The 1,076,753-nt window shown below is 43.9% G+C and overlaps 1 protein-coding gene across 1 annotated transcript; it reads right to left on the reverse strand.

Moving 5' to 3' along the window:
* Nucleotides 1-145,684: 145,684 nt before the first annotated feature.
* On the reverse strand, nucleotides 145,685-914,378 carry LOC138265069 (multiple epidermal growth factor-like domains protein 6). The gene is made up of 31 exons (XM_069212617.1): nucleotides 913,866-914,378; nucleotides 846,149-846,283; nucleotides 845,921-846,030; nucleotides 837,594-837,698; nucleotides 583,579-583,701; nucleotides 543,605-543,727; nucleotides 496,677-496,802; nucleotides 477,379-477,501; nucleotides 459,555-459,677; nucleotides 441,275-441,412; nucleotides 429,154-429,276; nucleotides 422,801-422,923; nucleotides 419,053-419,238; nucleotides 374,610-374,741; nucleotides 372,102-372,230; nucleotides 367,223-367,351; nucleotides 364,047-364,181; nucleotides 243,287-243,418; nucleotides 242,116-242,244; nucleotides 204,160-204,288; nucleotides 186,633-186,761; nucleotides 184,585-184,713; nucleotides 181,725-181,856; nucleotides 174,515-174,643; nucleotides 168,366-168,491; nucleotides 162,118-162,246; nucleotides 159,816-159,944; nucleotides 155,361-155,489; nucleotides 152,383-152,511; nucleotides 147,378-147,506; nucleotides 145,685-145,833 (listed from the first exon to the last, which is right to left on the reverse strand). Exons 1-31 carry the CDS (start codon nucleotides 913,988-913,990, stop codon nucleotides 145,685-145,687), a joined length of 4,017 nt encoding a protein of 1,338 aa, XP_069068718.1. The 5' UTR covers nucleotides 913,991-914,378.
* Between the last annotated feature and the right edge of the window lie 162,375 nt (nucleotides 914,379-1,076,753).

Here is a 1,076,753-nt window from a genome sequence, read left to right on the forward strand (position 1 = left end):
GGTATGGTCTGGCTGCCCCGTCCCTACAATGATGTTCCTGCAAGATGTCGTCCCTGTCCAACAGTCCAGCACAGCTCCCGTGCTGTGGGACCCAACTAGTGCTTAAAAAATGCAAGAGAAAGGGGGCATTTCCTGGATCAGCCTGACCCTGCAATGATGTACGTGGGAGCTCTAGTCCTCCTTCTACAGTCCGGCGGGACCCCTCTGGAGCATGAAAAGTGTGAAGGAAGGAGGGTTTGGTCTGACTCCGCATTCACTGCAAAATTATTTCATTGGTGCTGTAGTCGCTCTCCAACAGTCTAGTGTAGCTCCCCCTGATGCAGGACTCCTCTAGTGCTTAAAAACCATGATGGCTCCACCTGCCCCTGCAATGATGTTCCTAGGAGATGTAGTCCCTCTCCAATGGTCCAGAGTATTATTTTTCGAGCATGTTCCCAAGTAAAGCATTGAAAAAGAAATACTTTAATCACAACTAGGCCTGTCTTATGGGAAATGCAGCTTAACCTACACAGTAGAAATTGCTTTTAGGCTTTTGCACTCTCCATGATGGCCGAACATGCGAGTCAGAGTGACCAATCATGTGAAACCAATTTTACCAATACCATTTTAAGGCCCGAGTAAATGCTGTGTGGTCCTGAGTTATGTCACGGAAGGTACAGACAAAGGCAAACACTCTTGGGGACGATGATAAACAGGTAAATGTTAAATCACTGAAAATATGCAGAGAAAGTCTTCAAATCCAATCTAAAAATCCATGCATGCAATTTAATTGTAGGAGTTCTTTTCAGATTGTGTAGATTCAACACACACGCAATGAACTATTAAAGTGTGACTATGTTTAAGTCAGTTTTCAGTTACTAGAGCTATTGACTAAATGGAAACTTTTGTTGGCACATAGCTTCTCTATCACGGATGGGCCAATCATGTTGTCTATGTGTTGGTCCTGCTTTTGGGTGTTCTGTCTGATTGCCCACAAAGAATTCATTTGGGATATTAAATGGCCTGTGTTTGGCACTCGCAGGACTTGCAAGAGAAATGATTATCAAAAGGAGTTGAGTGCCCTGACTGAACACCACTTGCAGCAAGGCCATATGTTCAAGAGGTATCTGTCGGTGGCTAGCATTTATTTCAGGTATGGTTGGGAGGGACGAACGGCAGTACCGGAGGGGTCCTGCCAGTGCTTCATTTGTAAATAAAAAGGTGTCGGTGCCCAAAACCCTCCTCTTAAACACACGGCTGCTACAGTTAAATGTGCAAGCACGGAATACTGAGGCAGCGTAATCCTGAAGCCATCTCGGGTCGCTTTAATCCATTTACAGCCACTCCCTGACCCTTCAGCTCACCTTGCAGCTTTCTGCTTTCTCCCTTTGTGACACTTTTTCATTTTTCTCTTCCCACGTCTTTTTAATATGTGTCTTTTTGCTTGCAGTAAATGCTTGGCACAGAAAAACAAGTGTCGGCCTTCAAAAATAAGTGCCAGAGCCCCTGCAACAGCAACCACCGGCTCAAATTAATCACTGGGTCCTGCACAACATAGCTTCAGCAACGTTTTCTTTTGGTGATGCCATGAATGTGCTGAAGGAATCCATGCTAAGGCCAGTCTATGGAACGTGCATAGGTGTTCATTTCTACCACGAAGCCAATTTTAAAGTGTTCACATAGTGCCAGATAAGGGGACTTGGAAACAGGAAAAATTGATTGGCCTGAGCTCAAACATCTTTCTTAAGTAGAAAATCCAAGACTGCAACACATTGCATGCTCTAAAGGCTATAATTGTATCAACTTTACCATCATATTGCATTTCGGTGAATAAACATTGCGGATGGGCAAAGGATTAATTACAAAAACAAAAATTAAACTTTTTTAATTTTTTAAGAGTAGGCAGTGGTCCACTGCCTGCTCTTTTAAAATATTGGTGCCTATATTCACAAAGGGGAAGGGTCTCGTGGATAGGTTTGTGAATAGGTTAGCCAGTAAAAGATGAATGTTTTGTGACTGCATTCTTGTTGCAAAACACTCATTCATGGCCCTGCGACTCGCTATTGGGAAGGGACGCCCTTTACACGCCCCTTCCTAATACTGACTCCCACACAAAGCCATGCAAATCTGAGTAACATTTTGGGTCATGGCTGTGCCAAAAAAGAGTGCAACCACTGTACAAAATGTTAGGAAATCTGGGCCTTAGTGTTCAACTCTCCCACTGGTAACAAGTTGTGTAGCAGTGCTTATGATAGCAAGGCCAAGGCATTACCCTTCCCTTGTTAAGGGAGATGTCAATGTGTGCTTTCGTGGCAGCCGCTACGTCCATTGTGCCCAATTCTAAACTCCACACTATTTCCATATAATAAGGAACAGGCAGAAGTAGATTCCGTGACCTTCTCTTTGGGCTCTGGGGCAGGGAGTGGTTCCTGGGCAGTATCCTTGGCGTATGCTGCTGTTTACCATTGGTGATTTAGGGCCTAAGGCTATTAATCAATTTGTTCATTTTGTAAACATGTGTCTTCAGAGCAAGTGCTTAAAGCTTAATTTAGTAGGTAGTAAATTGATTGTACTCACACACAGGATGCCCCTGTAATCTCACTTACTTGAGCTCAATAACTCGCCAAGATATATCTTGATTCAGAGGAATGGGTCATCGAATGAAACCCCCAAAATTAACTCTGCAACTCAGTTCTCCCACTCCTGAACATATGTGTTCTAGTGTCTTGAGTGTGCAATGTTACGCCATGCGCTCAAATTGTTCTGCACAGCAGTAATGAAATATTGGCAAGCCATACCATAAATGCATTTTTAAGCAATCATTTCCTTTCCAACCTCTAATAGCAAGGAGGATTCCAAAGTCCCATCAGTAAACTTTTTCCACAATTATTCAAGTGTTTAAAGGAAAAAAAAGTCATGGTATGGAGGAATTGTTCTTCTATCAGAATTTTCCTCTTGCCATTGATGTATTTTTAGTATTATTATAAACTGGTTTTCTATAGAGATAAAATACATACTTTCCTTGTACAAGGCAACAATGTGAAAACGCCTTTCCAAGAGCTACAGACGGTAAGAGGAACATTGCTGTTTTATTCAAGTTTTTGAATATAAGCATACACATTAGATGTGTATAATTACACTGACATCTTTGGCACAGTCATGTGCTTGAGGCGAATACCGTTTTTATTTTCTGCATAATGCCAATATCATGCTGCATTTCTTATTTGTAGAATTACTAGAACTTGTCTCACGTCACTCATAGGAGAACTTGTAGTAGGCCTGTCACTGCTCTGTCATGAGCACTTGTCAGAGAGTTGAATACTCACCCCTGAAACAAGCATTGAATGGCAAATCACAAGTTCCAACGCTTAGCATGGATTTCTCGTATCCTCTTTCTTCAGAGGAGCTCTTAATGGGAATAGCTAGGCCAACTAGAAATACAAAGGCCCAGATTTAAGAGGGCCCAGCGCCATTCTAACGACATATTAGCATATTTTTTTTACACTAATGTGTCTTCAGATGGGCAAAAACACCGCACCGTATTTTCAAAGTGGCGCAATGCATGTATTGTGCCACTTTGCAACCCTTTGTGCTACATTATGCCTGCCCCAGGCATAATGTATACAAAGGGGGCGTTGCCCCGTTGGAGGGGGTCGGGGCGACAAAATGGCACAAAGAAATCTAAGAGATTTCTTTGCGTCTTTTTTTCCCCCTCATTTTTAATGCCTGCTCAGAGCAGGCGTTAAAAGGAGGCTCCCATCAGTGGGACAATGGGCCTCTGGGTGCTTTGAAGGATTAGTGTGAACATTTTGGACGCTAATCCAGCAAAGCGCCAAACTAGCATCAAAAATTCTGATGCTAGTTCACTAACTACCACCATGGTGCACCATATGTTAAATGCGGTGCACACATAGTGGTGTTAGGAGGGTGCTAAGGGGCTCAAGAAAAGTGGTGCTGTACTAGGTGTAGTGCCACTTTTCATAAATATGCCCTAACGTGTTTGATATATCTGCAGACATGATCTTATTTTTCTGGAGACTTCAGCTGCTGAAAGGTTATGAATAGGGAGCAATCAGAGGATTTTGGATAATAAACATTCATCTAGTAATTCCTCAGTGTCATACTTGTAATTCTTGTTAAATCTGCACCCGCTAAAGTTACCAGTACCCCAGGTACCGGTAACTCAATTTGCGATGCAGGGGTGGGGTAGAAAGTCAAAAGGGGTTTACTAGTATACATGTAATGGGACACATAGGCCCTCATTATGACATTGGCGGTAAATCCCTCTTACCGTCATGCTGACTCCCGCCAACATTCCGCCACTGCGGCGGATATCTGCTAACTATATCATGACACACACATACCAATCCATCACTAAACAGCCACACACACACAAGTCCGCCAGCCCAAAGGTCAGTGATAAACTGGTGGTATCAAAACCCACACCGTTACGCCAACAGAACTACACCCACAACATTATGACCCACGAATCAACATGGTGGACATTCAATGGCGGTAAACCATTGGTTGTACATACTGCAGCGCTCAAAATACACACCCACTAACAAAACAACATCACATTGGACAATTCAAACTACCCAACCTGACACACATACACACACCACACCCACACCACTATAAAACACACACCCACATCACCCACAACCCTTTACAAATACAAACCATTGGCACGAGACAGACAACACGACTACAGACAAGACCAGAGCCACACACCACCTACACCTATACACCACCCATTCACCCCACATCACACACCCCAATACATCACCCTACACACCCTCACCCACACCACTCACACCACACTCATGGCACCACAATGACACCTCAGGTTCTCAGAGGAGGAGCTAAGGGTCATGGAGCAAATCCTCTGGGTAGAGCCACAGCTATTTAAATCACAGGTGCAGCTGATATCCATTGCTAGGAAGATGGAGCTATGGCGGAGGATCATGGACAGGGTCAACGCCGTGGGACTGCACCCCAGAACAAGGGATGACATTAGGAAGAGGTGGAATGACCTACGGGAGAAGGTGCGTTCCATTGCAGCAAGACACCAACTCGCTGTACAGAGGACTGGCAGTGGATCCCCACCTCTTCCCCCACAACTAGCAACATGGGAGGAGCAAGTCTTGGCAACCATGCATCCCGAGGGCCTGGTTGGAGTAGCAGGAGGACTGGACTCTGGAAAGTGATCTCGCTATTTCTATCACCCCCCCCCTACATGCATGCCATCACATACCCCAACCCTCAACCACACTCCCATCACTCCACCACCTCCCACACACCCCACCATCACAACGCACTCACCCCAATGCCAAGCTCTTCATGATCTACCAATGCATGGACACCACTCACAGACCTGCATGGACATCTATCACCACAGCATGCATACTAGAGAGAATCACCTAGCCCACCAAATAACAACTCACACAAGGCAAAGCTGCCAGGGCAATAACAACCATAAAGGGCAACACAACCATGCACAATTTGTCACACGCAGAAACAATAACACTGCATTTACATCCCCACAGGTAACCCAGCCAATGTCCCCGGCGAAGAGGTGCCAGCAACATCCAGTCCCCCACCAGAAGAGGCCCACATTGATGACAGCAGCTCTACTCACCTGGATCTGGATGACCAACCTGGCCCATCAGGGACCTCTGGACAGTCGGTTACCCAGCCACAGTCTCACACCACCAGAGAGCCTCCTGCTCAGGAAGAACCACCACAGCACCCACCCAGCCGGCCCATACCTCTGTCCCCAGGACACATCAATCAGAGGTGTGTCGACCACTACAGGGACCCCAGGCCACAGCACAAACACAGGACAATCAGGGACCTGGGGTCAGTGGCAGTGGCGACACGGTTCAGGGGACAGAGGCACAGGACAACAGGGAAGCTGGGAGGACTGCTGTGCGACAGGGGGAGGACAGGCCCAGGGAACCGACCCTCCAGGAGGCACTCACCGCGATCCTGGGAGCATACTAACATTCCCAAGATACGCTGGGCCAGATCATGGACAAGATGCAGGAGAACATGCGGCTGCAGGAGAGACAGTACCTGGGGATCAGGGAGGACTTGAAGGCCATTAACACCACCCTGGTCTCCATTGCAAGCGTGCTGGCAGACATGGCCAACAGTATGAGGGAGGCAGTGGCACGACAGCGGGCTCCTGACACTAGCCAGACTACTGAACAGCCCTCCACCTCCCCTGCCGCTAGTGGACCGGAGGCCCCGTCACACAACCAACAGGCCACCAGCACCCCTCCCCCTGCAGAAGGAGAACCACCCCGCAAACGTTCCCTGCGATCTAGGCAGAAGCCAGAGACTATTGCCAAGACCCCTGCCAGGAAATAAGTCTCTCCTGATTGTCACCCTTGTGTCCACTCTGTCACCCTGTCCACCTTGAACTGTCACTGCTCCCCTTCATATACCCCCTTGGACATTGCACCTGTGATACAAATGGACTGGACTCTAACCTGGACTTCCCTCCATCACCACCCCAGCCCATTGCACTACCCCCTTTTCTTCAGAGCACTACAATAAAAACACTTTGATAAAATACAAGTATGGTGTATGTCAAATGTTTTCAAAATGTATCCTTTTAACCAGGTTCAAACATTTTATTTCAACTGTACAGTAATGTTTACATAGGAAAGACCTGTAATTGGCTGCACTGAACACACCAGGAGCAATAGTGGGGTACCAACATCTGCAAAAAGAGATGCCAAAGGGTACAGTGAGTGAGCATAGAAGTAGGAATTCACAGCCTGCCAGTGACAATGTCACACATCAAACTGTCAATTATATGTGACATAACACTGTCTTACCTGTGTCTCATTGGAAATATTGATGAATAACTGCCCTTATGTTGTCCTCATCCTCATCCTCTGCCTCCTCATCTTCACTGTCCACAGGGTCCACTGCTGCTACACGGCCATCTCTAGCCTCCTCCTCCTGCAGAAAAGGCACATTGTGGTGGAAGGCAAGGTTGCGCAACATACAGCATGCCACGATGATCTGGCAGACCTTCTTGGGTGAGTAGCACAGGGATCCACCTGTTAGATGGAGGCACCGAAACCTGACATTCAGGAGGCTGAAGGTACGTTGTATAATCCTTCTTGTTCGCCCATGTATCTCATTGTAATGTTCTTCTGCCCTTGTCCTGGGATTCCTCACAGGGGTTGTGAGAAAGTAGCCTCGTTCTAGCCTTGTTACCCCCACTTTTGGCCTTTTTGTGAGTATATGTCAGGGTGTTTTCACTGTCTCACTGGGATCCTGCTAGCCAGGGCCCAGTGCTCATAGTGAAAACCCTATGTTGTCAGTATGTTTGTTATGTGTCATTGGGACCCTGCTAGCCAGGACCCCAGTGCTCATAAGTTTGTGGCCTATATGTATGTGTTCCCTGTGTGATGCCTAACTGTCTCACTGAGGCTCTGCTAACCAGAACCTCAGTGGTTATGCTCTTTCTGCTTTCCAAATTTGTCGCTAACAGGCTAGTGACTAAATTTACCAATTCACATTGGCATACTGGTACACCCATATAATTCCCTAGTATATGGTACTGAGGTACCCAGGGGATTGGGGTTCCAGGAGATCCCTATGGGCTGCAGCATGTCTTTTGCCACCCATAGGGAGCTCTGACAATTCTTACACAGGCCTGCCAGTGCAGCCTGAGTGAAATAACGTCCACGTTATTTCACAGCCATTTACCACTGCACTTAAGTAACTTATAAGTCACCTATGTTTCTAACCTTCACCTAGTGAAGGTTGGGTGCAAAGTTACTTAGTGTGTGGGCACCCTGGCACTAGCCAAGGTGCCCCCACATCGTTCAGGGCAAATTCCCTGGACTTTGTGAGTGCGGGGACACCATTACACGCGTGTACTGTACATAGGTCACTACCTATGTACAGCGTCACAATGGTAACTCCGAACATGGCCATGTAACATGTCTAAGATCATGGAATTGTCACCCCAATGCCAGTCTCTAGCACAGAACCCGGGTACTGCCAAACTGCCTTTCTGGGGTCTCCACTGCAGCTGCTGCCAACCCCTCAGACAGGTTTCTGCCCTCCTGGGGTCCAGGCAGCCCTGGCCCAGAAAGGCAGAACAAAGGACTTCCTCTGAGAGCAGCCTCCCCCAGCCTCTGGAAATGCTTTGATGGGCACAGATGGTGCCCATCTCTGCATAAGCCAGTCTACACCGGTTCAGGGATTCCCCAGCCCTGCTCTGGCGCAAAAATGGACAAAGGAAAGGGGAGTGACCACTCCCCTGACCTGCACCTCCCAGGGGAGGTGCCCAGAGCTCCTCCAGTGTGTCCCAGATCTGTGCCATCTTGGAAACAGAGGTGTCTGTGGCACTCTGGACTGCTCTGAGTGGCCAGTGCCAGCAGGTGATGTCAGAGGCTCCTTCTGATAGGCTCTTACCTCTCTTGGTAGCCAGTCCTCCTTCCTAGGTATCCAAACCTCCTTTTCTGGCTATTTAGTGTCTCTGCTTTGGGAATCTCACCAGATAACGAATGCAAGAGCTCATCAGAGTTCCTCTGCATCTCCCTCTTCACCTTCTGCCAAAGGATCGACCGCTGACTGCTCAGGACGCCTGCAAAACCGCAACAAAGTAGCAAGACGACTACTAGCAACCTTGTATCGCTTCATCCTGCCGGCTTTCTCGACTGTTTCCAGGTGGTGCATGCTCTGGGGGTAGCCTGCCTCCTCTCTGCACCAGGAGCTCTGAAGAAATCTCCCGTGGGTCGACGGAATCTTCCCCCTGCAACCGCAGGCAACAAAAGACTGCATCACCGGTCCTCTGGGTCCCCTCTCAGCACGACGAGCGTGGTCCCTGGAACTCAGCAACTCTGTCCAAGTGACTCCCACAGTCCAGTGACTCTTCAGTCCAAGTTTGGTGGAGGTAAGACCTTGCCTCCCCACGCTCGACTGAATTGCTGGGTACCGCATGATTTGCAGCTGCTCTGGGTCCTGTGCACTTTTCCAGGATTTCCTTCATGCACAGCCAAGCCTGGGTCCCCAACACTCTAACCTGCAGTGCACAACCTTCTGAGTTGACCTCCGGTGTCGTGGGACTCCCTTTTGTGACTTCGGGTGGACTCTGGTTCATTTTTCTTCTAAGTGCCTGTTCAGGTACTTCTGCAGGTGCTGCCTGCTTTTGTGAGGGCTCCCTATGTTGCTGGACACCCCCTCTGTCTCCTCATCCAAGTGGCGACATCCTGGTCCCTCCTGGGCTACAGCCGCATCCAAAAACCCTAACTGTGACCCTTGCAACTAGCAAGGCTTGTTTGAGGTCTTTCTGCATGGGAACACCTTTGCAAGCTTCTTCACGGCGTGGGACATCCATCCTCCAAAGGGGAAGTTCCTAGTCCTCTTCGTTCTTGCAGAACACCAAGCTTCTTCCAACAGGTGGCAGCTTCCTTGCACCCTCAGCTGGCATTTCCTGGGCTCCTGCCCACTCTCAACACTGTCGCGACTCTTGGACCTGGTCCCCTTGTCTTACAGGTACTCAGGTCCGGAAATCCACTGTTGTTGCATTGCTGGTGTTTGTTCTTCCTGCAGAATCCCCCTATCACAACTTCTGTGCTCTCTGGGGTAGTAGGTGCACTTTACACCTACCTTTCAGGGTCTTGGGGTGGGCTATTTTTCTAACCCTCACTGTTTTATTACAATCCCAGCGACCCTCTACAAGCTCACATAGGTTTGGGGTCCATTCGTTGTTCGCATTCCACTTTTGGAGTATATGGTTTGTGTTGCCCCTATACCTATGTGCTCCTATTGCAATCTACTGCAACATTACATTGCTTGCATTACTTCCTTTTGCTATTATCTGCATAATTTTGGTTTGTGTACATATATCTTGTGTATATATCTTATCCTCATACTGAGGGTACTCACTGAGATACTTTTGGCATATTGTCATGAAAATAAAGTACCTTTATTTTTAGTATATCTGTGTTTTGTGTTTTCTTATGATATTGTGCATATGACACCAGTGGTATAGTAGGAGCTTTACATGTCTCCTAGTGTTAGGGTTTGTACACAGCAAAGAGCATGTCCCCTCTCACTGCACTAGTGGGTTCTGTAATAGCTCCCTTTTGAACTTACTATTGAAAGCCTTTCTTGTTATCTCGCCTTCCCCCCCCCCCTAGGCTTCTGTGTATGTTGTTTAATGTGCTGTTTTGTTTACACATTGGGCCTTGCTTTTACCAAGGCTTCTTTAAAACACTCCTCCCTAGGCCATGTGTTAATCCAACTCATTTGCATAATAACTGAAACTCTGCACACCTTTCAAGAACATGTGCAGCATGTGAGGACCACACCCAGCTCTGCACACCTTCCAAGAACATGTGCAGCATGTGAGGACCACACCCAGCCCTGTCTATAAAAGGCATCCCCCGAGCCTCACCCAGTGCTTGTGCTCGTCTACCTCCGCTTACCTGAGAACAGATCCCTCGGCGCTGGCACTCCTGCTCTTTACAGACTTTCATTGACTTCAATGGGCGCAGCTTCTGGCTCTTCCTTCTTCCGGTTTCCGGTTCCTCCTTGCTTCAGCCTCTCTTCTATGAGTAACCTGCAAAAGAGAAAGAAGACAAGGTTAGACTGATCAGTATCTCTTGCCAGCAACAAGTAAGTGCAAAACCTTTTATTACCTGAAAGAACTTTGACAACAATTTCTGGATTCGTGTATAGACAATTTGAAACGAAATACCTTCCACGAACATTGTGATTCAAACTCTTTGTTACAAGAATATTTTGCAGAACTTTGTGAAGCAACCATTGTTTTTTCTCATGGAACTTTTAAGAATCGAACAGTGGAAACCATTAACAGCAAGGCAAACAGTAAATCAAGGACTTGCACAAATTACATGCTGTATTTTGATGTAAAAGTACAGTATTTGTTTTATAAAAGATTCTGGAAATATGGGAAAAAAGTTTTATAGTAATAGAAAACACATCCCAGAGCAGTAACACATTCCAAACCTGGAAACTAGAGACCAGGATCCAAGAGGTACTTTTAGAAGAGAATTTCTAATAAATAAAGGGATAGCCAGGAACCCATTTAGGAATAGGTTGCACTTATCTGTTCTTTGTTTATGTTTCATTAGGCACCAGTTTCTACAGAAGTCAGAAAGGGCCGCAGATTTGTGCAGCACTTCAACAGTGGAAACGCAAGAACGGTGTTGTCTCTCTTTTTTTTATTTTATCCACTTCCCCCCTTCCCTTGAGCTTCTGTTCTTAGTGCACTGTTTTAAAAACTAGTGTGCTGGAACAAGCAGTTTCAGGGTGGGGTCGGATTGTCTTCAACCTCCATCAGAACTGAACAAGAACTCAGGTGAGCTGGGCTTTGACACCTAGTTCAGCCTAAGCTGCCTTACCATAGCTACCTTCTATCAGCCTAAACTGCTAGAAACACCTCTTCTACACTAATAAGGAATAACTGGACCTGGCACAAGGTGTAAGTACCTCTGGTACCCACTACAAGCCAGGCCAGCCTCCTACACTGGTTGTGCAGCAGTGGGATAAGTACTTGTAACTACTTACCACTTTGTCATTGTGTACTTTTCATAAGAGAATAATATACAAAACAAGTTCAGTGTATGTACACCTAACCAAAAAGTTTTGCTTTTCTCCTCTCACACTTTCTACTAAGTGCTGAAAAGTACTCAAAAATTTCTAAAAGTTTCCAAAAAGTTAGAAAAAGTTTTTTTCTCTGTTCTTTAAAAAGTTCTGAAACTTTTTATTTCTTCTCACTGTCTCTAAACCTTCTTTTATCATGTCTGATGTAGAGTCTGCTCTTAAAATGGTCAATACTACCTATGACAATTTAAATTACAAGAGCCTAAGGAGTCTCTGCTTAGATAGAGGTTTAGTGATATGAAAGAACCCTACAAAAGAGTTTCTATATAACATGCTTATTGTGAATGATGAGTCCCAAGCAGGCACTTCAAATGAGAAGTTAATAGATGGCTCCCATTCTGACTCAGGGGATCCCCTTGAGGGAGGTGGGGAGGGTTCTGTTCCAAATCTGCCCCTCATAAGACCACCTAGTAATGCTGGTAGCAATAGAGACTCCCACCATAGTAGGGGTGTTTTTATTCCTGGAGGCCAGGTTATTAGAGTCCAGTCAGTTAGGGACAGATCTCCCTCTGTTGTTTCCAATTTATCTTCTGTGTCCAAGCATTCCCAACCCACCCACCCTGAAGACACCATGTTAGAAAGGGAACTCAAAAAGTTGAGAGTGGAAGAGACCAGACTGAAGCTTAAACAGCAACAGCTGGGTCTAGATAGGGAATCCCTAGACCTGGAGAAGGAGAGACAGAGATTGGGGTTTGGACCCCATGGTGGCAGCAATAGCAGTATTCCTGATAGTAATCCTGTAAGAGAGCCTGATTCCAGGAATCTGCACAAGATAGTCCCCCCTTACAAGGAGGGGGATGACATCAGCAAGTGGTTTGCTGCACTTGAGAGGGCCTGTATGGTACAGGGGGTCCCTCAAAGGCAGTGGGCTGCTATATTGTGGCTATCTTTCAATGGAAAGGGTAGGGATAGGCTCCTTACAGTTAGAGAAAGTAATGCTAACAATTTTGCAGTTTTGGAGGATGCACTCTTGAATGGATTTGGCTTAACCACTGAACAATACGCGATTAAGTTCAGAGACACCAGAAAAGAGTCCTCACAAGACTGGATAGACTTTGTTGACTATTCAGTAAAGGCCTTGGAGGGGTGGTTACATGGCAGTAAAGTTTCTGACTATGAAAGCCTGTATAATATTATTCTGAGAGAGCATATTCTGAATAACCATGTTTCTGACTTGTTACACCAATATCTAGTGGACTCAGATCTGACCTCTGCCCAAGAACTGGGAAAAAAGGTAGACAAATGGGTCAGAACAAGAGTGAACAGAAAAGTTCATACAGGGGATTACAAGGATGGCAAGAAGAAAGATGGTGAGAAATCTCAGGATAAGCATGGGGATAAGGGTAAAACCAAAGATCCTTCTTAAAATCCTAAACACTCTTCAGAGGGTGGGGATAAATCTAATTCTTCCTCTTCTTCACAACATACACACATTAAAAAGCCTTGGTGCTATGTGTGTAAAAAATAAAGGTCATTGGCAAGGGGATAAGTCCTGTCCAGGTAAACACCCTGAGCCAACCACCACTAATACATCAAACTCTAGTGCCCCTGGCAGTAGTGGTAGAAGTGGTGGGACTGTTGGCAACAGTCAAAGTAAGGGTGTAGTTGGGTTCACTTATGGGTACATCATATAAACTGGGGTAGTCAGTCCCAAGACAGTTTCTGTCACACCTAGTGGCATTGGCCTTGCCACACTGACCTCTTGTCCCCTTACAATGGATAAGTACAGGCAGACAGTTTCAATAAATGGTGTTGAGGCCCAGGCCTACAGGGACACAGGTGCCAGTATCACTCTGGTGACTGAAAACCTAGTGCCCCCTGAACAACACATCATTGGACAACAGTACAAGATTATTGATGTCCATAACTCCACTAAGTTTCTTCCCTTGGCTATAGTTCAGCTTAGTTGGGGTGGAGTTACTGGCCCTAAGCAGGTGGTAGTATCACCTAGCTTACCTGTAGACTGTCTCTTAGGTAATGACCTAGAGACAGCAGGTTGGGCTGAGGTAGAGTTTTATACCCATGCAGCCATGCTGGGTATCCCTGAGGAATTTCTTCCTCTCATTTCAGCTGAAATGAAAAAGCAAAGGAGAGAAAAAGGCCTGAAAACGCAGGATCCTTCTCCAACAACAGGTAAAAAGGGTATCACAGCATCCCCTAACCACCCTGCCATTCAGGATACCATTCCTGTGGTGGGAGAAACCTCTCCTGGGGTGGCACCTGTACCAAGGGAATCATCAGCTGGCACAGCTGTACTCCCTGAGGTGAAAATACCTCTCTGTGGGATAGCTAATATTGGTGAGAAAAAGGGCACCATTTTAGTTAACATGGAGCATCCTTCCAATCCTCCCAGAGAAACTTTAGTGCAGAAACCCTGCACTGCCTCACAACACTTAGGACAGCAGCCCTGCCCTAGTGAGGAGCTCATAGGACAGCATTCCTGCCCTACTCCAACTAAAGAGAAACAGCATCCCTGTTCTCTCTTACAGCCATATGGACAATGTTTTTGCCCAGCTATGGCTTTACTGAGACAGCATCCCTGTCTGGCATTCTCATCACTAGAAATAGGTCCAGTGGACAATTCCCACTGTTCTAAACTAAAACGTACTGATAGGAACTCTGAAAATATATCTTCACATTGTTGGTTAGCTAAAAAACTTCAAACAGGGAGGTTTACATCCCCACAGGGAAGTAACCATATAGTGGATGATAAAGGGAGTAACCAGTCTATTGCAGAGCTACTCTCCACTTATCACCACTTAGACAATAAAGACTCAACTGGCCAAGGTTAGCCTTATTGTCCTTCGTTTGGGGGGGGGCGCGTTGTGTGAGAAAGTTACCCCCACTTTTGGCCTGTTTGTGAGTCTATGTCAGGGTGTTTTCACTGTCTCACTGGGATCCTGCTAGCCAGGGCCCAGTGCTCATAGTGAAAACCCTGTGTTGTCAGTATGTTTGTTATGTGTCACTGGGACCCTGCTAGCCAGGTCCCCAGTGCTCCTAAGTTTGTGGCCTATATGTATGTGTTCCCTGTGTGATGCCTAACTGTCTCACTGAGGCTCTGCTAACCAGAACCTCAGTGGTTATGCTCTCTCTGCTTTCCAAATTTGTCACTAACAGGCTAGTGACTAAATTTACCAATTCACATTGGCATACTGGTACACCCATATAATTCCCTAGTATATAGTACTGAGGTACCCAGGGGATTGGGGTTCCAGGAGATCCCTATGGGCGGCAGCCTTTCTTTTGCCACCCATAGGGAGCTTTGACAATTCTTACACAGGCCTGCCAGTGCAGCCTGAGTGAAATAACGTCCACGTTATTTCACAGCCATTTACCACTGCTCTTAAGTAACTTATAAGTCACCTATGTGTCTAACCTTCACCTAGTGAAGGTTGGGTGCAAAGTTACTTAGTGTGTGGGCACCCTGGCACTATCCAAGGTGCCCCCACATCGTTCAGGGCAAATTCCCTGGACTTTGTGAGTGCGGGGAGACCATTACACGCGTGCACCGTACATAGATCACTACCTAAGTACAGCGTCACAATAGTAACTCTGAAAATGGCCATGTAACATGTCTAAGATCATGGAATTGTCACCCCAATGCCATTCTGGCACTGGGGGGACAATTCCATGATCCCCCGGGTCTCTAGCACAGAACCCGGGTACTGCCAAACTGCCTTTCCGGGGTCTCCACTGCAGCTGCTGCCAACCCCTCAGACAGGTTTCTGCCCTCCTGGGGTCCAGGCAGCCCTGGCCCAGGAAGGCAGAACAAAGGATTTCCTCTGAGAGAGGGTGTAACACCCTCTCCCTTTGGAAATAGGTGTGAAGGCTGGGGAGGAGTAGCCTCCCCAGCCTCTGGAAATGCTTTGATGGGCACAGATGGTGCCCATCTCTGCATAAACCAGTCTACACTGGTTCAGGGATCCCCCAGCCCTGCTCTGGCGCGAAACTGGACAAAGGAAAGGGGAGTGACCACTCCCCTGACCTGCACCTCCCAGGAGAGGTGCCCAGAGCTCCTCCAGTGTGTCCCAGACCTCTGTCATCTTGGAAACAGAGGTGTCTGTGGCACACTGTGGCTGCTCTGAGTGGCCAGCAGGTGACGTCAGAGGCTCCTTCTGAAAGGCTCTTACCTCTCTTGGTAGCCAATCCTCCTTCCTAGGTAGCCAAAGCTCCTTTTCTGGCTATTTAGGGTCTCTGCTTTGGGGATCTCACCAGATAACGAATGCAAGAGCTCATCGGAGTTCCTCTGCATCTCCCTCTTCACCTTCTGCCAAAGGATTGACCACTGACTGCTCAGGACGCCTGCAAAACCGCAACAAAGTAGCAAGAAGACTACTGGCAACCTTGTATCGCTTCATCCTGCCGGCTTTCTCGACTGTTTCCAGGTGGTGCATGCTCTGGGGGTAGCCTGCCTCCTCTCTGCACCAGGAGCTCTGAAGAAATCTCCCGTGGGTCGACGGAATATTCCCCCTGCAACCGCAGGCAACAAAAGACTGCATCACCGGTCCTCTGGGTCCCCTCTCAGCACGACGAGCGTGGTCCCTGGAACTCAGCAACTCTGTCCAAGTGACTCCCACAGTCCAGTGACTCTTCAGTCCAAGTTTGGTGGAGGTAAGTTTTTGCCTCCCCACGCTAGACTGCATTGCTGGGTACCGAGTGATTTGCAGCTGCTCCTGGTCCTGTGTTCTCTTCCAGGATTTCCTTTGTGCACAGCCAAGCCTGGGTCCCCGACACTCTAACCTGCAGTGCACAACCTTCTAAGTTGTCCTCCGGCGTCATGGGACTCCCTTTTGTGACTTTGGGTGGACCCCGGTTCACTTTTCTTCTAAGTGCCTGTTCAGGTACTTCTGCGGGTGCTGTCTGCTTTTGTGAGGACTCCCTATATTGCTAGGCACCCCCTCTGTCTCCTCATCCAAGTGGCGACATCCTGGTCCCTCCTGGGCCACCACAGCATCCAAAAACCCTAACCGCAACCCTTGCAGCTAGCAAGGCTTGTTTGTAGCCTTTCTGCGTGAAAATACCTCTGCAAGCTTCTTCACGGCGTGGGACATCCATCCTCCAAAGGGGAAGTTCCTAGTCCTCTTTGTTCTTGCAGAACACCAAGCTTCTTCCAACAGGTGGCAGCTTCCTTGCACCCTCAGCTGGCATTTCCTCAGGTCCGGAAATCCACTGTTGTTGCATTGCTGGTGTTTGTTCTTCCTGCTGAATCCCCCTATCACGACTTCTGTGCTCTCTGGGGGTAGTAGGTGCACTTTACACCTACTTTTCAGGGTCTTGGGGTGGGCTATTTTTCTAACCCTCACTGTTTTCTTACAGTCCCAGCGACCCTCTACAAGCTCACATAGGTTTGGGGTCCATTTGTGGTTCGCATTCCACTTTTGGAGTATATGGTTTGTGTTGCCCCTATACCTATGTGCTCCTATTGCAATCTACTGTAAGTTTACATTGTTTGCATTACTTCCTTTTGCTATTATCTGCATAATTTTGGTTTGTGTACATATGTCTTGTGTATATATCTTATCCTCATACTGAGGGTACTCACTGAGATACTTTTGGCATATTGTCATAAAAATAAAGTACCTTCATTTTTAGTATATCTGTGTATTGTGTTTTCTTATGATATTGCGCATATGACACCAGTGGTACAGTAGGAGCTTTACATGTCTCCTAGTTCAGCCTAAGCTGCTTTGCCATAGCTACCTTCTATCAGCCTAAACTGCTAGAAACACCTCTTCTACACTAATAAGGGATAACTGGACCTGGCACAAGGTGTAAGTACCTCTGGTACCCACTACAAGCCAGGCCAGCCTCCTACAGGGGTCAGTAGCCATGAGAGGTTGGGGTAACCAGTCACCTGCAAATATTGAGGGACAACTGTTAGCCACACACTCACCCTTAGTACTCACAACATACCCATACACCAGCATCCACTGGGTGGGAACCAGGGCTCACCTATTAGCCACACCCTGTGCCTCTGGAGTTGGGCCATCACATTAGGGATGCTGCTTTTCCTCAGTTTAAAGGCATCATGTCCAGACCCAGCATACTTGGCATTGACGAGGGAGATGTACTGGTCCGCCAAGCATCATTTCGCCAGGGGGGTGAGGGGCAAAAGCAATATGTGTTCCATTGATTGCCACAGTGATGTTGAGGATATGTCTCATTGCATAGAAGTCATCTTTCATTGTGGCCAAATCCTCCACCTGGGGGAAAACGATGTAGCTGCACATGTGTTCAATCAGGGCAGATGACACTCTGGTCAGCACTATTGAGAACATTGGCTGTGACATTCCTACTGCCAAGCCCACTGTCACTTGGAAAGAACCAGTTGCCAGGAAATGGAGCACTGATACGACTTGCCCAAGAGGGGGGATCCCGGTGGGGTGACGGATAGCAGATATTAAGTCATGCTCAAACTGGGCACACAGTTATTGTGGCCCTGTCAAGTCTATAGGTGAGGATAATGTGCCTGTCCCCCATTGTTGCCAAGTCCACCAGGGGTCTGTACACGGGGGATGTCTCTATCTCCTATTCATCCGCAGCTGTTGCAATCTATGGGGAAAAAGAGTGACTAGCTGATCATTATCTGTACATTCTAATCACTACAGTTCAATGCATGTTGTGACTGTAACATTATTTTGGTGGGATATGTCCAAAAGGTAAATTTGTGTACTGTGACGTAGTTAAGATCCATGGCCTGCAAACCCCCCTGAAATGGCGTCCGCCTGTCCTGTATGGGGTACAGGTGGAAATGAGGTAATTCCCGTGCCGTTGTGCGCCGTTGCGGGAGGCGGTCGAGAACCGCTGTGCTACTCCTCATTGGTTATCATTGGGCCCATGGGGTTCAGTGGCCAATGGTGATGTATGCCGGCGGTGACAGTACGCACCTCCCGGGACGTGACCGTCATTTTCTCTCTGTTCACTCACTTACTACCTGACCTTCAACTGCATTTGCTGCTATGACCTGTGTCTGGATCCGACCATGGCTCGTGTTACTGGGGAAAGAGCCCCTGCCTTCACCTCGGCGGAGTTGGAGCAACTGATGGATGGGGTCCTCCCCAGTACCGACTGCTGAATGGGCCTCCAGACCAAAAAGTGAGTACACTGTGAGCACGATGCTTGGAGCATGAGTGCACTGGAGTGGTGTGTGTGAAGGCCTCATGTGGGGGGTGGTTGGTAGATGTCCCCTGGGCGGCGTGCAGCTTGTGTGCTGGGCCCTGTGTGTGCAAATGGTGATGCGAACGGGTATGGTGGGCCATATGTGTAACAGGCAGGATGGTCTGACTAATACCTTTCCCTATGTCTATTTCTCTGCAGGTCAGCGCCCATCAAAAGAAGGGTATATGGCGTGCCATCGCCAAGGACATGCGAATCCTGGGGTCTACTGCAGGCAGAGCACCCACTGTCACAAACGGTGGGAGGACCTGAGACACTGGGCACAGAAGACGGCGGAGGCCCAGCTGGGAATGGGGTGCCCGTCGAACCCTGACCCCACTGATGGCCTGCATACGGGCGTGGCCTATCCGGAGCTGGATGGGCGCTTGGGGACATCACAGCAGCAACAAGGGGGTGAGTACAGTGCCCTTCATTACAACTTATGCCTGGTGGGGTGGTATCAGGTGGGGGGGGGTGTGGGCCCTGTGGATGCCCCTAGGCCAGGTCTGGCATTGCAGAGTAGGTCCCATGTTGGGCCGGGTTCTGATGTGAAAGTCTTCCAACCAAGCTAGTAGGCATCCACTACTGGGCAGGGGTCTGTGGGTCTCAGGTATGCTGCAATTTGCGTTAGGTGTACCTATCAATGGGCCGGTGACTAGCATTGTGACTGGTAGTGCATTGCCTAATGCATAGGGCCGTTCCCTATGTGTGAGTGTGTCTGTACGCCAACGGTGGTGTTGGTGTCACCATTGACCAAGTGTATCCTTTGTCTCTCCCCCCCACTTTTTGTTTTGTCACCCTGTCCTTATGTGCATTTGCATCATCTGGCAGGGGAGCAGAGGCACCGGAGACAGAGGGAGCTGCAGTCCACAGGACTCAGGAGGCCGTATCCACCGTCGGTGATGGCACCAGTGGGTCAGAGGGCGAGGGGAGCACCACAGTGTAGACTGGAGGGGACAGTTTGGACAGGGATACCTCCTTCGATGGAAGCTCCCTGGTGGTTGCGGATACCTCTGTGCCCCCCCCCCCCCAGCTACAGGTTCAGCCACCACCCCTGTACCAGCTACGCCCTCCCAGCAGCCCCTCAGTGAGTTTCCCGTGCCCGATCACCCATGCGGGTGGGCATCTCCTTCACCCTAGGCTCTTCAGGCCCTGTCCCAGTTAACCCTGCTGCCCTGAGTGAGGTGGCTATTGACATCCTGAGATCCATCTCTGTTGGGCAGTCAACCATTGTGAATGCTATCCAGGGGCTGGCAGCCCAAATGCAACAGTCCAATGCATTTCTGGAAGGCATTCACACTGGCTTGGCAGCCCAACAGAGATCAATCCAGGCTCTGACCTCCTCTCTGATGGCAGCCATTGTCCCTGTTTCCCCCCTCCAACTTCCTCTTCCCAATCCCATCCCCCTCAACCCCAACCTATCCCAAGCACACAGTCAGATGAGCAGACACCCAGAACAACACACAAGAGTGGACATGGCAAACACAAGCACCACACTTCATCCCAGAGGCACTCACACAAACACCATCCACAAGCAGACATACCAACATCCACTGCCTCCTCTGTGGCTTCCTCCTCCTCGTCGTCCACCTCCCTTTCAGTAGCGTCTCCACTCACACCTGCATGCACTACATCCTTAGCCACTACCACCATCACCAGCCCACCTATTAGTACACACCCCTCACTGGCAGTCACCACCCCCACATCCATGCACACGTCCCCTACGTCCTCTCCCACTGTGTCTGTGCCTCCTCCTCCCAAAGTACACAAACGCAAGCAGTCAAACACCCAACAGCCATCCACCTCACAACAGCATCCAGCCCATGCACCTGCACCTAAACACAGCAGACTGACACCTCCTACCTCCACTCCCTCTTCCTCCACTCCCAATCTCCCTTTTACCACCCCAATGTCCCTAAGAAGCTTTTCCTCACCCTCATTGACCTCTTACCTAGCCCTCCCCCTTCCCTCACATCATGCCAGGGTGGTCAGAACCCAGGCAAGCACCTCAGCCACCCAGTCCACAGGCACAGTAGTGTCCCCAGCAACTCCAGGTGGGAAAGGATCCCGGCCACCAGCCAGCCAGACAGAAAGGGTGCGTGCCCTAATTGCTTCATGGAAGGGCAAGGAGCCAGCCCCAGCTGTGGGAAGGAAGGGCAAGGAGCCAGCCCCAGCTGCAGGAAGGAAGGGCAAGGAGCCAGCGCTAGCTGCAGGAAGGAAGGGCAAGGACCCAGCCCCAGCTGCAGGAAGGAAGGGCAAGGAGCCATCCCCAGCAGCAGGAAAGAAGGGCAAGGAGCCAACCCCAGCTGCAGGAAAGAAGGGCAAGGGGCCTGCAACAGCAGGCAGTAGAGACAAGGGGCCTGGTGCTGAGACTCAGTCGGAGCCCCCACCACCAACCATTGTGGTGCAGCTGTCAAAAGCTGCAGAGGATGGGCTGGTGCCTCCACCCACCACTACCAGCTCCACTAGCAGCACCGCCACCAGCACCGCCACCTGCCCCAGTGGGCAGCCGTCCGAGGCTGCAGGGGATGTGCTGGAGCCTCCCCCACCACTACCAGCTCCACCAGCAGCACCGCCACCAGCACTGCCACCTGCCCCCGTGGGCAGCCCTACAAGGCTGCAGGGGATGGGCTGGAGCCTCCCCCCACCACTACCAGCACTGCTTCCTGCCCCTTTGGGCAGGCGTCTGAGGCTGCATGTGATGGGCTGTAGCCTCCCCCCACCACTACAACAGCAGCCCTAGAGGGCAGCCGTCGGAGGCTGCATAGGATGGGCTGGAGCCTCCCCCCACCACTAACTACTCCACCAGCAGCACCGCCAACAGCACCGCTACCTGCCCCAGTGGGCAGCTGTCGGAGGCTGCAGGAGATGGGCCTGGAGCCTCCCCCCACCAGTACCAGCAGCACCAGCAGCAGCCCAGTGGTCAGCCATCCGAGGCTGCAGGGGATGGGCTGGAGCTTCCCCACACCACTACCAGCAACAGCAGCACCACCACCACTGCCACCACTGGACAGCCATCACTGCCGGCGGACAGTGTGTAGTCCTGTGTCAGTGGGCTGTTGTGCGCCCTGGCCCATGCAAATCCTGTGGGTATGACACCCAGCTGAGAGACTGTGACCCTGCACTCCCCAAGATCTGCATCACAGGGCATGATGCCCCCTCCAGAACCAGTGGAGAACACATCCACTCCCCCCATCCTCCCCAGGATGAAGCTCACTGGGCACGATGCCCCCTCCAGAACCAGTAGAGAAGACATCACTCACCCCATCCTCCACAGGATAAAGCTCACTGGGCACGATGCCCCCTCCAGACCCAGTGGAGAAGACATCCACTCACCCTATCCTCCACAGGATGAAGCTCACTGGACATGTTGCTTCCTCCAGAGCCAATGAGCAAGTCACCCACTTGAGAGACTGTGGCCTTGCACTCCCCAGGACCAAGCACAGGGCATGTTGCCCCCTCCAGAGCATGTGGGTAAATCACCCACTTGAGAAACTGTGGCCTTGCACTCCCCAGGACAGAGCAATGGGCATGTTGCCCCCTCCAGAGCCAGTGGGCATGTCACCCATTTGAGAGACTGTGGCCTTACACTCCACAGTACAGTGTGATGGGCATGTTGCCCCCTCCAGGACCAGTGGGATTGTACCATCTTCTGGCTGAGGTGCCCCTGTTCCCCATCCCCCTGAGGTGCCCGGCTATTTTTGACCTGATGCCCCTGCAGTGTTCTCTCCGTGTTGTTGCAGGAGTGAGGTGGGGCCTTGGACTTAGTGATGTAGCCCTGTGGCCCACGAACCTTGAGGACTGGGCAGTGTCCCTCGATTTGTAAAATGTATATACTTTTTGATTTGGATGCATGTATTACTGCTATATATATCTTATTACACTCTTCTTACTCTATTGTAGTTGTCCTTGCATTATTCCTGAGTGGTACTGGGTCAATGTGTTAAGTTACTGCTTCCGTGTATGGTGTTGGGGGTGGGGGTGTTGCATGTTGCATGTTGCGTGTGCTCGTCACTTTCTTTTTCCTCCCCCTCCCCTGTGTGCTAGGTGGCAGTACTCTCTGTGGTCGTCTTCGCCGTCGTTGGGGTTCGTAGTGGAGCAGCACGTAGAAGAGCATGAGGAAGACATGGAACTCGGGCTCCATGGCGGCGTGGTTCTTCCCAGAGTCTCCACAGGTGAGTCGTTTCCCTTCTTTGCAGTGTTTCCACCAGGCTTTTGATGTCATTAGTACCGCCCCAGAAAAGGTGGTGGTTTCCTGTCTCATAATACAGGGGGCGGGAACATTGTCTTCCGCCTCGCTGTAGGCGGTTACCACCGTGGTGCCTGTTGATTCCACCCTGGCGGTCGGTGTGTTAAAGTGTCTGTCTGTCTGAGCTGTTCCCGCCGTGGTCATAATTTCGCAGTTATTACCGCCAGCCTTTGGCGGTATTACCGCCACTTTATCACTGACTGCCAGGGTTGTAACAAGGGCCATAGTCTTCCCTCATTTTGAGAACCTCTACATTGATCCACAATTAAGCTTAACGTTAGAGTTATGCTGTGAAAAGATAGATAAAAAGTGAGCTATTATTTTTTGTTTGACCGCGCAAGTGGTGTGACCCGTTGTAATCTATCTGTGGGCTTTCAACCAGGCCCACCACTCGCCCATCACTATCATTCTTTCATTGGCTTGCCTTTCAAAAATCTTTTGTTATCATTGTAAATGCTTTATGTTTGTCCCTCCTTGGGGCAGTTTTTATACCGCCTTGGACATCGACCTTGCTACATGGATAATTGCATGTTTGCCGTTATGTTTGACTGTGAGCGAACTTCTTTTTCCTTTTGTGTCCCTCCTTTGTGGTCATGGCGGCTATGATGCTTTGAATCTGCTTGCTTATGTCAACTGTTTTACGTTTCATTGTCAATGTATTGGGGTAAGAAAAGTTCAGTTAGGAATTTACAACGCTAATAACTTTAACTCGAGCAAACGCGAGACCCATTGCATTGTAAATGCTTGTTTAAAATGTCAGATCCATGTACCTCATACACAGTTTGGCTGAAGGGTACGCCATCACAAGCGTGCCATATATCTCATCCACCGTATTACAAGTGCATTGGGATATAGTGTACTGTATACTCGTCATGTTTGTCCGGGCCAGGCTGGTCGTTTAATCCATCGGGCTTTTCCGGTGAACTGGGGCACTTGGAGTCTAGTTTGCAAAGCCCAGAAATGCCCCTGCCACGGGGAGGCTTCCAGAGAGAGAAAGAGAGGTAGAAGGTGGTAGGTAGAGAGGAAGTTATCCAAGAGGGAGAAGTGGAGAGATGGAAGAAGAAGAATGGATGGTTGGAAAGACAGTGATGGGGAGCAGACAAAATGAGTGGGGCTGGGCTGAGCATTTTCGCAAGGGCTGCTTTTAGTTGCTCAGTCCGGCCCTGATGTTTATGATGGAGTATCCTACAGTCAAACTTTAAATCAGGCCCAGAATATTGTAATTGGCAGGCATGGCTGCTCTTCAAAGCAGCAGAAAGAAAAAGCTTAGTTCTGCCACACATTCCCCGAACATAGCCCAGAAAGGGAAACAACGAGTGAATGGATGTTTATTTTACAAACAATAAAATTATTATGCAAGGGTGGCCTCGGGCCTAGAATTCCTGCCTTAGCAGTTCCACATGGCCATGCTCATTACTATTAGCATCTTTTTCAAAGGGTATTTAAGAGCCTGTGAGAGGTGGCAGGAATTAAAGAGAGGTGGAGCGATAATGGACTGGCCTCATACAGGTCAGAAGGCCACGAATACAAATGACTTCATTCATCTCTATATGAAACACATGCAGATATTTGGAAATAGTTAAAGGAATCCAAACTTTGAGGGCAAAAAAAAACCACAGGCTGATTCACAAAGCAGTGTAGGAGTATGGAAAAGAGTACTGCGTAGTGGTATTGCTTGTACCTGCAACTGTATTTGAGAATCTGGCCCACGTTTCAGAGCCCCTTACTTTCCAATATTTTAAAACACTAGACACTGTAATAAGGTGTCATTCATTCCCCACAAAATTTCCCAATTTGTTATGTCAAGCAGAGCAGCGCACAAGCGCTGCTTTTCTGACGTATTGGTATGTAGCTGGGTTTTAACCACGCCCCCCTCACGCCCATCACTGTCACTTGTTCGTGGGCTTGCCTTTCAAAAATCCTTTGTTTTTGTTGGTAACTGCTTTACGTTTGTCCCTCCTTAGGCAGGCTTTGTTACCCCCTTGGCCATCGACCCTGTTTCATGGCTAATTACACTATTGCCGATAACTTTGACTGTGAGTGAACTTCTCTTTCCTTTTGTCACTATTGTTTGCGCTCACAGCAGCGCTTTGATTCAGCTTGCTTATGTCAACTGTTTTACTTTTTATTTTCAGTTTGTGTGGCAAGAAAGTTCGTTAGAAATTTACAACGCAATAGCTCTAACTCGAGCGAACGCAAGACCCATTGTATTGCGAAAGCTTGCTTAAATTTTATCAGTGCTTAATTTGTAAATAAAAAGGTCCCGGTGCCCAGAGCCCTCATTTTAAACATGCAACTGCTGCAATCAAATGTGCGAACATGGAATACTGAGGCAGCGTAATCCTGAAGCCATCTCCGGCCTCTTCAATCCATTTAAATCCACTCTATGCCCCTTCAGCTCACTCTTGCAGCTTTCTACTTTCTCTCTTTGAGACGCTTTTTCGGTTTTCTCTTCCTCCGTCTTTCCCATATGTGTCTTTTGCTCGCAGCAAATGCTTGAGGCAGAAGGCTAAGCGCTGGCCCTTAAAAATAAGTGCTGGTGCTCATCACCGGAAACAACAAGCACAAGTTAAGCACTGAATTTCATCCAAGAAAAGTGTTCTGCAACCACTACCAGCTTCCTTCAAGCACAGGTTTTGAAAATGTTGTTAAGCGTTTGACTGTGAAATGGGATACACATGAATGCTTTTTTGCAACCCTACCATAAACAGAAAAACGTTTTCTGCTGAAATCTACTAGGATATGACACATTCATGCTCTCTCCTTGTGCTGGCACACTGAGTGCTGCCTAGGGCCAGCTCAGGCAGTCTTGCGCCACGGTGCATGGGTGACAGCGTTACACGCAGGATGGTCTTTGTGCAGAAAGGGATGGCATCCTGCACAAAAAGAATCCTCAGAGGCATTTTCTTCTCTCTGTGTGTGCTGCAGAAGACATTTGTTGAGGGAAATTGAGTGCCGGTCCTCAAAAATGATTGAAGGTCGCACCTTTCCTGCAACCACTGGCTCAAGTTAAGCAATGGCTATTAGTTTTCACAGCACAATGGTATTTCCACCAATATTATGATTTTACTGCCCATTAGAAGACCGACTGAAGCATCCTGGTGGCTGGGAAATTCGGGCCTGATTATGAGTGGGTCAGTGTATTCCGAACCTGCGCATAAACCCCTATTTAGGTACTGGTCAGAACAACGAGTTTTGTTCTATTTAACACATCCAATAATTATTGGATGTCTTAAATACCTTAACCTTTGTTAAATTTTGGCAGGTCAAACCTACAGAAATCTACCAGTTGAAATGTCTATATTTGCCAAACCATACACATTTTTGGTGCGTTCAACACCAAAATCAGCATGTTTTTCCCCCAGAAACTAGTAATGAGTGCTATTTATCACAGTCCACAAATAACGTATCCAGCTGTATCATTATTTCTCACGTGCGATAAATGGCACATATTCTCAGGGCCTTAGTACCTGTGTCTCTGTCTCTCTCTTCTTTTCTCTCTCTCTTTCTCTCCCTCTATGCCAGAGGTCTTCAAACTGGAGGGCAGGCCCCCCTATGGGGGCCTGAAGTGATCCCAGGGGGGGCCCCAGACTCTGGCCAAAATAAATATTATACTGATAACAGGCCTTTGTTTTAAGCAGAAGCATGTTATTGCAGTTTTAAAAAGGTAACAGTACTTAACTGCAATGTTTAAATAGGTTTAGACATATTTAAACATTGCCAAGTTTATAAAATAATTGTGAAAAATTCTGAGGGGGGGCAATGATTTTTATTTTTCAACTGCGGGGCGCAGCATTTAAGGCTCTATGCCTTAAAGTCTTACGGGAATGGTTCCAGTTCACCATCCTCAAAGCAAAGAAAGTGTGTATTTTAATGTTGGTCTGTTGTTTGCTACTTCCTCTGCATTTGAGGAACATTATTAGCATAATTATGGAATTATCAAAGGTCACAGTTGTTAATAGTTGGTCCCTCACTAAAGGAAACTGTTCTGTGAAGAAATCACCATGCGACTGCCGACGTGTGATCTTTTCTAGCTTAATAAGAACCCATGGCTGCATCCCTCTCATCCCCGGTGTCTCTGTCAAATGGCAAGCTGTGTCACAGAACACAAAGGACAGAGCAAACAGAATACATGGCATAGATTAAATATACAGATTTTGTGTCCCATGACATGGCTGGCCGGCCTCATCCTATGTCCTTAATAATCCTGCTTCATCCTGCATCATCCTTTCCCTCATCCCCCATCCTTTCCCCCTGCTCTTGTCACACCCCACAGATAAACAAGGGGAGTCTGTGAGCTGTGTTCGTGGTGCCTGCGATGTCAAAATGGGAGCTGCAGACTCGCATGGTCCGCTCTCGGGCGAGGTGCGGCCCTGAATGCAATGGATCAACTCGGAAACACGCCCTATTCTATGCGAGTTCAGCAAACCACCACCGCAGCTGCCAATTACTCACTTGGGGGCGACCACGGCTGTAAGATCTGTGAGCAGGGCACTGTTGCTACCTCCAGACGGAGCTATATCTGTAGCACCCCAAGACAGCCTGACGACCTACTAGGTGAGCAGCAGCACCCTCCCTGTGTTGGCATCCTTTACTGTGGACCCCGGTGCTCACGACCACCAGGACGTGTGTGGGGCAGGCAGCACCCGCTCCTCCAGCTGGGCTGGTGCTCGCCCCCTGTGCCACATAGAACACAGCCTACTGGGTGGCTGCAACATTGAGGTTCAGCTTCCGTGGGCCCTGGGAGCAGGGGCGTGCTTAGACGTCGAACCTGATGACGCAGAAAAAGAAGGACTAACAAATATTCATACATCATGTAACCAAAATCGCATAATGTAGTGTGATTTTAGTAAAGGAAATAATGAACGAGGGAAATTGTGCCCTCAGGGTAGTTCGCCATTATTATAAACGAGCTTAATTAACCATGAAGAATTGAAAAATGTAGTAATCCATCATAAGTGCAAACGTGTTTTATGATTTTCTTGATTGAAACTGTTTTATGCTTAGCTTAAATTTAGTAGAGGCTTTGGCCTAGTCGCCTGGTCTCAAATTTAACTGCCTGGTTTTCACTTGCACTAACAAAATATATTATTTCATTTAAAGGTTGTATTTTTCCAGTAGAAATGACTAATACACTTACCTCAAGGTTTCGTGCTAGGCTGGCTGCATCCCTTTTGATGCAAGGTCAGTTTCTGCAGGTGCGGACAATAAAAGTACTGATACCGAAATAATTGGCAAACTTTGTTGCAACTTGTGTTCCAAGGCTCCAAGGACAATGTATGCATAAATGAGTACTAGGAGAAAGACACTATTCATTGGTCAAATTGAAGCCACCCTATGAACCCTCCAATGGAAGACCCTGAAGTTTTTGGAATGTTTCTTACTTAAACCCACTGGGCAAAGAGAAGTCAGCCATTTTCCTTGATGCCATCTTTGAAGCCAAATGCCTGACGCCATCTTAGACGACATCTTGATGCCCTTTTCTCTATTCCATAGAAAGAGACTTTAAAAATTCTCACCCTAGAGACTTTAACTTTAATTCGCCCGTCTTGCCCATGCAGTGACTTTGTCCCATTTTCCTTGCTGCTGCAAGGAAACTTGCCCTAACTCTGCCCCTTCGAAATTTGCCACATGCTGATCGAACCGGTACATGAAGGACGAAGACTTTCTTGAATGCTGATTGTATTTGGTAATTATGAAAGGATAATTGTATTATGCATTGGGTTTTTCCTTTTAGGTACCAACTGCTATTTTGATAGGGCCCAAGCTAGAAGTTTTCCAAATTTGTGTTGACTAAATTTGTTTTGCATGAAGCCCCACATGCCAATGCTAATTAGAGGATAGTCGAGGTATTCACTTGACGCACCATGTTGAATTGAAATCTTGTTATGCTGACCGATGTATGCAATTAGTCAAATTCAATTACTCGTATTAGTGATTTGCATTGCCATAACCGAGTGTATTATAGTTCAGATTTTGCGTAGATTGCGTTTCTTCCGCTGCTACGGACAGCTAGTAATGTTCGTATACATATATCATTTGATTTTGAGACTCATATATATCGTTTTAGCTTTGTTAATATAGGGAAATAAACTCATTAACTTTTAATAAACTGGTGTGGTTATTCATGACTGAAAGGTCATGTTGCGTCAAAATATCGACTGTTATTGATTCCTAATGTATTATTCTGACCTAGAAATGGAGTATTGGGTATCGATTACAATAGTTATTGATTATTGGTTTAAGCGTTCGACTATTCTAGGATGAGGAGAGCCCAACTCGGCTAAAAGGTTCACCGACCTCCAACGTGTCCAGGTACAGGTAATATACATGGGCTGGATGCGTTATCAGTAGATGGTAGCAGAACATGGTTACGCCCTTTGGGACCCCATCCGAACAATAGACGGAGTCAAGTTAGAATTTTTTTTGATAAATCAAGTTGGAGAGATGATGATGCCCTAAATCCCCAATGACTTTCCCGGAATCTCAGAGCTTGCGAATGGAGGAAATGGAGGTGTGAGAATGTTTTCGGCGTTTCTAGTGACGGTATGAGAGAAGTTAGGGTTTTGCGCTTGCACAGCTTATTGCCGCAGATTAATTGAGAAGTTTGTGAGGATTTTAGGGGGTTACGAACTCCAATTAAAAGATTTTAGAGGAGTGTTACTCCAAAGTGTGAGAGTAGGGAAGCCGTCGAACTTCACATGTGTGTAGCGCTTTGTGCAGGAAAAATTGTCCACATGGTTGTTGATGTTGAGACGGGCCCTGCGAGGTCAAGAGACTCCGGAGTATATTGAAAAGTGTATGAGACACTTGATTGATGTTGTAATCTGTTCGGTTTAATATGTTGATCGGGCATGGTCAACGAGTCAGTATGAATATTGAGGAATAAAAGAAAATTTTCGACTTTGAGATTTGACGAATTCTAAGGTGCACTAGAATAGTTCATTGATCAGTTGAGAGTAAAATTTGCGGGTCAAATTGTGCTTGCGAAAGTGGGAAACCGAGAAAGATGGAATAACTGCTGAGGCTAGTGAAAAATCCCTAAGGTTTCTGAAGCGATCGTATTACCCTTCCTGTAGTAAACCGACAGATTTGTTTTCTTCTTTTTGGTTTGTGCTCGCGATATATTGCGGAAATTAGTTTTGAGTGAAGCTGAATGAAGGAGGACAAGCCCCGGGACTTTGTCAGCCGCAGTGTGTGAGTGTGACGTCACTAGGAGCCACGCTGGGATAGGTTGGTTGGTGAGAAGGGTCGTGCGGATTGGACGCAGTCCGTGAAGCGCAACTGGTGGGGAAAGGCAAGCGAAGAGTATTCTGGGAATTAAAGTCACTTATTGATTACATATCTTAGGTAAAGAAAAGACGGAAAGATGACATTTTTCAAAGCATTCAAGAGTGCCTTGAGGGGAGATGTATATATTAAAGCAAATGTAGGAGAAGAAACACCGCCTGAGGGTACACCAGCTTACATCGTGATTGAAGAAAAGGGTGTCGCACCATGTCTTTGGCTAAAGCAATGGTGCAAATTAACAGAAAAACATGGAAGTGTAGCGTTCCCTATCCATGGGTCGTTTAATCTAAGAGTTTTGGAGAATCTAAGATTCGCGCTATACGACATGAAAGTACCTCCAAGACCAGCACAGTTTGAGGCATTAGCAATTTGGGAGCTAATAGCTAGAAACCAAAAACAAAATAAATTAGAGACAAGAATAAGAAAAGTAGAAAAGACACTAGCGGATGCTAGATGGGATAGCACACAAAAGGTTTGGAGATCAGACGTACTGCAGGGAATCAAATTGTTTCCAGCAATTACTGATGAAGCAGAGACGGAAGGAAGAAAAGCTACCTATAAAACAAACTGGAGTCAGTCCAGAGATAGAGAAAACAACAGAAATTCGAAAAGATCAGACGAGTCAGATGATGAGGAGTTCATTATACAATTGCTAAATGACCGCCCGCCACCATATGTGGAAAGCAAAAAAGGCTCAAGTATTAGTACTGCCCCTCCAGAACCAATACAAGGTAATGTGACACAGAATTTGAGAATATCACAGAGGCAGAGCAGTTCCGAAATGCCCTTTGCACCACAAATACCACAAATTCAGAGGATATATCCTTACGTGCCTAAATTGAATCCTGTCGATAATTATCAGCCGCAGGTTCAAAGGGGCTGCTGCGATGAGCATAATCTGGGCATGACCTCTGATGTATTGGCGCAGGGAGGACAGAATTATCAAAGACCGACATTGATTCAAGCCAAATCAACACAAATTTTGATGCCTGAAAAGCAGGTACAAGAAGTGGCGAGGTACACTCGAGTAACAGAGAGCCAGTTAGGTATGCCAGCAATGATGAACCATAACGTGGGGATTAACATGCCACAGAATTCGGGGAACAGACAGAATCCAGATGCAATATCTCTGCCTATCACTGTAGGTTCACCAGTGCCATTGTATATACAGGCAAACCCAAATGTATGCGATCAAGGGGTAATGACACAAAATGAGACAGGGAGGAGATGCATAGAGAACACTCCAGAAACGACTCCGGTAGGAACACTGCCAAATGGATCTGGGTCTTTGTCGGAATTTAGTCCAATTCCAATTTGTGCTCCGTCAACTGTGGTAAGGTCAAACCCACCACTAATAGTACTGCTAACTTCAAAAACTGAAGTGTTACAGCAACCATCAGTAGCAGTTGATGTAAGTGCTACATTGATAGGACTGAACGCACAACAGTTAACACAATGGTTCAACAGTCTGAACTCCCCACAGAGTACACCCAGCGGGAAGGGAGAAGAATCCCTGAATAAAATAAGATTGGGCATGGAAGCAGATTAACTAGTAGAGGGAACGATGGGTCTGAACAGGTTAGAATCATATACAGAAGAAGAGCTGAGATACATGTGCCCTAGGATTACAAGTGAAGTGAGCAACATACATAAGAAGTTACAAGAAATTGCAGACAGAAACAGGATCGATATAGGAAAGACTAAACACTTGAGCAGAAGTTACAGGCAAGACTTTGAGACAAAAGATTTTGAACACATGAGATCTGCAGGGATGAAAACACACCTTAAGGAGATACTGCAGAGCGCGCAGGTCTGGAGATGCTTAGACAAGTGGGAAAGTATATTTGTTAAGAAAAAGGACCAAAAGAAAGAAAGTACCTCAGATCGGAATGAAAAAGCACAACAGAATGACGACCTGATAACCATGTTGCCAATGAGAGAAACAGCAGGGGGAAAACTTGTACATGTACCGTGGCACAGGTGCGATATTCAATCCTTTACGGATGATTTCCCTAAATTAAGAGAGAAACAGATTGAATGGTATCAACAAACAGATAGATTTGTCAAACTCGCAAAATGTCTTTGGGAAGACCTGAACACCTTATTCGAAATTGTGGTTCCAGCAGATTTGTGGGAAGATTGTAAGAGGGCTGTAGGTTGGCTGACAAGTGAACTAGAAAGAGATAGGGACACAGGTGCACCATCACCTACGGTAATGAGTTTATACCATAAGGTGATTGAGCACTTGAAAACAAAGGTTGCGTCGAAAAATGTCGATTGACAGAACGGCACAAGAAGTTAAAGAGTCAATACATGCGTATTATGAGAGATTGTTGAAAGCGTTTAAAAATTACAGTGGCACGGAGACGATTGAGGCAAAGGACATGCTCCATTTTGTGTTCAGATTTGTGGAAGGGTTGAGACCCGAGATCAGTCAGATGATTAAAATGCATTTGATTTGTTGGCAGTCAAAATCGATCTACGAAGTATTGAACAATGCAAAATACTGTAGTGATGAGACTGAGACGAAGCAGAAAAGATTGAAAGAAAAGGTGATGGTGGTGCAGCTTAGAGCAGCTCAGTCAGGTTTGCAAGGTTTACAAGGTTTTCAACAGCAGTTGCCGCAGCAGCAACAGCAGGGAAATGCTATGTTTCAGCCACAAATGAGAGGCCGAGGAGGTTTTGTGAATAATGGTCCTGATATAAATACTGTTATGATTCCGAATGGTATACAGGCAATGAAGAAGGTGATGCCATGTCACACGTGCGGAATCGTCGGGCATTGGAAACGGGAGTGCCCAATGATGGTGCAGGAAGGAGTAGGTCAGCAAAACAATGATGTCAATGCATTTCAGAATATGAGAGGACCGAAATTGAGAGGTCCAAATCCAAAATTTCAAAATAATGTAAATCAAATGCAGGGTTTACAACCCATACAACCGCAGCAGGTGCAAATGCCCCGTGCACAAATGGCACAGTTGCAGCCAATGCAACAGCAGTTTCCTATGGTACCTAATCAGCAAATGCAAATACCCTTAGCACCAATAAATCAGCAACAAGTGATGCTTCCTTAACAGGTCGCGGGTCAAGGAATGAACCAAAATGTCACAGTACACCAATTCCCGTTACACAGTGAGAATGGAATAAACGATGTATGGGAGAATGAAAGTTCAGATGAGGAGGGAAATTGTATGCTTGCAGCATCCTTGTAAGTTGATCAAAAGGGTCCGTATGTGGAAGGAAGAGTTATGGGTCACCATGTTTCGTACTTGGTTGACACCGGAGCTACACGCTCTACAGTTAGAAGCATTGAAGTACCAAATTTGCCACTTTCAGGGAGAACAGTTCAAGTAGTGGGAGTAGCAAATAGGTACCTGACAAACCCAATTACAAATCCAGTGCAAGTCAGAATTGGTAACTATCAAGGGTCACATAAATTTGTGGTGTGTGACTCAAGCACGATATCACTATTAGGGAGAGATTTATTGTGTAAATTGGGATGCTCAATAATGTGTTCAAATGATGGAATTAAAATTCAGACAAACAGTGATGAGGAAGAAGAGGACAGTTTAGGAGGAGACGAAGTGGAAACTGTCGATGAAGAGTATCCCCTGATTACTCTTTATCCAATGCTCACTGAAGCAGATATTCCTGCTGAGTTACAGGAGACAGTTGGAAAGGAAGTGTGGGATATGACAGGAAAAGAAGTAGGATTGGTCAAAGGAGTAGAGCCAGTGAAAGTGACAGTAAAACCCAATGTAAATTTTCCCCAGACCCCACAATACCATATGGCACAAGACACCCTCATGAAAGTCGCCCAACTCATTGATGAGTTTGTAAAACAGGGAGTACTAAAAGAAGTGTTATGTAGTCCATGTAATTCACCAATCATGGGACTAATAAAACCGAGTGGAAAGGTCCGGATTGTTCAGGATTTGAGGAAAATAAATGATATAATAGTCAAAGGTTGTCCCGTGGTACCAAATCCAGCTGTGATAATGTTCCAAGTTTCCTGTGATGCTGAGTGGTTCTCAGTCATCAACTTGTCACAAGCATTCTTTTCTGTGCCTCTTCATGAGGACAGCCAATTTCCCTTTTGTTTCAAATTTTTGGACAGAGTCTACAGTTGGTGTCGAATTCCTCAAGGGTTTTCGGAGTCACCATCAATTTTCAATCAGATTCTAAAGAAAGAGTTGGAATCATTGGAATTACCATTTGAATCAACCTTGGTACAGTATATTGACGATTCGCTGATCGCGTCTAAGACAGAAAATGACTGTACAGCTGACACCATTGCCCTATTGAACCATTTGGGAAGGAACGGACACAAAGTGTCCCCTTCGAAATTACAGTTCTGTCAGAAGAAAGTGAAATATTTGGATCACTAAATAGAGAAAGGTTTGAGAAGAATTATGAAAGAGAGAATAACAAGCGTACTTCAAATGAGTCCACCAAAGACGAGAAGGGACGTGAGAAACTTTTTGGGAATGGTGAGCTACTGTCGCCAATGGATTCCCAATTTCTCAACTTTAGCCAAACCTTTGCTGAAACTGACACAGAAAGATGCGCTGGATGAAATAGTGCTCAAAAGAGATGAGATGGATGCTTTCATTGAATTAAAGGAATGCATGTGCAGGGCTCCAGCTTTAGGTATGCCTGATTACACAAAGCCTTTTACATTGTTTTGTCATGAACGTGATGCATGTTCCTTGTCTGTCTTGACTCAAGCCCATGGTGGCGTAAACAGACCAGTAGCATAATTTTCAGCTACTTTGGATCCGGTCGCAGCAGCACTGCCAGGGTGCTTGCGTGCCGTAGCAGCAGTTGGTATCAGCCTAAATCAAAGCGAAGGAATAGTGATGGGACATCCTTTAACAGTCATGGTCCCTCACTCAGTCGAGATACTTTTGACACGTTCCCGAACACAGCACATGACCGGTGCTAGGCTTACAAGGTACGAGACAATAATTTTGGGTTCACCTAACGTGCAGCTGAAAAGGTGCACTACGTTGAATCCGGCAACCTTGTTTCCCAGTGAAAATGTCGAAATTGAGAACGCTGAAGGCATCGAGCACGACTGTCTTCAGGTGACTGAATTTTGCACAAAACCAAGACCTGATATTAAAGACACCAGATTGGAAGAAAACGATCAAGGTATTTTTGTTGATGGTTCATGTTTAAGAGATGCACTAGGGATATTGAAAGCAGGACATGCTGTATGTACAATAACAGGTGTTCTGGAAGCAACCTGGCTTCAAGGAGTTTACTCTGCACAGGTAGCGGAACTGGTAGCACTTACTAGAGCTTGCCAATTTTCCGCATTAATGAAAGTCACCATTTACACTGACAGTCAGTACGGATTTGGAATAGTGCATGATTTTGGACAGTTGTGGTCACAAAGAGGCTTCATGACCTCTTCAGGATCACCAGTGAAAAATGGTGAAAGAATAAGAGAATTGTTACATGCCATCCAGTTACCAGGAGTAGTAGCAGTTGTAAAATGCAGTGAACATTCAAAATCACAAGACCATGGGCCATATTTATACTTTTTGACGCACAACTGCGCCAATGCAGTTGTGCATCAAAAAATTTAACGCCGGCTAACGCCATTCCAAAGCGCCATGCGGGCGCCTTATTTATGAAATGACGTTAGCCGGCGCAGCTGACTGGTGTGCGTAAAAAAAAATGACCCACACCAGGCAGCGCTGGCGTAGGGGAAAATGGAGCTGGGCCATCAAAAAATGGGGCAAGTCAGGGCTGAGGCAAAATATTGGCCTCAACCCGATTTGCGCCATTTTTTTTGACTCCCAACCCCATTGAAATGACTCCTGTCTTAGCACAGACAGGAGTCATGCCCCCTTGCCCAATGGCCATGCCCAGGGGACTTATGTCCCCTGGGCATGGTCATTGGGCATAGTGGCATGTAGGGGGGCACTAATCAGGCCCCCCTATGCCACAATTTTTTTTAAAAAATTTACTTACCTGAACTTACCTTACGTTCCCTGGGATGGGTCCCTCCATCCTTGGGCGTCCTCCTGGGGTGGGCAAGGGTGGTAGGGGGTGTCCCTGGGGGCATGGGAGGGCACCTCTGGGCTCCTTCCGAGCCCACAGGTCCCTTAACGCCTGCCCTGACCAGGCGTTAAAAAATGACGCTAAAGCAGCTGGACGTCATTTTTTTTGACCCGCCCACTCCCGTGTGTCATTTTTGCACGGGAGTTTAAATAAGGCGCACATGCCTTGGAGTCATTTTTTAGACGGGAACGCCTACCTTGCATATCATTAACGCAAGGTAGGTGTCCACGCTAAAAAATGACGCAAACTCCAAGATCTTTGGCGCTAGACGGGTCTAACGCCAAAGTATAAATATGGAGTTAGCTTTGCGTCGGATTTGCGTAAAAAAAAAAACGCAATTCCGGCGCAAAGAGAGTATAAATATGCCCCTATGTTTCTTTGGGAAATGGGTATGCAGATCAAGTCGCAAGGTTTTGCGCATTGAACTGTATATTGCTCAGAGATTAATGGAACTTGATAAATGAGCCAGAACTTGAACCAAGTGAAGCTTTTGCTCTACAGGTTGTAGATACGATCGATGAATTAAAATCCTTACAGAACGATGTTAGTGAAGATGAGAAACTCTCATGGAGCAAATTACAATGTATAAAGAAACCAGATGATTTGTGGGTTTCAAGTGAAGGGAGATTCGTTCTGCCAAACAGTCTTTTGATGCAGTTGGCCAGATTGTATCATGGCCAAGCCCATCTTGGAAGGGATGCCATGGTTAGACTATTCAAAATTGATTGGTTTAATCCCAAATTCCGTCAAATTGCTGAAGCAGTTTGCCATCGTTGCATCATTTGCCAACAAATGAACGCAGGGAAGGGAACAGTGGTAAATTTGAGCCATATTGGAAGAGCAGGAGGGCCATTCAGCAGGATGCAAATGGATTTCATTGAGATGCCTATGCATGCAGGCTTGAAGTATGTGTTGGTGATTGTGTGTATTTTTAGTCATTGGATTGAGGCATACCCTACACGCAGAAATGACAGTATCACAGTTGCAAAATTACTCTTGAGAGAACTAATACCACGTTTCGGATTCCCGATCTCCTTAGAATTAGATAGGGGAAGTCACTTCAATAACAAAGTAATCAAATTGTTGTGGGCTGGGCTGAACATCGAGCAAAAGTTGTACTGTAGCTACCGCCGTGAAGCATCAGGACTAGTGGAGCAAATGAATGGCACATTGAAATCGAGAATGGCGAAAATATGTGCATCAACAAACTTGAAATGGCCTGATGCATTGCCCTTGGTGTTAATGTCAATGAGAAACACGCCTGATAGAAAGACTGGACTGTCCCCGCATGAGATCCTCATGGGCAGAGCCATGAGGCTTCCCGCAGTTCCTGCAAATGCTCTTTTGAATATTGCAGATGATATGGTGTTAGACTACTGCAAAGGTCTAGCTGATGTGGTGCGCTCTTTCTCTCACCAGGTGGAGGCAACCACCTTGCCACAGATCCAAGGTCCAGAACACGCCCTGAAAGCAGGTGACTGGGTCGTGATAAAGAAGCACGTGAGGAAGTTGTGTTTGGAACCCCGTTGGAAAGGACCTTTCCAAGTGATTCTGACTACCACCGCTGTGAAGTGTGCGGGAGTTCCCAACTGGATTCACGCCAGTCACATGAAAAGGGTGACGTGCCCCACAGAAGAGGAAGTTGAAGCGCTGAAATCACCAGTGACCGACAAAAGAGTACCAAGCACTGAGACAGAACAAAGAGAACCTGGAGGTGAACAAGCAGAAATAGAAGAAGGAGAAATATTTTCGGAAGAAGAAGCAGCTGACCCATTTGGGGAGATCGGAGGAGAAACATCAGAAAGTGACAAAGATCTTGAAGGTGACGAAGAGCCTGCGATAGGTGGAGGAGTAGAAGAGCCTGATCAGAGAAGTACTTTCCCAGAAGCAAACGAAATGGGCAAAGAAAAGGACAACTTGATTGACCTCCTAGGGGAAGAAAAGGAGGCGGGAAAGGGTGAAATCGTTCAACCTCTTCCAGAACCGGTTGCAGGTCCGTCAGGAGAAAGCAGTGCAAAACGGAGACAAAGCATATCGCCAGTGAAATTAAGAACTAGGGAAATAGTAAACAAAAGTGAAGAAAAGAAGTGTCTGTCGCAATAACAACACCAAGTGAAGCGAAAGACCCAGCCAAGGAAGAAAGTACCAGCGAGAGAGAATCAAAGGGAGAGGCAAAATTGAAAAGGAAAAGAATACCGAGCAGGAGATATTCTGGTCCAGAATGGGCATACATAGCCACTAACGATTGGTCAGACGAATTCCTATCTCTCAGTCTTTAGAACGAAGAAGAAGAACTTCACTTCGGCACTTGAAAAGTGAAATCCCATGAACATTATCGAACAAGACATTGACAACCTGATTGACTTTTAAACCGGCTAAGACATTGCTCTAACTTGATTGACTTTGAAACTGATTTTGAGACAAAGCTGCTAAACCGATAAGAGACTAAGCTGCTAAAAGGAACGGTGTGAACATTGAACTCATTCAGCTTTATATATATATCTGCAAATCTGATTTGATAAAGTGTCTTCAGCTATCTGATTCTATATAGATCATGACAGGCTACACTACACAGGGAAATAAGATGAAGTGTTGTAAATACGTGTGTATAGGTCTAATAACTGCATGTGTACTAACAGTTGTGGCAATAATTCTTGGAATGCATGGAAAGAATGAGAGGGACGTGAATGATGCTTCTACTTCTAAACCTATTACTGAACTAACTCCTTTGAAGAAACTCGAACTAGACGAAAGACATTTGCATGATAAGAAGGAACTTTCGTCCAACGTTTTCTATCGCTTGTTGAGTGAGTATGTTGAGACAATGGATGCGAAAGATTGTTATGTATGCACACAAACACCTACCTCAGTAGTGGAAGGGGTGACATATCATAGCATGCCTCTTACGTATGGAATTACATGTAGTTTGATAATGACCAGATTTTATGGCCAGGAGTATATTCACTACTTTTATTCCAATCAGGATGTTACATTTGCATATATCCCCATAATAGAGTATTTGAGTAAGGTAGCAAGAGATTATTATATAAAATTAATGAGGGGTTTCTTTGAGCCATTGTCACCTTTCCACACAGCTCACGCCCACAGAGAAAACCTTACATGCTTGCTTGCACCGATGGAGAAAAGTTTTTTAGATCACACTGACGATAGGAGGAAGGAGGGGAAGGAGAAATTAGAAAGGGAATTACACAAGAGGACATCTGTAGATAATTACGCTTTTGCCGCGATAAAGACACAAGGGAAAATAGCTTTAGATACATTACACTTAGGGAGATTCTGTGTACATAGACATAAATCATATTATGACACAGTCTTTGTAGGAACGAGTGAATGTAAACATATGTTTTTGTTTCAACCTAAATGGACGTTCATGCTGAATGGACAAGACCCAGTTATTCCAGGGGTATATTATATTTGTGGACTTAACGCCTATTATCGTCTTCCTAAAGGATGGTATGGGAGATGTTATTTGGGAATAGTGTTTCCAAAGGTTTAGCAACTGGACGACTTAAAGAAATTTCCAAAGCTGTCTGAATCACATCATGTTCAGAAAAGGGAGACAGCTTCTGGTGTGGTAGGAGATATATTTGGAGCGATCATTCCTTCAGTGGGAGTCATATTGAATTCAATAAAAATACGAAAGTTGTCTACTATTGTGGATAACATGCTGACAAAATTCTCAGGAGCTATAATCCTGATGGATGCTGAACTTGCTGCAGAAAGAGCTATGACTCTTCAAAATCGGCTTGCCTTAGACATTCTTTTAGCAAAGGATGGCGGCGTTTGCAAAATGCTTGGTACACGTCACTGTTGTACTTATATTCCGGACAACAGTGGGCAAATTAGAAAAATGCTTACAAATTTAACTAACGAAAGTGCAGATTTGAAAGAATTGAAAGAACCAGGAGTGTGGGAAAAGGTTGGAAAAGGATTTGCTTCTGTGGGAAATTGGCTTAGCAACATTTGGAATGGATTATTACTGAAAATATTAAAAGGAATATTAATAGTATTAATTTGTTTATTAGGCATTTGGGGAATATGGAAAGCTATTAAAATATTGAAAACAAGAAACAAAAAAAGAAGAGAAGAGAAAATAGAAAACAAAATAGTAGAAATATACAGAGAAAAATCAAAGGGAACCAACAGAAAGAGGGAATTGACTGAAGTGGCAAATTACTAAAACAGAATTTTCATGGAATAAAATTTGTGGGAAGATTTGATGTGATGACATAATTAGTCATCAGAGGAGGGATTGATGACGCAGAAAAAGAAGGACTAACAAATATTCATATATCATGTAACCAAAATCGTATAATGTAGTGTGATTTTAGTAAAGGAAATAATGAACGAGGGAAATTGTGCCCTCGGGGTAGTTCGCCATTATTATAAACGAGCTTAATTAACCATGAAGAATTGAAAAATGTAGTAATCCATCATAATTGCAAACGTGTTTTATGATTTTCTTGATTGAAACTGTTTTATGCTTAGCTTAAATTTAGTAGAGGCTTTGGCCTAGTCGCCTGGTCTCAAATTTAACTGCGTGGTTTTCACTTGCACTAACAAAATATATTATTTCATTTAAAGGTTGTATTTTTCCAGTAGAAATGACTAATACACTTATCTTAAGGTTTCATGCTAGGCTGACTGCATCCCTTTTGATGCAAGGTCAGTTTCTGCAGGTGCGGACAATAAAAGTACTGATACCGAAATAATTGGCAAACTTTGTTGCAACTTGTGTTCCAAGGACAATGTATGCATAAATGAGTACTAGGAGAAAGACACTATTCATTGGTCAAATTGAAGCCACCCTATGAACCCTCCAATGGAAGACCCTGAAGTTTTTGGAATGTTTCTTACTTAAACCCACTGGACAAAAAGAAGTCAGCCATTTTCCTTGATGCCATCTTTGAAGCCAAATGCCAGACGCCATCTTAGACGACATCTTGATGCCCTTTTCTCTATTCCAGAGAAAGAGACTTTAAAAATTCTCACCCTAGAGACTTTAACTTTATTTCGCCCCGTCTTGCCCATGCAGTGACTTTGTCCCATTTTCCTTGCTGCTGCAAGGAAACTTGCCCTAACTCTGCCCCTTCGAAATTTGCCACATGCTGATCGAACCGGTACCTGAAGGACGAAGACTTTCTTGAATGCTGATTGTATTTGGTAATTATGAAAGGATAATTGTATTATGCATTGTGTTTTTCCTTTTAGGTACCAACTGCTATTTTGATGGGGCCCAAGCTAGAAGTTTTCCAAATTTGTGTTGACTAAATTCGTTTTGCATGAAGCCCCACATGCCAATGCTAATTAGAGGATAGTCGAGGTATTCACTTGACGCACCATGTTGAATTGAAATCTTGTTATGCTGACCGATGTATGCAATTAGTCAAATTCAATTACTCGTATTAGTGGTTTGCATTGCCATAACCGAGTGTATTATAGTTCAGATTTTGCGTAGATTGCGTTTCTTCCACTGCTACGGACAGCTAGTAATGTTCATATACATATATCATTTGATTTTGAGACTCATATATATCGTTTTAGCTTTGTTAATATAGGGAAATAAACTCATTAACTTTTAATAAACTGGTGGGGTTATTCATGACTGAAAGGTCATGTTACGTCAAAATATCGACTGTTATTGATTCCTAATGTATTATTCTGACCTACAAATAGAGTATTGGGTATCGATTACAATAGTTATTGATTATTGGTTTAAGCGATCCGACTATTCTAGGATGAGGAGAGCCCAACTCGGCTAAAAGGTTCACCGACCTCCAACGTGTCCAGGTACAGGTAATATACAAGGGCTGGACGCGTTATCAAACCCCACCAGGCTGCAGGCACTAGCAAGAAGCATTGAAGTTGAGAGCAATGAAGTGAAGTGAGGCATCCTGCTCCCCCCCTCAGCTCCCAGTGGCATAGTGAGGCCTAATGGCAAGGCCTTGGACATCTGAAACTTACCCCAAGGCATGTGGAGAGCTCCAGGAGGAGAGCATGTGACACCCCAGCTGGAGCCCGAGAGTAACGCCAATGGTACAGTGCACTTTTGACACTCAGCAGGCCAGGGGATGGTGTCCCTCCCAGGAATTGAAGCTATGACAGGACCAGGCTGGGAGCTCATTCTACAGTGACGATGCTTGATGCCCCCAGGTGGGGTATAGAAGGCCACACCTAACTGCGGGACATACTCACTCCTGGGGGCCCAGGAGACTGAACACAAGGGTGTCAAAGCCTGCTGCAAGGCTATGATCACCCCTGGTACTTAAAAGGGGTTGAGAGCGCTCCATCCCAAAGGTCTAAGACAAGAATGCTTGGATTAAGGACTCCCTAAAGGGTGGCGGTCTCCCTGCCTGTCAGGAACTTGCTTCACTAGGAGGTGCTGGTGGCTCCCTGGAACAGTGGTGCAGTACAATTGGAGCCTCTTTATGGGCATGCCTCTGGGCCTGGCTCGAATCCACACAAATGGTTACCTCAGTGGCACAGTGGCCTAGTAGATGGACTGCACTTATGTCTTTAACATGATTACACAATACACCACACCAAAACATCCTAGCCAAAGGATCAGGCACCACTCAGGTGACATGGACACTGAGGACCCCCGAAGGGTCAGGCAGATCCTTCTAGAATGGACTTATTGGCGGCTATTCAGGGGTTCCAGGTGGCCCTTAAGCACCAAATAGAGACAGCATTTATCAATCTAAACCTCCTCCCGGTGGAACTGAGAAAAGTGACTGATTACATCACAGCTGCAGAAACCAATATCACCGTTCTGCAGGGAGAAGTGAAGGAGCTCAAGAAACAGATGAAGAAGGACACTGCAGCGTTGGCTACACTGGTGGAGGATTCTGAGGGATGCTCTGGCTGAAGTAACATTAGAATATCGAGATTCCTCAGAAAAGCAAAGGTAGCTTCCATGGAACAGCTCTTGGAAAACTGGATATGGGCTAAGTTGAAACCCCAGGGCCTGTCAGAACTGTTTTCTGTAGAGAGAGCGCAGAGAGTCCTGGTTTCTCCTCCCCCCGAGGGCTACACCCAGAGCCATCATAGCCAAGCTGCTACATGAGGCAGGTCTATGAGTAGCATAAACCTTAGTAGGGGTTAAGCAAAAGCCTTGTCCCTCTACCTGGAGTACATGCTGCTATATCCTGCAAAACTAAAATTCCTCTTTCAAGGCAAAGCTCTTTTTTGATAGCCCGAAGGAGGTTTGAGAGTGGCTTGAACTGATGGATTGCTCAGAGACCTAGAGGCTGTGGGGTAACAAGAAGCAGAACTGGGGGACCTGACCATAGGGCGTAGCTCTGTGTCGTCCATCAAGCAGTATCAACCTGAATTTTACCTCTCTGGGAGCCCTGAGACTCATGTTTGTGGAGGATGGAACTATGTTATTAAACAGTGCATCTACATAGATAGGAGTGGAATAGAGTGACTTGTGGCTGCCCTTGGACGAGCTGGGGACAACACACCATCCCAGCTAGCCACCAAAATACCTACAGTGACACAGGGCAGTGATTGAGACTGAATGTCAGTGAACTATTTGATATTAATGGTAGGGGGGCAGGTGGGGGATTGGCAAATGACCCACGGTGTGAAAGTGGGAGACAACTTCAACTTATCAAGGTGAAGTGACTGCACTGCAATGATTGACTGCTTGAGTGAAAACTCACAGCGAGCTAAACATGCCATGACGCTTTACAGCAATAAGCAACGCTTAGGTTCTTGTGTGCTAATCAGTAATGTGAAGCATGCTTGAGTTGCATGGGGAATGTTTTTTAAGTTCTTTTGTGCAAGTGCATGGCTGGCCGGGATCATAGGATGTTTAAGGTATTAGCCAGTCCCTGTAAGATAGACTGGGTTATGGTGCTGTCCTGGCACACTTCAGGTGGACATTTATAGTATGATATTTGGACTATATTAGTCCATGGGTGGGTTGGATTCATTGTTTGGATTGTTTTGGTCAGCCAGCAGATGGCAGACACTAGGGCTACATCGGGACAGTGCTTCGGTTTCCCCCACATGCGCAGGATGATGTGGAGCAACTCTAGAATACTAACATGGAACGTTAGGGGCCTGGGCACATACGTAAAATGGTACACATTTTTTATGCAGCACAGGATTTATATAGCATGCCTACAGGAGACACATCTCACAGATATAGGCACCCAGGGTTAAGTATATCAGTCCTCATACTTTTCCTATGCTAGAGGAACATTGATCTGGGTGGCACCTGGGACCCCTTATTTCCTCACTTATTCTGAGGTTAGTGTGGGGGGCGGTATGTCCTTTTACCGTGTACGTTAGATGGTCACTCACTAACCCTAATGAATACTTATATCCCTAACATTGATGACCCAGGGTCCTTTTACATGGTGCAGGATTTATTGGTGCAGGACTTGGAGCCCCCAATAAGGTGGCTGGGCAACTTTAACCGTGTGTTTGACCCTAATCTGGACAGGGTACTACTGAAGGATGGTATATAGTCCAATATGACGGAAGCACTCAGCAGGATGATGCACAACCTAGGACTCCAAGATGTCTGGAGACTGCCGCATCCCACTCAAACAGTATTTACATGCCACTCCCTGGCCCACACACAGCCATCTGGACAGGATTTACCTCGCTGAGTTCCCTCGTCTAGATGGCGTTGAAGACACACCCCTGGCAAGATTCCTTTCAGACCAGTCCCTGGTCAGTGGTAGGATGGTTTGGGTAGAGACGGGAGGGCGTCCAGAACATGGAGAATGTCTGTTGATATACTTGAAGACCAGGAAAGATGAGAAGCTCTCCTGATAGCTCCCACCGGTGTTAACACTGATTTTAATAATGAAATTGTTAATGAATATTCATGTATTTTGAGTGTTGAATTTGCATTGAAAATTTAATAATATAGAGAATATAATGCACGCATCTGAAAGTGTGACCGCGTGAGTGGCCGCCATTGTTCACGAAGTGCACATATTAATGGCTCATTAGTATGAAATTATGAGCTTATGTTTGATTAATGTAGTAATATGTCATATTAAGGGTTATGCATTATGTATTAGCCTTATTAATTGTAGGCCTTAAATTAGCAGACGTCTTGGCCTAGTTGTACGGCCTCATGTCAAGCTGCATTTATTAGGCGTTTAATTAAACGCCTGCTTAGAGAATTAAATTGTGATTTTCCACTGTACTGTCCATGTGCTTGTAGCTAAAAGTCTTTCTCATGAGAACTGCTTGCTAGAAGATGATGTACTTGCTAATGCAAGATTGTTTTATGTAATGTGTGTGAGACTGACTTTATCATGAGAATACAATGGAGACTCTGACATGAGTATAAGCTGCAACAATATTGTTACCTGATTAGCCGGATGATGAGAACAGCACGAAAGGAGCCAATCATCAACATATGAACCATGTACTAGTAGAAATGTAGATTTCAAGTTTTAGTTTTATTGGACAAAGTGTGAACATGCGATCCCTTGACCAATAGGGACTTGGGAAGTAGTTTTAGGAAATCTAACTTAGCCGGAGTGCACCTAGAGGAGAGAAGCCATTCTCCTCACTTCTTTTTGAGAGTTTAGATGCATTTTGCCCATTTTCCATCTTGAGAAGAGATGTGCTCAACTTTATAGCTTAAAAGACTTTGCCTTTTCTGAACTTTGATGCTAAATCCTGTTGCCTGCTGACCAGACTGATGTCCTGATGACGAAGACTGTCACAGCTTGCTGATCCAAACTGAGGATTGGTATATTGACTGATATCGTTTGCTATGTCTATTTGCTTTTGTTTCTAGGTACCATCTGCTATTTTGATAGAGCCATAGTTAGATGTGTTTCCAAATTTGTGTTGACTAAATTGTTTTGCATGAAGCCCAACATGCTAATTCTAATCTGATGTTAGTTAGGGAGCTCACTGAGGAAGTTCACTATATGTAATAACAGCTGATGTCTTTTCCTTGCTGAATCTAAATTAATATAATATCGTTTGCGCAGTTGTTCTTGTTATTAATTAATTTGCACTGTATGTTTAGAATGTGTAGTAGCTCAAGCCTTGGTTAGATTGCATTTTTTTGCCGCTTCGGATAGCCAGTGTTGTTTCGGCATGTTTATCAATTGATTTTGAGATTATCCACATAACATCAGCTTTGTTAATATAGGGAAATAAATACTCTTAACTTTTACATAAAGGTGTGGTTATTCATGACTGCAAGGTCATGGTGTGTGACAATTACTGACTCTTATTGATTACTAGTGTTATTGATTATTATTGATTATGGATCTGCATGTACAGGATATATGGTGGGAACATCTTAAGTGTAGTCAAAAGGTTCATCGACCTATTCGCGCCCCCTTGTAAGTTTACTTATGAAGGTCAGAAGCACGAACACCAGTTCCTTGGGAACAATTCGGGGCTCAACATCCTTTAGATCCACCGAATGGGAGGCCCTCAAAGGGATTGTGTGGGGCACATGTCTTAGCCTCACATACGGGGTGCTTAGGCAAATACAGTCAGAACTCCTCCAGAAGGAGTCCAACCTTGCACAATTACAGACAGAAATCCCAAATACACTTGATGTACAGGCCAGGGGATACCGCGCACATCACCAGATAACTGACATTTGGGACCGCTTGTACATATAGACCCTACATCAATACTGACAAAGATTGCACTAGGAAAGGGATAAAGCAGGGAAGCTACTGGCCTGAATATTGTGCAAGGAACTGCCCCTCTTCTTGTAACACATTTATAGATTCCAGAGGGGAAAGAAGGTCACTTCCAGAGCGGAAATAGCTCAAACTTTCAAATGGCACCTACAGTAGGTGTACGCAGCAGACTTGAGCATTGGTACACAGAGCTATATTAGGTTCTTAGAAGGGTTAGACAATCCTAAACTTAATCTGCTGGGCTAGAAGCACTGGAGGCCAATCTGACATTGTGAGAGCTCTGGGCAGCTTTGAAAGACCTTTCGCGCTCAAAAGCACTGGGTAGCGACGACTTCCCACTCAAGTTTTACCAGACCTTCACATCACCACTTTCACAGAAGCTCCTTGAAGTCTTCTCAAAGGCCAAAGCAAATGGAGTCCTACAACTGACCATGAGGGAGGGTGAAATCTACATGCTGTTGAGGGCAGGGGGTTCGCAGGCTGACCCAGACACCAATCTACCTACATCCTTTCTCAGTGCAGACATGAAAATACTCTGTAAATTACTCGCAATTCATTTGCGTCCCTATATGTCCCAGCTGGTAAATGAAATCCAGTGTTGCTTCATTCCAGGTCGCAACACTGGTATGAACCTTCGCAGACTAGCCTATTTACTCCACGAGGTCCAAGGCATAAATGCAGATATCAATCAAGCAATAAATGGATTTTTAAATCGTTGCTTATTGCCCTCTTGACATCCAGACTCTCTGGGAGGTTTGTTGTGCACCAGAGGCTACTCCTCAAACAGCCATGTCTCGATTTTTTTCCTGAAGTTGAGGTAGGTGTGTAATGTGCGCAGGTGAGGGGGAGGTCATTCCAAGACTTAGCGGCGAGATAGAAGAAGGAGCCACCTCTGCTGCAGCAGATTCTCTGCACGAGGGCGAGGGTTGTAGAGTGCATGCTGTGAGCTGTATCCCTGGGGCATAAAACTGGTGGAGTTACTGCACGTAATCTTGCATTATGCGGATGATGCATTGTTCTATGTCTTTCACTGGGACTCCATACCATCATTGATTCAACTCATGGGGTGTTTTAGTGAGCTCTTGGGACTGCGAATAAACAAAGGCAAGCCCTTGACATTTCCGCTTGTTTTGCTGGTGGCACATCTGTAGAGCTACCACCCCTGGCCCAGCTCTGAGAAATGACACACTTCAGGTACCTAGCATCAGAGTGGCACACAAAGAGGCTCATCAACTTAGCCTCAATATGGACAAGGTGATAGACAGCCTCTTTGCATCGATCCAATTCTGGAACACCCTGACCCTCTCGTTTATGGGACACTTAGCCATCTTAAAGATGGAGCTGCTTTCGAGATGCATCAATGTACTCCAAAATTCATTTTGCCCCCTCCCGTGTAGGGTTTTCAAGGGCCTGGACTCCCTGTTGGTCTCACTATTGTTGGCAGGTAAGTTCTATAGGGAGGCCATGTCAACCCTAAAAATGACCTATGCTGAGGGAGGTCTGGAAACCTAGGGCCTTGACCTACACTACTATGCTGCACACCTACAGCATGCAGCATGCTGCGTAGTGCCTGAAGATAATTGGGAGAAGCGCTTGCTGGTGGGACTAGAGGAGGTGGAAAGCTTCCCTGAACTTCTAATTGAAGGTGCCGGACTCCAACAGACAGTACCGTAGATAGTGCGGGTGATGGCCTCCATCTGACAATGGCAAACAGGCTTAAAGGGGGCCACTTTCCACTGGGAACTTCCGGCCTGGGCACTGAAACCAGTCTGATGACTGATGGAGGAAGTGTCCTTCTAAGAATGGAGCTTAGGCAGATGTAGCATGCTAGCCAACCTTTATCCCAGGGAGACCTTTATATTTTTTGAGGAAGCATGCACTACATTCACATTGGGGCAGGGTCACTTCCTGCATTATGCTGGTTCGGCCGATATATCAAGAGAAACTTGGCCCACCTTCCCAGAGGCACACTCTGGGAATCCTCCTGACATGCAGGACAGGCCGCCAGTTGGTCACACTATTATATAAAGTCATGAGAGCTGACAGGGGTGGGCGACATCCACGGTCTTGGGCTGCCTGGGAACAAGATATGGGCGCACCATTAGGGGATGTGGACTGGGCACATATTAACACCCTCACACACTTGGTCCCCTGCAAATCCAACTTTAAATTAGTCCACTTTAACTTTCTGCACTGGACTGGACTTGTCTAACCCCCAAAGATCTCCACAGGATGTGGGAATCGCTGCCCTAGATGTGGGGTCAGCAGTGTGGGATTCTACATCTAGCCTGGGAATGCCGGGAGGGGTACTGGGATCTAGTAGTAGCAGACCTGAATGCGACTTTGTGCATTGCTCTGGAACTCACACCTTTGCATTGTCTTTTGGGTGAAAATCAGACACCCAAAGGGTAAGAAGATGGCTTTTAAGTTGCTACAGCTGGTGCTATTGTTAGCAAGTCGCCAATTTCCGCATACCTGGATAGAGCACCTGTCTTAGAATGCCAGCATAGGGACATCAATGAATGGGCCCTAGCAGAGGAAATACATATGAAATTGATTAGAAGGGATGATAAAATAGTCGAGGAGCTGGAAGTATGGAGGTCACTTTGCGTCAGACTCCTGAGTCCGGATGACACCTCCAGTGCCTCCGATGGTGAAAATACGACTGATGAAGATGAGGGTGGGATGAATGGTGGGGGCGCAGAGCCACATCCTGGGAAGGCACCATATTACCATGTCTTGATAGGGGGAGAGTTTAATGACAGCCTGTGTGTCATAAATTACATGTTTGCCTTGCAATGTCCTCACTGTATTTACTTGATGGAACCTGTCTTTGGTACACTACTGCATCCGGGGTAGGCACCACTTTACTTGTTATTGATAGGAGGGAGTTTAACAGACGCCTGTGGGTCATAAATTACATGTCTGAAAATTGCCTCGTAATGTGTTCTCACTTTATTTGCTTGTCGGAATCTGTCTCTAGTACTCTGCCTACTGGTGTATGTTGGTTTGTTGGAAAATTAAAAAATAAAGGTTATGAAAAAAGTAAAGGACTACTCCTCGAATATAACACTGTCCTTTCCCTTATAACTAATAAACAACGTTGAAATATTAAATGCAATGATGAAAAAAACTGAAATACATCAAATATAAATAGCACTATAACAAGTATGCAGAATCTGTGAACAAAAATTTAAATGGCATCAATGCAGATAATAGTCTTTGAATTTGATAGGAAATGAGACACTACAAATACACCTTCCTGAAACTATTGATCCAGGAAAGGAATAAGAATAAATAACAGAGTCATGTTATCGCTAATTAAATCTGAGTTAGTATTATCCTGGCAGGCAGACTTGGCATGTTCATACTGATGTGTAGTATGATGCTTAGTAAGTAAAAAAAATAAAGGTTATGAAAAAAGTAAAGGACTACTCCTCGAATATAACACTGTCCTTTCCCTTATAACTAATAAACAACGTTGAAATATTAAATGCAATGATGAAAAAAACTGAAATACATCAAATATAAATAGCACTATAACAAGTATGCAGAATCTGTGAACAAAAATTTAAATGGCATCAATGCAGATAATAGTCTTTGAATTTGATAGGAAATGAGACACTACAAATACACCTTCCTGAAACTATTGATCCAGGAAAGGAATAAGAATAAATAACAGAGTCATGTTATCGCTAATTAAATCTGAGTTAGTATTATCCTGGCAGGCAGACTTGGCATGTTCATACTGATGTGTAGTATGATGCTTAGTAAGAGAAATATCCCAGCAAGAATATACATTCATAATCTTTTTAACCTGTTCATGAGAAATGTTTAGAAGACTTCTCCTACTCCACCATCCTTTCCCTTCTAGTAGAATGTACATTTCGACACCTTAGCAATTCTTTGATAGTGTTCATACTGTTAAAATACTCCATAACTGCCTCTTGTCTATTTTTTAACATTGTTTCTCACATCCACAATTCTTTTTAAGGTTCAGGATTCATTTTTACACTCCTAACCCAATCTGCACATCTGGGTAATCTGTTATGTAGTAACTTGAATGGAGATTCACAGTAGTGCTGTGTGGAGTTCCTTGATAACTTCATGCTTTCTGCCTCAAACATTTCTCTATCTGCAACCCTGAAGAAAATGCAGTTTGAACCCCCTCTTTAAAAAAATTGTTCATAAGTTCTACCAAGCATTAGAAGTTGGTAATTATAACTCCACTGGTAAGTGTTTGATGTTTACATTTTCGAAAACTGGTTTCATCTGATGCAATTTGAAATGGTACCATTGCCAGTGACAATTTCTTTTGGTGGCCCATCATCTCAAAAAATGTTCTGCAAAAATGCAATGACAGAAGCAGTATCTGGTGTGGAAACAAAGTTAAAATAGATCCACTTTGAAAAGAAGTCTACTATAACCACCAAATACCTTTTGTTGCTTGGTAATACTTTAAAGGGACTAGCTAAATCAAGTGAAACCTTTGTCTAATTACCCTCCTTGCCAATATGTTGTGTGGAGAAATAGCCATATGACGGCCTATGTGCGATTATGAAATGTTATTGGTATCTCATCTAGAGTAATAAGAGCCCACAACTACATCCCTCGCATCCTCAGTGTTTCTGTCAAAGATTGAGACTTCCCACAGAACACTGAGAAGAATACAAGGCAGACATTAAATAAATACATTCTGAGTCCTGTGACGTAGGCATTATTAAATATTGACAAAAGTCTACTCCTCCAATATTACAGGGACACTATCTATCCCCAAATCTTAAAAACAACATATATGCTCCCATCCTCAAAGAGTCACGTATACTTTGCAATTTCTAAAATGCCTCAGAGGTCAGACATACTTCTGAAAGAGTTGTGGTGCACCCTCCTTTGATTCCACAAAACGTATATGCAAAACAAACAGGATCTGACAACACACAACTGAATTGCTTAAGAAAAATAAGGCAAACCCAGTGACCCAAGGATACCTAAATAGAGCAAAGGGTTTTAAGACCCGAAGGGGGAGGTGTAGCCCTTAACTTCCACGGCAAGTATTTATTATCCTTGTAAACAAACAAGGTTGATCTAACATATGTTTCCTTTATTCAAACAACATTTCTTCAACAATAAAATCATGAATAAATCTATGAAGGTGCTCCTAAAATATAGGTGTACTGTAATCGAGCTGTTGGATGTGCTAGTGTACCCACAACAGTGCTTCATATAAGCACCTGGAATTAATCTTCCCCTAACATCCTCATCAATGTCCAGACCAATAGGATCGTCACGGTTCTAAAAGTGTCTTCTTTGGAGAGATCAATCAGCTTCTCTCGCCTTAAAACAGCAGCAACTACCTCCTGAATCGTGATCTGAAAATCTTCTGTTGTAGAACAGACATTTATGGCTTATTATATAATGCAGCTCTGGCCTCCACATGATCTTTTGAAGCAATATTGAGTTTTTAATATCAGAATATAGAAATATTGGGAAAATATATCATGATAAAGAAATATTGTGATGTAGAAATATTGCTGTCAAGAGTTTCATTTTTTCAGGTAATATTATTAACAATAATATCATTGTTGTAAATATTGTTTTCAATAATATAGTTGTAAAGAATATACTTAATATTTTAATGTGTTTTAATTAATATATTAATTTTATGTTATCACTGTTTTATTGCATGCTATTTTTTTAAATAGAGTTTGTAATTTTAAGTGATCTGGAATTTGTAATTTAATTGTTAACAGTAATTTTTAGTATTGTAGCAGGCTGTTGATTTTGTAGGTGGATAGCATTGCAAAGTTAATGAATAATTAATTAATAATTTGTAAGTAAGTATGTGATTGATATTAATTATGTATATTAGGTAATGAAGTACTTATATTTTGGGTGTGGGTTGCTATGTATGTAAGTATATAGGGTGGAAGGCTAATAAGATATTAATTATGAACAATTACTTTTAAATGTATTATTAATAATTTATTGTGTATTAATTATGTAAATTATGTAATAATCATTTTACATTTTAGGTGCGGGTTTCTGGGTTTGTAGGGGTAAAGGGTGGGAAGTTAGTTAGGTAATATTTAATTAACAATTTTTTATTTATTTAATATTAATGATTTAATTATCAATAAGACTCCCAGTTTTCCATGTTTACTGCTTTTATCAGACAAATGCAGATGGAATCAATATGTTTTGTGTCTGTGTCTATTTTTAAAAGAAGAAAAATTATGAAAATTGTGCTTCTTATGAGTGTCTCTCTGTGCTGTTTTTTTTGTGAATTATGGGCCAACAGCTGAGCAGATAGACAGAATGGGGAGTTAAATACATATATATCTCTATCTATCTTTCTATCTATATATATATATATATACATATATTTATGTATTCATACTTTGATGTTTGTGGCGTTTCAGCAAATTTAGCTGCCATATACAAGAAAGCACTATACCCACAGGTAAAAATTTACATCATAATTAATATTAATAATATAGATAGATAGATAGATAGATAGATAGATAGATAGATAGATAGATAGATAGATATTGCCTGGCAATGGTCAATATGTAGTTATAGTTGGGACCGACTTTTCCCATAGACAAAGAGGTTTTTGTTTTACTAATAACTGTGGTTTGACAAATCATCACACAAATTTCAAAAATAGTATGCCAACTAGTTCAGTTGCTGTCTTAAAAGTTGTGGGGTGATTTGTCAAGTGGGGGCCAAGAAAAAAGGGGGTCCCAAAACACTTTTTCCGTATTCTGTGTCTATGGGGATTTTGCATAGACATGGCTACAGTCCAAACCTCTGAACAGAATTACACCAAATTTGACAGGAAGCTAGAGTGTGCTTTTTGTGATTTGATTTAAATTTGTTCAGTAGTGTGGGAGTTATTAAAGGAAAAAATAAATTTGTATATCTAGGGACGCGGATCCTCCGTGGATTCACTTGCGGAGGATTCTTGGATCAGTAGGAAAAGCAAGGCCTTAATTGCCTGGCCACAATCTGGCAGAAACGTTGTGGCCACCATTCTGTTTCCCGCATTGGCTGGGGGGGTAGGAACAAAACAGTGTAAAAACATACAGGTATCCTGACCCCATAGGACACATGGGGCTGTCCCTTGAAGACTCCTCCCTAGCAAAAAAATGGACCCATCTTTTTTCCAGCTGATGTGTAGATCCACTGCTGCGCTCAGCGCTGCCCACCAGTGTAAACTCATGAAAGATCCATGTATCTGAAAAAAATGGGAAAAAAGAATACACCCATTGCATCCAACCCCATGCTGTGTACCATATTTGTGTATGGGCAAAACATCAACCAAACTATAATGTCTCTGTAACCTTTGGTTTATTCAGTGAACATATACCTTACAATATAAGTACAAATATACCATTGTAAGATAAAATGGCCAAAAAATAAGTATGGATAAATACAGATGGAAATTAGAAAAAAAAACACCCTAATTATTTAATTTAGTTAAACGTTAGGTGTTGGTTGCTGGGTTTGTAGGGGTATATAATGGAAAGTTAATTAGGTAATAATTAACTAACAATTAATTATTAATGCATTAATAAATACATTGTTTATTAATTATGTAATTTGTGTAATAATCACATTTTTGTTTATAATTTTGTGTACAGATTGCTGGATTTGTAGGGGTTCAGGGTGGGAAGAAAGTTAGATAGTAATAAACAACTATTTATTAATTAATTGATAAATATTTGATTAATTATTAATGTTGTACATTGTGTAATAACGTATTTTTTTATTTATATTGTAGGGGTGAGCTGTTGGGTTTGTAGGGAAATATTAGTTAACTGAATATCAATTAATAAATTATGTGTGTATTTATTAATATTTGTTTAATTTATAATTAATTGTGTATATTGTGTAATACTGATTTATTTTAGTTATATTTTAGTTGTGGGTTGCTAGATTTGTAGGGGTATTGGGTAGGGAGTTAATTTAGTAATGATTATTAACAAATACTTATTAATTATTACATGTTTAGTCAATTGATTATGAATTATGTAAATTGTATTATACATATTTATTATGTTCATATTTAAGTGTGGGCTGCTAGGATTGTAGGGGTATAATGTGGGAAGTTACGTAAGAGACAAATAACATTTTTAAAATTGAAAAATATTAAGTTGTTTAATGATCATTTAGATTATTTAATTGTATTTTTCTTTAGATTATTTTTGATTAGTAATGTTCATATTAAGAGTTTTATATGTGTTCTAAATTAATAGGTTAATTCACATGTGTAATGTGTTTGAAGTGAAGTACTTTCCCTATTGTTGCTTAGACTGGAGTGGAAAAAGTAAATGTAACCCCTCCAAAGTCCAACATGTTTCCTACTGTTGCACAGACTAGTGTGGCAATAATACATTTTACTCTACTGAAATCCATGCTTTCCCTACTCATGCACAGACTGAAGTGGAAATAGTAAATCTTTACTCTGTAAAGTCCAACCCTTTCCCCACTGTTGCACAGACTGGAGTGGGAAGAGTAAATCTTACCCCTCCGAAGTCCAACCTTTTCCCTGCTGTTGCTGAGACTGGAGTGGGAATAGTAAATGTAACTCCTCCGAAGTTCAAAGATTTCCCTAATGTTGTGCAGACTGGAGTGGAAAGAGTAAATATTACCCCTCCGAGGTCCAATGCTTTCCCTACTGTTGTAGAGAGTGGAGTGGGAATAATAAATGTTACTCCCCCCAATCCAACATTTTCCATACTGTTGCACAGACTGGAGAAGGAATAGTAAATCTTTCTCCTCTGAAGTCTAACCCTTTCCCTAACATTGTTTAATTATATCTATTATATTATTAGTGAATTTATTATTTTTAATTAAATATATTTAACTTTGTAATATTTCTATCTATCTATCTATCTATCTATCTATCTATCTATCTATCTATCTATCTATCTATCTATCTATCTATCTATCTATCTATGTGTGTGTATATATATATATATATATATTTATATACAAACACACTCTTAGAATTCCAAGAGAACCAGGACACCTCCGTATAAAAATTCTCAAATTTATTTGACAGCAAAACAAAACAACTCCAACGCGTTTCGGCATTACGCCTTGTTCACGGATAGAGTACCCCTTCCCTTTCTCATTTAAATACACCAATAAGTTAATATAAAAAGAGGACTGATACCGGAGGAATCGTAACATTGGCAGCCATCTTTTAACATCCATTCGATGTAAACATACAAATAGTAAATGCAGCATTGGTATGTAGTTATTTTTCCTTCTGACTTCTTTTACCCAAAATATCATGTATACACAATAATTCTATTGATCTATAATTAATTATATATAGTCTATTTCATTACAGTCACGTAGTAATAAGAAGTGTCAAAAAACATTATATTTTCCAGGTGGGCTGAATTACTTAGCCTTGCTGCTCTGCCTTTAAGATTTTCTTAAGGTATTTATGACCTTTCATTTCTTTGTGAGCCCTGATCCCGTCCTCATCACAAATAAAAAAAAAAAAACTGAAAAAGAAAATATACATAAAAAGTACAATTCAACATAAAACTACACCTCTGCTTGTGTAGAAAAAACAATACTTATAATTATTCATGCATTTTTGCATTCTTATCCCAAATGTGTACTCAACTCTTCACTGGAATTCAACCCAATCGGATCCAGTGTCTCAAAATTTATGATATAGCATGACTCCATAATTCTCAATGTTTTTTCTCTGTTACCACCCCGTTTATGGTTTACAACCTGGTCAATCACTACAAATTTTAGTACATTTTCATTACCATCATGTTGTTTGGCAAAATGTCTCGCTACTGGATAGCTTTTATCATTGTTTTTGATTGCACGTCTATATTCTAACACTCATTTTTTTACACTGTGGATTGTGCTCCCTACATATAGTTTGTCGCATGTACATATTAAACAATAAACACAATATGTCGTCCCACAATCATAACTACCTTTAATTACAAAATCCTGATCTCTCCCCGGTATGTTCAGCTTTTGCAGCTCATGCTTGCTCTGCATGCTTTGCACTTCATACAGCACGAAAAGCCATTTCCTCAATTGTCCCTGATCACTCCCTCACGCGATATATCATTGTGACACAAATCATCCCTTAATGATTTACTTCTCTTGAATGTTACCTGAGGTCTCTCATAAATACATTCATTGAGCACTGGATCAGTCTGCAAAATATGTCAACTCCAGAATATTTCGTACTTTATATGCTTGATTGCTTTCCTTCTTGCTTGTTTTTTAACTTTGTAATATTTCTATCTATCTATCTCTCTATCTATCTCTCTATCTATCTATCTATCTATCTATCTATCTATCTATCTATCTATCTATCTATGTGTGTGTGTATATATATATATATTTATATATATAAACACACACACACACACACATATATTTATTTTAAGCTATCCCTCTTCACGATTCACAGGCGCCCTCAGTCCCTTGCTACAGCGGTCTGCGTAAGGTGTGTTATGAGGCCAAATTTACTCCAAGGCAAAATCTTCTTTAAAGGCAAAAACAAGTCCACAGACCTTTCAGGTGCTGACAGTCAGATTTTTTAGCTCACAGGTCACAATATTGCTGGTTCCATTATTATGTCTCCGATCCCTCCACTTTATGAGTCTTATTGACAAACTTTATAAGCTCTATTGTCTGCATCTTGACCTCAGCCACTAAAGGCCCACACTAAAATGACTTCCAAAGCATAGAACAGTGAAGGCTAATCAAGAGCCAGTCAGAACACTTCATCCTTTGCTCTGTCCTTCCTACTGTTGATAGGCTAACCAATCAATCAGATTGTGTCCTCAAAAACCAGGAAGTGTGTGCTTCTCGATTGCTTAGCAATGTACTCAACTTATCAGAGTCCTTTCTCTCTTGCAGCACTTTCTCCCTTGTGCCCACTGAAGAAAGATATACTCATAGTATTTTTCTCTCAAACTGTGCCACCAGTGGCATACCACTCAGTGTGGAGGATCACTTAGGACACTAACCACACTTTGCTTCACTAAAGCAAGAGTTCTTACTAGCTTTAGGACAGTGAATGAGCCCGCTGCACCTGGCTTATACTGAGTACCCAGTAATCCTCCAGAGACCGCCATAGCAGGCCCTCTAGAGCATAGAACATTAAAAGTAAATAATGGTGCCTAGTGATGCCTATTTAGAAGAACTGAACAGAATGTGGGGTTCCTACTATACTGGTTTTATACCAGGTGACTGGAAATGGTGGGTGGATATATTTACAGGCTAGAAAAACAGTTAGTTTAAACTTGTTTATACATCTGGTAGGAAGACTAGAGCTCAAAAGATAGGTGCTGTGATGGGGAAGAGGGAGGAGGAGGTCATGAACAGGGCTAAAAGGTGAGACACAAAAAAAAGGGGATATGGCATAAGGGCGGCAGAGAGAGGAAAGAAGGAAGCAGCATTTGGGCAGAGAAAGCAATAGATGGGACAGGATAATGGGAGAAAAACAAGAATGAAAGAGACAAAAGGCGGTTGCAAAATGGGTTGTAAACGTAGGGCTTACAAAGAGCAGATGCAAAAGGGAAGGCAAGAATGGGCAAGGGAAATGGTATATGAATAAGAGGAGGCAAGAGTGAGGGCAGAAAAGGGGACATGCACAAGAGGAGGCAAGAGTTGGTGGTTGTGGGGTGCGAAAGGAAACAATACTAAAAGTTAAATAAAATGCTAAGGAAACATAAAGAAAACATAGGCCCATATTTATGAAAATGTGATGCATCAGAGCTGATGCAACACTTTTTCTTCACCCCCTACGGGCACCGAAAAACTCCATTGTTGCACCATATTTATAATATGGTGCACCATGGCAGTTATTAGCACAATAGCTTCAACATTTTTTACACTGTTAGGGCTCTTTGCTACACCAGCGTCAAACATTTTGACGCTGGTGTGGCAAAGTGCAAGGAGGCCCATAGTTTTCTACGGGAGTGTCATTTTAACGCCTGCTCTGAGGAGGCATTAAAAAGTACACCAAAAATGGTGCAGTAAAATCTGTTACATTTCACTGTGCCATTTTTACAGGCCTCTTAGCGCTGGAATGCTCCTCTTGCATAAATTGTGCCTGGAGCAGGCATAATGTGGAGCAAGGGTTTTCAAAGTGGCACAATGCATGCATTGTGTCACTTTCTAAATATGGCGTGGTGAAAAAGCACTTTAGCGTAAAAAAATGAGGCTATGGCGGCGCTAAGGTGGAGCTAGGGGCTCTTAAGTACGCCCCATAGTTCCATGATGTCGGCAGTAGAAGGAACCCATTCATTCACATAAAAGGGCTATGCTCGATGGAAGGAACTAACCCATAAAAGGGAGGAAAAACAGCAAATCCAAAGCAGAACATTATTACAAAGAACAAAGCCATTCATAAAAGTGTTTAAATTATGTGGAAATATGGTTTACAATGTTGCTTGCAGTGGACAACCTAAGTTGCCTGTGGTGAAACGCAAAAAGGGTAGAAAAGCTGTATTTTTTATGACTGGGAAGTGGTGCTCCGAGGAGTCATACTAGGATGCCACTGTGCATTGAGGGTCTGCAATCTGAAACTTAGAAGGCCGTCCCTCGTCTCTCTGGAACAGCTTCCAATGAGAGAGTGTGCAGGGAAAAGAAGGAGACATAGGCCCTCATTACAACATTGGCGATGTCAGCCACAACACGGGAGCCGCTCCAAATTGAGCCGGCGGTGTTGCGGTGGGGCGACGGGTGCAGTTACACCCGTCACGCTTTTCACTGTCTGCTATGCAGACAGTGAAAAGCTTCATGGGGCTGTGGTAGGGGGCCCCACAACTCCCCTTTCTGCCATGAAAAGGCTGGCGGGAGGGGGACTCGTAATCTCCTGGGCAGCGCTGCCCTGGAGGATTACAACCGCCGGGACCAACGATTGCACCCTCATTACAACCGCCAGGGTTGTAATGAGGGCCATAATGCTGGGCGACATGGCTTGTAATAAGTACATGCCCAGCCAGGTATTAAAGTCATTGTGCTTTTTGTAATGCCCTGCTTGTTTGCTACTTGAATGCCTACTGCCTGATTGAGCCAGCCAGATAAGGATCTGTTGTGAAGGGGCATTGCAGCCCATGGGGGTGGGGGAGAATTACTGAAACAGCCTGAAATCTGACTTGAGCGGTTAACACTGAGTTTTTAAAGAATTTATTAATGAAAATTCATGCAATTTGAGTGCTGAATTTGCCCAGAAAAAAATAATAATATAGAGAAAAATAATGCACGTATTTGAAGGTGCGCCAATGTGAGTGGCGTCAACATTCACAAAGTGAACTTATTAAAGGCTTATTAATATGAAATTATGAGCTTATGTTTGATTACTGTAATATAATGTCATATTAAGGGTTATGCATTATGTATTAGCTTTATTAATCGTTGGCCTTAATTTAGCAGAGGTCTTGGCCGTATTTCTTAGGCGTTTAATAAACTGGATGTTTAGAAAATTAAATTGTGATTTTTAGCTGTGCTGACCAAATACTCGTAGCTAAAAGTCTCTCTCATGAGAACTGCTGGCTAGAAGGTGATGTACTAGCTAATGCAACATTGTTATTATAATGTATGTAAGACTGACTTTCCCAGGAGAAGACAAAGACCATGCTGACTGGAGTAGAAGCTGCAACAGTATTGTTACCTGATGGACCGGATGATGAAAACAGTATGAAAGGAGCCAATCATCGACATGTGAACCATGTACTAGTAGAAATGCAGTTTTTGTTTCATTGGACTGTTAGACTTTTCATCCTTGGCTTGGTCTCCCTTAACTTTTTGCCTTTGCTTCCCAGGTTGTTGATGTGCGCTGGACTCTGTTTTTGCTGTTTTTGTTACTCTGGCCACTTTACCACTGCTAACCAGTGCTAAAGTGCAAGTGCTACTACACAAAATGTGTATGTAATTGGTTCTTCCATGATTGCCAGAGTCACCAGATCCTCGGGGTCTGTGCACGTTCCCAACACTTCCATCACAAGACAGCTCCAATACTCTGATTAGATTTGTCACAGAGTCTAAGAGAGTCCAAGTGGGGAAAAGGGGATTAGGAAGGGAACAGCTGGGAAGGAGACCTGTAGGAAGCAAAAGGTTAAAACACACAACATCAAAATTACATCTCATGAAATCAATACTAGGCTATAACTCTAAGCATTGTCATTCTGAAAACATGAGTAACCTAAGAATTAGACTTTAAATGACTAGGCTTCAAGAAGACTGGATACCTGTGAGGGAATCAAGAGGGGTTAAATGAACCTTTCAAATTCAAGTACTTTCTCTTGCATGAGAATCAGGAAAACAATCTGAATAAGTTCTGAACCATCACATGAATCCTTTTTGAGAATACATACTGGGAACACATAGCATTACATCTAAAACTCTGGCCTTTTTTTTGTTCTCTCAAAATGTTGGAACATGAATTGCGCACATTGCAGATTTTTACATAGATAGTAAACACCATAAAAGGATTATGCACCATGAATAACACAACATAGATTTAGAAATAAATCACACGACTTGTCAACTCGAGTACTACCAAGTAATGCCTTAGAATGGTAGCACACAATGAACAACATGAATTAAGCACGAGGAAAGAATTGCGCGTCTTGCTGATTCGAATGCCTCCATGTAACTGCCAAGAAATGGTAGCATGCAATGAATACCAAGGGTTAAATCACTAGAGAATGAATCGTGCGTCTTGCCGATTCGATGGCCACCATGTAACTGCCAAGAAATGATAGCGCACAATGAATATCAAGGATTAAGCACAAGAAAACGAATTGCGCGTCTTGCCAATTCGAAGGCCACCATGTAATTGTCAAGAAATGTTAGCGTACAATAATTATCAAGGGTTAAATCACAAGAAAAAACGAATTTCGCATCTTGCCGATTCGAAGGCCACCATGTAATAGTCAAGAAATGGTAGTGCACAATGATTAACATGAATTTAACACGGAGAAAGAATCGCGTGTCTTGCTGATTCAACTAACAGCATGCAAATGCCACAAAACGCCCAAGCGCACATTCACACACACAAGAGTAATTTATTAATCATGCAAGAATTAGGCCCAAGAATTCAAGCGTCCTCAATAACGGAGTCGGGGGCCCAGCCCAACCTCCGTCTTACCGCCCTGAACAAGGATCACCAATGAAGAATGAAGGGCAGAGGCCTGGAAGATCAGAATAGGCCACCGGAACAGGAGCTCAGGAAGTTGCTGCTGCTCTGCACCGGGACCTCTGAATAGTGAGCACGTGGAGCTGGGCTGGCTCCCTTTCATAGAGTCTTGGCCCAGCCCTTAACCACACATAGGCATGCTGCAGGGAAAGCTTCTAGAAGGCCCTGGAAAGGGACCACACCCTGACACACTCTGAAAGCCTGCAGCAATACATTTCAAATGAACAGTATTTATAAGCAGCACCTTAAAAATAAGTCTTCAGGATTGAACTCTGCAATGCAAAAGGTTAAACAACAACATATCAGCACAATGCATAAATTACGTTATCTTGAGAGTGCTGGGTTTTTGCATTCTAGTCACCTGTAGAGCGCGCACTGCCCCGGTGTTGACAATTATTGGCATATTTGATTTACTGGTAAGTCCCTAGTACAGTGCACTAGAGGTGCCCAGGGCCTGTAAATCAAATGATACTAGTAGGTCTGCAGCACTAGTTGTGCCACGCACAATAGTAGCTGTAGGAAGTTGGCTCTGTATGTGCTATTTCAAAGTAAGGAATAGCATGCACAGAGTCCAAGGGTTCCCCTTAGAGGTAAAATAGTGGTAAAAAGAGATAATACTAATGCTCTATTTTGTGGTAGTGTGGTCGAGCAGTAGGCTTATCCAAGGAGTAGTGTTAAGCATTTGTTGTACATACACATAGACAATAAATGAGGTACACACACTCAGAGACAAATCCAGCCAATAGGTTTTTGTATAGAAAAATATCTTTTCTTAGTTTATTTTAAGAACCACAGGTTCAAATTCTACATGTAATATCTCATTTGAAAGGTATTGCAGGTAAGTACTTTAGGAACTTTAAATCATAAAAATTGCATGTATACTTTTCAAGTTATTGACAAATAGCTGTTTTAAAAGTGGACACAGTGCAATTTTCACAGTTCCTAGGGGAGGTAAGTTTTGGTTAGTTTTACCCGGTAAGTAAGACACTTACAGGGTTCAGTTCTTGGTCCAAGGTAGCCCACCGTTGGGGGTTCAGAGCAACCCCAAAGTCACCACACCAGCAGCTCAGGGCCGGTCAGGTGCAGAGTTCAAAGTGGTGCCCAAAACACATAGGCTAGAATGGAGAGAAGGGGGTGCCCCGGTTCCGGTCTGCTTGCAGGTAAGTACCCGCGTCTTCGGAGGGCAGACCAGGGGGGTTTTGTAGGGCACCGGGGGGGACACAAGTCCACACAGAAATTTCACCCTCAGCGGCGCGGGGGCGGCCGGGTGCAGTGTAGAAACAAGCGTCGGGTTCGCAATGTTAGTCTATGAGAGATCTCGGGATCTCTTCAGCGCTGCAGGCAGGCAAGGGGGGGGTTCCTCGGGGAAACCTCCACTTGGGCAAGGGAGAGGGACTCCTGGGGGTCACTTCTCCAGTGAAAGTCCGGTCCTTCAGGTCCTGGGGGCTGCGGGTGCAGGGTCTCTCCCAGGTGTCGGGACTTTGGATTCAAAGAGTCGCGGTCAGGGGAAGCCTCGGGATTCCCTCTGCAGGCGGCGCTGTGGGGGCTCAGGGGGGACAGGTCTTGGTACTCACAGTCTTAGAGTAGTCCTGGGGTCCCTCCTGAGGTGTTGGATCGCCACCAGCCGAGTCGGGGTCGCCGGGTGCAGTGTTGCAAGTCTCACGCTTCTTGCGGGGAGCTTGCAGGGTTCTTTCAAGCTGCTGGAGACAAAGTTGCAGCTTTTCTTGGAGCAGGTCCGCTGTCCTCGGGAGTTTCTTGTCTTTTCGAAGCCGGGGCAGTCCTCAGAGGATGTCGAGGTCGCTGGTCCCTTTGGAAGGCGTCGCTGGAGCAGGATCTTTGGAAGGCAGGAGACAGGCCGGTGAGTTTCTGGAGCCAAGGCAGTTGTCGTCTTCTGGTCTTCCTCTGCAGGGGTTTTTCAGCTAGGCAGTCCTTCTTCTTGTAGTTGCAGGAATCTAATTTTCTAGGGTTCAGGGTAGCCCTTAAATACTAAATTTAAGGGCGTGTTTAGGTCTGGGGGGTTAGTAGCCAATGGCTACTAGCCCTGAGGGTGGGTACACCCTCTTTGTGCCTCCTCCCAAGGGGAGGGGGTCACAATCCTAACCCTATTGGGGGAATCCTCCATCTGCAAGATGGAGGATTTCTAAAAGTTAGAGTCACTTCAGCTCAGGACACCTTAGGGGCTGTCCTGACTGGCCAGTGACTCCTCCTTGTTTTTCTCATTATTTTCTCCGGTCTTGCCGCCAAAAGTGGGGCCTGGCCGGAGGGGGCGGGCAACTCCACTAGCTGGAGTGTCCTGCTGGGTTGGCACAAAGGAGGTGAGCCTTTGAGGCTCACCGCCAGGTGTGACAATTCCTGCCTGGGGGAGGTGTTAGCATCTCCACCCAGTGCAGGCTTTGTTACTGGCCTCAGAGTGACAAAGGCACTCTCCCCATGGGGCCAGCAACATGTCTCGGTTTGTGGCAGGCTGCTAAAACTAGTCAGCCTACACAGATAGTCGGTTAAGTTTCAGGGGGCACCTCTAAGGTGCCCTCTGTGGTGTATTTTACAATAAAATGTACACTGGCATCAGTGTGCATTTATTGTGCTGAGAAGTTTGATACCAAACTTCCCAGTTTTCAGTGTAGCCATTATGGTGCTGTGGAGTTCGTGTTTGACAGACTCCCAGACCATATACTCTTATGGCTACCCTGCACTTACAATGTCTAAGGTTTTGTTTAGACACTGTAGGGGTACCATGCTCATGCACTGGTACCCTCACCTATGGTATAGTGCACCCTGCCTTAGGGCTGTAAGGCCTGCTAGAGGGGTGTCTTACCTATACTGCATAGGCAGTGAGAGGCTGGCATGGCACCCTGAGGGGAGTGCCATGTCGACTTACTCGTTTTGTCCTCACTAGCACACACAAGCTGGTAAGCAGTGTGGCTGTGCTGAGTGAGAGGTCTCCAGGGTGGCATAAGACATGCTGCAGCCCTTAGAGACCTTCCTTGGCATCAGGGCCCTTGGTACTAGAAGTACCAGTTACAAGGGACTTATCTGGATGCCAGGGTCTGCCAATTGTGGATACAAAAGTACAGGTTAGGGAAAGAACACTGGTGCTGGGGCCTGGTTAGCAGGCCTCAGCACACTTTCAATTGTAAACATAGCATCAGCAAAGGCAAAAAAGTCAGGGGGCAACCATGCCAAGGAGGCATTTCCTTACAGTAGCTCTGTAAACATGTCTCAGACTTGCCACTGCAGTGTCTGTGTGTGCAGTTTTAAACTGTAAATTCGACTTGGCAACTGTACCCACTTGTCAGGCCTAAACCTTCCCTTTTCTTAAATGTAAGACACCCCTAAGGTAGGCCCTAGGTAGCCCCAAGGGCAAGGTGCAGTGTATGGTTAAGGTAGGACATATAGTTATGTGTTGTATATGTCCTGACAGTGAAATACAGCTAAATTCAGTTTTCACTGTTGCTAGGCCTATCCCTCTCATAGGTTAACATGGGGCTGCCTTTAAATATTAATAAAGTGTAGATTCCCTTAGGGAGCGGATAGACATGTGGAGTTTGGGTCACTGAGCTCATATTTAAAAAAACATCTTTTAGTACAGTTGATTTTAAGATTGTGGGTTTGAAAATGCCACTTTTAGAAAGTGAGCATTTTCTTACTTAAACAATTTTGGGACTCTGCCTGTTTGTGGATTCCCTGTGTGGGTCAGTTTGACAGTTCGGCTGGTTGCACCTCTCACTAGACAGTGACACAAAGGGAGCTGAGTTGTAGCCTGCATTTCCTGATGAGCCATCTGTGCTAGGAGGGTGGGGCGGAGTGGTCACTCACACCTGAAAGGCCTGTGCCTGCCCTCACACAATGCCATCTCCAACCCCCTGGTGTGTGTCAGGGGCCTGGCCTGGGCAAGGCTCTTCTGTGGAGAGAAGAAACAATGCATGCCGACCAGACTGAAGGAGAAACGACGCATGGTCTCGCTCGTGAGTGATATTGATGCATCGCAACCCCTTTTGATGCACACTCACCCATGTGGGGCTATTTTTGACACACCCAGGTACATTTCCACACTAACAGCGATAGCATTGTGTATAAAATCACATGAAGACTCTTTGGTTTTTAATTGATAACTTGTCTTGTGTATGGTGGATTTTTGTTTTGGTCTTGTTTTGTTTAGATAAATGTTTTCTATTTTTCTAAACCTGTGTTGTGTCATTTTGTAGTGTTTCATTAAGTTACTGTGTGTGTTGGTACAAATACTTTACACCTAGCACTCTGACGTTAAGCCTTCTGCCCGTGCCAAGCTACCAAGGGGATGAGCAGGTGTTAGCTAAGGGTTATTCTCTTTTAACCAGACTAAAGTGAGGGTCCTTGCTTGAACAGGGGGTAACCTGACTGCCAACCAAAGACCCCTTTTCTAACATGGACAACATGTGAACATTAAATCCTTTGACCAATAGGGACTTGGGAAATAGTTTTATGGAAATCTAACTTAGCCAGACTGCACCGAGAAGAGAGAGACCCATTTCGCCCATTTTTTGTCTTGAGAAGAGACCTGCTTAACTTCATTGCTTAAAGAGACTTTGCCTTTTCTGAACTTTGATGCTAAATCCTGATGACTAGCTGACTGAACTGATGTCCTGAGGACGAAGACTGTCACAGCTTGCTGATCCAAACCGAGGATAGGTATATTGACTATGATGTTGTTTGCTATGTCAATTTGCTTTTGTTCCTAGGTACCAACTGCTATTTTGATAGAGCCATAATTAGATGTATTAAAAATTTGTGTTGACTAAATTGTTTTGCATGAAGCCCAAACATGCTTTTCTAATTTGGTGTTAGTTAGTGTCCTCACTAATGAAGTCCAATATACAGAGTAACATTTGATGTCTTTTCTTTGCTGAATCTATATGTATGTTATTTTGTTTGTGCAGTTATTCTTGTTATTAATTTGCACTGTAACTTTAGAATGTGTAGTGGCTCAAGCTTTGATTAGATTGCGATTCTTTCGTAGTTTTGGTCAGCCAGTGTTGTTTCTGTATGTTTATTAAATGATTTTGAGATAACCTACGTGACATTAGCATTGTTAATGAAGGGAAAAAAAATTCTAACTTTTATATAAAGGTGTGGTTATTCACGACTGAAAAGGTCATGGTGTGTGACAATTACCGGCTTCCATTGATTACTAATGTTACTGATTAGTGATCTGCATGTACTGGATATATGGTGGGAAAACCTCAAAGCGAGTCAAAAGGTTCATCGACCTATTCACGTTTCCTTGTGAGTTTACTTATTAAGGTCCGACGCGCTAACAGAGCCACAAGCTGTGTGCAAGGAGGCAAGAAAACGCCTAACGTGGTTTGGTACTGGCCTTGGATCATGTGTCAAAAGGGTGTGGATGCATTCCCTAGGAACTGCTACATTCATAAACTAGATACTGGAAAGATGTGCGTCCCTGAACCTCCACTTCAATTCTCAAAAGAAGGAAGGGTCTGTAGTGGCAGATGTCAACATAGGATAACAACACAGGACTCTAATTTTTTGTAACAGCAGAAAAACTGAGTGACAGGGTGCACCTGACTATTAAGTGTACTAGGAAGCCATCCATAAGAAGTTACTTAGTCACCTTGTGCCAGCTGTTTCCCATCCTCAATGAACGTAGAAAAAAGTTGATATCTATCTATGGTGCAAACATAGAAAAAGGTCTGAGGCTAGGCATGAGAGAGTGCATAGAAATATTTGAAAAATGAATACCGGTTTTCACAGATTTTAATTTCAAGTCTGTGTATTATGTATTGTTATACATTTTCCGAAGAGTTTCACATAAGTTCTGGAAAATGTGGACACACCCCTTCTATTTTGTTAGGCAGATGTACCATGAGGTGGCCTGTGTGTTCAATAGAAATAATGTCCTACAGAATTGAACATTTGCTAGAATAATACAATTTAATACCATGCCACAGAAAGTCTCTTAGAACATTATGCCAAGGCCGAACATTTAATATAATGTGGCACAGACTGGCCATCTGTGCAGAGATTTGTGGCCTGTGCCATGTCCTGCTCTCTAACTAAGGTTGCCAGATCACACCATGTCTCCAATGATTTTGATTTAAAATATCATAGTTGTCAGATACATTAGTCTATTTAATTCTTGTTGGAAATGGCCCTTTCTGCAGGGTCATCCCCATTCTTTTTGCCTTTCTCCTCCTCTTTTTCTGACCCTGCTTTTGATGGCTTTAGGACTCTGGGTGCTTTTTCACTGCTGGCAGTGCTAACATTCATGTACTCTGCGTCTAAAACATGGTAATATTGGCGTCCCCATGTTTGGCATATTTGATTTACTGGTAAGTCCCTTGTAGGGTGCACTATGTGAGCCCAGGACATGTAAGTCAAATACTACTAGTGGACTTCAGTACTGGTTTACCACCCGCTACGGTAGCCTTTAGATCATGACTTAGGCCCGCCATTTCAGAGCCTGTGTTTGCAGTTTAAACTGCCATTTTGACCTGGCAGGTGTACCCAATTGCCAGGCCCAAATCATCCTTTTTATTACATGTAAGTCACCCCTAAGGTAGGCACTGGTTAGCCCCAAGGGCAGGGAGCAGTGTATTTTAAAGGTTGGACATGTACTTTTACGTTTAACATGTCAAGGTAGTGAAAATCTCTTAAATTAGTTTTTCACTATTGCAAGGAATATCTCCCCCATAGGCTAATGTTGGGGTTACATTGGAACATTTTGTAAGTGTAATTTCCAAATGGGAAAAGATGGAAAAATGGAGTTTGGTGTCTCTGGACTAACAATTTAAAAATACATCCTTTGGTAAAGTTGTTTTTTAAATTGCAGGTCTGAAAATACCACTTTTCGAAGGATGGCATTTTCTTGTAAATGTGGCCCTAAATGTAAAAAAAATGCTTAGAAGTCAGTAGTAGTCGAAAGGCTACATGAGGTTGCGAGTGATCGGTGCAAAACCAAACTTCAGGCCAATCACGCTGGAGGGTAGGCTGGCTAAGGGACCCACGCAGGGTCTGCTGAAACAGTACCTTGGATGGAACGAGGCGCTGACGCAAAGGGCACGATGCGTCTGTATTTTCCATGGAGTCGGTTCACTATGTCGTCGGTGGGACGGTTGAAGTAAAGGCGATGCGTCGCTGTGATGATGCACAGAGCGTCATAGGTGAGCTGCGCAGGCTGTGGATGCTCCAGAAGAGTTGTAGGCAGTCTTTGATGTCCCTTTGACAGCAGGAGAACAGGAGGCAAGCGAGCAAGCTTTGGAGATCATTCTGGTGGGAAGGAAGAGTCCTTCCAACAGGATCGGACAGCAGTAGGCAGCCGGGCAATAAGTAGAAAAGCAGTCCTTCCAGAAAAGCAGTACAGTTGAGTCATTTGAGAAGCACAGTAGTTCTTCTGAGAGAGCCCCCCCCCCCAACATACCTGCTCAGGAAGGCCCATCAGTATACAGATAAATGTAGATGCAGTTGAGTGCCCTGTGTTTGTGGCTGTCTAGATGGAATGTACAAGGAGAGCTGACACCCAGCACATACCAGACGTGGAATGGAGAAATGCTGTAATGCGCATAGAGCAGTAAGAGCCGAGAAATGCCTACTTTCTAAAAGTGTCATTTCTAAAATAGTAATGTTAAATCCAACTTCACCACTCAACAGGATGTATCATTATCATTCCAAAGATATGAAACATAATGTAGCTACTCCTTTCTGATTGGGAATTACAGCTTAAAAGTATTAGGGAATTCCCAATGCTGGCCTATGAGAGGAGCAGGCTTCCCAATAGTGTAAAATAACTTTGGGAGTTTTTCACTACCAGGACATGTTCAACTTAAAATTACATATCCTGCCTTTTAAATACACTGCACCCTGCCCTGTGGGTCACATACAGCCAACCATAGGGGTGACATATATGTAATAAAAGGGGGGGTAATGCTTGGCAAAGATTTTTAATTGCCAAGTCGAGGTGGCAGTAAAACTGCACAAACAGGCCTTGCAATGGCAGGCTTGAGACATGGTTAAGAGCTACTTATATGAGTGGCACAATCAGTGCTGCAGGCCCAATAATAACAGGGTGGTGGGTCATTTTTACAGCCGCTTTGCAGGTGGTGCATCAAACTTTTTCATGTACGTCTCCATGTGCGTGGAGGTCCATCCTTGTTCTACCAGCATCACATTTTAAGGGCCCAAGGACTAGAGAGGGCACCACTTGGCAGGGCAGGAGTCTCAGCAGAGAGTCCAAGTGCCGGCAGAGGAAGCCTTTGCTATCCCTGAAGCTTCAAAGACCAGAGACAAGCTCAGTTCTAACCCTTGAAGTTTCTTCTCAAGCAGGAATGCCGAACAAATTCCAGTCTTTGTATCCTTTCACAGGCAGGAGCAGCAACTGTAGGATAGCCCGACAAAGCACAGTCACAGGCAGGGAAAGCACTTCTCCTCAGCTCTTCAGCTCTTCTTCTTTGCAGAGGTTCCTCTTTGTTCCAGAAGCAAATCTTGAAGAAATCTTACGTCTGGCGTTTTGGATCCAATACTTATACCCCTTTCTGGCTTTGAAGTTGCCCAGCTTCAAAGGGAAGTCTCTGTTGTTTACAGGATCCTGCCTTGCCCAGGCCAGGCCCCAGACACATACTAGGGGGTTGGAGACTGCATTGTATGAGGGCAGGCATCGCCTATTCTGGTGTAAGTGACCACTCCTCCCTCCACTGTAGCCCAGATGGGTCATCAGGATATTGAGGCTACACCCCAGCTCCCTTTGTGTCACTGTCTAGAGGAGATTCACAAAGCCCAACTGTCAGTCTGACTCAGACAGGGAATCCACAAACAGGCAGAGTCACAGAATAGTTTAAGCATGAAAATACCTACTTTCTAAAAGTGGCATTTTCAACCTAACAATCTAAAAACCACCTTCACTAAAAGATGTATTTTTAATTTGTGAATTCAGAGACCCCAAACTACACATCTTTTTCTGCTCTCAAGGGGAAACTGCACTTTAAGGGTATTTTATGGCAGCCCCATGTTATCCTATGAGAGAGATAGGCTTTGCAATAGTGAAAATCGATGATGGCAGTATTTCACTGTTAGGACATGTAAAACACATCAGTACATGTCCCACCTTTAACATTCACTGCACCCTACCCATCTGGCTACCTTGGGCATACCTTAGGGGTGCCTTACATGTATAAAAAGGGAATGTTTAGGCATGGCAAGTGGGTACACTTGCCAAGTCGAATTGGCAGTTGAAAACTGCACACACAGACACTGCAGTAGCAGATCTGTGACATGTTTTCAGGCCTTCTCATGATGGTAGCGCAATCAGTGCTGCAGGCTCACAAGTATCATTTAATTTACAGGCCTTGGCCACCTCTAGAGCACTTTACTAGGGACTTACTAGTAAATCAAATATGCCAATCGTGGATAAACCAATTAGACACACAATTTCACATAGGGAGCACTTGCACCTTAGCAATGGTCAGCAGTGGTAAAGTGTCCAGTGTAACAAACAAAATGCAAAAACAGAGTCCAGCACATAGCAACAACCTGGGAAGCAGAGGCAAAAAGTTACGGGAGAACACGCCAAGTCCCACACGTTATAATGGGGATTTATTATTCTGTGGCAAAACTTTCAAAGTTGGAATTACTTGTACTTTGACACTAACAAGTCTGACGGTATCCTTCATACTGTGCAACAAATGCTCGTGGGGTGTGCACATGACCATACTTCCTACTCAGTGTGATAATATAATAATATAGCAGACTGTACTCTGTTTGATAGCTTCATGAACTCCCTCCACCCCCTCTTCCTTTTGGATCATTCTGGTTTAAACAATATTGGTTTCATCAGTACTCCTCATACATTGCAGTTGAGGCAACCTTATTAGAGGCCTCGCACAATCGCTAACTAATCAGATTTGCTGACATGCCGTGAAGAATCTCGTTAACAAACAGGCTAAGCAAATACCCACAATGTTGTCTCCTTGTGTTATTACAGTGGTTCGTTTTTTTCAAATTCAAGCAAAAACATTAAGATTTTCCTAGACTGCTATCTGTATACTAGCCACAAGATGGTGCTGCCTAACTGAGGAATAATTTATGTATTACTCTCAACTTTGTAAAATGACCGCCTTGTTGGTATAGCTGTAGGTCCGCACCACCGCGCTTGCCCAAGATGAGCTGGCTTTTATACACAGCTCTACTAGTGTATTTCGCCTTTAAAATAATTTTAAAAATCCTTTTATTCCAAAGAAACTTTGGCTAAAACGGTGAATGCTTCATCTAATTCTAATCCTTACGGTCTTCTGTCAAATTGTATGGTGGTTTGACCTGTCTGTCTTTTTGTGTCGTTTTTTTTAGTTATTGCCTGTTATCTGGTATGGAATACAAGTTCTCATGCAAAGCCATGCCCTTGGCTCATGTTCACACTAAACAAAACAGCAAAAACAAGGGAAAGAAACGAATAAAAACTATGAGAAACTAGAGGGATAACATTACCCAGTCGAAATTCTTTTTTTGGTGTTCTTGAACTGGGGGTTCAGGTGTTTCTCAATTATTATGTTGTGATTTCACGCTGTTTTGAATTTGCATTTGCAGAACATATAAAAACGTTAAAAAAACAACTGTGAGAAAATAAATGTCCATAGAGGCTAGGGCTCAGATTTACTGGGATTTCATTCAGTGCAACGCGGCAAGCCAACTTGCGGGTTGTATCAAATGGAGACTGCAGAAATGTGCTATAGTTAGTAACAAATGGCGCATTCCTGCCATCTCTCTGCACTGGCGCACTTGTGGCTGCCAAGCGCCATTGCAGGCACCCTTGCACCATGGTGCCAGTGTTACAGGCAGTGTTGTTTTTGCGCAGGAGGACATACCTTCCTGCACAAAAGCATTCATCAGAGGTAAGGTGACCAGAATATTAAGGTAAAAAAACAGGAAATTTCACACAAAAATAGAAGAAGGACTACAATTTCATCTCAAACTAGCGCACAGAATGACAGGGCTCTGACATTTGACCACACCTACGAAGGAAATTGACCTAGGTTTACATACTCCATGGCAATTACGGCATCACACTAAATGCAACAGCAAACAAGTGATATATCTGCTAACTTGTCCTTGCAAACTTGGGTATGACGACCGAAAATTCAGCACAAGAATCTATACACATGAGCAACATCAGATGTAGATGCAACACCTCCAAAACGGCTGAACACTATATCACTACTGAACATTAGGTTGAAGACCTTAAATGGGTGATCCTGGAACTTATTGCAGCAGACACAGAATCTGGAGAAAATTCTATTTGAGAAGGAGCAGTGCTGGATTTATAAATTATCCACGCAGAAAAAGGGACTGAATGACGGTATCCCCTGGTGGAACGTGTTTCAGTAACAAAATCCAGACAATAAAATCTTTAGCTCACTGCCCTGAAGCTTTTATTATTGAATATGAACTGTTGTTTGTTACTAAGTGTGGGCACAACGTGAATATCTGCACAATATCAACCATTTCACTGCATCTAGAAATTGTCTCTTTTTTAATTTTGACTTTTAGAATATATTTTTAATATATTCTTATTTTTTCATAGTATTTGTTCATCAAAAAAAAATCTCCTATATATGGCTCCTTTTGGTTGCATTATTTTTGCCCATATATCTAGCAATTCCCCTGCACTTTCAACCACGCTTTCAACCAATAGGGTTCTTAGGAGGAGGGACCACATTTCCCTGTTTCCCTTCTCCATGTGACCACCCTCAGTAGCCAATAGAAAATGCAATCTTCTTACTGGGATCATGTGACCTCGATCACATGACTGGAGCCTCGCTTCCTCACCCAGTTTAAGAGACAGCCCAACTCATTGCAGGGGAGCATTGGAGGAATATGGAAAGACGAATAGGCAATTAAGAGGACGATATCCATCGGTGTAGTAAGTGCAGGACATTCAAGTTCCTTCCTCTTGGAACAATGAGGTAAACATTATGTGCCTCATTTACAGAAAAGTGACGCAGAGCTGTGCCAAAATTGGCAGCACCGCACCACGTCACTTCAGAAACACAGGGAAGTGCAGTTTTTTACCAAAGTTTCATTTTGAGAATATCCAAAAATAAGAAAAAATGAGAAGACCGTCATCTATCCGGTTATCACACACAAGTTCCAAATGATGGTAAAGATATGGAATAAAAGTCAAAAAAATCCAAAAAAGAGATTTTAGAAGACTGTATTTTCTTTTTTTTTTATAAAGTAATCAGCTTGTTTGGAGTAGTCCTTTTCTATTTTCACTCTAATCTTGAAAAAGAGACAGCATGGATGGTGATAAGAAGCAGAATTAATCTATAGAATGGAAAAGAAAAGTTGCGAGGGGACAGGAAACTGGATGGCAGGACAGTGTGGAAGAGAGGATGAATACAACAGAGGTGTGTGGAAGGGACTCCTCTCTATTGTGAAAAAATAAAGGACTGAAGTAAAATATTTTCAGGGAGGGAGAGGGAAACATCAAAGGAAAAAAGAGGTGGGTGGGTGAGCATGGAAGGTTTGAGGGCATTCTTAAAGATAAAAAGAAAATCAAAGAAGGCACAAAAGGGAAAAAGGAGCATCAGAGAGGAAAGAGAAAGGTGGACTTGTAAAGAAGATAAACAAATGAAAGCAGGGAGGGGAGTTCAGGAAATCTACCTGAGGAAATGAAGCACCAGATTTACAATGTTTTAGCACCAGGTAGTGCCACAAGCCTTTTTGCTGGGCTGCGTCAAAACAAAAGGGCAGGAATGTGCTGTATCTACAAGAACCAGTGCATTCCTGTCCTTTTCCCCTGCTCTGGCGCACAAAATGCCGCTGTGCACCAACAGAGGCACATTTGCACGATGGTGAAAGGGTGCCTGCGTTGTGGGGATGATTGATTTTGTGCAGAAAGGGGCACCTTTCTGCACAAAAACAATCCGAAGAGGAGTTTTCCTCTTCCTATGTGTGCTGCATAACGATATTTCTCCCCGTTGCGTCACTTCTATGCCACCCTGGTGTGGCATAGGGTTTTGACGCATTACGAGGTTTACAAAACCTTGTAAATCAGGGAATGCATCAAAATCCATGAGTGTTTCTTGGGATCCCCCACGTAACACCCATGGAAATGCCTCCCCGATGAAAAGTAAGGCAATGCAGGGACTTGCACTGAATTGCCTTACTTCATATTTACACGGCCCTGTAAAGCCACACAAAATGGTTTTTCGAGGCCTTGTAGATATGGGTCATCAGCCTGCACCACCAATGTGTCAAAAAAGTGATGCATCCTCGACACAGGCCGATTATAAATATGGGCCTAAGTGTTCATGCCATCATGCCATATATTATAAAAATCAAACTTGAAGAATATAATTTGAGATAAAGAGCATTGCTGATACAATACTAACAATTTGTGAATGACATTCTTTTTGCTATTCAAGTTAAAGCTAATTATTAAAAAGTTTACAAAGCAATGTTTATGCCTCATTGACCTTACACCACAGTTCTGTAATGGGAACAAACTTGTTAAGAAATATTGAACATAACAGGCGACTTGGTGGGGTTGCAGTAGAGTGGGTCAACTGTAGTCTTCATGTTGCATATACACAGGGACCACTGTGGCCAGGCATGCAGTCCTGGTTTTTCAAAGCCTTCACAGATCAGGCCAGATTTCCATCAGATTTCAAAACTAAATCTAATAAGGCATCCCAATTCAAGAGTTTTTGGTTCCAGTTTACTTTACACTGTAGTTTCTCATTTCAGTAGGTCCGACCTCCACTTCATAACTACAGTTGCACTTGGAGATCACCCGTTTACCACTATTTGTCATCTGGCAAGCCAGACGAATCAATCAGCAGTTGGCTTTTTCAGCTGAGGTTGTGGAGCATTTTTCCCTGAAAACAAGTGTGGTGATTGCCCAGACTGTCTCTTATAGTCAGTCCAAACAACAGATCAGTAACCACGTCCCAAAATACCCAAATTCTTCTGCATGACCATAGTATATGAAACAATGCTGGAGGATCAGCTCTGCAGCTTGGATAAATACATGGCACTCCTAAATACTTGCAATGCACCCCCTCGGGTATCAGGTATGTGCAGTGTGCATAACTGAATTGGAAAAACCTAAATCTAGCTTTTCTCTATGTTTGAATGTGTGGCCTAATGTTGGCAGCCATTCCGTATGGCCATCTGCACCCCTAGACCAACCTCCTCCTTCCTTTGAGTCAGACAGGTCAGTCCTGGTGCCTTTCTGAAGTTTCAAGTCAAGCATGTGCCTAATGTCTCAGTGCCTTATACAGTGAACAATGTGTGAAACATCTCATTAATGTCAGGTTAGAGAAATGACGTCTTATTTAGATGGTAATTTGAAGTTAAACTAAATACTTAAATCAAATTTTATGTTGCTGTTTTGAAAATGCCACCTTTTTCGAAAGTTGCCATTTTCCTGCCTAAGCCAAATGTGCTTTTCTGTCACAGACAGAGAACTTTTAACCTGAGATGTGTGCCAAGCTGATGAAGTAACCCCGGATATGCCACCTACGGAAGACTGATTATGAAGACCAATCAGAAGCCAATATTTTATCGAGAGATGACAAATGCATTACTTAATGTATAATTTGATAGGTTAACAATGATGGGGTGTATTGACTGACCAATGGAATTTTGGGGGAATGAATTATTAGAAAGGGATAAAAACCCATGACACAGGAAATAATCGTCCATTAGGTAGGGAATGATACTGATTACATCCTGAAACTCTGTCACACTATGCTGTGACTTGAGACTTAGACAAACTATCCTTGCCCATTCTACTGACCCTTATACTTTTCTCCTTATGAGGAGAGTGTCTCTTGCCTCTAACTTAGATAGACTGACGGCGATCTGACCGATGTCCTGAAGACGAAGACTGATCCTGAATGCTGACCTAATCAGAGGAGGGTAATTATATAATTGCTAATGGAAATTCATTTTTGCCTTTCTCTCTAGGTACCAACTGCTGTGTATGTTTTTATTAGAGACCTTAGTTAGATGTTTTCCAAATTGGTGTTCAAAATTGTTTTGCATGACGCCCAACATGCTAATGCTAATTAGAGGTTAGACGAGGTATTCACTCTGACTGACAAACTGACGTGACTGACGTGGTGCTATGCTGAACTAGTATCTTAGAGAGTTGATGTGTTATAAACCACTTATATCTATCTGATTATTCATGTTACTGATTTTTGCATTATCGAGAGCTTATTGTGGTTGTCATCTTATAATCGTGCTTATGTGTTTATTGACTTTGAGATTAATGCCTTTGCTACTAGATTGTAAACAATAGGGAATAAAACTTATTAACTTCATTAAGGTGTGGTTATTCATGACTGAAGGTCATGGTTGCGTCGAACGTCTAATTTGATGATAAGCGTTGACAATGTTATTGACCTATTGATTGATGTTTTGATTAGTTATCTTGTCCTACGGTGTCTCACCACTGGGCCCAAAGATTCATTGGCCTAAAACGAGTCCTGATGTGTATAAATTAACATAGACGGACGCGTTAACAGTTCTGGTAGCAGAGTACGGTTAGGCCCTTGGAGGCCCTAGGACGGAGTTTTCACTGTTCAATTGTTTTCTTGTGATAATGCAAATTGGAAAGATGATGAGTTGCTAGATCTGCCATGGGCTTTCCCGGGATCTCGGAGCCTGCCTAAATGAGTTGGGAATGTTCTCGGCGCCATAGTATGTGTGGTTAGGGTTTTGCGCTTATTAAATCTTATGCACTTTGCAGGTGATTGTGAATATTTGAGTGTGATTAGGCCAAAATTAAGTGTTGTTTAGAAGGAGTGGGCGTACTCCACAGCATGAGAGTAGGGAAGTCGGCGAACTTCATGTGAATGTAGCGCTTGTTGCTCAAAATTATCCACGTGGTTGGTTGTTGTATACGGGCTTATTGAGGTCTAAGACTCCGGAGTATGATGATAAAAAGGTTTATGTTGTAATCTGTGCGGTTTAGTAGGTCAATCGGACGTGATTGACAGATCGAGTTTCGAGTTATGATGCATGTGTGTAACCTTCGATGGAGATTTGACAAGTTCTAAAGTGCACTAGAAGGAGTCATTGACAAGTCGAGAGTAGGATTTGCAGGACGAATTCTGCTTGCGTATGAGGGAACTGAGAAGGAGAGAGTAGCGGCCGAGGCTTCAAGTGAAATCTCTGTAAAGTTCTGAAGCGAATGTGTTACCCTTCCTGTAGTAAACCGGCAGATTTGTGTTGTCATTCAAGTGCTAGCAATAATTTGCATTAGTTTGTATGAGTTGTAAGGAGTTAGTGAGGTGTGGACAAGCCGCAAGACTTTGTCAGCTGCAGTGTGTGTGAGTGTGACGTCAGTGGTGCCGCGCTGGGATAGGTCAGATGTCGAGAGGGGTCGCGCACGGATTGGCTGCCGTCCGTGAGAGACAATAGGTTGAGCAAAGGGTAGGTGAAGAGTGTCCTGGGAACTAAGCCGTTTTCTGAGTAAAAATAAAATAAAATGAATTTTGTTAAGGCATTTAAAAGCGCATTGAAAGGAGATGTGTATATCGTTGCGACTGATGGGGAACCTACACCACCTGAGGGTACGCCCGCTTACACGGTTATGGAAGAAAAGGGTGTTGCACCGTGTTTATGGATAAAACAATGGCGTAAACTGACAGAGAAAGAAGGGTGTCTAGCGTTTCCTGAACATGGAACGTTTAATCAAAAGGTGTTAGAAAATCTGAGGTGGATGTTAAGTACGCAGCAACCACCTCCACGACCAGCACAATATGAGGCTTTGGCGATTTGGGACCTGATGGCTCTTAAACATAGACAAGAAAGATTTCAAAGGAGACTGACAAGAGCTGAAAAATCCTATGCAGAGGCTAGATGGGATAATGAGAACAAAATGTGGAGACGAGGAATAGTGGATGGGTTGAAGCTGTTTCCGGCAATAACCCAGGGAGAGGAAACACAGGGAAAGAAAGCTTCTTGCAAAACTGATAAAGAGCCAGTCAAACATAAAGAGAATAAAAGATCTTGGGAAGAAGAGGACGATTCAGATGATGAGGCGTTTATGGATAGGCTGTTACATGATCATCCGCCACCTTACGCGGTGAACGACAATGCTCCAAGTACTAGCTTGGATCCTGGGAACCAGACGAAAGAGAAGGGTGTTACTGATACAGTGCAGAATAGCGATACAGCTTTGATACAGAATGGTGTCAGTGTACCCACTGCTCCAGACCCGCCGATACAGTTACAGCCTCCACCACAGATAAAAAGAATTTATCCTGATGTTCCAGTGCTCGAGACTACTACGAACTTGGTGGTGCAGCCAGACCCGATATATACAAAGCCAAGGTTAGTGCAGATTGAATCAACTCCGCAGTTAGTGTCACAACCGCCGAAACTGATACCTGGATATAACCCAGTAGCGGGTCCTTTAAAAGAACCTGCACCAGGATTATTGAATCAGACCTATGGTGTTGAAGCTCCAAGAAGCTTGGGAGCAGGCCAGACACCTGCCGCTATATCACTACCCATTACGGTTGGTCCTCCGGTGCCGTTATACGCACAGGAGAAAACAAGGATGTGTGAGCAGGGAGTCCTAACTCATGAAACGATAAGAGGAGGGTCTCTTATAACTCCACAAATAATGACACAGGGAGGACAGGCTTGTGAACAATCAAGACCCTAAATGGACCTTAGTCCAATAGGAGCACCTCTTGAAGCAATGCGACAAGCAGGATTGGGAGTCCTGACTCCCCAAACCATGAGTACAAATACCTCATACACTCCAATGATACATGCAGGGAACATTTCATTGCAGGGTTTTACAGTACAACAGCTAAATGAATGGTTAGAGAAAACCTGCACATCACAAAGGGCTACTGCAACTGCAATCGAACCTGAGAAAGAGAAACAGGATGAATATCTAAATCTAGTACGACTAGGAGCAGAAGCTGCTGAATTGGTGGATGGAACAATGGGAGTAAATAGGTTGGAATCCTACACTGAGGCAGAATTAAGGTACCTATGTCCTAAAATCACCAAAGAGGTAGGCAAAGTACACCAGAAATTAACGAATTTGGCAGACAAATACAATATCGACATTGGGAACACAAAACATTTGAAACGAAGTTACAGATTAGATTTTGACTCAAAAGATTTTGAGCACATGAGATCCGCAGGCATGAAGACACATTTGAAAGAGCTGCTGCAAAGCGCACAAATTTGGGGAGCATTAGAGAAATGGGAAGGCCGATGGATGAAGAAAAAGGATAAGGGAAAAAGAGGTAGTCCAGTGTCTAATGAAACAACAGTCACACCAAATTTAGAGACAGTAAAAATCCTACCTATGAGAGAAACAGCTGGTGGTGTTTTGGTGCATGTGCCTTGGTCCAGGGGAGACATTTTGTCCTTCACGAATGATTATCCCAGGTTAAGAGAAAAAACGATCGAGTGGTATCAACAGACAGATAGATTCGTGAAGCTTGCGAAGTGTCTCTGGGAAGACTTAAATACCTTGTTTGAGATTATTGTTCCGCCAGACTTGTGGCTTGAGTGCAAGAGAGGGGTAGATTGGCCCACAAGAGAACCGGCAAGGGATAAAGTGACTGGAGCACCTTCTGAAGAGGTGATGAAATATTATCATAAAGTAATTGAGTTTTTGAAACAAAAGGTGTCGCCGAAGGTGACTGATTGGCAGAAAATTGACCGGACCTCTCAAGAGGTTAAAGAGTCAATACATGCGTATTATGAAAGATTGTTAAAGGCATTCAAACATTACAGTGGTACCGAAACAATTGAGCCGAAGGACATGAATCATCTTGTGTTCAGATTTGTCGAAGGGCTGAGACCGGAGGTCAGCCAAATGATAAAAAATCATTTGATTTGTTGGCAAGCTAAACCGATTGATGAAGTATTACAGTACGCGAAATACTGTAGTGACGAAATTGAGTTAAAGCAGAAAAAGTTGAAGGAGAAGGTGATGGTGATGCAGATAAGAGCTGCACAGGCTGGAATACAGGGAAATGGTGTTCAGCAAATGATACAGCAACAACCGCAATTGAATGGTGTGTTTCAGGCACAGCCGAGAGGTAGAGGTCGAGGGTTTGTGAACCGTGGTGCGGACATGAATAATGTTGTTGTTCAAGGTGATGGTCAAGGAGTGAAAAAGATGTCACCATGCCATGCGTGCGGGGGCGTGGGACATTGGAAACGGGATTGTCCAAATATAATGCAGGATGGTACAGTTCAGCAGAGTAACAATGCCGGTACATTGCAAAATTCACGAGGTCCAAGAATGAGACACATGAATCAGAACTATCAAAATAATTTGGTGCAAATGTCAGGGGTACAACCTATGCAGCAAATGCAAATGCCGCGTTTCCAAACAGTGTCAGTACAACCAATGCAACAGCAGATCCCTATGGTGCCTAGACAGCAAATGCAGTTACCCCTAGCTCCGATGGACAGCAACAGGTGATGCTTCCTCAACAGGTCACAGGTCAAGTAACAAGTCAAAACAACACTGTACAACAATTCCCACTAAGAGGTGAAAATGAGATGAATGGGGACTGGTCAGATGATAGCTCAGACAGTGAAGAGTGCAGACTCGCCGCGTCCTTAGAAGTAGACCAGAGAGGCCCATATGTGGAAGGAAAAGTAATGGGCTACAAAGTCTCATTTTTAGTTGATACAGGAGCTACACGCTCTACTGTTCGCAGTGCAGAAGTACCAAGATTACCTCTCTCAGGGCGCACCATACGAGTGGTTGGTGTGGCTAATCAGTATCTGACTAATCCAATCACTGACCCAGTGCAGGTAGAAATTGGAAATTTCCAGGGCCTGCATAGATTTGTTGTGTGCGATTCAAGTCCAGTGTCCTTGCTAGGAAGAGACTTATTGTGCAAGACCAAATGTTCAATTACCTGTTCCGATGGTGGAATAGAGGTTCAGACAAACAGTGATGACGAGGCAGATGAGGGTCAGCTTATGGAAGAAGGAGAAGAAATGAATGAAGATTACCCTCTAATTACCCTTTTTCCAGTATTTACCTTGATCGATCTACCTGCTGATCTGCAAGGATCGGTGATAGAAAAAGTATGGGATTTGACTGGAAAGGAGGTTGGATTAATAAAGGGAGTAAAACCAATCAAGGTGCAGATAAAGCCGAATGCAGTGTTTCCACAATTGTCACAATATCACATGACTCAGGATGTCCTTATTGAAGTGACCCAGATAATTGCAGATTTTCTCAGACAGGGAGTCTTGAAAGAAGTCCTGAGTAGTCCGTGTAACTCTCCGATTATGGGTTTGAGAAAGCCCTGTGGGAAAGTTCGAATTGTGCAGGATTTGAGAAAAATAAACGAAATCGTGGTAAAATGCTGCCCTGTGGTTCCCAACCCAGCAGTAATAATGTACCAGGTTCCTTGTGATGCTGAATGGTTTACCGTAGTAGACCTATCACAAGCGTTTTTCTCGATTCCACTTCACGAGGACAGCCAGTTTTTGTTCAGTTTCAAATTCCTGGATAAGGTATACAGTTGGTGCAGAATTCCTCAGGGGTTTTCTGAGTCACCATCCATCTTCAATCAGATATTGAAGAAGGATTTTTAATCTCTTGTGCTACCTTACAATTCGACTCTTGTGCAGTACATTGATGATTTGTTGATTGCATATAAAACCAAAGACAGCTGCAAATATGATACAATTGCCTTATTGAATCATTTAGGGAAAAACGGACATAAGGTGTCACCTAAAAAGCTGCAGTACTGTCAAAAAGAAGTAAAATATTTGGGGCATCTGATTGAGAAAGGGTCTCGAAGAATATCCAAAGAGAGAATAACGGTTGTTTTGCAAATGAATCCCCCAACAACAAAGAGAGATGTCAGAATGTTCTTGGGAATGGTGGGCTACTGTCGTCAGTGGATACCCAACTTCTCGATCATTTCAAAACCATTGAGAAAACTGACAGGAAAGGAAGTTAAAGATGAACCGTACACAATCACATTGACAAAAGAAGAGCTCGAGTCATTTCTAGAGTTGAAAGAATGCATGTGCAGAGCTCCAGCATTAGGAATGCCTGATTATGAGAAGCCATTTTTGTTGTTCTGTCATGAACGTGATGCTTGTTCTTTGTCTGTTTTAACACAGGTCCATGGAGATGCAAATCGCCCTGTAGCATATTTTTCGGCTACTTTGGACCCTGTCGCAGCAGCCTTACCGGGTTGTTTGCGAGCAGTCGCAGCAGTTGGTCAAAGCCTTTCACAATGTGAGGGCATAGTTATGGGTTATCCCCTAACAGTATTGGTTCCACATTCTGTTGAAATTTTGCTGACACGAACTAAGACACAACACATGACAAATGCCCGACTTACCAAATACGAGACAATCATTCTGAGGTCACCAAATGTCACACTAAAAAGGTGCACTGTACTAAACCCGGCAACTCTACTTCCCATTGAGAATACAGAAATAAAAGATGGGGAAGAATTTGAGCATGATTGTTTGGAGGTAACTGAGCTCAGTACCAAACCTCGCTCAGATATAAAAGATACCCAGTTAAAGGAAAATTATTACATTATGTTCGTTGATGGGTCCTGTCTAAGAGATTCATCAGGAACCTTGAGAGCTGGTTATGCAGTATGTACCATGTCCGGTATAGTCGAAGCCTCCTGGCTCGAGAAAGTGTTTTCTGCACAAGTGGCAGAATTGATAGCTCTCACAAAAGCCTGCCATGCTGCTGTAAATCTAAAAGTCACAATCTATACAGACAGCAGATACGGATTTGGAATTGTGCATGATTTTGGCCAACTCTGGTCACAAAGAGGGTTTATGACATCCTCTGCTTCACCAGTGAAAAATGGAGAACAGATAAGAGATTTGTTACATGCGATTCAGTTGCCTCTTGAAATTGCTGTGGTGAAATGCAGTGCTCACACCAGATCACAAGATTTTGTGTCAATGGGGAATGGTTATGCAGACCAGGTTGCCAGATTTTGTGCATTAAACTGTATATCCTTTAAGGAACAATGGGAACTGTTACCACAACCTGAAAATGACACAATGTTAAGTTTAGCATTACGAGTGGTTGATACCTTAGACGAATTAAAAACGCTACAAAGCCACGTTGGCAAGGAAGAAAAACGTTCCTGGCAGAAAATGCAGTGTATACAGAGAGAAGACGATATTTGGGTATCAAGAGAGGGAAAACTAGTGTTACCAAACAGTCTTCTGTCACAATTTGCCCGACTGTATCATGGGCAGGCTCACTTGGGAAGAGATGCCATGATCAGATCATTTAAGATTGATTGGTTCAATCCAAGATTCAGACATGCTGCAGAAATTACCTGTCACAGATGCGTCCTTTGTCAACAAATGAACGCTGGAAAAGGAACTGTGGTAACTTTGAGCCACATTGGGAGAGCTGGTGGTCCATTTAATAAGATCCAAATGGATTTCATTGAAATGCCTGTTTGTGGAGGTCTGAGATATGTGTTGGTGATTGTGTGTGTTTTTAGCCATTGGATTGAGGAATATCCCACACGTAGGAATGACAGTCTTACAGTTGCAAAACTACTACTCAGAGAATTAATACCCAGGTTTGGGTTTCCGGTTTCTATAGAATCAGATAGGGGAAGACACTTCGACAATGAGGTGATTAAACTTCTGTGTGCCGCACTCAACATTGAACAAAAGCTGCATTGTAGCTATCGCCCTGAAGCTTCAGGATTAGTCGAACAGATGAATGGTACTTTGAAATCAAGAATAGCAAAAATGTGTGCAGCAACAAACATGAAGTGGCCAGATGCGTTACCTCTAGTGCTGATGTCTATGAGAAACACGCCAGATAAGAAAACAGGATTGTCCCCACATGAAATCCTCATGGGCAGAGCAATGAGGTTACCGGCGGTAAATGCACTAGTGAATATTACAGATGATATGGTGTTGGATTACTGCAAAAGTTTGGCTGACGTGATTCGCTCTTTCTCTCACCAGGTGGAAGCTAACACGTTACCACCAATCGGTGAACCAGGACACTCTCTGCAAGCTGGAGATTGGGTGGTTGTCAAGAAGCACGTAAGAAAGTCGTGTCTTGAGCCGCGTTGGAAAGGGCCATATCAAGTGATATTGACGACCACTACTGCTGTGAAGTGTGCCGGGGTTCCCAACTGGATACATGCCAGTCATACAAAAAGGGTAGCGTGTCCTGTTGAAGAGGAACTTGAAAATTCTGGTGCAGAAACCTCAAGAGGAGAAGTCTCAGAGTCAGAGATCAGTCAAGAAGGATCTGAGACTACAGGAGAGCCCGCTGAGAACAGCCGAGTCCCTCAAACTATCAGTGAGTTCGAGAGAGGTGACGAAGTGCCAATCTCAGTGGAGGCAGCAGGAGAACAAAGTCAAGAAGAGGTTCTCCCAGAAGCAGACGAGTACAATTCAGAAACTGAATACAATATCGAACAAGGAGAAAGAGACGAAGGAGTGTCAAATTCAAATCAGAACGAATCAAGATCTGCAGAACGAGTTCCAAGCCTATCGGGAGAAAACACCATATTACGAGAGGAGGGTGCTGTCCGAGGGACTGAAGGAAAACGCCGAAGCAAAACGAACAGAGGTGACAATTACCCAGAAAATTCACACTTTAGAATAAGAGAAATAGCAAATGAAACAATAATAGAGGAAAGCGATACCTCACGAGCAGACGATCTGAGTGAAGGAGAACAGCAAGGAGAACGAAGAATAAAAAGAAAAAGAATAGCAAACAGAAGATATACCGGTCCTGAATGGGCATACGCTACAACCGCTGAATGGCAACAAGAATTCCTAGCGTTCTGTTTTGATAGAGAAGTACCAGGCCAGTACTACGGTACCTGAAGAAAGTATAACAGGAAGAATTGAAAAGAAAGACATTGAAAATTGTGAAAGCTAAAAATAAGAATCTTATAAAAAAAAAAAACTACCGGAAAGTGACATTAAACCTGGATTTGACTTATAGAAACCTGATTACGACAAGCTGCTAACCTGAATTGAGGAAAAGGGTCCTGGATTGAGTGAAGACGCTGTAAATTACACAGAAAGAGTTTCCTACTCAGAGTTGATTGTTGATCTACTGTTTGATTCTATACAAACATGGCTTATAGTAACAAGGGAAGTAAAGTGTGTGGCTGGTTAGGACTTATGATAGGTGCTGTATGTGCAATAATGATTGTGGGAGTGATTGTAGGAATGCCATGGAGAGAGAGTGAAACTACTAATGCAACTTCAAAACCTGAGACTACCACTACAACTAATAAACTATCACCATGGGAGAAATTCGAGCAAGACACAAAACACCTGCATGAGGGAACTAATCCAAACGGAGAGCTTTTTACTAATGTTTTCTATCGCCTACTGAATGAGTATGTGGAAACTATGAATGCGAAAAATTGTTATGTGTGTACTAAAATTCCTTCATCTGTGCAGGAGGGAGTTACTTATCATAGCCTCCCTCTTACGTATGGGATTAGTTGTAGCCTGCTACTAACAAGATTTTATAATCAAGAGCATGTGCAATATTTTTATTCAAATTTGGATGTTGTGTTTTCTTTTGTGCCTGTTATTGAATTTTTAAATAAATTAGCTAAAGAGCATGATATAAAATTAGTTAGAGGATTCTTTGAGCCAACACTAACATTTGGAACTGCTTATGCACACCGCAATAACCTGACATGCTTACTGTCTCCTGTAGAGAAAAGTTTTTTAGATCACACCGATGATAGACGCAAAGCATTAAAAGAAAGATTAGAAAAAGGTTTAGAAAAACGCACTTATGCAAACGACTATGCTTATACTGAAATTAAAACACAAGGCAAGTTAGCTATAGATGCATTACACGTAGGTAGACTCTGTATATATAGACCAAAATCCGATCAAGATAATTTGTTTGTAGGAACGAGTGAATGTAGGCATGTGTTTTTGTTTCAGAGCAAATGGACCTTTATGTTAAATGGACAAGACCCAGCGATTCCTGGAATCTATTACATCTGTGGGTTAAATGCGTATTACCGTCTCCCTAAGGGATGGTATGGGACATGTTATTTGGGAATAATATTCCCAAAGATTTACCAGATTGATGACTTAAAACAACTACCTAAAACGTCTGAATTACAACATACTAGACAAAAACGAGAATCAGTGGCGGCTGTCATTGGTGATATATTTGGTGCTATAATCCCTTCAATAGGGGTTGTCTTAAATTCTATGAAGATTCAAAAGTTGTCTACTATTGTGGATAACATGCTGACAAATTTCACAGGAGCTATACTCCTGATGGATACAGAACTTGCTGCAGAAAGAGCTATGACTCTTCAAAACCGGCTTGCTTTAGACATTCTTTTAGTGTGTGCAAAATGCTTAATGAGCGACATTGTTGCTCGTATATCCCTGATAATAGTAAGAAAATTAGAAGCATGCTTACTAACCTGACTAGAGATAGTGCAGATTTGAAAGATCTAAAAGAACTTGGTGTTTGGGAGAAATTTGGAAAGGGAATTGCCCGAGTGGGAAGCTGGTTTACCAACATTTGGAATGGGGTACTTGCAAAAATCATGATGGGATTATTAATTGTTCTGATTTGTCTATTGGGATTTTGGGGAATATGCAAAATTAATGAAAAGGTGAAAAGAAATTTGGCTAACAGAACCAAAAGAAACGAAGAAAGTGAAAGAGAGAAAATGTTTAATGAAATATGGGAAAGCTCACATAAGGGAAAGGATGTTGAAATGCGCATTATGCGCAAGGCAAAAAGTTAAAACCTGAAAATTTGTGATGACGAGCGTCATCAGAGGAGGGACTGAGAGAGCGTATTTTGATATTACATACTATAGACGTGAAATGCTTATGTCTAACAATGCTGTATTAATAAACATATTAATAGCGTATTCATAAAATGGAGAATCGTTCACATGTATAAACTAATGTCAACTGTAAGAAATAATCGTTTATAGTTTGCCTAACTGAGCACATTAAAACATATAAAACTGCATTCATTAGAACTCGTATATCTTAAGTTAGCGTGAGTCAAGCAGAAGCTGTGTAGTTCTCATATTAAAAGCGTATTTTTCCTGTTTCTTCAGTGTGCTGACTTGCAAACGACCATGACCCAGCCATTGTTCTTTCTGTATTAGTTTGTAACATTGGGATATTTTCCCATTCGCATGCTAGCATCTTTTAGTATAAAATGATTGTGCTTCGAAACATTTGTAGATACTTCCAAGGACAATGAGACGAGGGAACGAGAACTTTTAACCTGAGATGTGTGCCAAGCTGATGAAGTAACCCCGGATATGCCACCTACGGAAGACTGATTATGAAGACCAATCAGAAGCCAATATTTTATCGAGAGATGACAAATGCATTACTTAATGTATAATTTGATAGGTTAACAATGATGGGGTGTATTGACTGACCAATGGAATTTTGGGGGAATGAATTATTAGAAAGGGATAAAAACCCATGACACAGGAAATAATCGTCCATTAGGTAGGGAATGATACTGATTACATCCTGAAACTCTGTCACACTATGCTGTGACTTGAGACTTAGACAAACTATCCTTGCCCATTCTACTGCCCCTTATACTTTTCTCCTTATGAGGAGAGTGTCTCTTGCCTCTAACTTAGATAGACTGACGGCGATCTGACCGATGTCCTGAAGACGAAGACTGATCCTGAATGCTGACCTAATCAGAGGAGGGTAATTATATAATTGCTAATGGAAATTCATTTTTGCCTTTCTTTCTAGGTACCAACTGCTGTGTATGTTTTTATTAGAGACCTTAGTTAGATGTTTTCCAAATTGGTGTTCAAAATTGTTTTGCATGACGCCCAACATGCTAATGCTAATTAGAGGTTAGACGAGGTATTCACTCTGACTGACAAACTGACGTGACTGACGTGGTGCTATGCTGAACTAGTATCTTAGAGAGTTGATGTGTTATAAACCACTTATATCTATCTGATTATTCATGTTACTGATTTTTGCATTATCGAGAGCTTATTGTGGTTGTCATCTTATAATCGTGCTTATGTGTTTATTGACTTTGAGATTAATGCCTTTGCTACTAGATTGTAAACAATAGGGAATAAAACTTATTAACTTCATTAAGGTGTGGTTATTCATGACTTAAAGGTCATGGTTGCGTCGAACGTCTAATTTGATGATAAGCGTTGACAATGTTATTGACCTATTGATTGATGTTTTGATTAGTTATCTCGTCCTACGGTGTCTCACCACTGGGCCCAAAGATTCATTGGCCTAAAACGAGTCCTGATGTGTATAAATTAACATAGACGGACGCGTTAACAGTTCTGGTAGCAGAGTACGGTTAGGCCCTTGGAGGCCCTAGGACGGAGTTTTCACTGTTCAATTGTTTTCTTGTGATAATGCAAATTGGAAAGATGATGAGTTGCTAGATCTGCCATGGGCTTTCCCGGGATCTCGGAGCCTGCCTAAATGAGTTGGGAATGTTCTCGGCGCCATAGTATGTGTGGTTAGGGTTTTGCGCTTATTAAATCTTATGCACTTTGCAGGTGATTGTGAATATTTGAGTGTGATTAGGCCAAAATTAAGTGTTGTTTAGAAGGAGTGGGCGTACTCCACAGCATGAGAGTAGGGAAGTCGGCGAACTTCATGTGAATGTAGCGCTTGTTGCTCAAAATTATCCACGTGGTTGGTTGTTGTATACGGGCCTATTGAGGTCTAAGACTCCGGAGTATGATGATAAAAAGGTTTATGTTGTAATCTGTGCGGTTTAGTAGGTCAATCGGACGTGATTGACAGATCGAGTTTCGAGTTATGATGCATGTGTGTAACCTTCGATGGAGATTTGACAAGTTCTAAAGTGCACTAGAAGGAGTCATTGACAAGTCGAGAGTAGGATTTGCAGGACGAATTCTGCTTGCGTATGAGGGAACTGAGAAGGAGAGAGTAGCGGCCGAGGCTTCAAGTGAAATCTCTGTAAAGTTCTGAAGCAAATGTGTTACCCTTCCTGTAGTAAACCGGCAGATTTGTGTTGTCATTCAAGTGCTAGCAATAATTTGCATTAGTTTGTATGAGTTGTAAGGAGTTATTGAGGTGTGGACAAGCCGCAAGACTTTGTCAGCTGCAGTGTGTGTGAGTGTGACGTCAGTGGTGCCGCGCTGGGATAGGTCAGATGTCGAGAGGGGTCGCGCACGGATTGGCTGCCGTCCGTGAGAGACAATAGGTTGAGCAAAGGGTAGGTGAAGAGTGTCCTGGGAACTGAGCAGTTTTCTGAGTAAAAATAAAATAAAATGAATTTTGTTAAGGCATTTAAAAGCGCATTGAAAGGAGCTGTGTATATCGTTGCGACTGATGGGGAACCTACACCACCTGAGGGTACGCCCGCTTACACGGTTATGGAAGAAAAGGGTGTTGCACCGTGTTTATGGATAAAACAATGGCGTAAACTGACAGAGAAAGAAGGGTGTCTAGCGTTTCCTGAACTTGGAACATTTAATCAAAAGGTGTTAGAAAATCTGAGGTGGATGTTAAGTACGCAGCAACCACCTCCACGACCAGCACAATATGAGGCTTTGGCGATTTGGGACCTGATGGCTCTTAAACATAGACAAGAAAGATTTCAAAGGAGACTGACAAGAGCTGAAAAATCTTATGCAGAGGCTAGATGGGATAATGAGAACAAAATGTGGAGACGAGGAATAGTGGATGGGTTGAAGCTGTTTCCGGCAATAACCCAGGGAGAGGAAACACAGGGAAAGAAAGCTTCTTGCAAAACTGATAAAGAGTCAGTCAAACATAAAGAGAATAAAAGATCTTGGGAAGAAGAGGACGATTCAGATGATGAGGCGTTTATGGATAGGCTGTTACATGATCGTCCGCCACCTTACGCGGTGAACGACAATGCTCCAAGTACTAGCTTGGATCCTGGGAACCAGACGAAAGAGAAGGGTGTTACTGATACAGTGCAGAATAGCGATACAGCTTTGATACAGAATGGTGTCAGTGTACCCACTGCTCCAGACCCGCCGATACAGTTACAGCCTCCACCACAGATAAAAAGAATTTATCCTGATGTTCCAGTGCTCGAGACTACTACGAACTTGGTGGTGCAGCCAGACCCGATATATACAAAGCCAAGGTTAGTGCAGATTGAATCAACTCCGCAGTTAGTGTCACAACCGCCGAAACTGATACCTGGATATAACCCAGTAGCGGGTCCTTTAAAAGAACCTGCACTAGGATTATTGAATCAGACCTATGATGTTGAAGCTCCAAGAAGCTTGGGAGCAGGCCAGACACCTGCCGCTATATCACTACCCATTACGGTTGGTCCTCCGGTGCCGTTATACGCACAGGAGAAAACAAGGATGTGTGAGCAGGGAGTCCTAACTCATGAAACGATAAGAGGAGGGTCTCTTATAACTCCACAAATAATGACACAGGGAGGACAGGCTTGTGAACAATCAAGACCCTTAATGGACCTTAGTCCAATAGGAGCACCTCTTGAAGCAATGCGACAATCAGGATTGGGAGTCCTGACTCCCCAAACCATGAGTACAAATACCTCATACACTCCAATGATACATGCAGGGAACATTTCATTGCAGGGTTTTACAGTACAACAGCTAAATGAATGGTTAGAGAAAACCTGCACATCACATTTTCTACATGAGGATGGGTACAGTTCCATACATCAGTCCTCCATTGGTCTTCAATGCTCCAGTGCACAAGAAACATCCTGCATATATTGTCTCCTTATAAAGAGATTGTGTGGATAATATCAACAATATTGATACCATGTGTGTCTCCAATTCATCTTACATGATTCCCCAGATGCTAGGATGAACAATACCTGTGATAAGTGACAACCTGGTCATGTGCCCTTTTGCACTGACCAAGAGACTGGAATAATCCCACCCATTCTGACTTGTGCTCACTTGTCTGTGTACAAGAGCTTGAGTCACATTGGATAATTCTTGCCGAAGCCCATTAAACTCAGAAAAGAAAAATTTATCCAAAATGTAGTGCATCAAAGACCATTTCCATGTTGATGGGGACCAGTACATGTTTTTAGGCAAACCATGTAGGATGTGAAATGTCTGGAGCTGTGCTCCTGCCTGGGATAAAAGCACTTTGGTATGAATGAATAATTCTAGGCAAAACACAAGCAAATTTGTTGATAGAAATTTCCCAAGACTTTTTCCTGTCAAAAGCGAGCATGCATAATTGTCCATAAGAGGAACTAAGAAAACTATCATGGTTCAGTGTAGGCAGAAGTATAATAATGGCTTCCCTTGATGTCAGTTACATGTTCTGTAGAAGTGGTGCTAGCGACCTCTAGTAACTGAGGTAGAACTCCCTAGGCAAACCTTAATGAATATATTTTATCTTGGAAATTTCAAGGAAACTGGCTTGGTGAAATGGATTCTCAAAATTGACATTCTTCCAGTTTTTTCAGAGATGAGAAGCATCCATTAGTCTAATTTTGCTCATCCTTGGTTTGGATTTGCAGTTGCCATACATTTCTACCTGTTAGTCTACAAAAAATTCATTGTAGGAAATATTGCAAGAAGCAATGGTGCAAATATGGTGTACATGCACAAGTTTCCTTTATCAGCCCCAGTCTCTAAATCATACGCAAAGCAATGGCTGTTCCTTTCTGTACTTGTTACATTGGGTTCAATGTTTGGATTAGTGCACAGTACCTCAACCAGAGGTTGTTCTGCAACTATGTTTAAATCGGTCTGATACTCAAACGTAGGGTTATCTTCACTCTAAACTAAACAGTTACATGGATTATGATTATCCTAGGCCCTGACTTAGTAAGTGTCAGTTTTAACTGGTCTGCCTGGGTGAGGATAAAGAGTGTTTTCCAGCTGGCAGAATCGTGGCTATCTGCAAAACAGGCCCACATGTCAGACTACAATTTGCCCGTTGAGGGAAGGGTGTAGTCTGTGGGCATCATAGGTTATTCCTAAATCCTCTAGGTAATTAAGTCAGAGAGCAGAATCCTCACTGTACCTAACCCAGAAGACCACTTTTAGGTTAGGGAGTGGGAAGAGAGTGGTCCATAGGAGAGGAGACAAGTGAGGAAAGCTGATTTGACCAAGCACCTGGACAAGCAGCCATCTACAACACTCCTAGAATATCCACGAAAGATATAACAATCTTTGGGCTGACCTTAAAAGACTTGGAGGTGTACCTGTCAGTGTAAAATGTTGGAGGAGAAATGAGGTGGAAAGGTCAGCTTGGGTGATGGAGCCATGGCTGAGGTTCCCACCTTCCTTTAAACCCTCCTAAACAGAGGGAAACAGATGATAAGAAGACATAAGACCCATAATGGATCTTGGGAAGGAAGATTGTTTGAAGCCCTTACAAACAACTGGGAGGTGAGATGTTTGAAGCCCCTTCAAACAGCTGAGAGATGAGGGATCTCCAAACCTCTCCATAGATAATGGAGACATCTTATACCCACCCAGTGCTCACTAGCGGCTGCCACTGTCAGGCCTTTCCCAAACCACTGTTTCAGGAAACTAAGCAGTCTAGGATGAGAACACATTTAAGACTGGAAACCACAAGTGCGATGTCTCAAAAGACACACACTAATGTATTTATGCTGGTGGACGATTGTCTAGAAAGTGGCCATCAATTCATATTTTGGGAGCCATAGGCACACCACCCATTTCCTCTCAACCACCATATTCAGAGCAACATCTGGAGTAACTGGGTCCTTCATTCTCCCAGACACTTGTTCTTGCTGGGCACTAACCTCAAAATTGGCCACTGTCAATCTCAGGAGGAGAGAGAATAACCATCCACACATCGACTTAGAACCATTAAAAGCATTTTTGAAGCTGTCTGCTGGATATTATATATCACACATTCTATATGTAGTAAAGGTGACACTGGAGTTAAATACCCATACTGGCCATAGACCCGCCAAGTAGACAAAGGGGAAGCCACTGTATCCTAACACTTCACATATTATTGAGCCTTGTGGCAAATATGTCCATGATTGGGCAACTTAATCAGAAACAAATGGCATTGAATACTGTCATTGAGAGGAAAAATACATGGATGCATGGATTGTGTGTCTAAGGTAATCCTGCCTGGTTGTCTACAACCTTAATTTATTGAAAACTCACTCACTCACTCACTCATATTAGATGTTTTTCCAGGTAATGAAACATTTCTCTCCTTGTACCTCCAGAGCTAGGGACTTTGTTCTCTTTGGCAGTTTATTCCCTACTAGATATTTCTTATTGATGTTTGCTGAGGCATACTACCCTGCCAAATTGCTTCTCCCTCCCATTTCAAGAGAATAAGGCAAATGTCAGTCGCAACCCTAGTCTCCTTTTTTTCTGGGTCACCCCACATCATACTGCACTGACATTGTTTATAAACTACCTCTATACCATTTTGACAGTACAAATGACCATCTTCATTGTAACTGAGTACTTGAAACTCTTGCTGATTGAATGCCAATGCTGAAGGGGTGAAGAACCAATGGTTTCAAGTGGAGCCTCACCTACAATACTAAAAAATACTATTGCCGGCATGTACTGCTTCACAGTGAGTCAAGCACAAGCCACAACCAGCTCGCAATTTAAGACAGGAACTCAAATATGATATGTCTTTTCGGAATTAGAATGATCAGACCCGTGTGGAAAGCTGTCGTAATACATTTGGCCATAAAACTGCTGATACCACCTAACATCTTCTGTGTCATGAAAATGATGAAGTAAAATTCACATTCTCTTTTCCTCAATGGCATAGGTTGAGTAATTTGCTTTCGCATCAAGATCTTTGATGCCTTCTTCCAGTGCTGTTCTTCACTCTTTGTTCCTAGGTTATTTTATGTGCACTGTACCAGAATCTAGTGGAATGGATCTAAATCCTGCTGATCAGTGATGATATTTTATATTTCTTATTTGTCTTTGATCGACTCGAACTTGAACCAGAGCTTCCCCACGTCATAAATGGGCTGGAATTACTGCAGGTACTGAGTTTTAGCAGTCTTTGAACTCAATGAACTCAATGAAGGTGATTGGTTGTAATGGGTCTCTCAATTGTACTTTGAATTATACTCCCACTTTCCACAGCTATGCAAGCTTGTTGGGTTAATCTTTGATTTCTAGTGAATGAGGTGTGGATATTTGTGGTTTTAAAACCCTTTTTAGCATAAGCTTTAGATTCTCGTCCACCCCAGATCATCTTCAAGACCATCTGCATCACTTGCAAAGCACTTAACATGAAGACCTCTGATTACATGGCACAAAACTAGCCACATCTGGTGAACAATGCTAGGAGCCTGAATATTGGGAGGATAGAGCCAAAACAATGCAAGAAGGAAAAGAAAAGATAAGTCAAGCCTTCACTGTTCATGTTCCAGATCTGGAAGAATATTCATATTGACATCGTATCAGCACTGACACAATTCATAAAGAAGCTGAAGACACACAACTACCAGACGATAGGCACTACCCCTGACAAGCAGTCGTCCTCTGAATGCCCGCCAATTATTGTATCTTCCTGATGGCTATGGCCATGTTCTGTACCTTTGCTCTCAAGCTAGGTTTGCGCTCTACAAATACTAACACACACTCTTACTTCTCATGCTGCCCTTACATCACACCAGACAACTCACAAACCAGCACTATTCAAACTCCTGTTCAGCGCTGGGACACAAGTGCGCTCTACAATCTGCATAACATAACAACACAAACATTCATACATACATACATGGTGGCCAAGCAATTACTCATCATTAAATTGTACATCTGCAAATAAAGTTACCTGCCTCACATCTGTTTGGGACATCTCATGTCCGTATCCATACATTCCTTCTTGCTGTCACTATAAGTGCTGCCTCCTTGATGGCATTGAAATAAATGTTAGTCCTCTACTACTCATTCTGCTCAACTTCTGCCAATAGCTCACACCACCAGGCATATTGTAAGGAGTTAGCAATGCATGCAGAGTAAACATCAGAGGTGCGGAATGTTTGGCCATGAATACAACTTTGTGGTTCACATTATCTGTGAGGGATAGGGCCCTTGGTGCCATTGATAGACATCCAGTCTGATTATGCAATAGGGAATCCAGCAATACTGTATTCACCAGACCATATTCTTCCCCCTCAACTGTGTTCACTGTTTCCACAATGTCTGTCTTAATTAGTGTTTCAGTATCTTGCCATAAACACCATATGACATTCCATGTAACCATATGAAAATCATGGACGTGTGGAGTGGATGGTTATTATATGGGTCAAATAGGCTGCACTTTTCCTTGCTGACCTACTCAGAGGTTAGCTGATTCAGTATGTATTTCAGATGTTCAAGCACTTGCTTCACTCGGTGACTATGTGCCTGGGTGTTTCTTCAGTGCGCTTTTCTTGGTCAGCCTCTGACACGGAGTATTCTGAAGATGATCTGTGGTGAGGCTACGGGCCAGTGCTCTACACATCGCCTCAGAGATCTATAACTGCAATTTGGAAATGCATTTTCCAAAGCAGCCCATTGCATGAAGGAGCCAGTCACTTGTTTTGCTATCTCCGTTTTATTTTATTTTTTTATTAACACTTTATTTTTGGAGTTTTTGGGGGTTCCAGGGTGGTTACAAGGATTAGTACAGTATCAATGTACCTCAAATATATTGATTGCAAACATAAATATCATATTAACAAACAACAAATCAACAAGTTGTACCGGCATGATATCAAGCACAAATCAGCAGTTTGTCGGCCCTTCATTGGACGCACTGTCCGAAGATGAGAGACCTCCCAGTTGAGCATGTCGCAGGATATCCGGCATGGTGGGGACCAGGGCCGGAGGGGACATGTCTCTTTTAACATAGGTTCTAAACTCTAGCCAAATTCTTTCATACGTGTACATTCTATTGTCGATTAACGCAGTCTATCGCTCCATGGCATAGATGTGCCATGGTTCTCACAGTATGAAGCTCGCGGGCAGTGGGTTCTTCCAGGTAGGGGCAGTTGTGAGCTGTGCTGCTGAAAGGAAGGATGTAAGTCAATTGCCCCTGGACGGCATGCAGGGATAAACCAAGTTCTCCCTCCCCTGTAAGGGAACCAATAGATGTGACTTGGTCCTCACAGTGTAAAACCCGTGGGCAGTGGATTTTTCCAGGCAGGGGCAGACGAGATCTGTACTGCTGAAAGAAAGAATGTAAGTAACTGCTGAAAGGAAGCATGTAATTAACCTGCCCCTGCAAGTCATGGAGGGATAAACTGAGTTCTCCCTCCCCGGTAAGAGAACCAATGGGCCCATTGGCAGGATCACTGAGCAAATCAGGTGAATCTGTTGAAACAGCTCATTCCAGAACCACCTCATCAGCGAGCACAACCACACATGGAAATATGTGCCCCAGATCCCACAACCCTTCCAGCAGAGGTCAGCGGCCCCAGTCATGGTGTGTATTTGTGCTGTGCTAAAGTACCTTCTGTTGAGTATTTTATAGCAGGGAGGCTTTGTTTTGCAGATAGATGGATGTCCCAGCTGCCTGGCTCCACAGACATGGCAAGACCTTGTCCTTAATATTTGTTCCGAGGCTCTATTTCAAACGCGATTGATATGTATTTTTGTGGGGATGTGAAAGGCCACAGAGGGCCAAATATAGGCGAGTAATGCCCTTCTTAAGGCACTTCTGTGATAACAAGTGTTCAAGAGGTGTCTTGGCCCTACCACCATGCTTTATTACCATGTATGAATTTGCTCAGTGAAGGATTTGATTAAGGCTGAACTCATCTGCCACGGACAGCTGGAAGAGGTGTTTGCAATTGTGTCTAGCGTGGCCCCATCTTGCTATAAATCTCCCAGCTGTGAGGGTGCTCCCCCTCTCCAGTCTTCTAAATCGGGAACCATTATGCCCGGTGTGAATTCCTGATTCTGTGTAATGAGGGAGACTGGACAGGGGTATGTGGTGGCTGCCGATGCTGATTTTGTTCCAGTGTTTCAGGAGTGTGGCATACAGGGGTAGACGCAGGGCTTGGCTGAAATCCCAGGACTTAAGCCACGTGATTTAGCTTAAAGGAGTGGTGGAGAAACCCTGTTCGATAAGCCCAGATGTTTAGTGTACGGAAGATGATGCCAGTCTAAGGCGGATTGGAGTTGGGCGGTGAGGACGTACAGCTCTATATTGGGAATCCCCGTGCCCCTGCTTGTACAAGGTCAATTTGAGTACCCACGGTATAGAATTATGTCATATGAACTGGAGCAGTTGTTTTTGAGTGTGGAGAATGGTGTCCTTGATGTTCATAGGGACAGTGTGAGGGTGACATATAAAGTAGTCGGGCGGCAATTCATTTTGATACTATACTAATACGGCCGAGCAATGAGATCTCTAACCTACCCCAGTGGTACAGGTCTTTGTGGAGCACTTCTAGTATTGGCAGAATATTGCTGACATATAGCATGCAGGATGGATTTGTGAGGGAGATTCCTAGTTAGGTGAGGGAAGAGGCATCCCACAGTAAGCCATGGATAGTGAGCACAGGTCGAGAGACTCTGGTAGGTTCTGCTGCTCCCATCCCCATGGACTTTGCATAGTTATTTTGAAAGCTGACACCACTTCAGAGCACTGGAACGCACCCACTCTGCTTTATTTTTAACTCTAGCAGAGATGGCTTGTCCCAGGCATCACCCGCTGACGCCACAGCAACAATCCTACCCAGACTCACCTGCCTCTAGGTCAAGCATATGCACTCTGCTCCCTGTCTAATGTGGAATGAGAGAGGACCTTTGATGCAACATGACTGAGGGCTTTACCACTACAGCCTGTTAGAAGCCGGATGTGATAGATTTGAAACTGAAGTACCGCGGTGCCTCATCAGTGATGTTAGACTACTCCAATATCTTTTTGCAAGTGAATCAAACAGTCTGTAAGTGAGAGGCTTGCTCTGGCCAGGGGAGCTTTAGGATAGGAGCCTTCTGTTTTGAATTTAACATTGGGCAATAAGACAGAGTCTCTAAAAGAGGTTTACAAAATTCAACCCTAAGGCCCGTATTTATACTTTTTGACGCTAAACTGCGCTAACGCAGTTTAGCGTCAAAAAATTTTGCGCCGGCTAACGCCATTCTGAAGCACCATGCGGGCGCCGTATTTATTGAATGGCGTTAGCCGGCGCAAGCAGACCGGCGCTGCCTGGTGTGCGTGGAAAAAAACCACGTACACCAGGCAGCGCCGGCGTAGGGAAAAATGGCGGTAGGGCGTCTTAAAAATGGCACAAGTCAGGTTGACGCTAAAAAATCGTCTTAACCCGATTTGCGCCATTTTAAACGACGCCCAGACGCCATTTACATGACTCCTGTCTTAGTAAAGACAGGAGTCATGCCCCCTTGCCCAATGGCCATGCCCAGGGGACTTCTGTCCCCTGGGCATGGTCATTGGGCATTGTGGCATGTAGGGGGGCACAAATCAGCCCCCCCTATGCCAAAAAAAAAAAAAAAAAAAAAAAAAAATTATACTTACCTGAACTTACCTGAATGTCCCTGGGGTGGGTCCCTCCATCCTTGGGTGTCCTCCTGGGGTGGGCAAGAGTGGCAGGGGGGGTCCCTGGGGGCATGGGTGGGCAGCTGTGGGCTCATTTTGAGCCCACAGGTCCCTTAACGCCTGCCCTGACCCAGGCGTTAAAAAGTGGCGCAAATGCGGGGTTTTCGGCCCGCCAACTCCCGGGCGTGATTTTTGCCCGGGAGTATAAATACGACGCATTTGCGTCGCCGTCATTTTTTTAGACGGGAACGCCTTCCTTGCATCTCATTAACGCAAGGAAGGCGTTCACGCTAAAAAATGACGCTATTTGCCCATACTTTGGCGCTAGACGCGTCTAACGCCAAAGTATAAATATGGCGTTAGTTTTGCGCCGAATTTGCGTCGAAAAAAACGACGCACATTCGGCGCAAACGGAGTATAAATATGCCCCTAAATGTTTAATTGATGTCACAGAAGGCCGTTGCTGGATTTCTTGTTGGTGGTCACTGCAGGCTGTGGTTGCTGTAGCCTGAAGTGCAGATCTTGTTTTGCCAGTCGTAGCTGGCAGTCCCAGTAGCACGAAGGGTTCACTGGAGCTTCGTGAGAGGTTGTTGCAGGTAGCAGAGTGTCAATGCGAACAGGTCCATATGTGCTTGCGAAGAGTCCAAAACATCAGGATTCCTCCCTTTCATTAGGAAGAGTGCACTTAAAAGGTCCAGGACCTGTGAAGGCACCTCTTGGGGATCAGAGACTTAATCTAGCAGAGGCCTGCAGGACTTAGGTATGTCCAGTTGCAGCAGGTAAGCTGGGCAATTGCAGGGAGGCATTTGGAGTTGTGTCTCTGTCGCTCAGAACAGGAGCTCAGCCAACTGACCCCTGCAGTCACTCAGTTCTTCCTAAGTGAGTAACCCTTTGCTAATATGTCACTGCATGCTTTTTCACCATTTGTGCAGCACACCACTGAATTGTGTGAAGGATAGTAGATCTAGGCCCAGAATTTAGGTCATACAGACAGTGTACATACTACTTAACAGATAAAAAACACATTTATTTTAATACATATTTTAAAATTTTGTGTGAGAAATTGAGTTCTCTGTCGAGAGAGTATGAGCACTTCTCAAGCAATAGCAACAAACCCTGTCAGGGTGAACCACAAAAAGTCATAAAATTAACCTGTGCTTAACCCTTTCAAAGCTTGGTATAAAAGCAGTTGTACTTAGGTTAGAGGCAATGTATAAAGCATTTATGCAGTACTTAAAAAGTAATAAAGTGACAACACAACACAAAAAATATCCCACACTACCTTAGAAAAATAGAGTCAAATTGAATTATTTGACACAACAATTACAAAAATCCAATTAGTAGAACCGGAGTTATGAATTTTTAAAGTTCAAAGTGAAAAATAGTGCCTAAAAGATAAAAGTGCCAACTGCAGACATCTAGTCATGTGAGATAGCCAAAAGTGTTGTTCAGATACATGAGGCCTGGTCTCAACTTACCTTTTTTGACTTAGAGGATATTTTATATGAAAAATGTCTGAGAAGGTAAAGTTCAGCAGTGCAAGGTAGCTGGTGGTATTCAATTAGAAGATGTCATCATTGGGTAGCCGCTTGATGAAATTGCGGTGTACATTTCTACGTTCAGACATAGGCCCTCATTATGGCATTGGCGGTAAATCCTGCTTACTGCCACGGTGACGGCTGCCAACATACCGTCGCGGAGGTGAACATCCGTTTGTCATACTATGACACACATACACTAAACCGACAGAATACTGCCACAAACACATATCCTCCAGGCCAAAGGTCAGTGGTAAAGTGTCAGTATTAACACCCATACCGTTACGCCAACTAAACTATGCCCACCACATTATGACCCACAAATCACCACGGCAGTAAACTATTGGCGATACACATCGGCGAGGTCAGAATGGGCACCCAAATACAAAACAACACAACATTGGACAAAACGAAAATCACACACCCGACACTCATACACAAACCACACCCACCCACAGAACTATAAAACACACACCCACATTACACACAACCCTTTGCGAACACAAAAAGACTGCAATATCGAGCCACGCAAATCACAGAGACAACTACACACACACACCACAAACACCCATTCATCCATCACGCACCCCACGTCCCACAACCACATCACTCAACAGCCTCTGCACAACACACACCACACAACACCCATATCTCCACTAAGGCACCCCTATTTCACAGATGAGGCATTGCAGGTCATGGTGGAGGAAACAGTCAGGGTAGAGCCACAGCTGTTTGGAGCACAGGTACAGCAAATATCCATTGCCAGGAGGATGGAGGTATGGCGGAGAATCTTGGACAGGGTGAATGCAGTGGGACAGCGTCCAAGAACAAGGGATGACATCAGAAAGAGGTGGAACGACCTACGGGGGAAGGTACGTTCCCTGGCAGCAAGGCAACAGCTTGCCATACAGAGGACTGGCTGTGGAACAATACCTCCTCCCCCACAGCTGACAGCATGGGAGGAGCAGGTCTTGGCAATACTGCATCCTGAGGGACTCACTGGAGTAGCCGGAGGACTGGACACTGATGAGTTAATATTTGCTACTTATCACCCCCCATACCTGCATGCCATCTCACCCCCTCACCCTGACTCCTATCATTCAACTCCATCTCACACAGAGCGCCTACACATGTGACTAACCCAATGCCAAGCCCTGCATGCCATACCAATCCATGTACAGCCCTCCCAGCCCTGCATGTACACCCATCACCAAAGCATGCACAGCATGGAGAACTAACAATCCCACAATACATCACCATACACAAACAAAGGTGGCAGGGCAATAGCAACGATATAGGGGAAGCTAGGGATGTACAATATGTCACAGACATGAAGCATAATACATCACTTACATCCCCACAGGTGCCCCAGACAATATCAGCGGTGACGAGGTGCCATGACTATCCAGTCCCCAACAGAAGATGCCCCCAGTGATGACAGTAACTCTGGACTTCTGGATCTGGATGAACTACCTGGCCCATCAGGGACCACTGGTCAGTCAGCCACCCCAGCCCACTCCCAGTCCACCACAGAGCCTCCCTGTCAATATCCAACACCACAGCACCTACCCAACGTCCCCACAACTCTGTCCCCAGGACACGTCAATCAGTAGTTTGCCCACCTGTACATGGACCCCAGGCCACACATCACAGCCAAGACAATTAGGTTCCTGGGGTCAGTGGCAGTGGGCACACCGTTGAGGGGACACAGGCACAGGGGGATAAGGACACACGGAGGACAGCTGTGCGCCTGGGGTAGGACAGGCCCATGGAACCAACTTTCCAGGAGGCACTCACTAATGTCCTGGGGGCTTACCAACAATCCCAGGACAAGATGGGCCAGATCCTTAAAAACATGCAGGAGAACAAGTGGCTGCAGGAGGTACACCATCAGGAGATCAGGGAAGATTTGCAGGCCCTCAACACCACCATGGTCTCCATAGCAGGGGTGCTGGCTGATATGGCTAACCTCATTAGGGAATGGACAGTACACCAGCGGGCCTCTTCCACTAGCCAGTCAACTGAACAGCCCACCACATCTGTGCAGCTAATGGACAGGAGGCCCTGCCACAGGATCCACAAGCAACCAGCACCCCTCCCCCTGCAGAAGGTGAACCACCCCGCAAACGTTCCCTGCGACCCAGGCATAAGCCAGAGACACTACCCAAAACCCAGACCACTGCCAGGAAATGAGCCTCTCCTGAATGTCCCCCTTGTGTCCCACCCTGTCACCTTGTCCACTTTGAACTGCCTTTCCTCCCCTTCATATGGCCCCTTGAACACTGGACCTGTGCAACAAACAGACTGGACCAATACCCTGGATTTACCTCTACCATCACCCCATTCCATTGCACGTTTCCGTCTAAAAATTTCACTACAATAAACACCCTTGAACACAACTCGAGTGATAGTGTTTTATGTGATGAAAATGTGCAAATATGGAAACAGTCACGTCTTGTGCATATGACCTGAACACTGTGATAGCATACAAATAATGACCTGTGGCTGTCTGTAGACATCACATCAGTACACAGTTGTTATAACACCAACATCTGCAAAATGAGAAGGCATACGTGACAGTCAGTTGAGATGTAAAGGAAGTGAATGCCATCCTGCTGCAGACACAATGAAAACATAAATAATCAGAGGACTGATCAGTTCTACTGTCTCACCTGTGTGTCAATGGAAGGATTGACATATAACTGATGTTCTGTTGTCCACATCCTCATCCTCTGCCACCTCATCTTCACTGTCCTCCGGGTCCACTGCTGCCACAGGGGCATTTTCAAGTTCCTCCTCCTACATATCTCATCTGAGGGCCCGGTTGTGCAACATGCAACATGCTACTACTATCTGGCATACCTTCTCAGGGGAGTAGCACCTGATGGAGGCATCTGAACCTGGCCTTCAGGAGGCTAAAGTTACATTCTATGATCTGCATGGTTCACCATGTGCATCATTATACCGATTCTCAGCCCCTGTCCTGGCATTCCTCACAGGGGTCAGGAGCCACAATAGGTTTGGGTAGCCAGAGTCACCTGTAAGTATTGAGGGACAAACATTAGCCTTACACAATGGTACGGGGATGACACCTGAAGGCATACACTGAAATACATTGGGTGGGGACTCTGGCTCGCCTATTAGCCACACCCTGTGCATCTGTAGTTGTGCCTTCACATTTGGGATGCTGCTATTCCTCAGGACGAAGGTGTCATGCACTGATCCAGGATACTTGGTAGTGACGTGGGAGATGTACTGGTCCGCCAGGCCCACCATTTGCACATTGAGTGGAAACTCTTCAGAATCTTGAACACCCGTTCATTGTGCCGGGGGGTTAACTCAATAGGTGTTCTGTCAATCGCCCCACCTGACTCCACCAAATGAGACACTTCTGGACCTGAACTTGCAACCTGTCAAGAGGGTCTGCCTGGCTGCCCAAAGGACTCATCTGGACTGTTTTGCTGAGAAGGACTGCCGTCCTGCTATTGCCCTGCTGCCTTGCTGCCCTCTGACTTTGTTCAGAAGTGCTCTCCAAGGGCATGGATTGAGCTTGCCTTCTGTTTTCTGAATTCTCAGGGACAAAACGACTTCACCTCTTCAGGAAACTCCTTGTGTGCCAAAAATCAACATGCAGCCTGCAGCTGGGGTGCGACTGAGAAATCACCGCACAGCTGAACTGGAACAACGCAGCCCGCCTTCCTGAGTGAAGAATCGATGCAGCCTCTTCTCTGTGACAGAAAATTTGTTGCATCGCCATACGGATCGACGCAACACATGTGACCTCATCCCACATGCCCAAGATTTCCACACATCGTCCCTGGGCATCAAAAAGATCCTTGCATCGCAGTGAGAAACCAAGACTGCGCACCGGAAATTAATGCAAAGCCCTTGCTACGTTAAAAGAAACAACGCATCGTCTATGCCGTGTCGGAAGATCCAAGGCACACCCTATTTTTCCAATCATCTCCTCCTCTGCGGTCTTCGTGCATGTTATTTTTTACGCAAACCAGGTACTTGGTGTGATCAAGAGACAACTGTTGATTTCTAAGATTTAAGACTCTTTTTAAACCTGCAAAAGTGATATTTCAACTTGTGCTTATTGGAACTGTATAGTTTTTTACTTTAATTTAACCCAAAAATATCTTATATTTTTCTAAACCTGTGTGGTGTATTTTTGTGGTGTTTTCACTGTGTTACTGTATGATTTATTGCACAAATACTTTACACATTGCCTTCTAAGTTAAGCCTGACTGCTCAGTGCCAAGCTACCAGAGGGTGGTCACAGGATAATTTGGATTGTGTGTGACTTATGCTGACTAGGATTGTGGTCCCTATGTGGACAAGGGTGTATACCTCTGCCAACAAGAGACCCCATTTCTAACAGTAAGAAACTGTGTTCCAAGACACCCATACATCCTCAGACAGGTAAGAGCTTGACATTTGTAGCTCCTATCCACTAGACCCTTATTTCATTCATTGATTATACCATCGCTCAACGCGGGTGTAACTTCTCTTGTCACTCACCATGAATGCTAACTCCAATGCTGCAGCACTTTACCTCTGCTGGACGTCAATTCATCACTGCTTTTTGGTATAAACCTTAAGGGCCACCACTGCAACACAGTGTACTCCACTGATTTACTTCACACTGGTCGTGAATGGACTCATCGTTTCTGAATTGCTCCATCACTCGTTTTTAGTATAGACCTTAAAAGTTATGAGACAAATCTAAAAAGATCATACATTTGCAACTCTCCTAATGTTTTCTGCTCTAATTCCATGCATGCGCACATTGGCGCTCTATATATATCAGTTATTTATCCTGGGACCACAAGTTGCAATTTCAGTCACTGAATTACTAAACTACTACCCTTACTTACCCTTGCTACCCTATACTCCCAACTGAAATTGTTTAATAACTAACGTTCATCAATCCTCACACATCCTTCCCAATGACTATTAGTAAGAACTAATCTTATCCAGTTATATCAATCACTAACTACTTAACTAATCACTTGCCCACCTTCTGCAATCTACCACATCTCACTAGCTTAAAGCCTTCTCATTGCCCTTCAATTACACTATACGTACCACTAACACCTATGTACCACTAACTCCTTCACATCCACTCAACTCTGCCTCCCATTGGAAACAGCCTCCTGATCACTCACCTAATTTCCACAGATCCATCTACCCACTTATAACCATCTCAAACAAAAACAAGGCCTCCAAACCCAGGACCCTCTTGGTCAGGGAATATCTTTGATCTCCCAAGTTTAAACTTAAACTTAATCATATATCTACCCACCCATTTGCCAACAAACACCACCTCCACCAACTGAATTCCACCGAAGTTTATTATACTACTACCTTCTGCCAAAGTTGCTCTATCCTGTGTCCTGTATCCTCTTTATACAACAATAATTACTATTCAATACCACAGCCATCCACTACTGTCTCAGAACAGTAACTTATACCCTCACTTGTTATAACATTCATATATTACACATAATCAACTGCACAATTAACATTAATTTCAGCTTTCAGGGTTCTCAGGCTGGACTGGAAATCCCTCACACCACCATTACCATAAGCATCTTTCTCATTTCAAAGACCTAAAAGAAAAAAAAGTTGGTCACCTCCCACCATTTGCCCCTTCTTTTCTCTCATGTTTTGCTAAAATAAATATCAATCACAAACACTAATTTAATCCAATTTGGAGTACCTCAGAATCATTGATGCCAATCAACGAGATATATTGCTTTCCTTACCAACTGAACCTTATTACATTTCTTCTAAGTCTTTTGAGCAATACAAGCAATGTTCAAACATTTCTCAATGCACCATATCAATAACCACTGCACCATCAACCATGAAAAACATTATCAATACAACACGTTCCAAACCTAGCAAACCCCTCCACCACCTCATGCCACAACTAAATGTAACTAAAGCATCTACCTCATCATCCTCCTCTATCTGCTACTCCTTGCCCACCACACACCGTCACTCCCACATAAACAATATTTTGAGCAACGCACAATAATTGTTTTAGGAATAGGCAAATTATACTTGACCCAATACGTCACTCAAGCCCACATCAAATTTTCATTTCTGAAACATTGTTCATAGATACCATGCAACCAGTGTTTAATGAGGCAGTTTCACCCAGGTTATCAACACATACACAGAATCAGTGTACAAAACTGGAATGTTACCAATATATTCAATACAAGCAAAGGATTCATGCATTCAAAATGCCATGACATCAAAGGGGAGAAAAGAGATTCAGGAATGTACCATTCTACATTCGTTTCAAAACAGAACCTAAACATCATTACTAGGATGCAGGCTGTGAAATGAAGTTACAGACCAAAATAAATCTTAATGTTAATGCGGTATAATCATATATCCAGTGCATTTATTTCATCCACACCCCACCCCTAAAAATAAGTCCAAACTAGATGACACAAAAACAATAATGGCATTATTAATGATGAGTCAGCACTAATCATACAAGCAATCGAATCATCCCGGACATTCCCTTACATTCTGCTTCCCAAACCTCTTCTGGTTAAAACAATCAGGCAATGCACCTATTTGGGTTTCTGTAGCTCTTCTGATAGGGAAAATCCCATTCTGCAACCATGTTGGACATTATGGGCCTCATTTTGAGTTTGGTAGCTGGGAAAGCACGTCCACCAAACTCCCGACAGGGTGGACGCCGCTTCAGTGGTGACTACCCAGCCAGACCTATTAGGAGTTTCCCGCTAGGCGGGCGGGCACAAACCTCGGTTTCCACAGGCCAGCCTAACGGGAAACAGGCTACGGCATTGTCTCCAGCTTGTAATCGAGGCAGCACCAATGCTGTAGCCTGCAGAGTGCACCAGGACCCTCACAATATTCATTGTCTGCATGTCGGACACTGAACATTGCAATGGTGCTGGGCAGGGGAACCCCTGCACTGCCCATGTCAAGTGCATGGGAAGTGCAGGGACTCCCCTGTGTTCACCTGCACCTGTTCTCTACCAGCCTTTTCCTAGTGGTGAAACCGCCATGAAACGGCTGGCAGAGAACGAGATTGTAATCCGTAGGGCAGCACTGCATGCAGCGCTGCCCTGTGGGATTTCGATCTCCGCCACTGCCAGGGTCTTAATGTGGTGGTTGGACCACCACAGCAGCAGCGGTCCTGACCACCACCACGGGACTGGCGGTCTGATGACCGCCAGCCATGTAATGAGACCCTATATTTTGATGAAAGAAAAGCTGGTCACATGCAGAGTGGAGATGTATATTGCTCCACTGGATTAGGGTTTCTTTTGCATTGTTTTTGAAATATTAGTACCATGTTTACGACTGTGTGTAGCCATTCTTAAGGGTAATTAGTAATTGAATAATTGCACACAATGTGTTAACATTGGTAAAGAGGAATACTTACAAGCACATGTTTTAAAAAAAATGTTTTTGTTGTAACTTTTGTAAAGATAACTCCTGTTGGGTAACTTTTCTATGTCTATATATCACATGCCAAAATAGTAGGGGACATTTTTTTTTGGAGAAGTCATGACTGCTTATCATGATCAAGGCTGAAACTCATTGAGGCGTCCCATATTTTTTCTGTTAAAAAAATAGCAGCACATCCCAAGTACGTCCATGTTTGTTAACGGGAGAAGCAAACACATCAAAACATACATATATGAAAAGATACATAAATATATGCTTTAAAATAAAATGGCATATGATCTTCAACGATTTGCACTGTCAAAGTTTTGTTTACGTCCTTTGATTACTGGTAGAAGCTACAGATAATAAAGACTCTCTGAAAAAAGAGATAAAAACACAACTCTTAACTAAAATATTTATTAAAACCTAGCACCAATCTCAAAAATGGCTGAGTCTTGAGTACAGTACGTATTCAGGATAAAAATTATTTTTTTAACAATTAGTTTGCATCTTGAAACATAATATTGCTGTTATCCCTGGACAAGTTCTTATTTGCAATTGTACTTGGCATGAATACATTAAACAACGTAAAACACTGAAAAATGTTTTGCACACTGACATAACGTATTACAACTGAATACATTGAGAATTTACCTAATTGAGAGCACGGTCTAACTGACATTAAACAACAACATTGAGATTATGTGCACTTATATGAATCTCTTCAGTCCATCCTTAATAATATGCACATTACCTATACTATAACAATCCAATCATATATTTTTCATGTAAAAAAATGGTATCTTTGCTGATTGTAATTGCTCTGTAGAATATATTTATAGGTACATCCGTCTCACATTGCTGAAAACTGTAACGTCTGATGAAGCAGAAAAAGAAAGGCTAACAAACATCCATATATCATGTAACAAAATCGTATAAGGCAATGTGATTTTAGCAAAGAAAATAATGTGTGTAGAAAATGTGCCCACGAAGTAGGTTGCCATTAGCATAAACGGGCTTGATTAAACATGAAGAATCGACAACGTAGTAATCCGTCATAATTGCAGATGTATTTTATGATTTTCTCGTTAAAACTGTTATATGCTTAGCTTAAATTTAGCAGAGGCTTTGGCCTAGTTGCCTGGCCTCAATTTTAACTTCGTAGCTTTCACTTGTATTAACAAAGACATGTTTTAAATTTAAAAGCTGTATTTTTCCAGTAGAATGACTAATACACTTATCTCAAAAGTTGCGTGCTAGGCAAGTTTCATCCCCTTTGAAGCAAGGTCAGTTTCTGCAGGTGCAGACAATAAAGACACTGATACAGAATGAATTGGCAAACTTTGTTGCTACTTGTGTTCCAAAACTCCAAGGACACTTTATGCGTAGGTGAACATTAAGAGAAGGACACTATTCATTGGTTAAAGAGAAACCACCCCATGGACCCTCCAATGGAAGACCCTGAAGAATTTGGAACGTTTTCTTACTTAAACCCACTGGACAAAGAGAAGCCGCCATTTTCTTTGGTGCCTTTTTGAAGACAGATTCAAGAAGCCATTTTGATGACACTTTGATGCTTTTTCTCCATCCCAGAGAGAGAGAGAGACTTTAAAGAATTCTCACCCTAGAGACTTTAACTTTAACTTTACCCCACCTTGCCCATACGATAACTTTTGCCCCATTTTACTTGCAGCTGCAAGGAAAACTTGACTTAAACTTTGCCCCTTTGAAATCTGCCCCATGCTGATCGAACCGGTACCTGAAGGACGAAGACTTACTTTGAATGCTGATTGTATTTGGTAATTATGAAAGGATAAATGTATTATTCATTGTATTTTCCTTCTTAGGTACCAACTGCTTATTTTGACAGAGCCTAAGCTAGAAGTTTTCTAAATATATGTTTATTAAATTCATTTTCGCATGAAGCCCCACATGCCAATGCTAATCAGAGGTTAGTTGAGGTATTACAGCTAGTAATGTTAGTATATGTATATCATTTGATTTTGAGAATTACTTATATTGTATTAGCTTTGTTAATATTGGGAAATAAACTCATTAACCTTTAATAAACAGGTGTGGTTATTCATTACTGAAAGGTCATGGTGTGTCTAATTACTGATTTTCCGTTTAACTAATTAGTTGTTTGCTTACTAATTGAGTATTGGTTAATTTATTATAAATGGTTATTGATTATTGACTTGGGGGATCCGACAATTCATTGGATGAGTAGAACCCAGCTCGGTCAAAAGGTTCACCGTCTAAAGTATAAGTAAGTTATAAGGACTAGACGCGCTATCACGTCTAACAGTAATGCAGTTTAAAAACAGGCAAAGTCAGAAGGCAACCCAATCATGAGGTGCTCCTTAATGGCTACTTCTTGAAAACTGCAGTCAGTTTTTCCATGTGTAAACAGCACAGTAATCTATCTATAAAACTATGGCCCAGATTTGAGAAGCACTAGCTCCACATTAGCGTCATTTTTTGATGCTATTGTGACGCTAGACTTAAAAAATCGCAGCGCTATATTTACAAAGTGGCGCGATGCATGCATTGCCCCACTTTGTAACCCTTTGCACCACATTATGTATGCAAAGAGGGCATACACCAATCAGGGGTCATGCAAAAATAGCACAGTGGATTCTAAGTGATTCCACTGCATAATTTTTTGGAACTACTTTTAACAACTGCTCAAAGCAGGCGTTAAAAGGGGGCACACCATTGGTTACAATGGGCCCCAATGAATTGTTCTGGGCTAGCACCAAAATCTTGGCACTAACACTGAACAGTACATAAATAGTGCCAGAAAAGTTGACGCTATTGCCCCGTACCCTGTGCCATGGTGCACCGTATTTTAAATACGGCCACACATGGTGGCGGTAGGGGGCACTAAGTGGTGCAAGTGAAGTGGCGCTACACTGGGTGCAGCACCACGTTTCCTAAATCTGCACCCATGTAGGGAAGATATTAATTTATGTCTCATATTTACATCTGTGGTGTAATGAAAAATAATGGGACCAACCTACAGAATGGAATGATGGACCTCAGAGACTCCCATATCTCACAGACATTCATTATACCTGGACTAAACAGAGGCCCCCTGAAGGATAGCCCCTCACTCCAACTCCTCATTGCAGGGGCTGCAGGGGCCTGCCTTACACTCTTGATTTGCATACAAAAAACAGGGAGTTTACAAATGTAGTTTTAAATGAAAATGCTCTACCATTTTTCCTCCTAAAAAAATATTGATGATGTTTCTTCATTAAGAGAATGCTTAATCAACAGTACATGAATAGATTACATGTAAAATACACATTTGAGCATCAAGAAGAACATGCACATTGATAAAGTTGCAACAGTGCCTTTCTCCGTGTAAATCAGCATAATACTTTCAATAAAAAAGTGAATGTTTGATAAATAGGTTTCTTTTTTATAGGAGTATTTTATAAGCTGTGACAGGAAAAACAATTTAATCTTAGAATCTGATTGATTTAGCTAAATGATATTCTATAGCCACACAGTTGAGGGGCATGGCACAGAGCTCTTTCTAATTCAAGATAAATCACTGTCAACAAAGTGATGCCATAAACCATGTTACAAAAGTGACTAGAATTAGATTTATTGAGCATAGCGCCTTATTTAGAGTTTGCTGGATGGGATACTCTGACAAAACACAGAAGATATCTTGTCCATGATATTGCAAGTGCCATTGTTTATAATGCACCTGTAATGACGGCAGGTGGGACATCTGCCATGTTTGTGATGGAGTATTCTGGTCACTTAACTCGAAATAAGGCCCCAAATCCTCTCATGTTAGGCTATAACGCTCTTGAAACGTTTGGAAATTTTGACATGTGATCTGCCATAAAAAACTACCATCACACCATCACACTATTTGTCTCTAGAACAAATAAACAAATCCACCATTTTTTATGGCAACAGCAGATCTCTATTCGCTATATCTATTAGTTGGTTTGCAACGTACAGCTCTATATAAGTCACAATACGAAGATGTAAAAAATGCATTTACAGATCAGATTTAGAATACTAATAGCTGAGATACAGACACTGTACAATGTGTGGATCATACTCACTTTCCTATCATTTAAGGATTACATTATAAGCTACATTGTATTTTGAGTCTCTCAGTAAAATTTGTATTTAGGAAAATGTCAACTAATTTCTCCTGAATCAGAACTTAGGATGAGGATCTGACTAAGCAATGCATTATATGAAAAATAATATGTCGGATAACTTACTTACTCTTGGTACATAGCTGCCTTTTTCACTCATCTTCTTCAGATTTAGACAATATGAAGGAACTTAGGAAAAGAGAATACTCTACAGGAAAAGGCTGACAATCCTTACCATCGGGAATGGTGTGAATGACAAACTAATGAAAATAAAGCTGGACAAGAAAACATGGCATCTAGAACATGGGTGCTAATAAACAATAATACACTCATATCCTTGTAGCTACAGTGCAAATAGATAAACTTCATATTATCACCACAATGCAGCCAACTTCCTAAAATACTGCTTCAGACATTCAATGTTGCAATCACTTTACTTAGAAAAGCCACTGTGCCCTGCCCATAGGTCTACTTAATGAAATTTGGTATCACTGCATGGATTTAACTTCTTGTGCTCTGGTTCTGGTTAAATTCATGGATTCTTAATTTGTGCACATGTTAATACAGTGAGATATGGACAATATTTAGAGATCCACCCAAGGGTCTCTGTATTTTATGGGGACGATGCATCATGATGCACTCATGACTTAAACTTGCTTGAGTCAAGCCTTGCTGCACCCCTACCAAATGCCATATTTCATGCCACATATCTTCAATAATAAGACATTTCTAATTCAGGTCAAAGATATACTTTTCTTTATCACCATGCATTACAATGACACTTGGAACCTACTGAGATGAAATAAACCATGTATTTGGGGAAAATACACAAAACAGACTAAAGGTTGGAACATGGGATATGTTCAATACAATACTTACACACAGCAAATGAAGTAACTCTTCAAGAATGCTGTACTTTGAGGTTTATCTTCAAAAGCTATCTCAATTATTTCAAATTCCACCCCTACATTTATAAATGAAAGTGTCTAAGCAACCTTTTAGGCTGTGGTCCTTATGATGAAATTCGTCATCGCTAAATTAGTTAGATGCTTTCTCAGTTACATGGAGTAGCCATCACATATCAGCAGCACAATGTTTCACATATGAACATTATATAACAAATGTGGCATCAATAAACCCAGCTGTCAATGCTCAATGTAAGCTCCAAAGTTATTTTGTTATTTAGTATTGCTCAACAGGAACTGAATATGAAATCCTAAATGCAGTACTAAATACAGTCTTGGATTAAAAACCCCACTTCCTTTCTGCTGTGCACGCATCATATTTATACATGTGATAAAGATCTTGTCAACGCATTCCCTTGTTGGTGATCATTTTCAGATAGTGTTGGGGGTCCACCTGGTGAATTAAGCAGAACAATTATGTAATAAATGAATGATTATAAATATATATATATACAGCCAGTTTTAGCCATGCATGTCACATAAGCAGAACTAAATATTGGACCCAAGTGAACTTGTAACCACATCTCTGTAAGTACTACTTGATGGCAAGCTAATACTACTACTCAGCTCAGTAAACAATAATTGGATTATTTTCTAAACTATTTGCTAAAGCTGAGCTAGCTGCAATACCAAAGAAGCATAAGTTTAACACAATATCTACCCCAGTTCACAAGTAAGAGAAGCAAAATGCAAAGGGTGGAAATTTGCACCTGCACCACAGCACACATTAGGGATTGTTTTTAATACCAAAATAGCATATGCTCAAACTATGTTCAATTAAAAGTGTACAGATATATACTATTATCTAAAAAATTTGCAAGCCAAGCACAAAAAAAAAATGAGAATCAGGAGCAATTTTCTTTTTAATTGAGGGGGTTTAGACGCTAATGAAAACGCTTTCACTCTGTATGTATATCTATGTATCTGTAAATATATATACAAAAACAAAGAGGGAAAAGGAGGTTGTGGGGCTGGGTCTGTCCTCCTTATAGCCCATAAAACATTACAAAAGAGGCCCAGCTAAAAGAACTACCACAGGATGGATAGGAAAAAGGATTTTCCTGTTAGAAAAACCCTCACCCACCAGGCTTACCCCTTGGTGGTATGCTTCATCATTGGGTTTCTTCCCGCTCCGCTATTGTGTGGGTGTGCTACGACCTATGGGATACGTGGGAGCACTGATGTAGTCTCATCAATGTGAATCACGGGAGGGATATGAGTGGTGGGGTCTTAAGTGGGTTAACAAAACCCTCTCTCCTAGGAATTCCAATGATTTAATAGATCTCTTGGTGGCGGTATGATTAAAAAGTGGCTGAGGAAGTGGGGGATATAATATACCTGACTTCTTAGTCTACATGTTTCGGAGCCTTACTACCTAGACTCCTCTTCAGGACCAAGGTGGATTCCCTGGTGTCACTCCTTGTTTGATTACCTCTAATGAAAGCATAAATATTACATGCTCTGTGATATGGTGCAATTCACCCTACTAATGTGGTGTCATAAGATGATACCTATCGTTTATGGTGTCCGTCATTGATACCTGTGGAAATACAAGAGAGGCATAGTTATCACAGCCTCCATTTGTAATGGGCCGCTATATGTGTTGTTTGCGGGTGTGGTGCCACCTATTTGCAAACTTCACCCTACTCGTGGGAAACAGCACTCGTGAATATCAGGACTGAGAGACTAAAGTACTCTCACAATCAACAGTACAACACATACTACATTTAAAACTTTTAAACATGTAAACATGTGAAACACACCAAACAGCACACACATGGTGCATGCGTAACCTACACAGTAGTATTTGGATTCTCGTTTCATAGCTACTCTGGGAGGGGTGTGTGCTTGTAGTCACAATCTAAGATTTGGCAAAGTTTTAGAATCGAGTCATCTTACCTTATCTGTAGCGCCATGTAAGCAATGTTCAAAAGGCACTTACTTCTTCAAAGTGACACTCCCGCTCTGTACCTAATGCTCACCTCCCCGGGTTCTGAAACTTGGGAGCCGAGTTTAAAAGTGAAGCAGCTCTAGCATCTCGGCATGCTAAAGTGTGCAGCACTAGACTGCTAACTTCCCCAAGATGGCGGTTTCCTGTGGAACGAAGGGGGGTCCACGAGGACCCTAAAAGTAGGTACCACTTGTGGGTGCCTGCAATTGCATGGAGGTCATTGGGGCTTACAGAGGCAGAACTGGGGAGTCCCATATCATTTTGATAATTATTTGGGAGTTTCTTTCTTATGTTTAACAAAGGGTTATGTGAAAACAGGGGTTTGGGAATATTTAATGAGCTACTATTGAGGATGCATCAATGTTTGTTGATGATATTGCTACTTGATTGGAGGCCATGTTAAATGTTGTGATGCATATCAGTCTTTCGTCCTTCTCTTTTTGGGGAGTGGTGTCCATAAGGGCTTCTCTGTTGTTATAGCGAGCTTGCTTCATGGCTCGGTTCTTGGGGGTATTTCCTAGCTTCCAGTTAAGATGCTAGACTCTGGGCTTCTTTTTTTGTAATCTGATATCTCTGAACAATTCCTTCTCAATCTGAGAAATTGTCCAAACGGTTGGTTCTCTCTCAAATGGTGGGGTAAGCACTGTCAAACAGGAGTAAACAGTTTTTGGCTGTTGGGTTTTCATGGGTGGTTGTTTTAAGAGCACTATTGGTGGCTATAATGTTTAAATCCAGGAAGACCAAATGTTCCATGCTCATTGTGTGAGTGAATTTCAAGAACTGGTCCTGCCTGTTTAACCACTCTAAAAATGTCACCAGTTGTGTCTCATCCCTTTCCATATAACCAATATGTCATCAATATATCTTTTCCACAATACTATGTTGTCTGTGTATGGATTTGTGGGGTTTAGGATTCTCTCTTTCTCTAGAAGATGGACATAGAGACCGGCCATACTCAGAGCGAGGGTGCTTCCCATGCTTGTCCCGTGTTTCTGAAGGTACAAGTTTTTCTCAAATTCAAAAATATTTTGGTTAGGGACAGAAACAGCATTCGATAACCACATTCTGTGGTTTTTGGTAGTCCCAATCTAAGTCAAAGATAACCTCCTCAATTATGTGTAATGTGTCAGGGTGAGGAAGACTTGTGTATATGCTTTCCACATCCAGTCCTATAAGTAGCTTGTTTGCTGAATCAAAAGGTCTGTATTTCAAAGACACAGTACATGCTTTGTATCTTTAAGGTAGGTATCTATATTTTGGACTATGGGTCTTAAAAATGCATCTGCAAAACGGGACAGAGGTTCCAAAATAGTATTGATACCTGATACAATGGGTTTACGAGGGATGGTTTTAATTTAAGTAACAGATACCAGAAGTTTGGTATCAAATTAATTGTTTTAATAAATCCCACAACTTCCCATTGTGGGATTGAATTAAACTTTACCTGAAAAGTTGCCAACTTCAGCCCTGCAGTGTTTTTGCTGCTTTGATATGATTGACCAGCCTCTGGCAGCCTGGTGAGGCTGCCTTGATGAGGTGTGAAGTGACCTGGCCTCACACAAAGAGATGTGCCTGGGGGAGGAGATCTCCCCTCAGCAGATGGGGAAGCAGGAAGGGGGAGGGCTGCAAAACTGGTCTTCAAAGGAAGAGAATGACATTTGGAGCAACCCAGCCACACCCTCACATCCTGCAAACCCAGACAATTAGGTGTCCCCTTGATTAGATTAGGAGAGGGCAGGAGAGGGCAGGAGAGGTGTGTGTTTAGGATTTTTAGCCACATCAGTGGGTGGGCTCAGCCAGATGTAACCTCCAAAAATCACTTTCAGCCATGATGGATTTTTGAGGAATGTTGCTCCCTGGGATTGATTTTTGCTACACTTCCCAGGAAGTGGTCATCACAGGGGGAAGGACCCTGCCCCTGATTGGAAAACCAGGACCCCCCTGTTTTTCACCTAGGAGCAAGGATAAAACTGGCAGACCTGCACCCACACCTCAGATCCCTATCAGTTTCCAACAAGGAAGAACTACAGGACAAGAAGGAATGCCCTGCTTGACCCCTGACTTGCACCTGGACACTGCACTCTGGAGGACTGCACCAGCTGCACACTTGGGCTTCACCACTAAGAGGACTTTACATGTCTTCTACTGCTTCAAGAAGGGACTCCCTGTTTGCTACAGGTACAAGGGAGCTGCCCAGAGTCCCCTGCATCGAGTCCAGCAAGCAGAGCCCAGCTGATCAGAGTCCAGTGGCCGTTTGAGGATTCTGACCAGGTGCATTCTGGAATTGTAGTCCCAAGGAGCAACTCAGAGCTTCTGGAACCTTGGATCAAGTTGTGGACACTTCAAAGACACAAAAAGGACCTCTGGAAGAAGATCCAGAAGTTTGGAGACGTTTGGAGCAACTTCATAAGTTGAAGAGGTGCATTGTGGGAGTTGTAGTCCCAGACCCCAAGAGGCACACCAGAGCCTCTGAACCCTTGGCTGGTGCTGTGGACCACTTTCCTGAATCAAACACTTCTGAAAGTAAGTGTGACAGTGTTACCTCGTGGGTGGCCTGAACTCTGGACTTTGTTCCTTTCCAGTGTGACCTTTTTTTTTAACCCTTTGAGGTTAGTTGCTTCTATGCGCTGGAAAGCATTAATTCTTTAAAAATTCATATCTCGGGTTCCCCTTATCCGATTTTATTCGTTGTGGTGTCATTTTAAAGATAAAAATATAATCTATTTTTATAAATTGATTTCAGATTTTTCAAATGTTTCCTGTGTTTTATTTGATTACTGTTTTGTGATATTTGAATGCTTTACGCTTTGTCTCCTAAGTTAAGACTTTTTCGCTCGTTGCCAAGCAACCAAGGGTTGAGCTAGGTTTAATTTACTGAGACCTGACTGGACCTAAGTGGAGGTTAGTGGCCTATTGCTAAGTGTAGGTACTTACCGCCCTTACCAATAGCCCATTTTCCAACATCCAGCAAATGAGATACTAATAGGACTTGATGTGGAATGCCTATACACGAGTCTTTCTCACTCTGACACATTACACATAATTGAGGAGGCTATCTTTGACTTAGTTTGGGACTACCAACACCGTGGAATGTGGTTATGGAATGCTGTTTCTAGGCCCTAACCCAAAAATATTTTGAATTTATGAAACATTTTTACCTTCAGAAACACGGGACCAGCATGGGAAGCACCTTCGCTCCTAGTATGGCTGGTCTCTATGTCCATCAAGTAGAGAAAGAGAGAATTCTAAAACCCACCAATCCATACCGAGAAAATATAGTATTGTGGAAAAGATATTTTGATGAGATATTGGTTATATGGAAAGGAGATGAGACACAAGTGGTGATATTTTTAGAGAGGTTAAACAGACAGGACCAGTTCTTGAAATTCACTCACACAATGAGCAAGGAACATTTGGTTTCCTGGATTTAAACATAATAGCCATCAATGGTGCTCTTAAAACAACCACCCATGAAAACCAACAGCCAAAAACTGTTTACTCCTGTTTGATAGTGCTCACCCCAGCCATTTGAGAGAAATCCTACTGTTTGGAAAATTTCTCAGATTGAGATATCAGATTACAAAAAACAAGCACAGTCTTGCATCCTTACTGGAGGCTAGGACATACCCTCCAGAAATAATCAATGAGCCATGAAACGAGGTCGCAATAACAACAGAGAACCCCTTCTGGACACCCCTCCCCAAAAAGAGGAGGAAAGACCGATGTGTATTTCAACATTTAACATAGCCTCCAATCAAGTAACCAAGATCATCAACAAACATTGGCAAATCCTCAATAGTGGCTCATTAAATATTCTCAAACCCATGTTTTCACATTACCGAGGAAAGAGTCTTAGAAACATGTTTGCACACACCTGCCCACACCATCTTCGTAGTAAACCAGAAGATATCAACTACCTACCACTACCCAATGGACATTATCCATGTGGGAACTGTAGTGTGTGCCATCTAACAAAGGTCACTAAACAGGTCACCTTTAACGACAGCACCACATGGGACATTAGAGACTTCTCCAATTGTAACACTCAGCGAGCAGTATACATGGTCCATGCGACCTACATTATGTGGGGATGACCACCTGCATGGTTAAGACTCGTATCTGCGAACACCGTAGTAACCTGAGATGTGGACGGGCTATGAATAAAATGTCCACTCATTTCAAAGAGTTAGCACACACAGCGGGGGATTATCAGTGGGTTAACATAGAACACCATAAATAGATTAATTGTTAGTTTACACTGTTCAAAAAAGAACAACAATGGATTATAAATTACGCTCACACCAATTTGGGCTCAATGAGAACATACCTTGGAGCCTGCTGACGAAGTTTTAAAATCACATTAATCATTAGTCGGATATACATCTTCTGCAATGAATGGTACACCTAGCCAGCGCAAAAGGTCCTATGTCCATCTCATTCCTTTACATTCCATAGTGTCACAAAGAGCAAACCCTCAACAATAAATATTAGCCACTCATATATACATCACCATCACAGTAAGAAGGGAACGAATAACCCTTTGTTAAACATAAGAAAGAAACTCCCAAGTAATTATCAAAACGATATGGGAATCCCCAGTTCTGCCTCTGTAAGCCCCAATGACCTCCTTGCAATTACATGCACTCACAAGAGGAACCTACTTTTAGGTTCCTCGAGGACCTCCCTTTGTTCCACGGGAGGCAGCCATCTTGGGGAAGTTAGCCGTCAAGTGCTTCATGCTTTAGCATGCCGAGATGCAAGAGCTGCTGCACATTTAAACTCGGCTCCCATGTGAGCGTTCAAGTTTCAGAACCTGGGGAGGTGAGCATTAGGTACAGAGCAGGAGAATCGCTTTGAAGAAGTAAGTGCCTTCTGAACATTGTTTACATGGCACTACAGATAAGGCAAGATGAATCAATTCTAAAACTTTGCCAAATCCTTAGAGTGTGACTAGAAGCACACACCCCTCCCGGAGGAGCGTATTATATGAGAATCCAAATACTACCAAGTAGGTTACGCATGCACCATGTGTGTGCTGTTTGGTGTGTTTCATGTGTTTACATATTTAAAAGTTTTAAATGTAGTATGTCTTGTAATGTTGATTGTGAGAGTATTTTAGTCTCTCAGTCCTGATAATCACGAGTGCTGTTTCCCACGAGTGGGGTGAAGTTTGCAAATAGGTGGAACCACACCCACAAACAACGCATATAGTGGCCCATTACAAATGGGGGCTATGATAGCTATGCCTCACTTGCATTTCCACAGGTATCAATGACATACACCATAAACGATAGGTATAATTTTATGACACCACATTGGTAAGGTGAATTGCACCATATCACAGAGCATGTATTATTTATGCTATCATTAGAGGTAGTCAAACAAGGAGTGGCACCAGGGAGTCCACCTTTGTCCTGAAGAGGAGCCTAAGAGTAAGGTTCCAAAACACGTAGACTAGGATGTCTGGTACAGTACTTCCCCCACTTCCGCAGCACCTTTTATTCAAACTGCCTCCAAGAGATCTATTAAATCATTGGAATTACTAGGAGACAGGTATTTTGAACTCACCCAAGACCCCACCACTCCTATCCCTCCTGTGATTCACATTGACGAGACTACATCAGTGCTCCCACGTGTCCCATAGGTTGTAACACACCCGCTCCGTAGCGGAACGGGAACAAACCCAATGATGAAGCATGCCACCAAGGGGTAACCCTGGTAGGTGAGGGGGTTTTCTAACAGGAAAATCCTTTTTCCTATCCCTTCTGTGGTAGTCCTTTTAGCTGGGCCTCTTTTGTAATGTTATGTAAATATATATTCACTGAAAAAACAAACAAACGTACAAGTCATGTTATAGACCATAACTTATAGTTAGAAGAAACTGTCAGTTGAAATGTTACATTTTAAACTAAATAAAACACAGAAATTCACCAGTTATATTTAACTGAAGTAACTTTAAATTGTGCCCCCGCATTGCACAGTGTTGACATTAATGATGTAATTTCAGATGTCACACTCACACTGTTCTTATTAATGGTGTCATAGAACATTTCATGAGTGATGTAAAATGTGAACTAATAAGCAGTGCTTGGCATGAGTGAGAGTTATAGTTACTTCGGTCAACTATAACTGGTGAATTTGAGTGTTTTATTGAGTTTTTAATGTAACATTTTAACTGAATTTTTCTCCTAACTATAATGTCACCTTGCCCTTTGTTTTTTTCAGGGAATATCTCAGGTTTTTTAAATGTTTTTTAAATGTGAAAGTAAAATATAATAACCATATCTAACTATAATGTCACTTTAACCTTCGTTTGTTTCACTGAATTTCCAGGGTTTTTTATGATGTAAAGTAATATTTTATTACCATACATTACCAGGCCTACCCTGCACTAACAATAAACATTATTAGTAAGTTTTTATATGATTTATCATACAATTATGTTTTTAATTCAAAATAGGTCATTAAATATTTTATAACTAAATAAAAATATGTACCTTTTTATGTATAGTTTCAATATTAATTTATACTTATTTATATTTTTAACACTTATAGATAATTCAATTTGATTTAACATTATTTCCTTTTGATTTGATTTTTGGTCCTTCCTTACATCATTTTCTGTAGGAGGGTGTTGCAGTACCAGTGGCTGGCCATATGTAGCGCTGGATTTGGTGTAAGGGGGTTATTTTCAAGCCCCTAGGGCCATTGTTGCGTACTTTTTTGCAGTGGTTCTAAGCAATCCCCTACAGTGCGCCACTTTTGCAAACTGGCGCAATCGGACGATTGTGCCAGTTTATAAAGACTTCCACCACATTATAGGTATAATGTATGCAAGGTAGACGTTTCCCTGTTAAAAGCTATGCAGAACTGGCACAGTGAAATCTACAAGATTCCACTGTGTCATTCTGCACCATCACTGCATCAAAAATGTAACACCTGCTCAGAGCAGGCGTTAAACTGACGCAAGGCTTTTTAAAATGGGAGACTTCCATGCATTGCTGGAGTAGCATAATTTTTTTGATGGTAGTCCAGCAATGCATGACTTTAGCGACACAGATGCGTCAGACTTTCTGATACATCTGAGAAATATATGCATGATGTTCTTAAGGGGGTGCTGGGCAGCGCAGAAATCTGACGCATCAAAGCCAATGCGTCAAGTTCTTGTAAAAGAGGCCCTTATTTTCTACAAAATGCAGTTTGTGAATACCAAAAGTTAGTACACTTACTGAAAAGTGCAAACTTACTCAAAAGTGTATGTTGCATTTGTGAATCAGGCCCAGTATGTCAGGGGATTTTTACATTTACTGAGCAGGCAACATGTTTTTCTTCAATAAACCATTTCCTGGTGAGTGAACATCTACTGCCCATTGTAAAATTAAAAGCTTAGCAATACTCCACTGAAAGAACAATTAGTAAAACCAGACAGTAATACATATGGGATACAGTACCCCCTGCTATCCATTTCAAGAATATTGCAAGCCACAGAGGAATTCTGTGACCATTTTCTTTATAATGTCACGGATGTCAGAGTTAACGTTTTCCTCCAAAATGGTGTTCACTTGTAAGATAATAACTGGCATATGTTGGTCACAGCTATAGGTATAATCTATGAAGAGAGGCAATTAAGTGTAGATGGGGTAGCTTTTTGCTGACACTGAACAACAGAAGGCTAATATGCTTCCAGTGAGGAAAATGTGTCATAACCTACCTCGTCATTGTGAATTAGAATTCCTGGTTTTAACAAAAGGATGTGATGTATCCTTGGCCATTCCCAATAAGATGCATTAACATGCGAGCACATGTGACTACATCATTTTAGCCCAGTAGGAAGGGAGCATTTGCATATTTGCTGCTGCCTGCCTTTATTTTTGACCAACATAAATTGCAAAATAGTGAGTTTTACAGATTTCTATGCATGTCTTGGCCTTTGTGCACCTTGTGTATCTTTGTGATGCTACAAAAAAGAACACAATGATAGAAACATGGGATGCAAAGAGAGATATGAACTTCTCTCCTGTTCTTTTTACACTTAACACAATGACATGTGAGAGCTCTCAGCATCGATGCACTCCTCCGATTAAAAGGCATATTTAAATTAAATTAGTTATGCACCCAGCAAAGGGACATGTTGTTGTGATGTCTCTCTCGTTCTCATCTTCTCAGTATGATGCTCAGATGAGGGACATGAAGGCCATAGAAACAGAAGAAAACAATGGAGAAGACTGGTACAGTTTTCTGGTTTCAAGTACGACGGTACCGAAAAGACAGCATTTTAGGGACTTAAAGTTGGTATTCCATCCACCATGGTTTTGCAGCCAAATACCCAGCATCTGAACTTTCTGTGGCAAATCCAGGGCCTTAACGAGCAGATCTCCTATGTGTATATTGGGAAGAATCTCAGTATTACGATTCAGATATACTGAGGCTGCCCTGATTTTAGAGGCAAATATTGGTGGTAATCTGAGGTGAAACACAACACTTCAAACCAATATAATTTGCTCAATGCTATATATCCAAATGGGGCTAAAGAATAAAAAAATGAATGTACAAATGGTCAAGGTTCAAAGTCTTTATAAAGTCTTTTGAGACTCGCAGAAATATTCTGCTTGATAAACTCTATGATAAATGTTTTAAATACCAGGATTAGTGTTCATGACTGCTTCCTCTATAGACCTCACTTTAATCAGCTGCTTGGGCCACAAATGAGCGAGGGCCAGATTTATCAAGCAAATTTGCATTCGCAAATGGTGCGAATCGCAAAATCAGCCGTTTGCGAATGAAAAAATGCCTTTCGCGATGTATGAAAGGCATTCGCAGTACGAAAATAACAAGTCACTAAAATAGCGATTTTTTGCGAATGAGACATGAATTTGCGTGTCGTTAACAGCGTATTGCAAATAGTGACATGAATTACCGAATTGCCAATTGTGAAACTCAAATTGCGACATCGATTAGGGTTTCGCAGATAGCGATCCGCAAAAACTGATTCGCAATGTGATGCATCAAAAAATCACGAATTGCAAATATTCGCAGAATGGCCTTTTGCACATGCAATGTATCACGAATTGAAATCAGGTGGTAACCAAGTGCAACCTATATAAAGAGACCCGGAATGCCTCAGCCACTCTTCCACTATGGCTGCACTCTATGTCATGGCGAGGAGAATGAGGATCTTGGCAAGTTTGAGGAGAGGGAGGAGGAGACAGGAGTGCATTTTCAGAGTGCGCATAACCCTTTTTGACCAGACTGAGGAGGAAATTTATGAGAAGTACAGGTTAAGCTCAGCCATGATACTTGACCTGATAGCTGAGCTACAACCCATGCTGCAGCGCACAACACACAGGACCAATAGCATACCCACCCATGTGCAGGTATCATGCTCCCTGCACCTACTAGCCTCAGGGAGCTATCAAGGAGTCATAGCAGCAGCTGGAGGGGTATCACAGAGTGCCCTCTCTAGATTTTTCAACACATTCCTCAATGCCATGCTGAGCAGAATACAACTGTACATAAGATTCTCCAACACCCCACAGGCATTACAACAAACTAAAATAATTTTTTACCAGATAGCACAGTTCCCACATTTCCTAGGTAACATCAATGGGACACATGTAGCAATCTGTCCACCATCGGCCAGCAAGTTTGAGTATTGCAACCGTAAAAACAATCATTCTATGAACATTCAGGTTATATGCAATGCCTCCTACATCATTACCGATCTCATGGGCAGATACCCAGGGAGCACACATGACTCGTACATCTTTCGCCGCAGCGGGATTCACACAAGACTGCTAGCTGGGGAGTTTGGTGAAGGATATCTACTAGGTAATTTGATAGTTTACAATGTTGCATTGATGTAAGTGTGACGTCAGATATCACAAGTACTCATTTTACTCCCTGTGCATTCAGGAGACAGTGCCTACGCTGTGCACACCTATATGCTGATGCCCTACCTGAGACCTGCAACTCCAGCGGAGAGATGGTACAATGCTGCACACAGGGCAACCCGCAATGTGGTGGAGAGCACTTTCGGGCTGCTAAAGAGCCGCTTCAGGTGCATCCATAACAGTGGAGGTGCACTACAGTACAGCCCAGAGACGTCATGCAAAATTGTGGCCATATTGGCTAGCTTGCACTACATATCAACCACCAGGGGCATACAAGTGGAACTCACGGAGCCGGACTCCGATGAGGATGATGATCCCTTACCACCCCTTCAACCAGCAGACTGGAGCAGTGCAGCAGAGGGCAGGCAAAGACGTGCTGTCATCACGCGCAACCATTTTTTATGTAAGTAATGACAACTCCACTCCAATAATATGTATTTCTGTAGTTAGCATCTTCATTACTTTGACTTCAGGTAACAAATGTGTCAATAGGACATAGCTATGCACAATAGGCAGACATGAACGATTAACAGTGTCATACTATTAGCATCATAGTATAACTGTCTTGCTACATGTTAAGTAATGCACTGTAGCCCTCAACATCACTTCTTATGTCCATGCACTCCACTTGAGTGCTCAGTGCCCTCGCTGGCACCTCTTGTAGCAGGTTCACAGGCAGTACTGTGTCTGGCACTGCAACGCCTCGGATCACTCACAGGGACTGTCAGACTGCTGAGGCTAGAGGACTCCTCACTATCCCTAACACCCAGTTCGCTTGTTGTGGCACTGCGTGCTGTTTGCATTGCATCCAGTACGTTGGTTATTTGCACCAATATCTGTGCAACGTCCCGACTGCAATGTGGCATCTCCACCTGTGTTGTCACGGCATGCCGTGATGTCAAGGCTGTTGAACTTGCAAGCCGATTGACGGATCTACAGAAGCTATCAAACCTTCCCAAGAATTGGTGATGGTGCCTGCGCTGGCTGACGCGCTCCTGCCGTACCTCAGTGCAGAGTTCCCCAGTGGCGTGTGTCAACTCCTTGGTGTTTTCAGCTGACATTTGCTGTCCCTCTATAAGAGTCTCCAACTGCTTATGTAGTAATCCCATATTGTAATTGTGAGACACAAACTGTCTGTGCATTGACCTCATGTGTTTGCATTGCAGGCGCTGCACCTTCAGCATGGTAGCTTCAAGGCTGCCAAAGATTTATGGACCCTCTCCTTCATCTGTGCACTGTCTGCCTGCATCGTGGCACCTCCTGACGGGAGTTGACTGTCGCTGTTGCTGGAGCATGGACTGCTGTCTTCCTGTGGGACTAGCCTCTGGTGGTGGTGTGGGTTGGTCTTCTGGCATCTCATCTGAGTCCAGGTTATACTCAGGGAGTAGTAACACCCTTGCCCTGTAGAACTCACTGGTATATGAGTCAGACTGTGGCTGTGTTTCTGGTTCCCCCACTTTTTCAGATCCTGCTGCAGCAGGGCCCGGGGCATCTGCAAGGACAATGTGCAGCATGTCAGTTTTTGCATTTTTCACAGAATGTCACATTGTTGCTTTAAATGTACAATTAAATCTTGTCAATATAAGTCGTTTGTGGTGTTTGTCTATGCGGCTGACCACTATCTTGCTATTTATGTGGTGTATTCACCTTAGGGTTGTGTACTACCACTCCCATAAGGCATAGTTCTGTTGTAGGTAAGGTGTGACATGGACTACTTTTCACTGTGCATCAAGCTAATATCTATTTCCTAAGTTGCATTTGTGCATGCACGTATGGGGATACACATAATTAATGGCCTTACTTTTGCTGGTGCTGGGTGTCCCTGAGGTGTCAATGTCAGTAACACCACCGACAGCTTCTGGAAGCAGTGTGGACTCCACCAGGTCTTCCATGGGGGTGGACAGTGTCTGGGTGGATGATCCGCCTCCGGTGCTCCTTGCCTCCTTTAGCCTGCTGCCCACCCTCTCTTTGGCAAGGGAACGCAAGTCGTACCATCGCTTGCTTATCTCCTCCACAGAGCGCTGCACAACACCCACTGCGCATATTTTTGTCTGGTTGTCAGACCAGAGTTTCTGCTTTTCACTCTCAGGTACTTCGAGTGAGTTCTTGCCAAATAGTCTGTCATGGTTTCCAACAACCTCCTCAGTGAGCACCTCCAATTCTTGCTCGCTGAATTTGAGCTTCCTCTTCCTGTCTCCCTTCTCCTTCCCATTTCCAGCATTGGCCATGTTACTGTTTGGTCCTGGATTGCTCACAATGCTGCCTCTCTGGTGCTGGGCTGTGTCTCTCTCCCTGCTCCTGTGGGTGTGGCTCCTGGAAACAGCATGGGCTGACTCACTTCCTGGTTGTGATGTCATCAGGCTGTTCCGGTTTGCCGTTTTTGCTATTTGCAATTTTCAATTACCAAATCCCAATTTTTTTACCGATTCGGTATTTGCATCTCGCAAATTGCGTTCGCAAATTTTAAGAAATCGCTATTAGCGACTTTCCATTTTGATACATCGCTTTTTGCATTTCTTAAATAGCGATTTCTTAAAAATCGCTATTTGAGAATTTCTAACTGGAATCTTGATACATCTGGCCCTAAATCCTTTATTTGGAGCTGAGATAACTTAAGTGTATTCAGTAACTCCTTATACGTCTTCAAAGATACATTTGTCAGTCAAAGCAACTTCTGGTCATGCCACGGGCTTCAGCTGCATCTCTCTCTTTTTTCCGGCCGTGGCCTGTTTCTTTGGCCGTGGCGAGGCCTGGGGCCCAGGGTTGGGCGTCTGGTCTCGCCACGTACAGTGCCCGCCGCAGGTGTTGTCGTGTCGTGTCGTTGAGTACTTACCTGGTGCCCCAATCTAGGGCCTTATCCTCTTCTTTCTTCTTCTTGGAGGAGCCATGATTTCCCTACCATACCATTTTCCTTCAACTTCCCTGCATGCATCGGTTCCCCTTACTACAATAGTGTATTTTCCTATCTTGTTCTATAGCCCCTTTCCCAATCCAAGATGGCGTTCCTACTTCTTCCTGCATGTCACTTCCTGTTTAGGGGTATATAAGGAGTTAGATTCTTCTTCTCTTTGCGTTGCAACACTTCTACTGTGGTGGTCACACTCCAGCTGGTCTTCTCTTGGATTCCAGTTTTTGCTCCTGTTTTTCCTCTGCCTTGCCAGTGATATTCCAGGTGTTGATCTTCTTGGGTCCTCTTTTTCTGTTCCAGGGAGTTCCTGTCTGGAAGTTTTTTCCCTTTGGGGTTTTTCCTCTGGGACTCCTTCTGGAGGGCACTGACTGTGGTACTACTTTCAGCAGCACCGTGGTTACCGAAAGCGTTCACCCCTACCTCGGCCAGAGCAGGACTTACAAGAACCGAGGCCGCACGTCATCCCCATCTGATCGGGGAGGTAAGCCAAAGGTGAAGAGTGACAGATTGCAGTGCCCAAAACTCCAGTCTTGGTCAAAATCATGGAGGACCCCTCGACAAATACGGAAGCAACAAGGCAAACATTGCTCCTAACTATCCAACAACAAGCCTAGGAACTACAACAGTTACGAACCGAAAGCGCAGCTTTACAACAAGCCTTAGTCGCCAGGACCATTGATGTTCCCTCCATTTCTGCCACTACACCTCGTTTTTCTGGGGATCCCAACAAGTTGCGAGAATTCCTTGATGCCCTGACAGTTTATTTTGGGTTTAGACCTTCACAATTCGTGCAAGACAAGCCTAAGGTAAGATACCTGATCAGTGCCCTGTCTGGTCCGGCCTTAGCCCGGGCAACTCCTTTGGTGACCTCCAATGATTCCCATCTGTCTGACTTTTGAGCCTTTGTCGCTGCCTTTAAGCAAATGTTTGAGCGTTCTGGACTTGAATCCTTGGCAGAAGAAGCCTTATGCGACATCCAACAACATAGCCAGGACGTCTTACAATATATCACACAATTCAGGCAATTGGCAGCTGAAACCTCTTGGGTAGAACGTACCCTTGTTACTCTTTTTCAGAGAGGTCTTCAGAATGAAATAAAAGACAAACTAGTGCATTCCGCTAGAGAAGAAGACCTCAAGGGTTTGATGGACTTAGCTATCTCCATCGAATATCGTCTTAATGAACGTAGGATGGAGAAGAAAACGAACGTGTACCATCACATTCAGGTGCGATCCCGTCTTTGTTCTGAGGAGACTCTTTCTCAATCTAAAGGAGCTACCGAGGAGGAACCTAGGCAAATTGATATGGCCCATGGACCATTATCGGCTAGTGAGCGTGAAACTAGATGACAGAAAGGACTATGGCCCTCATCACAACCCTGGCGGTAAATCCCGCTTACCGCCATGCTGACGGCCGCCAACATACCGTGGCAGTGGTGGAAATCCGCCACAGGTATAACAACCCACATCTCGTAATCCGCCACAATACAGACACCCACACAAGTCCGCCCCACCAAAGGTCAGTGATAAACTGGCGATAGCAAAACCTACACCATTACGGCAACAGAAATACACCCACACTATCACGACCCACAAATCAACGGGGAGGTCATTCAACCGCGGTAAACCATTGGCGGTACACACCGCCGCGCTCAAAATACACACACATTTACAAAACACAACCGCATTGGACAATTCAAAATACACACACCTGATACACATACACACACCACACCCACACACCCACACCACTATAAAACACACACCCACATTACCCACAACCCCATACAAAAACTTTTTTGGAAGAAGAAGGGATAGAGAGAATAGCAAACATAACACCAGCATCCACAGGCACACAACACCATCACTCATACAACATCCACGCACCTCAAAGAGCACACCCCAACACAACACACCACACATCACAACAAACATCACCTCACACATCACCCACACCACATTATGGCTCCTCAAAGACACCCCAGGTTTTCTGAAGAGGAGCTCAGTGTCATGGTGGAGGAAATCATCCAGGTAGAGCCACAGCTATTCGGATCACAGGTGCAGCAGACATCCATTGCAAGGAAGATGGAGCTATGGCGGAGAATTGTCAACAGGGTCAACGCAGTGGGACAGCACCCCAGAACACGGGATGACATTGGGAAGAGGTGGAATGACCTACGGGGGAAGGTGCGTTACCTGGTATCCAGACACCAGGTAGCCATACAGAGGACTGGTGGTGGACCCTCACCACCTCCCCCACAACTAACAACATGGGAGGAGCAAGTCTTGGTGATCATGCAACCTGAGGGCCTCGCAGGAGTAGCAGGAGGACTGGACTCTGGTAAGTCAAATCTTTACTACTATATCCCCCCACCCTACTTGCATGCCATCACATTCTCGTACCCCTGCCCTCACACCCATCACCCCAACACCTCACAAATAACCCACTATCACAACCCACACATCCGTATACCAAGCCCTGCATGTAACACCAATGCATTGACACCCATTACAGACCTACATGGACACCCATCACCAAAGCATGTCCAGTAGAGAGACTCACCCAGGCCACGAAAGCACCACTCACACAAGGGCCCAGGCAAGAATGCTAGCACAGGATTAGAGGGAAACTCACACATTGCACAAGATGGCACACATAGATACAATAACTATGCATTTACACCCCAACAGGACCCATACCCAACGTCACCAGACAGGAGGTGCCAGCCATATCCAGTCCCCCCCACAGAAGAGGCTCACAGTGACGACAGCAGCTCTGTACGCCTGGATCACGTTGACCAGCCCGGCCCATCAGGGACCTCTGGACAGTCGGTTCCCCTGCCACAGTCCCATACCACCACTGAACTCCCCCCTCAGGAAACACCACCACAGCATCCACCCAGCGGGCCCATGGCACTGTCCCCAGGACACGTCAATCAGCTGTGTGTCCACCACTACAGGGACTCCAGGCAAACCCACTAACCCAAGACAATAGGGGACCTGGGGTAAGTGGCAGTGGACACACAGTTCAGGGGACAGAGGCACAGGACAACAGGGAAACTGGGAGGACTGCTGTGCGACAGGGGGAGGACAGGCCCAGGTAACCCACTCTCCATGAGGCACTCCCCAACATCATGGGAGCATACCACCATTCACAGGAGAGCATGGGCATGGTACTGGCCAAGGTTCAGGAGACCCAGAGGCTGCAGGAGGAACAGTACCTGGGGATCAGGGAGTACTTGAAGTGCATTAACACCACCCTGGTCACCATTGCAGGGGTGCTGGCAGACATGGCCAACACCATGAGGGAGACAGTGGCACACCACTGGGCCCCTGACACTAGCCAGAACGATGAACAGCCCTCCACGTCCGCAAGCGCCAGTGGACAGGAGGTCCCGCCACAGGACCAACAGGCCACCAGCACCCCACCCACTGCAAATATAGAACCACCCCGCAAATGGCCCCTGCGATACAGGCACAAGACAGAGAACATTGCCAAGACCCAGTGAGAAAATAAGACTCTCTTGACTGTCACCCTTCTCTCCCACTATGTCATCCTGTCCTAATTGAACTGCCATTACTCCACTTCCTATGCCCCCTTGGACAATGCACCTGTGATACCAATAGACTTGAATCTACCATGGACATTCCTCCAGCATCACCCCCGCCCATTGCACATACTCCTCCACTGATTAGCCCTCAAATAAACACTCTTGAATCACAAAACAATCTGGAGTCAGTCTGTACTTTCACAAATGTGTTATTACAACCTCTCTGACAAATATCAATGACAATGTTCATTTTCACATACCAATGTATGACAGTTGTTGGGCAGCAGTAAACATAGCAGAAGGAAGAATGTGGTACCCAGATCTGTAAAAAGGGAAGCCAAAGTGAACTGTCAGGGTCCATACACAGAGGTAAAAAGGCAGATTTATGCAATGTCGTACAGTAGTCTGATATGAGAGGAGTAGTGCCAGTCTCTTACCTGTGTCTCACTGGAAGTATTGCATGATGATGTTGTTTCGGTTATCTATATCTTCTTCTTCTGCCTCCTCTTCTTCACTGTCCACAGGCTCCACAGCTGCCACATCAGGCCCATCCTCCTGCAGAAAAGGCACCTGGCGTCACAAAGCCAGGTTGGGCAACATACAGCAAGCCATGATTATCTGGCACACCTTCTTCGGTGAGTAGTATAGGGAGCCACCTGTCAGATGGAGGCACCGGAACCTGGCCTTCACGAAGCTAAAAGTCCACTCTATAATCCTCCTAGTTCGCCCATGCGCCTCATTGTAGCGTTCCTCTGCCTTTGTCCTGGGATTCCCCACTGGGGTCAGTAGCCATGACAGGTTGGAGTAACCAGAGTCACCTGCAAATATCAAGGGGCATCTGTTAGACATACACAAACCCTTAGGGACTACCCCATACCCAGACACCTATTCAAACTGTGTGGGGACCTTGGCCTCACCTATTAGCCGTACACAGTGCCTCTGGAGTTGGCCCATCACATAAGGAATGCTGCTATTCCTAAAAAATGTAAGCGTCATGCACTGAGCCAGGATACTTGGCATTCACATGGGAGATGTACTGGTCTGCTAAACACACCATCTGCACATTCATGGAATGGTAGCTTTTGTGGTTTCTGTACACCTGTTCATCCCTGCAGAGTTGGACAAATGCCACATGTGTTCCATCAATGGCACCAATGATGTTGGGGATATGTCCCAGGGCATAGAAGTTACCTTTCACTGTGGGCAAATCCTCCACCTGGGAGAAAACGATGTAGCTGCGCATATGTTTCAGCAGGGCAGACAACACTCTAGACAACACATTAGAGAACATTGGCTGAGACATCCCTGATGCCATGGCCACTGTTGTTTGAAAGGAACCACTGGCCAGGAAATGGAGCACTGACAGGACCTGCACTAGGGGGGGGATTTCTGTGGGATGGCGGATAGCTAACATCAGGTCTGGCTCCAACTGGGCACACAGTTCATGGATTGTGGCATGATCAAGTCTGTAGGTGATAATGATGTGTGTGTCTTCCAATGTCGACAGGTCCACCAGAGGTCTGTACACCGGAGGATGACGCCATCTCATCATCTGCTCCAGCGGATGTGCCTTATGGAGGAGAAGGGTGAGCAGAGGGTCATATACCACATAGGTAGCACAAGGGTGTTTTGCACTATTGTGATTAAATCGGTGTGTGGCGCAGTCTGTCCGTATTCCTGCCCAAAAGTGCTGTGACGCAGTTAGGTGCCTTGCACTGTGCCTCCCTGAAATGGCGGGTGCCTGACCTGTAAGGAGGGACCAGGGAAAATGAGGTAACTGCGCTGGCATTGTGCAGCGTCGTGGTAGGCGGACGAAGACCTCTGCGCAATTCAGCATTGGGTATCATTAGCCTATGGGTTCCAGAAGCCAATGATGATGTACGCTGGCGCTGACGGTAGGCACCGCAGTGGACGTGACCACCATTTTCTAACTCTTCACTCACTTGATACCTGACCTTCAACAGGAGAGGACCTACACTGCAAGTGCTGCTGTGACCTGAGTCTGGAAGTGACAATGGCTACAGTGTCTGGGGAAAGGGCCCCTGCCTTCACCACAGAGAAGTTGGACAACCTGGTGGATGAGGTCCTCCCCCAGTAAATGCTACTCTACGGTCCTCCAGACAAACAGGTGGATGTGACATTAATGTATGGAGTGGCATGGATGGAAGATAAATGGGGGATGGGGGACAGCTGTGGCCTGCATGTGAGGATGGTCAGTGCATGTGTTTCAGGGCATGGTAGGGAAGTTGTGGCCAATGATTAAGAATAACTGGATGGGGGAGTAAAAACCCTTCTTACTTTACCTTTCCTGTAGGTCAGCGCCCACCAGAAAAAGGGTATTTGGCGTGCCATCGCCAAGGAAGTGCAGACCCTGGGGGTCTATCATAGATGGAGCACCCACTGCCGCAAGAGATGGGAGGACCTGCACCGCTGGAGCAAGAAGACGGCGGAGGCCCAGCTGGAGAATGTGCCTCACAACATGGAAAGGGTGCCCGTCGCACCATGACCCCCCTGATGTACTGGATCCTGGCAGTGGCATATCTGGAGTTGGATGGGCACTTGAGGGCATCACTGCAGCCACAAGGGGGTGAGTACAATCTCATTCAGCTGACTCTGCATGCTTTACGAGGTGTCTGGGTGGCGGAAGTAGGCTCTGGGTTCCCCTAGGCCAGGGAAAACTTGGTAGGGTAGGTCCCTTGTTAGGCAGGCTCTGTGGCACTCCAACCCCAATAGTGGTAGTGGCCATCTACAACTAGTCAGGCTCCTGTGGGTTCCAGTTGTGCAGCAAATTGGCTTAGACATAGTCCCCCATGGGCAGGTGATTTTCCTAAGAACTGTTAGTGCATGGCCTAGTGCATAGGGCAGCTCCCTGTGTGTTGTGTCCGCCAACGGTGGTGTTGTTGCTGGCATTGACCATGTGTCTCCTCTGTCTTCCCCCCTCTTTTTGTTTTGTCACCCTGTCCTTGTGTGCATTAGCATCATCTGGCGGAAGAGCAGTGGCTCCGGAGCAGGAGGGAGCTGCAACCCACATGGCCCAGGAGGGTGAATGTACGGAGTCTGAAGGCACCAGTGGGACGGAGGGCGAAGGGAGCTCCACGATGGGGACAGGAGGGGACACCAGCAACAGCGACTCCTCCTCTGATGGGAGCTCCCTTGCGGTGGCGGGCACCTCTGTGCCCACCGCAACAACAGGTACAGCCGCCACCCCCCCTGCCAGCACGCCCTCCCAGCAGCCCTTCAGTGTGTTTCCCGTGCCCGCTCACCCAGGAGGCTGGGCATCTCATTCGCCCCAGGCACCTCAGACCCTGCCCCAGTCAGCCCTGCTGCCCTCAGTGAGGAGGCCATTGACCTCCTGAGATCCCTCACTTCTGGGCAGTCAACCATTCTGAATGCCATCCAGGGTGTCCAGAGGCTTTTGCAACAAACAAATGCATACCTGGAGGGTATTCACTCTGGCGTGGTGGCCCAACAGAAAGCATTTCAGGCTCTGGCCTCAGCACTGATGGCAGTTATTGTCCCTGTGTCCAGCCTCCCCCCTCCAACTTCCACTACCTTCCAATCGCCTTTACCTCAGTCTATCCCAAGCACACCATCAGACCAGCATGCACATACATCAACACACAAAAGTGTCTCACGCAAACATAAGCACCACACATCCCACAGGCACTCACACAAGCACCATACCCATGCAGACACACCAACATCCACTGCCTCCACTGTGTCCCCTTCCTCCACATGGTCCACCTCCCTCCCAGTCTCGTCTCCACTCACACCTGCATGCACTACATCCTCAGCCACTACCTCCATTACCAGCACGCCCATCAGCACACACCGCTCACGTACAATCACCAACCCCACTACCATGCACATGTCCCCTGTGTCCTCTCCCAGTGTGTCGGTGAGCCCTCCTCCCAAAGTACACAAACGCAGGCACACACCCACTCAACAGCCATCCACCTCACAACAGCCTCCAGCCCATGCACCTTCACCCAAACTCAGCAGATGTACACCTCCTACAACCACTACCTCTTCCTCCACTCCCAAAGCCCCTTCATCTTCCCGTCCCAGTGTGTCTAAAAAACTTTACATAGCTGCCATCGACCTTGTCCCTACACCTCCCCCCGTCCTTTCCCTAGGGCCAGGATGTCCAGATCCCAGCCCAGCAACTCAGCCACAAAATCCTCATCCAGTGTGGTCCCTGCAAGTCCGGAAACATCGAAGGTGGCACCCATCAGGGCTGCCAGTGGGCCACCTAGTGAGGCCAAGGACCACCCTATTCCGCCACCTGCCAAGGTAAAGAAGGGGCCCGCATGCCTAAGAGAAAAGCCGCACCAACCACCCAGCAAGGCCTCTTCCAGGACCAAAGAGGACAGTGGCAAGGTCCCAGCAGCGACTTCCAAGGTGGGGAAGGGACACAAGGGCAAAGGTAAGTCAGCTCAGGGCACGGAGCCTCCGGGTGAGGGACTGGTGTCACCCCTTTTGCAAGACAGACCAGCAACCTGTACGGCTGCCACCTGCACTGCCACCTACACCGCCACCTGCACGTCTGCTGCCTCTACTACAGTCACCAGCATCATCCCCATTGGGCACCCTTCCGAGACTGCAGGAGACAGCCTGGTGTTTCCCTCCACAAGTGCAGACACCTCAGAGAATCATTCACACTCCCTGCCATTACAACATTTGTTCGATGACTATGCGGTATCCAACGTGTTATACATTCTTATCTTCAAGCCACCCAACTACACATGAAAAGGATGGCTGATAAAAGACGTTGTGATGCCGCTTCTTATCAAATCAATGATAAAGTCTGTCTTCCTTCTAAATTCTTAACTCTCCGTTTGTCACAAAACAAGATTAAACCCTGGTATTAAGGACCATTCCTGATCCTTCAAAAAAATCAATCCCGTTTCAGTCCGTCTTCGTTTGCCTCGGACTTGGAGGATACATCCTGTGTTTCATGTGTCTCAGCTAAAGCCCTGTGTGCCTGATCCTTTTCACAGACAATTCTCCTCTCCTACCCCTAAGTTGGTCGATGATGTGCCTGAATACGAGGTCCAAGAGATCTGTGACTCTCGGTTCTTCCGTGGACATCTCCAGTTTCTCATCCACTGGGAGGGCTGTCCTCTGAGTGAATGCTCCTGGGAAGGCACCTCTTCGGTTCATGCCCCTCTTTTGATCTGCTGCTTTTTTTGTCTTTTCCCAGACAAATCCGGGGCCCTCGGGGGGGGGGGAACCTACTGTCATGCTTCCATGGTATCTCTCTCTCAGCCTGCGGTGGGAGCAACTATCAAGAGCAGTCCATCATCGCTTTTTATGTGGTCTCCGAGTCTACCTCCGAAACCTGGTGTATGAGGCCTGCAGGGTGCCGAGGTTATGCTAGCAAGTAAAGTCCTTCAGAATTAAACATTAAGTATGGATATAGGCCGTCTCGTGTTGTCTCTTATAAACTGAACATACACAGCGTGTTACATTGGGGGAATGGCAGGGAGAGAGACCTGTGCTAGCTGTTGGCACTTTCTCCTGGACACAACATCGCTAGTAATACATTTAGGATCCTCTATTTGCATTCTCCTACAATTGCCTCTGAATCTCCCTAAGAGCAGATCCCAGTCCAAGGAAATAGAAGTCTTATGCAGCCCTCTGTACTCTTCTCGGAACAATGCCCAACTTTCAGCCAAACCTCACTCCACTAATTCCCCATGCCACTACAAAACCAGAGGGGGAACTGGTGACTTCCAGTCACGCATAATAGTACTTTTAGCCAACAGTAAAGCTAAATCTGTAAGGCGTGTGGATACCCCACTATCTGAGATTGGGGATAAAGTCCTAATACACACTCATCTGGTGTCTGCCAGTGGGAATGCCCTGTTAAGTCTTCAAGGAAGCCTGTTATCTCTGCCCAGTATAGCGTCAACCTAGGGTAATTCCACAACATGTGCAATAGATCAGAGCCTCTCTGGTGGCAGCGAGGGCAAGCCGCTTCAGCAGCAGGGAACATATTATTCATTTTTTGTGGGGTGAGGTATGCCCTATGCAGTATTGAAAATTGGATAAACTTAAATCTGGAATTTCTCGATACTATTTTAGAGGCTTTAATTTTTCAAGCAAAACATTCCATTCGGCATCAGTTAGTGTGTTATCTAATTCTGCCTCCTATTGTATGCGGAGCGGGTGTAAAGATATCCCCAAGTGGGCCCTCATGCCTCTGTACAGCCAGCGAATTAAATGGGTGCCGTAGCCCATTGTATGTAATACACTCAAGAATTCAAATGTAGCTGGTTCTATACCCTTTGGATCCCAATATTGTTGAATGTAGCAAGTCAGTCCTGCATGTGTGACAAAGAGGGTGTCAGATAATCCATGCGAATGTGTAAAATCTAAGTGTGAGATTAGTGTCCCCTCAGCAAACATCTTGGACAACATCATTGTTTCCGATTGTTCCCAGGGTTCCAACCGCTGCCCTATCAGAGTTCCCATAGACGGGGGATACCCCTTAGTGGTATTTTTGGGGCATAAGGAATGGGTGTTTCTGTATAACGCAATGCCATTCTCCAACATGCCATGGCCACCTGTAAGAATATAGGAGCATTGTGAGGGCCGGCCTACTCGGGCACAGCAACTTATGTAGTTGACCAGTTTGCACCTGGCCTGGCGTTAAGCCTGCTTCGTGCACATTTTCTCCTGTCAGCCTGTACGCAATCGACTGCAAGTGGGCGGTTATACAGTACGCCTTAAGATCAGTGGCTCCCATACCTCCGCCCTGCACTGGTAATTGCAATTGTGGCAGGCTAACCCTGTGGCGCCCTGTCCCCCATGCTAGTTCAGTCAGTAAAGTGTTCAGTCGACAGAACACCGAGGCCAGAACCATCACTGGCCAATTAATAAAATAATAGAGGAGTCTGGGGAGGTGAACCATTTTTGCCAGTGCCAATCTGCCAGCTACAGAGAGGGGCAATTTAGTCCAAAAGGCTATTTGTGGCTTGAATGAATTGATGGCTCGTAAGAGATTCCCTTCTAATATATCTTGGGAGCCCCGGTACATGTTGATGCCTAAGTAAGGGAGGGTTTGGGTCATCACTGGAATTTGAGCACCTCCAAACGCCACCGCCTCCCACCCCGGGCCAAAACCTGAAGGAGCAGGATTTGGTAGGATTTACCTGCCGGCCACAGTCGCCCGAACTCGGTCAGTCTGTCAGCTACAGTGGTCAGATCTCGACGGAAATCCCTGAAGTACAAAATCATATCATCTGCATATAATGAAATAGTTTGGGTCACCCCTTTAATTGGAATATCCCATTCCGGAACATCTCGCCTCAGTATCTGCGCCAGGGGTTCGATTGTTAAGGTAAATAATAGCGGCGATAATGGACAGCCCTGACGTGTCCCCCTAGAAATGTTGTATGGTGCTGAGATGCACGCCCCTGTTTTAACCCTCATCGTAGGTAGAGAACATAGTAACAATACCCATTTAATGTAGGAGTCTGGTATCCCATAATAGGGAAATATGTCGAGCATAAATTCCCAGCTCAATGTGTCAAATATGTGATGTATATCTAAAGATGAGCAGCCGGCGTGTGGATACTGCACACGGGTGCTGTCCATTACATGAAAGAGACGACGAATATTCAAAGATGTGTTGCGCCATGGCACAAAGCCAATCTGATCTGAATTCAATAGATGTGGCAGATGAGGGAGCAGGCGTCTCACCAGAATTTTACTCAGAATTTTATACCCAGTGTTTAAGAGGGACAGTGGTCTGTAAGAGTTTAATTCAAGGAGGGGCTTGCCGGGTTTCAACAACGATGTAACAATGGCTTGTCACATTGTAGGGGGTAAGCATCCCACTCCTAGGGACTCTGCATATAATTTTTCTAACTGGGGAGCTAATGTGTGCACATAAGTTTTGTAGAACTCAACAGGAAGTCCATCAGATCCGAAGTTTTATTACGGGCCGTCTCTCGAATGGCTCCCTTAGTCTCCCCAATAGTGAGTTGAGCACCCAGTGTATCTCAATCTGCTAATGGTAATTTAGGCAGGTTTGTCCTATCTAGGTATTTGATCAGTGTTGCCCCAGGTGGGGCCGCAGGAGCTGTGTAAAGATCAGCCTAAAAATCTCAAAAAGCATTGTTAATGTCCAGCTGTGTAAAGACCAAGTCCTGCGTTTGAGCGCATATACTAAGTATCAGGGTCGGGGCATGCGGGAGCGTATAAGGTGGGCTAATAAGGCGCCGGATCTGTCAGCTTTGGTGTGTGTGTCCGTTGGACATGTGTGTTATAGTCTATTAATTTCAGATGTTCCGAACATAGTAACAATACCCATTTAATGTAGGAGTCTGGTATCCCATAATAGGTAAATATGTCGAGCATAAATTCCCAGCTCAATGTGTCAAATACGTGACGTATATCGAAAGATAAGCAGCCGGCGTGTAGATACTGCACACGGGTGCTGTCCATTACATGAAAGGGACGACGAATATTCAAAGATGTGTTGCGCCATGGCACAAAGCCAATCTGATCTGAATTCAATAGATGTGGCAGATGAGGGAGCAGGAGTCTCACCAGAATTTTACTCAGAATTTTATACTCAGTGTTTAAGAGGGACAGTGGTCTGTAAGAGTTTAATTCAAGGAGGGGCTTGCCGGGTTTCAACAACGATGTAACAATGGCTTGTCACATTGTAGGGGGTAAGCATCCCACTCCTGGGGACTCTGCATATAATTTTTCTAACTGGGGAGCTAATGTGTGCACATAAGTTTCGTAGAACTCAACGGGAAGTCCATCAGATCCGAAGTTGTATTACGGGCCGTCTCTCGAATGGCTCCCTTAGTCTACCCAGTAGTGAGTTGAGCACCCAGTGTATCTCAATCTGCTAATGGTAATTTAGATAGGTTTGTCCTATCTAGGTATTTGATCAGTGTTGCCCCAGGTGGGGCCGCAGGAGCTGTGTAAAGATCAGCCTAAAAATCTCAAAAAGCATTGTTAATGTCCAGCTGTGTAGAGACCAAGTCCTGCGTTTGAACACATATACTAAGTATCAGGGTCGGGGCATGGGGGAGCGTATAAGGTAGGCTAATAAGGCGCCGGATCTGTCAGCTTTGGTGTGTGTGTCCGTTGGACATGTGTGTTATAGTCTATTAATTTCAGATGTTCCGAACATAGTAACAATACCCATTTAATGTAGGAGTCTGGTATCCCATAATAGGTAAATATGTCGAGCATAAATTCCCAGCTCAATGTGTCAAATACGTGACGTATATCGAAAGATAAGCAGCCGGCGTGTAGATACTGCACACGGGTGCTGTCCATTACATGAAAGGGACGACGAATATTCAAAGATGTGTTGCGCCATGGCACAAAGCCAATCTGATCTGAATTCAATAGATGTGGCAGATGAGGGAGCAGGAGTCTCACCAGAATTTTACTCAGAATTTTATACTCAGTGTTTAAGAGGGACAGTGGTCTGTAAGAGTTTAATTCAAGGAGGGGCTTGCCGGGTTTCAACAACGATGTAACAATGGCTTGTCACATTGTAGGGGGTAAGCATCCCACTCCTGGGGACTCTGCATATAATTTTTCTAACTGGGGAGCTAATGTGTGCACATAAGTTTCGTAGAACTCAACGGGAAGTCCATCAGATCCGAAGTTGTATTACGGGCCGTCTCTCGAATGGCTCCCTTAGTCTACCCAGTAGTGAGTTGAGCACCCAGTGTATCTCAATCTGCTAATGGTAATTTAGATAGGTTTGTCCTATCTAGGTATTTGATCAGTGTTGCCCCAGGTGGGGCCGCAGGAGCTGTGTAAAGATCAGCCTAAAAATCTCAAAAAGCATTGTTAATGTCCAGCTGTGTAGAGACCAAGTCCTGCGTTTGAACACATATGCTAAGTATCAGGGTCGGGACATGGGGGAGCGTATAAGGTAGGCTAATAAGGCGCCGGATCTGTCAGCTTTGGTGTGTGTGTCCGTTGGACATGTGTGTTATAGTCTATTAATTTCAGATGTTCCAGTCCTTCTGAGTGTGCCACCCTCACCTCCTGCAGTACCATCGGATCTACCTCCCTCCTGATCACCGCCTGTGGTTCCATTTTGGTACATTTTATTTTCAGCTTTCTTAAGAGTGGCCAAAGCTGCATTCCAAGCACCCACCAGTGTGCCAGTAGGGAAACCACGGATCACTACTTTGAAAGCCTCCGACTCATGCAGTAGCGATGTAGCTGTTCCTGTGTTATAATAAAAAATAATTATTTATAGTTTGTGCCAATGAGTCTCTAAAGGGGTATCCTCCAAGTAGGTGGGATGCAGCCTCCATGTGGGTATGTGTGTTGGTATTTTACCCCACTGCAATGTCAACTATAGGGGTTATGATCAGACAGTGACTTTGCAAGGTAGGTTGTATGCACCACTTCAGGCAGGAGTGGCGGGGTACACAAGATTCTATCAATTCGTGTATGTAGCCTGTGCAGGTATGAGTAAAAGGAGTATTCCTGGAGTCCCACATTTCGGGCATGCCAAGCATCCACTAGTGACCAACCAGACACCCACTGCTGTAGAGATGCCTCTTGGGGTAATGCTGCCGCACCAGATAAAGGAGGATGGGAGCGATCAAGAGTAATATCTAGAATCACATTGAAATCTCCCCCCAACAGCCATGGGCATTGCTGCCAGTCAGTAAGGTTAGGTATGCCCTGTAGGCTTCCTGATCCGTATTAGGTGCATATATACAGCCTACTACTAAAGATTCCCCATCCAATGTGCCCCTCACAAGAACATATCTGCCCTGTGTGTTTATGCACACCTCTGGTGCCATAAAGGGAACTCCCGTCTTAAGCCATATTGCACCTCCCCGGGCATAACCTGAGTAAGATGTTTGAAAGAGTTGACCTCTTCACCTCCTCTGTAACTGTTATGCTTCGGGTGTCAGGAGATCTGTCTCCTGCAGAAAGACTATCTGCGTCTGTCTCCTAAGCAATTGCGCTAGTATTCTATGCCTCTTGTACAATGTGTCCAATCCCATTATATTCCAGGTCAAGGTCTGGTAGGAGGTCACATTAGACGGCATAACATGGTGTACAGTGTCCCATTAATGTAATAAAATCCACGTACAGCCCCGTGCCCATTCCCTTTTTCAGTAGCATCTGCTTCTTGCCTTAAACATATAACACTTATCGGTCCAGTGCAGTGTGGCCTTTTAACAAAATTTGATATGTAACAACAACATCTTGTACAACAAACATCTAGTGCCTATGCACATTCGGGGGTCGTGATCCAACATTTACGTTTGCAAGCTACATTCCTCAGGAAGCTGCCCAGGCCAAGCCCCGAACCAACCAACACAGTGAGCACCAGCCCATGCGCCCAATATCGTGTGAACTTTTCTACCTAAAGGAGAGTGGTATACTGCTATGGATTACAGGGCCACCAAAACACTCCCCTTGCATCTCATTAACGGGGAATGTCTGTAGAACCAGTTCGGGAACTGTGACAGTATTTAGCTTGAGTCCATCTTGGAGTTAAAGATCTCAATCCAGCTGAGGAGTGATAAAGGGGTAGAGGGCGAGGCTACCCACGGAATCAGAGTCAGTACCTCCATCTTGTGACATGCTGGAGCCCTCTCAATCAGCATGGGCACGAAGCTGTGAGGCAGATCTAAGCGCCTCCACACGGCCAATCAGGGCTTGCTGTGAAGAGGGTGCTATGCCACAGGCCCCCCCCAGGTCATCATCTGGGTGAGGGTGATGGCACCTCCTCTGGGGCTGTGGGGGATTCCAGCTCCCGTCCTCTCGCCTGTAAAGATTCAGAAAGGTCCAGTCCAGCCATTCCTGCATAGCTTCTGAAGGTTAAATAAATACCTCATGTCTTGTTGAATATCAACGCATAAGTGAGCCCAGCCTTTCTCAGGTCTTGCTTAACAGCCTGGAAGGAAGCACGCCTCAGTTGAACCAACAGTGTTTAGTCCAGGAATAGTGAGACCTTTACATTCTTTACTAGAATTGGGTACTTCTCCAGGGCAGCACTGAGCAGTGCATCACCATCTCTATAATTAATTTTTTTTGCCACTATGGGTCTGGGTGGCGCTCCAGGGTTTGGCTTTTTGGTTGGAGCCCGATGTGCTCTTTCAACCACAAATATATCCGATAGGCCCTCCAGTGCTACCACTGTTCTGAGCCAGTCTTCTATATATTGTGTTGACGATTGGCCCTCTGTCCCCTCCAGCACACCCAAGATATGGATATTGTTTCTGTGAGTGCGTCCTTCAGCATCTTCTGCCCGCGTGTGGAGCAGCTCAACCTCCTGAGTCGGATTAATTTTTATGGTATGAACTTCATTAGCGGGTTCCAAAACAGAGAGAGTAGTTTCACTTGTATTGACCCTGTCTGCTAGTTTACGATGTTTGTCTTTGATGAATGATATGTGGGTGGTGAGTACTCCCATCCACTGCTCAATGGCGAGGTATGACCGGATTTCTTGCAGGGTGAGATCTATCTTGTCCTGGGGTGGGGCATCATCAGTGGGTGGCACACAGGACATGGAGACTCAGGATGAGGAGTCCTTTGAAGGCAGGGAGACGGAGAGCGCCTGGGACTGTCTGCTTCAAACTTTGTTTTTGGTCTCCCCATGACAGTTTATGGTCAGGCCTGTGAAGTGTTCAGTAGCGAGTGTATCAGTAAGAGAGAGACGACGCAACCCCCTCCGTTACCTCGCACTTCAGTTTGTGAATTCTATCATCCAACCCTGGGTTCTATAACCGCCACATTGTACTTCTCCACCTGGGGCATCCATTCACACAACTTCGGGGGGGGGGTGCAGCTTTGATGCGTAATCCTGTGGACTGTGCCACATTTACTGGAGCCCGATAGGGGAACCCTCAGGCAGTCTCACCAGGTCAATTGCTGAATAACTATCCGGTGTATCATGCCAACATGGAGCGCTTACCTCCTGCTAGAGTTTGCCCAGCCTCAGTGGGTCAGTGTGGGTCACTCTGTTCTCTTTCCACTCCCGGAGCAACCTCACCTACAGCAGATCTCACCAGATAATTTGTTCTGCGGGCACAGGCCGATGGGTCCGCATTGTTCAGTCAGGTGTGTCCGTTTCTGCAGTCAACCATCACCGGTCCCTGCGGCTTCAGCTGTTTGTTCCTTTCAGCCAGATCGCATCCCCCACACAATGCCTCCAGTCACATCTAAAATGGCCGCCGGACCTTGCGGCCCCCGTCCCCCAGGACTCACAAACTGCATCTGCATCTCGATCCGGGCCCAGCAACAGGAGCAACAGAAGCCCACACAAACGAGGGAAGGGAGACCAATCATGTCTCTTTTTTGTTTTTGGGGGGGCTGCCTCACACCCCACAGAGGCGGGCCTCTGGGCCTCTCACGGTATTCCGGCCCACCTGCTCCCACTCACCTCGCGGCTCTGGCATATGTGAAACACAGGCTCTTCCCTGGCGGGGTCCGGCGTCTACTGGGGAGCCACAGGGACTATATACCTCCTGACAGCCCTGACAGCAGTCCTCTCACGTTGGCCCTAAACTTAATCTTCATCCGCAAGGGCCTCCATCTCTGCTGCACACAGCCCAGGCCGCATCACGCTCATCAGTAATGCTGCAGCTCGGGCATTATTTTCAAGTTCCAGGCGGCCTCCAACTCTCCTCTGCTCACCCGGCTCGCAGTGTGGCGGCACTGGCGGGGTCAGAGATATGAATATGCGATTATTTTATGGTAATTGCCCGGGAGCCTCACCGTTGCACTTCCGCCATCTTGGGTGGTTAGCCACACCCCCACCATGATCATTTCTTAACAATAGGGCTCAACCTACTTTTAAATGAATGGGAGAGATATTGAGAATTCACCTTCACAAATGTTTTTGCACAGCTGCTTTGAACTTAGGCAAGTAAACCATTTGTATTATTAGCCACAGTGTCATTACTTCAAATCACTGCATCTTTGAGCAGTAACATTTCATAGATAATACTGCAACAGCTTCTGCTTATTGTGAGGGAAATAACCTTATGGAGGGCACAATTTTACAAAGGTTTTTGCACATAAAAGCTCAATTTAGCAGCACAAAATTGTGACGACACAATCCTGTCTTGATTCAGGGAATGAAGGTTGGTGGAATTTTGCGCTTTTAATTAGGATTTGTAAATACAGCAATTAGGACTGCAAGCTAAAGTACCTGTAACCACTAACTAAAGTTAGGTGTGGATGTGTGGCATTCCTGGGTCATCCTTGCAACAACAACCCCAACAAACAAGAACATAAGTAGATAGTCACAGAGTCATTGTATGCAGTATATGGCCCTAGGTATCACTTTGTACATATAATCCTGACCGTGGTTGGACTAAGGGTTTTTTAAGGGTGGTTATCGGGGGCACTCTCATAGCTAACAAAGATGTACAGAAAGGGGTTCTCTCAGGGGCAAATCCTATAACTTACATCTAAATGTGCAAGAAACAATTTTCTTACATAGCTAGATGGAAATTCCTACATGGTTGAAATACTGCATGTGTAAATGCTAAGCATGTGTGTCTTAAGTGAGGAGCATTCGCAGGGCTCTTTGTGAATCCCTAAAAAGACAACAATCTGCTCCAGTGTAAAGATAATTCTACAAACACTCTCCTCTTTTGTTACTCAGCTTTGTGAGAGCAAATACTGGTTCACTGTCAGTGTAATGCACATCTCTGAGCTTTCTATTATGTCATCGCCACATTTTATACTTTCATCAGACAGTATTTTTCAGGAAACGTTTTAGCAGATATTAACCGTATGATCGTTGAAAGGACAAGTTACATTTTTATAGTTTTTTAAACTCTTTTTATTGGTTAAAGATATTTGTTAATGGTAGAATTATCATTAAAGCATGTAAATTCTAATGGATCCAACATGAGCTGTATAATTCACCTGCTTATGACTATAAAAGAAGATGTCATTGTATAGAAGGAAACATTACTTACTTGTAGATTTAGGGCCTGATTTAGATCCTGGCAGAGTAGGTTACTTCATCACAAACATGATGGACATCCCACCTGCCGTATTACAATCCCATTATATGCTATGGGGATCGTGGTACGGCTGACGGGATATCTGTCACTTTTATAACAGAGTATTCCCTTTGCCACAATGGAAATCTGGCCCTTAGTTCTCTATCATGGACATCTTCCATGGATATTCTTAAATAAAGTGTATAGGACAAGTGTGAGGGTGACATCAGCCTGTATATTTACCTTCTGTGCAAGTTGGTCCCATCCATTTAAAAGGACATGTGCACCTTCCATTGTGTGGACTGCAGTAAGATGTCTTTGAACATTGACATCTCAGGGAGCAATTAGGGCCATAATGATTGGATCCACATTCTGTGGGTAAAATCACATCATAATATTACTTCATTTTTGCATCAACTCAACCACGTATATTGAGAAGAATTCCATTAAAACTTGAAGTTAACGTTCAATTTGAAGGGTTTAACTAACTGTCAGCAAATGTGTTCGAATTTTTTTTTACAAAATATTGTGATGTTCCTAAATAGCAGACTAAATACTTAAGGCATCATTACATTGAACAAAAGAAAAAAGAAAAAATGAAAACCAAGAGGCTCTCAAAGCGTACCATCAAAAGAATAGAAAGTAGGGCTCAAAGACTCAATTCTTGAAGGCATCTCAACATCACCATGCAGACAATGCTTCCTTTTAACTGTGCATGGTTACGGGCTAAATGTTGTTTGAGCACTTCAGCTGAACCGGGACTCAATGTTTCAGGTTGGTGGGTTACTGTGTACTGTGCGTTGGCTTGTGACATTACTTATACATGGTCTGTAGTTGGGGTGCAGGTAGTAGACAGTTTGTCCACTTGTTGTGTTGACTGCACATGTTTCTCCCTACCAGATATTTTCAATATGTTATATTAACATAGCAAACTTCTTTTTTGTTATTCCAGTACTGTTGCCTCATTGCACTGGCGACCAGACTGTGCATAGCTTTATTTTGAAATACTATTTGGATTGACTTGTCCTTATGAGAGTCAAGACTATTTACGACTGCAGCTTGTTTTACTTTTGACTGCTCGAGTTTTTTTTAGCTTTGTTATTATCTTACAACGTTTTCAAACAGTCAAAGAAATATGGATGCCACATTAGCCTTCTTCAGGAAAGACATTAGCTATGCCTCTTATATCCTTTTTACGGGGCTTCAATGTTAATTTTAATACGCATATTGATATGGGTTTAGCTGACTGTTTTAACTCCTTTTTTACGTAATTTAGATGGGACTTATCATGGTACTGGTGCTTTTTTGAATCCTGACCTTATTTCCTTTACACACATGATTACTGGCGGATGAGGGTATGTTGCAGCAGTTATTTTCTCCTACACTGCTTTTTTGTTTTTGATTCTGATCACTCATGACCTAATACACCTTAATAAACTTCACTTTCTCAATTGCAGGCCTTAATTAGGTTCCTGACTTGGGTTGTTGGACACAGATATTGTCTATACATTTAAGGAGCATTATAGTCCATCTTTTTATGGTAGGTATGGCATTTTTTGGTGGGTTGCCTACTGTTTTATGGACTGGGAATTTTACTTTGTGTTATAGTCCCCTTGCTTAATGCTTATTTTGCATTTCATGGTTACATGCTCACATTTCTGGCCATTTGGTTCACCCAAGTATTTAAGATTGGACCCTTTTTTACTTACCATTAGGTCAGTTTACCCTCATTAATTTTTACCCTTCACATACTTTTCTTCTGCATATCTTATTCACATGGGTTTTTGCACATCTCAAGTGTTTTCTATAATGATAATTTGCCATACACCATTTGTTTTGGTTTCACTGTGTCTGCATGGTGGTGTTGAGATGCCTTCAAGAATTTAGGGCCTGATCATGAGTTTGGCGGGCGGAGGAGGCCTGAACACGGCCGGCCCTATTAGGAGTTCACCGCAGGGCCGGTGGGCGGAAACTCTGCAGTGAACAGGGCCTTAACATTGTAGCCAGCTCCTAATGGAGCCGGCTGCAATGTGGCCATGCGGTGGGTGCAGCAGCACCTGTTGCTCATTCCACTGCCCGTAATTCGGGAAGTGGACTGCATGACTTGGCTCGGCATGGGCCCCCCCGAGTCTTCTATTTCATCAGCCTTTCCATGGCAATGTAAGCCACCATGGAAAGGCTGGCAGATGGGGACTCGTGACCCCCAGGGCTGCACTGCCCTGGTGGATTATAACCGCCAGGACCACCAGGACTGTCGGGACTGCCAGGCTGCAGGCTGGTGGCAGGCTGGCGGTGTCGGTGGTTGGACCGTGGCAGCTACTCCACGGTCATAATGTTGCGGTCGGACCGCCACTTTGATCCGGACATGTCAGAATGAGGCCCTTAATCTTTGAGCAATACTTTTTTCTCTCTTCACTGTACCTTTGAGATCCTCTAGTTTTTCCTTTTTTGTTTTTTATTTTGCATCTAGGTAATTAACACATATTTTTTCAAAGGGTGCATGTTTTGAGGTTGATCCCTGTCATCTTCTATAGCTTACAGTGTACAATGTTTGTTATATACTCTTACAGCCTTGAAAATATCACAGATTTGACGAAACGCGTGTTAGCCCTTGTGGAAATAATCTATAAATTTGGAAGAACTGGTAGGGCTGAACCCAAGAAAAGGATTTAGACTTCATCTGGTGGCTACATATCCTTACTATATGGAATCAGGGATTTTTATTTGGACTGGTTGTTTAGAGTGCATTTGGTATCGTTTGTGTTCATACAGACCCAACAACACCATTGACTGTTGTGCCTTTTGTAGTAAGGCTGCCATACCGATACACACCTTGTGGTCGGTTTTCCTCTTGCTGCATTCTACGTTGCCTATATGATAGGAGGTGCAATTGCAATACCACTAATATAGTATTTTAAGATTTGCCATCATTACATATTCAGGGATAAATTCAGATCCCTCTGCAAATGCAGGATCACAATTACAAGTTGTGTGATCATACCCCTAGAGTTTTCCCTTGATACATTTTTGAGGTGTAAAGGCTTGAAATAAAGGTAATGAATTTGGTGTGTTAAGCCTCATTTGGGAGTGCAAAATTCGAAACAGGAAATGTTTTCCATATGTGCTAAATGCCTCACCCAGTGTACTTTTATTTATAAGATGTGGTAAATAGCTTCCCCTAGTTTACATAACTTGTAATGAGGGCCTTGGTGCATGCATGCCATCATTTTACAAGTGGAAATTGGGAGATTTTGAAAGAAAATCAATAAAATCCATTTTCCCCATTGACATTCATTCAAATAGATGCAATATTAGGTGGCTGGCAGGTAAAACAAAGTCAGTTTTTGCTTCAAATTACTGAGTCTTCTGCCCGAACGAGGCCTGTTGTGTGTTATATTGCATGCCAAAAGCACAGTGTTTTGGGTGTAGGGTTTTTATTTATTTTAATTCAATAACTCTGAAAAATATAACATGCTGTTGACACATCAGAGACAGTAAATCAATAAAATGACATATATTAATGGAATAGAAACGTAATGAAATTATTAAGATTTCATTGACCCCAGTGCCGCTTTAACACTTTTTCAGCCACCTTAACTAAATCCGAACTGTAAATCATATGTATTTCTTAAGATCTTCTTTGGGGAAACAGTTTGAGAACAGGCCACAACATAAAAAATGTGATTGAATTAATTATCTCAAACTGTATTTTGTTTTGAAGGTATTTGAACACTTAAATGGAACTTGGAAGTGAAAACACCGTAGTTTATGAGTTTATAGTCATGATTATTCACAAAATGTGAATTTAAACCTGTAAGGATTTACTTGCACATGGAAACTTAAAGTGAGGAATAATTTAGTGTGCGAACAAATCAGTTCACAGGGGCACATTGTGGGTAATCCATGGCGGGGACACTTGCCTAAGTGGATGTACACCCTAAAACTTGCACTGTTCTGGATTTAGAATTTAGAAAAGTGTAGTACTAGGCTTCGTAAAATCAGAAATGGTCTACTTTTAGTGGCAGGAGTAAGTCGCTCTCCACTGTGGGAATACAGGGGTTACTCCTCCAAATCAAAGAGGAAGGGGATTCTCAGGGGAAAAAAAACCCTTGTGAAAAAAACTAAAAAAATGAACAAGCAGAAATGTGTCTGCTTGCTATATCAACATATGCATAAATCTAAACCTGGTAAATTGACACACGTGTAAATACTGGTTCATGTGAGTATACTGGCAAAGCTTCAACAGTCACAGTGACACAGTACCTCAGAAATACTATTATAATTATTTAAAAATTACAAAAAGTCAGGCATTTATTTCCAACACAAGTTTTAGCCTATTCGCAGACGCGGCCCGTCCTTAAGGGCGGAGGGGCCACCCCCCCCACCTTTTCCCCCTCATGAAGAATGCCGGTCAGGCTGAACAAAGGTCAGCTTTACAGACACTCTTCATGTTCAGGTCAGGCAGCCAGGAGCGAGACATGCGTGATTTGCGCAGACTCCTGGCTGCCTGAGCTGAACTTTGCTGGGCTGAAGAGGTCACAGCTCCTATGGACGTGACCTCCTCAGCTCAGCAAAGGAGCCTCGAGGCCCTCCCCCGGGTGACGAGGAAACAGTCACCCATTGACTTTGACCTGGGCACTTCAGGTTTAAGTCCTGAAGCGCCAGGGCGAGTGCCAATCAGTGACACCTTGTCACAGAGTGGGGTGAGATCAGCAGTCTCACTGACTCCATCCCACTCTGTGACGAGGCTGGGACTGCTGCCTTTCCTCATTGGCTGACCTAAGGTCAGCCAGTGAGGGAAGGCTGCAGTCCCAACCCTCCTGGGCCCTACGAGGCTGAAGGTAAGTGTGTGTGTGATCTTTTTAAATGAATGTTTGGTGCATGTGTGTATGTTTGAATGTTGATGAGTGTTGTTAATGGATATGCGTGCGTGCGTGTGTGTGAAAGTGTGAGTGTGCTTCCTGCCCTCCCTCCTGTGTTACTCAGTTGCTCAATCAATTGATTTTGAATCTCATGCTCCTGCCTCCATGCATATTCAGAAGCCTTCCAAACACTATGTGATATGAAACTTTACTCTCAAGGATGGGTTAAAAATAAACATTAAACTCATATGTTTAGCACGGTGTGCTGGTGTTAACAATCTCCCCAGGGCTGTGGCCACTGTGTGTGAAACATTTTAATTCAATAAACCGAATGTTATTAATATACCATGCCTCAAGCAAATCACAAAAGAATGTCACAATCTTACCAACTTCGCATTTGTCTCCAGTCCAACCAGGAGGGCACAAACACTTTCCCGTTATATGGTGACAGTGAGCTGCTTTTTCACAGTTGCAGGGATTCTTACATTTTTCTCCAAACATTCCAAAATCGCAAACTAATAAAAATGAGAAATATTAAATGATAACAAGATCAGCCAAATGGAATTTCAGAGACAGTGTAAATAACATGGAGTGCAAATAAATGTATTAGGTATATCTACATGCTATCAATTGAGTTCACAAGTGCCTGAGTTTGGATTACATAATGGACATTAGCTAGAGATTGTGAACAGGGTAATCCACCACATTGTGGAAGAGTACCTTGTGCCAGACACACAATATCAGTGATGGGAGGAGTGGTTGCAAACAGTCTAAATCACCTGCAACCAGTCTGGATAGCACTCCAATCCATCGTTGTTCCCTCATTGTCACAGAAGACAGAGGCCCACCTTATGTAAATTAGGACTGATCCCGCTCTTCATGGGAACAGTCATTCACAAACTTCCAGGTAAGGCCATTGCCAAAAAGGAGCACAAGTAATTCAGGAGTGATTTCAGCCTTGTTAAGCCCCATCAGTGAGCTATAGCTTGGTGTGGATCCTGTGTCACAGTGTGGGTGGGACCCACATCTGAGCATACCCTTGGCGCTGAGGGCATTACATCAAACACGCAAAAGGTGATGGATGGAATTCTTGTAACTAGTTGAAATCACTGGCAATCATTCTGGGTTCCAACTCCTGTGTGTTGTAGTTCCTTGCCCATCAAGCTCATAGTTTCTTACTCGTTTTAGATTTGGTGGAACAGCCACGTTTTTATCAGGGGACCCTCCTCTGGCTGTGTCAATGGAGACCTTTGACTGATGGCCGAAATGACAATGGTCCTGAGCATTTTGTCAAAGTTCCTCCCACTGTCCTCCCTATTTAAAACAGATCTTCCAATACATGTTTTCTGTTTCGAATCACCAAGGAAAGCCTGGTGGCCATGAGCAGAAAACAAAACATGACCCCAACATGTTGGGAGAAGTCTTATACCATGGCGGGGACATTTCATTTGCTTTCTTTAAAAAAACAATCTCTCAATTTGGAAATGTGTTTTTTGAAAAAAAAAAAAAAGCTCAAGACACAAGATCTCTGCCAGCCTGGTATTTAACTCTAGAAATTGTAGACTATACTGTAGCTGAGCAATGGAGAACATCACTACGCTGCATTGGAAGAATGGAGTACAGCCTGTACAAGACTAAATAAGTGCCAAAGTTTGTTGGATGCAAGATCTAATGCACAGACCAGGGTATCTTTCTTTTGTCTTACACACTCCACTATTACTGAAACAACTCAAAGGCAACATCTGTAAAAAACACATATATGGCTCATATAAGGCCTCATTACATCCCTGGCGGTCTTGTTTTGGCGATTGTAACGCCAATATGCTGGCAGTACAATTTGCCGTATTATGACTGCGGTTGCATCGCGGGGACCGCCCGTTTCCCACCATCGTTGTCCCGGCGGTTATAATCCACCAGGGCAGCGCTGCTGGCAGCGCTGCCCTGGGGATTATGACTCCCCTTCCCGCCAGCCTGTCCATGGTGGTAGAGATCGCCATGGAAAGGCTGGCGGGAAGGGGAGTCGCGGGGCCCCTGGGGGCCCATGCACTGCCCATGCCAGTGCAGGGGCCCCCAGTCACAGCCCCACCCTGCTTTTCACTGTCTGCTGTGCAGACAGTGAAAATCGTGACGGGTGCAACTGCACCCGTCGCACGGCCGCAACACCACCGGCTCCATTAGGAGCCGGCTCCAATGCTACAGCCGACATGTCCGCCGGCCCAGCAGGAATGCTGTAATGAGGCCGTTGGGATTGCGGCCGCATAGGCAGCCGCTCGGCGGTCCAACCTTGGCGGGCGGCGGAGTGCCCTAACAAGTTTGATTAAGGGTCTTTCTCTCCAGTCCAAAAGTGGGAATGTCCAGATCTTTGCTGCATCCATGACTATGAACACAAGATCAGCAGCCACATTCATCACCAGAAAAAACAATATAAAACCATGCAAAGGTCAATACATTTTGCAACGACATCTAGAATTTACCGTCAGCTCCCCTCGCTAAAGGCAGAGCAGGGGTAGCTTAGCACAGAACCCATAGACCACATTTGTACTTTAAACAGTTTTACCATGAAGTGGGGCTTTTTCCTTGAGGCAATTTATTCTGCCATGGTGGGGGCCTGCGCAGTGAAAAACTCTGACAGCCACTCTATCATTCCTATGCAACATGGTGGGTTTGTGTCAACGAAGACAGATAATATAAATGTACAATGAAGATGGGGGTACATGGTACAAGAGATCATGATGAACTAGCATTTTTGATAGATTCTCAGAGATACTTGCAGGACTGTTGTTAGAAGAACACTAAATTTTACATGTATGCCTTCAAGAAGGTGGTGTAAAAAACTTGAGATGGCGAGGTGTCACCAAAAGAGGTGATGGGCATGCCTGCCTAACTTTGGCAGAAGGTTCAAAAGCATTTTGACCAACCAGTGGCCATCTCAATACTGGAGGTGTTTAAGGCTATGCTATCAGGTCCTCCTGCCTTCGAACACCTAACAACAAAAATGGAGGACTACCTGGATGGCAGGGCATTTTCCTCCATTTTCTTTTATTGGTCCATTAGCACCATCATCTAAATCATGCCCTATCAGTATCATTCTGTTCACCACAACACTCCAAAATAACTTACCAAACTTTTCATTTAACTGTCACAACTTTATTATAGCACAAGTAGGTATGCATTCAAATTCTATTCTATAGTATTATAACTTCCCTACAGGGACTTGAAGTATAGAAGCGGGGAGAGGGGTGCTTTACCACCCTCAAAATAACCATACTGGAGTCCTGAAAGTGACTGAGTGTTAAAGGTGACTTTAAATTCTGTTCTATCCTGTATAACTCTGCATAAAACATACTTGCTGCTTCTTACAAACCTTTTTCACAATGGCTGCCATGGTAGCCTGTATCACAGATGCATTGTCCAGTAATTGCATTACAGCTTGCTCCGTTTTTACAATCGCATAAATGAGCGCAGTTTGGCCCATAAAATCCAGGAGGACACCCTGTAAATGGAAATGGTAATTAGAACTTAAGTTCAGTACTGGCTCACAATTTTTTAATTTGCAAACTTTAAAAAGTGTGGTCTCATGAGTTCTCCCATTGTACCTGCAGCCGTATTAAAGACAGTGCCACAGGGGTCAGGACAGTGGCATAACAAAACTTGAGGGGGGTCCCTGCAAAGTACATGGAGGGGTGCCACCCTGATCCAGTCAGGAGCTCTCAGACCAGTGGCCATCCGCACATGCACAGTGTACTCTGCTGAGGAGGGGCTTCTAGAGCTCAGGGGCACCTCCACACAGTGGGGTCTGTAGGGGCTAAAGTTACGCCACTGGGTCAGGGGTACAGTAGAGATTTGACACCATTTTTTGCACTGCTGACATTGATGCAAGTACAAGGGGGTGTACCCTCAGGGGCAACCTCCGCCACTGCACCCATGCCATACTACAAATATGGGCATAGTGGCAAACAGGCTACATGGCGGCACACTGATTGTGCACCACATTTGATGTATAATGCAATCAATGCACCCCCCAAATGGCATCCATGGTACGGGTCTATGAAGGTTTAGGTTCCTAAACCAAATATTTCCCTCCATGCATGGGCAGTCAGAGACAGCACCGACCCGTGATAGAGTCCGTCTGCACTGAAAGACAGACCAGCGGATTCAGTGCTACACTGTCCCCAGGTGTACAAGTGAACTTGTACCTGCACTAAGAACTGCACAGTTTTTATGCCACATGGCACAATATCCCAAGACATGCCTGATGTAGGCAGGGACAATGTGCCTCCATAAGGCATTGCAACTTTTTTAACATATCGAAGTATTCACTGAGTCTTAGGTCCATATTTATACTTTTTTAGCGCCACATTTGTGTCGTTTTTTGATGCAAAATCGGCGCAAACGTACAAAATACAATTGTATTTTGTAAGTTGATGCCACTTTTGCATAAAAAAATGGCACAAATGCGGCGCTAAAAAAGTGTAAATATGGGCCTTAGTGTGAAGTTAGGCAATCAGGTACGTTGGTAGCTCGACCCTGGATAACTTCTCCTCTGTCCCAAATGACACATTTAAGTGGGCCATCATGACATCACATATAGCACCATAACAAGGCAGAGCATCAGGACAAACTGAAAACTGCACATATCAGACAACACAGATTGCTGCACATCTCCCTCCTTTAACTAGACAAATAAAAAAGGGTGTATACTTTCCTCCAAAACAACATATCGTAAGTCAAAACAACCATTCAAACTAAGCCATCTCTAACAATAATCATTCAGTTAACCATCTCCAAAAACCTCTGTACAACAATCTAACCTTGCAAAGAGATCTGTAACTCACAAGGAACGTCTAACTATTTACCTTCTGAAGAGAATAGTTTGAGTTGTGGTATATTATTTTTGGTGCAAGGTGTTTGAAAATGTAATGTAAAAAACAGAATGCATACACCAAGGTCCTTGTTACTGAAACAGAAGCAGTGTTTTGCTATGGCATTGATAATAGTAGGTCACTGTTTGGTGGTACCTTCAGATCATTTCTGAAAACACTGATTAGTCGTGCTTGATGTCATTCATTGGGCACGAGGGAGGGAGAAAATTACAATACAAGTAGCAAATAAGTTATACAAATGGTTTCCGGTGCTGATATTCCATTTGAGTCTCAGGAGAAGACATCATCATGCCTTTGGACAATATAAGAGGTGTGGAAACACTTTGACACAGTTTGAAGAATTCATAAGTTTATCAGTTGAACCTACTAATTTGCTGCTGATTCTTATCTGTGACATTAAAATTGTTATTGTCCTGTTTCAGGCATTTTTTAATGAGTCTGTTCTTTTTGGTAGTTTACCCTCAAATAGTGATATCTTCCTTCAGTCTACTTCACTTCATTCTAACATAGGTATTAGTTTTGTGTGTCTGAAAACTTCACTCTATATTTGAATATATATAGTTAGTTGATGTTTTGTTGGGTGTTTTTTGGTCCTGCTCATTCTGCAGTGTCTTGCCAGATCTTTGCTTTCCCTACTTGTTTTTGTTGGTGTTTATGACTGTGCACTTTTCCCCTATTAACTAGTGGCAAAATGCTTGTCTCTCTATTTTAAAATATGGTAAAATTAGCCTATAACTGATAGGTACATTGATTTTAGTAGTATATGGTTCTACAAGTAACCAGGGCCTGTAAATTAAATTCTACTAGTGGGCTGCAGCACTCATTGTGCCATCCACTAAGGCAGCCTTTTAAAACATGGCTCAGGGTTGCCACTGCAGCCTGTAGTGAAGCTTTGAAATGTTATTTTGACCTGCCAAGGTTGCAAGGTATTTAAATAGTAAGACTTGTGTATAAGTTTTACATGTCCTAATAGTGGAAAACTCCTAACTTCATTGTTTCACTGTTGCAAGACCTCTCTCCCATGGGTGAAAACTTGGTTAACTTAGTACGTTTAGTAAGTGGCAGATTCAGATTGGGATCAGATAGAAGAATGATGTTTACAATGAGATGAACTGTAATCTAATATACTCTTTTAAGGTAAAGTCAGAATGTAAGTTACTATTCTGAAAATGCCACTTTAAGAAAGTTGGCACTTTTCTGCCAAAACCACTTGTGCCTTTATGCAGGTGTCCTACATCACATGATTATGAATGAATCGCCTGTTGTGTGTTGTGTAGTCCTTCCAGAAATTGAGACAAAGGAAGCCTAAGGAGTGATGGGAGGGATTTCCTGGCAGGATGGCTGGAGAGGAGCTGTATCCTGCCCTGATTACATTTCAAAGGGTCCTGCCTGCAGAACACACAAAGGAACCTGACACCAGGCCTGACCTTCCCCTTGTCACCCTAGATAATTTAGAGCCAAGGCTTGAGAAGGGGGAAGAACTGACCAGAATCAGTTTGGGGGAAGGTTAGGGAATTCTGCCCACAAAGGCTGGACCCCAGGCAGAAAAATAGAACCTTAAGAATATCTTCTCAGACCTTTCCTACACCTCTGAAAGATTCAGAGAATGGCTGCCCAGCTACCAGAAGAACTGCCCTGCTGCTTTAAGGCCTGCCTTGCTGTCTGAGAAAGGAAGATTAAATGTGCTTGCCTCAATTCCAGCTACCAAGAGCGATGCTAAATATCTGTTGGCTGACCTCCTGTTTGAGGTAAAGGGACACAAAAATCTTATAGAAGCCTGCACTTCAACAGCAAACATGACCATCACCAACTGGACCTGCCTAAGCCATCTGCCCAGCCATCCAAACAGGCTGGATTGAGTCCTGATCCCCAAAAGGTGTCCCTCGATCCTGGACACTTGGCTGGCATCCGATTTTGATCATTTTGGTGTCATTTTATTAATTAAAAACTACTCTATTTTAATAAATTAGTTGAGATCCTTCTTGTGTTGTGTTTTTACTGCTGTTTGAGTGCTGCACAAATACTTTACAAATTGTCTCTAAGTTAAGCCTGACTGCTTTGTGCCAAGCTACCAGAGGGTTAATGATATGTTTATTTAGTTAACATTTGAGTGGTGCTTCTACCCCTCTCAACTAATAAACAGGGTTTTTACCACCATGTAATTTTAGTTGTTCTTCTTTGGTCATAAAATACTTTAGTCCATTTTAAATGCAAACATGCCAAACATGCCCAAGGCAGCCTCTAATTGTTTGATAGGGAAACTTAAATCAGGTTTGCTGCAGAATCTTGAATAAGAAAAAAAGTAATTCCCTGAATGTGAGTAGTAGAAGGATACAGGTTGGCAATCAAGAGGATGGTAAAGAAACTGTGCTCCAGAGAAAGGCAAACACAAGATGAGAACGGAGAGAAGCAAGAAACCCAGCAAACGGCATCATTGGCTAGACCAAAGCCCACAGTAAATATTGATATTGCTCACTAAAAGCTGTCTGTGAATGAGACCTAAAAGTAAATGCTGGGATGTTGTGAATCACATACCAATAATGCCTTCTACTACTCCTTGTGAAATGAGTAAATAACTTAGAATACAGTCTCACTTCTTGTGATAAAGATTTATAAAATGGGAAAGTAAACCATTTTCATATGTCATACATGGAGGGCTCATGTTTCCCAAGTCCATCTGTGAGTATGTTGTCCAACCCAGGTTTTTAATTTGCATTCCAGGACTTGTAGTCCTGATATTATCGGGAATGAAGAGAAGTTCAAGTTCCGGAATGCAAACCAAAAAACCATGGGAGTGGGTGAATCATACATGGATTTTTGAAACTCTAGAGCTCTACATACAAAAAATATATAAGGGGTAAGGTGAATTATGGTCCTATAATGCTATTCTGGGGTTCTGATGACATTTAGAAACCTCTTCTTAGCCTTAAGCTTACTGTGTTCGCAGGAGTGTCCATAATACCCTTGTGGACATCTGCAGCAGCCAGTAACTCTATCGCAGGTCCCATTGTTCAGACAGGAACACAGTAAATGGCAATTAGCGCCATAATGGCCAGGGGCACACTCTGCAAATACAGAAATGACATTGTTAATCCTTCTTTTTGTGAAACATTTAGATTAAACATAAGTAACATCATAGACAAACCACACATGCCCTGATATAGAGTTTGAAGTTAGTGGATTGAAAATGCAGCCATTTCTGTGCCACTATGGTCATATTTATCGGAGTCTGTATTGAAAACAGTATACAAAGGCACCTTTATCTTATTAGCATTGAAGGAATGATAAAAGGAGATTTTGTGTAAAATCTTGTTTAGAAGATCACTGACTTAAGTGGCTGAAATAATATTTTTAATGTGCTCAGCTAATGAACCATTTGACTCCTATGCTGCCAGCCTCCACGACCGATAGGTGCCTTTGCAATATTTTTACATTATAAATAAATCCTCTTTCTGCTGTTTGCTTCTTACTTCCAAATGACTATGTTATTCTCCATCTGTAATGTATGTTCATTGTCCATTTTCTCATTTGATAAGAAATGCTAGGGCTCTGATATATCAGGGACGTAGCTATTAATGGTGCAGCAGATGCAGTGACACCAGGGCCCAGGGCCATTAGCAGCCAAACCAGGTGAAGGGCCCATTTTCTTGCATTGGGGTCCCTGGCACCCTTGCCATGCCACTGTGAGAAGTACTATTTTTTCTACACCGAGCCTTTTCGTCCCAACTTGCTATTATCCACCTAAATAAATCAAACAAACCTTGTGGTTTTTAATGTATGAAGTTCATCACTTTGGAAGAACTGGAAGGCATTGGCCCTCAAAGTGTTGTCACCTCCTTACGATCAGTTGAATATCTTATTGAACTCAATTGAATTATTCAGTGTTTAGTTTACTTCTACTATTATACGCTGCAATGAACTTCTATGTCCTAAGTAGAACCATACAATCTGACGAATATAGGTAGTACATTTCAAAATTGCATGCTGATGAATACATAGGATATACTTGAAGAACCTATTTGCTTGCTTTAGAGTGTCTGTCCCTGGGTATTTGGATTATCTTAGACACCGTAAAATTGCGTGATAAGGCTAAAGATCTTTAAAAAAATGTTTTGTTTCACCCATTTAGATTTATGCACTTTTACTTTGAACTTACTCATACAATGTTACAAGGGTTGTATGATAGCTTGTGGTGTGCTCTTTAGATTTATGCACTTTTACTTTGAACTTACTCATACAATGTTACAAGGGTGGTATGATAGCTTGTGGTGTGCTCTTTATGCACTTTTACTGTGAACTTACTCGTACAATGTTACAAGGGTTGTATGATAGCTTGTGGTGTGCTCTTTAGATTTATGCGCTTTTGCTTTGAACTTACTCGTACGATGTTACAAGGGTTGTATGATAGCTTGTGTTGTGCTCTTTAGATTTATGCACTCTTACTTTGAACGTACTCATACAATGTTACAAGGGTTGTATGATAGCTTGTGGTGTGCTCTTTTGATTTATGCACTTTTACTTTGAACTTACTCATACAATGTTACAAGGGTTGTATGATAGCTTGTGGTGTGCTCTTTAGATGTATGCACTTTTACTTTGAACTTACTCATAAAATGTTACAAGGGTTGTATGATAGCTTGTGGTGTGCTCTTTAGATTTATGCACTTTTACTTTGAACTTACTCATAGAATGTTACAAGGGTTGTATGATAGCTTGTGGTGTGCTCTTTATGCACTTTTACTTTGAACTTACTCATACAATGTTACAAGGGTTGTATGATAGCTTGTTGTGTGCTCTTTAGATTTATGCGCTTTTACTTTGAACTTACTCGTACAATGTTACAAGGGTTGTATGATAGCTTGTGGTGTGCTCTTTAAATTTATGCGCTTTTACTTTGAACTTACTTGTACAATGTTACAAGGGTTGTATGATAGCTTGTGGTGTGCGCTTTAGATTTATGCGCTTTTACTTTTAACTTACTCGTACAATGTTACAAGGGTTGTATGATAGCTTGTGGTGTGCTCTTTAGATTTATGCACTTTTACTTTGAACTTACTCATACAATGTTACAAAGGTTGTATGATAGCTTGTGGTGTGCTCTTGTTCTCCAAAGCATAAATGCACTGCTTGCCTCAGCATGTAATGAAGTGATAAGCAGACATAGGGCCAGATGTAGCAAAGGGTCTTTCCCATTCTGTGTCAATGGGAAAATGTGTTCGTACATATGGCCCATAGTACCTTTTTCACAATGGCGTCCTGTCCAGCCCAGTCCACAAGTACAAGATCCATCTTCTGGTTCACAGACAGCACCGTGTTCACAAGCACAGGTGCCCTGGCAATTGTGACCATATTGGCTCCTCGGGCAAGCTATGATCCAGAAAATTAAGTCAACACATGACTACAAATACATGTAATGTAAAAATGTAGAAACATCTTTTCTGAACAGTTTAATCAGTTTAACAAGCTAAGATTATTTTAACTAATGTACAGTAAGCTTCGGAAACAGAAATACAAGTGTTAATGCTCTGTTCCTTGCTTTGAGAAAATGGATCCTAATATGTATCAGTTAGTAGACATCACAAATGAGCTGATACGTTTCCTGTCACATAGAGGTACAATCAGAAATAGCAGGCAAAAAGAGTGGTGCATGGGTCTGAATAAATAGGACCAATCAAGAAACGTTTCATATCTACAATGACACAAAACTGAAAGGTGACATAATAAATTCCTGTAGACAGTCAGCCCACTGGTACAGCCTAGCATAAAACTATCAGTCTGACATACGCTGTGACTCAGAAGGTTAAGGTACTAAGGCATGGTGGAGAGCATAGAAAGGACCAGTAAAATAAAATTTTAATGACACAGTTGTACAGAAAGGTGAAGCTCTATACAGAGATGGGCTTCTTTAGGTGTATCAACTGGGATCAACCAGTCACAAAGTGGCAGTAACTCTGAAGGCACATTTTTGAAGAGTCCTTGGATTAATATTATGCTCAGATCCCATAACCGGGAAAACCTGGCAGTGATGAACAGAAAAAATACAATAATTACACCCACACCCATGAAACATAACACTCTGCGTGTGAGGGTCATTAGTTATCTGTTTTTTTAATAAGAAACATCGACGTTGGGAGTTTGTTTTTGAAAAAAGCTTGGTGTCCTGCTGCCAAAACTAGTGGCTGTACACAAAATGCTTGGTAACATTAGAGGAATCGATATGACGGATGTTCCTCTGAACATGCTGTGATCTCTACATATGGTGGTCCTCTGTCCATCAGATTGCCAGACGTAATGTCCTCTGCCACAATGATTGACAGGGTAAAGATCGCCAGACCTTAAATCAGGTGAAAAAGTACCTCTTCAAAGCTCAGAAACTCAAATGGGTAAATTTTCATAGACTTCTTGATTGTGACCTGCACAGGATCTTGAGATTTTGTGATGCGTGGAAAAGGGAACTGCTTGAAGAAGGATTGCCTGTTAGTGCAGTGGACTACTGCTTCCACTCCAGAGATCTCTGTTTGACCCCATGGAAATAGGTTCAAGTCCCAGTGGGTTGACTCAGCCTTTCATCCTTCCAAGCTTGAATAAATGAGCACCACTGAGGCACATAATAGTAAACACCTGTTATCCAGCACCAAGAGAGAGTCAATTATCCATTCCCTTCAATGTAATCCTCGGAGGTTCAAGACAGCCAATTTCACTGTTGTATTTCTCCCCAAAAGATTTAGCATTCTTTCTGAATAATAAATGTGCCAGTTTACTGTTCATTACGTCAGTTGATTGATATTCTGCATAAGAGTGTATCCCCTATAACCTGTAGCCTGCCATGGTACCACTGTTTTGGTCTGATTTGCAGGAAAATTGAACAATACAGTCTGAGTTGAAAAACTCACAGAGGAAGGTATTACCTTCTCCGGTCCAACGTGCCTCTATTTACCCAACATTATAATTGCTACTTGACCTCTAGCAGTGCCTGTCTTTCTACCCAAAAAGATGTACAGAGAAATACTAATGCCTTCCACCATTACAACAAAGCTTCCAATTTGACCATCTTCCAAGTATGACAGTTCCTAGTTTTTATACCGGTAAATGAAGGCTCCACAATGCCTTTCCTGTAACCAGACCAGGCTATTCCTGTATGCCTATGTTAACCAGCATGCGTACTCCTAAAAACATGCCTCAAAACTTCTATGTGTGGCTCCTTTTAAGAAAAGCACTGCTATTATATTCAGCCTCTATCCAATGGGCGAAGGTGTAGAGTAGTGTTTTTCGTAGAAATCAGAGAGGGGCTTCTATCATCAGTAGAAGCTATGATAATCTCAACAATTTCCTCAATTGATCATCATACCCTTTTAACTACTATTGTTAATCCTCTTTATTTCGACCTTTTGCCACCAAAGAGTAATACATTGATGCATTGATGCTCCATAGCAGGTTTGAAGACCACGCCCAGAATGTGGATCTCTTAGACAGTAGGCACTACTGTGCTGTACCGTTGCTCACATGGACATTCCAGGTCATTGGTGGAAGTACATATCTGTAAACTGTTCATCAACTGGTTCTACCAAATGTCACATCCATTTGTAGGTCATAAAGACTAGAATGGATAAAAACAACTGCATTGGAAAAATGCAATACAATTTAATACTTAACAATAAATTAAGAAATATTAAGAATAAAATACAGTAATTTAAGAAAACTCATGCTTAATCCTAAACCTAACCCTACTCCTAATGCAGATATGAAAACTGACCCTAAAACTGTGACCACCCTACAATAATCCGAATGCTAACCATCAGGTCATGCTATAAGCCTAATGTTCATTTTCAATTTCAATTTCTACAATTTTAGTTAAAAAATAATAACTTTCAATTTTTTTCAGAATTGTCATTACTGCATTTATTCATTTGTGTCTGGATGTTTTTGCTTTATCAATTATGACTGTATATTGGCACCCACACTGCCAGACTAAACCATGAAGCCTCATATATGCTTCAGACAGAGACCATTCTCCTAATGCCAATTTCCATGCACCAAAATGAAGGTGAGGATCCATATCAATTGTAAGTAAGATTTTTATTTACTGTGAGTACCAGAGGGAATACAGTGGGGCACATGTCTTCTACTGAAGATGATAATTAGGAAGAAAAGATGACCTGCATTTACATTTTTTATTCCTTTAGCACAACATTAATTAAGATGATTATTTAAACAGAAAACATGTTTATTTTTAGATTGCATAGAGCCCAGTATTACTTTTTTTCTGTCAGAAACAAAATATTTGGTGAGGATGTTGCTTGTAAATTTTTCTTGGCAAAGAATTTGAGCGGCTAAAGCCAAACCTATAAACCAATTGCGTAAAACTCAAAATACCCTGTAGATTCGCCTAAGGTAGCCGGCCAACGAAGAATTCAAGACAAGATATTCCACTAGTACGCATTTATGATGAAGACAAAACTGCAACCTTTAACTGTGCAGGAACTGTCACTCTCTTGTAAAGAAAATGACTGACTGTCAGGCACTACTCTGCCCCTATGTCATAGGGATAGGTGCACCATGGCATGTGCAAATGGAAACACAGATATTGCTACATGTAATGTCCGCCCCAGCCATGAAACCTTCCAATGACTATGCCACACGTGGGTCTGAATATTACAGGTCTTTACTCTTCTAGCTGTAACTGCAAACTCAACATTCTAAACCAAGCCTTCATTCCATTCCACTCTAGCAACTAGTGACACTTTTATGGAGTCCTTTTGGAGCTCAAACATGAACTGCTCATCACCCATCATGCAGAGAAGAATCCAACAGTATGTAATGAAAGAGTACAGTAAACCTGAATAAATAGGCATAACACAGGAGGTTGTCAACACCAACTATTAAGAGTACTGAAGATAAGAATTAGGATACACAGCAGGGTAGGTTTCCTCAATGAAGCAAAGTGAACAGTAGAACAATGTCATCTAGTGTCCCATATTTAGAAGAGACCTTCAATGTAAACCTATGTAAACATATACCATGGCAGATACTGGAGACTTATGGATAGACGTGTCCTGCTGCACATAGCCAAAAGTTGTGCCCAGCGAGAGTGGGCACAAATAATTGTGTAGAGGGTGAGGAGTGTAGAGCCTGACTACAGGCTTCCATCTGTAGTCAACTCCTACTACAAAAAAGCCAACGGTGTTAGGCATTGGCCATGTGGAAGGTTAGCTCAGGGAATAGCTGAAGTCTGAACCTCTATTGCTCATGGCAGAAGTTTATGTGGATTACATGATTCAAACATGTCAGGTGCATGCAATATATAAAAATAAAAAAAAATCACTGATATAAAGTTGTTAAAAATAAGTTATGGTTAAAATTGCACAAAAGAATAGCATATATTTTTAAAATCTACATGCAGTTACTGAAAAAAAATGTTAAACTGGAGCATTGGTTGTGAATTTTTTATTTGAAATACACTACAAATCACCATTTATGGTTAGAATTCATAACCGAGGTCACCATCATGCCTTGCTCATGACCCCACACGTCACACTTACGAAAACTCAATTGGCAACATTGATGAAATAGTTCTCTTACTCAAATGAAAACACCGATGAGAAGAGGGTTGTTGTGAGGCACAGGGATACCAGTCAGAGAGACACAAACCAAAGTCACCATTTGTCTCAACCTACAGATTTTCAGGTCCTGTAAGTTGACATTTTGTACTGGATTTGTGGACCCTGGTCCATCAATCCACAAGTTCACGAGAAGATAATCAAATTATAAAAATATATATATTTTAATTTTTTTTTTTCTGACTGCAGAAGTTCAGAACCTGGAAAAAAGGAGATTGTCAACAACCAGGTCTTGTGTCCAGCTCCTGTTCCACATGGTCAAATCCCATCTTCAGCTGGTGATGGTGGGAATGAAGTTGCTGCAGGGCCTGTTGCAGCCAGCAAAAAAGAGCATAATTTGTGAAGGCCTTGTGCAATGTTAATTTGACATATATTAATTGGGCACATGTAATGGTCTTGTAGTCAACGCACAAATACACAATACGAAAGGCCATCAAGGGTGAAGGCTGCGTGGAAGTTTAAGAACAGCGACTGTGATAAGAACACCTCTTTATTGTTATTGAACTTTGTGTTGACCACACCCTTCCTGAGATTTCTTTCTTTCAATATCATTTCAGTACCTTCAGAAAAGTTATGATATCACTTTTCTCCCATATTCTCTCCTCTCGGGTCACTTTGTTGCGTCCTTATTCACCTGGACTCTTTAGCAATCTGTTCCTTATTAATGTACGTCCTATTTTTCTCCTAGGTGGGTTCAAGCACTATGTTTGGTCTTCCTATTCTTGATCTCCTTCCCTTCATATTATAAAAATATATTCAATTATTTGATTAATTACTACCTCTTCTCACTCGTCTGGCTTTAATCCTGGTCCATTTATTCATTATCACTCTGCTTTTGTGACCTATTTACTGTGTCTATGTTAATGCTGACCATAACCTTCTCTTTTTTCCCTTCTTTATACTCCTCTTATTGCCCAACTACACTTTGCCAATTCAAAAGGACCGTGTGAAACTTCTGTTACTCTTGTAATATTTGCAGAATGTTTCAGGTTACATAAAAATCTCAAATTTTCAGCAAAGATTCGGGTTGTACAATTTCACAGATTATTTTCCCAGAAGGCACTGGTTTGAGCAGAAAAGTTCTCATAGGAGACTGGTCATACATATTATGTCTAGCTAAAGACATTTTCTTTTCAAGGCAGACTCCCTGACATTCTCTCGGTTGAGAATTATTCCCCCAGCCACCTATATCTCATGTTTAGGTTTTACCATTTCCTCACTCTCCCACTTCACTCCCTTTCCTGATTCAAAATGTGTACGGAGTTTGTGTCATGCAAGATGTCTTGCTGCTTTTCTCATACTTTTTCTCGTTTCTCACCCAATCCATATCTAACTTTATAACTTTCAATGTGCTTAATACATGTTTTTCTGCAAGTTCTTCTCTCTTTCCATAAAACTTACCATACGTTTTCCATCTATTAGGACACTTGCTTTTGCTCCCTCTTCTTATGATAATTTCCATCTTTTACCTTCAAACATCATGGAGGCTTTTTGTCATCTCTCTTACTGTGATGTCTAGGATTTCTTACTCTTTCCCTATGCGTCTTATTTGTATTTCTCAATCAATTAAATCTGTCATTTAGTCTGTCTTGAATATTTTTATTTCTACTTTTACCCTGAACTCTGTTCTCTTCTTCTTCTCTCCGATCTATATAAACTTTGGACACATTAGCCATGATTATTTCATAATTCTGCACTAAATTTAGGGATTTTACCTCAGAATGAAGGTCCGACGTAATCTGAAGCTACACATATGTAGATGATCAATGGAATGTTTGCATCCAGTAGTCAGTGAGGGATATTTGCATGTGGATGCAATAGGATAATTGTAGGTGTGCAGACAATGTATATTTTATTGTATCGTCTCACCTTGATCACAGCTTTGTCCCATGTAGCCAGCTGAGCAGTTGCAAGCACCCGTTTCTGGATCACATTGTCCTTTACTACAGGAGCACACCAGAACACAATCCTTCCCATAGCGACCTTGAGGACAAACTGCAGAGATAACGATGTTGTGACTGTCAGTTTATCTTGTATCAGAGAAAGACTCATATTCTCTTAATTCTAAACACTAGTTTTCAATCTTTTGAGGTTTACATAACCATATTGTCCTCTGTGTCCACTCAAAATGAAAGGAAATCAGTTATGAAATCAATGAAGTGATGCACTATGTGCTTTTCATGGCTTTAATTTCTTAGCAATGTAGATACGACAGATTTCTAAACGTGTACGCTCACAAAAAATGAAAAAGATTTGTAATTGATCAAGTTGAGGTTCTAAACTGATATCTGTTTTTGACGCATTAACAGGAGTGAATAACTTCATCTCCCAGTCGGCATATATACTGCAGGCCCTCATTTGTAGGGATTTAAAAATACCATATTGCTATTCCCGTACATAAAATTACTGATGCCATTAGGACTGGTAATTCTAAGGTGCAGGAATCCTGAGGTATTCCAAGGTGAGGCCTGAGGGTCTGGGGAATTAGGGGCTTATTTACAAGATGCATGCTCTGCTGGTGGATCAATTTTTGTGGCACACCGGCGGGCTGGGGAATTAGGGACTTATTTACAAGCGGCATGCTCTGCTGGTGGATCAATTTTTGTGGCACACCGGCGGTGCAGGTTGCTTACCCGTATCTTCAAGGCCATGCAAAGCCACTTTGCATGGCTTTACATGCCCTTGTATACATGGAGTGAGGCAACGGAGGCAAGTCACTACATTGCCTTACTTTGTGTCAGGGAGGTGTTCCATGGTGTTGAAGTGGGTATTCCCATGTAACACCCATGGATTGATGCATTATCAAATTTACAAGGTTTTGAAAACCTGGGAATGTGTCAAAAGCCTATGCCTCCCAGGCGTGGCGTTAGGGTGATGGAAATGGGAGGAATTACATTATTTCTCACCTTTTTTCCTCTTTCTATGTGTGCTGCATTTTGCAGCACACATAGAAGTAGGAAACGCCTCTGCTGATTGTTTTAGTACAGGGAGGTGTCCCTTCCTGAATAAAAACAATGATCCCTGTAATATAGCCACCCTTGCACAATTGTGCAAGGGTGCCTGCATTAGTGCATGGCAGCAACTGGTGCCCCAGTGTAGGGGACATGGACAGACATGTCCCGAATCTTGTAGATATAGGCCATTCCAATGATTTTCTTTTGGCACAAGGCAGGCTTGCGGTGCTGTCTTGTGCCAAAAGGTTGTACATGAGGCCCTTACGGTGGTAATCAGTGTTTCTTTGCAATGGTACAGCAGTCATTCCTCATTTTAGGACCATTTCTAGCCTAAGCATTTCTTCTACATTTAGAAGGTCAAATGTCTGCTGACAGTATATTGTGACTGTGGTTTTTCAGGGTTACCTGTAATCCAGATTCTTCTTGTGGCTCTTGTTATCAGCCAAATCGAGATGACCTTCAAAGTAGGAACGACCGCAGTATTGTCTTGTAATTTCTTGTTAAATTGACATAGACAAAAGTAAATGTTTTGTATTGTTTGTTCCCTGTACTCTTTTTCAGAAACCTCCAGTTACATATGTAAAAATAGATTTCTCATATTTGCAGATCTAAGAAGCTGCATTTGTTGGTGGGAAAATGTTGTCAAATCATATTCAGATGTTATTCATAATTTCAGATGTGGGAAGGGAAAGGGAGAAGCAGTACTTTATTTTAGCCAGTTGTTGCAAGTGGTACCCCTTTGCACTCATTTCTGGAGACAGACCAAACTTTTCCTTAACAAACTTTGATCCAGGGCAAGGGAGAGAAGAACACAAAAGGCAACATGAAAAAGGAAGACAGAGATGTAAAAGAAGCAGACAACAACATGCAAAATTAAAGTAAAGAGGCAGGGAGTGTTTGTGGTGGGCTAAAGAGGCACAAGCTGCAATCAAGACCATGCATTTTGGAGTTCAGCCACCAACATTCAATAGCACCGGATGTTTGCATCTGATCAAAACCTTGGGCTCCTGCAACTATTCTTTCGCAAAGTATGAAGGGGGGTATGAGTTTAAAAAGTGGTGGGAAAAGAAATTGAGGAAAGGGGAATGGGAAGGAGTCATGAGAGAAAAGGAAAGAGAAAGGCCAGAGCAAGGAAAGGGGGAGGTTGAGAAGGGCCAAGGGAGAAGGACCCTGGCCTAAACAAATTCTACAATGTGAACATCAATTAAATAGTCAAAACTATTATACATCAAACAAATACACAAATTATTAAATATTTTTTCATGCTCAAACAAAAACATACAAAAATAAGAATTTGAGTCCTAATGGGAAAGTTGGAGCACTAATTAGTTACAAATTAAGCCATGATTAAGGGTAAGGAAGTTCAAACCACTTCAGTACAGATTCAAACCAAATTCAGACCACTTTAGGGCAGATCGTTAAATTCCGCAACATTGATCAAGGAAGGACAGCATTTGTTTGTGATTGAACGTATCAACATTTTCTGTGAAGTTGAGCAAGTGAGCATGATAAGAAAGCATTTGGCATTGAAGGTAATTGGATTTGGCCAAAAGGATACTTTGATTTTAATCTTTCCTCAGCAATATCAGTTTAGAGATGAGGATGCTTGGTTTAGAGAGCCTCCGTTTGTTTTCTGTCTTGAGGATTACATGCCTTTGTCAGTTAAGGTTGAGGAAAAAACACTTGTTTGAGGGTCTTTGACTTTATCAATTTTGTTTCAGGGACACAATAATATTTGATGCCTGTGTGCCAATTTATAGATTACGTTTTGTGGAAGAGAATAACTTCCTTGATAGGTGAGTATCTTGGGATCCTGCACTGAGAGGTTTTTGGATGCAGGTTGTTATCCCTGACAGCCTTAGGGTGGTCACCCTCAACTTTTTGCCTTCCTCCCTCCACTTTTTGACACTGTTTTGCTGGTTTTAGGACTCTGCACACTTTACCACTGCTAACCAGTGCTAAAGTGCATATGCTCTCTCCCTTAAAACACAGTGACATTGGCTCATACCCTATGGCTTATTTAATTTACATGTAAGTCCCTAGTAAAGTGCACTACATGTGCCCAGGGCCTGTAGATTAAATGCTACTAGTGGGCCTGCAGCACTGATTGTGCCACCCACATAAGTAGCCCCTTAACCATGTCTCAGGCCTGCCATTGCAAGGCCTGTGTGTGCAGTTTCACTGCCAATTCGATTTGGCATTTAAAACTACTTGCCAAGTCTTAAACTCCCCGTTTTCTACATATAAGTCACCCCTAAGGTAGGCCCTGGGCAACCCTTTGGGCGAGGGTGCTATGTAAGTAAATGGCAGGACATGAACATGTGTGTTCTATGTGTCCTAGTAGTGTAAAACTCCTAAATTCGTTTTACACAGCTGTGAGGCCTGCTCCTTTCATAGGCTAGCATTAGGGCTACACTCATACACTGTTTGAGTGGTAGATTCTGATCTGAAAGGAGTAACAAGGTCATATTTAGTATGGCCAGAATGGTAATACAAAATCCTGCTGACTGGTGAAGTTGGATTTAATATTACTATTTTTGAAATGCCACTTTTAGGAAGTGAGCATTTCTCTGCACTTAAATCCTTCTGTGCCTTACAATCCACGTCTGGCTGGGTTAGTTGACAGCTCCCTTGTGCATTTCACTCAGATAACCCCAAACACAGGATGCTCCGTCACACCTGCACATATCTGCATACTGAAAAGGTCTTCTTGGGCCGGGCCTGTCCTCACACAATGGGCTGCCAAACCTCCTACTGGGACCCTGGCAGACAGGCTGGAACTAAAAGGGGACCTTGTGCACTTCTAAGCCACTATTTGAAGTTTCCCCCACTTCAAAGGCACATTTGGGTATTTAAACTGGGTCCCTGACCCTGCCAACTAACTCAGACACTTCTTGACAAGACACTTCCTGGGAGAGAAAATTCTGCATAAGAACCTGCAACCTGCTAAGAGAAGCTGCCTGGTTGCCCAAAGGACTCACCTGACCACTTTGCTGTAAAGGACTGCTGCCTTGCTGTTGCCCTGCTGTCTTGCTGCCCTCTGGCTCTGTTGAGAAGTACTTTCCAAGGGCTTGGATTGAGCTTGCCTCCTTTTTCCTAAAGTCTCAGGGCCAAAAAGACTTAGGGCCAGATGTAGCAAAGGTTTTTACCCATTCTGTGTCTATGGGAAAAAGTGTTAGTACATATGGCCCTTAATCTCTGCAAACAACTCCTTGTGTGGGGAAAATTGATGCACAGCCTGCCGGAATCGATGCACAGCCTGCCCTGTGGTGAGAAAATCACAGCATTGCCGAACCGTAATGACGCAGCCTGGCTTCCTGTGTGGAGATCGACGCAGCGCCACTGTTGCAACCGGAACTTAGACGCACAGCCCACCAGATCGAGGCAACGCCGAGCCGGAACAATGCAGCCCGACTTCAGAGAGGAATCGACGCAGCACCTGCCTTGCAACAGAAACTTCACCGCTCGCCCACTGGATCGACGCAGCTCCTGTGACTTCCTCCTGCACGTCCAGGATTTCACTGCATCGTCCCCGGGGTGTCTAAATACCCCACAAACCAAAGAGGATCTAAGCCTGCGTGCTGGAAATCAATGCAAAGCCCTTGCTTCGTGGAAAACCATTGACGAATCGTCTATGTCCGCCCGGAGAAACCGACGCACACCTCACCATTTTCCATGCATATCCTCCTCTGCAGTCCCGTGTGGATAATTTAGATGCAATCAGGTACTTTGTGCTTGCAAGAGACACTTATTTCTTTTTAAGAACTAAAGACTCTATTTATCAGATAAATATCTTATATTTTTCTAAACCTGTGTGGTATCTTTTTGTACTGCTCCACTGTGTTATTGTATGATTTATTGCACAAAAACTTTACACATTGCCTTCTAAGTTAAGCCTGACTCCTCAAAGCCAAGCTACCAGAGGGGAGGCACAGGATAATTTGGATTGTGTGTGACATACCCTGACTAGAGTGAGGGTCCTTGCTTGGACGGGGGGAAACCTGGCTGTCAACCAAAGACCCCATTTCTAACACAGGTCTACAGATTTTGCAGCTTAGGTTGTTTGCAGGTTTACATAGGATGAAAGACAATAGGATGTATTTATTATTGTTAGTTTTTTTAAATTGATTTTTAAGGTAACATTTTTGTTTTGGCTTAAGAACGATGGGTTGGAATGCCAACCCTACTGATTGCCAGTGGTTAGGCTTACTGCAAGTACCCTCCCATCATCTTTTCTGTGTGTGTTAAACATTTTGGTAAGTCATCCTCATTAGTGGCAATCATAATGATTTTTAATATTCATTACATTTTGAAATCACATTTTTCACCTTTAGGTATACTCGTTGTGTATTCCTTTAGTTTTAGTTTTACATCCATTTTGAATATGTCGTCATTTAACATGAGCTATTTCATTGTGATATTTTCCTTATTGGTTACTGGTGTACTTCGCACTTACATAGTGCACAATCAGCCATTAGAAATGCAATGGCATTGCAGCAAGCTGAGGTAGTCAATGGTGACTTTCCAAACTGTTCTAAGGTTTCCAGTGTAAACAGAGTCTGAGTAGGTTTGCGGCAATGTCATGTCAGTAGGGTCTGGTTTATGCCTTTGTTCAGGGAATGGATCATACCTGGTGTTATGGTTTTGCGGCATAGTGCCGAAGGGCTACACCAAGGTAGTTTGTATATGGTATATAGCCTTACAATCAGTTCCAAATGAAGGGAGCAGCATATGGGTTTAAGATCACCATGGATGATCCTCTAATCCTCTGCTATACTGGTCCAGGGTTCAGGAAGTAAAAATGAAAGCATGTGGATAAATGTAATGTGCATTTGTAGATGGGTTTGTGTCAGAAAAGCAATGTTTTATCCCTTGGGTTTGTAAGTGACTGTCCATACTACTCTCTTTCTAGTCTCATAATCTACTGAATCTCTTGAACGTATCTGGTGAAAAATGATGACATTATTGGTATTTAACTATCTGTTGTCCTGTATATAGCATATGCTTTGTACACAACGAATTTGCATAACAGAGAAAAATATTCAGAATAACTCCAAGCCCTACCTTTAGAGCAATCAGCACCAATGTATCCTGGAGGACAATCACAGGTTCCTGTCATTGTATCACAATGAGCTCCATTCATGCATTTGCAAACTTTTTGACAATATGGACCATAAGTACCTTTCGGGCACCCTGTGAGAAAAAAAAATACTTTTTAGAGTATATTTATTTTGCAGAGAACAGACAAATATACAAGCAGTAATAGCATACTGTAGGAGGTTATGTGTGTTTCAGAAGAGTTCCAAAGGTATAATCAATGGTGTGAAAATGTATTTTTTTCAGAAGACAGAAAAATATTTGTAGTTTTTTAAAATAGATTTTCTGTATATCTTTGCATGTGTTTATATTTTGTTTTGATAAAATTCTTGTGTCAAAGAAATGAAATGTGAGTAATTATAATTTTTTTCTGGTAGCAGATAGTATACAAAATAATGTACTTAAGCCTTTTGGAAAACATATGAATCAATAATGAGAGGAAAATAGATTTTAACAGCAATAGTAAAAGTTCTCCATAAATAACAAACTAATGGATATATTTAAAGTCGTAAGGTATTACCGTTCACAAACACACCACCTTGTAAAGATAATGAAAGGCACTATTAGCTCTTAGGCCCTAATTTGTACTAGTGTTGCAGTCGTTGAAAAATGCATGTATGCCTATTTTATCATAGGTGTTAATGTGTAAATGACCTTTAAGAAACAAAATTGAGAAGAAAGAATTATTGAATTTCAGCCAAGAGCTTGTGGTTTGTAGGACCGGTAGGATACATTTGCCTTTAATGTAGATGTTAAACCTGTCAGCCTTAGGGTGGTCTTCTTCCAAACTTTTTGCCTACTTAGCTCCAATTTTTGCTGGGTGTTTGGCTCTGCATTTTTACCACCGCCAACCAGTGCTTATGTGCTTGCGCTCACTCCTGTAAATATGATTTGATTGGCATATACCTAAATGGCATATTTAATTTACATGTAAGTACCTTGTAGAGTGGTATACCATATATACTGGGCCTGTAAATTAAGCGCTACTAGTGCTCCTGCAGCACTTATTGTGCCACCCACCTAAGTAGCCCTCTATATATATATAGATAGATAGATAGATAGATAGATAGATAGATATATGTCATATTTGTTACCTGTGGAATTGTCATGATAAACACTCATTAATGGTAAAGTTGGATTTTTTGTTACAATTTTGAAACTACTACTTTTAGGAAGTTGGCAACTCTCTCCCCTCATCCCTTTGTGCCTGCAACTTGTCTTGGATCACATTACGGGTATAGCTGATAGTCATACAATAATGGGATTAGGTGTGACTCAACAGGCCATCAACTGGCAGAATGGGTTGGGGGCAGAGCTGATCAAAGCCCCTCTTGCACCTGAATTGGCTGTGTCCTATCTCCTCACAATAGGCCTAATGGTCCTGTATTGTCACTGCAGTCAGCTTGGAGCCAGGGCAGGGGAGACAGGAAATTCCATGCACTGTAAAGAACCTTTCCAGAAGTTTCTCCCACCATCCAGGGGAAGGTCACCAAGTATAAAAATAGGACTTTCAGCCTTACTTTTCCGTTCACTACTTGACCTGCAGAAGGACTCTGACTGCTGCTGTGTTCTGGTGTGCACTCTGCCCCACAGTTTCTGTACCTCGAAGGGTTGTTTTGCTGCCTGGAGCCTGGCTTGAACCCTCAGAGGCCAGCCCTGCTGTTGAGCCATGTATCAATACCTGAACCCAGGACTACCAGAAGTGATTCAAAAGGCTAGTTTGCTGACCTGTTCAGAGCCACAGAGACATAACAGGCTCTCACCATCTTGAACCCACACCTGGACCCAGCCTGAGTGAGTCCTGAACCCTCAAGAGGTCTCCATCCACCCCTGGACCATTGGCTGAGGTACTATAGGTGCCCAGATTGGCATTTTCAAAAATGAGGACAACATTTGGGCAAAACATGCAATGAGAACAAGGAGGAGACTGGGACCAACCTGCTTGCCTATTTGCCAGAGGTGCATCTCCAGCTGTATTCACTTTGCAGCTTCTCCTGCTATGATATTATCTGCTGAATCAAATCCATCTCAGTGGTCCTTCGACAAAGGAGTATCTGACCTCATGGGACTATCTCCAGCTACAGCCCTCAGCTTTGAATCGCTGGAGGTTTTCACCTTCCATTTCGGTGACTAAGTTAGAAGATGAAAGTCTTCACTGCAACTTTGTTTCACGGCCATCAAACAATGACACTCCCTTCTCGAACACTCCTCAAGCCTTGCCCTGCTGAACATCCACCTTCCTAGACATTTTTCTTTTAAAATTAGAACTAAGTGCTGACCGGGCCCAATCCATTTCTTATATCTGAACCGTGCTCTATCGTGGTCTGCATTAACTTTCGACTTTGAGCTGGTCACGTGTGACCAGATTTAGGCACTATTTTGAACCTTAAACTTTAGAAATTCATAACTCTGGTTCTACTGATTGGATTTTTGTCATTTTGGTGTCAAATAATTTATTAAAATGTACTCTAGTTTTCAGAATTTTTTGGGGACTTTACTTGTGTTGTGTTGTTGCTTTATTACTATTTGTGTGTTGCATAAATATTTTCATATTGCCTCTAAGTTAAGCCTCACTGCTATTTGTGCCAGCTACCCAGGATGAAGCATAAGTTAAGTTAGTGACCTTTTGTGGTTCACTCTGAAGGATATTGTGGTTGTTGCTTGACCATAGCTCACACCCCAATCAACCAATTTCTCACAGTAGATATAATGTAAAGTCTAGAATGCAAGATAAAGCACATTGAGGAAACATGAATAGAGCAAATATGCACGAGGTGAGACAACTGTAAGAACAGAAACAAAGGCCGCCTAGTTTATTCACACTATGTCATCTCATAATGCATCTTTCACTTGAAAATACTGCAACCACATGTTCTGGTGGAGGGTTTAAAGAATCAATGGACTCATTTGGGTCCCAACCTCTACCATTATGGAATGATTTTAAAGATGAATGCCATTTACGACTGAGGATACCATACCTGTGATCTATCTTGATGTAAAGAATTTATCCTATTGCTTGCACTGAGCAGGCTTCTATCAGTAATCACATGTGATGCTACTTTGTTGGGTTTGTAAGAGATCTGAATGTTATGTTCACCAGCTTTTAGCTTTAACTGATGGCAATACTAGCCTTTACTGCTTGTACAAGCAGCATTAAGTCATTATTCCTCACACCTTTAGACTCTTTGTTTGACTATCCCTCACCCCAAACACTGCTCACAATTCTCCTGACTCCTTGGGCATATCTTAAGTAGGATGATGGAGGTATAGAAGCTCTGGTATTCCATCTACCACCACGATGGCCTGTAATTTTATCAAATTTGCCAAAAGGCAACCTATCTTCTATAGGCAACAGCTGATGGGGACATCATGGTTCATTTCCATTGCATTAGTGTAACCATCCACAAGCCGTTGGCTCTCCAACTACACATAAAATGGGGTGATGCACAAAAGCATTGGTAAAAAAAGGAGGTAGTACTACATGAGGACTCTTTTACATTTTCTTACATCCCTTTGTGAATTAGACCCGAAACACCCACCTCCCTACTAGTAAAAGTGGAAAGAGGGCAAAGTCTTTTCAATCAACCAATCAGGATTTATAGAGCACGGCTAATCACCCACAAGTGTATTCAGGAGCTGAGAACAAAGCTGCTAAGGGGCTCATTTGTGAGTCTTTTACTGAATAGTAGAAGAGAGGATGAGGTCATAGGTGAAGTGGTGGGGTTGTAAGATTTCGCAGCAAAGTCAGAGAAAGAGCGCCCTCCACTGTTGCTTCGGAGGATGCAGGGGTGTGTACGAGGGAGTGGGAAGTAGAGGGCAGGTGTCTGGAAGGCTGATGTGGGCTGCTCCTTGATTGTGAAAGTCCTTGTCAGTGTGGGTAAGCATCTTTAATTGATATCTTTTCTGAATGGGGAGCTAGTGGAGCTTCCTGAGTTGGGGGTGGTGTGGGTCCATTTAGGGAGGTAAAGGATAAGTCTAGATGCTGAATTCTGTATGGTCTGTAGTCTCTTTGTGAGGCGCTTGATGATTCCTATGTAGAGTGTGCTGCCGTAGTCCAGCCTGCTAGTGACCAGGGCTTTAGTGAAAGTTCGTCTACTGTTGGGGGGCAGCCATTTGAAGATTTTATGGAGCATGCAAAGACTGAGGAAGCAGGTGGAAGACATTGTGTTGTTCTGATTTTTCAAGGTGTGCTTGCTGTTCAGGATGGTCTCAAGGATGTGTGTGTCGTCTGTCAGAGTGAGTGCTGGTTGTAGTTCGGAAGGCCACCAGGAGTCGTTCCATGGGGAGGTGCTGTTCCCAAAGATCAGCTCTTCCGTTTTGTCTGTGTTGAATTTTAGGCAGTTGTTTTTCATCCAGCTGTTGATGCCCGTCATGCACCTGTGGAAGTTGGCCCTTGCGGTGGAGGGGTCTTCTGATAGAGGGATGAGCTGGATGTTGTTCCTGTAGGATATGACGTTCATTCCAAGGTTTCTGACGATGTTGGCCAGGGGGTCATATAGATGTTGAACAGTGTGTACCCGAGAGACAAGTCTTGAGGGGCGCTACAGATGATCTTGGGGTTTGAGGTGAAATATGGTAGGCATATTCTCTGGGTTCTTCCATTGAGGAAAGAGGTGACCCATTTGACGGCGTCTCCTTGGATTCCTATTGATAAGTGTATGGTGAGATATGGTGTAGAATCATCCGGGATGTTGAGGAGAATAAGAGCCGCCATTTCTTCCTGGTCGAGGAGGCAGTTTCAGTGCTGTGGTTAGTGTGGTATCCCGACTGAGAGGGATCCAGAAGATTGCTGACCTCCAGGTATTCTGTATTTTAGAGGACTTTGGTGAGAAACAGGAGCAGTGAGATGAGACTGTAGTTCTTGAGTTCACTGTGGTGGAGGAGGGTTTCCTGAGAAGGGGTTTGACATTTGCGTGTTTCCATATTCTGGGGAAGGTGGCTGTGGTTAAGGAGAAGTTGAAAAGGTCTCTGCTAATCATTCTGCTCCCGATGATAAAAATGTGATGGGGACCAGGGTCTCTGGGTGGCCCTGAGAGGAGGGAGTTTATGGTGGCTGTGGTGTTTTGTGTGTTCAGCTGGTCCCAGGCAGAGATCGCATTTGGGTTTGAAACTGTGGGAGTGACGAGGCAGAGGGTATCAGCAGCAGTGGGTTGGGGTTCACCTCTTTGTAGAGGGTGGAGATATTGTCGTGAAAAAAGTCCACCAGGGTGTCACAGAATTCCTGAGAAGTGGTGATGATGTTTTCGGTGGCTGAGGGGTTGGTGAACTCTCTGAGGATGTTGAAGAGTTCTTTGCTGTGGTTAGAGCTGGCTTTGATGCAGTTGGCAAGAATGTGCCTTTTCGTCTCTTTAAGTAGTTGGTGGAAACGGGTGAGGGACGACTTAAAGGTGGCTCGGTTTGTGGGCTACTTGGAGGTGCGCCATTTCATTTCGAGACTTTTGCAGTTGTGTTTTATGGTTCACAGTTCCGTGGTGTACCAGCTAGCCTGGTTCGAGGGTCTCAGGAGTTTGGTGGGCTTGACGGGGTCGACTCTGTCAGCGCAATCAGCAGGGAAGTTCTAGACAGCCTGTTCTAAGTTGGTTGTGGTGTCAGGTCAGAAGGTCTTGAGGGTGTTGGTCCACTGGCTCTCTGATACTTTGACACAGCTGTGGTGTGAGGTGCTGTGCAGCTTGACTGGGGGGATCCTTTGATGAAGAAGTAGTGATAGCGTGGTCTGTCCAGGTGAGCTTGGTGACATGGCTGTACTTGACTCTGTCGCTGGTCATGAAGATGGGGTCGAGCTTTCATGCTTTCAAGGAGGTTGGCGCTGTTGGTGTCATTGAGGACTTCGAGCATGAAATTGATTTCCCAGAGGAAGATGTAGTGGTTGGAGTCAATGGTCGAGCAGAGTGATGAAGTCAGTGATGGCTTCGCAGAAATTGGAGTGCAGACCTGAAGGTCTGTAAGTGAGGAAGCCTCTGATGGTGGTTTTGATTTGGAGTTAGATATTGAGGTGTTACATGGTCAGGTGTGGCAGTGGTGCAGAGGATGATTTCTTTGTGAATGACGGTGATTCCACCTCCGTGTCTGTTAATTCAGTCCTGCTGTGCTATCTTGTAGCCATCTGCTGTTGCTGAGGAGATGTAGGAGTGGCTGCAGTATTGAGCCAGGTTTCTGTAAGGTATATGACATTGGGGGTGTGGGAGGTGGTGGTGTCCTAGATCTCGGTGGTGTGCTTGCAGAGTGATTGTGTGTTGAGTATTCCCATTTCACTCCCACGTTAGAGGTTTTTGGGAAAATTCACAAAGTAAGTACAGTACTATAGGAGTGTTCTTCTGTACTCTTACATGCTTTTGTAAATAACCCCCATTAAGCTTAGAATAAACATCGTAATGATTCATTTTATCTCAAAATGCATTTCAGTAATACCATTATGCATTTTATATATATAGGGGGTTCTTTCAGAAAAAATGATAATTAATTTCTAATGTGGACTTACAGTTAAATGAAATATATTTCAAGCAGCTATGTGAAAAGCGGAAAATGGGCACGATTCACAAATCCATTGGCATAACTATCTTACCTGGAAATAACTTCAGCAACAGAGGGATTTTGCTCTCTTAAATATGATTTGCTAACACGAGAATTCTGATGCAGGGTGGTATTTCTATTTGAAAAAAAAACTGCTCTTGTATGTGTGTATGCGTTGCATTGTGGGGCAGCTTATAAACGTTGATTAAGACGTTCACACATACAGGTATATGGGTATGACCCAACTTTTTGAAGGTAAATGTTCAACCTGATGAACTTTTTGACTTTAACCTATCAAAGAAGAGCAAAAGTTCACATTGGAGGAAGCAAATACTACAAATACATTAGAGGGGAGTCAGGGAAGAGAAATTTCCATTGGAAAAATAGGGGAAATGTACTTTGCTATTCCATTACTACATGCAGATGTGTACACCTATTACATTTTCATGTACTTAATTTACTACACATGCAAGGAGTCTTGATGGGTCTAGGACATATAACCCCAGAACTACTTCTGTAATTCATTAAAAGTACAAAATGTCCTTCCAACAAACAGTCTGTAAATCTGGATGTAGGATTTATGTCACTCTTTAAAACCAGTTCAATATTCTACTTGATTTACTGTTGATGCCTCATATTGTAATTGTGAAAGCATTAAAAGACTCACTAAGCTCACAGCGGATCCCATAATAACCAGGTAGACAGGTGCATTTGCCAGTCACTGGATGGCATTCTTCATTCTCTGCTAAACAGTGGCACGCTTGGCTGCAGCTTTTACCATGTGTGCCTGGAGCACAGGCTGCGAGAAAGGAGAAAGAGTTAAATGTGAGTGTGTTAATGCAGCTCTAACATGGGTATGTTGCAAATGTCACTTCATCACATTATTTACAGCCACGTTGTACCATCTACAGGTGATTCAGTCTCACCACAATTGCCTGGGTCGTACTAGATCAATGACTTTGCCCAGCTCACTCAAACTTCACCTGTGCAGTGCGCCTTCAATTTTTAACATACCTATCACTATACACACAGATGCCTAGCGGTATTCTCATTGGCCTTGGCATCCCCACTGCAGGATGGGGAAGAGGAGAGGATGTCTAGCTGTCTCACCAAGGTGAGGGTAAGTGACCTGATTTCTTCTTTGACTTGAAAGGACTTCTGACCTTTCCAGGTGAACTGTCAGTGTGCCAGAGATGATGATTACTCCTATTCACAAGTGACCCCACCACGCCTATATATTATCTGTAGAGCATTAGACCAGATTAACAACCATTCACATTGAGCAACCGGAAAACCTAGATATAAGTCTTCCCAGTCATAATTTCGTTGAGGAATATGTTATTTATTGATTTAGTGAAACATGCTTACAAGTCCATATGCTTAAGCATTGGTGTGGGTCCTCGTGTAGTTAATCACAGCCAATCATATTAAATGCTACATACATTTCACTATTTGCACGGTGAAATAAGTGAAATCACATCTACCCTTTACCTAGGTTGGCATTCAAGCAGTGGATTACTGAAAATAATCTCCTGCCAGTTTGGTATCTGCCCAATTCACCAGTGAAGTATGGTGAAGTTATGGCATCAGCTTCATCGGCTTATGTATTTCCCCATAAAAAATATTTCAGTTTATCAGGGATTTAGGTAAGGAATACATATATGCATATGTTTTATATAGTCAAGTTGGCTTCTTTGGATATTATAAAACCACATAAATACTTGCATTCTATCAGAAAGATAATTGTGTAAATATTCTCTTTAATGAACATTTCTTCCACTAAAGGGTTTTACAGAGTGAGCTGAACATTTGAAGCAGCACCAAAAACACATTTTTAATTTAAGAAACTACGATGTTTTGACTTTGTCATACCTAACAATTGGAACCTGAACATGAACTCCATCTGTCTGAATGCCAATCAACATATGAAACATTGTTCTTTCAAAGGTGATATAAGGAATCTTGGAAGGTAGGTCAAACCCCATATTCATTATTTCTGTAGCAACATTTGAGTGAACCAATTACTCAGACCATGAAGTGGCACTGCATGTCAGGCTTATATCACCAGAAGAGTGCAGCTTTAATAATACACATATACTCATCCCATAAACACAGACAGAAGAAATGCTATTATGTAACCCCACATAGGCACACCATGCTTAATTTTAACCAGTTGTTTCTGGTGCCCAACACAGCACTTATTTGTCAACACATGCTCTAATTACAGTCTACCACATGGTGGTACTGTCTTTCCAATTTTGAGATGAACACAACTGTGTTAAGTACTCAACATTAAAAACTAATATTTTTATGCTCTGGGTGGCCTGGAAAAGTCTGACTTATCAGACTTGAGAGTCTGAATTATCAGACTTGAGATGTGCTGGTTAGTAGTTGTATTGGTACTGTCATTCACAGTGGTGGCAGGGGCAATGGGTAGTGGTAGCTGCTGTGGCCTCCTGGCAAGAGCCCTGGCACTTATATTTTTACAGATTAAGCACTGCTGGAACACATGGTTTTGGAAAAGGTTTCATGTAAGAAGCCAGGAATGTAGATGGATATGAAGTTAAACTTACATGGAATAATCTGCAACAAATGTCTGGAATTGTTACAGGCTATCTACACTGGATGAACGGTAACAGAGAAGGCCCACAACAAAATTTACAAAAACACAAATTCCATCACTTGGTACCTTAAAGTAATTTTAATTTTGATTTAATCCACACATTTCTACGTATTGCATTTCTCACCTGTCTGCTGTACTGGACCTCATTTATTAAACCCATGGAAATACTGTAGATGCTGTATCAGTATCTACTTTATCAGAAATATAATGTCCCTTGTCTGGTTGGACATAAAATTATCCGTCTTCATCTCTATTTTAAAATTCTTTGTAAACTATTTCACCATCACTTTCTCTCTGAACAATTTAAATCAGTCATGAAAAACATAACACCCATGAGAGGCTTGCATCCTCCCAACAAAATGTTGTCCACTGTCTACATCTCTCGACCACCACCATACACTCTTAAAACTTAGGACCATATTTATACTTTTGTAGTGCCGCATTTGCACCGCTTTTTGATGCAAAAGCGGCTCAAACGTACAAAATATAATTGTATTTTGTATGTTTGCGCAGCTTTTGCGTCAAAAAATGACGCAAATGCTGCAACAGAAAAGTATAAATATGGGCCTTAATATCTCCAGACATATAGGGGGTTATTCTAACTTTGGAGGAGTGTTAATCCGTCCCAAAAGTGACGGTAAAGTGACGGATATACCACCAGCCATATTACGAGTTCCATAGGATATAATGGACTCGTAATACGGCTGGTGGTAAATCCGTCACTTTTCCGTCACTTTTGGGACGGATTAACACCTCCTCCAAAGTTAGAATAACCCCCATAGTCTATCACTCACTTTTTAATGTGATTTTGACACATTATGCCCCAACTGTCTCTAACTGCCCTGTGGTGAAGAAATGTAGACATTGACACATGCTTTCCAATGATAGCACTCTGAGTTCTTACTTTCTTCACAACCAATGCCAGTAAATCCATCAGGACAGCCACATTCTCCAGATATATGGTTGCAGGGGACACCTTCTGGGCAGTTGCAGTGATGGGCACAATTATTACCATAGAAGCCAGATAAGCAAGCTGAAACATAGAGCATTATCAGAACTGTAATCTACCTCATATGAATTTAAATAGAAGAAGAAAGGGCAGACAGTAATAAGCATCATTTCATAACTTGGACCAAAAAGTAGTTTACATTATTCACTCATGAATTTCCATGTTTTCTGCAATCCGAGGCCTGGTTTGTGGAAGAAAAAGGCTTGACACAGTGCATTACAAAGCTAGCACTCCTTACTAATTGAGTAGTATAGTTTATGAGTAATAATTAAGGAAAAGAAACGGTACAAGGTATTCACACAGGAAATCGGTCTAAAGGTTGGCTCCACACCTGTTTCAGTGTCACTTCAATAGTGTGAAAAAATTTATAACATTTATACGTTTAATTTATTTTGTATAAAATGTGCTATTACATGTAAAAATAATCAATAGTTATATAAAATATTTTTATCGTTAAAAATATTTTTTATTTTAAATGTCAAAGTAATAAAAATTAAAATCACATTAATTCATACAAATTGTTAGTTGGATGCCCTGTCTTCAATGTTTGATACAGGAGTGTGTTGCAGTATGTTCACCAGCTGAACAATCACAGCTCTCTGAACGTAATTGGGGTTATTGGGATGCTAAACACTGTAATGAGATTGTTGAATTAAACTAATGGCATAACAAGGGTTTGGAAGTGACCAATTTCGTAAAGCTAATCTTTCTGAATCCGACTTTAATTAGTCTCATACTTTACTCACTGTCAAATTGGCTAATTCAGAATTTTACGCATACCCATGGCAAAGATATTCGGGCCAGAGGACCCTCCATGAGTGTAGAAACGTCTGACATAAAACTACCTTTTCCTCCACAATTGAGAAAATTCCGCTTTACAACATTTTGGACTGATTTTCGACTCGGTGCAGAGTAGCAACATTTTTCACTTTTATTTTTCTATGAGCATTTCAGCAAATCTGTGGCAGTTTTCAGGAGCACTCTTTGGAGCGGTTTCCCAATTATGCCCGTGCAAAGACAATTACAAAAACACAACTGTACAAAATATGCAAAAAGGTATTTGCATCAGGGCAACCGTACTTTTATTTATTCATTTGGGAACATCTTTATCCTCACGGAGAGAACCTCTTCCCCAATATCATCTTAATTTTGAGGGTGTGTACTTCCCACTACCGCCACCAATATGGATTTGCCACTGGCAAGAGTGAACATCTGAATGTTTCCAGGGAGGAAATAGGTTGATAGGAAGATTTTAAGTACCACAACATCAAAGGTTTTGGTTGTTCCTCAAAATTATCTGGGTATTTCCATCTTGGAATGCTGCAAATGTCTTGCATAATTTGGTAAATTATGCATTTGAGGGAAAAGTCCTTAGACTGTATGGTGTGATACATTTAAATATTAGAAAAGGAATATCATACAGGACAGTAGAAATCCTGAAGGGGGCAAAAAACAACGCACCCTGTTTAAATACAAAATGCAACCCGTGGTTGTGTTTGTTTTCTGTGTGAGATTCCATTATTTCGCCCAATAAAATAATTAACGTAGATGTTGATTGAACAAAACCCGAGTAGTTGCAGAAATGACATTGCACACCCTTTGACAACCCCCCCCCACACTCCACCAAAAATGATCCCACATGATAAACATTTGCTACCCTTGGCGGGAAACTTTAAGGGATGCAGCAACTGAGTAAACAATACTAACTAAAAGACTGATGAAATGGATGTGGTAAACCCATGCAGGTTAATTCCCAACCACATCTCAGGTTTTCACTGTGGTATTCAATCAAATCAAATGACCTGCAGTACCAGGTGTGTATATTTTTATGTCATCTATCTGAGCATTATTCTACCTTCTTTGAGATTGGGGTAAAGGCAATGTTAAACATAACCCAGATTTGTTACTGGAAGAACTGCAAAAAATATATCAATTAAACTCACGTTTATCGCAATGTTTTCCTCTCCAGCCTTTTGCACAGAAACACAGTCCCGACTCAGGATGACAGGTCGCCTGGTGGCCACAGTTACATTCCTCTGAACAATTGTGTCCATAGAACCCAGAAGGGCAGGCTGAAAAAATAAAGATTTTTCATTTATATCAATCAATTTTTTAATAGGCTATATAAGGTGAATGATGTGCATTATTTTCTTTGAATACTTGTGATAAGCTTGTAATCTCTCCCACACCTGCTTTATATGCCTATTGCGTAGCAGTTCACCTCACATAATCTTTGCATACTTAAAGCTTCATTTGCAAGAAACCAACGCATTGTCTGGTGCGTCAGATTTCTTGCGATGTCCAATGATTCCATAACTGCGGTATGGATGTGTTGAATTTACTATACAGAGCTCCATGGCGCACGTTTTCACAGATGCGTCAGAAATTCTGACACATCAGTGGTGCTAAACTGATGCATTGCTGGACTAGCGTCAAAAAAATGATGCTACTCTAGCAATGCGAGGAAGGCTCCCATAGAGAAAAGCCATGTGTCAGTTTAACTCCTCCTCTGAGCAGGCATTAAACTATTGACGCAGTGAAGTTACAGAATGACGCAGTGAAATATTGTAAATTTCACTGCATCAGTTGTGCGTTGCTTTTTGCCTGGGCATGCCTAGCTTGCATACATTATAACTGGCCCAAGTATAATGTTATACAAGGGTTTACAAACTGACGCATTGGGCCAAATGCGTCAGTTTGTAAATCTGGAGCCGTGTAAAGCACTGCTTAGTGCCCCCGGTACATTAGAAAGAAAATGACGAAACAGTGGCGCAAAGGTCTTTTAAATGAGGCCCTCAGACCTAAAGCTGAAACAAAAATATTGTGACCTAAATAATATTTACTGAATTATTGCTTCATTGGGTGTATAGTTACTATTATTAACTCGAAAGGGAGATATGATATTTTGGTCTAAATAATTATGTCATGTGATATTTAGGCTACAGTTTTCTGGTTCTATACCCATGGATGTAACTAGCCCCCCAGGGGCACTCTGCCACCTATGGTCACTGGTGCTAGTTTAAGTGAAAGCACCAGAAAAGAGCAGTCATATGTCCAGGCAGCCCATCCCTAACACATTTTCAATGGCCATCTGAACTTTTCAGTGGTCTACTGAGAAGCAGTGAATGAAAACATTTAGCGACCAGTGTTTATGTTCAGTACCCGCTTCAGAATAATTTATGAGTCGAAATGAAAATGTTTAAACTTATAAATCATAAAACACTTCATACAGTGGTTTTGTTGTCAGTTTTATACTGCCAAAAACTGCCAATGAATGAGTTGTATGTAGATTGTGTTTCTGCTGCAGCCTTATCCATGCTCACGATTCCCCTAAGGTAACTGAGTAGGTAGAGCGGCCTGGCATACAAAAAGAGGCCTTCTTATGATTGTAAAAGCAAGTTTGAATTTTACAAAACATATTTAAAAGGACTGACGCACATAGAAACATTCATATAAGTTAAGCTCCTGCTGTGAATCATGAGATGTCTATCCAGAGCAGAAAGCAATGCAACTTCTGAGCACCCACAGACAGAAACCAATTTTCAATCCTCTACCACCTTGAAAATGGTCAGCAATGAACTCCTATAAAGTGGAAGAATAAAAACACTTGCACTCATTTGCAATGCAATCGGTCTTGCATTTACTCCAGTTAGAGCTATTGGCGTTGTAAATTCCTAAGTGGACTTTTCTTACCACATAAATTGAAAATTAAAAGTAATACATTAGTTGACACAAACGGCCCATTTTAAGGCACCAGGGCTGCCATGAGCATAAGCACAAAGGAGAGACACAAAAGGAAAAAGAAGTTCACTCATGAACAAACGTATTGGCAATGGTGCAATTATCCATGTAACAGGATCAGCCTGCAAGGCAATAACAAAACCTCCCCAAAGAGGGACGAACGTAAAGCATTTACCACTGATAACAAATGATTTTTGAAAAGCAAGCCCACGAACGAGTGAAAGTGATAGTCGGCGTGGTTAAAAGCCCACAGCACTAACAACTGGTAAAATCTCTTGCGCACTCAACTTAATAAGGATGGTATAGAGGGAAGGGTTTCGACCAGGATAAAATATGTTCCCATGGAAAAATTAAAGAAAAAAAGTTTGCAGGATGTTTGTACCTGCTTATCTTTCAAAACTGGAATTCAAATATGTTTTCCAAGGCATCACCTCAAAACTTCACCTATGCAAGGTCTACCTCGGCGGGTGCAGATTTCAGGTCTCTTTTTAAGAACTAGGGGTCTCATTTACAAAAAACTGATGCATCGGGCCAGATGAGTCAGATTTTTTGCACTGCTTAACAATTCCCGATCGCAGCAATGGGTGTACTGTATTTACTATGGAGAGCTCCACGGTGCACATTTCTACAGATGCATCAGAAATTCGGACGCATCTTTGGCACTAAACTGACACATTGCTGGACTAGCTTGAAAACAAAAATGACGCTACTCCACCAATGCGTGGAAGGCTGTCATAGGAAAAGTACTGCGCTGAGAAGGAGTTACATTTTTGATGCAGTGAAGTCACAGGACGATGCAGTGAAATGTAAATTTCACTGCGTCAGTTCTGGGTGGCACTTTGCCCAGGAACGTCTACGTCTCGCGCAGGTATAATGTGACACAAGGCTTTACAAACTGACACATTGGGCCCAATGTGTCAGTATTTAAATATGGAGCAGTGTAAAGCACTGCTTAGCCCCACCGCTGCAATGACGCAACAGTGACACAAAGACCTTGTAAATGAGGCCCTAGATATAAGGTGTGGTTTGTGAAACCGATGTTTTTGGATTGTGGTGAGGTGGAGGCCTCGAGCACTCAAAGCAATTGTTTTTCGTCTGAAGGAGATTACTCACGTAGCACTAGATGTTTGTATTAGCTTAGGGTTGGTAGAAAAAAAATCTGTGACCTGACAGAAACCATTTTGTTGATGGTCAAGTACCTGCTATCATGTGCTTTCCACTTCCTCATCAGTTCTTCTACATGGCTTGTAATTCTGCTTTCGAGTCTTTTCCACTATATACATGTATTGCATGTGGTCAATTGTGTTTTTAATGAAAAGAAAACAGTGACATTTGTGGGGCTCTATACAATCTTAATTATTATACTCAACAAAACAATTGTGTCTTCTTGCTGTCCACATGGTTGACAACGTGATAACTGCGTGCTTCCATACACTTTTCTTTTGGCGATTTTGAATATACACTATTTATATCTTTATTAAAGACACTGGAAAAACACAAAGGGGGTCATTCTGACCTTGGCGGACGGCAGAGGCCGTCCGCCAAGGTACCGCCGTCAGAACACCGCACCGCTGTCGAAAGACCGCGGCGGTGATTCTGACATTTGCCCTGGGCTGGCGGGCGGCCGCCAAAAGACCGCCCGCCAGCCCAGGGCAAATTAACCTTCCCACTAGGATGCCGGCTCAGAATTGAGCCGGCGGAGTGGGAAGGTGCGACGGGTGCAGTTGCACCCGTCGCGTATTTCAGTGTCTGCTGGGCAGACACTGAAATACTTTTTGGGGCCCTCTTACGGGGGCCCCTGCCGTGCCCATGCCATTGGCATGAGCACGGCAGGGGCCCCCAGGGGCCCCGCGGCACCCCCTACCGCCATCCTGTTCATGGCGGGAGAGCCGCCATGAACAGGATGGCGGTAGGGGGTGTCAGAATCCCCATGGAGGCGGAGCGCGCTCCGCCGCCATGGAGGATTCAGACGGGCAGCGGAAAGTCGGCGGTACACCGCCGACTTTCCGTTTCTGGCCGCGGCTGAACCGCCGCGGTCAGAATGCCCAGCGGTGCACCGCCAGCCTGTTGGCGGTGCTACCGCCGACCTCCGCCATGGCGGTAATTACCGCCATGGTCAGAATGACCCCCAAAGTGCTTAAAAGTAACAATACAGAAATCCACTTCATCCACATTACCGAAAGTAGATGTATGTTTTTTCATTTCAGTCCAGGTGCAATGCTACCAAGTGTCCCGGATAAGGTGTAAAGGTTACCTTGAATTATTTTTGTCTATTTGTTTTACGTACATGGTGGGCATAGTGGACTGAGTTTGGTGGTTCGGTTAGAATATGTTTATGTTTTTGATATCTGTTTGTTTCCTAATCACTGAATGATATGTTGAGCACATGACGCTTCTTTAAACACATTTTTGGAAAAAGAATTAGATATCAATCAACGTATTTTATAATTTTGGGTAAGTGTTACTTTCCCTCTAGGATTTGTTAAAGTATGGATGTTCAGTTGCATGTAGGTGCAACTCACTTGTGCTGGAACAGCCATGGTTGCTGAAAGGTTGAGTTGATAGCAAGTGATATGGCTGATAATCTGTGGAATATCAAAACTTTACTTTGTAGTTCTCAAATATTCTAAATGTTTTTTTTCAATTTGATTATTCATATTTTTCTATAGCAAAGCTGTGCCAAGCGGTATTACAGGGCTTGACATAAAACGTACGAGGACTTATGTATACAGAAAATGCAACAGGAGAAGTAAGGTTTGTTCATCGAGGTTAGTTGGTGGAGGTTAAATGGGAAATTTAATCTGAATTTACATTATGGTGGGAAAACGGTGAGGGACACCCTACCCTAAAGACCCAATATGAAGCAGAGATTCAGAGAGGGTAGAAGGAAAACAAAGCATGACCTCAGTCAGAGAAGTAGGGTCTGTATTGTGAGTTTATCTCTGTGGCTGGCTGCACTATCGGCTCCGTTTCCTCCTTCTCTGAGACACTCCATGAAATGGATCTATAAAACATTTTGAGTGACAAGATGTCCGGAGATGTTTTAGTTGGATCAGCTGGTGTCCCAGATGGTTGCCCTTGCCCCAGGGAATGCTTCCTTCTGTGCTTGTGTGATTTGGAAGTTTGGGGGCAGATTTGTCATCATTTGACGTGGTGCAATGCATCAAAGCAACTTGATCCACTGCATCAAATGGGGAGGGCAGAACGTGCACATTCCTGTCCTATCCCTGCATTGGCACTCTCAGTGCTGCCTACAGTCAATGTAGGCACTGCTGTGCCATCGTAAAAGGGTGCATGCATTAAGGCAGAATTGTTTTTGTGCAGGAAGATACGCAGCGGCGGCTGCCCCAAATCTGGAAGGGGTGTGGGAGGGGGGATGAATAGAAAAATATCATAATAATTTAAAAAAACTTACCCTTTTCCTGTCGTCTCCGCTGCCTCCTGCCACATTGCTCCTTTGGTCTTCTTGTGGTGTCCCAGCATTCGCTGGGACACCAGCACAAGCTCCCCAGCAATTCTGCTAAACATACCATGTAAGCAGCGTATAGAATGGTCTGAGTGGCTCGGAGTGCCGCTCAGACACAAGCCTGGAGTCTGTGCTGTTTCACCAGCCCAGTTGTGCATACATGTACGTCAGAGAAACCTAAGTGCACATGTGTGTTTGGCCAGACTCAGATGTCCAACCAAATACGCATGCACACTTAGTGCATTCTCCCCTTCCCCCCATATCCCACAGCCCAGCCCCGCCCTGAACACACTGCTGGCTGAGCCAGAAGATGAAAGACAAAACGATAATTAAATATTGTTTTCTCTTTCATTTCCTGGCTTAGCCGGGGGGGTGACAGACCTTCGCCATTACGAAGGAGCCTTCCTCTTATGATACACCTACCTGCACGAAAACAATCCTTGGAGGCGTTTTCCTCTTTCTTACTGTGTTGCAGAATGCAGCACACGTAGAGAGAGGAAAAAACTAGGAGACATAAATATATTTCTCCTTGTTACACCTCTATGGAGAAAGAGTACCCTTTTGAGGCAATCCCAGGTTTACCAATTTTGGTAAATCTGGGAATACACCAAAATACATAGGTGGGCAGATTGGGACGCCCACACTCAACCTATGTAATGCCTTTTTGCGCAGAGTAATGCAAGGCAGGGACTTGCGCTGTTTTACCTTACTCCTTATTTACTAAACCATGCGGGGCTATGCAAGGTGGTGTTGCGTGGCTTGGTAAATCTGACTTAAGGACTGCATTGCCCTTGCGTCACCTTGCATGACGCAAGGGCAATTCAATTCCATGTGAAATCTGTCTCCTGGTGTTCTCTGTTGGGGAATGTTCTTGCTCCTGGATTCTCGTGTTCTTCCTGAAATTGTCAATAGGCCTGCTAGAGAGCCCGGCTTACTTGTGAAGAGTGCAAATGAAGGCGAGACAGCTGACTTTAAATGTTATTTGTACCTCTAATGAAATCTAGTGTAGATCTTTCAGTGTAGTTTCAATATTGGGCAAATAAGAGAATACTAACATGAATACATATTCATTAACTCTTGGTTAACAAACTTTTTACATCGCCTAGTTTTCTGTCATAGGGTATAGCTACAGACTTATAGTACAGGGTTGCGTCTTGAATGGCAAGGGTTACTTTGCTTTACTCAAAATGATGCTTTACAGAAAAGTGTTCCTAGCGGGGAGATCGCGCCGGAGCAGCTAAGATGGCCGCTCAGTAAAGACGCTCCCGAGCTGCCGAGGACGTTTTTTTATTGGAGGGAGGCGTTTTTGACAGCTGGCCACTTCTTTTTCCCGATTTTGATGTTGGAACAAACAGGGAGCAGTGTGTTGAGTTTTTTCTTTTTTTTAAACTCTGGTATTTTACAGAGCTTGATCTTTTCAACCTACTGCTCCCTTTCTGACAGGAATGCAGCCGCCATTTTAGGAGGATTTTTTTAAATTCCTTAAAAATATTTTCTTTTTTTGTCTTTGGCTACTTTAATCCATATGGAGAACTTAGTATCTTTTTGACACTCTTGGATGCCATCCTTGAAGCTGTTATAGTCATTTTATTCGGGATTTTCTACTATAATTTTCAATCTTTGTCCTCTGAGGTGACTTAATCGGTGTTGCAGGAACATTAACTAAACTATTGCACTAAAAATACGCTGTATGGCTGAAATGGAAGCCTCTCAAACTTCCAAAATATCTGTAGCCTCTGTCTCTAACTCTAATGGTCGTAAAGACTCCGGGGCCCACAAAAGAGTTAAAAAAGACCCATCCTCTCCAACTAAGTCTCCATTGCCCCTCACATTAGATGACATTATGGATGAGCTTAAGCTAATAAAAGCCTTTTGTTATGGAGACAAATATTGTGATACAGCGAACTGAGGAGAAATGGTCACGTCTGGATTCTAGACTTTCTGAGGTGGAACAGAGGATCAGTGACATACAAGATACTGCTACTAAAGTTGATAACTTGACTAAGGAAGTCATACTACTTAAAAAACAGACAGAAGATTTGGAAAATCGCAATCAGCCGAAATAATCTTCACATTTATGGCATTCAGGAAGGGTCAGAAGGCCAAGATTTAATAACATTCTTGCAAACTCATATTGTTGGTCTTCAGAATGCTACTGCTCTCAACATTCAGAGAGCCTATCAAATTGGTCCCTCTTCTCCATCAAAACCAGGAGGAATTATCGCCCACTTCCTGCAGTACTCAGATTTAATAACTGTTGTGAATACCGCCAAACAACGTAAACAAATGTTGTGGTCGGGCCAAAAGATTTTCTTTAGCCAGGATGTGGCTACGGCGACCGCCAAACGAAGGAAGGAATTTCTGGATCTCCGACCAGCCTTAAGATCTATAAATGCTAGATTTGGCCTTATTCACCCCTGCTTCTTTAGGGTCACCTTCAGGGACAGAACAACTACTTTTAAAAATCCCTTTGATCTGAAACAGTTTATATATTCTCACAAAGGGGAGGCAATGGAACTAAGCAAGACTTGATTGGTTAATGTGAAATTCTTAAATTATTTATTTCTTCTTTAGAGATATTGAAACCGTTGAAATCACAGGTTGAGAAAATCCCCTTTCCGATTGTGTCTATATTCCTGTATATCTCAACATCATAGTGTTTTTTCCCTTGTTGGTAAGTCACATCGTCAGTTGTTCATATTGTAATGTATTTATTCTGTTTCCTCGTCTCTCCTCTCTCTTATTATCCAATCATTGTAGTTCCTCGGGGGTACTGTTGGTGATTGGCCTCTTTTTCTTTTCTTGCTCCTCCCTTTCTCCCATGCAAAGTATTTTTATTTTCTTTAAGACAATTATGACTGAAGCCTCTTGGCTTTTCTGGCTTTTATGCCATTTTTTCTTTCTTTTATCAATGGGGTGCTTTTGTTGCCCCTTGCTTTTTCTCTCTCTCTGTTTTTTTCTCTTTCTACTTTTCTTTCTTCTTTTATTATTTTTCATGTCTTACAATGCAAGATTGGCATAACCATGTAACCTCACTTAGATATATGTTCATAAGTTTCCTTTTCACCTTCTTCTATGATTCATATGTTGTTTGTCTCTTAGGTTTTGGCAAGGTTCTGTTGTCTAAATGTCTTCTACTAGTTAAATGACCAGTCTTTGTATTATCTCATGTAATTTAAGGGTTTACGTAATCCAGTTAAGAAACAAAGAGTGCTTCAACGTCTCTCTAAATTGAATTGTCAAGTTGCTCTTGTACAAGAAACCCATCTTAAAGAGCAGGACTTTAAAAGTTTGAATAGAAATTGGGTTGGTCATGTTTTTGGTTCCTCTGCAGCTCATAATAAGAATGGGGTAATCATATTGTTTCATAAATCTTTACAAATACAAGTTGTGGAGGAGATTAAGGATGACATAGGAAGATGGATTTGACTGACAGTTAAGATTAATGGTATACTGTTTTCCATTTGCAATGTTTATGGTCCAACTGGAGTAGAGCCTCAATTTTGGGTTAACTTTTCTTCCTTATTATTATCTTGCAACTCTGACAATCTTGTGGTAGGAGGTGATTGTAATCAATTTATGGATCCTTTTGTAGATTGTCACTCTCAAACTCGTTATATCCCTAATAAAATGCAGATAACATTTTATCAAGCAATCTCCTCCAGAGGTATATGTGATGTAAGGAGAATTGCTCACCCAGATATTAGAATTCACGTTTTATTCTCCAGTACACCACTCATAATCTAGAATAGATTATATATTTGCAACACAAAGTGTTATACAAACATTCTCACATGCTGATATTGGGTCTATTCTTTTATCAGATCATGCCCCAGTAATAATTGATATGAGCCTTCCAGGAAATTCCTCCTTTTCTAATCGCTGGAGATTTAATAACACTTTATTGCAAGATCACTTATTTATTGAACAATTTACAATGTTTCCTAAATATTTTTTTATGCACAATCTACCTTCTGATACTCAGATGAACTTTATATGGGATGAATTTAAAGCTACTGCTCGAGGCTTTATTATAGATTATGTTGCTATTAAAAAGAAAGAAAAATCTAAAGTTTCCTCTCAACTGCTCTCACAAATAAAATGGCTTGAGCATGAATATTTCTCATCTAACAAACCAGACACCTTATCCAGGTTGATTGATGATAAATTACAATACAATAAGCATTCCTTGGAAAGTGCATGTGGAACTTTACTCAAAATAAATTCCAAATTTTACGGGGGAAAAATAAAGCAGGTAAACTATTGGCAAATTATTTAAAGATCAAAAAAACAAAAGTCTAAAATTACTGTTATCACAGACACATTTGGAAACAGACATACTAAAGATTCAACAATCCTGCAATGCTTTACCGATTATTATACCACATTATATACTCCTGAAAAAACTCCTAATATGCCTGAAGTAGATACCTTCTCCCCCTCTATTCCTTCGAAGCAAAATGTAGATTTGTCACCATTAGAATCTGACCTATCTGAAACAGAAATCAAAAATGCCATTACCGAGCTTCCTAAGGATAAGGCTCCTGGCCCAGATGGCTTTTCAATAGAATTTTACTCCACTTTTGCATCTATTTTGGTTCCGAAGCTATTAACACTTATACAGTATTTCATATCAAAAGATCAAGTAAAGGGCACTTTTTCTGAAGCTTTGTTGTGTTTGATTCCTAAAAAGGATAAGGATTTATCCAAATGCGGTAATTACAGTCCTATATCTCTTATTAATGTCAACTGTAAAATCTTTGCAAAAATTCTGGCCTTACGGATTAATCATTTTATCCCAGATTTAATAGACATTCATCAGTCAGGTTTTGTTAAGGGGCGAAACATATCGGGTAATTCTAGAACTTTTCTCAATATTATCCATCTTGCCTCTAAATCCAGGGATCCTATAGCTGCCATAACTCTAGATGCTGAATAAGCCTTTGATCGAGTATGTTTGGACTTTATGTTTGGAGCATTAAAATGGCATGGTTTTAGTCCTCATATTATTAAGCTTATTAGACTTTTATACTCTTCACCCTCTACATCAATTTTAGTAAATGGTGAACAATCCCATTACTTCCCCCTGCACAGAGGTACTAGACAAGGTTGTCCTCTATCACCTCTGTTATTTATATTAGCCCTTGAGCCCCTCCTAGAGAAAATAAGTAGGTCATCTGATTTTTATGGTCTTAACATAAAGACACTGAGATTAAATTCACAGTTTACGCTGATGATATTTTACTTTTTATCTCTAATCCTCAAAAGACTATTCCAGATTTTTTTTAATTATTACAAGAATACTCAAGTGTCTTGGGTTATAAGCTTAATGTAGATAAATCAGAGGCTTTGTCATTAAATGCTTACTGTCTACCAGACATGTTTAAAGATACTGGGTTTACGTGGAATTCTAAGCATAGCAAATGCCTGGGCATATCCTATTCCAACTCTCTTAAAGACACTATTGGAACTAATCTCAAAGAGGTAGAGTCAAGGATTTTGAAATTACTTGACAGATGGTATCCTCTTTATTTAACTTGGTGGGGAAGACTGGCCACAATTAAAATGTTGTTGTTGCCCATTTTAAATTTTTATTTATCTATGCTCCCAGTTAAACTTCCTTCTAGTTTTTTTAAAACTATAAATACATTATTTATGAAATTTTAATGGCACAAACATAAATCTTGTATATCTCTAGTTAAACTGCAGGAATCTAGAGATAATGGAGGTGTAAATTTTCCATGCCTTAGAAGATATCGCTCTGCATTTGTTTTAAAACAAGTATGGTTGTCCCTCTCTCCCACTTTTCATAAAGGGACCTCTCTATGGAGTTAATTGGAACACTCACTGTTTTTTTCTCTTTCTACTTTTCTTTCTTCTTTTATTATTTTTCATGTCTTACAATGCAAGATTGGCATAACCATGTAACCTCACTTAGATATATGTTCATAAGTTTCCTTTTCACCTTCTTCTATGATTCATATGTTGTTTGTCTCTTAGGTTTTGGCAAGGTTCTGTTGTCTAAATGTCTTCTACTAGTTAAATGACCAGTCTTTGTATTATCTCATGTAATTTAAGGGTTTACGTAATCCAGTTAAGAAACAAAGAGTGCTTCAACGTCTCTCTAAATTGAATTGTCAAGTTGCTCTTGTACAAGAAACCCATCTTAAAGAGCAGGACTTTAAAAGTTTGAATAGAAATTGGGTTGGTCATGTTTTTGGTTCCTCTGCAGCTCATAATAAGAATGGGGTAATCATATTGTTTCATAAATCTTTACAAATACAAGTTGTGGAGGAGATTAAGGATGACATAGGAAGATGGATTTGACTGACAGTTAAGATTAATGGTATACTGTTTTCCATTTGCAATGTTTATGGTCCAACTGGAGTAGAGCCTCAATTTTGGGTTAACTTTTCTTCCTTATTATTATCTTGCAACTCTGACAATCTTGTGGTAGGAGGTGATTGTAATCAATTTATGGATCCTTTTGTAGATTGTCACTCTCAAACTCGTTATATCCCTAATAAAATGCAGATAACATTTTATCAAGCAATCTCCTCCAGAGGTATATGTGATGTAAGGAGAATTGCTCACCCAGATATTAGAATTCACGTTTTATTCTCCAGTACACCACTCATAATCTAGAATAGATTATATATTTGCAACACAAAGTGTTATACAAACATTCTCACATGCTGATATTGGGTCTATTCTTTTATCAGATCATGCCCCAGTAATAATTGATATGAGCCTTCCAGGAAATTCCTCCTTTTCTAATCGCTGGAGATTTAATAACACTTTATTGCAAGATCACTTATTTATTGAACAATTTACAATGTTTCCTAAATATTTTTTTATGCACAATCTACCTTCTGATACTCAGATGAACTTTATATGGGATGAATTTAAAGCTACTGCTCGAGGCTTTATTATAGATTATGTTGCTATTAAAAAGAAAGAAAAATCTAAAGTTTCCTCTCAACTGCTCTCACAAATAAAATGGCTTGAGCATGAATATTTCTCATCTAACAAACCAGACACCTTATCCAGGTTGATTGATGATAAATTACAATACAATAAGCATTCCTTGGAAAGTGCATGTGGAACTTTACTCAAAATAAATTCCAAATTTTACGGGGGAAAAATAAAGCAGGTAAACTATTGGCAAATTATTTAAAGATCAAAAAAACAAAAGTCTAAAATTACTGTTATCACAGACACATTTGGAAACAGACATACTAAAGATTCAACAATCCTGCAATGCTTTACCGATTATTATACCACATTATATACTCCTGAAAAAACTCCTAATATGCCTGAAGTAGATACCTTCTTCCCCTCTATTCCTTCGAAGCAAAATGTAGATTTGTCACCATTAGAATCTGACCTATCTGAAACAGAAATCAAAAATGCCATTACCGAGCTTCCTAAGGATAAGGCTCCTGGCCCAGATGGCTTTTCAATAGAATTTTACTCCACTTTTGCATCTATTTTGGTTCCGAAGCTATTAACACTTATACAGTATTTCATATCAAAAGATCAAGTAAAGGGCACTTTTTCTGAAGCTTTGTTGTGTTTGATTCCTAAAAAGGATAAGGATTTATCCAAATGCGGTAATTACAGTCCTATATCTCTTATTAATGTCAACTGTAAAATCTTTGCAAAAATTCTGGCCTTACGGATTAATCATTTTATCCCAGATTTAATAGACATTCATCAGTCAGGTTTTGTTAAGGGGCGAAACATATCGGGTAATTCTAGAACTTTTCTCAATATTATCCATCTTGCCTCTAAATCCAGGGATCCTATAGCTGCCATAACTCTAGATGCTGAATAAGCCTTTGATCGAGTATGTTTGGACTTTATGTTTGGAGCATTAAAATGGCATGGTTTTAGTCCTCATATTATTAAGCTTATTAGACTTTTATACTCTTCACCCTCTACATCAATTTTAGTAAATGGTGAACAATCCCATTACTTCCCCCTGCACAGAGGTACTAGACAAGGTTGTCCTCTATCACCTCTGTTATTTATATTAGCCCTTGAGCCCCTCCTAGAGAAAATAAGTAGGTCATCTGATTTTTATGGTCTTAACATAAAGACACTGAGATTAAATTCACAGTTTACGCTGATGATATTTTACTTTTTATCTCTAATCCTCAAAAGACTATTCCAGATTTTTTTTAATTATTACAAGAATACTCAAGTGTCTTGGGTTATAAGCTTAATGTAGATAAATCAGAGGCTTTGTCATTAAATGCTTACTGTCTACCAGACATGTTTAAAGATACTGGGTTTACGTGGAATTCTAAGCATAGCAAATGCCTGGGCATATCCTATTCCAACTCTCTTAAAGACACTATTGGAACTAATCTCAAAGAGGTAGAGTCAAGGATTTTGAAATTACTTGACAGATGGTATCCTCTTTATTTAACTTGGTGGGGAAGACTGGCCACAATTAAAATGTTGTTGTTGCCCATTTTAAATTTTTATTTATCTATGCTCCCAGTTAAACTTCCTTCTAGTTTTTTTAAAACTATAAATACATTATTTATGAAATTTTAATGGCACAAACATAAATCTTGTATATCTCTAGTTAAACTGCAGGAATCTAGAGATAATGGAGGTGTAAATTTTCCATGCCTTAGAAGATATCGCTCTGCATTTGTTTTAAAACAAGTATGGTTGTCCCTCTCTCCCACTTTTCATAAAGGGACCTCTCTATGGAGTTAATTGGAACACTCACAAATTACACCATTTACATTTAGAGATGCAGTTCGGCTCTCACAATCCCCTAAATCTCTTTTCTCTCCGATAATAACTCATTCTGTTTCTATTGCCAGGCCATTACTTCTTGCCTCTCACTCCTCATATGAGAACCTTAGGCAAACTCCTATGTGGTACAATAGTGATATTAAATTTCACAATAGAATTTTGGTATGGAAAGAGTGGCTGCATAAAGGCGTTATAACTTTAGATCATTTAATTCTAGACAATGCTGTACTTGAATTTCATGCTCTTCAACGTACATTTCATATCTCCTCTTATTACGCCATGCAATATCAAACTCTCTTTGCTCTCCTCTATAACTAATTGTCTCAAACTTTGGATGCTTCCTCTTCTACACAGCCTAATTCCCAACCTTATAATTTGTCCTCACAAGTCTCTGCTTCTTTTATATACAGAACCCTGACACATATCAGTCTTGGGAGACCAAAATCTAAAATAGAATTAGCATGGAAGCAGGATTTAAATCAAAACATTCCTATATCTACATTGAAAAAATATGGTCCAAACTCCATACAACATCCCGTTCAGCATCTACAACCCAAACATTATTTTACTTTTATAATAGGCTTTATTATACTCCTGTAGACCTTTATAAATTTAAACTTACTACAGATAGCAAGTGTTGGTCGTGCTCTAAAGAACAAAGTCATTATATGCACATGTTTTTTGAGTGCTCTGCAGTTCACACTTTTTGGGAACAAGGTTGGGATAAAGTTAATCAGATTTTCTGCATCAATGTACCTTTCATATATTACATATTTTTGGGGGTATTACTTCATCAATTTGGTATTCCCAACCACTGCTTGGTAAATTGGCTGATTTGCTCATTGCTAGTGCACTGCAAATTATAACTTCTAATTGGAAAAATACTACGAAAATATCTGTTGTAACTTGGTGGAATCTGATCTGTTATAATCACAGAATGGATCGAGCAAATGCTAATACTACTCAACTGTTAATTAAAAGGGACTTGCTTTGGCTTCCTCTCACCTCTTTCCTTTCGCAACACAAGACCTTTCATACTACTGTTAATACTTAACGGTTGCTTTATTGTAATTATGTGATTTATAATTTGCATTGTTTTAATCTTTCTTTTCTTTCCTTCCTCTCTTTTCTTTCTTTCCTTACTAAAACTTAACAAAAAATGCTATTATTCTATGGTACAATATTATAGTCTGGTTGTGTATACAAATTGTTTCTTATAGATATGATTATCTATATGATTATGATTTTTATTGTTTTTTACTTCTAGTTACAAAGTATTTATTCTATTGTACCAGTGTATGCTAATTTATTCAATAAAGCATTATTAAGCTAAAAAAAAAAGTGTTCCTAGCAAATACCTGCTCTCTGGAGCGGATGCCATAGATGATGCAAACATGCAGAGAAATCTAAAATATTCAAGTCTGGTGTTTATTGAACCAGGAGAAAGACGTTTTGAAAGTGATACCATAATGGATGTTAAAAAGCTTTTACAAGACATTCATTTGGAGATTGGGAGCTTGAAAGAATGCATTTGATGCAAACATAAGCTCAAGATCAATACTTATGTGTATAACTTGGGTATCACTTTTCCATATTTGAAGAACAACAACAGTACTTAGAGTAAGACAGAATTATCCAAAGGGCAGAGAGCAGAGGAAGTTCTAAAAGCCACTAAAATAAGTAAACCTTTTAATTACCTCACCAAAGGTTCGTCAGAATAAGAATTAGTTAGGAAATACTGGTCCTTTGTATATAGCCCATTTTCAAAGGGGTGAATGGCGTGGAGGTGACTATGGAATGAATCTCAGTGCCAATAGTATCAGGACTTTGATACAAGCACAAAGTGTAAAGCTCACATAAAAATATATATACTAGTGATGTGAACCAATTTGTTGTGCTAAGACTCCATAGGCCATATGGGGGCATTAAAAAGATTATTATTGGATGTCAAAGCGTCACTCACCCTTTTGTGAAATGCTTCATCATAATTTAGGGGCATATTTATACTTGTTTTGCGCCGAATTTGCATCAGTTTTTTAAATTCGGTGGAAAACGAACTCCACATTTGTACTTTGGCGCTAGACCCGTCTAGTGACAAATTTATGGAGTTAAAGTCATTTTTTGGACGTTAATGAGATGAAAAGTAGGTGTTCCCGTGCAAAAAATTACTCTATGGCCTTAGCTTCATATTTATCCCGGTGCTAAAATCACACACGGGGGGGAGGGGTCATATAATGGTGCAAAGCCAGCTTTGCACCATTATTTAACACCTGGGTCAGGGCAGGTGTTAGGGGACCTTTGGGCCTATTTCCATGGTGGAACACCATGGAATGTGCCCACAGGTGCCCTCCCCTGGCCCCAGGGACACCCCTACCCACACCAGAGGGACAGCAGAGGATGGGGGACCCCATCCCAGGTAAGTATAGGTAAGTACAGGTAAGTATTTTTTTTCTAAGTGCCATTAGAGGCTCTGAAGTGGGCCCCCCTTCATGGCACTGGGTGCAATGGCCATGCCTAGGGGACCCTGGCCTCCTGTGCTGGCCATTGGGGTGGTGGGCCTGACTCCTGTCTTTTCTAAGACAGGGGTCATGTGGTCTGGATGGTTTTGCATCAGAAAACGACACTAGGCTGGTGAGACTCATTTTTTTTACTCCAACCTGCTTAACGTAATTTTTTGGTGCAAAACCCCCTTCTCCCATACCGCCAGCCCCACCTGGCTAACGTAATATTTTTTTACGCAGTGCCTTTGACGCCTTTGCACCGGCTTGCACCATTCCATAAATATAATGCCCGGCTGGTGCTCAGAAATGGTGCAAGCTGGTGCTAAACTTTTTGAACCTTTAAACCTTTGAACTAGGGTTTTCTGAATAAATGGTGCTGGATTGAAGTGTGACCCAAACTACTGTTATAAATATCTCTCCATGAACCACAAGGAATTCCCTTTATCAAGAGGTAGGCAGGATAGGATTCAAAGAAGATCGGGATGAACAATGAGAGAGGGGGTGTCTGTCAAACTTTATTCGCTAAAGTGCCAGCATGTTTCAGCCCATATAGTAACTTGCATTCGTTTTAATGCCTTTATCCAGCCTGGTTGGATCCCACCAGTCAGTGCTTCATCTATTTCCATGCACAGAGGTAAGAATAAGTCTTACCTTCAAACTACTTGTCGGTGTTGTTTCCACCACACTCTCAGTTGGGGAGTACTGAGCCAATGTACGCACTATGCTGATAATTGTATTATTGTTCATAGATCATAGCTCACATCTGCCCAATGGTATGTGTTGCACCTTCAACCACGTGTTGGTTTTTATCCAATAAGGCTTTGTTTGCCCATATACAGTGTTAAAAGGAAACCCAAATATACCAGAATGCAAAATGAAGTTGGCTTAAAGTCAGATTGATCGAAAGAGGCACACTTGACATCAAGTATCTAAGAAGAAAGGATTTAGCATAATACATTAAGGGCAACACTTAGCCACAAAACCTACCTCTTTCACAGTGGTCTCCAGTCCATCCTGGACGGCAGGTACATTTCCCCAAAATTTGATCACATATTCCTCCATGACTGCAGTTGCATTTTTTAGCACATCCGCCTTCATGTTCGCCAGCCTCACACTCTGAATCAAGAACAGACATAGTTATTCCATCTGTTTCTTACAAGAAATATACATTTTAATAGAATTATTCTTTAACATTTGAGATTAGGCTCAACTGCGTCACAGGCAGCTCATGTTCATCCGTTCTGACAAAAGCACTTTGGCAAATGTACTTCTCATGTGTCAAATACAGGAGGTGTATCATGATGGGTTTTTCTGAGCCGAGCGCCTATTTTATATTCATGTAGGGTGCAAAGTGAATTACTTTAACCCAATGTTTCTTCGAGTAAGCAGTAGTATAGCCAGTGTGTCAGCAGCTGTTTGAACTGTAAAACACGTCTGTAATAAGAGATGAATGGGCCCCTCGGTTCTCTAGCCCTGGTGCACTGCACCTGCTGAACTAATGGAAGCTACACCTCTGCAAGTAAATACTATATTTTAGGAGGCTGTTTCTCAGAAACATAAATATGCAAACATTTACCCCTGTTTCCACTCTGTACTGTCAGAAAATAAAATACAAATGGCAAGAAATATTTGCACCTATTGCCACATAGAACCTGCACTCGGATCTGCGCTGCATAGATAAAAAGATCAAGAAACAGCCCCAATCATGTAAGCTTTGTGCGCCATACATCCCAAAGGACAGGCTGGAAATGTCAAAATTAAAACTGATTTTTAAAAGAACCAGCGTAGGGGGCATACATTGATCATGCTGCTCTCCATACCTCCAAAATGTTGGGGTAATAATGAATTAGGTCCAGTCTCTGAAATTATGTTCATACTCGTTTTAAATTTACTTTATGGGCTAATACTATTTTTTTCGCAGTTTGTGAGGTATGTATTTGTCAAATTACCTAATCATTTTTTTATTCATTTGAGATTTAAAAAAAATGATAACTCATGGGGTGTTAAAAATGTCATTTTAGACGTTGCAGTGATGTGAGGTAATTAGCAGTGCCCGGCGAGGGTGTGAGCTATAGTTGCATGAGATAATTATAAATGGTGAATTGTAGTGGGTTTGTTTGTTTTAAACCAAATGTTTTAACTTTCATTTTCGCCTAACAATAACGTATATTTAACCTTTATTTTTTTCAGAGAATTTGTAAAGTTTTTTAATGCAAAGTAAGATATCATTACAATTTCTAACGATGTCACTATACTCTTTATTGTTTTAACGAATTTCTATGGATTTTTTGTGACATAAAATAAGATGTCCACTGCTGTGCTTGACATGGGGTTTGCTGCTGTGCCTGGCCTGCAGCCAGGCTCTGTCCCCAACCCACTGCCGGTGCACAATCCCTGATGAAACCATGCACAGCAATAGTATAATTTCAAGTAAGGCATACCTACTAGATTTGTCAAAGGATCTAGGCTCTGAAATATAAAAAGCAGAAGGCCTATTGGCTTTATCATGAGGTCAGCAGATCAACATATTTTACGCAGGATTTATCAAATAATCAAATGTGACCTCTATAATCAAATGTATATTTTATAAATTCACATTTTGCAATGTTTATTAATAGTCATTGTCTCAATGTGTTTGCATTTTTAAATATAAACATTACACATGTTGTTAGTTTTTTTACGACTTTTCAAGCCATAAATTACGGCCATAGATCCAACCACTCGAGGGCCCAGCACTCAAGCTGAAAAGCCTAAAGCTCCAGCTTGGAATGCGTTAAAAATATGGTAAGCTCTCCCGAGCTCATGAATTCAATGAGCCAGGAGAGGTACTGATTTTTTTTTCATTTTGCCAGCAATGCCCCAGAACATTAAAAGACATTTTTGGTGGTGGCCCTGCCCTTTGTAGGGCCACTACCAGGATCTTAAAGATATAACTATCACACCCTCTCCTGGCATTATGAGCCACTTCCTGATGGAGTAGTGAATAATAATGGAGCAGCTATTGAAGGAGAATCATTCCAGAACCAAGCCAAACATAATCTCAATTTCTGGAGTAAGATTTCAGAGCTCTCATTGTTCTCTCTAGGTAAGAAGACACCCCCTTCTTTTTTTATTCTTTTGATTACCCTGGGGAGGGAACATCTACCCAGAAAGCAAATCACAAAACCTAAGCTCCTAAGAAACATAGGAGAGACTATCAGCCATTTCAGAAGAGATAGGGATAAATGTGCAGTCCATTCAGGAGCTACCAGTATCGGAAGATGAAGAGAGATACATACCTACTGTTGTACAGCGGAGACATCAAGATAACACCATTAGTCTTGCTTTCCAGACCTTAGGTCAACTTTCACCAAAAGGAAAAGAAGAGGGGAGAGGATCAAGGGCAACAACTCGCCGGTGTGGCCTGGTCTCATGTTCACTATCCATGGATTGTGATTCACGGACAGAGAGGTTATTATCTGCACAGAACAACAACCTCATTACTTTGTCCAGTTCTGAATATCTTTGTTCTCTTTTATAACAATATGAGCACTGCCAAAGAGTGGACATTTCTGACTAGAGCAAGGTGACCCTTTAGCTGATGAGCAAAGTATCAGAGATCATTCAGGATGGCAAAGTTATCCGTTCAGATGGATGAAAATGATGCTACTGATAGAGACTACAAATTCTATACGCATGCCCTTTCTAGAGTCATCCACCCCAACCAAGCTGATGACAATGATTAGTCGCAAAGGTGACAAGAACTGCTGGTCCATCCCCTTCAGGAGTTTTAAGGCCACCAACAAAAGTGTTGAACCACAGAATGGGTTACTGGAATCAACAACTCATCAACCAGAGAATCTTGTTGCTAGTGGAATGCCACCAGGAGGAGCAATGTTTATGGGAATGTCTGGCCTAAGTGACAGTAGATACGGAGGAGGCTCCTTCAACCTGGAGCCACTGGTGTGCTGGAGATTTCAGGAGGGAGAGAAGGCAGTAGAGGCAGTGCTAAAATTAAATCACCCTCACACAGGGAAGCACTTGGAAGAAACAGCATTCTCTATACAGTGCCAAACAACGCTCTCAAGAAGGTTAGGCAATGACAAAGTATATTATTGGTCTCCTCTTACTGATTAACAGTTTAAACAGCCAGATAAGGGTGCAGCTCGTGATTGTGTCTTGCAAAGACTGAACTAGGTCCTACCCCACATTTCATCAGAACTGTGCTCTTATTCAATGACCTTGGGCAGAGATCGAGAACATCTCATAATTTGAGGGTCAATATTGTGGCACTGTCATAAAATATCCAACATTATTATCACCCTATCAAATAATAGGAAAGTGTTAGAGAATGGAAGTCAAATTAGGATTCTTCACAAGACAATTGTCCATGAAGGAAAGCCTCTACTTACTGAAAGACTGGAAAAATGATGAGTAGATTGAAATGGATGATACCTGTACTACGGATAAGTAGGTTTTAGATGACACTGGGTGCTGTTAAAATAGAAAAGTGTGAGGCAGAACTAATTTTCTTAAACGCTATTGTAATCCTTTGGTTCATGTTATCCTTTAGGGCAGCATAGTTAGAGGTAATTACAATATTTTCAATAGTGTAAAATGAGAAACAACACTTTAATGTTTCCCAAAAGTCACTATTAAAATGCTTTTGGTGGATATATTTTTGGCACTACCTGGCTACTGAGAAATCGCATGATGCTGGCATTCATGGAACAACTTGTCTTTGATACTAGGAAGTAAGGGAAGGCCAAACACTGGGAAAAACCTGTAGTTTCTAAGGGCATATCCATAGACTGGTACTTGTGTTAAGGTGGAATTATGCCTCTGAAAGACAACATTTCACCCAATCTAAAATGCTCCAATTACTCAAGAAGGCTTCTTCCTTAACTCCACTGCTGATAAGTAAGTGTTGCAACACAAGATGATGGACTGAGTTCTTAAACCTTTCAAACACTCACCCCTAGTCACAGATCTGGGCTAAGTCCATCCTTCTTTTGCTCCCCATGCCACCCCAGTTTGGACCTAGCCATATGCAAATCAGTCTTCACCCTTTTCCGCAAGGGAACAGTCCAGCCAGAACTGCCAAGCAAGGTCGTCCCTGGAACGGAAGCAAGCATCCTGGGACTGGTTTTGGGGTATCATCCCTCATCAGCCAGGCTAACTTGAATCCGGTGGCACAGTGAGCAAGGAACCCATGTCTGGGCATACCCTGGCCAATTAGGGTGAGTGTTGATCAGCCAGGTTTTGAGCCAAGACAATTTTCCATTTCGAAAAGTGCATGACAGTCAAAGTTCATGTGTTGCTGCATGAGAAATCTGAAAGTGGAACAAATATATTAAAAAGGCATATGTCTTTAAGGAACAGTGGCACTCTGCAGAGTTCTCTTTACCCGCTTTTTTAGGTTCTATGTTGGCTCTTACCTCGGGTGACGGTTCTGCATGGTGCAGTTAAAGCTTGGCTGGTGTAAAGCCCTGCAGACTGTGTGCCTGCAAATAATCATGTCTCTGTCATGGCTATAGTTGTCTGCAGTCCCTCGTCACATCTTTGGCAATACTTGTAGCACCACAGTCCCTTTTACTCTCTAAGCATGGCCCGAAGCTCAGCAGGATGCAGGCCACATGGCAATGAGGGGAACCAGTGTGCCACGATTAACATTGATTTTTGTTTCTTTGCTGTGTGAAAGAGCTCCTAATTTATCCTGAGAAGCAGTAGTCCTGCACCTCATATTTTGCTGATTCACTTTACTTGACATAGGATTTGAGACCCTCCTACGAAATGGCCTGGCCCTGCATTGCGCTGCTACCATCGTTACCCATTGGGGTCCAGCACGAGTTTCGCTGAAACACCAGTTGTGTGGAAGTGTGCTTCCATTATAAAAGAAAATAAATGTTTATATCTTTCAGGAACAGAGGAAATCTGTGTAGGGATCTGTTCCAGCTGTCCTAGGTACTATGGTGTTAACTGTAGGGGGGGGCTGGGTGGGCCTCTGGGAGCTGGGGGTTTACAGATCACCACTGCTGGTATTTTTCTAAAAATAATCATCTCTGCATCATCACTGTGGTTGACTTCAGTCCCTCACTACAACTTACTTGCAAAATGGGAACAGAGGTTTCCATTACTGACTTAAGGGCAGATAAGATAATTATACCCTTAATCTTGGGAGGACCCATTTTTATTGAAGAAACCACAACTATACGACTTTTTCCAGATACGTTTGTGAATCAGAATCAGAATTCAGTTAAAATGCTCACCTCTGTGTTACGAATCTTAGGGCCTCATTAGGGGGTTCCTTCAGCAGTATCCCTACTGGGATACCCGATTGGGCAACATCAAGTTTTCCTGTGCCTCCGGACCGGAAGGATTGGGTCCTAAAATTGCAGAACCGATAATAACAGGCCCAGAGACACCAGGGCCATCTGGAAGCTGCAGTATCTGGCCTATGTCCACCTGCATCCTTCAGTGTGGAAGAAGCAGAAGACGCTCCTCTAGCTGAATTAAAAATAATCCTTCCCTCTCGCTACCCTCAAGCGCCGCCACACCTTCACCCTCCCAGGGTAAAACATAAAATCGCTGTAACATTTTCCTCCTGCTCCAAGCATGTGGCAAACGTTTGCAGATTCGGCCCATTATTTCCGCAGAAGGGAGAACAACGTGTGGAATTGGACTCAGTATTTTTGGGTCTGCATATTATTCCCAAATAAAAAAATAAAAAGAAAAATTGTAAGATTTCTGTGTTTGAATTTTGTCCTGTACCGATGACTGGATAAAGTGAGTGCTATAAATCTGACATATTTATTATCATCAGTTTTAAAATACTTCTAATATTTTTATGTGTGATTTTTAAGAATCAATTAGTTGTGAAACTTAGATGCGGAATGATAACTCTAACATTATTAACATTCAGTGAGTTTTGGGGAAATTGTGCCAAAGCTGATCATCTTTGAGAGTGCCGTCATGGCCGCCTTTAAGGTGATGCGATTGGTGTGGCTTCGCAGCGCGTTGACCTAGAGAGGTGGCACTGACCTCGGCTGGGGGGGGCTGTGTTTAGCAATAACTAAAGATTTAAAAGAACCTGCTGCAGAATTTCTTGTGCTCCAGCTTTGAGGCAGCAATAAAAATGTCACGATAATGCTTATGATTAATGTTCCTGCTAGAGAGCGAGATCAGTGTTTTTACTATTGGCAATTTTGACTCACTATAAAGTAAGGCAGAGGGTTAATATACCTACAGCAAAGAACAGATCTGTATTTTATGTGGCTACCTGAGTGAATCAGTGAAAACAGCCTTTACCAACGCTATAAAACACACATTAGAAATTAGGGCCCAGATTTATACTTTTTGATGCAAAACTGCATCAAAAAGTATAGCGCCGGGTTGCGCTATTCCAGGACGCCAGCTGGGCACCAAATTTATGGAATGGCTCAATCTGGTGCAATGGGCGGGCTAACGTCATGGAAAATAATGTTAAACGGTTGGGGGTGGCGGTATGGGATAAGGGGGTTTAGTACCTAAAAATGATGTTAGGCTGGTTCCAGCCAAAAAAATGCCTCTAACCCGCCTAGCATCATTTTATGCACAAAACCATCCATACCACATGTCTCCTGTCTTCTTAGCAAAGACAGGAGTCATGCTGACCTCCCCAATGGCCAAGACAGGGGGCCAGTGTCCCCTGGGCATGGTCATTGCACCCTGTGCTGTGCAGCAGGCCCCAAGTTGGGCCCAGAATGGCGATTTCATTAAAAAAATTTAAAAAATACTTATCTATACTTACCCTATTTACCTGGGATGGGGTTCCCCCATCCTCCTGTGTCCCATGTTGGTGTTTCTGGGACTTGAAGGGGGCACCTGTGGACCCATTCTATGGTGTTTAACCATGAAAATGGGTCCACAGTTCCCCTAATGCCTGGTTTGCACCATTGTTTAGCCCCTCCTCCGACCTGTGCATCATTTTAACACAGGGGGATAAATGTGGGGCTTTGGGGTTAGAGCCATTTTTTAGATGGGAACGCCTACCTTGCATCTCATTGACGCAAGGTAGGTTCATACATCTAAAAAATGGTGCAAAGTCCAATATTTTGACGTTAGGCATGTCTAATGTCAAAATATAAATATATAGTTAGTTTTGCGCTGAATTTGCGTAAACAAAAAGGAAGCAAATTTGGCGCAAATGGAGTATAAATATGCCCCAGGGTATGTAGTTGGCAGAGGTGTGCACCCTGTCAGAGTAGGGACCACAATCCTAGTCATGTTAAGTCACAACACTACCTAAATTATCCTGTGCTCACCCTCCGGTAGCTTGGCACAGAGCAAGCAGGCATAACTTAGAAGGCAATGTGTAACGTATCTGTGCAATAACTCATATAGTAATGCATTGAAAACACCACAAAAGGACTCCACATCAGGTTATAAAAATAGTTTATGATTTCATAAATAAAATAAGACCAGAATGATAGAAACCCAATGCATAGAAGTTATGACTTTTCAAAAGACAACGGTAAAATAGTGCTTAGAATCTAATTGCACTCTTAGAGGTTTCTTTAGGTAGCGTTGGACCAAGGCAAAGTCAAAGTTGGGGCCAAACGCGATGGCGCGCAGGCCGACTTGTTGTAGTTGGACTCTTGCTCCTTAGCGAGACTGCTGGTTTAGGGGTGACAGGACTTCTGTTTATAGGTGACTGAGTAAATCTTGCAACAAGTTGCAACTGTCGCCCCAACCCTCCCAGCTCACAAGCAGTTCCTCACCAAAACTCGGACAATAAAGATGATTTCTGGCAGACTTACGCATGGACTCTAGATGAGACTTCTCAGGGGAGTTGTGGTGGAACGGAAATTACCCTTTTCTCTCATTAGCAATAACTCTCATACACACATAGGTAATAAAGGAGGTGCAGGAAAGGTTTCAATATATTTATTGAAAAGACTGCAAACTATGGTAAAATGCAATGATGATGATAATAATGAGCAATAATAAAAGCAAAATCGTGAAGATGAGAGTTGTGAATATGAAAACCCTCAACATATTGCAATGGACATAAGATCTGCAATTCCTAACAAAGAACGCCCAATCTCTATCCCAATGAGACCTAGGTGGGATAAATCCTAATCTGCCAGTACATGTCCATGAGAACCTCCCCACCTCACCCCTTGTTACCTTGGAATGAGGTCTCTAGGTCAGACTCCATAAAGACACAAAGACTGAGTTCTGCAGCAAGCTGACGTGCAGCATAGATGGCATCTGGAAGGAACCCCTCTAATGACCTTGTCCTTGTGAGATGTACTTATACTGAACATATAGGATCCCTGACCCAGGTATGTTCCTAAACAACTGATAATATGGCAGGCTTGTGTCAGCAATTACATAAACAATCCCTAACAAGTGTGCATTATGTTCCTGTCAAATGTAAGTGAGAAAGGGACACGATGACAGTACCACCTATAATGATGCCTTCTCAGAATGGCACTGATAAGCAAAAGCATAACATTTCTTATAAAATGTGGGCATCTGTGAAGTGCTATAAGAAATATTGAAATTAATGGAATTGAGTCGTGAAAGAATGGCTCTGAAGTCCACCAGTATCCCTTTCAACTCAGTCCTGTCTGCCAGGCTGTCTGTGATGGGTAATCAGTCCTTTGTGTGGGGTCAGGCCACTACCCTTTGAAGTGTAAGAGTGAGCCCCTTCCTCCCGCCCTGCCCATGAAGGACCTTAAGAATGCAGATGCATGTAGATGGGTATTCACCAACACCTAGCCTTCCTGTGTTTGTGACTGTCTGGAGAGCATGCACAAAGCGTAACTGTCAAACAGCTCAGACGTGTATTGGAGACAGGCTGTAAGGGGCATAGCGCAGAGAAATGTCCACTTTCAAAAAGTGGCATTCCAAAAACAGAAATGTTAAATCCAACCTTACCAGAAAAGTGGATTTTTAATTACCATTCCAAAGATATAAAACATGATGTAGCTACTCCTTTCTGATGAGGAATTACAACTTAAAATTATATTAAGAATATCCCAATTCTGGCCTATGAGAGGAGTAGGCCTCACAGTAATGAAAAATGAGTTTGGGAATTTTTTACTACCAGGACAGGTAAAACTTACAAGTACATGCCCTGCCTTTTACCGACATAGTACCCTGCCATATGGGCCACCTAGGGCCTATCCTAAGGGGTGACTTATACATAATAAAAGGGGAGTTTAAGGCTTGACAAGAGGTTTTAAATGGCAAGTCGAAGTGGCAGTGAATCTGCACACACAGACCCTGCAATGGCAAACCTGAGACATTGTTAAGGGGCTAATTATGTGGAATACAAAATCAGTTCTGCAGGCCCACTAGTGGGATTTAAATTACAGGCCCTGGGCACGTGTTGTGTATTTTACTAGTGGCTTATAAATAAATTAAATATGCCAAATGGGTAGAAGCCAGTATTGCCATGCTTAGGGGAGCACTGCTCAGTAGGGGTAAAGTGCACAGAGTCCTAAAATCAGCAAGCACAAGGTCAGAAAATGGTAGGAGGCAGGCAAAAAGTCGGGAGAAGACCACCCTAAGGCTGTCAGGTCTAACAGTACATAAAATATATGTCAGAGAGGTGCTATGGAGAGATTAGGGGCATTTTTGCTTGGTGGCAGTGAGGGAATTGAAGGAGGAGGTCATGGGAGGGGCACCAAAATAGTTCCCACACCAGGCTGCACCAGCACTAGAGTCAGCCCTGATTCCCTTGTGTCAAATGTGTACAGGATGAAGTAGAAAGTAGGATAAATCTTTTAATCAACCTTTCACTATCCCTGAATAGATACAGTATTATTACTGTTGACCTTTGTGGGACTCGCAATAGGAACAAACCTTGGGTCACCAAGACGTTCATGTTTGCATTATGATACTTAGGGCCAGATTTACAAGGCCCTAGCGCCTCTTTGCGCCATATTGGCATCATTTTTTTTTTATCGGTAATGTGGCTCAACAATGCAAAAATCGCCACACCATATTTACAAAGTGGGGCATGTATGGATTGGGCCACTTTGTAAATCCTTGCTCAACATTATGCCTGTACTGGGTATAATGTTTTCAAGGGGGGCATTCCAGCAATAGGAGGCCAGCACAAAGGGCACAGTGAAATCTACAAGATTTCATTGCACCATATTTGATGTCATTTTTAATGCCTGCTCAAAGCAGACATTAAAAGGACGCACCTATTAAAATCAATGGCCCTCAGTGCACTTTGCTGCACAAGCATCAACATTTTTGACAATAGTACAGCAAAGTGCCACAATAACATCAGAAATGTTGACGCTATTGGCCTAACGTGCGCCATGTTGCACCATATTATAAATACGGCATACCCATGGTGTTGATAGGTGGTGGTGGGGGGTTCAAGAAATCTGGCGCATCAGTACTGATGCGCCAAAATCTTGTAAATCTGGGCCTTAGGGTCAAATTGGCAAAGCAAGTGTCACAGCTGAAATTTACTCTTAAGGTTCACTCTGGTGATTGGAGTAGATTATATATTTTCTGGGATTTACAAACAATTCCACCAGTACTCCTGGATGTTTATGACAGTCTTGAGGCCAAATTCCCAAATAGTTTGCTGCTAGTATGTGTGACTCTTTCTTGGTGTACCATGTTTACTCCCGACTTCCACTGGTACTCCTATGGTAAGATTATCCTCAAAGCAAATCTTCAACTAGGTTGAAAAAGTGCATGTTCCACAGCATCAACATGGAATATGTATGGCTTTTCGTATATTGGTAACTTGGAAAGGCCCTTTTTTCTTGAGTGGTTTTACCTGTATTTTCATAGTAGGAAACTAATTACAAAATGTTTGTAAACATCCACAATTTAACCTCTTTTTGGGTGTTCACTGGATGTATCTACTACACACATAAAAATGGTTTATCTGTCAGAACTCTCAATTAAAATCAGTGCAATTTGTGCTACACTGATGAATATTCCACCAAGGTCCTTTCACCCTTTACTTAGAAAATTACACTATTCTTGACTCTCTGAAATAGTATTTGTAATTTCTACATGTAAACTGTTTATATTGGGCACCACTTAGAAAAGTAAATAAAAAACTGGAATTGACAGCTGGTTGTTTACAATTCCCTTTTGGATACAGTAAAATGGGTAAAGTACTTGATTTTTTTGCAAAAATGTATTTTATGACTCCATTTGGAAACCTGCTTTACACTTTGTAGTGAGCCACCTGTCCACTATGATTCACTGTATACATACCTTAATCCCGAGGGCCGGGCATGGCCCTAGAGTTTACATAAAGGTTTACTGGCCGTTCATGGCCAGTACACACCATCATTAATTCCTTGGTGTCTTTGTTATTATTGCTGTGAGTGCCTGGAGGCCTATGTGAGGTCTGTGTCTGATTGCTGCCTCACTACATCAGTGCAAGGTGTGACCCCCCATGCGTACACAAAGAGTAGAAGAGTGCCTACCTCTCCTGTGTGCCATCTGGTGTGCGCATCCGCTGAAAGGGAACGATATCATGTGCGATACCGGTGCCTGGGGTGTCACCCATGGCCCAAAGCAACCTCAGCTAGTAGTCCGCCGCATTGTTGCGAGGCGTCTTGCACCTGCAGTTGCCACTGCCATGCCTAGATCTGATTTTGAGAAAGAAGCCTTGCACACACCCTGCCAGGAAGCATGTGGCCTGCAATCGACAGCCTGTACTGCAGGCAAAGAGCTGTGAGCAGCTCCAGTGGTAGCATTGCCAAGACAAAATTGTGGGCAGCCCGTGAAAGGGCAAATAAGAGGCCAGCGCATCTGTAAGTGGGCATTTGTGAAGTGGGGCTGAGGTGCAGCAAGTCCTGGGGGATGCTTGGACACAATGAGAGTGAGTGTTTCTCCTTTGAAGTGAACAAGAGAGTGACACTGGACAACAGATGGCGAGAGTAACAGGACTCAGCACAAAGGTGTCCTAGGCACATAACCCGTCAGTGGAAGCAAGAGTGGGAGATAAGTGTGCAAAAGAGGGATATCTACATGAGCTGTACTGAGAGGTTGGTGTACCCATTATTGGAACTAGGATCAGAGTTTTCAACAAGCACAAGCTAGTGCGGCTACACAGCAATGAGTCATGCCAACATCACGGCAAAGGGGCTGCACCTCTGGTGCAATCACAAAATGGCACACATTCTTCAGTCATGGCTCTACCGTTGTTCAGCCAGTGGGCTGATCCGGTAACAGCCGCAACTCATTGGTACTACTGGATAGGGCATTTACAAAATTACTTTCACGCCAGGCATAAAATGGATCGAGCTGTGAAATGATCCATGATGTTGCATATGGGGAGTGAGGAACTGTGTGAATTATTTGAAAACTTACCAAACACTGGATCTAATGATGATTTTAACACAGCTTTGGCGGCCCTGAAAAGCCATTTTGACTCCAAATTGAATCTAGACTATGAAAGGTGCGGCCGTGCAAATTGGCAAGCACAGGCACCTGATTAGACAAACAGGAAGAGATCAGAGCACAGCAGATTCAAGGGTGCAGGTCATTCAACCTCTAAAAACAAATCTTGTGGCAGCCAGCATTACGTTGGACGAAATACTCTTTGTGGACAGATCCCACAAGGTGGCTGACAGTTGATCAGGAGTAAAGGAATCTGTCTTAGCACACCACTCATTAGTCCCATCGACATCTACTGAGGTCAAAGTCAAGGAAGAAAGAATCAAGGCCATACAATAGCAGGTTGAGCGAAGAAATGTGCAGGAGCTGTGGGTTGGCTCAACACTCTCCTTGAGGATGCCCTGTGCAGGGCAAACCGTACCTGAAGTGTGGCCATCCAAACCACTTTGCTAAGTTCTGTCGGAGTTCCAGCTCAGGGTTAACCCAACCCCAAAAGGCAAAAAGGAGTGCCACTGTCTGTCAGTTGTCTGTGAAAGATAGAGAGGATGGATTGAAGTCGGCAACCAAAGTAGTAGAAAACTACCCGGAGGATGAAGATGAGAAGGGAGTATTCACCATTTCCTTCATGGGACAAAGCAATCAGAAGAGAAGATAATCCCCATGTGTCAGGTAACTGTTGGTGGGACAAAGATCAATGTCCTCATTGGCACTGGGGCGTCATTCAATGTCCTTGATGCAGAGCAATTTTTCAAGCTGGACCCCAAGCCAGAGATTGCCCCCACAAAGGCAAACATTTACTCGTATGCGGACACAGACCCTATTCCATTAAGAGGCGTCATCGAAGTAGAATTGGCCAACAGAAACTCCAAAATGCAAACAAAGTTTCATGTACTTAAGAAAACACCAGAACCCTACAAGGCTGCCAAATGGCGGATAAACTGGGCCTTGTTTTCTTTGCAAAGCAGATCCATCAGTCCCGTGCATATAGCGGTTTTCTGAAGCTGTTTGATGGGCTGGGATGCCTGAAAGGTATTCAATTAAAACTCCACATCAGTGACACAGTGAAGCCAGTCACTCTGCATCACTGGAGAGTTTCCTTCCATCTTCATCCACTAGAGGGAAAGGTTTTGGAGCAACTAGAGCAATGTGCATAATAGAGAAGGTGACCATTCCTACTCTGTTAGCCCAAAGCCCACCACAGCCAGGCGGTATATGACTATGTGTCGATATGAGACTTCCCAACAAGACTATGTGCAGAGAGAGACACATCACCCTGACCATAGATGAAATTGTGACTGATTTAGATGGATCTAAGTGGTTCTCAAAAAATTACTTAAACTCAGGATATCATCAGTTGATGTTGGAGGAATTCAGCAGGTATATAATGACTTCTCCACACATATAGGCTTGCAGCGATTCAGGCACCTCAATTTGGTTAGCGGCAGAGGTCTTTCAGGATGCCATATGCAGAGCGTTATCTGGCCTGCTTGCCGTAAAAAATTGAAGTGATGATATTTTAATATTTTCAAGCACCCTTGAAGAGCATCGTGTTAGACTGAGAGCAGTCCTGCAATGAATGGTAGAGAGGATTAACTCTCCAACATCAGAAATGTTCATTCCATCCTAATGAGGTGGAGTTCTTCGTATACAAATTCTCCAAGAAGGGCGTACAAATTGATTCAAGTAAGGTTGAGGATATCAGGACATAGGCCGCCCCACAAAGCCCCTCAGACGTTCACAGCTTCTTAGGGATGGACAATTATTGCAGCAGATTTATCCCCAACTTGGCCACCCTCTCTGAGCCCCTGAGGATCTTGACTAACAATTTGTCTCCTGGGAATGGAACAACAAAGCTGCACAGGCATTCACCAACATCAAAATGGCTTTTTTGCATGACGCCACAATGGTATATTTCAGCTCTACAAGATGCATAGAGCTCATTATGAACGCTAGCAAGGTGGGGCTGGGAGCAGTGCTATTGCAGATGAAGAGTGAGGGTGAGAGTGAGGGTGAGTGGGTGCCCATCACGTATGCGAGACGAGTTCTTACAGCAGTTGAGACGCGATATGCACAGATCAGAATAGAAGCCCTGGCTATCCAGTGGGAGTGCAAACAATTCCACCTCTACCTGAATTTCTGTATGGACAGAAATTCCAAGTGGTGACACCACTCTTTGCAGGCACTGTGTGGAATGGCTCACCAAGAATTGAAAGGTATCCAGCTACAATATTATTCCTTTGAGGTGGTGTACTTTGTGGAGGTAAATAACCCTGCTAACTATTTGTCATGCCATCCTCTGGCTGCAGATCCTAGTGCACAATTGGAAGATGATCTGGGAGTCAAGGGATTTATATGGATAGTAACAGGACTGGCCTGCTCCCGGGCACTGTCCCTGCCTGACATTGTGGAAGCCACAAAATCTGACAAGTGACTCATGTACGCAGCAGAAGTGCTGCAAGGTCATCACTGGAGAAACTACCTAGATGGCACTCATAGCCTCATGGAGATCGAACAGGAAGCAAGAACACAGCTGTGGAGGTGCCAAGAAAAGCTCAGCAAAGAGGGACACATATTACGAGGCCATCAAATTGTTATCCCTCGTGGTCTGTTGGCCGGAACAGTGGAACTAGCACACAAGGCCATCAATTGATAGCCAAAACTAAAGCATGCTTATGCAACAAGGTGTGGTTTCCTAGTATGTACAGCATGGTAGAGGAAACAGTAAAAGTTGTGCATCCTTAGAAGTTACGAACCACCTGCAGCACCAGTGATCACCGAGGCTGCTAGCTCCCTTGTCATCGGTGAGCATAGATTTTAGCAGCTTTCCTAATAATAGACTCACATTGGTGGTAATAGACATTCACTCTAAATTCCCAGCAGTTGAATTGGTGAAATCTACGGTTTTTGAGTGTGAGACCCACACTCAAGACAATCTTGCTCTGTTGGGGGTCCTCGACCAAATCAAAATGGACTACGGTTCTCAGTAGAATTCAGAGAATACATGCATGACCTTAACATCAGGCATCGACAAGCAACTCTCCAATTGCCTCAAGCCAGTGGGGAAGTGGAGCGATTTCTGTGGATGCTCAACAGAGCACTCCAGATTGGAGTGGAAAGGCCTGAAGATTTGGAATGCTGCTTGAACCAGTTTTTAAGGGCCTATAGGCAAACACCTCACAGAACCACCGGATGTGCCTCCAGCGATCTATTAATAAAACGATCAATACAGGATCTTCTACTATCAGGGCCACATGAAAACTGTTTGTCTTAGATGTTCAAGCTGCCCAGCAAAAAAGAAGGAATAACAATGAGAAAGTGAGCTGAGACCGGAGAGCGGAGTGGAAGACCAAGTTGTTATCAAAGACCGCTGGTGTAAATTTCATACTCCTTTTGAAAAAGAAAAGTTGGTAGTAGTTAAGATAAAAGGGACTGTGGTGACGGCTAGACGAAGGGGCATGGAAGTATCAAGAAATGTATCATGGTTCAAAAGGATTCCATACGAAAGGCCAGAGTCAAAGAAAGATTAAGGGCCATATGTACGAACACATTTTCCCATTGACACAGAATGGGAAAAACCCTTTGATACATCTGGCCCTAAATGAACTATGGACAAGAGGCAACTGCTACTGAAAATGTAGGAGCAGGTCGTTGGAGTGATCCGAGCCAATCACTGACAGTGATGATGGAGGATGGCGAATCACAAGCTCAATGTCCTGATAGGAGTCGTAGAAGGCACCGGTATCAATTGAGAACTGTTAGAAATGGGGTTTTTGGTTGGCAGTCAGGTTGCCCTCTGTCCAAGCAAGAACCCTCACTCTAGTCAGGGTAAGTCACACACAATCCAAAATCAGCCTGTGCTCACCCTCCGGTAGCTTGGCACGAGCAGTCAGGCTTAACTTAGAAGGCAATGTGTAAAGCATTTGTGCAATAAGTCATACAACACCATAGCATAATACCACAAAAATACACCACACAGTGTTTAGAAAAATATATAATATTTATCTGGGTATCTTCAGGTCAAAACGATCAAAGTTGCAATACGAATTTGTAAAGATATCACTGAAAAGTGATACAAAGGTGGTCATTCCAACCCTGGCGGTCCATGACTGCCGGGTTGGAGGACCGCGGGAGCACCGCCGACAGGCCGGCGGTGCTCCAATGGGCATTCCGACCGCGGCGGTAAAGCCGCGGTCGGACCGGCAACACTGGCGGGCTCCCGCCAGTGTACCGCCGCCCATTGGAATCCTCCAAGGCTGCGCCGCCGAGGGGATTCCGACCCCCCCTACCGCCATCCAGTTCCCGGCGGTCCGGATGGCGGTAGGGGGGGTCGCGGGGCGCCTGGGGGCCCCTGCAGTGCCCATGCCACTGGCATGGGCACTGCAGGGGCCCCCGTAAGAGGGCCCCTAAATGTATTTCACTGTCTGCTGCGCAGACAGTGAAATACGCGACGGGTGCAACTGCACCCGTCGCACAGCTTCCACTCCGCCGGCTCGATTCCGAGCCGGCTTCATCGTGGAAGCCTCTTTCCCGCTGGGCTGGCGGGCGGCCTGAAGGCGGCCGCCCGCCAGCCCAGTGGGAAAGTCAGAATTATCGCCGCGGTCTTTCGACCGCGGAACGGTAACCTGACGGCGGGACTTTGGCGGGCGGCCTCCGCCGCCCGCCAAGGTCCGAATGAGGGCCAAAGTGTCTTAAGTCTTTAGAAAGTAAACAAAGTCTCTTTCAAACACAAAGTACCTGGTTTCTGGTGGAAAATCTCCTCAGAGGGCCACAGGAGAAGAGGTACGTGGAAAACTGGTGTGTGCGTCGATTTCTCCTCAGTACACACGGACTTGCGTCGTTATTTTCCACGCGGGGAGTCGTGCGTCGTTTTCCGGTGTGCGGACAGTCTCTTTCTGTGGTTCGCGGGGAGTACCAGATGTCCCGGGTCTGTGCGTGGATTTTCCTGCTTGTTTTCCGTCTGCGCGTCGTTCTGCGGGGCTGCGCGTCGAAGTTTCGATCTCACGGCAGGCGTCGCGTCGATTTCTCCTGGGGAGTCGGGCGGCGTTGTCCTTGTGAGGCCGTGCGTCAAAGTTTCGATCTCACTGCAGGCGTTGCGTCGATTTCTCCCGGGAAGTCGGGCGGCGTTGTCCTTGCGAGGCCGTGCGTCAAAGTTTCGGTCGTCCCGAAGGAGTCGCGTCGATCAGCGTCGGTGTGCGGTGTTTTTCATGCTGCGGAACAAGCTGTGCGTCGAAAAGTTCGGCGCACGGGGCGTCCAAGAGGAAGAGAGAAGTCTTTTTGGTCCTGAGACTTCAGGGAACAGAAGGCAAGCTCTATCCAAGCCCTTGGAGAGCACTTTTACAGCCAGACAAGAGTTCAGCAAGGCAGCAGGCCAACAGCAAGGCAGCAGTCCTTTGTAGAAAAGCAGACAGGTGAGTCCTTTGAGCAGCCAGGCAGTTCTTCTTGGCAGGATGTAGTTTCTGGTTCAGGTTTCTTCTCCAGCAAGTGTCTGATGAGGTAAGGCAGAGGCCCTGTTTTATACTAAGTTGTGCCTTTGAAGTGGGGGTGACTTCAAAGAGTGTCTAAGAAATGCACCAAGCCCCCTTTCAGTTCAATCCTGTCTGCCAGAGTCCCAGTAGGGGGTGTGGCAGTCCTTTGTGTGAGGGCAGGCCCTCCACCCTCCCAGCCCAGGAAGACCCATTCAAAATGCAGATGTATGCAAGTGAGGCTGAGTACCCTGTGTTTGGGGTGTGTCTGAGTGAATGCACAAGGAGCTGCCAACTAAACCTAGCCAGACGTGGATTGAAGGGCACAACAAGATTTTAGTGCAAAGAAATGCTCACTTTCTAAAAGTGGCATTTCTAGAATAGTAATATTAAATCCGACTTCACCAGTCAGCAGGACTTTATATTACCATTCTGGCCATACTAAATATGACCTTCCTGCTCCTTTCAGATCAGCAGCTGCCACTTCAACAGTGTATGAGGGCAGCCCCAATGTTAGCCTATGAAGGGAGCAGGCCTCACAGTAGTGTAAAAACGAATTTAGGAGTTTTACACTACCAGGACATATAACTACACAGGTATATATCCTGCCTTTTACCTACACAGCACCCTGCTCTAGGGGTTACCTAGGGCACACATTAGGGATGACTTATATGTAGAAAAAGGGGAGTTCTAGGCTTGGCAAGTACTTTTAAATGCCAAGTCGAAGTGGCAGTGAAACTGCACACACAGGCCTTGCAATGGCAGGCTTGGGACAAGGTTAAGGGGCTACTGAGGTGGGTGGCACAACCGGTGCTGCGGCCCACTAGTAGCATTTAATCTACATGCCCTAGGCACATGTAGTGCACTCTACTAGGGACTTACAAGTAAATTAAATAGTCAATCATGGATAAACCAATCAAGAGTACAATTTACACAGAGAGCATATGCACTTTAGCACTGGTTAGCAGTGGTAAAGTGCCCAGAGGTCAAAAGCCAACAACAACAGGTCAGAAAAAATAGGAGGAAGGAGGCAAAAAGTTTGGGGTTGTCCCTGTCAAAAAGCCAGGTCCAACATGACCCCCTACCAGCCTAAAGCCAGGGGAGAACAATCACTATCCTGATGTACTTCCCTGTTTGAGTCGACAGAACAAGGACCCAGGCCCACAACAGCAGGGGCATGCTCCAGTTCTTCGCCTTCCTGACTCCAATTGGATCCCTCTGTCCATACTCTCAGGGCCCACTAAGCCAACCCATGGGGAACCTTTCTCCTTACCTGCGGATCCCATCTGTGCAGCACCTAACCTTACTTTGCTCACAGATGTATCCCAGGAGCAGGATAGTACCACCATGACCAACACAGTGGTGTTTCCCACTCTACCCCCGGGGTGTGACACTTGTCTCCTCCCCAGGGATAACTCTGTCCACCCGGACAGCAAGCCACAGTGGTTACTGACAGTTGCCAGGGATGAGAGCCATGCCCCAGGCCTCTCAAAGCTCTCCCACCACTGTGGCTGTGGAGAGTGGGGGGCGGTAGCCCCAGGTGCTGGGCCCCCTTTAACCACTCTCCCTTCCACCAGGTCAGGGATGACAGCCTGAACCTGGTCCTCCCCTCTGGGGCTCTGTACCCTCCCTCCTGGAGCGGTACCCCCAGAGTCCAACATGGTCAGGGTGCTTATAGAAGTCGCCCTGTACCATTCCTCCACCAGTGCAGGGCTGTTAACCTGCAACTGGCCCTCCAACCTGGGGTCTGTACCTTCAGGTTGGACTAGGGCCCGGGGTGAGGCTTCCCTCCCCCTGCCCTCCCTTCTGGGGTCCAGCACCCTCCAACTAGGAGTGGCCTCCTCAGAAGACAACATAGTAGGGGCACTGTTATCAGTAGCCCCTCCCTCCAGGTCCGGGGGGACACCCTGAACCTGGTCTTCCAGCCCAGGGTCTGTACCCTCAGACTGGATCACTGCCTGGCAAACCAGGACTTTCTGGGAGGTACACCTACCCCCCACCAGGTCAGAGTTTAACCTCTGCACCTGACCATTCAACTCAGAGTCACCACCCTGAAGTTGAACAATTGCCTGGCACGCCAGGACTTCCTGGAGGGGACACTGACCCTCCACCAGGTCAGAGTTTAACTTCTGAACTTGGCCATCCAACTCAGAGTCACTACCCTGAAGTTGAACAATTGCCTGGCACGCCAGGACTTCCTGGAGGGCACACTGACCCTCCACCAGGTCAGAGTTTAACCCCTGAACCTGGTTCTCCAACCTAGGGTCACCACCCTGAGGTTGAATAATTGCCTGGCATGCCAGGACTTTCTGGGGGGCACACCTACCCCCCACCGGGTCAGAGGTTAACCTCTGACCCTGGTTTTCCAACCCAGGGTCACCACCCCAAGGTTGGGCAATTGCCTGGCGCACCAGGACTTTCTGGGAGGCACACCTACCTCCCACCAGGTCAGAGTGTAACCTCTGCACCTGACTATTCAACCCAGAGTCACCACCCTGAAGTTGAACAATTGCCTGGCACGCCAGGACTTCCTGGAGGGCACACTGACCCTCCACCAGGTCAGGGTTTAACCTCTGAACCTGGTTCTCCAACCCAGGGTCACCACCCTGAGGTTGGACAATTGCCTGGCACAGCAGGGCTTCTTGGGAGGCACATCTACCTCCCACCAGGTCAGAGTTTAACCTCTGAACCTGGGTATCCAACCCAGAGTCACCACCCTGAGGTTGGACCATTGCCTGGCATACCAGGACTTTCTGGGGGGCACACCTACCCCCCACCAGGTCAGAGGTTAACCCCTGAACCTGGTTAGCCAACCCAGAGTCACCACCCTGAGGTTGAACCATTGCCTGGCATTCCAGGACTTTCTGGAGGGCACACTGACCCTCCACCAGGTCAGAGTTTAACCTCTGGACCTGGTTCTCCCACCTAGGGTCACCACCCTGAGGTTGGACAACTGCCTGGTACACCAGGACTTTCTGGGGGGCACACCTACCCCCCACCAGGTCAGAGTTTAACTTCTGAACCGGGGTATCCAACCCAGAGTCACCACCCTGAGGTTGAATCTTTGCCTGGCATGCCAGGACTTCCTGGGGGGCACTCTCACCCCCCACAAGGGACACACCGTCCCCAAGGGCCACACAAGAGTCTGGTTGGCGCAGGTCTCCCGACCTCTGTCCATCCGGCAGAGTCTGGGTTTCCCCCAAACCAGAAACGGTCTCACCTGGGTCATTCCTGGGGGGCTCTGCTCTCAGAGCTGCCCCCTGACTCTCAAGGTCCTCCACTGGGGTCTGCCACCCCCTCTCAACCCTATGTCTGGACTTCTGCACCCCCTCACTAGGAGTGGTACTGCCAGACACCAGAACTGTTGGGATGCTGTCTACAGTCACCCCCCCAAGTTCTTCTGACACTGCGGGGCTTCCCTCAAAAGGTGGCCCTACGGTACAGGCTAGGCTCTGAGACCTAACTGGGACACTACAATCCTCTCCCACCTCACTTGGTCGGGAACCACCTAGACCACTCCCTTCAGGAGCACCCCCAAATGCCTCTTCAGACTCTCTGGTACTCACCCAAAAGTCTGCCTCCATTGTAAGTTCCCTGGGATCAGAGAACTCACACTCCACCTGGTGTTGGCGTAGCTCTGGAAAATAAGGACCAGACATATGCTCTCCAGCAATTACATCACTCTGCCCTTCACATGTATTAACCACAGTACCCTTCACCCAACCACCCAGTAACTCAGCCTTGGAAAAGCACTCTACATCACCCTCCTGAGACTGGTGAGACAGTATCTGCCTGTCCCTGACACTCAACCCATATTCTTCTGGGATGTCTCTACACTCTATATCCAGGACGTCCACCAGGGGGGAACCCTTTTCTCTGTCACCCTCGGCTAGAGTCAGTAAAGTGTCCCTCCCCCCAGTAGGAATATGACTCCCTGTGCCAGTTCCCCAATCCTTCTCAGGGACCCTGTGCATAACAGGAACTACCTCATACCCTTGAACCACCTGGGGTGTGTCAACTCCCTTCTTCAAGTTGGGCACCACATCTCTGGGCTTGTGCCCTTCTTCAGCAGTACTGGATGCAAGATTTTTGCTGCCACCATCTGAACTGGACTCAGCCCTTCCGGCCTCCAGTTTCAGCTCTTTACAGCTCAGCTCTTGAGCTGCAATCTTTTCTTCTTCCAGGGCTAAGAGACTTGCCGCCTCAGCCCTTTCAAGAAACTCATCTAGCTCTTCCGCCCACCGTTCTTGAGCTATGAGCCATTCATCTCTCACTGGGTCTCTTTCCTCGTCTGAGTAGTCTTCCTCCTCATGTGAGTAGTCCTCCTCCTCATCTGAGGGGTACTTAGTCATTTGGTTTCTTGCTGCCTCTCTCTCTGCCCATCTTTCTTCCCCCCAGATTATGTAGGCATGTAGCATCTCTGCTTTAGTAGATCTCCTTGCTACAGGAAGGCCCCATTGTCTGCAAAGCTTCCTTAGGTCAGCCTTAGTGAGGTGGTCAGTACGAACAAAGAATGAGTAGGTAAGCAATCCCATTCTGATAAGATCTTACTAGCAAAAACCAAAATCCAAAGTCCAAAATATCAATAGTATATCCAGGAGGACATCAGAGAACCAAAAGCAAAAAAAAAGATGAAAAATCAAGTTGACCTTCAACTGTGGGTAGGTAGTGAAATACTTAGCTACTGTATGTCACTGCACAAACACAAGTCCTATCCTCACCGCTGATCACCAATGTTAGAAATGGGGTTTTTGGTTGGCAGTCAGGTTGCCCTCTGTCCAAGCAAGAACCCTCACTCTAGTCAGGGTAAGTCACACACAATCCAAAATCAGCCTGTGCTCACCCTACGGTAGCTTGGCACGAGCAGTCAGGCTTAACTTAGAAGGCAATGTGTAAAGCATTTGTGCAATAAGTCATACAACACCATAGCATAACACCACAAAAATACACCACACAGTGTTTAGAAAAATATATAATATTTATCTGGGTATCTTCAGGTCAAAACGATCAAAGTTGCAATACGAATTTGTAAAGATATCACTGAAAAGTGATACAAAGTGTCTTAAGTCTTTAGAAAGTAAACAAAGTCTCTTTCAAACACAAAGTACCTGGTTTCTGGTGGAAAATCTCCTCAGAGGGCCACAGGAGAAGAGGTACGTGGAAAACTGGTGTGTGCGTCGATTTCTCCTCAGTACACACGGACTTGCGTCGTTATTTTCCACGCGGGGAGTCGTGCGTCGTTTTCCGGTGCGCGGACAGTCTCTTTCTGTGGTTCGCGGGGAGTACCAGATGTCCCGGGTCTGTGCGTGGATTTTCCTGCTTGTTTTCCGGCTGCGCGTCGTTCTGCGGGGCTGCGCGTCGAAGTTTCGATCTCACGGCAGGCGTCGCGTCGATTTCTCCTGGGGAGTCGGGCGGCGTTGTCCTTGCGAGGCCGTGCGTCAAAGTTTCGATCTCACGGCAGGCGTCGCGTCGATTTCTCCCGGGAAGTCGGGCGGCGTTGTCCTTGCGAGGCCGTGCGTCAAAGTTTTGGTCGTCCCGAAGGCGTCGCGTCGATCAGCGTCGGTGTGCGGCGTTTTTCTTGCCGCGGAACAAGCTGTGCGTCGAAAAGTTCGGCGCACGGGGCGTCCAAGAGGAAGAGAGAAGTCTTTTTGGTCCTGAGACTTCAGGGAACAGGAGGCAAGCTCTATCCAAGCCCTTGGAGAGCACTTTTACAGCCAGACAAGAGTTCAGCAAGGCAGCAGGCCAACAGCAAGGCAGCAGTCCTTTGTAGAAAAGCAGACAGGTGAGTCCTTTGAGCAGCCAGGCAGTTCTTCTTGTCAGGATGTAGTTTCTGGTTCAGGTTTCTTCTCCAGCAAGTGTCTGATGAGGTAGGGCAGAGGCCCTGTTTTATACTAAGTTGTGCCTTTGAAGTGGGGGTGACTTCAAAGAGTGTCTAAGAAATGCACCAAGCCCCCTTTCAGTTCAATCCTGTCTGCCAGAGTCCCAGTAGGGGGTGTGGCAGTCCTTTGTGTGAGGGCAGGCCCTCCACCCTCCTAGCCCAGGAAGACCCATTCAAAATGCAGATGTATGCAAGTGAGGCTGAGTACCCTGTGTTTGGGGTGTGTCTGAGTGAATGAACAAGGAGCTGCCAACTAAACCTAGCCAGACGTGGATTGAAGGGCACAACAAGATTTTAGTGCAAAGAAATGCTCACTTTCTAAAAGTGGCATTTCTAGAATAGTAATATTAAATCCGACTTCACCAGTCAGCAGGACTTTATATTACCATTCTGGCCATACTAAATATGACCTTCCTGCTCCTTTCAGATCAGCAGCTGCCACTTCAATAGTGTATGAGGGCAGCCCCAATGTTAGCCTATGAAGGGAGCAGGCCTCACAGTAGTGTAAAAACGAATTTAGGAGTTTTACACTACCAGGACATATAACTACACAGGTATATGTCCTGCCTTTTACCTACACAGCACCCTGCTCTAGGGGTTACCTAGGGCACACATTAGGGATGACTTATATGTAGAAAAAGGGGAGTTCTAGGCTTGGCAAGTACTTTTAAATGCCAAGTCGAAGTGGCAGTGAAACTGCACACACAGGCCTTGCAATGGCAGGCTTGGGACAAGGTTAAGGGGCTACTGAGGTGGGTGGCACAACCGGTGCTGCGGCCCACTAGTAGCATTTAATCTACATGCCCTAGGCACATGTAGTGCACTCTACTAGGGACTTACAAGTAAATTAAATAGTCAATCATGGATAAACCAATCAAGAGTACAATTTACACAGAGAGCATATGCACTTTAGCACTGGTTAGCAGTGGTAAAGTGCCCAGAGGTCAAAAGCCAACAACAACAGGTCAGAAAAAATAGGAGGAAGGAGGCAACAAGTTTGGGGATGTCCCTGTCAAAAAGCCAGGTCCAACAAGAACCAATCCAAGAGCTAACCAGAGGCTGAGAGACTTTGTATGTTAAGGTGACTTTTGTATCTGGGAGAACTTATATCCCTCTAGACATATATGTGTGCCATTTCAGTGGTTTTGTCATTTTATTATTCTCAAACGTTTTGTACTGTTTGTGCTTTATTTTCAAAGGTTAGAAGGAAAGTAGTGAGCCACCGGCCACGAAGATACATTGTATCCATTCCCTCATCCCGAGGTGCTGTGGCCGCTCGTGGCCAGTACACGCCATACTAGTTCCTTGGTGTCTGTGTAGTTATTGCTCGGAGTGCCCAGAGGCCTATGTGACGCCTATGTCTGACTGCTGCCCCATCACAAACTTGTTTCTTTAGTACTGCAGATATCATGTTTATTTCGTACTTTTATTCTCGCAGCTACTTAAGTGCATGACAAGGTTTTGCTTCGGACTTTTTCCTGCCTTTTGTTTTAGAAATGCACAAATAAATAAATAAATACAATTATAGGAGAAAGGTCACATTTTGCTACCGCGATTCTATTTCTGCCGCATTTTCAACAGCTCAGGCCAGTTCATCTGCGCTTCATGAAACTTGACATGGTCGTCGTTTAGGGGTCGCCAGGGGTCGCAGCTGCGACCTCTGGCTTGCCCTTTGCCACCCCTGGCACTGCCTCTGCGACCCCTGGCCTCAGAGGTTGCAAAATCAGTGCCGTGAATACAAGAGGAGCTCCTCATGGTCGTCGGTTGCGGTTCCACTTACCCTGTTTTCTTTCAATAGTTATTAAAGTAGTAGTGAGTAATATTATAGAATATAGTAGAATTATTCTTCACTATTGCTGTAATAAATACCTTATTACAATTAGGTGGAATATGACCCTCCCTGGTAGCTAAGGTAAGTAAAAAATGCTTTGAAATATATGCTGTGTGCGTGCTTGCGCCTGAGAGCGTGTTTAAGTGAGCGTGTGTATATGAACGAATGCGTGTGTATGTGTAAGCATGCATGTGCGAGTGAGTGAAAGTAAAGGTCAAATAATGTGTGATGTCACTTCCGCTACCCCTGGCATTTTGGTGACTTGACGTTCATGAAACTTGAGAGGAGACATGACTATAAAAGGTTTACTCAACAAACACACTGTGTAATTTATGAAGAGTCAAAGTCCTTCTTACTGCCAATGAATAGATAAATAAGTATAGCGAAACATAAGGAAAAGTGATCAATGGTCTCATGGAATATACAAGATCACGTGCTAATGTCCAAGAAGAAAGGAAATGAAAACAAACATCTATCTCCCTGCGTCTTAAATCTATCATAATAGGGTAATCTCTTCAGTTAACATTTGATAAACCTTTTCCATTCCTATGTGAGATGAAGCGAGGATGGGAAACACTCACGTTTCTCTGTGCTACTGACGTTGCCTACACTTGGGCCCCATCCGGCCAGGGAGACACTGACATACTCCTGTTATATGATTGCAAGGGACATTGGGCCTTATGTACGAACACTTTTTCTCATAGACACAGAATGGGTAAAAACCTTTGCTACATCTGGCCCATTGTTCTCACAATCACACATCTGGCGACTCTCGAGTCCGAAAAAGCCATCGGGGCAAACTGAATACAATAGAAATGATTGTTCAGCAAAGCTCTGCGGGCTCAGGTCATGGACACATTTATTACATTTTGTGAACAATGCTTAGGACATGTTATCAGTGCTTAATTTGTAAATAAAGAGGTGCCGGTGCTCAAAGCCCTTCTCTTAAAAACAAGACTGCTTTAATTAAATCTGCCAGCACTGAATATTGAGGCAGCGTAATCCTGAAGCCATCTCGGGCCTATTCAATCGATTTACGGCCACCCCTGCTTCTTCAGCTCATCCTGAAACTTTCTACTTTCTCCCCTTATGACGCTTTTTAGTTTTTCCTTCTTCCGTCTTTCCCATATGTCTTTTTTGCTCGCAGCAATTGCTTGAGGCTGAAGAATAATCCCCGGCCCTCACAAATAAGTGCTGGTGCTCAGCACCGGAAACAACAAGCACAAATTAAACACTGCATGTTATTAAACTGTTCATTGATCGTGCATTTCTACTTTCGCTTCTGCAAAGGATATATGTGTAAGTGTACATGTTCTTATGTTAGATAACTTTGGTTAGGAAACCACACGCAAGGGTGCACGATTAGCCTCATATCCGTGATTGTGAAGGCGTTGCCATATATTCAGGGTTAAGTGACTGAATGACTTACGAAGTTGATGTTGTCTGCCACAGTCTAAGGCAATCTCTTGTGTGGTGCCACTGTTCCTTTCACTTACAGGAGCTGAAAAGTGGAGTAAGTAAAGGTTTCCTGACTACATGGGCCTGTTATGTTCTCCACCCACAAGTGGCTGTGGGTAAGCAATATGCGAATCAACGAAGTGTTTCCATAGTTCCACTGGCAAGTGTCAAAAACTTTCTACGCCAGCCAAATATGAGCTATCTCATTACACATCTGGTCAGATTACTCCAGGCACCATTCATTCAGGTTTCTCACAGGACCTCACTGGAGCTCTGCATATTTGGAAATCTCCGTAAAACCTTGCAGAAATAAGTCCAAATCTCTGTAAAACGATACTTATTAAGCTGTCTTCATTCCCATTGAGGGGCAGTAGGACCACTGCTGTCTCTTGTTCACTGAGCCACTGTATGTCACGCATGCACCCAGCCACACTCAGCAATGCCAGCACAGCAGTATCACAGTATGCTTTCTTGTAAAGCCCCTGTTATAAATTCGGAAGAGTGAATAGTTTTAGTAACAGGTAGAACTACAATTGAGAAGGAGCTTGCCTAACTACCTCCAAACCCATCCATCTTATTTTCTCACCTGTCACATTTTCTGTCTCTGTCCTCTTTCCTTTTCCATCCCCAACTCTCTCTTTCTTAAAATATCTTTGGGCCTTCATCATTTTGAATTCTTCATTTTTCATGAATATAGCTGCCAATGGGGATCACTTAGAAAACAGGATTATTTCCAACAATTATGGCGAATAATCTAGAGTTCTGATTTAGTGGGGGGTTCTGTCTGTGAGAAATCCAACATCCTAGTCAAGCTCGCACATGGGCTAAAAGCCCATTTGGTTCAGCCTGTAGATGTCATGATTTTAATGTACATGCATCCCTTCTATACCCATGCCTACCTATACTGACTTCTAGAGGTTTAGCATCAGCCATCCTTTAACTGTCCACATGCTAGTAAATTATGCTTGACTTTATTGCTCACTATTTGTGTCTGACACTTAATCCACATACCACTTACTGTACAATGGGTCATCTTTCTCTTAGCTCTGGTGCAGCTAGATGTTCCTGGGCTATCTCAGTGGTAGGTATCATGGTTTACAATAAATGCCTGGATGTGTTGGGTACTAATGCACTCAAATTATATTCCTCTTGTACCTTCTTTGCCGTACTGAATCTCCAATGGTACTGTGACTGAGCAGTCATGTCTTGTTCCAGGTGGAGTGGTAGGGGTGGAACTCAGAAACAATATGCCACTGAAATAATACACAATAAAATCAGTGTCCAGTGACAGCTACAGTGTTATAAATTTTTAAGAGCAGGAGAATGTGGGAACTCAGAGCAGACAAAAATTCCAAAGCTAATCAGAAGATTCCATCAGTTTCTGAGACTGATATACAAATGCAAATGTTATTCCGCTGCTTATGTGCTGTATAGTCCATCCAACTTTAGAGTTTATGAGTATTGTTACCTATGGAGGGGAATCACAATGACTTAGTGTACTTCTGATCCTTTCAAGTTGATTCATATTTATTTTGGGTTCTGTTTCTATATGCTGGTCAATAAAGTGTGGGTTCCAGACAGTGGTTTTCTCAAAGAGGAAGGATAATGTGACCTTTGCCCAAGAATTGTGTGTCTCGGAAGTCAACATAGTGAAACCTTGCCAATACTGTAACCCAAAATATCCATAACCCAGAATCGTATTGCCTAATGAGACAAGCCATGGTGGCTCCTTTGCCTGTAGTGAGAGGAATACTGGGCAAAGTAATTCAAGAGAATAGTAGTGACTTCACCTACTGTGTCTCAATTCAAGATGATAAGAGGTGGCTGGAGGTGGGATGACACTTTTTGCTTAACAACCAAAAGTCTTTCTAAAGCACAGGGGTCAATAGCATAATATATGTCATTTGTTGTCTTGCATTTCAGTTTAGGGATGCACTCAACTCGATAGGTGATGAAAATCTACAGTGGCATATTCTGATATTAGTGATAGATAAGCCGGAGACTGTAGGTTGAAGAGGGGTTTTTAAACAGTTCATTTTTTGAGCAACTGTGAGCAACTGGGGCAATGATATGAAAGGCACCCCCTAGATCCTTCTTGCAGAAGGAAAACCTTACTGTTCCACTTTGTTTTTATTGAGCAACATACACCAATAACAAATTCATATACAATTTCATATAGCCAAGGGCATTAGCATTTGACAGCCATTAACTGTAGCATCCTAAATTCATCATTCCACTGTTGACTTAAGTGCAATGTGCAACTAACTTAGGTGTGCAATGTGCAACTAACTTAGGTGAAAATCAATCTTCATTATTCGTTGGTATGTACCAATATACTACTAGATGATTGAAAAGTGCTTATGATGTAAGCATTGGACTTTGAACTATCTCGACAAGTAATTACATATAACATGAGTTGAGTAAATCTTAATTAAACATCATGCCTTATAACTAGTATGAAACAATATAGTTTGTAAATTGCCTTCACTCTACCCTTAAACATCAGTCCTCCCAATCAGCTATAAAATTACCTCTGAAAATTATTTCAATGAAGTGTAATGTGCTGATACCATAGGAAAAGGAGTGTCTAAAAATCATTTTCAGAACAAACTTCATTGATATTTGAAGACTACCAACTCTCCCCCTCCCTACTTGTAATTTTCACTGGTGATCAGCAACAAGTTATATTTATGAATTGTGATTTGTCGGAGACGATCTTAAATGCAATTATATATGTATAATTTCTTGAAAGAGATTATTTTGCTAAAAGTGTAAAAGACATCTAAAAGAAGGAAAAGTGGTGAAATGTAATGTCCTACAGAAATATTAATTGGTTGAAATCTAAAGTGCACAGCGTTCATTGCAACCAAGAATCTCCAAATTGTGTGAAATCTAGTTAAGCTCTTATTCCGTAAAGCATACAAATGTTCAAATATTCTAATCCTAGACATTTTACCAATCCAGTGATCCACTGTAGGAGATTGTATTGACTTCCAACCTTGTAAATCCATAGAATGTGCTGCAGCCATGGCTATAGATAAACAATGACCCACACTGGTAAATTCTTTACTCTGTCTCAGGAAACCAAACAGAGCTAAGGCTGTATCAGTTTGAACACTCAGGCCCAGCATTCTGCCTAAACCTCAAAAGATCTAAATCCAAAAGTCAAGAAGCACTGGACAGGTAAAAAATGCATGGGGGCAATCGCCTGGTGCATTCATTCGATACAAGAAGCATTGACCCAATACTGATGGGTTTATCCTGTGAATAGTACTCAGCGAATAATATGCCAGCCATCTAGAAAGAAAAGCCATTCTCTTAAAGTTCACTGTGGAAAGAGCTTTATACCCCATCTCTGCTACAAGCTGCCATTCCCCTGGTGTATTACAACCAGTGTTCTTAGTAAATGTTAGAAATCGGGCTTGAGGTTGACTGAGGTATGAACCCTGGTCAAGCAGGAACTACAATCCTAGTCAGAGTAAGGCAAAGGCAAACCCCAAATTAACTTGTGCTCACCCTCTGGTAGTTTGGCACACAGCAGTCAGGGTTAATTTAGAGGCTATGTTTAAAGAATGTGTGCTTTAAATAGTAAAACAGTGACACTACACAAAATTAATCTACACCAGGTTAGCACAATGTACATTAATGTAAGAAATATATCAAGGCCAAAATGACAAAAATCCAACTAGTAGAACCAGAATTATTGCTTTTCAAAGTTTTTGAGCGAAATAGCATCAAAAAGCATTAAAGTGCCAACTGTGGATACCTGGTTAGGCGGACCAGGACAAAATCAAAAGTTTAGGCTACCCATGATGTAGCGTTACAGGGACCTAGTTAGATTTGCTGTACTAATGAAGCTTAATCCGAGGTTGCAGAGCACTGCATTGTCTTGCGTTGAAGATGCATTGCACACCTTAGGCGATGCATTGATTCCAAGATGCGACGAAGCTGTGATGTAAGGTCCTGATGCATCACCATCGAAGATCTTGTTGACAGGGCTATTATTATGAAGGCCAGTGTTGTGAACGTGTGGTGCAACAGAGGTGATGCATTGATTCCGATGAGTGCTGCGGCTGTTATGCGGTGGTTTGGTGTCTTTGTCGAGGTGATCCATCGACAAGGGATGTGATGAGCTTGTGCCAGGAGAAGCGTCACACAGCAGTGGTTTCAAAAGTAATGCATTGGTCCCAAGATGAGGGATGCACAGTGATGCAAGGCTTGGGATGGGGCCAACCCATGCAGTGAAGGCAATGCAATGGTTCTGCCCTAGACCGCGCAGCAGGAGATGCATCAGTTCTGATAGTTCCACAGAGGCAATGTACTTTATACCCACTTCCAAGTTTCCAGGACTGGGGTGGCATCACTTGGCAGGGTAGACTCACAGATTGCAGAGTACAGATGGAGGAGCAGAGTTGTTGGAAGTCTGTTTTGTCCCTAAGAATTCAGATCAGGAGGCAAGCCAACTAGCCATTGGAGCCATTCTGGGTTCACATGGGGTAGGTCCAGTCTTTCTCACTCAGTCTGAGGGCAGCAGGCCAGCACAGCAGAGCAGGACTTCATCAAAGTACTAGTCCAGCACAACAGTCCTTCTTCCTTGCAGAGTATCCACAGGTCAAGCAGTGTACTAAAGTGGTGGTGTCTGAGGTCCAGCACTTATACCCAGTGGTGCCTTTGAAGTACACAGAAGTCCTCTATTATTGTCCTGGCTCCAGACTCCTCATTACAGGGGGCTATGCTGCCCTTTGTGTGGGGACAGGACACAGCCTATTCAGGTGTAAGTGAGGCTAGGTTCAGCCCCTCCATCTCATCCTGCCAGTATGACCCATCAAGTCACACCTAAGCACCCATTGTGTGTGGCTGTCTAGGAGGAATATACAAAGACCAACTTTCCACTTGTAAGACATGTGATCAGAGACAAGCAGCAGGGCCGAATAGATAAGTAAGAAAATGCCAACTATTTAAAAGTGGAATTTTCAGAATTGCAATTTAAAATCTAACTTCACTATAAGTTGGGATTTTAAATTGTGATTCCAGAGACACCAGACTTGAAGGATGTATCTCTTCCCAATTACACTTATAAAGCATAATAAGATGATCTCAATGTTATCCTATGGGAGAGCTAGGCCTTGCAGTAGTGAAAAACAAATGTAAGAGTTTTTCACTACCAAGACACGTAAAACTTAAAAGTACATTATTTTGCCAGGTCAACATGTCAGTGTAAAACTATCTGCAGAGGTGCTGCAATGGCAGGCCTGAGACATGGTTAAGGAGCTATTTAAGTGGGTGGCACAATCAGTGCTGCAGACCAACCAGCATTTAAATTACATACGTTAATACAAGCCCTGTTAACATGTAGTGCACTTTACTAGGGGCGTACAGGTAAGTTAAATATGCCAATTGGGAATAAGCCTATGTTACCATGCTTTGGGGAGAAAGCATGTGCACTTTAGCACTGGTTAGTAGTGGTAACATGCTCAGAGACCTAAAGCCAGCAAAAACGACGTCAAAAACAAGTGGAGGAGGAGGAAGGAAAAACAATTGTGGATGACTCACAGAAAGAGCCATTTTCCAACAGTAATTTCATGAAAAAAATTGAGAATCAATGCTACATTTAAATTCGGTTGTTGGTCTCTATACCAGTTCCCTACACCCAGAAGTCTATGCGTGACAATTAACTTCATCAGTGTTTGATAGCCCTCATTCATTACTGCACACTATCTTTAAAAAAACTAATTATTTGTAAAAAAAACTATAAAAAAGGATTGAGTACTCTCCCCGAGCTGCAACTGCAACTCAAGCTCAGCCCAAGTTTTCACCCTCTGATTATTAAAGAAAACATCAAATAGACAAAACCCTTTGATGTTTCATCTTGCTAAAATAGGTCATCAAATAGCCAATCCCATGTATTTACACTCCTTTAATGAAATAAATGCATGGCATAAGGGAATATTCCATTTCCCAAAGAACTGTTTCATTTGAGTCATCATATTATGGCCCATTTGATATATAGTTTTTTTCTGTAATTTAGCAATTTTCAAAATGACTGGCATTGATTCTTTGCTAACATGGATCAAAAGAAAATTTTCTATTAACTTGCCTGGATGATTGAATCACACATTGCTGTCCAAAACGAATGCTAAATAAGAATTCTGTAAGTGAGGTAAAGCTAATCCCCGTTCCCCCGTTTTTATTTATTTTGTTACTCCATATAAATTTACCAACGAGGGAATCCAGTTCATGGAAAATAAATTATTCACTCTAATTGCACATAAGCAAAATGAAACACGAATAAAAGTAAAATCAACATTATATCAGTGAAACTCATCCAATCATTGATAATGGAAGTAATGTCCATTTATTTATTAGGTCTTTGACTTTCCCCAACATAGTCAGATAATTAAGATGAAACAGGTCTACAAAATTTGAGGTGAATAAAATTCCCAAATAGCGTACTAGATGATTAAAAGCCAGCTGTTGTTGCAAACAGTGAGGAATATTGCTTGCCACTGCCCTGAACAACAAAACCTCCAATTTTGAGTAGTTAATCTTATACTCACCCACTGCGTTAAATTACTGAATTATATTGTGCTCTCCTTGAATATTATTTTTATTATCTGTGAGATATTAAAAGTGTCAGCAAAAAGCTTAATTTTTTACATCCCTTCTACAAGGGGAATGAATCAGAGGCTCAATAAAAAAAGTAAATAAAAGCAGAGACATTGGACAACCCTGGTGGGCACCTCTCTTAATTGCCACCGTGCCAATCTCCTTGGCATCAATAACTCAGCCTCTGCAGCCTTATGAACAGTACGAAGCATTGATAAAAATTTCTTAGGGAAATCAAAATTTTCAAATAATGAATCCCAGTTGTCTAGGTCAAAGACTTTTTCAGCATTGATCAAGATTATTGCTGTTTTTAAACTGTTAATAGAAAATAATTGATTGCCTGTACCAGACAGCTTGTATTTGACAACATGATCTACCAGATATAAACCCATTTTAGTCTTTCTGAACAACTTTTTACACCACATGCATTAATTATGTACCAATCACTTTGGTGAAAAGCTTATGGTTGAAATTTAATAGACCAATTGGCCTATATGAGTATAAATTAAGAGGTGACTTACCTTTTTTTAAAAAAAAAGCTGACTCCATTGCCTCAGTAACAAGTTTTGAACATCCATTCCCTGCAAGATTGGATTAACTAACTCGGGCCTGATTTAGATTTTGACTGATGGGTTACTCTGTCATAAACGTGACGGATAACTCATTCACCCTAGTATGATCTCCATAGGATATAATTGGATTGTAATACGATGGATGTGATATCTGTCACGTTTGTGACTGAGTAACCCTCTACGCCAAACTCTAAATCAGGCCATCTGTCAAGAAAAGGTAGAAGTTTTGAAGCAAATTCCATATAAAATGTTATTGGGATACCATCGCTCTCACATGCTTTTGCATTTGTGATTGCTTTTATGGCTATCAACCTCAGGCAAAGATATTTTCTCTATAAGACTACTCTTATACGATTGAGGCAATATGGGGAGTTCAAAGATGCTAAGACATTGTTCTAGCTCTATCATGGAGACTTTATCTACTGTTTGATACAGGTCCTGGTAATGTTGATATAATATCTGTGCTATCTCTTATTTATGGCTTGTTTGAGTCTTAGTAATCGGATTGCAAATAGTGTGACTCTTATTATGTCTCGTTTTACTCCTACTGGACCATGCCAAAAGTTTACCGATCTGTAGGCTCTCCTCATGTACTTTCTGCTGAAAGGTTTTAGCATTATGCATTACTGTTCCACTGGTACTAAAGCCAGGAACACCAGATACCCCACAAATACACGAGGCTGGTGCTGTGATTTTGAACCAGTAAATATATAATAAAACACATTCAGTGGTCTTAAGATGTGGGAACCATACTGGGTCAACAACAAAAGTTATGAAGGGCCAAACTGAGCCAGCAGTTCACGCAGCTCAAGGACATTCATTACACGAGCCACACTGGCAAACTCACAATCAGCTGAGAAGGCAATTTGAGATTGGCAATAATGAATGGCATCCCTCTACTTAGTGAGCACTTGTTGTGATTATGGTAAAATGATCTAGCATGGCCTAAGACACCATTGAAAATTGCACATACACCAACAGGGGATTCATTAGAGCCTCTTGAACCCAAATATGTGAATACAGGAATCTATTCTCTTATTTTCATGTTAGAAAGGAGTGGATGGCCTCAATGGCCTCCTGATTCTGCCCCGTGATATGTCTACAGTTGTAATTAGAAGGCTCATCTTAATTTGGCAAATAGTTGTTTTTTTACATTTTCCTTCCAGCTCAGAAATCAATAGGCAATTTTGCCTTCTACAGAATATCATGAAGAGTCTTGGATATAATGGAATGAGCTATCTGCTAGTTTGTAGTTGCAATATGAACAGATATGCCATTGTAAATTTTGGGGTGCAGTGTGTATATATAATAATTATTTGCCTTCAATATTGACCAAGATTATATGAAGTCTTGTGTGAGTGAGTAATCTTGATTATAAGATTACGGTTAACTGTGTCGTAACAAACAGATATTTATCTTTAAATCTTGATTTAACGAATATGGAATCAGCAATCTTTAATCAGCTTTCCACCTGTTGTAAATAAGATAAGTTTTGGAGGTATTTGTGGGAGCAGGTGACATCCCTTTCATGATGGTGCAGTACTTAAGAATATATCATTCTCATGCTATTTCAGTGAAACATGACACTGGAACATTTGTTTGAGTTTTTCCTAGTTGGATGAGGAAAAGTTGTAATCTCTAGCAGTTTTGTCACTTTAGACTATTTCATAGAGTGTTCAACAGTTTCTATAAAGCCGAATTGTGATTTAAGATACAACTAGTTACTATTCCTTTAAAACAAAAGTGATGGAAAGGTAAGACAATGTATGAGTTTTAAAAAGTACGAAATGCTTAATGCTTAAAGAAAAAGTTATACAAATGTATAATAACTAGTGAGGGTAAATCTAAGCAAGCAAAACAATAAACTATTTTCAAGTAAAGTTAAAAGTGATATTCAGGGTCATTTTTGTTTTGTTTTGCTAGTTAAAATGCTCAATCTTATACATTCAAATAGCTCCTAATATTTTAATGGCAACATGCAAATTAAGTTCTTCTTTGAAGTGCAGGTGGACTACATAGTAATCCATCTCTAAAAAAAAACAAAAGGCCTGATTTAAATTTTTCTTGCCTGCCATATTTAGAGATGACCGCCACCATGCCAATGCATTTAAATTTCGATAGACGGCTTTGTCAATGTGACAAAGTCATATGGCAAACTTTCAGTGATCTTTTTTATTTTCCATTAACAAAATACCAAAGCAGGTTTTTGTCTTTGAAAATAAAAAAGCAATAAACAGCTTACCAGGGGCGTTTTCATTTTGCAGTTTATCATGATGTTGACAGACAGTGAAAACTTGCTATTTGTTTGCCCACACTAAATAAGGCAGACAGACAAATGGAAAAACTTCAGCTGGCCCTTACTCTGTCAGGTCGTTGGAAGTGTATGCCAACTGTGGAGAGACAGTAGTGCCCCACTCTAAATGAGGTGAGGTGGGTGGGTGGACCTTCAGTTTGGCGGATAGGGGGTTGGAATGGATTACTGTCTCTAAATCGGAAAATAATCTTTAGACAGCTGTATGCATTTATTCACAGACTTTATTTGGTACCTTCGCCTAGTTGGAGCATTAGATAACAAATGAATGCATCTGACTGAGGGAATCCAGAACAGGAATAAAATCCTATTCTCAGTTCATGTATGTTCTGAAGGTGGATCCCACTGAAGATCAAATGGTAAAATTCATATCCAAGGTACTACTAGATTTTGGCTGTCCACATGCACTTGTGGGTTATCCCTATTTTGTAAAAATGGACTGTCCTGAGCTTTTTCAATTATATGTTCAGATTTCACACAAAATGTGCCCAACGACACAGAAACCTATTTGGACTGAGCTTCTTATTTGGAAAAAAAATCAGTCCAAGGTTGAATCTACGACTGTTTTAGTGCTTGCAATGTTTCCAACATCTTGTCCGAAACACACTTCTAGTGTTTTCACTGATTTCCCCGAGATCTACAAAGAAAAAGATGCTTATAGATGCCTGTAAAGAATTAGCTGATGACAGGATGGTTAAGTAAGTTAAATGCTTTCTGCTGTAATTTTGAAGCATTTGCTCCTCAAGAGTTTAAATCTCACCAAGGCTCTGTTAACCTTTCATCCTTTTGTGATTGGAAAACTCAGTACCATTTCATTATGCAAAAATAACACCATTTGTTTACGAATGGTGGAAGTGGCGCTTGAAGCACTATATAAGAAACAGGGTTGTTTAAAAGGCAAAAAGTATCCAAGTTGAGGACTGTATGCAAACCATGTTTCAATTATGACTGCCATAAAAATCCCTTGAGGGATCATAAAAAGGAAAACATTGCAACAACAACCTTAAAATGGCTGCTATTATGATAGGGAGAATCCGTCCCTATCATATTTTTATTTCGCTGCATTTCTGTAGTATAAAAGTACATAAAAATATAAAACACACAAGCAATCATTAACAAAAACATACCATCCAAATAAAAGCATAAAACTTCATAAGGTAGCAGCAATAAATTATAAAGTGCATATCAAGAAGAATCCACTGGCATATGTGCAAACCTTATCCTAGTGAAATTGCCCCTCTCCAAATGTTGATTGCCTTCCATACGAATGACTCTACTGCCTTACATACCAATGGACTATCTAAGTTTTTAAAAAAACAACAGCGCTTGCCTACAGTGTCTAAATCTATGCTTTTTATGAATGGGACTTAAAAACTGTTTCCTATGAATTGCATAGGGAGAGTCCTCTGTACTATATGTGATGTCATATACACATATCATGAATGAATATATAAAAGGAAATTTAAGAATACCTTTCTCACAGAACATTCCTGTCCAACCGGCTTTGCAGGTACACGCTCCACTGACATGGTCGCAGTCACCTTGATTCTGGCATTGACATCTGAATGCACAGCCTTGGCCAAAGGTCCCTTCCATGCATTCTGCACAGGAAAGAATGGATGTCAAGTTAACTGTGGCTCACCTATCTTAGACCTGCAACTGAAGCACTACTGACCTCTTTACCCCAAATGTGTAATGTAATTTCCAATTCTTGCTTCGTAGTTGTATCCCATTCTTCAAGTTTCTAACCCTGTGCCACAGGCTTTAGTTTTTTTTTATTGCTGGATTTAGCACTTTTTCAGGGGCCCACAAAAATGATTGAAACTTTGGTGTTGCAGCATTGTCTTTTGGACATGTAAAGCGAGAAGACAAGTTATTTGCACCAGATTGAGTGTTAGGGGTTTTCTCAAAATCAACGCTGTTTAGGGCAACAAATGTGGGACGTGGGTAGCAGCAGTTTGGATATATGCATTTAGGGGCGTTAATGAGTAATTAACATGGTGAATGAGATAATATCAATGGATTTTAAAACAAGACTGTATATTATATATTAAACTTATTTAGGCATAGATGCAGGCTGTTGCCACTAAGGAGGCCGTGGATAGGGTGGACTTTACGGAGTCAGCTGACAGTTTTGTGAAAGAGCACAAACACAGCAGGGTGCACTGTATCCTCTCCAGTGATCAATTTTAATAGAAGTGTCAGATTACAAAAGATAAGAAATAAAAAAGACGAATAGTGTACCTGCATTTTTAAGACGACAACAATTCTAGAATATAGTGATGGATAAAATTATGAAACCACCAGAAAATGAATGTCTATAAATAAAATGAAATGCCATTTCCCAGTGGTGCCCCACTATAATACCAGGCATGTTCCAATGTACTATATACAATTTCCCCTAATCTGTGCATGTTTGCTCTTCTCTCTATAGACACTTGCGCGAGCAGAACTCATTTTCTGGAACATTTGAGTTAGACATCAGGATTACTACCATCCTAAGTAAATTGGGTAAACTCAACAAAGCAGTTTTTTATAAACCTTAAAAATACCTGTTGTGATGCTATTCTTTTTGAAACTTCTATAGGAAAAGCAATATATTTTCCTGATCTGCAGTAAGTTTTTTTTGCTATTACTGCTTACTCTGCTCACAGCGTGATCCTACATATCCAGGTTCACAGAGGCACTGCCCGCTGACAGGGTCACAGGTGTAATTAGCATTTACACATTCACATTTGTCTTCACAGTGCTGCCCCCAGCTTCCCGCACTGCAGGCTGAAAACAGAAGCACACAAGCACATCCTTGTCAATCTCTTTTTATATAGCACTTTTAGCTCAAAAAATCCGACGAACAACAATGTAGTGCGACATATGTTTTTTAGCATCACTAAATATTGCTGCGTTCACTGGAACACGAAACATCATTATACAGACAACAAAAGCAAATGATTAAAGCAAAACTTATTTTATTTCTCTTCATTAAATTCAAAGAGCTGCAATCGAAGTGTAGCCAGGGAATATCATTTTACTAGGTTTTACTGAAAAACTCTGGATGATCTGTCATGCTGTGAATCTAATATAGGGATGGGGAAAAAGGCCTGAGTTAAGAAACTAAAGAAAAATAGCTGAAAGTTGAGAGAGTTCAAAGTTGCACAAAATAGTCAAGTACAAATGATCACTGCACAAAATAGCAAAATCAAATCGCTAAGAAGTAAATTAATAAGTCACCAAGCTGAAAAAGAAAAGCATGCAAACATCTCTAGTCTGTTTGTGTGATGGTTCCATTTAGAAAATGTCTAGTTTTCAAATCACTTAGAAGGAATATGTGAGCCTAATCAAGTTGTAGAGTCAAGAACAACAAGGATCATAAACTGCTTTCACTTAGAAGGACATGGCCTTAGTTTTAACTGCAGTTGCAGTCATATTCAAGAAACATGGAAACATCATAATGTACATACCTTAGAAATAATCCAAAAGGTGTTTTTCCAATAAAACTGAAGGAATAATGTAGAATTCACCACTGTGAACAGTTTCTCTGCATGCTGAACTCTGTTCCCTGGCCTAAAAAGAATAGTTTTTCTGCCCATTTATCTCAGTCCCTTGGCAATTATTACTTCCCTATTGATTCGTTATTTACTACCCTCCCCCACTCTTATTTGCTGCACTCCTCCTCCTCATTTTTTTATTTTTTTATTATTTTACAATTAGTTGTGATTCTTTCCGACATTAATGAAGATGTAATTAACATTCCTCCTGATGGCGACCTCATTTAGGTAGGTAGAATGGATAAGAGACAAAGAACAGCCTCCTTTAGGTTTTGGGTAGAAATAGGTAGCAGCCTACTTTCTTCTGTACTTTAGCACAAACCTGCTACTAGTAACACACTCACAATAAATAAATATTGAAGTTTCATTCCACTGTACCCCCTTTCCCTGTTCCTATCCCACCAGCACACCCTCTCCCCTTTCTCCCGACCCACAGCTATTATTGTGGATTGGATTGTTCGACTTGATGACTGCACAGTACACAGTTTGGGGATAGTTTTCCTGATCTGTTGATCAGTGGTAGCTGCCATGCATTTAGAGGGGTGGGGCAGGCAAAATACAGGTCCGGTTGATATAACAATAAAAAAGAGGCACTTGCCTTACCGACTTTCCACAACATACTCCTCGCTCCAGTGTCTTCTTTCGTCAAAGCTCCAGACCCAGGAAACTGCACTACACAGTTCTAGCGCTGCTCTTATGCCGTTAAGCGGCGTGAGAGATGCGTCAGGAATGGCGGGAGTGGTCTCTCTCAGCGCTCTTAGGAGCACTGGAGGCCTTTGCTTTCTCTAACCCAGCTGTTTTAAGACAGCTGGGTTAGAGAAGTAAAAAATGTGCATGTCAGGCTGTCCGTCCCAAGACGGCCGGCCGAAGGGACATGAGCACTTTAAACATAGTGTACAGCTCCCTGCTACCACTCAACAGCAATTGCCTTGACCCATCCTAACACTCTGTTCAGGACAGATAGCTGAAAAATAAAATGGTTATAAATAATCTTTATTACCACTTTATTTTGCAGCAGCTCTGGGGCATTTTTGCAGCAGGCTAACATGCCTCCACTGTCATGGAGAGGCCACTCCTGCTGTTGATCTGACAGACTATGGGTAATATGGCTTAGAATTGATGGCAACAACTTGATATTTAGATTGCTGAAGGATAAGGATGACTCCTGGCAATGTGGCAGTTGTCCCACTAAGATGACAAGAAACTTAAGGGAGAATTGTTTCAAGAACAAAAAACTTTTTAGGACTAGTCACTGGGGGTAGAAGTGAGGTCTAAAAAAGACATTGCCATAGTTGGGCATACACTGGACAGTGATAATGCTCTGTTTTCCGGAATGGATAAATCTAAACCATGGAAACTAAAAGTGTGCAAAATTCAACACATACTGGTAACCAATGCATCCAAGAGAACACATAAGGCACTGATGCTCGGTAGTTTGCTTTGTCTCAAGTCCAGGAAGATACAGTGCAAGACTCTCACAAAGGAGTATTGACAGTAATGATTCTGTATGCTTGAAATGTAGATTGCAGAAATATCAACCTGTTAGAGGTCTACGATAGTCCTATTAGAATCTCACAACTTCACCTAGGAGCAGAAGAAACAAGCATTGGCAAATCCAATTGGACTCACTTTTGAGAACTATTGGCTATGCCAATGCCTTCTATCCTGCTGTACAGCATCATCAAAAATGCAGATGCTGCAGAGCATGAAAAAAGGCAACAAAAAAAAGTTGCATTACGTGCCTTTTGATGGCTATGTAAATTTGTAGGTGCAAGCATGCAACTATCGATTTGCGGACATGCCATAAGACATGCATGTGATGAGAGCAACATTGAAAGCATATTAGTGTAAAGCCCTTTTATTTAAAAGGCGGAAGGACGTGCAACAATTTGCTGGCCATCCATCCATTCAAAAAAAGCTAAAATAAGAATAGGACGATGTGGGGCATGCACTGGGGCAATGAAGGAATGGATCAGGGGTGTGGTAGGAAAAGGGAAAGAAGCACACACAAGGAAGGGAGCAAAAAGGGTTCAAGGGGTCACACAAGAGAAGACACAACATGAGGCAAAGGGAGAAGCACATGAGTGAGTTGAACAAGAACGGGTGAGGCAGAGAAGCACATGCTGATAGAGAGCAACATGGAGTGTTGAGGGAGTGAAGAACATGCAGGAGACAGCTGGAAAAACACATGCACTCTCCTGGAGTGCTTAAGCAAAAAGTAAAAAGTAGTTCCCTTAAAGGATGCAGTGGAGGAAAACAAGTAAAGAGGCAAAGCTCCAGGTTAAGGGCAAACACAAAATGGACAAGACAAGCCATTGAATAATAAGCAAGCACATGAGAGTGAAAATTAAGCCAACCAATGGTAACCAAAGGGTGGATGTTAAACCCACTGTACGCTCCTGGGAAGCTGACAATAAAACTTCAACCAGACAGCTAGCAGAGTCTAGCAGGCTCAATCTAAAAGGCTTGAGGTTAGAACGTTCCAGCAATTGCTTGTTTCTCTGTATTTCGTTACTTGCCAAACTTAGACTCAATGACCTGCTCCTTACGTTTACGAAGACAGTGAAAACAATGTAGCTTACAACAGTGTCCCCTGTTTACGGTCTTCGGAGCTCTCTTGTTTCAGTACAAAAGGCCTTTAGTTCTGCACAAGTGATAATGATTTGGTTCAAAATAGGTAAACATTCTGGACAGAAACCATTTAGTTGTGCTTCAGTGAGATTACACCCTACAGTGGCATCAAAACTGTAGATACCTGTGACCTCAGTCTTGGCTGTGTATGTTCCCCTATCTAAAATACAATTAATCTTGACAAATTTGAGCCTATCTCATTATGAGAGTTGAACGAGAGCCAACCAGTGCCTGGTTTTACATAGTCTTTAACCACCGCTATTACACAGCTCAAAGTGGCTGAAGGAATTTGACAATGTGAACACAATACAACTGTTTGTGATTCATATAGGCTGACCCTTCATAATTATGAGAACAACAACAAATTGTCACATGAGTCCTCAGACGCTGTTAGGCCTGTGCCCTTCACGTCAGTTTTAACATCCCCGGTCTGCATGCCTTCTTGCTATCATCAAACCTACACCGACAATCTGTGAGCCTCTGTTCCTTTCATTTGGAGGTACCATTCAACTATAGTTATCAGTGTGTTCCCTTTGTTCTGTACCATTTAGATGTTAGAGAGCTGCTGTTGATATTCTATAAAACTTGTAGATCAACATAAGGAGAAATCCCACATCAGTAAGCAACAATATCACTTACATAGCCCCATAGTTACTTATTCTTCTGATGTAAAAATGTCTTAGCAATCATAAAAATCACTTTCCAATCAGTCAGTCCCATAACCTAAAGTACCATCACATACACCAACGGAAAACTTCCAAGAGGACAATCTTGCTCCCTTAGGTCTGCCAGCCTTTTGGCCATGCTTCAGCACCTGCCTACCACTCAGGAAAAGGCCAAAACCTCAAACATCTGATGCATCTGAAAGTACATGCAATTTCCATAACATGTCATCCTCCAATAACAACATGGTGACATCATTGAACATTTTCCCAAAATCTGAGGTCAGCTTTCACACTTGCCTTTATATGTTCAGTACAATGATGCAAAACTGCGGCTGACCCAAAGAACCCCAATCTCGTTCTGCACTTTCTACTTTGCAAGGAAAATGTAAATGCCCTACGCACCTTTCAACTTTCTCAACAAAGCCTCTACTTCCATTTTTTAGCAATCTAGCTTCCCTTTTCAACATATCCACATGTTCTCCTAAGACTAGTAAAACCTCACTGGGTCCTTTAATTTTCTTCTGGTGCCAAAAGCACCCCACAAATTCTTGAAAATAGGTACTGTCACTTGAACAAAAAAGTCATCAACATTTACACTTGTTTCTATAAATATGTTGCTACAGAGAAAACCCATTGCAAAAATGTAGTGAAGAATTCAAACAATTAAAATGTCACAGCCCATGAGTAAAACATTGTCCATATATAATGCCCCACCAATTGGACTGCCTAAAACACAGACAAAAACACTTGAGTGAACTGGAAACCATCACATTTGACTAATTGTCCACTGTAAGAAATTGGGTTGATAGTTGAGTACCCACCACAAGTAATAATCACAGTCCTTGTCAGGGTGAACCCTCAAAGTCAATAAACTAACCTCAGCTCAAACCCATAGTGTATGGCACAGAACAGACAGGCTTAACTTAGGGCACTGTCAAAAGCATTTACGTAGTACCAAAACAGTGATGGAGATGAAATGTCAAACAAAAAAAAATCCCCAAATAAATTAGGAAAAGAGAGCAAATGTAATCAACAAAATGGCACAAAAATAACAAATATCTAATATGGGAACTCAGAGATTTCTTTAAAGTGAAATAGCTCCAAGAAGCCAGGCATGAATGATAGTCAATGTTTGTGGTAGAATAGGGCATGGGTCCAGTTTGACTCTCACCACTATGGAATGCAGTTTCATCCTGATCAAAGATTTTACTTTCGGACTTTGCCTTTAAATCCCAATCTACCACAGGAGTACACTTCTAAAGCCCCACAGGGTATCAGGGGAGGCACTTAGAGACTCACAGGGTGGCAGGCAGAGACCAGCAGGTGAGTCCTTTCCAGGAGTTGCCATTGGCCAACAAGCCAGTTGCAGGAAAAGGTCTCTTTTAGCCAGTTATTTCCCTGTAACTTTAACAGGAGGTCAGCCTTATGATCCTTGGAGTCCATTTCTTTGTTCTGGGTACAAGAGGGAAAGCAGGTCCAGTCGTCTAAGCTTTTCTTGGTTCTCAGACAGCAGGTCCACACCTCTTCTGATACTATATTTATAGCTGTAATGAGCTAGTGGGACTGAAATGACCCCTGGGGATACCCTAACCAACATGGTAAAGGTTCCTGGGACTAACTCTACCCTCTTTAAGTATTTTCATTGATGGTAGACGTCTTCAGACACACTGAACATGGGCTCTAAGGGCTGTGAATGTTTGTGGGAAGTGTACTATGTTCATAGTAAATGGTAACACTAATTCCAGTTTGAGACAGGTTCTGTATCCACAACAGCCTCAGAGACAGCACAAAAGCTGACTCTTCAGCAACAAGACAGTTGTTTGGCATCCTGTTGCCCTCTTTCGAACTGCACCCCAAATGTTATTTGTAAACGTAGCAGACCTGTCAAACAGACTCTGACAGTGTAATGTCAAAAAGAGGCCCACTATTATTGGGCCTTTTTGGATGGGAGTGGGCAGATGTTGGACCTGGCACTCTCTGCAGGGTCATTCTCAGACTATTTACCCTTTCCCTTCACTTTTTGCTGAATTTGTTTTTGTTGGCTTTAGGATTCTGTGCACCTTACCACTTCTAACCAATGCTAAAGTGCAGTTGCTGTGTGCTCTAAACATGGTGACATTGGCTTCTCTACAATTGGCATATTTAATTTACTTGAAAGTCCCTAGTAAAGTGCACTATATGTGCTAGGGGCCTGTAGATTAAATGCTACCAGTAGGCCTGCAGCATTGAGTGTGCCACCCACTCCAGTAGCCTTTTACACAAACGCAGAGCCTGTGTGTGCAGTTTTAAAATGTTATTTTGACCTGGCAGGTTCTCCCACTTGCCAAGTCCAAACCTTCCTTTTTTGGGTCGAGCGCAAACCGCTCTGTCCTTGCTGTAATCTCTCTATGGGCTTGTAATCACTCCCAACCCACGCCCATGAGTTTGGTTGGTTTGTGGGCTTGCCTTTTAAAATTTGCTTGCTTTCATTGGTGGAAGGCATGTATACGTCAAGGCTTTTACTGGTGTTAAGCCCTCCTCGAGCACAACGGCCAACTACTGAAAAAAATACGAGGCTCTGTTTTTTCCGTATGGTTTCTGGACTACTTTTTTCTATTTATTCCCTACCCAGCACAATCTCACTGGGCAGTAGTCGAGCGCTTTGCATCACATCGACCCTGTTACATGGATAATTGCATTTTTGCGGATAATAAGTTTGACTGCGAGCGAACTTCTGTTTCATTTTATGTGGCAAGAAATGTGCAGTTCGGAATTTACAGCGCAAATACCTCTTACTCAAGCAAACGCAAGACCCATTGCATTGCAAATGCTTGTTAATATATGTAAGTCACCCCTAAGGTAGGCCCTAGCTAGCACCAAGGGCAGGGTGCAGTGCATTTAAAAAAGTTGAACATGTGCTTTTAAGTTGAACATGTCCTACTGAATTCATTTTTCACTACTGAAAGGCATATCTTTCACATAGGTTAACATTGGGGTTATCTTGAAGCAACCTTTAAGTGTAACCTCCAATTGGAGAAAAGATAGAAATTTGGAGTTTGGTGTCACTGAACTAACAATTTAAAATCACAACTTATGGTAAAGTTGGATTTGAAATTGTAAGTCTATAAATGCCTCTTAAATAACAAATAGTATGCCATTGCTGATACCAATTCAACAAACAATCTGTTTTGAAAATCTCTAGACACGCAAATCAATTGATGTGGCCACCATTTACTTAAGAAATTTCATAACAATTAATCAACTATGTACATCAAAATATCATACACAGTAAGACCAACAAACATTTTTTTCACATCAATTAAGTTGATCCCAGTACATAAATTATTTCATAACTAAGACACCCATACAATGAATATGCATTAATCTAAGAAATACTTTCAAAGAAGCAATACAACGTTTGTGTCCAGGTTCTGAATGAATCTGTATCGAAAGGAGCCTATACAATTTCTAGCATTTAGCAGCTCCCATGTCTAGGGCCTAGCCCAAAGGCAAGAAATCCTAAGCCGTACTCCTGGCACATTCAGGTGGGATGAATTACCACTTTTCACCAGTCCCTTTTGTTTATTTTCATCTTGCAGTTATCCCTTACCATTATAAATGTTGTTGCCAAATATTCTTAATGCCTTCTTTACAATTAAGCTCAGCCCCACCCACAATGACATCCTTTTGTCCTTTGGTCAGTTCTTGTTTACTTCAACCTCATAATTCCATCATCAACCACATACACACACTAAGACCCTGATTATGAGTCAGGCAGACTAGAACTATCATATGGAAATTCACTTATCCTAATTTTGTGAAGGCCACTGTACCAGAATTTACCAGATGTTTGAACACCAGACCTGATTATACTGGGCTGTAATCCCACCCCATATATTCGAATGAGGCTGGACATTTCCTTCCTTCAGTGCCAGTTTTCTTAAGGATTTGTTGGACTCTGCCAGTGGTTGGAAGTCATCATTGGCCTTGTTTCCAGAATCAATAATCTGGAATAGTTGCACACCTGAAGCTGCTACGGACCATTCCAGACCACTCTCCCACTGTGCCCTTTTTATGTTCTTCATCGGACTCCTAAAGTCATCTTCCACTACGTCTACACACTTCCCTTCTTACTTCATCTCCTCATTGTACACTCATCCAATTCCTCAATTTTGTCCAAGTACAGCTCTTCATATTCTTCACCTGAAATTCCACTCCTGTACACCTTCCTTCCAAGAGCCGTACCATGCCATCTTTTGCCTGCACCGCAATCCTTCGTTTATGCTAAAGAACAGCAGCAACTATCGATAATTACTCCATCTCTATCCTCACAAAGTTCACAGAGCTGCCCGGACCAATGTTTATGGGCAGCTCAAAAGCCTCACTGTTTCCCAAGTACAGGGCTTATATGCTGACTGAGGCTTCTGTGATTTAGCTCCAGGGCCCGGAACAAGCCCACTCCTGAGCTGAAAATGCCCGTAATAGAGCTCACCCAACACTTCCACTGTACCAGAGTCCATCTCCACCACACTCTGAGGACTGCAACCCTCTTTTCATGAAGCCCTACCTACTAACTTTTCCATACCTCTGCATGGCAAGCAGGTGAGGTATACCATATCAAACCTGAGGCTTACCAAAATGACCTTGTAAGACCCACATCCACCTGCTCAAAAATCTTGTGCTTAACCAAATGTTCCCTCTTAGCCTACAAAACCCATTATGCCTCAATCACATTCCCAGAAACTGTCATCCCTAGCACAGGGAAATGAACATGTACTCAAAAATCCCACCTCCTTCCTACTATGCTAGGTGTGCTAGAAAGCCACCTTAATTAGCAGCAGTCCTGCACTTTGGCTGTGACCTTAACCCAGTTAAAAAAATCCTACCCACCAGCTATCTAATAATCTCTGTCCTTTGCTCTGTGGACCAGGTCACCTGTCCAAAACATAAGGGGGCTAGCTTTAAGTCCCCTCACCCTCCTGTGCACACATTTTTATCCTGTTATGGCCCTGGTTTTCTTCAAATATCTTGCAGGAATGAGAAGCAAGGATTCTCTATGGGTGCATTCTCTTCACCGGGAGTTCAACAATGTCCTTGCTTCTCAGTGATTTCAGGGGCACAATGATTCCTGTCTCGGGGCACCTCTGCTGGGGTATAGCTGATCTTTTCAGACTACAACAACTCCACTCCCAATGAATTCTTAGAAGAGAGCATGGATGGAAAGCCCTGTCACAGAAAAAAATGCATGGCCCTAGATGTAGTGTAATTAGCTATGTGTGCCTGTTGTAAATAGCACATAACACTGGCAAATCTTATTCTTAAGATGTATTTCAGCTTAATGATCTGTGCCTGTCAAGCTAGACTTCTTTCACACAATGACATTCCAAGCGCCAACACTTAATGACCTCACCACCCACAACTCTATTATTTCATCCCATGACATGTGTAACATCCTATGCTGTAAATGAAAAGATGAGAAGTCCACAGTATAACACATCTCCTTCTTCCCAACCAATGAACAAAACAAAAGAGAGCAGAAACTAAACAAACAAAACTCATGAGCAATGAATAGAATCAGCAAATGCATGTGTAAGACTCAATTAAAATAAATTACGTGAAAGATTTCCTAACCCCATACATAGTCCCCCCACCATTGTGGAGGTCTGCTCACATGAGCTGTATGCAAACCAGTGTCCTGATTGTTCCAACCTGAGTCAGTTGCATCACATCTATCAGCCACTGAGGTTTATAGAAAACACTGTCATTCATCAGCAGCCAAACAGAGCATCCTTGCTCACCTGATTTGATTACACCTCTCGTTTTTTCTGAAATAGAGCAACCCTTCTTAGGTTCCATGTCTGATCATTTTCTAACTTTACCCATTTTCACTCACTTTTCTTAATTTGAAAGGTCCTTGAAATTTGGACAGACCACCACTCACACCACCAGGCTTCACTTTCACCCAAATACAGATTTCAATTAACTGTTTAGTTCTTGAAATATTCTTTTCATCCTCAACCAATTTAACCTCACTTTCTTGCAACCAAGAGGGAGCCATTTTTGTTGCTGGCTGCCTGACATGCATCAGTTCAAAAGGTATCTTTCCCGTCACCAAATTCACAGTGGTGCAATGTGCCCATAACATATCTTTGACTGCTTTCTGCACATCTAAACAATTCAACCTCTCTTCTTGCCATTTCTTGGGGGGTTGTAAAGTGAGGTACAGATATGTTTTACTCCCAGTTCTGACAGGAATTGTTTTTATCTCAGGAGAAGTAAGTTGAGTACCATTGTCAGTGATTGACTTGGAAGGTATCCCTTCTCTTCTGAATATCCCTCCCATCACAGCAACGGTAGCCTTAGTATTGATGCTTCTCATGAAAACCTCTTCTAACCATCTGGCCTTAACTGCAACTAGTACTGCTGCATATCTTTTTTGCTCAGGATGGCCAAGGAACAGACCTATGCAATCTAAAACAGCTTTTCCTACACAACTCCCACATCAACAACATGCAGATCATATTCTGCCACACCCATATTAACTCTTAGTTATTGTCAGCTTTCTCGCACACTTCACACCATTCAACCCCTTCTTTAGCCAGCCCATTCATTCCGGGCCACCAAAATTTCTCTTTAGGCCTTTGGATGGTTAGTGTCTGCCCTAAATGTTTCTTATGGGCTAATTTTAAAAGTTCCTCTCTAACAGCTGTGAGTGGCATAAACATTTCCCTCCTCATAAGCAGTCTATTTTCCACGAGGGACAATTCTCCTAAGATGTTATAGGATAGTCCAATTGCATTAGGTAATGTACGCTCCCTTCTCAATCACCCCTGAGCATTTTTCTCACAGCCTCAACAGTCAAATCTTCATTCCTTGCCACCATCCACTCATTCATAGATGCAGAACATTGTAAAACCTTCAGTAGAATCTTCGGTCAGCCACCATTTCTTCAGAATCAAACGTACAGTCACCTGCAGCCTTGTCCGGTAATCTTGATAAACAGCCTGATACTTTGTTTTTTTCAGCCAGATACATATTTTGTTTCACAATCACAGTCCTGAAGCTTTACAGCTAACCTAGCTAAGTGATCTGAACAGTGATTGTGGCATTTGGCACAGTGGCTTATGATAAGTACTTAATGTAAACTTTCCACTCCAAATGACACTGAAATTATTTGTGGCACAGGCAGCTGCTAATGCATTCTTGTTCAATGACTGAATAATTATTTTCTGCATCCGACAGTGAAAGAGAAACAAAAGCTACCATTCTCTGAGTTCTTCCATGTATTAATAAAACTATAGCTCCTATTCCAATAGCACTTCATCAACTGCAAGAATTTTCTTTAAACCAAATTTGAATTGAATTAAAATTTCACCATGTAAAATATCCATCTTAAGCTGCTCAAAATCGTTTTTCTGTGTCTTTCCCCATTAAAATGTTTTTCTTTTCTTTAACTGGATTAATTTTTTGGCTTTGTTCCTTCTCCAGTAACCAGGTGACCAAGGTACTCAACTTCTTTATCCAGGAATTTGCATTTGTCTTTATGTAAAGTCATGCCTGCTCTAGCGATCTAGTTCAAGACTTCACACAATGACTTGTTGTACTCTTCAACCTTCATTGCAAAGACTAATAGGTCCTCTTGAAAGAAGACCACATTTTATAGTCCTGACAACAGATTAGCTGTAAGTCTTTGAAGTTCGCTCCCTGCTGAAGAGAGTCCAAATGGTGACCTATTAAACTGATTAACACCTTCAGTGGTAACAAATGTTGTCAACTGTTTGGCATCTTGGTTTAATTTTACCTGGTGGTATGCACTCCTGAGATCCAATTCAGAAAAATACTGGCAATTGGACAGTTGAAATATTGATCCATTAACGTTTGGCAGTGGAAAGCAGCCCATCACAACAGCTTGGTTGAGGCTGTGAAAATCTACACAAATACAAAGACAGGAACCAGCTTTCTTTGTCATTACAACTGGTGACAACCATTGTGTCACCTCCTCTGGCACAATAGTCTGGTCTTTGATCCTTTGGTCAATAATGGATTTCACCTAAGTATGGGGCACTAAAGGTACCTTCCTTACAGAATGCTAGACTGGAAAACCATCTTTATTTAGGATTATTTTATGTTGATAGGCTTTTGCTTCACCTATCCTGTCCTCAAAACCTTTTTCAAAGTTTTTGAGAACATCCAATTCCTCATCAGTGAATACCAAAACTTGTTTCGTTGCTTGAGGGTTTATAAGTATGTGCTGCTTATACTGGTGAGACCAATATAATAAGAGAGGACCATCCGCAGCCACATAGACTTTTCCTCTTGTGACATGTGTCTTAAATTCAGTTTCTGCTGTGAGAAACCATATCACGGCAATATAAACTCCCTGATGTCCTTTCAGAATTACATCAGAATATTTCAATGCTTTCCCTGACCAAACAAAACAAACATCTGTTTTGGTATGATGGTGTACAAGGAACCTGAGCCCACCATCAAAACAACCATCATTATTTCTGAATTCTGCTTTGGGATATAGTTTTATGTTATCATTTAGTTTCTTCTGTTCACCAACAATCAACACTCTGGGGGTCATTACGATCCTGGCGGCCGGCGGTATGTTGGCGGTAACACCGCCAACAGGCTGGCAGTGTTCCGCCAGCAATTATGACCGTGGCGGAATTGCCACGGCCATACCGCTGGCACCTCCATTTTCCCACCAGGATTCCGCCTGGCAGTCATAATCCCCAGGGCAGCGGTGCAAGCACCGCTGCCCTGGGGATTATGAGTCCCCGACCGGCGGCCTGTCCATGGCGGTACACACCGCCATTGAAAGGCCGGCGGTAAGGGGACTTGGGGTGCCCCTGGGGGCCCCTGCACTGCCCATGCACTTGGCATGGGCAGGACAGGGGCCCCCAGGCATAGCCCCGTCGCGCATTTCACTGCCCGAATTTCAGGCAGTGAAATGCGCGACGGGTGCTACTGCACCCGCTGCACATCAGCATTGCCGCCGGCTCTATTACAAGCCGGCTGCAATGTTGATGTGACATTTCCGCTGGGCCAGCGGACGGTAACACTGTTACCGTCCGCTGGCCCAGCGGAAATGTCATAATAGGGATACAGGAATACCGCCGGCAATGGCGGTATTCTGTCTCCCGCTGCCTCAGCGGTCTTTTCAAAAGACCGCTGTGGTCGTAATGACCCCCTCTGTGTTCTACATTATCCTCATCTTCCTCCAGAACTGAGACTCTTTTGTTAGATGCTCTGCATACGCAGGCAAAGTTACCTTTTTTGCACTTAGCGGCATTCTTTACCAACAGCAAAGTTATTCATTGAGTCACCTATGTATGAATAACTAACACACGTGTAACATGAAGGGGCACTTTGAGTTTTCCTTGTGTTAGCCAGTGAAATTCCTTTTTCAGTGACACTTTTCTCACCACTTTTGTTGTGATTGACCTGTGGTAGATAGAGTTTATTCTTTCCTGCATTCACCAACTCTGATTCACTATCAACTTTTGCTACCGCTTGATCAGATTTTGTTTCTGTCCTTTGAAATTCCTTCATACATTTCTCTGACTCCTCTATGATCTTTGCAACCCTGATAGTGTTTTAACAGTGGGGTCACTTGCAGCCCAAAGTCTTTATTATATCTTTTTTTACTACAACACAACAATGAGTTGGTCTCTGATCATTTCTTCAGTTATCAATTCGAAATTGCACTTTGTAGCTAGCTCCCGCAACCTAGCTATGAAGTCATCAATTGACTCAAAAGTTTTTTTTGTGATTGTGTATAAAACTTGTGGCATGTCATCACAATGTTAATTTATTTTGTGGAACAACTTGGTAACCTCAACTTGGCTTCCTCATAAACATCCTCTATTACATCGCCATTGTCTTCATGCACTTCTGGCAAGTATTTGAATACATATTGTCCTTCAATTACCAAACATCCCATAAAAATTGATTTCTTCCAAATCAGTGAAAAATGTGTGTCCCCTAATGACAAAATATAACTTTTGAAAATGTCTGTCCAATCCTCCCATTCAAAGGTTGGATCACCTCGTTGCATAAGGAAAGAAGGTGGTACCGTTATGGTTTGACTTATATTCATGTTGGATCTGAGAATTAGACCTCCTAATACCATAGACTACTAGAGAGTACTGACATGCTTGGATTACACGTCTGCTTGGTAAACATTAGATGTGTGCTCAGTTGAGATGTAAAATTTGCTGTGGTGTTCTTCTTTATCACTGCTGCAGTGGACTCAGTTTATTTCTTGGACATGAATAGACTTGCGCCAGAGATAGTCCGAAAGTGTGGGCACTCAGCTGTTTCTCTTGGACTAATTCTAACTGCTGAGAGAGCTGAATACATGTTCTCTGCTCTTTCAAAATATGACATAGATTCAGGTTGTTTTGAGCGTACCTCAGGGAATGAGAAGGCCCCAACTGACGAACTGCATAGACATCACTGATGAGATTGCTTACAAATATGTACTCCGACATGGAGATTAAAGTTAATCTGTTTATTCTTTCAGTCCTATTGAACCCTTTCAAGCACACAGTATCATTTACTTCCAAATAAAAAATATAGAGATGTAACAGACCCTTATTTCCTGTTATTACTCCACCAGGGTGACACAGGCTATTCTGTACTGAACTTTTCCTTCCAGTCATTCAGGTGCCTGGCGGCACTTCATCCTCAATGCCATAAAAAGTGTTGTAAATACCACACAACACTGGCAGATCCTCTGTTTGAGATTTATTTCATCTGAACAACCTGTGCTGTCAAGATAGACACCTTTCACGAAAGACATTCTAACTGCCAACACTTGACAACCTCGCAACCCGAAACCCTATTACCTCACCCCATGACATGTGTAACGTTCCATGCTGTGATGAGAAGTCCACAGTATAACAGTGCCCTAGGATGACTCTTTTATTTCTCATGTCTTTCAGACATGCAAACAGAAAGCTTTTGAGAAGGATTGAGGAAGCCAGGAGCTGGCTCACTAGAGATCCTCAGTACCAACAGCAATTCTCCACAGCCTTATAGTACATGCAAATAGTTTAATACGTCAGCTCTTTGATAGATTCTTCTATGTATGAATTAACACCTTAGGCAGCACTCATCTTGTGTTCCTTTTACTTTATAGATGGATTTTTTAGGGTTCCTGATACCCTTAATTTTGTTGCACTTTTATCTATTGGTTTTAGGGAATTGTAATTTATGGGCATAATCAGTTAAGAAAATAAATGCTGTGTATTTTGTTCATTTGCATTACGATGTACGGCTAATTCTGCATAGTAGTGACCCTACTCATACTGCCTATCATACCTAAGACCTGATGTTTGGCCCAGAAGGTCTAGTTGTGAAAGGAGAAATATTACCTCAACACTGGTCAGAACATTTCCTGATCTATTTTGGTGTTAGGATGGATTCACAGAAAGGGCAGAGAGGTGTAGGGAAACAACCTGACACACTTAAGCACCCATGGGAGAGGATGGATAGGAATGACGTCAGCACCCAATTAAAAGATTCTCTTCCCCAGTAGTTAACAACTGATCTGCCAGTTGACGTGAAGGTGGAGATGTATGATGTTTGGATAGCCAGGGTGAAGTATAAGTCAGTACCAATGAAGCTGGCTTGCCCATGAAGTCACCCATCCACAACTTTGTATAATGAGGAGCTAAGAATAGCCAAGATAGAAAGTAAAAAAAAATGGAGAAATGCTGCAAATCTAACTATGTATCTCAGGCTAACACTGAAGTTACTAGAGTTCAGAGACATTATTGAAAATGTATTATTGCTGAGAAAGCCAGCTACTTCTCAAAGGAGATTCTCCCACCTACCAATAAAAAAATAAAAAAATTGACATCAAGTGCTGTTTAATAAATCCACATAGTTTCACGTTCTCAGTTAAACACTCACAAAAAAACCTATGATGACTTGGCAGCATTTTATTAGAATAAAATTGCAAACGTCATGTGAAGCCTCTCACAGTGACCATGAGGTGGTATTCAACATTTCATTAAATGTGAAGGGTTACATATTTGACATAGCCGATATCAACCGTCCTCTATCTATCCTGTGTATAGTTTGTTATGGGAAATGTTTTGCCCCCAAAGTCAAGGAAGTACACACTGCATAAGACGTAACAGATATAACAAACACATATCATGACTGATGTACCTCAATGAATGGCATCTGATGATTATGCACAGTTAAAAACACATTCATTCATGCACATTACGCAAACATTTTCTTGTGATGTTCACACAGAGGCACAACAACAATTTAAATAGCCAATTCACAGACATAAACACATAGGCCATGAGTGTATTTGTTTAGTTGCGTAGCCTTGCCGTCCTCTATTGATGCAACACCTGCTCAAACTAGGAAATATCTATTTTATTCCAAAAGTTTGTGTTGCTGTTGCGTCAGTTAAGAGAGCTCATCTGGCACAACAACATGAGTATTATGGTCTGCAGTAGTTTGGTCTGCCACATGTGCCCAAACACTAGAACACACACTGCAGGTCATACCATCCTATCTTTGTATAGTTATAGGCTGCATGCATGTTAAAAAAAGAAAAATAACACTAACACAGTTAAAGACAGATTTTTTGATGCAAAAAAGACGCATATGTGTCAAAATATAACGCATATGCGTTACAAAATGACACTCACACCCATAATACATCGATTGGTCCCTAGCGTTAATTCCAACACCACACCCCATGAAATCGGTTATCCATTAAAAATGTATTGATCCTTGAATGCAGGGGAATTCTCATGCATATGCGTAAAAAAATATTGACGCAAACCCCGTAAGCGTTATAAAATTTCACGCAATATAAAAAAAACGCCCGGCAATTGAGACAGGAAGTGATGTGATAGTATTTCCTGTTTACAGAAATGGTACAGTGGGTGTAATTTTTCTTTCACTTTGCAGTCTTTGATTATTCTAGACTGTGTGGATGTGTATTGAGTTGTCTCTGTGAATATTGTGCTTTTGTCTCCTGTGTGCTACTGTATTCTGTTTTTTTGTAAGTGTCTATGTTAATCAGTGTAAGTGTGTTTTTGATTAGATTTGTCTTTGTACTGTTGGGAGTGTGTTTGTGGGTATTGTTAGTAGGGGTATTGTTGGGCTGTCTGTGGGTTATTTAAGTTTTCTTTCCATACCTCCCTTCCCTGTTTTTCCCTGTTTTTACCTCTTTACCCTTTCCTATTCTAATTGTTCTTGAGATGTTGGGAAGGCCACTTCTGGGGAAAATGGGTGAGGAGGAGCTGGGGGCTTTTGTGTGGCTGGTGTGCCACTTCCTCCCCCTGATGTTGGAGTCTGGGGGCTGGCTGATACAGGGGTATCACACGGAGGCAAGGAGGCTCAGGTGGGCAAAGGTGCTCTTCCACCTAAGAAGACTCTTCAATAGCCAGCGCAACAACCACCAATTGATACATCGCTGGGCTGACCTGGTGGCCCGAAAGCAGGACCTGTTGGACCACCTGGGTGTGTTTATTGGTGGCCCTGTGGGTGAGTACAAATTAGACTAATGTGTACAGTACAATGCTCCGAAGTGACAGTAGCATATTTTGTGACATGCTGCATGCAATTTATGTGGACTTGTGGAATGCAAGTGGCCCTGATTTATATAATTTTTGCAATGCATTACTGTCATTTGTTGACGCAAAAGCTGCACAAAGTTACAAAAGACAACTTTATCTTGTAAATTAGTGCCGCTTTGGCGTCAATAGGTGATGGTAATGTGGCACAAACCAATTTATGATTCAGGGCCTGTGAGTGTACCAGGAAGGGGATGTATTTCAAATGCTAATACAAGGAGCCAATGTAGTCCCCATTTTTTTAAAACCATGTGTTGGAAAATGGGTTATTAGTAAGGGCAGGTAGGTACCTACACCTAGCAACAAGCCACTAACCTCCACCTAGGTACAGTTAGGTCTCAGTAAATTAATCCCAGCTCAACCCTTGGTAGCTTGGCAACGAGCGTCAAGGCTTAACTTAGGAGACAGTGTGTAAAGCATTCAAATATCACAAAACAGTAATCAAATAAAACACAGGAAACAGTTTAAAAATCCAAAACCAATTTATAAAAATAGTTTATATTTTTATCTTTAAAATGACACAAAAACGATTAAAATCGGTTCAGGGGAACCGGAGATATGAATTTTTAAAGTATTATTATTTTTCTAGCGCTTAGAAACAAAAAGCGCCAATCGGGTCATCTGGTTGCACCAGGACCGGGACAAAGTCAAAGTTTCAGGCCGACCGCGATGGAGCCCTGCTCGGCTACAAGTCGCGGGAGGCCTCGGTTAAAAAGTTACCTTCTGACTTAGTCTTTATTTTGAAGTTTTTCTTCACCGGGACGAACCTGCCAGTTGAATCCGACCTCCTGGAGCCCTTGTCCGGATACGCGATGTGGGTTTCCTCGGTGGTGATTTCTACCTTCGGACTTAGTCGTTTTTTCGAGATGAAAATCCTTCGACCGGGGTAAACCTGGATCTTGATCCGACGTCCGTGGAGCCCTTCTCGGATACGATGGCTGGGAGGTCCGGTCAACTTTTTACCTTCGGACTTAGTCTCTTTTTCGAATGTTTTTCTTTACCGGGACGAACCACGAAGTCAGGCCGGGTCGCGGTTGAGGCAAGCCGGCTAGAATTTCCACGGCGGGTCGGTCCCTCTCTGGAGCTTTTTTACAAAAATTCTCAAATCTTTTCCAAACTTTTGGGGCTTCACCCAGATGTTCTTTTAAGGTTCTTTTGGGGTCCACAGCTCACCCCAAGGGTCCAGAAGTTCTGTGATGGTCCTTGGGGGGTGCGGACTTCAACTCCCAGAATGCACCTGGCGCAAACTCCTTTTTGGCCACTGGGCAGTGGTCAACTGGTCTTTTTTTAGGAGTTGGGGCAGGGGACTCTGGATAGCAATTTTTCACCTGTAGCAAACAGGGAGTCCCTCCTTGAACCAGTTGAAGCCAGGCAAAGTCCTTCTTGTGGTGAAGCCCAAGTGTGCAGCTGGTGCAGTCCTTCTGAGTGCAGGGTCCAGGTGCAGGCCAGGGGTCCAGCAGGGCAGTCCTTCTTCTCCTTAAGTTCCTTCTTCTTGAAAGTTGGTGGGGATCTGAGGTGTGGGGGCAGGTCTGCCAGTTTTATCCTTGCTCCTGGGTAAAAAGCAGGGGGGCCCTGGTTCTCCAATCAGGGACAGGGTCGTCCCCCTGTGATGACCACTTCCTGGGAAGTGTGGCAAAAATCCATCCCAGAAGGCAACAGTCTCTAAAAATCCAACATGGATGAATCTGATTTTTGGAGGTTACATCTGGCTGAGCCCACCCACTGGTGTGGCTAAAAATCATAAACACACCCCTCTCCTGCCCTCTCCTAATCTAATCAAGGGGGCACCTAATTGTCTGGGGTTGCAGGATGTGGGGGTGTTGCTGGGTGCTCCAGATGTCCTTCTCTGCCTTTGAAGACCAGTTTGGCAGCCCTCCCCCTTCCTGCCTCACTATCTGCTGAGGGGAGATTCTCTCCCCCAAGCACATTCCTTTGTGTGAAGCCAGGCTACTTCACACCTCATCAAGGCAGCCTGGCAGAAGCTGCTGCAGGCTGGCCAATCAGAGCACAGCAGCAAAAACAATGCAGAGCTGAAATTGGCAACTTTTTAGGTAAAGTCTAAACTTTTTACCTGAACAAGTTATATTAAATCCAACAACTGGAAGTTGTGGGATTTATTACAACAATTAATTTGATACCAAATTCTTGGTATGTAACATTTAAGGAGACTTTAAAATTTAAAATAAAGTCTGCCCATTTTAGCCTATGAAGGCCATTTACTTCAATGAGGGAAAAACGAATTTGGCTGTTTTTACCTCACCAGGGCTTATAAATCTATTTTTATAAAGTCCCTGCTTATAGTTACATGGCACCCAGCCCTAGGGGCACATAGGGCACACCTTAGGGGTGACTTATATGTAAAAATAAGGTAGTTTAAGACTTTGGAAGTACCTTTAATTCCAAAGTCGAATTTGCATATAACTTTAATTTAAAAGCAGCCAGCAAGGCAGGCTTGCTTTTAAAATGACACTGGGCACCTCAGCAGTGCACCTAGGTGTGCACCACCTATGCTGTGGTCCCTAAACCTACATGCCCTACCATGTACTAGGGACTTATAGGTAGGTTAACTTAGCCAATTATAATTAGCCTAATTTGCATATCCATTTTACACAGAGCACAGGCCCTGGGACTGGTTACCAGTACCCAGGGCACAGCCAAGAGTCAGTAACCACCAGTACCTATCCAAAAAGAGTGGGGGTGATCAGGCAAAAAAGGAGGACTTTCCTACACTGCCCCCCCCCAGATGAAAGGTGATGGGTACTAACCTACACCCTGGTAGTCCTCATCAGCTAAGTGGAAAAACCTGGAAAGGCCATCTGCATTGGCATGGGCAGTCCCAGGTCTGTGCTCCACTGTGAAGTCCATCCCTTGTAGGGAAATGGACCACCTTAACAGTTTTGGGTTTTCCCCCCTCATCTGCATCAACCATCTGAGAGGTCTGTGGTCAGTTTGTACACGGAAGTGAGTGCCAAACAAGTAAGGCCTCAACTTCTTCAGGGACCAGACCACAGCAAAGGCCTCCCTCTCAATGGCACTCCATTTTTTCTCTCTAGGGAGTAGTCGCCTGCTGATGAAGGCAACTGGGTGATCATGGCCCTCTTCATTAACTTGTGCTAACACTGCCCCAATCCCTTCCTCTGAAGCATCTGTTTGTACTACAAACTCCTTGCTATAGTCAGGGGCCAGTAACACTGGTGCTGAACACATAGCCTGCTTTAGGGTGTCAAAAGCTTTCTGACACTCTGGGGTCCAAATGACCTTCTTGGGCTGTTTCTTGGAGGTAAGCTCAGTCAGAGGGGCCACTATGGTCCCAAAATTCTGAACAAACCTCCTGTAGTACCCAGTCAGGCCAAGAAAGGCCCTGACCTGAGTCTGGGTTTTAGGAGCCTCCCAATCCAGAATAGTCTGGATCTTGGGCTGGAGAGGTTGTACATGGCCTCCACCAACAAGGTGGCCCAGGTACACAACAGAGCTTTGCCCTATCTGGCACTTGCTTGCCTTGATAGTCAGGCCTGCTTGAAGCAGGGCCTGAAGCACTTCCTTCAGGTGGTCCAGGTGGTCCCTCCAGGTGGAACTAAATACAGCTATATCATCCAGATAAGCTGCACTGAAAGATTCCAACCCAGATAGGACTCTGTTCACCAACCGTTGGAAGGTGGCAGGAGCATTTTTCATGCCAAAGGGCATCACCTTGAACTGAAAGTGGCCCTCTGGTGTGGAAAATGCTGACCTCTCCTTAGCTCTTGGACTTAAGGCAATCTGCCAATATCCTGAGGTCAGATCAAATGTGCTCAGGAATTTGGCAGCCCCCAACCTGTCAATAAGCTCATCAGCTCTAGGTATGGGGTGAGCATCAGTCCTAGTGACTGCGTTTAGACCTCTGTAGTCCACACAGAATCTCAATTCTTTCTTCCCACCTTGGGGATTAGCTTTGGGCACCAGTACCACTGGACTGGACCAAGGACTGTCAGAGGGCTCAATTACCTTGAGGTCCAACATCTTAGCCACTTCAGCTTTGATGTTGGCCTTGACCTGGTCAGACAGCCTGTACAGCTTGTTCTTGACAGGCAAGCTGTCACCAGTGTCAACATCATGGACACACCAATTGGTGAGTCCTGAGGTCAGGGAGAACAGACTAGCAAACTGTCCCAAAACTTGCTTACAGTCTTTTTGTTGCTGATCTGTCAATTTGGGAGAGAGTACCACTCCCTCCACTGACCCATCTTTTGCCTTTGAGGACAGGAGGACTGGCAGAGGTTCACCCTCCTCCTCCTTCCTTTCATCAGTGACCATCAGCATGGTCATGTCTGCCCTGTCCTGGTGGGGTTTCATCCTGTTTACATGCAGGATCCTGTGAGGATTCCTGGGGGTGCCAAGGTCCACCAAGTAGGTGACCTCACCTTTTTTCTCCAGAATTGGATAGGGCCCAGTCCATTTGGCCTGTAGTGCCCTAGGAGCCATGGGCTCCAAAACCCACACCAGCTGTCCTGGGTGATACTCAGGCATGGTAGCCTTTTGATCATGCCAGAGCTTCATGAGCTCCTGGCTGGCCTCCAGGTTTCTGCTTGCCTTCTTCATATACTCAGCCATGCGTGACCGCAGGCCCAGTACATAATCTAGCACATTCTCCTTGGATTCTTTGAGAGGCTTTTCCCAAGACTCTCTCACCAAGCACAATGGGCCTCTTACAGGGTGCCCAAACAGTAACTCAAAGGGGCTGAATCCAACCCCCTTCTGTGGCACCTCTCTGTAGGCAAACAGCAGGCATGGGAGGAGGACATCCCATCTCCTCCTGAGTTTGTCAGACAAACCCATGATCATGCCCTTCAGGGTCTTATTAAATCTTTCCACAAGACCATTGGTCTGTGGGTGGTAGGAGGTGGTGAACTTATAAGTAACACCACACTCATCCCACATGGCTTTCAGATAGGCTGACATAAAGTTTGTGCCCCTATCTGAGACCACCTCCTTTGGGAATCCCACTCTGGTGAACACACCAAGTAGGGCCCTAGCCACTGTGGGAGCAGTGACTGTCCGGAGGGGTATTGCCTCAGGGTACCTGGTGGCATGGTCCACTACCACCACAATGTACCTGTTACCTGAAGCAGTTGGTGGGTCTAGGGGACCAACAATGTCAATCCCCACCCGCTCAAAGGGAGTCCCAACCACTGGCAGTGGTATCAGGGGAGCCTTTGGTTTGCCTCCTGTCTTGCCACTGGCTTGACAGGTGACACAGGAGCTGCAAAACTCCCTGACTTTTTCTGACATTTGGGGCCAATAAAAATGGTTGACCAGCCTGTTCCAGGTCTTGGTCTGTCCCAAATGACCAGCTAAGGGGATATCATGGCTTAAGGTAAGGAGGAATTCTCTATACTTCTGGGGGACCACTACTCTCCTAGTAGCCCCTGGTTTGAGGGCCCTTGCCTCAGTGTAGAGAACTCCATCCTCCCAGTAAACCTTGTGGGTCCCACTGGTATCCCCTTGTTCTTGCCTGGCAGCAGTCTGCCTCAGGCCCTCAAGAGTGGGACACTCTCTTTGTCCCTGGCACAAATCTTCTCTGGTGGGCCCACCTGCCCCTTGCAGTTCTGCCAAGTCAGGCATAGTTTGCAGGGAAAGTGTCCCCCCCTCAGAGTTCAGATCCTCCCCCTCAGGGTTGGATTCTTCCTGACCCTCTGTACTTGTTGGGGCTGGCAATCCAGACCCAGTGCCCTTTCTCTTTTTCTTGGAGGCTTGGCCCATTGTTCCAGGGTCCAAGTGTCCAGCATTTCCCTGTTGTGCTGCCTGTGACCTGGTCACAGCACACACCCATTCAGGGAGGTCCAGCATCTGTGCATGGACCCTTCTCTCCACTTCTGACCATTCAGATGCTTCAAGATCATTTCCCAGCAGACACTCTACTGGGAGGGCAGGAGCTACAGCTACCTTTTTAGGGCCAGTCACACCTCACCATAGCCATGGGATGGAGTTTGGTTCTGCTATCTGCATAAGTCACCTGGTGGAAGACACCAGGTAAGACCTGCTCTGGAGAAACCAGCTTTTCTGTGACCATTGTCACACTGGCTCCTGTATCTCTCAGAGCTTCCACTTCAGTCCCATTGACTTTAGGCCTCTGCCTATACCTCTCCATGATGGGAGGTAAGGTGGCCATAGTTGCAATGTCCACCCCACCCACGGATACTAAGGTGACCTCAGTGTACCCTGATTCCACCCCTGGGCCAACTTCCACCCCCAACCCTACACTAGCATCCCCTGGGATTGCCCACCAGTGGGGGGCTTCTTGGAGCAGATAGCATCTCCTCTTTTATGTGCAGGTTGATGACAATCAAAACACTTGCCGGCCTTAGCAAGCTCCTGAAACCTTCCTGCTTTAGCAGGATCATAATTCTTTCCCTGATACCCTTTCCCTTTAAAAGTGAATTGGCTCGGGGCTCCCCCTCCCTGAGAAGTTTTTGGGGACTCTAGTGAGGACTCCTTGGGTTTTTTGTCATCTTTCCCCTGGTTCTTCCCCTGAGAAGAACCATGTCCTCCCTTTTTCTGATCACCCCCTGGGGGTTTCTGGTTAACCCTAGTTCTTAACCAGTCATCTGCTGCCTCCCCCAGCTCTCTGGGGTTGGTCAACCTAGAGTCTACTAGATACTGGCGGAGCCTTTCTTGGACACAATTAGTTAGAAGGTGCTCCCTCATAATCAAATTGTACAGCCCCTTAAAGGTACTTACCCTGTTGCCCTGTATCCAGCCCTCCAGTGCCTTTACTGAAATGTCCACAAAGTCCACCCAGGATTGGGTGCTTGTCTTTTGGGTGTCCCTAAACTTAAGCCTATACTGCTCTGGGGTCAGACCAAACTTTTTAGTCAAGCAACTCTTCATACTGGGGTATGAGTCTGCATCCTCCCCACTCATGGTTAGGAGCCTATCCCTCCCAGAGTTGGGAACTAACTCCCAAAGAAGTGAACCCCAGTACTGAGGCTTGACTTTCCTCATCTGGAGGGCCCTCTCAAAGGCCCCCAGCCACTTATCTATGTCATCCCCTTCTACATAGGCAGGAACCACCCCTTTGGGTAATCTGGGGGCAAAACCCCCACCCAGGGACACCTCAGCCTCTTTATCGCTGCCACCATCTCTTTTCTCTTTGCTTGCCCACTTTTCCTTTTCTAGGGCCAGCTTCTCTGCTTCCAAAGCTATGTATGCTAGCTGGGCCTCCAGCTCTCTTTCTCTGATGGATGGGTTCTCTCCTCCTGAAGGGACCCCCTTCCTACCACTAGCTTTGGGTCTGCCCCTAGTGACTGTATCTACTGAGGACCGTTCTTCCTCTTCCTCACTTAGGCTCAGATGCCTTCCCTCCCCTGAGTGGTTAGAGTTAGCATCTTCCCCTTTTTCTTCCTCCTCTGGAGCTTCCTCTGTCTCTACCTCTTGGGCCTCAGCCCATGCTGTCAGGGATTTAATCAGGATTTGCTTCCTGAGTTCTGTGGTTGCAGGCAACCCTCTTTCAATACACAACCCCCTAAGCTGGACTACTGTCAGTGTGGGTAGGCTAGCCAGATCAAGCTCCATGGTTCCCTAGTTTTGTGTCAACAAAAACTTTTTGCAAAAATTGGAAACAAGAATTTAGAAAAATTACAAAAATTCAATAATTGAAATTAATCCAAATTAATAATTAATAATAAATAAAAAAATTAAAGATTAAAAAAAAAAAAATTTTGCACTAAGACAATTTAAAGGATTTTTAATTTATTTTACTTAAAACTGTAACGCGATACTGAACACAAGTACCGGATCCCACCGCTGCCACCAAAAATGTTGGAAAATGGGTTATTAGTAAGAGCAGGTAGGTACCTACACCTAGCAACAAGCCACTAACCTCCACCTAGGTACAGTTAGGTCTCAGTAAATTAATCCCAGCTCAACCCTTGGTAGCTTGGCAACGAGCGTCAAGGCTTAACTTAGGAGACAGTGTGTAAAGCATTCAAATATCACAAAACAGTAATCAAATAAAACACAGGAAACAGTTTAAAAATCCAAAACCAATTTATAAAAATAGTTTATATTTTTATCTTTAAAATGACACAAAAACGATTAAAATCGGTTCAGGGGAACCGGAGATATGAATTTTTAAAGTATTATTATTTTTCTAGCGCTTAGAAACAAAAAGCGCCAATCGGGTCATCTGGTTGCACCAGGACCGGGACAAAGTCAAAGTTTCAGGCCGACCGCGATGGAGCCCTGCTCGGCTACAAGTCGCGGGAGGCCTCGGTTAAAAAGTTACCTTCTGACTTAGTCTTTATTTTGAAGTTTTTCTTCACCGGGACGAACCTGCCAGTTGAATCCGACCTCCTGGAGCCCTTGTCCGGATACGCGATGTGGGTTTCCTCGGTGGTGATTTCTACCTTCGGACTTAGTCGTTTTTTCGAGATGAAAATCCTTCGAACGGGGTAAACCTGGATCTTGATCCGACGTCCGTGGAGCCCTTCTCGGATACGATGGCTGGGAGGTCCCGGTCAACTTTTTACGTTCGGACTTAGTCTCTTTTTTGAATGTTTTTCTTTACCGGGACGAACCACGAAGTCAGGCCGGGTCGCGGTTGAGGCAAGCCGGCTAGAATTTCCGCGGCGGGTCGGTCCCTCTCTGGAGCTTTTTTACAAAAATTCTCAAATCTTTTCCAAACTTCTGGGGCTTCACCTAGATGTTCTTTTAAGGTTCTTTTGGGGTCCACAGCTCACCCCAAGGTCCAGAAGTTCTGTGATGGTCCTTGGGGGGTGCGGACTTCAACTCCCAGAATGCACCTGGCGCAAACTCCTTTTTGGCCACTGGGCAGTGGTCAACTGGTCTTTTTTTAGGAGTTGGGGCAGGGGACTCTGGATAGCAATTTTTCACCTGTAGCAAACAGGGAGTCCCTCCTTGAACCAGATGAAGCCAGGCAAAGTCCTTCTTGTGGTGAAGCCCAAGTGTGCAGCTGGTGCAGTCCTTCTGAGTGCAGGGTCCAGGTGCAGGCCAGGGGTCCAGCAGGGCAGTCCTTCTTCTCCTTAAGTTCCTTCTTCTTGAAAGTTGGCGGGGATCTGAGGTGTGGGGGCAGGTCTGCCAGTTTTATCCTTGCTCCTGGGTAAAAAGCAGGGGGGCCCTGGTTCTCCAATAAGGGACAGGGTCGTCCCCCTGTGATGACCACTTCCTGGGAAGTGTGGCAAAAATCCATCCCAGAAGGCAACAGTCTCTAAAAATCCAACATGGATGAATCTGATTTTTGGAGGTTACATCTGGCTGAGCCCACCCACTGGTGTGGCTAAAAATCATAAACACACCCCTCTCCTGCCCTCTCCTAATCTAATCAAGGGGGCACCTAATTGTCTGGGGTTGCAGGATGTGGGGGTGTTGCTGGGTGCTCCAGATGTCCTTCTCTGCCTTTGAAGACCAGTTTGGCAGCCCTCCCCCTTCCTGCCTCACCATCTGCTGAGGGGAGATTCTCTCCCCCAAGCACATTCCTTTGTGTGAAGCCAGGCCACTTCACACCTCATCAAGGCAGCCTGGCAGAAGCTGCTGCAGGCTGGCCAATCAGAGCACAGCAGCAAAAACAATGCAGAGCTGAAATTGGCAACTTTTTAGGTAAAGTCTAAACGTTTTACCTGAACAAGTTATATTAAATCCAACAACTGGAAGTTGTGGGTTTTATTACAACAATTAATTTGATACCAGATTCTTGGTATGTAACATTTAAGGAGACTTTAAAATTTAAAATAAAGTCTGCCCATTTTAGCCTATGAAGGCCATTTACTTCAATGAGGGAAAAACGAATTTGGCTGTTTTTACCTCACCAGGGCTTATAAATCTATTTTTATAAAGTCCCTGCTTATAGTTACATGGCACCCAGCCCTAGGGGCACATAGGGCACACCTTAGGGGTGACTTATATGTAAAAATAAGGTAGTTTAAGACTTTGGAAGTACCTTTAATTCCAAAGTCGAATTTGCATATAACTTTAATTTAAAAGCAGCCAGCAAGGCAGGCTTGCTTTTAAAATGACACTGGGCACCTCAGCAGTGCACCTAGGTGTGCACCACCTATGCTGTGGTCCCTAAACCTACATGCCCTACCATATACTAGGGACTTATAGGTAGGTTAACTTAGCCAATTATAATTAGCCTAATTTGCATATCCATTTTACACAGAGCACAGGCCCTGGGACTGGTTAGCAGTACCCAGGGCACAGCCAAGAGTCAGTAACCACCAGTACCTATCCAAAAAGAGTGGGGGTGATCAGGCAAAAAAGGAGGACTTTCCTACACCATGTCTGAACAGTATTCATGGCCATATGTACAAAGATCTTCCCAACCTCTGCTAATATCTAAGACCGGTATTTCTACTTTGTTTGTGCAGCATTTGCATTATTTCTGGATGCCAAAATATAATACACTTGCTACTATCAAAATGTTTTGTGCTACTTTCCATAGCTGTAGCATAAACAAATGAAGCAAATGCTACACAATAAAAAAACAAAAACATCTGGCCCTAAGTTAATTGTTTCTGGGTGTTTATGTCTAGACAGGAAATCTTTCACACGACCAAACCTAATATTCCCAGATGCTGCCATATTGCAGTAGCACATAAAAGGTTCATCTTGTGGCTTTTCGGAATAGGCGTTAAAATCCTATCATTGAGTAGCATGGCCCAACAACATTTTTGCCTTGGGCACAATTGCTGGTACAGAGCTGGTGCAGTTACCATTTGTGTCACTTTATAGCCAAACAATTTTCTAAAGTGAATGAGTCATCATGGGATCCCTGCTCTTTGTGAACGCATGGTCACAAACAATTTCTTTGCATGATGTTGTGCAAGGGAACACTGACTGCTTCCATTATACATTTTAAGTGACGAAATAGTTTGTTATTTTACGTTTGGTACACCCCTGCTGATATAGTGAAGCTTATGTACAATGAACTTCTCAGTATGAAGGCTATCACAGACAAGGTGGTATGCTAAGATCAGCAGGCCAACATTCCTGTGAGTGCCGCCATTCCCAAGGTGCTTTCAAATAGAGAATTACCTCATCTAAATCGCAGAAGTAGGACATTTGCTAACGCATGTTTTAATTAGCGCACTGTCTCAGTTCGGTTGTATTACCACAGATCACCCAACTTCGCAATTCTAAGTTAATGAATGTGGCAAAGTGTGATTTACAATACCTGATATAGGTACACCGGGCCCAGAGTAACAGATTTCAGGTGCAATGACTACACACGTGCCCCTGCATTCTGTCACAGATTATCAAATTAGACACTGTCAGCATACATCTTTTTGTTGTTTTGAATCAGATAAATGGCCAATCCATGTTTAGCGTAACATTGCCATCAAGTAACACACAGGATCCCTGCCATCATGTTGTCATAGGGGGCATATATGGCTCTGGGTACACTGCCAATGTGGCATATGTAACCTACATACAACACTGGCACACATATAATGGACCATTGAAAGCACAATAATTCCTGAATGAAACTCAATCCACATGAGCATCACACAGTAACTCATTGTCCCTTGATGCACAAGCCACAATACCTGAGTAGCTGGTATTGCAGTGCACCAGGAATGTGGCATTGCATGTCTCTCATATTAACAAATGATGAAATGGAGTACCCTCTAGAATTAATTAAGCACAAAATTGAGTAATCATGTTTGGCACCACATGATTGTTGGGGCCAGTGCATGTGTGCATATGTGTGTCTATCACTCATTGGAGTGAGAGTGTCAATGCATGTTTGTATGACTATGTCTGTTGGTGTGTCTACATGCCTGATGTGCTGCTCTATCATATAAAATTTCACACACATGAATTTGTTGATCCAAGTTTTGTACAGTGAGCAGACATTGAGCACATATCACCCTTCCATGTTTTACAGGTGGTCCCGCCCCATATACAATTGGTGAAGTTGCTTGATTTGCTGACCTAGATGTATCCAGTAAGTGCTAAAATGTTTGTCCTGCGTTGTGTTTGCAGCTGTTGTGTGATTAACTCATGTGGGTTGGACTCATTACAAGGTATGATGTGCTGGCACGTGATCTGATATGTGACTTGACTGGAGGTTGACATTTTGTTCCATGCTCGAGTTGGACAATCTGTGGCGGAGAGTCATATATTGGGAGTCGAGTGCTGCGCTATAGGCATGGGCAGGTGAACAGAGTGATTTGTTGCTACATGAATGCTAATGATTAATTTGGGGGTGGCCAGTGTCCTGATTTAGTCAGCAAGTCATACCCTGATTTACACAGACCAGTGATTCAGAGGTTTTACCCACAGACTTGAGCATCCCTGTTAAGTAATGAACATGTAGGACTGTATGGTTGACTTTCAGGCAGCATCTAGCTCCACATGTTGTACTCCATTTACGTGGCAGTTGAGTGAAATGTCATAGGCGTGCATGCAGGTCAAGGCCAGATAGGTGCTTGCATCAATGTGCTTGATTTTGGAAAGGTGTCAGTGAGATGTAATGATGTTGACTATTGTCTACATTTAGAAAATTAGCGTCGATGTGATTGTCCAATATTTGAGTCAACACTAGTTGGCAACCCTCCTTACCTGTGGTGGACTGACTAAACCCATGGACAGCTGTCCAAAGCTTCCTGGCTGTCCTTGATGTTTGAAAGTATGTGTTGCATGTCCATCCCCCCCTGAGGTACAGGGTTAGGGCTAGAAAATATGCGTACCTAGGTGTGATGATCCCAGTGTAGAAGACAGACATGTAATTCAAACATTCATGTGTTCCAAACTACAATGTCCCCTCATGATTACCAACTGCATACCGTCCAGCCAGTCCCATTTACAGAGCACAGGTCTTGTGGGCCTTGATTGTCATCCAGAAGATAGTTATTAGTTGGCCTGGCAGATGTGGAGTACTTGCAGCATTTGTTATGTGACTAATAGCAGTACAAAGATGCACAGATCATTTAATTAAGTACACACCTTGTTGTGCTTTGCTGCACTGTTAGATAGTTGATCGGTAGGCTGTGTTGGCATGTGATTCCTCAGGGACAGTCTATCATCTGTACTGTGATTTGGACTGTATGTGCTATTTTTGATGAAGTGTTAGAATATCATCTGTAGATGTATCACACAATGATGTCACAAATGTTTGGCTTTCTCTATTTTTACAGCTGCCAACATGAATGCCCAGGAGATACAGGAATTCCAGAGGCGGGCAGTGTGTTACTGCCACATACTAGATGTGGAGGCTGGGTTCCGCAATACGGCACGTCGATATCACCATGAGAGAGCCAAAGGGGAATGGAGGGCATTCGCCCAAGGGGGGCCAGCATTGCCCACAATAGCCACCACCACCACAGCTTAGACCACAGTGGCCCCAAGGATGACAGCCACTGTAGCAGGTCCCTCAACTTCATCTGCTCCGGGCCCACAAGCAGCACCTCCTACATCTCCCCCTTCAACCACGGCACCAACACCATCAATGGCATCTGCAAGTGGTACCCAGACAACCCCAGCTGCTGTGAGAGACAATCATGACTCACAGACACTGAAACATGACATGCAACGAATGTTGCACAGGATGGACAGGCTGCAGCAGGAGGTGTCCTGCAATAGCAGGAGACTGCAAGGTATCAAAAAGATCCTGCGGAGGGCCAATTTGTAAATTATGGATCCTCAACCATGATTCCCTCGCCTCCCTCCTCTTTCCTTATTCTTTTCTTTAGTGGGTTTAGGGGACTAGGGCCAGATGTAGGTAGCCTTTTGCGCCTCGCAAACGGCGAATAAAACGCCATTTGTGAGGCGCAAAAGGCCTCACATGATGCAGAAACACATTTTGCGAGTCAGTACCGACTCGCAAAATGTGTTTCCGACTCGCAAATAGGAAGGCGTGTGCCCTTCCTATTTGCGACCGCATCGCGATGTAGAATTGATTTGTGACTGAGAAAGCGGTCGCAAATCAACTCGCAGTTACCAGCCACTTGAAGTGGATGGTAACTCATTCGCAAACGGGAAGGGGTCCTCATGGGACCCCTTCCCCTTTGTGAATGCAAACAAAAATATTTTTTCAGAGCAGGCAGTGGTCCTATGGACCACTGCCTACTCTGAAAAAAAACGAAACAAAAAGGTTTCGGTATTTTTTCTATTTGCAGCTCGTTTTCCTTTAAGGAAAACGGACTGCAAAAAGAAAAAAAACGGCTTTATTGAAAACCAGTCACGGACATGGTGGTCTGCTGTCTCCAGCAGGCCACCATACCCGTGAGTGCCTAGACTCGCTATGGGGTCGCAAACTGCAACCCACCTCATAAATATTTATGAGGTGGGTCTTTGCGACCCCATAGCGAGTCGCAGAAGGTGTCTGAGACACCTTTCTGCATAACATTTTGCGAGGTGCAAATTGCGAGTCGCTGGTACTCGCAATTTGCACCTCGCAAAAAGTGTTCTTCCTACATCTGGCCCTTAGTGTTAGGTTAGAGTAGGCGGTTAGTTTAGTTAGTATAAGTGCGTTTGGGGGTGGAGGGTGTTATATTATTCAATTTTATTTGTGGGTGGGGATGATGGTGGGGTTTATGTTTAAATAAAAAAATATATATATATATTTAAAAAAAATACAAAAATATATATATTTGTTGAGGATAAGTTAGTATTTGTTTAGGTTAGTATATGTTGTCCTACGTATGTCCTGTCACATAAGGGGTGTGGGGGGTTGATGTTTAGAGTGTTTAGTTAAATGTGGTAAGTAAGTTTAGCTTAGGGTAGGTAGGGCCAGTTGTGGGTAATGTATAGTTAAGATAGGTTAGGTTAGTTAAGATGTTTCCCCTAGTTTAAGTTTTCTTTATTCCTGTAAAATAAAGTTTTAGGTACTCTGTTACAGTATGTGTCATATGCTTGGGGATCAGGGCCTTGGCATGGGTGTACAGTGTCAATTTAGTATTTGCGTTTGTGTTCCATCCTGCATCAGAATCCCATTATTGACATGGTTATTCCCTATTCCAAATGAGCTGCCACATTGGCAGCTACAACAAAGGTACTTCTCTATGCATTTTCCATCCATTGCACCCACCACTCCAGGTTACTATGGTTACCAATGTGTTGTAAAGGTTGATGTGTTTTTAAATCTGTCATTGTTTGAGTCCTGAATTGGAATCTTGGCCACTGTGGGACGACTGCCTGCAGCCTGATGTTCATGTGAATCCTGATAAGCTGAGGATTGATGTCATAATCTTATGAAGTTCTGTATACATAACTCACACCTATCATTTCTTACATTGTACTCCCAGGTTACATATTTGTCCATACACTCATACACATCCATTCCTGCTGTATAATGTGTGTGTGTGATTAAAGTTTATAGTCAGATGTCACATACATAAAGATTGTCTTGAAGGGAATGTTGGCCACATTGAGGGCCATATTTATACTTTTCGATGCACAACTGCGCCAACGCAGTTGTGCGTCTAAAAAGCTAACGCCATTCTGAAGCGCCATTCTGAAGCGCCATGCGGGCGCCGTATTTATTCAATGACGTTAGCCGGCGTTAGCCGGCGGAGCTGCCTGGTGTGTGTGAAAAAAAATGACGTACACCAGGCACCGCCGGCGTAGGGGAATATGGAGCTTGGGCACCAAAAAATGGGGCAAGTCAGGCTGAGGCAAAATTTTCGCCTCAACCCGATTTGCGCCATTTTTTTAGACTCCCAACCCCCATTGAAATGACTCCTGTCTTAGCAAAGACAGGAGTCATGCCCCCTTGCCCAATGGCCATGCCCAGGGGACTTCTGTCCCCTGGGCATGGTCATTGGGCATAGTGGCATGTAGGGGGGCACAAATCAGGCACCCGTATGCCACAAAAAAAAAAAAAATTACTTACCTGAACTTACCTTATGTTCCCTGGGATGGGTCCCTCCATCCTTAGGCGTCCTCCTGGGGTGGGCAAGGGTGACAAGGGGTGTCCCTGGGGGCATGGGAGGGCACCTCTGGGCTCCTTCCGAGCCCACAGGTCCCTTAACGCCTGCCCTGACCAGGCGCTAAAAACGACGCAAAAGCGGCTGGATGTCATTTTTTTTGACCCGCCCACTCCCAGGCGTCATTTTTGCCCGGGAGTGTAAATACGGCGCACATGCCTCGGAGTAAATTTTTTAGACGGGAACGCCTACCTTGCATATCATTAACGCAAAGTAGTTGTCCACGCTAAAAAGTGATGCAAACTCCATGGACTTTGGCGCTAGACGCGTCTAACGCCAGAGTATAAATATGGAGTTAGTTTTGCGTCGAATTTGCGTAAAAAAAAACGACGCAAATCCGGCGCAAACGGAGATAAATATGGCCCTGAGTTTCATCTTATACATACTTTGGAGCACAGCAGCTACATCACAGTAGTAGGCATCCAGGTCCGCCCCTGAAGGGGTCATGACTGCATTTGTGCACACAATGAAAGGTTTGTGATGCCAGGTGTTGTGGCAACTCCCTAACTGCTGTCGTGAAATCCCTCACACATTGTTGTAGTCCTTGCAGGAGGGATGATAGCGCTTGCATGGCTGCTGCCTGTTCTGCAGATGACATCATGCACTTGCGCATCCCCTCAAGGCTGGCTGCCATATTTTGCATCCCCACCCGCACCTCCTTAGCCAGCTCCTGCTGTACTCCCACTACTGTCCTCTCAATGGTGGTACCAGTGCCCTCTGTGTCCTCAGTTGGGTTGGAGCTGGCAGGTAGTACAATTGGGGTGGTGGGTGGGTCCTCTGTGATGGCTGCTGCATCTGTACTCCTCCTTGCGACCGAAGCTGGAGTCTGGAGGGTTCCAAGGAGATCTTGGAGGGTCTATTGGCTAATGTTTGTCAGCTCGTCATCCATGTCATCAGGGAAGTCCAGGACAGGCATATCCACAGGAGAGCCATTGTCCTCTGCAATGAGATATTGTACAATTAGTATGTCTGTGTTGTGGCAGTTGTAATGTGATGTTACTGACTTTCTATTAGTGAGACATTGTAATCTTGGTTCCTGTTCATTATTCCTGTCATTAATATTAGCATTCTCACAGGCCTATGCCCCACCTGCATGTCACATGTAGTGTGGCAGTTTGAAGAATTGTCTATGTCACATCCTCTAGGTGTAGGTTCTGTCCAAATTGTTGCCACCTTCTTGTCCTACTCAACCCTCCGTCTACTTCCATTAGCATGGTGAGGCCTTGCAATGGCCGTGGGTGTTCTGATGCCACTTGCACCACACTTAACAATATGGGACTGACCGAGTCTCTGATATTTCACATACACCTATATGTTGCTGAGACCAAGCACATACTATGTATAGCACTGGCATGGCACGATGCAGGTGTCAGCACTGGTAGTGTGTCATGTTGATGTTGGGGAATGTGTGCTACATTTGACTGCACTGATGGACCTGGCAGTGTTCCATTTCCTCTTATGACTGTGCGGGTGTGTTTAACTAGCTAGACACATATGACCTCCCCCTAAATGCTGTTGTCTTAGCAGTATGACAGTTGGGATGTTGCAAGGTGGCATTCCAGCTATTGTAACACAGGCACGGGGTGGACCCTATAATGTGCAGCATAGGTATTACATTACTGCTGTGTACTTCATTATGTAAGTAACAATACCTGATGTTTATTGCGCCTATAGACATGAGCATTTGACAGGATTTACACTTTGTTAGGAATTACAGAGGATTGATAACGTTGTCATCCTGAACCCTCTATTTTGGGTGTGTTTCATCCATGGGCACCTAACTGCCATTTGCTACTTGACCAGCACACAAAGCACAGGTGGTAGTGGCAACTGTTGTCAATGGTAAATGCCACTTGCAGATATAGCCTGAGACTGGAAATTGAGCCCTGGTTCATGTTGTGACAATACCAGCTGTTGTGTGACAGCAGGCCAGTTTACTGGACTGGCTTTGCCTTTCCAACATCCTTGGCATGGCAAAGTACCCCCCACGCAAAGGTTGTTGGTTTTGTGTTGTGCTGGGCCCCTGGTTTACCCTGCACAGCCCATGCACCCATGCAGTGCCCCTTTGTCCTTTCCACTGCCTAATTTTCAGGGCTGACATGCATTGTGTAGTAGGTATGTCCCACCCCCTGCTTGCAGGTAACATTTAGGAATTTTTGTCCCCCATGCAACTTACCCTGCATCTGTGTTGTTTCCTGGTAGTCTGCGCTGTCCTGTCCTTGAATCCCTGTGACGATCTCCTCTGGGATGATGGCTGCCACCATCTCCTCCATCTGGTCCAGGGCCTCCTGCGGTGCTGGACTCCCACCTCCAGTCTGCAGTGCTGCCTTCCTGTTCCTTGCCATTTTTTCCTTGGTCCTGCGCTTGCAGTCATGCCAGCGTTTCTTGACTGTTCTCCGTAATTCTGCCACACTGTGGCCCTCATTCCGACCCTGACGGTTTCAAACCGCCAGGGTGGAGGGCAGAGGAAGCACCGCTAACAGGCTGGCGGTGCTTCCCGGGCCATTCTGACCCCGGCGGTAAAGCCACGGTCAGAAAAGGGGAACCGGCGGTTTCCCGCCGGTTTTCCCCTGGCCCAGGGAATCCTCCATGGCGGCGCTGCTTGCAGCGCCGCCATATGGATTCCGACCCCCTTCCCGCCAGCCTGTTCCTGGCGGTTTACACCGCCAGGAAGAGGCTGGCGGGAACGGGTGTCGTGGGGCCCCTGGGGGCCCATGCACTGCCCATGCCAGTGGCATGGGCAGTGCAGGGGCCCCCTAACAGGGCCCCATAAGGATTTTCAGTGTCTGCGTTGCAGACACTGAAAATTGCGACGGGTGCCACTGCACCCGTCGCACCCCTACAAATCCGCCGGCTCCATTCGGAGCCGGCTTCCTCTTTGCAGGGTCTTTCCCGCTGGGCCGGCGGGCGATCTTTTGGAGATTGCCTGCCGGCCCAGCGGGAAAGTTGTAATGACCCCCGCGGTCATTTGACCGTGGTGCGGTCTTTTGGAGGTTTCCGCCCGGCGGGCGGCGCCCGCCGCCCACCGGGGTCGGAATGACCCCCTGTATATCTTGTCCACAATTTGTTGCAAAATTGCCTCTCCTCCCAATTGGCAATTTTGAGATGACATAAAGTTGATGCTGGTGTTCCCTCACCTCTTTCAGTAGTATTTCCTGCTCCTCTGCACTGAAATGACACTTCCTTTTCTTCTTTTACCTCTCCTGGGTCTTGTCTGGGTCATCCTGGCTGGTTCCTGGTGGATTGGGGTCTTCCTGGGCTCTCTCCTGGCTTCTAAGATCCATTTTAGGGCTCCTTTGCACATTTTGCTGTGTTTGCGAGGTCGTAAACTGGATTAAAGTCATTTTCCCTGCGTTAACGTCTTTTTGCTTTACGATGTGGGGCAATGGTTAGAGTAAAAAAAAATGACTCTAACCTGTGGTTTGTGCCACGGAGCGTCAAAGTATAAATTTGAGGCATGGGTGGCGCAAAGAAATGGCATTAATATAAATATGGTCCTAAGTCTTGGAGTCTGACTTGTTTTGCACTGCTCAAAATTTTGAGGGAACTTTCTTCTTGCGGAATATATGGCTCTCATTCTCAGCATTCTCAGATGGTTAGACTATGATAAGGCACTGCTTTTGTGTTATGGTGACCAGATCTTGAGAACCAAAAATTGGGACATTTTGCAAAAATAGAAGGACTATAATTGTATATCAACATAGCTGAGCAGAATGACTGCTCTCTTCATCATAGAAACACAGCAGAGACACTAAGAAAAGAAATACAATGTAATTTTTCAGCCCAGCATCACACCTGCTAATTAACCCCTCGGATGCCCTCGATGAGCTGGTCTCGCACTCGGCCATGGTTGCCGTATGCCGAGGACGAGACCAATTCGTCCTGCACCCGGCCCAAGGTGGGAGCTCTAGCCTCCCTCCGTGAGCCTCCCACCCCTCCTACCCCGGTGCATTGATGGAAGGGGAATCGCTTCCCCTTCCACCCCAGCCCCCTCCCACCCTCCCCCCAGTGTCATTTGATGACCTCATCAGCTTCCAGCGCCATCAGAAGAAAATGCTTTCATTTCTCTTCTGATCTGGTGTGGGGGACATCGGAGAGGCATCAAAGGAAAGGAAAGGCTTTTCCTTACCTTTGATGTCTTTCTGAGCATTTCTGCAGCCCGCTTGTAAAGTGATTGGGCTGAAGAAATGCCCACTAGACAATAGGCAATTAGGAAAGGGTCGCTCCCCTCGGAACAAGTTTATTTTAGGCCATTTCTGCCCACCTTGGAGGCAGTTAGGCCTATTTGTCTTAGGACATTCTGCCTGCAAGTTGGGCAGAAACCACTAGACACCAGAGATTTTTTTTGGGGTGCCAATTTCACACAAGGGGAGCGTCCCCTTGGGCAAGGATTGCTCCCCTGGGAGTAAATTTATTTTAGGATATTTCTGCCCCTCTTGGGGCCGATTCAGCCTATCTCTATTAGGCTTATCTGACTGGGGGGGGGGGCAAAAACTACTCAGGCACCAGGGATTGGTGTATGTGTGTGTGTTTTGTTTGGGGGTCAGTCCCTTGGGCAAGGGTCGCTCCCCTTGGGGACACATTACTATTGGCCATATCTGACACTCTTGGTGGCAGATCGGCCTATTTTTGTAAGGCCCATCTGCCGCCAACGGGGCAGATAGCTCACCAGAAACCAGGTGCGTTTTGTTTTTTCAAAAAAAGAGGGTGGTGTTAAGGCCATACTCCCAACTCCAAATAAATGGGGACAAACCTGTTCTACCCACTGGTGGGCAGATAGGGCAATTACTACGATCCACTCTCCGGGAAGGGAGGGGGAGAAAGCCTAATAGATGCCAGGGAATTAAAAAATAATAATAAAACATAGTGGTGTGGTGGCTACCAACCAAAATAGGCATGGTTATGCCCCCACCCCAACTGAAGGGGGTAACAGTATTTCAGCTCTCCCCCGCACACTAACTGATCTTATCCCAATGGCAAGCAAGAGGACATTTGATTATTTTGGGTTTTGGTTTTACATTTGGGCCATGAGAGCTTGTCTAACTCTCAAAATCTTGCCACTTGGAATGGTGAGGGCTGCACTTTTTGGACTTTGGGACGCTGCCATGTAGAACAATCAATGAGACCTAGACACATCTGAAAACTAAACATCTTGTGAGTCCAGGGTGGTGTGCTTCACGTGCACCCTACACCATTTTCTTACCCACAATGCCCTGTAAACCTCCAACTTTGCTTGAAATCACACATTTTACCCACATTTTTGTGATGGAACCTTCTGGAATCTGCAGGAATCCACAAAATTCCTACCACTAAGCATTTTCACATCTATGCCGATAAAATTCTGCCCCACTTGTCAGCCTAAAAACTTTTTTTTTCCAAACTGCCCTTTTGGACCCGCTTTGGTTCCCCCTCAATTTAAACATGTTTTTGGCTCTTCCCTGTACAGGCACTTGGCCCACCTACACAAGTGAGATATCATTTTTATCAGGAGACAGAGGGGAACGTTGGGTGGTAGGAAATGTGTGTCTGTGCGGTGATCCCACGTAAAATTGTGGAGAAAATGAGATTTTTTTAGCTAAATGTGAGGTTTGTTGAGTATTCTGGTTATGAAAACACTGGGTGATCCACACAAGTCACACCTCCCGGACTCCCTTTGGTGTCTAGTTTTCAGAAACGTCTGGGTTCGGTAGGTTTCCCTAGATGGCTGTTGAGCCCAGGACCAAAAACGCAGGTGCCCCCCTCTCAAAAACAGGCAGTTTTGTATTTGATAATTTTGATGTGTCCATGTAGTGTTTTGAGGCATTTCCTGTTCCGGTTACAAGGCCTACCCACACAAGTGAGTTACCATTGTTATCGGGAGACTTGGGGGAATGCTGGTTGGAAGGAAATTTGTGGCTCCTCTCATATTCCAGAACTTTCTATCACAGAAATGTGAGAAAAAATGTTTTTTGGGCCAAATTTTGAGGTTTGCAAAGGATTCTGGGTAATAGAACCTGGTAAATATTCTACACGTTTCCCCATATGGGGTTCCCCTAGGTGTCTAGTTTTCAAAAATGCAGGTAGGGTTTCCTAGATGCCAGCTGAGCTAGAGACCAAAATCCAAAGCTAGGCCCTTTCCAAATAAACACATCAGTTGTTAATGTTAAAATGTGATGTGTCCATGTTGCATTTTGGGGTGTTTCCTGTTATGTGCACTAGGCCTTCCCTCACAAGTGAGAAACCATTTTTATCGGGAGACTTGGGGAATGCTGGTTGGAATGAAATGCCTGGCTCCTCTCCGATTCCAGAACTATCTATCACCAAAATATGAGGAAAAAGGGTTTTTTGGCCAGATTTTGAAGTTTGCAGATCATTCTTGGTAACAGAACCTGGTGAGAACCCCACAAGTCACCCCATTTAGAATTCACCTAGGTGTCTAGTTTTCAAAAATGTATCGGTTTGCTAGGTTACCATAGGTGCCGGCTGAGGTAGAGGTCAAAATCCAAAGCTAGGCATTTGCCAAAAACAGGTCAGTTTTATTTGGGAAAATGTGATGTATCTCTGTTATGTTTTGGGGCATTTATTGTTGCGGGCACTAGGCCTACCCACACAAGTGAGGTACCATTTTTATTGGGATACTTGGGGGAACTCAGAATAGAAGAGCATGTCTTATTGCCCCTTGTCTTTCCCTAATATTTTCCTTCCAAATGTAAGACAGTGTGTAAAAATCCATGCATTTGAGAATTGCCTTGTAATTCACATGCAAGTATGGGACCCCAGAATTCAGAGATGTGCAAATAACCACTGCTTCTCAGCACCTTATGTTATGCCCATTTGGGAAAAACAAGGTTTTCTTGATACCTATTTCTCACTCTTCATATTTCACCAAACGAATTGCTGCATACCCAGTATACAATGAAAACCCATTGCAAGGTGCAGCTCCTTTATTGATTCTTGTTACCTAGGGTTCTTGATAAACCTACGAGCTCTATATATCCCCACAACCAGAAAAGTCCAGAAGACGTAACGGTATATTGGTTTCAAGAATCTGACATAGCTGGAAAAAGATATAGAAGAAAATGTGGACAGAAGTGGCTTTTTTTTCACCTCAATTTCAATATTTGTTTTATTTTAGCAGTTATTTTCTATAGGAAAACTTTGAAGGATCAGAATTGTGTCTACTGTTCAGAAATGTTTAACTGTCGGGGATCACAGTCATTTCTGTCACTACCTGGAAGGAGGCTGAAGGCACAAAAAAATAGTAAAAATGGGGTATGTCCCATTAAAATGCCAACATTTTGTTGAAAAATGTGTTTTTCTGATTCAAGTCTGCCTGTTCCTGAAAGCTGCAAAGGTGATGATTTTAGCACCACAAACCCTTTGTTGGTGCCAATTTCAGGGGAAAAAACACAAACTTTCTTCTTCAGCCCTTTTTCCCATTTCTTTTGTTTTTAAACTTAATGTTAGCTGTATTTTGGCTAATGTCTTGGTCTCCTCATGCGGAACCCACAAACTCTGGTTACCTCTAGAATCCCTAGGATGTTGGGAAAAAAGGATGCAAATTTGGCGTGGGTGGCTTATGTGGACAAAAAGTTATGAGGGCCTAAGCGCGACCTGCCCCAAGTAGTCAAAAAAAGGCTTGGCACCTGACTGTAAAAAGGCCTGGCAGCAAATGGGTTAAATTGCTTACTTTTAACAGCTGCTAACTAGCACAGCTTTAGAACACCTAAAAAGTGCCTTCCACTGTTTCCACTCGACCCCCTCTACAAACCGGGACATACCTCAAATTTGCCAAAATAGTTGGTGAGAAACGGGACTGTCCCGGCAAATCCGGGACGCGTGGTCACCCTATTTTGGGTGCATCTGATTTGCTGATTAAACTGTTGATTTGCATTCAAAATACAGCAGAGCGTTTATCTCTTGATCTCCTATGAATGACTCCAGCCTCTTTGGCGCTTAAAAAGATGCATTGGATACCAGTAGGCAGGAGGATCTTTTATAAATCACTTGGGGCCAGATGTAGGACGCCGTTTGCATGGTGCAAACTGCGAAAAACGCAGTTTGCGCCATGCAAACGGCCTAACGCGCTGAACATTCACATATTGCGAGTCGGTACCGACTCGCAATTTGTGAATGCGACTCGCAAATAGGAAGGGGTGTTCCCTTCCCTATTTGCGACTCACATCGCAATTCAGAATTGCTTTGTGACTGCGAATGCGGTCGCAAAGCAACTCGCAGTTAGAACCAGTGTCACACTGGTGGTAACACATTCGCAAATGGGAAGAGGTCCCTATGGCACCCCTTCCCCTTTGTGAATGTTGCCCAGAATGTTTTTTCAGAGCAGGCAGTGGTCCAATGGACCACTGCCTACACTGAAAAACCAAAACCAAATGGTTTCGGTATTTTTTTCATTTTGCAACTCGTTTTCCTTTAAGGAAAACGGGCTGAAAAATGAAAAAAAAAACTGTTTTATTTAAAAAGCAGTCACAGACATGGAGGTCTGCTGACTTCAGCAGGCCACCATCCCTGTGAGTGCAGGGACTCGCTGTAGGGTCGCAAAAAGCGACCCACCTCATTAATATTAATGAGGTGGGTCTTTGCGACCCCATAGCGAGTCGCAGGCGGTGTCTGAGACACCGTTCTGCATCCTGAATTGCGACTCGCAAATTGCGAGTCTCTCTGACTCGCAATTTGCGAGGCGCAATTCTTGAATTTCGTACATCTGGTCCTTGTTGTCTACTGGGCTGTACATATGATGGGACCTGTTTTTCTGAGGAATAAGTTCAGAAACTACCTCCTAGGAAACCGGCTGAGATAAGCTGACGCTGGCCTTTCGATTTAGAGGAAGTGTAGATTTTCTTAGGCGGAGGTAGCCCTTTCTCTGTATAGGCAGCACGTTTGTGGGAAACTTATCAAACTCTTTGCGAAACTTACCGTATCTTGGATAGTTCAGGAAATCACTTAAAACGTTACTGTTTACTAGCTAAGGGTTGGGTAAAATGTGACCGACCGTATTAGGCTATCGTAGTGCCGGGACGCCTTTTCAACTAATCAAGCGCTTTAGAAATAAATGAACAGAAATAATATTAATTTTGGAGTTTAGTACAACAAAGAAAAATCGAAAAAGGATTTCCACTTCCCAGATTGTAAACATTTGCCTCCCAGCAGTGGGGTCAGCGACTGGTAGTCACAATCTGGGAGAATCAAGACAACCATAAAAAAAATGTCAAGGCAGCAGTGCCAACGCTATACATTGCAAACGCATAACAGCAAAATTACAGCAAAATTAGTCATTTTTAATGAAGAAACTGTTGGTGTTTTACCGCTTTAGTTTATCGTATAAAGCATCCGTGCAGTTTGACGTGAGCCACCAGTGGTGCATCATTACTTCACACTGAGGAATCTGATTGGCAATCCCCCTCTGAAGACTCTAATGAACATGCAGATTTATGACCACAATTAGTAATTAAAATAAAGGCGGCCAACTCAGAAAAATAAGCTTTAGCTGCATGCTGTGTTTTAATTAAAAATGCCAGCACTGCTAGCGATCATGATAAGTTGCAGCTGTGGAAGCGTGAAAGGGTGTGCTCAAGCCCACGCTTTCGTGCTCAGATGACCCAGTTTTTCATGTCGCCATCTTTCGAGGGCATAAAGGCAAGACAAATATTAATCAATAAAGATTTTGTGTCAAATCTGTGGAAAGGTTATGCACGTCCTTGTTTTATCTAAGAACAGACAGTGTGCTTTAATCACATCACCATAGTGTGGATACGGAGGAGGAGTAGCGAAACGGCCAGCGCTGCCTACCTTGGAACTGGGGAGCATGGTTTGATCCTCAGCGTCAGTTCAACCAGGGCGGATCCTCCATAGGGGCGGACGAAAGTCGTCCCCCTGCAAGCAGCGGCAGCTGCAGTCGTTTTTCCCCAAAACGATCATGAACTATCTTTATGATTTTTTGGGGGGGAAATGGGTGGGAACACGGGGTGACAAGTGTGAAGGAGAGTGGTCAGCACTCCCCCTCAGAGCGCATGTGTGTTTAGCCGGCCGTCTCGGGCTGGCCAAGCACACATGCGCACAGGGCTCTCTCAAGCCCACAACACAATTGCTGAGCTGGAGAGAGCTTGCACAGGCTCCCAGTCTGGGCGCTCCCAGCCAATCCTAACGCTGCTCTAAGCAGCGTCTGGATTGGCGCAGGGCAGGCTGGGAGCCTGTGCTTGCCTCGCCAGCGAGATGGAGAAGCAGAGGAGCAGGGCGGTGTAGGAGCAGAGGTAAGTGTTTTTTTTTAAAGTGTTTAACATTTTTTTGTTCAATTTAACTATTCCCCCCAGCATGCGCGTGCGCTGCCCTGCCCCTTTCCATTAGAGTGAGCCACGACTAAGTTCAACACCCTGTGATTCTGGGCAAATTTCATAATTTTACCTTGTGTAACGAAATACGCTGCTCATGTAAAGCACTCGAATGCCTTTCGGCAAAGTTCCTTATATAAAACTGCAAAAATAATAAATAGAAACCTAGATACTATCCCTACAAAAGAAGGACTTCTCACCAAAATGCTTGTTCTAACAACATATACTCAAAACAAAGGACTGCAGAGGAATATGTCCCTCATTTCTTCCTGTGAAGCACTTTATTAAAAGTAATCATCTGAAATGTTCAACAATTATTATACACCGACTTTGTGATCTCATTCATTTTGTAGACAGCGAAATAGTAAAAAATTATCGGTCTAAAATTAAAAAGTGTATCACCATGAAAGCACATCAAAAGGCTTCTTTGTATGACCAGCTATAAACGTCATCAAGAGCCTGGTAATGGGTTTGTTTAAATTCATGGGAGTCAATTCACCAAAATGCTTGGGGTAGCAGATGTGATATCACATGAATCCCCTTTAACCCATCAACATCCCTGGCAGTGACATCATATGTACTGACACCTCCAAAAAATTGATGTCACATGACCTTTGTAGTATATGTCATAGATGACCTCAGCCTGCGGTAAAGCTTAGTGAGCATTCCACTCCAGCTGAGATCACCTAAGACATATACTACACATATATACACTCCTCCGCGCGCACGAGAGAGGGGAACCATTGGCGAAGGTAAGCCAATGATTAAGAAATAATAAAATATAAAAGTACCTTCTGTATACGATCAGTTGAAAGGTCTTAAGGGAAAAAAGAAATGTTTTGTAGCTCTCATGAGCTTAGCAAACAGGATACATATAAGCAGAAAAACAAAAGTTTCCAACAAACAGCAGAAAAACCATGAATTCTTGAGGTAACCGTTTGTGTTGAGATGCTCCATCCCACCCTCGTCGCCAGTGTAGAAATGAAGAAGCTGAAATCTTCCAGTATGTAACTTAGGTCCTTTTATTGGAACATTCCATCCACCAGCAGCTCTGTACAACACGCTCTTCCCTCTGCTCACCTTTCCATCACCCAACACTCCACATTCTACCTTGAAGTCATAGATGACCTAGCCTGAGGTAAAGCTTAGTGAGCATTCCACTCCAGCTGAGATCACCTAAGACATATACTACACACTTAGGGGGTTATTACAACTTTGGAGGAGGTGTTAATCCGTCCCAAAAGTGACGGTAAAGTGACGGATATACCACCAGCCGTATTACGAGTCTATTATATCCTATGGAACTCGTAATACGGATGGTGGTATATCCGTCACTTTACCGTCACTTTTGGGACGGATTAACACCTCCTCCAAAGTTTTAATGACCCCCTTAATCTTGATGACATCAAAATAACTGATATTATTGAATGACAGAAGCAAATGAACAGTTCTAAAATAACACAAGTTACTAACATAGACAACTGTACACTTTATATGTCACTTACAATGCAAACAGGGTGCTGACATAATACGAACATTGCTTCTATTTTATTGTTGCACAAAAAATGATGCGTTTTTGGTAGAGGAAAATAAAGTGTCATTAAAATACAAAAATGATGCTGGGACGTCAACTGATTTATACCTTTAATTTCAGATTTAATAGCTTCCTTAGTACATTCCTTAAGCATAAAATGTATTGGAATGTTACAGAGAGAAGCACAAAAAGATTTTAAAAACGTCATTGATTTTCTCCATCTGTATTTTATTATATAGCCCAATGTAAACAATGTCATTGATGTGAATTGTTCCCTAGCATTGCTAATACATTTTGGTTAGCATCCCAAGTAAGGCACTACAGCACATAGGTGAGTTTTTTATTTAAACACATACTTTTCTATATTTCCACTTTTAGCCCTTACAACCTTCGTGTGGTTTCCCCTGACTTTTTGCCTTCTGACCTGTTATGCAGACTTCATTTTTGCTAGCTTTAGGACTTTGGGCACTTTACCACTGCTGACCAGTGCTCTTTGCTTAAAACATGGTAACATTGGCTTATCCACAATTACCGTGTTTAGTTGTCTTATACGTCCCTATTAAAATGGACTACCAGGGCCTGTAAATTAAACTCTACTAGTGGTCTAGCAGGACTGATTGTGCCACCCACTGCAGTAGGCCTTCAAAAATGGCATTGTTGTTGAGGAGTCTGTTTGTGGATTCTTGGTATCATGTGTCAGCATGTTTACCTAGTATGCTCTATATAACAACATCACACAGCACATAGAAATACACACCACTCATTGTCACTCACATTCCAGAACAAGTGCAAGGGACAGCAGCAGTAACAAATTATCCCATACATGTTTTGGGCTCCAACATGGCATTCAGGTGGGGGATGTGCAACTATGTCCAGCAATGTTAAAAAATGTTAGAGACCCATCAAAAAATGAATGGTAGTAGAACTAGCCATTTATGTTGCATTTGGCTAATGAAAAAAACAGCACTGAGATGGTTTCACACCTCAACATTATTCAGTCATGGTAAAAGTAACCTAGATTGTGGCATGCTGGAAGAAATGCATACCCATGTTCAACGGAGGATGTGGATGGACAGCTTAGAGATACCAACAGGTATTTGCATATATAACATGGGAGGTCACTTGGAGACAACACAAGTGCTGTGGCAGGTGTTATGTCTTGTGTGCGTGGCACTTATTGCATCTCACAAATACCGTCAATAGGACAGTAACTATTGTGTAGCCAGTAGTAGAAGACGTGTACATCTACAATCTACACAAGTCACATGTTGAATCCTGTCCATATATTACCAGACAATATTGCTGTAGAAGATGTGTACAAAGTGCAAGCAGCCTAAAGAATGGGAGCAATGTAGGAGACAATACCTACCTTACCTGTAATGCGGGAAAACATAGAGAAGGAACACACATAGACCAAAACTGACTGTGCAACACATCAATGTCTACATGTCAACATTCAACATAGGTACAGAGAGGGTGGCAAGGTCGGTACATAACCCAGTCATGTTTGCCACTACCTGGTAGTTGCCCATTGCATACCAACATGACAGGAGGCAGTGACAGACAATAAAATCTGCACATTGGCATATTTCCAAAATAGAAGCTACACCAGATATACAACCCCAAACCAAACTGCCCATGGAAATTAGAAAGGACATCAAATGATGAGACATGTCCTACATGTGCAAGTACCCAGTCCTCTGTACGTGAGAAGGGAAGGCTAAAATCAAGTACCGCAGAGGAAAATTTGATATCCGGGTCTATTTGATCACAATTGTGCATGTGTCTGTCCGCAGGGCAATCATGAAGATGCTAGATCCCCGCTCAAAACACCCTAACACCACTGCTCTGGCTACATAAACTTATGACATTGTCTGGGGCCTCATGCATGGGCACAGGGGGCTGAGTAAACTGGAGCTCCATAAACCTGCCCTTTTCCATGCAACATGGGTTTGTGTTGCCATAGAAACTCCCACAGAAGTGATGATGAGTAGGCTGCCATCTATGCCAAACTACAACACTGCTACACAGTGGTATGCCATTGTATGTGACAGTCATAACAAACATGATATGGACAAATGTCATTGCCTAGTTGTGGTATGCACACATACACCACATATCTCAGTACACATGTACCACTGTAGTGGCTCAGGCATGGTAATGTGTATAGGATTCTAAACAAAAGGCAACCTGGCACAAAAGAAAGGGCATAGGCATCACAAGATCAGTGACCGAAAGAAATGACCTTCACATGTGTTCTGACATACAGAAACATAGGTGGCACCGATATGACTACACATGCATTTGTCAAAGTCCGACATGTGTCCATGCAGTAAGATAGTAATGTGACGTTTCACATCCCATGAACACACCACTGTTGTCATATGTTACTGAAATGACACTACACATGTCTTTACACACACACGGCATATACCAACCTTCTGTGACACATGTGTACATATCATCTCCTGCAACTAAAATGCATGGGGAAGTACATGTCACACGTGTAGCAGAGCATCATGAAGTAAAAACCAACAACACACCACAGAGTGGACACACATGCACATGCAAATTGGCAGGGCTAATGTGACGTCAACCTAGTCCTATTCCACTGCATGCTCTGAGTACAAATTGTCATGGTTGTTACTTGCCTTACCATGTGTTGAACATAAGCCATCATATATTCTGTGTTGTTAGTATGTGTACATTTGTATATCAGACATAACAATGTAGTACTCCCACAAATTAGTATTCAAACACATATGTACACTCATAGTACACATGTGCCAACATGTATATGGACACAGTGTAGCTCCGCATACACATCTGGACAAGGTATGAGTAATCACATGCACCTATAGGTTCAACATACCAATGTCACCGTAAAGACATGACTGGATAGTTGCACACATGTAGCCATATCATATATACAACATTGTTGCATAGCCCATGTGACATGGTAAGTGAATCTGGGTGCACTCAAGGCCTTCATTGCAAAATTCCACGCATTCCTGTCATGCGTCAAAAAATGATGAGGCAAATGGCTCAAATCTACACTCTGCAATGTCAGTAAAATGGCGTGAGGCCCATGAGCATCCATCACACGTTCACAGGCTTTTTCAGGCACCATGGTGAAAAATCGACATATGACCGTCATGCGGCAAAAATATAGACTCAAACGCCTAAACTTCATACTTTTCTCCACATATAAAAGACACCTGGACCCTAAGCATCTATCACACGTTCACAAGCCTTTTCACACACAATGTGGAAAAATACAAAGCATGACCGTCGTGTGTCAAATATTTACATGCATATGCATATACCATACATTCTCCTTAGCTAAAAGACGCCTAGCCCCAGAACCTCTATTGCATGTCCTCAGACCTTTTCATGCAAAATGGGAATAAATCTATGCATGACCGTCATGCGTAAAAAAAAAAACGCATGACTAGAAACGTGACACACAGGCCCAGGAAGTGATGAAACAGTACATCCTGCTGCAAACATAGTACAGTGAGTCTACTTTCACTTTCACTTCACAGTCTTATTGTCTGTGACTGTGTGAGGGTGTGTGGAGCTGGTGCTGTTGGAGTTTTGGAGTGTTTGGAGTATTTTTTGTGCTGTGTCCTGTAGCTGTTGTGTTTTATTTGTCATTTAATCTGTCTTTTGTATTGTAAGTGTTCTGCTTCTGTCACTGTACTGAGGGGAGTTTCTCTGGGGTAGTATAGCTGTTTGGGGAGTTGGGGTAGTCTTAGGGAATTTTTTTTTTGGTCAACTGCATTTGCAGTCCATTACGTCAGGGAAAGTGAGGATGGCCAGGATGCCAGCCGATCAGCTGGGGGGCTTCATATGGCTGGTACGGCACAACCTCCCCATGATGCTGGTACTGGGTGGCCATCCGAGGCTACCACACAGAGGCCAGGAAGTTGCAGTGGTGCAAGCTGCTCCACCACCTGACAAGAGTGTTTGCCACAGGAAGAAATGACTACCAATTGAAGCACCACTGGGATGACCTCAGAACAAGGGAGGAAGATATGCTGGATCACCTGAGCAACAATATTGGTGGAGCAATTGGTAAGTATCCCATTTCCATACAAAGACCATTATTTGCATGTGCATTACAGGTGCTGATATGTTTGAGTACAGCATGTCATGGTTATGGATCTGGACATGTTGTATGCTGCCTGTATGAAGAGCCCCAACACCATTTATGGGCTGCCATTCCAATGTACAATAATAAAGCTGAGGCAGGGCAGGTGTACTATCTTTTCTGCACAACCACTACAAAGTGTTGTGACACATGCAGTTTTTAGCAGCACAACATGAAGCCTGCGCCACGCATCATGTATGGGAGTTAGGTCCAAAACCTGTTCAGTGGGCAAATATAAAAGCCTATGGGAAAAATGAGAATGACCTAAATGTAATATTTCATGCACTTTGAACAGCTGCTGAGAGCAGGTGTTATATGGGGCATATAAATGTATGTGATAGCCCCCATGTACTCAGCAGAAGTCGTAATGATCTGTTGTGTTGCAACTCTTGATGAGTACATCATTTTCCTACACATAAATAGATGCAGCTGGACCCTACCTGCATCATGCTGTGTCTTAATTCTCATTAGGTGCACACATGTCAGGGGTAAGGTGTGCACTGATGTTCATTGTGTATCTCATACACCCTAAACTATGTCTATTACCACACACACATGTGGCGATTTAGTTCCACAAGCCTGCCGCATCTTACTGCCAGCGTGGGGCTGCCCTGCATCTGCTCCATCACTGGCACATTACTCAGTAACCTGTACCAACAAATGCATCCTTGGACCATAGAGCAAGTGTGTCAATGTTGTGGCATATGTCTATGCCCATGTTCTATGTTCTTATCCCTCCCTGGACAAATAATGGTATACCATGCCAACAATGGCTGGCCACACACTATTGGCAATAGATCCATAATTTCAATCAGTCAATGTGCAGTTAGGTACAACTATTTTAACATGAGTAAACTTCCATTGCATTATTGCTCGTATATGTGCCTTGTGATGGCACACACATATTAGTTACTTCACACAAGGATGTATCATGGCATTCCTCAACACTTTGGAATACCCACACATTCCATGGGCAGTTGTTTGTCAGTTTGCGGTGACAATGATGTAGATGTCTACAACATCTGGGGTAGGCTCAAATGCTCTGGGTGTCACTATGGGATAGCCACTGCAACAACAATTGCATACCCCTCTAATGCAGTATACACTATCATGCAATCCAATGTGGGCATGGAGGTGTAGAGCTAACCAACACCTGCAAGACAATGCCATGTATAAATGGTGCAGTGAAAAGCACCACAGGAGTGTCTGGGAAAGTAATGGTTTGTAGGTTTGTGAGCCTACATTATCTGAGACTATGTGTGATTGACTGATCATAGATGTTTCTCAGTTGCACTGTTCTACCACTAGGATGGCTTGCTCACTCAGCCTAACAAGTTAATAGCGAACAATGTTGTCCATTAATTGATATGTACAAATTTCACTAAGCAATGATTTCAATTCATGTGTTGCAGTTGGACCTCCGCCCTACACCGTTATTGAGGTGGCCCTATTTGAAGACCCCAATGCAGCCAGTAAGTATCATCTTGTGCATCATGTGTGCCAATTCGGGGCTGGTGTGAGTCAGTCTGATGTGTGGAATGCTATGAATAATGGATTTGCCTGACCAATGATATATAATTGGAGTATGGATGTCTGTTGGAATGTTGTGCAATGAGAATGGCTTTCTTGTAGCACAAGGAGCAACATGTGCTGGCATGGAATTGTGTGTATTAGGAATTGGAATGCCTGGCCACATATTCATTGATGTCTATCATGATAGGTGTCAGAGCAGCTGTTTATTTACATAGCATGCCTGTTGACAACTACTTTGTCACAGCACTATTGACAGCACTGTGTGCCACACATATCTTACACTTACAAGATGGTACAGATGTAGGTTATATTTTTAGAGGTCTCTAAGGGGCTTATGTAGGAGACACATACACCACAGGTGCCTCAATACCCTTCAGATATAAATTGAGGATGTAGTACTGCAAGGACCCATATTGTACTGGACAACAGTCAGTAGTGTACACAGTTAGGAGAAACTCAGCTCCAGATGGTTGTGGGAAACATCTATGATTTTTCCCAAGCCAGATCTCAGCAGTATTCACAACCTGGTCCTGCCACCATATTTGTGAGTGATGTAGATCACATCACATAGCCATATGATGTGAATGCTAGTGCATACCTGGTACTTTGATGATGTCTGACATGCATGTGCGCATGATGTTCGATATATCGGGATACTGTTGCAGCACCCAGTGCAGTGCCAAACTCACTGTGGGCCTAAGAGGAACCATACAGCCACCACGTGTGTGCCGTTTTATACATGTAGCCCAACATAGCACAGGGTAATGCACTTTAGTTTTATAATGTGTAGACAACTTTGATGTGCAGGTCAGGTTTTGGCCAACTTTTTGGGGACACTGCATTAGTTGTACATGTGGGTATATCATGGGCAATGGTATGCTCCCTTGTAACGTATGCTCAGCCCATGTCTTACACTAGGACACATGAATGATGATTTGCCAAACCTTATAATAGCCAATGGGAAGTTTTCAGACCCCCTATCACATGGCCCCCACCTTGCATCCATGATGGCTGGGCAAGCCTTGATGTTTCACCAACGGTGTCGAGGTGGTGGATTGCACGCACTGCCCTTCCTTATGAACAGGGATGCAGGAAATCCAGACTTTTTGGGGCACACGATCCTCACAGGTTTGATGACACAAATGTTGATCATGGACAATTTACTCCACTCACCTCTGGGCCCTGATGGTCAACAATGGATAGCCGTCATCCCTTTGACATGTACATGATACCGTAGGTGGCTGGTAGGAAATAATCATAGATGTGAAGTAAGTCATCGTTGAGGAATGTGTGCTGGACTGTATGTGTTATCTGCAGTTGCTGTGTACATAATGGGGGTCATTCTTACTTTGGCGGGCGGCGGAGGCCGCACGCCAAAGTAACTCCGTCAGAACACCGCACCGCGGTCGAAAGACCGCTGCGGTGATTCTGAGATTTGCCCTGGGCTGGCGGGCGGCCGCCAAAAGGCCGCCCGCCAGCCCAGGGCAAATCAACCTTCCCACGAGGACGCCGGCTCAGAATTGAGCCGGCGTAGTGGGAAGGTGCGACGGGTGCAGTGGCACCCGTCGCGTATTTCAGTGTCTGCATAGCAGACACTGAAATACTTTGCGGGGCCCTCTTACGGGGGCCCCTGCAGTGCCCCCATTGGCATTGGCATGGGCACTGCAGGGGCCCCCAGGGGCCCCGCGGCACCCCCTACCGCCATCCTGTTCATGGCGGGTTTCCCGCCATGAACAGGATGGCGGTAGGGGGTGTCTGAATCCCCATGGCGGCGGAGCGCGCTCCGCCGCCATGGAGGATTCAGAAGGGCAGCGGTAAACCGGCGGGTGACCGCCGGTTTACCCTTTCTGACCGCGGCTGAACCGCCGCGGTCAGAATGCCCTTCGGAGCACCGCCAGCCTGTCGGCGGTGCTCCCGTGGCCGGTGACCTTGACGGTCACCGGCCGCCAGGGTCAGAATCAGGCCCAATATCTTTGTTCAACCTCCACCCAATGCTGAATTTGATGCTTGATTCTCCTCATTTTAACAGTGCCGATGTGACACCAGAACAAAGGTGCACATTCCACAAAAGGGCAGAAAGCTACCGGCACATTATGGCGGTGGATGCTAAATACCGCAGAATGGGAAGGAGGTTCCGCAAGGAAAAAGGTGACTGAGGAATGACATGTGATGCACATGGGGGACCTCCACAGCAGCCGCAGCCAAAAAATGACAGTGTTGGGAAGACATCAGGCACCTGTTCAGCCAACTGCTGCAGTAGTAAGCAGCCAATTTAAACTAGACATGAAATGGGACATGGCCATGATAATAGCCAGTCTAGACGATTTGGAGGAGGAGAGTACTGGCAACAGGGGAATGTTGCAGAACATTTAAAAAAAAACTGAAGGAAAATGAAGAAATGAAATTATTTGGTTCAACAGCCTCCCAGTTCCTTTCCCTTCTTTTTACTGTTGTACATACTTTTAGATTGGGTTTCAGACTGGTAGTATTAGGTTAGTGTAAGGTAAGCATAGGTTAGTTTAAGTATAATGGGGGGTGGGTTTTTCTACATTTTTTATTGGTTGGGATTGGTTGGAGGGTAATGTTGGGGTATTAGTATATATATATAAATTAAATTGAAAAACAAAAAATACCAAAATAATATATAAATGTTTAGGCCATAGGTTAGGTTAGTACATGTGTAGTCAGAACTTATGCTGTCCTACTTCTATCTCTTGTCTCTCAACTCCTTAGCTGCTGGGCCTCCCACCCATGCCTTTTTTGGCTATTTGGGGTAGTTCACCGTTAGGACCCTATAACTTTTTGTCCACATAAGCTATCCACACCAAATTAGTGTCCTTTTTTTCTAACATCCTGTGGATTCTAAAAGTACCCAGAGTTTGTTGGTTCCCCTGGAGGAGACCAAGAAATTAGCCAAACTACAGCTAAAATTAGGTTTTTTTTCAAAAATAGGAAAAAAGTTCGGCAGAAGAAAACACCTGTTTTTTGCCTGAAAATGGCATCACCAAAAGGGTTGCAGTGCTAAAATCACCATCTTCCCAGCTTTCAGGACCAGGCAAACTTGAATTAGAAAACCTAATTTTTCAACAGTTGTGGCATTTTACTGGGACATACCCCATTTTTACTATTTTATATGCTTTCAGCCTCCTTCCAGTTAGTGATAGAAATGGGTGTGAAAACAATGGTGGATCCCGGACAGCTAAACATTTCTGAATAGTAGACAAAATTCTGAATTCAGCAAGGGGTCATTTTCGGAGATCCTTAATGGTTTTCCTACAGAAAGTAACAGCTGAAATAAAAACATATTGAAATTGAGTTGAAAAAACAGCCATTTCTGTCCACGTTTTCTTTTGTAACTTTCTCCAGCTATGGCAGATTTTTGAAAGCAATCTACGTTTACGTCTGCTTGACCCTTCTCCTTGCGGGGATATATAGGACTTGTAGGTTCATCAAGAACCGTAGGTACCCAGAGCCTGTATATGGGTATACAGCAATTCATTTGGTAAAATATAAAAAGTGAAAAATAGGTATCAAGCAAACCTTTGTATTTCCAAAATGTATACAAGATAAAGTATTGAGAAGCAGTGGTTAGTTGCACATCTCTGAATTCGTGGGTCCTCATCCTAGCATGTGAATTACAGGGCATTTCTCAACTTTTTTCTTTACCTTCTTACATTTGGAAGGAAAAATGTAGAGAAAGACAAGGGACAACAACACTTGTTCTTTTATTAGGTGTTCCCCCAAGTCTCCCGTTAAAAATGGTACCTCATTTGTGTGGGTAGGCCTAGTGCCCGCGACAGGAAAGGCCACAAAACACAACATGGGCACATCACATTTCTACATTGAAATCTAACTTGTTTTTTGGAAAGTTCCTAGCTGCAGCTTTTGGCCTCTAGCTCAGCCGGCACCAAGGGAAGCCTAGCAAACCTATACATTTTTAAAAACTAAACACCTTGGGAAATTCAGAATGGGGTGACTTGTGGGGCACTCACCAGGTTCTGGCACCCAGAATCCTTTGCAAACCTCAAAATTTGTCAAAGAAACACTTTTCCCTCACATTTTGGTGCTGCAAAGTTCTGGAATCTTCGAGGAGCCACAAACTTCCTTCCACCCAGCATTCCTCCAAGTCTCCCAATAAAAATGGTACCTCACTTGTGTAGGTAGACTGAGTGGCCGTGACAGGAAACACCCAAAAACGCAACATGGCAACATCACATTTTTACATTGAAAACTGTAATTTTTTTGGGAAAGTGACTAGCTGTGGATTTTGGCCTCTAGCTTGGCCTCTAGCTCACCCGGCACATAGGAAAACCTACCAAACCTGTGCACTTTTTTAAACTAGACACCTAGGGTAACCCAGGATGGGGTAACTTGCGTCTCTCTCGCCAGGTTCTTCTACCCACAATCCTTTGCAAATCTCAAAATTTGGCAAAAAAAAAAAACTCTTGCCTCACATTTTGGGGATGGAAAGTTCTGGAATCCGAGAGAAGCCAAAAATGTCCATCCACCCAACATTCCTGCAAGTCTCCCCATGAAAATGGTACCTCAGTTGTGTGGGTAGGCCTAGTGCCCGCAACAGGAAATGCCCCAAAACACAATGTGGACACATCACATTTTTCTACTGAAAACTAACCTGTTTTTTGCGAAGTGCCTAGCTGTGGACTTTGGCCTCTAGCTCATCCGGCACCTAGGGAAACCTACCAAACCTGCTCATTTCTGAAAACTAGACACCTAGGGGAATCCAGGATGGGGTGACTTGTGGGGCTCTCACTGGGTTCTGTTACCAAGAATCCTTTGCAAACCTCAAAATGTGACTAAAAAACACGTTTTCCTCAAATTTTGGTGCTGCAAAGTTCTGGAATCTGAGGGATTCACAAACTTCTTTCCTCCCAACATTCCCCCACATCTCCCAATAAAAATGGTACTTCACTTGTGTGGGTAGGCCTAGGGCAGGGAAGGGTCCAAAACACAACATGGACACATAAAAATGATCTATAATAAAACTGCCAGTTTTTGCAAGGGGGCACCTCTGTTTTTGGTCCTGGACTCGGCTGCCATCTAGGGAAACCTACTAAACACAGACATTTCTGAAAACTAGATACCCAGGGGAGTCCACGCAGGTGTGGCTTGTGTGAATTTCCCAAAGTTTTCTTACCCAGAATACCCTGCAAAAGTGAAACATTAAATAAAAACTCTATTTTCCTCGCATTTCTGTCACGCAAACTACAGGAATATCCAGAGATCCACAAACTTTCTACCATGCATCATTCCCCAACTTGTCCTAATAAAAACACTACCCCACCGGTGTATTGCATAATTGCACCCCCCAGGGGTAAACACACATAAAAAATAAAATAAAAACATCTACCCAGGTCTTTTGGGGAGGGGTGGGGTGGTGGGCCATTTTCTAAAGGGCCGACCCCGAGTCAATATCCTTTTTTTAAAAAAACTTTAAAAAAACATATTTTAACCCGGGGCGGACACCGTTTATTTATTTTTTAATGCCCCCGAGAGGGTGGGGGGTCGGCCCATTTTCAAGAGGGCCAACCCCCATCGCCGATGACATCCCTTGTGTCTAGTGGGGTTTCCTGTGCATGGATTGCAGCGCAGCTGCGATCCATACCTAGGAAACACTTTCAGGAAGGCCTCATTTGAAAGGGGAAATGGCTGAGGAGGCCCTTTTGGGCCCATGTTCCCCACCGGAGCAGAAAGCTGCCTTACCTCCACTTCCTGCTCTGGTTGGAAAAACAAACTGTGACGTCAGCGCGTCACAGAGGGGCGGGTGGGGGAGGCGGGGGGAGACACGGAAGCTCTTCCATGTCTCCCAATGGGGATTAAATTAAAAAGAATCCACCGAAGCAAGCGCCGGAGGATTTTTAAAAACCCCTCCCTGGTGTCGACCACTGGTCGTGACCCACACCAGGGAGGGAGTGCGGCCAGTGACCGACGCTTGCACCTATGGGGTACAGAGGGGTGGGGGGACAATGTTTAGAGTGTGGTGTTACATGTGTTAGATAAGTTTAGAATAGGTTATGTTAGACATTTCATCCTTGGCGTGGTCTCCCTTAAATTTTTGCCTCTGTTCCCCAGGTTGTTGATGTGTGCTGGACTCTGATTTTACTGTTTTTGTTACTCTGGGCACTTTACCACTGCTAACCAGTGCTAAAGTGCAAGTGCTCCTGTTTAAAATGTGTACGTAATTGTTTCTCCTGATTGGCATATTTGTTTTACTGTTAAGTCCCTAGTAAAGTGCACTAGAGGTGCCCAGGGCCTGTAAATCAAATGCTACTAGTGGGCCTGCAGCACTGGTTGTGCCACCCACATAAGTAGCTGTGTAATCATGTCTCAGACCTGCCACTGCAGTGTCTGTGTGTGTATTTTTACACTATAAATTCGACTTGGCAAGTGTACCCACTTGCCAGGACTAAACCTTCCCTTTTCTTACATGTAAGGCACCCCTAAGGTAGGCCCTAGGTAGCCCCAAGGGCAGGGTGCAGTGTATGGATAAGGTAGGACATGTAGTAATGTGGTTTATATGTCCTGACAGTGAAATACTGCCAATTTCGTTTTTCACTGTTGCAAGGCCTGTCTCTCTCATAGGATAATATGAGGGCTACCTTTAAATATGATTAAAGTGTAGATTCCCCTAGAGAGTAGATGGACATGTGGAGTTTGGGGTCCCTGGACTCACAATTAAAAAATACATCTTTTAGTAAAGTTGATTTTAAGATTGTGCGTTTGAAAATGCCACTTTTAGAAAGTGAGCATTTTCTTGCTTAAACCATTCTGTGACTCTCCCTTGTTTGTGGATTCCCTGTCTGGGTGAGTTTGACAGTTGGGTTGTTTTTCACCTCGCACTAGACAGTGACACAAAGGGGGCTGGGGTGTAACCTGCATTTCCTGATTAGCCATCTCTGCTAGGAGGGAGGGGTGGAGTGGTGACTCTCATCTGAAAGGACTGTGCCTGCCTCTGACAATGCCGGCTCCAACCCCCTGGTGTGTGTCTGAGGCCTTGCCTGGGCAAGGCAGGATTTCACGAGGAGGTGTGAGTCCCCTTTGAAGAAAGGTGACTTCAAAGACTAAAATGGGTATAAGAAGGGCACCCAAATCTACAGACTTGAGAAACACTTCTGGAACCAAGAGGAACCTCTGCCTGGGGAAGAGCTGATAGCTGAGGAAGAAGTGCTGCCCTGCCTGTGACTGTGCTTTGTGGAGCTTTCCTGCAGTGCAGCTTCTGCCAGAGTAAGAGGGCAAAGACTGGAATTTGTGTGCCTTCCATCTTGTGAAGAAATATCCAAGGGCTTGATTTAGAGCTTGCCTCCTGTTGTTTGAAGTCTCAGGGACAGCAAAGACTTCTCTCTGCCAGCACCTGGAGTCTCTGGAGAGACTCCTGCTCTGACAAGTGGCACCCTATCCAGTTCCTGGGCCCTTGGAAGGAAAGCTGGTGGAAATCCAAGGAAATCGACTTCGGACCAACGCCGCCTGCACCTGACGCCGTGACCTTTGCTGGAACGCGACGCTCTTCGCAGGCCCGACGCCGCAGCAGCCCCGCTGAAGTCCCCGACTCCGTGGAAGTCGCTGCACCACGTCGTGACCGACGACGCTCGAAGTGCGCGGATTCAACGTTTCGCACAGACGCCGTGATCCCCGACTTCGCGCATCGGCTTGTTTTCACTCTTCATCAAAGGTACTGTACTTGGGGGTCTACACGACTTCGTGTCCGGCGCCGCTGGTGTCGGCTTGTTGGGAACGACTCCGTCACAACGCCGTTTTAACATCTCATCAAAGCATTTTTGTTTCTAAGCGCTATTTAATCTCTAAAAATTCATAACTTGACTTGTGTATGTCGGATTATTGTCGTTTTTGACTTGTTTTGTTTAGATAAATATTTCCTATTTTTCTAAACCGGTGTTGTGTCATTTTGTAGTGTTTTCATTAAGTTACTGTGTGTGTTGGTACAAATACTTTACACCTAGCGCTCTGAAGTTAAGCCTACTGCTCTGCCAAGCTACCAAGGGGGTAAGCAGGGGTTAGCTGAGGGCGATTCTCTTTTACCCTGACTAGAGTGAGGGTTCTTGCTTGAACAGGGGGTAACCTGACTGTCAACCAAAGACCCCATTTCTAACAGGTTAGATATGTGTAGTTGTTATGTTACGTTGGTATAGGTTAGTTTAGCATAAGGTAGTTTTTATATTAGTTGTAGGTATATGGTTGTTAGCAATTTTACAATAAATCCTGTTTCCTTTAGACACTTTTTTTGTAAGTTGATTGAGTGTCAGGGTATTCTCATGAGTGCACTGGCCAAGTTGGAGGAATGGCCTTGTGTATGCTTACTGTCTTGATTTTCAAGGATTACCATGTGCATCCCCTATAACGAAAGAGCTGTTGGATTCACTGCTAAATAACATCAACTAGTCTGTACAATTGCCATCCACTGTTCCAGCCATTCACAATGTATATGTGTACTTTATCTTGGACAGGTAAATATGGAACTTCACCTTTCATTGGTGGGGTCCTGCAGTTTCATTGTTGGTGAGTGCGGCACATCTGACAACAGACAACATTGGAATTGTATCCTGCAGCACTGACAGGTGCCCATCATTGATAAAGTTAGCTTCTCCTGTCCCACACAAATAAGTTGAACTGGTAATCCCAGTTGGGTAAATTACCATTGACTTAGTTCAGAGCCAAACATGCTGTATGTCAACTTCAAAGGATATCTGTTCAATATTTGCATAGAACTACTCAGTAAGTTGGTTACCTTTCTTATGTTATGATTCTAGTGTGTGGCTTGCACTCATGTACTGATTTTCCATACACATTGACGTGGATTCACACAATGCAATTGTTTAGCTGAGAGATGGATCACAGTAAACGTAGAAATGCTACCTGTGTACAAGGTGCTTTATTTACAGGTGCAAGTGTATTTGTGAATTCTATACAATGTCCGGTTCACAGACCCCATAAGCGAACGTTAGCCATATGTAGCACAATCAGAATCCAGGGTTGAGGGACATGTCAAGAGACATGGTTAGGAGTAGTGTTCATTAGTGAGGAGCTAAAAAATTGCTAATTGGTAAGATGCAGACAATGACAATACATAGCAGACAAGTCAACAGTGGTTGGGTGAAGAGGGCACAGCACTGGCATGATTTTAACCCCCGAGCTATGGAGAAACTGTCCATGTGGCACAGACTGGTGCTACTGGGTGCTTTTCCTTGTGAATGTTATTCCTTCCACATCTTCATCCTCTTATATGTGTGGTGCCTCTTGTACCATGGCTAGTGCTGTTGTAGAGGGGGCCACACACACTTCAGGGGATAGAGATGTGGAGCTGCCATTTATTGGAACACATAATGCATCACTGCAGCAAGGAGGAACTGCTGATTTTTCAACACTGCAGCAACATCACTGTGGTGGGCAGCCATGTTTTCTCTGAGAGAGGCCACTTCCCACTGTATGGACTCCAGGGTATTCTGAATAATCCCCAGCCTGTTGTCTGTTCTGCTGCTGCCAGTTTGGGAGGGCAATTGTTGTATCTTCTGCCTCATGACAGCAGCTATGTCGGCCAGAGACTGCTGGAGTCCACGGGCGGCGTTGGCATGGCAAAACTAGGAGTAATGCTTACATTTCTACTAGATTTTTTGCTTTTTCTATGTGTGCTGCATTCTGCAGCATACATAGTAAGAGCAAATTGCCCGTTAAGTTTGTTGTTGTGCAGGAAAGTGTTCCTTGCTGCACAAAAACAATCTCCCCCTGAAAGCAGCCATCCTTGCACTACGGTGCAAGGGTGGCTGCGTTGGCGTACAACAGCTAATTTACTGCTTGTGCAAGGGGGTACACAGGGGTGCGTGGTATTCTTATGGATATGGCGCATTCTTGTGTGTGTGATACTGCCTAATTTGGCACAGCATCTTACTGGCCACCAAGGGTAACCCAAAACAAACCCAAGGGGCCCGAGTAGAAATTTTTACAAAACAACAGAGACCCCTGAGAGATTGTAATAATTTGGCACAGCAGTACACACCATCATTTTCAGTTTGATCTGGGCCTCTATCTTGTCAGATGGTGAGATTGCAGCTACTTGTACAGCTGCACATATGATGTTCACAGACATGCTCCATGTGTTGTATGTGTTTTATTTTGTGGCCATTCCCATAATGCACATATTCTTGTCCCTGAGTTGTTGTGGGTTCACCCTGTATGGGTTGTGTTCCACAGGTTTCAAGCTTTAGAGCAGATTTTTCTCACGTGGCATGGTTCAGGGCAGCTGCAATATGTGTTACACTGCACTGCACCAGCTTAGATACGCAGGGATGTGCCATGTTTACTTGAATACAGTACAGCCCTGCAATTCCCCCTGCGCCTGCACAGATTTGTTCTTCCTGCACCAACAGAGGCATTGTTGCAGCATCATTAAGGGGTGCCTGCCTTGAGGGGATGATTTGTTCTTGTGCAGGAAGGTGTCCATTCAAGCACATGTACAAGCTATTTTTGCTAGGGTGGCATTTCAATGTGTGCTGCAAGATGCAACACATATGAGTAAGGGCAATGCGACAAGGATGAAGAGAAGCATTTTGGGCAGAGACACCACCCCTGGGGTGGTATTGACTTCTGTCCTAGTCTCTGATGTCTACGTTGTGTTGGTACAGGGGCTTTGACAGTATGCAATGGGTGTTGTAATGGCACAGCCACAGCCACACCGTTTGCACGTGCCTTCCAGGCAATGTGCTGCATATTTACATGGTGGAGTATAGCGATAGTGAGTGGACTATGTTGACGTTGTGGATATGTTGGAGTGCACAGCACAACCAAAGCATCAGTACACGTGTGAGTTCTATGTGCCTCCTCTTCTGCCATTTGTGGAATTCCAGATATCCCCTGCAACTTACCCTGAATTTGTGGTGATTGTTGGTAGTCTGTGCTGTCCTGCGATTACAGTGGCCAGCTCCTCCGGGATGACCGCTGCAACCTTCTCCTCCAGATCATCCAGGTCCTCCTGTGGTGTGGGACTTCCACCTCCAGTCTGCAGGGCTGCCTTTCGGTTCCTGGCCAGTTTCTCCTTAATCCCGCACTTGCAATCGTGCCAGGGCTTCTTGCACTCTGCGACAGTCCTCTTTTCACCTCTGTGACGCTGTTGACTCTGTCTACTATTTGCTGCCATATTGCACCTCTCCTACCCACTGGCAATTTGGAGGTGACGAAGAGCTGGTGTTGGTGCTCCGTCACCTCTCTGAGCAGGGACTCCTCCTCCCTAAAGTGACACTTGCGCTTTCTCTTCTCTTTCTCCTGGGACTTTTCTGGAACCTTCTGGCTGGTACTTGGGTGACTGGGGTCTCTCTGGGGTCTCGTCTGGCCTGAATACTTCAACTTCTCTTTCAATTGCAATTTTTCCTGCTAGTGAAAGTAGTAAAGCAGTAAATACATGGTGCTAATCATTTTGCAACATATTTACATGTTGCAAAACGGTCTAGCACCACTTCTGTAGCATAACATACTTTTTCCTTACGGCATGTTGAAATGGTTAACGTCATTGTTTTACACTAACCATTCGTTAGCGCTGCCGTACGTCATTTCTTAAATATGGTGCATGGATGGCACTGAGGAATGAAGCTAGCACGCATTAAAAAAATGACGCACAACTGCGCTAGCGCAGTTGTGCATAATTTTTTTAAAATATGGGGGCTAAATCTTTGGTCTACAAACCAGCATTTAAGCTCTAAAACCAAAAACCAGCACTAACAAACCAAGCAGAAACCTTGTGAATAACTATTTTTGCATTAAGGCATAACAATTCACCATGGATGCTTTATTATGTATTTAATTCTAGACTAGTGTGTTGCTGAATTCCATTTATTTCCTTCTGATCAATTTCACTCTGTATACAGCTGGAGTTCCTGGATTACATATTTTCGCCTTCCTTGGTATCGCTTCTTCTACTGTAATATGATGATGAAGAAACTACTTGACATGGAACAATAATGTCGACGAAGACAATGGAAAATTAGGAATGATCAATATTCAATATAACAAGATTTTATCAAAGAATGACCGATGTTGGGTCGGGCCTTTTCTTCAGGATCCTACCCAAAGTTTTTGCTTTTTTTCTCCACTTTTTTGCTGATATTTTCTTTTGTTGGCCAAAGGACTCTGTGCACTTTTTCACCGCTAACCAGTGCTAATGGGATTGTGCTCTCTCCCTAAAACATGCTAGAATAGAGTTGTGCCCAATTGGCATATTTAATTTACGTATAAATCCCTAGCAAAGTGCACTAAAATGTGTCCATGGTCTGTAAATTAAATGCTACCAGTAGGCCTGCAAAACCGATTGTGCCACCCACTTATGTAGCCCTTTAATCATGTCTCAGGACTGTCATTTCAGAGCCTGTGTGTGCAGGTTCAAGCCCCTTTTTATACATATAAGTCACCCCTAAGGTAGGCCCAACACTGCTCAGTCGACAAGGTGCAGTGTAGGTGTAACTCTCCCATAGGCTAACACTGGAGTTGCCTTATTACCTCTTATAAGCGTAACATCTAATTTGGAAGAGATGTCCCACTCATGTTTGGTGCCTCCTGAATCACAACTTAAACTCCTAACTTATGGTGTAGTTGGATCTTAAATTGCAATTGTAACAATGCCATTTTTAGAACATTGGCATTCTCTTGCCTTAGCCATTTGATGCCTACGACCTGTCCTGGTCACATGACTGGGTGTAATTGGCAGTACAATTTGTGTATTCCTTCTAGACAGCCACATACAATGTGAGCTGAGATGAGGCAATGTTTCATGCTGGGTAGGATGATAGGGAGAAGCAGGACACAGCCTCATTTACACATCAATAGGTTGTGCCCAGTCCACATACAAAGGGATTAACAGCCTTGTATTGTCACTCCAGACAGCTTAGAGCCAGGACAGGGGAAGCATTGAGTTCTTTGTGCTTCAAAGCCAATGTCTAAATGTTTCTCCCACTTTCCAGAATCAAGGAACCAAGGTATAAATACTGGACCTCAGACATCACCACTTTTGTACACTCCTGGACGGATGGATACTCTGCCAGGAAGAAGGACTGCTGTGCAGCTGAAGGGCAGCCACTCTGCTGGACTGCACTCTTCTGGACTCCTGCTTTGCTGCACTGATCTGTGCCTGCTGCTCTCTTGCCTGGGAGTGAGAACAACTATACCTGCATCTTTCCAACTGAGAACCTACAGTGACTCCAAGGGCTAGTTGGGCTGGTCTCCTGATCTACAATCTCAGGGACACAAAAGACTTCCAACCACTTTGCTTTTTCCCCTGTACTCTGCAATCTTTGAGTCTACCCTGCCAAGTAGTGACATGATAGTCCTGGAACCTTCTAAGTAAGCCTAAGGTGCCTATTAGTGGAACCGACACATTAAGCCTACTGAGTGGTGCATCCCTGAGCAGAGCCAATGCATCTCCTTTTCAGATTGGAGCATCTTTGTGCAGAACCAATGCATAGCCGCTGCTGTGTGGATTAGACCCAGCCAGAAGACTTGTATTGCTGCTGCACCCTGCAAACTGGGTTTGACGCCTCACCTTCAAAACTATTGCTGCACAATGTTTTCCTAGAAGAGGTTCTTGTATCCTTTGTTGACGACAGCCTTGCCGATGATGCCAAAGCTTTGCATCACAGCTTCACCACTCAGAAACAGACTTATCTCTTCAACTGCATAGTGCATCCCTGACATAGGTCTTCACATCGCAAGCCCTGTCGATGGGATCCTTGACGATGATGCAACAGGACCTCACACTGCAGCCTCGCCGCATCTCTGAACGAGCACATTGTATCAGCTGCACAACGCATCTTTACCTCAGTTCCATGCAACGCTCTACAACCACAGGCCTAACAGTGTCCTTGAGGGGGCCTGTGCTCTATTGTGGTCGACCTGTACTTTTGATTTTGACAAGACCCAGTGTGAACAGATATCCCCGGCTGGCGCTTGATGCTTCTAAGTGCTATTCTACAGTTAATTCTTTGAAAATTAACAATTCATGTTGTACTGATTAGACGGTTGGCATTTTGGCCTTGTTTTATTTATTAAATTAAGTTCTATTTTTCAGACCTGATGTGGGACCTTTTATGTGGTGTTTTCACAGTTTTACTGTTTGAGGTGTTTCACAAATACTTTATACATTGCCTTCAAGTTAAGCCTGACTGTTGTGTGTCAAGCTACCAGAGGGTGAGTACAAGTTAATATGGGGTTTACGTGTGCCTTACTCTGACAAGGATTGTGGTTGCTTCTTGACCAGAGCCCACACCTCAGTCAACCAACAACCCAGTTTCTCAAAACTGAGTTCAAATTTTCAAAAAAGTATGGACAAGTGATCTAGGCTCTTGCACCCAATCATACAGCACTGCTTAGTGGAACTTCGCTTGTCTAATAGTGTAGCATTTTTTTGTAGAAAGGTATCCATGCCAGAGGATACACCACCCAAACATGATTAGACTTTTAATAAACAGTGGTGAAACAGTAATTACAAACAGGAGTGTGCAGACACAGGAGCCATACCCATAATACTGCTACTTTCAGTACCATAACACTGCAATCTAATGCATGTGAGGTGCATCCATGACCAGCCATGTACACCCATCCACGCTGAAGCTACACGCATGGCAGGAATGGGAGGATGCCTACTAATGGTGACCCATGACTCTCTCTTGTCTTCACCTCGCATCCTAAATGCAATTGTTAGAATTTATATGAACTCTGTCCTCCTCTTGATCCTGAATGTCAAGAGCCATATTCTTCACACTACAAGCCCAGCTGGATTTCTTGTCGCAACCAATCTTTGAGCTCCCTCTCAGCCATGGTCCTAAATGTTATGTCACCAACCAAGCACAGCATCTAAATCTATGAAGTGACTAAACAAGTTAACTTGGAAATTTTTGTAGTAACTAAAACGTAGCCCTGCCATTCATTTGGCCCTGATGGTATGCTCACGGTCTTGCATTACTATAGTATGGTTCGGTTGGACCACACGGCTGGTGTTAGCAGTGCATTAGCTATTATATTCCAGGACACAACGCCGATACTTCTAGCAGCCATAATTAAAGTGTCATATTTCTGTACTTTTACATGACTCTGAGTTTACTGCTGGCCTGCCAAATTAGTTCAAGTTGGTGTTTTGTTTTCTGAATTTACTGCACCTTTTGTGCTTAAAGCTTATAAGAATGTGGATTTGAGAAATATTAATCTGTGGGCCAATTACAAGGACTGCTGATGTGTAATAATTTCTTCCCCATCCAGTATACTTGGTTTACATCAATCGGTTGTAGGAATCACTTATGCAGGAAGTCATACGTTAGATATTATTTTTTCCAATGCACAGATTATTCCTATGAAGTCTCTTCAATAGATGGACCGGAGGGCCATTTCTTTCTCTGTCAAAATCTTGAGGACTGCCTGTGTCTCCGACATTAAGACAGTCATCGATTCATGGACTTGGCACAATTTCACACTCGTGCATATTGAATTAAGTTCTGATTGATTCCCCTGGTGTCCTGTCTCCGACGCTCATACTAATTGCAAGCACTCTGGTGATTGGATGGCATAGCTACAAATGGTGAAGCAGGTGCAGTGGCCCCGGAACTTAGGGGTGTGAGGGGCCCTATGCAAGCAAATTACGTCTTTATGTAACTACCTGACCCAGGCATGGGGCCCAGTGTCCTTGCCTGTATGAAGGGGCATAGTACCCTTGCTACGCCATGGTCTGAAAGTATGGGCCAACATCCCCACAATTATCTACTAATTAATTGCTTTACGCGCAGGCTGGAGTCAAAAATAAAATCTAAGTGGATTTTTTCTTACCTAGGAAAAAGACAAGTAAAAAATATTCATTTAAAAAAGAGATACGTCTGGTGCCTAGTTGCATCGAGGGTGACATTTGCTGGACACAGATGTCCAAAAAATGTTTGATAAATATGGAAGCCTGAATGTCAAATTTTGGAGGATATAGTAAGATAAGCACACAGTCGAGCCTAGATGGGAAGCCGTCCATACCCGCAGGATTACTGAGGAGTCTTACAACCAACGTATGAGGGTTTGCCAGGTCCATGGATACTGTTGTGGGGGCAGTGAATACTCACCTCTAACCTATCTAAGGTGATTGTTAATTGTATGTGTAAACTAATATGTTAAACTATGCTAAAGCAAGTGTGGACCTTTGTATGTCATGTTTTATGATTATGGTTTAACTTTCAATAAAAATATGTTGAAAAACTATTAAAGATAAAAAAGGGCACAGTTGATTGGAGATTCTGCTAGTTACTCTCTGTACAATCTTGGCCCCACCAGCCAGGTGGACGGCTGCACTGCTCAGTGACATGATTACAAGCTGCATTATTGTCACAGCTACAACGAAGCATGCAGTTCCAGCCAAAATACCCAAGGGGGCATTCTGGGTACAGAAAAGCAAAACATAAATGCAATAGATTTTACTTCGAATGTATTAATAGGGCTTCCTTGAATATTTAGTAACTTGAACACTATGGCCCGAATTCCGTGTTTCCAAGAATTGGCACAACTAATCTTGCTACTCTCGGAAATAGGTTGTGAGGCTGCTGCTACAAAAAAGACGTCAGGACAAAGAAAATGTACCAAACGTGCATGCAGTACATCACCATTTAGTACCTGTTTACATCTGCCAAATTGTTTATTGGCATATAAAGTAAACTGATGAAGAGTAGTTCAGATGATATTATCAGTCATGTCATCAATGATGTCATTACAGATGTCATTAAAGATGTCGCTGAACATGTCAGGAGTAATGTGGTAAGTGAGGTCACAAGCAGCGCATGGCTTGGGCGCAAGTTATAGTGAGCTTGCTGAGCTATAACTGGTGACCTATAAATTGCATATATATATTTATATATATATATTCACTGAAAAACCAAACTTTACCGTCCCGTTTTAATTAGGTTGACGTTTTACCCATCAAAACCATAGAAATTTAGCAGTAATAGTTATACTTGGAGTTATACTTATGTTGAGAAACTATAACTCATTGCGCAAAGTTACTTTCCGGCATGAGTTATAGTTTCCTCAGATAAGTATATCTGTAACTGACAAATTTAGATGGTTTTGTATGGATAAAACGTCAACCTAACTAGAACTTCCCTGTAACCTGTGTTTTCTACAGTGAATTTGTCTGTCTTTTTTTAAGCACACGTTGATATTTGTGTCAGGGTGCGACAAGCCAATCAGGGCCTCGGCAGTAGAATTTTTTTTAGCAATGTTTTGCTTATGAAGGGTCTCTAGGGGACCCCTCTATGTGTCCTAGGGGCTCAGGATACCTGTATCCTGGCCCCTTGTATGTTTTATACTGCTTTTTCCCACCTCCCAGACAATAAGAGAAACAAAATGGAGGCCGCAACTTTTTTGTCAGGTTGCTGCCAGCCAATTGGGTCCTTGCTTTTCATATGAATCCTCAGAGTATCCAAGAAGGATCCGAGTCCCTATATATACAAATTTAGTTTTCATTTAATAACTAGAAAACTACTGAGTAGATTTACACCACATCACAAAGAGGTCACTTTCTGGACCATGAGCTTGCTTTCTGCCACATTTGGTGTAAATCCGTCAAAGGATTCAGCTGCTATTCCTGTTCAAAATCCCTAAAGGAATTAACATGGAGAAAAAACATGTTAGAACCACTCCCCTTTTTATATGCCCCCACTTGACTGATCACCCTGAAACTTTCCAGCCAGCAGCTGACATGAGTGTCTTATTTGTTTGGGAAAATCTTGTGAAGATTTGGCATCCGGTGCTACAGATATAGGCAAGTAAAAAAATGCTTTTTCTATAGAAACTAGGTCCTAACTATAACTACCTAGCGGTGACTGCACTAGGTTGTACATATATTTTTTATAGGTCACCAGTTTTTTTTCAGCAAGCTAACTATAACTTGCAACCTTGCCATGATCTCACATAATACATCACTCCTGGTATGTTCAATGACATCATTAATAACATCTCTAATGATATCATTGATTACATGTCTGATAACATCATCTGAAATACTGTTCCTCAGTTTACTTTATGTGTGTGTGTGTGTGTGTGTGTGTGTGTGTGTGATTCGGCAAAGCTTCCACCCAACATGCTTCAGCCGCGTAGCCTTTGTCATCGGTCTAGAGCGGTTAACCCTTCTCCAACACATAAATATCTTTTGCATCGATGATTAACAATATTCTTAACAAACAAACAACCATTCCCTGGATGTGTCAGCCATATTGGGATGAGGTATATTGTATCACTATCGATAACAAATATCAATCGCTGTATCTGAATGCACAAACTAAGAAAAATCTTTGTATATGGATTGACATATACACACACATACAACAAAAGCAACAAAACAACAAAAAGGCCCAAGATTAAGCGAGTCACTAATCGAAATTAATATATACAACCCTCATTACTTCTCTTATTCAAGCCCTCATTAATAACAATGTATGAAGCCAGCCATTTTGGAGTGGAGTTATATTCCACAGAAAATACTCCTATGACTTCTAAATATACCTATCCATCGTTTTTCCTGAATACAAATACAACAACTGACACTTCTGAGTGTTTTTACAACGTATCGTTGTATCATATGTCAAACAAGGATTATATTTGCAGAAATAGACAGATGCACATTGCAAGAATTAATGTAGGCATAGAACACAGCAAGAGATATGCAATAATTCAAATAAATTATGTCAGAAGGTCAATGTTAGATTGTGCATTGATCAGAAACATGAGCCTAATAACTTGCAACTCAAAATAATACGTTATGTAATATGTATATTATCATACATGGCAATAACATCTATGTGATATCAAAGTTCATTAGTCCAAAGAAAGCATATATTGAGTTTGTATAATCTCTCATCAAACCTCATCAAAAAAACAAGTGATATATTGCACATAATTATTGAAAACTGCACATCTCATTTTTTCTAGTTCTCAAATACAAAATGTCTACTTGTATTTGAGAAGTGTATTGATAATATGTGTGAGAAAAATATCACCATAGCCAAATTAAGAAGACGGAGATAATCCTGGAGCATCCTTCCACAAAGACCCAATTTTGTATTGTACACAAACATCCTTGTCCCACTTTACGTTTTTCTTCCATGTAAAGTTAATTCTTTACGTTTTTCTTCCATGTAAAGTTAATTCACTGTGGCATCATCGGACCCTGTTCACCTAACAGTTCGGCTCATCGAACAAAACCAGCGGGAGTCACTCACTGTGTTGAATCAACTTCTAGAAAAGTTTCTGTCACATAACAGATATTATATATACTTCTGGGCCAGCCTAACTTTAAAGAGCAATCCACAAGGGGATTTTATATTTTTTCAATATTTCTACTTCCCATTTGGAGTTACACTGAGTACATTTGCCAGTGTCCTATGTAGAATGGTTAGATTTTCAGTTCCAATCTTTGAACTACTTATCCATTTTCTATTTCTTTAGTAGTCTACATTTTTACCTGTATTACTAAAACTTCTTTGAAATGTTAAGGTACATGTTTTTTATGTTGTTGTTCTTGTGGCACACAAGGCCTCACAGACAATTAACTGGAGGTTTGCCTAGCTATTAAAGGTGAATTATTGATACCTTTAGGGATACACATGTTTGTCTTTCTGGGTCCTGCTTTGGCAGTGGGGTGGCTTAACCATAGCAGACATTAAATAATTGACCTCTACCTTCATAGTCTGCCAGACATTAAATAATTGACCTCTACCTTCATAGTCTGCCATTTGGATTCTTATGGGGGATATATCATTAAGAAACAAACCTATTAGTCACATTTAAATTTGAATTTGCATCCAAACAGTAGGGGCCAGATGTGCGAAGCTTTCTGCATGGCGCAAACAGCGAATTTCGCTGTTTGTGCCATACAAAATGCACATTGTGATGTTCATTCCCATTTTGCAAGTCGGTAACCTGGTTACTGACTCGCAAAATGGGAATGCGACTCGCAAATAGGAAGCGGTGTTCCCCTTCCTATTTGCAATTCGCATAGCGATGCAGAATTGCTTTGTGACCGCGAACCCGGTCGCAAAGCAATTTGCAGTTACCACCAGTGTCACACTGGTGGTAACCCATTCGCAAAATGGAAGGGGTCCCCATGGGACCCCTTCCCCGTTGTGAATGGCCCTGCAAACATTTTTTCAGAGCAGGCAGTGGTCCTATGGACCACTGCCTGCTCTGAAAAAATGAAACAAAAACTTTGTTTTTTTCATTTGTATTGCAACACGTTTTCATTTAAGGAAAATGGGCTGCAATACAAAAAAAAACAGCTTTATTAAAAAGCAGTCACAGCCATGGTGGTCTGCTGTCTCCAGCAGGCCACCATCCCTGTGAGTGCTGCGAATCACAAGGGGGTCGCAAATTGCGACCCACCTCATTAATACTAATGAGGTGGGTCATTGCGACCCCCTTGCGATTCGCAGATGGTGTCAGGGACACCATCCTGCATCTGGGTTTGCGACTTGCAAATTGCGAGTCGCTCAGACTCGCAATTTGCGAGTCGCAAACTCGGAAGTTTCTACATCTGGCCCCAGATCTCTTTTGTAATACAAAGAAGTATAAAAACAAACTGAATACAACCATCCTTTACCAAACCACAACCAATGCTACAATACCTTAAGAATGTGTAAATAAGTTAGGTAGAAGACCGTCATCAAATGAACAGTCACAATTGTAGGTGAGTTTGGAGATGTATGCATCAGGTACCTTAAAAATCATTAGCTGATGTCTTGTCTGTGTGAATGTCCCAGCGGAAACTGCATTCAGAAATAGAATCTTGTTGAACTATTATTAAGCATCGTTCTTCGCTAAAAGAGGCCACCTCTCACAATTTCAGTGCGGTGCTTTTCCTGCCAGTATGATGCTAAAACACTCAGAGCTGGTCATGCCTTCTTTTTGCTAGAGCTTTTGCTTTCCTCTTCGATAACTCTGGAACCTACTGTTATTTTGCTCAACTGGCTATGCTTCAGGGAGGTCATTCTTTGGGTAGTTGTGCTAGTCTTTCTCCATGTGAGTTTCCATCTTGTCATTTGGACACAGCAGTCATCTCTGCTGACTCATTCACATTTCTTCTTGCAAGATTTGATTGGCAAGAGTGAGAGTGAACAGATGCACTTTTTCTAGCTGATACGGGGAGCTCGAGTATGTCTGCAGTGATTTACAAGGCTTGATGATTCCTGGTCAGTATATGTCTTAGACCGAAGTCATTATTTCTTGCCATTTCTTGATAGTGCAAACATTCAAGATACACTACAGCAGCTTATTGTGTATTTGCATGCCCTTGCTGATGTCCGGCCAGGAAAAGGTCCTTCTAAAGAGCTGATTTTTGCCCTTTTATCCTGTTGGAAACTCTTCTCGTCTAATTATGCTTGGCAATCAGTACCTCTTTCTAGCATTTGTTTTAGGGACAATTGGCTTTGACTGTGCCCTTCTTGGCAGAGTATATCAGTGCAGCCTTGTTTGTTCTACTGCCCAAATACAAAGAGTATAGGGTTAGCCTCTGGGATGGTCTCAAGATGACATATTTAACTTAGCTGCTCTGAAATGAAGTGTGAATCTGGGGATACTCTTGTCTGGAGTACCATCCTTTACAGCTCTTGCCATGTGATGATACTTAAAAATGTTTACCCCTTGCTAATTACCCTGAAATGAAGTGTGAATCTGGGGATACTCTTGTCTGGAGTACCATCCTTTACAGCTCCTGCTATGTGATGATACTTAAAAATGTTTACCCCTTGCTAATTAGCCTCTGAAATGAAGTAATTGTCCCTGCAGGAGGCGAGTTCCACCCTAGCATCGTTGGAAAGGTATTTATGATACTGGCCAGGATTAAAGCATCTTCCACATAGAGAGGGATGTTAGTTCTACTGTTGAAAATTTTAGGCATACCCCCAGATTACAAACAAAAAAGAATCTGTTTTTTATGTCCCAACAGAAGAACACATAAGCTAAGAGGCATCCATGTTTACCCCCATTGTGGTGCTAATTCTATAAGTGACTTTGCCTTTCGGGCCTGTTTCCCATGTGAGAGATGAGTTCAGCATGCAGTTCTTGGCTTTGATGGGTCAAATAATGCTAGGCAACAACCCATGTTTTTTTCAAAGTCCAAAAGACTTTTTTAGAGCTTTTTCGAAAGGGGACATCCTGCAATAAGTGGTAAATATCACATTTGCTTTATTAAGAGTGATTTGATGTCAATGGCATTCTATATACAACTGAAAGGACACCTGCCACGTTTTGGTGGACATCCCACTTCACCAAACCCAAAATTGGGCCATAGGTTTGTAAGTTACACAAATGCAGATGTGTAGTCCAATAATGTGTAATGCACAGTTTTGAAATTGCCTAGGTGGAAAGCTCCTTTGAATTTTTGCATCCTCCAACAATGTTAGTACATTATTCAATGTAATTAATATGTAGGTATCAGCATATGTGTCTATGAGACATATTGATTGGGATGCCTTGGGGTCCCATTTTGAAACAATGATCAGATTGTGTTGTGACTTTGGGAACTGTAAGGTGTTTGTACAAAACAAAGAGAGTGTGTCTTTGGTGCACCGTAATACGCAAAGCACTTGAAAAACATAGTTTGCATTAGGTTTGTGCCTGGGGCCATGTAGTTTCTTAAAGTGTCAATTGCTCAGCTTATCTGCTCAGTTATAAAGACATTTATTTCACTATTGTTAATTCACTTACAGACATTAATAGTAAATATTAAAAGAGAGCTAGCCTGTGGTGAGACTTCCTGCCTCTGAAGGTCTTCTGAAGCAGTTTCTTCATGACCTTCACCAAATCCGAACTAGGAGTACTGTAGTGCAAATCCCTATGGGATATGGTTCCTGAAATAGCCGGACCTTTGCCACAGGAAGTATGAGGGCTATGATGCACAGGGATTGGGTTAGAAATAGGGTTGTTGGTTGACTGGGGTGTAAGCCCTGATCGAGCAGCCAAAGGTAACCTTTGCTCACCCTCTGGTAGAACTGAATTTCAAACTTTAAAGGAAAAAAAAATCTGTAAGAAACGTAAAGCGCTAACTGTGACAAGGACAAAGTGAAAAGTTCAGGATGCAGTGGATTGCGGGATAACTAGAGAGACCCAGCTAGGCCAGCTGAACCAAAGTACTATAATCCTACACTGCAGAGCGCTGTATGAATCTGTATTGAAGATGCATCATGCAGCAGAAGCAATGCATCGGTTCTGAGATGCAGGGAGGGTGTGGTGCAAGGTCCTGCTGCGTTAATGTCTAGGATCCTGTTGATGAGACTTGTGATGCAAAGGCCGGTGTTGAGGATGCATTGTGCAGTCAAAGGGTCAATTCCGATGACCGGTGAAGCTATGATGCAGAGTTTTGGTAGCTGCCGTCAATGGGAGATGTGAGGAGCTTGCGCTGGAAAAAGCATTGCACAGTGGCAGTTCCGAAAGCGATATGTTGGCCCCAAGATGTGGGATGTGGTAGTGATACAAGCCTTTTGCAACGAGTCCAATACACCCAGTAGTGGTGGTGCATTGGTTCTGTTTGAAGATGCACCACTCAGCCAAAAGATGTGTCAGTTCTGCTTCGGGATGCTCAGCAGAGGATACATCGGTTTGATTGAGAAAACACCTTAGAGCCATTTCCAATAGTCCAGGACTGCGCTGGCACCACTTGGCAGGGCAGGCTCAGATGTCAGAGTCCAGGTGCAGAAGCAGGGTGGTTGGAAGTCCTTTATGTCTCTGAGTCAGTCTGGGTTCAAGTGATGCAGGTCCAGTCCTTTTCAGCCAGACAAGGGAGCAGCAAGCTGCAGGGCAGCACAGCAAGACATGAGTCCAACAATGCAGAAGTCCAGCAGTGTGGCAGTCTTTTAGCAGTGCAGCAGTCGTTTTTCCTGTCAGAGTATTCACAGGTCCAGAAGTGTACTGAAGTGATGGGGTCTGAGGTCCAGTACTTATACCCAGTGGTGCCTTTGAAGTGGGGGACATGTCAACGAAAGGCCTTTCAAGTGCACTGAGGTCCTACCCTTCCTGGCACCAGGACTCACTATATGGGGCTATGCAGTCCTTGTTGTGTGGACAGGACACAGCCAATTCAGGTGTAAGTGAGGCTGCACCCAGCTCCTCCCTCCCATCTTGACCAGGATGGCCCATCAAGTCACACCTAAGCTCCCATTGTGTGTGACTGTCTAGGAGGAATACACAAATCCATGCTGGCACTGACCCCAGACTTGGGATCAGGAACGGACAGCACACGCCAAATGGCTAAAATATGAAAATGCTATCTTTTTAAAGGGGCATTTTCAGAACTGCAATTTAATAAAGAACTTTGCCATCAGTTTTTTTAATTTTAGATTGTGATTCCTGAGACACCAGACTTGAAAGATTTATTTGTCCCCAATTGGAAAGTATGCTTATAAAATGTAATAAGGTGACTCCAATGTTATCCTATGAAAGAGTAGTAGCATTTAATCTACATTTCCTGAACATATATAGTGCACTTCACTAGGGACCTATAAGTACATTAAATATGCCAATTTGGTATAAGCCAGTGTTAACATGTTTAGATGAGAGAGCAGAAGCACTTTAGCACTGGTTAGCAGTGGTAAAGTGCACAGAGTCCTGAGGCCAGAAAAAACAAATTCAGCAAGAAGGAGAGGAGGGAGACAACTAGTTTGGGGATGACCCTGCAGAAAGGGCCATTTTCCAATTGGACCACAGTTAATGTACAGACATGATGATCATGACTAGGGAGATCAAAAGAAAGTTCTGGAAGGCAGGCATTGTTTCATCTTGATACTTCCATAGTATCCTGACTACTTAAACTCTAGATATTTGAATTAGTGAAAAGAACAGCATACAGAATAAGAAAGCCCAAAAAGTGGTGTATTTGTTAGAGACACAGCTCTGTGAGATGATGAATGCCTGACTCAGTTCCAATCAAGAGTTACAAGTCATGCAAGAGTAAATGTACCCTACTTACGCACTTTTCCTTTCACCAAACCACATCACACCCTTTAACTCCCAATACCTAAGAATAATGGAGGCCAAGATGCATAAAGGTGTAATAAAAGCAACTCTATGAGACACTTTCTGGTATTCCCACTTTTTTGTGGTTTAATCAAAGGGAATGAAGTTTAATAAGTGGGTAAGACAGAATGGAAATTGTGGCACCCTGATTGACCAGATCAAGGTGTGAAGAATGCAATTGCTGTCACCTCGGCATACCAAGGGACATAGGATAGTACCAGGAAATGATGGGTAGATTTTAGTTATGTTTTTAAGTCCCAATGACCCTGATGGGCAATTAGTAGGGCTGAAACATATCGACCTGCCTTCTGATGTTTGGGTCATTGACCCCAGTACCATCATTTTATATCTGTTTTTAACCTTGCCAAAGGTACTCATGATAAAAAACAACACAGAGAAACCCTCAGGCAATTTTAATTAGTAAAATCCCTTTACAGCAAGTGCTCTGCTTACGAAGTGCATCAGCCCCACTGACTCACACTAGGTGCAGCTAGAGAGGATCGGATGATGAAGCATGCCACAGGTGGTACCTGTGGGTGAGGATCCTATTAAAAAATCTAAGAGATTCCAGGGTCCCACAGTTTACCACCTATGGTACTCAGGGGACGAAAAAGATAGGATAACCATCTCACTTTGATTTGGTTTAAAGTGCTTCTGCAACAATTCAAACAGTAACAGTGAAAGCACACAACAAAAGAAGCCCACAACAGTTTTAGAAAAATACAGTGATTTTTCATAAAACAACAAAAATTCTATTAGTAGAACTGAAGATATAGAAGAGAGAATATAGTGCCAAAAGGTGTAAAGCGCTGTTAGACCTGACAGCCTTAGGGTGGTCACCCCTAACTTTTTGCCTGCCTCCCTCCATTTTTTGGACCCTGTTTTTGCTGGTTTTTAGACTCTGCGCACTTTACCACTGCTAACAAAAAGTACCTTAAATCCTGGTTTCCAAAGCATTGCATGTATCTGCGTTGAATATGAGTTGCACAGCTGAAGAGATACATTGGTTCTGAGATGCGACCAGGCTGCAGTGTGAAGCCCTGTTGCATTGACATTGAGGATTCCATCGACAAGGGCTTGCAATGCAAAGTCGGGAGGTGTCGTGCAGTCGGGCGATGTGTCAGTTTTAAGGAGCTGCAGCTCTTCAATGAGGAGTCCTGCGTTGTCATCGAGGTTGCTGTCGACGAGAAATGCTAGGGTCTGCACCAAGAAAGCATTGCAAAACAGTGATTCTGAAGGTGATGCAGGCTGTGGCGGTGGTACGAGTCTTTGAGACAGGTCCAATCCACTCAGCATTGGCGATGCGTCCGTTCTGCTCAGGATTGTGCTACGCAGCAGAGGAGAGGTGTAGGTTCCGCTGGACCCACAGAGGCTGCTAAAGCACCATAAGCCCACTTCAAAGATTTCAGAACTGGAGTGGAACCACTTGGAAGGGTAGAAGTACAGATGGCTGAGTCCTGGTGCAGATGGAAGGTGGTTGGAAGACAGATATGTCCTGAAGACTTCAGATCAGGATTCCAGACAACTAGCCCTTGGAGTCACTCTGAGTTCTGAGTTCAAGAGATGTAGGTCCAGCCCTTCTCACCCAGGCACGAGTGCAGCAAGCAGCAGATCGGCATAACCAAGCAGCCTAGCAGAGTGGCAGTCCTTCAGAAGCATATTGGTCCTTCCTCCTGGCAGAGTATTCACATGTCTAGAAATGTACTGAAGAGTGAGTGCCTGAGGGCAAGTATTTATTCACAGTTGTTCCTTTGAAGTGGGAAGAAGCTTCTAGAGGATTCCCTTTGAAGTCCCCCAGATGTTCTGCCTTCCACGCACTGGGTTTCAGACTACCTACAGGTGGTATGCAGCCCTTTGTGTGGAGGCAGGACAGGGCCTATTCAGGTGTAATTGGGGGTGAGCCCAGGCTCCTCCCTCCCATCCTGCCAGGGATGACCCATCCAGGCACACCTGCGCCTAACTGTCAGCTGACACATTTTATTTACCTGCACGTCCCTTGTACAATGGTATCCCTTCTACCCAGGGCCTGTAAATTAAATGCTATTAGTAGGCCCGCAACACAGCTTGTGCCAGGCACAGAAGTAGCCTTTCAAACCTGTCTCAGGGCTGCCACTGCACAGCTCAGGGTGCACAGCTTACCACCACAGTGGCCTGGCATCTAAATTTACTGGCCAGGCCTGAAAACTCCCATTTTACTACATATAGGTCACCACTAAGATAGGGCCTAGGTAGACCTATGGGCTGGGTGCTGTGTAGGTAAAAGTTAGGACATTTGCCTTATTCTGTGGCATGTCCTGGTAGTGACAAACATCCTATTTGGTTTCTCACTGCTGTGAGTGCTGCCCCTCTCATAGGTTTGCAATGGAAATTCCCTTGTATATGTCTAAGCGTTATCTTCTGACCTATGATGCGCAGCAAGGCCAAGTTTAGTATGGTTGGAAGGTTAGTGAGAAATGCTGCTTATTGGTGTAAGTGCATTTTTTTATTCCCATTGAAGAAATGCCACTTTTAGAAAGTGGGCATTTATCTGTGCTTATGACTCTTGTGCTTTGCAGCCTGACTCCAGTCCACGTCTAGGGTAGAATGATAGCTGGGCTTTGTGCTTACTTTCCAGACAGCCATCACACGGGGAGGGTGGAGGTGTTATAAGATTACATTTGCATACCGAAGGAAGTCCCTGGGCTGGGAGAGGGGAGGTGAGTGCACTTACATTTGTATAGCCTGTGTCCCCCTCTCACACAAAGGGGTCATCTTTCCCTATTGCTGTTTGGAGCCAGGGCTGGGGCTGAAGGGGAGTGTTGTGCACTTCTGAAGTTCCTTTGAAGTGCCCCCTGAGATCAAAGAGAAAATGAGTATAAGTGTGGGGTTATTCTCATTTTGTTAGACACTGCTTGGACTTGTACCCAGACACTGCTGGCTCTACTGACTGGACCTTGCCAGAAGACTTCCAGGAGGAACCACCATTAGACTTAAAGCTGCTTTGGAGAGCTGTTCTTCTGCCTGCTAGGCTGAGAGAAGGACTCCCACCTTGCTCAAGGACCTTTATGCTGGCCTGCCTGCCTGCACTCTGCTTTTGGTACCTTCAGTGCTCTCCAGGGCCCCCAAGGCTTGCCTGCCCTTCACCTGTTCTGGTGAGCTGTGTTCAGGAGGAACCTCTTCCTGTTTCCAGCATGCACCTGTTGTGAGGTGCTACATCTGACCTGCCAGTGTGTGGTGAGCACTGGAGACACTGTTGTGTGTAGAACCCGTTCCCTAACCAGGAACCGTTGTCTGGCCCAGAGCGCACCAAACCTCACCCTCTGTGACAGATTTTCGGTGCATGATCGCAGTGCACCACCTTCCGGCCACACTGAAGGAAATCTCAGCTGGAGTGGCCCTGCGTCTCTTAAGGCAAGACCTCCACCTAGGCTGCCATGGTCATTAGAGATGGAGGCTTCGCTCCGTGTTGCAGCCAATTTAGACTCGGTGGTCAGACACGAGAGAGTGAGAGCAGACGGCTTTACCCAGTGGTGTGTTTTCCCTGGCGAAACCAGACACAGGTTTGAACCATTGAGGGAACCCGTAAGGTGCTGTGGCCGCCTCTGTGTTGGAGAGGCCTTCCTGGGGTGCCGCTCCTGGTTAATCTTAGCCCCAGCTGAGGGCGGGTGCAAGGAAGGAGAGCCGGTTCCTCCTAGGTGTCTTACAGCCCCGGACACACCCAAGTGAGGCAGAGTGTCCGTTTCTGTGCTGGACAAGGTGCCCGAGCCCAGAGGTTCCTCCAGGATACCATATTTCTCCTATCAGGGGGAAGCCTGCAGTGGCTACAAGCAGCCTGTCAGTGTTCCCTATGTGGGAACCCAGTGAGAGCCCCCGCCGAGATGGGAGGTATGAACACCCCACACGTTTGTGATTGTCTAGTGGGGGCAACCCAGGATCAGCTGGCAGGGTGGGAAGGAGTCTTCAATGGAGGTCCCGGCCCTGCCGATTCAGTTCTCCCACTGTATACTCCTTAGAAGGCATGCAGTAGTGGCTGCTCCCTACACCAGGGACAGGGTATGTGTTAGTTATAAAAGAAGCACGCAATCACTGTGTCTCCAAGTGAGATGATCGATGTTCCTTTGTATATGGTGATGCTTTAGGGGTGATTACTTTAGGTTCCTCCTTCCCCCGGTGGAATTTATTGTCCTCAGTACTTATGCCAGATATTATGCTGTCTTTGCTTGGTTGTGGGAACAAGCGTAATTCATGATTTGCATTACACGCATTGGGAGGATATCGTTTTTAAATGTGTAACAAAAGTAGCCTTCCTCCTTTCGCCTTACTGAGATGTTGTGACATGGGGCAGTTCACTCAGTGATGATGCATTACATAGCATGTATAGTGTGAGAATATTTCCTTTCTAGTTGCACTCATGATGCTGATGGTGGTTTGAAAACTGCCTGCTTGGCAAAGTATTACTGATTTATGTTGTTATGGTCTAATGATGTTTAATGCAATACAGTTTATTTTGATATAACTTAGAGTTTTCTTTGTGGTGTATTTATTGTGTCACTGGGTTGTGTGAGTTGAGAAAACACTTTACATATGCCTCTTTGGTAAGCCTGACTTCTTATGCCAAGCCACCATGGGGGTTAGAAGGTGTGTAGCTCCCTTGCTCTGATTACTGCCTGGCTTAAGTACCTACCGTAGCCAACCAGGAACCCCATTTCTGACACAATTTAACATCCAACTTCACTGTAAGTTCTAACTTTAGCATCTGTTTGCACTTCTAACTCCTTATGTTAGCCAGGACAATTCAGTACAGGTGCTGTACAAATAGCTTCATTGAGGGTATCAAAGGCTTTCTGGCAGGCCTCTGTCCAGTTCACCTGTCTTAGCTGCTTCTTTGCAGTCAGCTGTTTCAAAGGAGCAATGATGGTGTACTATCCCTTAACAAACCTGTTGTATCCTGTGGCCCAGGAAGGCCCTCAATTCAGTGTGTAATCTAGGGGCTTGCCAGGTCAGGAGAGTCTCACTCTTGGCCTGGAGGGGCTGCACCTTTGCCCATTATGTGCCCCAGATAAATCACTGAGCCCTCCCCATTGCACCCTTATTGGCCTTGATAGCCAGGCCTGCCTGCTGCAGGGCCTGAAGCCCCTCCTGGAAGTGGTACTGCTGTTCTTCCAGACTGGAGTGGCAGACAGCTATGTCATCCAGGTAGGCTGCACAGAATGCCTCCTTCCCAGCCAGGAATCTGTTAAGCAACCTTTGACAGGTGGCAGGGGCATTCTTCAAATCAAAGAGTATCACTTGACCATAGAAATGAACCTCTGGGTTTGAGAATGCAGACCTCTCCTTTGCCCCCTTAGTCAGAGTGATCTTCCAGTTTTTTGGCAGTGCCCAACCTGCCTATGAGCTCATCAGCTCCGAGGGTGGGGTGTGCACCAGTCTTCATGAGGGAATTTAGACTCCATTAGTCCACTGTTGACTCCCCATTCCACTCTTTTCATCTCATATGGGTGTGTCCGCTGATCCCGGAGAGACCTTGGCTCCACAGGCTGAATGTCCCACACCTCCTAGCCAGGATGAAACTCTATCTGAGTGGCCATCTGGCCATACCAGAGTTTCATATCCTCCTGATTGGCCTCAAGATTACTTTTTGCCTTTTTCACAAGAGGTGCATCTGGTTGCGGAGGGACAGCATGTAGCTGACCATATCCTGAGGTGGTTTCCTGGGAGCTTTCTCCCACCGCTCTCTTACAAGGCTTACAGTTCCCCTAACAGGATAGTCATAGAGGAGTTCAAAGGAGCTAAACCCTACTCCTTTCTGTGGCACCTCCCTGTGAGCAAAAAGAATCCCTTTCAAGGCCTTCTTGAATCTCTCCACAAGACTGTTTGGGGGTGACAGGGGAGGATAACCTATGTTATCCCACCCTCATCCCACTGACTTCATTTATGCTGACATGAAGTTAGTGACTCTCTCAGACACTACCTCCTTGGGAACCCTACATGAATAAAAATCCCCATCTGGGCCCTGGCCACCACAAGTGCAGTCATTGACTTCAGAGAGATGGTCTCTGGGTAGCATGTGGTGTGGTCCACCAAGACCAGGATGAACCTGTAGCCTAAAGCTTTCTTGGGCTAATGATGTTGATGGCCACTCACTGAAAGGGAATGCTGACAACAGGTAATGGGGTCAGATGAGCCTTGTGCTTTTTCCATGACTTCCAATTGGCCTGGCAGTTGGGACAGGAACTGCAGAATGCATCTGAGCCTGTCTCTATCCAGGGCCAATGGAAGTGGGCAACAAGCCTGGCGAAGGTCTTGTCTTGCGCTAGATGTCCTGCCAGTGGTATGTCAAGAGCCAAACCCAGTAGGAAGGTCTTGTACACTGGGGGAACACCAGCACATGGGTTGCCTCATATCCAGGAGCCTTAGGCTCACCATAAAAGAGATCATTCTCCCAATAGATCAGGTGATCCCCAGAGGTGTCATCTGCAAGACCAGGATGGAGGGCTTAAGCTTGCTGCCTTAAACAAACAACTTTCTGCACTTGGCGGGCTCACCCTCAACTTGCCAGCCAGCAAACTCAGGCAGGTCACCCAGGGTGGCTATGTCCTCCGCAGTTAATTCAGAAGCATCCTCCTCAGGTGCCACGTCAACCTCAGACATGGGAGCTTTAGGGGCTGGTTTCCCAGCTTCCTTTTGTGACAGTCAACAGGGCCATTGTTCCAGGCTTCAAACAATCTTGACTCCCTTCCTGGGCCGCTATTGACCCTTTGGTCATACAGACCCATTCAGGCAATCCCAACATTTCCAATTGTGACCTGAGGTCTACCTGCTTCCAGACAGTGTGCACCAGCTCATTGCCTAACAGACAATCTACAGGATAGCAGGGCTCACAGCTACTTTTAGGGAACCTAAGACCCTCTCCCCCACTCAAAGGGAACCAGGGGCACTGGTAGATGGTTCTCGCGATTGTCGGTGACTATGACTTGGTGGAGGACATGGTCTTAGGACATCAGCTGACACATCACAGTAGGTATGCTAATCATGCTTGCTCCTGTGTCTCTCAGAGCCTCGACCCATTGCCCATTGATGGTACCCCTCTGCTTTTACAAAGAAATATTTACAGGCATTTGGGCTTCTGGCACCATCTTCTTATCCCCCAGGGAAGCTGCTCCCCAATGCTAGCTGGGAATATCTCCTCCGCAAGTGCTACCCTCATCAACCCATGTGTCCGCCTTCCGGGGGGGGGGAGGCTGTGCCCTCTAGGGGCATTTGAAGTCACCCCTGGAGTGCCCATACTTGTAGTACTCGTTGCACTGGGGTACAAACCTCCCTGTCTGTGTATCAAATAACCCCTTCTTTTTAGGCTGAGACTTGAACTGGTTACCACTGCTCCCTTGGGGCTTTATAGAACCCAATTTCCGCCCCCCCCCCTTTCCTCTGGTGGGGCCCTTGACCACCCTTGTGTGAGTCTCCCCCAGATACCCTTTTGGACACTCTGATGCTGGCCCAGAGGTCCACTTCCTCAGCAAACTTCCTGGAGTCAGACAGCTCGCTCTTAACTAGGTGCTGGTGCAGTTCTGGAAAACAAATACTGAGCATGTGCTCTCTCAAAATTAGATTGAATAACCCATTGTAGTTTTTAACTTTGCTGTCCCCACACCCAACCATTCAGTGCCTTGCTGTACTACCAAATGTACCCAGGACTGGTTGGGGAGCTTTTGATTGTCCCTGTACATTACTACCGTCAGGCTGCAGATAGAAGGGCTTGATAATGAGAAGGGCAGGAATTTGATTTATAACCCAGGGCACAGAAGTGAAGAACTGAAACACTGAGGTATTTATATGTTAGATAAAAGTGTCCTTGTCAACTCACTATCACAAAATTATGTTTCTTAATGCTTTTAAATGGGGGTAAAATTAAAATGAAGCCATAACGTAATGATTAAGGTAACTCTTCATTTTAATTTTATCCCATTTCAAAGTGTTGCATTTACAAAAAGCAGGCGTTTTGCTCCCAGTGGCTAGCAGCCACTGTGCCATATTTATAACTGAAAAATACTGTCATTTATTTTTCAAATGTGAAAAATGTTAAATGAATACATCTTTTTCCATGAAACATTAAGTCAATGTTTTTATTCACTTTCAATTAAACCAATTATGTCTTAATATTTAATGACACATGTTTCTTCCTTTAAATTCATCCTATTTAAACAAATGGCTATAATTTTCTGTTATAAATATGGCACTGTGGCTACAGAGCAGTGGGGGCAAGATGTGTACTGTTTGTAAATGTTACACTTTGGAATGGGAGAACATTTAAATGATGAGTTTAATGGAACTCATATAAACAAAAAGTTAACTCTTCAGCTTAATTGTTTCCCAGTTCAACCTATTCCATTTACACACAGCAGGCATCTTGCTCCCAGTGGCAGGTAGGCATGATGTCATACTTGTAACTGAAAAATACAGCCATTTTTTTTAACTGGGAGGAATTGTAATTTAAAGTGCAGAAATGTTTTCCATATTTTGGACATTTTTTGCAGATTTTTTTTTTGCACTTTAAATTTCTTCCATTAAGAAACAGGTTGTATGTTTGTGTTATACATGTAATAGTCCCACATGTGGTGAAAGGTATGTTCTGTGCCACAAGTGCAAACAACACTGACTCTCAGTCACCCACATATATATGCTATTCAAATGCACACATGCTCAGACCTCCTCACAAACCACACTCTCACTGATACACTTGGTTAAACCTGTCATAGTGCCCCAAGTCAAAGTATTTTGTTCAAACCATAGTCTGGCTGTATAGACATTAGGATTAAAATCTAAGAAACTGTATGTGGGGTGTCTGCTAACCTTGTGCAAGTGGCTTAGCCTTAATTAGCTCGCAATCATTTTCACTGATCAAAAGTATCTCTCACTACAGAAAGAGTTGGAGACCCCTGTTTTAGAGGAAATATGTAATGTGGTTGTGCAACACTTCAAACAGTAACGCAGAGAACACACACCACAATAGGGTTCCACAACAGTATTAAACACTACAGTGATTTTTAAAAAATAAAATAAGACCAAAATTGCATAAATCCAAGTAGCGGAACTAAAAATACTGAATTTTATACTTTTTAGAGAAAATAGCGCCAAAAGGTGTAATGAGTCAACTAGACATCTGGTCATGCCAGACTGGGACACAGAGTGTGGGCCAGCTACAGGGGCCCAATTAGGCCAACTGAACAAAAAATTTACCTTAAATCCTAGTTTGTGGAGGGTTGCGTGCATACACATCAAAGGTGCATTGCACAGCCGAAGTGATGCATCAGTTCCAAGATGTGGAGAGGCTGCAGCGTGAAGTCTTGTAGCGTCATCATCATGAATCACCTTGACTGATGCTTGAGAGGTGAAGTCTGGGGTGCGCAGTGCAGTCGGGCGGCGATGCATCAGTTCCAAGGAACTGTGAGGCTGCAATGTGCAGTCCAGCGTCATCATTGAGACTGCTGTCGAGAGATGCAAGGGTTTTTACTGAGATTGCACTGCGCAGCAGCGGATCCAAAGAATGTGAGTCTTTGAGATGGGTCCAATCCACACAGCTGTGGAGATGTGTCTGTTCTGATCTCGGTTGTGTAGCGAAGCAGAGGACATGTGTCCATACCACTGTATTAACAGAGTCTGACAAAGCACCTTAAGCCTATTTCCAAGTGTCCAGAACTGAAGTGGCACCACATGGCAGGTTAGACATACAGATGGCAGACTCCAGATGCAGATGCAAGGTGGTTTGAAGCCTGTTATCTCCATGAAGCTTCAGCCAACTGGGCTTTGGAGTCCCTCTGGGTTCTGGGTTCAAGAGTTGCAGGTCCAGTCCTTCTCACCCAGACAAGAAGGCAGCAGGTCAGCACAGCAAAGCAGGAGTCCAGCAGAGTGCAGTCCAGCAGAGTGGCAGTTCGTCAGCAGCACAGCAGTCATTCTTCTTGCAGATTATCAACATGTCCAGAACTGTAAAGAAGAGGTGGTGTCTAACGTCCAGTATTTTTACCCAGTTGTGCCTTTGAAATGGGGGAGAAGATTCTAGATGTTCTACTATGACGTCCCCAGGCATCCTACCTTTCCCAGCTCCAGACTAACTACATGGGGTATACAGCCCTTTGTGTGGAAGCAAGACAAGGCCTATTCAGGTGTAAGTGGGGCTGTGCTGAGCTCTTGACTCCCATGCGTCCGAGATGGTCTATGCAGGCACATCTAAGCTCCCTATGGTGTGTGGCTGTCTAGGAGCAGTACACAAAGACCAACTGCCAGCTGCACCCAGTCATGTGACCAGAGACACACTACAGGTGCTAAATGGATGGGGAAAGAACATATCAACTTTCTAAAAGTGGCATTTTAAGATTTGCAATTTAAGATCTAACTTCACCTTAAGTTAGGATTTTATATTGTAAATCCAGAGACACCAAACAATAACTGATTACCATTTCCCATGTAGAAATCCCACTTATAAAATGTAATAAGGCAACTCCAATGCTATCCTCCTCGAGAGATAAGTCTTGCAATATTGAAAAACAAATTTAAGAGTTTTTCACTACCAGGACATGTACAACATAAAAGTGCATGTCTTACTTGTTAAATACTTTACACCATGTCCTCTGTGTTGTCCTGGACCCACCCTATATGTAACATATATAATAAACAGGCAGATTTAGGCCTGGCAAAAGGTTTATTTTGCCAGGTCGAAATGGCAGTTTAAGATTGCAGACACAGGCTCTTTAATGGCAGGAATGAGAATTCTTTAAAGGCCTACTAAAGTGTGTGCCACAACCAGTGCTAAAGGCGCATTAGTAGCATTTAATTTACAGACCTGTTGTACATGTAGTGCCATGTTACAGGGGACTTATCTGAAAATTAAATATGCCAATATGGGGATATGCCAATACTACCATGTTTAGAGGACAGAACACAAGCACTTTAGCACTGGTTAGCAGAGTTCTAGCACAAACCAAAACAAGATCAGGAAAAGTGAAGGAGGAAGGCAAAATGTCTGGGGGAAGAACACCATAATGCTGACAGGTCTAAGAATGCTCAACTAGAAGCAAAAAGAGCAAATAGAAATAATGTATTTGTTAGAGGAGGACATCTACACTGTTTAGAAGCATTGTGCACAATGCTCACTTCTATTTCATGGGTAAGTGAATCTAAAACTGTCCATCAATCCTGTCTATAATGATTGTGAAACGTTTGACAGGTGGGCACTAAGGATTCAAGAGCCAATCATCTCAGTCTCTCATTCATGCTGTATAAGCAATCTGGTGGATACATCCTTTTATAAACATAGCTCGTATAGGATAAGATGGACTATTCCTAATAATATGCCTTCAAAATGCACTTTCATTTCTGAGATGCAGGATTGCCATATTGATTAAGGTATTTCCCACCCTCTCTTTATAAAAAACTGTGTTTGGTATAGAGTTCCACCCTTGATTGGTAGATTAGATTAGATGTTATTCTCATTCGTGTCATTCATTAAAATCATTGCAAACTGTACATTCATTAGACAATAAAACAATGGAAGCAGAGCAAATATAATTTAAGAAAAAACATGCTGAAAGATTAAAAGGTATAGAAACACAAGTCCAGTTGTAGTAAAAGCGGTACGTATAGACACATGTAAAAGTCCCAAACTTGATTCAAATATCACAGTACCAAAAGACTTTGGTGAGAGATGTATTCCACATTCAAGGTTCAAACAAGCAAAACCATTTAAAAAAGCCAACACCACCTAACTCAGAGAATTAAAGGGTTAGTGATTACCAGTGCCAGACCTGAGACCCCATGTAATACTGTTAAGCCTGTTGTTATTTTTAGTAAAAGTAGTTGAGCAAATTAAATGTGTGGGAAGAGTGGCAAAGTGATTTGGTGCAATATTCTACAGGTTCTTGGATAGCAGATTGAGGTCAACGCTACTGTGCAAAATAGGCTGCATAAGGGGGTGACCCTCCTAGAATCTAAAGTGCGAACGTGTATGGTGCAGATCCCATATAAAAATGTGCACTCGCTGAGAAAGTGCAAATGAAATAAAAGTGCTTGCCACAAAAAAACTTGCTGGTTAGTCAGAGGTTATTGTGCACATTAGATGTGTGCCCGAAACACAGTGCCGCTAAGGATCCAGAATTACAAGATCTAAAGTGACTATTTAGTTCAGTGCAATTGACAGCAGATTCTGATGCAGCAATCTGGGGTCAAAGCCAGTAGTGGCTAGAGGGGTGTGGAAAGGGTGGGGCAGTGCGGGGGGGAATTAACATTAATTTAATTAAATTTTTTAAAAAACACTTCCTGTCCCTCGCTGTCATGCTGCTCTTCCGTCGCTGCAGGCAGGCACAGGGCGCTCCCAGGCAACTGTGTTGCTGGGCTGGAGAGACACTACTGCGCATGTGTGTTTGCTGGCCCAAGGCAGCCACCAAACATACATGTGCAGTGAGGGGGAGTTCTGAGCACCCCCCTCGCTGCTCGTCACCCTCATGGCCCCTCCCCTATACCAGAAAACGATAATAAACTCAGTTTATTATCGTTTTCTGGTAAAGGTTTAGCAGCTGCCGTTGCTGGCGGGGGGCAACACAAGCTACCCCTGGTGAAGGCTCCTATGCAAGATGAACTGCAAATGGAGGATCTCTCGTAGGGTCTAGGGTGCAAGTACGAAACAGTCTAGATCCAACTTGCAAATATATGCACTCCATCCAGTTCAATGCAGATGTAAGTGCAATGCAGTACCAGTCCCATCATAGCCAATTGTGCACCCCGCGGCTCTTCTGGGACAACTTCAGCACACAGTGATCTATCCCAGCCTCCTATTTTGAGAACTGATTTGCCATTTCAGTTCAGTACCATATCAATAATATTCCAAATTAGAGTCATTAGCCTCTGTTGCCAAAAAGTGAGGAAAATTATGGTAAACACAGTATTTAGAAAACGGAAAAGAGGGGCCTTGCTAGTGCCCCATTGCCACCATACTCAGCAGTAATGATGCAGCCGTTATAAACTTTACACAAGTTGCTGTTAGTTGGCTTTATTACCCTTTTAGGCATTCTTCGACTGCCACCTTGCAGACACTTATGTTCAGCTGTCTTAAAATGGGTAAGAGACAAAAGTGTCTGAGAGAGGACAGGGAGGGGCATGGTAGAGACAGCTAAATGCATACAGTCTGGTTTACACTAGACTATCAGATGAACTAGAAGATAATATTGGGGGAGTAAGTGCCTTTGGATGACTTGTTAAAGAAAGATCAGATAAAAGAATGAATAATTAAAAATTGCAAATTTTGGTTTTAAGGTAGGAAATTAGACTGAAATCAATTGGAGACTTACAGTAAAATAATTAATTAAGTTCACTTTAGTACTTTCATTGTTACTAGATCTAGAGGAAAGGAGTTTATAACAAACCTTGGTGTGATAGAGCCCAAAGTTGCTCCAAAACTTTTATGAAAAACGTTATCTGGTAACTATCTATTTTTATGATTTGGAAGAATTTATAGCATGTGGTATAAGAAATTCACCCACTTTAAGAAGAATCTGGGCACAGTAGGGCATTGCTGGACATGGAGGAGACCATCACCATCAACGAAAAAAATATAAAAAACAAAAAACATTTGACTGTCAGTGGTTGCTAGAATCTCAACTGTCAACCCTTGTCCAACCTTCAAGGTCCAGATGTACTAAGCATTTTAATGGTTGCATACACTCCAGTATGGCATTTGGGTCCTTTAAAATGCTTTTCCTAATGTAGTGATCCCCTTTTCGGGGTTGAATTTATTTTTCTCTTAAAACAGAATTTTTAATGGAAAAGGATCATGTATCTGGAAGGGCATGTTGTAAGTGTCCATTCCATATACTGAATCGGTATCTTATGCATCAACATTTTGCAACAGTAATTCGATTGCAAAACTTTAATATAGCTCAAAGGAGGTGGTCCTACATTTCAAAAGGGAAAGGGTCCTCTTAGGACTTCTTCCCCTTTTCAAATGAAAAAAAGATTAGTAACGAGTAAGCCACTGCCAACTCTTAGATAAACTTAGAGATAACTTTTTTTAATGCAGCCCCACTGTGAGAAAGCAGCCTCTTTCTAACATGGTTACCCCCTTCTTTGGCCTGTGTGCCAATGTGTTTTGACTGTGTCACTGGGAGCCTGCTAGTTAGGACCCGAGTGCTTATGGTTTGTGACCTACTTGTCAGTATGTTTCACTGTTTTTATCTGTATGCTTTGCCGTGTCACTGGGATCCTGCTAACCAGAACCCCAGTGCTTATGCTCTCTGTGTTCACAAAATTGATCACTACATACTGGTAACCCAGTATTTCACTCCAAATTGGCATGCTGGTCACCCCTTATACATCCCTAGAAAATGGCACCTAGGTACCCAGGGCATTGGGGTTCCAGGGGATCCCTTTGGGTTGCAGCATTACTTTTGCCACCCATAAGGAGCCCATGCAAAGGCTCCTACAGGACTGCCATTGCAGCCTGTGTGAAATGGTGCATACCCCATTTCACAGCCATTTACACTGCACCAGGTCACTTATAAGTTGGGTGCAAAGTACCTGTACCAAAGGCTGGGTGCAAAGTACCTGTGTGTGAGGGCACCCCTGCACTAGCAGAGGTGTCCCACATCATCCAGGATCACTTTGCCGGACTTCGTGAGTGTGGGAATGCCATTTTACGCGTGCACTGGACATAGGTCAATACCTATGTCCAGCTTCACAATGGTAACTCCAAATATGGCCATGTAAGGTGTCTAACAACTGGGAATTGTACCTCAATACTGATTCTAGTATTGATTGCACAATTTCATGCACTCTGGGGGCTTCACAATGGACCCCCAGTACTGCCATACCACCCTTCTGAGGTTTTCCAGGCAGCCACAGCTGCTGCCACCTCACAGGCATGTTTCTGCCCTCCTGTTGCTTGACCAGGTCAAGCCCAGGAAGGCAGAACAAAGGAGTTCCTTTCATAGCTCAATGCCAGCATGGCTTCCATTGCAGGAGTGCTGTAGCACCAATACCACAGCCAGCCTGAGTCCACCACCCACCTGCAAGCCCCTACCACTAGCCAGGACGCTGCCCTGCCATCTACATCTGCAGCATCCTCTGGACTGGTGGCCCTGCCAGAGGACTCATAGGACATCAGCACCCCTTCCCCTGCAGCCAAGCTGCACCTTCACAAACATGCCCTCAGACCCAGATAAGCCAAAGAAACACCAGCCAAGACCGAGACCAGTGCCAGGAAGTGACCCTGCCCTGAACTGCCTCCCCTGTGTGCCACTGAGCTACCTTGTTGACATCGCACTGCCATCACACCATCTTCCAATGGCCACATGGACTATACCCCAGTGCAACCAACAGCTGAGCATATGTACCTGAGTATGTTTTTCACCATATGCAACTCCCTTTCACTGTCCCAACACTTATGTATATATTGCCATTGAATAAATACACCTATGCACCCAAATTATATGTCCTTCATCAATGTGAGAGATTAATTGTGAATGTGAATGCATTAGCCAGTTACTATCATAATAACACTTTTATTGCAGCAGGGGATCCAACACACTGCAGTGTCTGAACAATGTCACACTGTACCTAAAATTGCGTTCCCTGGCAAATGCCACTTCCGTCATGATTTAGCATTGTCACTGACAAAAGACACCACAGTACTTATTACATGAGTCAGACTGTAACTGTGAGCATCATTGAACAGTACCTTAGAATCACTGGAAGTATAGCCAGATTAGATGGGTCCCAGAGTTGAGATCTTACCCCTCTTCTACTTCACCATCATTCTCATCCCCTCTCTGAGGTTGCAGGGCTGGTTGGACAGCACCCTCTTCTTCCAGAAGGGGGATAGCTTTCCTCACAGCCAAGTTGTGCAGCATGCAGCAGGCCACCACTATCTTACACACCTTATCAGGGACATAGCACAGGGATCCCCCAGAGCAATGGAGGCAATGAAATCTTCCCTTCAGGAGTCCTATAGAGCACTCTATCACCCTCCTAGTACGACCATGAACCTCATTATAATTCCTCTCTGCATCTGTCCTGGGATTCCTCCCAGATGTCAGGAGCCGTTGCAAGTTGGGGTAGCCAGAATCACCTGCAAAAGTGGGTGAAAGAGGACTTGGAAAAAATGCCTTTGCTTGCATACAGCATGGCTGTGAGCTATGGAACTGATCCAGTGTCATACACACTCACCTATGAGCCAAGCTCTGTCCACCTGTAGTTGTCCCATCATGTGTGGCACACTGCTGTTTTTCAGGACAAATGAATCATGGACTGATCTTGGGAACCAGGCATTGACATGTGATATGTACTGGTCAGCAGAACACACCAATTGTACATTCATGGAGTGATAGTTCTTATGATTCCTATGCACCTGTTCATTCACTCTTGGGGGTATGGGAGCTATGTGGGTTCCATCAATGGAACCTATCACTTGGGGGATACTAGCAAAGGCATAGAATTCTGATTAGATGGTGGTGCGTTCAACCCTTTGGGGATAATGGACATAACTTTACAAGTGTTGAACAAATGTATCCAGGAAATTGGACAGGATGTGGCTGAACATTGGCTCTGAGACCCCTGCAGCCATGCCCACTGTGTCACCTGAAATTATCCTGTGGCTAAAAAATGGAGAACAGATAGCATTTGCACAGTTGTAGGAATGGCATGCTGATTTCAATTGGCTGGCTTCAGAACAGGATCCATTAGTGCACAGAGGTCATGGATTGTAGCTCTATTGAGTCAGTAGGTGATAATGATGTGACGTTCCTCCATAGTGTCCAGATCTACCAGGGGTCTGTAAACAGATGGGGCCCTCCCTCGCCACGTGGGCCTGTACCCATGAGGGCGGAAAGAACACATTTTGAGTGTCAACATACACTTGCATCACATGATGTCACTGTACTTTTCAAAATGCTTCACATAGATAACGCACAAAAACAGAAAGCATAAGGTACACCATCAGGCCAATGTGTGCTGAGGTTTCTCAGTCATAATGGCATCGCAGTGTAGACACACTGCCAACAATGAGTACACGTGGAGATCATAGAATCATGTCAGCAATCGTTGAAGGGGAGAGAGAATGGGGCCATGGCTGAGGACCCCAGCCAGGCTATGGAGACATGGTGGAAGCACAATGGCAGCCTCCTGAGATCCAGGTATGGTAGAGTGGAAGTGACTTAATTCCGTTGGCGTTAGTCGTCATGGCAGAAGGCAGTGTTTACCACCATGCACCTGATCATTGGTTTTCAATGGGGAACCTGGGCCATTCCTGATCGTCGCAGGTGGTGACGGTGCACACCACTGCGGTATCTACCGCCATTTTGTCCGACCCTTGACACTTGACTCCTGCATCACATGAAGGGTAGTATTCCACTGCATGTGCTGCTGTGTCCTGACTCTGGTCCCTGAGATGGCACATGTCACAGGGGAACGGGCCCCGGCCTTCTCCGCGGAGGAGCTGGAAAAGCTGGTGGACGGGGTCCTATCCCTGTATGCGAAGTTGTATGGGTGACCAGAGGAGCAGGTGAGTTGCCATCTGTCATCCTTAGATGAGTGGGATTGTGGCGCATGCCTGTATGCATGTGTGTTCGATGTGTGTCTGCCCAACTGTAGGTTGTCAGCACTTTGTGCCTGTAACTTGTTCATATGCATGTGAACATTGGCCATTCAGTGTGAAATGGCATGGCATTTGTGTACGGGACCCCAACACTGTCGTCTATTTCTTTGCTCTGTGTGTCCCATGCAGGTCAGCGCCCATCAAAAGAACGGCCTGTGGCAAGCCATCACCAAGGAAGTGCGGACCCTGGGGATCTACAACCTGCAGAGCACCCACTGCAGGAAGCGGTGGGTGGACCTGAGGTGCTGGGCCAGGAAGACGTGAGAGGCCTAGCTGGGGAATGCCTCCCAATGAGGAAGGGGTACCCGTTGGACCCTGACCCTCCTAATGGCCCGTATTCTAGCGGTGGCCTATCCGGATTTAGATGGGTGCTTGAAGGCAGCACAGCAGCCACAAGGGGGTGAGTACCAACACTGTTGTGATACCACTTTGATGGGGGAATTTGGATGCTGTGGGACGTATGCATTGTAGTGCTAGGCACTTAGACAGCTGTGTCCGTGCAGTCCTGCCCGCCTCTAAGTCCTAGGGATAGTGTCATAGCTAGTTTTGGCAGGGTCTGTAGGCCTATGAGGGGTCCCCTTTTTCTCATCTGGTATTCATTGTGGCCTTATGGACTTGTAAGTGCATTGGCTTGGCATGGTCTCTCATGGGTGTACTTCACACAGTGTATCAGAGTCGTGTTACATGAGGGTTATGTGGTGTATTCTAGGGTCATGCCTACTAGTCAGGGGCACATTCATAATGCATGTTATGTCTGCTGAGGGTTCGTGTCTGACCTGGGTGGGAGTGTCTGTGACCCAAAATGTACATATATTCAGGAGTTTACATGCTTCTTTCACGTTTTGTTTCCCTACCCCTGTGCTCTTGTGTCCCTGTGTACATTAGCATCATCTGGCGATGGAGCTGAGACACTGGCGAGTGGGGATGCAACAGCCCATGGTTCCAAGGAGGCAGAGTCGACCGATGCCAAGGGGACCAGTGGGTTGGAGGGCGAGGTGAGTACCACGGGGAGGCAACTACCACTGGAGATAGTGACTCTGATACCTCCTCCGATGGCAGCTCCCTGGTGGTGGGGACCCTACTGGGCCCACCCATTCTTTGTCATCTTCTGCCATCCCCCCATACCATCACCGCCCTCCCAGCTGCTCCCCACCGAGTTGCCCGTGCCCGCTCACCCGTCTCCTTCACCCCAGGCACCTCATCCCCTGCCCCAGTCAGCCCTGCTGCCCTCACTGAGGAGGCTATTGACCATCTCTGTAGGGCAGACAACCATCGTGAATGCCATCCAGGGGCTAGCATCCCAGATGCAGCAATGCAAAGCATACCTGGAAGGCATTTACTGTGCCATGTCTGACCTACAGAGATCTTTTCAGGCTCTGGCCTCCTCTTTGACTGCAGCCAGTGTCTCTAGTTTTTCCATCCCCCCTCCCACCACCTCTACCCCATCCAGCACCCTATTCCCTTCACCCATCCCAAGCACACATACAGACAGCCATGCACACGGATCAACACACAAGTAGCACACAGAGGCACACAAGCACCACCCTTCCCACCACAGGCAGGCACACACCCAGCATACCAAAGCACGCACAACAACATCCACTTCCCCCAGTGTGTCAAACTCCCCCACCACCCTGTCTGTCACCTAACCATGCACATGCACTGCACCCTCAGTCACTGCTGCTGCCCCCATTCATGCAGTCACCACAACATCTGACATCCAGAAATGCACCCTTGACACCGCACATGCACTCACCACGACTACATTCACAGACACTTGCAGCACACTCACCAGACCTGCAGACACCAAGACAACATCCATCTACATTGACAGCCTGTCTTCTCCCACTGTGTCCACCCCCCTCCCAAAACACTCAAAAGTTCACACACATCCACACCACACACATCCACCACACATAAGCATACTATACAGGCACCTGCATCCACATCCGGCACACCTACACCTGGTACGAGCACTCCCTCAACCTCCACTCCCAGGCCTGCCTCAAAATCCCCTCCAACTGCACCGAAGAAGATTTTCCTATCTCTTCCTGACATGTTTGAACCCACTTGCCCAGACCACTCCTTCATCGTCTAAGTCCGCTCCAGTCAACCCTTCCCATTCCTGTGCCCCTTCCCCAGCGAGGAAGAAGCCCCGTGTTGCCCCAGGTCCCTCTGCCACCTCCCCTGTCCAGGACCACTCCCCCTCCTTCCAAGGGCAAGCCCAAACCCCCTCCACCTCCCACAACTACGCCCAAAACCCCCTCTCCAGACCTAAGACCCCACCGGACACCCCTTATCCTATTCCCTGAGGCGCCTGGCTGCCCCATTGATTTCCCTTTCCAGTGGAGTACCCTGAACACGTGGGTGTCAAGTTTGGGCTATATTTGCTCTTCGGGTACTTTACTATGGACTGGCCAATGGCCTTAATTGGACATTAGTTCTGATATTTCAAATAAATTTTCAGTGCCCAGCAGTGCTGTTGGCACAATATAGTGACGTTTCACTGTGGGGGTGTGGTGTGCTCAGGTGTGTACATAGGTGCAGGTATTTGATGGCTTGTTTCTGGTAAGTACATTTTGTTATGGTATGTATGGCTTGGGATGGTGGGAGGGGTTGGGAGTGCGTTGCAGGGTGGGGAGGGTCGGTGTGTAACTTTTCCCTTTCTTCCCATGTGTACTAGGCTGCGGTACTTACCATCGTTGTCTTCGTCGTCGGTCATGGTCCTGGAGGATTATGGCAAGGAGAAGCACTGGCATTATTTCCAACTCTCGATCCATGTCTGCATCGGCTTTTTTTTTCTTTCCCTTTCTCTGCTCTTTTCATCCCATTTTTCTCTTCTTGGGCTTAATCCAGTTGCGTCTCACTGCACTTTGAAGTGGGGGGAGGGACAAAAACAATAAATTCAGACATAAAATAAAAAAATAAAAACATACCTGCTGCGCCGCTGCTCTTCCGTCCCCTCAGCAGGCACAAGCTCCCAGCCTGCCCTGTGGCCAAATCTGATGCTTAGGATTGGCTGGGAGCCCCTGCCTGTTCTCTACAGCCTGGCAGTGCGCATGTGTGTTTGGCAGGCCAGAGACAGCCAGCCACACACATATGCACTGAGGGGAGTGCACAGTGCACTCCCCTCCTCCCCGTCATCTCACATGGCCCCGCCCCTTTAACAGCGAAAGGATAATAAACATAGTTTATTATCCTTTTGTTGTAAAATGTTTGCAGCTGCTTGCAGGGGGGTGACACTGGCTTTATCATTCCTCTCTCATCCCTTGCTCCCTCTTAGGTCATTCCCACAGCTTCCCCACCACTCCTAGCCCACTTTTACTTCACTTTTCTCCTCTGGCCTCTCACTTCCACTCATAATTTCTCTGGTCCACTACTCTCTTCACGCACCTGCTCTGATTGTATGGACCAGACTTTTGTGTGTGGAGGTGAGTACTTCCATTAGGTGTTATTGTAGGTGTGACACCGACTGGCAAAGAAATAATGCCCAAGAAGTGCTTGGATACCCTCACCAGTGAGTGACACGCAGCGCTCTGCAAATTCACCTTACATTGGAAGTGTAATATTAATATATTTAAATGCAGGGCCAGCCTTAGCACTGGTGGCCCCCTGTGCGACAATGTTTGGTGGCCCCTCCCCAAATGACCACCAGCGCCATGGACTGCCTCACTACCACCCTTTAACAGTGCCCCTCAAAACTCTATCGCTCTCCAGGCAGAACATTAATCACCAGTTATCGTAACATTTTTATTGTTGCCTGAAATTTTTTGGAGGCAAGGAACGCTGCAGCAGGTGCTTTTAAATCATAATATACTTGCAAACATGGTGCCTCCACAGGAAGTCTGCACCCGGTGGCACAGCTGGTACCGCTGGCACCGCCCTAGAGCCGACCCTGTTTAAGCGGCATCAGCGACCCCCAGTCAGGATTCTATCACCTGTTGCCTGATCTACAATACAGACCAATGAATGAAACATCAACTATTTCGGAACCATTATAACACTTTCAGTCACAGCGCTTCATATGATTTTAAACATGTTCCTTCCTTTTATCAGCCCCAGGAATGTGACATTCTGTCTCGATCAATACTTTTTAAAGCGCCATCAGTTAGTAAAAAGTAGTGATCGAGGGAGAATGTCTTGAAGAAATATCGTTACACGGTTTTGAAGTTAAAGTTGTGAGCTTGCCGTCGACAATGGCAACATGATGAACTTTGGTCCATCTTGTTGTACTTCTAACAGTGTGTATTTTAGGATGTATCTGGTTTGCTTTCAAAGTCTTCTGTACTGTATTGGTAGGCTAGGGTTTCCTCTCCATTTGTGGTGAACAATTGGTCTACATGGATTCATAAACTCTGGAATAGTACACCTCCACCGATTACATTTTATTTCAATATTCCCAAAAAACCTGGATGAAAATTCATCTGATTTATAGCTACTGCCTTCCTTAGTTGTTTGAGTATGCCCTACTCTAGAACATCCTGTTACCTTTCTTTCAAATTTTTTTAAGTAAATTAACCATATCCCCTCCTCCCGAATTGTAAATTCTCCTTCTAGATAACCATTCCTGAAATATTTAACTTTTTCTAAACTATCTACTCATCCAACTACCACAAATCACAGTTTACCTTTCTGTGTAATCTCTTCTTGCAATAAGGGGTGAGAGAGGAAGCAGAAGAAAGGTTTGAGGAAGTAGGGCAAGAGGTAGCGAGAGAAATGATGAGAGAACTGTCGAAAGGAGAAGTGAAGAGAAAAGGAGTATGGGCCACATGTACAAAAGATTTTAGCACTAATAAATGGAGAATCAGGCCGTTTGTGTCTGCTGAATAGCCTTTTGACAGGTACTAATCCTATTTTGTGATTTGGTAACCTACAACCAAATAGCAAAATAGGTTTGCGGGTAGATATTAGGAAGGGGTATGATAAGGGCATCCCTTCCTAATAGCGAGTCACAGGGGGGTGTATGAATGTTTTGCGACCGAAATGCATTTGCAAAACATTTGCAAGTTACCACCAATTTCAAGTTGGATCATAATACATTCGCAATTGGGTAGGGACCCCTCCCCCTTTGCAAATGTGGGCACAAACATTTTTCAAGAGCAGGGAGTTGTCCCGCGACCACTGCCTACTTTAAAAAAATGAAAATAAATCTTTTCATTATTGTTTTAAAAATGCATCCTGTTGGACTTTTTTAGTTTTGCAGGGTAATCCCCAAACTTTTTGCCTCCTATTTTCCCTGACCAGTTTCCGTTGGCTTTTGAACTCTGAGCACTTTACCACTGCTAAAGTGCATATGCTCTCTGTGTAAATTGTATGGTTGATTGGTTTATCCATGATTGGCATATTTGTTTTACTAGTAAGTCCCTAGTAAAGTGGACTAGAGGTGCCAGGGCTTGTAAATCAAATGCTACTAGTGGGCCTGCAGCACTGGTTGTACCGCCCACAGAAGTAGTTCTGTAATCCTGTCTCAGACCTGTCACTGCAGTGTCTGTGTGTGCAGTTTTAACTGTAAATTCGACTTTGTGGGCCTAAACCTTCCCTTTTCATACAAGTAAGACACCCCTAAGGTAGGCCCTAGGTAGCCCCAAGGGCAGGGTGCAGTGTATGGTTAAGGTAGGCCATATAGTAATGTGTTTTATATTGTAGTGTATCCATTTTTAGTGCCATTTTAGTGTAGCGTTATGCACGTTAGGTTTTCATATTAGCCCTCTGTGCACTTTACCCTAGACACGTTTTTTTTTTGCCTCGCACTGTTATTTTATAATAACCAGTTTTACGGTCTTGTTTTATTCTTTCTATCACACTGTTTAGCCTAGTTCAGCTCTGTGTTCGCTAACACTGCATTCTTTCTCACTCTGTGCTTCAGTCAAGGCTACAGTCTGGTACATTGCCGGAACACGTGGGAGAAGTTTAGTCTCTGGTGTCCGTAGATGATACACATCCTTACGTAGGGACCTCTTCTTAGAACATCTGCGTGTTAGTTATAAAATCACTTTCTAGTCCTAGTACAGGCAGAGGGAGATTTCGACCAGGAACCTACAACTAGATGCTGACTGCCCCATTGCAGATGCTGATGCAGCTTACAGGCCTTTGCTCAGGTATGACGGTTGATGTCCTCCCGGGGAAACCTGAAAGGCAGGCTTAGAGCTTCCCATGCTGTGCTCATAATATAACTTAGAGAGAACTTAATATAGTTGCACTATGATAGCCTTATTCTTGTGCTTCTCTCTCACCGTTACTATTTTAATCCTACTGTGTTGTTTCATTCTAGTTATCGCAGCTCATGCCTTACTATATAAAATGCAGTCGTTTTATTAAACCAATATATAAAACTTAAACTTCCTTTGTCATTTTTATATGAGACCATACTATGTATGAGAGCCCCGGTTGTGACCTGAGTGACCACGACTTCCCTGGGAAGTAATAAGATCTCGTGCGCTCGGCTGCCCAATTGTCCCTTCCCTTCTGGAGAGATAAGGCACTGCTAGTTAGCCAGAGCATAACGCGGATTTGGGGTGACAAGGGTCCTTCACCGTGGGTCAGACTTAGTCCCTCACACTGTGAATCGATCTTGCCGCCCAAAAATCCAGTAGTCTCATTAGGATAATGAGAGCCTACGCAACAATATGTCCTGACAGTAAAATTTTACTAAATTAGTTTTTCACTTTGCAAGGCCTGTCCCTCTCATAGGTTAACATGGGGGCTACCTTTAAATCTGATTAAATGGTAGATTCCCTTTGGGAGCGGATAGACATGTGGAGTTTGGGGTCTCTGAGCTCACAATTTAAAAATACATCTTTTAATATAATTGTGTGTTTGAAAATGCCACTTTTAGAAAGTGAGCATTTTCTTACTTATACCATTTCTGTGACTCTGCCTGTTTGTGGATTCCCTGTCTGGGTCGGTTAGACGGTTGGGCTGGTTGCACCTCACACTAGACAGTGACACAAAGGGAGCTGGGGTGTAGTCTGCATTTCCTGATGAGCCATCTGTGCTAGGAGGGAGGGGAGGAGTGGTCACCTACACCTGAAAGGGCTGTGCCTGTCCTCACACAATGCAGTCTCCGACCCCCTGGTGAGTGTCTGGGGCCTGGCCTGGGCAAGGCAGGATTTCACATTCGAAAGAGACTTTACTTTGAAGTAGGCCTACTTAAAAGGAGAAATTGGGTATAAGAAGGGCACCCAAAACCACAGACTTTAGAAACCCTTCTGGAAACAAGAGGAACCTCTGCCTGGAGAAGAAGAGCTGCCCTGCCTGTGACTGTGCTTTGTGGAGCTATCCTGCAGTTGCTGCTTCTCCCAGAGTAAGAGGGCAAAGACTGGACTTTGTGTGCCTTCCATCTTGAGAAGAAATCTCCAAGGGCTTCATTTAGAGCTTGCCTCCAGTTGTTTGAAGTCTCAGGGACAGCAAAGACTTCTCACTGCCAGAACCTGGAGTCTCTGGAGAGACTCCTACTCTGCCCTGTGGTGCCCATCCAGTTCCTGGGACCCTGAAAGGAGAAGCTGGCAGCCTAAAGACAAAGAAATCCACGCACAGAGCGCCGTGCGGGGAAAAGATCAACGCAACTCCGATCTGCGGCTGAAGAAACGATGCGCCGCCTGCTCCGCAGCTGAGAAATGACGCTCGTAGCAAACGCGACCAAAGAATCGATGCACAGAGCAGGAGAAACGATGCGCAGCATCGCCGACGGAGGCTGGGAGATCACAATTTTTTTAAATAACTTGACTTGTGTATTGTGGATTTTTGTCGTTTTGGTCTTGTTTTGTTTAGATAAATATTTCCTATTTTTCTAAACCTTTGTTGTGTCATTTTGTAGTGTTTTCATTCAGTTACTGTGTGTGTTGGTACAAATACTTTACACCTAGCACTCTGAAGTTAAGGCTACTGCTCTGCCCAGCTACCAAGGGGGAAAGCAGGGGTTAGCTGAGGGTAATTCTCTTTTACCCTGACTAGAGTGAGGGCCCTTGCATGAACAGGCGGTAACCTGACTGTCAGCCAAAGACCCCATTTCTAACACATCCTGTTTTCCTTTAAGGAAAATGGGATGCATTACAAAAAAATACTTTTTTGAAAAAACAATCACAGACATGGTGGTCTTCTGGCCATCATCCTTGTGATTTTGGCCATTCACAATGGGTCACAAATTGGGATCTGCCTCATGAATATTTGTGTGGCAGGTTAATTTGCGGCTCACTGGGGACCGCAGTATGGGCCAGATGTAGCAAAGTCCCAAATTGCGAGTTGCAATTTGCGAGTCCCAGCGACTCGCAAATTGCAACTCGCAATTTGGGATGCAGAAAGGTGTCTCAGACACCTTCCTGCGAGCCGCTATGGGGTTGCAAAGACCCACCTCATTAATATTAATGAGGTGGGTCGCAATTTGCGACCTCATAGCGATTCAGGGCACTCACGGGGATGGTGGCCTGCTGGGAACAGCAGACCACCATGTCCGTGACTGCTTTTAAATAAAGCAGTTTTTTTTTCTAAGTGCAACCCGTTTTCCTTAAAGGAAAACGAGCTGCACTTTGAAAAAACCAACAAAACCTTTTGTTTCTGTATTTTTCAGGGCAGGTAGTGGTCCATGGGACCACTGCCTGCTCTGAAAAATAATTTTTAATGCCAGACACAAAGGGGAAGGGGTCCCATGGGGACCCCTTCCCGTTTGCGACTGGGTTACCATCCACTTCAAGTGGATGGTAACTGCGATGCGGTCGCAAATGGAATTACATCGCATTGCGAGTCTCAAATAGGAAGGGAACACCCCTTCCTATTTGCGAGTCGGAAATGCATTTTGCGAGTCGGTTCCGACTCGCAAAATGCATTTCTACATCTCAAAGTGGCTTTAGCGACTCGCAAACGGCGATTTTCGCCATTTGCGAGTCGCTAAAGCTTTCCTACATCTGGCCCCATGTGTCGAAGACACACTGGTACGTCGCAGTTTGCGATTTCCTAACTGCAAGTTACAAAAAGTCGAAATTAGGAAGTCGCAAAATGTGGCGATTATAGATGTGACCCTAGATGATGAAAATGTGTGGAAAGTGTGCCATCTTGCTGTTTTCTTTAAAATATATTTGGGGCGTGAACTCTCCAAGCCATCCTGGCAGTGTTTGAACTTGCTCTCGGTGTCTTGATTGCTCTATGCAGTATTTGCGCAAGTATGACAAAATGTGCCTGGATTGTGTCTGTTCCGAGTTCGGAAATGGCATATGCATTTTCCACCTCTCGAATTACTGATACAAGGATATTTCTACTCAGAATTTAGCAAGTGTATAATATTTATAATCAGCAATGCCATATGGAACTTAACAATTATTTTTCCCACATCTGATGAAAGCAACAGGTCTTCTGAGACTAAAAAGTACAGTTTATTGTTTACTCTGAAATCAGTAAGAGAAATACAATTCTTTTATTTTTTCAGTTTGGTATTTATGAGAAACTAATGAGCAGGATAATTTTATTTTTTAGCTCGAATTATCTCAGAATGCAGCTCTTCCCCTTAGAATGGCACCCGAAAATTGACCTAAAACGTTCAATTTTGACATTAATATTGCGAAAGAACAGAGTGAATATTTAAATTGGTTGGACACATGTCAGGTAGTAGTAGTAGAGCAATTTATTCTACCAAAACAATTTGTATTTGAAAACTGGAATCGTGCTTACTATTTTCACAAGAGAGTCCAATTTTCCCTGCGGGACACAAACAGCGGCCGGTTTTTACGTCGCACATGGCGTTTCCACAGTCGCATCCTTGTCCACAATTCATGCCAAATGTCCCTGGTGTACACACTGATCGAAACAACACAAAGGACACTTTTACGATTTACTGAAACACAGATGTGTTTCAGAACAACCGCAGCACAAATTATAGAATCTACAAGTACACACTATTGGCTGTTAATGGAATGCAGACTGCTTCGGTGGTGACAGCCACTGTGGGAAGTTGTATAAAAGAAAATGAGAACTATTGTCCTACCTAAGATAGACATGCTTACAAAAAGATTTATAGTTGTATTCATTAACTCATTAATACATTTTCTAAAGTGTTTTCAGAGAGCAGAAAAGATTGATGAAAAAAACAAAGGTGGTCATTTGGACCCTGGCGGTCTTCTGACCGCCAGGGTAAAGGTGGCGGTTTCACCACCAACAGACTGGTGGTGAAGACTGCCACATTATGAGTGTGGCGGGGTGGGCCGCTGCCAACCCCCCACATCTCCACTCATACCGCCAGGGCAGTTGGAGCTGCTGGGCCGGAGATGAGCATCTCCGACCCAGCGGTCCACAGAAGACCGCCAGCTTTATTATGAGCCGCCTTTCCACCAGGGTTTCCGCAGCGGTAGAAGTGCTACCAGTGACAGGGAATTTCTGCGCTGTCACCAGTAGATGACTCCCCCAGTCAGCAAGCACAGTCTCCCCCACAACTCCCACTCCCCTACCAAGTACAGTGACCCGCTCCCCCTCTCCATGTACAGCGCACCCCTCCCTGCATACAAGCACACGCAAACAGACACCCACACGCAGAACGCATACAGTTATTCACCTACACTTAAATACACCCATTCACAGTCATGCATCCATACCCACATACACGCATTCAATCACGCAGGCACACACCTAACTCAACACACATACACACACGCAAACATGCATACTCACACTCATCCAAGCACGCATACACACACTCATCAAAACACGCATACACAAACGCAAACACGCATTCACCACAACACTCATATTTGCAAACACACATGCATGCACACTTATATGCATACACACACTCACTTCTAAATTCAGGCAGGCATACAACCACACATTCACAAATTCATGCACCCACACAGACAACACACACTCACACACGCACACACAACACTACCGACCCTCCCACACCGTTCCCCTGTCAGACAATTAACTTACCTTGTCCGGGGAGGAGGTCGTCTGGCAGGAAACGGGATGGAGCACTTCCATTGTAGGCAGCGCCCTGCCATCAGGACACAGCCAGGCCGTATTAATGCACATAAGACAGCGGGTGGAGACCTTCTGGTAGGGTAGGGCCAGTGGTGGAACTGTCCCAGCGCCTCCACCCGCCAGCACGACTTCTGCTGGATTTCCACCCAAAGTGTGGCAGAAATCCAGCAGTACTCGTAACATGGTGGGCAGAAGACCACCAGCACTGGCGGTCTTCAGGCACCCGTGGCTTTGGCGTAGAAATGGGGTCTTTGGTTGGCAGTCAGGTTACCCCCTGTCCAAGTAAGGACCCTCACTCTAGTCAGGGTAAAGGAGAATCAACCTCAGTTAACTCCCGCTCCCCCCCTTGGTAGCTTGACGTGAGCAGGCAGGCTTAACTTTAGAAGCTAGGTGTAAAGTATTTGTACCAACACACACAATAACTCAGTGTAAACAATAAAAAAAATGACACAACACAAGTTAGAAAAATAGATAACATTTATCTAAATAAAACAAGACCAAAACGACAAAAATCCAACATACACAAGTCAAGTTATGAATTTAAAAAGCAAAAGAGTCTTAAATCCTTTAGAAATCAGTGAGAACGTTGTTAGCATACAAAAGTACCTGGGTAGTGTCAAAATAACGCCACAGGGACCATCGTGTGTTGAAACAGGCCAGCGATGCATTGATTTCTCACTCGCAAGCGAGAGCGTGCATCGTTCATTGTCCGGTCAGGTCGGCGTGCCTCGTTTCTTCTTTCCCGCAAGAGAGCTATGCGTCAATCCGGATGGGCACCTTGGGTCCGGGCAAGCTTTGCGTTGATTTTCCATGCCCAGCGATGTTGCGTCGAAATCTGGTCGCACAGTGCCAAGCAACTGCGCTGCGTGGGGGCCTGCGTCGTTAACAGCAGCCGCTGCGGGTGTTGTACATCGTTTCTCCAGCCACATTGTGTCAATCTCCCAGCCGCGATGCAGGTGAAGCGTCGATGTTAGCCGCAAGGCCGGCGGTGTGTTGTTTTTCAGCCACCAAGCAGGTGGTGCGTCGAAAGGTTCCCAACACGGCGGTCTTTGCGTGGATTTCTGTTCTATTCCACCAGCTGCACCTTTCAAGGGTCCAGAGACAGGTTAGGGCACCATTTGGTAGGCAGGACTCTAAGCAGAAAGCCCAAGTGCTGGCAGAGAGAAGTCTTTGCTGTCCCTGAGACTTCAACAACAGGAGGCAAGCTCGGTTTCATGGCCTTGGAGATTCTTCACCAGTGGGAAGTCACACAAAAGTCAGTCTTTGTCCTCTCTCAGGTAGAAGCAGCTACTGCAGGCCAAAGCAGCAAAGCACAGTCACAGTCAAAGGGGCAGTACTCCTCCTCCAGCTTCTCCAGCTCTTCTCCTTGGCAAAGGTTCCTCTTGGTATCAGAAGTGATCTGATTTCCAGGGGTTTGGGTGCTCTTCTCATAGCCCTTTTTGCCTTTGAAGTAGGCCTGCTACAAGGGAAAGTCTCTCATTTTTGTGATATCCTGTCTTGCCCAGACCAGGCCCCAGACACACACCAGGGGGTTGGAGCCTGCATTGTGTGAGGGCAGGCACTGCCCTTTCAGGTGTAAGTGACCACTCCACCTCTGCCCTCAGCCCAAATGGCCCAACAGGATATGCAGGTTACACCCCAGTTCCCTTTGTGTCACTGTCCAGAGGAGAGGTGCAAACAGCCCAACTGTCAAACTGACCCAGACAGGGAATCCACAAACCAGCAGAGTCACAGAGTGGTTTAAACAAGAAAATGCCTACATTCTAAAAGTGGCATTTTCAAACACACAGTCTAAAAAACAACTTTACTAAAAGATGTATTTTTAAATTGTGAGTTCAGAGACCCCAAACTCCACATGTCTATCTCCTCCCAAAGGGAGTCTGCGCTTTAATCATATTTAAAGGCAACCCCCATGTTAAACTATGAGAGACATATGCCTTGCAACAGAAAAAAACGAATCTGGCAGGATTTCACTGTCAGGACATGCAAAACACATAAGTACAAGTCTCACCTTTAACATACACTGCATCCTGCTCATGGGGCTACCTAGAGCTTACCTTAGGGGTGCCTTACATGTATTAAAAGGGAAGGCTTAGGCTTGACAAGTGGGTACACTTGCCAAGTCGAATTGGTAGTTTAAAACTGCACTCACAGACACTGTAGTGGCAGGTCTACGCCATGTTTACAGGGCTACTAATGTGGGTGGCACAATCAGTGCTGCAGGCCCAGTAGTAGTATTTCATTTACAGGCCCTTGGCACCTCTAGTGCTCTTTACTAGGGACTTACTGGTAAATCAAATATGTCAATCATGGACAGCCAATGTACACATACAATTTATACAGGGAACACTTACACTTTAGCACTGATCAGCAGTGGTAAAGTGTCCAGAGCAAACAAAACAGCAAAAACAGAGTCCAGCACACGGAAACAACCTGGGAAGTAGAGGCAAAAAGTTAGGGGAGACTATGCCAATCATGTCAAGTCTAACAACCGCCAAAGTCATAATGACCACCAAAGTCCGTGGCAGTGACAGGTGGTTAAATTCCATTTGAACATTTGAGTAACCATATCCAAAATTCATTGGTTATCACCTTTGTCCTGAGGCGAGTTTAGCTAAAGGAAATGTAAATAGTTCAATATCGGAGGTTTTATGATTCAGTGATTGTTGAGTTCAGACCTAAAGTTGGTGCTGAGGAAATGCCAGAGTCTAGGTCTTGCATACTGAGTTATCTTCTGTGGTGTTTCCTCCATTTCATTGCTCATTGAGTGATCAAATGTGCTTAATGATCTGAAGTGTCTGGATGGGGAACATGGCCTGCTTTATGGCGGTTTGACCAGTGCAGCTGCAGAAGGCACTGACATCATTTGCTTGGTTTAGAAATAACTTTTAGGTTGAATAGCATCTGCTGATGTGTTCCTTGTGTGTCCAGCAGTTTTCAGGCAACAATAGACATGTTAAGATAGCTCTGGTGATTAATGTTCCTACTGGAGAGAGCTGAGTTTTGTCTAGTGACAGTTTTGAAGCATCATAAAGTAGCTTAGAGGGTTAATATGCCTACTGCAAAGAACGTATACCATGAAGATCACAGAACTGTATTTTCTGTGGATAGCCTAGTAGGTTATTGCTTTTTTCACAAAGATCATTTTGTTACTCACAGTTCACAAATTACAATCCTAACATATCACAGTGACCTATGTAATGTCACCAAACAGCTACATGCAAAGGCAAAGTATATGTTAGAATGTTATGTTTTTTCCCAAGTCTTTGATGATCCTAATGTTGCTCAATGTGGTTTGTTTGGGTAGAAATACATTCTTATTAGTAATGCCAACCACTGTGGTGCATGGTAAATGTTTGTGCTTCCACAGACCACTCTTAAAATATTCTGCCTCCGACCATGAATCGCACACGTTGCAATCCTTATTGTCTCACGTAATGTTTCCTATGGGCTGGTTCACACACGTATGATTCACTGTCTTTCTGTGTTATGTAAAGTGTTGTGACACCATATACTGGTATGAGTATTTTGATAAAACAAATAAAATACATGTGAAAAAGGGGATATGAAGAGATGAGGGGCACTGTTGGAGGGTCTTTGTGAGAGAAGCCTTGGAGAAGTTTATCATTGTGGGGTTGTCTAAAAAGATTCTCGTACCGGGTGCCATCTCCACTAAAGCCTACCCTCCAGGGAATACTGAGGTGCCAGTTTCTGTAGTTTTGTAGGGACTTTGCTTATGTAACATACTTAATGAATTGTGCTAAAGCATGGACATCAGTTCACCAAAATGCAAAGTGACACCACACACCCCTTAACCTTAATGACATTACAGGTAATGACACAATACGACTCTTGACCCACAATCTTCCCAGATAGTCGTCACCTTCATTTAACCCAATGATATCACAATCAGTGACATTGCTAAAGTTCCATAATAACTGTATCCTGAATATAACAGAACAACACAGACAATTGTTGAACATACCAGCTATATTAGGGTGCTAACTGCTAACATGACCCCTGAGCATACTGGGGCAAGACAACTGCCTGAATTGTAGTGAGCGAGAGAATAGAGTGAGCCAGTCCTTTTTTAGGAAAGTTAGGAGGGTGGATTGTCCCTTTCAGAAAATTGTGAAAAATGGAGGCAAATGTTGCATTTTAAAACACTGCTTTCACATAAATTTGCTAAAAATATAGGCTCTGTAAAAACACTTGTTAGATATTCAGATCCTTTTATGGAATGCCATGATAATGAAGCCAGGCACTCCCTGGAAGTTGAATCAATTTTTCCAAAATGTGCTATTGGTGCCCCCATTTGTTAAAAATGACCTCCATTGGTTACAGGACCAGCAAGTTGTCATGGCTGCCCCCAATACTCTTTTGGTGCTGTCTTACACCAAAAAATACATGCAATATCCTAGAGCCAGAATGTTTTACATTAATGCCATCCATGTACCTTGGATGACTCTTATGTCACAAATTACCTCAGTATGTCAGAGTCAGCATTTTATGATGGTTGCCCGCTCCCATATGGCACAGTTTTTCTCCCTTATGCCAGTAATTAGCTTCAATTTGTTAATGTCAGCATTTCGCCACTGGTGTCCCTGTGGCAAGAATTTTCTCACGTATGTTAATATCCAACATTTTTCCACAGGTATTCTCTATGCCAAGAATTACCTCTAGCATGCCTGTACCTGTATTTTACCATGGGCGCTCATGATGCTTTCGTGATACCTTCAGTATGCCAGTATCAGTACTTTGTCTTGCTAAGAATTACCTCCATTTCACCATAATAAATGTGAGCTAAGAATATATTTTATTATGCCTGGGCAAACAGCTCACTGACATGCATAATACCTTATTCTTACTCATGCAGGCTTACATTTCTTCACTCATGCTCATTCCCACCAACTCTCACTTATTCATGTCACTCACTCCAACTCATTCATTGTCACTCACTTTTTTTGCACTCACTCACTATTATTCGGACTAACTCATAGTATCTTACCCACACAGTTGTACTCACTCGTGCTATTTCATTCTCACCCACTTATCACCCACTCTGACTCATTCACACGTATTAATTTGCACTCACTCTCAGTCAGATTCACTCTTATTCACTCAAACTTTCCCACTTAAACTCACTTGTACTTAATCTTACTCTCACTGACCCTCTTTTTCCTCATTCTGGCTCCCTCATAGTTTCACTCACTCATTGCTTTACAGCTGCTCTGTGTTTCACTGTTCAGGCAGCACTTGCATGCACTTATAAGAGGAGGGGAGATAGCCCCTTGAAAGCGGGTGCAGTAAGCAACTGCACCTACCTGCAGTGGAATGTCTGTGGGGTCCCTGGGTCCCCTTTTCTCCCCCTCAGAGCTCTGCCTTTAGGAGATGTACTGAAAGTGTGCCACCTTTTTGTGACACACTTGTAGTGCACCTCTTAAAGGCATATTTGGCTCTGTGCTCATGTCGGTAATACGGTGCAGGTGCAAAGCCAAAAGTGATTTCCTCATTTGTGTGGGGCCACACCGACACACAAATGAGAAAACACCCACTCTCAATAGCACTAGCGATACATGTGCCCCAGTGCTATCTGTATTACAGAACAAAGTTCACAAGTGGCGGCGGCCCCTTCTGTAATACCACAGTGTCCCGAGGGCATCTAAGCAGGTGCAAACACTTGTTTCACTCCCAAGCACTTTCTGTAAAACAGTCCCAGGTAATTGCACAAAATAATGTTGGTGAATTCTCTGGCCCATTTTCTAGGTGAAAATGGGTTTATGCATCACGATCATAGACTTAAAGTGATACTGTGCGAGGAGCTCAACAGGGGGGACACTTAGTTATGGCATTAGTCTGAGGGCTATTCACATGATCCAATCCTAAAATATTGGCTGCAGTCGGATTAAAATGACTGGACCCACAGGAGCATAAGTGTGGAATTACCATTCCAATGTCCATTGTGTGTTTGATTGTGAGGATGATGGCATTTTTAGCATTTTAGAGGAGTACTGATCCAAAAGAAAAGGGGTTCTTCTCTCACATTGGCTACAGTATTTTTGCGCCTGTTAAAGGATAAATACCAGATTGGTGGTCATGGATTGTTGGGATTCACATGGTTTTATGACTTTCCTTGGGATATGACCTAATGTGTGGCATCGTTTGTTTCCTGATGTATATGGCCATTTTGCTAAATGGGAAAAATGAATGGGGTGGCCTATTTTATTGAAGGCTCTGAGAGCTCACACACGATCAAAATGTGCTGCCCCTTGTTTATCATAGCCAGCCTATTATCACACACATATGCAAGAGCACTCTGTTTTTCTGTGTCCATTGCAGTGCTAGGTGCAACATGTGTGAGACTTTAAGATGGGCCTGTAACTGTTGGTACCACTATCTCTTCTTTGACCTTGAATAAGCCTGGCAGTTGATTAACATTCTGAAAGCTAAACAATAATCCAGAGCCTACCTAGATTTCTTTTTCAGAAGAGGTTAATCCAGTCATAATAAGCTACATACTTCAATAAAGAAGGTGGACAAGGTAAATTCTAATGCATGGTTTTTTGGTGAAGTGAACAGAGAATGCAACTCTGGCGTTGACAAAACCAGCAAATTCGAACATCACTTTTTTGTTGTCTCAGAACAAGCATGATGTTTTGCTCATTCAGAATAAGGATTACATCACAAACTGTTTACTCAAACCAACTCATGCCATCAAAACCTTCCCTGTGACAGGAAGCAGCAGGAGTGGGGACTAGTTGAGAAGAATCCTGGGGCTTATTTACAAACCCCTGTGCGCTGCCGGAACACGGTCCAGTAGAGCATACTGCAGGGTCATATCTACAAGCCAATGTAAAGCCACCTTGCGTAGCTCTCAATGGCCCTGTAGATATAGGCCGAGGCAACACAGCGCAAGTCGCTGCACTGCCTCACCCTGCGAAAGGGAGGTGTGTCATAGGCGTTATGGTGGGTGTTCCTCAGTCTCAGCTGGTGACTCAGCAAAGTGGCAGGGTGGGGGGGGGGAAGCAATACAAAAATAAAACAAAAAATATATATGAAGAAATTAAACTTACGTAGTCGCCGCTGCCACCGCATTGCCACTGTGCTCCAGGCACAGGATCCCAGCCTTCCATACCACCAATAATGACACTGCTCAGAGCAGCGTTATGATTGGCTGGAGCGCCCTGGCTTGGTGCTCCAATGCAGACTGGGAGCCTGGGCTGGATCTCTACAACTCTGCAACACAGTGTCGGGTTAAAGAGAGCCCTTGTGCGCATGTGTGTTTGGCCGGCCCGAGACGGCAGACCAAACATACATGCGCACTTAGGGGACTGCTCTGTGCACTCCCCTCACTGCTTGTCACCCCCCATGGCACCGCACCTTTAAAAATAAAACAATAATACACAGCGTTTATTAACATTTTATTTCTAAAGGTTTGCAGCTCTTGCTGCTGCTGGCAGGGGGGCGGGGGAGCGACACTCCTCCACCCTAATGGAGGAGCCTCCCCTGGTGTTCCCATGTAATACCTATGGCATTAGACACATTCTCAGATTTTTGTAAACCTGGGTTTGAGTCTAAAGCCTACACCTCCTAAGGGGAGGGGTAACGGAGGAGCAATAAGGAGAAATACCTTTATTTTTCCTCATTTTCCCATTTTCTGCAGCACACATAGAGAGAGTGATTGTTTTTGTGAAAGAAGTTGTCCCTTCTGGCACAAACACCATCATCCCTGCAATGCAGACACCCTTGCACGATGGTGCAAGAGTTCCTGCGTTGGTGCATGACAGTCCATTGTCCGCCAAGCCAGGGGAAAAGGACTGGAATGTGCCCTGTCTCATAGGCACGGCACATTCCTGCCCTTTTCTCTTGACGCAGGGCAGCGCAGCAAGAATCCTTGTGGCACTGCCATGAGCCAAAAACTCATAAATGAGGCCCCCTGTACATAAGCTGCACTAGAGCATGTACGCTTGATCATTCAAGTGTTATTCAAGTAGATGAAGCAGGCAAAACAGATAACTGGGAATAAAGTAACCAATTCTATGCCCTACCTTGTGATCAGAACCCAACCATTCGAAACTCAGGAAGCTTCTGAAAACAGGAAAATGTGGACTTGTTCTCTAACTAATCCCTGGACAGATCAGAACTAATTATAGAGAACATCAGACAGGGGAACTCCCTCCAGTTGATGGACTCTAACCTCCACTCTCTCCTTCATCTGATTGTATGTTTTCTTTCTTTAGTACGCTGAAGTAATCTAAAGCTTACAAGTAGCTCAAAATAAAAAACTTGCAAACAAATAAATAGCAAAACAATACACCAGAAAGTTGTAGTATAGGATGACAGGGCATAGGAGCATTATGCAATTGAAAGGTATAGAAAAACCATTGCACAGCCATAACCGATTCCACGTGTCCATTCATTGGCTACTTTTCTCTGTTTCAATTATTTTGACCTGTTTTACAGTAGAAGTGCTTTTAGATTGAAATTTAAATGAAGTCATGACTTAAGTTCATATCGCTACAACAAAGCCATACGTGTACATTGGCAAATTATAATGTGCAAGAAAGTTGTGCGGGATGTCATAACATCAATTGATGTGTGTATTTATAAAAGCAGAATAGCTCTAGATATTTCCAACAAATGCTTTTTAAAAAATGCCACTGTAAAGAAAATAAGTCCCACTGCAGCATGGAATGGTTCGCAGTCAAAATATTTCGGCTGAAGAAAGATGAATTTGTTGAAATTTACGATTGTTTCATACCTCAAGGCCTTCATTTATGGGGATTTGGTGTAGGGCAGAGCAGAAAGTCATCTTGTTTCAGTGACCTACAAATTGAAAGGGCAGGAATGCACCATATTTATTCAATACGGTGCATTCCTGTCTCTTCCCACTGCGCTGGCGCACAATGAGCTGCCTAGCTCTATCCCAAATAAACTTGTACCATGATGCAAGGGTGTCTGTGTTGTTGGCTGTATTGTTTAAGTGCAGAAAGGGGCACTTTCCTGCAAAGAAACATTCCATAGAGGCGTTTTCCAATATTTCTCTCTTTTATGCCTGCCCTGGGGATGTGTAAGATTTTGATGCATTCCCAGGTATACAAGTCCTTATAAATCTGAGAATGCATCAAAACCCATGGGCATTGTGTGAACATCCACTGTTCCCACACAACGCCAATGGAACACCACCCTTGCGCAGGGTAAGGCAACGTAACGATTTGTGCTCCATTGCCTTACTCAAAATTTATGAGGCCACTCAAAGCCACGCAATGTGGATTTGTGTGGCTTCATAACTCTGACTGAGAACCTTGCATCAAGCATGTACCACTTTGCATGTTGCAAATGTGACACAAGGCTCTCATAAATATTCCCCTATGTTGAAAGAACTGACGTAAACTAAAAACACTTTGTTCAGCAACCTATAACTCTCACTATGGATAGATCGCATAGTACCAAGAAAATAAAATTATTCTTTTAATTTTTACTCTACTGATTGGGATTCTGTCAACTCCATAGAATATGTAGATTGAACCAAATAATTTGTGTATATGTAAGATGTTTAGTTTTACAGATTTTCGAAGAAGTGGGCTTTTGGCTTTGAATAACCATTGCCCTAAGACTCATTGTTGGAAGATAAATTAAAGTTACTAATTTAAACTGTAGTTGCACAGGACACAAATAAACATTTTTGCCTTCTATTAAATCCTTCTACCCAAACCAAATTTGCTTGTGAAAAGAAAAATGCTGACGTGAGTACCAGTTGTAATTTCTATACAAGATACGATTTTTATGTGAAAAAAAGACAATGAGGCATAAATGTAAACTATGTTTACCAGTCCTGGAAGGATCTTTTTCCCACCTTCATATAGCCTTGTACTAGAGTATATCTCAGTGAAATGTGAAATGAACCGGTGAAATTTGAATTAGACAAGTGAAATTTGTAAAACTCCTGAATTTCCTATTAAGTTATCTCATGAAATTTTAAAATATGTGCTTTTGCATGACATTCTGTACCTGACCATGCATTTTGTGTAAATCAGTCTTGTGTGCTAACATTTGGAGATTGATTCCCAGAGAAAATGTCTAACCAAGAAAAAATTTCTGCTCAAGCCAGTCTTCTGCCGCTATGTTGTGAGAATTCTTTACAAGAGGTTCACACTTGGCTAAAAAAGTGACACTAGGTACTGCCAAACCACATTTCATTGCAAATGTGTAAATTTACATAATGTTCTTGACATTTTGCAAAATTTCAGAAGGAAAAATATGCAATTTGGCACACCCTTAGGTAGATCCAGATCAAGTATTTTCAGTTTTAAGTGATCATTTCCAGGATGTTTTGGTAGCATTTGCTACTTGTTTAGGCCGCCATCCTTATAAGAGGAATTTTAAAGGGTCATCTAGGATGACCTTACCTTAGAATCAGCTGTGCCTGTGACAACATAGGTAACAGATCTGAGTGGCAAGAGAGCATGGCCATAATGATTGGAGATACAGATTCTGGCTAAAGGTGGACATACCTAGCGGATTCTCTCCAGCGTAATTAATGCAAAATGACTCAGAATTATGTGTAATTATGTGAGAAACCTTATCCAGTTTTTAGCTCTATTTTCTTAGTGCAGAATGCACCCTAGTAATCAAAGTGGGCCCTAGGATGCATTTTGCTCTAAGAAAATACCACTAAATGCTACAGGACATGAAGAGCAGTAGGCAGCAGACACTTGTTCGCTCACAGTTTGTTGTTCCTTTGTTCCTGTGGAGTAATTTTTGACCCAAATTATTCTACATTGCAAAAGCTGGCATAATCACATAATTTTGGTCATTTCGCATTACAGGAGTAATACGTACTTATTGAAATTACTCTGATTACTCTGGAATCATTAAAATTTTGCACAGGCTTAATTCTGACCTGTCCCCTATAAAACATAGGGCCTGATTCTCAGGGGTAATGTACACTTTTGAGTAAATTTGCACTTTTGTGTACATTTACTACTTTTCATAATAACAAACTCCACATGCAAGTTAGTTGTTGGTAGTAAGTCCAGCACTGCACTTGGCCATCACTAATACTGCAACACCCTCCAGTAGAAAAAACTAGAGGTAAGGACTTAAAGTAAAACCCGATTGAATTAATGTTAAATTAAAATATTTAAAACAGGTAAAATATAAATTAATATAAAGTAAGGTAAAAATACAGACAAATAGTACATATTTATTGTTTAATTAAAAATATGTTATTACTTATTTTGAATTAAAGATAATGTAAAATTATCTTTAATGAATTCTATACACCACTTTCAATAACTATTAATTCCCATTAAAATATTTTCAGGTGGCAATTGTTTTTTTTATTTAAACTTCAGGAAATAATTTTAAGTTACTTTACCATATTTCCATTAATTACATTTAGCTAAATGCAGAGTCACACTTTGGTGAAGTATAGGGACAACATTCAACTTGAAAATAAACATTAAAAATATATTTTATGTTAACTAATAAACTACACTTAATATATATGTTTATTTTTTAGATTGAGCAACATTTAGAAAAATGCTCCTGACATATTAAATTAATTTTTCAATTAAAACTATAGTCAGTGGAAATTTATTAAATTCAATTAAAAAGATTTTTCAGAAGTTTAAATTAAAAAAATATATTCCCACCTACAAAAAATAAATATGCATTAATAATGATAAAAAGTGAATTATAGAAATAAATTAAATTAAGGTACTTCTTTTTGATAACCTTTATTGTTAAATTATGTTTATTAATTCAACATACGTTCTGAAAATAGCTTATAACTAAATAACAAGCATGTCCTATTTTTATGTATTTTTCAATAGTAATTTACGTTTATTATTATTTTTAATTATTTTAACTAACTTAATTTTACATTATTTCTTACGGGTTTCATTTTAAGTCCATACCTTCATTATTTTCTATGGAAGGGTGTTGCAGGACCAACGGTTAGCTATGTGTATTACTGTGTTTTTTTCAGAAGTCGTTTTAGTAGTAAGTTACACTCAGAGTTTGTGAATATCAAAAAGTAGTAACCATAGTCAAAAGTGTATACTTACTCAAAAGTGTAAGTTACCTCTGTGGCTCAGGCCCTTAATCTGCACAAGTTTGCAGCGATTTTAGGAAGTATAAAAAATAACATAAAGGACATACACGAATTGCACCTCTCGCCATGGAATCCTACTGGACAATTGTTTTTACATTGTCCATTTTCATGGTCACAGGTTACATCAGGAGGAAAGCGGCATCTCGATTTACAGCCGTCCCCATAGAAACCAGAAGAACACTCTGGAAAAAAATGACTGGTACTATTAATGAGTGATGATTAAAAAAGCACAGAGAAAATTTTACTTCAAGAAAAAAAGACTGCTAAAAAGCTGCTACTTTAAGACAGTCACTTAAAGACATCAAACAATTCCAAATCTGACATATTTAAAATAAATATTACACACTAACAATGTTAAACCATTAAAGAGTGCACAGTCGGTCATCTGCATTTTATACCATATCATATAACATTTTACAATAGGGCTAAAGATTAAACTTCACCTTGCACCATTTTTGATTTGTGGGGAATGTGGAAGAGAACAAACAAAATTTGCTCCAAATGTAAGATATTGAACGTGGCATAAAAAATGAGACAAAATGAGTTCTCATTCTCTTTCTGGGTTTACGTAATATTAGAAGTGGTGTGTGACTATGCTTAATCAGGGACTTCGCAACTCTCCACATTTTATAAAGGGCACAAGCTTTGTAAAGTGCGCAGCTTGCAGAGCTACAACAACAACTGAGAGGCAGAATCAATGGGCTGCTGCAGCATCAGGAAACTCTTCCTGTGACCATGAGGTAATGCTGAAAGCACTGATGGACTGGTGCCAGTTGTCACGGATGGCTGTCCCTGATCAAAGTGTCCTAGCTAATATTTCTCCAAACTACGGCAGTAATCTACCCACCCACGTGCACCCAATATGAGCCGGCAACCTTGCAACATCCCCTAGAGTCACCGTCCCCCAACTGCTTGCCATTGATCAAAGGAGGGTGCAATAGCAGCCTGCTTTTCCATGATTTCCAACTCTACGATATTGCAGACAGGGGCACCCTGGAGCTGGAAATAGATGCTAGGATGTTATTGCAAGTAGATATGTACACAAGTAAAGCATTGCTGAGACATTATTCCTAGTGAGGTTTATAGAAAAGCAAGATGGTACGGAGCTCAGGAATTTAGAGAACAATTCACAAGTATGAGTTTGTGAGTACCAGAAGTAGCATTGAAGGAATACATTTTCATGTACTCTTGCATGACTTTGTGAGTTGGCCCCAAACTTCTAAAATGGTCATACAAATTATAGATTGCAGTAATAATCCAATTTTCATATACAATTACTTTGAATCAAAAGGACTGTGTCCTCTTTAAACTTACTAATGGAAGTCAGAAGTTCGGAGTTCTATTCACAATGGCATGTAAGAGTATGTGAGAGAGTACTCCGGAAGTATTACTTCCAGCACTCTTAAATGGTCAATGTGTTTATGGTATTATAGTATGTGTTTTTTATAGGCTTCGATGTGTGATTTTTTATTTGTGAGGACAAGTTATAAATACACCTGACTCTAGTGCAAATAGACAAGTTGTGGGTTTCAGAGGCTCTGCCAAATGGACCTTGCTATGACAGAATGTAAAATCATGGACAGCTCAATCCATGTACGGATGGGATGGTATTTACTTGAGGCATTTGTGGCAACATGGGTACCGGCAATAGGAAGAGGGGATATGCCCCTGCATCCTCTGAAAAGACTTAAGGCCTCATTACGAGTCTGGTGGTCAGACAATCCGACCACCAGACTCTCTGAGAAATCACCGCAGAGCTGGCGGTCATCTCTCCAGCCCCATTGCGATGTTTCAACTGGGCTGACATGCGGAAACCAAGGTTTCTGCCAGTCATCCCAGTGGAAACTGTGCAGCAGCATTGGTCTTGGCTCTACATGGAGCTGAGACCAATGCCATCGTACAGCAGGCCCCCAGCACCCTCAGAAGGCACACTGTCTGCAAAGCAGACAGTGTACATTTCGATTATGCTGGGCAGTGGGGACCCTGCACTGCCCCCTTGTGGCCCCCGGCACTGGCTTTCCCCCAGCCTTCTCATGAAGGGGTCCCTGCCATGAAATGGCTGGCGGAAAGCTGAATTGTAATCAGCTAGGCGGCACTGAGTCCAGCGCCGTCCTGGCTGAGTACAACTCAGACCACCATCACCCCATCAGGAACCATGTTCCTGGGGGGGATGGCAGTCTCCCGGTGGGTCCGCCTGCCAGGATTGTAATGTGGTGGTCGGACCGCCCCAGTTCCGGCGATCCGACCGTCACTGCGAGGCTGTAGGTCCTTGGACCATCAGCCTCTCAATGAGGCCCTAAGCAAGTCCTAAAAGAAACTCTGTCCTGGAATTATTTCCAACTTACTTCTGTGATAAATGAGTAAATATAAAATATTCTGTTTAGAGACTTCGATAAGTTTAAGTTATCCATTCACTTGATTCCAGTGTACTGTTTGTATAAAGTTCTACACATGAACTATGAAAATGTATTTTCATATGGTTTCATGTACCATATTGACAGACCATCACTTCTACAGTACTAGAACTAAACTAACATATAATAAATGAATGCATGAATCACTTACAAGGTATAATATAAAATGTTGTGTTACTGCTAAGCTACCATGTAAACCTTACCTGAAGTAGACAGTAGCCAGGACATTACCACTCATCTCCTAGCCTCCAATTACAGGGTGAAGAAAATTGTCATTGTCCCCACTGCTACCATTACCAGTGGAACACAAAATCCTCATCTATTTAAAACAGGATGTCAATATTAGTTGTGCATTTTAACATGGTCTGGTAGAGAGGATTGATTAGGTTGCTTGAGCCACCTTAAAGCTGGCTGTAGTCCCTGTTACCCACTCCATAAGACCTGGCATGTGCCTACATATTCCTTTATCCCATAAGAAGTGTGGAGACCGATCTAATCGCCCACTCACCTCAAGAAGCCAACGTAAATCCTAGAATTATCATCCATTGGTTGTGAAAGTAAATCCCAGCAAAAGTGGACGCCCAGAAGGTCACTTGCTGTTAGTGAAGGCATGTGTTGCATTGGTGAAAGAATTTCTGCAGATTCAGTTTTGTCTGTGTGTGCTTGCCCACCACTAGGAAGGGTGCTCCAAGAATTACCCTGATGGCTTTGCAATTCCAGGCCCAGGATTTTCTTTCGCACTGCGTTTCATTCAGGGCTGTGTGGGAGGGTCAATAATTGAGGCTCGGGGGTCTCTATCAGATACAAATGACACTTTATCTTCCTGCAGTGCTACCAGACCATACAGAAATATCGCATGAAGTTGCTTACGTCCTCGCTGCAATGGGGCACAGCTCCACTAGCCTCTTGTCGCGGCCTGGTCTCGACTATAATCAAGAAATGCTGCCAGCCACAGCAAGGGGATTTGAAGATGTTACTTGGCATGGATGGCAAAATGGTTTGACCTAGGTCTAAATGAGGCTTTAATTGGCTAAACAAATGTGTGTGTGTGTGTGTGTGTGTGAGAGAGAGAGAGAGAGAGAGAGAGAGAGAGAGAGAGAGAGAGAGAGAGAGAGAGAGAGAGAGAGAGAGAGAGAGAGTTGAGAAAGGGAAAGTGGCTGACTTCACAATAGTACAATGACTTATCCACTTGTAAAACTACCTCCAGAACTGTGAAGGGTTTTAAATGCAACATTATGTGAATCACATTTACTAAACACAGTGTTTCAGAATTTAGCTTGACAGAGGCACTTCTGAGAACAGAACACATGCTTTTAAGGGTTGGAACATAAAGTTACAATTTTGTATTACCTTTCTGGCACCTATCTCCCTGGTACCCTGCTTTGCAGATGCAGGTGCCGTTTTTAGCATGGCATCCCTCAGCATTTGTGATCACGCACTGACATTCTTTAGAACATCCATTGCCAAAAGACCATTTTGGACATTCTGTGAAAACAGACAGGCATAAACATTAGAAGATATCAATGCAGTTTTATTCTACAGCCAACTCTTCCTCACATCCCGCTAGTCTTACGGTGCAAAAACATATGAAGAACATCTTTGTGAGTTCTTTAAAAGGAAAACCCTGCTCACGAGCTCTGCCATTACAATGCACCTTACTCAATGAAACACATAGTCAAAATAAGATCATTCCTATGATAACAAATCAGCAGAGAGTTTTCACTTGATATTCTGCATAAAACAAACTACTGCTCCATTCTTGCAAACTAATCGAAATTCTTATTTTAATTAACTCCCACTTCTTATCATAGCTAATGGACTTGGCATTTTTTACTGAGCCCTAAGTCCTCATTTTAGACATATAGGAGATGAGATATAATGCAGTAACATTGCTTACTGAAATTTGATGTCCAGTATTTTGGTACCCATGTGGAATTTTACGAACTAACCTATGTATAAATAGTTTGCTTCACCAAATCCTGAATATTTGTGGGTGTAAGTCACTCTACCTCATCAGTATTCATGAGGTTGTTTGTAAATGGAAATACTATGCAACTAATTGCCTTCGTAGGATGTGGTGTATTGTGGTCAGCAGTTCATCATATCTATGATTGCTTTTTTAAATATTCTTTTCAAATGCAACTCATTCTCCAAAAGGAATGAGGGCTGCCTTAAAAAAAGAATGGGAATTCTAAAAGTTTGCATGAGAGTCGACAGTTGTCCCCTTGACCAGTGCCTAATTTCAAACAAACTTGTTTTTTTAATTCTGAAAGGGGAACGGACCCCATAGGGAACCCTTCCCCGTACTGAATGTAAAACAAGTTTGGAATCATAAATGAACAGCCCTTTCCCATATTAGTGCTTTTTTTTCAGGGAGGTCTAAGTAATGGTACAAGCTAGTCTGTTAGCATCATAATATTTTATAACTTTTTTGGACCCATAGGTAGTAAGCAAATGCACCACTATTCATTTCTAGTAAGGAAAACATATTAAACCATGATCTCAGAACTCGCACACCAAAAAGTTAAATTAAAATTTCCTGTCAACTCAAAATATACTAAGGAGGTAAAACCCATACTTACACTAATACTTCTTAATCTGTAATAGCATTTTAACATTACTTAATGTTATATGTGTAATGTGGCTGCCCTGCGTGTTTGGAGGTTTTTGGCAAATAAACCACAGTGCCTATATAGGATTGTACGCTCTTGCAAGGCGATTTTACTAAATTGAATTGAAGCAAAACGTTCAACTGCAGGTGACAGAAGGGTAGGACAGTTAGGACGGAGCAGGTAGAATGCCCTTCTTGACCTAAATCGGCAGGAATCAAGTCTCCTTTTCTTCCTTGTAAGATTGCAATGACAGTATATTGGGGATGTTTTGATTTGGATAGTGTGATAAAAGAATGATACTGTGCCTCACTTGTCCTTCAAGAGGCATATAAGGCCTATGGGAAACCCTATCCATAGTCGCCTTGATGTTGGTGCTGTCTATATGATTATGCATTTTTCACCTTTCGTTCCCATTCATGTACCCTAATGAGCTGGTTGAGCCCTTAGAGGCAGGTTTGCATCGAAGACAGATGTAGTCAAGATCCAGGGGCATTCCATCCAGGGTTGTTAGGCCACATACACTCAAAAATATGCTATTCAGGGAAAACAGATGTGCCTCAGTGTTTGGTGGAACTCTTGTTGCTCAGAAAGGTTAGGCCTGGTTGCTGCTTTTTGTTCATACCAAATAATAGGAATTATGTTTTGGTGATGTTAAGCCTCAGGTATGTAAGGAGCAACCAGGCCTGGATAAGGTGCAGGCAGAGTTTGAAGTGTTGGATGTCTGAAGTGAAGGAAACTTTCAAGAAGAGGTGTGGGTCATGAATGCACTGGAAAAGTTTGATGCTTTTATTAATGAACAGAGTTCCCAGTGGCTCCGTATAAAGAATACAAATGACATGGGGCAAGATGGAACCTTGGAGACCTCTGCAGGTCATAGACAGCTTCAGAATTTGAAACTAACCATGTATATGAACCTGTGTTGGTTGAATAGTAGTTGCAAAATCAATGATTGAAATTGCTAGTGAATCCCCTTCAAGATTTCAGGATGTGGATGAGGACGAGATGATTGATTGTGTCAATGGTAGCTGGAAAGTCCAGCAATGTAATGAGGGAGGGACCATCTTTTTCTGTGGCCAGGATGCCAATCACTGTAATTTGTAAGTTTATAGTCTCTGTATTGCAACGTGATCTAAAGCCAGATTGATACTCATACAAGAGATGTTTGGCACTGATGTGACTATGGAGTTGTGCATAGACTCTTTCACTGCTTTAGAGTATATCATCGGCCATCTATGTTGTCCTGATTACACATGGACAGCATCACTGCCCCTAACGAAGTTGAGTTTTTATTTTGAGGCTGGCAATTGCTAGGAGTTAAATTTAGAAGAACATGTAATTTCAAATATTATTTAATCTATAATTTCACTTCTAGCTTTATTACATGTAAGAGTATACAGCATACAATATGTACATATTAGGAAACCTGTAAGTGAAGCAACATTCTTCAGAACACAGCTTGAGATAAACCACCTGGCTGAGTGATATTAATTACATTATCCTGACATAGAAAATCAGTTCATTTAAAATCTTGTCACTGTCCTATGAAGCATTTTATATCAGTAAAAGGCTCAAGAATCTTTCTCACTTGCCTTTTGTATGTGTGTTTTGTGCACTGCTTTTCTTAGACTTCCCAGCATATGAGGACATATTGGGGGTTATTACAACTTTGGAGGAGGTGTTAATCCGTCCCAAAAGTGACGGTAAAGTGACGGATATACCACCAGCCGTATTACGAGTCCATTATATCCTATGGAACTCGTAATACGGCTGGTGGTATATCTGTCACATTTGGGACGGATTAACACCTCCTCCAAAGTTGTAATAACCCCCATTATGTTGAAGTTTTTTTTTTTTTGTAATACTTCTTCCTTCACTATTCATCCACAAATCACTGACTGATTCTATATTACTTACTAAGGTGACAAAAGCGTCCATAGAGTCCAGGGTCGCAGAGACAGGCACCATAAAGTCTGTGACAGTAGCCATTGTTGGCACAGTTGCATCTCTTGTGGCAGCTTATCCCGAAGAATCCTTTTGGGCAACCTAATCAATGCAAAGATAAGATGTTACAGGTACTGGTCAAACAATCTAAGTTCATTTTCCATTTCTTGGCCCTCATTGTAAATGATCCACTAAATATGGCCCCTGGGCAAACAACTATGATACCAGGGATTGCAATTATACGTTTGTCGGGTTTACCACACCCTTTAATTAATGGAAGTGGTAAAGCTCAATGCGCCTTGTTAAATTTTGTTCAGAATTACTGCAAGTTAACAGGTAAAAAATACAGGGTAAATTCTGGCTGTGGAATGCAAAAAAATCCAGATGTTGCTTCCACTGGAATGGACAAAACTCACAATAGGTGTTATTTATTGGACACGATGAAGACTTATCCCGGGGGTATAGATATTTCTTGGGTCTGTAAAATATAAGGTATCACTGCCTGGGTGGCTGGTTATGATGGCCTTGGTGGGTAGATGGTTCATACATTTATTACAGTCATGGCGTTTTCTACATGCCATGTTTACAATTTCAATTAAGTGCAATTTTAAATTCAGGTTTAATGTCAGTAAGCTGAAAAAAGACCTAAGTGACAGTCTTCAATACAGTGGTTCTTAAACTGGAGTCTGCAGAGCCCTGGGCTCCATTAGCTTTTTCAGCGGGTCGGTGACTGTCTAGAAAATGAAATAACATTAGTAGATCAATAAAATGTGGGGCATATTTAAGGAAAGTGGTGCCACTTTCCTTCCGCCCCTTAGTGTCCCCTTACTGCCACCATGTGGGCACTGTATCTAAGATACAACACACTATGGCGCAAGGTAGGGGGCAACAGCGTCACTTTTATTGATGTACTCTTCAGAAGTAGTACCAAAATATTGCAGAGTACATAGACCCCCATTATAAATAATGGAAGCCCCTTTTAATGCCTGCTCCGAGCAGGCGTTAAAAGTGCTGTAGAAAATGACGCAAGGAAATCAGTTAGATTTCCTTGCCCCATTTTTCGTCGCCCCTAACAGGGCATCGCCTCCTTTGAATACATTATGCCTGGAGTACGCATAATGTAGCGCAAAGGGTTACAAAGTGGCACAATGCGAGCATTGTGCCATTTTGTAAATATGGCGTAAGGATTTTGGTCTTATTAGGCCACATTAGCGCTTACATTTTTTTTATTGTGGCACAAAGTGGCGCTCGGGGCTTATAAATATGCCTATATATATTTAAAAAAACGTGTGCAAGTGAAGCAATTTGAATTAGGAGGCTAACAATTAAATTGGTATCTCTATCTTGGTTCGAGGAAGCAGCACAAGTATAACAGAGGGTATAGACGATCAGTGGGTTCAACTGGAGCACTGGTATGCACTGACAAAAAGAGAGCAAGCATTAGCAGCAAAAAACAAAGTGATGTGTTAGTTTTGCATAATGCTGTATTCCACTTTGTCTTTTAAGAAACAAAACTACATTTTGAAAAGCTGCCCCTTTCCATGAAATTAAAATTTCTGTGTTTGCATATTTTTGGTTTGCGAATTAAATAATAATATATTTCAGGTTTTGTGTATTTATTTGCTGGATACTTATTCCTGTATCTGTGAGTATTGTTTTGAGGTTCGAATTAAAAAAAAAAAAAACTTCCAGCAACGATTCAGTGGGAGCCCACAGAAGTGAACGCGTTAAGAACCGCTGTTTTAGTGTCATTCGCGATTTGTAAATGGCCATCAGTTAACTGAATACGTGTGCAGAAAAGGATATTGTAGGTTTAGTGCTTGCTATCTGATTTTCACGGGGGATGAAGGCCTCCCTCTAGAAAGTCATGGATGGACTGTGATGGAGAGTAAAGTAATTTATCTAGCTTCCATTGCTGGACCAATGTGCAGGGACAATTTATTAGCTCTCTTTCTACATATTATGCAGCCGTTTTCTTGGCACAACATTTCAAGTTGTAACAGTTTACAGAGCCAAGGATTGCTAAAACAAAATGCGGAATATACATGTACATTTTGAGGCATGAAGAAAGATTTTCTTAGGATTTTTGCAGCATTTTTATTTCCACCAACATTACATCCACAAGATTTGCTGAGGTCACTCCAAGGTACCTTATTGCCGGAACGTAAATTATTCAGTGCTTGCTCTTCCATTATATGTAATTCTTATTGGTTGCATCAGACTACAATTACCTAAAAGTATGTTTCCTAAAAACAAAAGCTCATGACTGAAATTGGTTTGTCTCAGTGACATAGGCCCAAATTTAAGAAAAGTGGTGCTTCACATAGCGAAGCGTCACTTTTCTTGTGCCCCCGCACCCTACTAACACCCCCCTCTGTGCGCCATTTTAAGATTCGGCGCACCATGGAGGTATGAGGAACAATAGCATCAACATTTTTGACGCTAGTGGAGCAAAGTGAACGGAGGGCCATTGTTTCCACTGGGTGTGTCCTTTTAACGCCTGTATTCAGCAAAAAATGGAGCAATGAAATCTTGTACATTATGCATAGCATATGCATAATGTGGTGCAAAGGGCGGCAAAGTCACGCACTGCATACATTGCACCACTTTGTAGATATAGCGTGGCATGTTTGGAAATCTATTGCCACATTAGCGTCAGAAAAATGACACCACTGTGGCGTTAGGGGGCACAAGACCATTCTTAAATTTGGGCCATACAGTCATCTGATAACTAGAGGTATAGAATTTTTTTAATTTTTTTCATCATGGACGTCTTGCGAATGTTCCGATTCTGCACTCGAGGAAGTTCGCAAAATGTTTGTTTAGTCTTCCTTAGCAATCATGAAGTTTTTCTCTCCATTTTACAATGATTTCACCCCATGGAAACGTATGCAGACTTTCCTTTTGAATGTTTATATTTAGTAGAGTATCTGTGCCCAAAGGCAACTGGATCTTGAAATGTTCTCTTTCCATAAGTTTACCTTTGCAACCTATTTTGAAGCAAATGAGGAAATGCGTAAAACAGCGTAACTTCATGAAATGTGTGCACTTTTAAAAAACTCTTCACGCAGTTTGAGAGAAAAAAGACCTTCACAATTCCACACATACCCACGCTGGTAACCATATCCTTTCATGTTTTCCTGCTTCACCACCAAAAATACACCTGGTGCTTATCATCCTGTCCTAGCCCTGAATGGGAAGCAAACACATACGCAATTTATAACTGCCATTTCACAATCTCCTTTGCCCCAAATACATGCACCCAACCAGGATGCGCTGCTAATGCACTCACTCACTCATAATTCATGCAAGAACATCACCAATACTCCCTCAAAATATTTCTTGCATGCTTTAATTTCCCTCAGATACATAAACATTGCATTCTGAACCACTAAAACTACAGAGAATAGCCAAAATATGTTAACCTGTCATCCCAGTCCTGGAAAATACAGCCATTCCTCCTTTCCACCAAGACAATGCATGATCTCCTGTCACGGTCTATCTCTGCAAAAATGCCCACATTTTATGATCTGCCCATCTCACCCCCTCGTAACTGGTGATTTGTCCAATCCAAAATGTTTGTATTAAACTAGTCTTTCCTTTAAAACTAGCACAAAAAAATCGACCTCTTCCATAAATGGACACTGATAGTTGGTGTCCTGAGCTCCCGCTCCTAAGATTGATTCCCATGCATTTCTTGACATCCTCCTGAAATAGTCTTTGATATTTGTTGAGTGACTTTTCCTAACCGCAGAATAACCTCATACTCCGCATCTAACAAACAAACGGCCCATATAATTGGCATACTGCCATACCCACACCAAAAATAGGCTCAAATATCTATTTCCCTGCCATTTACTCCAAACCAGACCCACTGCCATCCCACGTCCACAAAGCAGATCCACATAATTGGCACCCTAGCTACCACAGATAGGCTCGATATCTGACCACAGGGTCACATCCTGAGCCTCTCAAAGAAGTCTCAGATACCTGGGATCTTCCATCCACTACCCCCACAGTAGATCAACCCATATGTGGGACGTTCTGTGCCCTATCCTCTAAAACAGAACAACAATCTCTGGAGACCTGACTCCCTTACCCCCTTTACCAAATCCACACCCGTCCTCATACTGCACATCTTCAATCACCCACGACCCCACTAAATCCTGGAGATTCCCCAAAAAATAGGTTAATCAGAATTTAAGTCTCAGGCTGGAGCTGAGCAGAAGGGAGATCTGCAAAACAGTGTGGAAGATAAATAAATGGTGGAGGGGGAGAAGGGAGATGGAGTGGAGAGCACTGCCACTTTAGATGAGGTGCACAACTGGTATACCAAGCACACTTGGGTGGTCCTGGTAAAATGAAGTGTGGGTCCTCTGCATTATCCTTCTTCCCATCTTCGTGGCTAGTGTGGTATGTCTGAAGTGGTAAGCAGCCTGCACTATGCAGCATAAGAGAAATGAAAAGTTGTATTTGCACAAGTCTCTTTTTATTGAGCCAAGCAGCAGCACTTTAGGTCAATAAAAGAGCCCAGTCCACAGGAAATGTTGCAATGGGCTTTTTCCAAAAGAGCATAATGTTTTATATTTAAACAAATCTCAAAACTGTCATAGCAGGGAGGGTGTGACTGTAGAACATGCACAGTGGCTAGGTCCTTCATTTCTTTGTGTCATGGTTATAGACAAACAAATCTGGGAATTAACATAGGTTGTCCAATTAAAAAAACAACCTTACTACTAATGCTCTTTTAAAGATTCCCTTTCTACCAATGTTATCCAAAACACACTCAGTATTTCATTATTTCTGTCCTCTATGATATGCAAGGAAGTAGTAAGAAAAAACTACATCTTACCATCCTGACAAAATTTTCCATTTATTCCTGGTGGGCAGTGGCATTTACCAGTCACAGGATCACAAGTTCCTCCATTTTGGCACTCGCAAATGCTCAAGCAGTCCTGTCCATATGATCCGGTTGGACATGCTGAAAAATATTAAAGAATTATTTAGACTAAATGCATCTGTGTCATGATGTAAAAGTGCTGCGTTTTTAGCCTCAAAGCTGTGGTTCGATTAGCACCCGGCTTAGATTTGGAATCTACAACACCTAACATAAGTTTCTAACCATTGTATACCAGCAGAAAAGTTTTGATAGAACCAGTTGCAAAAATATTATAGCTGCAGAGAACGATATGAAGTCCACAAAGGATTTGGGTCAGTGCAGGTATGTGACTTGGTGAGGAGGTAAAAGTATAATTCTGATTTAGTTTGTGTATTTCTACGTCAGCAAAATCGTCTGGTGGTCCCACCTTTTGTGAGAAATGCTCTTGAAAGACTTACTGTTGTGCATTACTCTGAGCCCTGTTTTGTCATTCAGGCATTTTCTAAGCTACCTGTCACAGTCCTCTCTTTCTACCAAAGGTTTGGCAAAATCCATTACACTGAGCCCAGCTCACAGTATTTGGGAGGGTACAAATAGGCAAGGCAAAGAGTAAACTACTACTTCTACACTCCTTACTCTTGTTCTCTGAATTCAGTAGTTGAAGATATGCAAGTCTACATTTTTGAGTAACTTTACACTCATGAACAGTGAATAACCAAAAGTAGAACGTTATTAAAAAGTTTAAGGGTGAACTTTCAATTGCAGATTTACTTATGTCTAATGTTACCTTTTTGAATAGCCCATCCATATTTCCAAGTCTCCTAATCCTTTTGTAAATATTTTAATGCATTTTTTGCTTATAGCATTTTCCTTGATTTTTCTAAGTTGGTTTGGTGAATTGTAGTATGCCTTATCCTTAAGTTTAAGGTTGTTTGCCACTGCTTGAACCTAGCTCACATTTGTTTGTGAATATGCATGCTGCCTGTGTCATAGCTACCTGTATGTGAAGCAAAGAATGTGCTCTAGCCTAACCAGATTGTGTTTATTGAGTGGGAAGGGGTACATCCTCCAAATTATTAATCTAATTACTGACATTCCACAAACCTACTTTTTTAGCTGAAACCATTACTAATTTTCACTTCATGGTTTCAAAGTTAGATGGGGGTCCCAACAATTTTATTTCAAGTTCCCAGTAAACTGTATAGATCCAGTATGGATTCTGATCTTTTTCTGCAGCAGCAAAAGTTTTCTCTGTCCAAAGGATTGTCTGCCACTACTAGGAGGCAAATGTTCGGAGATAAGCTTCAGCAATTAGTGTACTAGTTATCTTCCAGACAGGCAAGCAGCTTCCTCTCTTGCAGTACCCAGTTGATCTTCTATCAATAGATGGACTAGTAGGCTTTATGAGCAGTACCTGGAACCTGTTATTCTTTGGGATGAGCAAGATACCAGCAGCAGTAATTCTTTGACCGGTATAAACTGCTGTGCACATCCAATGAGCCAAAATAATCAACCTAGTTTTAGGAATGAAAAGATAACCATTTTCTAGGCATATAAAAGTTTTTGTGCAATCTCCTGGTTGTGTCAGGTCTACCAGATGATGACTTACCTATGGGAGAAAAGGTCACTGCTATATGTATGTAAATGTGTCCCTTGTTACCAATCTCTGTCCCTAATTTAAATTGGGCGGCTTACTTCTGATCCACGTGCAGGGATTACACAGGGACGGGAATTCTAAGACATATAGCTACTATTCACTTCTATAAATTTCAACATTGAATTTTGCCAGGCCAGGCTGGTCGATAACGAGCAGCAAATTCTGACACATCCAGAGACTGGTGCTAGAAGCATAACGTTCTGTATGAAATGTATCATTTTCCCAAACAAACTCAGAATGAGAGGTCTTCCCCAGAAGTACCACATGGTAGAATTGGAGATCTTTCCCAGAAGTTCCAAATGACACAATATTGATATTTATTGGTTGTGGTAAATATATACATTTTGGCTCTGCATTCAGGAACTCTTGTCATTGGAAATTCTTCAGTGAAGCCACAAGTTGCATCACTACACCACTCAAATACTATCTACATCTCTAGGTTTTAAGAACACTGCGCAGAAATAACAATATTTGTATCACAATACAACCAGCATACCATGTCAGTCTTAGGCTGTAAGAATATTACCCGTAAGGAGTAGTGATTCCTGTCTTGAAAGATTCTGCATTACCAATGAAGCTAATACCGTCTGTAAATTTTGCACCTTAAAACATTTTTTTTATTATTATTATTTTTACATTTTCCAAACACCAAAATACAGTATGGTAGTGACTCAGACTATATTGTGTTTTATATCCACGTTAAGGCTAGCTGGAAAATAAATTATTAATGATACCCTCGAAGAAATTCAAATAGCGTGTTATATTAATTCACTTTGACCCTTCACATACTTAAATATATTAATGATAATAATGAACAGATTTACTTTCGTTGCAGAGTATTCCGGTCCACCCAGGAGCGCAGAGGCAGCCCGTCTGCTCACTGGTACAGTCACCTCCATTTACACAGTCACGGCAGCTTAAGCTGCAATCATGTCCAAAGGTGCCATCGAAGCAGACTGCAACACAAATATGAAGGTGTCTGACGTTTAGAAACATTCCTTTTTTCCCGAGGGTCTAATGTTCACAAACATGGGGAATATATTCTATAATTTAAATTTAAATTAACTCTCTCTGATTTTTAAACATAGTGGAAACTGATTTGGGTGGGTCAGCTTATATAAATACAAAAATGGCTGATGTGTGACACGCTTCAACAAAGTTAATAAATAAAAGCAGAGAGTTACTACATTAGTAGATATCCCAGTGGAAGGCAACCGAGTGAGTGAACGAACAATTAAGCGAGAACACGTCTGTAGCATGTTTCATGCAGTTAACTCTCTTAGGCATTGTTCTACTTGCTCGCCCTGTAAACGCCCAAAAAATATGGGGCTGATTCATAAATGTTTTTTGAGTATGTGAACTGCGTAATGCCTCACCATGGATATGAAAATCTACTAGTCACAGTGGCCAAGGGAAAACCCTGTGGAAACCCACATCAGGTGGGATAGACGGTGAGTGAACAGCCCTTTTCACGCTTACGAAAACTGAATCAATGACCAAATCCATTTTTAGAGAGATGCATTGACATAGCATTATGCTCAGTAGGGTTCAGTGGTAAGGGTGGTTTAAAATATTGGAGGCCGCAGAGAAGTCCAGCAGAAACGGTAGGGTGAGGCGTCTCTCATCTGTGGCAAATAAATCTGTGTTCATTCCATGTCATAGCAGAACATCCAATTTGGCCCTTCTGGAGAGGAGATTACTAGTTTGAAACAGAAGTGGAACACCATCTTTAGTGGGGACCTTAATAATGTTAATACTAGTGGGACTAAAGAGCAGGTAGACTGGGAACGTACTCATAGGAGTGCAAACAAAAGGGACATTTTGAGGTGGGCACCATCACATCATTTGTCAATGTGTATTACATTTAACAACCCACTTATTACAACTTTTATTCATTAAAAACCTATTCTTATTGACATCCTGTATATGCTCTTGATTTGGTGTGATTATGAAGCTATTATAGTGACTATGAATTCCCTCAGACTTACACAAGAGGTTCAAATCTTCTAAATGTTACATCAAAAGGCAAAAAGGAATACACTGTTCTGCAAAACATTCAGGGGGTTATTACAACTTTGGAGGAGGTGTTAATCTGTCCCAAAAGTGACGGTAAAGTGACGGATATACCACCAGCCGTATTACGAGTCCATGGAACTCGTAATACGGCTGGTGGTATATCCGTCACATTTGGGACGGATTAACACCTCCTCCAAAGTTGTAATAACCCCCCAGTCTAGTTTCCCAGGCTTAACCACCATATCCCTTTCATCGCCTGAACCTTAGTGCTGTAGGACGTCACAGACATCTGCATTTTTGCAATAAACATCATAACTTCAGTACATAAGGTTCCGTCTCACTTGGCGCACTGGTATCTGCAAGAGCTTGAATTTATTCTGAAAATCTTTTAGGTGAAGTTCTCACCCCATACTGCCCACTTTGTACCCATTATCAAGTGTATGACTTTGCACTACAAAATACCATTCAGTACTGCATTCATTAACACTTTAAAAAATTAAAAATCTTTTGCACATGAAAGTTGATCAACACTGTTATTTGCTTCGATTTGGATTGCATGAGTGCACACACAAATCTTTAGTAAATTTAGACCTTAGTTTGAGCAGTTTTTGTCGAGATTTTCGCAGAATTTTGCTAATCACTATTTTGAAGCTAAGGTGCTCACTCTCCATTAAAGTTGCATTTAACGTCAGCAATTGATGGACAAATTTGCCATCAGAAAATAGGGTGAAGCTGACCTCCGTAAAGATAATCATCACACCTTACACCCTAAAATGCTTTTCTTGGAAGCAGAATACTGGTCTTGAACAGAATGACCAGTTCGGTTAGAGGAAGCAACTACTGGTGGCAGAGTCGGTGACCCTCAAAAGCAGCAATCAGATCATAAGAAATCATTGACTGGAACATGGCTCAAACTAGCGACTTTACTGCAGTTTGACTGTACATGATAGGACCTGAGCAATTTGTGTTGTTTCTGTCACATTCTTTGAAATTTAGTTTCAGCTTTCAACAAAACAAGGGCAAAAAGCAACAAAGAATTCCCACACAATATGAAATTAGTGAATGTTAGATTTACGTTTTTAAAAACAGACAAATGCCCTGATTACAACTTCTGCGGTCTTTTAAAAAGACCGCCAAAGCTGCGGGAGCCAGTATACCGTCAGTGCTGGTGGTATATCTGGCTCCCTATTATGACTTTTCCGCTGGGCCAGTGGACGGTAACAGTGTTTCCGTCCGCTGGCCCAGCGGAAAAGTCACATCAACATGGCAGCTGGCCCGTAATAGAGCCGGCGGCAATGTTGATGAGCAGTGGGTGCAGCAGCACCTGTCACTCATTTCACTGCCTGAAATTTAGGCAGTGAAATGCGTGATGGGGCTGTGCGTGGGGGCCCCAGGGTCGCCCCAAGTCCCCCTTACTGCCAGCCTTTCCATGGCGGTGTTTACTGCTGTGGACAGGCTGGAGGTTGGGGATTATGACCACCAGACGGAAGCCTGTTGGTATGCTGGAGGGGCTTGCGGTATGGCCGTGGCTAATGCGCTATGGTCATAATCGCTGGCGGAACACCGCCAGCCTGTTGGCAGTGTTACCGCCAGCTTACCGCCGGCCGCCAGGGTCGTAATAAGGCCCAAAATGCCGAAACGTTCATGAAGATTCCTGAAGATAACAAAAACTTGGCATTTTGCAGAATTTCAAAACATGGGATAGTTTTGTAAAATTCTGCAGAAAATTCCACTGCGGCCATGTTTCTCATGTTTTACTTTTCTATGGAATATTTCTGTCTTGACAATAAGACCCTCAATACAACATTGGCAGTAAATCCCACTTACCGCTGTGCAGAAGTCTGCAAACACACCGCCGTGGCCGCGGAATTCCGCCACAGCTATTATGACCCACAGTTCGGAATCTGCCAAAATCTAGACACCCACACAAGTCCGCCACACCAAAGGTCAGTGATAAACTGGCGAAAACAAAACCGACACTGTCACGGCAACCGAAATACGCCCACACTATCATGACCCACGAATCCACACGGCGGGTCTTTCAACCACGGTATTCCATTGGCGGTACACACCGCCGCGCTCAAAATACACACACATTTACAAAACACAGCCACATTGGACAATTCCAAATACACACACCTGATACACATACACACACCACTCCCACACACCCAATAGAATATAAAACACACACCCACATCACCCACAAACCCTTACGACAACAATTCACAAACGAAAGCCAGAGAGAGACAGCACCAGCAAGAACACTAGCATCCACAGGCACACAACACCATCACCCACAGAACTTCCACGCACCTCACACAACACACCACTACATATCAGCACACTTATCACCCCACACTCCACCCCACACATCACCTACACCACCCCATGGCACGGCAAAGACACCCAAGGTTCTCGGAGGAGGAGCTCAGGGTCATGGTGGAGGAAATCATCCGGGTAGAGCCACAGCTATTAGGATCACAGGTGCAGCACACCTCCATTGCAAGGAAGATGGAGCTATGGCGAAGAATAGTGGACAGGGTCAATGCAGTGGGATAGCACCCAAGAAATCGGGCGGACATCAGGAAGAGGTGGTACGACCTACGGGGGAAGGTGCGTTCCGTGGTCTCAAGACACCACCTGGCGGTTCAGCGGACTGGCGGCGGACCCCCACCTCCTCCCCCACAACTAACAACATGGGAGGAGCAGGTCTTGGCGATTCTGCATCCTGAGGGCCTCGCAGGAGTAGGTGGAGGAATGGACTCTGGTAAGACAAATCTTAACTATTACATCCCCCACCCTTCTTGCATGCCATCACATACCCCCACCCACACCCTCACCCCCAGCACTCCTACTCCTCACAAATGTCCCAACATCACAAACCACCCATCCCAACACCAAGCCCTGCATGCAACAACAAAGCATGGACACCCATCACTAAAGCATGCCCAATACACATACCCAAACACCCCCCTAAACCATCATCACACAAGCCCCCACACAGGAATGCAAGTACTGGGGTACACGGTCACCCACCCATTGCACACCATGACACACACAGATGTAATAACAATCCTTTTATACCCCTGCAGGACCCCTACCCAACGTCACCAGACAGGAGGGTCCACACATGTCCACACCACCAACAGAAGAGGCCCACAGTGATGACAGCACCTCTGTCCAACTGGATCTAGATGGCCAGCCAGGCCCATCGGGGACCTCGGGACAGTCGGTTCCCCTCACACAGTCACAGGCCACTACAGAGCTTCCCCCTTCTGGAAACACCAGTACAGCACCCACCCAGCGGGCCCATACATCCGTCCCCAGGACACGTCAATCAGCTGTGTGTCCACCACTACAGGGAACCCAGGCTAACCCACCACCCCAACAACAACAGGGACCTGGGGCAGTGGTAGTGGGCACACGGTCCAGGGGACGGAGGCCCAGGAACACAGGGGAACTGGGAGGGCTGCTGTGCGACAGGGGGTGGACAGGCCCAGGGAACCCACTCTCCACGAGGCCCTCTCCTCCATCATGGGAGCCTACCACCACTCCCAGGAGACGATGGCAACGGTACTGGCCAAGTTTCAGGAGACCCAGCGCCTGCAGGAGGAACAGTATATGGGCTTCAGGGAGGAACTCAGAACCATCAACTCCACCCTGGGCACCATCGTAGGGGTGCTGAAGGAACTCGTGAACACCAGGAGGGACACTGTGGCACTACAAGGGGCCCCTGACACTAGCCTGGACGTTGAACTGCCCACCACCTCCACCGGCGCTAGTGGACACGACGCCCCGCCACAGGACCACCACACCAGCACTCCACCCCCTGCAAAGGAAGAACCACCTCGCAAACGGTCCCTGAGATCCAGGACAAAGACAGAGAACGATGGCAAGACCCCCGCCAAGAAATGAGACCACCCTGATTGTCATCCTTCTGTCCCAATTTGTCACCCTGTCCATACTTAAACTGCCCCAGCTCCACTTCCTATGCCCCTTTGGACAATGCACCTGTGAGACTAATAGACTGGACTCTGCCATGGACATTCCTCCACCATCACCCCTCACCATTTTACTACCTCCTCCAATATTGAGCACTTTAATAAACACCCTTAAAGCACAAAACAATCTGGATTCTGTCTTTGAATTCGAAATAGTGTATTAGCAATTACAGTGGCAAAATGTTCATTCAAATGTAATGTCAACATACCTATGTCACACAGCTCTAGTCCATGAGGAATCAAAGCAGATATCACACAGTGGGACCCACATCTGTGAAATCGTAATGGAAAGTGAAAACTCAGTGACCATACACTGGGTGAAAACAACAGACAGTAGAGAGGCAGTAGTGTTTAAGTACATGTAATAGGCAGGTCTGTACTCTTACCTGTGTCTCACTGGAAATATTGCTGGATCACTGAGTCCCTGTTGTTCATGTCTTCTTCCTCTGCTTCCTCGTCTTCACTGTCCACAGGCTCCACAGCTGCCACAACACCTCCATCTGGACCATCCTCCTGCAGAAAAGGCACCTGTCGTCACAAAGCCAAGTTGTGAAGCATACAGCAGGCCTTGATGACCTGGCACACCTTCTTTGGTGAGTAGAATAGGGATCCACCTGTCATATGGAGGCACCGGAACCTGGCCTTCAGGAGGCTGAAGGTCCGCTCGATCACCCTCGTAGTTCGCTCATGGGCCTCATTGTAGCGTTCCTCTGCCCTTGTCCTGGGATTCCTCACTGGGGTCAGTAACCATGACAGGTTGGGGTAACCAGAGTCACCTGCAAACGGCGAGTGACAACAGTTAGACACACTCTAACCTGGAGGGATATCCCCAGACCCAGACATCCATTCCCACTAACTAGCTTCCAGGTGCTCACCTAATAGCCACACACGGTGCCTCTGGAGTTGACCCATCACATAAGGGATGCTGCTATTCCGCAGGATGTAGGCGTCATGCACTGAGCCAGGGAACACGGCATTCACATGGGAGATGTACTGGTCTGCCAAACATACCATCTGTACATTCATGGAATGATAACTCTTCCGGTTTCTGTATACCTGTTCACTCCTGTGGGGGGGACCAAAGCCACATGGGTCCCATCAATGGCACCTATGATGTTGGGGATATGTCCCAGGGCATAGAAATCACCGTTCACTGTAGGCAAATCCTCCACCTGAGGGAACACGATGTAGCTCCGAATGTGTTTCAGAAGGGCAGATAACACTCAACAACACGTTGGGACATCCCTAATGCTATGGCCACTGTTGTTTGAAATGACCCACTTGCAAGGAAATGGAGCACTGACAGCACCTGCACTTGAGGGGGGATTCTTGTGGGATGGCGGATAGCTGACATCAGGTCTGGCTCCAACTGGGTACACAGTTCCTGGATTGTGGCACGGTCAAGCCTGTATGTGATAGTCACGTCTTTCCTCCATTGTCGACAGGTCCACCAACGGTCGGTACACCGTAGGATGCCGCCATCTCCTCACATGTCCCAGTGGACGGTGTCTATGAAGGACAACAGCGAGCACAGAGTCAAACAACTCAGAGGTACATACCCACAGCTTACACAGAACACCATTCATACTCAAAAAGTGGCCTGTATGTGTGTTGAGTCTAGGCCTAGGTATGTGTGACACAGTTGAAAATGAAGCCATGTGGGCCCCTGAAATTGCGGCTGCCTGACCTCTAAAGTGGGACAATGGGATGTGAGGTAACTGCCCTGGCGTTGTACACTGTCGCGGTAGGCGGTCGAAGTCCACGGCGCAATGCTGCATTGGTTAACATTGGACCCTATGGGTCCCAGGAGCCAATGATGATGTACGCAGGCGGTGGCGGTACGCACCGCCGTGGACGTGACCGCCATTTTCTATCTGTTCAATCACTCGATACCTGATCTTCGACAGGAGAGGACCTACACTGCAAGTGCTGCTGTGACCTCGGTCTGAAAGAGACAATGGCTCGAGTATCTGGTGAAAGGGCCCCTGCCTTCACATTGGAGGAGTTGGAGAAACTTGTGGATGGGGTCCTCCCCCAGTATACACTACTCTACGGTCCTCCAGACAAACAGGTAAGTACACTGGGAGCATGATGTATGGGCTATGCCTCTGTGGAGAGGGCTGGATGTAAGAAGGAAGGGAGGCATGAAATGACAGTGAATGCATGTGCCACATGGCAAGGGTAGGGATGGGGGCCAATCACTTTGACGGTGCAGTTGGTAATAACTTTCTCTTCCCCCTGTACAATTCAGGAAGGTCAGCGCCCACCAGAAAAAACATATTTGGCGTGTCATCGCCAAGGACGTCTGGACTCTGGGGGTCTACCACAGACGGAGCACCCACTGCCAGAAAAGATGGGAGGACATTCGCCGCTGGAGCAAGAAGATGGCGGAGGCTCAGCTGGGGATGGCCTTCCAACGTGGGAGGGGTGCCCGTCGCACCATGACCCCCATGATGTTCAGGATCCTGGCGGTGGCCTACCCGGAGTTGGATGGGCGCTTGAGGGCATCTCAGCAGACACAAGGGGGTGAGTACACTCTCATTCTGCTGACTTTGCGCGCAGTGAAGGGGTCTGGGTGGGGGTGGTGGGCTGTGGGTTTCCCTAGGCCAGGGCAAGTTCCGTAGGCAAGGCCCCTCCATTAGGCAGGCCATTTGGCATCCCACCCTACCTTTGTAGAGTGCCAAGTACACCTAGTCATGCCCCTGTGTCATCTATGTGTGCAGATGTCGTTCATAGCCTTGTAGGCCATTTCCCAGGGATTGAAGAGTGGACCCCAAGTGCGCGGCATAGTGCAGGGGGCTTCTGTGTCTGTCGTGTCCGCCAACGGTAGCGGTAATGCATGCACTCAACATGTTTTTCTTCTGTCATCACCCCCTTTTTGTGGTCTCCCTGTTCTTGTGTGCATTAGCATCATCAGGCGGAGGAGCAGTGGCACCGGAGCACCAGGCGGCTGCATCCCACATGGCCATGGAGGGCCACACTACGGACTCGGAGTTCACCAGTGGGATGGAGGACGAGTGGAGCTCTACGGCGGGGACATGAGCTGAGACCAGAGACACGGACTCGTCCTCTGATGGGAGCTCCCTTGTTGGTGCAGCCCCATCTGTGCCTCCCGCACCTACAGGTACCAGCCGCCACCCCCCCTTCCAGCACCGCCCTCCCAGCAGCCCCTCAGCCTTCGCCCCGTGCCCGCTCACCCGGGAGGGTGGGCAACACCTTCGCCCCAGGCACCTCAGGCCCTGCCCCTGTCACCCCTGCTGCCCTCAGTGAGGAGGCCATTGACCTCCTCAGGTCCCTCACTGTTGGGCAGTCTACCATTTTGAATGCCATCCAGGGTGTCGAAGGGCAGTTGCAACAAACCAATGCATTCCTGGAGGGCATTCATTCTGGTCAGACGGCCCTTCAGCGAGCTTTTCAGACTCTGGCCTCAGCACTGATGGCAGCCATTGTCCCTGTGTCTAGCCTCCCCCCTCCAACTTCCTCCACCCAGACCCAATCCCCTGTACCTCAGCCTATCCCAAGCACACCTACAGACCAGCATGCACACACGTCAACACACAAGGAAAGCTCAGGCAAACATAAGCACCACACATCCCACAGGCACTCACGCAAGCATCACACACATGCAGACACACCAACATCCACTGCCTCCACTGTGTCCTCCTCCTCCTCGTCTCCCTCCTCCCTCCCTGTCTCATCTACACTCACACCTGCATGCACTACCTCTACAGCTACTATGTCCCTCTCCAGCACACCCACCACCACACCCCGCTCATGTGCAGTCACCACCCCCACTACCATTCACATGTCCCCTGTGCCCTCTCCCACTGTGTCTGTGACGCCACCTCCCAAGATACACAAATGCAGGCACACACCCACCCAACAGCCATCCACCTCTCGACAGCCTCCACCGCATGCACCTTCACCCAAAGTCAACAAACGAACACCTCCTACAACCACCACCTCTTCCTCCACTCCCAAACCCCCTCCAGCTACCCATCCCAGTGTGTCAAAAAAACTTTTCCTGTCCAACCTTGACCTCTTTCCCACACCTCCCCCACCCCGTCCGTCTCCTAGGTCCCAAACTAGCACCTCAGCCACAACATCTCCGGGACCAGTGGTACCTGTAGTCACCGGAATCTGGAGTGCACCGGCCACCAGGGCAGCCAGTGTGGCACGGAGTCACAGCACAGACAGTCCCCCACCTGTGAAGCATCAGAAGTTGGCCAGTGCCCGGCGGGAGAGGGGGAAGACTCCAGCCACCAAAGCTGCTCCCAGGGGTCCCGGTGAGAGTGTGGAGTCAGCTGTGACACCTTCCAAGGTGGGGAATGGCCACAAGAAACCCGGCAAGTCTGGGAAGAGCAGCACGGCGGAGAAGACCGCCATCATCCCCGCTGCCCAGGAGGCCACCGCCAGCACAAGGCCAGCTGCCCAGGAGGCCACCGCCAGCACCAGCCCAGCTGCCCAGGAGGCCACCGCCAGCACAAGGCCAGCTCCCCAGGAGGCCACCGCCAGCACAAGCCCAGCTGCCCAGCGAGGCCACCTCCAGCACCAGCCCCGCTGGGCCATGAAGGACCGCCAGCAAAAGCCCCGCTGGGCCATGAAGGACCGCCAGCAAAAGCCTCGCTGGGCCATGAAGGACCGCCTGCAAAAGCCCCGCTGGGCCATGAAGGACCGCCAGCAAAAGCCCCGCTGGGCCATGAAGGACCGCCAGCAGCTGCGTCCCTGCAATGGAGACCGCCGCCTCAAGCACCGCTAAACAGGGCATCGCCGCCTCAAGCACCGCTGAACAGGGCACCGCCGTCTCAAGCACCGCTGAACAGGGCACCGCTGAACAGGGCACTGCGTCTCCAGCACCGCTGGCCCATGAGCGGCAAGGGCACTGACGCTACTGAGTCCGTCACGGGGTGAATGAAGCACTCATGCCCCCTCCAGAACCAGTGGAGAGATCCATCCACTACCTCTGTCCTTAGCAGGATGAAGCACTCTGGGCACCATGCACCCTCCAGAATCAGTGGAGAAAGGCATCCACTACCTCTGTCCTTAGCAGGATGAAGCACTCTGGGCACAAGGCCGCCTCCAGAACCAGTGGAGACTGTCATCCACTACCTCTGTCCTTAGCAGGATGAAGCACTCTGGGCACAAGGCCCCCTCCAGAACCAGTGGAGACTGTCATCCACTTGAGAGACTGTGGCTTTGCATTCCCCAGGATGGAACAGTGGGCAAACCACCCACTGTAGAGACTTGAGAGACTGTGGCTTTGCACTCCCCAGGGTGTAACAGTGGGCAACCCACCCACTGTAGAGACTTGAGAGACTGTGGCTTTGCACTCCCCATGATGGAACAGTGGGCATGTGGCCCCTCGTGGATTTGGCGTCATGCACTCAAGCGGCTGAGGTGCCCCCCTTTCCCTCCCCCTAAGGTGCCTGTTTAGTTGCTCTCTGATGCCCCTGCAGTGTTCTCTCAGTCATGGTCGGGGATCTTGTGTGTGCCTCGCCCATACTGTGTGGTCCCAGTGTTCCACGGACTTAATTGGAGCACTACCTGGACTACTATGCTTGGTATATATTTTGTAAATGGTGTATATATATATTTCTGCCTACTTGATTTTAATATATTACAATGGTTACACTCATTTACTATTGTCTTTGCATTCTTCCGGGGTGTTTGGGGGGTGTAACTGTGATGTATTAATATGCATTAGAGTGTGTGTTGTAACGGGTGGGGGTGTTGCGTGTTGCGTCTGTGTGTCCCTGTTTTTTGCCTCGCCTGTGTCGTAGGTGCAGTAATCACTGTGGTCTTCACCGCCGGCATTCGTGCTCCTGGTAGAGGAGCAGGAAGACTATTGCAGGTAGAATTTGGAGTTCCGGCTCCATGGTGTCCTCCTTCCTCGTGGGGTGTGTAGAGGTGAGCATTTTTCCTTCGGAATTCCTGTTTCCGCTGTGTTTTTATCCGCGGTGAATCCGCCCCGGAAAAGGTGGTGGATTAGCCTGTCATAATAGTGTGGGCGGTACATTGTCCTCCGCCTGTCTGTTGGTGGTAACCGCCAAGCTGTTTGTTTGTACCGCCATGGCGGTCGGAGTGTTAAAGTGGCTGTCTTTGTTGGCAGTTTCCGCCACTGTCGTAATTGCAAATTTTTTCTGCCGGCCTGTTGGCGGTCTTAACGCAGCTTTATCACCGTCCGCCAGGGTTGTAATGACCACCTAAGTGTTTAAGTTTTTATTTTCGAATTTGTCTTTGCTCTGCTCAAACCAAATGAAATATCAATCATCATGGTGGGCAGCATCACGTTTTTTAATAATGTAGGATTGGGTGGACCATTTTGAGAAAATGTTCAATTGACCCCCCCCACAGGATGATGCTAGAGTGGTATTTGAGGTGGGGCACGTTACGTCCAACTTGGTCTTCACTTTGGATGAGGTAGTAAAGGATATAAAGGGCCCTACTAGGAACAAGACATCAATTCCCCCAGATCTGTTTGTGTTGTATGTTGAGGACTGGGCTCCAGTGTTAATGTTGGTGCTAAACCCAGTAGTAAGGAAGGGTCAAGCGGCATCCTGGTCTCTATCCACTGGTGTTCCAGTTTTCAAGAAAGCAGATAGGAGTAGGCGAGAATGTTAAAGGCCTATCTCTCTGATCAATTGTTTTGTAAAGGTCCTAGGAGGGGGTATCATCGGACAGGATGCATTCCTGGGCAGAGGGAAATAATATCGTAGCGGAGTGCCAATGTGGGTTTCAACAGGATAACTCCATCATAGATCAGTGCATAAACCTTTTTCTGGTAGTTAGTAAATACACTATTGTCTGGTCTAAGACTATTTATCTCGCTTTTATGGACCTTATGTTTGCGTTTGACCCGATAAATAGGGATAAACTATGGAAAGTCATGCTAAAAATGAGGGTTGACCCAAACATTGTGTATTTCTTGCAAGATCTGCATTCAAACATCCAACTGTGGTGAGAGTTTCATCAGATTTGGCATGCTCAGAGAGTATTAAGACTAGATGAGGTGTTAGACAGGAGTTTATCCTCGCCCCGTTTTTGTTTTGTCTATATGTAAATAGTTTAGAGAAGGCATTAGTGAATACTAAGGGGGTCATTCTGACCTCGGCGGTAAAAGGCGCTTACCGCCGGTCAGAAGACCGCCATAACACCGCCGCGGTCGCGGTAAACCGCCATGGTCATTCTGACCCGCAACTGGCAAACCGCCAAAAACACGACATCAACAAAAGTCCGCCACACCAAAGTCAGCGGGAAACTGGCGATGACCAAACCTCCACCGTCACGCCAACAGAAATACGCCCATACCATTCCGACCCACAAATCCCCGCAGCGGTCTTTCAACCTCGGTATTCCATTGGCGGTACACACCGCCGCGCTCAAAATACACACACCTTTACAAAACACATCCACATTGGATAATTAAAAATACACACACCTGAGACACATACACACACCACTCCCACACACCCAATTAAATATAAAACACACACCCACATCACCCACAAACCCCTACGACCACAATTGCGACTGAAGGACAGAGAGAGACAGCACAGAATAGAGTACACCATCACACAGAGGCAAATCACAACATCACCTACACAATATCCACGCACAAAACACCACACACCACCACACTCACCACACTCTACAACACATACACCTCACCCTCACCTCATCCACACCACCCCATGGCACCCCAAAGACACCCCAGGTTCACTGACGCAGAACTCAAGCTCATGGTGGAGGAAATAGTTCGGGTAGAGCCCCAGCTCTTCGGGACACAGGTGCAGCACACCACCATTGCCAGGAAGATGGAGCTATGGCAAAGAATAGTGGACAGGGTCAACGCTGTGGGACAACATCCACGAAATCGGGACGACATCAGGAAGCGGTGGAACGACCTACGGGGGAAGGTGCGTTCCATGGTATCAAGGCACAACATTGCGGTGCAGAAGACTGGCGGCGGACCCCCACCTAATCCCCCAGAATTCACAGCATGGGAGGAGGAAGTCTTGCACATCCTGCATCCTGAGGGCCTCGCAGGAGTAGGCGGAGGAATGGACTCTGGTAAGTCAAATCTTCACTACTTCATTCCCCCCACCCCACCTGCATGCCAAATCATACCCCCACCCTCACCCCCACCCCCATCACACCAACTCCTTGCTAATGGCTCACCATCACAACCCACCCATCCCAAAACCTAGCCCTGCATGCGTCCCCAAAGCATGGACACCCATCACCAAAGCATGCCCACTGCACACACCCATCACCCCCACAAGCCACCGTCACAAAAGCCCCCACAAGGGAATGCCAGCACTGGGGGACACGGCCACCCACCCATCACACGAAATGGCACACACAGAAGCAATAACCATACTCTTATACCCCTGCAGGACCCGAACGCCACCACACCACCACGGAGGGTCCAGAGATGTCCATCCCACCCTCAGAAGAGGCCCCCAGTGATGACAGCAGCTCTGTCTCCCTGTACCCAGATGACCAGCCCGGCCCATCGGGGACTTCGGGACAGTCGGTTCCCCACAGACAGCCACAGGCTACAGCAGACCTAATCCCCTCTGGGAACACCAGCACAGCTCCCACCCAGCGGGCCCATGCCTCTGTCTCCAGGACACGTCAATCAGCGGGGTGTCCACCACTACAGGGCACCCAGGTTGACCCACCACCCCAACAACAACAGGGACCTGAGGGCAGTGGTAGTGGGCACACGGTCCAGGGGACAGAGGCCCAGGGAAACAGGGGAACTGGGAGGGCTGCTGTGCGACAGGGGGGGGACAGGCCCAGGGAACTGACTCTCCAAGAGGCCCTCTCCTCCATCATTGGAGCATACCACCGCTCCCAGGAGACGATGGCTACGGTACTGGCCAGGATCCAGGAGATCCAGGTACTGCAGGAGGAACAGTACATGGGGTTCAGAGAGGAACTGCAAAACATTAGTTCCGCAATGGGGACCATCGTCGTGGCCCTTAACCAGATAGTCACCACATTGCGGGACCATGTGGCACCCCAAAGGGCCCCTGTCACTAGCATGGACCAGGAACAGCCTACCACCTCCGCCGGTGCTAGTGGACAGGAGGCCCCCACACAACGACAGGCCACCAGAACCCCACATCCTGCAGAAGAAGAACCACCCCGCAAGCGGTCCCTGAGATCTCACAAGAAGACAGAGTAGGATGCCAAGACCCCGCCAGCAAAGGATACCCCTTGATGTCATCCCACTGTCCCACATTGTCACCCTGTCCAAACTTAAACTGCCCCTGCTCCAATTATTCCACAGGCATATGGACAATGCACCTGTGAGACTGAAAACTGGACTCTGCCATGGACATTACTCCACCATCACCCATCACCGTTTTACAATCATGTTCCTAAATTTAGCACTTTAATAAAATCACTTATTGCACTTAAAAAATCTGGAGTCTGCTTGTATTTTGAACAAATGTATTAGACATAATATATAATAACGGTGCCAAAATGTTCAGTTACATTTTGATGATAACATACCACTGTCACACAGCTGTAGTCCATGGGCAAACAAAGCAGAGGTCACGCAGTGGGGCCCACAGCTCTGAAAACGGAAGGGAAAGTCACAACTCAGCGAACAGGAACTGGGGGGAAACACAGACAGTAGAGAGGCAGGAGACTTTAAGTAAATGTAAAATGGCGTGGTTGATTCGTACCTGTGTGCTACTGAAAATACTGTTGTATCACTGTGTCCCTGTTGTCTGTGTCGTCCCCGTCGTCTTCCTCTTCACTCTCCACAGGCTCCACAGCTGCTACAACACCACCATCTGGACCATCCTCCTGCAGGAAAGGCACCTGGCGTCGCAAAGCCAGGTTGTGAAGCATACAGCAGGCCACGATGATATGGCACACCTTCTTTGGTGAGTACATTAGGGATCCACCTGTCATATGCAGGCACCTAAACCTGGCCTTCAGGAGGCCAAAGGTTCTTTCTATAATCCTCCTAGTTCGCCCATGGGCCTCATTGTAGCGTTCCTCTGCCCTTGTCCTGGGATTCCTCACTGGGGTAAGTAGCCACGACAGGTTGGGGTAACCAGAGTCACCTATTAGCCACACACGGTGTCTCTGTAGCTGTTCCATCACATAAGGGATGCTGCTATTTCGCATGATGTACGCGTCATGCACTGACCCAGGGAACTTGGCATTTACATGGGAGATGTACTGGTCAGCCAAACAGACCACCTGGACATTCATCGAATGATAACTTTTTCTGTTCCTGTACACCTGCTCACTTTCACTGGGGGGAACCAAAGCCACATGAGTCCCATCAATGGCACCAATGATGTTGGGGATATGGCCAAGGGCATAGAAATCACCCTTCACTGTAGCCAAATGGTCCACCTCAGGGAAAACAATGTATCTCCGCATGTATTTCATCAGGGCAGACAACACTCTGGACAAAACCTTAGAAAACATAGGCTGAGACATCCCTGATGATATGGCCACTGTTGTTTGGAATGATCCACTTGCCAAAAAATGGAGTACTGACAGAACCTGCACCAGAGGGGGAATCCCTGTGGGTTGGCGAATGGGGGACATCAGGTCTGGCTCCAGCTGGGCACACAGTTCCTGTATAGTGGCTCGGTCAAGTCTGTATGTCAGTATGACATGTCTTTCTTCCATTGTCGACAGGTCCACCAGCGGTCTGTACACGGGAGGATTCGTCCACCTCCTCGCAAGTCCCAGCGGACGGTGCCTAGGAAGGACAACATGGAGCACAGAGTCAAGCAACCCACAGGTACGTAACCACAGCTTGCACAGTACACGATTCGCTATGCATTGAATGGCTTGTACGATTGGCAATGTAAGGCCTAGGCCTGTGTGACGCAGTAGAAATTAAGCCATGTGGGCCCTTGAAATGGCGGCTGCCTGACCTGTGAAGTGTGACAATGAGATGTGAGGTCAATGCACTGGCGTGGCACACCGTGGCGGTAGGCGGTCGAAGACCGCGGCGCAAAGCAGCATTGGTTAACATTGAACCCTATGGGTCTCATGAGCCAATGACGATGTGCGCCGGCGGTCGCGGTACGCACCGCCGCGGAACGCACAGCCGCGGGCGTGACCGCCAGTTTCTATCTGCTTAATCACTCGAGACCTGATCATCCACAGGAGAGGACCTATACTGCAAGTGCTGCTGTGACCTCGGTCTGGAAGAGACAATGGCTGCTGTGACTGGGGAAAGGGCCCCTGCCTTCACATCTGAGGAATTGGAGAAACTTGTTGATGGGGTCCTCCCCCAGTATGCGCTACTCTACGGTCCTCCAGACCAACAGGTAAGTACACAGGGAGCACGTTGTATGGGCTATGCCTGTGTTGAGGGGGGTGGATGTAAGATGGTGGGGAGGGGAGCGAATGAGGAATGCAACGCACGACATATGAGAGCATGTGCCACATGGCAAGGTTGGGGAGGGGGGGCCACTCACATCGACCATGCAGAAAAGTGATGATATTTCTTTTCCCACCCTGTACATGTCACACAGGTCAGCGCCCATCAGAAGATCGACATTTGGCGTGCCATCGCCAAGGACGTCCGGGCCCTGGGGGTCCACAACAGACGGGGCACCCACTGCCGCAAGAGGTGGGAGGACATCCACAGCGGGAGCAGAAAGACCGCTGAGGCTCTGCTGGGGATGGCCTCCCAACCTAGGAGGGGTGCCACACGGCAATTGACCCCCCTGATGTCCCGGATCCTGGCGGTGGCCTACCCCGATTTGGATGGGCGCGTGAGGACATCACAGCAGACACAAGGGCGTGAGTATCAGCACATTCTGCTATATTAGCGCACAGTGGAGGTGTCTGGGTGGGGGAGGAGGGCTGTGGCTATCTCTAGGCCAGGGCGGTTTCTGTAGGCTAGGCCCCTCCGTAAGGCATGGCCCTGTGCCCCCACCCCCCACCTCTGTAGGGTGCTAAGTACAGCTATCCATGGCCCGGGTTCACCTATGTGTGCATTTGTCGTCCATAGACTTGTAGGCCAAGTCACAATAATTGAGTAGTGTACCCCGAGTGCGCGGCGTAGTGCAGGGGGCTTCTGTGTCTGTCCTCTCCGCCAACGGTGTCGCCAATGCATGCACTCAAAATGTCTTTCTTTCTTCTCCCCCCCTTTTTTTTGGTTTTCCTGTTCATGTGTGCATTAGCATCATCAGGCGGAGGAGAAGTGGCATCGGTGCACGAAGGAGCTGCATCTCACATGGCCCCGGAGGGCCATGCAACCGACTCCGAGTACACCAGTGAGACGGAGGGCGAGGGGATCTCCACAATGGGGACCCGTGGAGACGTCAGCGACACCGACACGTCCTCGGAAGGGAGCTCCCTTGTGATGGCGGCAACATCCGTGCCCACCGCAACAACAGGTACAGCCGCCACCCAGCGCACCAGCTCCGCCCTCCCAGCAGCCCCTCAGCGTTCGCCCCGTGCCCGCTCGGCCAGGAAGCCGGGCATCTCCTTCGCCCCAGGCACCTCAGGCCCTGCCCCAGTTACCCCTGCTGCCCTCAGTGCGGAGATCATTGACCTCCTCCAGACGCTCATTGTTGGGCAGTCTACCCTTTTGAATGCCATCCAGGGGGTAGAAAGGGAGGTGCATCGGAGCAATGCATACCTGGAGGGCATTCATTCGGGTCAGGCTGCCCATCAGCGATCGTTCAACGCTCTGGCCTCAGCACTGACGGCAGCCATTGTCCCTGTCTCCAGCCTCCCTCCTCCAAAACCCTCAACCCAGTCCCACTCCCCTGTTCCTCTGCCTATCCCAGACACACCTACAGACCAGCCTGCACACACATCAACACCCAAGGGCAGCTCATCCAGACATAAGCACCACAGATCACACAAGTATTCACCCAAGCAACATCCACATGCAGACATGCCAACAGCCACTGCCTCGTCTGTGTCCCCCTCCTCCTCGTCTCCCTCCTCCCTCCCTGTGACGTCTCCACTCACACCTACATGCACACCACCATCAGCCAGTACGTCCATCACCAGCACACCCACCAGAACACTCCGCACACGTGCAGTCACCACCCCCACTGCCATTTACACGTCCCCTGTGTCCTCTCCCAGTGTGTCTGTCACCCCCTCTTCCAAACCACACAAACGCAGGCAGCCACCCACCCAACAGCCATCCACCTCACGACAGCCTCCAGCACAAGCACCTGCACCCAAAGACAGCACACTTGACTCTCCTACAACCACATCCTCTTCCTCCACTCCCATACCCACTGCACCTACCCTTCCCATTGCTCCTAAAAAAAAATTCCTCTCCAAAATTAACCTCTTTGCATCACCTGACCCACCCCCTCCATCTCGTAAGAGTCCAAACAGCACCTCAGCCACCACAAGCCCTGCACCTACTAGGACCATAGTTCAGGGCTATCGGAGTCCACCAGCTCCTAGGGCAGGAACATCGGCCAGCAGCAAGGGGACAGCCAGCCCACCCCCTGGGAAAATAACTAAAAAAGGGAAGGGCCGGCGCAAGAGGCCAGAGACGGCAGCCCCCACGGACACTACCCTTGCACCGTCACCTGGCACATCCACAAAGGGAGGCAAGGGCCCCAGAGATTCAGCGAAGGAGGGCAAGGGCAGCAGGGCGGACAAGTCCGGCAGCAGGCGAGCTGCCCAGGAGGGCCCCACCAGACCCATTTCGGGTGTGACGGAGGACACCCACGGGCCCAGGACTCCAGCACAGGAGGGCCCCGCAAGCGAAAGGTCGGATGGCGACTGAGCGGGAATTATTGGCCAGATCTGGTTCCCTAGGAACACAAGACAAGCACCGCTGAACAGGGCCCGCCGTGACAAGCACCGCTGAACAGGGCTCCGCCGTGACAAGCACCGCTGAACAGGGCCCCGCCGTGACAAGCACCGCTGAACAGGGCCCCGCCGTGACAAGCACCGCTGAACAGGGCCCCGCCGTGAGAAGCACCGCTGAACAGGGCCCGCCGTGAGAAGCACCGCTTAACAGGGCCCCGCCGTGAGAAGCACCGCTAAACAGGGCCCGCCAAGACAAGCATCGGTGAACAGGGCCCCGCTAAGACAAGCACCGCTGAACAGGGCATCGCCGTGACAAGAACCGCTGAACAGGGCCCCGCCGTGACAAGCGCCGCTGAACAGGGCCCCGCCAAGACAAGCACCGCTGAACAGGGCCCCGCCGTGAGAAGCACCGCTGAACAGGGCCCCGCCGTGACAAGCACCGCTGAACAGGGCCCTTCCTTTCAAGCACCGCTGAACAGGGCCCTTCCTGTCAAGCACCGCTCCGCTGTATCCCTTCATCTCAAGCACCGCTCCGCTGGGCCCTTCATCTCAAGCCCCGCTCCGCTGGGCCCTTCCTGTCAAGCACCGCTCCGCTGGGCCCTTCATCTCAAGCCCCGCTCCGCTGGGCCCTTCATCTCAAGCACCGCTCCGCTGGGCCCTTCCGCTGGGCCCTTCATCTCAAGCACCGCTACGCTGGGCCCTTCATCTCAAGCACCGCTCCGCTGGGCCCTTCATCTCAAGCCCCGCTCCGCTGGGCCCTTCATCTCAAGCACCGCTCCGCTGGGCCCTTCCTGTCAAGCACCGCTCCGCTGGGCACCGCCGTCTCTGAACTGCTCCGCTGGGCCCTTCCTGTCAAGCACCGCTCTTCTGGGCCCTTCATCTCAAGCACCGCTCCACTGGGCCCTTCATCTCAAGCACCGCTCAGCTGGGCACCACCGTCTCTGAACTTCTCCGCTGGGCCCTTCCTGTCAAGCCCCGCTCCGCTGGGCACCGCCGTCTCTGAACTGCTCCGCTGGGCCCTTCATCTCAAGCACCGCTCCGCTGGGCCCTTCATCTCAAGCACCGCTGGCCCATTGGCAGGGCCGGATCTGTGTTGGGCAGGGCTTCACGAAGCACTCTGGCCAACATGCCTCCTCCATAACCAGTGGAGTCTGTAATCCACCTGATGGACTGTGACTTTGCACTCCCCAGGATGGTACAGTGGGCAATCCACCCACTGTAGAGACTTGAGAGACTGTGGCTTTGCACTCCCCAGGATGGTACAGTGGGCATGGAGGCCCCTCGTGGATCTGGCGTCGTGGACTCATGTGGCTGGGGTGCCCCCCCTTCCCTTCCCCCTGAGGTGCCTGTGGTTTTATTATCTGATGCCCCAGCAGTGTTCTCTCCAATGGAATCGGGTCTCGTGTGTTTGCCCATGTGTTTATGCACATTGGCCCACGAACAATGGAAGGTAGCCAATATGTGCCGGACTTTTGGGTTATGTATATATTGTTCATGTTGTAATATATTTTATTTATATATTTCATATTTCACTTAACTTCAAATATGCTATAATATACTTAAATTTTTATGATCATTTTATTTTGTCTTTGCATTATTCCGGGGGGTTTGGGGGGTGTCACTCTGACTTGTTGCTCTGCATTGGTGTGTAGGGATTTGGGGGGGGGGGGTGGGTGTGTCGCGTATGTGTGTGCCCGTAACCTTTTCTCCTCCCCCCTCCCCTGTGTCGTAGGTGCAGTACTCACCGTTGTCGTCTGCGCCGACGTTCGTGCTCCTGGTAGAGGAGCAGGTAGACAATAGCTGGTAGGATGTTTAATTCGGGTTCCATGCTGTCCAGATTCCTCGTGGAGTGTATAGAGGTGAGCGTTTTTCCGTTCGTAGTCTGTTTCCGCCGTGTTTTTATCGGCGGGGCTCCCGCCCCGGAAAAGGTGGCGGATTGGTGGGTCGTGATAGTGTGGGCGGTACATTGTCTGCCGCCTGTCTGTTGGCGGTGACCGCCGCGCTGTTTGTTTGTCCCGCCGTGGCGGTCGGAGTGTTAAAGTGGCGGGCTGTGTTGGCGGATCCCGCCATGGTCAGAATTCCATTTTTTTTACCGCCTGCCTGTTGGCGGGTTGGCCGCCGCTTTAACACCGACCGCCAGGGTTGGAATGACCCCCTAAGTCTGATTGTCATCAAATTTGTTCTCGTCCCATACCGGTCTAATTATACATGGATGACGCTGTCTTGATGGCAAGAACCGCAAATGGCCTGCAGAAGTTATTGAACACTTTTGATCACGCACTGTAAAATTTTCACAAATGGCATCAAGCAGAGCACTAGAAGACGCTAACTTCTTTCTGCTGCTCGAGTAGATTTTCTACTCGAGCGGCAGCTTCCTCCAAGCGAGCAGCAGCTTTCTCATCGCAAGCGGTTGCGGCCTACCGCTGGCATTCAGAAATCTTGCTGGTGCTCAGCAACTTAGCGATTTCTCATGCTCGCCGATGTTAAGATGCAAGAGTAAAAAAACTCCACTCAGCGTCACAGCGCAGAGTGGGGACAAGTCAGTGAACCCCACCTGTGGAGCGGCATTCCTTATCCACCCCCCTCAAACAATTTGCCAGTCAAATCAGCTGATATCTGGAAAGTTTTGGGGTGATCCATCAAGCGGGGGGCCCAGAAAAAGGGGGGGACCCAAAACATGTTTTCCCTATTGATTTTTGCATAGCCATTTTGAACAGTGATAGCGACGAAAACGCTAGACGGAATTACAACAAATTTGGCAAAAAGTTAGTTCTTGGTCCAGAAAGCAACCTTTTTGCTAATTGGTATAAATCCGTACAGTAGATTTAGAGTAGTTAAAGAATATCCAAATAAGTATATTTAGGGGCGAGATGGATTTGTGACCCTTCTTGATCTTGTGCTGAGATCTGATTGGCTCCCAACACTTCAACAAGTCTTGGCAGCCATTTTGGGACTTGGCTTCAGCCGACCCCCAGAAAAAACATACAAAAACAGAAGAGGCCAGGGTAGAAAAACCCTGACCCCTTAGCTCTGGTGCTGGGGTCCCCACCGGACTAAAAACCACTATTTATTAAAGCAATTGCTGCAGAATCACAAAAGGGGTGGCAAATCCACAGTAATTTTTTTTATTTTTATTGTAGCCTGGGCTCCTGCGCGTTGTAATACCTGAGCCCGCAGGTGGGACTAATCCGGGGGCGGGGCATTGATATTTGTAATGCAGGAAGCCACTGCGCACCCCGCTTCAGCCTCGGGGACCACCACCTCCATGAGACATTCTTTAAACTGTGTGGGGTTCCTCATGGGGCTCCAGAACAATTTAACACAGAGGGCTGCCCAGCCCCCCGCAACACCGTAGACTACAACCTCCTCGAGGCTATGCCAGTGAGGGCAGTCTGTTTCTGACCCCCACTCACCAAAGCCCTGGGGATGCACATTGAAGGGAGGCCGCACAACCCCGTCATGAAGCCACTGATGTCCCTGGGCACTACCACACCCCGAGGGCCAGTTCCTGCTGTGTCTTGGCTGCCCACCCCCCGGACATGGCCTTTTGGTTGGTGGGAGTTTTGACATCTCCAACCTAGCAAAACCAAAGTCCACTTTCTGAGAGCGGGAGCGATTGTCATTACATGGTCTCTCCATGCAATGAGTTAAAAGGTTAGACTAACAACATTTGTGGTTCAAATGCCAAAGTTACATTTTGATGCAGAACAGTCACCTGTGGCCTAATGGTTAAGGTCACAGACCCTCACACTGACAGTTGAGGGGCCTACAAAAGGCATGTCCCTGATCATTTCCCTCCTTCAACTTCTTTTAAAGTTCAAAAGTTTGAGCCTAACAAACTCTCTCTCTCCCTTTCACTCTGTTTCTCTCGCTCTCTTGTTCAATTTCCTTCTCCCACTCACACACCCCTTCAGACCCGTATGCACTCACAGACCCATTCAGACCCTCGTGCACCCACTCACAGCTGCACTCAGACCCTCACGCATCCGCTCACAGACCCACTCAGACTCTCACACACCGACTCACAGACCCACTGAAACTCTCACGCATCTACTCACAGACCCAACCAGACACTGACACTCTGACACCCAGACAGACACTCTCACAGCCACTCCCACACTTAGATACACAACGTCACACCTATTTTCACACTCAAAGAGACAGGTCGCTGCCAACTCCTGCTGCGCGCACCGAAAGGGCTGTGCGTAGTGTGGAGTTGGGTGGTTAGGAGGATTGGCCGCAGGTTTCTGGATGCAGGCAAAGCCCTGTGGCCAATCGCCGCTGCACGTGGCCAAAGGATTAAAAATAGTAATGAAAATTACTTTATGTTAAAAAAATGTAGAAATTCAATTAAAAAAACAAAGGTTACCGGGAAGCTATAGTTAGGAAATGAAATTTTTGTAAAAAATAGAAACTCACTTAAAAAAACCAAAGGTTACACGGACATTATAGTTAGGCTCACATTTATAAAATACCAAACCATAGAAATTCACCAGTTACAGTTAGAGTTATCTCAAGTAACTATAACTCGTGCCCAAAGGTAACTACAACGTGGGCCCTCGCCATGCACAGCTAATTAAAGCACAAATGACAGCACTCATGGGCATCTTTGATAACATCATTGACAATATCAATGTAATATCTGCAGTAAATTTTTTGACAAAAAAACTATGCATGTCAGGAGTATGAATGGTTTGGTATGTTTAAAATGTGAGCCTAACTATAACATCCCTGTAACCTTTTTTTTTTTTTTTTTTAAGTGAATATATATATATATATATATATATATTTATATATATGTATAAAAATATATATATATATGTATATCCTAGTGGCAGTCACCACTAGGCAGTTATAGTGAGGACCTAGTTTCTATAGAAAATTAGTTTTTTATTTTGCTAATAACTTTGGCGCTGTTTGATGAAACTTCACAAAGTGTTCAAAAATATGACGCTCACTTGAGCTGTTGTCTGGGGAGTTTCAGGGTGATCTGTCAAGTGGGGGCCCAGAAAAAGGGGGTGTCGCTAAATGCCTTTTCCCCATGCATTTTAACTTAGGGATTTTCAACAGGAATAGCGCTTGTTCCACTGAATGGAATTACAACAAATTTGGCAGAACGGTAGCTCATGGCCAAGAAAGCACCTTTCTTGTTATTTGGTGTAAATGTGTTCAGTAGTTTCTGGGAAATTGAAGAAAACCTGAGGCCCTCATTACGAGTTTGGAGGTAACCTGACCGCCACGCCGGCGGTGGTGTTTTAACCTCCTCCAGGCTAGTGGTGCAGACAGGCATATAACGAGTAAGGCGTTGAACCCAACGCAACACAGACAACTCACCATCAGTACCGCCGACGAGCAGCGCCCGGCGACAGAAGTCAACGTCCCGCCCACCATATTCCTAGTCACCACTCTGCCAGGATATCCAGGGTGGGCTGGCCGCAATGAAAAACCTGGTGGAAACAGAAAGTATAAAAGGAGACACCCACCTCCAGGCACAGAGACGTGTCCTTGACCACCATGGCAAATGAACTGCTAGTCTTCCCTGGGTTGTAGCTCACCATACACCTTCTGGGCCACCAACAACAACAAAGAGGACAACTTAAAGTACGCCTAGCACAGCATGGAGGAAATGGCAGTGATACACTCCCACACATAACACACATTCCCCTCACAGACAGCGAAGGCCACACACAGGTATACACAAAATACGTCAATGCCAAGTACCCAATACACACACAAAGCCAATCAGATACTTGCCAAACATACAGCGCAACGCACAACAACTCCACCAACACACCCCATAACCATATAACAACAACTAGACCACAAACACCTCAACCAGGCATAGACAGGCAAGTTGTGCAGCACCACACATACACACACACACTATGAACTGTATGTAGCAATGACACACAATCAATAGCTGTGAACCCATATCCAAACAATGAAACAGGTGATACATCACTGCAACCAACAAACAAGGAAATCCACACATGCAGCACCATACACACGGATGCACACTACACCCCACACAATCCCAGAAGTATGCAGTCAGACACATCACAACATGCCCATGGCACCACCCATCTACCCAGCACATGCAACAACTCAGACGCAACCCATAGACAGACCTCACACACCGTTGCACACAAATGTCACACCACCATGTAGAAGGAAACCAGGACAAGCATCTCAACTTGCTAACCACAGCAATGTGGGCAGTTGTATTGTACTACAAAATATAAAAATAAACTATATACAATATGTGCCAAATGGCAAGTCCAATATCCAGAAATGCAGGACCCATTGACCATATATCATAGCCCCAGCTTGACTCCTGACAACAAATAGTCCTCCACATCATAGGGGCATCAGTGGGACAGGCAGGGACCTCAGGGGTGTGGCGGTGGTGGGGGTGGCTTGGATTTGGAAGGGGCATGTTTCAGTTTGGGCTTGGGAGGGATGACTTTTGAACTATGAGGGGTGGATTTTTTGGTGGGTGGAGAAACACTGGAAACACCGGAGGAGGCACCCGAGGAATGGGAGATGGAAGGGGACACAACATTTACAGGGAACACGGGGTGGGAGAGGAGTAGGGAAGAGGTCAAGGGTGGCAAGGAAAACTTTCTTAGGTACACGGGGCAGTCACATGATTGAGGGTTGGGAGCGGAGGTAGAGGGAGTGCTCGTCTGACATGTTGGTGTGCTGTACGTGGACGCTGTTGTGTGCAATGTGTGGTGGGTGAATGTTGGGTGGGTGAGTGTTCATTCATTGGGAGGAGGGGGTAGAAATACAGGGAGAGGAAATGGGAGATGTGTGAGTGAATGTTGCGGTGGTGTGTACAAGTGAGGTGGATGTGCTGCAGGTGGCAGAGACAGTAGTTGTGGTGAGTGCAGGTGTGTGGGGTGTGTGTCTGTGAGTCTGCAATTGTGGTGATTGAGGGTATGACAGGAATGCTAGCAGGACCAGTGTGTGATGATGCAGTGCTGGCAGGTGTGAGTGGAGATGTGACTGTAATGGAGGAGGGGGAGGGAGAAGTGTCTGTTGTGTATGCAGACGTGAGTTGTGTGTGTGCATGCCTGTGGGAACGTTTGTGATGCCTATGTCTGTCTTTGCACACCTTGTCTGTTGTAGTGGGTGTATGTTGGTCTGTAAGTGTGCTTCGGTAGCTGGAGGAGGGGCGAAAGATGAAGGGACACTGGTTGCCGTTAACAAGGAGGCCAGAGACTGAAACGGTCTCTGTAGTCCAGACATGGCTCTGTGAATGCCTTGGACTGCTACATCTGGGATGTCAGTTCCTGGAAGGCATTCATGATGGTTGCCTGCCCCACAGAGATGGACCTCAGGAGGTGTTAGACTTTTCACCCTTGGCGTGGTCTCCCTTAACTTTTTGCCTCTGTTCCCCAGGTTGTTGATGTGTGCTGGACTCTGATTTTGCTGTTTTTGTTACTCTGGGCACTTTACCACTGCTAACCAGTGCTAAAGTGCAAGTGCTCCTGTTTAAATTATATGTAAGTGGTTCATCCATGATTGGCATATTTGAATTACTAGTAAGTCCCTAGTAATGTGCACTAGAGGTGCCAGGGCCTGTAAATCAAATGCTACTAGTGGGCCTGCAGCACTGGTTGTGCCACCCACATAAGTAGCTCTGTAATCATGTCTCAGACCTGCCACTGCAGTGTCTGTGTGTGTATTTTTACACTGTAAAGTCGACTTGGCAAGTGTACCCACTTGCCAGGCCTAAACCTTCCCTTTCCTTACATGTAAGGCACCCCTAAGGTATGCCCTAGGTAGCCCCAAGGGCAGGGTGCAGTGTATGGATAAGGTAGGACATATAGTAATGTGGTTTATATGTCCTGACAGTGAAATACTGCCAATTTCGTTTTCACTGTTGCAAGGTCTGTTTCTCTCTCATAGGATAATATGGGGGCTACCTTTAAATATGATTAAAGTGTAGATTCCCCTAGAGAAGAGATGGACAGGTGGAGTTTGGGATCCCTGAACTCACAATTTAAAAATGCATCTTTTAGTAAAGTTGATTTTGAGATTGTGAGTTTGGAAATGCCACTTTTAGAAAGTGAGCATTTTCTTGCTTAAACCATTCTGTGACTCTGCCTTGTTTGTGGATTCCCTGTCTGGGTCAGTTGACAGTTGGGTTGTTTTTCACCTCACACCAGACAGTGACACAAAGGGAGCTGGGGTGTGATCTGCATTCCTGATTAGCCATCTCTGCTAGGAGGGAGGGGTGGAGTGGTCACTCTCATCTGAAAGGACTGTGCCTGCCTCTGACAATGCTGTCTCCAGCCCCCTGGTGTGTGTCTGATGCCTTGCCTGGGCAAGGCAGGATTTCACAAGAAGGTGTGAGTCCCCTTTGAAGGAAGGTGACTTCAAAGACTAAAATGGGTATAAGAAGGGCACCCAAACTAACAAACTTCAGAAACACTTCTGGAATCAAGGGGAACCTCTGCCTGGAGAAGAGCTGATCGCTGAGGAACAAGTGCTGCCCTGCCTGTGACTGTGCTTTGTGGAGCTTTCCTGCAGTGCTGCTTCTGCCTGAGTAAGAGGGCAAAGACTGGACTTTATGTGCCTTCCATCTTGAAGAAGAAATCTCCAAGGGCTTGATGTAGAGCTTGCCTCCTGTTGTTGAAGTCTCAGGGATAGCAAAGACTTCTTCCTGCCAGCACCTGGAGTCTCTGGAGAGACCCCTGCTCTGCTCTGTGGTGCCCTTCCAGTTCCTGGGACCCTAAAAGGAGAGGCTGGCAGCCTAAGGACAAAAATACACGCACCGCGCACCGTGCGGAGAAAAGATCGACGCGAATCCGATCGCGGCTGAGAAAACGACGCGATGCCGGCTCCGCAGCTGAGAAACGACGCCGCTGGAAACGCGACCGGAGAATCGACGCCCGGAGCAGGAGAAACGACGCGCAGCATCGCTGACGAAGGCTGAGAGATCGCAACCAGCGCCGCGGGACTTCGGACCGTCGCGTGGCTGGCTTTTTCGACGCGCCTCGCCGAGCCGAGCTGTTTTCGACGCATATACCCGTGCCGGGTTATTTTCGACGCACACCGCCCGTGCGGGGTTATTTTTGCCGCAAACCAGGTACATTTACACGCTAGCAGCGCTAGTGTGTTGTTACAACTACCTAAAGACTCTTTTTATTTTAAACCTTTTAGAAATCATAACTTGACTTGTGTATGTTGGATTTTTGTCGTTTTGGTCTTGTTTTGTCTAGATAAATATTTCCTATTTTTCTAAACTGGTGTTGTGTCATTTTGTAGTGTTTTCATTAAGTTACTGTGTGTGTTGGTACAAATACTTTACGCCCAGCACTCTGAGGTTAAGCCTACTGCTCTGCCAAGCTACCAAGGGGGTAAGCAGGGGTTAGCTGAGGGTGATTCTCTTTTATCCTAACTAGAGTGAGGGTCCTTGCTTGAACAGGGGGTAACCTGACTGTCAACCAAAGACCCCATTTCTAACATTGGTGACCAGCGGTCGGGATTTGGACTTGTATTTGTACTTGACATACAGTAATTAAGTGTACACTACTGTTTTGATCTCAGACCACTACGTGACCACATACTACTAGTCTTGTGATTTTTGTTTTTTTTACTTGGACTGTTTTTCTCTGCATTCAGTTTCTTTTTTTTCACTGATCCCGGGATTGACTTTGCTGAAACTTCATTTGAGAACTTGCTTTTCTGTTTTTGGAACTGTGCATATTTTTTTAACCTCTCATCATGTCTCAGTCTGGAGATGCCCTAGCTGAAACCGCTTTTGATTTGGAGAAATTGGAGAGCTACAAGGTGGCTCAGTTGAAGCAGTTTTGTAGGAATGTTGGCTGTCCCATTGAGAGCTCATCCAGGAAGGATGAGCTGCAAAAGGCGCTGAGGGCCTGGGTGACAGCCAAAGCAGCTGAGAGGCACACAGATGAGGAGCCAGAGGGGGAAGAGGAGTTGCAAGTCACTCACACTGATGTAGTGGGTGGGCCTGCTATGTCTCAGGGGAGAATCTCCAGGGCAGGTAGCAGTGTGTCCTCCAAGAGTCTGACACCCGGAGAGTTACAGGACAGACAGGCAGAGAGGGAGTACCAGTTGGAGCTGACAAAGCTCAGTCTAGAGATGGAACAGAGGAAGCTGGCCCTTGAGGAAAGGAAGATAAACATGGCTCATGAGCTCAGTTTAAAAGAGATTGATCAGAGGAGTCAGTCCAGTAGGGATGGTGGCAGCAATTCTACAGTGCAGCCTGAGAGAAGGGTACACATCCCAAAAGACCTTGTGAGGGATTATAAGAGGGAGGATGATATCTACTTGTGGTTCAAGGGTTATGAGTCAGCTCTCCACATGAACCTGGTCCCTGAAGCTCATTGGGGGGCAGCCCTGTGGAAGCATTTTGAGGCAGAGGGAAGGGACACACTGACGGCCTTAGGGGATGCTCAGAGTCTCACCTACCCTGCCATGAAGGAGGCCTTACTTACCAGGTATGGTCTCACCCCTGAGCAGTACAAGGAGAAGTTTAGATCCTACAAGAGAAAGGAATCCCAAACATGGTTGGAATGTGTTGATTCTTGTTGCAGGTCACTGGATGGTTGGGTGAAGGGCAGTAAGGTAAACACGTATGAGGGGCTTTACAATTTAATTGCTTGGGAGCACTTGTACAGTTTATGTTTTCCAGAGCTGCGCCAGCACCTCATTGACAGCAAGCTGACTGACCCCAGGAAGCTTGCACAGGAAGCGGACCGCTGGGAGAGCACCAGGGTCCAAAAGAGGTATGGGGGAGACCACGCCAAGGGTGGGCAGGGTCCCTCTCAGAAGAAAGGGGGGGGTAAGGGCAAACAGGATGAGTTCTCTAAAGGGCCCCAAACTGATTCCCAGGGTAAGGATTCCCAACCCCCCAGTGAAAAGAGGCCATGGTTCTCCAAAGGGAAGCCAATGGCAGGTGGTCCCCTACGTAAGTGCTATTCATGTGACCAGGTGGGTCATGTGAGGGGGGACCCCAAATGCCCCAAAAGTACACCGGCACCCACTGGTGCACCGTCCCAGGGTTTGGCCAGTGTAGCGCTTGGGGAGGAGTTGGTTTCAGGTGGGTGGGAACCAGCAGAAATGACCCTTGTCTCACTAGGGGACAGTGAGATGGTCCAGAGAAACCTAGTGCCTGATAACACTAAGAAGTACAGGCAATGGGTGACCATCAATGGACAGAGGGTAGAGGCTCTGAGAGACACAGGAGCCAGTGTGACTACAGTGAGGAGTCACCTGGTGTCTGAAGAGCAGATTGATCCCCGGGTACTTCACCAAGTAGTTGCAGTAGACAACTCTGAGCGCCTCTGCAGAGTGGCGCAGGTTCCCTTTGAATGGGGGGGGGTCTCAGGTTCCTGGAAAGTAGCTGTGAGTCCAACCATGCCTGTTGATTGTTTGCTAGGCAACGACCTGGAGGATTCCCCTTGGAAGGAGGTGGAACACAGGTCTCACTTGGAGATGTTGGGTCTGCCTGGGTGGGTATGCGTATCCACCCGGTCTATGGCAGCCAATCAGGGTAGTCAAGAGCCCCTGGAGCCTGAAACAGTGGCCCAGGGGACCGCCAAGAAGAGGAAAGGCAGGAGGCGCGGGAAACCCGCCCCAGAAGTTCCCACGGTCCGGGAGGAAGCAGAGCCTGAGGGTGATGCCCCGGAACCTACAGGGGAACAGGTGGCTGAACTGGGGGAGGTCCCTGAGCTGTCGCAGTGGCAGCAGGAAGGGGGACCCCCCAGGGAAGTATTCTGCACAGCGCAGAAGGAATGCCCTACTCTTGAGGGACTGCGGCAGCAGGCTGCAGCCCAGGCGGCTGGCGGAGCGCCAGGTACTCACCTGATTTATTGGGAGGATGGCCTCCTGTATAGTGAGCCTAAGGTTCCTGAGCCGGGGTTAGCTCGTATGCTGGTGGTACCCCAGGGCTTCAGGACCTTCCTACTGGGTTTGGCTCATGATGTGCCTTTGGCAGGACATCTAGGGCAGGACAAGACCTATAAGAGGCTTGTCTCCCACTTTTACTGGCCCTTGATGAACAAGCAGTCAGCTGCTTATTGTAGATCTTGTCAGACTTGTCAGGCAAGTGGCAAGAGTGGGGGGAAATGCAAAGCTCCCCTCCAACCTTTACCGGTAGTCAGTACTCCCTTTGAAAGGGTAGGAATTGACATTGTGGGGCCTCTGGATCCCAAGACAGCCCTGGGCAACAGGTTCATCCTGGTCTTGGTGGACCATGCCACACGGTACCCAGAAGCTATTCCTCTAAGGACGGTCACCGCCCCCGTGGTGGGACGTGCCTTGATGGGGGTTTTTACCCGCATGGGGTTCCCCAAGGAGGTAGTATCTGATAGGGGTACAAACTTCATATCCACTTATATGAAGTCTCTGTGGAAGGTGTGTGGGGTAACCTACAAGTTCACCACCCCTTACCACCCCCAAAGTAATGGTCTGGTTGAGAGATTCAACCGCACCTTGAAAGGCATGATTCAGGGCCTGTCAGAGCCCTTGAGGCGTAAGTGGGACGTCCTCTTGCCATGCCTTCTGTTCGCTTACAGGGAGGTGCCTCAAAAGGGACTTGGCTTTAGCCCCTTTGAGCTCATCTATGGCCACCCTGTGAGGGGACCGCTCAGTCTGGTGAAGGAGGCTTTGGAGAAAGCTCCTAGTAAACCACCCCAGGATGTATTTAGCTACATGCTGGCACTAAGAAACCAGACTGCCCGCTTCAGGCGTCTCGCTCAGGAGAACCTGGAAGCAAGCCAGGAGGACATGAAACGGTGGTACGACCAGAATGCCACTCTGGTTGAGTTTCAGCCTGGACAAAAAGTGTGGGTCATGGCACCAGTAGAGCCTAGGGCTCTCCAAGATAAGTGGACTGGGCCTTTTGAGGTGGTGGAAAGAAAGAGCGAGGTCACCTATCTGGTAGACTTGCAATCCCCCAGGAACCCCTTGAGGGTCCTACATGTCAACCGCCTCAAACCCCACTTTGAGCGAACTGAGCTATCCATGCTCCTAGCGACAGATGACGGGGTGGAGGAAGAGAGTGAGCCTCTTCCTGACCTCCTGTCTGCAGGAGAGAAAGATGGGTCTGTGGAGGGAGTGATCCTCTCCCCCTCCCTGACTGAGGAACAGCAGAGGGACTGTCGCCACGTGCTGGGACAGTTCGCCTCACTGTTTTCCCTGATCCCAGGAGTCACACACCTGTGCACACATGATGTGGACACTGGGGACAGTACACCTGTTAAACATAAGGTTTACAGGGTGACTGACAGGGTGAGGGCTTGCATTAAGGAGGAAGTCTCCAAAATGTTAGCCCTAAGGGTTATTGAGCACTCCAGCAGTCCTTGGGCCAGCCCAGTGGTCTTGGTCCCAAAGGCTACTGCTCCTGGTGCCACTCCAGAACTTAGGTTCTGTGTGGACTACCGGGGTCTCAATGCGGTCAGCAAGACTGACGCACACCCCATCCCCCGAGCTGATGAGCTCATTGATCGGTTAGGAGCTGCCAAGTACCTCAGTACGTTTGATTTAACATCTGGGTACTGGCAGATTGCCTTAACTGAAGGGGCAAAGGAGAGGTCAGCATTCTCTACCCCCGATGGGCACTTCCACTTCAATGTGATGCCCTTTGGGATGAAGAATGCCCCTGCCACCTTTCAGAGGTTGGTCAACCAGGTGTTGGCAGGACTGGATGAGTTCAGTGCCGCCTACCTGGATGACATTGCTGTGTTTAGTTCCACATGGGAGGAACACCTGCAACACCTCTGGAGAGTGTTAGAGGCCCTGCAGAAGGCAGGCCTCACTATTAAGGCGAGCAAGTGCCAAATAGGGCAGGGTTCTGTTGTGTACTTAGGACACCAGGTGGGGAGTGGCCAGGTGGCACCCCTACAGCCTAAGATTGACACGATTCTGGCTTGGGAGCCTCCCAAGACCCAGACTGAAGTGAGAGCCTTTTTAGGTCTCACAGGATACTATCGGAGGTTCGTTAAGGGATATGGTACCATTGTTACCCCCTTAACTGAGTTGACTTCTAAGAAGCAACCCAAGAATGTGATCTGGACAGAGGCTTGCCAGAACGCTTTTGATGCCCTGAAGGCTGCCATGTGCACAGCACCGGTGCTGAAGGCACCTGACTACTCCACGGAGTTTGTTGTACAGACAGACGCCTCAGAGCATGGTATTGGAGCAGTACTCTCACAGCTGAATGAAGAGGGCCTAGATCAACCCGTAGCCTTCATTAGCAGGAGGTTACTACCCAGGGAACGTAGGTGGAGTGCCATAGAACGTGAAGCGTTTGCTGTGGTCTGGGCACTGAAGAAGCTAAGACCCTACTTGTTTGGGACTCACTTCCGAGTTCAGACCGACCACAGACCCCTCAGATGGTTAATGCAGATGAGGGGTGAGAACCCAAAACTGTTGAGGTGGTCCATTTCCCTACAGGGGATGGACTTTACGGTGGAACATCGACCCGGTACAGAACACGCCAATGCTGATGGTCTGTCCAGGTTCTTCCGCCTTAGTGATGAGAACTCCCATGAGGTTGGGTAGTTGCTCCCCACTTTTAGCTGGGGGGGACACGTGTTAGACTTTTCACCCTTGGCGTGGTCTCCCTTAACTTTTTGCCTCTGTTCCCCAGGTTGTTGATGTGTGCTGGACTCTGATTCTGCTGTTTTTGTTACTCTGGGCACTTTACCACTGCTAACCAGTGCTAAAGTGCAAGTGCTCCTGTTTAAATTATATGTAAGTGGTTCATCCATGATTGGCATATTTGAATTACTAGTAAGTCCCTAGTAATGTGCACTAGAGGTGCCAGGGCCTGTAAATCAAATGCTACTAGTGGGCCTGCAGCACTGGTTGTGCCACCCACATAAGTAGCTCTGTAATCATGTCTCAGACCTGCCACTGCAGTGTCTGTGTGTGTATTTTTACACTGTAAAGTCGACTTGGCAAGTGTACCCACTTGCCAGGCCTAAACCTTCCCTTTCCTTACATGTAAGGCACCCCTAAGGTATGCCCTAGGTAGCCCCAAGGGCAGGGTGCAGTGTATGGATAAGGTAGGACATATAGTAATGTGGTTTATATGTCCTGACAGTGAAATACTGCCAATTTCGTTTTCACTGTTGCAAGGTCTGTCTCTCTCTCATAGGATAATATGGGGGCTACCTTTAAATATGATTAAAGTGTAGATTCCCCTAGAGAAGAGATGGACAGGTGGAGTTTGGGATCCCTGAACTCACAATTTAAAAATGCATCTTTTAGTAAAGTTGATTTTGAGATTGTGAGTTTGGAAATGCCACTTTTAGAAAGTGAGCATTTTCTTGCTTAAACCATTCTGTGACTCTGCCTTGTTTGTGGATTCCCTGTCTGGGTCAGTTGACAGTTGGGTTGTTTTTCACCTCACACCAGACAGTGACACAAAGGGAGCTGGGGTGTGATCTGCATTCCTGATTAGCCATCTCTGCTAGGAGGGAGGGGTGGAGTGGTCACTCTCATCTGAAAGGACTGTGCCTGCCTCTGACAATGCTGTCTCCAGCCCCCTGGTGTGTGTCTGATGCCTTGCCTGGGCAAGGCAGGATTTCACAAGAAGGTGTGAGTCCCCTTTGAAGGAAGGTGACTTCAAAGACTAAAATGGGTATAAGAAGGGCACCCAAACTTACAAACTTCAGAAACACTTCTGGAATCAAGGGGAACCTCTGCCTGGAGAAGAGCTGATCGCTGAGGAACAAGTGCTGCCCTGCCTGTGACTGTGCTTTGTGGAGCTTTCCTGCAGTGCTGCTTCTGCCTGAGTAAGAGGGCAAAGACTGGACTTTATGTGCCTTCCATCTTGAAGAAGAAATCTCCAAGGGCTTGATGTAGAGCTTGCCTCCTGTTGTTGAAGTCTCAGGGATAGCAAAGACTTCTTCCTGCCAGCACCTGGAGTCTCTGGAGAGACCCCTGCTCTGCTCTGTGGTGCCCTTCCAGTTCCTGGGACCCTAAAAGGAGAGGCTGGCAGCCTAAGGACAAAAATACACGCACCGCGCACCGTGCGGAGAAAAGATCGACGCGAATCCGATCGCGGCTGAGAAAACGACGCGACGCCGGCTCCGCAGCTGAGAAACGACGCCGCTGGAAACGCGACCGGAGAATCGACGCCCGGAGCAGGAGAAACGACGCGCAGCATCGCTGACGAAGGCTGAGAGATCGCAACCAGCGCCGCGGGACTTCGGACCGTCGCGTGGCTGGCTTTTTCGACGCGCCTCGCCGAGCCGAGCTGTTTTCGACGCATATACCCGTGCCGGGTTATTTTCGACGCACACCGCCCGTGCGGGGTTATTTTTGCCGCAAACCAGGTACATTTACACGCTAGCAGCGCTAGTGTGTTGTTACAACTACCTAAAGACTCTTTTTATTTTAAACCTTTTAGAAATCATAACTTGACTTGTGTATGTTGGATTTTTGTCGTTTTGGTCTTGTTTTGTCTAGATAAATATTTCCTATTTTTCTAAACTGGTGTTGTGTCATTTTGTAGTGTTTTCATTAAGTTACTGTGTGTGTTGGTACAAATACTTTACGCCCAGCACTCTGAGGTTAAGCCTACTGCTCTGCCAAGCTACCAAGGGGGTAAGCAGGGGTTAGCTGAGGGTGATTCTCTTTTATCCTAACTAGAGTGAGGGTCCTTGCTTGAACAGGGGGTAACCTGACTGTCAACCAAAGACCCCATTTCTAACAGGAGGTAAATAGCCTCCTCATTGAGGGAAGCAGGGCTGACTGGGGCAGGGGCAGAGGTGCCTGTGGCAAAGGAGACGCACACCCTCCTGGGTGAGCGGGCACGGGCAACTGGGTGGGGTGTTACATGTAGGGTGATACTGGTAAGGGGGGTGGTGGATAATGATGGTGCTGAGGTGTCCCCAGATGGGTCCGCAACCACCAGGTAGCCACCATCAGAGGAGGAATCTGTATCAGATGAGGTGGTTGCTCTGGTCCCCCCATGATGCTCCCATCGCCCTCCGTCCAACTAGTCCCCTCGGCCTACCTGGTGCCAGCCTCCTGTGTCCTATGGGCTGCTGCATCCCCATTTGCTGGTGCCCTTCCTCCTTCGCCAGATGATGCTAATGCACACATAGACAGAGTTGGAGAGAGGAGGAGGGTGTGAGAAACAGAAAGGGAGGAAACAGCGATAACACACACATCCACTTCACATACAAACAATACATAATTTAGCCCCTGCCGGGTAAACAACGAGACACTATTTTGCAATCAATTACAATTGAGTCATGCAAGCGATATCCAAACTCATCAGGGATCACATCAACCCTACAGCCTAAACACCTAAATGAAGACCACTACATGCCTCTCAACTGGCTAAATTACTTATCCAACAATCCAGCACAGGAACATACCTAACCACATGTCGTCCATTACGGGATGAAACAAATCTGAGATCAGAGGAACTGAGTACACAGACTAACTGACAAGAATGTCTGGAGTACATGTGGTACAGAGGTCCATTGATGTAACAATTGAAGCAATTGCAATTTTCACAAAACATGCCTGGCATTACCCAAACACAGTGCAATATGATCACCTTGTTCTACTGCAGTACACGCAGAGATGGAGGGTACAGCCAGTGACATGATAGCATACCCGAGTACAGGTGAACGTGTGTCACAGTACCACCACTTCTTTTACTGCATGGCTCAACATAGCTAACGTGTTTCACTCCTACATGATTGGTGTGACAACCAGGACTGTACATTCCCTAAATCTCATCTGTCCACGTAAATCCCAAGTCCAGTGAGGGTCACAGTACACAACCATGCAGAAGTCACCTAACAGTCAACACTTACCCCCTTGTGGCTGCTGTCCTGCCCTCAAGCACCCATCCAACTCTGGGTAGGCCACCACCAGTATGCGGGCCATTAGGGGGGTCAGGGTCCAAAGGGCACCCCCACGTTGGGAGGCCGTCCCCAGCTGGGCCGCTGCAGTCTTCCAGGCCCAGCATCTCAGGTCCTCTCACTGCTTCCTGCAGTGGGTGCTCCACCGGCTATGGACCCCCAGGGTCCGCACTTCCTTGCAATGGCTCTCCATAACCCTTTTTTCTGGTGGGCACTAACCTGCATGGGAAACATTGCGAAAATGGGGTACAAGATGTAACCAATACCAATACAGCTGAAACCTTTAGTGACACACAACAAACACGGACCATGCACTCTGCCAATATACCACACATATCATGTGCATGCAAAACACCTGATCAATCATGACATGTCCATGTGCACACACATACATCATCAAAATCCACCCGACATGTGGGACAAAGGACGTTGTACTGAGCAGTTGCCCTGGAGCACCGTACAACAGCTCATACAGGGCTAGGACCCCTTCCACCAGTTTCTCCAGTTCCTCTGTAGTGAACCCCTATCCCCTGCAGTGCTTGCCATCGTTGCTCCAAGATACAGGACACAGAAGCACATGAAGTAGAGATCTGTGTTGCCCGAATGCCAGGAGTCATGTGAGCTGGCCCATACAAAATGGCAGTTTTGACCGCAGCGGTCATGACCGTCACCGCTGGCGTTCATCGTCATTGGTCCCAGTCTCCCATAGACGTCATTGTTAACCAATGAGGATTTGCACTGCGGTTCAGACTGCCTTCCGCCATGACGATTTCTGCTGGCGGAACAAGGTCACTTCTAGCTGTCCAGTGCATGCCGGACAGGCGGATGCCATATTAGTCAGTAACATGACTGTCCTGGGTTCACACTGCATAATTACCTGCATGTCACCACAAATTGATACATTAGGTCACACATTGTGGATAATGACATATGTAGTGCATGTCTGGTGAATCCAATGCACTTGGCACTACAGTAGTCAGTATTTATGATCTGTATAGTGGAACACATGGAAGTTGTATGTTTACATATCCTGTATATGTCCATTGTCACAACGATTATGTGCCATTGTCTGGTTAGGAATGGAGTGTGGAGTAATGGGTCTTCACACAACATGACAGTCAACTTGCATGAACAAAACTTTGTGACTGTCGTATGTCATACTTGGTGCACAACATTGTGTGAGGTTCCCAGATTGTTGTTTGTGTCCCCGCCCAGATATCATCACAATGGAGTGATGAGGAATGCATCAGTTTGCTGGCCACTCATAGATCTTCACACCAAGGAAGATACCTACATCATCCTGACCTATCGACTGAATAGTTTGTGCATGAGGGAACTGGCCACCGTGTTGAAGCTGGGCCTCCTGCCGGGTTTGGGAAATCCCCATGCCATTCGTCCAACAGTCCAAGTGTTGTCATTCCTGCATATTCTGGTGAGTGGCGGTTTTCAGGTTACAGTGGAACTGGCTGCAGGGTTGTCACAGCCCCTGTTCAATAAGGTATTGCAGGATGTGCTGGGTGCCCTACTCACGCATGTGCACAGGTACATTAGGTTCCCACAGTGTCCTGAATTGCCCACTGTAAAAGCAGCCTTCTACAACATATCAAATGTCCCACATGTAATTGGGGCAGTTGATGGGACTCACATTGCGTTGGTACCTCCGAGGACCAAAGAACAGGTCAACAGAACCTGGAAGAGTACATATTCACTACTTGTGTTAATTTGTGTTTATTAAGTGTCATCACAGTCCAGATGAGAGGGGTGATGGTCTAGGTGCTGATCAGAGTGGGTGGTACAGCTGTTTGTCTCATTGGTTCTATATCCATTTGCCCTGTATGATGTGAACTTGGTTTTGGACAGCCAACAGGGTGTAACAGTGGGACACAAGGGTGACATTTCAGAAGAGGAATCACTTCCTGGTGGGGGGATTGGTCTTGGCCTCAGATCCTGCAGGATGTCTGGATGGGCTACCTCTTTACGGGGGGTCCCTCAGCTGCAGGGGTAGGGGTGCTGGTGGCCTGTGGGTCCTCCTGTTGTCCTCCATTCCATTAGCAGGTGCTGATGTTGATGGCAGTGGTGTTGCCTGACTACTGGATGGGGCCTGCTGTTGGATGGAGGACGTCCGCAGGATATTGTTCAATTCTTTGTACTCCCCTAATATGGAGACCATGGTGGCATTGAGTGCATGCTACTGCTGCATGGACTCCTGGTGGTATTCCCCCTGCAGCCTTTGGGTGTCCTGCAAGGTGGTAAGTATCTGGCCAATCTTGTCCTTGGTTTGCTGGTAGGCTCCCAGTTCTCTGGAGACAGCCTCCTGGCCAGACGTGTCCTGTATCTGCTTCATCCCTTGGCCCCTGATTGCCCTCCCACTGGCAAGGTGTCTGTGCCCCTGGTGCAGTGTGGCCACTCCCACTGACACCAGGACCGTCATTGTCGTCGGTTTGCACCGTTGACTCCTGCCCCTGTCCTGTGGGGCACACTGATGTTTGATGTGACCTTGGGACACTGGTATGGGAAGGTGGGCTCTGCTGTGCATTGGCTGCCACAGGGGAGGGGGATTCAGTTGTGGGCAGGGTGAGGCTGATGGTAGTCGACTGACCACTCATTCCTGATGGGCCAGGTTCATCATCCATATACAGACTTCCAGGGGAGTCCACCCCTATTGGACCTGCTTCCAGGCCTGGGCTTTCTGTCACTGGCCTTCTCTGCTGTGTGGCAGTACTTGGGAGACATGTGGAATGAGAGGTATTGTGTCAGATGATGGTATTGTAGCAGTGACACACATGGTTGTATGCCATCATTGACTGGATTTGCAGAGCAGTATGGCATTGACAGATACTATTCCATGTTTCCATGAGTGGAATGTTGCAATGGGTCTATTTTTGTAGCATAATTAATGTGTGTTGTGCTACTGTTATTGCCATGTACTGATGTGCATTCCTTATACTTATTGGTGATGGGGAGTGACATGGTTTAATGTGCAATTGAAAAGATGTGAAGTGGTTGTAGCAGTCATGCAAGGGTAGGGAGTGTTGCATTGTGGTACTTGTGGTACTTTCTGCAGTGTGGGGGTATCCATGCACTAGGTGGGCCTGTGAGGGAATGGTGTCAGTGGGAGGCATGTGGCATGCAAGGGTGGGTATTAGGTCCATGGTCGATTGTGCACGTTAGGGTGGTGTGAGGGGGTGAGAGGGTGGTGGGGGTACATGCTGTGCACTGGGACATGTTGGCAGGGGAGTGCAGTCGACTTGCCAGTGTCCAGCCCACTAGGTATTCCCATCAGCCCTTCTGGATGTAGAATGGCCAGGACCTTCTCTTCCCACAATGACAATCCTGGGGGAGGCGGGCAGTGGGGGCCCACCAGTCCTCATGATGGTGATTTGGTGCCTGGAGGCCATGGCCCGTGCCTTCCTCTGTAGGTTATTCCACCTCTTCCTAATGTCCTCCCTTGTACATGGATGGTTCCCCACTGTATTCACCCTGATGACTATCCTCTGCTATAAGTCATTGTTCTGGGCTAAGGATGTCTTCTGGACCCGTGCTCCAAACAGTTGCAGCTCCATTCTGACGATTTTGTCAACCATTACCCTCAGCTCCTCGTCTGTGAATCGTGGTTTTGTGGTGCCAAATGAGGTTGGGTTGTGAGTGAGGGTGTATGTTGTGCAGGGATGCTGGGTGTGCTGTTTGTTGGTATGAGTTTGGGTAGTGGTATGTGCATGAACTCTGTGGTGTTTGTGTGCAGGTGTGTTGTGTGATGCATGTTCAGTGTGATGGTGCCTGTGATAGCTAGGTGCAGTGCCTCCTTTCAGTGTGCTCTTGCCTCGCTCTGTCAAAGTTTCTGACTGCAAAGGGTTCTGCGTATGTGTGTGGGGGGGTTTGTAGTGCTGTGGACGGGTGTGTGTATGTGTCTCATTATTTGATTGGCGGGATGTTCTCGGCTTGGCTGTGCTGGGGGTGCAGCTGCCTTCTTCACGCCGTTGTTTTGGGCAACTGTGTCGTTTTTTGGGAATATTTTGTGCGGTGTTGTGTGGGTGACTCATAATGCGGTGGTCTTCACACTGGTGGTTCTCGCCAGCCACTTGCATGCCGGTCTTCGATAAAGACTGCCAAACTCGGAATGACCACCTAAATTTGTATACATAGGTAAACCAAGGCTTTGCTAACCCTCCCGATCTCACTCTGAGATCTGATTGGCTGCCAACACTTCAACAAGGAAGTGTTGGCAGTCATGTTGGAACTCAGCATCAGCCAAGTCCCATCAAAAAAGAATAAGAAAAAGAAAAGGGGCCAGGGTAGCTACACCCTGATCCCTTAGCTCTGGTGCTGGAGACCCAGACACCCCCCCCACCCCAAAGCAATAAAGCATTTTTTCAAAAATTGTGTCTGGAGTCATGGTGGATCAGCGGATCTGCCAACATTTTTTACAAAAGCGGGCCCACTTCCTTTTTTAAAGGAAGCCCCTGGGTGGGCCAGGTCCCGGGGTCCTTGAAATTCTGACTGCAGGGGAGCCACCTGGCACCCCTGCATCCTCAGAAACCACCACCTCTCAGGGGCTGATATCTAATTAAATGCGGAGAGCGCCTGGCTCCTACAACAGCCCCAGGGACTGCCACCTCCCTGGGGCAGAAGACAGAATCAAATGTGTGTAGGGTGTCCAGCCCCCACTGCAGCCCCAGAGACTTGCAACTCCCTGGGGCTATCAAGGAATGAAATGCTGGGGGCCCACCCAGACTCCTGCAGCCCCAGGGACAATGCTGTGCAGCCAATAATGGCTTGGGGACTGCCACCACCCAGGGACCTGTCACCCCCCCAGAGTTACAGCTTCCATCAAGTAAGAGCAAACAATACACTTTCTGGAAGTGGAAGCTGTCAAACAGCTCCTGATTGCAGAAAGCAGAGTTTTCATCTGTTTCGCTGCACACAAATATGCGTGCAGAGAAACAAATGAAAACATTGCTTCTACAAGCAGGAAGTTGCTATTTAAAGCAGCTACCTGCTTGTAGGAGCAATGTTGGCTCCCACAGGATGTGGGGAGCCATCAAGGACCGTAGAGGCTTGAGGCCCCCCCTGTGGTCCTCTCACTCTTTCTTACATCTCATCTCAAAGAGAGACAGAGTTTGTTATGCAATGGTCTCTACATACAATGCCTTCAAACAGTCAGACTAGCAAGATGTTTGATAAGAATGTTATAGTCTCGTTTTGATGGACAGCAGACCATGGTCACTTCTGGCCTAATGGTAAAGCTCTTTGACTGTCACTCAGTAGGATGAAGGCTCAAATCATTGTATCTCATGGCAGCATGTCTGTTTATTTTCCAGTGTTTTGACTGTGAAACATTCCTAGTGCTGTAACATTGAAATATTTTTCCACTCAAAATCTTTGGGTTCAGTGTCATAGCGAAATCTAGACACAACATGCTAAGGAGTCACTTTTGGCCTAATGATTAAGGTCTCAGACCCGTACACTGAAGGTTGATGGTTCAAGTATATGTGTGTCTGTGGTCATTTCCCTGGGTCCCCAGGGCCAAAACCAGTTGGGCTGGGGAGGGCCATGTGGCACCCCCTCCCTTCAAAAGAAAACATTTAGAAGGCCAGGTCCTAGGGGATGTGGTCCTAGGGGCAGACCTGCAGCCAACTCCCACGCACATGGTCAAAGGCCGGGGGTTGGTTAGGGGCTTTGGCCATAGAGTCTGGCTGCGGGCCAAAGGCCGTATGTGGGGTTGGTTGGATTAACATATAGTAATGAAAATTACTTTAAGTTAAAAAACCATAGAAATTCACTGAATAAGCCAAAGCTTACATGGACGTTACAGTTAGAAAATAGAATTTAAAAAAACATAGAAATTCCCTTAAAAAAACAAAGGTTACAGAGACGTTGTAGTAAGGTTTGCGTTTTAAACACACAAAACCATTGAAATGTACCTATTATAGTTAGAGTTATCTCACGTATCTATAACTTGTGCCCTAAGGTAACTACAACTCGTGCCTTCGCCATGCACGACTAATTACCGCACAAATTACATCACTCATGACATCTTTGATAACATCATTGATAATATTAAAGTAATATTTGCAGTAAAAAAAAAAATTATGAAAACATGCGTGTGGCGGGGCGTGAATTATATTTACCATAGGGCACCAGTTACTTGAAATAACTCTAACTATACCAGGTGAATTTCTTTGGTTTTGTACATTTAAAATGTTAGCCTAACTATAATGTCCCTTTATCCTTTAGGGGCATGTTTGCGAGCCCCTAGCAACATTCCAATGCCACATTAGCGTCATTTTTTATCATAAAATGGCGTTAGAAGGCCAAAAATGTTGTGCCATGTGTACAAAGTGGCGCAATGCATGCATTGCACCACTTTGTAACGCACAGCGCTACATTATGCCTGTGCTAGGCATAATGTATGCAAAGGGGACATTCCGAAGAAATGGTGCAAGGAAATCTAAGAAATGTCCTTGTGCCATTTATTTTCATCACTTTTAACGCCTGCTCAGAGCAGGTGTTAAAAGGAGGCTTCCATTACTTACAATCGGCTTCAGGGTGCTTTGCAAGATTTGCGTCAGAATTTTTTATGCTTATCCTGCAAAGCGCCTGACTAGCATAAAAAATTCTGAGGCTAGTCCCCTAACTACCGCCATGGTGTGCTGTATTTTAAATACGGCGCACACATGGTGGCATTAGGGGGCGCTGAGAGACACAAGAAAAGTGGTGCTGCACTGTGTTCAACGCCACTTTTCTTAAATATGCCCCTTAGTGTTTTTAAGTATATATATATATATATATATATATATATATATATATATATATATATATATATATATATGGATATATATATATATATATATATATATATATATATATATATATATATATATATATATATATATGTATGGATACATATATATCCAGGTGAGCTCTTTTCGAAATGAATACACTCAGGCAGTTGCTTCAAAGTGCAATGCGATTTATTCGGCTAAAGCGCATTAGCGTCATAGCAGAATAAATTGAATTGCATGCCTCTTAGCTGAATAAATCCAATTGCATTTTAAAGCAGCTGCCGAAGTGTCGACCTCTTTATTCATTAAAAAAAAAAAAAAGGTCACCTTGGATAGTGTACAGGTGTGTTTTATGAGCACCGTGGACAGTCTGGTGCACTCCGGCAACCGCATTCTTGAGGATGGATATATATATATATATATATATATATATATATATATATATATAAATATGAACATTACTAATAGTTAACCAGTATTTGACACTACATACTTATCTTTATAACATTATTGTATTCGAAATTCTGACATACAACCTACTATGAGAGACTATGCACTCCCACAACTCAGACATAATGAAGAGGGTCTATTTACGCACTAGTAACAAATCTATTTGATATGGAAACATGGAGGAGTTCAAAGACAGCAAAACCAACAAAGGGAGTTCCCAACAACAGCTCACTGACCATGCAATGTTTCCACCATTGTGTTATTTAGGATCATTTTTTTATACTCTCCTACTTAATACACTATTTGTTTCATTGTTGCACAGCATACATCTTGGATAGCAACAGTAAATAATTTCCGATATACCAATTTTGTGCACCAGAACGTGCTCTCCTCGTATTTCCTCATAGTAATTGTCGTCTTCATCATCATAAACGTCATTCAGAGTTGCATCATAATGAAGTAGTTTGGGTGGTCTTCTAAATCGAAGGTCTGGTGTCCTAGATACGTCCAATTCCTCTGGCTCCTCATCTGAAACTTCTTCATATAATTCTAAAAACAGGAAAATGTCATTACCTGTGTAAGTTACTTTATAAATTCTTTAACTATTGTTTAACTGTTTCCAAGTTTCAAGATTTTTATTACAGTAAGGTTCAAGTAGAATAAGGAAAAATAATTATTCTATCTTGGGGGCTAGCCATATAACAATGGAGGAATTAACGACCTTTAAAACCTTTTCCACCACAGAGACAAAAAACATAAATTCATTTTAACATGTGGAATATATGTACATTTTATAGTAAACTACCCTACGTTTGGGTTCTTTTAGCCTTTCTGAAATTCAGTGTCAGTCAAGAAAAATCCTGCAGATTAAAGCAGGGCCGGTGCTGGTGGCACCTAGTGAAACAGTTTGTTTTGGACCCCCCTAATGATCTCCTTGGCTATGAATTACCTCACTAGCACTTTCCAACAGTGCACCTCATCTGTCCATAGTCTCTCTCTGACACACGCAGTTCTGTGATCTGCATGGTACACGTTCTTTTCATCAGGTACATTAACCCTCCTCACTGCTTCATAATGAGTCAAAACTGCCACTAGACAAAATTCAATCTCTCACCAGTAAGAACATTAACCACCAGAGTTCTGGTAACATTTTAATTGTTTCCAGAAAACTGGTCCTCAAGGAAGTTTATAGTTTTTAACCAATAGATATTTTTAAACACAGTGCCCCCACTAAAGTCAGCACCAGGGGCCCCTGCACTGGTCGCACCACCCTACAGCCAGCCCTAGATTTAAGCACAGCTCAATGGACCAAGTTTCAGGCTGGGAACCTAGATGTGTACAATGGGGCTCTGTGTGCTTACCTACTCTAAAATGAATTTATATTTTGTAACTTATTGGACTGGTTTTTACTCTGCCCTACTCCAAGGCCCAGATTTCCTAAGGGTTAGCGATGTCTCAAAGCAATATAGCGTGACACAATCCAATGTAAACAGGGGAATGTCACATGTCTTATGGTGCCCCTTTGACAGCAGATAGTCTGCTTTGTGCTGCTTTTCATTATGAAGGCGTTAGAGTAGTAGATCAGTACAAACACACATAGCCAAGCCTGATATAATTACAGTGGGATTTGCATCCAAAACTAACACCTATTTGAAAGAGGCATATAGAAGAGGAAATGTGTTAATCTCTGAAAAAAGACACATTGCATGAGGGAGTGAGGTCCTCCTGGAGTTGCCTAAGCATTGGAATGTGTACTGAAAATATACTGTCCTAGATTGTGTACAATCACCACTGCCCCATGTTGCAGGACTGTACTTTGCATAAGACCTTCCTGTTAGAGGGTGAGCGAAGGAGATGACAGCAACAGCAGGTCAATCTTAGTAACCTGTGGCACTCCTTTTCTCTTTCACCTTCCACAACATAGCACAGCAAATCTAGTTGATTTGCTGCATTGCACAAAACAATCAGTAACTCTGGGCCACTGTGTCTCTTTGAAGGGCTATGCCTGAAGCAATAGGCCTCAAACAAAGAATCTCCTTGGTGTTACAACCCCTGCCCTCCCGACACATCAGTCACATTACTGAAGTGAAGGCCCTCCTTTCAGTAATCAAGTTTACCCAGAGTAAATGTTTTGGTCAGATTAGAAATCCTTAACAACTAAGGGCTCTGTTGAAACAAAATGTGAGTATGACCCAGCGATGCAAGTGCTGTATTTGAAAATATAATATATAGAAAGATCATCTGTTATAAATATTGTGTCCTAAGTATTATTTACAAAATTATCATCCTACACATAAGAACCATAGTGGTCAGACCACCAGGGAAGCACCAGCTCTGCCAGGATCTTGGATCCCAGAGGTCTGGCAGTGGCAGAGATGCTAATACGCCAGTCTACCAGCATTTGCATGCCAGTTTTACTGCCATAAAAAAGCTGGAGGAGAACAGGTGCAAGGGACCATGGGGGCTCATGCACTGCCCATGCACTTGACATGGGAAGTGCAGGGCCCCCTCTGCCCAGGATCGTCACAATGTTGACTGTCTGCTTTGCAGACAGTCAACATTGTGTGGGTGCTGGTGCACCCTCCTCGCTACAGCATTAGCCCCGGCGCGACTACAAGCTGGAGACAATGCTGTAGCCTGTTTCCCGCTAGGCCGACCTACTGGGAAACCCTTAATAACTCTGGCAGGGAGGTTGCCGCGTAGGCGGGGTCCACCCCATCGGGAGTCTGGCGGACAAATAGTTCCATCAGCCAAACTCAGAATGACCCCATGATGGCTTATGTCACACATTCTCCAGTACTACACTGATGCAGGTATCTCTCCCTTGTTGTTCTTACTGTGGTATTCTAGTGTTTGACCTGCACAACACATTCACAATTGCTTCATATCTAGAAAGAGGGAGGACTAAAGCTTACTGGTTTTAAATTCAACACTGGCAAAACTGGCAAGCCTGCACTGTTAATATGTATACAGTTTGACCAAGGCATTGCAGGGTTATGTAGTTTTTATTAACAGAGCTTTCTCTTACTAAGAATTCAACTTTTTCTGGTTGATGTAAGAAGTAAGGATCATTTACACAATATATGTCTAAAGAATGTTGTTGTCACAAATTATGAAAAAAATATTGTTTACCTTAATATCTTAATTCTATACTTGTAATGGTACAAACAATAGACAAAAATATCGTTTTTTTATATAAATAGAGTTCAAGGTAGTAAATGATCTATCTATCTGTACTTATACACACACAGCGCAACATAATTACAAATATATATTTATATATATTGTTGTTTATATATACACAAGAAACCCAGAAACAATTTGAAACATTTAATAGGGTAAAATATATGAATTAATGTACACAATAAGTAAAATATTAAACATTGAAACATCCAAAAAAACATTAAAAAGAAATTCTATAAACACTAAAGTAAATTTTAAAATAAAAACAAATGGGTGTTGTGCGGGGAACCTGAACTGGGAGAACATGTGGGGTGAAGAGACAGCTTATTGCTGACATTTACAGGCAAGAACTGAAACTTACCGCATTACACAAAGATGAGGCACTTCAACCCATTGCTAGAGATGAGGTAATGCAAATTCAAAGAGCTCTTCAAGGGCAGTGGGCCGTGTTGAATAAATACACTCTCAACCCTTCCAGACAAAGGGCCTGATCACAAGTTTAGCAGTCAGAGAACCCAATCACCAGAACTGTGTGAGGAACCCGCTGTGGAGTGGGGGGGTCTCCCAACCTGCCCTATCAGGAGTTAACCATTGGGCTTACCAGTGAAATCCTAGGTTTCCGCTGGTCAGCCCAGTGGAAAACGTGCGGCCACATTGGACTTGGCTCCACATGAAGCAGACTGTGCGCATTCTGACGGTGCTGGGGAGGGGGCCCTGCACTGCCCAAAACAATCATTGATGTCATGTGCATCTACAGAGAAAAACTGATCCATTTAAATATTGTTTATATTGTTAACGTGTGCTTCAGTATTCTTATGTTGTATTTTGAATATATCTTCTTTCCAAACATTGGCTAAACAGTAGAGGCATCACACATCTGACATATCATGCTGTGCATCTAGTACAAAATATTGTGAGATTCACATACCTGAGCAAGTTCTTCCATCAAAATCCAGCTTGTATCCTCCCTCGCACATGCACTCATAGGAACCAAGGGAATTCACACAATGGTGGTCACAACCAGCATTGTCGCTGAGACACTCATCCACATCTTGAAGAAAGGAAAATCAATAACTATATTTACTCAGATTTACATTCACTTATTAATGCAAGTGCTTCGAACTTCACTCTTGACGTTAATGCACTGGTACCCCTTTTTCTTTTTTCTTAATCCCAATAAACGCAGAGCTATCAATAGTCTGACACTGCTATGCTATGTTGTGTTCTTTGTATAGCACACCTGGGCCTCATTATGACTGCTAAGGTAATACTCATATTAAGTCTGCTCCCCTGAGATTCTGGGCATATTGGCTGACTGTGGGGGAGAAAAGTAGAGAATGGGTTCAATTGGAAACTCTGGGATGGGCTTTGATGGTCTCACAAGTCATTGCTGAGGAAACTGGTAATTTTGTGTCAGAGAGTTTCACCCATGGCAGCCAAATTCTCCTGATGAAACAAAACAGATCTGCATTGATCCCTTGTAATGACAATGGGGGTCTAACTCTCATTACTGGTGCAATGGGCTAGAGCTCAAGTCTCTGACTCTTTTCTATTGTGTATCTCCTTCTCATAATATGTTTGTAAATTTATTAAATCATGCAAAATAATAACACATTCCCTAACTGCATGGTTATATCATACAAGGTCAATTAAATCCCAAGTTCTGTTATAAGGATGTCTCAGGCAGGGGCATGAGGAGCAGATCCATACCAGTTTCCAGGATAACCACTAGCTATATAAATGAGTTGCATTTAGATTAACCGCAAGTAAATGTATCTTAGGTGTTTATTCTGAAAATTTGTTATGAATCCTGACTGCTGAACCTCTGATGGAAACCCTGTACTATAATATAAAATATTGACCTGTCCTATTTAGTCATGGTGGTTCTTGGCAGATCAAACAATGTTCCTGACAAGCAGGGTAACTCTACGTTGTTTCCTAGTTCTTCAAAAACATACTCCCACATTGTATTAAAAAATGCTTGTTGAATGGAGACAAAACCAGATTGAGTCAGCTTGGCAAACTTTACTGCTTCAGAGCAAGCCTGCAGCAGTGGTTGCTCTGAAAGCAGTGAAAACATCACCAGGAAGTGATCTTGCAATAGAACAGGTGATCCTATGCCAGGGGAGTTGAAGCCATAGCATCTGCAATCTGAGAGGACTGGAAGGCCAAGTGTCAGGCTCCAACTGATCTCCTTTGTCTCCTAAATTGATATAAATACAGAGAAACAATTCGCCATTGTTTGTAAATAAGGATAAATTATCAAACAATGCCTGGATTCAAATTCATTGCCTCACAGAATAAAAGGCTGTAAGGAAGGAGAAACCCATCCAAGCAATAACATTCATGTAAGGCAAAATATGACCCATGCTTTAAATTGTGCTTTCTTGGGGAGTATCCCCAACAGCTAGGAAATACAATGTGTATGGTGTGCCCTGATCAGTCTTAGTCACTGCATGATTAAATTATTCAAATATTTTCATAACCCAATTGAATTCATATTTAATTTATTGACATCAGAAGTGTAATTACTGAGACAATCATGCCAGAGAGCTAATACATTTGGTAAGCAACCCAAGGTACTGAGCATTGTGTCTCAGGCAACTGAGCTATACTAGAAGTAAGCCTATGAAGTCTTTGATCTTATAATGTCCAGCAGGGTCAGGATATGAGATACGTCCATAATACATCTCCCATCCAGTCAATTTTTTGCCTTCTAAATCCTAAAATCCACTGAATTACAATATAGCTTCCTTTCAAAACTCCGTAGGCTGGGATGGAGAAATTGCGGGTGGGAGCACCATGGGAATTTGCACACATATCTGCTCTCTCATATCAATTTCATATTACAGAAATACTCTAAACATTTGTGTATCCCTTTTTCTAAAATCTGTTGAGTGCACAGAATATTACTGCCCTCTAAATATAAAGTGAGCATTCTCTCGTTTGAATTAGAGGTTCCCCTATACAAATAAGGCAATATCTTTAACCTTGCTCTGTGCTACATTGCAGACACGTGCAGATCAATAAAAGGCCCTGCTGGGTTGGAACACTAGATATGAAACCTTACCAAGGCCTCCTTTGTGTGGAGGAAACTTGAAGCGTTTGTGCAATTCAAAAGTGTAGGCAAATATAAAATTGAGAAAATCCTGAACATTATGATAAAATACCTTCACCATCATTTTAAATAATTCAATTGGCAATCACCTGACCGTATAAAATAATATATATTGACAAATCTTGCTGGTCTAAAATCGGCCAGTTTGGTTAGGATTGTGTCCAGTCACGCTTTATTACTGTATTGTGGAGACTGGGATGATCACATACTCCGCATTGCCTCTGGAATGTGGAGGATGGCAAAGTTTTCTCGTCTTTATTATTTGAGAAAATCTTGCACCAATCAAAAAGCAAGAGTGATTTGGTAGGTTTCCTTCAGTAGAGGTGAGGCCGGGCTCATATTCTGCAGCTACCCACATTGTTAAAATGGGTCATTTTTCATAACAGAAAGATGATGTCTCCACTTTGTGTTTCGGGCCTTTCCTGTTATAAGGTGTTAATCCTTTATGACCACCATACAAGTATGTGCCATTGTTACTAGGAGAAAAGTATATTTGTTTAACATTTGTTATTATCAATTTAATTTCTCTCTATTTTTGGCTTCCAAATGAAAGTCAGTGTGCAAGAAAGAACACATTTTGCAAAATGCCCTCTGACTCACAAGATGGTATCAGTAACCACAAATTCAAAGTTGTACATATAAACACTATTCCTAAACTCAGAATCTTGACCGCGTTTAGAAAATCACGAGGTTTCCTTCATACTAATTTTTCATTCATTAGATTTTACCAGAGGAATCGCTGCATGGTTGGTACACAATGAAAATATTAATATCATAAGCTCCAGCTCAATTGTTGGCACAGGGTATCACTTATTTGACAACGAACAAAAAGGTCTGACAGATGTGGGGGTATATTACTGTTGTAAATTGGTCATCACTGCAAAACATTATAGATGAAAATGTTGTCACCAACTGCTATGTGCTTGTACTTATTTTCATTATTTTTTAATTTCAATTATTAGAGACTGATTTAGAGTTTGGTGGATGCTTACTCCACTACAAATGTGAAATCTATCCTGTTCATCTTATTACAAGTGCAATTTATACTAAAACCCCAAAATGCCAGACAGAATATTCATCATATTTGTTGCAGAGTAGCCTGTCCATCAAACTCTAAATCAAGCCCTTAGTGTTTCTAGGATTACAATAATTGAGCACCTAAAGGAACCCTTGCTGAAACAGACATTTTGTCTAGTTTTCAAAAATGTTTTGTATGCTCGTTCATGGTATTCACACCTTGTTTCCATCACAAACTGCCAGTATTTTGAAACCAGAAAAAATGGGAAAGTGGACTGCCACTTAGAAAATACAAAAACGGTGGTAATAAATATAAAACAATATTTTTATTTATACACCTTTGCTTGTCCCAGCAAGTTGGGAAGATGGTGATGTTAGCACAGCAAACATTTTGTTGATGTAACATATAGTAAAAAAAGTATGCCTTACTGCACAGCACTTTTTGCTACTTGTTAATGGAAAAACATCTTTGCTACATTTTTGCTATGTATTTAGTTCCTTTGAGGGAAATCCACAAATCTGGGTACATTTGAGTCAACAACATATGGGGGGAGGATGCAAATTTGGCCTGGAAACCTCTTGTAAAAGAAAGTTACAACGTCATAGGGTCAAAGTGTCCCAAACACGAAAAAAGAGCTCAGCATTGGGGTGAGAAAAGCCTCAGCAGTTAAAGGGTTAAGTAGCGCTGTCCAAGATGGATGGCACTGCCAGAAAGGTAATAATTAACGGATGGAGGCGACCATACTCAACTCACTCAAAATCTCCCCCAGAGCCTCTTCTACTTTAGATAACAGGAAATAATATTGACTCAGGCATGTTTTTGAATGCAGTTAAGCATATTTTTGGAAGGTTGTGTTCCATACCGCACAGCTGCTTTCTTAACGTTTCCACGGACAAGCACAGACAGCACAGACACAGTATGTTCACTTGATATGGTCTCTAGCATGCTAACATTTTGTAATATTGACCCAGCAAAAATGAGGCACTATTGGACACCTGTGTGCTCTCCAATGAGATGTAAAATTTACATTATTTGGAACAGTCTGCGGGAAATTAGCAAAAGACAGGCACTGTTACTTGGTAACAAGTGGACATGTGTTTTAGTCATTAAGGCATCATATAGTTTTAAGGGGCTGAACACAAACAAGAGATGTACCCAAAAAACAGGATATATTCAGACACATATCATATTCATGTCTGGCGTTAGCCAAGACATTTTGATCTTACTGAAATTATATGTATGCTGTACTTACTTATATGGATCTCAGAAGGCTCTTTTCATCCATTGGTCTGCTATTATGTCATTCACATTTTTATTCCACCCACTACAGCATGCAGCAGGGGGGGAGAGTCATCTTTCTTCAGCCACTAGCTTCACTGTGAGTGATGGTATTCTGCACTTTCACAAGGAGTACATCCACAAACAAGTAAGGGCCAGATGCAGCACGCCGTTTGCATGGCGCAAACTGCGAAAAACGCAGTTTGCGCCATGCAAACGGACTCACGCGATGCACATTCCCAAATTGGGAATGCGACTCGCAAATAGGAAGGGGTGTTCCCTTCCTATTTGCGACTCGCATCGCAATCCAGAGTTGCTTTGTGACCGCGAATGCGGTCGCAAACCAACTCGCAGTTACCACCAGTGTGTCACTGGTGGTAACACATTCGCAAAAGGGAAGGGGACCCCATGGGACCCCTTCCCCTTTGTGAATGTCGATAAAAATATTTTTTCAGAGCAGCTCTGAAAAAAACGAAACCAAATGGTTTCGGTTTATTTTTCATTTTGCAACTTGTTTTCCTTTAAGGAAAACGGGCTGCAAAATAAATAAAAAAAACTGCTTTATTTATAAAGCAGTCACAGACATGGAGGTCTGCTGACTACAGCAGGCCACCATCCCTGTGAGAGCAGCGACTCGCTATGGAGTCGCAAAATGCGACCCACCTCATGAATATTGATGAGGTGGGTCTTTGCGACCCCATAGCGAGTCGCAGAAGGTGTCTGAGACACCATTCTGCATCCGTTTTTGCGACTTGCAATTTGCGAGTCGCTCAGACTCGCAATTTGCAAGTCGCAAAAACGGATTTTTCTACATCTGGCCCTAATTCCCTTCAGCATCAGACACTACTAAGTAACGTGCGCTTTCAGGGACAAAGAAAAAGTTATGCTTTTAGCCAACGTGCATTTTCTTAGACTGATTAGGGCTTGGCAGCTCCCCAACAATAAAATTTTGCAAAAACCATGATAAAGCTAAACAAGCCTTGGAAAAGCCAAAAGGCTTGCACCCAATACAGACATGTTGGCGTTGCCAATGCTTGTTTCCTTTGCATCTTCGTTTCAACTTTTGGCACATTCCTTTTATGCCTTCGTGCACAGAACTGGTTCGGCTTAAATATCTTTTTTATCCTAAGTAATTGGCAAGAAATTGCCAGTAGAGAAATAAGCTTTTACGTAAATATTATAAATGCCTACACTCAAAGTTAATTGCAACAGTGTTTAATAAATGCTCGATTGAATTAAATAGAGCACTTTGGCAAAGCAGGTGTTCTGCTGAAATAAACAGAGCACTTTGGCCAAGCAGGAAAATAATTTGATGCAACTCTGGTCATAGAAAAAACACACGATGCTGAGGAGTTAAGCTGACAACTCCTTTGCTCATCAAAAAAGCACTGGCAAAGCCAATCGTTCTGCCTACTTTTTAAGTGAAAATAATTCTTCCTGATTGGCTAGCGTGTGTGGATCTGAGTCAACTTCTGAATTAATGAGTAAGTGCATGGATGAATGGGTTAGTAACTGAGTGCATAGATAAATATAGCATAAGTCACTTCATAGAGAGATGAGTGGCAGAATAAGTGAGTTTACTGATGGACTGATGTGCGCAACACCCCATGCAAATTAAGGAGCATCCTTTTGAGATCACGTGGGTGCAAATTGTAAATCTGTACAATCCAATCTACAGAGAAGGTAGCTAAAGTGCCTTTGGCAAATAGTAGCCATACATTTCTGTTTTGCACCCAATGCACTTCGATAATGTGGGTTCAGGCTCATGTTACTTGGTCATTTCTGCGCTGAAGGCATTTTTGGATTAACGCATTTGTAAATAGATATGGTTGAAGCTGGTTTATGCTGTGTACTATTTCAAACGTACCATCACATTCACAGCCATCGATGTTGAGCCGGAATCCTGCCTTACAGCTGCAATCGTAGCCTCCAGCATAGTTAGAGCAAAACTGGGAACAGCAAGCCTCCCCAATTTCACACTCATCAACATCTAGTGAAAGAAAATCAAATAATTAGTGGAAAGAAATATCTGTCACTTTCACGTCCCTTTCATTTATCATTCTTTTGGAGCAGGTATAGTATAGTTCTTGGGATGCAGGAAATTAGCCCTAGCGCATTAAATCAAAGAATAATATCACAATATTTTGCGGTACTTCTTCTCTGCAATCAAGTAAAGGGGTAGCCCATTTCAGGTCGGGGTGAGAATCAGGGTTTACAGAACAACACACAACTAATACTTGGATTGGAACACATCTCGAACTTTAGGTTTTGTCTGAGTAGAATCCGGGTGCTCGCAGTAGCAGAATCACTTAAGCGCCTGATCTGACCTTAGACTAAATCATCACATTTTTTGTCACCTGTTGGACTTTTTTCCTTATGCAGGGTCATCCCCAGTCTTTTTGCCTCCCTCCTATTTTTTTCTGACCTCTCGCTGTTGGCTCTAGGACTCTGAGCACTTTATCACTGCTGACCAGTGCTAAAGTGCAGGTGCTCTCCATTCTAAAGTTGGTATGATTGGCTTATACCTAATTGGCATATTTAATTTACTTGTAAGTCCCTTGTACAATGGTATCTCTATAACCAGGGCCTGTAAATTAAATACTACTAGTGGGCCTGCAGTGCTGCTTGCGCCACCCACTGAAGTAGACTTTCAAACCTGTCTCAGGCCTGCTAGCGCAGGGCCTGTGTGCGCAGTTTTCTGCCACAAGGACCTGGCATCTAAATTTACTAGCCAGGCCCAGAACTCCCCTTTTTCTACATGTAAGTCACCCCTAAGGTACGTCCTAGCTAGCCCTATGGGCTATGCCATGTATGTAGACGGCAGGACATGTGCCAGGTTGCATGGCCTGTCCTGGTAGTGACAAACAGCCTAACTGGTGTCTCACTGCTGTGAGTGCTGCCTTCTCATAGGATTGCATTAGAAATGCCCTGCCTTATGTGTAAGGGGTATTGTCTGATTTATGAGGGGTAGCGTAGGTGTGTTTGGTATGGTTGTGATGGTGATAATAAACGCTGCTTACTGGTGTAGGTGTATTTTTTATTACTATGACAGAAATGCCACTTCTAGAAAGTGTGATTTTCTATGTGCTTATGACTCTGGTGTTTTGCAGCTTGCCTCCAATCCACGTCTAGGCAGAGTGACAGTTGGGGCTTTGTGCATACTTTTCATACAGCCTGTACACAGGGAGGGTGGAGGTGTCACAGAGGTGCATCTGCATATTGAATAGTCTTCCTGGGCTGAGAGAAGGGAGAGGCACGGTACACCCACATTTGTAAAGGCTGTGCCCTGGCCTCAGACAATAGGGTTGTTTACCCCCCACTGATGTTTGGAGCCTGTGCTGAAGGAGAGAGGGGGCACTCCCAAAACCAGTTGTAACTGGTTGGAACCTCCCCCCCCTACCTTTGTAAAACACTGTAAGGACTGAGTATAAGTACACAGGAATTTTCCCCACAATTTGGAGACTCTTGAAATTATCTTGGAACTGGACACAGAAGGCTGGAAGGACTCACCAGGGACCGCAATGGACTGCTGCTGCTGTGCTGACCTGTGACCTGCCTGGTCACTGTAAAGGACTACCATTTGCTTGCATCTTCTTAGCGCTGGCCTGTTGTTGGACCCTGTCCCCCTGTGGGCCTTTTCTCTGAAGCTTTGTCCCCCCAGGGGCAGGGTGCTGTGGCCTCTGACCCCTGCAACTACAGGAAGCACGAGGACTGCTTCATTTGTGCTTCCTAGCGCCTGGAAGGCGCTTCACTAAAATTGTGCTGTGCACCAGGGGGGGGCACTCGACTGTGTCTGATTTGAGACACTTCCCTGTGGTGTCTACAGTGCTTGGAATCGCTTTACAGCTGGAGGCATCACTGCCGCGACCCGGGCTTAGTTTAATGCCCAAGCGCTTTTAAAAGCGCGTCGTGGTGGCAGGAGTCACCGCCGCAGCCCTGGGAGGCTGTTCGACTAAAGTGTGAAGGAAGCACGCTTGACAGTGCCCCTGGGGCACGAAGGAAACAGTTTCTCTGAAGACAGGAGCAAGCGTGCTCCTATTGGTGCCCCCGGTGCAAGGTCTGTTCCGTAGAGCGCCTCCGTAGCACCAGAAGGCCCTGCTTCAGGCCTGAAGCCTCGCCGGAGGCAGGAAGGAGAGGAGGACACCTCCCCTTTGCCTGCCGAACCCAGGAGGGCTCTCTGTCGATCTGCGGGCGGGACAGCAGCCTCACCGGAGGCTCGCCCACACCATAGGCCTCTTATTGGCCCCTCGTGGGCCAGTGCAAGTTTTGTGTGGTCCCCCCCAACTCGGAAGGCCAGTGCAGGCCCGAGGGGGACCCCTAGAGATTGCGGGCCTCAGGAGGGACACGTCACTGATCGGAGGGGGTGCGTGGCGTCCCCCTCCACCCTCCGCTATTTTTGAGGTCTTTGGCCCCCTACTGAGGGCCGGTGGAGGCCCAGTGGGCCCCAGTAATCGCGGGCCCCTGGAGGGGACGGTCAATAGTACAGAGGAGGTGGTGCCACCCTCCTCTGCCTCAGAGTAGAAGAGGGCCCCGTTTGGCGCAGAGGAGCTCCGGGGGCCCCCACGGTTTCGTTCTCCAGGCACTGGAAGTGCCATCATCATCAAACCAGGTACTCTTTTCAAAAGACAATGGGCCTGATTACAACTTTGGAGGAGGGTATTAATCCGTCCCAAATGTGACGGATCTCAGGCCCTCCGTATTACGAGTTCCATAGGATATAATGGACTCGTAATACGACGGGTGGTATATCCGTCACATTTGGGACGGATTAACACCCTCCTCCAAAGTTGTAATCAGGCCCAATATATATATCTTAGGTTCTTTCTACAGACTTTGTTGATACCTATATTGCCTACCTGTTTTTGATGCCTTCATATATGTATGTAAATGTTTCTATGACTTGCCATATGTTTTATAATGTTCCTACTATGGGCGTTTATGATATTCTTATGACAAGTGCATCGGTATAATAACGTGTTTCCTGACGACTGCTTATGTTGCAGAATACTGTGTGTTATATGTAACTACTGCTAGTTTGCAGAGTAACTAATGTGTAACGTTCTGACAACTGCTAAGGTAGCAGGATACTACTGATATGTGATGTTTGGTCTAATAATTGCGTTGTGTACAATACAGTATATTTTCATATAACTTGGTGTTGTGTTTCCTTTGTGGTGGGGATAGTGCATCACGTGTGTTGTGTGTGTTGTGCAAACGCTTTACACATTACCTCTGGGATAGGCCTGACTGTTCGTGCCAAGCTACCAAGGGGGTGGGCAAGGGTTATCTTGGACGTGTAACTCCCTTGCCCTGACTAGAAAGGGTGAGTTCTGTCTGGCTTAGGTGCATACCCTAGCCAACCAGAAACCCCATTTCTAACATCGCCCAGATAGCACTTGGACCAGGTTCAAATCCTAGTCTTGGCTCAAGAGAATATATGATGAAACAATGAATGCTGGAACCACGCATGCCTGAACAACTCGGTCGGAACAATGACCACGTTGGTACCACGAATGCCTTTACCACGCATGCCTTTACAACGATTTTTCGTTGTAAAAGCATGCACAGTAAAGGCATGTGTGGGAACGGCATATGTAGTTCTATCATGTGACTACCCCACTTGCCCTAAGGCCCAGAAGTACCCCACCCCTAATACTAAAACCACCCAACCCTCCCCACTCCTACAACAAAACTAGCACGGATACCACCCACCCTGAGCCCTAAACCTTTCCCTAACCTCCCCCACCCACCCTAAAAACAACCGACCCCCCCACCCACCTGCCCCTAAAAACAAAAGTACCCTGATTCCCCACCCCAAAAACCAAACTACCCCGATCCCCCACCCTGCCCCTAAAAACAAAGTTACCCCGATCCCCCCACCCACCCCTAAAAACCTTACTACCCCGATTCCCCCACCCCAAAAACCAAACTACCCCGACCCTCACTCCCAAAAACAAAAGTACCACGATCCCCCACCCCATCCCCAAAAAACAAATTACCCCGATCCCCCACCCCAAAAACCAAACTACCCTGACCCCTCCACTCTCAAAAACAAAAGTACTCCGATTTCCCACCCCATCCCCAAAACCCAAATTACCCCAGTCCCCCCACCCCCAAAAACCGAAGTACCTCGACCCCCCACCCTCAAAAAACAAAGTACCCTGATCCCTCACCCCCAAAAAACAAACTACCCCAATCCCCCCACCCCTCACCCCCAAAAATCTTACTACCCTGATCCCCCACCCCTCACCCCCAAATACCTAACTACTCCGATACCCCTGCCCCACCCCCAAAAACTAAACTTCCCCGATCCCTCACCTCAAAAAACAAATTACCCCACCCTCCACTCCCAAAAACAAAAGTACCCCGACCCTCCCACCCCTAAAACAAAACTACCCCGACCCCCACCCCGGCCCTAAAAACAGAACTACCCGATCCCACACCCCTAAAAAGCAGAACTACCCCGATCCCCCCCACCCCTGCCACTGAAAAAAAAAACTACCCTGACCCACACTACCCCACCCCAGGCCCTTAATCCACCCCCACCCCTAAAAACTACCCCCAACCCTGACCCAGCCCCACTTACCTGACTGCGTCCTCTCCTGATGCGCTCTCCCTTTTTCCCTGCTTTAACCACACATGTGCGTTGTTCATCACATCCGTGGTTAAGGCAGGGAAAAAGGGAATCGTTGTTAAAGCAAGGTGGTTCCGCTTATGGATCCTGAAGAGACCGGAATTGAATAGGCTGAAATTCTTCGACATCAACATACCAGGAGTATTATTTACTGATATATGGACAGTGGTGGATTCCACGATTCGTTCTACAGTGAAAATAACAGCAACAGACTGGGGCAATTAAGTTTAGCCTAATGGATTACCTGGTCAGACAGACTAGCATTGTTTGAAATGACGGTGGATTACGGCTCTCTAACAAATAACATATAAGGGTGATGTACTATATATAATGGTTTAGAGATTATGTGCGATGTTTAGCTAATTGTCCCAGAGGTGTTTCCAGAGTGGCAAGTGGTTAATACTGCATAGAGTGTACATTGCAATAAAAAAAGAATAATAGGACAATAATAATTCATGTTTTATTGGTCCAAATGATGCTGTAGTGTGGTTAGTTTTACGTATTCATTGCGCTTTAGCTTCAGGCTTTAGGCCTTTGTGCACTTTGCCCTGAATATATTTCATTCATTTGCTGACAGCTTAGCGCCTCTGTGCACTTTGCTCAACATGCTTTTTATTAGGCTTCGTACTGTTATTTTTCAAATAGCCAGTTCTACGTGTTGTTTTTTATTCATATCACACTGTTTTGCCTACTTCAGCACTGGAGTTCTCCATAACATATTTACTCTGTACTTCAGTCAAGGATACAGTCTGGTACATTGCCGATAGACGTGGTAGGAGTTTAGACTTGGCATTCCTGCGTAGGGACATTTTGTGATCACGATGACATGTTAGTTATAAAATCACTTCCTTGTCCCAATACACGCAAGAGGGAGATTCCGACCAGGGAACCACAACTAGACGCTGACTGCCTCGTTGCAGATGCTGAACCAAGATCACAGGTCTTTGCTCAGGTATGAGGGCTGATGTCTCCACAGTGATTCTAATAGGCAAGCTAGAAGCTTAACATGATGTGCTCTAAATAGAACAAGCAGAGGGAGAGTAGAAACTGTTAGACAATATGATAGCTTTGTTCTTATGTTTTACTCTCCTGGTGACTATTTCAATCCTACCATGTTGTATCGTTCTGGTTATTGCGGCTCACGTCTTAATATCTAAAATACAGTCGTTTTATTAAAACATTATATAAAACTTATACTGTCTTTGTCATTTGTATATGAGATCATATTGGAAATAAGAGAGTTGGTTTGGATCTGAGTAACCACGACTTCCCTGAGAAGTTCCAAAGATGTCATGCGCTCGGCTGCCGAATCATTCCTTCCACATGGGAGAAATGAGGCACTGCTAGTTAGCCGGAGCAAAAACCGGATTTAGGGTGACAGAGTTCTTTACACGTGGGTCAGACTCAGTCCCCCACACCGTTATCGATCCTGCTGCCTAGAAATCCAGTAGTCTCATTTAGAATAATGAGAGCCCAAGCGACAATGCCTATTGATTGATCCCTCTAGAGTCAATTTTGTATTTTATGATTTGTTGGAGGCCCTGTGGGCAGAACCTGGTAGAGTGAGGCAGGACACTACAGAGCAGATTAAAGATTGATACTGCAAACACAAGTTAATGAGTGCACACCTCCCTCTTAGGCCAGGATCAATTTCAAGCCACTAGTTTAATAAAGCTTTTGGTCCACCTTGCACTGGTTATCTGGACCTGATAAACCCTGAACCTAAGAGAACGATGTACATAAAGTATAGGCTGGGTATTTTACTGACTAGGGACTATCTATTCCCTATTCACAGGTTTGCTGCTGGGCTTGAGCATTGCAATTTTAGTACAGGAGGAATAAACACCTTAACCCATTTTATCCTGCTCTGTAAAAACATTTGACTTGGCACGGCGGCGAGGCTTCTGCCCCTTCTCAAGTACTGTGGGGTAAAGTGTGCTAGGCTAGCGATTTGTGCTAGGCCTGGTGACATTAGTTCACACAACTCTATAGCATCCTATATATGGGCCCTGCTTGAGAGGACTTCCATCTAAGCTTAGTCCATTTGATCCATAGGAATTCTTTGAGTCAGCAGCACCTTACCTCTGGGCAAGGCGACCATCTGAGAACAAATCTGGCATCTCTTTCCCTATTTGAGCATCTCATTGTAGAATCCGCAATGTGCGGTGCCAGGCTCCAAGATCTAATTTGTCACTTTTCTAAAGTTACTTATGCACATGCACTTTTGTTCATCCTGGGCCTGCATTTGTAATATGGTTGGCTGCCTATTATGGATTGAATAAGACACTCAACGCATTGTGCTGCTATAGCATTTAGATGATTATGTTGTATATGTATTTTAACTAATTCTGTTTGTGCCCATGTATTAGATGAATGTTTTATCAAGGTTACGTGCGGTTGTAATGCTATTAGGTGACCATATTGCACATGTTTTCATGATGCACTTTTAATACATGTTCTTTTATTTTTCTCTTATTTTACTAATAACTATTTTTATTTATTAAAAGGCTGATTGCATGAAACAATAAATAAATAAACTTGAAATATAAGGGAATTTCCAATGCTGGCCTGTGAGAGGAGCAATCTTTACAAAAGTGAAAACACGACTTTGGGTGTTTTTCCAATCAGGATATGTAAAACTTACAAGTACATGTGCTTCCTTTTACTTACTTAGCACCCTGCCCTAAGGGTTACCTAGGGACTACCTTAGGGGTGACCTATAAGTAGAAAAAGGGGAGTTGAAGGCTTGATAAGTCGTTTTTTTTAAAAGCCAACTTGAAGTGCAAGTAAAACCACTCACATAGGCCTTGCAATGGCAGGCCTGAGACATGGTTGAGGGGCTACATATGTGGGTGGCACAATCATTGCTGCAGGCCCACTAGTGGCATTTAATTTAAAGGCCCTGTGCACATATAGTGCATTTACTGGGGACTTATAGGTGTATTTAATATGCCAGTTTAGGGGAGAGAGCACAAACACTTTAACACTGGTCAGCAGAGGTAAAGTGTGCAAAATCCTAAAATCTGCAAAATAAGATCAGAAAAATGGAGGAAGGCAAGCAAAAAGTTGAGAGAAGACCATCCTAGGGCTGTCAGGTCTAACAAGTGGCAAGTGTGTCATGAATAGCAGCCCAGTAGGAAGCCATGGATGGGCAGTACCACAACATGTGCTGGAGGTCTGCTGTTGGGTAGGAACACCTAGAACAGGATAGGGCTGCAGTGAGTAACATTCAGTTTAACCTTGAATGTGAGAGATAAGCTCTGCGTAACACCATATATCGAATGTTTTTGATGCAGGCATTCTGCAATACCTTTTGTTGGGGTTCAATGCACTGCTCCATTCTGAATCTTGCAGAGGTCTACCCAGGTCATCCTCCCAAATGTTCCACAAGTGGATAAGCGAAGTGGATGTGTGGTCTCTGATGGCCCTATACAGCCATGTGATAATATGTTTTACCTCCCCCGTTACGTATAGGGTGTGTTCAGCCACGTGGGTCAGCCGTTCTGTGTCTGGCCACCCCAAAGCGTGCAAAGTGACCCCAGAAGTTGTCTGTAAGTCACCAATTGTCCCAGGCAAAGATGATATTCTTGGCATAGGTGTTCAAATGTCAGAAATTGTGAAACACAATAGAGATCACAGATTGTGTCTAAGGAGTATGTATGCCATTCCGTCATGTGGTCTGTGGTGTAAGAACCCAAAGGTCCTGGCAAGCCCTGAAGTGGAATATTAGGGGAGTAGGGGGATACTTTCCGAGTTACTGGGAGAACTCTTGTGAGGCATTTTCTGGTGATCCAGTAATGTAGGGACCACGAGCGACACATTTGTTCATAAATTGAGGATGTCGTATGGTATGGGCACAAAGTGAGGCCTCTTATGTGCCGATCTCAAACAGGTTCCTACCTGCGTGCCAATGGAAAACCCATTGAAGTTGTGCTGCAAGGTAGTCGTTCATTGTTCAGATAGGCCTCCCTGTCCCACTGGCAGTCAGAGTTTGTGGAGAGCAACCCTTCTCCTTTGTCCCCTCCAGAGTAGGTCACCAAGAAGTTGGTCCAGGTCTCGGAAAAAGCGGTGAGGGGGAAACACGGGGATATTCACAAAATAATATAAATGCCTGGGTAGGCTAATCATTTTAGGAAAAGCTATTCTGCCGGTTAGGCCCAAGAAGAGCTGCATCTGGGATTTAATAGCAGTGAGGGCCTTTTGCAGGTTTCCTTAAAAGAGGTCCATCTGGCATTGAAATAGTCTGATACCTGGGTAACAAACCACTGCTATTTTCCAGGCCAATGGGATTTGGCCAATTTGGATATGTTGTTGCGGGGCCTTCCTTCGGAGGGGAAAAACATGGGACTTCCCCCAGTTTACTCTTAGGCCTGCCATCTCTGCAAGGTCGAGGAAGGTCGTCAATATGTGGTCCTTGTCCTGAGATGTGTCCGTTATATACAGGAGGAGATCATCTGAATGAAGTGTCAGGGCGTGTGTAAGACCATACAATGGAATCCCCCGTTGTTGGCCCTCTTGGCGAAGACAAACAGCCAGAAGTTCCACGACTAGGGAAAAAAGGATGGGAGAAAGAGGACAACCCTGGTGCCTACCCCAATCTATGGAGAATTGGAAGGAGATCAGCCATCCAATCTGTACCCTAGAGGAGGGGTTTGTGTATAGTAATTTAGTATAAGCTCGGTAGTGGGGACCTAACACCATCATGTGGAGAACCTTGAACAAGTAAGCCCCAAACAGCGAATCGAAGACTTTTTCAAGGTCAAGAATGAGGCAAGCTGCCAGAGGGTGATGTAGAGAGTCCTGGTCCCATAACATGGAATATTTGTCTAATATTGTTAGAAATGCTGCAGGCCAGGCACAAAACCATTTTGGTCTGGATGTACCAATGTTTGGAGTATCTGCTGATAGTGTTCTGCCAGGATCTTTCCTAATACTTTGTAGTCTGTGCCCAGTAGAGCTATCAGGCTGTAGAAGGAGAGGCTAGTGGGGTCCTTCTCTGGCCTAAGTATAGAAATTAGCATGGCCTTCCAGAGGGAGGCAGAAACGGACTCTGTTGTGAGTGCTTCATTGTATATTGTGACTAAACATGTGGCGAGGGTGGGCGAGAATCATTCATAGTATTCTACGGGGAGACAGTTCAGTCCTGGGGTCTTCTTACGGACCAGGTCATGGATGACTTTTTTCACCTCTGTAATGGTGATCACTTTGTCTAGCTTTCCTCTATGCAGTGCACTGATGGAAGGTAGGGAAAGGAGGTTGGATATTGGCTGACAGCGTTGAGGGATGATGCTTGCGATGATTGATATAATGCAGCATAATAAATACTGAAGGCTTGTAGGATGTCGGGTTGCGATCTTAGGCTGAGTCCTTTGGTGGTTTGTATTTCGGTGATGGAAGGGGGCTAGAGTTCATGGAGGGACAACCATGCCAAAAGAGGACCGGATTATCGTCCATAGCATGCAATCTAGAAGTGTAGTCTCAGAATTTATAACATCTCAGATGTTCCACCACCACAGCCTGAGTGTCCTTGGCAGCCGAAAAGGCACGGCGTGCCTTGTCATCCAACAGAGGCTGGTTGTCTAAAGCCCCCACAACTGTTCAGCTTCACAGAGAGTCTTCTCCAGGTCTCAGCAGGCTCCAAGTATGCTGTGAATACCGAGGCCCAGAGAGACCACTTTAAAAGCATTGATTTTCATTGAAGTAGTGTGAAATGTGGGCCTGATGTTGAGGGTTGTTGAGTGTTTCCTTGGCAAGCCTCCAGCTGAGGACTACAGGGTGCAGTGGACTGGTATGGCTATCATACTAGTGATGGCTTTGCATCAGAACATATGGGTGTTTATACTGATCCACACCATTAACATCCACTTGATGTAAAGTGATTTTTGTGCTATGAAAAATACATCTTTAAGTGCAAAACACCTTTGAACAGAATGGTAAATTACGTGCACCACTATGCATCACATAAGTGCCAGCTCAAAGCCTTAGTAGAGCAGGGCTGAGCTGCTTTTTTAATATTTGGGCAGGATGAGGCATGATAAGAAGGTGATGGGAGGAGTATCAGGGTACCTGGTGTAAAACAAGCCGAGGGATGAAGCAGGTGAGTTCTTGTTTTGAATGGTTCCCCATGACTCTCAGCCATCCCACCCCAGTCGAGAATTGAAAATAATTTTGCTCAAATTCAAAACACAAAAGTTGACCGGTTCCATTGATTACTGGCTGCCTGCTACCCAATCTTGTGGTCTTTTAAGACAAATACTTCTGATGAGCCCTGGAACTCACAACACATAAAAAAGGTGATGGGAGAAATGCTTTCACTTTGTCTAACCACTGACAATCGCTCACTGTAGCATCCCAACCCATCATTCTTTTGCTTACCATGCCACCTCAGTTTGGACCCAGCCATATCCAAATCAGTCTTGATCCTGTTCCTTATGGGAAAAATTCCAGCCCAAAATGCTAGGCCAGGTCCTCCCTTAACCAGAAAACAAGCAACTCAGGACCAGTTTCACCCTAGTTATGGGCTCATCAGCTGAGTACATCTTGGTTCCACAGTGACCATTGGTCCCACGTCCAGTCTTAGCCATGCCACTTAGGGCGCTACATAAAACACACAAAAGTTGAAGGGAGGCTGCTTGCAATACGTCTAAGCACTGGCAGTGGCTCAGGGTAGCACTCAAGTCTTTCTTCCTTGTTCTGTTCACCATGCTATCTCAGTTGAGTGCGAAAATTGCTTTTATGATTCCTGCATGTTGGTCCTCGGAGTTGCACACTTCAGCAGCCGAAATTCTCAGTCTGAAAATTCAAAACTTATTACTCTGATGGGCTTCAAAACTCTTGTTACTGGGGCCATCCAAGTTTATGGGCCACCCGTAAAATGCTCCTTGCACAAGCACAGATCTGTAGAAACTGGAAGATGCATGCTTCTCCTGTGTACGTAAGGAGAGTTTATATTTGCTTGTTCAGGCCATGGCAGTAGAAATGTGCAAACCGTGTCCGATTATTATGTCCATTTAATACTGAGTTAAGGGGCTGTTATGACTGTAACTGTCGGAAGGTTGTGCAAAAGTCACTACATTTCTCAAAGAGATACTATTGTTTCAACTAAGAAAGCAACCAGCAATTATTAAGTCAAAAACAAATATACGTGCAACTAATTTCAAGTAAACTTCTTGAGACATCAGATCTTTCCTAATCACAGTAATAAGTAAAGCTTAATTGTTTAACTCTCAAGTGAATGATGTAAAAGCTACTTCACATTCTCAGATGTGCAATTCTGTGCATTTTCAGAAGCTTGAAAATAACAACCTTAATACATTTGTGATTCCACCAAATGCCATATTTTGAAAGATTTTACCTTCGCATGTTTTCCCATCCGAATGAAGGGAATACCCATCGTTGCAAAAGCAGAGTGGTCCATTAGTCTTGTGCTCACAATGGTGATGGCAGCCGCCATTGTCCTTTTCACAACTGTTAACTATTTCCATTTCAATACCTGGAGAAAAATGATAAATAGGCTCAGTTAGTGCTTCATTTGTAAATAAAAAGGTGCCGGTGCTCAAAGCCCTCCTCTTAAACACGTGGCTGCTACAACTTAAAGTGATAGCACGGAATACTGAGGCAGCCTAATCCTGGAACCATTTTGTGCCTCTTCAATCCATTTACAGCCACCCCCTGCCCCTTCAGCTCACTCTTGCAGCTTCCTGCTTTCCCCCTTTCTGGCGCTTTTTGTTTTTTCTCTTCCTCTTTCGTCTTTCCCACATGTCTTTTGCTGGCAGACAATGCTTGCGAATAAGCGCCGGCCCTCAGGAATATGCGCCGGTGCTCCGCACCGGAAACAACAAGCACAAATTAAGCACTGGGCTCAGTACTGTAAAATGATATATTGGAAAAGCTCCGTAAATAAAATAACAGCAGAACTATAGATGCGACAATGACTCCTATAATATGCCATTTTCATATTCTCTTTGACTATCTCAGAAGGCGGGAGAAACATGCCGCTCAGTCTTTTCACCGAATTTAAACCTTCAATATGCACTTTGTAATGTGTGTGCGTGAGAGAGATCTTTTGAATTTTCAATGACTTTGCTTGAATGTTGGTGCTCCGCAGGTGATGGAGTTTTTATATCGCAATTAAAGGCTTTAATACTTTTGCAGAAGAAGCACTGCAACCAAAAATAGTGGCAAAAGAAATGTAGTATTTTCATATCTGCGTACAGGTAAGGATTGATATCTGGGACCGCACAGTGTATCTTAAAAAATACTTAACAAAATAACATATATTTTATTGAAAGCAAAATGATAACATACCTCAATGAGTTACGTACTCTCGCCTGAAATCCGTGTGCACCTGATACCACTGGAATGAGCCCTGCCAGATCTAACACATTACTTACAACTTTTATGTATATATGTATATATATAGACGATCATGAGCTGGGCAGTGGCAATTGCCGTTATTCAAAGCTTTATTGGGTTTAGCCTTTGAAGTTACAAGTACGTTTTTCTTTAGTACATTTCTTGTTTCTGAAGCTCTCAATTCTATATATGTACTATCATATAATAAACAATGCGAAATGCTATTGTGTTCTATTTACTAAACTATCTTTTGTATACTAACATGCTGATAACCTATATCTCACATCCAAACCCTCAACTCAGTTAAAGTGTGGTCCAAATAATATGTCTGCCTTTTTATTTTGTGAGGGCTTTCATTAGCCAATAATATAGGCGGTCATTACAACATTGACGGTAAAAGCCGCTTACCGCCGTGCAGAAGACCGCCAACACACCGCCGCGGCTGCGGAAAACGCCACAGCTATTATGACCCACAGCACGGACTCCGCCAAAATTCAGACACCCACACAAGTCGGCCACACAAAAGGTCAGTGATAAACTGGCGAAAACCTCCACCATCACGCCAACAGGAATACGCCCACACTATTACGACACACGAATACACGCGGCGGTCTTTCAACCGCGGTATTCCATTGGCGGTACATACCGCTGCGCTCAAAATACACACACATTTACAAAACACAGAAACATTGGACAATTCCAAATACACACACCTGATACACATACACACACCACTCCCACACACCCAACACAATATATAACACACACCCACATCACCCACACACCCCTACGACCAAAATTCACAAACGAAGGCCAGAGAGAGACACCACCATCAACAATACTAGCATCCACAGGCACACAACACCATCACCCACATAACTTGCACGCACCTCACACTACACACCACTACATATCAGCACACTTATCACCCCACACACCACCCCACACATCACCTACACCACCCCATGGCACGGCAAAGACACCCCAGGTTCTCGGAGGAGGAGCTCAGGGCCATGGTGGAGGAAATCGTCCGGGTAGAGCCACAGCTATTCGTATCACAGGTTCAGCACACCTCAATTGCAATGAAGATGGAGCTATGGCGAAGAATAGTGGACAGGGTCAACGCAGTGGGACAGCACCCAAGAAATCGGGAGGACATCAGGAAGAGGTGAAATGACCTACGGGGAAGGTGCGTTCCGTGGTCTCAAGACACCACCTTGGGGTTCAGCGGACTGGCGGCGGACCCCCACCTCCTCCCCCACAACTAACAACATGGGAGGAGCAGGTCTTGGCGATTCTGCATCCTGAGGGCCTCGCAGGAGTAGGTGTAGAAATGGACTCTGGTAAGTCAAATCTTAACTATTACATCCCCCACCCTACCTGCATGCCAGCACATACCCCCACCCTCACCCTCACCACCATCACTCTAACTCCTCACAAATGTCCCTACATCACAACCCACCCATCCCAACACCAAGCCCTGCATGCAGCAACAACGCATGGACACACATCACTAAAGCATGGCCACTGCACATACCTATACACCCCCCTAAACCATCATCACACAAGATCCCACACAGGAATGCAAGCACTGGGGTACACGGTCACCCACCCATTGCACACTATGCCACACACAGATGTAATAAACATCCTTTTATACCCCTGCAGGACCCCTACCCAACGTCACTAGACAGGAGGGTCCACACATGTCCACACCACCAACAGAAGAGGCCCACAGTGATGACAGCAGCTCTGTCCAACTGGATCTAGATGACCAGCCCGGCCCATCTGGGACCTTAGGACAGTCGGTTCCCCACACCCAGTCACAGGCCACCACAGAGCTTCCCCCCTCTGGAAACACCAGCACAGCACCCACCCAGCGGGCCCATACCGCCGTCCCCAGGACACGTCAATCAGCAGTGTGTCCACCACTACAGGGAACCCAGGCTAACCCACCACCCCAACAACAACAGGGACCTGGGGGCAGTGGTAGTGGGCACACGGTCCAGGGGATGGAGGCCCAGGAACACAGGGGAACTGGGAGGGCTGCTGTGCGACAGGGGGCGGACAGACCCAGGGAACCCACTCTCCACGAGGCCCTCTCCTCCATCATGGGAGCCTACCACCACTCCCAGGAGACGATGGCAACGGTAGTGGCCAAGTTTCAGGAGACCCAGCGCCTGCAGGAGGAACAGTATATGGGCTTCAGGGAGGAACTCATAACCATCAATTCCACCCTGGGCGCCATCGTAGGGGTGCTGAAGGATAGTACTCAACACCAGGAGGGACACTGTAGCACTACAAGGGGCCCCTGACACTAGCCTGGACGATGAACTGCCCACCACCTCCGCCGGCACTAGTGGACAGGAGGCACCGTCATGGGACCACCACACCAGCACCCCACCCCCTGCAGAGGGAGAACCACCTCGCAAATGGTCCCTGAGATCCAGGAACAAGACAGAGAATGATGCCAAGACCCCTGCCAAGAAATGAGACCACCCTGATTGTCATCCTACTGTCCCACTTTGTCACCCTGTCCATACTTAAACTGCCCCAGCTCCACTTCCTATGCCCATTTGGGCAATGCACCTGTGAGACTAATAGACTGGACTCTGCCATGGACATTCCCCCGCCATCACCACTCACCATTTTGCTACCCCTTCCAATATTGAGCACTAAAATAAACACCCGTAAAGCACAAAACAATCTGGAGTCAGTCTGTGATTTTGGAATACTGTATTGGCAATTACTGTGGCAAAAAGCTCTTTCACTTGTAATGTCAACATACCTATATCACACAGTTCTAGTCTATGAGGAATCAAAGCAGATGTCACCCTGTGGGACCCAGATCTGTGAAATCGTAAGGGAAAGTGACAACTCAGTGACCATACACTGGGTGAAAACGACAGACAGTAGTGAGGTAGTAGTGTTTAAGTACATGTAGTAGGCAGGTTTGTATTCTTACCTGTGTTTCACTGGAAATATTGCTGTATCACTGAGTCCCTGTTGTCCATGTCTTCTTCTTCTTCTGCTTCCTCGTCTTCACTGTCCACAGGCTCCACAGCTGCAACAACACCGCCATCTGGACCATCCTCCTGCAGAAAAGGCACCTGTCGTCGCAAAGCGAAGTTGTGAAGCATACAGCAGGCCACGATGATCTGGCACACCTTCTTTGGTGAGTATAATAGGGATCCACCTGTCATATGGAGGCATCTGAACCTGGACTTCAGGAGGCCGAAGGTCTGCTCAATCACCCTCCTAGTTCACCCATGGGCCTCATTGTAGCGTTCCTCTGCCCTTGTCCTGGGATTCTTCACTGGGGTCAGTAGCCATGACAGGTTGGGGTAACCAGAGTCACCTGCAAATGGCGAGGGACAAATGTTAGACACACACTAACCTGGAGGGATATCCCCAGACAACCATTCCCACTGACTAGCTTCCAGGTGCTCACCTAATAGCCACACACGGTGCCTCTGGAGTTGACCCATCCCATAAGGGATGCTGCTATTCCGCAGGATGTAGGCGTCATGCACTGAGCCAGGGAACTTGGCATTCACATGGGAGATGTACTGGTCGGCCAAACATACCATCTGTACATTCATCGAATGATAACTCTTCCGGTTTCTGTACACCTGTTCACTCCTGGATTCAATGGCTCCTATGATGTTGGGGATATGTCCCAGGGCATAGAAATCCCCTTTCACTGTAGGCAAATCCTCCACCTGAGGGAAAACGATGTAGCTCCGCATGTGTTTCAGCGGGGCAGACAACACTCTGGACAACACGTTGGAAAATATGGGCTGGGACATCCCTGATGCTATGGCCACTGTTGTTTGAAATGACCCACTTGCAAGGAAATGGAGTACTGACAGCACCTGCACTTGAGGGGGGATTCCTGTGGGATGGCGGATAGCTGACATCAGGTCTGGCACCAACTGGGTACACAGTTCCTGGATTGTGGCACGTTCAAGCCTGTATGTGATTATCACATGTCTTTCCTCCATTGTCGACAGGTCCGCCAACGGTCGGTACACCAGAGGATGCCGCCCTCTCCTCACATGTCCCAGCGGACGGTGCCTATGAAGGACAACAGCGAGCACAGAGTCAAACAACTCAGAGGTACGTACCCACAGCTTACACAGAACACCAATCATAAACTAAAAAGTGGCCTGTATGTGTGTTGAGTCTAGGCCTATGTATGTGTGACGCAGTTAAAAATGAAGACATGTGGGCCCCTGAAATGGCGGCTGCCTGACCTGTAAAGTGGGACAGTGGGATGTGAGGTAACTGCGCTGGCGTTCTACGCCGTCGCGGAAGGCGGTCGAAGACCGTGGCGCAATGCTGCATTGGTTAACATTGGACCCTATGGGTCTCAGGAGCCAATGACGATGTACACTGGCAGTGACGTTACGCACCGCCGCGGACCTGACCACCATTTTCTATCTGTTCAATCACACGATACCTGATCTTCGACAGGAGAGGACCTACACTGCAAGTGCTGCTGTGACCTCGGTCTAGAAGAGACAATGACTCGTGCGACTGGGGAAAGGGCCCCTGCCTTCACATCGGAGGAGTTGGAGAAACTCATGGATGGGGTCCTCCCCCAGTACACGCTACTCTACGGTCCTCCAGACAAACAGGTAAGTACACTGGGAGCATGCTGTATGGGCTATGCCTGTGTGGAGAGGGGTGGATGTAAGAAGGAAGGGGGAGAGTGTGGCGTGCATGAAACGACGGTGAGTGCATGTGCCACATGGCAAGGGTAGGGATGGGGGCCAATCACTTTGACGGTGCAGTTGGAAATAAGTTTCTCTTCCCCATATACAACTCATGTAGGTCAGCACCCACCAGAAAAAATATATTTGCCGTCCCATCGCCAAGGACGTCCGGACCCTGGGGGTCTACCACAGACGGAGCACCCACTGCTGGAAAAGATGGGAGGACATTCGCCGCTGGAGCAAGAAGATGGCGGAGGCTCAGTTGGGGATGGCCTCCCAATGTGGGAGGGGTGCCCGTCGCACCATGACCCCCCTGATGTTCAGGTTCCTGGCGGTGGCGTACCTGGAGTTGGATGGGCGCTTGAGGGCGTCACAGCAGCCACAAGGGGGTGAGTACAATCTCATTCTGCTGATTTTGTGCGCAGTGGCGGGGTCTGGGTGTGGGAGGTGGGATATGGGTATCCCTAGGCCAGGGTGAGTTCCGTAGGCAAGGTCCCTCCGTAAGGCAGTCCATGTGGCACCCCACTGCACCTCTGTAGAGTGCCAAGTACACCCAGTCATGCCCCTGTGTCATCCATGTGTGCAGATGTCGTCCATAGCCTAGTAGGCCATTTCCCAGGAATTGAACAGTGGAGCCCATGAGCGCGGCGTAGTGCAGGGGGCTTCTGTGTCTGTCGTGTCCTCCAACGGTAGCGGTAATGCATGCACATGTCTTTCTTCTGTCGTCCCCCTCCTTTTTGTGGTCTCCCTGTTCTTGTGTGCATTAGCATCATCATGCGGAGGAGCAGTGGCACCGGAGCACCAGGGGGCTGCATCCCACATGGCCATGGAGGGCCACACTACGGAATCAGACTTCACCAGTGGGACGGAGGGTGAGGGGAACTCCATGGCGGGGACAGGAGCTGAGACCATTGACACAGACTCGTCCTCTGATGGGAGCTCCCTTGTGGTGGCGGCAACATCTGTGCCCCCACCATCTACAGGTACAGCCGCCACCCCCCCCCTTCCAGCACCGCCCTCCCAGCAGCCCCTCAGCCTTTGCCCTGTGCCCGCTCACCCGGGAGGGTGGGCATCACCTTCTCGCCAGGCACCTCAGGCCCTGCCCCAGTCACCCCTGCTGCCCTCAGTGAGGAGGCCATTGACCTCCTCAGGGCCCTCACTGTTGGGCAGTCTACCATTTTGAATGCCATCCAGGGTGTAGAAAGGCAGTTGCAGCAAACAAATGCATTCCTGGGGGGCATTCATTCTGGTCAGGCGGCCCTTCAGCAAGCTTTTCAGACTCTGGCCTCAGCACTGATGACAGCCATTGTCCCTGTGTCTAGCCTCCCCCCTCCAACTTCCTCCACTCAGACCCAATCCCCTGTACCCCAGCCTATCCCAAGCACACCTCTAGACCAGCATGCACACACGTCAACACACAAGGGAAGCTCACGCAGACATAAGCACCACACATCCCACAGACACTCACGCAAGCATCAGACACATGCAGACACAACAACATCCACTACCTCCACTGTGTCCCCCTCCTCCTCGTCTCCCTCCTCCCTCCCAGTCTTGTCAACACTCACACCTGCATGCACTACCTCTACAGCCACTACGTCCATCACCAGCACACCCACCACCACAACCCGCTCACGTGCAGTCACCACCCCCACTACTATTCACACGTCCCCTGTGTCCTCTCCCAGTGTGTCTGTGACACCCCCTCCCAAGATCCAAAAAGGGGCACAAGAAACTCAGCAGGTCTGGGAAGAGCAGCACGGCGGAGAAGGCCGCCATCATCCCCGCTGCCCAGGAGCCCACCGCCACTAGCCCTGCTGCCCAGGAGGCCACCGCCAGCACCAGCCCTGCTGCCCAGGAGGCCACCCCCATCAGCCCAGCTGCCCAGGAGGACAACGCCAGCACCAGCCCAGCTGCCCAGGAGGCCACCACCAGCACCAGCCCTGCTGCCCAGGAGGCAACCGCCAGCACCAGCCCTGCTGCCCAGGAGGCCACCGCCATAAGCCCAGCTGCCCAGGAGGCCACCGCCACCAGCCCCGCTGCCCAGGATGCCACCGCCAGCACCAGCGCAGCTGCCCAGGAGGCCACCACCCGCACCAGCCCTGCTGCCCAGGAGGCCACCGCCACCAGCCCTGCTGCCCAGGAGGCAACCGCCATCATCCACGCTGGGCCAGAGAGGACCGCCAGCACAAGCCCCGCTGGGCCATGAAGGACCGCCAGCACAAGCCCCGCTGGGCCAGAGAGGACTGCCAGCACAAGCCCCGCTGGGCCAGAGAGGACCGCCAGCAGCTGAGTCACTGCAAAGGAGCCCGCCGCTCCAAGCACCGCTGAACAGGGCACCGCCGTCTCATGCACCACTGAACAGGCACCGGCTTCTCAAGCACCGCTGAACAGGGCACCGCTGTCTCAAGCACCGCTGAACTGGGCACCGCCGTCTCAAGGACCGCTGAACAGGGCACCGCCGTCTCAAGCACCGCTGAACTGGGCACCGCCGTCTCAAACAACGCTGGTCCATGAGCGCCAAGGGCACTGACGCTACTGAGTCCGTCACGGGCAGGATGAAGCACTCTGGGCACCATGCCCCCTCCAGAACCAGTGGAGAGATCCATCCACTACCTCTGCCCTTAGCAGGATGCAGCACTCTTGGCACCATGCCCCCTCCAGAACCAGTGGAGAGATCCATCCACTACCTCTGTCCTTAGCAGGATGAAGCACTCTGGGCACCATGCCCCCTCCAGAATTAGTGGAGACTGTTTTCCACTTGAGAGACTGTGGATTTGCACTCCCCAGGACGGAACAGTGTGCAACCCAACCACTGTAGAGACTGTGGCTTTGCACTCCCCAGGATTGAACAGTGGGCAACCCACCCACTGTAGAGACTTGAGAGACTGTGGCTTTGCACTCCCCAGGATTGAACAGTGGACAACCCACCCACTGTAGAGTCTTGAGAGACTGTGGCTTTGCACTCCCCAGGATTGAACAGTAGGCATGTGGCCCCCTCGTGAATTTGGCATCGTGCACTCAAGGGGCTGAGGTGCCCCACCTTTCCCTCCCCCTGAGGTGCCTGTTTTGTTGCTCTCTGATGCCCCTGCAGTGTTCTCTCCGTCATGGTCGGGGATCTTGTGTGGGCCTCGCCCATACCGTGTGGGCCCAGTGTTCCACTGACTTAATTGGAGCACCACCTGGACTACTATGCTTGGTGTATATTTTGTTAATGGTGTATATATATATTTTTGCGTACTTGCTTTAAATATATTACAATGGTTACACTAATTTCCTTTGGTCTTTGCATTCTTCCGGGGGGATTGGGGGGTGAAACTGTGATGTATCAATATGTCTTAGTGTGTGTGTTGTAGTGGGTGAGGGTGGGGGTGCTGCGTGTGTGTGTCCCTGTTTTTTCCCTCCCCCCTCCCCCGTGTCGTAGGTGCAGTACTCACCGTGGTCTTCGCCGCCGGCGATCATGCTCCTGGTAGAGGAGCTGGAAGACTATCGCAGGGAGAATTTGGAGTTCCGGATCCCTGGTGTCCTCGTTCCTCGTGGGGTGTGTAGAGGTGAGCGTTTTCCCTTCGGAATCCTGTTTCCGCCGTGTTTTTATCCGTGGTGAATCTGCCCCGGAAAAGGTGGCAGATTGGTAGGTTGTGATACTGTGGGCAGTACTTTGTCTCCCGCCTGTCTGTTGGCGGTGACCGCCGCGCTGTTTGTTTGTACCGCCGTGGTGGTCGGAGTATTAAAGTGGCTGTCTTTGTTGGCGGTTTCCACCACGGTCGTAATTGCAAAATTTTTACTGCCGGCCTGTTGGCGGTCTTACCGCCGCTTTAACCCCGACCGCCAGGGTTGTAATGACCACCATAGTGTTTTGTCATCGATTTGTAGCAAGGTATACCAAAAAAGTACTACAGTACACATCACTCTAATGTATCACTAAGTTTTGTCTCCTATTACTCAAAAACCACTAAACCGATGTTCATGAAATACCAAAATGGATCTTTTCCATATCATACTCTATATTTGTGGCAAATTTTCTGAAAATCTGTTCAGCTATTTTGCCACTATGTCTTTCTAAGAAGTCTTTATAAACTGCATTGGTGGAGAATTCGTTTTATGACCCCCTCACATTTTTCTTTTCACACCCCTAACTAATCACCACAAAACTTTGTCATCTGCCAATGTAGAAAACAGAAAATGTCTGCAAAGGGTTGTGGTGATTTGTCAAATAGTGGCTATATATATATATATATATATATATATATATATATATATATATACATACACACACTCAAACGTAACTGAAATTCAATAGTACAACAGTACGCAGCAGAACTGAGGAGGATGAGAAAACAGAAAATGTCTGCAAAGGGTTGTGGAGATTTGTCTAATAGTGGCTATATATATATGTATATATATACATACACACATTCAAACGTAACTGAAATTCAACAGTACAACAGTACGCAGCAGAACTGAGGAGGATGAGAGAACAAAACTGAGCAGATGCTGAACTTTTTTTTAAACAGCAAGTAAGATATGATGTACCATCAGGCCATTACCTCCATTACTGCCCCCATTTAGACCACCCACACTGTAGGATCAAAATATTACAATACCCTAATATTAATACAGAGTGGACAGGGCATCCACTGCATTTTTGTGGCTGTCCTGAATACACCAAATCTTAAATAAAGGCCTTAGAGAATAATAGCCAAAGGAACACCAGGAGAGAGCCACACTGGAAACAAGATGGACAGAATGAGATATGCACTGCAAAGTTTGCTGAGCTGGGGTAGGAGGAATTGAGAGATAGGCCAGAAGAAGGACAGAAATTAGATAGATATACAACAGTGCTTGCCAAACATTTTAGAACCACACCCACTTTTTAGTGCAGCAAACTTTCACAACTCACCTAGCATTAATGCCATGAGGTGGTCGATATTCTAATGTAGTAAAGCATTGTGTGGTAGCACATTACTATCCACAGACAACACATTTTCTGTTGACATGGTCACTAAATTTGCACAACTAGTTTTATAGATGAAACTACTTTACATACGAACGATAATGTATGAAATCGGTCGTCAGTGAAAGTACTATTTGTGCACAACCAAGTAAAGTGTCTTGATTTATTCTAATTCTACTAAAATCTTTGTATCTATCACACTTTACAATTTTAAAAAAGTGCTTCGTTTTTATTTCCTAACTGTTGAAATGTGTAGTTTATTTACAGGTATTTACATCTTGTGTTTTTGAAAAAAAATGAAATCTTTAAGCTTTCCTTTCAGAATCCTTGTACCCCAGCAGTATTGTTACATAATTAATTTTAATTTTTTTTCTTTGCCTGCGAAGAGAGAGGAGTTTGGAAACGCCAGTCCCATGTTAATAAAATAAGCTGCAGGAGACATAGCCTGACATTTGACCACTGTCTTTGAAACATCAGGTAATGTCATATGATAAATACAGAATTTAGGGAACTTTATTGATTGCTTGGACTTTGGTGACCTACTAGTGGGTCACGACCCACAGTTTGGGAAACACTGATTTGGGACACTTAATTAGTATGGGGGCCTGCTAGCCCACGAGTTTTAACAAGAATTATTAATTAATATTCATGTATCTTGAGTGTCGGATTTGTGTAGAAAATGTAATAACATAGAAAAATAATGCACGCATTTGACAATGTGTTTGATTAATGTAGTAATACATCATATTAAGGGTTATGCATTATGTATTGGCTTTATTAATTGTAGGACTGAACTTAGCAGAGGTCTTGGCCTAGTTGCATGGCCTCACATCAAGCTGTATTTCTTAACGTTTAATAAATGGCTGTTCTGAGAATTAAACTGTGATTTTCCACTGTACTGTCTAAATGTGCCCTGTGGCTAAAAGTATTTCTCATGAGAACTGATTGCTAGAAGATGCTGTTCTTGCTAAAATGTAACATGAATGTAATGACTGACTTTCCGAGGAGAAGGACAATGGAGTCACTGACTGGAGAACAAACTGCAACAATATTGTTACCTGATGAGCCAAATGACAAAGACATTATAAGAGAAGCCAATCAGTGACTTGTGAACGGAGTAGTGGTAGAATTCAAAGATATGAAGTTTTAGTTTTATTGGACAAAGTGTGAACATGTGATCCCTTGACCAATAGGGACTTGGGAATTAGTTTTAGGGAATTTAACTTAACAGGACTGCAACGAGAAGAAAGGAACATTTTTACATTTGCCAATTGCCATTGTGCATATTTTCTTTTGCCTTGCCCATTGCCTATTCACTTTCTGGCCGAAAGATCACTTTAGTTGAGCGTCTTGACAAGAGACGTGCTTAACTTTACTGCTTAAAGACTTTGCATTTTCTGAACTTTGATACTGAATCCTGATGCCTTGCTGACTGAACTCATGTCTTGTTGACCAAGACTATCTTAGCTTGCAGATCCAATTGAGGAGAGGTATATGAATACTAAACGTGACTTGCAATGTATGTTTGATTTTGTTTTCTAGGTACCAACCGCACTGTTTTGATAGAGCCCTAGTTAGATATTTTCCACATTTGTGTTTACTAAATTGTTTGCATGAAGCCCAACATGCTGATGCTAATCTGGTGTTAGTTAAGGATTCCTCGCTGATGACAGTCAGTATAGGGAATAACATTTGATGTCTTTTCTTTGCTGAAATCTAAATGTATGTGATATCATCTGCGCACTTGTTCTTATTATTGATCTGCACCATAACTTTACAATGTGTAGTGGCTCAAGCGTTGATTAGATTGCACTTCTTTCATCGCTTTGGACAGCCTGTATTGTTTCTGTATGTTTATCGCTTGATTTTGCGATTATCTTACTTGACATTAGCATTGTTAATAAAGGGAAATAAATATTCTAACTTTTACTAAAAGGTGTGGTTATTCATGACTGAAAAGTCATGATGTGTGCCAATTACTGACTCCAATTGATTACAAATGCTGTTGATGTTATTGATTGATTATTGATAATTGATTTGCTTATACTGGAGTTGGGGTGGGAGCATCTTAATTGTGAGTCAAAAGATTCATCGACCTATTCGCGTCCCCTTGTAAGTTTGCTTATTAAGGTCTGACGTGCCAACAGGCAGCAAGAGACAAATTCCACTGGCCCTCCCTCTGCTCTTGCCCTCCCCCGTGGTAATTGAAGGACTGACTCCCGCTGAAGCAACTGCTTTCTGTTATTAAGCTTTGTAAGCTGCACAAAATCACACAGCAGGAAAACATTTGAAACACTGGGCTTAATGACTACCAGTGCTTTTTCGTATGCTGTCATCAGGATTTAGCTGCTCCTCCCAGCAGATTCTCTTTTATAATCTGATACTAAACACTAAACACAGTTGGAGCCTCTACGGACAATGTTTACCTACTGTTTATCTTGTACTCAAGGGCAACATTACAAAGTTAGGAGTTGCTAGGCTGGAAAATGATATTACAGCCCTGATTACGAGTTCCCTGTAGTCAGATGGAATAATTATTGCATCCGATAAAATAGTTTTGCTGTGAAAATGTGGCATAATGGGGATTTTGGTTTTCACTGCATCAGGATGCGCATGTCTCAGTATTTTCTGCATCTGTTTCCATACTTGACCTTACAAAATTTAACAGGGGTGCGGAGTTCACCATACTGGCGAGTACTAAGTGCAATAAACATCACATCAGTTGTAATTGTGATTCCTTCACAAACAGGTGCTTGCACAGTGAGCTCAGTTTACTGGCCCACTCATACTCAGACCCAATGTATCCACAAGATTCTAAGGGCCTGAATGCAAATGTGTTTTTTAAAGTATTAATACTATTGAAGAAGCATGTCCTCTAGTACCAAGACTGTCTAACGCACATTTTGCACTACACTGCATACCTTTTATCCAGAATGTGAGTAATATGTGAAAAGAGGGTTGGCCGCAATAGAAAAATGCAAATGATATCTTCAGCACATTTAAGATATTCAGTGACAAGGGCCCAGCAGGGCTTCTTCTTATGAGTTGATACAATGAGGAATCAGTTAACTGAGAAATGGTGATACCGGCTGTTGTTCACAGTATGTAGAAAGGGGACAGCTGTCATGAGAATTACTATATTACTTCAGGAGTTGTAAAAAATGTATTGTGTTTCTATTGTATTTGATAAATTTAGTTTTTCTCCTGCATGAAATGTGCTCATTGTTTGCATTGAAAAAGCACGCCTTCTAGTAATTGGACTAGGAAGTGTACCTTTTCTTATCTGTTCAGAATGTAAATAATACATACATAATATTGGTGGCTGCAAAACCTACATAAAAGATTGAATAATACCCTCATCACATTTTAAAGCTGACTGACTGGGTACTATAAGAATCACTGTTGAAAAAAAATGTCATACCAAGCCCGAACTGCTTCAAGTGAGGCAGTTTATTGAGAGGGCAGAATGGCTTTAAGTTGGCTGTGAGGGGACTAATGAAATATTTCAGAACTTCATATACAGCAGAGCCTGTCCGTGCCGCTTAGTTGACATTTGGGAAAATAAATAATGCATTTTATTATTTTCTATGCTATGCAAAAAAATCCAAAGGCACCCTATAAAGTTACCTTAAACGTGATCATGAATTGACTAGTTTTGCTGGACATTTGACAGCCATGCTTTTAGAATTTACAAGCAATAGAACCCCTTTGTAAAGTTTACAAATCCATTAAAATTGTGATCATGATTACTACTGATTACTACGTTAAAAACACTATGACCCATATTTATGAAAAGTTTGTGCCGCCTTAGCGTCATTTTAAATGACGCTAAAGTGGTGCTAACTTAACTCCATATTTAAATTTTGACGCTAGACCCATCTAGTGTGAAAATATATGAGTTAACGTAATTTTTTGGGAGTGCCAACCCACCTTGGGTCGTATTGCGACAATGATATGCAAGGTAGGTGTTCCCTTCCAAAAACTGACGCTAGCCCTCCAGTGCCATACTTACCTCCCAACGCAAAAATGACTCACAGTAAGCAGGTGGACCCAAAATATTACACTAAGGCTGATTAGAGTCAATTTTTAACACCTGGTCAGACCAGGGGTTAAAGTGATGGTGGGCACAGTTCCATAGGGAAACACAGTGCAAATACTATGGAGTCCACCATGGTGTCATACAGAGGCCCACCCCAACTCCCTGCATCACCACCATCCACACCACACTACAAGTGGAGGGAGCCCATCCTCCGTAAGTATACATACTTGTCTGTTGTGTGCTACTGGGGGCCCTCTTACATCGGGTTCCCTGGCTGGCATTCATTCTGTTGGGGTTGTCCTGGGGACACAGGTCCTCTGTGTTGGACATTGTGGTAGTGGTACTGGCTCCTGTCTATTCTTAGACAGGCGTCATTATATGGCTGCTGATGTGACCGAAAAATTATGCTAGGCTGACTAGCAACACATTTTTTGCCTCTAATCAGTAAGCGTAATTATCGGCCCGCTAGCACCATTTTATGTAATGCCATCAAATCACCGGCTAGCATCATTTTCTATAATGCTGGCCGTTCCTTAGCGCCATTGTGCGTAATTTTTTTAATATGGCTCACAGATGGCACTAGGGAATGACTATAGCTCACGTTATTTATTCAGACGCACAACTGCACTAGCATAGTTGGGCGTCATTTTACATAAATATGGGCCTTTATCTCTAAAAAAGTGCTTGAACAGCACTCACACTCAAAATAAATGTATAAATTGATGCTTATAGGACACCTTTTCATGCTTATCAATCTCACAGTCCCAGTGAGATTTAAAATGTCCCATTTGGCACTATTATCCTTAGAAGACAAAACACCTTCACAAATTCGCTATAAATTGCTATTTACATAAACCACTAATTTATTTACACATCCTCCACTAACATTTAAAACCAGGCTGTTTGTTATTTGTTGGGGAACCCGCTAGTATTAAAAATGTAATGAAATGCTTAGATTTTTTATCTGGACCGATAAAGTTAGCCTGTGGGTATCACTCAATGTGGCCCTTGGTCAAATACCAAACTGCTTGTTGTATAAAAGCTTCTAAGTACCCCTGATCTAGAGGAAGATAAAGTATTTAGCGTGGTTATTTAGATAACTAGTAAGAATTGTAGAGCTACAGATGACGGGAGAGTGGATTTGGAATAAATAGATAATGTGGAGAGATTGAACAGAAATTAAGTGGTAAAAGTGAGAGGGAAAATAGCAGAAGTGAATGAAGGCAATCAGTGGTGTATTCTGAGGTGACATAATTACTGTGAAATGGGAAGTGATTAGAAAACACAATAGTAGAGGGAATTAGTGATTCAGTGCAAAGCAATCTGGTAGCAATTGGTAGAAGAATTGTGGCACTGGCATTTGTGAGAGGATGAGAAAGGTAAATATAACAGCAAAACTTGGAAGAGGGGCTGAATTAGGGTTGGTGACCAGAAGACAACATACAAGGAAATCATTTGCAGAGGACAAAGAATGTGAGAGGTGAAAGAGGTGAAGGTGGAGGCAAGAGGAAAATTTGTAAAGATCGAGCAGAACCGAATTTTTATAGTTTATGAATGGAGACTTCATAGATGGGACTATAGTTGTTTCAACATAGAAAAAGACCAAATGCATTGTAATATGCAACCAGATTGTCTATTTGAAGCAATAACTCTGCCGGTGATTGGTACTGTTAGGTCCTCATTCAGAGTGGTCTGATAACCCTCCAATTAACTGCCCCACCTATAGTTACCAGTACCAGGCGTATGGTAACTTTGGGGGAAATAGAATGACTGCAGTGGGACTCTTTCAGCAGCCTACGTCCCTAGATTAGTGGTTCCTAACCTGAGGTCCAGGGACCCCTTGGGGTCCAGGAAACCTCCACAGGGGGTCTGAGACTGCTTAGAAAATAAATAATATTAACAGATTAATAAAGTGTATATAAATGAAGTGGCTAAATGTGCAATTGAAAATTATAAAATGTATTGTAAATGTCAAGGAATTTGAAATTGGAGGGTTAAATTAAATTAGTATCCTCAGATTGGTTCACGATAGAAGCCCAGGTGCATCAAACAGAATATAGTGTGGACAATGTGTGGCTTCAATTGAAATTAGAAAAGCTTCAACCCACCTATTATTTTTTAATATTTTTATTTATAGTTGTTTGCAAATTAATTAAAATGTTTGTCATTTGTGTATGTGTTTGATGAATGCTTGTTTCTGTATTTTTTGTGTATTGTTTTACGTTTCAAATCATCAACAGTGTTTAGAGTGGGGTACACAGCTTCCAGTAATGACTCAGTGGTGGTGGTCCCCAGATTCCAATATTGATTTAGTGGGGTTCCCTTGGTTCCAGTAATGATAAAGTGGGGGTCCACAGAAGTCAAAAGGTTGTGAACCACTGCCCTAGATGAACCTAAACCTATCTGCAGTGTCCCACCAGCCTCATAATCCCAATGGATCTGTCCGCAGCTGTTACCAACGCCTTCAAAATTAAGAAGACTTTCAGAACAAGGGCCTCAGTGAACAAAACACATGGGCAAAATGGAGAATGAAGCATTGAAACAGTAATTTTATACTGTGAAACACGGGTCAACTGTGCAATAAGTGTTCCTTACAACTTGCTAAGATGGGACTGCTTCTAAATAGTTTTATATACCCTCAATCAAGGTAATATGTACCATCTTACAGACTAATTGCAATATATATTGGAACTTATCATTATGTATTTGTAGTGTTAAGGTTGCCTACTGAAGTTTATGTATTGGAGATAACCAAGAACACCAGGCGGCTTATTATATAATGTGTCTCCTGCGTACAACGCATGACTGTGCCCGGTTTGCGCACCCCGGGGCACAATGATAATCAAGAAAGGGGCGAGAATGCTTGTCTGGTCTCGTCTGTAATACTGATAGCGCTGGCTCACATGTAGCGCCAGAAGTATCATAAAAGGAGGTTCCCTCATTTGTAAGAGGGTATGGTCCCATGCAAATGATTAAATCGCTTTGCGTATGCACACACACCATATTATAGACTCCTAGGAATGGCTCTCACAATATATCAAAAAGGTGGCACACAGTCAGAGAGCCTCCTAATTTCCTAAAGGCAACCCTTGAGAGGGGGAAAAGGGGTCCCATTGACATTGTCCTGAAGGCGTGTACAGTCACTCATTGCACGCACCTGTAGGGAGATCTTTCTCGTCATCTTTGAAGTGCAGACGACTTGCTGCCTCCACTGTAAAGTACAGAGCAGTTTGAAAACAAGGGATCCATGCTTATTAAAGCGCCCCAACGTAACAAACAGAATTGATCCATAAAAGCACCCCCAAAAGGATACTTTGGTATAATGTGATTGCACCTAGCCCTGGGCCAATATCTCTTTAACAGTCCCATTAACTGTAGGAGAAATCTATGGATCACTTCAAGCAAACAATCACACAGTAAAAAAATAAACACATTTCAATTATTAAAACGTGAGCTTCTTCAGGTTTTCACATGCCTGTGCATTAAAAAACAATCAGATATTTCGAAGTTTATTGCAAAATATCACTTTTTATGGCTTTACTTATAGCGCATTAGCATAATCACTTACGATAGCACTGTTTTCCATCAGCCCCCAGTTCAAATCCAGGGTTACAGACACAGATAAAGGATCCCAGTGTATTCACACAACCATGAGCACACTTGCCAAGGTCTTCTTCACATTCATCAATATCTGCAAAAATGAACACATATGGTGTTTAAGGATCCATGTTTGATTGTTAAAAAGCAAAATTAATATCAGATTATGAAGCAGAATTTCATTTGAAAATTGAAGGAAGAGATGTCAGAGAGGAGATATTTCTATGGACTCATGTCATGGCTGGTTTGAACTGATGCAGTTCTAGGCACTATTTCTAGATCCGGGGTCTGACAAATCTTTTTCAAAGTTCTGAGGGGTGAGGTGACACACATTAAGTTTCTATTGGCCATACATTGAATCCCAGAGACCAAGGCCCAGATGTAGACTTTTTGACACAAACCTGCATTAGCGCAGGTTTGCGTAAAAAAGTATAGCGCCATTCCAGGACACCAGCCGGGCACCATATTTAAGGAATGGCACAAGCCGGTGCTAAGGCCCGGCTAGCATCAAAATAAATTATGCTAACCAGGTAGGGGAGGCGTAGGGCGAACTGGAGGGAAAGAATGGCACTAGTCAGGTAAGAGTAAAAAAATGACTCTAACCTGACTAGCGTCATTTTTGTAATGCACAACCCCCATGGACATGTGCCCCAGCCCAATGGCCATGCCCAGGGGACCTATGTCCCCTGGGCATGGCCATTGGGCACAGTGCCATGTAGGGGGGCCCAAGTTAGGCCCCCCTATGGCACTTCAAAAAAAAAAAATCAAAAAACTTACCTGGGCTTACCTGGAATGGGTCTCCCAATCCTTAGGTGTCCTCCAGGTGTGGGTGGGGGTGTCCCTGGGTGCAGGGAAGGGCACCTGTGGGCTGTTTCCATGGTCTCTGACCATGGAAAATGGCCCACAGGTCCCCTAACGTCTGTCCATAACCACATGTTAAATAATGGCGCTAAGCAGGCTTAGCACCATTATTTAAGGCCCTCCTCCTCCCGTGCGTGATTTTTGCACAGGAGGATAAATAAGGAGGCAAGGTAGTTTTCCGCAGGCAAAAAATTATGTTAACTCCAATATTTTGACGATAGATGGGTCTAGCGCCAAAATATAAATATGGAGTTAAGTTTGCGCTGGATTTGAAAAAAGTGATTACGCAAATCCAGTGCAAACAGAGTATAAATATGGTCCTAAGTTCAAAGGGCTTTATTTCAGTCTCAAAGTCAAGCTTGCATAGATAAGTCTTAAAACCATGGTATAAATGTAAGAAATCACCAAAGGAGAATTAAAGCGTTGCACAACGCTGAATTTAATCAGCATGTGCAGGACTATTATTTCAATAGCAATAATGCAGAAAATAAGAAAATAAACATCTGATGCATTAAATCCAAGTGCAAGTTTTCCTGCCTAACCATTAAAACTAGATTCCTACCTAACCTAATTATTAAAAGGATTTCAGGGTAAAAAATGTCAGCACTGCAGAACCTATGTAGAAGTTTCTGTTAAGAGAGGTGTGAGCAGTATGAAGCCACTTAGGAAATTAAAGTGTGAGATCTGTACCTCAGAGCTGTCCGCTCTGATCAAGGGGAATCTGAATCTACAACTAGCCAAACCACACTTAATTCTTGATTCTTCCTTTGAAGCTGACATCACAGCCAAAACCTTCCACTGAACAACAGTTCTGTAAATCATTTGTCTAATTAACAATTAAGCCTTATGAAATTAAACTAGTTCTGCCTTGGGATACTCCCGTGCTCAGGAATTTCAGATGGGGGTTTGGCTGGCATCTCCAAGTTTCTCCTCTCAACCTTGGTAATATCCTCTCAAGCCTTATCTTCTTTGTAAAATAGCATCTTTGTTAGCCAAAGACTTGTACTATCGCACCTGTACCTTAGGAAGATTTGCTATAAAACAAGCTTCTGCATTTAAGGGTAAAAATGCAAAAACTTAGGGTTTCGTCCCAAGTATCAACTGTTAGCAACAACAGCCGCTTTAAGGCAGCCAGACAATGTAGAAGCCCCAAGATCTAATGTGACAGAAAAATAAGCCATGGGTCTCTCAGAATTTCCATGCATTTGAGTTAGTTCTGAAAGTTCACAGCCCTCCTTCTCACTGCAGAAAAGTGCAAAACATTTGTTATAATTGGGTATCCCCAGACCCAGGGCATGAAAGAGGCATTCTCTCAACTCTAGAAACATGAAAAGACAATTGTTATCCCATTGTACCGGATCAGACAAATCCTTGTGTGTCAGCCTCTGTAAAGCCTTTGCCACCAGGGAAGAGTTGGGTATCCACTGTCCACAGCAGCTCACCATTCCCAAAAACATCCTGACTTCGCTCTGTGTAGTTGGCAGACTCATTTTCAGCATGGCTGAAATCCTCTCTTCTGACATTTTTCTCACTCCTTTTTCAATGTGGTGTCCAGGATATTGGACTTCTTTTTGACAATATTGTGGGGCATATTTATACTCCGTTTGCGCCGAAATTGCGTCGTTTTTTTCGACGCAAATTCGACGCAAAACTAACGCCATATTTATACTTTGGCGTTAGACGCGTCTAGCGCCAAAGTTCATGGAGTTAGCGTCATTTTTTGGCGTGAACACCTTCCTTGCGTTAATGATATGCAAGGTAGGCGTTCCCGTCTAAAAAAATGACTCCCAGGCATGTGCGTGGTATTTATACTCCCGGGCAAAAATCACGCCCGGGAGTGGGCGGGGCAAAAAACCCCGCATTTGCGCCTGAATTTAACGCCTGGGTCAGGGCAGGCGTTAAGGGACCTGTGGGCTCAGAATGAGCCCAGAGGTGCCCTCCCCTGCCCCCAGGGACACCCTCTGCCACCCTTGCCCACCCCAGGAGGACACCCAAGGATGGAGGGACCCACCCCAGGGACATTAAGGTAAGTTCAGGTAAGTTTTTTTTTTTTTTTTTGTGGCATAGGGGGGCCTGATTTGTGCCCCCCTACATGCCACTATGCCCAATGACCATGCCCAGGGGACAGAAGTCCCCTGGGCATGGCCATTGGGCAAGGGGGCATGACTCCTGTCTTTGCTAAGACAGGAGTCATGTTAATGGGGGATGGGCGTCGTTAAAAAATGGCGCAAATCAGGTTAAGGCGATTTTTTGGACTCAACCTGACTTGCCCCATTTTGAGACGCCCATACGCCATTTTCCCCTACGCCGGCGCTGCCTGGTGTACGTGGTTTTTTTCCACGCACACCAGGCAGCGCCGGTCGGCTAACGCCGGCTAACGCCATTCTATAAATACGGCGCCCGCATGGCGCTTCAGAATGGCGTTAGACGGCGCTAATTTTTTTGACGCTAAACTGCGTTAGCGCAGTTTAGCGTCAAAAAGTATAAATATGGCCCTGTATCTTCCCTGTGAATACTTTATGGTGATTCAGTAATGCAATGGTGTCCTGTCGACAGGCCTCTTGAGTATTCAACACCACCATTAGAATGATGATGTACTGGATCAGGACTGAACTGCAAGAGATGAACAAAGATTCTGTATTTTTCTTCAGAATCTAATTACAAAGATATGGAGACTTAGGTGGTCATTCTGACCTCGGCGGTAAAAGGCGCCTACCGCCGGTCAGAAATCCTCCATAATCCCGCCACGGTCGCGGAAACCCGCCACGGTCATTCTGACCCGCAGAAGGCAAACCTCCGAAAATCCGACCGCCACAACAGACCGCCAGACCAGCGGTCGGCGGAAAGGTGGAGGGGACCAAACCTCCACCGCCACGCCAACAGAAATACGCCCATGCCATTACGACCCACGAATCCACGCGGCGGTCTTTCAAACGCGGTATTCCATTGGCGGGACACACCGGCGCGGTCAGAATACACACAAACGAACAAAACTCACCCACATTGGACGATTTGAATCCCACACACCTGATACACATACACACACCACTCCCACACACACAATACAATATAAAACACCCACCCACATCACCCACAAACCCCTACGCTTACAAATTCGTAAAGAAGGCAAGAGCGAGACACCAGCATCCAAAACATAACAGCCACAGCCACTCAACACCATCACCCACACACTATCCACACACAAAACAACACACACCACCACACTCAACTCACTTAAATACACATACTCCACCCCACACATCATACACACCACCCCATGGCACCCCAAAGACAACCCCGCTTCACAGACGAAGAACTCAGGGTTATGGTGGAGGAAATCGTTCGTGTAGAGCCCCAGCTGTTCGGCACACAGATACAATACACCAGCATTGCCCGGAGGACGGAGCTATGGCAGAGGATTGTCGACAGGGTGAACGCAGTGGGACAGCACCCCAGAAATCGGGAAGACATCAGGAAGCGATGGAACGACCTACGGGGGAAGGTGCGTTCCATGGTATCCAGGCACAACATCGCCGTGCAGAAGACTGGCGGAGGACCCCCACCTCAACCCCCACAATTCACATCATGGGAGGAGGAAGTCTTGAACATCCTGCATCCTGACGGCCTCGCAGGAGTCGGCGGAGGAATAGATACTGGTAAGTTGAAGCTTCAATACTGCTTCCCCCCCACCTGCATGCCAAATCAGACCCCAACCCTCACCCCCATCCTCGAACCCCACCCTCACCCCCACCCCCATCCTCACCCCCACCCTCACCCCCACCACCATCCTCGCCCCCACCACCATCCTCACCCCCACCACCATCCTCACCCCCACCCCCAGCACACCTATTCCCCGCCAATGTCTCACCATCACAACCCACACATCCCAAAACCTAGGCCTGCATGCGTCCACTAAGCATGGACACCCATCACCAAAGCATGCCCAATGCATATACACATCCCCCCCACAAGCCACCCTCACCAAAGCCCCCACACACGAATGCCAGCACTTGGGGACACGGGAACCCACAGATACACCCATATGCCACACATTGAAACTATAACCATACCTCTATACCCCTGCAGGACCCGACCGTCAACACACCGCGGCGGAGGGGCCAGAATTATCCACACCCCCCACCCAAGAGGCCGTCAGCGATGACAGCAGCTCTGTCGATCTGGACACCGATGACCAGCCCGGACCATCGGGGACCTCTGGACAGTCGGTTCCCCTCACACAGGCACAGGCCACTATAGACCCTAACCCCTCTGGGAACACCAGCACAGCTCCCACCCAGCGGGCCCATGCCTCTGTCTCCAGGGCGCGTCAATCTGCGGTGTGTCTACCACTACAGGGCACCCAGGATAACCCACCACCCCAACAACAACAGGGACCTGGGGGCAGTGGTAGTGGGCACACCGGCCAGGGGGCAGAGGCCCAGGGAAACAGGGCAACTCGGCGGGCAGCTGTGCGACAGGGGGGGGAGGAGAGGCCCAGGGAACCCACTCTCCACGAGGTCCTCACCACCATCATGGGAGCATACAACCGCTCCCAGGAGACGATGGCGACGGTACTGGCCCGGTTCCAGGAGATCCAGGTGCTGCAGGAGGAACACTATCGGGGGTACAGGGAGGACATCCGAGCCATCAACACCACCCTGGTTACCATGGTAGGGCTGCTGCAGGACCTCGTAAACAGCAGGGCGGACACTGAACAACACCCAAGGGCCCCTGCCACTAGCCTGGACCAAGAACAGCCATCCACCTCCGCCGGCGCTAGTGGACAGGAGGCCCCCGCACAGCAGCAGCCCACCAGACCCCCACCTCCTGCAGGAGAAGAACCACCCCGCAAGAGGGCCCTGAGATCTCGCAAGACAGAGTAGGATGTCAAGACCCCCGCCAGCAATGGATACCACCTGATGTCATCCCACTGTCCCACATTGTCACCCTGTCCATCCTCGAACTGCCCATGCTCCATCTCTCCACAGGCCTCTGGACAATGCACCTGTGTGACTGTTACTCTGGACTCTGCCATGGACATTCCTTCACCATAGCCCCCACCCACTTGAAACCACCCATCCCATTTTGAGCACTTCAATAAACACCTATTTTGCACCAAAATATCAGGAGTCTGGCTGTGATTTCAATAGATTGTAATTGACATGACAGTGCAAATCTGTCCTTGTACATGGTGAAGTCAACAAACAGCTGCCACAAAGCTGTAGTCCATGGGGAAACGAAGCACAGGACTCGTAGTGGGGACCCCAGATCTGAAATAGGGAGGGAAAAGCCAAAACTCAGTCATCATACACTGGGGCAAATAGACAGGCAGCAGAGATGCTGCAGAGTAGTTAACATTTACTAAATTATCTTTGAAATGTTACCTGTGTCCTATTGGAAGTACTGTTCAATGATTCTGTCCCTGTTGTCTGTTTCAGCCCCGTCGTCTTCCTCCTCGTCACTCTCCTCAGGTTCCACCGCTGCCACAACACCACCGTCTCGACCATCCTCCTGCAGGAAAGGCACCTGGCGGCGCAAAGCCAGGTTGTGAAGCATGCAGCAGGCCACGATGATGTGACACACCTTCTTAGGTGAGTACATTAGGGATCCACCGGTCATATGCAGGCAGCGAAACCTGGCCTTTAGGAGGCCAAAGGTGCGTTCGATCACCCTCCTAGTACGCCCATGGGCCTCATTGTACCGTTCCTCTGCCCTGGTCCGGGGATTCCTCACTGGGGTCAGTAGCCACGACAGGTTGGGGTACCCAGAGTCCCCCACTAGCCATACACGGTGTCTCTGTAGCTGTTCCATCACGTAAGGGATGCTGCTATTCCTCAGGATGTAGGCGTCATGAACTGACCCTGGGAATTTGGCATTTACATGCGAGATGTACTGGTCAGCCAAACACACCACCTGGATGTTCATTGAATGGTAACTTTTTCTGTTCCTGTACACCTGCTCCCTGTCTCTTGGGGGAACCAAAGCCACATGGGTCCCATCAATGGCACCAATTACGTTGGGAATATGTCCAAGGGCGTAGAAATCACCCTTCACTGTAGCCAATTCGCCCACCTCAGGGAAAATGATGTAGTTCCTCACGGATTTCATCAGGGCAGACAACACTCTGGATAACACCTTTGAAAACATGGGCTGAGACATCCCGGAAGCAATTCCCACGGTTGTCTGAAATGACCCACTTGCCAAGAAATGGAGTACTGACATGACCTGCACCAGAGGGGGAATCCCTGTGGGTTGGCGGATGGGGGACATCAGGTCGGGCTCCAGCCGGGCACACAGTTCATGGATAGTGGCACGGTTAAGACGGTAGGTCAGGATAATGTGGCGTTCTTCCATTGTCGACAGGTCCACCAGAGGTCGGTACACGGGAGGATTCATCCGTCTCCTCGCCCAACCCAGCGGACGGTGCCTAGGAAGGACAACATGGAGCACACAGTCAAGCAACCCACAGGTACGTACTCACAGCTAGCACAGTATACGATTCTCTATGCAGTGAATGGCGTGTCTGAGTGGCTATGCAAGGCCTAGGCCTGTGTGACGCAGTTGAAATTGAGCCATGTGGGCCCTGGAAATGGCGGCTGCCTGACCTGTGAAGTGTGACAATGGGATGTGAGGTCAATGCGCTGGCGTGGCACACCGCGGCGGGCGGCGGGCGAAGACCGCGGCGCGAAGCCGCATTGGTTAACATTGAAGCCTATGGGTTTCAGGAGCCAATGGCGAAGGGCGCCGGCGGTGGCGGGACGCACCGCCGCGGTACGCACCGCCGCGGACGTGACCGCCATTTTCTATCTACTTATCCACTTGCGACTTGAACTTTCACAGGAGAGGACCTATACTGCAAGTGTTGCTGTGACCTCGGTCTGGAAGGGACAATGGCTGCTGCGACTGGGGAAAGGGCCCCTGCCTTCACTGGAGAGGAGTTGGAGAAACTTGTGGATGGGGTCCTCCCCCAGTATGCACTACTCTACGGTCCTCCAGACCAACAAGTGAGTTTAATTCAATCTGGATTTGGGGCCACTGGCTGGCTTGGGGGCCTGGCGGGGATGGGGGGCATGTTGGGGCTGGCGGGGGGCCTGGCGGGGGGCCTGGCGGGGATGGGGGGCATGTTGGGGCTGGCGGGGGGCCTAGCGGGGGGCCTGGCGGGGATGGGGGGCATGTTGGGCCTGGCGGGGGGTCTGGCGGGGATGGGGGGCATGTTGGGCATGGCGGGGGCCTGGCGGGGGGCCTGGCGGGGATGGGGGGCATGTTGGGCATGGCGGGGGGCCTGGCGGGGGGCCTGGCGGGGATGGGGGGCGTTGGGCCACTGGAAAGGAAAATGCTGAGTAACTTGAACGTGGTATTTCTCCCTCCCTGTACGTGTCACATAGGTCCGCGCCCATGAGAAGATCGGGATTTGGCGTGCCATCGCCAAGGAAGTCCGGGCCCTGGGGGTCCACCATCGACGGGGCACCCACTGCCGCAAGAGGTGGGAGGACATCCGCCGCGGGACCAAGAAGACCGCCGAGTCTCTGCTGGGGATGGCCTCCCAACGTAGGCGGGGTGCCTGCCGTCAACTGAGCCCCCTGATGTTCCGGATCCTGGCGGTGGCCTACCCTGATTTGGATGGGCGCGTGAGGGCAGCACAGCAGACACAAGGGGGTGAGTCCAAGCATTATCTACTCTGTTGTCGCGCAGTGGAGGTGTCTGGGTGGGGGAGGAGGGCTGTGGGTCCCCCTAGGCCAGGGCGATATCTGTAGGCTGGGCACCCCCGTAAGCCCCTGTGTCCCCAGCCACCACCCTCAGTAGTTTGTCAGTACAGCCATCCCTGGGCCGTGTCATCCATGGGTGCAGTTGTCAACTCTAGGCGTGTAGGGCATGTTCCACGGAATGCGTAGCGGACCCCAAGTGCGCAACTTAGTGCAGGGGGCATCTGTGTCTGTCATGTCCGCTAACTGTACCGGAGATCCATGTACTCAATATCCCTTTATTTCTCTCTCCCCCCCCTTTTTGTTTGTCTTTCTGTGCTTGTGTGCATCAGCATCATCAGGCGGAGGAGAAGTGGCATCGGGGCAGGAGGGAGCTGCATCTCACATGGCCCAGGAGGGCCATGCCACAGAGTCAGACTGGACCAGTGAGACGGAGGGCGAGGGGAGCTCCACGACGGGGACGACTGGAGCCTGCAGCGACACGGACACGTCCTCGGAAGGGGGCTCCCTTGCGGGGGTGGCACCATCCGTGCCCCCCGCCATTACAGGTACAGCCGCCACCCAGCGCACCATCTCCGCCCTCCCAGCAGCCCCTCCGCGTTCGCCCCGTGCCCGCTCTGCCAGGAAGCCGGGCATCTCCTTCGCCCCAGGCACCTCAGGCCCTGCCCCTGTTACCCCCGCTGCCCTCAGTGAGGAGGTCATTGACCTCCTCCGAACGCTCATTGTTGGGCAGACTACCCTTTTGAATGCCATCCAGGGGGTGGAGAGGGAGGTTCATCGCAGCAATGCGTACCTGGAGGGCATTCATTCGGGTCAGGCTGCCCATCAGCGATCGTTCCAGGCTCTGGCCTCAGCACTGACGGCAGCCATTGTCCCTGTCTCCTGCCTGCCTCTACTAACTCCCTCCTCCCAGTCTCCTGTTCCTCTGCCTGTCCCACCCACACCATCAGACCAGCCTGCACACACCTCAACACCCAAGAGAAGCTCATCCAAACATAAGCACCACAGATCACGCAGACATTCACACGCAACATTCCGATGCAGACATGCCAACAGTCACTACCACCTCTGTGACCCCCACCTCCTCGTCTCCCTCCTCCCTTCCTGTGACGTCTACACTCACACCTCCATTCACCTCACCATCAGCCAGTGTTTCCATCACCAGCACACCCTCCACTCCAGTCCGCACACGTGCAGTCACCACCCCCACTGCCATTTACACGTCCCCTGTGTCCTCTCCCACTGTGTCTGTCACCCCCTCTTCCACACCACACAAACGCAGCCACCCACCCACCCAACAGCCATCCACCTCACGACAGCCTATCCCTCCTGCACCTGCACCCAAAGACAGCAAACGTGACTCACCTACAACCACATCCTCTCCCTCCACTCCCATTCCCACTGTACCTACCACTCTCCATTGTCCCAAGAAGCTCTTCCTCGCCACTACTAACTTCTTTCCTGACCCTGAGCCCCCCCTCCTTCTCGTCGGGGTAAGAAGAGCACCTCAGCCACCACCAGCCCTGCAGCCCCCTTGACAAGGGTGCAGGGGTATTGGAGCCCGCCAGCCCGCATGTCTGGATCTTCGCCCAGCAGCAAGGGGACAGCCAGCCCACCCCCTGGGAAGAGGAGCAGAAGGCGGAAGGGGCGCCGCAGGAGCCCGCCTTCTACATCCCCCCCGGACACCACCCAGAGACAGTCACCAGCCACAGTTCCAAAGGGAGGAAAGGGACACAGGCCGACGACTAAGGAGGGCAAGGGCAGCAAGTTGGAGAGGTCAGGCAGCAGGCCTGCTGCCCAGGAGGAGCCCACAACCCCCATAGCCGCTGCCCCGGGAGGAACCGGCACAGCTGCCCCGGGAGAGCCCACCAGCCCCATAGCCGCTGCCCAGGGAGGACCCAGCCCAGCTGGCCAGGAGGGCCCCACCACCCACAGCCCAGGTGGGCAGTGAAGGAGCACCATCCCCGCTGCCCAGGAGGGCACCACCAGGCATTTAGCAGTTGGCCATAGACCGTCCGCCGTCTCAAGAACCGCTGAACTGGGCCCTTCAAGGCAAGAACCGCTGAACTGGGCCCCGCCGTCTCAAGAACCGCTGAACTGGGCCCTTCAAGGCAAGAACCGCTGAACTGGGCCCTTCAAGGCAAGAACCGCTGAACTGGGCCCTTCAAGGCAAGAACCGCTGAACTGGGCCCCGCCGTCTCAAGAACCGCTGAACTGGGCCCTTCAAGGCAAGAACCGCTGAACTGGGCCCTTCAGGGCAAGAACCGCTGAACTGGGCCCTTCAAGGCAAGAACCGCTGAACTGGGCCCTTCAGGGCAAGAACCGCTGAACTGGGCCCCGCCGTCTCAAGAACCGCTGAACTGGGCCCTTCAGGGCAAGAACCGCTGAACTGGGCCCTTCAAGGCAAGAACCGCTGAACTGGGCCCTTCAAGGCAAGAAGCGCTGAACTGGGCCCCGCCGTCTCAAGAACCGCTGAACTGGGCCCCGCCGTCTCAAGAACCGCTGAACTGGGCCCTTCAGGGCAAGAACCGCTGAACTGGGCCCTTCAAGGCAAGAACCGCTGAACTGGGCCCCGCCGTCTCAAGAACCGCTGAACTGGGCCCTTCAAGGCAAGAACCGCTGAACTGGGCCCTTCAAGGCAAGAACCGCTGAACTGGGCCCCGCCGTCTCAAGAACCGCTGAACTGGGCCCTTCAGGGCAAGAACCGCTGAACTGGGCCCTTCAAGGCAAGAACCGCTGAACTGGGCCCCGCCGTCTCAAGAACCGCTGAACTGGGCCCTTCAAGGCAAGAACCGCTGAACTGGGCCCTTCAAGGCAAGAACCGCTGAACTGGGCCCGCCGTCTCAAGAACCGCTGAACTGGGCCCTTCAAGGCAAGAACCGCTGAACTGGGCCCTTCAAGGCAAGAACCGCTGAACTGGGCCCCGCCGTCTCAAGAACCGCTGAACTGGGCCCTTCAAGGCAAGAACCGCTGAACTGGGCCCTTCAAGGCAAGAACCGCTGAACTGGGCCCCGCCGTCTCAAGAACCGCTGAACTGGGCCCTTCAGGGCAAGAACCGCTGGCCCTTTGGCAGACGTGGCAAGGCAGGATCTATCTCGGGCAGGGCTGCAGGATGTCCTCTGGCCAACTTGCCTCCTCCAGTGGCAGTGGGGTCTGTTATGGACTGTATGGACTGTGGCTTTGCTCTCCCCAGGATGGCCCAGTGGGCAGGCCACCCACTGTATGGACTGTATGGACTGTGGCTTTGCTCTCCCCAGGGTGGCCCAGTGGGCAGGCCACCCACTGTATGGACTGTATGGACTGTGGCTTTGCTCTCCCCAGGATGGCCCAGTGGGCAGGCCACCCACTGTATGGACTGTATGGACTGTGGCTTTGCTCTCCCCAGGATGGCCCAGTGGGCAGGCCACCCACTGTATGGACTGTTTGGACTGTGGCTTTGCTCTCCCCAGGATGGCCCAGTGGGCAGGCCACCCACTGTATGGACTGTATGGACTGTGGCTTTGCTCTCCCCAGGATGGCCCAGTGGGCAGGCCACCCACTGTATGGACTGTTTGGACTGTGGCTTTGCTCTCCCCAGGATGGCCCAGTGGGCAGGCCACCCACTGTATGGACTGTATGGACTGTGGCTTTGCTCTCCCCAGGATGGCCCAGTGGTCATGGAGTCCCCTCGTGGATCTGGCGTCGTGTACTCAAGTGGCTGAGGTGCCCCCCCTTCCCTTCCCCCTGAGGTGCCTGTCCTATTTTCTTTCTGATGCCCCTGCAGTGTTCTCTCCGTGGAGTTCTTGTCGTGGGACTGGGCCTTGCCCCTTTGCACAGGACCCCTGTGATCCACGGACAGTGGTTGGACTACATTTAGTAGCTGTATATATTTTGTACATAGTTTATTTATTTTTTGGGATTAATGGCGTACATATTTAAATATATCTGCCCGTTTATGATCTCTTCTTTTGGTCTTTGCATTATTTCGGAGGGGGGTGGTTTGTGGGTTGTGACAGTGATCTGTGGGAATGCATTGATGTGTGTGTTGTAGTGGGTGTGGGTGGGTGGGTGTGTGCCGGTAATCTTTTCCCTCCCCTGTGTCGTAGGTGCAGTACTCACCGATGTCTTCCGCGCCGCCGGGCGTGCTCCTGGTATATGAGGAGGAATAGGAGTGCGGGGATGACCTGTAACTCTGGCTCCATACTGCCGGAATCTCGCGTGGAGTGCGTAGAGGTGAGCGTTTTCCCGTTCGTAGTCTGTTTCCGCCGTGTTCTTATCGGCGGTGCTCCCGCCCCGGAAAAGGTGGCAGATTGGTGGGTCGTAATAGGGTGGGCGGTACTTTGTCTGCCGCCGGGCTGTTGGCGGGAACCGCCACGCTGTTTGTTTGTACCGCTGTGGCGGTCGGAGTGTTAAGTTGGCGGGCTGGGTTGGCGGTTCCCGCCAGGGTCAGAATTGAATATTTTAGACCGCCGGCCTGTTGGCGGCTTGGCCGCCGCTTTATCACCGACCGCCAGGGTCAGAATGAGGGCCTTAGTATACCCTTGTGGGACTCAACACCATGCTAAAACAATATTTTCAAGCCAAAATGTAAAAAGGAACTGACTGTCCTCATGCAACGGTATTGAAAAGAAGTCTTGAGACAAATCAATGACAGTGAACCACTCAGCCTCCCATGGAATCTGAAACAGTATCACAGCTGGATTCGGTACCAATAACAGCGTGGCACCACACCAACTGTCCTATACCTGCATGGCACACTATGACGTAGACCTCACTACCCGCAGCAGTTCCCTTCCTGTACAATCTGTATGCACATGCGCTCCGCAATATCACACACACATACAAGATATAATAACCTTTGTTTGCTCCACTAAAGAAGCAATAGATTCAACACACACAAGAGAATTTCCAAGCACTTCGAATGAAACCTTGGCCTGCAGGGTATCATCTATATCAGTACAGCTTCACTCTGGGCATTAAGGTCCATAATGCCAATGCCAATCACATCCACATAAAGTCCCTATCTTATCTGTGCCATTGACAATGTCTGACAACAAACACAACCTCTTAGCAGACAATTTAATATGGTGTCTTTTAATACTATCCCAGGATCTTAGGCCACGTCAGACCTCATAACCCCTTGGACTTCTTTATAAATCACCACATGCACACAACATACAAAATCATCTCTGCATGACATCACCCACATTCACAGAATTACTGCAAACTAGATATGAACTGCTGCAATCCACAACCCTATTAATACTCACATCTCCCACCGTCAGTACAACTCTATTCCAAGTCTCTACAATTTTTGCCGATCTTCCAGTTCTAGATATGGCATCTAAGTTTGGGCACTGAGGACTGACTACGCTAGAGTATGGTACCAGTTTTCGTCACTTTGGGAGAAAACCATCTGAATCTGCTGCCATCTGATCCAGCTCTACTCACTATTTCTAGATCTGGGGTCGGGCAAATCTTTTTCCAAGTTCGGAGGGGTGAGGAGACACACATTAAGTTTCTCAGTACAAATTACAGTGTAACCTATTGGCCACACATTGAATCCCAGGGACCAAAATAAAGTTGAAAGGGCTTTGTTGCAGACTCAAAGTCAAGCTTACATAAATAAGTCTCAAAACCATGGAACAAAATATATAAAATTACCCGAAGGAGAATTAAAGCGTAACACAAAATTGAATTGAATCAGCATGTGCAGAACTAATAGTTCACTAGCGATAATGTTGAAAATGAGAAAAAGGTCTGATGCATTACATTTAAGTCCAAGTTTTCCTGCCTAATCATTAAACCTAAATTCCTAACTAACCAATTGTTTTTAAGGATTTCAAGGAAAAATAATGTCAGTGCTACAGAATTTCTGTTGATGTTTCTGTTAAGAGAGGTGCAAGTAGCATGAAGCCACTCAGGAAAATAAACTGTTAGGTCTGTACCTCAGACAGGTCTGCTCTGATCAAGGGGTAAGGAGGATCTGAATCTACAACTAGCCACACCACACTTAAATCTTGATTCTTCCAGAAGCTGACATCACAGCCAAAACCTTCCACTGTACAACAGTTCTGTAAATCTTTTATCTAATTGACAGTTAAGCATTTTGAAATTAAATCAGTTCAGCCTTGGTTTACTCTAGTACTCAGGAATTTCAGATGGGAGTTTGGCTGGCATCTCCAAGTTACTCCTCTCGTCCTTGGAAACACGTCTTCTCAAGCCTTCTTATCTTCTTTGCATGATAGCCTCCTCATTAGCCAAATACTCGCACCATTGCACTTGCAGCTTAGGGAAGACATGCAATAAAATAAGCTATCACATTAAAGGTTAGGAATGCAAAAACTTGGGCCTTCACTCTGGCCATGGAAGTTGGAAACTTGGAAGTTTCATTTTTTAAGAGAAGGCAGTGGTCCCTGGTACCACTGCCTGTGCTTAAAAAATATTTTACCAACCATTCTCACAGTGGAAGTGGTCCCCTTCCAAATACTAAATAGCAAAACCCAAATTGCGATTCAGTAACAAGTTACTGAGTAGCAATTTGGGCTTTCTACATACAAAAAGTCTGTGAATCAAGCAGTTTGGTACCTTAAAAATGTTTCCTACTTCAAACCTATAGTCACCTAAAACAGGCCATACCTATCTGTTCTTCATGATAGAAAAAAGACACAACATGGAACTGACAGTTTTACCACAGTACAGATGTAAACATAAATCACACTATTTTGGCTGTTACGGTCCTTTTTTAATGCAGTTGTATGCAGAAGGAAATCTATCTGTATCTATGTAACACAACTGAAGTGAATTATACATGAATGCCGGGGTCAGGTCAGTACCATCCCAGGACCCATATGACAGTCTATGATATGAGATTTACAAACTTCTGCCAGCATTATTACTCATAGAATATTCACATAAATATATTTGATGGCAACTGTCAGTGGCAAACAATCAGGCTGTATCAGTTAAAGGATGTTCTTGCAGGACTTCAGACGGAAACCTAGTATTCTTGATTTTTTTTTGTTTTGGGAGATGTGTATTTCCAATAAAAGGGACTTTTGTTACTTTGGTTTATTCATGGAAAAGATTAATTTGGAACCTTTCTTTATTCAGTACTTGTTTATTTTCTAGGCCATATCTAGCATCCTTCACTACATTTTTAGATCTTTACAGCTATTACCAGCCCCCCTGGCGAATCTGCTCCAGTAGTTGCTCAATTTTCTCATGACAAATTCTAATAATTTTAGGTGGAACAAGACACGGCTCTAGTCTCTAGGTCAGTGTTTCCTTATTTTCATTTAAAAATATGTTTGCCTAAGATCATCTATAAAATGTAAACATGTATGCGAACACCATACACCATGCAAAAAGAAGGATTCCCTAGGCATTTTGTTCCAAAGCCTCATAGCTCAGTGCAGTCGCCAAGGAGCCCGGTGAAGGGTTAAAGCAGAAACCATGGACCTCCAGAATAAAGTGTACAAATTGTCTTAGAAAAAATCAGTACATTGCTGATAATATTTGGCCTCAAGTCTATCATTCGGATTGACAATAGTAACTTATACTGAGACTATTAACAGTGCTTGGAGGTAGGGAAGTGGGGAGTAAATGTGTTTAACATTTCCAGATAAAGATATTGATATTTCATTAAGATGTGACATAACAGGGCATTGAGGACAAATTAGCCCAAGACCTAGATCAAGATATTGGCTTCTACAATGATTCAATTGAGAATGCTGAATTTGAATCAGTTAAGGAGTTAGTGGCATTCTCCTTTGGCCACAGACCTTTTGGTAGCTAGCACTTGCTTTAGTAAATATATAGGTGTTTTCCTCTGCATTCTATCTACATTGATTTGCCATAGAAAATGGATCCAAAGATGAATGATTTCAGATACTGGGTGGTCATGTAACTTCTTTAGTTTGGAAGTCTTGGAAATTCCATTAGCCATTTGGAGTAAGTGTGGTTGTAAAGGTAAGTAGCAAATAAAAGAAAAACAACGGCTCACTTTGGAAAGAGGGATAGAATCTATCATTAGTGGCATTGAGTCTATGGACTGTAGCCAATAACTTCATTTAGGCAAAGCGTATTAGTGACTGTTCATGCTTGGAGTCCAAAGTGGTATGATTTGCAATAATTCTTAGATCTTATTAGATAGACTTCACAGTTTGGTGCTCAAATTACATTTTGTTTCTGAAATTATCTTTCAATTCAACAGACATGAATAAATAACTCTCTCCCATATGTGCATATTAATGGTTGTTAACACAAGCAGGTTAGGTTATGGTTAACAGAAACATCCAGGAAGAAGCATTTACTTCATCTGTTTGTCTACTGAATGAGCTTGCATGCTCCACCTGGAACTACACATTAAAGCACAACAAGTCCTATCAAAAATGGGTATTAAATGAAGACTTAAAGTCATATGAAATTCTATTATGACATCTAGCAACATTATAAACAGTGAGACTGTAAGTTCAATTATTTATTAATGTCATATTAACCAGAAACAGCTATCTGGGATGCTGAAATGACAACCGGGTGTAATTGAATAGATCATTGTTGTATGTTGCATACACTGCTGTAGAGGGAAAATATAAGATAGGAAATATAATTGATTGACTAGAGCAAAGTTAGACTAAATGAACATGTAGAATAAGGGGCATTTACTCTATTCTTTTGGTACCTTCTTCCTCCAATCCCACCCCACGTAGCAGATTAGTGAATGTTCATTCTTCTGTTGTAACAATTTTAGTCTTGAGTTTGTTATCACTTAATTAAAATTCTAATAATTAATAATTGACTGGTTAGAGACAACAAGTATTTCAAAGTCAGTCATTACATGAAGGTCTTTGCAACAATCAGTTCAATGAATTTTGAAGAACCTGGCCACAGTTGGAGTGAACTCAAAGACTAACCATTCATTATCAATATTTAAGGACCCTGTCTAGATAATCACACATTGCATAGATATTGCTGCAATCATGCTGAACTTTTTGCTATCAGAATGGTAGTGTGCATGGAATAAAGGGTTTGTCAGAGATATATATGAAGGTTTTAGGATGGCCAGAATGAAGAAGTCTTCAGGATTGAGCACTTAGGCAATTGGTTCTCAATAATGGACAAAAGCATGAGTTCTTCCACACGTTCAAAATGTCATATTAAAGAACTGAACCATCATTTATCCAGAATTAACATATTTTGTCTAGGTGGAAGTAGTTCAAATAGTGTACACTTCAAGATTAGAACTTGTACCATCACATAATTGTTTATCTGCAGAAAGGTGATGTCCTGGACGGCATTCGCACACTGCATTTCCTTCCCTATTGTGGCAGATATGTGCACATCCTCCATTGTGTTCTGTGCAGGGATCTCTCACTTGCAAAAAAGAATAAGAACATGAGTCAGATTTTTGAAGGTAGGATGGTTTTCATAATTGCCATTTTTATACATATCAGGCATGCAAAATGCAGATAATTTCCTTCTAGGCAAATGGCATCACTTTAATTAAGACTTGTAAAACTGGTAAAACTGCCAGAACAAAAGGAGCATGGATTTCCTTATCCAGGTTTAATATTGGAGCATTGGAATGGAAAGAGCTCAAATGAAGACAATGGATCATCAGTGGGCATAAACACTGCTATGGACCTGCTGCTCTCAACTGTTTAGTGGCCTAATCCACTTCCTCTAATTCTTAGTCTCCCCTGCCTCTCAACATGCTATGTGAATTGCATCAGTGAATAAGACAGCCAGAGGTTGTGGAGGAGGGCACACAGAGAGCCTTCCCTCTCCTCTCTTTACATTGAATTCAGTGTCACAAGCATTTCAAGAGGGAGTGGGACATTCTTCTCATCTCCTGTCTCCCTTTGCTCTATCAAACAAAAACATCACTTTGAAGAGTCCAATGAAAATAAACGACTGACTGATGCCCACTTTCATAGCTTCTGTTATGTGCACTATCAACTGTCAGACACACATAGCAAGTGCTGTGAAAGGCACTCAAACTTCAGAGAATCAAAGGAGACCAAACCTGAGTTACAGACCAAAGATTCAGACAAGGGCACATAATTAGGGCGAGGGTCTTTCACAACCAGTGTATACCAAGGCAGAATGGTTATACGGCTATTACAACATTCAACCCAACAAGGACAGAATTCTAAAATAAACAGCGGGAGACAGAAAGGCAATCATCGGAATGCTGAAACAGGAGACCTTTGACCTTGATCCCCTCCACTATCTTCAAACAAACACCCAAAGGTTACAGTGCTACACTGGTGGCTTTCCTTCATCCCAATTCAATAAATGGCAACTCTGCTGAGTATCTGCACTAAATGATGTTGGTTACATCAATTCTGTTCTTAGAAATATTTCAACTTCAAACTGTGAACAAGATAAATTTGGATATTTCACGTCAGCAACCTAGTACTTAAATTCAATTAAAGTTGTAAACATTTGCCAAATAATTTAGACAGCCTGTTACTAGTATATATAGTATTTTGTATAATGTGTGAAATACATCCATACTTATGCAAGCATGTGCAGGCACTACATTCAGTTCCATATCAAGTCACTGCACATCTATTGTAGCTATAAGAACAATTTTGGGAAATATGATCAAATTGAGAAGGCACCCAGCTCTTCATAGCAGCATAGTTGTGTAGTTTGAGTTTAAAGTACATAGTAAAGTGGCAGCAAAGATACAGGGACAGCAAAAGGTATTCATCAGTACTGTGCTATATATGTAATAATGTATTTGATTAAGCTTAATTTTGCTAAGGCTTGGTTTGCACATATATCCTAAATGTTGCTGCACTTTATCTAATTATGTTCCATGTGATATGTCTCATGGTTTGTCTTTGCTATAGTTTGAAAGTTATACATATTTAAAGTTTTAATATACATGTCAATATAATGTAATTTGTCCACAAGATGTTTAGTTCACCAAGATTGGGTGCCAAAACATTTTACGAAGATATGAACTAAAAATGGTTATTGACCATGAACAGTGACGTTTTCCTGCCATGACTCTGCTTCATTGATTCAAACAAGTGGCTAAGTTATATATGTATAATTTGAATGCAAGAGATTATTAACCTGGTAAATACCACTATGTATCTTCGTCTTTGATGAGATTCATGCACTTAAGCACTTATAAAGGATTATAAAGAGTGGCAGGTGGTCTTCTCCTCCTAAGGACACCTTGGGACCTATGTCATTAATTAGTTGAGTGCACATCCAAAATATCAGTAACTGTGGAAAAGACTAGGGGGTTGGTGGGAAATGGGGACTCACTCCATTAATCAGTCGATTTGAAGAGTGCAGCTTGTCTCCCGTGGGGATACCCAGGTGCTGGCAGGGTCCAGGTAATCAGCCAAACAGCCAGGTCTTTAGAGCCTTAGGAACTCTAGAAGAGATGGGGCAGTCCAGACAATGAGGTGTAGTTCATTCCATGGCTTTGCAGGCAGGTAGAATAAAGGGCGCCCCCCACTCCTGCATTGCAGATGCGGGAGGTGTAGGCTAGCAAGAGGGACACAGAGTGGAGGTATTTTGTGGGCTGATGAAAGTTAAGCAGGTGGTTCATGTAGGCGAGTCTGCAGTTGTGTAGAGCTTTGAATGCCTGGCATCTTTTCTGAATAGGGAGCCAGTGGAGTTCCCTGAGATGGCGGTGATGTGCCTTCATCTTGGGATGTCAAGGAAGAGTCTGGCTGTGGGGTTCTGTATGGTCTGTAGTCTTTGGAGGAGTTGGGCTGTGATCCTGTGTAGAGAGTGTTGCCAAGGTCCAGTCGGCTGGAGGTGAGGGCCTGAGTAATGGTTCATCTAGAGCGAGGGGGCAGCCATTTGAAAGACCTTGCGAAGCATGCAAGGGATAAAGAAGCAGGACGAGGAGAGTTGATCTGGTGCATCATGGTTCACTTGCTGTCCAGGATGAGGCCTAGGTTTCTGGTGTGGTTAGTCACAGTTGGCTTGGGCCCAAGCTCCGAGGACCACCAGCAGGAGTCCTACAGGGTGTTTTTGTCACTGAAGATCAGTAACTCTGTCTTGTCCTTGTTGAGCTTCAGGCAGTTGTCCTTCATCCAGCTAGTGATGTTTGTCATGCAGTTGAAGAAGTTGGTCTTTGTGTTGGTGGAGTCTTAGGAGCTGGAAAGGATGAGTTGTGTGTTGTCAGCATAGGATATTATGTTGAGTCCATGGGTTGTGTCAATGCTGGCCAGTGGTGTCATGTACGTGTTGAAGAGGGTGGGGCTGGTCCAGGAACCATATAGTTCTCTACTGATACTTTCTTTGGGCTTGGAGGTGAATAGTGGATTAGTGGTAGGTGAACCTCTGATGAGGAAGGATATGATCCATCCGAGAGCAGCTCCCTGGATACTTATATCGTGTAGACATGCGATGACTATGTGGTGAGGGACTGAGTTGAATGCTGCAGAGGTGTCTAGGAGGATCAGTACAACTGTCTCTGCTTGGCTGGTAGGGCTCTGATGTTCTCAGTGGCCATGATGAGGGCTGTCTCAGTACTATAGTTGCTGTGGAATTCAGACTGGGAGATATTGAGTAGGTGGTTTTGTTCCTGGTGTGAGGAGAGTTGTTGGTTATTGGCTTTTTCAAGTACTTCGGCCAGAAGCAGGGAGATTGAGTGGTGGTTGTTGAGTTTGTTGGGGTCAGCTGAAGTTTTCTTTAGTAGGACACTGACCTCTGCATGTTTCCAGTCCTCAGGAAAGATGGTTGTGGCAAACGAGGTGTTAAACAGGGTAGTGAGTGCATGGCTAATTTTCGTGATCTTGTCATGGAAGACGTTTGTAAGGTTGTTGTAGAGATCTTGTGAGGGGTGATGTTTTCTGCTGCAAAATTAGGGGTGGGAGAGTTCTTTGACAATGTTGAAGAGATTTTTGCTGTTGTTGAAGCTTGATTCATTGCATGGGGATATTTTTATTGTACTTGAATCTCTCATCTGTTGGTGGTAGAGGTTGAGGGCTGTCTTGAAGGAGGTCTTGTCTGTGGCCTGCTTGCTTGTGCACCATTTTCTCTCCAGGTGTGTACAGTAGCCTTTGGCAGTTCTGAAGTCTTCGGTGTACCAGCGTGCCTGTTTGCTGTATCTTCTGAGTGCATTGTTGCTTATAGGAGGGACACTGTTGGAAAGTTAGTGATCCATGCATTGAAGTTTCTGAAGTTCTGGTCTAGTTGTTGGTGTGCTTGGGGAGGGAGTTGTTGAGGGTGTTGATCTATTGATCCACTAAAACTTTGCCCAAGCTGTGGTGGGCGGTGGTGGGCAAACTGAGGGAGGTGGTTCATGGGCTGGTGATGTTGAAGTGGACAATTAAATGATTGTTCTACGTACGTTCTGTGGTGTGGCTGTACAGTGGATAGTAAGATGAGTCAAGCTTCAGGCCTGTGGTGTGTGTGGGGTCTTGCATGAGTTGGGTGAAGGTCGATGGTGTTCATGCTGTCAAGGACATTGGTGGTGTTGGTGTTGTTGTTGTAATCAAGATGGAAGTTGAGTTCAACAAGGGATATGTAGTCAATGGCGTCTATGATGGGTGGGGTAATAAAGTCAGCTATGAAGCTGCAGAAACTTGGTTGTGGTCCTGCGGCCAGTAGGCGAGGGTGCCCCTGACCGTGGTTTTGCCAGCCGCCTGGACCTGGATGGTTGAGGTGTACAATGGCTAGGGTGATATCTGTTGTGGTGGTGCAATGGAGGGATTACTTATTTATGTTGGTGACTCTCCTGCCTGGCTTGCTGGTGCAATCACGGTGGGTGATCTTGTATCCTTTGGGTACCACAGTGGCAAAGTTGGGAAATGATGTGGGGTTGAGCCAGGTCTCTGTGAGGAAGAGGACATTGAGTGCAAATGAAATGATCGTTCTACGTACGTTCTGTGGTGTGGCTGTACAGTGGATAGTAAGATGAGTCAAGCTTCAGGCCTGTGGTGTGTGTGGGGTCATGCATGAGTTGGGTGAAGGTCGATGGTGTTCATGCTGTCAAGGACTTTGGTGGTGTTGGTGTTGTAATCAAGATGGAAGTTGAGTTCAACAAGGGATATGTAGTCAATGGCGTCTATTATGGGTGGGGCGATAAAGTCGGCTATGAAGCTGCAGAAACTTGGTTGTGGTCCTGCGGCCAGGAGGCGAGGGTGCCCCTGATCGTGGTTTTGCCAGCCGCCTGGACCTGGATGGTTGAGGTGTACAATGGCTGGGGTGATATCTGTCGTGGTGGTGCAATGGAGGGATTACTTATTTATGTTGGTGACTCTCCTGCCTGGCTTGCTGGTGCAATCATGGTGGGTGATCTTGTATCCTTTGGGTACCACAGTGGCAAAGTTAGGAAATGATGTGGGGTTGAGCCAGGTCTCTGTGAGGAAGAGGACATCGAGTGCAAAGGTGGTGATGATGTCCCAAATCTCAGTGGCATGCATGCGTAGTGAGTGTGTGTTCAGAAGGGCGCATGAGACCTGGTGTGCACATGCTGGTGCAGTCAGCAGTGTAGTCACAGAGGGGCTGGGTGGCTTGCTGGTGAGCATGTTGATGCGGGTGAAAGGGCAGTAGGTTCAGGTACATGGTGCTACCGTGGAGTGTGGATTGGCGCAGCAGCAGTGTTTGTTGTAGGGTCTGGTGTCGAGGGTGTAGAGGTCAGCAGTGCTTGTGGGAGCAATGTTTTCATCTCCCTCCTTGCACACATGCTTCCATGCAGGGAAATAGATGAAAACTCTGCTTTAAGCAAGTGGGAGCTGAAAGCAGAGGTGTGTTTGTTTTTGCTTGGAAGGAGCTCTTAGCTCCAACCAAGCAAAGCAAACAGCTAGCTCCCGAGGATGGGCACCTCTGGAGATAGCAGGAGATAGCCCTGGGTGGTGGCGGTCCCCAGGGTGATTTATGGCTCCACGAGGGGTGCTACGTGCCCCCCTTCAAAATTTAAAATTTGCCCAAGGTGGTGGTTTTCCCTGGGCCTGAGCTGCACGACAGACCCCCCTCCTAATTTCATTTAGTAGCCTCGAGGAGGTGGCAGTCCGAATGACCCCCCTATTTTCTAGGAGTATTTTGTCCCAGGGCGTTGCAGGTCCCTGGGGTGCGGCAGGGGGGAGGTCCGCAGGAACTCTCCTATTATTATGAAAGTATTTTACACTGAGGAGATGGTGGTCCCCGGGTCTTTAGTAAGCCCTAGGAGGGAGGCCCCTTGCACCCTCCTCCTTCAAATAATATGCCCTAGGACCTGGCCCACCCCGGGTCAAACATAAAAGCATGTGCAGCAGGCCACGATTGCTTATAAAAAAAATAATCACAGCGAAATTGGCAAATAGTCATGATTTTCTCTGGGATGTTTTTAAAAAAATGCTTTTTGTCCTGAGGGACCTATGCACCAAGGCTAGGGGGGTAAGGTAACAGTAGCCTGACCCTTTTCTTTTTGTGTTTTTTAGGACTCATCTGTGGACCAAAAGCTATCTTTGTGCCAAATTTGGTGTACTATAACGTACCTGTAACCTTTGGTTTTTTAAATGAATGTATATATATATATATATATATATATATATAACTATTCACTTAAAAACCGCAAAAAAATAAAGGTTACGGGGACGTTACAGTTAGGCTATAGTTAGGTTCTGAATTTAACACACAAAGCCATAGAAATTCAGCCCTTATAGTCAGAGTTACTTCAAGTAACTATAACCTGCTACCTAACGTAACTATAACTTGCGCCCCACCATGCACAGTTTTCTTTTCAATAATGTGACTGCTAATTTTTCATTGATACTTTTAATGACGTTATAAAAGTTGTCATGAGTGCTGTAATATCAGGGGAAATTAGCAGTGCATGGGGAGGGTGCGAGTTATAGTTACCTTAGGGTATGAGTTACAGTTAGTTGAAATAACTCTAACTATAACTGCTGAATTTGTAGGGTTTTGTGCGAGGACATTCAGAACCTAACTATAACATCTCTGTAACATTTGTCTTTTTTAAGTGAATTTCTATGTTTTTTTAAATTCTATTTCCTAACTATAACGTGCCTGCAACCTTAGGATTTTTCATTAAAAAAAAATATATATATATTTATATATATATATATATATATATATATATATATATATATATATATATATATATATATAGATAGATATGTTCACTGAAAAAAACCAAAGCTTAGGGGACGTTATTTTTACATTCACTTTTTACCAACACAAAAGCACAGAAATTCAGCAGTTATATTACACTTAAACTTATTTTAAGAAACTATAACACGGGCCTAAAGTTACTTAATGACACAAGTTACATAGTTTCTTCAGATAATTATAACTATAAATAAAAATATAACTGCTGAATTTCTTTGGTTTTGTGTGAGTAAAATGTCAACCTAACTATAATGTCCCTACAACCTTTGGATTTTTCAGTGAATTTCAATTTTTTTGTAACAGAAAGTAATATGTAAATAGCGTATGATAATACAACCACTGCTGCACATGGCCTTCTACCTTGCGCAGCAGGGGGTGACCGCAGGGCCAGGCCTACAGCCAGGCTCTGCGGCCAAAACCCCCACAGGAACCCAAACTCATGCTGTGCACAGCCTTTGACTGTGCGTAGTGTGTGAGTTTTTGATCCCCATTGGGATTCGTGGAGGATCAGCATCCCTAGATATATACATTTGTTTTTCCTTTAGTAACTCCAAAACTACTGAACGTATTTACACCAAATGCCAAAAAAGGCTTGTTCTGGACCGAGAGGTAGCTTTCTGCCAAATTTGTTGTAATTCTGTCCAGCGGATGGGGCTGTAGTTGGGTCTAAAATCCCTATGGGAAATTGCATGGGGAAAACATGTTTGGGGACCCTCTCTTTTTCTTGGCTCCCACTTTATGAATCACCCTGACACTTTCCACACAGCAGCTAAAGTGACTGTCGTACTAGTGTTGAAAATTTCATCAAGATTCATCAATTTGCACCAAAGTTATAGGGAATACAAAAAATGCTTTTCCTATAGAAACTTGGGGCCAGATGTAGGAAACTCCGATTTTGCGAATAGGAAATTGCGAGTCGGTGCGACTCGCAATTTCCGATTCGCAAAATCGGATGCAGAACGGTGTCTCTGACACTGTCTGCGAATCTCAATGGGGTCGCAAAGACCCACCTCATTAATATTAATGAGGTGGGTCGCATTTTGCAACCCCATTGAGATTCCCTGCACTCACATGGATGGTGGCCTGCTGAAGACAGCAGACCTCCATGTCTGTGACTGCTTTTTAAATAAAGCAGTTTTTTTTTTTGTATTGCAGCCCGTTTTCCTTAAAGGAAAACGAGTTGCAATACAAAAAAAATAACGAAACCATTTGGTTTTTCCGAGTAGGCAGTGGGCCATTGGACCACTGCCTGCTCTGAAAAAACATTAACGGCAACATTCACAAAGGGAAGGGGTCCCATGGGGACCCCTTCACTTTTGCGAATGGGTTACCACCAGTGTGACACTGGTGGTAACTGCGAATTGCTTTGCGCCGCGTTCGTGGTCACAAAGCAATTCTGCATTGCGTGCGAGTCGCAAATAGGAAGGGAACACCCCTTCCTATTTGCAAGTCGCATTCCCATTTTGCGAGTCAGTACCGACTCGCAAAATGGGAATGTGCATCACGATGCGCGTTTTGCATGGCGCAAACTGCGATTTTCGCAGTTTGCGCCATGCAAAACGCTTACTACATCTGGCCTTAGGTCCTAACTCTATAACTAGGTAATATGTGTGTGTCTCTCTCTCTATCTATATATATATATGTATATATAGTTATATTTCACCCAGTGATGGTCACCAATGGTTAGTTATCATTAGAATCATGTTTCATAAGACATTTTTATTTTAAATCATTTTTTGTGTTTCTAATAACGTTGGTGCCATTTGACAAATATGCAGAAAACATTTTTAAAAAGTACTACTTTTTGACCAGTTTGTGCATGGAAAGGTTTGGGGTGATCTGTCAACCTTGGGCTAAGAGAAAAGGGGGGGCCTCAAAACGCATCCTCCCCATTCATTTTTCCATAGCCCAAACTGCTGAACACACCCACTCACACAACTACTTGCACACCTACACAACCACTCACATACCCACTCATACACCCGTAAGCCCACTCACAGACCAACCCAGCCACTCACACAGCCATCCACACACCAATATAGCCACCCACACACAGCTGCACAAAACTATTCACACGCCCACTCACAGGCCCACACAGCCACTCTCACACCCACTCTCAGACCCACTTTCATACCCACAGAGCCACTCACACACCCGCTTACACTCCTACTCACACACCCCTATAGCGTTCACACACCCACACAGTCACTCTCACAGCCAATCACACACCCACATACAGGCAGTGATACATATATATAAATTGTAATAGCATACGTTTGTATTAAATGTGTTTTTGTTTTAGCATTGAATATGTTCAATATAACCGGCAGACCCCTTATTTGTGCAAGAATTAGCGACAGGTCCACGGATCCACACAATGAATTTTAAGAAAGAAAGACATGCTGCATTGCATTCAGAGAAAGACTACATAAATTACCTTATTTGTAAAATGTGCATTTTTAAAATATATAATCAGAATGACTGTGTGAATAAAATGTATTTGTAAACTTGTGAAAATGTGTATTATTAAATTGTACTTTTGGGTTAAATCGTGATACAATTTATATTTAAAAATGTGAAATTCAGGAAAAAACAAACAAATGGTCCACAGACTTTATAGTCAGGAAATAGAAGTTAAAAAAAACCTTAAATATTAACTGAAAAAAACTAGGGTTACCGGAATGTTATAGTTAGGTTCAGATTCTACGCACAACAAACATAGCAATTCAGCAGTTAGAGTTACAGTTATCTCAAGTAACTATGACTTGCCCCCTAAGGTAACTATAACTATCGCTTTCACCATGCACTGCTAATTAGCCCACATATTACATCACTCATGACATCTTTGATGACATCACTAATAATATCACTGCAATATTTGCAGTTAATGTTTTGATGAGAAAAATGTGCTTTGGTGGAGTTTGACAAATCTACATAAACCATTTCCAAACAAACTTCATGCATGTCAACCCCTTCCTGGAAGTATTCGGATTGAACAGTCATGTGGGAGCTGATCAAAGGGGGGGGGGTCCCACAGCACATTTTCCCCTTGCAATTTCCAAAGGGAATTTTAGACAGGGCAACAGGCAAAATAATTGAACAGAACTTTGCCAAATTTGGCAGAAAGCTAGACCTTTACCCAGAAAACTTGCTTTTTGTGATTTGCTGTACATACATTCAGTATTTGAGAACTTAAGGATCAAAATATATAGCCATATTGATGTTTGGCCTAAAATTAAAAAAATCAAGTCTTTGGCTGAGGGTGTTTTTTGGAGGGACTCCTCTGATCAACTGGACGCAACATGAGTAGAGATTTTGCAGTGGCCATTGCCAATCTCCAGGACTTGGTCTCCCATCCTGAAAATCTTCAAAAAAGGATATGAGTGGAGACTAGGGATACCTTAACCTTCTAGCCCTTTGGATGAGATCCCAGAAGGCCCCACCGATCCACCAGACCAAAATTTGAAAAACACTTTTTTTTGCTAACGTTTGGTCCTGTGGGACTTGCCATGCACTGAACAAAACATACATGGGCTCCTGAATGTTACAGAATTTTTTCCTGGTGTGGGCCAAGTCCCCAGGGGCAGCTCAAAGTGAAATTTATGTTTGGGGAGGTGGATGTGATGCACCCTCCCTGTGCCAAATTATAGCCTCAGGGACCCCAATCCTCTTGGGCCCAATAACACACTGTCCCTGGGACCACATTCACCCAAGACTGAAGGTGGAGTGGTACAGCAGGCAGGGCGCCCAGGAGAACAGTATTCTGCTCCTGCCAGTGGGAGCCAATGGAAAACACTACTGCTGCCTGGCAAGAGCCGGTGATGCAAAGGTGATGCGCCGGAGCTGATGACGATGTGTTGATCCTGAGCCATGCATTCAGTGTTTCAAAGTCCTCAGCAGCAGGGCAATGTGTTGAGGAGAGATGTGGCGTCCTGATCAGCGCAATAACAGCAATGCGTGGATTTTCTTAGATTACGGTTGCAGAACCCACTTCCAAGCACCCAGGACTGTATTGGCACCACTTGGCAGGGTAGGACTCACTGATGACCAAGTACAGGTGCAGTTGGACAGTTGCAGGCAGTCTTTGATGTCTCTGAGACTGCAGAAGAACCGGAGGCAAGCCAGCAAGCCCTTGGAGTCACTTGGTTCTGGGGATGGAGAGATTCCGGTCCAGTCCTTCTCACTACCAGGCAAAGAGGGCAGCAGGCAGCAGAGCAGGTACAGCAAAGCAGGAGTCCAATAAGTCTAGCAGAATCCAGCAAAGTGACAGTCCTTTAACCAGCAGCATAGCAGTCCTCCTTCCTGGCAGAATGTCCTTAGGTCCAGAAGTGTACTGATTTGGATGGTTTTGGGGTCCAGAACTTATATCTAGTTGTGCCTTTGAAGTGGGGGAGACTTCAAAGAGAGGACTTTAAAGTGCATGAGATCCCTGCCCTTCCTTTCCTGGCTCCAGACACACTGCATGGGGTTCTGAAGCTCTTTGAGTGGGGACAGGCACAGCCCTATTCAGGTGTGAGTGTCAGCTCCTTCAACCCATCTAGCTCGGGAAGACGCATCAGCCTGGTGAAGGGCCATCAGGATGAGAATGACACATCTTAGATCCCTTTGTGTGTGACTGTGTAGAGGGAATGAACAAAACCCAGCTGTCACCTACCCCAGACATGCATTCGGAGACAGGCAGAAGGCACAGAATAGTTTAAGTAAGAAAATGCCAACTTTCTTAAAGTTTCAGACTTGCAACCTAAAATCCAACTTTACCATAGATTGTGATTTTAAATAGTCCAGAGACACCAAACTCGAAATATTTACCTGGTTATCTGGTCCCCATTTGAAGGGGCACTTGTGAAAGGTAAGTATGAAACTGCACACACACACGGGGTCTGCAATGGCAGGTATCAGTCATGTTTAAAGGACTACGGAAGTGGGTTGCCCAATCAGTGCTGTAGGCCCACTAGTAGCATTAATTTACAGGCCCTGGGCACATGTAGTGCACTTTACTAGGGACTTACAAGTCAATTAAATATGCCAGTTGTGGCTAGTCCAATGTAACCATGTTTTTAGGTCAAGGGTACATGCACTTTAGCACTGGTTAGCAGTGGTAAAGTGCCCAGAATTCTAACGCCAGCAATAATGAAGTCAGCAAAACAGGAGATCAGAAGGCAAAACGTTTACGGGAAACCACCCCAAGGATGCCACGTCTAACACAGTGATATATATTTTTTAAGTTTAAAGGCAAAAAGTGCCACAAATATATATGTATTAATGAAATTAAATGTTGTGGTAAACTGGGACCTAGATGCTATTTCATTCTGACTGTAATAGAGTGCAGGGTCAGGTATGCACAGTGTGTCACATTGGTCAAGATTTTTACTTTGGGGCTTATTCCATATATATTAATTAATGAATTTCAGTCACCATTTGTTCTGTCATTGCATCTTATTGCAGAGACAGTACTAATTACTTGATTGCAATACATGAAATTCAGTGGAATAATTCATACATGATGGTGACTTTGGAGTTCTCATTCCCTTATACTTGTATTGGACATGAAAACAGTACTTGAGCATTTAATCATTTCCTCAAGAGTTGTCCTATGAATGTATTTGGCCATTCTGAAACAATACTTGCATTGATTGAATTTCGCTCCTCCTTATGTTTGAAGACCCTCCATTTAGACAGAAAATAGGGACTGCCATGGCCACCTGCTTTGCCCATAGTTGGACAGATTTGTTCATCTGCTGGTGGGAGAAGCCAGTGGCATGGGCTCAGGAGAATGAAAAATACACAAATATCTACATTTGCTGAGGTATAAAGATTACATTTTTCTTCACCTAATTTGAAATAATTTGCAGCATCACTGACATCTCAAAATCTGAATCAGAGATTCAGTCACAAAATCAGCAATGAAGAGGTAGAGTTTTAACATCATGGTATTCGTTGAGAATGAGAACACATTGACTACTATTTACAGAAAGGAAACAATGGTTTACTCCATCCTATAGTCAGATAGTCATCATCCTAGGGGTCTTGTCAGATGCCTTCTATCTGGGGAACTAATCCATGCCAAAGGGAATAGCAGTCATGCAGGTTCACTTGCATTAGAGAAAGAAAAGATGAAACACAAATTTCAGATGAGAGTTTATTCTAACAGAACTCTGGCCATGCCTGAAACTAGGGTTTATAAAACAACTATGACAAAGCTGTTATTACTCAAACATGAGAAGCAAGTGGAAAGTACTAACAATGTGAAGTATATCAGTTTATAAAACAAACAAGCCAACAAAATCAGAGGCATTTTTGGCATTTATTAGGCTATCATGAAGAACAAGATAATCATTGGCAAACAATTGGAATCAAGGCCATGAAGACATATAGAAAATCACTGTATCTGAAGGACAAATTGGTCCATAATTTTTTTGTCAAAATCAAACAACAGTGGCTAACCCAGAACAATAGTTTTAAAAAAAACATGTGCTGAATGCAAAGCATGCAAAACCAGTAAGAATGTGGAAAAGGTAGTAAGAATAAAAAAAATACATGCTAAACCAATAGATAAATTGATTACATGTTATTCTGATCGTTGCATGCACGCTCTGGATATTGAGAAAAAAGCATCAAGAATTGTGATAGAGCACACCATTTTTAAGACGTCCTTATTAGTAGGTCTGAACTAATGTGCTGTTCTGGAGTTGACAGGGTGTTACGCGTACCTTGTAGAGGAGATCAAGAAAGAACTTCGTGATGCCTTAAAGCCCCATATATTTTCATACTAAATATAAAAGTCTGTAAGGGTCTCATTATGGAAACAGAAATGGCAATGCAGTGTGTTGAACTAAAATACGAACTAACAGACTCCTGCATTTGAATGCATCCTTTCCAGAACATGCTTTTTCATATGTTATTCAGGATTGCTTAGTTATATGGTAAGGAAATCTAAATTAGCATAGTTATGATACTAATATCTTGATGTTGTGTTATGATAATTGGGTTTTGGAAAGTTTGGAACACTGGGTCTACCCTGTTTGTTTTCTCTGAGTCAGAAATGCCACATTCTTAATAATAGAGAAATGACAACCTCCGATAAGAATGATTGCCCAATGGGCAATGATTTTGTTATGCTGCCACATTATCAGTCCTGAGGTTCATTACCAAAATGACTTGCATCTTTTGATAGTGTAATGCGCAGTGAAACATTACTAATACAGAACCAGTAATGAGTTTGCGATCTATATTTGCTTATCATAATTTATTTTTATAATTTTGCACAAATATTATACTTTGATCCCTGAATGATATCTTGTTGTACACTGAAGATTTAACGCTGTTTGAAGTATGTAATAATGCAAAAGAAAGACTCAGGAGTATGTATTCCATTTTTATTGCTGTGTTTCTACAAATTCTCTATGGTGATTTAGGATAATATATTTGAGAGAGACCACTGGTACCTGAAACCCTTCGTACCTATATTTTCGTATTTTATTAAAAGTAATAAAACAGTGCCAGGTCAGTGCTTTATACTGATTGACTGATACACAGATAGACAGATAAAGAGCCCTAAAGTAAATGTAGTGAAATGTTTAATCTTTGAATGTGTAATTCAACATATTAAAATTAAAATTAGTGAATATTTAAAGAAAAGGAAATTAAAATACAGATATATGAATTATTTCTAAAAGTAAATATTTTTAGTTATGAACAATTTAATTTATTTAAGTAAATTGTATTTTAATTGAAATTAAAGTTTAGGTAATTCCATATTTTTACACACATGCGTTTTAGGTTTATCTTTTTATGGAAAAGTGTTTTTGCAGATTTCAGTGATGGGTTTTGTTATTTTTTGGTTGAAGGACTGCTTGAGCCGGTAAGGGTATTAATAGGAAGCCCAGAGTTGATTATTTTGAGGTGGTAGGGCTTTTTTTTTAGGGTTTAGAGATATGCAGTTTTTGGGGTTGTGTGGGGTTTTTAGGATTTGGTGTGAACTGTGTTTTGAAGTGTAAGGGATTTTCAAAGTTCAGGTGTGGGCAGTTTTTGGGGAGTTTACGTTTTTTAAGGCTCAGTGATGGGTAATGTTTGGGGTGTGGAGTTTTCAGGCTTGAGGGTGATAGTTGTCTGAGGAGTATGTTTTTTTTTAGGGTTCTGGTGTGGGTAGTGGCTTAGTGGTAATGGGTTTCATAAGGTTCAGTGGTGGGTAGTAACTTTGGGTAAGAGGTTTTTAGAGTTTTGGGACGAGTAGCAATTTTTGCTGTAATAGAGGTTTCAGGGTTCATGCATGGGTAGGGTTATAGATGGTAAAGAGTATTTTAGGGTTTAAAAGTCTTATTTTTTCAAACAAAAGGAAAGTTTGCAATTTAATATATATTGATAAATAGTTGTAGGCTATACATTTAGAATTAAAGTTAGGACTATGATTCTATTAATTGTAAATCAATATATATTACATAATTTGCATTAAATATTAGAATTATAAGATTATAATATTAGAAATATAATAATAAACATTTAGAAAATTAAGCATTATTATAAAAATTAAATTAAATTCAACTATAAATTAAATAACTCGCTCCCTAAGGTAACTATAACTCGTACCCTCGCCATGCACAGTTTACTTTTCAATAACTTCATTGTAAATGTTCCAATGATAATATCAAAGATACCAAAGAAGATGCCATCAATGAATATTTGGAGTAATTCACTTTGCATGCCGAAGGCACAAGTGTAGTTACCTTAGGGCGTGCATTATAGTTACTCTAACTATAACTGGTGAATTTCTATGTTTTTTACGAGCACATTCAGACCCTAACTATAACATCCTTGTACCCTTTGTTTTTTCAGTGAATTCTATGTTTTGTTAATGCCATTTTAATTACTTTACATTAATCGAACCCCTGCCTCGCACGGCCATGGTTGGCAGCAGGGCCTGCAGTTAAACCCTCATAACCAACCAACCCCGCACTGCGCTTGGCCATTGGCCATGCGCAGCAGGGTTTGGCCACAGGGCCTATCTCAGTCAGTGGATAAGTGCGTGGGTGCTCGAATGTCTGAGTGGGTCTCAAAGTGGGGGTGTGAATCTCTGAGTGGATCTGAATGTCTGAGTGTGGGTGAGTGGGCACATGAGTCCCTGACTGCATGTCTGAGTGAAGGAATTAGTGTATGAATGAATCTGTGAATGTTTTTTAAATTTTGTTTGCATATTCTCAAATATTCTCGAATATTCATGAATATCGTGCATGGTAAAGAAAAATCATTTTAAACCCATAATTTGACCCTAAAACACCCCTATATGACACTTCTTGGGTCAGGGTACCTCCACCCTGACCCCTTATACCACCTATCTATTCAATTTTCAGCCCCGGGAACCCTCTCTTATAACACAAAATGGGGGCTGCAACTTTCAAGTCAAGTTGCGGCCAGCTAATCGCAGCATTCCTGTTGTTGCATGCATTCACAAATTCAACGCAATCATCTCAAAAATTTCAAAGATATACACAATTATTTTCCCTTCAAATTCTCAAAAACTACTGAACAGCTTCACACCAAATAACTGAAAGAACAATCTGCATGCCGAAATCTAGCTTTCTGCCTAATTTGATGCAATTCCGGCCAGTGGTTCGGGCTGTAGTCGTGTCTAAAGGTCCTACAGGAATTAACATGGGAAATCCAACTTTTTTGACTCCCCCTTTTTCTCAGCCCTAAGATATGATTGGTGCCAACACTTCAACAAGGGAGGGACACCCTGGCCCCTTAGCTCTGCTGCTGGGGTCCCAGAGAGATCCTCCCAGGGCTTAAAAAGCATATGGGATGGGATGGAAGAGAGAGAGAGAGTGACAGGTCCGCAGTGGGGGGAGAGCCTGAAGGCCCCCATGGTGCTAGCTGGCTCCCCGCGTCCAGCAGGAGCCGCCATTTCTCACATAAGCAGGGAACTGCCCTTGCCATACACTGCTATTTACCTAAAAAATTACGGCACTCATGACATCTTTGATAACATCATTGATAATATCAATGTAATATTTGCAGTAAAATCTTTGACAGAAAAACTGTGCATTGCAGGTGTGTGATTTATTTTGACCTTAGGGCAAGAGTTATTGTTACTTGAGATACCTCTGTCTATAGCAGGTGAATTTCTATGGTTTCATACATTTAAAATGTGAGCCTAGCTATAAAATCCCGTAACCTTAGTTTTTTTAAGTGTGTATATATATATATATATATATATATATATATATAAATATATATACTAAAAAACAAAGGTCAGTGTTATAGTTATCTATGGTAATAATATCTTACTTTACATTACAAAAAGTAAAAGTAGAAATTCACTGAAAGTGTCATTATAGTTAGAAGAAAATGTAAGTTTTAATGTAATAATTTTAAATAAAAAACACTGAAATTCACCAGTTATAGTTAGCTGAAGTAACCATAACTCGCTCCCTCACCATGCACAGCATTGTAATTAATGGTTTAATGTCAGATGTCATAAGTGATGTTATCATTGTTGTCATAGAAAATGTTATGAGCGATGTAATATTTGAGGTTGTAAGTAGTGCATAGCAATGGCATGTTCAGGCCCTGTGCCCAAACACATGCAGCCAGAAAGCCCTGCTGTGCAGGACCAAAGGCTGTAGGCAGTGTGGTGTAGGATGGGGGGCCTGGCCTCTGGCCAGGATGTTGGGCCCAACCCCAGGGGGCACCCAACACCCCCACTGCTGTAGCCTTCTTCTTTGCGTGGCATGGAGGTCCCTGCAGATAGCCACCCAATGCATTGGTTAGCTGCAGGGACTACTGCCTGTACACATCCAACCCACCACAGACCCTCACTCCCATGTTATTATTTTTAAAAGCTTTTCCAATCACGTGGCAAGTTTGCAGGAGCTAGGGTAAGCCCTGTGCTCCCACAGGAGTCCTGGGGGAGCAAGTGGATCATGCTGGCTCCAAGGATCACAGCAATCCAAAACAATCTTTTTTAATATGGCCCTGCCGGTGGTGGAGATACCTCTGAGATAATTGCTTTGATACACTTGTGAACACGTTTTTTCTGTGACCCTAAATATAGTTCCTAGGTATCAGGGTACACCCTATCCTGACCACCTATACACTGCTTTTTTAAATTTTGGTGGCACAGGGACCGAGTCACTATGTCCTCTAATGACATCAGCAACATTTATTTTCATGTTGCTGCTAGCCAATCAGAGTGTGAACTCCTGCAGGACTCGCAGGGCCCTCTTGCTCTCACAGGAGCTAAGTGACCAATGGCAGATAAAAACTCCCTCTGCCAATCAGATCGATCTATATTTTGAAGTTACCTGCTTACGGGACTCCAGCTTGACTCCCATATACCCAACCATCTAGTTATAAATTTTTAATCTTAATTTCTCAAAAAGCATGCTTTTTAAGTAAAGGTCCAGCTTTCTGCCTGATGTGGCATATATCAGTTCAGCCATTTTGGCAGCAGCAGAGTTCAAAATTAACTATGGAAACTTCATGGGGAAATATGTTGTGGCACCCCCTTTTTCTCAGCCCCCCCTATGACAGATCACCCAGAAACATTCCAGGAAGATGCTGAGTTGGGTGATCTTTCCTTGGAAAGTTTTGCGAAGATTCGTCTAACGGCATCAAAATTATTAAGAAACCCAAAAATCTATTTCCTATGCTAACTAGGTCCTACCTAAAACTACACTGTGTGTGTTTGTGTGTGTGTGTGCATAAGAATGCACACACATGTTAAAACTAATTTAAAAGAACACTTACTTTTAATTATGTGGTTTAAAGGCACACTCTATATAAAACCACTTGATGTAAGGGTACTCCTGATGTACTTACCATAAACTAATAAAACCAGATATACTGTACCTTGAAGTAGCAACTGATATTCAGGGTAGAGTTATAGATGGGAAACTGCGAATCATGGGAATGTTTTTCAAATATGCAGTGAGGCTTGAGTTGTCATGATATCACTCAGTGCCCTGAGATTAAAAACATCCCCATTATTCACTTTTTGCTCAACTATAATTTTATGTTATGTACAATGTTCAAAACCATCTGTCCATGCTTTTAAGCACTACACATGGGCAAAGGAATGGTGGGAATGCCATACATAACAGGGCCTCTCCTTCCTTTCCCAAAGTATCCCAAAGTAAACAAACAAACACCTGTCCCCAGGCCTATCCCTGCCACCTTGATGCCTTCCCTACCATTCCTGACTGGAAGTTGTGATCTCTCTTCTCTGTCGCAGAACAGAACCAGCATTGAACAGACAGGCTTTCAGAGAGCCCAGTCAAAGCAGCCTGGAGTCCCTTTATGATGTAGCAACAGAGGGAAACAAGTGTTCTTTTCCACTGTTGCTCCCCCACAGCAAGCAATAAGCAGATGTAGAATCTGTTATTCACAATGGTGATGCACATTGAGCTATACATAGCAAAGCTAATTACCTGTAAGCGCATCAAGAACCATGTACCTACTTTCACAGTGTTTTCCATCGCTCTTTAGCTGGTACTGTAGTCGGCAGTGACATCTGTAGTGGTATTCATTCACCTGCACACACTCCTGCTCACAGCCGCCATTATTAATAGCACAGGAGTTGACAGCTAGAAAATAAAATGGTGAAATAACTGTGACTAGTTAGTACAGGATGTTATTATTTACTTATTTTGTATAGATATTTTTTGGGGGGGTACACGTTCTAGTTTGCTCTGTTCTCCAATGGATTGGGTTGATGGTGTTTCACAGTGAGAGTGTATGAACCTTAAACAGTGAAAGGCAATTTTGGCAAAAAAGAGAATCTGGAAGTCTAAGGACCTCTGTACAAATTGCCTGGATTAGGTGTGGTGGTCCTAGTGGGTCACAATCACTGATTCTGCTATCTCTGCTTGTAAATCCAGGAATTGGAAGTTATTTCACCTGTAATGATGAATAAAATATGGACCTGGAATACCAGGTTCAAATCTATATATTTTTCTCCTTGTGAAGAGATTGTGGAGCTGAGTGGAAACAAAGAAGTGCTTAGGCAGAACAAACGTACATTTAGAGATGAAAGCCATCAAATTGAGATCATGAAACTGAGACAGACAAGAAAGCCATTAAATCACGAGGAAGGGGCAAACCCATTGCCCACTCTAAGTTCATATTGAACACAATAGGTTTTTGCCAGTAGTCCGCTAACAGTCAGCTTTAGTTATCTATAGGCCAGACTTTAAAAAACTGCAACCTTCAGAGGGTTTGTGCATGTTGACCAGTTGTTAAAATCACAATTTTCCATGCACCCCACATACTCTTTTGCATAAGCATTTGGGGGGGTCATCAACATAGTTTTTCTAGGGAGGTCATCATAATATAGGACTATCCTCTTCCTTTCTATCCTGTAGTGGTCTCTTTATTTGTTGGGTTTGTCATTTTCTTCTTTTTTGGTTACTGTGTGGTGAACAAGAATAGGGTGGTATTCTGCGGGTGACGGGGGAAATGAAAGGTTTGGATGGAGTCAATTGGGATCGGATATTTTTTTAATTGATGCTTCAATATACATTTTAATTATTTACTTCTTTAAAAGTCTGTCATTTCTTGCAATTATAATGTTTTGTATATTCCCTGCTTAGCATTGCAACCAGCAAAACGTTATGTGTTCCTTTATATATTTTCTAAATTAATGAATTATCCAATAAATACTTTCTTAGGCTAGGTCTAGCAGAGTAACAGGATATAACTATCTAACATTTGTAATGGTAATATGAGATGGTATTACACACAATAAAGCAAGTAGGCCTGAAAACAGAGAGAGGGCAAAAAACGGAAACTACGAATAAAGTCATCATCTACACTTCAAAAAGAATTGGAGTGGATGACTCACCTAAAAAAGGGTGTCTACGAGAATAATGACTTCTGTTGCATAACGCATGAATATGATTCCATGGCTGGAGCTTGGAAATTGGTCAATGTGTTTACGTTAATAGAAGGATGACGCCAGCAAACATCTGAATAGGTTTTTCTGGTATAATGTCTTGTTTAGGTATTTCCTAATAATTAAAAAGTCACTTTTATCGCACATTTGACCTCGTAATCAGCCGTACTTTTGTGGGAGCTGTGGTTTTGGTAGAATCGCTACACTGTGCAGGTTCAATCTTACAAATGGGTGAAAACAGTGTTGAGTATTTCAAACTAGGCATGCGCACCCAGGCCGGATTTAGAACTGGCGCGGCCCTGTACGACAGTTTATTGTGGCGCCCCCCACCCCATGACATCCTCCGCGGTTTCTCTCACTAACACCCGGCAAATGTGCCCCTCATCTCTCCATCGCTCCCCTTTCACATATATTCGTGTGTTTTAAAGCACTTATAAAGGCTGGCTTTCCTAATTCACCTAGCTAGCCACTTAAAATATAGGGGCATATTTAAGAGCCCCTAACGCCATTCTAACGCCACATTAGAGTCATTTATTTATGATAATGAGGCATTAGAAGGCCAAAAGCGCTGTGCCATATTTACAAAGTGGCGAAATGCATGCATTGGCCACTTTGTATCCCTTTGTGCTACATTATGCCTGCGCCAGGCATAATGTCTGCAAAGGTGGCCTTCCGCCGTTGGGGTGGGGCAAAAAAATGGCGCAAAGAAATTAGACAGATTTTACGCTAATCCTGCAAAGCACCGGACTAGCGTCAGAAATTCTGACACTAGTCCCCTAACTACCGCCATGTTGCGCCATATTTTAAATACAGCGCACACATGGTGGCGCTACGGGAGAGCTAAGGGGCGCATTAAAAGTGGTGCAGCACTGTGTGCAGCACCACTTTTTTCAAATATGCCCATGGGGACATATTTAAGAGCTCCTAGTGCCATTCTGAAGCCACATTAGTGTAATTTTTTTTAAAGCTAATGTGGCGTTAGAAGGTCAAAAACGCTGCGCCATATTTACAAAGTGGTGCAATGCATGCATTGCGCCACTTTGTAACACTTTGCACTACGTTATGCCTGCGCCAGGCATAATGTATGCAAAGGGGCCATCACCCCATTAGGGGGGCCAAAAAATGGAGCAAAGAAATCTGACAGATTTCTTTGCGTAATTTTTTTTGGCACTTTTAATGCCTGCTCAGAGCAGGCGTTAAAAGGAGGCTTCCATTGGTTACAATGGGCCTCTGGGTACTTTGTAGGATTAGAGTCAACATTTTTTATGCTAATCCTGCAAAGCACCGGACTAGCATAAAAAATTCTAATGCTAGTCCCCTTACTACCCCCATTGTGCACCATATTTTAAATATGATGCACACATAGTGGCGGTAGGGGGGCTGCTAAGGGGCACAAGAAAAGTGGCACAGCCTTGTGTGCGGTGCCCCTTTTTTCAAATATGCCCCATGGGGCGGTGCTTAATTTGTAAATAAAAAGATGCCGGTGCCCAAAGCCCTCCTCTTAAGCATGCGGCTGCTGCAATTAAATGTGTGAACAAGGAATACAGAGGCAGCGTAATCCTGAAACCATCTCAGGCCTATTCAATCCACTTACAGGCGCTCCCTGCCCCTTCAGCTCACACTTGTGGATTTCTGCTTTTTCCAATTGTGACGCTTTTTCGTTTTTCTCTTCCTCCGTCTTTCCCACATGTGACTTTTTCTCGCAGTAAATGCTCGAGGCTGAAAAACAAGCACCAGTGCTCAAAAATAAGTGCCGGTGCTCCGCACCGGACACAAGTAGCACAAATTAAGCACTGCCATAGGGGCATATTTAAGAGCCTCTAGTGCCATTCTAACACCACATTAGTGTCATTTTTTTACACTAATGTGGCGTAGAAGGCCAAAAACACTGAGCCATATTTACAAAGTGGTACAATGCATGCATTGCGCCACTTTGTAACCCTTTGCGCTACATTATGCCTGACAGATTTCTTTACGTAATTTTTTTCTGGCACTTTTAACGCCTGCTCAGAGCAGGCATTAAAAGGAGGCTTCCATCGGTTACAATGGGCCTCTGGGTGCTTTGCAGAATTAGCGTCAACATTTTTTAGGCTATTCCTGCAAATTGCTGGACTAGCATAAAACATTCTGACGTTACTCCCCTAACTACCGCCATGGTGCACCATGTTTTAAATATGACACACACATGGTGGCGTTAGGGTGGGTGCCAAGGGGTGCAAGAAAAGTGGTAAAGCCCTATGTGCAGAGCCACTTTTTTCAAATATCCCACATAGGATAGTGCTTAATTTGTAAATAAAAAGGTGCTGGTGCCTAAAGACCTCCTCTTAAACACGCAGCTGCTGCACTGAAATTTGTGAACACAAAATACAGAGGCAGCATAATCCTCATTTTGGGCCTCTTCAGTCCATTTACAGGCACTCCCTGCCCCTTCAGCTCACTCTTGTGGATTTCTGTTTTTGACATTGTGACGCTTTTTTGTTTTTGTCTTCCTCCGTCTTTTCCATATGTGTCTTTTTCTCGCAGTGAATGCTTGAGGCAGAAAAATAAGCCTTGGACCTCAAAAGTAAGTGTCAGTGCTCTGCACCAGAAACATCAAGCACAAATTAAGCACTGCCATAGAGGCATATTTAAGAGCCCCTAGTGCCGTTCTAACGTAACATTAGTGTCATTTTTTTACACTAATGTGGCATTAGAAGGCCAAAAACGCTGCACCTTATTTACAAAGTGGTGCAATGCATGCATTGTGCCACTTTGTAACCCTTTGCGCTCCATTATACCTGCGCCAGGCATAATGTATGCAAAGGGGGCATCCCCCCCCCCATAAGGGAAGCCAAAAAAATGACGCAAAGAAATCTGTCAGATTTCTTTGCGTCATTTTTTTCTGGCACTTTTAACACTTGCTCAGAGCAGGTATTAAAAGGAGTATTCCATTGGTTACAATAGGACTCTGGGTGCTTCAGAAGTATAGCATCAAAAACTAATCCTGCAAAGCGTCGGACTAGTGTAAGAAATTCAGATGCTAGTCCCCTAACTACCGCCATGGTGCACCGTATTTTAAATGTGAGGCACATATGGTGGCGTTAGGGGGGCTCTAAAGGGTGCAAGAAAAGTGGCGCTTACTTTTCTTTAGTTTGCCCCACAGTTCTGTTTTTTGCAGCAGGCATATTAACCCTCTATGGTACTTTATGTTGAGTCAAAGCTGCCACTAGGCATAACTCCCATCTCTCTCTCTAGCAGGAGCATTAACCACAAGAAGTATCTTGACATTTTAATTGTTTCTTGAAGGCTAAACGCACAAGCAACTTTTTAGCAGGTGCTTTTAAATCATGAGTTTCGGAACTTAGGGCCAGATGTAGGAAGCCTTTTGCATGTCTCAAACTGCGAAAAACGCAGTTTGCGGCATGCAAAAGGCCTAACGCGATGCACAACCTCAAATTGCGAGTCGGTAGCGACTCGCAATTTGAGGCTGCGACTCGCAAATAGGAAGGGGTGTTCCCTTCCTATTTCGACCGCATCGCCATGTTAGTTGCTTTGTGACCGCGAATGCGGTCGCAAACCAACTTGCAGTTGTGGGTGGTAACTCATTCGCAAAAGGGAAGGGGTCCCCATGGGACCCCTTCCCCTTTGTGAATGCAGAGAAAAATCTTTCTTCAGAGCAGGCAGTGGTTCTATGGACCACTGTCTACTCTGAAAAAAACGAAACCAAATGGTTTCGGAAGTTTTTCTTTTTGCAGCTCGTTTTCCTTTCCGGGCTGCAAAAAGAAAAAAAAAACTGCTTTATTAAAAAAGCAGTCACAGACATGGAGGTCTGCTGTCTTCAGCAGGCCACCATCCCTGTGAATGCATGGACTCGCTATGGGGTCGCAAAATGCGACCCACCTCATTAATATTCATGAGCTGGGTCTTTGCGACCCCATAGTGAGTCGCAGAAGGTGTCTGAGACACCTTTCTGCATAAAAGTTTGCGAGTTGCAATTTGCGAGTCGGTATGACTTGCAATTTGCAAGTCGCAAAGTTTTGTTTTGCTACATCTGGGCCCAATTGCTAAACACAGGGCCCCCCCAAAGGTCAGCGCCCGGTGCGGTCGCACCGCTCGCACTGCCCAAAAGCCAACCCTGTTCGCACTCCTTGGCAGTGGCTGTGATGCTTTCTGTTGTTACAGGGAACAATGGTAGCATTTATTATGTAGACATTAAGCAAAAGCCTTGATGGCTCACAATTGTAATGTGATTGGTCTGGAGTCCCGTTTCACCCGGAATATGTTGCAATAAGATTTGTATTTAAATGCAATCACCCCGAACTAAGGGTGACTTCACAATGTAGTATAAGTACATATGAAGCAGATCCGTAAGGGATTTAAGCTTGGATTAAACCATCTGAATGAAACAAAGAGTGTGCACAAGACATTTTAAAACATATTATTAGAATAAGATGTTATGTGGCACACGATCTCCTTGCCATTGTGGATTAATTTGTTTCTCTTCATGACTGTGATATAACTCCACAGCATGAGTATTAGCAACGAGTCTGCATGAATGCTTGACCTGACGACCTGGACGATCTAGAACCATAACAATATTCACATGAGCAATTATTGCCTCACCTTATATGTTTTCATTTTAGAATGTGACAGGTCTTAGCTCCATGGTGTCGCTAACTTGTTGGTCTGATTTCATACTTAAATTCGATATTCTCTGCTGCCAGGAGACTTGGGCCCTAGAGCTGATCCATATGAACAGGCTTAAGACTTTTCATTAACCTGCTGTGCCAACCAATGCTGGTAGACCTAAGGACGGGTTAGCCATCTTTGTATCAAATGTATTGCCTCGCCTTACTCTTAAAGTACAGTATGATTACCCCTTAATCACCTGAGTACTATATTGGAAATGGAGTACAATTATGACCATTACAAAGCACTGTTACCATGACTGATTTATACGTCTGCTGTGCCCCTTTGTTTTTAAGGGTGTGGCAACAGGATGACACCCCTCCACCAGACGCGCATGGTATTTGAACCACTGACAATACGGTAAGGTGTGGCAGTGTCTATTGTATGTATGATTTTAAAAACTGCATGTATAAGGATGATGTCTCACTTTTAACTTATGCATGCGCATGTGCACTCAATGGCTTTACAGCTGATTAGCCAAAACACATTAAAATCCGGCGGTTTTTAGAGCAAGGGTTCAGGGCTATATGAAATGACTTTCTGCATGGCAACTTGATGGTTTTACAGCTTGTTAGTCGAGACACACTAACATCCAGTGAAATTACTGCAAGAGTTGCGGGGGTACACAAAGTGTCCATTTTTCATACTAGTTCTGGTAAAGTTTTGTTTCTAAAATAAACAAAGATTTTTAGAGTTTCGCCTGGTTTTAAATATCTAGGGTCAGGCTCACGGAGGATATTGGTGTTGTGTAGAAAAGATACAAATAGGTACATTCCACTTTACAAAATGGGACTATTTCCAATTAATAAAGAAGAACCACTCTATCATGACCACAGCATATTTGGGTTTTTTATAACAATCATTCCCCACAATTAGTCACATATATGTTTAAAAAGGTTTTTCTTGTTTTGTTTTGTTTCTCTTAGGTACTTCCAAATGAGAAGCTGCTTCTAGGTCAGGTGAGAGCAAAAGGCCTCCCTTTTATGCATTGACTCCAAGGCAGGCAAGCACAGTTTGACAGCCCTGACAAAGCCACCAGACCCGGATGGGCTCTCAGCAATGGTTGAAACATGTTGGCAGGTTTTCTGGGACATAAATTCCTTTAAAAACCTGAATTGTTTTGTTTTTACCCATACCCTCTAATAAAATAAATCTCCTGTGCGTATACCAGGAGGTATTTTTAACAGCTGTTCTGGATCCCTGCTCCTATCGAGTTTATACTCTGCGGAAGTTTTAAGAAAAGTGGCACTGCACTCGTCCTTGCGCCTTCTAGCGTCCCACTACCACCACCATGTGTGCACCATATTTAAAATATTGCACACCATGGCGCAGAATAGGGTCAATAGTGTCAGCTTTTTTGACGCTATTGATGTACTGTTCAGGGTTAGCACCAACATTTTTGTGCTAAGCCTGATCAGTACATGGGGTCAATTATAAATAATGGTGCCCCCCCCCATTTAACACCTACTCTGAAAATGTATGAAAAATGCCTCAAAAAATGGTGCAAAGAAATCTGTTAGATTTCTTTGTGCCATTTATTCGCCCCACTCCCCTAACGGGGAGCGCCACCCTTGCATACATTATGCCTGGTGCCGGCATAATGTGGTGCAAGGGGGTTACAAAGAGGAGCAAAGCATGCATTGTGACACTTTATAAATGAGGCACTGCGATTTTGGCTTTGTTGGACCACATTAGCATAAAAAGAAATGACTCTAATGTGGTGCAAGGAGGCACTAGGCCCTGTTAAATTTGGCCCCCTACCTATAAACTCCCAAGGATTTGGTTGAGTCCGTCCAGGTTGTATCATCTTTCCAGGGTGTGCATAGGCACTGATGATGAAGCATGCTTCTATCAGTGGGTGAGAAGCCTACTGCAATTCTTTCTGAATGCTAGATGGTGACTTTATTGGTGGTTTACGTTTTTGGCCCTCCCTCTATTTTTAGGCCTTGTTGCTATATTGTGTCTAATAGTATTGTATGGAAGATTGCAACTAGGTTTATAATCTCTTGCTGTCTGTGTGTAAATAAATATGCAATGGTTTACATGAAAGGAGAGGGTGGGCTACTAAAACTTTATGTGAACAGTTTTTTGAAGGACTAATAGTGCTTTGAAGAAGGACCAATGAACCAGTGCCACCGGTCTACCCCTCCTAGGTGCAACACATGTCTCTTGAATAGGATGTTGCAACATTGCAGGGGGAATGCAGTGATGGGGGCAACCATCAATTGTATGTGTTATGCTTCATTGAGCGCCTTCAGTTGGAGTTGTCAATAAAACTATCATAAAGAGTAACTGTGTTGAAGATGAGCGGCCATGCGTTGAGGAGAAAGCCCTTAAGAAATGAAGTGGAATGAGCATTGTAAAAAAGGAGTAGGTAGATGGCATGGTTAGGAATGCATGTCTGGTCCAGCAGAGGTAGGGAATGGTGGATACCCCTCAAGATGGGAAATTCTGGTGAAAGAGTATCCATTGTAGGACACATGATGGGTGAATGTGTTTTCTAACCCTGCTCTGAGGAGACTGAAGACTGTGCGACACACAAGTGTGAGTGATAAGCAGCTTAGAAGACCTGTGCTGATATATCAGCCAATCTCTTTAAATAAATCAAACTCCACAGTGTATTTTTCATCCTTGCCTTGTTTTAATATAGAGACACATGGCAAGGTACTTGGCATTGCTTAGAAGGTACATCTATTCCTGTATGGATTCCCAGGTGGCAGCACATAGGTGCTGATTGCACAGAAGGTGGAATTCTTGGTGTGCACGTCAGGGATGCAGAAACTGATGTGCATTGGTATATCTAAAGAGCCTTGACTTTGCTCACTCTGACATTAATGCTATGACTTGCAACAATTATCATATCAAGACTCATACCTCCTCGCTGAGACGTGAGGTGGTATGAGTCAATCTGTGAGACAATTACGTAAACTGCAGTCAGAAAAATAAACAAATATTGTCAATACCTAGGAGAAGAAAAGGACGGCAATGGCATTAGACAGGGCGGGATGTGGACTCTCAGATGTGAATGCAGTGGATAAAATTGCACATTTAACATTTCTTGTGTGGGGGGTTGAGAGTGGGAAGGACCGCACTCAAATAGTAGATCATTATATGCAACAGTTTGTCTCACTATTCTACAAGACTATTAAGTTTTAAATTACATTGGTTATTAGAGTGGTGGGCCCTTTTAAGTCTGAAAACAGTGGGTTTTGTTCCAGGTGGAAAAACACTAATAGAGTTGAAAATAAGATTGGTTATTAGAGTGATGAGTCCTTTTAAGTCTGAAAACAGTGTTTTTCTCTAGATGGAAACCAAAGTAAACAAACTTTCTAATACTACTAAACATGTATCCTCATGCACATCGCAGTCTGCCTGAACTTTTGACTGTGTCCCCATCTGGCGCGACCAGATGTTCACTGTTGGCACTTTCAACTTTTTAGCTCTATTTTCATTAAAAAAACTTTACCCCTTCATATCTCTGGTTATACTGATTGGATTTTTGTTATTTTGGTTTTGTTTTATTTATTGAAATGACTGTTTTTCTAAACACATTATGGAATCCTTTTGTGGTGTGTTTTCACTGTGGTACTGTTCGATGTGTTGCACAAATACCTTACACATTGCCTCTGAGTTAAGCCGGACTGCTCAATGCCAAGCAACCCAAGGGCTGAGCACAGGTTAACTTAGAGTTTGTTTGTGACTTCCCCTGAGAAGAATTGTGGTACCTGCTTGTGCAGGGTTTCACCCCAGTCAACTAGTAACCACATTTCTTACAGCACAACATTCAATAGTTTAGAACATAGAAACATAATTTTAGGACATTGTACCATAGTAAAAATAGAAAGCAAGATTTAAAAGCCTAACATATAGGTCGTCAATTTCCTTTATTTGTTTGTTTTCAAATGCTTTAATGTGTAACCAAATACATTATATAGGCAATTTAGGGCAATGTATAAAAAACACAAAATATTTAATTAGGTGATGAATATAAAGTTCTGTTCAACAAACATTTGCTAAATTCACTTCTAGGCTCACATACAAAATCTTAAATAATAGTAGGTTTTTCTCTTTACAATAGTCTATGGACTATTGGTGACCTCTGCCCCAGCCGACTGCATTTGGATTAAAAAGCAGTTTTTAGTAACCTTCCGGTCTTGGCATCTTCTAGGTTAACTCTCCTGTTAAAATGGTTATTAGAGAGTCGAATGGGACTTGGTAGATCCACTTCACTCTACACATATGTAACTGTGAATTAAATATTGAATCTTTGGGTTTGTGACCACAATTTTTTTAAACAGCAATTCATTTTAATTAGTAGTCGTCTCACTTTCCAATCAATGAGGTCATAACGCCTCAGCATGTCCAAAGTATGTACATTATTTCATTAAGAATGGATCTAAAATGTCTACAATTTCCATACTTTTAAAGGGCAAATTAAAGTAAAAGAAATGGTGTGCTAAAGGCTAAGTGTTCCAGAAACGGCATGTTTAATATAAATACTATCAGAATGAAAAATTAACAGTTTCCAATGCTATACCTACCTCTTTGCGTAGGTTGTACTTTCAGGTTCAGATTAGGTTAATTTGCTTTTGACTCAGAATGTATAACAAAGGACATTTACGTGTTAAAGAACATGGACAAATGGTACTTAAATTATAGTGTGTGTGCCAGAAAATGGCAACATACTATTTGCTTTTCAAAGCTCTGCTCCAGTTTCTGTGATAAAGGAATGTTTTGATTGACTGTAACTTTCCAACACTACACTATATAACAGTCCTTTTTTATGCTGTAGGGCACTAGGATGAGGTCAAAGTTAACTGATCAGTTCTTACAAAAATTGCAACACCTATTTGTAAACAGCTAGAAATCTTAAACCAATCCATTGTTTTTCAATTTTTAGTTCATAGACATATCCATAGCATCACTTTCCAGTTAATTCAGGGTGCTCTATGAAAGCATTGAGAAAAAAAAATCTCAGAAGTAGCTGATGTCTCTCTGACTGACAGGGTGGAGCACCATCCATTCCTCTTCACTCACTACATGTTTACCCACAGTTCTGTTTTTAAGAGTTTTCTGAATTTCAGATGGTTGGGTCCAGTCCGCAGGTTGGGGTTTAGATGATTCCAAAGCTTACGACCATGCACTCGAGTAGATCTGCCCAACAGGTTTCAGGAATTTGAAACTTTGTTTAATGCACATAGCAGGGGTTGGGAGGGTTTCTTCTGAGCTGTGACATGGCTCAAGCTTCTATAGGCATCTAAGGCATATGGCTCAGAAAACTTTGCGTACATTGCGTTGTTGATTAATTGCACAATTGCAATTGTTCATACTGAAAAAAGGGGAAGCATTTTAAAATTCACAAATGATTAACAGAAAATCTCAAGTGCTTTCTGAACAGTCATTTGATATAGTCAGATTTTCAAATTGGGTATTAACAGAGTATAGAGGCAAGATGACTGCATTGAGTGTCTACGTCACTGCCTCAAAGTATATATTAAATAAGGGTCATTGGGGAGAGGGTGGTAAACAAAAATATAATGATGTTGAAAGAGTGATGGATCTAGTTAGAATTTGGCTGGAAACAGTCACAGATGGCCCACTCCTCCTATTGAATTACGTGCAGAAATACTTTCCAATAGACATGTTTATACGTTATCTTTTACAACTATGGTTGTAACACCATAGATTGTGAGGACCTGTGGTGTGCAGGAACCCTATGAAAAATAGGTGTGTAGGTTGGTCTGTAAGACTAAGCGATGTATGTGTTGGTAATGTATTCCAGATGTAAAAACGTCATGAAGTGTTGGTTGCATATGAGGTTCTTGATGATGTGTTGCAATAGGGAAAAATCATAAGGCTACTAGTGATGAATTTGTTTGTAGTTCGATATTCGGGCAACCCCTTGGCTTCTCATGACTGTAGACCACATGGTTCATGATGTACTATGAAGCGTTTTGGCACAGAATTGGAAGGTGTCTGTTGCACCTGGTACTGGAGGCAAGGGGATTCAAAGCGCTTCTTTTTCCACCTGCCTGTTTGATTGGGGTTAATAAGCAGCTTGGTTTCTCTTGCTGGAGAAAGCAAGTCTCAGGGAGTATTTTGGTACTGATAACTATTAGAGGTGCCTGAGGGGCGTGGTTCTGGAAGGTGGCGGGCAATGTGAAAAATGGGGGTTGTGCCTCCCACAAATGGCACGATTGGGGCTGCATGGGACCTGCTGCTCCTGCTGAAGGTAGAAAACACAACAACATGTGCTCTATGGCATCCCGCAACAATGGGGTCATACAGGACTTTGAGGGTTTGGACTTATTGTTGTGAGTGGTGAACGGGGACTGCATCTCACAGGGGAAGTATGCATCGAAGTGGCATGGAGCATATGGCTGTCCATGAAAAACACACCCTAGTGCACACCACCACAATCAGAACAATACCATGCCACGGAGGAAGAAAATGCCCATGTTGGATATTTGTATGTTACATTAAAATGGACAGTGAACTTGAAGACTGGAAAGACACAAAGAAACAGCCTCTGTAAAAATGGCATAGGGATATACGTGATATGACAAATATTGAGGGAGTTCCCACACAAAACTTCTGAAGGTTGCTGATGGGGTCATGGGTGGCAGGTGTTACCAGTGGTTAAACAGAATGCCAGAAATTCCAGGAAGATGTAGGTTTGATTCTGTACCAAGGAACTTTGTGGCTTCCTAGGATTTGGATGAGTAGGTATGCATTGCCTTAGACTCTTGGACTGGGCAGAATCCACAGCTGGTGGAAGTGTTTAGAGATTGTGCAATGGGCGAGCTTCCATTTTCACACAAGCGATTGTACTGTGAGAAGGCAGACCCAGGAGTGCGTTAACAAAGAGACTCAGTGATCCTATCCAAAAGATTATTTTACACACACACACACACACATATATAGACAGAGAGAGAGGGGGATGTTCTATACGTAATTTCAAAATAGATTTTTCCTAAATGTCCTTTTCATGTGCTAGTGTGGTATACCAATTACGTTGTGTATGCATGCACATGCTTAAACTGAATACTTATCCGAAAAAATCCAAGTGAAATCAATAATTTCAAACTGTTTGAGCGGCCTCTTGCCCCTTATACTAAACCATAACTTTGTATGTAGCTTACTTTCATTTGCAGTGCCTTCTCATATTTGTTTTAATACTTGAGCCCAGCTTAAGTGTTATTTTTATCCTGTTTCAGTAATGTAGTTTAAATGTACCACCCTCTGCTCTTAGCTATCCATTAAAGTATTACTTAGAAATATTCCATGAAATTTTAACTCTGAATGGACATTGAAAGGAGTTGCTCTGGCTTTATGGTGCAGTGCAGAAATTAGGTGGACGAAGGCCTCAATTTAAGTATGGTAAATGACAATTGATTTACAAGTGAAATAACATTAGAATTATGCCTACTTATATTCTAATGGCATGACCATGTATCCGAGGACACACTATTATGTTAAATTCTAATTTGGAAGAAACATGAAAGATGTTATTCTTATTCTTGGCATACATTGTGAGGGAAATGTCCAAAGAGGCAGTAATGATTTTGAAATGAGGGTGGTCTATGTGCTGAGATCTCCACACACGTAGATTTCTGCCTTCACATAAGTGATCGTGCTCATCAATTCTGGGTGGAAATCCTCACCCTACCTCCGCCCCCTTGCCCAAGGGGCTAATGTGCAATGCATAATGCAATAATAGTGTGTCTAATCCAGGGTATGCTACCAGTACTAATAATTGTAAATGTTGTAATTCTATGCTATTTCACTTTCATGGGCAATGGCAAACAAGACTCTTGTCTATAATTCTTGAAACAACAAAGAGCGCCTGGATGTGACATTACATAGAAAGGAGTGCGTTGTTTTTTTTTGGCACGTGACCTGAGTCATTGTGCAATACATGCTACTTCTTATTTTTCGACTGCATAAACATTGCTCTGAGAAGGACATTTGCACAGATACAGTAAACACGGTCCTGAAAACGCTTACTCGCAGCTAAAATTAGAGCTGGAACTAACACTCACAGTGTTTCCATTAATTATAGCACATGTTGCTATACGTCATAAGATTAAAAGCTTGCAAAGTGAAGGCAAACATGAGGTAATGGCAGCTCTATGTTTCAGATCTTGCTGTTCTTCAATTAAAAGAAAACTTACCGCTGGCTGACAAGAGTGGTGAAGGAAGAATCCTTGCCACTTACTGGTTGTACGTTTTCTGCAAGTAGGAAGCAACTACATGAATTTGATTTGTGGTAAGGTCTTCAAACGAATGTCAGTGGTTGCTGTGCATAACGTTATTTTGGGAGTCGTTACATCACGACAAGTACAACAGGAGGACCTTTACACAGGAATTGTTTGCATCAGGTGTGCGTTTAGCCTTTGCATCACAATAGTTAAGAGAATGTTACATTTATATTTGAAAGTACACATATTTATATATACATTTGTGTGTTTGTGTGTGTAATGTTTTACATCTGCATGCATATTTTTACATATGTACTTTCTTCTTTCAACTAATTTCATAATTCATTTAAATTTTAATCAAAAAATAATTACAATAATGTAACAATTATATTATTATTGCTAATAAACACTACTACTACTATTACTATTAATAATAATATGTACATTTCATTTTTCGATAAAATATTGCTCAGCTCTAAAAACCAATTACTCCCAACATTCTATATATACCTCAATACTGGAAATCCTACTACCTCTCCAAAGCACATTCCTGAACTCGACAGAAAACCTATAACATTTCTACCTAACCGTGAATCCATTACCTTTCCTGATGCCAAAACCCCATTAACCCTTAAACTCTACCAGTCCCTGAACTTTAAAAATTCAACTCTCCCTTACCCCCACATTCCTGAACTCTTGGTAGAACCTCAAAACCTTAAAACCAAACACTTCCCTAAACCTCCCACTTACCCCTAAGCCCATTCTTACTCCTGAAATCTAATTGCCAATTACCTCCAAAAAAACACGTCAGAACTTTAAAAGTGCCTTTAAACATTAAACCAAATTCCATCCAAAACTATTAAACTCCCGTTACCCTAAACTCATTTCAGTTCCTGATCCTTAATAAACTACCACCCAAAAACTCTAAAAAAATATTAAACACAGAACATAAAACTTGCTATCCAAACACACCCCAAAATCCTTAAACACATCCATAACCATCAACAGATTCTAGCCATAAACACAAATTATAGTTATATATATATATATATATATATATATATGTATATATAATGGTTTTCGGCTGCAATGGCTTTGATCATGGTCATCAGTGATGTCATTGGGTATGTCAATACAGATGTCATGAGTGATATCATCAATAATGTTTTTGAACAGATCATGAGTAATGCAGTATGTGAGGTCGTAATCAGTGATTGGTTTGGGCAAATTATGTTTAGCTCACTAAACTCTATCTGGAGTATTTCAATGATGTTTCAGGATTAAAACGTAATGCAATGACAGACAATGTTACCTAACTATAACGTTTCTTTAAACTTTTCTTCAGTGAAAAATATATAAATCTACTTTAAAAACAAAGGTTAAATGGGTCTTATAATTAGGTGAAAATGTCAGTTAAAACATACAGTTTTTAATGATAAAAACCACTGAAATTTCACCAGATATAGTTAGCGCAAGCAACTATAAATTGTGCCCTGAAGCATCTATAACTCATGCCCTAAAGTAACTATAATCATGCACAATGATGTCATTGATCATGTTGCAGTGATTTTATCAATGATGCCATACAACATATCACTTGTGTCATAATATGTGAGATCATATACAGTGCATGGTGAGAGCACAAGTTATGGTTACTTTAGGGTATGAGTTATAGTTACCTTAGATAATTATAACTGGTGAATTTCAGTCGTTTTGTTTGCTTAAAATGGTATGTTTTAACTGACATTATTAGGAAACTATAGCGTCCTTTTTTTAGTGAATTTCTGAAGGTTTTTAATGCAAAGTAAGATATTATTATTATACCAAACTATAACATGACGTTAACCTTTAGTTTTGTCAGTGAATTTCCAGTTTTTTTAAATGTAAAGTAATATTTTATTCATTTCATACGTAATACCAAAACCAATCTGTGCACAGCCTCCATCAATAATCATAATCAAATGTATATTTCGTTGATTCACACAGTACAATATTTATTAAAATGTGATTGTAATGAAACCAGTTTTTAATAAAGTTTTATTTAAAAATAATCAATGTAGCATCCTCCCCAGCTTGGGTAGTCTTAAATAAACCAGCCGCACACGGAGTTTGGTCTTACACATCTTTATTCTTCAGTGTGCAAGCATGAACTCAACATTATAAAACTGAAATCCAGCTATCACACCCAAACATTTACATCACAGTTCTACGAAGTCCTTCAGGAACCAAAAGGTCCCATCATTGCTACTCACACTAAACTACACCCCCCACTTGTAAAACAAAATCTACACCTTTTACAACTCTTCTACGAGTCTCTTTGGAGCTTTTACCAAACACCCAGATCATGTTCTTTGAAGCCGGGAAGAGAAAGTAGCGTCCACGCGTTACACAGGCGATATGGGGACAGATGCAGCCAGGGGTTGCTTTGCAGTCTTACTTGAACCAGTCTCAGCTAGGACATTGGGAATTAGTAAAGGTGGAGGCAGAGGTCTAAAGTTCAAAGAGTCTTGTGTAATAGACTTCCTAGGACTGTGGTAGTCACCATGTGTACCTTACTAGTTACAACTTCAAATGGTTCAGCATCAAAGGGAGCATCAGATTTATGCCCTCTCTTTTGTCTCACCAAAACTCAAACTTCTTTACGAAAAGTAATGTTCTTGGCACCTATATGTTTGTCAGCATACACTTTCATCTTTTGTTTATGACCCAAGTCTTTCTGACGAAGTTCAGCGTCAGTGGTAGATCTTCTGTTGGTCTATTGTGGTAACTCGGTCGTCATGACTCTCCCAAACATCAGTGTGGCAGAACTTTCATCTGTCATTGAATGAGGAGTCGATCTGTATGCTCATAGTAGATTGGAGTGCTGACTTCAAACTAAGCTTCTCTAATTTCGCACTCTGTAATTTTTTTTCAAGGTGCTCATAAAGCGTTCTACAGCGCCATTTGCTTGTAGCCAAACAGGAGTGATTCTCTGATGCTTCATATTGAGTTGTGTAAGAACAACTCTGAATTCTCAGCTGTTGAAAGGTGGACCATTGTCAGATTTCCAAATTTAGGGAACACCCCATAATGCAAAGATTTCATCTAATCTTTCAATGACTTTCTCTTGAGTAATCGATGAAAGATCTTTGACAAGTGAAAAACAAGAATACTCATCGATAATCACCATCAGGTGATGTCCATTGTCAAGAGAACCAAAGCGGTCCACAGGGACTCTCTCCCATACATGTTGTAGCTAGTCTGACACGTTCAAGGGACTTGGACGGACTTTGGGTGGCATGCAAATGCACAAATGACAGGTTTTCAATTCTTTCTTGACTACCCCATTAAGATGAGCAAGTCAAACTCAGTCTCGAAGAGCAACAAGTCCACAATGTCCTTCGTGGGCTACTTCAATTATGTGTTGTTGAAGACATTGTGGTATGACAGTCATTGAACCCCATAAAACAGTGCCTTCTTGAGTAACTGATAGTTCATATTTTGCATTCTTGAACTTCTGATAGTCACATGTGAGAAGTTGAATGTTCTGTCTCCCGGATTGATGTGTAATGATATTTTTTAGTATCAGCATGTCACTATCTTTGCTCGAGGCACAAATAATTGGTTCCAAATAAAGAGCAGTAGCACTATTTGATTTTACAATGAAGTTAATGTAGGCTTCAACCACTTTGGAAGGGGAACCATGACACTGTAAACACACTCGTGAAAAGTAGTCAGCAGGGTTTTGATCCTTCCCTGGTCAATGCATGATACTGTAGTCCCAAACCCCAATGTTCAATTCTGGGTGGCATCTTAGCTTTTGGATTACCACAGATAGTAAGCAATGCTTGATGATCAGTTACAAGAGCAAAAGGTTTGCCATATAAGAATACATGGAAATGTTCACATGCCAAGAGTACTGCTAAACTCTCTTTTCAGGTTAAGAGTAGATGTGTTCAGTTTGTGACAAACTTCTACTTGCATAGGCCACAATAAATCTTTGGGCATTTGTGTGCCCATTGTGTAGGGAAAGGATTGTGTTCAGTCCAACTGGGTTTGCATCAACAACAACCTCAGTTGCAGCTTTGGATACAAGTACACCCTTTTAGTGGCATTCTCAATTGCATGCTTAGTTTTAAATATATACCTGTTGTTAGAAATGGGGTCCTTGGTTGGCAGTCAGGTTACCACCTGTCCAAACAAAGACCCTCACTCTAGTTCAGGATAAGTCACACACAATCCAAACTATCCTGTGCCCAACCTCTGGTAGCTTGGCACTGAGCAGTCAGGCTTAACTTAGAAGGCAATGTGTAAAGTATTTGTGCAATAAATCATACAATAACACAATATAGTACCACAAAAATGCACCACACAGTGTTTAGAAAAATATATAATATTTATCTGGATTAATATAGGTCAAAACGATCAAAGATGCAATGAGTAAATGTAGAGATATCACCGAAAAGTGATATAAAGTGTCTTAAATATTTTAAAAGCAAAACAAAGTCTCTTTGAAGCACAATGTACCTGGTTTGCGTGAAAAATCATCTATTTCTCTGGCCGCACATGGCGATGCATCGTTTAGTTTTCATGCAGGGACGGCTGTGCATCGATTTCCAGCGCTCAGTGGATCCTCTTTGGGTTGCGGGGTTTTCAGACACCTCAGGGACAAGACGTGGATTTCCAGTGCTGCTAGGATGAAGTCACAGGAGCTGCGTCGATCCGGTAGGTATTGCGTCGAATTTTCTACCGCACGGCAGGCGCTGCGTCGATTCCTCTCTGGAAGTCGGGTTGCGTCATTCCAGCTAAGCTATGCGTCGATCCAGTGAGGCCGTGTGTCGAAGTTCCGGTCGAAAGCCAGCGCTGTGCCTGTCTTCTCGTTGCAAAGTCGGGCTGCGTTGTTCCAGTTCGGCGTGCGGTGAAATTTTCACCGCGATGCAGGCTGTGCGTCGTTTCTGGCAGGCTGTGTGTCTAATTTCACCGCACAAGGAGTCCTTCTTGTAGAGATTAAGGACCTCATTACAACATTGGTGGTAAAAGTCGTTTACCGCCGTGCAGAAGACCGCCAACACACCGCCGCAGCCGCAGAATTCCACCACAGCTATAATAACCCACATGTCGGAATCCGCCAAAATTCAGACACCCACACAAATCCGCCACACAATCGTCAGTGATAAACTGGCGAAAACAAAACCGACACCGTCACGCCAACAGAAATACGCCCACACTATCACAACACACAAATCCACGCGGCGGTCTTTCAACCGCGGTATTCCATTGGCGGTACACACCGCCGCGCTCAAAATAAACACACTCTTACAAAACACAGCTACATTGGACAATTCGAAATACACACACCTGATACACATACACACACCACTCCCACACACCCATTACAATATAAAACACACACCCACATCACCCACAAACCCCCACGACAAAACATTCCGAAAGAAGGCCAGAGAGAGAGCACCAGCAAGAACAACAGCATCCACAGGCTCACAACACCATCACCCACCGAACTTCCACGCACCTCACACAACACAGCACTACATATCAGCACACTTATCACCACACACACCACCCTATGGCATGGCAAAGACACCCCAGGTTCTCGGAGGAGGAGCTCAGGATCATGGTGGAGGAAATCGTCCGGGTAGAGCCACAGCTATTCGGATCACAGGTGCAGCACACCTCAATTGCAAGGAAGATTGAGCTATGGCAAAGAATAGTGGACAGGGTCAACGCAGTGGGACAGCACCCAAGAAATCGGGAGGACATCAGGAAGAGGTGGAACGAGCTACGGGGGAAGGTGCGTTCCGTGGTCTCAAGACATCACCTGGCGGTTCAGCGAACTGGCGGCGGACCCCCACCTCCTCCCCCACAACTAACAACATGGGAGGAGCAGGTCTTGGCGATTCTGCAGCCTGAGGGCCTCGCAGGAGTAGCTGGAGGAATGGACTCTGGTAAGACAAATCTTAATTATTACATCCCCCACCCTACCTGCATGCCATCACATACCCCCACCCTCACCCCCAGCACCCCAACTCCTCACATATGTCCCAACATCACAAACCACCCATCCCAACACTAAGCCCTGCATGCAACAACAAAGCATGGACACCCATCACTAAAGCATGCCCACTGCACATACCCATACAACCCCCTAAACCATCCTCACACAAGGTCCCACACAGGAATGCAAGCACTGGGGTACATGGTCACCCACCCATTGCACACCGTGACACACACAGATGTAATAACCATCCTTTTATAACCCTGCAGGACCCCTAACCAACGTCACCGGACAGGAGGGTCCAGACATGTCCACACCACCAACAGAAGAGGCCCACAGTGATGACAGCAGCTCTGTCCAACTGGATCTAGATGACCAGTCCGTCCCATCGGGGACCTCGGGACAGTCGGTTCCCCTCACCCAGTCACAGGCCACCACAGACCTTAATCCCTCTGGAAACACCAGCACAGCACCCACCCAACGGGCCCATACCTCGGCCCCCAGGACACGTCAATCAGCAGTGTGTCCACCTCTACAGGGAACCCAGGATAACCCACCACCCCAACAACAACAGGGACCTGGGGGCAGTGGTAGTGGGCGCACGGTCCAGGGGACGGAGGCCCAGGAACACGGGAACTGGGAGGGCTGCTGTGCGACAGGGGGCGGACAGGCTAAGGGAACCCACTCTCCACGAGGCCCTCTCCTCCATCATGGGAGCATACCACCACTACCAGGAGACGATGGCAACGGTACTGGCCAAGTTTCAGGAGACCCAGCGGCTGCAGGAGGAACAGTATATGGGTTTCAGGGAGGAACTCAGAACCATCAGCTCCACCCTGGGCACCATCGTAGGGGTGCTGAAGGAAGTACTCAACACCAGGAGGGACACTGTGGCACAACAAGGGGCCCCTGACACTAGCATGGACGATGAACTGCCCACCACCTCCGCCGGCGCTAGTGGACAGGACGCCCTGCCACAGGACCACCACACCAGCACCCCACCCCCTGCAGAGGGAGAACCACCCCGCAAACGGTCCCTGAGATCCAGGACAAAGACAGAGCACGATGCCAAGACCCCCGCCAAAAAATGAGACCACCCTGATTGTCATCCTGCTGTCCCACTTTGTCACCCTGTCCATACTTTAACTGCCCCATTTGGGCAATGCACCTGTGAGACTAATAGACTGGACTCTGCCATGGACACTCCTCCGCCATCACCCCTCACCATTTCACTACCCCCTCCAATATTGAGCACTTAAATAAACACACTTAAAGCACAAAACAATCTGGAGTCTGTCTGTGATTTTGAAATAGTGTATTAGCAATTACAGTGACAAAATGCTCTTTCAATTGTAATGTCAACATACCTATGTCACACAGCTCTAGTCCATGAGGAATTTAAGCAGATGTCACACAGTGGGACCCACATCTGTGAAATCGTAAGGGAAAGTGACAACTCAGTGACCATACACTGGGTGAAAACGACACACAGTAGAGAGGTAGTAGTGTTAAAGTACATGTAGTAGGCAGGTCTGTACTCTTACCTTTGTCTCACTGGAAATATTGCTGGATCACTGAGTCCCTGTTGTTCATGTCTTCTTCCTCTGCTTCCTCGTCTTCACTGTCCACTAGCTCCACAGCTGCAACAGCACTGCCATCTGGACCATCCTCCTGCAGAAAAGGCACCTGTCGTCGCAAAGCCAAGTTATGAAGCATACAGCAGGCCACGATGATCTGGCACACCTTCTTTGGAGAGTAGAATAGGGATCCACCTGTCATATGGAGGCACCTGAACCTGGCCTTCATGAGGCCAAAGGTCCGCTCGATCACCCTCCTAGTTCGCACATGGGCCTCATTGTAGCGTTCCTCTGCCCTTGTCCTGGGATTCCTCACTGGGGTCAGTAGCCATGACAGGTTGGGATAACCAGAGTCACCTGCAAATGGGGAGGGACAACTGTTAAACACGCATTAACCTGGAGGGATATCCCCAGACCCAGACAGCCATTCCCACTGACTTGCCTCCAGGTGCTCACCTAATAGCCACACATGGGCGGTCATTCCAACCGCGTACCGCCGCCCGCCTGGTGGGAACCGCCGAATGACCGCACCGCGGTCAAAAGACCGCAGCGGTCATTCTGGCTTTCCCGCTGGGCCGGCGGGCGACCGCCCACCGGCCCAGCGGGAAAGACCCAGCAACGATGAAGCCGGCTCCGAATGGAGACGGCGGAGTTGCTGGGGTGCGACGGGTGCAGTGGCACCCGTCGCGATTTTCAGTGTCTGCAAAGCAGACACTGAAAATCATTATGGGGCCCTGTTAGGGTGCCCCTGCACTGCCCATGCCAGTGGCATGGGCAGTGCAGGGGCTCCCAGGGGCCCTACGACACCCGTTCCCGCCATCCTGTTCCTGGCGGTTAAAACCGCCAGGAACAGGATGGCGGGAAGGGGGTCGGAATCCCCATGGTTCCCCTTTTCTGACCGCGGCTTTACCGCCGCGGTCAGAATGGCCCAGGAAGCACCGCCAGCCTGTTGGCGGTGCTTCCGCGGTCGTTGGCCCTGGCGGTCGGTGACCGCCAGGGTCAGAATGACCCCCTTGGTGCCTCTGGAGTTGACCCATCACATAAGGGACGCTGCTATTCCGCAGGATGTAGGTGTCATGCACTGAGCCAGGGAACTTGGCATTCATATGGGAGATGTACTGGTCTGCCAAACATACCATCTGTACATTCATAGAATGATAACTCTTCCGGTTTCTGTACACCTGTTCACTCCTGTGGGGGGGGACCAAAGCCACATGGGTCCCATCAATGGCACCTATTAGGTTGGGGATGTGTCCCAGGGCATAGAAATCCCCTTTCACTGTAGGCAAATCCTCCACCTGAGGGAAAACGATGTAGCTCCGCATGTGTTTCAGAAGGGCAGACAACACTCTGGACAGTACGTTGGAAAACATATGCTGGGACATCCCTGATGCTATGGCTACTGTTGTTTGAAAAGACCCACTTGCAAGGAAATGGAGCACTGACAGCACCTGCACTTGAGGGGGGATTCCTGTGGGATGGCGGATTGCTGACATCAGGTCTGGCTCCAACTGGGTACACAGTTCCTGGATTGTGGCACGGTCAAGCCTGTATGTGATAATCAAATGTCGCTCCTCCATTGTCGACAGGTCCACCAACGGTCGGTACACCGGAGGATGCTGCCATCTCCTCACATGTCCCAGCGGATGGTGCCTATGAAGGACAACAGCGAGCACAGAGTCAAACAACTCAGAGGTACGTACCCACAGTTTACCCAGAACACCAATCATACACAAAAGGTGGCCTGTATGTGTGTTGAGTCTATGCCTAGGTATGTGTGACACAGTTGGAAATGAAGCCATGTGGTCCCCTGAAATTGCGGCTGTCTGACGTGTAAAGTGGGATAATGGGATGTGAGGTAACTGCGCTGGCGTTGTACACCGTCGCAGTAGGCGGTCGAAGACCGCAGTGCAATGCTGCATTGGTTAACATTGGACCCTATGGGTCCCAGGAGCCAATTACGATGTACGCCGGCGGTGACGTTACACACCGCCGTGGACGTGACCGCCATTTTCTATCTGTTCAATTACTCAATACCTGATCTACACTGCAAGTGCTGCTGTGACCTCGGTCTGGAAGAGACAATGGCTCGAGTGTCTGGGGAAAGGGCCCCTGCCTTCACATCGGAGGAGTTGGAGAAGCTCATGGATGGGGTCCTCCCCCAGTACACGCTACTCTACGGTCCTCCAGACAAACAGGCAAGTACACAGGGAGCATGTTGTATGGGCTATCCCTGTGTGGAGAGGGCTAGATGTAAGAAGGAAGGGGGGAGAGTGATGCTTGCATGAAAGACGGTGAATGCATGTGCCACATGGCAAGGGTAGGGATGAGGGACAATCACTTTGACGGTGCAGTTGGTAATAACTTCTCTTTTTCCCCTGTACATTTCATGTAGGTCAGCGCCCACCAGAAAAAAGATATTTGGTGTGCCATCGCCAAGGACGTCCGGACCCTGGGGATCTACCACAGACAGAGCACCCACTGTTGGAAAAGATGGGAGGACATTCGCCGCTGAGGCAAGAAGACAGCAGAGGCTCAGCTGGGGATGGCCTCCCAACGTGGGAGGGGTGCCCTTCGCACCATGACCCACTGATGTTCAGGATCCTGGCGGTGGCCTACCCGGAGTTGGATGGGCGTTTGAGGGCATCACAGCAGCTATAAGGGGGTGAGTACACTCTCATTCTGCTGACTTAGCGCGCAGTGGAGGTGTCTGGGTGGGGGAGGTGGGCTGTGGGTTTCCCTAGGCCAGGGCGAGTTCCGTAGGCAAAGCCCCTCCGTAAGGCAGGCCATGTGGCACCCCAGCCCACCTCTGTAGGGTGCCAAGTACACCTGTTCATGCCCCTGTGTCATCTAGGTGTGCAAATGTCGTCCATAGCCTTGTAGGCCATTTCCCAGGAATTGAACAGTGGAGCCCAAAGCGCGGCATAGTGCAGGGGGCTTCTGTGTCTGTCGTGTCCGCCAACGGTAGCGGTAATGCATGCACTCAAAATGTCTTTCTTCTGTCTTCCCCCCCTTTTTGTGGTCTCCCTGTTCTTGTGTGCATTAGCATCATCAGGCGGAGGAGCAGTGGCACCGGAGCTCGAGGGAGCTGCATCCCACATGGCCCTGGAGGGCGACACTACGGAGGTTGAATTCACCAGTGGGACGGAGGGCGAGGGGAACTCCTCGGCGGGGACAGGAGCTGTCACCAGTGACATGGACTCGTCCTCTGATGGGAGCTCCCTTGTGGTGGCGGCAACATCTGTGCCCCCTGCATCTACAGGTACAGCCGCCACCCCCCCCTACCAGCACCGCCCTCCCAGCAGCCCCTCAGCCTTTGCCCCGTGCCTGCTCACCCAGGAGGGTGGGCATCACCTTCGCCCCAGGCACCTCAGGCCCTGCCCCAGTCACCCCTGCTGCCCTCAATGAGGAGGCCATTGACATCCTCAGGTCCCTCACTGTTGGGCCGTCTACCATTTTGAACGCCATCCACGTTGTAGAGAGGCAGTTGCAACAAACCAATGCATTCCTGGAGGGCATTCATTCTGGTCAGGCGGCCCTTCACCGAGATTTTCAGACTCTGGCCTCAGCACTGATGGCAGCCATTGTCCCCGTCTCTAGTCTCCCCCCCTCCAACTTCCTCCACCCCGACCCAATCCCCTGTACCTCAGCCTATCCCAAGCACACCTACAGACCAACATGCACACACCTCAACACCCAAGGGAAGCTCAGGCAAACATAAGCACCACACATCCCACAGGCACTCACGCAAGCATCACACACACATGCAGACACACCAACATCCACTGCCTCCACTGTGTCCCCCTCCTCCTCGTCTCCCTCCTCCCTCCCAGTCTCATCTACACTCACACCTGCATGCACTACCTCTACAGCCACTACGTCCCTCTCCAGCACACCCACCACTACACCCCGCTCATGTGCAGTCACCACCCCCTCTACCATTCACACGTCCCCTGTGTCCTCTCCCAGTGTGTCTGTGACGCCCCCTCCCAAGATACACAAACGCAGGCTCACACCCACCCAACAGTCATCCACCTCACGACAGCCTCCAGCGCATGCACCTTCACCCAAAGTCACCAAACGTACACCTCCTACAACCAACACCTCTTACTCCACTCCCAAACCCCCTCCAGCTACCCGTCCCAGTGGGTCCAAAAAACTTTTCCTGTCCAACCTTGACCTCTTTCCCACACCTCCCCCTCCCCGTCCGTCTCATAGGTCCCAAACTAGCACCTCAGCCACAACATCTCCGGGACCAGTGGTGCCTGTAGTCACCGGAATCTGGAGTGCACCGGCCACCAGGGCAGCCAGTGTGGCACGGAGCCACAGCACAGACAGTCCCCCACCTGTGAAGCATCAGAAGTTGGCCAGTGCCCGGCGGGAGAGGGGGAAGACTCCAGCCACCAAAGCTGCTCCCAGGGGTCCCGTTGGGAGTGTGCAGTCAGCTGTGACACCTTCCAAGGTGGGGAAGGGCCACAAGAAACCCGGCAAGTCTGGGAAGAGCAGCACGGTGGAGAAGACCGCCATCATCCCCGATGCCCAGGAGGCCACCACCAGCATCAGCCCACCTGCCCAGGAGGCCACCGCCAGCATCAGCCCACCTGCCCAGGAGGCCACCGCCAGCATCAGCCCAGCTGCCCAGGAGGCCACCGCCAGCACCAGCCCACCTGCCCAGGAGGCCAGCACCAGCCCACCTGCCCAGGAGGCCACCGCGAGCATCAGCCCAGCTGCCCAGGAGGCCACCGCCAGCACCAGCCCACCTGCCCAGTAGGCCACTGCCAGCATCAGCCCAGCTGCCCAGGAGGCCACCGCCAGCACCAGCCCACCTGACCAGGAGGCCACGGCCAGCACCAGCCCCGCTGGACCATGAAGGACCGCCAGCAGCTGAGACCCGGCAATGGAGACCGCCGTCTCAAGCACCGCTGAACAGGGCACCACCATCTCAATCACCGCTGAACAGGGCACCACCATCTTAAGCACCGCTGAACAGGGCACCGCAGTCTCAAGCACCGCTGCACAGGGCACCGCCGTCTCAAGCACCACTGAACAGGGCACCGCCATCTCAAGCACCGCTGAACAGGGCACCGCCATCTCAAGCACAGCTAGCCCATGAGCGGCAGGCACACTGACGCAACTGTGTCCGTCACGGGGTGAATGATGCACTCTGGGCACCATGCCCCCTCCAGAACCAGTGGAGACTGTCATCCACTACCTCTGTCCTTAGCAGGCTGAAGCACTCTGGGCACCATGCCCCCTCCAGAACCAGTGGAGACTGTCATCCACTACCTCTGTCCTTAGCAGGATGAAGCACTATGGGCACCATGCCCCCTCCAGAACCAGTGGAGAGTTCCATCCACTACCTCTGTCCTTAGCAGGATGAAGCACTCTGGGCACCATGCCCCCTCCAGAACCAGTGGAGACTGTCATCCACTACCTCTGTCCTTAGCAGGATGAAGCACTCTGGGCACCATGCCCCCTCCAGAACCAGTGGAGACTATCATCCACTTGTGAGACTGTGGCTTTGCACTCCCCAGGATTGAACAGTGGGCAAACCACCCACTGTAGAGACTTGTGAGACTGTGGCTTTGCACTCCCCAGGATTGAACAGTGGGCAACCCACCCACTGTAGAGACTTGTGAGACTGTGGCTTTGCACTCCCCAGGATTGAACAGTGGGCAACCCACCCACTGTAGAGACTTGTGAGACTGTGGCTTTGCACTCCCCAGGATGGAACAGTGGGCAACCCACCCACTGTAGAGACTTGAGAGACTGTGGCTTTGCACTCCCCAGGATTGAACAGTGGGCATGTGGCCCCCTCGTGAATTTGGCGTTGTGCACTCAAGCGGCTGAGGTGCCCCCCCTTTCCCTCCCACTGAGGTGCCTGTTTAGTTGCTCTCTGATGCCCCTGCAGTGTTCTCTCCGTCATGGTCGGGGATTTTGTGTGGGCCTCGCCCATACCGTGTGGTCCCAGTGTTCCACGGACTTTCTTAGTGCACTACCTGGACTACTATGCTTGGTATATATTTTGTACATGGTGTATATATATATTTCTGCCTACTTGCTTTTAATATATTACAATGGTTACACTCATTTTCAATTGTCTTTGCATTCTTCCGGGGGGTTTGTGGGGTGTAACTGTAATGTATTGATATGCATTAGTGTGTGTGTTGTAGTGGGTGAGGGTGGGGGTGTTGTGTGTGTGTGTGTGTGTCCCTTTTTTTCCCTCCCCTGTGTCGTAGGTGCAGTACTCACCGTGGTCTTCGCCGCAGGCATTCGTACTCCTGGTAGAGTAGCAGGAAGAATTTGGAGTTCCGGGTCCATGGCGTCCTCGTTCCTCGTGGGTTGTGTAGAGGTGAGCGTTTTCCCTTCGGGATTCCTGTTTCCGCCGTGTTTTTATCCACGGTGAATCCGCCCCGGAAAATGTGGCGGATTGGCCTGTCATTATAGTGCAGGCGGTACATTGTCTCCCGCCTGTCTGTTGGCGGTGACCGCCGCGCTGTTTGTTTGTACCGTCCGTGGTGGTCGGAGTGTTTAAGTGGCTGTCTTTGTTGGCGGTTTCCGCCACGGTCGTAATTGCAATTTTTTACCGCCGGCCTGTTGGCGGTCTTACCGCCGCTTTAACACCGACCACCAGGGTTGTAATGACCACCTAAGTCTTTTTGGTCCTCAGACTTCAGGGAATAGGAGGCAAGCTCTATCCAAGCTGGTGGCCAAGTCACCACAGCCAGAGGGCAGCAAGGCAGCAGGGCAACAGCAAGGCAGCAGTCCTTCACAGAAAGCAGACAGGTGAGTTGTTTGAGCAGCCAGGCAGGTCTTCTTGGCGGATGCAGGTTCTGGTTCAGGTTCTCTTCTCCAGGAAGTGTCTGAGTTGGTAGGGGCAGAGGCCCTGTTTGTATACTCAAACTTGCCTTTAAAGTGGGGAGACTTCAAAGAGTGGCTTAGAAGTGCACCAGGTCCCGTTTCAGTTCAATCCTGTCTGCCAGGGTCCTAGTAGGGGGTGTGGCAGTCCTTTGTGTGAGAGCAGGCCCTCCACCCACCCAGCCCAGGAATACCCATTCAAAATGCATATGTATGCAAGTGAGGCTGAGTATCCTGTGTATGGGGTGTGTCTGAGTGAATGTACAAGTAGCTGTCAACTAAACCCAGCCAGACATGGATTGTAAGGCACAGAAAGATTTCAGTGCAGAAAAATGCTCACTTTCTGAAAGTGGCATTTTTAAAATAGTAATATTAAATCCAGCTTCACCAGTCAGCAGGATTTTGTATCATCATTCTGGCCATATTAAATATGTCCCTCCTACTCCTTTCAGATCGGCAGCTATCACTCAATCAATGTATGAGGGCAGCCCCAATGTTATCCTATGAAGGGAGCAGGCCTCACAGCATTGTAAAAGTGAATTTAGGAGTTTTACACTACCAGTACATGTAAACTACACAGATACATGTCCTGCATTTTACCTACACGGCACCCTGACCTAGGGGTTACCCAGGGCACACCTTAGGGGTGACTTATATGTAGAAAAATGGGAGTTTTAGGCTTGGCAAGTACTTTTAAATGCCAAGTAGAATTGGCTGTGAAACTGCACACACAGGCATTACAATGGCAGGCCTGAGACAGGGTTAAGGGGCTACTTAAGTGGGTGGCACAATCAGTGCTGCAGGCCGACTAGTAGCTTTTAATCTACAGGTCCTGGGCACATATAGTGCACTCTACTAGGGACTTATAAGTAAATTAAATAGCCCAATTGGGTATGATCCAATGTTACCATGTTTAAAGGGACAGAGCATATGCACTTTATCACTGGTTAGCAGTGGTAAAGTGCACAGAGTCTAAAGACCAGCAAAACATTATCTCAAAAGTGGAGGGAGGGAGGCAAAAAGTTAGGGGTGACCACCCTAAGGCTGTCAGGTCTAACACCTCTTAAAATACATATTGGGATGCCTTTAAAGCAATTAGAGTAAGCTCATAGCCATGCCAGTGGTGGCCGAAAAGGAAAGGGCACTATTTCAGTGGATGTCTCCTTTTGGGGAAGCTTTCCAGTCTAGCGGCAGAACCCACCAAGTTCACCTGACTGAAAAATGACTTAAGATGCTGAGAAAAGCCAACAAGATGGATGTGTGTGGGTAGCACGGTTGGGGGAGTGATGAGAACCAGAGGGAAGGTTGCTCCCATCGATGCATTTGAAATGGTTGAGGGCTAATAGAAACTCAACTTGAAAATGATTTGAAAGTAGCTGAAGAAAAGATTGAATGATCAGGCACTAAGGAAGACCTACAGTCCCTCACTAAGATATGGGGTCAACTGTAAACTCATAAAATCAGTAAAGCAAAAAAGGCACTTCTGCCATTCAAATGCAAAGAATGCAAGACGGGGATTAAGGTCCATCATAAATTAGATTACAGAATTTAAGCTTGGGTCCAAAAAGACAGTACAATAGGGCTGCAGACTTTGCAGGGACATATTACAGATGATGCCAGAGCGAAAGTAAACCTGCTTAGAGTTTACTATACTAACTTTTACATGCAACATACTGGAGAAGGAACAACACAGCCCTTCTTGGACCAATTAATGTTCACTAAAATATCAAAAAAACAGGTAGAGGAGTTAAAGTCACCTTTTGAGTAAGTTGAGAATAAAGCTTCAATAAAAAGTCTCAAATCGAACAAAGCGCCTGGCCCAATGGCTTTAACTAGGAATTATACAGAGGTACCCTGTCACCAATATTTTAAAAAAAATCCAGTCCTTTAGAAACACTGCTCGATATGGTTGTCACTGTGGCATAGGCTGCATAATATATACTGCACACAAATTACCAGATTACTGATGGACTTCAGGGACTAATTTTACCGCCAATACCTATCCAGGATAATGTAGCCTTTACCCCAGAATTAGGACTGATTATTCCTTCAAATTTGAAGGGTGGATGGATACAGGATGATTTCTGATATGTTGATACAAGGAGTCATCAGATTATTTACTGACTGCAGGAAAATATATGGGTCTTTATTCACAAACTGCACTTTGTAGTACATTCATGTTAAATCACCCTACCAGTTGTTGTTTTACCAATACTTATGTGTGAGGAGTTCTCTGCCCAGACTGCAAGTCTCTGCACATTTAAGTATAGGTTTTAGTAGTTAATGTTGAGGGACACATGGGAGTGGAAAGGAAAAGGGCAGACTTCTTGCTAATGGGATCAGTCAAGAGTAAGAGAGATTTTAGCAAAGGTAAGGGGGGTAGGAGGTAACATCTCTTATCCACACAACAGCAAACCAATTGCTTTACTCTGGGGGTGGAGACACAAAACTTACACGTTTGCAATAAGGTTACACTCAGAGTTTGTAAATATTGAAAGTAGCAAACATACTACAAAATGTAAGCTTAGTCAAAAGTGTAAGGTACCTTTGTGAATCGGGCCGTTAGTCACCCGATCGAGATCAATTTTGATACAGACAGGTGCACCACTGTGTACTCCAGCCAAAAATAAATGCATCAGTAATGAGACTACTCATACAAGGTTAAAAGTTCTTAACAACATACCACAGTATCAAAGGGGGGTCAGACAGGCCCTTCCTGGACTGACATGAGCAAATGGTCCACAGCATTGCAAAGAGAGATAACCAGTAAGAGATGGGAGGCAGTGTGGAGAGGCATATACAAATACATTTTGTTTCTGCAGCATAGAGTGTCAGCTTTAAAAGTACACACAAAATAATATCTAACAAACAACAAAATCCATAAATTGTTTCCCCAAACTACAGATAGATGTTGGATTGGGTATAGGAGGTGAGAACGCCCCTTCACATATAGTGAGCATGACCCATAATAAACGTGTATTGGAAGGATGTTCTAATGTCAATTAGGGAGATAGTGGGAGTCCCCATAACATAGAGCCCATGTTTTACAACATTAGAATTGTGGCCTTCAGACTAAGAAGGGAACACACAAGGGAACTGCAAATGAACATTTCAATTACTACTTATAGAAGTAGTGAGACAATGGAAACAAAAAGAATAGCCTGATCTGGCATGCATGGTGATGGCGACTATGCAAAGAAACGGCGCAGGATCGTTTGGTTTCAGAGATACCATTCTGCGAATTTGGCAATCCGTCCTGTCATATATGAAGGGAGTAAACCGAGAAGTAATATGTTCTCATGAATTAATGGCGCTGCCAATATTTTTCTAACAAAGTAAAAATGTTAGAATAATTTTGCAGCACAATAACCAAGATAAACAAGTGTGTACCACTATGATCTTGATACAGGATTGATATACGGACAGATAATACAGTGGACAAGATGTGCACAGATGTGCTACATGTGTTAGGATGAGGAGTGGTAAGGGGAGTTATGCATTCAAATGTATGTTCAAGCTGGCATCAGTTTTGCAATGCAATAAATTGCATTACAAAAAAAAATGAAGGGAGGAGTATAATTTTATGAAATCCATTGAAACAGCCTTATCTAACTGGATGAACAGACACATGCTGTCATCACATCCAAGACATGGTGGAAATTAACTTTAAAAAAAGGATTGGATTGGAAAATCATAAGCATACAAGCGCTGCTTCCATGGTGATTACGACCGCTCCCTCCGCCGGCGTTTACATGACAGTTGTACCGCCATGTAAATTGTGGAAGAGACAGGGTGCAGGGGGCCCCATGTGTGCCACTGCACTGCCCATGCACTTGGCATGGGCAGTGCAGGGGCCACCATGGCCAACCCCGTCGTGCTTTTCACTGTCTGCTTTGCAAAACACCCTATGCAACGCAACATTGCCTCCTGCTCAATTATGAGCCAGCGTCAATGTTGTGGGCTGTTTCCAGCGGGAAACTCTTAATAGGGGCCACGGGAAGGGGACGGCACTGGTGGTAACCCGACCGCAGGAGTTTGACAGTTGGCCTTTTCCACCCACCAAACTCATAATTAGGGTCTGAGTTTGATCTCTTGACCCATCATCTTAAAGCCTAGATTATAAATGGTTTTCAGTCATTGATGAATTGTTGAATTCAGAATAAATAGTTGTGTAAATGTATTGTTTTGGTTGTTTTATCCTGTGTTTTATGCTGTGTTATTGGATATTTTATGTATTCTCAATCCAAACTAAAGGGCCAGATTATGAGTTCGGCGTTGAACCCCCCCAAACTCCAGTACAGTGGTGGGGAGGTGGCCATCAAGCCGGCGACTTAACCACCATTGTATTATGATGTTTCCACCGAACTGACTAGCAGAAATGCCATAATACGATGTTTCCGCCAGGCTGACTGGCAGAAACAGTGGGGCGGCATAGGCCTCAGCCTCCTCAGGGAGCTGAGGGCAAGGTCGTACGCAGAGCACCCTTGGAATGCACACTGTTTGCCATAGCAGACAGTGCGCATTTCAAGAGTACTGAGAGGGGAGGCCCAGCACCTCCCACAACATGGTCGTGGGCAGTTCAGTGGCCCCCCTATTGCCCTAACTCTTCCTTTCCACCAGCCTTTTCATGATGGGGACCACACCATGAAAAGGCTGGTAGAAAGGAAAGTCGTGATCAGAATGGCAGTGCTGTGGTCGATCACAACTTTGACCATCACCAACCCAATGGGATCCCTGATCCTAACAGTGGTGGCGGTTTCGTGGCAGTCCAACCGTCAGGTTCGTAATTTGGTGGTTGGACTGCCAGGATTGCTCCGGTCGGACTGCCACTGTGAGTTTGGCAGTCTAGGGTCCGCCAAATTCGTAATCAGGCCCAAAGTGTATCACATGATGTACTTATATTACAAGAGAAGCTGGCACCAAAGTTATTTTAATGCATTGTTATAAATTACATGGCACATTTCAGAAGGTTTAAGACTTCTTTGGACTAGGTGCATTTAACTTTAGTGCAAAAATGTGCTAGACAATTACTTTATTGCACGAGTGCATACAACTTTGTTTTTTTTTCACTTAGCCAGAAAGCAAACACATTGAGTGTGCACTGGGATTATTGCTTAAATGTGAAATGAGAAAAGGTTTCTGTACCTCAGAGTCACAAATTGACCCACAACATTCTCAAATGTTTCTACAGTGTGAGGACCATGTATACATATTATTCATCCCGCCCACAGACATGTTGATCTCTTGGATGTTACGGACAAGACCTCCACAGCTATAGCACTCTCAATCAGGTGCTATGGATGTGGAGGTCATGTCCAAGTGCCAAGGGCAGGGAATCCCTCAGGTGTTGACACCAGAGGCATTCCCTTTTTTTCTTTTCAGGTCAGGTCAGGCTGCTGGGGAAGAGCTCGGAAACATCTCCCCCAGCAACATTCGTTTTTTTTTTTTTTGGCAATGACACTGTTATCATTACTACAAAAATCGAAAGTAAAATTTACTTTCACTGCATTGGTTCTCAAGAGCATATCTCAGCCCCATGAACACCGAATTAATTGTGAAACGTTTTGCTGGAAAGGGAAGATGTTCCAGTTCCAATGGTATCCCTCCTTAGTGGATTCCTGGTTTGGGATCACTGTAGGAGGGCAATCCCTAGACACTAGGAATGATCTTTTAATGGGAGGCATCTCTCCCCGGCAATGGGCTAGTGCTCCCACCCTCCCTTGGGCACAAAAGGATTTCGGCCCTCAACGGTGGTCTCATCCCTCAATCTGAAGGGCAGAAAGCCCACTAGACATAAAAAAAGTAAGGGGTGAGAGTGGCCCACCATGGGCAGGGCCATGCCCCCACCCACAAAATGTGAACAACAGTCCTTCTGATACCAGGGGGGTGAAAGGGTGCTTTTCTTGCAATCCACCGTAGCGGGGTTGGATAGAAAGCCTACTGACATGAGGCCTTCATGCACCAAAAAAAGCAAGTGGTGGAGGCAGCCCACCATGCATAGGGCCATGTTCCACCCCGGAAGAGCCAGTATAGTCTTAGTGCCCATCAGGCAGTGCTTTTCCCCAATTGGACCCTCCTGGGGGAAGGAAGGCCATCAGATACCAGGGACTTTAAAATAGCATCAAAACAAACGAAAGAATGGACCTACCCTGCATTGACCGGTACCCCCACCCCAGAAGAGACATTACTGTCTTTCTGCCATCCTTGGGGCAGATACCAGGTTTCTCCCAATTGGAAAGTGTTAGACCTGTCAGCCTTAGGATGGTCTTATCCCAAACTTTTTTCCCTTATTCTTTTACTTCTGCTGACCTAGGACTATATACACTTTACCACTGCCCAACAATGATAAAGTGCTTGTGCTCTCTTCTCTAAAAATGGTAAAATTTAATAACACCCAATTGGCACATTTGCCACATTTAATTTACTTTAAGTGTCTAGAAAAATGGTACCCAATGTACCCAGGGCCTGCAATTTGAATGCTACTAGTGGGCATGCAGCACCCCTTGTGCCACACAACTAAGCATACCTTTAAACATGTTTCAGCAGTGCCTTTGCAGTCTTTGTGTGAAGTTTAAACTGCCAATTAGTCCTGGCAAAATAAACCTGTTGCCATGCCTTACCTAACTTTTTAATACTTATGTGTCACCCGTAGGGTAGGCCCTACTTAGCCCAGAGGGCTGGTGCAGAGTTTTTGAAAACGTGGACATGTAGTTTAAATTTACATGTCCTGGAAGTGGAAAACTCTTAAATTCATTTTTACCACTCCAAGGCCTACCTGTCTCACACAATAACATTGGGTTACATTTATTAAGTAATAATTTCCAAGTGGGGGTAGGTACGAATGTTGAGTTTGGTGTTTAAAGAATTGCAATTCAAATCCCTCTTTAATGGTAAAGTTGGATTTGAAGTCAAAATTCTGAAATGCCAATTTTATAAAGTTGCCATTTTCTTGTCTCAGCCATTTGGTGCCTGCAGACTGTTTCTAAGTCACATGACTAGGTGTAGTTGGCAGGTGATGGTTGTGCATTCCTCCCAGACAGCATCACAATGGAGGTCTGGGTGCTGACAGGATGGGCCACCTCTGAATTGATAGCAGAGAGGAGCTATCAACTACCACACTTTCACTTCAAGGGCACAGGCTCAGCTCATGCGCACAGGACTTCACAGTAGCCTATTGTACCTACAGACAGACTGGCACCAGGCCAGGGAGGCGGGAAATTCCAGACACCTCTGGGAGGGGAAGACTCCAGTAGCTTCTCCCACTTCAATGCTGGCAACAGATATAAGTAGTGAACCCTCAGAATCAACTCTTCAGACCACTTCTGAACCTGTGGACTTTGCCAAGAAAAAGGACTGCTCAGATGTGAAGTCTGCCCTGCTCCCATAGCTCTGTTCTCTGGCCAATGACTGCTTTGCGGCACAAGGCCTTTCCTGCTGCACCAGGCCTCTTCTGGTGCTGTGAGGTACCCTACTTAATCCAGTTGCCACTATGGACCCAAGAAATCTCCAAGGGTTGGTCTGCTGACCCCTTGTTCAAGCCACAGGGTCATAACCGGCGTCTTCGATGCAACTCCATGCATCTTGATGGTGCATGACACAGCTCGGCACCGGGAATCACTGAGATTGCCAGATTTCATCTTCTGAGCTGACCCATCGCAGCACAAGTCTTCTCAAGCCCCAGTGATTACTTCAACAACGTCTCCTACTGATGCTGACACCAGCCCAGCGTGAACGTCAGCGCGTAATCACCTGGCCTGCTTTTGCTTTTCTCCTCCAATCACTTGGTGGGGCTGAGAAAGGCATCAAAGGAAAGGAAAAGGCTTTTCCTTTCCTTTGATGTCTTTCTCAGCATTTCTGTTGCAAGATCGCGATGCGACCGGACAGCAGAAATGCCCACTAGACACCAGGGAATTTTTTTATTTTTTATTTGTATGCATAAGGGGAGTGTCCCCTTGGGCAAGGGCTGCTCCCCAGGGGGAAATTATTTTTAGGCCATTTCTGCCCCCCTATTATAATTAGGCCGAAACTGGGGGGGCAGAAACTCCGCGACACCAGGGCAAATTGTTTATTTTTTATTTATTTGTTTTATATATGTGGGGAGCGACCTTTTAGGCAAGGGTCACTCCCCGGTGGGCACAATTACTCTTTTCTGCCCCCCTTGGGAGTAGATCGGCTTATTTTTATTAGGCAAGGGTTGCTCCCCATGGGGACACATTACTGTTGGCCATATCTTCCCCCCTTGGGGGCAGATCGGTCTATTTTTGGAAGGCCCATCTTCCCCCAAGGGGGGCAGAAAGCACACCATAGACCAGGTAAGATTTTTTTTTCAAAATAAGAGGGTGGGGGTATGGCCATCGGCCCACCCAAAATAAATGGGGCCAAAGTTGTTCTGCCTACCAGTGGGGAGACGGGGAAATTACCCCCGATCCACGCCTCAGGGAGGGCAGAAAGTCTACTAGATGCCAGGGAATAAAATAAAAAAATTGTGTGGTGGTGGCTACCAACCAGTATGGGCATGGTTATGGCCCCACCACAACTGAAGCGGGTAACAGTCTTTCAGCTCTTCCCCCGCACACTAAAACATACCGATAAACATTCTGCCCCATTGTCAGCCTAAAAATGTTTTTTTGAAAACTGCCCTTTTGGTCCCACTTTGGTTCCCCCTCAATTTTGACATGTTTTTGGCTCTTCCCTGTCACAGGCACTTAGCCCACCTACACAAGTGAGGTATCATTTTTACCGGGAGACTGAGGGGAACGTTGGGTGGTAGGAAATTTGTCCCGATTAAGTGATTCCACACAAAAATGTGCGCAAAATGTGATTTTTTAGCTAAATTTGAGGTTTGCTGAGGATTCTGGGTAAGAAAACACTGTGGGATCCACGCAAGTCACACCTCCCTGGCCTCCCTCGGGTGTCTAGTTTTCAGAAATGTCTGGGTTTGGTAGGTTTCCCTGTAGGGCTGCTGAGCCCAGAACCAAAAACGCAGGTGTCCCCTCCCAAAAAAATAACGTATAGTTTTGTATTTGATAATTTTGATGTGTCGACATAGTGTTTCCTTTCGCGAGCACTAGGCCTACCCACACAAGTGAGGTACCATTTTTATCGGGAGACTTGAGGAAATGCTGGGTGGAAGGAAATTTCTGGCTCCTCTCACATTCCAGAACTTTCTGTCACTGAAATGTGAGGAAAAAGTGTTTTTTTGGCCAAATTTTGAGGTTTGCAAAGGATTCTGGGTAACATAACCTGGTGAGAGCCCCACAAGTCCCCCCATCTTTGATTCCCCTAGGTGTCTAGTTTTAAAAAATGCACAGGTTTGGTAGGTTTCCCTAGGTGCCGGCTGAACTAGAGGCCAAAATCCACAGCTAGGCACTTTGCAAAAAGCAGCTTTGTTTTCTTTAGGAAAATGTGATGTGTCCATGTTGTGTTTTGGGGCATGTCCTGTCGTGAGCACTAGGCCTACCCACACAAGTGAGATACCATTTTTATTGGGAGACTTGGGGGAAAGTTGGGTGGAAGGAAATTGTGGCTCCTCTCACATTCCAGAACTTTCTGCCACCGAAATGTGAGGAAAAGGTGTTTTTTGGGCCAAATTTTGAGGTTTGCAAAGGATTCTGGGTAACAGAACCTGGTGAGAGCCCCACAAGTCACCCTATCCTGGATTCCCCTAGGTGTCTATTTTTAAAAAATGCACAGGTTTGGTAGGTTTCCCTAGGTGTCGGCTGAGCTTGAGGATAAAATCTACAGCTAGGGACTTTGCGAAAAACACGTCAGATTTCAATGTAAAAATGTGATGTGTCCATGTTGCGTTTCCTGTCGCGAGCATTAGGCCTAACCACGCAAGTGAGGTACCATTTTTATCGGGAGACCTGGGGGAACACAGAATAGCAAAACAAGTGTTATTGCCCTTATCTTTCTCTGCAGTTTTTCCTTCCAAATGTAAGGCAGTGTGTAATAAAGACGTCTTTTTGAGAAATGCCCTGTAATTCACATGCTAATATGAGCACCCCGAAATTCAGAGATGTGCAAATAACCACTGCTTCTCAACACCTAATCTTGTGCCCATTTTGGAAATACAAAGGTTTTCTTGATACTTATTTTTCACTCTTTATATTTCAACAAATGAATTGCTGTATACCTGGGATAGAATGAAAACCCATTGCAAGGTGCAGCTCATTTATTGGCTCTGGGTACCTAGGGTTCTTGATGAACCTACAAGCTCTACATATCTCCGCAACCAGAAGAGGCCGGCAGATGTAACGGTATATTGCTTTAAAAAATCGGACATCTCAGGAAAAAGTTACAGAAAACGTGGAGAAAAATGGCTGTTTTATTACCTCAATTTCAATATTTCTTTATTGCAGCTGTTATTTTATGCAAGAAACCCTTGTAGGATCTACACAAATGACCCCCTGTTGAAGTCAGAACTTTGTCTTCTTTTCAGAAATGTTCAGCCTTCTAGGATCCAGCACTGATTTCATACCCATTTCTGTCACTAACTGGAAGGAGGCTGAAAGCACAAAAATAGTAAAAATGGTGTATGTTCCAGTAAAATGCCAAAATTGTGCTGAAAAATATGGTTTCCTGATTCAAGTCTGCCTCTACCTGAAAGCTGGGAAGCTGGTGATTTTTGCACCACAAACCATTTGTTGGTGCCATTTTCAGGGGGAAAAACACAATCCTTCTTCTGCAGCCCTTTTTTCCCATTTAAAAAAAAATAATTGTTGCTGTATTTTGGCTCAATTCTTGGTCTCCTTCAGGGGTACCCACAAATTCTGTGTACCTTTATAATCCCAAGGATGTTGGAAAAAAGGACACAAATTTGTCGTGGGTAGCTTATGAGGACAAAGTTATGAGGGCCTAAGAGCGAACTGCCCCAAATAGCCAAAAAAAGGCCAAGTACCTGAGGGGAAAAGGCCTGGCAGCGAAGGGGTTAAATAACATACTAAAATTCAATCTAGATTTCTCAATCGGTTTGGGATTTTTATTGTGTTGTGTTTTCACTGTATTACTGTTTATCTGCTGCATAAATACATGACACATTGCCTCTAAGTTAAACCTGACTGCTTTTGTGGGAAGCTGCCAGATGGTTAAGAACAGGTTAATTTAGTGACTTCACGGGTTCACCATGACTGGGAGTGCGGCTGTTCACACACCCTCTCAATGAACAACACAATTTATCAGAGAGAGGTTGCCCATATCTGTCCCCAGGAAGGAAGAAAGCCCTCTACACATCAGGGATTTTGCATTTGGGATAAAAGCATGGGGTGCAGGCATCTCACCATGGCATTGGGCCATACCATTACCACAAAAGGGTTAAACTGGTCTTTTTGCCCCTCAGGTGGTTTGCCTACAATTGCTTTCAGGAGTGGCAGAAAGCTCACTAGACACCAGGAATTTTAAAAGGAGTCAAAACAAACAAAAGGACCCAGCCTACTCTGCCATCAAACTACACAAGGAAGAGCAGAGAAAAAATCATCAATCCCCTCTCCCATTGCTAACCAAAAAACATAACAATATTGATGAAACAACAATAGTTTTTCAGCTCCTAATGTGCTCCTCGGTCTTTTTAGCATAACGCCCTCACCTACTCATAGTGGCATGCTTCATCATAGGTTGTGAAACAACACCATCATAATAAGTAAAGTAAAGTAGAACATAGTTATCTGTATAAACAGATAGGGATTGGAAGGAGTTAAAACTTGCTAGAAAGGACACACAATCTGTTTGATTTATTGATGTGCTTCTTCCAACATAAATAAGATCATAGTAATGTTGATTATGCCCAGACACTTATCCCCCTACCTTTATAATGTCAACATGTTTTGGTTGCTGGTATAACACTATAACACCCTATTGTGTCACAGGCTTCTTCCGGACTAAAGATCCCTATTCTGTCAGTGTTTCAAAGTAAGTACTCAGTAGTCACTGTCATCGTTGTGAGTCACCTAAATAATCGTTTCTATATATATTCCTTTCCAGTGATAAGGTTCGGTGCTCTTAACCATGGGTAGGCATGGGAGCATCCTCTAGCCACAGATTTGGAAAATGTCAGATGCTGAAAAGCATGTTGTGTCTTTCCGTCTGTCAATCCACTTACACAATCCAGAAGGATTAATAAATGCTTTCTGGCCCAAATCTGCCTCCTTGGGTGTCTTTGGGGGGTGGAAAGCCCACTAGACTCCAGAGGCCATATTATAAATTGTGTCCCGGGGACACATTGTGCATGTGTGCCTACTTTTTGCACCCGAGGTACAATGGTATTACAGAAGCAGCCGATGAAGCTTGTGCGTCCCCTTCTGTAATGCTGATAGCACTGGTACTAATGTAGTGCTATCATGAGAGAGTATTCTCTCATTTGTATGGGAGTGTGGCACCATGTAAATGAGGAAATCACTTTGCCTCTGCACCCAGCCTGTACTTTCCACATGGGCGCTGAGGCAAAAGTGCTTTTAGGTGGTGCAATGATGGTGCGCAACAAAAAGATGGTGCACTTTCAATGTGCCTCCTAAAAACGATCCTTTTGGGGGGAGATGGGGGTCACATGGACCCCGCAGACAACACCCTGCAGGTGGGTGCCATCACTCACTGCACCCACCTACAAAGGGATCGCCCTCCTGTCTTTAAATTGCAGGACCATTGCCACCTTCACTGTGAAGCACAAAGCATCTTCAAGGCAGCCACTCTGCATTTCACTTGAATGTGCTACCCTGGAAGCTCGCATTTTGCATATTACGGCACACTTCCCCTGTTAGTGCCAGGCGCACCTTGTGAAATGTAAACCATGATGCAAACAGGGAAAATGCACCGTATATATAGTATGGCCCCAGATATTTGCATCCAAAAGAAACTAATTTGTCTTTTTGCCCCAAAACAAACAAAACATGGAGGGATCTACACAAATGACCCATTGCTGAGCTCATAATTTTGCCTATTATTTTTAGAAATGTATAGGTTTCTGTGTTTACCCATGGGCTTACCACCTGCATCCAACACAAACTGCAAGTAGGTTGTAAACACAAATAATGGACTAGCTGCTAGAAAATTGCAAAAACGGTGGTAAAACACACTGTTGGTTCCTGAAAGCTGGGAAGATGGTCATCCTAGCACAGCAAACCTTTCATTTATGCCATTTTTAGAAAAATAAAACATATGTGTTCTTACACAACTATTTTTTCCCATCGAGCTATATTGTGTCTAAATCTCGGTGCCCTCTAAGGAACATACAAACCCTTAGTACCTTTAGAATCCACGGAATGTTGGGGAAAACTACAGACATTTGGTGTGGATCTCTTGTGTGGAAAAAGGTTATTAAGGTTTAAATGTGAGGTATCTCCGCCTTGGTTTTATATAGACTGGTGACAGAATTCTCCCATGTGGTGCTGTCTAGTTGATTTTGCCTTATGCGATTAGGCTGCATGGAAATTCACCCATCCCCAGAATAGTCGACTTTTATCCAATCTGGCTGGCAGCCTCGTTTAAAAAGATCCAAGCCTACTTATTTGCTTTTTACTTTGCTTTCCAGACTAGCCTTTTATAACGTTTATTCATCCAGGCAAGCTCTGCTTGTTGTTGTTCAACACCGTGCCTTGCTGTGGCGAGTTCCTGGCCCATCTAGCAACCTTTCTTTTTTTCACTGTGCAGGCTAATGGTATACCATGATGACATGACATGTACAGGGGTTGTTGAATAGTTACTCTGTTTACATCTTGAATCTGCCCAGTTCAACATGTGAATTTTTTTTAAATCGTTTGGACCTGAGTTAAAAAATAAATGTGACCTCTTCCCAATGTATGCATTTTTTTCAAAATAAAATGTGGATTCTAATTTTAAATCTACCCCCTTGGTGACCAATGTTTGCACTTCTTGTTATGTTTGTTAGACTGAAGTTAGAACAGTAAATCTTACCCCATCTGCCTATAGAAAGTTATCTCTCCCATGAATACACTTATGTTAAAATTTGTTGGATTGGAGTTATAATAGCTCATCTTACACTGTCCCCCATGTAAGCAATTTTTACAACGTTTATTAGATTGGAACTAGACTAGTAAAGGTGCCCACTCCACACAATCTTAGCACAATATTAATAAATGTGATTATGTTATATTTTTGTATTATACATATTTTACATATAATTAATGTTTCCAAAATTATAATAATGTTAATTACAGTCAAATACACATAGGGGTGACTTTTTCAGATGTTCATGCATTTTCACTATGGTGCAATGGCAGGATTATTTAAATACAGGAAGGAACACCTTCCTTAACAAAAACAATCCTCAGAGGAAATTCCTCTATCTATGTGTGCTGCAGACACAGGAAGACGAAAAATCAAGGCAAAATAAACATATTTTGCCTTAATACACCTTCCCTGGGGGGCATTGCATTTTGCTGCATTTCCAGGTCTACACTAATGTTAAATCTGGGAACGGATCATGGGTGGATGCATGGGAACACCGTTGCTCCACTACTGGAAATGCGTCCCTGGAACACAGTAACACAAGGCAGCAAATTGCTCTGCCATACATTACTCCAGATTTACTAAGCAACACAGAGCCTTGCAAGGTGGCATTGATTTGCTTTGTATTCCTGACTTAGGGATTTGTGTTGCCCTTGTGACACCCGCATTGACACAAGAGCAGCATAGCCTCTTGATAAACCTGGCCCTTACTTACTAAACAAAAATCATTATTTTGTACCACGATATCTTGTACTCAACAATTTTGTATTTTTATATTATATTTATGTGAAATTGATATTTTGGTTCTAATTGCAACACTATTATTGTACCACAATATATGTGTGATCAATATTATGTTGTACAACTGCAGTGAGCTTGTGGATTGAAATTATAACTCAGACATGCATTTAGTCAGCAACCCCACCTGTTGACAGCAACACCTCTTTGGTAGGCACACATGGCACACCTGATGGGCAAATGCATCTATGCATCTAAACTCCTGTGTTATGATGCAAACCTGGCCCATCTGACAAATGTTCTGGGTGCAAAGCTGAACATGCATTCAATATAAATGAATGATGGTGCAAATTTGATTTGACTCTTGCAACCACATGCTGTTTGTAATTTGTTAGTTATATAGTGGGGGTACTTGGTACAACTGTGCCATATCAGTGTAAAACGTGCACAGACATAATATTGGTAGTTTCGGGATTTTTATAGCATGAATATTTCCACTGTCTGAGACTTAAGCTTGCAATATTGGTATAACCTGTTTGCGTTCAAAAATGCGCACACCCAGTCATTTCATGCACTCAAGAGTTCACCTAGACGTGTCTATGCATATACTGATTAAACAATTCATCTATCAATGAGTTCATTCTCTACCTATCCACACTGAGTCACATATGCATTCATCCTTATCTCTACTCACGCATCAACCCAGCATTGGCCTATTTTCACATTCACCCATTCAACTATGCAATAAAAAACACAAACTTGTCAACCAAGTAAGAATCACTCACTTATAAAATGTCTTGACCTTCGGAGTATTGACAATGTTTGAGGTTTTTAGCGCAATTCTGTCATTTGAGTTCCGTTTCTAAGCTTTAACCTTTCCTGTCCAAATTATTTTCTAACAAATTTTGAATCAATTTATATTCTTGTCCGTGTGCTTGCTAGTCACTGGGAGTCACTGTTTGTACCACTTTATTTATCCTGGAGCTGTTAATGTTTCTGTGCAAAGGTAGACGTGACCTGGCAGTTCATGTCTGACTTCAATTTGGAGTTAAGGTAACGATGATTTTGCAGATAACGGAAATGGGATAGAATGTTGTCATCAGGATGAAATTCAAATGGTAAAACATGTTCATGTATGCATTTCTGTCCCTCGTTAGTCACATTTCATCATCTGTCACGTACACAATTATTTAACAGATACCATGCAAGTTATTTAACTGGAAGCCCAGGTGTTTTCTGCTTGTCACATAATCCATCATAATTTCAATGAAGCATTTCTTTTTGAGCTCATATGGATAAAAGTAGTTTAAAGAAGGGCTAAACATGGAACCGTGCGGCGGCAGACACTTTGCAAATGCTAACTAGTTACCTTTCAGTTGCTGATTACTGCATGCAGCTGGGGAACCGGCACTAATGGGGTGATCGATGTGTCCAGTCAATAGTATTGTGTATTTGTCTGCCAAAATGGCATCATTACAGTGCAACGGGTGGAGGACCAGATAAAGTGATATTTTTGCTCTTTCTTGCAGCATAATTTCATACTTCACTGCTGCTTTCTTCCAATGTCCCTATGCATAAGACATCAAAGTACTGTGAAATAAATAGCATGAGTTCTATGAACATGTCCCTAGAAAAATATGATTTAACCTTTTCTGGTTCGGAGCAGTGTGCTTTTCAGACTGTGCCCATCAGCGTGAGATTTCCATAACATTCACACCTTAGTAGCAAAAGATCAAACCCCACCCTCCAACGCCCTGGTCTTGATTTTGGAAGAAAGGAGATGACCAATGTAGTCTGTAAATGTATAATGAAAATTAAAACAAAAAATCAGTAAAACAATGAGCCTGTAATGCAGGGTTTGGTAAAAGAGCAGAGTCATGGTGGAAGTTTGATTAACTTCTTGACTACTAGGGCTTCCCCCCATGCTCCTAAGCCCTTTTTGGATATTAGAGTATTCCATGCATTACATTATTAAAGAAACAATTGAATAATTAATTAAACATTAATTGTTAATGATTAATTATCTTCCAGTTTTATAACCATACAAACGTTAACAGCCTGCACATAACATGTAACAAAAATAAACCAGTATTATATAATTTACCTAATAAATATCAATGATATCATCAAATAGAATGTATTAAAAAAATCATAAATAATTATTACCTAATTAACTCCCCATCCTAGCCCCCTACAAACCCAACAACCCACTATGACACTATAAATTGCTACTAAAAATAAAAAAAAAATACAAAATCACTTTAAATGTCGTTATCTTTAAAAAACAAGATAACATTTATATAAGCAATAATAACACATGACATTAATAGATTAACTATGAACCATTCAACTGATTAAACACTATGGGGGTCATTCCGACCCTGGCGGTAAAAACCGCCAGGGCCGTGACCGACGGAAAGCACCACTAACAGGCTGGCGGTGCTTTCCTGCCCATTCTGACCGCGGCGGTAAAGCCGCAGTCAGAAAAGGGGATCCGGCGGTTTCCCGCCGGATTACCCCTGGCTGGGCTGAATCTCCATGGCGGCGCTGCTTGCAGCGCCACCATGGAGATTCTGACCCCCTTCCCGCCATCCTGTTTCTGGCGGTTTTTACCGCCAGGAACAGGATGGCGGGAACGGGTGTCGTGGGGCCCCCTAACAGGGCCCCAGCATGATTTTCACTGTCTGCTTAGCAGACAGTGAAAATCGCAACGGGTGCAACTGCAACACCATTCGGATCCGGCTCCTGTGTTGCAGGGCCTTTCCCGCTGTGCCGGCGGGCGCTCCCTTGGCGGGCGCCCGCCGGCCCAGTGGGAAAGTCGAAATGGCCCCGCGGTCTTCTGACCGCGGAGCGGTCTTTTGACGGGGGAAGTTTGGCCGGCGGCAACCGCCGCCCGCCAAACTTGGAATGACCCCCTATATTTTTGATCACCATATTATTAAAAAGAATAATAGAACCATTGATATTATTTAAAAGAATGTTACCGTAAAAAATGATATTGTTGCCAACGATATTTGTGCATCATTATATTTGTGCGTCACAATATTTAATGTCCGATATTTCTTCTCATTATATGTTTAAGTTGATATTTTGTCCAAACACCCAGTAGGCTGTGCTATTATTAGAGGGCATGTCGCTGTTTGTTAGAGACAGCCAGTAGTTAGTAGGCAGCAGTAGGGGTATCTGCACCTAAACTCCTTGCACAAATATGCGTGCTTATGCCGAGTGAGTCATCTGTGGGTAAATGTTTGATCAGTAGCCCCAGGGTGTGTTATGTACATCTATAGTGTTCCAATCTTGTAGGCAATGACTTTGTCAATTATAAGCTGCCTTACCCTCTAGCTTCTGCTGTATGCACACATGGGTTTCCAACTGACATAGTGCAAGATCATATTGAAGTTTTTGAGTTTTTTAAAAACTTTTTTATGAGTTGTTTTCCCTTCACACAGTTTGGCATCTCCATCTCAGATTGGCCATTGGCTTCTAGAAACATACTTACTTATGCAGGTACGTCCATCAGCATGAAGTCTGTATCCAATGTCACATTCACAGGCAAATGATCCTTTTGTATTGACACAGGTTTGCTGGCAGCCTCCGTTCATCACATCACATTCATCAACATCTAGAAACGATTGACAGATAGCAGAAATAAATGTGATGCCTACAAATAAGACAAAGCTATTTGACAGCTAGTTTCAAATATGTGGCTCCGTCAATTCAATTGTCATCCTTTATCTGTTCTGCTAAACGTGCTATATACAAACTTCTTTCTGGGCAGAGATGTCAGCTTGTTTGTGAGATCCTGTCCTAGAAATTTGGAACAAGACCTCAGACAAGGTTTAACTACAACAAGAAGATAGGCAATTTTAAAATCGGGTCAAGGTTAAAATGTTATACCAGAAGCTAAATTGACAGAAAATGGATGCAAAATCAGATAAGGTGATTCTTAATGAACAGAAAAAACAGTTAATTTTTCAAAATATTACACAGGGGGCAGGAGTGCATTATGATTCCACTTTGAAAGGGAAGCAGCTATCCATCAACGAGGCCACAGGGATGTATCACATAGGCCAGATGGGAAAGGTATCAGTCAGCTGTCCTGAATGAATGCACACTTCGCCCATAATTGAGACATTATAGAAAACTTCAGAGAGTTTTCAAAGTTGTAGCACTCTTTCCATGTAGTTTTCTGAGGGAGCACTACAGCACTCTGCCCTCTGAGCAAGGAGGTTTAGGGATCACTCTACAATGACGGAGGCACATTCTGTTCTTCTCAGCACTTCACATGTCAGAATGGAATTTTCCAAGTCAGTGGGATTCCCCTGACTTCAAATCAAATCTCACAGATTGTTAGAACTTGGTTTCATCACCAGGTCATCTGTTTAGGGATTATGTTTGATGGGCACCACTCTCTCTATCCAGTCCCTTAGTAGTTTCACAGTGCACATCTCAGCAAAACATCCAGGAGGCAGTTTTCTCAGCAGAGGCAGGTACAAAAATCCATGTGAAAATGAGCCCCAAATTCTGGAACAAGGTCCCACAACAGAGATTAAAATTAAGGAAAAAACTCATCTGATATTTATCCTGATAGGAAGTATAAAGCTGTCCTACTACAGGTACTGAGCTGTACTTGTCATCTATGGTTCCAAGCGAGCTCTAAAAGAGCAATGTTTTTTAAAAGGAGAGAAAGATTGTCATTGGTAGCTGAAAAGCAAAATCTGTCAAATGTTCCCACACACTTTACTCCTACTTGCATTCCAAACAGATATACCCCATGTGCATAGTAGGCCCAAACACGTCAGAGATTGCCTTGTGGGCTAAATCCAAGGATGGCTGAGGAGAGCACTAATGTTTATTACTTCATTTCTAAGGCTTTTTCCTTAGAACCCTTCACCCTTTTTTGACCTTTGATCAGGTTGAGCTTAAGTCTTTATAACTGTTTTCCACAAAAGACATGTTCGACTCATACCCCCAATACCAATGCAAGTACTGGTGGCATGATTCCATGTACTCTGGGGGCTCCTTAGAGGACCTCACAGTATAGCTCCTACTAGTCTTCCAGGGTTTGAGAGCAGCCCACGCTGTTGCAGTCCCTCAGACAGGTTTCTGCCCTAATGCTGCTTGACCAGCTCACGCAGGGGAAGGCAGAACAAAGGATTTCCTGTGGGAGAGGGGATGCAGCACACTCTCCCTTGGAAATAGGTGCACTGGGCTCGGGAGGGGTGGCCTCCCCATTCCACCAGAATTGTTTGAAGGGCACATTTGGTGCCCTCCTTACATAATCTGGTTTGAACCAGTCCAGGGACCCGAGTCCCTGCTCTAGCATGAAACTACACAAGGGAAAGGGGAGTGACCACAGGGGTGGTGACCAGGGCTCCTCCAGGTGGAGGGTAGGTGTCTGATGTCAGTGATCCCCTCTGATAGGTGGTCACCTGACTGAGTGACCAAGCCCATTGTTAGGGCTATTTAAGGACTCCTGTGTGGGTAGGTCCCCAGATTCGGCATGCGAGACTCAACCAGGACTCCTCTGCTTGACCTCTTCTGCTGGTGGCCACCGGTCCTGATGCTGGACTTCACAGGAAACAAACAAGCCTGCAACTCCTGAGTCGACCTCACCTTGCAACATTGTTTCTCTGGCTCCTTCCAGTAACTGCAACATTTCCACAGCTGTGCATCCTTTGGGGTCGGCAAGACTTCATCTGCACCAAAGAAGCAAGAAGGAATCTCCCTGGGAGTGAAGGAGTCACTCCCTGCACCTGCAGGCACCTAAGGCAATGATGTCCGGATGCTGAGATCTTCTGGACTCTGGATCTGTGAAGATTCTTCAACACAGGTGGTGTTTCTGAGGGGTCCGCTATGTCCTCTTTGTCTTCTGTCCAACTTGGGAGACAGTGAGCCCTTGCCTCTTCCTCCAGGACAGAATCCCTTTGCACCGCTACTGTCAGAGCAAACAAGGCTTGTTGACTCCTTCTCTGAGGGATCTTCAGGCTCTAAATATCCCCAGGCTCCAGCATCTCATCCTTGCAAGAGCAGTCTCCTCTCTGCTGCTCCAGCGATGTGGGACTCCTCACCAGGTGTGCAGATTGGGCCTCACTGCAACTTATTGTGCATTGTGCCAGTGGGTTGCTGGTAGGGGTTACGATTGCTTCTGCTGACACTCCTGACTGCTGAGGTGTCCAGTCCCCTGGATCTTGCTGGTCTTTATCAGCTCTGCAAATTCTCTTCTGCCCGGATTTCAGTTTGCTAAGGCTTGTTGGTGGTCCTCCTGACCACTGATCCATCTGCGACCCAGTGATCGGCATGAGACAGCTTCTGTATGACTTCAGGAACTCCTCTGCAGCTCCTGGCCTCTACAGCTGACCTTCATCTTCCACCATTGACACCAATATTATTCCACTGAAGGGTGGGCAGTGGCCCAGCCCCACCTGGACACTCCTGCATGGACTGGACTCTGTCCCCTTCTCTTGCAGGCCCTCTTCATCTGGAATCCACCATTGGGTTCCACCGGACTGGTCCTATTCTTGCAAGTTTCCTTTAACAAGTACCCTTGTTAGTGTCTGGGAAGACCAGGTAACTTACTTCTGCTCTCCTGGTCACTGGGGGTTCCTCTAGCTACTCACCTCTTAGAGTTCCAAGTTCTCCCAGATTCCTTCTAACTATTCCAAATCCTTGGGTGGAGGACCTAACTTCCCATTCCACTATTTTTAATATATGGCTTTACACACACCCGTAGGGCCCTAGCTTTTTTCTGCTATTTCTTACCAATGCTTGTTGTTTTTCTATGCTACACGCTTGTTGTTTTTCTATGCTAATTCCTAGTACTTACTGTGTATATTTAGTGTATACTTACCTCCAGTTGAGGGTCTGCCTATAAGTAATTTAGTTCAGTGCTACTGTACTAGAGTACCTTTATTTTTGCAACACTGTTTGGTTCCTTAAATGTGAGATAAGTTACTGTGTGACTACAGTGGTATTGGAGGTGCTTTACACTCCTCCTAGATAAGTCTTGACTGCTCACCACAGCTACCACTACAGAGCCCTGGCTTCCAAGACACTGTTCACTAACTAATACGGGTTGCCTCAACCTGGTGTAACGTGCAAACACCATTGGTCTCCACCACACACCAGGTCAACTTCCTACAGGGAGTGTAAAAATACTCCTGGTTTGTGATTTGCCATGCAGTGGCCTGAGAAAATAGCCAAAGTATGGGAAAATATTTTTTTGGCAAAAAAAGTTTAAAAAGTGCTATGCAGAAAAATTGTGAGGGTTTTTAAAAAAAACTTTTAACAGTGATAGGTTTGATATGCTAGGATGATCATATTCCCAAGCCTAGAGAAACCGTTAGAGTGGAATATCTTTTTCCATCATAGGTTTTGCAGTTTTTAAGGGGATGGTCAAAATTTCTAATTTTTGCATGTTTCCCTACTTGCAATTTGTGAAGGAAACAACAGTGAACCCCATGGGTGAACTCACAATGCTGATCAATTCCTACTTCTAGACAATATTCTGAATTCAGCAACAAGCCCTTTGCGTAGATTGCTTATGGCTTAACCAAGTAATCTAAATTGTCAAAATAAAAATTTGTGAATATAGGTGGTAAACTAGAGAACATTAATATAAGGTTTTCATATTTCACATCTTGTACTTAACTATGGCGTAAGATCCTGTGCTGTACATCTAGCAGCCTTCTGGATCCAGTCTGAATCCTGGGATAATTCTAAGGTAAAGAATCTGCAGCTAGATGTCTCTATCAGATGTATAGAATACACAGATCTCATGGAGATAAATAGTCACAGTTTTACTCCATATTGCATAGACCTCCTTTCCCACAACAACTCTCACAATTCAAATAGTCACTCCACCTTTGTACTCTAAAGCTCATTACTGTTTTCAACTTGATATCAAAATACCTAATAGCCTTGAACAAAGCCTAGGGGGTTGATATGAAACAAAATAATATGAAACATAAATGTCAGAACAGTGTTAAGGAGTTATCAGGGAATTAGTAACAGTGAGCTGTTGTTGATATGTCCAGAGATCAATAAAACACAAGTAGCAGTCAAGTAAACAGAAATTGAGCAAACCTTTGTGGGTACCTAATTATCTAAGAGCAGGTCAACACAAATCTGAATGTCAACCGGCCAGCAAGCAAGAAAGTCAAGGTAAGCTTATTTTGAAGCGAGGTCGGTCAGCAAACACTTCTCAGAGTGAATAAAGTTGCAGTTTTTGCTTTACTCCATTTTTCCAGGTAGGCAAGGCCGCATGAGGGAAAATGAGCATCAGTCTTTATGTCGTGTTCAAAGTCCTAATTTTGTGCCGAGCACCACATAACACTGTAAGCACTGGTAAAGCCAATAGGTCTTGCCTTTCAATGACGTTACACAACCTTTTGACTTTGCCAGTGCTTCTTTGCCAATGATGTCCCACATCATAAAAAAGAAAATAATTGCTTATTTGTCAATGTGAAGCAGCATTGGCAAAAGAAAAACAAGTGCCAGGATGAATAGATTCACATCTTCACTCTTGTGCACATAATACGGCATTATGATATATAAACATGAAGGCATCCCCAAGCTCATGCATGTATATTACATACATCATGATGAAGCAGCCGTTTTTAGAGTCGAGCCTGCAAGAGCATGTACTAATGCTTGCAAGACAATATTGTTTACAAAAAAAGCTTGGAGCCCGCTAATTGCTTACCATTTGTGCTCTTCAGCATCTCTCTTTTTTGCCACATCCCTAACTGGCAAGTTCAACCAAAACACCACCTCTAAGGCTTGCTGTGGAGCAGGGACCAAGCACAGATAGATTCCGTGCCCATCCGCTGCTCCGGACGTTATTGAGGTACTATTACTTCCCCTCTTCCACTCCTGCTGCCTGATGCTCCCTCTATAGCTCTTTTTTCTTGTTTATTTAAATGTGTTAGTCCTGTCTGTTCTGTTTCTAAATGATCCCGAAACACAGAGCGACAAAATGAACTACTCAGGTTCACACAGTTTGGTTAAGCGGGGAGCCAGGATTATGAGTTTACCTCCTAGTTGTAAATCTGTTGTTTCCACTTGAAACCTCTTAGGCAATACGTTTATTACACCACTTCATCTAATCTCAGGCAGCTCCTTATTTTTGAAGGTACTGTTTTGTGTTGCCTGAATGCCCAATCTTCCTTGCTTATACATATATATATTTTTTTATAGGTATGTGTTTCTTGACTTATTGGATGTTTTGGCTGTGAATACAATGCTTTATGCAAAAAACACGAGTTTTATTAAATTGATTTATGTTTGTCAATTTTCGAATTGGAGAGCAAATTGTAGCGCCAAAATAGCTTTAACTTGTTAAGCGATTTTAGGTCCAACCGTGTCAATCCCATTGCTTAGTCTGTACATATTACTAAAATTTGAAGCTTTTCAGCTCAGCAGTATTTGACGAACATTAATTTATCAAGCATGTTGCTTGAAGTGATTAGGGAGCTATAAATACATTCCTTTTGTTTTCGGCTGCTCCCACGCAGTGTTTTTTTCGTGACTAATCAACATTTGGTGATTTTTTTTTTATATTCACTTGATTTTTGTTTTCTAATGTATACACGTTTTACTAACGATGTAGATATTTTTTCAAAAATGGTTTGTTTAAACTCGGTTTACCTGTGCACAGGTTGGACAGAATACTGTATGTGCAAATAACTTTATATCGTATACATATGCTTGTTTGTCCGGTTTTACTGTTTAACTGTTTACTCCGGTTCCTTAATGTGTACATGTGTACATGTGTACATTGTAACAAAAATATAAACCTTTGTACTACAGGCAAAGTCAGTCCTCTTTTAGTTGTAATTATTTTATTAAGACAAGTTTCCTGTTCTACTGTTTGTTTTGGACCTGAATAAATTATTCTGTGCCAAAAGCAGGTCTGCACAATGACTGTAGTACAGGGGTGTCCAAAGTAGGACCACGACAACCCAATTCATATCTCAACTTCTTGGTATTTACTTTTAATGTAAATTCCAATTAGATTAATAATCTGCACATTTATTTGACCTTTATCCCAAAAATCTTGCATGGTTCCAGGCCTCCTAAATTGCATGAGATGTCTCTGCTGTAGCACATACAACATTGATCTTCCAGATGATTGGGAAGGCGGTATAAGAGGGCATGTCCGAGGATCCATGCATGATTATGTGAGGTGGTCTTCTCGGAGAGCATGGTGAACTAACCATTGGTAATCCGCAGTGACCAGCGTTTAGGGTAGGCCCCGTTTTTAGGTCAAGCATAGTAGCGCACAAGTGTTGCTTTTCCGACGTGTTGGTATCTATGTGGGCTTTTAAACACACCCACGGAATGCCATCACCTTCTCTTGTTTATGGGCTTGACTTTCAAAAATCCTTTGTTATCATTAGTAAAAGCATTACGTTTGTTCCTCCTTGGGGCAGTTTTGTTACCGCCTTGGCCATCGACCCTGTTACATGGAAAATTGCACGTTAGCCCATACATTTGACTGAAAGCATACTTCTTTTTCCTTTTGTGTCTCTCCTTCCTGATAATAATACAAACACTGCCTGCAGCAAGCTCTTATGCATGCAACTTCCACACCTTGCAAAAGAAAACCTACACAGTGTGTGTTTACAGTTTCAAAACTATCCTGATTTGCAAATGTGGGCCACTTTTTTTGGCTATCAGATTCGCTAATAGGCCCCATTTTTATTTTGCCTTATTTCAGTGGCATGGCCTCATTTGTGTCCCAGTCCCACCCTGTTCCTTCCTCTTCCTTTCCCGTAACTCCATGCAGTCTAATGGCCAAATGCATGGACTTTGGTATGGATGATACCAAGTGTGCTGCACGAGTAAGAGATGCTACGGTCAAGAGTGTTATGATGTTTGACACATATATTTCTTGCTCAGAAGGTAGATATGTATATGGCTGGAAAAGCTCCTCCTCCATCGTGCCCCACACTTCCCTGATGAATCTCACACCCTCTAAGATTCAAATGCAGTTTCTAGCTGTCACTATGAATGGGCACTCAGTTTTACTAATTTCTAAATTTTCTGCAATACTCTGAACCTAAATCTACTTTGGTAGGGGGGCAATCCGCTCCACTCAATGATCATACCGTGAAAACAAATAGTGGCTGATGTATATCCAAAGGGCGTAATACTTAAACTAGTGGCTTGGCGTGAGTGACACAGTCAGTCCCACAGCTGAGAAAGGAAGGCTTTTTAGGGTCAGTGTAGACCCCGAAAGTATGGTCATCATACTCAATACCAGCTTTTTAAAGCTATACAATGGTCCTGCTCATTGAAATGTAGAATGCAAAAACAAAGAATACTGCTTTTGCTGGTACCACCTCATTCTAAGGAAACCCAAGTATTCTGATCAATTGTCTGGGGAATCAAGATGGTTCAGAAAATGAGAAGCATAAAAAAGTAAACAGGTTCTGACATGAGCCCAATCTCCATTACGCATCTATCTTCAAACATCTCATTCAGTCTCCACTATCTAAATTACACTACACTGCACCTTTTTGATTTACATGTCTCCTATGTCCCTTTGTTTGGATTTTGAGGAAGAGGGGTGCGGAATAAAGATTACCAGCACAAAATGTAAGGTTCCTTCCATTATGTAGTTGTTCACTACCTCTAATCCATCTGAAGGACCCCATTGCCCCCACCCACCAGCATGGAGGCTGCAACGGCTGAAGACGTGTGACCACTGCAGAGGCGTGTGTGCTCTTCTTCCCCAGTGGCAGGAACCAAGAGGCAGAGCAGCCTCCCAGGAGCTCACACCCACAGGCTGAGGAGTTCACTATGCGACTGAAGCACACCATCTATCTCTGTGCCAAACAACATCTTAGTGAGCAGGTAACACAAGGTTTGAAGTGAGATACTGTCTTAGACTTCAAAAAATAATCCTGTGTGTTAAGAGATGGACAGCTAGTATGAACTCTTTTTTGCTCAAGGTACCTAACAAACTGACCTACAGGTTATAGAGCAGAATCACTGCTCACCCAAGCCTAATTATCAGCTCCCTCATTCATTCCTATAATCTTTGCATTGCTATTTGATCCCTGCAGTGAGAGTGAGAACTATAGAGCCGGGCCAGGACCCCATAGTTGGGCCCTGCAATTGAAATCCCATTACTGTGCAGAATTGCCTCCAACTCCCACACTACCTACTGGAGAAGCCTTTGAAAGCTCACTCTTACTGCCCTGAGTCATAGTGGTCGACAGAACTCAGTTGTCTATCATAATAAACAAGTTGAACAGGTTACCTGACAATTTCTGCCCATGGCCTCATAACTTGCAGGCTGAACTGGCCACAAACCTGCTGTGAAGAAAAGATGGTTCATTGAAGCTTCACAAGAGCCTTCTCCGAGACCCTGTCATACCAGCAAACATTTGCCAATGCATTCGAAATTCCTTAACCACTAACAAAGCAGATGATGTGCACACAGCTCTGGTCTTTGATGCAGTGGAAGCAGTAGTGCATTGTAAGTTTATTGTAGAAGGTGCACACTTTAAGCGATGAAGGACTCGCTCCTGAATCACCTTGAGTGGGGGATCTGGTTGATGTTGAAAAGCAACACAAACACACAGAATCTAAATAGGTGTGTGTATGGATAATCACACTTCAATCTATGATCAGGACAAGTGAAACTGACAAGGCAAACTATATTCTTCCATAATCGGACAGCCTTTTTAGGTCGAGCGTGCAAGCGCTCTGAAGTGTTATAATCTATCTGTGGGCTTTTAACCACACCCATCACTATCACTCATTCATGGGCTTGCCTTTTAAAAAGCCTTTATCATCGTTGGTACATGCTTAACGTTTGTCCCTACTTGGGGCGGTTTTGTTACAGCCTTGGCCATTGACCCTTTTACATGGATAACTGCACGATTGCTGATACATTTGCAACCAAACTTCTTTTTCATTTTGTGCCTCTCCTTCATGCTCACACTCATGGTGGCCATGGCACATGGAATCTGCTTGCTTAGATGGGGAAGACAAACACCCGTCTTGAGCTCCCAACCAACGATTGACAAGTTTTCCATCTCTAATTCCGAGCACCAGAAGACACTCACATGGGGGGGAGCCCTACATGCCTTGCCCAGTCTCCCCTGAAGTGCTCCACATTCTTCAAGCCATCCAGGCATCGAAAGAGGCCTGGAAACCAAAATCAGGGAGATCAGGGGTGGACGTGGCCTTGTTGCAGCAGGACCTCTGTAACGTGGCAGGACGAGTCACAGAGATAGAATCACATCAATCCACTCCGGAAGATGATTCAGCAGACATTTAAACCAAAGTCTCTGCACTACAGGTCACTGTCTGCACTCTCGAAGCCAGGGTGGAAGAATCAGAAAATCGCTCTCGATGGAACAACCTCCGCCTGGTGGGATCCCTGAAAAGGTCAAAACCCTAAGTCTGACAACCTTCCTGAAGATCAGGATACGATCCTGGATGCAGGAGGGCACCCTCTTGCTGTGGTTTGTGATGGAGCGGGCCCACCACTCACTAGCACTGCAACCCCCTCCTGGGGCGTCCCCCGTGCCCACTGATTATTCATGTCCTCAACTACAAAGACAGCAACCTGTTTTTGCACGAGGCCCGCACCCAAGAAATGCTTTCATACCCATCATCAACGATCATGATATTTCACGACCACACGAAGGCGTCCCAAAACGCAGATCCTTTGTTGCAGTGAAGCAAAAACTCAGGGCTATGTCGGTTCCCTACGTGCTACTCTTCCCCACCCAACTTAGAGTGGTGCATGGCTCCCATTATCACTTCTTTAACTCCCTGGAGGCAGCCTGCCATGACTTCACTGGATGCGCAGGAGCAAGGACCTCAACTGCATTCTTGCCAACACCACAAATCTGGGAGGGCAGGAGAGGCCAGCCTCGCTCCCTGGTATCATCAATTTCTGACTATGCCGGATTGCAGCTTCCTCGCAGGGATAAGAAGTCCCACCCAGTCGGCCTGTGACACCGAGAGCCCGGGGGACAACGGCGTGCATTGAGATGCAGCACCTCTAGTCCCATCCTCTTGAACTTACAAACTCTCTATGTAAATAAGACCTTGCATTTGACCAAGTATGCCCAACACCATCAATAACCTTTATGTTTATGGAGGAGTTCTCCTACTTCCTGGAAGACGCAGTTAAGTACTCACTGTTTATTGGGGATTGTTTTAGGATGACAGATTCTACTAGGGTGGAGGTGTGAGGTGGGGGGAGTTGGGAGTAAGCTTGTTGGTTATGTTTGATTGCTTCATGATGGTTCCTCCCTTTTTGTTTTTTCTTTTATGCCTAGCTTCCTGATGCTGCCTGCTCTTAATACAGCCCGAGCTGCCTTTCTTCTGATTCTTACACATGACACAGATTGCCCATGCCCATAACGAAACACTCCCTTCTCTCCAAGAACATTAATGGTCTTTTATACTGTACTAAGCGCACTGCGGCTCTTACATTTCTTTCCCCAGCACCACCCAGACATAGGCCCTCATTATGTCCCTGGCGGACGGCGGCATTTTGGAGAAAGGTTCTGCCAACAGGCTGGCGGGGCCTTTCCCCAAAATATGACATTGGCGGCCCATGTACCACTCCGTACCATGTACATGGCCACCCATGTACCACTCCGTCCATCAGGGCGGAAACAGTCGTGGGGCTGGAGACTTCAGTCTCCAGCCAGGTGGCGGTCACTTTCCCACCCCCGGGATTACGACCCGGCTACCGCCATGGTTTTCATGGCAATCAAAAACCATGGCGGTAGGCACCATCAGTGCCAGGGAATTCCTTCTCTGACACTGATAGTTGTCTCCCCCTACCCCATCCCCCTCCCCAGAGTCCTCCTCCACCGCCCCGACCCCCCGACACACACGCACATTCATGCATCAACATACACATGCATACACACACTCATACCCACATTCACCCACGCATGCATATATTCATTCACACACACATCAAAACACACTGACTTACATTCTAGCACACATGCATTCACACCACACAACATACCTGCACACTCACACCCATTCATGCACACACATTCCACACACCACATACCTGCATGCACACACACAATCACATACACACACACACACCCCACACACACACAACACTCCCCTACCCCCCTGTCAGAGCACCAGACTTACCTCCTTGCAGGGGGTCCTCCGGCAGGAGACGAGACGCGGCACTGCTGCAAGCAGCAGCTTCCACCAGCAGAACACCTCCAGGCCATATCATGGATCATGATACGGTCTGAGGCGGTCTACTGGCATGACGCTGCTGCTGGCAGCAGCGCCACCTTACCGCCGTCCGCTGCCATAGCCGTAGCCAGAATTCCACCAGCCTTCTGGCAGAATTCCGGCTATATTATAGTTAGATGGTATCTAGCCGCGGCGACGGTGTTTTGCCGGCTGTCGCCGCGGCGGTAGGCGGTCATTACCACCAATGTCATAATGAGGGCCACAGTTTTACTGCAGGAGACTTATCTTTTGGGCATTAAATGCTACATCCTAGGTTGGTTTGGGCACACCTTAGTCTACCATGTGGGCTTCACTCATGGTTCCTGTGGTAAGGCAATCCTACTCTACAGGAACATCCCCCTTGTGGTAGCCAGACCTTCCATGACACGCTGAGCAGATACAGTCATGGAAGAGAGTGGCAAATGGCTTAGAGGGTAGTATACTGTCTTTAGCGTCTATGTTCCCCCACACATGTAAACTCAGACACTCTGTGACTTAACCAAACTTGGGATTGACCTACGCTCTGGTCCTTAATTCTGGGGCAAAACATCAATGCAGTGGCAGATCCAGTCTTAGATGCCCTTGTCCCTGTCTTGCAGGACAGGTGGGCTCGAACCAACTACCTCATGGGATGGATTACCTCACTGGACCTTTGCAATGCGTGGAGGACATGGAATCTGCATGCAAAGGCCTCTTCGATATCCCGGATTGACAATATTTTTATTCTCACTCCTGATGCTCCAGCCACCGTTGCACATCAATGCTTCCCTTGGGTGTTTCTGACAATTCCCTACAGGTCCTTCAGTTGGCAGGTCAGCACCCTTCTGGTCATCCTATATGGCTCCTCAATGCCTGGCTCCTGCTGGACGAAGGACTGGTGTCGCACTGTACGAGATTCAGACATTCTATGAGCGGCTAGCAAACCAACAATACTGGGGCTGGCGAAGAGCTACCTTAAGCATAAAGAAAAAAACAGACAGTGTGATATAGTTGAGTTGGAGGCCGCATCCTTGAAAGTGAGACTAGGACAATCCAAACAGCCACTGAGACAGTCACCCACCAATTAGACATAGATATAGACAGAAGTGACCTCCGACACCTACTTTCATGCAAAGCATGCCAATGCTGGAGGGCGACCAACTGATTTATTTATGAGCACAGTGACATAAACGGGGCAGTTCTCTACAGACTTGTGTCTTGGGACATCTTGTCCAACTTTATCCCTGCTGTGACTGATGACTCTGGTTCATTGTCTCAGACTGCCCCTGACATTGCGGCAGCATTTATGGCCTATTACCGCCGACTCTAGGCCCGCAACCCAGGACCTCATATAGAACGCATCCACCCACTCCTCAATGACATCCCGCTTCCATCTCTGACTGTGGTCGAGTGAAGAGCCAATGCGATGACAAAATCCACACCGTCATCAGTGACCTAAAAGCCGGGAAGGCCCAGGCCAAGATGGCTTTCCCCTTGAGTTTTATTCCACATTCAGATACCAACTAGTTCCCTAACTACATAGACTTTACACTAAGGCCATTGACTAGGCGTCTTTCCCTGCAGATTCAGATTTAACAACTATCGTTATCATACATAAGACCACCTTGCTTGACCATGGATCCTATCCCTCCATCTCCCTCATCAATGTAGACATCAAAATCTATGCTAAAATGTTGGCGATCAGACACCACCTGGTCCTCCCTGACTTGATTCACCCTGATCAGTGCAGCTCCATGCCACACCGTGGTACTCAATACTATATCCGATGATTACACTGTGCTCTTGCCCACATGGGTATCTTGACAGGGGACCTGGCACTATTTCTGGATGATTTTGAAAAGGCCTTTGACACTGTCAACTGGGACTACTTGGATGCCATTAGTGTCATATGGGCTTTGGACGTCTGTCCCAGACAATGACCTCTCTCCTATAGTCCCACTCTATGGCCTAAGTCGGTGTCAATGGGATGCTATCTGACAAATTTCCAATCGAACGGGGCACCCGACAAGGCTGTTCCCTCTCCCCATTGCTTTGCGCCCTTACCATTGAGGCTCTGGTGTGACTGATTTGCTGTGATGCACAACTAGAGGGTTGGTATTGGCCAAATGCTTCCGAGGGCAGAATCACATTGTACGATGATGATCTCCTTCTCTATTTGGTTAACTCAACAATTTTGGGCCCTCAGGACCTTGAACTCTTTCACTTGTTCGAGGAGGAATCCACCCTGTGCCTTAATATAACAACGTCCCTTCTCGTCCATCTATGAGGTGATGCCGGGGCAATAGACTGGAGCTCGGGCATCCCACTCTGGCAACTCAGCTTCAAATACCTAGGCATACACATATCAACAATGCCAGAACTTACTAAAGCCCTCAAAGTGACACCACTCCTCAAGAGCACTAAAAATAGCCTGAATACATGGTGTGATCTGCCCATGAACCTCCTCTGTAGAGTTGCACTAATAAAAATGATGATACTCATTTGTAGGACTACCCGCTCCATATTCCAAATTCCTGGTTCATGGAAATAGCATCCTTACTCCTGTTCACCCCGAATAGCGCAGAACATATGTAGCCAATCCACTGATGAGGGTGGCACTGGGGCAGTAGACATTCACCTATATTACTGAGTGTTTCACCTTCTTGTCATAAATGAATGGATGACCGGGGGCTAGAGCGACCTGGAGTACCGACTAGAGCTTGGTGACCTAGGTCTGAACTGGCTGATGCACTATCTATACGAGTCTCCTCAACCTTACCAGAGGTAATCAAGGTGATCTTCTTGGTGAGGGGAGGAGCTCTTCGCTTTACAGGTTGGCACAGGTTCTTAGCAGGGCAAACTCCTCTCTGGAGGGGCAGATGGCTAGAATAATTAGCCAGACTGGAGGGATTCCACCAATGGGACCTCATAGGCATATCTAGCTTAGCTGATGTTTGGTGCAGATCCAACATATTTTCCTGCGCTAAGCTTCAATTGCAGTTCTGTTTATCTACCACCCAGTTCCACCACTACTTACAATTGTGCCATGCTCTCAGCTCCTACACAGCAGAATTACAGGACCACCCTGATTTTAACCCCTCGAGGCCCGGCGGATGCTTGAGAGCCTAGGTGGCAAGGGAATCTCCCAATTATATCAAGCATTGGTGAACAACGCCCCAGACTCTCTGGGCTTGCTGCGCTCACAATAGGAGGGCTGGATTGGGATTTGGATGAGGCTGAATGACGGGAGACCTACAGAGCCACCCAGGCGCTGACAATATTGGCCCCATTGCAGTTAATTCAGGAGAAATACTTGCATCAAACCTACATACCTCCCAAAGGCTGGGTCATGCCCGGCTCGCTACAGATCCCAGATGTCCTCATTGCCACCTCCTTGACAGCGGACTTCTTTCATATGACATGGCTCTGCCCACGTCTCACAACATATTTGTCCTGGGTTGGCACCACCCTGTCAGCAGTCCTGAACTCCGCTGTGCAGTTAACTCCTAAAGTGGCCCTGCTGTGTATAGTGGACGGTCTGGGGCAGCCTCTGAGTCATAGAACATTACTAAGAATAGTGACTATGATAGCCAAAAGAGACATTGCTCATGCCTGGAAACAGCCTTCTCCACCATCAATGAAACCATGGTGTGCTGGGATGGACTGGTGTGCTAAACTAGAGGAACCCATTTACATTGCCAGTGGATGCTCCACAAAGTTCTATAAGATCTGGGGTAAATGGTAGGACTATTACCGACTAAATTTCACAATGGAATCCTTGTTAAATCATGTGATTTAGACCTTTATGGGGGTGCAGGAGGTGGGTGGGTACAAGATGGGATAAACTGTATTGAAGCTTTACTGTTTCCTTTTGTTCTTGTCCACTCTGTTGGCTCTTGAAAACTCAATAAAATGTGTTTAATAAATAAAAGAGACGTTCAGCAACAAATTGCAGTTGCCCGGTACTTCAAAAAGAGATACTAATAATAAAACAACACATGATTGCGGAGTAATGGAGGAACTGGTGGGGGTTGGCATTAAAGAAAATGCTGCTCCAAGTGGCAGGAGCAGCAGAAGAGCTTGGTGGGAGGTCAGGATGAACAAAAATGAAAGAAGAGAGGGATGTGGGCAGGGAAAAAACAGACAGGCATAAGGGGGAAAACATAGGCCCTCATTACAACCTTGGGGTTGGACCGCCGGGCGGGCGCCAATGCAGCCACAATACCGCCGCGGCCATTATGAGATCCTCGCCGGGCCAGCGGACAGAAACCTGGTTTCCGCCCTCCGGCCCAGCGGGGATCTCGCGCGCAACACAGGAGCCGGCTCCAAATGGAGCCGGCGGTGTTGCGGCTGTGCGTCAGGTGCAGTTGCACCCATCGCGCTTTTCAATGTTTGCTCTGCAGATAGTGAAAAGCTGCACGGGCTGTGGCAGGGGGCCCCTGCACTGCCCATGTCATGAAAAGGCTGGCGGGAGGGGGACTCGTAATCCCCTGGGCAGCGCTGCAAGCAGAGCTGCCCTGGAGGATTACTTCCGCCGGGACAAAAGCGGCGGAAAACCGCCAGTCCCGGCAGTGCGACCGCGGCGCTTCCGCAGCAGTCGTAATCCCCCATGGAAGCAATGCCAGCCTGTTGGCGGTGCTTCCTCCAAAACAGCACCGCCAGGGTAGTAATGACCCCCATAGTGTCTTGAGGTGGGATTATGAGGGGGAAATAGCATATGGGGAGCGAGAGCAAGTAAAAATATGTGCACTCCCATGAAGTCCTGGAAACACAAATAGTCACCTGATGTCCAGATGTGGCCGCATATAAGCCATCTAATCAAAAGGATGGTGCAGGAGCTAAACTCTGGGGGAGGGACATATGCAAGAGGAAAAAAAGCATCAAATAGCACATAAGCAAATTAGATTAACAAGAAAACCAACTAATGGGAAGCAAACGGTTGGTCCAAAGCCCACATTAAGTATTGGTTTTGTCTACAACAGGTCTTTGTCAACTGACAGCTAAAATCTGTTTGGAGGTGTAACTTAAAATGGCCTTTGTGCAGTACATGTCCTTACTCAGTGAGTTAGCACATACATTGCAGACAGTGCACAGCACAACACAATGTAAGTGTAGTTTATCAGCGGCTCTATTTCAGTGCAGTTGGCCACTGGCCCTAAAAGGGTCCATGAAGACATCCCCAAGGATGGATAAATCTAAAGATTGCAAACACCCTTGTAGTAGCCTCTCAAAATCATTCTTAAGGACTGTGGTGTCCCTCCAAAGAACAAAATAGTCCCCGCTGATCTATCAGTGTCATGCCTTTGAAGGGAACCTGGGACTCTCACCCATGGAGGACAATCTTTAGCTGGATCCTTCTCACTAGAGCGTCTCTCAGATCCACTGTGCCCAAGTTCAAAGTAATATAACTGTGCACTTTCTCTGTGCAGCATGCACCGCAACCTTCAGGGCTTTTATGTCACTGTGTAACAAGCACAGTTTTCATAAGCCAATGCACCATGGCAAATGAGGGAATACCCACTTTATATTGCAAAGGCACTAACATTGAACTCACATAGCATTTGATAATGGGCTCAACAAACGTTTGGGGCTCTTTCTGCAACACCCAGTTGTTGTGGTACTACAAAAATGGGTGAAGACGTCCATTCTTTTCCTCATCCACCTTTGTATGCTGGTCCCATAGCTTTCACTATAATTCATTTTTAATAAAGTACAGTAATATTTACATTCTTAAATATAACGATAACCATTGTTGTATTTATAAAATCACTGCTGTTGCATTCTTGACAGTTCAAGCAGTGTACATAAAAGGTGTTGTTATTGGCAGTTTCTTATGTTATTACTAATACTTGCACCCAGTCTCCAATTCATACAAGTAAAAAATTAAAAAGGTAGACTGCACTGGGTTTTTGCTCAAAAATGCATTGTGAAACTGTGCGTTTTGGAAATTAAAATTGTATGTATCCGGTGATTATTAGTATTTTCTTGAAAAAATATGTATCTGATTCGTACTAGGGATTCAGATTCCAGTCTTGTGCCTGTGGTAGATATCTACAGTGAGCCTGACATTTTCGTGCCTTAACCTCAGTTAATATTCAGACAGCAGTTTAAGCAGGGCATTGAGACTCATGCATAAGGAATACAGTTATATATGTTCATCCAATTAAAAATACCAGACATGTATAGATATATATGTTAACGTTGCGGAATGATGCCATAGAATAAGCAATGTTTGTACAATATTGGCATATCGTAATATTTTAAAAGTAAACTACACTATCATCCTTACTTAGCACGCAAGAAAATGAAATAAATGTGTATTTTTCTAATTACAACAGATTTGTACCAAACTGAGAAACCAACACTATTGGCCCATATTTCAGAAATACTGCTATTGATTAAAATCAAAATAAGCACACAAAAAATGTGATTAAACGTGGGGCAGGTGTTATATTGACACCTGGTGTACAGCATGTGTTATCCCATTTTCAGTGGTTACATTGTTAATCTTGAACTAATTACAAACTTTATTTACGGCATCATGGTATTTCCTATAGGTATAGCTTTATGATCTAAAGGAATACTTCACCAGAGTTCGTCTCAATCTTTCACAGAAATGGATGACTAGGGATGGTCTCTATTTTATGGTTGCCCCAAAATGTTGTTAATCGAAATGCAGCACATGGCATTCGTTGTTGGCAAATAGACAATTTTCGTGCATAAATGTGTTTCTTAAGAGTCCCTTGTTACCGAAAATCATGGCACATACATCATTTAAACAGTAGGATTAAATAAGGGACAAATCACATCTAGTAGGTAAACTAACTACACGTAACTATATTTTCTTTAAATTGAGTAGACTTTATGTTTTAAATCTTATTTTTTCCCTGGTGCACAGTAGAAAATGCAGAGGTTATTTATCAAAATGACTCATAAGCAGGTAATACAGGAATAACTGGAGGTATCATTTGTTTTTACAGATCATTTTGATAAAGCCACTAAAGGGAGGACTGGCTGAAGATGAAAGTTTACCAGTGAAGTCTACTTCCATATATTACATTGTTTTACTGAACCAGTTTATGGATTGTGGTCAGAATCAGTAGGACCAAAATATGAAGACAGGTGCAGTTTAAGCATCTTATAAATTGTGTCCGTATTTGCTTGCATTACTTTGGCCATTTGCAAAACGTTCCCAAACAAAAAGCTGTACTAGATCGTTTCCCAATGCTAAAAGCGTTTTTTGTATTGTCTGAATCTGCATGGAAATATGTATGTGTCGGGTTAGGAAAAAATAATAATATTTTAACGATTCCCGGTTTAAATTATTATATCTAAGAGGTTTTATCTCACTACATAAAGCCTGTGCAATCTGGGGTAGTTGATGCCCCATCAGCGGTACAATACCTCCATCAGTCCAGTGTAAGAAATGATCTGAAAGGTGCTGAAAATGCATTCATAAATGTTTGTGAGGGAGGGTGGATGACGGAAGAATATGGATGGATAAATGGAAGTGGGTGTAGGAATAAATAGAACTCCGGATTATGTGGAAGAAGGAGTAGGTGTACATTGATGTATGATGAGACATAAATAGGTTATTTGCGTCAGGTCATGTCTTTCAGACTCTGCTCCTGAGCACGTCACACTTTTGGAGTGTATTGCATGGATTTTTAAATGTCATTTTTATAGTCTATGCCTCATTTAGAAAAACATGTTAGTCAGGGTAGGGGGTCATTATAGTCAAGATGGACAAATGTATCTTCCGTATGATTAAAGAAGAGTTTGTGGGACTCAACTTATACCAGAGGGAATTTAGAAGGATGACAACTTGGTTTCAGCAATTGTTCAATGGAGTCACCTACCACAGTCACTGTTTGTAAGCTTTGTCAATTATCACAGTAGATAGTGTTCTGAAATCATAGGCCCCACACTCAGCTCACTACGTAAAAAAGAGCAGTTTTGATTGGTCAAAAGAAGCAGACTAGGCCTTCCTTTTGTTTCTTAATAGAACATTTTCCTAGCATTCCTATTTTGTGACATCCTACTGTAGAATGCCTTTTTTATTGTGGAGAGAGATACATACTATCATGCTGTGGGGGGGGTTTTTCACAGAAGAACTCACAGATTAGGCATATTTGCCCAGTAGATTATTTCGCTAAAAATTATCACCAGCAGAGCTAAACTACATTGTCACTTCCAAAAACTTTCAATTAAGAGGTATTTTGAGGAATGGGCACATCACCTCTTAGAGGCAAACACATTATAGAGGTTTTAGATCTCAGAAATTTTGTAGTTTCTAAAGTGAGGTACAAAACTGACTCCTCGACAACTCAAATGGACCTTATTCTTTTCTCATTATACATTTGTGATAAACTATAAAAGTGGCCTCATCAATGGTAAAGATGATGCTATACTTTAACATAATTTGCAAGAAAATGAGAGTCAATTGATTGAATATTTAAACCTTCTGTCGAGAGGGTGCCACTCACCTGAAAAGCAGAAAGTCTGCAGGGGCGATGATATGCCCCCGACCTCCTGGAACACCTCTCTGCACTTCCTGGTGGACACAGAAACCCCGGCAGGTGTTCCAAAAGGAAAAGGGGAGTGGAAGAGAAAGAGACAAAACACTACCACATCTTGCTGGTCCAGCCAGGCACCCTGTATCTTCGGGGGGAACAGGTTGTTGTTGACAGAGTGATAGTAGAGTTAATGCACTGAACTTCCTTGAAACTGAATCTCTCTTTCTGGTATGGGCACGGGAGCTGTAGAAGAACACCGGGATGCTCCAGCACTTTTCTTGGATAATAATAACTGTTGGCACAATAACTAACACTGCATTTCCAAAAACCCAAAATGAGTACCATAACAATAACTAGGGCTGGCTTCACAGAGATTCACTGTTGCACACTACAATTAGAACTGTGGTTGTACTTATCATGCACAAGAAAGACAAACAAGGGCATTAATTACATCACATTTAACTTTCCTACATGCATAGGGTTAAACTAAAAGGAACAAAAACAATCCAAGAAATACAAATGCCCACTCTGGGTTTAAACAGTTAGGGTGGCACAGTTTGGTTTGGTTTCACTGTGTGTGTGAAAAACCCTTCAAAAGCAAATTCCTCAAAGCCTGGAACACAGGCATGAATGACACAATTTAAATCCAAGAGTTATGTTATTAAAGAAAGTAAAGTCACATAAATGCTCTTTTAAAATTGCACTGTCACTTTTTGTAGTGCTTGAGCGCAAGCAGATTTCCTGAAGCACATTTAGGCAAGTAACTACAATACTAATGTAGAATGTTCAGAAATGCAATTGTCTCTTCAAGACAAGCACTCTGCCAAAATACGAGGTCCGAAATACACCAGCTGTTCCAGGAAAACGCGGCGCTCAAAGAACACACTCCCTGGAGAATACTGGTCACTTAGCTGCAGTCTTTTCCGGAGTGCTGAAGAAATGCCTGATGTCAGCTGGTACAGGAACGAAGAAAATAATTGGCTCAAGAATCCTAAATACCCAGATGACAGCAGGGGCTGGACTGCCAAATCAGATGCTGTGATCAGGAAGCAAAACAAAGCCAAGCAGGGAGGCATGCTGCACTCTGCTATTTATAGCCAATCAGGAAAGCAGTTGAGTTTCCACATGTGGATGAGTCACCACACCCAATTAGAAGCACATGCCTACACCACACCCAATTAGAAGCACATGTCTACACCTGCTCACATTAGCAAACAAGCATTGGTAAAACAAGCATTGATAAAACCAATCGTGTAACACAGCACATCATGTTTATTTAGAAACATGAAGGTTTAACCAAGAACAGAGATATGATTTAACCCTAATCCCTGGGGATGCTGACAGATAATGCAGGAGGCACCTTGGGGATTCCTGACACCTTCCATGTCTATTTTACTGTTTTGATTAATGTGGAATCAATTTTTATAGTTGTAGGCACAGACAGTCTGCCTATAGATAAACAAAATTGGGTAGCAGTCTGAAGGTATTTTTGTGGGCAAATTTATTCACAGACATTTTCCCAGTTACAGGTTCACCTACTACATCTCTAGGGTTATTACTTTCTCTGTTCCAGTAGGACCTTTGCATACATTGCCTATAGATTTAATTGAAAATTATCCAAAAGCAACGCTTGTATGATACTAATAGATGTAGACTATTTGTCTAAAATGGGTCATTTATAACATTATCAGGGCTGCCCACTTCCAAAGAGCTAGCAGAGGTTTTTTCCCAAATGTTTTTCAAATAGATAGTATTCCAAAGGTTGTGATAACTGAGAATGTCTCTGTTAAGTTCAGTAATTTGGTCTGCCTTATGTAAGGTGTTAGATATGGCCGTCCTTCTATTTATCAGTAACCACTCTTGGGCAGACAAAACAACTGAGAGATGTAATCAATGTATTGACCAATATCTGACATATTGAAGATGGGGGTTGCATAAGACACATTTAGCAGAAGTAACACACAGTAATACTGAGAACTCACACATTGGTATCTCACCTTTCTTTTGAATGTATGGTCATTGTGTACATCAACCCCTTCATGCAATGTACTCCATACCAAGACAGATGGTAGGCCACCTCCCTACTCTAAATTAAGCCCTTAGGCTCAAGGTAATATGTTTGACCAGTGTCAACCAGATGTTTACCCAACCTTTGTTACATTGTGGTTGTACCTACAGCCTAGTCAAGCAAAATGACAGGGGCTCTTTTTGCTTTTACTGAGCTGTTTACCCTAAATATGCACTTTAGCAAAGAGATGCAAAGTTGGCTTATTACTATTTATGGTTCTGATTGATTTGGAGATCGGTCAGACAGAATCTTTTTCCACTGTTCACAAGCAAGAGATGAGGCAAATTAAAAGAAGACATATCTGTTTGAATCTACAGCAGTTCCCAGTTAGCAATCACACCATACTATTTAATGACAATACAGAAATTCCCAAAGAGTAAATTCACCTATGAGCATGTAGGTTAATGGCTGTTAGTTGTTAGGAGTTACTCATTTTTGTGAATCACAAAAGTGTGAGGCTTACTCTTGCAATAAAATGGGGCCATATTTATGGCCAAATCATACAGTGCAGCAAGTCATCTTGTTATGCTGCACTGTGGGACAGGGAAAGGGTGTGAATGTGCTGTATTTAAGGCAATACAGCACATTGCTGTCCTTTCCCCTGCTCTGGTGCACAATGAGCTGCCTAGTGGCAACACAGGCACCCTTGCACTGAACTGGAAGCCAAGGCGCCTCTTGTGGAACACTACAAAGGACAAATTTGTCAGAAGATTTTTCTATTGTATTGAATATGCCTTGAGAAAGCCCTTGCGTACTTGCAAAATAGGGCGAAACACGTGTTGGCTACAACTCTGTTGAACATTGGAACCTAATCTCCTCTCAAATTAGAAATGCGCCAATTGGGCCATAACTCTGTGGAACATCTGAAAACTGTGCCAATTGAGAGACGGTCTCTTTGATGTCTTTTCAATTTCCTTTACTGCAAAATAAAAGACTGTTGAACTTCGACCAACGTTATGTATAGTGTATACAGTGCTTTCTACCAGAAGATATTCTAGATGTGGGATCTTACCATCCAATAACACAGTACTTCTGCCAATGGGAGGACTGGGGTCCAGGCCCTCCGGTTTTAAGTTCCCACAGCCCTTTTAAAACTGCATTTTTCACAGGAAGTCATCCGTCTGGACCCTCCCTTTTCTCTGAAGCAACTTTTTGCTAACGAATACACTTCCTGTTTAAGCCTTTTTTTCATGATGTCTTTCACCTTGAACAGAAGAGAACAACGTAATTCGAAATTGGATCAAGTTTTCAATACGTCTGATGCTGGCACTCCTAACTCTGCTAACACCAATTTTGCATCCGCAAAAAGCACTTTTCTAGCTTTGGAAAAGTCACTCAAAAAGGAAACTGCCAAATGGTGGGAGGTGGCCTCTCTCAAAAAATATTTCGAAAACGATTGCATCCCCCGAGGGCTTCGTATACTGATTTTTCCACCTACTGATACCACCTCCCAAGAATGTCTTCAAAAATGGGAAGCTAATCTTAAAATGGCCTCTGTTAATATGATTCAACAACTTATTGAAATTTCCCAAGAACAGTATGAGCGAAACAAACAAGAGGTTGATCAACTTACCCAACGAATTGAAGAGGCCAATTGGGGCGATATCACCACCAAGAACTACGCCATTCTCAACAGTATAATAGACAACTATGAGTCTGATATTATTCAAAGAAAGAACCGTAAATTTAGAAGAGACCTCCAAGACTATCAACAGGGAAGAGTATATACTTTCAGTAAAAAATATGACCATATCCAAGAATCTAACCCCCCTTCTGACATACATAGTTGCCCAGACACCATTCCATCCTCTGAAATAGAAACATCTGATGACTCTGATAGGGATGTATCCACCAGACCCAGAGTTAATTTTTTAGAGGAAGCAAGGCAATATCGCCTTGGAACCTTACAAGATACTCTGGCCAAACCACTAGATACCTCAATTGCCACACCGGGCACCTCAGGTATACAAACAAGAGCTCGCAGCAAGAGTCTTCGATCCTAAGACATGATGACCAATTAGTAGTCAATCTTTCTGATTACGAACTTTCTTCAATTTAATTACATATCTTAACCAAAGGCTTGTCCTATTGTCCTACTAATTTCTGGAACATTACACAAACCAAAATTGATTTTTTCAAATGTATCCGTTGACTTAAACTTAAGTCTTTTTTCTCCACATTCATTTCCTCTTCCTCCCCACCATCTCTCCCATCTTACTCCAGTGACATTTCCGTTCAGGACTTTGAAGACATTGGGCTCTTGTGTAACCTGTCCAATACCACTGAATCAGATCTTCCTCTTTCCTCACTAGCTCATGACTTAGAGTTAAATATCAATCAGTACTATCCTTCAGATTTGAGACCAAAATCTACCTTTACCCCTACTCTCCCAGCTGGGAACTCCATTGATCTCTTCTCAACAGCAGTTTTGAGAGATCTTGACAAAGAATATAAACGTTACTGCCAAAAGCGCAAACATTTTCCATCAAATCTCAATCGTCAACAAGCAACAGCTTTAGCTAAATTAAGGAGCAAACCCAATATCACTATAAAGGAAGCAGACAAGGGAGGGAACATTGTCATTCTTAACACCTCTGATTACCTAAAAGAGGCCTATCGACAACTTCATAATTCCAAGTGCTACAAACGTCTCGCCTCTAACCCAACAGCACATATACAACAGAAATTATCAGTCCTTCTTGATCATTGGCTCTCCCGCCAAGCTATTTCACATAAAGAAAAATCTGCCCTATTCCTATATCACCCTACGGTTCCCACTCTGTACCTTTTACCGAAAATTCATAAAAAAGAATTCCCACCGAAAGGTAGGCCAATAATATCCGGCGTGAACTCAATTTGCTCGAAACTAGGGACTCTAATAGATCATGTACTTCAGCCTTTTATGACTAATTTACCATCCTTTGTGAGAGACACTAAAGACATAATCCAAAAACTTCAAGACATTGACTGGCAACCTGATTATCTTCTTGTCACTATCGACATAGTCAGTCTCTATACCTCTATCAAACATCATGATGGCCTAGAAGCAGTTAAAAAAATCCTCTCGACCAAACCTGTGACATTTACTACACACAATCTAATGATCTTGGATATGCTACAGTTTTGCTTGGAGAATAACTATTTTTTATTTGATGGTCACTTCTATTTACAACTACAGGGTACGGCAATGGGGGCCAAATTTGCGCTGCCTTATGCCTGCATTCTTATGGGTGCAGTTGAACAAGAATGGCTCTGGAGTGACAAGAATGAACAATTTTCCCAAAATATCATCTATTGGGGACGCTATATTGATGATATCTTGCTGATCTGGCAAGGGCAAAAGACCTTATTGACCCAATTCCTTCAGTCCCTAGTACCCAACAAATGGGACATAGACATTACATATCACATCTCGGACTCGCATGTGGAGTACCTGGATCTTTTGATCTATGTAGAAAATGACAAATTGCAGACCAGATTTTTCAGAAAACAGACAGCGGCGAATTCAATTTTACATGCAACTAGCTGTCATCCTCCTAGCATCATTAAAAATATTCCACAAGGCGAGTATAGACGAGCCAGAATGAACTGCACTAATCTTAGTGACTATAACTTTTTTTCCTCACAAATAACGGAGAGACTTATGGCTATGGGGTACAATCAATTGCTCCTGAATCTATCTAAAGAAAAGCTTGGCAAATTGGACCAGAATAAGATGATCAATACATCACACTGGCGCAAAGAGGATACAACTATTCGTCTAATCACTCAATTTCATAATGGCCATCATTCTATTCGCAAGTATCTACAGAAACACTGGTACCTACTGTACAATAATCCCTCCATTCACCAATATATCACTCATCACCCACACATAGGGTTCCGTCGAGCCCCCAATCTCAGGGATAAATTTTGCCCGTCTTTTTTCCAACTGAAATCCTCCGGACCCCTTTTTCCGAAACCAAAGGGGCTTTTTACTTGCACCAAATGCTCGATCTGCAAATTAGGCCTCAACAGATCAACTACAATTCACATTAATGGCAAGGAATTTATGATCAAAGACTTTATTAATTGTGAGAGCATTAATGTTGTATATATAATATATTGTCCCTGTCAAAAAGTCTACATTGGAAGTACTATTCGTCCTCTGAAAATCCGTATTCAAGAACATTACCACAATATCTTTAAACTGGAAGCCAAGGCGCCTCTTGTGGAACACTACAAAGGACAATTTTGTCAGAAGATTTTTCTACTGTATTGAATATGCCTTGAGAAAGCCCTTGCGTATTTGCAATATGGGCGAAACACATGTTGGCTGCAACTCTGTTGAACATTGGAACCTAATCTCCTCTCAAATTAGAAACGCGCCAATTGGGCCGTAAATCTGTGGAACATCTGAAAACTGTGCCAATTGAGAGACGGTCTCTTTGATGTCTTTTCAATTTCCTTTACTGCAAAATAAAAGACTGTTGAACTTCGACCAACGTTACGTATAGTGTATACAGTGCTTTCTACCAGAAGATATTCTAGATGTGGGATCTTACCATCCAATAACACAGTACCCTTGCACTATGTTGCAAGGGTGACTGGGTTACATGCAGGGTTGTGTTTGTGCAGGAAAGGGCACAGCCCTGCACAGAAACAGTCCCCAGAGGCTTTTGTCTTCTTCTAATAGTGCTGTAGAATGCAGCACACATAGAAAGAGGAAATAACAAGTCCTTGTTAAGCCTCACCTTAGGAGGCCAGGCTTAACAAGTCCTTGTTAAGACTCACCTTAGGAGGCCAGGGTTGTGGAGTTTTATCAAATATCTACTTGTCAATGGGACAGGTAGCATCATAAATCTACGTGTCCTAAAAAGCAATCCACTTGCACCTTTGGATAATAGACTATCTGATCATGCCAGGGCCCATGCTATTGTAGGATTTTTAAACTTGTAATTTCTCTATTTTGCCACCTTTCAGCAGATCTAATACTGTGGATGGAGATAGAAGCAAGCAATAGTTTCAGAGTTGTAAAGCCCTTTGAGTCTGTGAAAACCCACTAATTTGCATGCTTGAGGGCTTTTCATCGGTTCCCCTCTAATCTTTACCCATAGTTAGAAAGGTCGGAAACATACTTCTGACAAGGGCAGAAGCAAAACTTCTTCTAGGGTTGGGAAAAAGTGGTTAGAGGGATATTGCACTTGTAGATGTCCAAGAGATCTACACATGCATGTTTTCTATTGCTGAAATGTGTTTAAAAATATGTTCTAGGAGCACGATTTCCTGGTCTACTTCTGTAAATTCTTGTGAATTAATGAAAGCCATAAATCTGTACTAATGCAAGAGCATATACCATGGTGCACTTTGTGATTTTCTTTAAGAATTGTGCCCCTAATTGGTTATTGAAGACCTTTTGTTTTTATTAAAATTCTACCTCTATATTTATCAGCTGGCTTCATTGTAAGTGAGAGCTTTTTGCTCTTTCACAAGGAGAATATTGGCACAAAGTAATTTTGTTCATGCCAGGAACTACTGTGGCAATGTGTGTTTTTTGAGGATGAAACATTTTTTGCTTTTTGCCAATGTTTGTTATGATGATCCCACAGCAATAAAGTTCTACAAAAAAAACTGTCAAAAGCAAGATACGCATTGACAAACCCAAAAGGCTGACCACTAATATCAGGCCTATTGTCTTTGCCATTGTTTGTTCATTTTCGTGTTTCACATAATCTTGCTGAAACGGGTTACTTTGTTTATTTTCTCCAATATGAATATTTTAAAAAAATATTAGCATGCATCAACACATTTTACTAAATGATGCATCAAAGAAACAGCACCTAACATTTCACGTTTTTTTCCCTAGTTGCATTTTTTGTGAACATTTTATTTTTGAAAGCAAATAAACATCAATCTTGGTTTCAAGCTTCTGCAAATATTTGCATCTTATCAGAGAGCATTCTGGGAGCATTATATGTCACCTCATATTGTTAAACTTAGCAAATGGGTGTACACATTTTTATATTTGTGAGCACTGTCAGCAGTGCCGTCCCAGCTCACAACATTTATTAAGAGTGCTCATCCTAATAATAAATGCTTTGCATTAATGAACCATACATATAAGTTCAAACATCCTCAGAATATAGAAGCAAGCATTCTCTGAACTGCAGGCGCTCCCTTTTAGTGGATTTTCCCAGTGTACACCTCCAAGTCCTTTTGCTACAGCTGTTGACAACCAACTGAATTTTTTTTTTAAAACCTGAAAAGTATTTATTTATTTGTTGTCCAATGATCTCTGAACCTAGTTACATTTGTAACCTGCAAAACTGGTTCATCTGCATCCTCCTTGAGAATTCCTCTCCGAAATTCTGGGTGACAAGGCAATACCCAGTAGCATTCACTTTTTGTATGGACAGCAATTATTGATTGCTTCTTGTGTTGATCAGGGGATCCCCACAAGAGAGCAGAAGTTGAGACACATAGGGGGTCATTCCGACCCTGACGGTCATATACCGCCAGGGCCGGGGACCGCGGATGCACCGCCAACAGGCTGGCGGTGCATCCAGGCCAATTCTGAACGCGGCAGTAAAGCCGCGGTCAGAAAAGGGAAACCGGCGGTTTCCCGCCGGTTTTCCCCTGGCCTGAGGAATCCTCCATGGCGGCGCTGCAGGCAGCGCCGCCATGGGGATTCCGACCCCCTTCCCGCCAGCCTGGTTCTGACGGTTTTGACCGCCAGAACCTTGCTGGCGGGAACGGGTGTCGTGGGGCCCCTGGAGGCCCCTGCAGTGCCCATGCCAATGGCATGGGCACTGCAGGGGCCCCCTTACAGGGCCCCACAAAGATTTTCACTGTCTGCATAGCAGACACTGAAAATCGCGACGGGTGCAACTGCACCCGTCGCACCCTTTCCACATCCTCGTGGAAGGGGGTTTCCCGCTTGGCGGGCGGGCGGCCTTCTGGCGGTCGCCCGCCAGCCCAGCGGGAAACTCAGAATGACCGCTGCGGTCATTTGACCGCGGTGCGGTCATTCGGCGGCTCCCGCCAGGCGTGCGGTTTCCGCCGCCGGCAGGAGTCAGAATGACCCCCATAATGGCTTAATTCACTTCATACTAATAGTACACATTAAGAAGCAAAGATAGTAAGGCCAAGGCTCCTTTAATTAGCACATTACTTAGTGGTAAATAGGGGTAAAAAGTGTTATCCTAATAATGAGGCATTAAAATATCTTCAACAATACTTTTTACTGACTGTCAGTAAATTACTGTGCCCCACAGTTGAAATGTATCATAGCTGTCAAAAGGCATTTCCATCTACTCCCAGAGATCTGCCACAAAATCTTATGAGATGATGTGGCATTACAGTCAGAGCTCCCATCTTAGGAACTGAACAACCAGGGTCATGTCCTGGTGTTAGCTCAACATCCTGTGATTCTGTGAAAATCACTTAATCTTCCTTTGCGTTAGACCTGTCAGTCTTGGGGTGGTCTTTCCCCAAACATTTTACCTTCCTCCTCAATTTTGCTGGTCTTAGGACTCTAGACACTTTACCACTGCTTACCAGTGCTAGGGTGCTTATGATTGCTCCTTAAAACAAGGTAACATTGTCTTATACTCAATTGGCATATTTAATGTACTTATAAGACCCACCTAAAGTGGTAGAACATTGGTCCAGGGTCTGTAAATTAAATGGTACTTGTGGGCCTGCGGCACTGATTGTGCCACCCTCTTAAGTCGCTCTTTAAACATATCTCAGGCTTTCTATTGTAGCCTGTGAGAGTGCAGTTTAAACTGCCATTTCAACCTGACAAAAGAAAACATTTTCCTCTGCCCAAATATTATGTCATTCCTAGGGTAGGCCCTAAACAGCCCAGAGAGTAGGGTTCAGTGTACTTAAGATGTAGGACATGTGCTTTTAGGTTTGCATGTCCTGATAGTGAAAACCTCTTAAATTCGATTTTCACTACTGCAAGGTTACCTCCCCAATTGGATAACATCGGAATTGCCTTTTTACATTTCATAAGTTTAATTTCAAAATGGTAATAGGTGATTAGTCCATGTTTGGTGTCTCTTGAATCCTAATTTAAAATCCTAATTTATGGTGAAGTTGGATTTCAAATTTCGGTTTTAAAATGCCACTTTTAGGAAGTTGGTATTTTCCTGTTTTAGTCATTTAGTTCCTGTAGCTTTTCTCTGGTCATATGTCTGGGTGTAGCTGACAGTTGGGCACTGTGCATTCGTATAAGGCAGCCCCACACAATAGGGAGCTTAGGTGTGCCTCGATGGGCCATCACTGGTAGGATGGAATGGAGGAGCTGGGACCAGCCTCACTTAGACCTGGATATGCTGTGTCCTGCCTCCACATAAAGGGCTGCATACCCCCTTTAGTTAGTCTGGAGCTAGGACATAGACGGCAGGATGCCTGTGGACTTCAAGGGGAAACCTCTAGAACCTTCTACCCTACTTCAAAGGCACAACTGGGTTTAAATATTGGACCTCAGGCACCAACTCTTCAGTCCACTTATGGACCTGTGGATACTTGCCAGGAAGAAGGACTACTATGCTGCAGAAGGACTGCCAATCTGCTGGACTGCAGTCTGCTAGATCACTGCCTTGCTATGCTGCTGTATTGTTTGGCTGACCTGCTGCCCTCTTGCCCGGGTCAGAAGGACGGGATCTGTGTCTCTGCCATCCATCAGTGAGCCTATTCTGTCAAGTGGTGCCACTCCAGTCCTGGACCCTTGGAAATGGACCTAAGGTGCTTGCCAGAAGAACCGACACATCCTCTCTACCGAGTGAGGCAACCCCAAGCAGAACCAATGCATCTCCTCAATTGAGCACTGCATCGTCTGGCAGAACCAATGCACTGCCGCTGCTTCATTGAGTGGACCCATTGCAAAAGTCTTGCATCGCTGGTGCATCCCGCATCTTGAGTTTGACACAACACGTTTCAAAAGCAGTTCTTTGCATCTCTTGTCGACAGCAGCCTCGATGATGAGGCTGAAAGCTTCTCATTGCAGCCTCACTGCTCAATGGAACCTAAGCATCACCTCGACTACGCAAAGGATCCCCAATACCGGCCTTCACACTGTAAGCTCTGTCAACAGGATCATTGACATCAACACAACAGGACCTTGCACTGCAGCCTCACTGCATCACAGAACCAACACATCACCTTGGCTGCATGAAGCATCTTCAACTCGGATCCACACAACACTCTGCAACCAGGATTTAAGATACTTTGTTGAGCAGCCTGTTTGGGTCCCTGTAGCCAGACTGTGCTTCATCGTAGTTGGCCTGAACTTGTGACCTTCTCCTGGTGCGATACAACCAGATATCCCCAAGAGCACCTTGTGGTTTTTGGTGTTATATTTACCTAAAACTGTAAAACTGAATATTGCCGGTTCTACTATTTGGATTTTTGTCATTTTACTCTTGTGTTTTTTATGAAAATCTACTCTATTTTTCTAACTCTGTTCTGGGCTCATTTTGTGGTGTGTTTTCTCTGTGTTACTGTTTGAAGTGTTGCAGAAATACTTCACACCTTGCCTCTAAGTTCAGCCAGACTGATGTGTGCCAAGCCAACGGGGGTGGAGCACAGGTTAATTCTGGGTTTGCTTGTGTCTTATCCTCACAGGGATTGTGGTTGCTGCTTGGCCAGGATTCTCATCACAGTCAACTAGCAACCCAGTTTCTTCCATTTGGCCTATTGGAATGGAGTTTTGAAACTTTACCCAAATTAACTAGATGTAGACACCAAACTCCAACCCTGATATCCTATGATCATTTCCTGCTCTAGGCTGTTTGTGGGTGGGATATTCTGCAGCAGGATCTGTTGAATGGGAAGGTTGCATCCTCCCACGTTCACTGGTAAGTGCCGGTGAGTGTTGCAGCCAGGGACAGTGCTGGAGGAAGAGGTCATTAAGTGTGTGGGTGGGCTGGCTGGTTGACAGTGGAGGCAGGACCAGAACCTGAAAGGAAGATAGAGTGGCTGCTTACTGCATTAGTCACCTTATTGCCTGCTGCCACAAAACCCCATGCCCGTCCTATTTCCTATGGTAAGTTACCCACTTGCAGGCTCGGATTGGCAAGGCGGGCTATCGGTCTTGGGCCGAAGGGCCTGTGGTCGAGGGCAGACAGTAGGTCGTTTTTTTTGGTGGACTAAGTAGTCCAATTAGCCAGGGCAGCCCCATCTCCACTGCAGGTGCACAAGGTGAAAGGCTGTTGTTACAGCCTTTGTATACATATAGTGGGCCTGGACCACGTTAGGCTAGATAATTGCCAAAGTAGGGTGATAATGGACTGCGCCCTTTGTCATAGCATGAGGTGAGCTTGCCCTCTGGCTCCCTCCAGGTGTGACAGAGACCCCAAGAAGCGGCTGATGAGTATCTATTTGCACTCGCTTTGCAGAGCATTGGGGTGATGAGGGCCAATGAGGGAGCTTCGTAATCCCTTAATTTGATTTTGTGCAGTGTAACTGGTGCTCGCTTAAATTTCTCCAGTGCCGTCGTGCCGAGTTCAGACTATAGAAAAAAAGGACGTCTCCATGTACCTAAAGTGCAAGTAAACCATATTATGTCATGGATTAAACTATGAAATTACTTATTCGAGTGATGCAAATGCTGCCCGTGTGGTTCATAAAAAATGAAAGCGGCACTTGATATGGGCGACTTCACAGGAAGTGGTTAGTTCAATGGGGTGGTGTGACAGTGACGATGCGCTTTCTTCCGCAAATCCGTTTCCGGACCTTGCTGGCCGGCATCAGCATTCACTAAACGCGCTCTGTTCAAGGCTTCATGCAAAATAAGTTCCCCTGATAAGTCCTCGCATGTTTTCAAAACGTTTTATGAACTTATAAAATATTACAATTACTAGTATAACAAAATAACCAAACAGGTGACAGACAATCTCAAAACGAAATTTTCTATACACGCGTACGGCTGGAAAACAAACGCATACTTGCATCTTTACCATTTAGGATACTTCCATTTTAGAAGATTAGTAGAAACGAGCTGGTAACCCACTTCTATAAGTATGACAGCTCCTTCCTGACATAAAACAAATGAATTGCACATTCTGGAAGGGGCAGAGAAATTGGAACAAAAAAGCTTCTCATTTCTACAAGACATCTTGTGCTGCATTTTCACTATTTAAGGGGCCTTGTGTGTGTATCCATTCAATTTAAACAAGGTCAGTTAAGTTGTCAAAATGGCTGCTTCTACCGTGGGTGTCATAGAAAGCAATTTAACACCGTCGATGGCATCTAAAATGTACCGGTAATTCCAATTTTCATTTGTAATAGCTCTGTGCCTCGGGAGTTCAAAATATTACCAACTGACTCTTAAAGTATGCAGAGGAAATGAAAATGTCAGCTGAATGATGGAAGAGAAGCAAAGGCCTACAACCTGTCTGGGAATTATGGAGGCCTGCAGCTTTTAGCATGTCTGGCAAGTGTGCCTTCCTATCTGTCTCCCCTCATGACTTATTGAACACAACATCCCCACTGCTGCCTGGGCATTTATAGACAGAAAATGACTCTCATGAACATTTTAAAAACAAGATTCTGTAATTCGTAAGTCAGCTTTATATGCACAAAATAGGTTCCACATTTAATTTCAGGATTTGCTACTTAACGTAAATTCTTTCCTCCAGTGCAGGTTTATCTGACATTTGTAGTTTAAACTTTTCAAAGTGTTTGAGAATGGCATTGAACAAGCTTTCAGTGTGAGTTGTTCACTTTTTTCACCGGTTCAGCGATATTAATTTAAGATTGTGGTGTAATTCCCTCAAGTGGCCACCCAAATTTGGTTTAGAGGGGCGAATCAATTCTAGGATATTACGATGTCCACACACAATCAGTTTATAGCTGAGGCTAAGTGCTTGACCTGGAGTTCGGCAGAAGGAGTAGAGGCCACCAGGATTGCAGATGACATTACACCCACCACCCTGTTGACTACCGTCCACCCTATTTAGAGATCATGGCTGGCCTAGCAATGATCTCTGTACCTTGACAGGAACTGCTGCTGTCGAGGGTCTTGTCAGGGTATAACAAGTTTGGTGGCTGAATGCTGTCAATTGTGACGGCGGTTCATCAAATTTCACGAAAGGTTTTATTTTTTGAAAAACAAATAACCAATGACCCACACACCCAAGGAGTTTTTTTCCCAGGGCCTGGAGGTCATTATTTGGTTGTTTTTCTGTTCCTCCCACCAGGTTTTATCTGACAAATATTAACAGAAAACAAAATCTCACACAATTCACCCTAAATGGACAGGAGGTGTGATGCTCGTCCTCCATCAGCACCATACTCAATGAGGCCATTGGAGGAAGCTTTATGTCAATGGAGCCAAGGCGGGCTCCATGGACGGAAAGATGGTGGCCCTCCCAACCCTAAATTAAGCAGACAGATGATGGGTTTGGTGGGCAGGGGACTCTATCACGTTTATGAGTTCCCTGTCCACCAAACTGTAAAGCTCCTCTAAGTGGTAAACATTCACATAAATAGAGGTTATACAGAAAACCTGGCATTAATTTATCCCTTGCATACTCAGGTTGGGCACCTCTATTATAGGAGGTTTTCAGTGTTTATGATACCCCCATTGTTAGTCAATTATTCAGCTGGCTTCTTAAAGTAGTGTAGCATCAATCATTAGACATAAAAGAACCGATTCAGCACTGTGGCTATTGTTACAAGTGGCCTGGTTGGCTGTCTCACTCACAATAAAATCTCACAAGGTGTTCACAATTTATTGCTTTGTAATTAACGCTTATTAGGTTAGCCTCAAAATGAAACTTAAAGTGGAGATTTTTGAGCTTTCCATTCTTAAAGTTACATGTCCTGATATTTCCAAACATTTTTCCCTATTACATTGTCAAGTTCAGTCTGCTGGAATTTATCTAGGGGCTCCAAAGTTTTTTGCAATAAACTCACGAAGTGTAATCAAAGAAACGAAGATTGTGACTAACAAAGAACAAATATGGAAAGTATCCCATAACATGATAATCTGAGTAGAATAGAACTAAAGTAAGACCTGTATATTTGTAGCAAATATCAAGGTATCACCAGGAAAAACAAATCAAGGGTGAACTTCAAATGCACTAGATCCCTAGTCAAGAACTGTAGTTGCCTATGCAGGAATTGTTTAGCAAATGAAAAAATAGACTTTCTGTAAAAAGTCATTGCTGCCAGTTGAATGGGGCTGCAAAGTAAAGGGGAGTAAGAAAACAATTCGAACATTTAGCTATTTTGTAATTTTCCCCGGGAAAAACGATTGTTCCCCTAGAAAACACATTCCCATATGCTCTCCATTGATTTGGAGGTATATCCTCTCTGTTACCAAGATGGATTTGCAGATTTTTCAGGTTTTGACAGTATTACTTTTGGGTGCATTTTCTGGGTGGGAAAGTACTAATCCACAAACTGCCACAAAACCTAATTTTGTAAACGCAGAAAGTCCACGATGCTGGCAGACCTTCCTCATTTGCGAAGACAGAGTGTACAATGTCGATGTTGTCTCTTTAAATCTAGATCGAAAGTTATGTGAGGCACGTGAACATTTTACTTACCTTGGTTATTATAATATCCACAAAATGTTTTGTCACTCAGACCAAGAGCCAAGAGATGTAGCTTTGGAAATCATGTATGATGTTTGAAGAGGAATGTAAATTGGGCCATATTCATTTAAACAGGTTTCGGAGCAGAAAGGCATAACATTTCATAAGGCCTCCTCCTACCTTCTTTGACACACTGATAATGACTGCTTTATTTCCACTTCACTGTTTAGTACATTTTGCCTCTAATCCCTGAACTTTCCGAATGCAGGCTTGGGGAAAGTGTCTGAAATCGTATGGTGCTTAGTTCCAACAAAGATTAAAATGATGAAGGCTGAATATGAAATAAAGCTAAGAGTGAAAACTAGGCTCATTAAAACTATTTAATGAACATATTTGACTGTGTTTTGAAGCTAGGTCATGGCCATTGGCAGCAGCAGGTGATCTGATGAGGGAAATATTGGCAGGCAGATTGAGCTCAAAGTGTTTGCAGGGCACCACAGAATGTAAAAGTAATTATCATTTGCGTATATGAATAAATCTTGATAAAGTAACATCAAAATGTTAGCGAATAGTACAGCTTGGGGGCAATTATCAGATAGTGATATTTCAATTTCCATCTGATGTTTTCAACATATCTTCAGAAGGATGGCATTAATTGACTTTGCCATTTCCAAAAGACTAACAAGAATGTTACTTGCTGCTCTGCAAAATGTGTATGGCATTTAAGTGCCACAGAGCCAGAAAATATTAACAAGAAAACAATTTACTTCATAAGGGTCCTAAAATGCAAAGAATTGTAGTAACAAGGGATCAGAATCTTCAGAGTGTATCCTAGCATGTCATTGAAGCATCCTGCCAGTTAGGTGATGTTTTTGAATTTACATTCACATGTAGACTTATTCCCATAAGGGTAATTGGCAGGAGAGTAATTCATACAATTCTCTGATGCTTACACTTAACGCCACAGCTCTAAAATGTATATCTGCACTGCACCATTGAGTTTCATGAGTAAGGTAAAAAGTAAAATCACTGTGTCTAAACACATGAAATGATGCAGTTACAAGTGTTCATGACTTTGATCTCAGCTTTATAGTGTTACAGTAAATTGACATTTTGATGGCTTCAAGTTGGTGCAAGTGGGAAGCTCTTTCAAGTGTAACCTCATATAGCATGCACTGCTTTTTGTCCGACCCCTGTAGTCAAAGGGTTTACCTCGCCATATCAAAAGAAAGATTGCAGTTGTTGTCCACTAACCAGGATGCTGGTTACTCAATCTACCTTGGAGAGCATGGTCAAGCATTCATACCAACACGGCCATATGAGGTTTATTTATGTATTTAATAGGAGTTTTGAAAAACATTCAATTTCACCTGGGACCTTTGACGACACTGAAACAGCAATCAAACCATGACCAGAAACGTCAGAAAGCCCAAGAGTTCATGCACAGGTAGCTAGGTAGATGCAGAGATGTGACACTCTTCGACTGCTCTTAGGGTGAAGGAAATGTAAGACAGCCTCTTTAAATGGTTCAGATATTTCCTGAGCTGATGGTATTAAGGTTATGTACAGAGTTGAGAATGCTGAAAATTGTACTCTATGTCCTTGCTGTGCGGTATTTCACCGGTGCAGGTGCAGTCTTTATGATTGCACTCCTTCTTGGTTCATCTTGTTGTAGTTTCAAGGCAGGGATCTGAGTTGCTGGGCAACTCTTACATTTTTATCCAGTGTTCCTAGGTGACAAACAGGGAAGCACCACTAACCAATGGGGGGCAGGGTGACACCTAGAAGCATAACCACTTCCTCCAAAGTGTGACATATTCTTGTCCCAGAAAGACTATTCTTACAACATCCAAAATAGAGAAATTCTCTCCTGGAGGTTATGTTCTGTCAAGCCAGCCCACTGGTGTGGCTAAGTTTCCATAACACTCCCCTTCCAGCACCTCTGCTACTCTCATTACTGGGGCTACCCTTTTACTGGGATGGCAGGAAATTGGGGTGAGCCTGTGCCCTGTCCTAACTGTCATTCTCTCTTTGAAGACCAGTTTGGCCACCCAGCCCCATTCCTGCCTTTTGCTCTGCAGCTTTCAGATCTCCATCCACCAGATGTCACTTTGCCTCAATGCAGGCCACTTCATACCTCATTAAGACAGCTTGTCTCAGCTCGGCTGGCCAATCAGAGAAAGGCTGTTGAAAGGCAGGATTTTGGCTCATAAGAAAAACAAGTTCTATAGCTTCTTTTCTGTGATAGTCATAATACATCTAACAGTGGTAAGTTGTTGGATGTATTCTAACTATCATTTTAAGTCTCTGAATGATACTTGTAACCCATTCCTATCAATAGTTATACTTTAATAAAGCATTCCCATGTTAGCCTATCAGGCTAATATACCACAATAGGGAGAAATACAATTGGCAGTGTTTCACTCACCAGGGCATGTAAAACATTTTTGTAATATCCCTGCTCATAGATACAAGGCACACTACTCCTGGGGCACCTAGGGGAGACCTTATGAATGACTTATAAGTAAAAATAAGGTAGTTTAAGACTTTGGAAGTACCTTTAATTCCAAAGTTGAATTTGCATATAATTTACTTTTAAAAGCAGCGTGCAAAGCAGGCTGCCTTTAAAATGACAGCATGCACCACAGCAGTGCACACGTATAAGTGCATTAAGTCTACTGGGCCTCTAAACATACACGCTCAGGGGCCAGGGCACAATCAGAGTCAGAAAACTAGTATCTAGCAGTCAACATGGGGGCAAAAAAGTGGGGGGGGGGCAATTCAAAAACTTCTGGTTTCTCACAGAATCTCACTAGATCCTACTCTTTTCAAGGTTACAACAATCAACTTTTAGAAATTGGCCTGTTTTTCATTGCCTGACTGGTTGAGGAGAACGTCTTCTTTGAGGCCATAATGAAATAACTTGAAAAATTGGTATAGATTTTTTAAATTAAGTATTTTATATGGCATGATCTAATTTGTATGGCTTGTTTTTAGCTGAAACAAAAAAACAAACACAAACTTACACCAGAAGACAAAGGCCCTAGGTAGGGGACACACAGCCAATTGACCTGTTTCCTGTTCTTGCACAACTCACAAACCATTACAACTGAAAGATATTGAGTTTATGGGAATGCCACTGATACGACTTTTCAATTACCCAGCATTAAAATATCTTAGATGTAGTTCAGTCAATTAACATTTTTAAAAAATGAAGTACCCAGATTTGACTTTCTTTCAGTGACATTTAATAATATTTTAATTTCTTAATATTTAAAAAAAATCTTCTTGTAAACAGTGGCAATCATTCTGTATTCACTTAATTGGCATTAGAAACAAGATTTAACTGTTATGTTGTACTATATAATTTTGTGTTATGTTATCTCAGGTCACATAGAAACCTACAGTGGAATGAACACTTCTATCACTAAATTAGTTACATTCTTCCAAAGAAATTTGTCGAAAAGCTAAATTGTTTGCTCAGAATCTTTCACTAGCCGTACTAAGGAAACCAGTAGAAAATGCACCTTTAAATTTAGCACAGTGAACATCTTACCTAGGTAAATTTTCTTGGGCCTACAATAATTAAAAAACAAATTAAAATACAATTCAATTGGATACTTCTTTACTTAATTAGATAGAATGTTTTAACTTGCATCATAATCAAATTATAAATCTTAAATTGAATCAGAACTTTGAACTCTGAATCATTTCATATTTTGGTATATATTAATTTATATTTCATCGTAACTTGTTGTTTTCAAACAAACCAGAAAGAGTTTTAATTCTTTTCATAAACTAGAGTCTATAAACATTTCAACAGGTAAAGATGGTGGATGATACATTAAGACTACAGTAGGTAGCTGCTTTATAGAATCACCATAAAAGAGAACAAAGGGATGTTACATTGCATCAAACAACCCCTAAGATAGCATTGTTGCTAAGGATGAGGGGACACAGTAACAGCAAGCTGTAATTTTGTCTGGGGTTCCAAAAATCCTTGCATGGCGCTTGACATTGATCTGTACCTTAATATTACAGCTGTTCATCTGGAATTCAAAATATGAACTCTACATTTGTTTTGCCTTTTATCTACAGATTATAAGTAGTAAAGCAATATGGAACATATTTGTTTTACCTTCACAGGATTTGCCATTGTCTCCCAGTTTGTAACCAGATGGACATTTGCAGTAGTAACTACCAATTGTATTACAGCACTGGTCGTGGCATCCACCATTCTCACTGGCACATTCATTTACATCTGCAGTAGATCAAATTGAAAATATCAGTGAAAGGCACAGCACAAAGACATAAATTAAATCAGACATTCATTGGCTCATCTGATGCTGCAGGTTAAAATGCTTGCAGAGACATTTGTTCTTTGGAAACCTGAAAGAACTTAGCATTGCCCTGGAAGGACCAAGAAATGTATAAGTGGTAAAAGTATTGACTAGAGCAAATAGTGTAAAACATGGAGCTATAAATCACAAACTAGGCAATCATTGGTGGTAGTACGTTATTCACTTTAGTTAAACATATTATAATATTACAAAAATCAGTCATAAGCCATTCTTTGATAGCAATCCATATCACATTTATGATAACCATTGACCATTATTCCTGACTATTGATAATTGGACCTCTGTATCCTGTAATAACAAAGACAAATATAATAATAATAATAATAATAATAATATTAATAATAATAATACCACCTTGGTTTGTTTATGTACAGCTTATGTTAACCATCAATGAAGGGAATTCAGTAAACAGTGTTTTGCCAGAGACACACTTGAAGGAATCTACTGCTATCCTGTGAAGTGAATTGCAACAATATAGGTGTGACAATTCTAGAATAAGAAAGAGAAATATCACTATATATTTCTCATAAAAATGTTACTGGATTGAAATAATTGTTTTAGGTTAGCTGTAGGGGTGGGCATTACTCGCATAAATTCCGTGTTGCCTAATCACACAGTATTACCCACAAATTCTGTGAGATGACGTGCAATTACATGAGAAGAGAAATTCTGCATTTAGCACTAATTTCCATGCACAAAAATGACCTCTTACTTCCAAAATGGATGCAAGGATGCATTTTGCACTAAGAAATAGTGCTAAATGCAACAGAACATGAATATCCAGCACTTGTTCACGTTTGTAAATGTGCACTCGGGGTAGGATTTTCCCCCTACTTACTCAGCATTTAGCACTAGTTTCCTAGCATAAAGTGCACCCTCACACCCAAAAAGGATGCTAGGGGGCATTTTGTGGTATGAAGATAGCTCTAAACGCAACAAAACATAATTAGCGTTCTTGGAATAGGATTTTTTTGACCCGAAATTACTCTTATTTAAATGATATAATTGCATTATTATTGGTAATACCACGTCAAAGACGACACAGAATTACCAAAATTACTGCAGTGCAACCACAATGCCTACCTCGCCTAGTTATCAGCAGCCTCCAAAAAATGTCATCAGAAAAATGCTCTTACCATCTGATTAAAACTGATAAGAGCAGGCAGCCTTAACAATAATTAAATTCTCTGCCTAAGATCCACTGCCTTGAATGGCCTTACACCAGTTTACATGGGCAAAGTATTGTGATTTTACCTCCCACGTGACTCTTAGGGTCAGCCTTCCAAAAGGAACTCTGCCTTCATCTTTCAAGCTAGGAACAATCCGAGGTAAGCCTCACAATCTTGCAATCACAAAGATTCATTCTGCCCACTCTTTGTCAATCTACTAAACACGTCTTTGAGCATTAAAACAGAGGCCAAAGGACCACATTTTCAGCACCGGTATGTCTTTTATCATTTTTGTATGCAATATCCCATAATAATATTTGAGACTGTGACACGTGAGATCGCCTAGTACCAATCTTATGGGACAGTAGCAGTCATCCCTCCTACGTTGCCTCTTGAGTCGCTAAGAGCTTTGTCTCCTGAGTTGCAGAACAAGAGAATTGAAATGCTCTCATGAAAAAAACATGGAACGACAAAAACCTATGCAGTTTTTGTCTTCACAAGTTAGTTCGAAGTTAATTTTCGTTTTGTATATTGTCAGTCATCTGTAACAAACATTACGACTGTAATACACACTGACAGCAGCAGCAGGTCTGAGACTCCAAGCAAGCAGAAGATTGGTCTGTCTGTGAATTTTAATATGTTACTTTCAAAGGTAAGGGTTGAGCGAAGACAAGCTAGAGTAACGTGGAGAGGGGGAGAGAGAGGCTTTGAGGGGAGAAGATGAGGGAAACTGATAGAGATGTTTCAAGGAACGGGCAAAGTGGGCAACTGCCCAAGGCCTCCAACGTCGAAGGGGCCCCTTGGGAAAGTGAACTTTAACTCTATTTGGCTTCTGTTTATTCTGTTCCTCTGCCTCAACAGCTCTACCTACCTTTTACTATCTACCAAGAGCCATCTGAAGTCCTTTTTTTGTAATCCGAGTAAGGCAAATATTTCGGCGGTTTTTGTGTGGCCCTGTTAAACTTTAACGTAAAATTTTGCATTGTTTGGCATCATGCGCTCTTGAATTGGCAGTATATAGGTAATAAAATTGAAATGTATTACTTAATTGGGCATCTAAAATATGCCTTGCCTGGGCCCCCAAAATCTTTAAGTTGACAATATGGAGCTGCTTCAAACATTAGCGTTGTCTCATCTCTTATACGTATCAAATTTCTGCTGACACTTTAATGCCTCAACATAATAAATGTCTTCAGTATTAGCAGTACTGCTTTTATAAGTTATAAAAATAGGCAAATACTGCAATCCAGGTGTTCGCCATTGGTGCTGCTGTGATTTCCCACACAAAAATGGTATTCAAAGGATGTAATATCTTCTGAGTCTATGACATTCACCAGAGCAAACCTATTGTTGCTTTTATGAGCCACCATCTGTGTCACAGAAACCCTCAAGAAACAGACTGACAGACAATGAGGAGTCATATCACAAACCATTTAGACTGCCGCTAATGTGAGTCCATGGTGGTTTAGGACATTGCTTTAAGCAAACACCTTTAAACGCCATATTATAGAAGCAGATTTGTAGATTTGGTAATGTGTGACCAGAATGTGTTTGCATAATTGTTATGTTGCATTTTGTGGTGGTCAGGATGCATTGTTTTGTTTTATCTGCTGTTGTGTTTTTGTGCTGCATTATTATACAGTGGTTTAGTTGTCTTGCACTGTGGTTGTGTTATATTCCATTTAGAATGTTTTGTTGTATTGTGTCCCATTATATTTTTGTTGTATGACTATTTTGTTTTGCGATTTGTAATTGTATTGAATCCTGTTGATTCCATTAGCGAAAACCACAAATACAGCTACATTTCCAGTCAAAACCAGGAGGTTCCTTAAAAATTCCATTGACACATAAGCATTTACCATTGTCCAAAAGTGGTAATTACCACTCTTCCAGCTCTTTAAGACATCAGTCATTCCAGACCTCTGGCAGAGACATGTCTCCATTTACTACTTAGGCTGATGTGCATAATTACTGATTTCAGGGACATCCCCAGGGAGCACCGGAAGTGTAGGAAGGTGGATCTCTAGTTTGGGTGGGCAGTCGCCAACCTCTGGAATGATACCACTATAATGTCAGGTAGAACACCAAAACTTACTAAATTAACCTGAGCTAAAACCCGTGGTCAGTGGCATAGAGCAGACAGGCTTAACTTGGTTCAATTTGTAAAGTATTTATGAAGTACCAAAACATTAATACAGCGAAAACACCAAACAATAAAATTCCACGTTAGAAAAATAGACAAAAAATTATGAAAGCAAAAACAACATCACAACTACAAAAATCCAATAACACAAAACAGAGATATGGGATTAGAGTAAAATATTTTACAAGAAAATAGCAGAAAAAAGTGCTAAGCAGCCCTAAATACCACTGGAAGTCTATTGACACAGTTGACCAGGACCCAGTAAAACTTTCAGGCTGATTGTGATGGAGCACAGGCTGGATACATTAAGCGGTTGTCAAAGATTTGACCTTCTGAGTCAGTATTTTTATGGAGCTCAAACACTCCAGTGCGGCAAGTCTGAAGCTGTATTCTCGGAAGTTGCAACAAAATCTGACACCTCTTCCATGAGGTCCCCTTTATGGCTCGGTAGGTCTTGAAAGACAACTTTTCAGGGTTTTTGGAGCAGATACTCTGGATCACTCCAAAGGTTCCAGGACCTCAGGGACAGCAACTAGGGGCACAGGCTTTTTCCAGCAGACACCACCAGCAAGGTTGAGTCCAGGTCACCTGGTCACTTCAGGAAAAAGGCCTCTGGAAGCTTGATGTGTCACTGTACTCACACAAGAGTCCCCCCAACTGACTCTTGGCTCCCACCTCTTTGTCCTGGTTACTTGGGGAAGCAATTCCAGTCCTTCATGGTTCCTCTCAGATCAGAGACAGCATGTCTAATTCCCTTCTGATCTGTCAAAATGAATCACAATTACTACTGATAATCATGCCTTGGGAAATGTTAAATCATTTGACTACCTGGGAATAAGGGTCACTTCTAATTTATAGATCTCCCAGCACATTAACACAACTTCATTCAAGCTAGCCAGGTGTATCTTTGATCAATTAGAAAAAACTCTTGATGCTGAATAGTGACTGAGGCTTTAGATCAGACTTCTCCAATGTGTGGCTTGTAAGCCACTGGTTGTATAACTGTGCTTTACTATTCAAATACCATTGTCTAAACCTGAAATAACATTAGGAATAAAATTCTAATAAACAAGGGACAGATGAGGGGATCTGTCTTTAATACCTAAAGGAAAATAAACAAACCAACTAGAATGGAGATAGGCCAGCGATCAAAAAGAAGGCAATTTGATTACTCAATGCCTTAGGGGCCTTGGCCCTCTCTCTATTCTTCAAAGTATTTCAGTTAATGAGATTCTCCTTGTTAGTTGGACCCTCACAAAAAAGTTGGAAGGAATAGTGTGGGGTATATACAACTCGTGGTAAATACCCCATGGTTAGTAGCTTTTCCGCTGATACATTTTTAGAGGTTTGACCTACCAGAATCTATCAGGGAAAAACTGTGGGGCTTTTATAATTATCACACAACTAATAGTTTATGTGATCATGTTTCCTTGCACAATGATACAAATTTATCTCTTAGCATGTAATGTAGTCCTTAGTGGACTGCTGAAGTGGAGCTCTGGTGGAAATAACCCTAAATGAAGAGACACACAACACTGCTGCTAGCATAACAACATGAAGAATACAAAAATGTGATGGATGGAACACTGACATTAAAATCAGCCACTTGCAATTATTTGAGCCACATCCCAGACCATCAATTTATTGCTCACCATGTCATCTTGGATAAGACCCAGCCATATGCAAATCAGCCTCTTTGCTTGCTTTAATGGAGATAGTCTAGGCTGAACTGCCAAGCCATGTCCTCTCTGAACAAGTACACAAGAAACCCAAGACTGGTATCTGCCTAGTCAGAGACATTTTAAGGCATGGTCAAAGTGGGGCCTGTCCCAGGAACCCAACCTTTTAGGGGGCCCCGTGATAGAGCAGGCTCTGTTCTGCAGAGTCTGCTCCTGATTACCTAGAATAATTCTTAAATAGAAAGTTTTAAATACCGTTTTCCGTAAATTTATTTTAGTATGGTTGATGTATGGGAGTCTATTACACACACTGCGCAGACAAATGTTTGTTTTTCCACATCATGCAACATCCATAAACAGTTCTCTATTTATGGAAAATGGGGGTAGGGGGTGACAAATATAATTTGCAATAACATTATTGAGCTGCAGCTGTATCCAGTGGGAAAGTGAGCACGGGCCCATGTAAGAGGCATAGCTGTCACACTTAGGGTGTCACAATGAAGTATACAAAAAGTGGTGGATGGAGTACTTGAGTTAATCTCTGTCACTAGTAATAATCTGGGCGCATTTCAGTTCATTGCTTTTTTGCTTACCATGCCACCTCAAATTAGACACAGTCATATGCAAATCAGTCTGACAGATGACATAGTGGCAGTTGATATTCTGCATTAAATGTTCTTGTAGATATATATTTCAGGCTTCAATATACTCACATAAAGCTAGGACAAAATTAACATACAGATAAACAAAGGCAAAAAATAGCATTTTTATTCAAAACACTCTTTTATTGAACAAATGAATATTGGACGATGAAGGTATTCTGCAGCACACATAGAAGGAGGAAATCGCCTCCATTCATTGGTTTTGTGTTGAAAGGTGGCCCTTCCTGCACAAAAACAATCATCCCCACATCGCAGGCTTCCTTGTACCATGGTGCAAAGGTGCCTGCGTTGGCGAATGACAGCCATTTGCACACCAGCGCAGGGGGAGAGGACAGAAATGCGCCATATCGTGTAGGTACGGTGCATTTCTGCCCTTTCCCGGTCTCACAGGGAGGCACAGCAAAGCACTTCCTGCGCCACCCTGTGCCACGGGCCTTGTAAATATATACAGTGAAAAACAGAAATTATTATGTTGTTTGCAACAGCTAAAGAATATTCCATAATCTGGGTTTAGTAACACACATTTTAGTAATCTCCTATTTGCAAATCCTAGTCTGTTGCAATTTGGATTGGTGTGGATCTGTATTTTAAAATAGGAAAGTTGCAAATTGTGATTTAGATAAAGTCAAAAATTGTCACTTATTACATCACAAATCTAGGGTGTAAACCGGCATTTGCAAACAGCTGTCTTGGAGAGCACTTGAGGGGAGATGGACCTTCTTAAATGAGAAACACAAGGCACCATAGCAAGCCAAAAGCTGCATGATAACTTCTGTGTTTTTATTGTATTGAAGATAGTGGACAATGAAATGGTATTGTATTGCAGCATCCATATAGCTCTTACTACCCCTATGTGTGGCACCAAAGCTCTATCCTACGTAATAGCATGCTACACCAAGTGGGATGTGTGGCTTGAAGGATGGTCTTTTTTGATGCTATGTAGGAAGCATTTCCTTCTCGTGTGTGATGACCAAAGAGGTGTGTTATTGTGTCACAGGAATCAGAAAATGTAGCAATATGTTGGATGATGAAGTGTAAAAGACAGATGAGCATTTTTGTAGTACTTAGTATGCCAGTTCTGCAGATAACTTTATGGCATTTGATATGATATAGTCTAATTAGCTGATTAAGGTACTGGGTTGTCCAATCTTAAATTTTGTGTATAGTTGCGGTCCAAAGCTGGCATGGCAGTAGGGAGAGATAAGTAAAGAGATCTGTTGGGAAGCATATTTTTGCTATCATCCCATACCTAAATGTCAATTTGAGATGTGAAGAAGTGGTCAGAATGTATAGCTATTTGGAATCTACAGCAAAAAGAGTATGTTAAAGTCCTCCCAAATTGTCTAATGTGTAGTCTTGCATGTGGTATTCAGGGATGCCTGAGGCAATCATGTCCATGATCTTCCCCATCGTCCTCACTGTTAGACTTCCTGGTAGAGATGACTGATATACAATTTCTTTGACTCTCTTGTTCACTGGGAAGGCCTTATTGTCTGTGAATTTAGGATGGACACAGGGAGTTATTCTGTTTTTCTGGTGTACTTGATGATTTTTTTAATATGATGGAGAATTCTAGGCTGTGTAACATATTCGTGACTTTGCCTATGTTGTTCTTCCATTGTTGAACATTCTTACCTTCACTCACCAGTTGTGTAGGGTAAACAAGTATTCCCTTTTGCCTGAGGTGTGCTCCTACTCCAGCTAGACATTTTTCAAATACTCAGGTGCTGATTTTATTCCAAAAGATGAAATTTTGAATTAGGAGTTCATCTTGTCCACTTCAAATCTGAAGAGCATTTCCATACAATCTGTTCAGAATTATCAGCAGGTATAAATGTTTGAGAATTGTGGTTGTCATGTAGTTTACTTTCCATAAAAGCGGGGTGACCTCTTGTAGGGTTGTCATTTTAAATGTTTGTGTTTTGATTGATCTGTTGAGTGTTCTTAGATCTGGTATGGGTCTTAGTATGTTGTCTAGCTTTGCACCAGGCAGTACGTAGAGTAACCCCGGGTTATTTTTCTCAGTGGCAGATGTTCTATGGCCACATTACTTCCCAAGTCCTTTGTGGCATTGACTCTCCCTCTTTAATCCTTTTTTTGTTTGGTGATATTGTGGGAATAACTTTTAACAATTCAATGCAATAACTTGTGTTGTTCTACTTTGGCATACTTCTTCAATGCCAGCACCAACACAAGCAAAGAAATCTTTGCCATTGTGAAAGATTTCACCTCACCAGCTGCCGCCTCCAACTTGATCACCCTCTTGTAGGATCTCTGCAAAAATCTTTCTTAAATCCACCACAACAAAATCACTATCATTTACAGCAACTTCAACCTGCAAACGAACAAAACAGACATCATGAAATGCCTCCTGATTGTATCCAAAGAACCAATGCTAACAACATGGCCAATCATCGCTGAAGAAGAAACTGCTACCACCGTGAAGTCTATCGACTTAGGGACCCCAATCTTGCCTACTCTAGAGGACTGCAACCCATCAGAGCCACACTCATATTCATCTGAAAGCCTTCACCTCTCACATGATCTTCCTATATGCTTGGAAACACACAACCGTCCTCTCTCTGTTGAAGAAACCCTCTGCGGACACTTCAAAGCTTGCCAGTTACAGACCACTCTCCCTGATACCATTCTTGGCTAAGGTCTTAGAGAAAGTCATCAATAGAAACCTCACTGAATACCTCAACAAGCAAGTTCTTGCCAAAACTGTCTGGTTTCCTGCCCAACCACAGCACAGAAACTACATCATTCCTCTTGGCAGCATCATTTATGCTCACAACATCATCGTTCTCTTCTATGCCAAGCACACACAATTCATTCTCTCCCTCACTGACAAAACACCCACTACCCAGATCAAGTTAAAGAGAAACACTGACAGACTGAAATCATACTCGTTTGGAAGAGCACTTCAGCATGGGACGCCACCTGGTGGCCAACAAAGCTAGGACCAACACCCACCACCCATGTGAAGACTCTCTGGTTTGTTCACCACTTAAACACACTCTTTCAACAACATTTCTTCTGAAAAGTAATTATCTCTAATTTTAATGCCAAAATATATTCTGAAAGGTAGCGGATGTTGGGGCTCGTGAAATACAGAATAATGGGCTCAAAATACTAAACATTTTTGCAGTCATAGTTTTTGCAGTCATAGTGATTGACAAAGGGACAGGGTTTGCAACTGCAAAGGAGTACTTAGAAAATGTACTAAATCCCTTTATGAGTCAAAAAGACCTATCCAGCGCGCAAAAGGGGTTCTTCAATTCATTCATACACGCAATAAGGTGGGAGGTTTGAAAGGGACGTCTCATACTTGCGATTCGCCAAGAAATGTATTAATTGTTTGTGCCTCCTTTTATATCATTGACAACGTCTCAAATGACAACCACTGACACAATCGTGACACAATTCATGACATCAGATATGCGGTGTCCAAAGACATTGATGGACTCACTGTGACAACAAATGTAATGGGTGATGCAGAATATTTGTAAATCAAATAAGCACAAGTAATGATTAAGGGTCACTGTGTGTACATCTAAGAAAGAAGAAAATGACTTGGGCCTATGCCTAACCTGTTGCAGCATGCATTGGTCCTAATCCAATGTGTGGCTAACCTCAACTGTTCATGGTCTCTGGTTGTACTCAGTAGGTGTGTGTTCAGGCCCTATGCCAATGCCCTGAGCTCTGACTTTTATGTGGAAAACACCCACTACACAGGGTTTTTAGTCAGGCACCTAGCATGTAGCTAGGGTCTACAGCTAAACCCTGCCATACATTTCTGAAGACTTTATGCAGTGGGGGTTGCCTGCATAAAAGCAGTGAGTTATAGTTAGCGTTATCTGGTGAGAAAGCAGAAAAGAGTGTATAACGAGGTCCACTAGGTGGCGGATAAATTGTAAATAAAAGTTATAACTATAACTTTAACACTTTTAAAGTTTGTGTAGTTTAAAGTTGGTTTATATAGGAAAAATATGTTTTCCTAAATATAACTAACCTTTGTTTTTTTCATTAAATTTCAATGTTTTTAATTTTTTTAAAATAAAAATATGTTTAAATCGTAGAGTGGAGAGTTTCTATGTGGAGTGTCGTGCAGAAAAGTGGAGAAAAGTGCTGTAAAGTCTAATGTCATAGAGTGAAGTATTGTAGATTAGAATATAGTGGAGTAGAGCAGAGTGTAGTAGCATATCATACAGTGTAGTAAAGTGTTATATATTGTACAGGCATGTGTCTTATATAGCGGAGTCAAGTATCGTAGACCGGGGCAGCAAGTTGTACAGTGGAATGATGTGTCAAACAGCACAGTAGGGTGTCATAAATTGTCATGGAGTGAAGTAGAGTATTTTAGAGTGGAGTACGATGAAGTAAAGTGTCATAGAGTGGAGAATCGCCAAGTGGAATGTCAAAGAGTACAGTGGAGGAGGGTGTAATACAGTAGAATGCCGTGTCATGTGGTGGAGTGGCATATCATGGAGAGAAGTTGAGTGATGTGTTGTAGAGTGTCAAAGAGTGTAGAACAGTGGTGTAGAGTGGATGGGCATAGAGTGTAGTACAATGTTGTAGAGTGGAGTTGCATACAGTAAAGTAGAGTGTCAGACAGTGGAGCGGGGTGGATCATAGTATAATACAGTGGCGTATAGTGGGACAAACTGTAGTAGCGTGGAATATAGTGGATTGGAGTACATTGGAGAGGGGTAGTGTAGAGCGGAGTACAGTGTCATTGAGTGGAGTGGCATGTTGTAGACTATAGTGGTGTGAAGTGTAGTAGAGTGGAGTGGCGCAGCATACAGTCAAGTAAAGTGTCATAATTTGGAGTACTGTCTTGTACAGTACAATGTAGTAGGGTCTGGTGTCACACAGTACTGGAAAATTATGTAGACTACAGAGGAGTAGAGGGGCATACAGTCTAATTGCTTTTGTATAGTGAACTGGTGTACAGTACAGTACAGTGTTGTAAAAGGTGTTAGAGTGGTTTGGCATACAGTGTTATAAAGTACAATGGCACAAAGTGGCGTAGAGTGGACTAGCGTACTGTGGCAAGGTGGAGTACTGTGTCAGAGCAGAGTGGAGTAAAGTGAGGTGCAGTGGCATGCAAAGAGTTGTATACAGTGTCCTATAGTGGACTAGAGTATTGTAGAGTAGAGTGGAGTGGAGTGTTGAACAGAGGTATACAGCATAGTACTGTATTGTAGAGTGGAGTGAAGGGGTAAAGACACGATTAAAGTGTCAGAGAGTGGAATGCACTGTAGTAGAGTATTGTAGATTGGATTTGCATAAAGTACAGTAGTGTGTGAAACAGTGCAGCTGTGTAGAGTGGATTGTTGTATAGTAAAGTAGAGTGAGGTAAAGTCTCATACAGGAGAGCAGAGTCGTGTAACATACTGTGGAGTAAAGTACAATACAGTGTATTAGTGGGTCGTAGAATAGAGTGACATGGAGTGTCATGTACTGGCATAACACAGGTAGTAAACTCTTATAAATTTGAATACAGTAGAGTGGAGTGCTGTGCCATATAGAAAAGTGTTGTATAGTGGACTAGAGGGTTGTACATTGAAGTGTACGGCATAGAGTGGAGTATGGATTTGGGCACTGGAGTGTACAGGGATAGAGTGGAGTAGATGTTGTAGCATGCTATAAAGTATGGAAGACTTTAACAGAGTAGAGTTGTATAGCATGGATAAGAGTGTCATACAATGGAGCGGCGCAGAGTGGAGTGGCATAACCTGTAGTGCTGCATGGTGAATTACCATTAAGTGGAGTAGTGGAGTGGTGTAGAATATTGTCATGCATTGATAGAACGGGCCTACCTTAGGCAAGGAACTACCTCACGGAGTCCCTAATGATAGAGGCAACTAGCCTCAGTTTCCAGGAGAGGGAGTGTCCCCTTATTGTCAGACTTACATCAAAGGAGGCGCTCTCTGTGCACCTATCCTGACCCCTCGCTGGACCCCTATTTTGTGGTTTCTTCCCCCCCCCGTTCTTGAGGGGAGTCTTATCTATCTGCATTTTGCATGATGGTTGGGGATCCTAGGCCCTGAAGAATGCCCCGAGACCTTCCACGGCTCCCATCAGAGGGCAGAAACATGTCGGCCAACTTTTAGTGAGGTGACCCAGTGAGTCCTTGTTCTCACCGTGGTGTCCCGCCCCGTTTTTAGTCACACCAGCAGTTACCACCATTAAAGTGTAGACTACACACAGGTGACTGCCTAGGTGCTTTTATATCCCCGTAGTTTAACTGGATCCCATTATCTCCAGATAAAATATATTTACGCACTCCCTCTCGTTCTTTTAACGGCGAGGTTGAGTCCGCCCAGGTGGTATTATCCTACCTGGGTGGGGCTAGGTGGTCAAATGATGAAGCATGACAATATATAGTGTATGAGACCACCTAGTCCGTAAAAGGAATTCCCTCCCCCTCCACCCACTTGCCACTACACCCACACCACGCATTCTCTGAACACAACGAGGTCCAAGAGCCCAGGGACAGTCTCCCGTATACTGAGCTCTACATCACCGGTGAACACCATACTTTCTTGTGGTAACTAGTCTTTCGTTGAGGGATCTAGTATGGGACGCTTCCCACAAAATATATATTTCTGATCTCCCTCACAATTCTCTGTTAGTGTGATTCCACTACAGGTGACACCTGTCGCTCCAATCCGGGTTTTGCTCCGGCTAACTAGTAGTGCCTCATCTCCACCCAAGGGCAGGGATGATTGGGCAGCCGAGCGCATGACATAACTGATTTCTCAGGGAAACCGTGGTCGCTCAGGTCTCATCCGTTTCTCTCAGTTACATTAGTCTCATATACACAATGACAAACAGAGGCAGTATGGGGTCATTCTGACCCCGGCGGGTGGCGGTCGCAGCCCGCCTGGCGGGAACCGCCATTTGACCGCTCCGCGGTCAAAAGACCGCTGGCGGCATTCCGACCTTCCCGCTGGGCCAGCGGGCGCTAACAATGTTAGCGCCCGCTGGCCCAGCGGGAAGGGGGCCTGCAACATTGAAGCCGGCTCCGAATGGAGCCGGCGGTGTTGCAGGTGTGCGATGGGTGCAGTTGCACCCATCGCACTTTTCACTGTCTGCTAGGCAGACAGTGAAAAGCAGGCTGGGGCCCTGTTAGGGAACCCCTACACTGCCCATGCCAGTGGCATGGGCAGTGCAGGGGCCCCCAGGGGCCCCAGGACACCCGTTCCCGCCAGCCTCTTCCTGGCGGTGAAAACTGCCAGAAACAGGCTGGCGGGAAGGGGGTCAGAATCCCCAAGGCAGCGCTGCTTGCAGCTCTGCCCTGGAGGATTCTCCCAGCCGGGGGAAATCCGGCTGTACCGCTGCGGTCGGAATGACGAATGAAGCACTGCCAGCCTGTTGGCGGTGCTTCCGTCATTCGCGACCCTGGCGGTCTACGACCGCCAGGGTCGGAATGAGGGCCTATATGTTTCAATAATATTTTAATGAAGCGACTGCATCTTAGATAGCAAAGCATGGACTGCAATAACCAGGACAACATAGCATGACAAAATTAGAATTGTGACTAGGAGAGTAAAGCATAGAAATAACGCTACCATATTGTCACTAGAGTCAATAGACTAATTCCTACCTAGGCTATAATAAAGCACGGTGTGTTAAGCTCTAATTCTGCCCTTCAGGTTCCCCTGGGAAGACATCATCCCCCATACCTGAGCAAAGGCCTGGTGTCTGCATAAGCAGGTGTAGAGAAGCATTCAGCACTCAGCATACAATTGTGGTTCTCTGGCTGGAATCTCCCTCTAATGTGTAAGGGACAGGGAAGTGTTTTTATAATAAAACAACTGATGTTCCGAGAAAATGTCCCTACGTAAGGATGTGTGTTTTCTATGAATGTCAGAGACCAAACTTTATACCACGTTCACCGGCAACCTATCCTACTGCAGCCTTGGAAGAAGCACAGAGTGAGCAAGAATGTCTTGTTTGAGAACAGAGTGCTGGACTAGGCAAAACAGTTATATAGAAATAAATCAAACAAGACCGTAAAAGTGGCTACTGTAACAATAATAAAGCAAAGCCGAATATATCTAGGTTAAAAGTAAAGCTGAATAAAATATATCTAGGTTATAGTGCACAGCGGCAGGCCTAGTATGTTAAAATAAGGTGCATGAAGCTGTAACTAAAATGGTTACACATCAAGTGGAGTAGAGTCTAGTACACTGGCATAGAGTGTACTAGAGTTTTGCAGAGTGGAGTTATAGAGAGTGGAGAAGAGTACACTGGAGTGGCATAGAGTGGAGTAGCATACAGTTCAGTGGAATAAAGTGGCATAGCATAGAGTGGAGTAGTGTAGACTGGAGTGGTATACAGTGTAGTGGAGTAGAGTGTAATAGCTTATAGTGTAGTAGCATAGAGTGGAGTGACATAAAGTGTAATATCATATAGTGTAGTAGCATACATTGGGGTGGCAAACAGTGAAGTGTAGACTGGAGTGGTGTATTGTGTGGAGGCATAGAGTGTAATAGCATATAGTAGATTGGCATGCAGTGGAGTGGGGTAGAGGGGAATACCATCCAGTAGACGGGCAAAGATTGAAACTGCATACTGATTAATAGAGTAGAGTGGAGTGGCGTACAGTAGAATAGTGTAGAGTGGAGTGACAGAGTAGAATAGTGTACATTGAATTAGCATAAAGTAGACTAGCGTAGAGTAGACTACAGTGGAGTGGAGTGGTGTGGACTGGAGTGGTGTACAGTGGAGTGGGGTAGAGTGAAATAACAGAAGATGGAGTGGTGTAGAGTGGAGTGGCATCCAATGTATTAGCGTAGAATGGAGTGGAGTGCTGTACACTGGAGTGGCAAAGAATGGAGTAGCCTATAGTGGAGTGTCATACAGTGGAAAAGTGTAGACTGAAGTGGTGTATAGTAGAGTGGCACAGACTGGAATAGCATATAGATGAGTAGCGTACAGTGCAATGCCATAGAGTGAAGTGGTATAGACTGGTGCGGCGCACACTGGAATGAGGGAGAGTGCAATAGCATACAATGGAGTGGTGTACAATGGAGTGGCGTCCAATGTAATAGCATAGAATGGAGTGGGGTAGAGTGGAGTGGCGAAGAGTGAGGTAGCATACAGTGGAGTGGAATAGAGTGTAAAAGTGTATAGAAGAGTAGTGTACAGAGGAGTGGTAAATAATGGAGTGGCGTACAGTATCATGGTTTAGAGTGTAATAGTATACACGGAGCGACAAACATTGGAGTGGCGTCCATTCGTCCATTGAATGGAGTGTCATAAAGTGGAGTGGCATATATTGGAGTGGCAAAGTATGTAGTGGTGTACACTGGAGTAGCACACTGAAGAATAACATACAGGGGAGTGTGGTAGAGTGGAGTGGCGTACAGTGTCATAGAGTAGAGTGGAGTGGCGTACAATAGAATTGTTGTAGTGCCCCTTTAGCACCTAGGTTGGGCACTCTTATTTTAGCATTAAGCCGTACGCTCTGCTTTTTACACTCATTTACATTTTATTAATTTACATATATTTTAGCACAGCCTGCTTTTAACTCATTGTTTTTATATTTTAATCAGCAGCCTCTTTCTAAGAAGACAGAGATCATGCTGCACATTTTATCAAGCCATTATACAATGCGCACTTTGTGCACTGCTAAAGGCTGCCATGTAAGGTACATGATATGCTAACTTGTATTGCCATTCCAGGAGCCCCTATTCACTAGACACATCAGTATCTCAGGCTTGTTCCACAAGCTCTGAATTGGTTATTATAAAAACAACACATAGGCCTAAGGAGGGCAGAGGGCATTCCAGTCATGACCGTCCTGGGTCACACCGTACAACAGACAGCTTTGCTGATCTTGGTGCTTACTCTTCAGCTTCCCAAGAGCGTTTTCCATCCAGACAACAAGCAGATCCTTGCCATCCTATTGAGGTATGGGGTCAAGGTTACTCCCTTAGATCGGGACAAGCAGATGGGTTACAACCACTATGCTCTCGGATCTAGAAATAGAGTGTAGGCAGGAATCTGCAGGCTTACTAGAGTCATAGAAAATGATGGGGTTGTTTACCCTCTTTACACTGGTTGTAATGATGATTACTGTACTATGTTTCATCTATCTTATTATCTCAGCTCATGCTTTATATACTAGGATGCAATTGCTTCAGTAAATGCATTGAAATCCACTTTGAATCTCATGTCATGCCTTGGCATGTGTGAGTCGCTGAGTAACTGAGCCAAAGGGGTATTATTTGTTTCCACGATTTCCCTGAGGAGTCAGAGTGTCAGGTTTTGGTTGCCACAAATCACCTTCTCTTTTCCAGGGTTGGGTGAGGCACTGGGGGCTAGCCATGAGTCAGGCCAACAGTTTCCAAACGGTGAGGAGTTGACTCAGTCTTCCACACTCGGTGGTGCTGCTGCCATAAACATGCAGTCTTTTTACCATAATGGGAACTGCACAAAAGTATGGTGTAGACTGAAACAGCGTATAGCAGAGTACCATCCAATGAAGTTGCATACAGTGTAGTAATTTAGACCGGGGTGGCGTAGAGTCAAGGTGCATACATTGTAAGAGCGTAGAGTGTAGTGACATACAGTGGCGTTGCATACAGTGTAATAGCATAGAGTGGCGAGGCATAAAGTGGAGTATTTCTAAAGCAGAGGGGCATATAATGGAGTGGCTACATTGGTGTGGGATGCAGATGTATATGGCATTTGGCAGCAATGTAGATTATGGTGTGCAGAGTAACGCAAAACAGAGAACTGTGCTGCCTTGCATTTTTCCAGATTTACAAATCAATGCAGAGCCACGCATGGTAGCCTTGCATTGCTTTGTAAATCTGACTTAAGTATTGAGTTGTCCATTCAATACCATGCTTGACGTAATGGGGCAGCAATCTAATAATACAGCTCGGTCTTTATTATATTTTAAGCCATGGAATGCCATAATAACTTTGCAGTATGCCGTAGTACTTGGCAATAACAAACCAATATATAATTGGGTAATGGCTGCCTTTAGAGAAAAAAAAGCAAAAATATTGTTTTTACTACACTTTGACTATGTTCAGTGTTAGGGCTTTAGATATAGGTAACTAGTAGGTCCCTACTTATTACCCCTTTTTTAAAATGGTAATAGGTAGGGAAATGTATTTGTATTTTTTTAATATATTTTTAAATACGTTTACAGCCATGCACTACCAGTGGCGGCTGATGACATTTGACAGTGGTGGGGAGTAAAAGTGGGTATGACTTTTATCTAGAGAGCAATGCGAGCAATCTTAATGAACAAACATGGAGTTCAGGGTGGGTCCTTCTCCTGAGAAGAAATTTCAATAATATTGGCAAATGGTGCATTTTAAAGCAAATTAATTTAATGACAAAATCAAGGCTTATAAAGCAGTGGGAACGTATAGCCTTGAAATATTAAACACATTTAAAATGCCCCATAGTTTACTGAATTAATTTGTTCAACAGTTACTGTAATGTGCAATGCATGTTAAGTCACAGTCTAAGTACAGGAGGGAAGCACACCAACTCACCTCACAGTGAAGGGGTACGGAGTAAGAGTGTCCTTATGCCATACAATATAAGCACAATTGACAAGCGAATACCAGATATTGTATGACAATGCTGCATTTATTCATGTATTATTTTTGGAACTGGCCATAAAAGAGTCAGGCTGCAGTTGCTTTGGCTAAATATTAAACCCAATAGCACTGTGTCACATCGACCGACCACTGTGTCACATCGTCACATTTCCAGGTTACGTAATTTGCATCAGTGCTGGGGAAAATTTACGCTGGCATTTTAGTCGCAGCCAGTACAACATCTGGGCTCTACGATCCCATTTTACCTTGGGTCCACCACACATCCCTCAGTTAGGAAATAGATGAGGGGCTGCAGATGATTCAGTAGGATCCCAGCAACATTCTACGATACCATAGTGAGTTATAAGCTTAATGTTCTAATAGCATGTCACTGGTCAACTTATGAGAAGCCAGGGCTAGCTCAGTCATTCATGCTGCTCAGGATAGTACTGTAAACTTGGCTAATAACTTCACGCTTAAGTTGTACAATTACAACATTGTAAAATGGAGGTAGCCGGTGGTATACAAAAAACAAATTATTATCATCAGATGTGCTCTGTCTCTTCCCCATGAGCGTCCTACAATGACGTCATAGAACTGTAGATCTATTAAGCTTTGAAGCTGTCTGCTATGAGTTATAGTCCCGTTCAAAACTTCTCAACTATTTACTTTCTATTATTAAATGAATGGCTATATTAGGATCGCACTGGGGACGCATGTGACCTGGTGTTTGATCCCTGCTTTCTTTTATTTGAGTTTCAACAATTTTCCCAGTGCAAATACACCATTGAAAGCAGGTGTTACAAACAGTTTTGTATTAAAGTGCTTAGAGGTGTACACCGCCCACCATATACACTATCTATTGGTGAACCTCAACCATAATCTATAGTCAGATCAGAACGTCCATTTGCAAGGTAAGCCAAGGCACAAAAAGGTATACTCCAAAGAAAAGTGTATTTGCTTCAAATTATTCCTGACAGAATAGTGGCATGACTCCAGTACCCTTCTCAGCTTCCTGTGAAGGCTTCTGGCTGGGGCATTTGTTTGCTGACGGCAGGGAGCTATTTACAAACACAGTAAAGAATGTATGCCATTGGTATATAAGATTTCAAGTCTCTAGTCAGCTGCTATGCTCCCCTTCCCTGTTTTCACACCCTAACTAGTGCCTAAGACATATATGGGAAAGACGAAGAAGAGAAAAACAAGAAAGTGTGATAAGTAGAGAAAGCAGAAAGCAGCAAGAGTGGGCTGAAGGGGCAGGGAATGGCTGTAAATTGATGAAAGAGGCCTGAGATGGATTCAGAATTATGCTGCCTCAGTATTCTGTGCTTGCACATTTAATTGCAGCAGTCTTATGTTTCAAAGGAGAGCTTTGGGCACCGGCATGTTTTTATTTACAAACTAAGCACAGACCCTAACATGCCTTTACACAGGACAGCGAATTTCTCCAGCTGTCCCTTTCAACCCTCCCGTCCCCCTACTCAAATGTGTGATGCTACAGGGGTCTATCAAAACAACAGAAGCTCTTTATCAGCAATTGTGCCGGGGTTTTCATGGCAACAGAATAATAGATTTGCCCTTATTCAATCCGAGAGGCCACATTGAAGAGCAATTTCAATATTTCCTGGAGCCTGACTCCCTTTTAAACCATGGCTCGTGTGCCAGAAAACAAGACAATGCCCAGACAGCAGTCAACATTCTCAAGGAGAGGGATGTGGATGGTGGGGGGGAGGGGAGAGGGCTAAAAAGTATTTTTAAAAACGTACCTTTTCCCGTCAACGCCGCCTCCTGCCACATTGCTCCTCTGCTCTTCTACTGATGTCCTAGCATTCACTGGGACACCAAAACAGACTCCCCAGCAATCCCAGCACTGCTTTCATGCTAAACATAGCATGAAAGCAGCATCAGGATTGGCCTGAGTGGCTTGGACTGCCTCTCAGAGACAACCCTGGGGTCTGTGCAGTTTCTCCAGCCCGGATGTGTAGCACAGCCGGGCTGGAGAAACCTAAGTACGCATGTGTATTTGACTGGCCTGAAACTGCCAACCAAACACACATGTGCACTTAGGTGCACTCTCTCTTCCTCCCCACTCCTACTGCCCAGCTCATCCCTCCCTTCACATGCTTCTGGCTGAGCCAGCAGCTGAAAGATAAAACAATAAAGAAACATTGTTTTATCTTTCAGCTCCTGGCTTAGGCAGGGGGGTGATGCACCTTCGCCATTGCAAAGGAGCTTCCCCTGTGCACAGCAGTAGTTTCACAAAATTTTGTGACAGTCTGAGAAAAAATTGCAGTGACAGATATGAATGAGTTTAGATACCATATATTTACCCTACTTAATTGCAGTACCCAAGAAGCAAAATCTCTGTGCCATATTGTATAATCCTGCCAAATTTCATGTTAATTCATTCAGTTGTTTTCACGCTACATCAAATAGAATAGACTATGAAACATGCATTGGTGGAAAAACGCTTTTTGATCCCCTTTTGTATTTGCACTCCCTTAGCGATTCCCCACAAAAATTTACATTGTGTCAGAATGTAGAAAATGCTGTAGGTCTGGAAGGTTTTATGGTGACGCAACAAATGGGTGGAAAGTTATTAGAGAGCTAATATCCAAGGAATTTCTATCTTTTGAAATACTAACTACAACTACAAAGCGGCCTTCAGATTTAATGTGATTTCTTTCTTGTTATCTGTTGTACTTATTATGTATATGTTTATTGTTCTACATAATTATGTGACCATAAATGTGTCTTTTAGTTGTTCGTGTAGTAACTCTGAAACTTTATAAATGCAGTCTAGTTTACTTTTTGGGCTTCCTTGTTTCTTTGAGTAGGATTGTGCTACATGTGAAGCCCAAAGTGAATGAAAGCCACCCATTTTTGTTATAAAATGTAAGATTATTATATTTTTCCTATTGACTAATCTTCATGTCCTCCATATAGTAGTTAGTGTACCTCACTGCTAGGTTGCTTTTCCATTTTGTTGCACAGGAGTACATAATTGAGATGGTTTTTGTTTGGCTTGTTTGGGCACAGTTGTATTTTGTGAGCCAGAGAGGATTCAAATTAAAATTTATAAAGACTAAGATGTATTCTATTTGTTATGTATTTGGTTATAGGTTTCCATTCGCATAATAAATGGGTATTTCATTGTTCATGCAGTAAACCTGAAACTTTACATATGCAGTCTAGTTTCTTCTGTGGGCTTCCTGCTTCTTTCAGTAGGATTGTGCAACATACGAAGGCCAAAGTGAATGAAAGGCAATCATTGTTATTGTTATAAAAACTGGGATTATATTTGTTTTCTTGGTGGCCAGTTGTCATGTCTTCCCAATAATTTGTGTGGCTCACTACTAGGGCAATTTTTCATTTTGTTGCACCGGGATGCATCAGAATTATGTTTTTTGTTTGGCTTGTGGGGCCAGTTCAATTTTGTGAGCCAGAGAGGATGCAAAGAAAACATATGTAGAGTAAGATGTATTCTATTTGTTATGCATTTGTTTATAGGTTTCCATTAGCAAGTGACCATGAATGGGCCTTTCAGTTGTTCATGCAGTAAATATGAATCTTTACATCTCATATTTACTTGTATTTTATCTTATTTTGTCACAATATTTTGTATGTGTATGTGTGTTGTAGGGAGCCAAGTTATCCAGTAATACAAACGTCTTGCTGTTTGGTAAACATTTATATCAGTCTATTTAGGCTTCATATATATTGTAAGAGACGTCAACGGATAATGTTAAGCAACATCACTGTATGGTTGTTAATTTGTTGGGTTTCAAATAATTTCACTCTAGAAGAGAGGGCCATACATAAAATCTAGGAATGGATATAATTTTCTGCGTAGGCCCATCTGGCCCTTTATAAGGGTAGTATTGTGAGATATGTATAAATAATTATTTCTTGTGTCTATTCTAGGACGTATATATTGTACCTTATGAATATACTGTTTTATATTATTGTACTCTGTTCTTTGACCACATTACAAAACATGACGTTTGTGAGTCTTTTTAGACATTATATGTGACCGATTTATTGAGCAGCAACTGACAACATCCACATCATGCTGCCTATTCTTAGATGATGTTACTAGCAGTATACAGGGTGAAGTAGCGACTACAATGGATTATTGTTAGTAATTATGGAGTAGCCAGCCCCAATAGTATTCCAAATATGTTTATTTGTGACTTAACTAGTTCAACATGGCTGCCACATTAATTTTGGTTTACTTTGAGCTGAAAGTCCTTCTACTAAGTCTATTTGGAGGTGTAGTTCATGTAGTATATATTGGTGTTTTGTAACACTTCCCTCTATGCGTGGACAAGGCTTGGTGCCGAAACAAGTTGCAGGGACTGGAATTTTGAATAAACTTCATTGAAGATCCTTGAGTGCCTGTATTCATCTGGCTGTTTTGCAGATTTGGAAAACTGCACCCATTAACACGATCTACTCCCATTGACGCAGATTGGACACACTGTTTCGTTACAAGCTATATATATATATATATATATATATATATATACATATATATATATATATATATATATATATATAGTAAGTAAATGGGTCATTAGTTTTGTGGTTGTGGTCTGCACAAGTACATTTCTCCTCCACTGGGAACTAAACACCCTATTGTAACGCTTGACTCTCTCAGGGTAGAAAATCAGTACAAGGCCTACTCAAGGGGGGTAATATGGGCTGGTAATCGCCATTCATAGATGTTTTGCTGCTAGTGGCGAGCCCTAGCCCCCTGGCAAGATTTCTTCAGACCTTCTGGCTTCAAAGGAACACACCTTTTCATGGAGCTGGTTTCACTGGCTCCTTGCCCCAGCCTGTGTCTTTACTTTTCCTGTGGGCTTCCCTCCCCCTTGCACAGATGTCCAGTCTTTCCCCCATCTGGTCTTCAGGGGATCTATGGGGAGCAGCTTCCCTGGTCCTGGGGAGTGCGCCCCTGGTCCTGGGTTCAATCAGAATCTGAGTCCTTAGGCCAGATGTCAGTCAGGGGGTTCCTCCTTCCAATTGTCCATGAAGGCTGCCTTCAGTTCCAAGTGTCAAGCAGAAAAACACACCAAAGAAAGATCTCTCTCCCGTGCGCAGGACCATTTAAGTGGGGGGCGGGAGAGTCCAGCAGGTATCCACCTCTGGTTTTTCTTGTTGTGCCACATCACCTCTCTGCCCTGGCCCCAACCTTCCTGCACAGCTTGCTGTGATATTCCATAAAGGAATCACCCAGGAATCACTTCCTACATGTGCTTTGGGGGCCTCAGCTGACATCACTGCCGGGGCCTTACCCAGCAAATCTTCAAAGGAGCCCCCTCCTGGTTTGGCGCCAGATGTCCGGACTCCCTCCTTGGTTTAGTGGGCTTGGGCAGGTCCACATCCTGGCACAGGATGACAGCTAGCTGATTGATGCAGAGCAGTCCGCCACATGCTATTCCTTCTCTGGAGCTGACTTAAGCACTGGTAATTGCTCCCTTTGTTGGGAGAGGCCTTTGCACCTGCAGCTAGAGAGAAACATAATTAACCCAGCCCAGCAGGGTCAGAAAAGGCCTGGGCTCTGATCCTGAGCTGAGGACGAGAAACATGACATTTCTGGATGGCCCATAAGCTGTACAGTTGTGTCTTCGAACTTTACAGAATTGTTCTTTTCACATAGGTTACACTGTACATTGGTATGACTTTGGAGTCTGTGGTCCCAGGGGAAACAGAGCTGCGCTCTAAGGCAGCCTTCCCCATAAGTGTATAATAAAGTATTGCTGCAGACAAGACAGTAAACAACATGGACTTTCCCAATATGTGTATACCTTTATTATAAGGCCTACCCCAGGTCGATACACATACCTGCAGAGTCCCCTCTGAGTCAGGCTACCTGTGCTCTGTTCCTGGGCTGCACATGACAGGCATCTCCCACATGCAGCCTTACACGTGTGAGCACATATGTGCTCAAGTGTTCACATGTAACCAACCAAGGGCCTCTTACCCTATCTGTGTCACAGTGGCCATTTCTTAAAAGGCAGACCCTAGTGTTAGAAACTTGCAGCCCATTTACCATAAGAGGTGATTAACTGGTTATGAGGCTTCCCCATAGTAAAAAGTCAAAAACCTGGCGATGAAAAAGTAAAAATCCAGGTGGATTTGATGGGCAAAACCACCTCCTCGCATATATACATATCTTTGTATATATTTATAATATACAAATGCAAAAAGTGTAATATGCTATTTTTTTGCCATTACTAAGTGTGGGGAAAGACTGTGACTCATGAGAAAACTTAAGTGGTTGTTGATGCTCCTGCAATCCGTCCACTCTGGTAATAAATAGCGTACTCTGCGCTTGGTTTATGCCATGTTCCTCTCTCTTCTTTAGTAGCTGAGATGCAATATATTCAACTAGGTTCAGGGAAAAAGGTGTTAAATCTAAGGCTTGTGCAAATGTCTTTTTACCATTAGCAGAGTTCTTCTCCTCTGTCGCATCGTTGTAAAATACATTCAGTGACACAGTAGACTCTGCGTTCTATCGTCAGTTACCCACTACTGTGGTTATAAATGTGTGACTATGCATTCATTAGCAAACCTGCTTTAAATAACGCGTTCTTGGGACACATTCTTTTAAATGGCAAGGCATAATACACAGACACATACACACACCTCTTCCCCACCCCCCACTGAAATTGGAGGTTAAATTGGATTTGTAGTTAGGCTTGCTTATAATAACATATTGTATGTATTTTAAAAACAAAAAACTCTGAAATGTACGTAAAGACACACAGTTAAAATGCATGCATGGTTATAAAACAAAACCTTCCAACACTGAATTTTGGCAGTTAAGGTTCAGTCAACTAACCCTACCTGCCATTTATGTTATTTATGACAATCCTTCATATATAAATTTTTTATTGGTAGGCTATATTGGACCTTATCATAAATAATAATACACTGATTTATTTTAGTCAGTGGTCTCTATAGCTAATCAGCCCTAACAGCTTTAAACATGTTTTGGAATTTCTCATCAAATATTATATTGGAATAGTGGGAATATATTTATCACACAAGAAGGTACAAATACAAAATATGTCAATTCTACCTTTAGCATACCTCTTATTTGAAATGTCAGCAGTAGTACACCTGACAAACTGTGCAGGTACAGCTTAACAAACATACGACTGAGTAAGTAATTTCAGGTTTTTAAAGACAGCTATACTCATTTTCCACAACTGTATACAGCATACAACTGCACACTACACAAAGACAGCGTGATGGCAAGTGCACATTCTATTAATTGTTTTCTCTAAGCGGGGGAAACATGTTTCCCTGTTGAGACACTCCTTCATCTAGACATCCACTACATGTGAGGCTCACCCAGTCCATTTACCTTCCTTGGAGGGAAATTATCCCATCCCTTTGCAGCAGTATTACTGTTTCCAAGGTGGTGATAGAGTCCAAAAGAGAAAACTCTCTTTGCTCACAAGTTTGTGGGTGTTCACAAATTGATGCAGCAAACCGTGCTTTGTTCCTTCTACATCTCATCCTTTATGTAAACTGTTTTAAAACATAATACCATGAACTTGAGTTGAAGGATTAAACAGTAAGGAAGCTGTTTTCACCAGAGTGGTAATTGTCAGCTTGGCATTGCCTCATGATGGTGAATGGAGTGTCACAGCTCCTAAAAAATCTACTCTCAGTTGGTATTTGGATACTTGGATTCCCTGTTGGTCTGCGTCATGTTTCAGGTGAAAGGAACATTGGTGGCTACTTAAACATGTGCCCTCTTAACCTTTAACCCCTTCCGTGCTAAGGACAGAACCATTACGTCCTCAGCCACAGTACTCACGTGCTGAGGACGGAGCTGATTCCATCCTCAGCACACAAGCAGGGTTCCCCCGGGTGTCTAGCTTTCAGAAATGTCTGGGTTTGGTAGGTTTCTCTATATGGCCCCCAAATCTGGGACCAAAAACGCAGGTTACCCCTTTTGCAAAACCATGTTGTTTTGTGATAGATAATTTTGATGTCTCCACAATATGTTTTGGGCTGTTTTCAGTTGCAGGCACAAGGCATATCCGCAAGTGAGGTACCATCTTGGTACAAGTGAGACTGGGGGGAATGCAGAGTAGAAGGAGGTTTGTGGTTCCCTCGGAATACAGAACTTGGTATCACCCAAATATGAAGAAAATTTGTTTTTTGACAAGGTTTGCAAAGAATTCTGGGTACCAGAGCATGGTGAGAACCCCATACATTACCTCATCCTTTTTTTCCCTTAGGTATCTAGTTTTCAAAAATGTACAGGTTTGAAAAGTTTCTCTATGTGCCAGCTGAGCTAGAGCACAAAATCCACAGCTAGGCACATTTCAAAAAAATGCATCAGTTTTCAGTGGAAAAATGTGATGTTTCCATATTGCGCTTTGGGGCGTTTCCTGTCACGAGCACTAGGCTTACCCACACAAGTGAGGTACCATCTTTATCAAGAGACTTGGGGGAATGCTGAGTGGAAGGAAGTTTGTGGCTCCCCTCAGATTCTAGAACTTTGCATCACTGAAATGTGAGGAAAATATGTTTTAGAGGTTTGCAAAGAATTCTGGGTGACAGAACCTAGTGAGTGCCCCACAAGTAACCACATCCTGAATTCCCCTAGGTGTCTTCTTTTCAAAAATGTACAGTTGCTATGTTTCCCTGAATGGCGACTGAGCTAGAGCCCAAAATCCATACTTCGGTTTTCAGTAGAAAAATGTGATGTAACCATGTTGCATTTTGGGGTGAATCCTGGTGCGGGCATTAGGCCTACCCACACAAGTGAGGTACCATTTTTATCGGGAGACTTGAGAGAATGCTGGGTGGATGGAAGTTTGTGGCTCACCTTCTGATTCCCAAACGTTGCGTCACCGAAATGTGAGGAAAATATGTTTCTTTAGACAAATGTAGAGGTTTGTAAAGCATTCTGGGTGACAGAACCTGCTGAGTGCCCCACAGCTATCCCCATCCTGGATTCCCCTAGTTTTAAAAAAAATATCCAGGTTTGCTAGGTTTCCTTAGGTGCCGGCTGAGCTAGAGACAAAAAATCCACAGCTAGGCACTTTGCAAAAAAATTGTGTCAGTTTTCAGTTGAAAAATGTGATGTAGCCACATTGTCTTTTGGGGTGTTTCTTGTGGCAGGCCCTACGCCTATCCAAGCAAGTGAGGTATCACTTTTATTGGGAGACTTAGCAGAACAAATGTTATAACCAATTGTCTTTCTCTACATTTGCATCCTCCAAATGTAAGACAGTGTGTAAGAGAGAAGTTATCCTGAGAAATGCCCTGTAATTCATATGCTGGAATGGTTACCCCGAAATTCAGAGATGTGCAAAGAACCACCGTTTCTAAACTTTATAGCTTGTGCTCATTTAAAAAACACATAGGTTTCCTTCATACCTATTTATCACTCTTTATATTTTACCAAATGAATTACTGTATAAGCTGTAAACAATGAAAACCATTGCAAGGTGCATCTCATGCATTGGCTCTGGGGACCTTGGGTTCTTGGTGAACCTAAAAGCCCTATATATCCCCACAACCAGAAAGGTCCAACGGACATAACAGTATATTACTTTCAAAACTCTAGCATTGCTGGAAAAAGTTACAGATGAAAACGTAGACAGAAATGGCTGTGTTTTTCAACTCAGTTTCAATATATTTTATTTCAACTGTTATTTCCTATAGGAAAACCTTGAAGTATCTACACGAATGACCCCTGGCTAAATTCAGAATTTTGTCTAATTTTGAAATATGTATAGCTTTCCAGGATCCACCATTGGTTTCACACCCATTTCTGTCACTACTTGGAAGAAGGTTGAAAACACAAAAAAGAGGAAAAATTGAGTATGTCCCAGTAAAATGCCAAAATTGAGTTGAAAAATTCGGTTTTCTGATTCTAGTCTTCCTGTTCCTGAAAGCTGGGAAGATAGTGATTTTAGCACCACTAACCCTTTGTTGATGTCGGGAAAGGCCTACCGCGCCAATAGGATAACATTTGGGTTCCTTATTACATTAAATAAGTGATGACCTTTACTTGGGAGCAGGGACAAATTTCATGTTTGATGTCAGAGGAACTGCAATTTGAACCATTCTTTAGTGTTAAAGTTGGATTTTAAGTCACAGTTGTTAAAATGCACTGTTAGAAAGTTGGCATTTTTTTGTCCTAACCATCTGGTGCCTGCAGCTTGTTGCTAAGACACATGACTAGGTGCAGTTGGAAGTTGGTCTTTGTATATTCGTAGGAGACAGTCATGCAATACAGGGTCTGGGTGTTGGCAGGATGGGCCATCTTGACTTGTTGAGAGGGCGGAGCTGTCACCTGACACACTTCAATTTCAAAAGATTACTCTGCTCTCACATGAAGAACTTCACACTATCCTATTTTGCCTGCAGACCGACTGGAACCAAGTCAGGGAGGCAGGGAACTTCAGACATCACTGTAGGGGGAAAATTCCAGAAGTGAAAGTGAAGAGAAACTTCAAAGTGAGCACCAGATATGAAAAAGGGACCCTCAGATCCATTCTTCAATACACTCCTGGACCTATGGATACTTTAGAAGCCTGTCCTGCTGCCTCAGAAGAAAAACTGGAACTGCACCATCATTCCAGGCTGGATTGACTCCAATGATCAGCCAAGTGAACCCTGTGTTCTGAGCTACAGGGACACAGCAAGCTCCAGAGGCCTCCCTGCAACTGCCGAGCTGAGCTGCTGTACTGGTCCTGCTTGGACCTGCAACTGGAACTGCCCAATCCCTGCTAGCCTTAGCTGGAGTGAGTGTATGACCCCCAAGACGTGCACCTCGGGTTCTGGACCATTGGTGGGGCATATGCTCAAGCTCCTTCTAAATGAAAGGAAGAAATCTTGAGGTTTTGTGCTTTTCATGACCGGACAGTGCAAACAGGCTAGTTTGCACCAAAATCTTGCAGCCCACCCCAAACGCCAATGCAAAGCTCTGGTGAACCAGAATTTTCGCACTACAGCAACCACCATCGATGACCGGCCACACAAGATCTGCACCTTGCGCTACAGCATCGACAGCCTCAGGTGATCATCAACATGAAGGTTCAGCAACAACCATCTGCGAAACCCACCCTGCTCTTCGCACTATAGTAATGACAATCCAAAACACACCTCCTACTCCTAGCTGCATCCTCCACCACAAATGGAACCCTTCACACAGAACTATAGAAGGTAACTTTTTCAGCAGGAATAACTTGGTCCCTGTATCCAACCAAGGCTCAATCACAGTGGGCCTGAACTTGTGAGTTCCACCTGGTCCTGCACGACCAGAATCTGGGTGACACTTTGTGATTTTAGGCACTATACTTACCTTAAATCTTTGAAGTTGCATATCTCTGATCTACTGATTGGATTTTTGTCATTTTGGTGTCAAATAATTTATTATTTTTTTCTAAATTGGTGTGGGTTTTTCTTATGTTGTGTTTTCACATTATGAATGTTTATGTGCTACAGAAATACTTTACACATTGCCTCTTCATTAAGATTGACAGTTTTTGCGTCAAGGTACCAGAAGGTTAAGCACAAGTTAGCGACTTTTTGGGGTTCATCCTGACAAGGATCATGGCTGTTGCTTGAATGCGGTTTTACCCCCCCTTAACCAACAACTCAATATCTCACAATTTAGTTATGTTCCAAAACTGCACTCTGTAGCTTTATAATTATGCCAAAAGAAAGATTAAGATTACTAAATTGTACATGCTCTTGAATTAAGATAACAAAAGTAAAACACTTTGAAAATAAACCAGTGCTCCAAGCAGGCTCAGTTATTTCCTTTTATGGTCAATTTCACTCTTGGCTTTTTTTGCACTAAATTTGTGAAAATGATCATTGATTAAATATATCTATGTGCACAAAACCTTTGAAAACTTGACACTTGTGACATTAGACCATACAGTACAACGTATACCATCAGAAGAAAGACTGTATTTATTATATTTTGTTTTAAAAAAAAGAATTATTAACAACTTGAGTTCACTGTTGCCCCAGGCATCAAAACAAATGAATTGTTGAATGTAGTCTTACTATGCCTTCAAGATTTACTTCCACCGAATTGTTTCAATATAGTCAACAATTATCTAAAAATACATTATCTAAATGTGTTCTAGCTTAGCATGGTAGTCATTGAGTTAACACAGGAGGAGCATTAATGTTTGTGTAAAGGTAACATCAAAGTTGTGAATTTAGTGAGCTGACTCCATTATTCAATGTTCTGTTGTCATGTGACTAGACAAAATGCCATTACTCAGTATACGACCGCCAATGGAGAAAGCAGGCTGACTAACTGGCCTGTGCTTTATGTTGTGGTGGGCGGAAGCAAAATGTGAATTGCACTTGAACAGACCCATGGAAGGAAGTTCTGGTCATTTACATTTGTTCCCGCACATTTTTGTTATGATTTGTTTGGAAAACATGACGCTGGTCAGTCAGCTAAAGCTGTCTCTAAGACAGACGCAAAAATTAGCGTATTACTTTAGTCTGAATAAGGTATTTTACTGAGGTGTTGATCGGCTCTATTTGTCCAATCACAGAAAAAAGCAGCAGTCTCCTGTGCAGGTGCACATTGATACTGTATGTACAGATCCAGCACAGTGCTCGGTACACTTACAGGGGCAGCATTTGTACTTGTTTTTCAGTAATGTTTTTCAGGTGCCCTTGTTTGTACCTTCGTTCAATTTCTGTAAGCAATCCTGCAAATCCTGAAAATAGCAGCATGGCGACTCTGCCACAAGACCCTCAACATTTGATAACAAATGTTGCCTGCCCTCCATTGCACAAAATGAGGTTGGCAGAAGCTCTGAGAGACTGTCATGATGAACTATCCTCAACCCAGAGAAGTACTACAAAAAATAGGCCACCAATGATCTACATTCCTTTCTGTACTACTAGAGAAGCAGAGCTGACTCAATGCAAGTTTTATATTGATAGCATCTCATGGGGGTTGTTACTATTTGGCTCACTATGGAAAGTTCTCCATGGTACTACAAGGTAGCAATTAGGTTTCAGCCAATTAATAATGCTCAACACCTCCATTGATGACAGGTGGAAGTTGTGTGTCCTACATGAGGGAACATTTTTCTAATGGGACGCACAGTGTATCACCACTGGCAGACTGTAGCAGCAGACATGGAACATCTGCATGGTGCTGTTTTTCTACAAATCAAGTCTGTCACTTTCATATTTGGCAGTGAATGCCTTTGGGGCACTTCATATCTGCTGGTGGAAGAGCTTTGATAGGTGGTATTACAAAAGTGTCATGAGCTCTAATGCAAGTAAGAATGTTTGTCCCCTGGCAACCCATTGAGTAGTGAAATACAGACATAATTGGAGTGCTGTGGGCTGCTCGCACCCCTAGGCCCAGATGCTGCTCCACATGCTGCAGTAACGATAGCTGCTCCCCCTTATAAGCGGTAACTTCTGGGGGCATCAAGTAATCACTCTGAGATCCATCAGGGTGAGCGGTACCAATCGACCCCACACAACACCGGTGAGGGGAATCTAAAAAATTCCTTCAAAGAAAGGGGATAACATATAGCGCTCCCTCCTCAGTGCAACACTTCCACCTGGCACTCTAATGGTGAGCCAAGTTAACATTTGGTGGTGAGCTGCAAAACTGAGGGTGATTCTTGGATCATTGATATACCAACAGAAAAGTTTGACTACTTTATTATATCTCTCTCAACATTAGTAATACTGCTTACTGGCAAAATGTACTGTACAGCCAGCAGGGTTTACATAATGAAGGTCAAGATTTTTTGAGGAACAAAGTCCTTTTTGTACTAGATTTTTCTTTCCTTTTTTCCACTCTTTCCTACTCCTTTGCATCTAACCATAGCTCCTACTCAGGTAGAACAAACCGACTAGCATTGAGCACACATCACCTGAAATTAATGATGGGACATAAGCATAAGCAGTTTGTTTAAGGTTCAGAATCAAGACACTAATTCTGAGAATTGTTTTTGAAACATTGACACAGTTATTGGTGATAAGCGCTATAATTTGCAAAAAATATGCTGTACCACAGGTGTTAGAAGCAAAATGTACACAGCCCCAGCTAAAATAATAATTATCCAATAAGTTATAACATTGGGAAAGAAGACAAGAGGAAATAGTATAACCATTCATGATGAATAAAGGATTAAAGACACTGGTTAAAAGAACGTAAATATTAACAAGCATAGGAAAGGCCAATAGCTATTGATTTAATCTGTGAACACATGCAGCAATAGCACAGTAGAGCAAACCAAATGGGTGGGAGCCAGCAGAATTGGTTATAGAGAGCTATAGTTGTAAATTTGTGGCTCAGGCATTAAAATGCAAGCAATGAAGTACAGGTTTTGTGATACATCTAGAAAGCCGATAGATTTAGGGGAGAGGTGAATATTCATCTAGGTTCAGACAGGTTGTGATTGACAAAGTCTCAAGCCAATGGCTGAAAGGGTCTGGGTAAGGAAAGCCAATGCTTGAAAGGAAGGGACCAGGAGTTTAGCTCTTTGTACATTCTAATGTTGCTCCGCTGTCTATACCCAGGCCTAAAAATGGACGAGGAAAAAGGCCGACACTCAAGCAGAAACTAGCCTAGTTGGATAAAGAAGGCCTGCAAGCCAAACAACCATTCGCTGTGATGAATAAATCAATGCTTTTCGATGAAAACGGCTACCTCACAGTCACATTACATTATTAATATGGCCATGTTCAGGTTAAGGTGCTTAAAATAGCAAAACCTATGGAAATGATATTTTGGGCCGGTTGTACTGACATCCCTCCATAAGTAACACTGATTCACTAAGCCATTTTACAAGTTTCACAAGTTTGTGCAGTTCTTATTCTTCATGCAGTCTTAAGTAAGAAAGTTAAATATAATGTAAAACTTTAGCAGTTGAGGAGTAATTAACTAGAAAAACGTATTTGTGTGTGGGAGATGCTGGAAGATGCTCAAAAGAATGAACTGCCAAACCGTAAATTAACCACATAAATATTTGATATACTCTAAGATCCTCATTACAAGTAGCCCTGAAATTTCCTATGGCCCCATTAGAATTACGAGAATCTTAGTAAATCAGCCTATCCTGTGCAAATCGCCTGAACACTTCAGCTGATGAAAGCAGCCGAAATATCTGGATGGAACTCTTGGGAGAAACGAGGAATCAGCATGAGAACAGTGCTTAATTTGAGCGGGTGGTTGCTGATGGGGCCCATCGGCACTCATTTTTGGAGGGGGGACTTATTTTCTCTTATCAGATACCAAGAGCAATATAGGGAAAAACACACAAACTAGTAAAGAGGAAGAAGAGAAAGACGGAATCACCATCGCAAAGAGAGAGCACAGGAACCTGCAAGAGTGAAATAAAGGGGCAGGGAGTGACCGGGGATGAATTAAAGAGGCCTGAGGTGAATTCACCACTAACCACCTTTGGTATTCAGCACACCAATGTTTAATAGCACCTGAAGCAGTCTTCTGAGCAGAGTTATGGGCACCAGAACTCATTCTTTAATAAATTAAGCACTGGTATGAGAATTGGGTGAAGTATTTCTTATCCCACTACGAGTCCTATTTCTGAGGGAACCCTCAGGGTGCACCTCGTACCACCCAGTAATTCAACCTGGAGTTACTGATGTCGTCAGTACATTGGTACCTCAAGAATGATGCCGCTGGTCCTGAGACCAGAACTCTTCTAAAACGTAATTACCTGAATTTACCCATAATCTATATAATCGTTATGGCCTCTCATTCTTTTATGTGGAATAGGTTTGATTCACAAACAGTTTTCTGTGAAGGTGACAGTATTTCTAAATTTTCCGAAAAACCACACACCCACTCACAAAATATCACTTTGAGGATCAGGCCCAATAGCAAAATGATATGAGGTAGTTTGAGAATAACAGTTCACATTCAGTGCATGAACGGGTATTGGTAATGTTATGTTTTGCAGCAAAAATAAATAAAAATGTTTTCAAAAAATAATATGACATTCTTACTCTTAATAATGCATGATTCAATGTCAATGTGGTAGAAAGTAAAAAAAGAAAAGGATTTTGGAAGAGAGATACATGACCTACACATATGACTTCAAATTCAAAAAATGACAAAAAGAAACTCGTGAAATCGTCAAAGTTGCCAAAGAATATGCATCTTAACACACATAAAAGTTTATTTTTTTCTGTTTTCGTTTAATAATATATCCTTGAAAAATTCAAAATCAAATGCGTGTCTCTTAGGAAATGTAATGAATATTTTATGGAGTTGAGAAGAAGCAGTGCTATCCCATCTGTTACTCAGTATGAACTGAGATGCTTATCACCTTGGCTCATCTGAATACTTAAACAGAAAGCAGACTTGAAGACAACCAGTACCTTGAAAATGCATTTCCCTAACTCCCAGACTATGTTTATGTTGATATAGATCCAGTGCTTTCACGTCACCTCACTATGATATGAGAAAAGAAACAGGAAGGAATGTCCGTAGTCTATGAAACATTTTTCCGACCATGCCAGTCTTGATAATGAGAAGAGCTATGTTTCATTCACAATTTATGCAAACAAATAGATCTTGAATGTATACTTTGAACAGCTGTGTCCATGGGTTGGTATGCTGCCAATCCCCAGGGAGGCAATATTACTTTTAATCCCAGATCCTCGGTGGATTAAAAATGCGGTGCTTCTTTCGAGAAACTTCACGCTTTTGGAAACAAAACGTTGGTTAAGCTTACTAATAAATCCTGGAGTTATTTGTCATTGCAATGGGAATTTGTGTGGGAGCCTGTATCTAATAAATTAAGGCCCATATTTATACTTTTTTGTGCCACATTTCGTCATTTTTTTTTACACAAATGTGGCGCAAATTTATCTCAATATTTAGATTTTGACGCTAGACAAGTCTAGCGTCACAATATCGGACTTAAAGTCATTTTTTGGATGCGTGAACCCACCTTGCGTCAATAAGATGCAAGGCAGGCGTTCCCATCCAAAATATTACTCTAAGACCCTAGCGCCATATTTATCCCCCGTGCAAAAATGGTGCACAGGTGGGAGGCAGGCCTAAATAATAGCAGTAAGCTTGATCAGCTCCATTATTTAACACCTGGGTCTGATCAGGAGTTAAGTTACCTGTGGACCCATTTCCATGGTTAAACACCATGGAATGGGTCCACAGGTGCCCTCCCCAAGCCCCAGGAACACCCCCCCCGACCAGAGGGACACGGGAGGATGGGGGACCCCATCCCAGGTAAATATTTTTTTTGCCATCAGGAGCCCTAACTTGAGGCCCCCTGCATGTCACAGGGTGCAATGGCCGTGCCCAGGGTACACTTGTCCCCTCTGCTGGCCATTGGGATGGTGGGCATAACTCCTGTCTTTCCTAAGACAGGAGTCACGTTTTTGGTGGTTGTGTGCCACAGAATGGCACTAGTCTGGTTAGAGGCATTTTTTTTGCCTCTAATCAGGCAAGCGTAATTTTCTGATGCACAACCCCCTCCTTCGCTACTGCCACTCCCACCCGGCTAGCGTCTTTTTTTTAAGACACTACCCCAAGTTTAGCGCCGGCTTGCGCCATTCAATCAATACATCGCCTGTCTGGCATTGTGGAATGACACAAGCGGGCGCTTGTGCAAAAAGTATAAATATAGGCCTAAAAGAGGAGTAATGCATTGCACTGAGGGGGCCACAGTTATCTGGCTTCCCTCATAATTGCCCAATTTGTACTGCTGATTTTTCTCTTATGCAGCTCTATACTATTGGTGTTCGCAAACAAAATAAAAATAAAAATTAGGTCCAGTTGCCATTAGTTGTTCCTAAGAGCTCACCACCAGCACTGCTAGGGTGCTGAATACAAGGCTGCTTAGTCTTGATTCAACTTAAAGCTCCTGTGTTCCACTGCCTACACTTCCTGTCCCTTTATGTCACTCATTCATTCCCATCCCTTCCTTCTTCTCCCTTTGTCACTGTTTTCTTTTCTTTCACCTTATTCTGCCTATTTATCATTTGCTCTAAGTCAAAGTTTGATGATTAAAAATAAGACCTGGTCCCAAAAAGTGAATGCCAGTGATTGAGCTCTTGGCCCTTGTGCTTACTTCTTCTCCTCTTTTTAGGATGCTTGAGGGGTAAAGAAGAATTGCAACCAGTCTCAAAATTTAATTTGCAGTGCAACCAATTTGGCCATATATTAAATACCAGAAGACGATAAGTAAAGTTCAAAGAAAATTACATGTTAAGGGCCAAACTAATGTAAATTAATCTCAAAAACATGAAAATGGATGAATAAAATCAGAAAGGCCAAAGTAAAGCGCCAAATTAGATTAAATTGCAGAAGCATATTTAATACAACAATTTCAGTTGAGGCAATTCAAAAGATGTGAAACAAAATCTCATGATCTGTATATGTTTCGGTCCTCCTGTCTAATCCTTGGATAAACCTAAATTGATCTAAATACTCTTAACTAAACTAAGAGACCCCTAATTTATTCTCGGGATGCTGGAAAGCGCCAGCACAACAGAAATGGCTGTAGAAGTTCTGATAGAGAGGTGTTGCATAGCATAAAGCCACATGAAGGAACCAGGGTATAGAGGTCTCTACCACTATAAGTCTCAAGAGAACCTACTCTCGACTAACTAAGTGAATACCAATTAAACCTACAGAACCTTTGAGAAGATCACCATTAGCTTTCCATCTTCCTTACAGTTGAATTTGGCAACTCTCCTCAGGTCTTTCATTCTACTGATTGAACTTCAGAACGACCTGAACATCTCCTGATGCATGCACAGAAAAAGGAGTCTTTGCTTCTCAGCTCGTTAGCGCTTCCTCCTCCTCGGTAAAGTATCCTCCCGGGACCTCACGATCTCTAATACACAACATGTCTTTCACTTTAGAATTGCATGAACGCACTTGCAACACAAGCAAAACTCCATGTTGAAGGTGAAACATAAAATCAAATGCTTGAGGCCTTTGGTTATGCTAACTTAATAAAACAACCAATGCGTATTTGAAATACATGATTATAGGTGCATCTTGTAATCATGAGTGAGAGTAAATGTGCAAAAGTGAAACATGAATATATGCAGTTTCAACATAGTCATAAATCAAATTACACAAATAAAAATGTGAACAATTATCACAATTTGGCATGTTAAAGTCAGAATTTGTAACGCAAACATATATGAGTTTCTAGTCTTCTAAAGCAGCGGTTCCCAACCTGTGGTCCGCAGACCTTCAGTGGTCCATGACACATTCCCAGGGGGTCCGCAGGCCTTGGCCGGCAGGAATGCACTTCTCCAGCTGTGGCCTCTCAGCAACATGAGCATGTTTTTATATTTATTACTTCATTTGTGCAGCAGTTTTAAAAGCACTGCAAATTTCCTTGTACATCCATCAGCTCTTGGGAAAAAATAAAAGTGTCAAGATAACTCTGGTGATTAATGTTCATGCTGGAGAGAGATGGAAGGTCTGTCTAGTGGGAGAGTTGACTCCTCTGAGGTAGCACAGATGGTTAATATGCCTGCTGCAAAGAACATTTATCATGCAAAGAACATTTTATGTGCATAGCACAATGGGTTACTGCTTTTGTGACAGAGATTCTTTTGTCAATGTGCAGTTCATAAGTTACATTCATAATGTAGCACAGTAAGCTATGAACTCCCATCAAAGAGCTGCATGCTACCTGCATGGCACAAATTAGAAAGTTATGTTTTTTTCCACTGTCTTTCATTATACTCATGTTGCTAAAAAAATGTTGCTTGTGTAGAAATACATTATTATTAAAGTCAATGCTAAGCAGTGGATAAGGTGAATCCTACAACTTGTAGTCTCCTGTAAAGTGCTCAAACACCCTACACGGGCATAAGAGGTGCTATAAAACAAATGAAGTACATGTGATAGAGAGGTTGTGGAGAGAAGAGAGGCTCTTATGGTATTTCTTCCTTTACCCACCACATATTTATATGAAAAAGCATCTCAGATCTTATGTACCTAAAGAATAAAAACTGAAATACTGGGAAATGTAGAATCTATCCTGAGGATTCAGCTTTCCTAAATAAAACCAAACACTGAAAAGTTAGTTGTTGAGATGCAGCGCCAACCTTCCCAATAAAATATTTTTATATTTGCATATTTCTTCAATATAAAATAGTTATATCTTTAGTAATTCAAGTATTTGTTTGGTGTGTAATTGTTTGTGTATTTTTGTTTACGAATTACTGTTTTAATGTTTGAAATTTAAATCGTACAAAGTGCTTGGTGGTCCCAGGCTTCCAGTGAGGGTCCTCAGGAGTCAAAGGTTTGGGAACCACTGTTCTAAAGTGAATGTACCATCAATAATACCATTTGGGTGCTTCACTTTACTTTAGTACATTAAGGCACGCAATATATATGTTGTTGTTTGCATTATGAAGTTACTTCTGTAATGTTTGAGGGTACAGCCCAGATTACACATTACCACCAGTGTCCACCACTTGAAACCACTGACACAAAATAAGCACAGGGTGTGAGCCAATAGAGGTGAGATTCTGATCAGTGAGTCAGACCCATTAGGTCTACCACAAAGGAGATGTGGGTCGACCCTAGTGGGGAGAACTCCAAGTGAACTAAAACAATGGAATGGAACCTATCAAATTCTCTTTTCATTTGGAGACTTATCTCTGCTGAAGCGGATACAATAAGGCCCCTCTAAAGGGACTAGGTGACAATGTCACACTGCCCTACTAAAACAAACTATATAAACATAAATGGTAAGGTGAGAATAAATATTTCTTTAGCCCATTATTTTATATACACGGTCTCCTACATAGAGGAAGTGGGTGCCCTTGGAGGGCTCCAGGAACCCACACTTCACTGGCCATACCCTGAGGGATGTGGTCCCCAGGGCCAATATTGGCCTAGGGTGGGGGGGCTCTGTGCCCCCCTCCCCATTGATAGTGATGCCAGGCCCTAGTGGATGGGGTCCTTTGGGCCAAAATCAGCCAATTACTAATTGGGGAGCGGGCCAAATTAAGATAAGATATATAATGACCTGCATACAGATTACACTGACTACTGCCTAACATGTCTGTGCAACAAACAATATGTTGGTAGCACAACGCACCAGGAAAAAAAAAACATTTTAGAGGATATGCGTGCTATTACGAATAAGAACCCTTATCCGGAGGCTAGGAACTTCGAAATGCATCACTGTAGTAACAGAGACCTACTCAAGTATTTTTGCCTTGACCAAGTAACTGTGGGGGAAAGAGCAGGCAATAGAATTTTGAATCTGAGAAAACTAGAGTCAAGGTATATTGCGAATTTGCGAACCAAGATTCCAAACGGCATGAACAGAGATGAGCATTTAGCAACCCATTTAGAGGATTTGTCAATTGTGGGGTCCTAAAGATGTTAGAATGTAATGAATTCAAGGAGGATATTTGGATGGATATGTGAGGGCAGGTGTTAGCCCTTTCAGGGCTTGATTGAAATGGTGATGTTCATACACACACAAATGTTTATGAAATGTATGCAACAAACATGATGATTGTGGAGCAAAACGGCTACTTATAGGATGAGGGGTAGTCCTCTGTATGTTTTTACTTTTGTTATATTTTATTTTTATTCAACCCCTGCCAAAATGGATATCATTGTGACAAGAATCATGTAAAGCGAAAGAGTATTGCATTCGTATTGAACTTTAGAAAGGATTAATGACAAATGTTATAAGATGGCTGCCATGTAGATAACTGGTCTATAATGAGATGAGAAGTCCTTTGTTTATGTTGGCATGAGGTCCTCCAATGAGATTGAGTATGTTTGATTGTTCTAAATTAAAAAACGTGAACGATTTTTAACCCAAAAAGTGCCCATCATTTGACGTTTGGTGTGTGTGTGTGTGAGTGTGTGTATGTGTGTATATATATATATATATATTAAAGTGACTGAAGAATGTATGGTGTTGGTGTCTCGTGTCCGTCGGTCCATTTGTGAGCTGGCCTATAATTCAGCTACAATCATATTTATGATTACTTAATGACACACTGGAGAAAATATATTGAATATATTGTGCACTGAGCTTGATGGTTGTGTAGCAGGAGATGAAGCACTTGGATTTTGCACTCTTTGGACTACATACGGTATGAGTAATGTAACATCATGCTCTTGTCTCAGCGCCACCTTCCACATACGAAAATTGTACAATATATTTTCTGACATATTTATAGTTGGATCCAGGATAAAGTGAGAAATGAGTAGGATGAGTTGTGTACCAAGGTGCACAACTTTTTTCTGTCACCTAATACACAGGAAGCAAATCTACTAATATTAAATGCCCTACTTATGAGAGGTACATAATCAGGTCACTGACACCTCGGGGTGAGGTATATACCAGGTGTAATAACTGCCACCTAATCAAAGTTTTTAATTGAAAAATAGGTAATACCTGGTAGAATGTTGTGCGTGCCACACCGAATTCCGTGTGATTTAGCATTTCCCATACATCTCCACCCAGTAAATTTCTGCAAATCAAACCTGCTCAAATTGACCAGGCAATTGAGGTAGGTGCAGTCATTTCCATGGTTTTCGAAATTCTCATATCTGTGTTACAATGGTTACATACCATGGTATTCTTTCCCTCGCTCTTGATCATGGCTTAAGTACGTTTGCACTTTTTCTTTATAGGTGAAGAAAGACTTTCCTGGATGTGGCCCCATATATTTTGAGAACCCATCGGTTCAGTAGCAAAGGAAATCATTTTGGGAATTCAAATTTAGACTGATTTCTGACTTGTTAAGATAAGTAAGGGAAAAGGGAAAACGGCTTTAAATGTAGCATCACATAGGTACAATTCTGGAAGTAAATGGAAATCTCGGTAGTTAAAAGAGTGAGCTTTTCAGCTTTCTGTTCACTGTTACTACGGACATTTTACAAGTTGTGGAGTTAGCTTGCTTGCTAATTCGTCAGGAAGCAAATGAAGCATTAATTTCCTTTTAGCATCTCATTATTGATTTGTGTAAAGCTTAGCGTGACCAAATGAAAAGAGACCTGATCAACAAAAGAAATTAAGCAATGGCAAAATCATAAAAGAATAAATAAATCTAGATCCGGCCAAAAAGAGCAAAATTTTAAAGGATCACCTGTGAAAATCGTTGAATGTCATAGACACCTGTGTAAACTCCTTCCCTAACCCTATTCCAGGCACATTTTTAGGTTTACTCATAGGGTATTGAGTATATTTTATTTTCTTTTTTGTTAAAAATCTTGTATTATGGTTAGAGAAAAAAATATTTTTTCTCTGTGGAGTAAACCTTTACTTGACTCAAAAACCTTTCCTGCACTCCAATAAAGCAAGTGAGTGTTTCATATCCCTTTCACGCCCAGAAAACCCACTTCCTTCTGCCTATTGTAGGAATTCTTTCTATGTGCTGCAAGGATAGTACACAAATATTTGTGAATAGTCCATGAATAATGAATTCCTTTAAAAAAATATTTTTTTATTGATTTAAATGCCAATATTAATCCAAGAAAGGAAAGGACATGATGCAATACATCATAACAGATACACATACAAATGATGAAGCAACAAATAGATCAGAAATACAGAGTGAGACCGCCATGAAATGCCAGACAACCTAAAGCAACATTGTCTTTCCTGTTCCCTTTTGTACCCCAAACTATATACCATCTGAACCAGATTACAATCTTCTCTTTTCCTTTACACAATCTTGCTTAACAAAGGGAATGAAAGAAAGAAAAAATAAACTGCACATTAAACCCTAATTATTCCAAATAATTGCATATCATAGAATACTTTTCATCTTAAAGTGCCTGTGCTCCATTAAGCGCAATTTGCAACATGAGAGAATTAGCCTTTTTCAATCTTCAAATTATCACCAGTTATTGTACTTTGTAAAATAATAAACAATCAGAAATGCAGAGTGAGTTAGACTGCCATGAAATACCACACAACATAAAGCAGCATAAGCTTTCCTTTTCCATCCTACCCCAAACTATATACCAACTGAATCGCGTTCCAAGCTTCTCTTTTGCTTTCCACAATCTTGCTTGACAAGGGTAAAGAAAGAAAAAAACCTACACATTAAACCACAAATATCCCAAATTATTGCATATTGTAGAATACTTTTCATCTTAAAGTGCCCATGCTCCGTTAAGTGCAAATTACAACATGAGAGAATAAGCGCTTTTCAATCACCAAATTATCCCCAGTTATTGCACGTTGTAAAATAAACTTCCTAAAGTACTTCTGCTCCCTCAAGTGCCAATGTGCTCAGAAGAATAAATTCTCCCTCAACTATCCCAAGCCAAGAGACCAAAAGGCTGAAGGAGAAGGGAAAAATGCAAATGTGTCATTGTTCCCCTAACATGCCAGTGCTTCCTGTATCCTTTTCAAATTTAAAAAGCCCTAACAGGTACTCTAAAGACCGGACCCTACTCCTCCCAGGCCCATTTCCACCATTTTCTGTGATAGTGTGAGTAGCGATTCAACTCTGGAGTGGTACAAAGCTTATTTAGGCACAGTAGAGAATTTCTAGTGAGTTGTGATCAGGGACAGGTTCCTAACAATGCAATAAATATAAAATGCACTCCATTGCTTTGCCCTGTAATCTTCCCGTACCAAATGCCCAAATGTGCCACCCTCGGGAGGGGTAGATATCACATTCAATTATTCCACCTACTACCTGAAAACTCTCCCTCAGAATGTCTCGAAATGTCTGCAAGTCCAAAACATATGCCACCAATCCCCCCTCTGGCCACACTTGGGGCAGCCCCTAAGGTTCCAGGAAACATCCAGTTCACTATTTGTGGATTGTGATACAACATCCGTCCATTAAAGAAAGCCATACGATGGAAGTTGGCCCCTCTAAGAGTCGAGTAGCTAAGCACAAAATATCTTTCCCACTTGCTCACATTTAATTTTATCCCTGTATGATTTTCCAATGTTGATGTTATCTTCTAGATCATATCATCTGACCCTAGACACAGTTTCTCATACCAGTATCTCTACGCGAGAATAACTGTATTCTCCTGGAGCAGTTGGCTACCCCTGCTCATGAATAATCAATATGGTACCCTGACAAATTACTAATCATGGCCCTAAGTTTGGGTATACATAAAAAAGTGATAATACTTAAGAACTGTCTTTCCTAAAAATACAGCCGGAGTTGTTTTCACTCTAGTCCCTTCAAAAACATCCCTTATGTTATTATTAATAGATAAATCCACCCATTTCCCTATTACTTCCTCCTATACAGCAGGGGACAAGATTTTACGCTAAACTTTACATATTTGCATTCATATGAGGGATCCTGTATCTAATGAGTACTTTATTTTTCCAGAATTCTTGATGATTAAAAGCCTAGTACCTAACTTTTTTGGGAAGTTTAGGAATTAAAACACACCATCTAAGGTCAGGGACCCCCAATTTTTTTTTAACATAGATATAAGGATAGAGTTGTTAGAACTAGAGAAGGGAACAGAAAAACATCATACTTGCAAAATATAGATGCCATGTAATATTTTTGAAAATATAGCAATCTCATACCTCCTCCTTAGGCAGCTACAACACTTTTAACTTTATTCATGAGTGTTTCTGAGAACATTCAAATGATGAGACTGCTTGTTACAATTAAAGACTCCAGCTTACATGGAATTGATAAAAATAAGAAAACGAACAGTGGTAGTACTAACATTTTAATCGGGGCAGACCTCCCAATAATTGATAGGGGGAGACACTGCCCTATTTTGAATGGATTAGAAATCTATCCCGTCAGGGGGTTAAAATTATTACTAAAACATTTCTCTAGTTCTTCTTAGTAAAAGACCCCCAAGTACCTTTTTGGGCCTGGCTTATAATTATCCCTCAGCTATGTTGAAACAGCCTCCGGGAAGGTGTTGAACAACAGAGACGTTAATTGTATGCCTCCCAAACATTCGCAAAGATCTTAATTGATAGAAAGGGCCTTTCATTATTAAATGTGACTGGGTTTAAAAAAAGGGCCGTATCATCTGCATATAATTTTAACTTGACTCCCAAAGTCAAGGGTGCTAAAATATTTATATTCTGGAGAATGGACTGTGCTAGTGGTTCAATAAAAACGGCAAAAAGAAGGGGGACGGCCTTGATGGTTTCCCCTTTTTAAGCTATTTTCTCCTGCTGAATAGATAATAATTATCAACTGAGGTTTTGTCTTTTGATATAGTGATTCAATCAATCTCATAAACCAGAGTGGATATTGGAACATACTCAAAACACAAAGGAGAAACCTCCAATTTTCAAGATCAAAGGCCTTCTCAGCATCCAATAAAACAATTGCCACTGGAATACCATCTGCCATCACCATATCTATAAATTCAAACATGAAATGAGTATTGCGATATCAATTTCGGGCACTAATAAAACCATTCTGTTCCCCCGCCATAAGGAATCGGCTACCTTATCAGTCCGATTTGCTAAAATCTTAGTGTAAACCTTATAATCAGAAATGAATAGGGTAAATGGATCTATAAGATTTTATGTCATTGTGCTCCTTTCCATGCCTTCAATATGCTCACCAATACCCCTTTTTTAAATGAGTCCGGCACCTGGCCCCCGGCCGGAAACCATTAAAAAGCGCGGACAGGGGAGCTTTTAATGTTGTAACAAAAATGTTATACAACTTGGGATTGTAACTATCCTCTCTAAGGGCTTTGATGTTGGGGAGCTATACTATTATCTCTTCCACTTCTCTCTCAGAATTGGGACTGAATAAAAGGGAAGGTGGCTCTTCTGTCTGGGTGGGAAAATTTAAGACTTCCAAAAAATCAGCAATTTGCTGGTCGTGCCACCTATCTTCTGCTAATTCATCTGAGTACATGACGGCGTAAAACTCAAAAAAGTTTTGGGGCCTGATTACGATATTGAAGGATGGGATACTCCGCCACAAACGTGACGGATATTCTGTCCGCTGTATTACAAGTTCCATTATATCCTATGGAACTTGGAAAATGGCAGGTGGGATATCTGTCACGTTTGTGGCAGAGTATCCCATTTGCCAAGATCGTAATCAGGCTCTTAATTCGCTCTATCTTTTGCGTACATTCCCCCACCTGTGGGTGCATCATATTAACAACTATGTTTCAATTGACCTACAGACCAAATAGTGACCTACACACTCCACCTCCTCTTAGACTTGCTGCTGGAACATCTGATTATTGACCCAAGCCTTTTGCAAAAAAGTCCCTTAGCCTTTCTATAGAAGACATCCATCTCCCCAATGAGGGGATGCCCCTAAAGCCAGAAAGGCTCTATCCACCTCGATCTGTGTGGTGCCAAATCTTCCCTCTTTCTCTTTGCTTGAAATGATTATATGGATATCAGATTCATAGTGCTCTTAAATGCCCCTGAAATGGTTAATATATCTGCTGATGCCACATTTCAGAACTACGGCCCAATGATCTGTTAAGCCGATAGCACAGTTCTTAATATCCATAAATGAAAATGAAGGAGATCCCTGAAAAATATCGAACTGTGAAGCTGCATAAAACCTATTCCAATAATAAGTATATGACCTACTATCTGCCTTGTTTACCAGCTATAAACCCACCACCCCTAGCCAAAGACAAATATCTCTAAGAATATTTTCTGTACTTCTCTTCCTTTACACCCTGGAGGGTTAGAGGAGTCCAAATTCAAATCCAGTATGAAGTAAAAATCACCTCCATCAAAACCTTCTCTTGCAAGAAGCTCCATTTCCAGCCCATTTTCAATAAAGGAATTGGTTTGTCCAGTATGGGACGATAATAGAAGGCAAAATTAACCTTACAGTTGCAGGCCTGTGCTGGGAGTATTACCCAATGACCCGCCCCATCTGAGATTGGAGATTGATACCTGATTTGTATCTACTTTTTAACTATGATTTCTATCCACTTTGGATGTGGCTGACTGAGGAGAAAATCAATACCAGTGCCTCAGACACATAATCTTATTTGACCCCAACCCCCTAATCAAGTGGGTCTCCTGCAAAAGGATCATGCTGGGGTTAAACTGTATGCACTGGGCAACAATTACCTCTCTTCCTTTTACTATTAAGCCCGTTGGCATTGAAGCTAATTACTGTCATGCCTGCCATCCTAAAAATCAGGCCCATCCAAGCTTACCAGGGGTTTCCACTAACTAACTTTCTCAGAGTCAAATGCTCAACATTTCTGTCCTTATTTTAAGTGCACTCAATCCACTTTCCTTCCTTGGATTCCCCTACCCTACCCCCTTCACCTATCCCTCCTACACATCCGCTCTCCTCCCCCAACCACCCTATGCCACGCACCAGACTCAGCCCCCAAGGCAAAGACTTCCCTTTCCCTCCATAGAGAAGTGTGCTGCATAGGCACCAGAGGAGGCTACGATGTTTGAGCCGCAAAAAAAGAAAAAAAAAGAGATCGATATAAAGAAAAAAAGGCCCCTTAAAAACTAGTCCGAACCATCATCCAAATGGGAAAGGAACTTTCTCGCCACTTGCACATCTGGGGACCTAAAAACTTCCAGTCCAGAAAACTTCAATTTTACGGGTAAATCACTTGAGCCTTCACCCCTTTTGCCTTAAAAATATTGATCATTGGTTTAAAGCCTCACTCTCTTTAGATCTGGGGATCGGGAGGGTCAGCAGCCCCCTTATCCATGTCAGCAACCTTCTGAAATTGTAGGCCCCTGCTCTCTCTCTTATCAGACCTCAGCAAAATGGGGTAATGTGTTCCACTAGGTGACTCTTCCTGCAGGGGTCAGAAATGAGAAATTCAAAAATTCCATCCTCCTTCACCCCTGGTGCCCCTTTGATTCATCAAAGTAAACTTCGTCCTGTCTAGCATCTCCAGGGGTAGCCAGTAGGGCCCTGTGAGATCAGATTTTCCCATTTCTGCTATAGCTTTTTGTTTCACTGCTGAATATGAAAATGGACAAAGCAGTAAAGTTTATTTGACTTCACAACCTCCCTTCAGCTCGCCGCCATCTTTCACCCCTGCTTCTGTAGGCTCCCATCCATTTTCCCCTCTTGGCATCTGTTCCATGGCTAACTGAGAATTATGGTGGCTAATTGAGGGTTTCAGCAGTGAGAGGGAGTCCAATTTCTTCAGCTTAATTTTTTGAGGGTGCAACCATGATGGGGTTTTCCTTTTCTTGTGGAAGTTTTCCTTTTTAACGTGCCTTCCAGAATAGAGCCATTCCCAACAAAGTCTGCAATCCTTATGTTTAATGGAGAGTGGTAGCACCCATAAGCCTGCATTAATTGTGTAAATCCTCTCCCCTGGGCCCTGTTTTCAAACTCTGAACCCTGCTGCAACCTGAGCCTTATCCCTTTAAGGGGCGGTTACCTCAATAATGTAATACAATTGTGGACCCCTGTTATAAAAGGGCAATTGCCAGTCAGATCCTTTATTTGGGTAATTGTCCAGGGAATCAGGTTTTCAACAGGCACACAAGCGCATCGAAGCAGGGGGGGAGGGCGCTGATGCCCAGTTTTTTATCGAGCTGCACAGAGCAGACGTGCTCAAGGGCCTCCAAAGAGCAGCAGAAAGGCAACTTGGCAATGTTATATCCAATCAGGGATTGAGGGAGATCGCCTCCTTGACTTACCACCCCCCTATAAGCTAATTAGCCCCGACCCAGCCTCAAGACCTCAAAAAGCCCACTAAGCAAGAATTGTCCTTGCAAACCTCATGCCTCCTACCCCCTATGCAAGTGTAGTCCTTAAAGAATTGCAAAGAGTGAGGTTCTCTTCTCATCTCCAGCTCCTTCCTATCCGTTACCATCAACCACTGTGTGGGATCACGGCCCCTAACTTCCTTGTGAGGAGCGCAAATGCGTTCTCAGCTCCATTTTCCTCCCACATCCTGTGCTGCTGCCACTAATGCTGTATGGGCTCAACCACTGAGCTACCATGGAGTGGAGAGGCCAGGCGCACAGCCTGTCAGGGGTCCTCTCTCCCGTCATCCCCAAATAATGAATTCCTATTAACATGCCTATTCAACTATTTCAAACAGACCAAAGCTCTGGGAGGAAAATGATGGATAGTGAGGAATTATAAGTGTGATCAGCCATGTTATTACAAATTGCCTGGTAGATGATCATTTCACAGGGAACTAAAGAGCCCCACTTATAAACTAATGTTAACTCTAGGCCCCAGAGTTACTGGTACCCATGGAAGTGGGGACAAAATTACCAGGGGACTCTGACAAGTTAGTACCAATTCCCATGTTGGTCCACAAGTACAAAGAAAACACATAAGCACATATGCAAAAAGTTAAATAAATAAATGTATCTTGTCTCAACACAATCCTTTAGACATCAACATAATTCAGAATGAGATGATGGGTGCTCAGTGTGAAGTGAATATAAATTGATCGTGCAAATTGTGTTTGTGCTATTTACAAATAATACTGTAGCGATGATTTGAACTTTATTCAGTACACTGCACATATCGTGAATTCAGAACCGGGTGTGGATGATAAATGTATTTCTTTATTTAACTTTTTGTCTATGTCCATATGTGTTTTGTTGGTACTTTGTTTGACCCAAAGGGTGGATCTATCACTTGTACATCTCTGTAGTAGTAAAAAGGTTTGTGTGTAAGAACCATTACGTGATGTACTGAGCATGACCAAGGTTCTGAGGAACACAGGGTAAACCTGTATGCTATTGTGCACAATCAGGCATGTCTGGCCGAAGTGGCAAAATAAATCAATTTTCCTAAAAAATAATAAAAATAACAAAAAATAAAGTGAGCTAAGCCAGGCACCCTCGAATGACAGGATACAAGGAAAGTAAATAAGAATTGGACGAGTGAGATCCAAGAACCCCTCACTTTAGCACAGCATGTAAGGAAATATAAATGGCCAAATAAGGGATTATTAAAAGCAAAAAGACTGTATGCTGTATTCCTGTTCCCATTTTCCAAGTGTAATCACTTTTAAAGCATATGGGTAAGCTTTGTGGTTGCTCTTGTGAGACTAGACCTTCCTCAACCATCAACAAATCTAATGGAGCCGAATAAATTGATTCGGGTATGCTGGCAGAAACTTCTTTTGAATTGAACCTTCTCAGGTGACTCAGTGTTGTTTATTCTGGCTTTGTTTCATCATTGGCACTAATGACATATCAGGCAGAGTGGAATTACCTCATCGAATATACAGGTAAATCGGTTTTTCCAATCCCAGAACTGATTTTACTGTGTGGTAATTCTGCAATGTGAATCGTACAAGGCTTTGGCTGCCCCATCAGCAATCCCATATTTTTCTGTCGAGGTAGCAAAAAATGTTCCCCACCCAATGCCAGAAAATACCTTCTCACAAAAAATAAGTTGAGAATCCTCTTGGGACAGGGAAGAAATTTACTGAATAAGGAATAATGAGTTCCCTAGAGTTGTGGATGCAAGAATCTCTCTAAAAATAGGTAAGACCAGTTGGAAGCGAAATATGCGGATTTTAATTACATTAATAACAGTTTAAACTTGATAAAAACATGATCCACTCCAATTCTTTGGCATGTGCAGATCCTTTGAATGTTGTATGCGTGGTTCTAGCTGGGCATTCGATACTCATACAACCTTCAATTGATTGCCTCCTGGATCTTCCCTTTTCTTTTTCAGGTCTTTAGTGCCTCCTTTCCCCTTCTCCTCTCCTTCTGTCAAGTTGTCCCTTCATCACCAGAGCAGCTTGTGATGAAAATGCCAAAGGCCATTTAGATGCCTATACCTGTATGGTTGCCTGAAACAATCCGCTATCTTAAAGATGGACAGCAAAGGCAAACACCTCCCTCTATAGTACCCTAGCCCAGCCTTTCCTCTGTCTCTACCCCTTGGGCCCCAGAGCATAGAAAGCATCTTCCTGGGTATAACATACACATGATATAAGTACCAGAGCCCGTTGACGTGCGTGGTCTACAAATTAGACCTTTAAGGCTGTATTTGTTGCTAACGGTTTCAGTGGAAAGCTGTAACAGTTGTGCCGATGCGTGTTCAGCTATCCATCAGAAGCAATTTATCATCATCGAGCTCACAACACTGCTGATTTCGGAAAAAATATTCAGGAATTGCAAAATCTATACTTCCCTGCCTTCGTAAAACTCTTGTCAATCGGTCATGTGACCAGATTAATTGACATATATTCAGAGAAGAGGACCTCACCTGCAGAAACATGCAATCACTAACATTTTAAAACTACATTTCTAAATATTGCACGATAACCCAAAAAAGGTCTCAATTCGTAACAATTTTATACAAGCTAGAAAACATTCAGGTAGTTTGCCATCAATTTCACCCTTTAAACAAACCACATGCATTTAGCAGACATAAACAATGTGAGCACTTTACTCAAGCTGGAAGGAAAACCAATCAAAGAATTAAAAACATACAAATATTTTTTTGTAGAGTTTAGAAAACCGCAAAAGGTCCATGGCCAACATCATTTTGTAAGCTCCAAAGCCATATGAAACAAAACGTTCAAAACCCATCTGAGAAGTTCAACACGTATGCGCTAGGAAATGATTACTTAATCTCATTCAAACTAAGTAGGGAATAGGTAATGGCTGCTTTTAAAACATCTGGTACACACATGGTTTACTTTAAGAAATTCAGAATCCTTAGGACTGGCAAAACCACAAACATGATACCCAAGAGCAAAAATGCTCAATCCAGCCCAGCTCCCCTTGTCTCCACGGTCAATCTCTCTCTTTTCATCCCCACTTTCTCTCTCTCTCTCTCTACTTCTCTTCGTTTTCTCTCTGATAGCTTTCTCTCTACCTTCTCCCTCCCTTCCTCTCTTTCTCTCCTTCATGAAGCCTTCCTGTGCCTGCTGCAAGTAGCCCTAGGGAGCAGGGGAAAGTGACGGACACCAAGAGCGACCATTTGCTTTCAAAACTGGCCTCCAAGTGCTTCAGCCAACTGAGGAAATACGAAGTGGAATAAAAGGCCTGTCCGGCGATGCACATTTAGTACAGTCATTAGTCGAGAAACACTGCTAACAGTTCTACTGTTAAGAATGTGCAGACGAAGACACAACAGTCTGAATAGCATTACATTTATCAGCTTGCATGTACTTATGATAGTTTGGTGATCTTTGTGCTTTTGTTGTATAGTAGTTGGAGGCTTGGCTCTGCCTTTTAATCACTAGAGAGCAGACTTTACTTTTGATTATGTGTCCCTTAAATTGTCAGGCAGCAACTTTTTCCTTTATTCATAATTTACAAATGCGGGTATGAGAAGGTGATCTACCACAACATTGAAGTTACACTTATATTGACTTAAAAATGTCAAGTTAAGTAGATATGGAGTTAAGAACGATATGGAGTCAAGGATACTAAATCTCCACTTGTCTTTATATGTTTAACATGATGATATGCGGTTAGTTAATACAGTCGAGTTGCTATATGTCGGTGACACTGAAAGTACACCGCTAGCAGCCCTCCCAGCCTTTATATGTGGCCCTTGGACAATACGAATTGGGAAGCTATTGTTATTTGACTGAGCACTGATGTTGAGAAATATGTAAAAAAAAAAAAAAAATGGGCACGCATTTATCTACAGGTTAACTGATATTAAAGAAGGGAATTAACTAATGGTCCTGCACCACTTAAATGTAGGAACACCTTAATGTTTTAAGACATCTTGCAAGAAACGTGTAAAAATATGATAAAGTGTCTTCAAAATTTTAAAACTGTATTTAGTTAACATTCAGAAGAGTTTCATCTTAGTACATCAGATTACATACCTGCAATGAGAAGCATTTTTTTTTAAAGTGACATGTTTTAAAGAGGAATTTAGAAACACACATGGCTCCCCCCACTGTAATAACAATGCCAACAGTGAAATAAGATGTAAATAAATTGGTATTTGCATCTTCTGTATGGCCTGGGATGCTATTATACATGGACAACATTATAGTTTATTAACTCAAACAGGTTTTGTATAGCACATATCCTGAAGTCAAGTAATAGGAGGTCCTCCTATACGAAGATAATGAAGAGCAAACATTGACTGTTAGAAATGGCGTCTTTGGTTGGCAGTCAGGTTACTCCCTGTCCAAGCAAGGACCCTCACTCTAGTCAGGGTAAAGGAGAATCACCCTCAGTTAACCCCCGCTCACCTCTTTGGTAGCTTGGCACAACCAGGCAGGCTTAACTCCAGAGTCCATGTGTAAAGTATTTAGACCAACGCACACAGTAACTCAGTGAATACACTACGAAATGACACAACACAGGTTTAGAAAAATAAAAAATATTTATCTAAACAAAATAAGACCAAAACGACAAAAATCCAGCATACATGTCATTAATTTGAAAAGCAAAAAGTCTTAAATCCTTTTGTAAAAGGAAAAACACTGTTAGCGTTGAAAAGTACCCAGGTAGCGTCAAAATAACACACACTGGTGAGTGTGCATCAAAAAAGGCTAGCGATGCGTGGATTTCTCACCCGCAAATAAGACCGTGCGTCATTTCTCCTCCTCCGGTCGGGTCGGCGTGCATCATTTTTCTTCTCCGCAGGAGGAAGATGCGTCAATCCGGGCAAGTACTCGGGTTCGGGCAGGCGTTGTGTCGTTTTTCCGCACCCATCAAGGTTTGCGTAGAAAATCCTGCTGCACGGTATCAGCAAAACTGCGCAATGTGGGTTGCAACTTTATCAGCCTCCATCAGCGGGTGTTGCGGGTCGTTTCTCCGGCTGCATGAGTCGATCATCCAGTCGTGATGCCGGTGGAGCGTCGATTTCTGCCACGAAGCAGGTGGCGCGTGGTTTTTCAGCTGTGTCTAGGAAGGTGCGTTAATATTTTCCCCACACAGCGGTCTGTGCATGGATTTTCAATCTAACTATGCCACCTTCACATTCAAAGTTCCAGCGAACTGGATAGGGCACCACTTGGCAGGGCAGGAGTCTCAGCAGAGAGTCCACGTGCTGGCAGGAGAAGTCTTTGATGGCCCTGAGACTTCAACAACAGGAGGCAAACTCAGGACAAGCCCTTGGAGATTTCTTCACAAGCAGGAATGCACAACAAAGTCCAGTCTTTTTCCTCTTGACAAGGCTGATGCAGCAACTGCAGGATAGCTCCACAAAGCACAGTCACAAGCAGGACAGCACTTCTCTTCAGCTCTTCAGCGCTTCTCCAGGCAGAGGTTACTCTTGATGTCCAGAAGTGATCTAATTTTCAGGGGTTTGGGTGCCCTTCTTATACCCAGTTCTGCCTTTGAAGTAGACCTACTTCAAAGGTAAAGTCTCTCTTGTTTGTGAAATCCTGCCTTCCCCAGGCCAGGCCCCAGACACACACCAGAGGGCTGGAGACTGCATTGTGTGAAGGCAGGCACAGCCCTTTTAGGTGTCAGTGACCACTCCTCCTCTCCCTCCTAGCACAGATGGCTCATCAGGATATGCAGGCTACATCCCAGCTCCCTTTGTGTCACTGTCTAGAGAGAGGTGCAAACAGCCCAACTGTCAAACTAACCCAGACAGGGAATCCATAAACAGGCAGAGTCACAGAATGGTTTAAGCAATAGAATGCCCACTTTCTAAAAGTGGCATTTTCAAATACATAATCGTAAAACCAACTTCACTGAAATATGTATTTTTATATTATGAGTTCAGACACCCCAAACTCCACATGTCTATCTGCTCCCAAAGGGAATCTATGCTTTAATCATATTTGAAGGCAGCCCCCATGTTAACCTATGAGAGAGATAGTCTGTCAGGACAAATAAAACACATTAGTATATGTTCTACCTTAACCATACACTGCTCCCTGCCCATGGGGCTACCTAGGGCCTATAAATCAAAAAGATATACACAGTTCCATTGCAAAAGGTATGTACCTATAAATCGCAGGTCTCTGGGAGTCAAAATATTTGGAGTAAGAGCCCTCACTCACCGTTCGGTGACATGCTTTATCATAGGGCTATGCTCCTCGTCAGGCCGGCACTGCAATGCCTGACGGTCCCCACAAGGGGGCTCTTTGCTGGAGATCTTTTGCAAATGATAACAAGCCAGTCAAAATGAGTGCTGATCTACGACTGGTATGAAAAAGAAAGGCAGGTAAAAATGACTAGAGGTAAAACGTATTTTAATAAGATGTCTCACCTCTGACATGATTAAAAACGGGAGTTGGGGAGAGAATAGAACAATGTCTAAACTCCCCAAAAAAACTAAAAATGTTCATAGTAGACACTAAAACTCTCAATTTGGAGTATAGTGAACGTAGACACAGGATCCCCTGTACTACTTATGCATCTTGGTCAACATGTTTCTCACTAATTAGTAAAAAAATGATCTGGTGCGATTCTTCAGGGCCAAAACACCTACCCAATCCTTAAATAATTGGTAGCCCGTAATAGGGAATGTATAATTAGCAGGAACACTCCGTATACTAGAGGATGGGCCCCATCGGGGAAAGCACCAAGCTTGCGTGGTCCGACAAGGTTAGCGGAAATACCACGGATAGCGGCACCACCTACATATCCTCAATGCTCCCGGCTACCTAGGGCCTACCTTAGGGGTGTCTTACATGTAAGAAAAGGAAAGGTTTAGGCCTGGCAAGTGGGTGCACTTGGCAAGTCGAATTGGCAGTTTAACACTGCACACCCAGACACTGCAGTGGCAGGTCTGAGACATGATTACAGGGCTACTAATGTGGGTGGCACAACCAGTGCCGCAGGCCCACTAGTAGCATTTGATTTACAGGTCCTGGGCACCTCTAGTGCACTTTACTAGGGACATACTAGTAAATCAAATATGCCAATCATGGATGAACTAATCAACAATACAATTTACACAGAGAGCATATGCACTTTAGCACTGGTTTGCAGTGATATAGTGCTCAGAGTTCAAAATCCAACAACAACAAGTCAGAATAAATAGGAGGAAGGAGACAAAAAAGATTTGGGATGACCCTGCATAAGGGAAAAAGTCCAACATTGGCATAGCCAATAGGGCTCGCTTTTGGGACCTTTTAAGTGTTTAGCAATGCAGTATATTATCCAGCTGGAATTGAGTTCAATCCTTTTCTAATGTGTCTTGATTACACAAAAACAGCATGCTTATCACTTGGCTTCACTTTTGAGAACATTTCAACCAAGCCCCCTCTCCCCATCCAGGACTAACCCCTGCAAGGCCTTTCCATAACACTACTTGTCCCTCACCTCCAGAAGTCAGTGGGCCTGGCATGTGCTTTACAGCATCTGCTACAAAAGGATTAATGGTTGCAATGATTATACTGAGCTAAAGCCAAGACTCTGGAAGTTAACATGTGCACATGGAACAGGTAGGGCAGATGCAGAGACGACTTTCACAGATTTCAGAAACTTGAAGTTCCCTGGCTGACTTCAACATGCACACAATGCACTCAAATACAATCCCGTACATAAAATCTTCAAGACGTGCATTTTACTACACACACCTCTCAAACGATTACCTTTCACTAGGGGAGTCGCTGTCATTCATGCAGGCATCAGTGGAACCTTGCCACGTTCTGTGGTAGGGTGCAAGGGAGAGAGATGGGTACTATTTTGGGTTACACCACTGATCTATAAAATGCACTTGTTAATAGCTTAGGTTTCTACTGATGTCACAGTTGGCAGCAAGCACAGGACAGATGTTGACCCAATTTTGATTAGCACAGAATAATGTTTTTCAGGCTGTTGACTTCAGAACGTCTAGCAGAGATTGTACATCAGCAATGGGGACCTACGTCATTCAGTATTACTTCTGTATTTAGTAGGTATTTTTACATTTGTGTAATTTAAAGGTTACTATTCACAAATCACTTCATGGTTGTAACTGCATTTGACAGGTCTTATGCCTTAATTCAACAGATGTTATTCATAAAGTGATTCATGTTAGAAGCTCGAGATACTAAGCAGTTTTCATTCACAAAGTGCTTTATGGTCAAAGTCCACATTATTCAATAATTATTGATAAGGTTCTTTGGGTTTGTGACCCACGTTAAAGAATGCTTGTTGTTTGGAAAGGGCTTCCTCTCAGGGCATACTTTACTCAGTGACTTATGGCCACAACGCTTGTTATAATATAAAAAAAAGCCTTTGTACGCAGGTACTGTTGTCCACAAGTCAACCATTGCAATCCATAAAATAGTTTCAATTGAAACATTATTTAATATCGGCTTTAATACTTTATAACAAAGTGTTTAGCAGTAAACCACAAATTTTAAATGAGCAATAATCATACAAAAAACCCTTAGAAAATACAAGATATTCGGTGAATGCTATTATGAAGGTCATCCTATAGAGAAGATGTGAAAAGGGTGCACAGGCGAGAATGGCTATGCTCACAGCACTGGATTGGGGGGATTTGGGAGTTGAGAAATTACGGGGTGACCCCAGGGTGAATGTTACCTGTGAGGTTTTAATCTCTGAAGCTCAGTGCACACACTGCACCTTCACTAGTAAACACTTCCAAGGCGAGCAGCAGCGGTGAACAGATGTCCAGGCTGGAAGGGGCATTATTGGTAGGGTGACTTCCTTCCCAGCAGAGATACACAATGCTGCCCCGTCTGGACATGGCACCATCAGTATAAATAAATCTGTATAAATAATGTGTTCTCTATTCTAAGAGCCACTTGGAAGTTACCTGCCATTGAAACCCCTCAACATGTTCCCCACCTCTGTATATTTTACACCGGGTGCAATGTTTGCATTGCAAAAATATAAATGTGCCAATACCCCGGACATTGTGGCATATGATTTATGCAAATGTAATCTAATAATGAATGTTCAATACATATGGAAGTTTGTTGTATTTCTCTCCTAACATTAAACAAAAGCTCCAAGAGTACCCTTGGCAGTATACATCATACAAAATAATACAATTTCTTTCCTCTTAGATGATCAAACTTTTTGTTGAACTGCAAATAGTTTCATTAACTACCCACTCATGATGTGTTTCCTATATAATGCACAATATTTGTTAGGAGAGGACAGGCTTTGTGTTAATACGTCCACAAAGGAAAAATTCACAACTGTACAATTAGTTTAAAACTGATCACGGTTAGAGGCCATGGTAATAGGGAGATGTTTTCTGATTTTTTTTGCGACATTTGTGTACGTACATCTTAAAACACACAGTGTTGTGGTGATGGGCTTTACGTACCTTTGTTGCAATTACGACAGGACGCACAGTACTGCACGCAAGGAACAAACAGCACAGACCGTATTTATCTCTTAACCTGGAAGCTTCTCGTTTTGCATTGTCCTGTTAACAGAGGTCAAGTGATAGTGGTGGGACACAACCTTCTTTTAATTAACATTCTAACTTTCTTATTGACATGTATCATTGAACTGACCCTGCCTCTTCCTGGAGACTCCCTGCGTCCAATGAGACACTCCATGAAAACACAGCACTTAACAGAGTGGCACTGGCAACTGGGTGCTTGAAGGCACGAGATAAGAACATGATTTACCGTCCTGTTTACCAAAATGGACCTCGGAGAGACTTAAAACATCTAGTGCTGGTGTCAAATGCTGTCAGAGAAAGGGAAAAGTAGTCCCTAAATGCTACAATGGGACATGTGGAAGGTTACTTGTAATGTGGCCCTGCTCTGTGGGAGTGAACAACCAATGAAAAATAGGGACAAAGAGGAAGGAGTGGCCACTAGCAAGCAAGAAGTTTTAAAAGACACTGATACAAACAAAGGAAAAGCCTTTAGACTACAAAGAAGTATACTAAAGTATGCAATAGGTCTCGAAAACTCGACCTAAAAAGGAGGCAAAGTTCAATAAAAACAATTGCCGAGGATCACACACTTTGGTCAAGTGGGGAACCGGGTACTGAGCTAAGGTTTTCTGTTTTTACATTATGCAATTCAGCCACAAGATGTACATACTTTGTTTCCCCTATGCCCATCCCTTATCCCCAACACCCTGCGTACAGCGGTCTCACCACAGACCAAACTTTTTGTCCCCGGGAAAAGGTTTGTGAGTACCCATGGTACACCTGCATTTCGGTAGGACTGATATCAATATTGTCACATACAAATGCAGAAGTCATTCTGTTGCATGGATTTACACCACCCTGTGAGATGAGTATAGGTTGTGCTGCAGATCATCCAAAAACAATACATTTACGGGTTGTTCACATGAACCAACAATATCTGACAGCTAAACAGTGTACAACTAAATACAAATTCAAGCACATTCTATAATATAGATCAAACTATATTGATACAAAGTAATGGCAAGACACAGAAGGGGAAATGTACTAAAAAAAGATGCAATGCAGCCAAGCAACTAGAACTGCTGCACTGTGTTGCCTGAAAGAGAGAGAGCAGAGCAGCACCATATCTACTTAGGTGTGGGGCTGTCATATGCCCTAGAACTGGTGCACTTTTGACTGCTGTGCACTAATGGATACACCCCTGCATCATAGTGCAAAGGTGTTTGTGTGGTGTCAAGGATAGGTTTTGTACTGGAAGAGTAACCTTTCATTACAAAATACTATGCATAGACATACATAAAAAGCTTTCTAACTTTACATGTGTACTATACATTAAAGCATGCATAGAAAATTATAAAAGTTTTGAGAAAAGAAAACAATTCCCAAAATGTACACCTGCTTACATGTTCAATGCAGATCCTTTTCTACCAATGTTAGCAGAGGTGTATTTAGGTCAAAAACTATAGGTGGTTGCAAGGGAATGCCTAAGCACCACACATGGAAAACTGACTCTTTTGCTTTAGGCTACTTAGCGATGTGAATCAGGAATTGTGTTGGAAAGTAAATCCCACTATAACATTTCGTGCTAGGTTTCCATCACGTTTGCGACACAGACCTGGCACAAAGTATTAGTAAAAATGCCTCAGAATAATTCCGCTACTGCAAAATTGGGTAAGAGGTCCATAAAATTTCAATTAGTCTGCTTGCTTCTCAAATTTACAGAGACCTTTCAAAAGTTGGCAGCGGGGCACTGGAGGGGAACAAGAGCCGGCTGGGGGCTACTTTATGTCCCTCCACCAGTGAAATGTAATTACTCACATGTGAAAAACTAACTGAGACAACTTCACAACTGCACAAGATAGAGAAGCTGAAAGTCAATGCTGATGACAGGACCATGCATTGAAAAAGTTACAAGATACTAGTCTTGTGTCACATCTGCTGACTCTGAGAAATGAGGCACTGTCCAAAGTCCCTGATTTCTCTGCAGATAGACTGGCTGTCTGTGCTTGCAACCTCAGCACGAACAAGACACATAAAATTAATTCCTTTGCGGTCCAGGATGGCAATTATTTTTCCTTTCAAGTGATGAGTCTCAGCAGCATCCTTCATCTTCTGGGAGAGAGATTGATAGTGCACTTAAATCAACCCTTAGGTTCTGTTCTCTAACATTTTGTATGCAGGAAATTGAAGTGAAAACACATATGGCTATTTAACTTCCTTCTCTCTGAATTGGTTTCATGAGTATAAAGTAATCACTTTAGCAGTAGCCAAAACACACACTCTCTCTCTCTCACGAAAAACAAAGGTTAAAGTAAAGTGACATTATAGTTAGGTATGGCAATATGATCTTAACTTTAAAAAGCTCTCAAAATTCACTAAAAAAAACAGAGGTTAAAGTGATGTTATAGTTTGGTATGGTAATAATATTTTACCTTACATTAGAAAACCCTAGATCTTCAATGGAAAGAAACATAGGTTAATGTAGGTGTTGAGATAACACAAAAACTAGTGTTTAAAAACAAAAAACACTGAACTTTACCAGCTATAGTTCACTGAGCTAACTATAAATTGTGCCCCTGCCAAGCACTGTTGACGATCTGACCCATGACTTGTTAAATTACATAATTGATGATAGGCCCTGTGGACAACCCACCACAAGCAGCCAACTCCACTTCATGCATGGTCAAGTGTGTCCAGTGTGAGGTTGTAGCTTGGCCTGGCCTCAGGTAAGACCCGTTGCCCAAACCCACCCACAGCAGGTGTCCAACCCCCAGTGGCACATGGCCATCAGCAACATGGAGCTGGCCACATGGGTTGGCAGCAGGGCATGTACCCATCCCCCTGCAGGTACTCAATCCTCCTCTTTGTGTAGCCATCGGCGTGTTCAGCAGGGGGGTTGGGTACGGTTCTTGGCCTCTGGCTAGGTCCTTTGTCCAAACCCCTGCAGATGCCAATTCCCCACAGACCCCCACCCTTCGTGTACTTTATTATTTTTTCTTTTCTTTTGTCATTTGGCTGCTGTACTCCCATGGTACCACCGCCCAAGCGTCAACTCCATGGTACAGCGGGGGCATGTAAGCTTCACCCAGAAACGCATGCATGATTCCACAATATGCTCCTCTCTTTTCTATTCATTTTCCTGTTTTCCTTTTGCCCTCTTTCAGTGTGTATCCTATGGGTTATTGTCTTGTGGTTTCCACATACTGTTATGTATGTTTCTTGTATAAATGTCGCTCTTTAAGAGTAACATTTCAAAGTGAGAAGTTGATGTATTTCCATAATACCAAAAAAACATAAAAAATCAAGCTTTTTAAAAGTGCCTATGTATGCCATCTCAGTTTGATCTGTTTATTTTTTACTCAGAATAGTGTAAGTGACTATAATGTGAATTATTCATTACAGTTTTGTGGCTCTCACAATGATCGTCAACCTTTACTTAATTATATTATTACGTTTCCTTTTGAATCTCTGTGCTCTGTCCACCAGATGTTACCCAATACCTGAATCCAATTGTGTCACAAATCTAATTTTTCAGGTTTTTTTTGTGTTTGTTTTTTAAAGCACCCCATCTGAGCATTTAACCACTTTTAAATGCTTTTATATTTCTATGGGAAGCTGTTCATGTCAAAATTACAGCTCCCTATATAGGACATCTCCTGGAATGCATAGCGTGTTGCAAAATGAATATGACATACACCAGAATGAATGTATTATGTGTTGAAATAAATATGATACCTGGCAGAGTGAATCTGACTTGAACCAAAACAATTATGAAACCAGGCAAAGTGAATATGCTACTTAGTGATTATTATGAATAACTCACACTCAGAATTGAATAAGAGATATACTGAAATATATATCAATCATACTGAAATAAATATGGCCCTCACTGTAAATAATAAAGCAATCACTGAAACACATACAATATTTGTCAAAAAGAATGAGACATTTCTTGAAATGACTGACATATGCCAAGAGAAATATGACACACATTGGAATGAATATGACAGCTTGAAATGAATATAAGGTACTGAAATGAAAATGCATTATTCTGACAGAATATAATGTGCAATACATTTATAAAAAAATGAATATGGTTCGCATTGAAAGTAGTATGATACACATTGACATGATTTTAATATGTGTTGCAATTGGTATGAGTCATGTTAAAATCAATATCATGCGTTAATATGAATGAGACATCTATTGAAAGGAATATGACCCATGCTAAGATGAATATGACATGAAATGAATATGAGCCCTTTTTAAATTAATTCAGCATGCCTTAAACTGAATATGACCCATGCTGACATTAAAATGAAACTTGTCAAAATGAATGTTATGCTTTGAAATCAATATGATACACAGCGACATGAATATTGCATATATTGAAATCAATTTGACCTATGTTGAAATGGATATGACCCATATTAAAATTATAATTTCAGGTGTTAAGATGAATATGACATCCACTGACACAAATATGCCATTCATTTAAAGCAATATAACACATGTCAAGATTTTTCAAATGAATATGATATCTGATGAAGTTGATATGACCCATATCAAAATTAATATGGCATTCATTAAAATTAATATGACACTTATTGAAATGGATATGAAACTATATGAGATAAATATAGCATGCTTTGAAATGAATAAAGCACATATCAAAATGAACACAAGCCATGTGTAAATTAAAATGCTCACTGTTTAAATATGGCTTGCCTTGAATCGATGTTGATTTGCTTTAAAATTAACAATACATATTGAAATTAATATTACATATTCTGAAAGGATATGAAATGAACACAAATTAATTAGCTAAAATAAATATATGTTTTTGACTATGTGCTACTTTTAGTTTTTGCCGGCTTTTGGACTCTGAGCACTTTACCACTGCTGACCAGTGCTAAAGTGCAAGTGCCCTCTTTCTAAATTGACCTGATGATTGGTTTATCCATAACTGGCATAGTTGTTTTACCCGTAAGTCCCTAGTATAGTGCAACATGTGTGCCCAGGACCTGTAAATCAAATGCTACTATTGGGCCTGCAGCACTGATTGTGCCACCCACATCAGTAGCCCTGTAAACATGTTTCAGACCTGCTACTGCAGTGCACCCACTTGCCAGGCACAAACCTTCCCTTTTACTACATGTAAGGTACCATTAAGGTAGGCCCGAGGCAGCCCCATGGGCAGGGTGCAGTGTATTTAAAAGGTAGGACATATACTGGGGTATTTTACATGTCCTGATAATGATATAATGCTGCAGGAAAGTACCATCTTCCTTGGCATGTTACCCCCAGTTTTACCTGTATGTCAGTATGTTTTTGCCTGTCTCACTGGGATCCTGCTGGTCAGGACCCCTGTGCTCATAGCTTATGGCCTAATGTGTGTGTCTGTTTAGTGCTTGACTGTGTCACTGAGGTTCTGCTAATCAGAACCTCAATGCTTCTGCTCTCTCTGCTATTAACTTTGTCACTGTATGCTAGTGACTTCATTTACAAATTTCAATTGGCACACTGGACCCCCCTTATAAGTCCCTAGTATATGGTACCTAGGTACCCAGGGCTTTGGAGTTCCAGGAGATCCTTATGGGCAGCAGCATTTCTTCTGCCACTCATAAGGAGCTCAGACAAACCCTTGCATAGGCCTGCCACTGCAGCCTGCGTGAAATAGTGCACACACTATTTCACAGCCATTTTCACTGCACTTAAGTTACTTATAAGTCACCTGTATATCTAACCTTCATTTACTGAAGGCTAGGTGCAAAGTTACTAAGTGTGAGGGAACCCTTGCACTAGCAAAGGTGCCCCCACATAGTTCAGGGCCATTTCCTGGGACTTTGTGAGTGCGGGAATACCATTACACGCATGCACTACTTATAGGTCAATACCTATATGTAGCTTCACAATGGTAACTCAGAATATGGCCATGTAAGGTGTCTAGGGTCATGGAATTGTCCCCCCATTCCAAATCTGGAATTGGGGGTCAAATGCCATGCATCCTGTGGGCTCCACCATGGACCCCCCAATACTGCCAAACCAGCTCTCTGAGGCTTGCACCGCAGCTACACCTGCTGCCACCTCACAGACAGGGTTTTGCCCTCCTGGGGTCTGAGAAGCCCAGTCCCAGGAAGGCAGAACAAAGCATTTCCTTTGCGAGGAATGTGTTACGCCCTCTCCCTTTGGAAAAAGGTGTTACAGGCTTGGGAGGGGTAGCCACCCAGAGCCTCTGGAAATGCTTTACAGGGCACAGATGGTGCCCTCCTTGCATAAGCCAGTCTACACTGGTTCAGGGACCCCCTGTCCCTGGTCTGGCGCGAAACTGGACAAAGGGAAGGGGAGTGACCACTCCCTTGTCCATCACCACCCCAGAAGTGGTGCCCAGAGCTCCTCCAGTGTGTCCCAGACTTCATCCATCTTGCTTTGCAAGGTGTGGGGGCACTCTGGAGATCTCTGAATGGCCAGTGCCAACGGGTGACATCAGAGATCCCTCCTGATAGGTGCATACCTGGGTAGATATCCAATCCTCCTCTCATGGCTATTTAGGGTCTCTCCTGTGGGTTCCACTTCAGATTTGGCTTGCAAGTTTCCACCAGGAATCCTCTGCAACTCTTGCTTCATACTCTGACCTCGGATCAACCGCAGACTGCTCCAGGAACCGCTGTAACTGCAACAAAGTATCCAGAAAGGCTACTGCGGCTCTGCAACTTCAGCTCCAGCCAGCAACTGCAACAGTTTCCATGGTGTGCACACTCTGGGGACTCCCTGTCTTCACCCTGCACCAGAAGGACCAAAGAAATCTCCCGTGGAGTGACAGAGTCACTTCCCTGCTCCAGCAGACACCTTCTAAGATGACGACCGGTTCTCTGGGACTCCTCTCCTGATAACGAGCGTGCTTCTTGGAACACACGTGGCGGACCCCTTCGACACGGACTGTCCTAAGGTTCAGCTGTCCAAATTTGGAGGAGGTAAGAGCTTGCCTTCCCCGTTTGTGACAGTTCCCCTATGCACCACGTCGTCTTCACCTCCTGACACCTCTGTGCACTATTTGCAAAAATCCTTCATGCACAGACTGACCCAGGTCCCTAGCACTCTATCCTGTGACTCTCAACCCGCTGAGTTGTTCTCCAGCGGAGCGGGACCTTCTTTTGTAGTGCTGCAGGAACAGGAATTTGCACCTTCTTTGTCCCCGTGTCCTGGGACCTCTGTGGGTGCTGCCTGGTCATCTGTGGGTTCCCTCCAGTGTTGGGTGCCCCCTCTGCCTCCTCAGTCCAAGTTGAGGCCCCCAGGTCCCTCCTGGGTCCAGGCAGCACCATTTTGACACAATCCGCGACATTGCTTGAACCAAGGCTTGTTGGACTAATCCAGCGCAACAACTCGCCTGCATCCAACATTTCCACGTGGGAGATCCTTTGCATCACGCAGGAACCCACAGCCATCTTCTTTGGTGCTTCCAACCGGAGAATCCTCTTTTGCACCATCTTCTAGATTGGCAGGGGCTCCTGTCCTTCCTGGAATCTTCTGCGACTTCTGGGCTTGGTCTCCTCTCTTTACAGGTCTTCAGGTCCAGGAATCCACCATTTGTTGCTTGCAGTCTTGCTTGGTTCTTGCAATAACTCTCTTCATGACTTTTAGTGTGTCCTGAGGAAACTTGCCGTACTTTACTCCTACTTTCCTGGGCTCTAGGATGGGGTATTTTACCAACCTTTGTGGTTTTCTTACACTCCCAGCGCCCCTCTACACACTACACTTGCCTACGGGGGAATTTGTGATTCGCATTCCACTTTCTTAATATATGGTTTGTGTTGCCCCAAGGCCTATTTCTTCCTATTGCATTCTATGGTATTTTCTATTGTTTCTACCATCCTATGACGATTTACTTTACCTGATTTTGGTGTCTAGTGTATATATTGTGTATAATACTTACCTTCAGAAGGAGTATTGCCTCTAAAATACTTTTGGCCTTGTGTCACTAAAATAAAGTACCTTTATTTTTGGTAACACTGAGTATTGTCTTTTATTGTGTATAAGTACGGTAAAACTATAAGTGGTATTGCAGGAGCTTTGCATGTCTCCTAGTTCAGCCTAAGCTGCTCTGCTACAGCTACCTCTATCAGCCTAAGCTGCTAGAACACTACTACATTTCACTAATAAGGGATAACTGGACCTGGTATAAGGTGTAAGTACCTAATGTACCCACTACAAGCCAGGCCAGCCTCCTACAACAGCTCACAGCCCCAGACACCTCAGTCACCATACCCCCGACACCACCACAACACCCACAAACACATCCACCACATTTGCTGCTGTTTTTCAATATCTGACTTTGTGGGAAGTGTTGGTCAACCAAGACAAAGGTAGATATTCACTGTATGGATATGTGGGTGCTGATCCAATTGGGGTGTCATTGCAATGTGTTATGCTTGCTAGGGTAAGTCTTTCATCCTGTGTTGGCCAATGTCAGCATGTGTGGTGTAGATTTGTCCCCTGATATAGATTGTACTTTCGTCTCATGTGAGGGAGCTAGAGTTTTGTTTGTCCACATATGGAGGGTGTTAAATTGTGGTAGCTTCCTTTGGATTTGACTGACCATGGGGGTTATTCCAACTTTGGAGGAAGTGGTAATCAGTCCCAAAAGTGACGGTAAAGTGACGGATATACCACCAGCCGTATTACGAGTCCATTATATCCTATGGAATTCGTAATACGGCTGGTGGTAAATCCGTCCCATTTGGGACGGATTACCACCTCCTCCAAAGTTGGAATAACCCCCAATGTGTCCACTTTGATGTGTGTACCTTACAGCTACATCATCTAGATGCCTGGACCATGCTGTTGCCATTGTATGTGCTTTCTTGACTTGCACATACACATTTGGCAGCTAGGCATATCACTTGGCTCAAATATTGTTTGTCCCTGAGATACATGAAGGGTCAGTTCCCATGCAAATGCTGTTTTAGGGGCATGTGCAAAGTGAAATGTGTCCATGAATGCTCCTGATATCGCCATCACTATTATGCAGGTATCGTTTGCATTGTGAGCTTTGGATATGTGTTTCACAATCTATTATTTTAATTTCAGCATTGGTCATATTCAGTTTAAGACATGTTGAATTCATTTCGGTGGAGCTCATATTTGTTTCAATGCATGTCATATTCATCTTAACATGTGTCATATTTCTTTCAATGGACTTTAACACATCTTAATTTTAGCATGCATCATATCCATTGCAACATATATCATAATCATGTCAATGTTTATCATATCACTTTCAATGCAAGCCATATTCATTGTGATGAATGTCATAATCATTTTAACATTACTCGTATTAATTTTAAAACATGCCAAATTCATTTCAATGAAGGTCATATTCATTTCAACTCATGTCATATTCATTTTAACATGTGTTATATTCTTTTCAATCAATGTTAAGTTTATTTCAATGGATGTCATATTCAGAATAACACTTGTCATATTAATTTTAAGATGCAACTTATCAATTTTAACATATATCATATTGATTTGAATATGCATCATATTAATTTGAATATGCATCATATTAATTTGAATATGTGTCATATTACTTTCAAGGCTTGCCATATTAACAAATCTCATATGAATTTCAGCTGTGGTCATACTCATTTGAAGGCATGTCAACTTCAATTTAATGGGATTGCATTAATTTCAACACAAGCCATATTCATTTTCAATCATCTCCTATTCATTTATGTGTGTCTCATATTCATTGCCATCTCGGTAATATTGATTTCAACACAATTCAAATTCATTGCAACATGTTTAATGTTCATTTCAATGTGCATTGTTTTCTTTTCAGAATATAATATATTAATTTCAATACTTTATATTATTTCCAATCTGCCATATTAATTTCAATGTATGTCATATTTCGCTTGGCAAAAGTCAATCATTTCAAGAAATACCCCATTCTTTTTGGTGAATATTGTATTTGTTTCAGTGATTGCTTTATTCTTTACAGTGAGGGCCATATTAATTTCAGTATGATTTATATATATTTCAATATATTTCTTATTAAATTTGGTGTGTATGTTATTCATATTAATCACTAAGTAGCATATTCATTCTGCCAGGTTTCATATTTGTTTTTGTTCAATTCAGATTCACTCTGTCAGGTATCATAATTATTTTGACACATAGTACATTCGTTCTGGTGTGTGTCATATTCATTTTGCAGCACGCTATGCATTTCAGGAGGTGTCCAATATGGAGAGCTGTAATTTTGACATGAATGGCTTCCCATAGTTACCCCTTTCCAAATCTGTGGCTACCACACCTAAATGAGAAGTGAGGAAACTGCCATGTCATCAACAGCGAACCCTCAGCTGGCTCCAATATCAGAAGCCTCTTGCTTGATACCCCTGTGACCCAGGGCTGCTGGGGTAACATTGACAGAAGTACAGCCATATTTAAAGAGATCATTACCAGGTATTTGTCTTGCCTGTGGCTGTATGCCTGTTGTGGTGGGCTTGTAGTTTTGAAGAAAGTACTCACATTATGCCAGTGGGAGCATAGATCCGTGCCAAGCTAGATGTAATCTATAATTTATTAAGTATGGTCCATTCTGTTAAAAATGGTGACTACAACAAACAATATACAGTAGATTATTTTCATAATCATATTTTCTTACCCATAGGCAAACACTGAGACAAGCAAGTCCTGAAGGTTAAAACACCTCTTGTAAAATGTTTCAAATTTATTGGATCTGGTCACCCCTTTTGGTATCACATGCTAAACGTATTTTATACAAAAACTATATGATCATATCTCTAACTTCTTGGAAGACAATATGCAATATACTATGGGTTTAATTATTTCACATGTAAAATGTGAATCTAATTCAATATCACTTCTCCTTCATCAGAGAGTGTTAGCTTCAGTCCCCTCCGTTTAAGTCTTAGCAGGTACTGCCACAGAAATTATGTTTTTCGTATACCCAGGCAATCAAACTGACGTGTAATGGTGCTGACCAACACTCCAATGATAAGAAGTACAAAGAAAAGATTCCTCAGATGACACTAAAGACCTTTATTTTCTGATGGTAAAACCATGCCATATAAATGTCTGCTAACATAATGAAACATAAACAATAAGGCACTGTACAGGACGCCCAAACGGAAACTTTGGCGCATGCTTTTAACAAGAAAACAACTTTATTCGCTACCAAGCTGTGGGATTACATGACTATGGAAATCCTGTGTATAGTCAGTAAAATTGCAGAAAAAGTTATTTTTGTGCAGCTTGCGCATTATCTTAATTCCTCTGCTATTTAAGACCTTTGTCCTTGAGGACATCTCCCTGGGCAGGAGATGTAAATCAAGCTTATTTTCATACGGAAAGATGCTGCAAAAGTTTGGCTGGAGGCAATATGAGCTAGTAGTTCTAGGTCTAACGACTGTACTTTAAAATGTGGATCCTTCAACTATGTTCCTTAGTTTGTTTGCGATGGCAGATAACATTCCAAAATCCTTAAATGGAGGTGAACTGCAACTGAGTTCTTTCACATTACCTCTATTTGTAAAACTATAACATTTAAATGAACCTTCTTCTGACTCAGAGGTCCGAGTTCCTACTTCAGCACGATCAAAACTACACTTTGCATATTGTCAAGATTAGTGAAAGTGCACATTTGAAGACATACTTCTTAAAAGGACATTGGGGGTTATTACAACTTTGGAGGAGGTGTTAATCCGTCCCAAAAGTGACAGTAAAGTGACGGATATACCACCAGCCGTATTACGAGTCCATTATATCCTATGGAACTCGTAATACGGCTGGTGGTATATCCGTCACTTTACCGTCACTTTTGGGACGGATTAACACCTCCTCCAAAGTTGTAATAACCCCCTTTATGTCCTAATGCAGTACACATGCCACCTCTTTTCTGAGAACCCAACAATGCCCCCGCCTTGATTCACAGTCTGAGGCCCTCCTTATGAATTTGGCATGCGGCAGAGGCCGCCCGACAGAGCCCCGAGTCGGGATGACCACAGATGTGGCCATCCCTCTGCTCTACCTATTACGAGTTTCCTGCTGGGCCAGCATTTCTGTGCGCCTGCCCAGTGGGAAACACATCTCAACATTGACGCCGGCTCGTAATAGAGCAGGCAGCAATGCTGCAGTGCATTGTGTGCGTCAGCACCCATCGTGCTTTTCACTGCCCGTGAAGGCAGTAAAAAGCGCAACGGGGCTGTCCATGGGGGCCCCTGCACTGCCCATGCCGAGTGCATATGCAATGTAAAGCCCCCCATGGGGCCCCCGGCACCCCCTTTCCACCACCCTTTGCATGACGGTGGGTCCTCCATGCAAAGGCTGGCGGAAACGCGGGTCGTAACCCTGCACTGGCGAATTGAGACCGCCGGCTGATGGCAACCTGGCAGTGCAGGCAATCAGACCATGTGGCTCTGCCACAGTGATAATATAGAGCCCGGAACGTCCTTGACGGCAGCGGTCCAAGCGCCATCGGGAGTCTCGCGTCCATGGACCGCCAGACTCGTAATGAGTCCCTGAATGTATCTTTGGATACAAATACACATACCTCAAGCATACGTACACATATACAAGTTCAGAATGATGATCTGAATAACTTTTTACAAGCCTCCCTTCCGTGGATAAGCAAGATGTTTACCAAGATCTGTAAACTATACCCTCTAACTGAATTTGAACTTGCTCCAGCAGTCAACTGGCTATGTGGTCAGGGAGCACACATACAAAAAGTCAATAAAGATGGATGCTATTCATAAGTAGACTCTAAGCGGCACAAGACGATGATAATCTAAACCTCTGTTGTAATACTTCTTGTGTTGATTTACCTAGTTTTATGTGCTTACAATGTGGTCGCATTGATAAGTGATTTTCTAAGTAAAAAAGCCTAGATAGAAAATGAAAAAGTAGATCAATGGCATGATTGATGTGTTGGTAATCAGACAGGGATCACCACTGATGAACATCTACACCAAAAGGCAATACAAATAATGTTATCATGGGCAGTAAATGTTTAATGTTCCTAAAAGTAGTAATATCCAGCAACAAAAGGAGTGAGAGAAGAAGTAGGGGTTGGAGGGCTATATTCAAAGCAATTCTCCTTTCTTCATGTGAGCTTGCATCACCAAACCCAGATTTTCATTCTTGTATTTTGTTTGGGTTCAAAACGTATCCTACTGCAGACAGTCTTACTTATAGAAGTGGAAAGTAAATGATTATGCACTCACCATCTGTAGTCCTTTTTTTCACTGGCAGTACTTTGGTGGCATCAGATTGGTGTTCAATACCAAAAGTGTGTTCACAGTCTGGACTCATTTTTGAGAGAGGGTAAACTAGGACAGCAATCTGGGTTGCTGATATTGATCCTATACATAAGCATAAGTTTGTGCATGTCTAGGAAAAATGTATAGTTAGAACTCTAGAATACACCGTAAGCTGTAGTAAGAACAGGAGTACCTCTTTTGTTTTCCATTCTATGTTAGCAATAGGGCATTTGCTAAATTGTGGTCAGACCATATGCTTGTTCCATACGCACTTAAATAAAACGTATAAGCGTATAAGCACATATAGGACTAGGTGCAAATTGGAGTTATAGGTTAAGATGCTGTAGCTCCTACTTTTCATATTTCTTGCAGGTCTGAAACTGACAGAAGAATCGTGGGTACACCAAATAGAATCTATCCCTAATACTAGGGCATGGCATCTATATTACTGCCTACAAAGCAGGACATATCTCAGGCGGCTATTAATTGTGGCACTTCCGAAAGTTGCAGGTAGGTATCTTCAAACTTCTATGTAAATGATTTTTAAAAACTGATCATCTCCTAAGATTACGACAACACAACTGGTTGTAAATGGAGACAGTTCCTTTCCAAAATGTTCTTCTCATGTGAATTAAAAAATTTCTAGCTTACACGACAAGAATTTTCAATTCTATTAAGGACACGGAGGCGAGGATTAGGTTATCACTTTCTTTACTGTCTTAAAATAGCAGCCAATTAAATACAAGTAAACAGAAAAACTACACATCACATGATGCTTAACGTAATGTCACATGGTCCAATCACCAAGCACGACCTCTGTCCATAATACTCTTGACCCTCGACGTCACTTCCTCTTTCTTTGAACAAATCAGATACAGTTCAAATTGAAAACAAAACTTCTTACATCAGAGTCGAATTTTAGGAGTCAGGAACATCCACTCTCACCGGATAACGGAACTCGAAGACTCCAACTTGAAGGGAAAACAGTCCTGAAGAAACTTAAGTACGAAACTTGTCATTAAGTCGTAAGATTTCAGGAGTTCTTCTGATCAGAACCTATAAATAATAAAACAGGTAGGTAATATCCAAAATAATTTGAATACGTTTCTATAAATTGACATCCATATAAAAAACGGGAGGGTAAGATTAATAATTCAACAACTTTAATAGTTAAGTATTTATTCAATAACAAATGTTCTATGGGTGGGATAATCCTCGCCTCCGTGTCCTTAATAGAATTGAAAATTCTTGACGCGTAAGCTAAAAAATCTTTTATTCTATGTCAGGACCGGAGGCTCCGATTATGCTAGTTTAAAGTTTTTCTATTACTACAGAGGCTACATCCAACACAGGTTTGTGGTAAAACTTCCGAAAAGTATTCTCAGAAGACCAATCTGCAGCCTTCATAATGTCTTCCAAACGGGAACCTAGAGCATATAATTTAGAGGCCATAGCTCCTCTAGCAGAATGAGCTCCAAATATGTTTGTATCAATACCCGCTTCATTCATTAACCACCTCATCCCTCTAGCTATAGTAGCTGAAGAGACTGGTTTAAAAGGTTTTTGTAAAGAAATTAACAATTGACCTTTAAAATTCTGTCTAAACTCTTCCGTAACAACTTCATATTCTTTTAAACATTGAACAACACATAACTTAGAATTGTCAGGATATATTGCAAATTATACTGACCTGTAATTTGTTTTAGTCCTTCTTGTCGCCGTAAAGGTAACTCCCTCTGGGGAATATACTCTACCAGCTAAATCTAGTGTTCTAACATCTAAAACTCTCTTACAAGAAATGAGACATAAAAGCATGGACAACTTTGCCGAAAGCTGTTTGCGAGACAGATATCTATTTGCAGGCCAAGAATCTAAAAATTTTAAAATAACATTTATATCCCATAACGCTGAATATTTAGCTTGAGGAGGTTTAGAGAGACGTATACCCCTCAGTAATTTACAAATTAAAGGATGTTCTTCTACTGGTATTCCTTCCAAATGAATATGTCCCATTGAAATGGCTGATCTAAAATTATTCATCGTCTGGTATGCTAAACTAGAACTTGCTAATTCCGCTAGGAAGTTAATGATCAACTCAATATGTGCTTCCACCGGATTGGCACCTCTTCCTTCACACCAACTATTCCATCTGCGCCAGGCTGATTCATATCTTTTATGGGTACTTCCGGCCCCGTACTGTTTGATGTAATCCGCAGCTTGTTGCGAAATACCTGGGGTACTCCATCTTGACCTGAAATCAACCAAGCTAGCAGAGTCAACTTCCCTAACGAGATCATTGGATGTTGAAGGCCTTCCGGGTTCAGAAGAAGATTCCGACAAGGAGGAATGAGAAGAGGGGAGGCACAAGTTAAATGCAGAGCTATAGGGAACCAAGGTTGTCCTCTCCAGAAGGGTGTCACCAGAATAATCTCTGTTTTCTGTCTCCGAACCTGAGACAACATCCTGGCAATCATCAGAAACGGTGGAAAAGCATAACCCCGAAACTGAGACCAGTCCTGGAGAAATGCATCTGTCTTCAATGCACAAGGATCTGGACGCAAACTGTAAAATTTCAGAATCTGGCAGTTGAGACGAGAGGCAAATAGGTCCACCTCGCTAATGCCCCATTCCCTGATTATCTGAGAGAAAATCATTGGATCTAGTTTCCAGTCGCTGGAATCTGTCAGGTATCTGGAATTCCAGTCCGCTATAGTGTTCTGATCTCCCGGTAGGTATTTCGCAATAACCACTAATCATTGTGTCAGACAATAATGCCAAAAATCCTTGGCAATCTCCGCCAAAATTCTGGATTTTGTCCCCCCCACTTTGTTGACATATCTCACTGCTGAGGCATTGTCCATCCGTAAAAGTATGCAACAATCTGTCTTCTGAGGGGAAAGACTCTTTATTGCGAAGGAACCCGCAAGAAGTTCCAGGCAATTGATATGCAAGGTTTGTTCCCATTCTGATCATCTGCCTCCTGTCACTAGGGAGTTGCAACAGGCTCCCCACCCCCAACGACTGGCATAGGATACGATCACTACTTCCGGATGAGATCTGAAAATCTCTCTGCCGTTCCAAGCTTCCATATGATGGAGCCACCATTGAATTTCCGATCTTACATCTAGTGTCAAAGGAATCTGCTCTGAATAACTCAGACCCTGTTGGAGATGTCTGATTTTGAGTCTCTGTAAAGCTCGGTAGTGTAACGGGGCTGGGAAGATCACCTGAATAGACGAGGCTAACAATCCCACTACCCTGGCTATGATCCTCAGAGAAACAGTCGGACTGATCAATATCGATCTCAACTCTCTCTTGATATTGCGAATCTTTTGAGAAGGCAGAATAAGCTGACAAAGGATTGAATTTATCTGAAAACCCAGGAAGTCTATCACCTGAGTCGGTTTCAATAATGACTTGTGCACATTGATAAGGAAACCTAACTCTTGCAGAAGACTGATGGTCCAGTTCAAATGAGACAGAAGTACTTGGGGGGACTGAGCCACCAGCAGAATATTGTCTAGATAAATTATCAGACGGACTCCTTTGGATCTCAGCCATTCCATCACAGGCCTCAGTAACTTCGTGAAGCACCAAGGAGCTGATGACAGGCCGAACGGGAGAGCAAGAAACTCCAGACACTGTCCTTTCCCCTGAAGTTGCAGAAATCTTCTGTGAGGGGGGAAAATTGGAACCGACAGAAAAGCATCCTTTAGGTCCAAGCGAACCATCCAATCTCCTTCTAACAGAATATCTCTCAGCATGAGGATGCCCTCCATCTTGAAATGTCTGTACAGCATCCAATGGTTGAATTCCTTTAAATTTAGGACTAGACGATGTCCTCCTCCTTTTTTGTCTACCACAAAAATAGGACTGAGAAAACCATAAGGGTGAGGGGAGGAAAATTGAACAGCACCTTTGTCTAATAGCGCCTGCACCTCTTTGTCTATAAAAACTTGATTTTCTAGGGAGAAACACATCTGGAGAGGTGGTCTGTGCTGTATGGGATTACTGATGAACTCTAGGTGAAAACCATGACTGTTTGGAGGATCCAAGGATCCCCTGTGATCTCTGCCCCCAAGTGTAACCTGAGAAAATTGAACAATGCTCACCTGTGAAATTTGCGTCCTGAATGGCTCCTTGTTGTCCTCTGCGAGAGCCTCTGCGGTAGCGGGGACGTCCACCTCTGTGACGAGTGGGATAGAAGGTGGAATCTTGCTCACCATACCATCCTCCCCTGCCTCTGGGGTAGTAGTTCTGGGGACTATTGAATGTTCCTCGGCCGGCCATGCGTTCTCCGTAACGACCGGCCCTGACAAAAAGGCCTCGTCTAAAAACGTTTTTGAGAGACATCTGGGCCTTGTCTAAAGAGGAAAAAGTGGAGCAAGACTTGGCCAGAACCTTAATAAAGGAGGAGCCAAATAGAAGTCCCTCGGCCGAGGGGCCTGCTTCCGAAGTTGCTAGATCTGACAGTTTAGGATCAATGCGCATCAAGATAGGTTTTCTACGCTCCGAAGAAATAGCACAATTAGTGTTTCCTAGTTGACAAATGGCTCGTTGAGCCCAACCAATAAGGACATCAGTGTTAACAGGAGACCCTGACTCTTTAGCCATAAAAGCCATCTCGAGGATCTTAGTCAGGGGACCGGACAGGTCTAAAAGTTTGTCCTGGCAATTACGCCAAAAATCTAAACCTTTTTTAGGATCTTTAGCGAATTTCCTCATGAAAGTGACCATAGTGGGGTCTATATCTGGGGTATCAGCAACTTTACCCTCAAGATCAGGTCTGGGGCATTCCGCTCTCAACCAAGATCGTACCTCTTTATCAAAGCTCTTCCTAAGGTTAGACTGAACATATTGGGTTACTTCAGGAGGAGGGACCCAATTGGAAGCTGTTGGGTGCATAATTTCCATGGGGTCAAAGTCTAAAACCTGACAAGGAGGAACAGTCTTTTTTGCTTTCTTACTGGGAATCCCGGTATCTGAGTCATCCGAATCTCCGGAGGAAGAATCTTTATCAGAGGAGGAAGGGGAAAAGGATACATCCTTAGAACTATAATTATGCTCCCACTATGCTTCTTGTGAAGTTTCTCGAAGGCATTGGTGTGAAGATCACTAACATCAGCATGAGACGCCTCTAAAGTTTTTGCTTTAGCTTTTGCCTTTTTTCCCTCAGTTTGAGGTTGAGGTTGTTGGCCCTGCATCCAACCTTGGGACCAAGCATAATCAAATAGCTGTCCTGAGAAAGGTCCCAAAGCTGTCACTAGGGCGTCATTCACTGACTGCTGAACCCTAGTATAAAGGGCTTCTACTAAGTTGACCTCCAGCTGGTTACCCAGCTCTTCTGCGTAATATTCCGCCTCTTGGTCATCCCACTGAGCCATTATGTAATCTGGGCTAGAGTTAATAACCAAGTATTGAAGAAATTATATATATACTTTTTTGGCAGTCTTTAATAATTTAATTATCAAGGGGGAGAGCAAAAAATCCCTAATCAGGCAAAATAATCAGAGCCCAATTAAAGTGTGGAGGGAGCTGCCTGAAACAGCACTCTAGGCAGAAGCCTCGTAAAGATTTTACAACCCTCACTATTTAATATATAGTGGGGCGTTCAGGGGCACAATCGAAGGAATGAGGGCTCAGAAAAAACACACTCGCGCTTCGCATTCCAAACGAGCCGGCTTTCAAGAAGTTCCGCTCGTTTCAGGATGTGCGTGCGCGCGCGCGCCCTTAAAAGACATGGAAAAGAGACTGCGCGAAGCACACGCAGCTCTGCCCTGGCTCCCACTCCACTCAAAAAAACGGGCTTAATCTCGGATAAAGATTCGAAAAACAGATAACGCAGAACGCATTATAACATAAACAGAGCGCGCACAATCGCGACGCTGACAAGCACAATAAAAGGCAATTCAAGTACAATAATAGGCAGACAATACTTAAGAGAATGTGGGTTACTTATCTGCTGCGAAGCAGCAAAGAAAGAGGAAGTGACGTGGAGGGTCAAGAGTATTATGGAGAGAGGTCGTGCTTGGTGATTGGAACATGTGACATTATGTTAAGCATCATGGGATGTGTAGTTTTTCTGTTTACTTGTATTTGATTGGCTGCTATTTTAAGACAGTAAAGAAAGAGATAGCATAATCGAAGCCTCCGGTCCTGACATAGAATTTGACAGCAATTTTAATACTCTAGTAAAATACAAAATCATGACATTCTTTTAGATGAGGTCTGGTGCTAGAATATTATATATTAAGATGAGGCCTATGTTTGCTTTTCTCTAACCTGTCAGTCCCGCTCACAGAACATAATGTAACAACACAGAGCCGCTGCAATTATTTGGCCCGCTTGAGAAGCAGCCAACACTGTGTCAAAAATATGAAAAGCTTTCAGAAGCATACAGTGCTTTTCAATTGAACAATCAGTTGACCGGAATATTTCAGAATCAACAGTGTTTGATTTCTTGACATTGTTCTTCTATCAGTATCTCTTTGCTTTTTAGTAAAAACTGAGAAAAAGGCAACATTACATGATATACAAAAAAAAAGAAAAATGAATGCTTGAATGCAAAACGAAATCTCCAATATGAACTTTAAGTAATGTAAATTGGTGCTTTGCAAATAAACAGCGACTTCTAAGTTACTTCTAAATTACTAACCGTAGTTCTCAAAGATTTCAGTTCGTGGGTTTTGAACAGCGTGTTAATTTTCACTGCTAACAATGAAATGTTTTCAATTTACAAAGAATACTATGCCAGATGTAAACTTTGGCGAAAGAAGCAACTCTGCAAAAAAACAAATAAGGCAATGATTGTGATCAGCACACTGAACTCGTGTTAAAATACGTTCAGATGCCCCATGTAGTAAGGCACATGAAATGGTTGAAAAGTACAGAAGTGACTCCTGCCATAAAAAACTCTCTACCCACCTCTTTCAAAGATGCTGTGTCACCAAGCCAACTCGACGAACCACCGCCAACTCTGCTGAAGTTTTTCTAAACTAAAAACTACGGGGCCGATTTATGAGAACTGGCGCTGCACCCAGTGCAGCGCCACTTTACTTGCACCCCTTTGCAACTCTCTACCACCACCATGTGTGCACCGTATTTAAAATATGGCGCATCATAGCACAGGATAAGGGGTAATAGAGTCATTTTTTTAATGCTATTGATGTACCCTGCAGAGTACATAGGGGCCCATTATACATAATGGAACCCCCCTTTTCACACTGGCTCTTAGGTTTCCTTGCGCCATTTTTCCAGACCCCCTTATGGGGGAATGCCTGCTTTGCATACATTATGCTGGCGCAGGTATAATGTGGCACAAGGGTTGACAAAGTAGAGCAATGCATGCATTGCACCACTTTGTAAATATGGCGCTGGGGAAATGCTGCGTTAGTGCCACCTTAGAGTCAAATAAATGACGCTTTGGCAGCGCTAAGGTGGTGATAGGGGCTCTTAAATCTGCCCGTTCTTTTTTTAAGCAGCCGAACTTCCATTAAGGAAATCGGTCTGCTTTAGCGGTCCGCTACCCTTGCAAGCCACATCACTGTGATTGCATCCAATTATAGTGAGTCGCAAATCACAACCGACCTAAAATGTACTAAGCAAGTCTGCCTGACAAATGCTATGATTGAATGTTTGGTGAAACCACCTATAAATATATCAACCAGTAACCAAAATAAAATACTGGCTGCTAAAAATAATAGTTGATCTGGCCAAATGTGCGTAGCACATTATTCTGTCCATGGAGAGGAGGACTCTTTCTTCAAAGGAAACCCCGTAACTACAAGCATCATAGTTTGCTTTGCTCTTAGTTAGATCTGCTTCTGACCATCCATTAATTTACAAACTGTTGCCCTGGTGAATGGCGTGTCTTTGTCCAGAGAGCTAAAACCTTATTCCTGTTAGAACAGAAATAATTGACACCCGTATGGAACTCCGAGGAACATTAAAACCCTGGCTCTTTCCATGTAACTAATAAATACAAAACAGAAAAGAAACCATTATTAAAATTGTGGGCGATGTCAACATGCAAGACTGAATCTACTTTCATAGTCTTCAGGATCACCTCACACATGTATTTAATTATCAGTTTGCTCACCATGTCGCAAACATGAGTGCACATCTCACACACCCCACCAAACACTAGCCACATAGGTCTGTCTATAACAACATCCAATGAACCCAGGACTCCACAAAGAGTATCCTGATGTGGAGGCGGATGTGAATTGAAGTGCTTCACGACTTTGTACAGGACTTGGGGCCATATGTACTAAAGCATTTTCCCATAGACACAGAATGGGTAAAATCCTTTGGTACATCTGACCCTTTGAAGAGGTATATAAATTCTGCAATACAATATAAAACAGATATGAGAGTCAACTATTGTTAAGCATCTAGAAAAGGCCAGGCCACGAGTTAACATCTAAAGAACAGCTTGCTGCATTCAAAAGGGGGAGTTATACAGATGCTCATGATCTTGAATATGTCACCTTTGCTATCTTTATGTTATTATTTCCTTAAGAATGGAACGAGACTAAGGACTGGAATTCAAATGAATACAATCTTGTAGTCTGCAAGTGACTACTATAGGGGGGGGTCCACTTTTGTCTTCCCATCTACCAATGTTATTTGTGGGTTTCTCACAACTTCCTATTAATCTTCCCTCATGAAGAGACTGATGTGCAATACCCGATTGGAAATATGGTGGTTATCTTATCCCAAATTCCTTGTGTGTCCCTCTGCTTTTCTTCTTTGTCCAATCTATTACTTCGTTTGACAACATTAAAAATCTTGGCCTTGTCCTTGACAAACAGCTCAGAGTGTAATCCCCATCTAGATAATCTATTTCACTCCACAAATCCTGGACGGCACTGGTCTACGATTAGTGAACCCTGTATTACATGAAAATCCTGCTCCTTGGAATCAGGGTTTTACCATTTTTACAAGGTCCGCATTTTATAAAAGGTGAGGATAGCTGGTGATCAGAGACATTCTGTGTATGTTTCCAAAGGCCAGAAGATGTGTATGGTTGAATGCGGATAAAATATAATTTTCAATGTCTTTGTTTAATCCAAAATGTTTAAGAGAGTGGAGTGGGAGGTTGTAATCCGCAGGACTTCACCACTTCAAAAACATTTTTCACACTTCATAAGCTTTGCATACACTTGTAAAGTTTAAGAACAATTTTAAGAACAAATGGGGGAAAGTGCAGTACTGGACTGCAGTCGCTTTCCCTACCCACACAGGGACATTAATGCACCAGCTGGAAGATACATGCTCTTGTTTTTTGTGCAGCAAAAAAACACTCTCCTTGCCCACTGCCAGAAATCCCAGAGAGATACATCAGGCAATAGTGAAAGGAGGTGGTGCTGCTGCTGAGTGGCAGCTATTTTGTTTTCATGCTACCAATCAGTGCTTTGATAACCTTGAGAAATACTGGAAAACACAATGCCAGGCAGCCTGATATGTTGTGTGACTTCTGGATTTAAGTGCAAGGATACCGGTCAGAATTGTTATTTCTAGCAACATATTATCCGGGCACCTAAATCCATGCCACTCATGATTGGGGTGTAGATGACATAGAAATTGTGATTTCCATTCAGAATTGAAACCATGAGTGACCTGCTATGCAACATCTTGAGGTAATAAATATATGAAAGCAACAAAAACTAAAAGGGTTGTACTACACATGCAAACATATGCACACTCAGAGTAAATGGACAAATGAGAAATTGATCATCCACATTTAGGCTTTTGAAAAGTCAGTTTTCATATACCCTTGTTGCTGGTCAATAAATAAACAAATGTAAGCTTTTTTCAATGATTATTATAGAGCATGTTGAGCTTTCTAGATGCCCGTAATGACTATTTTAGTTGTTGAATAGGATTTTTGGCACATCATAATTAGTTTCTGTGTAGTGAATAATCTTTAAGACAGATAGTCCTGGAAGAAAACGTTTTACAGATTCACAGTTATTATGATTTGTCACATTCACTAACTGTATGCAACTAACAAGGGTTGTGACTCTAAGGCACTAATTATAAAAAAAAAATGCTTAATAGCTTTAAAAGGGTTGCTGATGCACATGTGCATTCTCGATGAGAACCAACATCTGGAAATATGTCTTCAGACAGGAAGCCTCTGTGTAGGAGAAACTTTCAAATACCGCCGTTACAGAGAAACTTGTAATTGGTAAAACAGTAGTCAACAGCCCCACTCAGTCCTCTCCAAAAGTGTAAATGTTGGAAAAAAGCAGTTCAGTTTTACGATCACAAAAGCACAATATTTAAAAGACAATTCCAGGACAGTTCTAATTCCAGATTTTTTTGTGACCCCTTTGTTCTTGGGTATGTTGTGAAAACATTTTCCTTGTGCTATTCAAAACATCATTCTCCTAGTTTGATGTGCTAGAGCTGCAATCTGGTGTGCTCTAAGTGAATCCAGCAGCAGGCCAAAAAGTGCAATATTACAAATGGATGACAGCACAGTACATTTTTGTTCCATTGAAAAGGTATTACTTTATAATTTTGTTTACTTAAATCGCTTTTAGCCTGCTAAATATTTCATGCACATAAGTAATGACATTTCATAAACATATTGCATGACCAGAAGGCCTGGACAGTGCAGTATCAAAATGCTTTTAATATGTCAGCGCGGTGCACAAGATCTAACTTTAATAACATACATTTTTAGATCATCTGCAGAGACAATTGTTCACTTTTACACATTCAAGAACTTTGTCAGTAAACTTATTCTGTTAACAACGGGAAGAATAAGGAAAGTGGCATCATTTTCTTATAGCCATGAAATAAGTCATAGAAGTAATGCTTTTACTTTGGTGAACCAATTAGAAAAAATATATTTCTAACAAACATGAACTAAGTCTGTAAATTCATTTTCTTACAATCATGAACAAAGTTAGATAAGTCGGTCTGTTGAACCAAAATCTATGTCAGAAACATCCTTCTTTTACTGCTCTAAACTAAATTAGAAAAAACAGGCAAATAAACTGTGAACTAAGTCAGGAAGATCATTCTCTTACAGCCATGAACTAACTCTGAAAACAAAATCTCGTACAATTATCAACTAATTCAGAAAAGCAAATCTCTAACAAACAAGAACTGACTCATAAAAAGCATTTCTCTTACAAGAATGAACTGAGTCAACAAAGTAATTCCTTTACAATCATGAAAAAGTCACTAGTTTCATTTTGTGATGTTTGTGAAATTCGCAGTAAAAAGCTCTGGAGACAAGAGAAACTTCATATACAAGGCGTGGAAACTCCTATCAGCTACGGAAACCAAGTATGGGTCGCCCTCATGTTTGCATAAAAGGTCTCACCCAATATTGATTTCAATAGCAAGACAGGTCCTCTCTTCCATGTATTCATGCTTCGAATATGCAGGTTCATCTCTCAAATCAGTTGTGCAAGAGAAGTTAGATTTATAATTGTTCATAAAACGTATTGAAATATTTACATTGGTGCTGTATATAGTGTGTAATGCTCTTCAACCAGATGAAATTCTGGGATTTTTATTGTTTCTTGTAGACTGTGGTTTTTGTAATAGAGCAATACAATGATTTGGAGACAGTGGTTGATCTAATACTTTTGCCTGAGAAGTTGTGGAATATCTCTATGTTCTTCCTCATTGAAAAGACAAAGGCCCTCATTCTAACCCCGGCGGTCTCAGACCGCCGGGGCCAGGGTCGGCGGGAGCACCGCCGACAGACCGGCGGTGCCCCGCAGGGCATTCTGACCGCAGCGGTTTGGCCGCGGTCAGAAAGGGTAAACCGGCGGTCTCCCGCCGGTTTACCGCTGCCCTTAGAATCCCCCATGGCGGCGCAGCTTGCTGCGCCGCCATGGGGGATTGTGACACCCCCTACCGTCATCCTGTTCCTGGCGGTTCGCCCGCCAGGAACAGGATGGCGGTAGGGGGTGCCGCGGGGCCCCTGCGGGCCCCTGCCGTGCCCATGCCAATGGCATGGGCACGGCAGGGGCCCCCGTAAGAGGGCCCCACAAAGTATTTCAGTGTCTGCCTAGCAGACACTGAAATACGCGACGGGTGCAACGGCACCTGTCGCACCTTCCCACTCCGCCGGCTCAATTCTGAGCCGGCATCTTAGTGGGAAGGGTGATTTGCCCTGGGCTGGCGGCGGCCTTTTGGCGGCCGCCCGCCAGCCCAGGGCAAATCCCAAAATACCCTCAGCGGTCTTTCGACCGCGGAGCGGTATTTTGGTGGGGGAACTTCGGCGGGCGGCCTCCGCCGCCCGCCGAAGTTAGAATCACCCCCAAAGTGTTAAACATTACAACCCTTTATGAGCGTTTCATAGTCAAAGCTGTAGACCCACACAAATGCCCTTGAGAATGAATGATATACCTGCCTTCAATAACTCATTCTTTCCAAAAACATACACACATAGCCTATAAGCATGAAAAATAGGCTTTTGGCACTGACCCATTGGAACATACCTTTGCAAATTAGCATTTTTGAATTTACCTCAGAACTCATTGATGTAGGCAAATCGATAGTTATATTTAGGCACAGACCTATTAATACAATAGAAAGTTCACACAACAGTAACTGGCAAAATGTTTAATTCTGAAGATTATATCGGTGTGTTTTTATCACTTGGCCATCAAGTGTTCTTCAAATTCAATATTTAGAATAATTCCTATCCTATTTTTCCAACTTCTAATTATTCTACATCAGGTTGAAGCAAACAATGTCACTCTGCAAAGCATCAGTTACCCTTAGTCTCTACATAGTCTTCATCTATGTTTCCAACACATATGAAAATCTTCTAGTTTTTCTTTTTGTGTCTCTCTTTCCTGGACCTGACCCCAATGTACAGGCTCTGTGTTCATTTCACAAATATTAACAAATATTCCAACTTAGCTGTGGTTGATTCTGTAGCCCCTACCCCACCTGCTTTGGAAACATTCCTTATGGTTCCCAAAGTAACAAATGTCTGAACTGTATAGTCCATGCAGCATTTTGGAACCTGACAATGGTAAAAAGCATGCTAGCATGCTGCCCTTACAAAATGATACTTTTCATTGCTAAACTTGCATAATCAAAATTACATTAATTGTCTTCATCTTATTTAGTACACTGCAAGAACTAAACTTTGAAATTGTGAATTCTTCAGAACTATTGTGGAAACGTGAGATTTTGCGGTTAGTGGGTGATACCAAACTCAATTGAATGCTTACTTTCATTTTCTTTCTGATCTCACTCTCTTTCGCATCATCTTGCTCTTACTTTTTTATTGTTTTTCTCTGTCTCTTTCTTTTTCCCTACTTCACTCTTATTACCTGTCAGACACAAAAAAAAATATCAATATAATTTCTATGATATTGACAAGTTTTCAGATTTCTCAGATGATTTTTCAGATGAGTTTTTTTCTGGCTTTGCAAGATGGACCTCATAGACTACTATGCATTACATATGATATGCACCCCCACATTAATGAATGCATTATATCACAGGACAGTAATATTGTGCCCACTACATCGACCCAAGTATCACATTACAAGAAAAGAATATGTTGAGGCAATACTACTACTACTACTAATAATAATTATTATTTCTTTCAATCATGAACATAATAATACTGCTACTACTAATACTACTACTACTACTAATATTATTAGCTTTGCTATATATATTTATATATTTTTGCTCATATTGTGGGTTAATTACCTCCTGGAACAGGCACTATGGCTCAGGATGATCCTTATGAGGTGCATGTCGAGACCCAAAACCTGCGTCCTTCATTTTAAGACAGCCTTGTCGAGGCTCTCGATTCTAATTTTCAATACTCAGTCAATAAAGACTTAGCTAAAGCTTTAAGACCTGTGACTTCTCACCTTAAAGGATTTGCGCGCCAGCAAGGCTGGCTGCCCCCCTTGCGGTCTCAGAATCAACCATGCAGAATGCTAATCCTCCTGGTGGAAAATCTAAAGGGAAGTCCCAAGGGAAATGTTGGGACTCTGATGCCTTTGAACAATTTTCAGCTTCCATCCTGGCGGACCATGGTTATATACATTCCCAATCTCAAGAGTCTACATCCAATGATACTTCTAAAAACCCAGACACTTTGGGTGCAGATTCCTCTTCTCAAGACTCTTCAGACAGCGACCATGATGATACCCCGGGCCCCAGTAAGAAGAAGTGCCAGGATCGTGGATCGGATCCCAGTCCAAGTCCCCCTAAGGTGCTCACCTTTGATCCCACGGAGATTGTTCAACCCAGGTCTTCCAACTGGGTTCCTCTCCCAGAGGTTGCCTTTTATGTCCGATTCCACCTCTGACAGGGTTTTAATAAGGAGGTCAGAGCGAGGCTTCGTTCTGAATGCCCGCGTCCAGATCTAGCAGGAAAGGTTCCAGACACTCCGGAAGTGGACCCAACTGTAGTTACATTTATGAAGAAGTAGGCCAAAGACCTGAAGAAGGGTCTTGACAGAGCTTGGCAGTCATGCCATGACAAGCTGCTTGATATGTCAGGACCTCTTACTAAGATTCTTGAGCTTGGTTTCTAGGCTAAGGAATCTGGCATAGCTGTCGACCCTGATGTCTTAATAGGTTCGGCGCAGCGTGCAGTTTGTCTCCCGGGTAATACCAATGTGGCAATGTTGACAGAGAGAAGGAGGGCCATTCTAATGTGCATTGAACCCAAATTTAACAAACTAGCATCCTCAATCTGGTCCTGTGGCTCAAGGTCTCCTCTTCGGAGGTCCCTTTGTGAAGGATTTAGCAAAGTTTGCAGCCACATATGATACACTAGACAAAGCCCAATTGTCTTTGAAGAAGGTTTTTCGCAACACCCTTGGGAGGGCCGGACGATTCAGGGCCCGTTCGTCAGGCCAAGGTTTCTATCAGGGCTCCCCGAGAGAAAACTTCAATCGGTCACGGGGCAACTGGCAAGACCAGTAAACTGACCAAACCTTCTACCCCTCCCACCCCCGTGGAGGTCACCAGAGATTCCGCAGATGCTATGGGAGAGGCCAGCAACAAAACTCCCAGGAGTCAGGTTTCTCAGGTGAGCATTTTGCCTTGTTCAGAAGTGATGTTGGGTGGAAGGATTCAACATTTTGTCAATAACTGGATTCAGCTGACCCAAGATCCCTGGGTTTTAGAATCCGTCCGGGGGAAGAAACTGGAGTTTTACAGTTCCCCAGTTCAGGATTCTCTTCCTCAGGATCTGTATTTTTCACTTCCTGATCAAGATCTCATAACTCAGGGGATTGCCCGTCTGCTCCTCAAGGATGCTATCTGCCGAGCCAGTCCTCATCCCAAGGGTTTTGTGAGTCCTATCTACTTGGTCAGCAGGCGGGGAGGGGGCCCCCGCTTAGCGCTCAATCTCAAAGAATTCAACTCTTGGATAGTATACAGACACTTCAAGATGGAGGGTATCCATCTTCTCAGAGATTTGCTTCTGGGAGGCGATTGGATGGTCCGTTTGGACCTAAAAAACGGTTATCTGTTGGTTCCAGTTTTCACTCCCCACAGGTGCATTATGCATTTCTTTTGGCAGGGGCAATGTTACGAATACAAGGTCCTTCCTTTCGGCCTCTCGTCAGCTCCATGGTGCTTCACCAAACTGATGAGGCCGGTCGTGGAGGCACTTCGTGCCAGAGGCGTCCGGTTAATCGTTTACCTCAACGACCTCATCCTGATGGCCAAGGACCCTCTTACGGTTACGCAGTACCTGCCTTGGACAGTTCATCTGTGCAATCCCTGGGATTTGTAATCAATCAACCAAAGTCGAGTCTAGTCCCATCTCAACGGATGGAATTCTTGGGTTTCCAGATAGATTTGGTTCTGTCCCAGTTGTTTCTTCCCCTCCAAAAGATACAGAATTTCAGGAGGGAGTTGAGGTCTGCCTTACAAACCCAGAGAATATCATTGAGATCAGTGGCTTGGGTTGTAGTTTTTTTGGCCTCTTCTATCCAGGCGATTTTCCCCAGTCCCTTTCATTACAGGGCTCTTCAGTGCCTGAAGATCCAACACCCGCGGGAGGGATTAGCCTATGTAGACCAGATTCAGCTTTCTCAGGAAGCCAGGTTAGAGATGAACTGGTGGTTGAATCATATGAAAGCCTGGAATGGCAGAGTGATTTTGGCAGCGCCCCGGATGTTATTCTAGAATCGGATGCCAGCAGGTGGGGCTGGGGGGCTCCACAGGGGTCATTGGTCGGAGTCGGAACTCCAACTCCATATCAACTGCCTGGAGCTGCTGGCCAGCTCCTTTGCAATCAGGAGTCTGCCTCCTCTCAAGAGCGATTGTTGCATTCTGTTGCGGATAGACAATGTCTCCGCGGTACATTATTTCAACAGGCTGGGAGGGATGAGGTCTCGAATGCTAGCCGAGATATCCAAGGATCTGTGGCATTATTGTCTGCAGCATCAGCTATCGCTCATCGTGGAATATCCTCCAGAGACCACGAATTGCTGTGATTCTAAAAGCTGCATCACATGTGAATACCTTTTACAAACATCATAAGTAACCAGCTCTGTTACAAAAAGGACCTATGGAATGAGAGAGCATCTTACATGTCATCAACATGCACTATTTATGTGATTCAGTGCCAACGCCAAAGCTGTAAAAAACAATATGTAGGCCAATCAGTGAATGCCCTCCGTACACGATTCAGGAACCACAAATCAGCAATAATAAACAAGAAACGTAATCAGCCTGTAGCCAATCATTTTAACCTTGTGGACTATTTACTATCAGATTTGAAGATTTTCCCTGTGGAACATGTTCTAAAGGAAGAACTACTGGACATCAGACAAAACTTCTGGATGTACCGTTTAAAATCTCTGCATCCAGATGGACTGAACATCACTGACAACACCACTTGATTTCTGCATATCTGAAGAGTTCTCAGGACTGCATTGATTCCACATTCCATTTGGAATCTTCACTCATGATGCTTTTTGAAAACCCAGCAGTGTCAGCTGTGCAGCCACTGAGCAAACCATCTTATACTACCTGAGGAAGGCAGAAGCTAAAACATTGTAGTAGAAATATATTTTTGTTCTTTGGTGAGATCATCTGTTTGAGTCACTTCTTTCTTGGATATAACATTATCTTGTGACTCATTGCATCCTTTAGGATCCACATTTTTGTCCTGACTGGCTGTTGTTTTCTTGTGATGCTTCATCTTCTAGTATATATATGTGTATACATAAATATATATAAATGTGTGTGTGTATTTACATATATGTGTAAAAAAAAATATATCTATATATATATATATGTATATATATATATGTATATATAATAATATATATGTATACATATATATGTGTGTGTGTGTGTGTGTGTGTATATATATATATATATATATATATATATATATATAAAATAAACATGGCCCAGCTGATGCCAATCAATTCTACCTCATGAGGTCAGTGCGTAATCGCAGGTTTCCCGATGACATTTACGGCACTTTATATGTATATCACTGGGTATTTGTATTTGCGCCCCAATAATATGTCAGAATACCAATGGGGTAACTCAGTTTTCTAGACCACACAGTTACAATGTGTAAAGGTCCGCAATTATGGTATTGAGGACCAAGGAATCTCATTGTTAAGCTCATCTGTGTAGATCCATTTCTGTTTGTTAGTGAAAAGGTATTGTGAGATGCTGGTCACTGAAGATGGTATATTAGGTGGTATATTAAGCTTATCTATGAGCGTCCGATGTAATTCATCTGCTGAATGCCCCTTTTCAAGGAAGTAGTTGGATAATTTTGTGGCTTTGTTTTTTTTTACTTCTAATGGTACTTTTATGTTCCACGATGCAAGTCTTGACTGTGGCCCTCATTACAGCCTCAGCAGTCTTCCCAGAAGAGCGCCGAGGCTGCGGGCACCAGAATACCGGCGGTATGTCTGGCTCCTTATTGCGACTTTTCCACTGGGCCAGTGGACGGTAACAGTGTTACAGTCCGCTGGCAAAGTGGACGGGTCACATCAACATTGCTGCCGGCTCGTAATAGAGCTGGCGGCAAGGCTTATGTGCAGCGGGTGCAGTAGCACCCATCACGCATTTCACTGCCAGAAATTCGGGCAGTGAAATGCGCGATGGGGCTATGCCTGGGGGCCCCTGCACTGCCCATGCCAAGTGCATGGGCAGGGCAGGGGCCACCAGGGGCACCCCGAGTCCCCTTACCGCCAGCCTTTCCATGGCGGTGTCTACCACCTGCAGGACAGCCCTGGCGGATTACGACTGCCGGGACCGCCATGGCGGTATACCTCCGGTCCCGGTGGTGTTACCGAGGCAGTACCACCACGGTCAAAATGTGGTGTCCTGTACCGCCAGCCTGTTGGCGGTACGAACGTCACTGTCACCGACCACCAGGGTTATAATGAGGGCCTATGTGTCTTGTCATGCCGACATATTTAAACCCACATGAGATACACAAATCTCTCCCTGTTGCAGTTTGTGTAATGCCTCAGTTCCCATGGGGTGTCTGTGCCAATGTCAATTCTATAGTATATGCCATGTGCGCATTTACTCCATATGGCCACAAGGGAAATATCCCTGCATCAGTGGTAAGTCCCACAAGGTGTTCTGTCGGTGGTTGTTATCCTGGGTCTCATGTGTACCAGCTTGTCCTTCAAATTTCTACTACGTTTGTATGCAAACAGTGGTTGTGGAATTAATTTAGTCCCTTTGTTGACGATATGCCAGTTTTTGCATATTGATTTCTTTGTCACACCAGAAAGGCTGCTAAAGGTGTTTACACAGACCAGACGTAGTGCTGTAAAGGTGTGTGTAGATTGAATTTCAAGACATGTCACAAGGTGCTCTTATGACACATTGGTGAGAAGAGAAGTATAGTCTAGCCACTACTTTAGGCAATTTCCCCAAAGTACTTTGGCACATTAGGATGTGTGAGATAGTTTAAAGATCGGAGTAAATCAACAGAAATGTAGATGTTGAGCTTTACAAAATTAGTCGAAATATTAGAGGACAAAATTCCCTTGATGTTAGCAGTTCAAATGTGGAATACTAGTTTACAGGGATCAACTAAAGAACCTTTTGCGCTGCATGTGAAGGATCTAAAATATCGGGTGCATTCTGCCAACAATGCCCATAAGTCATTCCGTCCTCTATACTCTGATGCATCTATAACCTCCATAGACACAGGCACACAGGATCACCCCAAAATAGAATAGACGGAACCACACGTGGCAAAAGTATATAGTGATTCCTTAAGGCAGTCTGAAAACGGCCCAACTTCACAGGAAAGACAGGGCCTGCCCACCCATCCACCTTAAAAACCAGTACAGCAATACACAGACGTTGACCCAAACACACCACCTGCATCAGCAACAGACACTTATCACTCATTAAACATGCAAGCAAAAAGAGTGCTAACGCGTCTCAGATTCCTCAATAAATGACTTCTGCAGTGTAATTGGAAAATACATGAGACCTTTTGCATCTACATTATCTTGGAGCAGTACACCCATCCATTTCTAAGGAGATGTTTCAACACTCCCCTAGCAAGTGCCGCCCAAAAAGCAGAGCACCTGAACATGACAATGAAAGGCGCCCTTTATTTGACAAACCGTTCAATCCTCTCTTTCTGAAAAAAACATTTAACAAGGTAAATTCAATAATAACTCCTAAAAAACAAAAAATAATCTAAGATTTCAATTTAAGAAAAACCTTTTGTTTTTACATTTCTGAAAAAAAAGTCTGATCTGCTGCATTAGGATGCCATTATAATTCAATTATGCTTGCAAATAGTATTTACATTCTTCTAATCTGCAACCTTGTAGGCATGAAGAAGCACATGTAAGGCATGGTAGGGACTGAAACAACGCTATTTAAAGACAGTAGTAGTAGCAGCATTTCCTTAAATCGCACTCTGTTTTTAGTTTTGGGACCTTGTATCAGAAAACAGTAAAATGACTCTTTTCAAATTATGAGTAAATTAGGACTTTTTTTCATTAGTTTAAAATTGTAGATATTAAATTTGGTTTTGAGAGATGGAACTATTATTGAATGGTGAGATAAGTGATAAAATTCTCAGCAGCCTCAGAACTGGACCTTTGTAAACTATTTTTTGAGTAGCGGAAATACATGTGAGTTTTCCTGATAAAGCGAGACAAGCCTCAAATATGGGCCAATACCACACAAATATGCCCTGAAATTTGAATGTCCCTTCCAGAAATTGGTATTTTCGGGTCCTGTAGTGGATTTCTGTCACTGGCATGTCAGGAGTGGCTTTATCTGTTATTAATGTCATGTGGGGCAGAGGTAGTAAATGCCATTTACTATTAATTCCTGTGTGCCTGCTTCTTTTATTTACTTTTAATATTCAGCGGGAGGGTATCCTTCAACAGAATCGTTAATTTTCTAGTGCCCTGAGGGGGAGCGAAGGATCTTTCAAGTCAGTCATTTTTTTAAAAATACACTGCTCTCTGGTGGATAGCAGATCACTGCAGGGAAACATTTTTAATGACCAACAGGGGAAACGGAGTGCACCTTACACCTTTGTGCACATCCTAGTTTAACTTTTATGTCTATGAAGAAGGCGGCCATTTAAAATTGATTTCCCACATCACGGGTATTAGCGGAAAAGTGGTACTTTTTAATGGTATTGTCTTTTGTCTTCAGTTGCTTTCCTCCAAAATGTTCTAAAATTAGAGCAGTTAGATTATGAAACTAGCCTCCCGGGCTAATTTGAGGGCACAAATTTAAACTTTGAAATTCCTATCTATGCTGCAGAATCGAAATTTACAGAACAAAAAACTTGACGAATCTGAATTATTTAAGAGATAAACACACTGCTGGACCAACATACCTACCACACATTTTAACAATAAACTCGGCGGTTTCATAGTACATGAGAAATGCGAGTAAATCTCCCTTCCTAAAAGTCTTACGTCACCTTTTCCTACATGAAGTTGTTCATTTTCTTTTTTTTCAGAAGGAAATGGACAAAGATGGTAATCCTATGCAAGTTTCACAAACTAAAGCTGAAAACTTTAACACTTGTATTTGTTGCTGAAGCTGATTAAATTAGCCACCGTATTAACAGCGGAATCATGCGGTTATGTCACACTTCTCAATTAGGACAAGAGCCTCGTTTCCTTTGCAGCCCAGCATGGCGCCTCCTGTAAGTGTGATCAAAATGCATTTACTTTACAGCTTCAGCATTAACATGGTGTGATTTAATAGCATGAATAGCTGCCAGAATTAGCAGTGTCAGCCACTGGAGCTTTGCCTTTTGGTACTATACTGCAATTCATGAAAACGTGTCGTCCTCGTTATGGCAGTTTATGACTGATTCTGAAACCGTCTCAAAAGCACATTTACTGACAAAATGAAATACACATTTGATTTTTTGATTAATTCAATTTATAGCTGAGCTCAATTGCTCTTTTTGCCTAAGCAATGCCATGGTGCTATATCCACTTGTGGCTTGGTACTCGTTGAAGGGGGGGTAGGAGTACTTGAACAAAAACATTAAATTAAAAAATAAAATAAAAACGGACCTGCGCACCGTGCCGCCACTCCTCCGTCCCCTCAGCAGGCACAAGCTCCCAGCCTACCTTGCGGCCAATCCCAACGCTGCTTAGAGCAGCGTTAGGATTGGCTGGGGGGCCCAGTCAGGGTGCTCCCAGGCAGACTGGGAGCCTTTGCCTGCTCTCGCCAGTCAGACCAACAGCACAATGGCGGGCCGGAGAGTGCACAGTGCGCATGTATGTTTGGCTGGCCCGAGACGGCCAGTCAAACAAACATTCGCACTGAGGGGAGTGCTCTGTTCACTCCATTCATCCCCGTAATCCCACAGGGCCTGCCCCTTTAACAGCGAAAGGATAATAAACATCGCTGCAGTGGTGTAATGAAGGCCCCGAAACTCCAGCCAACCCTCACAGCACAGTACACTGTCCTGAGACCTCCAAAGTGAGTCCGGAGAGGGGGCCCCTCCGTGTACTGTGCAGCAGGCCCACTCGAGTTTCAGTACATCTCTGGGTCGGTTTCATCACTAATGCAGGAAATTAGCGCCTCCCATTATAGAAGATGTGCTAGCCCACCTCTGCTACAAGCCGCCATAAGCCGCTATTCCTCCATGATGTTCTCCTACACTAGATGTCCTCTCTGGGTGGGTCAGTTTTCACACTCCTACAAAGAAAGCCTGCACACTTATCAAATTTATCTATCAAATAATGGTTATCTTTGCTCAGTTGTTCATAGAACACAGGTCTTTGGCATCAATTCTTTCTGTTGGACACTCACCCTCAGATGCATCAGGGTTGGTGATCCCCGGATAAGAATAAATGCCTTTTTATTAAATTAAGTTCAAATTATTTGTCATCTCCAGACTCAGCATCATTCACACAAGTGATTTCTGAATTTCCAGTAGTTCACCTGAACACCTGGAATCCATCGACCCCAATCATTCCATGTAGTCCTCAGATCGCAGATCAAAGAAAGCGACTGATAGGTGGAATAACAAAGTCCATGGACAGCACACACTGTTTTGTGGCCAACAGAATGGATGTCAAGAATAACCTGTAAAACACAGGCAGCAGAGGTTCAAACAAAGAATAGATCCACAAGTGACTGGGACAAGCAAAGTGCGAATGAGAATCAGGTGCCAGAAAGATAATATAGCATACCCTGTCTACAGAGACTTACATTGTTATACATGGCGGAAAATGGCCTAACCCTCAGTTTCAAGTTCTTTTTCCCAACCAAAAATGTATCATCTCTTTGACTCCAAATCCCACCTGTGGCCAGGCCCACACCCTCCCACATTTTCCAATTTCTTAGGATTAAAGAGGGTCTCTGTGCATCCCTTCCAGTGCATGTAAATGTAATACGCTGCTCCAGGACCAAATTAAAACTCACATATTTGAAGACTGTAGCGACAAGGCTTCCCAAATCTATGCTTGTAGATTTTTTTCAGCTTCATATATCAAAAAATGCATTGGGAGCAGCTTATAAGTGCATCACTTTCATTACTCAAGGTCAGATTGTTTTTAGCACCACCCTGTGGTAGTTGGGGCCAGTTCAACTCAACCAAAAAATACATATTATCAACTGTTAGAGCGGACAGCCTCAGGGTGGTCTTCCCTCCAAGTGTTTGTCTGCCTCCCTCGATTTTTTAACTTTGGTTTTGCTGGCTTTAGGAGTCTGTGCACTTTACCACTGCTAACCAGTGCTCTCTCCTCTACGTGGTAACATTGGCTCATAACCAACTGGCATATTTAATTTATTTAAAATGACAATGTATGGTGAAGTCAGATTTTAAATTGGAGTTCAGAAAATGCCACTTTTGGAAAGTTGCCATTTTCTTACTTTAACTATTGGTGCCTAATGCCTGTCTCCAATACATGTCTGGGGTGGGGTGACAGCAGGGCTTGTGTATTCCCTCTAGACAGCCACACACAAAGGGAGCTTAGGTGTTACTAATAAGCCATCAACAGCCTAATGGGCCATCCTGGGCAGGATGGGCAGGAGGGGCTGACACACCTGAAAGGGAAGTGTCCTGCCACATACAAAGAGCGGATTACTCTCTAATGTGAGTCTAAATTCAGGGCATCAAGGAAGGGCTCTGTGCACTTCAAATACTCTTCTTTGAAGTCAACCCCACTTCAAAGGCACAACTGGGTATAAGTACTGGACCTCTGACACCATTAACTCAGTACACTTCTGAACCTGTGTATACTCTGCCAGGAAAAAGGACTGCAGTGCTGCTATAAGGACTGCCACTCTGCTGAGCTGATACTCTGCTGGACTCCTGCTTTGCTGAGCTGACCTGCTGCCTGCTTCCCTCTTGTCTGGGACTGAGAAGGACTGGATATGCATCTCTATTTTCCAGAACCAAAGTGACTGCATGGGCTTACTGGCCTGCCTTCTGTTTTAAAGCCTCAGGGATATCAAAGACTTCACTTCCATCTAAAAACAGAAACTGGACTTTGCTTACTGCAAGTTTTGCTCTGCCAAGTGGTGCCAATCCGTCCAGGGCCCTTGGAAGTGAGTATAAAGTGAAGCATCTACCAGAACCTGCACATCGACACTGTTGCACCGATCGGAACCAACGCATCACCACTGTTGCATGGACCGGACTGGCTCATCAAATTGGGAAGCAACACATTGCCTCCAGAACCACTGCTTCAAACCAACACATTGCCACCACTGCATGAAGAAGCCCCTCCAGGGTGGACCAACACTGTGACTGTGGTGCATGAATAGGCCTGTTGCATTGACACACCCAATAGCCTGTTGAAAAGCTTTAGCATTTCGGGTACTGAGCCAAGTGCACCATTGAGCTGAGGCTCATAGGGAAGTGCTCAAATGCTTAGTGAGAAAAAGAGGGCTGGCCCAATTAGTGCAAACAAGGAAAATGCGCCTCCACCCCCCCCCCATTGCTGATTTAATCGCAAAAGCAGCTGTATCTGGGGTGTAGGGGCCCCTCTGACCTACGGGCCCCAATGCCACTCCACCAGCTGCACTCTTGATAGCTGCACCTCTGGCTGCAACATGAATGGTGGTGCTAGATGACTGCATAGTCCTGCTCTTGTTTTTTATGCACCCGCATGGTCAAAATTGACTATATTTAACCTGATATATTCCTCACAGTTAGAGGTTGATTTTCAAAAAGTACAGCTCGGAAACAGTGAGCAGTGTTTGCCTCTTTCTGTTTCCCAGGTGTGCTGTCTAAAACAATATATTAACCCGGAGAAACATCAGATTAAATGAATGTATTTGACACTTTAGACAGTGCAATCACTTTAGACAGTGCAAGTGCATAAGAACAGGCATTTGGCTCAGCGCTGAGCAAGCGCATGTGTTCATGAAATGAGCCTTTCGTTTCACTGAAATTTAGGATTGATGGAGTGGCATACAAGAGAAAATTCTCAACCAATTTCTATTGCTTTTGGAGAAAGGCAGAATTTAATGACAGAAATTACAATTCTGCATTTGAAAGGTAGCTGTGAGACTTTACATCCCTTTGCCTTCACTCCCTCTTTATGCTAAATTAGGTGTTTTTTCGCACTAGGACTGTGCACTAACTGGTGGTACAGTGCTTGTGTTCTCTCCCCTAAACATGGTAAATCGGCCTACACCTAATTGGTACATTTGATTTACTCAAAAGTCACTTGTAAATAGTGCTACATCTACCCAGGGCCTGTAAATTTAATGTCTACTAGTAGGCTGCATTACTCATTACACTACTCAGTAAGGCCTACTACTGCAGTCTGTAGTGCAGTTTTAAATTGCTAATTCAACCTGGCAAAAATAATCTTTTGCAAGGCCTAAACCTTCCTTTTTAATACTTATAAGTCACTCCTCTTCATAAAGCAGGACATGTAAATTTAAGTTTTACATGTCCTGACAATGAAAAATTCCTAACGTTGATTTCCCTGTTGTAATGCTAACTCTCCTATAGGCTAACACTGGACTGCCTTAATTCACTTAGTAAGTAATATCCTCAGTTTGGGAACAGATGGAGAAATTATTATTCCACTCATATGAATTATAATTTAAAAGTTTCTTCAATGCTGTAGTCAGATTTTAAATTAATCTTTTAAAAATGCCACTTTCAGAAAGTTTGCATCTTCTGCGTAAATGAAATGTGCCTTTCTGCCAGTTTCCAGGCATAGGTTTCCTGTTTTGTTTTGTGTATTCTTTCCAGACATGGGGAGAAACTTTGGGTATGGGGGATGATGTTCCTTTCCTGAGAAGGATGCCCTGGTGGGTTGTACTCAGCATTCATCAGCTTCAAAGAGTAGCGTCAGGGCTAAAAACACCCCCTCCTGACTTCTAAGGGACTACCTTTCCTGCCACTGACAAATGCAGCTCACACCTTGGCCCGCCTACCCTGTGTAAGCCTAGATAGTGGAGCAAAGCTAAGGAAAGGGGAAGGTTAGACAAAAGGTGGACCAACCACACCCACAGGTGGTGATAAAAGTGATACCTTTAAAACCTCTCATCAGAAAAATCCTAGACCTATGGAAATTTCAATTGGAGAACTTCCCTGCTTTCTGAAGATGGAAGACCAGTGCTTCTTGACTTGATCCCAGGTTCCCAAGAAGTGACCCTAAGGCTGGTGTCTGCTTGAACTACATAGCCACTACAACTACAACCAGCACCAACTGGACCTGCCTGTCCCTGTCTCTGGCCTTCGCTGACCTCCAAGAGGTGCCCAAGCAGGTCCTGGATGCTTGGCTGGCATCAGAGGGTATTTCTCTTGCACAAAGTCCTGAGCTCCAGATGAAGATCCAGGAGTTTTTGTGACTGTGAATAGACTCCTCACTTCCCTCAATGACTATTCATGATGCCCACCAACATGAATCTCCAGAGGTGACCTGCCCTTCACGTCCCCTCTGAGATTCTCTTTCAATGGCAATTGTCTCCGTTGACTGCTGATGTGAAGGTCCATCAACAACTTACCCTTCGCACCAAACAGCGACCATTCATGAAGCCCAACCTGCTCCTTGCTTAGACCACCAAAGCGAAGCTCCGCTGAAACTCCCTGAGTGAACTTGGCAAAGAGAAGATAAATTGTGCACCAGAATGAACCTGGCCCATGTATCTGACCCACGCGCCATCACAGCAGACCTGAACTTGTGACTTTGATCAGCCTTTTTGGTGCTATTTTTATTACAAACTTTGAAAAGTCATAATGCAGGTACTCAGATTGGATTTTTGTCGTTTTTGTGTACTTTTATTTATTAAATGTTACTCTATTTTTCTACATTGCTTTGGTATTTTTCTTGTGTTGTGTTTTCACTTTATTACTGTTTGAGTGCTGCATAAATACTTTGAACATTGACTCTAATTTATGCCTGACTGTTTGAGTCAAGCTACCAGACTTAATCACAAGTTTCTTAAGTGACTTTTGTGTTTCACCCTGACAAAGATTGTATTTATTATTTGAGTGAGGCTGCCAGCTTCCACAACTAATATTCCAATTATTTACAGTAGTCATTTTTTTAAGGATCCCTAAAAGGTGAAAGGCTGAGTGGGCGCCCTCTTGTGGTTCCATTAGTTTGCAGAGCTGCAGTAACTTTCTCTGTGTTACAGGAGACTAGATTGTATTTATCAAACAAAAACAATGAGTAAATTCTAAAATAAATGCCATTACTATACTTTTACTGTTTTTTGACTAGAAAAACATTTTTGATCATGTTTGTAATTTTGCAACCATCAAACGATTACACAAATCCAGACATTCGCGGCACTATGCAGCTACATTTTAACATCATTTATAATCTTCAGTGATTTGCAGATGCATTCCTGTATTTTGCAGAAATAGGAAAATTAATACGGTCTCATGATATGGCATTCAACTATTCTTAGCACCAATTCCATCTATATGATAGCTATTTGAATTATAGGCAAATATGAAATGTTCTAAAAAGATCCTTGTTATGAAATTAAAGAACTCTAACATTTGCCCCCAAGGGAAATGTTCAGCAAAGCTTCAATTCTTTATCTATCATCTGGTAAGTACATCTGGTAGGGTAAAATTTTCCTGCACCTGACTTGCATGGTTAATTTACTCGTAGGTCCCTATTATATGATACTACATATACCAAGGGCTTGTAAATTAAATGCTACTAGTGGGCCGCAGCATTCATTGAGCTGGCCACTAAAATAAAACTTTAAATCCTGTCTCAGGCCCGCCATGGAAGCCTGTAATTCATCTTTAAAACCCCCATTTTGACGTGGTAAAATAAACTTTCTCTTATTAATACTTAAAGTAATCTCTAAGGCAGGCCCTAAACGTCCATAGGACAGGGTGCATGGTTTTTCAAAAGCAGGATGTGTGATTTTAAGTTTTAAATATCCTGGTAGTGAAAAAAACCTAAAGTCGTTTTTTCGCTACTGTAAGGCCTAGCTCTCCCACTGGCTAACACTGGGTTACCTTATTATTTTTATTAAGTACTGACTATGGTTTGGGAGCAGGTAGTGATACGCTGTTTAGATTCAAATAAATTGTAATTTTAAATCTCCTCTAATGATAAAGGCAGATTTAAGTCATAATTCTGAAAATACCGCAGTTAGTAAGTAGGCGTTTTCCTGTACTAACCATTTGTGCCTTCTGCTAGTAAACTCTGCTGTTTGGGTTTGTGTATTCCTTCCAGACGGTGACACTAAGGGGGCTAGGTGTGGCCAGAATGCAGTATCCTGCCAGTATGGTTTGGGGTGGAGCTGTTTCCTGCCTCCCCTTACACTTCAGAGGGCTTGCCTCCAGCACACACAAAGGAATCTGACAACAGCCTATTTGTACCCAAGAGAGTTTGGAGTCTTGTCAGGGGAAGGGGAGAGCTTTCCAAAACTAGTTGTGGGATAGGACAAGGTGTCTCCCCACTCACAATGGCTGACTACAAATCAGCGTTGGGTATAACTCGAGTAATTCTGTGTAGCATGACCACATTGAATCACCCAAAAGTTCTTCGAGATCATGTGGCAGAAAAGTAATTCTGCATTTATTGCTATTTTGTAGTGAATTTTGTGCAGAAAAATCTCTCCAAATGCAACAGAACATGGATAGCAAGTGCAACGTGGGGTAGGATTATACCCCAACCTACTCCTGGCATTTAGCACTGTTAGGCGTTCCATCCTTGGCGTGGTCTCCCTTAACTTTTTGCCACTGTTTTCCAGGTTGTTGATGTGTGCTGGACTCTGATTTTACTGCTTTTGTTACACTGGGCACTTTACCACTGATATCCAGTGCTAAAGTGCAAGTGCTCCTTTACAAAATGTATGTAATTGGCTTATACATGATTGGCATATTTGATTTACTTGTAAGTCCCTAGCGAAGTGCACTGGATGTGCCAGGGCCTGTAAATTAAATGCTACTAATGAGCCTGCAGCACTGGTTGTGCCACCCACATAAGTAGCTCTGTAATCATGTCTCAGACCGGCCCTTGCAGTGTCTGGGAGGGCAGTTTTAAATGTAAATTTGACTTGGCAAATGCACCCACTTGCCAGGCCTAAACCTTCCCTTTTCTTACGTGTCAGACACCCCAAAGGTAGTCCCTAGGTAGCCCCAAGGACAGAGTCCAGTGTATTTTTAAGGTAGGACATATAGTAATGTGTTTTATATGTCCCGACAGTGAAATATTGCTAAATTCGTTTTTCACTGTTGCAAGGCCTGTCCCTCTCATAGGTTAACATAGGGGCTACCTTTAAATCTGATTAAAGTGTAGATTCCCTTTGGGAGCGGATGGACATGTGGAGTTTGGGGTCTCTGAGCTCACAATTTAAAAATACATCTTTTATTAAAGTTGATTTTGAGATTGTGTGTTTGAAAATGTCACTTTTAGAAAGTGGGCATTTTCTTGCTTAAACCATTTCTGTGACTATGCCTGTTTGTGGATTCCCTGTCTGGGTCAGTTTGACAGTTGGGCTGGTTGCACCTCACACTAGACAGTGACACAAAGGGAGCTGGGGTGTAGCCTGCATATACTGATGAGCCATCTGTGCTAGTAGGGAGGGGAGGAGTGGTCACTCACACCTGAAAGGGCTGTGCCTGCCCTCACACAATGCAGTCTCCAACCCCCTGGTGAGTGTCTGGGGCCTGGCCTGGGCAAGGCAGGATTTCACATTCAAAAGATACTTTACTTTGAAGTAGGCCTACTTCAAAGGAGAAATTAGGTATAAGAAGGGCACCCAAAACCACAGACTTTAGAAATCCTTCTGGAAACAAGAGAAACCTCTGCCTGGAGAAGAGCTGAAGATCTGAGGAAGAAGAGCTGCCCTGCCTGTGACTGTGCTTTGTGGAGCTATCCTACAGTTGCTGCTTCTGCCAGAGTAAGAGGGCAAAGACTGCACTTTGTGTGTCTTCCATCTTGAGAAGAAATCTACAAGGGCTTGATTTAGAGCTTGCCTCCTGTTGTTTGAAGCCTCAGGGACAGCAAAGACTTCTCACTGCCAGCACCTGGAGTCTCTGGAGAGACTCCTCCTCTGCCCTGTGGTGCCCATCCAGTTCCTGGGACCCTGAAAGGAGAAGCTGGCAGCCTAAAGACAAGGAAATCCACGCACGGAGTGGCATGCGTGGAAAAGATCAACGCAACTCTGATCTGCGGCTGAAGAAACAACGTGCTACCGGCTCCGCAGCTGAGAAACGGCGCTCGCAGGGAACTCGACCGAAGAATAGACGCACGGAGCAGGAAAAACGACGCTCCGCATCGCTGATGGAGGCTGGGATATCACAACCCGCGCTGCGGGGTTTTCGGATCATCGTGCGGCAGGATTTTCGACTCAAGTACTGCTGGCCGTGGAAAAACAACGCAAGGCCTGCCCTGACCCGAGAGTGCTGACTGGATCGACGCATCGCTCTCCTGTGGAGAGAAGAAACGACGCGCCCGACCCTGTGAAAGGAGAAACGACGAACGGTCTTGATCGTGAGTGGAATCAACGCATCGCAAGCCCTTTTTGACGCGCACTCGTCCGTGCGGGGTTATTTTTGATGCGACCAAGGTACTTTTTCACTCTGACAGCATTAGTGTGTGTTTAAAACTACTTAAAGACTCTGTTTGATTTTTAATTGATAACTTGACTTGTGTATTGTGGAATTTAGTCGTTTTGGTCTTGCTTTGTTTAGATAAATATTTCCTATTTTTCTAAACTGGTGTTGTGTCATATTGTAGTGTTTTCATTTAGTTACTGTGTGTGTTGGTACAAATACTTTACACCTAGCACTCTAAAGTTAAGCCTACTGCTCTGCCAAGCTACCAAGGGGGTAAGCAGGGGTTAGCTGAGGGCGAGTCTCTTTTAGATTGACTAGAGTGAGGGACCTTGCTTGAACAGGGGGTAACCTGGCTGTCAACCAAAGACCCCATTTCTAACAAGCACTAATTTATTATCACTAAATGCACCCTCACAATGCTTTTTGTGCTAAGAAATAGAACTTAATGCAGAATTACGTTAGGTTTTTCTCCCAAAATATTATTAATTACACAAGCTGGTAATTTCATTATTATCAGTAATTCTGCATCAAAACGTAAGACAGAATTACTGACACCACACCGATTACTCCACCATAATTGAAATTCCACCCATCCTTGAAGAAATATTGGATCCCCAGAAACACTCTTCAGAACACTCCTGGACCTGTGGTCCTCACCGAAGGACTACTATTCTACCAGGGGATTGCCCTGATGCTTGAGGACTGCCTTGCTATCTAAAAACAAAGAGAAGGAAGACTTGACTTGCTTACCTTCATCCTAGGCTAACCAGAGTGACTCCAGGGGTCAACTGGCTGACCTCCTGTGTGAGTTACAGGGACACATTAAGCCTCAGAGGACTCCCTGTAACCACCCAGCTGACCTGTTGTACTGGCCTTGGAACTTGATTGGCTTAATCCCTGCTGGTCCCTGTTGGAGTGACTGCCTGACCCCTAAGAGATGCTCCCAGATCTTGGGCCCATGGCTTTTTCAAGAAAAGTGGAAAATCCTGAAGTGTGGGCTCCTTTTAACTGCAAACAGGCCCATTTGCCACAAGACTCTGCTGCCTGCGATGACCGATAACACAAAACTCTGGTCAGACCTGCTCCAGTGAGATCTACCGTGACCACCAGGGATGACTGGCAACATATGAATTGCACTTTGCACTTCATCAATGACTATCCACAATGTCCTACTGGCTCTTCATGCTATAGTGATAACAGTACACAACTCCAGGCCTCTTCTTTGGCTCCATTAATGGTCATTGCAATGCTTTCCTTGCTCCTCCTGCCCTCCTCTACCCCGAATGGAACTCTTCACTCCAGACTTAGAAGGCAACTCTTCAGCAGGGCTAACCTGATCCCTTTATCCAACCCACATTCCATCATTTGACTTTTTCCTGCTCAAGCTTGACCAGATGACCGCATACCTCTAAGTTTAGCTTAGCTTCTTTTATGGCAAGCTATGAGGGTTAAGTACAGATGAATTTAGTGAGTTTTGTGGTTCAAAATGCAAAGGATTGTGTTTGTTGCCTGAGTGGGCCTTTCTCCCCCCTCAACCAATAACCTAATTTCTTACAGTATTTACAGACAGAATACGTAGCCCCTGGGATAAGAGGCTATGAACACTCCTTCCATTCACTCATACTCAGCTCTAACCCGCAAGATCTAGGGGTTGGCAAATGAGTTAATTTTATTTTTTAGTGTCTGTTTTAATGATTGTAGCATAATGGTGTGTTTAATTAGGAGCTTAAACTAAATTCCTGATTGTCAGGCGCACCTGAAAATGATTGTGCCATGGTGAGACTTCAAGGTATTCTATACAGCAGGCAGGCCATTCTGTAACTGCACCTCTTATTAATGGGTCACCACAAGAAGGTTATTTTTAGATGATAGATGACCGACAACCTTGAGGGTCACAAGACCCCTTGTGGCAATAGTAATGAGGAGAAAGTTATATCAAACTAATATTAATAGCACCAAATAAGTGCTCATCCAAAATCATACTCGTGGATGTACTATTTTATTCACCCGTGAACCCAAGTTGGACCCAAATGTGAAGGCTGAACCTCTTGTTGATTATTCATTTGGTGCCAGTTAACTTGACAAAGGTGACGGATGCATAAGGCTGTTAAAGTGGCACCAAGGAAACTCTAAAGGAGAATAGTAGCAGAAAAGAATTAGATGAGAGGGTGAATGTTTCCTGGTGCCATGTCTGATGGGTAATGAGGGGGAGGTGACTGGTATTTTGGTTATACACATCATAAAGCAGCACAGGTTCATCAAGTCAGGGATTGTGGTTAGACAATTATTTCATTGCTCCTGTAGTTGGGGATTGAGTATTCGCAGAGCTGGTCCAACCATGCTGCAGAAAACCTTACCCTACTTCAATTTGGTAGTCGTGACTGTTTGATGGAACCTACACCCATGACATGAAAACATGATTTTTCAAAATCCACATTCCAGGTGAGGAGTACAGAAAACAACCACCATCCAAAAAACATCATGAAACATAATACCTTTTTAGTCTCACTAGATCATTGGTTGTCTTTATTCAACAATGCTCCTTTCAAGATACATTCACTAACTTGGTAATGTCAAAGGGAACGCAGCATATGACCTGTATTCTACCCATTATAGAAATAAGACAGTAAAGTTTACAAACCATTCCACTCAAATGCATTTATTTTATTTTACCCATTATCAAATGTTACAGTATTGTGATCATATAAATGTACTCTGCCCTGGTAATATTATAACAAGGTTTGACAAATAAACGCCACTAAAGGCTTCCACTGCTGGATTACTTCATTGCTGCATAAACTATGTTTTTTAAGTTTCTATTATTCTGTTTCATGGCACTCAGACACATGTCTGGTCAATGTTTCCATGCACAGAGGAAAGTGTAATGTGATTGTCATTTGTGTGTGCGGTTAACAGTGCTACCATGAAACAGACAAGATGACGGGAAGGATATGTGGCTTTTTGCCTTCATTGCTGACAGAGAAACCTCTGGATTATGGTTCTAATTCCAGCTTTTGCATTGTTGTAAAAATATGTGATTCTATACAAGCTACGTTTTTTCCACATGCTTGAAATTGAAAGAATGTACAGTGTTAATCAGATAACATACAATTAAGGTCACTGCAGAAGATGGTACTCTTGGTTAATACCTGATTTTTTAGATTGCACTTAGACTTTAGCAGTCTAATGAAAGCAAGAACCTAAAAAGCATTTTTTGATGGAATCTCTTTATTTCTATGTTTTAGTTCAAATGTTGGAGCATTGTATTGTCACTTTCATTGTTCAGCAATGCTGCTCATTAAACAACTGGAAACTACGTATTTAACTTATCTACAAAACAGACAAAACATGAGAGACCAGAAACAAATCAGCAATTGGATCTTTTATCTGGCGTAATCATTTTGCCACTCAATAAGGAGTCACTATATGTGATTCATTACAAACACAATTCGGAGGCAAAACTCTGAAAGGGACAGAGCTAGTACTTTAAATAACTTCATATCCTTTGAAAGTTCATTGAAAGAACTCCTACTCAGATTTGCCTTCATTAAAACCCTGAAGAAGACTTAATCATATTTATCCTCAAAGTCCTTATAAACACTGGAGTCCTTTCCCGTTCAATGGATTGCTCATCTTTGGACCTCATAACCTCTCCAATTTTTGGAGGCTATGGGACTCTTCCTGTATAAGAGACACTTGTATCTCCTTACTAGTCCCACATTTTCCTGACTCAGCCCAATGTCATCCCATCTTCTGCCTTCACCACTCACTCCTCTCACTGTGTTCTAGCTCTGTGTTCTTCCTCCCCTTTAGCTCACATTCCTTCCTTCACACTGTACCGTATTGTTATATTTGAATTTTTATTTTAATACTTGAATGTTTTCTGCATATTTATTTACTGTACCTAAAGTTAGACTCTTAGTATGTGTTGCACAGTAAATATAAGAAAATTAACCCAAGGATCATTATAAAACTTAATGGTGAAGTATAGCGTAAAGTGTTTAATTGGTAAGGAAGGGAGTAGCTGTTTACCACCAAAATCAGGGATGCTCTAGACATGACAGGATTCCTTCAATCTTGGCACATATTATCTCCAATACGCAGACTGTAATCTAGAAATTAGCAGTTAATGCATTTCCTGCCAAAATAAAAGCATCTAACATGATAAAGTAGATTAAACTCTTCATTGAATTTCCACGGTGGGAAACAAGTCTAATTGCGTGAGACCAAACTCTCTTTGATTTACATTGCAAGTTCTATTTGAAACTGACCAATTTGAAATAGATGAAGCTTTAGACGAAAGATTATGAATATACATTAATTCAGATATAACACTATATAGCATTATATTAATCGATGTTTGTTGGCAGTAAAGGATACTTCTAAATGATGGATTTCAAGCCGTCACTTATGCTGTTAACCAAGAAGTATTACTAGCCACCTTAAAAAGGCCATGGGCAGACCAGCATTCATAAATTGTGCAATGGCTATCTAGGAAGATAAAAAGAGACATACCGAGGGAGAAAGTTTGTGGGAAAACAGATTATTAGTTCAGGTGAATGGTAGTCCACCACAAGTAATAATGGCTCTATCATTGCTGGTCCAGTAAAGGTTTCAGTAATTTGAAGCTGAGCTCAACTCCTGGTAGTTATTGTACAGAGCAGACAAGCTTCATTTAAGAACCAAAACAGAACCAATACAGTTGAAAAAACTGCAAAAATAAAATCCCACTTCAATTTATAAAAATATATGCTATATTAATGTTCAAAAAGAGAGCAGAACAACTAAAATCTAATAAGCGGAACAGAGAAAATAAGTTTTACAATTTGAAATAAAAATAATACTCAAAACAAAAAACACCAACTGTGGATACCTGGTGGAGCTAGACCGGGACAAAGGTAAGGTTTGATTTGATTCTGCTCTGGATGGAGCACTGGTCAGATACAGAGACCAGGTTTGTCTTGGTCAGATGTTTTACCTTCTGACTTTGGCCTGATTTAGAGTTTGGCGGATGGGATTACTCCACCACAAATGTGACAGATTTCCCATCTGCATATTACAATTCCTTAATATGGGATTTTATGGAGATTGTAATACGGCAGATGGGATATCTGTCACTTTTGTGTTGAAGTAACCCATTCACCAAACTCTAAATCAGGCCCTAAGTCTCTGAAATGGAAGTCAAAAATCCTCAGAAAGGCAAGGTGCTAGACTGTGGCTGCAATAGGTATCATGAGGCGGAATAGCTGGACAAAGTCTAGTTGAAGCCACTGAATTTTAGCAGTAAAGGTCACAGCAGGAAAAAGTCAGAATTCACGCCCTTGGAAGGTTCCTTGCCGGGCATATGCTTTTGGTGCCTCTGCCAGGGAACGTATCTACCACTGGATTTCAGATTCATCAGATTTCTCAGGCAGAAATCAGATTTCTCCAGCTGGACAAGGCTCCAAGCTGTAGCTGAACAGGGCTCCACAAGGCCAGATATCTTCCAGCCGAAACACATTTGCTACTGTGGAAAAGCTCTGAGTGGGAGCAACCTGAGTCTTTGGTCCAGTGGCAACACACCTTTGTCAGATTGACTTGGCAGGTTTGTCTTTGACTTCTGTTGGGTTTCCAGGCAATACTCCTAAAAAAAGATTCTAAGTCCCATGTTTAGGAGTATACTCTGACACTCATTTAAGGACACCATGACCTCAGGGACACCTCTTGGGGTAAGGAGTCATTCCAGTAGAAACTACAAGCTGGATCCAGGTCAGGTCCAGTTGGAAATGGTCAGCTGGACTCTTCAAGAAAGTGTACTTCTTGCAAGTGCTTCTGTGTCTCTGTAGCTTATCAGGAGGTCTGTTAACTTATCCTTGAAGTCAATGTCTTATTCCTGGGTACTAGTGGGAGAAGGTCCAGCTCTTAGGGTTCTCACAGGTCGCAAAAGCAGGTGCAGTCCTTCATCTTCCTTCCACAGGTCCAGAGGTGTTCTGAATAGGATGTTGGTGGTGCCACGTCTATACCCAGTTCCAGCCTGTGGGTGGAGAAAACTCCTGCCTCTCACTGGGTGGGGAATCTCCTGGCCTCTCAATTCCCAATGGGGTAAAAAACGCACTTTTGCAACACTTTGTGTGTGCTTTACTGTAAACTATCCTACAGTGTCCCTCTCTGCCTAAACCAAAATGGTTTCCTGTGATGAGCTCCCTTTGCCTACACAGAAGTGTGGCTGTGATAATGGGCAAACCCTCCCTTGTGGTCACTTCAAACTAGTTCTGTGGGCAGCTCCTCTCCGTCCGGGACTGGTGCCTGGCTGGATAGCAGGACAATAGAAGATCAGACCAATATGTAAGCAACAGCTGCTTGTGGCAGGATAGGCACCTTTGAAGGTAATTAAGTTTCTTTGCACAGCCCAGATGGCTATCCTGTCAGGGGAAAGTCGCTCCCTTTGCCTCCAAGGCACATTTGGTTCAGGTACAAACATAAAAACTTTCTAAAAGTCTATTTTTCAAATTAGTAATATAACATCCAACTTAACCATTAAGCTGGATTTTAAAGTGCTCTTGAAATAAAACCTTGAATCATTTTTCAAGCTATTCCCAAACTTATGTTTTGCATTATGAGGTTCTAAAATGTAACCCAGTGTTTTCCTATAGGATAGCCAGCCTTCCCACAATGAAAATAAATGTTAGCTGTTTTTCACTGCAAGGACATGTAAAACATAAACTATACAAGCTATTTTTAAAGATCAAGCCCTGTGCCTCAAGAATGTTTAGAGCCTATTTTAGGTGTTACCTATATGTAATAATAAAGAAGGGTTAGGCCTGGCAAAAGTTTTATTTTGACTGTTATAATTGGCAGTTTTAAAACTGCGTACCAAGGCTGCAGGGGCAGGCCTGGAGACATGCTTTTCATTGTCACCATAGTGTGGCACAACTCTCTGTAAGCCACAAAAGCTTGAAATAAGTGCCACCAAATGAATATTTCATATTAGAATGGATGGGAGTAAAACGCTCAAAGTAGAAGATTGGTCCACAGGATGAGCATAGGCTCATGATCAATTGATTGGGTTTATATTGAATTTGAGGTGGGTTAATAATAATTAGAGCTCTTTATGGAATGTTGCAGGTCGGATGGCCAATGTGGACGGTGACTATTTTACAAGCTCAGAATGGATACTTTGTCTGCAGCTTCCTGACACTTTGGTGTTCCCTGCTTCCTCGATTCACTCTGCCAGCCTACTTTTTTATTGAACGTCGCTCTGCCAGGGGATACATGGCTCCTTGTTACTACCTCATCTATGGGGTTCCCTTTTGTCAAAAGCAGCTCTGTTGAGTTCTGCCAGCCTCTCCTCTTTCTTCACTTAGAGAGAATGAAACCGTTCATGTCCATTTTCTTCTACGTTGCAAATGGGCTTGCATTTCCTCTTATCGCAGGAAGGGGAGTGGCCAGAACGACACAACAGAGAGCAGCTTTTGATGAAGGCGACCTGGAGCAGCATCACTGAGGTAGTAGAAAGGAGTCATTTGTCCTTTGAGTACATCAGAGTAAATCACTACCTGTATAGCATAATACCTTCAACTAAATTCATTTAATGATATGTCCTGGCCTGTGGCTTGGAGCCATTATTTCAAGGAAGGTATGTGATACTAAATACCATTATTTTTATGTAGAGCTACACATTTCACTTCTGCCATTTGCAAGTATTGTAAATCATAGGTTTCACCATTAATAATATTGAATGGAACCAACACATACCACTACTGGTTCACTCTGGAATTCCTTAAACAAAGCCTTGGTCCAGATGGGCCTCTATTGAAGTATGATCCTTTATTTTAACAATAAAATTAATGACGAGACATATGTTCCTATGAAGTTGGAATGTGCTTGCTCTGAGAGTCACTTTGCACTCTAAGCGCTAAGGCGGTCATTCCGACCCTGGCGGTCATGGACCGCCAGGGCCGGGGACCGCGGGAGCACCGCCAACAGGCTGGCGGTGCTCCCAAGGGCATTCTGACCGCGGCGGTACAGCCGCGGTCAGAAACGGAAAACCGGCGGTGTACCGCCGGTTTTCCGCTGCCCTGGGGAATCCTCCATGGCGGCGCAGCTTGCTGCGCCGCCATGGGGATTCTGACCCCCATACCGCCATCCTGTTCCTGGCGGTTTTGGCCGCCAGGAACAGGATGGCGGTATGGGGTGTCGTGGGGCCCCTGGGGGCCCCTGCAGTGCCCATGCCAATGGCATGGGCACTGCAGGGGCCCCCGTAACAGGGCCCCACCAAGATTTTCAGTGTCTGCCATGCAGACACTGAAAATCGCGACGGGTGCAACTGCACCCGTCGCACCCCTTCCACTCCGCCGGCTCCATTCGGAGCCGGCATCCTTGTGGAAGGGTGTTTCCCGCTGGGCTGGCGGGCGGCCTTCTGGCGGTCGCCCGCCAGCCCAGCGGGAAACCCAGAATACCCGCGGCGGTCTTATGACCGCGCAGCGGTATTCTGGCGGCTCCCGCCGGCCCTGCGGTTACCGCGGCCGGCGGGAGTCAGAATGCCCCCCTAAGTCTGTATATCTTATGCTTGACTAGGATTGAGAGCCCATTTGGTTTTTAGGGCTAGACTTGAGAATCAAAAGTAGCCCTGTTAAAATGTTCATACAAGTCTCATTCCCTTTCTCCCCTCTCGCTATTTCTCACTGTCATTCCTTCAGTCCATTCTCTGCCTCTCTAAGCCACTCTCTTCTCTCCCTCTTCCTCTCCTCTCTTTCTCGCTCTCTCTTCTCAAACTCTCGATGTGGCATTGCCCAGGTGGAGCTGTAGAGAGTGAAAGAGCAGTGGCCCTGGGCCTTAGAAAACCAGCATCCAATGGCTCAAGCCAATGGTGAAATGCCTGATAGAATCAATGGCCAATCCGTCCCTGTCTGAAGTCATTCTACATCAGAGAACATTAAACGGAAACTCTATATATCTGCCTCATGTAAATGCATGGAAATCTCGTAGGTACTCTGTTGAATACTCTGCTGAATATATTTAATCATTTGTTTTGAGCAGTTGTAGTGATTCATAGCATGAATGTTTTATCACAGGGCACTTCTGGCTGGAACCATCGTGCAGGATGTCCGCATAAAGACCACAATCAATCTACTGCCGAACAGAACATCGGGTGATGCAGAAGCTTCGAGGATTTTATGCCCCACGTGCAGAGGAAACATATCGCATAGCATAGCGCACACATGTGATTAATAATGAATTTGTATATATCTCGATATTTCCTGATTCATTTTTCATAAAAAAAGGTATCAGTTTACAGTTTGGGAGAGACCATACTTTGTCTACAAGGAATACAACCTCCATCAACTATTACACAGTGCATGGACTCTGAACTCTTTTCTCCACTTCAGAACTATTTCTCTGACTACTTCTGGTGTGCCCTGGCATTCTTTGACTTTACAGTTTGGGAGAGGACCAAGTAAATCAGAGCACAAAAATGTAAGACCCGATTTGTAATTTTGTGAAGTCATAATGGGTATCTCAAGAACATCTAGAAGCAACGGTTCATGAAATGCTTATTTCATAGACAAAAGCTACAACAAAGTCAGGAGGAGTCTATTTATGACATAATGGGTTGTACCCACTTTAAATCAACCTAAAACAGTCATAATTTTGATTGTAAATTTATCATTTTTTGGTAGTAATTTCTGGCAATATTGTACTTATTTCTCACAGTAGTGCTTGTACCACACTTGGCAATTTTTCCATAAGTGATAACCCATGGGAGCAGAGTTTGCTGGAAGGCTGCATTTCCACATTCTGTAGTTGGGGGGGGGGGCCTTACCAGGGTGGTATTCATACCATTCTTCCTATAATGAGGTCTTTAAAAAATGGATTGTTTGTGAAAAGGTTATGATTAATAAATAATTTTTAATTTTTCGAGTAAGTATCCAAGCTATCATACAAGTAATGTAGTAATTTCAATCACATGTTTCAATGATCTTTTAAATATGGCTATGATGTGGAATATTTAGTTGAAAGCTGCCACTTTGGCACTTTCGGTTATTTGTTGTTTTTGTGCTGTTGGTGCCTGGAATGGCAGCTGAGTTTCCCGTGAATGCCTGTTTGATTGGAACTGGGATTTTTTTTTTATTTCAAGTGAGTATGTTTAAACAATCTCTGCCATGCACATGTAGAAATGGTTGTGAATACATTCTACTGTAAACTAGAGGCTCGAGCCATAATTGACTCAGAATCTTCAGAGACATATAATGCACACTAATAAATTGTTTTTATACTGAACTAGTTAGTTCGTATAATTATTGGCAATTTTTACAACATGAAGTAGTTAACATTACAAAAACTGACATATAAAAGCTCAACTCCATTGGTTTCCTAGCAGTGATCTCAGGCAACCTCAGAAGTAAATATGTTTTTATACAGCTAGCTTGCATTTAAAAGAAATTAAAAGGCCACTTCAGTAAGTTTAGGAACATCTTTAAAATGTATCAATGGGGCTAGGTTAGGTTTCAGGGCTGGATTTTAAGGCAAATGTAGAAAATGTAACGCCAACCTCTCTTGAATTAAGGATCCCTAGCGATCTTGCTATGCTCTAAGTTTTTATTTCCTGCTCTGCATAGAAGGAAGCAAAATTCATCTTATTACAAGGATTGGAATTTAATGTATTCTCCTTTTTAGTCCCTTTGTGGCCATCAGGCGGGATTCGGAAATAACAGCACCAAGAAACGAACTGGAAAATCCATTTAGTTTTCCATGCTAAAGATTTGTAGGTCCCATTCCTGTATTGATTGAACTGGCTAACTCATTTCTAACTCAAGAAATGCATCGCCAAACACTTTGGAGGTTTGAAGTGTTCTAGGCAAGTATTGTACATCAAACCACAGAAACGGATCCATTTCTCCTTCAAGATAGAAATGTTCACCACAGATAAAAAACTGTAGCTAACAATAACAGCATTGTGCAAATCTATGGACATTTACATACTTGTAAAGCAGCTAACTTGTCTTCTGTAAACATGCGAACATACAAATCTACTATAAAAATTAATGTATGTATCTTGAAAAACACGAAGGTGACTCCTACCTGTGCCACAACTAAGACAGTGGGGAGGGCTAGAAAATGTAAATTTTGCAGAAGCTAAATTTCATTGGTTGATGCTTACCTCGCTTTAATATGTTTTCACTAGGCCGGGGAAATTAAAATGATGCCAGTGTAATACTCATAATTTTGGGAATGTTATGTTATGCTTGACCAAAATTAGGGTGAAGGTGTTTCAACATTCTACTGATGAATCATGAAATCACCTTTTTTAACTGATCCATTTCAATCTGGCTGCAGATTTGTTGTGGATAAGTAGTAATTACTCTATGGAAACTTTCCAAGGAAGTCTGATTTGTGGAAATAAGCATAATCTGTGAGTCAAGCAAAATGTCAAACACTTTATGGCTAATCCCGATTCAAATACACAACAGCTCAAGCCACACATCAGCAGATATTAAATGTACATAAACACAGTGAGGTATTTGCACATGAATATTTCGAAATGGAACAAGTAATGATTTAAAGTGATAACATACGTTGATCCACAGACGACATTGGTTCACGCAGAAGTGGTGTGAAACCGGCACACAGTGTCCGAAGCAAATAGAATCCTTCAGCCAACACTTATACAGATAGAGCAACATTATTTTCGGCTACTAATGTTCTACAGTGGTTTGGAGTATTGTTATGCTATGCATAATCGAAAATAAATGCCCAATAAAGACTTATCCAATATTTAATTCAATTTAAGAGTGTTTGTTTCCGATCCAAGTGGCAAATTCCGTACAGGGAGTCACGTGTGTTTTCTGGTTTGCTCTGCTGTTCTACTTCTGTGTGGCTATGAACATAATCTCTGTCAGATGCGTGCAGTTATGGTTTTGTCAGGTGTGCCTTGCCAGAACGGGGCAGTAAGTGGCATACGGTCTGAATTAAACTGTCGGGCTAAGCAAATGATCTTCTGTGACATCTTACATATTGGCTCACTGCCTGTGCTTCTTTGGTGAACAATGTGGAGTGATGCTCTGTGTCTCGTAGTGATCTCACAAGCAATGTCATCTGTGCAGTTGGTTGTGGTGTTAAGGAAATTGACGAGTCAGTTGTTTCTGGAGTCACTCACTATGTACTTCTGAAGTGCTGCTCCAGGTAATAATGCTTTGCCCATATTCCAGCCTTTCCCACTGGGTTCCTCTGGTTTTCTCAGAGGATCTCTCTCATTTCTCCCTGTCTCCTGTAGGGTAGCGCATCTGCAGAACACGTTTGAACTCCTGATGTCTCCCATGCACTCTTTCCGTGTAAGGGTCTTATGAAGTGCACATGACTTAATTTTGGCACGGCTGAGGATATGGTTGGTGCCTTGGTCAGGCAATCAACGGGTGACTCTGTGAAGTCGCATTGTTGAACCTATAGTTGCATTTCTCTTAGGTGGAGGGGAGGTAATGACAGTGAGTGAACAGTGAGTGACATTTCTTGACTTGCACTTTTGTTATAAAAGATCCCTTTTCATTATTAGTCTTCAGTCCACCTCTCATGTGTATGCCTATAGTGATCCCCTTAGAGGGTGTTGTCTTCACATTCGTTTCCTAAATCTTTGCTTCCATGTCCAGTGCTTGTAAACTTCTAAGATGGTGATAATCCTGAAAACTGTACTGAACTGGATTCCTTATCATAGGGCATGTCCAGATAGTGTGATAAAATGTACCAGTCTGATTGCAGTCCCTTACACATTTATCACTGTCAGCCCTTTCACTATTAACGGTTGTTATTAAGTGTGCCATATCCTTATTAGGATTTTAGGTTATTGCACTTGAAAACCTGATTGTTTTACCAGCTCCCTCCGTAATGTAGCGCTTTCTCCCATTCAGTCGTTTATTGAGGACAGGCCAGTCTCCCTTTTAGATTCATTAGAGACATTCTATTCTACAAAGCACATTTTACATCTCACATATAACTTTAGACTACAGCTGGCTGTCCAAAAAGACTATACTCCCAAGGGGAAGAGTCCGATTCATCACTTTCTCCGTGTTGAGCAATAATATCGTTGGTGGTTCTGTTGCCTTGCAGGAGTATTCTATATATTTATATAGCCTACGGAGGTTGAGTCTTGTTGATCTCAATGGCATAGCGCCATTTTGGTTAGGGTGGGCCATTTTATGCATTACTGTTTAGAGTCTGTTGGCCAAGAACTTTTCCAGTATCTTGGATTCTAAATTAAACAATAATAATGACCTTCAGGGAAGGGACAAATTCTGCTGGTTTATCATGTTTGTGCATTGCTTCGGTTGTCGCCTGGATAGCTTTCTGGGTGCACCTAGAAATAAGGCTTGATATATTTGTGGAGGGTATTTTGCAAAGCTCAACTGGTAACCCATTTTGCCTGGTGCTTGTCATTTTGAAGCTATTAAATGCTTTTACAGTACCAGATCTATGTTGTTCATTTTGATCTAGTCAATTAAGGTGACCACAGATGTGTTAACAAACTTCTTCTGACAGTCTAGATATATAAAAGAGCAGTAATATGAGATGCATACTCATGACACATCAGTATTGGATATGACTAATTCATCCCCTGGAGCTGGTACTCATTGGACCCAGCAATCTTCAAATTCCTGTTTCCTTACCTTTGCCTTCAACTTGTCTGCTTTATTTTCTACATTATGTAGCCACCTCTGGGTGGTAATGTATTGCATACTGGCTTCATTGTCAACTAGTTCTATCAACTTCACCTTTGCCATGACTAGGCACAAATTAAGGCCAGATTTACCATTTCAATCTGGGTTTATTCCACTCTTTCACTTTCTTACTGGTTTCCCTTCTTTGACTGGGCATACCTAGTATTGGGCCACCCTATGGTATCCCTTTATCTACTTCCCAAAGCAGCTCAATCAGCTGTACTCTGGCCACATTTTCCTGGTGGTTGTAACTGTTCATCAGCTCTGGTACTCTTGTCACTAGCATCTCATCTTTCAGTTCCCACATATCAGGTTTCCAACCCTTTGGCATACTGGATTATGGGAAAACACTGTTGTTAGACAGAGCAGTGACCAGAAATATCTCATACCAAGAAATATGTGTCTCTGAGCCTGTACCTTGTGGCTCACAATGTGAAGAATTAGTCCAGTATAGAATAGGAATCATGTGGATAAGAGTGAAAGGGATAATGTCTTTCACCTAAATACTGTACTCTACACGCACTCTCACTGCTATCAGTAACATGGGAAATGTTTTTGAATCACAGGCTTGCACATCACTTTGGTAGACAATCTGTCATGCACATCATCTTAACCATATTAAAATTGCCTCCCGAACTAAGGAACATTTTAACAACTTCACTAACACTTCACATTTTTCCAAGACTGATCTTTCTAACTTTGGGGGCGATATGCAGACATTATCATCATTGGTTACCATACAACAGTCCCATTCTTGCTGTGTAGAAAGGCCTTTTGAGTCTGACTATGTTTTTAGTGGAATTAACCATATGGATTTCTTCAGCAGTATGACTCTACTCCCAGGTGCAAAGGATGACTAGCATGTACCAATAGATGATGTACCTCTCCCAAGAAAATGGCACCTGGACCCAGTTATGTTTCTGAAGCATGGCTTTATCAACCCTGTGTTGTACAAACAACTGATTTACCCCCCTCTTTATTTTATTTGTCATCAGGTTTATGTTCTTGTAAAGGAACTTCAGATGTCGTTTTCCTTTGGGACATACTTTAAGCTTAAACATTGCACTGTAAATGTTAATCATTCCCCCTACACCTTTTTTTGACCCAAAGACAAAAGCAAGGAAATAAATAACCAATCCTTATCATCCTCCTTCCTAAAGTGTCATGCTGTGGATATCGAACAGCCCCATCCAGAATGCACCGAGCGATTGTTGCCCTAAATTTCTAAATGGAACATCATAACTCATATCCAAATGCCACACAATATTAGGGGACAGTTATTTGACCAATACTTCCCCGTCAGACATTCTCTCACCATCCAAGCCTTCCTAAAACATAAACTTATTCATTTAAACTTTACCTTGAGCTGGCATCAGTTCACCATGGTACTGCATTTTCTTGGGAGGATTTATAACTCAGTAGCAATAGTGGACCATCAAATCTCGGATCTATATCTCTCTTAACACCACATTAGCTAAGACAAGTTCACCTCTTCAGAACGAAGACATTGATCATTTGTGCCTCAGCTCCCTTAATCTTCTTTTTCATAAGTTTATTGGTCACTTTCAAAATGCACATTGATTATTTGTTTTATTGGGAGAGCTCTTGGGTGTATTCTGGCTTTGGTTCTCCTCTCCAAGGCTGCCACCCCGCAACACCGTGCAAGATAATAAGACAGTTGGCTTTCTTTTTTGATTTGTTTCCTGTCAAGCTGTTCAATCCCACATTGTTAATTTCAGGTCAAGTAAAAGCCTTCCAACAAGTAATTGACTTTGTCAGGAGTGTCAAAGCACCAGGACCACCTATCCAGAGGAAATCTCAAAAGCACAGGGGCCAGCATCAAGTATTTGATTCCTATATCCTGTAGTTCTCTTTTTAATACTTTATATGATATATGTTGCTTTTGCAGACCTTGCATGAGATTAGGAAACAGGGTTTCCTGGCAGTGTCCCTGCAAGCGTGTGACCACTTCCCTTTGAACCTTCACATCGTCCGTGACTTGATTTTCACCATCATCTCTCATTTGGATAGGTTTTTTAAAGTTCCATCTAAGCAAGTTAATAGAAATAGACACTGTCCCATTTTCAATAACATATCTCATATCCTTTATTTTCAGTAGCACTTCACCCAGCAACGGTTCAGTTTCCTAAGTGTCTGCAATTGACATCAATCTTGCAAAGTTTGGCAGATGGGTTTGGAACAAAAATGTATTTATGTAGTCTGCTTTGCTGCTGCAAGCAAGCATGTGTGTCTCGCTATATGGTTCTAAATTCTTCAGTGTCCCCGTCAAAAAGATAGAAACCAGTGATTTATCCTTTGGCCAAAGTGGTGTAGATTCTCCGAAGGCAGCACCAGGAGCCACTAGCCAATGTTCCCACCATGTGACATGAGGGTATAAAGGCTGGGGTGTGAATCTGTTGAATCCTCAGCTGTTTTCTTTTTCTCTAGATGATGTTCCTTCATAAGTTGACTCCTGCTGAAAGGGGTAGGATAATCTTATAGCAATACATTCAGAGAGGGTAATGTAGGGTAGGTGAGGCCATGGCGAGTGTTTGGAGCACAAAAATCTGCTGGCACACGCCAGGGTAGTCACTCTGGCATAACCCTATAGACGTCTGTCTCGGCTCCATGCAGGTCCTGTCAGGTGAAAAGTTGTTCACCTTGGCATGTTTCATTACTATCCAAGCTTTCAGAACAGCTTGGCATTCCCCAGCACTCCATTTTCAATGCTGGACCTTTCACCTCACCTCACCCTCAGCAGTCACTGTATTTAATTCGTTATCTCTACAAATTGATTCCTTCTGGAGCCAAGCTGTCTCACAGTTGCAGAGGTGTGTCCTTTTCCTCTCACTCTCCAAGGTTCTTGGGTATGGTGAAGGTCACCTTTCCATCAAGTACCACAATGCATTAAGTAAAGGGCAAGCCACTTGGCCTTCAGACAAAACCACCACCCACTTTGCTGGCATCATGGTGGTGATCATGATTATCTGACCTCTCTCTGCCATTTAGCACAGTGATCTAGCTAGGCAAATCAAGTGCACCACACCACCAGGAGTGTAGCATACATTACCCCTCACCGTGCATCCCAGAACTTCAAGTCAGAGCCATCTGAAGGATCAAGGCATGCCCATATCTAATCACATATCTCTCTTCCCACGATGGTAGAGAGTAGCCAGGTCAGACTGCCAGTGCCCACTCATGTCAAAGTCCTCGGAACCAAGGCAATTCAGGATGCTCAGGACATTTTGGTAGAGAGACTACTTGCCAATGGGAGCTCTTCTAGATGGGCAGAATATTACTCAACATCCAAACAACACCACACTCTAAATAGGTTTTTAACACAGTATGTGTTTCTGACATTGAATGTACCTACACAGAACATATCCACAAAGTCATCTGACTTACTCATGTCAGAAAACGAATCTCAGAGACTTTACAGATTGTGGAGTGGCCCTAGTTTGACCACTGTGCACTACCACTGGATGTCACCTGTGCCACTTAAAACATGCACATTACACCAAACATGTTCTGTGTCCAATTTATGTTTTAACACTCAAGGAACAGATTAGATCAGTGAAATAGAGAACATTGTTTCAAATCACAACAATTGAATATGCTTTGGCTCAAACTACCACTCTATCTTTCATTTGGGGTAAACCTGGTATGGCTTTAGGGGACACCCCCAACCCCACAGTGAAGGAACACTATGTCACTCCACCTCCCTGTGTCGTAATCAAAAAGGGGTACTTGGGACCATCAGTGCCCTCTTCGAAAGTGGATGCACACCTTGAGGGCCTATTTGCACTTGTTCCATCATCTGTAATGTAGCACAGATGCATGGGCAATCCAGTTCCCTCATGTGCATGGGGCCATTTCCTCTTCCTATTAAAAGAGTGCCGGCTCACATTGTGCATGTTTGAAATGTGCACCCATTCAAAGGGGGTTGCTCGATGGGCTGTGCAAGCACATGCATCCCCTTTGAAAACACTGGAGGTCCCGTGGAGTGCAAAGAATGGAGGGCAAAAATCATGATGTCTCAGAAGGCATTCCTTTAATATCACTCCTGGACTCCAGACCATATTGTCATGCTACCCTTACATTAAAAATGTCCTGCTTTATAGAACTCTCCCTCCTTTCCTTTCACCTTCTGCATCTACCTATAAGGATTGGACCAGATAGATAATAATTGCAATAGGAAGAGCAGTCCCGTGCAGGAGTGACAACAATGCGAAAATGTTTCCACCACATGTTAAAGATTCCTAGAAGAGGAGAGTCCCACTGTCACCTGGAAAAATAAATAACGAAGCATACTAAATGCATTATACTAAGCAGCCCACCTGTACTCAAAGATGGGCAAGGGATAAAGCACACCAGGCTACTCTTCAAATTCTGGAACTAATACTAAGCAGAATTTGAACGTCACTAATGCACATTACAAGGTAAACCATCACTAGTACATGAAATATATTATCACTTCAGCAAAGAACAGACAGCTTAGAGATAGCAGTAAAGCTCCCCTGGTCAAGCTAACCTTGCTTATTCAATATGTTACTAGAAACCTAAGTCTTTTTTTTCGAATACTCTTTTATAGATAGCTAATACCGCCATCAGCTCCAGCTGAACCTTGTCCTAGAAAGTAATTCATCCCATCATACTGAAGTGTGCTCCTTCCATTCATATCTTTGACTAGGATCCCCATCTTGATTTGATTTAGTCTATGAATATTGGCAACCAATTCTCTAAGTAACTATACATATGAATATTTACTCATGTTTATATTTACTCTTCCATCTAGGAGTAACTCTCCACTTTTTTGTTATTAACACATTTTGAGGGAAGATTTACAATTAGGAGTACACTTAAATGTATCCACCTCCTCAAATGAGGGATAGAAGCAGCCCACAACAGAATTTACTAGTGCAAAGTTACTATGACTAACTTTTCACCCGTTGATGGAGATTTCTACCACTGGGTGGAGATGTTGTTAGAGGAGGGAAGAGGGAAATTTAACAAAGTTAAAAAAAATATATATATTTTAAGGGATAATATAAATGTAAATTAATATTTAAGATTTACTAATAGCCTGAAAATAACAAAATGTTAAATTACTTTAAATGTGTATTAAATAACATGTTTTAAATAAAGTAATTTAATTTATAAATATTAATATTTAAACAATAATTCGAAAAATGAATAACTCTCACTAACATTTTTAAGGGATAATATAAATGTAAATTAATATTTAAGATTTACTATTAGCCTGAAAATAACAAAATGTAAAATTACTTTAAATGTGTATTAAATAACATGTTTTTAAATAAAGTAATTTAATTTATAAATATTAATATTTAAACAATAATTCGAAAAATGAATAACTCTCACTAACATTTTTATTTTTAATTAAGATTTACTAAATGGAGTTAAAAGCTATCAAATAATATCATTTAAAAATGTAAACGATGTCATCGTTTTAAACTGAGTTTATTACTATATTTTGAAAAAAAATTAAAATAATCAACTATTCCATATAATTTTCAGGAGCGGCTCATGGTACTTTGTAGGCCTGCATCGTCGCTGCCGCTGCCACCTCCACACCACTCCTCTGCTGCAGGCTACAGGCATAGGCTCTCAGTCTGCCCTGTGGCCAATCCTGATGCTGTTCAGAGCAGTGTTAGGATGGATTGGCAGCACCCAGCCAGGGCAGACTGGGAGCCTGTGCCCGCTCTGGAAAGAGCACAGTGCGCATGTGTGTTTGGCCGGCCCGAGACGGTTCGCCAAACATATGTGCGCAACAAGGGGGAGTGCTGTGCACTCCCCTTCAGTGCTTGTCACAGCCCGTGGCCCGTCCCTTTTACTACAAAATGATAATAAACATTGTTTATTATCGTTTTGTAGTAAAAGGTTTGCTGCTGCTGGTGGGGGGTGTCACTCCTCCACCCTAGAGAAAGAGCCATGCCTAATCATTTTTATCATTTCATGTTTATATTTTAAATTCAAAGTAGTTTAATACACTAGTTATTACGGGTATTTGTTACTATGCCTCACTTCTTTCCAATAGACATGTGTTGCAGTACCAGTGGTTGACCAGTGGTGTGGCGCCTGACTGACTCGAAGACTATGCTAGAATATATTTTAACCTGATTTGACACCTTTAGGGCTGCAAAGGCTTTAGGTTTGTGTTTTGTGAATTGCAATGATCTTACACTTCTATGGTTGTGTGTTTGTACTAGCATATCCCTCCCTACACTCCTTCTTAAATTGACAAAGGACCCTTCAAATTAGTAGCAAGAATTCTCTGTTTTCTGACCACTGTCCCTGGTATCTTTCACATTTACTACTAAGTTCCATACATATGTGCGCAGAGACTTCTACGTCCATGGTGGAGATTCCAAACAGAAGAGATAATCAATCCAGAGGTCTCCTGCTGCAGGTTTAGAAATAGCATTTTGTAGTATGTGAGTGGTACTGATGTATAACTACTTTACATACTACAAAATGCAGTTTGTAAATCGGGCCCAGTGTTTGGGTCTTTCAGTAGTTCTGTGGCTATCAAAGTCGCGAGCCTATGAAAAATCTTTGAGGATAATCTCCAACCACCCTACATTACTCAGGATAATCACAATTAACAGTATCAAGTCTTTTCATTTGGCTACTTTTGGCTACTTGTTATGTGAAAGAAAATTGAGACATTGCACCAGTATCTGAAGCTTTGCACCAACGTCCCACATATATTCCTTTATTATTTGTTCTTTACCATCTCTTTAATCCATAGGGTGAGCATTAGCAAACATTTCCAATACGGAGTGCACAAGAAAGAATAACTGTATTCTTCTCATATCATCTACTATTGTAAAGTTATTGAAAATGCCTGTTCGGATATTGACATCTATTTTAAAAAGGAGCATACATAAAAATGAAAACAAAATGAAAACATCGTGCCGGAAATTAAAAGGGATAGCAAGTGACGTATTTACTGAGTTTGCATGCAGCATGCAGTGATTGTGATATTAACATTAACTCATTTTCAATCATGAGAAGACGTGTTTACAATTAGAAAAACGGCCTTGTCCCTTCCTAAATGGTAATAATTGGACAATAACGACTTCTTTCCTTTGCTTAATGTGGAAACCTGATACTAAATGGACACACGTGTCCCGCGCCCTCGGGAAGAGGCTGGTTCAACAGACATTCAACTGTTTAACAATCTTCCCGACTAAAACATAACTCAGCTGAACTCACAGAATAATATATTGCTTGTTTTAAGAACACAAATTAACCAATTGAAAATCAGGGAGGTAAATAAAATGCTTTCTCTTTTTAGGACACAGCCTTCCTAACGGTGCTGCGGCACAATAAGGTTTTTGTTCACATGAAGCCATTAGTAATTTCATATCGCCAATCATTTGAATATTTTGTTCGAGAAAATGCTGTGGTTTGTAGCTCTGAATTAAGTCGTTGTGATTTGTAGTTGCCAGAAAGAGAACACCATGCATACGTCGTCTGCAAGGTTCATTGGTTGGTCACTTCACCTCCTTCCATAAATGTCTCCGCGTTGCCTAACATCTTTCTTCACAACTCACACGCCAGACACACTCTTTACTCAGGCAGAATGTTTTACACACACGGAGAATCCCCAACAGAGGCGTCATATGGGCGGAAGACTGTCTTCCAGTCTCACACATTCGGAGTGCCACCCAGCAAGTCTCCCTTCCACCTAGTCGCGCACACACAAAGTCTCTGATAGCCACAGGTTTACAAAAAACAAGGGGGCATATTTAGCAGCCCCTAGTGCCATTCAAACTCTACATTAGCATTGTTTTTTTTACACTAATGCGGAGTTAGAAGGCCAAAACTGTTGCACCTGTTTATAAAGTGGCCACTGCAACCCTTAGCTAAACCTCTCTGAAGAGATGTGACATCGAACCATGTGTCAGGGGTTGCGTTTGCTCCTTACAGGTTGGCTTGGGTGGTATTTTATTCATCCAGAGCTGTAATACTGAGCCTGGGGTGGTGAAAGGCTTTTGTCATTTTACAACTCGGCAAGAATGCACTGGGCCAATTCTGTGCTTAAAGATTTTGCTGTACAAATGGCAAAATACTTTGTCGCTTTCTGGCTTGGCGTGGATGGCACTCTGCCAATCCTTTGCTTAAAAGCTTTGCTAGAAAAACAGACATTTGAGGTGAGCAAATCTAGAGTGGCTGTAGTGTTGTAGGGTGCTCCTTACTGGAGCTTCTCTCCACCTAAACGTAGGAAGTACCCAGAGTTCTCTCTTCTGTTTTGCATATATATTTATATAAATATATGTATGTATTTTAAAGACTCTCTCCAGGAAACTTTGTTCTAAGGGATGGAGGTTTGTGGTCCTGGCTACTGTGATAGGCTCCATGGAGAACGATTCAACCCTCATTAAGGCTTGGGTGGTGGGCTCCATTGAGACTAATTTACCCCTTAATAAATCTTGCTGTGCTGTGTGACTGAGGCGAGGCAGCACAGCCAGAGCTGGAGACCTTCATCAAGTAAACTCTGTCCCTGGTGTAAAGAGAGCGTGTGAGCATGATCCTTCACAGCACAGTGAAACAGGGATGTCTTTTTTTTTTTTTTAAAGTGTTGGGACACCAGGACAGTCCTTGAAAAACCAGGACTGGCTGGGCAAATTCTGGTTATTTGGTCACTCAACTTTACAGCCCAAGTTAATAGCGAAGAGTAAAATATACCTACCACTACACTATTTTACTTATGGCCCTGTGACATAATTGGAAGGTCCGAATTAAGTGTTGATGAATGCAGACTACCTACCAGTGCTTAAATTTAGCCGGTAGCTGCTTTGGAGGGGCCACCTTAACTCATTTTTGGGGACCAGCATTTTTGTTTTCCACATCAGACCTTTACCAAGAACAAGAGAGGGAAAACACACAAAGTGGAAAGACAGAGGAAGTGAAAGATGGGAAAGCCGTCACTAAGGAAGAAAGCAGATGCCTGTAAAGGTAGATAAAGGGCCAAAGAGTGTCTGGTAGTGGATTAAAGAAGCATAAGGTGTATTCAAGACTACCAGCCTTGGTACTGGGCACACCAACACTTAACTGCAGCAGCTATGGGCTTCTTTGGCCACCAGCACTTATTTTTTAACAAATTAAGCACTGGTACCTACCATGGAATAAAGGAATCAGGAAGTGTTTAATCCCACCACTTCAAGAAACAAAACAAAAAACAGAGCTCAAGATGAGCCCGCCTTAGGATAGTACAGACTCTAACCAATAGTAGGTGACACGCTTTATCATAGGGTGTCACCTACTGTTGGTGACAGTATGTTGCCCATTTTTCAACGTGGAGTAGTAATTAGTTAATTGCACAGTCGTACCTGATGACATGCTTTTCCCTAGATATCCTAGGACTTTAGTTTCACTCTGTATATGTTCATACCTGATAGGGAGGACACTATGTAGCTCATATATCTCTTATTTTATGTTGCGCCTCCTCAGGTTTAGAACATATGTCTCACTGTGCCACAGTCCTACTGTTCTTCCAAAGTTCCAAGTGACTGGCTCATCCCCAGCTCTACCAGCCTATGAGATACGCAAGTCTGACATGTTAAATACTGCCTCGGCCATACTAAAGTGACAATTGCTAAAACCCACAAGGTATCCCTGATGACTATGATCCAGTATAAAACTTTGGCCTGTACAGTAATGTGTTTATTTCTCTATTGCAAGTGAGAGCCACCATATAAGTATATATCCTGTGATCCATAAACCTTAGGCACCCCAAAATCTATAACAAACAGCTCCGTAGTATGCTTTTGACCTTCTCCTCTTATGTTTAACAGTCCTTTGCAGGTGTCATCATATCTTGTACTTGCAATTGTAATTTGTCGAATATATTGTTCAGTTTAGTTAATTACATTGTCCTCTTGTCCCAACACTCATGATCAATGTCAAACATAGGACAAACTATCTATTTATCTACCAATACACTGAAATTCAGATTCAAAGTACATGCAATCAAACATCCGTTCATTCATCCCCATGCAAACACAACCACAATATTCAAACCCTTTCAGTTATGTAAAAACATTCATGCTAGCTATGTTGATGTCTATTTCTGCACTTGTTCCTTCTTCAGGTAATGTTGGCTATGGGAGCCCATGAATGATATACTTACAATTATGACCGTTCTTGGACTTTGCAATACTCAATTGCGACAGAGACTGTGTTGTTCTACCGCTTCGCAGAGAAACAAGGATTACGTGCTGGACTTTCGAAGTTACTGAGGCATAGATACACTCCAACACATGCTCAGCGGTAATAACACAATGATAGGCTCAAATGTACAAGCGGTAAAAGAGGATGATGGGGACTATGGGACGGGAGAAGTGAAAGGAGAAGATGGAAGATTTAATTCCTTCTCTTATAGACAGAAGTGTAGGAATGACAAAGACAAAGAACTAAATTATTGCAGAGGTTGGTGGATTAGAAGCAGATCTAGCTCTTCTTTAACCCCTCAGAAAAGTCTATGAGTATGTTCTGTTTGTGGTGTAAAAAATTGTGGACACAGCTAGGGAATATTTGTCATCTTCTTCTCCAGTTAACAATAAGATGAAATTATAGATGTACAGGGTGGTTTGAACTTAATGCATGTTGCAAGGGGAGACAGTGAAGATTTTTGATGAAATGTGGTCTTTCTTTCCCATCTGATAAGCAAACAACTAGCTGCCATGAGTAGAAGTAGCAGGGGTGAGGGTGGAGTCTGGGAGGGTAGCAGGCAGGATGTTGCCCCAATGAATGTGTGAGATGTGCAATGCTTGCCCAGCAAAGTGGCATGTGTGGTTTCAGAGGATGAATATAATGTGGACCTAGATGGAAGAAATCGATCTGGATGTTTCTCTTTCTGGGCCCTTTGAAGGATAGGCATGGGCGCAAGTAGAAGCCTGAAGGACTCAGTTTTATTACACGAAGTGAGGGAGAAGCGTTAAGATGCATTTTCCATAGCAAACGTTTGTTTTGTATTGATGAGTGTAAATAATCACAGGATCATATTTAGCTTAGGATATCCTGCAGGCATCTATTACTCTATGACGTTCAGGGAGGCTCTTAGGTCGTATATGACAGTAACCTACAAGTGTGTCATTGGCATAGTGATGTAGGTTTGTGTGCTACATAGCCATTAGGTGTCAGTAGCTGTGGCAGTAATCGGCTGAACACTTTGAAGATGAGACACCATTCAGGTCTGGTTAGCTCCATGTGGAGACAGTATTTCTGCAGTCTGAATGGATTCCATTTCCTAAGACTGTTGGCAGCAACATGCAGTACCAGGTTCAGGCGATAGGTGTAGATCAGAACTATCTGGATCTGTCACTTTCCTTTAATGGTGCCTGAGTGGCAAAGGTTTGCTGGTCAGTTCTGTTCCTGCAAAGTTCTACTTTTCTTTGGATTTACTTTGGTTTTACTTTTCTATTGATGCCAATTCCTCTTTCAATATTCTTCTATTCTTTTGACTTGGAAACCTTCTTGGTAATCCACTGCAGTGTGTCGGAGGACTTTATTGCCATTTTGACAGCAAATGAAGAGATGGAAAGTTAGTTTCTTAGTCTTGTTGTGTAATTAGGACTTTAAAAGGTGTAAGGCTTTAATTTATTGGGATTGGATTTGCAGGCTGAGCCTTTTCAAACTACATTATTTTTTCCTTTCATTACCTAGCACTCTGGTTTTTTTTACCTGCCCTTCTTTGCTTCTCATTGGAGCCTTCGAACCTTCGGGGCTAATGATGTTATGAACCTTAATCATATGTACAAATACAGACATGACAGAATAGGCATTAGCTAATTATTGTTTTAGGCTTATTTTCATAGATCCTATCAAAAATACAGACGTATATGTAGTTAAAATTTTCAGACTGCCTGAACGAGATGACAAGTTTGACTTCTCTCCCCCACAGCATTTACAGTCATACATTAACAGTCATACACTGTCTTCAGTATTGGCACTGGGGCCTGGAGTCCATAATACAGCCCAGAGCATCATTTAGAAGGCACGTTGCTCACAGTAGGGCTATTTCCACATTAATGAATGAATATCACAGGACCGAGTCTGGCGCACTGGGCGACTGTATTTGACGGGCATTGTGAATCATTTGGATGAATTAATTGAACATATTACTTGATGTCAAGAAAATAATTAAACCTACTATGGAGAGTATAAATAAAGCCGGTGTGTGTTGAGATGGTGCTGATTAAGACTTGATGAGTGATTGAGTCATAGGTCAGTGGAAATCAAGGAAACCAGGACTCATGGATGTTGAATTCTTTAAAGAGAATCTGTACTACTGCAGTTTCTGGGCTGCAGCTGGAAATGCCCCAATTTGTTTGCACCTGGGAGGATGTCGTGATTAATGTCTCTTCGATTTGATCAAGGAAGGGTAGGTGTGCCATGGAGATGTAGTTGGTCGGGTCGTCTGGATATTGTGAGATTATTTAAGCAATGAGAGTTGTTTTCGTGAAAATTATACATATGTATGTGCAAAACATTGTAACCAAGGGTGCGGTTTGGGCACAAATTACATGCAAGACACTGATCTCTTCCCTTTGTGTCCTGGCACAGCAGTCACTCAGCGTCACTCAAGCACAGTATTATTACCAATCGAGCACATCAACAGCACGGGGAGCTTTGTAAATATAACACAACAGAATTTTCTGCCCTACGAGGAATGCAGCACTACAGATGTCCGGGCAGCAATCCGTTGCGTGATTCCTGGTAAATCTTCCCCACGTGCCTTGGAAGAATGTTGATGGCATTATGTGAAGTCACCTTATGGGAGTTTGTGATGCAAACAAGGTTTTTGAGAGAGAGAGGCTTCAAGGTGTCTTGTTCAGGATGTTGTGGGGGTGATAATGAGTTTACTACTGTGGGAATTGGAGAGCTTCCTGTTGCCAAAAAGTGATAGATGTGGTAATTTCGTTTTACAATATGACATGGCTGGAGGTGAAATTTGGTTTACACATTGTTTAATGGCTTTCAGCGGTGTGTTTTACTCGCCTTTTTCCTATGGGATTGTTCAAAGTAGGAGTTGAATATAGATTTGTTCCTGAAGCCAGAGCCAGTGGAAATTGTGAGTTGTTAAGAGAAAGCTTTTGAGAGATCTACAAGGTTTGGGTTGTTCTTTGTATAGTAGTTTGGTAAACTGTATTTTGAATGTTACCTTTAAAGTGGATGGTCCAATCAACAAGGAAAGAAGAAGGCCAAATGGAATGAGAGATTTTAATAGGATAAATTCGAGGCTGTTTCCATGGCTTTGTTTGAGTGGTTAAGATTATATTGAAATTGTGATTATGTGATATCTGCCCCTCAAACCAAACATATTTTCAATGATTAATATAAATAAATGGATAGCATTTACTCTTTACACATTTTTGAATTGCATTATAAAATAACTATTGAAAAAACTGTTCTGATATTTCATCTTGTACCAGGCGTAATTCATTGAAAAATAATACATTGTGTAGTGTTTTTTTAAGGTGTGCTACGAGCAAGGCCTAAAGAAATAATGTGATTATGCGGCTGTGGTAGTTTCCACATAATTATTGAATTTGCTGTGTGTATCTCTTAAACCTTCATATTCTGCATGACGTGTATATTCTAAAATTAAAAAAATTCTAGCTCAAACACATCAAAAGTTACTAAAAACAACACGGCATCTGTTTCCGCGCAGTTGTAGACCTTTTGCCATGCAGAAACAGGTCCACTGTACTTGCTGAATGCTGCATTTAGATGTAAGCTCTAATATTGAGCAGAAATATTTGCTCATAAAGTGGTAGTGGGTAAAAATGTCAAAATAGTGAAGTGCTTCCAAACATGCCTCTTTATTTCACTTTTCTTGCCGTATAATTTAGTCAACCCTGCCATATAATTTGGTCTTCCCCTGCTGATAGTTCCAGTGGCCCTGACTGAATTATGAATTAGATTCCCCTATATCCCCCAAAAACTTATATCGGATTAATGCCAACCCCATTCATACCAAGCTGAAAAACACAGAATGACAGCATCTATTTTTAGACACTAGTTAGCATGTTTCAATGAAATATTTCAAAATGTTGTGCCCTGCTTCCTTATTTGAACGCATTCGTCATGATATGGGTGTACAATTGCTATAGATTCCGTGATTTACAACTGATGGCGTATGAAACATGCAAGACGTATTCCACCATTTTTGCTTTGTTAATAAAAGTGTTCTATTCGGCATCGCTTGAGTTTTACTATAAAGTTTACTATATGGCCCTGGAAAAGGAGATTGAGTAATGTTAATTTCATTAAGGTTTAGAACCACACAAGTGAAAAAACCTACATTTAGAGTGTAAGGTATGATGCTCTAATGTGTCTATTGTTTGTCCTTTTAAGACAAACACATTAAAGGAAGATTCATTGATTCAAACAGTATGCATTTCGGTCAGTTTTAAAAGGACAGAGTAGGCCCAGAAGGAGCAAGGCTATATTGTGACACATTTCTGACTCCTTGCACAAGTTCCCAGGCACCTTTAACCTTTACTTCAGCATCTGCATTGATGTTTTATGTAATGTACAGACGTGGTCCTGGGAGGCTAACCTTTGGCACCATTCCTGGTAACTGCTTCTTTGATCTCCGGTGATAATTATATATATAATAATTGTGCATCCAGATGTCTGAGTGCCTCGGACGTTCTGATTGCCTTTTTTGCTTTTAGTTAGAAGTGCATTTCACCAACGCAATGTCTAAAGACATCTAAGGCATCACAGTAATGTACCCAGCACGCAGTAGCCAGTACTGTAGTTCTCCCCAAAAAAGTTCTGTGTATCGAGCATCACCTAGAATAATCTCTGCAGTTGGAGAACCTGGAATAATTTGTAATAGTGTAAATCAAACACTGATATTGCAAATACTCATGGCCTCTGCTGTGTGAGCAGGAATGGTGCAAGAGTTTTCAATGCTCCTTATAAAAAAGCTTTGCATCGCATAGTGCTTCCCATGTACTAAAAATATATTTTTTTCTTGAATTTTCTATTGCTTTGTTGCCACCACTAAACGGTGCTCTGAGGCCTAAAGCCTTCCATCACACCATAGAAGTACCAGCCATGAGGATGAACACCCATGTAATGCTGTAATGTGACACAAATAATGTTGAAATATGATACCACACCACAGTTTTGTTTTCGATGCACAACTCATTCACACTGACACCTGCAGCCCCGTGTGTGGTTGCAACGGTCAATCATGTTGATCCAACATCTCACAGGCAAGAGCACAAGCATTGTAAGATTGCAAGAATAGTGACCTTTTAACTGGGGAATCCCAGACAGCGTAATTTGTGCTGCTGGCTGCAGGTGAGGCCTACAGGCACTTACGGAAGCGAGACTCTTTTTGTACTCCCATGGTCAATGATCCTGATCAAAGCTTTCTAGGCACTGCTGGCTTCCTAAATGGGCCTTCAGGTCTACCTAGACGCAGGCCTTGCAGACATCTCATTTATTATGAAATATAATTATAAATTGCTCTATAGGAGGTGCAAAGATGCTAATCTCTACACTTCACCTTGGTTAATTCCTGTCCTGGCTAAGGTAGGGTGGGTTGTAGATGTATTTCCCTTACACTTATCCCTACCATTCGTGGCCTATAAAGGTGAGATCTGCATGTCTGTTACCTCTTGTGACTTCCTTGCACACAAGGAAAATTACATTTCCCCACCTTATTGCATGCCCTGGGGCTTTCTCTTACGAGGCACTGCAGGCCTACAGTGCCCTTAGACTGGCAAGCCGCTGGCAAAAACCCTGCTTTTTACATTGTGCCATAGCTTAGGGAAATCATTTTCCTCACACATTGCTGTAGCAAGAGGATTGCAGTGTTAAGAGGGCAACGGAGAAAAAACATGAAAAAGCAAAAAATCAAGAGAAGAACAGGAGGTTGTGTGCTGTGCCATCGCCCTCCAATGTGGAGGTTGAGCTGCTGGTCTTTAGGACTGCAGGCTGCTTGCCACCTCCGTTGCCTCCATGTTAGGTGCCCCAGATGATGAGGTGGAAAGATCGCTCTTGTATAGGGCTAACTCCACTGGGGTTCTCTACTGTCTATCATTAGCAGCGGGATCCCAGTAAAGGGTGCCCCACATGGGAGCATCCTCTACGTCGCATCTGCTGAGGGAACCGGACTTGTAAGACAAGTGAGGAGTCAAACGCCTGCAGTCCTAAAGTACAGGAGGGACACGGGGTGTCCTGCTAAGAGCAGGATACCTCCAGAATAGGGAAGTTGCAGGTATTTCTCGGGGAGGAAAGGAGGTGTTCAGAGACAGCAGCAGGTCCACAGCAAGGGGATGAGGAGCAGACCTGGTCTGAAGAAAGGGGCAAACAGTAAGAGAGATCCTAGCCCGGGAAAAATGAAAGGCAGTTGGGCAGAAGTCAAGCACGAGGATAGGAATGAAAGCTGGTGAGCTAACTCTGGGGTATAAACATTGGTTCAGAGGCAGCCTGCAAGAAGGCTGAGATCACCAGAAATAAACGGCCACAGAACAAAAATAGGTACCACATTTTGGCATGCATCTGAGAACACTCCTCAGCGATATAGAAGACAAAGTATGAAAGTGGGCCCTATTTACACCTTATTCAAGAGGATCGAGTGTTTTTAGGTTAGGAGAGGGTCATAGGCAGCTCCAAAACAGAGGGAACTGGGCAGGGCAGACAGGTACAGGTTGGAGCTGCAAAGGTTGGGGAAGTGCAGTTGGCACAGTGACAGCCCATACATGAAGAAGTAAGGGATGTGACAGCAGGTAGAGGACCCTCATCGAGTGGGCCCTGTCTGGGTCATGATCCCTATCCTAAAGGTAATGTGGGCTTGAGAAACTGCGCCTGATGCCAATTGGAGTGGTGAGGAGCTATGGCAAAGGAGGTTGGAACCTCTAGCTGCCAAAGCAAAGTCTCTGGACATTTTGGACAATTTTACAGAGAAGGTTTTGGAGTTGTCTGGAGAAGGTAATTGAGCTGGAGGGAATACCATGGATTGTAACAGAGTGGGAATGAAGCGCAGGGCTGTTCATCAGTCTACAGTAGTGTGGTACATGACGCTGGTACGAGCTTGCAGGCATGACCAGTTCGAGGCTGTATTTGGGGGGGAAGACTTTATGGGCATTGAATAGGGGAGCCACAGGAGCGATGAGTCAGAGGAGGGGGAGTGCTCTGGGGAGATGCCAGGGGAAACACTAGCAGGGGCTGCAAGGGGAATTGATAAGGAATGGCAATAGAGTTTAAAGGAAGATAAAAACGTGCAGGAAGTCCAGTGAAACAAGCAGTCTAAGCCAGAGGGGGACAGGGGTGCATAAATACAAGAGACACTGGACAGGTAGCTGGGAAGATGGCAAAAGGGCGAAGGGAGAAAAATGCTACACACTACATCTTCCTCAGCACAGACAGATGGAATTTGTAGGAGGTGGGCAACCATCCATAGGGGTGGAGATGGGGTGGAGGCAAGAAGCAACCATCGACAAGATGAAAGAGGGTGGAGGCAAGGTGCCAGGGGATGTGACTATATTGGGAAGCAAGATTACAGGGAGAGAAGGGGCACAGATGGGAGGGGTGAATTTCACAGGGTAGAAATGGGAGACACTAGATCAGCGGCTAAACTACCATGCATGGGGGTAGTAGACCCGCTTAGAAGGCATCGCTTTTTGGCCACCAGGGGAAAACATGGATGAATCAATATATGGGGTAATTCAAGTTATTGGATAGAAAGGCAAAATGCAAAGAGGGGTCCACAGCAGAAAAACAACAAAACAACCTAAGGTCCCAAATTAACTTTAATACATGGCCACCATCCTTTACCTGCATCATATGCGAGAAAGCCCCATAGTGCATTGTGGCACTGTGGTAGTATATGGATGTCATCAGAAAGGCAAACATCAACATTGGGGGTTTGTCCAGGCTCCAGTACGATGAATAAGATCTAGGAACAGGGTGTCGGCACCAAATCTTGGAGGAAAATGGATAGTGAAAAGTGGTTACAATACATGACCCAGGCCAGGCATTTGCAAATGGCCCACATAGCAAGTGGGTTTCCCCTACCTTAAGTGCCTTTTCATTGGTGCTCCACTCCGGAGGAGAGGTGATGACACCAGGCAAAATCTAATTGGCGGCTGCTGCAATTTTAACAGAGGTGCCTGCCCTAGGTTTCCCTGCTGATTCAGGTACAATTGCTTCAAGTGTTAGGGAAGACATCCAGTCCTGCAATGCATGGGGATGCTGGACAGTCAACAGCTGGAAGAGGCAGGGGCAGCAACATAGGGTTCTGGAAAAGGAAATTAATTAATATAGAATCCCTGGATGGTGTGGTAGTTAGGTTGTTATAGGAGGGATGCACAAAGGGATTTCAGATACCCTACATGGGACCACCCACAGCCAGGTGGGCAGAGTATTTATGATCTGTTAGAAATGGAGTCTTTGGTTGGCAGTCACGTTACCCCCTGTCCAAGCAATGACCCTCACTCTAGTCAGGGTAAATCACACACAATCCAAATTACCCTGCGCCCACCCTCTGGTAGCTTGGCACTGAGCAGTCAGGCTTAACTTAGAAGGCAATGTGTAAAGTATTTGTGCAATAAATCATACAATAACACAATATAGCACCACAAAAATACACCACACAGTCTTTAGGAAAATATATGATATTTATCCAGATAAATGCAGGTCAAAACAATTAAAGACGCAATAAGTAAATGTTGAGATATCACTGAAAAGTGATATAAAGTGTCTTAAGCCTTTTAAAAGCAAACAAAGTCTCTTTCTAGCACAAAGTACCTGGTTCACGTGAACAATCTCTGCAAAGAACCGCAGAGGAGGAGATGCGTGGAAACAAAGGGGTGTGCGTCGATTTCTCGGGCTACACATGGCGATGCGTCATTTAGTTTTCATGCAGGGATGGCTGTGCGTCGATTTCTGGTGCTCGGTCGTGGATCCTCTTGGGGTTGCGGGGTTTCAGTCGCCCCGGGGATGATGCGTGGATTTCCTGCACTGGCAGGACGAAGTCACAGGAGCTGCGTCGATCCGGTGGGCATTGCGTCAAATTTTGTACTGCATGGAAGGCGCTGCGTCGATTCCTCTCTGGAAGTCGGGCTGCATCGTTCCGGCTCGGCTGTGCGTACATCCGGTGGGGCGTGTGTTGAATTTCCAGTCGTTACGCTGGTGTTGCGTCGATCTTCTTGTTATGAAGTCGGGCTGCGTAGTAGCGGTTCGGCTTGCAGTGAAATTTTCACCAAGGTGCGGGCTGTGCATCGTTTCTGGCAGTCTGTGCATCAAATTTCGCTGCACAAGGAGTCCTTCTTGTAGAGATGAAGTCGTTTGGGTCCTGAGACTTCAGGGAACAGGAGGCAAGCTCTATCCAAGCCCTTGGAGAGTACTTCTTCACCACATCCAGAGAGCAGCAACGCAGCAGGGCAACAGCAAGGCAGCAGTCCTTCACAGAAAGCAGACAGGTGAGTCCTTTGGGCAGCCAGGCAGTTCTTCTTGGCAGGATGCAGGTTCTGGTTCCAGTTTCTACCCCAAGAAGTGTCTGAAGTCTGTGGTTTTGGGTGCTCTTCTTATACCCATTTTGGCCTTTGAAGTAGGTTTACTTCAAAGGAAAGTCTCACTTTTTTTGTGAAATCCTGCATTGCCCAGGCAAGGCCTCAGACACACACCAGGGGTTGGAGACTGCATTGTGTGGCAGGCACAGCCCTTTCAGGTGCGAGTGACCACTTCTCCCCTCCCTCCTAGCACAGATGGCTCATCAGGGTATGCAGGCTACAACCCAGCCCCATTTGTGTCACTGTCTGGAGAGAGGTGCAAACAGCCCAACTGTCAAACTAACCCAGACAGGGAATCCACAAACAGGCAGAGTTACAAAAATGGTTTAAGCAAGAAAATGCCCACTTTCTAAAAGTGGAATTTTCAACCACACAATCCCAAAACCAACTTTACTAAAAGATGTATTTTTAAATTGTGAGTTCAGAGGTCCCAAACTCCACATGTCTATCTGTTCCCAAAGAGAAACTACGCTTGAATCATGTTTAAAGGCAGCCCCCAGGTTAACCTTTGAGAGAGATAGGTTTTGTAACAGTAAAAACCGAATTTGGCAGTATTTCACTGTCAGGACATATAAAACACATTAGTGTATTTTCTACCTTAACCATACATTGCACCCTGCCCATAGGGCTACCTGGAGCCTACCTTAGGGGTGTCTTATATGTATGAAAATGGAAGGGTTAGGTTTGGCAAATGGGGACACTTGCCAAGTCAAATTTACACTTTAAAACTGTACACACAGACACTGAAGTGGCAGGACTGAGACATGATTACAGGGCTACTTATGTGGGTGGCACAACCAGTGCTGCCGTCCCGCTAGTAGCATTTGATTTACAGGCCCTGGGCACCTCTAGTGCACTTTACTAGGGACTTACTAGTAAATCAAATATGCCAATCATGGATAAACCAATCAACAGTACAGTTTACACAGAGAGCATATACACTTTAGCACTGGTTAGCAGTGGTAAAGTGCTCAGAGTTCAAAAGTCAACAAAAACAGGTCAGGAAAAATAGGAGGAAGGACGCAAAAGGTTTGGAGATGACCCTGCAAAAAGGGCCACGTCCAACAAGATATTACAGGGGGACCTGTCAATGGTTGCTGAAAAACTGGGCAAGGAAGTAGTAAGTGGTCAAATGGCAGACCCATTTATTAGGGTTGGTTCTGAAGAAAGCGATGTGTGAATTTCAATTAGTTTATCACCTTTTGTGGCCCAAAGGTGCCTTAGTAAATGACATAATTAACCAGGCAGATTGTACAGTGACATAAACCAGCACTGGCACGAAAAATAGACTTGGTGAGGCATTGCAGTAAGTTTGCAGGGAAGGGCAAGGCAGACATCAAATCAGTGTTTTGGCTTTTGCTGGTACATCCTGGGGGTTTTCAGTTGGGGATACAGTTTCAAGCGGTATAGTATGCAGACAGAGCCATACTCATGGGGTGATCGGTGGCCTGTGTTGTATTTGAGAAGTTCAGCACTTTTGTGGAGCAGTTGGTAAGACTGGTGAGAGGGCTGAGCAGTTGCTGCATTGCCTCAATGAATTTTTGATGGGTGTCAGGAAGTTGTAGATGTTGGAGATGGTTGCAGAGATTTGGCATACCTTGGTCTCAGGAAAGACTTAAGGGCCGGCCACTAAATTGACATTCCTGGGCTTAGAGCTGGACACTCTTGAGATAGTGTCATGGCTGTCAGGGGAGAAGCTCAATGCCTTGCCACACTTGACAGAGGATGCAACACGGAGGATCAATTGTGAGGTGTGACAACTGCAGCAAGTGCTTGGTCACTTGAACTTTGTGTCCGGGTGGTGATCTCTGGCAAGGCATTTTGTAGGAAACTGGCATTAGCAATGAGGAGGATTACAAAACTGGCCCATAGAGTGTGAGTGCTGGAAAAAAACAACCAGGATCCAAATATGTAGCTGCAGTTTTTGGACCACTTCAATGATGCAGCATTAAAGTTTCAAGAAGACTCGTTGACATGGATAGTGCATCTTTTTTCATGTGCTTCTGGAGCCGGGGCGTTGAGGTGCGTTGAAAGGGGCACTGGTGCATGGAGAGGTGACCGTTGGAGTTCTAAGAGAAAAAACATAGCAGTGTCTTCCTAGAGGTCTTCCCGGGGATGCGTGCTGTGCAATTGTGGGTCCGAAACTGCATAATCAGGAATTGACCCTTGTGATCCATAATTAAGCTGTGGTGAATGTGTTGGACAGAATGATGGCTAAGAACTAATATGTAATGAGGCTGCTGAGAGAGAGAGAGTTCTGACGTGTTTGGAAGGCAACATCTTATTCAGAGTTAGGCATATTGCTGGTGTAGACAATGGGATGGCTGACATGTTTTCTCATTCATAGAGATTTAGCCCTTGGAGTAGACATAAAAGGCCTGAGAGTTTAGGAACATTTATGGATAATTGGAAAGTGAGAGCATAGCTTCTGATAGAACACTTAGCTGATTGTATGAGGAACAGGATGGGCTGGACTGAGTGTTTGCAGTTGAGAGCCTAGAGGATGCAGAAAGGAGGGCAGGGCTTAGAAGGAAGAAAGAATGATATGATCAATTTTATAATGGGGCAGAAGGAGAGGGAGCTTTTGCCTGTGACTACTGGGGGAAACATGGCTCGGGTCACTTTGTATGAGGAGTCATTTATGAGTATATGATCCTTGATGGGGAGTGCTTGGGAGAATGATTCTGTAGGGATACTCCAGGAGAAAGAGTAGGATGGTGCAGAAGAGGCAACTAGTGATGACTGAGGTGCTGAGAAATCTGCTGGACTAGGTGAGAGTTGCATGCGCTTCCACCTGGGAGTGTCTGCTGTTTGAGGCACTTTTTGCTATCATGCTTTTCTGAGCATTTAGGTTATCGGAGCAAAAGAGGGGGAGAGGGGATGGGGTGAGGATGGGTTTTGACCTGAGTGGTGTTGCAAAGACAGCAAAAAGATTAGGCCTTCAGTTGAGGAGGAACAAGACAGACCAGAGGGGTAGACGTAGTGTGGTGTAGTTGAGGCTGTCAAGGGAGCTAAGAGTGTGTGCAGTCTCCTGGTTGGACCAGTTTTATTCAGACATGAAAATGGGGCTAGGGTGATGAGGAGGCCGGTGCTGGGGGTAATGAGACACTGTCTAAAGTAGAGGGGTTTAAAGAGGGGGGATATGGAACACATACCTTCCTTATAAGTGCAGCAAGGGAAGACTGAAATGCCTGGGGAGATGAAGGAGCAATTGTTTGTGAGGGTATGGTATATTATGTTGAGTGTGTTTATAAAGTGCACTATCACCTACAAAGGTATCCTGGTGCTGAGAAGAGCCATGCCTATGGTGGTTGGGTAATTAAAAAGCCAGGTCTTCAGCTTCTTTCAGAACTGAAAGACAGATGTGGAGGCTCTGGTCTGGTGCTGGGGGTCATTCCATGCTTTAGGAGTGATGTAAGAGAATGTCTTTCTTTCTTATCTGGCTCTGTGTAAGCATGGGATGTGAGCGACTAGGAGTCCTGCGGATGGAGGTGTCTGGGTGATGATGGAAGGAGATTCGACTGTTCAGGTAGGTGGGGCCTTAATTGTGTAGTACCTTTAATATGTGTGTGTGCGTGTGTGCGTGTGTGTGAGAGAAGTTTCAATTGAGCACATTTGTGTATCTGGGGCCTGTGCAGTTCCTTAAGGTGTGGTGGGATGTTAGTTATGTGTGGAAGTTGAGGATGAGTCTGGCTGCCGAGTTCTGTAGTGTTTGCAGTCTTATAGTGAGTTGCTTAGTGATCTCTTCATGGAGGGTGTTCCCACAATCCAACTTGCTGGTGACTGGGAATGAGTGACAGTTTTTCTAGTGTTGCTTGTGAGCCATTTGATGATCTTCCTCAGCATCTTCAAAGTGTGAAAGCAGGACATAGTAACAGTGTTGACTTGTGCAGTCATGTCCAGTGATTTTGATGATTTTTCCAATGATCTTGGTGTGGTTTCTGGGTGCGGTCTGAGTTTGTCTGGCCACCCATTTGAGTCCCATGATGATGTGTTCTTGCCAAAGAACACTACTTCTGTCTTGTCAGTGTTGAGCTTGAGACTGTTGTATTTTTTCCAGTTAGCGACTTCAGTCATATAGGCGGGAAACTTGTTTCTTGTGTTGGGAGGCTTGTTTGGGAGGAAGGGTATGGGTTGCATGTCATCTGCGTAATAGAGGACGTGATGTTGTGAGCAAGGCTGATGTTGGGGGGAGGGTTCGTGTATGTATTAAAGAATGTGGGGCTAAACTATGAACCTTCTCCTTGGAACCACAAAACTCTGCCAATGAGTCTGGTGGTTCCAAGGAGAAAGGTGCCATGCTGACAGCTTGTGTTCTATCCATTTAAAAAGTGCAAACCCAGAGGAGAGTGGTTTCTTGGATGACAATCTCCTACAGGCACTTACGGATAATGGGGTGTAAGACTGTGTCAAATGTTGCAGAGAGGTCCAAGAGAATGAGGACTGCCATGTCTCCTCTGTCAAGGATCATGTGGATGTCATTTTTGGCAGCAATGAGTGCTGTGTCTGTACTGTGGTTGAGCCTGAATCCAGACTGTGCAGCCTCGAGGAGCTGATGGTTGCTGAGGTGGTTGGTGAGTGGTCAGTTTATTTGTTTCTTTAAGACCTTTGCTAGTAATGGTAGGAGGAAGATGGGTTTGCAGTTGGAAAGGATGGCTGGCTCAGTGCATGGTTTCTTGAGCAGGGGCAAGAAGGTGGTGTATTTCCAGGTGTCTGGGAGCTGATGGAGGCGTTGAGAATTGGTGTTAGTGCTTTGTTGATAGGTAGGAGCCCTTTGGTGAAGGTGTGGTGGAGCAAGGGTCAGATGGAACACCCGAGTTGATGGTCTTTATAGTATCAGCAATTTTGACCATAGTGATGCGGGTCACGAGGTCACAATTCATTCATCTGCCATGATGGGAAGTTGATTTGGGATGGTGAATCAATCCGGTTGAGGTTCAAAGTTGCTAACATGGAGGTAATTTTGTTGTGGAAGAATTCCGAGAGATTGTTGCAAAGGTCTATTGCTGAAGGCAGCAGGAGGTGTGGTGAATTCTTTGTGATGTAGAAGGTTTCCTTCTTGCTATTAGGCCTGGCATTGATGTAAACTGCAAGAGCTGTGTGCCTGGTGTTCCATATCTGCTTAAGGTAGTGTCTTAGGCTGATTTGAAGATGTGTTTCTAATGCTATAAATTTCAACAATTTAGTGTAACGAAGGTTGTTAAAAAGAATCATTTAAAAAAATTAATTTAACAACATTCATGAGTGACTTTTCATGAAGTGCCAGAAATTATGTTAAATATTCCATGCAGTAACAAATAAACTCTTTAAGAGTGCTATGCATATAATTGAAATTGTAGGCAGGCCTATTCATAACGCTCTGTTCCTTATGCAGTGACCATTTTAGGAGCTAGGTATTCTAACTAACAAGGCCAAAATGGAGAACAATATATGCCTGAAAAAATTTAAAACTGTCTTGTTGCTTTATATATTATATAAAACGTTGAAAACACATTACCGGAGAAATGGCGATCTTCAACTTGTCATCTCAGGATTTAAGCATAGACATAAAAGTGGACATACATCTTACTAGTTTAATATTCACAGCAGTATTTTGCGGGTTCAGAGCCACAATGATAGCCTGCCTACATGTATGAATTTGCATGTTGTTAATCTCTGGTCGAAGTAATCACCTACGTACTTATAGTAACACAGGGCACAAGCATGTTACATGAACTACTGTTTCCTCAGCCTTTCGGCATAACCTACATAGGGCATCAGATGGTTGACTTCACCACTTTGGGTAGGAGTCCAGTGTTGGTAAGGCCCTCAGGTGGAAAGCCAGTAGATGACTCTTGATATGCCATAAGTAGTTCAGTTCCGGGTAATCTTGCCCTCGTGAAGATTTGTAGATTCTCATCACCATCCAGGTGTTGGACTGGAGAGCCAATATTTCCTTGTCAAAAAGTCTACTGATGATCAGGTGTTGATATTGGCCCTTTTTTAATTCATTTTGGCTAATTCCCAGTGGTCATGCTTCTTGAATAGGTAGTTATCCAAGCAAGTCTCCAGTTGTCTTCCATGCACGGTTGTCTCCACCTTTCTTTAACTTTTTCCATTATACTTTATCAAGTGAGTTGGGTCTTGCTGCTCTAAACCTGTGGAAAACTTGACATATGCAGATTTCTTGGCCATGCATTGTTTAAGGAGGTCCAGCTTCAAACACACATGGGTGGTGAAGCAGAATTCGGTAGTCGAAAAATACATTTGTAGATTCTTATCATGAGAGAGTATATCAGCTTTGCTTCAGTTCCCAGCCTAATCTCACTTCCGTAAGAAAGAGTTGGGAGTAATTTTGCCAGCATTATATGCAGGATTCGTGCCATGCTGGTTCCCCACAGCTTTGTACCTATGCTTAAAAGGCCACCTGATGGGCATTAGACTTGTTAATCGCAACATTTAGTTTCTTCAAGGTCCCTCTGGAATCTAACCATAACCACAGGTAATTGTGTCCTGCGGCTCTCTGAATCGGAGTAGTTTTGCCTGCATCTAGAGTCAGGAGTAGTTTTGCCTGCATTACCTGCACGATTCGGGCCATGCTGGTTCCCCACAGCCTTGTAGCTAGGCTAACAATGCCACCTGAAGGGCATTGGACTTGTTGTTAATCGCAACCTTTAGTTTCTTGAAGATCCCTCTGGAATCTAACCATAGCCACAGGTATTTGTATTCTGTGGCCCACTGAATGAGAGTGACACTCATCTGCCATGAACCCTGTTTATTCACTCTATCTCCAAAGATAATGATTTCTGTTTTTTCTAGATTCACCTCCAACCTGTTCAGCACCGTATATTAGCAAAGAGTGGTTAACAATATCTGCAGGCCCACACCTGTTCAACTCAGCATCACCAAGTAATCAGCATAAAGAAGGCTGGACATTGGCCTATTCCCAATATTGGTGAGAGTGAACTGACTTGTTCTAGCCATCCAGTTAAATGTGAGCCACTTTACATAACTTTGTACTATTTGTAGTAAAACAATTTCTGTAAATAAGCAGTTTTAGTGTCAAATGCCTTCCCACATCAAATGTTTATGAAAGGATTTATTTTGCACTAAAATAAAGCACTAAATGACAGATTTGCAATCCACATAATTTTGCTGAAATTTTGTGTAATTACGCAAAAGCAAACTACTTTAAATTTACATACCCCTACTGAAAACTATGCATTAATTGCAATTATAAACAGTCAGATAGCTGGAAATTACTTTGGTGATATCCACAGAACTGTTCACATACTGAACAAGCCCTGAACCCATCATCACAATCTCCCCACCTGTGCTAGATGCAACATCACAATATGAGAAGGTGCAATTATTAGAAAGCAGGCCTACTACTTCCTTTGCCAGGGTGTTAAGGTGTCTCCACATTAGAAAAGGCAGAAATATGTGAAAATCCACTACTGCTCTATTGAAAACAATGGGGGATTGTACCACCATTCAATAGAAATTATGGCAAAAGACTGTGTATTGTCAATCATTAGTAGTTGTTAATAAAGCATTACAGTAAATAACCGTCCCAGGGCCTTATTTCTACTTTCCAGCAACAGATCAAGGACCTCCGCACACAAAAGTGGTATTAGCAGGTCATGCTTTTGTGTGAGGAGGTCCATGATCTGTTGCTGGCTGGGTAATTAACTTGGCCTAGTGGGTCGGGGGGAAGGGAGGCCTGGAATCTAATTAAGGCTGTGAAAGAAAAATATGACAATTCATAAAGTGCCATAAGCAGAACAGTGTATATGCAGCTGGTATACATGTTTACACTTAAATTGATACCTGGTCTGTATATCTTGGCCTAAGCATAGCATACCTGTATGGTGGTGCAGATTTTCACTGATAAAATATAATGCAGTGAGTATATATCCATTCAGTAAGTACTACAGACCTCCACTATGAATGGACACTCACATTATAATAAGGGACTGAGGCTACAGCCTGAATAATTACCAGTGGCTGATATTAATTCAATCATAACATGCATCACTTTTTATGTACTTTAGTGTGTTGCCGTAAGAGGGACAGGAATGCTCAGATGTGGGTCCCAATTGCACTGTGTCATTGGAACCAAGTTATACCTGGCTGATGAGGCCTAACTAGGGCGAAACCCTTCCTAGGTTGCTTATGTTCTGGTTCAGGGAGGATGTGACCTGGATGTTTGGACTGAACTGTTCTGATTAGAGCAAGGTCAAGACTGATTTGCATAAGACAGGGAACAAACTGAGGTGGCATGGTGTGAAAATAGTGATGGCCTGGGATGCAGCTCGAGTAATTACCAGTGGCTAAGATTAATTTAAACATTTCATCCCTCACTTTCTTTGTGCACTTACATTATAAGGCCTACTCCCGATCAGCACCATTCTCTGAAGGATCACTTCACTGACAGGCTATCTGTGAGCAGATTCTGAGCTGAGCTACACAGTAGTATCACATTCTCAGCAGCCTTATTGCAATAGGCAGATGCTGACAGTTAGCACTGTCACTCTGTTGGACTTTTTTGCTTACATAGGGTCATCCCCAATCTTCTTGCCTCCTGCCTCCTATTTTTTCTGACCTGTTGCTGTTGGTTTTTCAACTCTGAGCACTTTACCACTGCTACCCAGTGCTAAAGTGCATATGCTCTCTGTGTATATTGTATTGTTGATTGGTGTATCCATGATTGGCCTATTTAATTTACTAGTAAGTCCCTAGTAAAGTGCACTGGAGGTGCCAGGGCCTGTAAATCAAATGCTTCTAGTGGGCCTGCAGCACTGGTTGTGCCACCCACATAAGTAGCACTGTAATCATGTCTCACACCTGCCATTCCAGTGTCTGTGTGTGCAGTTTTAACTGTAAATTCGACTTGGCAAGTGTACCCACTTGTCAGGCCTAAACCTTCCCTTTTCTTACATGTCAGACTCACCTAAGGTAGGCCATAGGTAGCCCCAAGGGCAGGGTGCAGTGTATGGTTAAGGTAGGACATATAGTAATGTGTTTTATATGTCCTGAAAGTGAAATATTGCTAAATTCTTTTTTACACTGTTGCAAGGCCTGTCCCTCCCATAGGTTGACATGGGGGCTACCTTTAAATATGATTAAAGTGTAGATTTCCTTTGGGAGCGGATGGATATGTGGAGTTTGGGGTCTCTGAGCTCACAATTTAAAAATACATCTTTTAGTCAAGTTGATTTTAAGATTGTGTGTTTGAAAATGCTACTTTTAGAAAGTGAGCATTTTCTTGCTTATACCATTTCTGTGACTCTGCCTGTTTGTGGATTCCCTGTCTGGGTCAGTTTGACAGTTGGGCTGATTGCACCTCACACTAGACAGTGACACAAAGGGAGATGGGGTGTAGTCTGCATTTCCTGATGAGCCATCTGTGCTAGGAGGGAGGGGAGGAGTGGTCACTTACACCTGAAAGGGCTGTGCCTGTCCTCACACAATGCAGTCTCCAACCCCCTGGTGAGTGTCTGTGGCCTGGCCTGGGCCAGGCAGGATTTCCCATTCAAAACTGGCATGGAGAGTCATATTCTTACCAGTGGGAGGGACACTCTACTGACTCGACTCTAGGTGAGAGTGACAAGGAGAGGGGTTCTCCCCAGGTAGAAGTCTTAGTCATTAAGTGTGAAGACATCCCAGAAGAGTGTGGGTTGAGTGTCAGGGACAGTCAGGTACTGTCTCACCAGTCTCAGGAGGGTGATGTGGGATGCTTTTTCAAAGCAGAGTCACTGGATGGTTGGGTGAAGGGTACTTTGGTGAATTCATGTGAAGGGCTGTGTGATGTAATTGCTGGAGAGCATATGTATAGTCCTTATTTTCCAGAGATATGCCAACACCTGGTGGAGTGTTAGTTCTCTGACCCCAACTAACTTACAGTGGAGGCAGACCTCTGGGTGAGTACCAGAGAGTCTGAAGAGGCATTTGGGGGTGCTCCTGAAGGGCGTGGTCTAGGTATTTCCCAACCAGGTGAGGTAGGGAAGGATTGCAGTGTTGCAGGTAGGTCCTAGTGTAGTGGGATGGGTGAGGGACCCGATATCCAGTCTCAGAGGAGAGGAAATGGGGATGGGTTGAGGCCCAAGGTGCCCAAGATCCGGTCCCAGGTCCTGGAGGGTTCCATGAGGGAACACCAAGAGGGAAGCCTAGCCTATACAGTAGGGCCATCTGTCGAGGGAGACCCCACAGTGTCAGGAGAACTTGGGTGTGCAGCTGTCACCAGTGTCCTACCGGTTCTGGTGTCTGGCAGTACCACTCCTAGTGAGGTGGTGCAGAAGTCCAGACAAAGGGTTAAGAGGTGGTTGTGGAGCCCAGTGGAGAACCTGGAGGGTCAAGGGTCCGCTCTGAGAGCAGAGCCCCCCAGGAATGACATTGGTGAGACCATTTCTGGGTGAGGGGAATCTAGACTCTGTCAGATGGGCAAAGGTCAGGAGACCTGCGCCAGCCAGACACTTGTGTGGCCCTTGCGGACGGTTTGTCCCTTGAGGGGGGTAAGTGTGCCTTCCTGGAAGTCCTGGTGTGCAAGGCTATGGTTCAACCACAGGGTGGTGACTCTGGGATGAATGATCAGGTTCAGGGGGTAAACTCTGACCTGATGGGGGGTAGGTGTGCGCCCAAGGAAGTCCTGGTGCGCCAAGCAGTGGTTCAACCGCAGGGTGGTGACTCTGGGTTGGATGACAAGGTTCAGAGGGTAAACTCTGACCTGGTGGGGGGTAGGTATGCCCCCATGGAAGTCCTTGGTTGCCAGGCAGTGGTCCAGTCTGAGGGAACAGACGCTGGACTGGAGGATCAGGTACAGGGAGTAAACCCTGACCTGAAATGGTGGCCGGTTTGCCCAATCACACCCCTGGTGTGATTTCTAGGGGTACTCTCCCTGAGGGGGGGGGTTGCAGAACTCTGAGAGTAGGGGAAGGGGAAAGAAAGACGCACCTCTGACCCCAGTGCAATCTAAGGGTACAGACCCTGGATTGGAAGGCCAAGTTCAGGGTGCCCCCCCTGCCCTGGAGGAAGGGGCTACTGCTAACAGTGCCCCTACCATGTTGTCTTCTGGGGGGCACTCCTAGTTGGGGGGTGCAGGACCCCAGAAGGGAGGGCAGGGGGAGGGAAGCCTCACTCCTGGCCCTGGTCCAACCTGAAGGTACAGACCCCAGGTTGGAGGACCAGTGGCAGGTTAACATCCCTGCACTGGTAGAAGAATTGTGCAGGACTGCTTCTACAAGCACCCTGACAATTTTGGACTCTGGGGGTGCTGCTCCTGCAGGGAGGGTACAGTGCCCCAGAAGGGAATACCAGTTGCAGGTTAACATCCCTGCACTGGTGGAGGAATTGTGCAGGACTGCTTCTACAAGCATCCTGAGAATTTTGTGCTCTGGGGGTGCCGCTCCTAGAGGGAGGGTACAGAGCCCCAGAGGGGAGGCCCAGGGTCAGGTTGTCATCCCTGACCTGGTGGAAGAGAGAGTGGTCAAAGGGTGCCAGACACCTGGGGCTACCGCCACCCACTCTCCACAGTCACAGTGGTTGGAGAGGCCTGAGGTTGGGCTGTCATCCCTGACAGTTATCAGGGGTCACTGTGGCTTGCTGTCCTGGTGGACAGAGTTGCCCCTGGGGGTGGGAAGAGAGTCACACCCCGGGGGTGGAGTGGGCAACACCACTGTGTTGGCACTGGTGGTACTATCTGCCCATTGGGATACATCTGTGAGCAAAGTAAAGTTAGATGCTGCACAGATAGTATCTGCAGATGTGGAGAAGGGTTCCCCATGGGTTAGCTTAATGGACCCTGAGAGTATGGACAGAGGGATTTAACTGGAGTCAGGAAGGCGTAGAACTGGAACATGCCCCTGCTGTTGTGGGCCTGGGTCCTTGTTCTATTGCCCCAATCAGGGAAGTACATCAAGGTATTGATTGTTCTCCCCTGGCTTTAGGCTGGTAGGGTGTCGTGTTAGACTTTTTTGCTTATACAGGGTCATCCCCAATCTTTTTGCCTCCTGCCTCCTATTTTTTCTGACCTGTTGCTGTTGGTTTTTGAACTCTGACCACTTTACCACTCCTAACCAGTGCTAAAGTGCAAATGATCTCTGTGTAAATTGTATTGCTGATTGTTTTTTCCATGATTGGCATATTTGATTTACTAGTAAGTCCATAGTAAAGTGCACTGGAGGTGCCAGGGCCTGTAAATCAAATGCTACTAGTGGGTCTGCAGCACTGGTTGTGCCACCCACATAAGTAGCTCTGTAATCATGTCTCAGACCTGCCATTGCAGTGTCTGTGTGTGCAGTTTTAACTGTAAATTTGGCTTGGCAAGAGTACCCACTTGCCAGGCCTAAACCTTCCCTTTTCTTACATGTCAGACACCCCTAAGGTAAGCCATAGGTAGACCCAAGGGCAGGGTGCAGTGTATGGCTAAGGTAGGACATATAATAATGTGTTTTATATGTCCTGACAGTGAAATATTGCTAAATTCGTATTTCACTGTTGCAAGGCCTCTCCCTCTCATAGGTTAACATGGGGGCTACCTTTAAATATGATTAAAGCTTAGATTCCCTTTGGGAGTAGATGGATATGTGGAGTTTGGGGTCTCTGAGCTCACAATTTAAAAATACATCTTTTAGTAAAGTTGATTTTAAGATTGTGTGTTTGAAAAATGCAACTTTTAGAAAGGGAGCATTTTCTTGCTCGTACCATTTCTGTGACTCTGCCTGTTCGTGGATTCCCTGTCTGGGTCAGTTTGACAGTTGGGCTGGTTGTACCTCACACTGGACAGTGACACAAAGGAAGATGGAGTGTAGTCTGCATTTCCTGATGAGCCATATGTGCTAGGAGGGAGGGGAGGAGTGGTCACTTACACCTGAAAGGGCTGTGCCTGTCCTCACACAATGCAGTCTCCAACCCCCTGGTGAGTGTCCGGGGCCTGGCCGGGGCAAGGCAGGATTTCACATTCAAAAGAGACTTTACTTTGAAGTAGTCCTACTTCAAAGGAGAAATTTGGTATAAGAAGGGCACCCAAAACCACAGACTGAAGAAACACTTCTGGAAACAAGAGGAACCTCTGCATGGAGAAGACCTGAAGAGCTGAGGAAGAAGAGCTGCCCTGCTTGTGACTGTGCTTTGTGGAGCTATCCTGCAGTTGCTGCTTCTGCCAGAGTAAGAGGGCAAAGACTGGACTTTGTGTGCCTTCCATCATGACAAGAAAGCCCCAAGGGCTTGATTTAGAGCTTGCCTCCTGTTGTTTGAAGTCTCAGGGACAGCAAAGACTTCTCTCTGCCAGCACCTGGAGTCTCTGGAGAGACTCTACTCTGCCCTGTGGTGCCCATCCAGTTCCTGGGACCCTGAAAGGAGAAGCTGGCAGCCTAAGAGGAGGAAATCCACGCACAGAGCGCTGTGCGGTGAAAAGATCAAAGCGACTCCGATCTGCGGCTGAAGAAATGACGTGCTGCCGGCTCCGTGGCTGAAAATCGATGCTCGCTGGAAACGCGACCGAAGAATCGACGCACGGAGTAGGAGAAATGACGTGCAGCATCGCTGACATAGACTCAGAGATCGAAACCCGCACTGCATGGTTTTTGAGTCATTGTGCGGCTGGATTTCCGACGCAAGTACCGCTGGGCATGTAAAAACAACGCAAAGCCTGCCAGGACCCGAGAGTGCCGACCGGATCGACGCATCGCTCTCCTGTGGAGAGAAGAAATGATGCGCCCGACACGACGAAGGATAAACAACGCAAAGTCCCGCTCATGCCCAGACCTTTTTGTCCCCCATTTTGATGCACACTCGCCCGTGCGGGGTTATTTTTGACGTACCCAAGGTACATTTTCACGCTAACAGTGTTAGTGTGCGTTTATAACTACTTAAAGACTCTTTTTGCATTTTTAGTGATAACTTGACCTGTGTATTGTGGATTTTGTCGTTTTGGTTCTGTTTTGTTTAGATAAATATTTCCTATTTTTCTAAACCTGTGTTGTGTCATTTTGTAGTGTTTATATTAAGTTACTGTGTGTGTTGGTACAAATACGTTACACTTAGCACTCTGAAGTTAAGCCTACTGCTCTGCCAAGCTACCAAGGGGGTAAGCAGGGGTAAGCTGAGGGTGATTCTCTTTTACCCTGACTAGAGTGAGGGTCCTTGCTTGGACAGGGGGTAATCTGACTGCCAACCAAAGACCCCATTTCTAACACACTCCATTTCCATAGAGGTTACAGTGAGTGAAACTCAGGTGGTGAAACTCACAATAAAAAAAAACTAAACCGGGTAGTCAAAAAGCAAAAAAATCCAGGTTGATTAAATGGATAGAACATATTTTGCCACAGTAGGATTTTTGGAGATGGGAATGTGTTTACTTTCACTCTATCCTTTTACAGCCAGAACCTCTGCAAAACTACATTTTCACCCATTCAAGCATGATGGACTTTGTCAAGTTATTTTAACTGATTGGTTTAAAATTCAGAAACCCAAGTGAGTACAGACTGGGTACTTAAGGCCTTCCATTGATCCTTTCTGCTTGTTAGAAATATGAAGATGTTCAGTTTTCACAAAGCACCCGATACTCCTAAGTTATTCTTCATTAAGCACGCCCAGTATTTGCAGAATGCAAAATTGGGATCCAACCTTCATCCTCTAACTGACAAGTCTAGGACAACACTCCCCTTTGCGATGGACAGCGCTCACCTATTATGTAAAACTGTACGGCTCAACCCTAACTCCTCCCTGTTCCCCATGTGCATTGCTGGTTGTTACCCTAACATGACTAGAAGGTGACAATCATACCTTACACATAACTTGTATAACTTGACAGAGAGATAGTGAAAGCACCAAAGGCTATAGATGGTGTCAATGTGGACAATGGTGGATGTGGGCCATATAAGTGGTGAAAGCGAGCTGTGCGAGCAGTGGGAATGCCCAAGGGAGTAGTTCACTTGCCCACGAGTGGCAGAAGTGGCCTTGATAGATGCAGAAGTGGTGACATGAGTGGTAGAAGTGACTGCACGAGTGGTAAAAGCAGGTTGTGCAAGTGGTGGAAGTTGGTTATGCCAGTGGTGGAATTGTACTGTGCAAGTGGTAATACAAGGGGACACAATTGTTAAAAGTGAGAAGCATGAGTTGATTCAGGACAGCGTGAGTGGTGGGACTGAGCCACAAGAGTGATGTAAGTGTGTCATGGAGGGAATTTAGTTGTCCCTGTTGAAAATTACATGGTGAACTGCTTACAAAGCAGCAAAGTTCAGGTATAAGTAATTCTCCATGCTAGGGTGAAAGCTGGGTGCACCTGTAATGAGTTGCAGAGGCATGTTTCAAAGTAGGTTGTGAGTTAAAACTAAAACCTGTTGCAAAAACTCTGTAAGAAAAGCTAAACCTTCTGTTACCTATAGATTATCCACCATTGAATGCGTGGGCACTTGTTCTTACTCTATTAATCTTAAAGGGATCCTTACTCTTAAATACTTGCGGTATTTCTATTCCATGAACCCTTGCACGTACACAGGCTCCATGCTGTATGTGACTATAGGCTCTGCTTCTAACCCCCCTGGGCACCCAACCCCTTATGACGCACAGTCAAAGGCTTTGCGCTGCTGCAGGTCGGCTGCAGAGCCTGGCATCCAGCCAGGCTTTCCAGCCGACCACTTATGGGTGCCAAACCCATTGCTGCATATGGGCATTAGCTATGTGCAGCAGGGAGGTTAGCTGCCAACTCCCAGAGGGTGCCCATTGGAATCCACCCCGACTACATATGACCTTTGTCCATGCACAGCAGGAAGTTGCCTAAAGGGCCATGCCTTAAGCCAGGCCCTGCTCTAAACTCATGTGGGTCCTCTACTCCCCAATGCATGAATGTTGCCCATCTGCAGTGGAGTGTGGCTACCCACCACTGTGCATGGCCTTCCAAGTTGCACCTATTCCCTCTGCAGGTGGTCAATCTCAGAGGTTGGCCATCCCTTAATGGGTGGCCAAACTTGCACTGCACTGCACTGCCCAGACCCTGTTCTCAACTCAGCAGAGGTGCCTAATTTCCTACAGTGTGCAGTCATTGGTTGTTCACACTGGTGTTTTGCTGTAGGGCCAGGCTCTGCACCCAACTCCCCTGGATGCCCAAACCCCTCCACCACGCTTGACTCTCCTCAGGAATCTGATTAAATATCACACTTCTGATGAAAACCTGTAACACTTCTGAAACTCAATAAAAAAGGTATGTAAAAGGCTGCAGTGGAGTTCAAACACAAGCAATCAGCCAACCTGACCTGACCTGCACCAAATGCTACCAGAACAGAAGAAGTAAGAAGCTTTGGAAACTACCCAGCTTGTCAAACCTGGGGAACCTGAATCCCTACCCACAGGCCTCACAACAGTCTGCTACCCATAGAAAGTTTAGTGTACAAAGTGAGCAAATTGAATAAGAAACTGGACTGCATAACAGAAAAGAACCACGAAATACAGTAGGAAAACAAATATATCTACCTCAGGAACTGCTGACTGCACCTGGAACTGCAAAAAAGAACTCACAGCTGGTGACGATACATATTGTCTCCGAAACGAGGCAAAAGCCAGGAATTGTGTAACAGCACAAAAACCCTTCCAGCCAGACCTGACCTACAACAACTATGTAAGAATTGAAAAATCCATCTACAGAAGATAAAAGGAACTCAGAGAGGGGCCATCTTCACGAAGCTGGGGAAGCTAAAACCATATTACAGCCAGGCTGTCATGATGCAGCCTAATACACAGGCCCGAGCAGGAGGGATTTCAATTGAAATGTCATATTCCGCCTTTCGAGTGATGCTGAACAAGCTGCGCACTGTCTGGAGCGGCCACACAGTAGAAATCTGTGAATGTGCTGAGCACGCTGGAGGGGGGGGGGGGGGGGGGGGGGGGGGGGGGTACATATGGAGACATCAAAGGATATTCAGCTGTTCAGACAAGCAGTGCCCGCCAGCAGTGAAGACAGCTAACACAGGCGCTGGGTTTCCTGTACAATCTGTTAATAATACAATCAGTTTCTAGAACTCGAATCATAAACTGGACACAGATGAAATTCCCTTAAACCCCATGGGGAGTTTACATAGCATCCCACTTCCTTGGAGTAAGCATGTACAACAAGTCAACAAATGCATGTAAAGCATGCAACACAAATCACGTAACAATATAATATGGTGTTTTCTTTTTTTATTTTTTAAGCGTATTTCACTTCAGTACATCACAATTATGCGACTGCATTTGGAGATATTTATTAAATGGGATTTTAAACACATTTCTGCACCCTGTCCTGACAACAAAGCCAGTAGCGAACGAAAGAGCGAATCAGTTGTCCTGTGGCCTGGGTTCACGCTATCAAGGAGCAAGATAATGCTCTAATAAATCATCCTTAATATAGACGGAACAACATTATAGCCTATTATTTCAAACGCAAGAGTTTTTAACCTCACATATCGGAAGGTGCTCACACATGAATAATGAACTAAAAGGAGTTTTGGTGAAATTAAATATTTGAGAAGGGCCACTTTAGGTTTCCAAGCGATAAAAAGCCTGAATTGATCCCTCGTTATCTGGTTGCACATTGTGCAATTTAATCACTACATGTTTATTTCTTCCTATCACCCGCTTTACATTATAGGTAATTTATGTTTCTTGAATTTTTGGCGAAGGAGGGTGGCAGGCAAAAGGCACATTGAGACTCTGCTCTTTTTGGGCTTGTGGGCACAAGAGGCCCTTGAGCTGAGCCACGGCTGCGCATCCGGCTCGCAGTGGTTTGCCCACCTCTCCTAAAACGAGTCCCAGTGGTATTGTCAGTCGTTTTACCGGTGGTGCACGGATGAAACCGAGCACAAATATTCCTAACTTGTCTTTCGCGCTAGGTTGAACGCAAACGGCAATGGGGGGCCCACGGAGAGAGAGACTCATTCTAGTCTCTCCGCGGGCCTGTTCGGGAGGACAGGAAGTGGCGCGGGCGCGCCGCATTGGTTCTAAGGTAAGTGGGGGTGGGATTAGAAGGGGGGGTTATAAGGGGGGTGGAAGGGTGGGGTCGGCCTCTTTTCCGGGCCGACCTAGTTAGGAAGGTTGATTTGACCACCCACCCGCCCGGCAGATAGGAAAGGAGGTAGGAATGGTGACAGTTAGAGGGCGTTCAGAAGATGGGTTGGGAAGAAGGTTTTGATGTCAGTTAGGGCAGGTGATGTTTTCAAGGTTTTAGCAGGAAATGGGGGAGGGGGAGAGACAGATGCGGGCTTGTCCCCCTTCCAAGGGGAAAAACGAGGTGAAGGATCAGAATGGGGGGGTGGAATGTTACAAACAAGGAGGGCATGAAAGGAATAGGGGAGTGCCTAGGGGAGGAGATTTGAAGAGAGCCATTGGAAGAGAGACTGAAGGGCATAGGGAAGCTCTAAAGTTAAGGTTGGGCAAAAGGGAGTTATACAGTTCAAAGTTATTGATATTTATGTTAAATCCTGTCCTAAATAAATGACCTTTTACACCAGCTATGAGTGTCACTGTATGTGTGTCCCGATTTACTACATGTCTCAACCGTTTATTAAACGTCTGAAGTAAGATAATTAAGGCTGCGACTCAAACATATATTTTTGATCATACATCTTTCAGTTAGTCGATTCAGATTTTGTGATCAAGCCTTAGAGAAGTGAGATGACGCACACATTCGTTTCTGGAACTGTTTTATAATTTTCATGAGACTGCGCGTCCTCAGAGAACATGATCTTGATGTCCAGGACAGTGCTTCTAGCATGTCTGTACCCCCAGCAGGGAGACGATTTCCGAACCATCCCACTAGTGGTTTCCATTGTAAAAATGTCATTCTGCTGCTAAGTGCTTCCATCGAAGGAGGCGCTGAAATATGATCGTATTTGAGCACTTCTTTAGCACGAGAACTGCCAAGTCACTGGGAAGCAGGGGCATAGCTTGGTCACATTGGGGGATTTCAGCTTCAGATTTTACAACAATCAGGCTGAAATATAATATTTAAATACTTTACACGACATGCAGGATGCATTGGAGAGACCGGCGGGGTAGTGGAAAGGGGAGAGGATGCTGATTAGTAGGAGCACTAAGAGAGAAAATACAATATTTTGTAAAATAACTTACATTTTTTAAGACTTTCAAATGAGTGAGGGAGTGTGTATGTGTGCATTTTTGTCCGTGTGCATGTAACAATTCCAGGAGAAGCCCAAAAGACATCTCACCATACCCGACTGACAGCACATGTACCCAACTATTTATCCGAACATATATTTATTAGGGAGAGTATAACACATACCTGCTGGGAAGTGTTTTTCCACTCTTTTTAAACCTTACAAATCTGGGGATTCATCAGGTAACCGATTTTACCGAACGTAGTTGATCTAAGACAGATGGTCTGACATCAGTGTAGTGAAGGCCTTCGTATGATACAGAAACACAACACTACACTATTTATGGTTGCCAGCTCACAAGGGACTGCATCATCGCAGCCCCGACTTTATTTATACACTCGCTCTGTGCCCCGCCTGGATGCGCAGAGCACGTTACAAAATGGAGGAGAGCCCGGATGGCTCTCCGGTTAACTCTCTACAATCTGGACGCCAAGAGTCCATGGCATATAAACTTCCATGGTCGATATCAGCATTCTTTATAGACTGATGAGTGGGGACATGATTTATTTTTCACACATCCTCCCATGGGAATAACATTACATTACATAATATAACATACCGGTACAGAGAAATTGAGAGCGAGCTTTAATGTTTAGATTTAAATCTGGCACTATTTGGAACGTTCTGTTTTTTCTTTAGTACAATTTAGTAATGGTGATATTTACATATGCACTTGTGATGGTATCCCTAGTCAGACTTTGTAGTGCCTTATGTTTTTGTACTTATTATAATATTTTTAGAAAACGCATTTTACTGCCCTCATTGCAAAAGTATAACTTTGAAAAGCATCTCTCGGACTTCTGTTTTCTACAGATGTTCACTGATTAATTTGTGTGTTTTGATGGGTTTTTAAAAAAAGATCTGCATAACGTTGTCGATATTCAGTGCTATTTTAAATGATTTTTAGATGTTTCCATTTTATCAGTTTGTACTTTTTATGAGTTTCCAGGGCTTTCGAAACAAGGTGTTCTTGATAGATTGATTAAACACAGCATAATTATATACCATATGATGCATTTGTAGAGGGCATGGTCGGCCGAGGTCTCCAAACTTTTTAATACCGCACCCCACCAGTTGAAAAATAAAAATCATTGCCCCCCACTCAGAATTTTTCACAACTATTTTATAAAGATGTCAATGTTTAAATATGTCTAGACCTATTTAAACATTGCAGTTATGTAATGTTCCCTTTAAAAAAATGCAATAACATGCTTCTGCTTAAAACAAAGGCCTGTTATCTGTATAATGCTTCTTTGGCCAGAGTCTGGCGCCCCCCCGGGATCACTTGAGGCCCCTCTAAGCGGGGCCCGCCCCCCAGTTTGAAGACTTATGGCCTAAGGGGATGTTGACATTGACCAACATGTACATTGAATAAGTTGAAGCAATCAATGTGCACACCAGGTATCGTAATATATTAAATGGTGCAGTAAATAATGGTGTGTGATAAAATCAGTACTAGCCCCAGTGCAGGTGTCAATTAGTGACAGCGCTTGGTACAGTGCAGAAGTTAAGCAGACTCACTATTGGAAGCCACCAGTCCATTACCCAAGGCAGAGGTGCCAGAAGAACTTAGAGGTGGGGACAGGCTCACCCCCCAAACGTAGATGTAGCCGGCATGGGCAGTGTGTAATTCCATCCTCCGGTAGGGTGATGTCTGCGAGGTCGATGCGATCCTGTACCCCTTCCCAAGTAACCGCCTGACGGCTACCTGCCTTTTGCTTCCAAATATTCAAGAGAGTGCAGGTACAAGGGCAAAGGCATACCCCATTCATGTGCAGGAACACCCTTTTATGATTACAATGCCGTCATCTTGAAAGAAATTAGGACAAAGCAGAGCAAATCAATTCGCTGAATGTGAGCCAATTCATTTCTCTGCTTTTCAAATGTAGACTACAGGGCTTTTTTGAGACCAAATTAGTTTGCTTCATTTTAATATTATGTAAGTAGCAAGTGTAAAACAGCCAGAGATGTTTCTTCTAATAGTGTCTGTTTCTTGACTAGATTTCTTTATTAAAATCTGTCTTTCTGTTTTGAAAGAGCTTATGAACCAGGCATGTGTTCAAAACTAGTCTTCTCCAATTATCTGTGGTGCGGAAACTGTGTAATATGAACAAAATCTGTTTGTTCCATTATTTAATACAGAAGCAGCTAAATCACCACAAGCTTGCTTCGGCCCAGTTTCTGCCAAATAGGGCCAAAATATCAAAGGGTTTTTCCAATTCTTTATCTGTGGGAAAATGTGTTAGTTCATATGGGCCATAGCCACGGTAGACATTAACCTTGGAAACTGTTACAGGAACCAGGGTCAGCCTTCTAAAGGAGTCCCCTGAGTGATGCTTTCTTCAATGTTGTTCCACACTTTCACTACTAACACTCAAAGCGTCTCAAGTATATGTATCAAAGCTCACAAAATATGAAAACTCTGGGGCTACCGAAATGAGCTTCCCAAGACTCCATGATGCAGAATCATGGAATATCCTGATTAGGAGAAGCATCCCAATTGGCCAAAAAGAAAGCACTGCGTACAGAGCATCTCTGGGAGGTGACACCAAAAGAACAGGCCTCATTTTTGCAGTAATAGGCAGCAGCACTCATTTGTTGGGAAAGAAACCAAAGTTTCATCATCAGACTTCGACCCAGATCAAGAGAGATAAAGATGGACAATTGAGAAAAAAAGCAAAACGAGAAGGATAGGAAGACTATGACAAGTACTGAAAGCAAGGATGAAAACAAATCTGCAAGCGTTAAATAAAGGGGCAAGAAGAGAAGGGTGGTGGAAAGAGGTATGAGGTTGAATCAAGACTAGGTAGCCCTGGTATTCAGTGATCTAGGATTTTTGCAGCACCAGTGAAAGGCTGAATAAATAAAACTTTGGCCTTCTAGACTCAATAATAATAATACAAAGACGAAGAAAAAGAAGTAGAAGAAGGTCGCCATTATCATAATTACATGAGGATTATTATTATTATTATTTTTAATACTGTTATTTTAAGCACCGCATGTGTCTACATATAATTTGCACAGACGACACACTTCTTGTCACTCACTGAGCGCAGCTCTCTCTACTTCAGGTGAAATCTAAGTTATGTACAACCCAGACAGGCGCAAAAATCCTGCCTGATACAAAATGGGTAGCAATGACAGGTGGAAGAGAACAAGCAGCACATATACCTTACTGAACACAGATGGGGACCATGCATCACAAGAAAAACACCATCAAGTCATGCGAAGTCATGAAATAGTGTACTTTCCCAATGTTTAATTCACCAATTTGAATTTTGCATTGTAATTATTGTCTGATAATAGCAATTTCAAACAACATGTGAAGGAAAAGGAAAAATGTGTTTAAACTAAAAGGTGTGGAGGAAACATTGTTGTATGATGTTTTAGACAAGGATAATAATAGAGAGTCCAAGACTGATTTGCACAGGATGGTTCCTGTCTATAATTGTCATGATTTACTCGTTGCTTATGGCTCGGGCCAACTGGAACTGCAGGATGGTCTCGATCCTTGTAGGTCCTGCCTTGACCAAGGTAAAGGCGGCCCTTTTCTGGTAGCCACGGTGCTGTTGACAATGGGACGTCAAAAGGCAGTCCGTGCCCTGCAGAAGGAGTCCCAGAGGAAAAACCCAAAGGGAAAAAACCTCTAAGGCTGGAACTCCCTGGAACAGAGAATAAACACAAGAAAAAAGGTAAGTCTTTCAATGAAAAGAAAACAAATCCTGGAAGGAACTGGAACAGGCGAGGAAAAAGGAGGAAAAACAACTGGAGCGTGATCACCACCAAAGGAAGTGTTGCAGCGCAAGGAGAGTAATAATCCCACTCCTTATATACCCCAAAAACAGGAAGTGACAGACAGGAAGAAATAAGACGCCATGTTGGATTGGGAAAGGACCATAGGAGAACATAGATGAAGACACCATTTTAGAAAAAGATCCTGAAGCATGCAGTGAAAGAGGTAGAAGGACATGCTGGGAGAAAGCAGAACATGGCTCCTATTTGTAAAAATGAAGGAAAGAAGAAAAGGAGAAAGAAGAGAAAAGAGGACAAAGAGAAGAAAAGAACATGTAAGTGAGAGGTGGGGGGCGCCCACTTCTAATTTTGAGGGCACACCACGTTCTGAACTTGCTGAGGCCCGATGCCTAATCTAGGGCCTCATGCGAGATAAGGTTGGAAAAAAGGGGCGCAGCACTCCCTGCGGCTGAGAAAATGAACCACGGCTCCAGCCGCGTCCAGAGCCGATCTTCCTTCTCAGGTCGCGGTGGACCATGGCGCAACAATCATTTCACAAACTATCTAAAATCTACAGACTGGAATGCAGCCCAGAGTGAGGGCTAGGAGCTGAGATTAATTCACATATTCGACTCATCTCTTTTACACTCAGGGAATCTCCTTAAGTAGGAAGGATTTGTACAGAGATGGACCCTGAGGCCAATATGCCTTAGGACTCAACCTGCACTTTGCTGATGATCCTCAATAAGGCTGAAGGTTTTCATGTAGTGGTGCTTACTTTCCTTTTCAAAGGCAGCATGATTTACTGTTTCAGACCAAGCTATCCCTTTTGAGGCAAAGCTAAGACAGATTTACATATGACCGGCCCCTGTCTGTAATAACACAGGCCACCTAAAATTGATGGTATGAAATCAAGCCCAGAGTGATTATCAATGACTAAGATTCTTTTCAGGACTCTTGTCACTTTTTGTGCTGTTACTGTGCACCTCCCTAATTGGGAGGGATATGCCTACATGGATGCCAAGTTCACTGTGCCATAGGGCATATGGTGCACCCCACCAGTGAAGCCCAACACGGTGGAAACCAGTGTGTGGCTACTTCTTTCCCATTAAAGGACATGTTGCCCATCAGTTTGACAGGATGTCCCATGTTTGCGGGAGAGTCAAGAGTGTTTTACACGTTGTTAGTCCCTCTCTGTAATGGCATAAATTAGCTTAAAAAAGATGGACTGGATTGTGACCCAAAATGATTACTAGCAGCTGATTCCAGGCCTCACTCTTTTTAGGCTGGCTGTAAGTCTGCTAAGGTAAGCAGACATGCTTAGGTTTAGGTCCTGAGCTCACAGTGCAATCAGACTCAAGTTGCATCTTACTGCTGAGGCCCACAAGGCTTTGCTTGCATTCAGAGGGAACCTGAACTAACACTACACTTTTGGGCTGGTGCAGAGACTGAATTGCACATCTGTAATGGCACAGACTACCTGAAAAACAATGGGCTGCAATGTGTTTCAGAGTGATACCAGTAGCTCAGTTGGATTAAAACACTCAATAAAATAACTTTTCATGCTAACTAGAGTCATTACCACAGCCATGCAGCACAACAGTTTCTGTGGAGAAGGATTATCTGGTGGAAATCGTATGCGAGGAAGAGATTTCATTGCTGCAGCTATTTGGAGTTTTATACATTAACCTCCTTCTCAACAGGAGAAGCAGAGACTTTTACATACGTGTGCACTAATATAGCATGCTGTTTGGTCTGAGGTGCCTGCTAGGGATGATGACTAAGATTGCTGTCTGAATTGTGCATGTCAGGCTGGGAGAGTCATTAGTCACATTAGTAGGCAGCAAATACCTCCAGTGTATCAATCAATACCACTGGCACAGGTCTTGCTGCCCCTGGTCTCAGTACTATGGGCATCCATCCCACATTTTCTTTTTTTTCTGGGTACTACAGTACTCCAGTGGTACGTGACGATCAAGCTTCCCGCACATGGTGCTGGGAAAGCTTGCACGGTACTACAGGGCCACAGGGTTGAAGCCTGAGCTGCAGAACTTGCTGCAGTACCACAATCCCACATAGGAGGGCTGCACTGGGTCTCACAAGAGTACTGTGGTCCCAACAACCTAAATTTGTTTGTTAATTTTGGCCCCTGTGAGATCCTTTTGGTCCATAATCCCAAGTGCCTGGGGGCCAGGGTGTCCCTACCCTGCCCCCTTGCACTGTTTTAAAAAATTACTTTCAGGACATGGGGACATAGTCCTCGAAATCCAGTAATGGTGGCTAACACATTTTCTTCAGAGTTGCACCCAGTCAATTAGAACTCTCAGCCTCGCAAGACCTGAACCTATCCTGCAGTTCTTAAAATGCTTGACAGGTGGAAAAATTAAAAACTCACTTGGCCAATCAGTGGGCTGTATTTTATTTTTGGATTTTTGATCACACAGGACTCCTGTGGTACCAACTGTTCAGATATACATACTTCCTCAACCCCTTTATGACCACCAAGCACCTTTTAAAAGCCAAATAGAATTACATTAAATCACAAAAAACAGCCTTTTTGAGAAAAGTTCAAATTTTCTGCCACATTTGGGGCAATCCAGTTTAGTTGTTTTCTCTATATTGAAGAGAAATGTTTCCTATGGGAATTAATCTTGGAAATCAGTGTTTTGGGAGCCCCCTTTATAGTGACCCATCTTGACGGATTGGTGCTAAAGGTCCCCAAGAAGGTGTTGAGGTGGATGAACTTTTTTCAAAAAAGTTTGCGCAGATTTGTAAAGTAGCACCAACGTTATTAGCAAAACAAAAAAACACTTTTCTGATGGAACCTCCAACCTAGCAATAACTACAGAAAATTATTCCATGTGTGCGTACGCAGACATCTATCACACTCATGGTAATCAGCAGCCATTCCCTACTCCTCCATACTATCAATGCAAGACTGCACATTTCAAATGCAGGATGTGTTGAGCATATGCAGCCTGAAACTCTGAAGTTCTGGGGAGAGACGACATGCTCAGAAAAAAGAGACATTCATACCTAAATAGACTCTGCATCCACATTCCTGAACAGTGGAGAATTAGGCCCATATTTACAAGTGGCCTGCGCCACCGGTGCTTCACTTTTAGAGGATGCAAACCCCTATCTACCAGGCCACGCAAAGCCACCTTGTGCAGCGTTACATGGCCTTGTAGATATGGAGGAAGGCAACGCAGCGGAGCACAAGTCTCTGCAATGCCTTACTTTGCATCAGGGAGGCATTTCCATGGGTGTGCCCACGCAACAGCATGGATTTTGATGCATTCCCAGCTTTACAAGGTTTCGTAAATCTGGGAATTCGTGAAAAGCCCACGCCTCCCCAGAGCCTGCATTGGTGTATGGAAGCAATTTGTGCGCCAGTGCAGGGGGAGCGGACAGTGCTGAGCTGCATCTTCTAGATATGGTGTATTCCAGTCTTTTTTCAGTGGTGCAGGGTGGTGCAGCAAGACACTTGCTATGCCACCCTGCACCACGGGCGTGGTAAGTGTGGTGCTTAGTGTTTATACTTTCCGTGTTCTCATCAAAACTAACCAGCTATGCAGGCATACGTCACTCATAATTTATTGGCACTTCAAAAAAGCTGTTATGACACAGGATCCTTTATATCGATGTCATGATCTCTTAGTGCATTCCTCGAATCCACCCATGCAACAAGGATTAAAATTGGATGAAGCAAGACCAGAGCCCAGCGGGGATGCTCACTATATCCCCGCACCAATTCAACAGGCACAATCAGGAAAATATAGGAGGCTTTTGTGAAAGCTATCCCTTCGTATAGCATCCGGTAGGGATGGGAGGATCATTGAGTACTAAAGTTTCTGCCTTTGTGGTAGGGTCCATCTCGTTGGCTAGGAGTGGTAAGGGGGTATGGAGATAATGCGTGAGAACAGTGAATCCTTCACAGGTGAGACAGTGAGGGATCATGAAAAAGGCACTAGTAGAACTAGCAAAAAAGTGTAATGTAAAGAAATGAACAACTGCTAAGATATATTCCTTGAAGCAGGAACAGATACTGTGACAAATTAAGCAATAATTAGCTGCAGATGGATGAAAATAACAAGTGGAAGCAATGCAGCTGGGAGAATACCAGAATAGTGTGTAGAAGAAGCTGGTAAGTGATGCGTTACTGTCACGTCATCAATCTATGGGCATTTCTGCAAAGATTCAAGGGTCTAACATAAAAAGATTAGGCTTTAAAATACGATAAATGGATGGAAGAGCGACCCCCCCTTAAAAATGGGAATATTATACCAGCGTTGATATTTAATAATTCGAAGAGCTCTTTTGCCTCTAGAAATTCAAAAAATCTTTCACACACTGGTGCAATACATTTATACTGAAAGCTTTGTTTCTTTTATTTTCAGTTCATCTAAAGGCGGCTAAACTGACCTGGAGAACATGAAACGTAGCTTTGAAAGTTCCTTTCAACACCATTTAACTGTCACTGCAAGACTTCATCTGTGTGGAATGCAGTCACTAATTAATCAATTATCCAAATTGCCATACAGAATCTGTTTTCAGTTTTAATGTATCCTTGCCTTGCCTGGTCCCGTGTAAAATGTAGTGATAATGGCTTCTCACACCAAGTATCATTAGGCTAATGGTTAATAATGAAAATGTGCTATTATTAATATGAATCAACATTTCTAGCTGTGAAGACTATTTTTCATTTTTTATGTTAGATTTATATTAGCATCATTCGATTGATTTACTTCCTATTTCACCGGTACGTTTTATAAGAACAGAGGTAGTGTGAGGCCTCTCTCCAGGTCCTCGAGTAGGTTGTGGTTACTCAGGACTTCTCAAGTGTGTTATGTTTATGGGCATCACAGGGTTTGGGTAGTACTGTATTGCTGAATTTGTAGAGCGCCTCATACTTCTGATAAAGCTCCAAAGTGATGTTCTGGTGTACAAGTAAGAGGCTGTTCCTTTCCTTACTTGATAAAGTTTGCATTGCTCAAAAGTTGCAAGTGCTTCTGTTTGGGAATCAGTGCTTAATTTGTGCTTGTTGTTTCCGATGCGGGGCACCAGAACTTATTTTTGAAGGCAGGCACTTATTTTTCTGCCTCAAGCATTTACTGCGAGCAAAAGACACATATGGGAAAGATGGAGGAAGAGAAAAACGAAAAAAGCATCACAATGGGAGAAAGCAGAAAGCTGCAAGAGTGAGCTGAAGGGGCAGGGAGTGGCTGTAAATGGACTGAAAAGGCCTGAGATGGCTTCAGGATTATGCTGCCTCAGTATTCTGTGTTCGCACATTAAATTGCAGAAGCCGCATGTTTAAAAGGAGGGCTTGGGGCCCGGGCTTGTTTTGGAAAATAGAATCAATATCTAATTTGGACCCGGATGTCAATTAGAAACTCAGAGTATAACACTAAAAAGTTACTATACAATCTATTTTAATTTAGAAAACAAACTGATCTTTATTTATGAACCAAGCAAATCGGACGATATCTTCTCCTCCTGGGGCCAACACAAATCCAAAATTTTAAAGACTGCTCATTGAAGGTGCTACTAACGAGGGTGCTACTTTCAGGTTTACTGAATCAGCCACTGACTTAAAACACTCCACTCAAACACAACAGTAAACCTCCCAGTACCAGACTTAATTGCAACCATGGATTGGCAAGGGAATTAATTGCTGCAACAATGTTTCAGTAAGTTCACTGTAATATTGTAGCTTCATAGAACAGAAGACAAAAACAATGCCACGAAGTGTGATGTGCTGAAAATCCCCAGTGCCACCAGAAAACTTGCCACCAAAATGAATCAACCAGTAGGTTATTTTCCTTCATAGTTTCTAAACAGGAACATGGGCAAAAGTAATCTCGAGTCAAGGTTCAAGAACATGTGCATAATTGTTCTTGGTCAAAGTTCAGAATGGAATTACATTACTCCCGATGCTCAAAAATGTCAGTGGCACACATTTCAAAAGGGTGAGCTGTCGTCAAGGAATTTGGGCTCTTGGGGAAGAGTGCTCCTGCACACCAACCTGCAGTGGAATGTTGGTCTCACTAAGTGCAAACTCTATGCTTAGCTCAAGCGATGTAGAGTAGATCAAGTCTACGCACAGTGCGACCCCAATATCACAGTTCCAATACAGAAGTGACAGTGCAGTACTGCAGTAGCCCAACATTTTAATAAAATGTGATCTTGTATAAGCATATTTATACTATAAGCTGTAGACTGGAAAAGTAGAACTTATCCAAAAGACAATGCATAACAAAATGCTCAATGATTAGAGTGATGAACCAATATAGCAAGAAAATATTGCCCCTGGCTATATACTCCATGTAGGTGGGCTGTGCATAATCATCTTCGTTCGTCCAGAACAACAGTGCATCTTACAACGCTACTCTGGTGGAAAACTATGTATTCCCTCCAGCAATTCGTCCAACAAACAGCCGAGAAGGTATGTGGAGAATGTGGTTATCCTCTCCGAGAAAATGGATTATTTGTTGAAGTGGATGGTAGTCCTCTCTTAGTAATAATTGACCTATTCCTTACTAGGGCCACTTTGGAATCAACAATTTAAACCTGAGCTCAACTCTTTAGCACAGAGAGGAGAGCCTTATTTTAGGAGAAATGTGTAAAGCATTTACTAGTGCCAAAATAGTTAAGAAGTTGAAAACACAACACAATAATATTCTCTCTCCAACTTGTAAAAATAGAAAAAAAGGTAATGAACAAATAGAAAATAAGATGACAAAATATTATATAGAAAACCAGTGATAAGATTTCTCAAAATTTTCAAATTTTTAAATGTCCACAAAATGCAAAGTGCCATCAAGAATATCTGGCCACACTAAAGTGGGTCAAAGTCAAAAGCTAAGGCTAACTGCAGATACAGAGATCAGGTTCAGACTGGTGAAAAGTTTACCTTCAACGGTGGCTGGCTACTGTGCAAGACTTTGCAAGACTTTGGTGGGAACTTTCGGGCTGAGAAGCTTTTCTAGAAGTCCAATCCTTTCAGCAGGCAAACCAGCAAGTAGAGCCCAACTGCAGATCTGAGGTGGTTTGGTGGTAGTCTCTGGTTCTTTTTTAAAAAAGTTCAGAAAAAGTTTCAATGTGTCCAATTTTGCAATCTTGGAGGGTCAAAAGGCACACTCTAACACAAGCCAAGGGTCCAGGACATTTTGGGCACTTCTTGTAGAGGGGGGAATGGGGGTTTAGGACTCAACCTCCTAGAAGCCATCAGCATGGTTCAGGGCAAATCCAGTAGGAAATGGTCAACTGGACGCAAAAGAATCGTTGGCTTCTAGCATCTTTTGTATTTCTGGAGGTTAAGAGGAGGCTAGCCAACTAGCCCTTGGAGTCTACTATTTGGCTGTGAATACAATTGGGTAGCATGGCCAGCCACTGGGGTTTCTTGGCCCGGGTTCAACAGCAGGCGCATTCCATCCTCTGTCTTCCACAGGTCCAGAGGTGCTCTGAAGAACGTACCCAGGGGTAACACTTTTATGCCTGGCACTAACTTGTGAGTTGGGTGGGAACTCCCTGACCAACAAGGAAAAGTTTACATGGACAACCCTAACCACTCTGACACCATTTCCTGGGGGGTTGGCCCCACACAGTCACACAGTGCCCTTCTCTGCAAAAATACAACATGGTAGAACCCTTCTTCTCTTGGTCACTGCTCTAGGCACACCCCTGAGGGGTGTTTATGGAAATAAGGAACTTCTCCTGCAAACCAGTTCTGGAACAGGTTTTCCTCCCACTGGAATTGGTGCCACTCTAGCTACAAGGACAGTAGCATGGGCACTCCTAGGTGTGAGTTACATCTGCCTCTAATCCAGGATTCTCCTTTGAAGCTTGTGCAGTTGGTGAGCATATCACCTAGGCCTTAAACTTGTAAGGAGGTCACACCTCCTATTACCCAGGGCCCTTTTGTTCCCTTTCTTGGGAGTCATTCACACCTCGATGGAGGGGACAATCAGGCTGCCAGTGACAGTTGGGGATTAATTCCGAAAAGGCTGCAAAAGGCTGAGGCTGAAAAACAGTGACTTTCTAAAGTTACTATTTTTGATACAGTTAGGCAAAATTTGACTTTAGGATTAAGTTGGATTTTACCTATAAAAATGAGTGGTGGAACCATCTTGCTAGATAGTGCCAATCTGAAATTCCCTTTATTTAGTGAACTAAAGTACCCAAATGTTACCTATGGCACTGCCAGCCTTCTTACTGTAAAAAATGGTGTGAGCAGCTTTTTAATGTAAGGACAAGTAAACCTTTTAGGCCTGTTAAAAGGGTGATTATAACAGTTCAAAATAGCAGTTTTAAAACTGCCATGTCAGACTGCAGTGGCAGACCTAGGGTCATGTTTTCACTTGTCCTTTTAGGGATGGTACAATGAGTGCTGTAGTCCACTAGTAATTGTTTTCGTCAAACTACACCAATCATTCAATAGTAGCCATCAATCATCCATGCTAAATTCTGTTTATTATACATGCACTGCTCCCACAAATCCATATAATGAAACAAAATTAATGTTTAGCCTCTAATTTCAAATTCCTCTCATTTACAGAGCATTTACAAATTTTCAATTTAGCTTTTTATGTTTATTTAGATACTTGCTTAATCTGCTAATTTCTCTTAATTTTGTAGCTAGCCACTGGCCTCTTAACGACCACTGCCGATTCCTATGGGTTCATAGACCCCAGATTAAAATTGCTGGATTATGGGACCTACACTCTGTTGCCAAAAAGAAAAAGAAAGGCACATTGAAAAAAATAGTAGAAAGGGCACATTTACATTGTATCAGTGACTTTTACCTTTACATGTGTGCACTATTAGAACTAGTGAGAAGAAATTAACAGTCCTCAATTTAATATGACCTAACACACACACACACACACACGCACACACACGCACACACACACACACACACACACAGTGGAGCACCCAAGATTCACAGATGCAAGGGCAGTCATCTTAGTTTTTCTATGATGCAGCTAAGCAAATAGTATGTAAAGATTCTCTCCTACCAGAGAAGACATGAGGAGGCTCCATCCCATGTATGCAAATGGCATCTGCTCGAACACATTCTAGATTGCAACAGACTGTTGCAAAAGTGAATTGAGCATGGTAGCTTTTGAAATTTATAGGAATTATTTCTATACATAAAGGAAACCACAACTAAACTCTTATGTTTTTAAGTTATTGATTTTGGACACACAGGGTCTCATTTACAAGAAACGGACGCATCGGCATCCATGCTTCAGATTTCTTGCACCTGCTGCCAATCCTCTAACAATGCCATGAATGCGCTGTATTTTCAATACAGAGCTCCATGGAGCACTTTTTTATGGATCTGTTCAAAATTCTGACGCATCTGTTAGCGCCAAAGTGATGCATTGCTGTAGTTGCATCGTAAAACTGACGCAACTCCAGCAATGCATCAGAACACAAAGGAAAGTCCCATGCATCCATTTTATGCCTGGTCTGAGAAGCCGTTAAAATTTTGATGCAGTGAGGTGGTAGAGCGATGAAGTGAAAAGTTGTACATTTCACTGTGTCAAATTGATGTGGCTTTTTATGTGGGATCGCCTACAATGCATACATTATACCTGGCACAGGTAATATGTGACACAGGGCTTTACAAACTGACACATTGGGTCTATTGCATGAGTTTGTAATTATGGAGCACTGTAGAGTACTACATGCAACACCACTGTGTAAAAACAAAATGACACAGCGGCAGCGCAAGGTGCTTGTAAATGAGGCCAGCAGAATCATAAACCCTTTCACCGTTTTTCCCAAATATGACACCACAGTGTGATGAAACCCCCTTTCAGATTATCCATGGTTGGCACAGCCTCAAGAAACATGTATCAAGTGGAATCCTGCAATAGCTCATTGTTCAAGGATGATTGATAGCACCACAACATCACTCAGACAGAGTGCAAATGCATTCCAAAAAGCTGCACCACTCATTGTGCAAAACATTCAATATACGAAAGGAGCAACAAAACAGAGTTCTGTGCCATTGCGACAAAATGAAGCCATGAAGGGCCGCCATAGGTGGCCCTCACCCACCGCCAGGCTGCCTCCGTCAGGCAGCCTGGCGGTGGACGGCATCATTATCCCACAGGGCAGCGCTGCTGCCCCTCAGATAATGATCCCTTTGCCTCTAGCCTTTCCCTGGTGGGTTTCCCGCCAGCGAAAGGCTGGCAGAAGGGATGCACAAGGGTACCCCTGGGGGCCCTGTGCAGTGCCCCATCGCGCAGGTCACTGCCCAATTTACGGGCAGTGATCTGCGCGATGGGTGCAGCTGCACCCACCGCCCAGAGACATTGACGGCAGCTCCATGTGGAGCCGCCGGCAATATCCCGGCCAGGCATTCCAATGTTTCCGCCCGCCGGCCCAGAGGAATGTACATTATACGGCCGGCGGGGTTCCGGGGGGGCTGGTGGTCACTGGAGAGACCGCCAGCATGAACACGGCGGTGTAAACCGCCGTGTTCATAATGAGGGCATTTTTGTGGCGTGCATTACCTTCTCTGACTCGGAAGTAGGAAATGTGAAGGAGTTCAGGGACAATGAGATAAAAGTAGTACATACGCTAAGCATGCAGTTCAAGATTGTGTCCAGTACTGACCACTGGAACCCATTTGTACCACAAATGACATAATTTCCTCAAACAACCATATGATATTGTGTAACATCACTAGTGACTGATCTACTGGCATTGCCCAATCCAGAATTTTATACATGCATATTTCGCCCCTTCACACGTTCATCATTTGGGAATACCTTTTAAATACAATACTCATATTATTGGACAAAATATTTTCATTCCTAGAACTGGACCAGTAATATAAATGTATTCTTGATATTGGGAGGTAATACAGTGTGTACTCTACTCTGAAATTTGGAGTCAGGGTCATAAGTCGAAATGTTGGACAGCACTCTCTGTGAGATGAGTATTCATATTTTACATAGTTTAATAAATCATTAAGAATACGAAAAAAGTTAAACAAATTTTTGCAACGAAATCCTCGATTCCTCACTTTAAGCACATTTTACTAATTTACCTTGCCCTAAAAATAGAAAATCAAAAAATTGCTTTATTTATTTATTCATTACATCCAGCTCCTAAGATTCGCAGAATCTGATAGAGCTATCCTTGAATAGGGACTAACTGGAGATGAACTTGTACGTGAAATGCATGATTTAAACTCAGGCAAAGCTGTTGGCCCCAATGGAATGCCAATAGAACTTTACAAACTAAGGGCCATGAAGTTGGCCCCACATCTTTTGAGGATGTTTAATGAGATTCTGCAATGGAGTTCGCTGCCTAGAGACTAAAGGCTAGCCACCATAGTGGTCACACAAAATGATGGGGACTTGACTAAGGATTGTACTTCATACCAGCCGATATCACTCCTCACCACCAATATTAAGATCCTAGCTCAGGTATTGTCTTCTTGGTTCCTCAGGTGATCACGACCTTGATCCATCTGGACCAATCAGGCTTTATGTCCGGGAGAAGCACCACTCCTAACCTGAGGTGCATTTATGGTGTTCTGAGCCAGGCGGTCAACTTCCAAGAGACCACCTTGGTGCTTTCGCTCAACTCCAGAATGGTGTTCGATACAATTGAGTGAAATTACATGTTTGAAGTGTTGGCCAGACTGGGCTTCGGCCCGTGCTTTGTAAAATGGGTGCGATTCCTCGATACTGACCCATTGGCACATGTAAACAGGGGAAGGTCCCAGGTATTCGAACTTCGGCGCAGCACGAGACAGGGCTGCCAGTTGAAGGGGTTTTGGAGTGTACAGTATTGCAGAAACATACACAGTGGGGATATCCCATGGAGAGATAGCCTTCCCCGATATTCAAAAGTACTACTGGGTGTGCAACTGACCACCATTACCAGCTGGGTTTTCCTCTCTCCAGAGAAACCTGCTTTCTGGATGGATAGGCAAACAATGCGGCCATGGGGACACCTTTGGGCTCTTTGTGGTGGGTCTTGGAACACAAACACTCAAGGTCCAATGGCTGTAGTGGTGGCTCTCTGGCACGGAGCTACAAAGGCCCTGGGATGGAAGGACAAGATTACACAGGCCACACCCCTCTGGAACGCAGCCAGGGTTCGATAAATGGAACCTCATTGGTCTCTCCAGAGATGGGATTCTACGGACACATGGGGACGTGATACCCTGGGTAGATCTACAGTGTGATCACAGCACCATTACCAACTGACCTCCACTGAGACGTACTGCTATCTACAGATATGCCACGCACGTCAACCAGTTCTGTTGAGAGGGATAGACTTCCTGTGTCCTTGCCTCTTGAGGACAAACTGCTGGATTAATACATGCCCCAGAAAGCCACGTCTCTGACTTATTAAAAATTGCTAAACCACCCCACTGATGTGACTGAGGGAACAGTGGACCCATGACTTTGAGGGACTAGAGGATGATGATTGGTGGAGGCCCTGGCATCACCGAAAAAGTTGTCAATGTGAGTGGGGTTTCGCTTAGTGCAATTTAAAATACTCCACTGCACCTACTATGTACAAACTATCATGGTCAAAATGGGTAGAGCAGTGGAGGAGTGTTGTTGGCGTAAATGTGGACTGCCTGGCACATTCCATCATATCCTATGGGAATGCTTGATGGTACAACAGAATTGTGATTGTGCGTATGCATCAGTTGTGTTGGGGAAATATGACAGTCTCAGCAAAATGGTGTCTGTTAAACGTCTAGGACATGACGAATCTGAACCGTATGGTGCACATATGACTAACTTTGTGTCTGGAAGTAACTAAATGAAACATTGCACGATTATGGGGGTCAGAACAGGCACCACAACTGGGAAACAAGAAGCAGAACATGGACTGGTGTATGTTAGCTGAGAGGGTGTTCTATGAAGGCTGTGGTTGGGGACAATGGAATGATTACAGAAGTAACCTCTGTAATACTCTTGTTCCTGCTTACCACAAGGGGATGCCAATTCCACACTGTGAATCGAATATCCATGCTGATTTTGCCAGGGGCTGGGGGGAAGAGATGCAGGAAATGTTGAATGTTGAAAAGTTACTGCAATTGTTCGACAAGCCAGTCCAGTGCAGTGTCTTGTTTTTGTTCTTTGCTACAATGGCAATAAAACGATTTATAAAAAACAAGTAATTATTACCCAATTGTAACACTTTATCAAAGTCCTTTTTCTCTGAAAGTAGCAAGTGGGTCATCTTCTAAAAATTGGCATCCCACAGACTCCAAATTTCTACATCCCGAGTAACATTATTATTAAGAGCATTTCAAGACTGGACATGACACTGTGAACTTACTTTACAATGCAGAAGGAAATGATGTGAAGGCACACAATGGAGTTGCCCACACCCACCCCCTGCCCCAACCCGCATGGCAGATTGTGGTGAGGGCACCAAGATTCACTTATCTCAAACATATTCAAAGATTTTATATCCCCTGCAAATGCAGGGGTTGCTTTATGATTGTTTCGTGCATTTGAGGATACTTAGCTATTAAAGGTTCATTATTGGAAATGTAAACTACAAATAATGTACAAACGCAATCTGCCTGGACTGAAGGTTCTACAATATTCTTCAACATGATGGTGTGGTACTCAAATGTCATCAAAATTATGCACTCATGAAGTATTTAAAGGGAAATATTAGGTTTTGTTACAAATGTATCCCACCTAAACAAGTTCTGTGAGCTGTTGATGTTGCTGTTCAAAGAGATGGGTCGATGGAAGCTCAAGCTGTATTTCTGTGTGAGTGGTGCAAAGTCAGTGTGAACAGGCCTGTTCACAGTCGCAAAGAGCCCAAAACTTGATTTAAAGAGCCTGTGAACCACACCAAGGGTCCAGGACTGGAGAAACATCAGGTCAGGAGCTCACTGCAGCTGGGGCCAGGAGGTGGTTGGGGGGCATTTATATCCCTGAGGCTCAAATCAGGAGGCCAGCAAGTGAGCCCTTTGAGTCACTCTGGTGTCCCGGGTCCAAGATGAAGTTGCAGGTCCAGTTCTTCTTGCCCAGGCAAGAGGGCAGCAGGCAGCGGGACACCAGGGCAGCAGTTCCATGAGAGCTACAGTCCAGCAGAGTGGGAGGCCTTGTAGCAGCACAGCAATCTTTTTTCCTGGCAGAGAATCCACAGGTCCAGAAATGTGCTGAAGAGTTGGTGTCTGAGGTCCTACTTTTATACACAGTTGTGCCTTTGAAGTGGAGAGAAGGTTCAGGCATCTCCAACGAGTAGCTTGTGAGATACTAGTAGCTGCCGAGCTACCCATAAGTAGCTCTCCTGTGTGCAGCCCAGCCTACAAAACTGAAACGTTTATACTTAAAACAAACATGGAAACTTGTCCGATGTGATCAGTCTTAAAATTCTAATAATATTCATAGCTCTGGATGATTTTCACCAACAAAAGTACCTTTTACTGCAAAAAAGGTTGGAGACCCCTGGGAGAGGCATGCCCTTGAAGTGCATGGATGTGCTGCCTTCCATGCCCTGGCTCCAGACTAACTCAGTAATAAGCTTTATTTCAGCACAAAGCCATAAAAAGACAATAAAAGCCATATATACAAAAAATCAGCAATAAATCATTTTAAAAAAGCAGTGCAAAAATATACACATGATAAATACATTGGACCTTAAATCATAGATACAATGAAGCCCCCAGACAAATAAGATGAAAAGAAGACTAGACATATAAAACAGCTCAAATTGCAGTTGACCTGCAATGCAATAAAATATCATATACTTAAACAATGCATCCCTACAATGCTCCATCTGGGGTTAGCAATCGAACAAGACTCACTAGGATTCAAGGGACTCAAACATTGCTTCTACTTGCCAAAGGGTTGCTGTTACTCAGGCCTAGCTGGGCCAGGGATCCATCCCAATCATACTGCTAGCCAACACTATCTGCCTTGTTTGCCACATACCCAACAGAAATGTATTAAATGAGAAGGAAAACAAGTGACTCCCATCATATCTCGTTATCCTAACAGCCTCTTTACATTTACGAATCCCCAGGGTCCGACACAGCGAAATTAGCTATTTTCTCCTAGGGTTAGTGAACGCTGGGCAGAAGAGCAGAACATGTTCAGTTGATTCTTTAGGGGCACCACACATTAGACACCTAACTCCAGCAGGTGCCTTAGAATCTGCCCATTTCACAGTATATGGACCTAATGGCAAAGTGCCGTAGCAGAGCTGCAAATACGGCCTCATGGCTAGAGGTGGTTCTATTTCATCCAGAAATTCTTCCCACCTATATGAATCTTTGACATCTAGGAAGGCACTAAACAATGATCCATCAGTCACCCTGGTGGGTAGTGCCGAATCTTTAAAGTGCCAGAATGTGTGTTTAATCAGATGCTTGGTTATGGCCCCTGAGTCCCTAGGGGAGGTCCACATGTCCCGAGCCCCATATCCATTAGAGTGTCCTTGATGTACCTTAGCCACGGGATATCCCTTAATCCGCCTAGGGACAGAATCTCCTCTTTGCTTTCATGGTAGGGGGACAACTCTGGGGTAAACCATATTCTCCTCCAATAAAGTATGGAGTGCAATCCTACTTTGTCGTTAAGTGGTCTCAGTCCCAAATCTAGTCTGGGAGGAATCAGAGGGATGCTTACAGGAAGCTCAATTAACTGTTGCATAAAGCAATTTTCCACTGCTGAAGGCATCTTCGCACCAAGATGACCCCAGAATTCTGCCCCAAAGCTGATAATTCCCAGGTCCTGAGTGTTATAAATGTGTAGGGCCGGCTTGGTGGGGTGGAACAGAGAATTCATTAACATCTTGATGATACCTCCCACAGCTTATTCCAGCTTCAACCTACGCTGCTAGACATAAATATGCCAACCCATATGCTCCATCAGCATTGTACCGAGATATTCAAATGTACGTACTCGCTCTAGGGGAATCCCCGCAAGCTTAGGGTTTGCCCTAGTTGTGCGTTGGGTTTATAATCATAAACTTCATCTTACTCACATTGATCCCCAATCCTCTATCTTTACAGAAGCTTTCAAAGGAAACCAATAGTCTCTGTAATCTTAATGAAGTTTTAAAGAGTAGTAGGGTACTGTCTGTGAAGTTTGGGGCATCATTGTTGCATGATTCACAGTAATCGACCAGGCGTTACTATAGAATGAGAATAACATAAAGACAATGACACACCCCTGCCTAACCTCTTTTTTACTGGAAAAGGTTCAGTTAGTTCACCTACACTGCCACACCTCACCTGAGCATAGTTATCAGTGTGCAATCTCACTAAGATGTCTAACAAGTAACCCAGGACCCCCAACGCTGCCAGGACCTTCTACAGAGTCACTGTGGGAACTAGGTCAATGGCTGAGCGTAGATCTGAAAAAACTATATGCGGTCACCTTTGCCCAGGGTAACAAATTTCCAAAACAGCATTTGGAGACAAAACATCTGATCTAATGGTGCTAACTGACTTCCTAAACCCTGCTTGCAAAGGAGTTAGGACATCACTAGAAAGCATCCAGTCCTGCAGCGTACCCAATATTACTTTGCTAAATAATTTTTGTGCGCAATCAATAAGGCTAATAGGCCTATAATCAGAGGGCGAGCCCCTGGAACACTTTTTAAAAATAGGAATAATTTCAGTCCCTGCCCAAGTAGAAGGAATAGGGGCCCCTTTCATATTAGCAGCAAATACTACGGAGGAGTAGGCACTCCTTACTCCTGGCTCATTTAAAAATAAATCACTGAGTGTCTTGTTGAGGCCAGGGGCTTTATTAGGGACTATCCCAACAGCGTATTGGAATTCCAGAATAATAATCATACATGGATCAGTGTCAAGTAATTGATCTGTTATCGGAAGGGCAACAACCACAAAATTAGGAAGTTCCCACGGAGCTCACAATAGGGTGCTCTGGTCACCCAAAAATCTATTGCATCAGTTGGTAGTCCGGTTGGGGCCCACTTTGGGTGTAAAGACTACAAAAGTGTGCAACCCAGTCAACAGCGGAATTTTACTCTCCATAGATCTAGTGCTGAATCGATTTCTAGTTGCAACCAAATTCCAGAAGGCATGACTGTCCCTGTTTCTAGCAGCCTCCAAAGGCCTTCCCATTTCTCTCTCTCCCTTTCAGTTTTTTGCATCTAAGAGTGCTTTTTTATAGTGGTATCTAGTGGCTAGGATCATAGATCTATCTTGCTCCTTCACTGCCCTTACCAAGCTCGCTGTAGTCCTTTTACATATATCGTTATAGCACAAGCGTTGGCCACCCCCCACTTCATTGTCCTACTTCCTTGTAGAAAAAACTATGCCTGAGGTTAGACAATAACTAGCTATTAATCTATATGACTGTCCCAGTGTTTCTTCAGCACCCTCTAGAATGTCTACTGTTAGCAGTCCCTCCAAAGAGTCATCAACCAATCTATATGTCTAATAAACCCTAGTTTATATTGCACTATGCACCACTTGACTCTGCTCCCGTTGGTGGTAACTACCAACCCTCTATCAAAGGCGTCCTCAATTACATTAGAGCTTAGTTTAATATTTAGGCTCAATGTTAGTACCAGTGCACAATGGTGACTACCCACGCATGGAACCATAATCAAATTAGGTTGGGCCCGAGTTTAACATCAATCATTACATAGTCAATTATGCTAGTATGGTTTACTTTGTTGTATTTGTGTGTTCCTAGCCTGTCAGAGTTATATCTGCCATTACACGATCTCAACCATTGGTTCAAGGTAAGAGCAGTAATCTGTAAGGCCATTGTGGAACATTTAATGGGTGGGATCCCAGGCTTGGGTATTCACCATACAGTGTATTCTTCTACCAGGAGAGACTGATTGCCTATTCTAAGAGCTTCGAATTGGCAGTTCAAGTCTACTCCCACTGTCATTCTGACAGCTGTTGGACTAGAAAACAAGTGGGAGTTCAGGATGTCTATCACCGTTGATTCAGATTTGGGGCCTACTGACATAGAGTAAACATTATAGATGTAATATATAATTTCCCCAGGAATGGTGAGTCTTGTGCATCGCAAGTTAGGTGATTCCAAATGTACCTTTCTTAACATGCCAACAACAGTAGATTTTACCCAAATCATTAATCCCCTGCTGGCCTACCCAGTCCCATAGAGACTGCTGCATCAGAGATGTAGACAAACCCATGAAAAACACCCCATGGAAAACAAAGGTGACAAGGCCAAGGTTTCCTGGAAAAGACAAATATCAAAACCATTTATAAATTCACACCATTCTCGAATTGCCAGCTTAAAACCCAGCCTGACACATTCCGAGATATTATCTTAGTTTGGCCATTCGACAAAGAAGTGCTAACTCTGGAAACAGCTCCAAGGAACTGGGAATCAAGCTCTACATTTGGACAGCCAACAGTGCCTGAACTATGGTGGACTACGCTTTTCACAGCTACTGGATGGACCTGGACTATTCAAATTCAAAGAATTAGGGGGAGGGGGTTGTATCTTAACTTTTAAGAGTCAGTCTACTCCATCAAGAGATTCATACCGGTTATATGTAGGGACATTAACATAATCACCAGCTCTAGTCTGTAAGTGTGTAAATTGTTCAGGGGGACAAGAAGGCTGATAAGATTTCCAGGAAATGTTTACATGCGGGTAAACAGATGTCCTGTAAAAATATCCCAAAGGTAGTGGTTCAATGCAAGTATTAACGTCAATGTGATTGGAAACCCTACAAGCTAAAACTAAATGAGCCAGTGCAGGGAACCTAAAGTTGGCAATGATACAGTCCCCAGCATGGTCCACCTTAACGGGACCAAACCAAGCACCTCGACAGGCAAATAATATATTGCTGGCCTGACTTTTGGGAAAATCTCTGTTAGACTAGCCAGTCCAATGTTTTATTGAATAACTCCTCATATGATTTTTTTCTGATCAGACTGCAACTTCGGTACGTTAGATAGTATTGCAACATATGCAGGTGAGCCATGTGGAAGTTGTATCCTTGGATGCCTTGATCCTTCTCCAGTTCCCTGTCCACTGTTGCCTATACAGCTAGGACCCATACCACTCTTTCCTGCCTTACTACAATGTGTCTGGCTTTGCTGAGTTAGAGTGGTCAGGGGGCCAGATTGGACATTGTTGGGCTAGCAAACTTGTTGGACAACAGCAGGGGGCAATTCCCTTACCTGATGAAATGACCCAAGAGGAGCCCTGTTACAGTTGGAGTTTTGCCCGTCCCTTGAGGGCACCCCAGGGCAGCTCTATTGTCCCTGACATCTGACAATGACCCTGGGTGTGGATGCACTTGTGCCTGTCTTGAAAGGTAAAGTTATTTTTCTATAGTTTCAAGGCAATCATATAAAGGGCTGAGTTCAGTCCGAAGTGTTTCTGTGATTTTATTCATACAGTCGGCAATTAATTGCTCTTCCAAGCTGGTTTGAGTGAGTAAACATCACAGACCGTAGCCTCACTAGATACCTTTGCCCCTGCCTGGGTCTCTAAATCACCAGTATGACCATACAGCAGGGCAGAGTAGCCATTTTAGCACTCACTTAGGTTTCCCAGGCCTCTTATTGTCCGATGGAGGTCTAAGTGGGGGCCCAGGGGTAGCGGCTGGGTTTTGGGTGGATTCTGTTACAGTTAGTCTTTGGGAGGCAATCAACTGAATATCAGAACCAGGTGTGAATGAATTTGGATTATCTCCCAGGGGTTGCCCTGCCTGAAGTGAGAGGCAATGCTCTGTGAGCTCAATCTCTGTGCTAAGAACACCCAGTGCCCTATAGAGCAACTTATCAATAGAAGTGCATTTAGCAGGAGGGGTGGAATTAGATCGAGGGTTGAGGGCTTTTCTTTTCCCCATCCTCTCATACTTAATATAATAATTACACTGATACCAGGATTTTTTGTCTTTATCAATGGGACTCGCCCTTATGCGCCATTGTGCCTAAAGGTAGTGGATAAAAGTCCCAGGAACTTTATCCCCCTCAGAAACCACCCAACTGGGAGCTTATATGGTGTGCTGGCAACAAAACACACTTAAAGCTCAATAAAGACTCACAAGGCAAAAAATAGGCACCTTCTGTCACCACCTTGGGGGAGAGAAACAGCCTCCTGAGCTGCGCACCTTGCCAAGTATACACTTTTGAAATATTCCAGGTTGTGCTCATCAAAATAACAAAAAATACATTTTTCTCCAGTTGTGAATACGCGATTGAGATAACCCAAAGTGGTAAAATAGTTCAGCTATAATAGGTACGCCAGGTGCTTAGCGTTCAGTGAAGGTCCAAGTATAGTCAAGTATAGTCACTCACCCCAGTAGTCAAATGGAAGTGAGGGTTGTGGCCCAGCCCAGTCTCATCCAGGTGCGGACGGGCATAAACGAGTGTGCTCTTGGCCTGGTCTTTGCCCCCGCATGTGCCCGGGCGCATCCTGCAGCGCCCCATGCAGCGGGAGCCTGCAGGGCCCTAACAAGCACCTCCGGGCGCGAAGATGTTGTGACGGCCCTCCTGCCGCAAGTATCTCTGGGGCACATAGCTCCCCCGCGCCTGTGTTCACACCTGCGTCCCACACAGCGGGCCGGCAGGGCCTTAACAATAACAAGTCCCACCAGAAGCAAAGATGACATGGTTGCCCTCCTGCCGCAAGTGATCTTGAGGCTTGTAGTCCTGCCCTATGTCTGTGCTCACAAATGCATCCCATGCAGCGGTAGCCTGCAGGGCCTTAACAAGTGCCTCCTGGCATGAGGATGGTGTGGTAGCCCTCCCACTGCAAGTGTCCCTAGGGCATGAAGTCCTTGCCCCCTGACTGTGCTCACAAATGCGTCCCTGACAGCGTGACCCTACTGTATAGGGCATTAACAAGCACCTCTAGGTGTGAAGATTGCATGGCAGACCTCACGCTGCAAGTGTCCTTGGGGCACGTAGTCCTCACCCTCTGCCTGTGCTTACAAATGCGTCCCTCAAAGCGAAGCCTGCAGGGCCTTAACATTAACAAGTGCCTCCGGGCGTGAAGATGGCGTGGTGGTCCTCCTGCTGCAAGTGTCCTTGGGGTACATAGTCCTCACCCATTGCCTGTGGTCACAAATGCCTCCCGTGCAGAGGGAGCCTGCAGAGCATTAACAAGTGCCTCCAGGTGTGAAGATGGCATGGTGGCCCTCCCGCCGCAAGTTCCCTGGGGAATGTAGTCCTCAAGCCCTGCCTGTGCACAAATGCTTCCAGACTAACTCTTCAAGTGTGAGTGAAGCTGTGCCTAGGTCTTCCCTCCCATCTTCCCAGTGATGGCCATCTAGTCAGTCCTAAGCCCCGATTGTGTGTAGCTGTCTAAAAGGAATGCACAAACCCCAACGGTCTCCCAAACCTAGTCATGTGACCCAGAAACAGTCTGCAGGAACCAAATTGCTAAGACAAGAACATGCCAAATTTCTTACAGTGGCATTTTCAGAACTGTAATTTAAAATCCGATTTCATCATAAATTAGGATTTCAGAGACACAAAACATGAATTGGTCATCTCTTTGCAACTGGAAATTACACTTTTAAAATGTAATAAGGTAGCTCCAATGTTATTTTATGGGAGAAATAAGCCTTGCCGTAGTGAAAAATGAATGCAAGTTTTTTTCACTACCAGCCCATGTAAAACGTAAAAGTACATGCCCTGTTTTTTAAAAACATTGCACCCTGCTCCCTGGACTGGCCAGGGCCTATGTTAGGGATGACTAATATGGATAGAAAAGGGAGGTCTTAAGCTAGCAAAAGGTTTATGTTGCCAGGTCAAAATGGCTGTTTAAACTTTACACACAGGCTCTGCAATGGCAGGCCTAATACATGTTTAAAGGGCCACTTAACTGGATGGCATTACCAGTGCTGCAGGTCCACTAGTAGCATTTAATTTACAGGCCTTGGACACAAGGAGTGCCACTTTACTAGGAACTTACAAGTAAATTAAATATGCCATTTCAGTATAAGCCAATGTTACTATGTTTGAGGGAAATTGCACAGGTACTTTAGTACTGGTTAGCAGTGGTAAAGTACGCAGAGTACTAAGGCCAGCCAACATGAAGTTAGCAGAAACAAGTCTGAATGCATAAAGTTAGGAGGAAACCACACCAAGGATGCCAGGTCAAACAGTGGGGCTGCTAGTGTGGTTGGTGAGGGGTGCTATAGAATTTCCTCGTGTCTCCTTTCATGTCTTAACGTGGAGATCACGACACATCATTCATAAGTATGAAACCAAAGGATACACTTCGCATAGATAGCCTTAACGACCCCCAATCAATTGGGAGACCTCTTTAGGTCGGGTTTTAATGATTTATTTCCACCATGCATGCCACATGAGGAGGGAAGCATGGGTGAATTACAAAATTATAGCTGTTGTGATTGGTACTTAGACGAAAACTATTAAGTGTGATGCTCACCTATTGCATCATTAGCATATTTTGTTCCCTCACGTCATTGATGCGTGATATTAAATGAGCACGTGTCTTTACACTGACTAGGTATTGTTGTAATACTGTAATATGCAACTCGCAGCAGTGTCTGATTTTGAAAGCTTCAAATTATGTTTATTTTCTTTCCCAATATATCAGTGTAAATAGCATGACAAACAGATCTGACAGCAAACTAATTTTGCACTGAAGCCAATTTGTTTTCAATGCAGTAGAAAATGTTCAAATCAAAATAAAAAACAGCATGAAATCTCTTGGAGTGTTCGTTTTCCCAGTGTAAAAATATACCAAATATTATATTTAACCTTCTCAGAGAAAAAGGTTGCATGCATTAATTCAGTCACTTAGCCCACTCCCACTCTTCCCACCGCACAGCGGCAGTCAACATTCCATCCACTTATACATTAAGCTACATCGGTATTTTCATCTGTTCATCCAGCCCATTTATGTAGGTTTAGGTTTCTTAAAAACAAATTGAGCTACCAGATTGTTTGTGCACACCAGATGAAAAAGTACAGTTGCGGGTTAAACTAATAATATGCTATTTGAAAGCAGCAAAAACAGAAGCAGTAAATTACAGAAGTTAACAGGACAAAAGATCAAAGAAACGGAGGAGCAGAATGAACTTGTCTCAAGGTATTGGGCCTTATTTAGGGTTTGGCAGATGGAATACTCTCTCAAAACGTAATGAATTTATCATCCCTTGTATTACAAGTGCTATAGCCTATAATGCATTTTTCTATTAGGAGTCTGCCAAATTTGCGTAATTTGCTTTTTCAGAATTATTTGAAATGATGGCAAAATTAGGTTGAACTACACAATATGCAAATCAACCATTTTGCACTGTACTATAGTTTTAAATGTGTCCTTGAGTCAAATTTTGGCACGAGGATGCATTTGATCAAAATCACCGCAAACAATAGCTGCTCACATTCTGTTGTGCCTGTGCATTTGCTGCAAATGTTTACAGTGAGTTGTGCATTGCAGTTAGTTTTTACAGTGAATGGTGTATAATTTCATGAAGTGACATAATGGCGTATTTTCGGGATTTTAGTAAAACAAGCATAACTTGAAATTACACAAATTACACCAAATCAATTTAGATTTCACCCAGACCTATTTGTAATATGCTGGGAGGTATCCCTAAGTTTGTTATGGAACATCCTAAAAGCCAAAGGTCAAAGTCTGTTCCAATAGTCTGGAGCAGAACCCCATATTTCTAGAATCAATAGAAAAGGGAGCAGGTGCTATTTTGCATACAGACTATATTCTGCACTGCTGCACACTTCTCAAAAGTGCTTCTGGTAAATTATCATTACCAATTCCTTTGATTATTTTGCAGCCCAGTTGCCAAACCAGACCTGGCTTGACCTAGGGCCATCACCTTATTCTAAAACCTTTTCGATGACGTCTGCCCTGCAATACTGAGGATGTTAGAGATGCAAACTTTCTTTTATCTCTGGTCATGACGTAAAGTCAGGTACTCTGGCATCCCCCAGTGTATTGTAAAACATTACCAGATATTTGGGTATTCCTTGAAAAGAAATCTAGTGCTAATGAGGCATCCATATTTGGGTCTATGTAGAGGGAGCTCTATTCTCTTTCACCTCCTTACATATGTTCGACCTTGACGCTAGAGAATATGATTTGATGCTTCACTGCCTTGAATTTTAAATTGTGTGCATACAAAAGGCAGTTGAGAGAGTGTCTCTTTAGAGGTACCTTTTGTCACAGATGGGCCTAATCAAGAATTTGGCAGATGGTACTTTGTCCATCAGGATAATGGATGGCATAATGTCCTCCACCTTGACAGACTACCATTCACCAAATTTAGAGATAACTTCTGGTCATCTCTGTACCTTGACATGAACTGCCATTGTGGTTGCTCCAGTCAAGGTATAAAAGTTTGGTGGACGTCCACTGTTGGTTTTGACAGCAGTCCACACACTAACGAAGATTTTGTTTTTCAAAAACAAAATCACTAAGTGGCAGTTTGTTATTGAAAGTTAAAAAACTATTGAATCCCACCCCCATAGAATTGTCCTGGGTGTGTGGGTTATTATGTGTTGTTTCTGTCCATCACCACCAGGTTTTATCTAGAGGTGACAGACAGAAAGAAAAACACATGACTGTCCACCCTAAATAGGTCAGGAGGTGTAATTCACCTCTTCCAACAGCCTCTACTCATTGAAGGAATCTTTCTGTCAACAGAGCCATCGAAGGCTCCTTTGACTAAAGGCTGGCAATTCCCCTGACCCTAAATAGGGCTAGCGCACCATCAGTTACACAGACAGGATTCTCAGTCCCATTAGCTGTCTGCCAAACTCTAAATCAGTCCCTTGCATTGGGTCAGTGCCATGTAGAATGACTGGGTATCTTTTATTGCTGTTAGCCTGGCACCCCTCACTCGGTTGGTACTGTGTTTTTTCGAATCCATCAGTTTTAGCTCACCCAGATGTATTTGTATTGTATCTTATAGAGGGTTCATCAGTGTCTATAATTCAACATTTTAATGTGCATTGTCCACGGCATGTGTTCCTTTACCTACAGTAAACCCCTCTGCTCGGAGGGTGCTTTTTCCTTGAGGGAAACCATGGCATTTCCATTTTGGACAGGTGCCCTACTCGTGGAAGTATACATAGGAGACTGTATGGACAACCTCCTTCTGCTAATTGTGTCTTTTATACTGTAGACTGTTCTCTGTATATCATAAAAGAAGACTATGTGTTTCTTTCTTTAACAATCACCTTCTTGTCTTTACTCTCATTGCCAACAATCTTCTCCATCGTTGAGTTCTCTCTAGGATGGATAGAATGTGTTACATTTTGGGAAACAGCTAGTTGGTGGCTGCTAAAGTGATCAGTTGCAAGTTCCAATCTAGAGTCTTCTGAAGATGGAGTTTCAAAGATCCTAAGATCATAATTATGGCCAGTAGCCTTATTGTGGTGTGAGATGTTGCTAAATAAAAAATGAGTTGAGTGCCTCGTTTAATAAGAGTTCCTTTGGATTTGATGTTTTACACAAAGTAAGGGACACAACACCTGGTCTAATTTTCTTTTTGGTCTACTTTTAAACCAAAGGGAGGCCCCCTCAAGAAAAGCCTAACCCTTTGGCATAACACTGAAACACTGTAGGTAACACAAAAATATAGTTTTGAAGACAGGACAGAGATAGCAGGCAGGCTAACATGAGCTCAGGGTGTTGCCAGAAACACTTATGTTGTGCCTCCTGCTCCATGTTTCTCAACGCTTCGTCTACATAGAGTGGTGAGCCAGTTTCCACCTAACCAATGCAAGAAAACAATGATGCCAGTCTTCTGCAGGAGTAGTCAGGAACAATAACTAGGCATGAAGACATACTTTCTCCCTTGCAGGTGTAGCAAGGGTGCAATGGGGAAACATGGTTAATCAGGGGAGAGGATATTCCAGCAAGTCATGCTACATCGTGCTCCTGGAACAAAGGGTCTGGTCGCTTCCACCATAGGTCCTACAGTGTTCTTCAACCCACATGTTAATTATTTTATTGCTAGTGTCAGTGTTCACCTCTACCACCTGGATATCCTTCTTCATGAACTGTCCCATGCATACATTTATCGGCTATACACTAAGAACCATTCATCTATGAATTCATATGCTTGTATATATGTAACATATATAGCAAACACGTCCTCAAAGAAACCAAGCAGTAAGTGCTGAGCAGGAGATACAATAGTGAGCAGTCAAAGTAGGTTAAGAGGGGAGATTGGAAAGAAAAAGGAATAAGAATACAGAGGAGATGGGAGGAGTATTACAGTGGTAATTTTGACTCTACTGAGGAAGCGCACAAGCAGGGAATATGAGGAAGGTTGTTTCACCAGGTGTGTGATGGGGACAGGATACAGGCTTGTTGTCTCTAGGGGAGTCAAGATACACTACAACATGGTGGTGCTTGATGAGGTATGGCTTCAGCTAATTTTGTAAGAAGGGATGGGGCAGGTCTGTAAGTTCTTGGCTTGGATAGAATTACAGACCCCTGACACGTAGCAGGACTAAGCCCCTTGTGTATTCTTCTCTATTCTAATAGTTTTCATTTCCAGCCTCATGATGATCTTAGTACAGAGGTATGGTGGTTTTTGTGTATTGCCTAAGATTTTAATCTTGGATGAAAGGTATTGGGAAGTGCTGGAGTGGACTGGCTCGTACACAATGCATCAGGCTTTGGAGGTGAAGCAGGTGTCCTCAGATGTCAATGATTGCGTCATATTTTCACATATTTTTTATCAGGTGGGCCACATCATGCACAACACTCCAGGGAATGTGAGAGCCACGTACTGAGCCTCTCGCATGCTCCCATATTTGTCCCTCTAACCACCCATTAATGTACAGACTGGTCCACCAGATACTTCAGTTCATCTATCCATCCACTGCGGCTTTCCCTTCAAACATTTATTGACCATCTCATATGCATGTGGAATACCCCTCAAATATTCATCCACCTACAATCTTACTTTCACTCATGACGCTTGGACCATCTATTACATAGCTATGTATCCACCAACATGTATGCATCCACAGTGGGTCTCCACCTGGTGGCCAACAGAGGTAGGACCGATACCCACCTCCACCACCCAAGCCAAGAACCTCAGGATCATCATCAACAGCACACTTTAGATAAACAGCCAAGTCAATGCCATCAGCACCTCATGTTTCCATACCCTGAAGATACTGAGGAAGGTGTTCAAATGGCTCTCAATCAGCACATTAAAACTGTCAAGCATGTCATGGTCAGAAGCAGATAGACTAGGGAATTCCCTCTATGCCAGGATTAACAAAAAACTCACCAGAAGGCTGCAGACCATTCAGAACTCTGCAGCCACGCCCACTCTCAACCTTTCATACCACACACACATCACACTGCACCTGAATGGGAGCTCCACGTGCTTCTCAATCACAAATGAGTGCAATTAAAACTCCTCAGTCACACTTTTAAAGCACTACAGAACACTGGCTCATCATACCTCAAAAATTGCATCTGCTTTTACAAATCTTCCGGACACCTCTGCTCGTCCAGACTACTTGCACAAATCTTATGCATAGGGAAACCCAGATCAGGTGGTCGAGCCTTCTCCTACATCACTTCTAAAGTGTAGATCGACTCGCCGCTACACGTAAGAGCCTCCTTCCTTATCCTGAAATCCAAAAGATGCTGAAGTCCTGGCTTTTTGAGTAGTTCTATTAGGCCCTAAATGTAGCTAGACCCACACCTGCTCAGAGCCAGGATACCCTCCCCGGTGATAGTGCGTAACATAACATAACATAATAGGCTGTATGTCTGTTAATCGGTGAGCGTGGGAGCTTGGATATGTGTTGGTGGATCCATGTATACGTGTACATACTTGTTGTATGTTTGTCCTTCTGTTTGTGGATTGAGCATGTTAAGGTACTTGAACTGAAGGAAGCAAGATCTTGTGGCTTTGAAAAATACATGCTGTTGTACAGCCTTAGGTAATTTTATATCCTCTCTTGAAGGAAGACACTGAAGCAGCATTGATAAAACTATTTAACTGAGTAATGCATAACTAATGGTCTCATTCGGAGTTTGGGGGAGCAGGAGCTTCAACATAGATTGGTAAAACTCACACCCTATCAAATTCATGGGTTCCCCCACCTAATTTTGAAGTGTGGGCTCCCCATAAAGTTTCAAACATGATCCTAACTAGTAGAAAAAATGGGAGGAAACTGCAAGTTATATGCATGATTCACAAACTACACTTTCCAGTAAGTTTACACTTTTGAGAAAGTGTACTACTTTTTGATACTCACAAACTGCAAGTTTGTAGTAACTTACACTTTTGTATTAAGTCTAGCACCACATATAGCCAAACACTGGTACTGCAACACTCTCACATAGAAAATAGCAGAGGTTGGGACTTAAAGTAAATCCCCATAGGAAATAATGTTTAGTTAATATAAATTACCTAAAACTGTTAAAAATATAAATAAACATAAACTAATAGTACAAAATATGAAAATAGTACATAATAATTAATTGTAAAATATTTTAATAACCTGTTTTTAATTTAAACCATAATGAAACACATTTTATTTAAATAAAATAAAATGCATTTCAATTCATTCTAAACATCACTTTTAACGATTATTAATACTCAATTATTTTATTTAGTTGAGAATTTATTTTTAAGTTAAACTTCAGAAAAATAATGTTAATTAAATAGTTCCATTAATTAACTTCTTAATTAAAATTGATTTAGTAGTGTTGTAGCATTTCTTATTTTTTCTTCATTTCTAGTAAGTATATAAAATAAAAATACATTAATATTTAACAAAAAAAAATGTAATATTTATGTTCGAGTTAAATAAATTTTTTAGGTTTTCCCTATATTTTATCATAGGAAGACTCAACAGTTGGGGCATAGATTTCCACATGGTAAAGTATCGGGAAAAATAAAAAAGTTTAACTAACTCAAAAATTGTGTGGCCCCTTCTGTAATAATAATACAGCTTGCACACCTGTAGCATCAAAGCTATCTTCAGGGGCATTCCTTCATTTATATAAGGCAAGAGCACATGCAAATGAGGACATTCCTTTGCCTCTGCACCGTATTACAGACACAGACACAGAGGCAAACATGACTTTAAGAGATGCACTAAAAGTGTGCCACAAAAAGGTGGTGCATTATCAGAACACCCTTTGAGATCAGCTGTCTTGGAAGGGTGATGGTAAGGTGGGTCCTTGGACCTCTGCAAACAGATCTCCTACCCGTTCTGAAAGTTCAGGCAGATTGCTGCCTGCACAGAGAAACACAAAGCTGCTTTGAAGCAGCCGCTCCATATTTCACTGAATACGCTGCACCCGAGGCAGCTCAAGGTCACGACTGCCCTAGGGGCAGCACATTCATGGCAATGAGGCGACTGTCCCTGTTTGCACCAAGCCCGACTTCCTTAAAGGTGCACTGTAGTGCAAATAAGGACAGAGAGCCCAATATGTCATTCGGGCCCAGCTGGCAACTTTCAAAGGCATATAATGTGAAAGGTTTGAAAATTGAGTAGTAATTGCAACCCAGGCCCTTAATAGCACCCAGTTAGACATTTATTCCATTCTTCTCATCCTCGTGTGTCTGCCAAAATTAAAATGATTAGCATGCCTGTGATGTAACCTGATGTGGTTTGGTTTATTGTTTACTCCCTTGTATTTTAACCCCAAGGGTGCCTTGGACGAGGTGATCTCGTCCAAGGCACCGGTTCCCGGGTGCCTTGGACGAGATCACCTCGTCCTGCACCTGGGAACTGGGGGGAGTGCTAGCGCTCCCCCCCTGTGCTCCCCACCCACCCCTCCAAGGCAGGGATGGAAGGGGAAGCCCTTCCCCTTCCACCTGACCCCCCCCCCACCCCTCCTGTGACGTCAGCGCACAATCACGCGCTGATTTGTCACAGGGCCTCCTCCCATCGCGCTGGAAGCTCAGCTTCCAGCGCGATCGGAAGATAAATGCTTTGCATTTCTCTTCCGATCACGTGGGGGAGGCTGAGAGAGGCTTCAAAGGGAAGGAAAGTTATTTCCTTCCCTTGGAAGTCTCTCTCTGCAAAGCAATCCGGCTTTTGAAACGCCCACTAGACACCAGGGATTTTCTTTTTTATTTTTGAAAGTGTTATAAGGGAGCGACCCCTTGGGCAAGGGTCGCTCCCAGGGGGGGTATTTTTTGGGAAGGCCTTTTCTGCCCCCAGGGGGGGCAGAAACCTCTAGGCACCATGGATCATCTTTTCTTTTTTTTTTCCTTTTTGTTTTGTTCTGTTTTTTTAGAGATGGGAAGCGACCCATTAGGCAAGGGTCGCTCCCCTGGGGGGCAAATTGTATTTAGACCATTTCTGCCCCCCTTGGGGGCAGATCGGCCGATTTTAGGTCAATCTGCCCCCAAGGGGGCAGAAACCACTAGGCACCGGGGATTTGTTTTTGGGCGCCAATGTCACGCAGGGGGAGCGACCCCGTAGGCAAGGGTCACTCCCAGGGGAGGGTTGAGGGGCGGGGGGCAAATTTATTTTAGGCCATTTCTGCCTCCCCTGGGGCCGGCTGAGCTAGAGGCCAAAATCCACAGGTAGGCACTTTGCAAAAAACACCTCTGTTTTCTGTGAAAAAATGTGATGTGTCCACGTTGTGTTTTGGGCCATTTCCTTTCGTGGGCACTAGGCCTACCCACACAAGTGAGGTACCATTTTTATCGGGAGACTTGGGGGAACGCTGGGTGGAAGGAAATTTGTGGCTCCTCTCAGATTCCAGAACTTTCTGTCACCGAAATGAGTGGAAAAAGTGTTTTTTTAGCCAGATTTTGAGGTTTGCAAAGGATTTTGGGTAACAGAACCTGGTCAGAGCCCCACAAGTCACCCCATCTTGGATTCCCCTAGGTCTCTAGTTTTAAAAAATGCACAGGTTTGGTAGGTTTCCCTAGGTGCCGGCTGAGCTAGAGGCCAAAATCTACAGGTAGGCAATTTGCAAAAAACACCTCTGTTTTCTGTCAAAAAATGTGATGTGTCCACGTTGTGTTTTGGGGCATTTCCTGTTGCGGGCGTTAGGCCTAACCACACAAGTGAGGTATCATTTTTATCGGGAGACTTGGGGAAACATAGAATAGCAAAACAAGTGTTATTGCCCATGTCTTTCTCTACATTTTTTCCTTCCAAATATAAGAGAGTGTGTAAAAAAGACATCTATTTGAGAAATGCCCTGTAATTCACATGCTAGTATGGTCACCCCGGAATTCAGAGATGTGCAAATAACCACTGCTCCTCAACACCTTATCTTGTGCCCATTTTGGAAATACAAAGGTTTTCTTGATAGCTATTTTTCACTCTTTATATTTCAGCAAATGAATTGCTGTATACCCGTTATACTGTAGAATGAAAACGCACTGCAGGGTGCAGCTCATTTATTGGCTCTGGGTACCTAGGGTTCTTGATGAAACTACAAACCCTATATATCCCCGCAACCAGAAGAGTCCAGCAGACGTAACAGTATATTGCTTTAAAATATCTGACATTGCAGGAAAAAGTGACAGAGTAAAACGTAGAGAAAAATTGCTGTTTTTTTCACCTCAATTTCAATATTTTTCTTTTTCAGTTGTTATTTTCTGTAGGAAACCCTTGTAGGATCTACATAAATTACCCCTTGCTGAATTCAGAATTTTGTCTACTTTTCAGAAATGTTTAGGTTTCTGGGATCCAGCATTGGTTTCATGCCCATTTCTGTCACTGACTGGAAGGAGGCTGAAAGCACAAAAAATCGTAAAACTGGGGTATGGCCCAGTAAAATGCCAAATTTGTGTTGAAAAATTGGGTTTTCTGATTCAAGTCTGCCTGTTCCTGAAAGCTGGGAAGCTGGTGATTTTAGCACCGCAAACCCTTTGTTGATGCCATTTTCCGGGAAAAAACCACAAGCCTTCTTCTGCAGCCACTTTTTCCAATTTGTTTGAAAAAAACGAACTTTTCACTGTATTTTGGCTAATTTCTTGGCCTCCTTCAGGGGAATCCACAAAGTCTGGGTACCTCTAAAATCCCTAGGATGTTGAAAAGAAAGGAGGCAAATTTGGCTTGGCTAGCTTATGTGGACAAAATGTTATGAGGGCCTAAGCGTGAACTGCCCCAAATAGCCAAAAAAAGGCCTTGCACAGGAGGGGGAAAAGGCCTGGCAGCGAAGGGGTCAAGCCATAGTATGTTTATCTTTTTTCTGATAACCAATTGTAATGATTTCAAAAGCATACAGAAAATAGCACGAATACAACCATTGTCATTGCCAATCCGCTCACCCCACCCCGAATTTCATATAGAAACCCATTTGAGAAACCTACATATAACCTCACAGACCACAGTGATCCAGCCATTTCCCTCATATTCACTTGTGCTTACGAGGGCAACCCTTGTTGCATAAATGGGATCCTCTTGTCTTGCCAACAAGTCCATGCCTGTCTTCCATTTCTGCCACAATCGCGGCCATCTCAATTAGATACTATTCCCCCTAGTATTGCAGACATCATCCAGGACCCCTAGAAAAGCCTCTTTTGGTAACAGGGTGTGTGTGTAAACCAGGACTCGGGTAAGGACATAATGTTTTGTCAGTAAGTGGTGATTAGAAGGCACAGCCATATCCTTTGGAAGACGTCTGCCTCCGAACTCGGACAGCGGAAGCAGATTGGGGACTGTACCCTACCCACGCAACATGATTTAAGGGCAGTGATATAGGTACAGTGAATGTACTTCAGTTAAATCAACCCTGAGTGGCATAATATAGCGATCTCACAGGGAGCATTGTGGGCAATTGCGAGGCTGTGTCATCCAAGGGACCAATCCAGGCTTCCCAATTCCCCCTGAAAGGGGTGAAGACGTCAAGAGGTTATCAGTCTTGATGCAGCGTGGTACCCCACTCTCCTCAGTTTCCCAAACAGTAACTGAGCCTTCAACATATTGCGTTCCAGGAGTGTGACCATGTCAACCTTGTACATGGCAAGAATGTGTCTGACTTGCAGGTATGTGTGAAATTTGGGTCTTGGAGAGTGTGTAATGTGTCAGGAGGTCATGAAATGACTTAATGTGGTTCCCAGTCCAATTGTCACCCAAAGTTGTTATACCCATGTTATCCCATGCCTGAAAGCCGTGGATGCTGGAGGAATGCCTGAGATGGTGACCCTGCCACAATGAGGTCTGTTGGGTAAACGTGCCATGGCACTCTAAGGACCACAGTGCCTCTCGCCAAGCCAGGAAGACCACTGTGAGAAATTTGGGGATTGGGTCTCCAAAGAGCAGACCCATGACCCTATTTAGGTCTAACAGGGCTAGTTTGGCTCTGTATATGGGGTCCTCCCAGCCAACGGTTAGCCAGTCATTAAACACCAATAGCTATGTGGTTCTGTAGCATATGTGGGGATCTGCCATCCTTATACCTCTGTCATACATCAATAGTTAGCACTTATTCCACACTTTGCAGGGTGGTTGGTAGCCCAAAGGAAGTTACGGATCATGGAGGCGAGGTCTTGGAACCATCAGTCTGGAATCAATAATGGGAAATCAGTGAGGACATAGAGGTAGCACAGAAGGACCATCATTTTAAACATGGCTACATGGCCTAATATGTTGATTGGGAGAGAAGCCCAATGCTGAAGTATCTTTTTAGCACTACTAACATGTTTCCTAATTGTTTGTTTCTAAATCAAAACAGGTGGCATGAAAAAAGAAAGGGATTTTCATTTGTATATCTAGAGTAAGACTGAACTGGCCAAAGGTATCTGTGATTACAAACGTACTTGTTGGCTAGTAACCGGTCCAGTGTGGATTTATTTTAGTTGTGCTTCAGTTTAATAACCCGTATCCATTCACCAGCGCGTTCAATCCCTGAACACGGGGAAAGGTAGTTAAGGATGGCTTATTACCAACATGGAAACATAATCAAAACACACGTTATTGCTAGAAAGGCCAAATATAATCTGGAACCCTGATAGAAAAGCTAATGTGCCAATATGACGGGAAATGTAAACGTTTACTAAAAATGTCAACACAAGCTGAACAGGCTTAAGTATTTTAATTGGTGACTAATCTAAATTGAAAGATTGTTTCCATACTACAAAGTTTACCGTATATGGAACTCTTTTTTTGCTTTTTTGTTTTGTTTAATATAACAACTTTTGGTTTTCTAATGTAGAAAATCTCGACAAAGAGCCTGTTTTCAGGGAGGCGGACAAAACCCAGACAGGGTTCACAGCAGATGTACTGGATCGAGTCCACATCTGCGAGACATCTCTGCTCCAGGGGACTTGCCTCAAAATGTTCACAGGGAGATAAATCTGCCCAGGTTACTTCTCGTTCATGCTCAGGAAACGTTTATACCGTCTGATGCACGGGTCTATGAATATTATTGTGTATTTGATTGAATACACGTCAAGTACCCTGGGGTAAAGAGGATCATTTGCTACATTTCCTTTTCTCCCGATAAATTACCTGAATGGGCTGGGGCACCATCTATCTTCTTCCCGCACCATCTGCTAGTTTTAATGGTTGGGAATTGTTAGACTTGACAGCTTTCGGGTGGTCTTCCTTCAACTTTTTGCCTTCCTCCTCCTCTTCGTTTTTGCTGGCATTAGAACTTGGCACACTTTACCACTGCTAACTAGTGCTAAAGTGGTTGTGGTCTCTCCTCTAAACATGGTAATATTGGCTTACCCACAATTGGCATATTGAGTTTACTTATAACTCCCTAGTGAAGTATACTACAAGTGCCCAGGGCCAATGGTACTAGTGGACCTGCAGCACTGATTATGCCAACCACTTAAGTAGCCTTCCGAACATGTCTCAGGCATGCCAGTGCAGCACCTATGTGTGCAGTTTAAACTGCTAGCTCGAACTGGCAAGACAAACCTTTTGCCAGGCGGCTTATACCTTCCTTTTTAATACATATGTCATCCCTAGGTTAGGTCCTGTACAGCCTCAAGGTCAGGGTGCAATGAATTTTAAAAAATAGGGCATGTACTCTTAAGTTTTCCACGTCCTGGTGGGGGAAAACTCTCTCCTATAGGATAATATTGTAGTTGCCTTATTACATCCTATAAGCATAGTCTCCAAATGGGAAGTGATAATTCCTTCAAATCTGGTGTCTCTACAATCACAATTCAAAATCCTAATGTTAGACTTGGCATCCTTGGCTTGGTCTCTCCTAACTTTTTGCCTCTGTTTTGCAGGTTGTTGATGTGTGCTGGACTCTGTTTTTGTTGTATTTGTTACTCTGGGCACTTTACCACTGCTATCCTGTGCTAAAGTTCAGGTGCTCCTATGTAAAATGTATGTGTAATTGGGTTTCCATGATTGGCATATTTGATTTACTGGTAAGTCCCTAGTACAGTGCACAAGAGGTTCCCAGGGCCTGTAAATCAAATGCTACTAGTGGGCCTGCAGCGCTGGTTGTGCCACCCACATTAGTAGCCCTGTAAACATGGCTCGGACCTACCACTGCAGTGCCTGTGTGTGCAGTTTTAAACTGCCAATTCAACTTGGCAAGTGTACTCACTTGCCAGGCCTACACCTTCCATTTTTATACATGTAAGGCACCCCTAAGGTAGGTCCTAGGTAGCCCCATGGGCAGTGTGCAGTGTATGTTAAAGGTGGGACATGTACTTATGTGGTTTACATGTCCTCACAGTGAAATACTGCCAAATTCGTTTTTCACAGTTGCAAGACCTATCTCTCTTGTAAGAATAACATGGGGCTGCCTTTAAACATGATTAAAGCACAGGTTCCCTTTGGGAGTAGATGGACATATGGAGTTTGGGGTCTCTGAACTCACAATTTAAAAATACAACTTTTAGTGAAGTTGGTTTTGAGATTGTGTGTTTGAAAATGACACTTTTAGAAAGTGTGCATTTTCTTGCTTAAACCATTTCTGTGACTCTGCCTGTTTGTGGATTCCCTGTCTGGGTTAGTTTGACAGTTGGTCTGTTTGCACCTCTCTCTAGACAGTGACACAAAGGGAGCTGGGGTGTAGCCTGCATAGCCTGATGAGCCATCTGTGTTAGGAGGGAGGGGAGGAGTGGTCACTCACACGTGAAAGTGCTGTGCCTGCCCTCACACAATGCAATCTCCAACCCCCTGGTGTGTGTCTGGGGCCTGGCCTGGGCAAGGCAGGATCTCACAAACAAGAGAGACTTTCATTTGAAGTAGGCCTACTTCAAAGGCAGAATGGGTATAAGAAGAGCACCCAAACCCCTAAAATCAGATCACTTTTGGAATCAAGAGGAACCTCTGCCAAGGAGAGGAGCTGAAGAGCTGAGGAGAAGTGCTGCCTTGTGGAGATATCCTGCAGTTGCTGTTTCTGCCTGTGAAAAGGGACAAAGACTGGACTTTGTTGTGCATTCCTGCTTGTGAAGAATCTTCTAGGGCTTGAACTGAGCTTATCTCTTGTTGTTGAAGTCTCAGAGCCATCAAAGACTTCCCCTGCCAGCACCTGGACTCTCTGCTGTGACTTCTGCCATGTCAAGTGGTGCCCTATCCAGTTCCTGGGCCCATGAAAGGTGAAGCTGGCAGACCAAGACTGAAAACCCACGCACACACCTCCGTGCGGGGAAATTTTTGACGTGGCTGAGAAACGGCGCGCCGCCGGCTTCATGGCTGAAATCAATGCTCCACCTGCATCGCGGCTGGAAGATTGATGCAACACGGCTGGAGAAACAACGCGCAACACCTGCTAACGGAGGCTGATAACGACGCAAACCCCAAGCAGTGTGGTTTTGTGATACCGTGCAACCGGATTTTCAACGCAACCTCTCTGGCCATGGAAAAACAACGCAAAGCCTGCCTGGACCTGAGGTACCTGTTCGGATCGACGCATCGCTCTCTTGCGGGAGAGGAAAAATGACACACGCCGACCCAACCGGAGAAGGAACAACGCACGGTCTTGCTTGCGAGTGAAAAACGGATGCATCACTGGCCCTTTCCGACACGCTCTCGCCCATGCGGTTTTATTTTGATGCTACCCAGGCACTTTTGCACGCTAACAGCGTTCTCACTGTTTTCTAAAGGATTTAAGACTCTTATTCTTTAAAAATTCGTAACTTGACTTGTGTATGTTGGATTGTTGTTGTTTTGGTCTTGTTTCGTTTAGATAACTATTATCTATTTTTCTAAACCTGTGTTGTGTGAGTCTACCTTACCCTGACTAGAGTGAGGGTCCTTGCTTGGACAGGGGGTAACCTGACTGCCAACCAAAGACCCCATTCCTAACACCTAACTAATAGTGAAGTCGGCTTTTAGATTGCAATTCTAAAAATGTCACTTTTAAAAAGTTGGTATTTCGTTGCCTTGTCCATTTGGTGCCTTCTGCCTGTCTCTGGCCTCATAATAGGGTGTAGTTGGCAGTCAGACTTTGTGTCATCCTCCTAGACAGTCACACACAACTGGAACTTAGATGTGACTCAATGGGCCATCACTGGCAGGATAGTATGTAGGAGCTGGGCACAGCCTCACTTACACCTGAATATGCTGTCTCCACACAAAGGGCTGCATACTCCCTGTAGTCAGTCTGAAGTCAGGGCAGCAAGCGTAGGACATCTGTGCACTTCAAAGACGTCTTAAAAGTCTCCCACACTTTAAAGACACCATGGGGTATAAGTATCGGACCTCAAACACAATCACTTCAGTACACTTCTAGACCTGTAGATACAATGCCAGTATGAAGGACTGCTGCGCTGCTGAGGGACTGCCACTCTTCTGGACTCCTGCTTTTCTGAGCTGACCTGCTGCCCTCTTCCCTGGGTGAGAAAGACTGGACCTATATTTATCTTGAACTCAGAACCCGGAGTAACTCCAAGGGCTAGTTGGCTGCATGGATTGGACCTTTCACAAACATTTTGCATCGCCGCTGAATCCCGAATCTTGGGACAACTCATCACCTTTGAAACCACTGCTGTGCAATGCTTTCCCCAGTGCAGCTCCTCGCATCCCTCATCGATGGTAGCCTTGACGATGACGCCGAACCTCTGCATCGCAGCTTCATTGCTCATCATAACCGACGCATTGCGCCGACCACACAATGCACTCCCAACACTGGCCTTTGAATCACAAGCCCTTTTGACAGGATCTTCGACGACCATACAACAGAACCTAGAACCACAGCCTCGCCACATCTTGAAACTGACGCATCGACTCGAATGTGCAACACATCTCCGACGTGGACTCATGTAACGCTCTGCAAACCAGGATTAATGGTAATTTTATTCAGCGGGAATAAATGGATCTCTGTAGACAACATGCACTCCACCATGGTCAGCCTGAACATGTGCCCCCAAAAGCACTTTGTGCTTTTTGGCTCTAGTTCAACCTAAAACTTTGAAATTCAATATCTTCCGTTCTACTAATTTGATTTGTGTCATTTCAGTCTTGCTTTATTTAGTAAAAACTACTCTATTTTTCTAACCTGGTGTGGGATAGTTTTGTGTGGTGTTTTCACTGTTTAATGTTTGTAGTGTTGCATAAATGCCTTGCACATTTCCCCTAAGTTAAGCCTAACTGCTCTGTGCCAAGTTACCAGAGGATGAGCACAGGTTAAATTAGGGTTTGCGTGTGCCTCACCCTGACAAGAATTGTGGGTGCTGTTGACCGGGGCTCTAACCCCAGTCAACCAACAATCCAATTTCTTACAGGAATTGAATCCTGGAGCTGTGGCCATGTCTTGGTGGCTGTGCAGTGTAGGGCCTGCTAAAAAGCAAAGTAGAAAATGTGTGGGGTGGGTCACCTCAAGGATGTTACAGAAGGATTATGCCCATTGTTTTTAAACAGCTGCAGCACTTTTTTGGGAATGAACTTACTGCTGTGGTGTCAATGAACAACAATGTGGGACTGAGTGAGGATTTTGCCACCAATCCACCGCAGTCTTCAGACACTGTGGAATTCTGTATTCGCACCACAATTAGTCATGCGACTGGGTTATACCTGCTGTACTCGAGTCTGATGAAAGTCATGGCAAAAAGTCATCATTGATTTTTGCCTTGCAGAAAGAAAATTCCACAAAGCTGAGGTTTGCTCCTAAAAACAATATGTTTCAAGGATCCTAACCAATGGCCCACTATAACAGGGGACGGGGTGTGCGCCCCCACAAGGCTTAGCAGTTGCCCTCTACCCTAGGAAGTAGCACACATCTTTCTATTCGGCAGATGGGCCTGCGTTCCATCCGGAGTGGCAATTACCATTCTTTGGCGAGGGGTGCACAAGCTGTTACCCCCTGTCCTAATCACTTAATGACATTCACTCACCACCTCCATCATGCTGTCTAATGTGAAATCCACTACGTGAACAAAATCCTTTTACAAGGTGTAATGGGAAAGCAAACCCTTGAGACTTTGCATCACATTTTTCCGTCCACTCAGGTATTCTCACAATGGTCTAGTGATATGTTAGATTACAGAAACTATTGCTGCTAGAACAGTTTTTATGCCTTTAGCGATTTCGGCAATGTTATTACTGGAAACAGTAGTCATCTGCTAAGAGCGTCCAGAGTTTGTTTTTCTCATTACCTTTGGTTTTGAGTCAGCATTGGGAAAGTGATCAGGCGTTCTGGGAATGAACCCCTTCCCACATTGTTGTTTACAATATAGTTCTCTGAGCTGTACTTCTCGGAGATATAGACCAAACAGTTTTCACATATCTTGCATGTACATAAGCATCTGTTTTGTTCTAAGGCTCACATCATTTTTTATTCTGAACAATTAATTCTGGACCTATAGTATTTGAAAATTGCAACAAGGCGTGGTGGGATTTTCATATCATGGCAAACTGAACTCAGCGTTTCATCTTTCCGAGGATAATAAATCTAGGGCTGGATGTAATCTATTTTTAACGTTTGAAAACACTCCAACTTGGTGTTTGCAACATCTAACATGTTTTTTCCTAATTACTAATGCCATAATCAGAAAGGTTTTCAGACTCTATCATGTGATTCCGAATGGGTGCTGATTTGTTATCTGGAAGAGGCGTGTTGTAGGCGTTCATTTCAAATTCCGAATCAATATTTTATGTATCAATGTTTTGCAACAGAAATCCAGACGTAAAATATTAAAAACTTGCCAGCACCTCAAAGTAGGTGGTAAATCACTCATAAAGGTAAGGGGGCTTCTACGTGGAAACAGTAATCCAGGGTACCACTGCTAACTCCCAAACAAACATTTAAAAAAAAAAAATGATACTTCTTAAAAAAGAAATTCTGCCACGTTTTCTTCAAGAAATATCGGGCTGTATTTAAAAAAAGAAAAGCTAGTAGGCCACGATCCCTTTGATTGTTGCCAATTTGACTGAGTTACAATTTGTGAACTACCTAAAGAACATTAATTCGGTAGGCTGGATTGTGACTCAATCCATTTTATTTTTACAAAATGGCAGAAAGGTACATAGGTTGGTTATAAAATTATTCACTGGCAGCAAAAATATTTTTCGCAAATTGCGACCTCTATTTTGCAACCATTACGTATTATATTTGACTCTTTGTTCCATTAAAAAAGTGAATAATAATGCTGATTAATTTCAGTGCCTTAGAACTGTTCGAATCTGGGGAAAGAAGCACTATATACATCAGATTAATAATGGGTGTTACAAATGAGTTGCTGTGTTATTATTTTCTGTTAATTTTAAATTTACTTGATGTCAAGTTGCTGATCATAGGTGAAAAAATGCTGCAGAAATATAGGTCATCTAGGAAATGTTGTGCTAATTTAGCGGGGGTAAGTTGAGAGTATTAATGCAATTGGGAATTAAAGCTTCAAGAGCATTTTGTGGGAGGTAGTGGCAATGGCTTCAATGCCATTGGTTCTCCTTCAATGAACAAGAGGATGAGAAGGCATTGGGAGTCACCTCTTAGACAGGTCCATGACCAAAGAAGGTAAATAACTGGCCCACTGAGAAGAGGACTCCAGGGTCTTCAACTAGCACATGGCCTTCAATAAAACCAATGGGACACTAGAGAAGCGTGAACGGAGACGTGATTGCATCTGCAATTTACCATCCGTGCAACACTACAGAAAGTGAACTGACTCAAGGGCATATCCTACTCCAGTCTAGCAACAAACATAGACTATCACTAAAGGGCAGTGACATTGTTCCTACTGAGGTGCCCTTCAAAGCGTGACGCTAAAAGGCAGTTTTTACCTAAATAATGTAAAATGGTGGACAATTGCAATGTTTCTCTTCGTGTTTCCAGTGTACCGTAGTAAACTGTGTTTCAAATCAGTAATTAAAATTATTACTTCACACATTGACCTGATAAAACATTGCACTGTAATGGCAAGGATAAGAACAACATCCAGCCGAACACATTCCCGCTCTTTACCGCTTGGTTTTCCCCCCAATGCGAAGCCCTTTTTGGCTTTTTAGGGTAGTTTGCTCTTAGGACTCCATTGCTTTTTTTTGACAGAACGTATCCATGCCAATATTGCATCCTTTTTTCTAACAAAATGGAGGGCTCTCAAGGTATCCAGCGTATGTGGATTTCTGTGGAGGGGATCTAGAAAATACGCAAGATATAGCTACATTTGGAGTTTTGGGGGAAAACAGGAAAAGTGTGCTCCGGATAAAAGTTTTTTCCCTAAAAAATGGCATCAACAAACAATTTGCTGAGCTAAAGTCACCTTCTTCCTAGCTTTCAGGAACATGCAGAGCTGAAGAGAAAAAACATTTATAACACTTTGACATTTTTTCAAAGAGGTAACTCATTTTTCCTATTTTTGGAGCTCTCAACCTACTTCCAGTTTATGGTGGAAACCAGTGTGAAACCCATAGGTAATAAAGGAATTCTATAGATTTCTGAAATGTAGTCAAAATTCTGAATTTAGCAACGGGTCAAAATCCCCTAAGGTTTTCCCAAAGAAACTACCTGCAGAAATGAAGAAATATTGAAAATGAGTAGGGAAAAAACAGCCATTTGCGGCAATGTTTTCATCTGCAACTTTTTGTCATGATGGCCAATTTTCAAAAGCAATATACCATTATGTCATTTGTTATATTCCAGGAATGGATCAAACCAAGGTCAATGCCAGGCCTTCCAAGGGGACTCCCATGGAACCAGGTTTGATCCATTTGTGTTGCAGATATTAGGCCTAACCACACAAGTTTTTATAAGCACAACTGCAGGGTAGAAGGAATTTCATGGGTTCCTGTGGATTCCTGAAGTTCCAAGCACAGAAATTGTATGATTTAAGGGAAAGGTTAAGGTTTGCAGGGCATTGCGGATAAGAAAACCTTGTGAGAACCATGCAAGTCACACCACCCCAGAATCCCCTGGTTGTCTACTTTTCAAACATGTTTGCGGGTGGTGGCTTTCTATGGAATTGCAGAGCAAGCCCCAAATTACGCAGCTACCCTTATTCCTGATCTCTCCACATAGCGCTATAGAGCCTTTTGTGTCAAGGTGTCTTGGCCCACCCACACAAGTGAGGCAACTTTTTTATCAGGAGACTTGCAGAAATGCTGTGTGGTAGGAAGTTTATGACTTTCCACAGATTATAGAGGTTTTCCTTAGAGAAATTTGAGGAAAGTGAGTGTTTTAGTTAAAGTTTGAGATTTGCAGGGCACTGTGGGTAGGAAAATGGTGCAAAGCACACCACCCTGGACTCCCACAGAAGTCTAGTTTTCAGAACTGTCTGGTAGGTTTTTCCAGATAGCTGCCTACCCAGTCCCAAAAAGTGCAGCCATTCACCATTTTGGGAGTCCACCACAAACTCCTCGCCTATACATAAGACCAACTCTTAAAATAATCAAATATCCTATCAATTGCAATTGGAATGAGATGATTTAGGCTGCTGATGCTTTAGGGGGGAGGGGTGGGGCTCATGGTAGAATAGGACAGACCCAATACATTATTTTATTAAAAAACAAATATTCTTGTCATAAATTGGGACTCCTGTCCCCAGGTGGCAAATTGGCGGCACACCTCCAGTCTGCTCCTTGGCAGGAAAGAAGATTGACGTCCCTTTTGGGATGACAGTGTGGCCAATGCAAGAGTGCAACAGCCACAGCACTTTGTTTTGCCCCAAAGGCAAAATCCCTGGTGTCAGGTGGATTTTCTACCTGCCAAGGGGCAAGTTTGAACCAATCTCCTAAATTGGGACAAGTCTCCTATCTGCACAGAGGAAGGCGGAAAGACACTATTGACCCTAAAGGGGCAGGGGTATGGCTCAATACCAGGGTAGGCCGCCGTATCCTTTTGTTTGTTTCAGCACCATTTTGAAATTTGTGGTGACTAGTGGACTTTCAGCCTCACTGGGGGGGGGGGAGGGGGCAGAAGGTCTACTGTGCCCAGGGATGGGAGGGAGCATGGTCCTATACCCAAGGTGGGCATCTCCCCAAATAAATATTGCCTGATTGCAGTTCCTAGTGTCTATTGGTCTTTGGGTTAATGGGGTTAATCAACTTCTCTGCCCCCCTCCCTATGGGGGTAGGGGCATGGCCATGCCAATGGTGGGCATCCCCCACAACTATGTTTGTTTAAAAAAAGCTTTCACTAGTGCCTAGTGGGATTTCTTGTCTGTGGGTGGCAGAAAGACTGATGCTCTACTTAATTGGTGTGGTGGCATGGCCATGTCCATGGCAGGCTTCTCTCAACACTTTCCTTGGAGTCTAGTGGACTTTCTGAACCCCTGGGGGGTGGTGGGTGCAGATCAGAAGTAATTGCACTTACCAACTCTGGGGGGGGTTGAAACACTGATGCCCGATTTAAAGGTGGTAGGAGCATGGCCATGCCCATGGTGGACTGCCCACAGCCCTACTTAAAAAAAAAGCTTTCCCTGGCATCTAGTGAGTTTTCTGAACCCCATGGGCTGCAAAAAAGATGATTGACCCATTTGTTGGGGGTGGGTGCATGGCCATGCCTACGGTGGAGCAACCCCCAGCCCTATATTTAAACAAAGAGCATCTTTCCCTGGTGTCTAGTGGGCTTTCTGCACCCTGATGGGGTAGATAAGGGGTAATTACCCCCATTTGCCTCGGAGGGGAAAAATACTTGAGCAATTAAATATGCTGGGGGAGCACAAGTCCTTGCCTAAGTGGCTGCTCCCCCATCCCTGCTTGCTAGTGGGTGGAACGCGGCTTGGGGATCACCCTGCTGGGACGATACCCAAAGAGGGATCCACTGGGCACAGATAGCATTGAAAAATTGAGATTCTTCCTTTTCCAGTGGTACCTCTCCCAAAGGAATCAGTGTTAGTGGGCTGACAAATGCTTCTGAGCACTGATTCAATGAATGTAAAACAAGCCCATTCGCTCATTTTACTTTCAATTTGTTGTGATATTTGTTCGCCCTGCGCGCTAATCTTCACTGCTGGGAAAAAAAACAATCAGGCTGCTTTGGAAGCCCTTCCAAGGCAGCCTAATGTAAATTAAAAAATAAAGGGCTCCCTCTGCTGCAGGGCACCAGGGGGTCCTTTAAGTACCTCCCCAGTGTCGGCAAAAGCCCGACAGACACACTGGGGGGCAGAGGTGAGTGCAGCTGTTGGCCACTGGCTGACAGCCACACTTGTAAGGTTAACAGTACATTGAGCATGAATACCACAGAGGACAAATACTACTAATAGCTCACTTTCATACTGTTCTCAAAATTGCCTACCAACAAAAAACACTGCACATAAAGAAACAACAGTCCATTTAAACAGAATGCTTCACATAGCACAAATGTGCCTTATGGGTATCTATTACATCACAACGGATGAACCTTAAAGTGGCAGACTGAATAGGTGGAAACACTGTCGTTTCCCAGAATGTTAATTCTGAGGCACTCTCCTCTCTAGTTCTATGATAGGATTTAGTAGTGACAGATAGGATCATACCTACATGGGAGGAGATCTCCCTGCCTTTTATTACCAGATTTGGGTTTGATTTTGCACAATTTACTATCATTTACAGACTACTGATTACTACTGACCACAGGGAGAAACTCCACAGGCCCTTTTGACAGTATCAGGAGGGACACTGGTTCTGATGACGTTAGGCACAATCACAGGCACATAGAGAAAGACCAATAATGGTCCTATAGTGAAGAAGAGAAAATATTGCCATTTAGGCAGCCTCCAGAATGGTGCATCAGCGTACTGTCATACATTTTCAAAGATTAAACAGATAAATATTAACCTCATATAAAATCATTTACCAAAATGATATAACTAGATGCAAAGAAGATGGCATATGGGTATCTCTGCAAAACTCTACACAAAGATATCCACAAAGGGTAACAGACTACAAAATCGCTCAAAAATGAAACAATAAAAAATTATTTTTTACTACCTCTCCTGCTCTATGCCTACACTCAGCACACTCTATAAACCCTAACTTTGGTGGTATCTGATGATGAGTTTAAGAGATACATTTTCCAGGTGCTTTACATATATAGCATGTGTCAGCGGAAGTGAGCAGTGATTACAGGGAGAGAGCCATGAAACGCATCCTCTTTCACACCCTGCAACTAACCTCTTTGAAGAAACATGTATTGCAATCATGTCTTCAATGTGGTGGATTACAGTGAGTGAGTGCAATACTTGTAGTGTGCACAATGCAAAGCCAATTGTATCAATATGCATGTACTTGCAACTCCTAACTTGAGGACCAAACATTAAGATTGTAGATATGGAGAAGTAACTTTTGGAAAGTTATCAAGCTTTATTTACTCTCTAAGTTCAATTGTAGAGATTTCTAAGGATTGCACAATGGTCCTGAGCAATACATTTTTATCTTGGGAGGTAAATGTCTTTGACCTGCACGTTTAACCCTGGCATAGACAGCTTGACATCATGGGCATACAGATTACAAACATTAAATCAGCTAATAACTGGGGAGTGGCGATGTTTTACCAGAAAAGTGAGGCGTTCAGGCTCAGTAGGCTGGGAAGTGGTCTACGGTGAAGTAAATAGTAAGACAGACTTTTCAAGAGCTTGTTACACCATGAGGTTGTCTATTCCAATATTGAGCACAGAATATCGAACAGCATCAATGAAGAAAGCAGAACATCAGCCGCCACTATATTGTCCATGTCAACGTACCTCGACAGTATAAACATCTTCGAGGTACGTAGATGTGGAGCTAAGAACAATAGATCTACACTTACCTTTTTTGCCTACCTACTCTTACCTTCTTTGTCTCATTATAGCGATAGTCGATATTATGCATTAATATAGTTGCAAATTACTACTTTGTCACTTGATATTGTGAGATATCACACTGGGAGGATAGTTCAGGTCATATTCTGGCAATGGTTTTCCAATACAAATATATTTTCAGGAAATATATTAGAATTTTATAACTCAGACGAATCACATGTGGACATTTGTTACTTGTATGTGAATTTTCTATCTTCACTCACAAAATTAAGTGACTGTGGCCAATTAGATAACATATCTGTGTTGACTTGTTCTACTTCCCCTGACTAAGTGAATAAGAAGTGTGTAAAAAGAGTTAAATTCCATTCAACCTTCATGTATGCAACCATCACATAAAAGATGTCAGTTGTTGGTTGCCTAGGTTAGGATGTTCTATCCATGAAAAACTCCTTGGTACACCTAATATTGTCCTTGTGAGCCCGGGTTGAAAAAGGCTCTTTGGGAAGCATGCCAAAAACAGAAGAAATGGTCTCTGAAAGTCCTGTTAACCTTTTGTTTTTCCTCATGCTCTTTCCTTTCTAGTTCCTCAGCAGTTATAGTAGACTACTGAAGGCTAAAGGTATAGGCAAGGTGTCTGGACCTACATCCCCTTGTCTCTCCCAGCTGTAATGATTTTATTTAGCCATCTGCCAGAGGCACACACATGACTTTAGAATGCTATTAAAGTGTCTTTGATAATTTGATAATTGATACTGTTTTTCTCTGCAGCAGCACAGATGCGAGGAGGGCAGTCATTAACCTTCAAGATTTCTTTAAAGCCAGATTTATTGCCATTGCCAATGCTTGTTCTTTGTGTTCTTGCGCACTATATTTTACTTGTCTTTAATTTCAATTTGCCAAACAAAGTAAAACAAAAAACAATGGTTTCATTGGCATCTTCTAGGCAAAAAGAGGGGTGGTAGATGAGCTAAGAGTTTAAATAAATCACAAATGTGTTCCACAAATACATATTTTTCTGCATCTTGAGTGAAAACTAAAGGCATGCCTCACATTCAAATGTCACTTGACAAACATACAGGTACTGGCTTGAAAAGAAACTGACTAACACAAGACTTTTTCTGCTCAAACCACTCTTTTGTGAGACATTCTCATGTCTGCTCAGTCAGAAAAGGTGGTGCTAAAGCCCTATTCAATATATGCAAAATGTGTAAATTTTGTGTCTAAATTGTTTAGTAGAATTAGTGTTTTCAATGGTGGACAGAGTTCAATTAATTAAAAATGTACCACTCGAATCGAGTTACCTAGGGCATTAAGAAATAATGAGGTACATAGTTATACCACATTTTCCTGCAAGGCACTACTATTGGCATTATTTTCTAAAATAGGTGTAATTTTTGAGGTTCTGTTTTAACTTGCTTCTGCTCATCCCACCTCACAATAGGTTTCCTGCTGGAAGCTATCTTTCCCTCTGTCTCTGTGGAACACCAAATGAATGATGAAAATGTGATATCAATGTGCAACATTGTTAGAAAGCCTGTGTTGTGAAAGAAGCTTTCACCATGTGCCCAAAGTATCATTATTGAGGACTTCCACTGGAAGTGTTAGTGTGGTTAGTGCAAGTTCCATGAACCATTGTTAGAGGTATGTCTCATTTTGTGTTGCTCATCTCTGGAGGGCAGTTTCTGAGAAGGAGGATGAAAAATTTCCCTCACCTTAAGAAATGAGGTAATGCAAATATATTAGAAAACAACATAGTTATTTCTGATTTGCCAATGCAACCCTAACCATAATCATACCTTGCTGAATTTGCATATTCTATTAATAGAAAGTGTGATTTGTGTTCAGATGGTTTTGGGTTTTAGCTGTTCAGGTTTGCTTTGGAAAGTTCTTTTCAACTGCTGTTGCTGGAAACTGTACTTTTCAATGTCCTTTAAACTTAGATTGTTTATGGTCTGTGTCAGTACTCTCTATGCGCGTAACAGAATTCTGCCTGTATTCTATTTATACTGGGAATTAATGAGTTTTATGATTTTGCATTATTTTGTAATTCTGTATTTCAACCTTTATGGCAAATGTTTGTACTTTTCTCTGTACCACAGTGTTTAACAATTCTTTAATAAAAACACAATTTGTTCTATTTTGGCCAAGAACTGAGTCATTTACATTTTCCATTTTATATTCTATTTGATTCTATTTTACTCTGGTGATTTGTGTTAAACTGATGAGGATTGCAGTCTCTAACCGCTACTAGAGACTCTGGAGCTGAATTTCTTTGGTAAATTATGGGGAATCTTGGGGTTCAGGTAATTATTGGGGTTTGGCTCTCACACTAGTGTGGTATCAATTACACTATCCATGGCATTTTGGTGTATTGACAACCAAGAAGGGTTCAAAGGCATTTAGTACTAAATCAGAATTACATTGCAAAAGAAAAATAGCAAGGGGCTATGTCGCTACAGTGCTACTCACAAGTTCCTGAAATAAAGGTTCCTAGCAGCAGATTGTGACCTGTTTAATCAAGGTATTGGTAGGCAGTTCGTTGTTTAAGAAGACAGTCTAATGGATATCAAGCTTGAAAGCTTTCAGGGGTTACTTAGACACTCCCAAATAAACATTCATCTCATGCTTGGATAGCAAGAACCGGTATGTTGCTGTCACTGTATTTGTACCCAATCGATTTCATTGAGTTTTTAACCAGACAGCACACAGAACCTAATATAATAGTAAGGAAAATGATATGAACTCATGTGCTCCAGAGACATAATAGGATTGCAACAAATGTACACTGAGAATAAGTTGTTTTGGTGCAAGAATAAAGGTAGCTGATTTAATAAAATATAGAGCTGTCCTATCATCACTGGTTCTGTGGCTCACACATAGGCATGATAAAAAATGATTGCAAGCTATTAATGCTGAGCACAGTCATAAGCATAAGAAGACCAACAACTCTCAAAGCTAAGACAAACCAACAGACCCTTTTTGCAATCATCAAAAAACGTAATCTAACCACTCACATATTCCCTACATAATCTGTCTAAATTACAAAGCCTCCAGCTTGTCTAGAATTTGCACCATGCAACACTAAGACATGCCCCTGCAAATGGTTTCTGGCATGCTAGCATAACAGTTCATGCTGTACAGTTTTTATCAACCACATCAAAAACTCAACCTACAGGTTATTAACACACTATTCTCTGTTACCCCTGCCATGCTCATGTCTAAAGTCTTCAGCCGCATAGATTCATCATAAAAGAACACTGAAAATGGTAGCAATGCAAGTGTGTAAGGGACATAGTCCACTTCATAGATGATCTGGATCTAATTGATCAGAAACTAGAAAATAAGTATAAACGTAATACAAGTTTAAATATATCCTCTCGGAGAAATACCAATTTGAAACAAATCAATAGTGAACCCATGACATTTTGCACATGATACAGAACTTCAAGATTTTGCTTAGAAACAAGGGTGTCCATTGTTGAGCATTGAGTTCTATTCCTGTGTTTTATCCATTTCCCACATGACCACATTGTGTACCTATGTGTGGCTATATACACTTTTTAAAAATGGGCACATACATTTGAACTGCTCATTTTCATGTTTTTCTCTGTAGATAACTGTGCTAGAATAATAGGTTCTGCAGTCAGAAAATAAATATCTTCACATTCACAAACATAACCACTCTATAAGCATATCATTCTCTTGAAAACATAAGAGAATCACGAAACGTAGCACAGGATATACATTTGTTTAGTGTACTTTTTCCCTGAGACTCATCTAGGTGCAATTGAAGAGATGTGTATTGCTATTCATTTCAAAGGTATTGATTTGCTTAATCTCAGAAGTCAAACCTTTGAGAGTGAGGTTATGCGCACTTCCCTGCAATGGATGTGCTAGCGCACTGAGCCACAAGAACAAGTACGTTATTCTCCTATCAAAACCTGGTTCAATTGATCTTTTCCATTGAATCTACTGATAGCTCTCTTTAACGTGTTGAAATCCTAGTGTGATGTATTTTCACCACGATGGTTCAAATCCTTCACTTTTCAACCCAAAATAACTAACAACCTATCACCTGTCTTCACTTCCCCATCAGATAGACTCTTCTAGAATGTCCGGTGTTCCAAAATCTTGGACAGCTGACACAATCTTCCTCAAGGAAGGCCTCCAAGAACTAGAATTTAATGCTTGATAAGATTCACACCAATCTGTCTCTTAACAAAATATTTGAAATGCCAATTATTTCAACTTCAATGCTAGAAGTTTCCTGTTAGACAATGAGTCGCTCCCAAATACTTCTATTATATTGATAAGATGTAAAGTTAATAACTTACAACCTTATATACAAAGTGTTTTAGCCAGAGGGTCCTTGAGTGTCACAGATCTAACACATAGGTGGTCATTCTGACCTCGGCGGTAAAAGGCGCCTACCGCCGGTCAGAAATCCTCCATAATCCCGCCGCGGTCGCGGAAACCCGCCACAGTCATTCTGACCCGCAGAAGGCAAACCTCCGAAAATCCAACAGCCACAACAGACCGCCAGACCAGCGGTCGGCGGAAAAGTGGAGGTGACAAAACCTCCACCGTCACGCCAACAGAAATACGCCCATGCCATTACGACCCACGAATCCACGCGGCGGTCTTTCAAACGCGGTATTCCATTGGCGGGACACACCGCCGCGGTCAGAATACACACAACTCAGCCACATTGGCCGATTTGAATACCACACACCTGATACACATACACACACCACTCCCACACACACAATACAATATAAAACACACACCCACATCACCCACAAACCCCTACGACCAAAAATTCTGAAAGAAGGCCAGAGCGAGACACCACCATCCACAAACTAGCAGCCACAGCCACTCAACACCATCACCCACACACTATCCACACACAAAACAACACACACCACCACACTCAACACACTTAACTACAGATACTCCACCCCACACATCATACACACCACCCCATGGCACCCCAAAGACACCCCCGCTTCTCAGACGAAGAACTCAGGGTCATGGTGGAGGAAATCGTTCGGGTAGAGCCCCAGCTGTTCGGCACACAGATCCAATACACCAGCATTGCCCGGAGGACGGAACTATGGCAGAGGATTGTCGACAGGGTCAACGCTGTGGGACAGCACCCCAGAAATCGGGAAGACATCAGGAAGCGATGGAACGACCTACGGGGGAAGGTGCGTTCCATGGTATCCAGGCACAACATCGCCGTGCAGAAGACTGGTGGAGGACCCCCACCTCAACCCCCACAATTTACAACATGGGAGGAGGAAGTCTTGAACATCCTGCATCCTGACGGCCTCGCAGGAGTCGGCGGAGGAATGGATACTGGTAAGTTGAAGCTTCACTACTGCTTCCCCCCCACCTGCATGCCAAATCATACCCCAACCCTCACCCCCATCCTCGAACCCCACCCTCACTCCCACCCCCATCCTCACCCCCATCCTCACCCCCACCACCATCCTCACCCCCACCCCCAGCACACCTATTCCCTGCCAATGTCTCACCATCACAACCCACACATCCAAAAACCTAGGCCTGCATGCGTCCACTAAGCATGGACACCCATCACCAAAGCATGCCCAATGCATATACACATCCCCCCCACAAGCCACCCTCACCAAAGCCCCCACACACGAATGCCAGAACTTGGGGACACGGGAACCCACAGATACACCCATATGCCACACATTGAAACTATAACCATACCTCTATACCCCTGCAGGACCCGACCGTCAACACACCGACGCGGAGGGCCCAGTATTCTCCACACCCCCCACCCAAGAGGCCGTCAACGATGACAGCAGCTCTGTCGACCTGGACACCGATGACCAGCCCGGACCATCGGGGACCTCTGGACAGTCGGTTCCCCTCACACAGGCCCAGGCCACTACAGACCCAAACCCCTCTGGGAACACCAGCACAGCTCCCACCCAGCGGGCCCATGCCTCTGTCTCCATGGCGCGTCAATCTGCGGTGTGTCTACCACTACAGGGCACCCAGGATAACCCACCACCCCAACAACAACAGGGACCTGGGGGCAGTGGTAGTGGGCACACCGGCCAGGGGGCAGAGGCCCAGGGAAACAGGGCAACTCGGAGGGCAGCTGTGCGACAGGGGGGGGACGGGCCCAGGGAACCCACTCTCCACGAGGCCCTCACCACCATCATGGGAGCATACAACCGCTCCCAGGAGACGATGGCGACGGTACTGGCCCGGTTCCAGGAGATCCAGGTACTGCAGGAGGAACACTATCGGGGGTACAGGGAGGACATCAGAGCCCTCACCTCCACCCTGGTTACCATGGTAGGGCTGCTGCAGGACCTCATCAACACCAGGACGGACACTCAACAACACCCAAGGGCCCCTGCCACTAGCCTGGACCAAGAACAGCCAACCACCTCCGCCGGCGCTAGTGGACAGGAGGCCCCCGCACAGCAGCAGCCCACCAGACCCCCACCTCCTGCAGGAGAAGAACCACCCCGCAAGAGGGCCCTGAGATCTCGCAAGAAGACAGAGTAGGATGTCAAGACCCCCGCCAGCAAAGGATACCACCTGATGTCATCCCACTGTCCCACATTGTTACCCTGTTCATCCTTGAACTGCCCATGCTCCATCTCTCCACAGGCCTCTGGACAATGCACCTGTGTGACTGTTACTCTGGACTCTGCCATGGACATTCCTTCACCATAGCCCCCACCCACTTGAAACCACCCATCCCATTTTGAGCACTGAAATAAACACCTATTTTGCACAAAACTATCTGGAGTCTGGCTGTGATTTCAAAATATTGTAATTGACATGACAGTGCAAATATGTCCTTGTACATAGTGAAGTCAACAAACAGCTGCCACAAAGCTGTAGTCCATGGGGAAACGAAGCACAGGACTCGTAGTGGGGAGCCCAGATCTGAAATAGGGAGGGAAAAGCCACAACTCAGTCATCATACACTGGGGCAAATAGACAGGCAGCAGAGATGCAGGAGAGTAGTTCACATTTACTAAATTATCTTTGAATTGTTACCTGTGTCCTATTGGAAGTACTGTTCAATGATTCTGTCCCTGTTGTCTGTTTCAGCCCCGTCGTCTTCCTCCTCGTCACTCTCCTCAGGTTCCACCGCTGCCACAACACCACCGTCTCGACCATCCTCCTGCAGGAAAGGCACCTGGCGGCGCAAAGCCAGGTTGTGAAGCATGCAGCAGGCCACGATGATGTGACACACCTTCTTAGGTGAGTACATTAGGGATCCACCTGTCATATGCAGGCACCGAAACCTGGCCTTTAGGAGGCCAAAGGTGCGTTCGATCACCCTCCTAGTACGCCCATGGGCCTCATTGTACCGTTCCTCTGCCCTGGTCCGGGGATTCCTTACTGGGGTCAGTAGCCACGACAGGTTGGGGTACCCAGAGTCCCCCAATAGCCATACACGGTGTCTCTCTAGCTGTTCCATCACGTAAGGGATGCTGCTATTCCTCAGGATGTAGGCGTCATGCACTGACCCTGGGAATTTGGCATTTACATGCGAGATGTACTGGTCAGCCAAACACACCACCTGGATGTTCATTGAATGGTAACTTTTTCTGTTCCTGTACACCTGCTCCCTGTCTCTTGGGGGAACCAAAGCCACATGGGTCCCATCAATGGCACCAATGACGTTGGGAATATGTCCAAGGGTGTAGAAATCACCCTTCACTGCAGCCAATTCGCCCACCTCAGGGAAAATGATGTAGCTCCTCACGTATTTCATCAGGGCAGACAACACTCTGGATAACACCTTCGAAAACATGGGCTGAGACATCCCAGAAGCAATTCCCACTGTTGTCTGAAATGAACCACTTGCCAAGAAATGGAGTACTGACAGGACCTCCACCAGAGGGGGAATCCCTGTGGGTTGGCGGATGGGGGACATCAGGTCGGGCTCCAGCTGGGCACACAGTTCATGTATAGTGGCACGGTTAAGACGGTAGGTCAGGATAATGTGGCGTTCTTCCATTGTCGACAGGTCCACCAGCGGTCGGTACACGGGAGGATTCATCCGTCTCCTCGCCAAACCCAGCGGACGGTGCCTAGGAAGGACAACATGGAGCACACAGTCAAGCAACCCACAGGTACGTACTCACAGCTAGCACAGTAAACGATTCTCTATGCAGTGAATGGCGTGTCTGAGTGGCTATGCAAGGCCTAGGCCTGTGTGACGCAGTTGAAATTGAGCCATGTGGACCATGTTGGGGCTGGCGGGGGGCCTGGCGGGGATGGGGGGCGTTGGGCCTGGGTGGGGGGCATGCCGGGGGGCCTGGCGGGGATGGGGGGCGTTGGGCCACTGGCAACGAAAATGCAGACAAACTTGAACGTGGTATTTCTCCCTCCCTGTACGTGTCACATAGGTCCGCGCCCATGAGAAGATCGGGATTTGGCGTGCCATCGCCAAGGAAGTCCGGACCCTGGGGGTCCACCATCGACGGGGCACCCACTGCCGCAAGAGGTGGGAGGACATCAGCCGCGGGACCAAGAAGACCGCCGAGTCTCTGCTGGGGATGGCCTCCCAACGTAGGCGGGTGCCTGCCGTCAACTGACCCCCCTGATGTTCCGGATCCTGGCGGTGGCCTACCCTGATTTGGATGGGCGCATGAGGGCAGCACAGCAGACACAAGGGGGTGAGTACAAGCATTATCTACTCTGTTGTCGCGCAGTGGAGGTGTCTGGGTGGGGGAGGAGGGCTGTGGGTCCCCCTAGGCCAGGGCGATATCTGTAGGCTGGGCACCCCCGTAAGCCCCTGTGTCCCCAGCCACCACCCTCAGTAGTTTGTCAGTACAGCCATCCCTGGGCCGTGTCATCCATGGGTGCAGTTGTCAACTCTAGGCGTGTAGGGCATGTTCCACGGAATGCGTAGCGGACCCCAAGTGCGCAACTTAGTGCAGGGGGAATCTGTGTCTGTCATGTCCGCTAACTGTACCGGAGATCCATGTACTCAATATCCCTTTATTTCTCTCTCCCCCCCCCTTTTTGTTTGTCTTTCTGTGCTTGTGTGCATCAGCATCATCAGGCGGAGGAGAAGTGGCATCGGGGCAGGAGGGAGCTGCATCTCACATGGCCCAGGAGGGCCATGCCACAGAGTCAGACTGGACCAGTGAGACGGAGGGCGAGGGGAGCTCCACAACGGGGACGACTGGACCCTGCAGCGACACTGACACGTCCTCGGAAGGGAGCTCCCTTGCGGGGGTGGCACCATCCGTGCCCCCCGCCATTACAGGTACAGCCGCCACCCAGCGCACCATCTCCGCCCTCCCAGCAGCCCCTCAGCGTTCGCCCCGTGCCCGCTCTGCCAGGAAGCCGGGCATCTCCTTCGCCCCAGGCACCTCAGGCCCTGCCCCTGTTACCCCCGCTGCCCTCAGTGAGGAGGTCATTGACCTCCTCCGAACGCTCATTGTTGGGCAGACTACCCTTTTGAATGCCATCCAGGGGGTGGAGAGGGAGGTTCATCGCAGCAATGCGTACCTGGAGGGCATTCATTCGGGTCAGGCTGCCCATCAGCGATCGTTCCAGGCTCTGGCCTCAGCACTGACGGCAGCCATTGTCCCTGTCTCCTGCCTCCCTCTACTAACTCCCTCCTCCCAGTTTCCTGTTCCTCTGCCTGTCCCACCCACACCATCAGACCAGCCTGCACACACCTCAACACCCAAGAGAAGCTCATCCAAACATAAGCACCACAGATCACGCAGACATTCACACACGCAACATTCCGATGCAGACATGCCAACAGTCACTACCACCTCTGTGACCCCCACCTCCTCGTCTCCCTCCTCCCTCCCTGTGACGTCTACACTCACACCTCCATTCACCTCACCATCAGCCAGTGTTTCCATCACCAGCACACCCTCCACTCCAGTCCGCACACGTGCAGTCACCACCCCCACTGCCATTTACACGTCCCCTGTGTCCTCTCCCACTGTGTCTGTCACCCCCTCTTCCACACCACACAAACGCAGCCACCCACCCACCCAACAGCCATCCACCTCACGACAGCCTATCCCTCCTGCACCTGCACCCAAAGACAGCAAACGTGACTCACCTACAACCACATCCTCTCCCTCCACTCCCATTCCCACTGTACCTACCACTCTCCATTGTCCCAAGAAACTCTTCCTCGCCACTGCTAACTTCTTTCCTGACCCTGAGCCCCCCCCTCCTTCTCGTCGGGGTAAGAAGAGCACCTCAGCCACCACCAGCCCTGCAGCCCCCTTGACAAGGGTGCAGGGGTATTGGAGCCCACCAGCCCGCATGTCTGGATCTTCGCCCAGCAGCAAGGGGACAGCCAGCCCACCCCCTGGGAAGAGGAGCAGAAGGCGGAAGGGGCGCCGCAGGAGCCCGGCTTCTACATCCCCCCCGGACACCACCCAGAGACAGTCACCAGCCACAGCTCCAAAGGGAGGAAAGGGCCACAGACTCCCGACTAAGGAGGGCAAGGGCAGCAAGTCGGAGAGGTCAGGCTGCAGGCCTGCTGCCCAGGAGGAGCCCACCACCCCCATAGCCGCTGCCCAGGGAGGACCCAGCCCAGCTGGCCAGGAGGGCCCCACCACCCACAGCCCAGGTGGGCATTGAAGGAGCACCATCCCCGCTGCCCAGGAGGGCACCACCAGGCAATGAGCAGTTGGCCATAGACCGGCCGCCGTCTCAAGCCCCGCTGAACTGGGCCCCGCCGTCTCAAGCACCGCTGAACTGGGCCCCGCCGTCTCAAGCACCGCTGAACTGGGCCCCGCCGTCTCAAGCACCGCTGAACTGGGCCCCGCCGTCTCCAGCACCGCTCCGCTGGGGACCGCCGTCTCAAGAACCGTTGAACTGGGCCCCGCCGTCTCAAGCCCCGCTGAACTGTGCCCCGCCGTCTCAAGCACCGCTGAACTGGGCCCCGCCGTCTCAAGAACCGCTGAACTGGGCCCCGCCGTCTCAAGCACCGCTCCGCTGGGCCCCGCCGTCTCAAGCACCGCTGAACTGGGCCCCGCCGTCTCAAGCACCGCTGAACTGGGCCCCGCCGTCTCCAGCACCGCTCCGCTGGGGACCGCCGTCTCAAGAACCGCTGAACTGGGCCCCGCCGTCTCAAGCACCGGTCCGCTGGGGACCGCCGTCTCAAGAACCGCTGAACTGGGCCCCGCCGTCTCAAGCCCCGCTGAACTGTGCCCCGCCGTCTCAAGCACCGCTGAACTGGGCCCCGCCGTCTCAAGAACTGCTGAACTGGGCCCCGCCGTCTCAAGCACCGCTCCGCTGGGCCCCGCCGTCTCAAGCACCGCTGAACTGGGCCCTTCAAGGCAAGACCCGCTGAACTGGGCCCTTCAAGGCAAGAAGCGCTGAACTGGGCCCTTCAAGGCAAGAAGCGCTGAACTGGGCCCTTCCAGGCAAGAACCGCTGGCCCTTTGGCAGACGTGGCAGGGCAGGATCTGTCTCGGGCAGGGCTGCAGGATGTCCTCTGGCCAACATGCCTCCTCCAGTGGCAGTGGAGTCTGTTATGGACTGTTTGGACTGTGGCTTTGCTCTCCCCAGGATGGCCCAGTGGGCAGGCCACCCACTGTATGGACTGTATGGACTGTGGCTTTGCACTCCCCAGGATGGCCCAGTGGGCAGGCCACCCACTGTATGGACTGTATGGACTGTGGCTTTGCACTCCCCAGGATGGCCCAGTGGGCAGGCCACCCACTGTATGGACTGTATGGACTGTGGCTTTGCACTCCCCAGGATGGCCCAGTGGGCAGGCCACCCACTGTATGGACTGTATGGACTGTGGCTTTGCACTCCCCAGGATGGGCCAGTGGTCATGGAGTCCCCTCGTGGATCTGGCGTCGTGTACTCAAGTGGCTGAGGTGCCCCCCCTTCCCTTCCCCCTGAGGTGCCTGTCCTATTTTCTTTCTGATGCCCCTGCAGTGTTCTCTCCGTGGAGTTCTTGTCGTGGGACTGGGCCTTGCCCCTTTGCACAGGACCCCTGTGGTCCACGGACAGTGGTTGGACTACATTTAGTAGCTGTATATATTTTGTACATAGTTTATTTATTTATTGGGATTACTGGTGTCCATATTTCAATATATCTGCCCGTTTATGATCTCTTCTTTTGGTCTTTGCATTATTTCGGAGGGGGGGGTTTGTGGGTTGTGACAGTGATCTGTGGGAATGCATTGATGTGTGCGTTGTAGTGGGTATGGGTGGGTGGGTGTGTGCCGGTAATCTTTTCCCTCCCCTGTGTCGTAGGTGCAGTACTCACCGATGTCTTCCGCGCCGCCGGGCGTGCTCCTGGTACAGGAGCAGGTATAGGAGTGCGGGGATGACCTGCAACTCGGGTTCCATACTGCCGGAATCTCGCGTGGAGTGCGTAGAGGTGAGCGTTTTCCCGTTCGTAGTCTGTTTCCGCCGTGTTTTTATCGGCGGTGCTCCCGCCCCGGAAAAGGTGGCGGATTGGTGGGTCGTGATAGGGTGGGCGGTACATTGTCTGCCGCCTGGCTGTTGGCGGGGACCGCCGCGCTGTTTGTTTGTGCCGCCGTGGCGGTCGGAGTGTTAATGCGGCGGGCTGTGTTGGCGGTTCCCGCCAGGGTCAGAATTGCATATTTTGGACCGCCGGCCTGTTGGCGGCTTGGCCGCCGCATTATCACCGACCGCCAGGGTCAGAATGAGGGCCATAATCTGTGCCCTTGAGTTGAATGGGAGCCTTGTAGACTTGGGCCCCCCTGCACCACAGGGTCTTCAGTGGTCTGTGTTACACCCATGATTTTAACAGTAGCTATCCCTCCGATTCAGAGAATCTGAGGGCTTGCAACCGCTAAAACACTTTTTTGAAAGTACTAAACCCAATTCATGATTTGGAAAAGGTTTTCCAAATTGTTAAATGGGTTTAGGAAACAATAAGCAATCAGTATTTGGAAGGGCATGTTTAGGGTATCCCTTCCAAATAGTGATTCTTAATGGTACGTATTTTTGTGACAGTCATCAGTTTGGCAAAAAATTAATATTTTACCTCAAAATGAAAGGAGGTGGGAACCCATTCGCAAACATATACATAAACATATATATGCATTAATTTAAAAAAACAAAGGTTACAGGAACGTTATATTTAAGCTCACATTTTAAATTTACAAAACCATAAAAATTCACCAGTTATAGTTAGAGTTACCTTAAGTAACTATGACTCGCGCCGTAAGGTGACTATAACTCTCGCCCTTGCCATGCACAGTTTTTTTGTAAAAATTTTTAATGCAAATATTACATTGATATTATCAATGATGTTATCAAAGATGTCATGAGTGCCGTAATTTCTGGGGTAATTAGCAGTGCATGCCAAGGGCGAGCCTAACTATAACGTCCTTCTATCCTCTGTTTTTTTAGGTGACTTTCTATACTTTTTTTTTAAATTGTATTTTCTAACTATAACGTCCCAGTAGCCTCTGTTTTTTAAGTGAATTTCTATGGTCTGTTTAACGTATAGTCATTTTCATAACTATACATTAATCTAATCACCGCTGTACACCACCGCCAGGCCCTGAGAACAACCCCCTATTGGCACCCAACCTTGCACTGTGCAGGGCCTTCGTCCGGGCGCAACAGGGGTTGCCCGCAAGGGCTGGCCTGCAGCCAGTCCTTGTTGCCAAACCCTCTAAAGACTGCTGTTCATGTTCCTTTGGTATTGCGCGGCAGACATCGGCCGCAGTCTCTATGGGGGTCAGAATAGGTTGAGAGGGTGTCTGTCTGGGTGTGAGAGTGTGTACATCAGTGTTTTAGTGGGTGCGTCAGTGTGTGTGCGGGTCTGTGAGTGGGTGCATGAGGGTATCAGTGGGTCTGTGGAGGTTTGTGACCTTCACACTGAGCTATTGTGTTTTTTTAAAGTTTTTTTTTAGCCCTTTATGGGCTATCTGGGACCACAGGGAGCCCACAAGGGCCCTCCCGCAGTCCCTACATGATTTTTTTAATATTTTATATTCTGCCCTTTACAGGCTATGTGAAACCACAGGGGAAGCCTCAAGGCCTCCCTTGCAGTCCCATTGCTTCAGCAACTGAGGAGCTGCTTTGAACAGCAGTCCTGTGGCTGCTGAAGCAGACCTTTCATCCCTGTTCCCAGCACCCATACCTGCATGCAGGGAACAGAGATGAAAGCTGCACTTTTTGACAGGTCCTGCTGTCTAAAAGCAGAGTGTTTGCTGTGATTTGGCTGCAGCTTCAAAGCTGCAGCCAAGCCACAGCAAACAGCTATGTCCTAGGGCTGGGCACTACGGGACATATCAGGAGCCGGCCCTGAGGGGTGGTGGTCCCCAAGGCCATCAGTGGCTGGCCCACCTCCAAAGTGCATATAGTCTTGGGTAGGTGGTGGTGGTCTCCGGGGCTACGGAGGGTCCGAAATGGAACCCCTTCACTTTACTATGTCTTTGCCGCAGGAGGTGGGGATCCCCGGGGGGCTGCGTGCCCCCCTCACTCAATAGTATCAAAGCCGCGGGGAGGTGGTGGTCCCTGGGGCTGTTTAGGCTGTGAGCCCCCCCCACATTCAAAATTATCAATGCCCCCAGGACCTGGCCTACCCGGTGGCTTAACAAAAAACAAGTGCGGGAGCCAGTGTGTATCGCAATTTTACTACAATTTTTTGTTTTTAAATGCTTTTTTGCTCTGGGGTGGGAGGTCCCTCTGGGACCCCACCACCATTGCTAAGGGGTCAGGGTGTCTGTACCATGGCCCCTTTTCTTTTTTTGTGTTTTTTTTCTATGATTCGGCTGAAGCCGAGTCCCAAGATAGCTGCCAACACTTCCCTGTTGAAGTGTTGGAAGCCAATCTGAGCTGTGCATTTCCCTGCATGAGTTCATCTTTTTCATGAATACTTTGTGGCCAGAGATATACAACTTTGCCACTAGGTAGTTATAGTTAGGACCATGTTTCCATAGAAAAAGCATTTTTTGACTTTCCTATATCTTTGGCACTCTTCGACGAATCTTCACAAAATGTTCCATAAAAAGTGCCCCAGTGATTCTTGTTGCACACAGAAAGTTTCAAGGTGATCTGTCAAGCTAGGGCCGAGAAAAAGGGGTTTAAAAAAAGTTGCGTTTCCCCTGTTAATTCCCTTAGGACCTTTAGACACGACTACTGCCCGAACCGCTGGGCCAAATAACACTAAATTTGGCAGGTAGCTAGCTTTTATTACGCAGATTGTGCTTTCGCTTGTTTGGTGTAAATCAGTTCAGTGGTTTTGGCGATATTAAAGGGAAAATAAATGTAGGTGTCTCTGGCCGTGGCTATTTCGTGATTATTTCACAAATATTTTGCGGAAATTTGCGAATTTTCACCAATGGGCATGCAAAATAAAGCACTGTAATTGGTTGACCGCAACCTGACTAGAAAGTTGCAGCCGCCATTTTATTTCATGGGACACGGTCTCCAGGGGTGAAAATCCTAATTGATAGAGGCATAAGGGGTCATGGTGAAGTTACTCTGACCCCAAGGGTGTGATATAGGTGTGCTTTAGGGGCAAATTATGGGTTTAAAATAATTTTGCATCACCATGTGAATTTTCACAAATTATTCACAAAATATTTGCAAATATGAAAACATTTTGAAAAAAAATCACAGACTCATTCACACTAGTTCACGCGCTCATCGATTCACTCAGCGACTCAGGCGGCCACTCACACACCCACCCAGCCACTCATGATCCCACTCAGGCCCACTCATAGACTCTCACACGCACTTTCAGGCCCACTTAGACACTCGCTCACCCACTCACATATCCACTGACAGAGATGGGCCCAGTGGCCATCCTGTGCTTTGCACGGCTAAAAGGGCATGAGTGGCATTGGGCTGGGTGTTTATAAGGCATTGCTTGCAAGACCAGACTTCAGGTCAGACCTTGTGACCAATCCCTACTGCGTACGGCCAAATGACGTGCGCAGTAGGGGTTGGAATATTGTATAGTAATTAAAATTACTTCACATTTAAAAAAAACATCAAAATTCACAGAAAAAAAACAAAGGTTACAGGGACAGCAGTTATATTTAGAGTTCTTTGAAGTAAGTCTAAATCGCACCCTAAGGTAACTATAACTCGTGCCTTCACCATGCACAGCTAATTACTTCACACATTATATCACTGATGAGATCTCGAATGGCATCTTTGATACTATCATTGCAACATTTGCAATAAAATTATTGATAAGAAAACTGTGCATGGCAAGGGCAGGAGTTATAGTTACCTAAGGGTAAGGGTGCAAGGTTATATATATATATATATATATATATATATATATGTATAGATATAGATAGATAGATATAGATATATACATATATATATTGCAAATAATATGAATTATGTTCTTCATCTCTGTTTATTTGGATTTGGTACAGATAAATGACTCTGGGACCAAAATGATTTTTCTGCAATGACACCTATACACCTATATTTGTGAAAGAGATTCAATTAAAGCAAACGTTGCTACATAGCAACACAGCTCTGTACAATGTAAACCTACAATGGGGAAATGGGAAGGATGAGGCACACTCAGAGGATAGTAAACGAAGAATATTTTCTACTAGGGTAAAGTAATGGATGAGGGAATTGTTTAAATAGGGAATGATTCCCAGTTGAGCAGGGAAAGAGGGGCTGCAGAGGTGATAATGAATACAAAGTGGTAGGATGGCAGAATCGTCAGAGGAGAATGAGGGAAGGTAATAGGAGGGAGGTCAAGTGTATGCGTGGGATCTGTAGGGCTAATGGAGTGCTTGCTGAAGAGGGCATCCTTTAAGTTGTCCTACAAGATAGATATTAACCTGCAATCAAATGTTAAAAAACATAATTTTTCTCTCTTCAGTCTATACCTCCATATCCACAGAGGAAAAGATCATGGTTTCCATTTTAGTTCAAAAAATACCTTCTTCCTCAAATCATTGCAGTTGTGAGAAGTGTTCAATTATGAAGAACGAACTGCCTCTGGACATCTGGTTTTCCCATAAGACATCCCCCCTTAAACTCCTGTTGAAGGTTTATTTGTTCTAAGCAGAACTTTTAGACACAATTGTTAAGAGCTCGAACTACATCCTAGGCATCCTCAGTGAGTAAAGTACTTCCTGCATAGTGATTTTGTTGCCAGGTACGAACTGGCACGCAAACTCAGCACTGTCCTTGGAAAATCAGGTACTTCGATGAGGGAGAATAACTAAAGAAGTCATGTGATACAATCAAACGAAATTAGGGAAAGTTGGGAAAATAATAATTTACTTTTTACATGCCACCTCCTCATTTCTAAGCACTCTTACTAGCAGACTTTTTTATTAATCATTTTAATGATATCCATTTTCCCAGTCTCAAAATGATGAGTTAACGTTACTGGAATTCTTGAATTTGAAAGGATGCCCTGCAGAGAATAACAAATGTTAAAGTCATAGAAACATCTTGCTAGCTAGATTTGAAGGAATATTGTAAGCACTACCGTTAAAAGAGGCATTTTTAATCCATGACACAGTGATGTAGAATCAGGATTTTTAGGTCAAGAGTTAGCCAACACCTTTTGATTTTGCCAAAATTATATATAGTTTTTTATTTTGAGGGGCCTTCAGCCACTCCCTTCATCCATTGATGTGCTGTTGTATCAGTCACATTTTCTTGCACCCACTACTTATAATCATAGGCCTTCATTACGACCTCGCCGGTCTCCGAACCGCCGTGCTGAAGACCGCCAGTGCAGGCGGATTTCCACGCAGCGTATTATGAATGCTGGCAGCCCTCTGTCCTTTTTCGGATGGAGAGCGACCAGCAGCCATACTGGCGGTTGGCGGGGAAGTGGAGGTTGCTCCACCTCCACCGCCCGTCATCAGAATACCGCCCACCGAATCACGTCCCATGATTCAGTGTGGCGGTGTTCTGGAGACGGGGTGCTGGCGGTGGAGCAGCCCTCATGGATCCCGTCCCCTCCCGGAGGATCAACGGACAGGGTAAGTTGATCGTTCGTTAGGGGAGGGGGTGGGGGGGTGTTGTGTGTTGTGTACGTGCCTGGGGGTGTGCGTGTGAGTATGTAGAGGGGGTGTGTGAGTGCGTGTATGCATGCAGGGGGTGTTGTTTGTTTGAAAATGGGTGCGTGTCTGGCTGTTTGCATGTCTGTGAGTATGTGTGCGTGGATGTATGTATGTGTGCGTGTATGACTGTGTGTGTGTCTGTTGGTATGATTGTTGGTATGTGTGCGGGTATGTGTAATGGTGGTGTCTGTATGCGTGTAGTGTGGGGTGTGTTTCAATGTTGGGGTAGGGGTGGGGAGGGGGTTCCTGCCACCTTTGGGGGGTGGCAGGAGGGTGAGGGGTGTGGGGGGAGGACTCGAGTGGGGATGGGGGTGGGGAAGACCCCTATCAGTGCCAGGGAAGGAATTCCCTGGTGCTGATAGTGCCTACCACCATGGATTTCATGGCGGTTCCAAACCACCCAAAATCCATGGTGGTATGCAGGGTTGTGATACCGCCGGCGGTCTGGTGACGGCCGCCGGGCTGGAGACCGAAGTCTCTAGCCCAGCGGTCATCACCGCCCTGGCGGTCAGAGTGGAGAAGTGGCGGATGACCATGGCAGTAACCGCCATGGTCATAATTCCAGTTTTTTTCCGCCGGCCTGTTGGCGGTATTACGACCACTTCTCCCCCGTCCGCCAGGGTCATAATGAGGGCCATAGTGCAGGGTGTCAGCCCACTTCAGCCACTGGCTAATTGAACTCTGAAAGCCTCATTCTGCTCTTTCACGTTGAGCGCATCTGAATACAAAGTAGTCCTCTTCAGTGCCAGGGAATACTGTAGCAATTTATGTTTTTGGGAGATTACAATACTTTTGATTTCACCCAACTTTATTTTTATATTAGTAAGTGTCCGGCAGCTTCACAACAATTAAGTTTTACAAAATCCATAACTAATCAAGCATTGGCAAATCCAAAATGAGGAGAGGCAAAACTAGACATATTGGCTTTGCCAATACTTTTTTTGATTTGCTTCCCCGCTGTTTAGTAGGACTTCTTGTACAGAAGCTGAATATTACAGTCAGACATAAATCACAGCATCTGAATGCAGGGTCTTGTACTAAAGGGATTACGTAATGTTAAGCTCTTAATCAATAGTTTTATACTTGATAGAAGGGTTAGTAATCTCCAAACTACTGAACGAAGATCTGTTTTCTTGTAGCTATTTCTAGAGATTGAATGTGTTAGATGCTTTGTAAGCCTCTATGGGGCGTCTTACATTCTTGCTCTAAAATACTTCCATTCTGGATTTTCAGGTGGTAAAATAATGTGAAATACTTTTTGCAAATGTCGTTTGGAATTTGTCCTAGCATTTTGTTTCATAATATTTTCTCCAATATATTTAAAAATCTTTTGACAACTGGAGAGATTTTCAATCTTTTGTTGCTGCAAAGTATGCATTTTCTCCTACTTTTAAGCAGTAGGCATTAAACTACATTTGACATTACTTGTTTGTAATCCCCTTCTTCTTTTGCACAGTGTAATTCTTGCCTTTAGGGCCTTTATTGAATTGTCGGCTATATTTCCCATTGTGAAAAGAATGTTCATGTTTTCTGTTTTGGGAGTTTTACTTTATTCTTGTCATATTTATCTTCTCTAAGACTTTCATAAGTTAAACCATGTGCACTTGTTTTTGCAGGATTTGAGTTAAGTATTTTAATATACTAACAATTCCTGAACTTATATTTTAGATTTAGCGTTCTTATTACATTGGCAGTCTTCCTTGTCTGTGGATTAGTATGCCTGTTCATTTCAAGGTAATCTTGCTTTTTCTAGTGGTGGTTTCTGCCTGGTGTCTGCATTAGTGTCAAGTGATTGTGTTTCACCCATTACATCTGTTTCTTGTAGCTGGAGAACAAAGACTGACATTTGTTTTTGATGTTTAGGTCCACGGCGTACACGTCCAATGGTCTTTTTGTTCTGTTTAGATGACTATTCCCACGTTATACTTTCGCTCTGTTTGAATCATGTTTGGGATAAGTGAAAGGGTCTGTAGTAAATTAGGTGTCCCGTCTCTGTGTATTGGGTTAACTGATGGATATATAAATAAAGGGGTCTGGTTGCTTTGTGCTCTTATTTTTTTTCTTATGAGACCTTCATAGTCAGTTCCTACATGTTGACACATTCTAATGTAATTCGTATGCCACATTGTTCTTTAGAGTTTACAAACGTTGACATGGCTTTAGGAATTTATTCCTATTTTGCTATTGGTCAGTTAAAAAAGTTTTCAATTTTTATAATGTTGTTCTAGTGTAAATGTTTGGGGATGAATCACAGGATACATGGTGGTCGACACTAGGGGCCAGATGTATCATCACGGCCCTTTGCGATTTGGAAATAGCGATTTTTAAGAAATTGCTATTTCCGACTCGCAAAGTGCCATGTATCACAAATGCTATTACTGAATCGCAAATTGCGATACCGGCCCCATTCGCAGCTATGGGCCTGTTGCCCCATATCTGCGAATGTTTTACATTTCCAAAATTGCGATTTCTGAACCAGAAATCGCAATTTTGGAAATGCAAAACCCAAGGGTGCTGGGGGGCTAAGGCCCCCTCTGCTGCACCCCAAAAAAAAATTGGGGGACATGTAAGATGCACATATGCCAAAAGGGCATGTGTGCTTTACATGTACAAATTAAAAATGCATTTTAAATGCATTTTTAAATTTTGCACATCGTTACCACCAAGTTCAACTCAGTGGTAATTAGCGATTCCTAAATGCCAAAATCGCATATAGGAATTGCTTCATACATGTGCTCAGAAATCGCAAATAAGGAATCCTTATTTGCGATTTCTAATTTAGAGAGTCGCAATTTGCGACTCTCCAAACAGGGTAGCAATTTTAAGGAATCGCTATTTTAGCGATTCCTTAAAATTGCGTTCAGAATGTATTTCATACATTCTGAAATGGCATTTTGCATTCGCAAACGGGCATTCGCACCGTTTGCAAATGCAAAATGCCTTCATACATCTGGCCCTAGAACCCATTTTAAACTCTGACCTAGGTCTGCTGTATTTTTTTATTTTTTTATTGAGGATATGTTTATTGCATAGACCAAGCACCCAGGAGCCACGTTACACTGAAGTGGAAAATGTACATGCATCACAAACCCTTACCCAGGCCATGGCTAGGTTAACATGAGTCAATCAATCAATCAGGGAATTTGTAAAGCGCACTACTCACCCGTGAGAGTCTCAAGGTGCTGGGGGGGGTGCTACTGCTCGAACAGCCAAGTATTGAGATGTCTCCTGAAGGTAAGGAGGTCATTGGTCTGACATAGGTGGGTGGGAAGTGTGTTCCACGTCTTGGAGGCAATGTGCAAGAATGATCTGCCGCCAGTGGTTGTTCTGCAGATTCGTGGGAGGGTGGCGAGGGCAAGATCGGCAGAGCAAAGCTGTTGGGTCGGGGTGTAGAAGGGGAGCCATCGGTTAAGATATTTTGTTCCGGTTTTGTGCAGTGCCTTGTGAACGTGGGTGAGGAGTTTGAAGGTGATTCTCTTGTTGATGGGGAGCTAATGCAGGTCTCTCAGGTGGGCTGTGATGTGGCAGTGGTGGGGGATGTCCAGGATGAGGGCTGCTGAGGCATTCTGGATGCGTTGCAGTCTTTTCTGGAGTTTGGCCGTGGTTCCCACATAGAGGGCATTGCCGTAGTCCAGTCTGCTGCTTACGAGGGCTTGGGTGACTGTTCTGGTTTCAATGGGGATCCATTTGTAGATCTTACAAAGCATGCGGAAGGTGTTGAAGCAGGAGGAGGAGATGGCGTTGACTTGCTGAGTCATAGATAGTGAGGGCTTTGAACAGAAAGCCTTTTGTGTAGATGCTCACCACAAATTCCTAGGGAAGTGGAGTTTTTTTCCAGTTTCAAGGCCCAATTCACAAAGTAACTGCAAAAATATCTTGATTTACGAGGACAGGAAATTCACAAAACATGAAAAATCAACAATAATGGTGCTGTAAGCATGAGAGCCTAATTACGAGTTTGGCGATAACAGGTCCGCCATGTTGGCAGCGGCAGTTTGAAATTATGACCATGGTGGTATTTGCAACAGAATACAGCCGGCACCGCCACTGCGGTCACATCGCCACGGTCGACAGTAGCCACCTGCAAGCCAGCGGAAACCATGTTCCCGTCAGACATGTTATGAGGTGGCAAACCCCAAAGGATTCCGCCGCAGTCGTACCACCACAGAAACCCTGGCAGAAACCAACAGTTTAAATCGGGACACTCACCTTCAGGACGCCACACCCGTCTGGAGCTGCCATGGAACCAGAACTACACGTCTTCCCGCTGCTCTTGCTTACCCAACAACCCCGGAACCAGAGTCGCCGATGACAACAGCAACTGTGAGTATACACATTAACCTGTCACTGTTGCAAAATGTCAAAGTACCTATGCACACACAACATACCAATCGGGAACGGGTGGCGAGGGCGACACACAGGTAACCTCACACTGACACTGGCATTACATGATTAGGTGAGAGGTGTAGTGGCACTATTAGTTAATTAGGGAGGATTTTAGTGTTGAGGAAGCATGCAGGACTAGTCAATATTGTGACATGATTGTTGTGGGTACCTATCAGACTCCAGTCCTCCAGGTATTCCAGTCAGGCCCTCAGGATGCAGTATGTTCATGACTATCTCCTCCTATGATATGGACCGTGGGGCAGGAGGTGGGACTCACTGCCAGTCTTCTGCATGGCTATCGGGTGCCTGGATGCCATGAACCGACCTTCCCCACCTCTTCCTGATGTCGTCCCTTGTGCGTGGAGGATTGCCTACAGAATTGCCCCTATCGACTATTCTTTGCCACAATTCCATTTTCCTGGCAATTGATGTTTGTTGGACGTGTGCTCCAAAAGTTGTTGCTCTACCCTGACAATTTCATCCACCATGACCCTCAACATTTCATCTGTGAAACGTGGGTGTTTTTGTGGGGACATGGTAGTGGTTGTATAGATGGTGTGTGGGGTTGTTGTAAGTGGGAGGGTGCAATGTTGGGTAATTGGTGGGGTGTGGGTGCTGCTTTGTGAGTGGGAGATGGTTGTAGCAGATTGTTTGTGCTAGTGATGTGTGTATTGTGATAGTATGCTGATGTGAGGTGTGTGCTGGGTGAGATGTGTATGTATGCCTATAGTGTAAGAGTGCTATTTCTATATTTTTGCCTTCTCTGAGTTACTGAATCGCGGTCGGTTTGCAAAGGATTGTAGGTTGTGTAGGGGTTGGTTATATAGTGCAGTGTGTAGGTGTGTCAGGTGTGTGTGACAGATGTGGGGTGTTCAAACTATCCAATGTGCTGTAGTTTTTAGTGTGATGTGAGTTCAGACCACTGCGGTTCACACCGCCAATGGTTTTCCACCATGGAAGACCCCCTGTGGTGATTTGTGGCTCATAATCTGGTGGGTGGATTTTTGTCGGGCTGGCAGTATTGCTTGTAGGACCACTTCTTGTCCCAGTGGGTGGTGTTAACAAAATATTACCCCAGCGGATGGGTCCCTGGGGCCAAAATTGGCTCAGGGAGGGAGGGCTGCCTGGCACCTCTCCTCTTTTTTATTGTATTTGGCCAAGGTGGGTGGGGTCCCTGGGGCCATTTACGGCTTTGGTGGGGGGCCACGTGGCCCCTCCGTCCTTTTATTGGAACTGAATCTGGAGATAAGATCCCCATTAAGGGTTGGGAGGGGGCTGCATACCCCTACCCCTTAATATATTTGTTTTGACCTGAGGGGTGGGGTCTCTGGGGTTCGAAGACTAACTCTATACTGCAAATTCCAAAGGCTGAGTTCAGCATGGGGTGGCAGTCTCCTGGGGGTCTGGCACCAGAGCCTGGTGGCATGCCCAGCCCTGTGGCCGATCCCCCTGCTACACACAGCCAAAAGCCTGGCACAGAGTGGGGTTGGCTGCCTGCGAGGAGTTAGACGCAGGGCCTGGCCGAAAGCCAGGCCCTGTGGCTAACCTCACGCTATGCACAACCAAAGGCCATGATCAGCATGGGGTTGGCTGCCTGGGGGGAGCTGGACACAGGGCCTGGTTGCAATCCAAGCCCTATGGCCAACCCTAAGCCACGCATGGCGAAAGGCCATTCACAGGGTGTGGTTGGCTGCAAATAGACAGGGGTGCTGAAGGGCAGTTGCCAAAGGCCGTTCGCATAGTAGGATTAGTGGTCTATGGGGGATGTCCTGCAGTTTTGGCTTTATAGATGGTAATAAAAGTATTACTTTATGAAAATAAGGAGAAATTCACTGAAAAAAAACAATGTTAAAGTAACCTTATAGTTAGGTGTGAAAAAAAGATCTGTTTTTGTTTTAAACAAAATCTTAGAAATTCACCGAAAAAAAAACAAAGATAAAAGTGACATTACAGTTGGGTGAATATGTCAATAACAACATTAAAGTTTTGACTCAAAAAACAAAGATATTCACCACTTAGCTAACTGTAACTTCTGCCCCCTCCATGCACTACTCATGACATCACATATTACATCACTCATGACATGTTCAATGGCATCATTTATGTCATCAGTGATGACATCTCAAGTGATGTCATTATTGGCATCACTGATGACATATATATTTTCAAGATCCTGTGGTTGATGTTTAGGTACGAGTGTAAGTCTATTCTTGATGATATATATTGTCAAGATATACAGTATATCCAACTTTTTTGTACGTTATGCAGAGACACAGATTACTGAGAAGGGAGGAATAGGAAGAAAAGTAAGGAAAGCGGAAGCCTCAATTCAAAAGAGGGCACATGCTTCACTCTGATGAAACATTCCAGGATATGTATGAATGGATTTACACAGTGTTGCAATACTGATTCAGGGGAGGAGTCTTAACCTTTTTCCTAAAGGAGAGACTGGATGATGCTTAAGCATTTGTACTGGGATGGCCTTCCATACTCTAGTAAAAAAGCAAAAAAATGCTGGGCATCGTGTTTTCTCTTTCTTTCCAATTCCTGGTGTTTAGTCTGACGATGCTGTTTGCAGCGGGTTGACCAAGCACTGCAAGATGTCTTAATTTTTGCTGCTAATTATTGTGATGCACCACTGGTGATGGCTTTGTACATGATGCAACAATTTTTAAATGAGGAACCAAGATGACAAAGAGCGCCAGTGGAGATTTCTAAATTTCTTAGAATGATATTTAATCAATTGTAGCTTTGAGGACCTTTGATTTGGGCAAGAAGAACCCTGAAGGACATTCTACAGCAGGGATAATTGGGATTGTGGAATGCTGTTGAGTAGAGACTTGCCTCCAGCAAGGTGGTACAGGAACAGACCTTTAGGTGCCTTTCAGAGTGTTTTCATACAGATAAGGCTTTGCTCTATTCAGCTAAGAGAGTTGTTTCATCAGAGATATGTCTAGTGAAGTTGAGGTTGCTGCCTATTTGAAAGCTAAGGCATTAGGGCATGTTGATGCGTTTTGAGATGAAGCCATATAAATTAACTTCCTCCAACCATGTTGTCATTTGGTATTCCTTGTATTGGTGATGAAGACGAATTCTGCCTTAGCTATGTTGAGCTTACATTATAAATCGGACACGGAGGCTTGGGTTATTGTTTGGTTGGTGCTCTCAAATTAGTGGTAAATAGCAGTTGGGGCATATTTAGTCAAAAAAATTGGATGCCTTACTTGTGTCTGGAAAAAAACATGGAACATCCGGATCAATGGGTTCAATAAATGGTAGAGGACAGATATTAAATCTTTTGAACACTCTTTCTGTAGGGAAAGTTGAAATAAACAAGTATATGGTTTGTTTTGTGTAGATACAATTATATATTTATGTCTTTCAGCATGCCTGGGATTCAGTAAAGTTTGCACATTTTCATTTTATATTGGATGGAGGATACAAAAACGTTATAATTGGAATTCATGTTCAGTCAACTGGTTAACGCTCTGACAAAGTTCTGTCTTCCGAAATGAGTGGTTGGAAGGCTCTTGCCCGTAGCATACTCCCATGAGGTTGCTGAGGAAACCGGTATTTCAGAATTGTAATTACATACAGCTGCTTGAAAAAAGCTCACTGGACTAGCATAAAACAAAGGTGCAATGATGCGTTGGGAGCTATTTCTGTATTCTGTGTGCATGAGTGATTTTGCTGACATTTTCATACAACAGCATGAGAATTAAGAGAGGTGTGGGCAGCATACCAATATGTAATTTCCGGTTAGTCAGCTTTGTAAGCTAACTCTTTAGTTAAAAGTGAAGATGTCTATCCCAGAGGTTAAAATGTCCTATTTGAAAACAGGATCAACATTCCAATTTTGACTTCTCTACCTATCCAATTATGACTGATAAAAAATATCTCACTGAGTTTAATTTCACATAGTGTGTGCTCAACAGAAGTGCTCAGGAAGTGGGCAACATTGCTGTAGTGTATGGCTTCACAACCGTGGACAATGGAGACATGATGCAGGAAAACAGTTTTTCCTCCTCTGTCCATGCCTTTCGTGGGTCTCCAAAGCCAAGTGGTGGGAGGTTTGGGTGGGGACACGTCAGGTGCCCTTGTTTCCAGTTACCCAAAGGAGCTAATGGAATGGAATACGACGATTCACTAAATCTACTGCACCTCTCCTGCATTTCTCAGGTTTCTGCCAACCTGAATGAGGTAGAAGAAAATGGGTGACATTATGGAATCTTAAACGTAATCCACCCAGTCAGCCACAAGAATGTGCTGATCTGCGACTGATAGAGAATTCATCTCAATCCACTCAGTATCTCTTAGAGAATCGCTGTCCCACCTGCTTCACCAATCTCTGTTCCAGTGTGGAGAGCTAAAACTTGGCCTGGCAAAGGGAGAGAGAGCCAAAGGGTGCTAGAGAAAGGTGGAAGAATGCTAGGTTTTATTTTGTATGCCATGTCACTGATTCACAAACAAACTTGTTGAAAATTTGACTTATTCTTACAGTACGTATGGCTTATCTAAAATTCCAGGAATAAGTCAGGAGTACTTCTAGCCTAATCCTCGATTTGTGCAGGAAACAAGGAATACTATAACAGCAAAATATTTGCGAGTAGGCCCATGTTGTGTTTGGTTGGTTGGGGACAGGCTGGCAGATGCCCAGGCCTTCTTTTTTTTGCCACTTTCATTATGGCGAGGAGGGGAGGATGGAGGGGTGTGGGAGGGGACTGATGAGGGTAATGTTGAGTACAGATCCTGAAGACTCCTCTCCCCTGTACAACAGATGGATAGAATGAACATACGGGTGGGTGTTCTCTCTAGGGAAGGCACTCATAAACAATGTGGAATTATACATGTCCGGCTATCACCACTGCTAAGTATTCCACTCGGGTTCCAAGTGACATCATAGCCTGTGCTTCGTTTTCACTGTCACAATTTCATTTGGAACCTCCTGAAGAAAAACAAGTTTGATGGCTAACGATCTATCATTCAAAATATGAAATACTAACAAATATCGGATTTTTTTCCACCTGGACGTGGCTAGAGGAGGTTCAGTTAGTAGTTGTCCTTACTCACATGATGAGGAAAGCATTTGCGAACTGGCTGCAAAATGTCCATCTTTCTGTTAGTAAAAGTGTAACGAGGTCACAGTAATTTTTGTGCTAATTGGGTCAGTATTCCCATTTTATATGTTTTGGGACCACGTCCAAAGGTATTTAATTGTATGTGAGGTGCTACTAAAGGAGTACTACACGTACTCATAAATGCCTTTGTGAATTGACCCTTTTTTCTCATGAACGGGCTCAGAACCTCATATGCCTTTTTGAGGGTACCCGCTGTTTTTTCATCAGCTTGATAACAGAGGGTAGCACCTTATGTCCTATAATCAATGAATCCCTAAGGATTATTTTGGTGAATACAACAATATCTTCAAGACAAAGGTGTCAAATCACTCTGAATGTAAGTTCTAATGTTAAATGTCCCAGAGCACTTCCTTCTGGAGATGAGAAAGTACTTATTTCTGTACAATCCTTGATTCAAGCAAACCATCATAAGGGACAAAGAACACCATGCAAATAAATAACTTATCTGTGTAAAAATACTTTAAGCTCAACCTTCTTCTATTTGCACCAAAATAGTGGAGGATTTCTACTCAGGGGATATGATGGAAAGAAGGATAAATGGAAAATAGACTGGACTCCCCTACGTGGGCAGCAACATACCCATTTGCCCTTTTCAGTAATGGTGAACCTTAGGAACAAGCAAGATTGTCATTTTTGGTTGAGTGCAAACATGAAGAGCACGCCATTCTGTTTAATTAAGGAAGAGTTTCTGTGATGAGATTTGACAGTGGTGAGATGATCTATACATAGTTTCCTAATAAGGATTATGTTTTGACGGTCTTCTTAATAGATAACACGTTTTTCATAGAGTGATGTCCTTGATGTACTAAAGTGAAGCACTAGTTAGGACATACTATAAATTGACAACTGGCTAGGGCATTCAAAAAGCATAGATCAGCTGATATACAGGGATCTCTGAGGAGCAAACTGTTCATATATTAATCACAACACAACAACCACAAGGATTTCATCAGATTCCTCAGGGGTCATGTTGCAAGGTTATCTCTGAGGTTTTGCAGTTTGTGTTCTCCCCTTATGCCAGCATCTTCTTCGGTGAGTGGAGCTTTGTGAGCTACATATGAAAGAAGGAGGAATTATGAGAGAGTATTTTTAAAGTTCTACGTGAAGTACATGCTCATGGAGGCATGATTTATGGACTTCGGAGCAGAGGCATGTCCTTAATTTCTTATGAATCACTGTGTGCTTGGCAACATTTATAGGGGGCTCATTCTCTGGGTTTGCTTCTAAAACTGAGTCATCTGCTGCAGAGCTTGCAAAGGGTTGCCGATAATTGCCCGCATGTTAACCTTCAACCAGATTACCATAATCCACATGGAAATGCATATATGTTCTCCTGGTTATCTGTTGAGCTATTCGCCATCATTTTCTCGAGCTTGTGAATTTTATTTACGAGAGAACGTGTGCCTGTGTTGTCAATGCAGTGCTTCCAGAGATAAAGCAGAGGGGTTGTCACTGCCCTCTGAGCCAGCGTTTTTTCAGGGTCAGATGGCACAGACTCTCAAAATAGTAATGCCAAAATCATCCATACAAACTGTCTGAGCTGTGGTTCTGGCAAGGACTAGGAGGAGGGATACTGTTTGAGGCTCTTTCTATTCATGCAGCTCGAGGGCCTAGTAAGAACAATGCTCCTTCCCTGCAGAAGACATTAAATATTGGTATTTTTCTTATGTTTCCCCGCTGTCATACATTGAAATAGCTGAAAGCAGAGAAAGGCACACAATTTACAGCATCATTATGAGGAAAGAGCTCATTTGCCCTGCAGGGACCACTTTGTGTGAGTGACCAGAGCGGTCCTTGTCCTGTATATGTACAGAATACTCAATTGAATAAAGCATTGCTTATCCGTCTGACCTCACCCCACTAGTCACTGACAAAAGAGATGGCACGCACTACAGGGAATGTAATGAACAATCATATGAATCAGGGAAGACCAGGCCTAGCAGTTTGGGATTGGATGCTCCCATGAGGAGAAGGGTCAAGACTGATTTGAATTTGGCTGGGTCCAAACTGAGGTGGCATCGTGGGCCAAATAATGATCGATTGGGATGCAGAACTAAGGGATTGACAGTGGCTGAGGCACTCCTAGATGTGGGTCCTGGCCTAACTAGGGCAAAACCATTTCTCGGTTGCTTGTATTCTGGTTCTAGGAGGAACTGGACTGGCAGTGCAGGCTGGACTGTTCTAATGAGAAGCATGGGGAAGAATGATTTGCATATGGTGGCACGGGGGAAAAAAGATGGATTGGGATACTGGCTCAAAAAGATTTCCAGTGGCTGAGAGTAACTCAAGCATTCTCTCCATCACCTTGTTCCTTTTGCATTTGCTAATCTAAGAGCACCGGGTATGCCCAGAAGTGGGTCACAAGCTCCCTGTACCAGTGAAAGCAAGCTATTCCTGGCTGAAGAGCCCTAACTAGGGCAAAAACATTCTAGGTTGCTTGTTTTCTGGTTCAGGAGGGACACGGCCTGGCAGTTGGGCCTGGACTGTCCCCATGAAGAGCAGGGTCAAGACTGATTTGCATATGGCTGGTCCAAACGGAGGTGGCAGAGTGGATAAAAAAAATGGATTGGGACTTCACCCAAACCGATTGTCGGTGGTTGAGATCAATTCAATCATTCCTAACAGCATCTTATTCTTTTCACATTTGTCATTATAAGTGACTCATTTAAGCCCAGAAGTGTGTCCCTGGCTCACTGCGCCAGTGGAACCAAGCAATACCTGCTGGAGAGTACTAACTAGGACAAAACCATTTCTAGGTTGCTTGTTTTCTGGTTCATAGAAGACCTGGCCTGGCAGCTCGGGCTGGACTGTTCCCATGAGGAGCAGAGTCATCACTGATTTGCATATGGCTGGATCCAAACTAAAGTGTCATGGTGGCAAAAATATGATGGATTGGGATTTCAGCCCAAACGATTGCCAGTGGCTGAGATTAATTCAAGCATTCCATCCATCACCTTTGGTTTACTCATTAGCCACCCTAACTGTGCAGGGTATTCCCAGTTCCCAGACATGGGTCCTGGGAGCACTGTGCCCCTGGAGCCAAGCCATACTTGACTGAAGAGCCCTAATTAGGGCAAAGTCATTTCTGGTTGCTTGTTTTCTGGTCCGTGGAAGACCTGGTCTGGCAGTTGAGGTGGGACTTTCCCATGAGGAGCAGGGTGAAGACTGATTTGCATATGTCTGGGTCCAAACTGAGGTGGTGTGGTGGACAAAAAATAGATGGATTGGGATACCGCCCTAAACATTTGCCAGTAATTGAGATTAATTCAAGCATTCCATCCATCACCTTGTTCTTTTTGCATTTTCCTCCCTCGGTTCTAGGTATGCCCAGACATGGGTCCTGGGCTCACAGTGCTACTGGAACCAAGCTATATCTGGCTGAAGAGCCCTAACCGGGGCAAAAGAGTTTATATGTTGCTTGCTTTCCGGTTCACAGAGGACCTGGCCTGACAGTTCGGGCTGGACTGTTCCCACGAGAAGCATGATCAAGACTGATTTGCATATCGATGGGTCTAAACTGAGGTGGCATGATGGGAAAAAATAAGATGAATTGGGATGTGGGCCTGATCGATTGTCAGTTGATGAGATTGATTCAAGCAGTCCATCCATCACCTTGTTGTTTTTGAATTTGCCGCCCTAAGTGCACCGGGAATGCGCAAGCGTGAGTCTTTGGCTCACTGTGCCACTGGAACTAATCTACACCTGGCTGAAGAGCATTTATCTAAGGCAAAACAGTTTCTATGTTGCTTTTTTAGGGTTCAGGCAGGACCCAGCCTGGCAGTTCAGGGTGCACTGTTCCCATGAGGAGTCTGGTCAAGACTGATTTGCATGTGGCTGGGTCTTAGCTGAGATGACATGGTGGGTAAAAATACGATTGCTTGAAATGCAGTCCGAGCAATTGCCAGTGGCTGAGATTTTTTATGCATTCTATCCATCACCTTGTTCTTTTCGCATTTGCTGCCCTGTTAGAATTTTCATCCTTGGTGTGGTCTCCCTTAACTTTTTGCCTCTGTTTCCCAGGTTGTTGATGTGTGCTGGACTCTGTTTTTACTATTTTTGTTACTCTGGGTACTTTACCACTGCTAACCAGTGCTAATGTGCAAGTGCTCCTATACAAAATGTGTATGTAATTGGTTTATCCGTGATTGGCATATTTGATTTGCTAGTAAGTCCCTAGTAAAGTGCACTAGAGGTGCACAGGGCCTGTAAACCAAATGCCACTAGTGGGCCTGCAGCACTGGTTGTGCCACCCACCTAAGTAGCTCTGTAATCATGTCTCAGACCTGCCACTGCAGTGTCTGTGTGTGCAGCTTTTTTAACTGTAAATTAGACTTGGCAAGTGTACCCACTTGCCAGGCCTAAACCTTCCCTTTTCTTAAATGTAAGGCACCCCTAAGGTTGTTGTTGGCTCATGAGCTCAGCTTAGGGGAGATGGATCAGAGGAGCCAGTCTAGTAGGGATGGTGGCAGCCACATCACAGTGCAGCCTGATATGAGGGTGCACATTCCTGAAGATCTTGTGAAGGATTACAAAAGGGAGGATGACATATACTTGTGGTTCAAAGGGTATGAGGCTGCTCTCCACATTAATCTGGTCCCTGAAGCTCATTGGGGGACGAGTCTGTGGAAGCACTTTGAGGTAGAGGGGAGGGATACACTGACAGCCTTAGGGGATGCTTAGAATCTCACCTACACTATCATGAAGGATGCCCTACTCACAAGGTATGGTCTCACCCCTGGGCAGTATAAGGATAAGTTTAGGTCCTATAAGAAGGAATCCCAAATATGGTTGGAATGTGTTGATTCTTATTGCAGGTCATTGGATGGTTGGGTGAAGGGCAGTAAGGTAACTACGTTTGAGGGGCTTTACAATCTGATTGCTTGGGAGAACTTGTACAGTTTATGTTTTCCAGAGCTGCGCCAGCACCTGATTGACAGCAAGCTGACTGATACCAGGAAGCTTACGCAGGAAGCGGACCACTGGGAGAGCACCAGGATCCAAAAGAGGTATGGGGGAGACCATGCCAATGGTGGGCAGGGTCCCTCTCAGAAGAAAGGGGGGTAAGGGTAAACAGGGGAGTTCTCTAAAGGGCCCCAAACCGATTCCCAGGGTAAGGATTCCCAACCCCCCAGTGAGAAGAAGCCATGGTTCTCCAAAGGAAAGGCAGGTGGTCCCCTACGTAAGTGCTATGCATGAGACCAGGTGGGTCATGTGAGGGGGGACCCCAAGTGCCCAAGAGTATACACCAGCACCCACTGGTGCGCTGTCCCAGGGTTTGGCTAGTGTAGGGCTTAGGGAGGAGTTGGTTCCAGGTTGGAGGGAGCCAGCTGAGATTACCCTTGTCTCACTAGAGGACAGTGAGATGGTCCAGAGAACCCTTGTGCCTGAGAACACTAAGAAGTACAGGAAGTGGGTGACCATTGATGGACAGAGGGTGGAGGCTCTGAGAGACACAGGAGCCAGTGTGACTACAGTGAGGACTCAGCTGGTGTCGGACGAGCAGATTGATCCCCAAGTATTTCACCAAGTAGTTGCAGTGGACAACTCAGAGCGCCTGTGCAGAGTGGCACAGGTTCCCTTTGAATGGGGGGGTCTCAGGTTCCTTGAAAGTATCTGTGAGTCCAACCATGCCTGTAGATTGTTTGCTAGGCAATGACCTGGAGGATTCCCCTTGGAAGAAGGTGGAACACAGGTCTCACTTGGAGATGTTAGGTCTGCCTGGGTGGGTATGCATATCCACCCAGTCAATGGCAGCCCGTCAGGGTGGTCAAGAGCCCCTGGAGCCCAGGGGACCACTAAAGAAGAGGAAGGGCAGGGAGAGCGGGAACCGGCCCAAGAAGTTCCCATGGTCTGAGAGGAGGCGGAGACTGAGGGTGAAGCCCCGGAGCCTACAGGGGAACAGGTGGCTGAACTGGTTGAGGTCCCTGAGCTGTTGCAGTGGCAGCAGGAAGGGGGGCCCACCAGGGAAGCATCTGTGCAGCACAGGGGACATGCCCTACTCTGGAAGGTTGCAGCAGCAGGCTGCAGACCAGGCAGCTGGCAAGGAGCCAGGATCGTACCTGATCTATTGGGAGGATGACCTCCTGTATAGTGAGCCTAAGATTCCTGAGCCTGGACAGCCCGTGTGCTAGTGGTACCCCAGTGCTTTAGGGCCTTCCTACTAGGGTTGGCTGATGATGTGCCTTTAGCTGGACATTTGGGGCAGGACAAGACCTTTGAGAGGCTTGTCACCCACTTTTACTGGCCCCTAATGCGCAGTCACTCAGATGCAGATTGCAGGTTTTGCCAGACTGTGGCAAGAGTTTGGGAAATGTAAGGCTCCCCTCCAACCTTTACCTGTTGTTAGAACTCCCTTTGAGAGGGTAGGTATTGACATTGTGGGGCTTCTGGATCCCAAGACAGCCATGGGCAACAGGTTCATCCTGGTCTTGGTGGACCATGCCACCCAGTACCTAGAAGCCATTCCTCTGAGGTCAATCACTTCCCCTGTGGTGGGTCGTGCCTTAATGGGAGTTTTTACCCGTATGGGGTTCCCCAAGGAAGTGGTATCTGATAGTGGTACCAAATTCATATCCATGTATATGAAGTCTTTGTGGAAGGAGTGTGGGGTAACCTACAAGTTCACCACCCCTTACCACCCCCAAAGTAATGGCCTGGTTGAGAGATTCAACCGCACCTTGAAAGGCATGATTATAGGCCTGTCAGAGCCCTTGAGGCGGAAAAGTGACATCCTCTTGCCATGCCTTCTGTTCGTCTACAGGGAGGTGCCTCAAAAGGGACTTGGCTTTAGTCCAGAGGTCTTCAAACAGGGGTGCGGGCCCCCTGGGGGGCCTCAAGTGGTTCAAGAGGGGGGTGCCAGACTCTGGCCAAAAGAAGCATTATACAGATAACAGGCCTTTGTTTTAAGCAGAAGCATGTTATTACATTTTTTTTTAAGTTAACAGTACTTAACTGCAGTGTTTAAATAGGTCTAGACATATTTAAACATTGCAATCTTTATAAAATAATTGTGAAAAATTCAGAGGGGGGGGCAATGATTTTTAATTTTTAACTTGGGGGCGCGGCATTAAAAAGTTTGGAGACCACTGGTTTAGTCCCTTTGAGCTGATATATGGCCACCCTGTGAGGGGACCTTGAAGTCTGGTCAAGGAGGCTTTGGAAAAAGCTGCTAGTAAACCCCCCCCAGGATGTATTCAGTTACATGCTGGCTTTGAGAAACCAGACTGCCCACTTCAGGAGTCTCGCACAGGAGAACCTGAAAGCAAGCCAGGAGGACATGAAACACTGGTATGACCAGAATGCCACTCTGGTCGAGTTTCAACCTGGACAAAAAGTGTGGGTGATGGCACCAGTGGAGCTTAGGGCACTCCAGGACAAGTGGACTGGGCCATTTGAGGTGGTGGAGCACAAGAGTGAAGTCACCTACCTGGTGGACTTGCAGTCTCCAAGGAACCCTTCAAGGGTCATGCATGTCAACTGCCTCACACCGCACTTTGAGCTGCTGAACTGTCCATGCTCCTTGCGTCAGATGATGGGGGAAGGAGGCCAGTGAGCCTCTTCCTGACCACCTGTCTGCAGGAGAAAAAGATGGGTCTGTGGAGGGAGTGATCCTCTCTCCCTCCCTGACTGAGGAGCAGCAGGGTGACTGTCGCCACGTTTTGGGACAGTCTGCCTCACTGTTTTCCCTGATCCTAGGAGTCACACACTTGTGCACACATAATGTGGACACTGGGGACAGTACACCCATTAAACAAAAGGTTTACAGGGTGACTGACGGGGTCAGGGCTTGCATTAAGGATGAAGTATCCAAAACGTTAACCTTAGGGGTTATTGAGCATTCCAGCAGTCCTTGGGCCAGCCCAGTGGTATTGGTCCCAAAGGCTTGCCGCACCTGGTGCCACTCCAGAACTTAGGTTCTGTGTGGACTACCGGGGGCTCAATCCAGTCAGGAAGACTGATGCACACCCCATCGCCCGAGCTGATGAGCTCATAGTCCAGTTGGGAGCTGCCCAGTACCTCAGCATGTCTGACTTAACGGCTTGGTACTGGCAGATTGCCTTAACTGAGGGGGCCAAGGAGAGGTCAGCATTTTCTACCCCAGATGGACACTTTCAATTTAAAGTGATGGCATTTGGGATGAAGAATGCCCCAACCACCTTTCAGAGGTTGGTCAACCAGGTTTTGGCTGGGGTGGATGAGTTCAGTGCCGCCTAACTGGATGACATTGCTGTTTAGTTCCACATAAGAGGAACATCTGCAACACCTCTGAGGAGTGTTAGAGGCCCTGCAGAAGGCAGGCCTCGCTATTAAGGCAAGCAAGTGCCAAATAGGGCACGGGTCTGTGGTGTACTTGGGGCACCAGGTAGGGAGTGGCCAGGTGGCACCCCTACAGCCAAAAATTGACACCATTCTGGCTTGGGATTCCCAAGACCCAGACTGAAGTGAGAGCCTTCTTAGGTCTCAGGATACTATAGGAGGTTTGTTAAGGGGTATGGTACCATTGTTACCCCCTTGACTGAGTTGACTTCTAAGAAGCAACCCAGGAAGGTGCTCTGGACAGAGGCTTGCCAGACCGCTTTTGATGCCCTGAAGGCTGACATGTGCACAACACCTGTGCTTAAAGCACCTGGCTACTCCAAGTGGTTTGTGTGCAAACAGATGCCTCAGAGCATGGTATTATAGCAGTACTCTCACAGCTTAATGAAGAGGGCCTAGACAAACCTGTAGCCTTCATTAGCAGGAGGTTACTTCCCAGGGAACGCAGGTGGAGTGCCATAGAACATGAACCGTTTGCTGTGGTCTGGGCCCTGAAGAAGCTAAGGCCCTACTTGTTTGGGAGTGACTTCCGGGCTCAGACCGACCACAGGCCCCTAAGGTGGTTAATGCAGATGAGGGGTGAGAATCCAAAACTGTTGAGGTGGTCCATTTCCTTTCAGGGGATGGACTTTATGGTGGAACACCGTCCTGGTACAGAACACGCCAATTCTGATGGCCTGTCCAGGTTCTTCCGCCTTAGTGATAAGAACTCCCATGAGGTTGGGTAGTTGCTCCCCACTTTCAGCTGGGGGGGACACGTGTTAGACTTTTCATCCTTGGCGTGGTCTTCCTTAACTTTTTGCCTCAGTTTCCCAGGTTTTTGATGTGTGCTGGACTCTGTTTTTACAGCTTTTGTTAGTGTGGGCAATTTACAACTGCTAACCATGCTAAAGAGCAAGTGCTCCTATACAAAATGTGTATGTAATTGGTTTATCTATGATTGGCATATTTGATTTACTAGTAAGTCCCTAGTATAGTGCACAAGAGGTGCCCAAGGCCTGTAAACCAAATGCTACTAGTGGGCCTGCAGCACTGGTTGTGCCACCCACCTAAGTAGCTCTGTAATCATGTCTCAGACCTGCCACTGCAGTGTCTATGTGTGCAGCTTTTTTAACTGTAAATTAGACTTGGTAAGTGTACCCACTTGCCAGGCTTAAACCTTCCCTTTTCTTAAATGTAAGGCACCCCTAAGGTAGGCCCTAGGTTCCCCCAAGGGCAGGGTGCAGCATTTGGTTAAGGTAGGACATGTAATAATGTGTTTTATATGTCCTGACAGTGAAATATTGCTAAATCTGTTTTTCGCTGTGGCAAGGACTGTCCCTCTCATAGGTTAACATGGGGGCTACCTTTAAATATGATTAAAGTGTAGAGTCCCTTTGGGAGCAGATAGACTTGTGGAGTTTGGGGTCTCTGCGCTCACGATCTAAAAATACATATTTTAGTAAAGTTGATTTTAAGATTGTGTGTTTGAAAATGCCACTTTTAGAAAGTGAGCATTTTCTTGCTTAAACCATTTCTATGACTCCGCCTGTTGTGGATTCCCTGTCTGGGCCAGTTTGACAGTTGGGTTGGTTGCACCTCTCACTAGAGAGTGACACAAAGGGAGCTGGGGTGTAGCCTGCATATCCTGATAAGCCATCTGTGCTAGGAGGGAGGAGAGGGGTGGTCACTCACACCTGACAGTGCTGTGCCTGCTCTCACAAAATGCAGTCTCCAACCCCTTGGTGTGTGTCTGGGGCCTGGCCTGGGCAAGGAAGGATTTCACAATCAAGAGAGACTTTCCTTTGAAGTAAGCCTACTTCAAAGGCCAAAACAGGTATAAGAAGGGCACCCAAAAACACAGACTTTAGAACACTTCTGGAAACCAAGAGGAACCTCTGCCTGGAGAAGAGCTGAGGAAGAAGAGCTGCCCTGCCTGTGACTGGTCTTTGTGGAGCTATCCTGCAGTTGCTGCTTCTGCTGTGGTAGAGGACAAAGACTGGACTGTGTGTTGCCTCCCTCCTTGTGAAGATCTCCAAGGGCTTGATTTAGAGCTTGCCTCCTGATGTTTGAAGTCTCAGGGACAGAAAAGCCTTCTATCTGCCAGCACCTGGAGCCTCTGGAGAGACTCCTACTCTGCCAAGTGGAGCCCATCCAGTTCCTGGGACCCCGGGAAGAGAAGCTGGCAGCCCAAGATTGAGAAATCAACGCACAGACCGGCGTGTGGGAAAAAGATTGATGCAACTCCGATCTGCGGCTGAAAAATCGATGCGCCACCGGCTCCATGGCTGAAAATCAATGCTCGCCTGCAACGCGACTGGAAGATCGACGCCCGTGGCTGGAGAAACAATGTGCAGCATCGCTGACGGAGGCTGGCGAGATCGCAACCCACGCTGCGTGGTTTTCAGACCATCGTGCGGCTGAATTTCTGATGCAAACACCGCTGGGCATGTAAAAACGACGCAAGGCCTGCCCGGACCCAAGAGTGCTGACTGGAACGACGCATCGGTCTCCTGCAGAGAGAAAAAACTACGCACGCCGACCCAACTAAAGGAGAAATGATGCAAGGTCTCGCTTGTGTGTGAAATCGACGCGTCACAAGCCCCTTTTTGACACACACTCGCCCATGCTGGGTTATTTTTGACGCACCCAAGGTACATTTTCACGCTAATAGCGTTTGTGTTGTATTTAAAATGACATGAAGACACTTTTTGTATTTTTGGTAATGACTTGTGTATTGTGGATTTTTGTTGTTTTGGTCTTGCTTTGTTTAGATAAATATTTTCTATTTTTCTAAACCTGTGTTGTGTCATTTTGCAGTGTTTTCATTAAGTTACTGTGTGTGTTGGTACAAATGCTTTACACCTAGCACTCTGAAGTTAAGCCTACTGCTCGTGCCAAGCTACCAAGGGTGTAAGTAGGAGTTAGCTGAGGGTGATTCTCTTTTACCCTGACTTGTGTTGCTTGGACAGGGGGTAACCTGACTGCCAACCAAAGTCCCCATTTCTAACATGACCTAAATGTGCAGTGTATGCCTAAACTTGGGACTCGGGCTCTCTCTGCACTGGAAACAACCTATACCTGGCTGAGAGCCCAAGCTAGGGCAAAGCCATTTCTAGATTCCTTGTTTTCTGGTCCATGGAAGACCTGGCCTGGCTGTTCAGGTGGGACTGTCCCCATGAGGCGCTCGGTCAACACTGATTTGCATACGGGTGGGTCCAAACTGAGGTGGCATGGTGGGCAAAAATAAAATGGATTGGGATGTCACCCCAAATGCTTGCCAGTGGCTGAGATTATTTCAAGAATACCATTGATCACCTTGTTCTTTTTACATTTGCCACCCTAAGTGCACAAGGTATGCCCAGAAATGGGTCCTAAGCTCACAGTGCCCCTGAAACCAAGATATACCTGGGTGAAGAGTTCTAATGAGGGCAAAACTGTTTTTTGCTTGCTCCTGTTCAGGGAGCACCTGGCATAGCAATTAGGGATTGACTATTCCTATGCAGAACAGGGACAAAAATGGTTTGCATATGGCTGGATCCAAACTGAGGTGGTGTGGTGGACTGGGATGCCGCCCCAAACGACTGCCAGTCGTTGGCATTAATTCAAGCATTCCATCCATTACCTTATTCTTTCTGCATTTGCCCAGACGTGGGTCCAGGGCTCACTGTGCCACTGGAACCAAGCTATTCCTGGCTGATGAGCCCTAACTAGGGCTTAACCATTTCATATGTTGCCTGTTTTCCTGTTCAAGGAAAACTGGCCTGGCAGTTCGGCTGGAGTGTTCTCGTGAGGGCAACTGTCAAGACTGATTTGCATATGGCTGGGTCCAAACTGAGGTGGAATAGTGGGAGAAAATACAGTGGTTTGGGATTCAGTCCAGAGCGACTGCCTGTGGATGAGATTAATTCAAGCATTCAGTCCATCACCTTCAGTTTTTTTAATTTGCCGACCTCAGTGTGCCGGGTATGCCCAGATGTGGGTCCTGGGGTCACTGTGCCACTGGATCTAAGCTATACCTGGCTATAGAGTCCTAACCAGGGAGAAATGGTCCTAGGTTGCTTTTGTTCTGTTTTAAGGAGAACCTGGCCTGGCAGTTTGGGCTGGACTGCTCCCATGAGGAGCAGGGTTAAGACTGATTTGCATATATCTGGGTCTGAGCTGAGGTGGCGTGGTCGGCGAAAAACAAAAGCAATGGATAGGGATGCAGCCCGAGCGATTGCCAGTGGCTCAGATTAATTCACGCATTCCATCAATCACCTTGTTTTTTTTACCAACACCTCTCCCCTCCTTGACAGTAGGAACAACATCAGCCTCTGCCAACTAGTCTACGACCCCATGCACACAGCAGGCCACACACTAGACCCCATTTTAGACCATATCAAGTACATCGGCACTACAAACTGACCTAGTCCTACCATTACATCATCTACTTCAATATCACCAGCCCCGGACCACCGCTCGGGCACCACCCAGTGCCCTACATCAGAGATGAAGCAAAATCTCAGTGACCACATGGACTGACGCCCTTAACACCACCCACTGTAACTCCTCCAACAATCTAGACCAAAATGTCAGAGACTTCAACAAGTGGATCTCGAACAGTGCAGACAGCATCACTCCCCTCACAAACAACTACCATCAAAGAGCCACCAAATAAGCAGGCTGATACACCGAAGACCTCAGGACCACCAAACACAACTACAAACAACTGAAAAAGAGATGGCACACTAGCAAGGACACCAAGTATATGACGTCCTTCAAAGCAGTCCTCAATATCTGCCACAGGCAGCTACAAGATACCAAGAAAACAGCACTAGCCCTGAGCATCAAAACCAGCTCCAACAACAGTAAAGAACTTTTCAAAATCAACAAGGAATTCAACAACCCGCAACCACAGCAAACAACATCACTCCCTCCCAGGAACTATGCAACAACCTCACTAATTTCCTCCATAACAAGCTTGCCAAGATCTAGAAGTACTTTGTACTGCAGCACATGCCCATTGACTGCTTCAACCAACTCATCTGCTCCATAACCACTACAAGTACCTGACTGGCCGGATGGAATCAGCTCACCCGCATGAAGCCACTTCCATCATCATCACTGTCCACTCGGGGGGCCCCACCAACCCATGCCCACACCACATCTTCAAAATAGGAGGCACCAAGATCAGTTACAAACACACTTTCCTATTTAACACATCTATACCTAACAACACTTCTCCAAAGGACTGGAAACATACCAAGGTCAAAGCGCTATCAAAGAAACCTTTAGCAGACCCAGCAAACTCAGCAACTTCCAGCCATCTTCCTCCTCCCATTCCCGGCCACGGTCCCAGAGAAGGCCATCAACCAACAACTAACCAAGCACCTAGAACAGACCCATCTACTCAACACCTCTGAATCCGGATTTCACACCAACCACAGCACAAGTTGGTCCCAATCATGGCTACAGACAACATCCGGGCCCTCCTCAACCAAGGTAAAACAGCACCACTGATCCTCCTCAACCTATATGCTGCATTCGATGCAGTCTCCAACTACAAGCTCATCACAAGGCTGCATAGCATTGGAATCCAAGGAGCTGCTCTCAAACGGATCACCTCCTTCCATACTGGAAGAACTCATGAAGTCCACCTGCCACCTTTCACCTTTGAACCCAAATAAATTGTCTGTGTGTACCACAAGGTTCACCGCTTAGCCCCAACCTCTTAAACACCCACATGATTCCACTGGCTCACATCATCAGATCCCCTGAGCACAACATCATCTCTTCTGCCGATGACACAGAACACTAACTCCACCACCACCAGAACCAACTTTCACCAATGTATGGCAAGTGTTTCTAACTGGATGAGGAAATGCATAAAGTCAATGTGGACAAAACTGAGGTAATGGTCTTCGGGAACAACCTCTCCCCTTGTGATGACTGAGCACTGACCCCGTTGTACCACAGCAGAAACCTTAGCATCATCCTGGAAGGCAAGCTAGCATGACATCCCTGGTCAACGCTGTCTCCTCCTCCTACCTCTTCATCCTGTGCATGCTTCACAAGATCTTCAAATGGCTTCTACAGAACTCAATACGCACCATCACTCAAGCCCTCATTACTAGCCGATTGGACTACAGCAACACCCCCTACTCTGGAATCGCAGCTCACCTCTTCCATGGACCTTAAATCCTACAGAATGCAGCCACTTCACTCGACCTCCCCTGATGAACCCACAACACCCCTCACCTCATGGAACTCCACTGGTGCCTAGTGCAGAAGAGATGCCATTTCAAGCTACTAATCCAAGCATACAAAGCCCTTCACAATTGCGGCCCCGCTTACATCAACCACTGCCTGAACTTCCATTAGCCCAGCAAACACCTCCACTCTGCCTCTCCTGAGCTCGCTTTCACCCCTGCATTTGCTGATGCAGAAGTAGTGGACACTTATTCTCCTACATCGCAACAAAGATGTGGAACTACCTCCCCCTACACCTTTAGACATACCCTTCACTACCAGAGTTCTGAAATCATTGAAGACCTTGCTCTTCCACTGAACCACTGGACCCCACCAGCGCCTAGATACACTCACGGCGACAAACAGCGCTATAGAAATCAACTGATTGATTGACAGACTCATTCACTGACAGTGTGCTGGAGTTGTCACTTGGGTAGCAATTCTTACAATCAAAAAAGATTTTAATAGGATCAAAATAAATCAAGACACTTTACTTGGTGATGCACAAATGAAACATATTCACTGAAACCAATATCCACACATTATCATTTGAGTGCAATATAGTTTTGTGAGTAGAAGCATATGCCTGAGCAGATTTATTGACCATTTCAGTGGAAAATGTGCTGTGTTTAAATGTCCTAAGACAGTCAGCCTAACCCATATGCAGCACTGCTACTATTGCTTCTCTATGCCTGTCATCCCGCCCCAAGACTCAACCCAATGAAGAAAACTAAAATGATGATAAACCTGCTTTACTATCATTTTATCCTTCAAGTTTTGCCTCTGCGGGCAGGGGAGGGGGGATACTCTTCCGCCTTAACGGAGGACCCGCCGCAGCATAACACTCTCATATAGCAACCTGTGTGAGTGTACACTTTTTCATGTAAATAAATGTATAAGAGTGCTGATATGCTTCTTTATCTTTCACATAACAAAACATACATGTGCATAAATACAAATTAAATTATAAAAGCTTAATATTATTACATGTAGATGAATATGCCAAAAATAAACACCAAAACAATGGTAGACTTCACAACGAACTAAAGTTTTAAGGCCTGATGTACTAAATCATTTTGCAGTGGATTTTTGATTCAGAAAAGTATTTTTAACTTCTAAAATGGGGTCCTGTAGGCCTTTCTAAACAGCAAACAGAAGAGGCATGAAACACAAAGGAACATTTCAATGGTTTGTCACCTCTATAGAGGTTGTAAACCATCGTAAAGCTACCTCCTCTCGAGTCGGGTGGTAACTCATTAGCAAAGGGGATGTTGTTCCCATGGGCCCCCTTCACCTAAGGTTATCTCAGGGACCGGCTTTAGGGCTGTATGACCAGTGCGGCCACACTGGGCGCTGACTTGGAGGGTGGCACTGACCTCAGGGGGGCACTGTGTTTAGCAACAACTTCACATTTAAAAGCACCTGCTGCAAAGTTAATTGTGCTTCCCTCTTTCAGGCAGCAACAAAAATGTCAAGATAACATGTTCAATTAATGGTCGTGCTAGAGAGAGTGTGTAGTGGCAGTTTTGACTCACCATAAAGTAGCACAAAGGGTTAGTAAGCCTGCTGCAAAGAACAGATCTGTATTTTATGTGGTAACTGAATGGATTAGTAAAACCAGCCTTTACCAGTGCTTTAAAACAAATGAAATGTAAGTGAGAGAGGGGCTATAGAGAGATGAGAGGCACTTTTGCTGGTTGGTAGTGAGGTAATCCAAAGAGGAGCTCATGGGGAAGGGTGCTTAAATAGATTATCCCATCAGGCGCCTCCAGTGCTAAAGCCGCCCCTGGGGATTTGATTCTTTTTGGATGGCCTTGAAGGAGAAGGAAGCACTGGTCCAGGAGATCACTGCATGCTCCCTCAGATGTGTTCCCAAAAAGGAAAACATTTAGTTTTTATTGATAAAGAAATCAGTACCCATCACTTTAATAGAGATTGGCTGTTTTGATTTCTAAATCTTTTCCAAGTAAATATGCAGATGCAGACATGGTGGTCTACTGTGTCCTACAGGCCATTATACTTGCATTTGCAGCCATTTCCTTGGGGGTGAAGGGGTCACTCAGCACGACCTGCATAATTATACATTTATCAGGCCGTCTAGACCCACTCCAAAGGAGCAATTTAGAATGCAACCTATTAGAACCTACTTAACATTGCAATTTAAATTCTCGTTGTTTGCAAACCATTTGGTGATCTACAAATATGTTTCCATTTGAGATATTTATTAAGAAGCATAAATTCCTTTGGGTGAGCATGATTTCAAAAACTGGACACCAATATTTCAAGTAGAAATCACAGGGTCCTTTGTTGTAATTTGGGGACAAGAGGCTCACTTCCAATTTAGGGTGCAGTTGACTCTATTTATCTTCTGTGCAATATTTGCTTTTTTAGTAAAGTTTACACAGCTTGAACCCCGTTTATCGGGCATTCCAGAGTCTCCCCACCATATGCCCCCACATTTAAAGTGTCTAAATATTTCTTAGCTAAAAATTGCCTTAATTAAACACACACCACTAATTTATCTGCAGAGGATAACGTTACATTCAATTTCTGCAATCAAATATGAAATGCATTTACCATGTATGTTTTTCTCTGATTTCAACCAATGAATGAATCCATACAAACCTATTTTGATGGTAGCACATACAATGACAAAATAATATAGGATATTTATTTTACCATTATCACTTCCCCTTTTGTTTCTACTCGTTTCAAGATCATTGGTTTGGTTTAAGCACTGAAACATGATATAAGCAATGGGTATTTCTGATTGTGCTGGTTTTCTAGATGAAAAGGTTCTGCTTGGTGGAAGACTTGGAGAAATAATGTACATCCAAAATAAACATAATTCTTGAGTACATTATTATTAATTTGTTTGTTTTGTAGCACAAGGAAAACCCACGTGGGTAACACAGCGATTCACTGTACGAATAGTTACAAAAGCAAAGGGGAAAAATACATTAAAGATCTTGAAATTCAAATTTATCAGTTAGTAAATTGTATCTGAAGTGTGTGTCAGACAGAACACTAATTACCCATACTGTAGATCAGTAGATACATGTGTAAAAACGTGAGCATAGGGATCTGCAATATGTTGATACTAATCGTCCTTTATTTAAAAATGTGCAGAACATAAAGAGAAGAAGTAATATTACACAGGCTGTCAGGACATGTTTGACTAGAGCAGGGTACAGCCTATTGAGAGACAATCAGAAGGCCAGGCCTTGCAGACAACACCACGATACACATGGCTGAAGTCTGTGCACAGTGGTAGAGCTGACTGAATATGATCAAACTATCCCATAAGTTTGCTGGAAAAAAACAAAGGCTCAAGTGATACCATAGACTGTAATGATAAGAAAATGTCCTTCATCAAAAAAAAAGTCCTGGAAATTCACTGAAAGTATCAAAGGTTAAAGCGATTGTATAGTTAGGTATGGTAATAAGATCTTGCCTTACGTTAAAGAAAACCCTCAAAATTCACTGTAAAAAACAATAATTAAATTGATGTCAGGTTTTGAAGCAAGATTAAAACGAATGTTTAAAAAACAAAAAACACTGAAATTCACCAGTTATAGTTTATTGTATTGTACTGTAGTATTCATAGAGCGCGTTCCGGCCGTAGCATTGAAGCGCTAGGGAGGAAAAGACTGTAAATCAGGGGGAACCAGATCGAGGCAGAAAATCACAGAGAGCATACGGGGAGACCTACTGCCTAACGTGAAAACAACCAGGTTTTAAGTTGTTTCCTAAAGCAGAGATATGTCTCCTCCAGCCTAATATGGGATGGGAGAGTATTCCATAGTTTTGCAGCCACTACGGAAAGGGCTTTGTCCCCCCATCGAGCCCGGTGGCAGTAGGGTACAGAGATCAGCTGCAAATTTGCTGATCTAAGGTGACTGCACAGCAGATAGTGCTGTAAAACAGAGCTCAAGTAAGAGCAGCCCTCCTGGTGAGAGGCTTTATATGTAAGGGACAGTGTTTTGAATTTGATCCGTTTTTCGACAGGTAGCCAGTGAAGCCGTTTAAGGCTCCCACTGGCAGAAGCAGTGCGAGGTAGGTCCGAAACCATGTGAGCCGCCGTGTTCTGATTGAGTTAAAGTCTATGAAGGGCGGACTTACTAATGTTCAGCATGAGAGCGTTGCAATAATCCAATTTAGAAATGACCAGGGCTAAAATAACAGTCGGTTTAAGTTTTGCCTGAAGAAAAGGAAATATATTTTTTAGCATTTTTATAGGCCAATATCATGATTTAACCGTCTGGTTAACTTGTTGCTCAAAAGAAAGAGTTCTGTTGAATGTGATACCTAGATTCCTGAACGACAAACTGAGGGCTGGGAAATCGTTGCAAGATGTAGGCCACCAGCGTGAGCTCCATGGAGTAGAGTCCATGCCCAAAAAAGGAATTTCAGTCTTGTCTCCATTCATTTTGAGCCAATTATGGCTCATCAAGCTATTGATCTTGCGCATGCAATCATGGAATCTGTCTGCCACCTCCTCCCAATTCTGGTTCCCCGGAATGATTAACTGAGTATCGTCTGCGTAGGATACGACATGGAAGCCAAAAGAGCGAACTAGTTTGGCCAGTGGAGCGACATCAAGATTGAACAGAGTAGGGCTGAGCGACAACCTTTGTGGGACACCCCAGGGGAGTTGAAATGGTGTAGCCTTAAAGTCGCCACAGATCACCGTAATAGATCTATCCGTCAGAAAAGATTTCAGAATATCGAGCGCATTGCCTCTTACTCCAGCTTGATAGAAACGCTGGAGCAGGAGATGGGGGGATATGGTGTGAAGCGCAGTGGAAAGATCCAATAAAACGAGGATGGCTCCTTCTCCCATATCCACTTTTCTCCGAATAATGTCAGCAGCAGATAACAGGGCAGACTCTGTGCTGTGAGCTTGGCGAAACCCATGTTGTGATGGGTCAAGTGTGCCACTTGCCTGGAGAAGAGCCCTTCCCTTAAAATGTCTAAATAGACCAGTTCCAAGGCAGAAGAAACCGAGTTAGACGCTAATTTTAATATCCTAGGAGGACAAGGATTATTCGGTGAGCCAGACTTAACCCCTTCCAATAATTCAGAGATTCTATTGGCTAGCCATAACTTGAACCCCACCTAGCAGTGACCTTGATGATCATGCTACAAAAACTAAAATTCAGTTGCTAGAGCAGTGGTGGAATGAATGTATCCATTTGTGTACCGCTAGGCTACATCACCTACATTTGCTTCATCCAGTGAACGCATCTGAGTTCAAATCTGTTATCGTGATACGAAAGTGTCTGTCTACCCAGGTGTCCATATATTTGAAGACGATGTGCACGTATCATGAAATGTCCAGCCTACCCTCAACAAAATACTCTTGGTTGTTTACAAGAGATACATTTCAACATTTTTAAAAAATGCACCTGATCAGTGGTTTGTGGGAATTCCATTCTACCTCACTGTCTGACCAGCCCTTTAACTCTCAGAGTCTTGAACTCAATGTGGGTCTTTTCAGTTATATTAATGTATTCACAAAATTATAGCAACCAGACATAAAATGACAAAATAAATACTTATCTTCATTCAATATCTCTCAGGAAATCTGGTATTTCCAAGGAGTTTGCAGCTATATGGAAAATGGCTGTCATTATCCAAGCGTCCCTTGGATATGAAATGTATGGATACATTAAGAAATGGAGCAGTTCATAAAAAGGGAAAGTAGATTAGAAATCCTTCCTTACTCCAAAAACTGTTTAAACTATGTGAACTTAGTTAGATACATACTTTAGTAGACTTCTGTAATATAAGACAGTCTGTAAGTCATCCAATTAAAAAATGAGTGGACGTGAACTAATTCGGATTGATAAAAAAAATGTCATCCTAGAATCACAAAATGTATTACTGAGAGGTACATTTTATTAGCATTAAAATAAAACAAGAACTCATCTAAATAGGGGCAACTTTCTGAAGGAGCTTAGGCTGCTTAATTCAGTAATACATTACTGGAGTAGTATCATGAACAAGTGCAGTGTCACAGAACTCATCTGTGCCCGATTTGTTAGACCCTGGGCAGTCTAGAGCCCACACGCTTACCTCAGAGTTTGTCAGAGTTAGTAGAGGAGTTGCAGATAGACCATCACGGGGACAGGGAGTGGCTCCCTGTGAACGAGCTCTGATGTCTATACACTAATTCAGAGCATTTCCTAGCTGCCAGCATGTGCTATAGAGAGAGCTGTATGATAACAAGCATTTGCAGTGCACTAGGGTCTTGCATTTCTCGAGTTACAGCTATTAGCAGTTGTAAATTCCTAACCGGATTTTTCTTTCCACATTGAAAACAAAAAACTGTTTACTCTTAATGAAACCTATCGGCAAAAGTGCAATTATCTACGTAACCGGCAAAAGTGCAATTAAATATGTAACAGGGTCGATGTTATGCAAAGCGCTCGACTTCTGCCAAGCGAGATCGCGCTGTGAACAAAAGATAAAAAGTAATCCACAAACCTGAGGGGAAACAGCAAGCCTCGCATGTTTTCAGTACTTGGTCGCTGCGCTCGATGAGGGCTAACCACCGGAAAATGCATGACATGTGCATGCCTTCTACTAATGAAAGCAAGCAGATTTTAACAGGCAAGCCCACGAACCAATGAAAGACAATTGACATGACGTGAATGGGACTCCAAGCCCTTTTCTAACTCCTAAAGCGTCTCGCAAGCAAAACGCATGCGCAAGAGCATGCGATGCAGACTCGATCCTAAAAGGAGGGGCACATCTCTCTACCACCACACCTGTTCATGATATATCCCTGGGTATGATCTGCACCACTAACTTCATTTCCAGCAACAGCAACTCAGAAGTTTAAAATAATGTATTATGGAATACTTTAAATGGCTGTAATTCACCTGTTCAACAAATGCCAAATACTTGGATAACATCTTTATATCTTTTGGCTTAATGAACAGTGCAGCCCTAGTGGGATGATGTTTACTCCCACAAAGATAGCACAGAAACCGAAGCAAGGTTTTCTTGTTTACAATGTGACTAGTCCAAATGTGGGTTCTGCAAAGGATGGCACCTGAATTTACTGGGAAATGTTACTGACGTGCTCCCATTCTGAGTAGGTTGAAGCCACAGTTGGTTCCAAGTACACTTAGACCCCCATTGCAAGTGGCCTCTAAGGCCCATATTTTCGGGATTTTAGCACAGGGTAGCGCAGCAGGTCATCTTGCTGTGCTGCCCTGCGTCAAAGAGAAAGGGCAGGAATATACCATATCTATGGCGTACAATGCATTCCTGTTCTTTCCCACTGCTCTGGTGCCATTTTGACATCCTAGCGCCAATGCAGGCTCCATTGCACCATCGTGCAAGGGAGCCTGCAATGTATGCAGGTTTGTTTTAGTGCAGGAAGTACACCCTTCTGTACAAAGAAAATCCTGGGAGGCTTTTTCCTCTTTCTATGTGTGCTGCACGTTGCAGAGCACATAGAAATAGGAAAAAACGAGGAGAAATAAAGACATTTAACCCCGTTGAGCCTCCCCTGGGGAGGCATGAGGTTTTGGCAGATCCCCAGGTTTACAAGGTCTTGTAACTCCGGAGATGGGTCACAATCCATGGGTGTTGCCTAGGAACAGCCATTGCAACGCCCATGGAACTCCTCTGTAACACAGAGTAAGGCAAGGCAGCGATTTGCACTTCCTTGCCTTACCTCATATCTCCAAATGGAGATTTTGGTTGCTGAAAATGGCTGAAAATAGGAAGCACTGGAGGATTCAGACATGGAATTACTGATCTTCCCAGTAATTCCTCGTTTGTTAGTGACCCCTCAGGAGCCAAATCCTACTGGGCCTGATTTTCCCCACCTACGTAATTATGGGTACTGGTTCTCCAAGGGTATGGAAAATCGATCCCATTTTCCAGTCACTTGTAATGAGAGCCTTAGTGGACACAGTGTTACCAAATATGTGGTCCTGCACATAAAGAAATTGCTTACATTTCCAGCAAAGTTTAGTTTAAAGTGGGAGAGATCAATTTCTGGATGGAAGTCGGGGCGGTTCTGTATCATCCCCAACTGAAATAGCATCCCAGTTGGTGGCAGCGACCAAAATCTTACCCTCTCTGCTAAGGGGAGGAATTTTGATCAGTAGTGAGTAAAACAGGCCACCCATCAGGGTATACTATCTAGCTGGTACATTTATCATCTGCTTAGGAAAGAACAGTTAGGTTGCATATAACAAAACTTGCTTCAGAACCATACACCAGATACAAAACATTGTTTCAAAGAAAGAATGGTGCATCTTGATCTGGAGATGAGCCATGACAATGGCGTTTCCCATGAGGATGCACAAACAATAGAAAGTAAAATGGATTATTCAATACATTAATGATTTAATGTAGAACATTATAAGAGCATCGTGTTTTTTCGCAGCTATTAAGTCCCAGCATCACTAACACAGAAATAAGTGAAAACACAGAGATTGTCAGTAAATTCTGCCACAGCGTAGTTCTTTAAGCATATTTTAATATAACTTGTTAAAAAAAAAGAAAACGAAGAAAAAGAAAATGTATGGGTTTCAGAATCCAAAAACACTTAGGGGCAGATTTAAGAAAAGTGGCACTTGCCTTGCGCCCCTTACCCCCCCCACCACCACCATATGTGCAGCGTATTTAAAATACGGTGCACCATGGCGCAGGGTAAGGGGCAATAGCGTCATTTACTCTACAAGAGTAGCACCAAAATGTTGGCACTACTCCTGCAGAGTACATAGGGAGCCATTATAAATATTGGTATGCCCCTATTTAACTCCTGCTCTGAGCAGGAGTTAAAAGTGCCTAAAAAAATAGCGTAAGGAAATCTCTTAGATTTCCTTGCGCCGGTTTTTTGGCCCCTCTAACGGGGGAATGCCCCCTTGCATACATTATGTCTGACGCAGGCATGATGTGGTGCAAGGGTTTACAAAGTGGCGCAATGCATGCATTGCGCCACTTTGTAAATATGGCACAGGGAAAATGCCACTTTAGCGCTGCCTTAGCGTAAAAAAAATAATGCTATGGCGGCGCTAAGTGGGAATAGCGGCTCTTAAATCTGCCCCTTATAGTGTAAATTCACTATAAATGACGCTATAAATGACTATGCCGTAATCCAAAAATAGTACAAATATTGGTCTTTAATATTCATAGATTACAGAGTCTCACTTCAGAGACTATTCAATGATGACGCAAACTCATTCAAATTACTATGTGTTCTAAAACGACTATTCCAATTAACCTATCTTATGGAAATACTTTGCAGCTGAGGAAAGAACCAAGACATATTACGTTTTTAGAATCTGGTTTCATGTGGACAATGCACCTTAATGTTGTTTCAGCTTTCTGGAGAATCCTCGGAAGCCTGTATTTTAGTGTCGGTGTGTGAATGTAGTTCTGAAAGCTGGCTTACCATACTGGCACCGAGGGCCCTGGAATCCTCCTGGGCACTGGCAGACGTGACCTCCTCCTTCGGCGCACTTCCCTCCGTTGAAGCAGGTGCCCACCGAGCACAGAGCTGAGAGGCAAACACAGAGTGAGCACTTCTGTTGAAGAGCAACAGAGGTCTATTCACAACATTTTATGTTCGCAATTCCAGTCACGCAAGGAAAAGTCGGAAATGTCGCATGCATGAATTTCACATAGATCACTAAAGAAAATGCAAGTGTAATTTACATGTGCATAACATACCACGCACAGACTTAAAGAATGTACACATACAACTTTCTTGCATTCCGAAACATGGTGGCATCCTTGTATTAGTGGAAGCAATGAATGAGTTTCAAGTGCACACCCCCTAAGAAAGTGGCAGGTGAGTGTATCAATTTCTTATTTGTGACTAAGGTATAGCTGGCACGTGATTAGCATGACCTGCTTTTCCGCCCAGCAGTTGTGTAAAGCAAAATGATGGGCCCCACTTAAGAAGGTGATGAGGGGCCCTTGAGTCTCCATTGAATTTATTGACCTTGGCAAGATTGGGGCCTTCCTGAAAGGTTGTGGGTGTTCCTGAAGGAGGGGAAGGGGGACTGCCCCACAGGGGCTGCAGGGACTGGTATTAATTCCCAGCTTCCTTGGATGTTTTCTCAGGGCTCTAAGGTAAATATACAAAAAAATGAAAAATATCCAGTTACAAACGTATACATTACTCAGGCAAAAGAGTTGTGCTTCCTAGGTGAAGCACATTTAGCGCCTGACTGTGTAGGTGTATTTGACTGCAAACCTCAATAGACATGAGAAGGTGTTGTGATAGAAACAATCGGAACGAAGTGCCCACTCATGGAGGGAAGAAGGGGAGGCTCCTCCATTAGGGTGGAGGAGCGTCCCCACCCCCTACCCACCCCTTGCAGCAGCAACTTCAAAACCTTTAACCCCTTCGCTGCCAGGCAGTGCTTCATTTGTAAATAAAAAGGTGCCGGTGCTCAAAGCTCTCCTCTTAAACACGCGGCAGCACATAATACTGAGGCAGTGTAATCCTGAAGCCACCTTGGGCCTCTTCAGTCCATTTATAGCCACTCCCTGCCCCCTCAGCTCACTCTGTCAGCTTCCTGCTTTTCCCCCTTTCTGACCCTTTTTTGTTTTTATCTTCCTCCGTCTTTCCCACGTGTCTTTTGCTCGCAGTAAATGCTTGAGTCTGAAAACTAAGTGCCGCCCCTCAGAAATAAGTGCCGGTGCTTCGCACCGGAAACAACAAGCACAAATTAAGCACTGCCGCCAGGCCTTTTCCCCTCAGATGGCAGAACTTTTTTTGGCTATTTGGGGCAGTTCGCGCTTAGGCCCTCATATCTTTTTCTCCACATAAGCTAACCATGCCAAATTTGCATGCTTTTTCCCCAACATCCTAGGAATTCTAGAGGTACCCAGAGTTTGTGGATTCCCCCGAAGGAGCCCAAGAAATTAGCCAAAATACAGAGAAAATTGTGTTTTTCGAAAAAAAATTTTTAAAAAGGGCTTCAAAAGAAGGCTTGTGGTTTTTTCCGTGAAAATGGTCTCAACAAAGGGTTTGTGGTGCTAAAATCACCATCTTCCCAGCTTTCAGGAACATGCAAACTTGAATCAGAAAAACAAATTTTTCAACACAATCTTGGCATTTTACTAGGACATACCCCATTTGTACTATTTTTTGAGCTTTCAGCCTCATTCCAGTTAGTGACAGAAATGGGTGTGAAACCAATCCTGGATCCCAGAAAGCTAAACATTTCTGAAAGGTAGACTAAATTCTGAAATCAGCAAGGGGTAATTTGTGCAGATCCTACAAGGGTTTCCTGCAGCAAATAACAGCTGAAATAAAAAAATAAAAAATATTGAAATTGAGGTGAAAAAAATAGCCATTTGTCTCCACGTTTTACTCTGTAACTTTATCCTGCAATGTCAGGTTTTTGAAAGCAATGTACCGTTATGTCTGATGGACTCTTCTGGTTGCGGGGATATGTAGGGCTTGTAGGTTCATCAAGAAACCTAGGTACTTAGAGCCAATAAATGAGCTGCACCTTGCAATGGGTTTTCATTCTATACCGGGTATACAGCAATTCATTTGCTGAAATATAAAGAATGAAAAAAGGTATTAAAAAAATCTTTGTATTTCCAAAATGGGCACAAGATAAGGTATTGAGAACAGTGGTTATTTGCACATCTCTGAATTCCGGAGTGCCCATACTAGAATTACAGGGCATGTCTCAAATAGACGTCTTTTTTACACACTGTCTTACATTTGGAAGGAAAAAATGTAGAGAAAGACAAGGGGCAATAACACTTGTTTTGCTATTCTGTGTCCTCCCAAGTCTCCTGTACCTCAGTTGCGAGGGTAGGTCTAATGCTCGCGACAGGAAACGCAACATGGACACATCACATTTTTACATTGAAATCTGACATGTTTTTTGCTAAGTCCCTAGCTGTAGATTTTGGCCTCTAGCTCAGCCGGCACCCAGGGAAACCTACCAAACCTATGCATTTTTTTAAACTTGACACCTAGGGAAATCCAGGATGGGGTGACTTGTGGGGCTTGCACCAGGTTCTGTTACCCAGAATCCTTTGCAAACTTCAAAATGTGGACAAAAAACACTTTTTCCTCACATTTTGGTGACAGAAAGTTCTGGAATCTGAGAGGAGCCACACATTTCCTTCTACTCAGCGTTCTCCCAAGTCTCCCGATAAAAATGGTTCCTCACTTGTATGGTTAGGCCTAGCGCCCGCGACAGGGAATCCCCCAAAACACAACGTGGACACATCACATTTTCCCAAAGAAAACAGAGCTGTTTTTTGCAAAGTGCCAAGCTGTGGGTTTTGGCCTCTAACTCAGCCGGCACCTAAGGAAACCTACCAAACCAGTGCATTTTTTAAAACTAGACACCTAGGGGAATCCAAGATGGGCCAAGTGACAGTGACAGGGAAGAGCCAAAAAATGTCAAAATTGAGGAGGAACCAACGCGGGTCCAAAAGGGCAATTCGAAAAAAAAACATGTTTAGGCTGACAAGTGCGGCAGACTTTTTATCAGTTTAGATGAGACAATGCTGCGTGGTAGGAATTTTGTGGATTCCTGCAGATTCCAGAAGGTTCCATAACAAAAATGTGGGGAAAATGTGTGCTTTCCAGCAAAGTTGGAGGTTTACAGGGAATTGTGGGTAAGAATATGGTGCGGGGAGCATGGGAGGCACACCACCCTGGACTCACCCAGATGTTTAGTTTTCAGATGTGTCTAGGTCTTGTGGATTTTTCTACATGACAGCGTCCCAAAGTCCAAAAAGTGCAACCCTCACCATTCCAAGTGGGACGATTTTCAGAGTTAGCCATGCTCTCATGGCCCAAATGTGAAACCAAATCCCAAAATATTCAAATGTCCTCTTGCTTACCATGGGATAAGATGTTTTTAGTGTGTGAACTGAAAGACTGGTACTCCCTTCCGTTGGGGTGGGGGCATAACCATGCCCATACTGGTTGGTAGCCACCACCACACTATTTTTTTTTTAATTCGCTGGCATCTAGTAGAATTTCGCCATCTCGGGTGTGGATCGGGGGTAATTGCCCCATCTGCCTTCTGGTGGGCAGAACAACTTTTTCCCCATTTAGTTGGGGTGGGGGTATGTCCATACCCCCACCATCTTATTTTGAAAAGAAAATATTCCCTGGGCCTTGGAGGGCTTTCTGACCTAAAATGAATTTGCCCCCCCCCCCCCGGGGAGCGACCTTTGCCTAAGGGGGCGCTTCCCTTGCGTGAAATTGACCTAAAAATATTTCCCCCCCCTGGGAAGCGGCCCTCGCCTAAGAGGTCACTCCCCTTTTTCAATAAAACAAAACAAAAAAAACTCCCTGGTGTATAGTGGGCATTTCTGCTGCCTGATCGCGATCGGGCAGCAGAAATGCTGAGAAAGACATCAAAGGAAAGGAAATGCCTTTCCTTTCCTTTGATGCCTTTCTTGCCCCCTCCACATGATCGGAGGAAAAATGCAAAAGCATTTCTTCTCCGATGGGCACTGGAAGCTGAGCTTCCAGCACGGACACGCAGGCCTCTGATGAGGTCAGCGCGCAATCGTGCGCTGACGTCATCAGACACCACGGGGGATGCGGGGGTGGAAGGGGAAGTGATTCCCCTTCCATCCCTGCCCAGTGGAAGGGGGTGCGAGGCCCCCGGGGGGAGCGCTAGCGCTTCCCCTGAGGGCCCCTATCTGGACATAACGGTTACGTCCTGGGCACCCGAGCGGTGCTGCCCAGGACGTAACCGTTGCGTCCAGGGCACCAGAGGGGTTAAAAGAAAACGATAATAAACTTTGTTTATTATCGTTTTCTTTTAAAGAGGCGGGGACACGAGGGTGATGAGGAGTGAGGGGGAGTGCTCTGCACCCCCCCTCAGAGCGCAGGTTAGTTTAGCTGGCCATCTCGGGCCAGCCAAACACACATGCGGAGTAGGATCTCTCCAGCCCAGCAACACAGTCTGCCTGGGAGAGCCTTGACTGGATGCTCCCAGCCAATCCTAACACTGCTCTGAGCAGCATCAGGATTGGTCATAGGGCAGGCTGGGAGCCTGTGTCTGCAGTGACGGAGACAGAGGAGCGGAGCAGAATGCGGGGTTAAGGTAAATGGTTTTTAAAAAAATTACCTTTAATTTTATTTTAATTTCCCCACCCGCCACCTACCCCGCCCACCGCCCCACCCCTTCTGCTTGCCGCGAGCCACTCCTGGAGAGAAGACAATCCTGATGTGTAAAGGAACCTTAGGAGGATACAATAACACTCTAAAAGTAAGGAGGAGAACCCTGAGGAGCAACAATGGTGCAGTTGAAATTGACGAGCCTCTGTATTGTGTCTTGTTAGACCAATAACAGGTATGGTAAATATAATTATGATATATTCAATATTAAATATACATCTTATATAGTATCATATAATATATTAAGAGCTCCCAATATGTGTGATATGGAGATGGGTTTTGCATCAGAGTGAGTGGTTCTGTTGTTAGATTACCGAGGCAGGATGCGTGATAATAATTCCTGTTAAGTAATTTCCTGAAATGGATACAATCACCTATTAATCCACATTGTGAATGGCCATGGGAAGGAAGGCATGCTCAGTAGAAGTGCCAACCGAGCGACCAACAACAGGAAAATACTATCAAGATTACCACACACAAAGGAGCATATCCACAGAAGCTTTAGGAATTCACGAAAATGCACAGGGTTTGCTTCATGTTCCCCTGCAGTAAAGTGCTATTTGACTAATCTGTCGTCAAGAATTTTAGCTGGGCAAAAGTCTTACGCACCACCTACATTGTTTCATTTCTTTTTCCTTAAAAGAACAATGTTCCCCAGCGGAAAATAGCTATTTTGTTTTCAGCATTGGGATTTGTTTTTGTTTTTGTTTGGAGCTTGCCAATGTATTTGTTCAGGGCTCAGGACTTCACAAGACCTTTTGCGTTGCTGTGGTGTAAACACTCTATATTTCAGTGATTCACATGCATTCATCTGCAGATTAAATTTTTTATAAACCAAAAGGCACTTGTTAGAAATGGGGTCTTTGGTTGACAGTCAGGTTACCCCCTGTTCAAGCAAGGACCCTCACTCTAGTTAGGGTAAAAGAGAATCACCCTCAGCTAGCCCCTGGTAGCTTGGCAGAGCAGTAGGCTTAACTTCAGAGTGCTAGGTGTAAAGTATTTGTACCAACACACACAGCAACTTAATGAAAACACTGCAAAATGACACAACACAACACAAGTTTAGAAAAATAGGAAATATTTATCTAAACAAACAAGACCAACATTTCCTGAGAACAAGCGCGGAGAAGCAGACAACGGAGAAAGAATGAAAAAGACTGAACATCCATCAAGAAAGGAGAAAGCAGGAACCTGCAAGAGATCGATAAAGGGGTAGGGAGTGTCTGGAAGTCGGTAAAAAACAGGCATGAAGTTGATTCCAGGCTATACAGACTTGGTATTCTGTGCACCTGTGCCAGCCATGGACTTCTAATCAGAGCTTACCAGAACCTATTCTTCATCACAGTAAGCACTGTAATTTTGTCAGAACTTTTCCCAGTGTAGGGAGGAGAGTTATGGGATAATAGTTAGCTACATCCTCTTGGACTGAGGCTGGTTTTCTCAGCAGAGAAAAAATCACCCCGTCTTCCAGCAGTGTGTAACCTCTCCCATTTGAATGAGATTTTAATGATTTCCAATGCATCACTGTAGATGTTTTGTATTTATGCAGATATGCAGAGTGTGATATACTATTGATATTGTTGAGTGGTGGAAGGGGCAATGAGATCCAAAATGTGGCACCTCAAGTGAGAGAGAGGGGTGCGCCTCCAATCCCTTAATAGTGTTAATAAATTGTATTTTTTTCTGCCGATCTGCATGAGTGAATTATTCCATGCGGGGGGGGGGTTGTACTATATTAACTACATTGATGGACTGGGCAGGAAATATACTGATATACAAAACAACAAAGATAACATTTTGACACCTCGGTAATCTTCTAATGTAAGATTTTGCAAAAATGTTTTAAGATATTCTGTCTAATTCATAAAACAGATAATCTAATACAACGTTTTTGTAACAATAAAGAATACATCTTTTCATATATTTACAACTGCTATATATTTGGAGTGTCCCATTGGATCTTCAGTTAAAAATTATTGTTTAGAGTTGGGCGCTAATGGAAATCCTCCAATTTGTGAAGGAATTATAAAAATTGGGGGTGAATCCGCAGGCTGAATTTCTTCCCTGATAGGGGTAGTGATGGGAAGAATTTCAGAAAGTGAATTCTATGGATTTACCATTTTCTTCTAGAAGTTTGAGTATTTTTCATTACCACCAAACTCTAAATCAGGCTTCAAAACTTTAGCAAGGTTTAAGACATGGATATGATTAACATTTGATTTAGAGATAGTTCATAGCACTCTTTCGTTAAAAGAAAGAAATAATAAATGTCCTGTCCACCTACTGAATTCAAAGATCTCTGTATGCAGCTGGCTGCAACTCCACCACCAGGACAGTTTTGAGGTTGCCAGAAAGGGCATCAGGTAGCCACCTAAAGCATGCATACTGGTCTGTTACCATTTTTGGTTTTAGTCCATTTAAATCATGTTGGTCCTTCACATAAAGACTTTCAATGTCCTTGATGTACCAGGGAAAAGGTTCCTGCACATCAGGGACATTTTTCATGTATGCACTGGAAATGCAATCATAGTGGAACTGTAGTGACTATAGTGATGGGGACCATGTGCTAGGGCCAAGTCTAGGGCAAAAGCCCTTTTACTGGGGTGAGAAAGGTTACAGGCAATGAAACGTTTGCCACCAGGGTAGCAGTGGTCTTCCAAAACTCTGGCAGATTAGTGATCCGACCACCCAAATCTAAATCAGTCCCTTAGACACTGTAAGAAGGAAGCATTATCTACATTGTATATTTGTGTATATTTCTTATCTCATTTTCAGGCTTGTTCTTAATCAGTGTTCCTATACATTTGCATGGCACAAAACCAAAAAACATGAATGCCATATTTCTTTTGCCTAATTCTAATTCTTTTGTTTCATAAACTTGTTCTGATGGCTCAGTTAAATGAAAAGACGCAATTGAGGATTAAATGCATCCAGAAGTAGTAACATTCAAGGGTGGCTCCTCCGCTAAGGCGCCCCCCCTCCCCTGGCAGCTGCAGCAGCAGCAAAACTTTCACAATAAAACCATAACAAACTATGCTTATTGTGGTCGGCAGGGTCACAGGCTTGACAGGGACAGAGAGGGGAGTGCATAACACTCCCCCTCGGTGCACCTGTATGTTTGGCCAGCCCTCTCAGGCTGGCCAAACACACATGCGCACAAGGCTTTCTCCAGCAGGCACTGCGCTGTAGGGTTGGAGAGAGCAGGCAGAAGCTCCCACTCTGCCACGGAGTGCCCTGGCTGGGTGCTCCGTCCAATCCTACTGCTGGTTTCTTGCTGCCAGCAGCATGAAAGCAGCAGTACGATTGGATACAGGGCAGGCCTTGAGCCTGTGCCTGCAGTGGGGACAACAGAGCGGAATGGCGTGGCACGGCGAGACAGGTACAATTTAAAAAATATATATTATATTTTTTTATTTTGTTGCAACCCCAAACCCCCCTGCCATGCGCTAAGCCACCCCACCCCTTTTCTCTCCGGCGACCCACCACTGCTAACATTGTTGTATGTGTGCGTTTCTAGGTTATTTGTTTCAGTGAGCTGTACAATCTAGGAGCTATCATTAGACCACAATAGAAATGTGAAATTCTGAACCAACACTTACCGTGCAAACAGCCAGGTTCGTTGCCTTTCTGGCTCCAGCCTGTGCAGCACTTATACACGGTCTGATATTCCAGGCTGTACATTTGCTTGTATGTTGTGTAATAGCCAGTCCTTGGAGAAAAAATCAGTTACAAAAAAAATACATCAACATTGATGGGTATTTCACAGAACATAGGAAAACAAACATAAATTCTACATTATTTGTTGAAACATGAAAATGGACCATCACCTTGCTTCATGTCCCACACACCACCGCTGTCCTGTGCAGCCTGGTTTCCACACTTTGACCATGCGGGTGAAGACTTGGATGCACGATTGTCTGTGTCCGACCATGGCTAGCTCTTGCTCATGGCAAACATTTGGCCTGAAGGAAAAGGAATGAAAACATACCCAGGTTAAAGCAGAACAGGGAGCATATAAGACATAAAAGTGCATTTTGGTGTCCATGGGGCAAATCAATTTGCGCTGGTAAATCAGGTGCAACAGGACAAATGGAATGATTTGCTATTGGTAGTCATTCACAAATAGTCACCTAGAAGCCGTAAATATTTTTACTCCTGCATAACTGCATGCTACATCAGCATGCAAATTCTAGGTGCCGGGCATATATGTTGGTTAAGGGATTAGAGGAGGTAGTCATGGTTTGCCTTGTAACTCCTCCTTGCATATTTCCTACTCTGTAAATAGATGGAGATTGACTCCTGCAAACAGCACATCCTCTCTTTGGGAACTAAGGGCAAAGGAACATCCCTTGCTATTGATGTGGGTGCAGGGAAAGTGGTTTTTGCACAATTATATTTTTACAGCTATAAGTTTTCAATTGAACATTTATATACATTCTAATAATATCAATAGTAGTACATGGGTCACACTCCTGACAGCTGGAGTCAGTGTTTTACGGTTGGGCTTGACAAAGCACCCGGTGCCTGACAATTATGTGAGCAAATAATATAAAAATAAAATATAATGGAGACCAGACCATAAATCTGTTTGAATTGAGATATTTCACAAAATGTTGAAGGGCACATTTACATGGAGCTGCAAAAACAAATGAGAAACCATGGTTTTAAAAATATGTGCAATGTTCAACTACAAGTGGATTTGAGGCCTAGTCATGAAAACTTTAAAACATTTGTTATGTGAAATGCAGCGTAATTATGTTATTTATCACCTATTTATGTTAATAAAACACACATTGGGGGTCATTCTGACCCCCACCGGCGGCGGATGCCGCCGGCCTTGCAGGAACCGCCAGAAGACCGTACTGCGGTCGAAAGACCGCGGCGGTCATTCTGAGTTTCCCGCTGGGCTGGCGGGCGACCGTCAGAAGGCCGCCCGCCCGCCCAGCGGGAAACCCCCTTCCATGAGGATGCCGGCTCCGAATGGAGCCGGCGGAGTGGAAGGGGTGCAACAGGTGCAGTGTCACCCGTCGCGATTTTCAGTGTCTGCCACGCAGACACTGAAAATCTATGTGGGGCCCTGTTAGGGGGCCCCTGCAGTGCCCATGCCAATGGCATGGGCACTGCAGGGGCCCCCAGGGGCCCCACGACACCCGTTCCCGCCAGCCAGGTTCTGGCGGTGGAAACCGCCAGAACCAGGCTGGCGGGAAGGGGGTTGGAATCCCCATGGCGGCGCTGCTTGCAGCGCTGCCGTGGAGGATTCCCAGGGGCAGCGGGAAACCGGCGGGACACCGCCGGTTTCCCATTTCTGACCGCGGCTGTACCGCCGCGGTCAGAATGCCCATGGAAGCACCGCCAGCCTGTTGGCGGTGCTTCCGCGGTCGTTGGCCCTGGCGGTCCATGACCGCCAGGGTCAGAATGACCCCCATTATTTGTTAATTCGAAAGTCACAATGACAATAGTTTTCCCTCAATTTTTCAACATACAGCCATTTCAGCACTCCAAGTCTGTGTGTGAAATACCCTGAACATGTGTTTTTTTCACCCTGGATATATATATATATATATATATATATATATATATATATATATATATATATATATATATATATATGTTTTTTAACACAACTTAGAACTTTAATGGGGCTGGAAATTCATGTTATACTCATCCCATCAGAATTCCAGTGCCTGTAGTAGTGGAAGTGCTGTAGTGGGATTTTCTCTATACCTCAGTTACCCAGTATACTCATTAATGGAACCCCGCTTACAGTTTGAATGGATATTTGATGTAGACAGAGAGAAATAAAGAGCAATGTAAGAGCATTATCAGTTTTTAAATCTTTTAGTTATGTCAATAGAGTTAGTGTCAAGTAAAGGGTTTTATTTTCAAATATTTTTGTTATTTTTGTTTATTAAAGTATTATTTCCCAAGTCTCATCATTAAAAATTAATATAATCCATCAATCGATATTTGATTATAAAGTAAAACTCTAATCAGAGTGTGGGGATAGGAGTCCAGAGGGGCCTAAGGTCTGTCTGCCAGTTTAAGAGAAGGATTGGTTGTCCTCCTAATCTAGAAAAACACACAAATTAAATACACAAATTCTATGTTGCACATTATTTTATTTCTTCTTCATGAAGACCAATAAGATTTCAGGATGTTCCTGGGAACCGGTTTGCTCCCCATCTTCTCATGAGAGTACAATCATCTTTCAGACAGGAGTCCTTGAATGTTTCAGTGTGTCTCTCCCCTAATCCAAAACTTCTTACCATAAATTATTCTTCCTGTCATCTCCATCTCCTCATGGTGAGAACCTTCCTATCAGTTATCTAATTTAAAGCAAGTGTCTATTCATTAGTTAACAGTAGCTTCTGAAATGGCAACATCTGCAGTAAAGAGAAGAAAAACATCTTGCACAACAACTATTCAATGTGCAAAACAGGTCTTTCAGTGTTAATGTATTATTCTCAATTGATATGACATCATCAGTTACCTACATTTCAGGCAACATTTCTTCTCCGTTTTACAGGCCTAGAACATTTAAGTATGCTTACCTACTATAAATTTGCATTTAGCGCACTTTATTTTTAACATAACCTAGGCACATAATTTTAGTAAAGCAATTTGTCAGTGAGAAGGATTTGCTGCAGCAAAGGCTATAGTCAAATAAGTTGATGAAACATCCAGGTAATCAAATAAATGGTGTGGTAGACAATACCAGATGTGAGCTCCCAAAAGCTAAAATGCCTTCTGTCAGAATCAAACACATGGTTCGGTCCTCTGTGTAGACATTCTCATCGAAAACAAACAACATACAGAAAACAAACTCACACTGTTAATGAAATAGGGATTTACAAAATGTTTTGTTAGGCCAAAAGGCATTTAATCGTCCAGACAAATTTCAGGTGGTGGAAAGATGTCAAAGATTCTTCTGAGTTTCAGGTCAAGTGGTCTGAAACACTCTCAGTCCAACACTAAAAACAATGTCCTATCAAATGCTCTTTAGAAAGTACCTTAAAGCGCAGATTAGTCAGATGAACCTTCAACTGAGACCTTAACTATAAACCATACAATGCAAGCCGTGGATCAAGATCGGACTACCTCCACTCCACAAAGCAACACACACAACATTCCCAGTCCCAACTCAAGCAACCTATAAGAGCTTGTGGAGGGCATTTATCCTCAGCTAGAGTTGGTACAGAGAGTTATTTTGCGGACAGCTGCGACTGAGGTCTTGTCTCATATGTAATTGCCCTCCGTATATAATATTAGCTTGTCCCACCCCCTCCTTTAACTGAGATCCTTGCTTCCCACACTCCACTATCATCTGGTGTAGTACATTAATCACCTCTTTAATCAGGGTGACCAGCCTACACAGTTAGTCCGTATATATGCAAGTGATCTGGAGTAGGTGGAAAGCGACATTAAGCATTACGAGGTGAATTACCTGCACCTGGTAGATTTTATGATCAGTAGAGATGGTATACCCTAAAGATAACACTCGCCCGACATGCAGAGGTGTTCTTGCTTGCATGGCATACTATATAATGAAATAAACTGCAAGAAACAATAGCAAATTTCATTTATCTTTGTACCCACAATATAGGCACTCCTGACATTTACAATTACGTGAATTATGTAATGCAGGAATCAGAAGCTCAGTGGTATAAAAAAAAAAAAAGGACCTTTACAGGTGTATTTACTTATTTTGGTTTTTTACATGGTGCGAACTTAGCCTAAAGACATTAGATCGCTTCATATGAGGGCCAAGAATTTTACTTAGGGATCAGACGTAACACAATTTATAGGCACGGATGTACACAGAATCACGGGTTGTTGAGTGGAGGCCGGGTTTCGAACCAGGCACCCTACTTCCAAGTTTGGGCGTCACACGTTAGACCATATATCGTCCTTCAGGACTTGCTGAGTATTAGGAAATTCCCTGTGAATAACGAAATCATCAAAATGCTAATGTCAGAAACATTTTGATCAATTACAATTTCAATTTAACGGGATGATTTCAACAGTTTTGGAGATCACATACTTTAAGGACACAATGATTTATCTTAAATTAAAAAACACTACTGTCTTACTGTACTAGAAACATTTAACCCCGGGGTAAAGCTTGACTGACTCATTTTGTAATCAATAGATCATATGTATTTACATGTATTTAAGTCCGGGAGTTAGATCAACACATAATCGTTTTTCTGTTCTTCTTTCAGTAGCCAAACTATGATTGCATGATGTTGCCAAGTTTATAAATTGAAAGTTACTTTGGGGTTTGTTCCAATGATGTCAGGATGTTTCATGTTACTTATTTGACAATTGCTGGGTGAAATGAGCCATTGCCTAGAATGAACTCTGATGACTCTGGGATTTATTTAGAGTTTGGCAGATTGATACTCCATCACATACGTGCGAATTTCATGGCCCTGGTATTACGTTATTGCATTACAGCCTATGCCACTTGTAATTTGGAGGATGGATATCTGTCACGTTTTGATGAAGAATCCGGGTCTCAAAACTCTAAATAAGGCCCGAAGTGACCAATGCTCCTGGGTGACAGCATTTATTTCCGGTCACAAACACAAAGAACCTGCCAAGGCTAGTTCTCTTAAGTTGCGCTTACTGCAAGATCTTGGACCTACTTCAGTCCTGATTTGCAGTGTAGTGCTAAGTCCAAAAGTCTACAGAATTAGTTAGATCAGCATGAAATACTGCCTTTTCATATTTAAATTGTGGTAGTATTATAACATTTGGAGTGATAACCCAGAATGGGAGGTATTTACCACACCTGGTACGTACCTCACCTGGCAGTGTTGGTATTTGCCTGGTGCTGTAAATAGAGCATCAATATCTGCACCACTCGTGTTCGGAGCAGAAGTGTCCTCAACTGGTCTGACTGGTGCCAAAGTACCGCAAGCGAGTGACCCATGACTGAGCAATGTCGGACTGAAACAGATGATTGGTATCTATCCGGGTTACTTTTACACTCAGAATACTTTCTGCAGCAAGGAAACATCAAGAGGACACAAAAAAAATGTTGAGATGTTTTTGAGAGTCTGGTGTATGCTGGTGACTATATGGAAGATGTTGTCCTATAATCTTCAGTGAAGTCACACATAACATCCTGTGTAAGTTTTTATTTGAAAAAAGTGTGAATCGCTGAGAGTGAAATATGTTTTTGAATGCTTTTTATTTGTCAACGAGGCTTACCCACCAGTGCTTGATTACGAACACATACCTTTGGTCTAGCTAGAAAGTGATTCTTCCCTTTAAGAACTCTCTATTGATCTATCAGTACCTGTTCATGTGTTTATAACTCTGATGGGACTCATTGGCCTATATTTACAAAGGCGTCACTAAATGCAGCACAAGCTGTTGCATAAGAGGGAGAGAGCAGAAAAGCACTATATTTGCTAAAATAATCTACTAACATATGGTCCTCTGCTGCTCTCTCTCTCTAGCATCGGTAATCAGGCTGCCTAGCGTTATTCACACACCTTTCCACCATAATGCAAAGGTATTTGCATCATGTCTAGCATAGGTTTTGTTCTGGAAGGGTACACTTACAGCACAGAATACATTACGTACACTAACTTTGACATTTTTCCCACTTCGGATGTGGGCTGTACAGTGCAGCACAGATGCAAAGTGAGGCAAGTGAGGAGAAATAAAAGCATTTCTTCTGTTTAACACTTCAAAGTTGTGTTATTTGTTGGTGCAAAAACATATCTACAATTGTAAGGTTAGCACAAACCTCAGGCTAAGATAATGAAGCTCTGCGCTTAGCTACCACCTACTAAACCGATGCCTATCTAGGTCGATAACAGAAACTGTAAAATATTGATCATAGGGAGCTAACACAATAGCATGATTGTTACAAATAATTATTCAATTCTCATGAATTCTTATTTCATTGTGATTTATAATCTCCAAACTAATAGCACCTTCAAATTCCACATCATTATACACTAAACATTAAATTCCAATTTAATTAACAATCTTCACAATAATTAAAACGTTTAGACAACACATGTTTTGTGGCGATTCACGCCGCTTCTTCAGGGCTTCTTTTAGTCAACTGTTTAAGTTGTGTAGTTATTAACGTGGTCATTTGCGAATGGTGAGGATATGCTTAGAAATGCTTCATAGTCCATTATTCCTTGTGCTCATAGGTTGTTAAAATCTTCCTAGAGCTTGAACTTATAGTCTCCAGTTACGAAAATAAAAATGTTCACTTGTTTCTCCAATGTGCTATAGACATCACTTCTTTTAGGGTATCCACGTGAAGGGGCGACAACGTGCAGGAAGACAGGTACTGATAGCGATCACACTTTCCGACTGTTCTTGGAATGGTGAGCTTTTAAAAGATCCACTTTTGTGAAGTAAACCAAGTACTGTGTCTTTATTGTATTTGCATTTTGCCTTCTGTCCTAATTACTAAGAGTCAAACTCATCACTTACACACCTGGTCCTGCTCCAATGGTCAAACAGCTTCTACATTTCCAACACCTTGGCCTTGAAATATTCAGCATAATCAACTAGCTCCAAAAGGCATGATCACAATCTTAGATCTTCCTACAAGTGGCAGAGATGCATAACACAAATGAGGAAAACCTACCAAATACTGTGAATTGAATCCACACACTAATGGTCCTCATAGAGCAACTTATCCTATTCCTTCTTAAAAAAAATCACTGCTTTATATAACATAGTAAATACAGAAACATTAAACGTACACAATGTCGGAAACCTCAAGCATTGCAATGAGAACAAAATAAACTAATTGGATGAAGCTAATGTCATGACAGCATTAGAAATAATCAATAAATCTGGCCAATGTAGCCTCCCTCTAATCTGAAATAATTGCTGCAAACCATCAGTAAATAATGGCTCCAACAATTAAATTGTAAAAATTAAATTAATATCCGCAGTCATCGTATTGGCAATAAAATAAATCATTATAATACACAGAAATATTTTAAAAAACTGAAAAAACCTGCACTGTGGTTACAACAAGATACCCCAACAAAAAACTACACTTGTGTGGCATGATTCTATAGCATTAATATACAATAATCTACAAAATCTATATAAAATTTTGCTAACTGGGATAAGATAGTATATTGGCTGAGGGCCTGATTTAGATATTGGTGGAGGGGAATACTCCATCACAAACGTGATGGATATCCCGTCTGCCATATTACGATCCCATTATAGCCTATGGGGATCATAATTCGGTGGATGGGATAACCGTCATGTTTGAGACAGAGCATCCCATCCGCCGAGATCTAAATCAGACCCTTAGTGCCAGCTACCTCGGCCAGAACCAGCTTTTAATATTGTGGGCCACATAAACCTCAACATTGTAATCAGATTGCTTTTTAATGGAAAATCCCTGTGCACCAACAAGGTAGGTCGCATATTTGCTTCTGCAAAACCTCTCCCTTTTGCGCTCTAATTTCACTATTACCCCACAACAAGCCCAACTAACATATTTGATTGTGTCCAACAGCACATCCCAAGTTAAATATGATTTCTGTAACTGTTTCAATTTTCTCTGGCAGAAGACCTTCCATCAGTGAAAACAAGAGGACAGCTATTGATAATGCAGCAAGTGCAGTGACAACGAGCCCAGGGATCTGAGGAGTGATCCGGGCATATAGCTGTGTTTAACTATTAGAGTTTGGTCAGAGGGGCCCATTTTTGAGTGCATTAAGGCATCCTTGCTGCAGTAATGTAAGAACACACAATCCTAAACTATCAGGAGGCTGTCACCCAAGAGCCCATGATCAAAATGTGGCTGTGGCCTGTTAGAAGATGGCACATCTTCATGATTTTACGGAATTAACTTTCTTTGTGCTACCTTTCCCTGTCCTTTACATTGTTCCCACAAACTGCAGAAAGCACAGTACTGTTTGTGGAAGAGAAATCATTCTTTGGTCAGCGAAGCATACAATTTGGGGTCAGTGTCCGGCCCTATAACACTATGGATTAAAAATATGAAAAAGATTCAGCTAATGTAGTATTGCAAACCATTAAGGCTCTGATCAAGCCACTACACAATTAAGGCCTCATCTACCTGAAGAGTTACTCCTCCTTCCACCAACCACCGGGACACCACCTCTCTACAGGACTCCTGCTCAAACACACCAGATCAGGCGGAGGTGCATTCTCTTACATCACTCCTAAAGAGGGGAATTACCTCTCACTCCACATCTGAGCCTCCTCTTCTCTTCTTCAATTCTTCAAGAAGCTGTAGACCTTGCTTTTCAGTTAACCAACATACCATAGGCAGGGCCAGGAACATACACACCTGCTCAGTGCAAGGATACCCTCCCACAGAGTAGTACGCTTTACAAATTCACCTAACATAAAATCGGAGGATGGCTAGTAGTTATGCACCCCACTGGGTGACAAATTGCTCTCTGAGTAGATACAGACTGTGGAGGAATTCAGCATTATTTACCAGGTTCACGACTGGTGCCTGAATTCTCTTTCTGCATCTCTGAGTGGAGCCTTTTAATGTGCGCAAAGAGAACATGTTGTAATGGACCAGAGGATTCACCCTATATTTGGCCTGGTGAAAACCCATTGGGATGCACACTCTACACAAGTTAAAACAATGAGTCAGACACAACTCGAGTTTAGATCTTTTGGTATCTGAACAGCACTGGGTACCTTGATGTAAATTTAACATTCTCGGTCCATTTAGGAGGACGAAGAAAGCAAAATATAGATTTAATTACTGTTTCTAATCAGTCTTAGTCACTCACTTTGAAATGTGCTATGCCATCAATGTGAAATGAGCTCTGCCATATCTACTATCCCGATTGGCTGTTATCCTCCCGTGTGTAGGAGCAGGGAAACCATCGAGCAGCCACACAGAGAGAAGATACTTTCAGTCTTACAACAACTAATTTTCTTGACAATCACCGAACTTGCAGTAATGTGCAGGCTTTCACCTGATGCGCTGGTCTAAAAACAAGATGGAAGACACTTGTATGGATACATACAAAGGTATCGCACACTAATATACAACAATATTAAAAGGAAAACATACACTTCTAATACACAAGTCGAAAGGGTTTTGCTAGTAATTGTTTATATAGTGGCATTGCATAGGGTTCACTGGTCTGATTGGAAAGCTGGGAGGAGGCTATGAGAAGGATCAATGAATCATTGCTCTCACGCCAAGCTTAATCGTTGATCAAACTTTAAAAAATCCTGCATTCTGAAGGAAATACTCTACTAAATTAGTCTGGCATCACTAATGCTATGGAATCATGCAAAAGGAATCTGTAGAGAAACAATGACATATTTAAGGTTGACTTTTCTCCATGAATGGCCATTCTTATTGTTAGTACGTCTGTGCAAGTCACCTCAGTAAATCCTAATTAAATCTCTTTTAAAAATGTGCGCTTATATCAACTATAACACAATGCTTTAAGTGGTCCGGAATATTAACTAGTGTCACTTAAATACTTTAAAAACCTTTATTATTTTGGATACGTGGAATCCTCAGTATTTTTTACTGAGTATTTTTCACAGATCATTTTTGTATACTTGAAAAGTACATATTACATTTTGTTTGTTTAACAATAAATGCATCTTCATAGGGACAAACATAAGAATATAATTTTAAGAACACAGTACTTGCAGCCAACGTTTTAAGGTGTATCTATTTTAGACCGTTGTTTTTAAAGTTATAAAAGTGGACTTAAAATGTATTAAGGAAAAAAGGCTTCATGTGTATAAGTATATCCTGAGCAAATTCATTTTCTACCACGTCAACTGTTATTTGTTGGTGCAATATGCAAGAGAAGCACCAGTGGACAATCTACTGCCAAATCCATTGCTACTTTGCCCTTCCTTTTCATCACAACCCTTTATTAAAGCTACCACAAAAAGCATTAAACACGAGGTGGTGGAAAGCATCATGGATATGGGATGGTGTCGGGAGATGAATGAGGGATAGTAAAAGGAGTCGTGAGGGATAGAAATTGTGAACAGCGCAGCAAGAGCCACAGATTACCCACAAGAAGGCCCATATTGTAAAAAGTGGCCTCAAATAGACCTTGTTGCTAGAGGAAAGGGAAAACAAAATCGTATTTTGATTGGAACTCTGAAAACTCTTCTTCGGGAGCGGAGTGTGTCATTTTCCTAGAACTTCAGGTATAACTCACACCTAAGTCAGGAGTAAGACACAACTACTCACAGAAAAATGCTTTGTGAGTAGAGACTGGCAAGGTAGTTAGTTCTATGTGCCAAACCGTCACAGTAAAGACCTTCCTCTAAGGTGCATGGCACAAGTGCTTCCCTGCTAAGTAGACTCAGCCCTCAGACCCACGTGGCTGACAACATGAGTAACACATCACAAATATAACTGTGGTTTAGAAAAAAAGGTCTAGCAGTACGGAAAATGCATGAACAAAGTTGAACACCATGTTACATTTCTTTGTCAAGTGCCAAATTCCTTCAGCACATTTGAAGATGTTCAGGCTAAGAGCCATGTCAGGTACATTCACTGCGGTCTGCAAGGTTAGACTGTGTGCCTAGCATTTCAGAGGAGAGCTCACACAAACATAAACAAAATACAAAACAGAAATCATTGTGGTTGTGACTGGGGTCCTTCCTTCAGGTGTGACTCCCGATGCAGTGAAGCCATGGCATTAGGGGGGAGAAAAGGAGGCTGAGGAAGGGGGCAGCATCATGCAGATCACCAACCCTCTTCAGAATCATCAACCTAAAAGAATTGCACATCCTTCATTATCTCTTTTGCAAAAATTCTATTTTCCAATCTCTGTATCTTTTGTAAAGATGTCCTTTGTCTGGGGACAAGCGTGGACCACTACAGGAGATGTGGTCAGAGGACCGGTGCCCTGGGAAACAATGAGAAGAGGGCCACTCTGGTGCACGATCCACTGTGTATGTATTAATTATTGATCAATAATTTAACTTTCAGTTGAATGCTGATTTGAGGTGGATTGCAAGCAAATAGCTGTCTCGTTCTATGAACCTGCAGCACATGCCATGATAGTTGAACTTTCAGTACACAATGTCTTTGTAATCTGCCCATGGGAAGCAAGCAGGAGCCTAACGTTCCTCTGGTTGAACAATTCTAATTTCTATACAATTCGAACTCACTTTAACACCACCGACTCTTTTCAGTCATGATGGCTGCTAACCCTAAACAGAACACAGCTTCTGTTAGGACATCTGAACCTGTGCACATAAGGAATGTGTGGTTACACAACAGTCTTAAAAATATCTCTAGTAAAATACCTTTGTGAATAGCAAATAAGACTAAACATACACGAGAGTGTATACCTTTGTGAATCAGGGCCATTGAATTGGCTCAAATGGCTCAAGATTTCTGAAGAAAGAGTCTTTTTAGGACCTGGACGCAGCAGGACATGAGGACAATGCTGTGTTTTCCACATCTGAATACAAAGAGCATTACAGAGCTTCCCTCGTGTAAGCAACACGTGCATTACTGGGTATCCCTCAATGGAGAGCTAGGGTCAGAATTGAGCTCTTCTCCAAAGATCTAAAGGGCCACAGACAGGTGTTTTAAGCTGAGCACCAAAGACACTAGAACGCTGTCTGGAGTTTAGAATGGAGGCCATGCAAGGCTTCCATCAGCATAGCAGCAGGGACACACCCATGCTGCCCAGAGCAGAGCTGAACACCACGAGAGATACAAAAAAATATGTGTTGAAATGGTTAAAGTAATCTTTTCCACTGGTAATTGCTTGGACTGCACCCCAGTTGATTGTTTATGTGCCCATTTAAATTGGACAAGAGGAACTGAAATAAATATGTCTTTACATTTGAAAGCAAAAATTGTTTCGAAAAAGTAAACTTTTACCATCTGACTATTTTGGTTCTCCAAATCCTGCGTACCTTAACAGGGCTCCTCAAGGCTGGATACCTTCACTGTGAAGTTGTATTGAAACTATTTTTAGTTCCGCAAAATGCTCTGAGTGGGGTAAATAGGGTATTCTTACTCCCCCTGGGTGCGACCACCCTGAGTACGATTTAGTGCCTAGTGCTAGTTTTCTGAGAGCTAAAATTACTAACTCCCACTTTTTTCCAACTTCTGGGAAAGTTCTATCTGGTTAATACTGCTGTCCCCATATCCTAAGAATGGGCTGCTATGCACTGGTATACTAAACTTTATTTTGTGATTCTACAATTAGGAGAATTAGCGAACTGCAAATTATGAATTGGTAACAATTGCAAATTGTGATTGTCACACTGACATCTATTAATGACATCACCAAATCCAGGAATTGTGCCATTAGTATAGCTGCAGATCTGAAGAGAAGAAATGTGCATCAGAACCCTAGACAGGAGGAAGTCAATCCAGAAGCTACTTGAGGAGGTTCTGAAAAATGAAATGAAATGAAAGCTCAACAACCAAGAACGCTAAGTGTTTATTGAGGAGTGTGTGGCTAAACATGAAAAAAGCTGTAATGAAACTGCACTTACTGTGCCAAGCCCCTCAAAAACAGAATACAACAGAGAATTGATGCTGTTGAAGTAACCAACAGGTCAATGAATACAATCCGAAAAAGGTGCAATGATCTTCACTCACACACCAAGGACACACTTGCTAAAAGGAAGTAAGAGGATACAGCAACAGCTGGAGTACAAGGCACTGAGCCACGTCCCACTCCCATGGAAGAATCAGACACAGAGGAAAAGGTACAGTTGTCGCTGGATAGGTTCGCTACTGCTACAGCCACTGTGTGCAGCCTTACTGCTTACATGCAGATTGAATTAGTTCACCATAGCAGTGAAGTTGCTTGGAGTCATGCATAGATTAGCAATAGGCTGGATGGATGCAGAAATTCAAACCACCAGTATACGTGGAAGGTCTACAGGAGAAAATGAGGAGGGCACCAGTATATGGAACATAACTGAAGCTGATCCTGGCCCTACAAGGCACACACAAAGACACATGGTGAAGAACAATCAAGTGTCTCAAAGAGTAGCACTAGCAGACCAACCATGGGAAGAAAAGGGACATTAAATAACTGAAAGCTTTGCTGTGTGTTCACTTATATTTAATTATAATTTCAAATATACAATAAAGCATGAATTAAAAATACAACTAATATGCATTTGTAGTACAGTGGTCTCCAACATGTGATCATGGGCCAGATGTAGCATGCATTTTGCATGGTGCAAACTGCGAAAATCGCAGTTTGCGCCATGCAAAATGCAGATTGTGATGCTCATTCACAATTTGCGAGTCGGTACCGACTCGTAAATTGTGAATGCGACTCGCAAATAGGAAAGGGTGTCCCCTTCCTATTTGCGATTCGCATCACTATGCTAAATTGCTTTGTGACCGCGAATGCAAAGCCATTCGCAGTTACCACCAGTGTCACACTGGTGGTAACCCATTCGCAAAAGGGAAGGGGTCTCCATGGGACTCCTTTCCCTTTGTGAATGTTGCCCAAAAGGGTTTTTCAAAGCAGGCAGTGGTCCAATGGACCACTGCCTACTCTGAAAAACCGAAACCAAATGGTTTCGGTATTTTTTATTTTTTTATTTTGCAACTCGTTTTTCTTAATTAAAAAAGCAGTCACAGACATGGAGGTCTGCTGACTTCAGCAGGCCACCATCCCTGTGAGTGCAGGGACTCGCTATGGGGTCGCAAAATGTGACCCACCTCATTAATATTAATGAGGTGGGTCTTTGCGACCCCATAGCGACTCGCAGTCGGTGTCTGAGACACCGCACTGCATCCGATTTTGCGAATCGGAAACGCACCGACTCGCAATTTCCGATTTGCAAAATCGGAAAATGCTACATCTGTCCCCATGTGAAGAGACAGAACACAAATGTTGAAGCTGCACATGTTGTCACAGTTAATACTGACATGTTTGTTACATGACATTTATGTTAGACGTACTTTTGGTAACATCATCCCTGCATGCAAGTCCCTCTGCAGGTCTTACTGCATCTTATCTGGGGGTGTGAGTATAGGAGGGGATTTATTGTAAGTCATCACTTAGATGACCCATAGGACGGCCCTTTCTGATTCCTATATTGTACAGCATGGCTTATATAGAAATTATTTTGCAACACCTACCAAGGACAATCCACTCTTGTGCAGACAACAAAATCAGTCTTTCAACAATACAAATAACTACTTTATGCTTGATCTAGGTTTTTTGTGAGCAGCATTGTACCTCCTTTGTCTAGTAGCTGAAATAAGGTGTCATTATCTATGGACAAAAGCACATGCAGTGTCACAAGGAATGGAATATTTATCATGTATAACAATGATGTATTCACACACCATATGTAGGGTATACAAGATTATTTCATAATCCTTACCTAAGAGCCAGCCATCTCCCACTTCACCTTTCACTAGCTCGTCATAGAGTGCACAGTAACAACATATATAGGTCGTGTGTTCTCCCTTGGTATCCTACCACTACATCAGTGACTATGCATCCAATAACGTGTGCAAATGAGCACAGAGTTGCATTCCTTCTGTCTGTAATTCAACGGGAGTACATGGAAAGGTGGTATGTGAATGAATTCATCCTCCCATGGCAACAACAAACGTTTTATACACTTGTGATAAGGCACTATGTGACATTCCTTCTCTAGCGCCTAATGTACATTGGTAGCTTCCAGATGCTAGGAGATGTAAACTACATACAACCTGTATGCAGTTGGGAATTGCCACACTGCATTGGGTATATCTGCCTAGTACAGGATAAAGCTCATCTGTTAGGTTTACAATCATCAGCTAACTGAACTAAAGTCTACTATAACCTGCTTGGTCAAACAGAGTGGCTCACCTGTCTGAACGTTTGCCCTTTCTTTTTCCTCCTCTCCTGTGCTCCAAGTGTATGTATCCTGCTAACTATAGTTTACACTGTCTTTTTGGATGAGCTTTTATACTTAGAATACAGTTACCATTTTCCCTGACCCAATGGTAATTTGTACATGTACATTTCTGTTTTTGCAACTATTCACATTTTGTTCATGTTTATTTCATCAGTTTTGTGAATCACTAATAACTCATTTCAAATCAAGAATTGCTATTTGTATTTGCATTTATAGAAATTGCTTCTCATTTGCAGTGCTGTACTATTATTCAATAACATCAATTTCCCAGTCTTAATTCATCAGAAATTGTCACTTTTACGACCACAAACCAGTTTGCATCTGCTTTGCAACCCACAAATGATTCATACATGAGGTACCAAATATCTTTGCAGCCAGAGCATTTGCAGTGTCTAGTCCTTTGCTGGCAGCTGAGAATACTTGTGGGAAGGAGTTCCTTACCTTTTTGTGTCCTTGTGCAGGCAAATAAGTGGCCAACCACTTGACCAAAAGAGAGCCGCTCCTGTCAACAGTCCTTAAGTCCTCTTCTTCCAGCAGGAGTCAGGAATTTTCTGTCTTCCCGCAGGGTATTTTTTTTGAGGTGTTGTCTTCCCAGGTCTTGGCATGTTCTACATAGGCGTGATGAGGTACCAATCTTGGCCTGTGCGCTGGCCAGCAACTGGAGAATTTTCGTTACCTAATCTGGTCTACTTTCTCATCTTATGACTAGCTTCTCTTCCCTCACTTCCTCGTTGCTTTACTGTAAAAATTCCCAGAAGTCCCAATTTCAAGATGACTGAAGACGTCTTCCCCCTGGAGGACGTCCAGGTTGGCCCCTAGACACACCTCTATTTAGGGGTGTGACTTCCATGGCACTCCTTCTGTCTGTCATGGTCAAAACCAAGAAATCAAGGAAGTATGTGTGACTGAGTGAGAACAGATCCTGTCAGCTGAGAAAGTCCAAGGAAGGTGTGTAAAGGTTGTTGTTCCTTCATCCAGGTATTGTTTAGTCCTCCCTGATGGCTACTCCTTGCTAGGTGCCCAGTTGTTGGCAACACTTCTATCTTCCTGGGCCCAGAGGAGGCTGGAGTTATTGTCCTCTGGAAGGCAGTCATCAACTCCATCCAGAAACGTAGATCAGCCTATGTAAGTTTGATGAGCCAGTTCAGGCAGCCCAAGGTACATTTTTACAAAGTGTTCAACTAAAGTAACATAAATCGAGATGTCATCATCTAATCATATTGTGAAAATTAAGCGGAAAAATTACTTTGAATTCTTATTCGACTAGTTACCTGTGCAAGGTTGTAAAATAAAAATGTTAACCTCACCTAGGACTGCCTTATTGAAACTGCAACTGATTTTACGCAATGAGAACATTTTTTTAAATCTTCAAACACTGTGATGGCACCTCTTTAGTGGGCTACTTGTTCATCTATTCAGCAATATGCCAAGTAGACCTACAAGGCACACTTTGGAGGTGACTTATTAATACATAACAAAAGGTTTTCTTACATAGCCAAGGCACATTTCTGGGTAGAGTTTTTATTGATCTTTGCTTTCCCTTGGAATGACACTGGTACACACCTCACCTGCTAGCAAAACAGCTTAGGTCTTGCGGGCGATTTGTCCAAGTACATTGGAAGAATCTAACTTTTTAGTGCTTCAAAAAAAAAATCAGGCTAGCAAAGTCATATATGATATATTATAGTCCCAGTTCTTCCAACCTTGAGAGGATTTGCGCTCTGGTGAATGTTATCTAGAGAATCCGAGCACAAGCCTTGCTTAATCAATTGATACTTTGAACACTGATTTCATATGGCACATAGTTTTGGAACAGGGTTTCATTAAAAAGTACACAAGGAAATATTTAATGCAGCATATCCACAACTATGTGTCAGCACCGTACATCTCGCAGTTTATATCGGAAGTCTAAGAAGAAGCAGCTTTAAAACCTTTCTTTTGTCCCAAGGTTTTACTGTATGGAACTTAAGTCTAGCATCTGCTTTGTTTTATAGCCAAAGTGAGCAACAAGAACAAAACCCTAATACCGCTGCAGCAGAGCTACAATCATATCCCATGTGTTGGGGGCACTGCTCAGAGCCTGAGATGTCAGACAGAAACTCTTCTAGGTATCCACATTATGAAGTGGGTGAGAAGGGCTTATTCAAGCTAAACCCACATGAAAATCCCCGTCTTTATATTGTTTAATGCAAGTTGTGTTCTTTGTTGTGTGATGTGTCTGTGCTGAAATGTGCTCTGTCAAGCCGAACCTAAAAAAGATGATACAACTGCTAGTGTACCTTGCATGCCTCAGAACCTTACTACACTAGATCTTAAGGAAATAAAAAAAGGTACCGCTGCTGTAAACTTACTGCATGATGAAGTGGTTAACAAGCAGCCATGAAGTAAGATTACAGCAGTGAGATGCAAGATCGTGCTTTTGTTATACTAGTTCAGGCTGCCATGAATCAGGGGTTTGGGGACAGGATGCAACAAAGATTGTGCTGTTGCATGGGGGGATTAGGATATCGGTAGAAGGCTGTGGGATGTCAGGGTTGCTGGTGGGAGGGTGTGATTTTAAAAAGTAGAACATATTTATGAATGTCATGAAACATTTCGGAGTTTTGGATTCAGAAAAAAGTGAGAAAAGAGCTTATACAAATTTGACTGTTGACTTGAGAACATACCACTGCTACACTCACAGTGAAATAACTCAGAACTTTGAGTGTTGCAGTGCATGACCTGCAAGTCATAGTAAAATAGCCTGGTGGGTTAAAGCACGCGCCCGCAAGTATGTCCATTTGTGTCCTGAAGGTTATTTAGAGTATATCTTATATAGTCAGTAAAGTATGAGCCTAACTTCAATGAGCAGCAAGGCGCTTTACATAGAATATTGTTATGTCAGAAGCAGCATGCAAACTTGAGAGGCTGTGTTTAGAACACTATTGTTTTTATTGATCCTCGCAGAAATCATTTTACAAAAATAGAATATGATGACGTAGAGGTGAGAAAGAGTAACATAGTTTAGCTACACTCCAACATACACACCAATGTATCGGTAGATTTACATCACATATTTTTTTTTTACATTGTACAAATATGATTTGAGGTAAAGGGTTTCACTTTTAATTATAAAATGTTTAGCTACATGCAGAGACATGGAAACATAGTATCCAGGATCCAAGGTATTAAAAAGTAGATTTTAATGTAGAAATAATAACATTGGTTTCTCGAAATTGGGAGGTAGGTTAAGAGCTGTACAACCTTATAAACAGACGCGGCCTGTCCTTTAGGCCGGAGGTGCCACGCCCCTCCACCTTTTGCCCCTCATGAAGAGTGCCTGTCAGACTGAGCAACAGACTCCTGGCTGCCTGAGTTGAACCTTGCTGGGCTGAAGAGGTCACAGCTCCTATGGGCGAGACCTCCTCGGCTCAGCAAAGGTGTCTTGAGGCTCTCCTCCTCGATGACGAGGGAAGCGTCACCCATTGACCTCAACCTGGGCGCTTCAGGTTTAAGCCCTGAAGCGCCCAGGGTCGATCAGTGACACCTCGACACAGAGTGGGATGGTGTCAGAAGTCTTACTGACCACATCCCACTCTGTGACGAAGTTGGGACCACTGCCTTCCCTCAAAGGCAGCAGTCCCAACCCTCATGGGACCTCCAAGCTGAAGGTAAGTGTGTATGTTTTTTTTTTTTAATGAATGTTTGGTGCATGCGTGTATGTTTGAATGTTGATGAGTGTTGTGAATGGAAGTGCATGCGTGCGTGAATGAATGCGTGGGAGTGTGCTTCCCGCCTGCCCCCTCCCTTCTAAAACTGCTGTCCGCCACTGCTTATAAAACCTTGGACCTTTCCATTTTGCAATTGTTTTTAAACATTGTCAGCTTAGGAAAGCTGGGAAACTTTTAATCAAGTTAAGGCAACACATTGGCCTTCACTACAGTAGGAAAGCTCACTCTACCGTACTGGACCATGATGTGCAACTTAGCAGCCGCTTATCATTACCTTCAGCTGCACTACATCTCTGTTCTTTCTCAGTCAGTCTTTCTGGAAGCAGAAAAAGGAGATGGGAGGGCTGTTGAGTGGTGGCTGTTGTGAGTCCCTGCTCCCACTCAGGGTTTGCATCACCCTGACTGACAGCGTAGAAACATGACTCACCGCAGCCTGACGCAGCGGTACATGCTGTGTGGGCATTCTGCTGTAGGGAATTTGGTCAGCAAATCAAAAACATTCCTCAGCAAAATCAGGGAACGTCACACTCCTGCACAAAGTTTCCTAACTGCAAAACTGTACGTTTTTCATAACGTATCACTGGGTAGGATCCAGGGGTCTCTAGGAAATTGCCATATAATTAATTCCACTATCTCCACCCTCCAACAGCAGAAAATGTGCCATCCAACTAGAGCTAGGCAATGTCCTGTTCTTCAGTTTGCAGTAATTGAAAGCAAATCCCAACAATAAGCTGCCTTTTTCGATGGATGCACTTCCTCCTACTTCTGCATTTCAAAATGTCTGTAGAACTGGACCTCGGTTTGGGTTTATTCTGTGTCTACACTTAGGTCTAGAGAAACATCTCCTTCCATTAAGAGCCCTAGAGAACTATTTTTGTACATAACGTATGTATAATGTAACTGTCTCGCTAGCAGGAAGTGTAAGATTTGGAACATAAGACCAAAATAGTGTCGCTAGTGTAACAAGAATGTGTGAAAACATTGACACAAAATATTTTTATGGCAAAGAAAAAATCATTATTTCCAAACCGTTTGCATTATATTAAAAACATAGAGAATTATTTTACAATGCAGATAAATGTCATACTCTCTCCCTTCTCCACGTCCATCATCTGGAGATATTATTGCTGTGGAGGTAACAATTTCTGCTTCTCTGTATGAGCTTAACACAATATAATACAATTTAGAATGAGCTTAAGAAAAGCTGCACATAAACTATGTTAACTGGAATATCGCTTAACACTAGCTCTCAAACCAGGCTAGCCTCCAAGAATACCAGGATGACTTCTCAAAAACTGCTGAATCCCCTTCCTAGGTAAATATCCCGGCCACCCCTGTCCTGTCCTCCAGTAATACCACCACAGGAGCCTGCTTATTATAACCTAGTCGGAGAACATGCATTTGGTCCCACCGTGGGCGATACTACTTGGCTTTCATTGAGACCCTCTATTACTGAGACTGACCTGTGGTTGTTGGGGAGGAAACTGGAATATGCTTTTATGTCTATGGATAAAAGATGCACTGGGAGTACCAGAGGTCATAGCACACTAAGGGGCAGATTTACGAGAAAGTGGCGCATCGGTCCCGATGCACCACTTTTCTTGTGTTCCCCTTTCCCCCACTAAAACACCAAGGTTGCACAGTATTTACAATATGGCGCACCATGGCAGTCGTTGCCAGAACATCGTTGTTGAAGCTAGTGAAGCAAAGCACAGGTAGACCCAAAGATTATCAGCACGTCAATTTAATGCCTACCCTAAGTAGGCGTTCAAATTGATGGAAAATATAGCGCAGTGAAATTTCACTGTGCCATTTGTTCGGACCTCCCTGTGTGGGACTGACCTCCTTGCATACATTATGCCTGACAAAGGCATAATGTGGCGCAAGGGATTGCAAATTGGCACAATGCATGCATTGCACAACTTTGTAAAATGGTGCAGGGGAATGACCAACTTAACGCAACCTTAGCCTCATCAAAATGCCACTAAAGTGGCATTAAGGTGACTCTACAGGCTTGTAAATCTGCCCCTAAGTATGGGGGTGCAATGGGCATATGTGCCAATTTTCTGCAGTCATCAGCACTTCAGTATTACAAAGGGGGCTGCAGACTCTTGTGCTGCTCCTTCAGTAACACAATTCACCCTGGTGTTACATGTGCACTAGAGCAATCTCAAGAGGGTGCGGGCTCCATTGCATTGGAGCCATGTCCCCATGCAAATGAGGGAATCAATTGTGCCCACACCATGTTACGGACACAGACACAAAGGCAAAGAGGCTGTGAGGAGGTGCACAGACTGTGTGATCGATAGAGGGAGGGGAGAGTCAGTGGGTCCCCCGAAGGCACCCCTTTGAAGAGGGGAAAGGGGGCTCACAGGGACCTCCCTAACTCCCCCACCTATCCCCCTGATGGAGGGGGAAAGTCAATCTTTGCACCCACCTAAATGTGGGTAACATCTGCTTCCTTTTCAAGAAAGGCTCGTTACCACCTGTACAATGAAAGACAACCGGTAGCTTCAAAGTGCTGGTCCATCCTTCACTGATGCACTATTGCAGGTGCAGGTGGAGACTCTTGCCTACACTTCAGCACATTTGTTGTGGTACCACACAATGTGTTAGTCCTCGCACAGCACACAGAAATAAGTGAGCGCCACACCACAGAGTGTGACAGTGCACTACATCCATAATGCAGCTCCAGATGGTAATGTGGCTCAGGCGGTAAATGTAATCTGGCAGGTAAAATGCACACTGGTGAATGATTTGAGCCATGACCAGGGTACATTTGTAACCTGTTGCTGCTGGGATGACAAAGTCCTTCTCAGGTAGGTTGGCCACAGTAGAGCACTGGAAATCCTCACTCTTTCGGCAGGTTCACCTTTGGTGGTCTTACCTGTGAAATGTTACATAAAGGCTCACTGATTCTTAAAATACATGTCTGAAATTATCATAATAAAAAAATAAAAATGTTGTTATTATTGTTAGATACAATAATAGTAAACATGTATTTATAGGACACATAGGGGGTTATTACAACTTTGGAGGAGGTGTTAATCCGTCCCAAAAGTGACGGTAAAGTGACGGATATACCACCAGCCGCACTACGAGTTCCATAGGATATAATGGACTCGTAATACGGCTGGTGGTATATCCGTCACTTTACCGTCACTTTTGGGACGGATTAACACCTCCTCCAAAGTTGTAATAACCCCCTTAATGCCGCAGTGTGGCCGGTTCTACGGGTTGTAGAAGCTGTACATGAAACAAATGACTGCAGTGGTTTCTGCAATGCATTGAACTAATCACAGCAGCTAGCCAACACAGCGCGGGCATAATTAAATTCAGAGTTCCTGTGCGCCTTTATTAACAAAGATGGATTTCAATCCCCAAGTGAATGTTGATTGTCCCGTCTCTTCCTGCAAATTAACTGAAACTCAGACCTAGGAAATCCATGCACCTGTTCATATTCAATTTCACAAAAACTCATGTTTTTTTTTTCTTTAGAAAAAGAAAAGTAGAGTACGTGATCCATTAGTGTTGCCAACTACTTTATTGCATTGTTGCTTTGCAGGGAACCGTGAAGCCCACTTCTGAGCCTGGTGCAGGTGTTCTGCGATTGAAGGGGAGATTAGAGCTTCAGGGAAAGATGTTTTTTGCTGACATGCATTGAAGCACATGTGTAAGTAAATCTCATGAAAATCCCCTAACACCTAACTTGGAAGGCGTGCTTTTTATTTAAATAAACCTTGATGGGGAAAATACAAAGTTAGATGAAGAGCCTGATTTAGAGTTTCGCACTAAAAATTGGTAGATGTCACTTATAGACATGCATAGAAATGTAGACTCTTTAAATAAAGTGTACAGACTATTTTTGGCCAGATTCACAAAGGTAAACTTACCATTTTGTGTAAGTTTGCAATTGTTTCCTATTCACAAAGGTATTTTGCGAGTAGTATGTTTATGATTGCAGAGTCTCCCACATAAAATGATACACCTGTCCCATCTTTTTATATGCAGAATCTCCCCCCATGAGTGCGAAGGCTCCACAGTCACAAAGATACGATTTGTAAAATACCTTTGTGAAAAGGAAGAAAATTGTAAACTTACATAAACAAGTTTACCGTGGTAAATCAAGCCTTTTCTTTTATTAATTCGTTTTTTCAGATGTCCTGCATGCACCCAACTCCAAATTAGCTCATCTAGACTCTCACTCAAATATTTGTTTCTGGCAAGGCTCTAAAGGTTGCTGTAAGAAGGTCCGTTGATCAGGGTGATTGGAAAAGTCACGCATCACCTACAAGGGTTGATTACATCTTCACATAACATGCTAGTGTGAGCTGGATTCACCATGAAAAAACATAGACAATACAATCATTCAAATAACTTTGTGACATGTTGACTATGAGAAATAGGGTTGTTGGTTGACTGGGGTGTGTACCCTGGTCAAGCAACAGCCACAATCCTGTGCAGGGTGGGTCACAAAATGCCACAAAATTAACCCGTGCTCAACTCTAGGTAACTAGGCATAAAAAGAAGTAAGGCTAAACTTAGAGGCAATGCATTAAGTATTTAGGAAGTACACAAACAGCAACACAGTGAAAACACAACACAATAAAAATCCCAAACCAATTGCGAAAAATAGAGACAGTTTTATTAAAATATTTGACACCAAAATCATAAAAATCCATTCAGTAGAACCAGAGTTATGATTGATGAAAATGGCCACCTTTAGCACCAAAACCAAGGGTCCAGGAGTGGAGGGTGACCTCTTAGGGGTACAAGACTCACCCAGGCTGGGTCCAGGTGCAGGTTTAAGATGATGGGAGCCTGTTATGTCCGTGTTGCTCAAAACAGAAGACCAGCTGGCCTAGCCCTTAAAGTCACTTCTGGAGTCCTGGATGTAGGTGGTACTGCAGGGCTCTGCAGCACGGCTGGTCTCTGAAAGTCCAAGCAGGCTCCAGGCAGCAAAACAGTCCTTCCAGGTACAGCTGATTGCACAGCAGGGCCCAGCAGCAGGCAGTCCTCTGAGAGTCCTTTCACAGGTCCAGCATTGAACTGAGGAGCAGGTCTGAGAGCACTCTTTGTATACCCTGGTGCTCTGCTCCTAGAAGTTTAGAGAAGTTTCCAGAAGGGTTCTCTGAAGTTCCAAGTTTCAGGGACCTAACACAGGTTACAGGCACATAGGACTAAGGGCAGGAAAATGCAAACTTTTTAAATGTGGTATTTTCAAACTTGTGATGATAAATCCAACTTTACTGTAAAGTGTGATTTTATACTACAAGTTCATAGGTCCCAACATGACATATCTACCACCTCTGGTTTAGGAATCACAACTTTTTAATTTGAATAAGGAATCTCCAATGTAACCCTATGGGAGGAGTAGGCCTCTCAGTAGTGAGAAAACTAATTTAGGAGTGTGTCACTACTAGGACATGTAAAAATGAAAAGTGCATGTCCCGCCTTTTAATTACACAGCACTCTGCCCAATGGGCTAATTAGGACCTACCTTAGGGTTGACTAATATGTAATAAAGGGGGAGTTTAGGGCTTTAGAAGGGGTTTTAAATGCCAAGTCTACATGGCAGTGGGACACTTCTTTCAGGCTGCAATGACAGGCCTGGGACACATTTTAAAGTGCCACTGAAGTAGGTGGCCAATAAGTGCTGCAGGTCCACTGGTAGCATTTAATTTACAGGCCCTGGGTATATGGTATACCACTCTACAAGGAACTTACATGTAAATTAAATATGCCATTCAGGTATATACCAAACAAACCATGTTTAGGGGAGTGAGCGCATATACTTTAGCACTGGTTGGCACTGAATCTCGATTCTACTAAGGAAATAAGGGTCAAATGTACTAAGGGATTTTGCTAAGCAACAGGATTTCTGACAACAAATTCCAAATGTGTAATGCTCAAAAATACTTTGTGAGACTGAAATGTCTTTCCAACTTGCAAAGTTCACTTTGCAACTCACTGCGATTTAGAAGCTGGTGGGAGGGTGAAGGAGTTCTCCCCCTTCCCTTTCCAATTCACAAATTCATGTACTAATAATTTGCAAGCACAATCAGATGCTGGCAGGGATGGACTGGATCAGAAAACAGGCACGGGCACCAAAAAGTGGACCCATTAACGAAACAGATGGCTAAAAAGCGGGCCCACTTTTGCAAACTGGGCAGTTTTGAACTTGTAAAAACATGCTGTATAAGTGTTTTGTAAGATGGGGAGTTAGTTTCAATATCAGGAAAATCAACAGTGAACACTGGGCCACAAGACCCTAAAATAGGCCCACAAAGAAAAACACGGCTTACACACTGACCTCCCAGACTAGCCCAATGGGCCCTGCTTGATTGCCCTATAGGCCAGACTGGCACTGGATGCTGACCAGCATACCATTTCTGTTTTCTGAATGCAGCCATCATCCATTTAAGTACAGGAGTGGATCTATGAAAAGTACAATATTGCAATTGAAAATGCACAGGTGGGTGTCTGCTGCCCCTCTCAGGCTTCCATCTCTGCATGCATTGGAAATCGGTAGGGTTCCAAAAAAGGAATTGTTCCTAATTAATATTAATGATTTCGGATTCTGCGACTTCTACCAAATTACCATTTTGCACTGCACATTTTAACACAACATAGTCCTCAAAGGTGAATTCATTATATTAGCCTGAGATGCACACAGGTGCAGATGGCAGATGGCAGATGGCAGATGTTATATGTGGAATTAGGAAACTGAAAATAACTTTATAGTAAAACCAAGTGGAACTTAGAAAGCCTAAAAAAAAGAACATATAATAGTAGATTCTGCAGCTTGATTCATAGAATTGTACAGTTGTAGCTAACACTTGCAAATATGGAAACTACACCTGGCCACCAATATTGTGAATTTTCAATTATCATAAATTTATATCTACTGGTGTGATTGGGGCACGCCAAGGAGGATGGTGCTGCAAAATCCTGTGAAGCCTCTTAAACTTGGAATTGTGTAGTTTTAAACTGGGAAGGGTGTGAACATCTGTCAAAATGGGGGACTTTGACTTTGGTAAAGGGCAAAAAAGAATTACTCAAAACAGTTTGCACCCAAAAACAAAAAAGTAATTAATAAGAATCTTGAAACCGTTAATTGGCCGACAGTTATAGAAGTCATATTGGGTACTGCAAATACTGTAAACATACTAGCTGAACATTTTATGAATCTTAATTTGATACTGGAGACAGGGATGTGTGCAGAAGAGTTCTACAAGCATCAAGAACTTACTTCATTGAAAATTCAACACGAGCTGCACATAGTTATGGAAAGAATATGAAATATTAACTAAAAAGAAGAAGGAAGTTGTTCTAAATGTTTGGAATGGTGTGCTTGAAATAATTAGGGCCAATGACGCCAAACCATTTTGGACGATGGTATCTGAGTTATCATTGAAAGTTTGATGAAGAGTTTCCTATAAGTGTAAGCATTATCAAGAAAACTGCATTTAAAAATGAGTAAAACAAAATGGTACAATAGGTTTTTTAGTATTGTATGTGGGGAAACCAAGGTTGTGGACATAATTTTATCTCCATATTTTAAAAACAATGGATCTACTAGAGAGGTTCCGGACAGATGGAAGGGTTTGAGAATAACTCAAATATTTTTGGTCAGCTCACCGATGCCCTCAGCCACTACCCCAACTAGATGCCACAAACGCAAAAGACTCATATTTGCATTGCAGGTATTATAGCTGAAAACTCCGCTTTCTGCAAGGGAGAGCTGTTGGATAGTTCTCTCTTGCAGAAAGGGGAGTTTGTTTCTTTTGCTTGGCGAGAGCTATCGTCTCCCAACAAGCAAAAGCAAACAGCTATGTCCCGGGGTCAGCACCCCAAGGACATAGCAGGAAATGGCCCTGGGGGTGTGCCAGTCCCCATGTCCATCTATGGCTCCTTGAGGAGGGCCATGTATCCCTCCCTCCAACTTTGCATTTAGCCCTGGGTAGGTGGTCGTTCCCCGGGGCTGCAGGGGTCCGAAACAGACCCCCTTTCTTTTTTTTAAATATTTGTCCTGGGGAGGTGGTGGTTCCCAGGGCTGCAAGGGGGCGAATGTCCCCAGCATTTGATCTTTTGATTTTTTTAGAAAATTTTGTGAAGATTCGTCAAGCGGAACCCAAGATATAGGCAAGTAAAAAAACAGCTTTTCTTCTAGAAACTAGGTCCTAACTATAACTACCTAGCGGTGACCGCCACTAGGTATTACATATGCATATACATATATATATATATATATATATATATATATATATATATATATATTTATATATATATATATCCATATGTATATAGAGAGAGAGAGAGCGAGAGAGAGATAGAAAGAGCAAGAGTTGTTGATCCATGGTCTATTTTTTTTTTGTCTGCAACTTTGATCCCCATGGATACATCGGTATGGCACTAACATACTATAATCAGCTAATGTCCTGCATACGAAATTTTATACATTCCAAGTGTTGGGGAAAATTTTTTAGTGGGGTGAGGTGTTGTCAAAAAGATGCGTTTTGCATTTTAGCTCTCATACGAAATTTTGCTCACCAGTCCTGCAAAAACTGCTGAACGGATTTATGCCAAACATGGCATGAATGCAGGACTTCACTCAGAAAGCATGCTTTTTAATATTCTATTGGTAAGGAAAGTGTCTTGCTAATCCGTAAAGGGCGGGCAAAGTAAAAGTGGGAGCATTACATATTTCAGTTGCTACTAACGATGGCACTGTTTGATGAATCTGTATGAACGCCAGATCCTCCAGGAAACCTTTGCTAGTCACAGGCAAGGGCTGAGTGCAGCTGGGAACAAATATATGGCAGGTTAACGAAGTATAAGGCTAAAAACCCTCAACTTCCCTGAAAACTCCACTGCTACCAGTTAGCTATATTTAGAAAGCATAAAACCAAAAAAGCCCTTAGACTTGCATTTATAGTTAGCATCATAAAATACAGATCATTTACATCCTAGAAATAAAATACAGTGAAAAGATGTGGTAGTCAGGAGGAGTACAGAAGAGGCCAGAAAGGGAAGGAATGCAGGCAAGCCAATGAATGTTAAAAACTTCATCATCTAGAGAGTAACATGTACATGACGTTTTACATGAAAAGGAGAGACTTGAGTTTCTTTTGGTAAACAAGCATTGGAAAACCAAATAGTTCTCATCTACGCAAGAGCTATTGACTTTGCCAATCTGTTTTAGCCATGCTGTACATCATCGTGGCTGCACATCAGCATGGCTAAAAGTAATTGGCGTAGAGGAGAGCAGTGTGGAGTGTCATAGAGTGGAATGACGAAGAGTGGAGTAGAGTGTTGTAGAGTGTAGTGGCAGAGAATATCATGTATTGGTGTGGCATAGTGTGGAGTCACGTAGAGTGGCATACACTGGAGTGGCAGAGAGTACAGAGGACCAGTGTAGAGTGCACTAGTGTAGAGTGTGCAGAATAACATGGCGTAGAGTGCAGTAGCATTGAATTCAGCAGCGTGCAATGTTGTGCCATAGAATGCAGTGGTGTATATTAGAGAGGTGCATAGTAAAGTGCAGTGGTGCAGAGTGCAGTGGTGCAGACTGGTGTGATGCAGAGTGGAGTGGTGCAGAGTGGAGTGGTGCAGAGTGGAATAGTGAAGAGTACAGTGGCGCAGAGTAGAGTGGGGCAGAGTAGAGTAGAGTAGAGTGGCACGGAGTGCAGTGGCTTAGCATGGAGTAGAGAGGAATATTCATGGTATGGTAGCACACTACCAATACAGACAATAGATTTTCAATTGAAATGATGATTACATTTCCACAGACGTACAGTTTTTTTTATAACACTACACATTGCACAGATGAAAATGTGTGGAAACTGCATCAATTAGTTTTCATCATATTAAAGTATTTGTTTCCAACACCCTTCGGAAATAACAAAAAATTCACTTAATTTGTGTTCCTAATTTGGATATATTCTGAAATACTTCCAAAGTTCATTTAAACGTTGTTGTGTGCTTAAAAAAAACTCTTTCCTACCCCAAGAATCCATTAAGTTTGTCACATAAGTCCTCTCACTTTGAAGTCAGAGAAAGAAAAGTAAACAAGCGCCCTTGAAAAAGGCACCCAACATTTGACCTCAGTCTTTGAATGCACAGCAAATGTGACAAGATATGAAAAAGATTTACAAGCCTGTTTACAGAAAGGGAACACTTGGAAGGATACTCTAGGTTTGGGCAACAGAAGGTACAAACGCTAGCTGGACAGCCTAAAACAAATAAATCCAGCAAATGGAAGGAAAGCAAATGTGAGTTGCACACCACAAAGCCAACGGCAAGCAACAGGCAGAATGCCTTTCTAGGTCACCTTTCTGAATGTCCCAAGATGTCTTTAGCAAACCAGACAGGAGTGGGAAAGCCTACTTATTAGGATAGGGAGGGGAGTTCAGATTCTGAGAGCACGGCAAATTAAGTCTCTTCCAGTTCTTTCTTGAGCCTAATGATGTTGCTACTGTAAAGTTACATATCCCAGAAAAGATTTTGATCTTGCTTTTCAAAGTGCTTTAGTTTCAAGCTTTTTGCTGACTACATTTTCAAACAAGCTTTAAGATGACTAGGTCTGGGCCTGCCATGTTATATTAACACTATTGGCATACCAGTACCAAATAGCGTGCAACATCGTAGAGTTGATAGAAAGCCTGTATTACCTTACCACCATAGTCATTTTTATCCACTTTTCATTGGTCAGGTCTAAGCATAAACCGATGACTTTCCTGGACTTACCAAAAAAGAATAGCTATCTAAATTACAATATGTTCCCATGTAATAACACTGCAGCATAGGTGCATCATTAATAAGCATGTCATTAATCATGAATGACCTTTTTTCTAGTTTTGTGATGCAAAAAGGTACGTCACAAGGTATACCGGTGCACCAAAACTGCATATACACGATAAATTAGGACCTCCTATCACATGTAAGTCAGAATAAAATCAATAACATCTTTCACATGAGATAATGCTTACTGTACCAGGAGATTAAAAATTAGTTCTAAAAATTGGGCACAGGGCTGATAAAATGAATGAACAAATTATAGTTCACAAAGGGATTGACTAACAACTAGTGGATTTTAAGCATGATGTGAATAACTGGGATCCTGGACTAAATTTTTTAAAAAAAGACAATACATTCAACATTCAATCCAATAATGAAGCAACCAAATTTGTTTTATTTCACCAATCTCTTCCTAATATTTCAAGACTAGGTTGAAATCTAGTTTTAGAAATATGTGCAAATTCCTTCTTACATCCTTGAAAGCTTAGCTTCGGCTTTGTGTGCAGCCTTGATGATCGATTCTATGTTGTTTTTTACATAGTTTAAGTGAGTTTGCTCATCGGTTGTGATTATCTGGTCATGGGTTGGTTATCCATCACTAACAATCTCAGGAAAGCATGACTTGGCCGATACAGAAAGGGACTACGACAGAATTACAACAGATCAGGTTCAAACACAAACCCACCCGGCGGGGGGGTAGGAAACACCTTAGCAAACACCAGGGAGGGCGTGACAACTCGCTCTACCACAAAAACCCAAAAGACCTGAGTGATCCCCATCCAGAACAAAACCTCTCCACCTCAGAAGAAACTGTACAAGTTATGAATCTTTCCAAATTGAAATTTTCTGTACATGAAATAAATGTATTAAAGAAGGGTTTGGGTTTTTGTCCTACTTCCACACCTGACTACACTACTTTACACATAGATCTGTTCAAGTTTGTACGTAATCTCAAACTGAAAAAGTTTTTCCAGAACAAACCAGACTCTATCGAGTCTGCCAGCATTTCACCACCAACTTGCAATCAATCCATCAAGGACCTACAAGATGTCCACACTATTCTCTCCCTTGACAACACCACGTCACCACCCCTCAGTTTTGACGAACTACTGACCCAACTAGACATTACACCCAACCTAGACATCAACAGTGGGCTCAAACCTAGATCCACCTTTGTCCCCATCCTACCACCAGACAATCACATCGATGTCTTCTACAAAGCCGTCAGTACGGAGTTGCACAACTTAGAGGACAAAAACAACACTTGCACCCGTAGACCATACACAAATCTCAACCCCCCTGAACTCAGGGCACTACGCAAACTCTCGAAATGCACGGACATAGTCATCAGGGAGGCAGACAAAGGGGGCAACGTTGTCATTATGAATAAAACTGACTACATTGCAGAAATCAACAGACAACTTAATGACACACAGGCCTACTCTGCGCTACAATCTAATCCTCTTCCTGACATCACTAGTCTCATCCAAAAGAAACTAACGTCCTGGAGGAACCTCTGTCTCTTAACCGATATTGAATACAGATTTCTGTATACGGAGGCGCCTCGTGCTCCCTGCATTTACATCTTACCCAAAGTCCACAAATCGGGTGACTTTCCCCCAGGGAGACCCATCATCTCAGGGATAGGTTCTCCCACGGAATACATTTCCGAGTACATTAATTCCTTTCTCCAACCTTTGGTACACAACTTACCCTCGTACATACAGGATACTAGGGACTTGCTGTGTCAACTTGAGGACATCGAATGGACGGAGGGGTGTGTGTTTGTTTGCCTTGACGTTAGTTCTCTCTATACCTCCATTCCCCTGGAAAAGGGTCTAGAAATGCTCCAATTAACGCTCAATGCCCGTGACGCTACTCTCTATGAACACACGCGCATGCTTCTTGACCTCACCCGATTGGTGCTAGAAAACAATGTTTTTTTACATGATGGTAGGTGGTTTCGGCAATGTCAGGGTGTAGCCATGGGAGCGAAGTTCTCTCCATCATATGCCAATCTGTACATGGGCCAATTTGAGAAAATCCACCTATGGTCTAACTGCCCGACACACATCACGGAACATATCTTGTACTGGGGGAGATATATTGATGACATTCTGGTCATCTGGACTGGCAACATCCCTGACCTCAATGGACTCATACAACACCTCAACATCAATGAGTTCAACCTAGTGTTCACTCACAAGGTGGACACTACTCAAATAGAGTTTCTAGACCTTCTGTTGTACATCACCGAAAGTAAGATCATGTCTAGACTCTACAGAAAACCCACGGCCTGCAATTCGATCCTACATGCCCAGAGCGCCCATCCCCTTACTCAGATCAGGGCCATTCCATATGGAGAGATGGTTAGGATTAGACGTAACTGTACGGACACGAACATCTTCAGGCAAGAACTAAAAAGCCTATCACATCGCTTCCGGGCTAGGGGATACACTGATAAACTCATCTCAGGTGCCAGCAAACGCATATCTAGCAAGAACCAACACGCCTTATTGCTCAAAACCCCTAAAAAATCTGACGCCAGCGGCTCTCCCAACAGGAGACCGGTCGCTTTCATCACCCAATACAGCCCTGTGAGTAAGACGGTTCTGCGCATCCTGAAGAAACATTGGCACTTGCTAATGTTGGACACCTGCCTCAAAAACTCAGTAGGGTTGTCACCTACCATTGTGCACACCAGAGGTCGCACGCTCAGAAACATCCTGTGTCCCAGCTTTCTTGGCCCCTCCCCCTCAACTCGTACAGTGGGTTGGTTGCCAGAAAAACCTAACGGTTTTTACAAATGTGGCTGTTGCATATCCTGCCAATTGGCCCTCAACAAGAAAGTAACATTTTCCTACAATACCGGGATCACGTACCAAATCAAGACCTTCATGAACTGCAACACAAAGTTCACTGTGTATTGCTTAATATGTGTATGCGGCTTAATTTACATTGGTAGCTCCATACGTCCACTTAAGGAACGAATACAAGAGCATGTCAGAGCCATTAGAAATGTCAACACCAACTATCCTCTTGCTGTTCACTTCAACACCCTGCATGGGGAAAAAGATCTCTTGAACATTAGATTCCATGGCATGATGCATGTTCCCAACTCCCCAAGATGGGGGGACAGAACAAGGGACTTGCGTAGATGCGAGGCAAAGTGGATCTTAAAACTTCGTTCAGTTGAATCAGGCTTAAACACTGACCGTGAGCTTCATTATTTTCTTTCGTAAATTCTGAAGACCGACTCCCATGTTGCCTTCCATTTGCTAATTGGGCCCTTCCGTGGCCAATATACATGATTACTTTTGCTTTTACACTATACTCTTTACGGGTCATGACATCCCTGTTTATATCATATTGCATTGTATTTACGTATGCTGCACTACCTATTCATGCCCATGCATCACCATTGTATGTGTAAAATTATCATGCTCCATGACCTTTGGCCGTATATGCTTGATTGTTTTTGGTAGACTGCAACTATCATATGTACCATGCTTCATGACCTCTGTGTGATTCTGTGTTCTTGCTGCTTATTTTGTTTATAGTGCTTCTCTTTACCACCATGACCAACCATTTGTACCATTGTAACCGTTCGCACCTTACTTCAACAGCGCACTTACACTTTTCTCTGCCAACCTGTATTTCGTTTTATGCATGCACACTCTCTGTCTACATTATTCTTTCATGAAACGCCTATTTTCAACCTTCTATTTCTCCTCTCTTTAAAGATGGCCGCCTACCCAGATTTCATTTTGCATACGCGGTCGTCTTCTACTCTAGGCGACCTTGCGTTTTATTTTCATATCCATTATGGCCGCCGCGCTGACTAGTCTTTCACTATACTAGTCCATCTTCGATTTCTACTATTCTCCCTTCCGAGAGCTTTAAAATGAGACCGGTAGCTCTCTCGGCCCATTACTACATTCCTCTTACTTCGTGCCACGTTCCTCGAACTTCAGGTATGCCGTCTATTACTCCCGCTTCCGTCTACTTCCTCTAAACCGTATCGTTTCTCTGACATAATGTTCTAGTGTTAATTCTCATCCTGCACCTAGCCCACTCTCCGTTGACGACTTCCTTATGTGCGTTCTTGCGCCATTTACCGGCTTAGTGTGTTTAGTGCTCTTCTTACCGTGCTGCTGGTTTGCCACACTTCCCTACGGTTTCCTGTTCTATAACTTAGCACGTCCTTACCTCATCACCTCACGCCATGACCGATCGACTCCACTTTCATTTTAGTGGTTCGCCCCTTTTTCGTGTGTTGGCTCATTCGCAATTGTATCCACTGCCCAATCTCTTTTTGACCGATTGATCTTAAACGCGTATATACTTCCTGCCCCTTCCCTTAGTCTGTTCGTGTTTATGATTACTTGCCCCACGTTAATTAAGTAGCCCTATTTTCTGGGGCCCCGCTTAGTTTCTACCTACTCCACTACCACCATACCAGTTTACGTTTCTGGATTTTCTCAGTGTTACCAGTTTACATTTCCTAGATGGACTTACCGCGCTTAACCGTCACCCCTACCACCCTCAGCTCATTCTGCATTTACTACTGTTCTCTAGTACAAAATCGTTGCAGCCATTAATACTTGACCTTCCATTCCAGTGCCTCACTTACTATTGTTCTCTATTTAAACTACGCACTCCCTATCGCCTTAACACCACCTGCATACATACCAATTACTTACGTTCATGTTCTCTTTGTCCAGGCTTCACTGGCTCATTCGCACTTTGTTCCCCTTTTTACGCCATTTTCCTAGGTTTCTTTGACCAGAGACTTATCAGGGTCCATTACTACCATTGTCCTCCTCTTACTTATTCACTACCTACCCAGGTACACTAGTGACAGATCGACTCATAGAAGGTATGTATTGGATGACCTATTTCTCTTTACCTTTCTCTCTTCATTTACACACCACTCATCTATACCTCTTCTCTTCTCCCTTTTACTTACTCTCTGATTCTATTTCTTATCCTTTCTTCTTTACTCTGTACTGTTTCTTTGCGTACTTATAGTCCTGTTTCTCTCGTACCAGCTACAATTGACCTCTGGAGCCCAGCTAACTGAACACGAGGCTCCCGCTCCACTTACCTTTGTTACTTTCCACTTTGGCCTGACGGCCCAGGTATGATCTACGCATTTAGTTACCGCCACTTCTCTCATCAGTCAAGGCACCTGATTAACTTTAGTACACTTACTCATCCGTGGTTCGGATCTGTCTCTCAGCCCTTCTTTTTTCTTTCACCTGATACACTTCACTTCATAGGCACATGGATTCCACTCCAGACCATGGTTGCACTTGTCCAATTTTAAACTTTGAATTTTTTTCCACGGTAATTCACTGTTTTGCTGTTTTATGCACTACGTCTAGGGTCCCTATCACGCACCAAGTTCTGATGTGTGTTTTCTACACTTACCTACTCACCACACTAGTTCCACTGAGTTCACATATAAATTACTGAGTGTTTTTGACATTCAACGATTTGGAGTCTGTTTCATGTGCTCACTTATGAGCCCATGTGTAACCTCACACACTTATGTATGCCATAACATTAGAACTTTTCCTTCTTTGTATTTCATTACTGTTTTGCAGCCTTGAGGAAGTCACTTGTGTGACGAAACACGTGTTGGCTGTATCTCGTTGATGACACAATGATCTTTGATATCTACAATTAAAGGCTACATCTGCAAAACAAGAACTTGGACTCCAGTCTACTTTACATTTCAACAAATATACTTTCAGGAAGATTTTCCCTGTCACACCATTGAACTTTATACTCTGTGTGCTGTGGCCATCTCGTTCTAATTTGTCTATGGGTATTTTGTTACCCTCCTTTGTGCCTACCGGGTAGTAAGGCACTGGGCCAGGCTGCACCAGACCCTGCTTTCACTTTGACTACTTGTCTCTGTACAACTGTTTTATTGCTCAGATGTGCGGCGCCTTTCACCCTTACTACCCATCTGTGTATTCTCTATGATTATGTTCTGTCTGAATTAGGGTGAGCCGCACTCTGGTAACATCTACTGTTTTTACTATTATATTTGAGTATTTTCTGTACAAACAAGATTACCTTCTCCCCAGACCTCACAACATGGCTTCATTTGACGACAACAGGGACACCTTAGCTGCTGAGCTTTTTTCGAGAAAACCGCAAGCACCACGTACCTCAGACCATACACCCACTAAAGAAGGACTGAGACAAAAATTCATAAAACTAGAAAGACTCAGGAAACAAGAGTTGGCTCGCTGGTGGGACATCACCACTCTTAAACGCTATTTGGAACTCAAACAAATACCTAGGGGACTGCACGTGATAATATTCCCATCCTTTGAAGACCTGGACCCTGACTTGCTTGGGGAATGGGAACACCTTATTTCAGCCACATCTTTCGGCATGATTAACATTTTGATCAAACATGCGGATAGAAAACGTGACAAATTACTTCAGGACATCACATCTCTGGAGGAAGAGATTAAGAATCTCAACCTCACAGAGGCAACTGACAAAAACTACACGATTATGAGAGAGATACTGACTGGTTACCAATTGTACATCAAGGATAAGAAAATGCGCAAACTTATCAGAGATGATAATGACTACAATAATGGCAGGATTTATACATTTGCACGAAGGTTTGATCAAGTTAACAAGGAATCTTGCAACAGAACCACCTGTACCACTACCCCTTCGGGATCAATTGCAGGCAGTCTATCTGACATTTCCAATCTATCCAGCGACTGTTCGGACCCACCTAGGGATAGGTCCGCCGTCAGTACACTTCCACCTAACACAACACAACAACCAAATTCTTTTTTAGAGGAACTTGGCCGATACAGAAAGGGACTACGACAGAATTACAACAGATCAGGTTCAAACACAAACCCACCCGGTGGGGGGGTAGGAAACACCTTAGCAAACACCAGGGAGGGCGTGACAACTCGCTCTACCACAAAAACCCAAAAGACCTGAGTGATCCCCATACAGAACAAAACCTCTCCACCTCAGAAGAAACTGTACAAGTTATGAATCTTTCCAAATTGAAATTTTCTGTACATGAAATAAATGTATTAAAGAAGGGTTTGGGTTTTTGTCCTACTTCCACACCTGACTACACTACTTTACACATAGATCTGTTCAAGTTTGTACGTAATCTCAAACTGAAAAAGTTTTTCCAGAACAAACCAGACTCTATCGAGTCTGCCAGCATTTCACCACCAACTTGCAATCAATCCATCAAGGACCTACAAGATGTCCACACTATTCTCTCCCTTGACAACACCACGTCACCACCCCTCAGTTTTGACGAACTACTGACCCAACTAGACATTACACCCAACCTAGACATCAACAGTGGGCTCAAACCTAGATCCACCTTTGTCCCCATCCTACCACCAGACAATCACATCGATGTCTTCTACAAAGCCGTCAGTACGGAGTTGCACAACTTAGAGGACAAAAACAACACTTGCACCCGTAGACCATACACAAATCTCAACCCCCCTGAACTCAGGGCACTACGCAAACTCTCGAAATGCACGGACATAGTCATCAGGGAGGCAGACAAAGGGGGCAACGTTGTCATTATGAATAAAACTGACTACATTGCAGAAATCAACAGACAACTTAATGACACACAGGCCTACTCTGCGCTACAATCTAATCCTCTTCCTGACATCACTAGTCTCATCCAAAAGAAACTAACGTCCTGGAGGAACCTCTGTCTCTTAACCGATATTGAATACAGATTTCTGTATACGGAGGCGCCTCGTGCTCCCTGCATTTACATCTTACCCAAAGTCCACAAATCGGGTGACTTTCCCCCAGGGAGACCCATCATCTCAGGGATAGGTTCTCCCACGGAACACATTTCCGAGTACATTGATTCCTTTCTCCAACCTTTGGTACACAACTTACCCTCGTACATACAGGATACTAGGGACTTGCTGTGTCAACTTGAGGACATCGAATGGACGGAGGGGTGTGTGTTTGTTTGCCTTGACGTTAGTTCTCTCTATACCTCCATTCCCCTGGAAAAGGGTCTAGAAATGCTCCAATTAACGCTCAATGCCCGTGACGCTACTCTCTATGAACACACGTGCATGCTTCTTGACCTCACCCGATTGGTGCTAGAAAACAATGTTTTTTTACATGATGGTAGGTGGTTTCGGCAATGTCAGGGTGTAGCCATGGGAGCGAAGTTCTCTCCATCATATGCCAATCTGTACATGGGCCAATTTGAGAAAATCTACCTATGGTCTAACTGCCCGACACACATCACGGAACATATCTTGTACTGGGGGAGATATATTGATGACATTCTGGTCATCTGGACTGGCAACATCCCTGACCTCAATGGACTCATACAACACCTCAACATCAATGAGTTCAACCTAGTGTTCACTCACAAGGTGGACACTACTCAAATAGAGTTTCTAGACCTTCTGTTGTACATCACCGAAAGTAAGATCATGTCTAGACTCTACAGAAAACCCACGGCCTGCAATTCGATCCTACATGCCCAGAGCGCCCATCCCCTTACTCAGATCAGGGCCATTCCATATGGAGAGATGGTTAGGATTAGACGTAACTGTACGGACACGAACATCTTCAGGCAAGAACTAAAAAGCCTATCACATCGCTTCCGGGCTAGGGGATACACTGATAAACTCATCTCGGGTGCCAGCAAACTCATATCTAGCAAGAACCAACACGCCTTATTGCTCAAAACCCCTAAAAAATCTGACGCCAGCGGCTCTCCCAACAGGAGACCGGTCGCTTTCATCACCCAATACAGCCCTGTGAGTAAGACGGTTCTGCGCATCCTGAAGAAACATTGGCACTTGCTAATGTTGGACACCTGCCTCAAAAACTCAGTAGGGTAGTCACCTACCATTGTGCACACCAGAGGTCGCACGCTCAGAAACATCCTGTGTCCCAGCTTTCTTTGCCCCTCCCCCTCAACTCGTACAGTGGGTTGGTTGCCAGAAAAACCTAACGGTTTTTACAAATGTGGCTGTTGCATATCCTGCCAATTGGCCCTCAACAAGAAAGTAACATTTTCCTACAATACCGGGATCACGTACCAAATCAAGACCTTCATGAACTGCAACACAAAGTTCACTGTGTATTGCTTAATATGTGTATGCGGCTTAATTTACATTGGTAGCTCCATACGTCCACTTAAGGAACGAATACAAGAGCATGTCAGAGCCATTAGAAATGTCAACACCAACTATCCTCTTGCTGTTCACTTCAACACCCTGCATGGGGAAAAAGATCTCTTGAACATTAGATTCCATGGCATGATGCATGTTCCCAACTCCCCAAGATGGGGGGACAGAACAAGGGACTTGCGTAGATGCGAGGCAAAGTGGATCTTAAAACTTCGTTCAGTTGAATCAGGCTTAAACACTGACCGTGAGCTTCATTATTTTCTTTCGTAAATTCTGAAGACCGACTCCCATGTTGCCTTCCATTTGCTAATTGGGCCCTTCCGTGGCCAATATACATGATTACTTTTGCTTTTACACTATACTCTTTACGGGTCATGACATCCCTGTTTATATCATATTGCATTGTATTTACGTATGCTGCACTACCTATTCATGCCCATGCATCACCATTGTATGTGTAAAATTATCATGCTCCATGACCTTTGGCCGTATATGCTTGATTGTTTTTGGTAGACTGCAACTATCATATGTACCATGCTTCATGACCTCTGTGTGATTCTGTGTTCTTGCTGCTTATTTTGTTTATAGTGCTTCTCTTTACCACCATAACCAACCATTTGTACCATTGTAACCGTTCGCACCTTACTTCAACAGCGCACTTACACTTTTCTCTGCCAACCTGTATTTCGTTTTATGCATGCACACTCTCTGTCTACATTATTCTTTCATGAAACGCCTATTTTCAACCTTCTATTTCTCCTCTCTTTAAAGATGGCCGCCTCCTCCAGATTTCATTTTGCATACGCGGTCGTCTTCTACTCTAGGCGACCTTGCGTTTTATTTTCATATCCATTATGGCCGCCGCGCTGACTAGTCTTTCACTATACTAGTCCATCTTCGATTTCTACTATTCTCCCTTCCGAGAGCTTTAAAAGGAGACCGGTAGCTCTCTCGGCCCATTACTACGTTCCGCTTACTTCGTGCCACGTTCCTCGAACTTCAGGTATGCCGTCTATTACTCCCGCTTCCGTCTACTTCCTCTAAACCGTATCGTTTCTCTGACGTAATGTTCTAGTGTTAATTCTCATCCTGCACCTAGCCCACTCTCCGTTGACGACTTCCTTATGTGCGTTCTTGCGCCATTTACCGGCTTAGTGTGTTTAGTGCTCTTCTTACCGTGCTGCTGGTTTGCCACACTTCCCTACGGTTTCCTGTTCTATAACTTAGCACGTCCTTACCTCATCACCTCACGCCATGACCGATCGACTCCACTTTCATTTTAGTGGTTCGCCCCTTTTTCGTGTGTTGGCTCATTCGCAATTGTATCCACTGCCCAATCTCTTTTTGACCGATTGATCTTAAACGCGTATATACTTCCTGCCCCTTCCATTAGTCTGTTCGTGTTTATGATTACTTGCCCCACGTTAATTAAGTAGCCCTATTTTCTGGGGCCCGCTTAGTTTCTACCTACTCCACTACCACCATACCAGTTTACGTTTCTGGATTTTCTCAGTGTTACCAGTTTACATTTCCTAGATGGACTTACCGCGCTTAACCGTCACCCCTACCACCCTCAGCTCATTCTGCATTTACTACTGTTCTCTAGTACAAAATCGTTGCAGCCATTAATACTTGACCTTCCATTCCAGTGCCTCACTTACTATTGTTCTCTATTTAAACTACGCACTCCCTATCGCCTTAACACCACCTGCATACATACCAATTACTTACGTTCATGTTCTCTTTGTCCAGGCTTCATTGGCTCATTCGCACTTTGTTCCCCTTTTTACGCCATTTTCCTAGGTTTCTTTGACCAGAGACTTATCAGGGTCCATTACTACCATTGTCCTCCTCTTACTTATTCACTACCTACCCAGGTACACTAGTGACAGATCGACTCATAGAAGGTATGTATTGGATGACCTATTTCTCTTTACCTTTCTCTCTTCATTTACACACCACTCATCTATACCTCTTCTCTTCTCCCTTTTACTTACTCTCTGATTCTATTTCTTATCCTTTCTTCTTTACTCTGTACTGTTTCTTTGCTTACTTATAGTCCTGTTTCTCTCGTACCAGCTACAATTGACCTCTGGAGCCCAGCTAACTGAACACGAGGCTCCCGCTCCACTTACCTTTGTTACTTTCCACTTTGGCCTGACGGCCCAGGTATGATCTACGCATTTAGTTACCGCCACTTCTCTCATCAGTCAAGGCACCTGATTAACTTTAGTACTCTTACTCATCCGTGGTTCGGATCTGTCTCTCAGCCCTTCTTTTTTCTTTCACCTGATACACTTCACTTCATAGGCACATGGATTCCACTCCAGACCATGGTTGCACTTGTCCAATTTTAAACTTTGAATTTTTTTCCACGGTAATTCACTGTTTTGCTGTTTTATGCACTACGTCTAGGGTCCCTATCACGCACCAAGTTCTGATGTGTGTTTTCTACACTTACCTACTCACCACACTAGTTCCACTGAGTTCACATATAAATTACTGAGTGTTTTTGACATTCAACGATTTGGAGTCTGTTTCATGTGCTCACTTATGAGCCCATGTGTAACCTCACACACTTATGTATGCCATAACATTAGAACTTTTCCTTCTTTGTATTTCATTACTGTTTTGCAGCCTTGAGGAAGTCACTTGTGTGACGAAACACGTGTTGGCTGTATCTCGTTGATGACACAATGATCTTTGATATCTACAATTAAAGGCTACATCTGCAAAACAAGAACTTGGACTCCAGTCTACTTTACATTTCAACAAATATACTTTCAGGAAGATTTTCCCTGTCACACCATTGAACTTTATACTCTGTGTGCTGTGGCCATCTCGTTCTAATTTGTCTATGGGTATTTTGTTACCCTTCTTTGTGCCTACCGGGTAGTAAGGCACTGGGCCAGGCTGCACCAGACCCTGCTTTCACTTTGACTACTTGTCTCGGTACAACTGTTTTATTGCTCAGATGTGCGGCGCCTTTCACCCTTACTACCCATCTGTGTATTCTCTATGATTATGTTTTATTTTTTACATAGTTTAAGTGAGTTTGCTCATCGGTTGTGATTATCTGGTCATGGGTTGGTTATCCATCACTAACAATCTCAGGAAAGCATGACTACAGGTTATGGAGCATGCCAGAAATAACGAACTAGTAAGCTGGAATATTTCAACATAGAAATAAGAAATCTGTCAGAAGATTTTCTTGTTGTGACATTACACATAAATTGATATTTAATCATTCAGCAGCCCTGTTTTACTGGTTATGAGTTTGGAATGTATTCTCTTTGCAGGGCGTTAACTTCGGTTCACCCCGCCTCATCTAGTTCATATTCATGAAACCCTGCCTCATCTTCCTTTTTTATCTAAAACTTGATGACCTTGAAGTTCCAAGATCCGCGCTACCACTTAAAGAGCCAGATGATGAGATATTTGACCGTAAACCATTGTGGTCAACAACTCTCAACATTTAGGTGCTTGTCTCGTGTGCTGGTCTTTGATATGTGAGATGAACATCCCCTTTTACTTTCAGATCCTCATAATGTTTTATTGCAGTCAGCTCTGACTTAAATTTGTCCATCTCTTTCTGTAACTTGACCAATAGCTCCAGTAGGTTGTTTATATGTTTCTGGGTGTTGACCTCACTTACTAGTGTTTTCATTTTGACTGCATTCAAATCAATACCAATCTCCTCTACGATCAAAGTAATCAACCAGAAAGCATATTTGTAAAATGAAGTGACATTGTATGCAGATTCTTGCATTCTGTCATTTATTTCTTGGCTGATTTTTTGTTCTAAAGATCCATAGAATGTCCTGTCCATCATCTTGTTCATATTGCAATACTTCATACCTTGTGGTCTCAATGTTTGGACTATTTATAAAACAGAATTGTAATATCAGATGATTATGAAGTGTACTGATGAATTTGACTAAGGCATAGAAGAAAATGTTAGCTTGTACATTTTGGAAACTTTTTCTTAACTGTGCCTAAGATGATTTGATTATAATATTTTTTGTAGAAGGTGTCGAAGGTTATAATTTAGGAGTTGATGCAATTGTGTTTGTAGTACAAATTGTCTTATTAAAACACTATTTTAAAACACTATTAGTTTATATGGTTTTATTAATCAATAATAAACCAATGTTTAAAATGTAATTGTTTTTAGATTAAGTGAACAGTGAGGAATCTCTCGTTCAGGATTAAAGGTCCCTGAATATGCAACAATATTCTACAATCCAGCCACACAGACAGAATCTTTGTCATATTTGACAAAACACTTCCCCTTCACATCTGAGAAGATGGGACCATCTGACTGTGATTGTGTGCTTAGACGTTTCCCACCTCATGATATAAGAGGCCCTCAATGTCCTGTGGGATTCTGGTGAGAGTGAGTTTCATTAGCAGAGCATAGAGTGAGACAAGGAAAGTCCTAAGGGATATCAAAGGTGTTCTGTTGACCTCCATCACCGGACAGAGCAACAGATGAGATTTTGTAAGATCAAGAACCCATATAAGTTACATCAAAGTTTCACAAATATTCCAGATTTCTATCTGCACATGGTGAAAGAGATGGAGTGTGGATAGGTGGTGAATTGTGAACTTCGAAACCGGTGGAGTGTAAAACCTGGTGGAATTGCACAGAGAAGCAAGGGGTCTTATTAAGGAAAGCAGGCTTAAACCCCTTCTGCCCTGCCCCAAAGAGAGCCCAGTAAATGTATCACCTGAAGACTATGTTAGAAAAATTAAGTCTCAAATTGTACCTTTTGCACATTTTATAAGGAAATTTACCAAGGTTTATTCCAATGCTCTAAGTACACTGAGCGAGCTTAGAACCCCCCAGTTGTGGTCAAGAGATTTTTCAGCAAACAAATAATCAATTCCACCAGTAATTTGTTCAGCACACTTTTCCAAAGAAATTTGAGAATCTTAGGAGACGTACTGATAAATGAAAGGCTGCAGAGGCGTCAAAATCGACCTATTAATCATGACAGATGCATTTTACAGCTTCTGACAGCAGAACTTGGATCGACTAATCTTATGGGTTTAGCTCTCAAATAGCAAATCTATACACATAATGTAAATCAGATGGTAGGTAGCTATTAATATACATCATTAAAAGTTCTGACAGAATTACCATGGAAGCAAGATGGTGAATGAGTACTTGATGAAATAACAAAACCAATAAGCATCCCGAATTCACTTTGAACTATCCCTGACCTATCAGCTTGAAATAATCTGTGAATGCACATATTTTTATGAGAATACAACCATGGTCTCCCAAAATCTAGGTTTCAATTTAGTATTTAAATGTTTGCTTTTAATATTATTGTATTATTTTGTAAACACACTTATTCTGTCCACAACATCCATTTGTCAGTTTTGGTGAATAAACACATTAGTTTCAAAACAGCAGCTTGTCATTTTCTGAAACACACTATTTTCTCTTCAAATATCAGCTTATTTTATTATGTCATTCATGGCCATCAGTTCACTGGCTCTAAAGAGGCTGTTACAGTTGACCCACAGCAGACGATAGGGCAAGGATTCATTAACTACTAAAGTCCTCAGTCAGTCAAGTGAATGCATAAGGTGTCTTCAGACATCACCAGACAATCAATCAGAAACTATCCTCAGACCGCCCTTAATCCAAACTCAAAGGTCACCAGTTAGCTGTCAGATACAAAGACCATTCAATGGCTATCAGAAATCGTGACAGATCTCTTAAATACTTACTGAAAATTAGTCCTCCCACTACCCTTACCTCTCTTGTGGGCAACTTTAGCAGCCTTGAGTTCTACTCAATCAAGTCTAAGACACCACTGACTGAAAATAATTATCCTGGGTGGCCATCAGCAAGCTTCAAATTTCCCAAGCAGGTCCTCAGACACACCATTAGTCTCTCAGACTCACTCAGGCCACCTAGGGGTACCTTCAACTGACCTTGATAGACATTTATCTGGCTCTCAGACACACACACAGTCAAAAACCTCACCTAGACCACAAACCCCTCAGTGATTCTTCAGCCACTCTCAACTCACTAACAGAAACTCCAATTACAACTGCAGGTATCCTAGTCAAGCCTCAGCAAATCATCAGAATCCCTTGGCATCTAGTGTTAAGATACCATCACATGGTCCTAAGTTAGACACAGCTTGCATTTAGACTCCTTATCCTGGCCCACTGACACTTAAATTCCTCAGCTGGACCTCAGAACCCAATAATCTGTTTTCAGAATCTTCATTTGGTCCACACCTTGCATTCAGACTCCTTACCCTGGCCCACTGACACTCAAATTCCTCAGCTGGCCCTCAGACCCCAATAATCTGCTTTCAGAATCTTCATTTGGTCCTCAAACACCTTCAGCAGACCTTAAAACACCTTCAGGTCTTCCTCTAAGACCACTCAATGGCCCTCATATGCTAGCAACCTACAGTGAGATCCTTTCAGCTGGGTCTTAGATCCTCTCAGGCGGCACTCACTCACCTTTAACAAGTCCTCAGACCCATATAAAGACTACCAGCTGGCCTTCATATACCTACCCTCAGAGACGATCAGTGTACTCTCAGATGCCATCAGCTAGCTATCTTCCAAAAAATAATTCTGCCATTAGATATCCACTGCAACTCCATACACACCATCAGGTAGACCACAACACACTCTGGGGGCCCTCAGATACCCTACACTGACACACAGTGGCCACCTGCTGGGTTTAAGCACCATTTGTTCTACTTTTGGATCTCTTCAATCAGTTGGCCCTAAGTTGGGCTCAAGCAACTTCTCATATTAAAACGCTCAACTGTCCCTTAGCAGGCCTCATATGGGTCTCATACTCAGACAGGCAATCTCTAGCCACTTGCAACCCACTCTCAGAAACTCTCTGAAAACTTTCAGTCAGGCTTTACAGGCCCTCCAATACCATCAGCAAGATGTCAGATACATTTACCTATCCCTCAGATACACTCAGCTTGCACCAAATGCCCTTATCTTGCACCAAAAACTCCATGTGTCTTCTTCAGACCTGCTCTAAAACCTCTGAGATCCCCTTAGTTTTGCCCCCAAACACTCAGCTACCATTCAGACATCATTAACTCAAATTCAGACACCTTCACCAGGCTTACAGAGGCCACCCACTTATCCTGAGCTGTCACAATCCTCTGTTTAGAGATAATCAGCACACCCTAATCCAGCACTCAAGCACCATCCCAATGCCTTTAGACACAATCTCACTTATCCCTCAGACACCTCCATCTTGCCTTCAGACACTGCAGGCAGGCTTTGGAACCTTTATGTCAACCACCAATAAAAACATCTGTCCCTCAGACCCATCTGGGCCCTCAGGCTATCAAAACCAGGCTTCAGGCTCCTCAGCAGGCTCTCACGCAACTCCAGTTGGTCCTCAAAGTCACACAGCTGACACTTGGGCACCCTATGTCTGCACTCAGATACCCGTAATATGCCTTCAGACTCCTTTGGCAGGCACTCATGAAGCATTAGCTGGTGCTCAGCTATGCTCTGCAGATTCACAGACACCCTCTGCCAGTCCTCAGACACCCTCAGCCAAAGTCTGGCAACCTCCGCTGGCCCTTACATAGCTTATACATTGTAGGGTGCTACTCAGAAGTCGCTTCCTTGCTCTGGGATCCCCTCAGCTTGACTTTAAAACACACCTGGCCTCAGAAACCTTCAGCCGGCTCTCAGAAAGCAACTGCCACCTAGGTACATTCAGTCTTCAGTTCGGTTGGACCCCTTCAATCAGACTTCAGACTCCCTCAATTGGTTCTCAGACTCAGGCTGGCCATTGGTTCACCAATGTGTCTGCCATTCATCCTTTCCTTGCCCTCAGTTATCTATCAGCACCATTAATGGGAAATAATACTACTAAAAAGCAGGGGGGTATAGATGCTTGGGGTTATTTTATCTCATAAGATTTTCTTTACAACTGACTAATTAGAATACATGTTTTATTTATTGCGATTACCCTTATAGTGTTGCTTGGGATGAACAGAACGTTTTACATAGGACAGTATGTAGGAGATTAGGTTTGCTGGGAAAAGATGGGCAGGTGAAGGATTACAACAGCTTGTGGGGATACACAAAAGTGATGCATAGGCAAATGTGGAAGAGAGACTGACAGGAAGATGTGTAAGGAGAAGGCTGGATGGAAGTAAGTGTTGAATGAAGAGAGGGCTGAAGCTGAGTAAAGAAAAATGGAGTGTTAGTGACGTAGAATTTTGGTTGCACCATCATGCGTTACAGAAGTGACATAATAATGTAATTGACAATACATATATTGTGTGTCTTAACGTCACTAATGTAAGGTGGAGCATCAAAATCATATTATTGAAGGTGCATTCACAGTAGAAGACTAGAAGTTTACATATATGTGTGTGTTCCAATGTTTGGTTATAACGCGCTGAATTGTAGAAATCATGCACATTTATATTCATGTGTTTTGATTTTGATGTTATGATGTAACCCCATATAATCACCTTTTATTTATAGTTCATGTATTCATTTACAATTGTCAGATGCACCTGTAATCGTGTATTTTGAATGTGCGTTTAATGTCTTAAGTTAGCATAACCAAAGGCCTGAATTATTTGGTTTCTAATGTTAAACCTTCAACATGGACTTATGCTTGCATTGCAATGTTTTTCCTTTGCAGGTGGGTCAGTGCGAGTTTATAGTTATTGAAAAACTTACTGTGCATTGAAGATAGTAGGGTACAGGAGGATACATTGGCAAAGACAAGGAGCACTAACAAACTGAGAAGAAAAGACTCCTATTGGCGTACCAGGCACAGATGGGATGCTCATGGTCATCCTGATATTCAAATAGTGGGATGAAAGGCCGGTGGAGAGTTGCCAAATTTCACTGTTGAAGGTGATGGGAAACTACTGGTATTTACTATGTGGACATCTTGAAGGTTCTGTTGGTTTAAGTGGTATAAACCTAGTTAGAGGAGCGCAGATTTCCTTGAGTAGTGGAGGGGTACAGACCTTTTTACCACTATTCCTTTATGTGGCTTTATGCTACGCATCACCTCTTTATCAGAACTTCTACTGAAGTTTTTGTTATGCTGAAACTTTCGCATTTACCGAGAACAATTAGGATTTCCTTTAGATTAGTTTAGAGTATTTAGATTAATCTAGTTTCTCCAATGGGATCGAAATTTGTATACCTATGATCAGATCTTATTTCTTAATTTTTGTATTGCCTCAACTGAAATTCTTGTATGCCTTATGCTTATACGATTTAACTTCATTCGATGCTTTATTTCACCTTTGGTGATTATGTACATGCATCATGATTTTGAGATTCATTTTTATCAGTTTGGCTCTAAATTTGAAAGAACCTTTTGAACTTTATCCTCCACCCCCTGTGTGACCAAATAGGTTACACTGTCATTTAAATCAAAAAGGTTGATTTTAACTCTCCTACACCAACCTAGCATCCTAAAATGGTCCAGCGGAAGAAGAAAAGTTAGAACATGGACCCAGAGAGTCATCAATGTGAAGTTTGGACGCCACTTTCACATAGATGGGCGATTGATCCATAAGGTAGACCACATTTTAAGTCAGGCTTTTGAAACAGCACTGCCTCACCAGACTATGTTTAAAAAAATCATATTTAATAAACATACGTAGCTGGGCTTTTGATGAAAGCGGCCCCATCCACTGGTCTGTTTAATAGCCATTCTTAATGTGCTTTCTCCCACAACAGCACTCAGTATTTGGCAATGGGTCAGCCCATTTTTCCTACTGGAACCCTGCACAAAGTGCACATAGTTCACGGCTGCCTAAAAATAATCACTTACTCTTCAGCGTCAAAACTAGTTCAAAGTGTGCATTTTATTTCATTTTTGTATATTTCCTTTATCAAATGGTGTTTATTTTGACTGCCCACTTAGGTAATGGTGTATTTTCCATCTTGTTTTTAAAGTTGCTGTTACAAAGTGACACTGTAACACTGTAGCTGGCTCCTTTTTGAGCACTTTCTTAGATAGCGATTTATGATGGTCTCCTTCACAAATATTAACAATAAAATGCATGGCACATTTGAATGGAAAATTATTAGTAAAAACATTTTTTAGATAAAAAAATGTATTGTAGGCCTACACCAACCACTTGCAGATGGCTGCATAATTTCTTTTTTTTCTTTTTTCTTTTTGTGCCATATGCTTGCAACGAGTTTTTTAAATGAACTATGACACCAGTTTGGCCAATGTTTATTATCCTTTCTTGCCTCGGAACTCTCATTTTAACGCGTCGATGCTGCTGTAATCGCATTATAGTATTTTTTGTGTGGACAGTTTTGTAGTTGTGACAAAGTAATTTGAACTTGATGGCTGGGGGCAGTAGAGGTCGGTTATGTGGCTATAAGCGTCTTGACCAGTAACAGGAATTCGGCCACAGAAAAGTCAATTTCCTTAAGCCCGGAAGTCAGTTTCCAGGAGGACTTTGCCTACAAAGATGAACGCCGTTTCATATCTTGGAATAATATTACAATTACAGCTTTTTGTTTATTCCTGGACATGGCAACAGAAAAACAAACAACTTAATGTAAACAATATCCTCCGATTGGTGTATTTTTGCTAAAATATAAAGGTTAGCCATGAAATATGAATTGATATGTCACGCTACAATAGTTTCTAGAATAAAGTATGCATTGAAACGTTACAGGCACATATTATAACTCTCGCATTTGATTTCATGCATCTATAGAATTCCTAAAACCAGAGGCTTTGAATACAGAATTTCAATATAAAAAAAAAACAAGAAACATATTCAGAAATAAAAAAATAACTCCACCACCTGCTTCACCTGGGAAGCAAGATGCGACATATTAATTACAAGCTGACAAATAGGTGAAGGAAGCGAGCAGCTGCCAGAACAGCAGATAAGCCAATGAATAATTTATCAGAAAGATTCCAGGATGAGAACAGGGGTTGTATGTGGAAGCACGCACCCTGTACCATCTGCATGCACAAAGTGCCCTCTAACACACTGGAACTCACACAGTGCGACCACACCCATATGTCATCCTGTCACTGTAGGAAATAAAATAAAAACAGGAGTCACAAACAAAAGAAGTAGGAAAATCAAAAGAGCTACAACAAGAAGGAGCTGGTCCATCATCCTAGTATGAAAAAAATTTCAACATGAACGATCAGAAAGGGTTCACACCTGGAAAAAGATACGTAAAACATTGTTTATGCTAGAAGCAAGTAAATAAAGCGCTTTATTTTCTGATTTACAGCACATGTTCACAACAAACAGCATACTGTATAATAAATCACTGTCTGGTCAGTCATCCTTCTTACAAAAAGACAAATAATGTAATGCACACACCTAGGGCCATATGCACAAGGCCTGTTATATGTCTTAGAGGTGCAAATCGCTCTTTTAGGCTGTTAAGAAATGGCATTTTGGTATGTATGAAAGGCATTTGCCATGGTGCAAAATGCAATTTATATCTAGTAGAAATCACATTTTAGAAATCGCTAAATAGGAAATCCCAAAAAGTTATTTCTAAATAGCGAATAACTAGCGCTAATAACAAAGAAAATCCTAATTGCGGATAATCACAAAATGGCTGTTAGAAATTGAGTCTCTAGTTGGCAGAGGTATGCACAATGTCCAAGTAGGGAACACAATCCTAGTGAGGGTAAGTCAGTTACACTCCCTAAATTAACCTGTGCTCACCTTCTGGTAGCTTGGCCCAGAGCAGTCAGGCTTATCCTAATAGGCAATGTGTAAATATTATTTGTGCAGCACTTGAATTACTGTAACACAGTGAAAACACCACAAAAATGCACCACATCACTTTAAAAAATACATTTTGTATCTGATTAAACTTAGATACAAACAACATAAATCCAATTACATTTGCAGAGGTTATCATGGTTCAAGCATAGTATTGAAAATCACAGTGCTTAAGAAGATGTGGGCGTTCTCTTTCAGGGAATTACTGCAAGTTCTCTTTAGAGGAGTACTAGGAAAGCACTCGCAATTATAGTTCTTATGCAGACTCCCGAGCGGAATGAATTTGCAGGGCATCTCAGGATACGCAGCACCACCTTACTCTAGATGCCCATAGGTAGCTGACCTCACATTTAAAGGTGGACATTGTAGGTTGCACTCCAGAGCCAGTTTTAGCAGAGCATAGCTCTGGATGAGACCTCATTTGGAAGTCTCACAACACAAGAGCTCAAAACATAGCTGGCTTTAGGGCAGTGCAAGCGGAGCAGCCGCACCGGGTGCTGACCTGGATTGGGGGCGCTGATCTCAGGGGGGCGCTGTGTTTAGCCATGATTTACGAAACTTGCGATTTAAAAGCACCTGCCGAAAAGTTCCCTGTCCGTCCTGCCTTCAGGAAACAATTCAAATGTCAAGCTACCGCTATTGATTAATGTTCCTGCTAGGGAGAGAGACGGGAGTTTTATCTAACATCTAACGCTTTGACTCGCCATAAAGTAGCGTAGAGGGTTAATATGCCTGCTGAAAAGGACAGAACCATTGTTATGTGGACAATTGAGTGGATTAGTAAAGCCAGCCTTTACCAGCGCTTTAAGACTAATGCATATATGTGAAAGGGGGGCTACGGAGAGATGGGGGCACATTTGCTGGGTGGTGTGAGCGAATCCGAGGAGGTGGTCATGGGAAGGGGTATAAAAAAAAACTATTGCACAGGGCGCCACTAGAGCTAAAGCCGGCCTTGGTTCAAAACCAAGTCCAAAAAGCAAAAAAAACGGGGAGTTTTCTTGGGTGGAATACAATTCCCTTAAAGTACACAGAGAAAACCACAAACGTGATGCCAGATGCACTTTGCTTGTTCAATGACAGGAGCAGCAGTACCAATAAAGTGGCTGTCACCACGGAGCTTCTATCCTTTTTACCATGATGTAGTTATGTCACAAAGTACTTGTGTTTTCATTATAGCTGCTAGAAGGCACAGTAATAAGGAGAGTTGCATTTTGTACTGGCCTCCTTCTCTTGGCGTGAAATTAGTATAAGCAGTCACATGTCATGCGCGAAATAAAGATACACCAATAAATAGACATATTTCTATATCACCAGAAGCGCTTCTGGAAGCAAATTCTCCATTTTATAAATGGGCACCTTGTCCCCAGAAAGGGCCCCGGACATTGGTAATGACATGCAGAAATCATTTCATAAACACCAATTTTCTTTTTCATATTGAGTTCTCTGGAGATCACTCCTATTCACCGGGGACTTTTGCACCTCATAAGTGTGATACCCACAGTATTGGTATGTCCCGAGCAAAGGGACCACATCACAATGAACGATGTAGTTGTGATGGTGGGCCTTGTGTCTTGTGAATACTTGGACGCTTTTTTCTGTTTATAGTGGCTTGTTATTATATTACATACAAATGCAAACATACCATGCAAAGACATCTATACATACAATAGAAGTCGAAAGCAAAATGCTTAAGTTTGAAATTCCCAAGTTAGTAATTAAAGAAAACAATTTGACCAGCGAACAAAGATTGTCTTAATATTAAAGGTTAAAATGTATGCAACATAGAACTAATTAAAGGACATTATTGAATGCAAAGCTTGAACTGACCTTCTAATCTGATTGAACATATGAAGCATGAGGATGATTTTTGAGAGGATTAAGGAGATTTTTGGGAAGATGGATCAAAGTTCCTCGATTTGCAAAATGCTTCTTAGATCAAGGTTCCTATATTTGTGAAGTACTTATACAGTCTCCATATTCTGTGTATAATGATAATTTCTTTTATCACAACACATTTCACGAATTTCAGTCAGATTTCACTTTTATTGGGAAATGTGTATTTTTTTATTGGATTTTAACATGCTAATTTGTACATAGACTCATGGAACATAAAATGTTACAGAGTAACCCCCTCTCTGGTTCAAACGTACAAAGCAAAAATGCATGAGAAACGTGTGTTTACATGGTGTCATTAAAGTGTAGCCAATGGTCACAGCTGCAACTCCTGCCTACCCCTTGGGACCACTAGGACTCCCTTTGCGATCCCTGACCTGATTGGTAGAAAGGAAATATCAAGAATAGAAGGCAAACAGTGACCTGATGAGCACTGTTTACTTTCGGCAGCTCTCATTGCCAACCTGGACATTAAACTTTCAGTTCTGTAAAACACACAACTCCAGCAGTGCAATGCATACACTTCGCTTTTTGGCTTTTACCCCGTGCCATTTGAGTGCCATAGTGGTCATCTTGAATGCACCTATTTAGTCCACTTGACTAATGCATGCTGAGCTGGATTCACTCGGCTGATTGTGTTCTGATCCCCACGTGTATCGGTTATACAGGGAACTCGTATGCTAAATCTATACATATATTGGTTGGCAGTGGTGCAGGCAGGCTCTATGACATTTGGCACCCATTGATATGCTTTTGGTTCAAGGTCCCACTGACTTTATATTTGTTTACAGGTTGTTCCGATCATTGAGACTATTGTATCATTCTTATCACTATAGCTGACTTAGGCCCTCATTCTGAAATTGTCGGGCGGAGACGGGAACCGCCATTTGGCCGTCCCACGTTCAAAAGACCGCTGGGGCCATTCTAACTTTCCCGCTGGGCCGGCGGGAAAGGGGCCTGCAACACAGAAGCCGGCTCCGAATGGAGCCGGCGGTGTTGCAGGTGTGCGACGGGTGCAGTTGCACCCGTCGCGCTTTTCACTGGCTGGGGCCCTGTTAGGGGGCCCCTGCACTGCCCATGCCAAACCGCCAGAAACAGGGTGGCGGGAAGGGGGTCAGAATCCCCATGGCGGCGCTGCTTGCAGCGCCGCCATGGAGGATTCGCCCAGCCGGGGGAAATCCGTCGGGAAACCGCCGGACCCGGTTTTCCGACCGCGGCTTTAAAGCCGCAGTCGGAATAGGCAATGAAGCACCGCCAGCCTGTTGGCGGTGCCTCAGTCATCCGTGGCTCAGAATGACGCCCTTAGTGTCTTTATGGTTTATAACCTTTATCAACTATCATTATTTCCTGTCATAGGATTTATAACTCTTTGTTTTCCAATATATTCTGTTAAGACTGCAGTCATCCAATTCGTAAGGTTTTCATTTTTGGTATGCTTTTACGTTTTATTCACTATGAGTGGTTTCTATTGAGAATGGTGATTGCCAATAAGGGGGTCGTGTTTTTTCAGCATTCACATTATTTGTGTTGGCTTTAAATAATTGATGGTTTTACACCATTCATGGTTCTTTCAAAAATAGTGGTTTGTTGTTTTGTGGGTGTGCTTGCACACATCCTGGATTCGTCAGTTGCATGCTTCTTAACTATTTACCTGGCTTTAATTATACACATCACTTTTTTATTTTTTTTATTTCATTTGTTATTCATGGGTCTTCTACCTATATACTAGGTTTGACGCTTTATCCTGATGATGGTTTCATTCACCGGTCAGACGAATGGAGACATCGACGGATCTGACCACCACTATTACTAACTAGAAGGACTCACAAACCCTCCCCAAAGGGAAATGTATTTAAAAGCAAAGAAGGACTAATCAATTGGGTGGTTCCTGCTTGTCTTGGATCACTCTTGAGGGTATAACAATGTTTAGGTGATCCATAGCTGTCAGCGGGATAGTGTGTTTTGTTTGACCCTTTCTTCATTATTTTAATGCATTGTGTATTAAAGAAATTGCAATTTTGCTTCACTGTACCAAGAAATACACCTCCATTAACAATTATTGTGTATTCTATAAATCATTGTTATTTTGGTTGTCATTGCATTGAATGGTGTGGAGCGGATATTCTTAACAAAACGGAGTCTTAAGTTCCTTGAGGAGGCATTGCTTTAGGATTCTGCAATAATCCTGTAGGATTATTGGGTCGCCCCGTTGTGCTAAACTGTTCTTATAATTTCAGCACCGTATTTAACATTGATATATAAAATAGATATTCATCTGTGTTAGTAACTGTTGTGTTAATATATGATTGGGCACTTAAGGGGTTATTAATTTCAATAACGTCAAATATTGTGATGCCATTAGAATCAAGTTCATGTGACATCACTTCGTGTGGAGATTTATTGTCAAAGATCATATCATGTCTTTTCATACCACATCATTGGGTCAAAGGGTGGGTATGTGATGTCATTTCTTCTACCTCTGATATTCTGGTGAATCAAGAGTCATGTAGAATAATTTGAGAATCTTAGAAGGAAAGACTCACCGCCTCTAATCCGATCCTGTGGCTGGATTACATAAACTGTACTGATGATTGAGCACTTTTGGTCCTGAACATCAGGGGACTTTGCACTGGCATTTGCACTGTCTGACTAATGCAAACTGTAATTTTTTGTCGGTGCAAACTTTATTCTTGCAGTAGTGGAGGTGTTATTTGCCTAGTGGTCAATCAATGCAACTGCCACTGAAAAATTGCCTGTTTGCCAATGCAAAATTGCTAATCAATGGTCAACAGCATGTGATTCAGCATGTACTCAGAATAGTGAATATTCTTACACTCACTTTGAACAAACAACACTTGAAGACTGCACAGCCAACTGGTTATGTCAACTAGCTATAATGTCTATTGAATCAATCAATTATTAAGCACCTGATTACAAGATGGATGGAGTATTATCCAGAGGATGGATACTACACTGCCCAGTTGTAACTAGCTCGCTCCTCATTAAATTGCTAGAAAGTTCATTAATGAAATTAGGGCTAGATTGTCCTAGAAGTCCAGTATAAACTGTAAGGCCCTACAAATGAGCTACATGGTCTTCAGTGTGCAGCCTGCCACCCTGCACAACAAAAACTGAATGGGTGGCCTACTTCTCTAACTCACTAAGAAAAGGGTCAAGATTGTAAACAATCACATTTGCTGAAAACACCATGGATGTGTCCCAGGATAACAAGCTGCCAGTGAAACAGCCCTGTTTGGTTCTTCAACTATGATATTGGAAATGATTGCAGAAATGAGCTAGAATGAGATCTCATACTGCTCTATGTAGTATCATCCCACTGCAGGGTGCCCATTTCCCATCAGCCCCACTCACTCTGGTGGTGCCATGGAGTAAGGTGGAGTCTGTGAACCTGGGAACAAAAATAATAATACAAATAATTATGTATTTTTATAGAACGCTTCATACCACACTTCTGCCACTTCTAAGTACTGTAAAACAAAAGGTGTTAAAGTTATATAATTTCAGAATACTCAGTTTATAGTTGTTAGTAGAATGGATCTTCGAGTGGGGCTTGACAGAAGTTGAATTTACAATCTGTAGATCCTAGCAGATCCGAACAGCAAGAGTTTACCTCATTAAGCACTCTTGCTTACTGTGATGCAATAATAGTTTACACCCCGGGACACAGGGAAACTTGCAGGGACATGGTGTGCTTTACATACTCCCTTGAAACACAATAGCAATGACAAGAGATGTCTCTTGCTAGACATTAGATGATTTTTCTCAGGCCCCAGTTCTTTCTCTCTCCATGTCAGCCCCTGATCAGCCATAATCCTGCTCTCCTTGTGCTCCATTTTTTCCTTCTTCTGGTCTTTGCCTTTTGTGATTTTTTTTCCCTTTGCATGAGTGCATTTCCATTTTTGTGCCTTCCTGTGCCTTGTTTTTACCTCCTTTAGCCTGTTTTTACTCCCTCTTTTATCTCCTGTTTGTTTTGTGTCCACGTGTTTCGCACCTCCCTCTAGCCCTTCCCACTGTCACCAGGCACCTTTACCTCATCCCAGGACCTACTTAATAGAGGCCACAGCATGGCTGCACAGGAGTTGTGCACAGCGGGTGCACCAAAGGAAGCCATCAACACCTGGACGTTGCCCAGCGCCAGGAATCCTGGTTCTCCGACACAACGTCATCAAAATCTGAGTCCTGAGCCGTAGACACCATGACAACCACTACTGCTGCACCTCCCATCAATCCACGGTAGGACCTTTCTCCTGCAATCACTGATTCTTCTATTGCATCATCAGACTGCCTATCAGCATACCATCCACCACCACATCAACCAATCAACACCTACTTCACAACTTGCCTGTCTCCTCCTCCTCAACCACTCGCTCGCTTTTAAAAAATGCCAGGGAGATCTGGGACTTCATCACCACCATCACCCCTGATGTTGTCTTCCTTATTGAGACCTGGCTCACTCCCGACTTTGCCACAGCAACACTCGACGTATACAAGATCACACACAGAGACCGCACCAACAAACCCAGAGGAGGGATCGCCATCATCCTCAAAGAAACCATTCACTGCCCTACTGAGACAGAAGATACCATCCAGACCATGGAACACCTCAACTTCAAACTCCAAGCAGATGGAAAAAACACCATCAGAGGCACCCTTGCCTACAGACCACACTCAAGGTTCTGCACCATTATCCCCGACTTCATCATCTTTCTCTCGCTAGTGACTCCAAAGACTACATCTTCCTCAGAGATCTAGACTTCACAGATGACCTCAATGACACCAACACCACCAGGCTGCTCCTAAGCAGCTTGAATACAATCAGACTCACCCAACTCATCATCGACCCCACCCACAACTCAACAACCCAGCAACAGGGTCAAGTTCAGCCATGTCACTGTACTCACCTGGACCGAAAACTCCATTGTAAAATTCAGGGTCTCCATCCCCGCAGCTCTATAGTCAAGCCACCCAGCACCCCCTACCACAGTAGGAGCAAAGTATCATAGAGCCAATGGGCCAACATCCTCAACACTGCATCAAACCTAGACCAAGGTGTCAAAAACTTCAACTCCTGGATCACCAACTCACTCCCATCAAGACCAGCAGCCACAGGAGATCAATCAAGCAGGCAAGATAGCATACCAAGGCACTGAGAACTACAAAATGGCACTGCAAGAAACTGGAGAGAAGATGGGGCACAAGCAAGGACATGTCGGGCAGGACCCCCTTTGAGGTCACCCTCAACCACAATTACCAGCAACTGAGAGAGACAAAGAGGAAAGCCTTAGCCAACCACGTTGAGTCTAGTTCCAACCACAGCAAAGAGCTTTTCAACATTGTCAGTGAGTTGGCCAACCGTGCAGCCACAGAAAACAGCATCACCCCCTCATAAGAACTATGTGACAGGCTCACTGACAATTTCCACCATCTATAAGAATTTCGAACCCCAGCCCAAGACCTCAGATTTCCTTTATGAACTCACCAAAATCAGCACAGGCCACCAACTTACGTCATGGGACTAGCTCACCTCTTAGGACATCACCACCATCATGAACTCCGTCCACACAGGATCCCCCACAGACCCCTGCCCGCATGACTTTTTCAACCTCTGAAGCTGCAGTACCAGCAGCAAGCTCACCACTCTCTTCAACTCCTAACTTGCCACGGCCACCTTTACCGAAGACTGGAAACGTGCAGCAGCCAACCACTCCCCAAGAAACCATCTGCCGACCTGGGAGAACTCAAAAACTACCACCCCCATCGTCCTTCTCCTTTCCCCCACCAAAAGTTCTGGAAAAAGCCATCAACTGACAACTCATGAAATATCTGCAGCAGAACCTTCTCCTAGACACCACCCAATCTGGATTCCATGCCAATCACAGTACAGAGACTGCCTTGATTGCATCCACATATGACATCATAGCTCTCATCGAGCAGCTCTTCTGGACCAGGAAGAAACAGTGGCCTTGATCCTCCTCGACCTCTCTTAGCTCATCACATCATGATCAGAAGGCTGCATTACACTGGTATCCAAGGAAACATCCTCAAGTGGATTGCCGCCCTCCTCACCGAAAGAATGCAAGGACATCATCTGCAGTGTCCCTCCAGGATCCACTCTCAGCCCTACTCTCTTCAACACCTACATGACCCCCTTAACCAACATCGTCAGACACCATGGACTAAACATCATATCCTACTCATACAACACCCAGCTTATCCTCTCGCTCTCAGAAGATCCCGCCAACACATGAACCAACATTCACAGGTACATGACAAGCATCACCAACTGGATGAAGGTCAACTACCTGAAGCTCAACACGGACAAACTGGAAGTCCTAATCTTCTGCGACAACACCATCCCTTGGAACGACTCCTAGTGGCGCCCAGAACTAGGAACATCACCCAAACCGAGTGACCACACTAGAATCCTCAGCATAGGCCTGGACAGAAAACTGACCTTGACGTCTCAGATCAATGCAGTCTCCTCTGCTTGCTTTTGCACTTTTTGCATATTATGAAAAGTCCTCAAATGTCTCCCCCTGAACACCAGATGTACCGTCACTCAGGCCCTAATCATTAGCAAATTAGACTACAGTAATGCCCTCTAAATTGGGATAACCGCACACTTTCTGCAGAGATTCCAGACCATACAGAACTCCGCTGCCAGATGCATGTTCGACCTCCCCAGATGGACACACATCAACACCCACCTCAGAAAAGTCCACTTGCTCCCCCTACAGAAGAGATGCCAATTCAAGCTGATGATCCATGCCTACAAATCATAGTGCAACCAAGGTTTAACCTACATCAACCTTCGCCTGAACTTCCCCCACCCTACCTAACAACAATGCTCCGACTCCCTATCACTCGCCTTCACACCTCGGATCCACTGAAGCAACAGTGGAGGATGCTCCTTCTCCTACCTCATGCCGAAATCCTGGAATGACCGCCCTCTACAGCTGGGAACCTCCACCTCTCTATTGGAATTCCAGAGATGACTCAAGGCCTGGCTGTTTGACTGAATCACCTGAACCACTATGACCCTCAATCCCCTGGATGCCCTCTCAGGAGAAATAATATGTAAATTTAGTTGATTGATTTCAATACAATCCAACTGTGACTCAGGCCTAAAGTTATGAAGGCAATGATGGCTTAGAAATAAAAAATGAGTAGTTTGTCATGTTGGTTATGTGACAGGAGTAACTTTCTGGATTTAGATCATCACTTCCTTCTAAGGGACGAGGACAGGGAGAACAAAGGGATAGTCAGTGGGAAGGAAAGCAGAGAAGTGTTTGGACAAGGTGTGAGGTTAGTTTGACCAGCAGTCTCATTGTACAAAGTAGATTTAATCAGTGAGGACATTTAGCCTACCTTACAAGCCTTGTCTCATCATATGGAGGAAGCATTAAATCATTAAGGCTCAGAAGAACGCTGCATAGCATAGTACTTGTAATGCTGGTTGCTTTTAAATCAATGCATTTGGAAAACTATGCTCTGAAAGGAATTGTTGGGCCCATATTTAAAATATTTCTTGAGGGGGAGAATGCTGTTGAACGCTCCTGGAGAGAGTTGGATGTGGTTACTACAATCACATGCTTGATTTAATTTTCCAATCCTTATTGTTATTCAGGGAATACATCAGAAATTATATTTCATGTAAGTTTTTTCAATGTATGGTTCTTTTTCAGGAAATACAGCTGAAATGATCACTGTTTGATGGATAGCTTAAAGGCACCATGAGAAAACACTAGAAAGTTAGAAAGAGACTAAAAAGAATTCTTTATGAGGCGTGGCCTAGATTGTTCCTTTAATTTCTTAAGCAATGCATTGATATTGATAGTGTTTATAAAGCACGCAATTGCCTGAAGGCATCTTGACGCTGTTGTCTGCTAGAACATTATTGAGCTAACTGATTGGCAGAGCTGTAAAAAGTCAGGTTTTGAGTTGTTTTCAAATGCATGTAGTTGGTCTGGTCTCTGAGATGCCTGGCATTTTCTTCCAGAGTTTGCATGTGGTGAAGATGAATCTACGACCGCCACAAGAAGCTCTATTAATGTGAGGGATTACAATTGTTCTTGGTGTAGCAGAACAAAGGGCTCGACTGGAGGAGTACAATTTGAATTTAGTTTGAGGTACTCGGGCCTGTATTATGGAGTGATTTGTAGGCAAAGCATAATGCCTTAAAGGCATTCAATTCCTAGTGGGATCCCAATGTAGCTGTGACAGGGCATTAGAGGCTGATTTAAACTTTGGTATTCTCATTAGGAGGCGGGAAGATGCATTTTGTAGAATCTGCAGTTTATTAAAAATCTGTTGTTGGGCTCCTATTTGAAGAGTGTTGCAATAATCAAGTCTACATAGCACCTGAGCAATGACTACCAACTTCTGCAGTTCAAAGGGAATAAACAGGACAATCTTTCTCAGTGATTTTAGCATGAGGAGGTAAGCTTGCCAACCTCTACCATGAAGGTCAAATTAGCATCAAAAATGACTCCTAGGTTACTAGCTTTCCCTGCTGGTACAGGAAGGGGACCCAAATGTGGGGGCCACCAAGATGAGTTCTAAATGTGTCCTGACATCTCAGTTTGTAACAGTATTTTTTCACCTGGGAGACTGATTCAGTCTATTTGAGTTTATTTTGCCAATACTGAGCACAAGAAATAAAGCGCTTCTTAGAGCCCATTCACAAAGCTTTCCTCCATCCACACCTACTCTTAGAAATATCTTTCTCAATCAGGCCTTTATGTAGTAGTAGTAGTAGAGGTAGTATTTGGTAGTGCAACTAACATACATTACATTTAAAACAAATTTCAACGATATAAGCTTAAAAACCTTGTTTAAAAAATCAATGTCCCTTAAAAGATGAGGAATTTCTCTAGAACACTCTCTTAATTCTCAAAAACCTTAAAATGACCCAAACTCCCTTATCTTCGGCGGAACTCATTTTTTTTGCAACACAATCGACTGGTGCCAAGATAAATATAGTAACATTTTCCAGTTAAATAGTAATCTGTTTATATTAAAAACTTATGGCGCCTATGCCAAAATGTCAGCAAAGCTCTGCTGACTGAGAATACAATTGCTTCTGTTATACTATATTTTAAAATTCTTAAGGCTTGCAGGTGGTGTGTTCTTACAAGGTGTAAGCAGATTGGACGAATCCATCTCCTACGCAGCTCACTGTACTCTAATCATGCGAATAGGACATGGTCTTTGGTCTCGTTTGCTAAACCACATGCAGGGCACAAACTCTAGCTAGTGCCCCTATGCCACCTGCTGGTAAGGGGACGTAGAGGGAGTGTGCCAATCCTAAATCGAATATACAAACGTTTGGCAATAGCATGAGCGATCTTATTGAGAAATGGTTCAAAACATGGGAACAACTTTATCCCCAAGAACCTGCTCGTCAGATCTATCAAAACTGGTTGCTCATTTATATACTCCCAGTAATGGTTTTTGAGTACATGAATGTCAGCTTTGCGTAAACAATCTGGTTCATCCAAAAATCTATCCAGGTTCAGTCTACCAAGCCAGTCACGCACGGAATTCATCCAGGGAACGCAGTTAATGTTGACTGCCCCTTAGGGACTCCCTTAGGGAGTCCTATAATGCCTCAGTTCGTTGGTAGACCACAAGCGGACCCAGTAGGCCAGGGACTTTAGAGGCACCAAAGTCGCTTTTCTGCACAGGTTTAGATCCAAATAAAGAGGGGTCTATGAAGTGCTTTCTGGTAACTTTATGTGTTTCATTACAAATGTATTTTCTGCAGTAGTTAAACAGTTAACATTCCTATGTCCCCACAATTCTGCACCAAATAGGGCAGGTCCTTGTGCCTTAGCTTGATAGACTGCTAGGGTGGGAGACACAGATCTTGAGCTGGTGGTCTTATGGACCCTTATAATAGCATTGGAACTATACTCAATTGTTAGGGAAGACTTTGTTAACTGGGGATGCCATTTTAGATCGCTGGTTAATTTGACCCCTAAATAGTCAAAGGATTTAATCCTCTCTAGTATTTCACTGCCCATTCTAATTGACCTTATCCTTGTTCCCCTTTGTCAAAAAATCATGTATTTAGTCTTCCCTACATTCAGCTCTAGGCCTCTAGAATTACAGAAATTCATAAATGTATCAATGTGATTTTGAAATCAGTAGGGAGTCGTCAGCGAAGAGTAAAATAGGAATTTTTGCCTTATTCGCTGTAGGGGAGTCGTTCTCACAGTCAAAGAGTTCCTTCACCACATCCTTCATATAGAGTGTGAATAGCATCGGGGCAAGTACGCCCCCTCGACGTACGGCACTTCTGATGGTGAGCATATTGGTCAATTCTCCCCTTTTTGCCCCATCACACCTGAGCATAATTATTCGGGTATAGCCTAATGATCACTACAAGCAGATTTAGTGGGACCCCCATATTCGACAGTGCTTGCCACAATGTGTTGCGTGGGATAGAATCAAAAGCGCCCTTGACACATATTTCCAAAACAGGGCCGCCAACTAGAAAACCTGATACGTGGTGTTAGTCTGGGGTCGGAAGCCTGCTTGTAAAGGGGTCAAAATGTTCTTGTCTTCAACCCACAGTAGCAATTTATCTAGGATTTGTCTGACAAAAATGTTCTGGAGGTTGGCGATGAGACTTATTGAACTATAATTTGAGGGGCAACTGGAGTCCTCTTTTTTGTAGATAGTAATGATCTCAGCACCCCTCCATGTCTCAGGCATATCCCTTCCCCTTGAGATAGCATTAGAAAATAAGTTTATGTAGATGCTCCAGACTGATGTCTCAGATTTGTATAGGTCGCCTGGACTTTTATCTGGACCAGGCGCTTTGGCACATTTCAGGGCATTAATTGCTCTGACTGTAGCAGCTAGGCTAAACACTACTGGGCCCGTCTCGCCCCTTGCTTCCTGCCTAGAGACAAACTCCCCAGTAGGCGCTTCATCCTTGTTACGTTCAAACTCAGAAGAGCTCTCAGGTGCATAGGGTATTAAAATGGGAAATCCAACTATCAGGGTTTATATAATAGTGAAGAGGGTTCATATCATCCGACCCTGCTGTGACTGCCAGCTTCCAGAAAGTCTGTGCATCTTTCCATTCTGCTGCTTTTAACATATCACACCAGATCAAGTCATCCCTCTCTTTTTTCACAGTGTGCAGAAATCTACTGTATTCTCATCTGGCTTCCATTATTCCCACTCTATCACCCTCCTTTGTGGCCTTTCTTAGGTGGACTTTTGCATCTGCATTGAACCATCTAGTTGTTTTCCCCGCTTCCCTCCTTCCCATGATTGTCCATATAAAACAGTTCCTTCATATGCACATTTAGGATCGGGATGTCTGAGGGTTGATATTGATCACATCCACAGAGATGGATACAAAAAGATCATAGATCTTTAAACATATGTTCTGATTGGACATCACAGCAGACCAAGAGAAATAGCAGCCACTGCTGGCAACAATGGGCTCGGGAGCCGTCATCTTGTAGGTGTTGTTTGCCTTCCTCACTAAACCCCTCATAACAATAAAAAAAAAGAATTATGGTCGCTATCCAATCGATTTTCGACTTTCATATCTCCTAGGAGATCCCACAATCTAACACTAGAGTGGTCACCCCTCTTAAAAGTTTTGGCCATCCCAGGATCAGATACTGTATGGCCATTACAAGCTCTTAATCCGCTACTAACCATCAGGGACACTGTCTTAAGGGCAGTAGCTGAAGGATTGCTGCACAATTTTCCAGCTATAGGAGGAATATTCCACAGTTCATCGTCTAAATCAGAAACCTCCTTCAAAAGCGGGGAAGGCTCAAATGTGCTATTAAAATCACCTGCCAGTATAATATTTATGTCAGTATTAATATTTTCTAATTTCTCCTCTAGTAAAGATAGGGTTGGGGCCTCTTTGCTCCCTATTGCCTGTCATACATAGATATTAATAAAAGTGATGAGTGCACCAGAGAGGAAAGATAAAATACAACCCAAAAATGTCAGGGGAGTCTGCCTGCACGATCTTATGGAGGGTAGGTAAATCATTCTTCAGCAGAATCAAAAGATGAGTTCCAAATTTATCCTGACATCCCAGTTTGTAACAGTATTCTTTCATCTAGAAGACTGATTCAGTCTATTTGAGTTTATTTTGGCGATACTGAGCACAGCACAAGAAATAAAGCACCATTAACAAAGCTTTCCTCCGTCCACACCTACTCTTAGAAATATCTTTCTCGATCAGGCCTTCATGTACACCTTTGTGGGAGCATTACAGGATTGGGTTCAAAGCGCCTACCTGCATGCGGAGTAGTAGGTCTCTGATTTTCAGTTCAAGCTTCGGCCAACATATTTAATTCACTTGAAATGACAATCAGTCCTAATTTTGTTTCAGTCTCTTCCTAGCTGAAATCTAATTGAAACCTAGCAGTGTGATGCCATTACCCCTGACGAAATAGGCGCACTCACAAATGATTAAGAGATAAACTATGATTTAAAGGCAGGTTTTTGACTTTCGTGCACTCTTTATCTAAGGGATATGAATGCACTGAATAGATGTCAGATGTATTTATCTATATGAGTATTTATAATAATAATAATCATTTACAGAGCTTTGTATTAGAACGTCTTTACTACTATCCTAATGAACCTTTTTATTCTCAACCTTAGAATATGGAAAGATTGAAAAAACACACTAAGGCTATTAAGCGAAGGCTTCCACTTTTCATGCAGCTCCTGGATGCCAGCTCACAGCTTAGGGCCTTAGTTAGAGTTCATTAGATGTGAGACATCTGCTAGAAATTGCAGATGTACTGCCTGCCATATTGAGAGTGCATTTATGTGCATGCCACTGTAGATATGGAAGTCCTAACATCACGTCCTGTGCTGCCAAACACTAACTAAGGCCCTAAATAAGCTGTGTTTCATGGTTGTAACTTGTACTCTTTAGGTAACACAATAACCACTACAGCTAAAGCATTAGCCCACTGCGCTATCTAATAAAAATAAAAATGTGTAACCTGCCTGTTACACACCGTCCTTTTCAGTACTCACATTAACTGTCTATATATGTTTTGACGAGTCATACAAGATTCGATTGCACATACCGTATCTCTGCAGCAAGTGCAGTAAACACAAGGGTTTGTATTCTCCCTATTGCCCACTGGAACTTGTTGGGTACACAGAGAGCTCTGCAGTAGGTGTCTTAACCCAATAAGATATTTTAAAATGCAGTACATGTATGAACAATTAACTAAGCTATGCCAGATACACTATCAAATTAATCCTAATTTTACATTTCTTTGGTGGCTGCATTCTTAAAAAAAATATGTATATATAAGTTGTGTGTCAGAATCAACTCCCCAAGACTTTGACCCTTGTAACTCTGCCCCCTTTCTGCTTCCAGCTTTCAACTCACAACTTATGAATTCTGGGGTGAACTTTCTAAATTGTCTCCACTGGGAATATCTGCACTGTTGGCCACATGGCTTGATTCTGCAAGGCATCGGTAGCCTGACAGAGTTTTCCTCACATGCTGTAACATGCAAGGCCACCGGTGGTCTGCCAAGACAGTCAGGAGAAAGCCAGGGACACTTGAAGAGTAAGTCGCAGAAAAAGCGTTCCAAATCTGAGCCACAAAGAAGAAAGCATGTTGCAAAACGCCAGCGACTGAGTCTTAAACCTGAAAGTCACCAGATTGCCAGACAAGAAGCTAACTGAATTCTGTGATAAATGCTGTGGTTTCAGGGCTGAACTGATTCATTTACCTATCAGCTTCAATAGGGTGTCCTTAAGGAAACAGCGAAATGAGGGTGTCAAAGAAAGAGTGCAATCATTTCCACGATGTCAATATATTTCGGGGTTAAGATTAAATAAACGTCACTGAATATGGAATTCTGAAGTGACTTTCAACTGCTTTGGTGTGACACAAATTGACAAATAATGATCTTGTTTATAGAGCACCTCATACAACACGTCTGCCGTTTCTATGCACTGTAAATACCAGGTGTTATTATTGCCCAATTTAATCTCACTCAGTTTACCAACCTTGAAAGAATAGGCATCTCAGTTGCTATCCAGGGATTCGTCCTTGCCAACTGCAGACTAGTTTGTTTGTCAAAAGTGAACATTGCACTCACTGGGTCATCCTGTCAGCTATAGAGTTTCCAACATCCGGTTTTTGCTCTGAGGGGCTTAAGGAATTGATGATTTGGCTACTGCGACCAAGTCCCCAAGAAGACTCAATGTTCTGCCTTTGAATGTCTATATTTTATAGCCCCAATAAATGCCATTGACTGTGGTCCTTCTGTCTGCCACTGGGTTGAACATATTATGATGCCCTAGTTAGTATCCAAGTACCAATGATGGACAGACAATAATAGGCTGAGATAAAGAATGAGGTCAAGCTAGCCAAGTAAATGAGCATGATGAAAACACCCATACAACATTGTGCTTTCAGTATCTTGTCTATAACTTTAAAGTTGCTGTATTATTGTCGTATTGTACTTAAAGTTATACCAACGCCTTTGCACCTGAAAAGATGATGATACATGGTATATTATTTTATAATAGCAGCTTCATAGGTTCATTATAATCTTAAAACTTCTGTACACATATCACTGGGAAACGTTGCTATACTTGCAATATTTGAAAATATTCAAGGAAATAATTACATTTTAAAGTGAAAAAAGTGAAAGGTAAGGAAAACCTATAACGCCAAAACGTTCACACGCCCCCTCTAAAAAAACTTTTTGCAGTTAAAGGTGAACATTTGCACCCAGATTTACAAACTCCTTTGCAAAGTGATGCACGGTCACAGAAAGCAGCACAAAAGCAACGCAATGGCACTTAAAAGGTGCCCCTTTTTCAACGCAGAAAGCGCTTTGTGTCACTTTGCGTCAAGTGGGCGCTACAGTATAAACGTATACTTTTTGTCACAAAGCCCCATTCATCAACATAGGCAAACCGGGCTTCGGATTAAAAATTAAGGAGACGCTAAGAAGGAGAAACGTTATTGTTTAAAAAAAAAAAAAAACATACATTGTGTGTGTGCTGAGGTTCACAGCACATAACAGATATAGTTGTGCACAGTGTGTTCTTGCGCAACGCAGCACAAGAAGTCTGGTGGCTGGGCTGTGTTAAAAAACGAGCACATCAGTCCTGTGATGGGTTACAAGGGTAGAAAGTGTGCGCTTTTTTCCTGTCAACTGGAAACGAGCTATTTATTAATGCTTTCAGGGGGAGCGAGACGAGCTGTGGCTTCTAGTAAGCTGGTGAACGTACAGAAGCACTTACATGCCCGGCCGGAGGTCCACCTGAGCCGCCGCTGTCAGGATCCCGCCCAGGCAGAGCAGCAGCCCGAGCCCCAGGCTCCTGGTCGGCTCCAGTCCGCAGCACGGGTCCCTGGAGCGCTGCTCCATCCTCAGCCGATGCAAGTCGTCCAGTCAAGGGTACCCGGGGAAGGTGGGCGGTGACGGGCGCGTGCTGTTGGCGCACTCTCTTGGACCGTGGGCCCCCTCAACCTGTGACCCGGACCGTGCAGGGGGGCCACTCTCTTGGACTGTGTGCCCGCAGCCGGGGTCTCTCCACGGCAGAGTCTGACGCGTGCGTTCACAAGTGCATGTCCACGAGATGATGCCGGTGCAGCCTTGCTCGCAGTTCCTCCAGGAGTCCAGTGAAAAACTTACAAAACACGCAAACTCGTGACGTGAGTCCAGAAGTCCGATGCAAAGATAACGGTTCTGTTTGGCTCTGAATGATGTAGCAATGCTTTAAAATGGTGAGTGCTCTGGAAGTAGCTGGCGCTTATTCGAGTAATTTCAGGACGTCTCATCTCCTCGCACTCTCTCACACGCACTGTCTGCCGAACGTCTCCCGTTCAGGGAGAGAGAGAACTTCTTCAGTTCAAAGGGATAAGAGAGGGAGGGGGCTGGGGGAAGGGGGATAGGGGAAGGGACCCGTGGAGCTCACGTAGAAATGCCCCCTGCTGCAGCCCTCCAGGTTTTATCCCTAAACCCATCTCCTTTGGATTCATACCACGAGCTCAAAAAGCCATCCTCTGATTGTGCACAGATAAATAAACAAAGAAATAAATATTAAACACAAACTGCAAAGCTTTATCTCCAAATTTCTTAGCAGGCAACCCGAAGATTCTTTTTACTATGTTTCTGTAAATGGCGCTCTTCTACACGCTCTACCCACAAGATACACTTCTAAGTGTACACCATGCATTACTAAACCTCTCTTCAGTGGTGCATGGTTTGCGCCGCTACTTGCAGTGAGTGTGAACCAGGGCACATTTATGGCGAATAAGAACTGGTTTTTATTGCCAGATTTTATCCCAGAGCAAAAGAGAGACAGATAGAAAAGACAGATTAAGACAGGAAACAGTGACAAGTGGAAGGAGGGATGAAAACGAACCCGAAAGAGTGAAAGGAGGTGACAGGAAGTATAGGTGGAAGAAACCACGCGTGAGTTGTTGTTAAGAACTCGGCAAACTTGGTATTTGTCAGCACTAAGGCGGGCACCTACGAAAATACTTCGCCCCATACGCTTTGTATGTTTCCCCCCCCCCCCCCCCGTTCCTTTTTTCCAGGTCCATACGTCATAACGCATTTACAGCAGGCGAGTGGTAGATGTTTCTTGATCATTGATCACTGACGGTGTCCTAAAATTTTGCCAAAAGAGTTTAACCGTGCCACTGCTTTATCTCACGAAGACCCCAAAGAGTCCAACATTGCAATGCCAATCGTTTGGTATTTGTACAGCAGCAAGCTGTTTACAGGCTTGTGTAATACAGAGAACAGATACCATTGTTAGGTACAGTGCTGGGCAAAGTTGTTCATATTTGCCCACATTCAGTAAACCTTGTCGTAGCACATTATTCACTTAAGTAGACATTTTCACGCCAGTCTCACATTAAGGCACCAGTTTGTTACATTGTCACGCCAGGCTCATCACATATACCTCCGTTAAGAACGCTTTGCCCTGGCAGTATCACAATGCCCCCCTTAGGTGTATGTATCCATCCCAGGATTACAGAGCATCAATTTGGTACCGAAGCATGTAATGTTCTCAGTTGCCCGAGTTGGGTACACTTTGTCATGCTTGTATCATAATGCCCAGTTACATACATATTTCCATCTTTGTATTAAACTACATCAGTTAGATACAATGTCATGCCACGTTCTTTGTTGCTCCAGTTGGGTACACCTTGCCACACCAGGATCATAGTACCCAATGACATACACATTTCCATCCCTGTAATGAAATGTATTAGTTATACAGTGCCATGGTCTCAGTTACACCAGTTTGGTAAACTTGGCTAAGCCAACATCGTAGTGCCCAGTTACATACATATTTCTATCCTTGTAATAAAATGCATTCGTTATATAGATTGCCATGCCATGTTCTCAGTTGCCCCAGTTGAGTACACATGGCTATGCCAGCATCGTATTGCCCAGTTTCCATCCTTGTAATGAAATGCATCAGTTAGGTACAGTTCCATGTCATGTTCTCAATTCCCCAGTTGGGTACACTTTGCCATGCAAGGATGCTAATGGCCCTTAGATACACATTTCTATCCTTGTAGTAAAATGTATTAGTTAAGTACAGTGCCATGCCATGTTCTCAGTTGCTCCCGTTGGGTACCCGTTGCCATGGCAGTATTATAGTGCCTCAGTTAGATACATATTTCCATCCTTGTATTGAAATGCATCAGTTGGGTACTGTCCAATGCCACCTTCTGCACATTTGCCCCAGTTTGGTACGCATTTCCTTGTCACAATCATAATTCCACAGTTAGGAAGAAATGGCTTTGCCAGCATTACGATGCCCCATAGGTGCAGTAACAAGCTATGTTCTTTACGTATAGTCCAGTTACACACTGTATTAAATATACTCTGTCATGTATACTGTGCTTCATATCGCTGACTGAGGAATAATGTGTTAGAGAAAGACACACAGGTAATAGTTGTATTAACTGGCAGCTAATTGGCATCACACGTCCTTTATTAAGAGTTATGGTTTAGTTTATGCTTCTTGCCCTCTTTTTGCTGGGTGTAGTTTGAAGGTGGACCACCATGAGGTGTTATGGGTCTACAACGATAGTCAGGTAAGAGTGCTGGGAAGTGCTACCACGGTCTGCATTACAATGATGCACAATAAGATTGTAACTTACAGATGTTGACTACTGGTAAGGGTAATTATTAGTTGAGAAATGCAGGGATGGATTATATTATATTAGAGCCCTCCAAGATGCCAGAAATCTATGGCAGATCTCTTCAGTAACTGCCTCATTGATACGTATTGCATGATTCATTAAGGTGGATTGGTATTATATTTTGGTGGCACAATTTGTACAGCTCCTGTCTTATTAATGTTAATATCTTGTGACCGCAGATTGTGCGTAACTTATTATACAGTCAGTACTGGTTATTGTTGGCTCTGAGTTCAGAGTGGTGTCAATTGCAAGGATCCCTCAATATTTTCTTACCCATAATGTCCTGCAAGCCTCAGACATTGGCAAAAAACACAAATTTTACTCTAATTTCTGTGAGAGAAAATTCTGGAAGCTGTTGGTATTCACAACATTCCTACCTTTCCAGCATGCCTCCTTGTCTTCCAATAAAAACTGTACCTCCACTTGACCCTTACAGGGGCATTCCTAAAATCCGGAGAGATTTGTTTTGGCTCAGTGGCGACATTAGTCATCCAACATCAAAAGCACAGTTACCTTCTCAGTCAGTATAACTGGGACAGTACCAATTACCTCAAAATTAGATATTTGATCTGGTCCACACTAGAATAAAGGTTATTGCCATAGTGGATATTTAACAATGCAACAATCCTTCATCGCAGTCACACAAGCAACAGAAATACTGGGAAAGTTAATTGACAGAAGAATGGACATGTTTAGCACTTGCCCCAGTTGAGTATCATGAATTGCCTTAGTGAATGGGCTAAAGTAACATTTTTAATGACATTAGGTCTCAGCCAGGGACGGCTCCTCCGTTAGGGCGGAGGAGCGTCGCCCCCCGCCAGCAGCAGAAGCTGCAAAACCTTTAACAAACAAAACAATTAAAAAAACATGTTTATTATCATTTAGTATGTTAAAGGGGCGGGGCCACAGGGGTGGCGATCAGTGATGAGAGTGCACTGTGCACTCCCCTCAGTGCGCATGTATGTTTGGCCGGCCATCTCGGGCCGGCCAAACACCAATTTGCAGTAGGCTCTCTCCAGCCCAGCAACACAGTTGCTGGGCTGGAGAACCTGCACGGGCTTCCAGTCGGCCTAGGAGTGCCCTGGCTGGGAGCTCCCAGCCAATCCTTACGCTGCTCTGAGCAGCATCAGGACCGGCTGCAGGGCAGGCTGGGAGACTGTCCCTGCCTGTAGCGATGGGAGCAAGAGGAGCGGCACAGGAACAGGACAGGTACGTTTTTAATTAAATATTTTTAAATAAATGTTACTGCCTTCCACCCCTTCGCCCCACCCCACCCCCACAAGCTGCACCCACCCCGCCCCTTGTGACCGAAGCAAGCCACTGCTGGCCTCAGCTACAGACAGATTTAAACTACGTCTTGGCCAAATATACTGTTCCTAATATACAAAGAGTGAGCTGTGGGTCGGTCTCTTGCACATGATTGGATAGCTTTTTTCTCTCTGCAGTTGTCTTCTCTTGATTCAGTGGCTTTACTCCACGTTCATGTGCCTAGGAGAATTTCGGTATCACATCATTCTGATTGTTGACTTATATTCTTGACGTTGCTTGCATTCAGGAAATTACATTTTTCAATTTACATACGCCATAGGAGTACATACGTTTATCTCTTACCAGTGTGCACCTTTGCCCTTCACTTGCCCCTGTCATACCCTCACTGTCCGTATTCTTTTCCCAGCTCGTCTTCTGCTTCCTTTAATGTGTGCACATCAACTGTGATCATCTGCGAGCTGGATTTATTATAATGAAACAAATGGCACTCAAAGACGGCCACCTCGAATGTGTGAGTATGAACAGTAGCTACCCTTAAATGCATTTGTAATAGCTTAATAAATCTCATTTCAAGATGGCTGCTGGGGATTTGTGCTCCTTTGCTTTGACTATATGACCCAAACAAGCCTTGGCAAAGCCAATACGTTTCAGTGACAAGACTGTCGAGTCACGCAGCAGGCGCGCAGCTTGAAATAATCACACTGAGGCAGCGTAACATCAACGGTTGCTTTACTCACCAACTCAGCTTTGCATTAAACCTTTCCCGCCTTTACCCTTTTACTTATACCCTCCCCTCCGTCATCCTGGTGCGATCCACCTTAGTCCACGGGTGTTCACTCGCCCACCACTTACACTTCCAACCTAGTGGTGTTGGCCAGTTCCGGTATCAATACTACATCCCTCCCCAACGGGGAATAGAGGAATGAAATGTAACACAAAACAAAACAAATAGAAAATGAGATGCTGCCACGGTCTTTGTGGTGTCTGGCAAAAACGGAAAGTTTACCATTCACTTTGGACCTCCTCCACTAACGTCAGTCACATGCAAAATCTGCATGCTGCCGAGAGGGGTCTGGGTTGTGCCTCAGCATGTATCTCCCTCTCCCAGATCAATCTGACACCAGGACCCCCTCCGCTCTCTGGTTGGGTGCCGTTTCTCCTGCGAGTTGGTTTTGCGCCTGTTCGGACGCTGGGTGAGGTGTCTGGTGTTCATGGTGGTTTCCGCTCCTTTGCTTGCCACCTCTGGGCATGCGGGTTCCACGTCGGAGTCTGCCCTTTCATCTGTGCTGCTTCTGTCGTTTTCACTGGGTGGCGTATGGGATAAACGTTTGAAAAGTGCCATGGTGCGGGTTACTGTCTCTGGCCCTCGCCGGGCTGTCACCATGGTGCCTTTCACGGCGGTCACAGTCCATGGCCGTGTTTTTGAAAGGTAGGCGGAACCTTCCTCCTGTGTGGCAGTCTTTTACCATGACAGCATCACCTACTCACACAGTTATTGTCCGGGCTCTCCATTTCCTGGAGGCATATGCATTTGTGTTGGCTCTCCTTGCTGCAGACCTGTCCGGTGGCGGTGGTTGTGTTGCCCACAATGGGTGATGCGGGATGGCATCCATTACCGTTCTGCCAAAGCAGAGTTGACTGGTGGTGGCTCTGGTGGTGGCGTGGGGCGTGACCCTGTATTCCCTTAGGAAGGCGTACATTGCTCTTTCTGGGTTCTCAGCTTCTGCCACAGCGATGCGGATAACTTTGTTTAGGGTTTTGACAAATCTCTCCAACTCTTCATTTGCTTGTGGCCATCGAGGTGTGATGCGCCGATGTTTGGTGTTTGTGGATGCTAGGAAATCTGCCCACTCATGGCTGTTGAAAGGAGGGCCATTGTCCGTGCGCACCTCTCCGAAGAACCCGTGCGTGGCCATACGTTTTTCAAATTTGGGGATGACTGTGTGTGCGGATGTTGAGTGTACCTCCTCGACTTCCGGGTAGCGCGAATAGTCATCCACAACGATGATCACGTGGGATCCATCAGGGAGACTCCCAAAGTCTGCGCTTACTCTTTGCCATGGTGCTGAGGGCCCTTGCTCTGTGATGACCGGTGCTGGGGGGTCTGGGGAGCTGCTGGCTTGACAGATGAGGCACCTTTTGACTGTGTCTTCCACCAGTTTGTGCAAATCTGGGAACCACACCTTGTTCCTGAGGCGGGCCTTCGATTTGACGATGCCTTGGTGGGCTCCGTGCGCGAGGGACACTGTTCTGGCCGTCAGGCTGGATGGAATTACTAGGCGGAACCCTCTCAACAGGCAGCCTTCCTCGCTCACCGAGAGCTCATGGTGTATGTGGAATAGTGCATGCAAACAGGCTTGCTCCTCTTGTGTGCGGAATGTGTCCAGGCGTTGGAGCGGCCGCCAATCTCCAGTCCGGGTGGCTGCTCTGGCAATTTGTAGACACTAGTCCTGGTTGGTTGTGCTCGCGCTACCACCAATCTCACGTATTCTTCTGTTTATTGGGCCTCTTCCACTTCTTGTGGTGTGGCCAGGTGGGCATGTCAGGACAGAAAAAACACAGGTTTCTTCGTGCCCGGTTGGTACTCGAGTGTGAAGTCATATTCTTGGAGCTGTAGGATCCACTTCTCGATTCTCGGTGGTGGCTTTGAGGATGACCCTTTGAAAAGGGGCAGTAGGGGCTTATGGTCGATCACCACCGAGAAGGACTTGCCGTACAGATAGAGATGGAAATGGCGGCACCCCCAGTGGATGGCGATGGCTTCCCGTTCAATTTGCGAGTACCTCTGCTCCGTTGGCGTGAGTGTGCCGCTGGCAAAGGCGACGGGGGCCCACTCTCCACAGTCTTGTTTCTGCACGAGCACCGCTCCTAGGCCCGTGGGACTGGCGTCGACTACTAGCTGTGAGTGGCATTGAGGGTCGAAAAATGCTAGCGTGGTGTTGGCGGAAAGTGCGCTTTTTGTGGCCTGGAAGGCATTCTCTTGCTCCTCGCCCCATTCCCATTGGCGGTTTGCTTGCGTGAGTTGTCACAGGGGCCCTGTGATGTCTGCAAGGTTTTTCATGAAACGGGCGCAGTATGTGACCATGCCCAAAAAGCTTCGGACTCCTGATACCGACGTGGGCGCTGGGGCTTCCTGGATGTCTCTGACCTTGAGGGGGTCTGGTCCGACTCCGTGTTTGGAGAATCGATACCCGAAAAAGCAAATTTCTTCTTTTAGGAACTCACATTTATGCCAGTGGAGCGTTAGCCCTTGTTTTTGCAACCTGGCGAACACAGCTCGCAGCATTTTTAGGTGTGTTTCGACGGTGGGGGCGTGGACCAGAATGTCATCGCTGACGTTTAGGACTCCCGGGAGTCCTTGCAGTACATCCTTTATGACATGTTGGAAGGCCTCCGCCGAGCTGGAGATGCTGAAGTTTAGCCTCTTGTATCGTTACAGACCATCGTGGATGGAAAATGTGGTTATGGGCCGTGACTCGGGATGCAACATGATCTGGTGGTATCCTGACCTGAGATCCATTTTAGAGAACCAGTATGACCCTGTTAGCTCGCTGAGCATGTCATCTGTTGTTGGGGTCAGGTGACTTTCTCTTTTGATTGCCAGATTTGGCATGCGCATGTCAACGCAGATCCGGACGGCGTCAAGTTGCTTGGGCTCCCTTGCGATCACGATCGGAGATACCCATGGTGTAGGGCCTGAGACCCTTTCAATGATCCCTTCCTATTCCAGGACTTGGAGTTCGCGTTCAACTTTGGGGCGAAGGTGGAACGCCACTCTGCAATGCCTGAGGACTGTGGGGGTAACTGACTTGTCAATGTGGAGCCGGAGTGGGGGTCCCTTTAGGCAGCCGATACCCTTGAACAGGGCGCTGAGTTCCTGTGTCAGGTCTTGGATTGCATTTATATGTATGCTAAATGCAAAATGTATGTGGTCGAGGTCCTGGGCAGTTTGGCAGCCGAGCAGGAATCCTGCACCGTCTTTGGAGATGTAAATTTTTGTGGCTTTTCCGGTGGCATCATAGGAGATTTCTGTTGTGAATGCCCCTGCTATTTGTAGGGGTCGGCTGTTTCCAAAAGCGAAGACTTGTACGTTTGTGGGTCGGAGTGGCGGCAACGGTTTGGGTAGATTGCTGTATATGTTCATGGCCATTAGATTTATGGAGGTGCCCGTGTCTACCAGTGCTGGTATTGGAGATCCCTGGATCATAATTTGGCATGTGGGCAGAAGTCGGCTACCGACAGCGTGTACTACGTGAACTGTGTGTTAGTCGTTGTCCATGTCACTGTCTGAGTCTGGGTCTATCGTGGTTTCGACCATTTTGTCTTTCTTGTGGTGTTAGTTGCCGGTTTTGGTGTGAATCTGCAGACTTTCGCAAAGTGGTTGGGTTTTCCGCATGCGCTGCACGTTTTGCCCCACGCTGGGCAGGTGGTTGGGTGTGGTGCTGGGCCGCCGCACCACTTGCATGGCCTGCCTTTTAGCCTCCCCTTGTAGTTGTCTCCTTTTTGTCGTGGTGTACTGGCCGTCACCGCGTTGGCTTCCTCTGCTTTCACCTGTGCCGTTGGCGCTTGTTCCATGTTCGCCGCCCGCGATAGTTCCTGAGATCCTCCGAGTGTGAGGATGTCCTTCATGGGCATGTTTGGTTGTTGCAGGATGCGCCCTCGGAGTTTTGATGACGAGCATCCTTGGATGAACTGTGCCCTAATTTCGTCCTCCTCGTCGGGCAGCGTGCAGGTGCTGGCTAGTTCCTTCAAACTGGCGTAGAAGACGTCGACGGACTCATCAGTTATTTGGCGGGCTTGCCGTAGCAGGAATCTTTCGTAATCCGGGTTTGCATAGGGCTCAAAATACGCAGTAATTGCCCCTTTCAGGGTCTCGTAGGTCCGTGGCCTCGCTTCAGTTACTGACTTAAAGACTTTGTGGATGTCTGTTTCACCAATATGGAGAAGAAGGGGTCTTTGCCTTTCTGGTTGGACATCCAGGGCTTTGAAATATGTTTCGAGGCGCTCCACCCAGACATTCCACCTCGCTGCTTGGGTGGGGGGGTGCGCATGTGATGGTGAAAGGTTCCAGTAGTGGTATACCAGCCATTGTGATGGGAAATTGGTTGCAGTGACGTAGTGTGTGGAGGCCTGGTATTTATTTAGGTTCCTCTTGTGTAGCTAGTCTTGAGGTACTCTATTTTGATTAACTATGTCCTTTCTTCCCCCTTCTTTGTTATTTATTTTTTTAGACCAAACAGGTGAACTGTGAGCTGGCAGAGCCTCTCTTTGTTTTTTTCTATAACAGTCTTTGTCCTTGAGGCGTTGAAAAGTGTTCCGACTGGTTGTGCATGTCCATCAGAGGAAGGTGTATCAGTTGCCTCAAGGCACATTTTAAAGGCAAAGCTGCACAGTGCCCTGAAGAAACGTACATAGAGGCTTTTTCTCATCCCACTCCCACTTATGCGTTTCAGAGCACGATCCTCCCAGATAGGGCAGAACCTTCTAGAAGCCAGGAATGTCTGAGCTGCAGGGCATCCAGGCATTTAGGAGCAGGGTGATTCAGCATGCAGTCTATTCTCAGGAGAGTGGTCCACTTTCCCAGTGGACTCCAGGGCAAGGAACTGGCTCTGCTCTTTATGGAGAAGGAGGTCGAAGGCCACAATTTAAGTTTAAGAGAGACAGTTCTCTACAGTGATCTGAGAGGCAGTCAGTAATGTGTTGGAAATATACAAGTCTTCGGCTCTTCTTTAGATCCAGGCATGTTCTCAAGTTGCTCAAGTACATTGTGTTAGACCCTAGGGTAGGTCGCTTCCCCCGCCACTGCAGCTCCACCTGCCCAGGCTCCTGCCACCTCCAGCAGACCGTAAGTGCTCCCTTGCGCTCCCCCCTGTCCAGCCCCTCGTTTTCTCTTCTGTCTTCTGTGCTCTCTCCCTTGTCCAAAGTCCTTCGTTTTTCTTCTGCTCTCTGTCTTTGTCCAAACTCCTTCGTTTTTCTTCTGCTCTCTGTCTTTGTCCAAAGTCCTTCGTTTTTCTTCTGCTCTCTCCCTTGTCCAAAGTCCTTCGTTTTTCTTCTGCTCTCTCCCTTGTCCAAAGTCCTTCGTTTTTCTTCTGCTCTCTCCCTTGTCCAAAGTCCTTCGTTTTTCGTCTGCTCTCTCCCTTGTCCAAAGTCCTTCGTTTTTCTTCTGCTCTCTGTCTTTTGTCCTAGCTCCTCGTTTCTCTTCCATCTCCTGTGAATTTTTCCCTTCTTTCCAACTTTCCCTTCTTTCTCGGCCCCCGCCCCCCACCCTCTGCTTTCCCGCCGCTGCCACCCGTGCGGCCCTGCCCCCCCCTGCTCCCATTCGTCGCCCTCCCTCCCGCCTCCTGCCCCCAGCTGACCCCTCCTCCCCCCCACCTCCCTCTTATGGCGGCCGCTGCGCGGCCGCGCCGCTGGCGCACCGAAAGCGCATCAAAGGCAAGCCCGTCTGTGCCCGTCCGCGCCTGGACCGCGCCCAGCGCCATTCCCCCCTGGCCCCCAGCGCTCCCAAACTCCGCAGCTCCGCCACGACGCCGCCTCCCTCCACGCACTCAACCCGGGACGTACTACAACCTGCTATCAAGCCAGCCCGAAACGCACTCATGGACCCTTCACATATCAAACCTGCAAGCATACCTTCCACCGCGACTGCACCCCACCCACCGGCCCATGCACCAATAACCACCTCAAGTGCATCCTCATCAACGCACGCTCCGTCCACAAGCACGCCACTGAACTATGGGACCTCCTGGACTCTGCCGCACCGGACGTCGCCTTCATCACTGAGACCTGGATGAACGGCTCATCGGCCCCCGACAATCGCCATCATATTCAAGAGCTCCATCAACGTCACTACCTCCACCGAAGACACCCCCCTCGCCGCCGAACACATGCACTTCCAGATCCACACCGACCCCAGGACCATCCTCAGAGGAACTCTCATCTACAGGCCCCCTGGACCACGAGCCCTTTTCAGCGAATCCATCACAGACTTCATCTCCCCGCACGCCCTAGCCTCATCAGATTACATCCTCCTCGGAGACCTGAACTTCCACCTGGAGCAGAACAACGACACCAACACCACCACCCTGCTCGACAACCTCGCCAACCTCGGCCTCAAGCAACTGGTGAACACCCCCACCCACATTGCCGGACACACGCTCGACCCCATCTTCTCCGCCAGCAACCACGTATCCTTCAGCCACTCCTCCGAAATACACTGGACCGACCACAGATGTGTCCACTTCTCCTTCAGACGCAAGACTCTCCACCTTCGCACACAACCTATCTCACGCAGACCTTGGAACAAAATCTCCACAGAACAGCTACTCTCCACTCTCAACCACAACCAACCTACCATCACCTCCGATGCCAATAACGCAGCCCTCAGCCTCACACAGTAGATCACCAACTGCGCTGACAACCTCGCTCCCCTCAGACGCCTCCCAAGACAGACCAACACCAGGAAACCTCAATGGTTCACAGACGCCCTCAAAGAATCCAAGAAAACCTGCCGTACCCTCAAGAAAACCTGGCGCAAAGATCACACCGCAGAAAACATGGCAGCCCTCAAAATCGCCACCCGCGAACACCACCAGCTGATCCGCGCCACCAAAAGAGCATCCTTCAAAGAAAGACTGGACAAGTACACCCACAACAGCAAAGAACTCTTCAACATCGTCAAAGAGCTCTCCAATCCCAACGCCAGCTTCAACTCCATCACGCCTTCACAAGAACTCTGCAACTCCCTCGCTACCTTCTTCCATCAAAAGATCACCGACCTACACGACAGCTTCGGTCCACAGACCCCGCCGACCACCACGGAAACCCACAGCCCCAGCCGTCACCCTCAACGCCTGGACTCCCATCAGCACCGAAGAGACCAAAACTACCATGAACACCATCCACTCCGGTGCCCCCTCGGACCCTTGCCCACATTACATCTTCAACAAAGCCGACGCCAGCATCGCCCCCTATCTCCAGACCATCATCGACAGCTCGTTTGCATCTGTCACCTTCCCCGAGAGCTGGAAACATGCGGAAGTCAACGTTCTCCTGAAGAAACCCACGGCGGACCCCAGCGACCTGAAGAACTTCCGCCCCATCTCGCTCCTCCCCTACCCGGCCAAAGTCATCGAGAAGGCCGTCAACAAACAACTGACAAACTTCCTCGAAGACAACAACCTGCTCGACCCCTCCCAATCCGGATTCCGGGCCAACCACAGCACGGAAACCGCCCTCATCGCAGTCACTGATGACATCCGAACTCTGCTGGACAACAGAGAAACAGCCGCCCTCATCCTCCTCGACCTCTCGGCTGCCTTCGACACCGTCTGCCACCGCACCCTAATAACCCGTCTCCGCTCCACCGGTATCCAAGGACAGGCTCTGGACTGGATCGCCTCTTTTCTCTATGACCGCTCCCAAAGAGTCTACCTCCTGCCTTTACGCTCGGATCCCACCGAGATCTTCTGCGGCGTCCCACAGGGTTCCTCGCTCAGCCCTACTCTCTTCAATATCTACATGAGCCCCCTCGCCGATATCGCATGCAAACACAACATCAACATCATCTCCAACGCCGACGACACCCAGCTGATACTCTCCCTCACCAAAGACCCAGCCACCGCCAAAACCAACCTGCAGGATGGAATGAAAGACGTCGCAGAATGGATGAAACTCAGCCGCCTGAAGCTGAACTCAGACAAAACGGAAGTCCTCATCCTCGGAAACTCCCCGTCCGCCTGGGGCGATTCCTGGTGGCCCACGGCCCTGGGTACCGCACCGACCCCCTCAGACCACGCACGCAACCTCGGATTCATCCTGGACCCCCTTCTCACCATGAGCAAGCAAGTCAACGCCGTCTCGTCTTCCTGCTTCCTCACACTCTGCATGCTCCGAAAGATCTTCCGCTGGATCCCCGCCGACACCAGAAAAACTGTGACCCACGCCCTCGTCACTAGCCGCCTAGACTACGGAAACACCCTATACGCAGGAATCACCGCAAAACTTCAGAAACGTCTTCAGCGAATACAAAACGCCTCTGCACGCCTCATCCTCGACGTACCCCGCCACAGCCACATCTCCGCCCACCTGAGACACCTGCACTGGCTACCCGTCAACAAAAGTATCACCTTCAGGCTCCTCACCCACGCACACAAAGCCCTCCACAACAAGGGCCCCGAATACCTCAACCGTCGCCTCACCTTCTACACGCCCACCCGTCAACTTCGCTCCACCAGCCTCGCTCTCGCCGCCGTCCCTCGCATCCGCCGAACCACTGCAGGTGGGAAATCCTTCTCCTACCTGGCAGCCAAGACGTGGAATTCCCTCCCCGCCCACCTCGCCTTCCGGAGGCAGCTCAAGACCAGGCTCTTTGAGCAGCAGTGATCCCCCCCCCTAGCGCCTTGAGACCCTCACGGGTGAGTAGCGCGCTGTATAACTATGATTGATTGATTGATTGATTGATGGTAAATCAGTGGTGCTTTTCTAAGCCATTCCTTATAAAACTTTAGTGGTTCCCACTTAGCAAAGAAATGCACAGCGTGTTCTGAGGCTGCTCCTGTGGTATTAAATCCTCTCTAGAGTTCCATGCACCTAAAATATAAGATGCTGCAACCCTTTAGTACGTGTGCAGACCTCATCTCTACCTCTCAAATCTGCATATGTCCCTCCCATTTTATTCCCATGAACTATAAAAAAAAACAAAAGTTGGCACTTGGCATGGTGCTCCCAGAGGGTAAAAGGTACAAGTAGGTGATCACACACCTGCCATTTTCAAGGGTAGCCTCTCTTATGTATTATTTTTAATATGAAAACTCTTTAAAGCAAGCAGCACTCAACAAATGTGAAATGAGGGTAATACTAACATATAGATGTCTTTGGAATGTGCTGTAACAGAGTATTGACAGACTATATATATGTTACATCTCACAACTGATATAGGTGTACAGGATACCTAAACAGATATCTGCAACTGTGATGAAAATGATAACTATATTGAGGGCCGGACTGGGAACTCGAAGCCGTCCTGGCAAAATTTGTCAGACCAAACCCCTTATGGTGCACATGAGCAAGCAAGGTGAGCGGGCTTGACCACTACAAAGGGGTTTTGGGTGGTTCTTCCCCCCAAGAAAATTTTGGAAGAGACCTGCAAAAATGGTGCATTTCTATAATACGTTTCATTATGTATTCATATGTATTATTTTTTAAAGCACATTCAATGATGACCTTACAGTGCACCAGAATACAGCAATATTTACGAGGGGGTCTTCAATGATTCCCTCAATATCACCTTATGACTGGGACACTCATCTCTTCATAGCCCCTCTCTCACAAGTATTTCATTTGTTTTATAGCACTTCTCATACCAGCGTGGGGTGTCGGAGCACTTTACATCAGAGACAATGAATCGTATGTGTGTAAATCAGTGCATAGAAAATGTTACATAACACAAAGGGGACTGCAAGGTGTGTGATTCACAAGTCTTTCATCCTGATAACATTTATTAGGAGTGTTTGGTCTGGGGAAGCACAAACACAGGATTCACAACGTAACATAGTGATTAGGGTTGACTTTACTAATACAATTAGGATAATTAAAGAATGGGAAAGTCTACCTTTCTAACCTGTATCATGCAGTTTGCATGCAGCTCTTTGGTGGTACTTCATAGCTCACTGTGCTACATTATTACTGTAACTGCTCTCTGTGACAAAAGCAGCAACCCACTAAGCTATGCACCTAAAATACGGTTCTGTGATCTGGATAGTACATGTTCTTTGCAGCAGGCATATTATCCCTCTGTGCTACCTTAGATGAGTCAAAACTGCCACTAGAGAAAACTCAAAACTATCTCAAGCAGGTACATTAATCACCAGATTTATCTTTGCACTTTTATTGTTGCCTGAAAACTGTTAAATATACAAGGACCTCTGCAGTGCTTTTAAAACTGATGCACTTCTACCAAACCAGTCCCAGTATTAAAAGCAGCCCCCACCCTTCCAGCCCCTACGAAATGCCTGATGCCTTGTACGACCATTCCCGCCTTGACTATGTTCCCAGATTCCTGGGATTTCCCACTGTACGTTACTCTGTGATCAGTCATTACTTACTATGCAAAGAGTTGAATAAAGAGATTTAAAAAAAATAGGTGTACAGGATATCTGGAAAATAACTTCCGATCTGAACTTTTCAGTACAGATTACCTGTAGCTGCAAACTTAGATCGCGTTTTCCATTGCAAGGTTACAAATGAAATGTGATGCCATTTTGTTGATAGCAGAGGATTTGTTCTTGCAGCCCAGACAATCAGGTGAAAATGCAGCCGAAGGGTGTAGTTCTTAACTTGTGATGCCTACTCAAGAGGTCCCTGACTGTTTAGACAAATGAATAATATTAGCAAACTAAAGAATATGTACATAAAAAGCAGTATGTATAAACATTTTAAATGTGTTGGAATTTGAAGTTGGAGGCCACAAATTAAGTTCATATCAGTTTGATTCATGGATGCAGTGCAGGTAGAGCAAACACAATTTCACATGGACGATTGGTGGGCTCCACTGAAACACAGAATTGGTCTGACAATAAGAGTACATGCTCTTGGAGCACAGAAGAGTTGAAGCTTCATCTTTTGAAGAAAACCACATTTTGAAAGTCTTCAGCCTTCCCATTAACATTTAAATTCTGGCTTTTGTATTTTTTGTTTGTGAATTAAAATATTTAACTGTTAGACCTGTCTGCTGCTGGTGTAATTCCCCTATCTTTTTGCTTCTGACCCCCTGGTTTTGATGCTGTGCTGAATTTCGTTTTTGCTGACCTTCAGACTCTGGACACCTTATTACTGCTGACCAGTGCTAAAGTGCAAGTTCTCTCTGTCTCAGTTTTATTGGTGATTGGTTTATCCATGATTGGCATGTTATATTTACGATTAGGCCCATAGTATAGTGCACCATGTGTTCCCAGGGCCTCTAAGTCTAATGTTATTAGTGGGTCTGCAACATTAGTTGCCCTGTAAACATTTCTCAGGCCCGCCATTGCAGTGCCTGTGCATGCAGTTTCTAACTGCCATGCCGACCCGGCAAGTGCACCCACTTGTAATCCCCAAACCTTACTTTTTAATACATGTCAGTCACCCCTAAGGTAGGCCCAAGACAGCCCCATGGGCAGGCACAGCATATTTTAAAGCTTGGACATGTACTAGTGTTTTATACATGTCCTGATAGTGAAATACTGCTAAACTCAGTTTTCACTACTGCAAGGCCTATCTCTCCCATAGGGTAACATGGGGATTGCCTTGAAACATCTTTTAAGTGTAATTTCCCATTGCATTGTGAATAGATAGAGATATGGAGTTTGGGATCTCTGAACTCACATTTAAAAATACATCTTTTGGTGAAGTTGGTTTTTGAATTGTAAGTTTGAAAATGCCACTTTTAGAAAGTGGGCATTTTTTTACTTAACCATTCTGTGCCCCTGCCTGTCTGTAGAGTACACGTTTGGGTCAGGATTACAGTTGGGCTGTTTGTGCATTCACTCTAGACAGTCACACAAAGGGAGCTGAGGTGTGCTCTGCACTTTCTGATGGCCCATCACAAGGCTGATCGGCCTTCCTGAGCTAGAGTGGTGTAAGAAGCTGACACTTGAACCTGAATAGGGCTGTGCATGTCCTCACACAACACAGTCTCCAACCCCCTAGAGTGTGTCTGGGGCCAGGGCAGGGAAAGGAAGGGTCTTGTGCACTACAAAGACTTCTCTTTGAAGTTTGCCTACTTCAAAGACCGAAATGGGTATAAGTACCGGACCTCTGACCCCAAATCGCTAGAACTTTTCTGGACTGAGGATATTCTGCCAGGAAGAAGAGCTGAATGCTGTTGGAGGAAATGCCTCTCTCCCTGTTGCTTTGCTGTGCTGGACTGCTGCTTGCTGCTTCTGTTCTGGGAGTGAAAGGACTGGACTTTGCTTTCTACATCTTGCTTTCCAAGGTTCCCCAAGGGTTTGAACTGAACTTGCTTCCTGTTAAGAAATCTCAGGGACATCAAAGACTTAATCTGTCAGCGCCTGGGCTCTCTTGCTGAGAGTCCTGAAGTGCCAAGTGGTGCCAAATGCAGTTCCTGGGCCCTTGGAAGTGAGCTCTGGTGCAACTAAGAAGAAACTAAGAACATCGGCTCCAGAGCTACTTCAGAACTGGTGCCACTCTCCGACTCTGCACCGCTGCCTGCACTGGAGCTGTGGCCCCCGCTGAGTGCAATCACCACGACCTGCAAAACAGGTCCAATGCCACCTCAGCACCTCCAAAGTTCCGTCACAGCATGAGTCCCGAATGCTGTGTTCCCGACATCTGTGACACCCGACTATGACTCTGCCGTCTGTGGCCCCATGGTGTGATTGCAACACAACACCGCAGAGTCGATGCCTCACATCTTGACTTGCTGGATTCCTCAACCCCACCGGGTTGTAAGGAACCGACGCCTCGTCACTGACACTGCATCACCTCCCCTGCAACCATAAAGAACCAACGCCTCACCTCCCATGCTTAGCAGTAAGGAAACAAGACCTCAACTCCCCGATAGCATTAAGGAACCGATGCTGCACCGGCTCCAGCGATGCCTCACCTCCCCGAATCCATGCAACATCTTTGTTTCCTCATCATTTTCCAAGGTACTGTACCTGGGATCTGTGCGACTCCATGACTGGCCTGCACTATATTGCGAGTGGTGGCGGACTGTTGGGATTGACTCTGTCAAGACGCCTTGATAGCCCCAGTTGGAGCTATTGTGTTTCTAAGCGCTTTACTAAGATTTAATCTTTTAAAATTCATAACTTTACTTGTGTATATTGGATTTTTGTTGTTTTGGTCTTGTTTTACCCAGATAAATATTTGCTATTTTTCCAAACTGGTGTGGAGTACTTTTGTGGCGTTTTCACTGTATTATTGTTGTGTGTACGAATACTTTACACATTGCCTCTGAGATAAGCCTGACTGCCCATGCCAAGCTACCAAGGGGGTAAGCAGGGGTTATCTAAGCTGTGTGACTCCCTTGCCCTGACCAGAGTGAGGGGCCCTACTTGGACAGGTTGCAAACCACTGCCAACTACAAACCCCATTTCTAACATTAACAATTTCTTTTTTCTGCATATTTGTTTCTGTTTTTTTGTGTAGTGTTTAAAGGTTCAATTCATAGAAATGTTTTGTGCCACGGTCCCCTGGCCACCAGTAGTGATTCTGGGTGTTCCACAAAAGTCAAAAGGTTTAAAGTCATTGGCCTAAAGCACACTTAGCTTTTAGAATGATTGGGTCAATCTGTCTTGACTAACGCTTCCCATACCTATACTCTGGACAGTTGTAGAGGGGACTTGTATATAGACAGCTGATTCATAAGAGTGAAAGTTATGGCAATTTACATAATTCAAACTAAATACCTTTAAAAGGGGCACATGTGGCTGATTAGGCCAGCTGCAAGTGCTCCTTTTAAAGGATTACGTTTATACTAACTTCCAAGGTCAAATTATTAGCTGTCCTGAGTATAATGTAGACATTTCCCCTTACTTTCTCCGCCAACTGAAGACAAGATGGGCAACTTTTCCCTTGCATGGAAGTTTCCATTAGCCAAGTGGCAAAATCAAGATATTGACTTGACATTGGTGTGTTATGTACCAGCTTGAGGCTTCATCACAAAATCCACAACAGTCTATCACATCCCCTCTTTCTGACAAATAGATCAAATGTGGTACAAATTTGATATTGTCATGTAGTTTCTCTTGTAGCACTCCAGGGCCAACTACAATCTTCTTTGGAAGCAGAGGTGTCATCACCAAAATATCTGGCACGCCAACACAAATTATACAATTATCTTAAGCAGCTCATTCTACTGGCAAATACATAAAATGGGATGAACAACAGCTATCAGATTTAATTTATCAGTATATTTGCCTCTTTAAATGACTTGGTCAATTCATGAGATGACTACATTATACGCTGTAAATTTAACAGTTCATCAAAAAGTATATTGTTCATAATTTAAGGGATCACATGTAATTATCTGATCTTTATAGAACTGCAATTCATTATTCACTCACACTTTAACCATCCGATTTTATATAAATAATTATACATTTTAATAGACAAACAAAATCTTAACCAAGAAGAGTGGGCTTTGGGGTTTTTCAGAAGACTAACTTGTCTTGGATGAACATTTGCTACTAATTTATTAGTCTTTAATTCACCTAGTCTAAATCATACCTTCACCTAGCCTCTGGGTTGCATTCCTAATTCAGTCTAGTATTTTTCACATGTATGCCAATGACTGTATTAAGTATATTCGGCTAGAAACAAAAATTACTTGATGTCCCATTTAATGCAATTCAGTACTTTATGTGTTATGTGGATAAATCGAAATATCCAGCCAATTTATTATTTACTTAATATATTTATTTATTTAATTGCCGTTTTATATAATGTGCACCGGACCATAGACTTGTCAGAACTCCATCCAAGACAAAAATGGCATATCAATTGCTAAAACCCTAATTGTTCGATTTCTCCTGGGATGCTTACCTCTTATGTCTTTTAGCTCAAAGTGAAAGAAAGTTCAGATTTCTGATTCATGCCTAGCATGTGCTATGGCTCCTGAAGAGAATATTCTGTTCTGCTGCCCTAAGTCTCATAGACCTCGTCGTAAATGGATATGGCGGATATTCTTGAATACCATACAGTTGCTATTATACGGTATTATACAGTTGCTATGAGAATTCTGGAATCAGATACTTCAGGTCCAATTGTGTTTTCAGTTATCCGCATTTTGCTTAGTGTATGGTTTAACCATGCTAAATTGGTGGTGGCTGATGTAGCCCACTATTGAGACTGTGTGAGTTGGTAGCAATCTCGACCTTCGATGTTCGATGAAGTTTCTGTGACTTTGCAATATTACTTGGCTTCTCTTTCAGAGGGACTGTGTCACTTTATTGCACATAGCGTCTCAAATATTCATGTTTCCCAGTTGGCTGGTATATTGTATCATATTTAAATTGCAGTTGTTTTATATGAATAATTTTATTCAATTGACAAATTATCTTTTAGAAAAGTGACCCTACTGCTATATGAGAGTTTCTTAGACACAAAGCACTTTCAATAATCAATATTCCTCGGTTTCATTTTCCTCTTAAGTTATTGCCAAATAAGATTACATGAGCTTTGTGAATTCCCTGATATTGCCACTTTATAAATCTGGTATTATTTTAGTATGCAACATATTATTATCCATTTGAATTATCTATGATAAATAGTGATCATGTAATTGATGTGATTTCTATTAACTATTTCACTACAGAGGTTTTATGTGATTAAAAAAATGTGCATGGAAATATAAACCTTTTTTTACTTTTAGGCTATATCTGTATGTGGTTGATTTTATGAAATATATCAGGTTTTGTATGTTTTAATGCACACTTGGATCTTTATGGTAACCAAATTAAGTATATTCTGACTGACTGACTGACATATCAACTGGAAATTGAGGATATGGTAACATCAAGGAACATCATGCTTATAAAGAAGCAATATAGAAGAAACATATTACCATTCACAGCGGCCATACAAAATATCAAAATATGAAAAGACATGAGTAGGTGTACAAATACATATCTTAGAGCATGACAAACTATTTGTGGTGACAAAAACACCTGTAATATTCAGTGGGATGCCTTGGAAATATGCTTTCTCTGTATCCAGACTCCACATTGCCAGCTGATTGTCTAGGTAGAGTCTTTAGCAAATGTAAGTCAGTCAGCCTTGACAGATCTCATAATGAGATTCTTGTGGACAAAATCTCACCAGAGCAGTTTTCTTCTGACCCCCCCTCCCTTCTTCCTACGACATCTTTGCTTAGTATAGGGTAGGGGTCTCCAACCTTTTCTGTAATTGGAGCTACTTATGAAAATCATCCCAAGCTACTAATATTATTACTGTTGTAAAAGTGACCACATCAGACAAGATTGCATTAGTGATCACTATAGGCAGGATTACCAGAAGTCATCACCTCAAAGCAACTGGCAGGGTTGCCAGCTGTAATATAAAGAAGGCGTTGTCAATTTGGAATACCTCAACGTGCGTAATACCTTAGAGCCAATCTGCAATGCCCCTAGCATCAAGGAAATATTATGAGTAATAAGTCTACCCAATGCTGCAAGATTTATAACTCAAATATCAGCTTTAAATATATTTTTTAAATTCAACAATTTTTCTTCAAACATCGGCTTATGAGATTTGAAAATATAAACATTTTTGTCTCGGATATATGCTTTTCCATTTTAATATACTTACATTAATTCAACCAAGCAAACGTTCTCATTTAGTAGACTGAGCTACACATAGGCAAGGTACTTACAGGTAGCTGGAGAGCGACTAGTATCTCACAAGCTACTCGTTGGAGAAGCCTAGTCCTGGGGAAAATTCACATACTCCGTCAGAGCAGCAATCTGAGGCTTTGTGACGAGTATTGTCTGTTCTGCATCTTGCAAGTGGTCAACCAGAAGCCATCCTAGTTGTACCTACTGCTACTCTCATCTAACCAAGAGCTCCCTCAATTCCAGTGCAACATCTGGTTAGGGATACTACTGCTTTGGATCCCTGAAGGTGGATATAATGGCTTAAGAGCTTTCCTCTGCTAAGGTTGTTTAATCCACCAACACCTGGTTATCCCTAGGCCCATAGAATAGTCAATGCAATTACACTGAATGAACCCTTTTTGACATGGCCTTGAGTATTGTCTGTAACCCTCACAGGATCTCAGGGTCAACATCTAACATCCCTACACAGGGAAGCATATAAATGTCTGTCCTCTTCTATTTAAGGCACTCCTATCTGGAAACCCAAGCAAGTTAAATAATTGTTTGAGGGCTTCTCCGTGAATATCTTGGACTCCCTATTGTGGTTGGGTACAACAATCTGGGCTACTGTAAGATACGCTGTAAGTTTCACTTAAGTTCTCCTCCTAAGCACCAGTTGTGTTTTGGACCCCTACCAAAGTCTTTGGGACTTTCAGATAATTACTTTTGTTTGATCACTTTTACCATAGATTTGCCAATGAAAACCTAATCAAACCTTCTACTCTCCCTCTCCAATCCTCTCTTACTGCACCATTGTGGTTGCACGCGTCACAGTGCCTAGTCACGTGTATCAGTGCCTATTCAAGTCCTCAAATATCTGCCATATTTGTATCAACCAAGAATTGCTGCGTCACTACAAAACAGTCACTCAGCATGTGCTTTTCAGAAACCAAATTGGATAAACCTTTATATATTTCTGTCATTCACATATTTCAGTAGTGTCCATCCAATTCCTCCAAACTCGTATTTGGTATTTTAGGATAGTGTCTAATGTTCTGTAAATGGAGCCAGACTCATCCTGCCCAAAAATGGTTCTTTGACATACTTGTAAGGAAGTTATACCACATTGAATGTTATCTGTGCATTAAAATAGAGCTATTTTATTTGAAACAAAATTGTTATGATGTGTTTAGATGCGTTTTTGTGGCTAAGAATAAACTAGGCCTCATTTAGGCCTGGCTTCCATCTTTAAAATATGGCTGTCATTTCATAATGTTCATTGTGTGTATATACCTCTCGCCTGACATCACGTGAAGCAAAATGTGCACTGTTTGTTTGGTAATGATTTGCTATCCTCAAAGAAACTATGGAGGAAGCCTTGCGTAGACCGTACAAACATGCGTCTTTCCATTAGTTATTTTAACATCTTTGTTCCGCCAATCCAATGACATTAGGTCAGAAGAGTTTAATATATTCAAATTAGTGGATAGTGCTAACATGGTAGGTTTATATGATGTTTTAGAATACTGAAACATGATTTGCTAAAATAATGATCATTTTGCTTGCACCATGCTGACATTTCAGTTTCTATCATTTTCTATGGTGAATTTGGCTACAGAAATTCTCTTATTTGCAGGTGAGCCAGAGCTTTCTCGGTTTCTACTATGGATGGTGTCTGATATTGATTTGCTGCACTTTTGGATCTTAGACTGTTGTTGTTTATGCTGTATTTTACCTAAATTCTGAAAACCTTCATGGCAATTGTTTTCTATGCCCTTTGACTAATCCAATGTGACTACTGCTGCATTTGCCTTTTCAGTTTTTCTCTCCTGCACTTAAATGTAATAAACCTTCACGTTTTTCTCTAAACTTCTTATCTCAAACTTCCTTTTGAGTCACTTTTTTCATTTTAAAATGCTGTTTTGAATCTTTTCTTTAGGGACATTCTGCCTCATAGTTCTTGGGGTGAACACCGTAAATTGGGCGCCACTATCATGCAGATTATTTATGAGATAGCACACCCTCACTTGTATTAAGAGTTTTAATATGACACTCTCGCTGCCATCTACTGCCCAATAGAATACAGCACGTACACAAGCACTACCTCTTCCACATTGCCCATCTCCCTCAAATCACCCCAACAAAACACATTTCATTCTGCTTTTCTGCCGCCCACAACTGACTACTCAACCGGCACTTATATTGTAAGACAACCACCATTCTCCCTCCTTTCCTCAGTGTCCCACTCTCAGTAAGTCTGCAATAAGCCATCCTACATCCCATACAACTTTGACTCCTATTCCTCTTCACTTCATAGACATAGACAAAAGGGTAAAGCCAGTCAAGGCAATCTTCAACTATAACTACTGCACTGTTCGGAAAGACAGAGGAGTTGGCCACCTCCTCGGTAAGTCCCACATAACATTTTTGAACTCATAAATGAACTCTTATTCAATAAACCTACCAAATCCACCTCAATTGTTCCTTGTAGCACCCGTGTGACATCATTACAAGTTCAGAGTAAAATTCAGATTGCTGTGCAAACAGGAGTTTACACAGTGATCAGAATCACATAATATGTGATAATTATCACACCTACAAAGTTCTCCCCTTATAGATTCTGTAAGGCAAGCCTGACAAAATGTATTGGTCAGAAATGGCAGATTAAAAGGTATAAAGTGGATGCCAAGGTCAGTTATGCATGTTATGCCTCAATTAAAAGTTAAAAACTTTGAATAAGAGGCATGTACCACACACCATAAATTGCCCTCCTCGGGATATTGGTACTTATCACAGGTGGTAAATACTCTACCACGTTCTGGCCAACTTGTAACAAGAGCTTTGGAATGGTATTCTACTCGGCCCCATCCATTCCACTGTCTGTAGCCACAGTTGAGCCAAAATGTAATTATTATGTGAAAATTAATCTTTGCCCAGAAGCAGTAAGGTCTCTTGTGATTGATAATTAGGCATTATACATACTGTGGCTCAATCGGAGTTTTTACAGAAAAGTGAGAATATCATGGATCACAAAAAATAATAAAACTACCATTGTATAGCAACGCTGTGAGTAACGAGTACATGCTGCAATTTTCGTGCCCGTTCTGAATTTTATATCAAGCTTTGTATGAGTTTGTAACGCCCTGCATCAATGTTACTAGTATATAAAGGGGTCTTGAATACTATTGTCAAACGAAACTGCTCCAGGGCAGATGGGTCATCTTACACAATGATGTTACCTGTGCACAGAACCACAGAAGGGCAGGTGATTGTATTGCTTGGCCCAGGTATGTGAGCATGCTTGTAGAAATTGGTTTCTTTAAACGTGTTAAGTTTTTGTAATGCTGTGTTAGATCCTCCAAGGGTTACTGTTGCAGGGCAGAAGAGAAAAAGAGTGGGGCACCAAGATTTAATTTAGGGAAATGTTACATTTAAAAAAAAAAAAAATTATTACATTTTTATTGGATTTAAGTTATAAGAACACAGCATTACAATGTTCGTAAAGCAATAACCAGTATTGCAAACATAAGCGTACACGGACGCAACCACATTTGATCATATGTATCAATTCCCCAAGACCGATGTTCCCCCGCCCCTTCTACCCTGCATCTTTTGCCTTAGTTCATGATAATCTCAGTAAATCTATTCCTGACAATGTGTTGTGGGTCTAGTTGTACCTATGTGGTCCCACACTCCTTTGTTCCTGTGTCTCAGTGTCTGTTCCTTTTCCCCTACACCTTGCCCTGTGTCGATGTGTAGTCATCGCCTCCTCCTGGGTCCCAATTTCCCAGACCTTTTTAAATTTGTTTGAGCATCCCCTATAGATCTCTCGTTCTATTGTTTTGAAGTGAGTCATCCCTTCTACCCATTGCCTTGATAATGGGGGTGTGTTACTTCCCCAGTTCTGGGCGATGTCTCTTTTTGCTACCATAAAACCAATGTTTACCAGGAGCTTCTGATACCTCTTTAAGTATGTGGCTCCCCAAATCCCTAATAAGGACAACTGGGAGGTCAGATCTATGGATTTTCCCACTGCCCCTTTCAATGAGGCCTGTACATAAGTCCAGAATGGGTGTATGCTTGGGCAGTGCCACCATGTATGAATGAATGTACCGTCTTGTCCACATTTCTGAAGACAGCTTGTGTGCCTGGTCTTCCCAATTTTGTGAAGTGGTGTTCTGGTGTAATGTGTTCTGTGGAGCAATTTTAATTGAATTAGCCAATTAGCCAGTAGCTGGCTTTAATGGCCACCTCAGCTGGGGATGCCAGCACCTCCTGCCAGTCATCTTCCTCAATGCACCCTATTATTTTGTTCCACCTTTTCTTAAGTTTTGCCAATGACCGCTGTGTGTTTCTCATAAATGTTCCATGTTAGGGATATTAACTTGTGTTGTATGTGCCCATCTACATCTTTGCTACAGTTCAGATTCCTCCTGAGTTTCTTCATCTTTAGCTATGCTGCTATTAAGGGCATGTCCCAGTTGTCTGTATCGCAACCATTGGGTGCTTGACATTTTATATTCAGACTGAAGGTGATCAAACAGGACTACCCCATTAGTGTCCCAAACATTGACATTGTAGATATCCCTATGGTATTCAAGCCCTGAAATCCCACCAATGCGGACACCGGTGGCAGTTTAGCACCTTCCCATAGTGGTGTGTGAGTCTTTGTTCCCAGCCCATCTCCTGCAACAGGCTTATCCACATCCCTAGTACTGTGTTTTCTGCTGGCCATGCCTGTTTGCCCAATGTACCCTCATATAGAGCATGTAGGTAGCTCTGATTCCCTATTCCCCATCTGTCCATCCAGACTGAGGGGTTTTTCATGTCGGCATAGGCCCATTCATTCACCCAACTGACCTGAGCTGCTTCATAGTACTTTCTGATGTTTTACCCGCTATAACCCCTTCATATTTAGAGCATTGGAGGGTTCTCAATGCAATGCACGGCTGTCCTCCTGCCATGTATGGGCTGTTTTGCAGGACATATAGCAGCTGCAGAGATCAATCATTGTGAACCACACAGCCTTGCCGAGCAAGGAGAGCGGCAGCGTACTCCAGTGTCTGATGTCTGTCTCTAGTCTTCGCAGTAATGGGTTGAGGTTGGTCTGCATGAATGAAGTCAAATTTCTGGTGGCCCAGATACCTAAATATTTAAACTTGTGCTGTTCCACTCTCAAAAGGAGGAGTAATGTGGTTTGCTGTTTCCAGTCTCCCAACGGAAACAAGAGTGACTTTTCCCAATTAACCATGAAGCCCGAGTACTCACCCATGATGTTAAAAAGTTCCTTAACGCGAGTCACTAAAGTATTTATATCGGACAGGTATAGGAGGACATCATCTGCATAAACTTTTACATTATTCCTGTGACAAACAAATCAGGACCACCCATATACTTAGGGCATTATAATTAAAGTATGTGTTGTATAAGTTATTAAAGCCATTACAATTAATCACAAATAAACATATTAAAAGTATACTAAATACCATTTTGTAAGCTATTAACTTCAAATAAAATGCCAACTCTCTTAACAACAATACCACACTGGCCCTGGAAATACAGATGATAAAAAAGTGGCAACCACAGGGGGCATTGAACAAACCTAATCTATCCTTCGCTATATTTCAAAGTAGTTTAACTGTTCCAGAGTTATATCCATTTACTTTAGTAAACATTTAACTGCTTGCCAATGATGTCCTCTAAGGCAAAAAACAATGGCCTAATGACAACTGTATTAAACTGAATAAGCAATGATTGAACAGGATTGCAAATGCCTCCGCACACTACGCCACAAAATTGTTCCTCAGATTCCTGGGTGCTCATATCATTGATTCTGCAACCACTCAACCAAGGTACACAATATTCACTTGTTCTGTGAAACAAATAACCATGCCATACCTCTCAATTATTTTTAATTGATGTGATTTATAAATAATATTTGTAAACTTCAAATAAAAATTCGAATTCCAACAAGTTTCGAAATGATTATTTATAGCTTTGGTTGCTTTAGTATGACCTCTGCACAGTTCAGGCTAGACATCTTCCTCCAGAGGACTAACATTTTCTATAGAGAATGCAAAATCTTAAAGTCTTAGGTCCTGATTAGAGTTTGGCTGACAGGCTACTCCATACAAAACGTGACAGATATTCCATCTGCCTTACTGCACGCGCATTATACCTTATGGGAGTTGCAATAATGCGGACAGGATATCTGTCACAATTGTGCTGGAGTACCAATCCATCAAAGTCTAAAACAGTTGCTTAATTCTCAAACATAAATCTACCTCAATTAATTCCAACAGTACATCTAACCCATCTCTTACCTGGCTTCTACTGTGATAAGCAGCTTCCTGCAGCTTTCTTTTCTTTACCCATATCAGAAAACCCACCTGCCAGGAAAAGAATGGTTTATCTAACTAAAAAACGTTGTCTTTCAATTATATTAATCATTTAAAAACTTGCTCACAATTACAAAATTTGCCAGGTAACAATATGAAATGTGCACAGGAAACAGGCCATTTTACAAAAACCATAGTAAATTCAGTTTTGGAGGGCAAGTCTGGGGCCAGCATCAACAGTAACTCCAACTCCAAAATGGTATCTTAAAGTTGTTGCATTTAAAAAGCTCATAGTTGGGATATTGGGATGAAGCTGACTCCTATCCCAGCCCCTGCCTCTCTGCTCCAACTTGATGCTCTTGACTGAGCATCAAGGGGCCCTCAAGTATTAAATTTTAAAATATTAAAATATTTAAAATATTACTATTATATATATATTTTTAAAATTGTAATTAAGTTTTCTGTGCAGGTTGAAATGTACAACAAAAGCATACATAACAGAACAACATCGACTCAAACATGCACCTACCCATCGTCTCCCCACCCGTCAGGCCATAAGCACATTGAGCAAGACATCACGTTCAGAATATATATATACATTGCATATTCATAGTCACATGTAAGATATAGTACTTCCAAGCGCCTCACAACCTTTTCCTTCAACAGTGTTTGTCTAAGTGCACCGTGAGGTACGTTATCAAGGGCCCTCATACACCTTTAGGTCCCGACTCTCTAGGCAACTCCTCCACATACAATTCTAGTTGAGTCCTACAGTATGTCATATATGTCAACAATCGCACTTTGGTAGGCTTAGCCCTGCCACCCCAATGAATAGCGACTTAGAGATTCGCCAAGAGCAGGGCAATGGACAGACACAAATCTCAGGTTTGCTAGTTGAATATTCTGAATCATGTCCAGCAAGCATTCTATTGGATCACGCGCTATTTGTTCCATTGCCTTCTCCAAGAGAGCATCCGTGATCAGCTTCCAAAACTCATGTATGGCTGTACAGTGCCAAGACAAGTGTAGAAAGTCCGCCTCTATCAAGTCCCCGGGGAGGGCCTGGAATAATTACTAGACACGCAGTGAAGGTTATGCCTCTTACTTTGTTTCAGTCCCCGTACTCAACTGCCTTCGCGCTCTTTCTCCGCCTCCCTTGTTACCTCCCCTTACCTCGTCACCGCCCAGTCCATCCTGACCTGGCCAAAGGGGTGATATCGTCTCACCGCCCTCGTGCTCCTCTGGTGGTACAGTCTGCGCCGGTGACGACACCACATCCCTCCCCAACGGGGAAGGGAATCTTTTAACTTGAACATTAAAACTGAACTGGGAGTATATTCGCTTTGCCCACGTGGTTCTTCTGTTGAAACTGTTCTGGGCTCTCCGGGTGGGTGCTCTGAGGTTGGTCATTCATCAGCATAGTTCTCGTACCGCCGGGATGGGCCTGGATTGTGCCTCAGCAGGTACCTTCCCATCCTGGACCGGTCTGACACCTGGCTTTCTTCTGCTCTTTCGTTGGATGTTATTTCTCCGCTGGGTTGTTTTTGTCCTTGCTATGCCGTTAGGTGTGTTCTACTGTGTTCCGGAGTATCTCTCGCTTCTCCGCTTACAGATATCGGTATGTCAGAGCCCATGCTCAGGTTTGTCCATTCTTCCGTGATGTCCTCGTCTCCTTCGCCTGTCGTTGCACAGGGTACGTGTTTGAACAGTGCTGCGTTGCGTGTTACTGTCTCTGGCCCTCGTCGAGCCGTTATCATGGTACCTTTCATCGCAGTCACGGTCCATGGTTGTGCTTCGAATGGAAGGCGGAACTTCCCTCCTGGGTGGCGGTCTTTTACCAGGACGGTGTCCCCGATTCGTATCGTTGTTTCACGGGCTCTTCGTCTCCTGGAGGCTTTCGCATTGGTGCTGGCTCTCCTTGTTTCTGACTTGTTTGGTGGCGGTAATCTCGCTGCCCACGATGGATGATGTGGGATGGCATCCGACACCACTCTCCCAAAGCAAAGCTGGATGGGGGTGGCTCCTGTGGTGGCGTGTGGCGTGACTCTGTACTCTCTTAAGAACGTATATATTGCTCGTTCTGGATCTCCGCCTTCTGCTACCGCTATGCGGATAACTTTGTTCAGTGTCTTTACAAATCTCTCCACTTCCCCGTTTGCTTGAGGCCATCGCGGCGTGATGCGCCGATGTTTAGTGTTTGTGGACGCTAGGAACTCTGCCCATTCCTGGCTATTGAAGGGGGGCCCATTGTCAGTGCGCACTTCTCCAAAAAGTCCATGAGTGGCCATCATTTTTTCAACTTTGGGGATGACTGTACGGGCGGACGGGGAATGTACGATTTCGACTTCCGGATAGCACGAGTTGTCGTCTACCACAATGATCATGTGTGAGCCATCGAAGTCTGCACTGACTCGTTGCCACGGCGCTGTGGGTCCCTCCTCGGTGATGATCGGCGTTGGGGGGTCTGGGCTGCCACTGGCCTGACATACTAGGCATCGTTTTACTGTGTCTTCTACCAGCTTGTCCAGGCCTGGGAACCACACTTTGTCTCTGATGCGGGCTTTCGATTTTACGATGCCTTGGTGCACCCCATGAGCTAGGGATACTGTTCTTGTTGTCAGACTGGACGGGATGACTAACCGGAGGCCCCTCAGTAGGCAGCCTTCTTCGCTTGCGGAGAGTTCTTGTCGTACGTTGAACAATGCATGCAGTCGGGCTTGAGCTTCCTGCGTTCTGAAGGTGTCTGGGCGTTGTAGGGCTCGCCAGTCCCCCGTCCTGGTGGCTGCAATGGCTAGCTGTAGACATTCGTCTTGGGCGGTTGCTTCGACCACTTCACTGAGTGGTATGGGTAGGGGCCTGGCGCGCTCCACTATCATTCTGACGTACTCCTCTGTTTCCCGTGCTTCTTCTGCTTCTTGTGGTGTGGCTGTGCGGGCATGTCGGGAGAGGAAATCTGCCCGGTTTCTTGTGCCTGGCTGGTTTTCTAGTGTGAAGTCGTATTCTTGTAGATGTAGGATAAATTTTTCTATCCTCGGTGGTGGTTTAGAGGAGGAGCCTTTGAACACGGGTAGCAGGGGTTTGTGGTCTGTTACCACTGAGAATGGTTTCCCGTACAGGTAGAGGTGATAATGACGGCACCCCAGTGTATAGCGATGGCTTCACGTTCGATCTGCGAGTATCGCTGTTCAGTTGGTGTAAGTGTGCGGCTGGCGAACGCGATGGGTGCCCATTCCCCGCAATCTTGTTTTTGTGCTAGCACCGCTCCTAGCCCTGTGGGGCTGGCATCGACGACTAACTGTGACTGCCATTGCGGGTCGAAAAACGCCAGTGTGGTTTCTGCGGATAGCGCTCTTTTCGTGGCTTGGAATGCATTCTCTTGCTCCTCGCCCCATTGCCATTGTCGATTCGCTTGTGTAAGCTGCCGCAGAGGTCCTGTGATGTCTGCCAGGTTCTGCATGAAACGACTGCAGTATGTGACCATGCCTAGGAAGCTCCTTACCCCTGAAACTGATGTGGGAGCTGGTGCCTCTTGGATGTCCTTGACTTTCAGGGGATCAGGTCCGACTCCGTTTATTAGAAAATCGGTATCCGAAGAAACAGATTTCTTGTTTTAGAAAGTCACACTTGTCTCTATGTAGTGTTAGTCCTTTGCTTTGTAGTCTGGCGAATACTGCTCGTAGTCTTTTCAGATGTACTTCCACGGTGGGTGCGTGGACTAAAATGTCATCACTGACGTTGAGGACTCCTGGGAGTCCTTGCAGGACCTCTTTGATGACATGTTGGAACACTTCCGCTGCGCTAGAGATGCTGAAGTTTAGTCTTTTGTATCTCCAGAGGCCATTGTGGGTGGAGAAGGTGGTGATGGGCCGTAATTCTGGGTGCAGCATAATTTGGTGGTAACCTGACCGAAGGTCCATTTTGGAAAACCAGTAGGATCCTGATAGCTCGCTGAGGATGTCATCTATTGTAGGAGTTAAGTGTTGCTCTCTCTTGATTGCTAGGTTTGGTATTCGCATGTTGACGCAAATTCTGACCGCCTCCGGTTGCTTGGGTTTCCGGGCAACTACGATGGGGGAGACCCATGGTGTCGGGCCTGACACCTTTTCACTGACTCCTGCTTGCTCTAGGAGACGTAGTTCCTGTTCTACTTTGGGTTGTAGGTGGAACGCTATTCGACGGTGTCTGAGTGCTGTGGGGGCCACAGATTTGTCAATGTGTAAGCGTAGTGGCGGTCCTTTGAGGCATCCGATGCCTTCGAATAGAGACTTGAAATCTTGCATTAGGACTTGGAGCGCGCTCACATGGATTGCAAAAGCGAAATGTACTAGGTTGAGTTCTTGGGCCGTGCGGCAGCCCAGTAGGAATCCTGTTCCGTCTTTGGACACATATACTTTGGTGGCCATTTCCGTGCTATTGTGGGTAATGTCGGTTGTGAAGCCTCCTGCTATGTCTAGCGGTCGGTTGTTTCCGAATGCAAACACTGGTATGTTTGTGGGCCGGAGTGCTGGTCGTGGTTGTGACAGGCTGTTGTACACGTCCATGGCCATTAGGTTTATGGACGCGCCTGTGTCTACCAACGCCTGTGTCGGGGAGCCCTTGACTACGACGGTGCATGTGGGTAAACGTCGCTTTCCGACTGCGTGAATTATGTGGACTGTGTGCTGATCGTTGTCCGGGTCGCTGTCTGAGTCTTCGGCTAGTGAGGCTTCGACCATCTTGACGGTCTTCTTTGCGGGGTTGTTTGCCTGTTTCGGTGTTGATTTGCAGACTTTTGCAAAATGATTGAGCTTCCCGCATGCGCTGCATATCTTTCCCCAGGCTGGGCAGGTGGTCGGGTGTGGTGCCGGGCCACCGCACCACTTGCATGGCTTGCCCCACAATCTTCCTTTATACGGTTCTCTTTTTTGCCATGGTGTGTGTGTTCTTATTGCGTTAGCCGTTTCTGCCTTTGTTTGTGCTGCCGGTGGTTGCTCCATGTGAGCTGCTCTAGCTCGCGCTAATTCTTGTGAGCGCCCCAGTGTGAGGATGTCCTTCATTGGCATGTTGGGTTGCTGGAGAATGCGTTCTCTGAGTTTTGATGACGAGCACCCCTGTATGAACTGTGCCCGGATTTCGTCCTCTTCGTCGGGTAAAGTGCAAGTGCTAGCTAGCTCCTTTAGCCTTGCGTAGAAGACGTCGACGGACTCGTCTGTGGTTTGGCGTGCTTGACGTAGTAGGAACCTCTCGTAGTCTGAGTAGGCATATGGCTCAAAGTGTGCTGTAATTGCTCTTTTTAATGTTTCGTACGTGCGTGGTTGTACTTCTGTGACTGATTTGATAATTTTGTGGATGTCCGCTCCGCCGATGTGGAGGAGGAGGGGCCTGCGCCGTTCTGCCTTGATGTCTAAGGCTTCAAAGTACGTCTCCAGACGTTCTACCCACACTTTCCATCGCGCTGCTTGGGTGGGGTGGGCGCCTGTGACGGTGAACGGTTCCAACGGTGGCACGCCGGCCATCATGAGTAGTGTTGTCTTGGGTGGGGCTTGTCAATGTGCCACCCAGTGGTGCCTTTTTGTTGTGTGTATTTCCTTGGGGGCAGGTAGGGTTCTACCCGGTGTGGCTGCTTCCTCCCCTTTTTTTCTTTTCTTGTTGTAGAGGTCGGACTGTGTTTTCCCCTCTTCCTTTCAGTGTTGGTAGGCTGCTGGGCAGAGGTTGGGGAAGCCTCGTTGTACTAGCTTGGCTGTCGTGTCTTCTGTTCGTTTTTTTTTGTTTTTTTTTTTAGTTCCAGGGGGGGCATGCACTTTCCGTTGTGTTGGCCGCGCTTGAGTAGCGCGCGTTGGGGGCCGCTCGTTGCCGGTGCAATGTGGGAGCGGGTGTTCACCTTGTGGCAGCTGCTCGGCTGCTCGATTCCCTTTTTTTTTTTCGGCTTGTTTTTTTTTTCTGGGAGGGTGCGGGGGCGCCTCCCGTGCTGCGGCCGCAGTCACGCTTGGGCTGCGCGTCGGGGTTTGAAGCGGCCGCACTCGCGCATAGGAGCGCGTGCCTCTTCCTTTTGGGAGCGGTGCCCCGCCCGCTGCATGTCTCTCGCTGTGCGCGGCAGGGAAGGGACACGCCCGCACCTGAGAACGCGTGGGGATGGGGAAGCGGGTGCCAGATGGTGGTTGCCTACCTCTGCTCTCCCGTCGAGTCAGCCGGTCGCACCCCTCTCCTGTGTCCTGGAGGACCGCCGTGCAGGTGAGTGGGGTATTCCTTTTTCAGGCGTGCAGTCTGCGAGCGCCTCCTTGTTCTGGGCCGATGCGGTCCGTCTGGCGTCTGCGTGGGTGGTGTCACTACCATAGGTGGTAGGCCCACTCTCCGTCGCCAATTATCAAGTCCCCGGGGAGGGCCTGGAATAATTACTAGACACGCAGTGAAGGTTATGCCTCTTACTTTATTTCAGTCCCCGTACTCAACTGCCTTCGCGCTCTTTCTCCGCCTCCCTTGTTACCTCCCCTTACCTCCTCACCGCCCAGTCCATCCTGACCTGGCGAAAGGGGTGATATCGTCTCACCGCCCTCGTGCTCCTCTGGTGGTACAGTCTGCGCCGGTGACGACACCACAGCCTCCCCCCAGTGAACAGAGTGTGCATCGTCACACAACCCACATCTTTAAGCTTCACAGGAGTATAATATATCTGATTTAGAAATTAAAAATGTACGATCCTTAACAAAGAATTGGTGGTAAGCGTGTGTAATTGCGCACAGCAAAAAGACCATTCTGTCTTCTCGCTTTCTGTCCCTGATTCACTTCAAGCTCCCCGAGCCCTGTGCATAATTAGCTGCCTATCTGCTTGCGATGCTGTATGTACGCTGCTATATATAGTTTAGTTATTAAGTGGACGCAGGTGTCGCTGGTAGGCAAGACCTGTAGGGTGGTGAGGGCACAGGGGACCATGGCGAACTGGGGGTAGAGCTGGCGCAAAGCAGTTTTGAAACTGTGGTAAATGAACTTAAAGAGTGGGGTGCACATCAATGTGGAGGTGAGGTCTTCAAGGCTCAGAAATCTGTCATTAGAGTATGTATCTCCCATAGTTTTTAACCCAGCCTGGTGAAGCAATTTAGGTGCCAAGTCTTCCCGTGTAGTCAAAATCACTGGGTGATACCGCAAGGGGAGTGTGGCACGTATAACAGGAGTTTCCCGGCCGAACGTTCCAGCATCTGCCAGATATGTGTAGTAGAGCATATGGTTTTAATCTCCGCATGTGGGATTCCCACCTAACTATGTGGTATGTGGTAGTAAAGCCCGGAGTGGAACAGGATCGGCGGCCTCATGCTCTACCGATATATGCAAAATGTATTCATGTCCCACATACTACAAGTGTGCGAAATGGGCTTGTGTACATAAATAATATAGATATGGATCTGGAACGTTAAAGCAGCCTCTCTGGTACAGCAGGGTGGGGACATGGGCTGCTTTCCCGCCCATAATAAAGTTACTAGTAATGACCGAATTCTCTTGAAGGAATGCATGGGCAGGATTATGGGAATATTGACAAATAAGTAAAGAAACTTTGGTAACACCACCATCTTTAATATTTCTATTCTATCCACCAGGGACAGAGGTAATCGGGACCAGCAGGACACCTGATCTTCTAATTTGGAAAGCACTGTGCCATAATTTTGATGGATCACCAGTTCAGAATCCCTGGTGATCCACACCCCTAGGGGTTTGACCGGGTTGGTATCCCACATCAGTGGGAACTCAATGGGGCATGGCAAGGTGTCCGGTGTGAGTGGAAGTATAACAGACTTGGACCAGTTGATGCACAGCCCTGTATAATGTTTGAATCTGATATAGACCTGGGGAGAGGCGCACTGAGGGGTCCCATGCATATAGCATCATGTTTTCTGCATTTAGGGAAATGCTGATAGGCCGCAGGCTAAACCGAAGGGCTGCGGCAGCATGCCGTTGGTGAATACCACATGCCAAGGATTCCAGAGTAACAGCAAAGAGCAGGGGCGGCAATTGGCAGCCCTGTCGTGTGACTTTGCTTATTGGGAAGTTAGCTGAAATGTGTCCGTTGACACATACTGACGCCGTCAGCCCCGAATACAAAAGACAGGCCCAGCGGATAAATATTTCTGGCAAACCCATATGAACATGGTGAACATGTACTCCATGCAATAGAGTGAAACGCTTTAGCCGCATCCAATAAGATGACCTGACCTGCTTGGAGGGATCTAGTTGATGCAGCAAACCAAAGATTGTATGCAAATTATGCAACGGGAGCAAGATGGGATAAAGCCGGATTGGTCCGTCAGGACTAGCAAGGGGAGCAACAGTTGTAAGAGGGTCACTAACATTTTTGCTAGCATTTTCACATCTATATTTATTAGAGAAAGCAAACTATTGAACTAACTAAGTTCAGTGGATTTATCTGGGTTGAATAGTGTCACTATTAATGCTTCTCAGAGGGATGGGGGCAAAGTTTTTATCTGGTACACTTCCTCATACATTGCATGTAAGTGTGGGGTTGACAGATCTACATATTCTTTATAGAATTCTCTGATCAATCTGTCCATTCCGAGAGCTTTTCCATTTGGGAGTGATCGGGTCACCTCTTCCATCTAACATCCATCTACAGTGATTGGCTGCGGTAGATATTTGTGATGGCCCTGAGATAGCCAGGCCAATGCAATATCATCTAGGTACCCTGCTATATCAGTCATAGGAGCTGTAGCTCGAGTTTCATACAGTTCAGTATGAAATTTCTGGAATGCTGTGAGGATGGAGGATATATCATAACAGTCCCTGTTGTCTGTGTCTGTTATCTTTGTTATATGTCCCTGCCCCAGAGGTGTCCACAGTTTAAGTGCTAGGCTATGCCCCGGCCACCCCCCTTCATCATATGCCCGCACCACATCATGTTACAATAGGAACTGTGATTCTTACTCTGCTAGCTCTAAAAACTCTGTGAGGCATTCACAAATGTTAGCAAGTGTAGCCAGCAGTGGGTTGGTCTTTTGTGCACACTCAAGAAAATGTAATTGGGCATCTGTGTTGTGAACCCGTTGTCGAATTTCTTTAAGTACCCCATTATGCATGCTGATACAGACCCCCCTGATCGTGACTTTAAAAGCTTCCCACAGAGTATCCTGACCACTCACGAACCCCTCATTTGTAGCAAAAGTAGGTCATAATTGCTGTCCGCACTCCCTGCCTGAATGCTGCTTCAAGCACCGCCGATGCTCTGAATCGCCACATAAAAGGTGCAGTGGCTAAACTAGGCAGCACGTGGCCGAGTCGTACGGGAGAGTGATCAAACAAGGTTTTGGGCATTACCCATGAGCAGGCCTATTTTGATATTAACCAGTAATCTAAATGGGATCATGTCCCAATGACTGACAACGTAAATGTACCCTCTTTTTGCCTGGGATGGCGAAGGCGCCAGGCATCCACCATTCCCCATTCCTCCAAACTCTCCCGCAGAACAGTGGCCGATTTCTTGCTGTGCCAGTCAGTAACAGAAGATCTAGCCAGCCTGGCATCAAGATAGGTGTTCATGTCCCCACCCCACCCCACAATATGGTGGTCACTGGTAAGCTGTGTAATCGACTCCACACTGACATGATGAAATATCAGGGTTGGGTTGCCCACATTGGGTGCATATGTATTGACTAAGGTAAGGTGGGTGCCATATAAGCATCCCTGTACAATGGCCATGGAGCCCTGTTTGTCTATTAGTGACCGTGAAGGGGACCCCACGCTTGATTAATAGGAGAACGCTGCGGGCATATGAGGAATAAGATGAGGCTAATCTGTATACTGCCCAGTGGGTGCCCACTGTTTTGTCTGTACTTGGTGTTCAATGAGATTCTTTTATGAAGGCAATATGTTTATCATGCCTGTCTAAATAGTGAAAAACCAGCCTGGTCTTATGGGGTTATTGAGCCCACATATGTTCCAAGATAACAGGTTCACCTGACCTCTGGTCTGCCCATCGAGGTTATTCTGTCATTGAGGGTGCAATGTTAAATATCCTCAAAGGTGCAGTGTGCAGATGATCATTGACATTGTGGGTGATAAATAGGCAGTGCAGTAACAAATAAACAAACCTCCTCCCCACCCACCCACTTCAGCATTTTAACACTCCTACAGACATTTCCGTGCAAAACATACAGCTTTATTCCCACCAACATACAATTAACAAAATAAATTGAAAAGATTCTACATAGCCCAACCATTTGGGGCTCTCCCACTCGGGGGGTGGAGGGGTCATCAGGTTCCCACTGGCTCCTGGTGACTGGAGGTGGCTTGGAAGTTGCATCTTCTCACCATCTGAGCCTACATGTACATGTCATACAGGGCATGCTTTCACCCCACTGAGACTCATTTTGCCCCTGTCACACTAGACAGCTCCGTACTGACATCTACAGCTGACCTAAAAATGTTCTACCATCTGGTTAATGGTTCGGTATCTTCGTATTCTGCTGAGTCGTACATGGGTCTATCTCATTTGTGTGGCGTTACAGTCCACAGGAATTCTTTCACTTCCTTTGGCTGCTTCCCTTTGTACTCCACCCAGAGCCTTGCCGGGTGCAGCATGGCATATCATAGCTCGGCCCTCTGGAGCTGCTTTTTTACAGAGAGAAACTCATGGTGGGCCATCTGGACTGCAACTGTGAAATCGGGGGGGAAATGCTATCTGGTTCCCCTGGTAACTTATAGTTTGTTTTTCACGCAGTAGTCTGAGTATTGTGTCTCTGTCCTGATAGTTCAATAGCCTTGCAATGATCGGCCTAGGTGGTGCATCTGGAGGGGGTCACGCCATAACCAAACGGTGTGCATGTTCCACTATCTGCAATTGCGACAGAGCTTCCACACCAAACTCCAAAAGTATCATCTGCTCCACATATGTCTCCATCTTTCCCACATTGGTCGATTCAGGCACACGTATGTTTCACAAGTTGTTACACCATGATCATGCCTCTAAATCTTCACTTTTTGCTTGTATAATAGCAAGCACCTTCTCCATATTAAGGCATTTTGTGCAAATGGTTTGCAAATTGTCTTCCGTCAATGAAATTCTTTGTTCTGCTGCTGTAATGCATGAGGACTGTTGATCCAGTTTGGCAGACATATGATCCATCTGTGATCCATCTGAAGATAGAGGGTGGCAATTTTCCCATCTATGGACTGAATACTAGTCTGCATTGCTAACAGGGTTTTCTCCAGCCATGGAGAGCCCGCGGTGTCCGCCATCCGCACACTGTCGGGAACGGTCCCTGTGATACCCTAGAGGAGGTCCTAGCTTCAAAATTCAAGCAGGATTGACTTTCATCCATTTTTCCCTTGTCGGCCATCTGATATGTCACCGCTCAGGCTCCTTTTATGCCCAGACACTTCTATTTCCACATATCAAGCAGGGGAATAGCCAGTATGTCTCACATAAGATTATGTGGTGCAGTGCATTCATTGAGGACCTCACTCCCAAGTCTGGCCTCAAAGTCCCACTTGCTGCACCGCCACAGCTCACTGAATACGCAGGCGACTGACAGCAATGGGACTGGGTCAATGTGCTCAGCAATGTGGAATCACAGCTGCCACAAACCGGGTATGTGCCATTGCCTCCTACTGTGGCCGCTGGGTTCTCCCCCCAGATGAAGGCTGGTATGCCTTCCTAGCTCTACTGCAAATGAGGCGCACTGCCTGGTGGTTAGGCGAAACAGGGGCCCGCCTGCCCATCTTGTTACTGGGCCCACGTGTTCATCAATGTCCTTCAGTCACCGAGGAGAGACTAGCACAAATAAACAGGCATTGCAAATACCACCGTACAAGGTGCTGCCATCATTGGTATGCGGCTCGCATCTTATTTTCGAGTCGGGGGTTCCCAGCCATCTGCTCCCTCACGCATAGCACCGTCTAGGCCTCTCAATCACAGGGGAACCTGCTGGTGGCCTAGTCTAGCTCCACCTTCCAGCGGGGTTCCCGCAGTGCTGCAGGAGGTAGCCCACCCTGACTCCAGTTTTTTTGGATTCACCGCGCATGGACAGCAGGCACACCACCACAGCGGGATAGTCCATGACCTTGCATCATGCAGCAGATGTCATGCAGCACAGGCCTCTTCAGCTACATTCACTTGAGAGGTACCTTTGTCTCTTTGTGTTTGGGCCCAAAGGGAGTCAATGTCAGGCTGCGGCCTAGCAGACCATTCAGATCTCGACCTTCCAGACTCAGACTCTGACACGCTGCCTGTCGTCTGGAGCGGGCACCGCTGCAACAGCCTTGCACTCCTCCAGAAGCCCACAGGGGCCAGCCATAGTGGCCATAGCAATTATTATTTATTTAGGATACAGATGGCCGGATTTTGGTCGGATTTACGATCCCGGGCAGCCAGGCTGCACTACAGTGCTGCCATCGTGCTAGTGCTCCTGGCCATGAACCTTTAAAATATTAGAGTGCTCAAAGCAGGCCGGTTGCCTAAATAATTCAGCTAGGAATAATGGAATAAGACTTCTGTTCTCGTAGCTGGAGCCATGAATAAGGGGGTCGACTAGGGGCCTTCGTATTATGCCACTACAGGTGAAATTCTTGGTCCGATACTAGACAAACCAATTCTTAAGAATAAGGGGCAACCTAGTAACTGATGGACCTGGGTAAGACAATTATAAAGACACAAATGGTCCCTGTGGGGGAAGTGTAGCCATTGAGTTCCATGGAAATAGTTACAAGAAACCTTCAATCAATAGGATTACAACTGTATTTAGTAATTCACGAGGAAAATATATTACTTTAATAAGAACTTGGGCCCTCATTATGACCTTGCCGGCAAATGTCACCTACCGCCACGGCGACAACCACCAACATACTGTTGCTATGGCTACCGACAGTCCATGCCATTATGACCGTAGCTTGAATTCCGCCAGAAGGCTGGTGGAATTCCGGCGACGGTCATGGAGGCGGACAGCGGTAAGGTGGCGCTGCTGCCAGCAGCAGCACCTCGCCAGAAGAGCGCCACCGGCCGCATTATGACCCCTAATGCGGCATGGCAGTGTTCCGCTGGTGAACGCTGCTGCTGGCAGCAGCGCCGCGTCCCGTCTCCTGCCAGAGGACCCCCTGCAAGCAGGTAAGTGGGTGCTCCATCAAGGGAGGGGGTGGGGGGGTGTTGTGTGTGTGTGGTGGTGTGTGTAACTGTGTTTGCATGGGTGCATGCGGGTGTTAGGTGTCTGTAATGCGTGTGTGCAAGAATGGGTGTGAGTGTGCGTGTATGTTGTGTCATGTGATTGCGTGTGCGCCTGGATGTATGTTAGTGAGTCTTGCTGTGTGTGTGTATAAATGTATGTATGCGTGGGTGAATGTGGGTATGCGTGTATGTATGTGCGTGTATGTGTGTGTATGTTGGGAGGGGGGTCACGAGGGGGAGGGTAAGGGTGGGGGAGGTCTCTGGGGATGGGGAGGGAGCGGGGGAGACCCCTATCAGTGCCAGGGAAGGAATTCCCTGGCACTGATTGTGCCTACCGCCATGGGTTACATGGCGGTAAAAAACCCACGAAAACCATGACGGTATGCGAGGTCATTATCCCGCAGGCGGTACAGTGACAGCCGCCAGGCTGGAGATATATATCTCCAGCCTGGCGGCTGTTACCGCTGTGGCGGTCGGCGTGGTACATTGGCGGTATGGCTTCAGCCAGTGTCATAGTATGGCGGTAAGTACCGCCAGCCTGTTGGCGGTACTACCGCCATAACAGCACTGACCGCCGGGGTCGTAATGACCCCCTTAATCCTTTGTTCAAAGAATCAATCTTAAACCAGGTGCTCCTAATAGTGTGATGGCACAGTGTTAGTGACAAAAGTGAAAATAAAGTGCACAAATGCTATACAAACTGCAGATATATACATGTGAGTGCTAAGGATAATTGGATGTAACAGCCAACACTCCATGTAGAAGTGCTCCTAGATCAAATATTCAAGCTTTCAAGAAGACCAGTATTGATTAATTCATGCCACTAGAGCATAGGATCCGGAGCCTGAGTCAATAACCAATGACAGGCCAAGATAATTCGGGCCAATACAACAGCAAAATTTATAAATTCCACTCAGAAGACCGGACTGTAAGGTGAGTGACCTAATTAAGCTTCCCAAAAACTGTCTGCAGATGGAAAAGAAATAGCAGGGCAGTGGGCAAAAATATGAACATAATCCACCTGATTTCCAGCACATCAAAAGCACTTAGAATCCTGCTTGAAATTCATAATTTGCAGATGGTAGGAGGTATAAGTAAAGTCAGTCATAAATTTAACTGATGAGCTTTGACCCGAGAAACATTTAGGACTGTATGCGAAAAAACATTTGTGCGCATTATGTCATCATAGGTAACTTAGACCCCAAGGTGTCAACTCCTCTTGTCAGCAATATGTTGAAAGGGATTGGGCCACTGCCAAACCTCAGCAAATAAAATAATTTTATAGGCCATACTGAAGCCCTTCATTGGCAGGCCACCCCACAAATATTCCAGAAAGGCATTCGAAGAACAATGAAGATTGTCCATCTTCAGACCCCTAAGAAAGTGCTGCAGCTAAAGATACGAAGAAAAGAAAATCTTTGAGAAAGTATCTCAAATGAGAGAAGAGCATCGCCCTCATAGAAATGACCAAGCGTGAGAAGGCTGGATGCTTGCCAACAATCTATGAAGCTCTCATGTACTTGCCGAGAAAATGTGGGTTGTAACCTAAATAAGAGTATATATTGTAAACAGTAATAGCCAGAGATCTCATTTTCAGATAGGCCCATCTGGAATGGAAAACCTGCAGAGTCTTAAACCAATGGCTCTTAAAGTATACTGTGTCAATAATTCCACGGTGTGGAACAATGACTCCCCAAGGAAGATATTCTGCAAACAGGTGGTCTAGCACCCACGGTTTGCTACCTAAAACTTTAGCAAGGCAATCCATTAATATGGCCAGGAAATATACTTGTAGATCTGGTAGCGAGAAACCTCCCTCCTCCAGACGCCTATGAAGCAATTGTGTACTGGCTGTAGGCTTTTTATAACCCCATATAAATTTTTGTTACAAGGCCTCAATCTGAAAAAAAGGAAACAGGTAGATGGAGAAGTATAAATCAAAATAGATACAAATTACGTGGCAAGATAATCATTTTAATGAGATTACACCTTCCTAGTAGCCCACTATATAGATGGTACCACTTGCTAAATATCTCAGTTGTTCTTGTCAAAACTTGTCCAAAATTGAAACCAATTACCTCTTTCATCTTCGGAGAAATATCTACCCCTGAGTTTTTGTCCGAGCTCACCCAGCACTGATCTTGCCCAGAAGGAGCTGTGTTTGCCAGAAGCAGAGTTTTTTCGAGGTTGAATTTGTAGCCTGAGACAACCCCTAATTCACTTGGTATAGTTTCAATTGCTACTAAAGAGACCTCAGGTGCTGAAGTCAAAACAATAAGATCATCTGCATAAGCTAACACTTTGAGCTCTAGTTGGTGGATCCGCAAAGAAAGAATATTCCTAAATCTACTGAGAGCTTGAATATAGGGTTCAATATACAGCGCAAAAAGCTGGGGTGACAACGGGAACACCTGGTGGGTACCCCGATTGATCTGAATAGATTCCGTCAACCTGCCTAGACAAAGAACTATGGCCATGAGATCCTGATATAGCTGCTGAACCCGAGTAATATACCACAAGCAGAATACCAATTCCTTCATGGTGGCCCAATGGAAGGGCCACGAAACCCGGTCAAAAGCCTTTTCTGCATCTAACATTAGGAGCTGAACTTACCACTAGAGCAGCAAAAACCATGTTAACATGTGAGGTGGTACCTGCCTTGGAACAAACCCATGCAGGTTCTCATCGACTAAGTTAGATATCACATTAAAAAGTCTCCTAGCCAAGACACGGGTATAGATCATAGAATCAGTATTAATCAGTGATATAGAGTGGTATGAGCCACAAAGGAGAGGATCTTTCCCTTAGTCATTGCCCAAGTCCCAGGAATCTATCCAAGTAGTTCAAAAGAATTGAAGAGTTAGCATAAAACAGACACAAAAATATGTGACAGCCTGAAATAGAATTCCAATGGAATCTGGACAGGGCTACAAGCATGCTACCTAGTTGCATGACCACAAGCAAAGAAGTTGAAGTGAACAGATTCTTTTTACAAACGGCAGCCAGGTGGTTTCAGTGGGAAGACATAGGGCGCAATTTGTATCTTGTCAGTATTACCACCAACCAGCCGCGGCAGTGGACTCGAAAACACCATCAAGTCGACTATGGTCCACTCAATGTAGTTAGATGTATTGCAGCTGAGCCACAGACTGCCACAATGGAGTGCTCTACCTAGCCGTCAGACTGGCAGGTTCCCGCGACCCTATTTAGATGTTACAGTCCTTCAGATGGTGTACTGGCAGCGGATTGCTGACAGAGGGACACCACTGCAGGAGCCATTGGGCATTTTACTATGGCAGTGGCTATTGCATAGAGGTAAGTAGCACTCACACACTGTACCTTAGCCATATGTGTCCACCTGCACAGCACACAACACAACACACAACATACATCCTATTATCCATGGCTCTTCCACCACAACATGACATCTACATGCAGAAAATACACATTGCCATACATCCATGACACAGCATACACACACAATGGATACTACACACATATACAAACACATGCAACAAAACCATGACACTAACACATGCACACAACAGCACAATTGCACACATCACAACGATCACCACACAACATTACACACATGAATGTTGCACACAGCACCACAACACACAACCCAAAATACACAACAAACATCAGAACCACATGCACATGGCGCACATAGAGACATAACCACATTACCCAATCCAGCTCCCTCTACCTCGACTAGCCAATTCAAATTTCACACACACATACACGTACTGACTCACATGCACAACTGGACTTACAACATTACAGGTACAGATTCACTTGCAATGTGCTCAGACATGGTGACAAGTGTGATGCCATTGTTATTGTGACGCCAGCATTCATTTGGCAATGAATACTGACACCACAATAACAATCACTGACACAAATGTGTTCCCGACATATGCATGTCAGAGGTATTTTAAAAACATACCTGTGGCATGTACATTTCTGCAGAGGTCCCGAGCTCATGTGCAGTGCCCACACAATGTACACAGTACATGCAGTAATCCTACCTTCAAGTCCGGCAACAGGGGAGTCGGTGTCCTACGTGGTCCAGAGGCAGCAGCGACTGCAGTTGATATCCAGTCGGGTCCAGTCCAAAACGGAAGGGGAAATATGGAAAGAGGTCGGTTTTGTGCCCCTTCCCCCTACAATTTGCCAACATAGGTGTGGATGTCGGACTGCCAGAGTTGGCTTCGTGGTAAGGCATATCTAAATCTGCTCAGCGGTAAAGGTAGCTGGAGTCCCACTGTCAGCTCCTATTCCCAATTATGCCATTGAGGCAGCTGGAGATTTTTGTTGGAGTGAGCGGGACTTGGGTGCTCTTTCGCCTATGGACCAAACAACATCTAAATCGTGCGGGCAGACCGCCTAGTAGGCAGATGGGTTTTCCATTGAAAAATCGATGGTGGACTGCTAGCTCCAAGATCTAAAATAAATCACATAGGGGGTCATTACCACCCCGGCGGTCGGTGCTATTATGGCAGTCATACCGCCAACAGGATGGCGGTACTTACCGCCATACTATGACATTGGCGGTATGGCTGAAGCCATACTGCCAATGTACCACACCAACCGCCACACCAGTAACAGCCACCAGGCTGGAGATATATATCTCCAGCCTGGCGGCTGTCACTGTACCGCCTGCGGGATAATGACCCCGCATACCGCCATGGTTTTTGTGGGTTTTTTACCACCACGAAAACCATGGCGGTAGGCACAATCAGTGCCAGGGAATTCCTTCCCTGGCACTGATAGGGGTCTCCTCAGCCCCCCTCCCCCTCTCCAGAGTCCTCCCCCACCCTCCCCCTCCCGACCCCCCGCCATACACACACATACACACACATACATACATGCATTCCCACATTCACCCACACATGCATACATTCATACACACACACAGCAACACTCACTAACATACATCCAGGCACACACGCAATCACATGACACAACATACACGCACACTCACACCCAATCATTAACACACGCATTACACACACCTAACACCCACATGCACGCATGCAGATACAGTCACACACACCCCCACACACCCCCACAAAACACCTCCCACCGCCTCCGCTGTCGGAGCACCCACTTACCTGCTTGCAGGGAGTCCTCCAGCAGGAGACGGACAGCGGAACACCGCCAGGCCGCATTATGGATCATAATGCAGCCGGTGGTGCTCTTATGGCGCAGCAGCGCCACCTTACTGCCGTCCGCCGCCATGACCGTCAACGGAATTTCGCCAGCCTTCTACGGTCATAATGGCATGGACGGTCGGTAGCCACGGCACCGGTATGTTGGCGGCCGTCGCCTTGGCAGTAGGTCGCATTTGCCACCAAGGTCTTAATGAGGGCCATAGTCTTTACTGCTCCAGGTTAAAAAAAAAATCATCAATTTAAATTTTCCAATGTTGCCGGGTGCTAATTTTTGCAGGATGCAATTCTATGCAGAATGACTGATATACACCTGCTCGTTTGACTAGATTTAATTCAGGACATCCTTGCAGGTGTTTTAGATGTCAAGCTTCAGACTGTGGTAACTGGTCACATATAATTATTTATAAACCATTTTGGGTAGGCAAGTTGAACTAGACTTAATTACTCAGTTATTAGGATTTTACGTGAGTCAAGACATATCAGGTAGATATCAAAGGCTAGTTTATATCTCTTTGTTATTAGCTCATTCATTGATATTTCAAAAAATTGCAAACTGAGAATGGTTAAGTAAAATGTTTAAAGTTTGCAAACAAAAATAAATGTATGCAAAAGGAATGGGAGCTAATTCAAAACATCAAAACTTTGGATGATTTGTTTGTAGAAACTAATAGTTGCAATAATGTCGCCATGCTTCCTATATATGTGAAAATTTGGTGGAGGATGATAGATTTTATGTATTTATTGTGATGCTGAGGTCTGTCTGAATTCGATGTTTTGGATTTTATGTATTATTGTCATGAATTTGACTTGTATTGTCAGGCAAATATTTCATGATTCGTGAAAGTTATTTGTTGTCATTTTGAATTGTCTTCCACTGCGTACTTCCTCTATAAAAAAATAAAAAATATCTGTTTATCATTCAATTGTCATGGCCATTCTTCATGCAAAGTCCCAATCCACCAACATTCTTGTTAGAAGAGTGTACTGATCAGGTTGTCTACTTGCGAATGCAATCGGGTTGCTTCACGTACTTGAACACAAATGTGTGTCCTTTTATAACCAGCTTCTACATAGTGTTGTGACACACCTGATTTTGAGTGATTTATTTTAATGTTTGGTTTGTTTTCTTTTCAATAATTTTAGATTTCAGCATTGCTGACCTCCCTTCTATATAATAGACAATGAACACAGCTACCTCCTACATTTAGCATAAGAAATGATCAGTTATAAAGACTATCTGCTAGAGTATCAGTAATTGCAGAGCTGAATCGGCATTCTCTTGCAATAGAGGATTGTATTCATTTTGGTAAGACATCTACCATGGGAATTAATAAAAAACATAAATAAATCAACTTGAATTCAGCAGAGGCAGAAAATGAAACAGAAATAAGTTGTAGCTCTATGCATATTTGTCTGAGCATGATTTCCCTTGCTAAATTCTGACTGGACCTCCATAAAGAACTTTATTTTAACACTTTTCTTTATTTTACTTTTAAAGGACAATCAAAAGCGTGAATTTCGGGCTTCTATGACACTCAAAGTCGATAAAAGCCACATTCAAATACTTTTGCCAGCGACAGTCGCTCTGACAGATATCCACAAAAATTTCCTTCCATAGATAAGATTTTAGAGTGCGATCTTGAGCTGTCTTTAAACTGAAAAAAGTTTTATAAACAATGCTTCTAGGGCCTGTGTTTGTTGGTAAGTACCACATTCAAATCCTAGTGCAGCCTGTGAGGAGTACCTTGGGAGATCAACTAGATTGAATAGGGCTCTATAAACATTAAAGGGATCGAAGAAATGTGATAGTTCCCCATAAAAAGTCAGTGCCATAAACTGATGATGATATTAACTTTAAGTTTGATGCTGATATTAAGGAAGGGTTGCGTTAGAAAAGGGGTCTCTAATTGGCAGGGGTATGCACCCTGTCCAAGTAGGGACCACCACTCTAGTAAGGGTAAGTCAGATACACTCTTTAAACTAACCTGTGTTCACCCTCTGGTAGCTTGGCACACAGCAGTCAGGCTTAACTTAGGAGGCAATGTTTAAGGTATTTCTACAATACTTGGCTACAGTAACACAGTGAAAGACACCACAAAAAGACTCCACACCAATTTAGAAAAATATATAATGTTTATCTTAGTAAAATGGGAGCAATGCAACAAAAATCCAATAGACAGATCTCAAGCTATGAATATTTACAGAAGATGTGCAATCACAGTTCTGAGAACACACTGGCGACAATCAGATCCTTTATGCGATGTTGGGGGAAAGTGACAAGGAATTTCCTCACTGTAAGAGCATGAAGCCCAAGCTCCCCAAGTATTACAGTAAGAATGAAAAAACAAGCTGATTTAGTTGTTCCATTTGGGTTTCGGGCTGCACCCGTGAATGCAGGTCAGCATTCATAGTAGCTTTCTTTAGCATCCGCGATGCAGTGGCGAGCTGCACTGGAGTCCAATGCAGCTGTCTCGGGCCAGAGGAGGCAGGTGCAGCAGTTTCCCTTCATCTGGACCCTAGGGAGGATCGGTGCTGCGTAGTGAGTGATCCTCCCAACTCTGATGGATGTTGGACGCGTCAGGTCAAGCTGGGCTGCTCCGGCAGTGCGGCTTCAGGGGTGACCTGCGATCAGTAGCGCAGACATAGGGAGTTTTCAGTCAGCGCACAATACAGGTACGTGCGAGGCTTTGCAAAATAGCTGAAGGCACACCAAGAGATGCCCAAGGCTGGTTGTAAGCAAATCCAGGAGGGTCAGACTAAGAAGTAAATGAGTCTAACAGAAGTCATTGTGCCATGGAAGTCTTTGATGGCCCTGAGATGTCCGTGAACGGGGGAAGCCAACAAGCCCTTGGAGAATCTTTGTTGCAAGGATGTAGAGAACAGGGCCAATCCTTTCTCACTCGAGGTTAGGCAGCAGGCCAACACAGCAAAGCAAGTAGCAAAGTGGCAGTCCCTTCTACAGCACAGTGCACAGCCAGCAGTAGGACAACACAGCAATGCAGCTGCAGAGTGGCAGTCCTTCCTGGCAGTACATCTGTCCTTTTTCCTGGCAGAATGTCCTTGGTTCCAGTAGAATTCTGATTTGGTGGGGTTTGGGGTCCAGTACTTAAGCCCAAATGTACATTTGAAGTGAGGGAAACTTTAAAGAGGCCTTTGAAGATAACACGGTCCCTGTCCTTTCTTCCCTAGCTCCAGACACTCTACAGGGGGTTATGTAGTCCTTTGTGTGAGAAAAGGCACAGTCCTAATCAGGTGTGTCAGCTCCTCCCACTCATCTAACCCAGGAAGATCCATCAGTCAGGTGGTGCATCATCAGAATGCATATGTCACACCCAACTTCCTTTTGTCTGGAGGAAATGCGCAAAGCCCAGCTGTCATCTACCCCACACCACACATGTATTCAGAGACAGACAGAGGCACAGAATGGTTAAGGTAAGAAAATGGCAACTATCTAAAAGTGGCATTATCAGACTTACAATTTAAAATCAGATATCACCATAAATCTTGATTTTAAATTGGGAGGCCAGGGACACCAAACTCCATATTTATATCTTTTCCCAATTGAAAGTTACACTTGAAGGATGCTTCAAGGTAACCCAATGCTAACCTATGGATTGAAAAACAAATGTAGCCGTTTTTCACTACCTGGACATGTTAAACTTAAAAATACATGTCCACATTTTTAAATACACTGCTCCCTGCCCTTGTGGCTAACCAGGGCCTACCTTAGGGGTGACATATCTAATAAAAAGGAAGGTTTGGGTCTGGCAAGTGTGTGCACTTGCCAGGTTGCAGTGGCAATTTAAAACTGCACACACAGGCTCTGCAGTGGCATGTTTTGAAAAGCTACTGTAGTGGGTGGCACAATCAGTGCTGCAGGCTTACTAGTAGCATTTAATTTACAGGCCCTGGAAACATATAGTGCACTTTAGAAGGCACTTACAAGTAAATTTAATATACCAATTGTGGATAAGCCAATGTTTCCATTTTAGAGTACAGAGCATCTGCACTTTAGCATTCTTCATCAGTGGTAAAGTGACCAGAATCCTAAAGCAAAAATGAAGTCAGAAAAAAGGACGTCAGGGGGCAAAAGGTTAGGGGAACCAACCAAGGATGCCAGGTCTAATAGGTTGGAAATCATCTTGCTAAGGAACTGAAAGCAATCCAAAGGATGTTTGCTCTAGATTTTAATTATGGCAATTGTGGATGAAATTATCCTCTTTCATTTAACTAAATACCTAGGAATTTGCAACATGACAGCTTTTAAACTCTGCTATTTTTGCATATGCCATAAGCTAAGCTTTTTAACCACACGCCCAAAGATTAAAATGTTACCTTATCCAAGTTTAGAAGCATATGATTCATTGTATAGAAAGTCAAGGAATGGACATTGCAAAGGTCTTTCAAGTTTTCTTCTAGATTGGCTAAGGAAAGATGACTCCTCCCAGTAGCCACTGTGACACCCTGCACCTAGTATCATATGAAAGTTGTCAGGTGTCTCCTTATGAGGGTCATAGTTGAGAGGAAATAACCACCAGGGTAAAAACCCGCCTTGGCAATCTTCATGATTCTTGAATGGAGATGATGGAAGATGCAAGTTGTTAAGCAATAAGCAGGGAACCAACTCTAACCTGAAATAGGGAAGAAAGATAGCAAGGCATAAGATCTTAAGAACAAGAGAACCCAATTAAGGAATCCAGTTGAAGAAAGGCAGAGCAAAAATAGGCCTCAAAGTAGGTGGTAAATGTGAAAAATAAATGAACTATTGTGTTGTGACACATCTAACTCAAGGTAAAACTTCCTTATAATGGTTCAGGCAGGCTCTGACATTACAGAAAAAGAGATTGGCACCTTTTGGATTGGGAATTTAAGACAACAAACACTGTGTAGACAATCATCTTAAAAAGCTATAAATCTATGGCTTTCTAAGATGATTGTCTACACAGTGTTTGATGTCTTAAATTCCTCCTTCTTCAAAGGAATGGTGCACTCCAGGTACAGTAGTAGGAATCCCCTTATTTGGCATCCATCTTCCTTTCCAAGCTCCCACATGGCACCCTCCACCCTTCCTGCAGCATACCTCTTTGGAACAGCACTGCTATTAGCATCTGAGACACTGACAATGGTATGGGAGAAGACACCACTCCCTGCGCAGAGAGTAAGGACAAGAAACACACTTCCCCCTGCACAAGTGTGGACCCCACAAACACACTGCTGCCTCTCATGAGCCTTTTGTACGGATGTAACAAAAAAAAGTTACTTACCTCTATCATTCAATTCTTGTTATACTCAAAGAACAATTGCATAGTGCAATGATGTAATGTTTCGATCATCAAATGTATGGACATATGAGATCACATTTATTGAGCATTGTGCCCTAATCTAAGATAGATAGATAGATAGATAGATAGATAGATAGATAGATAGATAGATAGATAGATAGATAGATAGATAGACAGACAGATAGATTTAAAATGGGTTGACTGCCCACCTTTTGTGAGGATGAACCCTCAAAGTCAATAAATTAACCTGCGCTATGGCATAGAGCAGACAGGCTTAACTTAGGGCAATGTGTAAAGTATTTATTCAGTACCAAAACAGTAGTAAATTCAAAACACCAAGCAATAAAAATGTAAAACCAAATTAGAAAAATTGATTAAACTGACATCAAAATGACAAAATCCCAACAAAAGCCCGAGACATGAATTTGATATGAATTTGTTTAATTTTTAAGTAGAAATAGCATCAACAAGCACAAAGCACCAATGATAGTATATAGAAGCAGTAGACCAGGACATATGCACTATTTAAGGCTGACTCACTTTAAATAGGGTGGACATTTAGATAACTTATCTCCAGTGGCTCACACTACCTCAGGCTGTCGAAAGAAGGTTTACACCGACAGAATAAATTTTACTTTGCCTGAGTAAATATGGAGGTCCGCTCAACTCAAGATTGTGCAGATGGACCAAGAGTTTGGCGGAGATGGTGCTCTGTGGTCATTGCAATGGAGTATGCATTTTATAAAACTTCAAATCGTGCCATACTTTCTTCATACTCCTCCTTTTATATCCTGTCTCTGGGCTGCAGAACCCAGACACGCTGCATATTAGACACCGCTTGTTCGTCTTCTAGAAAGTGTTGGGAAGTTGTGACTGAAGCCCTTGTATCTGAAGTTGAAAAGGGAGCGGTGAAGGTACATAGGTCGTCATGTTCAAGCAGATGAACCCAAGAGGGCAACCATGATGCCACAGTAAAACCACATTGCCCCCTCACACCGGGATCAGTGCTGCAGGGCGTCAAAGGTGGGTCAAGGAAGTGGAGAGGTAGACGGGCAGTGGCGTAACAAAATCCCCTGCAGCCCCCGCAGTGTGTGGGGGCCTCAGAGCTCCGGGGGGGGGGGGGGGGTGCATTACTGACATGTGGCCAGTGGCCATGTAATTCGCAGGGGGGGGGGCTCAAGTTTCCTTACGCGGCTGTAGACGGGTCCTCACGCAGGGTCTGACAACCTCTCAGCCTCTGTCCAATCATTGGCTGTGGCTCCAATCTTGCTTCTTCAGAAGCTCAGGAAGTGGGAGAGGGCAGGTAGCTCATCTCATTGCCGCGATGCACCTTGGCCCTGTTGTTGGACACGGTGTTATATTCATGTGTTGCTTCTCCCAAGCCACAGGCTGACCTGCTAAAGCTGCCTTGGACTGGGAAAAGTAAAAAGAAAAAAATCATTAATTTTCTATTCAGATGGTTGTGATTTCAAACCAGACATATGCACTTGGCTTTACTGTGGATTCTCCACAGAGTGGGACAACACATGCAGAGGAGGTGCAGTCTCGACATACCGCTTTGATTTGCAGAAATAAAACCATTAGGCAGTCTCTCCACTGGGGCCGGCTAAAAAGGCCTGTCCCACATGACTGCTAAGAGCTGTCAGTCATGTCATAGTATGGTTACAGCACTGTAGTAACCCAAGTTAAAAGAAGTACTACTTAAGATTGACTCTGTAATCCAGAAGTCTGTCACTCTGTTGGTGAGCAAAAGACATAAAGCCCGTGGAACACCAGCCAGGGGACTCCAGTAAAATTCCTGGTCAGTCCGATTGAGAAAATGAGGGGCAGCATTTTTCAAAAAAGATTATGGGATTTCAAAATTCTATGCATCCATATTGTCGGCAATGCAAACATTCCACAAAGGAAGCGGTGATGTATGGGACTCGTGTAAGCACAGGAAACGGCTGCAGCGTTGATGCGCATGTTTCAGCATCTGGAGGTTTTTCGAGTTTCTGTTTGTGGATCATGTTGCAGGTGTACTAGCTTCTGACATTTTTTAATCTATCCAGTGTGGATTTGCTGCTGCAGTACAGTGACATACTGCCATCTGGTGGAATTGTCGAAAGTCTACTTTATGATCGACTTTAGTGTGAAGAAGCATGAGTACTACCTTTACGTTTATTGGATCATTTATTTTGACGTGTTTTAATTCTTTTTTTATTTGTACTTTTAGAATTCTAAACAAAATGGTTTTATTTAATGACTTGATCCTGGGCGTGCACGATGAAACACTGTAGCGCACATCTAGGAATACTTCGCTAATTCATCAGTTTCTAATTTATATGTTAATGTCACATATGATTTTGAATATATTTTCAAAGGGACTTTATAACATTAGGGCAGTGGTTGCACAGAAGTGAAAGCACTTGTCCATAATTTATACTAATAAATCTGCAAAAATATTAAAAAGTGGATTTTTACTGTCACAGAATAAACACTACCATTAATTACCCTTATTTGGAAATAATTGCATAAATTCGAACCACCTGACTGCATATATGCCGGTAGGATACTGAAAGGTGATGTGATTGCTTATTTAAATCTTCAGCCTCCCTGCAAATAGAAAATCACAATCTGAAATTAGTTAAAAATAATAGTTCCAGCAGCAGATAGATATTGATAAACAAAAACAATTTTAACACTAACAGAGACAAATACATATACGTTATAGTTAGGTAACGTAATATGATCTTTGCTCAGTTTTAAAAAATCTTAGCAATTCACTAAAAGGTGCACAGGTTATAGTATAGTTGGGTGTTGTAATAATATGAAAACTAACGTTTAGAAAACAAAAACACACTGAACTTCATCAGTTACAGTTCACCGAGCCAACTCTAACTTGTGCCCCTGCCGTGCATTGCTGATGTCCTCATATATTACATCTCAACGACATACTGAATCACTTCACCGATGCCATCACTGATGACATCTCAAATGACACCACTGACTGATGACATCACTTATGACATCATCCAATGTATGTGGCAGTTTGTTATGTTTTTCTAACAGGAAGGTATTCATCAGGCTACACCTAGACCCACTTTTCTATCACTTATGTAGTGTTAATGAGTGTAACCTTTTGCAACATGTAGAACAGTGGCGGCCCGTCCTTTAGGGCGGAGGGGCCACGCCCCCCACCTTTTGCCCCCCATGAAGAGTGTCTGTCAGGCTGAACAAAGGTCAGCCTGACAGACACTCTCCATGTTCAGGTCAGTCAGCCAGGAGCAGACATGTGAGATTTGCGCAGACTCCTGGCTGCCCGAGCTGAACTTTGCTGGGCTGAGGAGATCACAGCTCCTATGGGCGTGACCTCCTCGGCCCAGCAAAGGTGCCTCGAGGCCCTCCCCTGGATGACGAGGAAAGCGTCACCAATTGACACTCTCCCTGGGCGCTTCAGTTTAAGCCCTGAAGTGCCCAGGGCGAGTGTCAATCAGTGACACTTTGTCACAGAGTGGGGTGGGGTCAGCAGTCTCACTGACCCCATCCCACTCTGTGACGAGGCTGGGACTGCTGCCTTCCCTCATTGGCAGTGGTCCCAACCCTCCTGGGACCTGAAGGCCGAAGGTAAGTGTGTGTGTGTGTGTAAGTGTGTGATGTTTCAAATTGAATGTTTAGTGCGTGCGTGCATGTTTGAATGGTATGAATGTTGTTAATGGATGCGCGTGCGTGCGTGTCTATGTGTGAAAGAATGAGTGTGTGTGATGTTTTAAAATGAATGTTTGATGCATGCGTGCATGTTTGAATGGTATGAATGTTGTTAATGGATGTGCTGCGTGCGTGTCTGTGTATGAAAGAATGAGTGTGTGTGTGTGTGCTTCCCGCCCGCCCCCCTCCCTCCTAAAGCTGCTGGCCGCCACTGATGTAGAACATGAAGATTATGCATGAAACAATTGACACTTTGCAGCTAGGATGATCTGTTTTCTGTGGTATTCAGAAGTGAAAGATACATAATGGCTTATAAATATCAATACAATCAGAACGCTATTGAACCTTGAATACAGTTCAGAAAAGTGTTTGCTCATCCTTTACCTTGATGAGCGGTGCTGTTAAATAGCTCGTGACATAGTATTTTATGTCAACAGCTTCACATCTATACATTAGTTAACAAGAAGGCATGCATGAACAGGCTGTCTGGACAACCCTCTGTAGTTTGTTAAAGCACTACACACATATTCCTGAAATGAGCTGAATGGCACACACAATTCCACAATGCTTACAATGATGCTGCAGGTTCAATCATCTGTGAGTCGAGCATACATTATACAAGAATATATAATGTCTCAGAGTTTTCACTGAGCTTATGAAAGTTTATAAATCCCCTCTTTACATACGTATACTCGACACCACTAAATGTGAAGTCTTTGATGTCAGTATGTGCACAGAAATCCACAGGTGAATATTGCAATGGGAAAATGTGTTTTTTGCCCATGTTTTGGCAACAGGCCTTTGATTTAACCCAAAATCTATTTCAAATGTATGTGTGCAACCCACACTTTCAAATGTATGTGTACAACACACTAGGTATGCTCAGTCTTTACCTTTAAATGTAGTACTGCTTGCACTTAAAACGTTATTGGTACCTAAAGTGTGCACCACATAACTTCAACCATACAGGGTCAAACGTGCCTCCAGTACTACACTGTCTCTATTTCATATGTGTAGACAGGTACTTATAGTCGATATAACCTGTATACAACTGTGGCCCTTTTCTAACTACTTTTTTAAATGATGTAGCTGCTTATAGAGTGATTTGGGAAGCAGTGGCTGGGATAATGCCATCACTGATGTCAATAATGTAATATGAGATGTAATATGTGCGGTCATATATAGAAAATGGTGCTCCGAAGTACAGGACTGAGACTTGCGTCCCGCTTGTAAAGAGAGCTGTCAGGTTCTTTCTGTGACGTGCTTATGTCAGTCCAAGCACGCTTGACCTAAGGAAAACTCAGACGTTCTCTGGCAGCCATTGTGCTTCAGGACGGGCCCAGTTACGGTGTATCAGTGACGCGCACACTTTATTGAGGAATACTAGTAACTTCGGCTGTGATACGCACACACTCTAGAAGCATATCGGAGTCTTGGGTAGAGAGCTGATATTTTCTGTACCGCGCAGTGCAGGCACGATTAACTTAAGGAAGACTTAGATGCTCCACGGTGGACATTATGCTTCAGGACAAGCCGTGTTACTGTGTATCCGTCAATCAATCAATCAAGAAATACTGTGATAAGTGATAAGTGATACTAAACTTTATGGAACTCGAGGAATACCTAACATCAGAAAAACTTTGGCTGTGAAAAGCACATATCCTACAAGCATTTTAACATTGTGATTATATTATAAACAATTTATCATGACGTGTGATGAATAGTTGTGAATCAATGAGTATAGAGGGGTGCAGTTCTTCTCGTACCGCGGTATTGGGGCTCAACTAAAGCAGTATATTTGGTGTTTTGCAGGGAGGAGTTTATACTGTTATAATATCTAATTAATTTCTTCTCATTCTGTGTAGAGTTTTGAACTAATACTTTCTCAGGTGTATATACCCTCTGTTTTGTTGCAACATCGTACAATGCTGTTTTGAGCAGTTTAATATTTTTGCCTATCAGTAACAATGCAAAATATTACTGCCCCTCCATTTATTTAGTCAAGTCTCCGAGTACCACCCACAAAGTGGAATAAACGTAAAAACGTTTTTGAACGGTATGCTAGGGTTTATGGCACATCCCTTAGTGCAGAGAGAAGAATAGCACTTTTGCCGCACTGTGCAGGTCCTGAAGGGCAGGAAGGTTTTGGCCACCTTCCAGATGTACCAGACAGTGAAGCTGTGGATCTTAATGATTATGAAACATGCATACATAAGCTGGATTTACATTATTTTTCAACAGTAAGCACAATCCTTGAATGCTACTATTTTGGAAGGAGGTCCAAACTGAAGGGGAATCTGTAGAAAATACCTTATACCTTAGACATTTAGGGCTATATGTACGAACACATGTTCCCATAGACACAGAATGGGTAAAACCCTTTGCTACATCTGGCCCTTAGCATCCACTTGTAAGTTTGCCTCCTTATTGGATGAAAGAACGAGGGATCAACTCATGTTGGGGTGCAGCTGTGAAAAAGTGAGAGAAGAACTCTGGCTGAGGGATGAGACCACTCTGGATGAGGTGTTGCTAGTATCCAAGAAAATTTAACATATTATAAAGTGTTCTGAATTATTGAAAAAATATGCTACCAAGGATGTGCACACTGTTAAAGAAGGAAGGAAAAATGAGTCTACAATTGCTTGGGGAACAGACAAACAAAGTGGAAAGGATAGAAAATGTTTTAGGTGTGACAGAGAAGGTAATTTCGCAAATGACAAAACATGTCCTGCTTCCAAGGCAGTTTGTTGGTTTTGCAAGAAAAAATGGTATTTTACATCTGTATGCAGAATGAAAAAATCCAAACAGAAAATCAGTGAGGTGGATGTGAGTGTTAGGCAGGACAAAGATTGTCTTGATTTTGCATATGGACAAATAGTTTTGCAGGTTGAGGACAAAGGTGATGTGGGTCCACTCAACTATATTGAAGTTGAAGGAAAAAACAAAAGTCCTGTTTGATTCAGGAGCTAAATTTACAAATGCTATATTATTACAAGTAGATTCTAGGAGGAGAAACCCAAAGAGAAAGTGACTTTACTGAGGCCTGACATCAGACCCTGTGCATATGGTGGTGAACCTATTGAATAACGTGTATCTTTTGTTGGGTTGATTGAATATGAACAACACTATACATTAGGAAAGGTATATGTTTCTAAAAAAAGGAATAGTATAATAAGTTGGATGCACCAAAGAGAGTTGGGAGTAATGTTGGATCCCAACAGCACTCCTCCATTCATTTTGAAGAAAAATCATATTTTGAGTGAGGTAGGAGTTCAAACGTTTTCTGGGACGACTTTTCCAGATGAATTGAAGAAAGAATTTCTCCAAGTATTTAGACAAGGTTTAGGCTGCATGAAAAGGTATAGCCACAAGATACAACTAATTCTCGGGGTGAAACCATTTTGCAGTAAAGCAAGAAATGTCCCCAAAGCCATAAAGGACGAGATGCGAGCTGAGTTAGAAAAGCTAAAGACTTAAGTGATAATTGAAGTAGTCGAGGGTACAGAATGGCTGGCTCTGGTGGTTGTGGCTAGAAAATATGATGGAAGATCTTAGATTATGTGTTTATCTTAGACAATTAAACACTAACTTGATAGTTGATAGGTATTCACTTCTCAACATCTCAGAATTGTTGATTAAGCTGGGGGTAAAGGTATTTAGCACTATAGATGTCACCTTGGCCTATCATCAGATCCAACTGGAAAAATAATCAAAGGATCTCATTGTCTTCATACTGCCTTTTGGACCTTTAGGTGTGCCAGACTACTGTTTGGCTTAGTCTCCGCAGCTTCTGTATTTGAGTTGACCATGGAGAAGGTATTATACAGGGTGGAAAGTGTGCGCATACATCAAGACAATATTCTTGTGTATGGAAAGGAGGAGGTGGAACATAGTGCTAGAGTGAAACAAGTAGTAGGTAAGTTTTGTGATCATAATCTCACCATCAAGTTAGAAAAGTGTAGGTTTGGCACAAAGACCACTGATTACTTGGGTCACACGATTATGGACGATGGTGTCGTCCCAAAAGCAGACTTGGTCACCACTATTCGAAGCATGGTTTCACCTGCCACCAAAGAAAAACCTATGTGATTCTTGGGAATGGCAGAATATGACAGTAAGTTTGTTCAAACTTTTGCAGAAATAAGTGCTAACATGACAAACTTGTTGAGAAAGGGTGTTGAGTTTGTGTGGAGTCCTATGTGTGAGCAAGAGTTTGTTGAGTTGAAAAGTAAGTTCGGCAAGGCCCTCGAAACTAAAACAAAATAGATCCACAGAAGAGTTTCTTCATTACGACAGATACCAGTTTTGAGGGGCTGGGTGCGGCACTTCAGCAAATTGGTTTTGGAGCATAAAACATTATGTTGATCTCACAAAGTCTAAGAGGAGCAGAGACAAGATATTCTGTAATAGAGAGAGAGGCTCTTGCAGTGCCTTGGGTGATTCAAAATCTTATGAAATTCTTATGGGGAAGTAGATTTGTAGTAAGGACCGATCACAAGCCTTTGTGTGAGGTTTTCAAGTCTAAAGGAATTGACTCTGTGTAGGAGGCTGGACTGGCTTGTAGTGAGTACCAAGGGGTACTTACACCTTGCACCAGGCCCAGTTATCCCTTATTAGTGTATAGGGTGTCTAGCAGCTTAGGCTGATAGATAATGGTAGGTTAGCAGAGCAGCTTAGGCTGAACTAGGAGACGAGTGAAGCTCCTACAGTACCACTAGTGTCATATGCACAATATCATAAGAAAACACAATACACAGATATACTAAAAATAAAGGTACTTTATTTTTATGACAATATGCCAAAGTATCTCAGTGAGTACCCTCAGTATGAGGATAGCAAATATACACAAGATACATGTACACAATACCAAAAATATGCAGTATAGTATTAGAAAACAGTGCAAACAATTTATAGTTACAATAGGATGCAATAGGATGCAATGGGGACACATAGGGATAGGGGCAACACAAACCATATACTCCAAAAGTGGAATGCGAACCACGAATGGACCCCAAACCTATGTGACCTTGTAGAGGGTCGCTGGGACTGTAAGAAAACAGTGAGGGTTAAAAAAATAGCCCACCCCAAGACCCTGAAAAGTGAGTGCAAAGTGCACTAAAGTTCCCCAAAGAGCACAGAAGTCGTGATAGGGGAATTCTGCAGGAAAGACACAACCCAGCAATGCAACAACAATGGATTTCCAGTTGAGGGTACCTGTGGAACAAGGGTACCAAGTCCAAAAGTCACAAGCAAGTCGGAGATGGGCAGATGCCCAGGAAATGCCAGCTGTGGGTCTAAAGAAGCTGCTACTGGACAGTAGAAGCTGAGGATTCTGCAGGAACGACAAGGGCTAGAAACTTCCCCTTTGGAGGAGAAATCCCCCACGCCGTGGAGAGTTGTGCAGGAGTGTTTTCCTGAAGAAAGACTGCAAACAAGCCTTGCTAGCTGCAAGTCATTTGGTTAGGGTTTTTGGATGCTGCTGTGGTCCAGGAGGGACTAGGATGTCGCCAATTGCGTCAGGGGACAGAGGGGGCGCCCAGCAAGACAAGAAGCCCTCTCAGAAGCAGGCAGCACCCGCAGAAGTGCCAGAACAGGCACTACAAAGTGGAGTGAAATGGTGCTCACCCGAAGTCGCACAAAGGAGTCCCACGCCGCCGGAGGACAACTTAGGAGGTCGTGCAATGCAGGTTAGAGTGCCGTGGACCCAGGCTTGGCTGTGCACAAAGGATTTCTGCCGGAAGTGCACAGAGGCCGGAGTAGCTGCAAAAGACGCGGTTCCCAGCAATGCAGTCTGGTGAGGGGAGGCAAGGATTTACCTCCACCAAACTTGGACTGAAGAGTCACTGGACTGTGGGAGTCACTTGGACAGAGTTGCTGGATTCAAGGGACCTCACTCGTTGTGCTGAGAGGAGACCCAGGGGACCGGTTATGCAGTTCTTTGGTGCCTGCGGTTGCAGGGGGATGATTCCATCGACCCACAGGAGATTTCTTCGGAGCTTCTAGTGCAGAGAGGAGGCAGACTACCCCACAGCATGCACCACCAGGAAAGCAGTCGAGAAGGCGGCAGGATCAGCGTTACAGAGTTGCAGTAGTCGTCTTCGCTACTTTGTTGCAGTTTTGCAGGCTTCCAGCGCGGTCAGCAGTCGATTCCTTGGCAGAAGGTGAAGAGAGAGATGCAGAGGAACTCGGATGAGCTCTTGCATTCGTTATCTAAGGAAATCCCCAAAGCAGAGACCCTAAATAGCCAGAAAAGAGGGTTTGGCTATTTAGGAGAGAAGATAGGCTAGCAACACCTGAAGGAGCCTATCAGAAGGAGTCTCTGACGTCACCTGCTGGCCGTGGCCACTCAGAGCAGTCCAGTGTGCCAGCAGCACCTCTGTTTCCAAGATGGCAGAGGTCTGGAGCACACTGGAGGAGCTCTGGGCACCACCCAGGGGAGGTGCAGGTCAGGGGAGTGGTCACTCCCCTTTCCTTTGTCCAGTTTCACGCCAGAGCAGGGCTGAGGGGTCCCTGAACCGGTGTAGACTGGCTTATGCAGAAATGGGCACCATCTGTGCCCATGAAAGCATTTCCAGAGGCTGGGGGAGGCTACTCCTCCCCAGCCCTAACACCATTTTCCAAAGGGAGAGGGTGTAACACCCTCTCTCTGAGGAAGTCCTTTGTTCTGCCTTCCTGGGCCAGGCCTGGCTGGACCCCAGGAGGGCAGAAACCTGTCTGAGGTGTTGGCAGCAGCAGCAGCTGCAGTGAAACCCCGGGAAAGGCAGTTTGGCAGTACCAGCGTCTGTGCTAGAGACCAGTGGGATCATGGGATTGTGCCAACAATGCCAGGATGGCATAGAGGGGGCAATTCCATGATCTTAGACATGTTACATGGCCATATTCGGAGTTACCATTGTGAAGCTACACATAGGTAGTGACCTATATGTAGTGCACGCGTGTAATTGTGTCCCCGCACTCACAAAGTCCGGGGAATTGGCCCTGAACAATGTGGGGGCACCTTGGCTAGTGCCAGGGTGCCCACACACTAAGTAACTTAGCACCCAACCTTTACCAGGTAAAGGTTAGACATATAGGTGACTTATAAGTTACTTAAGTGCAGTGTAAAATGGCTGTGAAATAACGTGGACGTTATTTCACTCAGGCTGCAGTGGCAGGCCTGTGTAAGAATTGTCAGAGCTCCCTATGGGTGGCAAAAGAAATGCTGCAGCCCATAGGGATCTCCTGGAACCCCATTACCCTGGGTACCTCAGTACCATATACTAGGGAATTATAAGGGTGTTCCAGTATGCCAATGTAAATTGGTAAAATTGGTCACTAGCCTGTTAGTGACAATTTGTAAAGAGAGAGCATAACCACTGAGGTTCTGGTTAGCAGAGGCTCAGTGAGACAGATAGGCACCACACAGGGAACACATACCTATAGGTCACAAACTTATGAGCACTGGGGTCCTGACTAGCAGGGTCCCAGTGACACATAACAAACATACTGAAAACATAGGGTTTTCACTATGAGCACTGGGCCCTGGCTAGCAGGATCCCAGTGAGACAGTGAAAACACCCTGACATACACTCACAAACAGGCCAAAAGTGGGGGTAACAAGGCTAGAAAGAGGCTACTTTCTCACACTCTGGCAAGATCACAAAGTGAGTTTTGGGTTTACAGGAGTACCAATTTGAAGTGAAATGTATTCCGGGGCCAGAGAATATGTTAGCAGATAATTTGTCCAGGTCGGTATCTGAGGTGAGTGTCGATCAAAAAGAAGATACAGATTTTGATGATGAGTTTGAATTTGTGTGTGAGGTAGACTATGAAATAATTTTCGAGGAAAGATGGCGAAAGGAGATGAGGTTGGATGAGTTGTTGCAGAAAGTTATGAATTTACTACATACAGGTTGGAAGAACAAAGAACAGAGTATTGCAGGGTGCAAAGATTTTTGGTGGGCGAGAGATTAATTAGCCACTAGCAATAGTTTTCTGTTTAGGGGGACTAGATTAGTTCTTCCAAACAAACTGAGAGAAGAGCTGTTGAGTAAGCACATTGTTGTCTCCTGGGTATTTCCAAAACTAAGGAGAGGCTACTCTCCCCATATTGGTGACCAGGGATGGATCTCAAGTTGAGAGATTAGTAAGGGAATGTGTCCAGTGTGCAGTAATTGAAAAAGCTATGAAACCCAGAGTGTAAGCCATGGTGATAAAAAATCGCCCCTTGGGTCCGTGGAGAGATATTGCTTTAGATATTTTAGGGCCAATTCATGGTGAAGGTCAGGAAAGTTATGTCATTGTAGTGATAAATGTCTTCTCCAGATGGCCAAAGGTGTGCATTTCCCCAAGGCAATGAGATTAGACATGTGATAACATTTAAAAAAGATTTGATAGGAAGGGAGGATCTTCCTGAAACTTTACTCATGGACAATGATGTGCCACTGGTGTCTAAAGAAATGGATAGATTTCTGGGTGGATATGTAATGAAACACAAGACGTGTACCTTCTATCATCCTGAAACCAATGAAATGGTAGAGAGGTTTAATTGTGTGCTGAAAGAAATCATATCTTTGGCTAAAGATAATCAACAAAATTAGAGAGAGAAGGTGTACAAAAGAATTGTAGTATACAGATTCACACCTTACACCATCACAGGCAAGCCCCCATTTGTTCTGTTTCATGGAAGGCATCATTACACAATTTTAGATCCAACTTGGGTGAATGATTTTCTGGTTAATGTGGTCAAGGGGCCTGTTTCTGATGATGGGACATTGAAAGAGGACAAAAAGATAAGTGACACCAAGGCACATTTTGATAAAGAAACCCAGATTGAAGGATGGTGGTGGCAAGTTGTCGAAGCCTTTGAAAGTTATAAAAGATTTGAACCAATGCGATTAGGACAGAACATCATTGAGTGTGGAATCTTAATAAAGTTGTGGTCTACAAAGGGAAAAGTTTGGAACCTGGTAGGAATTCTTCTGGGGGGAAAAGACGATGAAGAAAAACATGATATAAATGACAACAATGTCTCATGGTCATGTAAGTCTAACAGGACTGTGAGAAATCCACCACAGTTGGATGATTACGTCATGTAAATTGTAATGTTTTAGTGTTTCTATGTGCAGCATGTTGTTTTAGCTAATTTTCATTTTAGTATTTTTTGGTGTTTAAGGTATATGTTACAATGGTTAGTTGGTTGTGGATCTATTATTTCTTGCTATTATAAGAATGAGATGTGCGGTACTCTTGTATATGTGTTTTATCTACACTGCAGCATACACTGTATCATTGTGCAGACCTTCCTTTATCTTTACTCTTGGGGTATATTATAAGGCCATTTGGAATGGTCCAGAGAATTTGTGACAGAAGGCTGGAGGTGTTTAATGCGGATGGTTCGGCTCTCCTTTTAAGCTACAATAAACCTGACTTGTTATTGACCACCTGCCTATATCATTATTAAGGATTACCCCTCTTTACAGCTTGCTTTAACCAGCATGCAAAAAAAACCTTAGACTGGGGTGCAGCTCACATTTTCGCTGTTCATCAGAGCGAAGAGTTACTCATTTCTTCCACTGACATGGGTGTCCTGGAAGAGGCAGGAGTCAGATTGTACCTAGTATAAAATAAATAAAGCAAAACATAGTATATATGGTGCCTGTAAACAAAGCTATTTAAACCAGTAGCCAGAAGCCAAGTGAAACAAAGAAAGTTTGTGCTCTGAGGTGTACACTGTGGCTTAAACAATACAAAGACAGACGATGCTTTACGTTTAATGTACAGGTTCATGTGTGTGCAATCTGCAATCAGCTTGAATTACTCACAAGTGTTTAGTATACATTCAGACAGCTTCCAACCACCATAATTATTTTTTCAGCACCAAGTTAATTATGTCTTACAACCATTGTCCATTAGCTCAACATGTAACCTCTAACTTCCAGCTCCAACTTCAACCCCTTTGGCTAGCACTAACCCATGACTTTAAGAAATCAAAGTGGGGGTAATGTCCTATTTCTTTGCAATAAAATGAAGCATAAACAACTTACATAAACATAGGCCTGCAAGCAATCTAAAAGAACATCGAAGTTCAGCACTTCAGGAGCGACAACAGCCTTGGGCCTGCAGTATGCATGTGTAAAATGGAAGAAGCATGCCATCTAACCAAGGGTCGGGAGAGAGAAGGCCAAATACCATAACGTTTTCTATTGGCCATGTTGTAGTTATCTCCCCGTCCCTGAACTATCTGTCATTCACTTTGTGGATAGACATGCATGCATGAAAAGTATCCCGTCTTGGAGCACATATGGCCAATCCAGGCACAGCTTTCATGCTAGCTATTGCTATGATGAGGATAATAGCAGTACCTGGATTGGCTTGAGCAGGGGAACTCACTGCTCCTTGAGAGAGTAAGAGAGTATGCCTATGTTTCTCTCAAGCTTTGTGATGTAGTGCAGATTTGAGGGCTGATGTACACATGTCAGGTTGACTGTAAACACCGTTCCAGCCTAACAGACGTGCGTTCTTCACTTCAGTGTGGGGGGAGGTGGGCAGCCTTCCCATAGTGCCACTCATATGATATTACCACAACAGCCCCTGCCACAACAGTGATGGGTCATGCACAGTACATAATTCTGTACATATAGCTGTGTTTCACCAGCCTTGCCCTATGGTGATTATGGAAATAGAATGTCAAGCCAAAAGACCAAATGGCAATGTGAATAAAGAGAAAAACAAACATAAAAATATGATTTAATTATCTGCTATGTGTGGCAGCTTCCAGTGGGGGGAAACGCTCAAACACCCATATGGAGAAACTGTATAACGTCACTTTATATTCCCACGGTTCCTCATGAGACAGATGCACTGGGTCCCGCAGTATCACAAGGGAAGGCCACACTGGATTCCATGGGAGTACTATAGGATGTGCAGCACATAATTGTTTTAACTTTGTGGCCCCTGCGGGAAAGTCGCTCTGGGTCAGACCCAAAAAGTTATCCCTATCATGCCCCATATACGTTATTTCAATTTTAATTCCAGGACACAAGAATCGAGTCCCAACAGCGGCTGCCGGAAATCTCAGGGGGAGATGCAGGCGGGGAGGGGCAGATTGGGAAGCTAAAACATTTTTTTTTTTTTTAAACGTACCTGTTCCCGTCGCTCCCTGCTACCTGCTGCCTCGCCTCTCTGCTCTTCTTCTGGTGTCCCAGCATTCACTGGGACAACAGAAAAGGCTCACCAGCAATACTGGTGCTGCTCTCATGCTAAACCTAACTTAAGAGCAGCACCAGGATTGGTCGGAGAGGCTTGTTCTGCTGCTCAGATACTGCATAGGAGTCTGTGCAGTCTCTCCAGCCTAGCTGTGTAGCACAGCTGGGTTGGAGAAACCTAAGTGTGAAGGTGTGTTTGGCTGGCCTGAGAAGGCTGGCCAAACACACATGCACACTTAGTGCACAGATTCTACTCCCCACTCCCGTGGCTCAGCCCCGCCCCTCCTTGCACCTGCTGATTGCTGAGCCAGCAGCTGAAAAATAAAATGCTAATGAAATATCATTTTATCTTTGAGCTCCTGGCTTAAGCAGGGTGGCAATGCTCCCTCACCATTGGGAAGGAGCCGCCCATTTCGAGTCCCTGAGTCCTGTAATGGCTATCACAACATCTTTCTTCGTGTTGAGGCTAGCCAATCACATTGCTTACCAGGACCAGGACCAGTCCTGTGAGACCAAAATGTCCGATGGGGGGAAAACGGTCTCTTGACAACTCCAATGGGTCTGTTTTTTTAGTGTGCGTTACTGCGGCAATACTGTGGGACGTCTGCACAATCACCCATTCAAATAGCACTATAATTTAAAAACAATTTTGACAAAATTGGCTGAATGGACATGAGTGTCTGTGGTGGGGAGGCTGCGTATGTGCAATTGGCCCTGCAGTTAACCCACATCGCTCACAGCAGAAGGCCATGCACTAAAAGGGGTGACTTGAGGTTGGGTGCAGGAGGTGGTCACCCTTGTCATGCACTGCTTAAGACCTCACCTATAACATCACTCATGACATATTCTAGCAGATTATTGATAACAACAACAGAAGATCTGAGATGACACCATTGAAGACTACACTGTGCATGGTGGGGTTGCAAGTTATAGTTACTTTAAATAACTATAACTGGTGAATTTTAGTGTGTGTGTTTTTAGTTTAAAATGTTATATTTAAACAGACATTTACATCTAACTATAACTTTTCGACACAATATAAATAAATAGTTGGTTGAGTTGAACTCATTTTCGAAATTCTGGTGACTGTAAAGGTGATTTTACTCTGTGAAAAATGCTGTCTCTTTGCTGGGATTTGGTGAATCATGTCTGAGACATAACTGTTTTGTCTAATGATTATTCTCACAAAGCTTATGGAAGGCACTCCAGAAACAAAAATGAGGTCTTATTTTTTATACTTTCACACTATCTTCCTCAATCAAGTGTGAAAAAGGTCTGATACTCATAGTAAAACATACGTTTGACAGCAGCCTGGCCGTTGATTCCCCACTGTTTTACTGCAGCTTCCCAAAGAGATCTACTGAACAACATTCTCTATTTATGACAAAAGTGTAGCACACCTGAAGCAATCTTGATGGAATCAATGCTGTAATTTCCTTTAGAAAAAAACAAAATGAAGAGTTCTTTTTGTCACAGAAGTCATGGCTAGTGCACTAAAAAGCTAAAATGAGGACACAATTCCTCTGAGTTCTAAAATATCTGTCTCATCCGTGTGAGTAAAACAGTCTGAAATGCAGATTGAAACATGTACTTTCAACACCAGAATGTCTGTCATTTAGCCACCCAGTGTTCAACTGTAGCATCCCACAGTTTTCTAATGAACAACTAGTGTGGTAACATTCTGTATGCATAACAAATGACTGGGACACTTGAAGCCATCTTAATGGGTTCAAAGCGGTAAAACTTAACCTCATAGTTGCTATAGATGTGGACTCCACATCCACTGCGATCTCAACCAGGTACTATGGACACGAGGGCACATCAAAGCACCTGGCATTGGAGCAGCATCCGTCACCACCCCCCCTCTCTATAGAGAGGAAGACTCTCCTGCTCCGGACGCGGGTGTGTGACAAACCTGCAAATGATACGATTGTGTCAGAGATGTGATTACATCATTTGCAGGACTCGCACTCCAGAAATGGCTTCCTGGTTTCCCTGTGTGATTGCGGAGGGGGCTGAAACGTCCCTGTTCTCTGCACTCACAGGAACCTGTGCAAAAAGCGAAGAAAGAAGCTCAGATTTTCAGCGATGCTTCCCTTACCCTGCAAAGTGCAAGGTGATCACAGTGCACTGTGATCGTCTGTCACCTCCACTAGAAACCTGCGATTTATGTAGGGGGAGTGGCCCTTTGGGTAATACTCTGTGCTCTTCCAGCCATCAATATTTACATCTTTCTGTCTCCCCCAAGAGGACTGCAAGGGGGTATTTACAGCAAATCTGCAGGAGGCCTTCTGGGCACCAGGGAAAATGTTTTAAAAAACAAAACAAAAAAAACGAAGGAGTGGGGGCAGACCACCATGTATAGGGCCATGTCCTTACCCCAAAAGAGGGTGGTATAGTCTTACTGGCTCTCATGGGACAAATAGAAGGTTTTGCCCACATCCCCCCATGGGCTCTGAAAGCCCACTAGACAACTGAAAAAAACATTAAAAAGAAAGAAAGTGGTGGGGGCAACACACCATGCATAGGGCCATGCCTCCAACCCAAAAGTGGGCGTTGCAGTCTTTCTGGGCCCCAGGGTGCAGACTGGGGTCTTGCCCCCAATCTGCCCCAATGGTGGTAGAAAGTCCACCAGATGCCAGGATTATCCTTCTTGAAAAATAAACAAAGTGGTGGTGACAGGACACGCTAGTGTAGGACCATACACCTACACCAAACGGGGGGAATACAGCATTTCCCCCCAGAGGAGGTGGTTTTAAGGGCTGGTCAGACCATCCAGGCTTTTGCAGCCTGTGCTTTCAAATGTTGCAGCAACACAAAGCAATTTTTTTAACCTAAAATCCAAATGTGTGATACTTTGTGATAGGCAGAAAAGGTGCCTGTCACAAAAAATACCACTCAGCCTTTGGTCTGTCATTGCTGGAGATTCTGTCAAGTCACAGTTTGTGACTTGGCATAGACTTGTACTGCACCTTGGAAGCGGAGAATATCTGGTACCAGGCAATGCAGATCACAATTTGAAAGCTCTGCTCTCTCTGGCACTAGACAACCTGCTTTCCAGTGGTTCACAGGACAACGGTGGCGGGAAAGAAGAATATGGGGGTCAGATGAGTCAAAGGAGCAGGGAATGCACAGGAGACACAGGGAATAATAGAGGAGTCACAGACTCAAGGAGTTCAGGGCAGAGGACAGATGGATGTGAGTTGACAAGGGACAAATGGAAGCAGGGTGGAGGTCAGGGGAGACATGAAGATTTGGAGGAAGGCAAATCACAGGCTATTAGCACAAGAGTGGGGCCCTGTGCATTTGCAAGAGGTGTTACCAGGCAGCTGACAGGCAATTAAAAGGAGGATCAGTCTAATAAAAAATTCAATTTTTGCATGCACATTTTTAAAAATTTAAGAATTTCTACAAAAGTCCTTATTTCGTGAATGTTTTCATATTTTGCAAATTGCAAACTCCTTAGGTCCACCCAATGTTATTGTGATGACATGATCTTACTCCCTGGTCACCACTGCTTTCCAGTGGTGCTCAGGGCTGCGGTGGTGGGGAAGAAGTATATGGGGGTCAGATGAATCAAAGGAGCAGAGAATGCACAGGAGACGGAGAGTTTAATAGAGGAGTCACAGAGTCTCTACGATTAGAGGGTAGAGGACACATAGATGGGAGATGACAGGAGACAAAGCGAAGCAGTGTTGGGGCGAGGGGAGACATGAAGATTTGGAGGAAGGCAAATTACAGGCTATTAGAACATGAGTGGAGCCCTGTGCATTTGCAGGTGGTGTTATCAGGAAGGTGACAGACCATTAAAAGGGGATCCGTCTAATTTTTAAAAAATGCAATTTTTGATGGCACTTTTTTTTAAAAAATCGCTGGATTTCTGCAAAACTCCTGATTATGTGATTGTTTGTATATTTTGTAAACTACAAAATCACTTGGTCCACCCGATGAGAGATATTATAATGGCTTGGTCTTACTCATGTCCAACACTCACCGAACCCACCAGACCCTATCTGAGGTCTCTCAGTGGTCCCCAAAAGCTCTTCTCCTTTTACCAAAAGGCCTTTCATAGCTGCCTGGGGAAAGGGTTTCAAGTGGTTCAATCGTGTTGCAAAGACAGAATTAGCAAGTTCCCTTTCTCACTCTTCAGACTATGACCACCCCTAACAGTCAGGCCACACTGCAACCATGCTGAAAATCGTGTCTGCCGCGAAAGACAAGAAATGTGTTTAAACACGAAGGCTACTTGAGTCTTGATTTCCTGCTAAACAAGACGGGGTTGAAGCAGCCATAAGAACACTCAAAGCCCCATACTCAAAACAAAGTATAAACCTGCACCTGCAAAGTAGCACTGGTAGATGGACGCATCAGTAGTCCTGTATTTGTTTATCAGTTAGAATTAGTTACTATGCAGAGGTCCTTCCACGTGCGCAATGGCCCATAGTACACACCGTAGCGTGGGGAGATATCTTTGCATGTGTGCAATGGCATACTGCTTTTTTACAAGCTGTTCTCCAGCGGAAAATATTTAATTTTTGGAGGAAACCCTTTCCCCGACACCCCCTCAAAGTTTGAGGCAACACTTCCTCTTCAAACCTGAAAAGTCATTCCATTCTACCCTTGACAGGAGTACATGTCCAACCATTTCTGTGGTAGATAATCGTGTGAATACCCTCAAACTATTGAGTTTGTGGGTGTTTCCAAACTTTGTCGGGGATCCCCACCCTAGAAGGCAGTCTTACTGTCAGAGGAGCACGTGTGAGCAATATTGCACCAGTGTAGTGTAATATTGTGAATCATTAAATTAATTAATGAGTGCAAGGTTACTTTGCTGTCATTAACCGAGTCATTCGCGTATGTTAACCTTACACATGCTAATTGGTTAGTGAGTCAGGACATCAATCTCTGATATTTAATCTGTGCATTAAGTGCTTAATGTTGGAAAACTCCTGGTACAAATATAGCAGAATCCATAAACACATTTAAAGGAGAGCTATAATGGGCAAAGGCGAATAAACGAAAATGGAAAGAATTATAATACATTGTTTAAACGTTTTCTGTTTACATGGCCATTTACCAGCAGGGAATACCAATACTTGTTAAGTTAGGCATTGAGGGATTCTAGTGATTGTTTAGCCATCCATGTAATGCTTTGTTAATGGCCACCGAAAGGCTCAGTAAATAGGGTTAGTCTTCTTCCACAGTGGAGGTATTAAATAGCATTAAGAAAGCCTACCCGCTGGGCGTTCTGCCTACAATGGATTTTGCATTCTACAGGACATTTATAATGTAAAAGATCAAGAAGAAAACATTTATCGATCTGAAGTCGTGGCACCTAGAGGTATTCCTCTCATTAGTACAACTCGTACTTAGCCTGCACTATTTGAAAAAACAAACAATTACCAATCCTTGGCTTTGTGGAAATGCACGACAGGGCCCTGCATGTTGGAATGGCCCTCAGACATAGATTTTTAGAAAAGAGAAGCGTTATTGTCCTATAGCTTTATAAATCAAAGAAACATTGAGGTGACTTTTGGGTGAGAAACAAGTAAAGATTTATGCAAAAAGGATTCTAGGGCCGGAATAACAGATGTTCATAAGGTGGGGTTTCATTTATCATACCTGATAAAGTCCAACAACCTGTGGATCAGAATTTATCTGCCACAATCAGTATGTTGCAGTATTTAACAGGCTTTTTTCGACTTTTACATTTCGCCATAATGCTTCGGGCCAGCTGTACTATTTATTGCTCACACTCTCTCATCATTGCCTCTGTCGGCAGCTGGCTGGCACTGGGGAGGACTGAAAAGGATCTTGCACCAGGGGATTCCTTTTTCAAAACAAAGGGCGGGGGAGACAGGGAATTTCTTCTACATCAGCCCCTCCTCCCCCACCTATCTGTGATGTTAGCACACCGTGAGTGCTCTCTCTCCCCTGCTCAGCTGGGGGGGAGCCAAAACATGCCTCCCCACATTTCATGGAGGCCTCAATGGAACAGGGAGATTCTTCCCTTTCCTATGAAGCTTCTGAAACAGTTTCCCGGATATAGATTGCGATCGTGCTACGATCCACAGTCAGGAAACCCACTAGGCCACCAGGGATTTTTGTTGGAGGGTCAGCCTACGTGGCAAGGGCCGACCGCCCAGGATATCAATTTTTGTATAAAAAAAAGAGGGTAAATAAGGTGTTTTTCCCCTGGGAGGGGCACAATCAGGCCCCCGGAGGAATGTTTTCATTACCGTGAAGCCTAGTTTTCCCATAGGGTAACATTAGAAATTCCTTATTACATTTATTAAGTTGTAAGTCCTAAACCAGAGGTGGTAGCTATGTTATGTTTGGTATCTATAAACTTGTAATGATAAACCCTCTTTAATGTTAAAGTCAAATATATCTTTGCAAGTTTGAAAATGCCACTTTTATAAAGCTGCCATTTTCTTGCCATTAGCCCTCTGTGCCTGCAGCCTACCTTAGGTCAGGGTGTAACTGACAGTTGAGACTTTGTGAGTTCACCTCTGACAGTCACAAAATAGCGGGATTAGCAGAGCCTGAATGGGCCATTATTTGACTTGATGGCAGGGGCGGCGTTAAGCACAGCCCCACTTGCACCTGAATAGGCTGGGCTCTGTCAACACACAATATGCTTAACCACCATGTATTGTCAGTGCGGCCAGCTTGGAGCCATAGCAGGTAAGGCAGGAAACCAGGACACTCCTGGAACTTCAAAGAACCCTTCTGGAAACTTCTCCCAACTTCTAGGAGCGCCATGGTATACAAATATGGCTCTCTGGCCCACCCTTCAGTTCACTACTGGACCTGTGGAAGGACTCTCAGAGGGCTGCCTTCTGCTGCAACCTGCTGTGAACTCTACAAGACTGCTGCTGTACCTGGAAGGATTGCTTTGATGCCTGGGGCCTGCCTTGAACCTTCAGAGGCCAACCTCTGGAGTTGTGCATCTTTACCTGCACCCTGGACTTCAGAAGTTACTTCAAGGGCTAGTTTAGCTGGCCTCCTACTCAGAGGCACAGGGACATAGCAGGCCCCACTACCTTGAATCCACACCTGGGCCCAGTCTGAGTGATTCTTAAACCTCCAGGAGGTCTCCATCCACTCCTGGACCCTTGATTGTGGTACTAAAGCTGCCCAGGTGCCCATTTTCCCAAACTGAGGACTTGTCATTTTGAACTTTAAAATTTAAATATTCATAACTTCGGTTCTTCTAATTAGATTTTCATCATATTTTTGTCCAATAATTTATTAAACTTTTCTCTATTTTTCTAAAGTGGTTTGGGATCTTTATTGTGTAGTGTTTTCAATGCATTGCTGTTTGTGTACTGCATAAATACTTAACACATTGCCTCTAAATTTAGCCTGCCTACTTTTTATGTAAAGCTACCCAAAGTTTAGAACAGGTTAAATTAGTGACTTCTTGTGGCCACCATGCAAGGGATTGTGGCTGTTGCTTGACCATGGCTCACACACCAGTCAACCAACAACCCAATTTCTCATGGGAAACTGCCTAGGAATATCTTGGGCCTACTGTATAGGATTGGCCACATGATGCAACTATATTTGATCCATGGAAACAAAGTGTCTTTCTTTGCAGCCAGCAAACAGTGGCAAGATCACAGTTCTGGTACATTGAATTCCAAGGACTGGCACCAGTGCACGGTATGATGGGCTGAATTCCTTCTTCACCACAATCTTATCTTAAAATAGATCCCCAACTTTTGGAATCCGGCCTATGAATGCTGATGTATCCCTCATTCCCAAAGTATCAGCATGCATAGTAGAACGCTTGTCTTGGAAGTGCTGTAGTTCTAGTAATACAGCGAAACATTCATTTATGTCAAAAGAAGTATCTGCCACCACTGCATCATGGCCATCAAGATCTGGGACATACATCAGAATGCCAAACACAACTTCATATGGGGTATGGCCACCCAAAGATTTTCTAGGCAGATTATTTAATGCTCTTTGGACCCCATCCATTAAGGTGATGGATCCAACTATGGCCTGAACCTAATACTCTAGCTGTCAAGGATTGCTTTAAGTCTTTCTCTCCACTATCATATTTCTCATGGGAAGAATAATGAACAGCTACACCCAGGGTTCCCATGGTACCCCACGATGCTTTGGAGGCAAAGGGAGGGTCCTGCTCTGAGTGGAATGCAGCTACTGCATATATCCTGAAAACGACTTGCACATCTTTAATAACAGTGTGAGCATCAGCTAATCGTCGTGACCATACCCAAAGTACTCTGGAACAAGAATCTACATCAAGTAGAATGTATGCATCATCCGAATTTAAGGGGCCAAAATGGTCCAGGTACACACACTAAATAGGCGTGCTTATGACTCAGAGAGGTGTCTGTGGTGAGTGTTTAATGGTGGAGCCTTTAATTTGTTGGCAAATGTCAAAACCCTGGACATACTGATTTGTCTTTATGTACAGATCATGCCACCAATAACATTTTTGAAACAAAGAAATTGTAGCCAACACACCAGCAGGAGCAAAACCAAGACCAACATGCACTGCTTGGGTTAATTCTAGCCTACGTTCTTGGTTGGGGTCATGGTTGGGACCCTTAGAATGGTTATATAAGGAATGTTTTGTGCACTTAAGTGGTAGGAATATTTTGATGGATATGCTTCTGGTAAAGGTGTGCCATCAGCCGAAGCATTCATGGCAGCTAGTATTCCATCATCCACACTTGTATGGGAATGAGTAATCACAGCTACAGTTGCAGTAATGACTGTAGATTTGGCTGTTTCATCAGCCAGTGAATTCCCTACAACGTGTATTCCAACATGTTGATGGCCCAATTAATGTATTACATGAGCCAGTGGCAGTTTGTCATTCTGTGATGCTACCTTTTTCCCAAAGCAATTTATGCTTCATAGTGTTTCCTTTAGATCCTCTGAACCCATTGAGGTGCCAGTAATGTACGTTTTCATTGAAGGACTGGACACAATAGTATGAATCACTCACTATAAATGTCAGGAATTCTGGATCCATATGTTCCAGTGCCAAAATCAATGCTTTTAGTTCAGCTAGTTGTGCAGTTCAATCACCAAGGCACTGTGTAAATGTTTATTGAAGGTGGAATGCTGCACTCCTCATCACCCCATACACAGCTGCGCAAGCCGCAGAGTATTGATGTTTGGTAACAACAGCAGGTTGAGCTGAAGTATCAGTGTAAATAATTAGTTATACTGATCAAGAGGCATAATGTTAGTGGGCATGGGGTATTCCAGTTTGTACTGGAGAAACTCTTGAGTTTGCAATTTCAGATAAACATGTAGTCTCCAACAGTGGCAATCAAGGAAGTGGCCCAGTGTGTCCATCTAAGATGTACGGCTTTTGCAATTTGAACACTAGTCTTTGTGACAGCCTCAAAGACTGGGACACGGGGTGACAACAGTAATGCATTTTCCCTGAGCCAGTGATCTTTCTTTAATGACAGTCAACTGAACTGCAATCAGTAATTGTTCTGTGGATGCAAACTCATTTCAACATTGGAATATAAATGTGATTTATATGCAATCCGCACTGTGTCACCTTCATTGAATGAGAAATAGGTAAAACCAATAGCACCTGGAATTATCCGGTTGACCAGATTTGTTTTGTTTACGCCTGTGTGTAGATGTTTTGCTTCAAGCATGTCAGTATGTAGTCATTTGAGTATTTGTGTGTGTTCTGGTGTCCAATGTGTACTGGATAAATATAGTTTTTTGCATTGTGCATAATTTGGTATCTACGCTCTGTCAAAATTATACTTTCTTGATGGTGTTTGGTGGTGGTAATTACGCACACTTCTCAAGGAAGTGTGGTGCCATGCTCTTCCTCTCTTTTGAAAGCTTGTATCCCAAGAATAGGACACCGGGAAAAGCAATTTTGGTTTACTTAAAGTTTCATTTCTAGCTATGCTCAGCAAGTCCCAAAACAGTGCAATCTACCCTGGCTAAGTGTGTGCTTAAGTCGTCTGTCAGACATATTTCGTCTACATAGGACAATGCTTCGGGATCAATATCATGTAAAGTTGATGTTACAGGGGCAGAGAACAGCCCTGTGCTGTTCTTATACACTTGGAGAAGGTTGTAAGAACAGCAAAATCAGTTTTGAGAGCTGGCTGTGGAAAAAGCAGTTAGATTCCTGCTTCCAGACACTATGTTTTAGCAGAAAAACCTGTTCGAAATATTCAGGGTTGTTTTGTATTTTTTGCGGACAGCATTGTTCATTAGTGCTGTACTGTGTAAGTTTTGTATTGCAAGTGTGTGTGTGTGTGTGTGTGTGACTACTTAAATGTCTGCAAACTAAGACTATTTTTTAGGAACTATCCAGCTTAGCTACTGGGAACAAGTGTTGTTCATGGGAGATATGCAGTGTTCATTTACTCCTTACTACTCGAGCTGTGAGAGAATTTCCCAACAAGGGCTTTTGCTTCATGTTTTATGGGGTATTGTGGTTACACTTGTGGGCTGTCCTTATGGGTATTACATGATAGGGACAGTCCCTATCCTGGCCCACATGGTTGGAGTATAGTGCTGGTGCTTCTGCAAGGACCCAATCTGCAGCGTACACTTGCTTTACTTATTCTGGAACGAGGACTGAGAAAGACAGTACAATCACATGTTCCCCTTGTGGGAGGGTTCTGATATCGAGTAGGCTCTCATTATCCTAATAAGGCTACTGGATTTGGGTGGCAGAATCACCTGAATTGTGGGGAACTCAGCCCAATCCCACACCATGTGACAACAGTCAGCCTAATTTGGGTTTCCCGGCTGACTAGCAGTGCCTCATCTCTGCCCAAGAGCAGGGATGATTGTGGCAACTGGGTGCATGACAGAAATGACTCCTCAGGGGAATTGTGGTCAATCAGATCTCATTCTTTTCTCTCAGTCTCATTAGTCTCACTTATGCAAAGAAAAACAGAGGCAGAGAATGGTTCAATAAGGTTTATTGAGTTAACGGCATCTTAGATAAAATGGCAATAATTGCAATAGCTAGGTTAATAAAACACATTAGAAGCAAAATAGCGACAAGAAGAGTGAAACACAAGAATTGTCCCACCACTCTGTCAATAAGCATAATATATGTGGTTCCTACCTAAGCTATGTTAGAGCACAGCGTAGTGAGCCCTAATCCGCCCTTCAGGTTTCTCCCCTGAAAAGTCATCATCCCCTATACCTGAGCAAGGGAGCTAGTTGTCTAGAAAGACACCATCCACATGTAGGCCAGGGATCCGATATTCGAAGGGAGCAGCTGTGGTGAAGGCAATCAGCATCCAGCATGCAGTTATGGTCATCTGTCTGGAATCTCCCTCTAACGTGTATGGGACAGAGAAGTATTTTATAGTAAAACAGCTGATGTTCTGAGAAAATATTCCCACGCAAGAATGTGCATGTTTCTGTGAATGTTGGAGACACTGTGTACCACTTTGCTGGCAACTATACCTGGCTGAAGCCTTGAGGAAAACACAAGGTGAAAAGAATGTCTTGCTAGGAATGTAATGCGTTCCTAGGTGAAAAAACAACTAGATAAAGAAGATAAAACAGCACCGGAAATGTGGCCTATGCTAGTAAAACAAAATGAAGCTGATTAAAATGTAACAGGGCTATAGTGCACAACGGCTGGCTTATTTGCTAAAATAACGTGTCTAAAAACATGGCTAAAATGGCTATACAACACTAACAAACTCTGGTGGCCAGTCTTTTCACCCAAGATGATGTCCCAGAAAATTACTTTTAATTCATATGTTTAATTATTAGACTCAGTGAGGAGGGGAACTCGCCTCTCTGGGGTTTCAAATTCTATATAGTTGTTAGTTGCTCTCACATCCAGAAACTCTCAAAGATTCTGGTGAACTATTGTGATCTCTTCCATGCTCTCTAGAAGTCACTGCCCACGTCCTGTGCCACAGTAATGTTCTCAATATCTCTGGCATATTTTGCCACAATTCCTACAACCTTCTTATTTTTTAATTGGGGTTTTTGCTGAGGAAGTTTCTCATCCTTCTTAATAATGACATCAGATGAGCATTGTGAGTCCTTTTTTGGTTTCATGTACTCCATTTTTCTGCGTTCTGAACACGCCACTCTCTCGGACCATTTGTCTGTTGAGTCCTTAAAGGAACGAGAAGGGCATGTGTCAGTATACTAATACCTGTCAGTTTGTTTCAAACCATCATGGTTACGCAAATTATAATTTTTTCAGAGTTCTTCCGACGGGGAGATTCTCCCTGTGACTTTATTTTATCTTTGTTTGATTTTTGTTTGTGTCAGTGTTTTTTTATCAACCTCATGCATTAGCTTGGCATTATCCTTTTCATAGATTACTTGTAAGCGGTGGCTTATTTGGTCTGGCTCCCAAATTTATCACAACCTATACAACTATACGTTTCTGCAATTATTTTTGGTAACTTGTCCTCCTGATCTATTAAAGGAACATGACAAACAGCTCGTGCTGCTGCTTCTCCTTTTATGTTTTCTAAAATAATTGAAGATACTGTGACAAATTTTCCAATTAATGTCATCCCCAAGTCCAAGGGCAGCCTGTATTTATTTTGTACATGTTTTAACACCTCCGGTAAAATGGCAAGAGATGGTGTACTATGAGTTATGTTATATATTGAAGTAAAAACTGTGCTCGATGTAGCACAGTCATCAATTGAGGGTACCATCCCAAGTGGCATGCACATTGTGAAACTTCTATGTTTTATTGGGGTCCCGAATGGGGAAATACAGCTTCCAGCTGGTTTGTTTTTGAGCAATCCAAACAGAATGTCCTCCCATATGGTGGGTATCTTACCCATAATAGCTGTTAGACCTAGCATCCTTGGTGTGGTTTCCCCATGACATTTTTCCTTCTGACCTCTTATTTGCTGACTTTCTTTTTGCTGGCTTTAGGATTCTGGATACTTTACTACTGCTGACCAGTGCTGAAGTGCATGTGTTTTTTTCCTAAAACATGGTAACATTGGTCTATCCACAAACAGCATAGTTAATTGACTTATATGTCCTTAGTAAAGTGCACTATCTGTCCCCAAGGCCTTTAAATTAAATGCTACTTATGGGCCTGCAGTACTGATTGTGCCACTCACTTCAGTAGCCCTTCCAACATGGTGCAGGCCTGTCATTGCAGAGCCTGTGTGTAAACTTTTAAACTTCCATGTTGACCTGGAAATTTAACCCTCTTGCCAGGCACAAACTTTACTTTCAATACATATAAGACACCCCTAAGGTAGGCCCTGGACAGCCCCAAGGCCAGAATGAGGTGAATTTAAAAGGTTGGGCATATAAGTTTAAGTTTTACATGTCCAAATAGTGAAAAATTCTTATGTTTGTGTTTCACTACTGCAAGCACTATCTCTCCCATAAACCAACATTGAGATTGCTTTATACCTTCTTATAAATGTAATTTCCAATTGGGACCAGGTAGATATTTCGAGTTTGGTATCTCTGGACTCACATGTTAAAATACCAACTTATGGTGAAGTTGGATTTTAAGTTGCAAGTCTGGAAATACCACTTTTAGAAAGTTGGCATTTTCTTACTTAAACCATTCTGTGCCTCTGCCTGTAACTGAATACACATCTGGGTGGGTGACGGATGGGTTCTTGTGCATTCCCTCTAGACAGTCAAATGACACAGAGGTGTGACATCTGCATTCTGATGACCTATCATCAGATGATGGGGTTTTCCTGAGCTGGAGGAGGGAGGAGTTGACACTTGCACCTGAATGGGGCTGTGCCTTTCCTAACACAAGCAGCTGCATAACCCTCTATAGTGTGTCTGAAGCCAGGGAAGGAGGAGCAGACTGGCCATTCTGGGGAGTCACTTGGGCAACAAGCTTTATTATCAATCGGAAGAAATGTTCCCTTGAAGCACTGAAGACTACTTTATTTTTGTCTAATTTATTTTCAGTTTCCACTGACGATTCAACAAGTTACATACATCAAGACGGGGTATTGAAGGTGAGAGGACTGCTTTAAAATCCCCATGGTAAACTTGATTTTCATTGCCCAAGTTTGTTTTATCATCAACTGAGAGAGCTAACTATGTTGAAACAATGAGAGCCGAGCACCCTGGCACCCATGCTTAGGTGCATGGCTCTTTAAGGCGATGGCTGGCTCAGGAAGGGAAATGGCAGAGTGAAAACCTTCCCGGTACTATTTCTCCAAACATGGGTCGGCGTATCCCAGACATGGGTGGACACATTTGTAAATGGATGTGCTGGGCATCAAATTTGCTGCAAGTCATGCTCTGGACCTTACAAAAGCTACTGAGCAAAAGAACAGGTAAGGCGGATATAAATATATAGTTTTACAGATTTCCCTGCAGGCTAACCCTGTCCATTACAAAATGAATGTAGTGACTGTAGAGGGGGTATTGGGAAAGGAACACAAGGAACTTGAACAACTTTTTAGGAAGAACTTTTCCAAATTCTATAAAGGTTGTGGCCTCATTGTACTCTAGAAATGTCAAATTACACCCATTGGAAGTGCCACAAAGTGCTGTGAAGTTGCTGCAATGTGTTATGTTTGGTGATATAAAACATTAATATTAATAAAATATCACAATATATATTTGGACTGAGCTCCGGCAATCAACCTCATTCAAAGGTTGACATCCCAATGGGATTTGCTCAGCCTTTTATCAGTTCAACGTTGATACAGTGCAGTGCGTACAACTGCCTTGGATAATTGGTACCTGTGTTTTACAGTGCATCAAAATACAGTCTCCATACTGACAGGCGCTACAGGAACACATCATTTTTGCCAAGGACTACAGACACACGTGTAATTGCCACTACCCCCTTTACGTTTTAGAAACATATGCCCAGCCACCAAACCTCTAAGTTTACATGTAAAATCACACATTCAGGTCTTTACACAAAAATACCAGAAACCGCGCAATCATACAGACACACATGTGTATTTGCCGCTAACCGCTGTATGTTTTAGACACATGTGTCCGGCCACCAAATCTCTAACTCCACACATAAAATCACACATGCTCAGTGCCACAAACCATGAAATCTTTACAGAAATATAATGAGTGCCAGCAACCATGCAATCATTAACAAGTGGTGGGCAGAACCCCACAGAATTCCACAGAGATTTTATGCAACTCCGTGAAATTCTGTGGAGTGAAACTACCTAAGTTCTGCCCGCCCCTATTGCTGGCTTGGCTCTTGTTCTGAAGTCTCAGGAACATCAAAAACTTCAGTCCACTCTACTACATCTTCTGGACTCTGCCAACTGTGAGTTCTGCCCTGCCAGGTGGAGACAATCCAGTCCTGGGGCCTTGGAAGTGGGTTCCTCAGCTGTTTTCTATAGAAATCCACATATTGCCATCAGTGCATTGATGAGAACCTCCTCATCTCTCCTCGACACTGACGCATCGATGCTGCAGACAAAGACTTCGCAGCACCCACAGCGTGAGTTTGAGCTGGTGCATCACCCTCAGCCCTGACACATCGCCTTTGCATTGCCGGCTGTGCGGCTCCACGACAACGCATTGCCTTCATTGTAAAGGGTTCAACGCTGCACTTCGAGGACACCAAATCAATGATTGTACAAAGTGAAACCAACACATTGCCTTCGCATTGCCTCCTCCGACCTTGCATCGGATCCTCAATGTCGACACAACCCTCCATACAACGTACGGTTTTAGTGAGACAAGGTTGGTCCCTGTACCCAGCCTGTGTTCCATCGTACTCGGCCTGATCTTTTGGATTTACCCAGGTCTACTGTGTTCAGAAAGCCCTGGTTGGCGCTTTAAGTTTCTAAGGACTACATTTACAGATATTCTTCAAAAATTCTTATCTCGACTTATACTTTTTGGATTATTGTTGCTTTTGTCTTGTTGTGTTCATTAATTTAGGCTCTGTTTTTCTATACTGGTTTGGATTAATTTTGTATGGTGTTTTCACGTTTTTACTACTTTAAGTGTTGCAGAAATACTTTACACATTGCCTCTTAAATTAAACCTGACAAAACTCTGTCAAGCTACCAGAGGGTGAGCAGAGGTTAATTTAGGGTGTGTATCTGATTTACCCAGACTAGGATTGTGGTTCTTGGTTGGACAGGGTGCGTAGATCTGCTAACCAGAAATCCAATTTGTAACACCCATCCATAAACCCTAAAAACACCCTTACCACCAAATATCTATATATATATCTATATATGTACATATATATATATATATTTATATATATATATATATATATATATATATATAGCGTCCCTTGATCACCCATGTTTTTCATACTGGTTTCTACCACAAACTGGCAATAGGTTGAGAGCACAAAATAATAGAAAACATTAGCTACCTCTTTGAAAAATGTCCAAACTGCAGTACACAATTCGTTTTTTGATTCAGTCTGAATATTCCAGAAAGCAGGAAAGATGGTGAGTTTAACGCAGCAAACCATTTGTTGATGTCATTTTTAGGGAAAAAAACAGACACTTTTATCTGAAGCACTTTTTCCTATTTTTCTCAAAAAACTCAAAATTGTGCTATATTTTGCCTACTTTCTCGGTCCCTTCCAGGGGAATCCACAAACCCTGGCTACTTAGAAGCCCCTGTATGTTGGAAAACAAGGAAGTACATTTGGCATGGATACCTTTTGTGGAAAAAATGTTATGGAGCACCAAGCTCGACTACCCCAAATAGCCAACAAAAGGGCTCTGCACTGGGTTGGGGGGGAGGCCCAGCAGTTAAGCAGTTAATATTTATTAGGTGCATCACAAATTGTGACTCTGTCTGCTTGCCCACAATCACATGGATGGTGGCCTGCAATTATCAGCAGGCCACCATGTCTGTGAATGAGTTTCAATGAATTAAACTTAAAAAAATGCAGCCCATTTCCTCAAGAAAAGGGCTAGGCTTTATAAAAAGTTGTGCCTTTAAAAAAAGTATGTTTAAGAGATGTTAGTAGTCCCTTTTACCACTGCCTACAATTCAGTAATGATTTATTTTACATTCACAAATGGGAAGTGGTCAGAAAGGGACCCTTCCCTTTTCGTCACTGGGTTACTAACTCCTTTAAAGTGTTGGTAACTTTTCAATATATTGTGACAGGATTTTAGTTGCAAAACATTGATACATAAAATAAAAATGTTCTATGTGGAAGAGAGGCCTTTAACACACCCCTTCCAAATACCGAATCAGTATCCATTTGGAATCCCATTGTAGGAGTCAGAAAAACCTTCAAGACTCCTAAAATGTAATTAATACATAGTAAAAAACATTTGAATAGTCACAAAGGCTGAATCAGAGCAGTCGCCACTGTATATCTGGTCCATATTCATACCTGGTAATTACTAGGTGTGGTAAAATCCTGCACCTTTTTTAATTGCTATCCTTGAGCATATAAATAATGAAGCACTTGTAATCAAGACCTAGGTGTTACAGAAGTATCTGTATAGCAGAGTGTAATATTAGAGCACAGCATCAGAGTACCTTTAGTTATTAGTAGTATCAGAATAGTATTACAATGTAATGTTATGGTTTCACCGCAGATTAGCATACTGTGATAGTACTACTAGAGTACAGTATCATAGTAGTAGTGTTATAGTAATATCAGACTAGTATCAGACTGTGACAGCATTAGATTAGCACTATAGTAGTATCACAGCAGTATCAGAGTACTATTATAATAGTTTTAATGTACAGTGTCAGTGTAGTTGTGGCATCATAGTAGCATCACTTCATCATAGCACTATTGGAGTAGTGTTAGTTATATAATGGTGCTATTGTAGTACTGTAGTAGTGTTACAGAAGCATCATAGTAGCATCAGAGTACATGTTACAAAACACATCTAGGTATCCCAGTTCCAGGTAAATAATTGATGCACAGGGAGTATACAGCAGAGTAAATCACAAGGAACTTATGACGAGTTAGTTAGGAATCGAAAACCTTACCGTACGTCGATGGTTCTTGTATAAATATAGGTGCCATAGGTCTACTTAAATAAAACATAATGTTCCAAATAATAAAATTAATATTTTCCACCATACATTGTTTAAAAATGTATGTTGAACGGTACAGACGAGTATCAAACTCTTGCCAGGACGGTAAATAGGTCATCTGGGTGAAAAAGTTTCCATTCCCATCATCAGTTGTGGGTGCTGAGATAGCTGGCATAACATATGCTCCATTTTTGGTAATTACACAGATTGTTCAGCTACAGTGTGCACCTTTCATACAGTTCCTACTTAACTGGAACGACACAGTAATAAAACACACCACCATTATATTACTATATTATTAACCTGCCATCAGTGTGGGTTTCGGCTTTAGTGAGCCAATTACTGCATTTTCTGAAAGAATGTAAAAACTGTTAGCCTATTACCAGCTGGCACGCACTTGGATCTCTCTATCCGGTCGGTACAGCAAATGTAAAGACGTTCCTTTCAGTAATCTCGATGGAGCCATGGACTGGTATCTTAGCAGTGAGGGGTAAAAATGTGTCACATCTCCATTCCAGGGGTGCTGGATTTACAAGGTGGTGAAATCACACTGAGGCAAATTCATTACCACACAAATCGGATGACCAGAAAAAGGTACAAGCAATGTGTGGGGACAATCTCTTTATTTCCAAACGAATGAGGCTAAGGGTCTTGTAGGAACGACCTCAATGAAAACCCCTGCTGCATGCTTCACCAAGAGAATTCTGAAAAGATCAATGCAGGAACAAAATTATAAATGTTAGGGGACCTGCTGGGCTTACCCTGACCTTTAAAAGGAGGTGCGGCAAATATAAACCAAGCTACTATCAATAGATGTGTATCATATGAATCAGAGTTTCATCTGTACAGAAGGCCCAATCACAGGGCTCTGAGGGATCAGCACACTGTCTCAGATTCAGGAGGGACCACTGACAGAATATCGGAACGAAAAATATTGTGTGGACAGAATATCGTGTCAAAAATATTGAGGACCAAAATATGGTGAAGGTGAGTGAAAATACCTACGTATAGATTTATTATTCTTAACTCCACATATATGTACATTGAAGATATATATATCATCAAGGTACATATATGTGGAGTTATATATAGTAAAACGTTACTTACCTTCACTGTATTTTTGACCTCGATATTCTTGACACAATATTTTGTTCCAGATTAGTTTTGGTTCTAATATTCTGTGTAAACGCCATTCAGGAGAAGACCTCTATTCTGTGGCTATTCCTGCATCTCTTGGGTTCATCATTGGCTTACACAAGAGTGGGTGAGTGCTAGGTTAAAACATCCTATGTTCACTGCGCCCCGTGAGAAGCCTCTGGATAATTTTCAATTCGAGCCTTAAGTGCATGGGGCTTTTTGCATTCTCTCCCGTTCTCAATCTCCACTGCTAGACGACTGAGGTACCCTCCCCTTCTCATTTAGGACATCAGGTCTGAAGAAGATGATGGAGTATGTTGGTTCTAGGGTGGGTGTAGCACAGCTGGTTTCTTTTCATCAATGCATTTTAGGGTTTAATGCTGAAATGAGTGTTCCTAATCTAGTATAGTCATACCAATCAAAATGGATGGAGCTAATTCATTAAAGATTTCAGTCCTTGACATCCGGCTAAACCTGAAGGTGACTGAGCAGGACCAAGTGATTCACCCTCTTAAAGACCATAGAGACGCACAACAAGTATTAATATAGCTGGTGTGTTTGGTGGCATTGTATAGGTTCACTTTTGAAGGGCTGCATATGGGATTGTTTTGTGACTATTATAAATGCTGGTGAAGTTGCTGCCAGAGCCCTCCACTTCAGGTTTTGCCCAGGATGCTGGGAAAACATCAGTCAGTTTTGTTCCTATCCTCCTTGCTGACAGTTTAGTCACTGTGTAGTAACATATAAAAGTCAAACTTCAATTGATTATTTGCAATTTAAAAGGGAAGAAATTGTCCCAAAATCTATTGCTGGTATATGGTGTAAAGGTTCCCTTGATCAGGAGAAACGTCCACTATATGTTGCACTACTATTATATGATACTTTAAAAAACGGTTGAACAGAATTACACAAAATTTAGCAGAAAGCTAGATTTTTACATGGAAAAGGTGCTTCTTGTGATTTGTTTAAACCTGTTCAGCCATTTTCGAGAAATTAAGCTTAAAAAATAGAGTTATATGGACTGTTGATCCTGCAGGAAGCCTGCAGGAGTCCCATGGGACAGCGGTTTAAAGAAATAGGTTGAACTTTGATTGGTCACAAGGACATTTTTCCAGGCCTGTTCCCATCAGAAGGCTCTCATTGGCTGGCATGAAAACAAATGTAGTGGCTTCCATTACAGGACATGGGGACTCGGTTCCTGTGCCCTGAAACTTAAAAAGAAAGGAAGTAGTATCAGGTTGGGAATGGATACCCTGATACTCTAGCCCTTATGGGAGGTCACAGAGGGATTCCCCCATGGGGTCAAAATTAAAAAGAAAAAATCAGCCCGTTGGTCCTACAGGAGATTTTGACAGCTCCTGTACGTGTCTCGTAGGAACTAGAGTGGCACCTCCTGTGTGGACCCGCAGGACTCTCGTGGAGTCAGCTTAACCTTGTGTACTCCCACAGGACCAAAAACTTTTTTTTTTAAAAGGACGATTGTGTTTGTTGGTCCATGGGTGGTAGCCTGCTAATCGGGCTTGACTGACTAAGGGTTAGTTGCAGCCCAGCTTTACAGCCAATGCTCGCTGCGCACAGGTGAAGGCCATGCATGGGGGGAGTTGGTTGACCACAGGCGGTGAGCACAAGGTTTTGCAGCAGGCCAGGCAGTGAAACCAACACTGTGATGCATACGCTTGAAGGGCGTACACGGTGGGTGTTGGACACCCACATGGGGTTTGGCATAGCACCTGACCGCAAACATATCGTAAGAAGATATTGCTTTATGCTGAAAAAAACATAGAAATTCATGTGAACAAACACAAAGGTTAAAGTGGAGTTATATGTAAGTCAAGTAGTAATATTTAAATTTACGGTTAAAAAAAAACTTATTAGAGTGTAATTATACGTAAGTCTTCTAAAAAAACTACAGTTTTAAAACCAAAAAAGGACTGAAAAGCACCTGTTATATGTAACTGACATCAGTATAACTGGTACAACTATGATGCACTGCTATGACTGCACATATTACATCACTGATGATGTCTGAAATCTACAGTGGAGCAAGTTATACTGATATCAATTATATAAAATTAATGAATTTCAGTGTTTTTTGGATTTAAAATGAAAGGTTTTTTTTAATTAGTCACTATGAATATATATATATATATATATATATATATATATATATATATATATATATATATATATATATATATATATAAATATATATATATATATATAAATATATACACTCACCTTCAGGAACACAGACACGTCCGCAGCCACCAAGGAACCCAAACTGGAGTCTTCCCACTACTTCTGCTGGCCATACAACTCCAGAACCAGTGATGGCGACGAAGACAACACCCATAAGTACACACACCTAGCACACAATGGAGGGAAGGCCATTAGTACACACCCACACACAACCCTGGCACAGCTAGACATACCCATACACACACGCAAACATACACCCATAACAACACGGAAACACAACTACATACACACTCACACACAAACAACATACACCACATCTATCATACACGTGTCACACACACACCACACCACACACACACCACAGCCACTGTCAGACACAGCCACACACACCACCAACGAGTCAAACAACCACAACACCATCGTGACCACACAAATGCATTGGCAGAGAGGCACAATGCACACCTCCACAGGAAAACACATACTGCTAGCAACACGTAACAACAGCACACACCCAATACAAACAATAACACTGTCAAACAAAGTGTCACTTCACACGCCACGTCCACCCAACACACAAAGTACATCACAGATGCATCACAACACACACCTCTACCACACAATGCCACACAACAACACAGCATTTCACAAGTCCATAGCACAACTCACCCACACAAACACATCACATACACAGAAAACACACCCAATTGCACATGTACAACACATACATGTGGAAGGAAAGGCCTGACAAGGTTGTAAACCATGACACCAACGGGTGGCTGGTGCAAATATATTAATATAAAGGTCTCAACATAAAAACAAACGATAAACAACATAGGCCTACTGGCCAGTCCAAAAGTGTCCATTGGCCCAGGCACACTGGGCAGAGTCTCTGACCCCAATTTGATTCCTGACTGCAAAGCGGCCTCCACATGGCAGGGGCATCAATGGGGCATGCAGGCACCTCAGGGGTGATGGGGGGGCTGAGATGGGGGTTTGGGTTTGGGAGGAGGGTCCTTTGGCTTGGGTTTGGGAGGGGGTCCTTAGTTTGGCTTTGGGAGGGGACTCTAATGTTTGGCTTTGACAGGGTTGTCTTTAGATTTTGATTTGGAGGGCGGGTGGCATTTCCCTTCGTATGGCCCTTTGGATGAGGGCCCTTGCCTTTTGGGGGGGTGATTGTCTTTGCTGGGGGAGGGGCATGGGCAGTACCAGGAGGACTGGGAGGTTGAAGGACTGGGTATGGGGAGGGCATGGGGGAAACAGGGACAGAGTCAGTTGGGAAAGACGGCAAACTCATACAGGAATCTTTTTTTTAGGGACACAAGGGTGGTGTAACATGGTTATCGGAACCCTGTTCTCACCGACAACCCTGGGGCCATTGGGGGAGTGCCCCGGGTGTACCAGGGAGGACAAACTGCCGTAGTGGAAGCATCCTGATGACATTTACAAGGGAGAAGTGAATGAACAGAGGCGCGCGAACAGGAGTAGGAAAACCGAGACGCTGCAAGAGAAGAGGGGGAGAGCAAACGGGCGCTGAAAAATGACTGTGGCAAAAGTACGAGAGACGCGTGCAACCGGGAGAAGCCACAAAACGACGCCCACAAGAGAAGACTCGCGGAAGACACAAAGACCCACCACATCCATGGAGGAACGTGGTCCTACAAGGTACATCCCCGTATATGGGGTTTTGGTACCTTTCTGAAATCACTTAAAGAGACAGTTCATGCCGGAAAAGCGAACCAGGAGAAGAGCCTAAGATATAGCAGCTGCTTTAACCAACAACAAGGGGAAACACTCTAAAGTTTTCCTAACATAGACAACAGGTCATTTTCATGATTGAATTATGATATAGGCTGTTTTCACCCACTTGTCTTTTCCATTTACCTCTGTGTTCTTCCTACATATGTGAATCACCTCCACTTTTACTGGAAGCACATGAATAGAAATAGAAAATCACGGAAGATGTGTTATCTGGCACTACCCTCACAAACCCTTCCCTATAATTATAAAATAAGAAGAAAAAAAATTACCTCCACAATATATCTACTGTTTCTTTCTGTTAGACCTGACAGCCTTAGGGTGGTCACCCCTAACTTTTTGCCTGCCTCCCTCCACTTTTGAGATACTGTTTTTCGTGGTTTTAAGAGTTTGAGCATTTGACCACTGCTAACCAGTGCTAAAGAGCATATTCTCTCTCCCTTTAAAAATGTTAACATTGGATCACACCCAATTGGGCTTTTTAATTTACTTATGAGTCCCTAGTAGAGTGCACTATATGTGCCCAGGGCCTGTAGATTAAATTCTACTAGTGAGCCTACAGCACTGATTGTGCCACCCACTTCAGTAGCCCCTTAACCTTGTCTCAGGCCTGCCAGTGCAAGGTCTGTGTGTGCGTATTCTTTGCCAATTCGACTTGGCATTTAAAAGTACTTTCCAAGCCTAAAACCACCCTTTTTCTACATATAGGTTACCCCTAAGGTGTGCCTTAGGTAACCCCTAGGGCAGGGTGCTGTGTAGGTAAAAGGCAGGACATGTACCTGTGTAGTTTACATGTCCTGGTAGTGTAAAACTCCTAAATTCCTTTTTACACTACTGTGAGGCCTGCTCCCTTCATAGGCTAACATTGGGGCTGCCCTCATACATTGTTTGAGTGGTAGCTGCTGATCTGAAAGGAGTAGGAAGGTCATATTTAGTATGGCCAGAATGATAATAGAAAATCCTGCTGACTGGTGAAGGTGGATTTAATATTACTATTTTAGAAATGCCACTTTTAGAAAGTGAGCATTTCTCTGCACTTAAATCTTTCAGTGCCTTACAATCCACGTCTGGCTGGGTTTAGTTGACAGCTCCTTGTGCATTCACTCAGACACACCCCAAACACAGGATAGTCAGCCTCACTTGCATACATCTGCATGTTGAATGGGTCTTCCTGGGCTGGGAGGGTGGAGGGCCTGCTCTCACACAAAGGACTACCACACCCCCTTATGGGACCCTGGCAGACAGGATTGAACTAAAAGGGGACCTGGTGCACTTCTAAGCCACTCTTTGAAGTCTCCCCCACTTCAAAGGCACATTTGGGCATAATAACAGGGCCTCTGCCCTACCACCTCAGACACTTCCTGGAGAAGAAACCTGAACCAGAAGCTTCACCCTTACAAGAAGAACTGCCTGGCTGCCTAATGGATTCACGTGACTGCTTTCTGAAGAGGACTGCTGCCTTGCTGTTGCCCTGCTGTCTTGCTGCTCTCTTGCCTTGCTGCAGAAGTGCTCTCCAAGGGCTTAGATAGAGCTTGCCTCCTGTTCCCTGAAGTCTCAGGACCAAAAACACTTCTGTCCTGCAGCAGAAATCCCTGTGTGGCAAAAATTTGCCGCACCGCCTGCCAAGAACGACACACAGCCTGTTCGCGGTGAAAAATTCACTGCACGCCCAGATCGGAACAACGCAGCTCCAACTTCGCGACAGAAGATCGACACAGCGCCAGCGATGCAACTGGAACTTCGATGCACAGCACTACTGGATCGACGCAAGAGGACTCAGAATGACGACGCCCGACTTCCTGAGAGGAATCGACACAGCTCCTGCTGTGCGGAAGAAAATTCCACACATCGCCTACTGGAATCAACGCAGCCCCTGTGACTTCGCTCCGCAAGCCTAGGATTTCACGCATCGTCCCAGGGGCATCTGAAAACTCCGCAACCCGAAGAGGATCCAAGTCCGCGTGCCGGAAATGGATGCAACGTCTTCCCCGCGTGAAAAATAACGACGCAAGTCCGTGCGAGAAGGGGCGAAAGCGACGCACACTACCATTTTCCACGCATCTCCTCCTCTGCAGCCCCTTGCAAGGCTTTTCAACGCAAACCAGGTTCTTTGCCCTGCTAGAGACACTTGTTTCTAGGAGAACTTAAGACACTTTTTATTGCTTTTACAGTAAATATTTCAACTCTAAGACACTTGATGTCATTTTTAGTGATATCCCTATATTTGCTTATTTCATCTTTAATCGTTTTGACCTGCATTTATCCAGATAAATATTATATATTTTTTTAAACACTGTGTGGTGAATTTTTGTGGTGTTATATTGTGGTATTGTATGATTTGTTTCACAAATACTTTACACATTGCCTTCTAAGTTAAGCCTGACTGCTCAGTGCCACGCTACCAGAGGGCATGGGCAACTGGGTGGAGAGCTACAGGGAGGGCGGTACTGGTAACGGGGTTGGTGGACAAGGATGGTGCTGGGCTGATCCCAGATGGGTCTGCTACCCCCAGGGAGCGTCCATCGGAGGAGGAATCTGAAGAGGATGTTGTAGATCCTTTCTCCCCCGTGGCACTCACCTCGCCCTTCGTCCCACTGGTCCCCTCGGCTCCACTGGTATCAACCTCCTGGGTCCAGAGGGCTGCTGCTTTCCCACTCGCTGGTGCCTCTTCTCTTTCACCTGATGATGCTGATGCACACAAAGACAGAGGAGGAGAGGGAGGGAGGGACGGTGGGAGAGAAAGAAAGGGTGCAGTATGTCAATACCTACACATCATTCACACAGACTGACAACCAAAAAGTTGCTGGTATGCCATGCCATTTCATACCTTTACACTGAAATGCTCAACTTTGAGAAATCAGAAACAGAAGCTATACACTTTAATCCAGCTAATGTGGAAATATTGGCACTTTTGACTACATGAAAGGTCATACAATGCAGAGTAGGACAGTACTTGGCACACACCCATTGTCATTTACATAGACCTACCCTGTACTCCTTCGATTCCTGCATGGAAAGGGAGCATGGCAACAAATCCATAAACAAGGTGGCCAGTAACATTTTGTCCCCTGCACCAATCTACACCTACAGTCTGAGGCGGCTGATTGAGATCACACCAACTACCTCTGTTATAGTGGCAGACTATTAGTGATGGCAATGACCTGACACCTCAGGTATACCGATGCTGATGGAAGGAGCGGGTCACCCAAAGATAGCAAATGCCAGGCGACAATATCCAAAATTTAAGCTCCTACACTCATGAGTCACCCTCTGCAGGGTTCTGGCACACATAACCAATACAATTCCTGCCAGGGTGGCTCATACCCATAGCCGATGTGCAACTACCAATGATCCACACATCTACCCACTAGTAGGCTACCCAAACCCATACATGCCTACCATTAGGGAGGTGTGAGTGTGTACTTACCCCCTTGTGGCTGTTGTGTTGCCCTCAACACCCATCCACCTCAGGGTAAACCACCGCCGAAATGCTGGCAATTGGGGGATTAGGGTTCAACTGGAACCCCTCCCTCATTGGGAGGACATCCCCAGCTGGGCCTCCGTGGTCTTCTGGGCCCAGCGTCCCAGGCTCTCCCACCACTTTCAGCAGTGGGTGCTCTGCCGGGCATGGACGCCCAGGGTCTGCACTTGCTTGGCAATGGCGCGCCAAATCCCCTTCTTCTTATGGACGCTGACCATCATGGGTGACACAGACAGAAGGATAAATTCATGTAGAGTGGCATCACACCAATAGCAGTGTACTTCACACATCACACATCTCATGACCACACAGACGTGTATTTGTGGAACTTTCGCACCTATCCCTTTGACATCTGCATGCATCCACTCCGTGTGCATCGCCTCCACGCCATTAAACCCCACACACACATCACCATCAGAGAGGACAGGAACATTGGACTCACCTGCTGCTCTGGTGCCCCATACTACAGCCCATACAGGGGTAGGACCCCCATCCATAAGCTTTTCCAGTTCCTTCTGGATGAAGGCAGGGGCTCTATCTCCTGTAGGAGGTGGCATAATGGCTCCTAGACACAGAACACAGCTGTTCATGCAGTGGAGGTTTTGCTTGCCCGAGTGTCAGGAGTCAAGTGAACTATGCAACACAAAATGGCAGTCACAGCTGCTGCGTATATGACCGTTGCCGGCGGTGATGATCATTATTGGCCCCATTCTCCCATAGGCAACAATGTTATCCAATGAGGAGTTGTACGGCGATTGCGACTGCCTACCACCATGACCCCTAACACCGGAGTAATTAGGCTACTTCCATTTGTCCTGTGCTTGCAGACAGGCGGCTGCCATTTTACATGTAGCAAGTGTATTGTTGGTGAACAATAAGTGCGTTATGTATGATTTTTAGTGACATGTGAATAGATTAACCATGTTCACACATCAAAGGAAGGTTCACACATGTGACATTCATGGATACTCAAGTGAGTGTACTGATAATTATGACACAACATGTGCAGTCAATTGCTGCCTCATAGACGGCCTCACCAAATGTGTGTGTTACCAAGCTACATGTATAGTGTTAGGTGGCATTTGAACTGTCGACATCAATGTGTGGCTTTCCATCTCTCACATTTCTAGATACCATGCAATGGGGAGAATGAGACATGCACTGGTGTACCACCCCCTAGTCGATCTTGCTATTCTGGAAGAGAGGTACATCATTCAGACCTATCGTCTGAACCGTAAGACCATCATGGAACTGTGTACCCTGTTGGGACCAGAACTCTTGCCAGCCATCAGTAATATCCATGCCATCCCTTTCATAGTACAGGTCTTTTCGAGTACTACACTCCCTTGCCTAAGGCTCATTCCATATGACAGTGGGCTTGACAGCTGGGATGTCACAGCCTATGTTCAGCATAGTGTTGTTGTGTGCTTTACAGAAATACATGGAAAGCTAAATTAGGTTCCCCCAAAGTGCGGATTTGGCCACTTTGAAATCTGACTCCTATGCTATAGCACATGTCCCTCATGTGAGAGGGGTCATAAATGGTACCCACATTGCTTTGGTTCCTCCCAAGGTCAATGAACAAGTGTACAGGTTGTGTGTCTCACTGACCAGTACATCTCACAAGTGACGGACAAATTTCCTGGATCTGTGCATGACTCCTACATCCCGAGGACAGCAATGTCCCACACATGATGGCACAACTACAGAGAGAGAGGGCCTGGCTCAAAGGTATATATCCAATAGTATGCATGCAACTGTAATGACATCTCTATTCACATTTAACCCTCTGTCTCTACCGGTGTTGTGATAGGTCCAACCTTTGTGCACACAGGTGACTCAGGCAATCCTAACCTTCTGTGGCTGTTGACACCAGTGAGATATCCAACAACAAATGGTGAAAACCGTTTCAATGAAGCCCAGCACAGGACGGGGCCTGTCATCGAGAGGACCTTTGGCCTGCTAAAAGCCAGATTTCAGTGTCTACATGTCTCAGGAGGTGCCCTGCTCTACAGACGACTGAAGGTCTGCCAGATCGTAGTTGCCTGCTGCATGCTACACAATCTGGCTCTGAGACATCACATACCATTACTGGATGTTGAGGAGGTGGCAACTGGACCTGAGGTGACATAGACACTGATGAGGAGGAGGATGATGAGGATGTAGCTGACTCTAGGATAGAGTTGATCCAACAATGTTTCCAATGATCCACAGGTATGTATCAAGTGTCTTGTATGTGAACTGTACTCTTGTATGCCTTGTGACATAGCTCTCCTGGTGTGTGCCATTAGTGGGGGTGTTAAGTGCAGTTATCCCTCTGTGTGGGTGTGTGACAAAAACATATTGCCCATCAGGGGAGATGTTATTGTTCATATGTCAGTGCTATGTTTACTGTACTGTTGGCTGCCATCACATCTGCAAGGGATTGGCCTTCTTGTATGGTCCCAGTAATACAGTGTCAACTGCAAAAGGACTGGCAACCAAGGTTGTTTCAACAGTATAGCAACTTATCCTCTCTGTACACAATGGATGGATATGGAGTCTAACTCATATTGAAGTGGAACTTGGCTTTAGTTGGGTACTGTGAGCTGTGATGAATGGGCCTTTGGGAATGGATGCCTTGGAAATGCGGATCTGCTATGGTATTTTGTATACAATGCCACTTGGGTACTCGCACTTGGGAGGACGACACCGCATGTGTGCTGGCTGGCCAACAGAGACTACTATCGTGATGGTTGACCATCTCTTGTGTATTTGCAGGTAATTTGGGTGGTGCTACTCTGGTTCCTGCCTTGATTGGTGGCTCCCTTGACACAGGATTTGAGGATGAGTCTGTTCTACTACATACTGCACGTGCCTCACCCTTCTGTCCATCTTACAGACTTTTGCTGGTGAATGGCTTAAGTAAGCTGACATATTGTACAATAGGTAATTCATACATGTTTCAGTAAAGACATGTAAGCAGTAGCTGTGCTCAGTGGTGTTTACTGTGATTTAAAAGTGCAATGGGTGATGAGCGAGGGCATGGTGGTTGCAATCCTCAGAGCAGTTGGCACAGGGGTAGGGAGTGCAGGTCCAGTATCCAAGGGCCATAGGAAAATGGAGAGATGACAGTGGACAGTCAGCAGGGTGTGTCAGTGGCACACAAGGGAGAATGTTCAGAAGAGTCTCACTTACTGGCAGTGGTCTTGGTCTTCGCATCAGCTCCTGAAGGATGTCTGGATGGACGACCTCATTTGCAGGGGGTTCCTCAGCTACAGAGGGAGGGGTGCTAGTGGCCTATGCATCCTCTGGTAGGGCCTCCATTCTACTAGCTGAGGTGGATGTTGATTGCACAGATGGCATGAGGGTAGTGGAAGGGGCTTGCTGGTGGGAGGAGGACACACGCAGGATGGATGTGAGTTCCTTTAGCACCCCTGCAATGGAGGCCATGGTGGCATTGTGAGCCTGCCACTGCTGTATGGCCTCCTGGTGGTATTCCCTCTGCAGCCTCTGGTTCAACTGCAAGGTGAGGAGTATCTAGCCCATCTTGTCCTGGGATTGCTGGTATGCTCCCAGGACTTGGGAGATGGCCTCGTGGCCAGCCCTTTTCCTTGGGGGGCCCATCTCTTGGTCCACAGGTGCCCTTCCACTGCCCCTGGCCCCTGTGCCTGTGCCCCTGGCACGGTGTGGCCACTCCCAACTACACCAGGACCGTCATCATCTCGAGTGTAAGGAGTAGACTCAGGTCCCCATACTGTGGGACACACTGCTGATTGACTAGTCCTTGGGACACAGGTTTGGGGATGAGAGGTTGCCTATTTTGTTGTTATCAGATGTGGGCAGGATGAGGCTGCTGGTGATGGACTGACCAGATGTCGCAGATGGGCTAGGTAAGTCGTCAATGTCCAGACATCCAGAGCTGTATTCTTCACTGGAGCCTTCATCCTGGGGAGGGCTGTTTCTGGCATCCTCTGCAGGGTGGCAGTGGCTAGGGTACCTATGGATGGAGAGGGGGAGAGTTACATTGTGGAGGTGTACTTGTTTGTATCATTGTATGATGCATACAGTGGCCTGACTTGCTTTCCCGTGATGGCAATGAGAGATGCAGCACTGCAGACATTGTTAGTGGGTGAAGGATTGTGGAATTGGTTCCATGTTGCATGGAGGGTTGTGTATTGTGGATAGCATAGCTGTCATTGCCATATAGTGGTACACAGTCGAGGCATCTAGTTATTGTAGCTGGAGCGATGGTTTTAGGTGCAGGTGTTCCACTGTGAAGTGGGACTAGCAGCTTTTCATGTGTGGGGAGTCATGCATTGTGGGAGTTGTAGTGCATGCCATTGTAAGTGCTATCCATGCAATAGGGGTGGACTGTGTGGGGATGGTGGCAGTGGTGTGGCATGCAGGGGAGAAGCATTGGGGATTGGGTGGGGGGAGGAAGTGTGAGGTGGGTTGAATTAGGGAGTGATAAGGTGGCAGGGATGCATGCTGTACAGGAGTCATTGGTGGCGTGGGAGTGTTAGTATATAATATATATATATTGACAAAGACTGCTCACACAATGACTCCCAGCGGCCCTCGAGGGGTGGTGCGTTGAAACCGGCAGAGCACTCCGGTTAATTTCCATATAAAATTCAAAACTTTCACAGTAACGCACACTCGGGAAATCAAAGCTGGTAGTGTTTATTACCACACACAACGCGTTTCGGCTGCCAAGCAGCCTTGATCACATGTATAATTCAACCAATGCACATTGCTTAAATATTCTCCAAGCATAAACATAGAAACAGGACAGAATATTTCTCTCTTTCTCTGGTAAGTATACATAAGTAAAGGATACAATAACTAGTTAAATATGAATAAATATATTTATATATATATATATATTACTCTGTATAAATAAACTATGCTGATAAATTACAAAATTTATAATAATACACCATGATAGTATCGATATAAATATAAATATAAATATAATCATAAATATAAATAAATATGAATATGGCTTATATATACATATCCTAAAAAAAAAGATTTAAATATACAAAAAGCCAATATCAAAATTACATTCCCTAATTTTAACAATAGACTTCACCTAGTATATATATTATTTGTATGTAACTCCTACAATGCTAGATAATGCAAATATTGTTCTTTTACAAGGAAAACACATTCTCCATATAATATTATTGCAAAACTACAGAAAAAGAGAAAGAAAAAACTTATCACTATTTCTAAATAATCAATACCCATAACACCTCATGAAGAAAAAAGCAATAGTGAATCCGTCAGGAATCCATCCGGACCCCTCCATTCTGAAAAGACATAATCAAATGAATAAATTAAATTAAAACTCATTGAAAAACCACTACTATTCACATTATGAACCACTGCTAATCACAATATATGGAAAGTGTAAGGAGCAACAAAATTAATTCACTATCCTATAACATATTAATCAGCAAACAAATGAGTATTAAGCTCTTCACCAGTATTCAGACCTTTCGGTGTCTTAGTTTCCAAGTCAACAATGTATTTAGATTCTTTTTTTGTGTAAAGTCAATTCCCTGTTACCACCTCTATGATGTGATGGCACATGTTCAATTCCAAAGTAAGACAACAAGGTAGAGTCAGAATTATGATTATCTTGAAAATGAAATGTTTCGCTACTGGGTAATGTGGATCCTTAGATGTAATAGCACGCATATGTTCAATAATATTTTTTTTTACTACATGTTTGGTACTTCCCACATACCATCGATGGCAAGGACATTCCAATATATAAATGGTAAATGGGGTACTACATGTCAGAAACTGCTTGATTTGTCTATTCATCCCCGGTTTACTTGTGGAATACTCTTTCCTTATCACACTATTACGGCATGCTTTACAATGGCTACATGGAAAGAATCCCTGCAAATTATGTTCCTTTATATGGGGAATAGAGGTAACATCATTCGATCTCAACATATCATGAAGATTAAGCCCTCTTCTATAAGTAATCTGTGGCCTTCTCTGAATCACTTTACCAATAATAGGATCACACTTCAAAATATTCCAATGTTTGGAAATAATCTTTTTGATCTGTGTTGTATCTTCATTGTAGGTTAGGATCAATCTGATGTCCTCATTATTCTCATTTTCCACTTTAACAGTATTGTCAAACAAAGTCTGAATTCTTTCTACTTTCCTGATTTTCTCCGTAGCCTTTTTGATTACCCAATCCGGGTAACCCCATTTGTTTGAACCTTATAACCATATCTTTCTGTTCTAGTACAAAAACCTCATCTGTATTGCTGATTCTTTTAGCCCTTAGTAGTTCTCCATATGGAATACTCCATTTAAGTCTATCAGGATGTCCACTGGTAGCATGCAATAGACTATTCCCTGCTGTAGTTTTACGAAAAATTTCAGTGTTAATCATCCTATCCTTGATCTTAATTCTTGTATCCAGAAAATCAATGGACGATCGGCTAATATTGCATGTCAATCTGATATTACGATCATTATCATTAAGTTTATCAATGAACCGTGTAGCCTCATCCTCAGATGCTTTCCAGATTATAAACAGATCATCAATATATCTAAGCCACAAAGTGGCCTGATTTATTTCTGGATACTTATCTTCATCTTTGAAAATCTCTTCTTTCCACAAACTCCCCAAAAAAACAGGCAAAACTGGGAGCAAAACAAGTTCCCATTGCAGTCCTGAGGATTTGTTTGTAGAGCAATCCATTGTATAGAAAAATATTGTTAGTCATGCAATATTTTATCATCTCAATAATCATATCTATATGTGCCAAGTATCTCAAAGATCTGGTATGTAGAAAATGTCTACATGCCTGTATGCCTTTCTCATGATCAATGATGGTATACAAAGAGTTGACATCTAAAGATATTAGCAGAAAATCCTCTTCCCAAATAATACTGTGGAGATCTTAGTATTCATTTTTGCATCTCCTTTATGGAATTTAGAATGTGATGAGGTAGTAAGCTGAGGTCAGGAATGGAATGATGGGAGAAGAAGGATCTGGAGAAGGGAGAGAAAAGGATGTGTCCATAACTGCTGAAGGTGTTATGACTTGTTAACCATAATAAAGAAAACTTGTAAAAAGAAGAGGAATTCTGTGGAGTAGACTTTACATTGGCGACGAGGGCCTGTGCAGGAGACAGGCTAAGGAACACCTTCACTCCTGGATTATTTGGACAGTCTGACCTTCAAGGAAATGTACAAAGAAAGGTACTTAAAACTATAATAACCATTATATTATTCGATTCCCTTTCAATCGGCAACTTTTGTACTGGAATCGCGTGAACACGCGATGCTTTAAATCCTTTTGGAAGTATTTTTAGAAACTGTGCCAGTTAAAGACTGTGCGCGTGATTCCACGCGCTGATTATTTTCAAACAAGTACAGGCTTCCGACGCGCGCCAACAACAACGTGTACTTGCAGACTGTGCACGCGCTACTACATGCTGCTTGTTTTTAAGGAAACACACGGCTTCCAAAACGGGCCAGATACAACGCGTGTTTGGAAACTGTGTGCGTACTTCCACTCGCTGTTACAAGAGATAAGAAGCACACGGCTTCCAACACAAGCAGCGCGAGGCGGCACTGAAAACAAGCGGTTCAAGTAACATTGCTACTGGCTAATTTAAAAAGGGAAATCTTACCTAAATCTTTGAACAAACTTCAAGGAAGTAGGATTTGAACAAAAAGGGGAAGTGAAACTGGAAAAAAAAAAAAAAAGGGAAGAAAGACTATTTCATGCCTGGATGGTGAAGGAAGGCTTAAAGAGAATAAGAGAAAAAGTGAAGAGACACTATTCCTATTTCTTTTATTATATATATATATATATTTGTTTTTTCTTTCAACTAAATATATGAAAATAAATATATAATTTACACAGATGAATATGGAATACATATCCTATTAAAAAAAAAAAAGAGGAAAAAAAATAAATAAATAATAAGATGGGTGATCAAGGCATATCAGCGCCACCACCGTTTCTAGCAACGCCAGGTGATCCACCCATACCTTGGAAACAGTGGAAGAAGATTTTTAACACTTATATGTTAGCTATTGGGAGTGATCGATATGCCCCTCCTAGACGCCAAGCTATATTGTTACATCACCTTGGAATTGAGAGCAGAAGAATATATGAGAATTTACCAGAGGTATCGCTGGGAATGGGAGACGGTCAGCCTTCCAATGTCTTTGATATGTCTATACAGATGTTGGACATACAGTTCATCCCAAAGACGAATCTTGTGTTACAGCGTTATAAGTTTTTTTCCAGAATACAGCAAAGAGACGAAGACATTGCATCCTATGTAGCAAGTCTAAGAGGTCTGGGGCTATCTTGCGAATTCGATCATTTACTGGATTCTCTAATAAGGGACCAGCTTGTGAGGTGTGTAAGTGACAAAAGAATACGCGAAAAATTATTGATGAAGGATCCGAACTTGGAAGAAGCAATACTGATTGCTAAGAAAATGGAGCATGCAGCTGTATGGCTGCAAGAAATGAATGTAAAATCTATACAGGTTGAACAAGGAGTTGTGGCAGAAGTTAAGAAGAAAGAAGAACCTCGCGGTGCAACACGATGGAATAGGTGTGATAAGAACGGTGACGATGTGAAAATAAATAAAGAGGAAAAACGTAAAACTCAGGAATGGAGAGTTATAAAATGTTATCGATGTGACGCTCCGGGGCATATAGCTTCTAGTAAAACATGTGCTGCCAGGAATGCTATTTGTCGCAACTGTGGAAAAAAAGGGCATTTTGCCAAAGTTTGCAGATTCAAATATGGCATGGATAACAAGATGATTCAAGAGGTAGAAGATGTATGTGAGACCATGGAAGATATAATCCTGACGGTTCATGGAGAATTGGTCTCTCACAACTGTGAGGTAATTTCACTTCAAGGAGTCAAGAAGGAGAGCACTGAAGTATTGGATAAACCGCATATCCAAGCCATGTTAGATGGTTTTCCGGTTAAGTTGTTGGTGGATTCGGGAAGCTTATTCACCCTCATCTCAAAGGAAGTATTTAATTCTGGATGGGCAGATTTTTCGCGTAAAAATCGAACAATTCCCGATATAAGAGCCGTGGGATACGCAGGGAGAAAAATAGAGATTATTGGAATGTGCTGCATGACTATTTCCTTCAAGGGAAGAATCATTCAAGGGAAAGTGTACATCACAGACTTTGGTACAAATCTCCTTGGTTGGCGCCATCAGAAGGACCTTGGAATAATTTTAAATCCAAATGCAAAGGAACCTGTGTCACTTACTGAGGAAATAAGTATTGGTGTTGTGACAGAACCTATAGAACATGGTTTAGTTGCAAGATATCCTGAAGTTTTTTCTGCTAAATTGGGTCTTTTAAGAGGATTTGTGCATAAGATTACAGTAAAAGAAAATACGACACCTATTGTACACAAGGTAAGAAATGTCCCAAATTTAATGAGGGAGCCATTAAAACAAGAATTGGAAAAATTGTTGAAAGAGGACATCATCGAACCGATAGAATCTTCGGAATGGTTGGCTCCAGTGGTCGTTGCACCAAAGGAAGATGGTAAAATTCACCTATGCATTGACCTTAGACACCTCAACAAATGTATATGGGTTGATCGACAACCTCTTCCAAATATTACAGAAATGCTATCAGTGAAGGCGAAGGGTAATACATTCAGTGTTTTGGACATGTCTTCGGCGTACCATCAAATAAACCTGCATGTTGATTCACGACATTTAACATCCTTTGTAACACCGCTAGGAGCTTTTAGATATAAGAGAATGCCCTTTGGACTTGCTTCTGCGTCTGCGGTGTTCCAAAGGATAATGGAACGAGTTTTTGGCGACATGAGTCGTGTACTATGTTTTCAAGATGTTATACTAATCGTAGGGGAGGATGAATCTAATCATGATCTTTTATTTCATGAAGTAATGCACAGGTTAAAAAGGAATGGCCTAACAATTAAGAGGGAAAAATGTCAAATTCATAAAAGGGAAGTGACATATTTGGGACACACAATAAATGAATGTGGAATTAGGCCAAAGAAGAGCATTGTCTCTGCAATCAAGCATGCTCCAGAACCGGGTTCGAAAGAAGAATTAAGGTCATTTCTGGGTCTTGCAGAATATTGCTCCAAGTTTGTTAAGAACTGTACAGAAATGGTTGAACCATTAAGGAAACTTATGAAGAAGGGAGTAGTGTGTGTGTGTGGGATGATAGTTGTAAGTGCTCTTTTCAAGAACTAAAAGATCATATTTCGAAGGTTCCAACTTTAGGAATATTTGATTCATGTGCCAAAACCTTTTTAACAACTGATGCTAGTAACGTAGGTGTTGGAGCTGTGTTAACTCAAGTTAAGGATGGTGAAGAACGCATCATTGGTTTTGCATCCAGGAGGTTGCAGGGTGCCGAAGTCTCATATTCCGTGATAGAGAGGGAGGCCCTGGCCTGTTGTTGGGGAATAAACCATTTAAAATTGTATTTGTGGGGTTCACCCTTTAAGTTGAAAACTGACCACAAGCCACTTACCTACTGTAGCCGGGCGCCTCCGGACGCCGCGGCTTCAGGAGAGAAGACGACCGCCGACGGATACCCCGGGGGCATCCGAGGAACTCCTGACGTGATGACGTCTAACGTCATCCGTCAGGAAGAAATACGGAAAGAAGAAGACGGACAAAAAACGAGAAGAGGAGAAGAGAGAGACGCCGACACCACGAGGAGCACCTCCGGACACAGCAACCCCCTGCATCCGGAGGATAACCCTGCCGCGAGAGGAGGAGGACGCGCGAAGAACGGAACACCCAGGGCGCCTCCCGCCCCTGTAGAAGACAAGCCGGGAGACTGTCTACAAGCCGGCCGCGTCCCTGGAGGGGCGTGGCCCGACCAGGTACGAGCGTACCAAGGGTGGAATTGGGGTTACGGGTGGCTGACTGGGCGGAAGGACACCAAGGAGAGGGAGTTAAGGTCCTGCAAAGAGGGGGAGGTGGTATAAATGGGAACCCAGACCCTGCCTATAACTACAATCACGACCTAACCCAGAAATAGCAAGAAAAGCTAAGAGAAAAGGGGTCACCAAGAGGACACTATAAGGAATTAGGAGACATAGCTTCACCTATCCCCCCCCCACTACCTCGTCCCTCACTCCCTACTAACCATAAAGGAAACAGGAGATAAATTATATTCCCCACTTACCTGTGCCTTGTTTTTCTTTCTTCTTTATTTTGGGGAATCCGGTCCCACTGAGCCTCGGGGAAACAAGGTCCCCCTCCACATCGGAACACGCCATTCCCGGAACTCTCGACCCTGAAAGAAAAGGGATTCATATTGGTTTCTGGACTCTGACAACACCAAAAAGCTTTGTGACACGAGCTAGTGTCCCCTACGAGCAGATAGAAATAAAAGCACTAACCCCTTAAAACCCTGAGTCTGTCGCCTTCTTCCAATATCCTTTCGACTCGGGATAAAGAACCCGCTACAGTGGTGTCAGAAGTGGGATATTGGAATTGGCGACAAGGGCTTCCAGAAAATGGAGGAACAGTGTAGCATGTCTGATATGATGCAACAGTTGGCCTCAGGACAGAGACACCTACAATTGGTGTGGGAAGAGCAACAAAAAGAGGCTAAGTTGGAAAGAGAGACACTACAAAACGCACTCAAAAGCCAGGCTACTATAATGGCCAACAACCAGTTGGTTCATGAAACCGCCATTAAAAATCTCACTGATACAATAGCCGCTACTCGTGTGCACCCAAATGTGCCTAGTTCAGTCCTACAACGATATCAAGAAGGTGAAGACCCCGATGCCTTTTTCACCAATTTTGAACGAGTTGCTACTTCCGCTACCTGGCCACCGGAGCGCTGGGGCCAATATATCGCCCCCTTATTAACGGGAACACTCCAAGCCGCTTATCAGGCGGTAAACCCCGGCGGAACAACCCCATATAAGGATATTAAAAAGAGCATCTTGGAACGGGTGGGATTTGACTCTGAACATTATCGTGTCCGATTTAGAAAGGCTAAATGGGGACCCTCCGAAAATCCCCGGGCTCTATACTTTAGGATTAAAGATCTGGGTCTCAAATGGTTGGGCCCCATAGGGACTAATCGGGAAGACATTATTGAGATTGTGCTCTTAGAACAATACCTAGACGCTCTACCGCCTTCTACGCGTAACTGGATCAAGCAACATCCAAACCCGGATACCAATACCACCATCGAGCTAGCCTGTGCTTTTCATCGCTCCCTCGAATTCAAAGTCACAACCCCTCGATCCACGCCTAGTCCCCTACGTCAAGGTTCTGGGATATCTTCATCAGGGAGCCGAAGAATCAATGAAGAAATAGGGAAACCACGGGGTCTTGAAAGGCCATACATACAACAACCTCAGTGTTTTAGCTGCGGAGAATGGGGTCACATCGCTCGCGGTTGTCCCCTGAAAACAGAGAAACCGGAACCCATGGAAATAGGGGTCACGAGGGGAAGGGTCTTTTACACTGGGAGAAGGGCAACCCCTTACAAAAAGACACTGCTTATCAATGGGAAACCCACGGTGGCCCTTATTGACTCAGGGTGTAGCCAGTCAGTAGTCAGGGCTGATTTGATTAATAAGAGTCTCCACACGTCAGGGCTTACGGTATCAATCTGCTGTATTCACGGAGAAACCAGAGAATACCCCCTGATCTGGACAACCCTCATCTGGGAAGGAAAAAAAACCCCATCAGGGTGGGGTTAGTAGAACAGCTGGTTGAAGAGGCCATTATAGGGACTGACTTTTCGGAGTTTTCCAAACTCTTGGAGAGTGTTCGCCCGGCCGAAGAACCGAATACCTGGTGGAAAGATGCTCCTTTTTCCACCAGTCCTCTGTCACCTCCGACGGTGCGACCCAAACTCTCCCGGAAGGAAAAAAGAAGGATCAAGAAAACCTACAACTCGGACAACCCCAGTCTCGCGAGGGTAATTACAGAGGTTTTTGCCCTTACTACTCTTCCCCCCTTCCGGACCTCTCAAAGAGAAGACCCCAGTCTAATCCACGCCTGGGGAAACGCACGACCACGGACCCCACAAGACAAGGGTCCCTCGTTCACTGTAATTAAGGATCTATTATATCGAGTCACTAATCAGAACCAAGAAGAAAAAAAACAGTTGATAGTTCCCGAGCCTTACAGACAACAAGTCCTACACTTAGCGCACAGCCAGCCAGGGGGTGGCCATTATGGAAGGGAGAAGACAGAAGAATATTTGTTGAGGAAGTTTTATTGGCCGGGGGTTTTTTCACAGATTAGGAGGTTCTGTCAACAATGTCCAAAATGCCAATTGATTGATCCAGGTTCACGGAGGAAGGCCCCCTTGCAACCTCTTCCCATCATTGATGTTCCCTTCTCCAGAATAGGGATGGACCTGGTTGGCCCCCTTTTACCCTCATCCAGAGGTTATCGTTATATATTGGTATTAGTGGACTACGCCACTAGATATCCTGAGGCTATTCCCCTCTCTAGTATTAGCACTAAGAGTGTCGCCCACGCCATGATTGGGTTCTTTTCCCGAATCGGGTTTCCTCGGGAGATCTTAACAGATCAAGGCACCCAATTCATGTCCAACTTGATGACACAAATATGTCAATTATTAGGGATTAGACAATTGCGGACGTCGGTCTATCATCCACAAACCGATGGTTTGGTGGAGAGATATAACCGCACCCTAAAGACACTACTAAAAAAATCCATCTCAGAGACAGGTAAGGACTGGGATAGAAAACTTCCCTTAGTCTTATACGCAATCAGGACCCACGAACAAGCATCTACAGGCCATAGTCCTTTTGAGTTGTTATTTGGGCGACAACCCAGGACCCTACTAGACATGGCCGCGGAAATGTGGGAAGAGGAAGAAGGAGAAAAGACCCTTCTAAACTATACCCGAGACTTAAAAACTCACCTACATACAGTATGGGAAAGCGTTAGGGAACACATGGAAAGGGCCCAGGACAAACAGAAAAGGAATTATGATCGGAATACCCAATTAAGGTCTTTTGCCATAGGGGATAAAGTATTAATCCTTCTCCCCAGTTCAGACAACAAATTGTTAGCAAAATGGCAGGGACCATATCTTATAACAGGCATAGTAACACCCGTAACCTACAAAATTCAGCTCAACGATAATCCTAATAGATCACAGATCTTCCACGTTAATTTGTTAAAACGATGGGAAGAACCTCCAGCCGAACAAAGGCCAGGATGTCTAGTTAACACTGTTAAGGAGTTGGAGATAGGATGGTGTCCCACTGATCCGCCTGGCGAAAGGGAAATTCCTGTCATAAATACAGACCTCTCTTTTCACCAAAATAGACAGTTAGACAAACTCCTCTATAACCATATCCCGGTGTTCTCATCGATGCCCGGTAGGACCCGATTGGTACACCATCAAATCATCACCCCCCCAGGGAAAACAGTACGGTTAAGGCCTTATCGTATCCCTGAAGCTCGGAAAATCCTCGTAGAAAACGAAATAAACATTTTTTTAGACCTAGACATCATAGAGCCTTCCCAGAGCCCCTGGTGTTCACCAGTGGTATTGGTACCCAAGCCTGACGGGTCCATACGCTTTTGTATTGACTTTAGACAAGTCAATTCCATATCCCAGTTTGACACATATCCTCTCCCAAGGATAGACGAATTATTGGAAAGGTTAGAAAAAGCCAAATACATGTCCACCCTCGACTTAACAAAAGGGTATTGGCAGATTCCGTTGGCCCCCGGTGATAGGGGAAAAACGGCTTTCGCTACTCCCTCAGGGTTATATCACTTTAAGGTACTTCCTTTTGGGTTACACGGCGCTCCTGCAACCTTCCAACGTCTCATTGACACCATATTGCGACCTCATAACAGATACGCGGCAGCCTATCTGGATGACATCGTTATCTTCAGTGAGACCTGGGAAGATCATTTGATCCACCTCGACAGAATCTTCTCGGCTTTAAGGAAGGCTGGACTAACGGCCAATCCCGCCAAGAGCCGACTAGTGTTTAACGAGATCTCCTACCTGGGATATCACATTGGTAAAGGCATACTACGTCCACAAATGAATAAAATCGAAGCCATCCTACACACTAAGGCTCCCACCACGAAGAAGGAGGTTCGTTCCTTTTTAGGGTTAGTGGGGTACTACCGAAGGTTTATTCCTCACTACTCCAGTTTGGCGGCCCCCTTGACAGACCTATTAAGGAAAGGGCAACCAAACAACATCACGATCCTAAACCCGATCCAACTACGTAGTTACCGTACTTTACAAAGGTGTCTCACCACTCAACCGATTTTACGGTGCCCTGAGTTTGATAGTCCCTTTCATCTCCAAACAGATGCCTCCGACGTTGGAGTAGGTGCCGTCCTTTTTCAAAAAGACGAAGACGGAATTAGCCACCCCGTTGTCTTCATTAGTCGTAAGTTACTTCCCAGAGAACAAAGGTATCCCATTATAGAGCGGGAGTGTCTTGCCATTAAATGGGCGATCGAAAGCCTCCAATATTACCTCTTGGGACGGCCGTTCCTGTTATATACAGATCATGCACCCCTTACCTGGCTCTCAAGGTATAAGGATACCAATAATCGGATATTAAGATGGTTCATAGAACTCCAACCTTTCTCCTTCCAGGTTTGCCATCTCCCTGGTGACCTTATGGGTCAGGCTGACTATTTATCCCGGTTCCCGGGTTTTGCGGGGCTCGAACAGCCCCCCGCATGTGAGGGGATGTGTAGCCGGGCGCCTCCGGACGCCGCGGCTTCAGGAGAGAAGACGACCGCCGACGGATACCCCGGGGGCATCCGAGGAACTCCTGACATGATGACGTCTAACGTCATCCGTCAGGAAGAAATACGGAAAGAAGAAGACAGACAAAAAACGAGAAGAGGAGAAGAGAGAGACGCCGACACCACGAGGAGCACCTCCGGACACAGCAACCCCCTGCATCCGGAGGATAACCCTGCCGCGAGAGGAGGAGGACGCGCGAAGAACGGAACACCCAGGGCGCCTCCCGCCCCTGTAGAAGACAAGCCGGGAGACTGTCTACAAGCCGGCCGCGTCCCTGGAGGGGCGTGGCCCGACCAGGTACGAGCGTACCAAGGGTGGAATTGGGGTTACGGGTGGCTGACTGGGCGGAAGGACACCAAGGAGAGGGAGTTAAGGTCCTGCAAAGAGGGGGAGGTGGTATAAATGGGAACCCAGACCCTGCCTATAACTACAACCACGACCTAACCCAGAAATAGCAAGAAAAGCTAAGAGAAAAGGGGTCACCAAGAGGACACTATAAGGAATTAGGAGACATAGCTTCACCTATCCCCCCCCCACTACCTCGTCCCTCACTCCCTACTAACCATAAAGGAAACAGGAGATAAATTATATTCCCCACTTACCTGTGCCTTGTTTTTCTTTCTTCTTTATTTTGGGGAATCCGGTCCCACTGAGCCTCGGGGAAACAAGGTCCCCCTCCACATCGGAACACGCCATTCCCGGAACTCTCGACCCTGAAAGAAAAGGGATTCATATTGGTTTCTGGACTCTGACAACACCAAAAAGCTTTGTGACACGAGCTAGTGTCCCCTACGAGCAGATAGAAATAAAAGCACTAACCCCTTAAAACCCTGAGTCTGTCGCCTTCTTCCAATATCCTTTCGACTCGGGATCAAGAACCCGCTACACCTACATTTTTAAAGGGGGGCGTGGTTTAGAGGGTGGTATTACCCCGCGAATTTCCAAGTGGTTGTTGTCAGTATTGGGATACAACTTTACGGTGGAATTTGTGAAAGGGAATAAGAATGTTGTGGCGGACTACTTGTCTAGAGCGCCAGTGGATGAAGGTGAGTTTCAGGAAATGGAGTCAAATGATGTGGTGAGCACTATTTTAGGAGAGATGGCTATAACAGCACAAGAGTGGGAACAGGCAGAAGTTAGTGATATAACTATGCAAGTTGTGAAAGCAAGAGTAGTTAATGGTTGGAAGAATGGTGATGAGCAGGATTGTGATTTGGTAAGGTACTTTAGAATTAGAGTTCAACTAAGTATAGTTAATGGGAGGTTATTAAGAAGGGACCAACTTGTTCCACCTGTTAATATACGTAAACACATTATTGAGATTACACATCAAGGACATCTGGGTAGGGCAACAATGAAAAGGAAGGTGAGGCAGACATTTTGGTGGCCTGGAATGGACAAGCAAGTGGAAGAAGCAGTAAAAAATGGTGTGGCATGTGCCAATAGCAATAAGACCAAGGTGTTAAGGCATGTACCCCTGGCTCCTGTGAAATTTCCTGGTGGTCCATGGGAGAAATTGGCCATAGATTTCATTGGACCTATGTCTAGTTTGGGAGTGGGGTGTAAATTTATATTGGTGTTAGTAGATTATCATTCCAAAGGGTTCACTGCTAAGGTGGTTGGGCATGTGAAAACTTCAGTAGTGATAGAATTCTTTGAGGAGGTATTTATGGAGGAAGGCATCCCAAAATGTATTGTATCCGATAATGGGGTGCAATTTATATAATCAGAAATGACTGATTATATACGAAGAGTTGGAATCAAACATGAGAGGGTAGCTCTTTTCCATCCGCAAGCCAATGGTCTGGTGGAGATGGTAAACCGATTAATAATGGAAAACATACAGTTATCTCTGGCGAATCGACTTCCATGGAGAAAAGAGTTGAGTAAAATGATCTGGACTTATCGAACGACTCCCCATTCTACAACGGGAGTGTCACCTTTTGTATCATTAAAGGGAAGGGAACCTGGTGTGTTGGAATGTCCGGTGTGGTTGAAGACCAATAATAACAGAGTGATGGTTGATAGAGATTCAATAAGGACAAGAGTTGAAAAAATGCAGGAAAAATGTCCCACACACTACAATAGGAGGATGGGTGTGAAGTCTTGTACTATACAAAGAGGAGATTGGGTGGCAGTAAGGAAGAAGGGTATTGTTCTTAAAGGAGAAAGCAAATATTTTCCTCCTCAACGTGTGTCGAATGTGAAAAAAATGTGGTGGTTTTAGAAAATGGATCCACAGGGGACATGGGGAATGTTTGCAAACTTAATCGTTGAAATTTTTATGGTATTTTACATTATTGTATATAGTTAATTATATTGTGTTCATTTTGATTTGTTTTGTTTTTAATGAAAGGGGGGAGGTGTGTGGAGATCTTAGTCTTCATTGTAGCATCTCCTTTATGGAATTTAGAATGTGATGAGGTAGTAAGCTGAGGTCAGGAATGGAATGATGGGAGAAGAAGGAGCTGGAGAAGGGAGAGAAAAGGATGTGTCCATAACTGCTGAAGGTGTTATGACTTGTTAACCATAATAAAGAAAACTTGTAAAAAGAAGAGGAATTCTGTGGAGTAGACTTTACAAATACCTTCCAATTTGCCTAGAAAATCTTTAGTATCCTGAACATAGGAGGGTAAGCTCATAACAAATTCCCTCAAAAAGAAATCCACATATTTTGACACATTTTCTAATACATTCCCGCACGAGGAAACTATTGGCCTCCCTGGAGGGTTATATCTGTCTTGATGAACTTTAGGAAGAATGTATAGTATAGGTAATTTGGGAAAATCCTTTTTCAGGAAACAATATTCTTCCCATATTAGAAAACCCTTATCCTTACATAAGTCAGAAGATGACAAATTCCTGTAATACTATTTGTGTACACATCTTTCGTCACAACCTTATAAATTGTGTATCATTTAGTTGTTACATAACCTCATCAATATATCTTTGTCTCTTCCATAGTACTATATTACCTCCCTTATCAGCTGGACAGACAATGGTATCACAATCTTTTGCCGATAATCTGATGGTTTCACTCTGTCTATATGTCATGTTGTTATTACATCTAGGTTTAAACCATGTTCGATGTCGAAAATGTGTTAAACTTTGACCTGCCATGTCATAGAAAGTGTCAATATTGTCATGATTCATGCTTGGAAAAAATGTCGACTTAGGTTTAAAACCAGAAGGAACTGCAAGATCATATACAATACCCAAATCATCTAGGGTCTGAAATAAATCCTTCCCCTTTATCTGTACAGGGTGATCTTGTTCTAGCTCATTAAGAGTGAACAAAGTATCAACATCACTGATAGACAAAATGTGTTCACCACCATCATTAGTAGTAAGAGGTTCTAGACCATTATCGGTGATTCCTTTCAATTTGAACCACTTTTTTAGTTTCAATTTTCTAATAAATTTGAATAAATCAATGCGTGTTTCGACATAATTAAAACGTTGGGTAGGGCAAAAGAAAAGACCTAAACATAATATTTTCCTATCTTCCTCAGTTAATTGATTATCTGATAAATTAATAATAGTCTTATTCACCATCTCGTTGTCCATTATGTCTGTACATTGGAGTCTCTTATTGATTTTCCCACTTGCTCCGGGTTTAGATCTGTTCTTATTCTGGTTTCTAAGTCTCTCTCTCTTCTTCTGGCTCCTGCTCTTCTTCCTCTTCGGCCCATTGTTCTGCCTCTGTAACTCTGTCCCTCTCCTTTCTGTTTGTATGGAACTTGCCTGCCACGTCGCAACAGGCGATATTCATATAAAAAGTAGCTGGCTTATTAGTAATTTCAACATTAGATATCTCACTATCTGTTGAACTTAAGGAATCAAGCTCCCTTGCACTTTCCAGCTCACTTTCAGAAGCTGAGGGCTGACCCATGGATATGGAGTAATTTGCTCCTTACTTATACAGATGATCATATTTTCTGCTAAATGTCAAGATCCTTCCACTTTCATAGTCTTCTATATCTCTATGGAGTTTTTGTTGTTTTTTAATCTTTATATCATCTTTGTATTTTTTCAACTTTGTCTTCATTGTTTCAAGAAAACGAGACATAATCTCTTTTTCCATCCTAGAAGCAAAACCCTCTTTTATCTTCTTAATGTCTAATAATAGAGTCTCTCTGTCACGGCATGCATGTTTGACTACAATTTCAAGCATATGTCTTGAACTAATTGCCGCGTTCTCCGCCCATTCTTTCAACATCTCAGGGTTAGGCGACTCGTATGCTGGTGTGATAAAGATTCTCAATCCTCTCTGAACCATATTCTGGTCAATGTAATTCTGTAAAGAGGTAGCTTCCCACCATTTAGATATTTCTTGTTTACACAATTTTTATAACTTATGTAATAGTGTATTTAAATCGCTGTTGCATCCTACATCATTCCCAAGTAGTTTCCTTTAATAGTGGTCTTTGCAAACAATGCCTGAACAGCCATTTTCCTCTCATTGTCAATATCATCATCCATATTATCAGCCTGTTATCAAAGAAAAAAGAAGAGGAAAAACTATACAAATAATAAAAAAATATAACAGTAGAAAACGTGAATTCTATTAAAAACATCAATTGAAATCCCCTGGGTAAAATACCCAGTTGCCCTTGCCAAAATACGTCAGACCCAAAATAAATATTTTATGTATCCTTGAAGGTCCCACCATAACTATAGGAAGCGACTCGTTTTTCACAATGCCAAATCCTTAATTGCTGAGATATTCCAAGAAACTAACAAACAGTTAATAGCTGTTCAACTATACTCAGTCAATCTTTGTTCGCCGTATATTCTAAGCAAACAAACAACATCCGAAGTCTTTACCCGGTCCCGGGCAATATTGAAAATGTAGCGTTAGCAGAAATGTAAAAGCTGCTTAGTTGGATTCTCCGAGTTCTCAAATTGTTGTTGTTGCCATAGGACGCTGGAGTTCAAATAATTACCATCAAATCCGCGTGTTTCTAACATTTACGGCCGTTAATGTCCAATTAGTAACTTGGGCAAACAGCAGACCCCGCTCTCATCGTATTTAGAATACGTAATCCTTACTGCCAACTTTCAGTATAATACCCGATCCCGGGAAATATAAGAAATCAGTTTGTTTAGCTAATGAACGCATGAATCCCTGTTCCGTATATGAGGTAAGATGTTCACATACCTCAATTGCCAAGGTTCCACAGCGTCAAAATCACATGCGTATAAACCAGCAACCGCTGGTTTTCGATCAGCAGCTCCAATGCGTATGCTGTAGGAGCGACCAGGTTATCACGGATATTTCAATCACTGTTCAAACGAACGAGAGCTCCCCATTCAGGATCGTATCTTCACCGTACAAACGGCCGGCCAAACAGAGCCCTCCAAAATTTATGGACAAAGACTGCTCACACAATGGCTCACAGCGGCCCTCGAGGGGTGGTGCGTCAAAACCGGCAGAGCACTCCGGTTAATTTCCATATAAAATTCAAAACTTTCACAGTAACACACACTCGGGAAATCAAAGCTAGTAGTGTTTATTACCACACACAACGCATTTCGGCTGCCAAACAGCCTTAATCACGTGTATAATTCAACCAATGCACATAGCTTAAATATTCTCCAAGCATAAACATAGAAACAGGACAGAATACTTCTCTCTTTCTCTGCTAAGTATACATAAGTAAAGGATACATTAACTAGTTAAATATGAATAAATATATTTATATTTATATATATATATTTCTCTGTATAAATAAACTATTCTGATAAATTACATAATTAATAATAATACACATGATAGTATCGATATAAATATCAATATAATCATAAATATAAATAAATATGAATATGGCTTATATATACATATCCTAAAAATATTTTTTTAAATATACAAAAAGCCAATATCAAAATTACATTCCCTAATTTTAACAATAGACTTCACCTAGTATATATATTATGTGTATGTAACACCTACAATGCTAGATAATGCAAATATTGTTCTTTTACAGGTAAACACATTCTCCATATAAAATTATTGCAAAACTACAGAAAAAGAGAAAGAAAAAACGTATCACTATTTCTAAATAATCAATACCCATAACACCTCGTGAAGAAAAAAGCAATAGTGAATCCGTCAGGAATCCATCCGGACCCCTCCATTCTGAAAAGACATAATCAAATGAATAAATTAAATTAAAATTCATTGAAAAACCACTACTATTCACAGTATGAACCACTGCTAGTCACAATATAAGGAAAGTGTAAGGAGCAACAACATTAATTCACTATCCTATCACATATTAATCATCAAACAAATGAGTATTAAGCTCTTCACCAGTATTCAGACCTTTCGGTGTCTTAGTTTCCAAGTCAGCAATGTATTTAGATTCTTTTTTGCGTAAAGTCAATTCCCTGTTACCACCTCTATGATGTGATGGCACATGTTCAATCCCAAAGTAAGACAACAGGGTAGAGTCAGAATTATGATTATCTTGAAAAAGTCTAGCTACTGGGTAATGTGGATCCTTAGATGGAATAGGACGCATATGTTCAAGAATACGTTTTTTTACTACATGTTTGGTACTTCCCACATACCATCAATGCCAAGGACATACCAATATATAAATGGTAAATGGGGTACTACATGTCAGAAACTGCTTGATTTGTCTATTCATTCCCGGTTTACTTGTGGGATTCTCTTTCCTTATCACACTATTACGGCATGCTTTACAATGGCCACATGGAAAGAATCCCTGCAAATTATGTTCCTTTATATGGGGAATAGAGGTAACATCATTCGATCTCAACTTATCGTGAAGATTACGCCCTCTTATATAAGTAATCTGTGGCCTTCTCTGAATCACTTTACCAATAATAGGATCACACTTCAAAATATTCCAATGTTTGGAAATAATCTTTTTGATCTGTGTTGTATCTTCATTGTAGGTTAGGATCAATCAGATGTCCTCATTATTCTCATTTTCCACTTTAACAGTATTGTCAAACAAAGTCTGAATTCTTTCTACTTTCCTGATTTTCTCCATAGCCTTTTTGATTACCCAATCAAGGTAACCCCTTTGTTTGAACCCTATAACCATATATTTCTGTTCTAGTTCAAAAACCTCATCTGTATTGCTGATTCTTTTAGCCCTTAGTAGTTCTCCATATAGAATACTCCATTTAAGTCTATCAGGATGTCCACTGGTAGCATGCAATAGACTATTCCCTGCTGTAGTTTTACGAAAACGTTCAGTGATTTATTTCTGGATACTTATCTTCATCTTTGAAAATCTCTTCTTCCCACAAATCCAAAAATAAACAGGCAAAACTGGGAGCAAAACAAGTTCCCATTGCAGTCCAGAGGATTTGTTTGTAGAGCAATCTATTGAATAGAAAAATATTGTTAGTCAAGCAATATTTTATCATCTCAATAATCATATCTGTATGTGCCAAGTATCTCAAAGATCTGGTATGTAGAAAATGTCTACATGCCTGTATGCCTTTCTCATGATCAATGATGGTATACAAAGAGTTGACATCTAAAGATATTAGCAGAAAATACCTTCCAATTTGCCTAGAAAATCTTTAGTATCCTGAACATAGGAGGGTAAGCTCATAACAAATTCCCTCTAAGCTATGTACATTGGTTGAATGATACACATGATCAAGGCTGCTTGGCAGCCGAAATGCGTTGTGTGTGGTAATAAACACTACCAGCTTTGATTTCCCAAGTGTGCGTTACTGTGAACGTTTTGAATTGTATATATATATATATATATGCATATATATATATATATATATATATATATATATATATATATGTACACACATATATATATATCAACCCTGTTGAATAATTAAGAACGTGTAAAGAAACGTATTCAGAATTGAAAATCTCATCACAGGAGTAGAGAAGCAGGGAAGCAGACAACTTTTGGTGTTAATTTGAGAACTATTTCAAGAATTTCATTACCATATCAATAATAAACATTTACACAGACAGAGAGAAGCAAATCCTCAGGAAGCTCAGGGTGAGTGAGTATAACATTGGATGTCAGAGAAAATGAATTGTTAGTTAATAAGAAAGTATAGTAACATGTAATAGTGTGTCACTAGTAATTGTGAATGTGATTTTTCAGGTGCCGATATCCAGTCAAACAAGACGTGAGGTGGCAGACTGAGTATTTGATGAAACATCATCTCTGAGGCAGTCTCTCTAAATCCCACACCCCTTTCCCCTTCCAAGGTGCTCAATACGGATATTCTATTTCGTTGCAAGTAGTCTGGATTGGGACTGATGATTTATCTTCTGCTCCTGGGGGAATCAAATTAAGGTACTCTGACACCCACCCTCAGTCTTGTTAATGGCAATGTGGTGTCTCACTGCCATGGAACGCACCTTCACCCGTAGGTTGTTGAACCTCTTCCTGATATCCTCCCTTGTGTATGGATGGTCGCCCACTGAATTGACCCTGTCAACGATCCTCCGCCATAAATCCATTTTCCTGGCTATGGATGTTGGCTGGACCTGTGCCCCGAACAGTTGTGTCTCTACACTGACGAGTTCATCGACCATGATGCTCGACCCATCGTCTGTGAATCGTGGGTGCTTTTGAGGGGACATGGTGGTAGTGAAGTGGATTGTGGGTGGGCAGTGTTGTGCGCAAGGGTGGTGTGTTTGGTGCTTGTTGGGGAGTGTGGGGTGGTTTGGTTGGTGTGGTGGTGGGTTGTGGTGTTTGTGTGCAGTTGTGCTGTGTGTGACGTGTGAGTGTGCCAATGGTGTATATGGTGCTGTATATTGGGTATAACAGTATATCTGGGTCTGTGTGAATCATTCCTTTTGTAAAGGTTGTGGGATGTGTGGGGGATGTTTTATAGTGGGGTGTGTGGGTGTGTCTGATGTGTGTATGTGTCTCAGGTGTAGTATGTTTGTACTGTCCAGTCTAGTTTTGGGTTATTTTGCAGATGTATTATTGAGTGCGGCGGGTCGCATCAACAATCGTTTACCGCCGTGGAAGGACCACTGTACTGATTTGTGGGTCATAATATGGAGGGTGGAATGTTGTCGGGGTGGCAGTGCTGGTGGCGGGATTTAATCTCTCCCGCCCTTGGCCGGCCTGGTGTGTCGGATTTTTGGGCGATCTTCTGTCTGTGACTCATAATACGGAGGTCGGAAAACCACCAACATTAGCGGTCTTTTGGTGGCTGCCACCACGGCGGTCTTCCATAAAGACCGCCAAAGTTGTAAGGAGAGCCCTAATGTCATAACCCAAGGACCTACCAACAAGCTATTATCACACTTGTCAAAACTGCACCCATTGGATGACCTATTGTTGTCATTTGACCTTTTACTAGAATTATCTTATCTTTTCTCAAAAATTGACTCCATGTGTTGGGCTTGGATGTTTAACTCTTTGTCAGAGGACTATGACAACAGAATAGAATGGAACATCAAAACAAATCTTTCTTTAAAGGGAAGTTCTGAATAGACTGTTGAAGACTAGATGAAAAAAATGTAATCCAAGCTTATTTTGCTTTCTTGACAACTAATATGAAATCATATAATCTGAAGACCTTGAAGCAAGCAGAAAGCAGGGTACTAATCATGCAACAGAGACTGGCCCACTTTACACTAACATATATACAAACATATTTATTGGAAAGGAATGACTGTTAAATGGCAATATTGTGTAATCCATAGTTAACGTGATAATTTTTTCCTGATAGTCTAAACCGAGTGAAGTTGGCATGATCCACTGCACTTATAGGGTGTGCTGGGATAGAGTACTTCTGGTCTCTGAAGTCAAAATAAGTGCTTTCCTGTAGCCCATAGTGATCACTGCTGTTATTCGAATGTCAATACTATTACAATACAATACAATACATGATGAAGACACTACTTCTTCCACAGTGTAGTGTTTTGATCTAGTGAAAACCTGGAATTGTTTCTTGATTCTGAGATGCTGGATAGCATGCAGATTCAAACTACATCTCCCATTATATACTGTCAGGTCTACTTGAACCTGGAAAAATAATTTGCTCCTTTTAACCTCCCAACTGCTTTGTTCACACAGCAGGAAACTGCAGTATATATGATACTTTGCAATACAAAGGCTACACACAACTAAACTCTGGTTTCTACACCTTTCAACCTCTGTTCCATATATCAGAGATGTCTTTGCAAAAGAGGGACCCATGACATATAACAGAAATTCTTAGGGGGTGAAAAGTTACAAATATCATGTATGATTGAGTATATAATGCCCCAAAGATGAGCCGAGGGCAATCAAAAACATATGTGCAAGGCTCCAGCAGTTTTTATTTGATGTTAAATCAATTTTATTGAGCTTTTGCAGCTGTAAAAAATGCTGTATGAAGGAGAAGATATTTGGTCTGAGCCCATTGGAAGTATTTGTTTTGTAATAAATCTGTCAGCCTCGCATTATTCTGTGCTAACCAGTCTGTTGTCCATATTTTGTTGTGTTTTCAATAATCTGGACGATGAAGGTTTTAGCAGTTTATGGATTTTAAAACCATGACCTCCTTATTTGATTCTATTGAATACTGGAAAATGGAGGGAAGGAGTAGTGCTTGGAAATAGCCACCTTCAATTTTAGATTGGTGAGATGGATGAGCGAGCTGCCACATCTCAGCTATCATGTTCTTATTGCAGGTGTTAGGGAGCAAACATTACTAATAAAAATATGAATAGATACATTTTATAATTAACGTGTACTAAAAGGCCTAACTTGAAAAACATTGTGCTAGAAATGTAAAAGTGCATGTTTGAAATGTGATTGACATGGTGCCAACCATCTCGAGTTATATGTGAAATAACGAATAATGGAATAACGTTGAAAATGTATTTGAATTAATCATAAGCATTTGTATTGACAGAAGATGATCAATATTGATGAGCTAAACTAATGATTTGAAATTATTGACTAATTAAATAATGTACTAAATATGGTTTGAATATTAAAATTATTTTATTCTTCATGTATTAGCATTAGTAAAAGGCCTAAGCTTTGGTATTGTTGCACAACAGAGTGTTCAAGATGTTATGCTGACTTCATTGAAATTCTTTTGTAAACTTTGTGTATTAACTGTTCATTTGAAAGCTCACAGTGGAAACCTACTGTCTTGTTCCAATCTGTTCAATCTGTACTTAATTGTGATAACTTTTGAAAGTTTTAACAATAGGTTTCTGGTAGGAAGAAATGTTAGGTAAAATGTCATGTCCTGTGCTGCTTTCTACAATGTTAATACTCTGCAGAAACTGCCATGCGGAGAGGAGTGTCAACATAGGTCTAGCTCGAAGAAGCCATGAGAAAAGTTACAAACTGAAGAAGAGATGTAATTCAATTGGTTGCTCACTGTCACACCACAAAGTCTTGTCCAATAGGAGTCTAATTAGTGATTTTTGGGACTTTAATTAGCCAAAGTTCTTAACGATACTGTTCAGATTTATTTTGCTATGTTCTGAAGCAGTTATGTAATGTTATATTCAGTTCTGGATTGACTTATGATTATGAACAGTTCAGATGCCTTTAGACCCAACTTTACTGAACTATTGCCCTTTTCATGTTCTCGATGCTGATCGCTGAAGACCTGCTGTCCATGTGCTCTGCTGACAAAGACACTGCTACCTGCTGTCTCATTTAGAAAGAGGTATAACCAACGTGCACTTATTTGTCTTTGGACGTTTTCCCTTAGAAATCCAACCACATTTTTGTTAGCACCAAAGTTAGATGTTTTCCAAATTCATTTTGGCCTTATTTTTAATTTTTGCATGTGACAAAACCCAGTTTCATACATGCTTTTTTAATTAGGATTTGGTAGTAAGAATGTCCGACCCAAATTATGATTGATTCAACTGCACAACTAATGAAATCTATTGCTTTTCGCAAAACATTCTATTGTTATGTATAATTCTTTTGGAATGTTTAATAGTGATTGCTCTTGTCAGATTAAGATTCTTCAGGCGTTCTGGAAAGCTTGTATTATTCCAATATTGCTATCATTTGGTTTTGCGTGTTATTTACGTGACTTAAGCATTGTTTATATAAGGGCAAAACATTTTTAATCTTTACTTAATTGGTGTGGTGATTCATGGCAGCATAGGTCATGTTGTGTGTAAATTACTGACTCCTTATTGGATTTTGTCATTGTTTATTGCTGATGGTTTTTGTTGATTGGTTTGATGATCTTATTACTCCTGTCTGCGTGAAAAGATTTGAGCCTATCTCTGAGGGTAGTAGATGTCACTGCCCTATTAGGTGTCACCTAAGCCCAATTTAGGAGATCACACACCCACACATGTAATAGAGCTTTTCATATCCTTGTTGCCTTTTCCAAAGTTTGTATATCATAGAAACATATGTGATCCTATTATGTCAGTTTACTATGTACCAATTTGAACATACTGCTTCTGTGATGTAGTACATTTGTTAATAATCGGGAGTCAGATATTTGGAAATAAAAAAGTCACTGTTTTGTCTTTTATTCTTGGTTCACGACAAGAACATTCGACACAGAGGTAGCAGACCCGACTCAGAGCCCCCCCACCAAACCATCAAGCCAAAAATTAATTTATTTGGTGATGTTACACCTCAACACCCCTCTACCCCCTCAAAGTTACGTAGGGGGTTTACTGGCTGAAAATAATTATATCAACTGTACTGATTCTTTGGAATCTGAAGCTCAGTTTTTATTTTCATGCCCACTGTAGAACTTACCAAGGGATAAACAACTGTCACACATTTGGATAGCTTAGGGGATGAACGTCTGGAAGTAAAAGTTAGATGGTGCTAAGTATATAAATTCCCTCAATATATTTACGCTTTTTCGCTTTGCATTTTCAGCTTCGAGGATTTCATGTACTGCAAGTTAAACGTGATTTTAGGTCAAAATCAATTGTTCTGTAGTTCTTTCTTTTAAAGAATCTTATGCTTGATTTAGTGTTTGATCTACTCTTATCTATTATATGCATGCATGATTTATTTATTTTTTATTCCAAAATAAACAGTAAATCAAGTGTGTTGTGAAGACATTGGACAGTAGGTTTTTTCTTTGATGCTGCTTGTAGCAGCTCCAACGAAGGCAATTCATTTATCTGATACCACTCTGGCCATGAGCTCCCAGTGAATTTTCTGCCACATGAAACTGCAGACTCTGGTGTCTTGGTTAAGTCCTCTAGTATCTCTTAAACAAACTACAGATGTTGTCGCCATTAGCTGCCCAAAGTTCAGTGCTCAGCTCACATAGCTTTTTCTTTTTGTAGTATTGCTTGATAAGCATGACTTTTAGCTTTGTGCACTCTTTTTCCCTCAGAGTTCCATTGCCAGATGTCTAAGGGCCTCATGTAGAAAGAATCAATTGATAAAAATGGTCGCAAATTCCCACACTGTCTTTTACCTAATTGTTTTTGATTTTGTGAACTGACGTGTTCTAATAGGTCAGTTTACAAAATACAGAATCGTAGACAGTAGCAGTTCGACCTATCTCATCAATGTTCATGAGGTTGGTCGCACATTGCAACCCAGAGCAATTGGCCACTATCGCTGCAAGGGTGGTGGCCTGCTGGGGTCAGCAGATCACAATGTCTGTGCTTGCTTTTAAATATAGTAATCTTTTCTTTTAAAGAAATGCAGCCTATTTTCCTTTGAGGAAAATTAGAAGCGTTTAAAAAAAGTTAAACAAAACTGCTTTAGGAGTGCCTACTCCTGAAAAATGTTTTTGTCAATATTCAGAAATGGAAAACAGTTCCCTTAGGGCTGGCTTACCACCTCCTTTGAGTTTCTGGTAAAATGTTTGTTTTATAATGGCATTTTGGTAAAAAAAACATTAAGTCACACAGTAAGGAATCAGTATTTGGAACAGCTGTCCTTAACACGCCCTTTCTAAATAGCGATTCCTAATGGTTTCCTAAACCCATCTAATCATTCCAATTTGTTTTCCAAATTATTAAATGGGTTGAGTACATTTTTAAAAGAGTTTTACCATTTACATTTGTGTACCAAAGCAAGGGGTTGTGAATACTAACACCCAATTAACATGAGGTCCTCATTCTGCTGCTCTTGGAACAATCTTTTCTGTCCTAGGTGTGTTATACCTGTCTTATACTAAAGCTATGTGGAATGGATCATTGCCTTATTTTAGCATAACTATCATTTTCCCAGTGATCACAGTGACTTAAAAGTGGTGTTCCAATGTAACAGTCATTTGTATTTATTTCTTGCTTTTCCTTTTCTGCTGTTCTCTGCCTGCTCTCCCAGACCTTGGAAGCTTGCTGTCCAATGTTGAAGATAAAGATGGTGCTCATCTTTTTCTGTGGGCAAATGGCTGGCTACCACTACCTTGAGTTATTGATCTCTCTGAGGGGTTCCTTTATTTTCATCCATGCTAATTTTTGGTAAGGCTAATGCATCTGGTCAAAGGATAAAGGCTAATATTATTATGGCCATGGGCTAAATGCTCTGCCTAACCTTGTGCTCTGAAGCTTCCCTATAAAATGTCTTCAGTGATCAAAGGTAAGTAAGGAGGATCATGTTGAAGCAATGCTGTGTCTTTGTCCATTTAAGAAGAGGAAGCGCTTTGGTCTATAAAATCCCACTTGGGTCTTATTGTTTTTGTTTCTAGGTGAGGTCCCTTGCTGGCTCACTACATCATAACCAAAAAGTAGCAGAAAATCTTGCTTCATATGCTTTTTGTATCTACACATCTTCATGTATTGGAATTCATTTCCTGCTTGTAGACCTACATCCTTCACTCCTTTTAATGATTTTATGGCACCCCATAGTATTAAAAGAAGAAGGAAAAGTACATAAAGAACATGCTACATCTTTGATACTCACTGATGGTTGGAGCACTACTTGAGATTTTCAGTAGAGGGGAATTATTGTCACGGAAGTACTCTAGTTTTTGAGGCCAGTCTTGGAAAAGTCCTGGATGGGGGGATGCATTCCTTGAAATTATGACAGATCAGTTCTGGTGCAGTAGGGAAAGGTGATACCCCTTATTCAAGACAGATAACATTTTTTGTAGTACATGCAACAAAGAACCAAGGGACATAAGTCATATGAGGGTGTGTCACAGGTGGCAGTCCCCAAATTATTCCTCATTCAGGATCCCTTCAAGATCATAGACAGTGTGTCTGCCAGCAGGTGGAACACATTATAAATATGCAGAGAACATATCAGTGGCTGCAAGATGCTCATGTGTAGGGCTTCCACTGCAGACCTTGATGTCTTCCACAACCACCTAGATGGAACTATCAGTGGAAAACGTTTAGCGTTTTGCGTGTTCTAGCACCAGAAAAATAACCATTGTGACGATGGCTAAGTACTGAAAAGGGTGAGACTGGTCTAGTGCTGTCACCAAGAAGAAGGGAATGGGGACATGTGCAAGGGGAAGAATAGCCACCCAAGCCACTAAGGGTAAGTCTATGAGAAGTGCTCTATATGATGATACGGCAGTGAAGAGCCAACTTCTGGAAATCAGGTGTGTCCTCAATAATAAAAATGCAAGCCCTAATGAAGGGGAAGGCGGTTGGCAGCATGGCCCAGAAAAGCAGAGGGGATCCAACACTTCTCAACAGATGCAGCATAGAGCAAGCCTATGCCAAAGGCCCAATGGACCACGCAGCCACAGATGAGGACACAGTCAAAGTGAGCTTATGTGAAGACCACAACTCCGTTCACACAGGGAACACATTAGTAATCCTTCACAGGAAGGTGCCAAGAAACTGCATGAGCCAGACAGATGTACAGCCAGCCTACACTTCTGAAACATCTACAATGTTTACAGCAGGCCAAAACATTAACAAGATGTTGGTGTCTGGGCAGTTCACAATGGTTTTGGCTCTAACTCTGTAACCCAGTCAGCACTAGAACGCGCCATACTTCAATTTGCCAAGACCATAAAAGTCCCCTGTAAGACACTGAAATATTACAGTGGTACTGATCAGGTCATTATGAGAAGGAAACAAGACTGAGAACCACTATATTGGCTTTAATGAGTGGCGTGTAGCACTTAAAAATGTCAATAGTGGGTTTACCACACCACAACAACGTGAGACAGCACATAGAAAAATGAAATGATTTAATGAGGTGTGTGCTGCACAGTGGATCTGGGAAGAAGACAGCAGCTTTACTGTGCATGAAGTGTGCAGAGCATGTAAGACAGTTGGGTTTAGAGAGCCTGCAAGCTCACAGGCGTTCATGGAACACTCAACAGTCGCAAGCAGAACCATCAACCACACAGGAGGCACTTGCTGGCATGATTCAGCTCATACCTTTCCGTGCAAGTACTGTCTCCTGTAATCACACTGAATCAAATGCTGCACCAAAAGTAAAATGTGCACTGTATGATTTAGGAGGATGTCTAGAATCCAGGATCTGATGTACAAAACGCTTGCTTTTACAAACCCGATCAACCTGTCAGACAATTGCAGAGTTTGAAACTGAAAAAGAGTCTTTTCTGAGGCATTGTGAGCCGAACCTTTCATTGGAACATCTGCTCCCTATAAGAAAACAGGAAACCACTAGTGGTTTCAAGGTCCACTGGAGCAAGCACCACTCAAAGTACAATCTAAGCAAACTGCCAAAATAAGGCACAACAGTCGACGCAGTAACAAAATAAAGCCAAGGCTGCAAGGAAAAAGTTACACTGTAATAAAATAAATATGTGATCAAATATACTTGACAATCATTAACCTGTTCTTTGGATCAATACTTAGTACAGTTTGGACAGAATCCGCTCTTAAGCAAGGTACAAAGGGCTTAAATTAATGATGGCAGCAGTCCCACAGGTCTGCACATTCAAAGGAACCATTGTCACATAATTTTCTTTCAATATACAAAACGGTGGACGGCCACCATAGGTTTTGATGCTCACTTGCCCTACTTGTACATTTCTTCATTTTTTCAGACACAAACTCCCAAAGTTTGACCCCAGGCACCCTGGCAGCCTTCCCGAATACTCAGGTTCAAATACTGGGCCTGTGGTTTGCTGTCTCAAGCAGGCCTCTGTTCCAGCATTTGCTGTTGTGCAAGGAGGTTCAGAACAGATTCCAGCTCCATTAATATTAATGAGTTGAGCAATGTGCACCTCGAACCCACCATCCCTTCTCTTCGCAAAGGTAGTAGCTGAGCAGAATGCGAACTGTTGTGCTGTGAGCGGATGTTCTAAAGAATTAACCTCTAATCTATTTCTTCACTGTCCGAATTAAATCTGGTATTGACAGCTTCACATCTTTTGATCTTCCTTTTTGGAGGACACTGGAACTTAGATATTACACTGCTGTTTGATTTATATTTCTGAAGTTTTTAGAAAAAAGAAACATTTTAGCTCGTGAGAAAAGCATTTTGGTAGCACAGGGCCTATGGTACATGGTGGAAAAAACTACCAGGGCCTATATCAGTGGCTCTCAAAGCTGACTGCTTAATTTCAAGTTACTTTTGTCAATAGACATGCTATACTGGGCTTACAGATTAACAGATGCATAAACATTAACAGGAGAGGAGAGTGGGCAAGCTCATCCAGGCTGCCTGTAATTTATCAACTTCGTCCTTGTCTGCATTCATGTCATGCTCTCAGAATAGGGTTTACAAGTGCTGGTGGCTCTGGAAAACATACAAACGAGCACAGGCAAAATAAATCACACAGACAAGAGAGTACAATGAGCATAATGATCTTTAAAGATTCTTTAAAGAACTATAGGCTGTAAAATGCTTAGAGACCCGATTAACAGCAGGAATAGGAAACAAATGAATTGCCTTCCTAAATCTTTCTCTCTGTTTGCTTAGCTGGCAGCTTGTATTAACATAAATAAACTGATCTATTTTTACTTTGAAGGGCATCTTCAGATCAGGCAGCCGTGAGGCTGGTGAGGCAACTGATCTGAAAATATATGTGTAGTAGCGGAGGGGAAGCAGACAGCACAATTCTGCGTATTTTTATTTATGTATTTATCTAGAGCATTTCCAACAAAAACTCTGTACAAGGGAACTATGGCTCAATAATAGGAGAGTGGCCTGCTTATGGTGGCTAACACAGGTGCTAGCGCAGGTGTTTTATTAAGAAATTATTAATGAGTGTTTATGTATTTTGAATAATGAGTTTTTGTAGAAACGAAATAGCTAGAAAAATAATGCACTAATTTGAAAATGTGACCTCGAAGAATGGCCACCAATGTTAATGAAGTGTACTAATCATTAATCAATACCTACAAAATATTGAATATGTGTTAGACTGATGCAGTAATATGTCATATTAAGAGTTATGAAGTATGCTTTAGCTTTATTAATTGTAGGCCTTGACTTAGCAAGTGTCTTGGCCTATTCTTCCAGGCCTTATGTATAAGCTGTATTACTTAGCGTTTAATAAAAATGCTGACCAAGTGAATTCAACTGTGAAATATCTTTTGTATTGTTTAAATGTGATCATAACGGAAGCTTTTTGTGTGAACCGACTACTAGACGATGATGTTCTTTCTAGTGCAACATTTTATGTGTAATGTGTGGCTTACCGCCGTGCAGAAGACCGCCAATACACCGCCGGGGCCGTGGGTTACCGACACAGCTTTTATGACCCACATCTCGGAATCCGCCAAATTTCAGACACCCACACAACTCCGCCACACCAAAAGTCAGTGATAAACTGGCGAAAACAACACCGTCACGCCAACAGAAACACGCCCATGCTATCACGACCCACGAATCCACGCGGCGGTCTTTCAACCGCGGTATTCCATTGGCGGTACACACCGCCGCGCTCAAAATACACACACATCTCCAAAACACCGCCACATTGGACAATTCAAAATACACACACCTGATACACATACAAACACCACTCCCACACACACAACACAATATAAAACACACACCCACATCACCCACAAACCCCTACGACCAAAAAATCCGAAAGAAGGCCAGAGAGAGACTACAGCAATAGACAACCCCACCACACAGAGGCACACAACACCATCACCCATACAACATCCACGCTCAAAACACCCCACACCACCACACATCACCACACTCATCAACACATACACCACCCAACACATCACCTACACCACCCTATGTCACGCCAAAGACACCCCAGGTTATCCGAGGAGGAGCTCAGGGTCATGGTGGAGGAAATCCTACGGGTAGAGCCACAGCTATTTGGAGCACAGGTGCAGCACACCTCCATAGCCAGGAAGATGGAGCTATGGTGCAGAATCGTCGACAAGGGTCAACGCTGTGGGACAGCATCCAGGAAATCGGGAGGACATCTGGAAGAGGTGGAACGACCTACGGGGGAAAGTGCGTTCAGTGGTCTCCAGGCACAACATCGCAATTCAGCAGACTGGCGGCGGACCACCACCTCCTCCCCAACAACTAACAACATGGGATGAGCAGGTCTTGACCATCATGCATCCTGAGGGCCTCGGAGGAGTCGGTGGAGGAATGGACACTGGTAAGTCAAATCTTAACTATCATATCCCCCACCCTACCTGCCTGCTATCACACACCCCCACCCTCACCCCCTCCCCTATCACTCCAACTCCTCACTAATGTACTAATAACACAAACCACACATCCCAACACCAAGCCCTGCATGACACAACTAGGCATGGACACCCAGCACCAACGCATGCTCACTGCACATACCCATAACAACCCCCCAATCATCATCATACAAGCCCCCACACAGGAATGCTAGCACTGGGGTACACGCTCACTCACCCATTGCCCACCATGACACACACAGATGCAATAACCAGGCTCTTATACCCCTGCAGGACCACTATGTAACGTCACCACACAGGAGGGTCCGGACATCTCCACTCCACCCACAGAAGAGGCCCACAGTGACGACAGCAGCTCTGGCCAACTGAAACCAGATGACCAGCCCAGACCATCAGGGGCCTCGGGACAGTCGGTTCCCAAGCCCAACACTGACCTTCCACCCTCTGGTAACACCAGCACAGCACCCACCCAGCGGGCCCATCCCTCCGTACCCAGGACACGTCAATCAGCTGTGTGTCCACCACTACAGGGAACCCAGGGTAACCCACAACCCCAACAACAACAGGGACCTGGGGGCGGTGGTAGTGGGCACACGGTCCAGGGGACGGAGGCACAGGAACACAGGGGAACTGGGAGGGCTGCTGTGCGACAGAGGGCGGACAGGCCAAGGGAACCCACCCTCCACGAGGCCCTCTCCTCCATCATGGGAGCATACCACCACTCCCATGAGACGATGGCGACCGTCCTGGCCAAGTTTCAGGAGACCCAGCGCCTGCAGGACGAACAGTATTTGGGGTTCAGGGAGGAGATCAGAACCATCATCTCCGCCCTGGGCACCATCGTAGGGGTGCTGAAGGACATACAAAAGACCATGAGGGCCACTGTGGCACTCCAAGGGGCCCCTGACACTAGCATGGACGATGAACTGCCCACCACCTCCGCCGGCGCTAGTGGACAGGACGCCCCACCACAGGACCACCACACCAGCACCCCACCCCCTGCAGACGGACAACCACCCCGCAAGCGGTCCCTGAGATCCAGGAACAGGACAGAGCAAGATGGCAAGACCCCCGCCAGGAAATGAGACCACCCTGATTGTCCTCCCACTGTCTCACTATGTAACCCTGTCCAGATTGGAACTGCCCCAGCTCCACTTCCTATGCCCATATGGGCAGTGCACCTGTGAGACTTATAGACTGGACTCTGCCATGGACATACCTCCACCATCACCCATCACCATTTTGCCACCCCTTCCAATAATTAGCACTTCAATACACACCCTTGAACCACAAAACAATCAGGAGTCAGTCTGTGATTTTGAAAATGTATATTAGCAATGACAGTGACAAAATACCTTTTCAAATGTAATGCCAACATACCTATGTCACACATCACAAGTCCATGAAGGATGCAAGCAGATGACACACGTTGGTAACCACACCTGTGAAACCGTAAGGGAAATGTACAACTCAGTTACCAAATACTGCTACTAATTGACAGACAGGATAGAGGTAGAAGTGTGAAAGTGAATGTGATAGTAAAACAATTGTGCTCACCTGTGTGTCACTGGAAATATTGCTGTATGACTGGCTCCCTGTTGTCTATGTCTTCTTCCTCAGCTTCCTCCTCATCACTGTCCACAGGCTCCACAGGCTCCACAGCTGCTACAACTCCATCATCTGGACCATCCTCCTGCAGAAAAGGCACCTGGCGTCGCAAAGCAAGATTGTGAAGCATCGAGCAGGCGATGATGATCTGGCACACCTTTCTTGGTGAGTAGAATAGGGAACCACCTGTCATATGGAGGCACCTGAACCTGGCCTTCAGGAGGCCGAAGGTGCGTTCAATCACCCTCCTAGTCCGCCCATGGGCCTCATTGTAGCGTTCCTCTGCTCTGGTCCTGGGATTCCTCACTGGGGTCAGTAGCCATGACAGGTTGGGGTAACCAGAGTCACCTAATAGCCACACACGGTGCCTCTGGAGTTGACCCATCACATAAGGGATGCTGCTATTCCGCAGGATGTAGGCATCATGCACTGAGCCAGGGAACATAGCATTTACCTGGGAGATGTACTAGTCTGCCAAACATACCATCTGTACATTCATGGAATGATAACTCTTCCGGTTCCTGTACACCTGTTCACTACTGCGTGGGGGGACCAGAGCTACATGGGTGCCATCAATAGCACCTATGATGTTGGGGATATGTCCCAGGGCATAGAAGTCACCTTTCACTGTAGCCAAATCCTCCACCTGAGGGAAAACGATGTAACGCCTTACGTGTTTCAGCAGGGCAGACAACACTCTGGACAACATGTTGGAAAACATAGGCTGGGACATCCCTGATGCCATGGCCACTGTTGTTTGAAATGATCCACTTGCCAGGAAATGGAGCACTGATAGCACCTGCACTTCAGGGGGTATTCCTGTGGGATGGCGGATTGGTGAGATCAGGTCTGGCTCCAACTGGGTGCACAGTTCCTGGATTGTGGCACGGTCAAACCTGTAGGTGATGATCAAATGTCGCTCCTCCATTGTTAACAGGTCCACCAGCGGTCGGCACACCGGAGGATTCCGCCATCTCCTCAAAAGTCCCAGCTGACGGTGCCTAAGAAGGACAACAGCGACCACAGAGTCAACAAATTCCCAGGTATGTACCCACAGCTACACAGAACACGACACCAAATACAAAACTCTTCCTGTATGTGTGTTGAGTGTAGGCCTAGGTATGTGAGACGCAGTAGTAAATGAAGCCATGTGGGCCCCTGAAATGGCGGCTGCCTGACCTCTAAAGTGGGACAATGGGATGTGAGGTATCTGCGCTGGCTTTGTACACAGTTGCGGTAGGCAGTCGTAGACCGCGGCGCAATGCTGCATTGGTTAACATTGGACCCTATGGGTCCCAGGAGCCAATGATGAAGTGTGCAGGCAGTGATGATACGCACCACCGCGGACGTCACCGCCGCGGACATGACTGCCATTTTCTATCCGTTCAATCGATACCTGATCTTCGACAGGAGAGGACCTACACTGCAAGTGCTGCTGTGACCTCGGTCTGGAAGAGACAATGGCTGCTGAGTCTGGGGAAAGGGCCCCTGCCTTCACTGCTCAGGAGTTGGAGAAGCTATTCGACAGGGTCCTCCCCCAGTACACGCTACTCTACGGTCCTCCAGACCAACAGGTAAGTACACAGGGAGCATGTTGTATGGGCTATGCTGGGTGGAGAGGGCTGGATGTCAGTAGGAAGGGGGCAGAGGTCAGCGACCATAAAGGACTGTGAATGCATGTGCCACATGGCAAGGGTAGGGATGGGAGCCACTCACTTCGACGGTGCAGTTGGTAATGACTTCTCTTCTTCCCCGGTACATGTCATGTAGGTCAGCGCCCACCAGAAGAAGTACATTTGGCGTGCCATCGCCATGGACGTCCGGACCCTGGGGGTCCACCAGAGACGGGGCACCCACTGCCGTAAAAGATGGGAGGACATTTGCCTCTGGAGCAAGAAGACGGCGGAGGCTCAGCTGGGGATGGCCTCCCAATGTGGGAGGGGTGCCCGTCGCACCATGACACCCCTGATGTTCCGGATCCTGGCGGTGGCCTACCCTGAGTTGGATGGGCGCTTGAGGGCATCGCAGAAGACACAAGGGGGTGAGTACAACATCATTAAGTGGACTTTGCGCGCAGTGGAGGGGTCTGGGTGGGGGAAGAGGGCTGTGGGTTTCCCTAGGCCAGGGCGAGTTACGTAGGCTAGGCCCCTCCGGAATGCAGGCCATGTGGCACTCCACCCCACCTATGTAGAGAGCCAAGTACAGGTATACATGCCCCTGTGTCATCTATGTGTGCAGATGTCCACCATGGCCATGTAGGCCATATCCCAGGAATTGCATCTGTAGAGGCGAAGAGCACAGCGTAGTGTAGGGGGCTGCTGTGCCTGTATTGTCCACCAACGGTAGCGGTAAGCCATGCAATCAACCTGTCTTTCTTCTGTCGTCCCCCCCCTTTTTGTGCTCTCCCAGTTCTTTTGTGCATCAGCATCATCAGGCGGAGGTACAGTGGCACTGGAGCACGAGGGAGCTGCATCCCACATGGCCATGGAGGGCCACACCACAGACTCTGAATACACCAGTGGGACGGAGGGCGAGGGGAGCTTCACGTCGGTCACTGGATCAGCAAACAGTGACACGGACTCGTCCGCCGATGGGAGGTCCCTTGTGGTGGCGGCACCATCTGTGCCCCCCACTTCTACAGGTACAGCCGCCACCCCCCCTACCAGCACCGCCCTCCCAGCAGCCCCTCAGCCTTCGCTCCGTGCCCGCTCACCCAGGAGGGTGGACATCACCTTCGCCCCAGGCAACTCAGCCCCTGCCCCTGTCACCCCTGCTGCCCTCAGTGAGGAGGCCATTGACCTCCTCAGGTCACTCACTGTTGGGCAGTCTACCATTGTGAATGCCATCCAGGGTGTAGAAAGGGAGTTGCAACACGGTAATACATTCCTGGAGGGCATTCATTCTGGTCAGGCTGCCCTTCATCGAACCCTGCAATCTCTGGCCTCAGCACTGATGGCAGCCATTGTCCCTGTGTCTAGCCTCCCCCCTCCAACTTCCTCCACCCAGTCCCCTGTACCCCAGCCTATCCCAAGCACACCATCAGACAAGCATGCACACACCTCAAAACACAAAAGTAGCTCAGGCAAACATAAGCACCACACAACCCACAGGCACTCACACAAGCATCACCCACATACAGACACAGCAACATCCACTGCCTCCACTGTGTCCCCCTCCTCGTCGTCTCCCTCCTCCCTCCCAGTGTCGTCTACACTCTCACCTGCATGCACTACATCTACAGGCACTAGGACTCTCACCAGAACACCCAGCACCACACCCCTTCTCACCTGCACTCACCACCCCCACTACCATTTACACGTCCCCTGTGTGCACTCCCAGTGTGTCTGTGACGCCCCCTCCCAAAGTACACAAACGCGGGCACCCACACACCCAACATCCATCCACCTCACGACAGCCTCCAGTACCTGCACCCAAATCACCTAAAGTTACACCTCCTACAAGCACCTCCTCTTCCTCCACTCCCAGACCCCCTCCAGCTACCCGTCCCAGTGTTCGTCAGAAACTCTTCCTGAGCAACGTTGACCTCTTTCCCACCACCCCCACCCCTCCAATTCATAGGTCCCGTAGTAGCACCTCAGCCAAAAAAACTCTGGTACCAGTGGGGCGTGTTAAAGGTGTGTGGAGTGCACCGGCCACCAGGGCAGCCAGTGTGACACGGAGCCAAAGCACTGCCAGTCCACCCCCTGTAAAGCACCTTAAGTTGGAAAGTGGCCGACGGGAGAGGGTGAGACTCCTACCGGCAAAACAGCTCACAAGGGTCCCGGGGGGAGTGCCGAGTCAGCTGTGACTCCTCCCAAGGTGGTGAAGGGGCTGAAGAAGTCTCCAAAGTCTGGGAAGAGCAGCACGGCGGAGAAGGCCGCCATCCTCCCCGCCGGCCGGGACGCCACCGCCAGCAGTATCGTCTCTGCTCCGGAGACCACCGCCAGAGTCAGTGCCCTGGAGCGCAGCAGTATTGTCACTGGTCAGGAGACCACCGCCAGAGTCAGTGCCCTGGAGGGCAGCAGTATCGTCACTGGTCAGGAGACCACCGTCAGTGTCAGTGCCCTGGAGGGCAGCAGTATCGTCACTGGTCAGGAGACCACCACCAGAGTCAGTGCCCTGGAGGGCAGCAGTATCGTCACTGGTCAGGAGACCACCGCCAGCGTCAGTGACCTGGAGGGCCCCGGCTGCCACAGCCCCGCTGGGCACTGACAGACCGTAATGCCACACACCGCTGAACAGGGCAAAGACCGCCATGGTGAAGACCGCTGAACAGGGCAAAGCACCGCCATGGTGAAGACCGCTGAACAGGGCAAAGCACTGCTGAACAGGTCAGAGACAGCAAAGGCAAGCACCGCTGAACAGGGCAAAGCACTGCCATGGTGAAGACCGCTGAACAGGGCAAAGCACGCCATGGTGAAGACCGCTGAACAGGGCAAAGCATCGCTGAACAGGTCAGAGACAGCAAAGACAAGCACCGCTGAACAGGGCAAAGCACCGCCATGGTGAAGACCACTGAACAGGGCAAAGCAGCGCCATGGTGAAGACCACTGAACAGGGCTAAGCACCGCTGAACAGGTCAGAGACAGCAAAGGCAAGCACCGCTGAACAGGGCAAAGCACCGCCATGGTGAAGACCGCTGAACAGTGCAAAGCACCACCATGGTGAAGACCGCTGAATAGGGCAAAACACCGCTGAACAGGTCAGAGACAGCAAAGGCAAGCACTGCTGAACAGGGCAAAGCACCGCCATGGTGAAGACCGCTGAACAGGGCAAAGTACCGCCAAATCAAGCATCGTTAGCCCATGTGCAGCTGGGACAGTGACGGAACTGGGACCGTCACGGGGAGCGTGATGCACTCTGGGCACCAGTCCCCCTCCAGAAACAGTGGAGACATGCATCCACTCTGTCTGTCCTTAACAGGATGAAGCACTCTGGGCACCAGTCTCCCTCCAGAACCAGTGGAGACATGCATCCACTTGAGAGACTGTGGCTTTGCACTCCCCAGGATGGTACAGTGGGCAACCCACCCACTGTAGAGACTTGAGAGACTGTGGCTTTGCACTCCCCAGGATACATCAATGGGCATGGAGCCCCGTCGTGGATCCGGCGTGGTGCTGTCATCCGCCTGAGGTGCTCCCCCTTCCTTTCCCCCTGAGGTGCCTGTTGTATTTCTATCTGATGCCCCGGCAGTGTTCTCTCTATTCCAGGACAGGTATCGTGTGTGGGCCTCGCCCATGCATTTTGGGCCCACTGGTCAACGGACCTTGAAATGTGCATACCTGTACTACTATTCATGATGTATATATTTGGAATGTGTATATATTGATTTTTGATACATTACAATGTTTGAACTCATTTCCTTTTGTCTTAGCATTTATCCGAGGGGGTTGGGGGTTATTACTGTGATGTTCGGAAATGCATTGGTGTGTGTGTTGTAGTGGGTGAGGGACGGGTTGGGGGTGGGGGTGTGCGTGTGTGTGTTCCTGACTTTTGCCTCCCCCCTCCCCTATGTCGTAGGTGCAGTACTCACTGTTGTCTTCGGCGCCTACGTTGCTGGTGATCATAGAGGAGCAGGTAGACAAGCGCAGGGAGTATTTGTAGTTCCGGCTCCATGGTGCCCTCCTTCCTCGTGGAGTGTGTTAAGGTGAGCGTTTTCCCATTGCAAAAGCTGTTTCCGCCAAGTTTTTATCCATGGTGAATTCACCCCGGAAAAGGTGGCGGATTGGCGGGTTGTGATACTGTGGGCGGTACATTGTCTTCCGCCTGTCTGTTGGCGGTGACCGCTGCGCTGCTTGTCTGTACCGCCATGGCGGTCGGAGTGTTAAAGTGGCTGTCTGTTGGCGGTTTCCGTCACGGTCATAATTCCCTTTTTTTGTCCGCCGGCCTGTTTGCACTATTACCGCAGCTTTAAAATCATCCGCCAGGGTTGTAATGACCACCACTGACTAGAGTGGAAGCTGCAACAATATTGTTAACTGACAAGCCGGATGATGAGGACATCGTAAGACAATCAACAATATGAGAACAGAGAAATATTAAAATTCATAGATCTGGCATAGTAGTTTATTGTACAGGGTGTGAACATACAAATAACTGACCAATAGAGAATTAGGGGATAGTTTAGGTGACTTTTATATAACAACGCCACAGAGGGAAAAGACTTCAGACTTTAGCCAGATTACGAGAGAGATTTAAGGAGACTTTAGGTTCCAGACATTCATCCTGACATTGGGCTCATATTCCCTGACTGAAAGGCCTTATAACGTGCTGATCGACTGATGTCCTGAGGACGAAGACTGATTCTGCTTTGCTGACTCACACTGAGGATAGTTACACATTGAAATGTGATTACTATGCATATTTGCTTTTTCTTTCTAGATACCAACTGCGCTGCTTTGTCTATGACTCTACCATAGTTAGATGTTTTTCCAAATTTGTGTTACTTAATTGTTTTGCATGAAGCCCAACATGCTAATGCTAATCTGATGTTAGTTAAGGATTCTGACAAAAAAAGAGACTAATGCGTGATGGATTTCTCTGATTAACTTCATATACTTCATCACATTGATGCAGCTGACTTTGCTATTGATTTGCACCGTAACTTTAGAATGTGTTGTAGTTCAAGCTTTGATTAGATTGCGTTTCTTCCGCCGCTTTGCACAACCAGTGTTGTTTCTGTATGTGTTTCATTTGATTTTGAGATTAATCTACATGACCTTAGCATTGATAGTATAGGGAAAGAAACATACTAAACTTTTACTAAAGATGTGGTTATTCATGACTGAAAGGTCATGGTGCGTGAAAATTACTGACATCTATTGATTTTATTGATTACTAATGATTGCTGATTATTGTGTATTGATTATCTACTGGAGCTATGGTAAGAACTTCTTAACTGTGAGTCAAAAGGTTCAACCTATTCGCGTCCCCTGGTAAGTATACTTATTAAGGTCTGACACACTAACACAGGTCAACAGATGTGGTTGAGGTATCAGTCGCTATGGGAAATACTGGCATGAGGACAATAAAGACTCATAGTACAAATTTACACATAAACCTCTGTATATTTCAGATTATGAGAAGTGTTTCAAAGTAGTGTGCTACTCACCACAAAGTGCTTCAGTGCCTCATCAGGGGTAGTACGTGATATATAAATGAAATCGCGAGGAGGGTTCTTCAGGGCGAGCTGTCATTTAGATCAAGGATTCGGGAGCATCTTCACTGTGGTGGATTAACTAAGGCAACCTAAAAAGTGGGCACATCAGGAATAACCCTGAGCTTAGTTGGTGGTCGATGGGGGATTGGGGAGTATCCAGTGGAGAGGACCAAGTAGGTTTAAACACTAGAAGCAGGGTTTTCCCCATGGGTTTTGGGTATGCTGAGAAAGCAATGGCTAAGGTTTAGGAGAAAAATTGGACTCTGCATTTTGAATAAGGGCCTGATTTAGAGTTTAGCAGATGGGGTTGCTCACCCAAATTGTAACTTTTCTGGAGTAGGGTCATGTTAACTTAACCTTTTATTTTCTGACAAGCAGTTGATTTTACGTCCTCATGTGAAACAGATTGGAAGCAAGTGCCACTCAAAACATTTCCACAGGAATCTGGCTTCTGTGATTAAAACACTTTTCAAAGCTCAAGTTTCAGATGTTAAAATACAAACTCTACCTAGTTGTGAATTGAGACCTTCTGGTTAGTATTCTAAAAAAGATGGCAATAGCAGGTTACACACTGTAATGTTACTGTTTGGACATGAATGTCCACACATGATACAATGGCACATTTGTCTGCCCTGAATACCCCACTGCTTGTGTAGCTGCTGTCCTTACTTTTATTTTGCCTCTAGTGTCATACCAGTCATGTGCACAGAGGCCTAGGCCTGTCCCTAAATGAATGAGGTCCTGCACGTGCCTTGTGACCTGGAGGAGTGCACCAAGTTTGCCCTTCTTGTGAGCAGTGGACTACTGTTCCTGTCCTGGGTATAGCACATAGAGCAGTGGTTGCAGCATACCATGTTTTAGCGGGAATCAGTTGGGTGACCCAAGCTTTTTATCTGTGTAACTCGGTAATCTAGTATTAGGCTCATGCTCATACATTTGCACTGACATCCTATGTATATTCGCAATGCAAAGGAGTGTCGCCCCCCTAAAACAAACAGAATATTTCATTATTGTTTTATTTTACAGCTGCAGGCTCAGCCACCATCAGGTGCAGTGAGGGGCAGGGCTGTGCCACCACGGTGGGGTGAGGGGGAGTAAAGTCTGTGCACTTTAAATGCGGATGTGTGTTTTGTCAGCCGTCTCAGGCCTGCCAAACACCCATGCACACTTAGGTTTCTCCAACCCGGGTGTGTACACTGCCAGGTTGGAGAAACTGCCTAGACTCCCATGCAGTGTCTGAGCGATGGAACAAGCTGCTCAGACCAACCCTGGTTCTGTTCTCATGCTAGGTTTAGCACAAGAGCAGCGTCAGGAATGTTGGGACATAAGAAGCGAAGAGGAGAGCGAGGCGGCCGGGGGTATCCGTGAAGGTAAGTTCGATTTTTTTTATATTATTTTTTTATTCCAACCCTGTCCTGATCCCTTCCCTTGAGATTTGCACCTCCCTGTGCCTCTGTTGAAGGTCCTGCAAAATAGAAACAGTCCTAGTGCTACCTGATTTGAAAAGTTTCACCTTCTACATATGTCTGGAGAGTAGCCTGGGGAGTTCACTTGAAAACAGAGCAACCCAAGTGGTTTTACAGTTTAGGAGAATGGATCTCCATCCCTTGTTGTGAAGTTGTGCATAGCCAGTGGACCAAACACACCCCACGTTTTTGCAGTTCCAAGTCCTTTATGACCAAGGAAAAGAGAGCTCTGCAGAGTAATCAAACGACAGATGTGCATCCAGGGCTGGTATCCACATGGCAAGCAGTCTCGCAGAGGTAAAAGGAGATCACCTGAAATCTGTACCTCATAATGGAGGAGCTGTGGATCTGTCATGAAGTATCTACAAGCCTGGCTGCTGAAACTGTCCAGAAGGAAAGAGTTTCAGCCCGTCCAGTGAGAGTTTTCTGTGCAACAGCAAATTAGGCATGAACCATGTGTCCTGTGGGCCTCACCGGTCCCCTATGCCAGTTCCTGATGGGAACTGCAACACTTTCCTCATTGTCAGTCCAGTCAGGGTTGCAAATATGGGATTGCTATAGGTCTGGAGAAGGCCTGCAACCACGTGAATGCCGTAGGAATGAACAAGAACTGCAATTGTGTGACTCCTATAGGCAGGGACAATGGCTGCAACTGCATGGTTGCTTTAACCCCAGATGAGAGCTATAACTGTATAAGTGCCATGAACCCGGACGAGGCTTGCTACTGAATGACTATTTGTCCCAGAGGTGTGATGAAACTACCTTGTTGCAGTAGGTACAGCAAGGGATGCATCTACTCCCACACTAATCAGGACTGCAACGACTGTTACCAGCCACAGCCAAACCGGCGCTGCATCTGTACTCGACTGAGGCAGAACCGTACCACCACAACATATGATGAGTGCCATGGACAGGGCCATGGCCTTCACATGCACCAGTGCTGGTGCTGCAGCTACAGAGACTAAGGATGGGGGCACGATGAGTGGATATGTCCTCCAACACTCGCTAGTTAACTTTTTGGCTCACCATATCACTCGAATGATATGTGAGAGAGCCACTGCAGATAAAAGAAGGCAATCAAGGATTCTAAATGTGCAACCCATCCAGAGAAGAGGGTAAAACTAAAAAAGACTGAGCACACTTGTCACAGTGGGCATAATACTGCATTTGAGCTTGATTCACAGACTCCTGGATCCTACAAGGTGGAGGAGCAGCGCTAAGAAGGCTAGGCTAGGGAGTGGCAGAGCCAGTTGGGTAACTGTTGAATGTGGAGAGAATCTCACTCAGAGCCACTCACTTGTGTGATCATTCATTTTGTGAAGTATTTCGTGCAACAGAATGTTTGTAGTTCCTTCTTCCAAAAAAAGGCAAGCAGGGGGTTGGAAAATGAGATTATTGTTTCTGTTGATTGTCTATTGAGTGATGAGTTTGAGCATCCCTACACTACCTACAAAAGAAGCATGTGACTACTTGCCCTAGTAACCCTGAAAGTCGAGTGAGAAAAGGGTTTGCAGAGCCATAGTAGGACATGACCCTGGACATCAGTGATTAGTAGCCCCATGAATAAGGCCTGATAGTTAGCATGATTTTAGTTTGACATTGAGAGATCAAGTTTGTGTCTGGTGGGTGAAACATGAAGCAAAATAGCTGGAGGCAGGCCATGGATAGCTGTAAAGACTAAGATGAGGAGTTTACAGTAGGCTTTGCTGGTGGTAGCGAGCAAACCAACTCTGAGGTGGTCAAAGTAGTGGGGGTAAATGAATGTATGAATAAACAGAGCTCAGGTTGTCAACTTGATGACTTTGTTGATGGGAAAAAAGGTAACATTGAATAGCCACATAAGCAGGCTCTTGATGGTGGGTGCCACTGTCAAAATGTGCACTTTTATTTCCCCCTGTTCATCAATAATCACTCCAGTCTTCCGTCTTGGTTTCTTAGGATCACTTTAATTTGCGGCCGGGAACTGTGCTGAAGTACTGCATGCAAAGACACATTTGGCAAGTCTCAATGCATATCTGACTGCACATAACTTATATAGATTTCAAACACAATGATTTGCATGGTGTGCTCCCTGCCACATTCCATTGCTCACCACAAGCACATCTGCTGAACATCAAAGTCACACCATCCTGTTGTACTGAGAGGGTCAGTTATTCATGCCTGGGCTAAATACTAACATCCCTCTAGGCCATATATGCTCAGCTGAGTACAAAGGTCAGTAGGTTATTTATTGGACCAGTTTGTGTTCTTTGTACCTAAAGTCAGGGCCCTCAACTTGTGACTATCACATGTGCAGAAACCCTGGTTTCAGCACATTTTACTGGTGTGCTTGTCTCACTTATATGCTTTTTTGTACAAGATGGAGTCTGTGGCTAGCACATGTACTGAAACTCTGGTTTCAGCACATATTTTACTGATGAGTCTGTTTCTGCCTTATGCATATTTTTTGTACAAGATGGACTCTGTTCGCAAGATGGAGTTACTGTAGACATTTCTATTTCCACATTCCCCCCTCTTGTCAATTGATTGACATCTATTTGATGCTAGTGATCTTGTGGCTGTCCCCAATTGTCAATTAGCCTAATTTCTGTTCTATCCAAATTAATTCCTACTCTGCCCATGTTTGCCATATCTCTCTGCCAGCACTGTAGTATTATTTGGAAGCAACAGCAACATAGCAGAAGTACTATTATGATGGGCAGAAAGGATTTAAATAACCCTGACATCCAGGATGGTAACCATGAGAAACACCCTGAAAACCAGTCCGTGGATTTGGTTTGTTCCGTTGCCATGTTTTCTCCCAGAGCTAGCATTGCTTTGGATAGGGTACCGTAGGCTTCATCATTTCCTGGAATGAACATACAGCAGAATTTCAACTGAAAACCCTTGTGCTGCCACTGTTTTATTTGACAGTGGTAAACCTCCATGTATAATGCACTATTTGATTGCCCTTGTATCAATCAAGAATTTATCATTTCTTCCCAATATACTAATGGATGCTATAGGCTCTTGTTTGTAATTCAAGTTTTTGCTATCACAGGGCACCTCAGGGTCTCAGGTGCAGACCATCATGATGTGAAGAATGGATTAGTCCCTGCTTGAAAAATTGTGCTCCCCATCATTGGCTGCAGAACAGGTTGTGCTTGCTGTGGTGTTTGCTGAGTATACTGTGATGCTGACTGTTGCCATGGGGTTTATGTTGCCATCCCTGTCTGATAATTCTGTTGTGAATGTATCATTTGCATTGGCTGAGGTGGAACCATTTGTGGTGCACTGTGCATGAAACCTTGTGGCTGTTGCAGGTACTGTTGCACAGGAGAAAAATTCCCTGAAGGGGACAAATGTCTTCCTTGTCGCAGTTGTGCCTTTCTAAAGCGACAATCTGATATTAAGTGCCCTTTCCTGCTGCAATAATAACATGTCATATTTGTTTTATTTCCTCTGCCTCTACCTCCACCTGTTGCTGCTGTTGCTGGAATCCTTACATCATTTGTTGGGGAGCCCGACACATTGGACCTTGATACCACTACTGTTGTGGCTGTATCTGTGGTCATTGTGCTGTACCTTGAATTGGAGGTGCTTGAGTGACTACATTTGCTCCTATTGTGCTCTCTTTCTTTGCGTTTTTCTCTAATTTTAGACTAGCCAAGTTGGCTGTGACACAGTCCAAATGTTCCTTTGTTTTTCTTTCCTTCTCCAACCTTTTTCTAGCATGGAGCAGTATTATGCCCTTTATTTCCTCCCAAGGTTTACTATCTATTGACACTACTGTGTCTAATGGCTGCTGGAGACCCTCTTGCAATCCGTTTTTCACAATGTGAAAGAACAGTCTGGTCCCTTGTGCATCTAGAGGACCCATCTCAGTGGTCCATAGTTTTCTTATGCGTCCAACATATTCTAACACTGACTTATCCTTCCCCATTACATGGCTCATCATGCCACCTATATCTGGCACATCTGGATATCTCCTTCTCAGTTCTCCCCAGACAAGTGCACGTATGCTGTTAAATGTTTTTGTGTCCCTGTCACCATTAATCAAGGTTATTAGTACTTCATTGGTACGCGGGACTACTTGAAAAATATTGTCTGTCTCCTCTCCCAATATACTTGCAAGGAGGCTCTTCATGTCCCCTATTGCTAATTGTGCTCCTGCGGTGTGCCTTTCAAGGGCACCTGTGCATTTAGAAGCTCCTTCAGAAAGTGGTGGTAATTGTTTCTTTAAGTTCTCCTTATCCATGTGTTGCCATGGCACATAGGTCACATTTTTTGTTCCTGTACCCCTTTGTATCAGAGGAAGATGTCTGAATTGTGGTCTTCTTCTTCCTATCTGTTGTTGTCTCATTCTGGTGTACCTACCATTTTCGCTCTCCACATATTGTTGCCATACATGTAAAGAGTCCCTTATGTATTCATAATTCCAAACTACAGGTCCGCCCCCCCCCCCTTCAATACAATCTTGGGCTGTTGCTAAGTCTTGGTGGTGGAAGGAACCTTCTCTAGGCCATGGTAAAGGAAACTTGCTAGGTCCACTCTCTGTGTAATCCGCAAAATAACTTGAGAAAGGGTAGACTGCAAATGAGTCTTGTTCTCCTATAATTATTCTCTGATTAGGTGTCAGATCTCTCCTATTTGTCAGTTTGCGACATACATTCATATTAACCTGCTTAGCGGCATCCAAATATTGCAAATCTAAATCATCATCACATTATCCTGCTGTCTCGCTGTCACTGTCACTCTGTTCAACCGTAACTTGCCAGTGCATTATTCCCTTAATCACCCCATGGATTTCCATGTTTCCCATATATTCTTAACCTTTCTACAGCTGTGTAGTAAAAATAGATGTGTTTGACCACTGACTTTGTGTTTCACCACTTTGCATAGTAGTTGTTTACTGTTCACCAGTTGCAGATTACATTTTGTAGTCAGTTTAGCTGCCTATTGGCTTTATCGTGGCGTTAGACATTGCAGTTGAGCCGTGTTTCTCCACATTGTAAACTAAGCTTGTTTCTTCATATTTTTTCCTCACTGAACACGAAAAGTTCATGATAACAGAGCACATTTTTTTGTTTTCTTCAGTGCAGGGAACAGGTCGGCCTTGGAAGGAGAGCTCTGAAAGGCTGGCCAGTTTTAAACGCTTTTCTTCCAACTCTGACCTACAGTAGTCAGCATGTTTGAATACTTCCATTTGAGAGGAGGGGTTTTCTCCAGGAAGCCCTTTAATTTTTTTAAAGGTATATAAAGGTGGCCCTGCTCAGTAGCGAAGGAATTTCCAAGACCTCAGTCAGGATTAGACGTTGAATGCCTGACACACACACTTGTCCCGTGAGGGTGGATATCTCTTTTTCGCAGTTGAATGGGGTCATCTTCTTGCTTGCATGAGAAAGATGAAGAGCTTGGCAGGCCCTACGATGATTAATTTTTACTTTATCCTTTGCTTTGCAATTATGCTATAATATATTCACATATATTTGCTGCTACATTGCAGTTGAGAATCATTTTGATATATTTTCCTTTCATTGCTGTGACTTTTTTTAAATGTGTGCTTTCGACCTACTAATCTCCTTCATTTTTTAGGAGCCTCGTGGTGAAGTAATAATAAATGTCTTCTTTGAACTAAGAAGTGCATTCCAGAGATTTCTTTGTCAGCTCGGTCATTAGTGAAAGCAAAACAATCTGTCATCTTTTTCTTTTTCTTGGTATGTTTGAAAGCATCACTCAACCCTTCACTCACCATTGGTAACCTCTCCTGGTACCCTTTATGTGCTGCAGTGGCTGTATGATATATATCTTGAGATGATGCACTAGCATTATCAAGGCTTATTGTTATACTTTATTGCTTCTTGATAGGGACTTACTTTATCTTCCTCATAAGGAGGAGGAGATGGATGCCAACTACATTCAGAGGGCCCTCTACCTTGTCAGGTTCAAATGTTTGCCACATGTTTAAGGTCACTATTCTCTTTTTTAATTTCTCACCTTTATTTGCCCCATAAATATATGTTTGTAAATTCCCCAATTGACATGGGTCAAATGATCCCTCTTCTGGCCAAGGACAAGGACTATGTTTTGTACCCATGCACCACACCTTACAATGTTTCTTTATCCTATTTTGATCACCCTGAAACACTTTGATAATATGTTGCAAAGGAGTGTTACAAATAACGTTTTCAATGCATAACAGAACACAAGCTATGTACATATATTATTATATTATATATATATTATCAACTCATCATCTCATAATCTGATAAAACATTATCATAAACTATTACACTATTGTCAATTTCCTGCATTTAGTGACCCTTCATTCCTGTTTCGTCTGCAGGACCAAGGATGGATACACCACTATTAAACTATTTACTTAATGCAGAAACTGCAACATTCTTAGTCAAGTCTGACTAATTAGTAGTCCACCCTACAACAATATTCATATTGTGCCTTATGCACCTTCTAAGAAGCTCAAGAGGGAAAACTTTTAAGGACATAAATTTATTCAGAGAATGTCTTGGGCTCACCTATCTTCCTGAACTACGAGGACCCACTCCCCCCCTCGATGGCAGATATTGTAAAAACTCTGGTATCTGCTTACCTGTTTGACCACTCTTTAATCAACAAAGGGGTGGTGGTGGTTTTGACCCCCGAGGTCCCGCAGGCTGACCACAAGAATTCTCCTGGCTAAGGCTCGCCAATGTCAAAATGTGGACTTTTATTTCACTCTGCCCATCAAAAATCACTCCAGTCTTCCATCTTGGTTTCTTAGGATCACTTTAATTTATGGCTGGGAACCATGCTGTAGTATCGCATGCAAAGACACATTCAGCAAGTCTCAAGGCATATCTAACTGCACATAACTTATATAGATTTCAAACACAATAATTTGCATGGTGTGCTCCCTGTCACATTCCATTGCTCACCACAAGCACATCTGCTGATCATCAAAGTCACACCATCCTGTTTGTACTGAGAGTGTCAGTTATTCATGCTTGGGCTGAGCACTAACTTCCCTCTAGGCCACATATGCTCAGCTGAGTACAAAGGTCAGTAGGTTATTTCTTGGACCAGTTTGTGTTTTTTGTACCAAAAGTCACGGCCCTCAACCTGTGACTATCAGATGTGCTGAAACTCCGGTTTCTGCACATTTTACTGGTGTTTCTATTTCTGTCTCACGTATATGTTTTTTTGTACACAATGGAGTCTGTGACTAGCAGATGTACTGAAACTCTGATTTCAGCACATATTTTACTGGTGAGTCTGATCCTGCCTGATGCATATTTTTTGTATAAGATGGACTCTGTTCACAAGATGGAATTACTATAGACATTTCTATTTCCACACCACACATCCAAAATCTGTCAACAACATGACTTAGGCCATACCATTGTGCACATGCAAAATCAGATGACAACAGGCCTCGTTGTATATTGTTGCCCAAAAGGATTAGCAATTCCATGCCCAGCATTAGAATGTGTTTCTCATGTGCTGTTTTAGCTACCAAAGTCTGCATCTGTTTTGTTTAAAATTGTTGATGCTACACCTATGTAAATGAAAGCCACCGTGACACACTACTATTTCAGGTGGGAATGCAACATTAACCATTAATTGGAACCTAATGTTTGATGAACAGTCCATTCTTCATCTACCACCTCCTGCAGAGTCTCCCATTTATACAATTAAAATGTCCCACCAGAACCTTTCTTACTGATGTTGTCAAGATGCACTAGCCTTACAATCCAGATTTTATGAGTGATGTGTGCTTCCACGCTTGTCCAAATCCACTGACAACTTTACACCAACAACATGCATGTTAGAAGTAGACCCAGAATAGTGGAATGGAAAAAGACCGTGATACAGAGACAATGGATAGAATCACACTGCCTGTTTGCACAGCTGGAATTAATCGGCTCTGCAGGTAATATAATAACTGTGAACAAAAATATGAGTTATTGTACTTTGTTTGCTAAAAGAGCTACCTTCTTTATTATCTGATAACATCCCATGGCTCTGATTATGTTCAATGTAACCTGTTTATAAAAGCAATATGAAAAGTGTTCGTTAATATCATGTAATTCACCTACACAGCTACAAATCATATACTTGTTTGAATTGAATTAAAACCGTAATACCATACGTATTCTAATAAAAATATGAAGTCTGTGCAAGATGAGCTTCACTGACTACTTTTGCAGAAACAATGTAAGAGCAATATTGAATTCTTTATCCAATTTGATAACTCTTTCTGGAAATAAACGAAGTGCAGAATAAGAGTTTGCAATACTAATGATCAACTCCTTGTAAAAAATAAACAAGTACAATATAAGAGTTCACAATCCTTAGTGAAGAATTCCTGAAATAATATTCAAATGCAAGCCTATGTCCTTATATGAGTGTATTACTAGAATACTTCTAGGAATGAAGACACTTCTTTGGACCGAAGAAGGCTCCAAGCCAATGGATACTTCTTTTCAGAGGTCCTACATTAGCCTTGAACTTCACTGGAAAAAGCTCTAAATGGACAAGCTGCCAATTCCTAGCCAATCAGGTCACTTTTTTCTCAGGGAGCATTGCTACCTTTTCCTGGTCCACCACAAATCTCAGCTCAGGGCTCTCTAAGGTACAGTGCAGTGTACCCACAACTAGGAAGCTTGTTCTCCAACACTGGATTGTGCCCTCTTAAGCATTTTGTGTTGCTAATGCAGTACTACTGTTTTTGGAGACTTTTCTGACCTGGGTCCAAATTGAGAGCAGGATACACCTCAGACTACTGAACAGGACCGTCTTGTAAGCATATTCCATAATCTGTATTGTCACTGAGCTGAGAGGTGCTCCGGTGAGCTAGTGTTGTGTTGTTATTTTTAACCTGTAGGTTAGCCAGTGATTGTAGGTATCCAACTACCCAAATTGGTAGGAGTTCCTGTTTGCATGTCTGCAGTTTAACTCAGATGCCTTTGCTCAAAATAGTGGGCCATGGTTGTGGTGTCCAGAGCTTTAAGTCTCAGACAAAGTCATGCCCTCTGAAAATTATGGGCAGACAATAAACTCTGCTCTGCTGGTAGATTTCGCAGAGTTTTGCCACATCATGTGCTTGGAGCATGGAGTTTGCAAAAACTCTGCCACCCACCACGTGCTGAAGTTTACCAGTGCCCACCCTTGAATACCACAAAATGCTGCAAAACCATACACGTCCTACAGTAGCAGAACGGTGCCTGTGGTCTCCCTGCTTTGTTATTGTTACCGATGCACTGAATAGTTAGGCCCATCCCTTACCTAAGAAGTCAACTTTGTATCATTCTAATTAGTGGTGGAAATCTTACAGTGGAAATAAGATTCTGTATCATTTTCTCAGTTAAATTTGAGTGGCCATCTTAGAAGGTTAATGAATTGCTAGAAGTAGGCTAAAAAACTATTTTGTTTCTCCCAAGCACACTTTTAATGAATCAGACGCTTTATAATATTTAATTTCAGACTTTCTGGACCTTTAACCAATGGCAGAAAGGATGGGACATGGCCAATGAACCAATAAGCGGACTGAAGTCATCCCGCAATTGAAGCTAAAGCATTTGACCAGGTGGCGACAGTTGCTGCTACCTTCTTCGCTGGGTTTGTCAGGCTGATGGGCTTGGTTGGTAGTTACGTAGAGCACGAGATGAAGACAAATGGGGAATGAGATAGTGCAGTGGGTAAATGAATACTATGGGGAGAGGGTGGATGAGGCGCGGAGGGGGGTTGGGCATAGATGATGGAATGAGTTGTATCTGACAGTTGACCGAGGGGGGCGGTGTGGGAGGACTTATTGAGGCAGCATAAATATAGAAAATGAATTTTTTTAGCTCAAACAAGTCGTCATTTGTGTGAGGCCAAGCAGCAGTAACTCTGCACGGGCCTATTGTTCTAGCAAGGTGGGACTTGGTGATGATTTAATCAGCACAAGAGGTAATTCAGCCACACCCACAACCTCTAAACCATCCACTTACGATGGTGCTTGTTCACTTGTCTCTAAGACAGGCTAGACTCGGTGGACGCTGCGCAGGATGTTACATTGGCCAAAACAAATGAGAAGAAATGTAAACACCGCATTCTTTTTGGAATACGTCAAAACATTTTTATTAAGGTATTTCACTCAGGATAGCTGGTGCGCGCTTTGCTATCAGACATTCCAAATCCCCTTGAAGTCTTGTGCCTTGACCTCATTGGCACTAACTCCAGGAAGTGTGAAAAGACTTTGAGGTTAGGGCCAAATGGATTTGCAGGTGAAACTCTTTCCATGTACTACACCGAATTGCTGTAAATGTTCAAATCCACATGATGCCCTTTTGATGAGCAAAACTTCTTATCACTCCCTTTGGCTGAGAATGGAGGAGACTACAATAAACCGCTGATTCTCATCCTCAGATGTTGTGGCATGCATTTCAGTCTTCCTTAAACAGTGTCTGAAAGAGAGTGCAAGCTGCACCTGTCAACAAAAAACTGCACTTGTAGTTAATACTGTACCATCCTCCCCAGCCCAGAAGCAAGTAAATTAAGGGTGGGTGGAACTCCGCAGAATCTCACAGAATCTTTATGTAAATCTGCGGAATACCGCGGAGTAAAACTCCTAAGTTCTGACCACCCCTAATGAAAATATGAATCCATCCCATATGGCTGTGCTGGAAAAGGCTTTCCCCCGAACTAGGAACAGCCTTGAATGTCTAAGAGACTTCTTCCACATCAGGAGCCATATGTCCTAAAACTGCGGTCACAAAAAGCAGTCACATTTTGCATGCTGCCTCTCTGCATATACTAAATTATTTGCAAACTGACCTATGTACTAATAGGAACGTTTGCAAAATAATGATTCGGGGGAGGGGTTGCAAAAGGCCCAGTCTAATAAATATTCATTATGCAGGTTGCAAATTATGACTCCCTCCAATTGGCTGCACAGACAGGGATGGCGGGATTGAAGGAACAGCAGACCGCTACGTCTCTCTTTGTATTTCAAAACTAAAAACTTTTTGTTTAAGCAGCCCAATTCCTTTAAAAGAGAACAGGTCTTCTAAAAAGGTTTTAGGTTTGAAATTTTCAGTGAGAGCTGGCAGAGTTTCCCAGGACCACTGCCTATTTATCCTGCAGCTGTCACCCCAATTCGCAAAGGTTAAGGGGTTCTGAAAAGGTGTCTTCAGAATGCCCCTTCCCTTTTGTGTATAGGTTACCATTCCAATTTGGTCAGTAACTTATCAATTGTTTCTGACCATGATTATGGTTGCAAACCATTGACACGTGGTTTACTGATTTAGTATTTGAAAAGGATGCCAAAAGCATACCCTCCCAAGTATGGAATATGTAACCATTTCTAAATCCAGGCCTTGAGTCAGAAAATCTTTGCTGGCTTGTAAAATGGGATGGAATAGATGTATAAGAGATTTTGCATTTGCAAACCCTGAATTTTAGTGATTCACACAGTTGATGGCCACAAAACTGTTAGTAAATCTTGACATCAACAAGTCAGTAGCCAGGCCTCATCTTTGGCTATTTGACCATCTGTCTCCGGACACTCCCAGCTGCAAGATTCCAAGACAAATGGCCAGTGATTGCCACTTCTCAGCCTTCATGCTTTTGGGAAACAGTCCTACTCTCTGCTAGTAGAGATGCTTTTCACATTTCACCAGGGATTATTCGCTGTCAGCAGTAAAGCCGAGAACAACTAATGTAATTGCTGCTAAAGCTTTCAGGCAGCACAGAGTATAATTTTATAAATGCACTGTTGCAATCTAATTATCAAAAATCTCCATTCACCACTGAACAAGATTTTTGATAATAATATTAAAAATAAACTTTGAATGGCAAGGCACACCTGAGGATGATGAGCTAATGCATAAAAGTAGATTTTCCTACAAACCAAAGTACTTTCTCTGAGGTGCAAGTGCAATTTTTAATGTGCAGCCAGACAGGCTACATTAGTGAACCTGAGGTCATGCTTTTCCGGTCAAATATATGTTTGATGGAAATGGGCATTGCAGTCAAAAAGCGGTATTGAATCTTTCCACCTCTGGTGCCCTTCTTCTGCCAATGTACCGCTGTCTTAAGTTATAGTTAAATTAATTCAATTAGGCGTAATCATCAACGGAAGAGGGTCCGAATCCTTCAGTGTTGCCTCATTCAGACCATGATTGTCAACTCAATGAAGTAATTGATTTCTCTTTCTCCAATCAAAAAATAAAGCAACTGCTGAAACACTCAACATATTAATCAGTATATTTTGTAGATTCTTGTCTAATTACTCATAAACAGTTTTATTTTCTAGCTCAGACAAGTAAAACATTTTGCTAGAGTGGACAACGGCACATGCAACAAGGTCAATCGTAGAATAGATATCGGACTTTGGAACCAGGAAACAGACCATCCATTTATAAACTACATATACAGACATGTGACTTTTCAAGGCAACATTTAAAAAAAGAGAAGCAAGGATTGGTGAACTATCAGCCCCCAAACATTGTTCTTAGTGATGCGGGAGAATATATGGTTCTGATATTGGCTTCATTTTAAACAATGTGAATATCTGATTTCGACAGAAAACAGAAGCCAAAACAATAGCACTGAAGATCCATTAGATGACGGAATAATGCTTACTGAGTCACATGAATTTCTTATTCCAAGAATAACTGAATAGTGAGGAGCAGCTACCAGATGAAAAGTACATTTCTCCTAAGTTGACCTATGGTTGATGAAAACGCCTTGTTCACTCAGTAACTGGGCCTGAGCTTAAGAAAGTGATGCCATCAGCTTGTTCCAAATTGGCTTGTGGATTTTTCCTTGTTGGAATCTTGTATATTTATGTACGAAAATTGTCCCTGTAAAGAATGAGGCTTGAGCACGTATCAAAGCTGGTGTCATCACATGTGTTCTGCAACCAGGTAAATATCATTTAAACTATCTTGAAGGGAAAAAGATAAATGAGCACCAGAGCTACCAGCATCCCTCACATGAGAAGGAAGTTCTAACAGTGGCTCACTCCCACTGTCCTACTGTTAGACCTGGAATCCTTTGGGTGGTCTTACCCAAGCCTTTTCCTGTTTTACCTCCTGTTTTGTTGCTGTATCTTTTTGTTGACCTTAGGACTCTGGGCACTTTACCACTGCTAACCAGTGCTGAAGTTCATGTGCTTCTCCCCTAAACATGGTAACGTTGGTGTATCCACAATTGGCATATTTAACTTACTGACTGTGCCACCCTCTTAAGTAGCCCTGTAAACATGTCTCAGGTCTGTCACTGCATGTATGTGCAGTCTCACTGTCACCTCAACTTGCAAATTAGTCACCCCTAAAGTAGGCCCTAGGTAGCCCATAGGGCAGGGAGCCATGTAAGTAAAAGACAGGATACATACTTTTGAGTTTTACATGTCCTGGTAATGAAAACTCCCAAAGTAGTTTTTCATTACTGTGAGGCCTGTCCCTCTCATAGGCCAGCACTGAGTATTCGTTACAATACCTTTAAGCTGTAATTCCTGGTCAGAGAGGAATAGCTACTTCATGTTTAGTATCACTGGATGGTAATAATAGCTCCTCTTTAGTGGTAAGGTCAGATTTATTATTACTATTTTAGAAATGACATTTTTAGAAAGTAGGCATTTCTCTGCCCTCGCTGCCCTGTGTGCCTACAGCCCGTCTCCAATACACTTCTGGCCTGGGCTCGGTGACAGCTACACTTGTGGATTCCCTCAGACACATACCATACTCCACTGCATCTGAATTAATCTGCATGCTGATGGATCTTCCTGGGAAGAAGGTTGGGAAGGGCTCATATCTACAATTTAAATGGCAGTGAGCAGAGCCCACACGAAGGGGCTGATTACCTCCCACTGATCTGGAGCCAGGGCTGACTGAAAGGGGGGACCTGTAAACTTTAGAAAAACCTTTTGCAGTCATCTCCCACATCAAAGGCACTCTTTGGCATAAGTACTGGGTCTTTGACCTCCTAAAATTAGTACACTTCTGAACTTAAACGGAACTCTACGGGAGAAGAGACTGCTGTGCTGCCAGGATTGCTACTCTGCCAGGACTGACTGTTCCCATGAACTGCTGCTCTGCCTTGTTGTGTTGCCCTGCTGCCTGCTGAACCCTGCCCTGCCAAAGACTAAAACCCAGAGTGACTCCAAGGGCTCGTTGGCTTGTTCCCTGTTCTGTGGGAAATCTCAGGGACATCAAAGATTTTCTCCTCAGTGGCTGATGCTGGACTCTGACAAGCTGTGAGTCCTACATTTACATTCTACAGCGTCCCGGGGGACATGCTTTCATTGATAAACCTATGGAGAATAAGAGTGAGGGGTTACTCTGCCCCAGGACCCAGGGAACAGTGCTCCCCCTCTCTGCTAGATGAAAGCCTCTCTGACATCTAAGTGCCAGAGGCTTTCCTTGACTGACTGCACTGCAGTGCGATCTGTCTCCCAGCATCACGAGCTCTGTGTGAGAGGTCGCCGACAACCAGACAGCAGGAGCGCCTCACCTGGCTGCTGCATCATAGCACAACTTGCCTTCCAGTTCTGCGAGCCCCATGTGAGAGGCCTGTGGACATCCAGGCAGCAGGAGCACCTCACCGGCTAGCTGCTTCGCAGCATGACTTTCTCCTTGGTCCGTGTGCCCAGTGGACAAGGCTTACTGAGAGCCACCCGGTGGCAACAAACCCCTCCAGGTACTAGAGCAAAGGGGCGTTTTGAGCCCCAAGGCTTATTCCTAACATTGCACCTCTGAACTTAATTACCGTAAAAGCTCTAAAAGGAGCATACACGAATCTAGCACTGCTTTTACATTTATTTCTGAAACAATCGTATCTCATGACCTATTGATTGGATTTTTGTTGTTTTGGTCTTGTTCTTCCGAGATAATATTCACTATTTTTCTAAACTGGGGAGAAGTATTTTTGTGGTGTTCCTACTGGGCTACTGTATTTAAAGTGTTGCACAAATACTTTACACATTGCCTCCTAATTTAAGCATGCCTGCTCTGTGCCAAGATACCAAAGGGTGAGCACAGGTTAATTTAGATTGTGTATCTGAATTATCCTGACAAAGATTGAGGTCCCTACCTGGCCAAGAAGTACTGCTGCCAACTACAGACCCAATCTCTAACACCTCCCTTTTTAGAGACAGGTGTCCTTGCTTGCTGTTTGCCTACTGGGGCAACAGGAACAGGAATAGACTGTGTCATTTCATGCCAATTCATATGCGAGGTCCAAGCTTTGCATTTTCTCTGCACTTCCATTTTAAATAGTTATTTGACTTTATCCAAACTACATACATTTTCAGTACAGTATGGACAAGGTTGAGTCTCCTTAGGGTAAGTGTAGATGGTAAGTAAGTATGTGACATTTCACATTCTTGTGTTCTGCCTTGCTTTCCTGAAGTTGATGTTCAGTGCCTAATGTCACGTGTGAAATAGATAGCATAGGTCTATATAGCTCAAATATCTTGGTAATAGTTAAGGAGGGTCTCATCTGTAGAATGAAAATGGTTATCATGATCAAATGTGGAATTAAACATCTCCACAAAGGCTGCATGGTTATCTTCAGTGTACCTAAAAAAAATCATATGAGAGCTTTGCCAGAGAGGTTATTTATTATAAACCTTAGTTCATTCCTGCTTGTGCTAACCATAGTGTCTTTGATATCATGCGTGCTATGGCCCTTGCAGTCCTGGGTTATGACACAGTACGAGCAGAGCACAATAGTATGTTGAAGAATAAGCATGTCTGTTACAGAGCTCCGAATTTGGTGTATTCATTTACATGCTTCCGGGCTGGAGAGGATGCTACAAATGGCAATGAATAGGGGATACGTGCCCTAAACAAACAAAGCTGCTTTCCCTGAGAGTTTGCCACAGTGCAGTAAACTGCTTGTGTGTGCCACGTGCGCCCCAAAATCGATGCAAAACGGTCTGCTGTTGGCGCATGTGGAATCAAAGTCCTACTCCGGCTCATACGCAGCCATCCAAGAAGTGGAAGGCCCTGCAGAAGAGCACATTTGAAAAGCCCACCAAAACCCATGGGTGAGGCTGAAAGAAGAGATACTGTGCTGCACCATAACACAGAGCCATCATCAATACGAAGCAAGCACTAACGGCAGTGACAACCAAGTATGAAAATAGAAACCTACTTACTGGCATAAGTGAGTGAAGTGCTAAACGACTTCAAGAATCAGGCAGGACGACGAGGCCCAAGCAACAGAGTGTAGCCTGGAGAGGTTGCCAGCCCTGCTTGGTGAAAAAAATGCAGACTGGACAGCACACGCTCTCAATAACGGGAGAAGGGAGTGCCAAATAGAATGTGCCTACATTCCTGAAGCCACCACCTTTGTTTGAGACCACGAAGAAACAGAATGTTGGTGCCAGATGGACTGCATGGACCGAAACATTTGATGACTTCATAGATTCGCTAGGAGAAGAAGACTATAAGAAAATCATTAAATATTTGAAAAATATTGCCTGTGAATGAGTCAAAGAAGTGCTAAAGAAAGTCTTTCAAGCTGATGTAACATCATACCAAAAGAGAAAAGAAGCGTTGGATGCCAAGGTCAATCCGACGCCGAATGTCAAGTACAAAAGGTACATCTTCAGCCAAGCATGACAACAAGCTGGTGAAACAATGGATACATTTGTTGAGAGACTTGATGCACTTCTCAAACACTGTAAGTTCTGTTACTTTATGGATGAAGATGCCATGCATTTCTGAGTCACTAATGGATGCTTTTCGGATTCCTTCAGACGATGCATGCTGAGAGAGCCACTCAGTTTCAAGAACATGTTAATGGCTGCAAGGGCAGAAGAACGAACAGATCAACAAGCTGCTGATATGGAAGCAGGAACAGCGCATGATGAATCAGCATTGATCCTGAAAAGCAAGCAAAAAGCACAAAAAGGTGCACATAAGTCGACATCTATGAAGAAGAAAATGTTATGCTTCTATTATGGGTTTTCATTTCCACATGAAGGTAAATGTCTAGCCATAGGCAGATGTGCAAACGTTATTCGAAAGAATATTACTTCTGCTGCAGCGCCACGGAATCCTAGCTATATCTTATACTGGATAGTGGATACTGCGCTAGAAGACGATGAATCGAAACAACATAGGTTTGAGGGGATGTCACCAATGAGGAACCTGAATACCAACAATAACCAATCATTTAACAATATTGACCCCTAGTCAATAACCACACCAGTTAATTAAGAAGACTTATAAAATGTATTTCTCTATACTAACAATGCTAATGTTACTAAAATAACTCTCAAACACAAATGATAGGCATAAAGGATTAATAACGGTTAATTAAAGCGTCTGATGTATCTTAATTTTATTAATACAACCAAACAAATTATTTCCAAGAGAATCACATTCAACAATAATACTAGAACAGGTAATAATGATAAAATATACATTAGTACAACACTCAAAGGATGTCAATATAAATCATGAGCATTTTAAGATAATTCCCTCACTAACCACAAATTAGCATTAACATGTTGAGTTTCATGTGAAAAGAATTTAGTAATATAAATTTAGAAAAAACTCTTAACTCTGGTTAATAAAAGAATAATATTATGCAGCATTCAAATCATAAGTTGCAGCTGGTACCTGAAAAGCAAAAGAAAGACATAGAACATTTCAACAACATACATTACCCAGAACTACTGTAACAGCAATAAGTAGACTACTTCAGCCAGGGGACACCATCAGTTATTTCTTCAGAAGCTTTGGGCCTAACAGCAGTAAAACCCTCTGCTACAGGAACACCTGTTAACTTCCTGCTTCATCTGACTCTTGTCATTAATCGCTCCTCTCCCTCTAACTCCTCTCTATACTAAACTCTAAAAAACTTATGATTGGTCAGCCTATGGGGTGGTTATGCCCTAGTCAATCAACAATTAAACTGATAACCTAAAATACGACAATTCTACATTGACTGAAATATTTTCTTCAACACAATCTTTTCCTCTTGTGACTCGTTTGTGACTCCATTGTCTCATCGCTTCTCAAACGTCTCGTCTCAGGAAGAAACTTTTACAATGTCAACTTCATGTACATCCTCGAGGAAAGACCAAATATTAGTAACATTCTCAAACAATAGAACATTCAACTTAATCAATGCTTGGTTAAAACATGACCTTGTAAGACATAATGAAGCAACCCACTAGGAGTAGCTGTGAACACATCTACTTAAACTTCAAATACATTTTATGTAAGCATTGAATCATGGAAAATAACATATTGTTTAGTTAAAATTGTACTCAGTTAGGAACAGGAAAATTAATTATAGTGACCCTTTTCAAAAGTAACTAGTTTTTACACGTTAATGCATCATATGTTTAGTTTGTTAAAATCATTAATAATAAAATTAGAAAATTCACACTCTCAAACTTCTTAACGGTCTGCAAAGTGAAAGAGAAACCAAATGCATCACAGCAGGAAGAGAAATGTCCGCCAGAAGGTTCTAGAAGCATTCTCACCAGGCCCACAAGGCAAAAAGGCAACATCAGACACGAAAAGCAGAAACCATGCATCATCATGTTCATCATATAAAGGCTCTTCAACGTCATTATCAAGCACTAATGAAGAAGACAAATGTGGACTGATTATATTGAGTAAGGAACGAAATGCACATGTAGGGTTAGCTGCTTGCAAAGAAGAGAATCTCAAAACAAAGCACAAAATTAATTTGGACATTGTCCTAAAATCACATTAAAGGTGAACAGTCACCCCATAATCTTCATTATATACAGTGGTTCGCTGATTAACATCATGCCAGTAGAAAAGTTAAACACCTGTTTCCTGTGCCACGCCTTGCTCGGTCAAACACGAAGGTATACATGTGGGCTGTTTCTCAACTGTTACAGAGTCAAGGGTGATATACAGCAACTTTGCAACACAAAACAACAAATGTTCCCTCTAATTTTTTTCTTTTATGTGCATCAATAAAGGTGCTTCTTACACAACAGTCAAGGCTGCGTGCACTGAAGACAAGCAGCAACTTAATATGCACGTATGTGCCATGTGCAAGCTACCAAATTCAGTGGCACAGAAAGGGTATCATCACTCTTTATTTAAACCAGAACACAACTAACCTCCCCTCACCTTTGGCTTGGTATTAAAAGAGATCCATTACTGGGTCGCAGTGAGCTCCTTGCACCTCTGAGCACCGTTGACACTGAATCTTGCGACCGTAATTATTCTACGTACCATTCCTGTCGCTTTGCTATCGTCATGAATCTATTATCACCTACTTGCACCTTTTCTTATTTCTATTAACTTCCAGTCTAGCTTTCTCGCTTGTCCTTACCTCGTTCCTCTCTTTTTCTAACGTTTTTGTCTTGTCTTCATGCGCCTCCTTATCTTCCTCACTTTTCTATCTCCCATTCTACTCTCCTCTACTTCTCCCTCATCCTGCCTCCTCTCTCTTCTATCTACATCCTACCATTCTCTCTTCCCCAAACTCTCTAATCTCCATGTCCTCTCTCTCCTTCTACTCTTTCTCTATCAAATCAATATCTTGACAATGCTTCTCTACTCATCTCGTTGCTTATCTCTGACCTCTTTGGTTATCATCTTTGTCTACCTATCTCCTTTTTTTGAAAAACTGTTTTATTCACGTTTTCAATTTGTTACATTTGAAGACCAAACTACAAAACAACCCGCCCCCCCCCCAACCAGGTGACAGCTATTAAGCAGCAATCACATAAACAACCACTGAACTAGTGTAATAATGAATTTTGTTACCTAGTAGATTAATCTATTGAACTAGTGCACTGATGTTGCCCGGATAGTGTTCTAGTTGTCCCTTTCAATCCTTTTGCCTTCCCCTGGTTACCTATCCCCTTTTGTTTGCTCTTCCTTCTTTTTTCCTTTTTTCTCTCCTTTCTATGTTTCACACCCCTTTCTTTCTTTTCCTCAGCATTTCTTGCTTACTCACATCTTCCTTTTTACTATATCACTCCTATAGGTCATCCTCTCATTATATATGTTCCCTTTTCACTTTACATCCAAATCCCTCTTTCCCTTGTCCTATCCTCCAAATTTTGCTCTCTCTCCATTTTTCTATTAATTCTGTCATTCCTATTATTCTGTTTTCCTATCCTGCACCTTTTTTTTCCTTCCGGTCCACATTCTTATCTTTTCTCCTTTTCTCTACTCTCCCATCTTTATCATCATTCTGTCTTTCTTACATTCTTTGGCCATTTTCAAACACTAGGACTTTTCTGTCTTTATTATCTCTACTTCATATCCCATCCTCACTGTACCCTTCTGTGTCCCTCCTTATTTCCTTCCTCAACATCACTCCTCCATAATTGCCCACTTCTCCTCCCAATGTCTTTCTATCCAGCTCTACTGTGTTCCAACCTTATGTGTTTCTTCATTTCCATTGCCTTTTTTACCTTATCTATCAACTTCCACCCTGTCCCCTTGTCCTATTTATTTTCTACCTCATGACAAGCTCCTCCACAAACCCGGTAAACGAACATTTGGCCTGTGCATTCGAGGTCAGAACCCTCATTTCTGATGACCTCTCCCATTCCGAGTAGCTTCTAGCTTTTATGCGACATGGCCTGGACTCTTGCACCTCCTGACCTCAGGTTGCCGGAATCCCACCACTGTAGGTATATGGGGGCCAAGGTTGCAAGCCGGCCCCCCGTGGGCGACAATTCATCTGGGGGTACCCTCAGAATGTGCCAGGCCTCAGAAAGTCCCTCTATCCAAGTAAAACTCACTGTGCGCATATGTATGTCTGGCATCTAGCCAGATGGAACACATGAAGAGCAGTGTGTAGGAGTGCAAATCTGCCTTCAGGACCTAAGGTTCCTTCACTGGGCCCTCCTGAGCCCAGTGCTGATGTCCCCATTCATTCTGAGTTCTCCACAATACTGGCATGCTTCTTCTCAGCGATTCTTGCAAGCCAATCTATAAGTCCTTTATACCCCAGCCCCTGTGCTGACTCCTGTCCTCTAGTGTGAACAGACTGATTCTCTGAACTCTATTTCACATGGGTAAGGATTATTGTATGCCTGGCTACTCATTCTCATTTTAACTAACAGAAGCGTACAGCCAAAAGTTATACCTTGAGGAACTGTTACCCAAATCATTGGTGCTCAGTCTATCAACCTCAGATGAAAGGCTTACCTTACATCCTAAGCCCAGAATTCTCTTTAATCCAGCTCAGTTTTCCAAGAATAGATCTCTCCCCCAACCTTCCCTCTGCGGCTCCAGTGCTGCCACAAGACAAATTAAACTCTTCCCAAGGCCTCACACGTGTCCTCTTCATGCCCCCTCCATGATACCCTTAAGTATGATGTACTCAGAGGAGTGAAGGGAAGATAGTGCATGAGGGTGATGCAGCAGGCAGTGGGAGAAAAGAAGGAACAGGGTGAGATGGGTGGCAGATTCAAGGGCACCCTCAGGAGAGATGCTGGGATCGAAGCCTCAACAGTAGATTAGACCTAACTGAGATGCTCTAAGCTGGGCTTGCCTTATCAGACCTACTCAACTACTGCCTTGTGCCCTTAAATATTGCACAGCTGTCTTTATTTGGACTTCAGTGATGTCAGCGCTAAAAGTAATTCTAGGGCAGTAATCTGGAGTTTTAGTCTGTCTTGGACTAGACTCCTGTTCTTCTGGGAGACTTGTTTGAGAAACATGATTCATTGTCCAGACGAAATCCTAATTTTTCATCATTGACTGATCACACCTCTCGGCTTCAAAAGGCACACAGCACAAACATATCTTGGAGCTCTGCTCTTGCAGCTCTAGCTGTGGCTGTTGGCGGATGTGCAGGGCGCAGCCCGGATCAATGTCATGTACATTCTACATTATGATTAAAACAATTATTCAATTTCAAATAAAAAAACGTTATATATTTTGTTTAAAAAATCTTATATTCAAACTATGAATTCACACATCAATTAAGGGGACACTATTAAACCTTTTGCTAATTGTTTAATTTTGTTTACCAAAAAAAAAAAGAAACACTGCCAACTAACTTAACGAGAATGAGATGTACAATTCTCTTAAAAGCCGCACTATCAAACATTGAGGTCATGGTAGATATGGATGTGCTTAATTTGTGCTTGTTGTTTCCGGTGCAAAGCAACAACACTTATTTTTGAGGGCCGGCACTTATTTTTCTGCCTCAAGCATTTACTACAAGCCAAAGACACATATGAGAAAGACGGAGGAAGAGAAAAACGAAAAAGTGTCACAATTGGAGAAGGAAGAAAGGTGCAAGAGTGAGCTGAAGGGGCAGGGAGTGGCTTTAATTGAAATGAAGAGGCCCGGGATGGCTTCAGGATTCTGCTGCCTCAGAATTCTGTGTTTGCACATTTAATTGCACATTTAATTGCAGCAGCCTGCAAGAGGAGGGCTTTGGGCAGCGGCACATTTGTATTTACAAATTAAGCACTGATATATGGTATGTCTCCACAATGATCAACGCGCTATTTCCATAGCGCCTTTGGTGACGCACATGCAACAATCTTTTTATGTGACCCCCCAATGACCTAAATCATGGAGTTGCTCACTACCACATTCCAACAGTGTTGTTCTTCTCTCAAATGCCCCTCTCTCTCGCACCTTCATTTGCTGTATAGCACTACATATACCAGTGTAAAGTGTTAGAGCACTTTACGTCTTACACACACACACATTATACAGACACAATGAATCATACACGTGTAAATCAGTCTATAGGAAATGTTACATAAGACAATGAGGATTAAAAGGTGTGTGATTCACATGGCATCCATACTAGTAGGAAGGATATTTTAAGTGTGTTTGGTCTGGAGAAGCACAAGCTCGGGATTTAAAACGTACCACAGTGGCGGTGATTGGCCCCAGTAGTTAGGGTTAGCTTTATTTATAAGATACTATTTCCACCCAAAACCCTTTTTAGCAACATTAGGATAAAATAAAAACTGGGAAAGTTCTAACCCATACCATGCAGTTTGCAAGCAGCTTTGATTTGTTATTTCACAGGTCACAGTGCTACATTAGGATTGTAACTTATGAACTGCAAGTAACAAGTACAGTTCTGTTTGCATGGTGCACATTCTTTGCAGCACATATTAACCCTCAGCACTACATTAGATGAGTCAAAACTACCAACAGACAAAACTCTGATCTCTCTCCACAGGTACATTAATCACCAGAGTTATCTTGCCATTTATACTGTTGCCTGAAACCTGTTGAACACACAGCCAACCCTAAAACTAGCCCCGCTTCATAGGTATCTTGACCTCACGTATTTGAACAGATCTCTGATATGATAATGAATGAAAAAGAGGCTTGGTTGCAAGTCTTTAAACAAAATAATCCAGTTCAACGCATTTATTTCACACTGCCCGGATCTGCTTCCTGAAATGCTCCATTCTTGAATTAAAGGAAGGAGCAGCCTCTTTGTCTTTGGTGTGTGTCCTTGACCTCCTGCAGGACAGCTTGCCACACACAAAAGAGTATTTTTCACACCAGCTGCACGTCATTGAAATGTCTTTTCATTATTATCCCTTTTCATCCTGGAAGTGGCCAGGGTGCTCCAAGAGACAGTCTGGGCGCAGGGAAAGGCAAGGCTGCCCAAGCACGCATGCTTGCACCATACAGGAAACATAGAAAACAACATCAGTACAAGTTTCAATTCATGTCTTTAAAGGAATGTACTCTGTTGTGTGCTACTCAGCTTTGGCACTGCTGTTGACATGGGACTGATGTTGCTCAACTATAACATCCTTGCTCAGACTGAAATTGTGAGTCAGTTACTGTCATTATGTCATGGCTTAGGAAGACTCTAAAAGATGAAAGTGGATCTTCATATTAATGAAGACATTTGCCCTGTTGCTCAACTGCACCACAGAGTCACTTTTCACTTACAATCAGTCATTGTGAAGGAACTAGAAACCCTGTTGAAGCATGACATAATGCTTCTCCGGTCCTACGTCATGAGTTTCGTCCAGAGTTGTTGTGCCAAATAAGGACAGTAGAGGTGCAGTGCGCATTGGTGTTGATATGCGCCAGGCCAACAAAGCAATCGAGAGAGGAAGACATCCCGGTTTCCACATAGTGGACACGATAATGCAGGTGAAGAGAGCTAAAATCTTCTCCCAACTTGACCTGAAGAAAGGATATCATCAACTCGAGTTGAAAGAGATCTGTAAGTATGTTACTACTTTTTTTACTCATGTTGGTTTGTTCAGATACAAGAGACTGGGTTTTGAAGTATTCTCGACTGCAGAGATATCTGAGGATGTTATTCACTAACTTATTCAATCTGTTACGCATACTTTCAATTACAGTGATAACATACTGTTACTTGCAAATGTAGGTCCCACTCTGAATGTAGCAAAGTGTAAGTTTCACAAACCTAAACTTAAATTCTTTGGGCACATATTTTATGATGAGGGAATGGCTCCTAACCTGGATACGGTGCAAGCACTGTCAACTACTTGCCCCACACAAGATGCAGCCATGTCACTATCCTTCTTAAGCATAGCCA

This window comes from Pleurodeles waltl, chromosome 11 (genome assembly GCF_031143425.1).
Source record: "Pleurodeles waltl isolate 20211129_DDA chromosome 11, aPleWal1.hap1.20221129, whole genome shotgun sequence".
NCBI lineage: Eukaryota > Metazoa > Chordata > Amphibia > Caudata > Salamandridae > Pleurodeles > Pleurodeles waltl.

Coding starts and splice junctions, on each gene's coding strand:
- LOC138265069 (XM_069212617.1), bottom strand. CDS start 913,990: ATGGAGCAGCGCTCCAGGGACCCGTGCTGCGGACTGGAGCCGACCAGG. Junction 846,284..913,865: donor GTGGACCTCCGGCCGGGCAT/GTAAGTGCTTCT, acceptor CTTTTCCTTCAG/GCCAAATGTTTGCCATGAGC. Junction 162,247..168,365: donor GGGACAAAGCTGTGATCAAG/GTGAGACGATAC, acceptor TCTGGATCATAG/CTTGCCCGAGGAGCCAATAT.